The sequence below is a fragment of the Manis javanica genome, chromosome 7 (genome assembly GCF_040802235.1).
Source record: "Manis javanica isolate MJ-LG chromosome 7, MJ_LKY, whole genome shotgun sequence".
Classification (NCBI taxonomy): Eukaryota; Metazoa; Chordata; class Mammalia; order Pholidota; family Manidae; genus Manis; species Manis javanica.
This window is the reverse complement of record NC_133162.1, coordinates 61,419,971-62,573,403: the sequence shown is the minus strand read 5'-3', so window position 1 is coordinate 62,573,403 and position 1,153,433 is coordinate 61,419,971. Positions and strand designations below refer to the sequence as shown.

General features: G+C 36.7%; 3 protein-coding genes, 2 long non-coding RNA genes and 1 pseudogene across 8 annotated transcripts in view; 4 read left to right on the top strand and 2 right to left on the bottom strand.

Moving 5' to 3' along the window:
* Positions 1 to 238,977: 238,977 nt before the first annotated feature.
* MBL2 (mannose binding lectin 2) lies at positions 238,978 to 243,916 on the bottom strand. 2 transcript variants are annotated; one of them, XM_037003101.2, is made up of 5 exons: positions 243,771 to 243,916; positions 242,831 to 243,023; positions 242,387 to 242,503; positions 241,005 to 241,073; positions 238,978 to 240,232 (listed from the first exon to the last, which is right to left on the bottom strand). In XM_037003101.2, the coding sequence occupies exons 2-5, from the start codon at positions 243,012 to 243,014 to the stop codon at positions 239,850 to 239,852; spliced, it is 753 nt and encodes a 250-aa protein (XP_036858996.2). In that variant the 5' UTR covers positions 243,015 to 243,023; positions 243,771 to 243,916; the 3' UTR covers positions 238,978 to 239,849. The 2 variants fall into 2 exon arrangements, with proteins under 2 accessions (XP_036858996.2, XP_036858995.2); XM_037003100.2 differs by having other exon boundaries at positions 243,757 to 243,892.
* A 58,023-nt stretch (positions 243,917 to 301,939) lies between these two features.
* Positions 301,940 to 319,764, top strand: LOC140850578 (endogenous retrovirus group FC1 Env polyprotein-like). Its single transcript, XM_073241682.1, has 2 exons — positions 301,940 to 302,253; positions 317,564 to 319,764. Exon 2 carries the CDS (start codon positions 317,738 to 317,740, stop codon positions 319,421 to 319,423), a length of 1,686 nt encoding a protein of 561 aa, XP_073097783.1. The 5' UTR covers positions 301,940 to 302,253; positions 317,564 to 317,737; the 3' UTR covers positions 319,424 to 319,764.
* A 1,725-nt stretch (positions 319,765 to 321,489) lies between these two features.
* On the top strand, positions 321,490 to 819,228 carry LOC140850577 (uncharacterized). 2 transcript variants are annotated; one of them, XR_012133517.1, is made up of 8 exons: positions 321,490 to 323,479; positions 324,032 to 324,217; positions 372,013 to 372,130; positions 461,185 to 461,309; positions 645,272 to 645,340; positions 688,406 to 688,591; positions 758,213 to 758,285; positions 819,045 to 819,228. It is a non-coding gene; the product is annotated as an uncharacterized lncRNA (long non-coding RNA). The 2 variants fall into 2 exon arrangements; XR_012133518.1 differs by lacking the exons at positions 645,272 to 645,340; positions 688,406 to 688,591; positions 758,213 to 758,285; positions 819,045 to 819,228 and adding an exon at positions 499,409 to 499,551.
* Positions 326,614 to 328,845, top strand: LOC108385371 (trafficking protein particle complex subunit 2-like; annotated as a pseudogene).
* A 109,991-nt stretch (positions 819,229 to 929,219) lies between the features above and the next one.
* On the top strand, positions 929,220 to 956,166 carry LOC118969137 (uncharacterized). 2 transcript variants are annotated; one of them, XR_005057033.2, is made up of 4 exons: positions 929,220 to 929,374; positions 949,785 to 949,846; positions 949,957 to 950,028; positions 955,475 to 956,166. It is a non-coding gene; the product is annotated as an uncharacterized lncRNA (long non-coding RNA). The 2 variants fall into 2 exon arrangements; XR_005057034.2 differs by lacking the exon at positions 949,785 to 949,846.
* Positions 956,167 to 1,147,691: 191,525 nt separating this feature from the next.
* The window catches only part of PCDH15 (protocadherin related 15), a 1,663,341-nt gene continuing 1,657,599 nt past the window's right edge, over positions 1,147,692 to 1,153,433 (bottom strand). The window contains exons 40-41 of the mRNA XM_073241042.1: positions 1,152,975 to 1,153,083; positions 1,147,692 to 1,149,663 (exon numbers count right to left, since the gene is read on the bottom strand). Of these exons, the coding sequence (XP_073097143.1) occupies positions 1,149,112 to 1,149,663; positions 1,152,975 to 1,153,083 (661 nt within the window). The 3' untranslated portion in view covers positions 1,147,692 to 1,149,111. The remainder of the gene's footprint in view (positions 1,149,664 to 1,152,974; positions 1,153,084 to 1,153,433) is intronic.

The following is a 1,153,433-nucleotide window of genomic DNA, read 5'->3' as shown; positions in this document are numbered from 1 at the left end:
ATATTTGTCCATTTCTTCTAAGTTGTCTGGTTTATTGGCATATAATTTTTCACAATATTCTCTAATTAGTCTTTGTATTTCTGTGGTATCTGTTATGATTATTTCTTCTTCACTTCTAATTGTTTACATTTGTGTCTTCTCTCTTTTTTTCTAGATAAGTCCTGCTAGAGGTTTTTCTATTTTGTTTATTTTCTCAGATAACCAGTTCTTGGTTTCACTGATTTTTTTCTATTGTTTTATTCTTCTCTATTTTGTTTATTTCTGCTCTCATCTTCATTATGTCCCTTTTCCTGCTAACTTTTGGATTCATTTGTTCTTTTTCTGGTTTCTTTAATTGTGAGCTTAATCTTTTTATTTGGTACTGTTCTTGTGTCTTGAGGTAAGCCTGTGTTGGTATGTATTTGCTCTTAGTACTACTGCTTTTGCAGTGTCCCACAATTTTGGATTGTTGGACTTTTGTTTTCATTTGTCTCCATGTATTGCTTGATTTCAGTTTTAATTTGTTCATTGATCCATTAACTATTTACAAACATGTTGTATAGCCTACATTGTTTTTTTTTCTTTGTGTAATTTATTTCTAGTTTCATTCCATTGTGGTCTGAGGAGCTGCTTGATAAATTTCAATCTTTTTGAATTTATTGAGGCTCTTTTTATGGCCTAGTATGTGATCTATTCTGGAGAACATTCCATGCACACTTGAGAATAATGTGTATCCTGCTGCTTTTTGGTGAAGTGTTCTGTAATATCTGTTAAGTCCATCTTATCTAATGCATTGTTCAGTGCCTTTGTGTCCTTGCTTATTTTCTGTCTGGTTGATCTATTGATGTGCGTGGTGTGTCTTAAAGTGAAGGTGTTCCAATCTATTTCCCCGATAGTATTTGCTTTACATCTTTAGGTGCTCTTATGTTGGGTATATAGATATTTATAATCATAATATCCTCTTGTTGGACTGACCCCCTTTTTATTTTATCACATTTTTCTCTTTTGTAATACTTGCAGTTGTATGTTTATTCATGTGATTGTTTGATTCATGTCTTTTATTACTAAATCATAAGGTCCATGAGGTCAAAAGCTATCATATTCTGCTTACTAATTATTAGCAGTAGCTGGTACATACATGGCACTTTGTAAAGCATATAAAATAATTTTCAATACAGTGACTTACAAAATATAGTATCAGCATAATAAGATACCAAAATATGTCAAGTGTTCTAGAAATTCAATTGTCAGTGGCTTGAGCTCATACCCAATAAAATTTCTATCATATCTTTTAGGACATGACTCAGACCAGTTGTTCTACTTCCATATGAAGCTTCCATACCCCCATCCCATTTAAAAATATCTGTTTTCCATTCTTTGATTTACTTTTTTCATACTTCATCTTGGAAGTCCATGATATTCCCCAGATATATGTGGGGCTGTTGTCTTCCCCAAGCTATGAAGGGTCCAGATATATAATAATTGTGCCAATCATCTTTTATTTAGATCCTCATTATTTAATTTTTTTTACTCCATATTGTTGAAATTTTAAGTACTTTCTGGACTAAATAACTGTCTTGATAAGGCTTTCTGCACTCCAGTATGATATGTGATATATTTATAAATATATGATCTATATGCATATATTTAATAATAAGGGAATGGATTCTGTGATAGTTATGGGTTGGTAAATGTGTGAGGTTAACCAGGTAGCAGGAAACCTTGGGCTATAATTTCTAGCTGAAATTTAAGTACTCTGGTATAGAAATAGTATGTACAAAGCATTTTTCTTCATTCTTCTTAGTATTTTGTAGGGTTAAACATTTGTACAAATTAATTATAAAGGAAGTCAGTACACACGCCACCTTCATAGCCGAGGTACCAGTTGCTATGGGAGTTTGTATTGTACAAGGATCACAGCCACCTGCATAAGATCTAGTAAAAGCAATGGATTTGATTTTAATATTTAATTTTTTCCATGCTTTTAAAAATATATAGCTTTTTCCTGTTTAGAAGCAATATTAACTCTTTGTTCAAAATTTGAGGCACTAACAAATACACATGTGCAATTCTAGATAAAAGTAACCAATGTTAATATGTTTGTGTATTTCTTTACCAAGAATATACATATATACCAAGAATATATATTTTTCCCCTTGAGAGACTTTGCAAAGGTAAATTAAATATCCTTTGGCAGAGCAAATGCCATGCAATATCTCTCATTTTTTATTAAATATAGGGTGAATACTTTATATTAACAGAAGCCTAAAGTTAAAGAAGTCAGTATAGGAATATAGTTACTAAGAAAAGTAGCTACAGGTTCAGACTCTATGGATACAACTCCTGACTTTGACACTTTCTGTCTGGTGACCTAGGGCAAGTCATTTCATTCTTCTGAGCTTCAGTTTACTCAGATACAGAATGGAAACAATTATACCTAGCTACTAAGGTCATAAAATTGAGATGATGCATCTGAATTGTTTAGCATAGTGCTTAGGATATAGTAAACGTCTAGCAAATGTTACCTATGGTTATCATAACATTGAGACCCTTTGAAACAATATGAGACAAAACCTGTAAATGATAAAATGATAGTAATCATGGGCCTATACAAACTCCCAAAAAAGAGGGTGACTTTTATATGTTTGAACAGTTAAGATGATTGATTTTTTCCCCCATTAGCAATGGTTTTTTTCCTCCTGCTCTAAGTTATCCCTGTTTTTTTGCTTATCAGCACTCTCTGAGCCTGTGAATTTTAGACAACACCACTCCACCCTCCACAAGCATTTAATGAAAATCAAGAACACCTAGCACTTGGCAGCCATCCTATCATTCTTTCAAATACAAACACTTTTAGACAGATCTAGTCAAATGGCAATGCTCTTTTATTTCTTTAATTATCCATGTAATTTATTCAGATATTTTTTCTAATGAGAAAGATGTATATATTCAACATTTATACACATATTTTGAGATATGATTGACATATAACATTGCTTTGGTTTAGGTGTGCAACATAGTAATTTGCTATGTGTGAATATTGCAAAGTGATCACCATAATAAGTTTAGTTAACATCTATCACCACAAATTACTGCAGATATTTTTCTTGTAAATTACTGCAGATATTTTTCTTGTAGTGAGAAATTTTAAGATCTACTCTTTCAGAAACTTTCAGACATGCAATACAGCATTATTAACTATAGTCACCATGCTGCCCATTGTGCCCCCAGAGCTGGTTTATCTTATAACTGGAAGTTTGTGCCTTTTTGTTAGAAAGACACAAAAAGCAGTGCTCTTAAAGAGAAGTCTGCCTTTAGAAATAGCTGAACTTTAATAAAAATGCACTTTTATTTTCTAGGGTCAGCACCATAAATGATAAATCTCCATGAAAGGCGAGAAAAAAAAGGTTATAAGCCCTTCCATATTAAAGGCATGCTCAGTTTAATGAAAGTAGCACACATACACAAACCCACATACTGATAGGTTGAATTGTTGCATAAGGAATCTCTGTAAGAACTTAGAATTCAGAGACCCAAGCTATAAGTCATGATATGTGTCAGAATAATCCTACTTCCTACTCAATATAAAATCCTGCTAAGGAATATTGACAGTGTAATTGTAAGTAGAAGAAGAATGTTTTAGTGCAAAAAGCACTTGGTATTGTTACCCCTAATATCATATTGGATGTTTTCTAGCTTCTCTGAACTTCAATTTTCTTATCTGTAGAAAGGAAATAATGTAAGTAGACTTTGACAAATTTTTGAGGATTTAATGAGTATTACATATGGAACCCCTAGAGTAGTTCCCTTAATATACTACATTTTCATCCATTTCTACTTAATCACATTACCAAAGAAAATCCTAGAAGTAGCATTTATAGCAGTAATTTGCCTGCCTTGCCCCCTTTGGGGCATTTAGCTTGAACTAAGCCAATAAGATGAATGTGTAATTGGAACGCAGACACTCAAAATGTTTAGTCTGGAGCCCTTGAACTGGAAGATCAGAGATTATGTAGGGTGAGGTTAGACCATGTTCAAATTTAGGAAGTTGGACGGTGGAGGTAAAAGAATGAAGCAGTTGTACAGAGAGAGGCTTAGACGAGAAAGGCCATGAGGTTTTGACAGACTGAGAGGGAACAGATTGAAATTCTGGTTCATGTTCTAGCTGTTAGGGAAACTTAACTTCCTGTTCTTACAGGGTATCAGTCATGTTTCCATCCATGTTTTTCTGTATCACCAACTCCCAGCAAAGAGTAATAAGACAGATGCATTCCCTATAGAACTTACAGAGATACCTCTGTTTTATTTGAATAATATCTTTTTTCTACTAATGTGAGCTTGTGTATATTTGACCTCTTGCAATCAAACTGACTAAAACCCTGGGCAAAGTTACAAAGTAGGTGATATCTGTCTTACTCTCATAGAGCCTCATACTGAGGTCCTTATTATCTATTGTCCAAATGTGGACTACTCAGTTTTTCCCTTCAATGGACATCTCTAGGAAGTCTTTCTCTGTCTTTCAAGAAACTGTCATTCTGTCTATCTTTGGTGATCCCACACATTACTTCACCTCCCCCACCCCATTCCATTATATACTTGAGGGTTTGAATCAAGACAGAATTCATGTATAAATATATTACTCCTTTAGGCTTGAGATGGATTAATGATTGTACATTGAGCATTGAACCCCCTATACTGAATTTTATTGTTGTTAACAACCATTTGATCAATAAATATGAGAGATGCCCTCTAAAAAAAACAGAAAAAAATAAAAAATAAAAAATATATTACTCCTTTAGTCCATTCTATAGGCCACTACTAATAGTCCCTCTAGCTCAAAGAGGGAAAGAAAAAGATATAAGTAAAAATGAGGCAATAAGATCTAAAGTTTGTTATTTAGTATTGTAGCTACTGGCTACATGTGGCTGTTAGAACTTAATTTAAATTTAAAGACAGTTAAAAATTTAGTTCTTCAGTTACAGTAGTCATATTTCATGTGCTCAGTATCACATATGGTCAGTGGCTATGCTATAAAACAGTGAAGATATAGAACATTTCTATCATTGCAAAATGTTCAGACAGTGCTGATAGAAAACAGTAACACTCTTCTTTTGAACTTTTGCTCTGATTAATTTGAGGAATATTAAAACATTATGAAATAGAATATCAAGATATCATTATTACAGATAAAGGTGAAATTGGAGAACATGACATTTCTGTGGTCAAGCATGCTTACTTCTCCAGACTTAGCCATGCAGACATGGTAGAACTGGACTAGGGGCAGCTTCCTCTACATGGTAGAGAGAATCTGCCCTGGAAGAATAGCTGAGACCTGCTAAAGGACAGATCCAATGAGGAAGAAAGTCATCTTTTTTTTTTTACCTAAATTCATCAGTTACCTCTGTGGAAGAGAACAAGCAGAATAACAGGACCCGAGTATTGCAGTCATTGATTCCCTTTCCTGTGGCAGAAAACAGGTATAAAGAAATTATTTTCCTTAAAAGGAAGATAAAAGTCATATCCCCAAACTTTCACTATCTATGAATTGTAAGATTTCTTGGGTCTCTAGGACTGGAGTTTCCAAGCTGTGTGTCTATAGTTCTCGGGGTAGTGCATGATAATCCAGAACTCCTTGCTGAGTGTTACCTGCTTCCAAGCGGCTTCATCTGGAGCTTCAAATCATCCATAATTTATTCCCATTGTTAAAAAATATTTCATAGACCATTAACCTATTCTGGGTGCTACAGTGAGAAAGGACACTAATAGCCCCTTATACTCCATGTCTATCTCTATGGGAGCTGTTTCTTTTCTTTCTTGCATTTTCCTTTGTTTTAAACTCCATAGTACCTGTGTCTTTTGTGCATGTAACTTTACTTTAAAATAAAATTGGTTTCTGAGAATTGGTCATCTTTTATTGGGCCATTTTTTTATAGTTGACATATTTTATTTTTTTTGTCTTCATCACTGAACAATCAAGGGGAGAGTTTTTTCTTTTCTTTCATGGTCCCACACAGTGGCTCACAGCAGATATCACCAGATATGTCTTCATCCACGAACATCCTTCCTCTCCTTCTAGACAACAACCTACTTCTTAGAATTTGCGTTCTGACTGACTTTTTAATTATTTTTTAAATACATATATTTTATTTTGGTATCATTAAAATACAATCACATGAGCAGCAATGTGGTTACCAGATTCCCCCCATTATCAAGTCCCCACCACCTACCCCATTACAGTCACTGACCATCAGCATAATAAGATGCTATAGAGTCACTACTCGTCTTCTCTGTGCTATACTGCCTTCTCTGTGCCTCCCACCTACATTATGTGTGCTAATAGTAATGCCTCTTATTTCCTTTTTCCCTCCCTTCCCACCTATCCTCCCCAGTCCTTTCCCTTTGGCAACTATTAGTCCATTCTTGGGTTCTGTGATTCTGCTGCTGTTTTGTTCCTTCAATTTTTGCTTTGTTCTTATGCTCCACAGATGAGTGACAGTATTTGGTACTTGTCTTTCTCCACCTGGCTTATTTCACTGAGCATAATACCCTCTAGCTCCAACCATGTTGTTGCAAATGGTAGGATTTGTTTTCTTCTTACGGATGAATACTATTCCATTGTGTATATGTACCACCTCTTCTTTATCCCTTCATCTCCTGATGGACACTTAGGCTGCTTCCATTTCTTGGCTACTGTAAATAGTGGTGTGATAAACATAGGGGCGCATATGTCTCTTTGAAACAGGGCTGCTGCATTCTTAGGGTAAATTCTAAGAATTTATTCTAGGAATTTACTAGAAGTGTAATTCCTGGGTCAAATGATATTTCTATTTTGAGTTTTTTGAGGAACCTCCATACTGCTTTCCACAGTTTGAACTATTTTACATTTTCACCAGCAGTGTAGGAGAGTCTCCTTTCTCTGCATCCTCACCAGCATTTGTTGTTCCTTGTCTTTTCTGTGTTGGCCATCCTAACTGCTATGAGGTGATATCTCATTGTGGTTTTAATTTGCATTTCCCTGATAATTAGCGATGTGGAGCATCTTTTCATGTGCCTGTTGGCCATCTGAATTTCTTCTTTGGAGAAGTGTCTGTTCATATCCTCTGCCCATTTTTTAATTGGTTTATTTGCTTTTTGGGTGTTGAGGCGTGTGAGTTCTTTATATATTTTGGATGATAACCCCTTGTCAGATACATCATTTACAAATATATTCTCCCATACTGTAGGATGCCTTTTTATTCTACTGATGGTGTCTTATGCTGTACAGAAGCTTTTTAATTTGATATAGTCCCATTTGTTCATTTTTGCTTTTATTTCCCTTGCCTATGGAGATATGTTCATAAAGAAGTTGTTCATGTTTATATTCAAGAGAGTTTTGCCTATGTTTTTTTTCTAAGAGTTTTATGGTTTCATGACTTACATTCAGGTCTTTGATCCATTTGAGTTTACTTTTGTGTATGGAGTTAAATAGTAATCCATTTTCATTCTCTTACATGTAGCTGTACAGTTTTGCCAACATCAGTTGTTGAAGAGGCTGTCATTTCCCCATTGTATATCCATGGCTCCTTTATTATATATTAATTAACCATATATGCTTGGGTTTATATCTGGGCTTTCTAGTCTGTTCCATTGGTCTATGATTCTCTTCTGCCAGTACTAAATTGTCTCAATTACTGGCTTTGTAGTAAAGCTTGAAGTCAGAAAGTGTAATCCCCCTGCTTTATTCTTCCTTCTCAGGATTGCTTTGGCTATTCAGGGTCTTGAATGACTTTTAAATTTAATTCAGAAGTATCCACTACTTTATCATAGTATGTGGTACCTTTAAATTTATCAACTCATCATTCTGACTCTATTCTAAGCTGCAATTTACTTAAGTGAACCTACATTCTCTTATCAGTATGTCCCCACAGTCCGAACATAAAGAGGATGCACATTAACTAAGTAATAAATTGAGTTAAATAGATAGAATGACATTAGACCATTTAAGACACCATGGCAGTGATATTTTTAGTCCAGTTATGACCTTAAAATGCTCTTCTTGTCAAAAATTGCCTCTGAACTGAAATGAATCTTGGCTTTCTCGCCTGGTAGATATATAACCCCAGACCACTTAAGCTCTTATTTTCCTCACACTAAATTAGAAATAAAATTGTCTGTTTGCTTTATATACCTGCTAGGTTTAATTGAATATATTATGTAAAGCATAATGAAGGCACATTGGAAGTGCTGAAAAAATGGATAATACTATTTTATCTCTAAACATTTTATACATGATTTTCATTCTCTTGCATGTAGCTGTCCAGTTTCTCCGTTATCTCTAGTTTCTCAGGTACAAATTCTTCCCCTTGTTGAATCTATGGATTATATATCTTGGTGAGATACTTCTTCATGTATTTAAAAACATTTTTTTGACTTGGCTTAACATGTATGAAGGTTATCTCTTGGGTGTCTCAAAATACCTTGAACTTTGAAAGCTTTCCGAACATATGGATTTTTATGGTTGCTGCTTCCTCAGCTCTATTTTAGCCTTTTTCAGCTCATGTTTTATGCACTTTATTTCTCAACCTTATTCAGGGAAGACTAAGGATTCTGATTTTATTTCTTTGTGGGATTGGTGGCAGAGATGAATCTGTTTCTGATTACAGTTCCATGCAGGCCAGTTGCTTCTTACTTTTTCTCTCTAGACTAGTGAGGTAGAGATTTTCTAGTCCTTGTTCACAGACTGGGAGTAACTTTTCTTCTTTCCTTTTATACCACTTACCAGCTCTGTAGTCTTGGGTAAGTTAATTTGCCTTTTCTGCTCTAGTTTCTTGAAAAATGAAGCATAATAATAGTGTATAACCTCAGAGGTTTGTGTGAGGATTAAACACTTTGATGTATATAAAGTGCTTTGAACAGTATCTGTAGTATAATAAATTTTGTATAATTGTTACTTATTATTATTGTTTCTAATCTGGACATCAAACTTTAGCCCAAATCATATTGAGACCTTTTTAATTCATTATTGTGGCTGTTTTCTACTTATTTCCATAATTTGAAATTTCTCTTTATCATATTTTGCTCTTAAATTTATATTGGTATTTTAAAACTTGAAAACAATTTAACAAGTATTACTTTATGTTTGGAGATTGTGAGTGCATGTTGAAAGCAAATCATGCAGCTGGGCAGAATTCCTATGCCCCACTTAAGTCTCCATCTTGACCGAAAGTCTTAGATGCCTGTTATTTTTTCAGTGTTGTTTTTGTTATTATTACCGGTCCCATCTCTAAAGCCACAAAGGATGTTGTATCAGTATTCTTCAAATTGTATGTCCCTCACATACACCCCCTATACCAAAATGCCTTAATTAGAAAGAGAATTTGTTAGCTCATGTAACAAAAAAGTCCAAAGGGAAATTATAAACTTGTATTGACTGGGACTCAGAAGGTATAACAAGATCCAAATTTCCTCAGTCTTTAAGGTCTGTCTGCTTCTGTGTATTGGTTTTGTGCCAACACACACTTTATTTCCATTTGATATGGGGACAAGATGGTTGAAGTAGCCTCAGCCTACATAAATGCAGTGGCAAAATTCTCATCCTGTTTCATTGACTTTATTCGGTCAGGAGCTCATCACTCAGGAAACCACAATGATCTAGGTAAAAGTTACCAGACCAAAAGAGGAAAAATCAGTGAAATTATAAACTGATTCTTTGAAAAGATCAGTAAAATTTGTAAGATTTAGCCAAACCAGTGAAAACAAACAGAGAAAACACATTATGCCCAATATCATAAATGAAAGATGGGACATGCCTCCAGATCCTACAAACATTAAAAGAATAAAAAGGAAGTTTTATAAATAACTTTATGCCTATAAATTTAATAACTTTGGTGAAATGGACATCAGAGTTGGCAGAACTTATACTATTAACCATTTCCCAAATTGTTGGTGCATTAATTCATAAAGGTAAGAAATGTTCTCCCCTATAGTCATAAGGCAGTTTGTAAGTACAGTATTAGAACATTTGACAAAAGTGTAAAGCTTGCATCTTCCCTTTCTCCTTTTGTGGGTTATCTTTTATCAATTTATATTTCTTGAAAGGAAATTTGTTTCATGTTCACTAATGTCTGCCCTTATCATTTACTTTTTTCCCCCCAAAGACTTATCAATAGGTTGTGCTCTTCATCAGATTACTTTATTAATTCTGTTTCCTCCATGAGGACAGGAGTTTGCCTATTCTAACTCAGTATTTTATCTCTTGTACTTAGCCAGGTGCCTACCACTTGATAATGTTATTGAATGAATTGTTGAATAAAAAGAGGGAGTGGAGGGGCTAGATCACATTTATTGTTAATGTTCTGAGAACTAAAAACTCTCATTTTAAGCAGGAAAGTGATTCTTTTAAGTGCATCTGGTTTGTGTCCAGTTATGTCATTTTTCATACTTGATGCCTCTGACTTGGAATTCTCTCTGCTGGTAAAAGTTCTTTCTTGTCCCTAGCTCAAGTTTCACTTTTTTAAAAAAGTTGTCTCTACTAATAGCAGCTCTTACTAACTTTTTCAGAGATTCCCAACTATATCATTGTTATGGGTTGAATCGTGTCCCCGCAAAAGACTGTATGTTGAAGTCCTAACCCCCAGTACCTGTGAATGTGATCTTATTTGCAAATAGATTCTGGCAGATTTATTTAAGATTATGTCATTACATGGCTTCAATCCCATATGACTGGTGTCCTTGTAAAATGAGGGAAATTTGGGCACAGACATGTGAGAGATTGGAGTGATGCAATCACTCTGAGGAATGCCCAGGCTGTTTCCAGAAGATAGGAAAGAGGCTTGGAGCAGATTTTCTCTAAGAGCCCTCAGAAGGAAACAACCCTGCCAACAGCTTGATTTTGGAATGGTGAAAGTGTAAATTTACATTGGTTTAAGCTGGTTTGTGGTGCTTCATAATGGCATCCTAGGAAACTAAAATAATCGTCATGCAATTGCTTTTATTCTCCATTTGCATATCTTTTCTCCCCAACCAAATTCCATCCATTCAGTGTAATTCTTCTGCAGTATAGATACATGTGCAATATTGACATAAATAATTGCTCTACATTTAATATTGTATACAATGATTGAGGTGTACATTTTGCAAAAGGTAAGAACTCCCTACTTTGGTTAAGTCCTTTTCTCCCAACCTTACAAGATGTAATTTCTTTAAATAAAATAACTGAGGTTTTTTATTTTTTATTTTGAAATATAGCATGGATTTGAGGTATTTAAATTATAAAATGACCTAAGAAGTTAGCAAAACATCAACACCTTTATTCTCCTAAGACATTTAAATAGGTCTTATTTTTAATACATAAGAATTGGTGTGATATAACAGTTGTGGGAATGATGGTGACACTTGAAATCTGTTCAGTTTTAGGTCTTGTGTTCCAAAATTATATCTTAAATGTTTTCTTTAGAATGGAAGATATTGTGTTTCTATTATTTCCTACTTTTTCCTTTTCCTTGTTATTTTAAGAAATATAAAGAATATGAAGATAAATAATTCATATCCAAAATTAATCCTTGTTAGTATTTTATATTTTCAAGTTATTTTAAAGAAGTAAAGGTCTTACAGATAATGCCCCTTTTGTCCTCACCTTAAAGACTAAGATAGTATTTTTAAATATATATGTATCATACTGTAATATATCATTCTGTAACCTGTTTTTTTCACTAAAAATTGTATTTTTGAGGTCTAATCACTTTGTAATAGAGAAATCTAGTTCATTTCTATCACCATAGTATAGTATTACCATATTTACTTATGCCATTCCCCTACTGTTGATATTTAGGTTATTTCCAATATTTTACCACTAAAAACAATGCTGCAATAAATACTTTGCTTCAGTTACAGAGAAACGAAACTTCTGGTCCATACTGAATTTAAATCTTAGTCATACTAGATTCTGACAAATTGTCCTTTACAACATTCTATCAAATTACAGTCCCACCAGTGTAAACATTTTTTTCACATATCCTCCTTTAAACTTGGTATTAATCAGACTTAGTAATTGTAATTTGTCTTATGAGTTTGTGAAATGAAATCTCACAGAGTGTGTGTGTGTGTGTGTGTGTGTGTGTGTGTGTGTGCATGTTTTTATCATATTTTGGGAATTAATCTTCTTTATTTTATATATTTTGTAACTATGGCCTCCTGACCAATAGCTACCTTTTACCCTTTACCTTTAAATATGTCTTTTGTTTCAAATTAAATGAACATAAAGTTACCCACCTTTTTTTAATGGTTTGTATTTTTGCATCTTTTTTCAGAAATTCTTTAGTGAATATCATGAAGTTATTCTCTATGTGTTTTTCTAACTTGCTATTGTTACATTCTTTTCTCTTTATTGAAGAAAGGGTTGCCACATATGCAGAATTTTTTTCTTTACGAAGTCTTATTTTACCCTGTTTCCTCTCAAAATTTTGTCTACACTCTTAATTTTATGAAGACACTTAGCTTTTTTCTGTCAAAAAAGCTGTTTTTTTCCACTTGAAAATAGTAGAAGAAATTTCTTAATGTTCCAAGTCTGTTTTTCCTAGTACATTGTGTAATTTCTTCAAAAAACCTGGGAGATGTGATATTTTGTCTTTTTATGTTATTTTATTGTTTCAGAACTTTAAGTAACTCAATAGAATGCTATAAACAACTGCATGCCTCACCTTCTTCCACCCTCTGCTCTGATGTCTGCTCTAGTAGCACACCCCTACCTCTTCATAACTCAGAATACCTTCCTCTGGCTGGTTCTCCTGAAGTTTCCCAGGAGGCAGTAGGGGATGGATAGTTGTCTGATGGAGACATGTGTCAGAATGGCTCATACAAAGAACCATGTTGGTTCAAGACAGTTAAGAAGCAAAAGACATTGGATTCTGTCCACCCACTTTGATGAGGGACTTCTGAGTTTTCAGGACTCACAATTCTCTTCGCTTAACATGTCATTTTATGCATTAAAACAATTAATTTTTATGCAATAACTATTTATTCCTTCTCTCTAATATTTTATATACCTCTCATTTTGTGTAGGTTACTTTTCTCTTCAAAGGCATTTGAAATACTCTTATACTAGTTCTAAATATGAGTTCCCACCCCTAAGTATACAACTTGTTTTTCTGTATTGCAACCTAATTTCTACATCAAAACATCATTCTGCAGGAGTGCTGGAATGTTCCAGAGGCTTATGTGGTACTGATATTATTATACATCTGACCTTTGAGTCATCTATCTAATCAGAGAGACCTGCCTTTCCCTCTTTAGTCCTTAGTCATTCAGCTGTACAGATCCCTCTGGAGATAACCGCATTCCTGTCCTCAATGCTTCTTTAAGTCTTTTGGTATCTTTCTTTTACATCAGAGCTAGAATTAAGGCATGGACATCATCCTATGGCTTCTACTGCACTTTGTGACCATGGCAACTCTACATGTCTATCCAGAGCTCTGTCTGCCTGGATGCATTGCACAGATGCTCTTTACCCTCAGTGATTGGCTGCCTTCTGCAACCCCACTCTGAGCATCCTCCTCTGGAGTCAGGGCACAGGGCCCCTCTCTCAAAACTCTACAGTGTATCTTTTCTGTTACTTCCTTAGTATCTCCTGTTTTCTCCTCCCCATTCAGGGGATTATTTTCCTAATCTGAGTGGCAGTGAGCATGAAACACTTCTTTCTTTTGCTTTTTCCTGTAATTTTTATTCTAAGTCCTTAAGATTTCTCCAAAGGAATTCAAGCATTTGGAGCAGAAAAGGCAGAGGCTGACAGGCTCCTTCTGCTTTGTGTCCTGTCACATCCCTTTGCTGAAGTGATGAATGCAGAGTTCAACTACTTGCCTGCATGAAGCAATGAACAGGGAAAAGTGCTTGGAAAAAAATTTTTTTAAGGAAAATAGATACCTTTTTAAAAATATTATCCTGCCATGCTTACACTTTATAGTTTTAGTCTTAATAGCTTTGATTTCTGTCTTATTACTGCTATAACTTGGTATATTTATGATTGCCTCTTATGATGCCATTTAGTAGGAGTAATACTAAAAGTTCTCATTTCGTTTCAATCTAAGTTCTTGCTGTCTGCTGGCTGCTAGACCTATTAAAAGCCACAGTTATTAATGCTTATGGTTCATGGTTTGCTTTGAGCCTTTCTAATCACAGTGTCCTTCCTGTCTTGGTTTTCTTTTAAATCAGACTCTAAAATATGTCTCCATTTCTTACCATCAATTATTAGTTGAGCCTTGATTTGTGAAAACCTCTGTCTAAAGCATTATGCTAGTAAAATGATTAGACTCAGGTCCATGTCTCCTATCATTAGCTAGAGTTTTTGCATCTGATCTCCACCGTGATTCAAGTGAAGAATTGTTTTCCATGAACTGTCACAGAGAAAAGACTCCTGTCTAATTTATATAGTGAGGCATGCTCACTAATACTGGCGTCAGAGCTCTGACCGGTTACCAATTGATTTCTATCAGGGTTGTGTGAGATGATAAATTTTAATCAGAGCTTTTTGGTCTCTATTAGTCTGGCTTTCTTTTTATAATGGATTTCTCTCATTCATGCTTTCGCTAGTCTGCATTTTTATGACTGTGATGTGCTTTGATTTACTTTATTCAAAGTACGACGCTCTGGCTTTAATTACTCCATTTAACTTTAAATAGACATTGCTACAAGTCTTACTGATACAAAGAACATCTGGTGTCAATAAATTGCAGCAGGAGGTGCCATGTGGGAAGGAACCCAAGAACTAAACACGTCTCTGGGCACATCCATTAGGACATGAGCATACATGTCATGGTATTCTGCCACTTATCTTCTTAAATTCTATCAGAGGGGCAGAGGGGTGCTGGCTGTAGGAGTTCAAGTCAGTATGGTATCATTTGGGTTTTCATTGTAGCAATATTTGACTCACTGACCTAAAGCTCCAGACATAAAACATTCTGTTCAGATGATAACATCTTTGAGGACTTTTGCTAAACAAGAAAGGCACAGACAGCAAGGGGACACGCTTTTCTATCTCTTGTACAGATTGTTTAACAAAGGATGTTGTAAAGAAGATAGAGAAAAGAAATCTATTCCTCATACCCTTCCCTGGCCAAACACACCAGAATGCAATTCTTAACTGAAATTATTTATGGATCACTTACCAGGAAGCATACATCTGTTTTTCACAGTATCAAAGTATTTTTAAACTCAATTTCTCAGGCATGAGAACCAAGAACCCAACTTAACTAGACGCTCTTTTTCTCAACTGTTTGTTTCTGCCTGGCTTCTTGGGACCTCTTCCTGCTCCAGGGAAGTAGGACCAATACACGTTCTGTCCTCCTGGTTTAATGAACTTGAGAGAGAGTCGCTCCTCCCTGAGGTCCATGTATTAATCTCACTGAAGGACCCTGATTGGCCCTGTTTTGTGAAGTGCTCATCCTTGGATCCATCACAGCTACCAGGAAAAAGGACACGGTGGGCCAAGAACTACATCTGCAGTGAGGACGGTAGTTTCTGTTCCCAGGAGGAGGGAGATGGGAAAGCTTACAGGGAAAAACAACCACCACCACCAACACAATAATTACCACTGTCCATGACACTTAGCAAACCAATTCTGGACAGGGACTTGGAGAATGAGTCTGAAGAAGGCATGCGATTCAGACTGGAGATACTGTCTTTGTTCTGTCTACCCAGAGCTGAAATGTCCTAAGACAAGCTATTATGTCTTGTCATGAGGAAAAAGGAAATAACATCTTTTTGACATTTTGGAAGAATACAACAGCAGCAAGAGAGAATGTTCTTTGTGATGCAACTAGGAGAGAAGGGATAGACTAGGTCAGCACTTCTCCAAGTGTGTCCTCATAGGGTCATAAAGGATGGTGTTATGTGAGTAAAAGGGAGAAGTTTGGTTACACGGTTAGAAAGCTTTCTTTGCTGAAAGTCTTCATAGAACCTATAACATAACAGAATACTTTTGAGAATTTCAGGGGCTGATACTGGCATGCAGAATTTCCAAAACATTATTTTATTCATTTGGGAAGATGAAAGATTAGATGATTTCTTATTATCTAGCTTATCCTGATGTTTTCCTGATTTTATTACTTCAAGAGAGAAATATGAAGCTGGGATTCTAATCCCAGAGCTTTTGTTAATATGTTGGATGTCTATGGGGTCAGAAAGCCCAGTCATAGATTCAAGAAGCTTTCTGTACCCTGCGCTAACTTTTCTTTCCTTTCCTGTGATCACCTCCAGATCCTGTGTGGAGGGCCACTGGAGTCATGGCACCTATGTCACCCCAATATGACATAGCCAGTCTTATGATAAACCAAGAAAACCATGCCATTAAAAACACTGCAGTATCTGCCCATAACAGAACTTCTCTTGTTAAGTCACTAAATTCCAAGATTCAAAGTCCAGTGCATAGAACACCTATATAGCTTCTCAGGAGCAGATTCTTAAGTTTTCCATACTATGTACTATTTGACACAGAAGCTGAAGGAAATAAATGTCCTCTTCTTTCTGCATTTCCTGATTCATCTCCACCTCATGTCAGAACTTTTTAGAATCTCCTGCATTGATTTAGAAAATTTGGTACACACAGCTAAAGGTCTGTAGGTTGAAGAAAAGAATGATCAAAAGAGATAAAAATTTACCTTTCTAAGACAACTTCTCTGTGCAGAACCCAGCCACTTGACCATCCTTTGGTAATGAATATCCCTTTATTTTAGATAAAAAAACAGTGCTTGGGTAGAGGACTCTGTCAGCTATTTTCAACCTTTTTGGTTTACTGGTTCTGTGATTTTGCTTTATTGGCAATTATTTTGCTTCTATTATTGAAAGTAAGTATTTGGTTTGTAATAGTTTTGTTTTCCATTTTTTACTTTCACCTCTCTTTAGATGAGGCAAAATTGATGAAATGGGAGAATTTGGTAGAAGGCACATTTGATGGGGAAGGTTGAGAAACTACAACACACTCCCCTTTTGAAAGCTGATGTCAAATGCCATGGATTTTTTAATAGCCTAGGAGAGGCACAGAGTCCTCATGTTAGAATTTCCCATCTCCTGGCAGACCAGATTCATAAAAACACTAAAATTGATCAACTCAGGGAAAACAATTAAGTTAGAATTTTTAGCTTTTTAGAATGAATATGCTTTCAGTTTGGGGTTGCTTCAACTTCATTAAAATGCTATTGGTAGTAAGTATGTGTCATTGAATGCTAATTAATTTCTAAAATCACTAATAAGTTTTCAGGAACTACGGCACACTGTCAAATTGACCACTTATGCTACAAAAGCTTATGTTTGGACAGTGCAGTTAATTTAGAAGTTGGATCCCATTACATGAAAAGAGTACATGATTTATAGTATAAAGATCTAGATTAAACTTGTTACCATTTTTTATCTGTCTTTCCTTAGGCTATTTATTTCACCTCCCTATATCTCATTTGTAAACAGAAGAGATAATAATAACATTTATTTCACCCATTCACAAAGATGTTATGATAATCAAATGAGAGAATGTCTGTGATAGTTGATATATCTTGAAATTTGTCACAAAATTTTGTGTTGGGAAGTAGGGCTACAAGGATGAATGAGAGACCTCTGAGCATAGGGACCTTGGAGATAAACAATTACATTATATTAGAATAAATATGGGAGGAGAAGTAGAGTCTTAGAGGAGCAGAAGAGACTTCTAGGAGGTGTTGACACCTGTATACTTGAAAGAAAACTAAATAAAATGAACAGGCAGTATTTTTAAGATGAAGAATATGCAAAGATCAGGAAAGGAAAGAAAAACATGGCACACTTGGTGAATGAAAATGAGTTCAGTTTATTTGGACCATTAAATTTGGGGAACTGGGCCAGAGAATGGCAAGATACAGAGCAAAGGAAGTAAACAGAAACCAGATTTTAAGCCATGTGTAGGAATTTAGACTTTGATAGCAATAGAGATTCCAAATAAAAATGATTTTTAAAGTTTTATTTAGGGAATAATGAAGCCATTTATGAAGGTGGGCTGTTACTGGATTTTTGTTAATTATTTCAGTAATATTCAGACAGCAAGTCTATCTAGCTTAATCTGCAACCTTAAGGAAATTTAGTGCCTTAAGAATACTGCTTAACAATCTAGCTAACATCTGCCACTTTAGATGGGTCTGTTGTTTCTTGTTTCATTGTTGAACACACATTTCTAATAGACTTAACCCCTTATTATAGAAACTTGGAGGGAAAATGGCAAAGCATAGAATTATTTGGAAATGAAGAAATGCAGGCATTTCTAAAATTTCAGCTGAACTGTGTTTGGTGATTCCTTTAACATTTCCCATAAAAGTTAATTCTGCTGGTGTTAATGATTTTATAAAGCATCACTGATAATTAGTACAAGTTGCAAACAGCCAATGTTTTGTCAAAACATAGAAATGACTTTCCAAAAAATGATTTGTCCAAGTGATTGCTCTTAAACTTTACAACTTAACTGAGGGAGACATGATTGGAAGTAAATGCTTTACCATGTTTGATTTTAGTAGTGTCCTTCGCTTGTGTGAGCTGACAGCATTGTGAACTTGTTTGCCTTGCTGCTGGAATCCTCATCACTCATTCATTTTCTTCAGATGAAAGGAACTGCTCCTGTTGAGTTGAGGAAAGGGGCCATGTCTGTGAACACTGCTCCTTGGAAATGTATGGAAACCCTTCTCCAGCAGTTTGCCCAGTTGCTCCTCCTTTGCTTTTGCAGTAGTCAGCTGTTTAAGTGACATCCCAGTTATGATGCTGTGATATAAAGGTAGGGCCAGGACATGGTTTGATACAATATACATCCTCCTTTTGACATAGAGACCATCATTTATGAATAACTCATGTTCTCTGACAGCTTCAACCAACTCATTTAAGCCTGTCCAAATTGAAATAGAGATACTTTCTTCCAAAATATTTGGCATTCTAAATAGCTGGCTGTGGGGAAAAGATTGTTAATGAGGTTTCTGAGTAAAGCACACTGTCAATATAAACAGGATGGGGGGAAATAAGAGAATGTTTGTTAGTAAAATGATCCAGGAAGGGATGGGGATCCAGGAAGGAAGGGAGAGAGAGATAGAGACAGAGAGAGAAGAGAGAGGAGAATTCATAATGGTGGAAAGAGAAGGTGTTGGAGTGATGTCTTTGAGAAAGGAGATGGGTTCTAGCATACAAGTGGCAGGACTGGCTTTAGATGAGTATGGGCAGCTATTCTATCCAGGAATAACAAGTGAGAAAGCAGAGTGTAAGTGTACTGATGCTGGGAAATAGGTAGTTACAGATGTGGGAACTTTTGGAAGTTGTCTGTATGAATGCTTCTGTTTTTTCAGGAAACCAAATCATGAGCTGAGATTGAGAATGGGAGAGAAGGTGTTACAGATTTGAGGAGACAGAAGGTTTTAAATTGTTACCTGGCAACCTGGGAGTGTGAACAAAGTAGGGAAGTAAAGTATGGTTACTAGGTATCATTAAAACCTCACCTGGGCTTTGCAGCCATTGGAATTCAAGTGTGCAGCAAGTTTGTCTTTTTCTCTGGCCATATTCAGTTGCATGAGTGCAGGGCAGAGCAGCTACGTAATTGAATTTAACTGCAAGTGGGGTTTTGTCAAAAGAGTACAAATCTTCTAAAGATGGAGGAAGGAGTTGAGATGTATGCAAAGAAGAAATAATAACAATTGACCATGAAATTCAACAGGCAGGTAGTAGTATCAATTGATTTTACTTGTCAGTGTGACGGAAGGATCACGGGACTTAGCATAATAGAGAGAGTGATCTGGGCAGTTAGAAAGTGGTGGTTGGAGAGTAAAACACTTTATATTGCTTGATATTCTGGAGAATGTGTAGTGATTAGCAAAGACAGGGCAAGGATATGACCTTGAGGGATCAATGGGAAAAAGGCTGTGAATGAGTTGATATACCTACTTGGTTTTAGTCAAATCATCTTAGTATGTATAGAAGTCACCAAAAATTACATGGAAGTAATGCCTGGAAGATATGAAGTAAACAAGGAGCAAAGATCTTGGAGAATAAGGAGTGTTTCCCAGAAGTCAATAAAAACATTTCATATCTTAATGAAAAAACAAGTTTAATGTGCTCCTTTCATACATCTGTGGGTGCCTTAAGAAAATCCAATTGTGATTTTTAACTTTTTATTTTTTCAGGGTGATTATATGAGGTGCTGCGACATTGGCAGAACTGAAAATGTATACAACATTTGCTTCTGGATAGTGATTTGCTAAGGATTTCTTTCTGAGAAACTGAAAATAAATGTCTGAGAAGCACAGAAAAAATGTGTTATAAGTGCACTTATCTTTCATTTATTAAAAAAAATTTGGGAGTTACCTAGTCAAATGTACTTTTCAAAATGTCTAGCATATGCTTTTTGTTTTCAAGTGTCCCTGATTGTCACTTATGTTCTTAATATAATAGATTTGAATATACAGATTTAGTATTTTTGCAAAATTTGTTAAAATCACACATTTTCATTTCTTTCACATTTGAGCTTTCTTTAATTCAATACAAAACTGAAATTCAACGTAACATACAAAATTTGAGATTTGCATTGTTTTTTTGTTGAAATAATTCTGTGCTCTTGATTTGTTAGTTACATAATTTCCCCACTGCAGTGTTTTACTAATTAAGATGTACATATTAGCTGGACTCTATATTATGTCTTAAGTAGATCATATTAACTAAAAAGAGAGCTAAAAGAAACACATGTTCCCTTTAACTGGTTATTAGTTAATTATTAAATAATAGCATTTAAAAAATGTCTTCAGAAAATAATGGTTACTTATTAGCTTAATGTGTTAATTATTCATTAAAAGCTTTACGAAGCAGAAAGAAGGCTAGGGTAAAACAAAAATGAAGCCAGTTTTTTCGAAAACCAACTTTACTCTAAAGATGGAAATTAACTTTAGTGATATTCTGAGAGGCTGCAGAGTGAGCCTGCCTCTGGAATCAGGAATCCTTGCTGCTAGTCTTGGCTTTGTGACTTGTTAGATTTACATTGGGCATGTGGCTCAAATACTCCAAGTCTAAATTTCCTCCACTGCAAAAAATAGCAGTAATAAAATAACCAATTTTATAGGGATTTTAATTAAAATTTTAGAAACTATGTAAAGCAATTAGCACAATTTCAGGCACAGAGCCATGATATTTTATCCTACCCTCTGCGAACTGTAAAATTTCTCTCAAGCCGTATGTCTTACTGTCTAGCCTGAGGGGGGTTGCTCCTGGGCAAGTTCACTCTGGATTTGGTGAAAAGGTGTAATGACAACTGAACATTAGAGGTAAGAGGGTGTATACCAAGCTCTATTCTCATGGAGGCAGGTTGAGTGCTAGAATCACATCTGCCTCTGTGGCGGTCTCCATGCAGCAAGCTTGTCTCAGTCTCTTCCTCTGGGGAGAGCAATGGGTAGGGCACTTTATATAGTAACACCAACAAAAATGCTCATTCCCAACAGGAGTGTAAACATTAGCCTAGCAGTGGCCAAGTAGATTAGGGTCTGGTGAAGATCCTAGATATAGAAACTTTCATTTTCCCTACACTTACCTAGAACATTCTTTTCTCTACTCTGTTTACTAAACCATTCAAAAAGGACCTTCTGGAGATATTCAATTAATCTATTAGGAATGGAGTGATTCCTCTAGGGTTTATAGGAAGTATATATTTGTGTCCACTTAATCGTTAGGGTTTTTTTTAAGATAAATGATAAGATAACTAATTTACTGCTATGGACTGAATGTTTGTGTCTCCCTCAAACTCCTATATTGAAACCCTAATCTACAATTGTAGCTCTGGGAAGAAAGGGCTCCCTGTGCAGGGCAAGTTCGCTGTGAATTCAATGAGACTAAAGAAAAGCAAGGGCAAAGAGTTGCAGGTAAAGAGGTTTAGCGCGTTCATTCTCACTGTGGTCACAGGCAGCTCCGTACATGTGCTGGCTTGAATGCACTCCCCAGGTTGGCTACAGGTTCTGCTTCCCAGCATGAGCTTAATCCTTTAGGAAGTAGGTCTCAGTCTCTCCTCACTCCCCACCCTCCAAGCTCCCTGCTCCCACACTTGGGCTTAATTCTCTAGGAGCACCGGGGCTCCACAGCTCTCTCTCTGCTCTCCCAGTGGCTGCCAGCCCCCTGCACCCATGCTCTGGAAGCAACTCTGTGGGTGGATCCCTGGTGACAGATGGATCCTGACCAATTATGTACCAGGAACACAGGCAGAGGAGAGAATGGGTGTTTCCTATCTACCCTTCTGCTGGGCTGGTACTTCCATGACTGACTAGCAGCTTTGTTACCTGTAAACATCCCATAAATGTGCAAACATGCTCTTATTATATACACAACAGGCACTATTAAGTCCAGGTGGGAATCCTGGTCAGAAAATTCCATTTTCCCCTCACCAGTATGATGGTATTTGGAGGTAGGGACTTTGGATAGTAATTAAGTTTAAATGAGGTCATGAGGATGGAACCCCCATGATGGAATTAGTATCCTTATAAAAGAGGAAGACATGAGGTGTTGCTCTCTCTTTTTCTTTCTCTTTCTGCATACAGACACAAAGGAAAACCCATATGAAGAGGGCACTCACTAAAAACACAACTACACTGGTACCCTGAGCTCAGATTTCCAGCTTTCACAGAAATGAATGTTTATTGTTTAAGCTACCCAATCTGTGGGGGTAACAGATCCAACTAAGAGAGTTACTCAGGTAGTATTTTGTATACACAGTAATTTTTTTGGTAGGACAGTATTTTGATGGGTTTGGCTATGCCAGAAATTAATAGGATTCTAAGTCCCCTTATTTAAAGAGATTTGATTTCCTAGACAGGTATTCATATTTAAGACTGAGGCAATGTGTCTTTCAAATTTTGGTCACCAGGGTATTTACACTGAAGAATTATTATCAATTTGATATGAAAGCAGTGGACAATATGTCAGTAGTCATGAAAGAAATGATTTATAAAGCTTTAGTAATAAACATAGCCTAGAACAACTATAACTAGTAGTAACTGCCTTTTGCTAGAATAATATTAAAATTTTTGATCTCTTAGGAGAGCACAGAGTTATTGACAGTACAATTAAGTTTGACTAGTGAATAAGTACTTAATGATTGGTGCCATTAACAACACCTGTATTCAATATAAGTTGGTAGAAAGTTGTCTCCTAACTCAGCACTTGTATGTAGTAGCCCATAGGCCCACCACTCCACCTCCCTGGGTCTGTGTGTTCATCTGCCAAATGAAGGGTTTGGAGCCTCAGATTCCTTCCTGTTTCACTGCTTTGTGATTCTCCTTTGTTAATTGTAAACTTTAAGTTTCTGTGTCATTTGTTTTTCTGTTGCCTGATCTTCAGATGACTGAGGCATAAGAATATTTCATGTGTTTTGTAGTCTGAATTGCTTGACCCTGTGCAGCCTTTGAGTATCTGGATCAAATTTGCAGTCAAATAATATTATTCAGTTTTCCCTTCCCTCAGTCTTCTTCTTTCCCACCTCTTTTCATGATTTTTTAGTCTGCCCTAGTTTTATGAAATTGTTTTAAAAAATGCACTGTGGAAGATTTGGAAGAAATGATGAGGTTGTTAGTTGCTGGGTAACAGCTCTTTAACTGTGATCCAATGTTTAATAAGATTGTTTTATCTGGTTCCAGGGTCTTCCCAGAATTGCACTGTTGCTGATTTTGTGTTCTTTTAGGGAAAAAAAAAAACTTAGAAACTAGTTTTCTATGCTGTTTCCCAAATTTATACTTCTCATTTTCAATTGGAGCTCTTTATCAAAGAATATTTCAGCCTGATCAGTTTCTTGTCTTTTGTTCTCTAGATAGAGAATGATTTTCCTAAGAAGCATTTCAAGTAATATATATCAGTTCTCTCAAATCAGTTCCAAAGACCAAATGTGAAAAGTGATGTACATTCTATAGTCTATTTAAATAAGTTTCAAAGGTCAGAAGCAAACCTTTTAGCATTGCTTCTCCATTCCTGAATTCTTTATTCATAGATTATTTCGTAAGTGGCTAGAATTTATTGTTGAACATTATTTTCAATAGGGATCATAACTGCTACATTTTCTGAATTCTCTGAGTTTTAAGAATACATGCTTGCTGCCTTTATAATTGCACTGTGACCGGATGTAATCCTTGTGTCACAATTTCTTTACATTGGAAATTATGTGTCAATTGCTCAATTTTTTTGTCTCTTTAAATTGCTTTAGAGAAGGCTGAAGCTAGAATGAATTTGTCCCCTCTGGTAGAAAAATCTATTCTTGCTGTCTAGATGCTTGAAAAAAATTTTTCTATAGTCTTAGACTAAATAACAGAAAATACTGTGATGTTAGTTGACTTGTATGAAATATTCTGCTATATGCCATTGTATAACCATATAAAGACTCAAAATTTGTGTTGAGGAAAATTTCTTGAATTATGTTGATGAATACTTTTTGTTCTGTCTATTGAGTTTTCTGTATTTCAGTGATTCAAATGATCTCTGCCTTCTTAATCAAAGTAAGACTGTCCTGCTTCTCACAGGGCTGAGAGTAAACCCTGTGCACTGAATTATTAAAGTGCTCTCTCTGTACTTTCTGTCCTCTGATGGGATCCCATTCTGAGGAGCAATCTTCTCTGGAGGCATCCTCAACTCCATTATAGAGCTCAGAGGGTACCCAAGTTTCCCATTCCCCTCACTTTCCAACAATCATAAATTTGCAACCACCAGGACAATCAGTCGCATTAGGCTTTTGCCCCTATCTATGGTTCCACCTGGGTTCACAAAATCCCAGATCATACCATATCTATCTCATTTTGATTCCTATTTCTGCCCTACTTTCACCTGTTTCCATCTAGTAAAATCCATTTTGCTTCTATGAGTTCATAGTCCATCATCAGCAAAGTCTCTTCAGCCCTCAAACTCTTCTTTGAACATTTGCTTCACATTAATGTTCTCATATTAACCTGACTTTCATTTGATGATCCTTCTTCCCCCGCAGATCTCTGAAGTGGTGGGGATTTTTTGACTCATAACCTTTGAACCACAAATTTGCTTAAATCACTCTTTTGGATATATGTGTTATGGGTGGATCCAGTGTTATTCCTAATTCATGGTGGGTGGAACTCTTTCCTCCCTTGGCATTAACAGGCACCTTTAAAGATTCATGTTTTTGTTGTTGCTTGGCTTGACCCATGTTTCCTATTTATGGGTTTGTGTGCTCTATTCCCTCTGGGCCAATATCAGGCATTACGACACTCTGAAATCATACCTCCATGTGAAGACTTGTATGTAAATGGATGGGAGCCCCACCCCCTAACAATCCTGCCCATATTAGAAATGGAATCCCATATGTTTTCACAGTCTTGGGAAAGCCAGTCAATATCCCAATAAGTTTTTTTCTTTTCCTATTCCATAATTATCAAGGTTCATGTCCTCTTCCACAACCACATCATAGAGCTGTTATTAGCGTAAGTCAGGGCACAGGCTCAAACGCATGTAGAGGCAAGACAGGTAATGTACGTGGTAGATACAGTCCAGGTGAGAAAACATATGACTTATCCAAGTAGACAGGATCACTCAACTCCAGCTGATTACTTGCATTGAATATGAACACTTTGATGCTAGAACTGATTTTTCAACAGAAGCAGAAGTTCCATATTTTATATGAAATCCCCTGATTTTTAAATACTGGCTCAAATTGTTTAAAATCCTGCATGGAATATTCAAACAATGTTTGTGGCAGCCTTTTTCACTTGACTTTCATTTTAGCAGTACCTTGGCTTCACTTCTAAATCTTCTCTTCTTATTCCACACACTTGGAACCAGTGTCATACCCAACTAAGGCTTTGCATACTGTTCTCATGTTCACCTCTTTGCTCAAGCTGCACGCTGAAGCACCTGGCGTTTCTCTGGTCGTTTTACAAACACTAAGCTTGAACCTCAAGGTCTTTCTCCCCAAATTGTTCTTATTCCATTAAGTGAAACCTTCATACATGTTGCTCATAAGGGAAAGGAGACAAACCATAGGGCCTATTCAAGGCAGGAAGGAGAGACAAAGATATCTGCTCAAAAGGAACATCTTCCATTTGTGACCTAGAAATCAAATAAATAAACAAGCAAACAAACAAATACACACAAAAAAACCTGTCCACAGAGAAAGAAAGTAAGACGACTTAACCTGTTTTGGCTTTAACTCTGGATGAAGGAGAGAAAAAAAGTCTCCTCTGAAAATTACCAACTGGCAGCTATCTCTTATGTGAATTTCAAGCCAGGATAAATACCACCCAACATTCCATTTGTTTTTCAAGCAACCCTGGGTTGGTAGTGTTCTCTACTAGAAGCAGATGCAAATTCTCATTAAAGGAACACATCTTCATCCCAGTCAACAAAAATTATGACTATATAAGGACATATAAAAATTGTAACAGACAGATTTGTAAAAGAGACCATTATAATTTCTAGAAATAAAAAATATTACCAAAATTAGACATCAATAAAAAAGAAAAATAGTGAACTTTAAAATTCATCTGAAAAATAATTCCTCTCTGAAACACAGAGACAGTAACAGAAAATATGGAAGATCTCCTAAAAGATACATAGGATTGAGAAAATCTAATTCTAGTTTAATCAGAATTTCAAAAGGAGAACATACAGACAATGGAGATAGGAAAAAACTGAAGATACTCAACAAAATAAGCATACAATACCAGACAAAACAGATTTGAGAGTTAAAAGCATTAACACATGTTGATGATATTTCTTTTTACCTGAAAGATGTAATAATTCTAAGCATAGGTTGAGCAAATTTAAAACATACGATGATTTACATATAAAAAGAAATTAGAAGGTCAGCATTACAGTAGGGGATTTTGATACACCTCCATTAGTAATTAATAGATAAATCAGATTAAATAAATAAATAATTCTGAAAATTTGAACAAAATTAACAAGATTCATGATACTATAACACCATACACAACAATTGTGTAATACATAAGGAACATTATAACACATAGCAAACATTTAAAACTTGAAATTTGAAATGAAACTTTTGCATGTCAAATAGCCAAAAAAGTGTTTTTATGTATTAATAAGAAAAAGACAACCCTACAACAATTGGGCAAAAATGATGAGTGTGCAGGTAATGAGATAAAGAATAGTGGTCATAAACAGATGAAAAGATGCTAACCTAGCTGGTAATTAGGAAAATACAACCAAAAAGAATATTCTGTGTATATTCATTACATAGAAAAATATTAGTTCGTCTGGTAATGACAAGTGTCAGAGAAGACCTGGAGAAGAGGGAACTGTTATATGCCACTAGTGGGAATGTAGATTGGTATATCCACTTTGGGGAACAATTTGACAATAACTAATAAAATTTGAAGTATGCATATCCTCTGAGTCAGAAGTTTTATTTCTCAGGGTCTACTCTTGACAAATTCTTATATATGGAGACATATATAAGGATGATGTCAAGACAATTAATCATTGCAAAAAAGAGAAAAAAATCTAATTGTCACTCAGTAGGGCAATAGACAAATCATAGTTTATTCATGTAATGAAACACTATTCAGCAGTTAAATTGAATGAGCTTGATTTACATGCCTAACATGTATAATCTTAAAAAAGAAAACATTAGTAAAAAAATAAGTTGCAGAAAAAGATGCAGAGTATGGTAAAATTCAGGTGAATATTAAGACATAATAATAATACCTATTGCTTATACTGAATATGCGTATGTAGTAAATGCATAAAATCATGCATGGAAATGATGCACACCTTTATCTGGGAAGAGAAGGGAAAAGGTTCTAGTTAAAGCTCTAGCTGTTTATCTATCATTTTCTTTTAGAAAAGTAAGGTCTGGTAAATATGACAAAATGTTAACATCTGTTTTGGTGCTGAGTACATAAGTACTATATTATTTTCTATCTTTGTAACTATGTTGCATAATATCAAATTTTAAAAATGAAAGGAGACTAAAAAAACGTTTTTAAAAACAGAAACTTCCAATTTTCTGGAAATAAAATGACGGTGAAATAGAACAGGCAATCATTTTAAAAATGAATATTGGAAAAATATTAGATTTGTTGATAACTTTCAAGAGAGCAGAGCAGCTTCACTAAATTGAGTGAGAAGCAGAGTTGCCAGAGTCTCTCTAGAAAGCTGGAAGAAAGTAAAAAGTAGATGGCATAGCACAAAGCGTCAGATGATCAAGAAAACAAGCCTTAAAAGGTAATCGAATATTTGCCAAGATGACTTTACATAGGAGAAAGAGTAGACAAATAACCTGGATAATGCAAAATCAGCCAAGTATTTTAAATCAATCTTGGAAGCATTCAATTTGTGAGAAAGTGACAGCTATATTTGAGAATTCTTTAACATCATCGATATACCTAAAGACAGATGTATATGAAAACAGATTTAGTAACTGATAAATGTGTTGTTTATGAAGCAATTTTAAAGAATATTTACTGTCTTTGCATTTCTTAAAGATCACATCCAAAATATGCATCTAAATTATACACAAATGCATTGAATTATTAATTGGAAATGCAATTCCTATTTAGCCTGAAGAAAAGGACTAAATTAGTATCATGTGTGAAAGACTGTGGGCACACTATTGCTAAACTCAATGCTCATTTCTTAGGAAACATCAAAAAACTGTTCCTGAGCATTAAAGAAAATTATACAAATCTAAAATAAATATATTTGTGATACAATAACTACATTATATTTGAACTTATGTATGTAAATTTTAAAATATAAAAGGTGATTCTAAAGGCAGACTTATTGTTATTCATCAATAATTAAGAAATAAGTATTAAAACAATTCATTTGCTAATTATATATATATAGACGACATAGACTTACGACTTTGGGAGGTATAGGCTAGAGTTTGACATTGCTGTTTTTGTCTGTATATGACGTGTCTGCATGTTGGAGCCACTTGGTGGCAGTTATACCCGTAATTGCCATCGCAACCACAGGAATTAGGCACTGTACTGTAATCATTAGTTCCCAGGAAGGAGAGGCTTTGAGGGAAGGTTAAACTGCATTACACAGAATGCTGAAATACATGACATAAGAATTCCCCTTTAAATTCTCAGGATCCTATTTCTTCAAATTAATACCAATCGAATCAAATAAAAAGCCCTTTCAACAGATACTTCAAATAACAAAAGTATACTTTTGATGGATCATAAGATATTTTAATAAGTTTACTCCAATAATGATAATTCTGGTCCTCTTTCTGGAGAGATTTCTTTATGATTTCCTTTGAAACAAGGATTATTGCCCAGTTGCAACCTCTCTTAACTTTCCACTCTCAGTTCCATTCTGACTTCTCTTGACTTTCACTTCCTGACTTCAGTGTCCACCATTTCAGTCCACTAAGAATATATTATCCTTAGGACTTCCCAAACATTGATGAGCATAAAATGACCAGACTATTTGTTAGTAGTGCAGACTCTGGAGGACCATCCTAATAGATTCTGATTTAGAATGTGCTTTAGAATAGCATTTTCCACAAATCACATTTGGACCCTTTTCATTCCTCTGTCACACCGTATCAACTCTCAGAACTGGTAATTTCCACGGTCTGCCTTCTCTTTTCCCATTACAAAAGATTAAGGCTTTACTGGATGTTTCCCTCACAGATTTGCATGGTTAAACTTATGTGTTTTATAGTCAGGCTGACAGGTTGATGCTGTAACATGATTGCTCTGTTTGGACAAATTATCGAACTGTGTTGAGTTGCAATATCCTTTTCTGTAATGGGGGAATTCATTCATCATTCATTCATTCATCCATTGACTTTTTTTATTGATTTATAATCTTTATAATGTTTGTTGAGTATATATTGTCCTAAGTACTGGAGATAGAATAACAAACAATATATAAAGGTGCCTGCCTCCATAGATCTTGCAATTTCATTAAATATTAGTACTTAATGCATATGGTCATTGAGAGCATTCAATTAAAGCATAACAGTAGGTAATATACTAGTATTTAAGTACCAGATGAGGTTTTGAGCTTTGTAAATAATTACTTAATTTTTTCCTCATAACAATAGTATGAATAGGTACTATTATTCTCATTTTATAAATGATGAAATTTAGACACAGAAAGTTTAAGTATTTTCTTCAAAGTCACTCAGTTAAGCAAGTGGTAATGCTGGGATTTTCACCCAGGTAGCCTGAGTATAGTATCCATGCTCTTACATCTACTATAATACTTCCTTTCTACAAGGCATTTAAACTATCAAAATCATAATAAACCTAGATTTCTGAAGAAGTCACCCTAAAATACTATCTCCAAGCCAAATTCTAACTTGATCTGATAGTAACATATTTAAAGAAAGAACACCTCAACTTATAATAGTCTCAATGAATTTTACAAAACAGAGCACCCTCCTGTGAGCAAAAGTTGGCATGGTCTATTCAGCATTTTCAGAGGAGAATGTTAATAATAACAATAACAAGTATTTATTATTTACAACTTGTACTGGCATTGTGCTAATTGCTTTCCACAAATTAACCCAATTTATCTTAACAATGACTTGCCAGGCATGTAAAACATCCATCTTAGAATATGAAGAAGCTGACATTAGTACAAGTTTAATCACTAGTCCAAGGTCTTGAAGCCAGCAAGCTTCTCCAACCAGATGGTTTGACTGCATGACTGCAAAGGGTCATTTAATCCCAACTGCCACAGTCAAATTGCAGGATACAAAATTTCTAGTCATTATATATGTGTTTTTCTCTTCAGTAGCATAAGATCTGGGTAGAATGCACTTCAAGACAATATAACAAAAATTAGTTAAAATCTCCTTCTCTTAAAGAAGCCTCCACTGGCCACATCAACTAAACCAATTCCTCTATTAATATCTTTCATAGAATTCCAGTTCAATAATTGTTATTGTACTGTTCATCACTTCTCAAGGTTCTAAAACCCATGAGGTTGGGAAAAATACAAAAATACTCGGTATGATTTGATGTGGTCAGGAAATGAATATATTGACTTATCAATGAATTGAATTTCTTTCCATGCTTTTATAAATTTTAGTGCTAGTGGAACTAAAATAAGAAGAGCTTAACTCCACTTCTTTTTTCATATTTTATCTTAGAACTTTTTAAATACCTATTTTTTCTTAGAGTAGTTTTAGGTTAACAAGAAAATTGAGAGGAAAATGCATGAATTTTCTTATACCCCTCTCCCACATTATAATCATCACTCACTTGGTATGTTTGTTACCAACAATGAACCTACGAGAGACATCACAGTCATCCTAACTCAGTATTTTATCTTAGAGTTCACTTTTGGCATTGTGTATTTTATGGGTTTAGACAAATATATAATGACATATGTCTATCATTGTAATATGTAGAGTAACTTAATCACCCTAAAAATCACCTGTGTTTTGCCTATTCATCCCCTCACCCCATTGCCACCTTTGCAATCACTGATCTTTTGGTCTCTATAGTTTGCCTTTTCCAGAATGTCATATAATTGGAATCATACAGTATGTAGATTTTTCAGATTGGGTTCTTGCACTTAATAATATTCACTCTAGGTTCCTCCTTGTCTTTCTCTAGCTTGATAGCTCATTTCTTCTGAGCAATGAATGATATTCCATTATCCAGATGTACTAACCACAACCATTCACCTACTGAAGGATATCTTGGTTGCTTCCAAGTTTTGGCAACTGGTAATAAAGCTTTTGTAACATCCATGTGCAGATTTTTTTGTGCAGTCATAGTTTTCAACTCCTGTGGATAAACATCAAGGAATGTAACTTTTAGATCATATGGTAAGAGTATGTTCAGTTTTATAAGAAACCAAAAAGCTATCTTTTTAAAGTAGCTGTATTCTTCATTCAAACCAGGAATGTATGAGAATTGCTGTTGTTCTGCCTACTTACCAGCATTTAGTATTGTCAGTATTCCAGATTTTGTCCATTATAATAGATATGTAAAGGTATCTCCTTGTTGCTTTAATTTGCATTTCCTTTATGACATATGATGTGGAACATCTTCTCATATACTTATTTACCATCTGTATGTCTTCTCTGCTGAGGTGTCTATTAAGGCCTTTGACCCATTTTTTTATCATATTATTTTCTTATTGTTGAGTTTTAAAAGTTCTTTGTACATTTTGGTAAACAGTATTTATCAAAGTTTCTTTTGAAGGTAGGTTTATCTTCCCCTTCTCTTTACATTGTCATTCACAGACTGAGTTTTTAATTCTAATGAAGTCCAGCTTATCAATTACTTCTTTCATAGCTCATGTATCTTTGGTGTTGTATTTAAACAGGCATCACCATATCCAAGGTCATCTAGGTTTTTTCCTATGTTATTTTTTAGGATTTTCATAGTTTCACATTTTACATTTAGGTATATTACTCATTTTGACTTACATTTGTGAAGTGTAATATCTGCTTCTAGATTCATTCATCATTATAGATGTCTAGTTCTAGCATCATTTGTTGAAAAGACTGTTTTGGGCTCATTGCATTGCCTTTGCTCCTTTAACAAAGCTGATTTGACTGTATTTATGGACATCTGTTTTGGCTTTCTACTCTGTTCCATTTATTTGTCTATTGTTTCACCAATATTACATCTTCTTGATTACTGTAGCTTTATAGTAAGTCTTAAAGTCAAGTAGTGTCAGTACTCCAACTTTGTTTTTTTCTTTTAACATTGTGTTGGCTATATTATATTGAGTCTTTTTCCTCTTAACTTTAGGTCAGTTGATTGATATCCACAAAACAACTTTCTGGGATTTTGATTGGAATTGCATAGAATTTATAAATCAAGTTGGGAAAAACTGTTATCTTGGTAATATTGAGTCTTCCTGCTCTTGAACATGGACTATCTCTACATTTGTTTAGTTCTTAATGTTCATCAGAGTTTTGTAGGTCTCTTCATACAGATCTTGTGCATATTTTGTTAGATTTATACCTAAGTATTTAATATTTTTTGGTTCCAATATAAATGGTGCTGCGTTTTTAATTAAAAATCCCACTTGTTAATTGTTGGCATATAAAAAAGCAGTTGACTTTTGTATATTAATCTTATACCCTTCAATCTTGCTATATAATCACTTGTTAGTTTCAGGAATATTTTTGTTGATGCTTTTGTATTTTCCACATAGACAATAAAGTCACCTGTATAAACACAGTTTTGTGTCTTTTTCCCAAATTGGCATGCCTTTTACTTCATTTTATTTACTTATTGCATTAACAAGGACTTGCAGTACAATGTTGAGAAACAGTAGTGAGAGGAGACCTTCCTGTCTTGTATCTTATCTTAGTGGGAAAGCTTCAGTTTTTCATCATGTGGTGTGATGTCAGCTGTAGGGTTTTTTTTGTTTGTTTGTGTTTTAATGTTTATCAAGTTGAGATAGTTCCCTTCTATTCCTAGTTTCCTATAAGTTTTCATCATGAATGGGTATAGAATTTTGTCAATTGCTTTTTCTATATCTATTGGTATGATCATGGGACTTTTCCTTTTTAGTCTGTTGATGTGATGGATTATAGTAACTGATTTTCAAATATCAAACCAGCCTTGCATATCTAGGATAAATTCCACTCCACTTGGTCATAGTGTTTAATTCTTTTTATATTTTTTTGGATTTGATATGCTAATATTCTGTTGAGGATTTTTCTCTCTGTTCATAAGAAATGATTACCTGTATTTTTTTTCTTGTTATATCTTTGTCTGGTTTTAATATTAGGGTAATGCTGACCTCATAGAATGAGTTAAGTATTTCCTCTGCTTCCATCCTCTAAAAGAGACTGTAGAAAATTGGTTGAATTTCTTCCTTAAATGTTTGGTAGAATTCACCAGTGAATGCATCTGTATCTGGTAATTTCTGTTTTAGAAAGTTATTAACTATTGATTCAATTTCTTTAATAGACATAGACCTATTGAGAACATCGATGTCTTTTTGTATTAGTTTTGGCTGATTGTTTTTCAAGGAACTGGCTCATTTTATGAAGGATATCAAATTTGTAGGCATAGAGTTTTTCATGTAATTCCTTTATTATCATCTTAATTTCTGTGAAATCTAAAGCTGTCCCTTCTTTTATACTTGATATTAGTAATTTATATCCTCTTTATTTTTTATTACATAGCTTGGCTAGGTTCTTAGAGATTTTACTGATCTTTTCAAAGAATCAGCTTTTCATTTTACTGATTTTATCTATTGTTTTCAATTTCATTGATTTCTGTTCTAATTATTTCTTGTCTTCTGCTTTCTTAGATTTAATTTGCTCTTCTTTTTCTATTTTCCTAAAGTGGAAATGTAGATTACTGATTTGAGATCAATTTACTTTTCTAATGTATGCATTCACAGTTACAGATTTTCCTGTAAGCTCTACTTTCACTCTATCCCACAAATTTAGATAAATTGCACTTCATTTTCATTTATTCAAAATATTTTAAAAATTTCTCCAGAGGATTTCTTTTTTGACATGTTATTTAGATGTATTATACATTTTGTCATTACCTATGCTCCTTAGATTATTTGCTCTCACATATATATGAGAGCAAATAATATATATATTTTTATTATTTCCAATATATTCCAATTTTATATATTCCAATTTTATACATTCCAATATATATATATGGTGGCAATATATATGATCATAAATTCCTGAACATTGCTTTCAAACTCTATGTTCATTGACATTCCATTAGTAGTTTGAAATGGACCATGGTGATAATATTTATATCACAGAAATAGGCAATGCTACAAATCAGGGTTTGATTTATTATTTTCCTTATAGTCTCTAGATTTACGTATGTGATGGAGATAATCATAATAATACAGGTCAAATTTTAAAGTATTTCATGATTATAGTTGTTTTATTGTGTAGCACAAAGAATTGAGGAAATATTCTTCTAGTATTTTAAAAGTATTACCTGATTCAGCAAAGATGTTGCTCACATTATTGATAAATTGAAATTCTGACATTGGTCTTCATTTTTTCATCTTTACCTTAGTAAGTAAAGAAAAGTATAGAGAAATATCAACACACATTCACATTAGCACCACAGGTATTTGACAAATGCAATTTTATAGGTTGGCTGTGATCACAGGAGTTTGAAAAAATCAACATAAATGTTCATGTTCTTTATATCAGTAAAATTTATACTAAGCTGATGTACATACATATGTGTACACATACACTGTTTTTTCTAGAGAATTGGTTGTTAAACATTCACCATCACACCACATCTTTCTACCACAGTTTTTACTTGATTCACTGAAGGCTTTTTTAGAAAGAAAAGACCTTCAACAAAGTTTGAGATATCAAGTCACCATGAGAAAGCAAGCATTTAAGCTCAGAAGGCTTTGGATCACTCTCTTGTAAAAGATTAATATATTTTTTCTTCTCTCTCTTTTAAAACTTAAACTATTCTCCTTGACTTGTAGAAGCAGTAAGAACTTGATATCATAGAGTGTTGCATAAAATCAATCTTTTTATTGAGTAACTGAAAGAAATTGCCTTTGGTGGTAAATGCTAGGTTAGCAATAGCTAAATATTTTATGAATAATTTTTGTTTATATTAAAAATTAATAGTAGTATTTTTCAAATTGCAAAGACTCCAAAAGGACTCTCATACTCTTCTTCATTTTGTTTCTTGTCTTCTCCTATTTTTATACTATTTCCTCCAGAGTGATTCTGCCCCCTGCAGGAAATGAATAGATGGTAAGTTCCCACTATATATTCAAGCTATTAAAAATAGTGTAAAAAACATTTTTTTATTTTGAACAGAGAATTTTGTTCTTAGTGACCTCAGGACAGCATGAGTTGCATAAAAAAGTATTGCATTTGTTATTGTAAAACTTTATATTTACCTCATGTCTCATGTTAAGAGATTTGTGTCATTTTTCTCATTAGGTTTATGAATCTTGCCCTTATTTTTTCTCAGCAGACTAATATAATATTCTGTACATTTTAGTGTTTAGATATGCTACAAAATAATAAACTCCCTTTTTACTTCCTTTCCATTTCCAAACCTTTCTATTTTGTAGAGAAGAGTTTTAACTTATTAATAAGTGTATTACATCTGTGTTCATGTAGGAGAATGTAACATGAATAGGAAAATGTAGCATGAATATTTTCCTCTTTTAGTCATTGATTCTATTCTGTTTCAACTTGAACCAATAGATGCAGTCTTAGTGTGCCAGTTTTGTTTTAAATACGTGACAGGAAATGTGATAGGATCCATTTCACTTTGGTACCTGTTCTGATAGCAATAAGCCATTTACAGAGGATTTTGTAGAACCTATATATGCAGTCCTTTAAGCTGGGCACTGGTCTCTGCTCTTCCTATCCAAACCAGAAATGGAAAACAGCTGGCCACCAGCTTCCCTGCATTGCTCACTAGTTTGACAGAGCAGAAACTCAGACACCATTTGTTGTTTTTCATCGTAGAAGCAAGGTGATTAAAACAAGATAAACATGCCAGAGGAAGAAAGAAGGAAAATACCTCAGAATAATTTGGGTGTGAAAAAAAATCCCCTTTGAACTTCCTAAAGACTCAGGGGACTATGTGTTATGGGGATAAGTATATGTGGTTAATATTAGGAAGAAGGTTATGTTATAAGGGAGGAAATACAAGGAAAATGCACATCTCTGAGAAGTTACAAAAGAATATGAAGGGTTTCATCTTTTTTTTAATTTTTTAATTTTGATATCATTAATGTACAATTACTTGAACAATATTATGGTTACTAGACTCCCCCCGTATCAAGTCCCCCCCACATACCCCACTACAGTCACTGTCCATCAGTGTAATAAGATGCTATACAATCATTACTTCTCTATATATACTTCTCTGTATATATTACCTTTCCCATGTCACCCCCTACATTATGTGTGCTAATCGTAATGCCCCATTTTCCCCCTTATCCCTCCCTTTCCACCCACCATCCCCAGTCCTTTTTCCCTTGGTAACTGTTAGTCCATTCTTGGGTTCTATGATTCTGCTGCTGTTTTGCTCCTTCAGTTTTTTCTTTGTTCTTATACTCCACAGATGAGTGAAATCATTTGATACTTGTCTTTTTTCTGCCTGGCTTATTTCACTGAGCATAATATCCTCTAACTCCATCCATGTTGTTGCAAATGGTGGGATTTGTTTTCTTGTTATTGGAGGGTTTCATCTTTATGCAGAATTATAGAAGTCATTTTTCACATTCATTGTGTTCCAAAGAATTTTTTTGCCGTAGTTTGATGCTTTGTTTTATTTTTTAACTAATTCATGCTTAAATAGAAATTATCTTCCTCTTGCCACTGATTTACCTTCTTAATGTAAAGATGTTAGTCTTTATCCAAAGTGAATAGATCACAGGTATTTTTAAGAATGGTATCTCAAGAATCTTTTCTAAAATAAGCTTTGAATTTCAATTGAGTTTCAGATCTAAAGAAATGTTCAAAGATAATGCAGTTCCTAAATACCACTCACTTAGTTTTGCCATTGTTAGTATTTTACGTTCCATGATACATTTGTCAAATAAAAATTGACATTGAATATTATTATTAACTAAACTTCAAATATTATTTGGATCTCCTCAGTTTTTCCACTAACATCCTCTTTTTTGTTCCAAAATCCAATGTAGGCTACCAAATTGCATTTAGTTATTATGTCTCCCCAGTCCCTCTGGTCAGTGAGAGTTTTTCAGTCTTTCCTTGGTTTTTATGACCTTGAGCAGTAATGGGTCGATATCCTGTAGAGTGTCCCTCATTCTGGGATTATTGGATGTTGTCTCATGATTAGGTTATGGAATAATATCACAGGTGAAGTGTCTGTCTCATCACATCATATCAGGAGTAGATAATACACACATGGTCATCACTGGGGATGTTACTATCCACACTTGGCTATGCCAGTGTTTGCCAGATTTCCCCACTGTCTCTCTCTTTCTGTTCTGTATCCTTTGGAAGTGAGTCTAAGTCTAGCCTACCCTCAAATGGGGTGAGAGAGGAGTAAGCTCTACCTCCTGAAGGGGTCAAGAGTCTTCTGCTCATTGTCTATAACTGTGTTCAAGAGTCAATAAAGTAGACACCATCAGATTAAGTTTAATTGACAAATTGGACAGTTCAATTAATGTTATATCTGTTCATATTCACATATTTCAAAAATATAAAGATTTGAATCAACTTTTCCAAAATTGTTGAAATGCAAACTTCTTGGCACTGTCTATAGTCAGTCCCATAGTAGAATGATGAAAAATTCCAGGACAGACTCACACTGTAAGCACATGCCTTTGTCTACAGAAATGACTCATGTATCAAATGATAAAAGTTGGAAGGAATGTTCCTAATACTCATGTTTTCTCAGATTGTTCCATCCAGATTTTAAATTCAGATATGACTTGGTTAATCCTCTAGAATAAAGGCCTAATAAATTTCCATATGAGCTAATTCAAATATGTGGTGCAGGGAGCCTCCTAAAACAAGGGATTCACCTGCACATTCTAATGTCCTCAAACGTCTGTGGCCATAAATCTGTCTCTGCCAAATTTGCTAGATGTAAATAAGAAAAATGTTTTTTAAAAACCATTTTGACTCTTGAGTCTGATTTTTCTTCAAAATAATAATTTAAGATAGCGTGTATAGTTTCAGTTGTACTGCTAATGAATGAGCCTGTGACAAGACCCTACTATTTATTGAACACTGTCAAGGGCTAAGAATTTTTTTCTACCAATAGGATCTTTCTGATGATTTTCCTTCTGTTTCTTCTAAGAATTGTTATGAACTGATGAACACCATGATAAATCAGATACAACTCACCCAACAGAGGTCGCTTTCTCCTTGTCTTGTTATAAAGTTAGACAAATGTGTTTCTTTACAAGATCATAGAATTCATATTTTTGAGTTAGCCTCATTCTTAATTTAATGTACCAATACTTCTTTTCTTCTTGTTTACTCACTTCTAACTTAGATCAATTTCAAGTATTGTATCTATCTTTGAAGATACATACACTGGGCACTGGTCTTTTTTGGAAACAAGTTAAAGCAAAAATATAGACATAAAATCAAAATCTTGGAGGATTCTCAGGAGAAGTCTAGGTATTGATATGGAGCTTGCAGTGTGCTTAGAGAATTGTTATTTAAAACCCAACGTGCTTAGGCACATAAGCATATGGCTTCTTGGTCCTTTTTTGCTGGAAGCCTGATAACAGCAGTGTAGTAGTGAACTGACAGTTCAGACTAAAATTCCAAGCTGGAAGAGGTTTTTTTTTTTTTTAATGAATGTCTTCCATATGACAGTGCCCTGCCAGTCCATTCAGAGCTAGCATAAATAAGCAAAATGTAAATCTAAATGGTTATGTTTAGAGAGAAACCTTTAGCATTATATGATTTATCACTTGGTTATAATGATCATATTGTTTTGCTCCCCATTCTGAAATAATGATAGACTGTTACCATAGGGCCATGACAAGTTCCATTATCTTGAACTGTCTAGCTTTGCACTTTCCCTTGCTCAGAGTCTCTTACTGGGTTAGAGAAGCTGCAGACACTGCAAATAGAATGATTCCACATATTTCTCTAGGGATACAGTCTTCTGAGCTGCAAATGTACCAAGGGCATGAGAAAGAGAAGAAAGTAAAAAAGAAATCATCTCTGCTAATTCAATTGTGGGTTTCCTTGGATCAAAGACTAACTCTATAGCATACCAAGTTCAGGACTTTACTCATAGGATGCTGGAGGCCCTCTCCTCATGATTTATATTAAGGCCTATATATGGTACACATGTGGGCTCTATGGAAGTATTTAAAAGTATTTAAGTATTTAAAGGATTCTTTTTTATCACTGGCAAACTGAGGAATAACATACAAGGAGGTCCCATTCTGGTGATGTTAAGTACTAGAAGATTGGTGGGGGAAGTGAGGAAAATGAGTAGACCAAAGAAGAAAGATTCCTATCTTGACCAAAGAAGAAAGATTCCTATCTTGAACACCAAGTAGAGCTGAATCTCAAAGGAGCAAATAAAAATTTCAAGCAAATGAAGTCATCGCATTTGAACATATAGTCAAATAATTAAAATGTCAGGAGCTTGGTTCCCAGGGCCTTAAGACAAAGGGAGAAGACATTTTTTTACAAAAACACATTGGTCACTTCTTTTCTTAAAATATTCCTCTGCTTTTCCCAGAAAACCACCTTCCTACTCCATTTTGAACTTCTTGATCTGACAAGAGTTATCCTGAAACCTACATCCCTTCAGTGTTCCCCTGCATTAGAGCTATTGTAACTGGGATCTGTCATCATTTCATTCTGGTTTATACTCTTGGTTTTTGTTATTGTTTTTCTTTCTTCATGGCCAAGGAATGTCTTAGACAGGATGCATGAGAAGTAAGCTATATGAATCATGAATGCCTTTATTACACTCCCAGACTTGATTAATAGTTTACAGACATAGAGTTCCAAGATTGAAATTTTTTTTCTCATAGATTTGAATAAATTGCTCCATTGACTTCCACATTCAGTATTATTGATGAGAACCATATTAGTCTGATTAATGTTTCTTTGGAAGTGATTTATTTCAGTCTGGAAAATTTTAGGAGCTTCTCTTAATTTTTGGTGTTCTGATAAATAATGAGACTATACCTAGGTGTGTGTGCCTTTTTTCAATTTATTTTGGCAAGCATAGTTGCAGTCTCTTAGGAAGATCATTAAAGTATAACTTCTTGTGCAGATTCTCAGTATACAGACATTTTTTTGAAATTCCACGTAGAGGCCACTCTATTATGGCTTCATCAGAGAATGTACTTTAATATCAGAGTCAAATGGCTTCCTAACTCTGTAGCCAAAATTAGGAGGACCTTCTCACAGCTATACTGCACTGGGACAGCCTATTCCACCAGCCCCCTAGAGTCCGAGATTACCCCTCCAAGAGGAATTCGTGCTCCATCTGGGGAAGTCTGAGCCAACTCTAGTCCTATTCCTGGTGACTACTAATTGGACCAGGAATAAGATTCTAAGTAAAAAGACTGAGCAACTGCAGTTTTATCATTACTTTATCTTATCAGACCAAAGATACAAATCAGTTCATATCTTCTGGGGCAGAGGAAGAATTGGAAAGAAGACATAAATAACACTAAGGACTTTCTTTACCTAGAAATAAATATAAAAAAAAGATGGAGAAGTGTTCCCTTCTAACAGTCCTGAGGTGGGTGCTAGGAATGGTAACAAGGATATTGTAATATCCTATACTAACTCTAGGAGTCTTCTGGCATTTTTTAATAAGTCTCTCACTTTCCATTTTCTTTGCCCTCTATTTATAAGATGTAGATTAATAGGATTATTAATATTCATTCTGATATTTTCTCATATATTCCTTGTCTACTTTTTGCTCCATATTCTTGGAAATTTCATTGATTTTATATTACACTCTTCTGATTGGATTTTTTCCACCCATTATAGCTAATCATTAAGATATTTTTCTTGTTCCACTGGTTTCTTATTTGAAGCACTATGTTCTTTTTTATTAATACATTATATTTTTTAAAACAGTGAAGACTACTTTTCAGCCTAACTAGTATAGCTCAGAAGCTGTCCCACATGTTTAAAACATATCAAATGTATGATTATTCCACATAAGTTGGTTAAAAAAAATTGGTAGGCATGGGGAATAGTTTTTAAATAATTATTTTTCAATCTCTGGATTCTGAAATCTCTAATTTCAATTAGAGAACATACTTCATTGGAAAAAATAAGTGGAAAATAGTTAATGTACATTATTTTCTCAATTTTGCTATTGAATAAGTAATGACTACAAATTTTAGTATACATAGTGTTCAAGAAATGGAATTTTTTTATTTGTTATAATTTTATTTCCATTTCAATCCTGACTCTTCAGTGGAAGAACCTTAATCATAATCATTTTTAAATAACTTTTTATAATAGAGTTTCCTCACTGAATTGAAGCCATACCCACCCCCTGCCCCACCTCCTCCATCTCCTTCCTCTAATTGTTTCTCTTATGGTTGGTTCATAGTTCTTTATTTTTAGCTTGTGGTTAGAAATGGAAAAGAAAGTGAATATTGCCTTAGTCAAATTTTCTCCTTCTTAGCAACTGATATATACTGAATGAGAATGGATATAGAATAGCACATTTTCTGTGATTTTCTGGTGTTTTTCTATTAAATCAGTTTCTTTGTATTCCTTTGCAAAGCTTATCAAGATAATTTACACTGTTGATAGGTGAACTGTTGGAGTTAAGCATTTCGCTTTTGCCTTTTGTTATCTGCAGAAAATGTACCATCTTTCTGACCATTATAAAAGAATTATGTCTCAAGTTCCCTTTCAGCCAAATAAGTAGAAATCAGATTGATGACTTTAAATAGCAGACCAACAGCTGTAGATACATATTGTCTGACTTCCTAGAATCCTCTTATTCTGAAGACTGCCACACACCCCACTCACATGTGTTGCTCTACCTTAACTCCAAGAGTTGGAAGCTGACCAAGTCTGAGCCAACTCTAGTCCTCTTCCTGGTGACTACTAATTGGACCAGGAATAAGCAACTGGTCCAAGCTGAACTTGTTAGTCTCTCTGGGAAGTTGAAATCAGGACCAAGGTTATATGTGTGTCTGAAAGGAAAGTATTTTGAGTATTGACAATACAAAAAAAAAATTTGAGTATTGACAGTGTTTTTGCCCTACCATGCAGACTGACATGGCAGCAAGAAACAAAAAACAGAAAAAACAGAAACACAGAACAAATATCCTAATAATACTTGAATCCATGATTTGAATTGTTCCTGAGGTTTAGTAATCTGCATTTCAAGTTTCCATGAAACACTAGTATCCTTTGCCCTTTTAGTTTAAGTTTATGTTACTTGTAACTGAACAAGTCATAACCAATACCCCCAGTACCTTTTATGCTAGGCTAATTAAGATGGACTCTACTACCATATTGCAGAGAGAGCAAAAGATACTTCTCACTAACCATGTGAAGTCATTTCTCTATCCATGTGGTTTCATTTAGGAATTGAGGCATAAGAAGAAAACCACGTGTTTACAACTTCATGGAAGTTACAACTAAATGGAAAATTTTTTTCTCAGCCTTTTGAATAATCAGAGAGATATTAAAAGTGATCTAAGCCTATATTCATTGAATTTAATTTTAGACTTTGACTGATAGTTTAAAACATACTGAGAATTTTTTGTTAACTTAGTTATGAAAAGCCTGCTGAAAGGCTGGAGAAAGTAGACTGTTTTTTAAAAATATGTTTTCTAGAATAGGTAGTGTAAGCCACAAAAAAGAAGAAATGGCTTATTCTGTATAATAAACTCTTATTTTCCAGAAACACAAAGTCCAGCTTAGCCAAAAAAAAATAAAAAAGAAACCATAAATCAACACAAACTGTGAGATGACATAACTTAAACAAGTTCATTAAGAGTGGTTCAAATCCCAAATTTACTTTGGTTAATTATTTAATGTTTTAGGAACTCAAGTTTCTTTTCTATAAACTGAAGATAACAACAAACATAACAGTAAGGCCATGAGTTGTAAATGAGTTAATCATGCAGAGTAGTACCTTCTACTTTATGTACACATAATCAAGCTCAGTTAATGTTAGCTATTATTTTCCCAGAAATGCTAGAACACATTGCATTTTTCCTATAGAGCTTACGTTGTCTTTGAAGTTAGAGTACAATTAGTCCTTAAACAAATCCATCTTTCACAATACTCCATTTGTACCTCTTTCTCTTAAGGTATTTAAAAACAAATTTTTTTAATATGAAAAACAAAGGTATTCTCTATGCAACTTTTAGGAAGAGGGAGGCCTCCACAATGTCCAACAGTGGCAGATTGCTAAAATTCCAGCATATTTGGGAATCTGCATATATGTAGTAGACACATTGTCTTTCCCTATCCTCTCTTTTCTTTCCTTCTGGCAGCAGAACCCCCTGTTTTATGTGGAAACATCCCACATGGTTCAGATGGATGTTAAACTGAGTCCTCTTCTACCCAGCCACATGGTGGGCATATGACCCAGTCCTAGCTAATCAGAATGCCTCTGGAACTTTTAAGGAAGGCCGTCTCTCTTGGTAGCAGGCCAGTATTTGGTTACTGACCATCACCCAGCAATGTGAAAAGAACGATTGGTTAGAGGGAGGTGTTCTAATGGAATTCTCTGCAACCTTGAATCCCAGCCATACTTAGGAACAGATATCCCTGGACTTTTAATGGCATGGCCCTCAAAGACTGTCAAATACTTTTTCTCTTATTTTTCTACTTGTTCTATTTTGAGTATTTTTTTTTTATCATTTTCAATTGAAAGAGTTCCAGTGATTACACCTGTTTCTGTATTATCTTTTAGGGGTTAAAGGAGAAAATCTATTCTTTGCTTCTGTGGGAATGGGACCCATTTTGATCCATTCTCTCCCTCAACAGAAAAAAAGCTAAGAGATGTTTATACCTATTCCAGTTATTCAATTTATGCATGATTGAAGAATCATGTTGATCAGAGAAAACTGAAAAAAATTAAGAAGTAGATTTTAATGGAAAAATCTCCAATAAATTGATGTTTATTCTAGATTTACTATAATCAAAGGTGTGGCCATCTTTAAGAGGTATGTTTTAGAGTATGACTTCCAAATTCATGCAGCAAAAGATCATGTGGCCATTAATCATCTGCCTTGAGCAAAGAATAAAGCATAAGGTTAGTTTTCAGATCAAGTAGGAATACATTCTGACATTTCATTGAAAAGTTTATTGAAAGTGAATTGTAGGCCTAAATAATTTCTTGGGGATGAGATACAGAAATATGCAGATATAGAACTTTGAACTGAGCAAGAGAAATTGGAAATAAAGGACAGTATATTTCTCAACTGCACCTACCCATATCCCCATCTGTACATCACCTTTACAATCAATCAGTAATCCTCATCCAGTCATATGTGTTGGGAAGGATGGGGCAGGAGGGTGTTGTTGGGGACTGCAAGATCTTTAGAGTGTCACTTAAGACTCTTTTCTGTGGAAATAGTAAGAAAGTGTCCCTCAGCCAGAAATGTTCATATTCACCCCTGCACTGTGAAGCATTTTGCTCTCCACCTATCCATTCTCTAAAAATCCTTGGTCTTAACACAGTCTTTTTACACTTAAGAAATTGAGGCATGGACTGCTTTAAATGCTTCCCATGAAAATTGAGAGTGAGATGATGGCAAAGATGAAATCAAGCCACCGTATCCCTATCATGCCCCTTCTTATACAGCCACTTGCCTCATTCTTGATTTTCAAGTTTTGTTGTTCTGAAGCTTTCTTAGGTGCTCTGATATCCAGAGGATATGGGAAAATATAACTAACTCAGGAACTGAAGTTTGGCTGTATTTATCACTTCTAGGCAATCCACTGTGGCAAGAGCCACATACATGACATGCAAGGTCTTACTATCCAAAACTGTATTTTAAACTCATGTTAAGTCCCCCTCTTTCCCACTGACTTTTACCAATTCTTCCAGTTTATGATAATTTTTTCATTTCCCTGAACTACCAGAGGGCTTGACTGTCAATAATCCTATGGTAGTCTCTATTTCACAGCATATAAGACTTTCCAATATAAATATAGGGCCCGTAGGGGGAGTATAGGACTGCTTTCTACTTTTCCATTTTTCCACAACATCTCACATTGTCCTGGGTTAAATATGTATCTGTATATGCCAATCAATGGTGATTTCTCCATTTCATACTCATAGTTTCTCCTGAATGTTTTGATAAAGCTTTCCATGATAGCACAAATGTACAATTCACAGTTGCAGACTAGACTATTCTCTGGAGTAGTCACATACCTAATAAAGCTGCTTAGTAATATAAAGAAAACCAATATTTGACAAAATCAGTTTTGTGGCACAATTTAGGTGAGGAGTTACTTGCTAAATTGCTCAGTAACAACCTGGTTCTGAGTTTCATGCAGAGGAAAAAGGACTAGGAGGTTGAGATGGAGAAATGAGGTAAAAAGTTTATATAGGAATTACTTCAAAAGTAAAAGTAAATTGATTTTTTTAAAAGAGGATAATAAGAGCAAAAGGGTAAGATAAAAGGGAAATTACTGATGTGTGCAAAAATACACATGTATTATTTTCCGGTGTATCCATGTACAAACACATAAGAGAAATGCAAGGAAATCTGTTTCTTTTTATGGTTAACTCTTCTGTGTGTAGTGGGATTTTTCTGGCTACATCTGAGCTAAATATTATGGCAAATAGCAGAACACAGTAGTTATTGCACATGATTGTCTGTGAACTGGGTGGGCAGGAATTTTTCATTTCATAAATGATTTCAGCTTTTTGCTCTAATTCCACAGGACCAAGCAACTAAAAAAAGCTCAAGAAAGAAAAACATGTTTTGTATCTTTTTGTATTTCTCCCCATCCCAGTTTTGATAGATTTTTAGTGTTAAGGATTAGTTTTTTTTAAGTTGCTTCAAAATATCTTTATTGCTCTGCTTTTGAAGCAAATTATGTTTTTCTATTTTATTTTCTTCCTTGCCATGGAATTTAGTATGAAAGAAATGAAGTGTACTGCTTCCTTCCTTTATTTCTACTTACTCATAAATAGCACAGTCTATAGCAATGAAATAATGCTATATTATTTTCTTGCTGATTGCTTAATGTTCATAATTAAAAATTCTAGCCGAGGTCCTGAAGTGGTTTTGCCCATGTTCAAGATTTCTGGCTAAGGACATTTTATTACAGCCTTGCAAATAAGTAGCTCCTTGGCCTTAAGTCATTATAAAGGTAATTTAGTAATTTAAATAAACTCCCTTTGCCAATCTGTTTCCTCCCTTCTAAGAAACTGGGAGGTAGTTTCTTTCATATTTCAGGTTTCTCTCCATTTTTCTTAAATGATCCTTCAGCCTTCAACCAAAGGTTACTTTAGGTACATCATCTATGATGTGTCTCTGGGACAAACAGCAATGCATTTGGTGGGACAAAATAAAACAAATAAAACAAATTGCTTAATAGCTAGTATCAGTTTAGTACAATTTTGTAATTTACTTATTGCTGGGCCAATAAATTTAAATCAGTTCTTGAGATTATCTAGTTAACATGATTAATAATAGTCTAGAACTATGGTTCCCTGCCTAGAGCCAGGACCTCCATCTCTCCCCTAATTCCAGCTTCTCTGCCTGCCTGCAAAATAGTTTTAAAAAATTTCCCTTTAGTTCTTTCTCTATGCTAATCCTGTCTTCTCACCTAGCATTGTAATAAGTCCCTCACATTTGTTACTGATCTCATATTTAGAATTGGTTAACAGAAATTAGTATTCAGATGTCCGATGAAGAGAAGGTACCCTTTTTACTTAAACAAAAATTTCTGATTTGCCATGGTAATAACTAAGATGAACAGAATCACAGCTGGGTTCTGTTAACATGCAGACAACTCCTTGTGTAAGTGAGCTTTTGTTTTAGTCAATAGGTTTCTGATTGGATTTTCATAAAATTTTTGAGTATGGTTTGCTCTTAATTTCTTCTGAAACCATGCAAACTATGCTGTACAGTTAACCGCTGTGATTTTTCATACCAAGAAAGTTAAGAAGAATTATATAAAAATGAATTGATTATTAATATATATTGGTTGAGTTTAGTGTGGTGCTTCCTATGTTTCTTGATTTTTCTGAAAAAGTATGAAAATTAAAGCAACATAAAAGAGGTAATCGCTAGTCTGGAACTAGGAGATACAGAAAAATTCAAGTAGATAATAAAATTTCTGAACTACTTCATTTTTCTTAATGTATATAGTTTGTGTAAGTATGGACTTGCATAGTTAAAGGTGACAGTTCTTGATTTAATTATTACAACTCAAAATTTAAAAAGTAAGATGAACTCAGTGCTGTATTCATTTGCACTACAATTAATTCTCAGAAAATTGATTTGATAGATTGTAAAATAGAAATGAATGAATGGCCCAACTTAGGTTAGGTTAATAAGAAATTATTCCTAGGATTTTGGAACATAAAACAATAGAAAGTGTCTGTTGCCTTTCGCTAATGGCAAGGCTGTGACATGGGATACTAGATTTTCCAATTACTTAGCAAAAGCCCAGAGTCAGAAAGGTAGAGACTGGATCATCTCTTGTGCCAGCTAACTCTCTCCTACCCCTGCCAGTTTTTCTTGTGGTTTGGTTATATATACCAATATATCCTCCCATTACCTAATCTAGTTTGATTTGAATTTCTCTCACTTATAAGAAAAGGGTTCTAATAAAACAACTGTGGTACGTATTTTTGTAGAATTTGTAAGAAAAATTTAAAAAGATACAAAATGTATATAGTTTGTATTGTTATTCTTACTATATACTTCTAGCTTTTCCTATTAATTAGGTCTGGGTTCTGCTGGTATATGGTCACATTAAGAAGAAACAACTAAAGGAAACTATGAGTTGTAGAAAAGAATATTTTTCACATATAATAAAACTTGTGGAGAGAATTTTTATATTCATCTTTTCTTTCCTGAATACTTTTTTCTCTTTTATAATTAGATGTTTCCAACCCTTTCACACCAAGACAAGCACAGGGCTCTAGTTACTATGGTTTGAAGACAGTTCTTTTACAAAAAGAACTGAGAGGGACAGAGAAGAAAATTGAAAACATTTAAAAGAAGGAAGGGGGAGGGAGAAAAGGCAGAACGGAAGCGATGAGAGGAGGCAGGTAGTAAATATATATCCTGTAAATGATTTCTTCTTCTGAATTACTACAAGGTATAATTAGTCATATGCTGCTCATTTTGGGTTTCCTTTGCTATGTTCCTCAGCTCTGGCCAATTTGTATGTGTATCTCTTCATGTAAGTGCATCAGGGTACATTGAGTAGGGTTAGGGAGAAGGGTGAAATAGGATAGGAAACTGAGCTACCAACTGGAATAATTTAAAAGCTAGAAAAAAAGGCTCTGCAGCTCTTTTGAGTCAACAGTACTCTAGGAGGTTTTTCAATGCCTGGTAACTTTGGCATTCTCTTTACTGAGGACATCAGACAAGGGACGGAGGGTTTGCTCATGTTCTTAGGTGATTTTAAAGTCCCATGATTTTTAGCTTCTCCAGTGCCTTACTAATTTTAGTGGAATAATGGTGAAAGAAAATTCTATTTTGAAATATTTTACTTTCAGTGATTTTATAATATGGCTGCATGTTCTTTGAAATTAACAGGTGTGGAATTCCTTCTACTAAGAGTAGTTATAATATAGCAGTTATAATTGTTAGTAATAGTAGTTAATAATTACTGAGCACTTATGTGCCAAGCACCTTGCAAAGAGTCTTAGATAAGTTATTTCATTTAAACTCTATGAGATAAAGTGCCTCCTATTCTGCTTATTTCACACATGAGGAAACTGAGAGGTTGGTAGTTGTAGTCTTGGTGGTTACACTTACAATGGTAGTTATAGTTCTGGTAGCTACTATTTATTTAGTACTTTCAATGTGACAAGAACAGTTCAAGTGTTATGTCATTCAATTTTTACAAAAATACCATGAATTCAGTATGATCATCCCATGTATTTCGGTGTGCTGGGGATTATGAACTTTCTTCTTTCCTTCCTCCCTTCCTCCGTCCTTTCCTCCCTTCCTTACTTCAGAAAAATAAGAACACTACATTGAATTCACTCATCAGTTATATAACTCTTTCAAAATTTAGAAATATTCAAATGTAAACATAAATGTGCATCTTTAAGCCAAGGAGTGAGTTACTATTACTGCCATCTTACAGATAGAGAAACTGAGGCTAACTGATGATAAAAACATGCCCAAATTCATGCACCTGCTGTAGTAGCAAAGCTGACATATAAACCCAGGTCTGCCTGGTAAGGAATCTGCATACATCTGGATTGGTCTTATATTTACATTGGCTCTTTCCAGTTCAAAGCATCAGCCAAAAAGATTTAAGAAAGGTCAGAGGCTCTATCTCCATGATTCTATGTGTCTGTAAACATCTAAATCAAATGAATATCCAAAATCAAAATGAACAGGGGATTTCAGACAGTCTCCATGGTCAATCATTCTGGGGTCTTTAAACACAAAATCTCTCAGTGGCAAGATTATTGCCTGGATAATTGACTTAAGTCTCTATTTCCTCTTGTCTTGAAAAGTCAACAATTAACTGGATGTCTTGGCTCTTTGCCTAATTGAGTACTGATATTTATAAGACATGATATTCATATTGTGACAGTTATTTCTTAACAAATATGTAATGCCACAAAGACCGTTTGAGGTGTTGAATAAGTGTTTTGGTGTAGTTTAGCTATGCCTTACCACTTTGTTATATGACCCAATTCCCTGGCTAACATTTTCTCAGGCAGTTATTTCCTGTGCATTTCCTGAGGTTTCTACAACTAGCCATTTTTTAAGAGAATAGTAATTAAAATAATAGAGCTTTTAAGGAATTTAGTGATTAGGATTGTGGCCAGTGGGTGTATTTCCTGCTATCTGTGACAATATAGAAGGTAGAATTCCTTCCTAATTATTGCAAAAACAAACATCCTTACAATTTTTTTTTTCTCTAGCAGATTGATAAGTGAAAGATTCAGGAGAACATAGTGCCCCAGGAACAACTGGATGCCATTGTATTTTAAGACAAACAAAACAAGAAACCAACCAGAAAACCAATCTTGATTTCCTCATACAAACTGAGAGACAGGAGAAACATGTTTAGATAGGAGTGATGCAATCAGAGGTTTACTATATCATAACAAAGAGGCCTGCATATGATCAAACTTTTGAACATTCTCTTACAAAAGATATTTGGAACCACTATTATTTTTCTGTAGATCTTGAATGGAAAAGCATAAATCTTTATTTAGAAGAGAGCTGGTTCATAATAAAGAACAGTTTTGAGCACACAAAAGATGAAACAGCTCTGCATTGCAAACTAACGGAGCTTAAGTTTTGTGCCTGAATGGGCAATGAGATATTATCAAAGTGGACATGAAAACATTTACAATGACTTTATGTCTTTGGAAATGCTTAGAACAGCACCCTCTCCTTTCTCAGGGACTCCAATCTTTCTTCCATATAAAGTGCCACTTTCCTAATAAAAATAATATCCAATACATTCAAGCTTATTAAAATCACTCTGCCCTGATCTATTTCCCCCTTTTTTGCTGATAATTTCTGCCACTCCTGAGACAGGTCCAGGGAACTCTGATGGTCTGTCCTTAATCGTAGAACAGGTACTAGGTAGCATAGCTGAGATAAGGATTGATATGCAAAAGGCTTTCTAAAGCTTAGGTAATCACTAAACATGAATGATCATAAGGCATGTCAGCAACATAGTCTATGGAATGTAAAAGCTTGTCCTTCTCAGTGCATTAAGTGGAGTCCTAGAGAGATGAAATCGTGGAGATATAGTGGGGACTGTTTCTGGCCACCCAGCACCTGTGTGCTCTCCTTTTGGTGACCACATGCTTCAGCTGCCCTCTGGAGAATCACCCTGCTGCCTTCTTATCACAGGGGGCTTGAGTCAAACTTAAGACAAGTTGAAGTCTGGGTGTAGAGCCCACGGTCCCAGCTTATATCAAACTGTTTTATTTGTATCTTTCCTGTGACTGGCACAGTGCCTGGCACATATTAAGAATTTAATATTCTGCTGATTTTAGGTAAAGAGGAAGATACTCTGTTCTAGTAACATTGTATTAAAGAAAAATATATATATAAAGGAAAAGCAATATTAGCTTATTAAGATGAGGTAGAAAGCATGGAATCACAATGTACTTTTATGTGTGAGATGAGTCCTGCTTCTCTTACACAGGTAAGCAACTCTGTGTCTTCTTTCATGTTAGTAAGTGTAATCTTTTCTCTGCTTACTTTGCTTCCATTAGGACAACCCCTCACCCTGAAACTTCTCTCAGTGTCACTCTGCTGAGCAATACTGTTCCTTTATTCCATCAGCATCTGGTATCTTGCCCCACAGTGCCTTTCCCATGGGTCAACTGTGAAGCATGCGTCAGGAAAATGCAGCTCCAGATTATCAGTGGATGACTGAAAATGTGATCAACCATAAGAAATGTTTCAATGTTGTTAGTCTTATAAAGCCACAAAAGTCTTCTACTGAGAACCTTAAATTCAGTTCTGGAATGTAAGTTCACTGGATGTGGGAGTCCTTTCTCTGTACAGTGTCTAGCTAGGAAAAATAATATGCAGATCAAGTAAATTGTTGAGTGTTTCCTAGTAGCATGCTTATTGATTTGGGGACTTAAAAGAAGGTAGCTGCCATTCCTAGCTTAATAATTTAACCCTTCAACACCAGGACAAATAAACCAAAACTCACATCAACAAATAATAAAGTATATTGGTAGTCTTTGATATTTGTTACTGGGACTGATCACAGCAACTTAAAAAATTAATTGAAAATAAAAGGAAAAATATCCTCTAATTTTTGTCTATTACAAACATCTTTTTATATCCTTTATCTGTTAATAAGAAACTAATTATTTACATATTATAGCCATTTAATTCATTGATTTGTAATCATTAAGATCATTCTAAACTGTGAATATCGTATTTTTAAAGGAAATTAAATAAAAAAGAGCTTTATTTTATCTAATGTCACTGAAAGTAATACTTGCTTCAAAGTTAGAGCCACAAAATGGCAGATGTAGGTGATTAATCTTACCATTGCTTGAAATCAAGCTATTATAGGTGTAAATGTTAAGAACCTAAAATTACATTATTACTATGGACTAACTGTTCATATTTATTTAATAATTACTAACAAATTACCTTGTAATTTGGGTTTCCATTTTTACTCTAATGAATTACACTCTGATATACTATCTGTCACTGAGAATTGATCCCATGTTCACTTATCCTAAATTTCCAGTGTTTATGTTTTTTCTTCATTCCTATGTTACATTGATTATTTCCTAGCAATTTCTCGATAGTAGTTTACAAATATAACTACTGTTTTGATAATGATTTTAGTACCAGGGCTCAACTACTCATTTTAGGAATACCCCTTCTTTGCAGGAATGTTCTGCCCAGGATCTGGAAGCCTACTTTGCTGATTAGAGAATATATTACTCCCTACACTCACTAGAGTGCTGTAAGTTAATAGAAATCAGTTCCAGGTATAACAATAAAAATGTCAATACATTTTTCAGTTCATCAAGCTTTCAGAGTTTCTGTTTTCTGAGTCTCTTATGCTATGGCTTCTGCAGTCATCTCATGTTAAGTATTCATTTTCTTTGTGGTCTCATTCGTGTTTACTGACATATTTCACTTCAGATCCTGTCACACAAAACTCTTAGTCTTGGAACCAAAGACCTCACCTTCCTCCTTTTTTGAGCAATTGAAAGTACTAACTGAAGTTCAGTGGAAATCACAAGCTTCCAATAAAGAAGCTCCTCTTCTCCCATACTTGACTAGCAGAACCACAGACCTTCAGAATTTCTCTCCATTTATTTTGGTTCACATGTAACTAGAAATACAGAGTAGGCCTTCCCAGTCCAAGGATGCTAGAGAGAAAACTGGCACTCTATCTAAGAGGCTTACTTATAGTCTTATAAGGAATAAATTTAAAACTCTGGCCAGGTATTCATGTGATTATGGCCAGGTATTCATGTGATTATGACATTAGCAGATAAATGAATCCCAGTTGCTTATGTCTTACTTGCAGCAGACTTAAGGGGTACAATTTGAGAGTCTGCTCAGGTGGAGGAAATAAAAAATCATTATGCTGCTCTGCCTATAAGTTGAATTACTAACACCTAGTAAAATGGGTGGCCTTACAAATAATAATGCAGTTAGGAAAACATTTCTCTAAAAATTTAAATGAAGTATGAGAATAAAATTCTGTCCTTAGGAAATGTGTGTGTGTGTGTGTGTGTGTGTGTGTGCATGCTCACACACATGCATGAGCACACACACCCATATGTGCACTCCAACAGGTGTCCACTTGACAATAATAAGACTAAAGAGGCGATTTTCAAGGGAACAAACTGGACTAGATTCTTCCCACCTGGAGTTTTCTGTGGGATTTGAAGTGCCAAAGGACACCTTGGGTGTCCTACTGGAGGGCTACAATACACTATTATGCCATATGCCAAATTAAATAGAACTCAGTCCTGGAGAGGTGTTCTGTGGGAGGTAATGAGCCCATCAGCTGTGGGCTTGGGTTTGCGTTCCCTAAGGGAGGTGACTCACAAAGGAAAGGGGCTGTTCCAGAAAGTTCAAATCTGAGTTCAAGAAGGCAAGTTCATGGACAGGATATTCTGGAGAATGTCTTGACTCAAGAATATCCAACTTAATGGGCATTTTTATATTGGACTTCGGGACAAGTCCTATGTACTTGGAGATTTTTTCTTTAGTTTTTCTCCTTTGAACACTCTAAATCCCTTCAGTAAGCAAAACCCATTAGGAAAGTTTGATATGCTTCAACAATATTGTGAAATAAGGCTGTGGTGACAACTAGTGAGATTGGAAAGATCTGGGGGATGTCTTTTGGGGGGGCCTCTACATTGTTTTTGAGGTGGATTCCACATAGATGGAGAAAGCTAATAAAGAGCCCTATTATTTATTAATGCTAATTAGCTAGCTCATTATCATAATTAATCCTACCAGTGATGCTCTGTGTTATCGTATCTCCAATTTATTGTTGTTTCCATTTTGAAGACGTGAAAAATGAAGCTCAGGGAAGATGGGTGGATTTCTCCAAGTCCCCAAATTAGAAAGAAACTGAGCAAGAGTAGAAAAAAATCCAGGTCTGTTTGATTCACATCCTTGTTTTTTTTCATATGTGTGATTACGATTCAGATTAGTAAAGGATTTATAAATTATAGTTACAGTTACATCTATTATTTTTATGCATTTATTATATAGTTATAAATCTATAAGTCACCTAATATGAGTTATAACATGATTTTTTTAAAGCCAGTTGTGCAGAAATAGGTAGGTTAATATTGTATAATTTAAAAATAGATCAAAGTTAATTTGATTTTTAAATTATTTACTCCCTCTACTGGTGACTTTATGAAGTTATATAAATCAATAAAACAAATATGTGGCTTCCTAACATATATCAAACTCTCAAAATAGAATTAATATTCAATTTGTTATAAAGTGTATTTTATGAGTTAGTGAAATTCATAGGCCTGCTGAAAATAAGACAAAAGCCAATTGATGATACATTTATCTGATAATTGTCACGGCCATAACCATGCAAATATCTGTCCAGAATTTTAAATTTATGCCTTTGAATTTAACACCTCATGTCTTTGTCCCCATTGTTACAAAAATTCTCTAGAGTAAATATTTACATTTTATAAAAAGCATGTTTTTCATAAAGTGTATTTCCTCTAGAATGTATTTAGCCAAATACTAATTATGTTGGTTAAATTTCAGAATTAACATTTGTCTTTATATGTGTGCGTGTGTGTATGTGTGTGTAAGTTTTTGCTTTCTAATTCTGCATGATGAATTTTTGATTCAAAAGACACTAAAATGGAGGTTCAGGTAAACAATAAAGTCTTCTAAAATGTTTAGAGACAGTAATGAAAACTTGAAGAGATATACCAAGAAGATAAATAGTTAATAGAAAAGAGACATAAATAGTACCTGAAAATATAGCTGAGACTGAAGTTTTAGGATTTATCCAAATTAATAGCTTAATCTCACTCCATATATGAGGGAAATAGAGGAGACATAATGCCAGAAAGAATGTATATATCTCCTCAACTTAATTGACACCTCAGTGGTGGTGGTATAGTACACAAGAATGTTGTTTAGTTTTAGCCTGTGTAAGGTGCATGTGGAGTGTGTGTGATGTTAGTTGGGAGAAAAAGGAAAGAAAAATGAAGGTAAATGTTGCATTTTTACTTGTTTTTTTCCTCTAATGGTTGTGAATGCTAAAAGTTATGATATATATATGGCTCATATAGACTTTTAGTGGGATGAATCAGGATGTAAAAACTGATCACTTTGTGGGCAACTTGCTGCCCCAGAAACTTTACAAAAGGTTTCTCCTGTGGCTTCCTATGCTCATAATACAGGAATAATGTGTTTGGTCTGCACTGAGTATTCCATGAGGGCATGCTGTAAATGTAACCCTATTTAAAGCTAATCTAAGCACATAGATACTAGTTTTACGATTTTTCCCTTTATTGTGGCACATTTCAACTTAGAAATATTATAGTAAGCAGGCAATGAATTTTTACCTTTACAACTTGGCATTCTTTATATAAATTATGGAGAGGTGTTTAACTAATACTAGTAGACTTTGCTTTCATTCGTGACAGACTTGTCTGTAACAGACTAATCCTCCTGTTGAGAACAACTAGTATTCTGAACAAAAATAGTAACAATCCACCAGATAATTGGCAAAGCAATGTGGATTTGAAAGGACAAGGATGCAGAGAGATAAGTAAAGCAATACATTCTTTTCTCCTTTCCCATTTTCCAAGCATTAATAACACAAATTTATAGAAAGAGTTCTAGTTTAGCACCCATGTGCTGAATGACTGAAGGATGGGAATCTGTATGGCAATAGTGACTTTGACCTGAATTTTTCATTTTTTCTTAAAAAATTGCAATTCCAGTCATTTTCAACTGTGATACTTTTTAGCTATTTTAGATTGTAGACACAAGAAGGGATTAGAATTCTTCACAGTGAATCATAGTAAATGTTACAATCAAAGAACAAAGTAGAAAATGCAAATAGTTACTATGCATACTACAGGAAGTAGCTTTACATGATTATTAAAAGCTTAGCTTTGAGTCAGGTAGACATGGATTTGAATCCTGTCTGGCCACGTACTTCTAGACATTTTACTTTTGGCAAGTGAATTTATAATATAGGTTTTATAATGTTTAAATAAAATGATATGTATAAAATGTTCATACCAGTGATTGGCACGCAGTGATGCTCAATTACTATTATCAATTACTTTATAGAAGAATATCAACTTCATTAGCAAATCAAGTGAAATAAAAACTATGATATACAACATGTCATCAGACAAATTAGCAAAGACTTGTTTGTAAATGATGATGCTGGCAAGGATGTGATAAGATAGGTAGCCTTGAATATGAGAGACATGGTTCTTCTAAAAAGCAAAGAAAAAAAATTCTATTTTTGGTCTAATAATTATACTAGCAATAATCTATCCTAAAAGACTAAAACCAAAGGCAAACAATAATTTATATAAAGAATGTTAACCACCTAATTTGTATTAGAGAAAAATTGGAGACACACTAAATGTATAAAAAGAAGAATACTAAATAAAATGTTGGTATCACAGTAGAATGAGACAATATACAGACATTACAATGACATTTGTGAAAATGCTTTAAATATGATAGTAAAAAGTTTATTAAACTGTGGGTGGGTTTGAGTAAGTACCCCCAAATCTATCAGGACAAATGTTCCCTTACCCTAGTTTTCAAGATGTGCACCAGATTTAAGCAGGTCCAATTAGAGTGTACTTTTGGGGTTTTGGTAGACATATTAGAACAAAACTTATCTTTCATAAGAGCTTAGGAAAAGAGACTCTTTCTTTGGATACTGTAGTGAGAGGATATGAAGTCTGAAACTGCTAGTGATGGATTTGGTACCATACATGAAGGGATTTAGCAAATGGAAGGAAGCAAATCTGAGAGAAGTGTAGGTGCAGAGACCAGATGAACCTCTGGTTTGTCCTTGAATCATTTATTCCTCTGGACTTTTCAGTTCAATAGCCAATAGTTTCCTGGATTTGCTCCAGCTGGTTTACTATCCCTTGAAACATAAATTACAAGTGATGTATGTATGCTATACTACTACATGGGGAAAAAGCAAGAATATACAATGCATTCTCAATTATGGAAAAATGCATATTCACAGAAAACACTGGAAAATATGTAAAAAATATCGACATCAGCAACTGTTACTTATTTTTTATCTTTTCTGCATTATTTCAAGTTTTCATAATGGGCGTGTATTACTTTCATTGTCTAAGATAAGTTTCTTTTTGTTATATCTTCTGAGGCAATTTGGGCAAATAAATCATTTTGAATAAACTCTATAGCAGGTGTCCTCAGTACAAGGACATGATATACTATTCTTTTGAAGTTTCATACATGTATTTCTCGAATTCCTAGACACCTTGGGAAATACTCAGTGAATTAATCTGGCATCTTTTCCATGTACACCAATAAAACCACAAGGACTTTCTGTTCAGCTCCTGTAGAATGAGATTGAAAAGTTATCTATGGCATGATAGAGTGCTGTTTAAGTTTCTTATCCTTTTGGAGAACAAGAAGGTGCAGCTATATCTAGTTAAGACTGAAACTTGTTTTCTGTCCCTGGAAAAGATAGGATTGTCCCTTGTCTGAGGTCTCTCAGCTTTAAAAAATTAATTTTAGTTGAAATTTTCACATGGGCTTATTAACAGGCACACATCAACTAATAATAGTGATAATAACACTATTCCCAACTGATTTTTACAGTCACTAACAGTTTCTTCATATATAATAAAATACAATAGGCTGAATTCCTAATTAATGCATAATTATCAAACTCGGACTATTCAACTAAAAATGAGTATGGGTAACAATTCTTCAAAATAAAATTATAATATAGTATGTTGCCAAAAATCTCAAAACCTCATTGTTATAAATACATACAACTGATACGGCTGTTATTGTGGCCTTGGGAGTTACATGCGTTTCAGTATTGGAACATGCTAGGTAACTACTTTCCCACAAAAGCAGTGAGTTTACCAATACAATTATTCATTTTACAACTCCTTATTTTTAGGGTATGTCACTTTTTAATTAGATGTGGAGGTGATACACTACAGTAATAATATTTAAAATATTCTTCTGTAGTAGTATAACATGTTCATAAGATAAGCAAATAATTCATCTCGATCAGAAATAAAATATGTAAAATGATTATTCTGGGATCTAATCTCCTCTTTCCTTAAAGCTATCTGTTGCAGATGAAAAGTTCTATTAGACAGAATACTTTATTTGATTAGAACTTGAATGGTTCACATATTTACATGGTCTGAGGGAGACAGAAATGCCCCATTTAAAGTGCCCTCAGCCACAGCTGGGCTTGTCAGCCCACACACTCCAGCTGGCCAAGCCCTGCAGGTCCTCATTATAAACCCCATTCCTGGTCCCGAATCAAAAGTTACTATTTGGAGTGAGTAGCTTTTCAATATGTGTTTTCAAAGGTGGTATTATGACCCATCAGCAATTACATATACTGATGCCCTTTAAGCCTTTTTCACACAGAGAAACTAAAAGTCTAAAGCAAAAACAAAAAACAAACCCTTTCACAGAGTTGTATTTTCAAACAGTAGCAATGATATCTTTTGTTAAATTCTTATTTGCCTGCCTGTGAGAGGAATTGTTTTTATGTCTGCATATTTTCCCTTTGATCTTAAGAGATTTTATTTGAAGAATTTTACGCTTAAAAATAGTCTTAAAGAAAGATGTTTGGTAGATTAGAAAAGCACATTACTAAAGGGCAATAAAAGCAAAACAACAACAAAAAACTTAAAAGCAGCCCACAGAAGTAGTACAGTCCCTAAGCCCAAAATCAGTGTGTGAAGAGTGATTTAAGTCCCCTTTCTCAATGTGAGATAACAAGATGGAAAATGTGAACAGACTGGCAGTATACTGCTCAGGCACACACTGAAGGGGGTCCTAGACCTTCTGAAGTCTAGGTCAAGCTCCAAACACAGAAACCACAGAGAGTTAATGATAATTGAGATCATATGTTTTTTACCAAAGCTTCCTCAAGAAAAGCAGCTTAAGGGAAAATTCATAAATATGTGTCTTGACCACAGTCTACCAATCCCCTTCCTCATTGGAGACTTCAGCTAATTTGTTGACTTAATTACCCGAGGCACAGGAAGGTTAAACAGAGTGATAATCTGATTTTCTCTGATTGCTGATCACTGCAGAAAGTGGCCGGTAGGATGCAAAAATAAACCTAGAACCTTAGGCTATGTAAAATGCAGAGGTGAGGCAATTACCCAGATAATTCAGGCAAAGTTGACTGTTTATAGTAATAAAGTTATCTGTATAAGTATTCAACCTACACTCTTTCTACCAGAACAGCAACTTTAATCGTATCATCTGGTCTGACTATATGGGTTATTCCTTATATCTAAACTTAGTGTGAACTATTTATGCTTAATAGTCAAATGGAAAAGGAAAAAAAAACAGTTGTAATATCCTTATCCCTCACAAAAACCTGTTTTGCAGATCTGCTAAAAATATCATCCCTAATAATAGTGATAACAAATAACACTTTGTCCAAATAAAGAATGAGTACTTGTCTTTAAATAATTAGAAAAATGAGACCACAGAAGAAAAGAACATATGGGAAAAAATAGATTTGTTTTGCTTGAGTCTAATATGAGGGCCTTTACAAAAAGTGAGGTAAGGAAACTTGAAGCAGTTACAGTAAATGGGAGGCTATCCCTCATGGTGTCCTTTGGAAACCTATATTCTTATATCTCTGATTGTCCAGAGGCAACCACAAAGAAAAAATCTTTAAATAGATGAAAAAATAAATTAACTTTTTTCCTTGCTTATAAACATAATGCTCATTTAAAAAATTTTAGCAAATTCAGAAAATTATAATGAACAAAACCAAACTCACAATCCAGAGACTACCATTGTTAATGATATTGTGTATGTTGTTCTGGACTCTGTCATAAGATATGGTGCTATATGAACCTCTGATCAAACCAGACATGATTTTTAATTATGTAGGTCATTGAAAATATTGGAATTATACTATACAGACTGTTTTGAAGCATGCATTTTTCATTAGATAGGATTTTGAGTGTCTTCCTATGTCAATAAATATGTAGATACAGCATCACTTTTAATTCTCTTACATGAATGCAACATAAACCCAACCTCTATTTATAGGCATTAAGGTTGTTTCCAATTTTCTTATAAAAAACCCTCAATATTAGATATTCATGCATGTTCACATACATAGTTGATTTTTCCTCCCTAGATTAAATTCTAGAAATGAAATTGCTGGTTTGAAGGGAATGCACATTTTTATGGTCTTTTTATGGCCCATTTTATTGATCAACTGAATACCATACATTTTTTAGAACCTGGTTCATTACAATATGTCATCCATAATTAACATCTTTATTTAAAATTCTTTTTGGTTTTCCAATTTGATATGAAAAAAAGCCAAATTTTGGCTATTTTTTACTTGCAGTTTTTGAAAGTGAATATTATCTCACAATTTGTTAACATTTATATTTCTTCTTTTGTGGATCTGCTATTTATATCTTTGCATATTTTTCTTTGGGGTATTTTTAATTTTCTTTTTGATTAATAAGAGCTTATCATAGTAAGATTATCAAACCTCTGTGACTATTTTTCAGGTTTTCAGGTCAAACATTTCTATTGTGATTTTAATTATGTTAAAATTAACACACATAACCAAGACAATTTTGAAGAAGAAAATAGTTGAAAGATTTACATCTCTCAATTTCAAAACTTATTACAAAGCTACAGTAATCAAGATTGTGTGGTACTGGCAAAAGGTTAGACATATAGCTCAATGGAATAGAACTGAGAGAAATAAACCTATATATGGTCAATTAATTTTCAACAAGGGTACCATGACTATTCAGTAGGGAAAAAATAGTCTTTTCAACACATGGTGCTAAGATAACTGGATATCCTCATGTAAAATAATTAAGTAGGATTCTTACCTCAGCCATATTCAAAGGTTAACTGAAAATGGAAAAAGACCAAAGCTATAAAACTCTTAGATGAGACACCAAAAACATGAGCAACTTACAAAAAATATATAAAGTGGATAACATTTGCAGAAAATTAAAAGAGAGCCCACTTTGTTTCACTTGAGAGAAAATATATGCAAATCACATATCTGATAATGGTTAATGTCCAGCATATATATGAAAACTCTTACAACTCAACAATAAAAAGACAACACAATTAAAATATCAGCAAAATACTTGAACAGACATTTTTTTCAAAGATACACAGACAGACAATAAGCACGTGAAAAGATGCTCAGTGTATTAGTAATTAGTCTTTGAAACACAGATCAAAATCATGATACAACTTCATATCCACTAAGATGACTATAATCAAAATGATAGACAATCACAAGTGTTGGTGAGTATGTGGAAAAACTAGAATCCTTATAGACTACTGGTAAGAATGTGAAATGATGCAGTTACTTTGGGAAACAGTCCAGCAGTTCTTCAAAAAGTGAAGAGAGACTTACCAAATGACCTACCAGTTCCACTCCTACACATATACCCGAGAGAATTGAAAACCTATGTTCACACAAAAATTCATATATGAATGCTTACTGCAGCATTATTTTAAATAACCAAAATGTAAAAACAACCCAGATGCCCACCAAGTGATGAGTGAATATACAAAATACGGTCCCATATACTGGGATATTATTCAGGCATGAAAAGGAATGGAGTACTCTACATGCTATAACATGGATGAATGTTGAAAACATGCTAAGTGAAAGAAGCCAATTATAAAAGGCCACATATCATATGATCCCATCTATATGAAATATCCAGATTAGGAAAATCCATAGCATAAAGTAAAAAATAGGTTACCAGGGTTGGTGGACAAGTTATGGCTAGTAGGTTTGGAGTTTCATGTTGGTATGATTAAAATGTTGTGGAAGTAGATAGTGGTAATGGCTCCACAACTTAGTTTATATACTAAAAATCACTGAAATACATAATGTAAAAAGGTGAATATTATTGTATATGAATTATATCTTAAAATACACATTTATTAGGAAAGAATTGGCATCTATTACTTTAGCAGTCATTTTATTCTCCTAATTATCTTGAAGAAATAATTACAGCAGAGTCAAATAAATCAAAGATTTACACTTAGTTTTATCCAATTTAATCTCATTTTTATTTTTTCCAGTGGTTTTTTTTCTTGTTACCCTACACTTTACCCTTTCTTTCAAAATATAACATTTTTTTTCCTTTCTAAACTTGAATGTAATTTGAGAATAAAAGGTTCACATTATCTTTAACTGCCAGTGGTGTAGACCTGCTGGCACCATTAACAAAAGGGGAGGATTCTGACACTCAGGGAAGATGCTCTTATTTCCCTGATTCACAAAAAGCCAAAAGCAAGCCCTATTATTAGAGCTAGTGAGACCAGATTCACCACATGATTAATCACCCATGTAGAAGCAAAACTTCAGCCTGGATTGCTCCTGGTGTGGGTCAGAGAGCTTTTCCAGATATTGTTAAAGGCTTCAGGCTTGTAATTTTCCCCTTCTACAATAAACTTTCTTCTAACATGCAGTAAAATGACGAAGTTCTGGTGATGCTTCCTGTTGGAAAGAAGGTAGTTGCCAAATATCAGGCCAGTGAAATGGCAAAAGGATTTGTTTTATTTTTCAAGAACACACCATTCTTGTAATTCCTCAAATGCATAATGAAGAATAACTACATTTTATCCTTTCGATCTTTGCTCCATTACAATTCCTCTGTCTTCCTCTCTCTTTTTATATGGATAAAGAGAGAGAGAAAGAGAGAGAGACAGAGAGAGAGAGAGAGAGAGAGAGAGAGGAGAGAGAGAGAAGAGAGAGAGAGGAGAGAGGGGAGAGAGAGAGAGAGAGAGAGAGAGAGAGAGAGAGAGAGAGAGAGAGAGAGAGAGAGAGAGAGAGAGAGAGAGAGAAGTAAAGCGGTACTGCAGTACTGCAAGGTCATGGTTTAAAAATATGTTTCCTTTTCCCAAGGTCTTTAAAAATATCTGCAATCAACTAGGGAACCAATTACTGTACATCCCAAATGCATGTTTTCACAACTATTTTTAGGGGCAAGATTCAGTCACTACACATCCTGTCCACTCAAAACAACAGACAGACATAGAGGGCAGCTAATGAGTAGGTAGCCAAATGACAATGTCTCCTTACTTTTGACTTTTCTTCCAAGGCCCAAGTGGCTGCCTAGCTGTCTCCACTCTGGCGTCAAACAGTCCCCTGCAGTATGCAGACAATTTAAATTATTACAAGGCAATGTTACAAGTAGGAACCCTGGCACAAAATAAAGTAATTACATTCAATTAGCAGTCCCCAAAGTGATGGCCCAATACTGAGGGCTTTAGATGTTGCCTTTTGTTGACTTACAGAAGTCAGGTAATGAATGAAACTTCAAAGTGTAAGAGACTAAATTGCTGCTTAATTAGTGGAAACTAGATCAGAAAACTTTGCAAAAGAGAAAAAAAACTCAGTTTTGTTGTTGTTGTAGAAATTCAAATAATAAGCTCCATTTTCCAAATAACAACAACCGAATACCCAAATATAGAAGTGTTCTTCTGAGGAAAACCCCACTGAAATGGTGTTGTTAGATGTGTTTTTTTGTTGTTGGGGGTGGTTATTTAATTTGATGTCGTATATGCACCCCTTGTGATTTATCTTCTCCTTTTCACAACAACAAAAAAAACCATTTTCTTGTCTGAATTTAAAAAAATAAATCTAAATAGAATTGCATTAGATTAAATAAATATTTCCTAAACCTTACTACCACTCCCACTAATACCTTTCTGCAGAATATGCTACGTTTGCTGTTCTGAAGAATAGTTCTGGACTCAGCCAGAAAAATTCTGAAAAAATGAAAAAAAAATATAGGGAAAACTAGCTCAGCTCATTATTAAAACATCTTTTATATTTTTTTCAACACATATAATCTTTCTATATGTAATTTATCATGGGAAAAAATTATGAAACAAAGTGGCATTGCCTCTTTGTAGAGTAAAGATGGTTAGTAAATAAAAGGGTTGCAACAAACAGTTAAAATTGAATTTCATTCATTATACCAAAATACATCTCAGGTGGATCGACATTTAAACAGCAAAAATCCTAAAGTAGAAGAAAATATGAGTTTAAAAAAAATCAGAGAGTGAACCACTCTAAGATTGACACCACTACATCATAAAAGAAAATAAATTTTATCTATTGTAATATTAAAATATAGCTACCTTAAAATTTAAAATTACCTGTAATAAGAATAATAAAACTAGGAAAAGATAAATGACAAACTAATAAAACATTTATACCATAAGTCTTGCCTACAGAGCACTAAGTATTTTAATAAACAAAGAGAACACACTAATAAAAAAAGTCCCAATAGAAAAAAAATGAGCAAAGGATATAAATGGTAAGCAGGAAACAATAAAAAGTTTGTGACTATATGAGATGCCTCTTTTATATTCAGACATACAAAACCAAAGTAGGTACAATTTTCTACCTATCACATTTGCAATATGAAAAGATTCAAAATAATCTGTGGGTGAGAGCATAAGAATGTAGACAAGTCATACACAATTATTCGAACAGTGTTGATCTCCATAGAAGCCAATCTTGCAAAACTGTCAAAATGTAAAATTCACCTATTGACATCTAAGAATTTTCCTACACATACATAGGTCATGTGCAAACATTTATTGCAGTATTGTGTATAACAATAGAAAAACAATGTAGATGTCTAACAATAGAGAACAATTAAACAGTACATGCAGCTGGTTAAAATGAACTATATGCTCTATATGTACTGAATTAGAACTATCTGTGACATATTAAAAAATAGCATGATGCTTTTAGTAGCATAGTAGGCTATCATTTGTATAAAAAGCAATAATACACAGATACATATTCTTGTCTATCTCTAGAAGAGTATCTAGCAAAAGTTGTGGTCTTGGAAAAGAGGAGAGGGTAGGAGAGAAAACCCTACACAATGTACAGTTTTAATATGTATCAAGTTTATGTATATAATTATAGGTACAAGGCAACATTTAATATTTGATACACACAAATTGTCTGAACATAAATACTTCTTTCCCATGTCTTGGATCAGTTTTAACTGCATTGTGTTATATGAGGAATATTAAAAAAAAAATTCATAGATACAGAGAACAGATTGGTGGTTGCCAGAGGCAGAAAGTATGAAGTGGGCCAAATGGGAGAAGGTTGTCAGAAAGTACAAACTTTCATCACAAAATAAAGGTTCTGGGGATGTATATACAGTATGGTGACTATAGTTAATAATATGCATTGCTTATTTGAAAGTTGCCGAGAGAGTCGATCTTAAAAGTTCTCATCACAAGAAAAAAAATTTGTGTGGTACTAGATGTTAATTAGACTACAATTTCACAATAGTGTATAAAAATACTGAATCATGCTGTATACTTGGAATTAATGTTATGTGCCAATTGTATCACACTAAAAATAAAATTATTTTAAAAAGTAATTGCACTGTGATATTATACCTCTAAAACCTATAGATTTTAAATTTGAAGTCTTTGAACTTTATGAATAATGAACAGATTGCTGTCTGGATGAACTGCTTACCCTTTTTAATAGAAACTAAGTATTCCCAGAAAGAAGTTTTTGGTGAATTATTTGTTGTAAACATAAGTTCTATCTCCACTTCTACCTGCCTTCAGTAACCTTTACCTCATGCTGTAAGAGGCAAAGGAGAGAATAGAGAAAGAAAATTAAAGACATTTGTTTTACAAAGTAGACATTGCTATAAAATATAGAAGCAGTCTTTTTTTACGTGAATAACAGTAGAACAATCTAATACTCAGTTCATGACCTTTTACTCATTTATAAATGGTTATATGAGTTGTCAACATCAGAGCTGTAAAAGAAATTACTAGTTTTGTGCCTTGAATGAGGAACTGTTAAACTCTTATCTTTTTTTTATTAAAGCATCATTGAAATACAATCTTATATTGGCTTCAAACATACAACACTGGTTCAACAGTTACCCATATTATAAATCCTCACCATCACTATTATTGTTACTATCCATCAACATAAGAAGATGTTACAGAATCATTGGCTATATTCTCCATGCTGTATTACTATCCCTGTGATGAACTTATATTATGACGGAATTTTTATGCCCCTTTATACCCCTCACCTGGCCCATGCACCCACCCAAAACCCTCCCCTATGGTAATGACAAGTCACATCTCAATGTCTATGAGTCTACTGCTATTTTGTTCATTTTGTTTTGCTTTTTTTTAATATTACACAAATATGTTAAATCATATGGTATTTGTCTCTTTCCACCTGGCTTATTCCACTAAGGATAATACTTATCCTCTAGATCCATCCATGTTGCTGCAAATGGCAGGATTTCTTTTTGTGACTGTATAATATTCCACTGTGTATATGTACCATCTCTTCTTTATCCATTCATCTATTGATGGACACTTATGTTGTTTCCATATCTTGGCTATTGTAAATAATGCAGTGATAAACATAGGGGTTCATATGTCTTTTCAAATTGGGAATTTTGTTTCTTTTGGGTAAATTTCTAGAAGTGAAATTACTGGGTGGAATGGTATTTCTATTGCTAGTTTTTTTGAGCAATATCCATACTGCTTTCCACATTGGCTGCACCAATTTACATTCCCACCAACAGTGCAGGAGGGTTCCCATTTCTCCAGATCCTCACCAACACTTGTTATTTTCTTTTAGAAAGTGGATTTTCTAACTGGTATGAGGTGATATCTCATTGTGGTTACAATTTCATTTCCCTGATAATTAGCTATATGGAGCATTTTTTCATATGCCTGTTGGCCATCAGTATTTCTTCTTTGGAGAAATGTCTGTTCAAGTCCTCCACCCATTTTTTAATCAGATTATTTGTTTTTTGGTGTTGAGGTATAAGTTTTTTATATAGTTTGGATGTTAACCCGTTATTGGATAAATCATTTATGAGTATATTCTCCCATATTGTAGGGTGCCTTTTTGCTTTGTTGATCATGTCCTTTCCTATTCAGAAGCTTTTCAGTTTAATATAGTCCCACTTGTTCATTTTTTATTTTGTTTCTTTTGCCCGAGGAGACGTGTCAAGGAAAAATTTGCTCATGATATGTTCAAGAGATTTTTGCCAATGTTTTCTTCTAGGAGCTTTATGGTTTCATGTCTTACATCCAGGTCATTGACCCATTTCAAGTTTACTTTTTTTGTATGGAGTTAGACAATAATCCAATTTCATTCTCTTGCATGTAGCTGTCCAGTGTTCCCAAAACAAGTTATTGAAGAGGCTGTATCTTCCCCATTGTATATTCATGGCTCCTGTGTCATATTTTAATTGACCATATATGTGTGGATTTATATATAGATCTCTATTCTGTTTCATTGATCTATGGCTCTGTTCTTGTGCCAGTACCATACTGCTTTATTACTGTAGCTTTATAGTATAGCTGGAAGTCAGGCAACATAATCCCCCAGATTTGTTATTCTTTTGAAGGATTTCTTTGTCTATTTGGGGTCTTTTGTGTTTCCATGTGAATTTTAGGATTATTCATTCTAGTTCATTGAAAAATGCTGTTGGTATTTTGATAAGGATTACATTGAATCTATAAATTGCTTTGGGTAGGATGGCCATTTGGATAATATTAATTCCTGCTATGCATGAGCATGGGATAGGTTTCTATTTATTTGTGCCTTCTTTAATTTCTCTAGTGAGTGTCTCATGATTTTCAGAGTACAGATCTTTCACCTCCTTGTTTAGGTCATTCCTAGGTATTTTATTATTTTTGAAACAACTGTAAATGGAGTTGTTTTCCTGATTTTCTGCTAGTTCATTGTTAGTACATAGGTATGCAACAGATTTCTGTGTGTTAATTTTGTATTGTGTAACTTTGCTAAATCCAGTGACTAGTTCTAATAGTTGTTTGGTGGAATCTTTAGGGTTTTCTATGTATAACATCATGTCATCTGCAAATAGTAACTGTGTAACTTCTTCCTTACCAATTCAGATGGCTTTTATCTCTGTCTTGTCTGGTTACCATGGCTAGGACCTCCAGTACTATGTTGAATAACAATGGTGAGAGTAGACTTGTTCTTGATCTTAGAGGAAAAGCTTTCAGCCTTTTCCCATGAGTATGATATTAGCTGTGGGTTTGTCATATATGGCCTTTATTATGTTGAGGGACATACCCTCTATGCCCATTTTTTGAAAGTTTTTATCATGAATGGATTTTGAATTTTGTCATATGTTTTTTTCATTATCTATTGAGATGATCACATTGTTTTTATCATTTTTGTTAATATGGTGTATAATATTGATTGATTTACAAATAATACCGCCCTTCCATCTCTGGAATAAGCCTACTTAGTTGGGATGGATGATCCCTTTTATGTATTTTTCTATTCAGTTTGCTAATATTTTTAGGAATTTTAGACCTATGTTCATCAGGGATATTGGTCTATAATTTTTATTTTTTGTAGTGCCTTTGTCTGGTTTTGGTATTAGTGTGATGCTGGCCTCATAGAATGTGTTGGGAAGTATTCCCTCATCTACTTTTTGGAGTAGTTTAAGAAGGATGGATATTAGCTCTTTTTTAAAAGTGTGGTAGAATTTAGCTGTGATACCATCTGGACGTGGCGTTTTGTTTCTTGGGAGTTTTTTGATTACCAACTCAATTTCGTTTGTGTTCAGATTTTCTGTTTCTTCCTGGGTCAATCTTGGAAGGTTGTATTTTTCTAGAAATTCGTCCATTTCTTCTAAGTTATCCAGCTTATTGGCATATACTTTTTCATAGTATTCTCTAACAATTCTTTGTGTTTCTGTTATATCCATTGTGACTGTTTCTTTTTTGTTTCTGATTGTGTTTATTGGTATACTCTCTTTTTTTTTGGTAAATCTTGCTAGGGGTTTGTCTATTTTATTTATCTTCTCAAAGAACCTGCTCTTAGTTTTGTTGGCTTTTTCTATTCTTTTATTCTCTCTTTTGTTTACTTCTGCTCTGATCTTTATATTGTCCTTCCTTCTGCTAACTTTCACTTTTATTCATTCTCCTTTTTCTAGTTTCTTTAATTGTGAGTTTAGACTGTTTATTTGTGATTGTTTTTCTTTCTTGATGCCTGTATTTCTACATACTTCCTTTTAGAACCACTTCTGTGGATCACACAAATTTTCTTTATTCATTTTCTGTCTGCTTGATCTGTCTATTGATATGAATATTGTGTTAAAGTCTCCTAAAGTGAATGACTTGTAATCTATTTCCCCCTTTAATTCTGTTACAATATATTTTATATATTTAATTGCTTCTATGTTGGATGCATAGACGTTTATAATGGTTATATCCTCTTGTTGGTTTGACCCCTTTATCATTTTGTAATGCCCGTCTTTGTCTCTTGTTGCTTTCTTTGTGTTGAAGTCTATTCTGTCTAATATAAAAGTACTACTACTCCTTTTTTCTCCTTATTACTTGCATAAATACCTTTTCCATCCCTTCACTTTCAGTCTGTGTGTGTCTTTGGGTATGAAATGAGTCTCTTACAGGCAGCATGTAGATGGTCTTGTTTCTTTATCCATTCTGATACCCTCTGTCTTTTGACTGGTGCATTCAGTCCATTTATATTTAAATAGTTGTTGATAGGTATGTACTTATTACTATTTTATTAATTGTTTTCTGGTTGTTTTTATAGTGCCTTTCTATTCTGTTCTTCCTCTTTTATACTTTTCTTTTGTTATTTGATGGTTTTCTTCAATGTTGTAATTGCATTTCTCATTTTTAATTTTTTTTGTATCTGTTATAGGCATAAGGTTCATCTATAATTCCCTAAATATATAACAGTCTATATTGAGCTTATTACTTTATTTCAAACATAATCTTAAAATACTGCTTCTTTTATTCCTCTTCCTCCACCACACTTTATGTATTAGACTGCATAATCTGCATTTCTTGTATCCCTTGACTGATTTTGTGTATTGTTGGTTTTACTATTTTTGTTTTTTTGTTTTGTTTTGTTTTAATTTCTTACTTGCTTAAGTAACTGGTCCTTTACTGTGGGTTTATTTTCACTGGTGAAAACTAGGCTTAAGAATATTTCCATCCACTGAAGTCCCTTTAACATATCCTGAAATGCTCATGCAGTAATTACAAATTTATTCAGCCTTTGTTTACCTGGGAAACATTTAATATCTCTTTCAAATCTGTATGATAACCTTGCTGGGTAGACGATTTTTGGTTGAAGGTTCTTCTGTTTCAATAAATTAAATATTTCATGCTATTCCCTTCTGGCCTGTAAAATTTCTGCTGACAAGTCTGCTAATAGCCTAATGGGGTTTCCCTTGTAAGTAATTTTTTTCTTTCTCTGGCTACTTTCAACACCCTCTCCTTATCCTTAATCTTTGTCATTTTAATTATTATATGTCTTGGTGTTGTATTCCTGGGGTTCCTTTTGTTAGGGGCTCTCTTCACTTCCAAGACCTGAATGTCTATTTCTTTCCTCAGATTGGGGAAGTTTTCAACAGTTACTTCTTGAAAAAGACTTTATGCTCCTTTGTCTCTCTCTCCTCTTTCTTGTAAACTTATTATGCAAATGTTGTTTCATTTGGAGTGTCCACATAGCTCTCTTAGAATCTTCTCATTTCTAGAGAGTCTTTTCTCTTTGTTCCTCAACTTTGTTGTTTTCTGTTTTCTAATTTCCATCTCATTGTTTGTCTCCTCTACTTGCATCAATCTATTATGCATTCTCTCCATGGTATAATTCATTTCAGTTACAGTATTCCTCAGCTCTGACTGGCTCTTTTTCAGCTCTTCTATCTCCTTGATGAAGTCCTCCCTGAGATTATAAATACTTTTCCACAGATCAGTAAGCATGTTTATGACTTTTACTTCACAATCTTTATCAAGAAAACTGGTGATCTCTGCTTCATTTAACCCTCTTCCTGGTGTTATATCCTGTAATTTTGTTTGTAACATATTCCTCTGCTTTCTCATTTTGTGAGGGTTTCTGTGTTTCTTCCTTTGTATTAGGTGGCTCTGCTATGCTTCCTGGTCTAGTGAGTAATGGCTTTATGAAGGTGTCCTGTGGTGTCCCGAAGCTTGACTCTTTACTGCTCAGTGACTGGTTCTCCTTTGTGTTGGAGCCCCAGTTGCTGTTAGTGGGCAATGGATGGGGCTGCCTTTCTGTCTTTCTGCCAGCCGTGGTCTATCTCAGTCTGCAACTAGTAGAAGTTTGTCTCAGCTGGTCCTCTGTGAGCCAAGCAGTAGTGCTTGTGGTGGGATCTTTGTGGGTCGTACCACCATCTGCCTGCCCTGCAAAATTTTGCAGGCTGCTGGGTTAATGGGGTGATAATCAGGGCAGTCATATGGTTCTGGAGCAGGTGAAATGCAGTGAGTGCTACAGAAGCAGGGCATACAGACATGGGGTGGTGGCAAAGTGTGCAAACCAGGCTTAGCTGCCAACAGGAAGGATTACTAAGAGCTGGCTCCTGCAGGCACCCCTCCAATTGGGGTGAGACATGGCCATGAAAGCTGGACTAGGCTCCCTCTGCATGACAGGCAGCAAAGTTTGACACTGCTGAGCTGTGGGCTTGGGTACCAGTGTTGGGCAGGGATGTGCCTTTGGGCTGAGCTACGAGTGAGGGGGATGGAGCATTTGGGGCTCCCACAAGTACCCAACCTGTTGATCTGAGGGAGGGCTGGGGAAGTATCATCCATCTGCCCTTTCTCCTGTGGAGAGAGCTCTCTCTAACCCTTGTCCCTCTGGCACCCCTCCCACTGATGGCAAATATTTCAAACTGATGCCTCCATTTTGAATCTCAGTGGGATAGCATGCCTGTCCTTCAAAGCAACTGGAGTCTCAGCCTGCCAGAGTGCTGCAACTGTCCCTGCTGTCCAGTCCCACTAATTACCAGAACCCAGTGCAATGTGGACTTGTGTTCCCAGAGAAAATCCCCAGGGCTATGTGTGCCGAGTTCCTGAGTAGCTATCTCCTCCTCACCCTGTTCTTCTTCTTCTATCTGTGGGGCTGGGATGGAGGAAGGGCTCGGGTTCTACTCCTTGGAGGCTCTGCCACTTTACCCTTCTCTGTGTGGTCTTCTCTTCTTTGCTAGTTGTAGGTGGTCTGTTCTGAAGTTTTCTGGTCATTTTCAGGTTTAGTTGGATTTGCTATAGTTGCTTTCATGATGTGAGTGTGAGAGGAGGTTTCAGTCTTTTCTTCCTACTCTTTAATCTTTTTCCCCCAACTTATGTCTTCCTATATGTCTCCTAAGATAATAATAAAAAAGTTTTCAAGAGTTTAATCTTCAACATCTTACTGATTTGCAAATAATTTATCTAGTTACTGATCAAAATGCCTATTGTCATTTTCAATAAAATAGGATATATTTCAATTAATTGTGTGAGTAGTTCATGTTAGGTTAAGAAAGGCAAGGAAATGCTAGAGTCCAGATTAGTGGCAGCAAGATTTAATAGAAAACTTCAGGGAAGGGGAGTTGGAGAGACTGCAGCACCAAAAGGAGAAGGTTTTGGGGTTTTATAGTAATCAGTCTTTAGCAAAGAGGAGGTTCTTAAGGGTCTAGGCAGGAGGTGGTATAAGAATTTCTGTCTCTTGGTTAGTGGGACTTGAGCCCCACAGGTGTTCTCAGGATCTGGGCAGGATGTTTTCCACCTCCTCTCTGGGCCTGCAATTTTTCTAAGAATTAAACTCAAAATATCACAGTTAGTTTTCTTGTTTTTGCCTTCTCTACAGTTCATATTTCATATAGCCACTGATAAATTGTGTGATTTCCTCAATGTGCCAAGGGGGAGAAAAAGTATTCCCCAAATGAAGGGACTATATTCCTTTTTATTCCTCATACACATTCTCTTCCTGAAACAATTGGGCAAATCAGGTAGTCATGTGATGAAAAAAAAGTGGCAATTAAAGAAATTCCAAACTTCTTTCCTTCCCCAGCTTTCCCATTAGAAAGAAGTACACTGAGTCCAGATCATTGCTTCTTCTAGTATGTTTTCACTCCTCTCTTTATTCCATTACTGCTCCACTTAAAGTCTTTTCTAATTACATTTTTTTATTTTGGTATCATTAATATACAATTATATGAGCAAAACTGTGGTTACTAGATTCCCCACATTATCAAGTCCCCACCACATACCCCATTACAGCCACTGTCCATCAGAATAGTAAGATGCTATAGAGTCACTACTTGTCTTCTCTGTGCTGTACGGTCTTCCCCATGCCCCCTGCTACATTATGTGTGCTAATTGTAATGCCCCTTTTCCCCCTTATCCCTGCCTCCCCACCAACCCTCCCCAGTCCCTTTCCCTTTGGTAACTGTTAGTCCATTCTTGGGTTCTGTGAATCTGCTGCTGTTTTGTTCCTTCTGTTTTTGCTTTGTTCTCATACTCCACAGATGAGTGAAATCATTTGATACTTGTCTTTCTCTGCCTGGCTTATTTCACTGAGCATAATACCCTCTAGCTCCATCAGTGTTGTTGCAAAATGGTAGGATTTGTTTTCTTTTTATAAATGAATAATATTCCACTGTGTATATGTACCACCTCTTCTTTATCTATTCATCTACTGATGAACACTTAGGTTGCATTCATTTCTTGGCTATTGTAGTACTGCCATAAACATAGGGGTGCAAATGTCTTTTTCAAACTGGGCTCCTGCATTCTTAGGGTAAATTCTTAGGAGTGGAAATTCTGGGTCAAATGGTATTTCTACTTTCAGTTTTTTTAGGGACCTCCATACTGCTTTCCACAATGGTTGAACTAATTTACATTCCCACCAGTAGTGTCCCTTTCTCCACATACTCGCCAACATTTGTTGCTATTTATCTTTTGGATATTGGCCATCTTAACTCATGTGAGGTGATATCTCATTGTGGTTTTAATTTGCATTTCTCTGATGATTAGCGATGTGGAGCATCTTTTCATATGCCTGTAGGCCAACTGGATTTCTTCTTTGGAGAAGTGTCTGTTCAGATCCTCTACCCATTTTTTAATTGGATTATTTGCTTTTTAGTTGTTGAAGTGCATGAGCTCTTTGTATATTTTGGATGTCAACCCCTTATTGGATATGTCATTTATGAATATATTCTCCCATGCTGTAGGGTGCATTTTTCTTCTACTGATGGTATCCTTTGCTGTACAGAAGCTTTTCAGCTTGATATAGCCCCACTTGTTCATTTTTGCCTTTGTTTCCCTTGCCAGTGGAGATATGTTCATGAAGAAGTTGTTCATGTTTATATTCAAGAGAGTTTGCCTATGTTTTCATCTAAGAGTTTTATGGTTTCATGACTTACATTCAGGTCTTTGATCCATTTTGAGTTTACTTATGTGTATGGCGTTAGACAATAATCCAGTTTCATTCTCTTACATGTAGCTGTCTAGTTTTGCCAACACCAGCAGTTGAAGTGGCTGTTATTTGCCCATTGTATATCCATGGCTCCTTTATCATATATTAATTGACCGTATATGCTTTGGTTAATATCTGGACTCTCTATTTTGTTCCATTGGTCTATAGGTCTGTTCTTGTGCCAGTACCAAATTGTCTTGATTACTGTGGCTTTGCAATAGAGCTTGAAATTGGTATGCAAGATCCCCCCTGCTTTATTCTTCCTTCTCAGGATTGTTTTGGCTATTCATGGTCTTCTGTTTCCATGTGAATTTTAGAACTATTCATTCCAGTTCGTTGAAGAATGCTGTTGGTATTTTGATAGGGATTGCATTAAATCTGTAGATTGCTTTATGCAGAATGGGCATTTTGACAATATTAATTCTTCCTACCCAAGAGCATTAGATAAATTTCCATTTATTAGTGTCCTCTTTAATTTCTTCTAAGAATGTCTTATAGTTTTCTGGGTAAATGTCTTTCATGTCCTTGGTTAGGTTTATTCCTAGGTATTTAATTCTTTTTGATGTAATTGTGAATGGAATTGATTTCCTGATTTCTCCTTCTTTTGGTTCATCATTAGTGTATAGGAATGCAACAGATTTCTGTGTATTAATTTTGTATCCAGCAACTTTGCTGAATTCAGATATTAGTTCTAGTTGCTTTGGAGTGGATTCTTTAGGATTTTTATATCAAGTCATCTGGAAGCAGTGACAGTTTGGCTTCTTCCTTACCAGTTTGGATGACCCTAATTACTTTTAAGAGCAGTATCCTCATTATATACCATTATATCACATACGTTTTGATCAAGTAGTCCCAGATTCAGGAATCTATCCTATCACAATTAAAACAACAGTACAAAGAATATGTGTATTAAGACCATCACTTAAACATTAATCGTGGTAAAACCTGAAACTAATCTATATGCCCAAGTACAGGGGAAAAAATAGTGGTATATTAATATGATGAAGTATTATGGAACTATTAAAAAGTTGTCAGATCTGTATCTACAGACACTAAGTGTTGTCCATAATGTATCATTTTAAAAAGTGTATGTTAATTCCATTCTTATAAAAACAAACCAAGTAGAAGTCTATTATGTGAAATATGTATGTTAAGTACATGGTTATATGACCATGGAGAAAAGTGGAAGAATCCATACCAAACTGCTATCACCTGTCACTTAAGGTGTTGGGAAGCACGTCAGTATTGCCTCCAGTGGCAAGTTCTAGTGATATTAATTCAAAACGATTTCAACAGTTGGAAAAGTTGGAGAAGAGATAGGAATAAGAATCTATTTCAGAAGAGTAATACTGAGTGATTTTCAATCATTAAAGCAAAAATCATTTAAATTTAATCTTTAATCATTACTAAGACATTCTCAGTAACAATGACTGGACAAAGAAAAAGAGTTAATTTGATTGCCCCAAATAATCCTTATCCTAAGTATTTTAATGTAATTTTAGTAAAACCTACTTTAGCCTAGTTCTTACATAGAAATGGTAATATTTTCTGTAGGTTTAATGAATTTTGCCTCTAAGTTTGGAAACTCAGAAAATTTTTTCTAGATTCTTTCACGAAGATAAAATAATGGTATAGTTTATTTCTAGAATTTTGTAAGAATGCTAGTTGAATATTGCTTGCTTAAAATTAACAAAAATATTATTTTTAGTGTATTAAATCAATTTTTCAAGTGACAATATCCCTATTTCTAATCTGGTTTTTAGAATAGAGTGTGGCTTATGCGTTAGGAAATTTTGAAGGCAAGATAATCAGGAACTGTTGGATATTTTTTCCTTGTTATTGAGGATGGAAATTGAATATTGCCAAATGCCTCTCACCATCAAGATCATATTTTTTCTACCATATTAGTAGATTTCGTACTATTGACTTATACTTACTCTCCATGTTTGAATCATACTTTATTATTCTGTAACATACTTTAAATACACTGCTAAATATATTGTATTTATATGATTTTTTAAAATTTATTTTTGTTTGTATTTTAAAATGCAATCACTGTATGGCTTGACTAAGCTAAAATCAAGGTGTCAGCAGGACTGCTTTCCTTGGATCTAGGGGAGAATCTATTTCCTTGACTTTTCCAGCTTTTATAGGCTGCCCTCATTCCTTGGCATGGCCCCTTACTCTGTCTTCAAAGCCAGCCAAGAAGGCTAAAATACTTTTCACATTGCATCACCCTGACTCTTCCATCTGCCTGTTCACTTTTAAGACACTTGTGATTATATGGGACCCTCCAGATAACCCAGGATAATATTGCTGTTTTATGGACAGCTGATTAGCAATTTAGTTCGCTCTACAATCTTTACCATGTAAGGTAACATATTAATTGATTCTGGGAATCAGATGTAGACTTTGTTTTTGGCAGGAGGGAGCATTATCCTTTCTACCACAGATGCCTTTTTGGCAACCAAATGGAGCTACACTACAATAGTGTATGCATTTTACTTTCTTCTAAAAGAAAAATATTAACAAGGGATATGGAGGGTTTTGGAGCAGTAAATTTTGCTGCTCTTTAAAAATGCAGAATTATCCAATCAGCTCTTTCCATATAAATTTCAATTCTAAAGCATTTAAAAATAAAATAATCAGCTCAATAATTATCATAGCTTTATAAATGCTTATAATAATTCAGTTGGATACCAATTGTTCACTCAGTTAAACTTTTCAAAATGGTACTTTGAAGAAAAAAAATTATTTTGAAGCCCCTAAATAAAGCCTTTAATTCTTTAGAGTCATAAAATTCAATGCAGTGTTATGTTATTTTTAAAAGTGCCTTTTATAATCAAGCATATATAAATCAGCCATTAAGAGGACAGTAGAAAATGGTTTTACTTATATATTAAAAACTAGCTACCAATATTTTGATTATATACTTTGTCATTTTATATATACGCATATAGATACCTAGATATTTATAACCATAGGCATATATGTTTATATGTGTTAAACTGTAAACCTGTAAAAAAACTGTATATACGCATAAATGTGTATGTAAACACACATAATTTTTTACAGGTTTACAGTTTTAAACCTGCTTGCCTAATATATTAAGCACCATTTATGTCACTAATATTCTTCATACCATTTCATTTAATGGTTTCACAGTATTCTATTTAATCATAATTTATTTAACCAGTTCTCATTATTGGATATTTAAATTTTCAATTTTACTCTAAATGTCACTAACATAAACAAACTTGTATTGAAATCATTGCTTATATCCAGTGATTCTTTGTATAAATCCCTGAAAGAAAAAATGTTGGGATAAGGATATTTTTAAGGCTTCCAATATGAAATGAGAATGAATTCAGTCTCTGTAAACAGTGCCTCAGTTTAACTAAATGTTATTTTAAAAGAATGCACTAGATTTGATATCATAAACGTCTCACACAGAAACTCTGAATGAGGACCTAGCCTTTCAATTTCAAATTGTGAAATTATTAGTATATAAAGACTTCCCCTTGTTATCAGCAAATGTGAAACACTGTTATCAAATTTACATTAAGAAGAAATATAGCCACTTATTTTCCTCTGCTTCCATTGTAACAAAAAGATAAAAATACAGGAAATAGTAATATGAATAAATGGTAATTATTTAATAAGTACATACTATGTATTAGGCATTGTGCTAAGTGAATATGTTTACTAGTTTACTTAGTCCTACAATAAAGCTATGAATTAGGTAATATTATTACTCTCATTTCAGAGATGTAAAATCTATGGCTTAGAAAGGCAATACCTTACTCCAGCCAGTACTAAGTAGTGAAATCCGTCTGACACAAAGAATCTGATATCCTAAAGTAAAATTCTATGTTTCCTTGATCTTCTCTCCTATCTATTATTACTAGTGGTAGTAGTAGTAGTATTATAACTCATTCATTTGAAAGATTATTCAGTGTCTATTATGTGCCAGACTCTCTGCTGATTACTTGGAGACTGTAGTGAATGTAGCAAACAGAGCCTTGTACCTGGAGGAGTTCAGTCTTTTAGAGAAGGCAGTTACTCAGCTGGTAGTTCCACCCGAGTGTACTTGATCTTTATACTGGGGAATTTCAGGGGCTTGTATAACTGTGTGTCTTCTGCATTCCCTGTATTTTATGCTCATATTTATTGACCTGATTAGATTGACAAACAAACATTTGTGTATGTGCTGGCTTTCCTCCCTAGACCATGAACTCCTTGATAGTTGGCATCTTTTTTTTGTGACCCTATAACCTAACACATTTTCAAGCACATAGTGGATGCCTAATAAGTGTTTTTTGAAAGCTTGATTGTTGTAACTAGTCACTAATTAGGTAATTAGATAGGCAACTCTAATTTTTGAGTCCCACTTTTGTTACTCTCAATGATATGTTTTTTTTAAAGCAAACGTATTAATTAAGTGATTTATGCTAGTCAACCTAATTTCTTGGAATTAAAAATGATGCAGCTCATTCATTCATCCAACAAATACTTTGTTCACTTACCGTATTCAAAAATATTAGTTTATGTACTGTAGGAAGAACAGAAATAAATTACCCATTGTGGTTCACATTCAGAATTTTGACTCTAGTGTAGAGATAAGACAATGCTTAAAAAAATATCAAGATGACTGTTCAGACACTGTGTGTGCATGCTGCACGTGCATGTGTATGTGTGTGTGTTGCTACTGTTGCAAGAAGTTCTGCATCTACATCTATCCTTGGAAAGAGCAGCTCAATTGGAAGAAATGGGAGAGTGACCATCTTCCAAGAAGAGTGGCAAGGCTGCCGTTGCAGTCCTTGCTAGTGACCTTCAAGCCTTGCAAATAAATCAGCAGAGTGTGGTAGGAACCCTGTGTGTGGATGGATCTCTCAGGAAATGGGAGACAAAGTTTGCAGTTCTGTGTGGGTGGGTATTTGAGCCCACTTGGATGCAGAGGACATGATATGGACAGACCTCAGACATGGATGGCTGTCCGGGTGCCTGGATGGACTGGGGAATAGAGCTCAGGCCTTGGAAATCTGAGCAAGGGTGAGTCATAACAAAGCTGGTAATGAGGCAATGAAGTCATGCTCAAGTCCACCCTTCTTCAAAAAACCAGGCTGGACTAGGCTGGAATTAAACAACAGCAGTTGGCAAAGGAAGGAAGACCCCAACAACCCAGCAGTGGCCCAATACTAGCAACTGATGTCAGGGGCAAATGGAGAGATGCCAGGGTTCTTCCCAGGCAGGACCTTCAGAGGCTCAGAGCCCTGAAAAGTTTAAGAAACATTCACTCACTTACCCCATGTGTAAATCAAAGTCAATGTAATACCTGCCATAAAACGTAGAACTTGTATGTGTGCTCAAATAACTTCCCTTCTGTGTTTTCAGATAAAAATGTAAAAAATTAAGAAAAACTGAGCTTTCCTCATTTTATTGATGCCCTTATTTTGCCGATGGTCTAAGCCTTTGCTGCTTACTTTGTGTACAGGTTATGTACTTTGTGTAAAGGTTATGTTCTTGCCCTCTGGAGAAGAGAAGACCAAGGACCTATTTTCAGGACTCATTTTCCCACATGGTACAGGATGGAAAAAAGGTGGGATCAAGAACATGATTCCACACTTCCTGCTAATATAGATCTGGCCTATATTTTCAGAAAGCAATCCTAATTTAATTTGAAGGATATGCAGCATGGTCTTATTCATATGCTGAGCGGTGTGAGACAATCCATTTTTGTTAATCTAAGGGAGAAAGTGCCCAAAAGCATAGGAGAGGTTTAAATAAATTATTAGTGGAAATTCAGAAAACAGAGGCAATTACATTTAGAAACTGAAAGGATATTCAGAGGAGTTTGTATTTAGGCTTTTAAGGGTGATGGAAGTACAAGGGTAACAGATATACAGAGAGAGCAGCTTCTAACTCTAGGACTGAGAAAGAGAACCCAGTGATGGAACAAACTTGCAGAGCTGTTTCCACCTCAAGGATGGGATCCAGAATTCTCTGAAGGGAGCATGACTGTGCCCACTGTTAGGTGCACAGTCGGGCTGCAGGCAGGCACCATAAAGAAGGAAACACTGGGAGACACTGAGAAGCTGCAAACTGGGATATCAGCGAGATTCACTGGGAAGATGCCCGTGTTTGTACTGGCAAAACTCTTTGAAAGGGTCTATGCTACTGAGCCCCCTCAGACCAATGGCAGGGGATCTGCCCACCTGCCCACTGGCAAGGATACTGCCTGATGGCAAGGAAGCCATCCATTGGCAACTGAGCTGTTGGAGAAGGAGATCCAGCACCAGAGCAAGGAAGAGAAACACCTTTCTCTTGCAGAGTGCCTTGGCCCCCAGCATTTTCTGTGGACAGGAAATTGTGCCAGTTGGCAAAGGCGAAACGTGTTTCAGGGCAAGGAAGGGTGGATTTGGAGCTAAGTGGCAACAAACTGATAACTGGCATAATGGCTGTGTATGTATATAGTGTGTATATACATGATTAAAGAATTACCTATGCTCCATTTATCTTCAGGCTATGATGTATCCAAATAAAATTTATCTGAGGTGAACTGAAAATCTGTTTTCCAATTATCTTATTAAGGCACGGGCTCCTTTTGTCCACTCAGCACATTTCTAGGGTTTCTCCATAGAGTTTAATTATATTTTGCTGGCTTCAGGTAGCGGAGTGGGAACTAAACTTACTCCAGTTTTAATAATTATACCTCGTTTCCCTAGACTGTCCCTTATAAATTGGCATCTACCATCCTGAATCTTCTGTATACTTAACTCTGAATTCCTCATAGTATTTGGCTAATGGTACTCACAACTTTTTTTTTCAATTGAAATTGAATCCAATTGAAGAGTAAGTGATGAAAGTTTTAGTCTTTGGAGTTAGTCAGACCTGAGGTTAAGGTTCAGGCCTTTCGTTTAAGTGTTGTATGGCCCTGAATATATTATTTAATTTTTCTTAAGCACAGTTTTCTGGTTACTGGAATGAATAGTTGAAACCATCTAGCATGGTTTCTGAGAATGAAAGGAGATTGCTTATATAAAGTTAGGCCTGGCACATAATAAGTACTCAACAGATGGTAGCTGTCATTAACAGAGGGCATTTCAGGTGTCACTGCTGAAAGGTTGACAGGCCTTTTTTGGATGGTCTCTAAGATGCACCTCCTTAAGATAAGATTTCAGAAAATGAAAGAGCAAAAACACAAGAACTTCACAAAGACTGAATTCTTGATGAGTGACTACTAAAACTAGGAAGTTCATTCCACAAAGGTAATAAAAACAGGGAATTTCTAGAAGGGATAATCAGATCCTGTTTGCATGGCATCAGACTGTGTTATAGGTCAAATCTGTTTTACTGTCTCATTTATGTGACAGATGGTGTGACAACTTAGAACTGATAAATTGTTTTCAGTTGTTTAATCGCAATACAATCATCTTACTGTATTTCTACTGCCCTAATTTGAAACAGATTCAACCCTTTGTCCAGATTGTTTCCTGTACGTACTATGCCAATCAGAAGGCTGGGCTGTCTCCTTCAGACTTTTTGTCCATGCCAGACTCTCGGAGACAACAGCATGCTTATGTCACAAGCCACATCTGTCATGGCAGGATTTGTGTTTCTCCTCAGGTTAATAATATCTGATAGAGGCACCAGTCCCCTTTCCTTAAAAGCAAGAATACCAGTTTAGGAAGAGGTGCTTCAAAGATCAAAACCAGGTCTGTGACAGTGACATGTGAGTTCGTGAATTGGAAGTGGCAGTGTCAAATCTCTGCTAAAGCAAGGAAATAGCCCTTGGCCACTGAAAGGGAACGTGGTGTGTTCCTGGCCCCAATTAGAGACAAGTTTTGCAAAGTAGCCATGTTCACTGGCAGTTTTTTAGTAAGTACTGTACAGAATGCTAGAAAAATAAGGAAAGAACAGGCAAGTAGGCTTTCAAGTTCAGAGATAAGAGCACAAAATAGATGGCTTCTCTCAGCTTCACTTTCAAAGAGAGATATTTTTGCTCTGGATAAGGCTCTATGTTTTAATTTCTAATTGAGATACCAAGTAAGCAGAAGTTAAGAATTGAAATTCAAATTTGGTAAGTTACTACTATTACTAATGATAGATATGTTTATTTAGAGACTAAAAATAATTATTTAGAGGCTTTAATAATAATAGAAATAGTGTGAATTTTCATTTATCAGTACTTATTGTGGTCTAGGCAGTCATGTATATTAATTCATTAATATTCATTAAAAACATGCTAGAACTAAACTATGTTTTCTACCTTTATCTTGCATCTACCTACCACTTCAGCATTTTATTAAAAATAAAAATAATAATAATAATAAAGGGAGAAATGTGGGATCAACATATAAATCAAGTACAAAAATCAAACAAATATTCATATTTGACCTGATTGTTTATAGGTCATAATGCATGATCAAAACCGAAAGTTTCTGTGATGACTGCCCTTGTACTGTTCACCATGTAAGAATTTATTCACTATGTAAGAATTCGTTCACCATGTAAGAACTTGTTCGTTATGCTTCAGAAGATTGGAGACTGACGAGAATTAGACTTGAGATGGATTAATGATTGTACATTGAGCATTGACCCCCCTATACTGAATTTTATTGTAGTTAACAACCATTTGATCAATAAATATGAGAGATGCCCTCTCAAAAAAAAAAACATGCTAGAACTTTTCACAAATCAATTATTGATTAATATATTGAACAAACATTTATTTAGCACCTACTCTATTTCTGATACACAATCCCATTTCTTTCTCACACACTAAGATATAGTTATAATTACAGCCTTACAGATTCTTAGAGAGGTTAAATAATTTACCTAAGTGTGTTTTTTTTAATATTGAGACTCAATAATATAGTAATTTACTTATTCTTTTTCCTCAGGAATCAGATAATATATAGTCTAATTGCAAATATTGTTCCCCATTTCCCTAGTGCCTCTCTTATTCAAATATCTCAAAACCTGTCAGTAACAGGCAGAGAAATATAAAGGATTACATTTTTAAAACCCTGTAACTTAGTAAAGAATAAATTCTCTCCTATATAAGCCTTCCATCCAACTCCAAATCACTCAATTAGAGAACTATTCAGTTTGGGTCCCTGACTCTTTTTCTGTGTCCTACCATCCAAGTAGCTTTCATAAAAGGAAAAGTTGAAATTAAAGAATAAGCTGAAAATATTCTTCATAGCAAATTATGTTTCCATGACAAAATGCAGGAGGAATGTAATCTCTAAAGACCTTCAGTAGTCTTTAGGAATAGAAACATTTTCAAATCAAACAGCTAAATATAAAAATAGCCCTAAGAAGCCCAGCTTTGGATCTGTTAGTTTTTCTCCTAAAACACAAGTTTTCTTTACCTGTGGGAGTAGCAAACATTTTCCTATTTGAGAGCTGGGGAATGGAAGGTACAGATAACCTAACAAGAACAACACTTAAGGAATCTTGCACAGTTCTTGTGTTAGAATAGTTTCCTTTATGCCTGGGAAAACTCAAAATGGAAAGTTCATTGTAATTTTAGATCTTTATCATAGCTGTGCTTATGGAAAAACCTATTTGGCAGAGTAAAACTAGAATGATAAACTCTTTCTGAGAAGTCCATGTCTGTTATTTGAACATATTTTTCTGAAAATTTGATGAAATTAGCTACAGTTGATTTTAAAAAGCCATAATATCTATAGTATTGACTATGTAAGTTTAAACTTAAATAACAGTGAAAGTGAATTAAAAGGTACTCATAAATATTACTGTTTAAACTTTAAACTTTATTGTTTCTTCCATAACAATGTCTATAAAGCAAACTAAATTCAATGATCTCTTTCACTAAACTCTGACAAAATTATGTTGGCTTTATATTTACAGCCATTCTTTCATTAAATAAATGAATGTAAAATTACTACTTATGATTATTTTGGTTCAAAGGAAAATAAATACATTTATATATTCTATTGGAAGATTGACAAAGGAAAAATTTTACAAATATTGAAGTGGTATGTATGATGAAGAACAAGAAAGTGTAAAAAAAGAAAAGGTGAAACCAGTATTAAGGTTAATACACCATTTGCATGTCATATGGTCCTATGTGGTTGCTAAAGATGGGCCACAAATTTAGTTCTGAGCTTCCTGGTGATCAAAGCAAGAAAGATATATCATTTATTTACTCATTCAAGAAAGCAAATTAATCTGCTAGTATTTACTAGGTGCCCTTGAGGGTATCATAATCTACAGAAAGGTACAAAATTAGGGTCCTTATATTAAAAGCCCAATAAATTACTCAAGAGAAGCACACCTTTTCCTAGTATTAAGAGCTAAGAGAAAGTTCTCTTGCGGATCTTTATAAAACAACTCTAGTTAATCTTGACTGTAATTTTTACTATTGTGGATGGTAAATAAACAATTACAATGTATCAGTAGACAGTTGTCATGATGTTGTATACAAAGTACAGAGGGAACCTAATAGAAGGACATTTGAGTCAGCCTGAAGAAATCAGACATCTTTGTGGCTAGTTAGCATTTAGGTTATTCTTGAAAATTGATGAATTATCTAGCACTGCCTAGCATTCTAAGCAAAGAGAAAAAGTAAATATGAACCCATATAAACTAAGAGACAAAGGAATATTCAGGGATTTTAAGTAATTCAGGTTTGCATTTGTATAAATTCTGAACAACAGATAAAGATGAGGAAGTCATATCCTAAAGTGCCTTGAATGTCATGCAAAATGTATAAAACAGGATTTGCTACAGGTTGAGAGCTTTTGAAAAGGAACAATCAGATTCCTAAGTTAGAAAGGATAGAGAAAAAAGTGTTGAAAGAGTTGGAGAAAGATTACAGGGTGGAAGGAAGGAAAGGGAACTAATGTAATAGCCAGGGTCAGTGGTGATTAGGTAGAACTTGACCTATGCCAGTTGTAACAGGACAAGAAAGAAAGATAAGAATAGATCTGGGAAATATTTAAGAGCTCAAATATTCATGCAGTAATTGGACTGAGAAGTCTCAAGTCATACTGATGTAAACATGGACCAGTTTTATCTTTCCCAAACTGCTTCTAATTACAGACTCTCTTTTTCTCCTGGGAATCAGACCCTTTTTATAATATCTCAAAATAATTTCATAATATTTTAGTCATTTTGGGTTCTTAAAACAGCTTTTTCTCCTTTTCCTCCTCAGCACAGACTAGACTCGTGGGAAGGGGCTCTTGCTTGTTTCTCTTCATTTCCCTCCCTTCCACTTTCCTTCCTGTCTATCTCTCAAGCCTCTATCAATAGCAGAGTGTGGGGAAGGGGTGACACTGGCTTACTTGAGCAATGCCAGTTGCTACTGGCATACACACTGTCCCCTTTTTTTGGCTAGTGCTTATCAGAGTAAAGCAATCTGAGAGAGACTCTCAAGTTTTGGCTCTTTTTTGTGGTTATATTTGCTTTTATCAGGAGGATGTGACAGGCCTTCCCTTGCAGTTCTCTGATGTGGCTGGTGATTAGCCAGTTTCTCCTGCCCTCAGGGCTCTTTTCCCTCCCACATTCCTAGCAGGAGTTCTATTCACCCCATGGCCTTTTCCTGCTGAGTTCAGCTAATCACCAAATGCTCACATCCCTTGGTGAGGTGGTGGTGGTAGAGCCAAAAATATGACGTGAAACTCAGACTACAGTCTCAACAAGGGGAATTTAGATTCACACATCCTTGCATGGGAACACTGACCGCCTCCTGTGCTCTCTGTCTTGGCTGCCTGCCTCTTCTCTCCAGCCTTTCTTCACACTCCAGCAACATCAGGTGCTCTCCCAGTTTGATGGATCAACAACTTTGAGGCAAGTGTTCTTCACCCATCCCCACCTCAGGGTCATGTGAAAAGGGAAGATTTTGATACCTCTAGTCTTGTAGCAGAGGGACAGAAATGTTAACATTCTCTTTAATAGTGAATGAGGGGGTTACCATTCTCCAAGCTATGCCTGTCCCCTAAAATGACAACGTCCCTTCTTCTCCCAGTTCCTTCCCATGCCTCAGGCTTATAAAAACCATCAAAGTAGTTTCTGTCATACTCAGGGGAAAACTTAGGGTCTTGCCTTAAAAAAAAATAGATGAGGTTCTTACTATAATGCCTTCCTTTATCTATTACTTTCAGGCGCAGGAAAGTATTTCAATCATTATCTCATGCCATTTTGTTGTATAACTTTTGGAAAGATTGAGTATGGATGGTAAAGAGCCATTTAAAATACCTCCAAAATTTTTCCTGGGAAACTGAAGGTATGTCATCATCTACCAACATAAATGACACAAAAAGATGAGGATGAGGACAGATGACAATATCTTCCACTTTAGACATATTTAGTTGGAGGTGCTTTTGGGAAAACCAGGTAGAAACGTTCAGAGATTAATTGGATCCATGTATCTTTATCTGCAAAGAAAGAAACTTGGGCTTTAGGTATAGATTTGAGAGTCATTGGCTCAGAATTAAAGCTATGGATGTTGATTTCAAAAACACAAGATTTTTCTAAGCTAGGACAAAAACTTCATTTCTCCCCCACATTTGAGAAGTTGCATAGAATTGTAGAACTTCATGAGGGAGATACCTCAGATGTCATCTATGTGGTCCTGCTGATTTTTTTCTAAATGTATTACTGTAGTTAAATATGTTTGTACTCTGTGATCAAAGGAGTAACTTTACCCTCTGATCCTAGTATCATTCTTTATGGTTTGGGAACTTGGCAATTAAGACCACAGATTATTTTCTTGGTATCCATCACTTTGATAATTCTTAGACAGCTACATGAGTTCTTTAAAGGAAATAATAAATCTAATAAATATACCTTAGCAACCATTTCAGACTATATTTATGCCCTGAAATCTAAAGCCTTCATTAAGCTTTCTCAAGGGTTCTTGTAGGAGTTAGAACATAGCTTCAAATGATATTTTCCAAATTGTATGAGATTCCTTACTAGGAAAGAGTCATAGACATTTTTTTTTCTTTATTTAATGGGATTAAATTACACCAACTTTTAGAAAGAGAAGGGTGCATTTTTTTTATTGGATTAAAATGTTTTCCTATTATATCTTTAAAACTCCCTAGGAGGTTTAACTGGATTGTTATAAGAAGCCTGCCCAAGTTAAATGGAATCAAAATTTCCCCAACTTGGTTATTATCTCAATTTATAGGAAACTATTTCTCACTTACTTAAAGCAATTCCTTCACTAGTTAAATTAATTCTCTATACCACTTTAAGAAAGGAAGTTTTTTGTTCAAATTGTATAATTTCAGTATTTGATTCATTAGGTTTAGGAACTTTATATAGTATGGGGTTAAAAGAATGTGAATGACTCTACAACAGTTTTATATAACTTATCAGATCACCTAGTTATAATTACTGAAACAATCTACATGTTTAAGGAAGGACTAAATTGAGCTGATGGTCCCCAGTGTAATTGCTAGCTACATAGCTGTTTGACTGCCAAGCCACCACTTTAGTTACAACATGATTGAGTTTGTAGTGCCATACAGACATAGGCTATTTATAAGAATGGCTTGATAACCAATGGAATAGATCACCATAACTACCCAGTAATTTAAAAATTTGAAAGATATGTAGGACAAGGGATATCTGTAGAAAGCACAAATCCCAGAAATTTATGGGAACAATTATACTGAGAATGACTCTAAAATAAATCAAATTTGGGGGAAATTATTCAGGTTGTAGAGCACCATACTGTTAGCTTTTGATTAAAGCATATAGAGAATTCAAATCTTCTAACCTATGTCCCAGGTAGTATCTCCCTGTATGCCAGGTTTCAACAGGAAGTTTCCCTTCTGCTGTGGTCTTTGATATAAAAATATTTATTATGTTCCTGAGACATATCAAAAACACTATCTGATCATTTGATAAGCGTGTATAGATAGCCTTTTACATGCATCCCCAGAGAGAGGGTCTCTACTACATTAAAAATAGCAAGGCATGTTTCCTTAGATATTTATTTTATTTCCTTTTTGAATGGTGAAACTTACATTTGAATTTCCTAGTTGCCAGACCTTCCTTTAATTTTCGTAAAGTATCACTGACCCTGCCCTTCAAAAACAATACAGCTAAGTGTCTTCAGGAATGACTAGTTAAAATAAAGAAATCCAGTCTTACAAAAGTATCTTCAGCTTCCTCTTTCTCTTGACATTTTCTCTTTTCCTACCTAGTGTTCTCTTCTAGGAAGTTCTCATCATCTGATCAACCATGACCCTATGTATTTACAGATCTAATTATAATTCTTATTTATTACTACTGACAAGTCATATTGTGGGTAAATATAGAAATAGTAACAATAAATTGCATAAACCAAAAACATAGTTTTCTAAGAGAATTATTGTGACACATTTCTGTGTATGAGAGTATGATGTAGCCCCCATGAAACAAATGGAGAAAATATTACAAACATCAGAAAGCCTTTAATCTAATTCAAAAAGGAACTGTACTCACTTTTGAAGATTCTCATATTTTGTTATGCACTGAGAAAAGAGATGCTAGTCACACTAATACAGTAGCTACTGTATTTAGCACTTGGAATGTAGCTAGTGCAAATTGAGATATAATGTAAGTATAAAATACACGGTAGGTTTCAAAGATTTAGTATGAAAAAAAGAATGTAAGATACTAAATTTTTTGGAGTTGATTACATGTTGAAATGATAACATCTTAGACATACTGCATTAAATAAAATAATTTTCAAATTTCATTACATTTGTTTCAACTTTTTTTATGTATCTAGTAGGAAATTTTAAATTACATATATGACTTGCATTATATTTGCATAGGGTTGCCCTCTGTTAGAGAATTCATTTTGTTTGCACACAAAAGCCTGAGCTAATTTAAGAGGCTTTGCTATTAAACAACACTGGAAAGAATTAGTGTAGTCTGGATTATAAAATGTTTATGGGACAATTGTAGAAGAATTATGGTTAAGTGCATATTAGTGCTTTTACAAATGGAGGAGGTACTGTGTTGATATGTAAAATAAAGGACTTAGTATTCCTATATTCTTGTTATGTTATCCCCTTTCATCTGATGAAGGTAGCATCTGGGACTGACTATGCTTAACCTCAGGGAATGATGATCCAGGAGAATCCAGAGAACAAGAGTAAATATTCATTTCTGAGTTTTAAAAATCTAGAAGTTGTGGCATAAGCAAAATATTCAGGAGGATATCCTAAGCAATCTGAGTGATTTTTTTTTCATATCTCCATCCTCCTTCCTGGGGAGGATCAGGAGGAAGAGAGAGGGGAAGAAGATGCAAGAGAGCTTAGATAGCATCATATTCCTGAGAAAGGCCTGTACCCTGCATTTCTTGGAGGCCACCCACCTGGAAGTAGAATTCACACTCAGGGGACCTGAGTCTTATGTAAACAAGGTTGCAAGATCCCAGAGTTATGACTGTAACTCAGCATTGTTCTGGGCTATAAGATAAAAAAGATTAGATGGCATACTTTGGGAAAAATGGCCTCATTTATTCCCACTATATGTCCAGAGACCCCAAAAAACCAAGAGAGAGAGCACCTGCATGTTTTATATGCCCTTAAGAAGAAAAGGGGAAAAAATGAAAGTTGGATAAAGGAAGACCTGTGGACAGGGTGAGGGATGTCAAAGTAGTAACTACTGTGGATGGAGAACCAGGCTGACATTATATACATTTCAGTGCAGGATGGAGAAACTGAGGCCAAATTCTCTTTTTCTGACTCTAAGAGCTGATCAAGAGTTCCTGGCATATATAGTCAACTGGGTTGAAAAAGAAAGAAAAGAAGTGTAAACAGAAATTAAGCTGTTTGAGAAATGCAAAGGAGTTTATATTTTTTGCATTCCTGCAACTGAATTTAATCTCATGAGCTTCATATCTTCTATTTGATCAGTAAGGTAGCAAGGATCATGAACATGCATGAATTTCTGAATGATTTGTGAAAGGTTTTATTTATTTTATAAGCATATATCTTACCACTAAAGAAAAAAAAAGATTTTAAAATAGCACTTTGGTTTGTCTCTAGGGGCCAATTTAGTGTCTAAAAGCCAGTCCTAGCAAGAGTTTTGGAAGCTTCTCTTTCTCTGTTTTATTCTAACCACTACTTTTCCATTTGTACAGCATCTGCTTTCCTTGAGCATGTTCAGTGTCTCATGCTGGGTTTTTTTGCTTTTATATCCTCAACTTTTTTTTTTAATTTTATTTTGTTATCATTAATCTACAATTACATGAAGAACATTATGTTTACTAGGCTATATTCTCAACTTCTTAAGAATTTTTTTCAAATAGGAAAGTTGAAACATGAATACACTAAACACTGTATTCATGCCACCAAGATTTAACAAGTAACATTTCTGCTGTATTAACTTGTATCTTTCTCTATATGAATACACACACATTTTCCTGAAATGTTTGAAAAGTAAAACTTCAGACAACATAGTACTTCCACCCTTAAATTCTTCAAAATGAGGACATTCTATATACAAGTATAATATTATTAACACACCTAAGAAAATTAACAGAAATCCCTGGCTATCATCTGTTAGTTCAGACCATATTCGGATTTTACCCACTTATGCCAATGATACTTTTCTCCCTAGACAAGAATTCAATGTAAGGTCATACACAGTGTGCATTGTTACATCATTTTTAGTTTCTCTTGGAGAGTTTTTCCCTCTATACACCCATCTTTTTTTTTTAAATAACATTCTAAGAGTCCAGATCAGTTTTCTCATAAAATGTTCCACCTTCTGAGTTTGTTTAATTGATTTTTCATTATATTCTCCTATCTCTTTTATTTCCTGTAAGTTGAAATTTAGTTCTGCAGGCTCGTTTAGGTTGAGGGTAAGCATGGTTGGCAATAATACATCATCAGTGGCATTGTCTATCTCATATTGCATCACATCCGGACTGATGTAATGTCAAGGTTGCCACCCCTTCATCTCTTGGTTAATGTGGTTACAACCAGATCTCTCCACTCTACAAACACATTTTCTCCTTTGCAATAAGTAAGTCATCTGTGAGGTTATTTTAGACTTGTCATAACTACGTCTGTCTTTCTTTCTCTGCTTTGGTTCTTAACAAATTGCTTCCCTCAATAGTTCTTTCATCTCCCTGAAGCTTCCTTTTTGCTCTGTTAACTAAGAGCACACACAAGGTCATTGTCAGGAGTCAGTGAAATACATGAAGACAACTTTGTAAATTGCAATATGTTTTGGAATTGTAAGCTGTTTATACCTATAAAGAAATAGTTTCAGATGGTGCTCTGAGGAGCCTACTCATTCAGGGAAACATTTGTGTTCTGATACCTGTTCAACAACCAGCCCTCCAAACAGAAAAGCTCTGTTTTTTAATTTTGCCTGTTTCTGCAGTGTTAATACTCCCACCTTGGCTAATTTTAAGCTACCAACTTGATGTCGACCAGGCAACAGAATTCCAGAAAATTTAACAGTCAGTTCTTTTGAACTCAAACAAGCCAGTTCCAGCAGGCCACTAAGAGGATCACTGCCAAGGTAGGGTTGCCAGGGTAAGCAAATAAAAATACAGCCAATATTTGGAACATATTTATACTAAACAATTATTTATTCTGCATCTGAATCCAATTTTAATTAGGTGTCCTGTATTTTACCTGGCAACCCTATGTAGAGGGTGTGTGTATGTGTGTGTGTGTGTGTGTGTGTGTGTGTGTGTGTGCACGTGCGTGCAGGTATAAGGGCCTAAGAAAACAGATTTCCTCATCTGCCCTTCTCCCTCAACAACCGCAACCACAGAGGCGCTGTACTTACTTGGCTCACTCACATTTTTTTCTTTCTTTTCTTCATTTCCTTTGGCTTTGTTAGAGAAAGGCAAGACCAGAATTTTCTCAGTTTGTACTTTGCCTTAATACTAAGTCTTCGAGAAAAAAAGGAGGCTTTGAGAAAGAGAAATAAGAAGCTTATCTAAGTAATAAAAGGAACAGTTTTTTAAAGATCTAAATTATTTAAAGTGGCTTTCTTTCTTGGCCAAGCTCTATTCCAACACTTTTCAAAACATATGTAAGTAAGCACAAATCAGTCATTATTCAAAAGCCTAGAAATTAAAATTTTCTTTAGAGAGTATGTAAGAAAATAGTCAATAAAAGCATTGTAGTTTATAAGCATTCCTTTACAGATAGGCTTTATTTGCAATACTTAGGTGAAGCAATTTCTCTTAAAATTATGCATGTTGAATAATCCAGAATATGTTGTTCTTACATATTCTGTTTCTTTTTCAGGCTGAAATTATTTATATAACATGGGAGAGCTAATGTAATTGTTTTTCCCCTCCCCATTTTCTTCTCTTTTTCACTTTAACTTCCCTTTGTGATTTTATTTTAAATAAATAAATTGAACATGAAAATAAACTATGCATGTGCAAGATAAAGTGTGAGAACTGAGTATGTATCCAATTGCCATACTGAAATAGAATATACTCTGTCCAAATATTTATATTAAAGATATTTATCTTTTTAGTGGGAAGAATAAGAAGTAAAAACTCTTGTTGTCATTGCTGTAGTTTGAGTGTGCACATTCTCTGTAAGAAGTGCATTTGACTGTGTGGTTTACTGAGGTATATGTGTTAGTTGATGAGGGCTGCCACTGTGACGTACCAGACTTGGGTGGGTTAAGCGACAGTAATGTGTTTTCTCCCAGTTCTGGAGGCTAGAAATCCAAAGTCAGGGTCTTGCCAGAGTTTATTCGGAAGCCTCTGTCTTTGGCTGCCAGATGGTCACCTTCTCACTGTGTCCTCACATGACCTTTCTTCTGTGGTCCCTTCTGGTGTTTGTGTTCCCAGTTAATTTGTTTGTCCCCCCCCCCCACCAGTGGCCTCATTTTAACTTAATCACTTTTTTAAAGGCCCTATCTCCAAATATAGTTACATTCTGAGGTATTGGAGTTTAGGACTTCAACCTATGAATTTGGGTGGGAAACAATTCAGTCCATAATAGCATAGTTCCTTGTTGTTATTCTAGAGATATTAGATTTGTAATATATCTTTCTAATTTTTCTGCCCAGGAAAAGAGTCAACAATTCAATAATTTTAGTTAATGTACACAGCCAGATCATGGACTCGTTTGTTGAAACTCTCCAATTGCTTCTGTCTTGCTCACAGTACCAAGTCTTTATGCCCTACAAGGCTCTACTCAGTCGGCTCTCCTGAACCTCCGCATCTCTCTGAATCTCTCTGTACCCAGTCCCTAGACCACTATGACAGGCTTCCTTCCCACCTAAGGGTTTATGCACTTACTGTTTTCTGTGTGCTGTGCACTTTCCTCTATGTCTTCTTTTACTTCTTCTTCACTCAAATGTTACTTTCTCATGAAAACATCCCTGGCCAACTGTCTTAATATATAGTCTCCCAACCTGATTTTCCTTCTTTATATTTTTCTCTGTAGCATTTAACAGTATGTGGAATATTTTATTTATTGATCTTGTTTATCATCTGTACACCAGTACACATATTCAATTTTTGTCTGCTTTATTGGTCACTATATCCCCTAAACTCAGAATACTGCCTAGCAAGTGCAAATGTTCAATAAGCACTTAGATTTAATGAATTAACAAATGCTGAGGTTGTTTGGGTTTATCTTCTTTCAAGTTATCTTGTTCTTACTGTTGGGAAAGGAATGTAAGCAGTGGTCAAGAGCGCAGGCCTCAGAGGCTGAGAGACTCAGGCAGGGACTGACTTAATGACTTTCTGCCAATGGCTGGTCTTGAGTAAGTGTCTTACCCATACAAGCCTCAGGCTACTCAGTGAAATTGAAATTAATTTCCTTCTTTAAAGGGTGGTGAGGTTAAATGGATTAAAGGGTTATGCTGTATCTACTGTGTATGTAACAGATATACAGTATGTAATCCTAAATTAAAATCTGGGCTCAGAGACAGTGTTAAAATTGATTAACCTGGCTGCTCTGTAAAGGATGAGGGTGGGCTGTCTAAATGCTCGATGGTGCCCAGATGCAAGTAATTTGTTTTCATGGTCTTTAGGTCATTCCTTTTTCCTTTAATTGCATAAAGATCATCTTTGAAAAAAATTAAAGAAAATCATTACAATTTGTGTAGTTGCTTTGGGTTTCAAAGCTGAAAAGCAAGTAATAAATCAAGAATGATTCATTACTATCTTTAGTATCTTACAAGTTTTTGATCATATATATTCTGCTTTATAATTTCATTGTCCATCTTTGCCCTACAGTTTCAAAAGTTTCTTAGAGAATTGTATGAATTGGCTCTTTAAATTATTCTGCCTACAGTAGTTCCCCCTTATCCATGGGGGATACATTCCAAGATCCTCAATGGATGCCTGAACCTGCAGATAATACTGAACCCTATATATACTAGCTTTTTCCTATACTTACATACATCCCTATGATAAGGTTTAATTTATAAATTAGACAAAATAAGAAAGTAACAACTACTAAGAAAATAGAACAATTATAACAATGTACTATAATGAAAGTAATGTGAATTTGTTCTTTCAAAGTCTTTTGTACCATACTCAAATTTCTTTTACTGATGATGTGAGATAAAATACCCATGTGATGAGATGATGTGAGTTGAATGATGCAGGCACTGTGACATGGCATTAGACTACTACGGACTTCCTAGCATGAGGTCAGTGACACAGGCATCATGATGCACTGCTAGGTTACTACTGACTTTCTGACACTAACTGGGTAACTGAAACCACAGAAAGCAAAACCACAGATAAGGGAAGATTACTCTATATCCTTGATACTTAAAAGTGAGGAAGATAAAACCCAAACTGAGTCGTGCCCAAGACACGTATAGCTATGGAAGACCAGGAACAGATCTGAGATGCAGAAGAAAATCAACACTGGGTTGCCACACAAATTCTGGAAAGGTGGGTGTTTTTCAGTGAGGAAACCGAGGCTCGGCTGAGGTGATGTAAGATGTCCATGAGGTCACAACTTGAAATTATCTTCTGCATTCAAGTCCAGCTCATTCCATTATACTGTTCTGAGTCTTCCTTCTTTTCACTAATGAAGGATTACAATCCTGGACTTTGGCCTCCCGCTGAGAAGGTGCCTTGTTGCTTAATGGTCTCCCGGTAGAAGTGAGTAGAGACTAAATGGTGCTTTGTGAAGATTCCTCATGATTTAACTTGACTTGCATTTGTGAGACCACATTTGAATTTATAACCTAACAAACTGCCACCATCTATTTTGAAAGAACACAACTCACACATGATCCACCCTCTCCACTTACAATGACTAAGAAATAATCATTCTTTTAAGGGTTTTATATTTCCTGAGACGAGTTTTCTTCCTCTTGCTTTTTCCTGAATGAGGAAGTGCTTATAATCTCACCTCTTAAATTACATTTTAAGGCCTCACAAACCATGGTAAGGGAAGGGACAGAGTCAGCACTAATTTCATAAACTATCTGTAAGGGAATTAATTACAACTTGACATTTTTCTTTTAGAAAGAAGTTGTAAAGAAATCCCATAAATTCTGAAGTAGGAATAAATTCTTTCTCAAAAGGGGTGAGAACTGTAGTAAAATGTTAAAATAGCACAAATTAAAGTTGACTGGAATCTCCTATAAAATCAGACCAAGCCAAAGAGTAGTAAATATCACTCTGAAGAAAAAAATAATGTCTTTCCAGCAATAAAACTGATTAAAATATTACATTTAAATGTGTACTGTGAAAGGCACTCTGAGTCAAGATATACAAAAATATGTAAAGGAACAATATTTGGGGTTGAATTTGATATGTTTTCTCAAATTTAACTCTTATAGGAAAAAGATTGATTTTTTTCTCAATAAGCTGACATAAAATGATTTCTTCGTATTGGTAGTGTCAACTTATAAATAGTGTCATATAAACATATATAAAAATATACAAATAGTGTCATTTTTCAACTTTCCACATGAGGCTCCTCTGTATTATATTTTCTCCCAGTTTCTCAGTGTTATCTTTCCCTCTATATAATCACTGAGTAGTTAGGAAAACAAATTAACTTTGACTTTATCCAAGGAAAACCATCATCTTTATATCTCATCTGCAAAGACTTATACCTTGCTTACAGCAGATTCACTCAAATATATTTGTCAATTGAAAATCCTTATAAAATGTAATCTATACAAGTAACAATACATTCTTAAATCAAATGATTGATTTGAGATCAGTTGTTAGTCATTTAAGGCAGTATCCCCTCTGCATTTTGAGGTTATGATTCAGTTAAATTTCATGAAACTTTAATGATCTAATCTTCACTACAATATGACATCAGGAGCATTCTTTGGAATCATAATCCTGAATAGGAGTCTTACCTCTGCCACTAACTAGCACCTTACTTGATTTATCTGCATCGCAGTTTTCCTGTCTGTAAAATGGGTACAATATATGTACTCATAAGGACATTAAAAAAATTAAATTAGTTAATGCATATGAACCATTTGGAGAATTAATGAAAAAATGCTCATCAATGTTTATTGTGATAATGGTTATGAATATTATTTTTTATATACCAGTAACTTGATTTAGATATGTCAGTAATATCTTTGGACCTCAGCTATCTCATTCTTTTAAAATATGGTGATTGGGCTAAATTGTCATTAATGCCCCTTCCAACTCTAAAAGCTAATAATTCTCTAACTCCAAGGCAAGGTATATATGATCTGGAAGATCTATTAAATAATTTTATTCAAATATTCTGCACAGTGCTCTCCTCCCCACTATTAAAAGTAATACATGATACAAATGATCTAAAATACTGGAAAGTGCACCAGAGAGTTTAGAGAGAGATGTGCTTGATTTAGACTCAATCCCAACAGTGGCTAGCTTTGTCATTTTGTCAGATTAGATATATAAGGTCTGTGGTTCTCTATTGCAAGTACACTGTAGAAACAAGTGCCAGCTGAGCATTTCATACCAAACAAAAACAAAAAGTGTACAATATAATGATTTTAACAGTTTTCACAGGGTTCTAAGAATCCTTAGAATTCTACATATTTGTAGAATATATATATGTATATTCTCTAACACATTGGGGGGCAATGGTCAGCATATAACATGTTACCAGTCAGACTAAAATACAAAATCTAATGCATATTATCAACTCTACCACATTCCCCCCAGGAAACCTCTAATTTCCTTCAGAGTTAATGTAAGAAGAGAAAGAGATATGTCCCAGAAAATCTTTTAGCACTTGGTAGACAAAAATACAGGACCGAAGTTATGTAACCTTGAGCAAGTTCTTTGGCCAAGTTTGTAACATTTGGTAACCTCTAATTTGCATTGTGCTTTCTTTGGATTTTTGAAAGTCTGTTCAATTTTGTCTGGTTTTGGAGCATCATCTTTGGGGGTCAAACAATTCTTTTGGAATTTTGATGAGTTCCACCAATCTATTGTGATGAGTTGGAGCTATACTTTCACATCTACTTCTGTTTTTCAAACAAAATGCCCTGGTGAAAACCATAGGAATGTATGAAGAGTGAGCTAAAGAGCTTCTTTTTCTGTCTCATTTGATAGAAGGTGTGAAACCATTAAGTGATGTGGTTAGCTGTAAGTGTGGGTTGGCAGCCATAAAAATATTTTATACCCTGAAGCAGGCAAAAGTCTGTGACTATGGTATGATGGAACCCTCAGATAAATGTATTTGGGCAATGTCATTATTTTATTTTTGTAGTGTTTATTAATGTTTATTGTAGTCTGTTTTTTGGTTGATTTGTTAATATTTAACTTGTGACTTTGTGTCCTGTGATGGCTTAAATAAACATGTATTTTATTTCCTTAGAGATTGTCAAGACTTGTACACTATTCTTGGCAATGTCAAAGACTGAATAGATACTTACTGCTAATAAGTTTGTTAATAAAGTTCTTTTGTAAACTGTTGGACAAATTGATGAAAGTAAGAAACTAATTTCCTCTGAATATGAAATAAAGCTACATTTGTGTTCAGATATGCGGAAAGAAAACCTGGGTATTTCATTCCATGTTAAGCCTATTACTCCTTTTATTTAGAACAAATCAATACTTAGAAAAGTGAAGGAAACCTATACTCTTTATTGATCAATTAGTCCATTATAACTTTGTATAGAATCACATAGTTACCTCAATCATATTAATTTATCTGGCTAAATATACCTTTATTTTTAATAGCTGAAAGATTTCTAAAATTAACAGCTATTTTAATACTTCTTCCATATCTGTGCATTATTTTGAAATCTAAAAAATATTTTGCATGTATTGTCAATAGTATTCATGACATCTTATTCAAGTATATTTTTTAACAGGATCTTATAATACTTGGTGTTTCTATCCATCTTAATGGACCAGTGTAAAATAAATGTTATTTATGTGAAAGTACTTCTCGCTCAGGAGTGACAAAATAGTATTTTATAAATGTATCCCACATAACAGCTTTCAAAATAAACACAGATCATCTCAATAAATCCTATCCACTTTCATTGTTCTTTTTTCCCATCTAAATGCTTTCATGGAGCTTCCTATTTATTTTTGAGATTGCACTGTACTGCAATAATTATGATAATTCATCATATTTTAGATCCCCATGCTTCCATCTCTCTGAACAAAACTTGTTGTTAGGTACCCATCCTGCTAAAGTAGTTATGGGTGACATGTTATAAATAACACATTCATTTTTACAGAGCTCTAAAACCTTGATTTAAGAAATGGGCATAAGTTTCAGGCTACTTTCAGCTCAATTGAAAAGAGAGTTTTGGTCAGGTAAGCTAATTTATTATTTTTAGAATCATATTCTATTATGTTGCTACTTGCCACTTACTCTGCATTGATCTAACTTGGAGAGAACTGACATATATACAGTGTAGAGGGCAAGATGGTTTTCCAGGACTACTTGGCTACTCTGCCCATCATAATGGAAGTCTGAATAACAGGAGACACACATCATACGGACTTTGGACTTGACCCATGTTTATACAAGGTTTTCCGTTTCAGGGAGGAAAAAAAATGATGAATACGTGGCTGGTACTTTAAAGAAACACCAGCCTGTCTAGCCAGTCATTAGTGAGGTGTGCTGTTGAATCAGTGGGGAGACTTCCAGGTATGCACTGCTCTATCCTTATGTAAGCAGTGAATCAACTTCTGGCCAGGCAGTGCACCCAAACAGCAAGAAGGTATTGGATGTTATCTCCTCCACAGAACCTGATTTATACATGGAATAAAAAAGATGTGTGCAGAGGTAACTAATTTCAATCTTTTTGAGATTTTGAGAGGATAAGGACGTATTTTTTAAAAGAAGAATGGAACTTGAAAAGAGATTGGGATGTCAGCAATAAAGAAAGCCCTGAAAATAGCACAGACTTTGTTATGATAGGTCTGATGCTTGTCTTAGGTTCCACCACTGTGACGATCCAAATGTACCTGCTAATATTCAGCATTCCACATTCTCTTTATTATCCTTTTCTATCTCAGAGCATCTTTTCTCTTTTCCTTTTATTATTCAGGTCAGTGTTCTAAAATAGCTAGATGTTCTCTTTAAATAATTCTCATCTTAGTAGACTGACTGTTGAGATAAGTTAACTGTTGTCCAGATATAGACAATAAAAATACGTAAGAATAATCTTGGATCTTGTGAACATGAGTCTCTGGTGTAAATATATTAAGCTGTCATTAGACAGGAAAGGGATGGATTTTCCCTTTCTAAATACTTTCTAAGTTTATATTAAAGATTAAAAAATTACACTGGCAAAATTATAAAATTCAATACTCCATTTTCCATATTCACTTTGTACAGCCCCTTGTGGCATTAATCATCATATCAACCTTTCATTCTTGTCAAATGTCTTTTTTGTTTCCCATGATTAATCACCATCTAAATTTGTTCTCATTTTCCTTTTCCCTGGTAACTAAACTAAAGCCTAGCCCAAAAGCATAAAAGATTTCTTGACAATCACTGTCTCAAAAAGGCTATCTGTTTCAAAATGTCTATGCTCCTATAATTCAGCCCATGTAGTTCAGTATTTGCCAATAGGTTACTCTGTAGTATTTTGATAACAGTACCTAACTGTGTGCCTTTGACAATGAAGCACTGTCTAGGTGCTAAGCAAATGTTACTTAATTCTCCCAACAATTATAGGAGGGACAGAGACTGGGACTCTCTCCAGCAATCACACATAACCAGGTCTCGACCACCTTATTCCCTTGTGAAACTGTTCTCCTCTATAAATATTATATCTTACAGAGTACCCAGCAGAAAATTATGTGTGTGTGTATTAACACTAAATAGTGATTGACTTAACATAGAAATTAAATAGCAATTATACTTGGATATGAATAGTCTCCTATTTTTTTACAATGCCCTCAAAATCTGAAAGAAAGTAGGGAAGAGTGAAATTGAGAGTATACAGAAATTATTGACACCATCACATTTATCCCAGAGTTCCAGCAGAGCCAAATTGGTTAATATTTAGATTTCCAGGAATTTCTACTTTAACTTATATTGCAGATACAACATTTACATTAATTTATAATTCCTCCTTTCACCTTTGGCAAGAATCCAGAAGGGTGCATCACGGGAGATAAAAACAGAAATGATGTGAAGATAATTACATGCTCAGCCACACCAGAGAAATTGCTCCAAGACTTGATATAGTGAGAAGGATGCCATGAATCATGAGGTGAAAGACAGCTTCAGAGTTAAGTGGCTAACCACAGAAAATTGCATGCAAACCGATTAGCCTGTGAGAGAGACACAGACTCCACAAATGTACAGCATGCATTTTTTTAACCATTTACCTGGGAATGAGAGATAGTAATTGCAAAAAATGAGATCATAAAAGTGCTTATCCTGTGACCATATTGGGAGATGCTGGCAAAGTGCTAACTCTGCCAAGAATAAAATATGAAAATAAAGAAGTGGGTGATTACATACTCCAAATGAAGATCCAATTTACTGACTAGCCTAAATATAATTTTATTGCCTAATTTAAGTCCAGTGGTATTTTCCTTGCTACAACAGCATAAAAACAAAGTAAAACAAAACAGTATTTCTTGCTTTCCTCATCCTTTCCTCTCTTCTTCCCAACCTATTTTCTCCTTCACCAAATTCCAGGTGAGAACATATAGTATACTTCTGGGCTGTGTGTATAAGTTTTTCTGTGAATCTGTTGTATATAGATATTTTTCAGGCAGATGATTGGGCTTTTCTAAAATGCAAGGGGTCTTTTGGCTTTGTGTTTTACAAGCATTATTGAGTTTATTAGAAAACTGATGAATGGTGGAATAGTGATATGTTCATAAGAAAAAGAACTAAACTTACTATCATTATCCCATAGCAACTGCTACCATAAAATCTCCCATCCTGGCTTCATCTTTACAAGCCCAATACCATTTAAAGGATGACTTGATATTTCCTTTTTCTTTAAAAAATATTTAAAATACAATTGAATCACATCTTAAGTTTTTTACTTTTGGTTTGATGAAATTTCATACTTGAAATATGCAGTTCTATGTCACTTACCAATACTATTCCACAGTGTTGGAAAGCTATTAAAACTAGTTATATAGAACCACACTGTTAATTTAAAAATGGGAATTATTTTAGGGAAAAGAAAAACAAGTCTATGAATTAACCAAAATACAAACAATATTATAGTGCACTGTACAGTTTGTTTAAAACTCAGCAAAATTTGCCATTTAGTATTTATCCATGGTAATGAGTTTTCTTCAGCTACTTGCTCTATGTACATATCACTGAATATAGAAGTAGAGATTAAATTTATATTCTAATGGGTTCATAAGTTATATTTTTACTTTTAACTCCATTTTGACATAAAAGTCAATGTAGCCATTTGATTTGCAAATAATTCTGCTTGGAGAAATTGTTTAGATACAGCTTACTATAAAAGAAAGTGCAAAAACACTTTAAAAATTTATAAACATTACAGTGTAGAACGATCAAATTATATTTATGTCACTTGTGAGAGATTTACAATGTGATTGTGTATTCTAGGGATTTTTGTTATTGTTGTTATTTTGGAGCCATACTACAGGAGAGGTTTTAAAGGCAATTAGTTTTTGAGGGAATAAGTAAAAACCAGTAGGTCTTAATAAAAGCATTTCTAATATAAATATAGAAGGTCACCACTTCTATAAGTAGGTTATTTAGATAAAGTTTATTTGGAAGTTAATAGAAAGTTGGTGCACATGCTTACAGAGATAGCAGAATTGCAAAAATTTGTTAAATTTGGCACATTAGAACTAAAATGTAGTAAAAAAGGACATTCTTGAAGTACCAACTCAGTTATTCCACATAGAGTGACTCAATAAATACTTTAAAATCTATGTCAAAAGGATTGGTAAATAAAAGAACAGTATGAAAAATAATACCTACATGGTGATGACAGTTGTCTGATATGGTAAGTCAGAACAAAACCATTATTTATGTATATGCACAAATATACACAAGACAGAATAACAAATATTAATCTAAATATTAATCTCCTGCCTTTCTGTATTTCTCTTTCTCTTACTTGAACCCCAAGGGCATTCTCAGCTGATGGGAAAGAAGAAATTCAAAGAAACTGCTGCCCTAAATCTATAGCAGAAAGATTTAGCTATAGATTTTTTTGCTCACAAATCTAGTTAAAATGGGTCTAGAGAGAAAGAAGTAGAAAGACTAGGGTCCTCATTTGGGAAGGGGGAAGGCTTTCAATAGACCCAGAGAGAAAAGCAGAAGGGCCTTGCACTGCAATTTTGCTAGTGCCAACAACAGATTCCTGCCATCATCCGCTGAGGACACATGTAAACCCTGAGCACAAAGTCTTAGGAATTTCTGAAAGATTTGAGGCAATGCAAAAATGCTTGGAATGGCCTAAAAGGAATTCATGAAAGGGACAAAACTTTATATGTAGAACCATTTGTAGAAGTGGAAGGAGGGAGTCAAGGAGAATTTTTGCATCATCTCTATTTTGAAGGCTGTAAAGGATTCATTTTGTGTTCTGTGTACTTCAAATAATTTTAAATTGATTTGATTTTTAAAAACAGGAAGAGAAGTTAGAATGAAATACTTAAAAAACACTTCCTGACAGATAGTGGTTTTCATAACAAGGAGGTTTAGAAAGTGTTATGGCCTGAATGTTTATATCCCCCCAAATTTCATATGTTGAAATCTTAACCCCTGACATGATGATATAGGAGGGTGGTGCCTTTAAGAAGCAATTAGGGCATGTGAGTGAAGTCCTCATGAATGGGATGAGTACGCTTATGAGACCCAGAGACTATGTCATCCCCATTGCCACTGAGGACACCCTGAGGAGACAGCAGTCCATGAACCAGAATGCCAGCTCTCACCAGACACTGAATCTGCCAGCACCTTTATTTTTGACTGTGAGAAATAAATGTTTTTTATAAGTCACCAGTGTATGGTAGTTTGCTATACCAGTCCAAAACAGACTGAAACAGGAAGCAAATGAAAATTTTTACTGAGAGTCTAATGGCTCTTCTGACTACTACCAAGAGACTTATAAATTGTGTGGGTCACCTCTAAATTCATGTCAAAATATATTAATTTCCTTTCCACAGATATAGTCATATCTCTAATCATTTACAGCAATAACATATTTATCAGATGTGATTTAAGTTGATTTGAAATTAAATAGCCAAAATTGGGAAAGAAAAGGGAAGTAGGAAGGTGAATAAGAAAGATGTGTGTCTGTAACAGCTGCTATTTATTGGTATTTATTGAGCATTTTCTATAGGCCAGCTACTCATTTTAGTACTTAACATACATTATTTAATTCTTCAAACAACTTTATGAGATAGGTGTTATTATTGCTCCATTTTACAAATGAGGCATTTAAGGGACAAAAAAACTAAGCAACTTGCCCCAAGGCCACATCACTGAGGAGGAGTGAAGAGGGGTGTACCTAGAAAGTCTAGCTCTAAAGCTGTACTCCTAGTCACCACATCATATTTCTTTCAGTGTAGGTAATAAAAACTTGCATAGAAGAAATTAACTGATGTCGGATATGGAAAGACAGAATAAAGTGGAATGTGTACAAGAAATGGTACATGAGGAAATCAATTTTGGATCAAATTGTTCACTAAATTACCGCTAGGTGGCAGTGGTGGCTCAAGACCTCTTAATTATTTTATGATAAGCAAGAGAGTTAAACCCTGGGCGTTGGGGTGGTTAAGGAATGGAGAAACTATACGACCTCATTCAATTCTATGAGATGTTAATCAGTCAAATCAGACACTTAGAGGGACCTTTCCAAATTTTGGCTTAAGACAAGTGTGGAATTCATCTATTAACATCCTCAGTAATTTATTCTAAAACCTCAAAATTTGTCACTGATTGGCAAAACTGGACAGCTACATGTAAGAGAGTGAAACTGGATCATTGTCTAACCCCATACACAAAAGTAAGTTTCAAATCATTCAAAGACCTGAATTTAAGTCATGAAACCATAAAACTCTTAGAAAAAAACATAGGCAAAAATCTCTTGGACATAAACATGAGCAACTTCTTCATGAACGTATCACTCCGGGCAAGGTAAACAAAAGCAAAATGAACAAGTGGGACTATATCAAGCTGAAAAGCTTCTGTACAGCAAAGGACACCATCAATAGAACAAAAAGGCATCCTACAGTATGGGAGAATATATTCATAAATGACAGATCTGATAAAGGGTTGACATCCAAAATATATAAAGAGCTTACACACCTCAACAAACAAAAAGCAAATAATCTAATTTAAAAAATGGTCAGAGGAGCTGAACAGTCAGTTCTCCAAAGAAGAAATTCAGATGGCCAACAGACACATGAAAAGATGCTCCACATCGCTAGTCATCAGAGAAATGCAAATTAAAATCACAATGAGATATCACCTTACACCAGTAAGGATTGCACCATCCAAAAGACAAACAACAACAAATGTCGGCGAGGTTGTGGAGAAAGGGGAGCCCTCCTTCACTGCTGGTGGGAATGTAAACTAGTTCAACCATTGTGGAAAGCAGTATGGAGGTTCCTCATAAAACTCAAAATAGAAACACTATTTGACCCAGGAATTTCACTCCAAGGAATTTACCCTAAGAATGCAGGAACACAGTTTGAAAAAGGCATATGCACCCCTATGTTTACTGCAGCACTATTTACAATAGCCAAGAAATGGAACCAACCTAAGTGTCCATCAATAGCTGAATGGATAAAGAAGATGTGGTACATATACACAAGGGAATATTATTCAGCCATGAGAAGAAAACAAATCCTACCATTTGTAACAATATGGATGGAGCTAGAGGGTATTATGCTCAGTGAAATAAGCCAGGCAGAGAAAGACAGGTATCAAATGATTTCACTCATCTGTGGACTATAAGAACAAAGAAAAACTTAAGGAACAAAACAGCAGCAGAATCACAGAACCCAAGAATGGACTAACAGTTACCAAAGGGAAAGGGACTGGGGAAGATGGGTGGGAAGAGAGGGGCAAGGGAGGGGGGGAAGAAAGGGGAAACTATGATTAGCATGTATAATGTGTGTGGGGGCACAGGGAGGGCTGTACAACACATAGACGAGAAGTAGTGATTCTACAGTATCTTACTACACTGATGGACAGTGACTGTAATGGCTTATGTAGGTGGAACTTGGTGATGGGGGAGTCTAGTAAACATAATGTTCCTCATGTAATTGTAGATTAATGATACCAAAAAAAAATTGTCACTGAGATTAATATGATCTTGATAAGGACATAATCCTGTGCTAAGTATTATGTAGCAGTTGATAGAAAGACTCCAAAAGGCTCCATCCTTTTTCTCTAGGGTCACTGTCAAAGCAAATGTAAAATGTAAAATAGTAATTACTACAAATAATTGTGACATTGGGCTATAATGAGGTCATATTTAGCTAGGGAAATAGGATTACTGAGCCCTACCTTTGCCTAACCACTCTGACCCCATGAAGTTCATGAAAAGAAATACAAGAGGCCAATACAAATTGTAAGCAAGTCACCACTCCTTCATTGGGGGTTATCTAGCTGCTAATTACTACAAATTTGGAACTTGCTGAAAGGCTGGACATTCACAAACTATTTGGCTTCAGGAACTAAGTGGAGCCTCTGCCTTCCTCCAGATCCCTATTCTTAAACCACCTGGTTTCCATAATGGAATAAGTGAGAGTATCCTAAAGTCTACATTCTTCTTGGCTTATATAAGCAGATGAAAGTTCAGGATAGCTGGTCTGCATTATAAAGGGCCAGGTCCTGGGTTATTTTTTCCTATGGAGGCAGGAAAAGAGCAGAAAATGAAGTCCAAGAAAGAGAGCTATACCCAACCACAGGTAACACTTAGCACAGAGTGATCATGACATTAGTAAACACGGTCTAATCGCTGTTCTGGAAGCTTTTCCCATAGAAATAACAACTCCATATTTTGGGAGGCAATCAGTAGCAAGTGGGGGAAGGAGTGAGAATTATGCCCCTCTCAACTACCACACATACAAATAAAGATAACAATATGCATTTTATATTTTCTAGGCCTGTGCTACTCCCTGCAGGAGCTGTTAAGCCATCAGCAGCTACTGAACAGATGAAATAGTGACTGAGGAACTGGTGAGAATGAGAAACTGAATTCTTTACTTGATTTGGCTTTAATTAATTAAAACTTAAATTTAAAATCTGAAACAGGGTAAAATATTTTTCTGTTAAACACAGCTTTATTGTTTTGGTAAGACTTTTTCACTTTAACTGCTGTAGTGCATAAGATATTATTGCCTTGCAGTGGGTGTGTTGATAGCATACCCTTTCTAGCACCACAAGTACTGGCATCATCAATCAAACCCATGTCAGTTGATTGATTCAATTGAGATTATTTATGTAATATATTTAAACGAATTTTTTCTTCAGGCAATGTAAATTATAGTGATGCCTATATATGTTGTAATTGGCAATTAAATTGAAATATTAGTTAATATACTTAATTTGATAGAATTAAAGTAAGTATGGACAAGTTTTCAAATTTCACATAAAGGTATACATCTTGTGCAGAGTCAGTTAAAAAGGAAGAAGCTTCTATTTTGCTGGGCACACTAACAAAAAAAAGAAACTCAGATCAGAAGCAAAGATGGCAGCGTGAGAGGAAAGACAGAGGCTTCCTCCTAAAACTGGATGCAATTAGAAAATTTAATTGGCGCAACTAATCCTGAGAGTGCAACAGGAAAGAGGATGCGTCAGACTGCACACACCTGGAGAAAAGAGCAGACTTCAGCAAACAGGGTAACGTACCAGAGCTGTGGCTCCCGGGACCTGAGCCCCTCCCCCACCCCAGCTCATCAACTGGAGGAGGAGAAACAGAGCAGGGAGGGAGTGGAAGGCTTGGGACTGCTGAATACCTAGCTCAGGAGATCTGCTCTGGGAGCACAAACCTACATTCATTGGTGCTTTCATGAGACTCGCATGACTACTGGGTTGGAAAGTTAATACAGGCAGAGTTCCTGGGGAGACTGGGATTCCAGCTACTTGTGGAAAGCAGGGATCCATATCTGGCTGCTCTGGGACAAAACCTTATACCTGTGTGCCCGGCCCACTGGCACAGGAGCCAGGAGAGGGGGAACAGCTCTTTCCTACCCCCAGTACTGCTCCCCTGTGACCCCCTGACATTGCTTCAGGGGCTCAGCAGCTCCAGAATAGAGCTTCTGGACACTAGAGGGCGCCATATACAAACATGAAATGCCAAAGGAACCTTGTCCAGAGTAAAATTGTTAATACAACTCCCAAGAAAGATTTAAATGATATCAACTTCATGACTCTTCCTGAAAGGGAGTTCAAAATAAAAATAATCAGCATCCTAATGGAGGTACAGAAAGACATCTAAGAACTCAGGAATGAATTTAGGTCAGACATCCAATCATTAAAGAACATGATAGAGTGTACTAAAAGCAGGTTGGATACAGTGAAGGAGACAATAAATGAAATAGAAACTAGAGAAGAGGAATACAAAGAAGCTGAGGTACAGAGAGGAAAAAGGATCTCTAAAAATGAAAGAATATTGAGAGAACTGTGTGACCAATCCAAGCGGAATAATACTCACATTATAGGGATACCAGAAAAAGAAGAGAGAGAAAAAGGGATAGAAAGTGTCTTTGAGGAGGTAGTTGCTGAAAACTTCCCTAATCTGGGGAAGGACATAGTCTCTCAGGCCATGGAGATCCACAGATCCCCCTACACAAGGGACCCAAGGAAGACAACACCAAGACACATAGTAATTAAAATGGGAAAGATCAAGGAGAAGGACAGACTGTTAAAAGCAGCCAGAGGCAGAAATTAGATCACATACAAAAGAAAGCCCATCAGACTAACAACAGACTTCTCAGCAGAAACCTTACAGGCCAGAAGGGAGTGGCATGATGTATTTAATGCCATGAAGCAGAAGGGCCTGGAACTAAGATTACTTTATCCGGCAAGATTATCATTTAAATTTGAAGGAGGGATTAAACAATTTCCATATAAGCAAAAGCGGAGAGAGTTTACCTCCCACAAACCATCTCTGCAGTCTGTGTTGGAGGGATTGCTGTAGATGGAAGTGTTCCTAGTGTTGGATAGCTGTCACCAGAGGTAGCAAAATCATGGTATGGAGGGTGGAGCAGCTGATTGCGAGGCAAATGCAATATTAAATTGACTATCCCCAAAGCCAATCAAGGGTTAGAGAAAAAGTATAGAATCTGATACCTAATATATAAGGAATGAAGGAGGAAGAAGAAAGAGGAGAAATAGAAAAGAACCTTTAGATTGTGCTTGTAACAGCATACTAAGTGAGTAAAGTTAGGCTCTTAGATAGTAAGGAAAGTAACCTGCAACCTTTGGTAAACACGAATCTAAAGCCTGAAATGGCAATAAGTACATACCTATCGATAATCAGCCTAAATGTAAATATACTGAATGCACCAATCAAAAGACACAGAGTAGTAGAATGGATAAAAAAGCAATACCCATCTATATGCTGCTTACAAGAGACTCACCTCAAACCCAAAGAAAGGCACAGACTAAAAGTCAAGGGATGGAAAAAGATATTTCATGCAAACAATAGGGAGAGAAAAGCAGGAGTTGCAGTACTAGTATCAGACAAAATAGACTTCAAAACAAAGAAAGTAATAAGAGATAAAGAAGGAGATTACAGAATGATAAAGGGCTCAGTCCAACAAGAGGATATAACCATTATAAATATATATGCACCCAACACAGGAGCACCAGCATATGTGAAACAAATACTAACAGAACTAAAGAGGGAAATAGACTGGAAAGCATTCATTTTAGGAGACTTCAACACACCATTCACTCCAAAGGTCAGATCCACCAGACAGAATATAAGTAAGGACACAGAGGCACTGAACAACACACTAGAACAGATGGACCTAATAGACATCTAAAGAACTCTACACACAAAAGCAACAGGATACACATTCTTCTCAAGTGTACATGGAACATTCTCCAGAATAGACCACATACTAGGCCACAAAAAGAGCCTCAGTAATTTCCAAAAGATTGAAATTCTACCAACCAACTTTTCAGACCACAAAGGTATAAAACTAGAAATAAATTGTACCAAGAAAGCAAAAGGGCTCACAAACACATGAAGGCTTAACAACACGCTTCTAAATAGTCAATGGATCAATGACCAAATTAAAATGGAGATCCAGCAATATATGGAAATAAATGACAACAACAACACAAAGCCCGAACTTCTGTGGGATGCAGCAAAAGCAGTCTTAAAAGGAAAGTATATAGCAATTTTATTGCTTATATACTTAAAAGGAAATGCATATTTATATATGCATTAAATATGCATAAAAATATGCTTAAAAGGAAAGGCATATTTAAAGAAGGAAGAAAAAACCCAAATGAATAGTCTAATGTCACAGTTATCAAAATTGGAAAAAGAAGAATAAATAAGGCCATAAGTCAGCAGAAGGAAGGACATGATAAAGATCAGAGAAGAAATAAACAAAATTGAGAATAATAAAACAATAGAAAAAATCAATGAAACCAAGAGCTGGTTCTTTGAGAAAATAAACAAAATAGATAAGCCTCTAGCCAGACTTAAGAGAAAAAGAGAATCAACACACATAAACGGGATCAGAAATGAGAAAGGACACATCACGACGGACCCAACAGAAATACAAAGAATTATTATAGACTACTATGAAAACCTATATGCTAAGAAGATGGAAAACCTAGAAGAAATGGACAACTTCCTAGAAAAATACAACCTTCCAAGACTGACCAAAGAAGAAACACAAAATCTAAACAAACCAATTACCAGCAAAAAAATTGAAGCAGTAATCAAAAAGCTACCCAAGAAAAAAAACCCTGGGCCCGATGGATTTACTTCAGAATTTTATTAGACATACAGAGAAGATATAATACCTATTATCCGTAAAGTTTTCCAAAAAATAGAAGAGGAGGGAATACTCCCAAACTCATTCTATGAAGCCAACATCACCCTAATACCAAAACCAGGCAAAGACCCCACCAAAAAAGAAAATTACAGACCAATATTCCTGATGAATGTAGATGCAAAAATACTCAACAAAATATTAGCAAACCGAATTCAAAAATACATCAAAAGGATCGTATACCATGACCAAGTGGGATTCATCCCAGGGATGCAAGGATGGTACAACATTCAAAAATCCATCAACATCATCCACCACATAAACAAAAAGAAAGACAAAAACCACATGATCATCTCCATAGATGCTGAAAAAGCATTCGACAAAATTCAACATCCATTCATGATAAAAACTCTCAGCAAAATGGGTACAGAGGGCAAGTACCTCAACATAATAAAGGCCATATACGATAAACCCACATCCAACATCATACTGAACAGCGAGAAGCTGAAAGCTTTTCCTCTGAGATCAAGAGCAAGACAGGGATGCCCACTCTCCCCACTGTTATTTAACATAGTACTGGAGGTCCTAGCCATGGCAATCAGACAAAACAAAGAAATACAAGGAAACCAGATTGGTAAAGAAGAAGTTAAACTGTCACTATTTGCAGATGACATGATACTATACATAAAAAGCCCTAAAGACTCCAATCCAAAACTACTAGAACTGATATCAGAATACAGCAAAGTTGCAGGATACAAAATTAACACACAGAAATCTGTGGCTTTCCTATACACTAACAATGAGCCAATAGAAAGAGAAAATCAGGAAAACAATTCCATTCACAATTGCATCAAAAGAATAAAATACCTAGGAATAAACCTAACCAAAGAGGTGAAAGACCTATACCCTGAAAACTTTAAGACACTCTTAAGAGAAATTAAAGAGGACACTAACAAATGGAAACTCATCCCATGCTCTTGGCTAGGAAGAATTAATATCGTCAAAATGGCCATCCTGCCCAAAGCAATATACAGATTTGATGCAATCCCTATCAAATTACCAACAACATTCTTCAACAAATTGGAACAAACAGTTCAAAAATTCTTATGAAAACACCAAACACCTCAAATAGCCAAAGCAATCCTGAGAAAGAAGAATAAAGTGGTGGGGATCTCACTCCCCAACTTCAAGCTCTACTACAAAGCCATAGTAATCAAGATAATTTGGTACTGGCACAAGAACAGAGCCACAGACCAATGAAACAGATTAGAGACTCCAGACATTAACCCAAACATATATGGCCAATTAATATTTGATAAAGGAACCATGGACATACAATGGGGAAATGACAGTCTCTTCAACAGATGGTGCTGGCAAAACTGGAGAGCTACATGTAAGAGAATGAAACTGGATCAGTGTCTAACCCCTTACACAAAAGTAAATTCAAAATGGATCAAAGACCTGAATGTAACTCATGAAACCATAAAACTCTTAGAAAAAAACATAGGCAAAAATCTCTTGGATGTGAACATTAGTGACCTCTTCATGAATATATCTCCCTGGGCAAGGAAAACAAAAGCAAAAATGAACAAATGGGACTATATCAAGCTGAAAAGCTTCTGTACAGCAAAGGACACCATCAATAGAACAAAAAGGTACCCTACAGTATGGGAGAATATTTTCATAAATGACAGATCCAATAAAGGCTTGATATCCAAAATATATAAAGATCTCACGCTCCTCAACAAACAAAAAGCAAATAATCTAATTAAAAAATGGGCAGAGGAGCTGAACAGACAGTTCTCCAAAGAAGAAATTCAGATGGCCAACAGACACATGAAAAGATTCTCCACATCGCTAGTTATCAGAGAAATGCAAATTAAAACCACAATGAGATATCACCTTACACCAGTAAGGATGGCCACCATCCAAAAGACAAACAACAACAAATGTTGGCGAGGTTGCAGAGAAAGGCAAACCCTCCTACACTGCTGGTGGGAATGTAAACTAGTTCAACCATTGTGGAAAGCAATATGGAGGTTCCTCAAAATGCTCAAAATAGACTTACCATTTGACCCAGGAATTCCACTTCTAGGAATTTACCCTAAGGATGCAGCACTCCAGTTTGGAAAAGACAGATGCACCCCTACGTTTATTGCAGCACTATTTACAATAGCCAAGAAATGGAAGTAACCTAAGTGTCCATCAGTAGATGAATGGATAAAGAAGAGGTGGTACATATACATAAGGGAATATTATTCAGCCATAAGAAGAAAACAAATCCTACCATTTGCAACAACATGGATGGAGCTAGAGGGTATTATGCTCAGTGAAACAAGCCAAGCGGAAAAACAAATACCAAATGATTTCACTCTTCTGTGGAGTATATGAACAAAAGAAAAACTTAAGGAACAAAACAGCAGCAGAATCACAGAATCCAAAAATGGACTAACAGTTACCAAAGGGAAAGAGACTGGAGAGAATGGGAGGGTAGGGAGGGATAAGGGCAGAAGAAAAGAGGTATTATGATTAGCATGTATATTGTGGGGGGTGGGGGAAAGTAGAGGGCTTTGCAACACAGAGAAGACAAGTAGTGATTCTACAACATCTTACTATGCTGATGGACAGTGACTGTAATGGGGTTTGTGGGGGGACTTGGGGTAGGGGAGAGCCTAGTAAACATAATATTCTTCAACAAAATAAAAATAAATAAATTATGTATTTGAAAAAAAAGAAGAAAGAAATTCAAAGAATGTACATCAAAATTTAATGATAAGGGGCAATTACATTTTGTTGAATGGATCAAAATAGGAAAGCTACTTGCTTGTGTAAAAATTTTTTAAAGCCAGTAAAGTGGGCAGTATTATGAGATATTTTTAGCAAGTGTATAGTAAATTTGATTATTAAATGTCCAACAAACAAATTTTTAAAGATTTTTTAACAGGATCTGAGCTTGTAACCTTGACAAGCTTTAAAATGACTTGGATTCTTGCACAAAACAGAAAGTCATTTTTGGATGGATGGTAAAAGAAATCATTATTTCAATTATGGTAGTTTTGTTAGGTAACTATGAGAAAGAGACTAAAAAAATATTTTTCAAAAAGTTAAAGGTCTACAATTAAACCATCAAACAATTAGCAAACTCTTTCTAAAAATACTAAAGATAAGTTGTTTGAAAATTTGAACATCTGAAAACCTTTCTTTAGGTTTAGATCAGTCATTCAATATGAAGCACTTCTCAACACTATAGTTATTATTTGTCTCAAGGGACCTGCAAATTGACAAAAAATACTGTTAACTTATGACCAAGAAAACTAAGTTGGGGTGTAAATACTTTGTATTCTTATTTGTCAGAAGAATTTCAAATAAATAGGAAAAATAACTTTCTATCTTATCAAACTCCAGTTACATTAGGTCAAAAATTCAGATGTATTAGAGCTTTAAAAACCATAGCTGATATTTTTCTAATTGCTCATTTCAATGTAAGACGCACAGTGCAAATATTTGTTCTGTTTTCTGAAAGTCTCAAAAGTGTCACCAATGCAGTTGTTAAAATCATTCAATTTAAATATAATGGCTATGAATATACAGATATTTAAAAATCATGAACCATTGCTAAATTATGGAAATATTGAAAGAACTAAGAGACAGTGGTTTCAGTAATCTTGTACTCTTTGCTAATGCACAACAGGTGAGTTATGGAAGAGTTCTTTGACGATTTATGGTATTGTTAACTCCAAGTCAAGATATTTTGAAACAGAAACAAAGATAAAAAATGACAGTGTGATTTATTTTTTCTCAGTTATTATGACAGCGCATAAAATTAATCTAAATTTGAAGATCATGGAAAGGATGTATTTGCAACCAAGCTAGAAAGGTATAAGAATTCATGTTGAAATTGAAACTTTTCATATTCCAAATCAATAATAGTGATTTTACATATTTTTGTAACATGAATCAATATATAGAAGATTTAACTGTAATTGCCAATATTGTGTAAATAAGCTGTAAAAATTTAAGGAACACTGTTAATACTGATGAACTCTTAGAATTGTTTTTCAATTTATGAAATGTCTCCTTTGAATTTTATGTTAATAATATGGAATTGACACAGGAGTTAGTGAATTTATTAAATTTGAATAGACAAGTTTGAAACTGATATATTTTTGCTTCATAGGCAAAACAGTTATCTTAAGGAATGATGAATCAGTTCTGTCAAGGTAGATGTTAATATAAAATTATTTTTGTGTTACTCGCTTCTTTATTGGAAAACATTAAAGTATGTTTGGGAAAGCAGGTATGTGAAGCTTCTTTTTCAAATTTATGAAATTTACTTTTTCAAGTTTTATGAAATCTAAATACAGATATATTCAAAGTTAAAATTTAGTTCCCATGTAATATGTGCTCTAGCTGGTAAATGTAATATAAAAGCAGATTTCAAAAACAGTACAAAAGCAGGAATGCAAAACGTTTCATTAGTATTTAAAAATATTATTTGCTGAAATGATAATTTTTTATGCAGTAGGTTAAAGTATAACACTAAAATTAAGTTCTACTGCTTCTTTTTCTAGCTTTCATAGTTACTATAAAGTTTCAAGTTGCCTATAGTGTTCTCATTACACTTCTATCAGCAGTGCTATCTAAGCTATGTTCAGAATTACTTGGGGGGGGGTTGGACTGAGCTCTGAAGAATTTTAGAGTCTCATTTTCATCTAACATCCTTACAGTGTCTGATTGCAGAGTAAAATCTCAGAATGAAAGGCAATGTGATACATAGTCTCCTCTTTGTAGAATATTTCCCTGGTTTCTCACACTCTTTAAGCAAAATTTCCCTGAAAAACATCTGGGCCTACATACCCACATTAATTCCATACTACGGAACTCCCTCAAAAGTGTAATTACCCTTCCCTTCCCTCTCCTCCAACATGCTACACTGATTCCTTAAGACTTTCTATAGAAAACCTTAACCCCCACATTCCCCTTCTCTAGAAATTTAATCTTTTTTCCATCCAAGTCTCTAAAAAGCTGCTACTGCCCTCTTTTCCTTCCCCTTCTCCTTCGTATACAATCTGCTGATGCTAATTGACTTCCTTTAGGGTCTCTTAGAAGGTATCAGACATTCTAATCAGCAGAGAGGTTATCATTCTGTCCATCTGGTTCTGAAATCTTTAAGAAGTTACTGTCTACTTAACACAAGACACGTCTCCTCACTTTTGTATAAACTTACAAAGAGGAAAGAAAACCTAAGGGGTTCATGCTTCCCTTGCCTCCAATTAGTGACTGAGAAAAAAAAATCAGAATTATGATGGAACATGAGTCAAAAAGCTAAATCAAATGAACATATTTATCAGGCACGGAAATACTGAATTAGAAAGTGTTTTTGAAGATTAACATGCATAGAGTGACAAAGTTTAATGTTAAAAAGTATGCTTTTCAAAACTGAAATATTGTAACAAATTAAGTTTGAAATTGTTTTAATTGGTGTGCACATGTGGAAACAATAGAAATCCACCAACTAGAAAATATATCTATTCAATTCTGAATGCACCCAAGCACTTTATGAATTATCTTATACCAGAATTTCAGGCAAGAGAATAACACAGCTCCTTAGTAATAGCAAATGCCTCCTATGATTAGTTTCTCCCTTCTTTTTCTTGTCACAGACTTAGCAGAAGTAAGTATTCTTGCAATGGTTAGCTAAAAATATGCTATTTCTGGTCATCACTCCTTTTCAGACTTTTTTAAATTAGAAAATGCATGTCTAAGATTACCAGGATTTTGAAAAACATCTTTTGACTCTTCTCTAGACTAATTACTTAATGCTATAAAATATCTACACTTCTGAATTTTATATCTCAGTTTTCTCTTCTTCAAATAGGGTTAATAATAGTATCTATGTCATGAGGTTGTGGTGAGGATTAAATGAGATAATGTGCCTAGCACGGGGACATGAAAATACTGTTATTATTATCATCATTTTCATTATCATTATCTGATCACTTTCAACATACTTGCATCCCATTTCACTATCAAATAATAATATTTATTAAGACATTTTCCTGCATATAGTATAATTACAGCAGAAGTACATTTAACCTAAGCAATTTGAACTCCACGTTCTCTGAAAAAGAAAGAGAAAGAGAGAGAACAATCTTATTGACCCAGTAGTCCCGAGTTTACAGTGTGAGCATCACTGAGTCATTGAAAAGTCTGATGATATATCATTTTCTTAGTTACTTCAGTAGTAAAAATTGGTTATAGGATTAACTGAAAGATACTGTTTAATTTGCTTTGTTTTACTTTTTCATAAAGTGAAAGGTTCTTTACAGGCAACTTAAGAAATTTTTATAAATGCAGTAGTTTGCTTTAAATGCTAATTTTAGAACATTAATTCTGATATTTCATTGGACTCTGCTAGACTCTTCAAAATCTGCCTCCGCAGTTTCTCTTCATTAGCTGTGTGTGAGTCTCTTAGCTTAGAGTCAGCCATTAAATCTTGTCCTGTCTTACACAAAAGTAAGAGAGAAGCCAGGAAGAGATTTGTGCATGGGTTTAGTGCTATGTAGCTTTGTACAAATTTCAGAAGCATTGGCAACTATTGAAGGATTTTGAATAAGGAGTGTAACTGAAATGACATTTTTTAAGACACTAAACTAATTTAAAAAGCTTTCCCCAAGTTTTGTTGCCTTGTAACCTCTCAATTCAGAAAATCAATTGCTTGTGTTGCTTCAGTGGGTACAAAGGAGAATGAAGTCAATGCTCAATTTGGAATTTCAAGTCCAAGGTTTTTTGTTTTGTTTTGTTTTTTGGTTCACAGCAAGACAGTATCTATCAAGTCAGAACTGTGTTAGAAAAAAAAAAAAAGGATTTCTAAATCCTAAAGCTTCTTTTTTATGTAAGGGATTGAACTTGGAATTCAAGGCATAGAGCTGCTCTATCTGATTGGGTGAAGAAATGTGTAATAGAAGGTGCTTCCTTTCAGATAGAAATGAAAAAAGAAAGCTCTTCTTCCACCGAGATCAGGAAATAAGGGGCTGTGAAAACCAGGTAATTTAGGTGAGGATAAGCATGCTGCCCGGGGACCCTTGGGTGAGTGTTGGAGAGAAAGATAGGCAATATGATAGCAACTCTGATCTGGATTCTGGATTGAGTGAGGGGAAATTAAAGAGCATCCAACTTTCTGTTCTGTTTCCTTGTACTTCATATAAACACGACACCAGAATGCTGCTTGTGACAGAAGAGGGAGGGTCTATATGCTTGGGGAAGCAGGCTTCTGGCCTATCGCCAGTCCATAAAGTGGAAAAGGTCTGGGTGTTCCAGCATGACTGTATGAAGGAAGAAGTAGGTGGCTGAGAATTAAAAGTAAGCATAACTAAGAAATACTTAGGTCTAACTACCCAAAGATCACCTGGTTCAGAGTGAGGAAATCACTGCAGAGTCAATTACATCTCAGAGAATCAAAGCTACCAGAAAAAAACAAGTTCAGAACTTAACTAGCACAAAGAGTTCTTTGAGTGAACTTCTCAGGAGCACTTACCCTGTCTACTCTGAGAGCCCAAAACTTGAGTATCATGATCCAGGGACACTTCAGCAAATGTATGCGCAAGAGAGATCAGTGCCACACCTGTCAGTCATTCCTCAGAGTCACCATGGCTCTTTGTCCTCATATGATTACATGTCCTTAGATATCCTCCCAAGAGCACTAAAGAGGTAAAACTCCAAAATGATTGAGACTAAATTAACACAAGAGACTTTCAACGATGTGACAAAGTTACCACTACTTATCAAGTTTAAGGGTATTTTTGTTTGGGTATTTTTTTAACAGAAAAATAGAGGACCAAGGACAAGAGGAGGTCAACCATATACATAAGAAATTACTATTTTTGCACACCTTAATGGTAGTATGTAAAGTTTAACTTTGCGATAGGAATATCTGAGTGCTGTTCAATCTTCTCTGACAGTATGCAAACCCTATACTTTCTACACAGTGTGGAATGTAATCTTTTCATGATTTCTGCTGGTAGTGAAGATTGGAATACGTTAGAAACTCAGTAGATGAGTCACATACAATCAAAATGTTACTTGGAATGTAGAGTGAGAAATAGGAACTCTTTACCTATGAATTAGATAAAAATGAAAAGAAAAACTATCCTTACAGAAAAACTGTCATTATTGGATAGTAGTCAGTTGGCATCCTTATTTTAACAACCATCCTAATCTAATGGAATGAGGCAAACCCCAAAGCTATTTCAATACCTTGGCAGTTAGACATCCTTCCAAACAATGTGCCTTCTTGAGAAGGTAATTGACAATACCACATACTGTGATCTTTTATAACCCCAAGGGGGTTCTCTTGAAAGTTATTTTTAGGTATTTATGACACATTTCTACTGATTCACAGTATTTTGCTCTTTACCCCTGCACTCATATCTCACCAGATCACAAATGATGTTCAATAAATCATTTCATAGTCTTGCCACTTAAAATCTTTTCGACTATTTTAAAATCTCTACTTGTTTGCTGTTCAAATGTGCCTTTTATTTTAAGAAGCTAGAAAGGCAAACAGTTTTTAATTGCCCTGCAAATATTTACATCCTATACATCTGTGATTATAGCAATTACACTTATCAGTTTTCCACCCTCTGCTAAAATAACCACAACATTGTCATGAGGAAATCATAAAGAAAAGAAATGAAGCAGCACACTCATTCAACTATGAATATAGTGGAAGAAGAAATGCTATCCTTCACTAACTTGAACTGCAAAATTACCCTCAGGACCAACTGGTCTTTTCGTACCACTGATGGGTCACCACTGTCACAAGATTTAAATATTACCTCGGAAATGCCAAAAAGATTGCTCTGTTACAATGCTGTGTCCTGTAAATACTTGAGTTATGCCTGTAATTGCCCTAAAATGCATTGCCTGCTGTGTTTGCTTATGTCCAAGAGCAGTTTAGAAGGTCAGACTAAGAGCTTTAATAACCTTTATTACTGGCTATTACGTGTTTATGAAGTAACAGAAATAAGAAGCAAAAGTTGATATTTGGGTCTCATTTGCCAAAGAAATGCTTCTGGAAATCTGTCATGGGATGATGATGATGCAGTTCATTCTGATTCAGATGTATATTTAGGGTATTAAGTTATTGTTGTTGTTTTCATGAAATATACAGCAAGCACAGAATTTCTTGTTCACAAATTGGCCTTTCTAGTAATTGAGTGTAGAATGAATCTATATAAATTCCATGCTGCAGAAGTTTCTTGGTGTTTCCCCTAGTCTCTTGCTCTTAGGATAGACTAGAGTTAGAATCAGAAAATAGCCACACCAGTACCAGGCTTCTTGAGGAGCACTGTGTGGTTCTGGAGTGTACCTGATGAGCAGCTCCCTAAGGCTCTGGGCCGTTTCTGAGATTCCCGGAGGTAGAGGCACCCTTGTGATCCAATTTGTATGGAACAGCAGTGACATCCAGTGCTGACACAATCTATGTGAAGAGCCCAAAATAGCACCATCACATCATTTCTTGGTAAATGAGTAAATATGATAACAAGGGAAATGTGGCTAAGATGAGCTTCTTCACTAATAGCTGCTAACAGGGGCAAATGGTAGTCAAGGTTAGACAGAACATTCCTGCGGCACGTCCTAGCAGAGCACAGTGTGCAGGCATGTGTTTCATTTCCAACCTCACATCTGAGACCTCCTGGCGGGACATCAAGCCCTCAGCATCCTCTCAGTTTATCTCATGGCACCCTCCCTTTAGTTTTGCCTCTGTGAAATAGTGGAAGGACCCTTGAACTCTCAGAACTCTCAGTTTATCTGTCCATATTCATGGAAAATGGAGATGGCGATGCCATTCCACCTTTTGACCATCAATGCTGCAGGCTCAGCATTAATTGATCTGGAATTATCTTTTCTCCAGATATACGATAAACAGAGACAGCACCAGAGATACAGAAAGGCCCAAACAGCTTGTAACTTCATGGTATTATTTAAGATTTTATTGCAGTCTGTCTTCTCTCCAAAGAAAGGTACTCTTTCTATCAACCAACAAGTATTGAGAAGGCTACAGCTATTCTATCTAGTTCTTCACACCATGTAGGCACTTACTGTACTACCTTGTGTTGGAAAACTACTTTCTGATGCTTATAAAGCTTGTCTATTTATTTGACTTTAAAATATTCCTCAATTAGTCTACAATGTATGAAATACCTATTACAAGAAGGCACAGCGCTAGGCCCTGTTCATACATTCTTTAATGTTCACATTATCCACAAAAAGGAGGTTTTGTCTCCATTGTACAGATGGGGGAAAATGAAGCTTGGAGGAGCTCAATAATTTTCATGAGCTCGTAAAATGGATAAATGAGAATTGCAGGATTTAAACTGGACCTGACACCGCTTTACCCTTTGCGCAAATGGAGTGCAGAGCTCTGTGCCACTGAAAAGACCCTCAAAGGCCACATATCTGGACCTCCCTACAGGCAAGACACTGTGACAGTTAAGTTTATGTGTCAACTTGACTGAACTATGATATCCCCGGAAAATTATTTAAACATTTCTGGGTGTGTCTGTGAGGGTTGTTCTGGGAAGAAATTACCATTTAAATTGGTAGACTGGAGAAATGCAGAGGGAAGTTGAATTCGCCCTGTGCCTTAATGGTTGAGCTGGGGTTTAGGTCTCAATTGCCCTCAGAACTCCTAGTTCTCAGACCTTTGTCTTTGGACTGGAACCATACCACTGGCTCTTCTGGGAATTCAGGTTGCAGATGGCAGACAGTGGGACTTCTCAGCCTCCATAATCATGTGAACCAGTATCTTATAATAAACCTTTCTTTACGTGTCACCTTCTAGTCTATGTTGACACACTGGTTCTGCTTCTCTGGAGAACCCTAATACAGAGCCCTAGTTCCAATCACAGTTTTTATTATTGAATACTTTTACATGTGTGTGACGCATGAACAATAGGTAAACCCAAATAAATTTCAATTTCCTTTACAGCAATGAATGTAGTTTCATCTTTTTCTTTGCCATAGGGCTGAGCACAGTTTTAGATACATGTTACATCCTCCCTTCATATTTGTTTTAAATGGAAATATGAACCCCAAATGGCCAGGGCCTCAAGTTTTAATCTCTTTCATTTCCTTTCAAATGTTTTAAAAAGACTGGTTGAATTATGTTCTCTAAGAAAGCCATGTCATGTGGATAACATCTACTGGATTCTATATGGTTTGGGGTCTGCAGGAGGCAGGGACCAAGTCTTTCAGATTTTTGATCACCCATAATACCTAGTATAATGATTTAAGCATAGTGAATGCCCAATAGAAGTTGAATTTGAAGACCTATTGGGTTTTCTTCTATGTACTTTAGGTAGTGGGAAAGTACTTTTATTTCCCAGAGGAAGAGAGAAAAGTCTTTATTTATAAAGTATCTCTAGTTTACATTTTCTCAGATGAATAAGGTCTTGTGCTCTAAAGAATCAACCAATCCCTGTCTGCTGAGGAAAAAAACTCAGGCAGAAGAGCACCTACTTTTCAATGTACAGGATGGAACTTGGAAAGACTCAAAGCAAGCAGTGGAGAAAGGACCTCGGGTGGGATCTGATACTGAATTTAATATGGATACACAGCTTCAACATAACACAAAATGACTTGATGGATCAGAATCCATCCTTTTCTTTCTCCATGGTCTTTTGTGAGTCAAAACAAAGGAGATGTAATTTGGGGCAAGAAAATTCTCTTAATTTCTGCTAAACTGGATGCGTTATGAGGACAGGGACCATGGCTGTGTTGTTGGGAACTGAATCAGTCTCAGTACCGAGACTGGCATGCAATGCTTAATAAAATTCTTATAGTAGTTAATAAGTGAATGAATACATGAGTGGTTAAATGTTTGGTAGGATCTTTAAGTTAGAAGAGCTGGAAGGGTCCAAGGTAGAGTCCAGAAAAGAAAACATTAACAGGGTGCAGCCAGCATGGCAGAGTGAGTAGGACAGTGGGAATCTCCTCCCAAAAACATATGTATTTTTGAAAATACAACAAATACAATTAATCCTAAAAGAGAGACCAGAAGACACAGGACAACAGCCAGACTACATCCACTCATGCGAGAGCCCAGCGCTTGGTGAAAGGGGTAAGATACAAGCCCCAGCCTGGTGGGACCCGCACCAGAGCACAGACACAGTGCATGCATGGAGGGTGGAAACTAGGGAAATACAGCAGCAAGACCTCTGAGCGGGTTCCGAAGCTGATGCCCCTGTGACAAAGAAAAGCGAGTGCTTTTTGAAAGTCTTAAAGGGAAAGGGACATAACAGCTGGACAGAAACAACAAAGGTCACAGTCCAGTGGCTGGAAATTACAGGGAAAACCGGGTGCACTAACCCCCTGGGCAAAAGCTCTGAGACCCCCTCATGGAGGTAAACAGCCAAACAATCCCCCCCCATCCATTACCCCTCCGGGCGCTGCAAAAGCAGAGAAGCAGCCTAAGGCAAGCCCAGCCCTCAGAAAGGGAGTTTTCTCCATATAGGCCGGGCAAGACACAAAGACCCAGTCTACAAGCAATTACCCAACACAAGCCACTAGGGGTCACAGTTGTCCCAGTAAAGAAAGGCCAGTAGCAAGTTAAAAGTTTGGCCCTCCCAGCTGACAGTCAATAGCACCTGTCAACATGAAAAGGCAAAAAAATATGATCCAGACAAGACTAACCCAGACAGCTTCGGCATCTGCCACATCTTCCCCTGAGAAGGAACCTGGGGAGATAGATTTAACCAGTCTTCCTGAAAAAGAATTCAGAACAAAAGTCATAACCATGCTGATGGACTTGCAGAGAAATATGCAAGAACTAAGAAGGGAGAATAGAGAAATAAAACAAGCTCTGGAAGGACTTCAAAACAGAATGGACGAGATGCAAGAGACCATTAATGGACTAGAAAACAGAGAACAGGAACGCAGAGAAGCTGATGCAGAGAGAGATAAAAGGATCTCCAGGAATGAAAGAATTCTAAGAGAGCTGAGTGACCAATCGAAAAGCAACAATATCCACATTATAGGGGTACCAGAAGAAGAAGAGAGAGAAAAAGGGATAGAAAGTGTCTTTGAAGAAATAATTGCTGAAAACTTCTCCAAACTAGGGGAAGAAATGGCCTCTCAGACCACAGAGGTACACAGAACTCCCATGACAAGGGATCCAAGGAGGGCAACACCAAGACACATAATAATTAAAATGGCAAAGATCAAAGACAAGGACAAAGTATTAAAGGCAGCCAGAGAGAAAAAAAAGGTTACGTACAAAGGAAAACCCATCAGGATATCATCAGACTTCTCAACAGAAACCCTACAGGCCAGAAGAGAATGGCATGATATACTTAATGCAAAGAAACAGAAGGGCCTCGAACCAAGACTACTGTATCCAGCACGAATACCATTGAAATATGAAGGAGGGATTAAATAATTCCCAGACAAGCAAAAGTTGAGGGAATTTGCCTCCTACAAACCACCTCTACAGAGCATCCTACAGGGACTGCTCTAGATGGGAGCACTCCTAAAAAGAGCACAGAACAGAACACCCAACATATGAAGAAGGGAGGAGGAGGAATAAGAAGGGAGAGAAATAAAGAATCATCAGACCTTGTTTATAATAGCTCAACAAGCGAGTTAAGTTAGACAGTAAGATAGTAAAGAAGCTAACCCTGAACCTTTGGTAACCACAAACTTAAAGCCTGCAATGGCAATAAGTTCATACCTCTCAATAATCACCCTAAATGTAAATGTACTGAATGCACCAATCAAAAGCCACAGAGTAATAGAAAGGATAAAAAAGCAAGATTTATCCATATGCTGCTTACAAGAGACTCACCGCAAACCCAAAGACATGCACAGACTTAAAGTCAAGGGATGGAAAAAGATATTTCATGCAAACAACAGAGAGAAGAAAGCAGGTGTTGCAATGCTGGTATCAGACAAAGCAGACTTCAAAATAAAGAAAGTAACAAAAGACAATGAAGGACATTACATAATGATAAAGGGCTCAGTCCAACAAGAGGATATAACCATTATAAATATATATACACCCAATATAGGAGCACCAACATACCTGAAACAAATTCTAACAGAACTAAAGGAGGAAATAGAATGCAATGCATTCATTCTGGGAGACTTCAACACACCACTCACTCCAAAGGACAGATCCACCAGACAGAAAATAAGTAAGGACACAGAGACACTGAACAACACACTAGAACAGATGGACCTAATAGATATCTACAAAACTCTACATTCAAAAGCAACAGGATACACATTCTTCTCAAGTGCACATGGAACATTCTCCAGAATAGACCACATACTAGGCCACAAAAAGAGCCTCAGTAAATTCCAAAAGATTGAAATCCTACCAACCAACTTTTCAGACCACAAAGGCATAAAACTAGAAATAAACTGTACAAAGAAAGCAAAGAGGCTCACAAACACATGGAGGCTTAACAACACGCTCCTAAATAATCAATGGATCAATGACCAAATCAAAATGGAGATCCAGCAATATATGGAAACAAACGACAACAACAACACTAAGCCCCAACTACTTTGGGACACAGCAAAAGCAGTCTTAAGATGAAAGTATATAGCAATCCAGGCATATTTAAAAAAGGAAGAACAATCCCAAATAAATGGTCTAATGTCACAATTATCGAAATTGAAAAAAGAAGAACAAATGAGGCCTAAGGTCAGCAGAAAGAGTGACATAATAAAGATCAGAGAAGAAATAAATAAAATTGAGAAGAATAAAACAATAGCAAAAATCAATGAAACCAAGAGCTGGTCCTTCTAGAAAATAAACAAAATAAGTAAGCCTCGAGCCAGACTTATTAAGAGGAAAAGAGAGTCAACACAAATCAACAGTATCAGAAACAAGAAAGAAAAAATCACGACGGACCCCACAGAAATACAAAGAATTATTAGTGAGTACTATGAAAAACTATATGCTAACAAGCTTGGAAACCTAGGAGAAATGGACAACTTCCTAGAAAAATACAACCTTCCAAGACTGACCCAGAAAGAAACAGAAAATCTAAACAGACCAATTACCAGCAACGAAATTGAAGTGGTAATCAAAAAACTATCAAAGAACAAAACCACCGGGCCAGATGCATTCACCTCAGAATTTTATCAGACATACAGGGAAGACATAATACCTATTCTTCTTAAAGTTTTCCAAAATTAGAAGAGTAGGGGATACTCCCAAACTCATTCTATGAAGCTAACATTACCCTAATACCAAAACCAGGCAAAGACCCCACCAAAAAAGAAAACTACAGACCAATATCCCTGATGAATGTAGATGCAAAAATACTCAACAAAATATTAGCAAACCGAATTCAAAAATACATAAAAAGAATTGTACACCATAACCAAGTGGGATTCATCCCAGGGATGCAAGGATGGTACAACATTCAAAAGTCCATCAACATCATCCACCACATAAACAAAAAGAAAGACAAAAACCACATGATCATCTCCATAGATGCTGAAAAAGCATTTGACAAAGTTCAACATCCATTGATGATAAAAACTCTCAGCAAAATAGGAATAGAGGGCAAGTACCTCAATATAATAAAGGCCATCTATGATAAACCCACAGCCAACATTATACTGAACAGCGAGAAGCTAAAAGCTTTTCCTCTGAGATCAGGAACTAGACAGGGATGCCCACTCTACCCACTGTTATTTAACATAGTACTGGAGGTCCTAGCCACCACAATTAGACAAAACAAAGAAATACAAGGAATCCAGATTGGCAAAGAAGAAGTTAAACTGTCACTATTTTCAGATGACATGATACTATACATAAAAAACCCTAAAGACTCCGCCCCAAAACTACTAGAACTGACATCGGAATACAGCAAAGTTGCAGGATACAAAATCAACACACAGAAATCTGTGGCTTTCCTATACACTAACAATGAACCAACAGAAAGAGAAATCAGGAAAACAACTCCATTCACAATTGCAGCAAAAAAAAAATAAAATACCTAGGAATAAACCTAACAAAAGAAGTGAAAGACTTATACTCTGAAAACTACAAGTCACTCTTAAGAGAAATTAAAGGGGACACTAACAGATGGAAACTCATCCCATGCTCTTGGCTAGGAAGAATTAATATTGTCAAAATGGCCATCCTACCCAAAGCAACATACAGATTTTATGCAATCCCTATGAAACTACCAGCAACATTTTTCAATGAACTGGAGCAAATAATTCAAAAATTCATATGGAAACACCAAATACCCCGAACAGCCAAAGCAATCCTGAGAAAGAAGAATAAAGTAGAGAGGATCTCACTTCCCAACTTCAAACTCTACTATAAAGCCATAGTAATCAAGAGAATTTGGTACTGGCACAAGAACAGAACCACAGACCAATGGAACAGACTAGAGAATCCAGACATTAACCCAGACATATATGGTCAATTAATATTTGATAAAGGAGCCATGGACATACAATGGTGAAATGACAGTCTCTTCAACAGATGGTGCTGGCAAAACTGGACAGCTACATGTAGGAGAATGAAACTGGACCATTGCCTAACCCCATATACAAAAGTAAACTCAAAATGGATCAAAGACCTGAATGTAAGTCATGAAACCATTAAACTCTTGGAAAAAAACATAGGCAAAAACCTCTTAGACATATACATGAGTGACCTCTTCTTGAACATATCTCACCGGGCAAGGAAAACAACAGCAAAAATGAACAAGTGGGACAATATTAAGCTGAAAAGCTTCTGTACAGTGAAAGACACCATCAATAGAACAAAAAGGAACCCTACAGTATGGAAGAATATACTTGAAAATGACAGATCCGATAAAGGCTTGACATCCAGAATATATAAAGAGATCACACGCCTCAACAAACAAAAAACAAATAACCCAATTAAAAAATGGGCAGAGGAACTGAACAGACAGTTCCCTAAAAAAGAAATACAGATGGCCAACAGACACATGAAAAAATGCTCCACATCGCTAATTATCAGAGAAATACAAATTAAAACTACAATGAGATATCACCTCACACCAGTAAGGATGGCTGCCATCCAAAAGACAAACAACAACAAATGTTGGCGAGGCTGTGGAGAAAGGGGAACCCTCCTACACTGCTGGTGGGAATGTAAATTAGTTCAACCATTGTGGAAAGCAGTATGGAGGTTCATCAAAATGCTCAAAACAGACTTACCATTTGACCCAGGAATTCCACTCCTAGGAATTTACCCTAAGAATGCAGCAATCAAGTTTGAGAAAAACAGATGCACCCCTATGTTTATCACAGCACTATTTACAATAGCCAAGAATTGGAAGCAACCTAAATGTCCATCGATAGATGAATGGATAAAGAAGCTGTGGTAGATACACACAATGGAATACTACTCAGCCATAAGAAAAGGGCAAATCCTACCATTTGCAGCAACATGGATGGAGCTGGAGGGTATTATGCTCAGCAAAATAAACAAAGCAGAGAAAGAGAAATACCAAATGATTTCACTCATCTGTGGAGTATAAGAACAAAGGAAAAACTGAAGGAACAAAGCAGCAGCAGAATCATAGAACTCAAGAATGGACTAACAGGTACCAAAGGGAAAGGGACTGGGGAGGATGGCTGGGTAGGGAGGAATAAGGGGGGGGAAGAAGAAAGGGGGTATTAAGATTAGCATGCATGGGGGGTGGGAGAAAGGGGAGGGCTGTACAACACAGAGAAGACAAGTAGTGATTCTACATCACTTTGCTATGCTGATGGACAGTGACTGTAAAGGGGTTTATAGGAGGGGACCTGGTATAGGGGAGAGCCTAGTAAACATAATATTCATCATGTAAGTATAGATTAATGATACCAAAAAAAAAAAAAAAAAAGCAGTTCCTGTGTGGTGACCTCCAATGAGTTCTACACAATGGTATAAAGGGTATATAAAGTGTAAGGCAAAGGGTTTGTTTGTGTTTATACAGAGGATCAAAGCCTAATTTGGCTACCCCGAAAATGAACTAAGATACAATATGAAAAAGAACTTCCAACATCAGCACTCTCTGGAAGACTCATGCCAGAAGATGATCATCAAAAAACCCCAACAAAGACCCACATGCTGCTACAGGTGTAGATGCACTCATCCCACCGGTTCCTGGACTTGCCATGGGAATGAAGAAGGAGATATCTAAGCTGGCCTGTGCATACAGTAAAACAACAAATTTGACTGGATCTATACTGTTGGAACTCAACCAAGAATTAGGAGAAGTGCAAATTGTAGTGCTCCAAAATCTTACAACTACAAACTATTTACTGTTAAAAGAACATATAGGATGTGAATAGTCCCCAGGAATGGGTTGTTTTAATTTGTCTGATTTCTCTCAGACTGTTCAAGTTCAGTTGGACAATATCCACCATATCATAGATAAGTTTTCACAAATGCCTAAGGTGCCTAACTGGTTTTCTTGGTTTCACTGGAGATGGCTGGTAATTATAGGTCTGCTTTGGTTATGTAACTGTATTCCTATTATGTTACTGTGTGTGCGCAATTCAATTAGTAGTTTAAAACCTATACATGCTGAAGTTACTCTACAAGAAGATATGTCAAAGAAATAATCAATCTTCCCATGTTTTCTTCTGCCTGCTACTTCTATAGCTTTTCTTCTTCCTTCCTAATTACAACCCTTAAATAGAATTCGTGCCTCATATCGAATTTACCATGTATCACAATTCTTCCAAGTGGTAAAGATACCTCAAGGCAAATTCTGGGCATAGAAGCCACAGGGCATAAATATGCAAAGAAGTAAAAAACTAACCTTTTCAAACAATAAGGCTTCTCTCTCACTTCCAACTTTACATTTCCCTGTATGGCCCCAGAAGATGACTGGTTAGCCAGAGACGGGTAAGATTCCTCAAAGGAGGAACAACCTAAGACAGGCACAGTCGCAGGGGGGCCATCAGGTGAGAAATTGGGGATCAACAGAGGTGAGGCTTAGAACCTCTCCCCCGCTGTTCTGAAAGAAATCTGCTGCATCCATGGATGTTTTATTGCCCTTGTCTGGCTTGGATTAACACATAGTCTACAGGCACACACCTGATCATCTACATTTCTCTCTTACAACACTAAACTATGTTTTCTACCTGTATCTTGCATCTACCTACCACTTCAGCATTTTATTAAAAATAATAATAATAAAGAGAGAAATGTGGTATCCACATATAAATCAAGTATAAAAATCAAACGAATATTCATATTTGAACTGACTGTTTATAGTTCATAATGCATGATCAAAACCGAAAGTTTCTGTGATGACTGCCCTTGTACTGTTCACCATGTAACTTATTCACTATGTAAGAACTTGTTCTCCATGTAAGAACTTGTTCGTTTTGCTTCAGAAGATTGGAGACTGACGACAATTAGGCTTGGGGTGGATTAATGATTATACATTGAGCATTGAGTCCCCTATACAGAATTTTATTGTTGTTAACAACCATTTGATCAATAAATAGGAGAGATGCCCTCACAAAAAAAAAAAAAGTACACACTTCCAATTTTAAAATAAATAAGTAACCAGGATGTAATGTATAGCATAAGGAATACAGTCAAAATATTGTAACAGCTTGGTATGGTGATAGCTGATACCTAGAATTATCATGTATATAAATGTTCAATCACTGTGTTGTACACCTGAAACTAATGTAATACTGTGTGTCAACTACCCTTCAATAAAAAATAATTATCTAAAAAAAAAAGGAAAGAAAACTTTAGCTAACTATTCCTGAACATTTTATCAATGTTCTGTGTAATAGACTTGTCACCAGCTATACATAACTAGTTACACTTAATTAATAAAAATGAAATAAAATTAGAAATCCAGTTTCTCAGTTTCACCAGCCACATTTCAAATATGCAATAGAGACACATATCTAGTGGCTCCCAAAAGGTATAATGCAAATATAGAACATTTCCATCAGTAATGAAAGTTCTATTAAACAGTATTGCTCTAGGCTGGTTTAAGGAACAAAAGCTTAGGATGTTTTTAAGTTTTTTCATCATGGTATCCATCCCAGCTCACAGGTAAGAAAGTGTCCAAGGCCCCAGGGCTTTAAGAGAGTTCTGGAAGAAAAAATCTGTATATGGTTGGGGAGGATCATCGCTTGTATTTCACAACAGCAAAAACTAAAACATAACACATGTGTATGGAAAAGCTGTAGGGTAGGAAAAGACCTTCTCTGTTTAATCCAGTTATGGCATTAGTTTCCAGGGAATCTGAGTTTGTCTTTTTGGGACTACTAAGGACTGGGAACAAATTTTTACATTAAAGAAATAAAGAAACTTCTCTTATTACAAAAGTTCATTAAAAATAAATTAGAAAATGAAAATAAAAGTGTAAAATAAAAATCAATTATTTTACTCTTAAAGTAACCATGGTTTAGAATATATTTTTGTCTTCTTTCTATGCACTTTTATTTGATAGATGCAGTATATCATGAACTATATAACTTGTCATTGTCCTTACACATTCTTCTACAACATCTTATTAATGAAAGCATTTTATTACATTTGGTGAATATATTATAAATCATATAACCATCTCTCTTGTCTTTGGACATTTAATTCATTTTTAGAGTTATGAAATTTATTTTTATGAATACACATACAATAACCATCCTTATACAAAAAGTTTGTATGCATCCTTAAAATTATTATGAAAACTGAGTATCCTAGACCAAATTATGATCAAAATTATAAGTCTTTTTGATACACATCACCAAATTTGCCCTCTATATTCATATTTACATTTGAGTCTGCCCACTGAATTTTTACTAGAAGAATGCTCTTCTCACAAAGCCATATATACAGGATCATACTTGACTGTTAGTTTTGGAGTTCAACATGTGGAGGTGGTAAAGTTTCTTTTCAGCGGTTCAGATCTTAAATCCCGGTGATTAAATCATGATGTCCCAGGAATTGTCTATGGTAGTGAAGACTAGATAATGCTTCTTTAATCAACAGCTACATGAAGCTATAAAAAGTGTGTTAAAAGTTTAGAGGAAAAATGGTTACATTTTGTCTGTTGTCATTTTTGTTTGCTTTAGTATATAGTCAAGGTCAAATTGTGGTGGCTGGTGAGATGGAAAGTTAATATTGGAATATATTTATAATTTGATGTTGATGTGTTAGGGACAAGTAAGTCCCCAGAATATTTTGCAAACAGAAGCCTCTTGCTATGAACAGCTGAAAAACTCTTCTGCATCATGTCCCCAGAACAGAGGCAACTTTTGCTTTTTCCTCAGAAATTATGTTTAGTCATCATCTTTAAGTGTATGCCAACTTTATTACTATTGAATTCCTAGGGCAAAACAGCATATATGTAGAAATTACAGTTTCTGCTTCTTATTCTTAAAGCCTGTAATAGATAATTCTTGTCTCTATTTTCCTAGATTTACTTCATATTTTACTAGTGGGATGATATACTTTTGTTATCCCCATTAAAGAATTATTTGAGGCTTCTTTACTGGATCCATGGCCAATTTTAACTCCAATTTCTGTACCTTCCTTAAAGACAACAACCTATATGAGGATTCAAAATTCCCTTTCTTCCCCAGACCCCATTCTAATAGTGCTTTTGCTCTGGTCTTCTTTTGTAGTACACATTTTCTTTTCTTTTTTTCTAATTGTTAAAAAATTTTATTTTGAGGTGCCTAGAATAAAATGCACACATCTTATTGTATAGCTTAATGAATTCTTACATGTATATAGACTGATCTAACCATTGTCCAGACCAAAATATCAAACATTCTCACTAATTTCTTTTCCCCTCACCTATTTCACCCATCCCCCTCCCTACTTCCTTATGTAGCTTCCAGTCTGTTCTTTGTTTTTTTGAGTCTATTTTAGTTTTGTTTACTTGTTTGCTTGTTTTGTTATTAGGATTCCATATGTAAGTGAAATCATATGATATTTACCTTTCTCTGTCTGACTTATTTCACTTAGCATAATACCCTCTAGGTCCATTCTTGGTGTTACAAATAGTAAGATTTCATCCTTTTTATGGCTGAGTAATATTCCCTTATATATTTATGTATGTATGACAGCTTTTATATCCATTTATCTATAGATGGACACTTCGGGTGTGTCCATATTTTAGATATTGTAAATAATGCCACAATAAACATAGGAATACATATATCTTTTAAGATTAGTGATTTAGTTTTTTTTTCAGGTAAATTCCCAGAAGTGGAATTGCTGGGTTGTATGGTATTTCCATTTTTGGCTTCTTGAGAAACCTCCATACTGTTTTCCATAGTGACTGCACCAATTTGCAATAACACCGGCTATATACGAGTGTTCCTTTTTCTCTAAATCCTCACCAACACTTATTATTTCTTGCCTTGTTGATATTAGCCATTCTTATTTGTATGAAGTGATATCTCATTTTGGGTTTTGATTTGCATTTCTCTGATGATTAGTGATGTAGACAACCTTTTCATGTGTCTGTTGGCCATCTGTATGTCTTCTTTGGATAATGTCTATCCAGGTCCTCTACCTATTTTTTAATCAGATTATTTATTTTTTTGATATTCAGTTGTATGAGTTTTTTGTATGTATTTTGGATACTAGTCCCTTTTTGGATACATCATTTACAATTATATTCTCCCATGCAGTAGGTGAACTTTGATGTTCAGGAGTTTACTGCCTATGTTTTCTTCCAGGAGTTTTATGGTTTTAGGTCTTTTATTTAGGTTCTTTATCCATTTTGAGTTTATTTTTGTGTATGATATAAGACAATAATACACTTTCACTCTGTTGCATGTAACTGTCCAGTTTTTCCCAGTACCCTTATTAAAGAGATTGTCAATTCCTCTTTGTATATGCTTGTCTTCTTTGTAATATATTAGTTGACCATATAGGTATGGGTTTATTTCTGGGCTCTATTCTGTTCCATTGGTCTATTTGTCTATTCTTGTGCCAGTACCATACTGTTTTGATTATTGTAGCTTTGTAGTTTGGGTTGATATCTGATTTGCTCTTCTCTAGCATATATATTTTAAATATATATTGAAGAGAAGCTTCTTTGACCAATAAAATAAGTAAATGCAGAGACTATGGAGGATTTATCTGGTTTTACATCTTGGCTCTACTACTGACAAGTTGTATGACTGAGTACATTACTTAAGTTCTTTGGTCTTGCCTTTGTTATCTGTAAAATTGGAGTAAAAATCAAGTATCTGCCTTGTAGGATTATTGGGATTATATAAATTAATATTTGTGAAATGCTTAAAATAGTGCCTGGCCCTTAGTGAGTATTGTAAAGTATTTGTTAAATAAATACAGTAAGGAAATCCCTTCTTAGCTTTTCCTTTTACCTCTCAATGTTTTTAGAACACGTTGTGTCTTTTTCTGTACATCTATTCATATTTTGTTGCTTTTGTTTCTTTGTCATAGATTTCAAAAGACCTTTTCAAATTTGTGATTTCATCATCTTACATAGAAAAAGACATTTAGGATTCTTTTGCCAGAACTGTCCTTCAGTGAGATTGAATAATAAAATAAGTCATAACATTAATTGCTAACACTATTTGATCACTTCATTATGAACCAGGAATGATATTATGAAGGTTAGCCAAAATCTCCTTTAACTCTCACAAAAATCCCATAAAGTGTAGCTATTATCATCAAATAAGAGGCTTGAGAGACTTTTCAAAGGTTGTACAAGTAGTGATAGAGCCAGGCTAGGAATTAGATTTTTGTGAAGCATTTTATCGCCATCCTCCCCCTCTTCACTCTGTTCAATGTGCAGATAGGTCAAAAACTTATTTTACGTTTGATTAATCCTCTTACAGTGAGATACTACTGCCTTTGATGATGACAGTGCTATCAACAAAGCAACAACAAAAATAGCCACTCTTTACTGAGAGCCTCCTATTGTTAGGTACTTGTTCTCATTTAGGACTGTTAAACACATAGGCTGTGGTGGCCTACATAAGCAAACTAAAATCTAAGACTGTAAATGTCTCAATGTTAGAAAATCAAAATGTTAAAGACAACCAATCACAAAAAGGCAATTAGGCATTTAGCTCTAGCCAGTCAAGTAATTTCCTTCCTTTGCTTCTGAACATCCTCTATATAAATCTATTTCTTGACTTCTGAGAAGAATTCCTAACCACTTCTGATTTTGCTCAAATAAACTTAAAAATTTTAATATGCCTCAGTTTATTTTTGTAACAGGTATTAAATTAACTCTAGGTACAAGATGGAGACATTCCCATCCAAGGTGCCATGTTAACAAAACTTAGATACCTTTCTTGTTCTTATAAATACTCTGCTTGACCATCAAAGGCAGAGTATTCTATCGGACAAATCCCAAAGTGCCTTTCTCTGGACTCTTGAGAATGGAGACTGCCCACTTCATGAAGGGTTAAGTATAGTTTGTGTCACCTAAATTGTCATTTTATATCATTTTAACACTTTCTGGTAACAAGAAATGGGACCGGAAACTGCTGACAGCCTATAGACAAGAAGATGCACAAATGAGGTGCCAGCTGAAACCTTTGAGTTTACATTCCTCACAGTTACTGAGGGCCATGGGTAAGTCACTCTTGGATTTGAGCTCCACTTCTTTGCTTGCAGCTCTCCATTCCAAATAAATGTTGTTTTAGAAAATTCCTGTGTGCTCATAGCTGTAGCTATGAACTTTTCTGCTTGTTATATATATGGCACAAAAAAAGCATAGCCAAAAAATATGGAGCAGTTCATGAAACATAAGCACTAATTATATTTACTAGGGAAAAAACCCTTTTAAATAGTAAGTATTATCATAGTTGTTTCCTTTGGACTTATTTTTATTTCTGCTCCAATTAATATATGTTTGAACTTTCAGATTGGTTTCCAAAAAATGTTTATTTTATTTTATTTTCTGTTTTATTAACATAGTATAATGGAGGGTATTAACTAAATAAAAATTTGGATGTAAATTTTTTTTTCCATAGATTCCGTGACTGGAACCCCTTTCTGGGGTTTGTTAAAATTCCCAGAAAGATTCTGAGTTCCTGAAAAGCCTCTAGGGTTTCTTAAAATTCCCAAAAAGGTTCTAGGGTTCCAGAAAGGCTCCAGGATAGTTATACTGGGAGTTCACAATGGGTGGCAGCTATTATGGGCCTCAAAAAGAAAGGATTCCAATGTCCACAAGAGGTGGCAGCCATTAGGAGGTTCACAAGGCCTTAACTTGGGTTTTTGGGGAGTAATCTAAGACAAGAAATTCACACTGTGTTGACCATCAAAATAAAAATTTAAATCTAAGAACACACAACTCAGACTACTAAAAGCCATCAGAGAGTTCAGCACTGTAAAGAAATCTTCATGTAAAAAAAATAAGGGATTTATTGCTAATGTGAATTTCAAAAGCCAAAGCCATAAACTGAGTGGGCACAGGGCAAACACTTAAAAGCTGGTAAGCGTGCTGATACCTTAACTCTAAGCCTTTGTGCTAGGATAAGATGGTCATGGAATAGGTTAGACTGACACTAGGTCATACACCAAAGTCCAGAAAATTTCCATGCAGTGAGGTACACTGTAAAGCACCAGAAAATCCCCAACCCAAGGGCACATTCCTCTTATGGACTAATTTGGTTCCGAGATGCCCAAGGCTTACATAAAGAAATGGGACCCGAAAGTTTTAAAGAATTGAGCTCTCCACCTTCTGGCATAACTGCTTACTTTATATCTAAGGACCATGGACTTGAAAGTCATACATATCTACAAAAATGGCAAAACTTACCAAGACAACCTAGAATTACAGTGACCATTACAGAGAATGTCCAGTGAGGCAAGATTATTCATTTAAGATGTGTACTTGAAAGCAAGGGTTCTCAAATCAACAGAATTGGATTTCTAATTTAATTGGCATGCAGAAGCCCCAGAAGTCTTCAAAATTCTAAAATAGCTTCATTGAAAGATTCATTGCAAAAGACTAGTGAAAATTAAAGACACAAATGTGTATAAAACAGAAGACATAAAACTGATGTGACTCCTAATACTCCTTTATCCTCCTTTACCTTAGCACTCAGTCTACTAATCCTTGATTTGAATTGCCTTTCCACTCTGAAAAGACTACAAGACCATAAACCAAAGTTCACCAAGATAGTGACCTTACAATTGAAAGAATTTCAAAGACAGAAACCTAAAATACCTGGGCCTCTGCATTTGCAACCTCCTGAAGGTCAATCATCAAACCACTGGCCCAGAAATCCAATTTGCAATCAACTGGGACACTGGAAAAAAGATTGATCCCAAAGGCTTTGTCAAGTCCTTCCACATCAACCCACATGCCCCCATATCTACCTTCAAAGGAAGGCCCTCCCAGGGTGATAGGACTCTGAGGGATTCTCCAGTAAACTGCTACCAGTTACTTCCTTAAACACCAAGGGGAAACTAAGAGTAAAATTAAGGAAAACCTTGCCAAATTCTGGTACATACCAGGGTTAAACTTTGTCCTTTAAACTTCACTTGCTTAAGAGCTTGAAGATGGGATCCTGAGAAAACTGGCAGAAACTAGCAAGGGGTAAGAATTCTTACCAGAATTAGCTCTCTTAGATCTCTGTAGTTTCTGGTAGAGAGGAAGATAAAATTTCATGTACCTTCCTTTCCAAATCCAGACTCTTGTGAATTTGGTTTTGGGGTACACATTGCTTACTGGCCCTTTCTCTCCCAGGGACAGCTATTTCCTTCTTGTTTGTCCAGTTTTGTGTCCTGAGAACTTGGCTTGGTTTCTGCCTTCCTGGGGCGTACAGGTTGTCCATTCTTGTATTTGCAGGCAGCTCAACCATCAGGTTGGGGCCCCAAAATATGGCTAGACAGAAATGTGGGTTATACTCCATGTGCAGCTAAGGTTCTACCAACTGTTGCCAGCTCTCAGGGAGTTGTCTGTCTGTCTGCCTTTTGGTTATCTTTGGTAGTGGCTTTGGATATTGAAAGGATTGTGTCTTTTCCACCCTCTTTGGAGATACCTCTGTCACTGTTAGGGTTATTCAGTACTACAAGGAATGTTTACTGTTTGTCCTGTCTGAAATGTGACAAGATATTTGAAAGGATTTTTTCATTTTTAAGTAGCTGTATGTTCAGAAGTTAGCCCAATTGGAAGCTGATATTCAAAGCCTGTTATGAACTATTTTTAGGTCTTTTGCCCTAAGTTAAAATGAAACTATGTACATAGAGGGAAAGAAAAACATTAAAAGACAAACAGCTCTAAATCTAGAACATAGGAATCTTTTGGTTTCTATGCTAGTTGAAGATCATCTCCCTGATATAAAGAAGCAATTAAAGATAATGTAGTTGAATGGGTGGGGCAACCCCTTGTTATCATTCATGTTGAAACCCAAGTCTTTGAGGAATTAAAAACAACTGTCCTACAAATTGATCCAGAATTTATTACATAGATCTGTCTGCCTTCAAATCATGCTTCACCTAGGATTCTTCAATTCTGTAAGATTTTGAGAAAATAAAGTTTTCTATTAAGCATATATTGACATATATGTTTATGTGTCTGGATTTCATGGAATCTACATGATAATCTTAAATGAAGTAGTATATCAATAGAATGACAAGTCTTGTAAACAAGGGTTATGTTATGGTGCTTATGAGTGTAAAAAGAAGACAAAAGTCCAACTGCAGGAGGCCTATTTTTGTTCTTACAGTAAGGGCGGTTGGGGGAGTGCAAGACTTATAGATCTACTTCTAATTTATTGTTTCTTGAAACATTAATATTCATTCTTTACTGCCAGGAATGCTTGTGAAGCCCTGTCACTCTAATTCAAAAATGCTTTCGAGCAGGGGCTCCACATGGTCTGCTCTGAAATGGGACCTTGCTATTCTTACTTGCAAACTGTCAGCATGAGACAGGAACTAACTGTCAGTAAGATTTGCTTTTACGAAAATATAAAGTGATTGGGAAACCCCAACTTCTGTAAATCGAAGTTCTTTCATTCCTTATAGCTCTCTTGTTCTTATGCCTTATGAAAAGAGCATAGCAACCACTAGGGCTTTTCATTCACTGTTACGTTGACTTTCAATTTGCAGATGATTTGTTCAACTGCTGCATTTGCAGAATTAGTTTGTGACTGTAGGTTATAAGAGAGCCAAACAGCATTACCAAATTTTTTCTCTTCCCACTCTTAAAAGTTTCCATGATATTCAAAATGAGTACCTTCTGAAAATTTTTGCCCCATTTCAATACACTGGAGAGTCAGAAGATGGAATCAATTTTATATTAAACAAGGACTGAATAAAAATATCTGTCTTACTAATTGTTTGGTATCTCCATTTCATGTGTGGTCTCCTCAGTATTAACAAACACAGAGTCACTTCCCTGGTCCCTCAGGCTGCAGTCTCCCCAAAGTGCTCCTTTGGAAACACTGTGCCCACAGAGGGGAGGACATTGAGCAACAAGTTTTATAACTGAAAAAAACAACTGGGCAGCTCAATCTTGGTAATTATAGGGCACCACTTGAAACTGGGACCCACCAATGCTCATCTGCACTTATCGTTTCAAATGTCTGTTAGTGAAGACACGTGTTGGTTGTGGGAAGCACACATTTCAGGACGTGCAGCACTGGAACTGCCTCTGTGCAGTCTACTTATACGCCTTCTCTATCAGATGGTCTTCTGGAAAGTTTATTGAACTGAAGCATTTCTCATGTACAGAGAGGGAGAAACTGGGGGCACAGAAGGAAGGGCATTTATCATTCTTTCCACATTAGAATCACATACCACCAACCACCTGGCAAATGACCAAATTTTAATGGAATTTCTGTCTGCCACAAGAACTGCTGTCCTCCAGGATAGAGGACCCACAATTACATGTTGCCCATGAAGCCTTCCCAACTCTCTCATCATCCTGCATGTCCTTTTCTGCTACGGTATTGTGTATATTCCTTTTGCAGATCAACTGTCACATTGGTCGAAAATTGCTAGTTTCCCAGTGTATTAACCAGTGTGAATTCTTAGCAGGAATTCTGTATTTTACCTAATGCTGTAATACCTAGCAAATGGAGGTATTCAAGAAGTAGTTGTTTAATAAATGAATGAACAAATGAATTACTATAAGAGCATAAGTAATGCTTCATTTACTTCTTTAATATACCACTTACTTGCATAAATAAGCTCTAAAAATCATAACAAACTAATAAGTAGATGCCTCATTCCTTTAAGAAGTTAAAATAACCAAGTTGAGAAAAACAAAAAGAGTAGTTTCATGCCAAATTTTCCAAGACAAAACTGAGAAATCTTTGGAGGCTTTGGTTTTAATGAAGGCAGTGGAAAGGCATGATTTTCGTAGTCAAGATACAAAGGTGAGTAATATATTCTGAGTTTGCAAAATTATGTACATTTCATTCATTTTGTATATATTTCCTGATTGACCTTTATAAACTATTTGTAGTAGAGTTGGGGGTGGGAAGAAATATAGAATAAGTTATGATTCATCTCCTTTCATTAAGAAGTTGAAGATTTATTGTATGTAGGAATATATAAATATAACCTCTAGAAATACTTTGATAAATGTTATAAGACAGATGGATTCTAAGGGAACCATAAAGTCTTTGCAAAGAGGAAAGCTTAGGATACGGGCTGAGTTGGACTCTGTAAAAAAGATTTCCTAAGCCCTTACTAGCTTAGTGTCCTTCAGCAAGCTGTGAATTTCTCTGTTCCTAAATTTCCTCATCCATAAAAGAGGGGTTTGATAATAATAGTACATATATCAGAGTATTGTAGTGAAAAGTAGGTGAACTGATGAATGTAAAATGCTTAAAATGATGTCTGGAGTAAATAAATGTTTACCTGGAGCAAAAATATGTGGAGGGGTGGGAGATGGGCAGACCAAGAGACAGCATTTGCAAGATTCAGAAATGTGAAACATGGGATTTTTAAGGAGTTGGAGAATTCAAAGAAACTGGAGTACATCGTCCATGACTCCAGCCTGAGGCTGTGGCTGTAACGGAAAGGCAGACAGCCCACGGATGTAGTATTAGCCTCTGAGTGCACTACTATGAAGTTTTCCCATGAAGTTACTGCACACAGAGCATTTGCTACCATTTATTACAATAAATGCTCTAACTTGACTGAGTAATCTTTTTATTTATAAACTACAGCAAATTTAAAAACTGCCTGCTCTCTCTCTTAGTGCACTTATTTAGTTTTATTATTTGTTTTATTTCCTTTACAACCATATTTATAATATTTTAAATAGGGAGCATACAAAGGGCAAATGAAAGCAGGTGGGGGCACATCCATCCCAGGGCTTCTATGTGGCTCTTTTTACCTGGTTGGTTCAGAAGGTCTCCTTTAGCCCCTCAAGACTCTTGAGGTTACTTTGACCAAAAACACATCTCTAAAAAATACCAATAGTCCCTGTGTAGAAACAAGTGAGGCAACATTTCTCCTAAAAAGAACAACTGGCCATTTCTTAACAGGACCTCAGGAAACTTTTTGGAGCAATGTGATTTCACTTCTGTCAAGCGCCCCTACGAGGAAACCTGTTAAGTAAAACCAGAATTGCCAGCACCATCGACCTGCCATAGTTAATGGCAGGAACTGTGACAGATAGTCACCCAGACCCAACCATGCTGGGTAGAAGCCCCTTACACTGTTTAATTTTAAAGCAGCATTTCCCCACCCCAAACAGCAGACTGGTTTTGGGGAAATGAGAAAGAGTGACAATGGGAAGTTTTTCATAAAGCAATCTTTTTTCAATTCAAAGAGTAATGATTCACACTGAAATTATGATGTTTCCTTTTTTGTTGTTGAAATATCATTTCTTTAATGAACTTATGGTGATAGAAAATAGCAATAATTAAAAATGTTCTTGTGACCCTAAATAAGACGCTGCTACCTTTCTATTTCCCTTGTACTTTAAAATGTTATCTATTTAATACATTCTAAAAGTCTGCGAACTTCTGTTCTAGGGAATATGTAAATAGCCCTAAGCCAATTATGACCTATCTTGGAAAAAGGACTAATAATGGACACAATGGACACTAGAGCAACTGGCAAAATTCTTTTTCTATGTATGTGCTTTTAGAAGAACTCTAGTTAAATTTAGCCATTGACAATACCATTCTTAGAGGTCATTAGTGCACATCCAATACATAAAGCAAAGACACAACTTTTTTCTTCTAAGTGATCTATATGTCCCTGCTTTTACACCTTTGCTTCAAGTATTCACTAAGTTAGAAATGCCATCATCCCGTCTTTGCCTGCCCACATGTCCCGAAATGCTTAGCTCAGATATCTTCTTTTTCATGGAAAATCCCCTGATATTTTCCACCTCCTTCCAAAATCTTAGGACGCTGAACATAATCCTTCCTTACATTTACTTCCTTCTTTTGAGGACAAACATGACCCTCATGGGAAGAAGTAAATGGTTGTATTGGTATCTTAGGGCTGCCATAAAAAACTACCAAAAACAGGGTGGACTAAGACAACAGACATTCACCGTCACACAGGTCTTGAAGTTAAAAGTCTGAAATTAAGGTGTCGGCAGGGCTATGCTGTCTCTGAAGGCACCAGGGGGGAACTGCTCAGTGCTCCTCTCTGAGCCTCAGTCATTGCTTGACTTGTAGAGGCATCACTCCGGTACCTGGTCTTCTCACGGCGTTCTCCCGTTTGTCTTCACATGGCCTTCCCTCTGAATGTCTCCCTGTGTCAAAATTTCCCCATTTTATAAAGACCAGTCATACTGGATTAGGGCCCATCATAATGATTTCATTTCAAACTCTCTAATGACCCAACTTTCCAAATAAGGTCACATTCTTATGTGCTAGTGATTAGGACTTCTACATATCTTTCAGGAGAGTCCCAGTTCCTCCCATAACAGCCCTCCAGAATGACTGGTCCTTGAGGATCCTGGGAGAGTGACAGATGAGGTTGGAGAAATTAACTAGTAACATACCATAAAGGCAATTTCTACTAAGCTAGGAGTTTAGACTTGATCTAATTTGAAAGGACTGGAAGATATTTAGGAGAAGAATGATATGAACATATTTAGGTTTTTGGTAATGTATTATCTTCATGTCTTTGTATTACTATCTGGAGATTCAAACTCCTAGAGGAGTTAAAAGTTTAAGTGTTGTCTCCTTGCTTCTCTGGGCAAACAGAATAAAGACCTTGCCCTTTGGCATCTACATGCAACCACCTTTCACCAAGACTGCTCTTAATAGTGTATTCTAAAAAAGAAAGAATGGGCTCCATTTAGAAAGAGAGGCTGGATGCTAAACAAAAAACAAAAATAATGACATTCCTTAACCCAACATGATTAAAATAGAATTTCATGTTAATCTAATAAGATTCAATCAACTTTATAAGATTACAAGTGACAATACAAGATGTGTGTTCCAGTTATTTACTGCTGCTAACACATTACCTGCAAACCTTAGCAGCTATGACATAATAAGAAATACACATATTTCTTCACTGTCTTTAGTTCTTGACACAGACCTCCTAAAATCCTTGTTATTTCCTGAGTAATGGGAGCAATAGAAGTGGTCTTACACAGACCTTCTAAACCACTCGAAATTTCCTGAGTGATGGGAGCATCTTTTGTTCTAAAGAGGCAACTCTTAGTAGGCTTCTGGGTGAGGGCTCATCACCAGAAAGACTGAGCCATGATTAGAAGCTTGGCACTTTCAGTTGCATTCCAAGAAGGGGAGAAGGGCTGGAGACTGCGTTAGTAATGGATCATGCCTATGTGGTGAAGCCTTCATAAAAATCCCTAATCTATGTTGTTTAGAGATCTTCTGGGTTCGTTAACACATACCAATTCTATGGGAACAGAAGCTCCCTGTTCTCTGGACCCTTCTTGAACTCATCCTGTGTACCTCTTTATCTGCTATTTATATGTATCCTTTTTTATAATACCCTTTACAATAAACCAGTAAACCTAAGTATTTTCCTGAGTTCTGTGAGTGTTTATAGCAAATTACTGAGTCTGTGGAGGGAGTTGTGGGAACCCCAGTTTAAAGCTGCTGTGTCAGAAATATAGGGGGACCAATACTTGTGATTGACATCTAAAGTGATGTCTACATTAACTTGATAGCTAGTGTCAGAATTGAATTGAGTTGTAGGACACCCAGTTGATTTCTGGAGAGTCAGAGAATTGGTTGGCATTGTTAAAAAAATGCACACACATATGGTGTGAGAAATGTGAGTAAAGAAACAGTTTTCCTTTGCAGCTTAAGATAACCACCTTCTTGTTTTATCTCACAATTTTGGATCAGGAATTTGGGTGGGGCTCAGTGGGGTGATTTTTTTTTACTCTTTGTGCTATTAAGTAATGTTACTTGGTGGTATTCAGTTGGAAATTAGACTGGTCTGGCTTCACCATATTCTGGCAACTTGAGGGGAATGATAAAAGGTTAGACTCAGCTGGGGCTATCAGCTGAGTATGTACCAGTAATCTCTTGAGCATGGTGGTCTCACAGTAGCCAGATTTCTCACATGGTAACTCAGGGTTCCCAGAGAGAGAGTTTCAAGAAGCCTGAGGAAGTTGCAGGACTTCTCGATATGTAGCCTCAAAGCTCAGGATGTAGCATTCTATTGGTCAAGCAAGTTACTAAGGACATCCTGAATTCAAGGGGAAGAGAATTAGACTCCATCTCTCAATGGGAGGTGTAGTAAAGAATGAACAGCTATATTTAATCTACTAAAGCAAAAGTTAACATTAGGATAACTATACTAAAAGTTCTGTAGTTTTAGAGGTGCTGATAAAGTTTCTACCTGTTTGCCATTTGCCCAAGTAAGTGAACATTTAAAGGCTAACCAGGTATTTAGCTATATTATTATAGTATTGTTCACTGATGATAGCTTTTAGTAAAGCTAGAACTCTGTACTGGAAAAATTAAAGCTTCAGATTTTGGCAATTTTGAATTGACAGTGCTGATTTAGTTAAACTATATTTAATGTTTCTAAAACATCTTATAATTGTATTTCCCAATATAATATGAACTACTGTAGTAGTACAGTATTCTAAAAAAAATGCTATCCATTTAGACAAGTAATTAAAATGTTAGATGTCCACAGACAGATTTCAGTCAGTATTTCAGTGTATATAAAAAAATACCTGGAGGTGTGGCAATGGTTGGGAACAAAGATTAAGACCATTGGAGATATTTAAAAATCCAATGCTTGGCTACTCTGCTATTTTCTTAGTTTTACACAGTTCCATAAAACACAAATAGCAGTTTTATTGCTGCTCTTCTGTTGTTTTACAAGCCTAATATTGGCAGCCAGGGTTATGATGCAGTTAGCATTTCCAGACCGGCACACACACAAAAACATTAGATACGAGAAGAGAGACTCAGCCTCACTGATATCCTGCAGTAGTTTGTTTCGGGAAATGCCATGCTGGTGATTATAAAGGATGAAGTCATGTATTTCTACTAAACACATCCTACCACTATGGTAATTTTAATTGTAGTGAGCTGTGGTATCAATGGATGAGGAAAGAACTTTCTTCCAATAAAAAATAAACTTTAAATGTTTGGCCACCTTGTTTAATAACATAATGTCTGGAAGAACAAAGGAATAGTAGAAATATATTAGTAGTAGAAATATATTGAGGCTTTTTCTGAATATATTCAAAACAATTATATAAGTATTATTATCAATATCATTCTGTTGTATGAAATTATTTTCTCAAGGACTCACTAGTTGGGGTTAAGCAACCTCAACAATTGGGTAAGACAATGATTAGTCTGTGACAAATCATGCTGCCTTTCGCTAATAACAGTGCCATTAACTATTCTCTACCAACATATCTTCTTCTGCTTTGGAAAGCCTATTATTTTCTGCTCTTCTTTCTTACTATAAAAGCCAAAAAATTAGAATTGGAAGATGAAGTTGGGACCTTTCTGAGATTCTTTCCCAGACAGATTGTGGAGACAATATTTGCCCAATGCTTAGTTCAGTAAGAAGATAGACTTGGCTAACCATTGTATGATTTTGAATATTGGTCCATTTCACAATATCAAGTCCATAAACAAAGAGAAGGGATCTTCATTTCCTCGATACTTAGTTTGAATTATTAACCCGCACAAATGGTTCATTTATTCAATACTTGTTTCTGGTTACTCACTGTAGTAAGACATTGAGTGGTGTAGGGTTTTAAAAGGTGAGTGAAAAATATCTGTGACACAAAAAGTTTACAATAAAGTCAAAGAGGAATATATGTGCAAAAAAATATTTTAAGTGGTGATTTTAATTTTATTTTTTTGAATTTTCTCAAGTGAGACTTTCAAAGATTTTTCTTTTAGGTTTTAAGAATAATCATTTGACCTGTTCTTCCAAAGATTTACTGTGTTATAGAATAAATTTATACTCTGGTTTATCATGTTGGTATTATCATACATTCTCAGTATCAGATCACTGAATTTAGCCACAGACTCCAATAGAGTAGTATTCCTTTTTACCTTAAAATTACATTTTAATCTATCAAGGATAAAGGTACCTGTGATGCAAGTTAGAGTTCACCTGTAATAAGAAGATATATTTCATCCAAATTCAATTTGGAACCTTTTATTAGGCTGGGATTAAATACTTAAATGATTACAAATGAGAGGAACCTAGATGATAAGGGGCTTAAATGGTTAGATAGTAATATGTCTGAAAACCCACAGTCCAGAGATCTTAGGTGTGTGAAGAAAGTTAGTGCCACCCTGGGAGGAATCTATTCCCAGCTCTGACTCCTATGCACAAAAGAGAACAAATGTATCCCCTTTGCTATAGCGTGGGAGGGACCACAGATGCTGGTAGAGATTATAGTCACATAAAAGAGCTGGGATGTAGAGACAGCCAGAAGGCAAAGACAGCAGACAGAAACCTTGCCTTCAGTAACAACAAAAGAGCTGCCAGCATTTTGTTCAACACATTGGAGAGAAGCAAAATCTCACATAGTCATTTACTGAAACGGAAGATAAATTGAATTCAGTGACATTTTATTCAGAAAGAGAGAATAATCTTCACATGGTCACAGAGATCCTGATGCAGGGATGCTGCAAGTTAAGAAAAGATTCTCCTGCAATAGTACAGTTTGTGTCAGAGGTTATTGAAAGCTCTGCAAAGAGAAGTGTAGTTCTTATTATAATTAGGAACCATCTCATTTGTATAGTCATAATTTCCGTGATTACTTTAATGTGGAGAAAATAAAAATTGCCTCCAGAGCCTAGCATAAGTAACACACACACACTCGCACACTCAAATATATCAATACAATTCAAGTGAAAATGGACCTTATTTCCCAGGGGACTTACCTTTGGTCCCTGGGTCGAGTACGGCAGGACTTTGGTGAGGCAGTGGAGCATGACAATGGAGTCTTGAAAATGCTAGAAATATGGCATGTGATGTGATGTGATGTGATGTGACTCTTCTCCAGAGAACAACTCAATGTTTAGTAGAGTGAATTCACAAGATTCTTCTCTCCAACAGATGTGTTTTATAGAAATCAGAACAGTGAAAATAAGGAAGAAGATACAGAAGCAGAAATGGAAAATTATAATGGAGAAAAACATAGGAATTTAGAGAAAGTATGGGGGAAGACTTTGAATTTAAGGATAGGAGACCCAGCCAAACATGCAGAGATGTCTCATTCCAGAGTTCTCATCATTCTCAATAAATCCCTGTATGTCTGCATAATAACTGAAAGAACCTTCCCAACAAGGCAGTCAATCAATTGGAATAAAGAATTTAAGTGCCCAGAATAAGTCCACAAGCTAAGGAATAACCTTTACAGTTTCCTTTTAGAAAATCTCACCCTGTTGCATTTTACATTATCATTTTTATTTGCAGGACACCTACAAGCATGCCATACACTAGCAAAACCTTAATTATGTAGAGACAACATTCATTCAAAACCTAGAATATTTTATCTTGCACTTTTTTGGTTGTATTGTCATGCAGAACTGAACTCTACTTTTGCAATCTTTTCTCCTCATTTTTGTACCTAACACATCCTATGGGATGTTTCCACCCGGCCTTCTTTTATTTGCCTGTATAGGGGACCACAGCAAAAGTAGCAACCCAGCATATGGGTAAATTAGAGAATTACTTCAGAAAACGTGCTTCATAGTCTGGTAGTGCCCGACACTAAGGTTAAGGTATTCAAAAACCAGGGATACTTTTTAGGGCACCAGGGAGATTAAACAACACTCAGCTTCAACTGCTTTGAGTCTGCAAGAGCTCATCCTGCCTATTATACAGAGAAGACAGTACGTCTGCAGACACTGATTTGTCTTGGATTAAATGGGACACTCCCTAATTATTTTCTATACAGATGATTCACGAGGGGTTTGAATAAGTGTGATTTAACATAAACATAAACTTATAAGACTTTCATATCAGTTATTCTGGACTAAAAGAGCACAAGTTCCTTTTTTCCTATAAGAGCCCACGTTCCTTCCCTTAAGACAAACAAGATGAGCGCTGAGGACTTGGCTTTGCAAGTTCCTGCATCTCTGAGCATAAGAAATGGTCTTAAAAATAGGAAATATGGGAGATTTTTTTTCCCATTCACTGAAACCAATGTGGTTTGTAGAAACTATATTTATGTATAAGCATTTCCAATTGTGGTGTTTTTGTTAGAAATTCTGTTGAGGGAGTATTTCACATGTAAGAACTATTAAACCAGGCAGTATCAGATATTAACCTCAAAGAAGAAAAACTCTGGTGTTCTATGAAAACCATAATAACTTGTGAATTTACCTCACTCTGAACTGCTGAAAAGTGCCTCCATGAGTGACAAATGGACCAATCTGATGATAAGTACATTGAAGCAGACAGGGCTGAGCCTCTGATCATAAGAGTCTCCATAGCTCGATATGGTGACGAAATGAGGCAGTAGTTTGTAGTGCATTATAAACAACAAAATGTGGATTACCTGTGGTTAGTAACTAATAATAAACTAATTAGATTTTGTCCATTACAGAGATGTTTTGAGTGGAAGAGAACCTAGTTATGAAAGAAAATTGGAATTAGGTTATTTTAAAGATGAAAGTGAGATATTTTGGAAAAATGTAACTGCCTTACAATTTTTACCTACCTTTAGAAAAACTTCTACATGCCCTGAATTCTGTCTCAGAAAAATTGGTTGGAAATTGAGCCTGTACACAGAGTGCTGCACAGGATGTCACCCACACAGTGTACAATGTATTCTAGAATAGATAGAACACCACTGGTGTTCCTTAGCTGGGCAACACACTGGCCCAGTGTGGAGGGCTCATGTCAAGTCCTTGCCACTGGTTAATACAGCCGTGTTAGGTGCTGTAATACCATTGTGCTTTGTGCCTGCTTTCTGTGAAAGCTGATGGTGTGGGATAGACTGGAGCTGTCCAATACAGTAGTCAATAGCCCCATGTGTCTAAAGAGCACTTGAAATGTACCTAACCCAAATTGAGATATACTATAATGTAAAATACATACTAGATTTCGAGGATTTAGTATGAACAAAGAATGTAAAATATCTTATTTTTATTACATGTTCAAATGATAATATTTTGATTATATTGAGTTAAAGTATAGTATTAAGATAGTATTCTTTATCCATTTCATCTGTTTCTACTTTTCAAAAAGCTAAAATTGTGTATGTGCTTCACATTTGTGGCTCACATACTTGTATCACACAAAAGTGCTATAGACAGATAGTTGTGGTAGAATAATGAGAAGCAAAAGAGATGTGAGAATCACATTAATAATTTCATTTATCAGGTTTTACATTTTTAAGGGTTAAATATTTTGAAGGCATTGGAAAGTACAGCTATGAGAAAAGTAAACTGTATTTGAAAGAATGCCAGGAGAGACTAAATTCTACAATATTGATTTATTACATATGACTAAAAGAGTGCTACACTATGTTTTTATTAGATCAGGGGAAAATAGAAGTTTTTATAAGTTAGAAACTAAACTGAGGAAAATAAAAGCACATAATTAGGTTTACAGTCAACTGATGTGATGCAGTAAGTCAAGGTTTGGAGACATTTCAACCTTTAAAAATATTCAATAATGAAAAAATAATACAATATCAATTATTAATTCACATATACTTCTGGTGTCATATTTCAGATAAGCTGTCTTCTCTCTGTCAAAAGCCAAACTCTGCACACCAAGTAAAACAAACAGAAAAATGAGTTTATTACAAAGATTTTTGACCTGCAAGCCAGGAAACTCAAAGCTATGGGAGCAGTGAGTTTAGAGCTGCTCATAGACCAAGGAGTTTGCAGAAGTTATTGCGCTTTTTCAGCTGATTGATTGCCTAGTGATTTTCCATGTTTGGATCAGCGTAGCTGAGCCAGGGGAACAAGAAAGTCCAAAGACTGTGTAACAGACTTGGCATTTGGTTATTGGCTGGCATCCTCTGCTGATTTCTGAGAAGGGCTGTAAATGCCTGCAGCTTATGGTGGGTAAGGTTAAGTTCCATTTTCTTTAATGAGCCTGCATTGGCCAACTACATTTTATCTTTGACATAAGCAACTCCTTTTTAGTTTGGTTCTACATTTCTTAAATGACTTTCATAATTTAAAGCTACCTAGTACATGTGATAGAAAGAATATGCCCTCCCCCCACCAAAGATGTTCAAGTACAAATCCCAAAAATGTATGAATATTTGACCTTTAATGACAAAGGAAACTTTACAGATGTAGTTAAATTAAAGATCTTGAGTTGCTTTATCCAGGTGGGCTCAATGTATTCTTGTAAGAGGAAAGCAAGAGGATCAAGGTCAGAGTGATAAGATGTGACAACAGATGCAAAAGTTGATGCAAAAGGTGATGCACGTGAACAATGGAGGAAGGGACCACAGGTCAAGGAATGCAGGTGACATCAAAAAACTGGGTAAGGCAAGGAAATGGATTATTTTCTAGAGTCTCTACCAAGGATACAGTTCTACTAATACCTTGATTTTGCCAAGTAAGACCCATTTGGATTTCTGACTTCCAGAACTAAGAAAACAGATTGGTGTTGTTTTAAGGCCCCAAGTTTATGATAATTTATTACAGCAGAAACAGGGAGATAATACAATAAATGACTGTTACTACCTGTTTGAAAATTCTAGTTTTTGACATAGTTTGTGTGTCTTCCTCAAATTGGAGATAAGATATGCTCTATTTCACCAGGCTGATGTTATTATCTCATGAGATAAGACACATAAAATATCTTTAAAAGTACAACCACTACACAAATGCATATTATTGTTTTAAACACAGCATTGATTTATCACTGAAATATGAATACACATCTTCATTGTTGGAGTTGATTAGATCTTCTTCTACTGAATAAGGAATACATGAACACATGTCTTGGTTTGGGTTCTGTGGGTAAAATTGAAACATTTTCAGAATTTCTCGCCTGGCTTTGGTTCATCTGCATATCAACAGGCATTCAGAGGTGGAAAGAAGTATGGCTTTAGTGCACTTGCATCTTTCCTCAGGGGTGGAGAAGTTCATCTCCATATCAGTGGGTAATTATCTGGGCTAGGAGGGCTTATCTATACCTGAGAGGTGAGGGGGAAAGCCAGTGTCGTTGCTGCTTGAGCAGGAGAGAGAGATGGGCCAGACTGCAGTTTTGTAAGCAATAAACAGGTTTTAAACTTTATTTCTCCCTCTGACTGATTTCAGTTTTTAGAGATATTTTGCCCTGGAATTTCCTTTCCCCAGACTTACAATTGGCGAAAGTCGGCAGTGAAAGGAAAGGAGCGACACACAGCAGCAATTCACCGGAGAGTTCCGCTTTATTAGGGAAAGGTGCTGGGTTATATAGGATGGGGCATAGGGTGATTGTGGTGTTACTTCTACGGGGCTGGTGGCTGTTGGCTAGGTGCTGGGATTGGGAGGGGGGCGAGAGGTGATTGGGCTTCAGGTGGCACCAGCGGGAACCGAGGACCCCGAAAAGAAGCCGGAAGTTTGCCATCTTACTGGTGGGGACCCTTCATTCCCCCCTTTCTCGTCTATGGGTTTGTGGACGTTGCTTTCTCTCTGACTGCTTCCTGCTGAACAGGGGCGGAGAAGGGAGTGAGGGTTTGAGGATTGGGAGGAAAGGGTTGATAGGACTCCCCACAGTAAGGATGAGTAGATGTGGACTTCTTCAGGTTGGAAATCAATGAAGGTTCCCTGTAACCATATCCAAGAGGATATGGGTGTCAGGAGCCAGGCGTCTGCAGCCATTGTTTCCAGGAACAGTTTCCAGCGGAGAGAGGGGTCCATCTCAGCATGTGGTGAGGAGGTCACGTGAGGGTGAGGGATCTTCTGTGGCCAGAAGCTGGTAGTTTCTGAGTAAAAGCTGGTTGAAAGCTTGATTAGAGATTTTTCCGACTTGGGATTTGATGAACTTTATTATACAGGGTAAGAAGAGACAGACGAGAAGAATGACTATTATGGGGCCTGCAATGGGCCAGAGCCAGGTGAGGAGGGGGTTTGTTAGTATTGAAGAGAATGGGTTGGAATTGGAAGCAGAGTGGAGGCTGGAGGCAAGGTCAGTGAGTTTGGCGATGTCAGTTTCTACAATGCCAGATTCGTTGATGTAATAGCAGCACTCTTCTTGGAGGAAGACGCAGGTGCCGCCCTTCTCGGCTGTAAGCAGATCTAGGGCCCGCCGGTTTTGAAGGGTGACTTTAGCTAGTGAAGTGACCTGTCTTTGGAGAGAGGCTAGGGAATCGGCAGTGGATGTCAGGGCTCCCTCAAGTTTGGCGTCGAGATCTCTAACTGCCCATAGAGAGTGACCCAAGGCTCCTCCCCAAAACCCCACCCCAATGGCTGAGGTGATTAAAGAGATACTGACCATGATGGGAAGGAAAGCAGCCCTTTTGTGCGCGAGTGCAAGGGAGGTTGGAGCTCAAGGAATTCTGCCATGCTGTAAAGTGTAAACTGTGGGATTAGGGTGACGAGAATGCAGGGTGTATCGGACTTGAGAGGTAGTGAGTTGAAAAGGCTGCCATTACACCAAAAGAAGTGTCCCGGTTGTGTAAAAGTCTTAGAGCCGGAGGTAGGGGTGTAGATAGAGAGGCAGTGAAGTGCACTGGAGGGAGTGGAGTTGGGCCTACACAGTGGTGGATGGTGAGATTATCTGGGTATTCTGGTTCCCATAGGGGTATGTCTGCCAGGGGACGGAGGGGTTGTCCTTCTGCATGGAAGGAGTAGTTGGAAATATTGAGGGGCACGGCGGCCAGCAGTGGGCGCTGTAGCGATGCACACAAGAAACAATTGGCGGTGTTGAGGGTGTGGTTGAGAAAGATGGTGGTGTCTTGAATGAGCTGTAACCAAGAGTAGGAGGAATAAGAAGATGAAGAGGTGCCATCAAGAGTTTGGATAATGACTTTCTCGGAATGTCTGATATCTGATGCAACTTGAGAGATCTGGGAGCGAGAGGGAACATACTCTCGAGAGATATGAAGGGTACCATGGGGGGTCGAGGACCCCTTGTAGTAAACTGAGGCTGTTACTCCAGCAGCCCATCGAGAGTCCCAGGGATCTGGGATTGATAAGGAGAATGAGCCGTTGGGATATTTCATGAAACGGTTGGAGGAGTAATACTGTGGGTACTGGAAGTCACCCATGTAGTGAATGGTGCAAGACCAGTAGGGGCATCCCCCGTAGGTGTCTTCCCATCGCCTGCAATAGGCTTGTCTTTGGTCATAGAGGAAGCAGAGGTAGGGAGAATAAAGGTAGCTGTAAATGAATACTTCGGTGGAGGGAGGAAAGTGGAGGTACAAAGGCTCAGAGCAGCCTTTCAGAGGGCAGTCTGATGTGGCAATGAGGGCAGTAACTTTTGTTTGATGCTGTGTGTAAGTCTGCTTGACTTTGAATCGCCATACAAAGGAGGGTGGGGCGGCAGGGAAGACAATAGGAATGAGGGAAAAAAGCGAGAGAGCAGTAAAGGAGGAAAAAGTCATGATTCGGGTATGGATGGCAAAGGGGGTGCACGGGAGATGCGGAGCTTCAAGGGATCAGAGGGATGAGGCGTGGTAAAGTAGACAGTGTCTTGGGCTGTATCCGAAGGACTCTGGATTGTGACTGAAGGGTCTTGGGTGTCAAGAGAAGGTGGATCTTGGGTATTTGGTTTCAACCTGGAGATATGAATCCAAGGGGTGACAGAGTTATCAGGCAGTGAGAGCTTGGCGGCCGAGGGGGTGCAGAGAATAACTGGGTGTGGACCTTCCCATTTCGGGATGAGAGAGGGCTGATCCTCTAGTGGCTTATAAAACACTAGTTGGCCAGGCTGTAAGACAGGAGGATTTTGGGAGGCGGATGGATCAGGAAGGAGCCAATCCTGATATTTCCACAATTCAGTGCGGAGGAGAGAGAGTAGTGGAAGGGCCATATTGGGAGGAATTGGTCCTTTGTGGGAAGGGAGCCTCAGGGGTAGAATCGGGCGGCCGTACATGATCTCAAAGGGTGACAAGAAGGAAGGTTTCTTTGGGAGGGCTCGAATGCGGAGTAGAGCTAAGGGAAGTAAGCGAACCCAGTCAAGGTGTAGTTCTAGAGATAGTTTGGTCAGGATGTCTTTTAGAGTGCTATTGGCTCTTTCTACTTTTCCTGAAGCTTGTGGTCGATAAGGACAATGTAAATGCCAGGGGAGCGAGAGCGACTTGGAGAGGTTCTGGATAATTTGGGCAGTGAACTCAGGGCCATTATCTGATTGGAGGGAAGTGGGTATCCCGAACCTAGGAAAGATCTGGGTGAGGAGGATAGAGGCAACTACGGACGATCGTTTGTTAGTGGTGGGGAAAGCTTCGACCCATCCTGAAAATGTATCTACTAGCACGAGTAGGTATCTGGTACGTCGTACAGGGGGCATGTTAGTGAAGTCTATTTGCCAATCTGCAGCGGGGACATTACCCCTTGCTTGAAGAGCCGGGAAGGGTCGGGCTTTGAGGGGGGTATTAGGGTTAGTGCGTTGGCAGATGGTGCACTTGCAGGTGATTTGGTTAAGTAGGGTTTTGTCTTCAGGAGAGAGAGGAAAAAAAGATTGTAAAAAATGGATCAAGGATTGGGGGCTGGGATGGAACAGGTCATGTAAGAGGCAGAAGAGAGACTCATTGTCTTGAGAGCAGAGGGTGTCTTGTGATAAGGCTAAAACCGCAAGGGCAGACGGATTGTTGTCTGGTGCGTTTTCTGATAGGGCAACTGACCGGGCTACTCTGTCGGCTTTGTTGTTACCTCTTGCAATGGGGGAGTCATCTTTTTGATGTGATTTGCAGTGGACTATGCCTAGTCGGTGTGGGAGTTGTGAAGCCTCTAGAAGTTTAGTAATTAAGGCTGAATTAGTTATGGAATTCCCTTTTGTGGTGAGGAGGCCTCGTTCTTTCCATACTGCCGCGTGGGACAAGAGAATGTGGAATACGTACTTGGAGTCAGTGTACAATGTGAGAGACGTGTCCCGGGCCAGAGTGCAAGCTCTGGTGGCTGTAATGAGTTCAGCCTGCTGATTGGTTGTACCAGGGGGTAGGGCTCGTGCTTCAATGACATCTTTGAGGGAGACTACTGCATATCCTGAGTAGTGGATGCCCTCATGTTTAAAGGAGGACCCATCAGTAAACCAGATGAGGTCGGAGTGTGAGAGGGCTCCTTCGGAGATCGTGGAGTGGCACGGAAGGAAGTTATGAAGGGCTTCCAGGCAATCATGCGAGGGAGTATGAGGAGAGTAGGGCAGAGGAAGAAGAGTGGCCGGATTCAGGGGCGGGCAGGGGAGGAAAGAAATGTTTGGATTTTGGAGGAAAGAGGACAGTAAGGTCAGGAGTCTGGAGGGAGGGAGAGTCTGTAAACTTTTCTAGGTTATGAGATCTTTTAGGTGATGTGGGGGCAGAATGGTAAGGGGTGCTCCAAATGTTAGTTTATGAGCTTCTTTCTGCAAGAGCTGTCCAGCGGCTAATGCCCGTAGGCAGGGGGCCCATCCCTGAACTGTGGGGTCTAATTGCTTGGAGAGATAAGCTACTGGGGCAAAGGATGGGCCATAATATTGGCCTAGGACTCCTAGAGCTTGACTGGACCTCTCATGAATGTATAATGAGAAGAGTTTTGACAAATCATGGAGATGGAGAGCTGGAGCTTCTACAAGGGCTTGGTGGAGCTTAATGAAGGAGTGTCGGGGTGAGGGTGATAATGGTTCTTCAGGGGGGCCCTTGCTGAGGTCGTATAGGGGTCTTGCCAACAGGGAGAAGTTAGGGATCCATGCTCTAAAATACACAGCCAGGCCTAGAAAGGAAAGGATTTCTGTCTTGGTTTTGGGAACGGGCAGGTCAGAGAGGAGTTGTTTTCTGTCTAAGGTAATGGACTTTCTTTGTTGAGACAGAAGGAATCCAAGGTAAGTGACAGAAGGGGAAGAGATTTGAGCTTTGACGGGGGATACTCGGTAACCTCTGGAAGCTAGAAGGTTAAGTAGAGACGCAGTGTCAAGTTGAGACTGTTCCCACGAGGGACTGCAGAGCAGAAGATCATCTACATATTGTATTAAAGTGGACTCGGGGTGATCATGGTGAAACTGTTTGAGGTCTTGAGCTAGGACTTGTCCAAAAATATGGGGACTATCTCGGAAGCCTTGTGGTAAAACTGTCCAAGTAAGTTGTACAGAATGTCTGGTGTATGGGTCCGTCCAGGTGAAGGCAAAAAAATCTTGGGAGGAGGGGTCTAGAGGGACAGAAAAAAAATGCGTCTTTGAGATCTAGGACTGAGAAGTGGGATGCGGAAGCAGGGATCTGCGATAAAAGGGTGTATGGATTTGGAACTAAGGGATGGATAGGGACAACGGCTATGTTAATGAGGCGAAGGTTTTGGACAAGGCAGAAATATCCATTGTTTTTTTTAACAGCTAATATGGGAGTATTAAATGGGGAGTGAGTGGGTCTGAGGTAGTTTTTGTTTAAGAGATATTGAATGATGGGTTGGAGGCCTATGAGGGCTGAAGTGGTTAGGGGGTATTGGGCCTGACAGATATACTGAGAGGGGTCACGTAATTTGATAGAGGCAGGGGGACATAGGGCCATGGAGGGGCTTGTAATGTCCCAAACTTTGGGATTTACAGGGTGTATAAGGGCGGAACTGGAGCTTTCATTGGATAGAGGGGGGGTGTCGGCTATGAGGGCCATCAGAAAGAGAGTACTGGGGGCTGTGGGATTGGATATAGTTATGGAAACGTGGAGGAGAGAAAGGATGTCCCATCCTAGTAAAGGGATGGGACACTGGGGCATAACTAGGAAGGAGTGGGAGAAAGGTATGGGACTGTCTAGGATTGTGCATAAAAGGGGGGGTGTTTTTAATGGGAAAATCTGTTTACCTCCTACCCCGACTATAGGAGTAATGGCTGGCGTGGTAGGGCTCCGGTATTCTCGCAAGACTGAGAAGGTGGCTCCTGTATCTAGGAGGAAGGAGATGGGGCGACCGTCTACTGTTAAAGTAACCCTGGGCTCCTGTTTGGTGATGGAAATGGTTGGGCGAGAAGCCCCTGGGCCCCGTCAATCTTATTCTGCCAGCCCCACTACGGCGGGCTTAGGTTGGGGGTTGTTCGTCCAGCTTCCCCTTCAGGTGGTTGGGCAATCAGACCCCCAGTGGCCCTTTTTGTGACATCTGGGGCATGGGGTGGTAGGAGATCTGGGGGAGGGGCACGCCCTTGACCAATGTCCCTCTTTTCCGCACTTGAAACAAGCTCCTTGTGGGGGGGGGGCTTGTCTGTAGAGGGGCGCCCAGGTTGTGGTTTTATCAGCTGGGCCAACATCTGGAAATTGGCCTGATCAGCTTTTTGTTTACAGCGTTCTTTCTCCTCCTCCCGGTTATGGAAGACTTTAAAGGCCACTGCTGTTAGGATCTCAGTCTGTGGGGTAGCGGGGCCCTGTTCTAACTTTTTGAGTTTAGCTTTAATGTCGGGGTAGCTTTGAGCTAGGAAGTATGTCATAAGGACCTGTCTTTCTTCAGGTGTTTCTGGGTCCAGGCTGGTATACTGTAATAGGGCTTGAGTGAGTCTATCTAAGAACTCAGAAGGGGTTTCGTCTCTCTTTTGAATTATGTCTTGGAGCTTTTGAAAATTGACTACTTTACGAGCTGCCTTTTTTAGACCTGCTATTAAGCAGGAGGCAAAAATATCTTGAGAGTGGAGACCCACGGCGGTGTTATAATCCCAGTGTGGGTCTTGTTCGGGGACAGCAGTGGGACCAGGGGGACAGGTGGGGTCAGTCCTGTGGGTTTTGGTAGCATGCATTTGGGCGAAGTCCCAAGCTCGTCTACGCTCCTCAGGGAGGAGAGTATTGGCCAGGAGCATGAAAATGTCATGATGCGTGAGGCTGTAAGACTGGAGGGTCCATTGAAACTCCCTGATGTAGGTCGTGGGATCAGTGGAAAAGGAACCTAGGCGTTTCTCTAGTTGGGCTAAATCTCCTAAGGAGAAAGGGACGTGAACGCGCACGATGCCTTCGGATCCTGCTACTTCCCGGAGTGGGGCGATAATTTTGGGAGGCCCTCGGGACCGAATCTGAGGGGGCAAAGACGGACGAGGCTCTTGGAACTTAGTTAGAGGGGGGCTGAAAGGCTCAGGCTCGATTTGCGGGAGAGGGGAAGGTGAGGGAGACGGAGGAGGAGGTGGTGAGGTGCAGGAGGAGATGGTGAAGGAGGGGGAAGGGAGAGGATGGGAGGCTTCTGCGGGGGTGGAGGCGGCGGCGGCAGTAGAGGAAGGGGGAGGGGCTGTTGTAGGAGAAGAAGGGGAAGGGAGAGGATGGGAAGCTTCTGCCACGGGGAAAGCGGCAGCGGTGGCGGCGGTAGAGGAAGGGGGAGGGGCTGTTGTAGGAGAAGAAGGGGAAGGGAGAGGACGGGAGGCTTCTGCCTCGGGGAAAGAGGCGGCAGCGGCGGCGGAGGGTGGAGGGGTTGTAGGAGGGGGAGGGGCCGAAGGGGGAAGTCTGTATGGCAGAGGCTCGTCGGCCGGATCAAAGGTAATTGAAGAGGGACTGGGAGTGTGTGGAGGGGAGGGAGACGACTTGCAGGCTAGGAGAACTTGGGGTGGGGAGCAGGTGGTGCAGAGGCTGGGATTTTGAGCTAGGGGGCAAAAAGCTTCGATATAGGGAATCTCCTTCCATTTTTTCAGGCGCTGGCAGTAGTTAAAGAGATTGCGAGTGATGTTAGGATCAAGAGTTCCCCCTGTGGGCCATTGGTTGTTATTGTCTAGGGGGTATGTCGGCCAATCTTGGGAGCAATATTTATGGAGAAGTTTTGGTTTTATATCAGGCGTCAGGGAGAGGGTAGCCAGATGCTTAAGCAGGCATTCAAGAGGTGAACTTTCAGGGAGGGATGAGGAGGCTCCCATGGCTAAAGGACAGAGAAGGAGACAAACAGGGGAAGACGAACGGAGATCCTCGGACTGGAGGCAGACCACAAGGAGACAAAGGGCGTCCCCGATGATCCTTGGTGGTCTGCGTAAACTCGTATACGAGTCGGAATTTCTTGGGAAGTGTGGGTCGTCACCCAGACTTCCCTAAGAAGGCAGAGTGCCAGAGTCACGAGGTACCTAGCGCTAGGCGTTTTCAGCAGACCGAACAGGTTTCGGCGGATGGAACAGAAGGAGGAGGGGGAGGGAAAGGGAGCGTTCTCATCTGCAAAGGAGTCACCTCGTTTATGGCTGTTGGAGGGAGTGGGGGGGCCTGAGAGTCTGCTGCAGCTGTGAAGGCCTGAGGCGGGGAGCGTTCCCTCCTCGTCCCCGAGCGTCAGGGCCTTGCCAGACTATCACGGTCAATGGCACTGTGATAGCTCGGAGAAGAGTGGCCCACCCCGGGGAAATTTTGCTTAAAAAGTTTCAGCTGAGGCGGGGTTTTATGGCTTTTGGAGGAGGGGCCTGAGGGTCTGCCGCAGCCATGAAGGCCTGAGGCGGGGAGCGTTCCCTCCTCGTCCCCGAGCGTCAGGGCCTTGCCGGACAATCACGGTCAATGGCACTGCGATAGCTCAGGGAAGAGTGTCCCACCCAGGGGGGAAAACTTACCTAAAGGCCAGAGAGGAGTGGTGAGTGTGATGAGCCAGTGCCGGAAAAAGAGGACGAGGGCAAGCTGCTGCTGGTGTTGGGGGAAGACAGGCCCAGTTGGAGTGTCCCGTCTCCCGGGTTTCGGCACCAATGAAAGGAAAGGAGCAACACACAGCAGCAATTCACCGGAGAGTTCCGCTTTATTAGGGAAAGGTGCTGGGTTATATAGGAAGGGGCATAGGGTGATTGTGGTGTTACTTCTATGGGGCTGGTGGCTGTTGGCTAGGTGCTGGGATTGGGAGGGGGGCGAGAGGTGATTGGGCTTCAGGTGGCACCGGCGGGAACCGAGGACCCCGAAAAGAAGCCGGAAGTTTGCCATCTTACTGGTGGGGACCCTTCAGGCAGGATTCCTGTACCCAAAATCTGTCATAATGGGTGTAACGTTTGGGAGGGTCACCCCTAGAAATGTTGGGGAGAACTGGCTTTCACGCTGAGGGACATGTGTCTACACTCATGGAGGTGCCACCACTGCTGCTGGCCATGCCAACCGCAGCCCATGGCCCAAGACTAAGGCTACTGCTTTTGCCACTGCTGCTGCTCTTGCTGCTGGTCGGAGCCTGGCCACAACCATGGAAAGGAGCAGAGGTCCGGGTCACCTTGAAGCAACTGGTTGCTGTGTACCTCGCCTTGCTGGCTACAGAGCCCATTGCCGGAACAGCTCTGACCAAGTTAATAACCTCCTATCCCATTGTGGCGTGGGTGCGAGACTGGACCCAAAGGCCACAGAGTGGCGTGGCACAGACACCTCAAAAGACAATGTGGTCCCTTCAGTGTGGCTTATCTTTTACCTTTGAAGAAGTCAGCGGAGCCCGGAAGGAGTGCCCTGTACATTGTGCAGATCAGCAAACCACCAAGAGGGGCCTAGAGCATCTCTCTGCAGCCTATCGTCGGTCACCAGTTACTGAGTGATTGAGGTACCCACTTTATTGGACATGTGTTGCAAGGATGGGTGTAGCAATTAGGAGTAAAATGAACATGGCCCTGGACATTTCAACACATGGATTGGCGATGGCTGGCTCTTCTGGCACCTTGGGAAAAAGGCCTGGAAGCTGGTCTTCTGTGTATTCCTGTAATTACAGTAAATTGGCCCCCGACAATCACGGTTATTTGCTTCTATGGTTTTTGTGACCTGAATGCACCCCCTGGCTGCAGCTGCCACGTGATGGCTGGAATGGATGAGCTTTGGACTTAATCTGCATGGGACTTTGAACCTAGCTTGAGTCCTCTGGCTTGAGAATTATGATTGTGTTGCTGTTGTCAAGAAAATAATGTTTAAAGAGAGGCTTGACTTTGTCTAAAGTTTGGTAAAAGTTTTGTGAGCAATCTAGCATGATTGTTAGGAATGAGTAATGTAAATCTGGGGAAAGGAAATCCTGGTGCAAAATACCTCTAAAAACCAAAATCAGCCAAAGGGAGAAATAAAGTTTAAAACCTGTTTATTGCTTACAAAACTGCAGTCTGGCCCATCTCTCTCTCCTGCTCAAGCAGCAACCACACCGGCCCTCCCCCTCACCTCTCAGGTACAGATAAGCCCTCTGTTGCCCAGGTAATCACCCACTGATATGGAGATGAACTTCTCCACCCCTGAGGAAAGATGCAAATGCACTAAAGCCTACTTATTTACACCTCTGAATGCCTGTTGATATGCAGATGTATCAAAGCCAGGTGAGATATTCTGGAAATGTTTCCATTTTACCCACAAGTAAACAAGTGTACAAACTGTATTTTGTGCTTAGTGAGAGATTGTGCTGCAAAGTACATTTACTTAATCTGCATAGGCTGAATCCTCTGGCTTGAGGATTATCAAGATTTTATTGCTGTTGTTATTGCATGTTACTAGATTGGAAGGAAGAGGGGAATCAAGTAAATTGTAAGGTGAGATTTCTGGAGGGGTAGATTGTGGGTAAAATGGAAAACCTAGAGTGTTCCAAGAAGGTAGTGTGAATCCTGAGGAGCCTGTGGGACATATCTAGGAACAGAAAGAAGGCTGAACTGGCTTGATTATTGGAGGCAGAGGAGAGACAGGTTAGAGATGAGCTCAGAGAAACAGCAGAAGGTAGTTCACCTGGCTTTATAGTTGCGGATGTATGCAGTCCAAGAATTTGTGAAGTCTAGGAGATCTTTTATTTCTTTTCCAGTATGATGGAGAGCTACTCTGTAGTAGGGGAATAATATGATATGATGTAAGTTTTAAAAGATCAGTCAAGCTGCTATGTAGAGAATGGATTAGTGAGGGTGTCAGCTGAGAACTGCATGTTACAATAGCATACAATAACATAATAGCAGCTTAAATAAAAGAGATGTTTTCTTTTTCTTACACAACACAACACATCTAGAGGTAAACAATCTCAACAATCTTTCTCTTCGTTGTCAATATTATCCCCAGATATCAGGCCTTTGTTCAATTAAGCAGAAAGAACAAAGCCCAAAGGACAGAAAGGGCTTCTGCCAGCTGAATCATGCCCTATTTAAGCAGCTTTTTCAGAAGTATCATCTAAATCTTCTTACAACTCCTTAGCCAATACTGTGTATGTAGCGAACACTAGTTGTAAGGAAGACTATTTTTGAATTTTAAGCTAAATACCCTGTTGCCTCCACTGAAATTGTAGTTATTCCTCAAAGTTTTTGTTTTTTTGCTGTAAAATAATAATAATAACAATAGCAATAATGATGAATAGTCACTTCATTATGGGGAGCTTAAAAGTTTGAATGATGCAAGTAGAACATTCTGTACAATGAATAGAAGGCAGTAAGTTCAATAAATGCTATTTATTAGAATGTAAGTCACATGAAGGTAGGAATCAAGTGTGTCTCATGCAAGTGTTCAATAAATATTTGTTGAATGTTCACTAAGTAAATGAGGGAAGTAAACTCTCATGGAGTTCAGAGGGTATGACTGTGGTTGCACCAGTCAGTAGAGTGTATACATTTGTGTTAAAAATAAATACATGGTTAAAAAAATACCAACAGAGTGCTTTACAAACATATAATTAACTGAGCCCAGATTAGGCTCCCATTGCATTCTCTGGATTTTTGGAAGAAAATTCATTGCTGGTAATATTCCTGGAGTATTGCCAAGATTCAAAAATATCAATTTGCTTCAAATGACATTCTGTGAAGACAGGGTAATGAAAAAGAAGAAAAAAATTCAACTGTTAAAATTTAAGAGCTCTTAGTTAGAAAAACAACAACCATGTACAGTTTTAGATTTTTTTGGCTTTAGTGGAATAATTTACAATCAACTGAGGAAAACAATAAAAAACCTGACCATTGTCCTTTTTAACCTGTATTACATCCCAAAGAGGTAGCTCTTTTTTCTTAAGAAATGCATCAAAAGCTCCTTAATTATCAAAATATTCTTTTGAAGTCTTAATTGTTTTTGTTTTTACTTTCTGTTTTGAATAGCTACATAGGAAGGGCTGCGGCCATTTTCTAGCTTTTCTTTGTGTAAATCTAAATTATAATCCCTACTTTTTTCTGGCCTCCCTTTTCTTTTTTAAGTTTCACAATATTACACATTCATCTTACAGAAACAAAAATGATAGTTGCTGACCAATTCTGAAACAATTCACTTTCTCAAGCCCAACTAATACATACAGGCTTCTGAAGCAGAGGGGCAAAGGTGTAACCATTTCTACCTTTGTGGCAGAAGCCATGAAGTACATCAAGGAACACATGAAGGAGCTCTTGAAGGTCATTCACATGAAGTTAGATATTTGTTGACCATGGGGAGCTATTGAAGCATTTTGAGAGGGAGTATAATATGTTCAACTCTTTAGGAAAATAACAATTTTGCGTGGAGTATCTGGGATGACAGATTTGAGGAAGTCATGTGATAATAGAGGCAGAGGTAACAAAGGAGGATATTGAATGGCTTAAGAATGGTACAGTTCTGACTGTAGACACCGAAGTTGTAGATGCTTCAGAATGAATCAGTTTAAATTAGATTTTGATAATACAGTCAACCACACTGAACAAAAATTGAATATGTAGAAGTAAGAAACAAGGGAATAGGAATTTTTAGGAAACGAGTTCTTGTGTTCTGCAGAGGACAATTAAATGGTGTCCTTAACACAAATCATGAAGACAGGAAAATGGGGAGAAAAATGAGTAGGTTTTAGACATATGTGTCCACTGATATTCAATAAGAAGTTAAGTAACAAGTTTTAAAATTTAGAGGAGAGGTTTGAATGTAGAGTAAACTGAAAAGTACAGAAAAATCAACTTTGTGGAAGAGCAGAGTATGAGTAAGAGTATCCAGCTGACAGAGGAAAGGGACACCTTGCAGAAGGCACTGCCTGTGCAGATATGTTGGCGCCCAGAACAGCAAAATGCATATGGGAGCTAGAAGCAGTTTCATACCAAAGTGGTGTGTGTGAGACTACAGAGGCAGGCTGTGTCCAGATTTTAAAAAGGCAAATCTGGTATGCCAGCTCTCCCAAAGAGCTTGGGCTTTATCTTGCAATTAATGGGAAACCATTGAAAGGTTTTTAACGGGAGTGATAGCATACCGTCATGCTGGTGGCAATTATGAAGAATGGAATGTGGGGAGCCTGGCTGGAAAGAGGGGGACTAATTAGGAAGCTCTTATAATCACTTACTGAGATAATGAGAGTGTTTACTAAGATAGCAGCAGTGGAAAAGGATGTGAGGACAAAGAGTGGATATATATTTAGAATTAGTTGAATATGAGGGCAGAAGGAAAAGTGACAGGTCAGGGATGAAGCCCAGTTATTTGGGTTATTGTATGAATAAACTGAAACATTAGCTGTGGAAGATAATAGAGGAAGAAAGAGAAAAAGAGACTGGAATGATATGGCCAAATAATTAGAAAGGTATGTGGAAAGAAAGTAGTGTGGAGAACATCAAGACTGTGAAGAGTTTCAAGAAGTCGTCAGTAGTGCTAAATGCTTTTAGTGGTCAAGTAAATTAAGAACTAAAAATTTTCCCTCTGATTTAACGACCAGAAGAACAGTTTCTGGGTGAAAGCGGTTTCAGTGGGGTGGTGAGGACAGAAACCAGACTGCTGTGGGAGGAGAACAAAGGGAGGAAGTGGTGATAGTCTAGTAGTCTAGACACCTTCTTCAACTAGTTTAGAAAATAATAAAAAAGAGAGAAAGAGACAGAGAAGAAAATGAGACTGCAGAATAAATTCAGTTTTTCAATTTTCTTGTCTGGGTGATAGTTTATACATATATGTATGCAAATCTCTATTTTTCTGTAGATTAACTTAAATCGTTTAAAATAAACTGAGAACAATTTTATATAATAAAAATTGGGAGAAAATAATATTAAACACTACTGTACAGTGAATTTTTAAATAATAAAAAGTGGATTATAACAAGAATATTAAATACCAAAAATTATTAAATGATGTTGCACTACTTTTTAGAATATTTCAAATATTATTTTGTCAAAAAAAATTTTTTAAGAATTAAAGTCCTGTGTAAGAAGAGGAAGTTATCCCCCACTGCTTATATTTTCCATATGTTATTTATTTTTTAGCAATAGGATAATTATTTCCAGACTCCTATTTAACCTCTGAAGGCCTCTGGAATGTTTACTTTACTTAAGCTTTTGTTTTATTGTTGTGGTGCTAAGTATTTCTTTAGAGTGGGATTTTTGGATACTGAATATTAACATTCATAAAACAGCCAAGTTCTCTTATGAAGCAAACCAAATCCCTAACAACTTCATGGCTTAGTAAGACAAAAAGTTTGTTTTCACCTACTTCAAAAAAAAAGGATACCAGCTATGCTAGAATGATGTTCTTCACATTTATATTCTTAACAAACATCCCTCAGACATTTTGCTTATTCATTAATTCATTCATGACACAACTTTCATTTTACACCTATGTGTTCACTTTACATTTATGTGTACTATGTCTTCAGATGCTAGGGGTGCATCAAAACAACATATTTTAAAAATCCCGTACTGTTAAGGTCCAGGACTCCGGGGTTTCCCTGAGAACAAGACACACAGACACGGAGATGAAAATCCAAGCAAAGTCTTTATTCAGCCAGCAAGCTGGGGTCGACAGCACTTCCCCTAACACGCAGGCCGAGTCCGAGCTGCCGACCCCCAAGCAACTTTAGGTATGGTTTATATGGAATTTCTACAGTCATTGCACCGGAGCCTGCACATTACCCCAACCAATGAATTTGAAACACATTCTATACTTTGGCCAATAAAATTGGAACAGGGATACACCAGGTGCCTGACCTTTGCACAAGCATTCCTATGTGACTTATCATGAGTTTCGACGCCAGGGGGGTCGTTTACTTCTAGTTATCTAACTTAGGGTAGGGTCCAGGAATGTTAGCCTCACGTAGTTTCTACGAAAACTGGGTGGCTCAGCCCTGTTCCCTGCATTCCTCTACATTCCCCCCTTTTCTTGATTAAACTGAGGAATCTTCCACAGCGGCATCCAGGGCCTGATATCTCTGTCTAAGGACCAGAAGTTGGACGGCATTAATCCTTTCCCGCACAAACCTAAGCAGCCTATTTACTATGCACGGACCAATCGTAAGCAATAACAGCAGGATGATCAGTGGCCCTGTAACAGCTGAGAGTAGGGTAGTGAACCAAGGTTTGTATTTCAACCAAGAGTCAAACCAGCTTTCGCTACTATCATATTCTTTATGCCTCTTTTCTAGATCTTTCTTTAGTTTGGCCAGGGAATCTCTGACTGCACCTGTTTTGTCTACATAGAAGCAACACTCTTCCTTTAAGGCCACACATAGTCCACCTTCTTTTAAGAACAGGAGGTCCAGGCCCCTTCTGTTTTGTAGGACCACCTCAGCTAAGGAGGTAAGAGATTGTTCCAAGTCTGATATTGTCGAAGTTGTTCTAGGTCCCTGTCGACAGCCCACCTCAGAGCTGTGAGCCCCTGTTCTCAAGTTACAAGGGCTGCGACCCCTGTGCCAGCCCCTGCCATCCCTAGGGCAAAAAGGGCCCCAATGGTCAAGGTGGTAATAACTTCCCTTTTTTCCCAATGGGGGTTTGGCCATTCTTCCCAATAAGAAAGGAGGGTCTCATGAGAATGATACACTAGGCATGGTAGAATGGCCACAAGTACACAAAACTCACTGTTAGCATTAAACACAGAGGTGGATATGGCCGGGGTGAGGCCTGTCTTTAAACAGAGCCACCAACCTGAGGAGGGTATAATCCACTTGTCCTGCTTCCATGTATTGTATGTGTAGGACGAGCATAACTGGCTCCGGACTATCGGGACTGAGCTCACACACGTTCCCGCAACTGAGACATGAGCGATTGTAAGTCCCCTCGGCCCCCTGTCCCAATAAGTGGGATAGGAGTCGTTAATGGTGTAGGAGCCATTTATCCCGATTGCCTCATAGAAGGGGGGTGAACCTGGATAGCATAACTAACAGGGATCAGTGAGGGAGGGAGTGGTGCGGTTCAGAGTCTCTGCGAATGCCTGCACCATTTCCCATAAGGGGTTACCTAACCCGGAGAGACCCGAACCCGGTTTTCTTGCAGGCCTGGAATCAGCTTCACCAATGTAGCTTCCTCGAGAGTCCATACGAAGGCACTTATCAGCAGGATCCCCTTCATCTTCAGCTTAGGTGTATTTTCAGGGGATTCGCAGGATGCTGCTGCACTTTCCACTCTTCCTCATGATCACCTGGGTTTTTGTGAGGCAGGATTTTCCAAACGTGGGTGTGATGCTCCCAAGGAGCGATACCGTCAACCTTGAGAGCAGTGGGGGTGGTAAACAATACAACATAAGGTCCCTTCCACCTGGGCTCAAGAGTCCTTACTTGGTGTCTTTTGACCCATACCATATCCCCTGGAACTATGCCATGTTCCGGGCTCGGAATTTTCCTGCCCTCATAATATGCTCTGATCAGGGGCCAGATTTCCTGCTGCACTTTGGCAAGAGCCTGCAACACATTCAGATAGTCAGGGGCCGGGTTCTCTGCACCGGGAAGCTGCATTCGCCGAATTATGGGTGGAGGAGCCCCGTACATTATTTCAAATGGAGTTAAACCATGTACATAGGGGGAGTTCCGAGCGCAGAAGATGGCTAAGGGAAGGAGGGTCACCCAGTCCCTGCCAGTCTCCAATACCAATTTAGAAAGGGTCTCCTTTAGGGTCCGATTCATTCTTTCTACCTGCCCAGAGCTTTGTGGGTTATAAGCACAGTGTAACTTCCAATCTATTCCCAAAGCTCGGGCTAATCCTTGCAGGATTTTGCTTACAAAAGCTGGGCCATTATCGGAACCTATAGCTTCAGGGACCCCATACCTGGGGATGATTTCCTCAATTAATCTTTTTGCTAATACCTGGCTAGTCTCATGCTTGGTTGGAAAAGCCTCCACTCACCCAGAGAAGGTATCTACCATAACCAGCAAATACTTATATCCATACTTTCCTGATTTTACTTCGGTGTAGTCTATTTCCCAGTTCCTCCCTGGAGCCCTCCCCCTTTCCCGGGTACCTGCCGGGTGCAGCCCTCTTGGGGCTGGTCTTAGCATTGCACAGCTACTGCATTCTTTTGTGATCTGACGAGCTGCCTCATTTTGGTGGGGAAACACCAACTGCGCAGACTGAAAAAGGCTGAGCAGCTTTTTCCAGCCTAGATGGGTGGATTTATGCAGATTAGCAAGCATGTACTGTCCTAATGCTTCTGGCAGGATCAACCTACCTTCTTGGTCTCTACTCCAGTTTCCCTCCCCAGACACTTCTCCTGATACTTGTTTCCTAGTCCACTCAAGATCCTGGGGGAAATACTCAGGTTTGGGTGGCAAGGCGGGCAGTTCAGGTATGGGTATTTCGAGGGCTGCAAGTACAAGGGAGTCCAAGAGGGCTGCCCTCTTAGCTTCCGCATCAGCATGGCTGTTGCCGATGGCCTCAGGTGTCTTCTTTGATTGGTGGCCCGGTACATGTATAACTGCTACCGCTTTGGGTTTTTCGACAGCAGCTAGTAGTCTTTGGACTTATTGCAGATTCCTCAGTCCCTTCCCTTCCGCGGAATGGAATCCTCTTTCTCGGTAGATGGCACTGTGGACATGGACAGTGCCAAAGGCATGTCTGCTATCTGTGTAAATGTTGGCCCACTTGCCTTCTGCTCTTTCCAGGGCCTCAGCGAGAGCAATAAGTTCCGCCTTCTGTGCTGAGGTGCCAGGGGCAGAGCTGTGCTCCAGACAACTTCCCCTTCGTGGGTTACTACTGCTGCCCCTGCTCTCCTGAGCCCCTCCTGCACAAAGCTGCTCCCATCCGTATACCAATTTAGCTCACAGTTTGGTAACAGTGTGTCTTTCAGGTCTGCTCGCACCTGGATAATTTCGGAAAGGATGTCTCTACAGCCGTGGGTGGGGGTCAACAGATCTGGGTCTGGCAGAAGGGTGGAAGGATTTAGGGTTACCGGGTCAGAGAAGGCGATTTGTGGAGAATCTAGTAGGAGCCCTTGGTAGTGGGTGAGTCTTGCGTTTGTCATCCATTTTCCTGGAGGATGCCTGAGGACCCCCTCTACAGTGTGTGGGGCTGTTACTCTCAGTTTCTGGCCAAAAGTCAGCTTGTCTGCCTCCTTTACCAGTAGAGCGATAGATGCTAGGATACGCAGACAAGGTGGCCACCCAGAGGCCACTGGGTCTAGCCTCTTGGACAAATAGGCCACAGGTCTTTTCCACGGGCCCAGCTGCTGAGCCAGGACTCCTTTAGCCACTCCCTTCTTTTCATCTATAAACAGGATAAAGGGTTTTTCTGGGTCTGGCAGAGATAGGGCGGGGGCCTGGAAGAGAGCTTCTTTTAGTCTGTCAAAAGCCTCTTGTTGTTCCTGAGTCCATTGCCAGCCCGGCCCTTCTTTGGTCACTTCATATAGTGGTCAGGCTATTTCTGTGTACCCTGGAATCCAGAGCCTGCAAAACCCAGCTGAGCCAAGAAATTCCCTCACTCCCCGGGGTGAGGAAGGGACGGGGATAGTCAGGATAGTTTGTTTCATGGCCTGCGTTAGCCACCTGGCCCCATTAGATATTTTGTACCCCAAGTAGACCACTGACCTCTGACAGATGTGGCACTTCTTGGCGCTGGCTCGATATCCCAGTTCTCCCAGTTCAGCCAGCAAGTTCCCCATGGCTTCTTCACACTCCTTATGGGTTTCCGTGGCCAGCAACAGGTCATCCACATACTGTAGCAGTGTCACACGGGGGTGGCTCCTGCAAAAGGGCTCCAGGTCCTGGCTTAGGGCTTCATTGAATAAGGTGGGAGAGTTCTTGAAGCCCTGTGGTAGTCTAGTCCAGGTAAGCTGCCCTTTTCTTCCCCGCCCCCCCCCCCAGCTCTTGCCACTCAAAGGCAAACAAAGGCTGACTAACTTCAGAGAGTGGGATACTAAAGAAGGCGTCTTTCATGTCCAGAGTAGTATACCACACATGTGTAGGTGGCAGGTGGCTGAGTAGGGTGTAAGGGTTGGGCACTGTAGGATGGATGTCTTCTACCCTCTCATTGACCTTTTGCAAGTCCTGCACCGGTCTGTAATCTCTACTGCCAGGCTTTCTCACTGGAAGCAGGGGTGTATTCTATGCAGATTGGCAGGTTTTAAGGATTCCTGTCTCCAACAGTCTATGGATATGGGGTGCTATCCCTTTCCTAGCCTCTTCCGGCATTGGATATTGCCGGACCCGGATGGGTAGAGCCGCGGCTTTGAGTTGAACAACGACCGGGGATAGATGTTTAGCGAGACCAATTCCTCCGGTCTCAGCTCATGCAGAAGGGAACTTCTGCAACCAAGAGTCCATTTCTCTCTGGCCCCGCTTTTCTTGATCCACCTGAAACAGACCATGTTCGTCAGCCAGGGACAGAGTTAACACATGCGCCGGTTGTAGGGGCTGCCCTTCTCTGTCCATGATTTTTATCCCTTCGGGTTCAAAATGAATGCGCGCCCCAACCTTGGTTAGTAAGTCTCTACTTAACAATGGTGCGGGGCTCTCAGGTATGACCAGAAATGAGTGAGAGACCTGATGCCTTCCTAGGTCCACTTTTCTGCTAGTGGTCCAGGCACATTTCTTGGACCCTGTCGCTCTCTGGACTATACTTGTGTGTCCTGGGTTCAGGGGACTGTGGGCCTGGTTGAAAACTGAATATTGTGACCCAGTATCTACCATGAACCCAATGGGAGTCCCCTCCACGCACAGGGTTACTCAGGACTCAGGGAGGGGTGCCAAGCCTCATCCCCGTCAATCCTCCTCTCCTGGATGCAGGGTTTTAACAGGGTTCCTTCCTCCTTGTTCCCCCCTTTGGGGGCACTCTCTCTTCCAATGTCCATATCTCTTACACAGGGCGCATTGATCTCGTCCTAGTCGGGATTGACAGGGTCTTGTTCCTCAAGGTGGCCTAGGGCCCTCCTTCACCCCAGTCAGGAATATCCTGGCCATCTCCTCCCTCTGCTTTTTGTTCTCCCTCTTCTGAAATTCTCTGTCTTCCTTCCTATTTTTCTCCTGCATTACCCATTTCTCTTTCCTCAGCCTTTCCTCTCTAACCTCTGGAGTTTCCCTAGCATTGAAGACCTTCTCTGCCTGCTGCAGCAGTTCCCTAATAGAGATCTCCCCTAGGTCCTCCCACTTGTGTAGTTTTCTCCAGATATCGGGGGCTGCCTGGTTGATGAATGAGAGGACTACAGCTGATCTGTGTTCCTCTGCTTCCGGGTTTATGGGGGTATACTGCCTGTAAGCGTCAAACAGCCTTTCCAGATACACGGCTGGGCTTTCCATTTCCCCCTGAACAATAGTTTTTACCTTAGCCAGGTTAGTGGGCTGTCTGGCAGCCGCCCGGAGACTGGTCATCAGAGTCTGGCGGTAGACCCAGAGACGCTCCCTACCTTCTGCAGTCCCGAAGTCCCAATCTGGGCGCGTAAGTGGGAATGCCTCGTCGATGATGGGCTGGAGGGTAGTGGGTCTTCCATTCTCTCCGAGGACATTTCTCCTGGCCTCATTGAGGATACGCTCTCGCTCTTCCGTCATGAAGAGAGTGCGGAGCAATTGCTGGCAGTCATCCCATGTGGGACGATGGGTAAACATAATGGACTCCACTAAACCTATAAGACACTTGGGGTCCTCTGAGAAGGGAGGGTTCTGAGTCCTCCAATTATAGAGGTCACTAGATGAAAAGGGCCAGTATTGATATTGTTGAGCGATGCCTGTACTGATGGCGCGCACAGGCAAAACCGGCACTGCTCCTTCTGAGGTGGAGGAGGGAGCCTCCCCTTCTTGTTCCCTGGCCCCCTGAGGCCTTAACTGCATTCCTCCTGCTCTACCTGGGGCCCAGTGTGGGGCCAGGGCGGGGGAGTGTGGGGAAGCTCTTTCTGGCCTCCTGCATCCCTCTGCTGAAGAGTCTGGGGAAGCTGCTGCCGCCTGGTTCCCGCTGGGTTCCCCAGCCTCATTTTCTATCCTCCCGGCAGCTTCACCCCTCTCCTCCGCATACGGGGGTGGCTGCTCAATCGGCAGAAGGGGGTAGAGAGGAGAACTGTGGGGGAGGACAGGCGGCGCACTCAGGTTTTTGGCCCTGCGATTAGGGGACTTTAAATCTTCCTGGGTAACTAGGACGGAGGCTCTTGGTGGGTCGGTGTGAGGTTTCTCCACCAAAAAGGGCCTCAGCCAGGAAAGGGGATTCTTAGCTAAATTTTCCCAAACAAGGATATAGGGAAGTTGGGCAGGGTGGCCCTCAGGGTTTGGCTGAGAGATAATGGCTTTGACCTTGTCAATAAGGTGCATGGAAAGAGACCCCTGGGTCGGCCAGCCTACTCCAAAGGAAGGCCACTCGGCTGAGCAAAAAGCATCGAGCCTACCTTTCTCGATGTTAAAACCCATATTAAGGGCCTGTTTCCTAACCTTCGGAAAGTGGGAAAGGATCAGACCTTTAGGAGTAGTCTGAGTCTGGCCCATAGTGAAAAATACGAAGAAAACAAGGGTAAAAGGTAGAGATGCCACTCTAACAAGATGACTGGTGTATGTGCTTGTGAATGGGTGCCTGTTGTTGCAGTTTTTCTTCTGCGGAGGACACGAATTTATCTGGGATTCGCAGCTGTGACCCCCTTATCCTGTCAGAGGAGTCTTCTAGCGGCGGGTGCCCTAATGGCTCTTAATTGCCCGACCTGTGCCCGTGGGGAATGATATAGTGGCAGAGAGGAGGAACGGAAAGAACAGGGAACCTTAGAACAGGGAGACTTAAAATAAAAAGCGCAGAAAGAAATATAAACCGAAACCAAAACACAATAAAACAATCAATGATAACACTAAGCACACACACCACATCTGATCGCACTCTTTCGGACCGGTCCTTCTCTCACTCTGGTGCGCACCACACTCACCACTTTCAGGATCTTCAAAAACTCTCGTGATTCTCCCGAAAGGCGTTCACTCAGACTGCCGCAGGGTGACGAGCTCGATCTCTTCCTCCTCGGGCGCCAGGTTCCTGCTGATCGGACTTGCTTTCCTAAGGCCGAGTCACTCAGACCATAGGGCCAGGATTAGTCACCTGGACTTCACCCAGGGTCACTAACCCGGGGGCTGGGACTACCAACCTGGACTTTCTCACTCGGGGTCACTAATCCGAGACCATACACGGGATGGTGACTCCCGCTTTATAATGGATTTATGCAGACAAGAGGGGGCAACCCTCAAATTACACCGCCCCGTCCGGACAATTAGACCTTGCCTCCAGCCGTCCTTTGTTCTCAGGGAAGCCACACGGATCCCGGATGAGCCCCCAAATGTTAGGGTCCAGGACTCCGGGGTTTCCCTGAGAACAAGACACACGGACACGGAGATGAAAATCCAAGCAAAGTCTTTATTCAGCCAGCAAGCTGGGGTCGACAGCACCTCCCCTGACACTCAGGCCGAGTCCGAGCTGCCGACCCCCAAGCAACTTTAGGTATGGTTTATATGGGATTTCTACAGTCATTGCACCGGAGCCTGCACATTACCCCAAACAATGAATTTGAAACACATTCTATACTTTGGCCAATAAAATTGGAACAGGGATACACCAGGTGCCTGACCTTTGCACAAGCATTCCTATGTGACTTATCACGAGTTTCGACCCCAGGGGGGGTCGTTTACTTCTAGTTATCTAACTTAGGGTAGGGTCCAGGAATGTTAGCTTCATGTAGTTTCTGGCTTCTAGTTATCTAACTTAGGGCAGGGTCCAGGAATGTTAGCCTCACGTAGTTTCTACGAAAACTGGGTGGCTCAACCCTGTTCCCTGCATTCCTCTACACCTCTACTTGTATTTAAATGTAGGTAGGTTGGATAATTTTTCTGATTCATTTCAATCATAAGAAGAATCTCATTTTAATAATTAAAATTCACATTTTAATGTCCTGTAGTACGTACGTCTAAAGTTATTGCAAACCCAAAGATTCTATTTGCCATTCCCCCAAGATATGTGCATAGTTTGTTTTTTCTTTCTCAGATTTCTTCTTCTCACTCACTCACTATCTTATCCCATTCAGGTATTATAAAAAGAATACCATGGACTGGGTGGCTTAAACTATACACATTTATTTCTTACAGTTCTGGGGGCTGGGAAGTCCAAGATCAAGGCACTGGCAGATTCCATGTCTGAATGGAGCTGGCTTCATAGATGCTGTCTTCTCACTGTGTCCTCATGTGGCAGAAGGGAAAGGTTGCTCTCTCGAGGCTCTTTTATAAAGGCACTAGTCCTGTTTTTGGGAGCGGGGGAAGACCAATCCTCATGACCTAGTATGTGTTTGGGGGTAGGGTGTCAGGAGACACAAACATTCAGTGTCCATGGTTTCTAATCTCTGAATTTTAGCTAAGGGGAAAAAAGATCAAGGTAAACACGCAGAGTTGTAATATGGTCATATCATTGAGCAATGTTCAGTAGAATCTTACAGGCCTGAAAGTTGTCAAAACTGACTTCTAAGATTATTTTGCAGATTCCTCACACATCATCAAGAAACTTCTAATTGCAATGCTGTTGATTCAAGGAATGCCTTCTCTAGCTAATCATTTTCAAGTTCCCTCCCGTGCTTAAGGCTTTACTAGTCATCCTCTTGATGAATCACTCAACTCCTCCCAATGAGTTTCTTGAAGGAGATATTTTCAAGATGGTCCAGGTTGCCCCATTCTCAGTTGGCCTCAATTTTGTCCACAGAAAGAGCAAACTATAGAAATAGAACTTTAAGAACATTATAAGCATGACTTTTATGCAAATACAAAATGAACATATGTGGAAGATGTATTTAACTCATTAATAGGGAACCTGCAAATGGTAAAGCCAGTTCAGACATTTGGAGAAACTGAGTTCTTACAGATAATGAAGAAAATGTTAGAAAATATTTGCTAGGTTAAATACAAAACAAGCTAATGAAAGAAAAAAAAAGAGGGTACAGATGAAAGAATAAAGAGGGGGTGTGAACTCAACAGTCCAAGCAGGTTTATTGCTAAACCTGAGAGGGACCCCCTTGTTCTGGCCAGAAGAACAAAGGAAAGGGGCCTCTAATAGGTCAAGAGGCTTTTTATGGCCAGAGTTTTCAGCGGGCTTTTTGAGGGGAGGGATCAGAGGAAAGGTGGGCTTGTGGCTTGCTGATGTGTCCTCGGAGAATGCTTGTAGCCTAAGTAAGATGAAGCCTAGTTCTCTCTGAGATGGTGGGCAGGTTTATTAAAAAGGCTGTATGCAGGTCCTGATTCTATCAGTTAATGCCCTAAATGTCAATTAAACTGTATAACCTTTGAGCTTGTCCTTTGTCATAGACAAAAATGATACAGATCTCTACTGGCCAAAAAAACCTCTGGATGAATATGTAATTTCATAGACTGTGGACCCTAATGACCAAGGAATACATTCTCAAAATAACTAAATAATCTTTAGCTGAGCCATTGTACAGTGCTCCATTATAACACTGAAAGGGAAATTTTATGTAATTTTTCTGAAATCTATGTTTATCTTGCTGTAATTGTGGAAGTGCAGTTTCCCTCATTGCAGCCCTGTATTTCTCTTGCCTCAGGAAGTCCAGCCGGTCTCTGTACTTTAACCGCCGAGATCACATACGCTAAGTGATATCTTAGGCACTTCTCAAATGGCTAAAGATGGAAAAAAAACACCCCTTTCTGAAGGAGGATGGAGTGAGTGCCTGAGAAGACTGCTGTAGCGCCCCTTTCAAAGGGCTTCTCTCGCAGCCTCCTTAGCCCTCGGAATAGCCTGCTGGGGGTGGGGGTGGTCATGACTGTGAGCAGGACAGCTTTCATCCTCTCTGACTGTGCCTTGAAAATATCTTGCTCTAGGGTGTGGGAATACTTGCCATCTATTGTATTGTTCTCATCCTTTAGTGCTTCTAGCTAAACTTCTAGAGAATAAGAGGCAAAAAGTCCTTCTGTATTTACATACAACCTTCTACATGTAAAGTGCTCTGTACAAGGAGCAGCTGACCCTCAGGGCAAGTGCCTCCCTAAATTCTGAGTCCTGAAAGCCTCCATAGTCTTACTCTAGTCCCATTCCTTCTCAGTAAAGTAGCTAGTATTTAGTAAGTGCTACATAAATAATCATAATCCAAATTTTATTACTGTTACCGTGGTTACTGCCCAGAGAATAAAAAGTTTACATGTTTTTACTTGGCACATATGACCATTTACAATACTTTCTGAGATTTCCTTTTCAGCTTCACCTTCGGTGATTTCTCTTTTCTACAAGTCCTGTACCCCTATACATCATTGCAACAGAGTAGCTATCAATATAGGCATAATGGTTAACAACATGCAGTTTGCAATCAGACAGAATTGAATCTGAGTCCAACTACACAAATTATCACTTGGGACCTTGTACAAATTACTCAACCCCTGGAAATTTCAGCTTCCTTATATCTAAAATGAAGATAGTAGAAAACTCTCTCATAGGCTTACAAAATTCAAGGAGATAATGTACATGAAATGCTTGGCGTATAGTGCATGCTCCTTAAATGATGGCTGAACTTTTTAATGACTGCGTTCTTAGGTTCTTTTGTGCCTTCCTGCCTTTGTGTATGCTGCTACTTCTTAATCAAATGATTTACTCATCTTCTCCATTCGTGAGAATTTTACCTGTTTTATAAATACACCTCAGAATTGGTCTCATTTGCCTTTTCTCTGCTCCAGTAGAACTTTTTACATACCTCTGTTATGGCAGTTGTTTCATATATTATAAGTTATTCCTAAACTGGAAGCTTTTTTAGAAGGGGAATTGATTTCCTTATTTTTTGTACTGTCAAATGATAATATATGGGCATTAGATAAAGTTTCTAGAAGAAAGACAAATATACATGAAATATAAATAAATAAAAGCTATGTATTTCTAAATCTCTAAATTTTAAATTATGTCATATATACATAGTGATGAAATGTTTTCCCTTCCCATTCCTGTTCACCTTTCTCAATTTCTCATCTATACAAATGAGAGAACTCTAGTTGAGTTAACCCAGTGCTACCCAGACTTATTTGACCATGTTACCTATTGTCTACAAAACACACACATACTGACTTCAAGAGAATACACTTTGTCACAGTGTTCCTATCCATCACACCAATGGATTAAGTCACATGAACCAAAAGTAAGAAGTATAACTATTGGGAATGACTCACAAAGTGGCCATTGTTTCAGGATAATCTGTACCCCTAAATTAGGCAGAGGACCAATTGAAAGACTTATTAGAATTAAATAAAGTTGCTACAAAGAAGGAAATATTAAAAATGCAATAATTTAACCTTTTCTTTTAACTATTTAGGAAGTTTGAGAGAAATATGCCACTTACAATAGCACTAGATATATAAATATTTGAAAATAACCATAAGAAAAATATGTGTGTGGGGCAGTCAAAGTGAAGTGACCGTGCAGAGAGGCACTGTAAAGGAAATGATTAGAGAGAAAATGGATCCTGATGGAAGATAGATATTATAAATATATCAAGAAATTACAAAATTATGGATTTAATGTCATTTCAATTAGGTTTCAAGTGGCTCTCTTAGAGGAAACTGGTAAAAAGTAATTATTAACATCTAGTAAATCATTTCAATGTGCTAGGCACCTAAATTTAAGCATTTTACATATATTAGCACACTTAACCCTAGTGATAACACCTTGAGGTAATACTATTATTATGCCCACTGAGGTAGAGAAGTTATGTAATTTTTTCTAGATAACAAAATTAGTAAGTGTGGTTACCAACATTCAAACCCAAGCAGGCTGATCTTACTTAGAATGAACTTCACTTCACCTACAATGGCAAACTGGAAACAATTTCTACAATAGCCTTAAAGGAGTAATAAGGAGAGACTTGCTTTATCAATCAGTTATAGAAATGCATTACAAAGCATCAGTAAATATTTTTATATCACATACCACACATATAAAATCCAGATGGAATGAAAATTAAATGGAAAAAAACATAACAGTCAAACATACAAAAATAGATTAGATGCCATCCCTTATTAGGGTAGGACTAATTCTAAATGCAGTAAATTAATTAATACAACAAATATTAACAGAGTGTGTATTTGCAAGACATGTTGCTAAGGCATTATGGGTTTAAGGATGAGCAGTAGAGAACCAGTCTCTGCTGAAAAGACATAGACACTATCCCAGGCAGACATTAGTTCAATGTTAACTTTAATGACTACATAATTACTAATTAGTTACTCTGAAGATTGTTGACCAAAAAACCTGACATGAACTGTGTCGCTGAGGAAGTGATAATGTTACTGAAATGTACAGGTATGAAGAGCATGCAGGAGTAACCAGTTTGGAGGGGTAGACAGGAAGTCGTGAAGGGAGAACACTTCAGAAAGTAAACACCATGTGCAAAAGCCATAATGGACTGACCCAGGCCTGATGAAAGCTATGTAAAAAAGCTAGTAGGTGACAGCATATAAGGAAAGTGAGGTAAAACAGGCCGGGGGCAAAATTTCTGAGTATATAAAAACAGATTTCAAGCATGTAAAAATGTAGAATTTCTGCATGCTAAAAATCACTTACACTAAAGTGCAAATAACAAACTGAAGAAAATATTTGCTCGAATAGTCTTATTTATAAAAAGTGTGCATAAATTATCTAAAATATATACCTGACCCTACATAGAAATGGACCAGGGAAATGAAGAGACAACTAGCAAGAGAAAATACACAAATATATTGAACATGGGAGATATTTAATCTCACTTTTATTCAATGGCTGGATATATCAAATTCACAAAAATTTATTGAAGCAAATATTAATCAGTGCAGGTAAAAGTAAGCTGGAATGTATGATCTAGTGGTGAGATGTAATATCATTTTAGGAAGTATTTTGGCAATATATATATCACAGTTCTTAAATAATGTAAACATTATTCGACCCTGTGATTCTAATACATTTATCAACCAATTCATCTATCTACCCATTCTTCAAAATTTAACTAGGCAGCCCCTCTGTGTACAGACCCTAAGAAAATTTCCATTACAGGAAAGAATGGAATACTAGATAGGAACAGAATATGAAAAGGGCATTTCAACAAATACATTACTTTTCACAAGTTGACACCCAGGTGATTTCATGCAATTTACATAGAGCTATTCTAAGTAAAGTAGACCAATGAATATACACATTCTCTTCTCTCTCTCTGTCTTTCAAGGGGTAACTGGGACATTTTTCTAGCTACTTTATCATTCTAGTGACTTAAGCAATATCTACTGATAAAAAGTACTAGGAAAACAAGTTGATGTTCAGTTTGAGGGGCTCTTTTGAAAACAGAATTAAATGTTTCACTTTTTCTTCTCTTTGAAAAAAATATTTTCTATGTGAAGGCAGAGTCTAAACCAGTTACTGAAAAAAGAAGTTTCCCACTGTCTGGAGTCAATTATATGCTTAGATAGGTGGAATGCCATTCATGATAAGTAATTTGTTTCACCATCCTTTTCACTAGAGAATAAAGAATTTTAGTCATCTGGATTTACAGGGTAAAACAAAAGAGAAGGCATCAATCTCTTTATAAAATATTTTAATATAGAACTGTATAGATTTAAAAAGAGGATATATGTTCTCTTTTGAGAGCTCTGAGAGACTATGATTTCTCATTATTTAAACCATCAGCTTTCACTTGACAATTTGGAATTAGGATAAATCTATAAAATGATCTCAAATACAAGAAAAAACATGAATGTGCACTGTTCTTTATAATGTTTCTCATGACTGAGCTTCCTTATCTGTTTAAGCTGCCACAGTAGTCCAGACTCACATCACTTTACACTCAGATTATCATAAAACCTTAACTACTTTTTCTTCTCTCAATCTACCTTCCACAATGCCATCAGATTAATTTTGCTGAAACACATCACTTTTATTATGTTGCTCTTCTTGCTCAAATGCTATAATCTGCAAGTTGAAATTCAGATTGTTTTCAAAGACATTCATAATTTCCTCCTTTTCCACCCAATCTAACTTCCTAACTTGTCTCCCTCTCTTCAGCAGCATAAATCTCTAACCTATATGCTTATTTCGTATCCCACATGAATTCTGATTTTGTGCCTTTAGTACAGGTCCAGTTTTTATGGTGTGTTATTTCCTATTGCTGCTGTGGCAAAATTGCCACAAAATTAATGGTTTAACACAATGCAGATTTATTATCTTACCATTCTGAAATCAGAAGTTGACATGGGTCTCACTGGGCTGAAGTCAAGGTGTTAACAGAACTGCTTTCATTCTAGATGCTAGTAATTCTGCTGTATTTCTCTCCACCCTATCTCAATCTCTCAATATCTTTCTCTTCTCTTTTCTCCCTTTCCCTCTGTCAACTAGAGATATTTTAACATTCCCATCTCCCTCATACCTCCAGCACCTCTTTGGTGACCTTACATCCACTAAAACCCCCACCACTACCTCTATGACCCCCCTATGTCAGTACCCATACACTCTGCCTTCCTCCCTAGTGTGATGGACGAACTGGTCATGTTTTGATATAAGGTTGAACCTTCCACAGGGGCAGAAGATATGAGCCCTTCCCCCTTGTTGCTCAAGCATACTTCTCCAGGATTCCTCACTATTTCTATGCATCATCAATTTTTTTTACCTCTATTGGATCCTCACCTTCAGCTAACATATTTTCCATACTTTCTCCCATCTTAGGGAAGCAAAAACACTCTGCCCTATCTAACAGCTGCCCCAGTTATCACCCATGTCTCTCCTTTCTCTCTTGGTAAAACTCCTTAAATGAGGTGCCCGTGCTTGCTCTCCTCTCTCTAACTGCTCTCTTTCCATTCTACCATGAAAACACTCCAGTCAGACTTTCAGTCTTCATTACTCCCTGAAACAGCTCCTGTCAACACCACTGTTGAACTTCGTGTTGCCTCTGTGAAGAGTTAATTGTCATCACTCATCTCACTTGACCTATTAGTAGCTGGTGAGCAACTTCCTGGTCATTGAGGTTCTTCACTTGGTGTCCAGAATGCCTGTCTCTGCTGGTTTATCCTACTTCACGGCTGCTCCTTCTCAGCCTTGTTTTTGTCCTCTTATTTTATCTCCCTAGCCAAATCTTGTCTTCTGAGTACAGCATCCCTGACCATCCTCTTCGTCTTACTCCCCTCACCACTTCATCATACACACCTTTTGCCATTTTGCTTTTCTGCACAGAAATTACTATCTAAGTGCCATATATTTTAATTATGTTTTCATCTTGTGTCTCCCTCGACTAGAACATAAGGTCCATGGAGGAAGGAACGTTTGTCTGTTTTGCTGTCTGTTGCTGTATCCCTAGCATGCAACACTTGGTAAATATTGCATGTTAAATATATAGGCATTTCCTAAGTTTGCTGCCCAGATCAGCAGCATTGGAGTGACCTGGGAACTCTTTAGAAATGTGTCACAAATGCCATTCTTGGACCCTATCATAATCTTACTGAATCTAAACTTTGAGGACAGAGCCCAATAATCTGTGTTTGGACAAGCCCTTCCTCCTTGTAATTCTTATTTCTACTAATGTTTGAGAATCATTGTATGAATATTGATTGAGAGAAGAAACGAAAAAATATTTCTGTTACTGCTACCCATTTGACCGAACCAGCAATCACATCTTTTGGCTTAAAATGACATGTAAATAAATGACTAAAATCATTTTATAAAATTTGCTTTTCTGATATAAGTCATAATAAATCTAGTAAGAAAAAGTTCCAGTTTATCATTTAGAAAGTGAAAAATGTATACATTATCCTAGGCCATGAATACAAGTCTATTGAAAAGTGGTAGACTTTAGTATGTGCACATATATATATATATATATATATATATATATATATATATATATATATATATATGTATATATCACCTTTAGTCTACATTTCTACACAATGTGTAAAACATATTGGCAACCAGAGTTCTAAATATCTCTGATATTCACTAGGAACATGAACTTTGGAAGTCATTGCAAAAGTCTGTATTTAGCCATTTTAAAAGTGAAGTAAGGAAAGAAAAAAATTAATGTAACATTTGTACCAATGAGTATTATATGACAATATATGTTTTCCTAAAAATTTCCACTTAATAACATGGTATTTTATTTGCTTTAGATTTTATTGAAGTCTCTTCCAATTCTAATACTAAATGCTAATATCAAACTCCAAAGGTACCGTGTTTCTAGGTATGTATTATTAGAATGATACTGTGATATTACTATAATGGGAAGGAAAGTAAAAAATGCAGTTATAAATAGATTGCTTTGCCTGATTTCTTTCCTTTACTGAGTCAGCTAATCCTTCCATTTATTTGACATTATGAAGACAGAACCTCAGAGCTCATGCCTTTAAAGAGAGACAATAGATGTGTGCAGAATTATTACTGGGTATGATTAAAATTTCTGGGGCAGGATCTATGGACTGGTATTCCACGGGAGTTTTTAGCTTGCACCACCTTTTCAGGCAGAACTAAAATGTAACTTAGATAAAAGCATTTATCTTACTGAATAAATACACTAAGTATTACTAAGTACACTAATAATAAATATGCTAAGGCTTAAGTGCTTTTCTTTTCCTTTAAGAATAACTCTTACATGAAAATTATAGTCCATTGATATGAACCATATTTTGCCAATGTGGTTTTGACAACCACATTTTGACTACTCCGTTGCAATAATTTTTAAGGTTGTCTGGCTTCTTAACATTTCAATTGTTCTTGCATACTAATTCTTTGAAAATTTCGAGTTTCTTGGTGGACTGATGTAATATCTGCTAGGCTTCACTATCATATATTGTTTCAGTGGAAAGATAACATGTTAGTTGGGAAGAATGTTCTAGCTGTAAAACAATTTATGTGATGTTTCAACAACTACTTCAGTTATATGATCAATTGTGTAGTTTTTCCAGACTACTAGAGTCTTTGTAGCATAGAAGTTTGTTTATTTGGTTCATTCTCAAAATTGCCTCACCTCTCTACTTAGCCTCTATCATCAGCCTGTCTGGCAGTCTGTTCATTACAGTTGTGCTGGCATCCATTCCAAATGCCATACACGGAACAACTATGTGAAGTTCCACATGTATAACAGAAATGGCTAGCAAAAACACATTGACCTTGGCATAGCACCCTGTGTAGGCGGTTTGCATACATAATCATGGCCATAGCCTGCTTGGCTTGTTCAAGGTCAATAAGAAGTGTGGGTTTGTTTCAGTTTCTAGTCTGGGGTTGACCTTAAAATAGTCAATCCAAACACTTTTTTTTTCAATAAATGCTGAAAAAATTGTCTCAATTTCATACAGTGCATTATTTTTATGGGAAAAAGTAATTCCATCAGCCTAATGCCATTGTCTTTAATGAGTTGCTTTCCAGTTGGGATACACACATTTCTAAGGGCTATTTTCTTCTGGGCCAGGGTGTATGCCAGGTCCAACATGATGGCATATCATTACTGAATGTCAATTTTACACTATCACTTGGTAGAGAATATATTAAGATAAAAGAAATATATAATAGCATAAAAATCCATACACAGTTTCAAGTATATGAACCTTCAAAAAAATAAGTCTTGAGCGTCTGGTTTCAGGCTAAACAGTCTGATACTTCAGGAGCAGAAGTTTCTTCTGGGTACTAATTATGGGTATCTAGTCAAAAAAATTTGAAACTGGCAAATTTCAATGTTAGAGATTTTTCCATCATACTTAGCTAGTTATATATATTTGAATGTTACATTTACTCTATCAGAGGAAGAGGCAGCCCTAACTAAAAATTGCTTCATGTTTGCATTGGAATAAATCTCAACAGTCTCTAATTCATTAAAAATAGGCTTATTCAGTAATTTATAAAACTAGTACCATTATTAGCAGCTATACTTTTTGGCTTTTGAGTTCAGAGTTTTGTATTTAAAAAACAAAAACAAAACAAGCAAACAAATCCTGTCACAACCTCCCTTTATTGAACTTCCACCAAACTTCAAACTATGTTTAAGGCACTTATTTTACTTATACTATATATTTGTTTAGTTTTCCTTTGTGAGACTGTATCATACACATACATAAAAGAATTTTGAACACAGTGCCGAGTAAATTTTGAGAATTAATGCATGTGAAATAGAAGCTTGAGTCCTGATTAAGTCTTACTGAATTAAGTAAAGGCCCCTGATTGCTTCACTCAGGAATAGATTTAGTCTTCAGAGAGTAAAGCAGTCTTGAGATCTTCAGGTGTTGTTTCCACAATTGCCCTGTATCTCATGGCTGCTCACTGCTCAGAGTCATCCACTGCAAGTTCACTTTATTTACTAGGGAATTTCTTGATGTGTTTGAGAGAAACACACATTTCACTGTCATTTCTCAAAATGCATAGGTAATTGTTTTTCCATGAGCCTATAACACCGGGAGATAAAGATTTTGAAACTCTAAACATACTGCTGCTCTGGTTTGTATTTATGAGAGTGAACTTGAGATGTGCTAATTTTTGTTTTCTGAGTAAAACAATTGGAAGATAATATTCCTCTCCCCTTACTACCCCCCACTCCCCAAATAAGCCAAAGCATTAGATAAAATTGGCAGCACTGGAATTGAGGATATCTAAAAACAGCAACCTGTAACCTTGGGAATTTTGAGTGATATAAATACAATGACTGAGAGCAGTTTTAACCACAGAATTTTTGCCTTTTATACTTAGACACTTGCAAGGTTGTTGAGTTGCTCTCCTTGTGACCCATATTAAAGTGCTTATGTTTGGAAACTACATAATTCACATCCCATGACTTTTTTTTTCCCAGATGAATCCGTATTTGTAACCAACTTGTAATGTCTGGTTCAATTCTCAGCCTAACAAGCAAATACACTTTCTGAGGAGTGATAGCAATTCTATACCTGTTTGTTTACAAATTGTCTGACAATGAGTCAGAAGCCTAAAATTTTTTTGTATACAAATATTCTCAGATTGATTTAGCTTTCTGGAAAAATTTCCTGTCTGTCTTTCGATCTTTACAAGCCAAGAAAAGTGCCTTCAGTGCTTTCAGTCTTTCTGTCTGATGTGGAAGTGATATCATGTATTTCACAGAGAAAATAATGTCTTCTCTATTCCATTAAATCGTACTGACTCATCACGTAAACCTGGTTTTGGGTTACATCACCATTCAAAATGTTGCCTGTGCCTGAGGAAACATGGATACTCTAATTACAGTAAATCAAAGTTGTTTCTTTCTGATGGAACATGACCGTAAAAATAAATTGTGATGGGTGAGCTCTATCAGCAAGGATCAGTGATTAGGAGGATTGGCTGACAAGTCTATTAAGACTGCCCCAAAAAAACCACACCTATTTCAGGAGAGACTGAGGGAAAGATATTTTTTGTGGTTTTATTGTTGATCTCTATTTTCTTATACAAAGTTCACCGTAATTGGCAGACTGGTACTGCACAGGATGCTTTAATCTAAATATTTGAGTGTACTTTTTTGGTAATCTAATGAAGTAGGATTTTTAAAATTGAATCAACAGGATCATAAGATCATAGTTACAAGCAATAATCAAAAACATTAAAATAAATTGGAAAAGACTATGCTCCAGTGGAGAGAATGAGAAGTTGATGAACACATATATTCAGAAAAAAATGTACAGCAATTAGCCTAGTTACCTGGTTCGTCTGGCTGTAATTGCCAGATTCATGAGTTGAACAGTTCTCTAACTACGTTTACTTGTGTGAATAGCCCAAATTGGAAAACATCTTTTTAAAAAATACTCTTTTGTACAGATCAATCTAGACAAAGTTTGGTTAGTTATAAGTCTAAAATTTTAAGTTATTAAAAAAGTGACAGTGCTCCAAGGACAATATAAAAATTGTCTTTGGTGATTAAGAAGTGGTTTGCAAGAAATCAATGAACACAAGTTGTCTATCTCATTGGACTAAGTGACCACACTGAGAATTAATTGTTACACATCTGAGAAATACACCTTTACTTCTTTCCCTTTAACCCTTTTATCAAACTATGAGCACTTCCTACTATAGCCTACAACCAGTCTCATCAATGGTTTTTAACCTTGGGTACATGTCCTTAGGTGCATGTAAATTTAACTGAAATAATTAAAATGCTTTTGGTTGGGGGCTCTAAAACAATCGAATCAGTATTGTAGAAATGGGGGAGGGAAGGAGGGCCAAGCATCTGTATTTTTTTCTAGCTTTATAGAGATAAAATTGACATTGATATACACTATTACATATTGAGGTAAATATCACAATGATGTAATATAGCAGTAGAGAATGATAAAAATACCATGTAAATTTAAAGTGTATCATATGATGACTTGATATATGTATATCATGAAATGATTACAGTAAGGATAGTTAATCTCAGTTACCTTTTTTGTGTGTGTGGTAAGAACATTTACGATTACTCTAAGCAAATTTCAAGTATACAACACTGTATTGTTAACTATAGTCACCATACTGCACATCAGATCTCCAGAATTTATTCATGTTACTATTGAAAGTTTGTATCCTTTGATCAACAGCTCCCCATTTCCCCCACCCTCCCCAGCCCCTAGACCCAAGGAAATAAGATCATTGCCTTAAAGTAATATCTGCATCCCCATGTTTATTGCAGCATTACCACAACAGCCAAGACATAGAGACAACCTAAAGGTCCACTGATGGATGAATGAGTAAAGAAAACACGAGGTATGTGTATATATGAAGAAAATGGGATATAGATACACATATATATTCTGTCATACATATATATTCCATCATATATATATATACATTCAATCATAAATATGTATATATACATATACATATACATGTACATATACATATATATATTATTCAGCCATAAAAAAATAAGGAAATTCTGTTATTTGCAACATCAGTGAAACTTGAGGAAGTTTGCTAAGTGAAATAAGTTAGGAAGTCAGACAGAGAAAGATACTGTAAGATCTCACTTATATGTGGAATCTAAAGAGGTTATCAGAATTTTTAAAGTGCTCAGGGACCACTGGCCTCCATGCTATGTTTGTACCTTCTGCTTCCCTTCCTACTTCTTTCTCAGCCCAAGCCACACTTCCTCTCTTACTCAAGATCACCAAAACTAGTCCTGCCTTGGGGCATTTGTGCTTGCTATTCTCTCTACCTGGAATTCCCCTTCCCCAGATCTTCATGTGGCTGTGTTCTTCTTGATATTTGGGGTTCAGATCATGTATTACTACTTGAAAAAATGTCTCCCAAAGTTCTACCCCCAAGTCATACTCTATCACATTATCCTGTATTATTTTCTTCATAGCCTTCTTTTAAAAGTTATTTAGGTGTCTGTATGCTTGCTTTTATCTCCCTCAACCATTACAAAAATTCCTCATTGCAAGAAACTTGTATTCTTGTCCTAGCCCCTGGAATAGTGTCTAACAGCACATTGTCAATGCATAATAAAGTTGCTAATTTTAGCAACTATTTATTGAGAAGTTACTATGTTTCATACATTGTTCTAGGCAATGAGGATAAAGCAATAAACAAACTAGATAAAAGTACGTGAACAAAAAAGAAGATTGCAATAGTACCCACTGGACAGGTTCTAGATGAACTCAACTGTTACAGGGAATTTTTCTTTTTAATATCACTGGGTTTACACAACTGTAAGCAAACAATCCACAGAGGTGTATTCAGATTTTAGGAATGCAGCCTAGCCTACTGGAAGGGATGTAAGGCTTGAAGGCATTTAATTTAAATCCTAATCCTGGCTCTAACAAAACTGGTAGCTATGAGATACCAGACAAGGCAGGTACTGTGCAGTTCTTAGGAGCACAGCTTCAGAGGTAGCTGGTTTCAAAGACAAGCACTTATGATTTACTCATCCTCTCTGATGCTTAGTTTTCCTATGCATAAGATGTGTCTAAGGGTTAGTCACTGCTTCATTGGATTGTACTGAGGAAACAAGGAAGGTAAACTAGCATTTCTGCCATCTTTTCCAGAACTCACATTTTCAAAATACTCCAGGTCTGTCACCTTGCTGATTACATTGGGATGCCTAACAATGAATACTTTCTGTATTTGTAAACAAATATAAAACCAGAAAAATGAATGACTTGTTCCAGCTTTCTTGGCTTTTTTACTTTCAGTCCTAGGAATGATTAAGATGAGCAATGGTGGGACAGTGCTCTGTGATTGGCTATCCTTAGTTTTGTGCTTTGTTTCTGCCTTGTTTTACCTTATCACACTGCTACTTTACTGGATACCATCCAGTTTTGTTTCGTTTCTGCTGTGAGCATTTGCAATTTTCAAGTCTGTTTTTCAGAAGCCTTATTATTTTTTTGAATGGATAATTTCAGCTCAGTGGAATTTGTTAGCCCACCCCTCATTACATTTCTTCTGACTTTGAGTGATGGAGGAAATAGCTTTGAATAGGTAGCCAGCCAGTCTGACTAGTCCATTGGGCACAGACTCCCTGGTCACTGGGACCACTAGTGCCTAATGCCTCTCTAATTACAGACACGTCTACTCATGGCTACTTAACGGCCTCTCCGCAGGGAGTGACTCCACTTCCTGACTGGAATCCTACCTTCATTAGCGTAAACTGTACATCATAACCTTCTAGTTTTACAATAACCCAAGGGGCTCTGCCTGCCAGGACTGTCACAGTGTGACAGTCTTAGTATTTGAACATGGAGAGACAGATAATAAGAATTTATGACTCTGCTTTAAAATGCGAAAGGTTAAACTCTGTATGAAATTGTTTTAAAAGCCGTCTGCACCAGTAATGGAGAAGATGCAGGGATTTTGTCCTACTCATTCCCTTCTTCAGTGTCCGTTCCTTCCTAAGTGAAGCAAGGCCTACACGTAGTAAGACTCTCAGTGCTGGTGAAGTCTGAGTAAGAATGATGACTTGGAGAAACAAATGAATCTGTAAAGAAACTTAATATCAAATCAAGATTTAGTACAACTACAAGTGAAAGAATTATCACTTGGAGTAGAATTTTGGAGCCCTTATTCAAGCCTTACGTGCTTTCATCATCATCATCCTATTTGCTACCCATTATATGAAACCCTTCATATGCTGGACTCTGTACTAAACACTTCACATAATATTATCTTCCCACATATTCCCCTAAACAGTGCAGGTAGACTGTGTCCATTTATATAGGAAAAAACTAAGATTCAGAAAAGTTTAGAAAGTTGCCAAGGTCACGCAACCTAAGGCCAGGCTGAGAATTGAACTCTTTGCTTTACTTCTAAACTGTTTCGACCCCCTCTGCCTCCTTTAGGCTTTGTTGCCCAAAGATAATATAATGTCTAAACACTTAAGAAGGCAATGCTCCTGCCTTTGTGCTTTCATAATGATTCTGTCATAAGATTCTATTACAATAATAATACAACCTTCATAAGAATAACAACAATAACCAGTTTTATTAAACATTTGTGATGGGTCATGCACACAGCACTCTCATTCAGTCTTTAAAACAGCCCTTAAGTATTTTCAGGTGAAGGTATTGAGGCTTAGAGAAGTTGCAAAATAGTAGGGTCGCACCTTTGTGGTGGAGTCCACTTTCATTAGATTACCTCTCATAGTAGCATATAAGCACATACAATATATATTTATATGTATATTTAATTGTCTTCCTTATTGCACAGTGAGATTCTTAAGAGAAGAGATCACACCCCAGCATCGTTCTCCCACTTATTAGGATGGTGTCTGGTACATGATAAGGATTCACTAGATATTGGTTGAGTATTGATCACTTTTACTTACATGGGTTAATCATTAACTTCTTCAGGCAAATAGATCTCACATAATGGAGAAAAATATGAGAATATCTGGAGGCTAGTATGACAAAAATTTTCTCATTAAAAAACTTGTTATTTAACAGCTAAATCTCTTAGTTCTGGTCTATGTTGACCATATTGTGAGAAACATTTAATATTACTGTAGATATAGATAGCAGACCAGAAATAAATCATAATTTTATGAAGACCATTGTCTATTCAAAACAAGGCAACCCTAAAGTCTAGTACTATGAAAAGGCCAACATTTTCTGTATATTTTTCTCATTTTACTTCCAAGTGGTTTGTACATTGCTATCTATTATACTATAAATAAGTACTATTTTGTAACTCTCAAAGCTGAAAGGGAATTTAGAATCTCCTTAGGAAAAACTTTCACTTAACTGATTAATCAAATAAAATGTAGAGACATTATGTTTATACAGATAATTAGATCTAGAATTAGAAATCCATTTTGGAGGCCTACTGCTCTTCACCTTGCCCACAGCAAAATAAAACTATCAGTTTTTCTCATAGAATTCATAATTATTTTATTTTCACATGTCTTCATTTTAGTATTCCTTCAAAAATCCACAAAGTAAAAACATGTCCTCACACTAGCCCAGACCACCATTATCTCTAGACTGGATTACTACACGGGCTCTTGGCAGGTCCCCAGGCTTCTAATCTTGCCAGAGTGAATCTTCTCAGATGTGGTTCAAATTATGTTGGTTCTCAGCCTCAGTCATTTCAAGGCAATGTCCTTGCAAAGGTCTACCAGTCCCAAACATCTCACTGCCTGTGCATTCCTGACCTCATCTTCTCTTCTTCCTCTGGCCCATTTCAGTCCATCCATGCTGCCCCCTTCCTGTGTGACCTGTGTGTCTGGAAGCTTCCTCAGACATAAAAACTTGGCTCTTGCTATTCCTTCTGACTGAAATACTCATTCCCCCATAAACTGCTTGTTAATTTGTATACCTCATTCAAGTTTTTGTTCAGATTTTTACCACCTCAAGGAAGCCTCTCATGACCATTCTTATTTTAATATTGTAATCCACCTCTCTGCCTCTATCCCTACTGCCCTGGATTCTCAATCCCAATTACTCTGCTTAATTTAAAAATGTTTCCATGTCATTATCACTATCTTACCATGTTATTAGTTAATTAATTGGTTAATTGATTAATTGTCACATTATCTTCACTGGAATATAAGCCCCTTAGTAGCAGTAATTTCCCTTTTGTATGTTCCCCACGGATATATCCCAAACATCTAAAACAGTACTTAACACATGGTAGGTGTTCCTTGTATATGACCTAAATGACTTTGGATAAAATATATAATTATGTATTTTTTAACTGCCATAAATACAAGGTAACAAATTCACTAATGATAGAAACAGATAAATTTATTATATAGGAATACATGCACTATTTTAAAAATTATGATATTTCTAGTCATGGATAATATAGTTCTTGACTTCTTTAAATATAACAACAGCAAATATTAATAGATGTGAACCTATTCACTTAGCTCTTAATATTGTTTTAGTTTCCCTTTAAAAAGTATTGAGAGATTTTCTTGTTATTCAGTTACTGATTTATAATTTTCTACTGTGGTTGGATAACACACTCTTTATGATTTCAATTCTTTTAAAATGTTAAGGTTTATGACCTAGGATACAGTCTACCTTGGTATATGTTCCATAGGCACTTGAAGAGTATGCATTTTGCTGTTCTAGGTTGGAGTGTTCTGTAACTGTTGATAAGATCCTATTGGTTTATGGTGTTGTTTGTTGAGTTCTTCTGTGTCCTTCCTGATTTCTGTCTAGTTGATCTATCAGTTGTTTGGAGAAGGATGTTGAAGTCACTGACTATAATTGTGAATCTATTTCTCCTTTCATTTTTATCAGTTTTTGCTTCACATATGTTATAGCTCTGATGGTGCAGAAACATTGAGGATTGCTGTATATTCTCAGTAGATAGACCTTTTTATCATTATGTAATGTTCCTCTCTATTTCTGGTAACTTTCTTTATTCAGAAATCTCTTTTATCTGATATTAATGTAATTACTCCTATGTTTTTTTAAAAAAATAATGTCTGCATGACACATTTTTTTCTATTGTCTCTTTCAATTTGCCTATATCATTACATTTGATGTGAGTTTCCTGTAGACAACATATAGTTGGGTCCTGTTTTTCATCCACTCTGCCAACTTCTGTCTTTTAATTGGTGTATTTAGACCATTTACATTTAATCAAGCATTAATGTTAGGTTTTAAATCTGCCATTTCCCATTTTATTTTCTATTCTATTTTTCATTTCTGTTTTGTTTTCATGCATTTTTGTGGATGAATTAAACAGAACATTTTTTAAAATTCCACTTTGATTTATCTGTAATTTTTTAGGTATTACATTGTATATACATAGCTTACTGTGGTCTGGTGGTATCAACGTTTTACCAATTTAAGTGAAATATAGAAACCTTATCTTCCCTGTTTTACTTACAATTATTTTAAATATTTCCTCTCTATACATTGAGAACACCAAATATCATTATAATTTTGCTTCAACCACCAAGTATGACTTAGAAAACTCAAGAGGAGAAGGATATGTCTTTTTACTATCTCCGTGTTTTATCTTCCTCTCTGATGTCCTAAGATTTCTATTTTCTTATAAGATTCCTTTTGTTTTTACTTTTAATCTCTGCCCTTTTGTTTGAAGGACTTTCGTTAGCAATTCTTTTAGGGTAAGTCTGCTAATGACAAATTCTCTTATCTTTGCTTCATATGAAATTGTCTTGATTTTCCCTTCATTATTAAAGTCTATTTTCACTGACTACAGATTACAAGGTTAACAGTTGTTTTTTTTTGGCACTTAAAAAATATTATGCTATTTGCTTCTGGCCTCCATGGTTTCTGATGAGAAATCTATTTCTCACCTGTAGATAAGGTGTCATTTCTCTTGCCCTGCTTTCAGAACTTCTATGATGTTTTGTGTGTTCAGAAATTTGACAATGATGGCCATGGTATGGGTTTATTTGATTTATCCTATTTGGGATTCACTCAGATTCTTTAATTTGTTAGTTTATATTTTTTGCCAGATTTAAGAAACTGTCAGCCATTATTTCTTTGAATACCTTTTCAGCAACTCTCTTTTACTTCTATTCTTCCCTGACTCTGATGAGATAAATGCAGATATTTTGTTTTAATCTCACAGTTCCCTGAGGCTCTGTTCTTTTTTAGGGGGTCTATTTTGCCCTTGTTGTTCAGATTGAGTACTTTATATTATTTTAATTTTAAATTCCTTGATTCTTCCCTCTATTCTCTGCATTCTCCTTTTGAGATCATCCCTTGAAGGCTTTAAGAAAAATTTTCTTTTATTCTTATATTTTTCCATTTAAAAATTTTTCATTTGGTTCCTTTTATATCTTTTTTTCTAGCTGAGACTTTTTATTTCTTTGCAAAAATGTTCTCTTTTAAATTTGTTTCAAGTATATTTGTATTGCTCATTGAAACATTTTTATTATGGTTGCTTTAAAATCCTTCTTAGAGAAAAGAGGGATTATTTTATCTAACCCATCTGTACCATCTTGATGTTGCATCTGTTGCCTTTCTTCATTCGTTAGAATTTTTGCTGGCTCTTTGTGTGAAAAGTGATTTTCAATGGAAACCTGAACATTTGGAATGTTATGTTATGAGACTTGAACTCGTATTTCAGTGTTCTATTTTAGCAGGGCTCCTCTGACACCACTCTGTTGAGGAAAGGGTAGACACTACCTGTTTTGCCAGCTGCAGTAAAAGTCCAAGCTCCTCATTCAGCCACCATTTATACCTGCAGGTATATCTACTTGTTACTACTTGGTAGAGATGGGACTTCTAGCTTCCCAGTAAGCGTCTGCTAATACCACCCTGGCTAGGAGAGTCAAGGGTGCTTGATCATTATTCCTCGTGTGTCTTCCATTGATAGCATGGAGTGAAGGTAGTCTTGTTTCTGCTAGCAGTGGTGAAAGATCTGACTCCCTATTTGACCTCCTCTGACATCACCCTGGCAGGAAAAGGAAGATACATTTTGTTACTGCAAGGGGAGAACAGAAGCCCTGTTTCCCCGTGTGGCCTCTACTGACACCTGGGATGTATCATGGGGATGAAAAGCCCGGCTCTCTATTGGATATTCTCTAACACCACCCAAGCAGGGAGGCTGGAGCATCTCACTGCAGCCTGGGGAGGGTGAAGTCAGACTCCCACTTGACTATTAGGCAGAGCCCCTGTTCCTGTGGTGTTTGGCTGAACTAGAGTGGTCATTTATCTACAAGTTTTCTGTCTTATTAGGTTGCCCCTCTCCTGGCCCTTTGTCTCAAAGCATCCAGCTCTTCTTAGTTTTGTTTGTTTGTTTGTATCCATTTGTATTTTCAGGGTGTCAGCTTCTCCAACACCCTGTATAGAATTTATTAAACAGAAAGAAAACCTAGAAAGCTCAGTATTGCTTTGTTCTGTAGGTACTGAGATTCATAGCTGATTGGCCTTTTTTCTCCATCTTTCAGAGTCTTCTTAGGTTTGTTTTATATATAATGTCCAGGGTTTTTAGTTGTACTTGGTGGGAAGAATAAAGAGAAGTGCTTCCATTCCATCTTTTCTATTGCAGAAGTTTCTTAAAATTCATTTTTTAGTGGTTCAACCTTGACTTCCAGCTATTAGATTATAATAATGTATGATGCTTCCAGAACTGACCTTTGAGAATTTCTGATCTTTCACATACTATATGAGCAGTATATTTTGAGAGACACAAAATAATTAGAGAGGAAATTACTAACTTTTTAGATTTTACAAATGCTTTCCTAGAATATATGTGTGCATCGTGGAAGAAGGACATTAAGTGAATTTAACTCTGAGGGAAACAAGAAAATACAGAATAAATGGCAATATTTAAATAATGAATAAAGGTCAGTTTGTATATTTAATGAGTATTGTTGATGAAAGTACAAAATGATGTTAGTAATTGCCAATCAAACATTTCCCTTTAGATTAACAACTCTTACAGCATATTTAATCAGAGGTAAATAATAACACAACCTTTGTTTTTTTATTAAACTTCAAAATATTTAAAGGTTATATTTTATGGTGCTGTAATAATGGAGGTTTACATTGCTAAGGTGTTATCAATTTTATTATAACAACAAAGACATTGAAAATAATATTTTAGCATATTAGATCATAGTGTTGTTAATACCATGTTTTTAAAAGCCGCTAAATTCCTTTATTTTGTTGTTTCTCAACTTGATATTGGTAATCTAAGATTACTTTTTCTAGCATGTTGATAAAAACAAATCACATTTGGTATACAATACTGACAATGATGGTCTTTATTTTCTATTTCAAATGTTGGTTTCCCAATGAAATTTATTTTAGATAATTTTTAAATGATGGAAAAATATCTAAGGCATGGATGTTAAACTGTCAATTAATTTTCACCAATTTTCATTTAACACACTATAATAAAAAACAGATTTTAAGTAAGTGTATTTAATCATCAATGGAATTAAGAAATTAAATTCTGATACAAAAGGCAATAACTGAGGAGCCAAGATCAGAGTGTTCAGAGAGTAGAGCTTCTTAGTTCAGGCTCTGGAGTCAGAATGGCCTGCTTCCAAGTCTGATTCTGTTACTTAATAGGGTGGGAACTTGGGAAGTCACTTATACCCTCTAACTTTAGTTTCCCTATTGGAAAATTGGGAGAATAATATGTAATCAGTAAAAATGTCTGTCACTGTCTACAGATATCTCCAGAAGAAGAAATGGAAAGTGAGTTCTAAGACATTTGAATGCCTGAGACCAGGTAATCTTAGGGCCTACATGTGTAACTTTTCTCCTGTTATTTGATCATGCAAACTTTCTTCAGATTTTACAGATTAATTTTCCCATTTTCCTTCAGCAGTCAAGTTGTATGGTTTGTTTTTAGTCATGTAAAGCAGACTGATTTGCGTTAATCAATTATATTAATGAAAATGTTCTTTTACTCAGCCATTATGAAAACTGGTCAATTTATGCAAGGATGGAAGAAATAAGTAAACAGCTGGGAAAAGTAAGAAAAGCAAAGCCATGGTTTTCCTGAAAAGGTGAATCCCCCAAAAATAATATACTAGCAGAAAAAATTAAGGCAATTTGACAACCATTTTTCAAGAACACACTATTGAATATCAATAGATTGTTTGTGGGAAAGAGGTACTTAAGTCCTACTCTTTAAGTGGTTCCTTAGGTAGAGGACTAATTTGACGTTATTTCATCTTCTTTTCTATCCTTCTTGTTCTTTTTTCTTCTGTTTCTCACAGTCCTTTTGCTTCTGCAAAGGTTGTCCTCTCTTCATGATATGATTTGAATACCAACCTGCTCCAGATCATCTGAGAATACTAAAGATAGTGTGCGGCCTATAATTATTTCTGACAATTTACTTGAACATTTGGTTTATATATATATATATCTGTGTAAATCAGATCTCCAGTATAGTTAGGTATTAAGTCAATGTTTCTGAAAAAGTGTTTTGAATATCAGAGGTTTTGAACTCAGGAATTTGGATTGTAAATTTTGATTATAATGCACAATGAAGTTTTAAAATAACTTGCATAAGTTGCCTAAAAATGTTCCATGACCATTATTCCAAAGTTTGACACCAGATTGTAGACATTTATAATACAAAATGTTTTAAATTCAACTCTTTCAAATTTGTTTTTGTCCAAGATTTGTAGCACTGTGTCTGGAACCAGGTGGGAGAGAAATAATGATTAGAGGGAAAGCAGTGTGGTACTGTGTTTTAAACTGCTCTCTGTCCTCAACTATGGCCAGATATCACGCTGTCTTTTATGTCTTTTCATAGACACTTAGGATTAGAAAGCACAATGAACTCATCCATTCATTTCCTAAGCAAAAAGTTATGCATGTGCACATTGAATTTTAGGATAGTCATCACAAACTATTTATAAAAAAGAAAAATTCATAACCTAAATGTCTAGCTATGGGGGGTTGTTAAATATGATAGGACTGCAGGGATGGTATATTCAATATAAATCATGTTTCAAAACAATAATTAATGACATGAAAAATATTCATGGTACACTGATAAGCTAAAACAAAACAGAAATTGATAGACTATAACCTCTCACGTCCTAGTACGGGCAGAGATGGGATGGTCTTTCTTGGAGCTTAATCAGACTCAGCAATTTTTCCCAAAGTATAAGCAACTTATATCTGTTTATCTGATTTCTAAGTAAACTAAAATACCAGCACTCAAGACCTGTTATTGAATGTCTGGTTCTGACTCATATAAAGGGAGGGGCTGAGAGAAATAGTATAAATTAAAAAATTATTTGAAAATTATGTGGAGAGTCTTCTTTCAATACTCTACATATTATTATTGGTTAAAGTCAGATCCTCTATAAGGATATGGAAATGCAATTGGAATATATTTTGCTTTTATTGAGTTACTTCATTTATTTTGGTGCTCTGTTCTTAGTTTTCATTAAATGAAACTAAAACATATTCATATGTTTTATTTTTGAATTTTATATGAACAAACCCTTGATGATAAGCCTTCTCCAGATAGTTTGCATATAGTCCCATTCCCATGTATTTCTTCAGGATGTCTTCTTATCCTTCAAAACCTAACTCAAATACATTCTCTGCTAAGAAAGTCCCCATTCTCTAGAGTCAAAATTAGTCTTGCCTTCTTTTATGCATTTTGATTACTTTTTCTTATAAGCAGTTATCACACTTTATTTTGGTTATCTACTGTTGCACAAATTTCACCCCGAAATTTAGTACTTAAAACAAAAATTTATTAGTATTTTTCATGTCTGCTGACTGTCTGGGATCAGTTAAAGTATTCTTGCTTGGTCTCTCATGTGGCTAGTGTCAGATAGCAGCTGGGGCTGACATCATTAGAAGTCTTGACTAAGTTTGATAGATAACAAGGCTTTTTCACTCTCATGGCTAGTGCCTAAGCTGAGATGGCAGGAATAGATGAGGGCTGGCTGGGCATTTCTGTTTCTCCATGTATTTGCTCTGCAAGCTTGCTTGACTTCCTCACAGCAAGATAGTCTCAGGGTAGCTGGATTTCTTACATGGAGACTGGCTTCCTACAGAACCAGTGTCCCAGGAAACATAGGCTGAAGCTAAAGGTTTCTTTTGACCTAGTCTTGGGAGTCCTAGAACTTATTTCTGCCATATTCTTCTATAGGTGAAGGAAGTTGCTGAGACCAGCCCCAGTTCAAAACAAAGGGAATTGGCATGTGAGGAGCAGCATGCATGTACAGGGAGGGAAGATATTGATGGAGGCCATCTTTGGAAACTACCTGTCATATGTAGAATGAACCAGAATTTCAGTGCTGAAAAAGATTTGAAAGACCCTTTGATTCAACTTTCTCATTTTTATGAAGAGAAAAAGAATAACTAGAAAGATGAAGTAATTATCCCCAAATCAAATATAAGCATTTGCTTCTCTTCCTTTCATGAACTAATCCCTCAACAATGTGGTAGGATTGTTCACGGCCATGGCTTGTTCACAGCCTAGCAAAATGCATAAATTTTACATACAAACACTTTCAAAAATGAATAGGGCATGTTATGGGACACAAGGTTAGCTGCCCTGCATCTCATTTTAAGGAGCAGGAAGAAAGGCCAAGTTTCCTATTTTGGCTGCATCTTGCCCTGAAACATGTACACTTTGGCCAGATTTAGCTGTTGTTCCACGTTATGAAATCAACCCAGGTATAGTTTTCAAAAAATAGGTTCCTATAGCTACACTTCCCAGAATATTTCTTGTTTTGTAGATTTGCTGTGAAATAATGAAAATAATCTAAATATATGAAATAAAATTAAAATTAATATAAAAAGCATTCCTAAAAATGGGAAACAAAATTATATAAACTCTGTAATGAGTTGGTGACTTAACCACATAAATGGGAATTATTTCAGATTACTTTAAAGCATAGTAATTTAACCACACATTTTTACTGGGCTGTATTCAAAGAGCAAAGGAACTTCAAAACAAAACAAAAAACTTAAAACTGTTTTCAGTAATTATATCATTAGTAATAATGTTGTATTATTATTCTATTACTATTTTGCATATGTAGTAGGATAAAACTATAAATAATTACATTAATATCATTAGGAATCAAGATTTTCATAATAGAAAGAAAATAACTACAAAATTAAGCTTACCAAAAATTTTGTATTAATAAATATAGAAGAGGAGAGGGAAAAGGGAGAGAATAATCCCAATTTATATTTTCTATATGAAGTTTAGGTCAAATATAACAAAATAGATGAGGAGAAATTTTTTCTCTTTATGAAATTATCTCAGTTAATAAAAGAATGAATGATAAAATTAGCATATCATTTTACAAACCCTTAAATAAATTAGTAGGCAAAGGCAGTGATGCTCAGTGGTTGACAATAACATAAAAAAATAATGGCAACTGACATTATGTTCCTTCCAGTAGAAGTAGAGAAAACACCTAGGATGTAGTCCTGCCAAAAAATTAAACTTCAGTCAGGTCAATCCTCCTGATTTAATTATAATTAACAAGAAATGCAGGTGATAGAGGAGTATGCTAAGTGACATCACAGAGTTGTGATCTACACATTCCAGACATGTATGAAACTCTACAGGTGTGCTTCTCAAACTTTAACATGCATGTAAGTTGTGCAAAGACCTTATTAAAATGGAAATTCTGACTTAGTAGGTGGGGGTGGACTTGAGATTGTTTATAAAGAGCTCTCAGGAAATATCAGTGCTGCTGGCCTGTGGCCCACACTGTGAGTAGCTAAGCTCAAAAGTTAAACTTATTTTTTGAAAAAGGCAAGGAAAAAAAATAAGAAGTGACTTATAAATTAAAAATGACTCCAGAGACATAATAGTCAAATTCAGTATATACCCTTTTGTCTAGATCCATTGAACCAATCAATATAAAAAAATATGAGAAAATAGTCACTTGATATTTGATAATATTAAGGAATTGTTCATTTTTTAAGGTGTAATAGCACTTTTTGACTATTTTTTTTGTATATTTTTTGAAACATAATTTATGGCAGGATTGATATGATGATTGGAACTGAGTTCAAAACTCATCCAGTACATCAATTTTTTATGTAGACAATTTTTCTTGGCACTTCTGTAGCTTTCATTACATTTTTTGGATGATTGAATGGACAAAAATACTACTATTTATATCTAAATTCAAGGAATGATCTCCTTTACAAACCAACAACTGAAGAAAACTGTAAAGATAACTTCTTAACATGTATTTCTTGATCCTTAGTAAATGATTTGAAACAACTTCCTAGTGGATAGCATAATATCTTAATAGAAGAGCACCCTCTGCTGTCTTAACAAGAAATGTAAATGTGTCCTTGATTTTTTCCAGTTACCAGTACTCACGGCAACTGGAACATTTAATAATAATAATTGAAATCATGGTTTGACACCATCATCAACTTTAAAACTCACTACCATGGAGATTCAGGAGAAAATATCAATATTATTTGCCACAATATCTGATTTTTCCCTATCTGAGACCTTGATATAGGATCTACCATCTTAATAACCCATTTGATTCTTTATTCTAATTAAAAACCCTAAGACTCACAAAGAGAGTTACTTTTTTCACTTAAGGAAAAGTTTCTTTTTTGACAAACACATTTAAAAACATAAAAAAAGCTTTGTGATAGGATTTCCACATTTTAGTCCGAGTTCTTTTTGGTACTTCATATATAATATTAGGCAATTCAAATCAATAAATATTTTTCATCTTTTTAAGCCTCTAAAAATACATAATTTGAAGGGTAGGGACTTGGAGATTTTTCAACGATTTTGTAGAGGTGGAAAACATTCTTCAAAATTATCTTTCTTCGGAGTCCAACATGTAAAGTAGACTAGTTATGGTTGCTCTAGTGTACAGGTTGGCAAATCACAGGCCAACAGACCTAATCCAGCCCACTCCTTATATGGGTAAAAAAAAAAAAATTATTGGCACAGAGCCAATACCATTCGTTTATATATGAAGTGAAATAAAATAAATGAAACATTGGTCTTTAGGACATTAAATATTAGGCACTAATATGAGAGAATGATCTCTGAGAGACTAAAAACAAACTAAATAAGCCTTAACAAACCCCCAACTTACTGACTTAAGAGAGCTTTCAGATTGATATTCAGGGAGAGAAAATAAGGTGAAACCTATTGGATTTTTACTCTTTGAGACAGAGCTGGAAGATCATGGAGCTATGGAGATACAGATATATAGAGGTCATAGAAAATAATACCAAAGCAGAGAGCAGTGCACAGTGAAAGGTTTATAAAGAAGTTTGAGGATTTTGCAGAATTTTTACTGGTGTGTGCTTGTGAGGATTCTGTCCAAGGCCAGGTAAAGAACTGTCTGAAAAGATGAGTGAATAGTGTCTAACACTCACACAAGCCTGAGAATGGTGCCCCTACCAACCAGCCAGTCTCGAGAAACCTCTAATTCATGAAGCATTGGGTAAAATATTCAGTAGAGGTGAATGCTTTTCTCTAGACCAAACATTGCTCCAATCCCACATAAAAGCTAGACCTGAGAAAACAATTTCCAATTGATCTGACTGGATACCAGAATAATACATCATTTAAGCAAACTCCTAAAAATCCATGGTCAAAGAAAAAAATGAAAAGATAAATTAGACAATATTTTTAACTGAATCATAAAGAAATTGAGACATTTATATTTTCGAGATACAACTAAAGTTCTAATGGGGAAATTTGTAGTTTTAAATACCTTTATTTGAATGGAAAAAGGCATGATGTAAATAATCCAATTGTCCACAAGGTAGAAAAATATGATCAAATTAAATTCAAAGTAAATAGAAGGAAGGAAGGAATAAAAATAAGAGCAGAAATTAATGGTATAGAAAGCTGAAAACAATGAGAAGTTAATAAAGCCAAAAGTTGGTTCTTAAAAAGATTAATAAAATTTATAAACATCTTGCTAGACAGATGAGAAAAATAATTGAGAAAATACAATATACTAATATCAGGTATGAAAAGGGGGTAGCATTGTTGATGTTAATAGATATCAAAGGCATAGTAAGGGATGATTATGAATAAGTTTATATGAATAAATTTGCCAAGTGAATTTCCTTGAAAAATAAAAGAACAAAAATGATGTAAGATCAAATGGAAAATCCTGAAAAACCCTTTATCTACTAAAGCAAGTGAATTTCTTATCAGAACATGCCACAAAGAAAACTCCTGACTCATCTGATTTCACTGGTTAATTCTATTAAACATTAAGGAAAAAATAAGACAAATCTTACAAAAACCCTCTCAGAAAAGAAAAATAAAGAGCACCTCCCAGTTCACTGCTGAAACTAAGATAACCCTGACATCAAAATCTGGAAACAGTACTAGAACATACTGATCATAAATATGTTTGTGAAAATTCTTAACAAAATATTACCAGATGTTTCCAACAACCTATAATAAACATAACATCATGAGCAAGTCATATTTAAAGAATAAAAGATTCACCTTAATATAAGCTAAGAGCTAACACATGTAGTGTTTTCTCTGTAATGGGCCCTATTCCAATTGTTTTATATATACTTAGCCCAATGAATCTATTAGGTAGATTCTATTATTTTTGTCTATTCTATAGATGAGGAAACAGAGGCACAGAGAGGTCAGTCACTTTCCCAAGGCCACAGAATGAGTAAGTGTAGAGTCAGGATTCAAACCCAGTCTGTCTGGCTCCAGATTGCATGCTTTGAATTAGGAGCAAACTCTGGTTCAAGACCAGGTCATAGGCAAGAAGGACTAGATCAAGTAGCCAGCTGTGATGTATGCACTTCCCAGCCCACCTGCTGGGTCTGTGAACACATGCACAATGCCACGTGTGTATTTCATTTGTCTTTGGCGAAAAGAAGATCTCTGACATTTTCAGATTCTCATAAAGTCTACAATCAGAGGAGAACAAAAAAGAAAGGATATGAATGGAAACACAGGACAGTACAGAGAAATGAGCATGAGCCTGGAGGTGGGCAAGGGGAGGCCTAGCAACACTCTCCTATCGCCCGAGGCACATGTCGCAAAGGATGCTGTCCGGAAGGACAACAGCAGCCCTGTTATCTTTCTGCAGAGGGCTGGCTGGGTCTCCTAGCTCAGCTTGGTGTGCCCTGCTGACTCCCAGCATTAGAGGTCACTCTGTGGCTGTGATGGAGTGAGGCAAATCTAGGCCCTCAGGAATCGTGGTCAGGAAAGGGCACTGTGAAACCACCCTGGCCCACATGCCCTCTACTAGCTGGCATGAGGAACTGTTACCTCTCTACCAAATTTGTGTTAGCTCCTCTCAGTTCCTCCCCTGTCCCTGGCCCTTGTGGGGAAGAGCTTCTTCCAGGGTGTTTAGGAGTTACGCCAGGATGACCTAAAACTCAGGAGCCTAGACGGAGCCCCTCTGTTCAGGACAAGATTGTAAACAGTGAGGCAGTCTTGGCATCTCATCAAGGAAGGAATTTCTTCCATGTAAGTGCTTTACAGTTCCCCATGTCACAGTTAAGGAAACTGAGGCTCAGACAAATGAGGTCACTTCTGAGGGTCCCCCATCTCAGGAAGGAGCAGTACTGACCTGGGGCAGGTGGAATCACTGCTGAGAGTCACCCATCTCAGGAGGCAGCAAACATTGGCCTGGCCCCCAAGTCTGCCAGGCAGATGCTAATCTATCATTTTCCCAGTTTGAAGCCTTAGATCATGACCTTTGTCTCACACTTAGCTGCCTCTATCCCCTGCCTGGGTTCCCTCAGCATCAGGCAGAACTCTGCACCCTGAGTCTAACACTGAACCTCAAAGTCAGACTGAAGAACCCATATGTTGAACTTAGAGCTCGGAGCCAAGCACCATTTACCCTAGAGGACAGGGACAGAATCCAGTCCTTTCATCAGTGACCAGTAAAGAGCCCAGAGACTCGACCGCAGGGGCAGGGCCTGGGACCTGAGCCCACAGCCCAGCACCTGAAGCCTGAGCAAGAAGCTTGCCTGGCGGAGACAAGGTTAGGGGCTCAGTTAAACTTGTAGCACCACAGCCCTGAATATCACCAGAGACACAGTCTGGAAAAATGAGATCAGGCCCTAAAACCCAGCGGCCAGAGCCAGAGCCCTCAGCCTCAAGCAGGGCCGCCGACTTCTAGTTCAGGATTCAGCCCCAGAGCCTGAAGCTGCCTCTTTTCCAAGAGCTGAGGATACTGCCCAAGCAAAACCCAGGGTTCATCCCAGCAGCCAGAAGCACGTTCCAGGGTCTGGACTGCAGGGCCCGGGCCTGAGCTCGGGGACCAGAGCAGAGGAAGCAGGTTCAGAGCCCCAGTCCCACTCCCAGAGCACAGAACCCCAGTCACTGAGGGTGTGACCACTACCAGAGCCTACAGCTCAGAGCCCAGGACCTTGAGATCCCAGAGCCCCACACCTGGGTGGGAGACAGCGCCCTGGAGAAGCGGCCCTGGGAGCTGGGCTGCCCTGTGGATGATGCTCAGCACCTGACAGGCTACAGGCTCCTGCTCTACTGGCACATCATCGCAAAAACCTGCCTCTTCCTCTCCTCCGATTATTTACACAAGCTGTTCCCTCCACCTAGACTTCCCTTTCTCCTTCCCCATTCCTCGGGGCTCATGCAAAATGTCAGATCTGTCCTCAAAAGGACTTCCTCTGATATCGTTGGGCTCAGGGGTTTCTGCTTGTTCCACAAAATTCCTCAGAACCCAGGGTTCTCTCCCCTCTGGGGCAGAGTGTGGTGCTAGGGGAGGGGCCTCCCCTTTCTGTCCCGCAATGCACTGGGGGAGTTCCACCTGTTGCTCATGGCATAGGATCTCATCAGCCCCACCTTCCCACAGATGAAAATGACTGCAGAAGACAATGACTGAGTCTGGACAAATTATTCCTAAGACAACACTTCCCAGAAGGCACTGCAGGGTCACCCAAATCAGGCTGTTCCTAGAGGGGATACCTGTGAAAAAAGCTGCCAGCGCAAGGTCTCTGAGCGTGCAGGTACTCAGCTGAGGACAGGCCCCAGGATTCTATAAATACCAAGTTTCAAGATGACATAGATCAAAAAGAAAATCTGAAAAATATTATATTTGTTGAAAATATTGAATTTATACTCTTAATCATCCCCATAAAATCAGCCTCAAGCTCAAATGATTTCCTGGTAATTCTATCAACTTAAAGGAAAAAACAATAGCAACATTATACAAATTCTTTCAGAAAATGCAGGAAAAATGAACACTTCACATTAAATGGTCGCACACCTGCATTACCCAATGCCAAACCTGGCAAAGACATTGTGCAAAAATAATATTACAGACAAAAATATTGCATGATTATGATCACAAAAATTCATAACAAAATATAAACATATCAATCCAGCAACATATGATAAATAAAAGGCATTGTGAGTGAGTGGCCTTTATTAGCAGGAATGCAAGTTAACATTCAAATATCAAACTTTGAAATGCACAATATTTACTAAATCAGCAGGACAAAGTGAAGAGTCAGTTCAATAGATTCTGAAAAATAATTCATAAAATTTATTGCCTATTCATTATTTAAACAAACCAAAAAACCCTCAGTAAATTTGGGTAGGAACTTTTCTCCCTATAATAAAGTACATCTATGAAGAACTTTGAGCTATCATTATCTTTAGTGATAAAACACAAAAATTTCCCCCTTTGATTGAAAACAAAGATATCAGCTCTCAGTCAATTCAATGCTAAATAGAAGATAAATGAATGCAGTATGGCAAAGGAAAAAGAAAGTAGGCAAAAATGTTGAAAATAAAAAAGGCAATCTTTCCCTATTCACCAAAAATATTGATACAGAGAAATCCTAAGAAATCTATTTTTTAAAACTACTAGATCTAATCTATGTGTTTAGCAAGGTTTTAGGGTACAATGATGGTATACAAGAATCAATTTATACTTCCATAATTTAGCAACAATAAATTAGAACATAGAATCAATATTTCCCCGTCAGTTCTCAACACAATAGGATCCAGATTCAATTTAATGTCAATCACAATTGAAGAGAAGTTAATTAGCTTATTATACAATTGATATGGAATGCATTAAGGGACAAATAATACTGCATGGTTTCAAGACACTATAAAAGTACAGTAATCAAGAAAGTGCTGAATTGGCATGGAGACACATAAATAAATCAGTGATACAGAACAGAGAATGCAGAAGTGCCATATATATAAAATGGTTGCTTAAATATCCATGTAGATGTAAAAGTGTTTAATGGGAAATGGAAAACCTTGAACAAATATTGCTGAAACCGCTAGATATCTATGTAGATAATTGATATAAACTCTGTCATACATTCTGAAAAAACAAAAATAGTTGAAGATTGATTTTAGACCAAAATGTGAAAACTGTAAATAAAGCTTTTACAAGACAAGGAAAATATCTTCATGAAATTTGAGTAGGTAAAAATGTCTTGTATAGAATAATAAAACCCAAAAGAATGAAGAAGAAAAATGGGTAGACTACTCTTCATCAGGAGTGAAAACTATGCTTATCAAAGACACCAATAAGAAAATGATGATACAAGACACAAATTGTTAGAAAATATTTGTGAAATTCATCTGAAAAAAGATTTGTCTCTAGGATATATTAAAATACTTACGACTCTCCCATAAAAATGCAGAGGAAAATAAAAGTGGCCAAAGACTCAAAAAGAAAATGCACTAAAGAAGAAATACAAACGTCAATGAGCACAAGATCATTAACATATTTCACAATATGAGATACTACTCATCACCCCCTGCCCCAGGAAAAAGGCTTCAATTAAAACAACAGGAATCAGCAAAAACAGTAGGAAACTAAAATTTCCCTACTATGCCAGAGAGAAAGTAAACAAGTACCTTAGGAAAAGGGTAAGGTGACCCTAACATCTTATTGACAGAATGCCTGCTGCCCAATGGGGTCAGACTGTTCTGATCTGGCCTGAGAACCACAGGAGGGCAAGTTTAGGGGTGTGGGGTTATGTCACATGTCTCCTGAAAATTATCAGACATGTGGCTTTTCCACCCTAGTTTTATGGGATCTACCTGCAGAGTCAAGAGGTCACTGTGCATCCCCTGAGTTGGCCAACAACAGCCTCATGCCTGGCTTACTCATTCTCTCATTCGTTCATTCATTCACTTATCCAACCTACAAACATGAGCAGGTACATTTCAGAAGGAAGGTCTGTGCTTGCATTAACCCTCATAACAAGTTTCCTATAGAGGCCTTGAGACCCAGAATCTGTCAGATTAACCTTTTATCATTATATTTATCAATTTTTTTTCTTACCAAATAATACAAGTAAAACTGAAAACATTGCCTCTGAAACCTCTGGAGAGAACACCATCAGAGGTGCTGCCCAGCCTAAGCTCCCTCACCCTGTCAACTCAAGATCCCATTTTCCGATCCAGTCTACCTCCAATCTATTATGAATATTTGGTTTCCTTCCTGGAGAAAGGCCATGTGGGTGGCCATGCCCCGAGTCACTCTCTTGTTCACCTGGGGTGGCTGGTGACAGCTGGCAGTGAGAGTGGTGATCTCCGTGCCAGGGCAGCCACTAGTTCCTCTTCTTCCCACCTACCTGCACAGAGTTCTGAACGAAGGCTCTGAAGATGTGTTTTCCTCTGTGTCTTTGGATTTACATCTCTTCCTAATTTTCAACTTTGTCCTTCTGCATTCATCGTTTAAAGCTCTACTAAGGAAAAGAAAAGAAACCTTGTAACCAGCTCTTAGATGTTTGTATCAATCATTCCAATTTTCAAAGCTCTAAAATACCCAGCAGCAGCCTTTAGTGATTCCATTGCTCTGCTTTCTTTGCATTTCCTTTTCAGTTCAGCTTTTTAGAAACACTTCAGTTGTTCAATTCATTTTCACACTGTCTTTTTATGTTTGATTTCTTCAGTGCTGAATGATGTGAGTTTTCCTTGTTGAATTATATTAGCTCCACCTTACAGATTGTTATACTTAGCAACTTCATTGTGTCTATTTTCTAAATTTTGTGCAGTACCTATTTGGTGGCTTTTTGGATCCAAAGATTATTTAGCAGATCTCTGAATTTTTCAAGCAGCTGTTGGTTTTACTTAAAATGTTATTACTTTCTAATTTTTAAAGAAATGAGAATGCAGAGAATGATCTCCAGTGCCATATTTTATCTTCCAAAGCAATTTGAGGGTCTCTTTGTAGTCTAAAAAGGTGAATTACAATGAATGTGCCATAGTTGCCTGATGTTAAAAATGTGTTCAACCTTTTCAGTTACTGTACTCTGCTAGTCTACATCCACAGGAATTGAACTGTCCTAATGGATTATCTGCTAGTCAGCAGAGCATCAGGTGTGACTTTCCAGGGAAGACAAAGGACGGCTTTGCCCATCCTTCATTCAAATGCTCATTCATTGACTCTTCAAACATGCATGGACCTCCGCATGACATGACTAAGCCCTGCGTTGTGCACTGGAGCTACTTAAGTGAGAGAGAAGAATGGTTGTAAGATGGGGGTGTGCCCTACACATGAGCAATGAAAAGAAGGGCTTTCTGCAGTAAGAGAATAGTGTGCACACTGGATTGGGTGAACCTTCTGGAGCCAAAGAAGGAGATGTGTAAGTAAGGAAATAGAAAGACAAAGCCAAGGTAGAGAATGTGTGAGCTCTTTGTTACTGTGGGCCTACTCACCTAATCTTCAGCAGGCATGGTGTGCCCTGGTTGCCTAGCACAGTTTTGGTTCTGAGTAGAACCTGCAGCAGCAGCTCCATGTTGTTGTGTGGACCACCTGGCCATGAGGCTCTAGGAGCCTCTGTGTCAGACAGGTTCACTATGGAGGAACTTCATCCTGCTGGGGATATGTACTTTTGTCAAAAACAGGAGACACTGACAGAAGCCCCTGACATTGTGAGAGCAAGTCTCATTGTCCCTGGATATCAGTGGGAGATGGTGGATTGCACATGGTTCAATTTTTCATAGTTCTCTTGCTTTTAGGCAGAATTGTGCAGTCACTTAAAAAAGGGTTTTCTATACACGCAGACCAGGAATCTGCCAGTAGCAATTCAGCACTAGCGGTAGTGAAATGTAACACTCTTAACAAGTTTCACTCTGGGTTGTATGAAGACAGAAACTCAGAAGTAGTTGATGACCTGGATATGTACAAACCTGCAGGAAGGGACATCATGTGCACTGTGGTAGGATATGGGCCAAAAAACAAACCTCAGTGTTCAGATCAAGAGCAGCCTATGTGTGAGACAGCAACAAATATCAGCCAGGCTCTGGAACAAAAACAAAAGGCCATTGAAATACAAGTGCAAGGAGCTAACTCATACTTAAAACCTCTACCAGCAACTGAAAAAAGACTCAAGCTCTCATTAGTGATCTTTATGGCCTATATGAAAAGTCACATACTGTCTCTGCAGGAGGATTGCCTTAAGATCAAAGAAATGGCAATTTCCTTGGTGGAGAAGACCATGGATGAGAATTTGGAATTAGGTGAACCAGGGAATGGAGGTGATGTTGATGACCACACAAAGGGACCCAGGAGGAAACTGAAGTATGCCCTAACACCAAGTGTACATTTAAACACTGAAGCTAGGGAGAAAAGGCAATTCTGCAACAATGTTGCCAAAGAAGAAAAGGGGAAACTCCACATGACAGGTTATCACAAAGGTGCCCAGACCAAACAAGCCTCCATTAAAAGGCCACATCTGCATCTTGAGGAGAAAGAAAATGAAATTACTGAATCATATCTCTGAAATGAAATAGAGCGTATGGGATTACTACCTGTCAAGGAAGATCTTGACTTAGAGCACAAGGTGGGAAGTTCTGAAGCCAATGGCCTGATGAATTTTGAAACTGAAGATCTAGAGACCTACCAAAATCAATTCCAAGATCTGGAATTGCACCTGGAGAGAACCATCTCTTCTTATCAATGTCATATTCTGACCCTAGAAAGTAAAACTCTTGATGACTGTCTGAGAGCTCAGGAAGTTGAACAAAACTTCATCATTGCCAGGCAAGAGGCGGCAGACATGAAACAAAGAATAAAGGAAACATCAATTCAATTCCAGCTTCTGGAAGTGGATCCTCAGGTACTTAATGATCTCAGTGGAGCATTTGGCAGGAAGAATTGCTTCCCTAATCTCTGTGCACAGAATGGTGATTCTTCTGAGATGCGAGGTCCCTGGCCCATCTACTCAGACCCTCCCCTTGACTGCCCTCCCTTCAATCCTCCTCCTCTTTCTCCATCACCTTCATTTTGTTCTTCTCACCTCTTTTCCCCAACAAGATGTTAATTGTGAGTGTCAATGGGGAGTTCCTGGCAAGAAGGTGTCTTCTTCCTACACCTCTGCTAAGAAGGCTAGGTGCCTGCCCAAATGAAGCATTTTAGTTGTGCCTTCCTAAATGAAAGCATAGTTGCCCTCTTTTTCATCCACCATGGCCTGTTTTTTTTTTCTCCTGGACACTCCCATCCAGAAAATGGATGTGTGTCACCGCTTAGCTTCATTCAGCTTCTGTGTAACCTTAGTAGATAAAATCCTGAAACACCATAATGATCTTCATTCACCAGATTTCTTATTTTTTTCTCAAAATATCTTTGAATTCTCTATATATTTATTTTTAGGAGAGAAATCTCTTTTTATTCAAGTGGTTTTACTTTCATTTTGCATCTTAATAGTAATAAAAATTTCAGGATAGATTAGAAAATTGAGGTTATATAAACTATCCCATTACGTTATACTATCTTGAAAATATAAGTAGGGGGCTTTTATTTGATGACTAGCCTACTATTCTTTAAACAATAGAATGTTATCTATAAGCGATTTATCCACAAAGACATTTAAAATAGAAAAAGGCTTTTCTCTGTTAATCTTTTCATCTAGCAGCATTACATGAAAACGGTGAAAACTGCCTAATGATGTCAATAAATTTTGCTCAAATGAAAGACTGGCTAATGTGTGGATTGAGGCAGCTTGTGAAGTGGGGAGTACACAGGATGGACCCACCTACGACTATTGCCCTTTGGCTGTGTGAGTCTCTGGAAGTGTCAGGACTAATGTATACACTCAGTGAAGAGGTGGGCAGGTCAGCCTGTAACTCCTCACCTTTGCCCCACATAACTAGGAGACCTGGGCCCCTGGGACCCTCAGACTGCTCATCTAGATGATGGGCCTATCCCAAGGTCACTCTGTCTTCACAATACCACCTTCAGGCTCACATGTTGGCGTCCTTGGTGACATCTTGTGCTAAGCGCTTGGGTGGCATATGAAATAGATCTGGCCAACAGCTAGTTTGACACAAGATCAAACATGTCCCCCGGTTTGGCAATTTGGCAAGTGGGGAATGTCAGTGATGTGGCATGGGCGAAGCCTCGGGCATTTAGGCAGAGTCTTGGTCTGAGACAAGGCAAGTCCCACCACCAGAGCAATATGCTTGGCTTTGTTCAATGGGGTCCTGGTCCAGAGGCATAGCCACTCTGCCAGAACAGAGCATCTCTCAGTCTTCAGGGGAGGCTTGCCTCAAATCCTCAGAGTCAGCATAATCAGGATATGTAATGAGGACCCAGAACCTACAGCCATCTGACTGCCACTGAGCCTCAGGCTATCCATTTCTACACCTGCATCCAACATTTTGAACTGCCTACGAATCACCCTGGGAAGATTCTAATAGGACTCAAGGGTCTCCCTATGCCTGGTACCTACACATACCTAGAAACAGACAGTAGTCTATACTAAGACTTCCCCAAGGATGAAATTCTGAGCCAGGCTGAGGCACAAAGGGATGGGACAAACACCGGGCATTCCCAGAAAATAGGAAACATCAAGGGGGTAAAACACTCTGCTCCTATCAAACCACCCAGTGAGGGAAACAAAGGAAGGGCAGGGATTGAGGGGTACCTAGACGTGGGACCCAGCATTAGACAGGATCTTGTACCAACACCCTCATAGTCTGTACCTCTGCCTGACAGTCAGCAAGGACCCATTCTGGTGGAGAGCGTTTGCTAAAGGGGCATTGTTTTGGTTCCATCCTAATCCGGTGCCTGATGTATTCGTACTTTCTTCTAGTTCCTATCTTTATATCATCTGCTCCTATTTGGTTGTTCCTGCCTTGAAAGCAGAGAGACCCATCTCTGGCACCAAATCATCCCTGGGCAGGTCGCAGGTTTTCTGTGTCTACCTCCTTATGTAGGTGACTAGCAAGAAGTTGGTAAAGGCTTAGTTTTGTGTTCTAGGGCCTGGGATGTGGCCCTGAGAGCTGTGAGGGCTCCCGAGAAGCCATGCTGTGCTCTGTGTCCTGAAGACATGTCGGGTCTGCCACTGAAGGGAACTGCAGCCACATGTCCTGTCAGGAAACCAGCCCATGAGAGGTGTGCCTAACAGGTGTCAAGTTCTATCTCATTGCCCTTCAGCCTCAAAGAGGGGCCAGGAGAAGGCAATGGGTCAGTATCACTGCTGGAGAAATCAAGGTGTGGGGAAGGACACAGGTCTGAGCTCCATTCCTGTCTCAACCACTATACAAATGTGCCTTGCATCCCTGATGGTTCCCTCACTTCAAGCCGACTCCTTTGCAGGAAATCAGTGAAAATTGGAGAATGACCAGCAGAGAGCAGCATATACCAGGTGTTTCAAAGAGTCAGTCATCCATGCCCCTTTCATTGAATCACCCTCTACCTTATAGATATGATGCAACATAGGGTAGCTCTCTGTCTCTGGCTTGCTCTCCATCCTTGTATTTCTGCCACTTTCCTCTGTTTTCCTTAACAAATGTTTCTCAATTCTTCTCTCTTCACTTATATTTTAATATAGTCAATAAATGTAGGCTCTGGGCCCTGTGTGTGCCAGGCCATGCACATCATGGGGGGCGTGGTGAGGCAGGCCCTCCTGCCATCACTCCCAGTCCACTATACCAATCTTGGTGTCCATGTCTGCCGGTCTATCTGTGAGCTCACCTTAGAAGTCCAAGGAAGGGAGAGCCCTTCCTTCTGTAAGAACTGAGGCCCTGTTTCTTATAGAACAAATCTGAGAACTGCCTTGGATCACCAATGGCAGGTACTGAGGAATAAAGGACTCTGGGACCCCTCCTGGTGTAGACCCACTAGGCTCTCCACCCTTCACTGCCTGCAAGTTTTGCCAGTCAAGATTAAGGGTTGGGTGCGGAAGTGAAATGCCGAAGCCCTGCTCACTGCTCCTCACTCTGGGCCAGGAGAGTAGTGCTGGAGGAAAGGGGGGGATCCTTTCCTTTTTGTCCTATGATGCACTGGGGAAGTTCCACCTGCTGGTCATGGGGGAGAAGCTTGATCAATCTAACCTTCCCACAGAAAACAAGATTAAGCCTGGACAGATTATTTCAAAGAAAGGCCTTTACAGAAGGTACTGGAGAATCCCTAAATCAGGCCAAATCTTAAGGAGACACCTGTGTAAAAGGAACTGCTAGTAGTGAGGTCTCTGAGTGTGCAGCTGTTCAGCCAAGGAAATGCCCCCAAATTCATAAATTAAATAACAAAATGATACAGGATCAAGTAGAAAACCTGAAGTTATATTTGTCTGTGCAAATGAAATTTTACTCTAAGTCATCCCAGTAAAGTCCACCACAAGCTCAGATGACTTTCCTGCTGAATTCCATCACTCTGAAGGAAGGCACAACTGTAAGTGGACTCTTTCAGAACACAGAGGAAAGGGAACACTGGATGATAAATTTGGGGATACCAGTATCACTCTGATATCAAAATGTCAAAGGCAGTACGCAAAAGTAAAATTACAGACCAATATACCTCATGATGATGTTCCCAAAGATGCATAACAAAATATAACCATGTTGATTCAGTTACATATGATAAATATAGGACATCATGATCAAGGGACTTTTTTTCACTTTTTATTACATTTAGTTTTAAATGATTTAAAACAAAAACAAAACCTCTCCCCTGTTCAAGGTTCAATTTTACTAAAATTGTTTTTGAATTTTTGATTAACATTATTGATAAGGATTCATCCCTAACTAAGCATAAGCTTCATTATGGAGTTCTGTATGATCAAGGGACATTTAATAGAAGCAATGCAAATTCAAATTTAAATGTCAAATGTTGAAATATGCCATAGTCACTAAATCAGGGAGACAGCCAAGTTATTTCAATAGATACTGAAAAATCAAGTAGTAAAATTTGTGACTCTTTCATTAATTTTTTAATTTTAGCAAATTTGGAATAGAGGGGGATTTCCTCAGTCTGATAAAGTATGCTTATGAAAAACCTTGAGTTAACATTATTAGTGAATAGAAAAACAGTGTACTTGTGATTGAGAACAGAGTAAAGATATCAGCTCTCATCACCTCCCTTCAGGGTTAGGTACAGGATCCAGTCAATGCAAAATGGCAAAGGAACGAAAAGGTAGTCAAGAATGTTGGAAAGTAGCAAAACTTTCCCTATTCACCGAAGACATGAATTTTTGATTTGAAAAAATACTGAGGAATCTATTTTTTAAAACTGCTATTATCTAATCTGTGTGTTTAACAAAGTCAAAGGTTCAATGTACAGCAATTTATGCTTCTAGATTTTAGCAAAATTAATTACAACAGAAAAATCACTATTTCTCAATGTCAATTATCAACAATAGTATCGAGATACTATAGTATCCAGATTCAATTCAATCTCAGTCATAATCCCAGAGAAATTTACCAGTTTACTTCACAATTGATATGGAATACATTAGGGGAAGAACTACACTATATGATTTCAAAACTTACTATAAAAATACAGTAATCAACATAGTGTTGAATTGGCATGGGACACACAAATAAGAGAAGTGGAATAGAAAATACAGATATATACCTGTTTCTATGAATGGGTCTTTGATTGTCCATGTAGATGTAAAAGACCTTTAGTGGAGAGTGGAAAGACTTCTGAGCAAACATTTGCTGAAACCACTGGATATCTGCGAAGAGATATAATCAATCTTGACTTCTGCCATACACTGTCACGTAAAAGTAATTCAAGATTTAAATAAGACTAAATATAAAAGCTAAGTCAATAAAGCTTTTATAAGAAGATAGAATATTTTCATGAAATTGGAGAGGGCTAAAAAGTCTTGTAGAACTTTAAAACCCTAACCAAACAACAATAAAAGAAATGTAAAGACTACTCTTTACCAAAATTTAAAACTCTGCTCAGCAAAAGATACCAGTGAGAAAATACAAGGAGCACATTGTCAGAAAATACTCACAAAATTCATGTGAGAAAGGACTTATCCTCGATTATATAAAAATTCTTACAACTCAAGTAAAAATGAAAAGGCATAAAAAAGTTGGCATTAGTCTTGAAAAGATAATGCCCAAAGAAAGAAATACAAAAGCTCTGTAAGCAAAAGGTAACATAATTAGCATCATTCCTAGTCAGAGAAATATCATGAAACCACAATGAGATATTACTTACACCCCCAGGAAAAAGGCTAAAATTAAAATACTGAAACAACAGGAATCAGCATGAACATGAAGCAAACAGAGTTACCCTACTCTGCTGGGGAGAAAGTAAATACATACCAGCACTTTGGAAAAGGGTAAGGATGACCCCAACATCTTACCGACTTCTGAGAACCAAGGGCTTGAAGTGACATATAGAGAGAAACTTGGGTGCCTGCCTCCCAAGCTAGTAGGGTCAGCATTTCCTGATCTGTCCTGAGAACCATAGGTGGGCAGGGGAACAATGTCAGCTCCTCTTTCTGAGCTTGTTTCCACAGCAATACACTGGGCCCTCAGCTTTACCTGACCAGAGCCCTCCTCCTTGGGGTTGTGGGCTGCCTATATCTCCCAGAACCTACCAGGAGCATGTGGCTTCTCCATTGTGCTTTGAAGCATCTAGAGAGTCCACAGAGTTCATTGTGCAGAGATAAAGTTGTCCAACAACTTTATCTAAGTCATTCACTCATTCATTCATTCATTCATTCATCTCAACAAGAACAGGCACACCACAGTCTTTGCTGCAATCCTCTTATAGATACCAATGGGTATTATCTGCCAATTCTATCTTTCAAAAATTGATTTTTGATAGAGGAAAATACCAATAAAGCTACAAGAGTGGTCCCCAGTCCTCCTCCTGTAGAGAAAACATTCAAGTGGCCATACCAGGTTGTGGTTTTTAGCCCCACAACTTCATGCTCCAGTGGAGGGCTGCAGGCTCTCTGTCCAATGTAGATGGGACTTTTCTATTCCTTGCCTCCATGTTGAACAGGCGGCCAGGGTGGGATAAACTGTACTTTTCACCTGGCAGGACGTGACAGGAGGTTGTGGGAGGGTAATCCAGAGTCCAGAACCAGCTGCACTTCTCTACACCTCCCTACACAAAGTTCTGAAAGTTAGGCACCGGAGATTTGTTTTCCTCTATATTTTTGCTTTTTTTATTCTTTCTTGTTTTCAATTTCTACCTTCTTTATTTAAGAAAGAGAGAGATAGCCACTGTGCTTAGCACTTTGAGTTTTATATAGTCTTCATATTTTCTGAAACCTAAGAGATACTGTGTCATATATACAAGGTCTTAGTTGATTCAGGCTGCTATAACAAAATATCATAGATTGGATGCTTATAAGCAATAGAAGTTTATTCTCACAGTTCTGAAGACTGGGAAGTCCAAGACTGTGGTGCTGGTAGATATGGTGTTGGGTGAGGTCTTCCTAGTTTGTACTTGAATTTCTGTTACTTGCTTCTAATTCTGTTAAAATGTAATCACAGGAATGAGAGCAAAAAAGATGTAGGAAACAGCATGTGCCAAGAACTGGGTGGGCATTTGGGACCCTAGAAGGAAAAGTTTAATCAGAGGGGAAAGAAGGGCTATGAGCAAAATGGAGGGTGAATGAAGGCCTTACTGTTTCAGCCCTGCCCACCCAGCCCAATGGGGCATGGCTGGCCTTGGGCCCTGGTGTAGGATGGGTACAGTGAGCAACTCAGCTCAGTGAACCTCCATGACGTGCTGTCGTCCAACTAGCCCTGGTAGCCACAGGCGTCTCTACAGCGAACTGGACCACTGTGTAGTGATTTCATCCTGTTGGGAGACGCAGGAAATGTCTCTGAGGAAAGAAAAACCCTCAAATATTCAGATGAAAAAGAACTAAGGGATGATATTGCAATTAAGGTCCAGACATTGGAAGAACAGAGTCCTTGAAAACACAAATGGAAAAAGCTAAAACACATTTAAAAGTACTGTGAGCAACTGAAAAAGATTCAATGTCTCCATAGTGATTTCTGTGTCTGTGTGAAGAATCAGATGTCATCTCTTCCAAAACACTGGCTTGAGAACAAAGAATTGTCAGGTTCCCTGAGAGAAAAGGACACATCTCGAGAGGATAGAGATCATGCTGGTGACCAGGTATGAGGATCCTGGGGGAAACTGAAGGTCATTACAGCCATCATGCAGCCACATAAAACTGATCATCTGGGGAAAAATCATTTCCATGTCAGCATTGCTGAAGAAGAAAAGAGCCCATCTGGCAGGTTATTATAAAGATATCCAGATTAGGGAGGCCTCAGTCAAAAGAGGACGTCAATGTCTCATGAAGAGAGGAAATGAAATGACTGAAATTTTTCAGAAGAAAGGGAAATTTCCAGGATATGTTCCTGTCAAGATAGACCATGACTTACACAATATATAAAAAAGGTTTGAAGTAAATGACTCAACCCATGGAAAGGAAGAACTGGACATCTACCGAATGTGATTTTAAGATGTCAAGGAAGAGATGGAAAGAAACATTATTTTCAGAATGAGTTTCTGTCCCTAGCACTAAAAGTTCACAGTGTTTGAGAGCTGAGGAGGCAGAATGAAATCCCATCATTTCCGGACAGAAGATCACAGACCTGAGACAGAGACTAACAGAAAGAGCAGTTCTTCTTCAACTTCATGTGTTTGATGATACCAGTGGGACGTTTGGTAGGGAGCATTGCATCCCTAATCCCTGTGCACTGGATGGCGTGTTCTTTGTCATGGAAGGTCCAGCTAATCAGACCTTCGGCTGACTGCCACCTGCCCTATTCCTCCTACCCCACCTCATCTTAGTCTCAGTCTGATGTTTCCATGGGTCTAAATAGAAGTTGCTGGCAAGAGGAGCCTTCTTCCTATACCTTCCCCAGGAAGCCTGGGTGCATCACCTTAAACTGGCTTCCCAACAAACTGAGGTCATTGTCTTTATTTTCACTGGATACCCCCCTCCAGGAAATGGGATGATTTATCTCCTAGTTTCACTCATCTCCACATCACCCTAATGGTCAAAAGCCTGAAACACTCTGAAACCTTTAAGTCCCTTGGTTTCTTAATATTCCTTAAAATATTTTTATTCTACATATTTTAGGATGGAAAGCTCTTGTAAGCAAGTGATTTCACCTTCTCATTTTGCATTTTGATCAAAGTGTCATTTTCACAATAGATTTAGAAAATAGAAATAATCTGAGTTACTCTCACTACATTGTACTCTTTAGAAAAATAGAAGAGGTAGATTTTTATTTGGTCAGAGAGTCCACTATTGCCTAAAGAATACAATATCATGTGTGAGCATTTTCATTCACAGAGATGTGGAAAACAAGCAAACTTTCCCTCTGTTAATATTTCTATTTAGCAGCATTACAAGAAAAAGATGAAAATTGGTGATCTCAACAAATTCTAGGTGAATTGAAGAATGACTAATCTGTGGAGAGTAAGTGGCAGTTTTTGGAGTGGGGAGTCTAGTAGAGCTACACAAGTTCCTACCTAGTGCCCTCTGGCTGTTCCCCCCGCAGCAGGGGCTGGACTAAACTGAGCTGCTCAGTTGAACGGCAGGAGAGCTCATAGCTGCTCACCTGTGCTCCCCACAGCGCATCTGAGACTCTATATCTGGAATTGTCCATTCACCTTAGTGTCCCTCCATCTTCACAATACCGTGTTCAGGCTGCATCTGCTCAGGCCTCAGTCTGGGCCTTTGCTAGTAAGAATGGAGTAGGGAAGTGTTGTTACTTGGCAGTTCCACGGATCAGGGTCAAACTAGTGTGGAGTGTGGGTGAAGCCATCAAGACTGAACCTGGGGTAATGAGCTGAGGAGGCCTAGGTCTGGGGCCCAGGCCAGGACAGGGGCCCAGACTGAGACTAGGGCCTCATCCACGGATGCTGCCCTGATGGCCAGAGGAGCAGCTGGTTTTGTGAGAGAATCTATGGCAAGCATTCCTATGAGTCAGTCAGAACAGGCTTTGAGCTGGGACTCTAGCATCCGTCTGCAGGACAATTCTTTCAATTTTTGACATTTGGCTGGGCCTCAGTTCAGATACGTATATGGGTGCAGTACTGGGGACTGCTTGTCAGTGACCCAGAAGTTCCAAAATGAGCAAAGTGTCTCACTAGCAGCTGGTGCCAGGCTCCTGCTGGCTAGTTTATTAGTTTATAGTAAAGGTTGTTGGAGAAGGAAACGCTGAGCCAGGTGTCTGTGGACAAATGGGTATGGGACAAGCCACCACGCCTTCTCAGGCAAAAGTAGCATGAGCAGAGCTGAGGCATTCTTTTCCTAGGAAACCAGCCGGTAAGCAAAGTGAAGGTGAAAGGAGCAAAAACTCATTAGGACAGAATCTGGGGGAGCTGAGATGAAACCACATGCAGCACGAGCGCACCCCAGCGCCTGGATCTTTCTGATGGTCCACCGCTAGGGAGAACCCCTTCAGATGTATGACTGCTAGAAGCCCTCCCCTGCAGCCCCTCCACTGCTGCTTCTGGGGCGTGTCTGCCTAGTGGTTCTGTTTCACAAATGTGGTCCACACACTCATTTCTGATGGGGGCGTGAGAAGGGATGGAGAGGCACTGTGGACACAGAAGCAGCACGGACTGGATGTGTCACATCACTTCTGTTCATGTGTGCATTTCTAGACCTAGATCACTTATATTCCAACCCAACTGCAAGGGAGGCCTAGGAATGCTGCTGCTTGTGATTTCAAGAAGAGGAATCAGTGCTGGGGAAAATGACTGTTTCTGCCACAGTGCAGGAGAACGTATAACTTAGGGAATTTTGCTTCAGCAGAAATGCCTTATACCACGTTTGCACCTGCTGAGATTGATAAAGTAGAGAAAGATAGAAAACTGAAAACTGAAAACCAAATTGGGTGAAGGAGGGAGATCACTGAACCATGGGAAGGGTGTGAGACCCAGCACATAAGTAACCTGCTTAGCCTTACAAGGGACAGCTTATGCTTGGTGAGAGAAGGAGGTCAGTTTGTGGGCATTGATGTAAATTGGTCAGGAGGTTTGATTGTTGGAAACCTAGGAAGTTATTTTCTGATCATTTTCAATTTTGCAATGAAATAAAAAGCATGTTCAGATAAGACTGCAGGTAGGGAATAAAAGGGAATATGTTTTAAAAGTATTTTCTGGGGTGTGAGAGAGTGAATGAGGATGAATGTAGCAGGATTATCAGGTGGCACCTAGGACTCACCCGAAGTAAGAGGGCATGGATTTACGTGCCAGCGTGGTTATATGTTTTTCTATGGCCATAGTCAGCTCTCCAGGAGCAGATAAGGAGTAGATAAAGATTAGAATTTAACCATGTTGAGATTTTTTTCCAGGACAAGTAGAAGAGCAGGAGTGGGAATCAATAACAAGTGGAAATTGTATTAAGAGAGATTAGAATGACTGACTACCTTGCTCAGTAAACTCAGTAGGAGGGAAATGCAGCTGCAAAGCAGGAATCAGTGAGAATATGGTAGATCAAGGATTACATGATCCCAGGAAGTCAAAAGTACCTGATTCCAGGAAAGAGTGAGCTGAAAAGATTGCAGGTGGTACTCAGAGAGTAGAATGCTTAAAACTAAAATTATTGAGAGGTGCATTAGTGGTGTTAAGAATTTTGGAGACTGTGTGCTGAAGTTGGAAAGAGAACAATATCCTGGGAACATGAAGTGTCAAGGAACTAAGAATCCCATTCTTGAGAGAATGTCTAGATGGGTATTGTAGATATATTCAGAGTTACAGTAGATGTTTTAATGAAGTGTAAAATCTTCAAGGATGCTTTATAAGCCTTCCTACAGAGGTTTACCATTGACAAGAAAGGACAGAAACACCACCTAGGGCACAATCTCCTGATCTCCAACTTTCCATATTTCCTTTCTGAGGCCTGAGGTCCCAAAGGACTCCCCAGAAGGGTTAAGTGGGACTAACAGAGATTTCCCCCTAGGGAGGAAGCCTAGTACCCAGTGAGTGGGCCAAGCATGCTTCCCAAAGCCCTGGTGGAGAGAATTCCAGGCATCTGCCCCCTGCATTCCACTCCCAGCCATAGCCATGGTACTCCTTTTGTTTCAGGGCGTGTCAGGAATGCAGACAAGAACTACTGGCCTTCTGCAAATGTGGAACTTGAATTTTTTTTCAAATATATATATATATCTTCAATGCTATAAAACCAAGTGAAAATAGTTAAATGTGTTGTTATACAAATTTTATCGACTTGGAAATCATCAACACAATTGCTTGGGCTGCGAGGTGAATATGTCTTTGTGTGGACCTAGGAACACAGTTATTCCCACAGATATCTTTGTGTATTTGAACTTCTCAGAAATGTTCCACTGCCTAGAAAGTCTTTTCTTACATTGATCACTTTAGAAATTTAGCTTGATGGTTTCTGCTGTTCATGTCAGTTCAGTGCTATGAAACTCCCATGCTGAGCTCACTGCAATGCTAGGGGAGGCTGTAGTCATCGTCTCAGTGCCCTCCCATGCCTGTTACTATCATGATCCAAATAGGTGAAACAATAACATCTAAAGGCATGGTTATATCTTGTTATGTGCCATTTTCCATTTATTACAAGTTTGAATACTTATAATAAATGTATAAGACTAGTTTTTGAGATGACACTATGTTAAAGAAAGGGCTAAGAAAGCTCTTTCTTCTGTTTTATGGAATTTGACTTAGAATTAACTCTCTAGCTCTGTTTGCCTAGAAACCTGATAAAGATGGGATGTCAGCTGTGTTACTGAGTAAGACTCATATGGTAAAAATGACCTCTGATTGTGAAATCCCTCTGACCCAGGAGAAGAGAATGAATTAAAAATACGAGGTTGGGAGGCATAGCTTTGGATTTCCTGAAGTGTGATGATTCTTGCAAGTCACATTTTCCTTGTGAAGACCTGGAAACTTTGCCTATGGAGCTGTTGTTTTGAATACAACATATTTTGGTTCTAAATGGCAAGATTTCTGGCTTTTCTTAAGGCTAAGTAATATTCCAGTGTGTGTGTGTGTGTGTGTGTGTGTGTGTGTGTGTGTGTGTGTGATTTTCTTTATCCATTTATTAGTCAACACTTATTTTTTCCATAACTTGGCTATGTGAGTAATGCTGCAGTAAACATGGAGTACAGATAGCTCTTCAAACTACAGATTTGATTTCCTTTGGCTGTATACCCAGATGTGGGATTGCTGGATCATACTGTGGTTCTACCTAAAAAACTTTTTAGGAACCTTCATACTGTTTTCCATAGAGGCTGTGCTAATATACATTCCTACCAATAGTGTACAATGGTTCCTTTTTCCCCCAATCCTCACCAACACTTACTATTTTTTAGCTTTTTGATAATAGCCATCCTAACAGGTGTGGAGTAATATTGGTTTGCATTTCTTGGATGATTAGTGATGTTGAGCATTTTTCAGACCAGTGAACTCTACACTTAAAAATGATTAAAATAGTAAAATGTTGTTTGTATTTTATCACAATATAAAACATATATATATAATCTATATCTACATATATAATCTATTTCTATCTATCTTTATATATATGGATCTCAAGATATAAGACATAAACCACAGAGACATTAAAAATAGATACATTTGTTCCTGTTAGGAGTGCAGGGCTTCTAAATCAGGATTGCATGTCTAAGCCACTATTATACCAACTTGTGTAACTCTAGCTCCATCAACACCTTAACTACCACTGGGAACAGGGAATGGCTCCTGGGCTGCTGGGTGGACTGCTGCCAGGTCTCCTTCCACTGCTGCCCAGATGGCAGACCATGTTTCCTGTCCTTTTGTCCTTCTAAGTGGAGCCAAACACAGGTATGGCCTTTAATAGTCATGTGAGTTGACAAGTAGAGGAGAACTAAGATTCCACAGCATGCACTTTGCACCCAGCTATCATTTGTAAATATTTACACATTGCTCCACATTCTGATATCGGGCAACCAAAGCCAAAGAAGATACTAACAAAGTAAATTAAATGCAATAAGCTGACATAAGATCATAGTTATATTAATAACTTCAGATTTCAAAAACTTTAAGTTTGTTAGAGCATTAAGTCTCCAGTTGTATAAAGTTATATATTTGAACTTCTCAAAATATGAAAAAGTAATTTTCTGATGAAATTGCCCTTTACCTTCTTGTATGTATTGGTGTTTCATGTGGGATTTTGATTGAAACAAAATTATTTTTAATTCTGCTAGGCCTTGTTAAAGTAATATAACATTAGACTGAAGTGGCTGTCATGTTTTGGCAGCCTATGTAAGCAAACTGAAACCTAAGCCAGAGTCAATGTACTGGAATCTGGGAAAACGAAACTTAAGAGCAACTGGTCTCCCCAAAGCCTAAGAGGCGTTCCCAAACCAGAAAAGCACTTGCACTGTAGTCAAATCATTTCTCTGCTTTGCTTCTGCACCTTCTCTGTAAAAGTCTTTCCCCTCCCTAGCTTCTGTCAGTGAAGCACTCTACCCACTCCCCATTATGTGCTGCTCCAATTCAAACTGACATTTTGCTTAAATAAACTCTTACAACTTTTAATGTGCCTCAGTTTATCTTTGAACAGTTCAAGCATCCTCTGCTCTATCATAGTCACAGATCAGATGCTCCAGTCCCTGCTTACATACTGATGATGTCAGAGTGCTTGCCACCCTGAGGGCAGAATACTCTGATGCCCTTATCATCAGTACCTGAGGGCCAACTCTGGGGTGTACTGAAAATTGTGCCATGACTCTGCTGCTCCTGGAGTATTGGAGTATCTAAAATATTCCTTCTGATGTGTTGGTTCAGAAGCAGGAAGGGAAGTTTAATAATATTATGCAAGAAGTTTCAACTGTACTCTCTGTCAAATATGGCAAGAGGGATGGTGGATAGGATGTGCTCACTGCACACACATTTGTATTTATTTTCAGCCCTTAGCCCCAGCAACCTCTTTGTTGATGAGTATAATGTGTATGTTCTGCTGTTTTTCTCATGGTCACTCCCCAGCCAAACCCTCTGATGGAGACCACAGTGTGGACAGTAGTGGAGAGGCCAGCTAATCAGCTGGAGACTGCTCATGGGAAGACCTCAGGCAGCACTTTGTCTTGGAAGAGAAAGTTGAGATTGGGAGATTTAAAACATGGATGAAGGATTGTAAGGGGAAAGTGGGGTCATAAGTAAAGACTGGGATCTCGGCAGCTAATGTGTTACCTTTTCACATTGGAGCATCTCAAAAGCCATTCACTGAGAGAAAGGGTGCCATTTGAAAATGAGTTTCCCTACAATTATTGCAACTCTGATAAAAATAACCACCAGAAATTTTCCCCAAATGTGTTTAAATTCACAGAATGTGGCCCCAAGCAGTGACACTGAGTGCATGTCACCATAGTGAAGATGCGTTTGAAAGGTTTTCTCTTCTCCGTTTTTCATATCCATGTTTCAGCCTCCAGTTGCTGCTTCCATGTGGAGTTTTCTCACATTCAGGGATGTGGCCTGTGACCTGCTCTTGTGCCATTGCAGCCTCTCAAAGCGTGAAAGGGTATAGCATAAGGGGCCTGAGAGGTCATGAGCCTCACTGCAGGAGCCGGAGGAGCCACATCTACTTCAAGGACAGGTGGCCTCCATTAAACTGCTGAAGAAGGGGCCAGGCTACACTGGTGATGGTCTTCTGGCTTGGCCTGAGTGGACTCAGAAAATGAAGTGGGATCATCAGGAGGAATTAAAGTATTCTGTCTGTAATTACTCCAGAGGGACAGGAATTTCATATTTACAGTTTGCCTCGTGAACTCAATTCTCTGAAGAATCTAAGAAGAATCATTAATTTCCAGTTTGGGCTTTTTACTGTTGTTGTGAGGAGAGGAGTATGACTTCTAAGCCCTTTACATGTTGAAGTTAAAACCAGAAGTCTGAATGTATTATTTTTTATACAATAAAAATGCTACTTTTTCTGTAAATATAGTAAAGAAAGAGGCAGTGGGCAGAGAGAAGATAGTTACTAGAGATCCTCTCAAATTTATTTTTGTAAAATTTTTTAAAAGATTGAATTAGAGAATGAACTGAATAATGGAGCTTCTATTTCTGGATAGAAGAGAGTAGGTTACAAGATACCAATGCTTCCACTGTAATAATTAGCAAAAGCCAGAAAAACAATTGAAGGTCATATTTTAATAATATCAGAATACTGTAAAGCACCAAAAACTAGGTAAACTGAATTTTAGATTATGAATGGTGCTTTCAAGTTGAGCTGTTTTTTGGGTTTTTTTTTTTTGCTGTTTGTTTCTTTGGAGGCATTGACAGTTCTGGACAAGGCTAAGGTTATCTTCAATCCAGAAGAGGGAATATACAGGGTTTTCTGGCGGTGGGGGTAGGGGTGGGGGTCGTGGAGAAAATGGCAAGATGCTTGCAGTCACGTAGAGGAAGTGTGATGAATGGAAAACTTGAAAGGAATTTCTTCGCACTGAAAGAATAAGATCCTGAGTGGAAACATTAAACTGCCAGAAGGAATAAGGAGCTCTAGAAAGTGTAAAATCCACAGCACTGTTTATACAGCCACAGCAATAACAATTTATTGTGGAGCTTATGCATATATAGCAACAACAGTATATAAAGCAGGAGGACAAATGGAATGAAATTGTGGTAAGGTTTGTGAATTGCTTGGGAGTATTAATTTAGGTACACTGTAATAGGATAATGATGGATACTGTAATGTATAGGATAACCCCTAAAACAATAATGTAAACATGTCTGAGTAAATAAAATGTTAATGAAAATGATTAATAAAAAATAAAGCAGAAAAGAAGGAATAAGGAGAAAAAGAACATGTGGAAGGAACAGATAAAAATTAAAGAAACTTTTAGAATCAAATTATATTACTAATTAAATTAAAATTGATTGACTAAACTGTTCAATAAAAATCTAGCTCAAACATCACATAACTATTAAATGATAGAGCTGTAATCCAGTTTAGAGTGTCAGGCTGGATTTTCAGAATGAGCCAATCACATGCTAATAAAAGAGATGTACTCTGAATATACAGACAAAAATAGGTAAATGTAAAATGATGGGAAAATACACAGCATGCAGACACTAAACAAAACTGGTGAGGTGGATTAGCATCAGGCAAGGAACACTTTTATGGAAGAAAATGGCAAAAAAGGATGAATATTTCACTTAAAAATGTAAAAACAGAAGTTATAATCCTAAATTATACATACTTATTAAAATAGCTTTGATATAGAAAGCAAAAATTGAAAGAACTAAAGCTAGAAATAGACAAAAACACAACTACAGTTGGATATTTTAATATGTAGTTTTCAGTAACTGACTTAAAAATGTAAAATATTTGTAAGAATATAGAAAATATAAAGTAGATTAATATCCTGACTTAATGATACACATATCAGTTGAAGAAAACACACTATATCATGGGCACAAGACACACATATACCATTCTTAACCACAAGGTGCACCATAAAAGTAAGTCTTAACAAATTTCAAAGGATTAAATGTATGCAAAGCATGTTTCTGGCCATGGTAGAATTAAACTACATAATTTATTGGAAGATAACTTTTTTCAATTGCCAAATACTTGGGATATAAAAAACACACTTATAAATAAACTATACATAAAGCATGAGTCAAAGAAGAAATCTCAGTGAAAACTGTACAATATTATGAATTGAATGATGGTGACAAAAGCTACATATCAAAACCTGTGGAATGCAGCTGAAATAGTCCTTAGATGGAAATTTATAACTTTAAATGAATATATTAGAAAAGAAGATAGAAAACCAATTCTCTAAATGTTAATTAAGGAAGTCAGAAAAAGAATAGCAAAATAAATCCAAAGAAGAGGTATCACAAGGAAAAGATAAAGATATAAACAGATATAAATTGAATTGATCATAGAGGTTAATAGAGAAAAAAAACACCAAAAAATCAGTTTTGAAAAAGATTAATAAAATTTACAGATTCTCTAGCAAGACTTATTAACAAAGAAAGAAAAAATACAAATAATTATGAAATATGCAGTGGAGATAATCCAGACCTTACTTAAAGAAATAGGAAGATGTTGGGAACAACTTCATGTCAATACATTTAATAATACAGATGAAATGGAAAAATTCATTAAAAAGCTCAACTAGCCAAAACTGTACAAAAGACACTGAAATATGAATTGATGTAGATCTGAAGGAAATTAAATCTGAAATCTACAAGCTTTCAAGAAAGCAAACACAATTCCAACACAGCTTCATTGGTGAATTTATCTAACATAAAGGTATTATTTTAAACAAATTATTTCAGAGAATAAGGAACCTGAGAACATGTTATTTTATGAGACTAGCACAACACTGACACCAAAACTTAGCAAGTCACATTCGAGGGAAAAAAAGTGGCCAATATCTCATGATCATAGATGCAAATTTTTTAAACAAATTATTAGCAAATCAACTTCTGTTATACATACAGAGGATATACTTCGACCAACTGGAGTTTATTCCATGAAAGCAAGGTTAATTTAGTTTTCAAAAATCAGAAAAAAATGTTATTTACCACATAAGCATAGAATCTTATTTTAAAATATATGCATAGAGACATGACTGAGTGCATTAAATAAAATGTATTATCCTAGGACCTATCTAAACACTTTAATGTTATTAACTGATTGTCTTAAAAAATTCATTTAATAGGAATCATTTTTTTCTCCTAGCTAGGGATGAATGAGACAAAAAAGTAAAAACACTGGCTCAATGTCTCACAACCATTAAATGATTGAGCTGTGAGTCCAGTTTAGATAGTCCTAGTTAGAGAATGTATACTATGAAAGATTTCATTATATTGTCTTTCAGTTGTCTATGCCTGCTCTGGTGGTCTTTGAAAGTTTAACATAATAGCAGAAGTTTTCTTGGCAGTCCTTCAGTATTGGACCTGGGAATACAGTGACTAAAATTTTACAACGTCTTTTATTTCTTCCAGTGATTTAACTCCTAACTTAGGAAGTCATTTGACTTTCTTTTAACAAGCCCACTAGGCCAAATGCCTCCAAACAATTTCTGTTGCCTTTAAAGTCCTTTGCTGAGGATATTCTATCCAGCCAGAATGTAAATCATTGAACAGATCTCCAGGAATCATTTTCAGGAATGTTTGAATTTTCTCAATGCTGTCAAGTATTAATCCTTTGAATGTAAGATTATTTTTGGACACAGCTATATGTCACTGAGGAATATACAGAGCAGCTGTCAGGTATGGACATTTTCACAGAGGACAGCCAGGTAATGGGGGAATTGGGATTGACCTTATTTTTAGCAAGTTGCTTGAGACTCCATCCATCCACAGGGGATTTATGGAGAACAAGTGAGGTTAGCAGCAGGAAAGAACAGACAGTCATCACAACTAGTCATTTTAAGGATCATCATTCCACCTCTCAGTGAAACATCTGAAGACTGTTCAAGAAAGCAGGAATGAGTTGATATCAAATAAGACTCCACCCATACTCCCAAGCCCCTGAAACATAGGAGCATAGATAGGAGTAGGAGAAAAGAGGGGAATTAAACATAATTTTGAAGATTTAAAACAAATAAAGATCAAGTCTTAATAGCTGAAGTGAAATGAAGTCATTTTAATGAACCAGGCCAGGAGTTTCACTGTGACTATTTTTATTCAATATTGTGTTTAGGTTACTAAGCAGTGCAATAAAACAAGAAAACAATAAAAGACACAACAATTGGGAAGGAAGGAGTAACTGCCACATTTTCAAATTCCATGACTTTGTATATAGAACATTCAGAAGAATCTACAGACTATTAAAATTAAGAAATGGACATATCAAGTGACTGAATTTTATAAAACCATACACAAAATTAATTTTATTTCTATATATAATATGCAGTAGATAATAAAAGTTATTAGAAATATATTATTCTTAAAACCACCAAAACAAGATATTCAATACATGTAAATGTAAGACTTCAAAACATGATAAGTAAAGTTAAAGAAATTATATTTGACTAGAGAGATATACTATGATTTTTTATTAAAGACTTGGTAGTAAGTTGTCAATTCTGCCTAAATTGATGGAGAGGGTCCAGGCAGTCCCAGTGGAAACCTTATCAGGTTTCTGTGGAAATTGAAACACTCATTCTAAAATTTGTATCGAAATGCAAAAAACCAAGAAAAGCCAAGGCAATCTTGAAGAAGAACAAAGCTGGAAGGTATACACTGTCAGATATCCTTTCCTATCCTAAATGTACACAAATTAAGATAGTATAGTACTTGACACAAGCAACAACAAATAAACCAATAAAAGAGTATAGAAAGCCCAGAAACAGACCAACACATAGGCAGTTACTTAATTTACAAAAAGGCAATTCTCTAATTCAATGGGGAAAACTGGTCTTTCAAACTAATAATAATGTATCAAGTGGGTATCTACTAGGGATAGATAGGTTTAGCAATATACTAGAAAAAATATATGAGAATATCCTTCATTTTGGAATAGGAAAAGATTTTTTAAACAGGACATTAAAAGTACTAAATATGAAGGAAAATATTGATAGACTGGTGTTTGTTAAAATTAAGAACTTCTGGAGGTGGAGCCAAGATGGCAGCATGAGTAGAGCAGGTGAAATCTACTCCCAAAACCACATATATCTATGAAAATATAACAAAGACAACTCTTCCTAGAATAAAGACCAGAGGACACAGGACAACATCCAGACCACATCAACACCTGCGAGAACCCAGCGCCTCGCAAAGGGAGTAAGATACAAGCCCCAGCCTGGTGGGTCCCGAGAGCCCCTCCCCACCAGCTCCCCACGGGAGGAGAGAGGTCTGAGCAGAAGGGAGAAGGATCCCAGGACTGCTAAACACCCAGCCCCAGCCATCCGGACCAAAGTGCAGACACAGTGCATGCATGGGGCCCTGGATACAAGGGAAACAGGGCAGCAAGACCGGTGAGCAGGTGCCCGAGGCTGATAACAGAGAATAAAGAAAAACAAGCGGCCATTTTTTTGTGTGTGTGGTCAATGTTTTGTTTTGGTGGGTGCTTTTTAGAAGTCTTAAAGGGACAGGGTGGGACACTTAGTCCAGAGGTAGGGAATCCAGGGATCTCTGGGCACTCTAATCCCCTGGGCTGCAGGGAGCTCAGAGGCCCCTTATGGAGATAAATAGCCTCCCAGCTGCAACCCCTCCAATGCAACTCCACCACTTTGGAGCAGCGGCCCCAGCCAGGTCATGCCCACAGCAACAGCAGAGATAAACTCCATAGCAGCCAGGCAGGAAGCAGAAGCCCTGTCTGTGCGCAGCTACACAGCACAAGCCACTAGAGGTCGCTATTCTCCCAGGAGAGGAAGGCCACAAACCAAGAAGAAGGGAAGTTCTTCCAGCAGTCACTAGTCCCAGCACTGCAAACTATTCCTATCACCATGAAAAGACAAAATTACAGGCAAACCAAGATCACAGAGACACCAGAGAAGGAGACAGACATAACCAGTCTTCCTGACAAAGAATTCAAAGTAAAAATCATAAACATGCTGACAGAGATGCAGAGAAATATGCAAGAGAAATGGGATGAAGTCCGGAGGGAGATCACAGATGCCACAAAGGAGATTACAGAAATGAAACAAACTCTGGAAGGATTTATAAGCAGAATGGATAAGATGCAAGAGGCCATTGATGGAATTGAAACCAGAGAACAGGGACGCATAGAAGCTGACATAGAGAGAGATAAAAGGATCTCCAGGAATGAAACAATATTAAGAGAACTGTGTGACCAATCAAAAAGGAACAATATCCATATTATAGGGGTACCAGAAGAAGAAGAGAGAGGAAAAGGGATAGAAAGTATCTTGGAAGAAATAATTGCTGAAAACTTCCCCAAACTGGGGGAGGAAATAATCAAACAGACCATGGAAGTACACAGAACCCCCAACAGAAAGGATCCAAGGAGGACAACACTGAGACACATAATCATAAAAATGGCAAAGATCAAGGACAAGGAAAGAGTTTTAAAGGCAGCTAGAGAGAAAAAGGTCACCTATAAAGGAAAACCCATCAGGCTAACAGCAGACTTCTCGACAGAAACCCTACAAGCCACAAGAGAATAGCATGATATATTTAATGCAATGAAACAGAAGGGCCTTGAACCAAGGATACTGTGCCCAGCACGACTATCATTTAAATATGATGGCAGGATTAAACAATTCCCAGAAAAACAAAAAGCTGAGGAAATTTGCTTCCCACAAACCACCTCTACAGGGCATCTTACAGGGACTGCTCTAGATGGGAGCACTCCTAGAAAGAGCACAGAACAAAACACCCAACATATGAAGAATGGAGGAGGAGGAATAAGAAGGGAGAGAAGAAAAGAATCTCCAGACAGTGTATATAACAGCTCAATAAGCGAACTACGTTAGGCAGTAAGATACTAAAGAGGCTAACCTTGAACCTTTGGTAACCACGAATTTAAAGCCTTCAATGGCAATAAGTACATATCTTTCTATAGTCACCCTAAATGGAAAAGGACTGAATGCACCAATCAAAAGACACAGAGTAATAGAATGGATAAAAAAGCAAGACCCATCTATATGCTGCTTACAAGAAACTCACCTCAAACCCAAAGACATGTACAGACTAAAAGTCAAGGGATGGAAAAACATATTTCAGGCAAACAACAGTGAGAAGAAAGCAGGGGTTGCAGTACTAATATCAGACAAAGTAGACTTCAAAACAAAGAAAGTAACAAGAGATAAAGAAGGACACTACATAATGATAAAGGGCTCAGTCCAACAAGAGGATATAACCATTATAAATATATATGCCCAACACAGGAGCACCAGCATATGTGAAACAAATACTAACAGAACTAAAGGGGGAAATAGACTGCAATGCATTCAATTTAGGAGACTTCAACACACCACTCACCCCAAAGGATAGATCCACCGGGCAGAAAATAAGTAAGGACACGGAAGCACTGAACAACACAGTAGAGCAGATGAACCTAATAGACATCTATAGAACTCTACATCCAAAAGCAACAGGATACACATTCTTCTCAAGTGCACATGGAACATTCTCCAGAATAGACCACATACTAGCCCCCAAAAAAAGCCTCAGCAAAATCCAAAATATTGAAATTCTACCAACCAATTTTTTAGACCACAAAGGTATAAAGGTAGAAATAAATTCTACAAAGAAAACAAAAAGGCTCACAAACACATGGAGGGTTAACAACATGCTCCTAAATAATCAATGGATCAACAAACAAATTCAAATAGAGATCAAGGAATATATAGAAAAAAATGACAACAACAACACAAAGCCCCAACTTCTGTGGGACGCAGCGAAAGCAGTCTTAAGAGGAAAGTATATAGCAATCCACGCACACTTGAAGAAGGAAGAACAATCCCAAATGAATAGTCTAACATCACAATTATCAAAACTGGAAAAAGAAGAACAAATGAGGCCTAAAGTCAGCAGAAGGAGGGACATAATAAAGATTAGAGAATAAATAAACAAAATTGAGAAGAATAAAACAATAGCAAAAATCAATGAAACTAAGAGCTGGTTCTTTGAGAAAATAAACAAAATAGATAAGCCTCTAGCCAAATTTATTAGGAGAAAAAGAGAATCAACACAAATCAGCAGAATCAGAAATGAGAACAGAAAAATCACGACAGACTCCACAGAAATACAAAGAATTATTAAAGACTACTATGAAAACCTATATGCCAACAAGCTGGAAAACCTAGAAGAAATGGACAACTTCCTAGAAAAATACAACCTTCCAAGACTGACCAAGGAAGAAACACAAAAGTTAAACAAGCCAAATTAGGAGCAAAGAAATTGAAACAGTAATCAAAAAACTACCCAAGAACAAAGCACCCGGGCCGGACAGATTTACCTCGGAATTTTATCAGACACACAGAGAAGACATAATACCCATTCTCCTTAAAGTTTTCCAAAAAATAGAAGAGGAGGGAATACTCCCACACTCATTCTATGAAGCCAACATCACCCTAATACCAAAACCAGACAAAGACCTCACCAAAAAAGAAAATTACAGACCAATATCCCTGATGAATATAAATGCAAAAATACTTAATAAAATATTAGCAAATCGAATTAAAAAGTATATCAAAAGGATCATACACCATGACCAAGTGGGGTTCATCCCAGGGATGCAAGGATGGTACAACATTCGAAAATCCATCAACATCATCCACCATGTCAACAAAAAGAAAGACAAAACCACTTGATCATCTCCATAGATGCTGAAAAAGCATTCGACAAAATTCAACATCCATTCATGATAAAAACTCTCAGCAAAATGGGAGTAGAGGGCAAGTACCTCAACATAATAAAGGCCATATATCATAAACCCACAGCCAACATTATACTGAACAGCAAGAAGCTGAAAGCTTTTCCTCTGAGATCGGGAACTAGACAGGGATGCCCACTCTCTGCACTGCTATTTAACATAGTACTGGAGGTCCTAGCCATGGCAATCAGACAAGACAAAGAAATACAAGGAATCCAGATTGGTAAAGAAGAAGTTAAACTGTCACTATTTGTAGATGACATGATATTGTACATAAAAAACCCTAAAGACTCCACCCCCAAAATACTAGAACTGATATCAGAATACAGCAAAGTTGCAGGATACAAAATTAACACACAGAAATCTGTAGCTTTCCTGTACACTGACAATGAACCAATAGAAAGAGAAATCCGGAAAACAACTCCATTCACAATTGCATCAAAAAGAATAAAATACCTAGGAATAAACCTAACCATAGAAGTGAAAAACCTATACCCTGAAAACTACAAGTCACTCTTAAGAGAAATTAAAGGGGACACTAACAGATGGAAACGCATCCCATGCTCATGGCTAGGAAGAATTAATATCGTCAAAATGGCCATCCTGCCCAAAGCAATATACAGATTTGATGCAATCCCTATGAAAGTACCAGCAACATTCTTCAATGAACTGGAACAAGTAATTCAAAAATTCATATGGAAACACCAAAGACCCTGTATAGCCAAAGCAATCCTGAGAAAGAAGAATAAAGTAGGGGGGATCTCACTCCCCAACTTCAAGCTCTACTATAAAGCCATAGTAATCAAGACAATTTGGTACTGGCACAAGAACAGAGCCATAGACCAATGGAACAGACTAGAGAATCCAGACATTAACCCAGACACATATGGTCAATTAATATTTGATAAAGGAGCCATGGACATACAATGGCAAAATGACAGTCTCTTCAACAGATGGTGCTGGCAAAACTGGACAGCTACATGTAGGAGAATGAAACTGTACCATTGTCTAATCCCATATACAAAAGTAAATTCAAAATGGATCAAAGACCTGAATGTAAGTCATGAAACCATTAAACTCGTGGAAAAAAACATAGGCAAAAAACTCTTAGACATAAACGTGAGTGACCTCTTCTTGAACATATCTCCCTGGGCAAGGAAAACAACAGCAAAAATGAACACGTGAGACTATATTAAGCTGAAAAGCTTCTGTACAGCAAAAGACACTATCAATAGAACAAAAAGGAACCCTACAGTATGGGAGAATATATTTGTAAATGACAGATCCGATAAAGGCTTGACGTCCAAAATATATAAAGAGCTCACATGCCTCAACAAACAAAAATCAAATTATCCAATTAAAAAATGGGCAGAGGAACTGAACAGACGGTGCTCCAAAAAAGAAATACGGATGGCCAACAGACACATGAAAAGATGCTCCACATCACTAATTATCAGAGAAATGCAAATTAAAACTACAATGAGATATCACCTCACACCAGTAAGGATGGCTGCCATCCAAAAGACAAACAACAACAAATGTTGGTGAGGCTGTGGAGAAAGGGGAACCCTCCTACACTGCTGATGGGAATGTAAATTAGTTCAACCATTGTGGAAAGCAGTATGGAGGTTCATCAAAATGCTCAAAACAGACTTACCATTTGACCCAGGAATTCCTCTCCTAGGAATTTACCCTAAGAATGCAGCAATCAAGTTGAGAAAGACAGATGCACCCCTATGTTTATTGCAGCACTATTTACAAGAGCCAAAAATTGGAAACAACCTAAATGTCCATCGGTAGATGAATGGATAAAGAAGATGTGGTACATATACACAATGGAATACTACTCAGCCATAAGAAAAGGGCAAATCCTACCATTTGCATGAATGGACCTGGAGGGTATTATGCTCAGTGAAATAAGCCAAGCGGAGAAAGAGAAATACCAAATGATTTCACTCATCTGTGGAGTATAAGAACAAAGGAAAAACTGAAGGAACAAAACAGCAGTGGAATCACAGAACCCAAGAATGGACTAACAGGTACCAAAGGGAAAGGGACTGGTGAGTATGGGTGAGTAGGGAGGGATGGGGGGCAGAAGAAGAGGGGTATTAAGATTAGCATGCATGGGGGTGGGTGGGAGAAAGGGGAGGGCTGTACAACACAGAGAAGACAAGTAGTGATTCTACAACATTTTACTATGCTGATGGACTGTGACTGTAAAGGGGTTCATAGGAGGGACCTCGTATAGGGGAGAGCCTAGTAAACATAATATTCTTCATGTAAGTGTAAATTAAATATAACAAAAAAAAAGGAATGAAAGAGAAGGGGGATTTTTCCCTGATAGGATTAAACTAACTGTAAATCAATGATTAATGCATGCTTTAAATATCCTTAATTTTGATCACTTAAAGGGTGTCAGATGATTGGCTATGGAGGTACACTTTTCTGATAATATTCCTTTCTCTTAAAAGAAAAAAATGCAGTTCCTGTGTGGTGACCTCCAATGAGTTCTACACAAGGGTATAAAGGGCATATCAAAGTGTGGGCAAAGGGTCTGTTTGTGTTTATACAGATGATTAAAGCCTAATTTGGCTACCCAGAAAATGAACTAAGATACAATATGAAGAAGAACTTCCAACATCAGCACTCTCTGGAAGAGTCATACCAGAAGATGATCATCAAAAAACCTCAACAAAGATCCAGACTATGCTGCAGTTGTAGCTGCATTCATCCCACTGGTTCCTGGACTTGCCATTGGAATGAAGAAGGAGATATCTAAGCTGGCCTGTGCATACAGTAAAACAACAAATTTGACTGGATCTATAGTGTTGGAACTCAACCAAGAATTATGAGAAGTGCAAGTTGTAGCGCTCCAAAATCTTACAATTACAGACTATCTACTGTTAAAAGAAAATATGGGATGTGAGCAGTTCCCAGGAATGGGTTGTTTTAATTTGTCTGATTTCTCTCAGACTGTTCAAGTACAGTTGGACAATATCCATCATATCATAGACAAATTTTCACAAATGCCTAGGGTGCCTAACTGGTTTTCTTGGCTTCACTGGAGATGGCTGGTAATTATAGATCTACTTTGGTTATGTAACTGTATTCCTATTATGTTAATGTGTGTGTGCAATTTAATTAGTAGTTTAAAACCTATACATGCTTAAATTACTCTACAAGAAGATATGTCAAAGAAATAATCAATCTTCCCATGTTTTCTTCCATCTCCTACCTCTATAGCTTTTCTTCTTCCTTCCTAATTACAACCCTTAAATAGAATTCATGCCTCATATCGAATTCACTGAGTATCATAATTCCTCCAAGTGGTAAAGATACCTCAAGACAAATGCTGGGCATAGAAGCCACAGGGCATAAATATGCAAAGAAGTAAAAAGCTAACGTTTTCAAACAATAAGGCTTCTCTCTCACTTACCAACTTTACATTTCCCTGTATCGCCCTGGAAGATGACTGGTTAGCCAGAGACGGGTAAGATTCCTCAAGGGAGGAACAACCTAAGACAGGCACAGTCGCAGGGGGGCCATCAGGTGAGAAATTGGGGATCAACAGAGGTGAGGCTTAGAACCCCCCCCCATTCTGAGAGAAATCTTCTGCATCCATGGATGTTTTATTGCCCTTGTCTAGCTTGGATTAACACATAGTCTACAGGCACACACCTGATCATCTACATTTGCTCTCTTACAACACTAAACTATGTTTTCTACCTTTATCTTGCATCTACCTACCACTTCAGCATTTTATTTAAAAATAATAGTAATAATAAAGGGAGAAATGTGGGATCAACATATAAATCAAGTATAAAAATCAAACGAATATTCATATTTGACCTGATTGTTTACAGTTCCTAATGAGTGATCAAAACCGAAAGTTTTTGTGATGACTGCCCTTGTACTGTTCACCATGTAAGAACTTATTCACTATGTAAGAATTCATTCACCATGTAAGAATTTGTTCACCATGTAAGAACTTGTTCATTATGCTTCAGAAGATTGGAGACTGACGAGAATTAGGCTGGGGGTGGATTAATGATTGTGCATTGAGCATTGACTCCCCTATACAGAATTTTATTGTTGTTAACAACCATTTGATCTATAAATATGAGAGATACCCTCTCAAAAAAAAAAAAGTTACAACTTCTGTTCATCAGAAGTCAACACTGGAAACAGGTCACCAACTAGAAAAATGTATGTGTAGCTATAAGCAAAAGGATTTATATCCAGATTATAAAAATAACTCTTACAAATCAGTAAGAAAGATATTGGCTACTTAATTTAAACAAAATGCAAAAGACTTGAATAGGTGCTTCACAACTGGAGATATCCAAGTAGCCAACAAGCATATAAAAAAATGTTCAGTGTTGTTTTATGTCAGGGAAATACAGATTTAAGCCATGGTGAGATAATCACATAACACCCACAGGAATGGCCAAAATTAGAAGGACTAAAAATATTGATTCTTTACAAGTTTGTAGAACAAGACTTTACACATAGCTGGTGGGAGAGTAAATTCATATGATCACTTTGGAAAACTGTCAGTGTCTACTAAAGCTAAACATGTTTATCCCATAACCCACCAGTTCTACTCCTGGGTAGATAGCCAAGATAAATTAGCATACATGCCTACCAAAATACCAGTACAGAAATGTTCATGAGTTTTTCTTAATGATCAACAAATTGTAGGCAGTCCAAGTGTGTAAAACAATCAAATGGATAAACTGAGGTACATTCATATGAGGAACCCTATGTGTCAATAAAAATGAAAAATCAGCTACTACGTATAACACCATGAATGAATCTCACAGATTTAAATTTTAATGAATAAAAGCAAGACATAAAACAGTGTATATAATATGACTCTATCTATATGAAGTTCATTAACAGACAAAATTAAGATATGGTAATAGAAGTCCAAATAGTATTTACCTTTAGGAAAATCAATTAGAAGGGGTTAGGAAGGGGTTTCTAGAATACTGGAAATGTCCTGTATCTTGATGTAGAAGGTGGTTACATGGGTGTATACACATGTGAGATTTCATCAATTTTGTTTGCTTGAGATTTATGTTCTTTACATAGTTTAGTGCCTCATTAAAAAGAAAATAAAATAGAGTGCAGAGAGAAAAAAACAACACAACAGATCCTCTTAGTACCTGAGACTGGCAGAAAAGCTATGGAATTAGGCTGGGGAATGTCGTTAGAGGAACCATCTGCCCAAAGAGAAAGGAAAACCCTGGTGTTCATAGTTACATGGAAAAATACATTCACCTTATTTTTATACCTTAGCAAGTTGACACTATTCAAACAAAAGTGTAGAGCCTATTTAAATTAGGTAATGAATGTAGTATGTATAACGTAGGGTCGACTCATTGCATACATTAAAAGATAATAATAGTAGTGTTACTCCTGCTCTACTGCTATTATTATTTTGTTGTTACTGTTGCGGTGGTTAGTGACTCTTAGTGATTGTGTCTGAACCAGGAACTCTTGTGGCAGCGTGGTCTGCCTCTTCCCTCGTCTCACTTTCACATCTCACCATTCAGTCCATTCTTCTCATTTTCTCATTCCCCACAGAGCGGCAACTCAATACTGGGTGTGGGAAATTGATACAGATTTATCTTTCAATGCCAACTGTGGGTCTGTGAGAAGGGTGACGGACGGGCTCCGTCAGCCAGCAAACTCGAACTCGCAGACGGCCAAGAAGGAGGAGGAGCAGGAGATGTCATTCCACATGCCATCCTCTAGGAGCATCACACAGTCCTCCCCATTGGCACCATCGTTGGGCTCACCAGCTTTCCAGTTTTTGTAGGTCAGACCCCTTCCTGACAGGTCCACAAAATGACCTTCAGTCTCCTCATCTGTGATGCCCAGGAAGACATGTCTACTACTGGCTATTCTCTGGATGGCCTTGTTTTCCTCAGCATTCATGGGGGTGGCCACAGAGGCCTGCAACTGGGCACACAGAGTCTTTACTCTGTCGAAGCTCATCGTTTCACCATTGGTCAAGAAGAACTTCTTCCCAACTTTCTTGCCCATTGAGAAGGTCAGCCCTAAAGTGAAAAACTGTGGGTGACACTGGCTTGTATTTAAGCCTACCTCAAGGTAGTTTTCTGGGTAAAGGTGTCTAGAAGAGAGTTGCCACATAAAATACAGTGTGCCTAGTTAAATTTGAATCTCAGCTAAACAACTCATTTTTTTTTTTTAGTATAGGAATCTCCCATGAAATTTTGGACATGTGTACTAAAAAAAAAAGTTATTGTTTACCGAAAATTCAAATTTGACTTGGCAGCCTGTCTTATTTCCCAGTTAAAACTGGCAACCCAAATCTGAAGAGACATACTCTATCAGAGGACTTTGTCTTTTTGAATCAGAGTTTTAGAGCACATTCAATTAAAAAACTGAATTCTACCTCAGTATTATCTTAAGAATAATTAAAAATGTCTGAGAATATTTGCCCCAAGCTAGGAGGGCACAGAAGGAATAGCTCAAGCCCATTGCCAGGTCTCAACGCCATCAATAAAAAGGGGCATAGGTCCCATTTTCAGTGACCAGAGAGTAAAAAGTACTGGGTCAAGGACTCCAGAGTCAGATTGACTTCAGTTTAGAAAATACTTCTACCACTTAGCTCTGTGTGTTTGAGCAAGTTACATAACTCCTTTCTGCCTCTATTTCTAGCAAAAAAGGTGCTGTGAGGATTTCATGTGATCAGAATATGTGAAACACCTATCCAGGTCCTAAAATATTATAAGCATTTAATAAATACTTGTTACCTTCCATGTTGCCAAACTTCAAGCTACCTGAAGAGTAAGAAAGGAGGCTCACACTTTTTGATACGGTCCAATTCTTCTTGCAAAGCTCTTCTTTCTGAACTATCCAGGCGGCTCTCACAAACTAGAAAATTAAGATAAAGTGAAAGCATTGTTGAAAAGGGCATCTCAGAACTACAAGGGGTATCTTTTCTAAACCAAAAAAAATTACATTTTGATATTGGAGGAAAATGAAGCAAAAAGAAGGAAAATTCTGTCTGCTTCCATCTAGTCTTCATCTGTTGTATGAAGTCACTTTATGTATACATACTTACTCACTCTCACATGCACACACATATGCTCCCTGCTGACCTGGCATGATAGCACTCCATATGCCAAGCTCTTCACTAATTGTTTTTTTTCCCCCAAAATAAATAGTTCTATCACAGAAATGATAAATCTTTGGGGGAATTATTATAAGCTGGTGAATGTTGACTAAAAAGATACAGAGTTTTGTCTTTGGGGAAGTTTTGTTTCTGTTGTTTTTTTAATTTTGGTTTTGTTTTTCACCATGCTTGTTCTATTTTTAATCCAAGATTTTTGTGAGCTGCTCATTATTCAAGGGGGCAGGGAATGAGGCAAGCCATGTTTAATAGATGGCAAACATGGCCTTAATATGGCACAGACTTTCTCATTAGGAAATGAGTCTCTTTCCCCACTCCTTGAATCAGGACTGGCTTTGTGACTTGTTTTGACCATTAGAATGTGGCAGAAACAATAATGTACATGTTCTAAGCCTTCAGGAGGCCTTAATGCTTCTACTCTTCCTCCTCTTGGGAATCCTGTAATCACCTCTTTGTGAACAAGGCCAGGCAGCCTGTTTGGTGATGAGAGCCCTGTGTCTCATTTGCTTTCATCACTCAGCTGACAGACAAACGATATCCAGTCATGTCCATGGCACCTTAGGCCATCAGCTGATGACAGATCCATGAGTGAGACCAGCAGATTCCCAGAATCTGCTGATTCCCAGAACTGTGGGCTTAAAGCTGTGGCTCTGTTTTTCTGATTGTTTGTGTCTTATGAAGTAAAAGATAATTGACATGCCTTGTCTATACTGCTGTTGTGAAAATAGACTGACATAATAGGCCCAATACTTCAATGGCCTGGTTTCTCCCTTTTGAACCAGAGCCTGACATTAGACTGAAGGAGGCCCAGGGCCTAGCTCCTCCAGAGAGAGCCTAGTGAGGAAATGGCCCTGAAGGGTTTGTAAGTCTGCACGAGGGTGCTGGTAGGAATCCCCTGAGGCTCTAAGAAACCTAGAGAGGGTTCTGGGTCAGGAAGCAGAGTTGGACATCTTCCCATGAGGCACCAGGAGAAGAGGCACCTCCCACCTGGAAGTCAAAGTCCCACTCCCCTAGGTGTCCTTCAGCCCAGACCTTGCTGAGGTAAGCTCCTTACCTGGACAATCTCCAGGATCCCCTTTTTGGCCCACTGCTCCTGGTAACCCAGGGGACCCTTGGATTCCTTGAGGGCCCAGCTTCCCAGGAGGGCCCTGTAAACCTCTGAGCCCTTGGCCTATAGGACAAGGGAAACAGGACTCAGTATCTCTGTTCTTGCTCTGTTTCTATGAGAGTTTGATTCCAGAAGAAAGAAACATTGACCCAGAGCTGACTTTCATCACTGCTTCCCACATCCCCACATCCCATGGGACACCTACAGAGGACCACCCCCAACTCCTGTGTGGAAGCTGGGCTACCAGAGAATCAAAGCTACATCTCTGTTTTGAGTTATAATATGCAGGTGAGAGAAACACAACCTACATAAATAGAATATTACCCTCCTCACATCTCCAGACAGTTTCCTCCAGAAGGTAAAAGTCAGAGCTGGAACAGCCCAAGGTACCTGGCTCTCCCTTTTCTCCCTTGGTGCCATCGCGCCCGTCTTTGCCCGGGAAGCCATTGGCTCCTGGACAACCGCAGGCCGTCCCAGGGCAGGTCTTCTGGAAACCCTCACAGGTTTCTGTTTCTGAGAAGGATGCTGCCAGCATACTCAAGAGAAGGACAGGGAGCAGTGGAAACAGGGACATGGTCCTTACCTTGGTGTGAAGAAAGTCAAGGAAGATTATTTCATTGAGAGCTCTCCCCCAGCCTCTGCCCTTGGGACCCCTGCAGCTTGCACCTCATCCTCTCAGCCGTGCAGCCCATTCTCCCCCAGTGCCAGCGAAGCAGCGTTTGTGAGGCACCAGGCGCTGAGCTGCAGGCTGGTGCTCCACACAGGGGGGTCACTAGTGGTCACCAACCCAGCCCCAAATTAATTTGAGTTTAATTCCTCTTGATGTTTTATTTACCACTGCCATAGAGACTTGCTAGAGGGAACATTTTCTCTGGAGATTTCTCACTACCTTGGCCTTGAAGGTAGTTTTCTCTCTCTAGGTTGCAGCAGGAATTCTCAGTGTTCTGTGAGTCAAAACCACTAGCGGGTAGACCACCTTCCTTGAATCCCCTTCCCATTTCTCTATCTTAGTATTTCATCTGTCTTTCATATCCTATTTGAAATCTGTCCCTCCCCCAAGAAGAAACCTCAGCTTCCCAGTCTGATGGGTCTAATCCTTCATGGCTCTCTTTGCAAATGAAGGTACAATCTTATTTGCACATGGTCAGGTGAGCCCAGGAAAGTCACAGATGCCCCAGCATAAGCCGAGAAAGATAAACCTTCAGCATAGCTTCTGTCTGCCATCTGCCCATGCCCCTTGCAGGCCCAGAGAGCCTCCTCTAGGACTCCAGGGTCAAGTCCCTAGACATATGACCCAAGACCCCAGATCCACTCACCAGAGGGGACTTACTGAGGCTTCTGCAGAGACAGGGAATCTGGCCCTCCAGCCTCGGGTTCTGGCAGCTGCCTCAGGGTAAGGGAGGAGGCCAGACTCTGCAACACATGGTCCTGCCAGCCTTATGAAGAGTCACAGTACAGGCCTGGCCTCCAACCCCAGATTAATAAACAACTTCTCTTAGGAGTGCACTAAACTCTTCTTGGGAGCATTCCCCGGGGCCTCTGACACAGTGCGAAACAGCTGTCTGCTTTTATACTGCACATTCTGTCTTTCAGTTGCCATCATTTTGGCAGTTGTCATTCCTGAGCCCCCATAAGTAGGCTTTTGTTGTTGGTCATGTCAAGATCCTTGTTTCCAACCAAGAAATATAAAGATATCCACAAATGCTTACGCACATCAACCATACACACAAATGTGCACATGTGCACATGTACTCATCCATGAAGGCACAGCAGGCTCCCCGCAGCCCTTAACACACCAAGACCACTCCTGCCTCAGGTTCTACACTCAATACTCTCCCAGCCTGGACATCTCCTCCAGTGTCTACCAGTCAGATCTTTCTCTTTCACTCAAATATCCTTATATTAGAGAAACCTGTCTTGGTCTCTTTTTAAAACACAAGTCCCACCCAGCCACTCTCTATCCTTTTAGCTTGGTTTGTTTGATTTTATATTACTTAACACTACATGTTAATATATTCTAGCCATTTAATTTACTTTTGTATTTTTTGTTGTGCTAAAATATACATAATACAACCATTTTGACCATAATTAAGTTTATAATTTGAGAGCATTAAAAGCATTCACATTGTAGAACAGCCACCACTATCCATCTCTAGAACTTTTTCACCATCCTGAATTGAAACTCTATACCCATTAAATAATAGCTCCCCATGTCCTGCCCTACCCCAGCCCCAGCCCCAGCCCTTGGTAACACTATTCTACCTTTTGTCTCTATGAATCTGACGACTCTACATACCTAATATAAGGGGGACCATACAGGGTTTGGTTTTTGGCGACTGACTTGTTTTACTCAGCATAATGCCTTCAAGATTCATGTTGTGGCATATATCAGAATTTCCTCTTTTTAAGACTAAATAATATTATATTATATGTATATACCAAATTTTGGAAGCTTCATTTTTATAGCCAAATGTCTTCCCACAAGTGAATGGGTAAATAACCTGTGGTACATCCATACAAAGGAAAACTCCCAGAAGACAAAGGAACTGACTATTTTTTTTACTTTATTTTTTGTATTAAGCTATTATTGATATACACTCTTATGAAGGTTTCACATGAAAAAACAATGTGGTTACTGCATTCACCCATGTTATTTTGTCCCCCCCCGTACCTTATTGCAGTCTCTGCCCAACAATATAGTAAAATGCCACAGAGTCACTATTTGCCTTCTCTGTGCTACACTGTCTTCCCCATGATCCCCCCTCACCGTGTGTGCCAATCATAATACCCCTCAGTCTCCTTCTCCCTCCCTCCCCACCCACCCTTCCCCACCCCTCACCCTTGGCAGCTGCTAGTCCAAAAAGGAACTGACTATTGATTTACATAATAACTTGGATGAGTCTCAAAGGCATTATGTTAAATAAAAGAAATATAACCTCAAAAGTTTATAAACTGTATGATTCTTTTTATATATTCTTGAAATGACAAAATTACAATAGGAGAACAGTAGTTGGCAGGGATCAGGGCTGGAGAGAGGGTGATTATAAAGGCATAGCATGGGAAAATTCCATTGGGGGTGATGGAAAGTTCTATACTTTTATTGTGGTAGTTACATAAATATAAATGTAAGATTGTTGTAAGATTTCATAGAACTATACACCAGGACAAATATGCAGATAAATGATTAAATTCAAAGGAAGATCTGTATCTTATTGTCGTATTGTTCCAACATCAGCTTCCTGGTTTTGGTATTTGTACTTTGGTATGATAGATCTGATTATTGGTGAATGAAGGATGAAGGGTACAGGAGACCTTTCTTTATTATTTTTATGATTTATACATGAGACTAAAATCATTTCAAATGAAAATGTTTCCAAAGGAGTCTTAAAGTTGTGGATGTTCCAAAGGCTTGACCCCTGCTTCCTTCAGTACTTGGTCCAAGTATCCAAATGTGACTAGCCACGCAATGGCTTGAAACTGAGAAAGTAGACTGGGTTTCCAGGGATAAAACTCTTTAGTCTGACTGGGTTTACAGTGTGAGGTCTGATTGGTGAGAACTGAGGCATGAGCCAGTGGACAGCAGGATTTGAAATTGTACTAAAGGCTTTGGACCTCCTCCCAAGGTTCATTAGAGCAATTACAATAGAGGGGACATGATCAGAATTGAATTTTTCAAAGCTTTGCTTGACTACGGTGTAGAAAAGGACTGGAGCGGTACAGGACTGGAAGAGAAAGAGACCTGAGAGGACGTACACATCATCACTCAGGCAGCAGATGATTCCTGCCGGGCTTTGGGTAATGGCAGCTGGATTAAGAAATTGGATACATTTGAGAAACATCTTCCAGGTGTAATTGATAGAGCTTGGGAATTTGTTGAATGTCAAATAGTAAGCAAGAAGGAGGAATTTTTATGGGCACCCAAGTTTCTGACTTGAATATCTGGGTACCACTCAACTGAATCGGAAACAAAGCCAAAGAAAATTTAGTGGGGGTTTTAAATGTGGGTAAATGGCTTGGACCATGTGCAGTGGTCAAGAGGGACAATCTAGAAGGGATGGAACAATAACTTAAACACCATTTATTAATTTCTGAACAACATCTCCAATAGAGCTATCATAAAATGTCATGTTAACTTGGGGTGGTGAGGAAGCTCATCACAGGAGATGGCAGAAGTGTTGCAGGGGCCACATACCAGGAGGAATGTGGGTGAGATTCCCTTCTGGTCCCTTCCTATTGGACTGTCCTTGGCTGTGAAGGTCCTGGTTTCCTTTCTTCCTACTGACCCATGCCTCTGAAAACATTCAGGATAGTACAAAGTCACATGATGAAAGCAAATTATGTAGACCTGGAGATCCAGGGTCTGGAAAATTACTTCAGGCACATAGTTCATCTCTCCTACTCTTCAGCAGCCAGACCTTCCCCTTGTGCCTGCCCCACAGTGGCAGGGGCAGATGAGGTAGCTGACTCCAGGACAGGCTGGAAGTGTTGACTTTGGTCACAGTGCTTGTTTTATTAACACTAAGTTCAGAGGTCAGGAAGCTGCCCTCTAGACCCTGACATTACCTGGAACTGTGGTAAGAGGTAGGCATCTAGGTGGGCAGCCAGTCTACAACTGAGCCACTACTCTGGGTGCTGCCCAGCTATGAGCCCTTTCCTGCCCTCCACAGCCTCCAGCAGGCCACTCCCATCATGATATACCCCTCCATGCTCTGCCTCAGATGAAGCCACTGTGCCCATTTGCTCTGGACCCCAGGCCCTTCCTAGCACTGCCTCCATTCTGGGACTTCCATCAGACACACACGTCACCCAAGAGGCTGCGGACACTCTGCCCTCTGACCTGCAGGAGGACTGCCTGCCCCCCTGTGCCCTCTTTCCTCTTGCCTGGGATGGAACCCCAGCTCTGCCACTTCCCAGCTGTGTGACTTGGCCAAGTTCTATCTCCTTCAGTCTTGTTTCACAGTCTGTGAGCCAGGCCTTGGCTGCGCTGTGGTATGCCCTCTTCTGGCCCACGCTCAGAGTGCAGGGCATGCAGCTCACTGCCCCAGTCTGCTTAAGACCGAGCCTTCATTGCCTCTGGGAGGACTGAGCAGTATTCCTCTTATTTTGTGGGGCAGTGTCTGGGGGGTGGGGGGGCAGTGTGTGGAAAGCATAGCCTGAGATGTGCAATGAGAAGGCTTGGTTTGGGCTCATGACTCTGGACTTAAACAGTCCACATATTCTAGCTCAGCCACAAATCTCACACCTATCAAATTTGATTTTGAGCTCCATCCTCTTTCCTGCAGGAATGCTGCAGGTGGGACAGAGGCAGCAAATGGCAAGCATCAGTGCCCTCCAGGTGGAGGCTACAAGGAATACCCCTACAGTCCTTCCAGTTGATGATTTTTCTTTTCTTTTTTGTGTGTGTGTATGGGGGCATACTTATTACAAACAGGGTCACATATAATGGTGAGCCATAGGGCTTCTCAGTCACAGGCTGTCAGGAGGGATTTTTATGGGATGTGGCCTTGTGCTGGGTGATCTGGGAGAACATTGAAGGAATGAGTGTCTATGCCCAATAGGATGCTGTCAAGAAACTCAGGCAACATTTTAGTGGAGTTATCTTAATAAATTTTTTTCCAGGAGGAGAGAGGGACAGAGGCAGATGGCATCTGCAAGGAGCTGCAGACACTCTTGTTGGCCGGGAGAGGGGAGTGTTTTCATTTTTGTGGTTCTCAGAGAAATCTTCATGGCTGTGTCCAGATATGATTTCAGAATGATCTTCATATGGCAGAGTTGTGTTCTGTTCCATGAGCCTGTTTACAGCCAGCAGAGAATGCCACGGTCTGGCTGGGAGAGACGGCTGCCAGCTGTCAGCCTTTCTCCTGGTCAGCGGTGTCCTTTGAGACTAATGTCTGACTTCCTCAAAGTTCCATCCTTTGTTTACACTCTTACTATTGTTTCCTTGCTCATTTTTGCTCATTTTGCTTTGGGAATCTGAAAATATCATGGGCCGCCTTTTCAAAAAGGCAAACACACACACCCACAACATTTAGCAAGGTATACTCGGGAGCTCCCAGACCACTACTGCCAGGCGCACATCACATCTGCCCACATGACAGAATCTGTGCTGATCCATGGAACGGTCCCAAACACAGGAGATCTGCAGTTAAAGGAAGGTTGGACTTCCCTTCAGGTAGGACAGCAAGGACCTTCTCTTTTGCCACAGGAAGTGGAAAAGACCAGTCCCCTGCCCAAGCCCACTCCAGCTGTAAGTGACCCACTGTTAGGGGCTGAACTGTGGGCCCCACTCCCAAATCATAAGTTGAAGCCTTAACGCCTAATGCGACTATGGAGATAGGGCCTTCAAGGAGGTGATTAAAAATAAATGAGGTTATCAGGATGGGGCCCTAATCGGATAGGAAAGGTGTCCTTGTAAGAGAAAGAGACACCAGAGACCTCTCTTCTCTTGCACACGTGCAGATGAAATACCATATGAGAACAGAGGCAGAAGGCAGTGGGCTACCTGCAGCCAGGAAGAGGGGCCTCATCAGAAACTAACCCTGCTGGCACCTTGGTCTGGGATTTTCAGTATCCAGAACTATGAGGAAATAAATGTCTGTTGCTGAAGTATCTTGTAATGGCAGCCAGAACTACTAATACACCCACTTAGGTCAGGGGACCCAATCAATCCACACCACATCCCTGGAGTAGGAGCGTGAGGATCAAGGCAGCCCTGCCCTGGACAGGAAGGTGTAGACCCTGAGGGAGGGTGGCTGGCTGTGGAATGGAAGGGGGAGGGGCTTGAGGAAGACATCCTCTGCCAGAGGGCCGAGGAGACACTAGTTCCAGCCAGGGCTGCCTGAGCTAGATGCCAGCCGTCCCTCTTTCACATTCCCTCCAGTGCCCAGCCCCCCAGGGTAGGAAGGAGGGCAAGGAAGGGAGCATACACACATCTGACTCCAGTCCAACCTGAGCTGAGTGTCGTGAACTAGGCAGAGTCTCACCCTGGGGTCTCAGTCCTCCGGCTGTTCAGTGCGCATACGGAAAGCACTCAAAAACCAGAAATACGTTGGAGGGTTAATTGGAATGCTGTATTATATAGGATCTCTAGCCCTTGAGAAAAGACAGGGAATGAGAGCTTCCTGACAGGCGGTCAACAGCCACATGGGAGACCTCAGTAGTCAGGACTATCCCAGGAACACTGACCCCCAGTGGACTCCCTGTTTAAAGAGCGATGTGATGGGGGAAGGTCCTGTCCTTTCAGGCTGCTCTGTGTGGCTTTCAAGGAGCCAGGATGAGAGAGAAGGGCTCCTGTGCCCTGAAGATCATCATCCTTAAAATTCGGTCCCAAAGAGAAATTACAGGTCAGCCCTGCCATCTAGTGACCAAACTCAGAATTGCAGTGGGCCCCAGGTGGCACTGAGACACCATGCTATTCCATGCCTCCTTCACATATTCTTCAAATTACCTGGAAGTTGCTCTGTGTCAGGCCCTGGAATAGGACCTGAGAGACAAAGGAGAGCATAACTGCCATTGTGAGCTCACAGTCTGATGGGGAAAGCTGACGCAAATTTATGGTAAGACAATTTCTGCTAAGAAGGAAGCAGACAAGGGGCTGAAAGAGAGGATAATGGAAGGAACTATCTCTATCTGAAGATGGTGCAGTCCCAGAAGGCCTCCATGGGGAGGAGAAGGAATCCTTAAGTATAGAAATGCAAGGAAGCATATTCCAGGCCCAGGGAAAAGCACTGCAAATGACAGTCACGGTAATGATCGTGGTGTTTGAAGGTCTGTGTTGGCTCCCTCCTGAGCCAGGTGACTCAGAAGCAACCTCATTTGTCTGAGCCTCAGTCTCCTCACCTGTAACATGAGAATTGGAGTAGCCCCTACAGAGAAGGAATTCCTGTCCTCTCAGGATGCCGGGATGCGGATACCCTCAGCATAGTCTTGAATGCGAGGGCTCATTCCAGTGCAGGGCCTGGCCTGGATTAGGTGCTCAGAGCCACATGCATGTTTGTGCAAAGACTCAATGAAGGAGCATTTAAAGAACGGAAGGAAGGACAAAGTCATCCTTGGTCTTCCCTGAGAGTCACACCTAATTTTCTGCTGTGTGATTAGCAGAGTAATGTAATGAAAAGGCTGAACAAATGTTTTAACACCAGGTGTCTGTGGCACATTTACCATAATTCACCATTTGAGATTACAAAGAGATGCTCAAATGTTTTTGAATGGTAAAATACTTTCATATTGAGGCATTTCCTGTAATTTCAGAAAAAGTAGAAACAAGAAACAGAATTTAAAGTAAAAATTATAGCTGGTTGGAAAATTCAGAGCTCTGCTATCTAACCTTTGAATCTAAACAGCCACCAAAAACAAAACTGCAAAAAATTTAGAAAATTACTAATAATGAAAACATTAACTATGCTAATCATTAGAATAGAGCTAAAGTTGAGAAGGAAAATTCATACCATTTAACCCTTAAAAATCTTTTTTGAAATGTAAGAATGATTCAAGTGTAATAATATGTCTAAAAACATTAAGAAATTTAAAGTAACACAGTAACAAAGTTATTAAATCAAATGGATAAAATATGTGAAAGCATTTTGAATGCTAGATAAAATTTTATGTTATATTAATAATATGTATATTGTTGTTACTTAATTTTAAAATAATAGTAATTATAACTTTGCTTTATTTTATGACTGCAGGAAATAGAAGTTTAGATACTGGTTAAGGCAGAGTTCTATTAGGGTTCATGAGTTAGTGACTGAGATACCAAGACAATTCAAGATCTCACACTTCAGTCCTTTACCCTCAATAACTCAAGATTTCCTTTTTATCCTTGACCAGAATGTTTGAGAAATTCCACAGTGCCTTAGCTATTTACTCCAAGAACTGGTATAAGGATGCAGGCTAATATGTTGGCTAATACCCAGCAAGGGCTATAATAACCAGAATAACCAATCATTTCTAAGTATAATCCATTGAATCAGAAAATACCAACTGTTGATGTATATCCATTCAATGAATCCTTTACTGTATAATGATTTGGGCAGTAATGGATGAACTCATTCGAGCTGCAACTTACTAGTCTGTACTTCTGTCATTCTTCATAAAAATCTTCCTATAGGGGAAGACTTGAGGTCCAGAATCTATCACTTTACTCTTTTACCGTTACATTTATCAATTATTTTTAATACTAAACAATACAAGTAAAGTCAAGTATAGGCACCATGACCTTTGTATGGAAAACCCATGTGCGGGACCACTCTAGCCTGGGTTCCTTGCCGTGCCCAACCTCGGGGCCTGACCTTTCATCCGCTTGATTTCTTAATAACATTACATCATAGGAAGGGTGAGAATTACTGCTTTGTAGCAATGGTCCCAGACTGAACCTCTCAGATTGAGTCCCAGTCTGAACTCAATAATTTGAGTATATTGAACAAGTCTGGTATACAAGCATGGCAAGCCAACTAGGAGTCTATCCATGAGGAGCCACAGCCAAAAATGCTACCATGGAAGAAAATAGTTCGTACTTTTGATTCAAAAACAAATAGTTGGAATTGGAGACCGGTATATATGAGTACAGCATGACAGTTTTCTCACAGATCTCCCTTAAATCCAGGACAAGTTCTAGGGGACAGAACCACATTTAAAGGACCATTTTACATGTATGATCTCATGCAAATCTTCAGACACTGAAAGCATGAGGTACCAGGAGCTCTGGCCGAGGGGGTGCCAGCCTCTTCACCATGGACGTGCACCCCCTCAGCCTTGCTCCCAAGCAGGCTGACTGATGTTGATAGCTAACCTCATTCACACACTGTGCTCTGCTGGATATTCTTTCAATTTAGGTTGTCAACTCATCTCTACAGACACTTCTGTTTGTGTTTCCAGACACTGTGTAATATTTTTAACTAGGAGGCTCAGTTTTTATACACCTCCTTCTGACAGCCAAAGACCTCATCTTTGTCTGCCCCTCATGTCTCTTATTAGATTATTAAACTTCACAAATAGTATGCAGAGGGTACATTTACTGTATAGTATCAATAAATAAATCCCACTGTCATCTGATCTCTGGAGCTTGATTTCAGAGCCCATTTCATTTGAAGTACCTGAATATTTCCCTTTATTTCCAAATTAAGGTCTTTTAAAAATACATTTTAAAAAACATACTTATTGCATGTCTATTTTATGAAAGGTATTAGAGAACCAGTAGTGAACAGACCAGACAATAATTCTCTCTAATGGGATTTATACTCTTTTGAGAAAATCAACTTGTAAAAGTTTTCTAATATGTACAGTAGAAAATCAACCATGATTGTTATTGAAACTGTGAGTCCTCAACAAGACAGTGATCTCCACATGTCGGTACAGAAGATTTACAGACTCTCATAATACATCAAATTGTTTTACCAAGCAGAATATTGCATTGTTTGAAGTGTAAGCAAGGGAAAAAGAATTGTAATTAGAATGGATTATGTTTTATTGAGTCTGAATATGTGACTCTGTCATTTATGCATAGGTAGAAAACCTAGTGTCAGACAGAATGTAGATTGGAAGATGATGTTGTAACAGAGTAGAGTTGGTAGGCATATGTGAGGGTAGCTTCCTAGCTAAGTGTTGAGCTTGCTAAGAGCACCACACAGTATGTTTTAGTCAGCAAGTCGATATGAATTGAGATTACTTATTATTCAAGTAGTCAGTCAAGTGGAGGTCATTTTAAAAAGCTTTTTCTGCACATCTGAATTCCATTCCACTCTTTGAGACATGACCAAGGAATTATACATGAGAACTGAGCATCGCACTGTGCCTGTATCACAAAATCTGAGTAGCAGTCAGAATTAATCCATGGGATCTTGAGACCTCTCTGCATCTTATTTTCCTTAACTTCACAATGTTTGAAAATTATTTAGTAGTCCCACTTTGCTAATCCTCTTTACATCTACGATCTCCTGCAAATTCCCATCTTCTGGCAAGGAGTGTAACAGCAGCTGGCAAATCCTCAGTAGTTTCTTATCTCTACTTCTCTCTGTTTTCACCACATTGATCTTTTTTTTTTTTTTTCTAATCCTGGACTTCCTCATCAGCAAGATGACTGTTGTAAATGTATCCTCTGCATCATATTTGTGAAGTTTAAATGGAAAGACATTTGTGTAATAATTAGCATAATTTAAACACTCAACAAATATAAGCTCTTAGGATTATTTTACAGAAGCAAATTAAGTGGAAAAGGTGCTTGTGAAAATATCTTAAAATCTAAAGTCAAAATAAATGCAACAAGCACAAATTATTATTAAGGATATTGAATTCTGAGAAACACATATAAACACAGTATTTAAAAGGCTTCTAAACTAGCATTCTTCATGTCGAGAACTAACTCCAACTGTCTAGCTTTCACTTGACAGTCCTTTAGTATATATCAGAATACTATCTCAAGTATTTATCTCTTTAGATTTGCAGATGGTATAAGAGCTAGTCAAGGAAACTTGCTGATAAAGTGGTATGTGAGTGTGCTGCAAATAAATCTTACATGATTCATCACATTTTACTGCAAATGAATCTTACCAAAAAAATTTTAAATGCTTCTGTGCTTTTAGCTTCTTGGCCACAATTGCTTTTATTTCAGACACTGACATGGGAAATTCTAGACGATTAATTTTGATGAAACTTTCTAATAATCCTTAATAAGAAACATGGGCCAGAGGTGGGGTGGGAAAGGGATGTACAACACTCAAATGCTAGTCAAGTCCTATGTGCTTGGAGTTAAGAAACTCTAGAAAGTTTTTTTTAATGTCCTGATTGCTGACAACGTGTTACACTGCAGCCTACAGAACATAAATACTTTTCAGAGAATACTATCAATAATCAGAAGTCATCTGTGACTGTGGTCAAACAAAATACAAATAAGACCACTTTGTAATCATGTCTAAATATCCTGTGAACCACCAAAATAACCAAACATCCTCAGCTTCTGACTGTTTTGAATAGCTACAGCTTCTTTACCAATGACAACTCTAGTTTCTACCCCAGTTGTATGGACTTACTTTCTCTCTCTTGACTAATTTGAGTTTTGTTGAGAAATACAATTTTCCTACTGGTGTTCGTACAGGCAAATGTATCCCAATACACAACATGCTTCTCCTAAGGAACACTTACAGAGGAAATTTACCCACCAAATAGTTACTCAGAGATGTTTGTTTAAAACACTGACCTAAAAATTTCAGATCAGATTGGTTATTATCTGAAGTTTTCACTGTAAGAGTAGATTTTAATTATAAAGCTAAAGAGATCTGCAAAGTTATTTTTATGTTAAGTGAATGAATACAATGTCCTCTTGATATTAAAACATATATAATCCCTACTTGATAATTTTTAAAGGCAAGAAAAATACAGATAAATATCAACAGCAAAATTTTCCTGGCTCTCTCCAATGGAAACAGTAACCTAAACTGTCCAGTATTTCTTATGAAGTGTTATAATTCACACATCTTTCATATATAGATATACATAGACATGTGTATGTTTATATACAAATGAACTATCTATTCACATGTACATGCATGGACATATGCTCATCAGTATTATAAAATATATTAATTATGTGACATAGTTTAACTAATAGGATATTATAACCTTAGTAACAAATGCTGAGGAGGATGTGGAGAAAAAATAAATCCCAGTACACTTTTGGTGAGAATGTAAACTGGTATAACCAGGATGGAAACCAGTATGGAAGTTCCTCAAGAAATTGAAATTAGAATTATCACAGGATCCAGCAATCCTTATCTCAAAGAGGTATCTGTACTCCCATGTTCTGGCAGCACTGTTCACAATGGCCAAGGCGTGGATACAATCTAAGTGCTCATCAGTGGATGAATGGATCAAGAAAAAATATATATATAGTGAAATATTATTACATATATATAATATTATAGGTAATGGAATATTATTCAACCTTAAAAAAGAAAGAAATCCTGTCATTTGTGACAATATGGATGAACCCAGAGGGCATTATGCCAAGTGAAATAAGCCAGAGAAAGACAAATACTGCATGATTTTACAGTTACATGTGGAATCTAAAAACAAAACAAACAACCAACAAAACGTTGAATTCATAGAAACAGAGTAGAAAAGTGATTGCCAGCAGCTAGATAGAGGCTGGGACTTGGGGAAAATAGAAAGAGGGTGGTAATAGGATACACACTTTCAGTTAAAAGTTAAAGTCTGATGATTTAATGTATAACATTGGTTATATATGATAATACTGTTATACATAATTGAATTTTGCTGAGTAGAACTTAAATGTTCTCACAAAATATATATATATATATAGTAAATATGTGATATGATGGATGTATTAACTTGATGGTAGAAATCTCTTCACAATGTGTACATATACAAAATCATCACAGTGTACACTTTTAAATATCTTACAATTTTATTTGTTAGTCTGCAATAAAGTTGAGAGGGGAAAAACATCATTTAGGTATGTAAGCATACGCTACATACTTTTAGTGTGCATTTAGATCTGAATACAATGCACATCAATTTTCTTTGCTTTTATTTGCATATATACTTTTATGCTTTTTGAAGCTGCATTAGTTGATGTTTGTATATTATAGTTGAAACAAATAGAGTTATTTCTATGCATACTTAGGATATATTAATTCAAACTAATGTTTAGCTATAGATTTCTCATAACATTTATTTAAATTTATTGCTTTCACCTAATATATAAAAATACAAAATTTTAAAGATAGTGAAATGTATGCAATTATTGCTATTAGGAAGTTGTAGTAAACAACAACACAGTGTTTTGAATTATACAGTAAATTCACCAGAACTATCTTTTAAAAATAAATTAATATAGGTCATCAAAAGCAACATTCACATGTTGTGGAATGTGCCACATGTACATTTTTTTTAAAAAAACGAGTTACAGAGATGTTTTACTGAAATGTGAAGTAAGTTGCTGCAAATTGCTAAATACACACATCCTCCCAAAGTTTGAAAATTTTAGGAAGCTCTTATGACTTTAACACACAAGCAGGTATGTCCTTGTTACTACTGTTGCATAAAAAATCAGTTTGTGTTGGCCTAAAACATTTTAGTATTCTCAAGTATTCTTTAACAGGAATATAGAAAGAGCACGGAGTGGTGGGCCTGTTTCAGCAGTGAGCACTGCGGGTCTGTCCGCTAGAGGCTGGGGAACCTGGGAAGCCAGGCACAGTCTCCCCGTCTGCACTTGGTCTCGGCACCCGAGGGTCCCCAGTACCTGCTCAGTCCGGGGGATCCCCGCCTACCCCACGCGGGCTCACCCCGTCCCTAGAGTAGATGTTCCTGACCTGGGGGGGGGCATTTATTTCCCGTCGCCAGGACGATGGTCTGCGCCCGCCCGCCGGCCGTGTGCGCATCTCCCCCAGGAGTGGGCGGCAAGGGGCGCTGCGGGCACCGGGAAGGCCGGGGGTGTGGGGGCCGGGGCTGCCCTTCCCCAGCAGCTGCCAGCCCGCCGCGTCCGCAGCTCGCCGGAGGCGTAGTCCTCGGAGGGCCAGACCCCCTCTGTGTGGTTCTTAGAGCCCCCTGGGGAAAAACTTGAGGCTAGAAAGCCTGCAAAAGATGATGCCGCTTAAGTCCTGGCGTCTGAAAGTAGTGGGGTGGAGTAGGATCAGCTCTGGGGATCAGCCCCTCACCGCCCACGTCGGAGAGGGCGCTGCGCTGACGTGCTCCCCACAGTTTGGGAGCGGCCTGCCTGCCTGATGCTCAGGTGACCGCGTCAACACTAGCCCCCGCCCGGCGCCCTCGTCCTTCCCCCAGGCTCCTAGCACCCCGCGCCCATCCCACCCCGGACTGACGGGAGGCAGAACTCTTCCCCGTCGCTCACTTCCACGGCGGCTGCCCCCTCGCCCAGCTCCCAGCATGCAGACTAAGGGAGTGGGGTCCAGGGGCCGCGGGCCTCTGAGGGCCGTGCCCCGCAGGCAGCGCCTTCACCGCCCCAGTGGGTGGGGTGGGAGGCCGGGAAGCCGCCCACGAGGCAACTGGTGGCTGCGCCTGGCTTGGAAAGGCGAGTGGAAACAAGCAGGATGGCGGACTGTAGGCAGACAGCAAAGACAAAACCAGACAACAAACAACGACTAACCGTGCTTTATTATGAAGCTTCGGAAGGAACTATGTAAGAAAATTAAATGTGGGTGATGTTGTTGAGTTGACAGCTTTCAGAAAGTTTTCAGTGGGCTTCCTTCAATTCCTTCTCTACAAAGTTTGATGAAAATCCCAAAGTTCAGAGCAAAAGATGGAGGAAAAATGAAATCTGGATCAGGACTTCCAATACTATCTGTGTGAAAGACTTTTATTTAATTTTTCCATTTCCAGACTGACATTTCTGTAAAACACAAAAAAGAATGCATTATTGACAAAATTTTAAAAATAGAATAAATAAAAAGGCAACCCCAATTATACTTTTTATTCGACTGCCTGAAATTGCATTTCAATAAATACAATCAAATCAGCTTAACGGAGAAAGTAAAGAATTACACAAACTGGGCACATTTTTCATTGAAATAAATGTATAAGCAATTACTTTAGAGAATTTCTGGTAAACTCGAATTTTTGTCATTCTGCAATGGTCATTTTAAAAATTAAGTATGAAATGCAATTTCCTTTATTAAGATACCAATAAACAAATGCTGTGTTTATCAGTATTGGAAGTTTTCAATGGGTTAAAAGGTTCCTTCTTGCTCATTGACTTTTCTGATCTGGATTGAATTAAAGACACTGGCAGGGCTCATGCAATTGTTTCTATTATTTGTTTTAGGATCACTCACAGTAAAGAAAACAGCCTCTCAAAGAAATGTTGCCTGGAAAGAAGAGATTTTTGAATTAATTTTAGGAAGCTCTGGATATTTACTTTTTCAACTTGTTTTCAAAAGTAAAACAAGTTTTCTTGTATTTTCAAAATTATACTGAATCCTTCATCAGTACAATATTTTATCATTTTAAATTATATTACATTAAAATGAATTTCAAGGGAAGAATTGATTGTACATTCGATACACTTTGAGATCACAGCTGCAGAGCCAACCTTAAAATACACCACACTGTAACGTGGTCCTACTGAGCACTGCTAGTGCAGGGGCCAAGCCCAGGAGACCCTCAGCACCCAAAACAGTTCTCTACCCTGCTCAATCAGAGGGGCCCATTGCTCACACTTGAATGGCCTGGTAATGTCAGGTTCCTCTGTAAGTGTCCACTTGACCCCAAACTTTGGTATTATTTCATTACCAAAGGTAACAAGCAATACTGGATTATAAAGAGCTCAACACAGAGACTTCCAGGAAATGTCTTTCTGATATTCACTGCAGTTCAAACATCCTCCTAAGTCATTTTCACTATTAGTGGAAATCCACCGAGATACCTTTTATAAGAAAGAACTCAGAATTTAAAATTCAGCCCCCTCATCATTCACCCCCACGTGCCTACTTCCTAAATCAGATTCATATATGCAATACGCTGCGTGTTCAAATATGCTCCTTGCCTTTTTCTCAATTTTCGTATTTATGTTACCTATAAAGCTTAAGAGTTATTGTACAATGAAGTAATGTTTATGATAGTGCTTACACCAAATTTAATTTTGCTGCAGTGCGATCCGACCACCGCTCTCCACCTAGCTCTGGCTCTGACCAACTGGAGGAGAAACCCCGCAGAAATGCCACCGTAGGCAGTGATGGATTCTTGGGAGTGACTCCCCACAGCACCCCAGGGTCAGTTTTGTCTCCCGAGTAAGTCTCTCCCCTGGGCGTCCGGCTCTCACCCCACGCTCAGAGCATGTTGGCCTGAGTTTAGGTCTTTCGGTCAATCCGTCGTAACTTGATAGCAGCCCATTGTCCGAAGACGAAAAAGTCTGCTTTGCAGGCGAAGCTTGGTGTGACGTGCTTTGCATTCCTCTTTGCATCTTAACCAGCCTCTCCGGCGGGAAGCCCGTTTGGGGCTTGCATTTCACGAATGAGCCCACAGGGCGCCGCGTGCTATGTGCTTTATCCCGGAGCATTAGGAAACCAGAGATGGAGAGGTGAACTCCAAACTCACTCCCAGATTTTGGTGGTAGTGGTGGCGGCGTGCGCATTTCTTACTGCTGGTAAAAGTGCCCTCCCATCCCCTGCTCCCTGCACTAGTTCTGCTTTCCTGACCGAGGTAGGGTTCGCGCTTTAAACATCAAAGTTTTCTTTTCTACCGGGAAAAATACTTCCCTCTCGGAGAAAATACGTTTCATTCCACCTCCCAGCCGTACTTGTACCCCCGCTGTCCTGGCCTTCCGTCCTGGCTGCTCCTCTAATGGGTAACCCGGCGCAGAGGGTGGCTGGGTCGGCGGATACGGGCACCATCAGGCCGGGAGGGAACCGGGGCCCCTGGCTCCCCGGTGACTCTTGGCCTGGGCGGACAGCCCTGCCGGCGAGCGCAAGAAGCCAGAGCCTCCGTGCGCCCGCGGCTACCAGCGGGGACAAATCCCTTGACACAGAATAACTCCCCCCCCCACCCACCCCACTCTAAGAATTGTGAAGAGGCTCATTTACACTCACTTAATGTTGAAGAAATGAAAATGGAGCATACTTTGGTTCACTGAGGACCTGAAGAAATAATGTATTCAAGATGCCCAGAGTAGAAATTTTCTCTTCACAATATTTCTTTACAAAAGGAGATAGTGATATATTTGAAAGAGCTCCTGGATTCTATCTGCTAATATTTTAAGTTATTTTTGGTAAGTGACTTCTCAGGAGTCTGTATTTCTGCTAACCCCTCAGGTCTTGTATCAGTGATATGGTTTCCTCATAAAGCAATTTGGGAAATGTTCCCCTTTTTTTTCTCATAGAGAGTAAAGTTAGTATTCTTCCTTAAATGTTATAATTTACCAATGAAGTCTTGTGAGCCAGATTTCTTTATACATTGCTTTTAATGATAAATTAAACAGATATTGAATTATACATATTTTCTATTTCTTCATGTTTCCAAATTGTTGTGATTTTCCAAAAATTGCAAATTTGTCCATTTCACCTGTTATCAAATTTATTGGCGTAAAATTGTTCATAATCTTCCTTTACCTTTGGCTAGCTAAAATATTTATGTTGTTACCCTTTTCACTTTTTGTATTCTCTCTCTCTCTCCTTCTTTGGATCAATCCTGTCTTGCTAGGGTGTTATCAATTATATTAATCTTTTCAAAAAACAGGTTTCATCTTTGTTGATACTCACTATTCATCAGTTTTCTATTTTATTGACCTGGGGTCTTACCTATATTATTTTCTTCTACATAATTTGGGTTTAATTTTCTCTTAAGTTTTTTTAGGTTTCAAAGAGGGAAGGTTGACAATTACTATAAATCTTTTTTTTTCATTTCTTATCTATGCATTTGAAAGTAGAGATTTTTCTGTAACAATTTCTTTAGCTACATCCCCCAAATTACATGTTGGGTTTTCATTATGATATAGTTGAAAATATTTTTCTTGTTAACATTGTGGAATCATCTTTGATTCATGAGTTATTAAAAAATATTTCATGATTTTTCCAAATATTTCATGATTTTTTAATCATTTTATTTTTGTTATGTGCCATAGGCAGTGTTTTGTTCAAATGCAAGGCTATCACTCCAAAGACTGAGGTTTTCCTATTTACCAGTTTGCCTCTCTGCAATTAATTTTAGTTTATTTTTAAGTCAGAGTGTCACCATTGGAAAAATAAATATACTTTCTCCTGGATAATGCTAGGTTTATTGGGGAAGCAAAAGTTAGCAGAGTACATGTGGTTCCCCAGCCTTTGCTTGGGAACATCTGGTTGCCCCTTGGGAAATGCTCCAGGAGAGGGGGGCATCTCTTCCCATATACAGCTTTGCTTATTGGTTGGAAGGGAGCAGAAACTGTCCAGTTGACCGCATGACAAAAGGAGATTTCTGGTCTCAAGAAGTGTTTGAAAAAACCAAGGGAGTGGAGCTCTCAGACGTCATTTACTTAGAGCATTTGCAAATCACACCCAGTACCTGGCAGGTTGCTGCCCTCTAGTTTCCTTAGTCCTGTTGAACCACCTCAAGAGTGGAAGGAGAGTTGCTACCGGGGCCATCTGATTTATAGAAGGTTTGTTTCTCTTCAGTACATGGATAGCTTTCTGAGGTGACTACAGAATTCAAATGAGGGTTTGTTTTCCTTATTCATTTATTTCATCATCTTACCTCCTATTTCATACTCCATCCCTGACAGAATATTTCTGGTTTGCTGGTCTGGGACTCTGACTACACTGGGCTCAATATTTCAGCACATATGTGACCCCATATGCCTCTTCCACAGATCGGGAAGCTCTGATTTACATGTGGCAGGAGTGGTGGACCTCCTGTGGGCATACATTTTTCTAGCCCAGAGCCCACCTAGAAGTAGAATACAGTTTAATGTAGCATCCAAATAGATCCAAATTGTTCCCAGATTAAGGAGAATGAGTAACTGAGGAGTTGTGGACAAAGATTCGTAAGTCACAATTCAGCTAACGTTCACAAACTTTACTATTGGGACTGTGTTTTGCTTTCTTAGCCACATTATTTTTCATTTTCATTGTATCAATTCCCCTCAGTGACTATCAGAATGCCCTCCATGGGCCTGACCAATTCCTTTTCCACTCCCCTTGTGAATACTCCACTCGGGAAAAGTGAAAGCCCTAGAATTGTGCCCACTTTGTTCTCAAAGCCCACACCACATAGAGACTTAGCTAATCCCTCTCTATTGGCAAAGGAAGTTCTTTGCTGTTTTTAGTCTGCGGTCCCATGTTTCTTAGTTCATCGGGGAGTGTCTCCCTCCCTGTGACAGGGTTCCTCTCATTTTTGCACATATCAAGTACTCAATAACTCAATAACAGATGGTACTGTCCTGTGCTCCGGGCCAGCTCAATGAGCCAAGAGATGGTTGACCTGGAAAGGGCACTGGGGCTGACAGTCAGGACCCAGGGACTTACAGTCATGACTTTATCGTTTCTGTGATCCTTCCACACACATGTTTCCTGACCTGTAAATTTGGGGACGTGAAGGTGAATTAGAAAGATAATTTCTAACAGCCACTTAAGATTTTAACAAACATTAACATACTTCACAATTTAAGATAGCACATGCTTCACAATTCACGTTGCATTGTTTTGAAAAGATACCTTATTGAAATTATAACAGAATATCATCTAGTAAGAGATGAGAATGATTATTTGTTTCAACACATCAAATTTCTAGGGTGCTCTCTGAACACAACACTACTAGACAGCACAGTATTGTTTCATAGGATGAGAGAAAAAATTCAGCCTTTCTTTTTCAGCCTTTGTACAGAGAAAAGTATAAATTGAGGACACATTTGCCTTGTTATCCTTAGTCTGGCTTTCTTTCTAAGAAGAGATTTAATAAAGATCAAAATTAATATTGAAAATTCTCTTTGTCAAGACTTTCATAAGAAAACAAGGAGTTAGTCAAATTTCCTATCCTCCTAATGTAACTAAATGTTCCACATTCAATTAAAAGGATATTGAAGGGGAGCAAAATACACAACCCCAAAAAGATGCCACATCCACATACTGATTATTTTGAATTAAAGTTCCTTAAGAAACAGTCAGTGCAAGGCCACACTGACCTTCCCTTGTCTCCCGGAAAGCAGGAAGTAAATCTCCCACATGAAAGGTGCCCTCCCTGTCCAGGAGGGTGGCCGGCATCCTTGTCACCAGAGACAGGGAATTTAGAGCCAAGGAGGGTATACAACAAAACCTGTTACTTCTTCACTAATTTACTGCCCCAAGCTCAAACTTCTTGCCTTGTCAATCCTTCACAAATGTATTGTCTCTTTTTCTAAAAGGTATAAAAGTTGCCCCCTTTGGTCATTTCTCTGAGTGTCATACTTTTATGAGCCCCCATACATATGAAATTAATTTTTCTTCTGTTAATCTGTCTTATATCAACTTAATATTTGACCAGCCAAAGAACCTAGAAGGAAAAAAGGGAAAAATTTTCCTCCCCTATTTAATTTTACAATATTAGAAGTAAATGTATGTAGTCTTAAAATCCTGCAGTCTTATGAAGCCATTTAGTAATAAATAAATTGTGCTAAAATAGGAAACTTCATAAAAGAATGATTTTTTGATGTCAGAAAGTATAATTTTGAAACTTGCAGAAAGAATATGACTTTTAAACATTTGAAATTATAGTACAAAATAGACCCTAAAGGGCCAAACATGATGTTCTTGAAGATAACTAGAGCAGCCACCTTCCATCTGTATGATAGAATCAATATTCGTTTTGGTGACAATGCATTTTCTTTTCCAATTAATATACATTCGTCAATCACATATATGTAAAACTGATTGATTCCTGAATGCTTGATTAAATTTTTCCTTGCTTGGCATGTCATCATGCCAGAAAAACCAGAAATATCAATATCTTTGCTGTGAGGCCGGCGGGTTTCAGCCCCAGGCAAGTTCACTATGGATTCGATGAGACCGAAAATAACAATGGAAAATTCTTGGGGTGAAAGGGTTTATACCCAACTTTAATTCCATGGTAGCATAGAATCCTTTCCCCTCAGAGAGCGTCTGCATGCATCTTCATTTTCTCTACAGGCATATGAAACATAGCAGAAAAAAAGTCCTTTGTGATCCTGAATAAATATTACTTGTATGTGTCTGTGAGTATGTTGCAGAGAAAGTGAGGGTTCCTATGGCCAGGATTCTCACCTGGCTCTGGTCAGCTTGCTCACTGCACACATGTGGGCAATATGTGGTCATTGACTCTATATAAAAAGCCCTATCCAGTGCTCTAGGCTGCACGGCTGCAGGAAAGCAGAGACAAGACTGAAGTGGTAGAGCAGTGCCCAGGACAGAGACTGAGACAGCTCTGAGGGTAGAGAGGTCCAGAGGTAGAAACCAGCTTGCTGCACACAGACTTTCTCTGAGTGAATGGGATTCTGGTGATTGACCTGCCACCATGGGAATAAAGTTGGGTATAAACCCTTTCACCCCAAGAATGTTCCATTTTCATTCCTCAGTCTCATTGAATCCAAAGTGAACTTGCCTGGAGCTGAAACCCATTGGCCAGACAGTTGGCAACTTGGGTAAGATTCATTGTTGACCGAGGCGCAGAACAGGCTGCTCTCAGGGGAGGAGTGTTTCCCTGGGCTGCGCCTGCGGATGAGGAGGCCTTGGCGTGTCCCCCAGTGGAGGTGTGGTCTGACGCGGCTTGCCTCCTAGAGGACTGGGTCCCACCCCAAGACTGGGAAGGGGTGGAGGTGACACCTGAGGCAGTAAAGTTGGCCCTCAGCAAATAGGGAATTGCTTGGAGAAACAGAGTACTTGTGAGACTGTGGGAATGGTGGGGAGTTTTCTCCACAATACTGAAAAAAGCCATAAGGGAGAAGAATGCCCTCCTGCAGGAAGCATGAGAAGAGGCAGCACGAGAATGTGAGCTGCAAGGTGCCATTGAGGAGGTAAAAAATTTGTTGGTGACTGAAATGGTGTCACTACGAGGTGCTGTGGAAATGGTAAAGGATGTCGTGGTAGCCTGAGAGGAAGCAGCACGAGAAGCAGTGGCACAAGCAGCAGCATGAGAGTGCAGGCTGCCAGGTGCTGTGGGGCAGGTGAAGGAAGTAATGGAGTTGTCAGCCCCGGAAATGGAGGAGAGGAGGTTTGATGAACAGGTGGGGGTGGAGGCCTGCTGGTGCCAGAGGAATCAGCCCCTCCTTGGTTGAAACTCTACCTGGTTAAAAGTTGGTGGAAAGTCTGAAAGAAAATAAAGACTTGGCAACTGCAGGTTCCTCCAGGAGAGGTGTAGCCCCCTCCCCAGGCCATGGAGCATTTTATACTCTGCTTCTATCCTCAGGCTCAAGCAATGAAAGCACACAAAGAAATACAGTCTGTTACTCAAATGAAGAATTTAAAAGGCCCCATGAAGATCACAGGACCCAGATGTGTGTTGATTGGATAAGGGCAGGAGCAGACAGAAAGAAATTGGGTGGAAAGTCAAATAGACGCTTACTGGAGCTGTGGCAACAACTGAGACCAGAGCAGCAGTTCCAGCCACCAAGAACAAAGCAGAAGCCAGAGACAAAACAAGATAGGCCTGTGTGTCTGCAAGACTTTCTGCTGGGGAGGCTGGAGAAGGTGGGTATTGTAAGGCCCTCCCATGGTTCTTTTGGTTAACTAATTTGAGTAGAACTGGTTTGAATACAGCCAGGATGATCGCTTGGTGGCAATGGATCTCCTCAGGATTGACGGTTATTGTAATTTGTCATAATTTTTGTTATTTGTATATTGTTGTAGATGTTTTGGAACTTGGTTACAATGTCCCATCTTCCTCGCACAGGGACGTTGTAGAGGATTGAGGGCACATAGATTGAGAGGTGAGAATCTTGGAGTGTGGATAAAGTGAAGGTTCCTGTGACCAGGATTCTCACCTGGCCCTGGTCAGCTAGCTCACTACACAGTGTGGGCAATACTTTACTATTGACTCTATATCAAGAGCTCCACCCAGTGCTCTGGGCAACATGGTGGCACAGCTGCAGGAGAGGACAGATGAGGCTGGAGTGGTTGGTGGCAGTGCTGAGGACAGAGACTGAGACAACCGCAGGGTCGGAGAGACCCAGAGGCAGAGACTGGCTTGCTGCAGGCAGACTTGCTCTAAGTGGATGGGATTCTAGTGACTTACCTGCCACGGTGGGAATAAAAATAGGTATAAATGCTTCCAGCCCAAGAATGTTCCTTTGTTATTTTTCAGTCTCATTGGATCCATAGTGAACTTGCCCGTGACTGAAACCCATTGGCAAGACATGGAGAAAGGAACTAGTTTGAAATAAGTTGTTTGTTCTCTCTAGGAAAAGCCTGCTCCTCAGTGCAAACGACAATTTCAGAGCTGTGTCAGGGAGCATCTGAGGGCCCTGATATGTGCCTACACTCGACTAGTAAGTGCACCCTGTGAAGTCTTTTACATTTTTTCTGTGACCTGATCTATTGAAATTGTTATAAAAACAGATGTTTTCCTGGCAGCCAGTTGAATGTCCTCATCCTCTCTAGATACTCAAACTGGTGAAATGTTTGCTGTGGCAGACTATCGTTCGGATAGGTATAAATGCCAATTTTGGAGCCCTGTTAGAATCAGAATCAAAAGCTCCAGGGTGGAGCCTGGGAAATTATATTTCTGGACCAGGTAGTTCTGATGATTAGCTAGGTTTGAGAAAAGGGGGCATTACAATTAGCACACATAATGTAGGGGGGACGCATGGGGAAGGCAGTATAGAACAGGGAAGACAAGTAGTGACTCTGTAGCATCTTACTATACTGATGGACAGTGATTGTAATGGGGTATATGGTTGGGACTTGATAATGGGGGGAATCTAGTAACCACAATGTTGCTCATGTAATTGTATATTAATGATACCAAAAAAAAAAGTTAAAAAAAAAGTAAAGTGTTTTGGAAACAATGGTAATGACTTAGTAATTATACAACAGTTGTTATTTTAGCTAAGTGTTAGCTATTGTAGTAAGTACTGATGCAACCTCTTCCTCACTCAACCACAGCCTGTGTCGCTTCTCCTCCCCCAACCACCTGACCCAGAAGAACAAACTAACTGGCCTGGATTCAAAGTACCTCTGCCATACAAGATGTATTTGAGATCCATGCCAAAGAAACCATGAAGGTAAAGGGCAAGAAAAAGTAAGAAACCTGGCAAAGGAAAAATACTCAATCCTTTAAGGACACACTGATGGCAACATTTATAAACATTTATAGCTTATCAAACAATTTAATATAAAAGTTTAAAAGACAATATATATCAAGTGTTTTTCTTTGGTTTCAATTTATTATCGACACTCTAATGTTTGCTTATGTGGGTTAGACTATTTGTTCCAGGCTTTCTCTTAGGAAGTAAAAGGGCAAGAACTATCTCCTGTGATTGTCTAGATGTGGTGTTTATGATTGTAAGATAGAAATTTATTTTGGACTTTATGCACAGGTAGAAAAGAAGAGACTGTCTTTGAGGACTAAAATACTGTTTTTTTAGAAAAATAATTCAGAGCCAGAACTGAGGAACTAGTCTACAGGGTTTGGGCAATAAACTTGGGTTATAAAAACATGAATTGTACATGTTTGCATTTCAAATTCTGATAAACTTGAAGTCGTGGGAACAGCCCAAAGTAATAATAGCCATTCTTCATAATTTGCTCTAATCATGTATATCGTCAGGGGCCTGGCAGGAAACAGATGGCTTGCTCAGCAAGTTCAAGTCAAGAGTGTTTATTGAAGAGGGGCTGTATACAGAGGTGGGAGCTGGCTTCAAGGCATGTACAAGGCATGGGGGGGCGGGGCACTCAGCTTCCAGCACCAGGGGATGGGGGAAGCGGAAAGGGCTCAGAGCCGGGGAAGCAGAGTCACCTGGTGGGAACTACAGCCTCTGACCGGCTGCAGGCGGCACTGAGCACTGGAGTGTGGGGGTGGTGGGGGGGCGGGTGATGATCCCACTCTTACTTCTTTTTCCTTCTACCTTCTAATCCTTGCCAGTGCCCACTCTTTGGTAAACCCAACAAAAAGCCGGAAGGCTAGGAACAGCCCACGCAGGGCACAGAGCCAGGTAGGGGAGGAAGAAAGAAACCCCTTATGCTGGTGAGACCCTATTAGTGACTCAGGGTTGAAGGGAAGCTACACCATGGTTTGGACGTGCTGCCCTGTGTAGCTAGTCCACTTCAGATCCTTAGTTAAATTAATTAGAATTTAACCTTTCATTGGCGATATGTCTGCTGGGAAAAAAACAGTACAATCCACGTGGGTAAAACGTATGGTAGAAATGAATTAAATCCACAGAAAACAGTAAGTAAACACTTAGTATGTCATCAAAATTCAAAGAAAAAATTTGCACTAAATTCAAATTACTGTATTAAAATAAAGCACAATCATCTTATTTATAACTTAGGGCCCACAGTCTCAGCTAATTTAGGGGGAACTTAATGGCAAAGATAAACCTATAATATTCCTCTAGAGGACCTGGGGCTACCTCAATAAGAGATTTTTGTGATAACTTTCTAATTAAGTGTGTGTTACTCTGACCTTTATAGGTATCAGACAACATCACAAGATTGTTCTTCTAAATTAAATACAAGGAAACTCTGCTACATAAAAGGGAAAAAACCATAGATTTTGAAACCAGGAACCAAAGGTTTGAAACAAACTCCAGCACACATTAAATGTGCAGTTTTTGGCAAATTGTTTATAATATCTTATAATATCAGCATCTTTGTCTTCCATAATTTAGGAGGCAACTTTATTTCTAGGACTGTGGTTAGAATTGAGAAAAAGTGTAAGTAAGTGGTTACTACAGTGCATCAATCATGCTGTACCTTTGAAACTGCTAGTTGTCCTTTTTTTTTCTGCAAATATGTTCTCTTCACCTTTATTAGATCCTTTCAGGTAATATATTTTAAATTGGAACATGAGCTCACCTAAACACTGTCTAGTTCTGAGTAGATGCTTAATAAGTACAGCGCTATATAGAATAGGTTTGGATCTTTGACCTAAAAGAACCTATGGCATAATGGGGACAGACATATATACACATAAAAATATGCTTTACAAATGAGTAAGAAAAGACTCAGAATTATAGAATGTTAGAGTACAGGGTGGCTATTAATAGCCAACATGATGATAAAACTTCCATAAAACAAGTGGGGCTAAGGTTGAGTCTAAAAGATGGAGAGCATCTCAACACATATGCAGGGAGAGAATGAATATTTGTCTCTACCTGGAGAACATCTTAAGCAAAGGACAGAAGAGCAGGCAAGCACATGTTCTGATGAGTTGATAAAAGAGACTGATTAGAAAGGAAGATTCATAAAATGCAGAGAAGGACTAGGTAGGTGCCTGTTAGGTGTGTGTGGGTTTGGGGATGGCCTGAAATGCTTATTTAAGCAGTTTTGATTCCATTCTAAAACACAGGAAATGTTCACTCTCTCAGATGTTTAAGTCACAAATGAAATAAGTGTCCTTAGAAAAGTTTGTGTTGGGCAGAATTTTGGGCTGAAAGAGGCTCTTCATAAAATCCTGGCATTGGCTGAAAATACTTTGAGCCTTAAGATATGTTTACATTGGGAATGTATTGTTTCTTGTCAATATAGATACAGTAGAGAGAGTCTTACACTTGAGACATATTGGTTAACTTGAAATTCAAGACTATTTTTTTCAGCAACTAGAGCCAAGATACTCATGGTGCAAAAACTGAATGGAGTTGTGGAGAAGAGGGACAAGCTAAAGCTTTAGATGCCCTTCTAGTTCCCCACAAATGCTGAGATTTCCTGGATATTAGAAAACTGTGAGATTTAGAAAAGAGTCTTGGCATCAAACAGAGCTTGATTTCAATTCTATCATTTTCTGGCTGTGCTATCTTGATACAGCTACTTAATTTCTCTGAATGTCAGTTTCCTCATTGGTAAATAGAAGTAATTATGCCTACTTCTCAGCATTGCTATATTAAATGAGGTATATAGATATGCCAAAATCCCTGGCATATAATGCACAATGCATATTTTTAGTTCCCTTTGTTTGCAAAAGGTATAGATTACTACCCTAATGATGGTTTGGGAAAATTCTCTTGATGACAGTCATTAAATATAACTGTGTTTTAAAAATCTCTAGAAAAAAGAGTACAATTATGAGTCAAGAAAAAGCCCTGCTTATCACTTTAAACTTTTTCTTAGAGTTCATAGGGTGAGGAATCCAATCTACTCCCATTAACTATTCGATTGTCTCTACTCTGGCTAGAGGAAAAGGCGTTGGTTCAGCCCACAGTGCATTCATCTTTTTAAAGACAAATTGTATAGTATAATGTGTAGTAGCTGTTTCCACCACATCCTTCATTTTGGAAGTAAGTTCAGGCTTATCATTTTCCTCCTGAGGAACCAAAAGTGAAAGATTAAGTGTCATATTCATTATCATGAGGGGAGATAGGGATGCCAGCCTATTGAGCTGCGAGCTAACAGCATTTTGTAGGTACAGAGCATTTTGATGTGTGTTGTATTTTATGAGATATTAATTTCGGCACCAAAGTACTGAAGTCCTCACTGCTAACCTCTTGTTGAAAGTTAAATACAATTATTATTATAACTGACCTGACTCCTTTATCCTCCAAATCAGAGCAAAAATTATCAAATTTATAAATTTCATGTGGAAATCACATACTGCTGTGGAGACACTGATATTCTGGATGTCTATTTTACGGAGCCAAAAGAATTTAATCAGAATGTGGGCCACATGAATTATAATCATAATATTCATGATTTAATTTATTGGAATCCAAGTTGGCTTTTGAATGACTGATAGTGAATGAATTTGTACAGTTATTTCCATAAATACTACTTTTTCCTATTACTCCCAAGCAGCCCTGCATTGACCTTGGCCAAGGGAAAGTAAAAACCTGATTAGAACTGATGGAAAAGAGCAGCTTTTCTCCCGATGCTTAGAGTTCTTTAGCAGTCTGTGAACACTAGATGGCAGAAGTGCTCCTAAGATTTGCTGAGCTTTCTAGACAATCACCTTTATTCTGACAGCAATGATGAGATTTCTTAATTCAATAGTCTCCACATACATGAAGCCCAATAGGATGTTCTGATTGAAAAAGATATGTACATTGCAATCCACAGAGAATTTGTTTTTACAATATCGATATCTTGGCCAGGGATGCTTCAGATGAGGCCAGCCTGTTGATGTCAGTGATGGAGTGGGGTCATCTAGGGAGGGCTTCTGTTGCTCATGCATCAATGAGGAGTATTCAGAGAAAAATAAAATCTGGATTTAAACCCTAATAGAATATCATGTTTGCTCCTGAAAGTCTCTGCTTGTAAGTTTTGGTTTCCAATAAAAATCTTGACAAAAAAAAAAAACAATTAATTGATTTTTTTCTCTCTTATAATCAAGGAAAGAGAAAGTTAACTACAGAATGGACCTTGGTAATGCTCAAGTAACAGAATCTAATGCCAAGCAGTACTCAGCTGTAACTATGCCTCAATATCTATGTTGCTTTAAAAAAATCTCAAGTCTCTGGACACTATCTCAACCACAGTGAGTCAGAATCCCTGGACCATTATTTGCAAAGCTGTACAGGTGATTCTAAGTACAGACTCTCATCCTTGAGTTAATTTGTAAGTCTGGAATCAGAATCAGGGTGTCAACTGCTGTTGGGGAGGAAGAAAGTTCCTCTACTCCTTGATGTTCTTCTAGCTTGTCTAAGGATCAAATTGATGTGAGACAGATTTACAGGAGAAAAAAACACAAAGTTTAATTATGTATGGTCATGGAATCCATAGACATAGATTCGAAAGACAGAGAAAATGAGGTATATATGTCATCCTAGACCGAGGTGTAGTGGGTAGGGGTCTGACACTTCAAAGGAAACAGGAAGCAATTCACAGGAATATGAAAGAGTAAGTGTTGGGTAAACAGATGTTTGCGGGACCATGCAGAAACAATGGGGGGCCACAGAGGAATTTCAATAGATTTAGCCACCTCCCTCCCTGTCTGCCATACTAGTGTACATTACTAAATGTACAAAACAAAACATACTAGTATTGTTATCAACGGTGATAGCTCTCTTCCTGGAGCAGGTCCTCTATGTAAATTCCTTCTGGGCAGTAGGGATGGGGGAAGATCAAAGATCCTTCCTGAGTCTTTTGGGCCTTGACAGTTCTCAGCTCTGAAATAATCTGCGTGTCACAATGGCACATCTTGGGGCAGCCTGCTTTTGGCCCCTACACTGCAAACCGTGCTGTATTTTAGGAGCACTCAAGGGCCCCGTTCTACAAACCCATTCTCTCCCTCAGCCTAATAGTAAATACAGAGTCTCCTCCCTGCACTTGCCTTGTGTCGTACTCACCATTTCACATGTAACAGTTGTATGGAATGCAAGTCATTAGCAGACTTTAGCTTTATAGATTCCAACAGTTAATAGATTATCAAAAGCAATCAGTAAAGCCCTGACTCAAAGCACTGGGCTTATCAGGGTTGAGAAAGGTTTTGGATATTGAATCCTCTTAAGAAATACTGGCATGAATACAGTGTGGCTCTGAAGCCACTAGTCATCCTGAAGGCAACCTGGGATCAGGGGTGAGGGTGTCATGGAGGAAGGAGAAGGACTCCTGTTTGGAAATTTGGAGGGTCCCTAAGCCAGTCCTGGTCTGTTTCTCGGATGTAATTCTCCTGACGGTAGAAATGGAGAAGCTAAATCCAGTGTTCTCAGTGATGTGTTTAATCCCTGTGTAGTCAGAGACAGAAAAGTCACTTCTCATCTTGAACACTCACTTCTGTTTGCAAACTAGGCTTTGGGTTTCATAGAGTAGCTGCTGGGACTATGTCTCGAAGTCATTGTAGTGGAAGGTCAAAAAGTAAAAAGTTCTATCCATCAGCCAAATGTGCGTGAACACAATCTGCTTGATGATACTTTTCCCTGTGAGTTGATCTGTTTGAGTGTGATGTAGATACAGTTTAAATTGCCACTCGACTTGAGTAAATTGTGTCTAACAAGTCACTTTAGTGAAAAAATCAATTGAACTTACAATTTGATAACAAGAAATATCTAAAACTCCTCTGCTTCACTTAGCTTTTACTTTATAAGCACATGTGTTGGCAAGGTAACCCTAGCTATCCTCAGTTATTGAAAAATACCCAGAGAAGCAACATTTTCTCTGTAGAGGAAAACATTTTATCTATTAACTCCAGATCATCCAACCACTCTGTTTTTTTATTAAATTTTACCAGCAATTTTCTCTCTTGACATCTTTAGTAACACATCTGTTGTTATAACCTCAAGGAAAGTAAACACTGAATTCAAGAAATATAATAAACATCTATGCCGGTCACATTTTCTATTCTCTGTTTAACCAATGTCATAAATATATGCCTCAGAAAAGAGGCTTCACAGCCTTCCAGTATGGATGGTGATCTTGATCCAGTTCAGGCATTGTTCCTTGCTGTCAGAAACAATAAGAATCGTAAGATCAGCAGGAAAACTCCCTCACCACGTAAAGTATTGGTGTTTTTACAGCAGCCTGAATCTTTACATTTTGCAGATTATCACCAGGCAGAGTTTGTGATTGGAGGGACCAAACCTCCTCATTCGTTGACTCCCTTGATTCTAACTTTTGCTGAACTGCAAGGAAACATACATTTCCCAAACTTTATTTTCTTATTGCAGTGTTTATAGAGATGGCAATTATTTCTCAGGGGGAAACTGTCATAAATATTCCATTGGAAGTCAGTCAAACATTTATAGCTTTTAGCTTGGAGATGGAGTTGCTGGCAACATGTGCACTTATTTGCCATTAGTGGTGAAGAATGCTCTCCCTCACAGCCCCAGGAAACATTGTTCTGTGTTTGCGCTTCTTATGCTCATTGAATGAGAACATAACAAAAAGGCTCATTAAATTGTATAGAAGCGGCAATGTGTTGGCTTTTAAGTTTATCAGGAAGAACTGCTTTTATCGGTGGTATAGTTATTGAAAGTTTAAAGTCATCAGAGTAGGTTGCCATAGGTAAAAGTGAAGCAGCTGGTGGACAGAACCTTACCTATTAAATATTTAGTTAATGATTTGCTTGTATATCTGTCCTAAACACTTCATTGAAGATTTACTTTATTCAAGTAAAGTTTATTCAGAATTTGACCTTGTTCCTTGTCATTAAGTTAATCAGTTATAAATAAGAGAACGTGAATATTTCTATATAAGAAATATTCAATGATAAAAGAGTTCTTTGCTTTAGTCCTGCACGTAAAAATGCATTTCTTAGTGAAAAGCACTTATAAAGATTCACTGCCTTAAATAGTACATGGTAGACTTACACAGCTCAGTGTTTTTGCCTGGTAAGTGATAATGCCTTCACCTGGTGTGTTAATTAATCAAATTTGTAATGAATCTGTCGATGTAGTAGATAAAATCTATATGAATGTCCACTCTTGATGCATTATCAGGTAATTGAATCACTACTTTGCCTGATTTGAGCTGTAACAGTCAGGCCATCAGGCACTTTGGAACAACAGGGAATCACTAAAATCATTGGACTTCAAAGTCAGAAGGATGATCCTGTGCAGTGAAGAGCTGTCTCACTCCTGATGAGTGTTAAATCATAGCATTTATCTATGTCCTTAGAACCAATTGGTGTTTAGTTTTTGAAGTAAAACAAGATGGTAAGTCCCATTCCTTTCATATCTTATGAATTTCAGGTGGTAGTTGCAAACTGATGTCTCAAAATTGACCTTGAGGTAGGTTTTGCTTAACCTGCATGTTTCTGGTCTACAAAGTTATAATTTTTGTAATTCTTGGTAACTTTCAGACTTTAAATTCAGATATTTCTACTAAAACTCTTATTTCTTCATTCTGTAAAATAATGCAAGATTTGGCAACACTGGCCCTGTATTTATACAGATGGTTGTTTGGAGTTAAGTATCAGCGGCCACATTTAGATGAAGAAAGTGTTCTCTAGTCTGTCACATTCTATTTCCTTTCCTAATTTTAATTCTAATGAGGTTAGGTGTTTGTTGCTATTTATAATCATATCTGCAGTTGTTTTTGTTATAATAGGGCTAAAAAGAAAATAAAACATTGCTTATAAGACTGTGCATCAATAGTAGGAAAAGAAAAGCCAAAGTGAGTGTAGCCTATATTCTCAGAAACAGTCTTGGAATTGTCTTGTGAAATGTGTTTTTCTGGATTTTTTTCCATCTATTCATCCATGGGGCAGAAATGTCCACACTCAAAAGCAGCTCCTGGCCACTCTATTGCATGACTCAAAGCTTCTTCCTCTTCCTGTGCGCAGCTTTAGGGCACTGGCACCTCATGGGCTGTCGGCAACACAGTTGCTCTTCCTGACTATGGGAAGTACTGACGGCAGGATGACAACAGTCACACCTCACCCAGGATGCATATTAGATGCTTAGATTTTCCTTCTTTTTATTTTATTTTCTTTCATTTAATTTTCTATTGTGGTAAAGACCATCTGTTATTTTTCACCTTGTTGCAGAACAATTAGTACCATGACTTTGTTTCACAAATTACAGAGCTAACAGAAAGTTTGGCAGTTTTTTTTTTCCACCTCTGCATTGTCTCATAATTCTTTGCCTATCATTCCTGGTGTCTCCAGGAACCATTTTATGAGGATATATCACCTGGTATATGGAACCAATCAAACCTTCTAATTCAAATGTTGCTGGAGACTTGAGTTCAAGGAAGGGAGATGGGTACAATTGTAATCGGAGTGAAATACTGTTTCTATTATTTGTGAGAATGAAAATAGTGCAAAAGGATGAGACTAGGGTGCCATTTGAAAAAAATAACCCAGCTAAGGGACTCTGAGTTTCCAAAGGGAATATATATTGCCAGAGTAAAATGATGGACAAGAGATCATTTTTCATCATGCTGTGTCCTTGGCCCCAGAGCGCAGTGTAGAACTTGACTGCATGCAGAGAAACTGTCTGCCTACACCAAGGGCAGCCTTGGGGGCTCTTACAGTGCAGTATTTGCAGTCTCATCAACTTTCTTCCCCTCAAACACACCCAAGTCACATCTTCCTGCTTTACTGGCAGGGCTCAAAGGCAGCGAGAAGCTGCAGCTGCAGTAGCTAGCAGGCCCACGTTTTCCCACCATCTAAGTGGAATACAGAAGGTCTAGAAAGGGGGAAGGCGGTCCAGTAAAACAGAGGCTGCCAGGTTCTTATTTAGCCTGTGTCTTCCTTCATGGAACAAGAGAAACAAAAGACAGAACAGATATTTATGCATATAATCTTTAACTCTTTTGGAAGATGCACCTCCAGGGACAGTAGCCTGATCCATAGACAAACTACTCCCCCTTGAGGAGGAAAAGAAGCAGGCTCTGCAAAACAGCAGCATGTATACATGTAAGCTCATTACCAATTTTACTAATTAAAGTATCTATAGATCTCAATTTATAAATGATGATGAAATATATGGTGGTCTTTATTGTAAATTCCATATCACCAATTGATTTTTCCAGAAACTTTCACTGGCTTTTGCCGAACTCCTGTATCCATAGCCAAACTATGGTTGCAGTTGATGAGTAAGTGTTGTTCTGATAAGAATGTTGAGTTATATTTTCATTTACATTACTGAGTAAGACAAAAATGAAACAAGGACATATGCCAGAATTTCACTCGTTGGTCAGTAAAGGCAGTGACTTTGCTAAATAAAATCAAACAGAATTTTTGAATACTGTAAGACTACATCCTCAATTTTTTTGTGCTATTCACAATGTAACAGCTGGAGACACACATATTTTTAACTTTAATCTGAATTATTAACATCTTTCCTATCACTTTCTTAGTTATACCCAATAAACAAAATGATAAATCAAGCTTTGGGTTATTTAATCCGATGATTTCCATGCTGTAAATATTACCATCAAGACTAATGTCAAGCTACCAAGATAATATCACTGAGCATGCCATTAAGAAGAGGTACACAGTGGCACTCCATTTCATAGTGTTCTACCATATGGCTACAATAGGAAGAATTAATCACAAGAGTATAGATAATAGTAAGATGTAGTGATCCAATTATAAAGTGATCAGTTTTGAATATTTATTACCTTAGTTTTTAATAAAATAAATGTATAAGTTTATATAATTACATTTTTAATAATGGCTATATTAACAACTGGCTCATAAAAGTCCTGAAAATTAAGTGACCAGGTCTTATGTGTCAGTGTGAGCTGTTCCCTGCTCACCACAGGGTGAGAGAAGCCCGTGAGAGCATCACAGAATCTTGACCCCACTGTCCCGGACCATTGATTCAGTTCTTGTCCATGTACCTGTTCTAGGTGAGATGGGCTGGTCAGTTCCTAAAAGCTTTCATGAATACTTCTGATCTTGCTGTGGAAGCTTATTAAAGACTAACCCCAAAGTCATGTTGGACACTAAGAAGTCAATCATTTTCTGGCTTGCTTCTTGAAAGGTTTTCAGTTATGCCTTATGTGAGGCAAAATTGAAGTGTTGTTGTTCAGATTCACCAGTTCCTAGTTATATTGAACTTTGGGAAGTTTTTTGATTTCTTTGAACTATAGTTTCCTTATCTGTATACTTTTAGTTTCTGCAATAGGATTCTAGTGAACAATACATGACATGATATATTGACATGACATGTAATACATGACAGTCTGGGTGCTAGTGCTCAGCACAGAGCCTACTACACTCTTGTAGTTGGTCAATGGCAGATATTCCCCCTCCTCTTGTCCCAGTCCCTCAAACTCAGCTTACCAGACAGTATCACAAAACATGCACTAAAAAATAGCAGAGCCAACATCTAACAACAGTCGTGATTAGTTAATATTTACTAAGAACACATTATGGATGAGGTACTGTTGACATGTCATTTCACTTAATCCTTATAGTAACGTTATCAAGTAGGTACTAGTCACCATGCCAATTTTACAGGTGGGGAAACATAGAGCAGAGGAGTTAAATGACTTGCTGAAATCCACAAGGCTAAAAGAAAGGAAGAAGATCTCTTCTCTGATTTTGTAGTCCAAAGTCATAAAAACTGTTTCATACAGATATGACATAAAACACCCTAAATTGAACAATTTATGAAATGTGAAGATGAATTCCCTTTTTATGTCAAGTTTTTGTTACAAAACTGAAACTGAAGTTATAATAAACACATCCTCCATCCCTTTGTTGACAAAAACATTGAAGTCCTGGAATATGTATAAGAGACACTCCATGTCCCATGTGTCCTTAGTGGGCTGTCTCAAGCATGTGGGGCTTGTCTGGAGTCTGGATTCCTGTTTCAGCAGTGTCAGCAGTGGCTGTCTTCCCCTGGAACTGATGTTGCTCTTCAGCACCATTAAATATCTCTGAAATTCAGAAAATGCAGTGCAAACTCTCTTATACATTTCATTTTTCCAAGATCTCAGAGGACATATGCATATAAGAATTTTAGCAGCAGATATTTGTACTGCAGTAACTCTCAACCTAAGAAACAGGTTCCATATATAGTAATATATCCTCCATAAAAGTAATAATCTCAGAACCCAGCAAATATTTTATTCTAGATCTGCATTTTTGCTGTAGACCATGCCAGCATTTTATCTTGGAGAAAAATGATGTATATGTATAGAGGAGTCAGAAGAGAATGTATATATTTTTTCATCTTTGCCAATAAAATAATTTTTCTGACTCTAGGACCTGTGGATGGAAACTCAATTGGGAGAATGCCTCTGTTAAGCACTTAATTTTAATATTTACAAATTTGATGTAGTGAAACTGCCAGTCTTCAGAACTTCCCTGATATTCTTCCTTCCTTTTGGTGTTCATGTTGTAAATGTGAAACTTCTATCCTTTCCACTTGTTCTTTGCCTTCCTTCATTTCTGGCATTCCAGTGCTGCTGTATTCAAAGAAGTTCTATCTAGGAATGAAGCTTTAATTCTGCATTTTTATCAGGCACCTCTAACAAAAGAGTTTTCTCAGTGCTAACTCCTGCTATAGAATTACATAGACTTTGGGTTATTTTTCCTAGAATAGAAGCCCCCCTCACTACATATCTGTGAAGTAATCCAACTTATTTTCCTGTTTCCACCACTCAGAGCTCTGTCTTTGTTCCTTCTTGGGTGTCAGATGATCTACAGACATGTTCATCAGTCCAAACCCAGAGCATTTGGGCACCGTTTTTCACAATCATGAACAGACCTCATTTATAAGAACAAGCAGACGTTTCAGGAGAGAGAAGCCTTCAAGATGGTTCTTAACTCTTGAACTTGTAGAAGGTTCATCTGAAGAGAGAAAGCACTTGTCTTAGTTTGGGCTGCTATAACAAAAATGCCATAAAGTAGATGGCTCAAACAACAGAAATTTATTCTCATAGCTCTGAAGACTGGGAAGTGCAAGATCAAGGTGCCGGTTGGTTTGGTTCCAGTGAGGCTTCTCTTCATGATTTGCCTCCTTGCTCTAGTGTCATGTGACATAAAAATCATTCTGTCTCTTCTTATAGAGGCACTGATCCCATTTGTGAAGGCTCCACCCTCATGAGCTAAGCATCTCCCAAAGGCCCCATCTCCAAATGCTATTTTATTAGGGATTAGGGCTTTAACATATGAATTTTGAGGGGACGTAAACATTCAGTCCGTAGCAGTGCCCATTTGCACTTGAACTTTAACCCCTACCAAAGCACCTCCTGGGCCTGTCATTCAATGATCTGCCCAATCCATAGCAACATTCTGCATTATTTAAGGTCAAAGAAAAGTGAAGGGAGAAAGGGAGAATGGGTCAATGGGCTTTCCTTGATTTCTACACTAGACAGTTCCTGAAACCATGCATCAATCAGGTACCTGCACTTGTGTGCAATAAATGGTCTCCCCAACATCTTACTTCCTGAGTATCTCTTTTCCCATCTCCATCCCTAGAGAAAAATGCCTTCTCTCTAAAAGTAGGGGGAAGTAGTTCCTACCATATCTTTGGCACATACCTTTGCAATCTTGAGAAGCAATTACAGTGATGAAGGGCATAAACTTTTTGATCAATATCTGGCCCCTGCCACTTAATACCCATGGGAAATGGTCAGGCCTCCATTTCCTTATTGGTAGATTAGGGATAATGATAATAATAGCATCCAACTCCGAATGCATGAGAAAGAAATGTGATGGACGTGAAACTCCTAGCAGAGTATCTGGCCCAGAGTGAGAACTACATGAACTTAATGCATCTCTTCTTTTTCCTCCTCCTCTTCCTCCTATTCATGATCTTCATCTTCATCATCATGTTTAGACTACTCATTTCATCATCTTCATCTTTAGCAGCATCATTAACTCCAAGTGATACAAGTTAATGGAAGTGGAAGAGCTCAAAGGAGTGTATTATAGGGAAAAAAGAAGGATACATGGGAAGTGTAGGATATTTTATTGATGATGGTAATAATAAATAATAGTTACCATTTTGAGGATACATGAAAGGTGACACAAGTGAATACCTTCTTTGTGCTATCAATATTTAATTCTCACAACAAATCATTGTGATCAGTAATATCACCTTAAGTTGGCAAAGAGGGAAACAAGTTCAGAGGAGCTAAGCAAGGAAAGACTGAAATGTTGAGTGATAAATGACACCTAGTCTTAGTGCTTCAATATTTATCCTTTTTCTACATTTATACTTTAACTATAAAGAGAATCAAAGAACAAATGGAGAAGAAGCAAAAAAAGGGCAAAGGACAGGGACAAAACAGAAGGGAGAATAGGGAAAGAAAGCAAACAGTGCTGGAATTTGAATATCTCATATAACACATTTGAATATCCCAATTAGAGACACACAACCTCTCATCCCAAAGATAGCTTCTGAATAGGATTTTCAAGCTTCAGGGGAAGTATTTACAGGCCTTGAGGTAGAAGCAAGATACGATGTGCATGAGTGGGAGGTGTAAGTGTGTGGAGAACTAGGGAGTGTTGGAGACTTCTTCAAATTACACCTGCAGGTGTTATTCAGGGAAAATATTGATGGGAAAAATGGTGCTAGCTGCTGGCTCTGCTATTCTATCTTCTTTGTAGAAGCTATTGAAGAGACAACAGAAAAGAAGAGAGAAGCAATTGGTAGGTAAGAAATCAAAGTTGCTTTTTTGAAGGCAACGTTTATGGCCATCTCAGGTAGTACAGATAGCTGAGCTTTGCCATGAATAAGATCATTTTCTTTGTTTTCCTGAATAAGTTTTAATTTGTGTCTTCCCATTAAAGTAGACTCTGTTTATGAAACCCTAGCCATAAGCAGAAGATTTCCAGGACATTCCAAATTCCTGATCACTTGATGCTTCATCCTACTTATTTTCTCTTTCTGCTCTTGTTGTGTGTAAAATGTATCATCAATGAAATATAACCCTGTTGGGCTCAGGACTGACCTTGCAGAAACCATTAAGTGAGGACACCGTAACTAAAGGCACTCGATAGTGATTACCATGTTTCCCATAGAGTGCTGGCCTTGCTTGCTCTTGCATTGCTGTTACTGGGTGTGTGTGTGTGTGTGTGTGTGTGTGTGTGTGTGTGTGTCTTCAAATTGACTGTGAGCTGCCAGAGCATAGGAATATCTCATTTGTTCATTCATTTATTCTTTTATAATTTTGTGTATGTGAGTTTTTACTGATTAATCAAAACATCAGGAAAATCAGTTGCAGAATTTATATTTCTCAACCATTCATTGTCTTCTATTCTTATTTTTTTAAGCTAATTATATTTCAGGCATTCTTTGTTTATTCTGCAGAAGAGTTACTGTTCCTTCTTTGACAAGGATTTTCCAACATGCTCCACTTTAAATGTAGAGCAAAGAAGCCAAACCTGTTCCATTTCACCTGAGAGCATTCAGGGTTATGTAATCCTCTGTGTAAAAGCCAAGCTGGTGTTTTGGAAACTGTTAGAAGAGTTGGAATCTAAAGTAATGGGAATAAAAATATCTTAAAGAGAATTATAATGGAATTGCAGTGACCATAATGTTCAGATACCATGAAAGTAATGTTATCTTCTCCATGCAGTTTTCCTAATGTTATCCTTTTATTAGGATGGGATATATTTTTACATCAACTCACCCACTACTACAAATTTCTTTAAATTAAAAGCAAATCTCATATTAATGGAGATGATGCAGCAGGGTATTTAACTGCCTTCCTATCACTAAATGTGACCCTTGGTATTTTCTATTGCAGCTAGGAACAATGATATAAACTATATCTCATTGGAATTTCTACCTTAAATTCCACGATTTCTACCTTCTTATCCTCTTGGATGAACTGATTTTGTACTTACGATAAAATTAATTGGTTCATGTATTTTTTTCACTCTAGGGAAAACTTTGTGCTTCCATGAATACTATGCATTTTTAAAGCGCAACCTTCCCAGTTGTCTGACTGATTCTGATTATATGGAGGCTCTGTACCTTTCATTGCTTTTCACCTATTTCATAACTCTTCAAATTTTAGAGAGCATTGTAAATAATTTCTATCTATAGAAAAGCAAAGAATTTGGTCCAGTAGAGGGACAAATCCAGCCCCTATGTGGAAAAGCCAGTTTTGTATCCATTTGTAAATTCATGTCAATGTAAATCTTTTTATAATTCTTTGGATTTTCCTTTGGACTGGTTTAAAAATATGTGTGGCCCTCTCATTTAGTAATGAGTTAAATAAAATCATTGCCATGTGTTTATTTTCTGTCTGTGCAAAAGAAATGATTTTACCATTAAAAAAATCCTCCTTTAACAATCTCACTGTCTCACCCAGGGAGCTGGAGGAGTGATCTCTTCCCTTTCACTGTATTCCATTTCATTCACCAACATTTAAAATCAAATGATGACTCTGTTTACTTTTGTCCTGAGGGTTTTGGCACTACAATATATTTGAAGTGCATAGTACCAGTGGCTTCCTAGCTAGAAATCTAAAAATCAGTGTAGCACAGTTAATAAATAATAGTAGCAAAGAATATGGCCAAATAGAGATGTAGCTCTTGGTAGAGTTTAAAGTGTAGGTGGTAAAGCAAACATTTCAGGTATTAAACAAATGCATAAGTGATGAGAATATCATTAACTAGGCAGTTAATCTCTATGTTCAACTTTATAATTTTATGAGCCTCAGGGTAAAATCAAATATTTTATTTACTGTAAGACTCCTTATGGCTGCTGAATACAAAAGATCAATTATTAATAGGATTCTCCTTTGTGGTGGAGCTCTATCCATTTATTTCAAAGAGGGTTAAATGCAAGTGTAAATCCTTCTAGTGAATGTCATTCATTTAATGCCAGTTAAGACTACCTTTACAGTGGGAAAAGATCAGGGTCTTTTAAAATGGTCAAATATGGGTTATTCAACAGGAAATATAGGTGAGTTTTTAATTATCTTATCCTGTCTCGAGGGATTTAAAGCTGCTTTTTGGGATCTCCTAAAAAAAATTGTTTCTCTCTCTGTGTATTTCTGTGTTATATGTGGCTTGACAATCTTTTCTCATAGGTAACAAGAAAAGGAGAGTCAGGGAGCTCATTTACATCCAGAAAGTCAATAATATTCAGGGCCATGCTTAAAGACATTTTGTTCTGTCGTTGTTCTGGTAGAACTTCTTGGGGAAAGTTTTCTAAGTGTATTATAGAGAAAACATGTCTATTCTTCACTAAACAATTCTATCTCTATGAGAATTATTTGGTTCTATACCAACTTAGAGATAGGAAAACTACTCGAATGACAGAGGCTGCTGAAAATTAGTTGGTAATGTTTTAAAACACAATATTTTCTAGTAGAATAAAGAATAAGCTTGACAGAAAAATCCAGTTTGACAGTCTCTAAAGGTTGAGAAGAAGACCTTGGCATTTGGTGTAGAGATTTCATAATGACTAACTTCCTTTTCCTGAAGGAAACAGTCACAGCCACCACATAGTGAGGAAGGCACTGATTAGCCACGGAGGCACCGAGAGGATGCAGGCAATAACTAGTGAAGGAGGTGCCTACTAGCAATTTATTTCCTCTCTCTTAGCCTCAGTTTTCTCATTCATAAAATAAGGTGGTTGGTTAAGATAAGTCTTAAGATCCTTTTAAACTCAATTCTTTTATATTTTTGAATTTGACAACCTCATCTTTATCTCCAAAATTTTTGAATCTCATTAGTAAATTATAAAGGACTAGACAAAAGAAAATGTAGCTAGAGATTAAAAGAGCATTCAAGGACCACATAAGCTCCTGAAGAGTGGAGAGAAAAATTAGTGAGTAAGTATATGAGAAGGAAGAAATGATCTTTACTGCTTTTTCAACAAAGGTTTATCACAAAACTGTTGGTGAGGAAAAGGAATAAAGGAAAATAAGATACTGTCTATGCCAGAGACGGCTGTTATTATTGTAACTAACAAATCTGTATTTAAAAAAAAGCTTTTGTCAGTCACTTATTGCCGAAACAAAACAAAATTAAACAAAGTGACAACAAAATCGAAACCTGAAATTTCCAAATTGTTTCTCCTTCAAGAAAGTGGCTTCACCTTAAAGAGTTAGCTTACTCAATTCTTGAGGAAAGTATTATTGGAAGTTAACTCTTCCTTACTACTTACAACACCAGCTGATTAGTCAGTAACTATAACAGAGGTATTTCTGTTTGATCTCAATTTGGCTCATGTTTATCTTTAATAAAAACAAGAGGGAACAAAACACCTGCCAGAGGCGGAGCCAGGATGGCGGCGTGAGTAGAGCAGTGGAAATCTCCTCCCAAAAACACATAGAGCTATGAAAATATAACAAAGAAAAATCTTCTAAAATAGAGACCACAGGACACAGGAAAACATCCTGACCACATCCACACCTGCAAGAACCCAGCGCCTTGCGAAGGGGCTAAGATACAAGCCCCGGCCCGGCGGGACCCGAGTGCCCCTACCCCCGGCTCCCGGCGGGTGGAAAGAAACCGGAGCGGTTTTTTTTTTTGGCGAGCGCTTTTTGGAAGCCTCAAAGGGACGGGCCCCCGTTGCTAGGGAGGCAGGGTGGCGGGACCGGTGAGCAGGTGCCTGGGACCAGCGGCTGAGGACAAAGAATATCCCGCATTTCTCCCTGCGGGACCGGCGGGCGGGTGCCTGAGACCGGTGCCTGAGGACGGAGGAAATCGCGCGTTTTTCCCCTTTTCTTTTTCTCTTTTTGGCGAGCGCTTTTTGGAAGCCTTAAAGGGAAAGGAACCCCAGTGCTAGGGAGGCAGGGTGGCGGGACTGGTGAGCGGGTGCCTGGGACCGGCGCCTGAAGACAAAGAATATCCCACGTTTTTTCCTGCGGGACCGTTGGGCAGGTCCGTGAGACCGGCACTTGAGGACAGAGGAAATCGCGCGTTTTTCCCCTTTTTTTTTTTCTCTTTTCTGCGAGTGCTTCTTGGAAGCCTAAAAGGGACAGGGACCCCGGTGCTAGGGAGGCAGGGCGGCGGGACTGGTGAGCGGGTGCCTGGACCAGTGCCTGAGGACAAAGAATATCGAGCGTTCCTTCCCTGCGGGACCAGTGGGTGGGTGCTTTTTGGAAGCCTTGAAAGGACAGGGACCCTGGTGCTAGGGAGACAGGGCAGCAGGACCAGTGAGCGGGTGCCTGGAACCGGCACCTGAGGACAAAAAAAAGAAAAAAAAATCACTTGTTTTTTCCTTTTTTTTTTTTTTCTTTCTGTTCCCTCTCTCATTGTTGCTAATGTTGTTTTGGTTTGGAGAGTGCTTTTTGGAAGTCTTAAAGGGGCAGGACAGGTCACTTAGACCAGAGGCAGGGAATCTGGGGATCTCTGGGCACCCTAACCCCCTGGGCAGCAGGGAGCACAGAGACCCCTTACGGAGATAAATAGCCTCCTGGCCGCTCCCCCTCCAACGGGGCTCCACCATTTTGGAGGAACAGCCTCAGCCAGGCCAAGCCCACAGCAACAGTGGAGATAAACCCCAAAGCAACTGGGCAGGAAGCAGAAGCCCTGTCTGCACACAGCTGCCCAGCACAAGCAACTAGAGGTCGCTATTCTCCCAGGAAAAGGCTACAAACCAACAAGAAGGGAAGCTCTTTCAGCGGTCACTTGTACCAGCTCTGCAAACTATCTCTATCACCATGAAAAGGCAAAACTACAGGCAGACAAAGATCACAGAGACAACACCTGAGAAGGAGACAGACCTAACTAGTCCTCCTGAAAAAGAATTCAAAATAAAAATCATGAACATGCTGACAGAGGTGCAGAGAAAAATGCAAGAGCAATGGGATGAGATGCAGAGAAAAATGCAAGAGCAGTGGGATGAAGTCCGGAAGGAGATCACAGATGTCAGGAAAGAGATCACAGAAGTGAAACAATCCCTGGAAGGATTTATAAGCAGAATGGATAAGATGCAAGAGGCCATTGAAGGAATAGAAGCCAGAGAACAGTAACGTATAGAAGCTGACACAGAGAGAGATAAAAGGATCTCCAGGAATGAAACAACACTAAGAGAAATATGTGACCAATACAAAAGGAATAACATTCGTATTATAGGGATACCAGAAGAGGAAGGAAGAGGAAAAGGGATAGAAAGTGTCTTTGAAGAAATAATTGCTGAAAACTTCCCCAAACTGGGGGAGGAAATAATCGAACAGACCATGGAAGTACACAGAACCCCCAACAGAAAGGATCCAAGGAGGACAACACTAAGACACATAGTAATTAAAATGGCAAGGATCAAGGACAAGGAAAGAGTTTTAAAGGCAGCTAGAGAGAAAAAGGTCACCTATAAAAGAAAACCCATCAGGCTAACATCAGACTTCTCGACAGAAACCCTACAGGCCAGAAGACAATGGCATGATATACTTAATGCAATGAAACAGAAGGGCCTTGAACCAAGGATACTGTGCCCAGCACGACTATCATTTAAATATGATGGCAGGATTAAACAATTCCCAGAAAAACAAAAAGCTGAGGAAATTTGCTTCCCACAAAACACCTCTACAGGGCATCTTACAGGGACTGCTCTAGATGGGAGCACCCCTAAAAAGAGCACAGAACAAAACACACAACATATGAAGAATGGAGGAGGAGGAATAAGAAGGGAGAGAAGAAAGGAATCTCCAGACAGTGTATATAACAGCTCAATAAGCGAGCTAAGTTAGGCAGTAAGATACTAAAGAAGCTAACCTTGATCCTTTGGTAACCACGAATCTAAAGCCTGAAATGGCAATAAGTACATATCTCTCAATAGTCACCCTAAATGTAAATGGACTTAATGCACCAATTAAAAGACATAGAGTAATAGAATGGATAAAAAAGCAAGACCCATCTATATGCTGCTTACAAGAAACTCACCTTAAACCCAAAGATAAGCATAGACTAAAAGTCAAGGGATGGAAAAACATATTTCAGGCAAACAACAGTGAGAAGAAAGCTGGGGTTGCAGTACTAATATCAGACAAAATAGACTTCAAAACAAAGAAAGTAACAAGAGATAAAGAAGGCCACTACATAATGATAAAGGGCTCAGTCCAACAAGAGGATATAACCATTCTAAATATATATGCACCCAATACAGGAGCACCAGCATATGTGAAGCAAATACTAACAGAACTAAAGAGGGAAATAGACTGCAATGCATTCATTGTAGGAGACTTCAACACACCACTCACCCCAAAGGATAGATCCACCGGGCAGAAAATAAGTAAAGACACACAGGCACTGAACAACACACTAGAACAGATGGACCTAATAGACATCTATAGAACTCTACATCCAAAAGCAACAGGATATACATTCTTCTCAAGTGCACATGGAACATTCTCCAGAATAGACCACATACTAGCTCACAAAAAGAGCCTCAGTAAATTCCAAAATATTGAAATTCTACCAACCAATTTTTCAGACCACAAAGGTATGAAAGTAGAAATAAATTCTACAAAGAAAACAAAAAGGCTCACAAACACATGGAGGCTTAACAACATGCTACTAAATAATCAATGGATCAATGAACAAATCAAAATAGAGATCAAGGAATATATAGAAACAAATGACAACAACAACACTAAGCCCCAACTTCTGTGGGATGCAGCGAAAACAGTCTTAAGAGGAAAGTATATAGCAATCCAGGCACACTTGAAGAAGGAAGAACAATCCCAAATGAATAGTCTAACATCACAATTATTACAACTGGAAAAAGAAGAACAAAGGAGGCCTAAAGTCAGCAGAAGGAGGAACATAATAAAGATCAGAGAAGAAATAAACAAAATTGAGAAGAATAAAACAATAGCAAAAATCAACGAAACCAAGAGCTGGTTCTTTGAGAAAATAAACAAAATAGATAAGCCTCTAGCCAAACTTATTAAGAGAAAAAGAGAGTCAACACAAATCAACATAATCAGAAATGAGAATGGAAAAATCACGACAGACTCCACAGAAATACAAAGAATTATTAAAGACTACTATGAAAACCTATATGCCAACAAGCTGGAAAACCTAGAAGAAATGGACAACTTCCTATAAAAATACAACCTCCCAAGGCTGACCAAGGAAGAAACACAAAAGTTAAACAAACCAATTACAAGCAAAGAAATTGAAGCGGTAATCAAAAAACTACCCAAGAACAAAACCCCGGGGCTGGACGGATTTACCTCGGAATTTTATCAGACCCACAGAGAAGACATAATACCCATTCTCCTTAAAGTGTTCCACAAAATAGAAGAAGAGGGAATACTCCCAAACTCATTCTATGAGGCCAACATCACCCTAATACCAAAACCAGGCAAAGACCCCACCAAAAAAGAAAATTACAGACCAATATTCCTGATGAATGTAGATGCAAAAATACTCAATAAAATATTAGCAAACAGAATTCAACAGTATATCAAAAGGATCATACACCATGACCAAGTGGGGTTCATCCCAGGGATGCAAGGATGGTACAACATTCGAAAATCCATCAACATCATCCACCACATCAACAAAAAGAAAGACAAAAACCACATGATCATCTCCATAGATGCTGAAAAAGCATTTGACAAAATTCAACATCCATTCATGATAAAAACTCTCAGCAAAATGGGAATAGACGGCAAGTACCTCAACATAATAAAGGCCATATATGATAAACCCACAACCAGCATTATACTGAACAGCGAGAAGCTGAAAGCATTTCCACTGAGATCGGGAACCAGACAGGGATGCCCACTCTCCCCACTGTTATTTAACATAGTACTGGAGGTCCTAGCCATGGCAATCAGACAAAACAAAGAAATACAAGGAATCCAGATTGGTAAAGAAGAAGTTAAACTGTCACTATTTGCAGATGATATGATACCGTACATAAAAAACCCTAAAGACTTCACTCCAAAACTACTAGAACTGATATCGGAATACAGCAAAGTTGCAGGATACAAAATTAACACACAGAAATCTGTAGCTTTCCTATACACTAACAACAAATCAATAGAAAGAGAAATCAGGAAAACAATTCCATTCACCATTGCATCAAAAAGAATAAAATACCTAGGTATAAACCTAACCAAAGAAGTGAAAGACTTATACTCTGAAAACTACAAGTCACTCTTAAGAGAAATTAAAGGGGACACTAATAAATGGAAACTCATCCCATGCTCATGGCTAGGAAGAATTAATATCGTCAAAATGGCCATCCTGCCCAAAGCAATATACAGATTTGATGCAATCCCTCTCAAATTACCAGCAACATTCTTCAATGAATTGGAACAAATAATTCAAACATTCATATGGAAACACCAAAGACCCCGAATAGCCAAAGCAATCCTGAAAAAGAAGAATAAAGTAGGGGGGATCTCACTCCCCAACTTCAAGCTCTACTACAAAGCCATAGTAATCAAGACAATTTGGTACTGGCACAAGAACAGAGCCACAGACCAGTGGAACAGATTAGAGACCCCAGAAATTAACCCAAACATATATGGTCAATTAATATTTGATAAAGGAGCCATGGACATACAATGGCAAAATGACAGTCTCTTCAACAGATGGTGCTGGCAAAACTGGACAGCTACATGTAGGAGAATGAAACTGGACCATTGTCTAACCCCATATACAAAGGTAAACTCAAAATGGATCAAAAACCTGAATGTAAGTCATGAAACCATTAAACTCTTTGAAAAAAACATAGGCAAAAACCTCTTAGACATAAACGTGAGTGATCTCTTCTTGAACATATCTCCCCGGGCAAGGAAAACAACAGCAAAAATGAGCAAGTGGGACTACATTAAGCTGAAAAGCTTCTGTACAGCGAAAGACACCATCAATAGAACAAAAAGGAACCCTACAGTATGGGAGAATATATTTGAAAATGACAGATCCGATAAAGGCTTGACGTCCAGAATATATAAAGAGCTCACACGCCTCAACAAACAAAAAACAAATAACCCAATTAAAAAATGGGCAGAGGAACTGAACAGACAGTTCTCCAAAAAAGAAATACAGATGGCCAAGAGACACATGAAAAGATGCTCCACATCGCTAATTATCAGAGAAATGCAAATTAAAACTACAATGAGGTATCACCTCACACCAGTAAGGATAGCTGCCATCCAAAAGACAAACAACAACAAATGTTGGCGAGGCTGTGGAGAAAGGGGAACCCTCCTACACTGCTGGTGGGAATGTAAATTAGTTCAACCATTGTGGAAAGCAGTATGGAGGTGCATCAAAATGCTCAAAACAGACCTACCATTTGACCCAGGAATTCCACTCCTAGGAATTTACCCTAAGAACGCAGCAATCAAGTTTGAGAAAGACAGATGCACCCCTATGTTTATCGCAGCACTATTTACAATAGCCAAGAATTGGAAGCAACCTAAATGTCCATCGGTAGATGAATGGATAAAGAAGATGTGGTACATATACACAATGGAATACTACTCAGCCATAAGAAGTGGAAAAATCCAACCATTTGTAGCAACATGGATGGAGCTGGAGAGTATTATGCTCAGTGAAATAAGCCAAGCGGAGAAAGAGAAATACCAAATGATTTCACTCATCTGAGGAGAATAGGAACAAAGGAAAAACTGAAGGAACAAAACAGCAGCGGAATTACAGAACCCAAAAATGGACTAACAGGTACCAAAGGGAAAGGAACTGGGGAGGATGGGTGGGCAGGGAGGGATAAGGGGTGGAAGAAGAAGGGGGATATTAAGATTAGCATGCATGGGGGGAGGGAGAAAGGGGAGGGTGGGCTGCACAACACAGAGAGGACAAGTAGTGACTCTACAACATTTTGCTAAGCTGATGGACAGTAACCGTAATGTGGTTGTTTGGGGGGACCTGATATAGGGGAGAGCATAGTAAACATAGTATTCTTCATGTAAGTGTAGATTAAAAATTAAAAAAAAAAAAAAAAAAAAAGAAAGAAAGAAAGAAAGAAAGAAAAGAAAGAAAGAAAAGGGGGATTACTCCTTGACAGGATAAAACTATTGGTAAATCAAAGATCAACGCATGCTTTAAATATCCTTAATGTTGATCACTTAAAGGGTGTCAGATGATCAGCTATGGGGGTACTCTTTTCTGATAATATTCCTTTCTCTTAATTAAAAAAAAAAAAAAAAAGCAGTTACTGTGTGCTGACCTCCAATGAGTTCTGCACAGTGGTATAGAGGGCATGTCAAAGTGTGGGCAAAGGGTCTGTTTGTTTCTACGCAGAAGATCAAGGCCTAGCTTGGATACCCAGAAAATGAACTAAGATACAATATGAGGAGGAGCTTCCGGCATCAGCACTCTCTGGAGGACTTGTGCCGGGGGATGATCATCAAAAAGCCTCCACAGGGATCCGGATGATGCTGCGGTTGTGGCTGCATCCAGCCCACCGTCTCCTGGACTTGCCATTGGAATGAGGAGGGAGATGTCTAGGCTGGCATGTACATACAGTGAGACAACGAATTTGACCGGATCTGTACTGTTGGAACTCAACCAGGAGTTGGGAGGGGTGCAAGTTGTAGCACTCCAAAATCTCATGACTATAGACTATCTATGGTTAAAAGAACATATGGGATGTGAACAGATGCCAGAAATGGGCTGCTTTAATTTGTCTGATGGTTCAAGTACAGTTGGACAATATCCATCATATCATAGATAAATTTTCACAAATGCCTAGGGTGCCTAAATGGTTTTCTTGGCTTCACTGGAGATGGATGGTAATTATAGATTTGCTTTGTTTATGTCACCGTATTCTTATTACGTTAATATGTGTGTGCAAATTAGTTGGTAGTTTAAAACCTATACATACGTAAGGTACTATACAAGAAGATATGTCAAAGAAATAATCAATCCTCCCATGTTTCCTTCATATGCTACATCTATAGCTTTTCTTCTTCCTTCCTAATTACAACCCTTAAATAGAATTAGTGCCTCATATTGAATTTACCGAGTATCATAATTCCTCCAGGTGGTAAAGATACCTCGAGACAAGTGCTGGGCATTGAAGTCACAAGGCATAAATCTGCAAAGAAGTAAAAAGCTAACCTTTGCAAACAATATGGCTTCTCTCTCACTTACCAACTTTACATTTCCCTGTATGGCCCCGGAAGATGACTGGTTAGCCAGAGACGGGTAAGATTCCTCAAGGGAGGAACAACCTAAGACAGGCACAGTCGCAGTGGGGCCATCAGGTGAGAATTTGGGGATCAACAGAGGTGAGGCTCAGAACCTCACCCCCCCTGCTTTGAGAGAAATCTTCTGCATCCGTGGATGTCTTGCTGCCCTTGTCTAACCTGGATTAATACTTAGTCCATAGGCACACACCTGATCATCTGATCATCTACATTTTCCCTCTTACAGCACTAAACTATGTTTTCTACCTTTATCTTGCATCTACCTACCACTTCAGCATTTTATTAAAAATAAAAATAATAATAATAATAATAGGAGAAATGTGGGATCAACATATAAATCAAGTACAAAAATCAAATGAATATTCATATTTGACCTGATTGTTTATAGGTCATAATGCATGATCAAAACCGAAAGTTTCAGTGATGAATGCCCTTGTACTGTTCACCGTGTAAGAATTTATTCACTGTGTAAGAATTCGTTCACCATGTAAGAACTTGTTCGTTATGCTTCAGAAGATTGGAGACTGACGAGAATTAGGCTTGAAATGGATTAATGATTGTACATTGAGTGTTGACCCCCCTATACTGAATTTTATTGTTGTTAACAACCATTTGATCAATAAATATGAGAGATGCCCTCTCAAAAAAAAAAAAAAAATTCACTATAAGAAAAATACAGTAAAATCCATTTACCTACTAAAAAAAAAAAAACACCTGCCAATCATAATGGTATATCTGTGTGACTATTTAGAAACAGAGATAATCAAGAACAGGAAAATAAAAATCACTCATTATTTTACCATCCAAATATCAATAATGTTATATGTTGTTGCTTAATTAATAAATTATTTCTAAAAAAAGGATTTTATTGCATTTAAAAAGATACACCTTATAATTTCTTTTATTTTATTCCTTACAGCATTAATCTGTTTGTTATTAAATAATTATACCACTATATCTTTTTTATTTTTGGTCACATGATGGTTCGGTGTATGGCCTACTAAATTTACTGAAATAATTTCACTTTTTGGATATTAGTTTTTCTGGGTTTTATTGCATGCATATTTCCTTGAATTCTTTCAGCCAACAAAGCATTATTGAGCATTTATTATATCCCAGACACTGTGGTTAATAACAGAAGATATGGAGAACAGGATAAACAGAGTCCCTGCCCACAGGGAACTACAGTCTAGTGTGAGAAACAAGTATAAATCTCAGACTCACCATGTGTAAAACTTGCCTCATTATCCCATCTCCTCAAATATACTCTGAATTCCCATGAATCGCTTACTTTTATAATCAAGATGAATATTTGCTTTCCCTTGCTCCTCATAAGTAAAAATTCACAATGTGTCAATTGTCAATTCTATCTTCTAAAAAGCTTTTGAAGACCTTCCTTTTCTATATTCCCACTATTATTTCCCTAGTACAAGTGTTCATGGTCTCTTACAGGACTATTGCTATCCTGTGTTACCTCTAAAATCTTAATATATACCCTCTTTTATGACCATGATTTCCTATCATTCTAGTTTTATCACTCTAGTTTTGCAGCTAAATCTCTTTCACTAGTTCTATGAAATGTTCTTTTCTTCGGCAGCTCTATTTTGTCCTATTTTATAAATCTTTGCTGGCTTTCCCGCCTTTCCTATTTAATCTAGACATAATATTTTATATAAGCACATAAGTCTCAACTTCCTCAGAAAACAATTCACAGTGGATTTGAAAGACATTCTATTTTTTACTTAGGAATGACATTGTTGAATAATCAACTCTCACCTTCACTGCTTTGTCAGCTTTTAGCTGGTGAAGTCCCTTTCCCTGAAATATTTTAAGTATCAGATTAATAGTAACTATGCCTCTTGTCTGAGGAAGGACAGACAGGCTGAGGTTCACCGGCTCCACGCTGTGAGCCATGTACTGCAGATGACGCCCCCAGTGTCCTGTTGACCTGTCTCCCATGAGAAGTCAATGTAATTGAAAATGATGACATCAAGTGGAAACATATCCTTTCTCATTTGGGCATGGGCCCAGAGACTCTTATTCACTATTAAAAACATTCCGATGTGGCAAACTGGCAAACTCCAGATGATGTCAGACAGAACTGGATATAAAGGCTGAAGTAACTGATAGGTTTTTGTTCCCTTCCCTCATTATACCTTACATAAATGGCTTGTGGGAAATGAATAGCCTAAACTTTGTGGCAGCACAGTGTTCTACTGAAATTAGGTTACGTTCATGAGTTCCTCAATGAAGGAAACTGATGGCTAAGAAGTCAGTAAGTTGAAGAAAGATTGTCCAATGGCTTTCTGACATAGCAGTGTATGATGTCATCTTCATGATCTAATTTAATGTAGCTTGACAAACAATTATAAGGCAGTGTAATTTGCCCAGGGCTGGCCTTAGTGTAGTATGCAGAATAGTGGCCATGATATGCTTCCACTGTCAGGGCCAAGTGTTAGACAGGAAGAATAATGTTTTTACACAGCTGAGGAATGTATTATCAGGTGGATTCCAAATGGTAAGGGGTGCTCTCATACCAGAGAACGCAGGCAGAGAAGAACTGCAGTTTCAGATGAGCAGATGTTTGTCACACCTACATGAGAAAGTGAAGTGAACAGCTTGCTTTTATAAGGCATAGTAGGGGGAAGAAAAATCATTGTAGGGATTGTAGTGAAAGAGAACTTTACATATTTGTGGTGTAAAGACAAAGGGCCATCTATAAAGACTAAAGGCACTGAACAAGAAAATGTCTTCCATATACCAAACAACATTGAAAGAAATGAAGAAACACCGTAATAGAATTAAGACACAGGAGAAAGCAAATATTCACAGCAGATCCACCATGAGGAGGAGCTAGAGATTAATGTCTGTGAGAGTCATGATCAAAGTGGTCATTATCATCGTGCTGTAGTACCGAGTACTGTGTGTGTGTGAGGTTTATGCTAGTGGGTTTCTAATTGGGAAGGCAAACTGCCTTGATCAAGGTCATTCTGCTAGTATACATTACTCAATAAATCTGCATCTGATTTCAGCTATCTTAATCTGTACAGAACATAGCCTTACCCACCTGACACCAATCTAGTCAATAATATTTCATTGCAATTATATGCATTTATATTTTCATTAATGTACTTTAAAATGTATACAATTCTCATGCCAACATTAGGTGGAGGCCTTTCCAAAAATCTTTTCAAACTGAAAATTCAGATTTAAAAACTACCCATCCAAGTATAGTTATGAATAAGATATCCACACTGAAAAACTCTTTCTCTCACTTCTGGTTAAAGTATTAGTATCTAGAAATAGCACAAACTACCTTTTTTACAGAAATACCTGTTAAGAATAGTGAACTCTTTCTGGGCATGCTGCTCGTATGGTATTTATTATGATCATTCAAACCCTTCTTCACTCACAGGAGAAACCCCACCAATGGAAGCATGTAAACTCAGCCACCGAGCCACTTCCTCCACTGAAGCAGTGTACAAGCCTTCTGAGGTGAGAATACAGAGAACACCTTCAACGCTTTCTTTTCGCTGGCTCTTTCAAGTTGGTATGAATTGTCCTTTGTGCTGTGTTCTCTGAAAAGAACTGGTTTTATTAAAGTCGTGATGACACAGTGAATACCGTACCAGCTGTGACACCAGCTTGCTGACTGCTCTTCTGTACAGAATGCTGCCCCTCTGTTTTCAGCCATCCTTTTCTTCCAAATATTTTCTCTCCCATTGAGTAGGGAGAATGGTTTCTTACTATTTACTTTGTTGGGAAGAAATAAAAGTCCCAAATGAGGGTCAAATGTATCATTTAAATATGGCTTTATCTGATTGCTTACCTCTGGGCCTTCACTGTGGAAACTGGAAATGGCTTCCTGGTAAACTAGATGTAATCTTCCTTTGTGAGTTTTGTACACTGCAGCCCAAGTTCATTAAAAAGATTCTTCTTTTAGGCGAAGGTATTTTTTTTCCTTTGGATATCATTTTCACTGAAAAATTTAGGAGCAAAATAATCCACTTTTTTTCTTTTACTGTGAAAATGATGTCATTGGTTATTTTTCCTGCTTAACATTTTTTGTAACTCAGCTAGAATTCATTCTGTGACATGAAGAAATACATATTCCTGTTTTTCCCTAGAGTATTACACAGAAGATTCTTATTATTTAAGAGAACAAGGAAGATGAAGAGGGATATGAATATCAATGGAATGGAAAATAATGTCAGCAGTGATTTTCAGTGGGTAGAATTCACTTTACTAAAGTTATTCTGCCTTTCTCTACATCTTTCTGGAGACCCAGTCCTCAAATGTCAGCCTCTTCCCTCATTTTTGCTTCATTGTCCTTCTCTGAGGACAGGTTTCACTCCTTATTCATCTCTATGTCCTAGTATGTGGACTTGGGAATTCACAGGCCTTTCAGCCCAAGAGCCTTCTACCTACTGAGTATAGTTAGTCTGAATAGAAATTCTTGAGAAAGAAAATATTGGCTGCTGACTAGCAAATGAATTTCCTAGTATTAGAGTAAACTGTTCATTACTGGTCCACTTAGTCAAGGCCAGAATTAGGAGGTCATAAAGTACTTTGAAGAGCCCGTTCGGCAGACCTGCTGGCAGGGCAGGCATGTTTATATTACACAGTCATTAAGAACTGTGGCTGGCCAAAGAGGTACAAAGAGTCTTTGAGAAGGTGACCTCTTTGAAAGCCCTTAAATATGTATTTCATATAGTTACCTGCATTAAGGAAAGATTGAAAATATCTTCCTAGCCTTACTTGATCTCATCATACCTTTAAGGAATTTTGACTCATTCATAGTCAGAACCTTTCAGGTTCATTAAGAGCAGTTGCTTAGGACACTTCTCACTCTTCTCCTCACTCTGGCCCTATACCATTTTTCCCTTCTGCCTATAATTTATCCCCCACGGACCCCACTTGGCCTAGGAGTTGCACTTAGCACCCTTGGCTATTCCTCTGGCTTTTCCTTCTTCTTGCTGCCTTGGGTAGAGCACCTTGTTTTACTTGAGATTCTAAGACCCAAATTCAGTGCTCAGTGACTCTGGGACAATGTTGGCTCCATTCAAGTTTCCAAGTCTTATTTAGATTATTCACGTGACTATTTTGTTCAGATTATTTCTGTGATTCCAGTTTCTTTCTAAGAAGAGCTAATATGAGCTATTAATGGTAAAGTCAGTAGTTTCCTATAACTTTGTTGACTATTTCTAAAAAGTAGAAGTATTGTAGAAAACAAATGGGTATATTATGTCAGAAATTCTGGAATAGGAAAACCTGGTTGGAAGGGCATTTTAACCAATAATACCAGTTAATTCTTACAAATTTTACATGTTCTGTTTTTTGACCTTTGATCTTGGCAGTTTTTGAGGCTGAAATGTAACTCTAGAAAAATCAGTCATTTCAGAGTTTTCTTGCTGACCTCTTGATAGACTCACCATTGGTCTTTCTTCCATCCCAAGAGAATTTAATAATATATCTGAGACTGTAACAGCAATATCAAAGCACCAAATGCTTTCCCAGTCTAGCTCTAGATCAGAACCTAACACAAGATACTATGTCACGTTGTCTTCCCAGTTCACTGGGATATTAGGATTTTTGAGGTTTGATTGCCTTGGAGCTGGTTTATTTGGACTATTAAGATATGAGAAAGACTTTTTAACAAAAAGAGGTAAACCAGCAATCAGCTATCTTTCTTTCCCCTTAAATATTACCTATCTACTTCACTATGGGTGGTTAATAGTTACAGTATTGGACAACTTCTAGAATTATGATTTTAGAGTTTATAAAATCTTTAAAAGTCAATTTCATTTGGTTGGGTTTGACCCAAGACTGAAGGTTTATAGAAGTACATGCCTGTAAATATTCTCTCAACTTTTCAGAGTAGGAAGTCAGCACAGGGCACTGAATGGCTTCAGACACCACTGAAGTGTTCAGACAGCCTGGATGTTCAGATAGCCACTATTTAGGTAAGAAATTCATTACAAGTACACAGTTAAATATGATTTACATTACTGTTTTCACCTACATAATACATTTCCTATGAGTAAACTCATAAGTTAGAAAAAACTATTTATCTGTGTACATATCCTGCTTTTTATTTTACATGAATATGTGCTGGAGAGTCCTGTAGGTAATTCTCAGGCCCTTGGAAAGCTCTCACTTGAGTAGTCTGGGTTAGGATGATTAGGATCATATGAAGCTTGGAGTAAGCCTTACTTTCACTTGGTGCAATCTGATAGAATATTTTTTATTCATTTTCTTCTTCCTCTGTTTGTGTACACTGGCACTCTAGTGCTATCTGGAAGTGTGTTAAATGACTTAGAGGCTGTGATTCTTCAGCTATCAAGATGTTAGAATGGAAATGACTATCTGGAGGTGTTTGCATATGGAATGTATCCATGTCCATTTAGTCTAAATACGTAGGAAACTTACTAATACTTTACAGCATTTACAGTTTCTGCCTATGTGGCTTTTGAATTGGTGAAGAATTGATTTGTAAAAAATGGAACTACAAATAAAAGGCAAATGTGACAGGGGAGAAATAATATATTTCAAATAAAATATGTGAAAATTCATCTTTAGGCAGCTACAGCGACTAAGGCAGTTTCCCATTCAGTGTACACCAGTTCCTCTGTGTGCTCTGTGACCCAGTCCAGGATGATAAAGGTACATCAGAGGACTTTTAAATATTACTCCTCCATTTTATAAATGCTTTCTGGTTGGAGGGTAAATGTGAACTATTTTGCATAAGGCAGAATTTTTAACTTTTTCTGTTATTATTTATGAAAACTTAATTTGTTCTCAATTACAAAATCTATAATGCTACAAAGAACAAGTCACCAAAGGACTTTTATCATTAGAAATCTGTTCCAAATCAGGTTTTGATTCTCCATTTCAACCCCACAGTGCTTCAGAATTGGGTAGTTTCCCTCTCTGAAGCCAGCACAGAATCCACTTTTGTTCCCCGCCGCCTCTACCTTCCTTCCCCTCTCCCTCCCCTGCTTCCTGCCTTTCCTTCATCCTCTTTCTCTCCCTTCTCTTGTCCTTTCCTTTTTCCCACCTTTTGCTTCCCCCTTATTGGTCTCAAACATGTAATAATCTCTTATATGGCCAACGCTGAGCACATGATAGAGCACAAAACAAGTAAGATGTGATCACTGATTTTGAATTATACACAATCCAGAAAAATAGTTTCAAACTTTTTTGGACTAGGTCCATAGTAAGAAACACATTTTACCTTGCAATCTGGTACACAGACACACATGTGTTGGTCTGCTAGGGCTGCTGTAACAAAGTATCACAAACAGAATGACCTAAAACAGCAGAAATCTATTGTCTTACGGTTCTGTAGGCTAAATCCAGGAATCAAGGGGTTGGCAGGTGGCCATCCTCCCTCTGAAACCTGTAGGTGAATCCTTCCTCGCCTTTGCCTGGTTTCTTGTGCTTCCCGGTTAATCCTTGGCCTTCCCTGACTTGCAACTGCAGCATTTCCGTCTTTGCCAGGTCATCACTTGGCATTTCCCCCCTCGGGTGTCTTCTCTCACTGTGCCTCTTCTCTTTTCCGTAAAGGATGCCAGCATTGGATTGGGGCTCACCCTACTTCAGTATGACCTCATTTTAACTAATTACATCTACAATGAGCCCATTTCAATTAAGGCCACATCATGTATTGGGAATTAGGATTTCAACACTTTTATTTTTTGATTGGGGAGGACACCACTCAACCCATAACAACACACAAACACACATACACAGTGAAACAATAGTTTCATGAATTAGTATTCATATTTTTAATGGTGTGATATTTTCTATCCTATTTTATTAGAGAAAATTTTTGTTTTGACCCACTACATTTTTGCATTTCAATTTAGATTTCACAGTCCACTAATAGGTCCAAGCCCAGTTGGAAAAAGAGTGTTTTAAGAAAGAGAGATAAGCATGGACATGGATACTTACAACATAATATCATAGGTGCTAGTAGAAGAAACCATAATATGAATATTCTAGTATGGGGAAAATTTATGAAAGTAATGAAAATCTGCATAATGAAGTAACCTGGGTTGAGCTGTAAAGGAAAAATCTGAATCACCAGTGGTGGAGATGATCTGGGGAGAGATGAAGAAAGGTGTGTGGGGTTGAGTAACCTTTGGAGGACAGATAAGCAGGAGTTCCTGGAAACAGTGAGGCCAGTTTATAACAGGTCTTCTGTACACTGCTAAGGAATTTGGCTTTTATTCTGTAACAATGGGGAATAGTGGGCAATAATAACATTAGTTAAGAATGTAGGTGAAATTTATTTGGGCTTAAATTCCATTGTGATTTGAATAAGCCACTTTTTCTTTCCTTTGTTTCTCTAATACATAACTGGGAATGAAAATACCACCTGCCTCATTGAGCTGTTGTAGGAGTAAATGAGTTCTTGTTTTGTAGTTATTGAATGCTTTTAAACGAGGAGTAAAACAGGTGAACAAGTGTTTCTGGATAGTTTGAAGATTACTGTAGGCAAATCTCCAAGAGACTAAAGCCATTGAATGAAAAGTAAAAATAGTTAACCATTCCTACAAAGAACAACAGTGCCAAAGTCCACTCCTCACAAACATCTGATTCCACTCCCTTCCTGTCCAGGTTCATTGGAATAATTAGTAGTGCAGGTGTCCTCTAGATATAACTCAACAAGTCTCTTTCCTTCTAGACAGTTCTATTGACAAGAGTAAGTTTTTCATTATTTTCATGGTTTAAATCCCAAAGTGAGGGCATTGTGTTTCTATTTTACAGAGATCTTTTCAAGGAAAGGCTTTGGGGAAATACACTTGGAGTGTCCAAAACAACAATAATAAACACTAATCACCAAAAAAAGAGAAGATACCCCAAAACCAAAAAACACCTTCTGGGGTAAAGAAAGCAAGTTTCAAATTGACAGATGGAAATGATCTGCTATAATTTTTATGTCATTCTATTTTGTATAATATGTTTCATATAATAAAACATTACAGAATGTTTAGCTAAGTCTTTGATCAAAGTCAAATAAAAATAAGACATTTTATCACCATTTGGGATTAATGAAGATTTAGATTCAGAAGTTTATTGTAATTCGACTTTTTCTTTTGTTTAAACCGCCTTCATTTTGTCTCTGGCCACCCTGTGGCTTTGACGTTATAAGAACAGAAAATCCTAAGGTCGCATTAGTAGCTGTAACTGCAGATGCACTGCGTGTGGTGAATATATCTGAACAGAAATCTGTGTCTCAATCCCACCCAGGGGCAGCCGCCTTCAAACTGAGCCAAAATCCGAGCCAGCCAAACGACCCGCAGCGATAAATAAATATCAAAGGGAAAGGCAGAGGAAACCCTCCCCCGGGAACTCTGGTCAGCCTAACAGCGCGATGGGGCCCGTGTAGGCTAGCTGGCGAGCAGCCCAGCGCGATCACTGCCGTGGACACAAGTCCGCCCCGAGGCAAGGCCGCCGGGTCCTAACCCAGAGCATGAAGCGCGCAATCCCGCTGCGCGGCCTGGAAGGTCCCCTTTGTCCTTTACCCTTTGGGGGTCTCCCGTCTGCAGGGCTGGGCCACGCATTGGCTCAGCAGTAGAGATTCCTCAAATGATTGTGTTTTGCTCTTGTTAAAGGTGGCCCCTATGGATCACAGCAGTGAGGGTCACCTGCAGATTCTTTTCCTGGCTCAAGCTCTGAAAGAATTTTCCTTTCAGAACTTGAAAAATAAGGTCAGAGAATGCCCCAGACAAGATGAAGATTTTGTAGACATCGCCCCTGGCAGACAGAAAAGGACTAGTAAGTAACTATAAACAGACCCTGTGAGGGCCTTTCTTAGTCCAGCTAAATGGATGTGGGGTGGAGGGAACCTGGGGTTCAGACTTTCATTTTATATAATTTAACTGCTTAAAAATGCAACTTCTGTATGTAACAACTGTTGATTTGTTAACTTTTGTCCTAGACAAACAAGAATAGAAGGAATATTTGTTAAAATTTCCTCTTTTAAGTGCTTGCAAAGGGCTATGTACTCCTGTTCAGTCCTTTAAACTTTTCAAAGGTTTTGTAAACTCAGGTTTCACTCTTCCAGATATTCATGGATTCTTAATTGCCTATAAGACCATTGCCTATAGGAACTATGTACAATATTCCCTGCAAGCTATTAGTCACATATATTGTCAATACATTTTTCTGATTCATATACAAAACAAACAGGAGAGGGCAAAAAGATTTCAGGCTCTTGTATCTAAAAATAAAGGTTCATTCTGTCACAAAATAATACACATTAATTATTGAAATTTTATAAAATACTGAAAAGCAAAGGAAAGATAGCTAATGGCTACCATACCCTACTGTCCTGAGATAATGTAATTTGTCCAAATGTAATTTGTATATTCTTTGGGGGTAGCAGCCACACATTACTTATTTCTGAATCATCTCCAGAGTTCACCTCAGACCCTCATATAGATGAGGGCATTGGTTTCTGAAAGGAAAGGAGCGACACACAGCAGCAATTCACCGGAGAATTCCGCTTTATTAGGGAAAGGTGCTGGGTTATATAGGAAGGGACATAGGGTGATTGTGGTGTTACTTCTACGGGGCTGGTGGCTGTTGGCTAGGTGCTGGGATTGGGAGGGGGGCGAGAGGTGATTGGGCTTCAGGTGGCACCGGCGGGAACCGAGGACCCCCGAAGAGAAGCCGGAAGTTTGCCATCTTACTGGTGAGGACCCTTCAGTTTCTACCTTGATTGAGCATCTGTGACATCGGTGGGACGAAAAATAAGTGAATAAACAGAATGTGTGTCCCGGGCTCCACCTCAGACCTACTGATCTAGATGTTTTGAATGGTAGCCTAGATGACAGTATTGCAAGGAAATTCCACAGGGGATTCTCCCAGGGTTGCAAAGTAATGGATTCAGTACTCAAAAACAGCTTTTAAGTCAATTTAAATATTTTTGTTGCAATAAAATAAAACAAAATTTAAAAAGGGGTAGACAAATGGTACATCATGATCTTTTCCCCCAGCTGCTGAATTCGCTTACATTCCATAAAGCCTCAAGGCAGCAGGGAATTACCATGCATGTTTGAAAATTAGTGTTTCATATCTTAAGAGCTTAGCCTCAATGTTTTTGAACAAAGCACAGCCAGTAATTGTACTTAATGACTTCATTCCTAGCTTTTTGAGTTTGGCTATCCTATTTACCACTTACTCTACCACCCAAATGCAGGCTTCAAATATGATTACATGCTTGGAGTTCTTGGCTTAATCATGCTCCAAACACTTGGGACCTCTCTTTTGGCTTCTTAGGTTTTAATTTCCCATTTAATTCTCTTTGGTTTTGGTTTTGGCCTCTCTCAGTGTCTTCCGATTGGAAATTCTTCTCTCTTGCCTTAGCCAGGGGGAAAAAAAAATCACTCCAAAGGTACATTATAATCACATCTATTTTGCTATTACTTACGTATCAGTGGGGTGACAAGGGTTTGGCTGATGGTGTTTCTACGAATTTCTCTTGGGATCTCATGCAGTCAGACAGCAGCTGCAGCCAGAAAGTCCAAAATGGTGCTGCTCACATTTGCATGCTGTGGTGTGGATCAGTTGGGATGTTGGGCCAACCTTGCGTCTCTCTCCATGCAGTTCCAGGGCCTCTCTGCCTCTACGCTGCCTCTTCAGGTTATTTCTCCTTGTGGTTTCTCCAGAAGGCTAGCCAGACTTACTACATATCATCTCAATGCTCAGAAGAGCATAAAAGCAAAAGCCTTAAGGTTCAGCTCCAGAATCAGCTAAGCTGACTGGGTGAGTTCCACTACCTTGTCTTTCAGCTGCCCAGTCCTTTCTTTGGCTTCATCTAGACTGCCATTGAACCATGCTAGTGTATTGTTCAGTTATTTTATTCTTAACTATGTAACTTCTGTTTGGTTTTTCTTATTATTTTCCATCTCTTTGTTCATGTTCTCAGTGTGTTCATCCACTCTTCTCCCCAGTTCGGTGAGCATCTCTATGACCATTACTTTGAACTCTTTATAGATAAATTATGTATCTGCATTTCATTAAGGTTTTTTTTCCCCTGAGGTTTTATCTTGTACAATCATTTAGAATATATTCCTCTGTTTCTTCATTTTGCTCGACTCTCTGTGTTGGTTTCTATATCGTAGATGATACAGCCATGTCCCCCAGACTTGAAGGAGTGGCTTTGTGTAGGAGATGAACTTGTCATTCATCTCTGCCTCTTCTCTTTGCTGTCTCTTGATCCTTTGTGCCTGTCCAAGAAGCGTGTCATATTTTTGATAGTTTCCAGTGGTTGAGGATGTGCCAAGACCTGTCAGTGTCCCAGATGGGAGGATCTCAGCACCTGGATTCAGGCTAAGTAGAAGCCAAACCTTCAGGATCAGTTTTTGGAAACATGTAAACATATACCATCCTATGGGACCATGTGAATAAGCCCTGTTGGCCACCAGAGCCAGTTTATCTGGAGGTGTCCTCTAGGTGGCAGTTGCAGAAATTGGGGCTCCAAATGAGTGTATAAACTCTTTTCAGTGTGATATTGCCAAGTTGAAGCTAGACAGAAGGTGAATGCCAAGATGGCATCGACAGCCTACATTTCTTGAGAGCAATTCATTATATCACTAAATGTGCACCAACCTAATGCCTGTCCCTCATACTGAAGTTCCAGGCCAAGTAAAGGGCCCTCCTTCACAGAAAACTAGGGATTATGCCTCAGTCTATTACCTATTCAGTGCCCTGGGCATGGTAGCTTGCCAAAAATGATCTCTCTGATTGCCACAGTCTCATGTGACCGAGAAATGCAAGCCCCCCTGACATCTGGGCCAGATGATTAAGGGGCATCCCCTCTGTGGCAGCTGCAAAAACTGGAGTGCTAAACATAAAAACCAGGACACCAGACACTGGCTCTCTGGAATGTGGCAGAGAGTGAGTGTGACAGAGGGTGAATACAGGGAGAGCACCCATCCTCCGATGTCTTTGGAAAGAATTACAGTCAGTCCTAGATGTGTGTTTGCAGAAAGACTGAGCTCCTGGGTCTGTTGAGTCTAGCTGTGCTCTAGGAGTCAAGTCATTTAAGAGCTCTTTCTCTGGAACCTGTGGCCACTGTTTTAATATACGCAGGCAAGCTTCCTTCACTTTAAATATGGGCATGACTGGCCGCCTCTGAGCTGGGCCCTAGGGTGGGTGAGTCTGAGCACATTTGCCCTTTAAAAGCTGTTTCTCAGATTACTACAGTCTTTTGGGTCTTATGATGGGATCCACGTTGATTTTCAAAGTTAGATGTTCCGGAGGCTCATCTCTCCAGTGTATGTCTTACAGTTGAGAGCTCTCAGGTAGGGTTTGAACCCTTCATCCTCAGTGAGAAGCTCTAGGCTCTGAATTCTCTTGACTGTGGGTTGCCGTGATGGTGGTGGCATTTGTGGCAAAATGTCCCAGCCTCTCTTCCCTGTTTGGATGTGATTTTTTTTTTATTTGCCTCATGTATAGTTAGCATTCAGCCAGCCTTTAGGTTTTATTTAAAAAGAAGATTGTCCCATATGCAGCTATAGGCTCAATGTGTCCATGGGAGGAGGTGAGTTAAGGATCTTCCTACTTCACCACCTTGAACCAGAACTGCAACTATCTACATTTAGCTTTTATTTGCCATTTAAACACTTTCACGTCACTTTATCTTTTGCAGAGTTCCAACTAGGTCTAGCAAGAGTCACACAATTACACTGCTCATATAGCTACTGTTCACTTCATATTTCTCAAATGCTTAGTATAGTAATATATTACCCACTGATTCCTTTCCTTCCACTGGGTGTCATCTGAGTGCACTACCTTTAAATTTTCTAAGAGTTGAACTGTCACTTTGTGCCAGGTCTTTCTGTGCTCTATTTACTTCTGTTGATGGGACCCTCACTTAATTATCCTGAACTTCACTTCGGTTACATTTAATACTTTATTGTTTTTAAACTACAAGGAGATGTATTAATGGGTCTATGACCACAGAGCAGTTCTGTTATGGGGTTGATTTATTTTTATATTTTATATCTATAATGATTATTCTATGAGTGGATTCAGCCCAAGCATTCTCTGCAAATTTTGGACCGTTGAGACAGTTGGAGATGAACTCAGAAATCATAGTAGGTTAAGGCTGGCTATGCCTATTTATTGCAAACTTTTGAGAATTTGATAAGGGATATTTTTATAGTTCAATCAGAAAAACTTAACATTTACAATAAACTACACTTTTTCAATATTTAGGAGCCTGATTTTTCTTAAGTGGCAAGATTTAATGGAGGTAAAGCTAGAAGGGGCTCAGAGAGGCAGCCAATCCCTCCTGTCTCTGTGTTCATCTCTTCACGGCTATTTGCACATTAGCAGCACTATAAATGTCACAAAGCTTTCTGAGCCACATGGATTTTGAGATTCTTTCTGGGGGGAAGTAAATGGTATTTTTCAAGGAAGAAATTAAATTCAAGTTAAACCAGGGCTCTACACATGAAAACACACACTGAGGTATTATGGTGTGAAGGGCAAATGCTACATAGACTGATTTGGTAGGATTATATGATTTATCAGCTGTTTCTGTTGTTTTGTCAGTGAAAGCAGATTCTAACCATGCATATACCCTGGTGACTCTAGAACATCTGATCTTAAAAATTACCTTGGCAGTAGGACTTTGCTAATGCTAACAGCGTATCCCGATCTCCACTGCAGAGATTTCTTGTCAGAGAGCTGAATATAGGAAGAAGTTGAAAACTTCCTAGTGTGCCAAAAGAACGTTAGTCCTTACTGAGATTCTTGAGAGAAAAAGAAAGTGGCTGTTTCTGGGCCACCTTTTTTGTTGTCTAAAGCTTACAAATTAATTCATAAATGGAGATAAAATGGCCTGGACTTAGCTGATAGTTTAGAAAAATACCTCTTCTCCATAAACTTAGGGATTCTGACCTTAAGTAAATAAGAATGATGATTAAGTAACTCAGAAAAGATCTCCTTCTGTTAGTGAACTGTTTCTTTTGTGGATTTTAGGACTGTTGAACATATATTCCAAAATGGTCAGTGAAGTATAAGCACAAGTAGATGTCAGGTCTGTCATGGGAGCTAGTTTGGGGCATGCTGTATCAGGCTGAAAATCTGATAAACCACTAGCAAGTTTGAACACAGCTAATGCAAAGTTAGGCTCTTGCCATATTGGGAAATGCAATTACTGTATTCCATTACTTTTCTAATCTTGGAGTTCTCAACTCTATTTCAAAAGAACTTACTCTGGCAATCCCTGTGGTTCAGTTTAGAGGGCTATTTATAACATTCCTGGTGCTTGAACAGGATATCAACACAATCATGTTCTCATTCCTCAGAGACAACAGTCAATGTCTTGGTATCCGTGAATAATGGGTTTGCTTGCAGCTCTCCAGACTTAAGGGAAGCCATTCTTCTACCAGTACTTGTCAAATCCATTATCATCACATTTTGGTTCTACTATTCCATTAGACTCTGAACTTTCTAACAACAAATAAAAGATATGAAAATGACTCATGTAAGCTGTGAACAACTAGTTCAGAGTAATAAATTTGAGTTCAGAAAAGTAGTTCTCAAATAGTAGATAAAAGCTCTTTTATTTTAAAATTTTCCCCAGTTTTATTGAGATATAATTGCAGCACTGGAGAAGGTATGTAGCATAATTACTTGACTTATATATTGTGAAATGGTTGCCACATAATTTAGTTAGTGTCCATCATCTCATATAGATACAAAAAAGAGAAAAAGAAAAAGAAAGTTTGTTTGTTTTTTTTTGTGGGAAACCTATTTTAATAAGGTATTCTCTAGAAAGTAGGTTTTGATTGAAAAACATCTTGATAAACAAAGGCCAGTTTCAGAGTTGATCAGACTTTTAAACTCTAATCTGATTTCTTTGAGGAGCAATTGGCCCAGCATTGTACACAAGTTTTACAAGGCTCATAAAATAACCTTTCCCCTGAGCCTCTGGCATCCAGGCATCCAAGTGCATGCAACTTAGTAATATTTTCACAGCAGAATCCTGCAGGATTTGAGTGATGTTGCCATTTGCTGGAGTTCTCAGCAGTGCAGCTCTTCCACCCAGTTGCAACCAATTTCACTGATCAGTAGCTCTGGCTTAGCTTCATCCTCATAAATTTAATAATTCACTTGGCAGGTGAGGAGCAGACAGATCACAAAAAAAAAATTGCAGGTTCTTGCAAGAGTCAGGAAAAAGACTCACTGATTTTTTATTTGCTTTTGGATCCTGACATTTAATTTGGCTATGGGGATGAATCAGTATCAGTAGTTCTAAGATGTTCAGGCATCAGAGATATTTTTCAGTTCTTTAATTTTTATTCTTCTTTCTTCTATAAAATGACTTCAATTTGTGGAATCCATTGAAAAGCCATGGATATCAACAAGTTGTTAAAGGTGGTCAGTCACTGGACCATAGTGTCAGACTGGTGAAGCATAGGAACAAATCATCAATTTTATGTCGGCTGTGGATACTGCTGTGGGCACATCCTACTGTGATCATATAGAGAGTTGTTTTGTATTGTGTGTGTGTGGCTGTGTGCACATATACACACAGTCACGCACACACACACACACACACAGAACCAGAGTGTTTGGATCCAAATCTTAAGTTCTGTTACTTAATATACGAATAATCTTGGGTGTATAATTAAGCCTCCTTGGGTCCCATCTTTGATTTGCAGAAAGTGTTAATTCCCTTCTCATTGTTTGTGAATATTGAATAAGTATATACAAATAAAATAGTTTTAATAAGTGTCAGACATAGGAGAAGCTTTCAATGAATGTTAACTCTTTTTATTACAATTATTTTCCTCACTCTCATGCAAAGATCTTTTATGATTATTTCTATATAGCCAAACTTTGCTCCTATATATGTATACATATAAAAAAAATTAAGTCTCCCATCTCTGTCCCCATGTCTCTGTATACCTTCTCAGAGGTAACCTTGTTCCATTTTTTAAGTCTTACAGAGATATCTATATGTAAAAATGTATTCATTTTAATCTTGCACCTAGAATTTTAAAATATATTTTGAATACAAATTGAAGATAAGGGAAAATGAAAGTTGTCTGATTTGATTTATGGAAATGATAATAAGAGTAATCATATTTGAATAATAATAGCCACCTTTGCTATGTAGCAGGAACCCTAAGTTTTTAGTACTAACAATAACCCTCTGAAATGGGTATTACCATCCCTACCTGACGCATGAAGAAATTGTAGCCAAGAGAGGTTAATTTTCTGAAGGTCACTCAGCTACTAGGTGGTAGAGCTGAGCTTTGAAATCTTTGTACTTAAAACTCAAAGTTTTCAGTAGAAGATAGACATGAAGTTATCTTGGATTTATGTTTTGAAAATGCTTCTTGTATCTTCCCTTTGATTTTGCTTCCCTTTAAAATGCCTTGACCTGGGTGAAGACACCCCCAAACTGGACTTCTCATACAGCCTCTATGTCAGTTCAGCCAGCACCTGCTCTGTCATCCAGCCTTTTGAAAATTCCATGTTTATAAGCCTTAGTGGTTGGTAGGTAGTTCCCTGCTCGATAACATATAGTCCTATCTCTCTTTGAATATAAGAATATTTTGAGTTCTTGAAAGACAGGGGCTGTGTCTCCTTCATTTCCTATCCCCAGAACCAAGGACATTTCCTGGTACACACTCAGCATTAAGGAAGCATTGCCTGAATGAAGGACTAGACCCAGGCAGTGTTTGCCCATGAAGGGGACTAGGATATCAATTTCTTGAATGTGGGCCCTGGAGAGCCATTGCAAATTTCCTGATGCTAGAGAATTGTAAGTTGTACAATGGGAAATTCTGGCTCATGAAACACTTTAGCAAATCTGAGGGACCTAAAGGTGTGGAAGTGTTGGTGGGGGGTGTTGTGTATTTTCCTTGGTTCTTGTCCCCACTGTAACAATTGAAGGGCAGAGACACACTAGTGAAGCAGATTATAAGTTTAAAGTCACTTAAAGAGAGAAAAGTACAGGTGACCTTAGTAAAGAGAGGCACCCTGAAAGGTTGGAGAGAGAAAGCTTAAGGTTGAAAGGTTGGGAAAAAGTTAAAGTTATGCACTTAGAAAGTTCCGGTGACCCCAGAGCAAGAAGCACACTGAAAGGTTGGGGGTGTCCCCTTTTAAAGAATTTTCAGGAATGACGAAGGGCTGGGGGCACAGACTTGTTAAGTGATATCTGAATAATTAAAATTAACAATACAAGAAATTTAGTGCTCTGGTTCCCCACCTCAGGATAGCAGCTTCCTGGTGTGGGAGCATATCATTTAAGACTGCCTGCCCAGCCCCACAAGGTGGACTGAGTTATTGTCGTTTGCTAAAAAGTCAAGAATCTTACTTCTTAACTTCTTGGCTTTTTTAAAAATGCAATTTTAGCTTTAAGATGGAATCTTCTTGTCTTTATTACACTGTTTATAGGTGGGCCTTTTAGCAGGCCTGAGTAAATCTTACAATGGCATGATCTAATTGACACAATGAACACATGGGCTGTGCTCAGATACTTTTTGAAGGGTCCCCACCAGTAAGATGGCGAACTTGCGGCTTCTTTTCGGGGTCCTCGGTTCCCGCCGGCGCCACCTGAAGCCCAATCACCTCTTCCCCCCCTCCCAATCCCAGCACCTAGCCAACAGTCACCAGCCCCGTAGAAGTAACACCACAATCACCCTATGCCCCATCCTATATAACCCAGCACCTTTCCCTAATAAAGCGGAACTCTCCGGTGAATTGCTGTTGTGTGTCGCTCCTTTCCTTTCATTGGTGCCGAAACCCGGGAGACGGGACACCCCAACTGGGCCCCGTCTTCCCCCAACACCAGCAGCAGCTTGCCCTCGTCCTCTTTTTCCGGCGCTGGCTCATCACACTCACCACTCCTCTCTGGCCCTTAGGTAAGTACCCCCCCCCCCCACGGGGTGGGCCACTCTTCCCTGAGCTATCGCAGTGCCATTGACCGTGATCGTCCGGCAAGGCCCTGACGCTCGGGGATGAGGAGGGAACGCTCCCCGCCTCAGGCCTTCACGGCTGCGGCGGACCCTCAGGCCCCTCCTCCAAAAGCCATAAACCCCCGCCTCAGCTGAAACTTTTTAAACAAAATTTCCCCGGGGTGGGCCACTCTTCCCTGAGGTATCGCAGTGCCATTGACCATGATCGTCCGGCAAGGCCCTGACGCTCGGGGACGAGGAGGGAACGCCCCCCGCCTCAGGCCTTCACGGCTGCGGCGGACCCTCAGGCCCCTCCCCCGACAGCCATAAATCCCCGCCTCAGGCCTTCACGGCTGCAGCGGACCCTCAGGCCCCTCCTCCAAAAGCCATAAACCCCCACCTCAGGCCTTCACAGCTGCAGCAGACTCTCAGCCCCCTCCCCCTCCAACAGCCATAAATGAGGTGACTCCTTTGCGGATGAGAACGCTCCCTTTCCCGCCCCCTCCTCCTTCTGTTCTGTCCGCCGAAACCTGTTCGGTCTGCTGAAAACGCCTAGCGCTAGATACCTCGTGACTCCGGCACTCTGCCTTCTTAGGGAAGTCTGGGTGACGACCCACACTTCCCAAGAAATTCCGACTCGTATATGAGTTTCCGCAGACCACCAAGGATCATCGGGGATGCCCTTTGTCTCCTTGTGGTCTGCCTCCAGTCCGAGGATCGCCGTTCGTCTTCCCCTGTTTGTCTCCTTCTCTGTCCTTTAGCCATGGGAGCCTCCTCATCCCTCCCTGAAAGTTCACCTCTTGAATGCCTGCTTAAGCATCTAGCTACCCTCTCCCTGACGCCTGATATAAAACCAAAACTTCTCCGTAAATATTGCTCCCAAGATTGGCCGACATACCCACTAGACAATAACAACCAATGGCCCACAGGGGGAACTCTTGATCCTAACATCACTCGCAATCTCTTTAACTACTGCCAGCGCCTGAAAAAATGGAAGGAGATTCCCTATATCGAAGCTTTTCGCCTCCTAGCTCAAAATCCCAGCCTCTGCACCACCTGCTCCCCGCCCCAAGTTCTCCTAGCCAGCAAGCCGTCTCCCTCCCCTCCACACACTCCAAGTCCCTCTTCAATTACCTTTGACCCGGCCAAGGAGCCTCCGCCATACAGACTTCCCCCTTCAGCCCCTCCCCCTCCTACAACCCCTCCACCCTCCACCGCTGCTGCCGCCTCTTTCCTCATGGCAGAAGCCTCCCATCCTCTCCCTTCCCCTTCTTCTCCTACAACAGCCCCTCCCCCTTCCTCTACCGCCGCCACCGCTGCCGCTTTCCCCCCGGCAGAAGCTTCCCATCCTCTCCCTTCCCCTTCTCCTCCTACAACAGCCCCTCCCCCTTCCTCTACCGCCGCCACTGCTGCCTCTTTCCCCGCGGCAAAAGCTTCCCATCCTCTCCCTTCCCCTTCTTCTCCTACAACAGCCCCTCCCCCCTCCCCTATCCTCGCCACCACCTCCACCCCCGCAGAAGCCTCCCATCCTCTCCCTTCCCCCTCCTCCACCATCTCCTCCTGCACCTCACCACCTCCTCCTCCATCCCCCTCACCTTCCCCCCTCCCGCAAATCGAGCCTGAGCGTTTCAGCCCCCCTCTAACTAAGTTCCAAGAGCCTCGTCCGTCTTTGCCCCCTCAGATTCGGTCCCGAGAGCCTCCCAAAATTATCGCAGCTTTGCCCCCATTACCTGTTTCCCCTGCACAGACTGAGCCAGAACCCTTCAGTCCCCCTCAGACTCGGTCCTGAGGGCCTCCCAAAATTATCGCCCCGCTCCGGGAGGTAGCAGGATCCGAAGGCATCTTGTGCGTTCACGTCCCTTTCTCCTTAGGAGATTTAGCCCAACTAGAGAAACGCCTAGGTTCCTTTTCCACTGATCCCACGACCTACATCAGGGAGTTTCAATGGACCCTCCAGTCTTACAGCCTCACGCATCATGACATTTTCATGCTCCTGGCCAATACTCTCCTCCCTGAGGAGCGTAGACGAGCTTGGGACTTCGCCCAAATGCATGCTACCGAAACCCACAGGACTGACCCCACCTGTCCCCCTGGTCCCACTGCTGTCCCCGAACAAGATCCACACTGGGATTATAACACCGCTGTGGGTCTCCACTCTCAAGATGTTTTTGCCTCCTGCTTAATAGCAGGTCTAAAAAAGGCAGCTCGTAAAGTAGTCAGTTTTCAAAAGCTCCAAGACATAATTCAAAAGAGAGATGAAACCCCCTCCGAGTTCTTAGATAGACTCACTCAAGCCCTATTACAGTATACCAGCCTGGACCCAGAAACACCTGAAGGAAGACAGGTCCTTATGACATACTTCCTAGCTCAAAGCTACCCCGACATTAAAGCTAAACTCAAAAAGTTAGAACAGGGCCCCACTACCCCACAGACTGAGATCCTAACAGTGGCCTTTAAAGTCTTCCATAACCGGGAGGAGGAGAAAGAACGCCGTAAACAAAAAGCTGATCAGGCCAATTTCCAGATGTTAGCCCAGCTGATAAAACCACAACCTGGGCGCCCCTCTACAGACAAGCCCCCCCCAGGAGCTTGTTTCAAGTGCGGAAAAGAGGGACATTGGTCAAGGGCGTGCCCCTCCCCCAGATCTCCTACCACCCCATGCCCCAGATGCCACAAAAAGGGCCACTGGGGGTCTGATTGCCCAACCACCCGAAGGGGAGGCTGGACGAACAACCCCCATCCTAAGCCCACCGTAGTGGGGCTGGCAGAAGAAGATTGACGGGGCCCAGGGGCTTCTCGCCCGACCATTTCCATCACCAAACAGGAGCCCAGGGTTACTTTAACAGTAGACGGTCGCCCCATCTCCTTCCTCCTAGATACAGGAGCCACCTTCTCAGTCTTGCGAGAATACCGGGGCCCTACCACGCCAGCCATTACTCCTATAGTCGGGGTAGGAGGTAAACAGATTTTCCCATTAAACCCCCCCCCCTTTTATGCACAATCCTAGACAGTCCCATACCTTTCTCCCACTCCTTCCTAGTTATGCCCCAGTGTCCCATCCCTTTACTAGGACGGGACATCCTTTCCCTCCTCCACGTTTCCATAACTATATCCAATCCCACAGCCCCCAGTACTCCCTTTCTGATGGCCCTCAGAGCCAACAACTCCCCTCTACCCAATGAAAGCTCCAGTTCTGCCTTTATACACCCTGTAAATCCCAAAGTTTGGGACATTACAAGCCCCTCCATGGCCCTATGTCCCCCTGCCTCTATCAAATTACGTGACCCCTCTCAGTATATCTGTCAGGCCCAATACCCCCTAACCACTTCAGCCCTCATAGGCCTCCAACCCATCATTCAAGATCTCTTAAACAAAAACTACCTCAGATGCACTCACTCCCCATTTAATACCCCCATATTAGCTGTGAAAAAAAACAACGGATCTTTCCGCCTTGTCCAAGACCTTCGCCTCATCAACATAGCCGTTGTCCCTATCCATCCCTTAGTTCCAAATCCATACACCCTTTTATCGCAGATCCCTGCTTCTGCATCCCACTTCTCAGTCCTAGATCTCAAGGACGCATTTTTTTCTATTCCTCTAGACCCCTCCTCCCAAGATTTTTTTGCCTTCACCTGGACGGACCCATACACCAGACATTCTGTACAGCTTACTTGGACAGTTTTACCACAAGGCTTCCGAGATAGTCCCCATATGTTTGGACAAGTCCTAGCTCAAGACCTCAAACAGTTTCACCATGATCACCCCGAGTCCACTTTATTACAATATGTAGATGATCTTCTGCTCTGCAGTCCCTCATGGGAACAGTCTCAACTTGACACTGCGTCTCTACTTAACCTTCTAGCTTCCAGAGGTTACCGAGTATCCCCTGTCAAAGCTCAAATCTCTTCCCCTTCTGTCACTTACCTTGGATTCCTTCTGTCTCAACAAAGAAAGTCCATTACCTTAGACAGAAAACGACTCCTCTCTGACCTGCCCGTTTCCAAAACCAAGACAGAAATCCTTTCCTTTCTAGGCTTGGCTGGGTATTTTAGAGCATGGATCCCTAACTTCTCCCTTTTGGCAAGACCCCTATATGACCTCAGCAAGGGCCCCCCTGAAGAACCATTATCATCCTCACCCCGACACTCCTTCATTAAGCTCCGTCAAGCCCTTGTAAAAGCTCCAGCTCTCCATCTCCCTGATTTGTCAAAACCCTTCTCATTATACATTCATGAGAGGTCCAGTCAAGCTCTAGGAGTCCTAGGCCAATATTATGGCCCATCCTTTGCCCCAGTAGCTTATCTCTCCAAGCAATTAGACCCCACAGTTCGGGGATGGGCCCCCTGCCTACGGGCATTAGCCGCTGGACAGCTCTTGCAGAAAGAAGCTCATAAACTAACATTTGGAGCGCCCCTTACCATTCTGTCCCCACATCACCTAAAAGATCTCTTAACCTACAAAAGTTTACAGACTCTCCCCCCCTCCAGACTCCTGACCTTACTGTCCTCTTTCCTCCAAAATCCAAACATTTCTTTCCTCCCCTGCCCGCCCCTAAATCCGGCCACTCTTCTTCCTCTGCCCTACTCTCCTCATACTCCCTCGCATGATTGCCTGGAAGCCCTTCACAACTTCCTTCCGTGCCACTCCACGATCTCCGAAGGAGCCCTCTCACAGTCCGACCTCATCTGGTTTACTGATGGGTCCTCCTTTAAACATGAGGGCATCCACTACTCAGGATATGCAGTAGTCTCCCTCGAAGATGTCATTGAAGCACGAGCCCTACCCCCTGGTACAACCAATCAGCAGGCTGAACTCATTGCAGCCACCAGAGCTTGCACTCTGGCCCGGGACACGTCTCTCACATTGTACACTGACTCCAAGTACGTATTCCACATTCTCTTCTCCCACGCGGCAGTATGGAAAGAACGAGGCCTCCTCACCACAAAAGGGAATTCCATAACTAATTCAGCCTTAATTACTAAACTTTTAGAGGCTTCACAACTCCCACACCGACTAGGCATAGTTCACTGCAAATCACATCAAAAAGATGACTCCCCCATTGCAAGAGGTAACAACAAGGCCGACAGAGTAGCCCGGTCAGTTGCCCTATCAGAAAACGCACCAGACAACAATCCGTCTGCCCTTGCGGTTTTAGCCTTATCACAAGACGCCCTCTGCTCTCAGGACAAAGAGTCTCTCTTCCGCCTCTTACATGACCTGTTCCATCCCAGCCCCCAATCCTTAATCCATTTTTTACAATCTTTTTTTCCTCTCTCTCCTGAAGACAAAACCCTACTTAACCAAATCACCTGCAAGTGCACCATCTGCCAACGCACTAACCCTAATACCCCCCTCAAAGCCCGACCCTTCCCGGCTCATCAAGCAAGGGGTAATGTCCCCGCTGCAGATTGGAAAATAGACTTCACTAACATGCCCCCTGTACGACGTACCAGATACCTACTCGTGCTAGTAGATACATTTTCAGGATGGGTCGAAGCTTTCCCCACCACTAACAAACGAGCATCCATAGTTGCCTCTATCCTCCTCACCCAGATCTTTCCTAGGTTCGGGATGCCCACTTCCCTCCAATCAGATAACGGCCCTGAGTTCACTGCCCAAATTATCCAGAACCTCTCCAAGTCGCTCTCGCTCCCCTGGCATTTACATTGTCCTTATCGACCACAAGCTTCAGGAAAAGTAGAAAGAGCCAATAGGACTCTAAAAGACATCCTGACCAAACTATCTCTAGAACTACACCTTGACTGGGTTCGCTTACTTCCTTTAGCTCTACTCCGCATTCGAGCCCTCCCAAAGAAACCTTCCTTCTTGTCACCCTTTGAGATCATGTACGGCCGCCCGATTCTACCCCTGGGGCTCCCTTCCCACAAAGGACCAATTCCTCCCAATATAGCCCTTCCACTACTCTCTCTCCTCCGCACTGAATTGTGGAAATATCAGGATTGGCTCCTTCCTGATCCATCCGCCTCCCAAAATCCTCCTGTCTTACAGTCCGGCCAACTAGTGTTTTATAAGCCACCAGAGGATCAGCCCTCTCTCACCCCGAAATGGGAAGGTCCACACCCAGTTATTCTCTGCACCCCCTCGGCCGCCAAGCTCTCACTGCCTGATAACTCTGTCACCCCTTGGATTCATATCTCCAGGTTGAAACCAAATACCCAAGACTCACCTTCTCTGGACACCCAAGACCCATCAGTCACAATCCAGAGTCCTTCGGATACAGCCCAAGACGCTGTCTACTCTACCACGCCTCATCCCTCTGATCCCTTGAAGCTCCGCATCTCCCGTGCACCCTCTTTGCCATCCATACCTGAATCATGACTTTTTCCTCCTTTACTGCTCTCTCGCTTTTTTCCCTCATTCCTATTGTCTTCCCTGCCGCCCCACCCTCCTTTGTATGGCGATTCAAAGTCAAGCAGACTTACACACAGCATCAAACAAAAGTTACTGCCCTCATTGCCACATCAGACTGCCCTCTGAAAGGCTGCTCTGAGCCTTTGTACCTCCACTTTCCTCCCTCCACTGAAGTATTCATTTACAGCTACCTTTATTCTCCCTACCTCTGCTTCCTCTATGACCAAAGACAAGCCTATTGCAGGCGATGGCAAGACACCTACGGGGGATGCCCCTACTGGTCTTGTACCATTCACTACATGGGTGACTTCCAGTACCCACAGTATTACTCCTCCAACCGTTTCATGAAATATCCCAACGGCTCATTCTCCTTATCAATCCCAGATCCCTGGGACTCTCGATGGGCTGCTGGAGTAAGAGCCTCAGTTTACTACAAGGGGTCCTCGACCCCCCATGGTACCCTTCATATCTCTCGAGAGTATGTTCCCTCTTGCTCCCAGATCTCTCAAGTTGCATCAGATATCAGACATTCCGAAAAAGTCATTATCCAAACTCTTGACGGCGCCTCTTCATCTTCTTATTCCTCCTACTCTTGGTTACAGCTCATTCAAGACACCACCATCTTTCTCAACCACACCCTCAACACCGCCAATTGTTTCTTGTGCGCATCACTACAGCGCCCACTGCTGGCCGCCGTGCCCCTCAATATTTCCAACTACTCCTTCCATGCAGAAGGACAACCCCTCCGTCCCCTGGCAGACATACCCCTGTGGGAACCAGAATACCCAGATAATCTCACCATCCACCACTGTGTAGGCCCAACTCCACCCCCCTGCAGTGCACTTCACTGCCTCTCTATCTACACCCCTACCTCCGGCTCTAAGACTTTTACACAACCAGGACACTTCTTTTGGTGTAATGGCAGCCTTTTCAACTCACTACCTCTCAACTCCGATACACCCTGCATTCTCGTCACCCTAATCCCACAGCTTACACTTTACAGCATGGCAGAATTCCTTGAGCTCCAACCTCCCTTGCACTCACGCACAAAAAGGGCTGCTTTCCTTCCCATCATGGTCGGTATCTCTTTAATCACCTCAGCCATTGGGGTGGGGTTTTCGGGAGGAGCCTTGGGTCACTCTCTATGGGCAGTTAGAGATCTCGACGCCAAACTTGAGGGAGCCCTGACATCCACTGCTGATTCCCTTGCCTCTCTCCAAAGACAGGTCACTTCGCTAGCTAAAGTCACCCTTCAAAACCGGCGGGCCCTAGATCTGCTTACAGCCGAGAAGGGCGGCACCTGCGTCTTCCTCCAGGAAGAGTGCTGCTATTACATCAACGAATCCGGCATTGTAGAAACTGACATCACCAAACTCACTGACCTTGCCTCCAGCCTCCACTCTGCTTCCAATTCCAACCCATTCTCTTCAATACTAACAAACCCCCTCCTCACCTGGCTCTGGCCCATTGCAGGCCCCATAATAGTCATTCTTCTCGTCTGTCTCTTCTTACCCTGTATAATAAAGTTCATCAAATCCCAAGTCGGAAAAATCTCTAATCAAGCTTTCAACCAGCTTTTACTCAGGAACTACCAGCTTCTGGCCACGGAAGACCCCTCACCCTCACGTGACCTCCTCACCACATGCTGAGATGGACCCCTCTCTCCGCTGGAAATTGTTTCTGGAAACAATGGCCGCAGACGTCTGGCTCCTGACACCCATATCCTCTTGGCACCATTGGAATCAACAGGTCCTCAACCTATGGTTACAGGGAACCTTCATTGATTTCCAACCTGAAGAAGTCCACATCTACTCATCCTTACTGTAGGGAGTCCTATCAACCCTTTCCTCCCAATCCTCAAACCCTCACTCCCTTCTCCGCCCCTGTTCAGCAGGAAGCAGTCAGAGAGAAAGCAACGTCCACAAACCCATAGAGGAGAAAGGGGGGAATGAAGGGTCCCCACCAGTAAGATGGCGAACTTCCGGCTTCTTTTCGGGGTCCTCGGTTCCCGCCGGCGCCACCTGAAGCCCAATCACCTCTCGCCCCCCTCCCAATCCCAGCACCTAGCCAACAGTCACCAGCCCGTAGAAGTAACACCACAATCACCCTATGCCCCATCCTATATAACCCAGCACCTTTCCCTAATAAAGCAGAACTCTCCGGTGAATTGCTGTTGTGTGTCGCTCCTTTCCTTTCACTTTTCCTTTCTGGGGAATATTCAAACACTCAAAGCCAAGTTACTAATGACCTTTTGAGCTTTATCTGATTAACTCATTAACTCTGAGTCTTTTTTGGCTTTCTAGTTTTAACGGGTTTACTGAGTCTTTCCTAGTGGACTTTACTGACCTTATTCTTTTTTCAACCCACTCATATCTATTTTCCTGCCTAACAGAAGTAATTACTTTCAAGGTGTACTGGTAATGTAATGCCTATACATATAGAGAGCATCATTTATGAGCCAAAAAATGTCTTCTAATATATCATGGAACAGTCCTCAGGAGTGTGCTTCTGAGCAGAAGGGACTAAAAACTGTCATGCTTAGTTGGTTTGCAGGGGCTTAGAGTCATTTTGTCTATCACCTCTCACTGGAAATAATCTCACTGGGAAACTGAGAGCAGCTCCTTAGGACTTTTAGCGTAATTTCTTAATTGTTTTTAAGGAAGAAGCTTGGGTATTCAGGCATGGGAGGAAGGATAGATGGCTCAAGTTGGAAGGAGTTTAAATGAGTTTCAGAAAGAAATTACAGATTAAAATGATGGAACAGAACTTGTGCTCAGCTCTCAGCCTGTCTTTTCTCTCTGATTGCTATCGAGCTTCAGCAAAGCCCTTTTGTACTCAGAGAAGCCCCTTCCTACTCACACAGTCCCTTCCTTTATGAGAACTTGCTCTCAGACAGCTACCTATAAAATTCCCCTTATGCTGAAGTGTAGTTGACTAGTAGTCATAAGGGCAAATACAAATTCTAAATAAGAGGTTTAATTCTCCCTGTTGAAAATAAGGGAAGACACTCACTTCCCTTTTCCTAGAGTATTTATATTAGAAACCTTGTAATTTTGTAAATTAATTCTCCATCTCTTTGAAATATATGTAATTTTATTTTAAAAGCTAAATAAGCCTCTTGCAAGGCCTGTCTTTCTCAAAGATGTGAGAACCATTTCTTTCAAATGTAATTAAGGAAGATAGCATCACACTTTACAAACAGTAAAAGAGAACCATTCCTGGGGATTTCTCTGGCATTCAAATCTGACATTACTGCCCTTCTAAATTTAAACATTTTCATTAAGCAGCAAAAGAAACACATATTAAAGAATAACACATATTCCTTGAGCAGCTCAGATACCTTTTACTGAGTCCCTTCTTAGCTTCCTCAGACAATCTTTTCTGAGTTTTGGTGGTACACAAAGAGTATACTGTAGTTCCCCTAGTTATTGGTGATACCATTTGTGGGTAAAATTGTAGCATTTCCAGAATATCTCGCCTGGCTTTAGTGTATCTGCATGTCAATAGGCGTTCAGAGGTGAAAAGAAGTATGGCTTTAGTGCATTTGCATCTTTCCTCAGGGGTGGAGAAGTTCATCTCCATATCAGTGGGTGATTACCTGGGTAACAGAGGGCTTATCTGTACCTGAGAGGTGAGTGGGAGGGCCGGTGTGGTTGCTGCTGGAGCAGAGAAGAAAGACGGACTGGGACTGCAGTTTGTGAGAAATAAACGGGTTTTAAACTTTATTTCTCCCTTTGAATGATTTTGGTTTTTAGGAATATTTTCCCCAAGATTTCCTTTCCCCGGACTGACACCATCCATTAGGTTTGTGTGCCCCTGGAGACAGGGCCATGTCTTATTCATCTCTGCCCCTGAAAGTTCTGGGTACATCAACAGGCTCATAACAGTTGTTCATTAAATACTTAGATGAGCAAATAAATATATGGAGACCCTCAATGTCCAAGAGATAAATACAGTGGGGAATACATAGATGATAAAAAATAGCTAACAGTCCTTGAGTTCTTACAAAATTAACCTTGAATAAGCCTGACCACTAGGAGATAAATATCAAATAACTTTACTGTGTCCCACTTTCTCTTTAAAAATCCTCTCTGTTGCGATTTCTTCACCTAGGCATGTCTTTCCTGGCTGTGATCTGATAAGACAAAGTCCTGAGTTATAATTAACACCTCCCATTTCCATAGAGTATAAACTTTATATACATATATAATATTAGAGTGTAAACTTTGAACTTGTTTTAACATTGGGACTTCATCTCCCAAGCTCTCAGGTCTGACAAAAACGGCAACACAGTCAAGAGATGGGGGTGGCCAGATTCTTTTAAGGGATTTTACCTGCTTGTGGTTTTATTTGTATGGAACTGCATGCCCTTGGACTGAGTTTCCTCTGGTCTTACATAACTTAATAAATGGCAATTCAGTTGATTAAGTTGTTCAGGTAGAAGACTTAATCCTTGACACCTGGCTTCTATGCCCTACCGCCAATTATTCAGCAAATCCTTCAAAATGCTCCCACTTGTGGCTATTTCCCGCTAACTCCACCCTAGGCCGCTTCACGACCATCTTCTGTTTGAACTGTTGAACTAGTTATCTATTCTCTCAGCTGCTTCCACCCTCCACTCCAAAGGATACTTTTCACGTAATACCCAGAGGGATCCTTTTAACATGCCAAATGATTATCATTGCATTCTCTTAAAATCCCGAAGATTTCCCATCCCTCTTAGGCATGGATGCTGAGACCAGCTGATTGGAGAAGAAAGTGTACAAACGTGTCCTGTGACTGTATTTTTGCAGATAAATGTGTCCGCAGAAAGGGATTCGGCGGCTCTTGTTTCGGGACGTAACCCCTAGGTGGCACTACGACACCGCGCAAATTTCCACCGCGGTTGCGCTTTCCTCGCCGCGCAGAGAGCGCGGTTGTTCCACGCTGAGTCCCTTCCTTCATCAGTCAGGCTGGGCGAAAATGGACAGAATTTCCTGTTTTTCCTCTCCTCCTCTTCTCGTTCTATTTTTAAAAGGAACAAATTGTAGTTTTAAAAAAAGAAAATGCAGTGATTTTGAAGGTGCAGGATTCTGTCGGAGGAAACAGTTTGAAATGTCTGTTTGAGAACGCAGAGTAACAAGGACCCGGCGCAGGAGGTTGGGGTCGGGGAGCGGGAAGCCCTCGCTCCCTCCAGGGGATGCCTAACTAGAGGCGTTGCCATCTGAGCGCCGTCCAAAAGTTTCATCCAAATTCGTCACTTCTGGAAAATGCCTTCTTTCTTCCGAGGCCCAGCTTTTGGAAATGAAGAAATTAGCAGGCTGTGCCAAGGCGGTCGGAGGCGAGTAGGTGCGGAGTGGCGGTGACTCTGATGGCGTTAGGGAGCCTGCTCTCTGACCCTGGGCTGAGGGGAGACTGAGCCTGCGCGCAGGAGGGGTGGCTGGGCGGGTCCACTCAGGCCCTGGGGCCACGGGCTACAGGGCGGGGCCGGGACTCTCCTGGGGAGGACGCCCAGCGGGGAGGAGCCGGCCGCCCAGGGCCCCAGCGAGGCCGGGTGCGCCGCGCCCTGCGGCTGCTGACGCCTCGCCCCGAGGGGACCCGGCGGGTCGGCCCGGAAATCGTGTCCCGCTCCGGGACCCCCGCCGCGCAGGCCCGCGCGAGGACCACGAAGACCTTCGGGTGGCACGTGGCACAGGTGCCTGGTCCAGGCTCCCGCGGACCTTCAGGTGGGGTCGCGGTGGCTTTGGCACTTTTAGGACGGCCGACCCCAGAGCTGTTGGTCGTTTCCTGGGAGTCTGGGTGGAGAAGGTCACAACAACCGCCTGCTGGGGCTCTTCAGCCCTTGTTTCTTGCGGCTCCTAGCATTTTTTCTGGGTAGTTCAGGCTACAGGATTGGTAGGACCCAGAGAAAAATTAAATCTGAGCCCCTTGTTTAAAAATATAAGACTTTCAAGATTGTGATAGCAAAGCACTAAATCAGGCTGGTCCTTCCAAGTGCAGAGCCCTGTGTGACTGACTGCTCAGGATGCGTCCACAAAGCCCATGACGCCAGCCCTGCCCCTGGGCACCCTCTTTCCCTGCATACTTGATCGGGTGTGCGTTTAGCTTCGACTCTCCTACTTTCTTAAGCTTTAGGGGGCACCTGTTGTTCTATGTGGGACCTACAAGGGAGGGACTCTCAACCACATGTGAAAAGAGCTGTAACTTTGTAGATGCCATGCTCCTAACTCCTCTTTTCATTCACATTAATTTAATGTCTGCCTTGATGTCTTTCAAAGGAACTTCCTCAAAATCGAGTGTTTTTGAAGCCTAGGAACAGACGCTTTCTGTGTTCTGAAACACGCTTGCAAGGAGGAAAATCCTGTTTTTCCAAGGGCTCGGGAGGACACAGATGAACTCAGACATCAGGACAGAGAGGCTTTGAGCCTGCATGAAAGCGGTTCTGTTTTGATGACAATGTGCAGGTATTTGGCTCTTTTTAACGCAAAGAAAAGATGTCAAGTTTCCAAAATGGTTCTGTTTTTGGGATCTGAAGTCTTCCAAATTATTTTCCTTCTCTCTTTTGAATGAAATGCCCTTAATTTTATGATAAATTAAATCAGTTGATTTACCGTTCTTTCCTTCCAAATGGATACGTATACATTATCATTGGTACAATCAATTTTTAGTAATCATACCACCCTTACACATGAGATTTAAGCCTTATAGCATCCCTATGAGTAGACCTTCACCTTGCCATTTTCCAGAGGAAGACTGATAGCTCAAAAACATAATGTGAATGACCACCACTAGGAATAAATGGGTTGTGAGGCTGGATTCTGAGGTTCATGAGACCCTCAGTTTCCCCTCCATGCCTGCTCACTATGCCATAATGGCTTTGCAACAGATAGTCTCTTGCTAGGGTATACACAATTAGGGGTTAATCCTAGCTAGAATCTCTGTTCTTTGTAGCCAGACATAGTTTCCTGATAGATTAAAGTAGAATTCAGCCGGTATTACCTTCCTCTTGAGAACATTCAGTTAGTTGGCAAAGAATGAGGTACTTTCAGCCTCATTTCCAGAACACTTTCCCACAAAGAAGCCCACCTGGAACAACACCAAAAATACACCCACTGTGCCCTCCCCTATCAGCCAACCTCCATTAAATAAATGCAGTCTTTTCAGTGTAAATATAAACAGATTTGTCCCAGTAATTTATCACTGACCATTTAAGTCTGGCATCATTTCTTGGTATTTTAGAGGTATGATTCCGATAAGTAGGATGTATAAAATATCTAACGTTTGAAAGACTTTAAATTCATCCATTTATTTCATTCACAAATATTTATTGACCTCATATCATGTTCCCTATTTGTTGGGGCTATAAACAACATAAACAACATTGCTGCTCTCATGCAGTTTACATTCCAGTGAGGAATATGGCAGATAAACAGATTATATAAACATAAGACAGTTTTCAGTAAGGGCAATGAAGAAAAGTAAGGGATAGAAAGGATCTAGAAAGACATAGGAGCTAGGTGTCATTTTAGGTAGGGTGTTTCAACTGAGGGAACATTTAGATAGAGTCAAATGAGTTGGGAGAATGAAAAATAAACATTAATAAGATTAATAAGATCTCTTCCTTGCTTTTCTGTCACACACCGGTGACCTTTCTTCTCAGCCATTTACTAAGTTTAATGTTTTGTATGTTTTGAATCTCGGTAATCATAGTTTTATACATCTGCAGATGGGATGGGATGCTAATATCATCGGAGTCTACCTCTCAGAGAAATTGAGAAGATCAAATGAGAAAATGTATGAGAGATGATTTTGAAATCTTAAAAAAGTACAGTTAACTCTCAAGGGATAACCATCTTTTAAAATCTACTTTTTTGATTGACCCCTGACTTGTCTTTTATTTGAATTTTGTAGTGGTGGCCCATCTGGGGCTAAGTGTGCTTGCTGTATTTCTACTTTATCAGTTTACTGTCTAGCTTTTGGTTAATAAGTTTCATCTCACATGTTTGTTTTGATGATTGACAATGACTTCGTAGAGCACTGTTGTGAACTCATCTTCCCCACCATGTAGGCTATCCTCACAGACTCTTAATTACACTTCACTTGTCTGCTCCTCATCTTCTATAGACCCTTTATATTGGGATTGAAGGAATAATGTTTTGATGTGGTTATTCTATTTTCTGTTGCCAAGCAAGGGGACTCTAGTAGTCGTCCTTCAGATATTTCCTGAATCTTTTTAGATCATAGTAATCTGTCCAGAGGTGATGGAAATTGTTATCTCTGTTTTCCTGTTACTAGTTTAGTTGTTGTAAGGCATCCCAAATCAGTCCTCTGTTCTGGGCAGATTTCCCAGGCATCTCAGTGACTCCTTGTTTGGCTTTTGGCTTCCTCCTGGCAAACCGACTGATGAGTGCCAGATACTACCTCTTGGCTTCCTTCCATTTGTCATTCAGGAATGTGGCCCAGGTCCTTCCTTATTTGGTCATCTGACTCCACATTTTGTATGCTCTTGAAAGACAGGGGTCTCAGGCACAGAAGTTTTTCAGAAAGAAGTGTTTATACAGAGATTTTGAGTCTGATTGACTGACTAGAGTAAAAAACATTTATCAGGTAGTTAGAAATTTGGAAATTGATTTGGATTATAACTAAAACTTCACCGGTCTTCTTTATGCCAGATAAATATTTGCCAGCTTAACTCAGAATATCATAAAGTCATGAGAATTTTAACAACAATGCAATCAATGGTCTTTTAATTCATCTCTGAAGTTCAGCTTTCTAGGATGAGTTTAAGACCGGAAGTCTGTCCTTCTGAGTAAATTTAAGGGGAAACTAATTTGTGCCTTGCATTTCTTTATCCACATTTATGGATTTGAAATTTGAAATACGAACAGAGGGAGCAAAGTTGGAGCTGGCAGCAAAGACCAGAGGAGGCAGGTGATTATATGGGGAGGGCTTCCTGTAGTCTGAATCATATATAGCTGGGTGTAGAGACCATGAACTTGATGGTGCACAGCGCAGAACTTTCACCTTGGGTTGTTTGTATTAACAGGTTAATTTTATTGTTCCTTGACATTGTGACATTTTTCTCCCGAGTTATTGATCTTTAGTAGTGATTTGTCTTTATCCTATATTTGACTTTAAAAGTTACCCAAAGTCTGTCACTGTATGTTTTTTCCATTTCTCTGTGCTATTTCAGGGTGATTTATTCACCGATTTATTTATTCTGTCTTTGAAATCATAAATTCTCCCTTTTGAATGGTCTGGCTTACCATTTGACCATTTTTTTACTTTTTAAATTTAATAATAACTTTTCTATTTCTAGAAGTCCTCTTGGTTCTTTTTAAAGTTTGCATATTCTTTTTTCACGTCCTGCCTATCTATTGGGTTGGTCTCTTCCTCTTCCTTTGGATGGGTTCAGCATATTAAATATTGTTGATATTCCATCGGGAAATCTCTCCTAGGTTGCATTGGCCCATCAGGTGTCACTGTGGCTGGTATCCTTTAGTGCTTTGTGTTTATATGTGTGACCCCATTCTCAGTGGAAGTTGTCCTCTTTCTCAGTCCCCTTAGGCAGTGATTTCAATGCTGACTGGACCATTTTCACACTAACTTTTCCTCTTGGGTTTTTATACCAAGTGAACACTAAGAAAGTGGGACTAACACTTACAGGGCAGGATTAGGGTTTCCCATATTTAATATTATCATTTTTTAACTCAGCTCAGAAGGAGAGTCTGCTTCCAAACTAAGCCTTGGAGAAAGTGGACAGAGTTTTCTTAAGTTTCTATTGTAGATGGGATGGTCCTCTATCTTTGTCTTCTGGGTTTTGGCAAGAAACATAGTTTTAGCCTTCCACTAAATATGACTTCAAAACCTGTTTGAAGGATGAATGTTGAAACCTAGTTCCGCACATTTACATTTGGTTCAGGTACCACCAAAGACTTGCAAATTCAGCTCATACTTGATGCTGTGGTTTTTAGTTCCCATTTGTAGCTAAAGAGTCCCCTTTTTTGCTTCTGAGTTTGCCATGGGTTTAAAGGTTTATTTTTAAAATTGTAAGTGATGTTTCTACGTGTTTGGAACCTGGAAATTGGGAGTTTCCTGAACCTGCCTTCTTCACTGGAAGCTTCTGAATTCTTTATGTGATTGTAATGAAGAACTTGATACAAGATGGTTTATTACGAGTCACAAGACCTGAACCTGCAAAAGGGAATGGTGACTCACTGATAATAAGGTTAATGTCCCCTAAATAAAGTAGGATGCATTGACTGGAACAATGCAGACATCTGCTCACAATGAAATGAAAACACTTTCTGAACAGAATAGAATTACATACATAATTTCAGGGCTTAATAGACAAATATTCATGGCTATATTTCCCTGTTCTAACACAAATTCTTTTCATGCCTCTCTACAAGGTGGGATTGAAACCTGCTAAACTACTCATGGTATTCATGAGTAGTTTAGCAGGTTTTAGTTATGGTGCTCCATTAGCTTGTTCTGGATGCCCACTCTTCATCTTTGCTAACTCGGAGATATCAAGTTGGGTAGGGACACCACTTTTACATGGCTTGGAAGGTTAGCTTGAGGATTGCTCCCAGAGCCTGATGGGAGGTGTGGAGTGCGGGCCTGTGCAGCAGCAGCCAGCTGACTGTTGTTAGCATCCCCTCGCAGGAGCTACAGATTGAAGACAGTATCAGGAAGCTTTTACTTTGTAATTGTTGGCTACCATGATAATCCAATTTTTGCGAGCTGGAAAAGCAAAATTCAAAGATGACCATTGTCCTCTGATCCAGTTCATAGCTCACTCTACTCTCGACCTCGTAGGTGAGAATATGTGGCTGTCGAACAACATGCACTTGAAAACTGTGGACAAGTTCAGTGAGGGTTTGTTTCAGTATGTGTTACTCTAGGTTGTATGAAATTTATGATGTGTTCATGACATTAGGCAAGAAGATGGAATAAAGAACTTCTTTACTGATATCTATGATTTACAAAGTTTACAGTGAATCTCTTTTTTGAACCCAGGTCTCCTATTTGATCGAGTGCATTTGACAGAAAAGTTCAGTTTCTTGGGAAGAAACACCTATTAAGCTGAATGCAGAAAAATTCCGAAATAAACAGTGTCACTGTGATAGGGTATACTCAGGAATATGTACAGTGTAAGTAACTTGATTAAATAACCTGGAGACATTGCCCCTGCCCCCAAAAAACTATCTGAACTGGTTGCCTATGATATCTGGGGATCATCTGAAAATTAGAAAAAGCGGTCACTGGAGCAAAACTAGGGGACAAATGGTAGCAGTTTAACTGACTGGTAAGGCACGGTATTATAAAATAAAAAATCTTAAGACCTCAGATCCATAGCCATGGGCAGATGTGAAGAAGGAAGCTGTGATTTATAACTGAGATGCTTTTCCCATGGGCAACCTTCTGTGTTCTCCTTCAGGATAAGTAATAAAGGGATACCGTGCTTACCTAATGATAGGTAATAGTTCTTTGAATGTGTTTGGGTAGGTCAGCTAGTTGAGAAAAAGAAGATTATTTTTTCTATGGATAGTCAAAAAAATATTGAAGAGCATGTTTTGAAATCAAGTTAATTTAAATGCATTTTTTATTAAAAGGCCAGAGGTATATTTAAATAGTATTTGGTTAGTTTTCTTTTGCCAGTTTTTAAGCTGTTTGTAATCATTGTCAATTTCAAAGCTCAGTCTGGCAGCAGAAATAGAAGAAGCTGTGGACACTCAACAGCTGAACACTGAAGCATAACTAAGAGTTCCCAGCTTTTACTACTGAAGGGATCTTTTCTAGCTTCTTGCTATTTACTAGCTCACAGGCTGTGCTAGGGAAGTAAAGCATTTGGGATAAAAAACCATTTTGTCAGGCTAATCAGAGTGATTTCCTTAAGAGTGTCCTAAATACAGCACAGTTAGGTGAGGGGGGATTATTTTTAAATTGAGAGAGAATTTCTCATGTGAGGGAATTCCTCAGGGAAGTTAGGTCCAGGTAGTTGGAGATAAAAAGGAATAAATCACATTTCTCAGTGACTAACACTGGGAAATAGGAGGATGGTGGAAGTAATCTCTTGTTATTATCCCTTCAGTAATGAGAATGCCAAGGAATTAATATTTAAAGAGTAATAATACAAAGTATTATATTTCCTAAGTATTGTCAATAAACAATTCTTTCCTTTCTTGCATCCCTTCCTTTCTGAAAAGATTGTGCTCTGAGCTGTTTATTGGGCATGAAGTCCAGAAATTCCTTATGGAAAAGTGTTAAGTATCAGTATTAAAATGATAAACAGATTTATACATGCATGAAGAAAATATCTTCTGAAAAGTAAAGATCAACACTTGCTAAATGAACTTGAAAATAAAAACATTAAAATGAACATCACATTTGCATCAATGTTCAGTTTTACAAGCTGTGTGTTAAGCAGTTTGTATTTATTTTTTCTAAAAGAAGCTTTTCTGCATTTTAGTATTTTGTGTTCTAGTACTTGGTCTTTTCTTTGTGTCTTAATGCAGTTATGGGAGATACAGGAAATGTCAGAGAAAGTAAGTATAATAAGATGTTTAATTTCTCTTAATTACAGAAATTAATTATAGGTATTTATTGGTCATCTGCTAAATTCTATGCTTTGGGGGACAAGAATGAAATGTAAGCACTTCAGAATGCTTACAACTTAGTTATGATTATACATTAAATGTCAGTGAACATACAGAATCATTGAAAATGTACTGGCTGGGTCTGTCAGGCTACGTGAAGTGAAAAGAAGGGAAAAATCTCCTTGGTGGAGTCGTCTTGGGTAGCTCAAAACATCACTATGAATGGTTTCTGTTCTACTTCCAGAGGGAAGGGAGACATTTCCTTCCTAGGGCTCAGTCTTCTCTGTATCTTTTGCCTAGGGCAAGAGCCTAATTATTCAGACTCTTGAAGAGTTTTGGAAGATTAAGCAAAGGAGGAGGTGTGCAAGATGAGGAGGTTGTAATGGGGAATTCCTGTACACCTATAGGTCTTCATTAACCAAATCTGAATAAGGGGTGGAAAGAACAATTAAATATTGTTTCATTATCTGAAAGTAAATATATAGTCATAATCTGTTAAGCACTGTTACCAATCAGAAGTTCAGTGGGTCTTCAGTGTCAAGACTCGGTTTTCCGCTACAGTGTATTTCACCTTGGTTGCTGCTTTCATACTTGAGAAGATTTTTCTCTAAAATTTCTTCTTGTCCCTTTATGTTTTCTTGATAATACAATTTTTTGACAGTGGGACAATGAGCTTTGGTCCCAACTCATGGTCACAAATTTGAGATCTGAATTTATAATAGTTGTATCTTTTACATGGCTTTTTTTACAGGTGATTTGTTGAGCATTTAACAAATATCTTTTGAACTCCTACCACATACCAGACACTGTTACTAAGCACAAGGGAGACAACGGAGAAGAGAGACAGAGTGGTAAAAAGACAGTCCCAGTTTCTGCTTTAATGGAACATATATTATGGTTAAGGAGTAGAGAGTGGGAAGAGGAAAAATGAAAGAAAAGCCAAAAAATAAGATAATTTAGGTGGTGGTGAGTGTTATGAAGATAAAGAAGTGGGGTGATGGGTCCCGATGGAGGTGAAGGGCATAGGCAGGACGCTTTTGGGTGGAGGGAATTGGGAGGACTGAAGCTGAGAGCTGAGCAGTGCGAACGGGCTGACTTTGAGAGCTGGGGAGAGCATGGCCGACACGGGGCCGCAAGAGTAAAAGCTGTGAACAGAAGTGAACTTGATTAGTCTGAGAATGTGAAGAAGGCCAGGGTGACTGTAATATGGGCTAAACAGAGTGGTGTGAGATAAAATTGAAGGAGCAAAGATGACTAGATCATGTAGGATCTTTTAAATTACAGTGAAAAGTTTTTGATTGTTCAGTGTACCAAGTATTGGAAGCTGTGAGTAGGAAAGCAAAAGGACACTTGTATTTTAAAAACAGGGTTTTTGGCCATTACCTGAAGAATGAATCATGGAAGGCGAGAGGGAAACAGGAATGCAGGTTGAAGAATCTGTGGTTGGCCAGGGAAGTCCTGGCTGTTGTGTTTGGTGGAAGAGACTGGTGTAGGTACAGAGATGCTTAGGGACTTGCCTGAGCTCATAGAATCAGGGAGGAGACACATGTGGCCTTCTTCATGCAGTCCTTTTTTCCTTATATCCCAAAGTGAGACCATGTTGGGACTGGAAGTCTTTGCACCATTGTGCCTTGGCAGGAGGAGCAGATTTGGTGGTGGAAGGGCCCGTTCAGGCCCCAGCTCTGCCACCTACAAGCTGAGAACCTGGGGAAGCCACCTTAGCACCCAGTTTCTGTCAACTTGTAATGTCATTTTCGTAGGATTCTGTGATTCTTAGGAGAAATAAGATACACTCATGAAATACCTGTGTTAGGTGATGGAAATAAAAGAGCTACAATTTTAATAAATGCTTCATAAAAATAGAAAAGTTGAAAGGAAAGTAATGAAGCCGGGAGGTTGTTTGCCTTCCTGAGTTTTAAGAACTGTATACGTTCAGGTTAAATTCATCAGGGATATACTGACACTGCTTTCACTGGCTTGAAGCCAATGCTGGGTCAAATTATCTAGAACCCAGCCTCCTTCCTATTGACCTTGGGAGGCTGGCAATGTATTTTATAGATTACAGGCTTGTTTGCACCTAAAGTGAATGTCCAAACTCATAACTAGTGTATTTAGTTGAGGTCACAAGAGCTACACAATTTAGTGGGGCAGACGTCTGTGTAAAGAGAAAAGCACAGTAGCTGTTTGGCATTATGTGAGCCAAAACCCTCTGGTTTGGACTGAATGTTTTCCTTCGCATCCAGGGTACCTTTGTGCTCTGTTGGCCTGGCTTAATGCTGATGAGCTGGATCAGAAGGAAGATTGTTGTCTGTCACTTGGCTCTGAGCCATTTTGATGCTTAAAGAAATATGATCCTGGAACTCCCGAATGCCAGCTGGGAGTGGACATGGGGTGCAGGCACTACCTTGACAATTTAAATAGATTGTACTGGAAAATTGAAACTGAAGCCCAACCCATTAAAAAAAATGTTTGATACAGGTTTGGTGGCAGAAAGCCTAGGACCAGGAATAATTGACCTGATTGCTTACATGGAAGAAAATGTTAGTTACCTCTCATCTGTTCAACCTGATCTAAATTATTTCTTGCCTTTGAGCCTCTGTCCTAACCTGAAATGTATGAGGAAATACCATACCTTCTCTGGGTTTCTGTGGTAGATAAATAAAGTAATATATCTGCATAACTGAGTATCTGAATCATAGTTGACATCATATCTATGAATTTCTGACCAGACCAGGGACATTGTGCTAACAATGAAGTTTCTGGCAGTGCAGGGTCTTTGGTTTGAATATGCTAAATGTTAGTGATGTTGACCTTTGGTTACATTCCATATGGGTTTTTAAATTTACAAATATTAGGTTATGAGCTGGGGTGTAAATTAGGGGGCAAAAGAGGAATATTTTCTGTGTGGGTAGTTATCTGAGTTGATTCTTAGGAGTTGGAGGAGGCAAGAAACAGCAGAGAGAGCTTCGACTTTCATGCCAGACAGGCCTTGTTTTCAGCCTAGCTGTGCTAATTGCTAGCTTTGTGTCTGTATGGGATGGGAGAAGTTTTAATTTTGGAATTTACAGCTCTTTAAGCCAGTTTTTCTGTCTCTGAAACATTGTTTGATTACCATGGTACAGGAAAGAACAATGGTCTTTGCTGGTTCTTGTATCTTTTGTTATATTCCCAGGACTTTAGAGCCATGGTTTCGAGGAGGAGGAGGGTCATGGTGGCCAGAATACTTACTCTTCACTCCAGATCTCATCAGTCCTCTTACGTGACTACTGGGTGCTGAGTAACTATTCTTAACTAATATCAACTAAGGTGCGCATGGTTGATATTGACTAAATATATGACCTCTCACAAGGAATATTGTACAAGTTAGAAAATTTTAAAACAAAAGTAATTAATATAAGGGGAATTTGTAGCCCTTTATCAAGACAAGCTAGGTAAATATTTTTAGGTAGGAGGCCTAGTTAGCAATTTTCAAATTATATAACACATAATTTGGAAAATGAGACTTTTTAAACTAAGTATAAGGCTGCTTCAGCATAAAGCCATTCAGTGATGCTGAAGCAATTTTAGTCTGCTTTTATAAAAATTCTATCCATTGTCAGCCATTGCAAAATCTTCATATATTAAAAGAATGATCTTTTCTTTTTCTATGGACATTTGTTGAGCACCTACCATGTTTCTAGTATTAGAGGTAGTGGATGCAGGGATTCAGCCCTCCCCCTTGCCCTGCACTGAATTAAAATCTAGAAGGAAAATACAGCCGATTGAACACATAAATTGGATTTGATAGAGGAGAAATACAGTCTCCTAAGAAAAGCATATAACAAAGGATCTACTGGCCTCTGACTCAGGTCAGGATGGGCTTCTCAGAGGCTGTTCAAGCTGAGAGAAGTGTGGGGTTCACTATGTGGGGGCAGAGGGAGTAAGTGTCCTAGGATTTTGCTTTGAACTCTGTACTGCTTGCCAACTGAACTCACACTAATTTATAATTGTGAAAGGATTAATTGTATTTCCTGCTCTTCATGGACCTGCCAGAAAGCCTGAAATATTAGTAAAGATTGTGAAAACTTTTAGGCATGTTACTGTCCTCATCTTTTTGGATAATTCACTGGCATAAAACAGAACTGACCTTTCTGCAGTACTTTTTTGTCTGTTTCCATAACACTACTCTCTGTTTTCCCTCATATCATATTGGCTTCTCTTTCTCATTAATTTTGACTTTAAAATTTTCAAGTCTATTAGGTTTTGATCCGGCCATCCTCCTTTCTCTCTGTATAATCTTTCCCTGAGTCATCTTGAGAATTCCTCACATTACCATGGCTTTTAACTACTATCCATAAGTGTATGACTCCCAAATGTATCTTCCTTTCTGATCTCTCCTTGGACTCCAGATTTGTGCATTAATTCTTGCTGACATCTCTATTTTGATAAAGGTGTATCAAACTTAATAATAGTCAAAGTAGAATTCATGATTCTCCTCCAAGGATTCCTCCACTCTTCTCTATCCCTCACTGCCCGCTCCCTCACATATAATCCATTAAGAAGTTGTGATTAACCTTCTAAAACGTTAACTTCCATCACTACCTACTGCCTTAAAATCCATCATCTCTTCTCTCCTGTTCTGCTGAAAAGGCCTCCAAACTGGTCTTGTTTGTACTTTTGCCCCCTTGCAGTCCATTCACTACAAATCAACTGAAGTTACCTCTTTTTTTAAAAAAAAACTTAATTTTTTAGAGCACTTTTGTGTTTACAGCAAAATGAGAGTATGTCCCTTGCCTCTGTGCACCTGCAGAGCCTCCTCCATTATCAGCATTCCCCAGCAGAGCAGTGCTTTTGTTATAATCAATGACCCTGCATTCACATGTCATTATCACCCAAAGTCCATAGTTCACCTTAGGATTTATTCTTGCCATTGTGCATTCTCTGGGTTTGGATAAATGTGTAACAGCATGAAACCAGTTTCACTGCCCTAAAAATCCTCTGTGCTTTGCCTTTCTCACCCACTGCCACCACCTGTACCCACCCTGCCTCCCATCCTCCGTAACCACTGATCTTTTAATCATCTACACAGTTCTGCCTTTGCCAGAACGTCATGTAGTTGGAATCATACAGTATGTAGCGTTTTCAGATTGGCTTTTTTCACTTAATAATTCACATTTAAGTTTTCACTGTCTTTTTGTGCCCAAAAGTTATCTTTTAAAATTAAAGTCTGGTCATGTTTTCCCTTTCACTTAAATACAACCTTTATTTTTTCACTATTTTAAGTGTAAAAATCAAACTTGTCTATCCTGGACTATGTGGTGTTGGAGTGTCCCCAGCTCATCTCTCACGTCCCTCTTCTGTGCTCATTGTACTCCATGACCACCTTCCTGTTCTCACACATGTCAAACTTGTTCCTGCCTTTGGATTTACATTTACTATCGTCTCTGCCTAGGATGCTTGTGTTCCTGTTTGTTGAACTGGTTTATCATTTTAGGTCTCACCTTAAATGTTATTTCAAAGAGACTTTCTCTCATCACTCCATCTACAAGAGCCTTTAGCATTTCTGTCACAGCCCTCTCACAACCTGAAATTATTGCAAGTGCTATGTTTTTACTTATCCATCCCATTAGAATGTGAAAGTAAGTCTCATAGCAAGATGGTTATTTTGTTGACAGAAAGATAGCAGCAGATCCAGGTAAAGATAGAAGTCCACAGTCCTTTATTCAGACTTTTAGGGTAAATAATATTTCAGAATTTAATTTTTTTGAGAAATTATTCCAATTTAGTGTTTTAGAGAGGTGTTTTGATACATATACAATATATTGTATAGTATCACCATCTGGATTTGGAGCAATATCCCATAATCAAACAATATTTCTTAAGGGACATTTAAGAATATTCATATTAAATGGGATGAATAAAGACTTACATCAGCCAGGTCACATTTGCTGTAAAGTTCAATTTAAAAAAAATCTTTTGTGTTTTAGAACTTTAGAATTGTAGATAATGGATTGTGGAACTATATGAAGTTTCATTAATGGTGGGTATTAAAAGCTCCTTACATTCTCATGAGAGATGACTACCTTCTACCAGGTGCAGATAATCAATATTAAACCATGTAACTTCATTACTGAGAGATTCCTACCTGGCTGAGTGAATTAAGTCTCTTTCCTAACCACAGCACTTCAGAGCAGGAATGCATGAGACTTACCTGAACCCTACTCTTAGATGTTGCAATTTTAAGACAAATAGGTGGAATTAGAGAAGAAAAAATACAATGACATGCAGGAGATTTTTAGACTTGGTTGTATTGCTTCTATAGCTTTTCCTCCTGCTGAATTTCATTTTAACTTAAGACCAGATTTGAACCTCATTCTGAAAGATCAGCATAAGAAAGCTAATTGCACAGTAGTAGAGAATAAAAGACAAAGTAATTTTATTTCTTTGGCAGTGCTTTAGTCATATGATTATTTACTGTAAGCCATTTAGAATTTGTAATAAATAAGATATTCAGTTATTATTTTCCTCCACTGATTTAAAAAATAGGTTTAAATCTTATTTCAGAATTTCAAATTTCAAAGGTAAACTTCTATGTTGTGTTAAATTTTATAAAGCAATAGCAATATTGAAGTGAGAGAGAATCTTTGATTTACCACCAAATGTATAAGATCGCTTAATAGAATAATTATACTATTCACATGGTAAATATTTCTGTGTTAAACCACTTCATTTTTTAATTACAGAGTAGATCCTGAAATGCTTGAGTAGGAATAGAATTACTGAGCTTTAGATGTCCTTTAGCTTCACTGCATTTTAAAAAATGGAACCATTTCATTTCTGTGGCACTGCTCTCTATTAATGACATTCACTTCACTTTTTTTTCTTTTAAGTGAAAATGATTCATTTCAAGATGTTAAAATGTGTCCCAGGGAGCTTCTTTCCTGTTTTTCTCCCTTACATTCTCCTAGGAGTTCTATGGTATAAGGTCTTATGTTTAAGTCTTTGATCTATTTTGCGTTAATTTTTATGAATAGTGTGAGAGGTAGGGGTCCAGTTTCATTTTTTGCATATGTGGATCTAGTTTTCTCAACACCATTTGTTGAAGAGACTATCCTTGTCCTATTGGTTGTTCTTGGCTCTCTTACTGAATATTAGTTGACTCTGTATATGGGGGTATAATTCTGGGACTCCCTGTTTTATGCCAGGACCATACTGTTTTAATTATTATAGTGTAGTTTGAAAGGAAGAGATGGGTTGCCTTCAGCTTTATTCTTCTTTCTTAGGATTTTTTTGGTTACTTGGGTATTTTTTGTGGTTCCTTGCAAACCTTAAGGATTGTTTTTTCTATTTCTGTGAATAATGCCATTAGAATTTTGATAAGGATTGCATTAATCTATAGGTGGCTTTGGGTAGCATGGACATTTTAACTATTAATGTTTCTGATCAATGAATATGAGATATTTCCGTTTGTATGTGTCTTCTTTAATTTTTTTCAACAAAGTCTTATAGTTTTTGTGGTACAGATCTTTTAGTTTCTTGATTAAATTTATTCCTCAGTATTTTATTGTTCTTGATGCTATCATGAATGGCATAGCTTTGTTTCCTTTTCAGCTGTGTCATTATTAATGAGTAGAAATGCAACTGGTTTTTTTGTGATTATTTTATATCCTGCTACTTTACTGAATTTCTTGATTAGTTCCAGGCTTTTCTTGGTTGACTCTTTGGGATTTCTTTATAGGAAGTCACATAATTTGCAAATAATGACAATTATACTTGACAGTGATTTTTTTGGATATGACATTAAAAACAAAAATCAACAAAAGGGACTGCATTATACTTAAAGGACTTTGCATAATAAAAGAAACAATCAACAAAATGAAAATGCAACCTACTGAATAGGATAAAATTTTTGCAAGCCACATATCAAAGGGCTAATATCTAAAATATAGGCAGGAGATCTGAATAGGTATTCTTTCAAAGAAGACATCCAAATGGCCAACAGGTACATGAAAAGATGCTCAACATCACTAATCATAAGGGAAATGCAAATGAAAACCATGAGGAGATATCACTTCATATCTGTTAGAATGGCCATCACAAAGAAGACAAGAGATAAGTGTTGCTGATGATGTGGAGAAAAGTGAGCACTTGTACACTGCTGGGGGGAATGTAAATTGCTTCAGCCACTATGGAAAATAAGATGGAAGTTCCTCAAAAAATTAAAAATAGAATGACCATAGGATTCAGCAATTCTACTTCTGGGCATATACCCAGAAGAATTGAAAACAGGATATCAAAGAGATACATGCATGCCCATATTTATTGCAGCATTATTTGCAATAGGCAAGATAAGGAAACAACATAGATGCCTGTCAGTAGTTGAATGGAAAAAGAAGATGTGAGTGTGTGTGTGTGTATATATATATATATACACACACATATAATGGATACAATTGAACATTATTTAGCCATGAGAAAAAAGGAAATCCTGCCATTCGCAACAACATGGATAGACCTTGAGGACATTATGCTAAGTGAGATAAATCAGTTTGAGAAAGACTTTCTATGATATTGCTTTTATGTAGAATCTAAAATAATGAAACTCATAAAAACAGAGAAAAATGGTGATTACCAGGGGCTGCAGTGTCGGAGAATGAGAGAGATGTGGTTCAAGGGTACAAACTTGCAGATTTATTAGTAGATAAATACCAGAGAGCTAATGCACAGTATGGTGAATATAGATGACAATATTGATTATAATGAAACTTGCTAAGAGACTAGATTTTAATTATTCCTACACAAAAAATTGTGATGATTATGTCCTGTAGAGGTGCCAAGTATTGCTACAATGGCAACTGTATTATAATATATAAATATCAAAGAAATGTACACTTTACATTTATACAATGTTATATATCAAATATAGTTCAATAAAAAAATAAATAAAAACACATGTGATTAAAGAAGAAGAAATCTAGTCCCAGGGAAGCAAAATGGCTAAAGAGGTATGGCTGCTCTACTCATTTGTCATGAGCGGGCTGGCCTCTGAGTGGAATGCAAAGTTCTGCAGATATATTCATATCTGATTCTTACACAATTGAGGGATTGACTATAATTATTAAAGCCAATTAAAATGATTCCAAATGCCCAGTGGACTGTATCATAGTGGTATGTTTTAAAGTAAAAATCAGGTCTTGTTACCAAAACTATGCTGTGACACCAATAGAAATCTCACTGGAATTTTGATTTTTTTTTCAATCACAAAGAAAGAGCAGTCTATTAGGAAGTTATTTTCACATAAAAGCACCCTTACTGACTTAGAATTCTGGATTTTTGCTGCTTGACCTGCCTGCCAGATTTTCTCAAAGGACTAATTTTTTACGATTATGGAGCTAGCAGGCAACGTCATAGGGTAGATTTCTTTTTTTCTCTGTTGTAACATTCTTAATTTATCCCCTCACCCTTCCAGAAAAAAAAATGAGCCTCTGTGAAAAGCAGATTATTCCACATAAAGATTTTCCTATCATGACAGTTTTTCCAAAGATGATAAATCACAATAATTTAGTTTTGTTAATATCAAGAATCGCCTAAATTGGTAACTCGTGGCTATGTGTCACTTTCTGAGTAATTTATCAATTTAAATTTGTGTTTGAAGAGAAGTTATGCTTCAATATTTACTTTATTGGTAAAAACTAATGAACTAGATTGCTATGAGATAACCTAATTTTGCATGATCTACTTATGTGCATTTAATGAACAGAGGTCGTAACCTGTTACTTGGGGTTTGATGTGGATGAGGCATGTATTTTATAATGTATTACTACTGACTGACTATAAAAATCACAACATTAATGTAATATGTTCATTTCATTACCTCCTTGCATCAATGCAAAATTAACTTTAATTATCTTTTATAAGGAAGAAAAATAACTTTGTGCTGATACTACCATAGGATTCCCTAACTTTACTGTAATTGTTTCATAGTCATTTGCAAAGATTCTCCCATTGTACAAGTCACAGAAGGTATGTTTGTTCAGACCAGGAACTTGAGTATAATAACCTATCCAGAACCTAAGTCAGTCTTTTGAAGCACAACCCTTTATTTTAGTGCTTCATATATTTCAAACTTCCTACCTTGAAGAACAAATATTTACTGAAAGCACATTATTAGAACATACAGTTAAGTCTGAATTCTGTGGGAGTCCAGAGGGGAGGTAGGGCCTACCATTGGCACCTCTCTACTTATTATACCACTGGGTTCTCCATATTCCCCCATACTAAGCTTTTAGTAAGTATTAGGATAAATGGTTTACAGTTGCTCCAGACTGCTTAGAATATTACATCTATCTAATTTTTTCTGTGTTATAGATGAGATCCTTGCATAGTGATCATCCAGTCTTCCAGGAGCCCCCTCTAAGTTTAGTATAGGTCAAAATGTTAATAAAGGTTTCCCATCCCCACTTTGCCTCTCTGCTTTCACTCTTATATTGCTAAGGAAAGAAATGCACAAGGTGATGCATTAGAAGTTTTGGGAAAATATCAAAATTTCATTCTTATCAAAATATTTGTTCACTTTGTATATCAAGATATTGTAAAGTGAATGGACAAAATAAATTTTCCTTCGTGGGCAATATCCTTTGTTGGATATTAAGATGGAATGTACTTGGATAGATAAGGAAATAATGCTCTGTGTCCCTTTGTGATGTAGTGGTTGTTAAAAGCAGTGATTTTTAATTTTGGGAAGAATTTATTAAAATGAAGACTACCAAGAGAGAGAGATACAAGATGTGGCGGATGGGGTCCAGGTATTCATATTTGAAAAAATGAGCATGGTGATTCTGATGCAAATGAGTCTCAGAAATCTACTAGAGAAGCACCACACTTACACATTTATTATTTAATAATGACATTATGTATTTGTTATTTGCTTGCTGTAACAACTTTTTATGCTTTCATTAAATCTGGTCCTCTGATCCTTGGTTTTATTATTCATACTTGAAAAAAAAAAGTCTCTTGGTCATCCAGCTTAGCTCCTAATGGTTCTTATGTTTACGCAAATTGTGTGCAGAAAAGAAAATCTACTTAGTTATCATAAAATGAACTAAATCTGCTTAAGGCCAAGATAAAACATTTTACTAATGAAAATTTAGATTACGTTTTAACTACTTTTTGGGGTGAGGGTGGGAGGCCAACCTGTCAGTTATGTATTAAGTTAGAATCTCATATCCACAGTGCACATGCGACATCAAAGTTCTACACTAAAATAACTTCTTATTAACATTTAAGTAATATATTTTTTAATCAATATTGTCGCAGTGAGAGGCAGAAATCAAAGGGGTTTAATAAGCACATCATTATTGAAGGTCAGGCCCCTAACAGAGCCCTTAATTAGCATGTGGGACATCTTAGGATGGAAAAATCTCTTGCTAAGTGATCTGTTTTTTGGCCGGTTCACTCATGTGGATGATTGAGAACATAAAAGAATATGTGGCTGAAACTTAACTCACATTGCCCTTCATATTATACATGTATTTTCTGTGTTCATAATTTCTCTGCTGACTGAATTGTGTCCTAAAGGGATGGATAAAAGAGGAACAAACATTTCCAGGAAGGTAAAGGAAATTTCAAATTTCACTGGGAATTTGAATAACAGCATAATTTACAAGCATTTCATTAGGTTTTGGCTCATGAACTGTAACAAATAAGTTGGGGATTATAAATAATGCCTTTGCATTTTAGGACCATTTTGTGATTTGTTAAAACACATTGTGAAAATATGGCATAATTCCTTCTGTTTTTAGGATCCTTCTTTGTTGTTCAAGGTTGACTTTTATTTGCAGTTTTTTTCTCTCAGTCAAAATCTTTCTGATTCTGACACTTCACAAGTCCTGTTACTTGGGCCTGAAATCCAAACATGTTTTTAAAGCCTTCTCTAATAAAAACGTAGCTTAATGAAGGATTGTTATGTTAGGACTAGGATAGAAGTGGGAAGTGGTCTGTTACTTCACCATTTACTACAACATTTAATCATATTGTCTAATGAATAATTATTATTCACAGATATTTAAAGAGAAGGTCTTTTGTTCATATCTATCTGCTTGATATTCGGCAAGTCATGCAACTTCACTGACATTCTTTCATAAAAAATTGTATAAAATAAATGAATTGGATTGAATGTTTTCTGAATTCTTTCATAAACATTCAAGGGATCTTGGTGTTTCTAATTTTAATTTTTTTTGTGTCTTCTTGATATATCTAGTCTGGGAGTAATTACTTGGGGTTGTAATTTGATTAATTTAATTCAAAATGGCAAACTTTTATGAATAAACTACTCTGTGCAGAGCACAAATAATTAAATATAAGTCAGGTCAGTGTGAGGTAAGCAGCAGGGCTTGTTCTTGCAAAATCAAAAAACAAATGAGAAGCTGGACTGACCTCTGTGGAGACCAGGACTGGGGCCGGGGAATGGGCGCAACTGGAGAGTGCGCAGAGTGGAGGACCTCAGAGCCTGTGGTAAGAGCAGGGAGTAAGCAGGCTAGGACAGCCCGTCCCGGCTCTGGGGGTCTCAGGAAGCTGCTTATACTTAAAGGACACGTAGATAAGCACTTGTTCATCAGTCTGAACTCTGCCAATCCCTAGTCCACAACAAGCTCAAACCAGTATCTAAGATTCCCTGCAGTAACATGTCCAAGCAGTCACACAGATGAAGACACATTTCTTTAGGACTGTCAGTTCATTTTCATAAATAATTTTTATAAAAACATCATTTTTTCAGTTTGGTTCTCGGTGCTTGTGTAGTAAATCTAATGCTGCTGACACAAATCTGAAAAGGGGGACCCTGGCTAAATTGAATGAATTAATCTTAACCCTCAGTTGTGTTGTGTAGAAAAATGAGACATTACAGGGTTTTCTGAGAAGAAAGGCAAACTTGACAGGTGAGGGAAGATGCTCCTCTCTAAGAACTGATTGGGGTGAGGATGGTTGCAGAGGAAGAGACATTTAGTGTGGTTCTTTGGTTAATTTTTACATTCTTAATCCCTGGGATTTCATGATCACTCTGTAGTCATTTGACAATTTATGCAATTGCACCTAGTTTAATAAGGAAAGTAATGTGATTTGTGGGCATACTCCTTTCCATTTCTGTATCATGGCAATTAATAAAGCTTTTAATTTTGCTCACTGCAAACTATCTTAAGAAAATAAGATTTTTTAAAGAAATAAGATCATGACCATTTTTGATTTTCCTCACTTAGTGCAGGTCCATTTTAATTAGACCATTAACTTGAAGCAAATCCTTTTTGAAGATGATACTCTTTTTGACTGGAATTGGGTATGTGCATGCTTTTGTCCTTCACTGACTTGCCGTAGAGGAAGCCAAGGACTTTGTTTCTGCCCTTGGATTCTCCACTCTGGGCACTGGCTTGCTTAAAGGTAGATGTCACCTCTGTTTTGAGGCCAGCTTGCCCTAGGACGTTTTTAGCTGAGAGAACTTGAGAACTAACTTATTGTATATTATTTCTGGTACTTATGATGATTAAGAGCAGTTAATCATCAGGAGAAAATAAAGTGGACTTTATTAGAGAGCAGTAACTGAAATGCACTTGGGAATGTTGTGAGTAGAAGCTTCAAACCAAATTTGTCAGTGGCTTTTAAATGGGATGTGCCAGGAAATTTACTCTTGCCATCAAGATAGGATGATGATGATGTTATGAACTGAGGTACATCTTTCTTTTCCTAAGGAGGATACTGGGAACCATCCTGGCTTGAAATGATGTCTCTTGTATGAGAGAATCTCAATTCAATTTGAAGAGCCAGACAGACATGCTGGCAGCTGAGGTTTCCACCTCAGAAGCTTCTTTCTTCAGAGTAACAAAGGCTGGACTGCATGCTGGGTGGTTGGATTTGATGGCTTTTCAGTTTCCATCCAAAGGATACAATTTAAACTTGCAACAGAATTAGTACAATTAATTATGCTCAGACCTAAAGCCTCCCTCCAAACAGTGCACAGAATTCTGTGAACTGGAATTTTTAGTTATGTTCTCATGTCTCCCCTCAATACAACTTTGAGCTACCCTTGAAAAAAGATAAGAAAATTAATAGTGCAGGCAAGAGATTATAATGCAAAATATATAGTGATTTGCAATAATAAATTTTTCCATAAAATAATTTATCCAGTCCATACTTACTGAAATGTGCTACATAGCAGTAGGCACAGATGGTGTTTACAGTCAAGGCCTGACATACACCCAGGGATCTTTCCTGAATCCCTTCAGCATCCTGAGTGGCAGTTAATGTCTTGGGTTTAAGATTCAGAAAGCCTGTCTTTGAGTCACAGCTTTTCCACATGCTAGCAGTATGACTTTGGGCAAGTCACTTAATCTCTAAACCTTTGTAAAAGGACATGTAATAAAGTCTAGATCACAGGGTTAATATAGGAATTATAATATAATGTATATAAACTGTTCACATAGTTCCTGGTGCATAGGCAATACTTTATAAATTATTATTATTATAATAAGTATTACATTTCCCTTTTTATGGATGGGTAACACACCACCTACAAATAGCTTCTCTGTATAGGAAATCGAAATTTGTATAGCCAAATGCCACTAATTCAGATTAATGGAAAATGTAGCTGTACTTGGAAATAGAGTTGTAGCATATTTAATTAGTTAACTTAAGATGAGGTTATACTAGCATGAGCTCCTAATTCAGTATGACTGATGACTTTATAAAAAGGGGAGATTTGGACATAGAGACATACATACACAGTAATTTGTTATGCAGCAATAGAAAGCTAGTAAAGATGATTATATATTTCCTTTATCACTTTCTTCCATGAAGAATTTGAGATAATTTAACAACATTGGCTATTAGCTAATGGGTGCTTATTTTGTGCTAGGACTGCTGTACTAAATAATTCCCATTGTTTATATGAACACCTTGATAATATGATGAGGTAGGGATTAGCAGTCTCCTTTTTATCTGTGTAAACACTGAGATTGGGAGGGCTTAAGTAGCTGTGTAAGGCTGCACAATTGGCCTGGTATTTATGTAGATACAAATCTAAGATAGTATGACTCCAAAGCGTTGTGCTTTAAAAGTGTTGCTGCTCATATGTCCAAAGTGGTATTTGAAGTCTGTACAGTGTCCTGAGCACCTGTGGGGGTGGGGAGGCAGCACACAGCCTTCCTTTCACAGTGTCCCCTTTCCATTCCATCTGGGTGGCTGGATGCTGGGTGCTTTGGGACTCCTGGTCAGCTCTTAGTACAAGGAGGACTGTGATGCCACCCCAGTTGCAGCCTGAGTCTGGGAAAGTGAATGGGCAACATTTCTGAAGGTTCTCCACTCCTTTTTGCTTCCACGTGTAATGCATTTCCAGAGAAGTGGAGGGAAGTCAGCTTGTCATGAATAATGAAACTCTGGAATAAAACAGGTGACCATTTTACACAATGGGTAAATTTGAGGGCTCTTTCAGATCTATTGCTTCCCTGTTGCAAAGTTCCTGTATAAAACTATGGGAGTGATGGTTGGCTAATTCAGTGGTCCCCAGTTTGTTTGTTTGTTTGGTATCATTAATATATAATATCGCATGAGCAACATTGTGGTTACTAGATTCCCCTCCACCTCCATTATCAAGTTCCCATCACATACCCCATTACGGTCACTGTCCATCAGCGTAGTAAGATGCCATAGAGTCACTACTTGTCTTTTCTGTGCTATACTGCCTTCACCGTGCCCCCCATCCAATGTTATGTGTCCTAATCATAATGCTCCTTATTCCCTTTATCCCTCCTTTCCCACCCACCCTCCCCAGTCCCTTTCCCTTTGGTAACTGTTAGTCCATTCTTGGCTTCTGTGAGTCTGCTGCTGTTTTGTTTCTTCAGTTTTTGTTTTGTTCTTATGCTCCACAGATGAGTGAAATCATGTGGTACTTGTCTTTTCTCCGCCTGGCTTATTTCACTGAACATAATACCCTCTATCTCCATCTCCATCCATATTGTTGCAAATGGTACAATTTGTTTTCTTCTTATGGCTGAATAATATTCCATTGTGTGTATGTACCACCTCTTCTTTATCCATTCATCTACTGATGGACACTTAGGTTGCTTCCATTTCTTGGCTATTGTAAATAGTGCTGCAATAAACATAGGGGTGAACATGTCTTTTTCAAACTGGGCTTCTGCATTCTTAGGGTAAATTCCTAGGAGTGGAATTCCTTCGTCAAATGGTGTTTCTATTTTTAGTTTTTTGACAAACCTCCATACTGCTTTCCACAATGGTTGAACTATTTTACATTCCCATCAGCAGTCTAGGACGGTTCACCTTTCTCTGCATCCTCACCAGCATTTGTTGTTCCTATTCTTTTCTATGTTGGCCATCCTAACTGGTGTGAGGTGTATCTCATTGTGGTTTTAATTTGCATTTCCCTGATAATTAACAATGTGGAGCATCTTTTCATGTGCCTGTTGACCATCTGAATTTCTTCTTTGGAGATGTGTCTATTCATACCCTCTGCCCATTTTTTAATAGGGTTATTTGCTTTTTGGGTGTTGAGATGTGTGAGTTCTTTATGTATTTTGGATGTTAACCCCTTGTCAGATATGTCATTTACAAATATATTCTCCCATATTGTAGGATGCCTTTTTGTTCTGCTGATGGTGTCCTTTGCTTTACAGAAGTTTTTTTAGCATGATGTAGTCCCATTTGTTCATTTTTTATTTTGTTTTCCTTGCCCAAGGAGATGTGTTCAAGAAAAAGTTGCTCATGTTTATATTCAAGAGATTTTTGACTATGTTTTCTTTTAAGAGTTTTATGGTTTCATGACTTACATTCAAGTCTTTGATCCATTTTGAGTTTACTTTTGTGTATGGGGATAGACAATAACCCAGTTTCATTCTCTTGCGTATAGCTGTCCAGTTTTGTGAACACCAGTTGTTGAAAAGGCTGTCATTTCCCCATTGTATATCCATGGCTCCTTTATTGTATATTCATTGACCATGTATGCTTGGGCTTATATCTGGGCTCTCTAGTCTGTTCCATTGGTCTATGGGTCTGTTCTTGTGCCAGTTCCAAATTGTCTTGATTACTGTGGCTTTGTCGTAGAGCTTGAAGTCAGGGAGTGTAATCCCCCCAGCTTTATTCTTCCTTCTCAGGATTGCTTTGGTTATTCTTGGTCTTTTGTGGTTCCATATGAATTTTAGAACTATTTGCTCTAGTTTGTTGAAGAATGCTATTGGTATTTTGATAGGGATTGCATTGAATTTGCAGATTGCTTTAGGCAGGATGGCCATTTTGACAATATTAATTCTTACACTGAGGGTTTTTAAGTAGTTGGTTGTTCGCTAAAAAGCTCATTCTGGGAGTCATGGATAAGGTGAACTGAAGGAATGGTGGTGGTGAGAAGAACAGAGATCAGTGAGGAGGCTGCTGCAGATGAGTGATGTGGGGCCTGACCATGTCTGGACTTGGTCTGTGGTGTCAGCATGGAGAAGCCAGCTTCCTATAATCCAGGAAGCAGAAATGACAGGCTGTTTGGCCTCTATGGAAGACATGGTGTTTTCTTTTAATACTCTAAACAACTGAAGCAAGTGTGATTTCTCAGCTGTCAAGCTATTTACCTTCTCGCCTTCAGATTATTTCTAATCCAACTCATGTTTTCGAAGTGTACAGTCATCAGTGTTATAACCAACACATCTTTACTCTTGAGGAATATTCAGAGCTGTTAAACAGATAGTTTTCTGGGCTGCAATGCTTAATATGGTTTGAACCTTCACTTACTAGTAAATATTCAGGCTAAAAAATTCGCTTGCCAGGTACACTGAGTAATAATTTACATTACATGTGCTTTTTGATAAAATACAAATGCAGTTTTTCTGGTTATCTCCTCTGGGTTCACATGGTTCTCCCAAAGTGCCAAGTACCTAATAATCTCTCTTTTGGTGGGTGTTGGGAAAGCTCTTGGGTATAGGTTGCTTTATTAGACAGAAAGCTCTAGACTTTCACAGGCTGCTGCTTCTGGAATTTTTGAGATGCTCTTCTTCCTAAGAACTTACCTTGTTTACTCTTTCTTTAACTAGCATTAGTAAGTTGTATCAGCTGTAGCACCAGGAAGGGCTGTTCTGTCTCTTGCACAGGAATTCCCACAAAGTAGTTTGTTAATATCAAGTAAATACATGTTAAGTTTCATCCCATTCTGGATTCTAAATACAGGGAATGTAGACTGTACTCTTAGAAAATAGAAATCTATGCCTTATTTATTGTGTGGAAGATAACAAGAGAAAACATCAACTTCCTGTCCTGGGAATTTTCCAGCAGGTTTATTTGTTACTAAGAACATGCACAGAAAAATTGTCTTTGGCGTAAAAAGAACACAGAGTAAAAGAAATACAGTGTTTCATTTTTCCCATCTACTGCCTCAAAGCAAAGATAATTATAATATTTGGCACTCCACTGACAGGTTGAATTAAATGTTTCTGATGAGTTTCAATGTGAGAGTCAGTGGTTTTCCAGACTGACACTTGCGGGAGAACTTGAAAGGAGCCGCATGCTTCTCTTACCAGGCTGAGGCATAGTCATTCTATCACTCCGCTCCTACCTCCTATTTGCTGATTCTGGCAGTAGGTAAAGGGAAGTAAATTGTATAGCATTTCCCAAATGCCAAGATGGTGGGTTTACAAAGTAATTGTATGCTGTCAAACTGTTTGAAGAAAACTGGCTGGACAAATCAAAACAAATTTATTTACCACAGAGTTTTTCATTGTTCAGAGTCTATAAATGCTGATTAACACCCATGAAAATAAGAACCAAAATTTATTGAGTGCCTACTGTGTATCAGGCACTATTCTATTGGCTTTGCCTCAATTAACTTGCTTAATACAATGACTCTGTTAAGTGAATGTTAATATTGTCCTCATCCACATAAGAACACTGAGACCAGAGAGGTTCTGAACTTAACCAACTTCCATGGCTAGCAGAATTTTCTTTGAAGACAGGATCCAGTATATAGTGTTTAATAAGCTCATTTGATGACATTCTTTGTCCATCCCATTTTCCTTTCTGACATCTATTGAATTAATATTCCATAGGTTACAATGTTGGAAATGCAGCAGAGGGAATACATGGAAGAATTTTGGGAAAAATGATATAGAATGGTTCCTGTTTTCTCAAACATAAGAAATATATTGTACTAGCCCAACACCTGGAGATCTTTACCTCCTTTCAGGGTCCTCAATATTACTATAGGCCCATAATTTAGAATTTAAAAATCTAAAGAACATAGGCTTTAATCCAAGATGAATTCTTTCCATTTATGTTAGGTAAGTATTTCCTTAGATGGTACTTAAAAATATTTTCATTGAAGAGACAGAATAAATTTTGGTATATGCTGTGTCAAGCATGAGCCCTGTGTCCAGAATCCTTTTACTTTACTTAGTTTATGGCTTTAGCCACACTAGCTAAGTTTCAAATCTGGCTTTAATCAGATAACAAAGAATCTTAACAGTTTGGCTCAGTTCTCTCTCATACTAAAACTTTATTCTTAAATTATCTAAACAGAATAGGTTTCCTAATCGTATAGGTTAGGAAAAACAAATGGCCAATAAACATGAAGTTCTCCACTTCTCTCATAATCAGGAAAACAAAAAATAAGAATGATGAAATATCTATCAAATTCTAACATTTAACACATTTGATAATGCCAGTTTTGGAAAGATCCTTCATGCATTTCTGGTGGGAAAGTAAATTATCACAGCATTTTTAGAGGATAATTCGGGAGCATCTACCAGACTGAAAAAAGGAAAAAAGTCCATATCCTTGGACCTAGAGATGTCTATTGTATATATTACCAGGAAGTTCTCCTTTGTTCTTTCTATAGTTCATCATTTTTAATGGTGGACTGTATGTTATTTGCAGTTATCATCTGTCCTTGTAATAGGATTGCACACCCTCACTCATTGACTTGTGCTCTGCAGTGCTTCTGCCGGGAGAGTGAACTTCTTACCCCACTACCATTGCCCTTGGCATTTGACTTGCTTCACCCAGAGGAATGTGAGTGCACGGGATAGATGCCACGGCTGAGCAAAGTGTGAAAACCTAGGGCTGCCTCCCCCATTTCTGTTTTCTCTCTTATAGCAGGTAGAAATATAATTTTCCCCTTTAGCCTAATTCCTGGAACAAAAATGAAATAGAGTCAACCTGAAGCCAACTGTCAGCTGACATGTGCACAAGACATAATGTCATTGTAAGCCAATGAGATACTATTATTTTTTTAACCACAGCATAACCTATCATGAGATAATAGAATATTCGTATCTAATTTTTCCTTAAAAACTCAGTGTAAACCCTAGCTCTGGTTTCTTTTCCTTTTCTAAGCTGTACAAATATTTGAATGTTTTAATACATTCTTAAGTATGTATTTTCTTATATTCTCCAATTATATTACATACATTGGTTCTCTCCCAAGATGTACTTTAAATAGTCCCATCCCATATTTTACACACATATATATGTATATACACACACACATATATAATTCACATATAAAATTGATCATTGTGAACTGTCCAATTCAGTGGCATTTAGTAAATTCATCATGTTGTGCAGCCATCACTTCTGTGTAGTTCCAAAGATTTTCATCACCCCCTGTGGTAAATTTGTACCCGTTAAGCAATCACTCCCCATTTCCTACCACTTCCCTGCAGCTCCTGGCAACTACTGATCTGCTTTGTGTCTCCCTGGTTTTACCTATTTTGGATATTTCATATATGAATGTAGCCATGCAATATCTGCTATTTTGTTTGGCTTCTTTCATTCAGAAGAATGTTTTTGAAGTTCATCCATGTTATAGCATGTATCAGTACTTCATTTCTTTTTATCACTGAATAATATTCCATTTATGGATATGCTCCATTTTATTTATCCTTCAATGAGTATTTGTGTTGTTTTTTGTACTGTGAATAGTGGTTATCTAGGGGCCATTTTCTATCAATACTGTGTACAAATATTTGCTTGAATATTTATCTTTAATTCTTTTGGGTGTACACCAAGGAATGAAATTCCTGGGTCATGTGGTAATTCTGTCTTCAACTTTGTGAGAAACCACCTCAGTGTCTTCTACCATGGCTGTACCATTTCACATTTCTACCAGAGTGCATGAGACTTCCAAATTCTGTATATTGGCCGACATTTGTTATTTGTCCCCTGCTTAAAAAAAAAAAATCTAGGTTTTCTAGTAGGTGTAAAATGACATCTTATTGTGGTTTTGATTTGCATTTCCCTAATCAGTAATACGTTTGAACATCTTTTCACGTGCTTCTTGGCCATTTGTACATCTTCTTTGGGAAAATGTCTGTTCAAGCTTTTGTCCATTTTATTTGGGTTATTGTTTCTTTTTGTTGTTGCTATTATCATTGAATTATATGCATCTTATATATTCTAATAGCTAGACCTTTAACAGAGATATGATTTGCAGTTATTTCCTCCAAATCTGTACATTTCCCACTTCTTTGCTAGTATCCTTTGATGCAAACAAGTTTTTAATCTTGATAAATTCCAATTTATTTTTTTCCATATTGTTGCTGTGCTTTTGGTGTCACATATAAGAATCTATTGCCAAATTGGGTATCATGAAAATGTACCTCTATGCTTTATTCTAGGTGTATTATAGTCCAAGCTCTTAAATCTTTGATCTATTTTGAGTTAGTGTTTGCCTATAGTGTAAGGTAAGTCCAACTTTATTAATTTGGATGTGAATATTCAGTTTTCCAGCACCATTTGTTGAAGATGCTATTCTTTCCCAATTAAATGATCATGGCACACTTTCAAAAGTTAATTCACCATAGATATGTGGGTTTATTTCTGAACTCAATTCTGTGTTGTTGTTCTATATGTACATAGCCTTATGCCAGAACCAGAGTGTAATTAGAAGGTGTGCATGCTCCCACTATGGTCTTTCCAAGATTGTTTTGGGAATTTGGTCAAAAGAGTCCCTTACAATTCCATATGAACTTTAGGAGTGGCTTTTCTGTTTCTATCAAAAAGCCCATTAGGATTTTGACAGGCATTGGATTGAGTCTATAGATTGCTTTGAGGAATATTGCCATTTTAACAATATATGTCTTCTGAATCATGATTGCAGGATGTGTTTCAATTTATTTGATTTTTCTTTAATTTCTCCCAGCAGTATTTTATGGTTTTCAGTGTGCAAACGTACATCTCCTTTGTTAAATACAGTCCCAAGCATTTTCTTTGAAATATATTCCCAAATATTTATTTAAATATATTCACGAGTATTCTGTTTTAAGTGGAATTGTGTTCTTAGGACCATTTTTCCTGTTGTGCATTGATGGTGTGTAGAAATACAACTAATTTTTGTATGTTTGTCTTATACCACGTAACATTGTTGAGTTTACATATTAGCTCTAAGGTTCATGGGTTTTATTTTGTTGTTCAGGATTTTTTATATATCATATAATGTTATGTAAATAGAGAGTTTTATTTCTTCCTTTCCTATTTGGATGACTTTTATTAATTTTCTTGTCCTTTTGTTCTGGCTAGCGTTTCTAGCACAATTTGAATAAAACAGGAGAGAGCAAGCATCCTTGTCTTGTTCCTGATTTTAGGAGTAAAAATCCAATATTTAATCATTGACTATTATGTAACTTGTGAGTTTTTCTTAAGTACCTTTTATTAGATTAAGGAAGTCCCTTTAAGCTTGTTGAGTATTTTTGTTGTGAAAGGGTGTTGGTTTTTGTCAAATGCTTTTCTCTGCTAATGTGGCCTGGGGCCCTGAGCTGACAAAGCTCAAGGGACAGATAGATGACTTACTGTGAGATCACTAACTGTAACTGGACCTTTGCCAACCTTGGTCAATCATTCATTCCAGGGGGCATGGAAATAGAATGTGCTGAAGCCTTGAATTCCTTCTTTCTGGAAGAAACTGTATTCATGTGGCCATATCTAAGCCTAATTCCCACTCATCATTTGAGACACTGAAATCTAAAAATAAGACACACATGATATCTAAACAAAGGGGCTCAAAGCCTGAGACTTTCAGATAGTCTGCCTTCTTTTCCCTAGATATATATATGTAGTCTATGCTCTGGGAAGGGGCACCTACATCTTTGTGGCTTATTTAAAAGCATTGGTAATATTCTTCGTCTGGTTGCCATGAGAACACCAAATGTTGCTTGCTGTAAAATGATCTCATGCCTCATGAAGAAGATTTTCCCAAGGATTCTCTACAATGATAAGGAAATCTTTGATCATTAGGGTTGATGAAAATTAAATGAACCAGGTGTCTCCTCATGACTAGAAATATTCAAATAGTGATTAATATGGAAGGGATCTGTTGCCAAGTAGGGAAATGGACTCAGTGACCTCTAAATTACAATCAAAGGCTGAGAGTTTGTAGTTGTTTTGCCAATATGTCTTTAGTCCTCTTTATTTTCTCAGGCACTTTTATTATGAGCAACTGACAATGCAAATTTTTATCTAATGCATATAAATGAGTGTTGATGAACAATTCTAGAGAGCTTTATAAGATACTACTTTTTAATATAGGCTGTAAGTATAAAAGTCTAAATTTTAAAGGCACAACCAAATTTGCTTATAAACTAATCTATGCAAAGGTAGAGTGGACTTGAACAATTTAAGAAAGTGTCAGGCAGTACATAATGAGCAGCCTTAAGTAAGTGATGAGAGTCAATACCAGTTCAAGGATCACCATCTTTTAAAAATTTTATGTCCATTGCACTAGTCCATGGCTCTTAATATTTAGAAGAGTAATTCCTTCTTAATGACCTTCAGTATCAAGCAGTAATTTTGTAGCTTGTCCCCCATTAATCTGGAGGATTTCCCACAGTCTCCTTCCCTTGATGATTTTGTGACTTGTTTTACTTGTGCTTTAAGAGAAATGTGAATTCCCATCTTCAAGAAACTGAATCTTGCTCTCTTGACTAGCAATTCCAAAGAAATGAACTTAGCATTCGTGAATATTTGTTACCATGATTGTTATGAATTCCAGGGGTACTCATTTCTGTTTTAGGATAAAAAATGGAAGATGCATCATTGTTTCATGAAAAAGTTTGTATCATTTTTTTTGGTATAGTAAATACTTTTTGACACAAAATTAAATTTCATTGTCTGGGCATTTAAGTAATATATTCAAGTTTAAAAACTCTTAAGAGAGTTGTTATATGACTAAACTTTCTATTGTTTACTTTTGTAAATGATTTCAAGGGCATCAGTATATTATTTCAGGTTGACATAGCACAATTCTTGAGAAGCAATTAGGTATATCCTGACAGACTACTAGCTAGTGTGGATGAAAGATAAAAAGAATTTTTTGTCAGAAAGGAATAATAATGGTAATATAACAGTTAGATAAAGATTATTCCCTAAGCACAGTTAACTGGCATTATCTTGATGTAAATTTCTTAATCAGTAAAATGGGGACAGCTGTCTCATTCATACTATTGTATGATTAATAAGGAAATACCTAAATACAAAATGTGTAACAGATTGTTTAGGATATGGTAAGTGCTTGATAAATACTAGTCTATTGTTATTATTGTTATCATTATTGTTTACTCTTATTATGAATGAATGTTTTTGGTGTAGTCATAAAAGTAAGGCCAGTTTGGGGAAGAACTATGGTGGTGGAAATTATAGGTGATTGTATACTAGCAAACTTGGCTTCTTGTTCTTGTTTTTCTGTGAACAAACTGTGTGATCAGCAATCACCTCTTTGAGTTAAAGTTAAGATACTTATTTGTAGCTTATTATATTCATTCAGACTGTGTTAGGGGGACATTGTTTATTTTCCTCGGTTCTTGTCCCAACCACAACAAAGAATTGAAGGGCATAGACACAATAGTGAAGCAAGAGTCAACGTTTTATTTAAACTTACTTAAAGAGAGAAAAAGTGTGGGCGACCTCAGAAAAGAGGTGTGCTGTGAAAGGCTTAAGTTTTATTTAAAGAGAGAGAGAGGCATGCCCTGGAAGGTTGAGAAAAGTTTTATGTAAGGTAAAAAGGTGCACTGGGAGAAAGGGGAGTATGGGCTACCTCAGAGAAGAGGCAAACTGTGTGGATAAAATGAGAGTTCCTGTAGCCAGGATTCTCACCTGGCCATGGCTGACTAGCTCACTGCACACCTGTGGGCAATACATGGCTGTTGACTCTATAAAAAGACCTCCACCCAGTGGTCTGGACATGACACAGTGGCAGGGCTGCAAGGCTGCAGGAGAGCAGAGCAGAGACTAGAGTGGTGGCAGCATCGAGGACAGAGGCCCAGAGGATGGCTGTGCAGGACAACTGTGCAGGGAGGCCCAGAGGACAGCTGTGCAGCATGGCTGTGTGGACAGAGGGGCCCAGAAGCAGAGACCAGCTTGATACATGCAGACTTGCTGTGAGTGAATGGGATTTTAGTGACTGACCTGCCACCTGGAAATAAAGTTGGGTATAACCCTTTTACCCCAAGAACATCTTGCTGTTGATTTCTTTGGTCACACTGAGTCTATAGTGAACTTGCCTGGGGCTGAAACCCATTGGCAAGACAATTGGCGAAGTCTGCTGGGTTCACTGTTGACCAAAGAAAAAGACAAGCTGCCCTTATGGGAGGGGTTGCTTCAGTGGGCTTCCCCTGTGAATGGGGAAACAGTGGATCATCCCCCAAAGGGTATGTGGCCTGAGGTGGCTTGCCTCCTAGAAGACTGGGCCCCATCCCAGGACTGGAGGCAAGTGGAGGTGACACCTGAGGCAGTAGGGGTGGCCCTTGGTATAATAAGTAGATCCTTTGAGAAGCAGAGTGCCTGGGAGGCAGCGGGGACTGTGGGTTGGCTGCTTCTCACAGTACTAAAAAAGTCTACAGAGGAGACACAAGAAATGGCAGCACAAGAATGTGAGCTGCCAACTTCTGTGGATTCCCTGAGGTAGGAGATGGCCCTGATGCAGCAGGAAGCAGCATGAGAGCACTGGCAGCAAGGTGCCTTTGGAGGCAAGATGGCAGTGCTGTCAGGTGTTCTGAAGGAGGAAGAGGCCATTAAGGAAAAGACAAACTCCTGAGGGAAGCATAGGCGGAGGTGGCACGACAATGTCAGCTGCAAAGCATTGAGACGAGGGTAAGAGAGCTGCTGAAGACTGAGCTGGCACTGTTGCAAGTCACTGTAGAAAAGGTAAAGGTTGTAGCAGAGAAGGCATTTGGGGGAGGGGAGAGAAAGGTTCGATCAGTCCCAGAAATGGAGGAGCTGGGGAAGGATGAGGTTGTCGAGTACTCTATGCTCTGCCCCTTTACTCAGGCTGAGCTGGTGGCTGTGGGACTTAGGGGTGGATGGAATTGTTCTTATGGGATCAGAGATGGGAAAGCTGTCTTCCCTGACAGTGCAGCCCGCCTTGAGGCAGTGATTACAAAATGCGAGGTGACATGTACAGTAGCTGAAACAATAAGAACCCAGAAAGAAATAAGACCTGTTACTCATAGGAGGAATTTGAGGGGTCCTGTGAGGATTCTGAGGACCCAGATGTAGGTTGATTTGATACAGGCAGGAGTAGATGGAAGGAAATTAGATGGGAAGCCAAATAGGATCTTACTGGAGCTATGGCAACAATTGAAACCAGAGCAGTGGTTCTAGCCACAGAGGCAGAGGTCAGACACAGAGCCACGAGTCTGGCCTGTGTGTCTGCAAGACTTTTTGCTGGAGAGGCTGGAGAACAATGTTTAAGTTTCCTTGCACAGGGACCATTGCAGAGGACTAAGGGCACATAGATTGAGAGGACAGAATCCTGGAGGGGTGGAGTGTGGATAAAATGAGAGTTCCTGTGGCTAGGATTCTCACCTGGCCCTGGTTGACTGGCTCACTGCACACCTGTGGGCGATACATGGCTGCTGACTCTATAAAAAGAGCTCCGTTCAGTGGTCTGGGCACAACACAGTGGCAGGACTGCAAGGCTGCAGTAGAGCAGAGCGGAGGCTAGAGTGGTGGCAGCACCAAGGACAGATGTCCAGAGGATGGCTGTGCAGGATGACTGTGCAGAGAGGCCGGGAGGACAGCTGTGCAGGCTGGCTGTGTGGACAGAGGGGCCCAGAGGCAGAGACCGGCTTGCTGCATGCAGACTCACTCTGAGTGAATGGGATTTTAGTGATTGACCTGCCACCTGGAAATAAAGTTGGGTATAACCCTTTTACCCCAAGAACATCTTGCTGTCGATTTCTTTGGTCACACTGAATCCATAGCAAACTTGCCTGGGGCTGAAACCCACTGGCAAGATAACTGTAAGATTGGGGTTTCCCCTTTTAAGGATTTTTCAGGAGTGTGACAAAGGGCTAGGGGTATTGACTCATCAAGTGGTCCCAAGATGTTTCTCTCTGCTGAGCGACATTATGTCTCTTCTATTATAAGTCCTCCAGGTAATTCTGAACAATTAACACAAGAAATTTACTGATCTGGTTCCTCCCCAGGATAGCAGCTTCCCTCTAGGAACATATCAATCAAGACTGCCTGCCCTGTCCCCAAGGTCTGCTGAGTTACTGTCTGTTTGCTGAAGAATATCTTAAGAATCTTCTTAACTTCCTGGATTTTAAAATGGAATCTTAGTTTTAAGATGGAATCATTCCTGTTTTACTATGCTGTTGACTGGGCTTGTTTGCTGAATTGATCACAATGCTTGTCTCCTGCCCAGGTTGGGAATTACTTGATTAGGGGCTGGAGGAGGAGAAAAACAACATGTAAGTTAAGTTAAATAATAAGCTGGGCCTTTTACCAGGCTAAAGTAAATATTAAAATGGCATAATCTAATTGACACAATGGAGACATGGGCTGTGTTCAGATACTTTTCTTTATTTGGGGAATATTTGGACATTCCAAGTTACTCCTGGCCTTTGGTGCTCAACTGATTAACTCATTAACTCAATGAGTCTTTTCTGACTCTCTTGTTTTATCTGGTTAATTCTGAGTACCTTTTATTGGGCTTTACTTCCTTATTCTCTCTCCACTCTGCTCGTATCTATTTTCCTGCCTAACATAAGGAATCCCCAATTTTTCCCTGTACAAATTTCTTTCATTTTATGGAAGCCTGCAGCATGATTTTGAAAACGTCTTAGTACACATGTTTTATTAACTTTAAATGTTGAAAAGTATAAATAATGATAGTCAAGTGATTCAGAGCCTTAAATAACTGTACCAATTCCATAGCCTCTCACTGAGAACCATGTTGAGGGCCTTGTGGAGACAAGGCCGAGTGTAGTAAAGCCTGTACTCAAGGAGGTCAAACTTAGAAATTGTGTAAAGTGATCCTCCAGCCATTTTTCTGTAATCTTTTCCTTTTATTTAAAAATACAGTGTTGGTTTTAATACTACCAGATTACATTTGAAAGGATGATGACCACACAAGTTGGTGATGTTGTAGTTAGTATTCTGTTGATACCTACTTGAGGTCAGAGCAGTTTGGATAAAAATAAAGGGAAGCTAAGTGAAATAAATGAATATTTCTGACATATAATATCAACTCATTATACAAAGTCTGAAAAGAAAATGGTAAGTTTGTCCGAGTTACTGAAAAAAATGAGCCTTTTAGGGCTAAAATTGACAGGATTTTGGGAGCTGATGCCACAGTAGTGCCTTAACAAAGGATGTCTGGTTTTTAGAATAGAAAGTATTCTATCTTCAGAATCCATGTAATGGATAAGGACAATTATCCTGAATAGAACTGAACACTGAAGAATTGTAGGACCTAAGCAGTTGAACTTTCTGGTGCATTTCTCAAAGTAAACTGGCAGTATATCACTTCAGAGTTTTTATTTTCAGAAATGGTTTTAGCATTCACTTTTCAGTTAAGAATTTTGGATAAATTCACATTTTATATAAAGCATTTTTCACAAAATCTATTCTTGAATCTGTCAGTCAACTAACTTCTGAAGGAGAACAGGACTTAGGGGGTAAACAAGTGACACTTGGAGTAATTCCCTCTTGTGGTTTGTCCAGGGAGTGACTGTGATTCACATTCACAAAGTGAGAGGTATCGGTGAGCAGAAAGGGAGAAGCACTCTTGCTAAAACACCAAATAGAATGACAAAGGAGATCATAGTTAATTTCTCAACTTTTCCAGGTAGAAATTTGCTTTTGATTTTCCTTTAAAATACCTTCAATCATAGAGTCTGAGAGTACACTTTGCTGACCAGATGTATCTGCTAATTATGATCCTCTCCCTTTCACTCAGCCTTTCAGATGTAAGAGAGTATGGGGCAAGGAGGCATGAATGAACCTGGAGAAGGATGATGGGTTGGGCTTTCAGACTGAAGGTGGCTGATGGCATTTTGCTGGGCAACTCTTACATAGAGAGGATCTTATAAAACATTCAAAGGGAAAGTGTCTTGCCAATGGGTTTCAGCCCTGGCCAAGTTCGCTATGGATTCAGTGTGACCAAAGAAAATGATAGCAAAACGTTCTTGGGGTGAAAGGGTTATACCCAACTTTGTTTCCAGGTGGCAGTTCAGTCACTAAAATCCCATTCACTCAGAGTGAGTCTGCATGCAGCAAACCAGTCTCTGCCTCTGGGCCCCTCTGTCCACACAGCCGTCCTGTGGACCTCTCTGCACAGTAGTCCTGCACAGCTGTCGTCTGGGCCTCTGTCCTCTGTGCTGCCACCACTCCAGCCTCTGCTCTGCTCTCCTGCAGCCCTGCCACTGTGTTGTGCTCAGAGAACTGGGCAGAGCTCTTTTTATAGAGTCAACAGCCATGTATTGCCCACAGATGTGCAGTGAGCTAGTCAACCATGGCCAGGTGAGAATCCTGGCCACAGGAGCTCTCATTTTATCTACAGAAAGTTAAATGAGAAAAGTGTGTGCAGCTTCTATCTCTTTAATTTTGAAAATCTACAGCAATGGCATATGTACTCAAAATGTCAGAAAGAATAGCTGAGACATCTTCAGAAGATTATGGGACATCCTGCCCATTTGTATACTTATGACCATGTAAATTTTAAGAATATAAATATGTAGAAATTAATAATGTATATAAATATAAAAAAATTTCATAGGTGTTTATAAAATAATGTTGAATGTTATTTTTTAAGAATAACACTTTATAAGAATAAAATAAATACATAAAATGCTTAATACAAATGAAATTTAGAGATCACAGATCACTAAACATAATACATATGTAAATAAATAAATTACATAATATTTGGATTTTTATGTAAGATTCTATTTTTCAAAGCAGTATGTGGTAAATCCTCTGATATTTTCTCTCTGTAGTTTTATGTTTCACTTTTGTTTTTCTTGATTGAGATAACCTAGTAGTTTCTCTTTTTGGACCTGGATTACTTGTTGGTGGTCAACAGTGAGAGAGACTGACTTGGATGAAAGGTCACAATTCTCTTTCTTCCTGGAGATCATCCTATCTCTCTCCTTAAACTAACCTTAGCAACCCCAGTAAGATAGTTTGGGAGGTCAAAAGAACATGGAAATAGTCTGTTACCCTCTGCCAAAATTCTGTTTTTGACTTTACTTAGAAGTAAAAGCATATACTTCCTCACAATTATAATTCTTTTTTACTTCCTTATGCATTGTAATTTCAAGATAAAATATATTCAAATTAGATAACTTTATTAGAATTTCAGGGCATTGACTTTTTTCTACTCAATAATAAATTCATGGTTTTGGAATTCTATCTTCAGAAAGAAAAAAGAAGAAAACATTAAATGTTAAGTATAAACCAATTCATAACTAATGAATCCCAATATTTCCTTTAAGTTGTATTTGTGCTGTGTATGTTCAGTCTGTTTACATTTAATCACCTTGATAACACCACAGGAAGTTGGTCAAATGCACAGTCAATTTACAAGAACTGTTTCAAGATTTAAATCAACATAGTTGATTCTTGTACCGCTGAGACAGAGTTCTTGATATCCCTAGGGTCATTTTATTGAGCCACAGTCATTACGGCAGCAGTAAAAGAAGTTTGTGCTGCAATTTACAGATTTCTATCACACAATCATTTTTAACTCAGCAAGCAGCCCTACTTTCAGTAAGCAACTTTTCAGATGTAATGACTAAATTATTACAAAAATTGAAGTGGTTGATTTTGCCCACTATGTATCAGGTTTTGTTAAGTACTTTAACAATTTGTGGAAATACAATTCTCACAAAAATGCTCTATGTAGGTGATGAAAATGCTAATAAGCATTTACTCAGCACACATTGTGCCCAACTGGACATTTTATATAATATCCTATTTTTGCTGCTAGGAAAAACTGAGGCTCTAAAAAGTTAATTAGCTCACCCAAAGTTTGATTACACTGTAATGTTCAGTTTCCTAATATTGGGGTTTTTGACCCCCAGAAGTCTCCAAAAGCCAATGCATTCATTGTTTGGGCAAAGAGGTGACAGGGAACAGGTATAACTAGCAGTATAGATGCTCTTCCATTCTCTCACCTTCTGGCTGACAAGACCTAAAGTCTGGAGGAGGTGAATGAGGGTATATACAGAGTGTTGTCACCCTCTGTCCTGGGCAGTCCCCCCTTACTGTATGCCCTGGCAGTAGATCTCATTTTCATTTTGTCTCCACACTACTTGGGTTCTACCTCTTCCTGAGCACTTTGAGCAAAACACTAGATTTCACAAGAGAATCACCTTGAGCTTAATTTAGACCTCTTTGGCCAGCTCCAGATCTAAGAGTGAAGAAATGAAATGTAGACCAGACATTGTGTTTTGTCATCTCTTTGAGATTGCATCTCTACAACACATAGCTCTTTCAAAGTGTTTTCCTTGGACTAAGTTAGGCCAAGCACCCCTCAAATGTATTTGAATTGCTCTTCATGTTACTTAATACTGTTAGGCAGGTATGCAAATAATGTTCAAGTATTCTGGGAGGTTATTGTTTGAGACCTGCTGTTTTATCAAGTGAGATTTGAGAAACAAATAATAGTAGAAGAATGTGTGCATATGATACATCATTTGAGATATAATGAATCTTGGTTTTTAATACATATTTTGTTATGTGTTTCAATGTCTTGCCTGAGGGTTTCAGCCTGTGAAAAGTTCACTATGGATTTGGTGAGACTGAGCAATGACAATGGAACATTCTTGGGGTAAAAAGGTTCATACCGGCTTTATTCTCCTGGTGGTAGGTGGAGTACTAGAATCATGTCTGCATCCAGCAGTCTCCAGGTCTGTAATCCTCCTTCATCTCTGCACGAGGTGGAGCTCTTTGTATAGTGACTCAGTCAATAATGGCCCATTGCTAACAGGTGTGAAAACAGCCTGGCAGGAGGCCAATTACATCATCAAGATGTTTAGGGTCAGGTGAGGTTCCTGGCCATAGAAACTTCTATATTCTTCACATTCAACTATGAAAATGTATATTATTTGAAGTGTGAGATTCTTGTCTACAGGTACTCATGAGGACTTAAAAAATATTTTGCAAAATGAGATCACAGATATTAAAGTATCAGTTTTAGCTTAAGTTGGATGTTGGTTAAATAAGCCAATTAGGAAGGCAGCTACATGTGGAACTCTTCCTACATGAAGTGTTCTTTTTTTTTTTTTTTTGAGAGGGCATCTCTCATATTTATTGATCAAATGGTTGTTAACAACAATAAAATTCAGTATAGGGGGGTCAACGCTCAATGTACAATCATTAATCCATCTCAAGCCTAATTCTCGTCAGTCTCCAATCTTCTGAAGCATAATGAACAAGTTCTTACATGGTGAACGAATTCTTACATAGTGAATAAATTCTTACATGGTGAACAGTACAAGGGCATTCATCACAAACTTTTGGTTTTGATCATGCATTATGACCTATAAACAATCAGGTCAAATATGAATATTCGTTTGATTTTTGTACTTGATTTATATGTTGATCCCACATTTCTCCTATTATTATTATTATTTTTATTTTTAATAAAATGCTGAAGTGGTAGGTAGATGCAAGATAAAGGTAGAAAACATAGTATAGTGCTGTAAGAAGGTAAATGTAGATGATCAGGTGTGTGCCTATGGACCAAGTATTAATCCAGGCTAGACAAGGGCAGCAAGACATCCACGGATGCAGAAGATTTCTCTCAAAGCAGGGGGGGTGAGGTTCTGAGCCTCACCTCTGTTGATCCCCAAATTCTCACCTGATGGCCCCCCTGGAACTGTGCCTGTCTTAGGTTGTTCCTCCCTTGAGGAATCTTACCCGTCTCTGGCTAACCAGTCATCTTCCAGGGCCATACAGGGAAATGTAAAGTTGGTAAGTGAGAGAGAAGCCATATTGTTTGCAAAGGTTAGCTTTTTACTTCTTTGCAGATTTATGCCCTGTGGCTTCTATGCCCAGCACTTGTCTCGAGGTATCTTTCCCACCTGGAGGAATTATGATACTCGGTAAATTCGATATGAGGCACGAATTCTATTTAAGGGTTGTAATTAGGAAGGAAGAAGAAAAGCTATAGATGTAGCATATTAAGGAAACATGGGAGGATTGATTATTTCTTTGACATATCTTCTTGTATAGTACCTTAAGTATGTATAGGTTTTAAACTACTAACTAATTTGCACACACATATTAACATAATAGGAATACGGTGACATAAACAAAGCAAATCTATAATTACCATCCATCTCCAGTGAAGCCAAGAAAACCATTTAGGCACCCTAGGCATTTGTGAAAATTTATCTATGATATGATATTGTCCAACTGTACTTGAACCATCAGACAAATTAAAGCAGCCCATTTCTGGGATCTGTTCACATCCCATATGTTCTTTTAACCATAGATAGTCTATAGTCATGAGATTTTGGAGTGCTACAACTTGCACCCCTCCCAACTCCTGGTTGAGTTCCAACAGTACAGATCCGGTCAAATTCGTTGTCTCACTGTATGCACATGCCAGCCTAGACATCTCCCTCCTCATTCCTATGGCAAGTCCAGGAGACGGTGGGCTGGATGCAGCCACAACCGCAGCATCGTCCGGATCCCTGTGGAGGCTTTTTGATGATCATCCCCCGGCACAAGTCCTCCAGAGAGTGCTGATGCCGGAAGCTCCTCCTCATATCGTATCTTAGTTCATTTTCTGGGTATCTAAGCTAGGCCTTGATCTTCTGCATAGAAACAAACAGACCCTTTGCCCACACTTTGACATGCCCTCTATACCACTGTGCAGAACTCATTGGAGGTCAGCACACGGGAACTGCTTTTTTTTTTTTTTTTTAATGAAGAGAAAGGAATATTATCAGAAAAGAGTACCTCCATAGCTGATCATCTGACACCCTTTAAGTGATCAACATTAAGGATATTTAAAGCATGCATTGATCTTTGATTTACCAATAGTTTTATCCTGTCAAGGAGTAGTCCCCCTTTTCTTACTTTCTTTTTCTTTTTTTTTTTTTAATTTTTAATCTACACTTACATGAAGAATACTATGTTTACTATGCTCTCCCCTATATCAGGTCCCCCCTAACAACCACATTACGGTTACTGTCCATCAGCTTAGCAAAATGTTGTAGAGTCACTACTTGTCCTCTCTGTGTTGTGCAGCCCACCCTCCCCTTTCTCCCTCCCCCCCATGCATGCTAATCCCCCCCCTTATCCCTACCTGCCCACCCATCCTCCCCAGTTCCTTTCCCTTTGGTACCTGTTAGTCCATTTTTGGGTTCTGTAATTCCGCTGCTGTTTTGTTCCTTCAGTTTTTCCTTTGTTCCTATACTCCTCAGATGAGTGAAATCATTTGGTATTTCTCTTTCTCCACTTGGCTTATTTCACTGAGCATAATACTCTCCAGCTCCATCCATGTTGCTGCAAATGGTTGGATTTTTCCACTTCTTATGGCTGAGTAGTATTCCATTGTGTATATGTACCACATCTTCTTTATCCATTCATCTACCGATGGACATTTAGGTTGCTTCCAATTCTTGGCTATTGTAAATAGTGCTGCGATAAACATAGGAGTGCATCTGTCTTTCTCAAACTTGATTGCTGCGTTCTTAGGGTAAATTCCTAGGAGTGGAATTCCTGGGTCAAATGGTAGGTCTGTTTTGAGCATTTTGATGCACCTCCATACTGCTTTCCACAATGGTTGAACTAATTTACATTCCCACCAGCAGTGTAGGAGGGTTCTCCTTTCTCCACAGCCTCGCCAACATTTGTTGTTGTTTGTCTTTTGGATGGCAGCTATCCTTACTGGTGTGAGGTGATACCTCATTGTAGTTTTAATTTGCATTTCTCTGATAATTAGCGATGTGGAGCATCTTTTCATGTGTCTCTTGGCCATCTGTATTTCTTTTTTGGAGAACTGTCTGTTCAGTTCCTCTGCCCATTTTTTAATTGGGTTATTTGTTTTTTGTTTGTTGAGGCGTGTGAGCTCTTTATATATTCTGGACGTCAAGCCTTTATTGGATCTGTCATTTTCAAATATATTCTCCCATACTGTAGGGTTCCTTTTTGTTCTATTGATGGTGTCTTTTGCGGTACAGAAGCTTTTCAGCTTAATGTAGTCCTACTTGCTCATTTTTGCTGTTGTTTTCCTTGCCCGGGGAGATATGTTCAAGAAGAGATCACTCATGTTTATGTCTAAGAGGTTTTTCCCTATGTTTTTTTCCAAGAGTTTAATGGTTTCATGACTTACATTCAGGTCTTTGATCCATTTTGAGTTTACCTTTGTATATGGGGTTAGACAATGGTCCAGTTTCATTCTCCTACATGTAGCTGTCCAGTTTTGCCAGCACCATCTGTTGAAGAGACAGTCATTTTGCCATTGTATGTCCATGGCTCCTTTATCAAATATTAATTGAACATATATGTTTGGGTTAATTTCTGGATTCTCTAGTCTGTTCCATTGGTCTGTGGCTCTGTTCTTGTGCCAGTACCAAATTGTCTTGATTACTATGGCTTTGTAGTAGAGTTTGAAGTTGGGGAGTGAGATCCCCCCTACTTTATTCTTCTTTTTCAGGATTGCTTTGGCTATTCGGGGTCTTTGGTGTTTCCATATGAATTTTTGAATTATTTGTTCCAATTCATTGAAGAATGTTGCTGGTAATTTGAGAGGGATTGCATCAAATCTGTATATTGCTTTGGGCAGGATGGCCATTTTGACGATATTAATTCTTCCTAGCCATGAGCATGGGATGAGTTTCCATTTATTAGTGTCCCCTTTAATTTCTCTTAAGAGTGACTTGTAGTTTTCAGAGTATAAGTCTTTCACTTTGGTTAGGTTTATTCCTAGGTATTTTATTCTTTTTGATGCAATAGTGAATGGAATTGTTTTCCTGATTTCTCTTTCTATTGATTCGTTGTTAGTGTATAGGAAAGCTATAGATTTCTGTGTGTTAATTTTGTATCCTGCAACTTAGCTGTATTCCGATATCAGTTCTAGTATTTTTGGGGTGGAGTCTTTAGGGTTTTTTATGTACAATATCATGTCATCTACAAATAGTGACAGATTAACTTCTTCTTTACCAATCTGGATTCCTTGTATTTCTTTGTCTTGTCTGATTGCCGTGGCTAGGACCTCCAGTACTATGTTAAATAACAGTGGGGAGAGTGGGCATCCCTGTCTGGTTCCCGATCTCATAGGAAATGCTTTCAGCTTCTCGCTGTTCAGTATAATGCTGGCTGTGGGTTTATCATATATGGCCTTTATTATGTTGAGGTACTTGCCCTCTATTCCCATTTTGCTGAGAGTTTTTATCATGAATGCATGTTGAATTTTGTCAAATGCTTTTTCAGCATCTATGGAGATGATCATGGGTTTTTGTCTTTCTTTTTGTTGATATGGTGGATGATGTTGATGGATTTTCGAATGTTGTACCATCCTTGTATCCTTGGGATGAACCCCACTTGGTCATGGTGTATGATCCTTTTGATATACTGTTGAATTCTGTTTGCTAATATTTTATTGAGTATTTTTGCATCTACATTCATCAGGGATATTGGTCTGTAATTTTCTTTTTTGGTGGGGTCTTTGCCTGGTTTTGGTATTAGGGTGATGTTGGCCTCATAGAATGAGTTTGGGAGTATTCCCTCTTCTTCTATTTTGTGGAACACTTTAAGGAGAATGGGTATTATGTCTTCTCTGTGTGTCTGATAAAATTCTGAGGTAAATCCGTCCGGCCCCGGGGTTTTGTTCTTGGGTAGTTTTTTGATTACCGTTTCAATTTCTTTGCTTGTAATTGGTTTGTTTAACTTTTGTGTTTCTTCCTTGGTCAGTCTTGGGAGGTTGTATTTTTCTAGGAAGTTGTCCATTTCTTCTAGGTTTTCCAGCTTGTTGGCATATAGGTTTTCATAGTAGTCTTTAATAATTCTTTGTATTTCTGTGGAGACTGTCGTGATTTTTCCATTCTCATTTCTGATTATGTTGATTTGTGTTGACTCTCTTTTTCTCTTAGTAAGTTGGGCTAGAGGCTTATCTATTTTTTTTATTTTCTCAAAGAACCAGCTCTTGGTTTCGTTGATTTTTGCTATTGTTTTATTCTTCTCAATTTTGTTTATTTCTTCTCTGATCTTTATTATGTTCCTCCTTCTGCTGACTTTAGGCCTCCTTTGTTCTTCTTTTTCCAGTTTTAATAATTGTGACGTTAGACTATTCATTTGGGATTGTTCTTCCTTCTTCAAGTGTGCCTGGATTGCTATATACTTTCCTCTTAAGACTGCTTTCGCTGCATCCCACAGAAGTTGGGGCTTAGTGTTGTTGTTGTCATTTGTTTCTATATATTCCTTGATCTCTATTTTGATTTGTTCATTGATCCATTGATTATTTAGTAGCATGTTGTTAAGCCTCCATGTGTTTGTGAGCCTTTTTGTTTTCTTTGTAGAATTTATTTCTACTTTTATACCTTTGTGGTCTGAAAAATTGGTTGGTAGAATTTCAATATTTTGGAATTTACTGAGGCTCTTTTTGTGAGCTAGTATGTGGTCTATTCTGGAGAATGTTCCATGTGCACTTGAGAAGAATGTATATCCTGTTGCTTTTGGATGTAGAGTTCTATAGATGTCTATTAGGTCCATCTGTTCTAGTGTGTTGTTCAGTGCCTGTGTGTCTTTACTTATTTTCTGCCCTTGTGGATCTATCCTTTGGGGTGAGTGGTGTGTTGAAGTCTCCTACAATGAATGCATTGCAGTCTATTTCCCTCTTTAGTTCTGTCAGTATTTGCTTCACATATGCTGGTGCTCCTGTATTGGGTTCATATATATTTAGAATGGTTATATCCTCTTGTTGGACTGAGCCCTTTATCATTATGTAGTAGCCTTCTTTATCTCTTGTTACTTTCTTTGTTTTGAAGTCTATTTTGTCTGATATTAGTACTGCAACCCCAGCTTTCTTCTCACTGTTGTTTGCCTGAAATATGTTTTTCCATCCCTTGACTTTTAGTCTATGCTTATCTTTGGGTTTAAGGTGAGTTTCTTGTAAGCAGCATATAGATGGGTCTTGCTTTTTTATCCATCCTATTACTGTATGTCTTTTGATTGGTGCATTAAGTGCATTTACATTTAGGGTGACTATTGAGAGATATGTACTTATTGCCATTTCAGGCTTTAGATTCGTGGTTACCAAAGGTTCAAGGTTAGCTTCTTTAGTATCTTACTGCCTAACTTAGCTCACTTATTGAGCTGTTATATACACTGTCTGGAGATTCTTTTCTTCTTTCCCTTCTTATTCCTCCTCCTCCATTCTTCATATGTTGGGTGTTTTGTTCTGTGCTCTTTCTAGGAGTGCTCCCATCTAGAGCAGTCCCTGTAAGATGCCCTGTAGAGGTGGTTTGTGGGAAGCAAATTTCCTCAGCTTTTTGTTTTTCTGGGAATTGTTTAATCCTGCCATCATATTTAAATGATAGTCGTGCTGGGCACAGTATCCTTGGTTCAAGGCCCTTCTGTTTCATTGCATTAAGTATATCATGCCATTCTCTTCTGGCCTGTAGGGTTTCTGTCGAGAAGTCTTATGTTAGCCTGGTGGGTTTTCCTTTATAGGTGACCTTTTTCTCTCTAGCTGCCTTTAAAACTCTTTCCTTGTCCTTGATCCTTGCCATTTTAATTACTATGTGTCTTGGTGTTGTCCTCCTTGGATCCTTTCTGTTGGGAGTTCTGTGTAATTCCATGGTCTGTTCGATTATTTCCTCCCCCAGTTTGGGGAAGTTTTCAGCAATTATTTCTTCAAAGAGACTTTCTATCCCTTTTCCTCTTTCTTCTTCTTCTGGTATCCCTGTAATACGAATATTATTCCTTTTGTATTGGTCACATATTTCTCTTAGTGTTGTTTCATTCCTGGAGATCCTTTTATCTCTCTCTATGTCAGCTTCTACACGTTCCTGTTCTCTGGCTTCTATTCCTTCAATGGCCTCTTGCATCTTATCCATTCTGCTTATAAATCCTTCCAGAGTTTGTTTCACTTCTGTGATCTCCTTCCTGACCTCTGTGATCTCCTTCCGGACTTCATCCCACTGCTCTTGCATTTTTCTCTGCATCTCATCCCATTGCTCTTGCATTTTTCTCTGCATCTCTGTCAGCATGTTGATGATTTTTATTTTGAATTCTTTTTCAGGAGGACTAGTTAGGTCTGTCTCCCTCTCAGGTGTTGTCTCTGTGATCTTTGTCTGCCTGTAGTTTTGCCTTTCATGGTGATAGAGATAGTTTGCAGATCTGGTACAAATGACTGCCGGAAGAGCTTCCCTTCTTGTTGGTTTGTGGCCTTTTCCTGGGAGAATAGCGACCTCTAGTGGCTTGTACTGGGCAGCTGTGCGCAGACAGGGCTTCTGCTTCCTGCCCAGTTGCTTTGGGGTTTATCTTCGCTGTTGCTGTGGGCTTGGCCTGGCTGGGGCTGTTCCTCCAAAATGGTGGAGCCCCGTTTGTGGGGGAGCGGCCGGGGGGCTATTTATCTCCGTAAGGGGCCTCTGTGCTCCCTGGTGCCCAGGGGGTTAGAGTGCCCAGAGATCCCCAGATTCCCTGCCTCTGGTCTAAGTGACTTGTCCTGCCCCTTTAAGACTTCCAAAAAGCACTCTCCAAACCAAAACAACAACAGCAACAATGAGAGAGGGAACAGAAAGAAAAAAAAATGAAAAAACACGCGATTTTTTTTTTTTTTTTTTTTTTGTCCTCATGTGCTGGTCCCAGGCACCCGCTCACTGGTCCTGCTGCCCTGTCTCCCTAGCACCAGGGTCCCTGTCCTTTCAAGGTTTCCAAAAAGCACCCACCCACCGGTCCCGCAGGGAAGGAACACTCGATATTCTTTGTCCTCAGGCCCTGTTCCCAGGCACCCGCTCACCAGTCCCGCTGCCCTTCCTCCCTAGCACCGGGGTCCCTGTCCCTTTAAGGCTTCCAAAAAGCACTCTCCAAAAAGAGAGAAAAAAAGGTGAAAAACGCGCGATTTCCTCCGTCCTCAGGTTCCGGTCTCAGGCACCCGCCCACCGGTCCCATAGGGAAAAACGTGCGATATTCTTTGTCCTCAGTCGCCGGTCCCAGGCACCCGCTCACCAGTCCCGCCGCCCTGCCTCCCTAGCACTGGGGTCCCTGTCCCTTTTAGGCTTCCAAAAAGCACTCGCAAAAAAGAGGAAAAAAAAAGGGGAAAAACGTGCGATTTCCTCTGTCCTCAAGTGCCGGTCTCAGGTACCCGCCCCCCAGGTCCCGCAGGGAAAAACGTGGGATATTCTTTGTCCTCAGGCGCCGGTCCCAGGCACCCGCTCAGCGGTCCCGCCACCCTGCCTCCCTAGCACCGGGGTCCCTGTCCCTTTAAGGCTTCCAAAAAGCGGTCGCCAAAAAGAGAAAGAAAAAAGGGGAAAAACGCGCGATTTCCTCCGTCCTCAGGCGCCGGTCTCAGGCACCCGCCCGCCGGTCCCGCAGGGAGAACACGGGATATTCTTTGTCCTCAGGCGCTGGTCCCAGGCACCTGCTCACCGGTCCCGCCACCCTGCCTCCCTAGCAACGGGGGCCCGTCCCTTTAAGGCTTTCAAAAAGCACTCACCAAAAAAAAAACCGCTCTGGTTTCTTTCCACCCGCCGGGATCCGGGGGGACGGGCACTCGGGTCCCGCCGGGCCGGGGCTTGTATCTTCCCCCCTTCGCAAGGCGCTGGGTTCTTGCAGGTGTGGATGTGGTCTGGATGTTGTCCTGTGTCCTGTCTCTATTTTAGGAAGATTTTTCTTTGTTATATTTTCATAGCTCTGTGTTTTTGGGAGATTTCCACTGCTCTACTTACGCCGCCATCCTGGCTCCTTCCCCCGAAGTGTTCTTTTTAAAGCAGATAATCACTCCAGGAAACTCTTAAATCTGTGATCTTGGGAAAACCACAGGGGGCAATGGGAAACGGGAAAGAACAATAGTGAGCTACTGTAGATAAAGTGAAGGTTCCTGTGACCAGGATCATCACCTTTTCCTGGTTTGCTTTCTGACTACACACATTTGGGCAGTACGTTGTTATTGACTCCGTATAAAGTGCTCTGTGCAACACAGTGATATGGCTGCTGCACAGCTGCAGGGGTGCATGGCTGCAGAAGAGCAGAGACTGGAGTGGTGGCAGTGCCAAGGAAACAGACTGAGATGGCTGTGGGGGCAGAGAGTCCCAGAGGCAGAGGCTGGCTTGCTGCAAACAGAGTTGCTCTGAGTGGTTGGGATTTTAGTGATTGACCTGCCACCAAGGGAATAAAGTTGGGTATAAACGCTTTCACCCCAAGTACATTCCATTGTAATTTCTTTGGTCTCATTGAACCCACAGTGAACTTGTCTGGGGCTGAAGCCCATTGGCATGACAGCTCCGAATCAGCACTTGCTCTGCCAGGATCTAACTCTGTGTGTGACCTTGGACAAGTCATTTTACCTTTCTCATCTGCAAAGTAAGTGTTTGAAAAAGTTTCTAAAGTCCTATTAAGTTGTATATGTGAAGTTTAGGTAGGTTTAAGTATTTACTCTCAGTAAGGATATTTATTTTCTATTTGCCTCCTTTGATGTCCTTTAACAAAATGAAAGATAATTTCAGGTAGTTGAATTCAAATAGTACTGGTCTGAGAATTAAAACTTGACCCCTTCTTGTCACATCAGCATTTGGAATATATGCATGTTTCTACCAGTTTATATAGGTATGAAAAGGTTATAGCTACCCACATTACCCTGGCTTTACTAATATGTAACAGAGGTATTAGAACATAGTCTTCCTAATTCTAGACAAGTGATTTACATTTTCCTAATCTTACAGTAACTCTAAAAAGTAAATGGGCTACATTGTGTTCTACCCCAAATTTACAAGTTGAAACTCTTCTCCTCACTCTCAGAATGATACTGTATTTGGAGATAGGGCTTTTACAGAGGTAACTGAAGAAAAGTGAGTTCATACAGGTGAGCCCTAATCTAGTATGACTTGCTGTCCTTATAAGAAGACGAGATCGGGACATAGCTAACACACAACAATGGATAACTGAAGATATCGTGAGTAGGTGGCCATCTGCAAGTTAAGGAGAGAGGTCTCAGAAGAAACCAAATCTGCTGACTCCTTGGTCTTAGACTATTAGTCTCCAGAACTGTGAGAAAATAGATTTTTGTTGTTAAAGCCACCACTGAATCTGTGGTGTTTTGTTATATCAGCTCTAGCAAAATCATAAAGTATTATTCTCATTTTTTTTTTTTTGGCTGAGAAAACATGAGTCAGAGAGTGTCTTGCCAATGGGTTTCAGCCCTGGGCAAGTTCGCTATGGATTCAGTGTGACCATAGAAAATGATAGCAGAATGTTCTTGGGGTGAAGGGGTTATACCCACCTTTATTTCCAGGGGGCAGGTCAGTCACTAAAATCCTGTTCACTCAGAGCAAGTCTGCATGCAGCAAACCAGCCTCTGCCTCTGGGCCCCTCTGTTTGCACGGCCTTCCTCTGGGCCTCTCTCCCTGCACAGTCCTCCCACACAGCCATCTTCTGAGCCTCTCTGCACAATTGTCCTACACAGCCATCCTCTGGGCCTCTGTCCTTGGGACTGCCACCACTCCAGCCTATGCTCTGCTTTCCTGCAGCCTTGCAACCCTGCCACCGTGATGTGCCCAGAGCACTGGGCGGAGCTCTTTATATAGTCAACAGCCATGTATTGCCCACAGGTGTGCAGTGAGCTTGTCAACCAGGGCCAGGTGAGAATCCTGGCCACAGGAACTCTCATTTTATCCACAGAGAGGTTAGGTAAACTGAGCAAAGATTATGTGGTTGGTAAGTGGCAGAACTGGGATTCTGCCCTGCACTTTCCATGTCACCACACAGTTTCCTTATTAAGCATAAATCATGACCCTCCCCCTTCCATAGATCATTATAAATATCACATGTGGTAGTCCATCTGGGAGCAATTGCTTGCATATAATTTCAAAGAATTTCCAAGCAGGACACTTTTACAAAGAAGCATAGTCTGTGTTCAGGACCCTGAGTTCCTCATTAGACTGCTTGGAAAGTTATTTAAACTTTTTGTGCTTTTTTCTATCTCTATATCTTGATTGGAAATAAAAGTATGTATCTTATAAGTTTGTTTAAGGGATTAAATGAGATATATTCATTTGCAGTGAGCTTTCCATATTTTCAGAACTCAATATATGTTAGTTATTCATCATGCTATTATTATTATATTAATTATTTTGTTTGGATCCTATAACTACTATGAATGATAAACAGCTTGAAAGGCCTCTGAAATTTTCATGACTAATCCTTTTATGTTCCAGAGGAAGTAACTAAGGCCGTGAAAGTATAGCAAACGAATTTGAATGAGCTCAAAGCTCTATTTTGTTTTTATTTTACCTTGATATTTTAAACTAAATTAGCTTGATCATAATAGCATGATTATGACAATTTTTTAATCTAGTTATTGAAATAGTGGGGTGATGGATATGCAGTACAGACAGGTTGGTTGAAGTAAACTGTGATTTTCTTCTTTTTTACCCCTTTAAAATACTGCCCTCAGTATAAAACTTACTTGTTCATCTGTAGTGTTCTTTTATGACTCAAGAGTATTTTTATTATATCCGAAGACTAATTTTCTCCCCTTAAACATTTGAGTCTTAAAAGTCTTGGAGCTTAAAAAAATGTTTAAGTCATTTTACAATTACTGTTTCCTGCCCAAAAAAACAAATTTGCAATTTGTAACAAAATGTATGGTGACAGAAAGGGTTTAGAAACCATGGCTATATAGGAAACCTTTTTAGTAATACGTTGTTAAATGCCCTCAGTATTTAATGAATGCCTTTAGTAAGAAAGGTTGAATTAAGCAAGAACAAAAGGATTTTTCTCTTTAACATTTTCTGAAATGGAAATTTCAATAGACTGGATAAATAATAACAATTTGATCATTTTACATTTTTATTAAACTGATTAAACATTTAACCATGTCATTCTGGGTTTAAAAAATCATTAATAACTCATTTAAGAGTGATTTCTTAGTCATCTTTTCCTGAAGCACTTTTTTACATATTCAGGAAACAGTGGGGAATTAGGTGAAAGAGTTTTAGGGCAGCTGTTGGAGAGGAATAAAGTGAGATAAGAATTTTATTCTGTAGGCAGTAAGCAATCTTAGAAGATTTCTTAGTAGGAAAGTGACTTCTTAGGAATTCTGGAAAATTAATTTGGCAGAGGTACCTCCAATCTGCTAGAACAGAAACTGAAGTTACGAGTTTATTTTAATTGTTCTGGTATGAGACATCTGAACAATGACGCCTGCATTAAGAATGGAGAGGAGATAAAGGAGGTGAGAACAATCTCTTATGTTGATTAAATATGCATGAGAAATATAAGAGAGGCAAAGTAAAAGTTTTCTTGGTTAGGTTAAAGAATTATGTGTAAATGAGAAAAGTGGAAAGATATTTAAGAGACATTTAAAGCACAAGAGGTGGTGTTTTAGTTTAATGATTAAAGGTGTTTGCATCAATAGGTTCAGTTGAATCATATTCCAGGAAAATAGTTGATACACATGAACCTTCATGAAAATGCCAGGACAGTTACCCCTTTCTTTTAGAATAACACCGTGTCCTTAAAGTCAGGTTGTTGGGTAAAGGCAGTAGGGGCTTCAGTAACCTTCATCTGTTACAGTTAATGTAGCCCTTCTGCCCCGTGAGTGGGGACTAGGTGCAGAAGGAGAGCCCTAGGTCTCTCCCCTCTCTTTGCCAAGAGTAGGGAGTTTCTGCACTGTGCAGCTGGGTGTGTGTCAGTGAATGTTGGTGGCCTGCTCTTCCCAGAAAGAACCGTAGCTCTACACTGGGAACTGGAGACAAGTGGGAGCCCTGTGTGCTTGGCTGGACCTGTAGGGGTAGAGTTTCCATTATGCTGAGCTGGAGAGAGAGGGAGGAAGTGGGTTATGGATTAAATGCCACAGACTCTTGGAGTTCTTCCTGAGACTTAGTAGGTTTTCTTGAATAGAAGTATCTTAGTTTGCTGGATGCCCTTTTGACACTATAAAGAGTCTTTAAATAATTCCAAGTGTTCTTTTAATACTTTTCACCAGTTATGATTGTTTCACTGCAGAGAGAGTCCAGAGCTGCTCCCACTGCCATTCCAAAAATTGCCTCTTTAGTTGTCATTTGTTAATTTAAGATGGCAGATGAAATGTGTTTAGAGGAGGAAAAAGGATTGTGAATGGGTCTGAAAACCAGGCCATCCGAGTAATATCTAGGAGAACTGTGAAACATGGAACAGATGCCAGAAAGTACTGTTTTCAGAGATATAAAATGGAAAACATAACTTTAATCTGTGTAGCTCCACTGAGCAGGGCTAAAATTAATGCACAGAATTACTTGGAGGCAGATATTACTAAATTTTTGAAACAAGTTTAGTCGGGTGAAAAATAAATAGTAGCCAAATATGTGGCACTGAGCTTGCTTTTGCTGGAGATGTGTGAACAAAACTGAGAGGCCATCTTTTACGGGAATGCCAGAGAAGGTGTCTACAATAACAGATCATCAGGCAGGATGAACAGTAGAAATGTTTACGTTGCCCAGAAGCCAGTTTAGAGACCACTGTGTTAATCAAGGTGAAAGATGATGCACGTCTGAAGGGGACAGTGGCAGACAGAATGGGCAGAAACGGACTAGCTTCTACCATGGTAGTAAATGCTGCAGGAAAAATACAAGGGTGCATGAGATTAATTACGGCCTGTTGTAGACTAACAGAGCTCACCTGCCTTAAGGTCATGCTCTCATTTCTTTTCATTTATGGTCTAATAGGCCAGAGCTGTTATTTAGGGGAATATTTAGGTACCCATGTATGTTGCATCTTTTCATCTTTGGTTAGATGTAGAATTTTTTCATTGGAGCTGAACTTCATATAATATCAAGACATTTGAAAATATGAGCCTTAGAACCTGACATATCAAGCAACAAAGAGAAAAAGTGTTTACTACAATTTCTTAAATTATTTGACTTTATCCCTATACCCAGTAAAAGTAGATGGTTTTAGAAGCAACAAGATGAGCAGTAACACAAGTAGAAACAAACAAAACAATGAAAAAATATTCATAAGCTGCAGACACAGATCACAAGGTCAAATATTCTTTCATGAATTTTTAAAATCAAGGAATATAAATGAAGAATATCTCTGTACTGAAGATCTGTAAGAAAAGTTGCTGTAAAGCAGCACAAGCTCAGAGAAATAAATGTGGACAAGTTTGAATAAGACAGCCTTTAAGTAGCAAATACATAGAAAATCTAAAGGCATTATAATGTTTTAAGAAAAATTCCTGGCACCCAACCACCAGTTTTGGTAATAATGAAAAGAATTCAAGACCCTCACAATTTAAATTGTGATTCTATACAGCTCTATAAACTTCTTTTTTGTGTGTGTAGTAGAAACACATTATTTCAATTATACTTTACAAGGGAGCATGCTAGGAACATTTTTCTATGTGTGTATTTTTCTAATACTTGTAAAAATATTTGATATCTTGCTTAAAATTATGCATTTTGCTATTAATTTCTCCCTCGGTTTAAGAGTAGGTTCATTTAAATCTTATGATCCTGTAATAGAAAGTGGGACCTCTAAATATTCAAGAATATGAAGCCAATATTCTGTAATAGGTCTTTATGTTTTAATAATGAGATATACAGGATACTTATCTATTATAAAATATATTTCAGGAAAAAATTCTCAAGAAAATTTGTTTTGTTGTTGACTCCTACTTATAATTGAAATAATGCACCAAAATTCAGCCAAGGATCTGATAGAAAAGCATATTATAAAGAAGATCTGCTATAATTATTGGATAATTTTTTTCTATCCTGCTGCAATTGAAAATTTTTCAAGTTTTATGTTAAATTTTCTTTGTCATTATGATAGTACATTATTGATGAGGTCATGGCATATGGGGCTGACACTGTAGAAGAAACTGCCTAAATGAATTTATGTTCTTTCAAATATAAATAAACAATTAGGAACAGATTAGAAAAAATATTAAGAGAAAAAAATGTGTTACAACTATGAACACCACTGTTAATTTGAATTTTCCATGTACTCGTGTCTCTCCTTTTCTTTTGGACAAATATGATTTTCATAAGATGATAGTTTCCTATGTTGAGAATTTTAAAGACCATTAACAAATGATCAGTGCATATGTAACATAAATTTGCTTTGGAAAGAATTTCAGAAAACTTTTTCATCAAAGATAACATGTTGTTATAAGCAGCTTGAGTCACTGGATAGTTAAACCATAACGTTCTTAATTATTTACAATAAAAAATGTGACTGAATACAATGTTGATATTTTATTAGTAATCATTAAGGCCATTTAGAATGTCATGCTATTTGAGTATAAGTTAAGAACAGAATGCTTCTAATTTAATAAAATGTATCATAATTTTAAAATTAATATACAGATAAATCAATTTACAAGTAATCATGTGATTGTAAAAGTTCTAACTCAAGTAATGTTTTCCATTTTGTTTTTGTTGAGTGAGAGTTGTAGTTTCTGTGGATGTCATGAAATAAAAAGTCTGTTCTTGATTTCTTACGCTGTTTAGAAAAAAGGGTGTTTTGAAGAGTAAGTTTATGTAATTTCTTTCAGAGAAAATAAGGAGGAAAAAAATAAATAGCAACTTTGACTCACTGCTTCATGCTAAATGTAGTCCCTATGTACTGATCAGGTTGTAAGCCTGTCCAGTATGAATATGCGACTAATTCACTTAGGCTTTTTTTTAGTGGTGTTGTTAGTAAACATGGGCTAGATAGTGCTGCAATTTTACTTAAAATCTCAGTAGTTTAATTAGATGAGAGGCTATTTCTTACTCATGCTGTATCTCCAGCATGGGCAGTGGGGTGCCCCTTTCTCTTACTACTTGGCTTGCCTGGGAGTCTTAACCCAATACTGCATGCTTATCTAGAAGCAAGAAGAGAGTTTGAATTTATACTTGCTGCTTAAGCAACTGCCTGGAATTGACATTTTTGCTAATATTTTACTGGCCAAAGAAAGGTCACATGGCTATGCTTAAGTTCAGTGATGCTGGGACATGAAATTGTGTCCCACAAGGCAGAGAGCCAGAAAAATATTTAGCAAGTAGAATTGATGATTAAACCATGCTGAATCTTGTACCTTGGTCATTGTTGGATAAGCCTAAATATTTCTCATTATTGTCAGAAGCTTAAGAATGTGTGCCAGCATTTATGGGAATTGATGGATCTACTTCAACATATATTCCTGATATATGTCAAATATGGTGATTCCTTTACCAAGAATTAGGATACTGTCATGTAGTAGAGGTCACTTGGTTCTGGCGACATTATTTAGCTCCAAGTAAAATGGCAGAAATGTAATGAGGTTATAACAAGAAGATCAGATGCACAGACTTCTTCAAAATTCAATTCTTAGATGGTCTGATTAAAAAGAATTCAGGGAGATACCTGAAATAGCTGAGAGAAGTTAAATTTGAGTCAAGCACTTGGAAAAGGAAAATTGGGTCAAGTCAGGAAAGGAGGGTTTTTGGTACTGAGTGATCAGAATAATCAGAGGTGCTCCCTGGCTAGTGGGATAAAAGGTCCAGACAGGAATCTCACAGGATAGGCAACATGGAAGCAGGTTAAGAAAGAACATTGGTATAGGCAAGGGTGCAATTAATGGATTGTTTTCGAAGGAGAGGAAGTAAAACACTTCATAGTTGCAACTTGACATTAGATTGTGTAGTTCTCAGTGGGTCAAAATATACAACTGAAAGGATTTTTTTTGCTAAAATCTGGCATCTAAAGAGGGTATGCAATGTGCAACCAAGAAATATCACTGTGGGGCAGGATATCCCAGGCTTTTAAGAGTTTGATCCAAAAAGGATTAATAGATACTAGCTAAGAAAAGATACTACTTTGTTTCTGGAACTCTATGAATTTAACTCAGTAGTTGGAAATACTTCTTTGGGGCTGACAAGGGACTTTGTTGTCTAAATAAGAGTTGAGCTCTTAAAATACTTGGGGATGTTTCTTGGGAGAAAATATATAGACATTATAAACACATCACTAGATGAAGTTAAGAGCATTTATTTGGACAAAGCTGGGAGGTGAGTGAATACATTTACTTGTAGAAGTCACATAATTTTAATATTGAATTGTAATATTTGAATTTGAATTCTTTAATAATTGAGGATATTTTCTAATAGTTCATATGGTCCCTGACTTATGCTGATTTGACTTACAAGTTTTGACTTTAAGAGGATGGGAGAGCAATACACATTCACATTCAGAAACCATACTTACAATTTTGAATATTGATCTTTTCCTGGGCCTGTGATATGTGGTATGGATACTCTCTCATGATGCTAGGTAGCAGCATTGAACTACAGCTCCCAGTCAGCCATACAAGCAAAAGGGTAAACAACTGACACACAGCCATTCCGTACCTATACAACCATTTTTCACTTTCAATAAATTACATGAGTTTTTAAACACTTTATTATAAAACAGGCATTTTGTTAGATGATTTTGCCAAACTATAGACTAATATCAGTGTACTGAGCATGTGTAAGGTATGCCAGTCTAAGTTATGTATTTGGTAGTTAGGTGTATTAAATGTATTTTCAATTTATATTTTCAAGTTATGATTTTTTGGGTTTATTGAGATTTAACCCCACTCTGAGTCAAAGAGGATATTGTTATTTCAGTAAAGGTGTAGGACATTTTATAGTTCATACTTATGATTAGAACTTTTTCTTTTATTCTTATTGTATATTTAAAAGTGAATTAAGAACTTTTATGTATATGGCATTATATAAAAACACTAAGAATAGGAATATTGTTGATTAACTTTCTATATTTAAACTTGTATGTTTACTAATCTTATTAATCTGGATGTCTAGTAATCTGCTGGTGACCCTAAACTGAGAGAAAAGCAGAGCTCCGTGGAGAATTGAAACTCTCCCTTGTGTCCAACAGTAGAAGTGCTTGTGTTTATAGCAGTTGAAACAGCAAATCTGTGGAACTTTTGCTATTTATAAGTCTTTCATATTTAAGAAGTCTTTTTAATAGCTGAATCTTTAAACCATCATTAATCCAGGAAATAGAAATGATTCTATTTAAAAGACTAGACTATATTTCATTGTGTTCACTGTGTACTGGTTTTTAAGCCCAAAGCATTTTTAATGCGATTTTGGCACTTCATAATTTTTTATTTTAAAACTGAACTTTCTAAATATGACCACTTGATTTAATCTTTAAATTTTAAATTATTTAGAACAGAAATTTTCTCCTAATAATAATAAAGTTTATTTTTTTTTGAGTAATTTGTTTCATATCTCTTCACATCACAGGCTGTTTAAATTCATTAATAATAAACACTTTTTTCTTGTAATAGGAAGAAAGTAATTAAATATATTCATATATTTTCCTAGTAAGCTTTGGTTGATACTTTGTTATGCCAATTTGAAATGTTTTGAAAATAGTGCCTTTGGTTAGTGAAATTTCAGCATACCTATTGTAATCTTTAAAGAAAGATTTCATTTTGGTAACACATTAAGTATTTTGTAAATCATTTTATGTTCATAATAACTATAGATGTACAGCCTATGTTGATTTCTAATTTATGTAAAATTATTTTAAATTTTATGAAAATATTTTAAGGCACATAAAATATGAGTGTGTTATTTCATCATCAAACATGGAACATAAATCACTTTAATTATTACTAAAATTTCTAATAAAATGCAATAGACTTGAATATCTATATTTAGAAACCCCCCAACAAAGCCAGTAGTTTTTTAAATAATTTGTCCTCATGCTATCAATCAGAGACATTCCTTATTTAACTGTAGACACCGTAGAAATAATTCATGACCCAGAGACCACACTGCAGGCCAATTTACTTCCTCATTTTTTTCACGCTCAAATTTATACACATTTTTGAGTATCTCTTTAGTCTTTAAGACTTTACACAACAGTGTCTCAAAATCATAGTCCTTCATGCACAAGAAGCCTAAATATTTTAGGCATCATACACTTACATTTTGTAGAGAATAGCAATGCTATGGTATAGAAGAGATGTAAAGAGAGTAAAACAAAGTCTTTTCCAGTATTTTTCTTTCATTGAATAGGATTTTTAATGTTTATAGTTGTTGAAACAGGCATTGTTAGGCTGCTTGAAATAGGAATTGGATTAGGAGACAGCATATGAAGAAGGTAGGAGTAGGCAATAGGCCTCAGGAGCTGACGGTTACGGTTCTCACTGTACACCTTATCCCCCTTTATCTGACTCTCTTACTATTTGGTTAGCATTTTTTTGAGGAAGCATTTTCTAACCTTTAAGATTGTGTATGAGGTCTGAGTTATTTAAGTCCATAATACCTTGTATTTTTCCCTGACATACAAAGTACATCTCACTTAGATTATTATATTGTGATTTGCTATTTACTAGAGGTATCTCCTATAGGGGAGGAACTATATCGTGCTAAACATTCTTTCCTGGCACTCTGCACAATAGTTGATGCATTCTTGGTGTGTAATAAATGCTTGTTGAGTGAACAAACAATTAAAATTTAGTTTGGGTGAATGGAATGAGTTGTGTACATTAGAATAGGGTAGACATACATTCATCCATATTACTGAGTCCCCCTTATGCCCCATGGCAGTCACTGTCATCAGTGTAGTAAGATGCCACAGAGTCACTACTTGTCTCCTCTGTACTACACTGTCTTCCCAATGATCCCCCCCACACCATGTGAACTAATCATAATACCCCTCAATCCCCTTCTCCCTCCCTCCCCACCCGTCCTTCCCCACCACACCCCTTTCATCACTAGTCCCTTCTTGGCATCTGTGAGTTTGCTGCTACTTTGTTCCCTCAGTTTTGCTTCGTTATTATATGCCACAAATGAGGGAAAACAGTTGGCACTTGTCTTTTTCTGCCTGGCTCATTTCACTGAGCATAATATCCTCCAGTTCTATCCATGTTGTTGCAAATGGTAGGATTTGTTTCTTGTTTCTTTCTTATGGCTGAATAGTATTCCATTCTGTATATATACCGCTTCTTTATCCATTCATCTACTGATGGACACTTAGGTTGTTTCCACATCTTGGCTATTGTAAATGTGCTGCTATAAACATAGGGGGTGCATATGTCTTTTTGAATCTGAGAACTTATATTCTTTAGGTAAATTCCTAGGAGTGGAATTCCTGGGTCAAATGGTATTTCTATTTTTAGTTTTTTGAGGAACCTCCATACTGCTTTCCACAATGGTTGAACTATTTTACATTCCCACCAGCAGTGTACGGTTCCCTTTTCTCCACATTCTTGCTTGAATTTGTTCTTAGTCTTTTCAATGCTGGCCATCATAAGTGGTGTGAGGTGATATTTCATTGTGGTTTTAATTTGCATTTCCCTGATAATTAGTGATGTGGAGCATCTTTTCATGTGCCTGTTGGCCATCTGAATTTCTTCTTTGTAGAACTGTCTGTTCACTTCAAGCACTTTATACATAAGAATTTGCCTTCTAGTAAAATCTGGTTCCTTAGCACAGAGGTCCGTTATCATGTTTACAAGAAGACCACACCAGTTATCTGCCTTTTTCTTTTCCCTTCTGTAACACCCCATAATAATGATGAGATAAATAGATCATAGGCCAACTGTTTTAACTTCCTCCTTCCCATATTCCTACCCCTAAATTTTCTGGCAAATTTATGTTGGGCTACCATAAGTCTCCTCAAAACTTTTGACCAAAGAAATTACTAATTCTAGCCAAATTATAGCTGAAGTAGAATGAACCTGAGTTTAAATTCTCCTTTGATCATTTTAGACCTTTATATTTAATTTTTATATGTTATTTTTGTTTTTTACATAATAAATATGTGTTCATTGGGAAAATTAGGGAACATAGCCATCTAAAACAAAAATATTAGCAGTAAGTCATATTAATATATTCATGTATAATGTTCCAACATTTTCCATATATACAGATATACAAAAATTCCATATTTTTTGTTTTATAATCTGCATTTTAAAATTAACATATTGTGAATTCACTTACAGTCTATTAAATATACTTGTGCAAAATAATTTTAATGGCCATATTACATATGTTTATAGTATATGCTCATATGCCAAAGAAATATATATTTGTAAAGTACTGTGTGATGAATCAAAAGTGTACAACAATTCATCATATAAAAAGGTACTTAGTGAATGTATCTGGCCATTTCTCTTTTGGTTAAAAGAATGTCATATAATATAGTCACCAAGTGGCAAGTTTCTGTGTGAATCAAAATTTATTCTCCCTTGCTTCCTGAACACATAGTAAAGGATATCACTTAAATCAAGATCATTTGAATCATTTGACTAACTTCTCACCAAAAAAAAGAGAGAGAGAGAAGAAATGATGCGTGCTACCTTCATTGCACATGTACTCTAACCTACTCATTTTTCTTCCCTACCAACTGGAAAGCAGATTCAGGAGTAACCCAATTTTGATCATACAGATGAGCACAATGCCCTAGGAGAAAGAAATGACTTAAAAGAAACCAGGGTTCTTGAACAGCTGAGAGGAGCAGAGCTGCTCCATTGACCTATGACATTCACTTAAAGTAACTGCATTACTGGCTCAGTCTTGCCTTACTTTCCCTAACGTACTTCCTTCTTAGTGAAATAAGAATTATCTACAGCAAAATTGTAACTCCTGTGTCACTACATCTCTGAGTGCACATTTGAACCTTCTTCTGAAATCATTAGGTTTATGCTTCAAGAATAAACTCACTTAATTTCCATTTCTAGATTTTGGAAGTCATGTGAACTTATGGACATTCCTCATTTTGTCTATAGGATCAGCTAAGCTCTCATTTTTTTTCTGCTTCTGAGGTTACTGAAACATGACAAAACAAGGCAACACTCATCCTCTACCTAATAAGAGTCCCTACTTCCCAGCTAATTTCAGTCTCATTATTGATGCTGAGAACTTTTCACATAATCATAAAACTTTGTTACCCAAAAAACCCTGTAAATCATAGTTAACTTTCTTCTTTTTACAAATGAAGAAATTAACTAAAGTTAGGACACTTCACCAACATCACAAAGTAACTCTTTGCAAAACTGGAATCAGAACTCAAAAATTCCTAACTAGCATCTTTTCATTGGCTCTAAAATACAAGTACAAAAAGAGGAAGGATTCTATCTCAACAATTCTGACTATGAATTCACTGTGACACGCAGCCTGCTGCACCTTCCTCCTGGTCTGCTGGCACCTGCTCACAAACTGGAAGTCACTGTGCTGGCATTAGGCCAGCCAGAGGGAGGCCCCGCCTATAACACCTAGAGATGTCAAGCACAGAGGCTTACACCTGTGTGCTTGGCCCACTGGCTCTGATACTGGAGACAGGCACTGCAGCCGGGAATCAGGAAACAGCTCTTTCCTCCCTGCAGGCACCAGCACTGCTCCCCTGCAACCCCCAACCTCACTCTAGGGGCTGAGCACCTCCAGAGACTAGAGCTTCTGGGCACTAGAGGGTACCACATAGAATTATGAAATGTAAAAGGAACCTGGCTCATAACAAAATATCACAAACCCCAGAAAAAGGGCGAAATGAAACTGAACTCGCCAATTTTCCTGAAAGAGAGTTTAAAATAAAAATAATAAACATGCTTAATGGAGGTATAGAAAAATACTTAAGAACTCAGGGATGCATTTAAGAAGGAGATTTCAAAGATTAAGAAATTCCATATCTGAAATGGAACATAAAATGGAGGGATTTAAAAGCAGATTAGGTGTAGTAGAAGAGATGGTAAATGGAATAGAAATTAGAGAAGAGGAATACAAAGAAGCTGACGCACAGAGAGAAAAAAGAATCTCTAAGAATGAAAGAATATTGAGAGAACTGTGTGACCAATCCAAATGGAACAATATCCGCGTTTTAGGGGTACCAGAAGAAGAAGAGAGAGAAAAGGGGATAGAAAGTGTTATTTAGGAGGTAATTATGGAAAACATCCCCATTCTGGGTAAGGAGATAGTCTCTCAAGCCATGGAGGTACACAGATCTCCCAACACAAGGGACCCAAGGAAGACAATATCGAGACATATAATAATTAAAATGGCAAAGATCAATGATAAAGACAGTCTTTTTTTTTTGTATTATTAATGTACAATTACATGAGCAACATTATGGTTACTAGGCTCCCCCTATTATCAAGTCCCCACCACATACCCCATTGCAGTCACTGTCCATCAGCATAGTAAGATGCTCTAGAATCACTACTTGTCTTCTCCGTGTTATACTGCTTTCCCCATTATCTCCCACCCCTGCTACATTGTGTGCTAATTGTAATGCCCATTTTTCCCCCTTATCTCTCTCTTCCCACTCATTTTCACCAGTCCCTTTCCCTTTGGTAACTGTTAGTCCATTCTTTGGTTCTGTGAGTCTACTGCTATTTTGTTCCTTCAGGTTTGCTTAGTTCTTATACTCCACAGATGAGTGAAATCATTTGATACTTGTCTTTCTCCTCCTGGCTTATTTCACTGAGCATAATACCCTCAAGCTCCATTCATGTTGTTGCAAATTGTAGGGTTTGTTTTCTTCTTTTGGCTAAATAATATTCCATTGTGTATATGTACCACATCTTTATCCATTCATCTACTGATGGATACTTAGGTTGCTTCCATTTCTTGGCGATTGTAAAAAGTGCTGTGATAAACATAAGGGTACATATGTCTTTTTCAAACTAGGCTCCTGCATTCTTAGGGTAAATTCCTAGGAAAGGAATTCCTGTATCAAATGGTATTTCTATTTTTAGTTTTTTTTTGTGGAACCTCCATACTGCTTTCTATAATAATTGAACTATTTTACATTACCACCAGCAGTGGAGGAGGGTTCCCCTCCTCATGTTTGCTAACACTTGTTTGTCTTTTGGATGTTGGCCATCCTAATTGGTGTGAGGTGATATCTCATTGTGGTTTTAATTTGCATTTCTCTGATGATCAGTGATGTGGAGCATTATTTCATGTGCCTGTTGGGCATCTGTATTTCTTCTTTGGAGAAGTGTCTGTTCAACTCCCCTGCCCATTATTTAACTGACTTATTTGCTGTTTTGTTTGTTGAGGTGTGTGAGCTCTTTATATAATTTGGATCTCAACACCTTATCAGATATATCATTCATGAATATATTCTCCCATACTTTAGGATGTCTTTGTTCTACTAATTGGTGTCCTTTGCTGTGCATATAATCTTTAGTTTGATATAGTCCCCACTCATTCATTATTGCTTTTGGTTCTGTTGTCCAGGGAGATATGTTCATGAAGAAGGTGCTCATGTTTATGTCCAATAAATTTTTGCCTATTATTTTTTTCTAAGAGTTTATGGTTTCATGACTTACATTCAGGTCTTTAATTCATTGTGAGTTTACTTTTGTGTATGGGGTTAGACAATAATCCAGTTTCATTCTCATACATGTAGCTGTCCAGTTTTGCCAACACCAGCTGTTGAAGAGGCTCTCCTTTCCCCATTGTATATCCATGGCTCCTTTATCGTATATTCATTGGCCATATATGCTTGGGTTTATACCTGGGCCTTCTAGTCTTTTCCATTGGACTGTGGGTTGGTTCTTATGCTAGTACCAAATTGTCTTGATTACTGTGGCTTTGTAGTAGAGCTCGAAGTCAGAGAGCATAATTCCCCCCACTTTATTCTTCCTTCTTAGGATTGCTTTGGCTATTCAGGGTCTTTTGTGGTTTCATTTTAATTTTAGAATTATTTGCTCCAGTTCATTGAAGAATGATGTTGGTATTTTGATAGGGATTGGATTGAATCTGTAGTTGCTTTAGGCAGGATGGCCATTTTGACAATATTAATTCTTCCAATCCATGAGCATGGGATATGTTTCCATTTATTGGTGTCTTCTTAAATTTCTCTCATGAGTTTCTTGTAGTTATCAGAGTATAAATCTTTCACTTCCTTGGTTAGGTTTATTCCTAGGTATTTTATTCTTTTTCATGAAACTGTGAATGGAATTGTTTTCCTGATTTCTCTTTCTTCTAGTTCCTCATTAGTGTATAGGAACGCAACAGAATTCTGTGTATTAATTTTGTGTCCTGTATCATTGCTGAATTCAGATATCAGATCTAGTAGTTAAGAGTGGATTCTTTAGGATTTTTTATGCACGATATCATGTCATCTGCAAACAGTGACAGTTTGACTTCTGCCTTACCAATCTGAGTGCCTTTTATTTCTTAGTATTGTCTGATTGCCATGGCTAGGACCTTTAAAACTATGTTGAATAAATGTGGTGAGACTGGGCATCCTTGCCTTGTTCCTGATCTTAAAGGAAAGCTTTCAGCTTCTCGCTGTTAAGTATAATATTCTCTGTGGGTTTGTCATATATGACCTTTATTACGTTGAGGTACTTGCCCTCTACACCCATTTTGTTGAGAGTTTTTAATCATGAATGGATGTTGAATTTTGTCGAATGCTTACTCAGCATCTATGGAGATAACTGTGTGGTTTTTGTCTTCCCCTTTGTTGATGTGGTGGATGATGTTGATGGATTTTCAAATGTTGTACCATCCTTGCATCCCTGAGATGAATTCCACTTGATCATGGCATATGATCCTCTTGATGTATTTTTGAATTCGGTTTGCTAATATTTTGTTGAGTATTTTTGCATCTACGTTCATCAAGGATATTGGTCTGTAATTTTCTTTTTGGTGGGGGTCTTTGCCTAGTTTTGGTATTACGGTGATGCTGACTTCATAGAATGAGTCTGGAAGTATTCCCTCTTCTTCTATTTTTTGGAAAACTTTAGGGAGAATGGGTATTATGTCTTTTCTGTATGACTGATAAAACTCTGTGGTAAATCCGTCTCGTCCGGGAGATTTGTTCTTGGGTACTTTTTTGGTTACTGATTCAATTTCTTTGCTGGTAATTGGTTTGTTTAGTTTTCTTTTTCTTCCTTGGTCAGTCTTGGAAGGTTGTATTTTTCTAGAAAGTTGTCCATTTCTTCTAGGTTTTCCAACTTGTTAGCATATACTTTTTTGTAGTATTCTCTAATAATTCTTTGTATTTCTGCGGTGTTCGTATGTTTTTTCCTTTTCATTTCTGATTCTGTTGATGTGTGTAGATTCTCTTTTTCTTTTTATAAGTCTGGCCAGGGGCTTATCTATTTTGTTTATTTTCTCAAAGAACCAGCTCTTGGTTTCATTGCTTTTTTCTATTGTTTTATTCTTCTCAATTTTATTATTTTTCTCTGATTTTTATTATGTCCCTCCTTCTGCTGACTTTAGGCGTCACTTGTTCTTCTTTCTCCAATTTCAATACTTGGGTCCTTAGATTATTCATTTGAGATTGTTCTTCCTTTTTTAAGTATGCCTAGATTGCTATATACTTTCCTCTTAAAACTGCTTTAACTGCGTCCTGCAGAGGTTGGGGCTTTGTGTTGTTGTCGTCGTTTGTTTCCATATATTGTTTAATCTCTGTTTTAATTTGGTCATTGATCCATTGATTATTTGGGAGCATGTTGTTAAGCTTCCTTGCGTTTGTGAGCCTTTTTGCTTTCTTTGTACAATTTATTTCTAGTTTTATACCTTTGTGGTCTGAGAAGTTGGTTGGTAGAATTTCAATCTCTTTGAATTTACTGAGGCTCTTTTTGCAGCCTTAGTATATGGTGTATTTTGGAAAATGTTCCATGTGCACTTGGGAAGAATATGTATCCTGTTGCTTTTGGGTGTAGAGTTCTGTAGATGTCTATTAGGTCTATCTGTTCTAGTGTGTTGTTCAGTGCTTCTATGTCCTTACTTATTTTCTGTCTGGTGGATCTGTCCTTTGGAGTGAGTGGTGTGTTGAAGTCTCCTAAAATGAATGCATTGCATTCTATTTCCTCTCATTGTGTTAGTGTTTGTTTCACATATGTTGGTGCTCCTGTGTTGGGTGCATATATATTTATAATGGTTATATCCTCTTGTTGGGCTGACCCCTTTATTATTATATAATGTCCTTTATCTCTTGTGACTTTCTTTTTTTTAAAGTCTATTTCATCTGATACTAGTACTGCAACACTTGCTTTTTTCTCCTTGTTTGCATGAAATATCTTTTCCCTTGGCTTTTTGTCTGTGCATATCTTTGGGTTTGAGGTGAGTCTCTTGTAAGCAGCATATAGATAGGTCTTGCTTTTTTATCCATTCTATTACTCTGTGTCTTATGATTAGTGCCTTTAGTCCGTTTACATTTAGGGTGGTTATTGAAAGATATGTACTTACTGCCATTTCAGGCTTTACATTCATGGTTACCATAGGTTCAAGGTTAGCTTCTTTACTATCTTACTGTCTAATTTAACTCACATATTGAGCTATTATAAACACAGTCTGATGATTCTTTATTTCTCTCCCTTCTTATTCCTCCTCCATTATTTGTATGTTAGGTGTTTTTGTTTTGTTTTGTTTTTGTGCTCTTTTGTGTTTCCTTTGACTGCTTTTGTGGATAGTTGATTTTATTTTTTGTCTTTAGTTAGTATTTGATTGTTCTGCTTTCTTTGGTGTGATTTTATTTTCTCTTGTAACATCTATTTAGCTTTAGGAGTGCTTCCATCTAGAGCAGTCCCTCCAAAATACCCTGTGTAGTTGGTTTGTGGGAAGCAAATTCCTTAAACTTCTGCTTGTCTGGGAGTTGTTTAATGCCTCCTCTGTATGTAAGTGATAATTATGCTGCATACAGTATCCTTGGTTCAAGGCCCTTCTGTTTCTTTGCATTAAATATATCATGCCATTCTCTTCTGGCCTGTAAGGTTTCTCTTAAAGTCTGATGATAACCTAATGGGGTTTCCTTTGTAGGTGACCTTTTCTCTCTCTCTGGCTGCCTTTAGTACTCTGTCTTTCTTTTTGATCTTTGCCATTTTAATTATTCTGTGTCTTGGTGTTGTCCTCCTTGGGTCCCTTGTGTTGGGAGTTCTGTGTGCGTCCATGGTCTGAGAGGCTATTTCCTCCTCCAGTTTGGGGAAATTTTCAGCACTTATTACTTCAGAGACACTTTCTATCACTTTTTCTCTCTCTTCTTCTGGTACCACTATAATGTGGATATTGTTCTGTTTTGATTGGTCACAGTTCTCTTAATGTTGTTTCATTCCTGGAGATCCTTTTATCTCTCTCTGCATCAGCTTCTCTACGTTCCTGTTCGCTGATTTCTATTCCATTAATGGCCTCTTGCATCTCATCCATTCTGCTTTTAAGTCCTTCCAGAGATTGTTTTATTTCTCTATTCTCCCTCTTAGCTCTTGCATATTTCTCTGCAAGTCCATCAGCATGGTTATGACCTTTATTTTGAATTCTTTTTCAGGAAGATTGGCTAAATCTATCTCCTCAGTTTCCCTCTCAGGGAGGATGTCTGGGTTATTCTTGTCTGGATCAAATTCTTCTGCCTTTTCATGGCGATAGAGGTAGTCGTGGGAAGTTGGCATGTGTGTCAGCTGGGAGAACCAAGTCCCTTTCCACTTGCTCCTGGCCTTGCTTTCCTGGGAGATCGGCGACCCTTAGTGGCTTATGCTGGGCAATTGTGCACAGACGGGGTCTCTGATTTTTTCCCGGGCTGCTGTGGAAAAGCTCCATGTGGTTGCTGTGGGCGGGGCCACTTTCAGGCTGCTGCTCCGCCATGGCGGGCCACGCTGGAGGGGGAACGAGTGGGAGGCTGTTTATCACCATGAGGGGCCTCAGAGCTGCCCTGTGGCCCAGGTGGTTAATGCACCTGGAATTCCCCCAGATTCCCAGCTGCTTGGCTGAGTGTGCAAGTACACTTGTACAACTGTGAGGCTCCTGTTCCTTTAAGACTTTCAAAAAGCACTCGCTTTTCTTTTGTCCCAGGGGCACCCAGCTGCGGGAACCTGCTTGCAGGTTTTACTGTTCCATTTCCCTAGTATCCAGTACACCATGCAGCGTGTGTCTGCACTCCTGATGCGGATGGCTAGGGATGGGTATTTAGCAGTCCTGGGCTCCCTCTCCCTCCCCGCTCTGACTCCTGTCCTCCCACTGGGATCTGGGGTGAGGGGCACTTGGGTCCCACTGGGCTGCGGCTTGTGTCTTACCCGCTTCGTGAGGCGCTGGGTTCTTGCAGATATAGATGTAGCCTGGCTGTTGTCCTGTATCTTCTGGTTTCTCTTTTAGGATTAGATGTATTTGTTGTATTTTCAAAAATATATGTTTTTGGGAGGAGATCTCTGCTGACTTACTCACGCTGCCATCTTGGCTCCTCCTCTGCCTAAATTGCAGTTTTTAACACTCAGCTATTTAATATGTAGCTGAAAGGTTGATTGATTCCACTTTCTATATAGACATTTCTTTGCTGAAAGCTCAGGGCAATTTATGAAGGAAATTATATTGTAGGAAATTAAAGGTTAAAGCTAATAAAGTGGTCTTTCTTTGGGTGTCAGGTAGAGAGTCCCCAGGAGACACCTCCTCTCATGACCTGATTTCTTGACTTAAGATTGCCCTGGGTTTTAAGCCCCTCAGTCTAAATCAAGTGGTTTCCCACAATGGGAGAGCTTGTTCCCTGGGGTCTGTCACCTCCTGGTGCCAGCCTCCACGCTGGGCAGCCTCATCTCAGGACGTGCCCAACACTCAGTGTTTATTATCTCATAGATTCATAAGTATCTGGGAACTGATAAGTGAAATGTGCTGTGGATGGGCTACTCTGCTACTCCCAAGAGCTAGATAAATGCTTTTCTTTCAATTCAAGTTTCCTTTTCAGTATTCCAGCTACTGGGAACTGTAGCCTGCTCTTCTGTTACTGTTACATAATAAATACTGACCTATTCAATAAGTACCTCTTTCCCAAGGACAAACATTAATATTTTAAGAGACTATATGCTTTTAGTTCATGTTTAGAAATAACATTTCCTACATTAACGATGTCTCTGCCTTGCCCTTGGAGTATATGGCTCCACAGTGTTGCTCTGAGGGGCTTTTAATTTCTTTTCTACTCCTTCCATGGCCCACAGGAATCATAAAAAAAAGTACATTAGCCGTTAATGTCCATTTTTATTGAGACCTAGGGACAGAGTCTCTATTTCATCCCATTCTTTGGAGTCAGAGCCCACCTTTGATTTAAAGGAAAAGCTAGTGATGCTAATGTGTTCTACAGCTGAATCATGAATAAAGAGTTAAAGACCTGAGTGGGCACATTATTGTGCTGCATAGCAAATAGACATTCATAGGAAGAAAGGTTGAAATTAATAATAAAAATAATAATTCACACTTCCAGTTCACAGTGCAGATAATTTTATCCTACCCCATCTTCCAGAAGATACAGTGGCTGTTTGTAATTGGCCTTAGGGTGACCTGAGAAAATTTCTTTTCAGAACTAGAGAAAGTAGAATTCTGGGAACAGTGACCACCTGGTAAGTGTTAAATGAACCATCCAGAATTATATAGCCTGCTGAGGGGGAGATAGACTGCTGAAAGGAAGGTATTTCTTGGTCTGGTGGAGGGAACAATCAACTGGGCAGAGCAAGAAGTTGTTCTGTGGACACTCAGAGAGCCGGGTTTTCTTAGTCTTCCCACAAGTATATTAATCACCTGGTGTTCCAGGAGGATTATGGCATATGAGGACACATTCTTGTTTCTAGGTACTATGTTCACCACTGTCTCCTTTATTTATAAGTACTCAACCATGGATTTACTGAGCTCTAGGCTTTGGAATTGTCTGTAGCAGTGAATAAGATAGGCAAGGATCACTGTAATCATGGAGCTCACATTCTACAGGGGAATGACAGATGAGAAAAATAGTGAAATTATAATAATGGTAGTTTAGGAAGTCATAAGTACTATAAAGGGAAAGCCAGGAAGGGGATAGGGATAGCTTGGTGAGGAGTAGGTATAAAGATTTTAAGAGATGGGTCTCTGAGAAAGCCACATTCCAGATGAGGAATGAGCTCTGCTAACTTCTGGAAGAAGAGAGTTCTAAGCATAGGGAGTACAAATCAGAGACCATGAGGCAGACCATGGCTGGAATATTTCATAAGCAGCAAGGAACAGTTTATAAACTAGCATGACTGGAAAGGAGTGTACATAGAGGAGGGCATACTGGGAGACAAGATTCAGAGGACTAACGGTACATGCGAGTCATGTACAGATTTCTGGTCCATTGTACAGTCTTTGGCTTTTTCTCTCAGAGATAAGGGATTATCCTTGAGGGTTTGACTGGAACAGTGAGATAATATGATTTATGTTTTTAAAGAATCACTCTGACTGCAAAGAGGGAAAGAGTAGAAACAGAGGACAATTTAGAAGGCTAAGCCAGGCAATATTTTATGGTGTTTTGGAATAGGGATATAGAGAGGGAAGTAGACAGATAAAAACATCTTGAGAATATGTTTTTAAGGAATAACAATGAAATTTTCTGATAAGTTGGATGTGGATTATTTGAGAAGAGAGGAGTCAGGATATACCCAGATTCATAGCTCATGCAACTGGGGGAGGAAATGCTGTTTATTAAGTTGGAAAAAAACTGTAAGAAGGGTGTATGTACAAGGAGTGAGTCGGGGAAAATTAATATTTATGGTTTTGAAAAAGTTGAGTTTGACATCCTACTAGATAACCAAGTAGAGAGGTCAAGGAGTACAGTTGGGTATAGGTCTGGCTTTCAGGGCACATGTGTGGGTGCAGAAAGTAACTTGGAAATCAATATCATTTATGAATTATGATAAGTTCTCTGGTGTTGAGGGAAAATGGGAAAGCAGGGCTAATTTTGGCATGTCTCCTTAATCAGCATTTTGCATCTTGATTCACTAATATACTCCAGTGCTTATATGAGCATATGCATTGATGTGTTTCTCATGAGACTGTATAGTCTATTGGCTAACAGCAGAGCTTGAAATAAATTGTCTGGGTTTTAATCCATCTGCTTTGTCATGGACAATTAACTTAATCTCTTTATATCTCAATTTTCTCATATAAGAATTGTAATGAATAATGTTACCTATCTCAAATATTATAGTAAGAATAAAATGAATTATCATATGTTGAGTGCGTAGAACAAGTTTTGATACATAGTGAATTGAATGCATATTAAATATTAATGTAATTTTTACTGTTAGTGCTTTTATTCTGTATTAGTATATTTGGCACAGCATGTAATTTGAGCACATTATTGCCTTCTGTCAGTTTTCAGTGGAGAAAATTACCTTTAGAGCAGTTACATTATTCATATTTATATATAGTATTGTTTCTAAATTAGAATTATTATTAATTATTATGAAGCAATAATATTCCCCAAACAAGTGACTTTTTGGAAAAAAAATTGGAAAGGACTTTCCAGAGTTTCTTGTAATGATTTTAAAGTAAAACTCTTTGACCATTCACCAAGCTTTGTGCTCATAGATCCTGGGCAGCTGTTATTTTTGTTTTTAAATACTATATAAATATATATATAGTAATATATAATAATATATACCTTTTATATTTTTAAATTAAGAAATAATTTGCTTATATTGAAGTGCACATAATTAAAGGTATAATTATGAATTTTGATAAGTTCATTCACTCATATAGTATACTTTCACAATAGAGAATATTTTCATCACCCAAGAAAAAAATCTGACTTATTGGTACTAGGTAATCTATCACCACTACCCACTCTTAAATACTCTTCTAAGTTACTTCATGATATATTTCACCTTTTTAAAAAACTTCATATAAATGAAGTCATACAATATTTACTTTCTTGTGTCTGGCTTCTTTCATTCAGCATATTATTGTTGAGTTGGATACTTTGGGTGGGTTAGTTTCTTTCTATTGTAAAGGTTTTTTTTCATTGTAAGGATACACCAACATTTATTTATACATTTTTTTTGTTGATGGGCATTTTGATTGCTTTCCAATTTTTGGCCAAGCTGCTACATTATTACACAAGTCCCTTTGCTTACATGTGTTTTCATTTTTTTCTGAATAAATATCTAGAAGTGGAATTACAAGATCGTAGAGTCGTTGCATGTTTCCCTTTCTGGGAATTTATTGCACTGATTTCCAAAGTAGATTTATAGGTTACCACTTCCATAAGCATTGTATGAAAATTGCAGTTGCTCTGTAGTCTTGCCAGCATTTGGTATTGTCATTTGTTTTGTTTTGTTTTTGTTTTTGTTTTCCAGAAGTGTACTGACTTTCTCAAGTTGACTGCTACATGCCTCACAGAGGGCTTAGCATAATGCCATGTACATTTTTAAAGATGTCTTTTATTTATTTATATTTAGAGCCATGTTAGGCTCACAGCAAAATTGAGAAGAAGGTACAGAGATTTCCCATATACCCCCTGGCCTCATACTTGTATAGCCATGCCCACTATCAACATCCCCTATCAAAGCAGTACATTTGTCAGTTGATCAACCTACACTGACACATTATCAGTACCCCAAATCCATCGTTTTATTAGGTTAACTCTTGGTAGTGTATATTCTGTGGAGCTGAACAAATATATAATGACATGTTTTTGCTATTATAGTATCATATAGGGTACTTTCAATCTTGTAAAAATCCTGTATGTTCCCCCTACTTATCTCTCCCCCCCTAACACCTAACATCTGACAAATATTGATCTTTTTACTACCTTCATAGTTTTATTTTCAGAATGTCACATAATTGGAATTATACAATATATAGTGTTTTCAAATCAGCTTCTTTTACTTAGTAATATATATTTAAGAGTCCTTCCTGTATTTTATTTATTTATTTATTTATTTACTTATTTAAAAAATTTATTAAGGTATTATTTACATACACTCTTACGGAGGTTTCACATGAAAAAACAATGTGGTTACTACATTTACCCGTATTGTCAAGTCCCCACTCATACCCCAATGCAGTCACTGTCCATCAGTGTAGTAAGATGCCGCAGATTCACTGTTTGCCTTCTCTGTGCTACTCTGTTTTCCCCGTGTCCTCCCACATCATATTGCTCAATCCCCAACTCCCTTCCACCTGACCCACACCCCAACACCCTCCCCTTTGGTAACCACTAGTCCCTTCTTGGAGTCTGTGAGTCTGCTACTAATTTGTTCCTTCAGTTTTGTTTTGTTGTTATATTCCAAAAATGAGGGAAATCATTTGGTACTTGTCTTTCTCCACCTGGCTTATTTCACTGAGCATAATATCCTCCAGCTCCATCCATGTTGCTGCAAATGGTAAGATTTGTTTCTTTCTTATGGCTGAATAGTATTCCATTGTGTATATGTACCACCTCTTCTTTATCCATTCATCTACTGATGGACACTTAAGTTGTTTCCATATCTTGTCTATTGTAAATAGTGCTGCAATAAACATAGGGGTGCATGTCTTTTTGAGTCTGAGAAGTTTTATTCTTTGGGTAAATTCCAAGGAGTAGGATTCCTGGGTCAAATGGTATCTCTACTTTTAGTTTTTTGAGGAACCTCCATATTGCTTTCCATAGTGGTTGACCTAATTTACATTACCACTAGCAGTGTAGGAGGGTTCCCCTTTTTCTGCATCCTCACCAGAATTTGTTATTCTTAGTCTTTTCAATGCTGGCCATTCTTACTGGTGTGAGGTGATATGTCATTGTGGTTTTAGTTTGCATTTCTCTGATGACTAGTGATTTGGAGCATCTTTCATGTGTTTGTTGGCCATCTGAATTTCTTTGGAGAATTGTCTCTTCATATCCTCTGCCCATTTTTTAATCAGGTTATTTGATTTTTTGGGTGTTGAGGCATGTGAGTTCTTTATATATTTTGGATGTTAACCCCTTGTCAGGTATGTCATTTACAAACATATTCTTCCATACATTAGGATGCCTTTTTGTTCTGTTAATGGTGTCCTTTGCCATACAGAAACTCTTTAGTTTGATGTAGTCCCATGTGTTCATTTTTGCTTTTGTTTCCCTTGCTTGAGGAGAAGCATTCAGGAAGAAGTTGCTGATGTTTATGTTCAGGAGATTTTTGCCTATGTTGTCTTCTAAGAGTTTTATGGTTTCATGACTTACATTCAGGTCTTTGATCCATTTTGAGTTTACTTTTGTGTTTGGGGTTAAACAATAATCCAGTTTCATTTTCTTGCATGTAACTGTCCAGTTTTGCCAACACCAGTTCTTGAAGAGGCTGTCATTTCCCCATTTTATGTCCATGGCTCCTTTATCGTTTATTAATTGACCATATATGGTTGGGTTTATATCAGGGATCTCTAGTCCTTTCTATTGGTCTATGGTTCTGTTCTTGTGACAATACCAAATTGTCTTGATTACTGTGGCTTTGTAGTAGAGCTTGAAGTTTGGGAGCATTATCCCCCAGCTTTATTCTTCCTTCTCAGGATTGCTTTGGCTATTAGGGGTCTTTTGTGGTTCCATATGAATTTTAGAATGATTTGCTCTAGTTCATTGAAGAATGGTGTTGGTACTTTGATAAGAATTGCATTGAATCTGTAGATTGCTTTAGGAAAGGTGACCATTTTGACAATATTAATTCTTATCCATGAGCATGGGGAGTGTTTCCATTTACTTGTATCTTCTTTAATTTCTCTCATGAGTGTCTTATACTTTTCAGAATATAGATCTTTCACTTCCTTGGTTAGGTTTATTCCTAGATATTTTATTCTTTTTGATCCAACTGTGAATGGAATTGTTTTCCTGATTACTCTTTCTGCTATTTCATCATTAGTATATAGGAATGCAACAGATTTCTGTGTATTGATTTTGTATCCCTCACCTTTGCTGAATCAGATATTAGATCTAGTAGTTTTGGAGTGGATTTTTTAGGGGTTTTTACATGCAATATTATGTCATCCTCAAACAGAGATAGTGTAACTTCTTCCTTGCCAGTCTGGATGCCTTTTATTTCTTAGTGTTGTCTGATTGCTGTGGCTAGGACCTCCAGTACTATGTTGAATAGAAGTGGGGAGAGTGGGCATCCTTCTCTTGTTCCCCATCTTAAAGGAAAAGCTTTCAGCTTCATGCTGTTAAGTATCATATTGGCTGCGGGTTTGTCATATATGGCCTTTATTATGTTGAGGTACTTGCCCTCTATATCCATTTTGTTGAGAGTTTTTATTATGAATGGATGTTGAATTTTGTAAAATGCTTTTTCAGCATCTATGGAGATGATCATGTTGTTTTTGTCTTTTTTGTTGATGTGGTGGATGATGTTGATGGATTTTCAAATGTTGTACCATCCTTGCATCCCTGGAATAAATCATACTTGTTCGTGATGGATGATCTTTTTGATGTATTTTTGAATTCAGTTTGCTAATATTTTGTTGTGTATTTTGCATCTATGCTCATCAGGGTTATTGGATGTAATTTTCTTTTTTTGTTATGTCTTTGCCTGGTTTTGGTATTAGAGTGATGCTGTCCTCATAGAATGATTTTGGAAGTATTGCTTCTTCTTCTACTCTTTGTGAAACTTCAAGGAGTGTAGGTATTAGGTCTTCATGAAATGTTTGATAAAATTCAGCAGTGAAGCCATCTGGTACAGGTGTTTTGTTCTTAGGTAGTTTTTTGATTACCAGTTCAATTTCATTGCTGGTAATTGGTCTATTCAGATTTTCTGTTTCTTTGTGAGTCAGCCTTGGAAGGTTGTATTTTTCTACGAAGTTGTCCATTTCTTTTAGGTTATCCAGTTTGTTGGCATATAATTTTTCACAGTATTCTCTCATAATTCTTTGTATTTCTGTGGTATCCATAGTGATTTTTCTTTTTGTTTCTGATTCTGTTTATGTGTGTAGACTCTCTTTTTTTCTTGGTAAGTCTGGTTAGGGGTTTATCTATTTTGTTTATTTTCTCAAAGAACCAGCTCTTGCTTTCATTGATTCTTTCTATTGTTTAATTCTTCTCAATTTTATTTATTTATGCTCTACTCTTTATTATGTCCCTCCTTCTACTGACTTTGGGCCTCATTTGTTCTTCCTTTTCTATTTTTGTTTATTGTGAGTTTAGACTGTTCATATGGGATTGTTCTTTTTTCCTGAGGTAAGCCTATATTGCAATATACTTCCCTCTTAGCAGGGCGTTTGCTGCATCCCACAGATTTTGTGGTATTGAATTATTGTTGTCATTTGTCTCCATATATTGCTTGATCTCTGTTTTATTTGGTTATTGATCCATTGGTTATTTAGGAGCATGTTGTGAAGCCTCCATGTCTTTGTGGGATTTTTCATTTTCTTTGTGTAATTTATTTCTAGTTTCATATCTTTGTTGTCTGAGAAACTGGTTGGTACAATTTCAATCTTTTTAAATCTACCGAGGCTCTTTGTGTGGCTTAGTATATGATCTATTCTTGAAAATGTTCCATGTGTACTTGAGAAGAATATGTATTCTGCTGCTTTTGGATGTAGATTTCTGTAGATATCTGTTAGGTCCATCTGTTCTACTGTGTTATTCAGTGCCTCTGTCTCCTTATTCATTTTCTGTCTGTTTGATCTGTCCTTCAGAGTGAGTGGAGTTTTGAAATCTCCTGGAATGAATGCATTGCATTCTAGTTCCCCTTTTAATTCTGTTAATATTTGTTTCACATTTTAGGTGCTCCTGTGTTGGGCACTTAGATATTTATAATGGTTATATCTTCTTGTTGGACTGATCCCTTAATCATTATGTAATGATTTGTCTCTTGGGACTTCCTTTGTTTTGAAGTCTATTTTGTCTGATACAAGTACTGCAACTCCTGCTTTTTTCTCCCTATTAGTTGCATGAAATATATTTTTTAATCCCTACACTTGTAGTCTGTATATGTCCTTGGGTTTAAAGTGAGTTTCTTGTAGGCATCATAAAGATGGGTCTTGTTTTTTTATCCATTCAGTGAGTTTATGTCTTTTGATCGATTTATTCAAACCATTTACATTTAGGGTGATTATCAATAGATATGTACTTATTGCCATTGCCAGCTTTAGATTTGTTGTTACCAAAGTTTCAAGGGTAACTTCCTTAGTATCTAATGGTCTAACTTAACTCACTTAATATGCTATGATAAACAAAATATAAAGGTTCTTTTTTTTTCTCCTTCTTTTTCTTCCTTCCATTCTTTATATATTAGGTATCATATTCTGTACTCTTTGTCTATCCCTTGATTGACTTTGGGAATAGTTGATTTAATTTTGCATTTCCTTAGTAATTAACTGTTCTACTTTCTTAACTGTGGTTTTATTATCTCTGGTGGCAGCTATTAAACCTTAGGAATACTTCCATCTATAGCACTCCCTCCAAAATACACTGTAGAGATGGTTTGTGGGAGGTAAATTCTCTCAGCTTTTGCTTATCTGAAAATTGTTGAATCCCTCCTTCAAACTTTAATGATAATATTGCTGGGTAAATTATTCTTCGTTTGAGGCCCTTCTGCTTCATTGCATTAAATACATCATGCCACTCTCTTCTGGCCTGTAAGGTTTCTGCTGAGAAGTTTGATGATAACCTGATGGGCTTTCCCTTTATGTGATCTTATTTCTCTCTCTGGCTGCTTTTAATAGTCTGTCCTTATCCTTAATCTTTGCCATTTTAATTAGTGTATGTCTTGGTGTTGTCTTCCTTGTGTCCCTTGTGTTGGGAGATCTGTGCACCTCTATGGCCTGAGAAATTATCTCCTTCCCCAGCTTGGGAAAGTTTCAGCAATTACCTCCTCAAATACACTTTCTATCCCTTTCTTTCTCTCTTCTTCTTCTTTTGGTACCCCTATAATCTGAATATTGTGCCGTTTGGACTGGTCACACATTTCTCTCAATATTCTTTCATTTTTAGACATCCTTTTTTCTCTCTGTGCCTCAGCTTCTTTGTATTCCTCTTCTCTAATTTCTATTTCATTTATCGTCTCCTCCACCATATCTAATTTGCTTTTAATACCTTCAGTTGTGGTTTTCAATGATTGGATCTCTGACCAGAATTCATTTCTGAGTTCTTGATTTTTCTGTACCTCCATGGGTATGTTAATGATTTTTATTTTGAACTCCCTTCCAGGAAGATTCATGAGGTCCATTTCATTTGAATCGTTCTCAGGTGTTATATTCATAATTTTGCTTTGAACCAGTTTATTTGGCTTTTCATATTTGTATATGGTGCCCTCTAGTGCCCAGAAGCTCTACTCTCTGGAGCTACACATCCCCTGAAGCAATATTGGGGGTCACAGCGGAGCAGTATTGGTGCCTTGGGGGAGGGAAGAGCTGTTTCCTGTTTCCCCGATGCTGTTCCACTCTCTACTGCCAGAACTAGTGGGCCAAGCACACAGGTATAAGCCTCTATGCTTAGCATTTATAGTTGCTGTAGATATGGCTTCCCTCTGGCTGGTCTAATGCCAGGGCAGGTTTTGCTGATTTGCGAGCCAGGTGGGGCTGGCCGGGAGAAAGATGCAGTAGGCCGCGTATCACGGAGTAGGTCCTTTGAGCTGTGTAGCCAGGCAGGGAGCTAGAGTGCCTGATGATCATGAAAGTTCCCAACCTGCTAGGCAGAGTGCACCCAGACTATTTTGTCTAGTTGTCCTTTCTCCTGACCAGTAAGCTCAGTGCAGTCCTTGCCCCTTTCGCAGCCCTCTCTCTGTTAGGAAGTCTCTCAGACTGCCCATGTTTCTTTTGTCCCAGAGCAGCCATATATGGATCCCTGCTTTCCACAAGTGGCTGGAATCTCAGTCTCTCCAGGCATTCTGCCTGTCTTAGCTTTCCAATCCCCTAATCACAAAAGTATCATGAAAGCACAGTGAAATGTAGGTTTGTGCTCCCAGAGCAGATCTTTGGAGTCAGGTATTCAGCAGTTCCAGGCCTCCATTCCCTCCCTGCTCCATTTCTCTTCCTCCCATTTGTGAGCTGGAGTGGGGGAAGGGCTTGGGTCCCACCAAGCCATGGCTTTGCTACATTACCCTGTTCCATGAGGTTTATTCTTTTCTCCAGGTTTATGTAGTTGGCACAGCCCTCTTTCTTGTTGTTCTTTCAGAATTAGTCCTACTACTTATATTTTCATATTATATGCAGTTTTAGGAGGAAGCCTCTGCCTCACCTCTCATGCTGCCATCTTTAATCCTTTATCAAATCCTCCTTCCTGTCTTTTAATGGCTTCATAGCTCATTTCTATTTAGCATTTAATAATATTTCATTGTCTACATGACCATAGTTCATTCATACATTCACCTACTAAAGGATATCTTGGTTGCTTCTAGGTTTTGTCAATTATGAATAAGCATGCTATAAACATCCATGTGTAGATTTTTCTGTGGATGTAAATTATCAATTACTTTGGATAAATATCAAAGGAGTATGGTCAATTTTATGGTAAATACATGTTTAGTTTCATTAGACATTTGCAAACTGTCTTGCAAAGTGGCTGTACGATTTTATATTCCCATGAGCATTGAATGAGAATTCCTGTTGCTCCATATAACCTTTGGTGTTTTCAGTGTTCTGGCTTTCAGTCATTCTAATAGGTGTGTTGTCATATGTCATTGTTTTAATTTCCATTTTCCCAATGACATGTAATGGTGAGCATTTTTCATGTGATTATTTGTCAGCTGTATATGCTCTTTGGTGAGGTGTGTGTTAGGGTCTTTCGCCTATTTCTTTTTTATCAAATTGTTCATGTTATTGAGTTTAAGTGTTCTTTGTGTATTTTGGATAACAGCTCTTTATCAGATGTGTCCTTTGCAAATATTTTTTCCCCATCTATGCCTTGTACTTTCATTACTTTGACAGTGCCTTTTGCAGAGCAGAAAATTTTAATTTTGATGAAATATAGCTTATCAGTTGTTTCTTTCATATTGAGTGCCTTTGGTGTTGTGTCTAAACAGTCATTGCCAACCATGGTTATCTAGACTTTTTCCTGTTATCTTCTTGGGGTTTTATAGCTTTCTATTTTACATTTATGTCTGCGATTCATTTTGAGTTATTTTTTGTTAGCTTTGTATGGTCTGTGTCTAAATTACCTTTTTTTTTGCATGTGAATGTCCATTTTTTCCAACAGCATTTGTTAAAGAGACTATCTTTGCTCTATTATATTCCTTTTGCTCTTTTGTGAAAGAGCAATTGACTCCTGTGTGTCTGTTTGTAGCCTCTATATCCTGGTCCATTGGTTTATTGTTAACTTCTTTCACCAATACTCTCTTGATTATTGCAGCTTTGTGGTAATCTTGAATTTGAGTAGTATTCCAAAATATATATTCACTATTGTATTGTCTATTTGGGGTCTTTTATTTCTCCATATAAACTTTATAATCAGTCCATCAATATCCAAAGAAAAGGTAACTTGCTGGGATTTTGATTGGGATTGCATTGACCTATAGATCAAGTTCTGAAGAACTGATATCTTGACATACTGAATTTTCCTATCTATGAACATGGGTTATCTTTCCATTTACTTATTAGTTCTTTAATTTCTTTCATTAGAGTGTTGTGGTTTTCCTTATGTAGATATTGTACATATTTTGTTAGATTTACACCTAACTTTTATTTTGGGGGACACTAATGTAAATTGTACTTTAAATTTCAAATTTTCCTCATTCATTGCTTGTGTATAGGGAAGTGATTGACTTTTGTGTATTAACCTTGTATCCTGTAATGTTGCTATAATTTCTTGTTAGTTCCTGGAGTTTTGGGTCAATTATTTCAGATTGTCTATATGGACAATCATGTTATCTACAAAGAAAGTTTTATGTCTTCTTTTCGGTATGTATATCCTTTATGTTCTTGTCTTATTGCATTAGCTATAATTTCCAGTACAATGTTGAAAAGAAATGTTGAAAGGGCATATTCATGCTTTATGCTTTTAAAATTTTTTTTCACTCTTTGTTATGCCCTTTCTATATGGCTAGATCAGCTTATTCCTAGAATATGTATTTTCTGAGGTGTCTAATGCATGTTCCCAGTATTTACAAATTTCTCTCCAATCTTGCTGGAGTTGTGAACTGAGCATTTCCCAGACCTGTGCAAGAGTCAAAATTCCCTTGCTTTTATTTACCTGGTAGTTGTACTTTCTCAGGGTTTTTTTTTTTGTTTGTTTGAGAGGCCTCCTAGATTCTCACCTTGTTTATGTTTAGCTTAGTATTTGGAAAAAGTATCAGGGGGAATCCTATGAGATTTCTGGAGGTCCTGTTATGCTTAGGTCCTTTCTGTTTCATACCATTGTAAGATAGGTCACGTTTAGGAGATCCCTAATAATAAATCTAACAGCCAGTAGTTAGTAGGAAGAAATTGAATTCTTAGGGAGTAATGTAGGGTGTGGGAGAATTTTAAAGTAACAGAATGAAAAGCGTTAGCATCAAACTCTTAAAATTTTAAATTTTGCATGAATAAGTAACTTTCTTGTCTATTATACTTCCTGGACAGAGAAACAAAGGCATACATGTCAGAACTGGGTACAGGCCTAGCTATGTAGAGTATCTGCATAGTCAATGTGTTTTTCAGTGTGTTGCTTCTCCAAATTTTATGCCAATGAAAAATTCAGGAGTATGCTGTGGACAAGAAGAAAAAAGGTCTCCACCCAAATACAAAAACTTCGTATTGTAGAAAATGGTCCTAATTATGACCTACTTTTTGTAGCAAAAGTCAGTGGTGTTCTAACTCAAAACAAGATCCAACTAATTAATATGTACTTGACTTTCATCTTATTTCCTCTTAAAATTTGTTAGGCTATGCCTTGAAAATGCAAATCTTGAACTTTGGAGATTGCATTGTGCACTAGTGAATGTCAGAGGACAGAAACCAAGAAAAAAAGAAAAATAAATTATATTCCAGGTACTAGAATATGCAAATTTATGCAAGCTCTATCTCTGTGGTTCATCCTCTGAAAAATAGGAATAGTAATTCCCTATTCTGTGTAACTATTAAGCATGATAATAGAATGTTGAATATCATGAAAGGTTTCCCTTTCTCATCTAAAACATACATTACTTTCCCCAAATCTATTATTTTGCCCAATAGTTTCTGGATTGAATAAATTTAGATTAGTTTACCCTTTTTACGTTGGCTGACTGGTTTGAGATAAACCACTTCCTCCTTCATGGAAGGCACCTATATAAACTCTTCTGCAGTCTATCAGTTATGTACATGTTTATAAAATCCTTAGAATTCTAACTTCTGAATATTATGCATAGTAAGAATATGGTCAGAAACAAAAGCAACCAAAAAAAAAACATGTAAGGGGAAATCCTTCAGGAAAATATTTTTAGAGCTCATTCTTCTCCATCAAGACTGTTGATTTTAATCTGGTTCATTGGAGCAGCAAATACATTCCATCCCTCCACTGCACATAACCTCTGCTGAGTCATACTTTCTTCCTATCACTAGATCTGTTTTGTCTTCAGTGGTTTCTTGATGACATTAAAGCACCTGAGGTGTATTTCAGGTTCCTTCCAGTGATGAGCATGTTAAGTGTTCATTTTTGCCTGTGACTTTAGTAGAACTATCAAAATATGTCAAGGAGGAAGGAAAGCTAGCTGATAAAATTTAAGTACATCTCTACTACATGAAGATGTTTAATGTTAATACAATCAGTATCTTTCTATTTTGCTTAAGAAACAACATATCTTTGTCCTAATTGATTCCTCCACACATAAAAATGAGAATAAATCTTAGGTAGTTCAAGCAAAATTACTTTCATCTCTTATGAGAAAATTTGAAAGAAAATTTTGCATTATTGTATTATGTGATTTATGGCTCAGATAAATAAAGCTACTTGACATCCTTTAGCTGACCAGAAAATTCCTGACTACATTTCTTAGAGAGGTTGAAACTGCATTTGGTTAGGTATTAAGCCCTGTTTTGGTGACTTGGCCCAACAGAAGCAAGTCTGTATTGCTCCTGTAGTTCTCTGTTCAACAGTGTGGTATTGCAGTAAACTATGTTAGGCACAATACATATTTTAATTGTAAAGTCACAAAGTTATTTTGGTTAAAAAAAGATCTTGGAAGAGGACACTTTTGTTTGATTTACTTGAGTATTTTTGTGTGATGCAAGATTGTGGCTTAGAAAAACATTTCAAATCATTTCCTCATTTTCATGGAATTTGAAGATAAATCCTGAGTGTGGGAGAAATGTGATCTCATGTATGAAAACAAGGTGATAGTAGGTGCTGCGCCCCCCTAAAACAATTACAATTTATGTCGAAGACCAGTTGTGCTTTATATCAAAGCCTGAAATATGAAATTATTAATTAAAATAGAATGCACTTTGTATTTTGGGAAGAAAGTAGATTGACTCTTACGAGCCAGACATTGTGCATGGTGCTGTAGTGTGAAGTTTCATGGACTATTAAGAGGCAATTGGTAGGTTTACATGACCTGAGTTTAAAAATGGGTACCTTTACTCCCAATTTTTATGCCGTTATGAACAAAACCCACGTCAGCACCTCCTAAGCTTCTAAAATAAATAGGAAAATCCAGTCCTAGTATTTATCTTAAGAGGTGAAGAAACTAAGTTTAAAGGAAAGTAAGGCAAAATTATTCCTATGTCAAAATTAATTTAATGTCAAAGGATTTCTTGGGGAGAAAAACGAGGGAACACTGCTGCTGTGACCCTTCCAAGTTAGTAATATGTAAAGAGGTTCATAATTTTGGAATTCCTGTTGTGAAGAGTATTGATTATCCAGGTGTCTTATAATCATAGAAAAAATGAATAACTTCGAATATTTTCCTTCTGAGATGAATGTATTTTTCTGCCCGTTTTGAATTTCGACTGGTTCTTTCTGGTCATTAAGACAGGTCATAGCAAGAATGACTGTCAATAAAAGAACAATTTGTCTTTTAAACTAAACACTCCAATAGCTGCTTTGCTTCCACTAACTATTGATTGCAACCCAAAGGGTTTGTCCTTTCTTTTCAGAAGTTTTAAGACCATTGCTTTGTGTTGTTAACCAGACTAAATTCCATTCTATTTCTTTTGCATAATTCTCAGTAACATTCACAACCGAGAGCTGAACTTTTTCTTCTTGATGTATTCCAAAGTTGTTAGAGAATCATACATATAGAGAAATCTGAATTTTCATAGATTGTAATTGCAATAGGTGTTTTTTTACCCCCAAATTAGTTGTAAATTATTAAGTCAGATTTGAAAAGGGCCTTTTGGGTGATGGTATATATTTTAAGGAAAGGCATGAGACCTTTTGATCTGTAAGAATCAGGCATCAAATTTAGGTAATGAACAACCGCTAGATTTTTTTTTTAGATTTGATTTTTTAAAAATTTTCATCGATATAGTATATTATGTTGGTTTCAAATATACAACAAAGTGGTTCAACAATTACCCATATTATTAAATCCTCACTGAAAGGTCCCCACCAGTAAGATGGCAAACTTCCGGCTTCTCTTCGGGGTCCTCAGTTCCCGCTGGCACCACCTGAAGCCCAATCACCTCTCGCCCCCCTCCCAATCCCAGCACCTAGCCAACAGCCACCAGCCCCGTAGAAGTGACACCTCAATCAATTCATGCCCCTTCCTATATAACCCAGCACCTTTCCCTAATAAAGAGGAACTCTCCGGTGAATTGCTGCTATGTGTCGCTCCTTTCCTTTCATTGGTGCCGAAACCCAGGAGAAGGGACACCCCAACTGGGCCCCGTCTTCCACCCGACATCAGCAGCAGCTTGCCCTCGTCCTCTTTTTCTGGTGCTAGCTCATCACACTCACCACTCCTCTCTGGCCTTTAGGTAAGTTTTCCCCCTGGAGTGGGCCACTCTTCCCCGAGCTATCACAGTGCCATTGACCATGATCGTCCGGCAAGGCCCTGACGCTCGGGGATGAGGAGGGAACTCTCCTCAGGCCTTCACGGCTGCGGCGGACCCTCAGGCCCCTCCTCCGACAGCCATAAATCCCCACCTCAGGCCTTCACGGCTGTGGCAGACCCTCAGGCCCCTCCTCTGACAGCCATAAATCCCCGCCTCAGGCCTTCATGGCTGCGGCAGACTCTCAGGCGGCCCCCTCCAACAGCCATAAACGAGGGGTGACTCCTTTGCGGATGAGAACGCTCCCTTTCCCCGCCCCCTCCTCCTTCTGTTCCGTCCGCCGAAATCTGTCTGCCGAAAACGCCTAGCGCTAGGTACCTCGTGACTCCGGCACTCTGCCTTCTTAGGGAAGTCTGGGTGATGACCCACACTTCCCAAGAAATTCTGACTCATATACGAGTTTCCGCAGACCACCAAGGATCATCGGGGATGCCCTTTGTCTCCTTGCGGTCTGCTTCCAGTCCAAGGATCTCTGTTCGTCTTCCCCTGTTTGTCTCCTTCTCTGTCCTTTAGCCATGGGAGCCTCCTCATCCCTCCCTGAAAGTTTACCTCTTGAATGCCTGCTTAAGCATCTGGCTACCCTCTCCCTGATGCCTGATATAAAACCAAAACTTCTCCGTAAATATTGCTCCCAAGATTGGCCGACATACCCCCTAGACAATAACATCCAATGGCCCGCAGGGGGAACTCTTGATCCTAACATCACTCGCTATCTTTTTAACTACTGCCAGAGCCTGAAAAAATGGAAGGAGATTCCCTATATCGAAGTTTCCGCCTCCTCCTCCCCCCGCCCCCTCCCAAGTTCTCCTAGCCTGCAAGCCGCTGCCCCCACAGAAGCCTCCCATTCACTCCCTTCCCCTTCTTCTCCTACAACAGCCCTTCTCCCTTCCTTCCCCACCATCTCCTCCCCCATCTCACCTCCTCCGCCTTCGTCCCCCACAGATTAAGCCTGAACCTTTCAACCCACCCTTTAACTAGGTCCCAAGGGCCTCCTCCATCTTTGCCCTCATCACCTGTTTCTCCCCTGATAGGGACCACCTTTGTCTTCTCACATGTTTGTAGAGAGAATGGGAAAGCACCTTCCCCCATGTCTGAACGCAGCATGGGAAAGCACAAGCTAAAGAACAACAGGTGCAGTCCTTAGAAGTTATCTGTCCACAAAAACATATCTTGCCAAGACTCCTCACTCTGAAAATAGGGAGACCTTGAAGATGTGTAGAAACACCGCCCCTGCTTCTAGCTATTTCCTTCCCCCACTTGCCATGTGGCAGGAATGGAGAACAAAGAACATTCTGTTTATGCATTCCATAAGCAATTAACTGGAGCCCTGCTGTAGCTCAGTTAGTAGAGCATGGGACTGTTAACCTCAAGAGTCATGAGTTCAAGCCCAACTAGAGCGGCACAGGCAAGCAGCTGGGCTGCTAGTTAGTGACACGTGGGTCCGATTCTATCTTTCTTTATTTTCGTTGCCCCCCTTCCGCACTTCAGGACCTGCTCGACTAGGCACAGCTAGACCGCGTCACTCCCCCACAGACTGAGCCAGAACCCTTCAGTCCCCCTCAGACTCAGTCCCGAGAGCCTCCCAAAATTATCGCCCCCCTCCGGGAGGTAGCCGGATCTGAAGGCATCGTGCGCGTGCACATCCCTTTCTCCTTAAGAGATTTAGCCCAACTAGAGAAACGCCTAAGTTCCTTTTCCACTGATCCCATGACATACATCAGGGAGTTTCAATGGACCCTTCAGTCTTACAGCCTCACACATAATGACATTTTCATGCTCCTGGCCAATACTCTCCCTGAAGAGCGTAGACGAGTTTGGGACTTCGCCCAAACGCACGCTACCGAAACCCACAGGACTGACCCCACCTATCCCCCTGGCCCCACTGCTGTCCCCGAACAAGACCCACACTGAGATTATAACACTGCCATGGGTCTCTGCTCTCAAGGTATTTTTGCCTCCTGCTTAATAGCAGGTCTGAAAAAGGCAGCTCGTAAAGTAGTCAATTTTCAAAAGCTCCAAGACATAATTCAAAAGAGAGACGAAACCCCCTCCGAGTTATTAGACAGACTCACTCAAGCCCTATTACACTATACCAGCCTGGACCCAGAAACACCTGAAAAAAGACATGTCCTTATGACATACTTCCTAGCTCAAAGCTACCCCGACATTAAAGCTAAACTCAAAAAGTTAGAACAGGGCCCCGCTACCCCACAGACTGAGATCCTAACAGTGGCATTTAAAGTCTTCCATAACCGGGAGGAGGAGAAAGAACGCTGTAAACAAAAGGCTGATCAGGCCAATTTCCAGATGTTGGCCCAGCTGATAAAACCACAACCTGAGCGCCCCCCACCAAGAGCTTGTTTCAAGTGCAGAAAAGAGGGACATTGGTCAAGGGCGTGCCCCTCCCCCAGATCTCCTACCACCCCATGCCCCAGATGCCACAAAAAGGGCCACTGGGGGTCTGATTGCCCAACCACCCGAAGGGGAGGCTGGACGAACAACCCACATCCTAAGCCCGCCATGGTGGGGCTGGCAGAAGAAGATTGATGGGGCCCGGGGGCTTCTCGCCTGACCATTTCCATCACCAAACAGGAGCCCAGGGTTACTTTAACAGTAGACGGTCGCCCCATCTCCTTCCTCCTAGACACAGGAGCCACCTTCTCAGTCTTGTGAGAATACCGGGGTCCTACCACACCAGCCATTACTCCTATAGTCGGGGTAAGAGGTAAACAGATTTTCCCATTAAACCCCCCCCTTTTATGCACAATCCTAGAAAATCCCATACCTTTCTCCCACTCCTTCCTGGTTATGCCCCAGTGTCCCATCCCTTTACTAAGACGGGACATCCTTTCTCTCCTCCATGTTTCCATAACTATATCCACTCCCACAGCCCCCAGTACTCCCTTTCTGATGGCCCTCATAGCCGACGAACCCCCTCTACCCAATGAAAGCTCTGGTTCCGCCCTCATACACCCTGTAAATCCCAAAGTTTGAGAAACTACAAGCCCCTCCGTAGCCCTATTTCCCCCTGCCTCTATCAAATTACATGATCCCTCTCAGTTTATCTGTCAGGCCCAATACCCCCTAACCACTTCAGCCCTCATAGGCCTCCAACCCATCATTCAAGATCTCTTAAACAAAAATTACCTCTGACCCACTCACTCCCCATTTAATACCCCCATATTAGCTGTTACAAAAAAAACCAACGGATATTTCCGCCTTGTTCAAGACCTTCGCCTCATCAACATAGCCGTTGTCCCTGTCCGTCCCTTAGTTCCAAATCATTACAGCCTTTTATCACAGATCCCTTCCTCGGCATCCCACTTCTCAGTCCCAGATCTCAAAAACCCATTTTTGTATCCCTCTAGACCCCTCCTCCCAAGATTTTTTCATCTGCACCTGGACAGACCCATACACAAGACATTCTGAACAACTCACTTGGACAGTTTTGCCACAAAGCTTCCGAAATAGTCCTCATATTTTTAGACAAGTCCTAGCTCAGGACCTCAAACAGTTTCATCATGATCACTCCAAGTCCACCTTATTACAATACATGGAAAATCTTCTACTCTGCAGTCCCTCGTGAGAACAGTTTCATCTTGACACTGCCTCCTTTCTTAACCTTCTAGCTTCCAGAAGTTACCGAGTATCCCCCGTCAAAGCTCAAATCTCTTCCCCTCCTGTCACCTCAGATTCCTTCTATCTCAACAAAGAAAGTCCATTACCTTAGACAGAAAATAGCTCCTCTCTGACCTTCCCGTTCCCAAAACCAAGACCGAAATCCTTTCCTTTCTAGGCCTGGGTAGATATTTTAGAGCGTAAATCCGTAACTTCTCCCTGTTGGCAAGACCCCTATACGACCTCAGCAAGAGCCCCCCTAAAACACCATTATCCTCCTCACCCCGACACTCCTTCATTAAGCTCTGTCAAGCCCTTGTGGAAGCCCCAGCTCTCCATCTTCCTGATTTGTCGAAGCCATTCTCATTATACATTCATGAGAGGTCCAGTCAAGCTCTAAGAGTCCTAAGCCAATATTATGGCCCATCCTTTGCCCCAGTAGCTTATCTCTCCAAGCAATTAGGCCCCACAGTTCAGGGATGGGCCCCTTGCCTACGAGCATTAGCCGCTAGACAGCTCTTGCAGAAAGAAGCTCATAAACTGACATTCAGTGTGCCCCTTACCATTCTGTCCCCACATCACCTAAAAGATCTCTTAACCTACAAAAGTTTATAGACTCTCCCTCCCTCCAGAGTCCTGACCTTACTGTCCTCTTTCCTCCAAAATCCCATTCACCTCCTTTGCCATCCATACCCGAATCATGACTTTTTCCTCCTTTACTGCTCTCTTGCTTTTTTCCTCATTTTTATTGTCTTCCCCGCCACCTCAGCCTCCTTTGTATGGCGATTCAAAGTCAGACAGACTTACACACAGCATCAAACAAAAGTTACTGCCCTCATTGCCACACCAGACTGCCCTCTGAAAAGCTGCTCTGAGCCTTTATACCTCCACTTTCCTCCCTCCACCGAAGTGTTCACTAGCAGCTACCTTTATTCTCCCTACCTCTGCTTCCTCTATGACCAAAGACAAGCCTATTGCAGGCGATAGCCAGACACCTACAGGAGATGTCCCTACTGGTCTTGCGCCATTCACTATATGAGTAACTTCCAGTACCCACAGTATTACTCCTCCAACCGTTTCATGAAATATCCTAACGGCTCATTCTCCTTATCAATCCCAGATTCCTGGGACTCTCGATGGGCCGCCGGAGTCACAGCCTCAGTTTACTACGGGGGGTCCTCGACCCCCCCACGGTACCCTTCATATCTCTCAAAAGTATGTTCCCTCTCATTCCCAGATCTCTCAAGTTGCATCAGATAGCAGACATTCCGAAAAAGTCATTATCCAAACTCTTGACTGCGCCTTTTCATCTTTTTATCCCCGCCCCTCTTCCCATTTCTCCTACTCTTCATTACAGCTCATTCAGGACACCACAATCTTTCTCAACCACACCCTTAACACCGCCAATTGTTTCTCGTGTGCATCACTACAGCGCCCAATGCTGGCCGCCGTGCCCCTTAATATTTCTAACTGCTCCTTCCATGCAGAAAGACAACCCCTCTGCCCCCTGGCAGACATACCCCTATGGGAACCAGAATACGCAGATAATCTCACCATTCACCACTGTGTAAGCCCAACTCCACCCCCCTCCAACGCACTTATCTACACCCCTACCTCCGGCTCTAAGACTTTTACGCAACCGGGACACTTCTTTTAGTGTACTGGCCTTTTCAACTCACTACCTCTCAACTCCGATACACCCTGCATTCTCGTCACCCTAATCCCACAGTTTACACTTTACAGCATGGCAGAATTTCTTGAGCTCCAACCTCCCTTGCCCTTGCGCACAAAAAGAGCTGCTTTCCTTCCCATCATGGTCAGTAGCTCTTTGATCACCTCAGCCATTGTGGCAGGGTTTTCGGGAGAAGCCTTAGGTCACTCTCTTTGGGCAGTTAGAGATCTCAACGCCAAACTTGAGGGAGCCCTGACATCCACTGCCAATTCCCTAGCCTCTCTCCAAAGACAGGTCACTTCGCTAGCTAAAGTCACCCTTCAAAACCGGCGGGCCCTAGATCTGCTTACAGCCGAGAAGGGCTGCACCTGCGTCTTCCTCTGGGAAGAGTGCTGCTATTACATCAACGAATCCGGCATTGTAGAAACTGATATCGCCAAACTCACTGACCTTGCCTCCAGCCTCCACTCTACTTCCAATTCCAACCCATTCTCTTCAATACTAATAAACCCCCTCCTCACCTAGCTCTGGCTCATTGCAGGCCCCATAATAATCATTCTTCTCGCCTGTCTCTTTTTACCCTGTATAATAAAGTTCATCAAATCCCAGGTCGGAAAAATCTCTAATCAAGCTTTTAACCAGTTTTTACTCAGGAACTACCAGGTTCTGGCCACAGAAGATCCCTCACCCTCACGTGACCTCCTCACCACACGCTGAGATGGACCCCTCTCTCCACTGGAAACTGTTCCTGGAAACAATGGCCGCAGAGACCTAGCTCCTGACACCCATATCCTATTAGCACCATTGGAATCAACAGGTCCTCGGCCTATGGTTACAGGGAATCTTCACTGATTTCCAACCTGAAGAAGTCCACATGTACTCATCCTTACTGTGGGGAATCCTATCAACCCTTTCCTCCCAATCCTCAAACCCTCACTCCCTTCTACGCCCCTGTTCAGCAAGAAGCAGTCAGAGAAAGCAACGTCCACAAACCCATAGAGGAGAAAGGGGGGAATGAAGGGTCCCCACCAGTAAGATGGCAAACTTCCGGCTTCTCTTCGGGGTCCTTAGTTCCCGCCGGCACCACCTGAAGCCCAATCACCTCTCGCCCCCCTCCCAATCCCCGCACCTAGCCACCAGTTACCAGCCCCGTAGAAGTGACACCTCAATCAATTCATGCCCCTTCCTATATAACCCAGCACCTTTCCCTAATAAAGCGGAACTCTTCGGTGAATTGCTGCTATGTGTCGCTCCTTTCCTTTCACTCACCACCTCTAGTATAGTCACTCTCTGCCAATGTACTAAGATGTTACAGAATCATTAACTGTATTCTATATGCTGTACTACCATCCCCATGACTAACCTATATTTTGATTGCCAGTAATTGTGCCCCTTTATCCCCTCCTCTCCCCTCCTTCCCTCCTCAATGGCTTCCCCTTGATTACCACTAGACCTTTGTTAGTGTCTGTGAGTCTATTGCTATTTGGTTCCTTCCATTTTGCTTTGTTTTTATATTTCACAAATAAGTGAAACCATTTGGTTTGTTTTTCTCCACTTAGCTTATTCACTGAGCATAATATGCACTAGATCCATCCATGTTGTTGCAAATGTCAGGATTCTTTTCTTTTTATGGCTAATTATATTCCATTGTGTATATGTACCACATCTTCTTTATCCAATCATCTTTTGATGGGCACTTAGGGTTACCTCTATATTTTGACTATTGCAAATAGTGCAGCAATAAACATAGGCATGTGTATGTCTTTTTTTTTTTTGAGTGGGCATCTCTCATATTTATTGATCAAATGGTTGTTAACAACAATAAAATTCAGTTTAGGGGGGTCAATGCTCAATGTACAATCATTAATCCATCTCAAGCCTAATTCTCGTCAGTCTCCAATCTTCTGGAGCATAATGAACAAGTTCTTACATGGTGAACGAATTCTTACATAGTGAATAAATTCTTACATGATGAACAGTACCAGGGCATTCATCACAGAAACTTTCGGTTTTGATCACACATTATGAACTATAAACAATCAGGTCAAATATGAATATTCGTTTGATTTTTATACTTGATTTATATGTTGATCTCACATTTCTCTTTTTATTATTATTATTATTATTTTTAATAAAATGCTGAAGTGGTAGGTAGATGCAAGATAAAGGTAGAAAACATAGTTTAGTGCTGTAAGAGGGCAAATGTAGATGATCAGGTGTGTGCCTATGGACCAAGTATTAATCCAGGCTAGACAAGGGCAGCAAGACATCCACGGATGCAGAAGATTTCTCTCAAAGCAGGGGGGGTGAGGTTCTGAGCCTCACCTCTGTTGATCCCCAAATTCTCACCTGATGGCCCCCCTGGAACTGTGCCTGTCTTAGGTTGTTCCTCCCTTGAGGAATCTTACCCGTCTCTGGCTAACCAGTCATCTTCCGGGGCCATACAGGGAGATGTAAAGTTGCTAAGTGAGAGAGAAGCCATATTGTTTGAAAAGGTTAGCTTTTTACTTCTTTGCAGATTTATGCCCTGTGGCTTCTATGCCCAGCACTTGTCTAGAGGTATATTTACCACCTGGAGGAATTATGATACTCGGTAAATTCGATATGAGACACGAATTCTATTTAAGGGTTGTAATTAGGAAGGAAGAAGAAAAGCTATGGAGGTAGCATATGGAAGAAAACATGGGAGGATTGATTATTTCTTTGACATATCTTCTTGTAGAGTAACATAAGCATGTATAGGTTTTAAACTACTAACTAATTTGCACACACATATTAACACAATAGGAATATGGTGATATAAACATAGCAAATCTATAATTACCATCCATCTCCAGTGAAGCCAAGAAAACCATTTAGGCACCCTAGGCATTTGTGAAATTTTGTCTATGATATGATGGATATGTATGTCTTTTTTTGAATCAGGGATGTTGTTTTCTTTGGGTAAATTCCTAGGAGTGGAATTCCTGGGTCAAATGGTATTTCTATTTTTAGTTTTCTGAGGAGCCTCCATAGTGCTTTCCATAATGGTTGCACAAATTTACATTCCGATCAACAGTGTAGGAGGGTTTCCCTTTCTCATCTAAAGGAGCTTTCTCTGAATTCTCACCAGTATTGTTATTTCTTGACTTTTGGATAGTGGTCATCTTAACTGGTGTGAGGTGATACCTCATTGTAGTTTTAATTTGTATTTCCCTGATGATTAGTAGTGTGGAGCATCTTTTCATATGCCTCTTGGCCATCTGAAATTTTTGTTTGGAGACCTGTCTGTTCAGGTCTTCCTCCCATTTTTTAATCAGGTTATTTGTTTTTTGGATGTTGAGGCATTTGAGTTCTTTATATATTTTGGATGGTAAGAACTCTTTTGATGAGTTGTTCATGAACATATTTTCCCACATTGTAGAATGCCTTTGTGTTCTACTGATTGTATCCTTTGGTGCACAGAAGCTTTTTAGTTTGATGCAGTCCCACTTGTTCATTTTTTATTTTCTTTTCTTTGCCTGAGGAGATGTGTTCAGGAAAAAGTTGCTCATGCTTATATTCAGGAGATTTTTGCCTATGTTTTCTTCTAAGAGTCTTATGATTTCATGATTTACATTCAGGTCTTTTTGCATATGGAGTTACACAATAATCCAGTTTCATTCTCTTACTTGTAGTTGTCCACTTTTCCCAACATCATTTGTTGAAGAGGCTGTCTTTTCTCCATTGCATATTCGTGGCCCATTTATCAATGTATTAATTGACTGTGTATCTATGTGTGGGTTTATATCTAGACTCTCTATTCTGTTCCACTGATCTATCTGTTATTGTGCCAATACCAAATTGTTTTGATTACTGTCAACCCCCAGAGTTTAGGGGCTTAAAGTAACAAAGGTTGATTTCTTGCACACATAGCCTGTCCATCATGGGCTACCATAGAGCTCTGCTGACTGTCCCATGACCCAGGATGATGTAATCATCATCATCTTAAACATCTTAAATTGTGTCAGAGTAACAGAGTTTTTAAAGCTTTCTTTTGGTAGTGACATAAGATAATCCTGTCTGTATTTTCATTGGCCAAAATTAGTTTTATGGCCATGCCAAAATTCAAGTGTACAGAGAAAATTCAATTCAGTCATGTGTCTAGAAGCAGAAGAACCAAAGTATTTGTAAATACTGTTGACATCTACCACAGAAATCATGTATACATTTTTATATATATATTTGAAAAAGAAAGTCTTCTTTGAGGAATTTGTGACTTGGGGAATTTTTTCCATATTATTCACATCCTCTGATTTTATGGAAGAATTGTTTAAATTATAGTCTAAATAAAACTATAATACACATAGACTGTAAGTTTTTTTTTTGTTTTTTTGTTTTTGTCAAAGCTGCATCTGTTAAATGTCCCGACAAACTGGATCTGTTCAATCTGGATGCCATTATCCTGTTATAGTTACTCATTTGGTTAATCTGGCTTTGACAATACTAATACTTGAAGGAATTATTTAATTTACAACTTTAATGACCACAAAGAATTTCTTGAAAATCACTGAACACAGAATTCAGAGTGTAATGGGAGCCATGCATAGTTTACTGAACCAGTTAATGTGATATAGGTACCAAACTATAGCAAATGTTCATACCAGTCCTATTTAAAAATTTAAATCTTATAAAAACCTAGTTTGCATTTTTGTAAGTCTTTCCTAATTGCAAATATTTCAGGGCTTTGTTGCATAGCTCTTTTCTGGGTATTATGGTGTTATCCATTTTCTCTAAAATTGATGCTGTTTTCCTATTGAAAAAAATTTAATCTAGTTCTTAGATTTGTTGTTGAACATTAGAAAATCCAAGAGAATTTACTAAAGCATATTTTCCTGAGTAGATTTTGGCATGTGTGCTATCCAGGAAATGATGTTGATGAAGTGAGATCTTTACGTATGCCAGATATTCTTTGAGATGTATAGTAACTAATCATTGAATAACTTCTACTGTAAATGAAAGAACTAAAGCTCAGGCAAGTAGTGAGCACAGAAATAGGAACTTTAGAATGAGACAGAGGTCATTCCAAGTTAGTGATTACTAATACTATGATTTTAGGCAAATTAGAGTGTTATCTTTACAGGTGCTTGAAGTAAATAATATATACACATAACACACAACGTTTCTTGTTATGGAGTAGGATTTTAAACAATATTGGTGTATGTTATAATTGCTCTTATGTGTTATTTTTACTACAAATTTTATTTCTGATCCTAATTGAGCTTTTTGCAAATTCTGCAATTAAGTTTAATGAATAGTAAAGAAAAATGACTGGAAGCTTTTTTTTTTAATATTCCCGATTTATGTAGTATAGTTTAACTTCTAGGTAGATGCTAATTAACATGAACTTTGAAAATCATTTTCTATGTTTTTTTGGCATTATTATTTCAGAATGGTTTATGAATTCTGGAGGAAAATCTTCTATTATTACTCCTTTAAAAATGTTTTCCAAGTGTTTGTAATAATATTTTTTTGATATAAGTATAATTTATGAATTCTCTCATGGAGTTTTCTTCTTTATTTACATGCTTTTAAAAAAAATTTCAAATGGATGCAAAGAATAAAGTATATCTATTTTTTGTCTTTAGAGGTGACCCAGATATTCTTTAAATACATTTCTTTAAACATTTGTTTTACAGCTCAATAAATAGAAGCTTAGGACATTTAAGTGTCTAAAGTGCCTAAACAAGGGAAGGTAAAGAGATTGGAAAGAGATGAGTTTGCAATACCTAAGGTGCTGAAGTCAGGCATTTCCCCCTAATACTAATAGATAAATTACAGCCCTAAAATTTGTTTTATCAAACAGAATCGTAATAAATACAAATAGATGAAATCTTATGAGTCATTATGTTATGAGTGATTATGAGTAAATAGAAATGCCTGTTTAGTATAGAATACAATTAAAATAATATACCCACTTGAAATAAAAACTTAAAAATGTAGCATCAAACAGAACAATGTCATAGTCAAATAATTTAATTTTCATAAATGCAAGAAGAGCTTGAGGAAAAAGAATATTCATGGAGAATGGCAGAAACTTCCTAAGAGATTTTGAAAGGACTCCCTCTTTTCAGAGAGGTGGCTCTCCTTGTCTATCACTTCAAAATATACAGCCCTCTTTTACCTAAGTGCAGATGTAACAGTAGCTCTGACACCAAGCAGCTATAAACTGAACAGAAAAGGTACTAGAGGTGAGCAGAAAGAGCAAGCTAAGGTACAGTGGAGAAAAGGAGGCAAGCAGAAAGAGATAGGAGATAGATTTCATGAAGAAATGAGTAAGAATTAGGAAATAAGAGGACAATTAAAGAGGATGTGTGTCCTTGAGAGAAAGATTGCCAGACAGATCAGTTAAAGATCAAAAGGGAGGAAGAGAGAATGTGAGGCCACAGTAATCCCTGCCCAAACTGAGTACCAGGATACAATGTTCTGAGTATGTGAGAAGGTGCAGTAGGTGAAGGATGCAAACTCTGCCAGTTCTTTGTGTGCCTCGCTTTTTCTGTATTAGGTGCCCATAACTCAAGATGTGTAGATGGCTCTTGTATGTCTTTTAGAATAGAACTGTGTGATTTCTTAAATTGTGCTAGGAATAACTACATATGTTCTCATCATGGAAGAAACCTAAAATATTTTCAGTGATAAGATGGAAGTTTACTACTAAAATGAGTACCAAAATCTGTACCTTCCCCAAGGTCCCAGATTGGTTGCAGAACTGGGAATGAAACCCAGGTTTCCTTACACCATGTCTAGAGCATTCCTTTTATCTGACTCTGTTGTATTGCTTGCATCTGAGACCATATTCTTCTAAAGTGGAAAATAACATGGACTACTGAAGAGAGTACTAAATTTGGGAGATTCTTTGAAATATGAGAAATTTATTTTGTGAAAAAGATTCTTTCAGTTTGTGATTTTATCATCTATAAAAATGAGTACACTAATACCCTTAATACTTGTATTGAGGAATTAAGGAGTAAGGGAATTATATAAAATACTTAACACAATGCCTACTGTATATAATAAGTATTTAAGTGGTAGCTGTTGTTATGTTTCAACTTTCATCGTTAGAATTGTTATTTGATTTCTTATTATAGCAGAACAAAGAGCAAAAGCCCTCATCCCCCTTGGATTTGAAAGTTACAGTTAGAGCAGGTGGTAAATAGATGCCTTTCAGGAATTCCCTGGGGCAAAGAATCCCATAACATTCACTTTCATTCCTGGCTGTTGTCTAGTTACATAGACTATCTCCCAGAGATATTTGAGGAGGTAAATACATCAAAACATAAAGAAGAGTTTCTTCACAGACAAGTTTAGAATTTAATTTGGAGAACTGTTGTAGCTATCCAGAATTCCCTTAGGCAGGCTAACTTAGAAAAGACATTCAAGGGAAAATAAGTGAAATTTAGAAATGTCAGTAGGTACTAATAGAAATATCTCTATACTGTATACCAGAAGGTGGCAAATACTTTCTGTTAGAGAGATGGAAAGGGGAAAAACCGTGAGAGGCAGAAACCTCTAGCTGCCTCCATTAAATCCACTTCATTTCTTCCTCACTAATAGGAATATAAAGAGGACTTTAACTGACCTTCCTTATAGTTAGTGATGGTCATTTGAGGAGAGAATCCATGTGCTCAGGATGGTATAGCTGAAAGAGATAATGAGCCTTGGTCTGTGGTGTGTTAGACTTGTCAGACCTGCCTGATGCTGCCTATATCTGGAAAACATTAAACTTTGATCTTGTTTAATTTTCTCTTAATTTCCTTATCTGTCACTCTCTGTCATATGCAACTCTTAGAGAGAGAAAGGATGAGAACAAGAAAGGTTGGAAAGAAAAATAGCTTAAGAAAGATGTACAAGGCGGGAGAATGAAAGAACTAGTTGAAGATGATGAGGTCTGGGCAAATAGTGAGATAATAGAGAAAGAGGATGATATCTGGACAAAGAGAGGCAAAGGGGGATTGGAGAAAGAAGAGAAAAGTGGGAATGAAGTGAGAAAATAAAAATGAGACTCACTTTGTGCCCTTGGGTTTACCAGATACATGAGTTTGTATAACTTTCTGTTAGGCTTGGTTGACTAAAGTGTCTTGTCACTTAAAACCCAAAATATGTTGTCTACATTACTGTTTTGTATAATTCTTCAGTTTCTTCATATGCCTTTAATCTTATCTATGATAACACAGTTAATATCTTAAAAGAATGTTACCACACAATACATTTTAATTTTCATCTTCTCTTGGATAGAACCTGGTATAGTGATAAGCACATACTTAAAATCAATCCAATATTTTACAGAAATAAATTTCAGCAATTGTATTTTATATTTTATAATATTATGTTTTATTTTAATAGAAGTATTACATAGAGGCAATAGATGTAGTGAGCAAATAATTTTGAAGAAGCATAAAGCTGTCTTCTCATAGTGTGAATATATTTTGATCACCCTGTAGGAAATCTTGTTTATCAGTTGTATTTATATGAAAGTAAAATATGTATAAAAGTAAACAAAAAGAATTTTCATATTTTGTCCTTGACTAATTTCTTAAAAATGATAATTTAAAATATCTGTTGGAACATAGATGTGCTCAGCAGCTTGAATATCTTTAATTACTAGCATAAATAAAATCTCAATGATTTATTAACATTCAAATAGGTATTATGTTTCTTTCTGTAACAGTTAAGATAAGAAAGCTATATATTCCTGAGGTATACTGAGATTTTACTAATTTTTTATGAACAAACTATAAAATGTTACAAAAGAATAAAATAAATTTGTGTGAACAGCTGCTATTTTCAAAGTAGTGCCTCAGTGATAAGAGTGATGTATTATTTGCCACCTGCTTACAATGGTACAACTTGGGTTCTTAGGAACAAACTATTCATGTCTGACTCTATTAGGATTTCTCTGCACCATCTGGAGCTGGGAAAAGCTGCCTTACTTTGCTGGGCCAATGTTGAATCAATAAAGAATAAGAGGGAATAAGAGGAGGGTTGTTCCAAAGTGGACAAGCTGCCAGTAGCAATTAGTGGGATTATCCTTTATCTCAGCACATTTTAAATTAACAAACAAAAAACCTCACTGAATGCAAAAACCATACCTTTTCAGAATAAAGCAAGGATGAATGTTCATTATAGTCACAAGTAATAATCACAGGCAGAAGAAAAGATATTTCTAAAACATTACCTAATGTTTAAACAAATATTTTAATGAAAACGTCACAGATCTTTGTAAAATGTGCTTTTGAGAGTCAATTCAAAGCAGTCAAGGAGAATTACACTGGAATATCAATGTTTGATGAGGAAATGGTAGTTTTTCAGCTATGTTTTTTCTTTACTAGTAAGACTGAGAGGAAAGCTCTGGGTTTGAGTTTGTAATGTAGGTTTGAATTTCAAATTTGCCACTCTGTAGTATTGCTACTTTGGGTCAGTTATTTAACTGTCTCACCTAAAACATTTTACTTGGACAGTTAAGTCTGACATTTCTTATAGGTAGAATGGTGAGAATTGGTTTTCATCTCGCTTGTGCAACTATTAACATATAAGAAACTGGCTTATAAATATGCAAGAATAAAGTAACAATAGAATAAAAATGTTAAAGTTAGTTATATACCTTCCATTGTCCACTAAGTCAATATTATGTTTTTGTTAGATTCACCAGGAATTTTTATCCTAGCACTTCTTCCTTATTGGCCAATAGTAGACTTTGGGAGTCTGTTATTTCAGGGTTTTATTAAGAACTTATATATGCCTAGCATGTTTTGTCTTAGATACTCAGATTTTGTGCTACAGTTGGAAGATTAAGAATAATAGTTATGCAAGAAGGAAAGTTCTTCCAGCCGTCACACGTGCCAGCTCTGCAAACTATCTCTATCACCATGAAAAGGCAAAATTACAGGCAGACAAAGATCACAGAGTTAACACCTGAGAAGGAGACAGACCTAACCAGTCTTCCTGAAAAATAAGTCAAAATAAAAATCATAAACATGCTGATGGAGATGCAGAGAAATATACAAGAGCTAAGGGATGAAGTCTGGAGGGAGATTACAGATGCCAGGAAGGTGATCACAGAAGTGAAACAAACTCTGGAAGTATTTATGAGCAGAATGGATAAGATGCAAGAGGCCATTGGTGGAATAGAAACCAGAGAACAGGAATGCATAGAAGCTGACATAGAGAGAGATAAAAGGATATCCAGGAATGAAACAATATTAAGAGAACTGTGTGACCAATCCAAAAGGAACAATATCCATATTATAGGGGTACCAGAAGAAGAAGAAGAGAGAAAAAGGGATAGAAAGTGTCTTTGAAGAAATAATTGCTGAAAACTTCCCCAAACTGGGGGAGGAAATAATCAAATAGACCATGGAAATGCACAGAACTCCCACCAGAAAGGACCCAAGGAGGACAACACCAAGACACATAATAATTAAAATGTCAAGGATCAAGGACAAGGAAAGAGTTTTAAGGGCAGCTAGAGAGAAAAAGGTCACCTATAAAGGAAAACCCATCAGGCTATCATCAGACTTCTTGACAGAAACCCTACAGGCCAGAAGAGAATGGCATGATATTTTTAATGCAGTGAAACAGAAGGGCCTTGAACCAAGGATACTGTATCCAGCACGATTATCATTTAAATATGAAGGACGGATTAAACAATTCCCAGACAAGCAAAAGTTGAGGGAATTTGCCTCCCACAAACCACCTCTGCAGGGTATTTTAGAGGGACTGTTCTAGATGGGAGCACTCCTAAGACTAAACAGATGTCACCAGAGAAAATAAAATCACAGCAAAGAAAACAGACCAACCAAATACTAACTGAAGGCAAAAAAGAAATAAAATCAACTACCCAATAAAAGCAGTTAAAGTAAACAGGAAAGAGCACAGAATAAAATAACCAACATATAAAGAATGGAGGAGGAGGAATAAGAAGGGAGAGAAGAAAAGAATCTCCAGACAGTGTATACAGCTCAATAAGTGAGCTACATTAGGCAGTAAGATACTAAAGAGGCTAACCTTGAACCTTTGATAACCACAAATCTAAAGCCTGCAATGGCAATAAGTACATATCTTTCAATAGTCACCCTAAATGTAAATGGACCGAATGCACCAATCAAAAGACACAGAGTAATAGAATGGATAAAAAAGCAAGACCCATCTATATGCTGCTTACAAGAAACTCACTTCAAACGCAAAGACATGCATAGACTAAAAGTCAAGGGATGGAAAAACATACGTCAGGCAAACAACAGAGAGAAGAAAGCAGGGTTTGCAGTAGTAATATCAGACAAAATAGACTTCAAAACAAAGAAAATAACAAGAGATAATGAAGGACACTACATAATGATAAAAGGCTCAGTCCAACAAGAGGATGTAACCGTTCTAAATATATATGCACCCAAACAGGAGCACCAGCATATGTGAAACAAATACTAACAGAACTAAAGGAGGAAATGCAATGCAATGCATTCATTTAAGAGACTTCAACATGCCACTCACCCCAAAGGATAGATCAACCAGGCAGAAAATAAGTAAGGACACGGAGGCACTGAACAACACAGTAGAACAGATGGACCTAATAGATATCTACAGAATTCTACACAAAAGCAACAGGATACAGATTCTTCTCAAGTGCACATGGAACATTCTCCAGAATGGACCACATACTAGCTCACAAAAAGAGCCTCAGTAAATTCCAAAAGATTGAAATTCTACCAACCAACTTTTAAGACCACAAAGGTATAAACTAGAAATAAATTCTACAAAGAAAACAAAAAGGCTCACAAACACATGGAGTCTTAACAACATGCTCCTAAATAATCAATGGATCAACGAACAAATTAAAATAGAGATCAAGGAACATATGGAAACAAATGACAACAACAACACAAAGCCCCAACTTCTGTGGGACGCAGCGAAAGCAGTCTTAAGAGGAAAGTATATAGCGATCCAGGCACACTTAAAGTAGGAAGAACAATCCCAAATGAATAGTCTAACATCACAATTATCGAAACTGGAAAAAGAAGAACAAATGAGGCCTAAAGTCAGCAGAAGGAGGGACATAATAAAGATCAGAGAAGAAGTAAACAAAATTGAGAAGAATAAAACAATAGTAAAAATCAATGAAACCAAGAGCTGGTTCTTTGAGAAAATAAACAAAATAGATAAGCCTCTAGCCAAACTTATTAAGAGAAAAAGAGAATCAACACACATCAACAGAATCAGAAATGAGAATGGAAAAATCATGACAGACTCCACAGAAATACAAAGAATTATTAAAGACTACTATGAAAACCTATATGCCAACAAGCTGTAAAACCTAGAAGAAATGGACAACTTCCTAGAAAAATACAACCTTCCAAGACTGACCAAGGAAGAAACACAAAAGTTAAACCAACTACAAGCAAAGAAATTGAAACAGTAGTCAAAAAACTACCCAAGAAAAAACCACCGGGCACGACGGATTTATTTCGGAATTTTATCAGACACACGGCGAAGACATATACCCATTCTCTTTAAGGTTTTCCAAAAAACAGAAAAGGAGGGAATACTCCCAAACTCATTCTATGAAGCCAACATCACCCTAATACCAAAACCAGGCAAAGATGCCACCAAAAAAGAAAATTACAGACCAATATCTCTGATGAATGTAGATGCACAAATACTCAATAAAATATTAGCAAACCAAATTCAAAAGTATATCAAAAGGATCATACACCATGACCAAGTGGGATTCATCCCAGGGATGCAAGGATGGTACAACATTTGAAAATCCATCAACGTCATCCACCACATCGACAAAAAGAAAGACAAAAACCACATGATCATGTCCATAGATGCTGAAAAAGCATTTGACAAAATTCAACATCCATTCATGATAAAAGCTCTCAGCAAAATGGGAATAGAGGGCAAGTACCTCAACATAATAAAGGCCATATATGATAAACCCATAGCCAACATCATACTGAAGAGTGAGAAGCTGAAAGCTTTTCCTCTGAGATCGTTAACTAGACAGGAATGCCCACTCTCCCCACTGTTATCTAACATAGTACTGGAGGTCCTAGACATGGCAGTCAGACAAAACAAAGAAATACAAGTAATTCAGATTTTTAAAGAAGAAGTTAATCTGTCACTGTTTGCAGATGACATGATATTGTACATTAAAAACCCTAAAGACTCCACTCCAAAACTACTAGAACTGATATTGGAATACAGCAAAGTTGCAGGACACAAAATTAACACACAGAAATCTGGCTTTCCTATATGCTAACAATTAGCCAATAGAAAGAGAAATCAGGAAAACAACTCCATTCACAATTGCATCAAAAAGAAAAAAATTCCTAGGAATAAACCTAACCGAAGGAGTGAAAGACCTGTACCCTGAAACCTACAAGACACTGTTAAGAGAAATTAAAGGGGGCACTAACAAATGGAAACTCATCCCATGCTCATGAGTAGGAAGAATTAATATCGTTAAAATGGCCATCCTGCCCAAAGCAATATACAGATTTGATGCAATCCCTATCAAATTACCAGCAACATTCTTCACCGAACTGGAACAAATAGTTCAAAAATTCATATGGAAACACCAAAGACCCCGAATAGCCAAAGCAATCGTGAGAAAGAAGAATAAAGTAGGGGGGATCTCACTTCCCAACTTCTAGCTCTACTACAAAGCCATAGTAATCAGTGCAATTTGGTACTGGCACAAGAACAGAGCCACAGACCAGTGGAACAGATTAGAGCCTTTGGACATTAACCCAAACATATATGTTCAATTAATATTTGATAAAGGAGCCATGGACATACAATTACGAAATGAAAGTCTCTTCAATAGATGGTGCTGGCAAAACTGGACAGCTAAATGTAGGAGAATGAAACTGGACCATTGTCTAATGCCATATACAAAAGTAAATTCAAAATGGATCAAAGACCTGAATGTAAGTCATGAAACCATAAACCTCTTATAAAAAAATATAGGCAAAAACTCTTAAGACATAAACATGAGTGACCTCTTCTTGAACATATCTCCCCGGGCAAGGAAAACAACAGCAAAAATGAACAAGTGACACTATATTAAGCTGAAAAGCTTCTGTACAGGAAAAGACACCATCAATAGAACAAAAAGGTACCCTACTGTATGGGAAAATATATTTGTAAATGACAGATCTGATAAAGGCTTGACATCCAAAATATATAAAGAGCTCACCCACCTCAACAAACAAATATCAAATAATCCAATTAAAAAATGGGCAGAGGAACTGAACAGACAGTTCTCTAAAAAAGAAATACAGATGGCCAAGAGACACATGAAAAGATGCTCCACATCTCTAGTCATCAGGGAAATGCAAATTAAAACCACAATGAGATATCACCTCACACCAATTAAGATGGCCACTATCCAAAAGACAAACAATAGCAAATGTTGGTGAGGGTGTGGATATAGGGGAACCCTCCTACACTGCTGGTGGGAATGTAAATTAGTTCAACCATTGTGGAAAGCAGTATGGAGTTTCCTCAAAATGCTCAAAATAGACTTACCATTTGACCCAGGAATTTATCCTAAGAATGCAGCAGTCCAGTTTGAAAAAGACAGATGCACCCCTATGTTTATCGCAGCACTATTTACAATAGCCAAGAATTGGAAGCAACCTAAGTGTCCATCAGTAGATGAGTGGAGAAAGAAGATGTGGTACATATACACAATGGAACAGTATTCAGCCATAAGAAGAAAACAAATCCTTTCATTTTGCAACAACATGGTTGGAGCTAGATGGTATCATGCTCAGTGAAATAAGCCATGCGGAGAAAGAAATACCAAATTATTTCACTCATCTGTTGAGTATAAGAACAAAGGAAAAACTGAAGGAACAAAACAAAAAACAGCAGCAGAGTCACAGAACCCAAGAATGGACTGAAAGGTACCAAAGGGAAAGGGACTGGGGTGGAAGGGTGGGTAGGGAGTGATAAGGGGGGGAAAGAAGAAAGGGGGTATTGTGATTAGCATGTGTAATGGGGGGTGGGAGAAATGGGAGGGGTGTACAACACAGAGAAGACATGTAGTGATTCTACAACATTTTGTCATGCTGATGGACAGTCACTGTAAGTGGGTTTGTGGGGTGGACCTAGTATAGGGGAGAGCCTAGTAAACATAATGTTCTTCATGTAATTGTAGATTAATGATAACAAAAAAGAAAGAGAAGGAAAAGGGGAATTATTCCCTGATAGGATAAAACTAACTGCAAATCACCGATTAATGCATGCTTTAAATATCCTTAATTTTGATCATTTAAAGGGTGTCAGATGATCAGCTATGGAAGTACATTTTTCTGATAATATTCCTTTCTCTTAAGAAAAAAAAAAGCAATTCCTGTGTGGTGATCTCCAATCAGTTCCTCACAATGTTATAAAGGGCATGTCAAAGTGTGGGCAAAGGGTTTGTTTTTCTTTATATAGAGGATGAAAGCCTAATTTGGCTACCCAGAGAATGAATTAAGATACAATATGAAGAAGAACTTCCAACATCAACATTCTCTGGAAGAGTCATTCCAGAAGATGATCATCAAAAAACTTCAACAAAGATCCTGGTGCTGTTGCAGTTGTAGCTGCATTCATCCCACCAGTTCCTGGAATTGCCATTGGAATGAAGAAGGAGATATCTAAGCTGGCCTGTGCATACAGTAAAACAACGAATTTCACTGGATCTATACTGTTGGAACTCAAGCAAGAATTAGGAGAAGTGCAAGTTGCAGCACTCCAAAATCTTGCAACTATAGACTATCTACTATTAATAGAAAATATGGGATGTGAACAGTTCCCAGGAATCTGTTGTTTTAATTTGTCTGATTTTTCTCAAAATATTCAAATTCAGTTAGATAATATCCATCATATCATTGATAAGTTTTCACAAATGCCTAGGGTACCTAACTGGTTTTCTTGGTTTCACTGGTTATGGCTGGTAATTGTAGGTCTGCTTTGGTTATGTAGCTGTATTCCTATTATGTTAATGTGTGCATGCAATTTAATTAGTAATTCAAAACCTATACACGCTTATGTTACAGTACAAGAAGATATGTCGAAGAAATAATGTTCCCATGTTTTCTTCCACCTCCTACTTCTATAGCTTCTCTTCTTCCTTCATAATTACAACTCCTAAGTAGAATTTGTGCCTCATATCGAAATTACCGAGTATCATAATTCTTCCAAATGGTAAAGATACCTCAAGGCAAATGCTGGGCATAGAAGCCACGGGGCATAAATCTGCAAAAAAGTAAAAAGCTTACCTTTTCAAACAATATTGCTTCTCTCTCACTTACCAACTTTACATTTCCCTGTATGGCCCCGGAAGATGACTGGTTAGCCAGAGACAGTTAAGATTCCTCAAGGGAGGAACAACGTAAGACAGGCACAGTTGCAGGGGGGCCATCAGGTGAGAAATCGGGGATCAATAGACGTGAGACTTTGGACCTCACCACCCCTGTTTTGAGAGAAATCTGCGTCCGTGGATGTTTTGTTGCCCTTGTCTAGCTTGGATTAATACTTAGTCTGTAGGCACACACCTGATCATCTACATTTGCCCTCTTACAGCACTAAACTATGTTTTCTACCTTTATCTTGCGTCTACCTACCACTTCAGCATTTTATTAAAAATTAGTAATAATAATAATAATAATGGAGGAATGTGGGATTCACATATAAATCAAGTATAAAAATCAAATGAATAATCATAATTGATCTGATTGTTTATAGTTCATGATGTGTGATCAAAACCGAAAGTTTCTGTGATGACTGCCCTTGCACTGTTCACCATGTAAGAACTTATTCACTATATAAGAACTTGTTCGTTATGCTTCAGAAGATTGGAGACTATTGAGAATTAGGCTTGGGGTTGATTAATGATTGTGCATTGAGTCGCCTATACAGAATTTTATTGTTGTTAAGCATATGATCAATAAATATGAGAGATGCCCTCTCAAAAAAATAAAATATGAAATAAAAAAAATTAAAAAAATAAATACATTCAAATTAAAAAAATAAGAATAATAGTTATGAATAAACTGTAATATATATGCTTTCCAGGTTTGGAAGGTATGGCTGCTAATTTGTCTTATTTCTGCTTTTCTTTTGCATAATAAAAAACCCTAAAACAAAAACACTATTAGATCCTTCTGTTGAGAGAAAGTACATACATGATCAAGATGGTTCATGCTTCTTGAAATTTAATGTATATGTCATTACCTTAGAGTATTCAGTCTCAAAAGTGAAGTAAAAGCCAGCCAAGATCTCAGATCTAATATTGACATTCTACTCAGATTCAAAATTTTCTACCTTGGGCTCAGGTAGGCATATATAAGCCCATGCATTTCCTGTTATGAAACAATCATATTGCAGTGTTCCTGTTTCATAATACGTATTTCAGAAACCACCAAAATGTGGGAGAATGATTATGCAGTTCTTCCTCATAATGCAATATATCTGGATATAAAGAGCCAATCTTAGAAGCCATATTTTTATATCTAGATATGTGACAAACTAATGTGTCACACATGTGACACAAAAGTCAGCTGTCTACGTATGAGACTGCTTTCTGGTTTGCTATCATATCAATAACATATAGACATAGCTTCATAAACTGTTCAGCCATGTGAATTATGGGGAAAGTGTTGTTTTATTTGGTACAGGGTAATCTACATACAAATTATGACTTAAATGGTAAGCGGAAAACTAGATATTCTCCACAAAAGAATGAAATTGGATACCTATCTTACACCATTCACAAAATAAACTTGAAATGGATTAGATGTAATACTTAAAAGCACAAAACTCCTAGAAGAAAACAAAGAAAGTTCCTTGACATTGGTCTAGGCAACAGTTCTTTGCATATAACACTAAAAGCTCAAAGAATGAAAGCAAAAACAAATAAGTGGACTGCATCAGACTGCAAAGGTTCTGCACAGCAAAAGAAACAAAGAATGAAGTGGTAATCTATGGAATGGGATATAATATTTGCAAGTACAGTTCAGATGGGGGTTAATATCCAAAGTAAATAAGGAATACGTATAACTCAATAGTCAAACAACAAATAATCCATTTAAAAATGGCAGAGAATCTGAATAGTCATTTTTCCGAAGAAGACAAATGACCAGTAAATGGTTTACATACAACATGTGGTATACAAGACATACAGATATACTTGAAAAGATGTTCAGCATCACTGATCATCAAAGAAATGCAGTCAACGCCAGGTATGTGGGAGACACCATTCATTAAAAAGTCTATTTTTATCCCATTCAGTATTCTTAACTCCCTTGTGAAATATTAGTTGACTGTCATAATGATTTCTTAATTTAAATTTTGGACTATTCTGGTACATAGAAATAAAATTGTTTTTTTGTGTATTATTCTTATATCTAACAAATGTTTTAAAATTATTTATTAATTATAGTGTTATTTTGTAGATTCCTAAGGAACTTCTACATATGGGATCATGTCCTTTCCAAACAGAAAAATGCTTACTTCCCCTTCTTTTATTTGGATGGCTTTAGTTTCTATTTCTTGCTTTATTATATGGGCTTGAACCTCCAATAAAATGTTGAATGGAAGTAGTGTTGTTCATTTTATACTTGTTTTCTATTTTAGGGTAAACACATTCAGTCTTTTATTCTAAGTGTGATTTTAACTGTAGGTTTTCTTTAGATGCCCTTTAATATGTTGAAGAAGTTTCTCCTGTTTCTGTTTTATTGAGAGTTTTTACCATGAACAAATCTTTCTCTGCATTTATTGAAATGATTTTGTGATTTTTGTCATTTATTTAATTCATAGGGTGCACTAAGTTAATTGATTTTTGATGTTACATCAAACTTACATTTTTGAGATAATTTAGTCATGATGTATAAATTTCTTTTTACATGTTAATGGATTTGAAAATAATAGTTTGTTCAGGCTATATGTATATATGCTTATGCAGAATATTTTTCTGTAGTTTCTATTTCTTGTGGTTCCTCCTCATTGATTTAGTGTTAGGGTGATGATATTAACCCCATAGAATGAGCTGGTAAATATTCCCTCATTCTCTATTTTTTTCCTCCCTCATGCTATTATTTGTTGGGCATTAGACCTCTTACATAGATATTCTAAATTTCTTATCATTTTTATGCTTTAGCTCTTTTTTATATTGTGGTAAACTATACATTATATAAAACTTACCATTTTATACATTTTAAGTATACAGTTCGGTGTCACTAAGTACATTCAAACTGTTGTGCAACATCTCCACCATTGAGCACCAGCATTTCGTCTTTCTAAATTGAAGATTTTAATTCATTATAGAATGTCTCCATTATTCCATCTCTCTAGCTCCTGGCAAGAACCATTCTACTTTATGTCTCTATGAATTTAACTGCTCTGTGTACCTCATATAAGCGGAATCATGCACTGTTTGTCTTTTGTGACTGGTTTATGTCACTTAGCATAATGTCTTCAAATTTCACCCATGTTGTAGCATGTGTCAGATTTTCCTTTCTAAGACCAAGTATCATCCTGTTGTATGTATATGCTACATTTTGTTTATCCATTCATCTGTTGATGGACACTGGGTTGCTTCCACTTCTGGCTGTTGTTAATAACACTATTATGAATTTGGGTGTACAAATATCTCTTCAGTTTCCTGCTTTCATTTCTTTTGGGTATATCCCCAAAAGTGGAGTTGGTGGATTATATGATTATTCTCTGTTTAAGATCCTGAGGAACTCCCATACCATTTTCCACAGTGCTGTACTGTAGCACATTCCCACCAGCAATGCAGAAGGATTCCAGTTGCACCACATTTAACCCAGCACTTATTTAATTATTTGGCAATAACCATATCATCTTAATAGTTGGTGAAGTCATGAAGTGGTATGTTATTGTGATTTCCTTTTGCATTAGTGATTTTGAGTATATTTTCAGGTGCTTATTGTCCATTTGCATATTTTCTTTGAAGAAATGTTTATTTAACCCCTTTGTCCAGTTTCTAATGGAGTTTTTATTTCATTTAAAAAAATATCTTCAATAATTATGTTTTAGGTCTCTTATTGCCATTTGCATTTCAGTTATCATACATATTGAAAATTTCAAGTGATTTTACTGTTTTATGTTCTCCCAGCTCCCATGCTGCAGTATTTTCTATATCTACTGGGGAATGAGTTTCCACTTATTATCATTACATTTGCTCTTCATATTGCCTACATTAACTATAATTGACTTTAAAATTTTGTTTTGATCTCTATTTCCTATGTTATTGCTATAAAGAATTTCATGATCTGTAGTCTTCTGTTTATATTTAAGAGTAAGTTTCTAAATACATTAATTTTAATCTATATACATATTGGCCAACTGGCAAACTTTATTTTGGGTGATCTTGCTCATCTGTGTTATTGGTCAGATCCCCTCTCCACACCAGAATTTATCTATTTATCTTTTTTTCTTTGGTGGGGGGCAGTTTTCCTAGAGAGAAATGCAATCTGTTTTGGGGGAAGGGGCTGAGGTTGCAGTAGTTAAAAGCTTGACTATATGTCTTCTCAGAGATGAGACATTTTAGTATTTAGAATTCAGATTTTTTAATTCTACTTTGATTACATGTCTTGCTCTGAACTGTGTCTAGCTTTCCTGAGTCTAAAGTTCCTTTTTGGAAAACAGAACTTCTGCTCAGGTATGTAGGAGAGAGGGTCCCTGGTGCTCAGGACAGTGAGAAGGTCTGGAGTTCCAACTCCCTCTCCCCACCCCCTCCTCTTTTTAATATGCAATATAAGTGAGACTTGCAGCTTTCAGCACAATTTGGCACACATTAGGGTTCCTACCATTGGCTGGATGTTGGAAATACCTTGAAAGTTTAAAGAAAAACAAAATCAAAGAGAGAGAGACAGAGACAGAGATGAGAGAGAGAAGTACAGAAAGAATCAAAGGAAAAGAAAGGAAATGGAAAGAAGGAAGGAAGAAATGAAGGAGGAAGAAAGAAGGAAGGAAGGAAAGGAAAATCAAGATGGTTACTAGCCCAGAGAGTCAAATTTAATTGGTTGGTGGAGGGTGTTACGAATTATTGGTCTTTTATAAAACTCCCAGTGTGACTGCAACCAGAGTCGGGAACCATTGCCCTTCTCGCCCTCCCCTGTTGCCCATATTCCCTCTTTTATATCCTCTCCTACGTCGGCCCACTTTTATCGCAGTGCTCTCGCAGCATTGGTGTGTTGGCTGTTTCTTTAACACTCCCAAGTTCAAGCTCTTCCTGGGGTCGTTGTCTTTGTTTCTCTTCTGCTTGCAGTCTCATTACCAGGATTGCTGAACTCTGCTTGCTTTCTTTCTTCAGGAATCTACTGAAATATCAGGATTTTGGATGGTGTTTTCTTGATCATCTGATTTTAAATAGCAAAACTCTATTCTTCCTTTTTCCCTGCTTCAATCTGTTTTTTTCTCTCTCCATAGCTTGTCTATTTGAAAGAGTTTGTAATTTATTCATTTTCTCCTGCTTTTCCTAATAGAACAGATATCCCATGAAGCAGGAATTTGTATTTGCTCTAGTCCCAATTTTTTCTTCATTAGAGAGACCTAGGTAATTTGATGTTTAGTTAAAATGTCTTGACTACAAGAGTAAGTGAATGGGAGAACAAACACATCAAAATAGATAAGAAAAATAGAGACAAAAGAATGATAATATAAAACTTTAAGTTTGCTTTCTTAGATTTTGATAGATGAAACAGACTCACTTAAGGATAGAGGGACACTGAATTATAGTGGTACTATATTATTAATGTTTTTTAACAGTAGAAATGATACTAAACACTCAATGCAAAATAATTAGAAAAAAATAAATGTAGAATTAAAAACCTAAAGATGCTTGGAAATTAAAAGCAAATACAAAACAAAAACAAACACCCTTCCTAAATAATTCTTAGCCAATATGTAATAAATAATGCTAAAATGTCTGATTTTAGACTCTTTAATTAAAGTATAAGCAAAGAAACAAAAACTCTACATGTTAATAATCTAACAATTATCCAGTCTGACCCAGATAATTTAATCTGTAAATTCAACCTGATAAAAATTTCACTTGAATATGTATTGAAATCCATTGAAACTAACTTCTAACTAACCAAGAAGTCTTAAAATAAAATAGAATATATTTAAGTATGCATATGTTGGGAAAGTTTTTAAAATATATATTTCCATATGTGTTCTTATAAAATATGTATAAATCTTCATTCATATATCCAAATGTGTTTTCTTATTACATTTCATATTTACTATTTCAATAAACATTTTCTCTGAGGCTAGTAATAAAACCAAGTTAATGTCTTTGCATAGGCTTTTATCCTCTTTTCATGTTATGAATCGCCTCTTGTTGTTGAGAAGAGTACCCACCTGTGGTTATAAAGAGCCACAACTCTCATTTTCAATCAGTTCAACTCTGTAAGCAGGAATCCCATGACTGGAAACGATGTATAAATCTGTAAACTCCTCCTGCCTCCTAACAGTGAGCCTTGAAAGCTGAGCACTTAAGACAGCAGGAACGTTTACACTGAATGCTGTCTTCTATCACTTTGGGATATTGTGGAAGTGAACAAAGCAAGACTATTGTGCCAAAGATATGAATAGTTTAAAAGTTTTGTTTGCAGAATTTTGAGAAATAGATTTTGAAGAAACATAATTAGTGAGCAAGGAAACTTACTACTGCATCCAAGAACTGTGTGAGCCGTCTATTTAGTGAGTCGTCAAAGGCAGGACTTTGGATCCACTGTGGGGAGAGCAGAAAGATAACAGGTCACTCTATACAATACCACTAGTTTAGGGGCTTTTTCTACTGCCTAGAAAATATCAAATGTGATGGAAGAAACAAATAGGTTAATAAGTACAGGAAAGAGTAAATCAGACTTGTTAATGAAAAAATATGTTCTAATATAATTAATGCCTGTCAGTTTTATATTAATTAAAAAAGAACTGGAAAAAAAAAAACTAGCTGGGGTATAAAACTAAGTGGAAAAGTACTTATTCTTTGTTCACTATAAAATTTTGTGCATATAATTATCAAGAGGCAGGATGAAATCAATGACAAAGATCCCAAAAGAAATTAGTTTCAATTTTTATATAAACTACATGATTTTTATCATACATCAGTAATCCTACTCAAATGTCTCCTAAAATTTTCTTCTAATGTTAAAATACCAGTGATTTACAAAGTATGTTTCTTCTTTTCACTTTAGCAAATGAAAATATTTGGCAATAGTTGTATTTAGAATGTAGGATCCTATTAAATAGTTGAAATAGTCTTTTGAAACACAGTGACTGGCGACTGCTATATATCAGGATAAAAATACTACCCATGGTAATCTGGAGAACTGTTGGGTGAAAAGGAAGGAGCTGGAATCCTGCAGACCCCTCTCTATGAGCGTACACTGGTTTTCCTGTCCCATCCTGTGCGGTCAGGCAGGCTGTCCCAAGAGCAAGTGGCCAGTTAGCAGGTGATTCCTCATGCCTCTCCTTCACAGGGACCACTTGCTGCCCCTCAGGGTTGGTCGGATCACAGTCTGGCTGAGGTACTGTACCAAAAAATGAAACCAAAAATCAAAGACCAAAGCAATGCCTTATGAAGAATAAGATCTGAAAGTACAAATACTAACTAATACTATTTAGGTCTCTAATCTCAAATATCTTACCTTTTCTCTTTATCATTATCTGGTTTAAACTCACTCTGAGAAAAGGCATTGTTAGAAATGGTAATCCACAAAGTGGCCTTAATTCATTTTCCCATATAATTGTGAAGTCATACTTAGTATATTTTATGCAACAAATAGATCCTGACTCTGACAAAGCAAATCACTGAACATACAGAAAAGCACTAAAGTACAAATTCCTTTTAAGCAATTTACAACTTTCATTAAAAAAATAAAAATGTTCATTACATTTTCGCTTTTAAAATTAAGAATGCTTATTGGAGGCAAATACAATTCCCTACAAACCACTACATAAAGAATTTAGCCATTTTGAAGTATTTCCTTTCCATGTTTTTGATGTATGTATTTCTTGAGTCTTTAGTTTTAAAAATTATTATTAAAATACATATTCATTGTAGTAATTCAAACTAGGCTTCACTGTGTAAGAAAATGATTGACTTTTCTCAAAATTTCTCACTTCAGAAGAAAAAGTTAAATGTGTCAGTTGTATTCTTTTATACATATTAGTATGCATATATATAAACTTACAAATATATGTAATATATACATATAACATGAGAATGATTTAATTTCTAAAAATATAAGATTTCAGATATATACAGAAGTTGTTATAAAAAATTACATCCTTTTTAACTTATGCTAATATGACATTTCATTTCCACATTAGTATATAACCTTGATAGCCACTTTTTATGTTTTACTATTGTGTTGAGAGAGGATGCCAGAATTTAAATAATGCTTATTGTTATATATTTAAGTTACTTAAATTTTTTACAGTTATATTATAATGAATAACTTTTAGGCATAACTTTACTCTTCTGTTTTTGAAATTATATCCCTAAGCAAATAGATTTCCAGGAGTTGAATTAGTGAAAGAAAGCTCTTACTCTTTAGTGTAAAATTGCTTTTCAAGTGGCTTATATTCTTTATATATTAATCACACCAATGTGTCAGAATTATTGAAACTTAATCCTTGAAAGATTATAAAAAGAGAAGATTATACAATGAGATTTTTTCTATCATAAAAGTGATATAATCTCATTCATAGTTTAGGGGAGAGGAATGAAATAGTATGCAGAGGAACTCATTAGGAAGTGATTGCAATAATAAGGTAAGAAATAATGTGAAAACCTGAAAACATGTTGTAGCCTAAGCAACTGTTTATTTATTTATTTTCAATTGAAGATTGATCAGGCACCTATTCTGTTCTGAGCACTGTGCTAAGTACTTGGTGTACAAAGAGACAAGGGCCCAGATACTCTCTTCTGTGTATATAAATAAAAAATAGAATCAGGTTCAGATATTGAGGTTATACTGGGGAAAATTCGGTGGAAATATGACTGTCCATTTTTAGTTATGGTGGCTAGGTGGGTGGTAGTATTTTTTACCCCTTTTCTTGCTTTATTTCTGTAGCATTTCTTTCTTTTCTCCTTCATCTCTAGTACCATCTCAACTGGATAACCCTATTCATCTTTCAGGACTAGAATAGAGGTCTTTTCACCCAGGAACTCCTCTATGACTTACTGAGAATTAATTCTAAGACACTGTTTTTGTCACTTTTTTATTCCTTTAAAGAGCAGAGGGGTGGATTCCTTTACTTACACATTTAATTTTCAGCACTGAATTGTGTTGGTAATTGCAACTTCTATTTTTCATATATTTCTGAAGGAAAACAGTTACAAATCTTAAAAAAATTATTACAAATAAGAAGACATGATGAGCTTCTTTACATTCATAGGTGTCAATCATTTCTAGATAAATATTTTCCCTCAACCATTTTCTCTATGCCATGAGCCATTGTAGGATCAGCACCTTGCTAGCCCGCATATTTATTCTTTGTCTCAGTCTCAAATAACAAGTTCCATTATTCTGCCTGCCCAACAGTTCATAGATACTGTAATTGTGTGTTTGAATTTCTTTCATATCATGCAAGGAGATACGGTGTACAAATGTCCTGTATTGATTCATTTGTCATGGAGTTGACTCAGACACAATTACTGCTGCTTCACTCCGTTTAAGAGTTATAGCTCTTCAGAATCTTGTAGAATTGATAGTCTCCTAGGGAATGGACTCTAATGTGTATTTTGAAGTTCAATACTATAAAATTTATTAACCAAATCCTAATTAACACAGTTCCCTCTCAAAATGATCTTTTTCTTGAAAAAAAAAGTATATACTCATAGTTAGAAAATGAAGAATCTGTTTTTACACCACTTTATTGACTTCACAGAAAGTCTGAGAGATATAATAGTATCTTGGCATATTGTAAGTGGGAAGTACTCATAAGTGCTTTTTTTCAAAATCATAATTTCTCTTTAGTAAAACTATTTTACTTGGTCATGGCAGTATTTTGAAATTGTGAGAAGTGAAGAATTTTATTAAAAATGTCATAAAATGATTTGGATTTGACAATAATACATGCAGAGACTATATTCACATCTCTGCCAATATCTCATTTTGACATTGAGATAATATCTCTTTTGAATTACCAAGTTTTAGAAGTTAACATATTAATTCACACCCCATTGGGAAATATAAAAATGAAATGTACAATTTTTAAAAATAAAGACACATTTTCCAGCTTCTGTGTTTTTCATTTTATCAATGTCATCCATTTTCATGAATGTTTCACAGAAATATAATTAACAATATTGTTTTCATCTTTGTTTTAAGGCAAGAGCTTTATCTTGCCTTAAAGAGATTTCTAACCTAGGGAAGTTGAAAACATTTACATTTGCTTTGTAAAATATCCTTAAATTCATTCAGCATGTGTCCTTACCAATATATACTTTCACAATTCCTTCCCAAACTGTTTAGTTAATATTGACCTCTAATTTTTCTTAAGTTTTACCATATGTATAAATACTTCTCAGAAAATAGTACTTGATCATATGCTGTGTTACATTATTGCTAGTCATTATTTTTTTGTTTTAAGATCCATCAAATTTGGGACTGCCAACTTTTTCCTGGATATTGTCTATCACAGGAATCAACAAACTTTCTGTAAAATGGCCAGGCAACAAAAATGCCTTTGGGGTCACAGTTCTGTTGCAACTATTCAGTTCTTACATTGTATGTGAAAGCCATCAAAGGCAATATGTAAGTGAAAGAACATGACTGTTACAGTAAACCTTATTTACAGAAGCAGACAGTGGGCTGGATTTGGACAGCAGGCTGCTGTTCACCTGGGCCTATATAGTAAAGTCCAAGAACAACAAGCCTCGTAGTGGCCAGCATGAGTGCAGCGAGGCAGATGTATTTCTTTCACCCGAAGATTCTCTTGTGTGTTAAAGAGGTAAGATTTCAGTAAGAAAAACCAGTGTGCTTCTGGTTTTCCTAAATATATCTCTATTTGCTGATTTCTAGAGAGTTGGATGCAAGAAATGTTTAATTATTTTCCACTTGACTAAACATAAGGACATCACAAATAACACTAAGCCTTGGTACAGATAGAAAAGCATGGAGTAGTAGACTGTGGCATGTGGATAAGGCCATGGGGGAAGGAGGCTCAGTGTTGCCAGATATTCCTAATTATTCAAATTATGAAAAGGATTTACACTTGGATTTTTCCCAAATTTTAAGTGTTTGCAAATAATTGAAAAAATTATGTGGGCCAAGAAGGTATGATTCCTATAGTGCATATCTTCAGGCTAAGATTGACCCATTCTTTGCAATATTGGTTTGATAGCAGACAGGATACAAAAGGTGTTGTAGGAATAAACACCAGTTTACTAGGCTTTCACCTGATATTGGGTGTCATGCTATTTATTTATTTAATTTATTAATTTTTTAATTGAAGTAGAGTTGATACATGATATTATTTTGGTTTCAAGTACATGTGCAACACAGTAGTTCAGCAGTTACACACATTTTATTAAATCTTCACCCCAACAAGTATAGTTACTCTCTGTCAACAGAGAAAGATGTTCAGAACCATTGACTTTATTCTCTATAGTGCACTTCCATCCCTGCAACCCCAAGTTATATTATAATTGAGATCTGTGGTGGTCATATTATTAAATGTTTGAAAATATAAAGTATATTAAATTAGAAAGACTGGAAATATCAAGCCTCTCATTTTCTTTTGTAGACTCAAAATGGTCACCAGCTGGTCATCAGCCATAAAGATAAGTCTAAAGAAGTTCCTTTGATGAGAACATGTATTAATTAGTGTCATTAGAGCAGGCCTTTGTAGTGATCTTATTTGGTAACTGCTTTCCTTGCTTATTCTTTAATTTATATGTATCAAGGACTTGGTAAGTAAGATCTAGTTAATAAGTAGTCAGGTTAGCAAAGAAAGAATGAGAAATCCTCTCCATACCTCATCAGCTGTGGTTAATAGTGGATGCCACAGCATGGTAGTGGGTACTAAAGGTTTGCCCACAGCTCAATAATTAAATCCAGTATATTATCTAATTCTAACCTCACTTTTTTGAAGAGGGATTGGGCAGAGGCTGCCTTGACTTGTCCTTTACATGAAGAGTAGGATGATGACAGTTTGGTTGGATTTAGGGAAAAGGAAAGAACTTTTCTTCTTGGATAAAAAGAGGTCCTGAAGATGGAACTATGTGAAGAAAGCTTAAGACTAAGCAGATGCAGAAGGCAAAATGTAGAAAGAAGTGAAAAAAAAAAGGCTATATTGTGTATGGAGGTAGGTAGACTGAGTAGTAAGGTAGATATTAAAGTTGGATAAAGAAAGTGTAAGAAGTTCAGGATCAAATAGCAGATGAACTCTGAGTGAGGGCAAAACTCAAGTGAGCCTGGACTTCAATGGAGGTAATACACCGAGATGTATTATCTACTGGTGTAAAGACATAGGCATCAAGTTTAAAGATAGAAACTATTCACTATGAGGATGATATAGTTTGTGGCAGGGATTTGAGAATGGTTGGTTCATCGGTTGCCTCTAAAATGATTCTTAAAATATGATGGAGATAAAAAAGCCATGCATGAGGTCAAGAGACTTGTAGCTAAGTGTAATGAGGAACTGCCTGTGAAGCATTCCACACTGAAAAAATTCCTGGAGCTTTCTAAGTATTTTCATATATTTGTGAGCAAGAAAGCAACACCCCTGTCACTGAGCTGTGACCAGATGCTGTAAGCTGTGGGTGCATTTGGGTGACAGTGTTGTACAGATGAGTAGCTTTGACAGGCAGGGTAGACAAGAGGCAGCACTATTTTACCCTTTGAATTTAATCTAATTAAGAAAGATAAATTCTGTTCTCATCCCCCTTCCCCGCCCCCCCCCCCCTTCCCAATGTTAGGAGTAACTGTAACTCAGCTCCATCAGGGTAGATTTGGTATGGTTTTTGTATGCGTTCCTTACCTGGTATTCCTAGTGGTGACATTACTGGAAGAGCTCTCAGCTGTACTGGGATGTGTGTCAGTTCCAGGCTGAGGTTGGATACAGCCATTCATAGTTTAGAAGTATTTGGATAGTCTAACAATCAGTGTAGGGTGAATGTACAACACAGTGATGTCTTCTAGAGTCTCTTTTTACAATGTATTCTTACCCGCAGGTCCAGTAGATTACCACCTCTCCCCTCCCTCTGCCCTTCCCCTCTCTCTCCTTTCTCAGCACCTATACCTGTGATCCAAACACAGCGGGATCATTTCTCTGGTGACTGACATGCATTCATAAGCACCTTAGTGATGAATGACAAAGATAGAGGAAGAGTTGATTTTTATAAATGTCTACTAAAGATACATGGTAAAAGAATTCAAGATGATTTGTCAAAGCTGTATTTTGAAGCACTCAAATGGTTCAAAATAGGAACCTCTAAAACACTGTAATAAGCCACTTAATATTGCACATAGCTGCCAACCTATAGATTATTTGAGGTCAAATCAAACTATAAAATGTAAATGTTAAATTGTAAATTTATTTACATAAGTTTCAGTTTAGATTGAATACGTAAACTCCTAGTTGAAGGCAGAGGTATGTGATAGGAAACGGGCTGATAGAGAAAAGGGTTTTGCCTGCAAGATTAATATGTAAACAAGGGGAATCATATTGTTGATAATCTTAAAATTAGAAGAATTCATTATCTTCAAAAGGTCTGTGCAAAGATTCTTTTTCCAGGTCTTGAATTATCTTAATTATCATTGTAAAATTGTTTTGGTCAATCTTAAGCATATTACAATAGACTATTTACTCTTTTGTTTCCCTGTTATACATGGCATAATCAGAACACAAATGGCAATGGATAGAATTCCAATTCATTGCATGGTACCGGGATAAGGAGTAGATGGTGTATCATCAGTCACCCAACTCTATTCTTTTATCTCTTGCCAAGTTAGGGAATTTCTCAGGAAGGGATTTTTTTTTTCATAGAATGCCTATGGCTTACAATGCATAAATCTTGAGTACCTCATTGCTCGACTTGCTGTCATAGGGAAAATTGTCCAGGTTGAACTCTGTCTCATAGCATCCTCTTGAAATCAAGATATTCTCTGAAGATGCCTGAAGGAGTAACATTCCACTCTTACCCTATCCAGCAGGGATAAGCCTTTTCTTAATTTGTTCTTCCTGACATTGTTATATAAAAAGCAGTCTCTTTATTCAAAGGTCAGTTTCTCTTAGTACTTTGAGTGGTTCAATTCTTTATTGAGTTTAAAAACCAATTTTATGCAGAGGGTTGCCAGATTTAGTTTTAAAAGTACAGAATGCATAAATTTGAATTATTCCTGTTTGCCTATGCATATGCTTATTGAGATAAAATTAAAATAATGCATGAGCCATGCTTACATTAAAAATTTGTTAATATGAAATAATTATATCTCTAAATTACATCCCTTTTTTATTATATTTTTCTGATTTGTCTCTCCATAATAATTCCTTGTTTTGTGAAGTTTGCTGATAAAATTACATGCAGTTACAGTTTATGTTCCATTTATATCATAACAGAGCCACTATAGTGGTCACATTCAACTTATTTCATTCTTTCACTCACTGAATATTTATTAATGAGAAAACACACTCATCATTAGCATTATGAGCCAGTATACTGAACATGTACTGACATAAAGTTAACAACACTGAGAATTGCTCTATAAATTTGATTTGTTGAAGCACATAATACTATTTCTCATGACATAATAATTATCCACTTCAGATTGGAATTTCTTTTCCTGTTAATAAGTGCTATTTTCCCTTTTAAGTACAGCCTTGACATTTAAAGGTTTATGAAGTTTATTAGTTCTTTCTTTAAGGTATTCAACACATTTCTTTAAGCAATGAAATACTTTATTATCACTGGTTGCACACTTCTTTCAAGTTGCATAAGTATATGCCTAAAGAGGTTTTTTTAACCGTGCAGATCAAAATGTCAAACATTTTTACTCTCACTATTTTTTTCTCCTTCACCTTTTTCACCTCACTCTCCTCCTCTATGGCAGCCAACAGTCTGTTCTCTGTTTATGAGCCTGTTTCTGTTTGCTTGTTCATTTGTTTTGTTTTTTAGATTCCACATGTAAGTGAAAGGATATGGTATTTGCTTTTCTCTAGCTTATTTTACTTGGCATAATAAGATTCACCCATGTTGTCACAAATGGCAAGATTTCATTTTTTGTGTGGCTGAGTAATATTCCATTGTTAGTATGTACCACATCTTCTTTATCAGTTCATCTGTTTATAGACACATTGGTTTTTTCCATATTTTGGCACATGTAAATAATGCTGCAATAAACATAAGGGGTGCATATGTCTTTTCAAACTAGTGATTTTTTTTTCCTTGGGTAAATTTGTAAAGTGGAATTACTTTGCTGAGTGCTGTTTCTATTTTTAGTTTTTTGAGGTACTTCCATACTTCTTTCTATAGTGGCTGCATCAATTTACATTCCCACCAACAGTGTACAAGAGTTCCCTCTTCTCCACATCCTTGCTGACACTTATTATTTTTTGTCATTTGGATAGTGACCATTCTGGCTGTTGTGAGGTGATATCACATTGTGGTTTTGATTTGCATTTCTCTGATGATAAGCGATGTGGAGCATCCTTTCATGTGTCCATTGGCCATCTGTGTGTCTTAGAAAAAATGTCTATTCAGGTCCTCTGTTCATTTTTTTCAATTGTTATTTCTTTGTTTTTTGGTGTTGATTTGTATGAATTCTTTATATGTTTTAGATATTAGTTCCTTATTGGATATATCATTTGCAAATACATTCTCCCATTCAGTAGACTGCTTTTTCATTTGGTTGTTGGTTTCCTTTGTCATGCATCAGATTTTTAGATTGATGTAGTCCCATTTGTTTGTTTTTCTTTTCTTTTCCTTACCTGGAGAGACATACCCAGAAAAAAATTGCTAATGCCGGTGTTCAAGAGTTTATTGTCTATGTTTTCTTCTAGGATTTTTATGATTTTAGGTGTTAGATTTAGGTTTTTAGTTGATTTCAAATTTCTTTCTGTGTGTGGTGTAAGATAGTGATCCAATTTCATTCTTTTGCATATACCTGTCCAGTTTTTCCCAATACCATTTATTGAAGAGACTATCTTTTCCCTATTGAATATTCTTGCTTCTTTTGTTATATATTAATTGACCATATAAGCATGGGTTTATTTCTGGGCTTTCTATTCTGTTCTGTTGGTCTATGTATCTATTCTTGTGCCATTATCATGCTGTTTTGATTACTATAGCTTTGTAGTATAGCTGAAAGTCAGAGATTGTGATAGTCCCAGCTTTGTTCTATTTTCTCAAGATTGCTTTGGCTATTTGGATTATTTTGTAGTTTCATACAAATTTTAGGATTACTTGCTCTAGTTCTGTGAAAAATTCCACTGGTATTTTGGTAATGATTATATTGAATCTGTAGATTGCTTTGGGTAATTTGACCATTTTAACAATATTAATTCTTCCTATCCATGAGCATGAAATGTGTTTCATGCTTCAAATATGGGGCACATTTGAATGTTATGCAAAATATGGACAGGTTAGTCAACATCTTTCTTAGAATAAATCATGTTTTGATCTAGCTTTGTATAAACATGTCTTTCCTTACCTTTACACAGACATTCACCAAAGTACATGTTTTCTTCACGAAAACAATTCAGATTTTCTCCTTAACACCTAACTCAACATGCGACTCACTGCAAATACTGTTTCTGAAGTCTCATCTGAATAAGATTTTACTTACAATAGTCTTATAAAAGAGCCTTTTTCTCCAGAAAAATATTGCACTAGCAAAAAATTATTTCTATGTTGTTATTACTTCTATCTTTGGCTATGCCATTAAAATGATACACTTAGATCTTTGATAATATCTGTAATTGTAAAAAGAGCTATTACTTTTTTTTATTGTAGCTTTCTTCCTGGCAATTGGAAACTTCCTTGAATTTTGGAATTTGAAAATACTTCTGGCAGTGGTACACTCAATCATTTGAACTGAAAAACTGATGATATTATATAGCATATCATTTTACTACTACTTCTTTTGTGATTATTTCATCTTCATCTGAATTTATCAAAATTTCTACTTTATCACTTTATTTGATATTTGTTGAATAAATCATATGTTTTACATGCTGGTTTATATATGACTTTCTGCCATTTTTGATATTGAATAAATAAGACACACACACACACACCACCACCACCACCACCGCCACCGCTGCCGCCGCCGCCGATTGAATTTGATCATCTCGTCATTAGTAGGTGTATCAGTCATTTACAAGTTTGAAGTATTGAAAGACTGGGGGACATGCAAATTAATAACTCAGGCTCACATCTGTTATAAAAAAATGTCAACTATCCCTGTGCCTTCAAGGAATAGAAGTACTTGGAAGGCACAGGCTCACCAATCTCACATAAAATTTTGGGGAGACCAGTGTTCAGGGACTGGTGGATTTTAAGAAGCAGAACTGTTTAGGGCTTCATGGGTTTTGTGTTAATGTGGTTTTGCGAGTAAGGCTGCTATGGTCCTCTGCCTTTCAGAAACATTGGTACTGGGACAAGGCACTTAGTGACTGGCTGTTACCTGGAAGCAAGAGGCCATCATTCTTGACTGACTTTCAGAGAAGACTTACAGATCTAAGTTTTCCCTGAAGCTGGTTAATTGTTCAGACATGAGGTTTTAGCCAAAGAACATTTTTTTTTCTCTATTGAATATGAGGCATAAGTTTGCTTAATTCTCATTCCCCCATTTTGGTCTTCCTTCAGCCAAGTATGCAAGGAAAAAAGCATAAGGAATACCCAGATTTCCATTTCTTTTGGTATGATTCTCATCTAGTGTTGCCATGTAAGTGGTGAAGTGATTATTAAGTGTAACCTGAAAGTAACTCCAACTGTTGATTAAAAAATATATATTAAGAAAAGCTGAATACAGGGTATTTAAGATGATCATCAAACTGTCAACATAGCATGCATGACAAAAACAGTTAATTATAGGAGATGATCTACATATATAGGACATCTTGCAACACTTCTTACAAAAAACATTATTTCTCTAGTTAGATCTCTTTCTCTCTTGTTTCCTCACCAAAGTTCTCTCTGATTCATTGTACACCATTTTAAGCAGAGGGGATTTTTTTCAGACACCTAAACATAAATGTGTCCTGTGATTTGTTTCCCAAGGAAAGCACATTATAATAGTGTTATCGATAGGAGATCGCACAAACATAGATTAACGTGATTTACACTTTTCATCTGATATCACAAAGTTATGATTTTAAGAAATATCTTCTATTTGAGGAGTTAAGCATATACTAGTATGAGCAAAGCTGTGTTAGAAAGTGGTTGACCTCTGAGCAATTAAAAATTTTCTATTCCTGGATAAAATTACCAAAAATAGTATTTACCACTAGAAGGAACCATAAAAGTCTGAGGTGCAGATGGGTGAAATAGTTTGCTTAGGTTCACACAGTAGATATTAGGGCTGGAGCTGGGTTCAGATTCCTAGTGTCCTGTCTCATTCCAGCTCTTCTGCTAGAATAAACTATGCTGATTATATAGTTAAATGATTAATTCCATAGGCTTGGTTGTTAGGCATGATTCAAAAACTTTCTATTACTTAATACAAATTAAGAGTGTAGATGACTGTCACATTGCTATGTTGTATACTTGGAGCCAGTGTAATAATGTATATCAACTATACTTCAATACAAAATAAAAAACCAAAAAGTCAAAATGCTTCTATTTCTTACCAGCTAGATGGATATGGGCAAGTTATTTAACCTCCCTGAGCCTGACTTTTCTATAAATGAAATAGAGAAAATGATAATGCTTGCCTTGTAGGTTTGATGTGAGAATTAACTGAGATCAGTCATGTGATATGCCTTACATAATGCTTGGCATGTAATCTATGTTCAATAAATATTATTTCATTGTATCATGTTGTACTATTATAAAATAAGTCAGTGTATGACAGTTACAGTAATTACCCTTCAGCAGTTGAGTCTGTGCTTGTAATCATCTTTCCATTTAAGGTAGTGGGGTCTGTTACACATACTTACTTGAAAATGGTTTGAGATCTGCAGATCATTCTTTACCCATGTATTAATGACATTGGTTGTTGCTGTAACTGCATATCTCAGCTGCTGTTCACAGTGCCACTTTATTTCTAGAACATGGGTTTTCAGGGGACTCACTTTCATGCAGTCACTGTAATGAATGCTCCTCTTGTTGGTGACTCCACAGTTCCCGAAGGTCTAGGGTCCTCCACTGAGTTCTCTGCACTTGGTTTTCCAAAGAAAGACATCAAAGATGATTATACAGATTTTTAAAGGCCAGGCCTGGAAGTGTCATTTATCATTTCTGGCAATGTTCCCACGTGGTGAAGCTGTGAGCCCACAGTGGTCGAGAAAGGGAGTTTGGAGAGCAGGGCCAAAATAGAGACTACAGAGTGCTTATGCATATGGAAGAAATATGAGGATCTGAGTAACCTTGTTACAGATTATTTATTTGAACCTCATACCATACTAGTTAATTTTCTCTGTATTGTCATCCCATATAACCAGTGAAGGAACTGAGGACATAAGTGAATTGTTCAAGGTTACTTATTTTGATATTTGAATAACCAGAATTCTTTAACAGGTACCTAAATACAAGAATCTTGACTTTACATCCGTGTAGCCTCTTTGTCTAGAATCCTTGATCAGTGTTTCATTAGAAAAGTATTTAAATACGTGAGGTTAATGAACAACCTAGTCACTGACAATTTTTATGTTTTTAGTATTTTCATTAACGGGTATGTCTTTTCATAATGGATAAATCTTAATGGGTTAAACTTTTATTCTTCATCATTAATTTTTGGAGGCAGAAAGATTTTACTGGTCCAGTATTTTGAAGATTATTCTTAACTGCTTTTCAAGATATTATAATGCTTTTGCTTTCACAATAAAATTTCAGTTTGGTTAGCAAAATGTCACATTTTTCTAAACCTCATTTGTTATGTAAAATGTTCAGAATGTTTTAATATTTCTTTTAAATTCTATGCTTATTTAAGTAGTATCTTTCTTAAGGAGTCTTCTGAAAGCAGTAATACTATGCCTTGATCTTTACAAATTAATGAGTTTTAGGCAAATGTTTTGTATATTTTTAAAATTTCCAAGTTATTAATTAATTGAAAATTTGATTATAAATAGTACTCATATTTGATATATAGAAGCAGTAACTTTCTAAATGGTAATACTGGATATTTTTATATGGGTTATCTCAGTGATACTTTTAGTTAATAAACTTGGAAATTGCTGAGGAAAATCCTATAGAAATTATTTAAACCTCTAATTTTTCTTTTGTTAACATTGGATAATCCTAGGAAATTTGCTTTTAGCTAATGCATGTTTACTGAATTTTTATGAAAGGCACCTGGAAAAGGCCAATAACTCAAACTGGTGATGAGGCTAATTACATACTAGAATTAGCATTCATCTTCAAAGATAGTTAAACTTTCTTATTGAAATCTTACAATAAATTTTCAGTTTGTACTAAGTGCCTTTTATCTTTATTCAAGGAGGTTAAGGTAGTTGTCCTTTCATGAGTGTTGTCTTGATTTTCTGACTCACAATGAGGAGATTAGCTTCAGAAATAAATTTATTCAAGTTTCTTTTAAGACTTTTTTTCCAAGAGATTTTTGTGGTTTTATGCTTTTCTGTGGAGTTGGAAAGAGGAAATAGCCACAGAAATTAGTAAATGTAGAGATACTACCTGCATTTTCTACTCCTTTAAAAATCTGGATGTGTAGGTCACTAAGTTAAACTATTTGCTCACAGTTTTGAGCGAATTTTTAAAAATATGAAATTGAATTTTTTATAAAAGAGATGGAGTGTTTAAAGAGGGAAATCTTAGTAATCACAGTAAATTCTACAAAGAAGTAATGTAAGATGAAGATCACAATGTCCTTTGCATAGAATGACTGCTGGCAGCTGACAGTCTGACGGTTGTGTGTTCCAAGATCATCAAGAGTTACTAAGATTGCCAGATAAAGTACAGGACATTCAGTTAAATTTGAATTTCAAATGAACGATGCATAATTTTTAGCATAAATATGTGTCCAGAGTTATTTGTTGTTTATCTGAAATTCAAATGTTACTGGGAAACATGTGTCTTTAGTTGTTATATTTGTCAACCCTAAAATATATTAATCTCTCATTCTCAGTCCCAGCTTTCAAAGTTTGGAGTCAGGGAGTGACTGGCACAGTTTCTATCAGGTGCCCTTTTTGGCCTTTATAGTCAGTTATTTATACAAAGAGTCGTATTTTTTTTAGAACAATAATAACCTGAAGGTGGGTGGGGGTTAAGAGTGGATGAGAAGTTAATCAGATTTAGAGTTAGGTATTCACAAAAGGTGGGAAAATAGTCATGATGGTGTTCTGAGCTCTGTTTTCTAGCTCGTTGCTAGGGCCCAGTTCCATTTGTGTTCTTAAGTTTTCTAAAATCTTAGCATCTTTAGCATCAAAGTGTTCTTAACATCTGTAAATTAATTACTTAAGCTGGTTCAAGACAGATACCTGTAATTTGCAACCAAAAAATCTTAGCTACATTATTTGTAATGGTAATTTTAGGTTCTATAGAAAATAACAATATCTGTCTGAGAACAGTATCCACTATTTTATTTTTTAAAAATGGGAACTTAAGTACTTACCAATGCTCTCAGAAGACCCCTTCTCTATCCAGTCAAAGTTCTGGGATTTGTCAGTGCATCCTATGAGAGGATAAGACTGAGAAACCTGGGGAAAAAACAATGCTATTACAGGAAACACTTTGAGTCCTGCTTATGTTTCTTTTTGGTAGAAGATATGCCATCCTCTTTGGCCAGTTGAAGAACATGTATCACTTTTTTGACTAAAATTGGTACTATTGAAAAGAAATAAATCCAGACAGAATGAATGTATTCTATACAGAATATATAGAGACTCATTCTCTTATATAATATGATGTTCTGCATATTTTCTAGATATAAATCAAGAGGAAGCTAGTCTCTGACTTTGTGATATACAGAAATCACTATATGTAATGAATGTATATTTTTTAAGTTTTGCCATTTATACAGCTCATGCAATTTAAAATCTTGGTCCTAGCCACAGGATAGATTATTTTCCCAGAATATCAGAAAGACTAAGTTCATTTTTCTGGGTTCTGACATGAAGCTGTAATTCACAGAGCTGAGGACAAGAGAGTTGGTCCTTGTAGCCACTTTACATTTAATGCTCAGTTATGTGAAGTTACATGCTTCAAAATTGCATATATAATATGTTACTTTAGATAATATATGGTTCAGATGAAATAAAGAAACTCTTCCCATCCTGTATTAGTCACTACCTTGCTGATAATCATAGGTAAGAAGGAACAATAAGGAACATAGACATATTCTAGGAGCTTTGTCATTGGTGCTGTTAGGTCAGTTTAAAACTGGTTGGCTGTGATTTTTACTAATAAAATTGAATTGAGTAGTTGTCTTTACCTAGTTAGAGTTATTTGTAGTCTGCTATTTTAATAGGAATGGGGCATTTAATATGTTCAGTTTGAAGTTGGTGTTAATAGTGATTATTCATTGTATAGCATATAGACTTCTCAGTGGCAATCTCAGAGCTCCTCGAGTAACTTCTCAAAGTTGTGTTTCATAGAATCCAAAAATTCCAAATTGCATGCGTTCAAATTTCAAACTGAAATTCTGAACCCTACAATAGGTTATCAGCTCATTTATTTTTTTCTAAAGTTAATATATCCAAGGTAGTATACTAAGCATAAGCTAATTTTAAATAATCATCAGCTATTTAGCTGGTTGTATCTTTCTTGTACAGTTTCTCTAAAATAAAAGCACACCTCAGTTCATCCTTTCAATTCCAAATATGCACTTCCTAAAGAAATACAAAAATACTCTACCTAGAATGAAACTGGATTATTGTCTAAACCCATACACAAAAATAAATTCACAATCAAAGACCTGAATGTAAGTCATGAAACCATAAAACTCTTAGAAGAAAATGTAGGCAAAAATCTCTTGAATATAAACATGAGCAACTTTTTCCTGAATGTACCTTCTTAGGCAAGGGAAACAAAATAAAAAAATGAACAAATGGGACTACATCATGCTAAAAAGCTTCTGTACAGCAAAGGACACCATCAACAGAACAAAAAGGCATCCTATAGTATGGGAGAATATTTGTAAATGACATATCCAACAAGAGGTTAACATCCAAAATATATAAAGAACTCGCCCACCTTAACACACAAAAAGCAAATAACTTCTAATAAAAAATGGGCAGAGGATATGAACAGACACTTCTCCAGAGAAGAAATTCAGATGGCTAACAGGCACATGAAAAGATGTTCCACATTGGTAATCAGAGAAATGCAAATTAAAACCACAATGAGATATCACTTCACACCAGTTAGGATGGCCAACATCCAAAAGACAAACAACAACAAATGTTGGTGAAGATGTGGAGAAAGGGGAACCCTCCTACACTGCTGGTGGGAATGTAAACTAGTTCAACCATTGTGGAAAGAAATATGGAGGTTCCTCAAAAAACTCAAAATAGAAATATCATTTGACAAAGGAATTACACTCAAAGGAATTTACCCTAAGAATGCAGGAGCCCAGTTTGAAAAAGACATGCACCCCTATGTTTATCACAGTGCTATTTACAATAGCCAAGAAATGGAAGCAACCTAAGTGTCCATCAATAGATGAATGGATAAAGAACATGTGGTACATATCCACAATGGAATATCATGCAGCCATAAGAAGAAAACAAACCCTACAATTTGCAATAACATGGATGGAACTAGAGGGTACTATGCTCAGTGAAATAAGCCAGGCAGAGAAAGACAAGTACCAAATGATTTCACTCATCTGTGGAGTATAAGAACAAAGCAAAAACTGAAGGAACAAAACAGCAACAGACTCACAGAACCTAAGAATGGGCTAACAGTTACCAAAGGGAAAGGGACTGGGGTGGGTGGGTGCGTGGCAAGGAAGGGATAAATTGAATAAAGGGTATTACTATTAGGACACAATGTGGGGGTGGGGTGGTATGGGGAGGGCAGTATGGCACAGAGAAGACAAATATTGTCTCTATTGTATCTTACTATGTTGATGGGCAGTGACTGTAATGTGGTATGTGGTGGGAACTTGATAATAGGGGGAATCTAGTAACCACAGTGTTGCTCATGTGATTGTCTATTACCAAAATTTTAAAAAATACCTTACATTTAAGGTATCAATGAACATATTTTTTCTCAAAAAGAAGAGTTTTTATTTGTTTATCAGCATCCAGTTACTGGGGTATTGACATCAGTCCTCATTCACCATTCATTCATTTAATTTATACAGCAAATATTTATTGAATGATGCTTTGGGCCAGGTAGTGAGCTAATACATTAACCATAGGATAAATGCCTAGTAGGAAGCATTTCCACAGTATTGAGGATGTGTGGTAGTGTCATTTAAAAGTGTACAATGTATATTAACTTTTAATTAAAAAATACGGAATCTTAACTTCCATTTAAATGGGCAGAGTGATATAATAAGAAATCTAGGTGAATAGCTGGGAAAATTTTCCTGAGAGTCATAGCCAGAGGTTCACACCCAGAGGACTGGCAATGTAGCAAGGAGTTCTTGGTAAAATAGGAAAAAAATCTGGAAACCTTAATTTTGGTCTGCCAAAAAGTAGTGCCAAGCCATATGGCCACTTCCATTACTTTTTTTTAAATTCCAGAGCTTTGTAAAACTAACAATTTTAACCCTTTTCTCTTTATAAGCCATTAATAAAAACTATATATATTTAAAATCCAAAATATATTATTATTGTTGCTTATACAGTCAGTGTTTATTTTAATTAGTTCAGGTAAATCAACATTACCCATGCTTTTACTCTTGTTTCCTCCACACTTCCTTAAAGAGTACTGTTAAGTATTTCTCTTCACATGGGTCTCTGGATATCAGATTTGAATGTAAAATTCTCATAATAGAGTTATTTTCTTTTTGTGTTTGATGATACCACTCCAAATTCTCCAGCTCCAAATATTTCTATGGAGAAGAAGCCACCCATCAGTCTCTTTGCTGCTCTTTAAAAAATAAAATATGTTTTGTTTTGGTTGCATTTACTATTTTCTTTCTGCGTTTAACGTTCAGCAATTTTCTATGATACTTTTGACCTTTATATTCATCTCATTTGTGGTTTATAATACTTCTTGAATCTATAGTTATCATCTTTAGTTAATACTGTTTAAAACTTAATCTTTTAGATTTGTAGCTAATTTCATTCAATAATTTTTGAAAATTGTTAGAAACCATGCTCTATTCCTTTTTCTTTTTGCCTTATACTATAATAGACCATTTTCCATGTCACTAAGCCATTTTGCATTTACTTTACTTTCATCTGTTAAAAAAAGTATTTATTGAATCTCTATTTTATTTCAACTTACCTTCTAGTTTAATAAGCTTTTTAGTTGTGTTTTATTTGCTTATAATCTCATCCATTAAATATTTTATTAGTTACTCTCTTTTTTCATTTCTAGGATTTCCATTCAAGCCTTTTTAATAATTCTTCCATTTTATCTTTTAAATCCTGAGATTCTTAGTTCTACAACCTGAAGGAGCCATATTCTGCCTACAACCATATGAGCGTAGAGTAAACCTTGAACCTCAGACGAAAATACAGCTGTCTGTCACCTGATTGCTGCCTAGAGACTCTGAGTAGAGGATCCACCTGAGTGGTACCCAGACTTCTCTAATCTATGGGCAATGTATATGTAATAATCTGTATGAGATAATAACATGTGTGCTTTTTGAAATTATTCACTTTGTGGTAATTTGGTACACAGCAAGAGATTCACAGCACAGCAACTTGACTCACTATGTCAAAAGTCAATAAAATTAATAAATATTGAAATTGCATAAATCTTGGGAAGACAGCCAAGTACCTACCATTAAAGAGTATTTCCATTGTGCAAAGGTAACTGCTTGCGAAGCCATGTCCCTTCACTGGCTGCAGTAGCTTTGTCAGGGAGCATTTTTCTAATCATCCATCCAGAGGCAGAACTTTTGCTAATACACATTCCGTAGAACCCAGAGGTCAGTGAGGAGGAATAGGGCTAAATATTTTTAGACAAATGGAATGGAGGGTTATTGGACTTCCTAGATAAGGAAATTCACAACTTCCAGGCTATTTCAAAGTCCTAATCGTAAGAGTAATGGGAGAAAGAAAGCAAATAAAGGAAATCTTTGACTGAATAATCAATCTTTTAAAAGGGAAATTTCTCCCACATTTGATTTTTCTCTCCACATACTGAATTTTTCTCCCACGTCTAATTGCATTCCTTTTTCTTGGTTTAGCAAAGTGCTTATAATGAAAACTCTCCACTTATAGGCCATATCTTCTCTTTCCAGAGATTAAAGTAGCTGTATATTTTGAGTCACGTCTATGATTTCTGAAATGTTATTATCTGTACTTCCTCTCTGATGTTTTCATTTAGTTGCAATATGTACACTATGAAACTTTTTCTTGGCAATCCTGATAGATGTGCCTATTGATACTTTTCCCAGATGTTATGACAACTGTATTTCACTCTACTTAACAATGTATTGAATTTTTTGGAAAGAGATGTAATTGAGAATGAAAGTGGTGATTGGTACTGCTCTTGAAAATAAGTGTCACCTGAAAGATTTGAAACAAGGGAAGAAGTCTAGATTTGACATCTACATAAATATAATCCACCGAAATCACTCAAATCTGAAGAAACAATAATTCGAAGCTGCAAAGAATCTGCATTTCTAAGAAGAGTGCTTACTGTGCATTTGATCTCTGTAAAGTCTGTAACTCCTACAGCTTTACTTTGGCAAACTTGCTCATGAAAGGCTACTGCTTATTAGTAAATATAAGTTTGGAGAATCTGTCATTACAACAAATGACCCTTCAATCAGAGCAGCTCTTCATTCTGTAAAATCTTTAGAGGGATGAGTCAAACTCATGCATTGATGTAAAATGATTGAATAAATAGATGCTCATATTAACAGTAGGAGGGTGTGATTCCAGAGAATCTCACACAATTTTTGCTGGCATCCTTTTAAAGAAGGATGGCTCCAACTGGTGTCTGTGGCTGAATGTCATCTTCCATGAGACAAAAAGATTGTGCACCATTTAATTAACAGCAACTTTAAAGTTCTTTAATATTGTCATTAAAATCCAAATAAGGAAATTTTCAACTGTCTGAAAGTCAAGTAATCAGCCTCACAATGAGAAAACAAAGTAGCTTTAATAAAATGAATCATATGTCCCCTTGCTCATCCTTGACAGTTTCAGGCTCTAAGAAGGAAATTTGAAATAGAAAATAGAATATAAAACAAAATACAACAACACTATGATTTGAAATACACTGTCGCTTTTAGAAATCAATGCTTTTTGTATCCACTGGATATAGTTAAGTGTGGAGCTAATTGTGTGTGTGTGTGTGTGTGTGTGTGTGTGTGTGTGTGTGTGTGTGTGTGTGTGTGTGTGTGTGAAGGTGCTTTTTTTTAAAGGGAGTGTTATGGAGGAAACTAAAATATTAAGTACCTCTTATTCAAGTATTTATGTGCCATTTAAATTATAAGAAATTTATCTTAAACACAGTCTATATTATATGAGAATGTCAAGAATAAGTTTTAAGCTTTGTAGAGGTGTAACATTCAAGAACCCTCATTTACTGGATTACTAATATTGATTGACTGTGTGAAGATTATTTTTTCTTGTCCTCTTTAGCTGAAAACATTTTAGTCATCAAAGGAAACATGTTTGTGGTAAAATTGTTTCCAATTTTAGTGGAACAAAATGTTTCCAATCGAAAAAAACATGTTTTTGGTAAAATTGTTTCCAATTTTGGTGAAACAAAATTGTTACCAAAAACAGTGATCCAATAGTTAAAAGCTAAAGATTTGCAGAATCAGAGCCACAGGTAAAAGAGTAACATGAAAGAAAACTGAGACACCAGAGCAAAAACTGTTGAATTTCTGCAGCATAGAAGCCATCATGAACACACACACAGAAATGGATTTTTTTCCCCTTTCATTTAAAAAATTTTAAGAACTTGTGTGGTGACAGTCTTTGAGTAAAAGTAAGGGGAAATATATTTTTTTCACATTCAAATAGCCTTTTTAAATTATATAAATGGCTCTTGATCAGTTTAAAACCTTCTAATGTTCTATACAATTTTAAGGAGAGTATGATTTATTTGAAATCACCCTGAGATAATTTGCATAAAAAAATTAGCTATCACCTTTTTTATATATATGTAACTCTTCCCTTAAAATTAACTTCTAATCTCAATTATTTTTAAACCTGTGATTGATATATTTCCTATTTCCCTGCCTTCAGTTAACAAATTAAAGTATATTCTTCAATACTTTTTCCATTCCCATACACACACACACACACACACACACACACACACACACACGTTATTACTTTTTGTTGTTTTTGTTATAATCACCATTAGTTTACAAAAATAGGATCATAGATAAAACTTTTATTATTTGCTTTGGTCACTCAATGACTTTTGTTATTATTTAACAACAAAAAACTTTAGTTTACTTAATCCTAATGCAGCTGTAACTCCATCTTTTAAAGTATATGTGTCATCAGGCTCATTTGTAGTTGCATGTATTGTATTTTTAATTTTAAAATTTTTACCTTTCATTTGTGCAAGTGGTATTTGGTTCTTTAAAAAAAGCTCTGCTTATTTTTTCTTAATGTCTTTTTCTTCCTTGTGAGTTCTATACTTTTAAAAAGTATGTAGTTCATAATTTTATACATACCTGTTTAGTGGTTTAATGCAAATGGTTGGTTATCTCTCTTTTTTTTTTGAGCATTAGAATCCTTTAATTTGTGGCATCTTCTGACTCTTATTTATGGTGTACTGTTTCCTTACATGTTCTAAGATTTTACCCTATAAGCTCATTTTTAAGCACACATTGACTTTTATTTGCTCATGAATCCTTTTTCCTCTCTGGTTTTGAAGTGTTGCTCCAGAACAATTTTGCATTAGAGTTTGTCAGAAGACATTGCTTTTTTTGGGGACTCATTTTAAAAATAATTTTTTACTTGGCATTTCTTTCCAATAAATGGGTAAATTTGGACTCCAAACTCTGTGACATATGGTTGCAATTCTCCATTGAATAGTTGCTCAGGTGGAAGACAAACATTAGCTTCATTGTATAGTTTCCAGGCCAATGTATCAAGTTATTCCTTCTTTAATTAGAACTATATACTTTCAAGTGACTTTGATATTTTCCCAGGGGTTTAAGTTATAACTTCCAAGTATCCTGTCAGTATTAAAATTTAACCCTCTAACAGTTGCTGAATCCAGAACTCTTTCATGGCTGCAGAAATATCAGCTCCCATAACCTATTGCTCCAGCTTTACTCTACTTATGGTACTTGAAGATTTTTGTTTGCTTCTAGCACTTACAGCTATAACCTTTAAAAATAAGTAAAAGACATTGTTATTTTTTATTCAGCATCTATATTCCTAGGAATTTTTTGAGAGCGGTTTGCAATACCAGCTTTGTTCATCAAATTACTGAGAATGGAGGTCCACTCTTTCTTTCAAATGGCTACATAATATTTCTTGATAAGTATATAGTTTATTGATTTATTTACTCATTCTCTTAGTGATGGGTATTTAATTTATTCTTCTATTTGCTGTTTTTTGTTACTGGAAATAAAGTCATATTAGATAATACCCTTGTGCATATTCTTAATCATTAATGATCAAAATATGGGATAATATCTCAAAAATATGAAGACTGTTTTAAGATGATGCAATTTTTAAATATTAATGAATTTCTTGGTTGAAGGATTTAGCTATTTAATAAATATCAGTAAAAAAACTAAAATCTCTTTTCTTACAGGGTCCAATAAGAAAGCCAGTAAGTTTAATTCCCTAGCTTCTCAACCAGGGATTTTTTTCCTTTAATTTAAATAGAAAATAAATTATATAACAAAAATAAAACCAAAGCACAATAAACCTGCCAACTCTGTGTATGGTTAACCAGGAAAGTTAAGATTAAGTGCTCTATTTTTGAGATAGGAAACAAAAAAGAGATAAAATGCCACCTTTAAATAAAACCTCATACCATGGTTAGTTACTGCCTCTTAGCTCCTAGGCCAGTGAGGCATCAGTGTGGGTGCATGGTAGAATCTTTAGAGGTGTCACGGTCTGTAGTTATGGCTGTAGAGTATCAGTATGTGAATTAGGTCACTCTTAAGAAATCACATAGAATAATTGGGTCTTTAGAATTTGACAAATGTTTCCCTCTAAAAGTTATAGTGTCAAATAATTTCAATGTTATTGTGGGACATTTGAACCATGTTTTTGTCATGGTTGAAAAGTTTTCTTTAAAGCTAGCCCAGTTTATCTGTTAAGAGGAGTTTCTCTGATGTATTCTTATTAATATATATCCTATAATTCTCATATCATATGTCATATGTTTTTATACACACACACAGGCACAGGCACACTTAGGAGTGGAATGTCTGGGTTATATAGTAAATATATGAAATTATCAAACACTTCCAAAATGGTTTTTCCTTCCAGGAGTGAATGTAAATTCTCTTTCCTATTCATCCTTATCAACACTTGGTATAAAATAGTCATTTTAGCCAATTTAATAGGTGTGTATGTAGTATTATCTCATGATTTCAATTACCATTTCCCTAATGACTAATGATGTTGAACATTGTATCATATACTTGTTTGCTATCCATATATCTTTGATGATGTATCCGTTCAAATCTTTGGTCTCTTTTTTGGTTGGTTGTTTTCTCATTGCCTTTCAAGAGTTCTATATATAATCTAAATATAAGTTCTTTGTCAGATATATCATTTGCAAATATTTACTTTTGGTCAGGGGTTTGTATTTTCATTTTTCCTAACGGTGTCCATCAAAAAGGGGATGTTCTTAAAGTCAAATATATCATTTTATTTTACTGTATGTATTTTTCATTTAGTGTCATCTGTAAGAAATGTTTACAGAACACCAGCTAAAAATATTTTTTCCTATGCTTTCCTCTGAAAGTTTTGTAGTTGAGAGACTGAATATACAAATGGGCACTGTCCAGGCCATATATAAAAATGGAATTCTGGCCCACAACTTATGTAGCAAACAGCTCAGGAAGCTAAACCACAAGCCCTAAAGCAATTGACCGCAGGTGGTCTGGATTTTGTTAATAACTGACAGTTTCCCTAGTTTCTGCCCCACCACCCCAAGTATGACCATAAAGAAAGCCAAATTGTGTTCCCCAAACCAGTCACACAGGGGTCCTGTTTCTAGTTAGCTTCCATCTGTTTCCCAATGCTGACAACCTCAAATCATACTTTACCGGAGCCTTCCCTTTGTTGTTAATTGTCTTTGTTAATCTCCACAGTTTTCTGGGAGGTTCCACCAAGATATCTGCACTGCTTTCCTTGTGGACCCCAGCCTTCCAGGGGTGGGAGCTACAGAGGCCCCTGTGCCTCCCTGCCAGCAGCTTACTGAATCTTCGCTGATGTGGTAAGTCAGCAATGGCTCTCAACTTCTCTTTCTTTGAGTTGAGTTCCTTTACTAATCAACTTACTGATTTGCAGTTTGGTACCTGGATTTTGTTATTGGCTCTTGTTTGTTTGGTGTCTTTAGCAGAGTCAGGCATACCTTTTAATCCTGTTTTGCTCTTTTTAGTGTTAGTTTTCTATTTTGCTCTTTGAAAGTATTGGTCATAAGAAGAATCACAAGATAAAACATAGGCATAGGCCCAAAAGTCTGTCCAAGTTGGCCTCTCACACCAGTGAGTTTGTGCTCTTCTGAACCAATGTCTGTTGTTGTGATTCATCAATAAAACCATATAAGGATTCCTTCTATGTTGAATTTTTGTCCTAAGATCTTGGCTTTGATTCAGAGAGCATTCTCTCTGGTTTTCTGCCTATTGGGCAGCACATATTGTCAACTCCATATTCAGAGATGGCCAACTGTAAGATTAGGTACCTGTGGCACAAGGTGCCCAGACAGTATATTCCTACCAATGTTCATCACCTCCATGGGGTCTTCTAAGTCTGAATCCTCTCCTCTTCCAGGAAAAATTCCTGCTTCTTACATGTACAGTACTAATTCTCATAGTTACCTTTCTAAATTGTATAGCTTCACTAAGGATGATTTGGGCTTTCAGTGACCACTCTGGGAGATATCTGACTTGTTCAAATTTGTTCATTTAAGAAGTGCCTTCAAAAATTAAGGGAATAAGATTTCTCTGGATCAGTGGGCAGCAGTTTTGATTGGTAGGCAGAGGCCTCCAAATAAAATTCTCAATAAAAAATTTCCTTCCTTAAAGAGTCTTTGCTCAAAGCTAACGAGCAATTAGCAAACTAGACTCTCCCAATAAATCCTCCCCCTCTTTGTCCTCTAGTTGTCTCTGTACCCAGCTCTGTTTCTTCCTTATCCTTTTGATCTCTCTTGCATTTCAGCTGACTTCTCATTTCCCTTCCCCTTGTGGACCCTACTTTAATCAACATCGCTCCTGAAATCCTAAAATGCCAGTTGCCTCTAAAGATCCATCCCTTCCATAAGACAGATACACAGGCAGCTGTAGTATTTAATCCTTGGACTTGAGCTGAATGAAGAGCTGTATTTAAAGATTTCTCTAAACCCAGAAAATAAGAGCAAATATTCATAGAAGAATTTTGAATTTTTGGGCTGCATATAACCAGAGTTACTAACCTATGTCAACTTGTATCCTTGCTGGTCAGAAACTGAAATGCAAAATATGAATGGAGAAATCTGATTGGACTGACTCAGAAAGGATCTACAGAATTCCTCTTTCCAAAATAAATTTAAGTCCCCTGTAAAATAAAAAAACTGTCTAAAATGTAAAGACTCCTAAAAAGCCAGACCTGAAACATTGCCAACAAAAAGCTGTTGATCATCATTCAATTATGCAAACAGAATTGAAATTATAGGAGATTTTTCAGGATAGACTGGTGCTGATGTAACCAGCCCTTTCATCTCATTATCTTAAAGAATTAAACCTGAAATTGGCTTAATTTCTCATTCTAAAGCAGGATGGGAAATAGCCTCTTTATCTGAGTTACAACACCTGCCAGAAAAATTTTTTTTTTTTTTGAGAGGGCATCTCTCATATTTATTGATCAAATGGTTGTTAACAACAATAAAATTCTGTATAGGGGGGTCAATGCTCAATGTACAATCATTAATCCATCTCAAGCCTAATTCTCGTCAGTCTTCAATCTTCTGAAGCATAACGAACAAGTTCTTACATGGTGAACGAATTCTTACATAGTGAATAAATTCTTACATGGTGAACAGTACAAGGGCATTCATCACAGAAACTTTCGGTTTTGATCACGCATTATGAACTATAAACATTCAGGTCAAATATGAATATTTGTTTGATTTTTATACTTGATTTATATGTTGATCCCACGTTTCTCCCTTTATTATTATTATTATTTTTATTTTTAATAAAATGCTGAAGTGGTAGGTAGATGCAAGATACAGGTAGAAAACATAGTTTAGTGCTGTAAGAGGGCAAATGTAGATTATCAGGTGTGTGCCTATGGACTAAGTATTAATCCAAGCTAGACAAGGGCAGCAAAACATCCACGGATGCAGAAGATTTCTCTCAAAACAGGGGAGGTGATGTTCTGAGCCTCACCTCTGTTGATCCCTAATTTCTCACCTGATGGCCCCCCTGTGACTGTGCCTGTCTTAGATTGTTCCTCCCTTGAGGAATCTTACCCATCTCTGGCTAACCAGTCATCTTCCGGGGCCATACAGGGAAATGTAAAGTTGGTAAGTGAGAGAGAAGCCATATTGTTTGCAAAGGTTAGCTTTTTACTTCTTTGCAGATTTATGCCCTGTGGCTTCTATGCCCAGCACTTGTCTCGAGGTATCTTTACCACCTGGAGGAATTATGATACTCGGTAAATTCCATATGAGGCACGAATTCTATTTAAGGGTTGTAATTAGGAAGGAAGAAGAAAAGCTATAGAGGTAGCATATGGAAGAAAACATTGGCGGATTGATTATTTCTTTGACATATCTTCTTGTAGAGTACCTTAAGCATGTATAGGTTTTAAACTACCAACTAATTTGTGCTCACATTTTAACATAATAGGAATACGGTGACATAAACAAAGCTCCGGTTTCTTTCCACCCGCCGGGAGCAGGCAGAGGGGCGCTCGGGTCCCGCCGGGCCGGGGCTTGTATCTTACCCCCTTCGCAAGGCGCTGGGTTCTTGCAGGTGTGGATGTGGTCTGGATATTGTCCTGTGTCTTCTGGTCTCTATTTTAGGAAGAGTTTTCTTTGTTATATTTTCATAGATCTATGTGTTTTTGGGAGGAGATTTCCACTGCTCTACTCACGCCGCCATCCTGGCTCCGCCTCCTGGAAAATTTTTTTAAATTGAGGTATAATTGACATAACAATATATTCATTGCAGGTCTATAGTGCAATGATTAGATATTTGTGTATAATGCAGAATGATCACCACATAATGTTCTCAAGGTCCATCCTGTTGTCACAAGTGGCAAGATTTCATCTTCTTTTTATGTAAATAATATTCGATAGTGGATATACCATATTTTATTTGATCAACAGGCATTTTAGGTTGTTTCCAGGCACTGGCTCTTGTAAATAATGCTTCAATGAGTGGAGGGGTATGGGTATATCTTTTCAAATTAGTGTTTTTTTATTATCTTACATTACAAATTTTCATATGAACTCCTTGCATCAAGTGGCTGTGCCTTAAATATTTTTGTACCCTTTACCCATTTCCAATGCACACAGTAAATGCACTTAGCATAGAATTTGGGATACTGTACAAAATATTGTACTAGTATATAGGTTAATTTTGCATAAATGGTATTTCATAGGGGGAAGGTAACAGGGTGAGCCTCAAGGTCAGAATATTACTCTGGTAAAAAGTCTTGGAGTAACTTGGTTAGTGCCCTTTTTACTTATTTTTAAGGATGATCATATGACAGAATAATGTCCACAGTGACAAGAAACAAGTGAAAACTGTTTGGCTCTATCATGGACCAAATTTTGTGCTATGTTCTCTCCAAACATTATCTATTTTAATATTTATAGCAATTCTTTGAAAACATTTATTATCACTCCCATTTTTACATTTGAGGAAACCGAGGTTTATAGACTTTATATAATGTACTTAAATCACATAGCTGGTAAGTGAGGAAGCCAGAATTTGAGTCTGTAAATTTGTGGCACTATATTATGAAATAAATGTTTCCAAAATATCCCATGTGGTAAGAGGAGCTAGAGTGGGGCTAATATATGATGGAGTTATAAAATGTATAAGGATTAAAATTATTTAACATTGAAGGCAATGATTGTGCTGATTCATAAACTGATACTAGGAGTTCACAAGATAGAGAAGGTGAAAGCACCCAGACGAGAGAGAAAAGCATAAAGTGTGGTAGCATACTTCTTTCAGTTCAAAGATAGTTTCATTCTACATTAAACTCTCTCTTTCCCTCTCTTCCCTTCCCCCAAGTCCTAATTAGATCAACTGCATGATTGGGTATGGTAAGAAGATATTCTGTAAGAAAAAAGGCAAACATTTTTATATAATAGACTCTCTTGCTAGGGAATTCTCTCTGTATTCAAGTGATTTACCCATTAGCTTAGCTGTATAAAGCCATTTTCTTTTGGTACATGTTGCTGTCTCTCCTGAAGTCTCTATGCTATCCAAAAGGTCTTTTGTTTTTCTGTTATATTGAGATGTTTGGTTCAACATTGACTGGCTCTCCTCTATATAATGAGTAAGACACAAAAGTCAGTGTTCTTGGATAGCATATATATTTTTTAATAGTAGGGTGGCTCAAAGGGCATAAGGAATGACAACAACATATACATAATAAAGATAGTGATTTTATATATAATGTCTATAGAAGAAACATCCAGCCTAGTTCCTGTCCTTTCTGAGGTAGAGCTGGACCATGATTTCCAGTCTCCCTTCTGTAAACTGTAGACAGTTGACATCTTAGTTTTAGCTATCTAGAATGGAGACAAAAAAAGAAAACCCTCAGGGCTGTATTGTGAGTCATGAATTGAGCATGATGAAATCACAGGGTGGAGTGGCCCTGGGTGCCTTATCAGAAGCTGGAGGAGAAATGCCCACCATTCAGGTACACTTCTTTAGGTTTTAAGGAGTAAGAAATAAATTTTTATTTATTTATTATTTTTATCTATTTCTTCAGAGTCTGTCTATTAGGGCAGCCAGGGTTACCTTCAGGAGTACATACTCTCATATCTAATTTCATAATATACTATTTATAAGTGAAGAAACTTGAGGTTAGGTATTAATGAGTTACTCATGAAGGTATAGTTTCTATGTGGAAAATCCGGGATTCACAGGTGGATTATCTGAATATATGTTTTTGATATTTGTTTCTTTGTCAAGTCATCAAATATGTTAGTTTTACTTAGTGTTTAAAAGCTCAGGCCCTAGAGCCAGAGAAGCAGTATTTGAATTATAACCTTTACCAGTGGTATAAACTTAAGTATTTGCCTCCTCCAAAGCTCCACGTCTTTATTTGGAAATGAAAATAGCTCTTAGCATATGTTTGTAAGGATTAAAAGAAGTAATTCAAATTAAATGTTTTCTAGAGCTATTTAACATAATGCCAATAAATGGTAGAAATCATTTTGGTGCTTGATATTGAGTTTTTTAAACATAAGAATTTGGAACTTATCCTCTCTTCTACCTATGACTACTTTCTCCTTTATTCCATTTTTAGTACTAGCATTTTGTATAAGTAATTTGTTTCCAATCTTGACATAAAATTGTTGAGTTTTCTATTAAACACACACACACAATCTCAAAGTAAAAATAGTGTTCAGAAATTCTTAGAGTGAAAATTTCTCTTTATCTTAGTCAACAATACCAGTTTTCAGAACAATACCAGTTCATTTAAGTTGTACACAAAAAGCATTACTCAAATATAAGTCTGTTCCTCCTCTACTCTTCTGTGCTATTGTCATACAAATGACATATTTATACATTATAAATCTGCCAACACTATTTTATTCTTTTTATTTTGGTATCATTAATATACAATCACATAAGCAACATTGTGGTTACTAGATTCCCCCCATTATCAAGTCCCCACCACATACCCCATTACAGTCACTGTCCATCAGCATAGTAAAATAGTATAGTGTCACTACTTGTCTTCTCTTGATATACTGCCTTCCCCGTGTCCCCCCAACTACGTTATGTGTACTAATTGTAAAGCCCCTTTTCCCCTTCTTCCTCCCTTCCCACCCACTCTCCCCAGACCCTTTCCCTTTGGCAACTGTTCGTCCATTCTTGGGTTCTGAGTTTGCTGCTGTTTTGTTCCTTCAGTTTTTGCTTTGTTCTTATACTCCACAGATTAGTGAAATCATTTGAAACTTGTCTTTCTCCACCTGGCTTATTTCACTGAGCATAATATCCTCTGAGCTCCATCCATGTTGTTGCAAATGGTAGGATTTGTTTTCTTCTTATGGCTGAATAATATTCCATTTTGTGTATGTACCACATCTTCTTTACCCATTCATCTGCTGATGGACACTTACATTTCTTGGATATTATAAATAGTGCTGTGATAAACACAGGGGTGCATATGTGTTTTTGAAACTGGAATCCTGCATTCTTAGGGTAAATTCCTAGGAGTGGAATTCCTGGGTCAAATGGTATTTCTATTTTTAGTTTTTTGAGGAATCTCCATATTGCTTTCCACAATGGTTGACCTAATTTACATTCCCACAAGCAGTGTAGGAGGGTTCCCCTTTCTCCGCATCCTCGCTAGCATTTGTTGTTACTGTTCTTTTCTATGTTGGCCATCCTTACTGGTGTGAGGTGATATCTCATGGTGGTTTTAATTTGCATTTCTCTAATAATTAGCAGTGTGGAACATCTTTTCATGTGCCTGTTGGTCATCTGAATTTCCTCTTTGGAGAAGTATCTGTTCATATCCTTTGCCCATTTTTTAATAGGATCATTTGCTTTTTGGGTATTAACACTATTTTATAATTCTTTGTAAAGTTGTTTTAAAACTGATATAAGAATATAGTATTATAAACAGAACCACATTTATTCTGTTTTTATATTTATGTATCTATTTAACTAAAATGGTGTTTTGTTTCTTGTGTAGAATTAACTTTCTGTGTAGTATTCTTTCATTTCATCCTGAAAAATTCCCATTACTATTTCTCTTAGGGAAGCTCTGCCAGTGACAAATTTTGCCTGTTGTCCTTCTAGAAATGTCTTTATGCTTCCTTCATTTCTGAAGGATAGTTTTGCTAGTTATATAATTCTTGATTAACAGTCTTTTTTTGGGAGTACTTTGAATATGTGATCCCATTGTCTCTGGCTTCTATAGTTTCTGATGAGAAGTCGGTTATTAATCTCTTGGTTGCTTTCAAGATTTCTGTTTTTTTGACTTTTGATGGTTTGATCATGTATGTCCTGATGTGGATCTATTTGAGTTTATTCTGCTTGGAGTTATTATTCTTGCATGTACAAGTTAATGTTTTTCATCATATTTGGAAAAGTTACAATCATCATTTCTTCAAACATTGTTTCTGCCTTTTCAGTCCTCTTCTTTTGGGACACCAGTGATGTACATTTAAATATTTTTGGTGATGTCCATGATCACTGATCTGTTCATTAAAAATATATATATTTGTTCAAATATGGTGTTGAACCTCCTAGTGAGTTTTTCTTTTTATATACTATACTTTTCACAATTTTCATCTAATTCTCTTTGGTAATTTCTCTCTTTATTGATATTTTCTGTTTGGTAAGAGTTTCTCATGCTTTCTTTTAATTACTGAGACACTTGTAAATTATTTGAACATATTTATACTTCAAATCCATAATTTTGATTTAAAGTCTTTAACTTATAAAGAATTATAAAATAGTGTTAATACCTGTTGTTGCTTTCTCACAGTTTTTATTGATCGTTTTCCACCTATGAGTATGACTCATATTTTTGTTCCTATGCATCCCATAATATTTTGTTGAAAACTGTAAAATTTATTATATTGTGTCAACTCTAAAGGTCAGAAACTCATCCAGCTTTCTGTTCTTTGTTATTGTTCTTTCTGGTGTCAAGTTTTCTGAACTAATTATATGAAGTCTGTATTCTCTGTTGTGTGCAGCCACAAACAACTCTGATCAGTTTGTTAGGCAGATGTTTTTAATTGAGTTGAATCAGTTTGTTCCCTGCCTTTGGCCAAGGGGTTCTGTGTATGCATGTTGGGACATATTTTCAGCCTTCTAACAAGCATTTTTAACTCTGTGCCTTCCCTTTCTGCTAGTGCAGTTCATTCATATCTATCAGAAGTAAGAGATAACAGCTTTTTGAGGTCTTTCCACAGCATGCACATCTTTATGCACATTGTATGGCAATTTTGATGCCTGGGAATGTGTTGGAATTCTTCAAAGCCTTTTATGGACCTCACATTTCCTTATTTTTTTCTTTTGACTTTCTTAGTCATCTGTTAATCCTAATTGATGTCATTGCCTCAGAAAGTTGCAATGCTAAACAATTGCCACCAATAGTTTATGACAGATGTTCTGGGATAGACTGTAGAGAATGAACACCAAGTGATTCACTCAACTAAAGGTCCTGAGAATGAAGCTTTTCAGGGAACTTCCACACATATAGTGAGATTTCTCTGGGAATGGGGCCTTTTGATGAATCCTTTCTCCCCTATCCTGTGTTTGCTAGCATGTTCATTTTCACAGCTTTGATAGGTATATGTCTGTTTCATTTTCAAAACTAGCAGGGAAGAGGGAAAGAGGAGTAAGTCTAGTTCAGATGCCCTAAAGTTGACTATTCTTAATGAAATTTAGTCCCTTTTCTTAAATAAATACTGTGTTAATTGTTATAAACCTTTAGTTAATTTCAAGAGTTATGAAAATGCATTGGACAACTTTTTCCAATGTCTCATTGCTTTTATAGAGGAACAGATTTTCAGAAATACTTATTCCACCAAAAACACTGGGGGAAATGCTTTTTCACCCAAATATATTTAAAATATATTTTAGATATTTTGGATCACTTGAAGAAGGTTATTTACTGGGATACTGGCTAGTAACCAGCCTGAGAAGCTTTTCACTTGATCAGTCTGTGGTACTGGTTGATGTCTTAAAATGTCTTGGGTGAGCTTCCCTGGATGAACTTCTGCTAGTTATTATATCTGTGGTAGTTGAATTGTCAAATATTTGTACCAGAAGAGGAGAATGGTATTTTATTTATTTACAAGATGTATGAAAAATGCTAATTTGTTTACTTGCAATGTGTTTAATCCATGGCTGCTGATGTGAATAATGAATGAATAAGTACATTTAAAATAAGCAAATACATATTACTCTTTGTATTTTCACAGTCTTATCTTGTTAATTGTGAATTATTAAATAAAAATAAGGACTTTTTAAAAAGTATGCTGGCTTTAGCAATTCATTTAGGTTTAATCACTGTGTTTATTTCATTAATATATGTTCATTTGATAAATGATAAAAATTTAAGTCACTATGTAAAATAACCATATTAGAATCATAGCCTTGTGGAGTTATTAAAGCTGTAGAGCCCCTGGGGCCATGTGGGAAAGGATGGTCATCACTATGTGAACTGTTCATGAAATTCCTCAGTGTTTATAATGTAAGACCACAGTATAGCTCATCAGTTCAAAGAGAGTCGTATTTTAAAAAATTACCTAGATGTACTTGTTTTTTCACCCTCCAATAGAACATTTGTTTATTATACAGCTAAAGAAAATGTTTATCTCTGGGGAATGGCAAAAATGCTATTGCCAATATTTTATTCATAACCATGTCAGTACAAAATTCTCCAAGGCATTTGGAAAATTTTATATACTACCAATAATAATCCATAGCATTTTAGTTACCAAACAGATTCTTTCTGCATACTGGTAGTGATTCGTAATAAAACTTTTTTCAAAATTTGAGATTTGCAATAATAAACCTGAATAGGTTATTATATCACATTGGAGTTTCTTTTCCTCTTCCTGTAAATGAGGTCATTTCTTAAAAGTAATATTTTGCCTTTAATAGCCTCTTACTAGCTGTATGACCTTGGACAACTTGCAGAATCATAGAATCTCAAGTATAAAAGGAAGTTGAAAGGTTATATTGCCCAGTTATTCATGGAATTTATAGATCTTCTCTTTCTTCAGCACTCCCACAGAGTAGTCATTCTGCTTCTGTTTAAGTATTTTCAGTAACAGAGCACTTATTGCAACCCAGTGAACTCAAACTGTTTTCACACAACTCTGAGTCACAAGATTTGTCTTCATTCACTTTGTTCTTTTGAATCACCTTCCTTATACTAAAAATGGAAATAACAATAGTTGTCTATTCCACAGAATTATTGTAAGGATAAAATATATACTACATGTAAAAAATACACTGTACATCGTGAAGTTGAAATATACCTGAAAAATATACTTATTGTACATAGTGCAGTAAATGTATTATTGTTTATAAATATTTGCTTCTATTCTCTGTAGAAATATTATACTTAAGCATCATTATTAGTTTTGGCCAGGTGACTTGCTTTGGTGTATGGAGTAAGAATCTAGGTGACCTGTATCACTTGTGGGGTGAAACTTTGAGAGCCAACACATGGTTCTGTGTACCCCTTTCCCTTCTGTCTCAATGATAAGAAATATTTCAGATAGAGTCTGCTTTGACTGGCTGGATCCAAGAATGAAGACAATATGGAGCAGAGCTCTAGGTGACCCTAAGTGCATCTGTCTTGTGATTCACTGGGAATTTTTTTGGTTTATATAAACGTAACCTCACCTGTCTTCTCTGCTGTAAACCTTTCTGTCTTTCTATAGAGTCTTGATTTTCAGATTATGTTCTTGCAGACTTCCTGCGAGTATAAGGAGACCCTTTTCCTTGCTGATCCCATGTGAACTCGAATATGAAGCAGCTAGGAAAGTGCACTCCTGAGCTGTACACATAAGATTTCAATGACATTACTGATTTAAATAAGAATTTATTGGATGAATTCTCTAAATAATGATCTTTTATGACATTATTTTCATGAGAATTCATTTGTATTTCTGGTCCTTTTGCTTTAACTGAAGAGGGACAAACAAAATAAACCTTCAGGTTTGTGTGAGAAATATTATCAGGTAGGGATCAGAACTTAGCATTTCTGCTATTAAACTATTTAAAAGTGAGGTTAAGTGATTTCCTTATAATAAGTTAGAGACATTTTAATGTGGAAATTCTTGTAAAATGATGAGAATGTTTAAATTTTACTACAGTTCTTCAAATCTAAATGTAAGAGGGTTGAAAACAGCATATCATATCAGAAAGATAGGAAGTATAACAAATGATAAAAAAATACCTTATAAAAATATACCTCATAAAAATTATATGATATTCATTAAGCATTTGCTGTGTGACTAACCTTTACATGCATTATTTATTTCAATTTCAAAACAGGTTCTGAAGTATATATCATTATTAACCTTATTTTACATATAAAATTTAGGCTTAAAGAGACTCTGACATTTACCCAATGTCACACAGTATTAAGTGGTGGAACCAAATTGTGTGCCCAGGGCTATCTCAATTCAAGCTACAGATTTCGGAAGTGAAATGTTATATGTTTTTTTCTTTCTAAAATGTAGAATTATGCTAGTATCGAGAGGAGCACTTTGTGCAGGTAAGAATTCAGGGAGTCTGGTCTACCTTGCCAGAGTTCCACCTTGAGAAGTATTAGTCCAGTTGCTCTATTTTGTGTATTTGTGTGCCTATGTGTTAGTATGCATATGTGTGTATAAAAGTGTGTGTGTGTGTGTGTGTCTGTGTGTGTGTTTGTATATAAGTAACTCCACAATTTTTTTCTCCTATAGACTTTGTTACAAGGAAACTGTTTTAAGTCAATCTTTCTGTCTCTGCACATATCTCTTAAGCTGTATTTAGGTGATTTTTTTTCCCCATTTTAGGATGGCTTTCATAGTTATGCTAATTCAGTGTTATTTGAATGAAAGGGTTAGGGCTTACTAAAATTTTTGTCTATTCATAACTCTATTGCTAACATTTTCAACAGTCTGTTATATAACAGGTGCTCAGAATATTTGTTGAATAAATATATGAATTAATAACCTCTGAGGAACAACTCAGTTTCTGCTGTGAATTCTATATGGAGCCTCTTGCCTATTAAAACATTCTAATAATAATGCCAACAAAGTGTTAGTTGGACCATATTGTCTTGTGTACCTAGCTGAATGGTCCCCCTGTAACACATAAAATGCTGGCTATTCAGATGTTATTAGTTTTCTAAAGATAGGAGATTTAGTTCATGCATTTAAGGCCCCAGTGTAATGAATATAAAAGGCCTTTAATAAAGAGAAAGAAGGAAATTCAATACTGGAGAATGATGTCAACAAAAGTTCTGAAGTCAGAAATCACATGAAGACAAGGTAACAGATGAAATAAATAGCTGAACGTATGTGTGAGGGTGATGCAAGGCAGCCCATCTTCCTCAGAAATCTCAGAGCAGATCTAAGCTTGGTATAAACTGATTCCAAGAACAAAAAGGAGAGATGGATCTTAAAATAATGGGATTAACTGGACTTCTCTGTGCAGAATAGTTGTGCTCTTAAGTCACTTACCTCTTTTCTCTTTCTCTTCTTTTTTCATGCAGCTGGGCTTTTACTTTAAGGTAAAAACTACATAACAAGAACGCAAAGGAAAAATAACCAGTGGGTTTCTCTCTAAAGAAATTTAAATCATTTCTATGGAGGAGCTAGGGATGTTAGGGTGGGTGTTGGTGCCTCAGATTAAAGAGCTCTTCAGGTGATACCTGAGGTTGTAGAGAACAGACTTGTCAGCTGGCTTCCTGATCCTGCTGCCTATGACAAGCACTCCTGTCCACAAGCCTCTCCCATGAATACTTGGAAATTCCCTGCAGCTTTTCCAGACAAGGAAGAGGTGTACCAAATAAGCAAAGCTAATTATATATCAAAGTGAATGAAGCACACATATCTTGGATAATCTTTTCTTTTTGTTCGTTTGGTTTATTTTTGACCTTGAAAATAATATAACATCTTCAGGCCGATGAAGAAAGATGAAAGGTAAAAAAAAAGTAACTTACCTTAGATAACATACAGTGTAGTACAAAGAAGAGAAAAAAAGTTAATTCCTACCCTCAAAGTTATTTAAGGAGATATTTTTATTCATAAAATAGCGTAATATGCTATGGAAAAGAAATAATCATATAACATATAACATTTCTTGATGATTAAAAATAGTCACTAGTATTTAAACATTTATTATATGAATTGAAATTTAACATTTAAAAAATTTTCCTGAATTAATGTAAAACACATAGAGTTGAAAATTATGACACAGTGATAGCAGTTCAAGAGGTCTATCCTAGAACTAAAACACTCTGCCAATAGGAGATCCTAAAAGAAAGAACAAAAATGAAAGAGAAGACTTAAAAACGTAAGAGAACTTTCCTAGATCTGAAGACAGGCATGAAATTTTAGAACTAAGAGGGATTTTTAAAAAATCCATTTCTGCACTCAGTGTGATAAAGGTTTCAAAATCTAAGGGGAAAGAAAATGATTTTGAAAACTTGGGTAAAAATCACCCATCAAGAAAAGATAACTCACAATATAGGATAGCAGAATTTGTGGTAGAAATTCCTTCAAAGTTTAATGGGAAAATACTTTTTGAAATTTTTAATTGACATAGACTTGGCATCCAGTATTATATTAATATTAGTTTCAGATGTAAAACATAGTGATCTGACAATTATATACAATAAAAAGTGTCCAGCATGGTAAGTATAGTTACCATCTGTGACCATGCTAATTAGAATATTATTGACTATATTCCCTATGCTGTACGTATCATTCCCTTGACTCGTTTATTTTATAACTGGCAGTTTATACATCTTAATCTCCTTTAACTGTTTTTCCTATTCCCTCCCTCCCTCCCTATGGTATTTCCATAGTGGCTGCACCCATTTAGATATCCACCAACAGTGCACAAGTGTATCTTTTTCTTAACATCCTTGCCAGCACTTGCTATTTCTTATCTTTTGGATAGTAACCACTACTTATTGGTGTGAGATGATACCTCATTGTGATTTTGATTTGCATTTCCGTGGTGATTAGCAGCTTTTTGTGTGTTTCTTGGCTATCTGTACATCTTATTTGGAGAAATGTCAGTTCAGGTACTCTACTGATCCTTAAATCAGATTATTTGTTGCTTTGGTGTTGAGTTGTATGAGTTCTTTATAAATTTTGGATATTAACTCTTTATAAAATATCACTTACAATTTTCTTCTCCCATTCTATAGATTGCCTTTTCATTTTGTTGATAGTTTACTTTTCGGTGTAAAACCTTTTGAATTTGATGTAGTCACAATTTATTTAATGAAAAATAATCTTAAGCCTAAAATTATATATTTATAAAAAATATAAATGAAGCTGTAACAAAGAATCTTAAAGATTCAGAATATGTAACACACATCAATATTTTCTGACTAAATAACTGAGGATTACTTCCAGAAATGCAAAGTAGAAAAAATGAAAGGAAGACATAGATTGTAGGAAACAGTTGTTCTGGTTCAGCAGTGGCATAAATGGAAATTATCAGGTTATAGAGGAATATAGCTGGAAAGAGAATGGAGTCATTGCATAGTTGATTAAAGATTGGAAAAAAGGCCTTTGGGGCAATAGGTATATTAATGGATGTAATATTTTTAACAAATTGATAACAGCACATTATGTTTCTGTCAATAAGAAAAAAATCAAAGGTCAATGAAGACATGTATGAAGGACAGAAAATGTGTAGTTGTCATCCAAGTAAACAGTAAAATAAAATATGGCATGATCAACTAATCAATTGTGAAAATAAGATCCACTTGACTTTGTACCTAGGAATTTCCACTCAAATACCATGAACTAAATTTCATAAATTTAGATCCTTAGAAAAAATCATGCACTGCTAACAAACCCTTTGAACCTTAAGTGATCAATATTTGTATAGATATGTTACTGTGATCTCTTTACTTTTAAACTTTAAAATCAATTTTTACTCAAAATATGTAGTGTGTGTTTTTGTTTACAAAGAAATGCATATGTTTTCAATCTTAATACTGTAAAAAATAAAGGTAAAATTGATATAAATGGAGGTTAGATGGCCTGCAGATTTTGAAGGAAGGAATAAATATGCTATTTTCATAATGAATATCTAGAAATCATTTATCTAGATAGCAAAGTAGAATTTTAAGTCTATGAATTTTACTTAGTCAATACTTAGCCAATAGAGGAATGAAAATTAATTTAAAAATTTTAAGAAGAAGAGCAGCACACTAGATTCAAGGTGGTAGCATGAGAGGTGAGACAGCACTCCTCCCCAAACCACATATAATATGAAAATATAGTTAATACAACTAATCCTAAAAGTGCAAAAGGAAAGAAGGCTGCGCCAGACTGCATACATCTGGAAAACAAGCAGACTTCATGAAACAGGGTAATGTTCCAAAGCCTTGAACCGGCAGGACCTAAGCCCTTCGGCCAGCCCAGATCGTCAGTGGGAGGAAGAAATGGAGAGGGGAGAGGGTGGAAGCCTAGGACTGCTGAACAACCAGCCCTGGAGATCTGCTTTGGGAACACAAACCTACATTGCATGGTGCTCTGGAGACTACTGGGGTTGGAAGTATAACACAGGCAGAATACTTGAAGAGACTGAGATTCCAGCTGTTTGTGGAGGACAGGGATACACATACAGCTGCTCTGGGACAAAGAAAAGGTGGGTGGTCTGAGAGGCTTCCTAGCAGCAAGAGGGCTGCTAAAGGGGTGGGGTTTGCACAGAGCTTGCTGCACAGTTGAAGGAATAGGTGGACACGGTTGGTTGGGTGTGCTCTGCACACCCAATTTCAGGAGTTTCAGTCACTCATCCCCCTGGCTGGCTACTCAGTTCTGAGGCCCACCACTGTAAAACATGGCCTGCTGTACCTTACTCCTGGCCTGCTGGCACTGACTCACAAACTGACAGTCCCTGCCCTGGCATCAGGCCGGGCAGGAGGAGGCCCTGTGTATGGCAGCTACAGATGCAAAGCATGGAGGCTTACACTTGTGTACTTGGCCCACTGGTTCTGATAGTGGAGACAGGCACTGCAGCCTGGAAGCAGAAAAAAGCTCTGTCCTCCCCTCCAGGTACCAGCTCTGCTTCCCTGCAAACCCTGACATCTCTCCAGGGTCTGGGTAGCTCCAGAGACTAGAGCTTCTGTGCACTAGAGGGGGCCACATACAAATATGAAACATCAAAAGAGCCTGGTTCAGACCAAAATCTCACAAATACCAGAAAAAGGCTGAAATGAAACTGAACTCACCAATGTTACTGAAACAACGTTCAAAATAAAAATTGTAAACATGCTCATGGAGGTACAGAAAAATATTCAAGAAATCAGAGACAAATGTAGGATGGAGATTGAATCATTAAGAAATTGCATATCTGAAATGAAACATACAATGGAGAGATTTAAAAGAGATTAGATGTAGTAGAAGAGATGGTAAATGGAATAGAAATTAGAGAAGAGGAATACAAAGCTGAGGCACAGAGAGAAAAAAGGATCTCTAGGAATGAAAGAATATTGAGAGAACTGTGTGACCAATTCAAATGGAACAATATTCACATTAAAAGGGTATGAGAAGAAGAAGAGAGAGAAAAAGTGATAGAAAGTGTCTTTGAGGACGTAATTTCTGAAAACATCCCCAATCTGGGGAAGGAGATGGTCTCTAATGTCATGGAGGTGTACATATTTCCCAACACAAGGGACCCAAGGAAGACAACACCAAGACATATAATAATTAAAATGGCAAAGATCAAGGGTAAGGACAGAATGTTAAAAGCAGCCAGAGAGAGAAAAAAGATCACATACAAAGGAAAACCCATCAGGCTATCATCAGACTTCTCAACAGAACCCTTACAAGCCAGAAAGGAGTGGCATGATATATTTAATGCAATGAAGCAGAAGGGCATCAAATCAAGAATACTCTATCCAGCAAGATTATCATTTAAATTTAAAGGAGGGATTAAACAATTTTCATATAAGCCAAAGCTGAGAGAATTTACCTCTTGCAAACCACCTCTACAGTGCATTTTGGAGGGACTCCTATAGATGGAAGTATTCCTAACTAAATAGTGGTCACCAGCGGAAATAAAACCACAGCAAATAAATTATAACAATGAATTACTAAGTGGATGCAAAATCAAATCAAGTACCCCCAAAGTCAATCAAGGGATAAACAGAGTAAAGAATATGATACCTAATATACACAGAATGGAGGAGGAAGAAAAAGGAGGAAAAAAAAAAAAGAAACCTTTACATAGTGTTTGTAATATCATACTAAGTGAGTTAAATTAGACTATTAAAGAGTAAGGGAATTACCCTTGAGCCTTTGGTAACCACATATCTAAAGCCTGCAGTGGCAATAAGTACATACCTTTGCATAGTTACCCTAAATGTAAATGATCTGAGTGCACCAATCAAAAGACATAGAGTCACTAAATGGATAAAAAACAAGACCCGTCTATATGCTGCATACAAGAGACACACTTTAAACCCAAAGATATACACAGACTGAGAGTAAAGGAATGGAAAAATATATTTCATGCAACTAATAGGGAGAAAAAAGCAGGTGTTGCAGAACTTGTACCCGACAAAATAGACTTCAAAACAAAGAAAGTAACAAGAGACAAAGAAGGACATTGCATAATGATAACGGGGTCTGTCCAACAGGAGGATATAATAATTATAAATATCTATGCACCCAACACAGGATCAACTACATATGTGAAACAAATACTAACAGAATTTACGGGTGAAATAGAATGAAATGCATTCATTTTAGGAGACTTCAACACTGCTCTCACTACAAAGGACAGATCAACCAGGCAGAAAATAAGTAAGGAGACAGAGGCACTGAACAACTTATTAGAACAGATGGACCTAATGAAATCTACAGAACACTCCATCCAAAAGCAATAGGATACACATTCTTCTCAAGTGCACATGGAACATTTTCAATAATAGATCATATACTAGGCTACAAAAAAGAGCCTCAGTAAATTCAAAATAATAGAAATTGTACCAACCACCTTCTCAGACTACAAAGGTATGAATCTAGAGATAAATTACACAGAGGAAATGAAAAAGCCTGCAAACACAAGGAGGCTTAATAACATGCTCCAAAATAATCAATGTATCATTGACCAAATAAAAACATAGATAAAGAAATATATGGAGACAAATGACAACAGTAATTCAACACAGCAAAATCTGTGGGACTCAGCAAAGGCCTTGCTAAGAGGAAAGTATATAGCAATACACGTCTACCTCAAGACAGAAGAATAATCCCAAATGAATAGTCTAAACTCACAATTAATAAAACTAGAAAAGGAAGAATAAGGCCCCAAATCAGTAGAAGGAGGGACCCAAACATTAGAGCAGAAATAAATAAAACCAAGAAGAATAAAACAATAGAAAAAATCAATTTAAACAGGAGCTGGTTATTCAAGAAAATAAATAAATTAGATAAACCCCAAGTGGACGTATCAAGAAAAAAGAGAGTCTACACACATAAACAGAATCAGAAGTGAGAAAGTAAAAATCATTACAGATACCACAGAAATACAAAGAATTATGAGAGAATACTATGAAAAATTATATGCTAACAAACTGGATAACCTAGAAGAAATGGACAATTTTCTAGAAAAATAAACCTTCCAAGGCTGACCGAGGAAGAAACAGAAAATCTGAATAGACCAATTACCAGCAAGGAGATTGAGTTAGTAATCAAGACACCACATAAGAACAAAACCCCTAGAACAGATGGTTTCACTGCTGAGTTTTATCATTTAGTGAAGACATAATACCCATCCTCCTTAAAGTTTTCCAAAAAGTAGAAGAAGAGGGAATACTCCAAACTCTTTCTATGTGGCCAGCATCACTCTAATACCGAAACCAGGCAAAGACACCACAAAGAAAGAAAATTACATACCAATATCCCTGATGAACAAAAATGCAAAAATGTCTAACAAAATATTAGCAAACTGAGTTCAAAAATACATCAAAGAGATCATCCATCATGTTCAAGTTGGATTTATTCCAGGGATGCAAGGATGGTACAACATTGAAAAATTCTTCAACATCATCCACAACATCAACAAAAAGAAGGACAAAAACCACATGATTATCTCCATAGATGCTGAAAAAGCATTTGACAAAATTCAACATCCATTCATGATGAAAACTCTCAAAAAAATGGATGTAAAGGGCAAGTACCTCGCTATCGTAAAGGCCATATATGACAATGCCACAGCCAACATCATACTTAACAGTGAGAAGCTGAAAGCTTTTCCTTTAAGATTGGGAATAAGACAAGGATGCCCACTCTCCCCACTGTTATTCAACATAGTTCTAGAGGTCCTTGCCATGGAAATCAGACAACACAAAGAAATAAAAGGCATCCAGATTGGCAAGGTTGAAGCTAAACTGTCCCTGTTTGCAGATGACATAATATTGTACATAAAAAACCCTAAGGAATCCACTCCCAAACTACTAGGTCTTATATCTGAATTCAACAAAGTTTCAGGATACAAAATTAATAAACAGAAATCTGTTACATTTCTGTATACTTTCTATGAACTAGCAGAAATAGAAATCAGGAAAATGATTCCATTCACAATTGCATCAAAATAATGAAATATCTAGGAACCTAACCAAGGAAGTGAATGACCTATACTCTGAAAACTACAAGGCACTTACAACAGAAATTAAAGATACCAGTAAATGGAAACACATTCCGTTCTCATGGAATGGATTGTCAAAATGGCCATCCTGCCTAAAGCAACTACAGATTCACTGCAAACCCTATCGAAATATCTACAGCGTTCTTCAATGATCTATAAAAAATAGTTCTGCAATTCGTATGAACCACAAAAGATCCTGAATAGCAATCCTGAGAAGGAAGAATAAAGTGGAGGGGATTATGCTTCCCGACTTCAAGCTCTACTTCAAAGCCACAGTAAACAAGACAATTAAGTACTGGCATAAGAACAGACCCATAGACCAATGGAATTGACTAGAGAGCCCAGATATAAACCCAAATATATATGGTCAATTAATATACAGTAAAGGAGCTATGGATATACAGTGGGGAAATGACAGTCTCTTCAACAACTGGTGTTTGCAAAACTGGACAGCTACATGCAAGAGAGTGAAACTGGGTAATTGTCTAGCCCCATACAGAAAAGTAAACTCAAAATTGATCTGAGAGATGAATGTAAGTCATGAAACCATAAAACTCTAAGGAGAAAATATAGGCAAAAATCTCTTGTATATAAACATGAGCAACTTTTTCCTGAACCCATTTCCTCGAGCAAGGGAAGCAAAATAAAACATGAAAAAATGGGACTACATCATGCTTAAAAGTTTTTGTACAGCAAAGGACACCATCAGCAGAACAAAAAGGCATCCTGCAGTATGGGAGAATATTTTTGTAAATGACTTATCTGTCAAGGTGTTAGTGTTGAAAATATATAAAGAACTCATGTTCCTTAACACCCAAAAAGCAAATAACCCAATTGAAAAATGGGCAGAGGATATCAACAATCTCTTCTCCAAGGAAGAAATTCAGATGCCCAATAGGCACGTGAAAAGATGCTCCATGTCTCTAATTATGAGGAAAATGCAAATTAAAACCACAATGAGATATCACATCATACCAGTTCGGATGGCCAACATCAAAAAGAGTAGGAACAACAAATGCCGACGAGGATGTAGAGAAAGCAGAATACTCCTACACTGTTGGTGCGAATGTAAACTAGGTCAACCATTGTGGAAAGCAGTATGGAGGTTCCTCAAAGAACTAAAATTACATATACCATTTGAGTTGCAACCTCCACTCCTAGGAATTTACCCAAATAACCAGCTTCTCAGATTCAAAATGTATATGCACCCCTATGTTTATCGCCACACTATTTACAATAGCCAAGATGTGGAAGCAACCTAAGTGGCCATCACTACCTGAATGGATGAAGAAGTAGTGGTACATATACACAATGGAATACTATTTAGCCATAAGAAAGCAAAAGCAACAAAGCCCACCATTTGCAACAACATGGATGGAGTTAGAAAGTATTATGCTCAGTGAAATAAGTCAGGCAGAGAAAAACAAATACCAAATTATTTCCCTCATTTGTGGAGTATAACAACAAAGCAAAATTGAAGGAAGAAAATAGCAGTAAACTCTCAGACTCTGAGATGAGACTAGTGGTTACCAAAGAGGAGGGGTGGGTGAGGGCGGGTGGGGAGGGAGGGAGAAGTGGATTGTTGTGTATCATGATTCATTCACATGGTGTGTGTTGGGGTCACAGGGAAGATAGTATAGCTCAGAGAAGACAAATAGGGACTTGTGGCATCTTACTATACTGATGTATACTGACTTCAATGGGGTATGGGGGTTCTCAATAATAAGGGTGAATGGAATAACTACCTTAACTTTTTGTGAAACCTTCATAGGAGTGTATATCAATGATGTCTGAATTAAAAAGAAAAGACTCCTGTACTTCCAAACAATTGTTAAGGAATAAAGGAACAAAAACTTGAAAAAAAATTTTTAATAAGATCATATGATAGAAACCAAAGTATTTAAAAATATTCTGCTTTGAGGGACTACACTTAATGTTTCTCCATCTAAAAACTTTACCTCTTTACTATTTGATTGTTTGAACTGCTAGTTGAATATATTATTTTTTTACAAAAATATCATTTGTGATAAGATAGCATCCTCATGATATGGGCAGTCTTGACTACATAGTTGGGATTTCCCAGTTGTAAATAGAGTGTGAATAATACTAATACTATTATTTTTATTATTAAAAGGCTTACAGAAATATCCTATCCTTTAAAGGAAAATTTTGATTTATTCTCAAAACCTGCTTTTAGCAGAAATTAGGGCCTGCTAATAATTAATTGAATGATTTATTTTTTAGTTGTTTTACTCTGGATATCTTTTGTCATAGCCAGTAGCAACATGAATACATTAACATCCTATCATTGTATCCTAATCAGTTACTGTGGACAATAACAGGTTTACAATGACAGTTAAAATGGTCATAATTCTCAGGTCAGCCATAGTAGATTGTCTAAAAACATAAGTCCACTCATTTCTAGCTTTAATGCATGCCAGTAGTCTACTGCCCTAAAATGTCTCTCATGGTTTGAAGAAAGTAGTATTTTTAGTAAGACAATTATTTGCCTGTAAAGAGATTTTATTTAATGTACTTGAAAAGCTGCCAAGATTTGACATTTTATATTTGTCTAGCAATTGAGAAGATATTATTATTAGTTTTTGTTAGAAGTTGTGGGAAGAAAAACTATAAAAATTCGATCTCATGTGAAATTGTTTGAAATTGCCTTTCAGTTTGCTGAATAGATTATTGATATCAACCTTTTATAAAATTGAATGGTTAATGAACAAAATCACATAGCATTCATTTTTAGGAGAAGTAATTATACATATTTAGTTTGATACCCTTCCCTTACAAAAAATACAATGTTTATAAACCAAATTTTTGAGCTGCTATGATGTTATGACAGGGAATGAATTCTGCCATATCTTCAGCTTCACAATTCTGCCCGCTGATAATGATTGCTGTTTTGCGTTTTAGGTGGGTCTTATTCAATATGGAGGACCACTTCCAGTGTAGGCTAATGGAGAAAAATTTTCTGTATCAATTTGTATCGCCCAGCTGAGAAAGTGATGAAACTCCCCCCATCACTTTGTTAAGATTAGAACTAGAAACATATATGGGCAAACTGAAGTGTACTTTTATCATAATCCTTATGTCTATCTCTATAGTTTTTCAAGTAATCTATTTGTTTAAAGGAGAACATTCCATACAATAAAATAGAAAGTTACAAATTTAACGTTAGTAGATCATGGAAAGAAAAATTAGTCTGGAGGATTCTGGACGAAATTTGTTGAAATTACTTTATATTTCTTTTCTAAGTAAAACCTTTCATCATTGAAACAGTCTTTAAAGAATATCATCAATAGTTATTTATATCACCACTTTCAACAAAGTTTTGTCTGCTTTTTGTGTGGAAAAGAATGTAATGCAAACAAAATGGAGAACTTTGATAAATACAGTTTCATGTGTAAATGTCTAGAAAAGTAAGTTTAAGTTTTATTTTTTAATTTCTTTCACTGCAGATAATTACTTCAATCCTTGACTTAGTTCAAGAAATGTTTTCTAATTTTAGTTACCATTAAATATTTACAGTGAATCTCAAAATCATGTATGGTGTTACTTTGTCCTTACTTTAAACAAGCAGCAAAAAATACTTTATGTCTTCAGAACTTTTTTCAAGTTTAAGAAATAATATTCCAAAGCAAGATGGAAAGTAAGGGGTAAGAACATTAGTGGTATACAGTAAGGAACTAGGCAGAACAGAAAATAAGCATTAATTTGTGAAAAACTCTTTCTGATTTAGTCACTTTAAAAAATTAACTGCACATACCATCTTCCCTTTGATTTTTATACCAAAAATTAATAAACCAGAGGAACCATCCAGATTCTCCATGGCCTGGATTTAAATAATGTTGGGGAAATAGAATTTAATACAAAGTATCCTCCCAACTTAGAAAACTTCTCCATAATGGTAAAAAAAGAAAGAAAGAAATTTTATTATTAAATAAGTATTAAACCAGAATGATGTGAATTACACACAATCTGCTGAAAGTTTGCAGAGACTGAAAAATATCCTTTAATATGTCAAACAGATGCAACTGTCACATGCATGTTCTCAAGAGAAACAGTAATTAGTCCTCTAGTAAGAGGACTTGAGAGCTCCATTTGTCACATGTAGTATAGTTCATCCTAAATTCACCTGGTAATTCCGAGTTCACCATCTGTGTTTAATTTGTTTCATCCAAAGGAAAAATAAACTTCTCATATCTTTATAATAGGAGGTGGCACTGACTAAAGTTAGGGTCCTACCGCCCACAGAAATTGGGAGACAGTGGCATTATCTTTCTTCATGACTACATTTCAAAAATATAGTTCCCAGGTTCTTCATAAAGACATTTCTGGGTCATAAAGCTGGCAAGAGCCATACTTGGCTTTAAAAAAGATTTACCTAAATTTCAAAGGGAAAAAAGCGTAAAATTAAAACTTTTCTTAAGCAAATGCTCTAAGAAAAGCGGAGGGAATGTCTTCTCCATTTTCAACAGGAAATATTAAACCTCTTATTTTAAATTTTCATTTACCTTAAAGCTTTTGAGGGAAGTAAATTAAAGATTTTGTGAGCTAGAATTCTCTTCTGGATCACTAATGTGTTAATTTTTATGAAATAAAGTTATTGACATTGATAAATGAGATTTGTATCTTAAGAATATGCTTACTCACTGAAGTCTAATCATTAGTGTGTCAAAGCTTATTCAAGTAATGAAATATGAGTAAATTTATATGAGGTAAGATTGAAAAATTTTACCCAAGTAGGTCTTTAATTGGTTTTGACTGAATTTGACTGTTTACATAGCAATAGCTAAATTTTTGAATCTATTTTGTTTGGTAGACTATGAGGTAGAGTTTCCAGATTTAGCAAATCAAAATTCAAGATTTTGAATTTCCAATAAATTCAAATTTAATTACCGGTTCTGTATTTTGTCTGGCAAGTCCATTCTGAGGTGTAATGGTTGAAGGAATAAGACATTCAACTTATGAAGTAAGCTAAAAATTTTGATGAAGTTCATTAAGAGAGGGACAGTCATTCATTTCATTGATCAACTAAAAAATTGCCTAGAAAAATTTAAACCTATTAAGAGACTTTGTGATTTCCTGGAAAGAGAATTAACCTGGAAGTCAGAAAGTTAATATTAGCAGCTGGTGACAATTAGCATTTATTTAATGCCAGCCATATCCCAAGCTTAGCTAAGAATTCTACAAGTATAGTCTCTTTAATTCACACATTTTTGAAAGTACAGAGTAATATTAACCTATTTTACAGATGACTAAAATAATTTTAAGATAGGTAGCTAAGTAATGTTGATAAACAGCTGTTGTTTAAATCCCACTTGTCCAAACTAAATGTTTGCTTTCCTAAACAGTATATAGATAGTATATATGTACAGATGTATATGCTATATAGTAGAGTGTATCACAGAGCCTAGTACACTAAATAGTAGTATACTACACATGCTACCAAATGGCATAGCTTCTAGGATCTGTTTCTTTTCTATCTAGACTTGTGGCTTCTCTTGCATGAGCCATTTATCCTCTCTGGTTTTCCATCTTTACATGTATAAAATTAGAGCATTAAATTCTGTGATTTGTAAGGTTGCTTTGTTTCTATAATTCTATGATTTTTGTCAGGAAATCAGATTGTCATTCTAGTGAAGTAAAGGAAATAGAACTATTCTTAAGTTATCTTCTATGCAGATTTTAAAGTCAAGTAGTGCACACAGTTTCTTTCATATCTCTGCATATCTTCTCAGTATGTACTGTAGCATTCTATATAGACTGTCAGTGATGCTTAAGTGGAGGTGAGATCATTGAATTGTGGATTTCTTCTTTAAATAACTTATTCAAAGCCATTAGGAAGAAAAGGCAAATTCTCCAGTCCTCTCTGTGTTTTTAATTACATGAAAATTATCGTAAGATATGGGAAAATGCTGAATATGCTTCATGTTAATATGCTGAAACGGTGGCAGTGAACCATGGAGGTTAGTAAACCATGCAGGTTAGCAGTGGGAAGTAATGACTTCGCTGCTGGAAATCAGAATATATATGAGTCTACCCAGGCTTACCCCATTCTTCTAAAATCTGGAATAAGTGTTCTCTTCCTTCTAAAGCTTTGCTTTTCATTCTCATCTCCACTGGCTCCCGTTATCTTTCAGAGCTGAGAAGATGTATCTCCAAAATAAGCATAGACTTCCAATTCCCTCTCCTTCCCACCTCTTTCTCTTCTCTGTTTTTCTGTCTCTATCTCTTTTAGCCTTCTTCTTACAATTGTGGCACTTTGGCATATGGAGTATTTTAAGTTGAAGGACTTTGAGGAAATGGCAGAAGCAGAAAGGTCATTTGACTTCATCACTCCCTCACCATTCTTCCTTGAAACAGGAAGAACCCTCATGTGAGATTGTTTCCTCTATACCCAGAGGAAAGGAACATACTTATTTCTGAAGGCAAAGAGACATGGAGAAGAATCTTAACAAACAGGACTTGCTAATTTTCCCCATATTACCACAATTCCCTCACATTCTGTAACCTATTACATGCCTCCATGACTATGCACTGTTCATCAAACCCAGCATGAAATACTCAGGTCTATATTTTGAATCATCATTTCATTATGAAGGTATTACATAAAACTTATACTGGATGAACAATTTAAAAATCCATATATATATATATATAATGTTCATATTATGTGTATATATTATTTATATTTTTATACCTATCTATTGACTTTATGTCCATTAAGAAGAAAGCTAAACCATTTCCTACATCAAGAAATAGATTTTCAAGTATGCTGAATAAAATGATATATAGTTTAGGTGCACTTCCCTTTTGCACTTTTTATATTCTTGGCTTAGCGTTCTTAGTAAATATTATTATCAGTATGCTAACAGGAGTATGAAAAGACAGGAACTTTATTAAGATCTCACAACCTTAATGGCAATAAATTGGAACAAGGACACTAATCCATTCTTAGCTTCTAGTGTCTGAGAAATTTAAAGCAAAAGAGTGTGGTTTAGATATAGGAGTCATTGAAGTCTAAAGATAGTTTATTAAAGGATTATACTCAGAGATAATTTTAGATTTAGCTATAGACAACTAATTAATGGATCAAAAGTTTTTGAGAATGTAATATGTACCGAGCATATTTAGGTAATGTTAATACAAGGAAAACAATGTTAAATGAAGAATCATGGACTTTAAGTTGGAAGAAAATGAATAGCCCTTCAGTTTACTCCTCCTCATCTTTTCCATCAAGTGTACTTTCCAAAACATACTGTAGCCTAAATTTTAATATCTTTAAAGGGAGAAAATTGTGTTAGTCAGTTTGGACTGCTATAACAAAAATACCATAGACTCAGTGTCTTGAACAATAGAAATTTATTTCCTTGGGTTCTATGGTTGAAATGTCTAAGACGAAGGTCCTGGAAGATTTGCTGTCTAGTGAATACCCTCTTCCTGGTTTGCAGGTGGTGATTCTACCACGGGTATGGAAAGGTCTTAACCCCCTTTCTGGTCTCTACTTATAAAAGCACTAATTCTATTCATGAGGGCTCCACCGTCATGATGTAATTACCTCCCAAAGGCCCCACCTCCGAATATCATCACATTGGAGTTTAAGATTTCAACATGTGAATCTTAGAACACAGAAACATTCAGTCTGTAACAGAAAGCACTTCACGCTGTCTATTTCATTGTTAGAAATCTCCAATTAATTAAGAGATTGTTCTCATATAGTATCCGTATCTACCATTCTAAAACTCCCAGAAATCAGCCTTTGTTTTGCGTTATGTAATAGTGTAGGGAGTCTAATTTATTTGCAGATGTGAGCTTCTCGATGGCAAAGATCATCTCTTACCTCTAGATATTATATGCCTGGCACATTATGCATATTTAACATCTATTTTTGAGTGAATGGTTTACAATCTGAACCAAATTAGAAAAGCTCTGAAATTATAGTTTTCCTTGTATTTACTATAAATATAAATGGAGGCAAATAATTTCTTCTCTAGGGTCAGACGTACTTCTTTGTTCCCACAAATCCATAGTAGAATAGCTGAGCTTTTTATATCTTATGGATGTGGAGCTTATCTGCTCTGACCCATAAAACCAAATTTCTTTGTAATTTATTGCATTCTCAATGTTGCTTTTTTCCTGATCTCTTCCTTGAACTTCTGAATTTCAGCCTTTTAACTTATTTTGACCTATGTTTCAACTATTCTATGATGTCTGCCCTTAATACCCCTCTCCCAGTTCTAAGCCCTGCCCTGATTTGTTCCCCCTTGATGCCATCCGTACCCCAGAATGATGGATTTTTCTTATGTTGTATTGAATTGGGTTCTAATTTGTTCAGAATTTTTGGGTGATTATTTATTGATTTATAGTGAATGTCTGAAACATAATGAATTTGGCAGTGAGCTGGGGCCGAGACTGGAAAATAATAGTCACAAGAGAAAAACGGTTCACAGATCAGGTGATTGGCCTATAGTTATGTCTCTTCAAGCAGAAATTATTATTACAGGAGTATAGGCTGAAGAACATTTGGCAGGCCAGTAACGACATGATGGTCAGTGCCATCATCAAGTCAAAAGCCAGGAAGAGATTCTGCCCCAGGAACTAGAACTCCACTATCAAGTGGTATCAACTGCTCCTGGATGGAGTGAAAAAACTGAAAACCCTAAAATCAGGATGCAAATCACACTACTTAAAACTATAGGTTTAAAGTAAAATAAACATGGATTAGTGTCTTTGTTCTGATTTATTGCCATTAAGGTTTTGCGATCATAGGACAGACAGTTCCTATTCTTTAGTACTCCTGATAATATACTGATACTACTACTACTTACTTCATAATATTGTTGACTAAATTAAGTAAAATAATACCTGGCACATATGGGACATTCAATAAATAATGATTACCATGGTTACTAATGTTATTACTAATACTATAGTGATAAAGTACTTAGAAATACAGCTTCTATTTTATTTGCTAACTCTCACCATGTTTTGGTGAACAGGACTTTTCTGTTCACCAAACTGCTTCATCAGTGGATATGGTGTTCATATCACATGGTGGCCTATCTCAGATAAACTCTGAGACCAAATGAAATTTCCATGAGGTGTCAGCTGGAAGTTTGCAATAACTGAGTTCATGATGACCCATTTTCTTAGTATCCATTCCAAGTGTGCTACCAGATTACCATCTTGACAATGCATCAGATGTACGGCACTGTAGTTACCACAAAGGACTTTATACCTTGTGCCAGTAAGTGTTAATGCTGGATACCAGTGAATGGAGGCACGAACTATTTCCACAGTTGAAACCTAGTAACACCATTAAAAGTAGATAGCATCTGAGTAAGGAGTCAGTTTATTTTTCTGGATAAAGCGAGTTAATAAATATAAAATGTACTTTGCTATTAATCATGTGACAGAATTCGACTTTGAAACTCCCAGGACTGCATGAAGCATGCCCTGAGATTTCTGGTTTTTAATATCATCTAGGTTCATGTTTGTATATAATGTATTGTTCAATTGTATTATAAAAGCATTTTTTTATATTTTACATCACATTTTTCACTTTATCTAATTATACTGCAAACCAGTTTGTTTTATATTATTTCAAAAGAGAAAACTTAATATATTTCAGTAATGTAGAAGTTAGAAGCAACCTAAAAATAATTGATATAGTAATATCCTAGAGATAGAGCTGCTATCAGAAATTATATAAAAAATTTCCTGAGGGTGGAGCCAAGATGGCAGCGTGAGTAGAGCAGGGGAAATCTCCTCCCAAAACCACATATATTTTTGAAAATACAACAAAGAAAACTCTTCCTAAAAGAGAGACCAGAAGACACAGGACAACAGCCAGACCAAATCCACACCTGCGGGAACCCAGCGCCTCACGAAGGGGGTGAGATACAACTGCCGGCCTGGCAGGACCCAAGCATCTGACACCCCAGCTCCGGGCAGGAGGAGAGGAGTTGGAGCGGGGAGGGAGAGGGAGCCCAGGATTGCTAAATACCCTGCCCGAGCCATCTGCACCAGAGCGCAGACACAGCGCATGCGTGAGGTGCTGAAAACTAGGGAAACAGGACAGTAAGACCTGTGAGCGGGTCCCTGCAGGTGTTGCACATGGGACAAAGAGAAGCGAGTGCTTTTTGGAAGTCTTAAAGGGACAGGGACCCCACAGCTAGATGGAAGTGTCCTGGGACACTTAGCCCAGCAGCAGGGAATCTGGGGAACTCTGGACACTCTAACCCCCTGGGCAGCAGGGAACACGGAGGCCCCGCATGGAGATAAATAGCCTCCCAGCCCTTCTCCCTCCAACGTGGCTCCACAATATCGGTGCAGCAGCCCGAGGCAGACCACACCCACAGCAAAAGTGAAGATAAACTCCATAGAAGCCGGGCAAGAATCAGAAGCTCTTTCTGCACGCAGCTGCCCATCACAAGCCACTAGAGGTCGCGGTTCTCCCAGGAGAGGAAGGCCACAAACCAACAAGAAGGAAAGTTCTTCCAGCCGTCACTCGTGCCAGCTCTGCAAACTATCTCTATCACCATAAAAAGGCAAAATTACAGGCAGACCAAGATAACAGAGACAACACCAGAGAAGGAGACAGACGTAACCAGTCTCCCTGAAAAAGAATTCAAAATAAAAATCATAAACATGCTGACGGAGATGCAGAGAAATATACAAGAGCTAAGGGATAAAGTCCGGAGGGAGATTACAGATGCCAGGAAGGAGATTACAGAAGTGAAACAAACTCTGGAGGGATTTATAAGCAGAATGGATAAGATGCGAGAGGCCACTGATGGAATAGAAACCAGAGAACAGAAACGCATAGAAACTGACACAGAGAGAGATTAAAGGATCTCCAGGAATGAAACAATATTAAGAGAACTGCGTGACCAATCCATAAGGAATAATATCCGTATTATAGGGGTACCAGAAGAAGAAGAGAGAGGAAAAGGGATAGAAAGTATCTTGGAAGAAATAATTGCTGAAAACTTCACCAAACTGGGAGAGGAAATAATCGAATAGACCACGGAAATACACAGAACTCCCAACAGAAAGGACCTAAGGAGGACAACACCAAGACACATAATAATTAAAATGGCAAAGATCAAGGACAAGGAAAGAGTTTTAAAGGCAGCTAGAGAGAAAAAGTTCACCTATAAAGGAAAACCCATCAGGCTATCATCAGACTTCTCAAGAGAAACCTTACAGGCCAGAAGAGAATGGCATGATATATTTAATGCAATGAAACAGAAGGGCCTTGAACCAAGGATACTGTATCCAGCACGATTATCATTTAAATATGAATGAGGGATTAAACAATTCCCAGACAAGCAAAAGTTGAGGGAATTTGCCTCCCACAAACCACCTCTACAGGGTATTAAAAAGGGACTGTTCTAGACGGGAGCACTCCTAAGACTAAACAGATGTCACCAGAGAAGATAAAATCACAGCAAGGAAAGCAAACCAACCAAATACTAACTAAAGGCAAAAAATAAAATTAACTACCCACTAAAAGCATCTAAAGAAACACAAAAGAGCACAGAATAAAACAACCAACATATAAAGAATGGAGGAAGAGGAATAAGAAGGGAGAGAAGAAAAGAATCTCCAGACAGTGTATATAACAGCTCAATAAGCGAGCTAAGTTAGGCAGTATGATACTAAAGAGGTTAACCTTGAAGCTTTGGTAACCTCGAATCTAAAGCCTGCAATGGCAATAAGTACATATCTTTCAATAGTCACCCTAAATGTAAATGGACTGAATGCACCAATCAAAAGACACAGAGGAATAGAATGGATAAAAAAGCAAGACCCATCTATATGCTGCTTACAAGAAACTCACCTCAAACCCAAAGACATGTACAGACTAAAAGTCAAGGGATGGAAAAACATATTTCAGGCAAATAACAGAGAGAAGAAAGCAGGGGTTGCAGTACTAGTATCAGACAAAATAGACTTCAAAACAAAGAAAGTAACAAGATATAAAGAAGGACATTACATAACGATAAAGGGCTCAGTCTAACAAGAGGATATAACGATTCTAAATATATATGCACCCAACACAGGAGTACCAGCATATGTGAAACAAATACTAACAGAACTAAAGGAGGAAATAGAATGCAATGCATTCATTTTAGGAGACTTCAACATGCCACTCACCGCAAAGGAAAGATCCACTAGGCAGAAAATAAGTAAGGACACAGAGGCACTGAACAACACACTAGAACAGAAGGACCTAATAGACATCTATAGAACTCTACATCCAAACGAAACAGGATACACATTCTTCTCAAGTGCACATGGAACATTCTCCAGAATAGACCACATACTAGGCCACAAGAAGAGCCTCAGAAAATTCCAAAAGATTGAAATTCTACCAACCAACTTTTCAGACCACAAAGGTATAAAACTGGAAATAAATTGTACAAAGAAAACAAGAAGGCTCACAAACACATGGAAGCTTAACAACATGCTCCTAAATAGTCAATGGATCAACGAACAAATTAAAATAGAGATCAAGGAATATATGGAAACAAATCACAACAACAACAGAAAGCCCCAAGTTCTGTGGGACGCAGCGACAGCAGTCTTAAGAGGAAAGTATATAGCGATCCAGGCACACTTAAAGAAGGAAGAACAATCCCAAATGAATAGTCTAACATCACAATTATTGAAACTGGAAAAAGAAGAACAAATGAGGACCAAAGTCAGCAGAAGGAGGGACATAATAAAGATCAGAGAAGAAATAAACGAAATTGAGAAGAATAAAACAATAGCAAAAATCAATGAAACCAAGAGCTCATTCTTTGAGAAAATAAACAAAATAGATAAGCCTCTAGCCAAACTTATAAAGAGAAAAAGAGAATCAACACACATCAACAGAAGCAGAAATGAGAATGGAAAAATTACGACAGACTCCACAGAAATACAAATAATTATTAAAGACTACTATATAAACCTATATGCTAACAAGCTGGAAAACCTAGAAGAAATGGACAACTTCCTAGAAAAATACAACCTTCCAAGACTGACCAAGGAAGAAACACAAAAGTTAAACCAATTACGAGCAAAGAAATTGAAATGGTAATCAAAAAAACTACCCAAGAAAAAAACCCCTGGGCCATACAGATTTACCTCAGAATTTTATCAGACATACAGAGAAGACATAATACCTATTCTCCTTAAAGTTTTCCAAAAAATAGAAGAGGAAGGAATACTCCCAAACTCATTCTATGAAGCCAACATCACTGTCATACCAAAACCGGGCAAAGACCCCACCAAAAAGAAAATTACAGACCAATATCCCTGATGAATGTAGATGCAAAAATACTCAATAAAATATTAGCAAACCAAATTCAAAAATATATCAAAAGGATCATACACCATGACCAAGTGGGATTCATCCCAGGGATGCAAGGATGGTACAACATTCGAAAATCCATCAACATCATCCACCACATCAACAAAAAGAAAGACAAAAACCACATGATCATCTCCATAGATGCTGAAAAAGCATTTGACAAAATTCAACATCCATTCATGATAAAAGCTCTCAGCAAAATGAGTGTAGAGGGCAAGTACCTCAACATAATAAAGGCCATATATGATAAACCCACAGCCAACATTATACTGAACAGCGAGAAGCTGAAAGCTTTTCCTCTGAGATCGGGAACAAGACAGGGATGCCCACTCTCCCCACTGTTATTTAACATATTACTGGATGTCCTAGACACAGCAATTAGACAAAACAAAGAAATACAAGGAATCCAGATTCGAAAAGAAGAAGTTAAACTGTCACTATTTGCAGATGATATGATACCGTACATAAAAAACCCTAAAGACTCCACTCCAAAACTGCTAGAACTGATATTGGAATACAGCAAAGTTGCAGGATACAAAATTAACACACAGAAATCTGTGGCTTTCCTATACACTAACAATGACCCAATGGAAAGAGAAATCAGGAAAACAACTCCATTCAAAATTGCATCAAAAAGAATAAAATACCTATGAATAAACCTAATCAAAGGAGTGAAAGACCTGTACCCTGAAAACTACAAGACACTCTCAAGAGAAATTAAAGAGGTCACTAACAAATGGAAACTCATCCCATGCTCTTGGCTAGGAAGAATTAATATCATCAAAATGGCCATCCTGCCCAAAGGAATATATAGATTTAATGCAATCCCTATCAAATTACCAGCAACATTCTTCAACGAACTGGAACAAAGAGTTCAAAAATTCATATGGAAACACTAAAGACCCCGAATAACCAAAGCAATCCTGAGAAGGAAGAATAAAGTGGTGGGGATCTCGCTCCCCAACTTCAAGCTCTACTACCAAGCCATAGTAATCAAGACAATTTGGTACTGGCAGAAGAACAGAGCCACAGACCAATGAAACAGATTAGAGACTCCAGACATTAACTCAAACATATATGGTCAATTAATATTTGATAAATGAGCCATGGACATATAATGGGGAAATGACAGTCTCTTCAACAGATGGTGCTGGCAAAACTGGACAGCTACTTGTAAGAGAATGAAACTGTTCCACTGTCTAACCCCATACACAAAAGTAAATTCGAAATGGACCAAAGACCTGAATATAAGTCATGAAACCATAAAACTCTTAGAAAAAAGCATAGGCAAAAATCTCTTAGACATAAACATGAGTGACCTCTTCTTGAACATATCTCCCCGGGCAAGGAAAACAAAAGCAAAAATGAACAAGTGGGACTACATCAAGCTGAAAAGCTTCTGTACAGCAAAGGACACCATCAGTACAACAAAAAGGTACCCTACAATATGGTAGAATATATTTGTAAATCACAGATCCGATAAAGGCTTGACATCCAAAATATATAAAGAGCTCACCCACCTTAACAAACAAAAAACATGTAATCCAGTTAAAAAATGAGCAAAAGAACTGAACAGAGAGTTCTCCAAGAAACAAACTCAGATGGCCAGCAGACACATGAAAAGATGCTCCACAGTGCTAATTATCAGAGAAATGCAAATTAAAACCACAGTGAGGTATCCCCTCACACCAGTAAGGATGGCTGCCATCCAAAAGACAAACAACAACAAATGTTGACGAGGTTTTGGAGAAAGGGGAACCCTCCTACACTGCTGGTGGGAATGTAAATTAGTTCAACCATTGTGGAAAGCAGTAGGGAGGTTCCTCAAAATGCTCAAAATAGACTTACCATTTGATCCAGGAATTTCACTCCTAGGAATTTACCCTAAGAATGCAGCAGTCCAGTTTGAAAAAGACAGATGCACCCCTATGTTTATCGCAGCACTATTTACAATAGCCAAGAATTGGAAGCAATCTAAGTGTCCATCAGTAGATGAATGGATAAAGAAGAGGTGGTACATATACACAATGGAATTTTACACAGCCTTAAGGAAAAAACAGATCCTACCATTTGCAACAACATGGATGGAGCTCGAGGGTATTATGCCCAGTGAAATAAGCCAAGTGGAGAAAGACAAATACTAAATGATTTCACTCATCTCTGGAATATAAAAACAAAGGAAAAACTGAAGGAACAAAACAGCAGGAGAATCACAGAACCCAAGAATGGACCAACAGGGTGTCAGATGATCAGCTATGGAAATTCATTTTTCTGATAATATTCCTTTGTCTTAATAAAAATGCAGTTCCTGTGTGGTGATCTCCAATGGGTTCTTCACAATGGTATATAGGTCATATCAAAGTGTGGGCAAAGGGTTTGTTTGTGTTTATACAGAGGATCAAAGCCAAATTTGGGTACACAGAAAATGAATTAAAATATGGTATGAAGAACTTCCAACATCAACATATTCTGGAAGAGTCATTTCAGAAGATGAACATCAAAAAACTTCAACAAAGATCCTGGCGCTGCTGCAATTGTAGCTGCATTCATCCCACCGGTTCCTGGACTTGCCATTGGAATGGAGAAGGAGATATCTAAGCTGGCCTGTGCATACAGTAAAACAACAAATTTGACTGGAACTATACTGTCAGAACTCAACCAAGAATTAGGAGAAGTGCAAGTTGCAGTGCTCCAAAATAGTGCGACTATAGACTATCTACTCTTAAAAGAACACATGGGATCTGAACAGTTCCCAGGAATGTGTTGTTTTAATTTGTCTGATTTTTCTCAAACTATTCAAATTCAGTTAGATAATATCCATCATATCATTGATAAGTTTTCACAAATGCCTAGGGTACCTAACTGGTTTTCTTGGTTTCACTGGATGTGGCTGGCTGGTAATTGTAGGTCTGCTTTTGTTATGTAGCTGTATTCCTATTATGTTAATGTAGGTGCACAGTTTAATTAGTAGTTTAAAACCTATACATGCTTATGTTACTCTAGAAGAAGATATGTCAAAGAAAAAAAAAATTTCCCTTTTGTTAACTGTAGTCTTCTTAGTGGATAACATAAAATTCTAGTATAATGTCAGGAAGAAGTGAGGGGTTTTATCAGTTTTGCGGGATGTTGTTAGTCTGCCATTTTGAAATAAGGTAATTGGATGTAATGCTTTTATAATCACAATCATTTTATTTAAAGTAGAATTCAGCAAAATGTTGCATGTAGGTGGAGTTTATAAACAAGGGTAAATCCAACACATATTTAGTGAAAAGTTCACTCAATACAATCTACATGTAATTGCATAGATTATGCAATGTACAAAAAAAATGTATAGATTTTCCAACTTTAGGTAGGTAGTTAATTCAGTTAATCATGGGACTTTTGTCTAAACTCTGTAGTATGTGAAAAACAAGATGTAGACCCTGCCCTCAAAGACCTTTCAGTCAAGTTGACGGATCGGACATAATCAGCTACAAATCACAAAAGTTAAACAATACTGACTGGTAACAGATAAGTAATTAATGTATTCATTATTTAAGAACCTAAGGAAATAGAGTATGATGAAATAAATGTCATAATATTAGAGAAGGCACTCTGTCCTTGACAAATAGGTTCATGAAGGGAAATATTGAAATAAAGTGGTGAAAAAAATGGGTAGAAGTCAGATTACAGTTATCTGTAAATTTACCTACAATAAACCAACATTTAAAATTTTTACTGCATGCATGTAGCCTTTCATGAACTTTCAAGGTTTTCATGTCTAATTCAACATTGAGGATATGTTTTTCTAAATTAGAGCCACAAGCTCATCAGAAAGCATATCTATGAAGTTTTATTAAATAGTATGGAACAATAAATTTGAAGAATTATTTTCCGGAATCAGGTACTCTGACTAACACCATCTTTTGTTAGGCACAGCAAACATTAAATCTGGATTTTTCCATCACAGAGTTGAGGCTATGGGGCTGATAGCAATGTAACACATATTTGTGAAACGGTGTATTGTGACAAGGACATCCAATATTCTTCCTTAAATGGCTTCTGGAAGCTTTCAATCTTGTCTAACAAGGGACAAGTCTTCTCACTGAAGAGATGTAGGAGTGATTAGGTGTCAGCCAGGTAAAGAAGAAGGATAAGAGAGACAGTCATGAGCAAGAGACTACAGACTAGAGCAAGCAAGAGAGTTGTTTACAAGTGGATTTTGGAAAGAACATTTCTCATCAACAGGTTTTGGATTTGATGAAGATAAAGCATATATACTGACATACAGCAAAATTTGATGAATTTGTTGCTGGATTTACTAGTAAAACAGTGTTGATTTGGGAGAATGCTAGAGAATTATGCATAATTTATTGCTGAGTAAATGAATACAGGGTTACAGGTATTGTAATCTTTACTTGACACATTTTTCTTCACTTCAGTAGGTCAGCAAGAATTTATTCAACAGTTGACCTGAGCCATGCACAGTGTCTGGCATATAAAATGCTGATATGAAAAAGAGGCAGTTCTTGTGCTCAAGGAACTCACCATCCTGTAGGGGAGAAGTACACATCATAGGAGATTTAGCTCATGTGTGCTGAGTGCCTTATAGTAGAATCCTGATTGTGAAATGAATTTTGAACACAGTACGCCATTGGAGCAACAACGAGGGATACTTTGTTAGCCTCAGAGGCAAGAGATTACTTCCCAAAAATGCTGGTGCATGAGTTTTCTAATAAATCTGCTTTATTTGGGAGTTTTTAAATTAACTACTTGGATGTGAAACTAAAAATCCATTAAATAGTATGCCCCATGAGATTACAGGAAGAATTTTATCTGACTGGTTAACTGTTCCTAACACCTAAAAGAAATAAATAGATAGATAGATAGATAGATAGATAGATAGATAGATAGATAGATAGAATTTTTATTATTATGTGTGAGCAAAACCAAACTAAGAGAAATTTGATGAATAAAAAATTAAAATTTAAAAGTATATTTACAGGCTGAAATTTTACTGTTCTTAATACAAAGAAATGCAATTAGGATAAACATAGAGGCTTACATCAGTGTCATCTATTCAGATACCCAAGTGAAAGAGTGTAGTGATGATACTTGAAATGGAGACATCTGTTCAGTATGAGTCCACATTGTGATGTGGTTGTCAAAGAAAGCCAAGATAATTAGATTGAAGCAGAGTACTGAGAATAAAGACTGGTTAAATTCTGCTTATCTCAGTACATTTGAAGGTCCTCTGGATAATTGTAACTAGTTCTTAGTGCAACAGTTTTAGTAGGTGCATTAACAAAATTAAATGTATTTGCAAGGAGGCTATCACAGTAATAGTGAGTCCAACCGTTATTTAATGTGAAAGAAGTGGTTATTCCAGTTTTTAGATTAAGAGAGAATTGATTGTCATTGCAGATGGAGACTCTACCATGAAAAATAATTTCTCTGGGTCATGGTTTTCGGTCTTGAGGAGTTTTCGGACAAATTTATTAAATTTCTATAATTTTTAACTTCAGAAGATGAAGTCAAAAAATATGTGGAAATTGTGAATATAGTGAGTATTTCTTTTTTGTAAATATACCTTCTTGACTTCTGTTTGGATTCAAGCCTTTATTTATAATGGAATCTTATTTATTCTTACATTGAGCATAACTCGTAACCTTTTAAGTTTAAATATTTAAAGTAGATTTCACATTTATAAGCAAAGCCTAAGGATACAGAAAAACTTGGTTTCCATATTTTTATGACTGGAGATTCAAAATAAAACTGAAAAATGATCTTAAGAATCAAAATATAGAGTACTTTGGTTTTTAATACATTATGGATGGGAGAGAAAGAGCTCTGAACCTCTTTGATCACATTGCTCTTGAAGCAGTGGAAGCAGCAATGTAATACCCAGTAATGTCTGGGGTTTTAGTATATTTAAGTAAAATTTCCTCTTGATATTCCCTCATGACAAGATAAATGACCACTGCTGCCTATTCACCCATTGCCATTGGTCAAGGTAGAGATAGCAAAACAATATGGTAGTCCTTAAGAATATTTGAAGATAAATATGTTGTATTCAAGTAAAGGATTTTATTCTACTGAAAATAAAATGTTATTAGCTACATTGGTGCCCATAATATGTTTTACATTATATTAAAACATCCAAGAAAGGAAAGAATATTAATTTCCTTGAGTTTATTTATTATAATAAATAAATTGGTTTGAAAACAAGACCAAACTGAAAATCTGAAATATAATAAGAATAACATAATAAAAATTATTTAGAATCTTAAGAACAACAGATGAGATCTCAAAAGCTTCTAGGTACAATGTATGGCTACCGAGTAAGACAAAGTATCCCTAAAAGGAGCTCTTGCATATAAAAAAAATACAAAGCAATTTACTAAGATATAGTGCTCTTTACCTTGAAAATATGCCCTTTATTTTATAGGCATTATGAAAATGTGTATTGAGGTGATGGATGTCTTAATGAAATAGAAAAATAACTGAGTCTAATCTGCCAATCATGGTTAAATTTGCATATTTGCCTACTTTGTGTCTGCATCTGTGCCATTGTGCATGACTAGTGAAAAATACATAAAGTGTTATTATATTTGACTTGAACTCTCTAACTCCAACTATCACTAAACTCAAGGTGGTCTCTTTGTGCTCACCAGAAATCCTACTATATTTCTCTGCTTCATTCAATCTTTCCTTCTGTTAAATGACCTTGGGATACTTTCTTCTCTCTTCACAAATCTTCAGTCTTCTCTCCCTCCTTGCCTACAGCTGATGATTTTTTAGTTTGGAGGACGTGTCCATGATCCCATCTAAAGTCAGTCCCCTCACTTGTGCGTACATTCCTTTCCATCCCCTTCTGACTAGCCAAGAGATTGGCTCCAGCCCTCTCCCTTCTACTTGAGTGTGCTATTACTTTTTCTTCATCTTAACAAAAAAAGGGTTCTCGATCCTACTTCTTCCAATCATTGCCCCCTTTTCTCTGCTTCTCATTATAGCAGAATTTCTCAAAAGAGTTAGTTTTACTCATTGTTCCCAATTCATTTTGCCCTTCCAGTTCTCTCTTAACTTGCTCTCTTAGAATTTCAACACAGTGTAGCCTCCAGTGAAATGGCTTGCTAAACCCAGAAGTTATTTCTCAGTCTCTCCTTGATTTATTAGCAAGATTTGACATTAATTGTCACCTTTTCCTCTCTGAGACACTTCTGTGACTACATTTCTGGTTCACTATGCTTTCAGTTTTCCTTCTGTATGTACTGGCAGCTTCTACTCAATGTTACTTTCCTTGGGTGTTCCTCTTCTCACCATTCTTCTAATATTGTGAAGACCCAGATCTTGGTCTCTGGTCCTCTTCTCTGCTTACATTTAGTCTCTTGGGAAAAATTAACCAGTCTTATGATTTATATATGAACTATACACTAATGACTTTTAAATGCGTATCTCCAACCCAGATTTTATGTATATATAAAATATATATATCTCAATTTGCTCCTTCTCTTCTCTCCATGAACCCTTAATTAATAGTAGTTCTGTTGTTCTAATTGGTCAGAATGAGTTTGGATTCATCCTTGAGTCCTCTTGTATTCTCATACTTCACATTCAATCCACCAGAAAATTATCTTTGCTTTCTCATTATAGACTCATAATCTGTCCGCATTCACTACCTCCATAGCTACCCTGGTCAAACACTTGTCATTTCTCCCTTATGCAGTTTTTGCAACAGTCTTTTAAAGGTATCTTTGCTTCCACTCTAGACTATCCATGGACTGTATACACAATATAATAGCCAGAGTGATCTTAGAAAATGAAACTCAGATTGTGCTGTTTTCCTTTTTAAAACCCACTTGGGCAACTTAAGAGCTAATGAAACTAATGGTTGCTTCTGCAGTAGGCAAAATATTTTTTTAAATGTCCTTTAAAAGTTAGCATGCCAATGTATTATTTGTACACTATAGCCTTGCCATAATGCATAGACACATGCAAAATCAATGGAAGTGAAGAATAGGTAAAATGTACTTGGGTAGTTTATAAGAAAGCTTAGAGGAAAAGCAAAGAGCTATCAGATCAATGCTATTATGCTTTTTTCCTCCACAATTTATTGGATATTGTGTTTCTTGAGAAGCATAGGTATTATTTTCAGATGTTGTCTTAATCTGGGGCATAGTCAGTGTGGTCTCTGTCAGGATATGGTCAAAAGAATGTTGAGTAATGATGCTGGGTTTTGCCGTAAAAGCTCAAATATGCAAATAGTTGCAGATAATAAATGTTACAGTTGTCTTACATTAATTCCAGAAATTGTGAATTTTGCTTTTAAGATTTATAGAAACATAGCTATGAAAGCTGAATTTGATTTGGAAATGCATTATTTATTCTTTTAAGATGAAATAAAGAGTAGTATTTTTCCTTCCTGGATTGCGCATAACTCTCCAGCTTTTATTTTTTTGATTCAGTAGATCCTCATTTTTCAACAGCTGTGCTCTAAAAAATGAGGGTGATCTTTTAGTCTATGTTAACTATAAATGAATTTTAATTACTTTGTAATTTTTTTACTAAAGATATTGAAAGCTTATTTGAAAAGATCATTTCATCTTTCATAGCCTAGTAAAATTTGTTTCCTAGGCAAGTTTCTAGGTTTCCCATTTTATGTTACAGCTGAAATTGCTTGAAAATCATTCTTGTAGCTTTTCATTTGCTAGTGATCATTTCAACACATGTATTTACCTGTAACTTTGTTTTTCACATTGTATTATGTCAACTAATGCCACAAAATACACAGTATGTAAACTCTTTTAATAAAAAAGAATAAGAAATCGGTGTCCTAGAAAAGTAAAAAAAAATATATGTTAGTTGTATGTTAAAGGAGAATGCTTAAATTGGCAGGGATATGGAGTAACTAGAACTATCATACACTCCTGCTGGGAGTGTAAATTGGTAGAGTCACTTTGCAAGAGTGTTTGGCTGTGTGCATATCCTGTGACCCAGAAATTACACTAATAAAAATTATATATATGCTCAAGGAAAGACATTACAAAAATATTCATGGCAGCATTATTAGTGATACTAAAAAATGGAAAACAGCACCCATTACAAATGTCTATTAACAGAAGTTTAGGTAAACTGTAGTGACATATATATATATATATATTTTGAACAATTTTAATAAACCTACATACAATAGTATGGATAAATTAGATTAATATAATTTTGAATGAAATAACTGAGAATAACGTAGACACAGAAGAGCATATATTGTATGATTTTATTTTGATAAAGTTAAAAAAAGACAAAATTAAGAAAGGTATTTAACTCAAAATTCTAGTTACCCTTTGGGAGTTTAGCCTTAAATGGGATCTAGGGTCAGGGATCTTTGAAGTGATCATAGTTTTCTCTTTCTAACTTCTGGTTACCCAGGTACATTTAGTTTATGAATTTTTTTAAAATCAAACTCTTTGTATTTATGATTTGTGTATATTATATATGTATACTGAACTTTAATAGAGTCTTTTGTTGGTCAGTGATAACGAGTTTGGTTTATCAAAAGAAGATAGTTGGATGACTGCCTACAAAGTGGTCTCAATGTGTGCCAATATGTTGACATAATTTATCCATAGTCCAGCATTTGTTTTCTGCTAGGGAATTCCATGGTGACTGGAGTAAAGGATGTCAACTCATATTAACTTAACTCACAAGATCCTGATGAAAAAGCAAGTCAATATATTAATCGACAGTGGAAGTATATTCTTTACCATTAGCTGCACTGCTCAAATACTCTAGTTAGCTCATACCTTTCATTATCATCACATTATAAATGGGAGGTTGCTTAGTAAGTATAAAATGAAAATAAAGTAAGGTGAAGTATTATGAAAATTTTTCATTTAGAACATGGTGACATTCAATTATGTATTTCTTTTTTGTAAACATAGTTTTTGTTTCCAATGACTGTGAATGGGCCCCTCATATTTAGTGTCTCTCAATCTGGAGGATTCCAGATAAACTGTGCTACCTTGTACTTTTTGGGTTCTCTTTTTAAACTTTAGGTTCTGTGTTTTCTTCATGTTTATACAAGTTTTCTTTAGGTAGAATGCAGTATTGATGATCAGATTTCAAAGTATTAAACATACCCTTCAATTGTGCTTACCTAAGATGATACTTGGGACATCTTGATAGTTGAATTGGGGATTCACATTTATTTTTCCTCCACCCCACATATTTTAATGACATCTTTACTTACTCCACACATGTTTACTCATGTTATCTGTGGCAAATTTTGCTCAGAGGGTCATTTCAGCTTTAAGTTCTTTGGGATAACTTTACTATCTTACTTGTACCTTATATTATTCAGGTAATTTACTAACTTTCATTTATTTAAATAATTCTTTTAAATGAGATTTAAAAGTTGGGAGATATACTATATGATCATTACTCTTCTCTTGCATCCAACTGTATGAATGCAAATTAGTTAGAAATATAAGATGTATCCCACTTCGAAAACACAGTTATTTTCAAGGCCTTCCCTACTTTATATCTGGCCCTAGAACACAGTAACATCATTAGAAATCATGTCAAAGAACAAATTAGTATTCTTCTTGGGAGAATCTCAGAGTTTTCAATTAGTTTGGAGAGAAACATGATTATTTGACAAGTCTCTTCCTGCTATTCATCATTTTTCTTGATCTGTTTTTAAAGTCAAGAAACTATGTGGGGTTAGACAAAACAAAGTGAAGATGGACTGTAAAATTCATGTAGTGATACATTCACATTTTTCAAAATATCTTCCAGAGAAACTCATTCCTTTAGCTCCATTTGTAGGCTGGAACATAGACACAGACTCATGTAACTGATAAATTCCAAATAGATTGGCATGACTTGCTTTGTTTAGGCTGAACTATTTATACAAGTCGGTGGTCCAAGTCAGCCAGGTGGTGGTATAATTTCAAGCATGCTGACCTCTCAGCAGATTTTAAAAGGTAAAACTAGAACAGCTAGTTAAGACGACATTGAGGGTAAAATTGGAAAGATTGAAGAACCAGCTACCTATGGTGAGGGGTGAGATAAAAAAGCAAGAGGAACACACACCAATGACTACTTTAAAAAATGACCTCACTAAACCTGTGTTTGTCCTTTCTAAACTTTTACATAAGTTATCTCAAACAATTATTTTGAAACCTGGGTTTTCACTGTGTCCTTCACTAATTGCCATTGTTATTTTTTCTTTCTTATTTTTCTAAGTTATGTCACAATTATGTTCTGTTGAGAACAGAAGCTGAGGTTCACTCTTTTTGGTTCCTTGATGGCTCTTAACAGTGTCAGGCACACAAATTAGTCATTAATAAATAAATAAATAAAGTCTTTTGCAGTAGGAAAATTTGATGGTGGGAGCAAGGGGCAGAGGATTTCATGGTATAGCAAAAAATAATGTTATGATTGAAGAACCTAGGAAAACATGTGAGCAAATAATGTGAGGTTCATAGCTATTTTTCTTGTCTTATCTTTTCAGAGCTATTCAGAAATTTAGGAATTATATTGTCTCCCACCACCATGCTCTATTTCATTGTTGCGGAACTGAGACTTAATTTTGTAAAATAGCTTCCCAGGAGCAACAGTTTATTCTTACAGCTGAATCTAGAACCACTATTCTTTCAATAATCAGATAATGTAGAGTAGTATTAACATCTATCCTCATTCTCATATGGCATATAAATCTTAATAGAAATTTTGTTACTGTCTTCTTGTTCAACTATAATATGTGAAAATCTGCATTTTGCTTATCTCTGTTGTCTGTTTCTTTAGAAGAATGTGCTAGTGTTTATTTTTCTTATCTTTTGCTGAGTTAAACACAAAAGCACAACAAAACCCTATTCCAGTAATTATTTTTTATTTTGAAAGAGACTGTTCAGTGATATATGAAAAAAATCCTGATTCTTTTGCTTTTGTTTCATGTCCTTTCTTCGCTTTATTCCTTTCTACTTTCTTTACAATGAAATATTTGAAACAGAAATATTTAAAAAGCAGATTTTATTAATACATTCAAATATCAAATAAGGAATATGACTTTTGAAAAGAGTGAAAAGTGGGTAACTCTTTGTGATTGTAAGTAGTTTTCCTCCTTTAATTTTTAATTCATATCACTGGTAAAGAAATGTGAACTTTTCATTATTGTTCTGGAAGGAATTTCTTCACTAATGGCACCTTTTCAATTCCAAAAATAACCAGCATATAATGTTTTAGCTATTCTAAGTTATAGCTACATTCTAAACCCAAAGTCCATTTATAAGTTGACAGAAATAATAGTCTTCATTTCTATTACTCTTATAATCTGGTAATAATCTTGCTTTGCAAGAATAACCTATTGTACTAATGTTCAATTTTTTTTCTTTCCAACTGGTAGACTATTAAATAAAAGTGAAAATAGTCATATTTGCTGATTATATACTTGAATATTCAGCTTTATTTGTCCTTTCAAAGTGTGCATAGAAGTTTATCAATGTCATGTGTAATCATTATCTTTGTGTGAATTTATGAGAGACAAAATATAAATGTGCTTTGTAGAAGACAGTAAAAGAGAATAAATTCTGTTGAAGTGCAGTGTACACATTAGTGTAGTAATTGTTTTTTTTGGGACTGCTTCAGTGTCATCTCAGTCTGACCATCAGCTTGACATTGAATTGTTCTGAGAGTTAAAAGCTAAGCCAGTTACATAGTGAGTGGTTAAGAGTGTGTATGTGACATCCTCCTGCTACTGTTTAAGTTGAACTCAACAACTAATTAGTAGTGCTAATAACCAAAGAACCTGTGCAAGTAACCAATAAATACTATTCTCACTTTCCTGATTTATAAAGTGGAAATCATAATATTACTTACATTATTGATGATTGTGGGGATTAAATAAGAGTTTATACTTGTGCAAATTTAATAAAGATGTTACATAAAAACATTTAGTACAATGTTTGGAACATGGTGACCTTAGTTGTCACTATGATCCCAGTGGCCAAACTGATTTATCCACACAGATGGAAACTGTGACATAAATGATAAGCCAGGATTAATATTGGGTCTTAGGTAATATGTAATAGAAAATACTACCCTATGGCAGCATTCAAAATACTGTTGGAGGTGACAGAGAAATATAGCAGATGGGAAAGGAAGCAATGATAAAAAAGAAACATTCCCAATAATTAAAGATAAACATATTAGCCTTTTTTGTTTGTCAGAAGTCTGAAGAATGACACAGTGAAAATATAGAAATATTTTGCTATCATAATATTATGTAAGAATGTAAGATTTGAGATTTGATTAGGAAATGTTCTCAAACTGGAAAATTGGCTAAAGAATGGTTATTAATATGAAAACATTTATGCTTCAAGATACAGACTTGGATTTTAGTCCTAGAATTCTGCTACAAATGTATGTAACACTGAATAGGCCATTTTTGTATGTGAAGATTAAGTTGGGGAGAAGTGATACTTTTCAACATGTATTCTATAAAAGTTGGGTTTCTAGATGAAACAAGTTTGGTAAATGCTGTATTTTCTATCTTTTTTTCCCTGGAATTCCCAAAATATATGAACTCATTAAATAATGCCTCTGTAACCCTGTAGTAAAGACAGATAGTTAATTTTATTTTGCCCAGTTCTTATAGATTATTTGACCATCCGACCCTTTTTAACAGTCTTGTAGAACCATCCTCAAAGGAATGAACTTTGGGAAAACTTGATTAGAGAATAATTATCTTCTTCCATGTTTAGTAATCCATTCATGAAATTTGATGATAAAGAGACTGCATATTAATTTCTCTTAGAAAACCTGGTGAATTAACTGGTCTCTTCTTATTCTAATGGGAATGATAATTGAGAACAGGAGAATATTGAGCTATTAATTATTTTTACATGTCTATAGCAAGAGGGAAATAGAAAGAAAATTAAGTTTAGCTTACTAGAGCAAAATAAAAGATGATGTTTTTATTGTTTTATACTGTGTTACAGGGATATTCTTAGAAGACTGTAAATAGATCAAGTATATCTATATTCTAATAAACAATAGGCAATAAATAGGGAACTATTGAATTCCTAAGTCTGTACTTCTTAATTACTACAATGGCAAATTTATTCATTGTCCTTTAATCCAAGTAAAATATAACTAGAATTTTCCTGTTACAGATTGATAAAACTTTAAAAGTGAAGTGTCTCAGGGAATTGTTGCCACTTATTAAAAACAAAAAACACATTTGTTGGAGTAAATCCAAAGACATTTTCTGCTTTTGTTCACAAAAACCATTCTGTTGGTTATTCTACCTAATAATCAGTCCTCTGCTGGGTCTCACAATGCATGAAGTTACCTGTAGGTGGATGGTCATGAATGGAATGTAGTTCTATACCTATGGGTGAAATAAGTTACCCAAGGAACGGCTATCCTTGCCCTAGCACCGAGATTCAGACCTCATTGGAAAAAGTTTGGCTGTGGTTCCTTGGATGAAGAAGTTGTTAAAGTATTATGCTGGCAGAACTTCCTAGAGATATGCCCTCAGTAATGCTGTAGGAAGCAGTTCACAAGAACGTACTATACCTCTGAAGTCACTTGCAAGCTAACTGAGGGGCTTAGGGGGCAGATAGTGAGGCAGATGGGGGAGGGGGTGAGTTTTATGTGGCACTTCCTGCAAAGCCACCTGAGGAGGAGGGAGCTGCTGGCTGGTGGGCTCTCATACCCAAGCATGCTGCAGGAGCTAATTCTGAAGAAACCATTCAGTGCAGGAGCAAGACTCTGGAATATCATGTGCTTCAGGAATTTGGCACCAATGAGGCCATCTGCTTTAGGCGCCATCTGCTTCTGGTAAAAGGACACCAGAATGAAAAGGAGGAAATCCCCTTTTCTTGCTTTGCCTTTTTAGTGTCTTGTATTGACCAAGCTTAATATCTTGCATAGCCTCAGTTTCCCATTGTGTTGGGGCCAGTTTTCTCTATGAATTCATTCTATTCTTATTAGAATGCTTCTTTAATTATAAAAGGGAAATTGGGATTTTTGTCATGTGTGCAACCTGAACATTTTGGGTTGCACCTATTGCTCCAATAGTCATGTTTAATTAGGAATTATCAGGAAGTACAAGTGAGGCACCACCAATAAGGGTGCCTGGACCCATGAAAATAAAAATGTGCCTTGAGAGAGTTTCAGGTAATGTTGAAATGAAGAGCACCACCACCAACACTGATCTTCCTGAGAGATAATAATTATAAAATAAAAATAAAACATATGTGTATGTAAAATCTAATTATTATGTGTGTGTATATGTGTGCTTTCATTTTTTTAAGACACTGGAAATTGACCCAAAACAGATAGTAAGTGAACACAAGTTTACCTTTGAAAGATTCAACTGAAACAAGCAAAAATTATTATCTTCAGTTTCTGAACAGAGGTTGATCTCTAATCACCATAGCCGGAGCAACAGGACATCACGTCCTTTCGAGCTGGGAGTGGCACAGTGCAGTTCCAGGTGGCAGGGAAGATTGAAACTAAGGGGAAAATCCTAGACATGAGAGAGCCACAGACAGGGTGAGACCCAAAATCTGAGTATAATCTCTGCCTAAATTCCATGACTGACCTCTAAACTTTGCATGTGAGTAGGAATCCAGTAGAGTGCTGTAAAAAGAGACACAAACTAGAATGGAATCTTACCATCAAAGACAGAACTTGCAAGTGTGCTACTTGTGACAGTATATGACTCAATGCATACATACCTCCAGTACAGAAAGCCGAACACCTACTGGCCTGAGGTGGCAAAGGAGACACGTCTAGAGTGGCATAGCAGAGAGAGAAAGCCTCCAAATCTGTGTATAAACTTTCTCCAACTCATTTGTTAACCCACTTATGCTCACACTGATTCTAATACGTATAGGATATATAAAGGACATAGAATAGAAAAGTAAAATTGAAAAATAAGAAAGTTATAGCACTTACAATGCCAATTTTATGACTTATTACAAGGCTACAGTAATAAAGACAGTATGGCAGTGGAATAAATATACGCATATAAATCAGTGAAACAGACCTGAAAGTGTAGAAAAGTGCACGCAGTTAATTTTGACAGGTTTCAAGGTGATCATTGTGGAAACAATCATCTTTTCAACAAATAATGCTAAAACAACTATAATTTGATTTAAAAAAGAACCTTTAACTTTATTTCACACCATATACAAATGCTAACTGAAAATGGATCATAGATCTAACTGTAAAAGTTAATAAAATTAAATGAAAATAATTTTGCCACCTTGGGCCAAGCAAAGATTTCTAAGAGAAGACACAAAAAACTCAAACAATAAAAGAAATGATAAATTCCATAAAAATTGAAAGGTAAGCACTGATTGGGAAAAATATTTATAATACATATATCTGACAAAGGACATACAAATATCTTTTAAAACTTAATGATAAGTTCACAGAACATCTTACTAAAAAGTTGGGCAAAATTATTTGAAGAGCCACCTCGTAGGAGAACATAGGAATGACAAAAAATCACATGAAAATTCATAAGGGAAATTCAAAATAAAAACACAATGAAATGCCATATGCATTGTTTGAATGATTATAAAGAAAAAGCCTGACAGCGTCAAGTATTGACGAGAATACAAAACCACTGAAATGTTCATATACTGCTAATGAGAATGTAAAGTGTTACACTTTGGAAAACAGTTTGGTGGTATCCTATAAAGTTCAGTGTGCATTTACTATATAACCTAGCATTCAAACATCTAGTTATTTATCAAGAGAAATAAAAGCTCATATTCATGAAAAGACTTGTGCAGGAGTATTCTTAGCAGTTTAATTCTCATTAGCCAAAAAAGTGAGAAAAAAAAGATCAAATGTCCAACAACAGATGAATGAGTAAATACAATGTAGTCTATCTATATACCCTAATATATAGAAATAAAAATGAACACATAACTGATACATTCAACTATGTGACTAAATCTCTAAAATATGCCAAGTAAAAAATCCAGACACTAAAAACTACACACTGCATGATCTGTTTATGTAACATTCTGAAAAAGACAAACAAACATAAAGTAGATACTTTAGGGGACAGGTAGGAGATGGTAATTTATTGCAAAGGGGCATAAGAGGACTTTGGATTTTCAGAAATATTCTAGAACTTGATTTTGGCTCTTGATACAAAATCATGAGTGGTTACATGGGTATACATATTTGTCAAAACTTATTAAACTAAACACTTAAGTAGGTATATTTTATTATGTATAATTTATATTTTAGTAAAGTTTATTTAAGAATAGATGATTAAAGAAAAAAGAATCCTGAAGGAGGATAAATCATGTTTTATTTTTGTTAAAATTACTACCATTATTAGCATTGCTGTTCTGGTATCGTTAGCTTTCTTGGTAAGAATAGCTGGTGAGGTTTTATTGTTTAATTGATTGCCTGCTTTTAATGTGTTAGTAAGAGTTGGTGTAAATATAATAACATTGAATACATTAAATTATAAAGGCAATTTCTCTTAAAATTTCCTCTGCAGGGAGAAAATGGATAAAGCTAGATCTCTATGTAGTTCAAGATATTCATATATACATACAGATTTTAACACAGATGCAGAAATAGATTTATGAAATATGAGTTGTCTTACTCAGGGAGGATGGTTAAAAAATGAAGAGTTGAATTGAAAGTTAGTAAGATGCAAGCCACAGTGCTCCAAAGGTTACCCAACTAGTTCTTTATTTTAGTACTCAGTTAATTGTCACACCACACCTGGCAGGAACTATGAACTCAATTTTAGGGCAAGTGAAAGAGAAAGATAAATGAAGTTCCCAGCTGCCCAAGGCCTTTCTATTCTCTGTCACAGCTTGGATTGCTTGATTCCAGGAAACGTCTTGACTTAGTGCCAGTTGCAAACGTATTAAGAGTAAAAAGCATAGTAATTTGAAGGAGTAGCTAATGATTGCCTATTTTTGAGGAATAAGTTCTCCTATTGAAAAAAAAAAGCTTCAATTCATTAACTTCTGGAAACTTCAGTTCCATTTTAAAAGTATCATTCTGATCAGAAGATGTCTTTAAAAAATAGCTGGTAACAGAATAGATAGAGATGTCTGAAGAAGTTTAACATAGATCAGTCAGTTGCTTCAAAGAAAAAAACTTACGGCATGCTTCCAATTATGTTCAGCTCTTGCAGAATTTCGAGAAAAGAAGACTAAAATTATAGTTGACACTGGAGAGGATGGATGTTATGAAGCTGCTGTGTGCCTATTTCTTGCCTTCTCAGACCCAGAAACCAATTAAGAGCCAAGATTACTGGAACCCATCAGTTGGCAGTAATTTAACAGAACCATGTTTAAAGATGATCTGATAATTATCTTTTTCTTGCAAAAATCATTTGTGGTATTGATTGATCTCCCACTGTAGTTCAGGCAGTGCCATTCATATCTTTATTGTCTCTTTTTGGAACACATGTATGGTGGAAAATCTGGGCTTAAATAGCTCATCTATGGATTATCTTTTCTAGAGCTGATTTAGTGACTTCCTGGTGCTTCTAAAACATGAGTTTTCTTCATTCTTTTTATCAGTACTGATTTTATTAGTTTCTTATTGCTGCTTAATGGTGATTAAAACACTACAAATTTAATTATCTATCTGGGGCCCAGAAGTTTGAAAAGGGTCTCACTGGGCTAAAATCAGCGCACCCTTTCTGAAGGCCCTAGAGGAGTATCTTTTTCCTGTCTTTTTCTGGCTTCTAGAGGTCAAGCATTCCTTGACTTGTGGTATCTTTCTCCATTTTCAAAGCCAGTTGCATAGCACCCTCAAATCTCTCTTTGTATCAGACTCTTCTGCCTCCCTCTTCCACCCTTAAAGGAACCTTGTAATTGCATTCTTGACTACCAGGTGATCCAGGATAATCTCTTTATATTAAAGTCAGCTGATAAGCAACCTATCTTGCATGTAATATAAGATATTCACAAGTTGCATGGATTAGAACATGGATATCTCTGGGAGGCCATTATTCTGTGCTGTTCAGAATGACTGTACCAATGAAGCCTAGAATGTCACATATGAATTTGCATATTTTCCCAGTCCAAGTATAGCTGGTTAGGAGTTAGAGAGATTGAGTCAATGCCTTTTTACTTATACTCCCAAATATATTAGATTTTGACTGTCATTAAATATCATATGCTAACTGGAAAATACTGAAGAGAAGAATCAACTGCAGAATACATAAATCATGTGCTAGGAAATGTCTTAGTAGTGGTAACTTAAATTTCAGAATAGCGTTGAAGTGGAAGATACCTGAACTTTTAAGAACTACTATGTATTTTCTCTAAGTGTAGAAAGATTCTTATTAGTGCAATGATGCATCTCAAGACATAAATCTTAAGCAAATAGGCATATGGACTAAAAACTGACAGTACATGAAATGAATAAATAGCAAAATTTATGCTATGGAAAAAATAGTGTCCTAAGATGAGAACTATTAAGGGACTCTATCTCTTGAGTGGATTGACTGAAACCCTATCATTAAGGCAGTGTGAGAGAGAAAAATTTTAAAAGAATGTAGTATAAGGAATAACCTCAGGCTCTCTTATGAAGATGGAGTAGGTCAATCATACATCATAAAATTTCCCTTCCCACTATTAAACTTATGAAGAATCTTCATGAATATTCATTTCTAAAAAGTATCTGTGGGATCATAATTTCTGTAATGACTTGGGAAGCAAATATTTATAGATTTGACTTATGGGGCAAGAAAATTATCATAAAACAGAGATTACTTGAAGATCTAATGTTTTTTCTTGTTTTCAAGCTACTTGTAGTTCCATTATCCTGTGAAATGAGGATGGAAAGGTCATTATCACCTTGATTATGCAAACAAAGAAACTAAAACTCAGAAAACTGAAGTGGCCTGCCTGACTTAAAATTCCACATTTTCACCCTTTAGTTGTATTCTCTTATCGCTGTATTATTCATTTCTATTTTGGAGGAATTCTAATGAGATCTACAATGTTGATGTTTGGGACAGTTGGATTAGAAATTAGATTTGTAATGATTTGGTATTGACATTACTAAGCAGGGACATTTTTAAATAAATGAGTCCTTAAATAGATTCAGATTTGTAACTTTTTGTTTTCAACGGGGAAAAATGTTATACAAACAAAACATATGAAACAAATGTTCTTTATTTTATAAATTTTGCAAAGATTTACACCTCTGTTCAAAGCTTCACTAAAAAACCTTCATCATGAAATTGATTGTATTGGTTTTCTGTTGCTGCCATAACAAATTATGACAATTTTAGCAGCTTAAAACAACATAGATCTGTAGCCTCATGGCTCTGAAGACCAGAAGTGTAGCTCAGCTCAGTTTAAGGTCTATTTGGAGTCTCACAGGCTGAAATGAAGATACAGGTAGGGTATCCTTACTGGAAGCTCAGGAGATATCTTCTTGTCCAAGCTATTCAGATTGCTGGCCGAATTCAGTGCCATGCAATTGTAAAATGTAATGCCTATTTTCTTGCTGGCTGTCAGCTCAGGGCTGCTCTTAGTTCCACAAAGCTTCACTCTGGTCCTCACATGTGACCCTTACATCTGCAAGCTAGCAGGTGGAATCCTTCTCACACTTGGAATCTTTCTGATTTCCCCTTCTGCCATGCCTTTCTGAAAACAGAGAAAGGTCTTTGCTTTTAAGGACTCATGTGATGAGATTGAGCCCTCTTATGTAATTCAGGATACTTTCCCTATTTGTAGGTTTATAAATTTAATTATATCTGCAAAGCTCTTTTATACATATAACTTAACCTGTTCATAGGTCCCAGAGATTAGGACATGGACAATTTTGAGGGGCCATTATTCTGCATACCACGTTGACATATGTAAAGAATAGAATCCGAACAAAATTTTATGAAGTAGCAGTTTTACTACTAACTACTCCATTCCTTCTCCAGCTACTCCCTGGAGATAACCTCTGTTAATAAGTGCTGAGTAGTTTTCTAGAAACAATGTCTCTATGTATGCATATATGTGTTATATATACACACATATATGCACCCTTAAGCATCTAGACATATGTCTATCTGCCCATATTAAAATCACTGGTTTTATACTATACACACTCTAAAGTTAGCCTTGCTTTTTGCTTAACAATGTATAGGATGTTCTTTGGGGAATGACATTTTCACCTGACTTCCAGGATAGTATTCTGTTTTAGTCCTCCTTCTACTTTAATACATGCTATCTTCAATGTTCTCTTACTCACGTCCCCTCTCATTTCTACAGCATTTAAGCTTTGGAGCTATTACTAGGTTCACATTGTTAGATTACTTGTCTTCTCTGATTTGCTCACTCCCCTGAATGCTGATAACATATACCATTGACTATTTGAATGGTTCACCTGGATACTTCTTTGAAATCTCAAAGTTAACACTTCAGAAACAGAAATCTTGATATACATTCCAAACCTGCTCTTCTCATAGTCTCCAACATCTCACTAATTAGAAATTTCAATTCCAGTTTCTCAGACTAAATCTTTGGAATCATCCTTAAATCATGTTTCTGACACCTCACATTCAATTCAAGAGAGTCTTTCTTTCTCTGTCTCTCTCATCCTTTCTTTTTTTTTTAAATAAGGGATTGGGATTTGAAACTAGAAGGACCCTCAGTTGGGTAAGTCACTTTGCTCATCAAAGCCTCAGTTTTTCCACCTGTATTTTAATTCTCTTTTCAAAATATATAAAAAAATATGACTCTTGTCATCACTTCCACTTCTACTGCCAGGACCAAAGTGAACATTACATCATTCACATGGATTATTGTAAGAGTTTCCTAACCTTCCTCCCTGATTCTTATTGGATGACATGTTGATTATTTCATAACAGACCCAATTGATCCCAACTTTAATTTCAAATTCATTTGCAATGAATATTCAGTCTTTCTCAACACTCACAGTAGCCCTTCCTGTGCAGAAATGAGAAGAAAAAGAAAAGCAGAGGGAGGAATCAAACCTAACGGGCAAATTTTATGGGCCTCTGGGCCTCCTTGTATCTAAGATCAGATCCATGTTCCAGGAGCAGAGATTCCTGGGAAAAACATAATCTTTTCTTTTAAGAATAAGAATTCATTGGGAAGAGTCAATTCAGATTTCAACATACTATCTAATGAGAAAAATCACTATGTGATAATAGAAAATATAAAGCACATATTCCATCCCTTGTCCTCTTCATGTATAATCATCAAAGTTGTCTGAATGAATACCTTCAAATGATAATCCTTGTAAGTGGGTTCCATTCTGACAGTCTTAATTTATTTGTATGTTACCTTTATGAGGTCTTAGGTTAAATAGTACTTCATACTTCATAGAACCTTTTCATGTCATTTATTACCTCTTAACAGATTTATTCTTTCAGCAGTTATTAATTGATTGCCTTATGTAATTCAAGAAACACTGCTAGTTTCTAAGGAATATATGAGACACACATAATCTGTGAAGATTTTTACGTACCTCCTTTATAAACATTATTTCTACTCATACCTCATATACCTTCTGAAAGTCCTTTTTGCTCATAATGTTCTGATTTTTCTTAACTTCCTGCATTTTTCTTGTATTGTTTCATTTGCTTTATCTTCATCAATATATGTATATCTGAATATTATCTATTCTCCAAATTCAGTTTCTCCTCTTTCATGAAGAAGGTGATTCATCTCCCTTTTAATAGTCAAGAGCTGTAAAGAATCTGAGATTTTATCATACTCTCAGGCTAACAGGTTAGCCTGCCAAAGTTTCAGATGCTGACAGAAGACATGAGACTCCTGGGTTTGAGACAAAAGGCAGTTTGTTACTTACAACAATAGCAGTAGTATGTGTTTCAGCATTTTTGCAGCTTTCTCCAGTCCCAGTTCCTACAGGAAGATGTGGCAAGGTCAGGTAATGTCTACACATGCAGTGGATTATTTTGCAGAAAGAAACTCCAAGTTTTGGGAACCAGAATCTTTTATAATAGGATCATTTATATCAGGACCAGTGGGAGACATTATTATACTGGATGGTAAAAATGACACCATTTTTTGCTCTGCAGGTAGATGTCTTCCATATCTGTTTTCTATATAATATAACTGTCTTTGAAAAGATAGTCAAACAAAGGAAGTATAGGAATGCAAGTATCCCATGGAGATATCTCCCTCTAAATTCACATATTGTTACAAATTTAAATCTTTTTTTGGCATTTGACATTTTCAAACTGTTTAAAATATTTTAATCTTTGTAACCCATTCTCCATCATTCTCAAGGTGCCTAGCATAGTATTTTCAGTTTACTGATCACATTTCATATTTGAGAACTTAGGAAGAGAACAAAGGATGTGAAAAAATGGAAGACCTTACACATGAAAAGCTATTTGTGCTTTTTTTTTCATTTATATTAGCACAGCAAAGTATTAAGAAAACGAGCCTTCTGTGTCTATCTAGTGGCACAGCAATGGAAGGGGAATTGTATGACAATTCCATGTATGACAGTGTTCATGCATGTACTTCAGAAGGTAGTGAATGTTTGAGTCAAATAATTGATTTTGGCTTTTAAATGTATTAAAACATCTTTAAAAAGAAACAAACTCAAATGAGCATTACCAAATTTTAGAAACATTATAGATATTCAGTATGTTAATTTGTATTGCTTTCTCATTTTTTTCATCAGAGGTCAGTGGTACAACAGATTTTTAAAAATAACATGAGTCTAATGTGAGCTGTTTAAAAATTCTTGTCATTTGCCAGTACTTGAGGGTGAATCAGAATATTCTACAATCAGAATAAAATGGAAATTAATGTGAAACTGAGATTGGTACAGATATATAATTAACATCTACAGGTCTTTTTTTCAGGTTATTAAAAACTGCCCTTATAAACAAAATTGTAAACACACAGGCACTTAGAGGTAAGCTTGAAATCCTTCCTTCCTAATCAGTGTGTTTCTATACGTGTGTATGTTCTCTCAAAAACTGCTCTATTGCCTGAAAAAAATATTAAAACCCCGAAGAACAATGGTTGGGTTCTCATATTAATAAAACATAATATAGGATATAAAAAAGCCTTTATTCCTGTAATGATGTAGGTACAATTAACTAAGCCTTTGTTTTTAACAAATAATTATTGAACACCTACTGTGTGGCAGACATTATCCTGAGTACCCCGTAAACAAAACAGACAAGCATCCCTTCCCATGTGGGGCTTATCTTCTAGCAGTTTGCATTCTTAATTACATCAAAACTCTGCCACACTCTGCCTTTCTTAATAGAAGAATAAAAGATTCATTTAAGGTTTTCATAAGACTTGGTATTACTTGCAATTGATTATGTGTCTCAAGTTCGCAAGTTTCTAGTTAGAATTCCTGTCTTTTAAAGTTAAAGTGGAATGCAGATGATGGTTCAAAGAAATAGTGTAGTTTGTGTAAAATCATAAAAAATAGATGCACTAAATTTCAGAATACTGAGCTTTGTTTTCCCACTGATTCCAGGATTAACAGGGCGATGCATTACACTGAAGCCTGGTTTGTTAGTATGTAGAAGTGGGTAGGGATACTGAGCATGCACTGTACAGGAAATAGGGTCAGAGATTCCGGCTGGGTGAAGGAACTGCCCTAGAAACCATCTGACAGCAGGTTCCAGGTGGGAGTAGTTTGTGGACTCTCCTTTGCTGCTTTGTTTCTTTCATTTTTTCCTGCTACATCAAAGAATGATCTGGATCTCTGTTACCTTTTTATACTATACTAATTATGCTACATCTTCAGTTTCATGATTTTGCCAATTATGTTAGAATATGGTGGAGAGACTTTTGTCCTCACAGTTTTTATATTCTCTTTTGAAGAGGGCATAAGAATGTATTTTAGTGTTGGTGCTTGGAGCAGAGACTCTGGAACTATATGGGTTTGAATAGCATCTCTGTCATTGTCTTGCTATGGGACATTTATACTTCAGTTTCCTCATTTGTAATATAGGGATGATAATATCTATCTCGTTGAGTTTTGTGAGCATGGCACAGGCACATATTTCATATTATTTACATATTCTCTTTGAACAAGTTACTTAACCTCTCTGCCCCTTACAGCCAACTCATACTAGCCCATGAGAATTGATTGTTAACATTTCAGGAATTTTTAAGCCAATTATTAAGTGAAGGCATTATTAAAAATTAAATTACATAAATAATTTTGCAACAATCTAGTGATTTATTATAGGCAAAGTGATTAGAAAGGTTTGACACCTTTTTTCAGAGTAGAAATTAGCAGTTTATTATTCCATTGGTGTTTTAGGACACTAGTGATGTATTATACCCCCAAAGGATTTGACATCTGAAATGGTTTCTTAATTCAGCTGTATAAGCTAACCTATAGGATTTATACTGGCCAGAGGGGGAGGCCTTTATTAATTTGCCATATTAACACTCATCATTTGTCGTTTTCATAAACCAGTCACATTCATCATTGTCTTTATAAAAGTGTTGTCTTCACTAAAATACAGGCATTGTTCATGCCTTGTTATTGAGCAGGGACTACATTGAATCTAGTCATCTCCAGCATCCTGGATCACATGAAAACTCAGGTTGAAAAAAAAGGTATTTGACAAAATATGCACTGCTTTTTTTAATGTTTGTTTGACCAAATATTAGGGAGTATGTATTACCTTGTTGAGAGATATATGCCAATAAACATGAAATTTACAGAAGCTTGTGAAAACAGTATTTCAGATAGTCATTATAAATAACCTTAGATAGGAAGACTTAAATAACGCTAATTAGAATAACTGAAGTGGGTTTTACTACAATTCTGGTTCTCACAGAGGACTTAGTCAATCTTAAAGGACTGAATTCCCAGTGAAGTTACTAGGTATTCTGTATGTGCTAAGGGCATGTGAAAGAGACCATAACCACAAACACGGGCCCTTCATAAGAGAATTCAAAACCAACAATCTAAATTAAATTTTAACTATCATGTCTCAGAAGTGCCAGTGAGGTTTTGTGGATACCCATGTGAAGTTAAATGCAAATTCTGACATTACTTCATTTCAATCAAGCATTTGATTATAAAAATATTCATGTAACATTTTAATGCACCATTATTTTGTTAGAGAATTACAATTATAATTTTTTTATAATGGAGTCTTTTGTAGTCTCTATAAAAAACAAAACAACATTTCCAAATTGTAAAACCTTTAAGCACATAATGAGATTTGTAATATTTTTAGAGTTAGCATAATTAATGTTATTGAAATATATCACTGTCTCTTATGAGACTGTTTTAATAATTTCCCTCACATTAGGGTTTCCTAAAGAGTGACAAATAGATTTAAGGTAAACACATTTAATGAATAATTGTAATGGATATTTGAAAGTGATATCTCCTATATGGAATTTTTTAAATGAAGTATACTGGTGGCCATTGATCCAAGGAATTGAAAATAATTTAATGATACATTTTGCATCATTAAGCTTTTGAAGACAAGGGATTGAAGAACATAAATATACTGACTAAATGCCAGAGATGAACTTGATTTTTTGAGATGTGTTTATGATTCACAGCTGGTCTTACTCTGACCACTGCCCAGTAATTCCCTCTGATTTATAGCATTGTGTGCCTGATTTTCCCTTTTCATTTAAACATTCCCAAAAGAAGGGTCTTGGTGATGCCCTTATCTGCACAATAACTTGACAGAAATTACCTGTGAATTGGACCTCTAACTGGGTCTCAAATTGTTACTTCAGATTTCTTTTTTTGCATTGGAAATAATCTTAAATAAAATCAGTGAACCATGATTAGATGCAGACTGGTAAGATCTAGTGCCATATTTCACTTTAAAATGCTATTTTTATATTAGTAGACTACACTTTTTTTAGAAAAAAATAAGCTTTACAGAAAAATTGATTAAAAAATGCTGAGTCCCCACGTACCTCTCCTACTCCCTACACTCCCCAATTTCCCCTAGTATTTGTATCTTTTATTACTCTAGAACATTTGTGTAATTGATAAACCAATATGGATACCCTATTATTAAGTCCATAGTTTACATTAGGGTTCATTCTTTGTGTTGTATATTTTGTAGGGTTGTGTACAACATATAATATCATGAATCCACTTTAACTGTATCATACAGAACAAGTTTACTGCCCTAAACCTCCTCTATGTTCCTCCTGTTCATCTCTTCCTCCCCTCTAATACGTCTATGACAACCACTAATTTTTCTACTGTCTCTGTTGTTTGCCTTTTCCAGAATGTCATATATTTAGAATCATACAGTATACAGTCTTCTCAGGTTGGCTTTTGTCACTTAGCAATATGCTTTTAAGTTTCCCCCCTATATTTTTGTGGCTAGAAAGCTCATTTCTTTTTAGTGCTGAACGATATTCCATTGTCTGGATGTACCAGAGTTTATCCATTCACCTGAAAGACAATCCTGGTTGTTACTGAGATTTGTCAGTTATGAATAAAACTTCTATAAATACTCACATCCAAGTTTTTGTGTGGTCATAGTTTTCAGTTCATTTTGGTAAATACCAGTGAGCATAATTACCAGGTTACATGGTAAGAATGTGTTTTGGTTTGTAAGAAACAACTAAACTCTCTTCCAAGGTCGCTGTACCATTTTGTATTTGCACCAGCAATGAGTAAGAGTTTATTGCTTCATATCCTCACCGGCATTTTGTGTTGACAGTGTTTTGAATTCTAACCATTCTAATAGGTATGGAGTGGTATTTCATTATTTTAATTCAAATTACCCAATGATATATAATGTTGAGCATCTTTTTGAATGCTTATTTGTTATCTGTATGTCTTCTTTTTTTGGGGTATCTGTTTAGGTCTTTTACTCACTTTCAAATGGGATTGTTTTCTTATTGTGAATTTTAAGAGTCTTTGTATATTTTAGATAGCAGTCCTTTATCTTATTTGTATCTTGCAAAGATGTTTCTCCAAATCTGTGATTTGTCTTTTCATTCCCTTAATTGTTTTTCATAGAGTAGAAAATTTAAATTTTAATTAAGTCTGATTTCTCAAGTTTTTCTTTAATAAATTGTGCTTTTGATGTATATAAAGTCATCACAAAGGTCACCTAGATTTTCTCCTGTATTTTCTTCTAGAAGTTTTATAGCTTTGCACTCTACATTTATGTCTGTGATCCATTTTGAGTTAGTTTCTGTGAAAGTTGTAATATATCTGCTTTTAAATTTATTTTTATATGTGAATGTCTAGTTGTTCCAGCACATTGTTGAAATGACTACCCTTTCTGCATTGAATTGTCTTTGCTCTTCTTTCAGAAATCAGCTCATTGTATTTGTGTGGTTCTATTTCTGGGCTCTCTGTTCCGTTCCATTGATCTGTTTGCCTTTCCTTTTTTGTCAATATCACACTGCCTGGGTTACTGTAACTTTACAATAAGTCATGAAATTGGATCATATTAGCCCTCTGATTTTGTTTTCTTTCAATATTGTCTGGCTATTCTAGGTCCCATATTTTATTTTTAACAAGTATTTCATAAGTACTAAATACATAAGTATTTACTTATACTTACTATTATGTATTTATGTAGTTACTAAATACATAAGTAACTACAAGTACTAAATACAGTGGTGAAACATAATGTCCCTGCTTTCATATGGTCTCTAGATCAGTCTAACTTGTATGTTCTGGAAAGACTCTCGGAACTTTAAGATGCCCATTCTGTGCCTTGTGGTTGCCTATGCTATTGACCTTCTGTATTGACCTTCCATATCCTGCTATATGAATTACTTTTAGTTATATTTATTAGTTTTCATTATCTTGCTTGCTAGTATTTATTAAGCATTGCTATATGCAAAAGACTGTTATGTGTTTTAAAGTGATTTTTCATTTAATGCTCATAGTAATAGAAACTATTGTTATCATTATTTTACATGTACAAAAAAAAATCAATTTTCCCAGGTCAGACAGTTCCATCAGATGGAAATGTCATTGGAACCTAAACTAATCTGATTTCTTTAGAAGCCAACTCTAAACCATTATGATATACTTTATTCTTTGTGTGTTCTTTCTTTACTATAGCATCTAGTGCTATAGTAGATTCAGTAGACATTTATTTAACAAGCTACATTGTACAGTTCTTTGTGCTCACTTTATCCTTCTAAGCCTTGTGTTTTCGGCTGGAAATCTAATAGTCATTTCTGTCCTTTACCATTACTAAGTTTCTAGTCAGGTTTTCTTCTTTATTTGGGTTTTTGGCTTTCTTCTCACATTAGGTAGGGGACACTGTGATACCCTGTGTGATCCTAGTCTTTCCTCAGCTGCTTCAAAAGAGACTACAGGTCTTCAGGAGGTCTTGTAACCTTTTCCTCACCACAGCTACAAAAAGAGTGGAACTCCCACTTCATTTTCACCACAAACATATAATAGGAGATCAATAACTGCTAGAAGAAGAGACTTAAGGTCAGCTGTGTGCAGAAAAGAGGCCATAGGTAAAACATGACCAGAAGTCCAGTTCTGGGCCAAGATTTTTATAGGGGGCACTTAACAACCTCTGAGATCACATATATATTGGTGGCAAAAGACTTTGTGTCTTTGTAAACTATCTTTTTTTCTGGCATCATAAATAAAATGCAATTGACTCAATATTTAATTTACATAGTACTTTGGCAAGTAACATAGATGATACAAAAGTGACAACTGCTTTCAAAATACTTGTATAGAAGAGAGCCATAACCAATTATAACAACAACAAAAACAATAACAATAAGTAAAGAACTGTAATAGAGACAATAAAAGTGCCTAAGGAGTACCTGGAGGCTAAGTTGTCTAAGGAACGGGCAGCTTCATTGACATTATTGTCCCAGAAAAGGTTATTTAATATTGAGGCTATTGGTAGAGAAGTGGGCTTGAGAGATTGTGCATTCCTACAGTCCTTACAGATGCAGTTCTGGCGAGGTTTTCTCCTGGAGGTGTGCATTAGGAACATCAGATTCTATAGCTCTGTGTGTTAGGGACAGGAGACTCCTTGTCTCCATTAGCTCAGTGATCTTTGTTACAGCGAAGTACTTGTTAAAACGGCCTGGGCACTGATGTAAGAAGTAGGAAATACACTGCCTCTGGGGGAAGGTGGTTTGATGTGTTTGGGGCATTTGGTTAGGTTGCTCTTTAAAGAAACAACACATTAAGGGCAGTGATTTCTTGGTCCCCTTCAGAGTTTAGCAATGTAAAAAGTCAAAATATTTCTCCCTGGCAGAATGTAAGCTTCAACAGGGAAGGGACTTTTTAAATTTTGGTTACTAGTGCATCCTGAGAACCCAAAACAGTACCTCACACATATATACAGCTCAGGTCATTAGTTTTGAATGTCCTCTATAAACCATGTTGGGGACAGAGTGAATGGCAGTAAGGAGTCAAGTAAACATACTTTAAAATTTAAAAAGTTAAATAAATTCAGCTCTGAGGAAGCAAAAACTGAGTAGTTGTCTATATCACCTTCTTTATTCCCATATGTAGTGGCTGGTATATTGCTCTGATTCCCATTCATAATATCCTTCTTTATTTTGTCTTTTGCATAATATTTCAGCCTGTCTGTAATACTTGACAGTTACCTATGAAATAAAATAAACTCTCAACCTGATATTCAAAACACTCTACAGCCAGACAACCACTGTCCTTTTCCAAGGTTCTCTTATTTTTCCTTAAGAAAGCCCATGTATTTTAGGAAGAATTAATGTCCATCTGCTATCCCAAGTGCATCACTGACTCAGCTCTGCCTCTACTGCAGGATCATGTGGCTATTTCTGCCCATGACCTGTGAGGTATCTAATTCAGGTAGCATGGCTGCAGTATGAGGGAAGGTAGTATGACCTGCATCAGACTCGATATGAGTGATAAAGCTTTATTGTGTCCTCATTGAAACTTCTGTACTTTAACCTAAACAACATCCATTACCAAACTATACTGTTAATCTGGGGCACTCATTTTTCCATGTCTCTGCCTATCAGACCTTTTTCTCTCCTTTAAGGGCCAAATCCAATCTCAACAGTTTTAAGAAGGCTTTCCTAATCATGTCATATCAAAGGAGAGAGTTGGTCTACCTCCATATCCTGAGGTATTTACAATTATTTGACATTTTCTATTTATGGCTTAGATTTTGGCCTAGTTGTCTTTTTACCTCTTTGAGTTGTTACATAGTTTTTCTACCAGCTGTATTAGAGGTTTTTGCATCCTATGCTATTGTGGGACTTTCATGGTATATAAAATATGATGGTTGTTACCTAAAGGTAGTGATTAATCCCTGCAAGTTGGAAAAACAATAGTTTTTGTTGGAAGTACCTACTATGTCAAAGCCAAATGAAAATCAGAAGTTTTTCCAATACAGTTTTTTGCATAGTACTTGCTTCCCTCCTAAGCTATTTTTATTACAATTTTAGTTCATACATTCAAGTGAATTGAAAATGATATAAGGGATTATGCTAAGATTTAACTAAGGTTAAAAATAACATTAGTCATTGCCTTCCTGTGTGTGATTCAGTGGGCAATTTAAATGATAATCTAGTGATAGTCTCTAGGAAAAACTGAATATCTGCAATGAAGCTCAGAATTAGAAAAGGAAATAACACATCTCAACCATAAATATTCAGATATGTTATATTACACTACACTCACCATTGTGGGTGTAAAACCTCTGCCAGGCACTCTGTCTAGGAATGCAGTAGCAGTGACATCATTTCCAGTGTTCTCTACCCATCCTCATCGCAGATGTGATTCTGCAGTCAACCCACTTACATTTCCAAGGGCATTGTAGGGGATAAGATTATTTAGAATCCTTATAAAGGAGCAAGCTTACTTTATAAGCTACTAGATAAAAACCTTGAAAATTAAAACAGTAAAGTGAGCTGTTCTCCCTAGATTCAAATTTGAGGATACTAAGCCCTTTTGAATTTATGTGTTTCTATTTATGTGATCAATGATGCTTTCATGCAAATTAAGCTGATGTGATTCTTTCCTAAGATTTTCTTTTCTAAATAGATCAGAAGGTTTAAAGCTGATGGGTCAGTGAGCCTTATCTGGCTGGGCACAGATGCAGCCAATTGAAAGGGAGCAGGAATGTTTCTCTCTTGATCCATGGGCCCAACCTTCTCATTAAATCTTTGAGGATTAGGCCATATTTTAATTCCAAGCATTAAACCTCCTGTTTTTGTGTAATGAGCCTGACAGAACACTGATGCAATTCTGCCATAGCCCTTGCCAACAGCTATTTGGTGCTAACCAGTAAGGGGACTCTCCTTGAGTATATTTTAAACTAGGAATACTTTTCCAAATAAATGGTAGAACTATGTTAACTGGAGATTTGCTCCATTAAAAACCCTTGCTCTGAAAAGTCAGATGGAAGTCAAACTTTATTTTGAATGTACAAGTAAACTACCTATGAAAAGAGACTTTGGGCTAATGCTTTTATAGCATTAGTATTTTGTAAATAGGCTTTTCAGAGAGCAAATATTGCCTCAAATGAATTTCCAAGAGCCCATGTCAGTTGCAGTTCTTTCATATATGTATATGATAATGCATATATATTTTCTCAATGTTCATATGATGGCATAAAATAAACTCTTACTTTTTTTTGTTTTCCCCAGCCCCACACACCTTACCAAAAGGATACTTTAAAAAATTTCTTTCCATTTCCACAAGTCATTCTTATAATTTCTTTGAAAAAAAGACTCAATAACAATGTTAGTTTTTAGGATGTGTTTTGCTCCTGTGAAGTCAATTACAAAGAGATCTCAGTTTGCCAGGGTATACTTTCTGAATGGAAGGAGCCAATATCAATGATTGTTTATTCAAGCTCTCCATGTCTTTAAGATGGGGGTAAAAGTTGTCTTTGCAGTTTGCACTAATGATCATGTCCTTTTCAGTTAAGAAATCTTCCGAATTTTCATTTGGAGTCAATTGTGTTACCACAATAATACAAAAACATTTGAGAATAACAGTCCTGTAAATTACTTCTAAGGGAAGAAATTAGGGTACCCAATAAAAAAAAAGATTAATATATTGACTGTAGAAATTTTTGACAAAATTATATAATTTACAGTTTTCACAGTAAATACAAATTACTAATAAGTAAACATCCATTTGAGTTTATCCACTTGACTATAATGTTCACTATTAACAGAAAGTCAATATTCTGAATTAAAGCATGAACATTCTAAAGGATGGTTGTTTGAGTTTGAATGTTAGTTTGACCACTTGCTAGATGTGTAATGTAGATCTAGATTAACTAAATATCTGATCCATTTGGGATTCCTAGAGCCCTTTTGGTAAATTGTGGCTCCTTCCTAAGTAGTGCAGGGTCAAAGGGCAGACTGCCCCTAAACGTGCCACTTTGGCATGAAGGTTATTTCTAGTTGAAAACAATAAAAGGCCCAAAAGACTCAGGAAGAAATGTTAACCTTCCCCCTAATTGCCTAAAATAAATTTAGGTAGAGGACTTGCTATAGGAAGAGCTGAATAACTGTATTATAATATGAATTAGATATGGTAAAAAGGAGGAATTTAGCAAAGTTTGTTTTTTAAAATCCCGCTTTAAGTCCCATTGTTGCTGTGTGGCCCAGCAAACATTTGCTTACCAAACATTTACTCTTCTTCATCTTCCTGTGAATTGCTTTCCTTCCCTTTGAAGTCCCAGACCCTATCCCCTTTTCCATAGTTCAGGATGACATATACCTCATTAGTCTGTCTGGAATCTCATGTCTGTGTGGATTCCCCATATGTGTATCATTAAATTTTATTTTCTCCTATTAATCTGTCTCATGTCAATTTTAATTCTTAGACCATCTGGAAGAACCTTGAAGAGTTGAGGAAAAGGTTTCCTCCCCAACAATAATTTCACCTGATTTCCAAATCTACCTCATCAAGACAGGTATACTGGGGCCTGGCAGGAAAGACAAGTATATTAACTCAAGGGTGATGAGTCAGAAATAGATTCTACATAAGGCGAAGATGAGAGACAAAGTTACATTGATATTAGGAATCAAACGGTACTGCAAAAGGAAATGCTATGTCTGCTATGTCTGTAAGCAGAGCCTGAATAAAATGATGGAATAGGAGTCAGTATCTTAACAGATGATCCACTTTACACATGTACAGTTTTAGGCAGTCATGTAAAGAGAGGCTGTGGTGAGGTGTTACTCAATTCAGAAATAGTCAACAGCATTTAACTAGAATTCTAGTTTCCAAAAAATACCAGGTAACTGAAACATTTTATCATGAGGAAGAAGAGTTGCACATAAAGTAGAAACTAAAGCACTTCTAAGCAAGATGCTTGGGCCAGTTTACCCATGAAGAAGCACAGCAGAGGTATATTAGGTATTTGTCTAGCATGAGTAACTACTATTGTTATTGCTACTCAGAGAGAGAAAAGGCACAGCAAAAATCCTTAGTTTCCTCATAGGTGTCTAGAGTCCTTTGTCTTCAACAGTTCCTTATCTGCAGATATTTTAATAGAAGACAGCCCTTTTTTATTTATTGATCAAATGGTTGTTAACAACAATAAAATTCAGTATAGGGGGGTCAACGCTCAATGTACAATCATTAATCCATCTCAAGCCTAATTCTCGTCAGTCTCCAATCTTCTGCAGCATAACGAACAAGTTCTTACATGGTGAACGAATTCTTACATAGTGAATAAATTCTTACATGGTGAACAGTACAAGGGCAGTCATCACAGAAACTTTCGGTTTTGATCATGCAATATGACCTATAAACAATCAGGTCAAATATGAATATTCGTTTGATTTTTGTACTTGATTTATATGTTGATCCCACATTTCTCCTATTGTTATTATTATTTTTATTTTTAATAAAATGCTGAAGTGGTAGGTAGATGCAAGATAAAGGTAGAAAACATAGTTTAGTGCTGTAAGAAGGCAAATGTAGATGATCAGATAATCAGGTGTGTGCCTATGGACTAAGTATTAATCCAGGCTAGACAAGGGCAGCAAGACATCCACAGATGCAGAAGATTTCTCTCAAAGCAGGGGGGGTGAGGTTCTGAGCCTCACCTCTGTTGATCCCCAAATTCTCACCTGATGGCCCCCCTGCGACTGTGCCTGAGAAGACAGCCCTTTTTATCTTACCACAGCTGCCCTTTATTATCTTATCTCCCTATTTACATTATGAGCTACTTGAGTGAAGACATGTGGTTTCTTTTCTTACAATGTGACAGAACCTAGTACATGGTCCTTCATACTATATTAAAGCCAGAAAGCAGAGAGAAGGAAGAGATTAACTGAAAAAGGAAGAAATAATACTTTATAAATAGTGGCTTATGTTTACTGAATATGTGGTCTATTAAGCATTTCCTAACCTAAAAAGAAATCATCTAAATTAGTCTTACCGTAACTTCACAGTACAGGCATTGCTAACTCTACTTTCTAGATACTGAAATTGAGGCTTGAATCACATAAATAAATTATGGAAGCTTGCACAGCTAGAAATTGGCAAGACCCTGGATATGAAACTACATTTCTCTCTCTCCCCAAATCCACAGTGATCCAATATGCCATATTCCCTCTGAGCAAAGGAAATATGAACAAATAGAAGGAAGGGAGAGTTAAGAAAGAAAGTAGAGAAGGAAGGAAGGAAAAAAGTGAAGGAGGAAAGAAATTAAAGAAGGAAACGAATACAGGGCGGAAGGGAGGGAAGAAGGAAAGAAAGGAATTTCAAAAAACAGAAAGAAGACATTAGTGTGAAGCCTAGTACTTAGAAATAAATTTTAATCTAAAGCAAGTAACTATTAGAGTTCTTACATGTACATTTTTGTATGTGGAAATAAAAAACCTTAACATAAATTTACAATGGATAGGGTAGTTCGTAAGACACTGCCTTAGGAGTTTTTCTGTATCTATGAGCTCTGTTAAAAGTTTCTCTCCAGTGTCAGAGATATAACTAAAACTATTACTTTCCAGCATGGTTAACTGTTTCAAATTAATCCGTAACTCTGTAACTCATTAATTGCAATATATATATGCCCACTGATTTAAAAATTTAGGCAGCTTATTTTCTCAACTTATTAGATATTTTCCTAACTAGAAAAATTCAGGTAAGAATAAAAGCAAAATTAAAATATGCATAAGTAAAACAGATCTCTAGAATGTGTTCATCTTGTATTGCTGAAATTTTATACCCACTGAACAGCAACTCCCCATTTTCTCCCCTCCCTGCTTTGGTTAACTGCCATTCTATTGTCTGCTTCTATGGGCTTGACTACCTTAGATAGCTCATCTAAGTGGAATCATGTATTATTTGTCCTTCAGTGGCTGGTTTATTTACTTAGCATAATGGCCTCAAGATTTAGCCATGTTGTTGCATACAAAATTTCCTTCTTTTTAATGCTCAGTGATATCCCATTCTATGCACATATCATACATTTTTCTTTATTCACTCACCCATTGATGGGCATTTAGATTGCTTCCATATCTTGGCTATTATAAATAATGCTTCTATGAACATTAGAGTACAAATATTTCTTCAATATCCTGATTTCCATTCTTTTAGATAAATACCCAGATATGGGATTGCTGGGTCATATGGTATTTCTATTTTTAATTTTTTGAGAACCCTCCATGCTGTTTTCCATGGTGTCTGTACCATTTTATATTCACACAAACAGTGCACAAGAGTTCTAGTTTCTCTACATCTTTACCAACAGGGCTTATAATTAACAATACTGTACTGTACATGTAAAAAATTTATCAGGTAGATCATATGTTATGTGTTTTTCTTTTTACCACAATAAAAAAGAAAAAAGAATAATCCACTATATTCGGCAGTTTATCTAACATGTCTTAAAAATTATAGCAACTAAATGCCAATGACCTACAGAAATTAGATTTTTCTCTTTCCATCTGGATCAGTAAAGAAGTATTCCTGCTGGCAAGGGCATGATTTATATAAGATGCCTTTAAAATGTTCATTGTATCTAATCAAGTAAATATACTTCTGGGACTTTTGCCTATAAAAATTAACAAATATATTTTAAAGATGTCCATCACAGTCTTATTAATAAAAATGAAAAACTAGAAACCACCTAAATGTTCCCAAAGGGAATTTCCTCATAAATTTCTTCAGTAAATGATAGTAATGTCTATTAATGGAATACTGCTCAGCTACTAAAAATCTGTTATAATCCAGCAAGCCCACACCTAAGACCCTACTTTCATTTCAATAAGAAATAAAAGCTTATGCTTACACAAAAACTTTTACATAAATGTTGATACCAGTTTTTTTAATATTTGCCAAATGCTTTAAACAGCTCATACGTCCTTAAGCAGTTCAGGGAGTACAGACTGTGGCATATCCATACAACAGAATACTGTTTAGCAATTAAAAGGGATATATTATTGATACACACAGCAATATGGAAGAATCTCAAGTGCTGTATGCTGAGTGAAGGAAACCAGTTTCAAAAAGCTGCATACTGCATTATTCTACTTATATGTCATTATGGAAAATGAAAAACTATGTTAATAGAGAACAAGTCCAGTAGCTTCCAGATGCTGAGGGTGTTGGAGCTGCTAATTACAGAGGGATTACATGAGGAAAATTTTAGACGAGAGAAGTGTTGTCTTCTGATTGCAATGGTTGTTACATTAATCTAGGTAGGTACTAAACTTAGAGTTTTTTTTTAACCAAAATTTTAGAATATGTAAATTTAAAAAATCAGTTTTGGAAGAATATGGGGGAATGTGGGAAAAGTTTTCTCATTACATTTTTCTCCACAATATATTTAAAATGAAAAGGCAGAACACAAACCTCCTATGTCTATAATATCATCTGAATTTCACAAAATAAATATGCATACATATAAAAAAAGTAAGTAGTTCTTTTAAAGTTTAATACTCTTAAAAATATAGGCATTCAAAAATATTATCCACTCCATTAGTGATTGTGCATTGAGTCCCCTATACAGAATTTTATTGTTGTTAACAACCATACGATCAAAAATATGAGAGATTCCCTCTCAAAAAAAAAAAATTATCCACTCCATAATGTGATTACTTCTTCCAGAAAGAAAAATTACTTGTAAGTCATGAGAAAGAAATAATAAGCAAAATACAAAGGTAGAGGGAGAGAAAAAGGTAAGAATGAAGGTAAATAATTACAAATTAGGAAAATGGTCTTCTGGAGACATTTTTACCGGTATAGAAATACATCTTTCAGGACCTCCTAACAAATGCACTTATGCTGGTCCCAGTGTTTTCAGCTCACCGTTAGCACTTATTTCGGAAGAGAGAAGGAAATAAAGAGGGAATGAATGAGGATAGAAAGTTTACAATTTGTTTACATTTATTCCTTTTATAGATTTTGTTGTCTTGCCTAGTATGTACCAGAGAATAATGTAAAATTTCCTTTATCTCATTAAGCTGTCATAGTTCTATGATATAATTTACTTTTGTATGAAGAAAACAGATTCAGAAAAATGTGGGACTTTTTCAAGAGAGTGATGGAGCAGAATCAAATGCCTCCTTTTGATATGTTTACTTTTCTGATAACTAAGTTTAAACGGTTTTTGAACACATAGAGGTTCAGTGGGTATTTGCCAGGTTAAATTGAAATGAAGTGCTTACTTACATTTCATTTGGTGTGGAGGGGACCTGTTGCTATCCATATAAATGTCAGAATTGAATCTCTTCAGTTCTGCTTATTGTCTTTTTGCATTGTGTTCCTGTCAGCCTTAGGGCCTGTATAATGATAAGGGAGCTGTAGAGCTCAGAAACAAGTGACAGTGATATTAGCATCAGAGGTTTCCTGGCTCCCTTGGAGAGGTAGGTAAAGGGCATGAGCAGTGGAGGAAGCATTAAGGATGAGAAAATTCATATGTAACATGAAAGCAATAGAAAAATGCTCTGATGTTAGCCAGGACAAGAACCCATAGCATGGAGATGGTGTATTTTTAAAAAAGGAGGGACGTGAATCATGAGAGGCTATAGTTTGTTATTTAATGCTTCTTTTGGTAATAGAATACCTAAAGCACAGACTATATACAGAGAAGTGGCCTCCTAAGGAGGTGCATCTCATAACTCATCTTTATTGAGAATTAGGAGAAAGAGACAACAAAAAGTAAATTCTCAGAAGTAAAAGTAATTAAGAAAATTTTATAAATGAACAAACAAAACAAAACAAATGACTCATAAGTAAAAAGAACTGGTGGTTGCCAGAAGGGTGGAGATCAGTGAAATAGGTGAAGGGGATTAAGAAGTACAGACTTCCAGTTATGAAATAAATAAGTCACGGGGTTGTGAAATATAGCATAGGGAATATTGTCAACACTATTGTAACAACTAAGTATGGTGACAGATGGTAACTAGCTTACTATGAGCATTTTGTAATATACAGGCACACTTCATTTTATTGTGCTTCTCTGCACTTTGCAGATACTGCACTTTTTTAAAAATGGAAAGTTTTTGGAAACCTTGGCACCTTTAATTTCAACAGCAATTTGCTCACTTGTGTCTCTATTTCATATTTTGGTAGTTCTTGCAATATTTCAAATTTTTATTATTATTGCTGTTGTCATTATTATATTTGTTATAGTAATCTGTGATAAGTGATCTTTGATATTGCTATTGTAATTGTTTTGGGGTGCCACAAACCAAACCCAAGAAGGTGAGCACCAATGCTAAATAATGTATATGTTCTGACTGCTCCACTGATGGATGGTTCCCCTATCTCCTGGTCTTCAAGCCTCCCGATTCCCTAAGACACAAATAAATTGAAATTAGGCCAATTACATACCCCTACAGTGGCCTATAAGTTGAAATAAAAGGATAAGTTGCTTATGTTTCATTTTAAATCAAAAGCTAAATATCATTAAGCTTAGTGAATAAGGTATGTTAACAGCTGAGATAGGCCAGAAGGTAGGCCTTTTGCACCCAATAGTTAGTCCTGTTGTGAATTTGAAGAAACACTTCTTGGAAGAAATTAAAAGTGCTATTCCAATGAACACAAGAATGATAAGAAAGCAAAAGAGCCTTATTGCTAATAGGGAGAAAGTTTGAATCATCTGTGTAGAAGATCAAACCAACCATGACATTCCCTTAAGCCAAAGACTAATCCAGAGCAAGGCCCTGTCTCTCTTCAGTTCTGTGAAGACTGAGAGAGGTGAGGAAGTTGGTGAAGAAAAGTTTGAAGTTGGCAGAAGTTTACGAGGTTTCAGGCAAGAAGCTGTCTCCGTAATGTAAGAGTGAAGGGTGAAGCAGCAGGGGCAGATGTAGAAGCTGCAGCAAGTTACCCAGAAGATCTAGCCAAGATGATTAATCAGGGAAGCTAAACTAAATAACAAATGTTCAATGCAGTTGAAACAACTTTTTATTAGAAGATGCCATTTAAGACTTTCATAGGTACAGAGGAAAAGCTAGCCAATACCTGGCTTCAAAGCTTCAGAGGACAGGCTGACTCTGTTGTTAGGGGCTAATGCAGCTGGTGACTTTTTTTTTTTCAATTTTGTTATCATTAATCTACAATTACATGAAGAACATTATGTTTACTAGGCTCTCCCCTACCCCAAGTCCCCCCCACAAATCCAATTACAGTCACTGTCCATCAGCATAGTAAGATGTAGAATCACTACTTGTCTTCTGTGTTGCAAAGCCCTTCCCTTTCCCCCATACCCCACATTATACATGCTAATCATAATACCCCCTTTCTTCTTCCCCGTCCTTATCTCTCCCTACCCTCCCATTCTCCCCAGTCTCTTTCCTTTGGTAACTGTTCCATTCTTGGGTTCTGTGATTCTGCTGCTGTTTTGTTCCTTCAGTTTTTCCTTGGTTCTTATAATCCACAGATGAGTGAAATCATTTGGTATTTGTCTTTCTCCACTTGGCTTATTTCACTGAGCATAATACCCTCTAGCTCCATCCATGTTGTTGCAAATGGTAGGATCTGTTTTTTTCTTAAAGCTGAGTAATATTCCATTGTGTATATGTACCACATCTTTATCCATTCGTCTACTGATGGACACTTAGATTGCTTCCATTTCTTGGCTATCGTACATAGTGCTGTGATAAACATAGGGGTGCATCTGTCTTTTTCAAACTGGAGTGCTACATTCTTAGGGTAAATTCCTAGAAGTGGAACTCTTGGGTCAAATGCTAAGTCTATTTTGAGCATACTGAGGGACCTCCATACTGCTTTCACAATGGTTGAACTAATTTACATTTGCACCAGCAGTGTAGGCGGGTTCCCCTTTCTCCACAACTTTGCCAACATTTATTGTTGTTTGTCTTTTGAATGGTAGCCATCCATACTGGTGTGAGGTGATATGTCATTGTGGTTTTAATTTGCATTTCTCTGATAACTAGTGATGTGGAGCATCTTTTCATGTGTCTGTTGGCCATCTGAATTTCTTCCTTGGAGAACTGTCTGTTCAGCTCCTCTGCCCATTTTTTAATTGGATTATTTGCTTTTTGTTTTTTGACATGTGTGAGCTCTATATATATTTTGGATGTCAACCCTTTAGGATCTGTCATTTACGAATATATTCTCCCATACTGTGGAGTACCTTTTTGTTCTATTGATGGTGTTCTTTGCTATACAGAAGCTTTTCAGCTTGATATAGTCGCACTTGTTCATTTTGCTTTTGTTTTCCTTGCCCGGGGAGATATGTTCAAAAAGAGGTCATTCATGTTTATGTCTAAGAGATTTTTGCCTATGTTTTTTTCTAGGAGTTTTACAGTTTCATGACTTACATTCAGGTCTTTGGTCCATTTTGAATTTACTTTTGTGTATTGGGTTAGACAGTGGTCCAGTTTCATTCTCTTACATGTAGTTGTCCAGTTTTGCCAGCACCATCTGTTGAAGAGACTGTCATTTCCCCACTGTATGTCCATGGCTCCTTTATCAAATATTAATTGACCATATATGTTCGGGTTAATGTCTGGAGTCTCTTATCTGTTCCAGTGGTCTGTGGCTCTGTTCTTGTGCCAGTACCAAATTGTCTTGATTACTATGGCTTTGTAGTAGAGCTTGAAGTTGGGGAGTGAAATACCCCCCACTTAATTTTTCCTTCTCAGGATTGCTTTGGCTATTCGGTGTCTTTGGTGTTTCCATATGAATTTTTGAACTATTTGTTCCAGTTCATTGAAGAATGTTGTTGGTAATTTGATAGGGATTGCATCAAATCTGTATATTGCTTTGGGCAGGATGGCCATTTTGATGATATTAATTCTTCCTAGCCAAGAGCATGGGATGATTTTCCATTTGTTAGTGTCCTCTTTAATTTCTCTTAAGAGTGTCTTATAGTTTTCAGGGTATAGGTCTTTCACTTCTTTGGTTAGGTTTATTCCTAGGTATTTTATTCTTTTTTGATGCAATTGTGAATGGAATTGATTTCCTGATTTTTCTTTCTATTGGTTCATTGTTAGTGTATAGGAAAGCCACAGATTTCTGTGTGTTAATTTTGTATCCTGCAACTTTGCTGTATTCCGATATCAGTTCTAGTAGTTTTGGAGTGGAGTCTTTAGGGTTTTTTATGTACAGTATCATGTCATCTGGAAAAAGTGACAGTTTAACTTCTTCTTTACCAATCTGGATTCCTTGTATTTCTTTGTTTTGTATAATTGTCGTGGCTAGTACCTCCAGTACTATGTTGAATAACAGTGGGGAGAGTGGGCATCCCTGTCTTGTTCCCGATTGCAGAGGAAAAGCTTTCTGCCTCTCGCTTTTCAGTATGATGTTGGCTGTGGGTTTATCATATATGACCTTTATTATGTAGAGGTACTTGCCCTCTATACCCATTTTGCTGAGAGTTTTTATCATGAATGGATGTTGAATTTTGTTGAATGCTTTTCAGCATCTATGGAGATGATCATGTTGTTTTTGTCTTTCTTTTTGTTGATGTGGTGGATGATGTTGATGGATTTTTGAATGTTGTACCATCCTTGCATCCCTGGGATGAATCCCACTTAGTCATGGTGTATGATCCTTTAGATATATTTTTGAATTCGATTTGTTAATATTTTTTTGAGTGTTTTTGCATCTACATTCATCAGGGATATTGGTCTGTAATTTTCCTTTTTGGTGGGGTCTCTGCCTGGTTTTGGTATTAGGGTGATGTTGGCTTCATAGAATGAGTTTGGGAGTATTCCCTCCTCTTCTATTTTTTTGGAAAACTTTAAGGAGAATGGGTATTGTATCTTCTCTGTACGTCTGATAAAATTCCGAGGTAAATCCATTTAGCCTGGGTTTTTTTTCTTGGGTAGTTTTTTGATTACTGCTTCAATTTCTTTGCTGGTAAGTGGTTTATTTAGATGTTGTGTTTCTTCCTTGGTCAGTCTTGGAATGTTGTATTTTTCTAGGAAGTTGTCCATTTCTTCTAGGTTTTCCAGCTTCTTAGCATATAGGTTTTCATAGAATTCTCTAATAATTCTTTGTATTTCCATTGGGTCTGTCATGATGTTTCCTTTCTCATTTCTGATTCTGTTGATGTGTGTTGATTCTCTTTTTCTCTTAATAAGTCTGGCTAGAGACTTATCTATTTTGTTTATTTTCTCAAAGAACCAGCTCTTGGTTTCATTGATTTTTTTCTATTGTTTTATTCTTCTCAATTTTTATTTCTTCTCTTATCTTTATTATGTCCCTCCTTCTGCTGACTTTAGGCCTCATTTCGTCATCTTTTTCCAATTTTGATAATTGTGATGTTAGACTATTCATTTGGGTTTGTTCTTCCTTCTTTGGATTGCCTGGATTGCTATATACTTTCCTCTTAGGACTGCTTTCGCTGTGTCCCACAGAAGTTGGGGCTTTGTGTTGTTGTTGTCATTTATTTCCATATATTGCTGGATCTCCATTTTAATTTGGTCATTGATCCATTAATTATTTAGGAGCATGTTGTTAAGCCTCCATGTGTTTGTGAGCCTTTTTGCTTTCTGTGTACAATTTATTTCTAGTTTTATACCTTTGTGGTCTGAGAAGTTGGTTGGTAGAATTTCAATCTCTTTGAATTTACTGAGGCTTTTTTTGTGGCCTAGTATGTGGTCTGTTCTGGAGAATGTTCCATGTGCACTTGAGAAAAATGTGTATCCTGTTGCTTTTGGATGTAGAGTTCTATAGATGTCTGTTAGGTCCATCTGCTCTAGTGTGTTGTTCAGTGCCTCTGTGTCCTTACTGATTTTCTGTCTGTTGGATCTGTCCTTTGAAGTGAATGGTGTGTTGAAGTCTCCTAAAATGAATGCATTGCATTATATTTCCTCCTTTAGTTCTGTTAGTATTTGTTTCACATGTGCTGGTGCTCCTGTGTTGGGTGCATATATATTTATAATGGTTATATCCCCTTGTTGGACTTACCCTTTATCATTATGTAATGTCCTTCTTTATCTCGTTACTTTCTTTGTTTTGAAGTCTATTTTGTCTGATACTAGTACTGCAACACCTGCTTTTTTCTCCCTATTGTTTGCATGAAATATCTTTTTCCATCCCTTGACTTTTAGTCTGTGCATGTCTTTGGGTTTGAGGTGAGTCTCTTGTAAGCAGCATATAGATGGGTGTTGTTTATTTATCCATTCAGAGACTCTATGTCTTTTGATTGGTGCATTCAGTCTATTTACATTTAGGCTGATTATCGATAGGTATGTACTTACTGCCATTTCAGGTTTTAGATTCGTGGTTACCAAAGGTTGCAGGTTACTTTCCTTACTATCTAAGATTCTAACCTAACTCACTTAGTATGCTGTTACAAACACAATCTAAAGATTCTTTTCTATTTCTCCTCTTTCTTCTTCCTCTTTCATTCCTTATATATTAGGTATCAGATTCTATACTTTTTCTCTAACCCTTGATTGGCTTTGGGGATAGTCAATTTAATTTTGCATTTGTCTCGCAATCAGCTGCTCCCCCCTCCATACCATGAATTTGCTACCTCTGGTGACAACTATCCAACACTAGGAACACTTCCATCTACAGCAATCCCTCCAACACAGACTGCAGAGATGGTTTGTGGGAGGTAAACTCTCTCAGCTTTTGCTTATATGGAAATTGTTTAATCCCTCCTTCAAATTTATATGATAATCTTGCCGGATAAAGTAATCTTAGTTCCAGGCCCTTCTGCTTCATGGCATTAAATACATCATGCCACTCCCTTCTGGCCTGTAAGGTTTCTGCTGAGAAGTCTGTTGTTAGTCTGATGGGCTTTCCTTTCTATGTGATCTTATTTCTGTCTCTGGCTGCTCTTAGCAGTCTTTCCTTATCCTTGATCTTTCCCATTTTAATTACTATGTGTCTTGGTGTTGTCTTCCTTGGGTCCCTTGTGTTGGGGGATCTGTGGGTCTCCATGGCCTGAGAGACTATGTCCTTTCCCAGATTGGGGAAGTTTACAGCAACTACCTCCTTAAAGACACTTTCTATCCCTTTCTCTCTCTCTTCTTCTTCTGGTATCCCTATAATGTGAATATTATTCCACTTGGATTGGTCACACAGTTCTCTCAATATTCTTTCATTTTTAGAGATCCTTTTTTCTCTTTGTGCCTCAGCTTCTTTGTATTCTCTTCTCTAGTTCCTATTTAATTTATTGTCTCCTCCACCATATCCAACATGCTTTTATTACCCTTCATTGTGCTCTTCAATGATTGGATCTCTGACCTGAATTCTTTCCTGAGTTCTTGGATGTTTTTCCATACCTCCATTAGAATGTTGATGATTTTTATTCTGAACTCCCTTTCAGGAAGAGTCACAAGGTCCGTATCATTTAAATCTTTCTCGGGACTTGTATTAATAATTCTACTCTGGACAAGGTTCCTTTGGTGTTTCATGTTTGTATATGGCGCCCTCTACTGTCCATAAGCTCTATTCTGGACCTGCTCAGCCCCTGAAGCAATGTTGGAGGTTGCAGTGGAGCGGTACTGGTGCCTGGGGGGGAGGAAAGAGCTGTTCCCTGCCTCCTGGCTGCTCTGCCTGTCTCCACTGCCTGAGCCAGTGGGCTGGTCACACAGGTATAAATTTTTGTCCCAGAGCAGCCGGATATGGATCCCTGCTTTCCACAAGTGGCTGGAATCCCAGTCTCCCCAGGAACTCTGCCTGTATTATCTTTCCAACCCAGTATTCATGTGAGTCTCATGAAAGCACCCTGAAGGGTAGGTTTGTGCTCCCAGAGCATATCTCTGGAGCTAGGTATTTAGCAGTCCCAAGTCTTCCGCTCCCTCCCTGCTCCGTTTCTCTTTCTCCCGCGGTGAGCTGGGGTGGGGGAGGGGCTCGGGTCCTGTCTAGCCACAGCTCTGGTACATTACCCTGTTCGGTGAGGTCTGCTCTTTTCTCCAGGTGTGTGCAGTCTGACACCATCCTCTTTCCTGTTGCTGTCTCAGGATTAGTTGCACCAATTAAATTTTCTAATTGTATCCAGTTTTAGGAGGAATCCTCTGTCTTGCCTCTCACACAGCCATTTTTAATCCAGTCACAGCTAGTGACTTTTAAGTTGAAGCCAGTGTTCATTTGCCATCCCCAAAAATCCTAGGGATCTTAAGAATGATGGTAAATCTACAATTTCTGTGCTCTGTAAGTGGAACAATAAAGCCTGGGGGACAACACATCTGTTCACACAATGGTTTAATGAATATTTTAGATTTACTGGTGAGAAACTGCTCAGAAAACAAAATTCTTCCTTTAAAAAATATTACTGCCAGTTGACAATGCTCTTGAGCACCCAAGAGCTATAATGGAGACGTGCAATGAGAGGAATACTGTTCTCACACCTGCTAACACAACATCCATTCTGTAGCCCATAGATCAAAGTAATTTTGACTTTCAAGGCTTATTATTTAAGAAATACATTTCAGAAAGTTGGAACTGCCATAAATAATGATTCCTGTGCTGGATCTGGTAAAAGTAAATTGAGAACCTCTGAAAAAGATTCACCATTCTAGATGCCATTAAGAACATTTGTGATTCATGGGAAGAGGTCAAATTCCAACACTAACCGATGTTTGTAAGAGGTTGATTCCAACCTTCATGGATGACATTGAGTGATTCAAGAATTCACTGGATGAAGAAACTACCAATAACAAGAGTGCTAGATTTGGTGGTGGAGCCTGAAGTTGTGACTAGATTACAGCAATCTCCTGATAAAACTTGATTTAACGAGGAGTTGTTCTTATGAATGTGCTTTCCTGAGATTGCATGTACTCCTCGTGAAGATGCTGTGAAGATTATTGAGATGATCACATTACAGAGAAATTATTTGTGAAAGGAAGAGCTGCTAGATGCAGCAAACTTGATTGTTGTCTTTTTTTTTAAGAAATTGCTGCAGCTACCCCAGTCTTCAGCAACCACCACCTTGGCCAGTCAGTGGCCATCCACATGAAGGCAGGACCCTCCACCAGCAAAAATGTTATGATTTGCTGAAAGCTCAGATGATTGTTGGCATTTTTTAGCACTAAAGGATTTTTAAATTAAATTATGTACATTGTTATTTTAACATATACTATTGCACATATACTATTAACATATACTATTAAAGAGTATATTTAACATATACTATTATGTACTATAGTTAACATAAAAATAACTTTCATATGTGCAGGGAAACCAAAAAATTTCATTTTATTAACTTTAGTATGATAGTCACTTTATTGTGGTGGTCTAAACTGAACTTACAATATCTCACAGTGTGCCTATATATAAATGTCAAATCACCATGTTGTATACCTGCAGCTAATAAAGTATTGTATATCAAGTATACTTCAATTAAATATAGATTACTTAAAAAATAAAATTAAAATAATTAAAAAAATTAAATTCCTAATTAATACTTATCATTGACATGAATGTAATTCATACAGCATATTTTCTGAAGATATTAAATTACTAATTATTTTTTGACTACAAACTGACTTTAATAATTTTTTTTGCGATGTTCTTCTAATTATATGTGTATCTATATAAACTGTATCAGGAGAGCTACAGCCAGAAACATTAAATATGACATGTATACTTTGTGCCAGCTGCATCTAAAGACAGCCGTTTGAAAGAGAGTTTTTGGTCCATTTACAATGGATAGACTTTGCCTATGACAGGAAATAAAGCATAGATTAATTTCAGGAAGGAAATTACTTAACTTCTCTGTGCCTTTCTGCATCTATAGAATGATTATTATAAAAGTACCAATTACCTACAGTAGTTGTGAGGATTAAGTGAGTTAATATATGTAAAGGACATATATTCTTGGCACATAGTACATGGAATATGGATGATCACTACCATTAGTATTAGTATCAGTACCGAGCACTTGTTATGGTGGAAGCAGCAAAATTGTGTCACTGAAATAACTTGGTCTACATGAGGGATTAAGAATAAAGGCTAAGAGGCAAATTTAAATTCAGTTTACCTGTCACACACAGACATACACAACCACACACTAAAGTAAATCTCATAAGAACTAAAAGAACAATAAAGATACATACAAAATTAGGAAATACAAAGTAATTTTAAATGATCATATTTTGCCTAAGTAGAGAATTATTTGAGGTTAATCTTAAGGTTTCTGTAAGACAATGACTATATATTTTCACAACTGATAAATGTAGTTGGAGGTTTATTTTCTATTAACTTTGGCAAAATGTCTGACTTTTGAAAGAAAGTGTTTGTTTCTATTTTACTATTTTGTTTTCACTATTCAATACTAATAACACCTTGAAAATGGAAGGCTTCCCAAAAAGATGATTTTTTTTTCAGGCATGCCCTCAGAATCACTCAAAAGGACAGTTTTCTTTTCCACCATTAAAGATGTGAAGAAAAAGTTGTTACAAAAAAAGGGGTGTGGGCAGTTGCTGGGGAAGGAGGAAAGGGGCTGAATGGACTGACCTTGGCTGGAGTGCACATAGTGAATAGAAATGGTTTCCTTGACCACTTTAGGAGATTGAAAGTGAATCTAGACTAGTAGATGATAAAAGCAGCTTCAAAAATAAACTGCCACTGGTAAAACAAATTAACAATATATCCATTGAAGCAGCAATGGCAAGGCTTATGTGTAAACCAGATGAAATTTTGACCTGAATAAAAGGTTCAGAAGGTAATTAAAGTAAAATTAAAACACATCACTAAAAAGTAACCTTTACCATTTCTGGAAAGTTGAAGGCAGGGGAAGTTAACTAAACAGCTTAATTTGAGATCTAATTTCAGTTTTAACATGAGTTTTGTTAACAGAGGACATCTATAAGAGCAACAGTTCCCACTGACAGAAGAGAAGCATTGAAGGGGCAAAGGAGAAAGAGGTGCAGGAAACAGCTGCCTCCCCAGGAATGTGAAGAAATAGAGTTAGAGAGGACAGTTTTTTGTTGGGAAGATCAGATATTGCTGAACTTACTGAGGGTTAACAATTCAGCAAAACTATATTTCTTCTGAAGTATTGGACTCGTAACTCCTACTGTCTTTCTCAGGCTAATCTTCTTCCAAACTGTGGAAAATTTAATGATTAGAAGGAAACAAGTTAACTGTTAAGTGAGTCCTCACAATTTTTTGAATTTGAAATATCAGTCCTAATCAGAACTATTTGTTTTTTAAAGCAGTGGTAATTTTGCTTTTTTTAAACCCCTTTTCTCAAATCAGCACAATATCCTAATCCCAAATTTGCCTCCTTTTTTCCAGTTTAAGTTAGTTTTTTCTAAACACTGAGCTTCTTTATCCAAGTTTCCATATGTACAGAGTAAATAGCTTCTGCTTACTACCATTTGAAGGGGGCAGAGTCTGTACTTATTCCAAACAGCTTATCCACATGACTGTTGCACCTGTGTCTCTCCTGTATACGTAAAAATTCTGAGCAATGCAGTAACTAATAAATTCAATAATACCAACATTGATACCCCTCAAAAATGTGACTTTAAAAATACATGATATAATGGAGAAGAAAAACAATTGAGATTTCCATTAAGTTTCTTCTATTAGACAACAAGCATTTTCTATATATTGAGCTAATTGTCATCTTGAAAGGCAATAGGGAAGCTAAGTCTAAGAAACTGGAAATGTTTTACTCAGAGAAGCTAGGGGGTTAATAGATTAAGTCCTATTTTAAAAATATTTACAAGAGGCAAGTAGGTAGCAGGTCTACTGTTGAGTATTACAGAGTCAAGTGTGAATAATATGGAGGGTTTTTTTAATCTCAAGGATATCATGTCTACTGGAGCAGAATGAAATTTTACAGAATAATAAGCATCACCATGTGAAAGTACTATAAATCAATTCAGATCAATGCTGTGGAACTGTGTGGAAATGGTCATTTAGAAATATCAGGAGATATTTACAGAGAGTAAAATTTCAGATGTGTGGAATTGGGTTCAATGGTAACTTACCAGAGATAGAAAGGAAGAGGTGCATTTAAAATAGTCATGGTAGGATGAAAAGGCAGCACATTTCTGGGAAGAGTGAGTCACTCCTTGTGGTGGAGAGTAGTTTGTGGACAGGAACAGTGGTTACAAATTAGATTGACTGAGTAGATTGGAACTAGGTTATGTAGAGTCAGCATTGCTCACAAGATTTGCGGTAATTATATTTTAAAGTAGAGAAAGGACAGAAGCAGAATTTTTACTGAAGAAAACATGTTAAGGGAATGCAAAAGTTACCCTTCAAGGGATAAGAAAGTAAGAGGAAACACAGAGAAGAAAACCAAACTCCCAATTCACAAAATTGCCAAATCTACCTCAGAATACGTCCTTAAATGAATTTTAGTGCAGTAACTCTTTGTTCCGGATCTTAACTGTTTACTCCTTACAATCATAATATCTTACTGGAGTAGTATATAACAAGTCCATACTGAAATATGCCTTGTCTAATTTTATCCCTACTTTGGTTCTTACGTGTTTGTAGCTGATAATGTGTTTACATAATTGTTATTACTAATTCTTGTTTTTAAATTGTATATTAAACAATAAAATTATTAGTTATGATTAAGAGTAACATTTACTCTTATATGTGCTGTATACTTAATGTTCATATACTAAAAAGTACATCTAATTGTAACATTTTCTGTAACTAAAGGTATATACAACACAAAAAACCTCTTTTCCTAGAGACTTGAATTTCTGGCAAGTCCTGCACCTGAAGTCGAACACACTATTTAAGAAGTGAAACAAACAGTAAAAAGGTAAAAACAGGTCAGTAAGACCAGCCATGCTACTTCAAAGTGTAATTTTGGTGCAAAGTGCACATGAATATCTTTCCTTTTGCATTTGTACAGAATGAAAACTGATCAGTACATTAGTGAGAACATCCAAATCCTAGTGGAAACAATACTAAGATGGAAAATGATCAGTGATTTATGAATGTAACCCAGATGAGCAAAAGGAAGACAGAAATAAATTTAAAAAGCTCAAACATTTACCTTTTTAAATAACATCTCACTATAAAATTGACATCATTGTTTGAGAAATGGGCACAGAGAAACTGACACATTTTTACCTGGACGAACTAAGAGCTTAACTAGTTGATGCAATATCGTGTTTAGAAATTCTCATAGATGGGTCTTAATTCAGTCATTTTATAGTCACTTGCTGTATTTCTGTTGTTTTTCTATTGTTACAGTAACAAATCACAAATTTAGTGGCTTCGACTATACCAACTTCTGCTCTGCAAAAGACGTTCTCAAGAGAATAATAAGACAAGCACAGACTGGGAGAAAATATTTACAACAGATAATATCTGATAAAGGACAGTTATCCAAAAATATACAAAGACCGGTTAAAATTCAACTTTAAGAAAATTCACAAACCAATTAAAAAATGGGCAAAAGGAGAGGGAGCCAAGATGGCGGCGTGAGTAGAGCAGTGGAAATCTCCTCCCAAAAACACATAGAGCTATGAAAATATAACAAAGAAAAATCTTCCTAAAATAGAGACCACAGGACACAGGACAACATCCAGACTACATCCACACCTGCAAGAACCCAGCGCCTTGTGAAGGGGGTAAGATACAAGCCCCAGCCCGGCGGGACCCGAGCGCCCCTCCCCCCGGCTCCCGGCGGGTGGAGAGAAACCGGAGCGGTTTTTTTTTTTTTTTTTTTTTTGGCGAGCGCTTTTTGGAAGCCTTAGAGGGACGGGCCCCCGTTGCTGGGGAGGCAGGGTGGCGGGACCGGTGAGGAGGTGCCTGGGAACGGCGCCGGAGGACAAAGAATATCCTGCGTTTCTCCCTGCGAGACCTGGGGGCGGGTGCCTGAGACCGGTGCCTGAGGACGGAGGAGGTCTCGCGTTTTTCCCCTTTTTTTTTTTTCTCTTTTTGGCGAGCGCTTTTTGGAAGCCTTGAAGGGACGGGGACCCCAGTGCTAGGGAGGCACGGTGGCGGGACTGGTGAGCGGGTGGCTGGGACCGGCGCCTGAGGACAAAGAATATCCCCCGTTTTTCCCTGCGGGACCGGTGGGCGGGTGCCTGAGACCGGCACTTGGGAACAGAGGAAATCGCGCTTTTTTCCCCTTTTTTTTTTCTCTTTTCTGTGAGTGCTTTTTGGAAGCCTAAAAGGGACAGGGACCCCGGTGCTAGGGAGGCAGGGCGGCGGGACTGGTGAGCGGGTGCCTGGGACCGGCACCTGAGGACAAAGAATATCCCGCATTTTTCCCTGTGGGACCGGTGGGTGGGTGCCTGAGACCAGCACCTGAGGACGGAAGAAATCGCGCGTTTTTCCCCTTTTTTTTCTCTCTTTTTGCCGAGTGCTTTTTGGAAGCCTTGAAGGGACAGGGACCCCGGTGCTAGGGAGGCAGGGCGGCGGGACTGGTGAGCGGGTGCGTGGGACCAGTGCCTGAGGACAAAGAATATTGAGCGTTCCTTCCCTGCGGGACCGGTGGGTGGGTGCTTTTTGGAAGCCTTGAAAGGACAGGGACCCTGGTGCTAGGGAGACAGGGCAGCAGGACCAGTGAGCGGGTGCCTGGGACCGGCACCTGAGGACAAAAAAAAAAAAAAAAAAAATCGCTTGTTTTTCCCCTTTTTTTCCTTTTTTTTTTCTCTTTCTTTCTGTTCCCTCTCTCATTGTTGCTGCTGTTGTTTTGGTTTGGAGAGTGCTTTTTGGAAATCTTAAAGGGGCAGGACAGGTCACTTAGACCAGAAGCAGGGAATCTGGGGATCTCTGGGCACTCTAACCCCCTGGGCAGCAGGGAGCACAGAGGCCCCTTATGGAGATAAATATCCCCCGGCCGCTCCCCCTCCAACGGGGCTCCACCATTTTGGAGGAACAGCCCCAGCCAGGCCAAGCCCACAGCAACAGCGGAGATAAACCCCAAAGCAACTGGGCAGGAAGCAGAAGCCCTGTCTGCGCACAGCTGCCCAGCACAAGCCACTAGAGGTCGCTATTCTCCCAGGAAAAGGCCACAAGCCAACAAGAAGGGAAGCTCTTCCAGCGGTCACTGGTACCAGCTCTGCAAACTATCTCTATCACCATGAAAAGGCAAAACTACAGGCAGACAAAGATCACAGAGACAACACTTGAGAGGGAGACAGATCTAACTAGTCCTCCTGAAAAAGAATTCAAAATAAAAATCATGAACATGCTGACAGAGATGCAGGGAAAAATGCAAGAGCAATGGGATGAGATGCAGAGAAAAATGCAAGAGCAGTGGGATGAAGTCCGGAAGGAGATCACAGATGTCAGGAAAGAGATCACAGAAGTGAAACAATCCCTGGAAGGATTTATAAGCAGAATGGATAAGATGCAAGAGGCCATTGAAGGAATAGAAGCCAGAGAACAGGAACGTATAGAAGCTGACATAGAGAGAGATAAAAGGATCTCCAGGAATGAAACAACACTAAGAGAAATATGTGACCAATACAAAAGGAAAAACATTCGTATTATAGGGATACCAGAAGAGGAAGAAAGAGGAAAAGGGATAGAAAGTGTCTTTGAAGAAATAATTGCTGAAAACTTCCCCAAACTGGGGGAGGAAATAATCGAACAGACCATGGAATTATACAGAACCCCCAACAGAAAGGATCCAAGGAGGACAACACCAAGACACATAATAATTAAAATGGCAAGGATCAAGGACAAGGAAAGAGTTTTAAAGGCAGCTAGAGAGAAAAAGGTCACCTATAAAGGAAAACCAATCAGGCTAACATCAGACTTCTCAACAGAAACCCTACAGGCCAGAAGAGAATGGCATGATATACTTAACGCAATGAAACAGAAGGGCCTTGAACCAAGGATACTGTATCCAGCACGACTATCATTTAAATATGATGGTGGGATCAAACAATTCCCAGACAAGCAAAAGCTGAGGGAATTTGCTTCCCACAAACCACCTCTACAGGGCATCCTACAGGGACTGCTCTAGATGGGAGCACCCCTAAAAAGAGCACAGAACAAAACACACAACATATGAAGAATGGAGGAGGAGGAATAAGAAGGGAGAGAAGAAAAGACTCTCCAGACAGTGTATATAACAGCTCAATAAGCGAGCTAAGTTAGGCAGTAAGATACTAAAGAAGCTAACCTTGAACCTTTGGTAACCACGAATCTAAAGCCTGCAATGGCAATAAGTACATATCTTTCAATAGTCACCCTAAATGTAAATGGACTTAATGCACCAATCAAAAGACATAGAGTAATAGAATGGATAAAAAAGCAAGACCCATCTATATGCTGCTTACAAGAAACTCACCTTAAACCCAAAGATAAGCATAGACTAAAAGTCAAGGGATGGAAAAACATATTTCAGGCAAACAACAGTGAGAAGAAAGCAGGGGTTGCAGTACTAATATCAGACAAAATAGACTTCAAAACAAAGAAAGTAACAAGAGATAAAGAAGGCCACTACATAATGATAAAGGGCTTAGTCCAACAAGAGGATATAACCATTCTAAATATATATGCACCCAATACAGGAGCACCAGCATATGTGAAGCAAATACTAACAGAACTAAAGAGGGAAATAGACTGCAATGCATTCATTGTAGGAGACTTCAACACACCACTCACCCCAAAGGATAGATCCACCGGGCAGAAAATAAGTAAAGACACACAGGCACTGAACAACACACTAGAACAGATGGACCTAATAGACATCTATAGAACTTTACATCCAAAAGCAACAGGATATACATTCTTCTCAAGTGCACATGGAACATTCTCCAGAATAGACCACATACTAGCTCACAAAAAGAGCCTCAGTAAATTCCACAATATTGAAATTCTACCAACCAATTTTTCAGACCACAAAGGTATGAAAGTAGAAATAAATTCTACAAAGAAAACAAAAAGGCTCACAAACACATGGAGGCTTAACAACATGCTACTAAATAATCAATGGATCAATGAACAAATCAAAATAGAGATCAAGGAATATATAGAAACAAATGACAACAACAACACTAAGCCCCAACTTCTGTGGAATGCAGCGAAAGCAGTCTTAAGAGGAAAGTATATAGCAATCCAGGCACACTTGAAGAAGGAAGAACAATCCCAAATGAATAGTCTAACATCACAATTATTAAAACTGGAAAAAGAAGAACAAATGAGGCCTAAAGTCAGCAGAAGGAGGGACATAATAAAGATCAGAGAAGAAATAAACAAAATTGAGAAGAATAAAACAATAGCAAAAATCAACGAAACCAAGAGCTGGTTCTTTGAGAAAATAAACAAAATAGATAAGCCTCTAGCCCAACTTATTAAGAGAAAAAGAGAGTCAACACAAATCAACATAATCAGAAATGAGAATGGAAAAATCACGACAGACTCCACAGAAATACAAAGAATTATTAAAGACTACTATGAAAACCTATATGCCAACAAGCTGGAAAACCTAGAAGAAATGGACAACTTCCTAGAAAAATACAACCTCCCAAGACTGACCAAGGAAGAAACACAAAAGTTAAACAAACCAATTACAAGCAAAGAAATTGAAACAGTAATCAAAAAACTACCCAAGAACAAAACCCCGGGGCCGGACGGATTTACCTCGGAATTTTATCAGACACACAGAGAAGACATAATACCCATTCTCCTTAAAGTGTTCCACAAAATAGAAGAAGAGGGAATACTCCCAAACTCATTCTATGAAGCCAACATCACCCTAATACCAAAACCAGGAAAAGACCCCACCAAAAAAGAAAATTACAGACCAATATCCCTGATGAATGTAGATGCAAAAATACTCAATAAAATATTAGCAAACAGAATTCAACAGTATATCAAAAGGATCATACACCATGACCAAGTGGGGTTCATCCCAGGGATGCAAGGATGGTACAACATTCGAAAATCCATCAACATCATCCACCACATCAACAAAAAGAAAGACAAAAACCACATGATCATCTCCATAGATGCTGAAAAAGCATTTGACAAAATTCAACATCCATTCATGATAAAAACTCTCAGCAAAATGGGAATAGAGGGCAAGTACCTCAACATAATAAAGGCCATATATGATAAACCCACAGCCAGCATTATACTGAACAGCGAGAAGCTGAAAGCATTTCCACTGAGATCGGGAACCAGACAGGGATGCCCACTCTCCCCACTGTTATTTAACATAGTACTGGAGGTCCTAGCCACGGCAATCAGACAAAACAAAGAAATACAAGGAATCCAGATTGGTAAAGAAGAAGTTAAACTGTCACTATTTGCAGATGATATGATACTGTACATAAAAAACCCTAAAGACTCCACTCCAAAACTACTAGAACTGATATCGGAATACAGCAAAGTTGCAGGATACAAAATCAACACACAGAAATCTGTAGCTTTCCTATACACTAACAATGAATCAATAGAAAGAAAAATCAGGAAAACAATTCCATTCACCATTGCATCAAAAAGAATAAAATACCTAGGAATAAACCTAACCAAGGAAGTGAAAGACTTATACTCTGAAAACTACAAGTCACTCTTAAGAGAAATTAAAGGGGACACTAATAAATGGAAACTCATCCCATGCTCATGGCTAGGAAGAATTAATATCGTCAAAATGGCCATCCTGCCGAAAGCAATATACAAATTTGATGCAATCCCTCTCAAATTACCAGCAACATTCTTCAATGAATTGGAACAAATAATTCAAAAATTCATATGGAAACACCAAAGACCCCGAATAGCCAAAGCAATCCTGAAAAAGAAGAATAAAGTAGGGGGGATCTCACTCCCCAACTTCAAGCTCTACTACAAAGCCATAGTAATCAAGACAATTTGGTACTGGCACAAGAACAGAGCCACAGACCAGTGGAACAGATTAGAGACCCCAGAAATTAACCCAAACATATATGGTCAATTAATATTTGATAAAGGAGCCATGGACATACAATGGCAAAATGACAGTCTCTTCAACAGATGGTGCTGGCAAAACTGGACAGCTACATGTAGGAGAATGAAACTGGACCATTGTCTAACCCCATATACAAAGGTAAACTCAAAATGGATCAAAGACCTGAATGTAAGTCACGAAACCATTAAACTCTTGGAAAAAAACATAGGCAAAAACCTCTTAGACATAAACATGAGTGATCTCTTCTTGAACATATCTCCCCGGGCAAGGAAAACAACAGCAAAAATGAGCAAGTGGGACTACATTAAGCTGAAAAGCTTCTGTACAGCGAAAGACACCATCAATAGAACAAAAAGGAACCCTACAGTATGGGAGAATATATTTGAAAATGACAGATCTGATAAAGGCTTGACGTCCAGAATATATAAAGAGCTCACACGCCTCAACAAACAAAAAACAAATAACCCAATTAAAAAATGGGCAGAGGAACTGAACAGACAGTTCTCCAAAAAAGAAATACAGATGGCCAAGAGACACATGAAAAGATGCTCCACATCGCTAATTATCAGAGAAATGCAAATTAAAACTACAATGAGGTATCACCTCACACCAGTAAGGATAGCTGCCATCCAAAAGACAAACAACAACAAATGTTGGCGAGGCTGTGGAGAAAGGGGAACCCTCCTACACTGCTGGTAGGAATGTAAATTAGTTCAACCATTGTGGAAAGCAGTATGGAGGTGCATCAAAATGCTCAAAACAGACCTACCATTTGACCCAGGAATTCCACTCCTAGGAATTTACCCTAAGAACGCAGCAATCAAGTTTGAGAAAGACAGATGCACTCCTATGTTTATCGCAGCACTATTTACAATAACCAAGAATTGGAAGCAACCTAAATGTCCATCTGTAGATGAATGGATAAAGAAGAGGTGGTACATATACACAATGGAATACTACTCAGCCATAAGAAGTGGAAAAATCCAACCATTTGCAGCAACATGGATGGAGCTGGAGAGTATTATGCTCAGTGAAATAAGCCAAGCGGAGAAAGAGAAATACCAAATGATTTCACTCATCTGAGGAGTATAGGAACAAAGGAAAAACTGAAGGAACAAAACAGCAGCAGAATTACAGAACCCAAAAATGGACTAACAGGTACCAAAGGGAAAGGAACTGGGGAGGATGGGTGGGCAGGGAGGGATAAGGGGGGGGAAGAAGAAGGGGGGTATTAAGATTAGCATGCATGGGGGGGAGGGAGAAAGGGGAGGGTGGGCTGCACAACACAGAGAGGACAAGTAGTGACTCTACCACATTTTGCTAAGCTGATGGACAGTAACCGTAATGTGGTTGTTAGGGGGGACCTGATATAGGGGAGAGCATAGTAAACATAGTATTCTTCAGGTAAGTGTAGATTAAAAATTTAAAAAAAAAAAAGAAAGAAAGAAAGAAAAGGGGGATTACTCCTTAACAGGATAAAACTATTGGTAAATCAAAGATCAACGCATGCTTTAAATATCCTTAATGTTGATCACTTAAAGGGTGTCAGATGATCAGCTATGGAGGTACTCTTTTCTGATAATATTCCTTTCTCTTAATTAAAAAAAAAAAAAAAAAAGCAGTTACTGTGTGCTGACCTCCAATGAGTTCTGCACAGTGGTATAGAGGGCATGTCAAAGTGTGGGCAAAGGGTCTGTTTGTTTCTACGCAGAAGATCAAGGCCTAGCTTGGATACCCAGAAAATGAACTAAGATACGATATGAGGAGGAGCTTCCGGCATCAGCACTCTCTGGAGGACTCGTGCCAGGGGATGATCATCAAAAAGCCTCCACAGGGATCCGGACGATGCTGCGGTTGTGGCTGCATCCAGCCCACCGTCTCCTGGACTTGCCATAAGAAGGAGGAGGGAGATGTCTAGGCTGGCATGTGCATACAGTGAGACAACGAATTTGACTGGATCTGTACTGTTGGAACTCAACCAGGAGTTGGGAGGGGTGCAAGTTGTAGCACCCCAAAATCTCATGACTATAGACTATCTATGGTTAATAGAACATATGGGATGTGAACAGATCCCAGAAATGGGCTGCTTTAATTTGTCTGATGGTTCAAGTACAGTTCGAAAATATCCATCATATCATAGATAAATTTTCACAAATGCCTAGGGTGCCTAAATGGTTTTCTTGGCTTCACTGGAGATGGCTGGTAATTATAGATTTGCTTTGTTTATGTCACCGTATTCCTATTATGTTAATATGTGTGTGCAAATTAGTTAGTAGTTTAAAACCTATACATACTTAAGGTACTATACAAGAAGATATGTCAAAGAAATAATCAATCCTCCCAAGTTTCCTTCATATGCTACATCTATAGCTTTTCTTCTTCCTTCCTAATTACAAACCTTAAATAGAATTCATGCCTCATATTGAATTTACCGAGTATCATAATTCCTCCAGGTGGTAAAGATACCTCGAGACAAGTGCTGGGCATAGAAGCCACAGGGCATAAATCTGCAAAGAAGTTAAAAGCTAACCTTTGCAAACAATATGGCTTCTCTCTCACTTACCAACTTTACATTTCCCTGTATGGCCCCGGAAGATGACTGGTTAGCCAGAGACGGGTAAGATTCCTCAAGGGAGGAACAACCTAAGACAGGCACAGTCGCAGGGGGGCCATCAGGTGAGAATTTGGGGATCAACAGAGGTGAGGCTCAGAACCTCACCCCCCCTGCTTTGAGAGAAATCTTCTGCATCCGTGGATGTCTTGCTGCCCTTGTCTAGCCTGGATTAATACTTAGTCCATAGGCACACACCTGATCATCTGATCATCTATATTTGCCTTCTTACAGCACTAAACTATGTTTTCTACCTTTATCTTGCATCTACCTACCACTTCAGCATTTTATTAAAAATAAAAATAATAATAATAATAGGAGAAATGTGGGATCAACATATAAATCAAGTACAAAAATCAAATGAATATTCATATTTGACCTGATGGTTTATAGGTCATATTGCATGATCAAAACCGAAAGTTTCTGTGATGACTGCCCTTGTACTGTTCACCATGTAAGAATTTATTCACTCTGTAAGAATTCGTTCACCATGTAAGAACTTGTTCGTTATGCTTCAGAAGATTGGAGACTGACGAGAATTAGGCTTGAGATGGATTAATGATTGTACATTGAGCATTGACCCCCCCTATACTGAATTTTATTGTTGTTAACAACCATTTGATCAATAAATATGAGAGATGCCCTCTCAAAAAAAAAAAAAAAATGGGCAAAAGATATGAACAGACACCTCATCAAAGAACATATACAGATGTCAAATAACTATTTGAAAAGATGCTCAACTTCGTATGTCATTAGGGAATTACAGATTGAATCCATGAGACACCATTACACACCTATCAGAATAATCAAAATCCAAAACATTGACAACACCAGGTATTAGTGGAGATATAGAGTGACAGGGCCTCTTATTCACTGATGATGGAATACAAAATGTTAACAGCCTGTTTGGAGGGCAGTTTGGCAGTTTCTTACCAAACTAAACAAACTCTTAACCATATGATCCAGCAATCCTTGGTATTTGCCGATGTGAGTTGAAAGCTTACGTCCACAATAAAACCTGGGTGCTTCTAGAAGCTTTATTCATAACTGGCAAAACTTGGTAACCACCAAGGCTGTCCTTCTGTAGGTAAATGGTTAACCTGTATTACATTCAGATGGTGGAATGTTGGTTGATGATATAAAGAAATGAAGGCTCGAGCCACACAAAAAAAAGAAAAGAAACTTAATGCTTGTTACTAAGTGTTATCCAAGAAGCAAATTGAGACCTAGGACACTAGTTAAAACTAAAGATTTTTCTTGAAAAAGTGAAAAATCTCCATAGTATGAAATGAACACTGAGATTGCTTATCAATTGAAGGCCTCAGGGGGTTACCCCTTTCCTGAATATTAGCATCTCTGTGACTCTGAATTATCTCCTGGCACCGACAGTTAGTGTATCTGCTCTTTATGTTGGACAATATGAGCTGAGAGCACAGTGGCAGACAGCCCCCACCCTAACTTACATTGTTCCAAAAAGAGTCCTATTAGTTAAGGGGTTGAAAAATGATAGGGATAGAAGGAAAATGTAGCTGTTCAACTTCACACTGTCTTATCTTTGGCAGGGAGTAGCAGGGTAGGGGCCTGCCTGCATTGCCTGCCTCAGTAGAGTGATATATTGCTGTTTATTTTTGCATTTCTGCACTAAATCCTGCCATTTTATATGTAAATAATTTGAATCTACCATCTGAATTTATGGGTGACATTTACTTCATTAAATACCACACTGGTGTATTTCTGGCTCAGTTGGTAACTACAATGTATTACTGTCTCTGTATATGTTTTTCAGTTGATTTAGTGATGAAATAGAAGGGTTTCTTTCTACTTTCTGAGATCCTATGAATACAGAAAAGTTCTGCTGAAGATCAGAGTGAGAATGTCAAAAGTTTATATAGTTTGCATTTAAAAGCTTAGAGTCAAATATATTTTAATTGTATGCGTCGATCTTTTTAGCCTAATTCATACCCTTTGTGGATGTGATGAAAACGGACCCATGTGTGCACGAGCATGTGGCCTCTATCCTCTTCCCAGACTCAAATATAAAAGAAAAAATCTTTGCCTAATTTATGATTGGTTAAACTATAACCTCTCTCCTCTTTTCCTCCTTCTTTTCTATTCTCATCTTTCCCCCTCTTGTTATTCTACTTCACTAAATTCATCATTAGCTCAAGTGAAAATGTTAAGTACAAACATCAGGATTTGAGGAACTCTGACATGAAGCACAGATCACTTATTTTGTAGATACTCTCAGTTTTTCATGTTTCAGTCCTGATGAGTATGTAAGGAGAAGGTCTGACTTGTGAGCCACTTTGAGTCCTAAGAGTAGAACTTCCTAAATAAAAAGTACACTGTAAAAATGTAGTTCCATTTTGGATGTAGAAGGTCATAAAAGACTATCATTCTCACCCTAATAACCCAACCAACCTACATAGTCATATTGTATTCTTAAACCAAGAGAGAGCTAAGGACAAAAACACATTTACATAAACTAAATCTAACAAGTGCATTGACTTTTTCAGAAGAGAGAAGAAATCTACTGCTGTGCTCAACCCTGACTGAAACAAAGGGAGATTTGTGAATCAAGTACACATTTAATCAGAAAAGTTTGTAATGTAGAGTTCATGAGACTCTTGGCTCCTTAAAAGAGAGCATTTCTAGAATGGGCCATGAAATATTGAGAGCACAGAATTTTACTTTAATTGTAGCATGTCATCAGTATTTGCTTCTGTCATAAAAAATATTTTGTAATGAATTTTTTTGGAAGAGGTGAAATCACCATTTAATGCAAGGGATATACTTTTCTACATAAAATACAAAATAACATATTTTCTCTCTGCATTCCTTTCCATTAATTACAGAAGAATCCTGGATAATTGACACATTAGGAAGACATAAATACTGAGTTATATGAAATGTACATGAATGCTACATAGAAGCTAATTCTGTGTGAGAACAGAAGAAATAAAACTGAAAATAATTTTGCTCTGAATAGGAGTGACCATTGGTTATTAAGTGTAATTTAAAATTTCTGCAAATAATTTTCCATGCTTGAAAATTCCATTTGCCTAATCAGTATTCAAATAAAAACAAGTGCCTTAAGTGAAAGGCAGGGGAATCCAAACAAATTTCATATGCCAATATAACCAGTCTGTTTTAACACAAGAGCAAAGACTTAATGGCTGTCTCCTGATTGCCATGATAATAATTTTTTATAGGATGTTTTGGAAGGGCAAGGACAAGACACATGCATTACTGAGAAATCCATAAGAGAAAAATTAAAAGAGGATTTTTTTCATCCCCTCCCTCCCTCCCTCCCTCCCTCCCTCCCTCCCTCCCTCCCTCCCTCCCTTCCTTCCTTCCTTCCTTCCTTCCTTCCTTCCTTCCTTCCTTCCTTCCTTCCTTCCTTCCTTCTATCCTTCCTTCTTTTTTTTCCCTTCCTTCTTCCCTTCCTTGTTTTAGTAAATGTAAATGTGATGCATGTACTTGGGAATAAATTTGATGATACAAGAATTATAGAGGGAACTAAACATCATCCATAGTCCCAACAGCTAGAGGCAACAACCATTAACATAGGTTTCCCTTTATTCTTACTCTCAAGGAGTAAATTTTCTCAACCTTGGGTTATTGTGTTTAATTTCCTGAAGGCAAAGAACAAGATGGCGGAGAGAAGAAATAGAAACTGGGTCCATAGAACTGTTGAGCAAACAGATTGACCAGCTTTCAGATGTTGCACAACTTCATCAGTTAGTGGATTCCTCTGTTCTTGTTATTTAATCCTTTGTAAGTTCGGTTTCTGTTGCTTGCACCATATTCTCTTAATGTAGAGATGCTCTTCTTTATCCAATGCATCCACTCAATTTTAATTGTCAGAGCACCATCAGGCAAGGTTTCTCAAACAGTAGCTTGCATGAGAATCACCCAGAAAGCTGAAACAGATTGCTGATCCCATTCCCATAGCTTCTAATTTACTAGGTCTTCAGTGAGAATTTTCATTCCTAGTAAGTCTCTGGGCAGCATTGATATTGCTGGTCCAGGAACCACATGCTGAGAGTCACAGCAGCCCAGCAGCTGTGCCAGCAAGTCCAGGATAGAAGTGGTACTGTTGTAGTTGCTGAGACTTTGACGAAACAGCTTTTATAATAATGGACCATATTCATGAATTAAACTATATTTGATTTTTCTTCAGGAAGAGGAGAGGAATATTCCTCTTTAGTTGTGAATTAAAAACAAAACAAAACAACAAAAAAAGTATGAATCAACAATGTGCTATTTACTTGATATAAAAACAAGGATAAATCCAGAAAATTCCTGGGTTGAAAAATTCAGGCTGAAAAATTCAGGTGATAGAGCACATTCGAGGTGTAATGGATAAAGGCTGGTAGACATCTGCTTAGTGTTTTGGAGGGCACATGTGTGAGCACTCAGTAGGTCCTGCGTTACTTCAGAGACCCGGAGGATAAGAGAAAGAAAGAAAAATCCTGCATTTGGAGTGAGTATATTTGTACATATATTCTCTCTCTGCTTATTTTCCGTCCATCCCTCAAACATCATTATACCTGCTCACCTTACTTGTAGGAAACAAGTGCAATTTAATTCTTCCATGAGTTTCTATCTCTTGGCTATTTCAACAGCAGTCTTATTCAGAGCCCTGTAACTATATTTCTCTGTTAAAAAACAAAACATGGCTTATGTAGAAAATTTTGCAGTTTTTCTATTGAACTAGAAAAAAGCCAGAAGATTGTCAAGAGTGTCTGTGTATGTGTGCCTTTATGTATATTCTACTATACAGGAAGGAAGCTAAAATATAAGACAAGAAACAGTTTGAATTCACCTCTCCGTATATGGGAATAACTCCATTTATTGTTGTTCCCTGTACTTCTTTAGGAATACTCGATTCTGCTCCTTTTCTCTTTGTCAATGACTTCAAAACACTCTTCATAAAAAGGAGTTGGAGTAATACTAAATATATACAAGTCACATCACAATAAAGCAAATGGTAAGGCTCTGGCTTGTTCTGTCTGTGGAAATGAAATTGTTATTGGTTTTGACAGATTAACTGACCCCCATGGAAATGCAGACTGCTTTTAAAATCCATCTGAGTTGTCCGCACATTAATCACCGAGGCTACATGAAGGCCTGCCTTACCAGTATTCAGTGCTCTGCCTTAAAATGAAAGCAGGAGAGAAACTTGCTTGGATGGAGAGGTGATAGAAGAAATTGTATCTGAGACCAGACTGGCATCATTTACTCATACCCAACTCCTATTGACTTCAGACAACTTCAGCTCTCATCAGGAAGAATTTTGCCATGTAGAATTTTGAATTTCACTAACAGTATTACAAGTAAATCTAGGCTTATAATAATGAGCTTAATATCTTGGATGCAGAATAAATAATTAGATTTGAGCAAATCATTTAAACGTTATTGGCTTAGTGAATTTTAAGTAGATATAACAAATCTCTATGTTGAAGCAAAGACCCAAAAGCAAACAGTATTATTGCAGTGTTGTGTCAAATGGTTCCAAATTACAGGTTGAAGGAGTTTGACATGCTTGTCAAAATAAGCGATGCTAATGATGAATAATTTTGTTATAAGAATAGCACCAGGTCCTTAAATTTGACCCTCTCACTGTATGTGCTTTACTTCTCTGTCTCCTCTTTGTCAGTCCACCAATGAATAATAAATGAATAATAATTGTAACAGCAGTAATATTTAACAATGTTACTTAATATAGTTAACATTTACTGTGTTTTCAGTATGGACCAGTGTAAGTTTTATATATATTATCACATTTATTCTTACTGCAACCCAGTGAGGTAGGTGATATTATTATTATTATTATCCTTATTTTACCAATGGGAAAACAGAAGTCTGCAGAAGTTAAACACATTTTACAAATCACATACCCAGAAATAGTTGCAGAAAACCAAACCCACATTTGCTTCAAATAAAAGTACATGATCATGCTACCTTATTGCACAGACACCATAGCATCCCTATGTCCTTTTCTATTCCCAGCGGATTAAAGCGAAGTCTTCTTGCCTGTCGTGCAGACCAAATATACCAAAACAGCATCAGCAGTAAAGACATAGTAATTAGCTACCAAGCATATATATGTATTATGTGATTTGTATTAGCAACCATGCATAAATACGTTATGTGATTTTAAAAGACTTAGATGAGTGTAAATAACTGCTGTTCAGGAATTTTAATTCTTAAAACAGAAACATGCTTGTCTTCAGGATTTATGGAAACACTTCTTAATACCTTCTGTTAGCCTCATGTTAATATACATATAGTGAGAAACAAAACCACAACTATTACTATGTTAAACAGTGCTGGAAAATGGCATACTCCCCCTCTTCATGATAAAGAATGCAGAGAATAAGCAAAATTAGCATAGTTTCATGCTTCAGGAATATCTGTTCTTGAAAGGTAAACCTATGGTACAACAAAAATCATTCCATTTATCTAGACTAACAGTTTGTTCATCAAGATACTTAGCTCACCTTAGTTCTCCTCCTAGATGCTAAAGCTTGAGCTACAAAATTATTGGGTTTGGATTCTGTTTTAGTAATTTATCAGTTGTCTAATCTCAGTAACTCATTTAAACCTCTCCAAATATCAACTTCCCCTGTAAAACTGGGCTATTGATATTGCTTTCTTCAGTGGGTTGTTATGAATTTAAAATAAATATGGGAGACTTAGAATAGTGACCCAATACTCAATAATGTTATTTTTTCCCACTTCTATTTATGGTCTTCATCAGAAAAAAATGTAAATAATCTAGCTTTTAGTTTCACCCCTTGTTCTGTTGATTTTATTCCCCATTTAACCTCCCTTTTTTTTTCCTTGTGTTTCTACTCATTCAGGTGCTTTTACACTGCACCTGTAGACAAATTATCTCCTTTCACTGTGGCTCTTACTTAATCCCCTCCCTCAATAGGCCTTAATCATTTTTGGCTCTTTTTTAGGGCTTTCTTCTCACTGATGTGATAATGTTGATGTGACTGAATTGATGGTTGTGGAGAATACTGCTGTTTTTCTGGATAATATTCTTCAGTCCTCTGACTCAAAGAATTGACCTTAGCTGACTTAATGGCTGTCTCCTGATTGCCATGATAATAATTAGCTGGTATCTTCAGTCCTTTAACTCAAAGAATTGACCTAATAAGTCAGTTGTAACTTGGAGCATTGGTCCATTTGCTAAAATCTAACCCACAACATCCAGTTCATTCATTTGTCAATTTCCTGAATGGTCATCCGAATTTGTGTGCTTTTGAGTCCATATTATTAAGATTATAGCTCTTCCTAAGAATAGTTCTATGTATTTTTCCATGACTTCCCAGTGCTTCTTCAAGCTTGTGGGATCCAGGACAAAGAGAAAACACTCAGGTGCTCAAGAAAATGTCAGAAAAATCATTATGGAATTGGCTTTTGGCAAGTTTGCGCTCAGTGAAATGGTTTGTATCCTTTACCCTCAGACACTGAGACTGAAATAGAGCCCACCAACTTTTACTTAAAAAGTATGTGGGGAGTTGTAGTTCCTGGCAATTTGTAGAATAAAAGCATGTGAGAGGAGGACAAAAGAACGGGCACTTGTGCTCTGCACATCTCACGTACTTTGAAGTGGAGAGATCCTGCCTTAAGAAAAAGTATTTTCCAGTTATATATAAAGTAGTACTGGCTTCTTATGGAGATGGCATTACAGACATCTGAAGATGGACTTGTCTGATGCTGGTAAATAAGGGATTCCAGGCCAGCGACTGTGCAAATCGTAGAAAGAAATGGTATCTTTTGTGGTTTTTGATTTCCATTTCTCTAATGACCAATATGTTGAGCATAATTTCATGTACTTAAAATCCATTTATGTATTTTCTTTGGAGAAATGTCTATTCATATTATTTGTCTATTTTTAAATGAGGTTATTTATCTTTTTATTATAAGTTGTAGGAGTTCTTTAGATCATCTGTACAAGTAAGTCCCTTATCAGATATATATGGTTTACAAATACTTTCTTCCATTCTATAGGTTGTCTTTCAATATTTTTATGTTATCCTTTTGAGACAGGGACCATGGGTGTACTCAGAGTAGGGTGAAGGCCTCTGGAAAAAGACCCCTACCAAAACTCCATATTAAACAATTAAGCAAAGTCAGAGTCACATTAATTCTCTAAAGTAAAATATCAAACTAAGAATATAAGCATTCTTCAATAAAGATTAGTTAAAACTAAAAAGCCAGGAATAACCTGGCCTGGAATGTTTGAACATCCCCCAGATAAGAAAATACCTCAGCATAGCCTGTGTATTGTTTGTGTCAATTAAATGAGGCTATTGTAAAATTTACTTAAGCCTGCTAAGAGGCCCAGTTTATCTTTAACTTTACCCAGATGTTGCTTTTCCTCCTCCAGCCTCTAATCAAGAAATATATAACCTGGGCATTTAATATAACAGGCAGGTCCAGCCGTAAACAACATAATGAAGGGTAGGAAAGATTCCATCTTAAAGATAAGTTAAGAAGTAAGATTCTTAATTTACTATTTAACAGACAATAACTCAGCTCACCCTGAAAGCAAGACAAACAGCCATGATTGATATACTCCAGAACCAAGAAACTACTATTCTGAGAAAGAATCAAAGCAGTAAATTTCTTACGTTAACTCTGCCAAATAATCCGGAAAACTCATAAGAAACTTAGTGTCTCTTCAAAGATAAACATTTAGAGACGATTTGGTGGCTCTGCATCCCTAGCTCTTGGTCTCTCAACCGCCTATAAATCCCCAAGAGAACGCACCACTTTGGGCTCTCTTGTCCCCTCCTGACTCACGCAGGAGCTCTGTCTGTCCTCTCACTGTATCTCAATGAAAGTCTCCCTGGCTCTCCTACCTTGACTGTTTGCTAAGTTCATTCTTCGACTCCGCAAACAAGAACCCCAGCATCACTTTGAAACACAAACATTTTAAATTTTGATAAAGACCAATTTGTCCATTTTTTCTTTTGTTGTTTGTGCTTTCTGTGTCATGGTTAAGAAACTATTACCCTTTCCAAGTTTGTAATGATTTACTCCTATTATTTCTATTTCTTATATTCTAAAATTTTTATGTTTCAGCTTTTACATTAAAGTATTTGGTTAATTTTGAGTTAATTTTTTTGTGGAGGGTATGAGGGAGGAGCCCAGCTTCATTCTTTTGCAAGTGGATATTCAGCTGTCAAGGCACCATTGTTTGAAAAGACTTCTTTTCCTAAATTATCTTGTTGAGAGGCAACACTTTAACTCTTGTTGAAAATCAATTGGCCATTAATGTGAAGGCTTATTTCTGAACTTTTAACTACAGACTGTTTGGAAAAGACAGACTTACTTAGAGGCTGAGGTAAACCAGCTGAGAATCAAAATGAAGTTGAGTTATGGGACCCATTGGACAGAAATGATAGTGTGATAAGCATTTTCTCTTTATGCAAGAAGCTAGAGATAGGCATTGAAGCAGAGAGGGAATTCAGGTAGTACAAATCCTTGAAAAGTGTTGAGAGGTGCCTGTTTATGTTGAAATCACAACGAAGCCTTTTGGAAGTAACTAAAACATTTGTTTCAGATAATGCCCTGGTACTGATGCCGGGGTTCTTGTTCACGAAGCCGAAGAATGAGCTCCACAAACACTCAAAGGTAGGAGAGCAAGGTACAGGCTTCTATTTAGAGATAAAGTGAAAGGACAGAGCTCCTGGGGACAAGAGAGTCTGTAATGGTGGTGTCTAGGGGGTTTTATAGGCAGATGAGGATTTTTCGAGAACATGAAAAAAAAGCTTAGGGTGTGGACTTATTAAGTGGTCCCAGGATGTTTACAATTAACTTGATACAGATAACCTCCTGCTCTGTTCATTTCTCTCTGAGATACCAGCATCTTGGTCTGGGGGCATTTGAAACAAGGCCACCTGCTCAGCCCGCAAGGTGGGCTGGGGCATTGTTTGCTAAAGAGTTAAGTGCAATCTTGTCTTTAAGGTGGAATCCTTCTTGCCTTTTACTGTGCTATGCTGGGCTTGCAGGCTAAATTAGTTTGCCCAGTTTGCAAAATCCCTTCATCAGATCTGAAGGAGGAAAGACAGCACATAGGCCTGGGCCTTTTAGCATGTTAAAGTGAATCTTATACATGATTATAAATGATTACCATAAAATAAACATGTGCTCTTTATCTGAGGTACAGCAACTGATCTCATTGAAGAATGACTCTAGAGCTGAATGTTTAACACAGAGTTTTGGTAGGAGGTTTCCTTGCATGTAGTTACATGGCTCTGACTGCAAATATCCTGCCTTGCTTTTTTCCAGAGGCCCTCACCCTACTCTGACTACACCCACGGTCCCTCTCAGTACCATCCTGTACATTGAACATTCTTTATATAGGGAAGTTACCATCAAAAAGAAACTCAGTGCACTGGGGAGGCTAGAATTCAGAAAAGAGATAAACAAGTATTTTTCATGCACCTAGATCAGTTATATGAAAATAGTATCTGTGGCTACTAATTGGATAATACATAGAAATAATAAAGCAATTTGCATGTGAGAAATGTGGACAAAATATTCCTGTCATCTCAGAATAGTGGTGGAAGATAGTGGAATTTTGAATGTACCTGGGAAAGCCAAGTTTTCCAAGATTTTATGTTCTTCTTTGAGCTTTGATTCTCTTCTCTATAATTTTTAGGTCATTTTCAAAAGATTGATCTCTGCAACTCTGCCTCTGCCTCATTCAAATGCTTTTCTTTATACTCTGTTAGAAATCTGTGAACTTATTTTCATTTCTAAGTATTCGTATGTCAGCTGTCTAGCCCTAATTATTTGATTCTGATTATTCATTTTAATGAATAATCATTTTCTCATTTTATCATTTTTCATTTTATTAACTGAGTTTTTGACCCTTCTATTTTTGTTCCTACTTTTGTTCTCTTTTGGTTGTATATTTCTTTGAAACTTTTCTGAGAAAAAGATAATAGCACTTGATAGAGCAAAAATTGTAGTTTTCTTCCTTCTGTTTGAGAAATAGCACTGTCAAAAAAGCTTTGTTCATAAAACTACTTTTTCAGATTTTGCATTATAAAAATTATGCATTAGAAAGCAACTAGTAGTAAGTTAAATATTATTCTAGTTATTGATGTTTTTACATTTTAGAAATGAAAAGATGAATCTCACAAGTGCTGAATTGTATGTAAGGCCAACAAATGTTAAGGAAATGGTGAAAAGTGCATTTACTTGAGATAAACATGATTTAAATGAATGATTGGAGTTTGTTCAATTCTGCATTCTATTGGTCAAGAAATTCGCAAGGCCAGTCGTAATCAAAAAGTGGTAAAATTGACTCTCCCATTTAAGGGAAGAAGCAATATGTCCTCATTTAATATTTTAGAGTTGAAGAATGTCTTTAGAACTGTGTTACTTCTCTCCCTTTGAAAAAATAGTACTCTTCTAGGTTAATCCTATAGCCTCATAAATGATATTACTCTCTAATATTTATCTGAGTGAAGAGCCAATCCATTTCTTTTATTTATCTTCTATTTCCTTCCACATCAAGGATAACATTTTCATTTGCGTGTCTCTTACTGCATGCAAATTGCTTCCTTAATAGAGGGGACCCCAGTCACTGATGTGACTCTATGTTCCAGTGGTCACCTTGAAGGGTCCTGCATGGATCATTTAAACCAAGTGGTCATTGGAATAAAGAAATGGGAATTGGTAGGTTGTAGTTATCATCATTATTATTATTATTTGGCCATAGATAGTTTTCGGACAGCACAACTAAAGGACTGAAAACTTATTTGAAGAGACATGCTCCATTCTATAAAGAATCTATGTATTTACTTTTTTTTAGAAGAGCAAGGTACAGGCTTTTATTTAGAAATAAAGTGAGAGGAAAGAGCTCCTGGCTCCTGCCAGGAGGGGACAAGAGAGCCCCAAAGAATCTATTTTTTTAAAGGTCAATGAGGACTGCTTTTAGTAAAATTTCAGTATAGCCAAGGATCCTTTGGCCACTCTATTCTTGAGAACTTAGTTAGCACAATTCATAGCTTGACTCTCCTGATGAAAGAAGGAGCTGTTACACTGGAAAGATTTTTATTTTTAATCTTGAGTTCCAGTAGTGATTAGACTAATGGTGATGATTGTACCTTTGCAATAATTAAGTTTCTCTTTTATTTTTTCTCTAGTACGAGGGACATTTAGATTTATTTATAAATGAGATGGCATTTCATTTGTTTAGGTCAATATGAGTTAGGTTGGTAGTATTTTATTAGCAATAATCATAGTGTGGGGATTATTAGCCTACAGATGAGCAACATATTCCAGATAGAGTGTTGAGAATTTTATATACCTCACCTTGTTTAATTCAAACAGCTGTGTAAGGGAGTGTATTATCTCGATATTATTGTGAAGATAACTGGCGTGTACTAAACAACTTGTAGGCCAGTTTGAGACATTTCTTTTATTCATTCTACCATACACTTCAACATTCATTCAACAAGTACTTATTGAGGTCATTTCGTATGCCAGGCACTGTTCCTGGCACAGGGGACTCACAAGGCACCAACAGAGTTTAGTACCAGATCTCAAAGCTGGAGTGATAGTAGTTTTTAAACTGGGAAACCATGATAACAGCTATGATTATTAACTGTGGTTATTGTCTGTGGGAGGATTTTGACTTTGGGTAGAGAATAAAGCAAATATTCTTCCTCGGGGATAATTTCTTGAATATTTGGATACTCCCACTGGAAAGAAATCTCCTATCTCTGAGCAGAGATTAATGCATTCAGCCAGAATTTTTTGAGATAAATGTTTTATATTCACTGGTTAAAATAAGTGGCTCTTAAGAGAGGGAAAGCAATATTCATTTTCAGTTAAAAATATAACAGTTCCTTCTTTTTCAGATAAGTCTATATCAGAATGCAAAATGACAAAGAAAAGTTTACTTGGCTCATGAAGGAACAGAGGTTAATGTCTTTGAGTAAATGAAACAGATTAAAAGAACCTTTGGTATAATCATAGGATAATGAATGATTATCTTTTGGGGATTCATTTGGAAGCAGTTGAAATGACAAAGCTTTTACTAGAAACAGGAATATTGAAGATATCTCTTTTATTGAGCTATAATTGACATATAACAATAGGTGTACAATATAATGATTCAATATTTACATGCACTGCAAATTGATCACCACAGTAAGTCTAGTTACCATCCATCACCATACAAAGTAGTAATTATTTGTTGTGTGTGTGATAAGAACTTCTAAGATTTACTGTCTTGGCAACTTTCAAATATGCACTACACTGTTATTGATTATAGGCATCATGCTGCACATTACATCTTCATGATTGATTTTATACAGAAAGTTTGCACCTCTTGACAACCTTCACTCATTTACCCCACCCCCACAACCCGACTCCCACTCCCTTGCAACCACTGTTCTGTTCTCTGTGTCTGTAAGTTTTGTTTTGTTTCTGAATCATGAGGAAGTGAAGCTTAATAAACTTTTAATTCACTTGTTCATGGAGCAGTAACCTTTGAGCATTCTCCTTTAGTCAACCTTGTAGTTCTAAAACTCACACTAAAGTTTTCATATGAGTAAATTAGTATTTATATATGTTAAACATGTTCACTCCTTTTACGTATGACACAAGTATAATGTTTATATTTCTTTAATGAAATATACTCATGATAAATCCCAGTAATTCATCCTTCATATGAAGTATTCTTTCTTTTTGGTCTTTTAGCTTGGTGTTTTAATAACCTGTCTCAGATAAGCGCTCTAGAACTGAAGTCCCAGCTTACTAGTATGAGTGGAGTGGCAACAAGGTTATGAAAAAGGGAGCAAGATAGTTAGGCCAAAATTACCCATTAAAAGTAAGGAGTAGAAACCCTGCCTGTGTTTTCTGAAGATTAAATGATATGAAGATTAAGAGACCTCAAAACACTTCATCATATTAAGAAAATGAAACTCTGGGGTGTTACTTTATAAGTTACAGCTTCCTGAAATCTTCTGTAAGTACAAGTCTTTCTTGGTCCTGAAAATGGACATTCATTGGCATCCTGTAAATCTTAAACATTCAAGAAGTAATGGAAATATCCCTTAAAAAACATATTGTGGCTAAAATTTTGCTTTATAAGGTGCATATACCTACAAAATATCACCCTTACAATATTTTGCGCTTGTGCTTCAGTGCTATCAGAGCCAAGTCATATGGCTATAGAACTGCTGGGAGAATAAGATTCATGTAGCACTGCCATGTTTTTTTCTGAATTTCAAGATTGCAGTGATCACACAGAAAGGCAAGATAGGTTAGTTGGCAAGGTAGGTCTATGGCCACTCTTTCTTTATCCTTTAAATAATCTGGCCATTTCTCGAAGCTCCACACACACATTCTAGATGCCAAGCAAGTGCAATTCTGTGTCCTCCACTAACTGCTCATTGTTAAATAAATCCCTCTGTGCTGTACTTTGACCCGGGCAAGCAGTTGCCTTTTAAGTTTCCTCATATACTCTGTTGTTTCTCAGCTTTCTCTGATGCTTCTAAAATACCTTCTTATATTCTTCTTTACTAAAAAGATAATGACTGAGAATCATACCACATGTTACCAGTTAAGGATGTCTAGAAATTTTAAATGGTTTTATCTAGAAATTCAGAAAAATGAAACTCTCGTGGTTGAAATTTCAGGCACAGTGTCACAATCAGGTGAGAGAAACCCTCCTTCAACAACCTTTCATAATTCTATAGAGGTGGCATTTATTGTGTTTGCTTTTAATGTTGCCCTTTTTAAAATTCATGGTCTAGCTGTGCTGATAAATGTTTTAACCACATGGTACAGTCCTATCAAAAAAGTAGAAGGTGGGCTAGGAGATGCTAATAAACTTTAAATCATTTCTTAAAGGTGCTACAGTCTCTTCTGCCTTAAAATAAATAGTTTCAATAGAGAAGTATTCATTTTTACTACACCTTCAGGTGTAGTCTATCTAAGTGTGTGTGTGTGTGTGTGTGTGTGTGTGTGCATGTGTGTATGCACAAGTGTACAGACTCAAATGTGGAGTGGAAATAAAATGGCCTAGCTGCTTTTATAAAAGAACACATATTATAGTTTATTGTTCTTATATGCACTTACAGTTCATATTATGTTGAAATCATAAGAAAGATGTAATTGATATATATCCCCTAGTGATGCTTGGATGAAAAGTTCAGACTGCTGTTGATGAGAATGAAGTCAGGGACTTTTATCCAAAGCTCATCAGGAGGTCAGGCACTGTGACCTGCATCTACAGAAATGGGCGATGTCATGACTGTGTGTCCCCATGGTGAACTACTTTGAACAATGAGGAAGACAATTAAGAATGTATATTGGAAATCAATAAAACAGATATTGTGATCATTTAATAACGAACTGCAGAAGGAGTTTTAATATACATGCTAACGCTGCATTTATGAATGGGGAATCAGAAGGGAGCTATTGTAGGAAAGTGTCATAGAGCTTTCAAAGAAAGAGAAACTTACAGTTCTATGGCATCATATCCTACATAACTGAGAAAATCTGCTTCACAACAGTTAATGGCATTTTGCTGCAAAAGCTTTTGATATGTGTAATAACAATTTAGATTTATTAAGCACTTAGGTGTTTCCATGTATGTCATGTAAAATTTCAGCAGAAGCCTCATTTCATAAATGAGGAAACTAAGAAACATAGTAGTGACTCTCCCAAAGTCATGTGGCTGGTAATTGGAAACACCACCACCGCAGAATTTGTAACATGCTTGTTCATTCGCAACATGACTCCTGTCTTACCTCCTGAGTATGTGGCCTCCTTGGAGAATTAGTTTGTGATAGCCCACTGAAACTTTAAAAAAGAAAAAGAAAAGCACCTCAGATGAAAAAATTTAACCAGTTATATTCTAAAATAAAAGTCTAAGAAAGCAATGGTTAGAATCTAGTGCATGTCTGGTTTAATTAGTTAACAGAAGAATCTAAGAAAAGCTGGGCTTTCTTAAATACATATTTGAGAGCAGATGCTTATTTATAACCAGGTTAATTATCATCAAGATGGGAACTTAACTGTTAGGCTATTATGCATAACTTGGTGTGAATTTTGTAAAACAGTCTACCGAAGGACAAATTGCTTTGTTTTTGGGACAGGCAATTTGGGGCTGAAGGATACTTCTCAAGGTACAGCACGTTTGCATATTAATCAGCTCTATAGCGGGTGAGGAAATGATGTAAACTCTCAGACTATTGTTCTGTTAGTTTAATTTGAAGGCAAATTTTACTAATCTCAGTCTCTGCCTTCTGGCATCTTTTTTGATTTGTATGTTTGCAAATGTGTATATTTCTAGGTCCACAGCCTCACTTGCACACAGCTGTGCATTTTTATTTTCTTTTGGTCAGCTCTCTTCTGGATAAATATTTCAACCTTGTGTCTGGGTGGAAATGAGGGAAAGATGAAACTTTAACAACAGCAGCATTGTACGGTGAGCTGAAATTTAGATGATACCTTCTGATTAGATAATGAGGTCAGAGACCCACCAGTAGAGTCTTGACTTAGGGGTGACATGACTGTGTCACTCCAGAGGCAGAGTGTGGGGAAATCATTTGCTTTGTCTCTGTGTTTGATCTACATCCATCATTTGGGGAGTGAGGAGATTGATGTGAATGAGGTGACTTGTAAAGTCCCATTTCACTACACAGTTCTATTATTTTTTTATATGGTCTGCCCTCTAAAGTCATTTTCCTTTTTGAAAAGTGAGAATTGAGACTGTCCACATCTATAAACAGCTTACCGATGAGACTAACAACTAAGTGTGCCTCCATCAGAGTGACTTCACCCTTTGTTTCAGGAAATTCTTGCCCAGGAAGATAAGACTGCAAACTAGAAAATGTCTTGTTTGCTGCAGTAACTCACTAAAAATCAATTTATAAAAAAAATAGACTGCTCAAACAGTCTTCTTCCTAGGAAAATAGTTGTTCATCTGGACAACCAGCCTCTTTCTCAAAGGACAATACAATTCTTTAATAGGCAACTGCTTGCTTATCAAGCAGCTTTTGCTTAAGACTCATTTCAAGATCCTTGCCTTACTTTGTCAACCAACCCTTAGCTATTATATCATGAATTTATGCAAAATTCCATGAGACACACACTGGGACGGCCATGTAAACTACCCGAGGCTTACCCCAAACCTGTAAATATCTGTCCAGGTGGTGCCACCATTTATTGCAGTAGGTAGTAAACCCAACTTTACTTGATTATCAAATTATCGTGGTAGTCATATAGGGAGTCAGTGATGTTTCTCTTTTGCAGATAAAGTATCTGAAGTTTTGATCAGGAGAGCACAGATGATTTGTATAGTGCCTGTAGAAACCTATGATCTCCCAAATCTTATTCAACTGAGTTTTTGGTATTTGGTAATGTTATGAGCAAAATTCCCTTGTGTTTTTTTTTTCTCTTGATAGTGAAGATTTTTATTTATTCCCATAGTGTTGTTTTTTTTGTATCATTAATATACAATTACATGAGCAACACTGTGGTTACTAGATTCCCTCCATTATCAAGTCCTCAACTCATACCCCATTACAGTCACTGTCCATCAGCATAGTAAGATGCTGTAGAGTCACTACTTGTCTTGTCTGTGCTATACTGCCTTCCCTGTGCTCCCCCATGCCACCTAGGTTATGTGTGCTAATTGTAATGCCCCTTATTCCCCTTCTCCCTCCCTCCCCACCCATCCTCCTCAGTCCCTTTCCCTTTGGTAACTGTTAGTCCATTCTTGGGTTCTGTGAGTCTGCTGCTGTTTGTTCCCTCAGTTTTTGCTTTGTTCTTATGCTTCACGATGAGTGAAATCATTTCGTACTTGTTCCTTTGTGGTTTTTAATAGTTTTCAATAAGAAAACCATGGGTGCATGCAGTATTTGAGATCACTGGTTTTATATTAAGATAAAAATGTTAACGTACTTGGCTGAAGTGCTAAAACTCAAGTCAGTTCTATTGGTTATCGTCACATCTGACCACCACCCATACGGAACCATTGTAAGTCCTTTACAAATGTGATCCTGTTTGATCCTTATAGATGACTATGAGGTATATCATATAATTTTTCTGACTTCAATGATGACAAAACTGACCATCCGATTCAGTACCACAGTAATACATGGCAGACCCGAAACTAATAACCTGGCCATCTGGGCCCAGAGTCTGTGCTCTTAACCACTATGATATGCTGCTGAGTCTAGTCATAGACCATCACTGAAAAGTTCCAGTTGCTAAGATTCTGTTTTTTCCCTTTTCTTAGTATTTATAGGAAGGTCACCTCTACTCTAGAAGGGTTTTATATTCAATCAAATCTATAATGTCAAAGATAATACTAAATTCAACAATGGTATCTACATAGATGCCAGAAATTCCACTGTTACTTTCTCCTTGGTGTTAAGGCTTTTTAAATGTTTGCCACATGAATGGGTTTATCATATACATTTACTCTATGTAATGCAGTAAATGAGAAGTAGGGAGGTAACTGAGAAAGAAAGAAAAATGGAAGAAAAGTGAAAGTTTCCTTCCTCTTCCGTCACATTCCTGAGAGCTCCCTTCTTCTTTAGCAAATGCCTCCCTTTGAAATTTTCCCAGTGCCTGGTCCTCTACTCATTCTTCCAAGCCACTAGGATATGAGCTTTAAAATCATGTTGCTGGAACCAAAGATTATGTTAAAGAACTGATCCCACATTTCTTCCTCTGGCTTATAATGTAGAAATAATGAGCTGCCCCACCCATCTGGCTGCAGTCAGTCTACTTGGGTGAATTTGTGGGTCAATTTAGGACATATTCAATTAATGCCTTCTAGAGAGGTCTCTCTTCATGCGTTACTGATTCTCCAGGGTTATGGTAAATGTTTCACTTGGCTGTGAGGCTTACTGAGACTGCCTTAGAAAGAAACAGGAGAAATTGCTGAAGATGGTTGTGTTTCTGACAAGTTAATTATTTGTCCCTCACCTGATCATATTTTGAGGTTCGTGAAACAATTTTGTCACATAGTTTATCATTGTCACTTAGATTTTTGTTGTTGCCTATTTGTTTGCTTATTTTTTGTTTTGTTTTGCTATTCTAGCTGTTCTATCTTTGTGTTTGTGTATGTGTTGGAGGGGATTGGAAGAATTAAAAAAAACAACTATTAGTCTCCAGCTTTCTGTTCTTGTCTGCCTTTAGTCAAGCCCACAACCAGTATAAAAATCGATCTTCCAATGTGTAAATTGGGCTTTGCCTTTCCAGTGACCTTGTCATTGCTCTGCATGACGTGGAACTTTTATCAAGAGATGCAACCCCATCTTTTGCAACTCTGCATCTCCCTGACTTTACTCCAGTCACTCTCGTCTTTTGGTTTGTTGAATATATTAAATTCTGTCTTCTTTCAGGGCTGCTACAGATGTTTTTCTCTGTATTTTCAAATTTCTTTCTAAACTCAGCACATGGTGAAATTCTCTTGATCATTCTCCTGGGTGCTTGCATCCCTTTGCGAGATGGCTCTTCACCATGCACCAAAAACCTGTGGGCAACAAAATATAAGTGCTTCACAATGAGGTGAGATTTATATTTCTCACATCTTGTCCCCACACGTTTTTCACATAGTCCTTAATATGTATCTTTAAAGCCAACTAAGTATATAAGAAGAGTTTGTGGGTTTATATGATGCTGAAAGTCATGGGGATGATGAAGAAAATTATAGTTCTTCCTCCATAATAAAAAAAAGTACTATGTATTAGGTATTCTTAAAGTTAAAAGTTATGAATTAATAATATGCATCCTTTACTTTTATGTTTATCTGTATCTTCTTTCAGACATAATACCTTATTTACAGTGACTCCTCCTGTTTTGCATAATGTATATTTGAATCTCTCTTAAAAATTTTATTTTAACTTTACTCTTTCTGTTCCAGATTACAGAATATAAACATTTGTTCAAATTATACTGGAAGCTTATGTGCTTGTGAGTAGGAGGGCCTCCTTCCCTACTTGTTCAAAAACAATTTCTAGAAAGGTGGGTGAGTGGAAGAGGTTGGATTTTGAGTTCTACTCATGTATACAAGACAATTATTCAGGCTCAGGGAATTGAAACAAAAGTAACTTGCTATCAATTATTAATACTGTTTCCTGCCAATTATTTTCTTATTTGGATCAGTTTTAAATCTCTAAAAGCAGCCACTTCTCTGAATTTGCAGCTCTAAATTTTATGGAAACTGTGTTTTGAAAATTGTTATATAGTTTTGCTTTATTTACATCAAGAAAATAAAAACTATCCATTTAGTAATGAATCACTGAGTGTGGAGGTCTGGAAAAATATTAGGATAGAAGACAGAGTTGTGTATCTACAAAGCAGGACTCAGTAAGTTCTAAATTTTATTTTATTTTATTCTTATTTCCATGATTAAATGATTCCATGATTTTAAGACTTGATTTTTTTCTCGTTAGTAAATGGTATATAAGCAGATCCAAGTAAGATATTTTCATTTTTATGTTCTTTTTCCAGTGCCTTTTATTATAAAGTAATTCAATCAGGAAAAACAACAGGATTTTGTTTTCAGCTGAACTATATCCTTTTTAATTAATTTTGGTCCTGCAGACCTAAACCAAACCTTCTCTGGCTTCCTGCCAGTGGCTTCGCTTTCTTTTCTGTGTGATTCATCCCATTCCTGAATTGATTTCTTTATTTTCTTTTGGATGCATTCTGCTCTGATCTTTATTTCTCAGAAATATTTAAGTTAGTGACAACTGAAAAGAAAGGTGGTAATTCAGACCTATCACCTGTATCTCAGAGTTTTACCACCCTCTGTTTCCCCAGCGTATCTTATAGTTGAATTATTACGTATGTCCAGGCTGGTACTGACAGCTTTCCTGAGCCCTTGGATTTGCTCAGTCCTTTCATTTCAGCTGAACACTAAATAATGACCCTGTCTTCACTGCTTAATATGTCATCTTGCTGGTGATAATTTGAGTGTGAGTGTGGTCAATTTGCTGAGGCTAAATTCAAAACTCCCAAAAAAGGATAAACCTCAGGGCTCTTATTCTACCTCATGGTCCTTTGCAGCTCAGTATTCTGTCTCTAATAGGAAAGTGGAATGAAATCCCTATTTTTTTCTGATTTTAAACTCAAAAGCACAAAAATAAACCCTGAATATACTCATTGAAAGTATCTGTAAGCCATCAAAAATTTGTTAATTTCATTCATGTAAGCAATTGATAATTCATTGTGGGGTTTAGTATGACTTGGTGGTTGAGTGGATGGACTCTGCCTAGGTGCTTGTGCCCTTATCCCTGAATAGAGAAGTAACCTTGGTTGGTTCGTGGCCTCGGTTTTTTAATCTATAAAATTTGAAAATGTTACTTCCAACCAGATAGACTTAAATGTGCTAATCCATGTAATATATTCAGAATGGTACCTAGCAAACTCACAATATTAAATGTTAGGTACTATGTTATTTTCAAAACCACATGCAAAATATATGAATAATTCTTTATACATGAAATTCATCTTTCAGTACTTGACTTTATATACAGACAATAAAAACTAATTATACATAATTTCCATGTGACTGGCCAGTTGGTCTGGTCCTGTGCTAACCTTGGGGGTTGATTCACCACTTCTCCGTATTCCTTTTCTCCTATTCCACATCAAATATTAATGGCAATAGTAAGTAGTGTGGATTTGACTCCAGTTTTCTGAGGAGATGAAAAAGAATGTTTTCTGATATATTTATGTAGGGCGGTTTAAACTTCTCAGTCACTTGTCTAGTCTCCCAGGTTTGTCCCCTTAGCTATACACAATCTCTGTAAGGCACTAGCAATCTGGTATTCCTCATTATCACAGTCAGTCTAATAAACTTAATTTTGTTTGATGAGAGGATTTTATTTTAGGGTGGTTGCTGGGGAGCCATCTGTCACAGGTAGTCCAGAAGTAATGTCTGTTAAGTAAGAGAGAAAGAATTAATCATGTCACCTGATATCCCAATAGCCTGTGCCCTTATTACATATTCTGTGAAATTACATTTACTTTCCAAACTGACATCTGAATTAAGTAAATAAAAATATCTACTCCATGAAGTTTATTAGATGGTACTAACTTAATTCTTTTAAAAAACAGCTGAAATATTTACGATGTTGTGTATAATGTGGTACACTCATTCCTTAATATATACTCATTCTATTACATAAATTACATTAATATAATCAGTGTAATTAATATAACATTGAATTATATGAATATATTTCATTACTTTCAAAATTTACCCACTACCATAACTATATTTGACTTTTATATACAGAGTGGAAATTTATGGTTTATTGTGCCTATAAGACTATTTTTAAAAGTACATGTTCATATAATAAATAAGATACTACTTCTTTAGAGTGTTTCACATATTGAATGTGAATTATAGGCCTAAACTAATTAAAGTATGCAGCTATTTAACTTTCAAATTATTTGAGAATGTAATATGAGGGGCTTCCCAATTTCTTTTTTTCAAATCATGTATAAAAGACCAATGTTTATAGTGATGATCTGATCTGATTAAGAGACACATTATTTATACTCTGAAGAGCAATGTTTTACAATGCATTTTGAAAATATGTATGTGACATTGGGAATAGAATGTCTCAAGTTTGCACACTTAACTCACTTATATTACTAGATATAAAAGCAAAAATGATAGATTATCTTTTAGATTTGAAAACTAAGAGATCATAGATTAAAATTAATTTCATTTATTTGAATAAGATCATGCTGGTACTGATGTTGGTGTAAATCATCTGGACTTGAAGACAATGCTGAACTTAAACATGCAGAATTTTGGAGTAGAAGAAACAAGGGACGTTAACTTTGGCTTTTCCTCGAACCTCATTTCATCTAAAATAGGGAGATGTCTAATAGGGGCAGTACTAGAATGAAAGCTTCCATGAGGCAGCCAGGTGTGGACAGAGCCAGGAAGAAAAGACTTAGTTTTCAAAATGTGATACTTGGACCAGCAGTATTGTGATTACTTGGGACTTGTTAGAAATGAACCGTCTCACTGTCAGAATACGCAGGTGATTCAAGTGCACACTTATCTCTGGATAACAGCAACCACAGGAAGAAATGATCAGGAACAAGGGAAAAAGCTTGAAGAAGTGAATAAGCTGCTTAACCACAAGCCTGTGAAGGAGCCAGCTTAGCCCAAAGTGAAAGTCTGCCCTATGTGAATTTCTGATTTAAGAGACTGAGGCAAGAGCCTGCAAAATATTTCGAATGGCATCGTATTACAAGTCAACCATGAACTATAATTAGAGAAACTAGCAGAAGTGGATGTATTTTATGATTGTGAAACTAAACAAATAATAGTTCATATTTGCTTAAAGAGAGACATGCTATCAAAATAGAAAGGCCAAATTTCTGATGCCTACTTAATTTCCTCATACATTCTTGAATAAAGCTGTTTTTTTGTAAAACCAATCACATATTTAGTAAAGGAATTAAACTGGCATGATGATGAAATGCTCAGTTGATAAAATTTGACAAGCTTAAAACTAATTGCAAATAGTAGTATCAGCCTATTTTATTTTTCACATTTAATTTAACAGAAATGTCAAAAAACTGCTTTTGACTTCCATGTGTTGATGGTGAGGCCTGTGGGCCATGGGTAAGAGTAAAATAATACTTTGTGTTGACTGAGTACCTTTCACATCAACAATTTAAATGATCCTTGATGGCAGTGTCCTTATCCTGTTGACAGAGTGGCTTGTATCACCAGAGAGAGCAGGTGGGTTGTAGGACCTGGCCAGAGAGTGGCAATTTTGGGATTATTGAGGGTGAACTCTTTGTAACCCCATAGCTTGTCCTCAAGATTTAGTTAGGTTCATTTTTTTGCTCCTGAAATTGCTTCTCCCTATTAGCATACTGATGAAAGCATTACAACTGCTTCTGGGTCCCCTAGCTTCAGCATATGAGTAATGATATTATAAGTACAGGGGTGTTTTTCTCCCTCTCTACGTTTATTAATGTGGCATAATCACCTTCATATTGCCTTATTTCTTGGAACTTGTCTTTAATCACTGAAGTCAAGTTGCTGACTATAAAAACTATATATAAACTTAGGAATGTGAACATTAATAATAGTACTAAGAGTAAAATAGTTGTATTTTAAAATTCATTGATTAATTCATTTACACATTATAACAACTCTATCATATAAACATTAGCTTAGATTTAAGATGAGAAAACTCAAGCTCAGTGAAGTAATTTACCAATAACTACTAAATAGCACAGTCAAGATTTAAAATGGTATTTATTAAATGCTAAAAATGATGTTCCCATTTCATCAGGAAATTCGTTTCCATGAAACAATGAAACAATTTACAGAATTAATACCTTATGACTTCATTTATTATAGAGGATGCATCTTGTTCAATTCATCCTTTATGTTGTTTTTGCATAATCATTTGTACTCTATACCTGCTTCCTTACATTATCTCATTTTTCCCACTTATGCTTTAATTCTAACAACTTCTTCAGAGGGCAGGGTCTTTGCTAGGAAAGACTTAATTCACACAAATGAGCAGTGAGGAGTAATTAACTTCTTCCTAAGCTCTTGAGATTTATATAGGGCTTCATTTATTTAATGCATTCCAATAAAAGTTCCTACAGAATTAAGGATGCTAATGGCTTGAGCCTTCGTGACAGACATTGCAATGCTTCCCACTACTCTTGAGTTTGGGACAGGTTTCCTTTTGTTCTTCAACATTATTCCTCCTGAGCCTGTATAATATTGTACTTGAGTTAATCCACTGGTTTGCAAACTCTAAACCTACCTTGCTCCTACCTCTGTTACTGGTGGAACTCATTGTATTTCCCTGATTCTCATCTTCTCAAAGGAAAGAGTACAGTTGGTAGACCAGATAGCAAAAAAAAGCAGTGAGGACTTTATTGGGTGAGAGCAAAAAGTACAGTCTTAAGACAGGAGAGCAGGCTGTCTGGAAACCAGAAGCAGCCCCAACATTAGGGTTAGGTTGGCTTTTATTTTTTTCTTAAGATGGCAGGAAGTCCTGCCCTGAGTCTATGTCCTTTGATTGACAGGTTGATTGACAGCTCTAGGTTACATAACCATTTTCTCAGTGTGCAGGCCCCTTACCCATAAATACCTAAGTCAGGATGGGTAGGGGGGTGGGAAGGTGTCAAAACAATAATGCTAATTAGATTTAAATATTATTTTAATGAGATGGGGTTACTTTTGGACAAGGTCTTCAGACCCTGCATATGCCCTATAATCAGGGAAGTCCTTGTGATCCTGGGCCTCTTGACAATCTAGGTGACTTTGACTATCTGGGCCTCCTGGTAAGCTAGGCGTCCTTAACTGTGGAACTGGGGATGAAGGAGGGCTTCAGGGTTGGTCAGGGCAGTCTTCCTTGGTGATGGTATCACAGGCTGAGTTTGTTCTCCTTGGTTCTTATCCCCACTTCAACAAAGAGTTGAGAGGCAGAGATACATTAATGAAGCAGAGCTAAAGTTTTATTTGAATATACACCAAGGGAGGAGCAGGCCGTAGTCAAGGTAGACAAAGGCCCTGAACTTTTAGGGGAGGGTATATTTATCCCCACCTAGCTGGGAGGCACTTCTTAAATTGACAGGGCGATGTCATTTGATTGACAGCTCTAGTTATATGCCCATTTCTCTTGGTGCACATCTCTTCCCAAACTGTGCACAGGAAAACCCATGGAGGGGAAGAACCACAATTTTATTTTAATGAGATTATGATGACTTTGGGTAGTTCTTAGTTTTGTTTCATTGCACCTTCATTGGGACCTGGTTGGGACTGGTTTGCCTGGTCCCAATAGGCAAGAAGTTATCTCCCTGCAAAGCCTTTGCTGTCCTCACATGGGACCCCCACCTGGGCAGCTTGGATAGTTTTTTTCCTTGAGCCTTATCTTCCCCTTTCCCAGGCGCTCATGTCTGTCTTTCTACCTAACATTCCTAACAATGGGCTGGCCTCTTTCTTCTGCTTATGGCTAATTAACTGCCTTCTCTAACATCTCCTGCTTCTTTTGCTTTTATATCTCTCTTCGTTCCCAAACTGTTCTGCTCTCTGTGATTGTTATGAATAAAGTAAGATAACAGCAGCTCAACATTGAGCGATTCTCTCCTACAGGTAATTGTAACATAAAGTTATGGGTAGGAAACAAAATCTCTCATTGCTTTTATTTATTATTTTTAATATATGATTAAGTTAGAATTGCAAATAATACCAAAAGATTGGTTGAGATTTTGTGTAATCAAGATGAGTCAGTGGCTTAAAAGGTTGGAAAATCTTCATCTACCATGTAATAAATTTTAGAGAAACTAGGAAGAGTTTCTCAATGGAGAGTCTTGGGAGACATTTAGCACCATATATTATGCTCAGTAGCTTTAGACATTAAAAAAAAAATCCTTTAGGTCCTATTAACTGGATTATATATACAGTCCTATGACTGCATACTAAGGATTATTGTGTTTTCTTTATTATTTGTCCACCAAAAATAACAACTTGCAAAAAAAGACATATAAACAAGTCATCTTATTTTTTTCCCCAGTGGAATAAAATATTATCCTGTGATTTATTCTCTCAAGGAAATACTCTCAGGTAAGAAAAAAATGCAGCTTTTCAAAAATGTAACATAGTCCTTCTGCACTCCAAATGGAGCTCAAATCTATAATTTTTTTTCAATTGAACTTAGGTTTTAGAGATAAAAAAAAGGATCACTCAACTTACTTCCAGTTGGTTGAAATGGTAAATATATTTTTCAATGTTTTTATTTTGTTTGAGTTGAGTATCAGATCTCATATACTTTATCATTCCATTCTCTCTTCCATTCATTATGTTCAAACTCCCAAAAGAAAAAGGCATATCTTGACTATATGTGACAACTGAGAATACAGCTAACAACAGACTCATTGAGAGATTAGCAGCCTAAACTCTTAACAGCTGGAGAAATCATTATCTTAGCATATATAAAGGAGGCTTTATCATTTGAAAGACAAAGGACCAAAAACCCAGTGGGAAAAATACTTAAGATAATTCACAAAAAGTCGTTAAAATGTCCCTCAACCTTACTTAAAAAATCCTGACTTGTTAATAATAGGGATGCACAAAATAAAATGGTACAGACACACAATTTCTCTCCTAATTGGATTGACAAGAATGTATTGCAACACATTCTGTAGGCATTTTCAAAATTTTGTAATGGAAAACAAACTGGTTCTATTTTTCTGGGGAGGAATATGGCAATACCTAAAAATGACTACATATGCACTTAATTTTTGACCCAGTGATCTTACTTCTAAGACATTACCCTGAGGATACACTTCCAACAACACAAAAATTCTTGTGCACATAGGTAGTTTATTGAAGTATTGTTTGCAATTTCAGAATAAAGGAAACTTGATACTTGTACACTGAAGAATTGGTGATAAACTGTGTTATACTTACCCAGTGGATTTCTGTGCAGCTTAAAAAAAAAAAGAATGCCAAATATTTGTATGAACTCATACTGAATGAGTCCCAGTATATATTAGGTTTCTTTTTAGAAAGCAAAGTGCAAAAGTGTCTGTAGTGTAGTAGAAAGAAATGGATATAAGAACATAAATGAATATTTACTCCTTTTTAGAAGATAAATATATAATCCAGAAGAAAATGATAATCCAGGAACAAATGAAATGGATTACCTGTAAGGAGTAAGTAGGTATGTGGTACAAAAACAGGTCTATGGAAACGATGTGGTAGGGATAATTAGAAAGTGCCCCTGAGAAACCCTCTTTCTCTAGCTTTGACTCTTAGAACCATGGTAATATCTCTCATAGTAAAAAATAAAAATAAACCAGCAATTTATGTCAACTAGGGTGTATGGAAAACCCAAAATAGTATGCAACATGTAACAAATGACCCTAACTATACTACAGGTAATAACATAACCACAGTGAAGGAGGTGGAGAAAAATGAGCTGGCCTAAGTAAACTTCCTAAAACAGTATTTTAACAGTGTATTTTAAGATAACTATAAATACTATATGTAGACATTATACCATAGGTAATTAATTTGCATTTCCATGGTGTGTTAAGTTAGAAATCTGAAACTATGTAAATAATAAAATTGGACAAATAGGGTGTATGGTGGTTAGTGAGGGTCAAATTTTCCACTATAGGAGGAAGGAATTATAAATAAGGAAAGGAAGAACACTGAAATCATCTCTGTCTTATTGGACTGGAATAAGAGATATCAATATGAACACATGAATACATGTAGAAATGTGTGTAAGTAAGTGTATGAGTTACCTATTGCTTTGTCATAAATCATCACAAACTTTAAACAAAATTTATTATGTCTGTTTTCTGTAGGTCAGGAGTCTAGGCAGTTTAGCTGGGTCTTTATTTCTGGGTCTCACCTGGCTGCAGTTAAAGTTAGATGGCAAGAAGCATTCTCATCTGGAGTCTCAACCTGAAAAAAATCTGCTTCTTAACTCACTGAAGTTGGCAGAATTTATTTCCTTGCAGTTGTGGGACCAAGAGCTTCAGTGTTTAGCTGGCTGTTGCCGCTAGTCACCCTCAGCTACGAGAGGCTGCTTACATTTTCCTGTCCTGTGGACCCTCCGTAGGGCAATTTGCAACATGGCAGCTTTCCCCTTCAGTGCCAGGAGAGGGAGACATCAAGTCAGCAAGCAAAGGGAGTCTCTTGTACTGTGGCATCATCATGGGAGTGACGTCCCATTAGCTGTCATGTTGCATTATTTAGAAGCAATTCACAGTTCCCATCCACACTGAGGGGGAGAGAATGTACACAAAGGCTTGAAGGCCAGGAAGTAAGGGTTCATTGTGGGCCACCTAGCATCTGTCCACTGTATGTAAGTGTAAACAGATAAACATATATCTTATGGGTGTATCCAGTACAGAAGCAAAATTAGAATAAAAATCACCTATTTTATACCAGTATTATCAAAAATATTTACTGTTCTCTAAAATTCAAAAATTCTAATATAGTAGTTGTCTTCTCTGAGATATAATTTCCTTTGGAAGGCTCCCCCTCACCCCTTTATGGCAGATAATAATTTATAAAACACTGAGCTGGCTTAGTTTGATATAGCATATTAAATGTAATCACTTTGGATTAGTATATAGATAGCATTTCATAAAAACCTAATCACATTTAATTGAAATGCTTCAATGTATATGACTAATATAATTCTATAGCTCTAATTTTATAGCTAAAACAAAATACATTTTTTTCAAGAACTTTTCATTAAGTTGAATTGCATTTCAATAAAAATTCAGTTTTAAAATCTTAGGAAACATGATTCTTTTAGACATGTAGAAATTTGTGAAAATAGTGACATAAAGTGATAGAGCATAAAGTAGGAATAGTCCTTTGGGTATTAATCAGAAATTGAGGAAGTGGAGGTCAAAAATTCAGAAAAGAAAATAGTTATGATGGAATCTGAAAGAGGTTAAATGCAAGAGAAGAAAAAAAATAGAAGCAAGACAACATAATTATCATCAGTAATAACAAAATAGCTGAGCCACAGGAGTATGGCAGGCTAACCTGTAAAGGTTTTTTAAGGGCTCTAGGAACATACTGATTTGTTATACACCTGTAATTCATTTCTGAATTCTCATATTTCTATAAGTTAAAATTCTTATTCATATTAAATTTATCTTATGTTTGGACTATGAACTGAATATACCATATGGAGCAATTGCTTACTAAGTGAAATTTCTTCTTAAGGGAAAGTTGGTATGTGGCTAAATGAACTTGCAGTAAAAATTTAAAACACAGTATCAAAAAATGGCTATTTTAGTAGCAAAAAAATGGATCTAACAAAGCAAATAAATGGAAGGTAAAAATAAAATATGTGGTAATTGATAATATGTAAAAGGTTAGGATTAGCATGGTTGCTATTCTGAAATTTTTGAAGAGTCCTACACTTACTGTAAATTAGACTGTATCAGTACCTTTTCCTGTAATACTTGTATTATAACTTGTTGATGTATGATCTATCTCCTAACTAAAGTGCAGTTTTGATCTTTAAAACAAATCCATATTTATTGGCATTCCAATAAAGAAACAGAACTGTTATGAGTACTATGGAAAAATTAATTTATTGTGGGAATAAGGCTTACACATTATGAGAAAGTAAAGCAGAGGCTGTTAAGAGCCTGAAAGTAGAATTTGAGGATTAGAGAACAGGCAGTTACCAGAGGATTGGCTTAAAGATGGCAGCATGAGTGGTGAGAGAGAAACCTTCCCCCAAAACCACATATAATATGAAAATACAGTGAACACAACTAATCCTGAAAGACTAACAGGAAAGAAGGTGCAGCAGACTGTCTACACCTGGGTAATGAGCAGACACCACCAGAAAAGGGTGAAGTACCAAAGCCCTGATCTGGCAGGAACTCAAGCCCTTCCCCCACCTCAACTCACTATTAGGAAGAAGAGAAACACAGCAGGGAGGGGATGGAGACCTAGAACTGCTGAACACCCACCCCTGGAGATCTTCACTGGGAGCATGAACCTACATTACATGGTGCTCTGGAGATTAGTGGGGTTAGAAAGCTAAAACAGGTAGAATACTTGGAGAGACTGAGATTCTAGCCATTTTTTGAGAACAGGTACCCACAAATGGCCACTCTGGAACAAAAGAAAAGTACGCACTCTGAGAGACTTCCTAATAGCAAGAGGGCTGCTAACGGGGCAAGGACTGCAAGGAGCTTGCTGCTCAGAAGAAAGGACAGTTGGAAAAAATTGTCCCGGCACACTCAGCCCAGCAGGTTGGGAATGTTCAGAAGCTTTAGGCAATGTATCCCACTGGCTGGCAATGCAACTACAAGGCCCCCCACCATGATATGCAGCCTGCAGCTCCTTCCTCCTGGCTGTCACTGGCTTGCAAAATTTCTGTTCCTGCTATTACACCAGGCCAGCCATAGGGTGGACCCGCCTATGGCTGGTCCAAGTGTGTAGCATAGAGACTCCTCCCTGCATGCTCAGCCCACTGGCCATGGCAATGGAGGCAGGCACTGCAGCTGAGAAGCAGGAAAGAGCTCTTTCCTCCCCGCAGGCACCAGTGCTGCAAGCCTGTGACCCCTGCCATCATTCCAGGGGCTAAGCAGCTCTAGAGATACAGCTTTTGGGCACTAGAGGGTGCCACCTACAAATATGAAACATCAAAGAAACCTTGTTTAAAACAAAATCCCACAAACACCAGAAAAAGGCCGAAATGAAACTGAACAATCTTCCTGAAAGAGATTTCAAAATAAAAATCATAAAAATGCTCATAGAGCTAAAGAAAAATATTCAAGACGTCAGGAACAAATTCAAGAATGAGATAGAAACTTTGAAAAATACAGTATTTGAAATGAAACATACAATGGAGGGGTTTAAAAACAGATTGGATGAAGTAGAGGACAGGGAAAATGAAATAGAAATTAAAGAACAGGAATACAAAGAAGTTGAGACTTAGAGAGGAAAAAGGATCTCTAGGAATGAAAGAATATTGAGAGAACTGTGTGACCATTCCAAGCGGAACAATATTCGCATTATAGGGATACCAGAATAAAAAGAGATAGAAAAAGGGATAGAAAGTGTCATTGAGGAGGTAATTGCTGAAAACTTCCCCAGTCTGGGTAAAGAGATGGTCTCTAAGGCCATGGAGGTGCACAGATCTCCCAACACAAGGGACAAAAGGAAGACAATGCCAAGACGTATAATAATTAAAATGGCAAAGATCAAGGATAAGGACAGAGTACTAAAAGCAGCCAGAGAGAGAAAAAAGATCACATACAAAGGAAAACCCATCAAGCTATCATCAGACTTCTCAGCAGAAACCTTATAGGCCAGAAGGGAGTGGCATGATATATTTAATGCAATGTAGCAGAAGGGCTTAGAACCAAGAATACTCTACCAGCAAGATTATCATTTAAATTTGAAGGAGGGATTAAAGAAATTCCAAATTGGCAAAAGTTGAAGGAATTTACCTCCCACAGACTTTTTCTACAATGTATATTAAAGGGACTGCTCTAGACAGAAATGCTCCTAAGGATAAATAGACATCACCATAGAAAATAAAGGAAGTGTAACAATTAATTACTAAGCAAAGGTGAAATTAAATCAGTTACCCCTAAAGTCAGTCAAGGGATACACAAAGAGTACAAAATATGACACCTAACATATGAAGAGTGGAGGAGTGATAAAAAGAAGGGAGAAAAAAAAAGAATCTTTTGATTCTGTTTATATTAACATTATAAGTGAGTTAAATTAGGCTTTTAGATAGTAAGGAAGTTACCCTTGAACCTTTGGTAACTACAAAGCTAAAGCGAACAGTGGCAATAACTATATATCTATGATAATCCCCTAAATGACAATAGTCCGAATGCACCAATCAAAAGACATAGGGTAACTGAATGGATAAAAAAGAAGACCAATCTATATGCTGCCTACAAGAGACTCACTTCAAACCTAAAGACATACACAGACAAAGTGAAGGGATGGAAAAATATATTTCATATAACTATTAGGGAGAAAAAAGCAGGAGTTGCAGTATATGTATCAGACAAAATAGACTTCAAAACAAAGAAAATAACAAGAGACAAAGAAGGACATTACATAATGATAAACGGGTCAGTTCAACAAGAGACTACAACTATTATAAATGTCTGTGCACCCAATAGAGAATCACATACATATGTGCAACAAATACTAACAGAATTAAAGGGGGAAATAGAATGCAGTGTATTCATTTTAGGAGACCTCAACACACCACTCACTCCAAAGGACAGATCAACCAGACAGAAAATAAGTAAGGAGACAGAGGCACTGAACAACACATTAGAACAGATGGACCTAATAGACATCTATAGAACTCTACATCCAAAAGCAACAGGATACACATTTTTCTCAAGTGCTCATGGAACGTTTTCCAGAATAGATCAAATATGAGGCCACAAAAGGAGCCTAAGTAAAATAAAAAAGATGAAATTCTACCAACCAGCTTCTCAGAGCACAAAGGTATGAAACTAGAAATTATGCAAAGAAAACAAAAGGCCCACAAAGACAAGGAGGCTTAACAACATGCTCCTAAAAAAATCAATGGATCAATAACGAAATAAAAACAGATCAAGCAACATATGCAGACAAATGACAGCAATAACTGAACACTGCAAAATCTGTGGGACATAGTGAAGGCCATGCTGAGAGGAAAGTATATTGTAATATAGGCCTACCTCAGAAAAGAAGAACAATCCCAAATTAACAGTCTAAACTCACAATTAATGAAACTAGAAAAGGAAGAAGACATGAGGCCCAAAGTCAGTAGAAGGTGGAATATAATAAACAGTAGAGCCAAGATAAATAAAGTAAATAAGAATAGAACAATAGAGTCAATGAAACCAGGGGCTGCTTCTTTGAGAAAATTAGCAAAATAGGTAAACCCCTAGTCAGACTTCTCAAGAAAAAAAGAGGGTCTACACACATAAACAGAATCAGAAATGAGAAAGGAAAAAATCTCTACGGACACCACCACAGAAATACAAAGAATTGTTAGAGAATACTATGAAAAATTCTATGCTAACAAACTGGATAACCTAGAAGAAATGGACAACTTTCTAGAAAAATACAACCTTCCAAGGCTGACCCAGGAAGAAATAGAAAATCTGAATAGACCAATTACCTGTGAGGAAATTGAATTGTTAATCAAAAAACTACCTAAAAGCAAAATGCATGAACTAGATGACTTCACTGCTTAATTTTATCAAACATTTAAGGAAGATCGAATACCCATTCTCCTTAAAGTTTTGCAAAAAGTAGAAGAGTATGGAGTACTTCCAAACTTACTCTATGAGGCCAGTATCACTTAATACCAAAACCACACAAAGATACCACAACAAAACAAAATTACAGATTTTTGCCCCTGATGAATATCGATGCAAAAATACTCAACAAAATATCAACAAATCACATTCAAAAATACATCAAAAAGGTCATCTACCATGATGAAGTAGGATTTATCCCAGGGATTCAAGGATGATACAATATTTGAAAATCCATCAACATCATATACAAGATCAACAAAAAGAAGGACAAAAAAAATATGATCATCTCTATAGATGCTGAAAAAGCATTTGATAAAATTCAACATCCATTCATAAGAACTCTCAACAAAATGGGTATAGAGGGCAAGTGCCTTAACATAATAAAAGCCATATATGACAGATCCACAGCCAACATCATACTTAACTGTGAGAGGCTGAAAGCTTTTCCTTTAAGGTTGGAAACAAGACAAGGATGCCCACTCTCCCCACTTTTATTCAACATAGTACTGGAGGTCCTAGCCATGGCAATCAGACAACAAAAAGAAATACAAGGAATCCAGTTTGATAAGGAAAAAGTTGAACTGTCACTGTTTGCAGATGTCATGATATTGTACATAGAAAACCCTAAAGAATCCACTCCAAACTACTAGAACTAATAATTGAATTCAGCAAAGTTTCAGTATACAAAATAAATACACATAAATTTACTGCATTCCTATATACTAACAATGAACTAGCAGGAGAAATCAGGAAAAAAATTTGATTCTCAATTGCATCAAAAAGAATAAAATACCCAGCAGTAAACCTAACTAAGGAAGTGAAAGACCTATACCCTGAAAATTGCAAGACACTCATGAGAGAAATTAAAAAGGACACTAATAAGTGGAAATTCATCCCGTGCCTTTGGGTAGGAAGAATTAATATTGTCAAAATGGCCATCCTGCCTAAAGCAATCTACTGATTCAGTGCAATCACTATCAGAATACCAACGGCATTCTTCAACAAACTAGACCAAATAGTTATAAAATTCATATGGATCCAAGAAAGACCCTGAATATGCAAAACAATGCTGAGAAGGAAGAATAAAGCTGGGGTATTACGTTCCCCAACTTCAAGCTCTACTACAAAAGCACAGTAATCAAGACAATTTGGTACTGGCACAAGAACAAACTCATAGACCAATGGAACAGACTAGAGAGCTCAGATATAAACCTAAGCATATTTGGCCAATTAATACATGATAAAGGAGTGAAACGATGGATATACAATGGGGAAATGACAGCCTCTTCAATAATTGGTGTTGGCAAAACTGGACAGCTTGATGTAAGAGAATGATACTGGATTATTGTCTCACCCCATACACCAAAGGAAACTCAAAATGGATCAAAGACCAGAATGTAGGTCATGAAACCATAAAACTCTTGGAAGAAAACATAGGCAAAATTCTCTTGAATATAAACATGGGCAACTTTTTCCTGAATGCTTCTCCTCGGGCAAGGGAAACAAAACCAAATTGAACAAATGGGACTACATCATGCTAAAAACTTCTGTACAGCAAAAACACCATCAACAGAACAAAAAGGCATCCTACAGTGCAGGAGAATATATTTGTAAACGACATATCTGACAAGATGTTAACTTCACAAATATATAAAGTCATGCATCTCAACAAACGAAAACCAAATAACATGATTAAAAAATGGGTGGAGAATATGAACAGACAGTTCTTCACAGAAGAAATACAGATGTCCAACAGGCACATGAAAAGATGCTCCACGTCACTAATCATCAGAGAAATGCAAATTAAAACCACAATGAGATATCACCTCACACCAGTTAAGATGGCCACCATCCAAAAGCAAGCAACAGCAAATGCTGGTGAGGATTCCGAGAAAGGGGAACCCTCCTACACTGCTGGTTGGAATGTAAATTAGTTCAGTCATTGTGGAAAGCAATATGGATGTTCCTCAGAAAACTAAAAAAAGAAATACCATTTGACCCAGGAATTCCACTTCTATAAATTTACTGAAAGAAAACAAGATCTCGGATTCAAAAAGACATATGCACCCCTAGGTTTATCACAGCACTTTTTGCAATAGTCAAGATATAGAAGCAGCCTAAGTGTCCATCAGTAGACAAATGACTAAAGAAGATGTGTTACATATACACAATGGAATATTATTCAGCCATAAGAAGAAAACAAATTCTATCCTTTGTAACATCATGGATGGAGCTAGAGGGTATTATGCTCAGTGAAATAAGCCAGGCGGAGAAAGACAAGTACCAAATGATTTCCCTCATTTGTGGAGTACAACAATGAAGGAAACCTGAAGTAAGAAAAGAGCAGCAGACTCACAGACTCCAAGAAGGGTCCAGCATTTACCAAAAGGAAGGGGTGGGGGAGGGTGGGGGGGGTAGGAGGGAGAAGGGGATTGAGGAGTATTATGATTGTTACACATGGTGTAGTGGGGATCACCGGGAAGACAGTGTAGCACAGAGAAGACAAGTAGTGACTGTGTGGCATCTTACTACACTGATGGACAGTGACTGCAATGGGGTTTGGGTGCAACTTGATAATATGGGTGAGTTGTAGTAACCACAATGTTTTTCATGTGAAATGTTTATAGAGTGTATATCAGTGATACCTTAAAAAAAAAAAGGCAATTACCAGAGCCCCCAAAGCCAGTTTCATCTAACTCAGAATGCAGACATAAGGAAGAACTGATGGAGGAGTGCCTGGGGTCACTATATTGTCATCAGTTTTGACAGTTAGGAAGGAGAGTTTAATGGAGAACATCAAAAAGTGATGAAAAATGAATTAACTAGTATCTGCATGTGACAGTTACTATCTCTGATCATGTGGACATTCAACAGTAAAATCTCCTAATCACTTCCTCCTAACTCTCCAAAATTTGATTTTTGGTCAAATAACCCAGAACATAAAGGAATGATGATTCTTAGGGATATAGTTCTAGTTTAATCAGGTTGACACATTAGACAACACTGAATGATTGATGGGTAAGATAAATGCTATCCTCTCGAAAATTTTCTTTTGTATGTTCCTGTAGTCACACAGAATCCTTGGATTGCTTTTTACCGTCATGGACTTTAATATCCATCGTGTCATTGCAAATGACAGTTTTTCCATTTATGAGACTTTCCACTTTGCAGTTGAAACTAATTTTTTTAAATGAAAGAAAATATTTGATACATCAACCTTTTGTTTAAACATTTCATGAATAATAATCTATACTTGTATAGATCCCATTGTAAAATCACAGTCAGAAAAAAACTAGCAGTAATTTACCTTCATTATTTGCAATGTTGCTAGTGAATGTGACAAAGTAGGGGAAAACAGTGTATTTTGTAGTTTCAGCATCTTTTAGTCCAAAGATGGTATACGCTATTATGCTGTTTTCATAAAGTTAGAGCAATCAATTGAATATGAAAAAAGTAAGGTATAAGTGAATGTTTTATATCATTGCTGCATAAGAAAAATAGATTCATGTTTTTGTGGATATTACTTTTATTTTGCAAATTGCCTAAAGTTTTAAAAATCACATCACTAAAATCCAGTTCCATATTTGCTTTCTTGTGGTTAGTAACACATTATTTCAGAATCTAAACTGTGTAACTTGAAAACAATAATACTGACCAAGACATTTGACAAATGAACCTCACAGAAAGTTTCTGTTTACACTGAAAAAAAAAAATTCAAAGCCCATGTAAATTATGCACTGTCAGCCCTTTTCTATATTCTGTAGCACTTTATACTGCAGGGTTATGAATATGTGTGGTTCCATTTATGTGAAATAAAAGTGAAACTAACAGCTGTTGCCTTATAATTTCATTTTTAAGAGAGTAATAATATGTGGTACTAGATTTGAGATTGTTCCTGTAACTCAGTGTTTTCCCCTCTAATATGCTTATTCCTTCTAGTATGAAGAAATTTAGGTAACTGCCTTTCTTAATGCTTTCTGTGAAACCATTCAGATTAACAGATTAAAAGAGATAGATTAAAAGAGTCTCAACAGCTGATATACATAAACTTTTTAGAAGTGATTTCATTTTTTTTTTTGAAGCAGTATGGGAAATGCATGGTTATAGCTGTGTAGCCTCTCTGAAGCACTTTGCTATAACCTTTTTAGGATTTATGTCCCCATATTTCTTTGCAAATGCTGTGGGCCTTACTGTGGATTTTATGGAAAACTTCTAGGCAAAGGTGATGACTTCAACTGATACTTTCACCTTAACTTTTCAGATATCTCACTGAGATATGAGAGAAAAGGGCTTTTTCATATGACCGATATTGACAAGGGCATGGAGAATGGAAGATAAAAGTAGTATTTTGCAACAACAATGCAAATATAGGAGATGGCTGACTCAGTCCAAGAAATTTGAATCCTAGGCTGGCAGCGGGTAAAGCTGAATGCATCAATTACCCAATTTCCTGAAGGCCCAGGAATTGGTGACATCTAGGATCTTTGTAAAGTGTTGGATAAAAGAGGGTTGTTTTGAAGGCTAAATAAAGATTACATGGAACCACAGGTTTCCTCTGCACTCTGAGAACTGGGTTAATGGTGTCTCTCTGGCAGAAAACTGGAGTTTTATTTCCTGGAGACCATAAAACATAAGATACCTAGGCTGGAAATAGAAATCAAGTTGAAGTTAGAGGGAGCACAATGAAAACAGGAGAGCAAAGTAAAATTTATGTAGTGAATATTGAGCTTCTCTACTTCCCCACACTCATTCCATCTATTAGTACTTGGTTTACCCAAGGCTGTCCTGCAGGTTTTAGTCTTTCATGTAGGGAAATGAAAAAATAACTTTGTTGACGGTTGAAGTCAGGGGGGTACCTCATTATTCTAGGAGGAAAGAGTAAATGGTGCTGGATCCCAAGGTTCTTCTCCTGTGGTGCAAAATGCTCTGGTGAACATCTGGCCCTTGTTGTCACCCTTCAGGGAATGGGGCTGAAGGTGCTGCCCCTGCTAGGCTCCTACTCTGGCTGCAGTTTCAGCTGTGAATAATGAATGGTCTGTGACCCTGAGAGGGGCATGATGTCTTCTGTCAGTAAACATATATAAAACTGGGAAGGTAAGTTGTTAGCTTGCAAACAGGGCATTCTCAGAATTTTCAGTTTTTGTCTAAATATTCAGCATAAACTGGAGACAAAGAACATAAAATGAGTATGTGGGATTGATGTGGAACTTGACCTTTAAGCAAGTGGGAATTGGGCATTCACAAGGGAGAGAAATACAGGAAGCAAGGACCCCAATTTTATGGACACATACACTAAATTCATATTAAAGTTTCAACTGGGGAAGTGCACTGAATTGTAGTACCTTGATTAGCAACTGAATAACTGTAGATGCATTGGAAGACACTTCTTTCAAAATCTAAAATAGCACATGAGGAGCACACATTTATCTCCAAACACAATAGTAAGCACTTCAGACTAATAGCTCTTATAATAAAAATGAATGATCAATATTTCTTTAGATAAGGGATGAAAAGAAATAATTAAAACAAGAACTTATTATAAGACATTTATATCTGCAATATTATTCTTCAATTTATATCATTCATTCACCAAACTTTGTAGAAAAAAGATGTTTAGTATGAATCTGATTAGATATTACTGTAATCCCTTTCTCATTAACAAACCTATAATTCATTGTCTTTGATTATTGTTCTTAGTTTCTGCAAAGAGACCAAGAACTTAAGATACTTGGGAATTAATCTGAACTCATTCTACTTCAAATTTTATGAATTTTCCTAATCTTTTATATTTGCTTTGGCTATGCTTAGTTTAAATGGCATTTTATACCATTATTTTCCATTTTTGCTTTTTCCATAGTATTTAACTTGGTTTTTGGAGGAACATTTCTTTATAGATTCATATTTCTGAAGTTTGTATTATAAATTAATTATAATAACAAGTGCAGCTGTTATAGAAGTTTTCAAAGATTTCTGAAAGTAGAAGTGCATGGATGGTTTAGCAAGAAGCCTCTTGTCTACACATTTTTCATGCCTTGAGCTTCCTTTAGAAAGTTTCACCAACAAAATGGAATTTATTGATTACTCTAATTAGTGAAGTAGGACTTAGTCAAAATAGCTTCCACTTTGACTTTCATTTAATATTTATATTTCTATAAGTTAATTCACATTATTGTCTCATCATTTTGCATTGTGCCTGACATACCCTGAGACTCAATAAATATTTATTGAATGACTGATGGCATTCCTATTTCACAGTGAGAAAACTGCAGCTTAGAAAGGCTCAACAGCATCACCATTAATACATTGTCACTAAGACGTAGCACCAAGACTCAAAACAAAATTTGGCCCCAAGTCCATATTCTTCTGAACTATGCTGGGTTCCTTCTTGAGAACTTCAGGTTCTTCAAAATTCTCTGTGAGAATTAAAGATGGTGGCATGAGAGGTCAGACAGAGACCGCCTCCTAAAATGACTTTTAATATGGAAATATAATTTATACAACTAATCCTGTAAGAGCAACAGGAAAGAAGGCTGTGCCAGAGTGCATACACCTGGAGAACAGAGCAGACATCATGGAACAGGGTAACGTACCAGATTCGTGACACAGCAGGACCTAAGCCCTTTCCCCAACTCAGCTCACTGGTGGGAGGAAGAGAAATGGTGCTGGGAGAGAGTGGAGGCCTGGGACTGGTGAACACCTCTAGCCCTGGAGATCTGCTCTGGGAGCACGAACCTATATTGCATGGTGCTCTGGTGATTAGTGGGGTTGGAAAGCTAAGACAGGCAGAATACCTCAAGAGATTGAGATTCCAGCTGCTTGTAGAAAACAGGCTGCTCTGGGTGGGCAGTATGAGCAACTTCCTAACAGTGAGAAGGCTGCTAATGGTAAGATTGCACAAAGCTTACTGCTCAGGAGAAAGGACAGGTAGACAAAATTGTCCGGATGCACTCTGCCCAGCAGGTTGGGAACATTCAGGATCTTCAGGCGCTCCATCCTCCTGGCCGGCTACACAACACCAAGGCTCCCCACCATGATATACAGCCTACTACACCTTCCTCCCAGCCAGCCCGCACCTGGCTCGCAAACCGGCAACCCCTGCTCTGGCATCAGGCTAGCCAAAGGGAAGCCCTGCCTACAGCAGCTACAAACACAAAGCATAGAGGCTTACACCTGGGAGCTTGGCCTACTGGTTCAGGCAATGGAAACAGACATAGCAGCCGGAAAGCAGGAAACAGCTCTTTCCTCACCCCAGGCACCAGCACCACTACCCTGTGACCCCCAACATCGCTCCAGGGACTGAGCACCAGAGCACTTAGCTTCTGGGCACCAGAGGGTGCCATATATAAATATGAAGCGTCAAAGGAACATGGTTCAAAGCAAAATCATACATACACCAGAAAAAGAGTCAAATGAAACCAATATCATCAATCTTCCTGAAAGAAATTTCAAAATAAAAATCATAAACATGCTCTTGGTATTACAGAAAAATATTCAGGAACTCAGAAACAAATTCAGGGTGGAGATCCAATTGTTAAGGAACATAATGGAGGGTTTTAAAAGCAGATTAGATACAGTGGAGGACACGATAAATGAAATAGAAATTAGAGAAGAAGAATACAAAGAAGTTGAGGCTTAGAGAAAAAAAAGGCTAGTAATGAAAGAATATTGAAAGAACTGAGTGACCATTACAAACAGAACAATATTTGCATTACAGGGATACCAGAAGAAAAAGAGAGAAAAAGGGATAGAAAGTCTCTTTGAGGAGGTGCTTGCTGAAAACTTCCCCAATCTGGGGAAGGAGATAGTCTCTCAGGCTATGGAGGTGTACAGATCTCCCAACAGAAGGGACACAAGGAAGACAACACCAAGACATATAATAATTAAAGTGGCAAAGATCAAGGATAAGGACAGGCTATTAAAAGCAGCCAGGGAGAGAAAAATGATCACATACAAAGGAAAACCCATCAGGCTATCATCAGACTTTTCAGCAGAAACCTTATAGGCCAGAAGGGAGTGGTATGATATATTTAATGCAATAGTAGCAGAAGGGCCTCAAACCAAGAATACTCTATCTGGCCAGATTATCATTTAAATTTGATGGAGGGATTAAACAGTTTCCAGATAACCAAAAGCAGAGAGAGTTTAGCTCCCATAAACCATCTCTACAGTGCATTTTGGAGGGACTGCTATAGATGGAAGTGTTCCTAAGGCTAAATGGCTGTCACCATAGTTAATAACACCACAGTAAAGAAAGTAGAATGGTTAATTACTATGCAAATACAAAATTCTCTGTCACCATTAGCTAGTTTTGGAATTTCTGATAAAATATAGATTTTTTCGTATAGTAGTTTTCTGATGAAATATATAATTTAAGGTACGAAAGATTTTAAGGTACAGGACAGTTTTTGAATTGTTCTGTTGAAGATGTAGAGTTAGACACTCAAAATATCATGTAAGTTAAGGTTATAAAGCAAGGTTAAAGTTAAATATTTAAACACAGTATTAAATTTGTATAATAATTGAAATGTCACTTGAAAAGCAGATTACCAAAATTCTAATTAAAAAAAAAAATCTAACTACAAAATGTGAGTCCAATACAAAGGTATGGCATAGGACAACCTTCATGATGCCATACATTTGTTCAAGTTTGTTTTCCTCAGCTTTACCAACAAATACCACAAATTCTCCAACTATGCACCCTGCCTTTATATAATTAACTATTTGCTGAGGAAATAGTGGTAAAATTTAACTATGGCACTAACATTTATGTTTTCCTTGCACAAATCATTGATATTTGTGCATACTGTTATCTTTTTCTAAATTAGATTTGATGAAATGTTGCAGAGGAAGCTGATGGTCATGTCCTATTTTGAGTTTGTTTGTGGACAACATAGCAGCATTATGAAGGCACTATAATGTTCACAGTCTAAATTGTTGAAGAGGAATGTACTCACCAAACATTATTATATTTGCATATTTTTTAATATTTACAGACTAGTAGAATTGCTCAAGATATTTATTTTATACTTGTAAAATAAATGTGGGCTAGATTTCTAATGTGTCTCATCATTTTCTTGGAAGAACTGCATTTATTTTTAGTTAGAGTAACACACCCCACATTAGACCATGAGTGACAGAATACTGGAACTCAAACCTGAATCTGACCCCAAAATCCATATGCTTCAAGATTTTGTTCTGGATGCCCATTTGAAAATTTTAGGTCCCCCAAATTGTCTACCACTATTCATTGGTTTGAGAATTTCTCAATAAATAAACATTTTATGATATTTCAAACATAAATATTTTTAATAGTCCATTGAAAAATAACTTTCTTTATACACTTGATATTGTTTATCCAGGGTATTCTCAGGGAATCTGGGTGTGGAGTGATACTGCATGAGAAAATATGTTGAGTCAATGAAACAGAGAAACTTATCAAATTGTGCACATCAAATGTGTTCAAGGCTTTTTGTATCGCAATCACGCCTCAATCATGCTGTTAATAATAGCCCATCAGCCTTAAAAGGAGAGATTGAGAGCACCACACCAAGAAAGTATTTGTTGTACTTGTTTAGATGTTACTTTCAGTGGCTTTGGTATATTACTAATTTTATTCACAAAAATATGATTTAAAAACATGCTAAATGTAGTTTTGAAGAATGTGAAGTTTTGCCTTTTACAGCAAAGAAGTCACTCATATTATTAGGAAATATCAATAGGCTAAGACTTTTTATTTACCCTAAAAGGGATATTGAATAATTATATATTCCAGGTGTCCAGTGAGATAATAAGACATTAAAATAAATAGACATTTCAGCATTTCAATGCTATATTTTTAATAAAAATAGTAAGCAGATAAGAAAAATCATATCCCATATTGAGAGTGTGTATTTGTAAACGAGATGGACTAGAGGATCTGTGAAATTGTAATCAACCTTCTCGTTCAACTATTACACCTATGTTAGGAATCTTCCCTTTTATTAGGTAAACTGGCTGACTGTCCTTATGAACATACTTATTCAAATGCAACTCTAACATTGCATATTAGGACATTATTATGTACATTTACTGAGGGGGGCAATATTGAAAAGAAAATTATGGGGAAAACCACATTGCCTCTCATCATGATTTTATGGCATTCATAGTACCTCTATTCATTGTAGGATTGCATAATACCAACTCTGTATGACCCTGTGATACACTAATTAAGTACAGTTGACCTCAAGGGTTTATATTCTAGTTGGGGAAATGCATGTAAGTATATATATATTTTTAAGTATATTAATGTCCTAAAAAAATGCAGGCATTATAATTATTATAATAGGAAGATATATAAATGAGTGGTTCCATTCAGGAAAAAATGGACAATGAGGTAAAAATATTTCCCAGGGAGGGTGACATTTGTTCTGAATCTTTAAAAGTGGTTGTGTTTATCTTTAGACAAGGTAGAAGAGGGCTTTTCAAGATTTAAGGAGCAGAGAAAGAAGATACTATGTTTGAAAAACATGAAATTATATGTTAACAAAAGAATTTGTTTTAATTCTTCCAATGAATTGAGACATATGCATGAACATTCATAAACACTGACTATACATCAAGATTTATGAGTATGAAATTTTAAAAGAAAAAATGAAAACCAGGAAGCTGACCAGTTGATTTCCTGGAGGACCTCAAAAGATATTAATGAGGTCAGATTATAACCAATGAGGAGCCTATATCTTTGCTTCATAAAGAGAATATTATAGTGTGAAGGAAAATGTTTTAATAAAAACTGTACTGGGACAATATCCTCTTTATTCTTCAAGCAGCATTTTCATACTTACTTTCTCCTTCATGTAACTTTTTCCTTTTGAGTACCTTTCTTTAATACTCTGGGAGAAAATACTGCCTATTTTAAAACTAAAACCAAAAAAAAAAAACAAAAACAAAAAAGCAATGCTTTTTTACTGTTGAAATGAGATGGTACCTTCACAATTCTGAAAACTCTGAAAGCAGCAATTCATCATCAAGAGCGTTTTTTGCACCAAGGTCATTGGTTGTAGAACATGTTTTATAATTGGTCTCAGCACACTATGAGAAATGTGAGCACCTGGTAAACAGTAAAGTTCCAAAAGACTGCACCTAAAACCATCTCTGCTCTTGAGGCATGGATTTCTCCAATATGTGGCCATGCATGGTGGCATGCGTGCGCTTTCCTTTGAAGTAAACAGATCACATATTGTGACCAAGGCAAAGTATAGGTGTATTAATATAGTTGTTATAAAATAATGTGCTTATTAAAATATAGTTGAAAAATAATACAGTGATGTTGATGTTGTACCTCAGAATTTCACTTTGATATCTCAGGAAAACCACATCATATAGATGATTGCAAAAAACTAAATTTCATCTACACTGAGAAAATAAATATTACCCCCAGGTAACTGACGGAGCCAGATGTTAAAAGCATTTGGGTTGACAACAAAGTAGTTGTTCCAAAGTCTCTGCTCCAGTTTGCAACCTGCTCAGTTTAGAGAACCATATATCGGTGATCAAGTTTTACACAGTTAAGTCACAAAAGTAATTAGTGACAGAACTGCAACTAGCCTCCAAATTCTTATCCAGTCTGTCCTTAAATTGTAAAACAGAAGCTAATTAAAATGGGAGGATTCTTTACAGGTATTTTCTTCAGTAGAACACATAATGTTTATGTGGATTATTGAATGTCCAGATTTACTCTGGATGGTAAAGTTGAGCAGACTGCTTGCTCCCTAATGATCAATATCCCTGAGGGAAACATTCACAAAACACCTTTCCTACAAAGATACCAGAAGCTGTGCCAATACCCTCCCTCTAGTGCACTTCCGTTGCTTTCAAAATAGGCTATAACTGATACATTGAAGAAAATAAAGAATCCATGCTCAGCATTCAGTCTTTCTTTGCCACCTTTCATCCTGTTTTCTTTATTTTTGTCTTTCTTCTGATCCTTCCCTTTGATTAAAATCAGGTCTCAGTAAAACAACAAGTAACAAGGAACTGTTTGGTATGTAAGTGTGTTCATAGCCAGCATGTCATTTGATCTTCATAACATTAGAAAAAGTATCATCTCCATGTTCTGAATGAAGAAACTGAAGTTCTAAGTGCTGAACTGAATTGCTCAATAGCGTGCCCTGACAAACAGGATTTGAATTTATTTGAGCCTATTTGCCTTAAAATCCAAGGATCTTTCCTATCTTTCTTAGTTTAGGGACTATACATCTTGATTTTCCTGGGACAGTTTTGGTTCATGCTTACTGTTCTAATTTTTAATTGTTCCTTTTCCCTTTTAAAATTACTGATTTAGATGATAAAGTTATCCTACTTTTGTGGCCTCGGTAAACTAATTCATAATAGCATCCTCCCAGAGGTATCACATTTAATGCTGAGTTTTGTGTTGAGGGATTTCTGGAATCCAGAGGTGGTGACTGACACCATGAGCTTCTCCTGAAACCCAGCCTAATCCCAGATCTGCTTGATACTAGCCTTGATTTGAGTCATTGGGACCATCAGGATTATTAGCAGGATTTGTGCTATTGACTGTTAATAGACCTAAAATCAAAATTCTTCAAACTAAATGAGGAATTTAATACTCCTTACACAACTGACAGATTCAAAGGCAGGAATCTAGGGTAGGATCAAATAAAGTCAGAAACTCAAAAACAGTGGCTCTCCTCCCTCTCTCTCTATTTCTTCCTTATCCCCCATCTTTCTCTCTCCCCTCTTCTCCCTCTTTCTCTCTCTCTTGCTTTTGCTTTCCTCTGCATGTGAACTCCTTCAATGTACTGAAAAGGTCACTAGCTGCTGTAATTTATATATAACAGTGGATATGTTGTAGCCATTGGTACTAACTGATAGGATTGAGAGTGGGGGAGATTGTTTTCCCAAAGGAAAATGAGCAAGAGGGAATGGATGCTCACAAGACAACACAACAGCTTTTTATTTTCATGCTTCTTTGTTGAATTAAAAGTGTGTCATATGAGATGATATTATTATCTATGAGGTAAATAATTTTCTTACAAGTTATATGATTAAATCTTTATCATAATTAGTTCCACTATGGAAAGGAAATTGAGTATTCTCACATTCATGGGTAGTGTTTCCTCACATTCATGGGTAGACAACTGCAGATACACTTGCTCTAAAGAGATCACATATGCATGCTTCTTCAAGGTTAGTTGTACATAAGATTCTTCCTTGGTCATTGTCCAGCCTTCATCCTGTCATTCCCAGCACTCAGACTACATTTAATAAACATTGTGCCTTCCATCCTAATCTTGATTCACATCTAGGCCTGGCCAAACTTGCCTACTTGAGATAAAAGCATCTTAAAATAAATGCATGAGTATAAGCTCTGTAAGAACTGGGGCTTTATTATAGCTGTTTTTCATTCTTCTCATATCATTGTATGTCCTTCCAGCTCCTCCATCACATATCATCCAAGTAATGAATAGTAAATATTCAATTAAAAAGTGCCTGAGAATTTAAGTTTATTTTGGTGCATAGAGATTAAAAAGATGCAGCAATATCCTAGGGCCAGTGTTATAATGAACAGAAACTCTACACAGTAACAGGAATTGTATTACTTTTTATGTGCTATGGAAATTCACAAAGGAACTTACTTAGCTTGGTTGACACATAACATACAAACCATACATTCATCCTTTGATTCACTAATTCATTCATTCATGTAACAAATATTTACTGTGCCACCATTGTGGTGCTAAACTTCAGATTCTTCCATTAATTACAGAGTTTTGTTATCCCAGAGTAAAGTTAGCTTTTTTTGCCTTTGCTGATGCACATGCACCAAGAGAATATGGTAAACATTGTTAATGAGATGTGAACATCACAATCACATTGTAAACATTATTAAAAATTAAATTCCTGAGTCTAACCTCCAGAAGTTTGTCCTGTAGAAGGTCTGGGTAGGACCCGATCTATATGTGCTTTAAACATGCTTCTCAGATGATTTTTTCGATATACACCCTGATGAAATCTGAGTATTTTATTAGAAGACACTCAGCTATAGTGATGCACAAAATGTGTGTTTTTTTTGGTTATGATGCAACCACATATCAGGATGTACCAATGAATACTCAGTTCAGTTGCACTCTCTGGAGTTTGGAGTGCTGGTGGGGTCCCATCTGAGATGCCATTGGAGATGGCTGGAAATTTGTGGAATGCTGAAATAACTCAGGATGTGCAATGAAGAAGAGTACTAACTTATCTACATTTTGTTTTGTTAGGATTAGGGTAAACTCATGGGCTTTGTTTTGTTACTATATATTATTTGCACATAATGTATATTTCCTAAATGTTAGATTATGTTAGGTATACAGTAATTGTGAAAAGTTAATTACAGTAAGTTGTCACTGGAATTCAAGTATCTCCTACTTTATTTCCTGGCTCTTTTGTTTGAAAGTGACTGAAACTGAGACTAATTTAGGAAAAAAAATAATTAAAAAAATTGTATGACTAGGGGAATTCAGGGATGAGGAAACAGCTCTTCACAAAATATGGAATAGGGACTTCAGAAATTCTCTCTTCTTATCTAGATTTAATCTCACCCACTTTTATTGCAGAGAACCTTTAATCGTATGGAGGTTTATGAGGTGGGGAAATGACTGCAGTCACAGACTTGCCGCATCAAAAGTATATGGAATAGGAGATGGAGGAAAAATAATTCTCTAAAAGAAATGTGTATATATGTCAACTCTGAAGGTGCCCTTAATGCAAGAGGAAAAGTAGATGTGGGGAGCATGAAACAACAATGACCCTTACATCTCTGACTGTTACCTATCCAGAGAATAGGACGTTAAAGAAATTTTCTCACCACATGTTAGGCTTCATCAGCAAATAATTTTTTCTCTGTTGTAATGTCTTAGAAGGCCTCAAGTTCACAGAAAAATACTAATTTAATTGTATTGAAAACTGAATAGAAACACTAGACAAAACACAGTTTAACAGTTATTTAGCCATATTCAGTTCAATTTATATTGATAGAGATTTAAATTTTGCATCACCATAATTCCCAAATATTTTTGCAATTACTTTTTGTGATCCTGAACATAGGAGTGTAATGTTTTTATCATGTACATGTTGGCCAGTAATATTACAATAATCTTCTAATGAAACCAAAAGCTTGTAGTGATTTGAAGTTCTTTCTATTTTTAAATTCTACTCCTCCTCCTCCTCTATCATACATCTGCTCTCTTTAATATGTACTAAGGGATATTAAATTTAAAAATTTGTTTTTTTTTAAATGTCTTGGTTAATCCAAGTGTCAGTTTAGCCCAAGGTAAAGCAATGGTTTCTTTTATATTTATCCCCTAAGAACATAGTATAAAAAAGAAATCATGGCATGTATTTTTTATTGGCACATTTTCTACATTTTGCATTTTTAAATAAAACATATTTTCTAACTTATACAATAGGAAACATGTTAGCCATTATTTCTCTTCCTCTTCCTTTTCATTTCCTTTTTAATTTTATCTTTCTTTTATTCTGCTAAAAAGTTATTATTAAATTATGCTTTTCCTTAAAATTGATGGCATTTTAGAACAGAAGAAGCGGTGTAATGTAGTAATTTAGAGCACAAATTCCAGCTACAAACTGCTTCTTTGTGAATCCTGGTTCTACTTCTTACTCACTGTATGACCTTAGGCAAGTTATTAAAATTCTCTGTGCTTCCAATACCTCATTTGTAAAAATGGGTAAAATAAATTACATATATCACAGAGTTGTTAAAAATATTAAATATGTAAAGTACATAGGATCATGAAAGATATTATATATAATATTTAAGCATTATTATTATAAAACAAAATATTACTATCTGATATATATATTATATAATGATAACCATTATTAATATTATTAGGCACTATCAATACTATAAGTTACATTATTTTCTCATACTCCACATACAACCACATTCAGACATTTTCAATTAATGAAAGGGGACAGATCTCAAGCTTTGCATAAAGGTAGTAATTCATTATTTAAAAAACAAAAAGTAAAAGTAATAAGAGTATTCTAGAAACATTTCTGGCTCCTTTTGGTGGCTGAAGGTAAAGAAAAACAGCATGGACTAAATGGAGTTATTGTGCCATTTGTATTTGTGAGACTTAACAAGATAATAATTACAATTTAAATTTGTAAGTCTAAAAATGATACTGCTGTTTATGAATAATACAAATATACTATAACAAAATGGGAGATTTCCTCATGCATGTTAGAGAGTCAGTTGGAGTGATTGTACATCTGGGAAAATTCTGGAATCTCAGAAACAATAGAGCATGATTACTTCACTGAAATATTTATTTTAATATTTTTTAAATATTTATTTAATATTTTTTTTGATGCTGCCTCCTCTTCCCATCTTCACTTGACACCAGTGGTAAAAGTAAAATGAAAATGAAGTCAGAGTCAATAAAAACTTCATGGCAAACTCAGAAAACTAGGAATAGATATGAACTTCTTTAACTTGATAAAGAACATCTTAAAAAAACACAAGAAAGCAAACATAAGAAACTAATAGCTTTTCCACTAAGATCAGGTACAAGGAAGGGATGTTCCCTCTCATCATTCTTCAGCATCATACTGGAATTCCTATCTAATGTAATAACACAGGAAAGGAAATAAAAAATACATAGAGTAGGAAAGAAATGAAACTTCCTTTGTAGAGAACATGAGTGTCTGTGTAGAAAATCTGAAAGAATCTTGGAAAAAACCTCCTGCTAACTAATTAGCTATTATAGCAAGGTTGCACAATAGAAGGTTAGTATATAAAAGTCAGTCATTTTCTATATACATGGAATAACCAAGTGGAATTTGAAATTAAAAACAATGTTGTGTATATTAGCACCAAACAAAATGAAATACTTAAGTATAAATGTAACAAAATATGTACAAGATCTATATGATCACTGCAAAATTCTGGTGAAAAAATCAAGTCAAAGAAGAACTAAATAAACAGAGAGATATTCCATGTTTATGGATAGGATAACTAAATGTTATCAAGATCTCAGTTCTTCCCAACTTGATCTATAGATTCAGTGCAACCCAAACAGAATCCCAGCAAGTTATCTTGTGGATACACAAACTGGTTCCAAAGTTTATATGGGAAAAGTAAAAAGTCTTAGCATAGCAAGACAAATTTGAAAAAGAACAAAGTTGTTGGATTGACACTACCCCATTTTAAGATTTACTATAAAGCTACTGAAAGCAAGCCATTGTGGTATTGGCAAAGTAATACACAAACAGATCAATGGAATAAATAGAATGAAGAGCCCAGGAACAGAACCACACTAATATAGTCAACTAATCTTTGATGAAGGATCAAAAGTGATATAGTGAAGAAAAGATAATCTTTTCAACAAATGTTGCTGGAATCACTAGAAATTCACATGTTAAACAATGAATGTAGAAACAGACTTTATACTATTTATAGACATTAACTTAAAAGGGGTCATAGACCTAAATTTAAAATGCAAAACCATTAAGTTCCTCGAAGATAACAAAGGAAAAAAATCTAGATAACCTTTGTTATGACAGTGACTTTTTTTAGATTAAATGCCAAAGACACAATCAATGAAATAAATAATTGATAAGCTGAATTTCATTCATATTAAAAACATCTGCTCAGTGAAAAATACTATCAAGAGAATGAAAAGACAAGCCACAGACTGGGAGGAAATATTTGCAAAAGGCATATCTGATAAAAGGACTGGCATCCAAAACATAACAACATTCCTTAAAACTCAATAATAAGAAAATAACCCAACTAAAAACTGGGCAAAAGATGTGAGCATACGTCTTACCAAAGAAGACATACAGATCAAAAACGATTATATGAAAGAAAACCCAGAAGTAAACATTCAACAACAAAAGCCATTAAGGAACTGCAAATCAAAACAGAGATACCTATTAGAGTGGTGAAAATCCAAAACAGACCACAGCAAGTGCTAATGAATATGTGGAGAAGTAGGAACTCTCATTCATTGGTGGTGGGAGTACAGAATGGTAAAGCCACTTAGGAAGACCTTTTGGTAGTTTCTAAATCAGACATACTCTTACCACAGGATGAGGCAGTCACCCTCCTTGCTTTTGTGGCCATAAAAACCCTACACAGGGTGTTTATAACAGCGCTATCCAGAATTGCCAAAACTTGGTAGTGACCATGATATCCTTTAGTAGATGAATGAATAAATTAACTGTGGTAAGGAGGAGGAGCCAACATGGTGGCATGAGTAGGACAGTGGAAATTTCCTCCCAAAAACATACATATTTTTGAAAATACAACAAATACAACTAATCGTAAAAGAGAGACCAGAAGACACAGGACAACAGCCAGACTACATCCACATGTGTGAGAGCCCAGCGCCTGGTGAAAGGGGTAAGATACAACCCTTGGCCCATCAGGACCCGAGCATGCCTCCCCCCAGCTCCCGGCGGGAGGGAGAGGGAGCCCAGGACTGCTAAACAACCAGCACCAGCCACCCGCACCAGAGCACAGACACAGTGCATGCGTGGAGGGCTGGAAACTAGGGAAACAGGGCAGTAAGACCTCTGAGCGGGTTGCGAAGCTGATGCCCCTGTGACAAAGAAAAGCGAGTGCTTTTTGAAAGTTTTAAAGGGACAGGTATGTAACAGCGGGACGGAAACAACACAGGTCACAGTCCAGTGACTGGAAATTACAGGGAAAACCATGCACACTAACACCCTGGGCAACAGCTCTGAGACCCCTCACGGAGGTAAACAGCCAAACAGCCCCCCCAGCCATTACCCCTCCGGGCACTGCAAAAGCAGAGAAGCAGCATAAGGCAGGCCCCGCCCTCAGAAAGGGAGCGAGCTTCCTCTATACCGGCAGGGCAAGACACAAAGACCCAGTCTACAAGCAATTAACCAACACAAGCCACTAGGGGTCGCAGTTGTCCCAGTAAAGAAAGGCCAGTAGCAAGTGAAAAGTTTTGCCCTCGCAGCTGACAGTCAATAGCACCTGTCAACATGAAAAGGCAAAAAAAATATGATCCAGACAAGACTAACCCAGACAGCTTTGGCATCTGCTACATCTTCCCCTGAGAAGGAACATGGGGAGATAGATTTAACCAGTCTTCCTGAAAAAGAATTCAAAGCAAAAGTCATAACCATGCTGATGGACTTGCAGAGAAATATGCAAGAACTAAGGAAGGAGAATACAGAAATAAAACAAGCTCTGGAAGGACTTCAAAACAGAATGGACAAGATGCAAGAGACCATTAATGGACTAGAAAACAGAGAACAGGAATGCAGAGAAGCTGATGCAGAGAGAGATAAAAGGATCTCCAGGAATGAGAGAATTCTAAGAGAGCTGAGTGACCAATCGAAAAGGAACAATATCCGCATTATAAGAGTGCCAGAAGAAGAAGAGAGAGAAAAAGGGATAGAAAGTGTCTTTGAAGAAATAATTGCTGAAAACTTCCCCAAACTAGGGGAAGAAATGGCCTCTCAGACCACAGAGGTACACAGAACTCCCATGACAAGGGATCCAAGGAGGGCAACACCAAGACACATAATAATTAAAATGGCGAAGATCAAAGACAAGGACAAAGTATTAAAGGCAGCCAGAGAGAAAAAAAAGGTTACGTACAAAGGAAAACCCATCAGGCTATCATCAGACTTCTCAAAAGAAACCCTACAGGCCAGAAGAGAATGGCATGATATACTTAATGCAAAGAAACCGAAGGGCCTCGAACCAAGACTACTGTATCCAGCACGAATATCATTTAAATATGAAGGAGGGATTAAACAATTCCCAGACAAGCAAAAGTTGAGGGAATTTGCCTCCCACAAATGACCTCTACAGGGCATCCTACAGGGACTGCTCTAGATGGGAGCACCCCTAAAAAGAGCATAGAACAAAACACCCAAAATATGAAGAAGGGAGGAAGAGGAATAAGAAGGGAGAGAAATAAAGAATCATCAGACCGTGTTTATAATAGCTCAACAAGCGAGTTTAGTTAGACAGTAAGATAGTAAGGAAGCTAACCCTGAACCTTTGGTAACCACAAACTTAAAGGCTGCAATGGCAATAAGTACATACTTTTCAATAATCACCCTAAATGTAAAATGGACTGAATGCACCAATCAAAAGACACAGAGTAATAGAATGGATAAAAAAGCAAGATCCATCCATATGCTGCTTATAAGAAACTCACCTCAAACCCAAAGACATGCACAGACTTAAAGTCAAGGGATGGAAAAAGATATTTCATGCAAACAACAGAGAGAAGAAAGCAGGTGTTGCAATTGTGGTATCAGACAAAACAGACTTCAAAATAAAGAAAGTAACAAAAGACAAAGAAGGACATTACATAATGATAAAGGGCCAAGTCCAACAAGAGAATATAACCATTATAAATATATATGCACCCAATACAGGAGCACCAACATACCTGAAACAAAGACTAACAGAGCTAAAGGAGGAAATAGAATGCAATGCATTCATTCTAGGAGACTTCAACACACCACTCACTCCAAAGGACAGATCCACCAGACAGAAAATAAGTAAGGACACAGAGACACTGAACAACACATTAGAACAGATGGACCTCACAGACATCTACAGAACTCTACATCCAAAAGCAACAGGATACACATTCTTCTTAAGTGCACATGGAACATTCTCCAGAATAGACCACATACTAGGCCACAAAAAGAGCCTCAGTAAATTCCAAAAGATTGAAATGCTACCAACCAGCTTTTCAGACTGCAAAGGCATAAAACTAGAAATAAACTGTACAAAGAAAGCAAAAAGGCTCACAAACACATGGAGGCTTAACAACACGCTCCTAAATAATCAATGGATCAATGACCAAATCAAAATGGAGATCCAGCAATATATGGAAACAAACAACAACAACAACAGTAAGCCCCAACTACTGTGGGACACAGCAAAAGCAGTCTTAAGAGGAAAGTATATAGCAATCCAGGCATATTTAAAAAAGGAAGAACAATCCCAAATGAATGGTCTAATGTCACAATTATCGAAACTGGAAAAAGAAGAACAAAGGAGGCCTAAGGTCAGCAGAAGGAGGGACATAATAAAGATCAGAGAAGAAATAAATAAAGTTGAGAAGAATAAAACAATAGCAAAAATCAATGAAACCAAGAGCTGGTTCTTTGAGAAAATAAACAAAATAGATAAGCCTGTAGCCAGACTTATTAAGAGGAAAAGAGAGTCAACACAAATCAACAGAATCAGAAAAGAGAAAGGAAAAATCATGACGGACCCCACAGAAATACAAAGAATTATTGGAGAATACTATGAAAACCTATATGCTAATAAGCTAGGAAACCTAGGAGAAATGGACAACTTCCTAGAAAAGTACAACTTTCTAAGACTGACCCAGAAAGAAACACAAAATCTAAACAGACCAATTACGAGCAACGAAATTGAAGCGGTAATCAAAAAACTACCAAGGAACAAAACCACCGGGCCAGATGGATTCACCTCGGAATTTTATCAGACATACAGGGAAGACATAATACCCATTCTTCTTAAAGTTTTCCAAAAAATAGAAGAGGAGGGGTTACTCCCAAACTCATTCTATGAAGCTAACATCACCCTAATACCAAAACCAGGCAAAGACCCCACCAGGAAAGAAAACTACAGACCAATATCCCTGATGAACATAGATGCAAAAATACTCAACAAAATATTAGCAAACCGAATTCAAAAATGCATCAAAACGATCGTACACCATGACCAAGTGGGATTCATCCCAGGGATGCAAGGATGGTACAACATTAGAAAATCCATCAACATCATCCACCACATCAACAAAAAGAAAGACAAAAACCACATGATCATCTTCATAGATGCTGAAAAAGCATTTGAGAAAGTTCAACATGCATTCATGATAAAAACTCTCTGCAAAATGGGAATAGAGGGCAAGTACCTCAACATAATAAAGGCCATTCATGATAAACCCACAGCCAACATTATATTGAACAGCGAGAAGCTGAAAGCTTTTCCTCTGAGATCAGGAACTAGACAGGGATGCTCACTCTCCCCACTGTTATTTAACATAGTACTGGAGGTCCTAGCCTCGGCAATCAAACAAAACAAAAAAATACAAGGAATCCAGATTGGTAAAAAAGAAGTTAAACTGTCACTATTTGCAGATGACATGATACTGTACATAAAAAACCCTAAAGACTCCACCCCAAAACTACTAGAACTGATATCTGAATACAGCAAAGTTGCAGAATACAAAATTAACACACAGAAATCTGTGGCTTTCCTATACACTAACAACGAATCAATAGAAAGAGAAATCAGGAAAACAACCCCATTCACAATTGCATCAAAAAAAAAATACCTAGAAATAAACCTAACCAAAGAAGTGAAAGATTTATACTCTGAAAACTACAAGTCACTCTTAAGAGAAATTAAAGGGGACAAAAACAGATGGAAAGTAATCCCATGCTTGTGGCTAGGAAGAATTAATATCGTCAAAATGGCCATCCTGCCCAAAGCAATATACAGATTTGATGCAATCCCTATGAAACTACCAGCAACATTCTTCAATGAACTGGAACAAATAATTCAAAAGTTCATATGGAAACACCAAAGACCCCGAATAGCCAAAGCAATCCTGAGAAAGAAGAATAAGTAGGGGGGAATCTCACTCCTCAACTTCAACCTCTACTATAAAGCCATAGTAATCAAGACAATTTGGAACTGGCACAAGAACAGAGCAACAGTCCAATGGAACAGACTAGAGAATCCAGACATTAACCCAGACATATATGGTCAATTAATATTTGATAAAGGAGCCATGGACATACAATGGGGAAATGACAGTCTCTTCAACAGATGGTGCTGGCAAAACTGGACAGCTACATGTAGGAGAATGAAACTGGACCATTGTCTAACCCCATACACAAAAGTAAATTAAAAATGGATCAAAGACCTGAATGTAAGTCATGAAACCATTAAACTCTTGGAATAAAACATAGGCAAAAACCTCTTAGACATAAACATGAGTGACCTCTTCTTGAACATATCTCCCAAGGCAAGGAAAACAACAGCAAAAATGAACAAGTGGGACTATATTAAGCTGAAAAGCTTCTCTACAGCAAAAGACACCATCAATCAAACAAAAAGGAACCCTACAGTATGGGAGAAATATATTTGAAAATGACAGATCCGATAAAGGCTTGACATCCACAATATATAAAGAGCTCACACGCCTCAACAAACAAAAAACAAATAACCTAATTAAAAAGTGGGCTCAGGAACTGAACAGACAGTTCTCCAAAAAAGAAATTCAGATGGCCAACAGATACATGAAAAGATGCTCCACATCGCTAGTTATCAGAGAAATGCAAATTAAAACCACAATGAGATATCAGATATCACCTCACACCAGTAAGGATGGCCACCATCGAAAAGACAAACAACAGCAAATGTTGGCAAGATTGCGGTGAACGGTGATCCCTCCTACACTGCTGGTGGGAATGTAAATTAGTTCAACCATTGTGGAAAGCAGTATGGAGGTATATCAATATGCTCAAAACAGACTTACCATTTGACCCAGGAATTCCACTCCTAGGAATTTACCCTAAGAACACAGCAATCAAGTTTGAGAAAGACAGATGCACCCCTATGTTTATCGCAGCACTATTTACAATAGCCAAGAATTGGAAGCAACCTAAATGTCCATCGATAGATGAATGGATAAAGAAGATGTGGTTCGTATACACAATGGAATACTACTCAGCCATAAGAAGAGGGCAAATCCTTCCATTTGCAGCAACATGGATGGAGCTGGAGGGTATTATGCTCAGTGAAATAAGCTAAGCAGAGAAAGAGAAATACCAAATGATTTCACTCATCTGTGGAATATAAGAACAAAGGAAAAACTGAAGGAACAAAACAGCAGCGGAATCACAGAACCCATGAATGGTCTAACAGGTACCAAAAGGAAAGGGACTTGGGAGGATGGGTGGGTAGGGAGGGATAAGGCAGGGGGAAGGAGAAGGGGGGTATTAAGATTAGCTGGCATAAGGGGGCTGGGAGAGAGGGGAGGGCTGTACAACACAGAGAAGACAAGTAGTGATTCTACAGCATTTTGCTATACTGATGGACAGTGACTGTAAAGGGGTTTATAGGGGGAATCTCATATAGGGGAGAGCCTCGTAAACATAATATTCATCATGTAAGTGTAGATTAATGATAACAAAAAAAAAAAACAGTTCCTGTGTGGTGACCTCCAATGAGTTCTACACAATGGTATAGAAGTGTAGGCAAAGGGTTTGTTTGTGTTTATAGAGAGAATTAAAGCCTAATTTGGCTACCCAGAAAATGAACTAAGATACTATATGAAAAAGAACTTCCAACATTAGCACTCTCTGGAAGACTCATATCAGAAGATGATCATCAAAAAACCCCAACAAATATACACGCGCTGCTACAGCTGTAGATGCACTCATCCCACCGGTTCCTGGACTTGCCATGGGAATGAAGAAGGAGATATCTAAGCTGGCCTGTGCATACAGTAAAACAACAAATTTGAGTGGATCTATACTGTTGGAACCCAATGAAGAATTAGGAGAAGTGCAAATTGTAGCACTCCAAAATCTTACAACTACAGACTATCTACGGTTAAACGAACATATGGGATGTGAACAGTCCCCAGGAATGGATTGTTTTAGTTTGTCTGATTTCTCTCAGACTGTTCAAGTTCAGTTGGACAATATCCACCATATCATAGATAAGTTTTCACAAATGCCTAAGGTGCCTAACTGGTTTTCTTGGTTTCACTGGAGATGGCTGGTAATTATAGGTCTGCTTTGGTTATGTAACTATACTCCTATTATGTTACTGTGTGTGCGCAATTCAATTAGTAGTTTAAAACCTATACATGCTGAAGTTACTCTACAAGAAAATTGTCAAAGAATTAATCTTCCCATGTTTTCTTCTGCTTGGTACTTCTATAGCTTTTCTTCTTCCTTCCTAATTACAACCCTTAAATAGAATTTGTGCCTCATATCAAATTTACTGAGTATCATAATTCTTCCAAGTGGTAAAGATACATCAAGACAAATGCTGGGCATAGAATCCACAGGGCATAAATGTGCAAAGAAGTAAAAAGCTAACCTTTTCAACAATAAGTCTTCTGTCTCACTTACCGACCTTACATTTCCCTGTATTGCCCCCAAAGATGACTGGTTAGCCAGAGATGGGTAAGATTCCTCAAGGGAGGAACAACCTAAGACAGGCACAGTCGCAGGGGGGCCATCAGGTGAGAAAATGGGGATCAACAGAGGTGAGGCTTAGAACCTCACCCCGCCTGTTTTGAGAGAAATCTTCTGCATCCATGGATGTTTTATTGCCCTTGCCTTGCTTGGATTAACACTTAGTCTACACGCACACACCTGATCATCTACATTTGCTCTCTTACAGCACTAAACTATGTTTTCTACCTTTATCTTGCATCTACCTACCACTTTAGCATTTTATTAAAAATAATAGTAATGAAGAGAGAAATGTGGTATCCACATATAAATCAAATGTAAAAATCAAACAAATATTCATATTTGAACTGATTGTTTATAGTTCATAATGCATGATCAAAACTGAAAGTTTCTGTGATGACTGGCCTTGTACTCTTCACCATGTAACTTATTCACTGTGTAAGAATTTGTTCTCCATGTAAGAACTTGTTCGTTATGCTTCAGAAGATTGGAGACTGATGAAAATTAGGCTTGGGGTTGATTAATGATTGTGCATTGAGCATTGAGTGCCCTATACAGAATTTTATTGTTAACATCCATTTGATCAATAAATATGAGAGATGCTCTCTCAAAAAATACAGAAAGCCCAGGAAAATAACAATAACAAAAAAGTACAGACTTCCAATTGTAAAATAAATAAGTAACCGGGATGTAATGTATAGCATAAGGAATATAGTCAAAATATTGTAACAACTTTGCATGGTGATAGTTGGTAGCTAGAATTATCATGTATATAAATGCTGAATCACTGTGTTGTACACCTGAAACTAATTTAACACTGTGTATCAACTACCCTTCAAAAAGAGAAAAAATTAAGTGTGGTAAATCTAATTAATGGCGTATTAGTCAGCATAGAAAGAAATGATCTGACAAGCCATGACAAGACACAGAGGAAATTTGCATTTGTATTACTAAGTAAAGGAAACTAATATGAAATGGCTTCATACCATATGATTACAACTATCATTCTAGAAAAGGAAAAGCTATGGAGACTCAGTGGTTGCCAGGGATTAGGGAGCAACGATGGTGAATAGGCAGAGTGTAGAGAATGGATAGCAATTTAGCCTGTGTCTTAATTATATTTTGCTGTATATCAAACTACCTTAAACTTAGTGGCTTAAAACAATTATTTTATTAAACACCATAATAATTCTGGAAATAAGAGTGAGATCAGGGAAGCTCAGAGAATGACTAGTGTGTATATGCAGTAAAGGGAGAGTGAAATGTAAATGTTTGCATGTGAACCAATAAACCTTTATGGTCCACTTGACTTTCCATCAAGTTTGTAGTATCCAGTCTTGCCCTGACTTTTCACAAAGTCAGTTAAAGTAGATTTTTATGTCAAAATCAGTCCAATACTGTATACATACATATTGGTAAAGATAGTGATTAAGACAAATGACCTGAGAACTGGATTGAGTTTGATTCCAATCCATGCTTTACCACTTGTTAGTGGTGCGAATTTCTATGCATAGTAATTCTATGCCTTGGTTGATACATTATTAAAGGGAAGAAATAATTAATGAACTATCTCATAGTGTCATTATAGGAATTAAATTAGATAATGAATATAACCCTGTGCTTAGAATAGTGCTTTGGACTTAATAAATTCACTATAAAAATTAGGTCTAATTTTTATTAATAAGAATGAGCAGACTCTACAGTCATAAATTTTTTTCTTTGTAGGCCTTCTAAAAATAGAGCAACTATTGTTGTTAAAATATGGCCTGTATTTCCAATAAACAGTAACTATTAATTTGTAGGGTTTTCCTGGAGCTCTGCAGATACCTTGAATGCACCATTAAAAAAAGAAGTATTTTAAAAATTTCAACCACATATAGAATTATGTCAGTGACTGCATTATTATGTAGAATCCTATTTTTTTCCTGTGTCACTCTTTCTTCTCAAAAAGTGGGAAAAAAGATTTTATGAATGATGCTTTTTGGTGGTTGATTGATATTAATTATAGAATACTCCATTCAGGTTATACTTCTAAGGTTATTTTGTAAAATGTGAAAAACTTCCTCCTCAAGAATGTATCGGTATTATAATAGGTCCAAATTCTAGTGTAGGTAATTAAAAATAAACTTTATTTTTTAGAACAACTTTGGATTTACAGAAAAATTGAGGAGGTAGTACAGTTCTCATGTTCCATTCTCTTTATTAAGTGCTGTCTCACATTAGTATAGTATGAATGAACCAATGTTGATACACTATTATTTACTAAATATACTCTATTTAGACTTCCTTCATTTTTACCTAGTGATCTTTTCCTGATCCACCATGCCATTCAGGGCACCACATTATATTTGTCATCATGACTCCTTAGTAACATTGTGACTGGGAATTTCTCAGACTTCCCTTGTTTTTGATGACCTTTAAAGAATATTAATCATTTGTTTTATAGATTGTCTTTCTTTTGGGATTTCTGGGGAGTCTTTCTCTTGACTGTACTGGAGTTATGAGTTTTTGAGTAGATCACATAGATAAAACGTCATTCTCATTATATCATAATAATGGTATATAATATCAAAATGACTCAAATTGATGCAGAAGTCATCTCATGGATGAAATAATCTTAGGTGTCTCCATTACAAAGTTATGCTTCTCCCCCTGCCCATCCGTTTTCATTCTGTATTCTTTGGAAGAAAGTAATTATGTGCAGTCCACATGTAAGGAATGCAGTTATATCCACCTCCTTAAGGGCTGAGGAACTAAATTATTTTAAATTGTTCTGCCCTGGAGATTTGTCTAGTCAACTACATTTATTTATTTATTCAATTATGTACGTGTATCAGTATGAGTCATATATATTTATTTTACACTTTGACTTAGAATCCAATACCACTTTATTTTGTTGATCAAATTGTTTCAGCTCTAGCCATTGGCAACTTCTGAAACTGGCTCCTGTGTCCCTTTGATATGCCCAAATATTCATGTGTTCCACATATTATTTTGTTACCACCCTTTTATTAAGAAGTCTCTGATGCTAATTTATACTTAATAATAACAGGCACTATATGATCTTCAGTGCCACACAAAAATATGAAGAATTAAAACTAAGTCCAAATGCTTTGCTTAAGAAGACTGTTCTGTGACATTCCAACATATTACCAAGTTATGATTTAAAAATTTTTCTCTATAAAAATTTATAAATGTTAAATAACTGATAAAGTTAATTTTAGCATATTGTTCATTGTATGTACATATGTATTTACAAATGTACATCTCTACATATCATGTGTTGATATCTGATAGAGCCAGTCTCCTCCTCATTTTCCATTTTAAGGTATATCTTGACTATTCTTGAACTTTTGTTTTACTGATTTTTAGAATAAGTCTATGTAACTTTACATTTTAGAGTAAGTCTATGTAACTCTTCAAAACATCTCTTAATGCCTTATTTATTATAACTGAATTGAATTTATAGGTCAGTTTGGGCAGAAATGATTTCTGTATTATCTTCCTCATTTTAAATGAGGTATATCTTTCTGTCACATGATAAGCAGACTTTGAAAGAGAGATTTATGGACAGAAGTTAATTAGGAACTGCTCTCAAGACCAAACCTTGGTGAACACATGGAAGCAGTAGTAGGTAGAGGGAGAAGATAAACCGCAAGAAAGTTGCTGCAAAAGCCTCAGGTGATCCTTCAGGGAGTTTCTGAGTTAGGATGGCTGTGCGGAGTTTTCCTGAGTTTTGACAAGTGGGCTGGGTTTGGACACTGGATGCCTATTGTCTCAGGGAATAGGGACAGTAACCTTGAGCGAGTGTCCCTTACTAATCAAGCGATAAGTCCTGGAGAGGGACTCAGCTGGGGAATATTGGCTGCCTAATCTCTCAGGAGCTAAGAAAGTGGATGCTCAGCACTGAAAAAGGGAGTTTGGAAACATGCTTGTGTCTATCACAGTCCATATCCTGAGCTGCTAAGATACATTTGTTGCATATAAATTCTGAGAATAGATCTTCCAGGACTCTGTTTGTCCTATTATCTTGGGGAAAACTTGCAAGAGAGTGGTTAGTACAGTGAAAACTCTGGAAGACCACTGAAGCTGATCTCACCTTATACTCATTGTTTCCTTTTTTCACCACCATTCTAAATTCCCTTCACCCTTGGTTGGCACTTAGACTTGCTTAAGTGGCTTATCTAATAAGATGATCCAGACCCTCAGGCCTGAAAAGTCTAAGCCACAGGTTCCTTTATTCTTCTCAGATCATGGCTACTGCACTTAATAATGTATCTTCAAATTTGGGTAAGGTTGTCTGTAGAGATGCCCAAATGCATTACCACTTGGCAATCATATTTTACTCTGCTCCACTTTTTAACTACTACCTCCTTCTAATTATCATTTCTTGCTGTGCCCTTGGTACAAGGAGTTTAAAGTGAGCAAGCTATAGCAATATTTGATATTTAAGGGGACTCTTGCAACATTTCTTGGAAGTGTTTCCCCTATAGTATAGAGGCTTATAGGAAAGAGGACCTGAAAACTTCTAAAGCCCAGATAATGATAAATAGGAAGAACAAATTCTTCAAGCATGTTGCTGAGAGTGATGGAAAGTGAAGTGCCTCCTGATTTTACTATCTGGTTCCAGACTTACACATTTTAACTCCATATGGGTTACAACTTCATATGTAAGGCAGCAAGATCATTGATTTAGAGAAACATCTTTACAAGTATACTTTCCAAGCTGAAACCTCAGCCACACACGTAGTAGGCAATCCATTGCTCTATTGGTGTATCGACTTCTGGTTGATGAGGCATTGGGTTGGTGGCTTTTGGGACCAGTCACATAACTTTTTTGCTGTAAGTGTATCTCTTGGTCCATTGACATGTTTTGGGGGATCCTGTTTCATTGAAGAAACATTCTTAAAGCCCATAGATAGCATATTAAGAGGAGTAGTCTTTAGAAAGGAGAAGTGATCTGATTCCTATATGTATCTATCATTTTCAAAATAAATTACTGTGCTTTCCAGGTAGAAAGATGTCCAGAGAAGTCAATATGCTACCAGCTATCTAGTTGGTCTCTAGAAAATAGCCATATCAGGGACACATGATTTGATCTCTGTTGATGGTATTTTGAGCATCTTACTGCCAGAGAAACTTGATCAGCCTCAGCAGGTATGACTCCATGCTATTAAGATCATGAATAGCCTCTTCTCCTGTGCAACCATGCAAACCATAGGCTCATGTACCAATTGTGCTAATACTAAGGTGCTGATGACAATTGGCCAAGTCATTTTTTCTCCTTGGTTGTTCATTCCTTATTTTGTAGTGGATGTGCTCTGGTTAATACTAACACAGAACATGCAAAATATCATATTTCATGTGCCCACTATCACAGATTCATCCTCAGGCTTTCTTCTAGACCTCTATGTCCTTGATCTTCTACTTGTTCTGCTTCCAGGCTTCTGCATAACCAGCCAAGTCTTTTTTGCACCAGTCATGTGCCTACTCTAACTTTAGGCCAGTTCTCTTTGCATACCAAGTGGGTGAGTATGTGCACTGGCTGAAGAAAGACCCAGTAGGAGGATTTTCTTATTATGCCATCTTGTGGACCACCTCAACTGAAGCTATAATGTAACCCCAGTCTATGTACTAATCCAGCCTATCTGTGAATGAAGCTTGGCAGTTTTCCTCCACCATCAGTTGGTGATAAGAAACTTCCCATATAGCCACACTGTGAGCTGAGGGAGAGGAGCTGGTGTAATGGTGATAGGTAACATGAGATTCTGGGCTACCTGCTTATACTTGTGCATGGATTTGCCACATCAGTCTTACAATAGATTGATGCTGACACTGCCCAGCCTCCTGACATAGTGGGTTAACATAACCATCCTGTGATGGCATTTTTCAGCCACACTGCCCTTGGATCTCTCCATTTCTGCCAGGACCCAATAGCACCCCAAGGGCTGCCTTTTGAAGTGTTTAACTCTCTGATACAATATCATGGGCTAACTACAGGACCATAGGAACCTATGTGTGGTCCACCAGTTGGACTTACCATAAATTCCAGAGTTTTGTTTATTTATTTGTTTTACTACAAGTACCAACAGTTTGCCAACTCATATGGCCCAGGTGGACTGCTTACACCACAGCCTGGACCTGCAGCCACTCTTCTGTTCTGGTCTCTATTCAAATCCAGCAGCCTTTTTATTTCAAGAATTACATTGCATATGGGTCAGATTAATATTCCCATTAGTACACTGACTAAGAATTTAAAGATACCTACAAGAAATTGTACTCCCTACTTAATAGTGAGAGTTGTGAGATGCAGTATTTTATCCTTTTCTTTGGAGAAGATATACCTGCATTCCCTGAACAACTGTGCTTCTAAATATGCCAGACATATGATGGGTCCATGAATCTTTATATAAATTTTATTTCTTACCCTCTAAAGTGCACATACCTAACCCAGGTGTCCAGTGTATTTGCCATGTTTTGCTCACCTGGTTTGATTGACACAATGCTGTACTTTAGTGAAACAGTTATGACATTCTTTTACATGGCCAAGTAGTCTAGATCCCTTTAGCCTCTGTTATCACAGAGGTTGGAAAAATAACAATGGCTAGGAAATAACTATACCTGTATAATTTTATTCATCCCTAGTGAATGCACACTGTTTCTGGTTTTAATTGTGCTAGGTATAGAAAGTGATGCATTTGCTATATCAGTAACCACATATCATGTACCTGATACAATATTCCTGTATTTTAGCAAAAGTTACTGAATAAGCCTACACTGCTATTGGGGTTACTACTTGGATGAATTTGAGAAAGGCCACTGCTATCCTCTAGGATCTGTCTGGCTTTTGTAGGCACAAGTCTAGTGAATTAAATGACATGATAAGGCTCACCATCCCTGCATCCTTTTGGTTTTTAAGTATATTGCTAAAGTCTGCAGTTCTTCCCAGGACAGGATTTTTTTTCTTTCTTAGAGCAGAGGCTTCCACATGACTTTCCCCACTACCATATCCCTTACCCCACGGGTCAGTGAACCAAACGGCATGACATTGTGACTGTTTATTGGACTACTTCCCTAGGCTACCTGATTATATAATCTTCATTGCTTTTTGTTGTAGGGATTGAAAATATTCTTGGTGGCTGGACGTCAATCTTGCCATATTATAGTAACCATTTCTAGGGCTCTGTGTGTGCCAGGTCTCCCTGACTCATTACAATAATTGTATCTGATGTATAATGGTTAAATGTTGTCACCTGGCCTCTATTGTTTCTTGAATGTATCGTCATTTTAGAAAACCAGGGAGCTGAATGTCTTAATGCCCTCTCCTGGTCTTAGTCCTGACCTAAAGGGGATAAGTGCCATCAAACTTGGCAGTGATGAAGGTGCCTTGCTCACAAGCTCATTCCTTATTGCTTTGGTAAACAAGTGTTAGGTGAGTCCTCCTGTGAGAGGGCCTCTTGAGTGCCTAGTCTCCAATTCTGCCAGGAGTAAAATTCATTATTTTTTTTAAAGATTCTTACATCTGTACTGCTTCTGTAGGTGAAAAGATATTTCATGTTAAGTTACATTGTTCTCACTTATAGTGAGGTTGTTCGTTTTTATCATGTATTTATTGTCCCTTTTCACTTCAGCTGTCAGCTGCCAATGAGGATCATCTTTCCTTTTAAGAGTTGTTTATTCTTCACTAACCAATTTCTAAGATACTTTTTGTATGTTCATAACATGATTTTCTCCTCATTTATATAGAATTCTTTTTCTAAACTAAAATCTATTGCTTTTGTTTATGGAATTATTTGCAGAAGAAAACATAGGTAATCAGATATGTATTCAGAGACTTTTCTGAGAAATGAGGTATACTTTTCTTTTGCTGTGGTAGAACTAAGACCCCCCAGGCTTCCCACTATACTGGCAATCGTCCAGCCTCCTCTACCCTTGCACACATATTTTGATTGTTTCAGTGGGTAGAGGTAAGTCAGGTTATTGACCTCTTTCCCAAAGACACTCTTTAGAGTTTCCCAGCCTACCTTTTACTACCCTTATTCCAGAGAGTCTAAGTTAGCCATGGAATAAAATAACTTATCTCTTCACACATTTTTTGAAATCTAATACTTATGCCCTGGGTCTGTCAAAGCTTAGACTTTTGAAATACAGGAATGAAGTGCTGACTTTATTGATTTTTATGTTTGGTTCTTTTATCCTATTTTTCCAGAAGCAAAGACAGAATATCCATGCTATTTCCTGAATAGAAGAAACTAACATGGTGTAACACTAAGTGTGTGTGTGGGGAAGACATGCTAAATCCATCAAAATCTGAGGACAATTAATATTAAATAATTAACAAATATGATATAATTCAATATAATATCAGCAGATATCAACTGATTAAAAAATAAGAACCATCCCTAATAAAATCACTAAGCAAAATAAATCTAGAAAAATTACTAAACTGTAGCGACAACATAAAGTCCAAGAGCAAACTTTGTAGCAAATGATGACTTACAAACTATTAAAAGGAAAAACAAGGCAAGTATCTTACTTACCCATTGATATTTAACACTGTTTAGAAGGTTCTAGATAATATAATGAAAATAAAATATAAATATTTGAGAGAAGAGACAAATGTATCTCCACATTTACATGTCTACAAACATCTGAAGAGACCATTTTAATTCATGAGTGATAATTTAGCAAGAAATAGTGAAATATTAAAAATTTAATATATATGCTCTATATAAGATAAACCTTATATTTAAGAGAATAATACTTTCCAAAAGCCTCTTCAAGTTCATTTAGATTACTTGAATTTATTTTCCTATAAATTCACTTTGCAAGTCTCATTATAAAATCATTGATTAACAAAAATAATTGGATGAAAAGCAAGAAAAATAACTAAATGATTCCCCTTTTCATCTAACCATATGTAAATACATGTGTTTTTCTTTCATGAAGCTCTCTACTTCCAACAACTGCAGATCTATTATCCTTCCATTTTCATACTGCTTATTTTTTTTATCTTCATTCTGCCACTTTATAAATGCAGTCATTAAATGTCTTTCTTTGGCCTCATTTTCTTCTCTCCCTATACCTCCTCAGGGATCCTGTTCTGCCTTGTTCAGTCTCACTAAGTTCGGCATTCCCTGTTCAGGTGATAATGCTCCCATCTCCATTGAGATCTCTCCCAAGAACTCTGTACCCACACATACAGATATTTCTAAATAAAGTAAGTTTAAAAGGAAAATTTCCAAAATGTAGCAATGTCTTATAGAAAAATCACAAGAAGCTTTGTTGGAAATGGTGGTTTATAAACCTTTCATCTTAAAAATAAATTGAAATTAAGGGCAAGTATCTTGCTATAATTTTTGCTATTTAACATCATTTGAAAGTTTCTAGATAATAAAAAAATAAAGGTAAAAAATAGAAGTATAACAGGCTGGAGAACATCCTCCTGGATTTCCTTGTGCCACAAGAACCTCAAACTCAATGTGTACAGTGCTGGACACACATCCCCAGCTCTCTGAACAAAACTTGCCTCTGGTCATTGTTAGGATGGCCCTTTCCCGATAAGATCATTCCAGTCACTGAGGTTCAAACCCGGAAATCACCTTTGAATTCCTATTTCTTTTCATATCTTTTTTATTCTATCTCTATAGTATTACTTAAATCACTGCTTTTTCTACCATTCTACTGACATTTTCCTATTTCAAATTCCTTTTATTTCTCACATGGACTAGTAAAAAAGCTAATTAATTTTTCAAATAAGAATCAAATGTCCAAGCCATTCAGAGCACTGTTGCTATATTTATCTTTCTACAGTCACCTAAGTAGTATCAGCCATAATAAAAATAAAAATAAAACCTCACACATATCTCCATCACCTGCTGAAAACTTATCCTGCCAATTTAGACTAGGACAGAGGTAGATCCATCCTTTATGTCCTGTTACTCTTTTTTTCAGATTTTAAGTTCTAAGTGAAACTGCTTTTTGTAATTCTCCCAGTAAGTTCTCTTCAATTTTCAACTCTGAGATTTGGGTTATAAGTACCTTCTAACTTTAATGCCTTTGTTCTTCATCATCAAATGTTAAAATTTACCCATTTTTTGAGAGAGAGCTTAAATGCCGTCCCTTAATGAAATACTTTAGTCAGAAGTAACACCTTCTTCACCTCCTTTCCCTGAACTGCACTAAATTTTATTTTTGTGATGTCTATGGCGTTCATGAACTCTCACAGTGCTTTTCACCAATCTTTTTCTATCCTATTTGAACTCAAGGCTTAGAGTTGAAACTAGGACCTGAGCTTTTATTTTACTCCTTAGTATTAAATAATGTGTATTTCATAGAATAGGGGATCAACGCTTATTTTTAAAATGAATATTTAATATGAAATTGAGCAGCTATAATCAGCTTCTTCAACTGGCTGAATTTCTAAAACAAACAGACTTGGTAGAAATAGCCTTAAATGCTTATGGTTTAAAGGAAACACTATTTTTTGGCTTACGTTTGCGAATTGCTACTTTTAGTTCATAATCCATTCAGCACTAAAATGTACCTCTGGAAGCTTTTGAAGAGAGAAATTTTTCTTCTGAGCCTTAGGCATGCTTCTTAAGGCTGAGATAGCACTTAATGCTTTTAGAGCAAAGAGAATAGAACTCCTGGGGAAGTGTTCAGGGAATTGTCCAACAGGCTTCACTCTTGCCCTTGTCTCAGTCACACCAGTGAATGAAGGTCCTTGTCCTTGGAACTGGGAGGTGGGAAGAGGCCTGAGGCAGAAAGCACCACCTTTATTTCCACCAGAAGACCTGGCCTCTTCTGTAAGAGAAGCCCATGTAAAGAGATAAACTAAAGGTCAATCTTTGATACATGGAGAAGGGTATTTGGCTCTAATATATATGAAGAAAGAACCCCTTTTAACTTGCTTTTACTAAAAATAAGTTCCTTTTTTTAGTACAAAATGGCCAGACTCAAAATCAATCTCATTTAACATTCATAATAAGCATGCTATAAAGTAGGAGTTATTTTCATAATTTTATAAATGAAAGCTTGGGCAGCTTGGAATCATCAGTTAGTAAGGGTTATGGTGTTTTTTATTATTATTAACATTATTGGTACTATTATCCAAATGCTCATATGCTCATAGCTATGGCAAATATGTCAGTCAAAGATCTTCAGGGAAACAGAACCAATATCTCATACTTATATATACTCATATTTATATATAAGCCTACTCAACCTGACACATATAATTCACCATCACAGCAACTATATAATTTATAAAAACTTTTGAGAATAAATGAAGGCTTTATTAATAATTATGTCAAGACTTTAGGCATAAACTGGGGATTTCTTGATCAAATTAAAACTAGTAGTCATCCTATTCATACCTAAAATTGATATTCAAAATTAGTTTCCTGATCACCATATATACATTCTGATTATCTACCCTTCTATTTATACCTCAAACTTAGTATATTCTCTAATGTTCTAATAAAGCAAACCATGTTTTATAGTTTTCTTGTTTGTACCAGAGCTGAGTTAGACATTATTTTGTATTTTCATTATTTTGTACTTTTCAGGGAGTCAAATGATGGAGCAATTTGTTTTTAATAACTGTCAAAATTCAACTGTCACAAGAGATGATTGCAGGAACCTCTGATACCATGCTTTTTCTAGGAATCTTTCCTATATCATTGGAAGGATCTTTGAAGTTTTTTTGTATGTGCTAGGATTTTCAGTGTTCTCTGAAAAAAGTTATACATTGAAACCCAAGGAAGGAGGTAGAGAATGGAGGATATAAAGCAGAGATGGAGGGGACGAGCAAGCAGGACAGTCAGTGATGGTCATAACCAAAGGCTTTTTGAAAATGGTGATCTTGTAAATTAACAGCACTTTTTTTTTCTACAAAAATCTCTACAGAGCAAAGGCTACACTGAGCAGAAGAGCAGTGCAGTTACTAATGTGGCTGTGGAGTCAGAACTCCCTGGGGCAAATTCCCACGGGTGATAGGACCGCCATGTGTCTCAGCTTTGGGTGGATTCCCTTCTCCTTAAGGGAAGAAGTTTTGAGGTGGCTGTGTATTTTCAAACTTCCTACTGATTTGCCTACCCACTAAGGAATTTCATTCTCCTCTAAGATAAGTTTGTATGTGCACTACTTTCGCTATATTATGAATTAGATAGCCCTCCTTTAAAAATTTTTAATAAATTACTCATCAATTGGAATAACATTAAACAATTCCTCTCTGCCCATCATTTCAGCCTCATAATACCCAGAATCCCCTAGGAGACTATGTTCCAACTCCTTTAGCCAGGCACCCTCATATAGTGCTATTATTTCTGCCCAAGTGTTCCAGCTGGCCTTATTGCACTCTCATGTACACACACACACACACACACACACACACACACACACACACAAACACAAAAGAAGAAGCTAATTTTTACTCAAGTTTTAGGAGGCTTTCTTTACCTATGAATATAAATTTGGTTTCCCTCTTGTTCTTTCTCATGGTGAGCAACTTGTTTCTTTTACAGTACTTATTTTTTGTTACGACTCATGTGTATAGTTATTAGTTTAATATCTGTCTCTCTTTATAATATAAGTTCTATAAGCATAGAGACTATACATATTTTGTTTACTTCTTTATATCCTATGACTGGCATATGCATATGATTGGATATGTGCTTAACCAGTATTGGAGGAAATATAGTTGTGTTCATAGACTATGGTATTATACATGATACATAGGCACATAGTTATAGTTACTATAATATCTCCATTAGAAAGTACATCTCTCTCATTTTTGCTGTGAGATTGTAGCATTTACTGGAATATTTTAATACCCTTATTTGTGGCCAAACTTTGTCATTGCAGTTAACTGTTTCCTTTCTTGACTGTTTTCTCCAGTTTCCTTGTATTAGAGCTATGGCCACATGAGTAACTTTTTACACTGCAATATTTATGCAAGTATAGTTTGTATTGCTTTATCATCTCATCTTAATCAGATTCCCTCCACAAGCCTGGATAAAATTGGAAACCTTAAGAACACAAGTGTGCTAAACTCATCATACCCGTTAGGCCATGGCTTTTTCTATTTACATCCCAGTTTGCTCCAATTCCACATAACTGCCTTGACTAGAACATGCTGTTATAATTGCATGTAAAAATGTATATTGCTGGAAAAAGGTGGAATCTGTTATATGTTCTCTCTATCCTGCTTAAATTCATTTTTCATTACCAATGCTCTACTTCTCTGTGTTTTGAGACTGTAGAATTTTAAAATTATTGAACAGCATCTAGTAGTATAAATAATAATGTGGCAAGAGACATGGGATCTTGTTTCTTTCTCTCTGCTTATTATTTTTGATATATTAAGTATTTCACCTTGTCTTTATGGACTCCAGTTATCTCATTGCAGGATATTATAATGTTATAACGCTTGTCTTAAAGTAGAGATTGAAAGCAGAATATATCTTGTGGGCCCTCCCACCTCTGGTATCTATAATCCTAGCTTAACACAAGTTTTTGTAGCAAAATAGAGGTACTCTTCTGAAAACAGGGAACACAACACTAGCATATATTTAGAACCGACAGATTGAAGTACTCACTGTAACAGTGAAGCAGAGATTCCCTTTGGTGGGTGAAGAATGATAAAGAGCCCTTGTACATGTTTCCACTCCCTGTCCTCCCAGCCCTACAAGTTCATTTCATAATTCTCTACTTAATACTGGTCATGATGGGGATGAATATATTTAAAATCTTAACAGATATGTCTGTTAGACTTTCAGATTTCTGATTTGCTTTTTCCCCTAATTGTGCATTCTAGTACATTGAAAGCAGCAAGTGAATTTTCAACTACTTTACCCTATACTTTTAGCAGTGCCTCAAATGATTGTGAAATACAGATTTCAAAGCTAGAGGAAAGTCTCCAGAGAGCTTTTCCTTCCAGGTGATTGTGTTTGATTTAAACTTGCAGCAGGTCTGAAAGATGTCAGTGTCTGATGACTGGCGGCCTCTTGAAGTGTTATGAGTTACAGTTTTTATTCCAGCCTCTGGAAAGCAGCTGCTAGGTGCAGATTTGAGCAACATTTGTTAATATTTCAGGAAAAATAAAAATGTAAATGGATGCAGAAGAGGATCATAAAATCAGACATTTAAACTTTAGGTTTCACAGTCCATTTTTGGAGAACCTATAGAACTTTGGGGTCAATAGACCTGAATTCAAGTACTGGTTGTGTCAATAATTACCTATATGACTTTGAGCCTTCATTTCTATCTTCTATAAAATGGATGAATTACAAAATATGACAGCTAAGCTCCTTTATTTTTTAATCTAAAATTAACATATACCAACTATTGAAAAACTGGAAAATACAAGTACAAAAAATCTAAAATCAGTCATAATAACTCAGCTTAGAGAAAAGCAGTGTATTAACATTATTGTATGTTTGCTTCTACATTTTTCATGCAAGTATGACACCTGTTTACATATTTTACATTTTGCATATATACACACATATATTTTATGTATGTAAATACATTACTTATACATTTTTCACATATTATGAAATGAATTCATATAGCAGTCCATCCTAGTTATTTATTTATTTAGTACATAAAGATCATTTTCCTGTATTATGAAAAATATAATTTTATTAATTGTATGAAAAGTATAATTTATTTAACAGCTAGTGATGATTATTTAGCTTACAGTTTTTCTTGATTACAAAAAAGATTGTGATGAATATCCTTCCATGTTAATGTTAGTCCACAACATTTATTATTCAATAACAGTGATTACTAGATCAAAGGACTCCACTTAATTAGAGTCACCATTTGGAAAAATAAACTTCTGAGATAAGATTGTCATTTTCACAGAGATTCAGAAGATATGGAAGAATTGAACAAGATCACTAGAAATGTTGCCAAGAAAGCTCTTTATTTAGCTTATTTGAGAGTCAACCAGTGTTCTTGTACAGGATTCAACCTTAGCAAGATCTCACTTTATTAAAAAGAAAAGAAAATTAAAATAGGAGAAAAGATCTGAATCTCCTGAAAAGAAAGTATATATATTACATTGGGCTTCCAGGTTTGTTACACTTAACTGGCTCTTTGTGGTACCTGTAGGCATTTTTGATGATTTGTTATAAGCAATTTCTGGGATATACAAAGTTAGGCAAACATTTCCTGAGAAGTAATTTTGATTATGTGCTTTAGAGACAAAACCTTTGTAACACCTTCTGGGTCTGCAGCATACATCTGGGTAGAGTTTTAAAGCATTATGTCTACCACACAGTCTGTATTTATCATTTCTGGGAGTTTAAGTTTGCATTCTCCAAATTTGTCACTAGATGGGAGAAGAGGACTTTAGTTAGATTCTAGTTTAGGCATTTAATTTGGCACATTTCTAATATAGGATCCATTTGGTTAGATTCCATTAGAAGAAGTCATTTGGTGAGATTCTAGTATAGCTTTTAGCACCTATAGGTGAATTTTGTTACAGTAATCAGACTGCTGTTTAGAGCATCCATCAATGCAGGAAACTGCAGAAATTTGCAAAACCGTCTTTCTCCTGTGGTTGCAGGATTATGCAAGGAGCAGTTGCTGGAAATTGTTTGTCACTGAACATCTGGTAGACCCACCCGAACCTGGGGGCCAGCATCCACTGCGTTGTCATTCTTTTGCTCATGAGCTTTTGGGATAGCTTTCTGACATTTCTCTGAGCACGTTGGCCCTTAAGCAAGGCCATAGTCAATTTGGTGACCCATAGCTCCTTCTCCAAGATGTAGACTGAAATCTATAGTCTGATCTGCCCACCTTTTACAAGGTTCTAATTTTCAATTTTTGTACTCCCAGCCATTGGCCACTTGATTTTACTAAAAGCTATCTATGAGCTGCCCAGTTTTACATAATCGTTTTCTGCCTCGACATCCCTGCACTTCAATCAAACTTAAAAAAATATTATTCACTCAATATAATTTTTTTCTCAGTAAAAATTGTCCACTAAGATTGTAATCTAGTTCTTCTCAATGAAAGGGTTCATAGGACTTACCCAGTCTGCCATGATCAGATCACTAATAGTTTGCAAATATGCATTGCATTTCCTTATATACTAGGTAGTATTTGTTACTTGTGATTATGTTTTTTAACCATTTTAAGTATTTAACATTTAACAGTAAGTATTATTATGCAATAAATCTTATTTATTTTCCTGATTTTGTCATTCAACTGTATATTAAAGCTTTATCTCTGTAGCTGTGTGTATAGCTTCTACATTGTTTTTATTGCTGGATTTTACAGAAGCATTTCATTGCATGCATCATCTTCCTTATTTATTTATCCATTTCCTAGTTATGGAAACCAAGTTGCATCAAACTGTATGCTATTATAAACAATGGCATGATGAATATCTCTTTATCTGTACTTGTCTTTATATATACTTCTGAAAGATTTTTCTAGGATTTATATCCTAGAGACAAAGCACCAATTCATTTTGTATATGCACTTTAAGTTTGCAATAAAATTTTCTAAAATGGCTTTACCCATACCTTTCCACTTCTGCCTACAAAACTTTGTTTCTTGGCTGTGCACTTTCTAGCCAATACTTGGATGTTGTTCTGCTTTCTGGTTTTTGCCTTTTTTGTGGTTGTTGAGTGGATTCTAATTAGATGACAACTTGATAAGATTCAGTCTGGCAGATATGAATCCTTTATTTAGTTCTTCAGATGTCTTTTTTAGGTTGTCATTTGTCTGTTAACTCTGTCTATTGTGACCTTAGGTTGAAGTGAAATCTATTCATGATGTAGTGATATTCATAAATTTTTTGCTTTATGATTTGTGCTTCATGTCTGTTCTTTAAGAAGGCATTTCTCTTTGGTCAAAAATATATTCTTCTATCTTTGTTTTTAGTAGTTGCTTTCTCCTATTTTATTGGTTTAGATAATTTTCTGGCTTTAAATCATCTATAAATGTCTTGGTTTTCATTAATCGATTAGGAGTACAGTTTATATACAGCATATTTTCCCATATATGGCAGCACAGTTTTTCTCTGAACACCTTCTGCTAAACAGTAAGTTACTTCAAGGTGTTTTGTGGGTGTTAGCTGTATTGTGTATCAAATTTCCGTGTATCATCTGTCTGTCCTAACCTTTTACTTTTCTGTTCTTCAACCAATATTATGTCTATTAAAAAATTCAATTGTTTTGAAGTGAGTTTGAATGTTTATATAATACATCCTTCCTCTGAAGTGGGCACTGTCATGTTCACTTCAGAGGAAGGATGTTTCACTGCTGTAACAAAGTGCCATAGACTAGGGGATGATAAACAACAGAAATTTATTGCTCACAGTTCTGGAATTTGGAAATCCAAAATCAGGGTGCCAGCATGACCAGGTGAGGGCCATCATCCTGGTTCATAGCAGGCTCCTCTCTGTGTCTTCACGTGGCATACAGAAAGGGCAAGGAATCTCTCTGAAATCTCTTTTATATGGCACTATTCTTATGCGGATTCCACCCTCATGACTTAAACACCTCCCAAAAGCCCCACCTACTAATATACCATCACCTTTATTAGGATTTCAACATATGAATTTTGGAGGAACACAAACATCCAGACCATAGCATCCATGAATGTTAATAAAAATAAGTTTAAAGTTTTTCTATTAATATTAGGAAGTTTGCTGTATCAATTTATTTTATCAACAGTTTTACTACTATTTTGGTTTCCTGAAAGTTGTGTCAAAAAACTGAAATAATATTGTATGTTTTTCCTGAAAATATTAGACAATCATATATATATGTTATCTTTTACCTCATTAGTGTGCTTCTATTAGTAGGTTCTCTGATGTTGAATCATTCTTGTATTTCTGGTATGAAACATTTGACCCTGATGTACTATGCCATTAAATTTTATAAGTATTCTTTGTTTAGGACATTTACATCTGTTAACATGATATTGGCTTATCATTTTAATTGGTCAGCTTCTCATCCTTTTTGTTTTACACTGGAATATCTTCTATAATATAGAAATTTAATTTCTTGAATATTTGGAAAAGGTATCCTTGAAAACTGTTAATGTGTTTTAAGGTAGAGAAGTGTTTGTGATTATTTCAGTTTCTTTAAAGATTATTGATCTCTTTTTAAAAGTTCCTGATGCTTCTTAAACAATCATGGCATTTTACTCTGTTTCAGAAATGTATCTAATTACCCAAATATTACTAAATTTATTAGTAGGTAGCCAGGAATATTTATTCTTTTATCAATCTGTTAGCTCTGGATTTGTTCCTTTATTCCTGTATTTATTTATTTGCATTTTGTATTTTATTTTGAGAACTTTGATGATGCTTGTCCATATTATTATTAATTAATCTTTTCAAAGACGTAGATCTTTATTTTATTATTTCTTTTTATTGAGTGTTACCTGTTCTTTTTTTGTTCATCCTTTCTTTAATGCAAATTTTACTATTCGTTATTTTTTTTCTTCCTTGTTTTTCTGGAAAAAAACATACCTCTCCATTCATATTCTTAAAAATTCATTTCTGATACATGCATACAAAAGAGTAAAATTACACATTCTGCTCTCTTATATTTTGACCTATAAATATTTCCCTTAATATTCAATTCTAATCATTTTATAATCTTGTAACATTTTGATTTTTAACCTAAGAGTAGCTGCCTAACACAATTTGTAGTTTCCAGATATACTGCAGTTTAAAAAATTGGTGTTCACTTGTGGCTTTTATTTTTAATAAATTGTTGTTGGAGAATATATCGTGTCTAATGTTAATTCAAATTTAATGAGCTTCAGTTTTGGACTACTAAAGTCAATTGTTCTAAATATTCAAAGTTTGCTTGAAAATAATTTCTGTTCTCTGAATAGTGAGTGGTAAAGTTTATATATGTTTCTTTGTTCAAGCATATTGTTTGTGCTATGTCATTATCCCCCCATTTTGAATGGGAGTTGAGCAAATATAAGACCCCAGAAAGAAAGGAGGGTTGCTGAATGGAGACAAGGACACTACTGGGCAAGAAGGAAGAACCTTTTATTATCCAACTTTTCCCTGGACTGAGTTACCTATAACTTACCTCCAAATGCTAAAAGTAAACTTGTAAAGAAACAAAAATCTCATTTTTCATGTTGCCACTGGTTTTGGATGTAGCCTAGTTACATAGTTAGCAGAATCAGAAATTACATAACAGATAATATCATTTTAAATTCAAATCACTGAAACAGAATATCAGAGGGAAGAGACTTTTACAGAACATTCTTCATTTGGGGGGAAAATAATTGGATACTTTTCCTCTTTGCATTAGTGTATTTTTATATAAAATGCTCACACATGACATTTATGGAAAATGTTGTAATTTCCTTCTTTCATTATACTTTTCAAATCCTTTGAATAACTTGAAAATATTCAGGGTTTTAAATAAAGAGGATTCTGTCACAACACAGTAATTATATATCATCAGTGTTTCGGTTTAGTACTTTGAAGTATTTTTCATACCACTTTCTATAAGTTCCGCCCACTCATGACTCATTCAATGGGGTCAAGAATGTTAAGCATGACGACCATTGGAAGCAATCCAGAGTGGGAATTCAGTAACAGTATTTTTCTCCAGAAATATAATTGAATGCATAAAGGTTATGTTAGTTCAGAGGGAGGTTTGTGTTCAGTGAGGATGAAAAATGATTAAAATATATACACTGAAGATAATTAGCATGGTGTGAAAACATGACACCTAATTTACCATAGATAAAAGTAAGCACCCCACACATGATTAATGTCTATAGATGATAGTATTCTACCATAGCAAATTAAACTATTTAAAAATAGAATAATAAGATAGGAAGAGCTTTGGCAAAATCCAAGAGATTATTTTTATTACACTCCAGGGTAGAAGCTCCAGATAATACAATTATTGTTTCACATGTTAAAACTGCAGAGATTTAAGAAAATGGAAAATCAAAGTGAAATGAGTCAGCAAACATTTTAAAGTCTTCTAGAGCTAGTTGTCTTGATATATTTTTTTTATCTGAAATGATCATCATGATTTGGGTTAATGTTTATGATCAATATGAGATCATTTATTAATTACAAAATATTTACTGCACATTTGCGATGAGCCACATTTTTTGAATATACACAGATTCATGGAATACATTTTAGGCCCCTAAGGAGCTCACAGTCTAGTGTGGTATGTGGTGATTTTATAGTGAATTAGTTCTGTTCTTTCATATTCTAGTTCTCATCTCTTTGAGACATAATCGAATTGTACCAATCCAGTGAATGTGAGCTGCAGCAATTCCTGTCACTCCTAGTGACAGGCTTCAAAATTCCCTGTGAATTTCACCATGTTCCCTCTTTGTTATAACTGATGATATTCCATATCTTGAGACCCCATCGACCTGAGTCTCTATGTGAGGATATCATCAAGCCTATCCCCCTTCTGATGAAAAGAAAATCAAATTCCTTTAGATGATTCTGAGCATCCAAGTCAAGCCTCCAAGCTAAGTATACTAAGGACCATGGATACAAAGTGAATTGGATTCAGGTATTACCTTCAAGTTTATGATTGGCCAGTAAGGGTAGATAAATAACTGAAACAGTATAGTTATATGGTCTCTGTTAGCAGTAAGTATGTAGTATTGCTTGCAAACATGATAAAGTGTTTGGCTTCCTATGGTTCAGAGGAAATGATTAGAAAGGTGATGTTTCAGCTGAAACTTCGAATGTGGGCCATATTAGTATACTGGATTTTAGTAGGAGGGATGGATAGAAAAAATGCCTCTAAATTGGCAGTGTAGAAAAAAAGTCATATCTATTAACAAAGACAAGTCTTGTGACACATCATAGAAACTTCAGGAATATGACAAAGTGGTACAATTGCAGAGCAAAAGCAAAGTGAAACAGGAGGGATATTTTAACTTATTCTCAGGAAATTTAACTTTCCTATAAGCCATGCAGATTTTCTAAAAGATTTTAAGCAAGAGATTACTTCAGAAGCAGGAATAGATTACTTCAAGATTACTAAAAATTAGAGTGTAACATGAGAAACAAGAGGTTTAGGAAACTGCCCCTGAGACCCTATTACCAAATAAGGAAGTAAGAAAAGGGAAGCAGAGAAGAGAGAAAGTAATAGTGAGGAGAGAGCATGTAAGGATGATACTAAAAAGGCAGAACCTTCATGAAAATGGTGGTTCATTTGTACTGAGGCCTTAATATTTTTTCTTTTTTTTTATTAAGGTATTATTGATATACACTTTTATGAAGGTTTCACATCAATAAACAATGTGGTCATTACACCTGTTATCGTGTCCCCCCCCATACCCCATTACATTCACTGCTCATCAATGTAGTAAGATGGCACAGAGTCACTATTTGCCTTCTCTGGGCTACACTGTCTTTCCCATGATCCCCCCCCCACACCATGTGTGCCAATCATAATACCCCTGATCCCCTTCTCCCTCCCTGCCTACCCACCCTTCCCTACCCCTCCCCTTTGGCAACCACTAGTGCCTTCTTGGAGTGTGTGAGTCTGTTGCTGTTTTGTTCCTTCAGTTTTGCTTTGTTGTTATACTCCACAAATGAGGGAAATAATTTGGTACTTGTGGTTCTCCACCTGGCTAATTTCACTCCAGCTCCATCCATGTTGTTGCAAATTGTAAGATTTGTTTCTTTCTTATGGCTGAATAGTATTCCATTGTGTATATGTACCACATCTTCTTTATCCATTCATCTACTGATGGACACTTAGGTTGCTTCCATATTTTAGCTGTTGTAAATAGTGCTGCAATAAACATAGGGGTGCATATGTCTTTTTGCATCTGAGAAATTATATTCTTTGTGTAAATTCCTAGGAGTGGAATTCCCGGGTTAAATGATATTTCTATTTTTAGTTTTTGAGGAACCTCCGTATTGCTTTCCACAATAGTTAAACTAGCTTACATTCCCCCATTCAATGTAGGAAGGTTCCCCTTTATCCACATCCTCACCAGCATTTGTTGTTCTTAGTCTTTTTGATACTGGCCCATCCTAAGTGGTATAAGGTGATATCTCATTGTGGTTTTTATTTGCATTTCCCTGATAATTAGTGATGTGGAGCATCTTTTCATAAGCCTATTGGCCATCTGAATTTCTTCTTTGGAGAAGTGTCTGTTCATATCCTGTGCCCATTTTCTAATAGGGTTATTTGCTTTTTGGGTTTTGAGGCATGTGAGTTCTATATATGTTTTGGATGTTAACCCCTTGTCAGTTATGTCATTTACAACTATATTCTCCTATACTGTAGGATGCCTTTTTGTTCTGTTGATGGTGTCCTTTGCTGTACAGAGCTTTTTAGTTTGATGTAGTCCCATGTGTTCATTTTTGCTTTTGCTTCCCTTTCTTGAAGAGATGCATTCCAGAAGAAGTTGCTCATGTTTATATTCAGGAAATTTTTGCCTATGTTATCTTCTAAGAGTTTTATGGTTTCATGAATTATATTCAGGTCTTTGATCCATTTTGAGTTTACTTTTGTATATGGGGATAGACAATAATCAAGTTTCATTCTCCATGTCCAGTTTTGCCAATACCGCTTGTTGAAGATGATGTCATTTCCCCATTGTATGTCCATGTCTGCTTTATCATGTATCAATTGACCATATATGGTTGGGTTATATCTGGGCTCTCTAGTCTGTTCACTGGTCTATGGCTCTGTTCTTGTGCCAGTACCAAATTGTCTTGATTACTGTGACTTTGTAGTAGAGCTTGAAGTCAGGGAGTGTAATCCCTCCAGCTTTATTCTTCCTTCTCAGGATTGCTTTGTCTATTTGGGGTCTTTTGTGGTTCCATATGAATTTTAGAATTATTTGCTTTAGTTCATTGAAGAATGCTGTTGGTATTTTGTTAGAGATTGGATTGAATCTATAGATTGCTTTAGGCAGAAGGGCCATTTTGACAATTCTTATTAATTCTTCCTATCCATTAGCACAGGATGTGTTTCCATTTAGTGGTATCTTCTTAAATCTCTATCATGAGTGTCATGTCGTTTTCAATTCATAGGTCCTTCACTTCCTTTGTTAGGTTTATTCCTAGGTATTTTCTTCTTTTTAATGGAATTGTGAATGGAATTGTTTTCCTGATTTCTCTTTCTGCTGGTTCATCATTAGTGTTTAGGAATGCAACAGATTTCTGTGTATTAAATTTGTATCCTGAAACTTGGCTGAATTCAGATATTAGATCTAGTAGTTTTAGAGTAGATTCTTTAGAGTTTTTATGTACAATATCATGTCATCTGCAAACTGACAGTTTAACTTCTTCCTTGCCAATCTGGGTATCATTTATTTCTTTGTTTTGTCTGATTGCCATGGCAAGGACCTCCAGAACTATGTTGAATAAAAGTGGAGGGAGTGGGCATCCTTTTTTTGATCTTAAAGAAAGGCTTTCAGCTTCTCGCTGTTAAGTATGATGTTGGCTGTGGGTTTGTCATGTATGGCCTTTATTATGTTGAGGTACTTGCCCTCTATACCCATTTTGTTGAGAGTTTTTATCATGAATGGATGTTGAATCTTGTCAAATGCTTTTTTGGCATCTATGGAGATGAACATGTGGTTTTTGTTCTTTTTGTTGATGTGGTGGATAATGTTGATGGATTTTCTAATATTGTACTATCCTTGCATCCCTGGAATAATCCTGCTTGGTCATGGTCGATGATTTTTTTATGCATTTTTGAATTCAGTTTGCTAATATCTTGTGTATTTTTGTATCTATGTTCATCAGGGATATTGGTCTGTAATTTTATTTTTTTGTGGTGTCTGCCTGGTTTTGGTATTAGAGTGATGCTGGCCTTGTAGAATGAGTTTGGGAGTATTCTCTCCTCTTCTACTTTTTGGAAAACTTTAAGGAGGGTGGGTATTAGTTCTTCACTAAATGTTTGATGAAATTCAGTGGTGAATCCATCTGGTGCAGGGGTTTTTTGATTACCAATTCAATTTCATTGCTGGTAATTGGTGTGGTAATATTTTCTGTTTCTTTCTGGGTCAGCCTTGGAAGGTTGTATTTTTCTAGAAAGCTGTCCATTTCTTCTAGGTTATCCAGTTTGTTAGCATATAATTTTTCATAGTATTCTCTAAAAATTGTATGTATTTTTGTAGTGTCTATAGTGATTTTTCCTTTCTTATTTCTGATTCTGTTTATGTGAGTAGACTCTCTTTTTCTTGATAAGTGTGGCTAGGGGTTTATCTACTTTATTTTCTCAAAGAACCAGCTCCTGCTTTCATTGATTCTTTCTATTGTTTTATTCTTCTCAATTTTATTTATTTATGCTCTAATATTTTTTATGTCCCTCCTACTGACTTTGGGCCTCATTTGTTCTTCCTTTTCTAGTTTTGTTAATTGTGAGTTTAGACTATTCATATGGGATTGTTCTTCTTTGAGGTAGGCCTGTATTGCAATATACTTCCCTCTTAGCACTTCCTTCATTGCATCCTACAGATTTTGTGGTATTGAATTATTGTTGTCAGTTGTCTCCATATATTGCTTGATCTCTGTTTTTATTTGGTCATTGATCCCTTGGTTATTTAGGAGCATATTATTAAGCCTCCATGTGTTTGTGTGCTTTTTCATTTTCTTTGCATAATTTATTTCTAGTTTCATACTTTTGTGATCTGAGAAGATGGCTGGTACAATTTCAATCTTTTTGAATTTACTGAGCCACTTTTCATGGCCTAGTATATGATCTATTCTTGAAAATGTTCATGTGCACTTGAGAAGAATTTATATCCTGCTGCTTTTGGGTGGAGAGTTCTGTAGATGTCTGTTAAGTCCATTTGTTCTAATGTGTTAGTCAGTGCCTCTGTGTCCTTACTTATTTTCTGTCCAGTTGATCTGTCCTTTCGAGTGAGTGGAGTATTGAATTCTCCTAGAATGAATGCATTGCATTCTATTTACCCCTTTAATTCTGTTAGTATTTGTTTCACATATGTAAGTGCTCCTGTGTTGAATGCATAGTTATAATGGTTATATCCTCATGTTGGTTTGACCCCTTTATCATTATGTAATGTCCTTCTTTGTCTCTTGTGACTTTCTTTGTTTTGAAGTCTATTTTGTCTGATATAAGTACTGCAACTCCTGCATTTTTCTCCCTATTAGGTGCATGAAATATCTTTTTCATCCCTTCACTTTTAGTCTGTGTATGTCTTTGGTTTTAACATGAGTCTCTTGTAGGCAACATATAGATAGATCTTTTTTTTTATCCATTCAGTGACTCTGTGTCTTTTAATTGGTGCATTCAGACCTTTACATTTAGGATGATTATCGATAGATAATGTACTTATTGCCATTTCAGGCGTTAGATTTGTGGTTACCAAAGGTTCAAGGTTGACTTCCTTTCTATTTAATAGTCAAACTTAACTCACTTAGTATGCTATTACAAACACAATCTAAAGGTTCTTTTTTTTTACCCCTCCTTTTCTTCATCCTCCATTCTTTGTATATTAGGTGTCATATTCTGTACTCTTTGTATATCCCTTTTTATTACCTCTGATAAAAGCTGTTTAACCTTAGGAACTCTTCCATGTATAGTAGTCCTTCCAAAATACACTGTAGAGATGGTTTGTGGGAGGTAAATTCTCTAGCTTTTGCTTCTCTGGAAATTGTTTAATCCCTCCTTAAAATTTAAATGATAATCTTGCCAGATAAAGTATTCTTGGTTCGAGGCCCTTCTACTTCATTGCATTAAATATATCATGCCACTCCCTTCTGGCCCGTAAGTTTTCTGCTGAGAAGTCTGATGAAATCCTGATGGGTTTTCCTTTGTATGTGATCTTTTTTCTCTCTCTGGTTGCTTTTAGTACTCTGTCCTTATCCTTGATCTTTGCCATTTTAGTTATTATATGTCTTGGTGTTGTCTTATTGGGTCACTGGTGTTGGTATATCTGTGCACCTCTATGGCTTGAGAGAATATCTCCTTCCCCAGATTGGTGAAGTTTCCAACAATTACTTCCTCAAACACACTTTCTATTTCTTTTTATCTCTCTTTTTCTTCTGGTACCCCTATAATATGAATATTGTTCCATTTGGATTGGTCACATAATTCTCTCAGTATGCTTTCATTCTTAGAGATCCTTTTTTCTCTCTGTGCCTCAGCTTCTTTGTATTCCTTTTCCCTAATTTCTATTTCATTTATCATCTCCTCTACCATATCTAATCTACTTTTAGTACCCTCCATTGTGTTTCTTAATGATTGGATCTCAATCCTAAATTCGTTTCTGAGTTCTTGAATATTTTTCTGTACCTCCATGAGCATGTTAATGATTTTTATTTTGTAATCTCTTTCAGGAAGATTTATGAGGTCTATTTCATTGGAATCTTCCTCAGGTGTATTTATAATTTTGCTTTGAACCATGTTCCTTTGATGTTTCATAATTTGTCTTGCTGTCCTCTAGTGCCCAGAGGCTCTGCTCAACCCCTGGAGAAATGTCAGGGGTTGCAGGGGAGCAGTGTTGGTGTCTCTGCAGAGGAAAGGGTTTTTTCCTGCTTCCTGGCTGCTGTGCCTGTCTCCACTGTCAGAACCAGTGGGCCAAACACACAGGTGTAAGCCTCTGTGATTTGTGTTTGTAGCTACTATAGGTGGGGCTTCCCTCTGGCTGGCTTGATGCCAGGGCTGGGGCTGCCGGTTTTTGAGCCAGGTGCAGGGTAGCTGGCAGCAAGTTGCAGCAGGCTGTGTATCATTGTGGGGGGGGCGGGTGCTTGGAGCTGCATAGTCAGCAAGGGGAATGGAGCGCTTGAGATCATTTAAGTTCCCAAACTGCTGGGCAGAGTGCACCCAGACAATTTTGTCTACCTGTCCTTTCTCCTGGACAGTAAGCTCTGTGCAATCCTTGCCCATTTAGCAGCCCTGCTGCTTTTAGGAAGTCTCTCAGACTGCCCCCCCACATCTGCTGGATATGAATCCCTGTTTTTCACAAGCAGTTGGAATCTCATTCTCTCTAGGTATTCTACCTGTTTTAGCTTTCCAACGCCACTAATCACCAGAACACCATGCAATGTAGGTTAGTGCTTCCAGAGCAGATCTCCAGAGCTAGGTGTTCAGCAGTCCCAGGACTCCACTCCCTCCCTGCTCTGTTTCTCTTCCTCCTGCCTGTGACCTGAGTCCCGCTGGATCAATCCTTTGATACTTTACACTATTCCATGAGCTTTGCTCTTTTCTCCAGGTGTATGCAGTCTGGCGCAGCCTACTTTCCTGTTGCTCTTTCAGGATTAGTTGTATTAATTATATGTTTGTTTTATATGTGGTTTTAGGAGGTGGTTTCTATCTCACCTCTTAGTCTTAGGCTGCCATCTTTAATCCTTATTCTTTTCTAGGCACTTTACTCACTTCTTTACAAGAATTGTTGTTCATCTAATCCTATAACAGACTTAACCTTGCACGTTAGTTAACCTCTAGGAGGCACAGAGAAGTAAAGCAACTGCCAAGAACATATATTTGGGTGTGTTATTCTTTGATTGGGGGCAGGAATTTTGACTTCAGGACACATTCTCTTAACCTCTATTCTACAGATACTGCCTCCCTAAGCACGACAGGACTTCACAGTTGATTGGATAATACTATTACATAATAATTATCATAAAATATTCAGACAGTGTGATAGTTAAGAAAAGATAGATAAAAACAGGGCTTCAATTATAGTGTGGTGATTGAAATAGGCCTTGACAAATGGCTAACATTTCAGTGAGGGAAATTGGTGAAAGTTTGTTCTAGATGTAATTAAATATAAAAAGTGAGGAGCTTGTAGAGAGGTTTTGTAGTGGGTTGAGAAAGTATCAAATTATCAAATAATTTTACGCAGGTGCAAATAATAGATAATCAGTAAATATGTGTTCATTTAAGTTATGAAAAGTAAGGGTGGTGTGATATATTTAGGTCAAATCATAATTGTGTCCCCCTTGAAAGTTTGACAACTAAGGAGAAAAATCATACATACTATGTTGTAGTCAGATTAGTCTGAAGTAGAGTGGAGAATGGTGACTCTGGTCACTTAGAAGTTTATTCCTGTATGTCAGACATGCTGTAATTGGGGCCTAAAAAAACTAGTGGTAATAAGTAAGAAACCTGAAGAATTAGGGACAACAGGACATATTGGGTGTAGGAAATTTTAAAAATCCAGTAGTGAGATAATATTGTCTTATTCCCATTTATGAGAGGCACTGAGGAAGACATAATATCACTTTTGCAGTGTTCCTACTCAAAATGCACAATTTTAATTTAGTCATGAAAAATATTAGGGAAACACAATTTTAGTAATATTCTGCAAAGTAACTGGGCTGTGCTAAAAAATGCCTACATTGTAAAAGAAAGAGAAAGACTGCGAATTTACCAGATTAAAGAAGAATGAAGTGCCATGACTACTAAATACAATATGTGACCCTAGATAGGAATTGATCCAGTGGTTTGGTTGGAATTTGGTCCTCCAGGACACTAATGTGATAATTGGTAGCATATAAATATGCTCTTAAAATTAGACAATATTATTGTCTCAGTGTCATTTGTGAATTTTGATAAAAGTGAGTTTGTAGGAGAATATCCTTTTATGTGTGAAAGAGACATTGATATATTTTAGAATTAAATTTTAAGATTTGAAAGCATACTGAATATAATCTCTGCCCAATTAATAAATTAAATTTAGAAATAAACAAAAAATATAAATATAAAAGTCTCACCCAACTAAGAATTAAATAACACATCTAGATAACCGTTGGTTTGATAATAGTTTGTACTAAATGAAAAATAACATATAATAGATATATAACATACAAATGTTGGAGATGCTGACAAAATAGTATTTAAAGGAAATTTAAAATCTTTAAGTGCTATTAAAAAAGAAAATATGTTTGAAATTAATTATCTTAACTTCCATACTAAGGTTTAAAAAAAAAGAAGCAAATTAAAGCCAAATTAGTAGAAGGAAAGAAACAAAAGAAGTTCAACAGGAAACGGATAAAGTACAGATAGAAAAATAGAGATAATTAACAAAACCAAACATTTTTTACTTCTATATTAATGAAGTCCTAGTAACACTGCTCAAAACATTAAATACACTACAAAAATTATCAGTATTCAGAATAAAATGGTACATCGCTACACATCATAGATGTATGAAAAGGATAATAAGAGAATTCAGAAATTTTATGCTGGTTCATTCAAACTTAAACACAATGCACAAATGCTTTGAAAAATATAACTTATGAAAATAGGAAGAAACAGAAAATTGAAATAGCCCCTTATGTATTAGTGTTTTGAATCTGTTGTCAAAGTGTCTCAATAAAGAAAACTCCAACACCAGTTGGTTTCATTGATAAATTTTATTAAATATTTAAAATAAGAAACATTGTCAATTGTATGAGCCAGAAAATAGAAGAGGTGGCATACTTCCCAACTAGCTTTATGAGTCCCGCAGGAATATGATAACAAAACCTGACAGAATCACTTAATGAAAAGAATGTTCTAGAGCAATATACTTTCTGAACATGAAAGAGAAAATATGCTTTAAAAAAGTTATATCTGTAAAAAGGGAAATACACAATGCAACCTCTATCAACTCCCAGCTGACTTTTATATATAAAGTAACAAGCTGATTCTAAAATTCATGCAGAGAGACAGGGACTCAGAATAGGCAAAGTAAACTTGAAGAAAGTTCAAAGTTGGAGGGGAGGACTCACATTTTTCCAATTTCAAAACTTACTCAGGAAGTACTGTTATCAAAACAGTACTATACTTGCATAAGGAAGGTTATATAAATCAATGCAATACAGTTGACAGTCCAGAAATAAACTTGTACATCTATATGTAATTTTGCATCAGGAGGCATCATTAGAATTATTTGGCTTTGGCCGAAAGAGAAAAGCTGTGTTAGATGTAGAAGTCAGTGATTCTTTGTGATTCTTGGTATAGAGCTAAGCTGTCCTCTAAGATTTTAGAACCTGAGATATTTTAGTTAAGCCATGCCGTGTCTGTTATTTCTACTGGGTATTCTACCATGAATTAGAGCAAGGATAATAAATAGACCCAGAATTAGCCACTTGGATGTGACTGCCAAGTTCAAACTCAATACCGGAGTGTCAGGATCCTGTGTCAGTGATATCTGCTGAATTTTGAGAGTCACCAGGGGCAACTTGAAAGTATTTTCCATGACTGTAGAAATTTAGAAAAGATGTTACTTTATGAAAAGGAATTTCAATAAGCTGTATACCTATATAGTTTTACAGCCATTCTGTAATGTTCAGCAGGACTTAAAAATTGAGAAAAAAACTGGTTAACCTTTGATAAATACAGTATTTGAAGTGTAAGTTTAGGAATAACAACAAAAGTCCTACAGTTTAGTGAAAAAATAAATCAAGAAAACATGGAGTCAAGTGCTAGGGTCAGACTCTAAATGGTGCCTATAGCTGTTAGTAGGCAGGAAGCCAAAGCCAATTATTGTCTGAGTGAAGGACATGTCAATCTGTCAGCCACAGCATGGTGTGGTTGAACAAACTGCCTGGCAACTTCCAAATCCAGGAAAAGAAAGGAAGAAAGCCCTGAGTGACAAGTACAAGAGAAATTTCCATCAACTTCCAAGGGGCAGAAATGTTATGTTTCTTTTGTCTACTGTTGATTTACCCTTAATCTCTGATGTTAGCTCAGTCCTCTCTTTATCCCATATGTAAACCCATCAACCCTGGTGCTGGTCTTGCTATAATATGGCATGGTTACCACTTCTATTGATGTGTGAAGGATATCACATCATGTATATGCACATTCTGAATTAAGTTGGCATTGACATTGCAGCTTCTCAGATAGAAATCCTTACTGTAATTCATAGAAAAACAGCATGAGAAACAGTAGTTTTTGTGGCATTTTTTTTCTTTAAAAAAACAAACCAAACTTCCAGTGCTGATTAATTTCCGCATTTCAGAAATGCTGCCATGGTGAAGTCAGCAATAAGCCATACCTGAGTAATTCCAGATGACAAATATAAAATGGTCTTAGAGAAACAAACAAACAACTCTTTCATTATTGAAACAATCCTAAAGGCATGTTTGGTTTAGAACTGAAACCAATCTTTCATGAAGCAGAAAAAATAGTTACTATCTTGACTCAGTCATTTGCTTTGAAGTAGTTTACTTTAGTTGAATAGTTTATATAACTCTACTCAACACCATAAACAAGCCTGTGTTTGAATCCCAGTTATGATATGGGATTATCCCTTAACTGCTCTAAGTCTCAGTGTATCTCATAAGAATATTGTGAGGCTCAGAGCAGTTTATACACATAAAATAACATGATCACTATAGCTTGGTATTTATATAGGCCCCAGAATCAGTTAGGCCTGGCTTTGAACATCAGCTTCATCTCTTACGAGCTGTGCAACCTTGAATGATCACTTAATCTTTTTAAAAGTTTTATCTGTAAGGTGAGGAAAACAATGTATCTACCCATAGAGAAGTTGTAAAGGTTAAAAATGTTGTGGAAATCTCAGAGTATAATATCCTCTCAATCCTACATCACTACACAACCCTGGTAATGCCCTGTCTGATCCCAAGTTGTCACTCGCTCTTAATTTTTCTTGCAAACTGACTTTCTGTAACAGGCTTATTCTTATTGCTAGTTGTCTTTTCAGAAATTTTCAGCGACTTTTTCTGCCTAATATGTCAAGTCTAAGCTCTCAGAGGCAGTCATGTACTTGTTTAGTGATATTGGAATCAGACTACTATTGAATTAGCTATTGAAACCATATGACATTTGAACAAATTTCTTAATCTCCCCATGTCTCAGTTTTTGTTTCTATTTTTTATAAAGAAAGATAATTTAGTTCTTTTTGTAGGATTGTTGTTCAGAGGAAACAAGATAATCATAAACCATTTATCACAGATCTGTTATACAGTAAATGCTAAGTAAAATTTAGTTTTTTGTGTTTTTTTTTCTAATTGTGGGGGAACTCCAATTAGTGTAAAGTTCTATCTTATTGCTCTCAAATCCTGTAAACTGCAACGTTTGTTGGTTATTTAATCAATTTTTATAGCAGCAGTTGAACACATTTCTATCACCTTTGACAGGACATCTCTTCTGGTAAAAATTGTTTGCAAAGATCTTGTTTGCAAAGATCTTGAATATACTCAAAAGAAAGTGATAGTATAAATATTTCTGTCTTAGATAAGATGATTCTTTATTTCTCCAGATTTCACTAGTAAACCTGAGGAAATATATTAATGAAATAAGCAGATGGAAGAACTCTGACTAAACAGGAATGGTTCAGTATGTGTTACCTCTGCACTGCAACACCTTTGCTAGACAGTTTCATTTGAAATCTTTTGGCCTCCTGAGTTTGAGAGAGCTAGAGTTTTTTTTTTTTTTTTTTACAGTAAAATGCAAAGAAGTTTCACCGACTGTATCTCTTCCTGAATTTAGTCCACTGAAGGCCAGAGCTGGAGGTAATATATCTTTCATAGTAACTTTTCCATTTTCTAACAAAACAAAACACATTTTTAAGGGAAATTGCAATTCTAGCCTGCTGAATATGAAAAAAAATATCTGAGAACAAGGATAAAGTAAGAGGCCTGTGATTTTTCTGGGGATTAGTTTTGTCATTGCTGACTTGCTTTCTTTCACAGCTCCTCTGAAGAATAGCAGACGTGTTCCAGTGGTAGGCAGCCTCCCAGAGATCGCTGAGTTGTGTTTACATTGTCAAGCTTCAGTTTCCATGAGAAACAAATGATCTGGTGTTTATAGGAAGCAATGAACTATAGCTTGTGTATCTGATGTGGGATCCTTTGGTGGGAATTAGTTTCTGGATAAACCTGTCTCCCATTCAGGCTCTTGCTTATGCACACCACGCCAGAAATAAGAAAACAGGCCAATTCCCTGCAAACACTGTCCCTACCCAACCTTTCCAACTGGAGATGGAAATTTTGTGGTTATCACTTTATTTAGGTTTTAAGGCCCAGGGTAATCCAGGTGCCTTAACTCTTAAAACGATCATGGTGAATTATAAATAGGTATACAGTGTTTAGATAGTGCCTATCACTGTATTGAGAAGTGTTCATTAACTTATTTAATGTGTTTTGTATGAGAGTAGTACTGTTATCATCCCCATTAGATGACACACACAGGGTGGGTGACTTCCCAAAGTCATATAGATATTTAAACTCAGAAGTCTAGCTCTGAGTGGTGCTATTAATGAATAAGCTATATTGTGTCTTGAAGTGCAAATTTCAGAAGGTATGTTGGCATTTTCACTGAAGTGTTAATTTTATCTTTACATATTCATTTAATTTTTGACATTTCAAAACGATTTGTGAGTTCTTGTTTGTCTTTTTCTATGTGAGTGTTTATTTCAATTTTGTTTGGATCACATGTCCCAGACTTGCTGGGTTGTACTGAAGTGAAGCCCAGTTCAGGAGTCCAGACTGTCCCTGGGAGTGTTTCTCTAGGGCTCTTATTGCCTGAAGATCAAAGGAGGTCAAATCACAAACATTTCTTAGAAATCACTTATATGTAATGATAAAGACAAATATACAAACAGAGTTTCTACAGAAATATTACCATATGAAATCTTTATATCTAACCCCAGGAAACATGAGATCCTATAAAATCAATTATTTCATTGGGATCCTCTCTTGCAGTTCTGTATATCAGGAGAGCATGAGAGGAAGTATTTTCAAGATGAAAATTCGTTAATTTTCTTGAAGATAGAATGAATTTATTAAGAAATTAGAGTCACTCACAAAATATTCCTTTATTGATTCATTTACTTCGTCATTCAACCAACATTTTCTTTACATGTCCTTTAGCCAGATACACTATAGTTTAGATTTTAGCTCATCATTTACTAGCTCTGTTACTTTGAATGATTTACTTAAAGTCTTTAAGCCTTCATAAAGTAAGAATAATTGTGAAACTTTGTTAGAGTGTTATTAGGGACATCCAGTGGACAAATAGACATAAAGCACATAGTATGCTCTAAGGCACCAGAACTGGTCACCTCACTCCTTTATCTCTTCCAGACTCTCCATTATTCTGATCCATGGTAAATAATTTTAAGATGTATCTTCTATCTGTTTATTTATTCTCTATCCAAAAGTGTTTTATTTTTTATATTTTTCTGATTTAAGTTTAGAATTTTCATTCTGGCATTGTAAATCTTTCACAAATCTTAAGACATGTCCAGTACACATACACACACCACACACACACACTCCTGTCTCCCATAAAATATCTCTGTAGGTTGCATGTCCTTCCTAAGCACCCCCATGTTGCCTACTTCTACAACCAAGGGCAAACCTCTACCTTTAGCTGAGCACCCCTTCCCCACCTTACTGTAAGGAGATTATTCCAGTTACTCAAGGTCCGCTGCACATACCTTTGCCCCATTAAACGTTTCTTGATTTCTACAATGACATGTTCCTTCATCTTTGCATTGCTACAACAATTTGAATACACTTCTTTTTGTCAATTACCTTAAGTTTCCCTGCATTCCAATGTTTTATATATATGTCTTTGATCTGTGTAACTGGAAGATGAGTTTTGTGGGGACACATGACTTACTCAGCTTTGAATCCCTTTCATCGCCTTTTATAGTATATGGTAAACAGTAGACATGTAGTAAATGTTTGATCAAATTGAATTTCACACTTAGTTGGTTCATTCTCATGGGGAATGTAATACAGATCACACAGCAGCATGAAATTTTCGTGACTAAATTTTTCTAGTTGCTTATTAAGGCCCATTTATTTTTACTAACAGTTGGACAGGTGGTGGAATCATGAGATAATTTTCAAGTTGTGGATTCAGCTGTACTTTTAAATGGTCATTAGTGCACTTTATTGCAAGTAACTGTGTTGAAATGCTTTTTGGTATCTGTATAGTCAAAGAAATGTTCATTGAAAGAAACGGAGAGAAGATAATGACTTTTATTTTATTCTCCATAGGACATATTTTATCCTATGCTATTTGTAGTCCAGTCTGGTACTTAGAAACATCAGTCCCATATTTTTAACTGTTGTTGAGGAGAAGAGTCAAATTCAAGTAACTTGTAAAATGGAATTAACTGTCATGTTTTATTGAAAAGCAAATAAACAAGAAGCAAACAAAACCAAAAACAACATTTTAGGGTCTTCACAACTTTAATGAGCACTTCGTATGGAAAACCTGCAAAGGCATGGTGATCAGACAATACTTTTTTTTCAATTTCTACTTTCTGAGTAAAAGCATTTATCATTGTGTGAGTAAATAATAGTAATCAAAAATTATTTTATTTCTGAAGAAAAAATAGCATGAGGTAAATTTCTTATTCCATATCTTACAGGCTTACAGAGTTAGGCCCAGTTTCAGACATTTTTCTAATTAATTGGCACACTTTTATTTAAGGAACTTCAGGTTGGTTATGTCAAAATGTAACAAGTCTAAATTTTTGAAATCTGTGACATTGCATCCTAAAATCAGATTATTTTCATATCCAGTAAAGATATGTCTTTTCATAAAATGTTTGTAAGTATATCTGCACTGCACACTCTAGCATTAAATAAAATGTAGAGAGGCACTTACTCTAGATTTTTCTATGAACCAGAGAATTTGCATTTTTTGAAAATGTGGTTGATCCTCATTATATTCAGATGTCGTATTTGCAAGTCTGCCTACTTGTTAAATTTATTTGCAGCCCCCAAAACAATACAGTACTCATAGCACTTTTGCAGTTATTTGCAGACGCACACAGTGGCAAAAAATCTGAGTAGCCTAAAAGCACATTTCCAGCTGAGTAAGAACAAGGCAACACTCTGCCTTTTCGTCTCAGTCTCCTGCTATAAATATATTCTTTGCAGACTATCTAGTGCTATATTGTTCACATTTTTGTGCTTTTTGTTGCTGATTTTGCTATTTGAAATGTCCCTCTAGGGAAATGCTGAAAAAATGGTGTCCAGTGTTTCTAAGGGCAAGAAGTTTATGATGTGCCTTAATGAAGAAAATTTGTGTGTTAGATCTAAGTATTCTTCAGAGATGAGTTGTAGTGCTGTTGGCCATGAGTTCAATGTTAATGAATCGGCAATATATATTAAATGAGGTTCTTTAAACAGACCCAAATATACATACATATATACATATATATAACAAGGTTATATATTGATAGGTAGATAAAATTGTGGCAAAAGGCTTGCAGGAAACTAACTCTATATTTCCCCTAGGAGCAAGTGGTTCAATATTCACTAATTCAGTGTTTGCAGTGAGTATATAGAACATAACTACCACATATAATGAGAATTAACTGTATTTTATGAATTTGTCTCCTGCCTGATTATTAGAGTCAGAATAAATCTGATGCTGTGCTTATCTTATCTTTGACCTTTATATATGTGATATGGTCCGTCTTTCTCTTTCTCCTAGTAATAATATATTCATGCCATTTTGCATATAGTAGCTCGTTTTATGTCATTAACTTAATAATTACATAAATAAAAAGTATTATGCTTTTATACGTTAAAATACTGAGACTCATATTTGATTATCAAAGTTAAAAAAAGAATTTCAATAGCTCATTATACCCCACATGGATCAGGATGTAAAAAAACTAGCACTATTTAGGACTGAGAGATTATAAAAAGCTAATACACACATGTACACATGCAGCAATGGTAACATACACAAACATACACATAGAAAGTATTATGCAACATAAACTGAATCATTCTCTCACCTTGTGAGTCATGTATTTTATAACAACTTCAAAAATGTCTGATGACAGATGAAAAGCCTCCTGCTGTGCATAAAGGATCATTACGATGTACCAAATCAATAAAAATTATTGAGAATCTAAAGAATTAGAAATATTGTGTTAATCCTTGTGACATATAAACACATTTGGACATACAGATTACACTAAAGCAGTTAATACTCTTCACACAGTGAAATAACTCAAGCAAATGTAATGATTCCAGTCAATATGTCCATGTTTGGTCATAGGGAAACATTGATGTAGATTATTGGATTTTTCCTTATTCATTCCTACAATTTAAACTTGCTAAATTTTATTTATCTCTAGATAAATTTAAATTATGGGATCTCATAATGCACATTGACCACTACAACTTCCTAGCAAAAATGCCATAGCTTCTTAGTTTCTTTATGCTGGAGACACCTCAATCCGCTACACAGTCTCGTTTGGTGGAATCCTTCCAAACACTCCAAGCCTCACTGTCACCTGTGGCACTCATTATGCCCCGTTGAGACTATATGCACCTTCACTTGCACCCAACTCTCTAAGTGCTGTATTTCCTAAGGTGTCAGTATCCCCTCTTAAAAGCAAGTCCATTATTCAAGCTACTTTCCAGGTGGTGAGACCCTCCCACCCCTATACACACACACAAATACACATACCTACATATTCACTTGGAGGGTATGGATGTACACAGACTCACTATGAAGCAGACAATGCTCTTGTTACAATGTTTCTTCCAAAAAAACTTTATTTTCCATATAAATACTGAAGTAAGAGTAAATGGTAAGGATTGCAAAAGTGCTTTAGGCTCCCTCTTTTCAAGTTCTTTCTTTAGAATTTGTGTTTTTCGGGAATATGGGAAGGAGTGATTTGTCAGCTCTTGTAGTTGGATTTGTATTCCAGAAAATATGCATATACAAAAATGGAAAAAGTTCCATTTTTATCAAGAATCTCAGTGTATATAGATATGGTAACATTAACATTCTGGTATGTAAATAGTTTTCCCATAAAGGTAGGCTTGTGATGTCTTCTCTGTTCCTTGTAGATTTTGTAAGATGAAATATATACTTTTTGATCTGTGCTGAATTCAGCCACTGCCAATTGCACAGAATGTAATAAAAATAAGCTCTGAAACAAAAGGTGATTTAATATATTTGAGTCACCTGACCAGCAGTTGTGCTGGTCAAGTATTTTCCCAAGATAATTAAGAAGATAAATGCTTTCTTTTTTAAGAAGAGAACTGCAAACACACCTGAGTATAGCAGGAGACCCCACTTTTTCCCAAAGTATATATGAGGCTAAATCTTGTTGCTGGATATTCAGGTCTGCCATAGTCCTGAAGGAAATAAGGGGGCTAGTCATCGGAGACCTAGATAAGAGAGGATTATGTTGGTAATATTTGTGCAGAGTTCAAATATTCCAGCATTAGCCTGAGAAGACAGTTTGGCCAGCAGTTAACATGTCATTGTGGATGGATATGGACTTGTGGCTCAATAATTAGAAATATTCTTCAGACAAGCCAGAAAACCATATTCCATATTCTGTCAGCAGATGAGGAAAGAGGTCAGGGCTAATGTGGTTATATTTACCAAAGGGAAAAACAGAGGAAAGATTCATTATTAAGGTAATTCCATGAGGTCATTTATAAGACAACCTAGTTTCCTTTTATTGTGAGAATAAATAGGCTTCTCTTTGCTTTCCCTAGATATTATCCTGGAAAGGGAGTAGTATAGGATAATTTTCTTTAAAGAAGTAATCACTACTCCTCTAAAATCCTAGTTTGTTCCTTTAAGAAAGTGTAAATATAGAGGAAAAAATGTAAGATACTGTCTTTTCTCCAGCTGTATTTTCAGAAGAAATTTTTCATTTCTCTATGATGTTTCCTCCTAGGGTCCTAGTTCTGTTTAACAAAGATGGAAAATTCAGGCTATATTATTTTTTATGTGATCAGATTTCTTTTTATGAAATTAAGTTTGTTGTTGTTTGTTTTTCAATGAGTGTGTTCCTGAAGAACACATACCCTTATTTAGATAGGAATAAAAGAAATTGTGAGGATGGGTGTGTTTCTTTATATAAATTGGCAAAGTATTTCCATTTGATTCTCAGGGGAAAAGAGAGACTAACAAAAATGCAGTTACATTTTATAACCCAGGTGAGTAAACACATCACTGATCTCTTCCCTCTTCAAAGGTACACAGAGAGTTTGAAAAACACAAAGGTTCCTGGAAGCCTGAGGGTGTTAGAAACTGTTACCAACATTCTTATCCTTACTTGAAGACTCCGTTTTCATATGAATCAGTGGGTTCTAAAACATTTGTAATAATGAATTGTATACAGGAATTACTTATCCCACCTTCACCACACATTTCTGTGTCAGTAAAGCACACGGTCGAGCACAATTAGTGCTTCAGAAGAACTGTAAATATAGTCAGCCCTCTCATCTTTTGTCTAATGTCCACATTGCCCAAGTGCAGAATAGTGGCACAGCTCAAACGAAAAAGCATTTGTAGGATCTAGTTCTTATTTTTTTCTGGCAGGTTGATGACTTCTCATCAACTACTTCTATGAATGCCCCACAAATTTAGAGAACTTGAATCTAAGCATTTATTTGCACATTTCATATAATATATTCCTAATATTTAATTTTGAACTCAGATTTGAGAATTATTTGTGTCCTTTGGTTTTGACCTTCATCTGTATAGTTGAACTCATTACATTCTGGTTATGAGTTGAAAACACTGAAATGACATATTTGGAGAACTGGGAATGATTTTGTTTCAGTCTGATATACCATCTCCTACAGCAGGCTTAGAAGCATAAACAACTAAGGTGAGACATAAGCAGGGGGATATGTAGTCTGTTTGTGTTGTTATAACAAAATACTGTACACTGGGTGGCTCATAAACCACAGACACTTATTTCTCACAGTTCTGGAGGCTGAGAAGTCTAAGGTTGAGGCACCACAGATTCAAGTCTAGTGAGGCCCTGCTTCCTGGTCATGGATGGCCATCTTCTTGCTATGTCCTCATGTAACTGGACAGTAGTGTTCTCTGGAGTCTCTTTAATAAGGGCACTAATGCCATTAATGGGGGTTCTTTGCTCATGACCTAATCACCTCCCAAAGGCCCCACCTCCAAATACCATGACTTTGGCAGTTAGATTTCATCACATGAATTTTGGGGGGACATAAACATTCAGTCTATAGGAACACACAAATATATGTATAACCAAATAAGGAGGATATATACTCATGACAATTACAGGTCTCATTTCTGTAAAGGGTCAGGTGGTCATAGCTGATATTTATAACTATGTTCATTCATTCTATGTTTCCTTTGTCTTCAGTAACCCCTTCAGCTGGTCTGGTTCTTTACCTGGTGGAATGACCCAAATTTTCATTCTGAAGGGTCTGGGCCATTACTAGTCCTACCAGGATTGGGTTGTTACAGTTTTCTATTGCTCTTTAATACAGGGCATAGTAATAATAAAAGATGCTCTAAGTGATCTCCTGCATTCCAGACATACACTAACTTACCTCCTTATGGAATAGTAAACCAGTATCTCCTTGGTAGTCAGGATCAGTCAGCCCAGTCAACACTGTAACTCCTGGCTCTGCCTATTGATTCAAGCATGAGGAGCCCAAGATGGCCAGATGTCAGTATTCCCATTCAATGAAATCACTGTTGTGTCTTCTGATGGAAGCATTCCTCCCTCTGGAACTAAGACCTCTAGGCCACAAGAACATAAAGTCTCAGTAACTGGGCACAAAATTTTTTTTATTTGGTCACTAGGAATAAAAGTGAATGGTGCCTCTCCCATTTTCATCCCTTGATTCCTGCGCCTCCAAATCCTGGCTATGGAAGAAATAGCATATTGGATATATTGGATCCACATATATTGGATTCTGATTCACAGCATATACAGCCTTCTGAGAACCTTGTCACAACACTGCAAGGTATTGTCACATAGGTATGCTGTAAATGAGTCTTCAAATGACCATCCCATCCTTCTATCAAGCCAGCTACTTTAAGATGGTGGGGGTTGGTAAGACCAGTGAATTCCATGAGCATGAGCTGATCACTTTGGGGGCTATAGCAGAAGTCCAAAATCCACCTCTGTTGCTGGCTAATTGGGAACTCAGCAGTGGCCATAGACAGATTGGCTTTGATGAGTATAAGTCCTTGTTGCTGAACCCATGTGTAACTTCCATTCCTAACACCATGGCCACTGTGTTCATGAGTCTGCTAGGCAATGGTAGGGACTGCTGAGGAAAAAGGATGTCTAGTCCCTACAAAACAGGTCATCCTACCCATGTGATTATTAAAATCCTCTGTTGAGGTCACCCTTTTTTGAGCATTCACATGGAACACAAGCATCTTCACGTTTTGTCCATTCAGAGACACCTCTTCCCCAAATTTCCTTGTCATCAGTTGTCTAATTCTGTCCCTTCCAAGTCCCTGATCATCCAGCCAAACCATTGACCAGTCTATGAATTGGTATGTAATATCCCATATAATATTCCATGTGGCCATTTTTTATTCCAAGTAAGGTAAATAGTTAGATTCACTGCTTGAATTCTGCCCACTGGAAGGATTTTCCTTAAACATGGTCCTTCAGGGTTGTGCCAGAAATAGGATGTAGAGCTGCAACTGTCCATTTGAGGTGATGCCTATATATCATACAGAAACAACTATAAACAAGGCCCAGGTCTTCTTTTTCTCCATTAATTGATCATAAGGCCCTCCCCATGTGGCCATAGGTACAAGCTGGGAGAGAGAAGACCTGGACAGGAGTGGAGGCCCTGGGCTTCTGGGGCACTTATTCATGCAAACTACTTGTGACATCTGGCTTGATTAAGTATGTATCACTTCCATCTGAAGATAAAGTGCTCCCCAGCTTTATGGCTTGGTGGCTAAGGTAACATCCAGTTCCTGATGGTCATCTCAAATCACATTGTAACTTGGTGGTCACTGGTTTAGTCTCTACTAAGTTTAGGACTAGTAGCCAGCCAAGAGCTGTCTCTCAAAAGTACAATCATTATCTTTGGAGTATGGCAGGGCTTTACTCCAAAATCCTATGGGCTTTCACTGATATTCACCTGTAAGGGTCTGTCAAAGGCATCAAACTGCATTCCTGCCTGCCGCTGACAGTTAAAGCAACATTGGATTTGCTGGATCATATGGTCCAGGGGCAGAGAAACTTATGTACCAGCCTAGCAACTTTTTAGGTTGCTTGGGAAATGTGCCAGAGGAATACGGCCAAATGGGAGAACATATTACCTCTAAAATTCAAAGAGGGTCACTGGGCATAGTGCCTCTTTTGTTGTTGTAGGAGGGACCATGTGCAACAATTTATCCTTTACTTCCAAAGAGCTGCATCACCAGGCCTCTTACCTCTGGATTCCTGGAAACTCCTGGAAATTTCATTGACATAGAAGGCCCCTGAACTTAAAAAAAAAAAGAAAAGAAAAAAAACTAATTTTACAGCAGTTTTGGATTCACAGAAAATTCAAGAAGGCACAGAAATTTACCATATACACTTGCCCCAAACTTGCATATCCTGTCCCACTATTAACTTCCCCCAGAGTGGTACCTCTGTTACAACTGCTGAACCTACACTGACACATCATAATCCCTCAAAGTCTATAGTTTACCTTAGGGTTCACTCTTGGTGTTGCATATTCTATGGGTTTAGATGAATGTATAATGACATAGTTGTCATGAAAATATGTAGAATATTTCACTGCTCAAAAGTCCTCTGTGTTTTGTCTGTTCATCCCTCTCCCTACACATAACCTCTGGCAATCACTAATTTTTTACTGTCTGCACAGTTTTGCCTTTTATAGAATGTCATCTAGTTGGAATTACAGAGTATGTTGTTGTGGGTAAAACTGCAGTATTTTCAGAATCTCTTGGCTGGCCTTAGTGCATCTCCATATCAACAGGTGTTTTCCAAGGGGTGGAGAGAAGTAATCCCTCTCCATATCAGTAGGTTATTACAAGTGTTGGGGAGCAAGGTCTATCTGTACCAGAGAGGTTGAGTGGAGTCCCTTTTTGAAGCTGGGTCACAAGAGACATGGGCGAGCAGAAGTAGATGATTGCTTGAAAGCAATAAATGGGTTTCTCCCACTGAATTTCTCCCTTTAACTGTTTTCGGTTTCAAAGGTATTTTGCCCTGGGATGGGAAAATTGTTTTCCCCCAGAGTTGTGGTTGTTTTTTCAGATTGGCTTCAGTCATGTAGTAATGTGTATTTGTTTCCTCTATGTCCTTTTGCAGCTTGATAGCTCATTTCTTTCACTGAATAGTATTCCACTGTCTGGATGCGACTCTGAAATTTCATCACATTTTTTTTCCCCACTCTCTGACATGAACATGCCCTGCCAGTAACTCTAGAGTGGTTACTACTTCTTTCTCCCTAGCTTCAATCAGGGTAATGTCACCAATGTGATGGACCAGTATGGTATTTTGTAGGTGAAAACAGTGATCAAGATCCCTACAACCTAAATCATAACATAGGTCTATAGAGCTGGTATACCCCTGAGGTAGGATAGTGATTGTGTTGCTGACTTTTACCACTGAAAGCAACTGCTTTGAGTTGGCCTTATTGACAAAGAAAGGGAGAAAAAAGCATTTGACAGATCAGTAGCTGCATACCGGGTACCAGGGGATGCATACCAGGTGATGCATTAATTTGCTTAAGTAATGAAACCACATCTGATAAAGCAGCTTCAAATAGAGTCACCACCTGGTTCAGCTTATGATAGTCCACTGTCATTCTTCAAGATCCATCCATCTTGTGCACGGGCCAGATAGGTGAGGTGAATGAGGTGTGAAGACAGTCACCATTGACGCATCTTTCAAGTCCTTGATTGTAGCACTAATCTCTGTAATCCCTCTGGGAATATGGCATTTGGTATTGCTTTTTATTATTATTATTATCATTACTGTAAGTATTTTCATAAACAGATGCAGTTCTAGTGGCTTGCATTTGGCCTTTCCCACCATAATAGTTTTTACTCCATAGATTTGGGAACCAGTATGGGTATTCTGCCAGCTGGTGAGTATATTTATTAGAGTTATGCATTCTGGATCTGGGAAAACAGCCACAGGATGAGTTTTGGAACCAATGGGTCCATTGAGACAGAGCTGAGATAAAACTCCCCTGATCACTTGACATCCAAAAGTCCCTACTCTGACTGTGGGCTGCACTGACATTTTGCATCTCATAGAATTATGTGAACTCATGGTGAGTGTCTAGTAGTTCCTGAAATATCTGATTATTTACATTTCTCCAGTGTAAAGTTACCCAGATAAAAGACCATAGGTCCCTTGGGCAAGACTGAGAGAAAATTAACAATACAAATTTTTGATAGTATACTGGAGTCCTTCCTCTGGAGAACCTGGCCTCCCCTTTATTCAAGAGGTTCTGGGTCTGCAAACTGGTTCAAGTCTGGGAAACGATTGAGGGTATTAGTCTGTTTCTATGATTAAAGTTAAATTTCTGTTCATTTGACCAAGAACTTTCCTTTTTACACAAATGAAAGAAGAATTTAGTGGGCTTCCAATATCACTTCTAGGAATGCCGTGATCAACTAGCAAGCAGTGCCATATGTCTGGATAAATCTGACTCTTCTTATTGTTGCTTTGACTTTCCTGTCCATTAACGTAACCACACCCACCTTTGTCTTTGGCAGTCAGGGGTTGTCACATGGTCCATCCATTTAGGTTTACTGATTCAGTTACTCAGTTTCTACAGTAAGATCTAGCCTACAGGGTAGAGAAATCACAGAGCTTTTTCAGGATGCTGGCACTCCCCTCACAAATTTACTCTCACAGTGTGGGTGAAAAGTATGTCTTCTGGACCCTCCCAGTTTGGGTAAGTAGGTCTTAAATGACAAATCTACTCTAACATTCCAATCTCCTGTATTTGAATCCATTTCTCTGAGATGTGAGGCTACTTACACTCTAGGTGGAGAGCCCACTTCTGCTGTAGGTAGAGAAGCCCCCTGTGTTGACAAAGAAGACAACAGAATTTAAGGGCTCAGTGTTCACAGTTTCATTAGCTTCTTCTCAGAGGTCCCCATCCCAAATTATAAAATCCCATTCATTCTTTCATTAAACCAAGTCAGTTTGAGCATTTCTAGTTCACTCATGGTAGTCCGTGTTTTTGCCCACATTGCACCCAACCAAGCAAAGCATTATAGCCCTTTCTAACTCCTCAAGCTGCAATATTAATTCAGAATGTCTGCTTAGAGAGGCCCTATCAATATACGTAGCTGATCTAACTTGATTTTCCTTCCATCATTGTCCTGCATTGCTGCACACAGGTTCCCCAGATATTTCTGTCACAGAAATTAGAAAACTCAACTAGTTGTTTTGAAATCTAACATATTTCTTCATGGATTGCACTTTGCACTTCATCTTTGGGCGTCTTCTAGAAGCAAAAAGAGGTTGGGCAGGTCTTGAAACTTCCATTACTGTTTCTTCAGGCAATGCAGGGTTAATACCCTCAGATGAGGGAGAAAAGACTGCTGCTTCTGAGATGTGAGGCTACTTATACTCTAGGTGGAGAGCCCACTTCTGCTGTGGGTAGAGAAGCCCCCTGTGTTGGCAAAGAAGACTTAACAGAATTTAAGGGCTCAGTGTTCACAGTTTCATCAGCTTCTTCCCACAGGTCAACATCCCAACTTATAAAATCCCGTTCATTCTTTCATAATGAATGCCCTCATGTTAACAGTAGATACCTGATGAGCTGGGAATTCAGCTTGCACTGTAACTCAGCAAGTTGTGAGATGAGATTCTGCATTTGATTTTCAGCAATCTCAGCCCTGTAGCTAAAGGAGATAAGGGCACACATGGAGGCTTTCAGATCATTGTTGTGGCTCTTGAGCTGGAGATTCAAATTCCTGAACTCAGGACACAGTCACGCAGTTCCTTGCTTCTTATAAGTGGTTGATTAGACATTATCCAATGGAGATGTTTTTGTATCTCCTTAAGCAGTTCATAGCATGGACTTACCAGTGCTCTCTACGCTAATAGAATAGAGTCATTAGTATCTTTAAACTAATCAGATGGAGCCGATTCTTGAAACCTGGAACTGATTCAGAAAATTCATCGTCTACTTTTCCTCTAGAACTGTTCTTGGTACCAAAATCTGTAAGTCAGTGTTCTCCAGAAAAACAACCAATAGATTATTTATTTTTTATTACAATATATGAATATATATTTATATGTATTTTTGTATATATACACAAAAAGGGATTTATTATAAAGAATTGATTTATGCAATTATGGAGCCTGAGAAATCTCATGAAATTCTGACTGCAAATTGGAGACACAGGAAAACCAGTAGTGTAGTTCACTCAGTCTAAAGCCTGAGCACCAGAAGGTCTGAAGGTGTAGTTCTCTATCCAAGGGTAGGAGAAGACTGATGTCTCCGCCTAAGCAATCCGCAGAGAAAGGATGAATTCTCCCTTCCTCTATCCACACACACTGAGGTGGATGACCTACTTTACATATTCTACTGATTCAAATGCTGATTTCTCCAAACATACCCTTACAAACACACCTAGACATAATATTCAACTAAATGTTTGGGAATCCTGTAATCAAGTCAGGTTGGCAAATATCATGCATGAGGATATTATTAAATAAATCTTTAATAACTAAATTTATTTATGAGCAAATCGAGGCTCAGAAAGTTTGAGTAACAAGCCTAAGCTTTCTTTCACAGTGTGGACATGCAGAATCAGGATTTTATACTTTGGGGTAGAAAATGCCTTTTCCACTATGTTACATTGCCTCAAATATGTATTTGCTGAAATAAATGTGATGGAGTGCTTTGGGAGGAAAAGCTTAAGGTTACTTAAATTTGGGTTGTCAGAGAAGGTTTCATAGGTAGAAAGACATTTTATCAGACCTTAAGAAATATAGGTGAGAATTGCCAGGGAAACAAAACAGCAGAAACAAAGTTTGTAAGTAACAAAAATAATTATGGAAAAAAAGTTGAATAGGTAAATTTGGATCAGATAAGAATGTACTTAATGTAGAATTTGGACTTCACTCTGTAGACATGGTATGCAATTTGACATTTTATATAATATGTTTTATACCTATATGTCTATATATAATTTAAGTTCAATTAAAGAGTGATCTGTAAGGCCAAATAATATGGATAAGGGGAATATAAGATGTTAAGAGATCAGGTAATAGATATTATAAATGGTTTATATACAAAGAGCTTAAATTTTAAACTGTTTAATTCTATATTCTTCATGTTTTTGTGTTCATACTAATTTCAACTTTAATTTGTGCCAGGTGCTTAGTTATAAAGCAAGTTTGCAGTGGCTCAGTGTGGCTGATTTTCTTACATTTTAAGCATGTTTTGGTGTCAATTAAAACTTAGGTTTATTTCAGATTTAATCAGTGAATATTTTTAGCAAAATAAAACACTGTAATAAGTAAATATTTTTCAGTCTTTGCCCAAATTGTTCTATAGAAAAAGGTAGTGTGAACCTGTTCATCAAAAGATAATGATCATATAGCTTTCAATTCCTCTTAAGGCTTCACTTCCTCAAACAGTTCAACTGGATCAATCAATGGCTGCTTTGCTACTGAGTGTTACTAGAAATAATTAAAAGCATGTTCCAACATGGTCCAAGAGTCTGTATGCCCCTTTCCTTACACAAATTCATAGAGCCCTAAAATATTATAAATTATACTGCTCTGGTACAGGCCATTTATAGATCATTATTGACATTAAGCCACTTCTGTGCTGATTGCCTCATTTGTCTGCCAAAATCCACCTCCTTTCCTTAACAATAAATTTTCCTTTTCTCTCCTTTAAATGCTTTTACCGGATCACAGAAAACAAAACAAAAAAATTCCTAGCATCTCTTCCATTTATGCCAGGGCCAAGCAACTGGGTCTGGCCAACAGCAACTGTACAATATTTATAGTTTTATATAAATAATATAAAATTTATCTCTACAGAGATCAAAAATATTTCTTCCCGTTATCTTATTTCTTAGTATTCAAACCTCACACTTTTTAAAAATTTAATTGTTAGTCAATTTAGCATATGCTCAACATTACTTCATTATTTCAAGTAATCCCAAGAGGAACATAATTATAGGAACTGAAAACATCACCCAGTCAAAAGTAGAGACCACAAATCACTTTAACAAATACAGATTCTAAAATTTATCTTGGAGCTATGTTGTCAGAAATTATGTTATGCAAAAAAACATCACTATGAAAAAGACTCTTAAGATATGGAGTCAGATAATGACTTTTTTCTTAAAAGAAATAACTGCAGAGTCTACAACATACCAAGCAACCCAAACTTAATAAGTTTCTTTACCCTAAGAAAAAAGGAAATAAAAGGGGCAAACACACCTGAAACTGAAATTATTTTGTTACCAAAACAGTCTTTCTCCTGATTCATTCATGCAATTAGTTTCTTTACCCTGAAGGGTAAAAAAAGGTTGTTAAAAATGCCAAGAAAAATCAAATTGACTACAAGCAAAACAATGCTAATGAAAATGCTTTAACTTTGCTGAGATTTTTGGAAGTTAAGGAAAACTGAACTTCTCACATGTGCTCTCCAAATCAATACAAGGCAAGCTCATGCAAAGGTAAGAGCTCCGTGATATGAGCTGCTCTTTCTTCATCCTTTTCTCATTTCCCCATCCTGTCGTATCCCCATCCTAATCTCCTCCCTTCATTGCTCCAGTCTTTTCTAAGGAGCACAGCACATCTTAAAGTAAGACATTCACCTGAGACATTCCAGACGTTGCTTATATCAGTACACCAGCCACATTTGGCTACTTTTAAATCAGTCACACATGGGGAGGTGTCTTCTCCCTCTGAACTCAAGTAATGTCAGTATTGATAAACACCCCTCTCATTGGAGTATTTCCTTCATGTTTGGCACAATACTGAGCACTTACATCTCAACCATTAGATAGACAAACAGAGAGCAAGTTACTTAACATCGCAACACTGGTTTTGATAGGACTTAGTACACACAAATCCAGAATTTAGTGTTTTTTATGTTTCTAAATATAGAGTTACCATATGACTCAGCAATTCCAGTCCTAGGTATACACTCAAGACATGAAACATATGGCCACACAAAAACATGTACATGAATATTTATGTCAGCGTTATTCATTTTAACCAAAAGATAGAAACAAAGACCCATCAACTGATAGAAGGATAAGGTGATATATCCATACAGTAGAATATTATTAAACCATAAAAAAGAAGTAATGATATATGCTACAACATGGATGAACTTTGAAAGCATAAGGCTGAGTAAAAGAAGCTAGTTACAAAAGACCACCTGTTATATATTATGGTTCCATTTTTATAAAATGTCCAGTATAGGCACATCTAAAGAGACAGAAAATCAATTAATGGTGGCTTAGGGCTGCAGGATAGAAGAAATAGGTGTGAAGTAGGGGGTTTCTTCTTGAAGTAATGGAACTATTTTAAAAGTAACTATGAGAATACTAAAAAACATTCAATTGTGTACTTTCCAAGGGAAACTGCATGGTTCATGAATTATATCTTAGTAATAGTCTTAAAAAAGTAACATGAAGGAAAATTGCTATTTAGTGCTATAATACTTCAACCAATGATTATGGAGAATAAGAATTTGCAGATGGCATTGGCCAATTAAGAAGGCACAGTTCTACCCTTACATTAACTATTTTTAATCCTGAATTAGCCAAAAATTGACTAAATGTTTTAATTTATCTAGAACTTTCTCAAACTGGGAGTTGGTTGGTTATAGAAATGAATGATTTTTTAGAAATGTAAGACATTGATATTCAAGGGAAGAGTTCAGGGTACTCTCTGAGTTTACCTTAGGAACCTTAACCTCAAAGACTTCATTCATTTCCAAAGTAGCCTAATATGGGTGCTTTCCCTCCCTAACCCCATTCAGTAAGTTGGTTCATATATTTTTAACACTGAGTATTTTTTCACATCTGTATTCTATCTAGGGAAGTCACAATTACCAAAATATTTTTTTTTATTTCCATGAATTACATTTTATGCTTTGTGTTCTACAATTCTATGGGTTTTGATAAATGTGTAATATCACATATCTACCGTTGTCATATTATACAGCCTAGTTCACTACCCTAAAAACATCTTGTATGTATTTCCTATTCTACCCTCTCGCCATCCTATAAGCCTCTGGCAACTATTATCATTTTTGCTGTCTGTCTAGATTTACTTTTCTCAGAATTTCATATATTCAGAATCATACAGTATGCAGCCTGTGGCTATGGGAGATAAGGGTTTCTTTCAGGTCATACAAATACTCAGGCCACCTATATCCACCTATATAGAATTTGTGATAGGATGGGAGACCCTGAGTTCATTCTTTTCTTCTTCTTGCTTTGTTTGGTGCAGTTGGGATCAACTAGCCAATCTCCTTATACTCCTCAGTTTGACAAAATGCTCAAGAGTATAAAACATATGGTCTCTCAGGCCTTTGTCTTTAACAGATATTTGATGAGAAGTATCTAATGGCAAGAATTGGCATATCTCTCATATCACAGGACAGCATGGACTGGTAGTGCTCTCTTTACCACTGGAAATACAGCCATTAGTGCCCTTTAAATCTAGTCAAAGTAGAGAATGAAGCCCAGAAAATCCAGAACCAATTCATACAACCCAACCTTAAGATTCTATTTATCTAGAAACACCTTTCCCAATCCAAATCCAATTAGTTAAGAGTCCCACTGGTAGAAAACCATATACATACCCCCACCCCCACCCCCACCAAACAAACATACATTCACTAATATTAAGGGATTTACTGCAAGAATTTGGTATATGTGATATTGGGGACTAGATAAATAAATATGAAATCCATAGGGCAGGCCCTCAAGAACAGATGGCAAACTGCAGTTCTCAGGCATATGCATACGCTGTGGCCAGTGTTCAATTTCTTCCTCCTCCAGGAAGCCTCAGTTATTCTCTTAAGGGCTTTTCAACCGACTGAATCAGGCCCACTCACATTGTCTAGGATAATTGTCATTACTTAAAATAAGCTTATTATAGACTCTAGTTACATTTACAATATACCTTCATATGTATACCCAAAGCGGCATCTATGTTAGTGTTTGGTTGAGTAACTGGTGACTGTTAACTAGTCTAGTTGACCCTTAAAACTGGCCATCGCCCTTGAATTAATGTCTACCATTAATAACTGTTTTCTGTTCATCACACTTAATTATGTCCTTTCACTTTTTTGCTTTACTTTTTTTTTTTTTTTTGCTTTGTAAGTATTTTATTTATGTTTTTTTTTTTTGAGAGGGCATCTCTCATATTTATTGATCAAATGGTTGTTAACAACAATAAAATTCAGTATAGGGGGGTCAATGCTCAATGTACAATCATTAATCCATCTCAAGTCTAATTCTCATCACTCTCCAATCTTCTGAAGCATAACGAACAAGTTCTTACATGGTGAACGAATTCTTACATAGTGAATAAATTTTTACATGGTGAACAGTACAAGGGCATTCATCACAGAAACATTCTGTTTTGATCACGCATTATGACCTATAAACAATCAGATCAAATATGAATATTCATTTGATTTTTGTACTTGATTTATATGTTGATCCCACATTTCTCCCTTTATTATTATTATTATATTTATTTTTAATAAAATGCTGAAGTGGTAGGTAGATGCAAGATAAAGGTAGAAACATAGCTTAGTGCTGTAAGAGGGCAAATGTAGATGATCAGATGATCAGGTGTGTGCCTATGGACTAAGTATTAATCCAGGCTAGACAAGGGCAGCAAAACATCCATGGATGCAGAAGATTTCTCTCAAAGCAGGGGGGGTGAGGTTCTGAGCCTCACCTCTGTTGATCCCCAAATTCTCACCTGATGGCCCCCCTGCGACTGTGCCTGTCTTAGGTTGTTCCTCCCTTGAGGAATCTTACCCGTCTCTGGCTAACCAGTCATCTTCCGGGGCCATACAGGGAAATGTAAAGTTGGTAAGTGAGAGAGAAGCCATATTGTTTGAAAAGGTTAGCTTTTTACTTCTTTGCAGATTTATGCCCTGTGGCTTCTATGCCCAGCACTTGTCTCGAGGTATCTTTACCACCCGGAGGAATTATGATACTCAGTAAATTCGATATGAGGCATGAATTCTATTTAAGGGTTGTAATTAGGAAGAAAGAAGAAAAGCTATAGATGTAGCATATGGAAGGAAACATGGGAGGATTGATTATTTCTTTGACATATCTTCTTGTATAGTACCTTAAGTATGTATAGTTTTTAAACTACTAACTAATTTTCACACACATATTAACATAATAGGAATACGGTGACATAAACAAAGCAAATCTATAATTACCAGCCATCTCCAGTGAAGCAAAGAAAACCATTTAGGCACCCTAGGCATTTGTGAAAATTTGTCTATGATATGATGGATATTGTCCAACTGTACTTGAACAGTCTGAGAGAAGTCAGACAAATTAAAGCAGCCCATTTCTGGGATCTGTTCACATCCCATATGTTCTTTTAACCGTAGATAGTCTATAGTCATAAGATTTTGGAGTGCTATAACTTGCACCCCTCCCAACTCCTGGTTGAGTTCCAACAGTACAGATCCGGTCAAATTTGTTGTCTCACTGTATGCCCATACCAGCCTAGACATCTCCCTCCTCATTCCTATGGCAAGTCCAGGAGACGGTGGGCTGGATGCAGCCACAACCGCAGCATCGTCCGGATCCCTGTGGAGGCTTTTTGATGATCATCCCCCGGCACAAGTCCTCCAGAGAGTGCTGATGCCGGAAGCTCCTCCTCATATCATATCTTAGTTCATTTTCTGGGTATCCAAGCTAGGCCTTGATCTTCTGCATAGAAACAAACAGACCCTTTGCCCACACTTTGACATGCCCTCTATACCACTGTGCAGAACTCATTGGAGGTCAGCACACAGTAACTGCTTTTTTTTTATTAAGAGAAAGGAATATTATCAGAAAAGAGTATCTCCATAGCTAATCATCTGACACCCTTTAAGTGATCAACATTAAGGATATTTAAAGCATGCGTTGATCTTTGATTTACCAATAGTTTTATCCTATCAAGGAGTAATCCCCCTTTTCTTTCTTTCTTTCTTTTTTTTTTTTATTTTTTAATCTACACTTACATGAAGAATACTATGTTTACTATACTCTCCCCTATATCAGGTCCCCCCTAACAACCACATTACGGTTACTGTCCATCAGCTTAGAAAATGTTGTAGAGTCACTACTTGTCCTCTCTGTGTTGTGCAGCCCACCCTCCCCTTTCTCCCTCCCTCCATGCATGCTAATCTTAATACCCCCCTTCTTCTTCCCCCCTCCTTATCCCTCCCTGCCCACCCATCCTCCCCAGTTACTTTCCCTTTGGTACCTGTTAGTCCATTTTTGGGTTCTGTAATTCCGCTGTTGTTTTGTTCCTTCAGTTTTTCCTTTGTTCCTATACTCCTCAGATGAGTGAAATCATTTGGTATTTCTCTTTCTCCGCTTGTCTTATTTCACTGAGCATAATACTCTTCAGCTCCATCCATGTTGCTGCAAATGGTTGGATTTTTCCACTTCTTATGGCTGAGTAGTATTCCATTGTGTATATGTACCACATCTTCTTTATCCATTCATCTACCGATGGACATTTAGGTTGCTTCCAATTCTTGGCTATTGTAAATAGTGCTGCGATAAACATAGGGGTGCATCTGTCTTTCTCAAACTTGATTGCTGCGTTCTTAGGGTAAATTCCTAGGAGTGGAATTCCTTGGTCAAATGGTAGGTCTCTTTGAGCATTTTGATGCACCTCCATACTGCTTTCCACAATGGTTGAACTAATTTACATTCCCACCAGCAGTGTAGGAGGGTTCCCCTTTCTCCACAGCCTCGCCAACATTTGTTGTTGTTTGTCTTTTGCATGGCAGCTATCCTTACTGGTGTGAGGTGATACCTCATTGTAGTTTTAATTTGCATTTCTCTGATAATTAGCGATGTAGAGCATCTTTTCATGTGTCTCTTGGCCATCTGTATTTATTTTTTAGAGAACTGTCTGTTCAGATCCTCTGCCCATTTTTTAATTGGGTTATTTGTTTTTTGTTTGTTGAGGCGTGTGAGCTCTTTATATATTCTGGACGTCAAGCCTTTATCGGATCTGTCATTTTCAAATATATTCTCCCATACTGTAGGGTTCCTTTTTGTTCTATTGATGGTGTCTTTCGCTGTACAGAAGCTTTTCAGCTTAATGTAGTCCCAGTTGCTCATTTTTGCTGTTGTTTTCCTTGCCCGGGGAGATATGTTCAAGAAGAGGTCACTCATGTTTATGTGTAAGAGGTTTTTGCCTATGTTTTTTTCCAAGAGTTTAATGGTTTTATGACTTACATTCAGGTCTTTGATCCATTTTGAGTTTACCTTTGTATATGGGGTTAGACAATGGTCCAGTTTCATTCTCCTACATGTAGCTGTCCAGTTTTGCCAGCACCATCTGTTGAAGAGACTGTCATTTTGCCATTGTATGTCCATGGCTCCTTTATCAAATATTAATTGACCGTATATGTTTGGGTTAATTTCTGGAGTCTCTAATCTGTTCCATTGGTCTGTGGCTCTGTTCTTGTGCCAGTACCAAATTGTCTTGATTACTATGGCTTTGTAGTAGAGCTTGAAGTTGGAGAGTGAGATCCCCCTACTTTATTCTTCTTTTTCAGGATTGCTTTGGCTATTTGGGGTCTTTGGTGTTTCCATATGAATTTTTGAATTATTGGTTCCAGTTCGTTGAAGAATGTTGCTGGTAATTTGAGAGGGATTGCATCAAATCTGTATATTGCTTTGGGCAGGATGGCCATTTTGATGATATTAATTCTTCCTAAGCATGAGCATGGGATGAGTTTCCATTTATTAGTGTCCCCTTTAATTTCTCTTAAAAGTGATTTGTAGTTTTCGGAGTATAATTCTTTTACTTCTTTGGTTAGGTTTATTCCTAGGTATTTTATTCTTTTTGATGCAATGGTGAATGGAATTGTTTTCCTGATTTCTCTTTCTATTGATTCATTGGTAGTGTATAGGAAAGCTACAGATTTCTGTGTGTCAATTTTGTATCCTGCAACTTTGCTGTATTCCGATATCAGTTCTAGTAGTTTTGGAGTGGAGTCTTTAGGGTTTTTTATGTACAGTATCATATCATCTGCAAATAGTGACAGTTTAACTTCTTCTTTACCAATCTGGATTCCTTGTATTTCTTTGTTTTGTCTGATTGCCGTGGCTAGGACCTCCAGTACTATGTTAAATAACAGTGGGGAGAGTGGGCAACCCTGTCTGGTTCCCGATCTCAGAGGAAATGCTTTCAGCTTCTCACTGTTCAGTATAATGCTGGCTGTGGGTTTATCATATATGGCCTTTATCATGTTGAGGTACTTGCCCTCTATTCCCATTTTGCTGAGCGTTTTTATCATGAATGGATGTTGAATTTTGTCAAATGCTTTTTCAGCATCTATGGAGATGATCATGTGGTTTTTGTCTTTCCTTTTGTTGATGTGGTGGATGATGTTGATGGATTTTCTAATGTTGTACCATCCTTGCATCCCTGGGATGAACCGCACTTGGTCATGGTGTATGATCCTTTTGATATACTGTTGAATTCTGTTTGCTAATATTTTATTGAGTATTTTTGCATCTACATTCATCAGGGGTATTGGTCTGTAATTTTCTTTTTTGGTGGGGACTTTGCCTGGTTTTGGTATTAGGGTGATGTTGGCTTCATAGAATGTGTTTGGGAGTATTCCCGCTTCTTCCATTTTGTGGAACACTTTAAGGAGAATGGGTATTATGTCTTCTCTGTGTGTCTGATAAAATTCCGAGGTAAATCCGTCCGGCCCCGGGGTTTTGTTCTTGGGTAGTTTTTTGATTACTGTTTTAATTTCTTTGCTCGTAATTGGTTTGTTTAACTTTTGTGTTTCTTTCTTGGTCAGTCTTGGGAGGTTGTATTTTTCTAGGAAGTTGTCCATTTCTTCTAGGTTTTCCAGCTTATTGGCATATAGGTTTTCATAGTAGTCTTTAATAATTCTTTGTATTTCTGTGGAGTCTGTCGTGATTTTTCCATTCTCATTTCTGATTATGTTGATTTGTGTTGATTCTCTTTTTCTCTTAATAAGTTTGGCTAGAGGCTTATCTATTTTGTTTATTTTCTCGAAGAACCAGCTCTTGTTTTCGTTGATTTTTGCTATTGTTTTATTCTTTTCAATTGTGTTTATTTCTTCTCTGATTTTTATTATGTCCCTCCTTCTGCTGACTTTAGGCCTCATTTGTTCTTCTTTTTCCAGTTTTAATAATTGTGATGTTAGACTATTCATTTGGGATTGTTCTTCCTTCTTCAAGTGTGCCTGGATTGTTATATACTTTCCTCTTAAGACTACTTTCGCTGCATCCCACAGAAGTTGGGGCTTAGTGTTGTTGTTGTCATTTGTTTCTATATATTCCTTGATCTCTATTTTGATTTGTTCATTGATCCATTGATTATTTAGTAGCATGTTGTTAAGCCTCCATGTGTTTGTGAGCCTTTTTGTTTTCTTTGTAGAATTTATTTCTACTTTCATACCTTTGTGGTCTGAACAATTGGTTGGTAGAATTTCAATATTTTGGAGTTTACTGAGGCTCTTTTTGTGAGCTAGTATGTGGTTTATTCTGGAGAATGTTCCATGTGCACTTGAGAAGAATGTATATCCTGTTGCTTTTGGATGTAGAGTTCTATAGATGTCTATTAGGTCCATCTGTTCTAGTGTGTTGTTCAGTGCCTGTGTGTCTTTACTTATTTTCTGCCCAGTGGATCTATCCTTTGGGGTGAGTGGTGTGTTGAAGTCTCCTACAATGAATGCACTGCAGTCTATTTCCCTCCTTAGTTCTGTTAGTACTTGCTTCACATATGCTGGTGCTCCTGTATTGGGTGCATATATATTTAGAATGGTTATATCCTCTTGTTGGACTGAGCCCTTTATCATTATGTAGTATCCTTCTTTATCTCTTGTTACTTTCTTTGTTTTGAAGTCTATTTTGTCTGATATTAGTACTGCAACCCCATTTTAATTTCTTTGTGTCTTGGTGTTGTCCTCCTTGGATCCTTTCTGTTGGGAGTTCGGTGTAATTCCATGGTTTGTTCGATTATTTCCTCCCCCAGTTTGGGGAAGTTTTCAGCAATTATTTCTTCAAAGAGACTTTCTATCCCTTTTCCTCTTTCTTCTTCTTCTGGTATCCCTATAATATGAATATTATTCCTTTTGGCTTGGTCACATAGTTCTCTTAGTGTTGTTTCATTCCTGGAGATCCTTTTATCTCTCTCTATGTCAGCTCCTATACGTTCCTGTTCTCTGTCTTCTATTCCTTTAATGGCCTCTTGCATCTTATCCATTCTGCTTATAAATCCTTCCAGGGATTGTTTCACTTCTGTGATCTCCTTCCAGACATCTGTAATCTCCCTCCGGACTTCATCCCACTGCTCTTGCATTTTTCTCTGCATCTCTGTCAGCATGTTCATGATTTTTATTTTGAATTCTTTTTCAGGAGGACTGGTTAGGTCTGTCTCCTTCTCAGGTGTTGTCTCTGTGATCTCTGTCTGCCTGTAGTTTTGCCTTTTCATGGTGATAGAGATAGTTTGCAGAGCTGGTACAAGTGACCGCTGGAAGAGCTTGCCTTCTTGTTGGTTTGTGGCCTTCCTCTCCTGGGAGAATAGTGACCTTTAGTGGCTTGTGCTGGGCAGCTGTGTGCAGACAGGGCTTCTGCTTCCTGTCCGGTTGCTATGGGGTTTATCTCTGCTGTTGCTGTGGGTGTGGCCTGGCTGGGGCTGCTCCTCCAAAATGGTGGAGCCCCATTGGAGCGGGAGCGGCCAGGAGGCTATTTATCTCCGTAAGGGGCTTCTGTGCTCCCTGCTGCCCAGGGGGTTAGAGTGCCCAGAGATCCCCAGATTCCCTGCGTCTGGTCTAAGTGACCTGTCCTGCCCCTTTAAGACTTCCAAAAAGCACTCTCCAAACCAAAACAACAACAGCAACAATGAAGGAGGGAACAGAAAAAAAAAAAAAAAAAGGAAAAGAACACTCGATTTTTTTTTTGTCCTCAGGCGCCGGTCCCAGGCACCCGCTCACTGGTCCTGCTGCTGTGCCTCCCTAGCACCAGGGTACCTGTCCCTTCAAGGCTTCCAAAAAGCAACCGCCCACTCGTTCCGCATGGAAAAACGCGCGATATTCTTTGTCCTCAGGTGCCGGTCCCAGGCACCCGCTCACCAGTCCCGCCGCCCTGCCTCCCTAGCACCGGGGTCCCTGTCCCTTTAAGGCTTCCAAAAAGCACTCGCCAAAAAGAGAAAAAAAAAGGGGAAAATCGCACGATTTCCTCTGTCCTCAGGTGCCGGTCTCAGGCACCCGCCTGCCGGTCCCACAGGGAAAAACGCGCGATATTCTTTTTTCTTGGGCGCCGGTCTCAGGCACCCGCCCACCGGTCCCGCAGGGAAAAACGCACGGTATTCTGTGTCCTCAGGCGCCGGTCCCAGGCACCTGCTCACCAATCCCGCCACCCTGCCTTCCTAGCACCGGCGTCCCTGTCCCTTTAAGGCTTCCAAAAAGCACTCACCAAAAAGAGAAAAAAAAAGGGGAAAAACGCGTGATTTCTTCCGTCCTCAGGTGCCGGTGTCAGGCACCAGCCCACCAGTTCCACAGGGAAAAACGCGCGATATTCTTTGTTCTTGGTCGCCGGTCTCAGGCACCCGCCCACCGGTCCCACAGGGAAAAACGCGCGATATTCTTTGTCCTCAGGCACTGGTCCCAGGCACCCGCTCACCAGTCCCGCCGCCCTGCCTCCCTAGCACCGGGGTCCCTGTCCCTTTAAGGCTTCCAAAAAGCACTCGCCAAAAAAAAAAGAACCGCTGCAGTTTCTTTCCACCTGCCGGGAGCCGGGGGGAGGGGCGCTCGGGTCCTGCCGGGCCAGGGCTTGTATCTTACCCCCTTCGCAAGGTGCTGGGTTCTTGCAGGTGTGGATGTGGTCTGGATGTTGTCCTGTGTCCTGTGGTCTCTATTTTAGGAAGATTTTTCTTTGTTATATTTTCATAGCTCTATGTGTTTTTGGGAGGAGATTTCCACTGCTCTACTCACACTGCCATCTTGGCTGCGCCCCTGCTTTAGTTTTTTTATAAGTTGGCTTATGTAAATAAAATAGACCCTAATCTCCTCTTTGCCAGTTTTCCTCAGCGGTTCCTCAACTCGCTTATTTCTGAAAAATATATATTTTTTCACATTTCAAGTCCAATAGAGTTTATCTTAACCATGCATCTAACCTTCTTTAGGATCTAGTCTAAATTCTGTGTCATATTTCGGAAATATTAAAGAGCTGATTCTTGAATAAGTCATAGGTTCTTTTTCAACCTTGAGTTCAAAAGTGTGAACAAAGATGGTCTTAAAGAGTAAACAGAGAATCTCAGCAAAGGTATGGAAAGTATAAAACAGAACGTACTGGAAATTATATGTTTTAAAAGTAGAATAACTGAAATGGTTTTTTTTTAACTCAGTGCTAATTATGAAAAAGTTGATGATGGAGATTGGAGATTGTAGAAGAGTGAGCATGAATACAGTTCAAAAGAAAGAAATCTACTTGAAAAGCAGTGAGTGAATAATGAAGGAAAAGTTAACAAAGCCTTACGGACTTCTATGACAATATCAAGCAGTTTAACCTAACACTGTTTAGGACACTAGAATAAAATGATGGTAAGACTGGTATAAAAATGATGAAATCATTGCCCAGGTTTTCCAACATTTGATGAAAAATACTCAAATGCAATTCCAAAATGTTCAGCCAACCAAAATCAGGATAAGTAATCACACACACACACACACACACACACACACACACACACACACACACACACACAGAAACACACACATTCACATGTGGGTACATTAAAGAGAAATGTCTAAAAACCAGACCAAAGTTTAGAGACTTAGCTCCTAATGATAATGAAGTTGTTATACGCATATCTGAATATATACACTGAATTTCATGTGACAGAGAGATGAACATCAATCTTTTAAAAATAACTAATGAGAAAGATCTCCTAGAAACTTGCTAAATATCCTAGGAAGAGAAACTAAAGAAAACCCTACAAACATTGGACAGATGCAGATATTTAAGAAATAAAACCATTAAGATTTGCATCCAGCTGCATATAGAGGTAAAAGAGAGGATTAAGTGAAACATTTTATAGAACTGAAAAACCTATGTTGTTATTAATAACAATTTCAATGTAGAATGAGAAGCAGTTTGGGGGAAAAGAATAAAACTTTCCTCTGATATAATTAATTTGAAGTTCTTAACAATATTTAGTTGGTGTGGTAGAGACAACATGGACATAGCTTAAAATAATAAAATAATTGGCAAAGGCAAACACTGACAGGTTAGCGTTTGAAAACTTTACAAGTCTTTACATAAAATTTAACCTGATGTGACTTCTAGTTCACATTTAATAGAGTTGAGTTTTCAGCCAGCTCATCATATGTGGTATGAGGACATCAGTCTGACTGAGGTCTGGGTTTAGTCCAGTTTGCCCAGGGGGAGATAATATGTCCAGGCACATCAAATGGAGATCAATGGGTGCATTATGTCTGGTCTGAAATTTGGGAAATCGCAGCTTAATGTTTAAATACATAGAGTGGTGCTAAGCCAGTAAGTATAAACACATTTACAATAATGGTATCCAGAGTTGTCAGGTTTCTCACTTTAAGAGGAGCTTACAAATGTAGAAAGGAACAGAACAAAATGCTCTAATGTTGGATCAAAGTTAAAGGTATCTTAATAGATAGATGATAGATACATAGATACAGACGTGTGTGTGTGTGTGTGTGTGTGTGTGTGTGTGTGTGTGTGTGTACTTATATATATATATATATTTACTAAATCTATCCACTGAAAATACCCAGAAACAATGACACCCCAATAAGAAAAAGCACAACCGGCACTCAAGTCTTGCTTTCTACATGCTGTTCAACCCTAAAAGAAATCAGAGCTTCTTCAAAAAATGGCCAGTTCCATGGGAGAAGAAAGTACAGTATAAGCCTGGAAAATTTTATTGTGCCAGAAAGTTAAGGAAGTACCTAAAAGAATAATGGGCTTGTAAGAGATTATGTGGTAACTTATTTCATTGCTTATGATAGAGAACTAATAGATATACTTTAAGGAATTAGAGGATCAAGACAGATGGGTTACTACTAATGGTTAACTTATGATTATAACTTGAATATTTTATAACAATAAACTAACTAGTAGGACATAAAGTCAATTAATATTGTATATGAAAGGAAACACACACATACAAGCAAAGCATAGAAAATACACCACATGGTGAAAAGCTTTTAAAATCATAGTGAAAAGTGCAATTGGACAGTGTGGATCCTAATTTCAGTGTAACTTATAAATTCTGAATTCAGGCACTTTTTAAAGACATAAAGTTATATATAAGAAGACACTTCATAGAGATATTGGCTACTATTCACAATGAAAATATAACATATAAATATATCTATGGCATAATGCAGTTAGTATGGTTGATCAATGAAGTTGAACAATAAATGCAAGTACACAATTTCATCTTTCATAAAATATGCTCAAAATTTGGATATTAGGCTAAAAGAAAAGATCAGTACATTACAATAGCAAAAGTCAATAAAAAACAAAATTAATTTTAAAAGTAGAGAAAAATAAAGACCATTAAGTATTAGAGTACATTTCCTGAAAAGAAAATAAAAAACCTTGAGAAACAAATAGGGAATTTAGATTAAAATATCAGAATATGCAGAAAATAATGATGATGCTTTATTTGTATATACAAATGCATGTGTGTGTTTATGTATACATGAATGTGGGATGTGATATGTATAGGTACATATAGATATATATTAAGTTTTGAACTATGTATTTTAATTAAAAAGTAAACTAAAGGATAGTCTAAATAAATTACTATTAAACAAAAATGTAAGTGACTTGAACGGTTCATTGTTTTAGCCTGTGAAAATAATATATAAAAAATATGTTTTTTTAAATGTTACAATTTCTAATTTTGTAATTGTATCTGTTTCGAAAGATGGTTAACTCTGAAAACACATGCCACAAATTACTTCTGCACTTTTTGCTTCCTCATTCCCCGTCTCAAGTTCCAAAGTTTATTTGAATGATTTTTTCAGTAGGTATGAAAACTAAATATCTTATTAATAGAATGCTAAAGTCTTTCCACGAGATGTAATTGTTTTTGTTCATTTAAGTGGAAACAGCCTTTGAAATAATGCAGTTAATGCAATATTATGAGTTAAATGCAATTATTGACATAAATAAACACTTTTTCTGTTGTCTGTGCTCAGGTCTTCCTGAGATGACTGCACGGGTAACTTGATTAATTTAGTGCATCTGTCTTTTATTTCTCTGGTTACTTGTGGTTACCATGGTATTATACATGCTTCCTTCTTTTCTGCCTAATAATTCTCTATTGAGAGGTGTTTAAATGGAGGGAAGGGAATGCTTCTTTATGCCAAATAATGAACCCAGGCCCCTTGGCAACATATTCATATGAAGCAAATGTGTTTTATTACAGGCTTTATTTACAGAACTGGTAATTTTCCTTTCTACTTGCATTGTTTGATATCTAATGACTTATTCATTAACTTGTGCAATTATTTTTTTTCATTATGTGGAAAATACACTTAGAAAACATTATTTGAAGTTGGAAGGGATTTTAACATCAATTCATGTAACTGCATATATCCAAAGGAGAAATTTCCTGCACAGCATCCTGATAAAGCAGTATTCCATTTCTGATTATTTACTTCAGTGATGGAAAAATTGAATAGGTCGAAGCAGTAATAGTCTTATTGAAAAATGAAAGTATTCAAAATTAACCCAATATCTATCTAAAATATTATTATTTTCATAATATTCACCCACTGGCTTTGTTCTGCCTTCTGGAGAAACAAGAATAAATTTGAGGAACTCACTCCGGTGTATTCAAAGAGGTCAATTATACATTTAAAGAGGCCCATAGCACACTTCCTAGAGCTCTTTTATTTGGGCTGTTGTAGGTTTCTTTATGACCAAAATTCTCTTTATGACCATTGTATTACCTCGTAGTGAACTCCATCTTTTGTCTCAGCAAAGGGCATGAAAACAATCAAGACTGGAAGGCTACCATATTTGATAACAGCACAAGCCATTTCACAAAAAAGCATCATGACAATGAGCTTCTGCAGTTCCATCCATTGGGACATATATAATGAAACTTGGCTTATTGACCCTAACCTTAGAGGATAAAACACCTTTGAATTCTCAGTATTACAGGCTCTGTGGTCCGTTTGATTGACAAACCATATCCTTTCTCTATTGATCTGTGTCTCTGTGTTGTTGCACAGACAACTCAAATTTCCCCCAGGCCTTTTCCTGAGCAGAAGATGGTGAGAAATACTGTCTATTTAATTTTGTGTGCATTTGCTAATTATTATATCATCAGTCTGAGGAGAAATTCTCATGTCTGGGTTTATCTTGGCATAGATTTAGTTTTAGTTGGAATGTCTGCTTCATAGGATTGGCTTGTTAGCTGTGATGTCAGTTCCATTCTGTCCTCCAAATTTGGACAATTTTTCTCAATTCATCATGTAATGAAACGTATGTTCTCTAGTGCATGCCCTATATATTTCACATTAATTAACTATATATTATATATCTATATAAACTATACATACATGTATACACAAAAAATACCCCCAGAAAACCTATACTTCTTTCCTGTAAAAATATATTTTATCAAGTACATTCTATATTCTTATAACTTAAATAATAACTTCCTCTATTGTATAATGAATTACCTTCTAACTTATGTTACCAATCCAGAATCCTCACTGATAGACAAACTCAAATAAGGAGCAGTTACCAATGTATAAACTTAAATTAATTTGCCTGATTTGTAAAGAGAGGCGGTAAAGTCTGAGACAGGTATTGAATACGTCATAGTTATTATTTGATGTTTTTAATCAACCCAGTCATTTCTTCTTTGTTTTAATCATCAAACCAAATACAATACACTGTTATTTTACTTGTTCTGGTTTTTTTCCTATTCTATCTTCTTCTTTTCTTTTTTGTGATTGGGTATTTATTTCAGCTAAATGAGCTAATGATTTTGAATTATAATTCTTTTTAACAAATAATCAATCATTCTCAGTTTTGAATTATCCAGATATTTGATAAGCACAACTTTGATGTCTCCATCCAAGTTAACTAAAGGTGTGTTAAAATCCCAGGGCTCTTGCCGAATGACATAGCTTCTCTCTCAGCTCAAGTCTCTCCCAACGTCACCAAGATAACATTAGGTGTCCATTATATATGCTTCCAGAGCAGCCTATAATAACCCCTTAGTAACATTGTTTTCATTGTAATTGATTGCTTATCTGTTTCCTATAAAAAGATGGCAGATGACTTGAGGGCAAGGGCCTGTCTTGTTCCCCATTACAACCCCAGTGTCCAGCGGGTGCACCAAAGATCCTCAATACACAGTTGTTGAATGGATGACTTGATTGATTAATTAACATTGACCACTCCTATTGCTCTTATGTCAGGTGATCTTGACCTCCTGATCAACACTCTTTTTTTTTTAGTTAGAGTTATGCAGAGTTGAGATACCAGTGAGGCTGATGCTGTTTCCTGACAAAATATTGGAAAGGATGACCAAACTGGCAGTTTCTGAAAATTTAGCCAGCTGAATTTGCTGGACTGTTAATTTGGTTTGCATTAATGTTCTTTCTGGCATACAGAAAACTAAATGATGGCACATTTAATTATTACTATTTTTAGCATAGTTCATGAAAAAGGCCAGTTATGACCATCTGTATATGTAAAATGAGATATAGACTTAACACTGCCCACAGATGAAGAGTTTGATTCTTTTATAAAAGATAACATACAGATTTATGCTGAGCCTTGGCCTCCAGGAACAACAGAGTATTGAATGGCTTCAGTAGGAGCTAGGGATGAAATTATGTCAAAAACAACAGGCTTAGTTAACATGACTGGCTGCTCCTGAAGCCTATTGAGGAAAACTCTCTCAGAGTTTTATGGGATATTATCAATTTGTTTTCATGTCATCATTTTTTTTTTCTGGCCTTCGCTCCAGGGATGACACTGAACCCCACACAAATAAAAAAGATTCTCATGTATGATATGTAAAACTTTTTATATGGCAAACACATTCTATTTTTAAAAAGCTAAAATCAATGGTAAGGTATTTCCTGATAGTTGTGAATTTCAGTTCAGGTATTTAATAAAACAAACCTGCAAATACTTCCATTTTAATTTTCAGTGTCATTGTGACATCTGGTAAGAAATTAATGGTTTCTCCTAAAAATGTGTCTCCAACACCGACATGAACACAAAACCCTTTTGGACTGTGGCAGGCAGAATTCCAAGATGGCCTACAAGATCTCTCACCTCTTTTTTCCAGTGAACACACTTCTGTAATCTCCAGGGCTGTGAATTTAATGGATTCTGTACCCATGATTAGGTCACGTTATATAGCTCAGTTAGTTTAAGGATATAGGCTACTGAGGGAGAAATGACCAAATCATATGAGTCTTTTAAAATAAAACTTTTCTGGCTGGAAGCTGAAATCAGAGACATTCAAAGCATGAGAAGGGTTGGATGTGCTTTGCTAACTAGTTTGAAGATGGAAAGGTCCGTATGGTAAGAACTTGACAATGACCTCTAAAAGCTGGACAGACACCCAACTGACAGCCAGCAAAAAAATGGGGATGGCAGTCCTACAAATGGTAAAGAACTAGATTCTTCCAACAGCTTGAATGAGTTGAGTAGCAGATTTTTTTTTTTCAGAGCTTCTAGGAAAGAATTCAGGCTTAATTTCAGCTTAGTGAGATTCGGAGCAGAGCACCTATATGGCATAGCAGACCTCTGACCTACAGAAACTGTGAGATAATAAATTTGTGTTGTTTTAAGTCACTAAATTTGTAGTATTTTGTTAGTAATAGAAAACCACTATAGATTGTGTATTAGTTACAGTGGGTAGTTACAGTGGAAATAGTGGATGCCTAAAGAATAAAGGTTTTCATTAAAGTTAGTCACTGCGTCATGAATACTATCATTTCCGACAGGAATATAGAAGTACAAACATGGTCTTAGTCAATGTTTTACACCAAAAGAATAAAGCTTTTCAATATGTTAGTCATTGTCATGGTGGAGGTTGCTTTGTCATTTTCACAAACTATTCTGATGAGTTCTAAGATTCTGAATTACATTTATTACTTAATGTCCTGCTATTAAAATTCTTAGAAACAATTAGAAGATGAGAAGATCGTAAACACAGACACTTCTTAAACAATGTTCCTAGTGCATTCTCTTGCTACATGAAGAATTTGCATAATTTCACACTAACAGTATATCCTTAATGAAAGTGTGAGACAGGTTTGACCAGTTTCGAAGCAGTGAGGTAAAATAGTTCATGTTTGGCACCACAGGTTTAAGTAAAGCTCGTATTTGGTTCTGAAGGTCTTCTATTCTCAGTTGTATTTCATATAAATCAGCACAAAACTAGGCAGTCTCTACATGTGCCTTTTCTTTTTTTCCTAAGATATTAAAAGCGTTTATGGCTCCCTCCCCTATCTGAGTCTGGCTCTCCAGACAGTGCTGGACTTGAGCCTCTACTCCATTTCTTACTTCTGCCTCTTTTTCTAATATTACCCTGGTGCAGCAGCAATCGATGGTGGAATGAGTTTCATTTATTTCTCTTATGTCAATCAGAATTCTGCTTGAGTTCATGTAACATCTATTATAAAAAGGTCGACATTATAGACAATACTTATGTCTGTTCCTTTTAGCTGCATGACAAGAAAAGTGAGTTACAGTGTTTTCTTAGAGACTGCTGCTTCAGAGAGCATCATTTTGTACACTCTAGTCCTAATTAAAAGGATTTAGTTTATAGCATTGGTTTTGCCATTAGCCAGATGGTTTTGACAATCTCAGGGCCTTTCCAGACTATATTTTTTTAGTTTGTCTCTTCTTGTCCTTTGGTGAAAATGAAAGTGGTATCTGCTAGCTATAATCATTCCACATTTTTAATAATTTGGGATCCCCAGGCAGCAATCTCAGATAGAGATTAGCATGACTATGGAAAAATCATTTAGCAACTATGGTAAACATGTAAAAATCAGATTTTTGTTTGGTGTGAATCTTTATTGGGCAGATCTTTGACAGCAGATGTTACAACTAATTTAAATGTTCTACCTTAATTAGAAAGCAGTAAGGGTTCATTATCATTTCATGTTCATTCCTTCCAGTGCATTTAAATAGATTTTCTTGCTCTTCAAGCTTAGTAGGTCCATGTAGGAGGGAGTAAAATAATAAAATTAATATTTAAACAAAAAGTTCAAAGAGACAGAACCAATGTTATAATAGATTTGTAAAAGGACAAGAAAGGTTTATAAGTTAAGAGTGCATCATCCCATACCAATATATATGGAGGGATACAAGAGACAGCACAAAATCAATACTTTGCAATTTACTTATCTATCCTCATTATGACAAATCTGAAACTATTTAATGTAAATACTTACATAAACACATAACTTAAAGCCATTGTTGCAGAAATAGAATATGTGTGTTGGAGAGAGGTAGGAAAATACAGAAGATGTTTGAAGATGCCTTGAGAAAAAAAAGAACAAAAAACAAAAAAGAACATATGAAAGTATGTAGCTAATAACAAAGTGTGCTTACTCCCTAATTTTCTGTTCCTAGTATTTTTGTTTACTAAAGGTGAGCCTTATCCTCGTCTTGAATTCACTGAGATTTCCCCATCACTTAAACAGCTTCTCTGTCTGACGGGAACACATAACTTTACATTGCAAGAAAGACCAAAGAACAATTTTATCCACTTCAAAATGTTGTTTATAAATCATATGAAGCATTGTATAGACAAAAAATATAAAGGAAAAAAGTGTTGTGTGAAAGAAAAAGAAATATATTAAAATGAGGCCAATCTCTTTGATTACCTTGGGTTATTTTAACTAGTGAACCATTCCTCTTTGCTTGTTGGGGAGAGAATATTGTGTAAGTTTGGATTACTCTTCACCTTATCTTAGACCCTTTGGTCCAAAGTTCAGAAGTTAGCATTTCAGGGGATCAAAGAGCTTTTATGCTTCAATTTGGTTTCCAAAATAAGTCACATTTCTCATAGCCTATCTGACTTTTCCCGAAATAACCATCATAACTAGTAGTCTGTGTGAGTAGAATCATTACCATAAGGGCAAGAGCACTGCACTGGATCCCAAAGAGTCAGAGGTTACTAAAGTATATTTGTAGATACTTATTTTTTCCCTTTCTTTTGTAAACTAGGCATCTGCAAGGAGAGGGCTAACTTCAACCTCATTAACCTTCTTAATTAAATTAACGCCTTCGGGGTATATTAAGAAAGATTCATTTTATTCATGTAACAGCAATTATTGCTAGTGAATTCTGTTTGTCAGACAGCATCGAGGGGACAAAACAGAAATAATTCCTCCTGTCACTGAGCTTACATTCTCTTGGAGGTAGGCAATGAATCCGTGGTAAGGGAAAAAGAAATCAAGGCCTTCAGCTAGTAACGGGGGTGCTCTAATTCAGAATGACTGTCAGCAAAAGGTGTAGGAATGGGGGATGCCCTAAGAATGACCATCAGCAAAATGTGTAATGCTTCTAGAATGCATAATGCTGAAAAATGTCTGTTCAGACCCCAAATGGCCCTCTGAGGAGGGAAGATTTAAGGTGAGACATAAAAATGAAAAAGAGACAGCTACGTAAGATCTTCTGAGAGCATTTAAGTCAGAGCAGAGCAAATACAAAGAATTGAGGTGAGGAGATTGGCTTATATGGGGATTAAAAAGGGAGATTGGAATGTACTTTTTCTTACAGAGATATAGCTTGGACATAGGTTAAAACTGGGGGAAAAATGACCTTTCACTGCAGATGACAAATTCATCTAATATAATAACATTTACAGTTTTATTTAACAGCAATTTGACTTCATAAGAATTCTGGTATATAAATACTTGCCTGAATATATCTTATTTCCCTTTTGTCATTAATTCTATGTGTTAATTTGCAGTACTGTTGTAATAGTGTTGTGATGGTACAAATATATCATAAAAAGCTGCATTCTTATTTTCCCAGATTTATTGAGGTATAATTGACATATAACATAGTGTAAGTTTAAGGTATACAGTGTAATAATATGATATATTGATATAAATAGATAAATATTGTAAAGTGATTAAACATTAGTTTGTTAACACATCCATCACCTCACATAGTTACTTTTTTATGGTAAGAACTTTTAACATCTACTTTCTTAGCAATTTAGAAATATACAAACAGTATTGTTAACTATAGCCACATCACTTTACATTACATCCACAGAAGTTAATCAGATTATATCTGGAAGTTTGTACCCTTTGACACATCTCATTCCCCCACCCACTAAATTCTGGTAACCACTACTCTTACTCTCTCTTTCTCTGTGTTTATCTTTTTTAGATTTTTAAATTATATCATACAGTGTTTGTCATTTTTTATTTGATTTATTTCACCTGGCATAATGCCTTCAATCTCCATTTTGTTACAAATGGCAGGATTTCTTTCTTTCTCATGGCTAAATAATAGTCCATTGTGTATATGTATCATATCTTTATCAATTCATCCATTGACATTCACTTGGATTATTTCCATTTCTTGGCTATTGTGAATAATGCTATAATAAACTTGTGAATGCAGATATCTTTCCACATCCTTGTTAGCATTTGCTATCTCATGTCTTTTTTGATAAGAGCCATCCTAACAGATGTGAAGTGATATCTCATTGTGATGTGATCTACATTTCCATGATGATAGGTGATATAAGCACCTTTCCATATACTTGTTAGCCATTTGTTTGTCTACTTGGGAAAACTGTCTTTTTCAGTTCATCTGTCCATTTTTTAATCAGATTGTTTTTTTTGTTATTGAGCTGTATGGGTTGTTCTTTTATATTTTGGATGTTAATCTCCTATCAGGTATATGGTTTGCAAGTATTTTCTTCCATTCTATGAGTTGTATTGCATTTTGCAGATTGTTTTCTATTTTTATACTTTTTGTTTTTGGTATCATATCCAAAAAAATCCTTGCCAAGATCAGATTCAAGGGGTTTTTCACCTGTTTTCTTCTAGGAATTTTATAGTTTTCAGTCTTATATTTAAGTCTCTATTTTGAATTGATTTTTTAAAGTTGTGTAAGATGGCAGTCCAATTTAATTTTTATGCCAGTGGTTTTCTAGTTTTCCCAACACCATTAATTGAAGAGATTCTCCTTTCCCTATGGAGTATTTTTAGCTTCCGTGTCAAACAATAATGGAACATGTATGCAGGGTTCATTCAGGACTTTCAACTCTGTTTCACTGGTTTATGTGTCTATTTTAAAGCCAGTACTGTACTGTTTTTATCACTATAGCTTTGTAGTATAGTTTAAAATCAACATGTATGCTGCATCAACATTGTTACTCTTTCTCAGAATTGTTTTGTTTATTCACAATCTTTTGTGGTTCCATACAGATTTTAGGATTTTTTTCTACTTCTGTAGAAAATTTTGAAATTTTGATAGGACTGCATTGAATCTATAGATTTGTTTTCTGTAAGCCCTTCCCCTCTTTTCCTTGTCTATCTGATCCCCAATGGTCAAGTGCCCCCATTTCCTACAGATTCCCACATAAGTAGTCCACCCAGGAAGTAACCCACAATGCTGGGGGAGCTGGATATTCACCTTGGGCTCTTGTGTTCCCACTGGAGAAGTGATAGGCCCAAGGCAGGGCCTCTTGGTGTGGTGCTGGCCCAGCCTTGGGAATGTGCAGTGCTTTCAGAGGGTTGGCACTCCTCTTCCCCTTGTAATGTGGTCCTTCTTGGTCTCTGTGGTCCAAGGTGGGGTTTCAGCCTCACCCCCAGGTTCTGGGATTTTTGCAATGGTGTCTTATCTATGGATAATAGTTGGTTAGTCTTTTTGTGAAGGGAGCTAAAGTCAGAGACAACTTATGTCACCATCTTGACAAAAGGCTGAATTATTAAATGACTCTGCCACTTACCATGGATAGAATCTTTTGATTATATATAGTCTCTGGTTTTAATTTGTCATGAGATAAATTATAAATCACCAAATAGGAGCAATAAGACATTATAGTGATAACTTCCTAATGGTCATTTTATATCTTGTTAAATTGGATCATGTGTGTGAGTGTGTATGTATGGGGATGAACTTCCCCTAACAAACTGCTTGAATTTTATCATTCTGAGTTTTAATATGTATATCTTTCTGGTTCTTAGATTTCTGGCATGGGCCATGCTGCCCATGCTGTTTGACAAGGTCCAGGCATTAGGAGGAATCCTGAAAACAGGAAACCTCATAGCTGGCCCCTGCTAATACCCGCTCTTATTTTTGCAGTTATGATGTTGGTGATTGGGCTCATATATGGGAAATCTTATGTATTTAAGATTTATTAATCTTTAGTAAATAACATAACCCAAAATATTGATCAAAGCAGCAATTCTGGAAACGAAAGCAGTGTTATGGGACCAACTGTTCCAGGCATATTGCCACAAATAGGTGAGGCAGAACAACCCAGGCCTCTCTTAAAATTAGATGCAATTTGTCCTCCCCTTTGTAACAATTCAAACATGATGGTTAATAACCAAGATTTCTTTAGAATATTGGCAGAGAAGGAGTTACAGGGACCTGGGCCATAGAAAAACCCATTCTCCCAAGAAACTTATACGAAACAGCCCTCTTTATGTTGCTTATAATATGAGAAGAGTATCCCCCTTGAAGAAAAAATTTATGAGCAAAATAGGGAGACTTTCATTTATAAATATCCCATATATGGAAGTTTATAATAAATTCATGACAAAATATTATTATATTAATGGTAAGGTAGTAAGAGCAGATTTAGTTTTATTATATGAAAGATAAAGAGGACTGCAAGGCCCTAGTGCCTGTAGACACAGGAGGAAAGGTGTAAACATCTGAAATTGTGAAATTAATATTATGAAAGAATAAGGTGTTTTTATTGTATTCGTAGGAATGTTGAGGAATGGGTCATAGGAGTACCATCCCTAGACTTTAGATGTAAGCCTCAACCCACATGTGTAGGATAAGATTTAATTAATAATATAGTTATAGTTAATAACCAAAAATTTATAGCTTGCATTTTATATAACCTGCTTAAACTTTATATAGCCTTAGACACATATCTTAAGCTCTATGCTTAAAAGCAGATACTATAAACCACACGCTGCCACACACCATTTTCCTGTCTAGCACCTAGCACGTAACCTACATCTCTGGCCAAAAAGGTTAAGGGAAAGTTAAACATTAAATGTTATAAGAAAGCTGTTCAAAAAAAAAAAATGATAACATCTGTAATGAGCCAGAATTATACAAAAACTGAAAGGAAAAAACACTGTACCATCCACGATCAAAGAAAATGTATAACATTATGTAAACCTTAAAAAGATATAAAAATAAAGACCCTGCCGCTTGATGTCAGGAGACGTTACAAGCTTGATCCGGTGTTTAGTCTCCTCACTCATCTCCTCACTCGCTGTCGCTGGCCTTTCCTTCGTGACCCACACCTCGGCTGGAGCTGGACTCCGGCAGATTTCACTTCCACCCTGTCTCCAACTGGAATTAAAATGTTCTACACAAACAAAGCCACAACCCCAAATAGTTTTGTGTGCCATTTTTTTTGATAGAAACAGAAATTCAAAGACAAGGGGAAAATCTTTTTGCATAAGATTTGTAGAGTCTAATGGAAAACACACACATGCACACGCACGCGCGCACACACACACACACACACACACACACACACACACACCCCTTTCCAAGCATCACTTTCCTTATTGCTTAGTTAGCAATTACTTTATCTGCTTTGGAGCTGAAAAGGTAGAAATTTTATACACGCGCACACACACACTAACATTAGCATTTGGCAGAGAATATCTCCCATTAAGGTTGTGGGTAATTAAGGTTAAGCAGATGGTCATCCTCAGTGATTATAATATTGCTTACGTTTTTTAAATAGAACTATAAAATTTTATAATAAAGCATAGGCACAGAAATCTGAAACTAAAAGTAGACTGTTAGGTAGGCCTTTATAAATGAGCCCAGTAAAATTAATAAGTAAACATAGAAAACATAACTTTCAGTTATCTATAGACCTTTCCTGAGCATAAATAACTTTTAAGATTGCCCATGTATTTCCAGGTAGATCTGACAGCAGATGGAGTCAAGCATTCTGAGTCCCAAATTATTCAGAAACAGCACAATGAGGTCAGTGCAGGGCAATGATCACCCAGTGCAGCCTGTAACCTGGAAGACCTTGAGCCGGGTACTAGAATTCAGGAACAAGTAAGGAATTTTGGGATTTTGATATGTAAAACTAAGCCTAAGTCTTAAATAGCTGTCACTTTCTGAAACAGGTGTGGAGATAAACATCCTAACAGTAAGAAAAATTTGAAGGTATAAAATAATCATACTATTCAATTATAATGTCTTGGATATAAACAACTAATGATGGCAAAGTAGAGAACAGTCAAAAACTAATAGTCAAGGAAAGAAAATTTGACCAGGGAAAGCTTTAGATTAGCTTTTAGTTCTAGCCCCCGTAAGGGCTGTAACTGGAGCTAGAGTTCAGTGTGGACTTCTGGGGAGAACGTCATTCTGCCAGATGTGAATCACAGAGACTTCAGGAATGCTAATTCTAAGTAGAGAAAAAATAAAATGGAAAATGTTGACATTGTAGCTAGATTCTGACAGGCTTAATGAACCCCCACCTACTGCGAATATATGTGTACCTCTATGGTAGGTGGATTAATTTCCCCTTACCCACAAATGTCCACACCACAATCTCTGGAACCTCAGACCATACTGCTTTACTTGGGAGAAGGGTGTTTGCAGATGTGATTAAATAAGGAGTGTCTGATGTGGGAATTATCTTAAACTTGTAATCATAAGTGACATCATAAAAGGAAGGGAAAGGGTGTATTCTCTCCTCCAGAATGCCACTTTGTCAATATGTTGATTTTATCCTACTGAGAACCATTTTGGATTTACCAGAATTTGTAAGATAGTAAATTTGTATTTTTTTATGCAAATAAGTTTGTGGCAATTTTTTTACAGCAATGAGAGTAAACTAATAAAACCACAGTATTTTTTTTCTCAGTAGTGGGTCAACAAATACTTTCACTTTTTTAAGTCTACCCAGGGGGAAAAAAAAAATTAAATGGGACTTTGAAAAGCACTTGTTAGTTTCTTGTGAAGATGAATGTTCATCCTTAAGTATTCTCTCCAAGTTATTTTCTTGGTTTTATAGTAACAAATGTCTTCCAGTTGTGAAGGCCAAAGAAAAATCTATACCTTTAATATGGTAGTGATGCAGACTATTAATGCATTCAGTGTGTCAAAGTCTGTAGTGTTTTAAATGTTATGCTAATTGCTCTGCTTATGTTCTACCTGTTCTAAAATTTTCCTCACTCACCCTTGTTTAACAACCTCAGGGCAAGGGCCTTTGTCAAGTGCAAAATATGAAAATTCTTTCTGCCACCCTTAATTTTTGTCTTCAGGTTTAGGTAGATTATCATCTTACATCTAGTTTGAGCAGGAAAACAATGGCATTCATTGCTACTACCGCTCATTTATTGTTTTTGGTATAATCCTTATCACCCATATGTGATGGTAAACTTGCTGAAAATGGTGTTCCTGTCGTTTAAACTCTAAAATGTTCTGACATATATGGTAGCTTGTACCTAGCGAGTGCCCTTAAATATTTTATAAATGCCTGATTTGCAAGCTATCTCTTGGCCAATAGTCTTGTTTTGTATGCTGATGAAAACAGTATTTTTAATGAGCATATAGAGCTATTATTAGTCTACAAAGATCCTTAAAACATACAAGAACAAAAGAAAATAAATGAAGTTCTCTTTTGTTTATATTTATTTGGAGATATTGAAAGTAAAAGCACAGTCATTGATCTCTGCTTAAAGATGAATTTTCTTCTAAAAGAGAATGAAAATGATACAGGTCCTAAGATCACAGATCAAATACGAGATAAGAGAAAATATTTTCATGTTATATGTTTTTAAGAAAAGAACAATAATACTTGATTAAATACTGATACAGAAAGAGTAAAATATATATTGGTGAAAACTAGGCAGAGTTCCTCTCATGCTTTCCACATATGTATAAAATCTTTAAGAAAAACAGAAGCAGATAGCCAAGTAGAATTAGTTACTATAATAATCTAAAATGTTCTTTAATTTCTAATTCCCATGGCTATACACCAGGCATCAGAAAACTCAAAACTCTCTTAGGTTGCTCGTATCCTACTTCTCTAATAGTATAAGCTAGTTTTTAGAATTTAACGCCAACTGTTGAGAAGTAACCATAATGCATCAAGGGTGCAGATAAAAATATAATATTGAATAAGGGAGCAAGAAACACATTGCCTAGATGCTTTTAAATAAGACATTGGGAATAACTTAAATAAACTTAGGATTTAATAGATCACCTAAAGATTTCTTGCAATGACATTTTTTATTTAGTTACTTTTATTTAGTCTTACATTCTTATCAGAGCATTTCTGTTACATTTTTGTTTTATTTTGTTTTTTGTTTCTTAAATTATATTAGTGGGTTACACCCGTTGGGCAGAGCCAGGATGGCGGCGTGAGTAGAGCAGTGGAAATCTCCTCCCAAAAACACATAGAGCTATGAAAATATAACAAAGAAAAATCTTCCTAAAATAGAGACCACAGTACACAGGACAACATCCAGACGACATCCACACCTGCAAGAACCCAGCGCCTTGCGAAGGGGGTAAGATACAAGCCCCGGCCCAGCGGGACCCAAGAGCCCCTCCCCCCGGCTCCTGGTGGGTGGAAAGAAACCGGAGTGGTTTTTTTTTGGCGAGTGCTTTTTGGAAGCCTTAAAGGGACGGGCCCCCGTTGCTAGGGAGGCAGGGTGGTGGGACCGGTGAGCAGGTGCCGGGGACTGGTGCCTGAGGACAAAGAATATACCGCGTTTCTCCCTGCGGGACCGGCGGCTGGGTGCCTGAGACCGGCGCCTGAGGACGGAGGAAATCGCGCATTTTTCCCCTTTTTTTTTTCTCTTTTTGGCGAGCGCTTTTTGGAAGCCTTAAAGGGACAGGGACCCCAGTGCTAGGGAGGCGGGGTGGCGGGACTGGTGAGCGGGTGCCTGGGACCGGCGCCTGAGGACAAAGAATATCCCACGTTTTTCCCTGCGGGACCGGCGGACGGGTGCCTGAGACCGGCACTTGAGGACAGAGGAAATTGCACGTTTTTCCCCTTTTTTTTTTCCCTTTTTTGCGAGTGCTTTTTGGAAGCCTAAAAGGGACAGGGACCCCGGTGCTAGGGAGGCAGGACGGTGGGACTGGTGAGCGGGTGCCTGGGACCGGCACCTGAGGACGGAGGAAATCACGCGTTTTTCCCCTTTTTTTCTCTCTTTTTGGCGAGTGCTTTTTGGAAGCCTTAAAGGGACAGGGACCCCGGTGCTAGGGAGGCAGGGCGGTGGGACTGGTGAGCGGGTACCTGGGACCAGTGCCTGAGTAGAAAGAATATCGAGCGTTCCTTCCCTATGGGACCGGTGGGTGGGTGCTTTTTGGAAGCCTTGAAAGGACAGGGACCCTGGTGCTAGGGAGACAGGGCAGCAGGACCAGTGAGTGGGTGCCTGGGACCGGCACCTGAGGATAAAAAAAAAAAAAAATCGCATGTTTTTTCCTTTTTTTTTCTTTCTGTTCCCTCTCTCATTCTTGCTGTTGTTGTTTTGGTTTGGAGAGTGCTTTTTGGAAGTCTTAAAGGGGCAGGACAGGTCACTTAGACCAGAGGCAGGGAATCTGGGGATCTCTGGGCACTCTAACCCCCTGGGCAGCAGGGAGCACAGAGGCCCCTTACGGAGATAAATAGCCCCCCGGCCGCTCCCCCTCCAGCAGGGCTCCACCATTTTGGAGGAACAGCCCCAGCCAGGCCAAGCCCACAGCAACAGCAGAGATAAACCCCAAAGCAACTGGGCAGGAAGCAGAAGCCCTGTCTGCGCACAGCTGCCCAGCACAAGCCACTAGAGGTCGCTATTCTCCCAGGAAAAGGCCACAAGCCAACAAGAAGGGAAGCTCTTCCAGCGGTCACTGGTACCAGCTCTGCAAACTATCTCTATCACCATGAAAAGGCAAAACTACAGGCAGACAAAGATCACAGAGACAACACCTGAGAGGGAGAAAGACCTAACTAGTCCTCCTGAAAAAGAATTCAAAATGAAAATCATGAACATGCTGACAGAGATGCAGGGAAAAATGCAAGAGCAATGGGATGAAGTCTGGAGGGAGATCACAGATGTCAGGAAGGAGATCACAGAAGTGAAACAATCCCTGGAAGGATTTATAAGCAGAATGGATGAGATGCAAGAGGCCATTGAAGGAATAGAAGCCAGAGAACAGGAACGTATAGAAGCTGACATAGAGAGAGATAAAATGATCTCCAGGAATGAAACAACACTAAGAGAAATATGTGACCAAGCCAAAAGGAATAATATTCGTATTATAGGGATACCAGAAGAAGAAGAAAGAGGAAAAGGGATAGAAAGTCTCTTTGAAGAAATAATTGCTGAAAACTTCCCCAAACTGGGGGAGGAAATAATCGAACAGACCATGGAATTACACCGAACTCCCAACAGAAAGGATCCAAGGAGGACAACACCAAGACACAAAGAAATTAAAATGGCAAGGATCAAGGAAAAGGAAAGAGTTTTAAAGGCAGCTAGAGAGAAAAAGGTCACCTATAAAGGATAACCCATCAGGCTAACATCAGACTTCTCGACAGAAACCCTACAGGCCAGAAGAGAATGGCATGATATACTTAATGCGATGAAACAGAAGGGCCTTGAACCAAGGATACTGTATCCAGCACGATTATCATTTAAATATGATGGCGGGATTAAACAATTCCCAGACAAGCAAAAGCTGAGGGAATTTGCTTCCCACAAACCACCTCTACAGGGCATCCTACAGGGACTGCTCTAGATGAGAGCACCCCTAAAAAGAGCACAGAACAAAACACACAACATATGAAGAATGGAGGAGGAGGAATAAGAAGGGAGAGAAGAAAAGAATCTCCAGACAGTGTATATAACAGCTCAATAAGCGAGCTAAGTTAGGCAGTAAGATACTAAAGAAGCTAACCTTGAACCTTTGGTAACCACGAATCTAAAGCCTGAAATGGCAATAAGTACATATCTCTCACTAGTCACCCTAAATGTAAATGGACTTAATGCACCAATCAAAAGACATAGAGTAATAGAATGGATAAAAAAGCAAGACCCATCTATATGCTGCTTACAAGAAACTCACCTTAAACCCAAAGATAAGCATAGACTAAAAGTCAAGGGATGGAAAAATATATTTCAGGCAAACAACAGTGAGAAGAAAGCAGGGGTTGCAGTACTAATATCAGACAAAATAGACTTCAAAACAAAGAAAGTAACAAGAGATAAAGAAGGATACTACATAATGATAAAGGGCTCAGTCCAACAAGAGGATATAACCATTCTAAATATATATGCACCCAATACAGGAGCACCAGCATATGTGAAGCAAGTACTAACAGAACTAAGGAGGGAAATAGACTGCAGTGCATTCATTGTAGGAGACTTCAACACACCACTCACCCCAAAGGATAGATCCACTGGGCAGAAAATAAGTAAAGACACACAGGCACTGAACAACACACTAGAACAGATGGACCTAATAGACATCTATAGAACTCTACATCCAAAAGCAACAGGATATACATTCTTCTCATGTGCACATGGAACATTCTCCAGAATAGACCACATACTAGCTCACAAAAAGAGCCTCAGTAAACTCCAAAATATTGAAATTCTACCAACCAATTGTTCAGACCACAAAGGTATGAAAGTAGAAATAAATTCTACAAAGAAAACAAAAAGGCTCACAAACACATGGAGGCTTAACAACATGCTACTAAATAATCAATGGATCAATGAACAAATCAAAATAGAGATCAAGGAATATATAGAAACAAATGACAACAACAACACTAAGCCCCAACTTCTGTGGGATGCAGCGAAAGTAGTCTTAAGAGGAAAGTATATACCAATCCAGGCACACTTGAAGAAGGAAGAACAATCCCAAATGAATAGTCTAACATCACAATTATTAAAACTGGAAAAAGAAGAACAAATGAGGCCTAAAGTCAGCAGAAGGAGGGACATAATAAAGATCAGAGAAGAAATAAACAAAATTGAGAAGAATAAAACAATAGCAAAAATCAACGAAACCAAGAGCTGGTTCTTTGAGAAAACAAACAAAATAGATAAGCCTCTAGCCCAACTTATTAAGAGAAAAAGAGAGTCAACACATATCAACATAATCAGAAATGAGAATGGAAAAATCATGACAGACTCCACAGAAACACAAAGAATTATTAAAGACTACTATGAAAACCTATATGCCACCAAGCTGGAAAACCTAGAAGAAATGGACAACTTCCTAGAAAAATACAACCTCCCAAGACTGACCAAGGAAGAAACACAAAAGTTAAACAAACCAATTACAAGCAAAGAAATTGAAACAGTAATCAAAAAACTACCCAAGAACAAAACCCCGGGGCCAGACAGATTTACCTCGGAATTTTATCAGACACACAGAGAAGACATAATACCCATTCTCCTTAAAGTGTTCCACAAAATAGAAGAAGAGGGAATACTCCCAAACTCATTCTATGAGGCCAACATCACCCTAATACCAAAACCAGGCAAAGACCCCACCAAAAAAGAAAATTACAGACCAATATCCCTGATGAATGTAGATGCAAAAATACTCAATAAAATATTAGCAAACAGAATTCAACAGTATATCAAAAGGATCATACACCATGACCAAGTGGGGTTCATCCCAGGGATGCAAGGATGGTACAACATTCGTAAATCCATCAACATCATCCACCACATCAACAAAAAGAAAGAAAAAAACCACATGATCATCTCCATAGATGCTGAAAAAGCATTTGACAAAATTCAACATCCATTCATGATAAAAACTCTCAGCAAAATGGGAATAGAGGGCAAGTACCTCAACATGATAAAGGCCATATATGATAAACCCACAGCCAGCATTATACTGAACAGCGAGAAGCTGAAAGCATTTCCTCTGAGATCGGGAACCAGACAGGGTTGCCCACTCTCCCCACTGTTATTTAACATAGTACTGGAGGTCCTAGCCACGGCAATCAGACAAAACAAAGAAATACAAGGAATCCAGATTGGTAAAGAAGAAGTTAAACTGTCACTGTTTGCAGATGATATGATACTGTACATAAAAAACCCTAAAGACTCCACTCCAAACTACTAGAACTGATATTGGAATACAGCAAAGTTGCAGGATAAAAAATTAACACACAGAAATCTGTAGCTTTCCTATACACTAACAACAAATCAATAGAAAGAGAAATCAGGAAAACAATTCCATTCACCATTGCATCAAAAAGAATAAAATACCTAGGAATAAACCTAACCAAAGAAGTGAAAGACTTATACTCTGAAAACTACAAGTCACTCTTAAGAGAAATTAAAGGGGACACTAATAAATGGAAACTCATCCCATGCTCATGGCTAGGAAGAATTAATATCGTCGAAATGGCCATCCTGCCCAAAGCAATATACAGATTTGATGCAATCCCTCTCAAATTACCAGCAACATTCTTCAGTGAATTGGAACAAATAATTCAAAAATTCATATGGAAACACCACAGACCCCGAATAGCCAAAGCAATCCTGAAAAAGAAGAATAAAGTAGGGGGGATCTCACTCCCCAACTTCAAGCTCTACTACAAAGCCATAGTAATCATGACAATTTGGTACTGGCACAAGAACAGAGCCACAGACCAGTGGAACAGATTAGAGACCCCAGAAATTAACCCAAACATATATGGTCAATTAATATTTGATAAAGGAGCCATGGACATACAATGGCAAAATGACAGTCTCTTCAACAGATGGTGCTGGCAAAACTGGACAGCTACATGTAGGAGAATGAAACTGGACCATTGTCTAACCCCATATACAAAGGTAAACTCAAAATGGATCAAAGACCTGAATGTAAGTCATGAAACCATTAAACTCTTGGAAAAAAACATAGGCAAAAACCTCTTAGACATAAACATGAGTGATCTCTTCTTGAACATATCTCCCTGGGCAAGGAAAACAACAGCAAAAATGAGCAAGTGGGACTACATTAAGCTGAAAAGCTTCTGTATAGCAAAAGACACCATCAATAGAACAAAAAGGAACCCTACAGTATGGGAGAATATATTTGAAAATGACAGATCCGATAAAGGCTTGACGTCCAGAATATATAAAGAGCTCACACGCCTCAACAAACAAAAAACAAATAACCCAATTAAAAAATGGGCAGAGGAACTGAACAGACAGTTCTCCAAAAAAGAAATACAGATGGCCAAGAGACACATGAAAAGATGCTCCACATCGCTAATTATCAGAGAAATGCAAATTAAAACTACAATGAGGTATCACCTCACACCAGTAAGGATAGCTGCTATCCAAAAGACAAACAACAACAAATGTTGGCGAGGCTGTGGAGAAAGGGGAACCCTCCTACACTGCTGGTGGGAATGTAAATTAGTTCAACCATTGTGGAAAGCAGTATGGAGGTGCATCAAAATGCTCAAAACAGACCTACCATTTGACCCAGGAATTCCACTCCTAGGAATTTACCCTAAGAACGCAGCAATCAAGTTTGAGAAAGACAGATGCACTCCTATGTTTATCGCAGCACTATTTACAATAGCCAAGAATTGGAAGCAACCTAAATGTCCATCGGTAGATGAATGGATAAAGAAGATGTGGTACATATACACAATGGAATACTACTCAGCCATTAGAAGTGGAAAAATCCTACCATTTGCAGCAACATGGATGGAGCTGGAGAGTATTATGCTCAGTGAAATAAGCCAAGTGGAGAAAGAGAAATACCAAATGATTTCACTCATCTGAGGAGTATAGGAACAAAGGAAAAACTGAAGGAACAAAACAGCAGTGGAATTACTGAACCCAAAAATGGACTAACAGGTACCAAAGGGAAAGGAACTGGGGAGGATGGGTGGGCAGGGAGGGATATGGGGGGGTAAGAAGAAGGGGGGTATTAAGATTAGCATGCATGGGTGTAGGGAGCAAGGGGAGGGTGGGCTGCACAACACAGAGAGGACAAGTAGTGACTCTACAACATTTTGCTAAGCTGTTGGACAGTAACCGTAATGTGGTTGTTAGGGGGGACCTGATATAGGGGAGAGCATAGTAAACATAGTATTCTTCATGTAAGTGTAGATTAAAAATTAGAAAAAAAAAAAAGAAAGAGAGAAAGAAAAGGGGGATTACTCCTTAACAGGATAAAACTATTGGTAAATCAAAGATCAACGCATGCTTTAAATATCCTTAATGTTGATCACTTACAGGGTGTCAGATGATCAGCTATGGAGGTACTCTTTTCTGATAATATTCCTTTCTCTTAATTAAAAAAAAAAAAAAAGCAGTTACTGTGTGCTGACCTCCAATGAGTTCTGCACAGTGGTATAGAGGGCATGTCAAACCGTGGGCAAAGGGTCTGTTTGTTTCTATGCAGAAGATCAAGGCCTAGCTTGGATACCCAGAAAATGAACTAAGATACGATATGAGGAGGAGCTTCCGGCATCAGCACTCTCTGGAGGACTTGTTCCGGGGGATGATCATCAAAAAGCCTCCACAGGGATCCGGACGATGCTGCGGTTGTGGCTGCATCCAGCCCACCGTCTCCTGGACTTGCCATAGGAATGAGGAGGGAGATGTCTAGGCTGGCATGTGCATACAGTGAGACAACGAATTTGACCGGATCTGTACTGTTGGAACTCAACCAGGAGTTGGGAGGGGTGCAAGTTGTAGCACTCCAAAATCTCATGACTATAGACTATCTATGGTTAAAAGAACATATGGGATGTGAACAGATCCCAGAAATGGGCTGCTTTAATTTGTCTGATGGTTCAAGTACAGTTGGACAATATGCATCATATCATAGATAAATTTTCACAAATGCCTACGGTGCCTAAATGGTTTTCTTGGCTTCACTGGAGATGGATGGTAATTATAGATTTGCTTTGTTTATGTCACCATATTCCTATTATGTTAATATGTGTGTGCAAATTAGTTAGTAGTTTAAAACCTATACATACTTAAGGTACTATACAAGAAGATATGTCAAAGAAATAATCAATCCTGCCATGTTTCCTTCCATGTGCTACATCTGTAGCTTTTCTTCTTTCTTCCTAATTACAACCCTTAAATAGAATTTGTGCCTCATATCGAATTTACCGAGTATCATAATTCCTCCAGGTGGGAAAGATACCTCGAGACAAGTGCTGGGCATAGAAGCCACAGGGCATAAATCTGCAAAGAAGTAAAAAGCTAACCTTTGCAAACAATATGGCTTCTCTCTCACTTACCAACTTTACATTTCCCTGTATGGCCCCGGAAGATGACTGGTTAGCCAGAGATGGGTAAGATTCCTCAAGGGAGGAACAACCTAAGACAGGCACAGTCGCAGGGGGGCCGTCAGGTGAGAATTTGGGGATCAACAGAGGTGAGGCTCAGAACCTCACCCCCCCTGCTTTGAGAGAAATCTTCTGCATCCGTGGATGTCTTGCTGCCCTTGTCTAGCCTGGATTAATACTTAGTCCATAGGCACACACCTGATCATCTGATCATCTACATTTGCCTTCTTACAGCACTAAACTGTGTTTTCTACCTTTATCTTGCATCTACCTACCACTTCAGCATTTTATTAAAAATAAAAATAATAATAATAATAGGAGAAATGTGGGATCAACATATAAATCAAGTACAAAAATCAAACGAATATTCATATTTGACCTGATTGTTTATAGGTCATAATGCATGATCAAAACTGAAAGTTTCTGTGATGAATGCCCTTGTACTGTTCACCATGTAAGAATTTATTCACTATGTAAGAATTCGTTCACCATGTAAGAACTTGTTCGTTATGCTTCTGAAGATTGGAGACTGACGAGAATTAGGCTTGAGATGGATTAATGATTGTACATTGAGCGTTGACCCCCCTATACTGAATTTTATTGTTGTTAACAACCATTTGATCAATAAATATGAGAGATGCCCTCTCAAAAAAAAAAATATTAGTGGATCTCTAGCATAAATAAGATTACCTGTCTGCGAGCTATATAAAAGGGCTATTAGCAACTGCTTTCAGTTTATGTTTTGCTCTTGTTGTCTAGGTTAAAATTTATAATAGATGTCTTTGTTTTTTACCTGGAGGGTAAAAAAATACTCTAGGGTAAAAATACTGTAACTGACTATTTCTTTTAAATGGTGTTGATTTATGAGGTGGACATGTTACTAAGTTTCCAAAGAGGGTGATTTCTGCCTAATAAAAAGTCTGATTACTTTCCTTTCCATTTAGATGACATTGAAATTACTCTCATTCATTTCTAAAATAGCCTTTTATTCCTTTCTACTATTCAAGGTAGCTGATAGCTGAGCACTATTTTCTTTTTTTTACAACATGCACATAATCTCAGAAAAGGTGTTGGGAGAAATGAGCCACAGATTTTAACATCACTTTCTACATTTATTTTTAAGCAACAAAGTTTCCATTTAATTTTTAATGTAATTTGGTGATCATTTTGACTGTGTTAGTACATGGCACTTAAAACATTATTTTAAAAATTAAATATGTATAAAATATGTATTGCCTACACTTTGCCTAAGATTGACGCTGTGAATGTCACTTAGAAAATTTAGGAATCTTAAACAGCCTTCAGATCTATTTTGTATTTTTTCTCCAATGCAAAATCTCAATGACGTATTTTTCAACAACTTTTCTAATAAATTCAAAATAGTCCCCTTGTTTTTGTATTTCTGCTCCCTGTCTGTGATTTATAGGGAGAAGATACTGTATATTTAATTAACTTCAGAAGGACCAGGGATTTTTAGTGTTATTTTTCTCTCTGTCCTCCAGCACAATCTAATTACCATGGGACAGAAAACTTCCAGGAGCATTTACTAAGAAAATACTCCAAGGTCGCTAAAGAAATAATACCAGGACACATTCCCTTTAGGTTGCATTTAACTGTACAATTAAGAATTTAAATTAAAAAATAACAAACTGCTCATTACTTTTTATGTTGAAATAACTTTAGAGCAGAGCTGTAAAATTGGTGCAGTAGGGTTATTTGTTTTTAATAACTGCTATATTTTATTCATCATGTTCTATATTTTTCCAGGAGGATCACCCTTGTGCATCACTTTAATCAGCTATGTAGCTTGCAGTTTCTAGTTAAACTTTTTTCCTTTTGAGAGCTTACCAATTTGAAGGTCTATCAAGTAGTTTGCTTTTTAAACCCCCTTTTAAAAATCCCTCTTTTCTTACTTATACATAAAGGAAGAGAACATGACGTACAGTAAATAGAATTGAGTGTAATGGATGTATTGCAAATGTTACCTGGTGATGCAGTTGACATTTTGGACTCATATGAGATCATCGTCCCTCCAAAAACTGACTTGTAAACTGTACATCTTCAAGTCATTTCACTTAAAACGCTGAGTGCATAGTTCTGGGAGTTTGTATGTCAGGCACTTAATCCTCTGCTTCATAATGCAAAAACAGTCCTTAACCATTCTGCAGGTCAAGCAAGAATCAGGGATTTAACATTTCTCATAGGGAATAGCTGGCATTTCTTATTCTATTGAAAGGATATTATAGCATTGTATGAAATTTTCGTCCATAATATTGGTCTATTAAATATCTAAAATAGTTTCCAAACCTAGGCCATTTTCTAGTTGCTTTTCTCTGCACTGAAACTGTGATTGATCAGAGGCTATCTGTTTTTGGCCTTTTCTTCCTGTTATTTCCTCAGTGAGTTGAAACTCTTCCCGATGACTGTGCTTGTCTGTAGGGAATCATTCTAAATCACAGATAGCCTTCCTTTTCTTTAAAAATGCTAAAGATAGAGAAGTGTACTCTTGATATAAGGGTGTTCGTTCAGTTGCTTGGCATATAAGCACATTACAATATGAATATTCTTTAGATGTATAAATGTTTTGCAAGTGGCTCATATACTCTTAATGTAAGGAAAATTAATGATATACATAGTTGTCTTGTTTTCATGAGTTTGAATAGTACCAACCATCCTTTATAAAAACAAAATTAGGTTATATCAGAGCTAGCCTTTCTACCTTTGGCAATGAAAAAACCTTAACTATTCTTGCCAACTAGGAGTTCCTCAAAAATACATAAACACTGAATTGATGAATGACTTACAACCTTGTAAAATACTCAGTGTTAAAGGAAGAGAAAAAATTTCCCCAGTGTAGGAGCTGAATTGAAAGAGAAATTTCAATTTTTTGACAAATATACCACTTGTGAATTTATCAGAAATAAATAAATTATAGTCATGTAAAAGAAAAGATAGAAACTCTAGTCCTTCTCACTTGATTTTATTTGGTGCATTTGATCCTAGTTTCAATTCAACATGAAAGGTATTCAGTAAAACTGGAAGATTACTTCTTGTTTTGGGGACACAACTAAAAGTATTGAGATGATGATAGACATGCAGATATTCTCTATTATTTTTATTGAGGTATAGTTGACATACATAATTATATTAGTATCAGATATATAACATAATGATTCAATATTTGTATATATTATAAAATGATGACCACAAAGTCTAGTTAATATCCATGACCCTACATAGTTACAGAATTTTTTTTCTTGTGATGAGAACTTTCAAGATCTACTCTCTTAGCAGCTTTCAAATGTGCAATACAGTATTATCAATGATAGCCAACATGCTGCACATTACATCTTCATGACTTAATTTATTTTACAACTGAAGTTCATATCTTTTAACTTCTTTCACCATTTTGCCTACTCCTCACCTGCTGCCTCTGGCAACCACCAAACAGTCCTCTGTATCTATGAGCTTTTTTTCTTTTTTTTTTTTTTTTAATAATTCCACCTATAAGTGAGATCATATGGTATTTATCTGCCTCTTTCTGGCTTATTTAACTTAGCATAATGCCCTCTAGGCCCATCCATGTTGTTGCAAATGGCAATATTTCATTTGTTTTTATGACTGAATACCCCATTATATATGTGTGTATACATGCGTGTGTGCGTGTATATATATTTATATATACACACTCATATATAGCATATATACAATATATATTGCATTTTTCTTTATGCATCAATAGACACTTAGTTTTTTACATCTTGTCTATTATAAATAATGCAATTAATATGGGATGCATATGTTTTTTCAAATTAACGTTTTTTTTTTCCTTCAAATACTGACAAGTGTAATTGCTGGATCGTATAGTAGTTCTATTTTTAATTTTATGAGAACTCTCCATATTGTCTTCCATAGTGGCTGTACCAATTTACATTCCCACCAACAGTGCACGAGGGTTCCCTTTTCTCCACATCCTCACCAATACTTGTTATTTCTTGTATTTTGGATGGTGCCCATTCTGGCTTCTGACTGGTGTAAGGTGATACCTCACTGTGGTTTTGATTTGCATTTCCCTAATGATTAGTGATGTTGAGCGTCTTTTCATTTACCTGTGGGCAGTCTGTATGTCTTCTTTGGAAGAATGTATGTTCAGATCTCTGTTTATTTTCTAATTGGATTGTTTGGAGGTTTTTTGCTATTGAGTTATATGAGTAATCTACATATTTGGGTTATTAACCCCTTATCAGATATGATTTGCAAATATTTTCTCCATTCAATAAATTTCCTTTCATTTTGTTGATGGCTTCCTTTGCTGGGCAGAAGCTTTTTATTTTGATGTGGTTCCATTTGTTTATTTATTAGCCTTTGTTTTTGTTGCTAAATCCAAAAAATCATTACCAAGACTGACATTAAGTTGCTCACTGCCTAAGTTTCCTTCTAGGAGTTTTATGGTTATAGGTCTTACATTCATATCTTTAATCCATTTTGAGTTAATTTTTATGCATGATGTAAGAGTCCAGCATCATTCTTTTGCATGTAGCTGTCCATTTCCCGTCATATATTTTTTATTCTTGTGTTGCAAATTAATTGACCATATAATGTATGGATTTATTTCTGGACTTTCTGTTCCATTGATCTATGTGTCTGTTTGTATGGCAATAAAATACAGTTTTGACTACTATAGCTTTGAAATATAGTTTAAAAGTAGGGAGAGTGACACCTCCAGATTTGTTCTTCTTTTAATTATTCTTCAATATAAGTTTTGTTTGGTTCTTCAGTATAAGTATTGAGGTGATTATAGACATGTAGGTTTTTTCCCTTTGTTCTTGAATCCACTTTAACTAAATAATACATATTTATCTAACATATATATCTAAACATTTATATATATAAGTATATATATAAATGTTTAATAATACTAATAAGGTATATGATTTTTAAAAATCTGTCTACCTCTTAAGTCCAGACAACTATAAAGAATGAAGTATCATATATATGTGATATAAATATATATATAAATTTTATAACTGGAGTATGTATAAGAATCATTTCAGGATATGTGTTAAAATACAGACTTGTGGCCTCTACCTAAAAGACTTTTAATTTTGTAGATATGAGTTATGGCTAATACTGTATATTTTTTATTAAATTAGTCAAATTATTATTTGTCTAAATTTTTATCATGTCAACAAATGAAAGTCAAAATTAATTTAATCAATATCAAATTTTGTTTTTCTCTGAAAAGGAGGATCTAGACATGTTTTGTTATTTATCTTTTTAGACAACTGTCTAGATAATTAATTTCTACTTACCTTTTTCTTTTTTTAAAGATTGTATCTTTTAAAACAGTTTTAGGATTACAGAAAAACTAAGAGAAAGGTACAGAGATTTTCCATACAACCCCTTATACATAGCCTCCCCCACTGACATCCCCCACCAGTGTGGTACGTTTGTTATAGTTAATGAACCTGTATTGACACATCACAATCCTCAGACAGACATGTCACCAGAGAAGTTATACACATGGCAAAGAAACATATGAAAAGATGTTCCATGTCTTATGATAGCAAGCAAATTCAAATTTAAACAACAGTGAAATACCACTACATACTTAGTACAGTGGCCAAAATCTGGAACACTGACAACACCAAATGTTGGTGAGGATGTGGAACAACATGAACTCTCATTCATTGTGATGGGAATATAAAATTTTACAGCTACTTTGGAAGACAGTTTGGTGATATTTTTACAGAACTAAATGTACTCTTGGCATGCAATCCAGCAAACATGCTCCTTGGTATTTGCCCAAAAGAGTTGAAAACTTATCTCCACACAAAACCTGCACATGAGTGATTATATAGCAGCTTTTTTCATAAGCAGTAAAACTTGGAAGCAACAAATATGTCCTAAAGTAGTGAATGTATAAAAATTTATGTTACCTCCAGATAATAGAATATTATTCAGTGCTTAATGAAATGAGCTATCAAGCCATAAAAAAAGACATGGAGGAAATTTAAATGTGTATTATTACACAAAAGAAACTAATATGAATAAACTATATATAATTCCAATTATAAGACTTTCTGGAAAAGGCAAAGCTATGGATAAATAGAAAGATTAGTGGTTGATAGGCGTTGAGATAGACGGGAAAGATGACTACACAGAGCACAGAATTTTGGGGGCAATGAAAATACTCTGTATGATATTATAATAATGGATACATGTCATTATACATTTGTCCAAACACCAAGAGAGAACTCTAGGGTAAACTAAGGACTTCAGTTGATTATGAAATGTTACAATATTTATGAAAATCCACTAAGTATTTCCAGAGACTAGATGCCAGTTTTTAGTGTGTAGCCAGTGTTCAGCCTACCATATAGAAACAATGATATTCTGTTGTGACTACTTATCACTTAAGCAGAAAAAAAATGTTCTTGCATTCCTTTTACTGTTTGCACAATGTTGAAAGTACCTAATTTCTGCAGTTGCCAAATAGACCCAGATTTCGAAAATTTTATTTAGGGAGAAATATTAACCTTTGAGCAGTGAAAGCAGTCTTTTCTCTCTTCCCACTTTTTCCTCCAAATAATAAATATATAAGGAAAAGGCCTTTGGTCCTTAAGCAAGCATGATGATTAATGATATTCTTTGCCAGATACATGTTAACCTTCATTGACTGATAAACAATGAATGGAACTTAGCCACCATGTTGTAAGGAAGCTGAAAACATGTGAGGAGACCATATACAGACATTCTAACTGAGAGCCCCAGCTAAGATTTAAGCTAGAAATACAATATAGCAAAACTTTGGTTGTTACTAATGATGTGTGTGAGCATGCATGCGTGAGTGTGTGTGTGTGTGTACATGTATGGGGGAGATTTACCATGGTGTTTATCTGTCAGTTTGGTTAAGTAATAGTACCCAGCTACTTGGCCAAATACCTCTAGTATCTGGGTAGGGGATTCCCTCCTTACCTCAAGCTAACAAATAAGATAGGCAGAAACCCATACAATGTTACATAAAAATATCTATTTGTAATATAGAGATATATAATATCTTATAAATGTGTATATATAGGCCCTATTGGTGAGTGAAGGCAAATAATCTGCAACCTGTTCCCATACAATGAAAAGGAAGACTGCACTGTTGGTATATATAGTTCCCCTTACCGTAAGTGTATTTTTAGACTTAACCTTTTTTAAATAGAGTAGATGTTCTCCTGTCTGTCTCTTACTAGTGTTCTCAATACATTAGTTTTTGTCTGCCATGTGTTAAAATTATCTATTTACATTGCATTTACTATCAAATCTATATTTTGGAATATGGTTGATTCCTATTATCAATTTGCAGAACTGTTGTAAATGTTTGTATTTCCATATATTCAGGAGGTAGAAGACAGAATAATGGTTAAGAACATGGCTTTTTGAATCAAATAGAGTTAATATCCCAGCTCTGCAAGTTGTCTTTGGGCAATTCAGTCTCCCTAAGTTTCAGTTTCATCATGTCAAAAAGTTGTTATAAAAGCAAATACGAAGTTTAGGAAACTATCATAATGCTGGGTGCATAGTAAACATTTAAGAAATAGTAGCTGTTACCATTATTAATGTATATTTTAGTGGTAATACAGATAAGTGTATTCCTAGAATGTATTTCCTCATAATAGTGATTTCCCAGAAGTCCCTAATGAGTGTTACTTTCTTAAACTAAAATGTAGATATGACTTAGTTTCCACTGAAGAATAATGATAGAGTTTTAATGTATTCCCAGGTTATGATTAAGCTGAAAAAAAGTGTAATATTCTATAATAATTTAAGTTTTCTTGATATGGCAGTCCCACATTAATCAAAGGGGAAATCTGAGTTTATGCAGAGTAATTTCAGTACTCAGAGAAGGTACCCTAGGCGAGGCTGAGTTGCCAATAAGGACAGAGTGATTAAAAAGTTGTAGCTTACACTGTTGCTATTAGTGCTGTTACAAGAAAAATGGCATTTGCTCCAGAAGTTGACAAACCAAAACTGCCAAAGCAAAGAAACCAAGATTACCCACATGCTTTAGGATAAAGTGGGGAGATGACTTTCTTCTCAAAGTTTAATAATTAATCACAGAAGAAATTTGACTTTTCTAGACCCATTTTCTCTGCCATCCTCCTAATACAGCATGGGCTATTATGTGGTGACCTTTGCTGAAGCAATTCCTAGGGTGGTTAGGAAAACTTATTTGCATAGTATGAGAATTTTGGTTGGGTTATTCAAATGTTATACATATCTTTAATAATAAATCATGTCTGACCTTTTTTCTATGTCATAATTTTCTTAACAGTTGTCAACTCATTTCACCTTATTTGTGATATAATTTAAATTTTTATATACTAATTATTTAATTGCTAAAATATATAGTATTATCTTTTTTAATTATCTGGCTCTCAGGAGAAATTAGTATAACCTTACTTATCACAGATATTAAAAGTCTATCTGCTAATTATTACTAGAAACACATTACCAAAAGTCAGATGTGCACTGTGATAATTGCTTTTCCCTGAAGAGATTTATCTTTATAGAAAATATTCTTGACATTGATAATATATATGCAGCTGTTGAGGTGTCAAATTAAAGTTCTTGTTGATATTTAAATAATTCTTTGCCACTTATTCAATTCAGGACTCTGGCACTGATCATGTAGCACGAGAGAAGACCGTGTATATTGATTTCTGCAAAGATACTCAGTTTTATAAAATTGATAAACTCAACTTAATTCTGACAGTTATGAGAGCCACAGGAGGGTTTGACTAACTTGTGTAAGGACTTATTTTTACCTTACTTCAATGCTTTCATAGCCTAAAGCAGTGATTACACAGGTGGAACTACCCTGGATGATAAAAGCCTTGTAATTGGTGCTTAAAAAAATATATATATATGTATCTCCAGCTCTGACATTCCATGGAATTCTAAACCCATAAATTCACATGAATTTAAAAATTACTCTTTGTAACGATAAAGTCATTATTTCATTTCCTTCACCTCACACAGTGTCCTCACAGTCTGATTAGTTACCAAGATCAGAAGCTAAGGAGTCAGACGCGTGCTTTCCTCATGGGGAAAAGGGATAAAAACATTTCTTATTTTAGGATGTTGCGGTGAGGGAGAAAAATTATATGATGTACATAAGAGGCTTACTGTAGTATGAGACATATATGTGGAAACTCTAATAAAAATTACTAATGATAAAGATATTTGGTAGCTATTATTGTTATTGTTACCTGTTTACTTACCAATTTCCCCATTTTAGAGTATTGATTCTCTGAGGGTAGGACCGTTGACCAATTGGTTCTTTAATTTCCAGCATCTCAAATACTGTCCAACATATACTCAGTAAATATTTCTTCATGTATAGATAACTAATCATGGTCATCACACATCTTTTAAACATTTCCTGCAAAAACTATCATTGTATCCAAATATACAGGTCCATGTGACATCTGCATCAGTCAACTAAAGGACATGCTTAAAATGGCCAGCTCAGTTGGAATCTCTTAAATAAGGGTCCATAGAGTTGTATTTAAATATGTACTACAAATGAACCCAATCCGCATTTACATATGAAAAATAATGCTCAGAGTTTTTCCTGATGCCCAGATTGTGTCTACTCTTACGTGTTGACACAAAAATTTCTCCAAAATATTGCTTCATAATTTTATACTCCCTCTACATATATTAAATACCTACCCAGTTAGCTATTACACAAAATTATCTGAGCAATCACGATCAAGGGACTTAGGAAATCTGGTTCCAAGTTAACTTTATAGTGCAAACCATGACTTCCGTAAACCAGCGCACAGCGGTTCTCCACATCCTGCCTTTCCTGTACCTGCCCGTGTGCCTTGGCTCACATGCCTCTTTTGTGGCCTGAATGCTCTCCCCACGCCTCGCTTTTCTTCCTTTTTCTTTCTCTCTCAAGCTCAGTGATTCTTACCTTCAGCAGACTATTAGAATTATCTCAGGATCTTTACAAAATGTGAATGGACTGCCTCCTGATCATATATATGGAATCAGAACCACATAGAGCTAAGACTCCAGATGAAGTTTATATCCCACTTGATCTCAGTTGACCCTCAGCTGGAAAGAATCTAACTTTCTTCTCTGAAGTCTTGGAAGCACCTATTATCTGTTCTCCTACTCAGAATACTGTATACCATTCCTTAGCTTTTATCTTGGAATTCCCTCCTGGAAGACAAGCTATTCCTACTCCTAATGTTATTACTTGGAAAATATAAATTCTTAATAAATATGTATTTTTTGGAACAAATAGAGGAGTTGTCATATATTTAGGAGTGGGAAGAGATGCTAATACAGAGTTTTCTGGGAAAATATAATATATATTTTTTAAATATCCAGATCTAAAAGTAACTGTTTCTTCAGTTTTCTCCATAAAGGAAAGAGTTACTTAGCATTTTATTCAGGAAAGGAAATTATCAAGAAATGCATATTTTAAAAAAATAAGTGGAATAAGCATTGTCATTCTGGAATTTGTGGTTTCCTCTGTCCCCTAAACTGCTTCCCTTCTACAAGAGTAATTAATTGATATTTCAGAACCAGCTTCAGCAGAGAGTAAGAATTTATATTTAGAACTGAAATTCTCGGGGACTGCCTTCATAATATCAAAATATTAAAATGAAAAGTAAAAAAAAAAATCAGACAGCTCTTCAGATTTTTAAACAAATCCATGTCTTTGATGATACCAAATATCCAGGGTTTAGTCTCATGTAGAAAAAGTACATAGGTCTTTGTATTTTTTCTCTGTTAATAAAAACATGATGCTTTATGCAGACAGCCTTGAATCTTCTCATTTTATCAGCCACAGGAACCTACTTATGGTCACCTCTGTTATAGATTCTCTATATCATATGCTATACTTGATTTTTGCAAATTTTATGATACTCCATATTCTAAGAGGATTATGTTAATTTGTTTTTAAATTTTTTATTACATTGGTCTAAAGTCAATTGCTAATCATATCCATAAAATGAGAATAGGTTGGACAGGAATCACTAGATATGCCTCAGATGGAATAAGTTGACTAATCTCATCATTTTAAAAAATTAGTTTAAATGTAAATGCTTGTGGATTTTCACCAGGAGCTTGATTTACTGGATAGTCAGTATCAGGAACTTTGTCCATGGGGCCTCAGATGTGACCCTCAGTAACACTAGTACAGGAACCATCAACTGAGTCTGGTATAGTCTGCAGGATGGGGAAAAGAAAAGAGTGCCTGTCTAATGAAGTGTGTGCCAAGTAGGAATGTAAAGATCTTTTTGGTTGAAATAGAACTTCATTCTCTGCAATGAAAGACATTTTATTAATGTAATTCTGCTTTTGTATCCTTAATGTTTAGTATTAAATCATCTCCAATGAACAAAAAAATTCCCAACACAAATGAACCTTCTTAATGCCAGGCCATTTTGTCAGTAAACATTTATGAGTTATATATTATTGTTTTAAGCCTATTTTTGTTTCTAGTACATTATGTACATTACAGATATAGGTACAAATTTAATTGTATGTGAGAGCTATTAGAGAACTGGAAATGATCGCAGCTGGGACAAATAAGGAAACTAGAGCTGCGTGCTTTCTGCCCATCTTTTGATACATTTTCCTCTTGGACAAAAAAGTCCTTTCTCATGTCCCAATTTTCCATTTCTGTTAAGAAAGATTGTTCAAGGTAAAAATAGTGGAAAGGTTTGAAAATAAAGAAAAAAATAGTAATGCTCAGAGCAACTGGCCTTAAAGTGTTTGTATCATATATATTTTAATTACCATTTTGTATATTCAGGGTGCCATTTATCACCCATATTGGACCACTTTTGAAAGGGAGTGAGGGAAAGACATATGCAGTGTGGATGCTGGATAACATTTCTAAATCAGGGCTGTTTGGAGCAAACCAGGACATATGATTACCTTATATGCAGTCAACTGTCTTCTCTTTCTATATTTATTAGGCTGTTCTATTGCTTATAGAATATCAACAATAATTCTGAGTGGCATCCCATTCTTAATTCTGCTTGTATCTCAGCAACTTACTTCTCATCATCTTTGTTTTTCCTCCCAGGAGGGAACATCATAACCTTATAAGAGCTACTCAAAGATGACACCAGTCCCCGCTTTCATTTCTCTTTCTCTCACTCTCTTTTTCTTCTTGTCAGAAGAAGGTTCTTAGATTTTACTTACTGGAAACACACTGAAAATAGAAATCTAAGAAGATCCTAGGCACACAGTTTTTTAAAGGAAGATCTGTGAATGGAGCATTCCTGTATTTATTTTGTAGGATAAAAAAAATTAATGTTTATTTTTCCAAATGTCTAACACACTGTCACCTTCCTCCCAGGAACAAATCTTAGGAATGACTATTATTTCCCCTACAGTTAATAATCTGGAGATCTTTGTCTCTGTTTGGAAGCAAGATAAAGGAGAGCTCATCTGAAAATGCATATTGATCTCTCGTCAAATTATGCCCAGACTGAGATAATAATTTCTCTCTTTTAAATATATATATTAGTCAAAAGGGATATCTTATCATGTTAATAGTGAAATCCTAGCATGTTCAAATGCTTTTACCATATATTGGTTATTATAATAAATATGTTCAATAATATAAATATATTCAATTATTTAATCCCATCGTTGTGTCCCAGTTTTATGGAGGAAATAAATAGGTCTTCATTAACTCTCTAACTCTCTATTGTGAGAAAAGAGAACTTATACTTTTATATACAGTTGCTGAGTCCAGATTTCACTCACTAATGTTGTTAAAATAAAATTTTCACATATTTCTCTACCTACCTTCTATCACCTTTTAATACATGCTTTCCAATTTAGGCTCTAAAATAATTTTAAAAACCAGGAACTTTATATAATTTAATGAATCCAATTGGTAGCTGTAAACACACAAATAGGATATATAACTGAAACATGAAATTGCAGTTTAGAATTTAATTCTGAATATAGTCATATAATTTTGAAATTGATGATTTACTTAGGATTCTAGTCATATATGTGATTACAGCAGAAAAACCCAAAGGAACCTTCTGGTAAGTGAGTAATTTCTGAACAGGTGGGTTTAATTTGAAAAGATGGAGAAACCATGAGCAGTGAGCTGGGGACCAGACCCAAAGCCCCATGAAAGCAAAAAGGAAATGAAATCCCAGCTTTTACCCTGATTGGAAATGAGAAGGATATCCCTACAAGTCATGGGGCACAGCACCCCTTGTACCTTCATACTATAGAGGAAAGGAAATATGGAGTCCATTTAACTTTAGTGGGATGAAGAAGTAGAAGGAATCTCCATTGGTCCAAAGAAGGGCAAGCCCACCATGGCACAGATCTATCTATCTAAAGTGGGGGGAAGGGCTGGGCAGGACTGGGCAGAGCTGCCCCATAGCATTACCAGAAGGTATCTTTTTCATGCTTGAGAAAAATGCACAATTGTCACTTATTTTATTCACTTACTCATTGTCTCAGCTTGTCAGGTACTCAGACCTCTCCTTCAGATGGAGGAGGCTAAAAGGGGATTGTTAGATACAGGTGCGTGCAGAGCTGGCAGAGGCATGTCCGTTGTCCCCTTGGGCAAGGTGGTTTCTGTGCAGTGCACCAGTGGCTGCCACAACACTAGAAGCTCCCCAGAGAATGGACTGTGTCAGTTCTAGTGCACAACACGGGGAATTTTAAAATGTTCAGTCTTTTTGTATGACCTGAAAGCATCATAGTTTGGACACCAAAATGGAACACCAAAATGGAACACCAAAGTGGGGGGAAGGAACATCAGTAGTCTTGAAACAACCTAGAAGATAGAGAACCTAGAGAACCTTCTTTGAGTAATTGTGAATTTAGAAGGGCCTGTTTTTTTAAAAATAGACAATAATACTTTCATCTAAAATGTTTATGCCAAAATATAAAATGATAGAATTGACCTGAATTATCATTTGAGAAAGAACTTTAAGGAAGAATAAAGATTTGAGACATATTAGAAAAAAGGAAAATTTTATTAAATCTGTTGACAATGTTGAAATATGAGCATAACTACAAGGCGAATGTGCAACATAGGTAACAGTATGGAACTGAGGAATGAAATAACTGGACTACAAATCACTCTCAGAGTCTAGTTAATAGGTGAAACAACTCACACACTGAGATGAAAATGAAGCAGGCAAATGCATGCTGATTGGAAGTAGTATTGCAACATCAGTTAGTGTAGGAAAAATGGTGTTAATTAGGGCAGAATTTTGGGACAATCTATCCTAAAAGAAAACTAAAAAGTAAATTTTGGTGAGGAATACATGCAAAGAGTGGTGTTTAAATAAAAGCAGACTTTCACTTAAATGTTTAAATGCTGGACCAAACCAGGCCAGGTGAAGTGGTGGTTATGAACAGTGTGGTAGTAGAAATTCTAAGTGAAAGGTCTGAAGGAAAAGCCAGCCATTGAGGGGCAGGTTGTTAACAGATCGGTCCACGGTAACTAGGGTTGGGTTTTGTGCAAGCAAAAGTGTCAGGGTATCTTTGGGACAAAGTTATCTAGGTCACAAAGGAGTAGGAAAGTGTAGCATTAAGGTGTCAGGTAGAAGGAAAGAGCTTGGACCAAGTGGGGATGAGAAGCGAGCAGGATAGAAAGCACAGTGTAGTCTGCTCGGGAACCATGTGGTAAAGTCACAAGCCTGAGGGTGCTGAGGCAGGTCTCAGCCTCCGGGAGGAGCCAACTGGGAGCTTCTAGGAGGCTAGTGACCAAAGTGGACCATTTGATGGTCAGCTTTTGAGTCTATCTTTGGTCCAAGATAAAAATTAAAAGAAGTGGCCTCTGTGGGTGAGGAAACGCGGTCTGATTCTAAGGCAAAATACATCTGAACAAGTAAGAAAGAGATCCAAAGAGAGTTCATCAGCTGAAGTAGTGGAAACTGTTTGGCAAATAAATACCAGTTTTTTATCACAGAGACAGACATTCAAATCATGCTGTTTAAATGGTGGCAGAACCAGCATTCTCTGTGGCATTAAGAAAATGACTAAGAGAAATGATAAAGTTATGAATCACTTTTAAAAAAGAAGGCCACACGCTCCCCCTCCAACGGGGCTCCACCATTTTGGAGGAACAGCCCCAGCCAGGCCAAGCCCACAGCAACAGCGGAGATAAACCCCAAAGCAACTGGGCAGGAAGCAGAAGCCCTGTCTGCGCACAGCTGCCCAGCACAAGCAACTAGAGGTCGCTATTCTCCCAGGAAAAGGCTACAAACCAACAAGAAGGAAAGCTCTTCCAGCTTGTACAAGCTCTGCAAACTATCTCTATCACCATGAAAAGGCAAAACTACAGGCAGACAAAGATCACAGAGACAACACCTGAGAGGGAGACAGACCTAACTAGTCCTCCTGAAAAAGAATTCAAAATAAAAATCATGAACATGCTGACAGAGATGCAGAGAAAAATGCAAGAGCAATGGGATGAGATGCAGAGAAAAATGCAAGAGCAGTGGGATGAGATGCAGAGAAAAATGCAAGAGCAGTGGGATGAAGTCCGGAAGGAGATCACAGATGTCAGGAAAGAGAGCACAGAAGTGAAACAATCCATGGAAGAATTTATAAGCAGAATGGATAAGATGCAAGAGGCCATTGAAGGAATAGAAGCCAGAGAACAGGAACGTATAGAAGCTGACATAGAGAGAGATAAAAGGATCTCCAGGAATGAAACAACACTAAGAGAAATATGTGACCAATACAAAAGGAATAACATTCGTATTATAGGGATACCAGAAGAGGAAGAAAGAGGAAAAGGGATAAAAAGTGTCTTTGAAGAAATAATTGCTGAAAACTTCCCCAAATTGGGGGAGGAAATAATCGAACAGACCATGGAAGTACACAGAACCCCCAACAGAAAGGATCCAAGGAGGACAACACCAAGACACATAGTAATTAAAATGGCAAGGATCAAGGACAAGGAAAGAGTTTTAAAGGCAGCTAGAGAGAAAAAGGTCACCTATAAAGGAAAACCAATCAGGCTAACATCAGACTTCTCAACAGAAACCCTACAGGCCAGAAGAGAATGGCATGATATACTTAATGCAATGAAACAGAAGGGCCTTGAACCAAGGATACTGTATCCAGCACGACTATCATTTAAATATGATGGTGGGATTAAACAATTCCCAGACAAGCAAAAGCTGAGGGAATTTGCTTCCCACAAACCACCTCTACAGGGCATCCTACAGGGATTGCTCTACATGGGAGCACCCCTAAAAAGAGCACAGAAAAAAACACACAACATATGAAGAATGGAGGAGGAGGAATAAGAAGGGAGAGAAGAAAAGAATCTCCAGACAGTGTATATAACAGCTCAATAAGCGAGCTAAGTTAGGCAGTAAGATACTAAAGAAGCTAACCTTGAACCTTTGGTAACCACGAATCTAAAGCCTGAAATGGCAATAAGTACATATCTCTCAATAGTCACCCTAAATGTAAATGGACTTAATGCACCAATAAAAAGACATAGAGTAATAGAATGGATAAAAAAGCAAGACCCATCTATATGCTGCTTACAAGAAACTCACCTTAAACCCAAAGATAAGCATAGACTAAAAGTCAAGGGATGGAAAAACATATTTCACGCAAACAACAGTGAGAAGAAAGCAGGGGTTGCAGTACTAATATCAGACAAAATAGACTTCAAAACAAAGAAAGTAACAAGAGATAAAGAAGGCCACTACATAATGATAAAGGGCTCAGTCCAACAAGAGGATATAACCATTCTAAATATATATGCACCCAATACAGGAGCACCAGCATATGTGAAGCAAATACTAACAGAACTAAAGAGGGAAATAGACTGCAATGCATTCATTGTAGGAGACTTCAACACACCACTCACCCCAAAGGATAGATCCACCGGGCAGAAAATAAGCAAAGACACACAGGCACTGAACAACACACTAGAACAGATGGACCTAATAGACATCTATAGAACTCTACATCCAAAAGCAACAGGATATACATTCTTCTCAAGTGCACATGGAACATTCTCCAGAATAGACCACATACTAGCTGACAAAAAGAGCCTCAGTAAATTCCAAAATATTGAAATTCTACCAACCAATTGTTCAGACCACAAAGGTATGAAAGTAGAAATAAATTCTACAAAGAAAACAAAAAGGCTCACAAACACATGGAGGCTTAACAGCATGCTACTAAATAATCAATGGATCAATGAACAAATCAAAATAGAGATCAAGGAATATATAGAAACAAATGACAACAACAACACTAAACCCCAACTTCTGTGGGATGCAGCGAAAGCAGTCTTAAGAGGAAAGTATATAGCAATCCAGGCACACTTGAAGAAGGAAGAACAATCCCAAATGAATAGTCTAACATCACAATTATTAAAACTGGAAAAAGAAGAACAAATGAGGCCTAAAGTCAGCAGAAGGAGGGACATAATAAAGATCAGAGAAGAAATAAACACAATTGAGAAGAATAAAACAATAGCAAAAATCAACGAAACCAAGAGCTGGTTCTTTGAGAAAATAAACAAAATAGATAAGCCGCTAGCCCAACTTATTAAGAGAAAAAGAGAGTCAACACAAATCAACATAATCAGAAATGAGAATGGAAAAATCACGACAGACTCCACAGAAATACAAAGAATTATTAAAGACTACTATGAAAACCTATATGCCAACAAGCTTGAAAACCTAGAAGAAATGGACAACTTCCTAGAAAAATACAACCTCCCAAGATTGACCAAGGGAGAAACACAAAAGTTAAACAAACCAATTACGAGCAAAGAAATTGAAACAGTAATCAAAAAACTACCCATGAACAAAACCCCAGGGCCGGACGGATTTACCTCGGAATTTTATCAGACACACAGAGAAGACATAAAACCCATTCTCCTTAAAGTGTTCCACAAAATAGAAGAAGAGGGAATACTTCCAAACTCATTCTATGAGGCCAACATCACCCTAATACCAAAACCAGGCAAAGACCCCACCAAAAAAGAAAATTACAGACCAATATCCCTGATGAATGTAGATGCAAAAATACTCAATAAAATATTAGCAAACAGAATTCAACAGTATATCAAAAGGATCATGCACCATGACCAAGTGGGGTTCATCCCAGGGATGCAAGGATGGTAAAACATTCGAAAATCCATCAACATCATCCACCACATCAACAAAAAGAAAGACAAAAACCACATGATCATCTCCATAGATGCTGAAAAAGCATTTGACAAAATTCAACATCCATTCATGCTAAAAACTCTCAGCAAAATGGGAATAGAGGGCAAGTACCTCAACATAATAAAGGCCATATATGATAAACCCACAGCCAGCATTATACTGAACAGCGAGAAGCTGAAAGCATTTCCACTGAGATCGGGAACCAGACAGGGATGCCCACTCTCCCCACTGTTATTTAACATAGTACTGGAGGTCCTAGCCACGGCAATCAGACAAAACAAAGAAATACAAGGAATCCAGATTGGTAAAGAAGAAGTTAAACTGTCACTATTTGCAGATGATATTATACTGTACATAAAAAACCCTAAAGACTCCACTCCAAAACTACTAGAACTGATATCGGAATACAGCAAAGTTGCAGGATACAAAATTAACACACAGAAATCTGTACCTTTCCTATACACTAACAACGAATCAATAGAAAGAGAAATCAGGAAAACAATTCCATTCACCATTGCATCAAAAAGAATAAAATACCTAGGAATAAACCTAACCAAAGAAGTGAAAGACTTATACTCTGAAAACTACAAGTCACTCTTAAGAGAAATTAAAGGGGACACTAATAAATGGAAACTCATCCCATGCTCATGGCTAGGAAGAATTAATATCGTCAAAATGGCCATCCTGCCCAAAGCAATATACAGATTTCATGCAATCTCTCTCAAATTACCAGCAACATTCTTCAATGAATTGGAACAAATAATTCAAAAATTCATATGGAAACACCAAAGACCCCGAATAGCCAAAGCAATCCTGAAAAAGAAGAATAAAGTAGGGGGGATCTCACTCCCCAACTTCAAGCTCTACTACAAAGCCATAGTAATCATGACAATTTGGTACTGGCACAAGAACAGAGCCACAGACCAGCGGAACAGATTAGAGACCCCAGAAATTAACCCAAACATATATGGTCAATTAATATTTGATAAAGGAACCATGGACATACAATGGCAAAATGACAGTCTCTTCAACAGATGGTGCTGGCAAAACTGGACAGCTACATGTAGGAGAATGAAACTGGACCATTGTCTAACCCCATATACAAAGGTAAACTCAAAATGGATCAAAGACCTGAATGTAAGTCATGAAACCATTAAACTCTTGGAAAAAAACATAGGCAAAAACCTCTTAGACATAAACATGAGTGATCTCTTCTTGAACATATCTCCCCGGCAAGGAAAACAACAGCAAAAATGAGCAAGTGAGACTACATTAAGCTGAAAAGCTTCTGTACCGCAAAAGACACCATCAATAGAACAAAAAGGAACCCTACAGTATGGGAGAATATATTTGAAAATGACAGATCCATAAAGGCTTGACGTCCAGAATATATAAAGAATTCACACACCTCAACAAACAAAAAACAAATAACCCAATTAAAAAATGGGCAGAGGAACTGAACAGACAGTTCTCCAAAAAAGAAATACAGATGGCCAAGAGACACATGAAAAGATGCTCCACATCGCTAATTATCAGAGAAATGCAAATTAAAACTACAATGAGGTATCACCTCACACCAGTAAGGATAGCTGCCATCCAAAAGACAAACAACAACAAATGTTGGCGAGGCTGTGGAGAAAGGGGAACCCTCCTACACTGCTGGTGGGAATGTAAATTAGTTCAACCATTGTGGAAAGCAGTATGGAGGTGCATCAAAATGCTCAAAACAGACCTACCATTTGACCCAGGAATTCCACTCCTAGGAATTTACCCTAAGAACGCAGCAATCAAGTTTGAGAAAGACAGATGCACTCCTATGTTTATCGCAGCACTATTTACAATAGCCAAGAATTGGAAGCAACCTAAATGTCCATCGGTAGATGAATGGATAAAGAAGATGTGGTACATATACACAATGGAATACTACTCAGCCATAAGAAGTGGAAAAATCCTACCATTTGCAGCAACATGGATGGAGCTGGAGAGTATTATGCTCAGTGAAATAAGCCAAGCGGAGAAAGAGAAATACCAAATGATTTCACTCATCTGAGGAGTATAGGAACAAAGGAAAAACTGAAGGAACAAAACAGCAGCAGAATTACAGAACCCAAAAATGGACTAACAGGTACCAAAGGGAAAGGAACTGGGGAGGATGGGTGGGCAGGGAGGGATAAGGAGGGGGAAGAAGAAGGGGGGTATTAAGATTAGCATGCATGGGGGGGAGGGAGCAAGGGGAGGGTGGGCTGCACAACACAGAGAGGACAAGTAGTGATTCTACATTTTGCTAAGCTGATGGACAGTAACCGTAATGTGGTTGTTAGGGGGGACCTGATATAGGGGAGAGTATAGTAAACATAGTAAAGAAAGAGAGAAAGAAAAGGGGGATTACTCCTTGACAGGATAAAACTATTGGTAAATCAAAGATCAACGCATGCTTTAAATATCCGTAATATTGATCACTTAATGGGTGTCAGATGATCAGCTAGGGAGGTACTCTTTTCTGATAATATTCCTTTCTCTTAATTAAAAAACAAAAAAAAAAGCAGTTACTGTGTGCTGACCTCCAATGAGTTCTGCACAGTGGTATAGAGGGCATGTCAAAGTGTGGGCAAAGGGTCTGTTTGTTTCTACGCAGAAAATCAAGGCCTAGCTTGGATACCCAGAAAATGAACTAAGATATGATATGAGGTGGAGCTTCCGGCATCAGCACTCTCTGGAGGACTTGTGCCGGGGGATGATCATCAAAAAGCCTCCACAGGGATCCGGACGATGCTGCGGTTGTGGCTGCATCCAGCCCACCGTCTCCTGGACTTGCCATAAGAATGAGGAGGGAGATGTCTAGGCTGGCATGTGCATACAGTGAGACAACGAATTTGACCGGATCTGTACTGTTGGAACTCAACCAGGAGTTGGGAGGGGTGCAAGTTGTAGCTCTCCAAAATCTCATGACTATAGATTATCTATGGTTAAAAGAACATATGGGATGTGAACAGATCCCAGAAATGGGCTGCTTTAATTTGTCTGATGGTTCAAGTACAGTTGGACAATATCCATCATATCATAGATAAATTTTCACAAATGCCTACGGTGCCTAAATGGTTTTCTTGGCTTCACTGGAGATGGATGGTAATTATAGATTTGCTTTGTTTATGTCACCGTATTCCTATTATGTTAATATGTGTGTGCAAATTAGTTAGTAGTTTAAAACCTATACATACTTAAGGTACTATACAAGAAGATATGTCAAAGAAATAATCAATCCTGCCAAGTTTCCTTCATATGCTACATCTATAGCTTTTCTTCTTCCTTCCTAATTACAACCCTTAAATAGAATTCGTGCCTCATATCGAATTTACCGAGTATCATAATTCCTCCAGGTGGGAAAGATACCTCGAGACAAGTGCTGGGCATAGAAGCCACAGGGCATAAATCTGCAAAGAAGTAAAAAGCTAACCTTTGCAAACAATATGGCTTCTCTCTCACTTACCAACTTTACATTTCCCTGTATGGCCCCGGAAGATGACTGGTTAGCCAGAGACGGGTAAGATTCCTCAAGGGAGGAACAACCTAAGACAGGCACAGTCGCAGGGGGGCCATCAGGTGAGAATTTGGGGATCAACAGAGGTGAGGCTCAGAACCTCACCCCCCCTGCTTTGAGAGAAATCTTCTGCATTCGTGGATGTCTTGCTGCCCTTGTCTAGCCTGGATTAATACTTAGTCCATAGGCACACACCTGATCATCTGATCATCTACATTTGCCTTCTTAAGCACTAAAGTAAATTAGTGTTGCCAGGGCCTGGGCAAAGGGGAATGGAAAGTGACTGCTAATGGATATGTGGTTATTTTTTGGTGGGGAAGGGGAATGATAGAAATGTTCTGTAATTAGATTGTAGTGATGGCTGTACAACTCTGGATATACTACAGAAACACTGAATTGTACATTTTAAAGGAGTGAGTTTTATGGTATATGAGTTTTATCTCAATAAAACTGTTATTTAAAAATAAAAACATTTCAAAATGATTTCAAATATGCCATTAATCCAAAATGAAAGAAATTTTAAGGTATTAAGATGTGGTCTAAACACCCATAAAAAGCCTATCAGTTAAATTCATTCAGTAAAATAATAGAAAATGGCTTTTCTTTTCCCTGCGATTATAATTAATTTGGAAATCTTTGAGGAGGAGGCTATGCAAGAAAGCAGCACAGATGGGCAGCCCGTAGTGAAGCCCTAAAGGATATGGAAAAGCATGTGAAAATGATAGTGACATCTTACATACGTAGGCAAAGACATACAAGGACAAAAAGAAGAAAAAAGGTTCATGGACCTACTTAACAAATGGATAATGAGAAAAGTAGCATAGGACTGGCTGGCAACATTGTTGAAGCACTAATATGTATTTCAAGATCAGGATAATTAAACATTTACCCCAATCAGCTAAACTTAAAAAAAACATATAAATCATTAAACTCTGCAATATCCTGCCTTTTATATATTTACCTACAAATTCTCAAATAACCCTGGGAACAACTGTATTTGATAGGAGAGTTGAGTAGTAACTACAATTAGCTTATATTAGATTGTTGACATTTTGCTATAATAACTTGCAATCAAATGCATAATTTGTCTACAGGATCTGAAAAATCTATGAATTTTTTTCAAATTCTATAGAGTGTACCAATATTATGGCTACCTTTGCAAACCTACTTGACGATTTTGTTTCTCAATTGGCCACTTCAGCTATACTAACTCCTCTGCTGTCTTTCTCCATAGCAGAGTGATAATATAATCACAATCACCATTCACTAAATACTACTAGCATGAACAGTGTTTGATGCTTATGTACATAGTCATTTTCAATTTTGTTATAACATTGCAGGTGAAGTATAAATGCCTTCTTTTTATGGTTGGAAAATACTGAGGCTCAGAGAGAATGCTTACCTGTCTCACAGTGTCATGGGAGGGAAGTAGATGTCAGGGCTGAGGCAAAATCTATTTCTTTAAGGTTTCTTCCATTACAGAACTGCCTCAGGCTACACTGTAGTGATACTGGCCTTTAATCACTTCTTCCTTTATTCCCCTGCCTCTTAATTTCTTTGCAGTGTTTCAATTAAAGGCAAGTTGGATTCAACTGCTTCTCTCCTTGAATTGAAATCTTTGCAAAAAGTCAGTGCTGACTTTTTTGATTAAAGTATTTTGTAAGACAGATACATGTAATTAAAATGAGTCTGCATAGTTCTATTTAAGATAAAATTTCAGTGGCATCAGTGAGAAAATAAATTTCATCTGATAGAAGTAATCTGTTGTCACTAAAATGCCATTTGTTTTAGTAGAGGATATTTTCCTGCTTCATTTTCCTATTTTATTGATACCCTGATTCTCTTTAAACATAAACCCATATGTGTATTGATAGCATCGTTGTAGGCCTGGAGAAAATTGTTGTCTCTCTCTCTCTCTGGGATCATTGTGTAAAGGGGGAACACAGGACCAGGAAGAAGTAATATTCTAATTGAAGTGGTTCTAATGGTAGGATTTTAGACACTATGCTGGCAGTAGAAAGGAATTAGAACCAATATTTCAAATTATACTATATGGTTGACAGTTTCTCAGACATAATAGCAGTATCAGTCAGTTAGAATGATGTGTCCATCTAACTTACTGGTGGCCTCTTTGTGATTGTGCTAAAGCTGCAGTTTAGTCCAACAGGGACATGGTATTCTTTTCTAATGCCTTTCCCAGTGTACAGAGTGCCTTTGCTTTAGCTCTGCTTTAGCTCTGCTTGCAATAACTCCATGCCAGTACCTCACAGATGCCACCATGTTTGTCTAACTAATTATCTTCACATTTGTCAGATGTAAAAAAAGCTGCTTTTCTCCAGCTTCTTTTATAAGGCTCTATTATATAAACAGACACTCCTGCTCAGCCCTCTACCTGACTTACCTTGTGTCCTCTCAACTCATAAATTCTACACCTTCCAGCTAGAAACAACATGCAGTTGTGCAGGGGAAAAATTAGCTGATATGTAAATGTGAAATTTTTAGAAAGTGCCGATTTATACATTGATGAGAACAGAGATCAAAAGAAGTTATGAGGGAAATGGGGGACAGTTCAGAGGTACTGAACTGGAGGATACATTTTAAGGCAGAGATGATTTTGTTAGTGTTTCTTTAACACTGTGTTACATTACTTACTTTAAAATCAGGAATTAGAGATGCATCTGTCATAATAAAGACCCATTTAAGTGAGGGAACTGTATTTCCACTCTGCTTGGAACAGCTCTGGGTTGACCTGTTGTTTTGGCATAGTTATTAATAGTGTCCTTTTTCCCCACCAAATTACTGTGGTGTGGACAAATTAATATCTCTAATTGTAAAGAATGCAACAATATCTGGGTATATTAAAAAACACTGTTACATACATCTTCTTTAAAACACTTTTACTACTTTCCTAATAACTCTTAGCTAAGGTTCTTAGGTGCACCAAGGAGAAGTGGATTCTTGGGAGGCTAGCTGTTGGACAAGATGATATCTGATATGGTGGACAAGATGATATCTGATATCTACTGTATTACTAAGCAGACCTGGAGATGCTGTAATGGAGGCTTGAAGAAGTATCAGAATGGTTACTAACTGCTTGCTGAACTCTTACTAAAGAGAAGTTTAGTAAACAATTCTGGGAACAAACATTGCATTTCTAAAATAGGACTGAACCAAAGCAAAATAGCATGGAAAATAATTTCCCTTCTCCTTGCTCTTCCTTCTTTTATGTTCTTCCTCCTTTTCCTTCTTGTCTTTTCTCTCACTGTCTCATTCTCTCTCCTCCTGATTTCCTTCTACTTTCTGCTGGAAACTCATGTCCCTATAGTCTACAAACCTGGAACTTGAGACTTGTCCCATGTTTAAGGATTTAATGGTTCTGCCACTCCAGAAGTTTAATATGACTTTATGAGCTCTCCTGAGAACAGAGCTACAAGTAATAACTCTATTTATGTGAAGAAAAAAAAACTTTCCAAGCTGTGAAGAAGTGAATTCTGAAAGAGTCTATGTAAAGCACACACTCTGCAGGTGGCCCATTGCCTGTGCTAGTGTAACACCATTTGTGTGTAACGTCAGGAAGAAAGGAGAGAATGCCAGCACCACTGAAGTAGTCTGGGCAACTGATCCATGATATTAGTGTATTACTAATGACATCTAATACCCTGATCAGTTAATTCTTATTTCCTGAAGAAAGAGAGTTCCTAAAAAAGAAAAAAATCCTTTTGCAGTCTGCCCTTGAATTTAAGTATTGTTATATTCATTGGGCTCATAGAACTGGCAAATTTGACAGCTTTTTAAGTGCTGAACCTTATGTTTGTAAGGAAGGCAGATAAAGGTACGAAAATCATTTTGCTTGTTTTATATCTCAGACTAGATTGGAACTCCATAGTGGCATAAACTACATAGGTTTTGCTTGTATCTTTAAACAGTGCTTAACATTGTACATGACACATAGTAGGTGCTGAATATTTTTTGATTGACTACATGAATCATTTTCAAAGAATAATACAGTAAACTGTGATATATTAATAAAATAATTTTAGACATGCCAACTGAGAAAAATCAGACTGAGTGGATAAACAGTGGTATTTCTTCTCTCTCAAATATTATAAAGTGATAGAGTTTACTCTGGAAAATTTTGTTAGGACTTTTTTATTATATATGATTTCATTCATTGCATCCTTTATATTTCTCTATAGTTTCTTAAGTTTTATAAGTATTTATTGATTTCTAAATCCCAACAAAATATAATGAAAATAATAAAATAATAGGTCCAGCATTTTATTATTTGAATAGTATCTGTCTTAATGCATGAATGTAGTATTTGGATTCAGCCCTATGTTAATAGTTCTAAAAGTTGAAGTCAAATTATCAGGATATTTTTTTTCAGATCCATAATATGTGCTTAATGATATACTAGGTTGAATTAGTTACAATTACAGTTGTTATGAATACCTCATAGCTTTTTCATAAATGATTTATAGGCTGGTACTTAATCATAAGGCACAACTCACTGCAAGAGATGCTAACAAATATTTTAGCTTAGAGGCAATGTACCCAGCTAAAAATTAGGGCCTTTGTTTGCTAAGAAAAATCACTTACAGGATATTTAGAGCAGTTTCTTTCATACAGAATTTGGTGGGGAGGAAATCAAAGAAATAAAATCTACAATTCCTACTCTTAAAAAGAACCTCAAGTCCATTAAGCAGTAAGACTGTTATGCAGGATTCTACCAGAAAGCAAGTAGTTGTTTTATGTGATAGGAAGCAGATTTTGATACCACATTGTGATAGGAAATTTAAGAGATGTAGGAATTTATGAAAGGAAAAGGGCAATCTGGATAGAAACAGAGAAAACATTGCCACAAAATAAACCTTCACTGAGAGAAGGGATGATCATTCCAATCCTTTCTTTTTTTCAGTTGAGAATATTCAAAGTCACACAGTACAGTAGGCAGTTACTTTAACATTTAATTGCTTATAATGACAGTTTACACTTGAGGCTTTTAGATAGACATATGTATATGTGTATCTCTGCATGTGTGCATATGTTCTATGTGTGATCAATTTTACAACTTACATTAAGAAACCTCATTTTTTAAATTTACACTTTATCTTTTTTAAAAGGGATAAAGAGGAATTCTGAGTATCTTTCAGACTTTGTGAGCCATCAGTTAATTAAAAATATCCCAAATGTACAAAATCCTCCCTTCCCTAAATTTGATAATATTTCCAAAGCTTATAGATATTGCATAGAGATAAGGCCAACCTCCTACCACACAGAAAGAAAATAATGAAAATATAACTTCTAAAGACAACACTCACTAAATTTTGTGATGCATCTCTGAGGGAGGTAACTACTGGCTTAAATTACACATTACATGCAAGGTAAGGGCTCAAAAGTAAAGAAAAAGTAACGGAAGCAGAGTTGAGATGCAAAATTCTCTTTGTTTTTCAGTCTCTACTCATTCAGGAAGGGACAATAGGTGTTTCACTAGATGGAAAGCAAATGCAGGAATTATAAAAATGGGATACTGCATATGGTGTTTTTGTTTTTGAAAATGTCTGCAATTGTCTCTGAATTCCTTTGGCACAAGCACAGCCTGCTTCTAATCTTTGTTACAGAGTAACCATGTGTCTATCAATGGATACATCTTATTGAAATGCAGACCCCTCTGTCTGAGGTTTTGTTTGTTGGGGTGCTATTCACACATGACTGATTCCTTCTCGCATAATAAATACTATAGTCATAAATTGGGTACCCTCTTTGGCATGCACATTGTTTTGTCCCCTCACCTTTGGCACACACCGTCTCTGTCTCCTTGCCCCATATAAGCAGTTTCCAATCTGCATCACAAGAGATGCATCACAAAGATTAATGTTGTCTTTAAAGTTATATTTTCATTATTTTCTTTCTGTGTGGTAGGAGGTTGGCTTTATCTCTATGCAATATCTATAAGCTTTGGAAATATCAAATTTAGGGAAAGGAGGATTTTGTACATTTGGGACATTTTTAATTAACTGATGGCTCCACGAGAGCTATGCTCAGTCTCGTCTAGCCTTCTGCTCCTGGGCTCCCTGCACGTAAATCCTAGTAAACCCTCATGTCTCATGTGGTGTCTCCGGGTCTTTCCTTGAGTCTTTGGAGCTGTTTTCCACCGCAGCTCGCCCACCTGGGCATGGGATTGGACTTGTGATCACACACTTGCCCTAGGTAACCATCAGTGCCTCTTTATGTTGATGATAGTGTCTTTATTGGTGATTGGTGATTATTGTTAATTTAAGTATCAATAATTTTCTCTGAACTTCGAAATTATTTAATGGAAGTTTTTTCCTTTAAGTACTGAGAACAAACTTATTTTGCAGGAAGATGAAAATTAGGGGTCTGAAAAAATCTGTTTAGAATTGCATTGCTGGAGGGTAAACTTTTTAGCTGGGGATTTGTCCTCCACTGTTAGGGTTCCATGTGTGTTTCATCCAAGTTTCAGAGTATGTATCTCTTTGTGTTCTCAATAGATGGTGCCTATCTTGTAAGGGAGAAATGCTACCATAATGGAAGCAAAGAGAGTAATTGAAGGCCCAGTCACTAGAGCCTAAAGTGCTTTATGCGTTCATTTGAGTCTCTTTCAGAAACCTGAACCTGATGAAATAGCGTCTCATCCCCAACCACGTGGCTGGACGAGAGCACGGCCAGCCCTCACTCTGCTGTCTCTTTTAAGAATGTCATTGCTCCTGGAGGAGGCGGTTCCCCTGCCAGAGCAAGTTCACCATGAATTCAGAGAGACGAATAGCAACAATGGAGTGTTAGGGGTTAAAATGGGCTCATACTATGTTTTAGTCTCTTGGTGGTCACTGGCTGTGTACAGGCAGCAAAAACAGCCTCGCTCTCAGTCTGCTGGCTCCAGCGCCGTTCCCTGCTGCTCCTCAACGCTGGCTGTCTTCTCCCTTTGTAGCATCAGGGCTTGGAGGCTTCTCCATCCTGCTTCCTCTCTCAGCCCCCTAAGCTCACTGCCTCTCTACTCCTGCCACTCTCCGGCTCTCCCACCATGCCCCTAGCCCCGGGAGGAGCTCTGTGGGCGGGTCTTTATTGTGATTGGCATACACCTGACCAATTACCTCCAGGCCCTGTGTGTGTTTTCTCTCCACCCATCTCCTGAGCCGATACTTATGTGACTGACAGCTCACTCTGGGTGGCTCTTCCTAAGGCAGTATCAACGATAAATTGTCTGCCAAAGGGGTATGCAAGGAGACTAAATATGTATCCAGTGGGCAATATTAGAATCAGGTGAAGTGAGAATCTTGGCCATAAAATTTCCATTTTCTCTATAAATGTCAAGGCCTGAATCTCTTTAACTTAAAAAAAGGCACCCACACAATCATTAGTCATCACTTGAAGAACTGTTCCACATTTCATAGAAGGAGATTGCCCTTTTGCTTCTGCTACTGAAATTTCTGAGCCTTGTCCTTGTTTTATCTTCAGGCTGCTTTTACAATTTTGCTTTTGCCTTTATTTGGTTCAAGTGATCTACAAACTACACACAAGTCTGCTTTAAGGCAGGAATGACATCACACATAAAATAATAGAGATAATCGTGAACAGTGAAAATTATGGCACCCTACTGAGTGTTCTGGTTTTTTTTTTCCTTTTATACCTCAATCTTTAGTATCTTATTTTAATTGCACAGCAATATTGAAATCTACCCATTCCTGTGACAACCATCTTCAGACCCCAACACCCCCACTCAACTATGCTGTTACCATATTCTCATTTATATTTGCATTTACTCTGAAAAGCATTATTGTTTCATATACTTTGTGAAACAAGTTATAAACCACATCTACCCTTATCAAATGTGGAATTCTTGAGATTAAGACCAATTTTAAAATTCATCTTTTTTTAATAAGCCATCTAAACTGATACTGAACAAAATATATTTTAATATTTGAGTATCTATGTGTGTGTGTGTATATATATATATATATCTTCAAATTATCCTAGTGTATTTTCATATACCTAACCATAAATATAAAGACAGATGCTATAATAAAATCATATATAAAATGTGTTTTTATCATTATAGCATAAATTTCTTACACTCTCAGAAACATAGTTCCATTGATGAAATAATTTTACTAGCTTTCAATATATAATGACAGGTTAAATGTCAATGTTCTAAAGACAGAAATAACCATATATAATCTTCACACTATTTTTGTTGATTTTTAATGAGTTTTCTCATTTTGCACACCTAAATAATGTTCCATTAGAGAAACGTAATTCAGTTCAAAAAGTTTTAAAAGTATAATTCTTATAGATTTTTAAAATTTATAATTTAAAATTTTCTTTTAAAATGTGTATAGCTGTAGAAGTAATTTCATGCATATATCACACAACCAAAAATTTCCTTTCCTTCTTCCCAAGTGAGAGCATGTTCCTAAGAACAAGAGAAGATAAAACAGAGAAAAACTGATAATGCAAATTATATCCCCAGTATTAATATAAAATCTGTTTGTTTCCTGGGTTGTTCAAACATGTCATGTCCCTCTATGGTTCAGTTTTCTGGACAAGACAATGGGATAAAGCATTAAAATGATCTATAAAAGGAAAACAAATCATATGCCATAGAGGAAAAAAAAAGAATAAAATAATGTAGAAAAAGCAGAAATAATATAACTTACTACCAAATAACTATGAAAGTGCATCTGAGGTATCTGGGTAGAAAATTATGAATAATTCAAAGCTATATCCTTATATTCTGTTTCAAAATGATATAGACAGAATCATTATAAAGTCTTTCTTTAACCATAGTTCCATAGCAGCAATTGCAATAATCATTATCTTAGACTGTATGAAATTATGGAAGTGCATGTACTGACTCGTACCTTCCCATTTCACAGGTTGTACACATATTTATGCCCAGAATAAAATATTGCATAGGATTTCATACAATCTAAAGAACATAACTGAAAAAAAATCTGATTTGTTGTTTGTTGTGAAAGTGGTAATAATAATGGAAGCTAATACTAAGTACATGTGCCACCTACCATTTGAAAACATTTCACTTTTTTGTAGTAAAATTTTTCATCAAATGTTTATTAACTGATACTATTATAATTAATTTCATATGTATGAGTAACGGATACATAGATTGCTCAAAGTCAACAGCTGTAAGAGGTGGGACCCAGCAGCATCTCTACATTTGGTTGTGTACATTGTACCCTGTACTAGGTCTCTGTGCTATGTGATCAAGGAGCTAAATCCAGCCCTTATTCCTTTCACAAAGCTGTTCTCCCTTGGGGAATCATTCACTCAGGAATACCTTTGCCTAACTTGTACAGAGACATTAAATATACCAGCCGGGGCTCTAGTACCCTGGCTTTTACATTGATCTATACGATTCCAGAATTTCAATTATTAATCATGCATTCGGCATTTGAAATAAACATGATTGAGTTGCTTTTCCAAGTATTTGTGAATATTCAAAAAGATTCTAAAGTGATTTATGTAGTAAAATAGCTTGAATTAATCCATCTCATACAAAACAGAATAGTATAGTAAACAAGTGATGATCATATGGAACATTCTTCTAGACAGCAATCTCCGGTTACTTAGGTTAAAAAAAAAAAATCAGAGCTCCAGGTGAAGCAAAGCCTCAAAATGAGGTATATGTGGAATTTTTCTGTAGCAAAGAAACAGCAAACATAGAGAAGACTAAAAGCAGTGGATAACAAAGGAGATTACAAAATTTTAGAAGAAAGCAGGTGAGCCTGCTCTCCCTGATACAACAAACTGGAGGAACTGAAACCTAAATGCTCAGACTTGGGCAAGCCAACAAAAGCTAGCTGACTAGTGAAGAATTACAGAAGAGACATCCAATCCCTCAAGATGATTGGATCCTTAACCGTCCTACTGGAAACAATGCCACTCAAGAACTGCACCTTCTGCAATACAGCAGAACCTCTGCAGAGGCTCAGGGGCCTCTGAATTGAACAATGCTTGTGGGTGAGGGATGACACTGGGAATGTGAGAACTCATTGAAAGGCAACAAGAGTGAGATACTCAAAGCTCTTCCCTGCTTGGATTCTCCAGTTCTGACTGCCAGATTTATGACCTCTGTCTCCTGCTTCCTACTAGCATAGGAGATTAGAGGAAGACTTCTCTCTGGGAGACTGACCAAGGGAAGTGACATTTGGAAGCTCTGAACAAAATGGCCAAGTTCCTTTTTAATCAATCTATGTTTTCTACCAGCTGTCAAGTCCCATTCCAGATTTAAAGAATCCAGTCACATTCTCGATTATGTGATGTGATGAAGGTGTTAGCTAAAGCGACAGTGGTAATTGTATTGCAATATATAAGTGTATCAAATCAACACATTGTACACCTTAAACTTACACAATGTTATATGATAATTATATCTCAATAACAAAGAAAGAACCTAGAGAGTTCAATCGTCATTAGAAAAGAGTCACAAACTTTCAGGGACATTTATTAGGAATAAAGACACCCTTTCTCATGATAATACTGCAGTTGAGTTCAGATGCTCCCTATTCAGTTTTCATCATTACTACTGGGAATTGGGCAATGTGCAAGTCAGAATCTATCCATGTAGAACTAGCAAGCCATGGCAGGCACTCTGCTGTGATCTGTGACTTAGATATTTAACAAGGTCAAACTTCCTATGAGATATATAATATTGTGATATGAAAATTTCAGTGAAGCAGAGCAGTATCTAACATCAAACTAAAGTTCTAATATAGAATCACGTAGTTCATAATAGATTTCATAGCCAAACATTCAGCTTTTAGCATGGACATTTGTTAGATTTTGTTTTGATGAAATATGTTAAAACTTTAAATTACAATTTTCATTGATGAAATAAAGTTGGAGAGCTGAAAGTTAAAGGCCATAAATTATACTTAGCTTAAAAGTAATTTTCAGATATTCATGATAATGTGGAAGCATGTTTACTCTATATTGTATGCTTCCAAGCATATGTAGTACTCTTAACACAATAAATGGGTTTCATAATATTGTGTAACTACTTAAGTTCTAGCTATATTTAACTATCACCCTAAAAAATGTGTGGCAGAAAGGACTAAAATGTAGTAAATACCCACTGTATGTCTGATATAGTTCGAGGCTTTTGAAATACAGTTTATTTCATTCTTCACAGTAAATTGGTACATCTTCATTATTCTCATTTGATAAATGAGGGAATACATTTTCATTAAGTTATCCAAGGTCAAAATTCCAAAGGCCACATTCTTTGCCCTGGGGCATAGAAGTGACACAAGAAATCTGTTTTTCATTGTTTTCTGGGTCAAATCAGTCTCTAAATACTTTGCCTCACTTACAGAAGGCCAGTCTTTTATCACCAGAAATGCAGATCCTGTTCTACCCTCTTTCAAAAACATGCTCAACATTTTCTCTTTAGAAAACATAACAGATTAGAATAAAAAACAAACAAAAATAATCTATGTACTTGGTATTTACTATTTATTGTGTTTATAAATTGAATGTTATGTAGTATAGTGCATTGTAATGTTTTCTGAATTAATTCACAGAATTAGGAGAGGGACTATGAATTAGTGTAATTTTCCCATTTATTCTTTTTTGTTTACATGCCTTATTGTATATACAAATTCAGAAAATAATGGTGAAGCCATAAAATAGTAAAACATTTGGCCTGGTTTGAAGTATGCACAGTTGTGAACTATTGGACTGGTGTACATTGAAGATTATTAAAATACCCACCTGGATCCAAATACTCTCTTTATGACAGATGTTACTGTCTGAGTCCCCTAGGGTTAGATAACTATAAATACAAGGCAGACATCTCACTGGGGAAAAGGCTGTAGTGTATGGATTCCGTGAAGACAAAGAGGAAGAAACAGCAACAAAGGGAATTCAATTCAAATTTGCAGTTTTATTTAAAGCGAAGAACAGTTGGCAGATGGTGATTACAAGAATAGAGGACATTTTACTTTCAATAAAGACTGCTGACAACCTTCCTTTTAGGTCTAACTGTATACTCTGAGGGTAAAATAGAAAAAACTGGTTCAGGTCAAGTCGAGATTTGGTACTTGCTGTGCAACTTTGGCTAAGTTACTTAATCTTCCTGAGCCTCTGTTTATTTATTTGATTTTCCTATATAAATTGGGAAGAATTTAGGCTACGTCACAGATTTTTCCAGTAGCAACTAAATGACAGAATATGCATAAAGCATATAGGATAGCCCTGGAAGTTCATGAATATTATTTTTTCCCTTCAATAAAACTTTTGAACAGATGTCTGGTTCAGGCAGAAATGGGGTAGTCTGTCTCATTTGAAAATGTGCATCTCTGTTTTGAATTCATTATTAACATTTTCAAGACAATGAGATGTTTTTCTCCTGAAAGTTCTCAAAGAGGGGAAAGATTTCCTTGCAGTTTCATGAAGGGGAAAAGATCACCTAAATGTGTGCTGGCTCGCTTTTTAACTCTATCAGTTTGAGCGTAGCCCACTGTGATATCCTTTCTCCTGATTTTGTTTGTCTTAAGTGAAATAATCCATTGGGTTTTTCCCTTTTTAACAAAGTGAGGGTGTTGTTTCAAACTCTCTGATGTGGTAAGAAAATTATTTCTTGTAGTATCTCACCCATTCCTGTGTGCCCTTCCAAGCAGCTTGCCTGGGGAGACGAGAGCGTACTAGTCCAGGAATCAGTCTCATGAGAATCAGATGACTATCCATCAGTAGCCAGGTAATTCCTGGAGGCTCATCTTGGTTTTCTTAACATCTGATTCAGTTAAAGCTGTGGAGTAATCTCTGAAAATGTACACAGCAGGCAGATTCTAAGCATCACTTTAGGAGATGGTAGTGTGAAAATCTGTGACTTCTAATTTTAAGCAGAAATCTATTACTAATTCATACAGCTGCCTTAGTAATTAAATTGTTAGAGCTGATGACATTTGACTCTGACATCTGGTGGAGGTAGAATAAACATGATAGTTCTATTTTTCCTTTTAATTTCATGAGAAGGTAGATTGAGACATATTTTAAAGGAACCCAATTATTAGAGTAATTTTTTACATAATCACATTTATCTTAATAACATTTTCTTGTATAACCATTAATTGATAAATGATAATATGAAATCATAAAAAAATACATTTTGAAGATGATTTGCTCAGTCCATTTTGTTTCTTTTTAAATGTACAACCTATTTAGACTAGCCTGGAAGGCTGTCATTTAATAACTCAAAAAGGCATGACCCAGTGTAAGTTTTTAGCCAAGGGTTTCAAGTAATTGTTGACATCCAGTCCAATACCATGATTTAGAGAGCACTTCTTTATAAACACTAAATAGCGTAAAAGAAGAGCATTACCCTGAGATATCATATTGGGGACTTAAAAAGAATGTTAGGTTGAGTTATAGTAAAAATCTGGTGCCCTTCTCCAAAAATCAAAATAAACCACCTTACCACTAAAGTAAACACATAGAATTTGCTACTGAATATATTAAGGAGTATCTGTAAATTGTATAAAAACCCAAAGATAAGACATAACTGTTGTACTTTTGGGATTCTTAGCTGAAACACATCAAAGAAGAGCAATGCCAGAGAGCCCAGACAGAATAATGTCACTGAGTCCTAGGTTAGGTATGTAAAGAAGTGGGATATGATAGACAATATTATATCATTTTCCTAATTTATTTTATATATATATATATATATTTATTTATTTATTTATACACACACACACACACACACACAGAAAACAATGAGAGATCAGGTTAACTTGTACAAAACTTACAGCCCACAGGTTGGATTTCCAGAGTGGAAATTGGGAACTTGGATCATTTTATGATCTTATTCGCAAAAAATGCCATATATTTACTTAAAAGTAACATTCCTAACATGAGAAAGCAAATTGTTAATTTAAAAAACCTTTAGAATGAAGAAACATATTGTCTAACACTTCTTTAACTATAGCAATCCATCATTCTACCCCTTTTAATTTTTTATTTGTGTATTACTAATATGTTGGGTACAAAATTTAGCCATCTTGCTTGCTATCTTTACCACTTCTGGAAATCATGTAATGTATTGAAGTGAAACACAACTTTGTCATATCCTGAGGACTGTGTTCTTTTCCTAACTTACTTGTAAACAGTTATGTAAGACTTAAGAACGTTTAGGGTATAAGTTCTGTTTTTCACACATCAATTTTTGTTTTGAGTCTGGAAGAGAGGCATGTGATCTGGAAGGTGTAAAATGAAGTTACATTCTTCTCCATTCTGTTGATAAAGAGCCCCAGAGGACTTTTACTAAGTTTCATAAAATCAAAATGTTTAGCGAGAACAATCTTTGTCACTTGATAAGTCTTTTATTTTCAGACTATATAGCTGTAACAAAACTTTTTTTTTCTTAAATAGAGAAAAGCTATGGGCATACTTTGAAAGCTGTGAAGGTAGCCATGGCTCAGTAATTACTGCATTTTAAAGCTACTGACACTTTTCCGAAATGGATATTAAGTAGAAAATAAGGTCTGTAAGTAACAGATGCTGTAATTTAATTTTGTTTTCTTCTTCACTAAAAACTAACAAAATGCTTTGATGTATGCCCCCAAGGATTCTTGCTGTAATATAAATATAAATATTTTTAAATGAGCATTAAACTTTTAGTTATGATTTGTTAAGGACTAATAAATTAAAAAATAATAATGGCTACATGTTTTAAAATCACTGTCATATTTAAAATTCTCATCATCCTGTGATGGCATGACCTGAATCAATACACCTGGAGATATTATATGCTTTGAGCTATTCTTACCAATTGGGCTTTTACTACTTGCTTGTGCACACAAAAAAATTGTCCTGATTGGCTTCCCACTCTTACATATGTATGCTGTTTTATATAGCCAGAGAGCACTTCATGCAGTGAACCCAAATTGCAGACCTTAACAAGCGGAAAAGACCTTTTTGTCATTAAGAAATGTTGTCATTGTGTTTGAAGTTAAAAAAAAAAAGTTAGAGGTGGTGAAGATTTTAATCAACAGTCAAATGGTATTTTTAATATATGTTTACCATCGTTCTAGTGGGTATCATCCCTAGCTCTGGCTAAGAATGAGACTAATGCGAGTTCCACTTTGTTATGGCAGTTGTCTGCAAGGCACGGTTTGGTGGATGGTTCAGTGAAATCATCTAACAGTGAAAGTTACAAAGCCCATTGTTCTGAATGTCAGACCCACATACATATCTTTAAATTGCTTTCACTGAGGTTATACTTTAGTTGTAGATTTCAATTTTCAAAGAGCTCATAAAATAATAATCAGTTATGCATGGAGCTGAAAATTTAGTCTGCTCGACTTTTAGATAAAATTTTGGGTTTTAGAAACCTACTTTCATCTACTTCCAGATTCCAGCAGAAATTACTTGGGAAATTGAAAATTGGGAGAAAAGCTGCATCAACATTTATTACGGGAATCTGGGGAGAATATTCCACTTTCAGAAATTTTAGGAAACATTTACCTTATATAATAGATTGTATTAGATTCCAAGTTCCCAAATACAAATAACCTCTCCAAAGAATGATGGGGCTTCGTTGAAAGTTAAAGATTGCAGGAGGTGGGTGGTAGGTGGATAAAATGGGTCAAGGAGATAAAGAGGCACAAAATTCCAATTATAATATAAATTAGTCATGGAGATGAAAGTACAGCATAGAGAAAATAGTCAGTAACATTGTAATGTCTTTGTATTTTGACAGATGGTAACTAGAGTTATTGTGAGCATTTAATAATGTAGATAATTGTGAAATCACTATGTTGTACACCTGAAGCCAGTCTTATATATCAACTATATTTCAATTTAAAAAAAGAGGTGAGAATGGGGGAAGCAGCCAGGAGTAAGGAGCAAAATGCTGACAACTGTCTTGTAAACTCTTGAGGGGAGGTTGCCAGCCACGACATGCCTCATCCTTAATAAACTGAATTATTTGATAGTTTGGGCTAGAGGACTCAATAAAGGGGAAAATGTAATTTTATTAAACAGTGGATAAACTAGCACTGTGCTACCATTATGGCAATGGCGACAAGGTTTGGGTATTGTATGTGGTGTTTTCAGTGAGCTGTTTCCTAGGCTCTTCTTGGTATGGTGGTCGAATAGCTGGAAAAGGAGCTAATAAGAGATGGTCATTTCGACCCCATTCAAGAATACTGTCACAGTGAATCAGAAACCATAGTGACTTCACATTGAGATAAGCGTAAGATAAGGAGTAAAGTAAGATTATGAGGGGATTTTTGAAACAAATTGGATATTTGTACGATGTTATCAATATATTAAAAGCAGTAAGCATCAAGGTAATACTACTAAAGTAAAACATGAGGTAATAAATAGATTATAGAGTTGAGAAAACCTTTGTTCATTCAGAAAAAAACTTCAAAGAAATGATCAGAAATTTTAAAATTATAGATGTAGATATTGAGACATAGCATGTATACAATTGGGTTTTGTAAAGAAATATATATAAAGGAATAGTATCATTACTCAAAAATAATTTAACAAGGCAGACTTTTTGAAGCTGCCAAAATTCTCAGTTGAAAAATAAAACATAAACACTGTGTGCCCAAATGAATGCAGAGAGAAGAACATTAAGATGATACCCTTGGTGAGCTTCAGTCAAAAAGGAAGTTTCCCATTAACACTGGGGCAAAAGAAATAACATAATCTATTCCAGTGTTGTTTCCAAAACATTAAAATATCTGAAGGCAATAGATTTAAATTTACAAATTTTAATTAAAAATTATTTGCTATGAAAAATAAAAATAGAATAATAAATAAACCTAATGAAAAATAGAAAAATTGAAAAATCATTTCTAATAGCAGTGGAAATGGATTATTATTTCCTATTAAATAAAAGAGAGACTGGATGACTTAAAAAAGAAACCTAATATATATTTTATTTAGAAAGGGAACACCTATAATAACTCCAATAGATAAAAATAAAATAGGTTTCAGCAATGAATATTTTACATGAAGAGGCAAAAGAAAATACTGATATTGTAATTAAAATGAATTATAAACAAGAAGAATGATTGACAAAATAGGATAATTTTACATTAAGAGTATAATTCACTTAAGACATAATCTATATATAGCCATATCCTCACTATAATACAAAAACAGATTGAGATGTGGTAAGTTAGTATTAATGGGATATATTAATACATACCTCTATTTAACAGAGTAAGTGGTATAAAAATCTCTGTCATTGAATCATATATTTACTCAGTTCACTAATGTTTATAGGGGCTATCTTACAGTAATATGTTTTATTAGTGGTGATGTCAAATTTAATGATTGAATGAGATGATTTCTGTTGCATTTATCCATTATTAAATTGCTCTTTTCCTTTTCTGGAAATATCTAATTGGGAGATACTTTGAGACCATAAAAATATCCTATTTCTCATCATGGTTTGCACCCACAGTTTTGGCATTCATTGATGGCTTCTCTCTAACAGTTTTTACTCTGGTGTTTCACTAATTTCCTTAATTTCTTCTACCTTTATTAATGGCAATTCTTCTGTAAAAGGAATTCTTCTTCCCCCATTTATTTGTATAGATGATTATTTATGATAAGGAGACCTCCACTTTCTTGTTCATTTATTTTATTCAATTATTTACTTATATCACTCTACACTCATGGATATTCATTTTATTCTGTTTTATAGTCTAATACTACCACCATTTATTTTGCTACTGATATTGTTCCTATGTTGACCACTTGAAGCTCTTTTACATTGTCTTCTGTGTCCTTTTGACGTGTCCATCACTTTTTGAGCACTTCTTTAGTTAATGGCAATACAGAATGTTCCTTTTCTTCTCTGACCTGCTCAAGAATGAACCCTTTCTCCACATATCCTTTTTCTTTTTCTGCAGAATAACATTTAGAAAACAAAATCTAAGCTCTAAATATTCTCCTTGTTTTAAGAGGGTCATTGTTTCTAGGCTCTCTCAGCAGAAACAATTGGACTGCACGTGCATGCACACACCCCTCTCTATTATTTTTGTGCCTGCTTATCTGTGTATATATCAAAAACCATGAGTTGGTCCCAATACTTCCAGTTCCAGTCTAATGCCACAGAGTTTGTTCCAACCTTCGTCTCTCCTTATTTGTGTCCTCTTTCTCCAACAGTGCAGAACTGGGTTCTCATGATGGACGGTGTATTTACTAATTTGTTCCATGCTAACATACACACACTTTGCTAACCCACATCCGATGAGAAATTTACTACCTAGGGCACAGTATTTATGTATAGTCCTTTTTGTCTTTAACCTTACAGAAAAGAGTCAAATTCTGTTTTACAACATTTCTAGTGTCAATTCTTTTCTTTCACAGTTCCTTCACAGGGATTATCCTAGGGGATGACTATGTCCTGGATCCTGGTGACCTTTCTTGTCTTCATAGCAGAATGTCTGTGATTCCTCTGGAACAAAGAGAGATCAGCAGGACTGTGAAGAGCTTTCATGAGGCAGTTTCTCATCTACCTCCCTTCCATAGTTTTATCTGAGTATATATCTAGTTTACTCTCTGTTTAGGGACAGCTTCAAAACTGCTGGTCTATAATTTTGAGTTGGCTGCTCAATGGCAGAGCACCCCAGAATTCACGCTGCCTGTCTTTGAGTCTCTCATTCAATTTCATACTGTGGGATTAGGGGAGGAACATGGGTTGCTGATATGCTGATCTTGCTTTTCCCATTTTTTTAACTATAACTAGATAGTATTTTTATGTGTGAATATACCCTAATTTATTCCATTATTTTAGGTATGAGCATTAAGTTTTTCACAATATTTTACTATTATAAATAATAATACAATAAGGAACCTGGTACTTCCATATTTTTCTATTTTAGATGTGTTTTTAGGGGAGAGTAAATCGCACTAAAAGTGGATTGCTGGGTGAAAAATTAAGTTCATATGATGATTTGTTAGGTATTGGCAAGTCCCTTTCCAGAAAGGTTGTAACTGTGGGCATTCCCTCCAGCAAAATGAAATTCCCCACAGCCTGATAGAATGTGGAATCACTCTCTTTAACTTTTGTCAACCTGATGAAAAACTGTATCTTAGCCTTGTCTTCACTGAATGAGTAAATTATGAGCAAGCTTAATATTATGTAAGTTTGAAGGTCATGTCTATGTACTTTTTTGGAATTTTTCATGTCTTTTTCACACTTATCTGTTGGGTTTTTCTCAGTCTCTCCAGTTTTAAGACACCTTTACATATCAAGGATATTAGCCTTTCGTCTGTGGTGTATGTTGCAAATACTTTCTCCCAGTGTGTAACTTGTTTTTTGACTTTGTTTATGGAGATTTTGCCATGTGAGGTTTTGTTTTATGTAGTCACATTTATCAATATTTTCTTTAACTGACTTTGGATTACCAATCAGTCAGAAAACATTCCTTTATGTTATTGAGAAATTCATTGATATTTTTTTCTGATACCTATATGATTCATTCTATGTTTAACATTTAGGTCTCTAATCCATTTGGTATTAAACTTGATGTATTATATAAGATATGCATCTAATTTTATCTTTTTCCAAATGGATACCTGTTTGTTCCAACAACATTTATCCATTTATTAAAATGTACATCTTTGCCCCCATAAGTTGAGATACCAGTTTTATCATATGTCAGATTTTTTCAGTCTATTTCTGGGATTTCTATTCAATTCCACTAGTCTATTTTCTATTTGTACTTCAATGCCACACTGTTTTAATTTTAAGAGGTTTTATAGTACATCTTAATTTCTGGTAGGGCTAGTCATCTCCTCTAGTTGTTGTTTGGTTTTTTTTAGTGTTTTCCTGACTATATTTGCATGTTTTTCTTCCCATATGAAGTTTAGGATAAATGTTTTAACTCTAAAAAAAAGCTTATTTGTATTTTTATATAAAAATAAGCATGAAACTTATCAATTAAATTAAAGGAAGTGACATCTTTATACTGTATCATCCTATTGAAGAATAAGGGAGATTATCCCATTTGTTTGTGTCTACTTCTACACCTCTCAGGAGTGTTTTAATTATTCCTTATATAAGCTTTGAACAGTTCTTAAGTTGATACTTAAGTAGTTAATATTCTGTATTGCAATTTTAATTTGAGTTTTCTGTAACATTGTTTTATTTAATTAGCTACTGTTATGTGTATGAAGGCTATTACTTTTGCATGTTAATTTTAAATTAGAATACTATTTGGACCTAAAGTAAGGAAAAAAAAGGAATATGACTTAGAAATTGTGGCTTACGAAGAAGGAGGATATTATGCTCTCCAGAAAAGCTCCCATTTGGATACCTGCCTTCTTCTCTGGACAATTGTTGGGGTTACCAACCAGAGGGCACTGCATTTCAAACTCTAGTGTGAATCTGAATTCCCTTGGAAACATTGACATTTCTAATCCATGAAGCAAGAGTTAAAAAAATTGTGTATCAGAGGTTAACTCCTGCCCAATTCTTTATTCCTTCAGCCAGGACTAGGATGCCAACAAATTTCTCTTAATTTAAAATGATTCTATCACCATCTGAACTGGACAAAGAGTACATATTAAGGAAAAGGTTTGAATATATTTGCACTTGGGTACATTTAAAGAACACCATTTTATTCAACATTAGATAAAATATATATCTTCAAGCAAACTTTTCAGAAAGTTCCTGACTCTAAAGGAATACCTTTCAGTGTAAGTTATGTTGTTTAAAGAAATATTCTTGGGGCTTAAAGGGTGATTTCTGCTATCAGCATGTCTTTTTGACAACCAAGTCACTTAGGAAGTGTATAAGCATGTGTATACACACACACACACACACACACACACAAATTTCAGCTGCCTCCCAATATTGACTCTGCACTTTCTGCAAGCACAAATTCAGTTATTATCATCCATGTCAGTTGTTATATTTGCTGCTGCAGTTTTCCATTTTAATCTTCAAATATTGTTGAAAGTGAAAGAGAAATAAGAATACATGGCACAATTAATTCTAATCTGATCACGATTGCTCATGTGTACAGTGGTGCTAAATCATCATTTTTTTCTGTTTTACTCAGCAGGGAGGTAGGAAATAACACTTAAATTGAGGCTTCTCTCTCATTCAGTTGAATACCAGGGAAGAAAGTGATCGAAACAGAAAGATGTGAACAGAAAGATAGAATAATTCTATTGAATGTCAAGCTGTAATTTTCAGAAAACTGCAGAATAATTTAACTATATTTAACTTAATTAGGGAAATAGCATAAAAGGTTACTCTTACAGAAACTCTGAAAAACCAGAAAAATTTGCTCTGTTATTTCTTCATCCCTCTGTTGCATTCCTTCATCTTAAGAATTTGAGTGTTCTTGACCATTTCTGTCCTCCGCCAACATGCCTCTTACTGATGACCATTTCCTTAAGTAGGTCTAACTTGGTCTAACTCCTCATGACCCTGGCATTTACTTTTGTCTTTTTTTTATTAACATTTATTGGTATTTACAGTGTGTTAAGCATGTAATGAAAGTTGTACACAGCATAGGCCCCCAGTTTGTGGTAGATTTGTTATTCAGAATACTAGGGAAATATGTATGAGTGGTGTTACTTGATATTATTTGACTGATTTAAGATCTCAAAACAGTTAAGTTACAGTGCCTGAGATTTGAATCAAGCTCCTTCTAAATTCTGGACTTATATACTTAATAGTGATTTTTTTGTCTTCTTTATATAGTGATGCTAAAGCTCAGTTTTATCTCCCTCCCCCTCATCTTCCTTCTCCTTTTCTTCTTGTGCACCTTTGTTATTTTCTGCCAATAAAAGCTCGTTTCCATGCTTGCCAACCCAGCATTCTAAAAGATCCCCCTAGCACTAAAGGGTTGCCCACAGTTTCCAGATTTATGTTTTTTTTTCTTCATGAGACCAGAAAGATTGAGGCTGGAATTGGTTAATCACATTCCAAGCTCCTGGAAGAAGAGAGTAATCAGCCAAAGATGGTAAACTCTTCCTTCCTGCAGGTGATGTTTTTCTGTGTGTCCCCCTTTTCTCCCCTGGTGACTTGAGCCTGTTGGTGTGACATGTGTTTCTTTGCCTAGATTCTCATTCAAGCCATTTTCAACATTTACATAAATTGCTAACATTTTCATAAATATACTGCACAGAAAGCCTGCATACAAATGTTACTACCTTTGCCAAAACCTGAGGCCAAGCCCTCCTGGTTTACCACCATCCTTTCCGGTCTCATCTCGGTACACTTCTGGAATTACTCTTTCCCCTTGTGAGTTTCAAAACCAGCAGTGAGTAGAAAGTAGTCATGATATATTTCACAAATCCTGCCTACAAATTCAGCCATTTTCCAGATGATGGTCTGGGACCAAGTTACTAATATAAGACCTTGGAAGACTTAAAGTCTTATATTAGAAGCTCAGGGTATCTGATTCTGGTCATAGGCCTCAGTCCCCTCGTGTGAAAATGAAGGAATTCAAAAGTTTAAGGTTCTTTTTAGCTCTACTTACCATGTAAAATGCATGTCACATGTGTTCTTGTTCATTACCTGTCTTTTTTCTTGATGGTTGGTCTGTTCCTACTATTCCAAAAACTTACAGGAATATCATAATTTGGGATGAGTAAATTTTCAACAGTTTTACTGAAAATCTGAATAAAGTATACATACTCCAAAACATATGCAAATTAAGAGTATATATTGTAAGGTTGAATATAAGAGTTCATGATCAAATTCAGTTAATAAAATGTATTCATAAAACCCAAACAATTTATATTTGATATAAACTGGCATATACGCATGGCAGCCTCCCATCTATTTTTTTATCCACTAAAATACTCCAGAGTCCACTCTCGGTTTTATTTCCATCCCTTTATGCCTGCAACATGAACACATAATCACTGGACTGAATATTTTTCTCATTTCTCAAAGTCAGTCTTCACAGAGAGTATTTATTCCACATTGGAACAAGGCAGAAAATCTTACCTGAATGCCATGGTAATTCTGTTGCTGCTTTGAGAACCCTGCAAATTGTGAAGCTGTCATTGGCTGCCTGTTTCTAATTTTCTCAATAAACCCATGCTTAGGACTTTGGCTTATTCCTCCAAAGGAGAAATAACCTCAGATTCCCTTCACTGAAGGTAGCCATCTTTTAGGTTTCTACACCCTCTCGTAACTCTATTCTCTTTGTTACTATGGCCAAGACCTGAAGTTAGAGATAAAGATAATTATATCATGAGGCTTTTTTTTTTTTTCATGAGGTTAGGACAATTTACAAGGAGATCAGTGATATCACTGAGTTCATTTTAAAATAGTATATTTGTGCTATGCATATGTAGACACACAGGAAGTACTAATGGAAGAGTAGACAACATGCAAGTTCAAATGGGCAATTTTAGCAGAAAGAGGAGAACTGTAAGAAATAAGGAAATGGAAATGCTAGAAGCAAAAATATTCAGTAGCAGAGGTGAAGGATGCCTTCCACTGTCTCAGTCTTAGTCTCAACATAACTGAAGAAATAATTGGTAACATTGAAGGTAGCTCAATAGAATTTACCAAATGGAAATATAAAGAAAAAAAAGGATTAAAAAATCAAATTTGAGAAGACTGTATTTAGATAGTTTTATACACGATTTTCCTCTAGTTATGATATGCATAATGACCCTCTCTTCTGCTTCTACTTATATTTCACATTGTTAAATTTGTTCAATGCTTTTTCAGAAATGGTGAATTGGGAGAATCTAAATGTAGGTCCTAAAAAAATTATCTTTCCCTTACAGGGCTAACAGTTCATATTTACGTAGGTGTGTATATTTCACAAAGATATTATATTTTTCTTATTCTTTATAAACTTATTCTCTGAAAAGGAATGGATAAATATTGATTAAAGTTTAGAGAAGTTAGTATTTAAAACATTCTTTTTATTAACGTATCATCAATATACACCCTCATGAAGGTTTCACATGAGCAATAATGTGGTTACTATATACACCCATATTATCAAGTCCCTACCATTCCCCAATGCAGTCACTGTCCATCAGCCTAGTTAGATGCCACTACTTGTAGAGTAGTACAAGTAGAGTCACTACTTGTCTTCTCTGTGCTACACTGTCTTCCCTGTGACCACCCCACACCATGCAAGCCAATCAAAATGCCCTTCAATCACCTTCTCCCTCCCTCCCTTCCCGCCCACCCCCACACCTCCTCTTTGGTAACCACCAGTCCCTTTTTGAAGCCTGTGAGTCTGCTGCTGTTTTGTTCCTTCAGTTTTGCTTTGTTGTTATGCTCCACAAATCAGGGAAATCATTTGGAACTACTTGTCTTTCTCTGCCTGGCTTGTTTCACTGAGCATAATACCCTCTAGCTCCATCCATGTTGTTGCAAATGGTAGGATTTATTTTCTTCTTATGGCTGAATAATATTTCATTGTGTATATGTACCACATCTTCTTCATCCATTCATCTACTGATGGACACTTAGGTTGCTTCCAGATCTTGGCTATTGTAAATAGTGGTGCGATAAATATATGTAAGGGTGCATATGTCTTTTTGAATCTGGGATACTGTTTTCTTTGGGTAAATTCCTAGGAAGTGGAATTGCTCAGTCAAATGGTATTTCTATCTTTAGTTTTAAGAGAAACCATCATATTGCTTTCCACAGTGGTTGAACTAATTTACACTCCCACCAGCAGAGTAGGAGGGTTCCCCTTTCTCGGCATCCTCACCAGTGTTTGTTGATCCTTGTTTTTGGATGTTGGCCATCCTAACTGGTGTGAGGTGATATCTCATTGTGGTTTAAATTTGCATTTCCCTGATAACTAGCAATATAGAGCATCTTTTCATGTGCCTGTTGGCCATCTGAATTTCTTTGGAGAAGTGTCTGTTCATTATCATCTGCCCATTTTTTAATCAGATTATTTGCTTTTTGGGTGTTGAGGCACATGAGTTCTTTATATATTTTTGATGTTAACCCCTTGTCAGATATGTCACTTACAAATATATTCTCCCATACTGTAGGATGCCTTTTTTTCTGCTGATAGAGTCCTTTGCTGTACAGAAGCTTTTTAGCATGATGTAGTCCCATTTGTTCATTTTTTATTTGGTTTCCCTTGCCCGGGGAGATGCATTCAGGAAAAAGTTGCTCATGTTTATATTCAAGAGATTTTTGCCTGTTGTCTTCTAAGAGGTTTATGGTTTCATGACTTACATTCAGGTCTTTGATCCATTTCAAGTTTACTTTGGTGTATGGGGTTAAACAATCCAGTTTCATTCTCTTACATGTAGTTGTCCAGTTTTGCCAAACCAGCTGCTGAAGAGGCTGTCATTTTCCCATTGTATGTCCATGGCTCCTTTATCATATACTAATTGACCGTATCTGCCTGGGTTTGTATCCAGGCACTCTATTTCTGTTGCCTTGGTCTGTGGATCTGTTCTTGTGACAGTTCCAAATTGTGTTGATTACTGTGGCTTTGTAGTAGAGCTTGAAGTCAGGGAGCATAATCCCCCCTTTATTATTCCTTCTCAGGATTGCTTTGGGTATGTGGGGTCTTTTGAGGTTCCATATGAATTTTAGAACTATTTTCTCTAGTTTTTTGAAGAATGCTGTTGGTATTTGCATTGGTATTGAAGAATGCATTGAATCTGTAGATTACTTTAGGCAAGATGGACATTTTGGCAATATTAATTCTTCCTATCCATGAGCAAGGGACATGTTTCCATTTATTGGTAACTTCTTTAATTTCTTTCATGAGTGTCTTGTAGTTTTCAGAATATAGGTCTTTCACTTCCTTGGTTATGTTTATTCCTAGGTATTTTATTATTTTTGATGCAATTGTGAATGAAATAGTTTTCCTGATTTCTCTTTCTTCTAGTTCATACTTAGTGTATAGGAATGCCACAGATTTCTGTGTACTAATTTTGTATTATGCAACTTTGCTGAATTCAGATATTAGATCTAGTAGTTTTGGAGTGGGTTCTTTAGGGTTTTTTTATGTACAATACCATGTCATCTGCAAACAGGGACAGTTTAACTTCTTCCTTGCCAATCCGGATGCCTTTTATTTTTTTGTGTTGTCTGATTGCCATAGCTAGGACCTCCAGAACAATGTTAAATAAAAGTGGTGAGAGTGGGCATCCCTGTCTTATTCCCAATGTTAAAGGAAAAGCTTTCAGCTTCTTGCTGTTCAGTGTGATGTTGGCTGTGGGTTTATCATATATGGCCTTAAATATGTTGAGGTACTTGCCCTTTATATCCATTTTGTTGAGAGTTTTTATCATGTATGGATGATGTGTGGAAAAAGATGGTGGCATGAGAGGAGAGACAGAGGCTTCCTCCTAAAACTGGATACAATTAGAAAATACAGTTGGTGTAACTAATCCTGAGAGAGCAACAAGAAAGAGGACGGCATCAGACTGCATACACCTAGAGTAAAGAGCAGACTTTACCGAATGGGGTAACGTACCAGAGCTGTGGCTGGGCGGGACCTGAACCCTTCCCCCACCCCAGCTTGCCAGCAGGAGGACGAGAAACTGAGCAGGGAGGGAGTGGAAGGCTTGGGACTACTGAATACCTAGCTCCGGAGATCTGCGCTGGGAGCACTAACCTACATTTCATGTTGCTTTCATCATATCTTCTGATTACTGGGTTGGAAAGCTGGGACAGGCAGAGTTCCTGGGGAGACTGGGATTCCGGTGGCTTGTGGAAAGCAGGGATCTATATCCGGCTGCTCTGGGACAAAAGCTTATATCTGTGTGCTCTACCCACTGGCTCAGGCAGTGGAGACAGGCACAGCAGCTAGGAGGTGGGAAACAGCTCGCACCAATACTGCTCCCCTGCGACTCCCGACATTGCTTCAGAGGCTCAGCAGCTGCAGAATAGAGCTTCTGGACACTAGAGGGCGCCATATACAAATATGAAACACCAAAGAAACCTGGTTCAGAGTAAAATTATTACTACAATTCCCAAGAAAGATTTAAATGATATGGACGTCGTGACTCTTCCTGAAAGGGAGTTCGAAATAAAAATCATTAACATGCTAATGGAGGTATGGAAAGACATACAAGAACTCAGGAATGAGTTCAGGTCAGAGATCCAATCATTGAAGAGCACGATGAAGGGTATCATGAATGGATGTTGAATTTTGTCAAATGCTTTTTCAACATCTATGGTGATGATCGCATGGTTTTTGTCCTTCTTTTTGTTGATGTGGTGGATGATGATGATGGATTTTCGAATGTTTTACTATCCTTGCAACCCTGGGATGAATCCCACTTGATCATGATGGAGGATCTTTTTGATGTATTTTTGAATTCAGTTTGCTAATATATTGTTGAGTATTTTTGCATCTATGTTCATCAGGGATATTGGTCTGTAATTTTCTTTTTTTGTGGTGTCTTTGCCTGATTTTGGTATTAGAGTGATGTTGGCCTCGTAGAATGAGTTTGGGAGTATTCCCTCCTCTTCTGCTTTTTGGACAACTTTAAGGAGGATGGATATTAGGTCTTCACTAAATGTTTGATAAAATTCTTAAGTGAAACCATCTGATCCAGGTGTTTTGTTCTTAGGTAGTTTTTTGATTACCAGTTCAATTTTGTTGCTGGTAATTGGCCTATTCAGATTTTCTTTGTCTTTGTGGGCCAGCCATGGAAGGTTCTGTTTTTCTAGAAAGTTGTTCATTTCTTCTAGGTATCCAGTTTGTTAGTACATAATTTTTCATAGCATTCTCTCATAATTCTTTGTATGTTTGGTGTCCATAGTGATTTTTTCTTTCTTATTTCTGATTCTGTTTATCTGTGTAGACTCTCTTTTTTTCTTGATAAGTCTGGTTAGGGGTTTATTTATTTTGTTTAATTTTCTCAAAGAACTGGCTCCTGCTTCCATTGATTCTCTCCATTTTTTTATTCTTCTCAATTTTATTTATTTTTGCACTAATCTTTATTATTTCCATCCTTCTACTGACTTAGGTCCTCATTTGTTCTTCCTTTTCTAGTTTTGTTAATTGTGAGTTTAGATGTTCATTGGGGATTGTTCTTTCCTGAGGTAGGCCTGCATTGCAAAATACTTTCCTCTTAGCATGGTCTTCACTGTGTCCCACAGATTTTGCAGTTTTGTATTATTGTTCTCATTTGCCTCCATATATTGCTTGATCTCTGTTTTTACTTGGTCATTTACCAATTGATTATTTACTGGCATGTTATTAAGACTCCATGTGTTCATGGGATTTTTTCCTTTTCTTTGTGTAATTTATTTCTAGTTTCATACCTTTGTGATCTGAGAAGCTGGTTGGTACAATTTCAATCTTTATGAATTTACTGAGGCTCTTTTTGTGGCCTAATATATGATCTATTCTTGAAAATGTTCCATGTGCACTTGAAAGAATGTGTATCCTGTTGCTTTTGGATGGAGTGTTCTGTAGATGTCCTTTAGGTGCATTTGTTCTAATACGTTGTTCAGTGCCTCTGTCTCTTTACTTATTTTCTGTCTGGTTGATTTGTCCTTTGGAGTGAGTGGTGTTTTGAAGTCTCCTAAAATGAGTACATTTTATTCTATTTACCCATTTAATTCTGTTAGTATTAGATTCGCAAATGTAGGTGGTCCTGTGTTGTGTTCATAGATATTTATAATGGTTATAGCCTCTTCTTGGACTGACCCCTTTATCATTATGTAATATCCTTCTTTGTCTCTTGTGACTTTCTTTGTTTTGAAGTCTATTTTGTCTGATACAAGTACTGCAACTCCTGCTTTTTTCTCCCTATTGGTTGCATGAAATATCCTTTCCATCCCTTTACTTTCAGTCTGTGTATGTCTTTGGGTTTGAAGTGAGTCTCTTGTAGGCAGCCTAAAGATGGGTCTTTTTTTTTTATCCTTTGGTGACTCTATGTTTTTTGATTGGTGCATTCAGACCATTTACATTTAGAGTGATTATTGATAGGTATGTACTTATTGCCATTGCAGGCTTTAGATTCGTGGTTACCAAAGGTTGAAGGGTAAGTCCCTTACTATCTGTCTAACTTAACTCACTTAGTATGCTACTAGAAATACAACCTAAAAGTTCTTTTTTTTTCCCTCCTTTTTCTTCCTCTTCTATTCTTTATATGTTAAGTATCATATCATGTACTCTTTGTCTATCCCATGATTGAATTTGGGGAAGTTGATTTTATTTTGCACCTGCTTAGTAATTAATTTTTCTACTTTGTTGTGGTTTTATTTCCCCTGGTGACAGCTGTTTAGCCTTAGGAATACTTCCATCTATAGTAGTCCCTCCAAAATACTTCCATCTATAGTAGTCCCACCACTTTAGAGGTGCTTTGTGGGAGGTAAATTCTCTCAGCTTTTGCTTATCTGAAAATTTAGTCCCTCCTTCAAGTTTAAATAATAACCTTCCTAGGTAGAGTAATCTTCGTTCAAGGCCCTTCTTTCATTGCATTAAATATATCACGCCACTCCTATCTGGCCAGTAAGGTTTCTGTTGTGAAATCTGATGATAACCTGATGGGTTTTCCTTTGTATGTGATCTTTTTTTTCTCTCTCTAGCTGCTTTTAAAAGTCTGTCTTTTTCCTTGATCTTTGCCATTTTAATTATCATATGTTTTTAAGTTCTCTTCCTTGGGTCTCTTGTGTTGGGAGAACTGTGCACCTCCATGGCCTGAGAAACTATCTCCTTCCCCAGATTGGGGAAGTTTTCAGCAATTATCTCCTTTCTGTCCTGTTTTCTCTCTCTTCTTCTTCTGGTACCCCTATAATGCAAATTGTTCCGTTTGGATTGGTTACACAGTTCTCTCAATATTTCATTCTTAAAGATCCTTTTTTCTCTCTGTGCCTCAGCTTCTTTGTGTTCCTCTTCTCTAATTTCTATTCCCCTTACCATCTCTTCTACTACATCTAATCTTCTTTTAAATCCTTCCATTGTATGTTTCATTTCAGATATGGAATTTCTTAATGATTGAATCTGCATCTTAAATTTGTTCCTGAGTTTTTGAAGTTTTTCTGTACCTCCATGAACATGTTTATGATTTTTATTTTGAACTCTTTTTCTGGAATATTGGTGAGTTCAGTTTATCTGGCCCTTTTTCTAGGGTTTGTGAGATTTTGGTCTCAACCATGTTCCTTTGACATTTCCTATTTCTTTGTGGTGCCCCCTATTGCCCAGAATCTCTAGTCTCTGGAGCTGCTAACTCCTGGAGTGAGGTTGGTGGTCGCAGGGGAGTGGTGCTGGTTCCTGGTGTAGGAAAGAGCTGTTTCCTGTTTCTCGGCTGCAATGCCCATCTCCAGTGTCAGAGCCAGTGGGCCAACCACACAGGATTAAGCCTCTGTGCTTTGTGTCTCTAGCTGTTTTAGACAGGAACTCCCTCTGGTGGCTGATGCCAGTGCAGTGACTGCCAGTTTGCAAGCCTGTGCCTGGCAGGCCAGGAGGAAGGCACAGTAGGCTGCGTGTCACAGTGGGGGGCATCAGAGTTGAGTAGTCTGTCAGGGGGATTGAGTGCCGAAGCTCCTCAAAGTTCCCAACCTACTGAGCAGTGCGCTCCCAGACAACCTTGTCCACCTATCCCTTCTCCTGTGCAGCAAGCTCTGTGCAAACCCCACCCCTTCACTTGCCCTCTCCCTGCTAGGAAGCCTCTCTGACTGCTTGCTTTCCTTTGTCCCTGAGTGGCCGGATGTGGATCGCTGTCCTCCACAAATGGCTGAATCCCAGTCTCTCAAGCACTCTGCCTTTTCCAGCTCCCCAACCCCACCAACCTCCAGACCACCACACAATGCAGGTCTGTGCTCCAAAGCAGATCTCCAGGGTCAGGTGCTCAGCAATCTTAGGCTTACACCTGCTCCCAGCTCTGTTTCTTCTCCTCCCACTGGTGAGCTTGGGTGGGGGTAGGGCTTGTGTCCCGCCAGATCTAGGCTTTGGTACATTACCCCATCTTGTGAGGTCTGCTCTGTTCTCCAGGTATATTCAGCCTGGCACAGCCTTCCCTCCTGTCTCTGTTTTAGGATTAGTTGTATTAACTATACTTTCTTGCTATATGTGGTTTTGGAAGGAGTTTTCTGTCTTACCTCTCACACCATCATCTTGTATCTATCTCTGTAATCATCTGATTCTTTTTATGGGTTATATTTGCACTGTCCATTATGCTCAATACTAGCTACATGTAGCTAGTGAGCACTGGAAATGTGGCTAGTGCAACAGAGAAACAGTATTTAATTATATTTAATTATTTCAAATTAAAAAAATATATACACAATTCAATCATTGTAAAACTTTTAAGTCTATTTAGGATAATTTTGGCATGCAAGTTTCACTTTCTCAATTATTTGACAATAGACTTCAGGTGCATTTATCAACTGAAATCGTCAGAGAAGTTGCATTACTGGTGAAGATATTTATGAATTTTTGACATAATGCACATTTAGAAATCACTACAAAATGCTCTCATTCTCTGAGGTAAGCACATCTCCCTGAGAGTCATTGCTTATTATTGGAATTTCTAATAATGATAGCAACTAAAAAGCTGGAATCCATTTAGGCAATTAGACATTATATTTAGGCAACATTCTAAAATAGAGCTTACATCGTAATGCCACTCCAAGTGCTCTTAAAAACAAGAACTGTACAGTGATGCTAATTATAAAAGGCTTCTTATTATATCCTCTTAAATAATGTATAAAGAGTTTCAGTGTCATTGGCATTCCTGAGTGCTGACAGTTGCCAGTCAATCAATATGTATCCCAACAGGAAACCATGACTACCATCATCTGTGCCCACAGTTTTGGCTTTCTACATATTAGCCACTGGAGGCTCATGAATTGACTTTTTGAAGACTGATGTTGGGATGAATTTTCAGCAATGCAAAAATCACTGTGTTCATGTAACATTCTACTTCTCTAGGTTTAAGAGTCTAAAAATGGAAAATAAGATATGGAAACTTAATGTATAATATTAAATATTTATATTAATAATTAATGATATTCTTATATATATCAATTTAAAAAAGTGGATGGACCATGGTTTCTAAACAATACCTTATAACTTCCATATTAGTATTTAATAAAACTAATGAATATTAAGACAGTGTAGGAATTTAAAATGGAGAGAAGCTATGTTTCTGTATACTTCTGTCGCCTCTGTTAGTAACAACACATTTCCTTAAGTCTTGGGTTCAGACATCTAAAACAGTCTTTTATTCAAAAGTTGATCATTGATAATAGAAGACATCTATTCTTCCACACCCCACTCCTAACTTCATCCCTACTCAGAAATTTCTAGGGACTTCAATCATGAGATACCTGGAAACTATAGTAATAATTTTTTATGGTTATTTTTTATTTAACATAAGTAATATCTCTTTAATTCATTAACTTGTATTTACATTCTCCTTTTTTTATTGAAGTATTGATAAACAACCTTATATTGTTCTCAAGTATAAAACATAGTAGTTCAACAGCTACCCATATTATTAAATCTTCCTCTCAGCTACTGCAGTTACTATCTATTAACATAGGAAGATGTCACAGAATCAATGGCTATATTCTCCATGCTGTACTGCCACCCCTGCAGCCAACTTATATTATGACTGAGAATTTGTGTGTCCTTTCATTTCTCTGGTTCCAATCCCTCCTCCATGGTAACCACAAGTCACTTCTCAGTGTTTATAAGTCCACTACTCATTTGTTCATTTTGCTTTATTTTTTTTATATTCCACAGATAAGTGAAATCATACAGTATTTGTCTTTCTCTGTCAGGCTTATTTCACTTAGCATAATACCCTCTAGGTACATCCATGTTGTTGCAAATGAGAGGATCTCTTTATGGGTGAATAATATTCCATTTTATATATATGCTACATCTTCATTATCCATTCATCTACTGATGGACACTTTGTTGCTTCCATATCTTAGCTATTGTAAATAATGTGGCAATAAACATAGGGGTGCCTGTATCTTTTCAAATTAGGGATTTTGTTTTCTTTGGGTAAATTCCTAGAAGTGAACTTACTGGGTCAAATGGTATTTCTATTTTTTTTTTTTAAGAACCTCCATACTGCTTTCCAAAGTGGCTACACCAATTTAAATTCCCACCAACAATATAAGAAAGTTCCCTTTTCTTCACCTCCTCACGAGCACTTCTTATTTCTTGTCTTTTGGACAGTGGCCATTCTAACGTGTAAAGTGATACCTCATTGTTGTTTTGATTTACATTTCCCTGATGTTTAGCAATATGGAGCATCTTTTCATGTTGCCCATTGGCCATCTGTATTTATTCTTTGGAAAAGTGCCTGTTCAGTTCCTCTGCCTATTTTTAAATTAGGTTATTTGGTGGGGTTTTTTTGGTGTTGAGGCATATGTGTTCTTTATATATTTTGGATGTTAACCCCTCATCAGTTAAATCATTTACAAATATATTCTCCCATACTGTAGGTTGTCTTTTTATTATCCTGATGATGTCCTTTGCTGTACAGAAGCTTTTTAGTTTGATGTAGTCCTCATTCATTTTTTATTCTGTTTCCCTTGCCTAAGGAAATGTGTCCAGAAAAAAAATATTTGTGCTTGTGTTTGAGATTTTTGACTATGTGTTATTCTAAGAATTTCATGGTTTCATATCCTACATTTAAATCTTTGATACATTTTGAGTTTGCTTTTGTGTATGGAGTTAGACAGTAATCCAATTTCATTCTCTTGTGTGTAGCTGTCATTTTTCCAATACCAGTTATTGAAGGGGCTGTCTTTTTCCCTTTGTATATTTATGGCTCCTTTACTATATATTAATTGTCCATATATGTTTTGGTTTATATCTGGGCTCTTTATTCTGTTCCATTGATTTATGAGTCTGTTCTTATGCCTGTAACATACTATTTTGTTTACTGTAGCTTTGTAGTATAGCTTTAAGTCAGGGAGTGTAATACCCCCAGCTTTATTCCTGTTTCTCAGGATTGCTTTGGTTATTCAGGGTTTTTGGTGGGTTTATATGAATTTTAGAATTATTTGCTCTAGTTCAATGAAAAGTGCTATTCATCTTTTGGTTGGGATCACATTGAATCTATAAATTGCTTTGGGCAGGATGGCTATTTTGAAAATATTTATTCTTCCTCTCCATGAGCAGGGGATAGATTACATTTCCAATTTATGTCTTCTTTAATTTTTCTTATGAGTATCTTACAGTTTTTAGTGTATAGGTCTTTCACCTCCTTGGTTAGGTTTATTCCTAGGTATTTTATTGCTTTTTTCTGAAGCAATTCTAAATGAAATTGTTTTCCTGATTTCTGTTTCTGCTAGTCTTTTTTTAGTATATAGAAATACAACAGATCTCTGTATATTGATTGTGCATCCTGCAACTTTGCTGAATCCAGTTATTAGTTCCAATAGTTTTTTGGTGGAGTCTTTAGGGTTTTATATATATACATATATATATAGTATCATGTCATCTGCAAATAGTGATAGTGTTATTTCCTCATTACCAATTTGGATGCCTTTAATCTCTTTTGCTTCCAGTACTATGTTAAATAAAATTGGTGAGAGTGAACATCCTTGTCTTGTTCCTGATATTAGAGTAAAAGCTTTCAGGTTTTTGCTAGTTGAGAATGATATTAGGTGTGGGTTTATTGTATATGGCCTTTGTTATATTGGAGTATGTTCCCTCTATACCCATTTTGTTGAGAGTTTTTATCATTAATAGATATCAAATTTTGTCAAGTGCTTTTTCAGCACCTATTGAGATGTTCATATGGTTTTTATACTTTCATTTCCATACATTATTTACATCTGCTGGAAATAATTAAGATGAGAGAAAATGAATGTTGGGAATAAAAAGGGAGCTGAAGTGGATTGTGTAGTAAAATTAGTCATTTATAATAAATGAGGTTGCCCTTCTGGTATCATATTAGACAAGTGTGATTTGAGTTAGGAACAGAGCTGATAATGAAAGGAGAACATTAGAATATTCAGGTATAAGGAAGCCTCAGAAACTAGAGGTTAAATTCAAGTTTTATGTTAAAAACAAATGAGGATTTAGGATAGCAGGAATATATATCCAGAGCTCATATAAAATATTGAAGTTAAAAAAAAAATATTGAAGTTAAATCTAACAAAATTTTTACAAATATTATATGCTTCAAACTACAGAATGCTAATGAACATAATCAAGGGTGAGTTTAATAAGTGAAGAGACATCCTTTGTTCATGAATTGGAAAACTCTACATACTAAAGATATCTATTCTCTCCAGATTGATATAACATATTTAATCCCTGTCACATTCCCAACAGAATGTGCACTACTCCAGCACCACTTATTAAAAGGACTTTACTCCATTGATTGCTTTTGTACCTTTGTAAAAAATCAGTTCAGCAGATTTGTGTGAGCCTATGATGGGTTCTCTGTTTGATTCTCTTTATCTATATATCTATTCCTCACTAATAGCACACAGTATTGATTACTATAGATATAAATTTTACAAAAAAATGAATCTTACCTTAGTTGTACATGTTATATAAAAACTGACTCAAAATGGTTGACTACCACCTTTAATGTAAAATGTAAAGCTATGCAACTTTCAGGATAAAAAGCTAAAGAAAGTTTTTGGGATCTGTGACTTGGCATAGAGTTTTATACTTGAAACTCAAAGCATGATACATAAAAGGAAAAAGTGATTATTGAACTTACTCAAAATAAAAAGTTTTATTTTTTATAAGATACTGTTAAGATTAAAAGACAAGCTACAAAATAAATGAAAATATTTGGAAACAACATAGCCAATAAGGATTAGTATCTATAATGTATAAAGAATTCTCAAATCTCAACACTAACAAAACAAATAATCCAATTAGAAAATGTGTAAAAAAATATGAAGAGCCATTTCACAATAGGGGATATACAGAATGTAAATAAACACATTAAAAGATGTTAAGCATCATTAGCCTTTAGAGAATTACAAATTAAAACCACAATCAGATATTTCCCCACTTACCAGAATATCTAAAATAAAGCATAGTGACAACACCAAGTGCTTGCAAGGATGTGGAGAAACTGGATCATTCATATATTGCTGGTAGGAATAAACTATGCTAGACACAAAAAGTTTGACAGCTTCTTATATAACTAGACATGCAACTATCATATGACCCAGTAACTGTACTTTGGGGCATTTATTACAGAGAAATTAAGACTTAGGTTCACATAAAAATCTGTACATGAATGTTTTTAGCAGTATATTTGTAATAGCAAAAAAAATTGAATTAATCCAGATGTCTTTCAGTGTGTCAATGGTTAAAAACAGGCACATCCATACCATGGAAAAGCAATAAAGGGAAATAGAAATAACGGGAAAGTTACCACACACAACAACTTGGACAAATATCCAGAGGATTACTCTCAATGAAATAAAATCTTAAAAAGTTCATATGCTGTGGTTCCATTTATATGACATTCTTCAAATGATAAAATCATAAGAAATGCAGAACAGATTAGTGGTTGTCAGGAGTTAGGAAAAAACATTGGCTATAAAGGGAGATATTATGCATTCTGTGATGATGGAAACAGTCTGTATCTTGACTACATAAATTTAAATATTCTAGTTGTGATACACTATAATTTTTAGAGACATCATCCTTGGGGAACACTAGGTAAAGGGCACATAGAATTTCTCTATGTAATTTCTTAAAATTGCCTGGGAATCTACAATTAACTCAAGTGAAAATCCTAATTAAACATTAAAAACATATATCCAGAACTGGGAAATATATAATGCATAATTTCTCACATTTATTAAAATATTGAATGCCTTTTTTGGTAGAACATCTGAAGAACTAGTTTTCAGAATAATCCCACACATTCTGTAAATTACTATTTTAACTAATAAATTAATGCAAATGTGGAAGCTCGGTTCCCTGCCATAAAAGGTGTCCAGCTTACTCACAGATCCCAGCCAAAAATGAGCCCAGCACCGACATAGATGATGGTGAGATAACGAGAAAGCACATTCACTAATCAGTAAAAATGATGCTTATCGTTATTGCATTAGAACCCTCTTCCTTGACCAAGTTTCCATACCACTCACCCATCCTTTCACTGGCAGTCTGGGATAACAAGAGCTTTCTCTAGCAATGGCAGAGTTTATCTGATGGGAAACAGGATTTTCTTTTGATAGCTTCCTCCTGAAAGGAAAATGAAGGTGTTGCCTAAGCATACCTAACTGCTTATGCTAAAACCCACCACCACCATTCCCTCAAACCACCTGGTGAATATGATGGTTGAATTGCATTGACAATAAAATGTCATGTTATATTAACATTAAAATTGTTTAGGCCATGTTTCATAACAAAGAGCATCAGAAAAGTCACTTGAGGTCTTTATACCTCTTAACTCCTTGTACAATTTAAAGGTATTTATATATGTTAATTAGACCCTTACAAAATGAAGGTTAGCATAAAACATGAATAATAAAGTCGCTAAATTTTAGAGTTGAAAATGAAATAAGTTACCCAAGGTCACAGATAGCATGTGGACAGAACTGCGATGGAAATCAGATCCCTAATCATAATCCTGTTCTCCCACTATAAAGTTTATATCATAGTTGCCTGAGTACAGTTAATAGTGTCAAAGATAAAAGGGCATTACTTCACTATTTTCATGTTCTGATACTGTATTTTAATCTCAGAATAAAATGATTTTTCCAAAACTGAGAAATTTGCAATCTATTTTAGGCAATGTTCAAGTAAAATCTGCAAACTTGGAAATGTAAAATCTTAATATTTCAAAGAACTTCTGAAAGCAATATGAAAAAGTGTAAACTAAAAGGTAATAGGCAATGACAAACAGGCCATGTACCAAAGTAGTACAAATTATCTATTAAGTAAAAAGATAAAAAGACTGTCTTCACTAAAGTAATATAAATTAAAAATAATTGGATATCATCTCCCCTCACATTTTGGCAAGTAATTTAAATAGTTGTTCTGCAATTGTATGAGGAAAGTGACATTCACTCATACGCTATTGAAGGACAATTTTCCGTAGGACATTTGGCAATGCCTAACAACCTTTAAATCATATATGCTTTGAGAAATAAAAATTCAACTTAAAACTGTATTTCAGGAAAAGAGGAAAGTTTGGAAAGGCATAAATAAAAATACATTTTGTCAGTATTGTAAAAAAAATACTAAATATTTTATAGAATTAAGTTGTAATAAAATAATGGCTAAAAATGTTTAAATGTTTGTTTTATTTATTTTTGTTCATAGTATATGAAGCAAATATTACTATCATGTCTATTTAACAGAGCAAAAACCAATGTTTAGAATAAGCAATTTGCCTGAAGTTACATGGCTAAAGGCTTGACTCAGAGCTTAAATTACTACCTCATAGTATGTGAATAGAAATCAAAGCAAACACACAGCAATATTGAATGAAAATTTGTCACCAAATATTATCTGTGACATAATCCTATTATAAACATTATGTGTTTTCTGGTTACCTACCATTCTATTCAACTTATCTACTACCTATACAACCATCCTTCTATTCTGGAAACACCTCAAAATATTAAGCATTCCCACTCTCCCTCAAGTGCTGAGATGTGTGATATTTGTCATTTCCTTCTTTATGTATTTATTTTTTTATGGCCTGGATTCTTAAGAAGGTTCAATTCATTCCAATTCAATCCAACAAGCCAATTTCCACATGTAGAAGGTAAAAGAATGATAGAATATTTTATGGAAAATAAATTGTTCAGAGAATGGAAAATAAATTTACTATAAATACTGAGTGCAGGTAAACCTCAAATAGGAAAAATAAGTAAGTATATAAAAATAATATAAGTAAAACAACACAAAAAGTTCAATATAAAGAATACAACAAAATTTAAATGGCTAATACTTTTTAACATTAGCATGTATCAGATAACTTAGATATTATTTAATATTTGCAAGCTACTACAGATGTTTCTTGAGAGAAATTTGTTTGCTTTATTACTTTTAGGATAATTTATATACTGATTTCACATAAGTCATACAAGTGTCTTAAAAAGTAGATATTTTATAAAATGAGAAATTTGACTTGGAGACTTCAGTTAACTTGCCCAGGAACTTAAAATAAGTGTGAAACAAAATTAGGTTTCAAATTTAGTTTGTCTTTATTTATTTTATTCTTCCTGTTTCTTTCTTGATTCAAAAGTCCCTTAATGCCCTTCTCTGGCACAGTGCCTGCTATCCTTGAATGGAATATCAGAGTCTCATAAGTATGAAACCAGGGAGAAGTCTTAACCAACTTCTCAGGCTATTGTGAGAATAGAAAAGAGGCAACAGTTTAAGATGTGTTTCATGCACATGAAATAGAAGAGCTTAAATGGTTGCTACAGAAAATAAGCAAGCAGAGAATTTTCTCATGCCTTTCAAAAAGTACAGAAAAGAGACAAAGTATTGGGCAACTAATATGAATGAGAAGTCAACTTCAGAATGTAAAAGGTTACAGGGGTTTTATGAGGATTAAATAATCCATGAAAAGCATTGGGTTAAAAGTACTCAGTGAACATCAGTTATCATTATCATCATCATTGTTACTATATCCTACAGAGTCAAAAATTAAAATGAGTCTTAAAATCAATGCAATAAGAAAGCATTCTATCTTACTGTACTATTCAGGATTCTTTTGAGAAACAGAACCCATAGGATATAGGAGATATATATATATCAAAAGAGAGGGAGGAAAAGACTGATTTATTTTAAGGAGTTGACTGACATGAATATGGGGACTGGCAAGTCCCAAATCCTCAGGTCAGTCCAGCAGGCCAGAGATGCAGGAAATAGTTGATATTGCAGTCTTGAGTATGAAGGCAAACTGTAAATACTATTCTTCCTTCCTCAGAGGACCTCAGTTTTTCTCTTAAGGCTTTCAACTGATTGGATGAGACCCACCACATTATGGAAAATAATCTGCTTTACTCAAAGTCTATGGATTTAATGTCGCATCTAAACACTGTCTTCACAGGAACATCTAGACTGGTATTTGGGCAAAAACTGGCTACAATAGCCTAGCCAGTTTGATACATAAAATCAACCATCACACTTAACTTCATATTTTTCTTTAAGTGGTGTTAGCAGAGAGGTGATACAATATAATATCTTCATGTAATATCTTTTTTTTTTAATTTCAGGTCTGTCCCATTTTTTAAAAAAAAACTAGATTACATGAATGTGATACAGAAATGGAGCAATTCTCTGGCATCAGTGAGTATGTTTTTGAAATTTATTTCCTTCCAAGAGAGTATGACAAAAAAACCAAACAGGTGTTACTTTATTTTGTGGATTTTATGATGAAAAGAAGCAAATAAATCAGCATCGTGGTATCTAAGGAATGAGAGTGTAAGTAGAGATGACTCAGAGAGGTACAGCTAAGAGAGTTGTGGCTTGCCTCCTACACTTAGAACCTGTCACAGAGCTTCAGAAATACTAGACGACAGTGATTCTTGGAAGTGCCATGCAACTGCTTGGGGAAAAGAATAAAGTACCAGTGATTTTGGAGAACATGAATGACTTTTGCAGAACAAGGTGACCAAGATTTTGCTGAGATACATTAACTTAAAATTGAAGAGAAATTTTTGTCTCATATCATGATCTTTCTGGGAATACCGAGAATGAGAAAATGCCAACTACAGTATTTCATGGTAAGTTTCATTTTAGATCAACTGAGAGTAAGATTTTAGCAAAAGTAATTAAACTGAGAGGTAATTACAGGAAGCACCAGTGGAGGAGAGAACCATTTTAAAAGACTACAAAGATTGGACTGAAGAACAATTCCTTCTAGGAGCAACTGGAGCTTGTTCCTGCCAGTGAGCCTCTGGTAGAGGATGTAGAATAGGTCTCAGACCTCCACCAATTCCTGTTTGTCAGTGGTTAAGGATTGCTTCTGAAGGCACCAACCCTGCTCTCTCCATGTAGGCATCTCATACCACATGTAAGCAGCATATGCTCTTCAAAACAGAGAAGTCCTTCGGGTCATGATTTCTAGAATTGCTCACTTACAGATACTAATGTGCATAAAAGCAAATTAGAAGCACTCCAGCATATCCTTTGCATGTCAGATATACACCATGCTCTTCCTTTGCAGTAGTCCACTAACTCTGCATGAGAGACAATTACCCATATCCACATATCTTCATTGTTTTCTTCCTTGTCAAGGAGTCTACAATAATAAGGTGGCAGTGGTAGCCCCAGGTTTAGTGCAACACTATGTTCACTGATAGAAGCACCCCCACCTCTACCGTATCACCCTGCTAGCAACTAGAGTTTCTCTGTATACAGAGGCTAAAGTTGTAGGGCTAGAAAAAAGTACATCTCTCCAAAACAAATCACTGGAAGCAATAAGGAGAGGAGTCTGTCCTATTCTTCTCTATTCCCAGATCTATTTTTTTCTAGTGATCAGGGATAATACCATATAATTGCTCAAAGTATATATCATATCTTGAAGGGCAACATAACAGCCTTACAGGAGTTCTTCCCAAAGCTAGTACTTAAGTTACACTTTAAAGCTGTGATTCCTGTTAGGCAATTCACTTCTGAGGGTTGCAGTATTTAGAAGGACCAGTAAATCCTCTGGACATGTGTGTATCACTTTACCTTCTTGACTGTGAAGTGAGTGAGTCCCTTGGTCTGAGCAATTTTATGAAGAATCCCACATTGGCAAATCATTCTATGAGTTCTGTCAAAGACCTTGTGATCAAAGAAGAGGCACCCATAAATGAAAATATATCAACTCCAGTTTGTTGCTTTATCTCACTGATTGATAACTTTATGACTTGCATATTGTTCCAGCTAAATATCAAGAGACCTACTTTTCTCTTGGGAATCCATAAGCCTTTGGAATGGACAGGTACCTCTTATCCCGTTGATTCAGCTTAGAGTTGGCTAACTGGCAGGCATATGAGTGAGACTACCTAAAACCAATCAGTCCCACCTAACCACTCATCCTATTCCAGATGCATAAGAAATCCACTTAAGCTTAGCTAAACTTAGTTCATATCATTCAGTTGATTGACTGTGGAGCCATAAAAAATGGTTGTTGTTTCAAGTCACTAAATTTTGGAATAGCTTGTTATGCTATTTCTGTATGCATAAAGCAACAGATGCCTCTATCCCACATCCTTGAAATTATATAGTGGTTGTTTTCCACCTACAGTGCTGTGTTGCTCTTTATTTGCTGGGATGTGACACATTATTAATATTTCCACTTTGTTTACCTTCCAACGTTGCTCTTTCTCTACACACCACAGAGCCATTATTAGGGTTATGCAGCTGCTAAGGAAACCCATCCAAATTATGCACTTCTGGGCCATGAAATGGCCATAAAGCAGGGCTGCAGACCTATTGCAACTAACATGATTTGAAATAGAACCAGAACACTTTAGTCATTTGGCCTCCATATGCCCCTGGTTGAGGGCTGCTCCCAGAAGCATGAATTTCCCAGAACCTCCATCCTGCAATTGGTCCCTTGGCCAGAGAATAGAGCCGTGCAGAAAGTACCAGGGAAAAGCTGAAGTAAAAAGTTGACGATGTGCATGGGAAGAACAAGTTCTGAGGGCTTAATGGGAGACCACTGCCACTATCTTCTATAACAATATTCCTCAAGAATTTGTGAAAATTGACTTGGAAAGGATATGAAACTTTCTTTGAAATATAACTGAAAAGGTGAGATCGTTACTGTATACTAATTATCTATTAAAATGCCTAACCTCCATTTAACCCAGTGATGGTAAGCCAAATTACCCACCCTCAGAAAGATAGTCTTTATTATTAGGCTGAGAGCCAGTGACCATCCAAGCAGAGATTTTATTACTCTGAAGGCCAGGCTATCTCAGGCTGTCTTACCCCATGTCTAACCATTTCCATCATGTTAAATCATGGAAGAATATAAAGACTAAGTCTATTTTGGGAGAATCCTAAGTGTCATGAATAACTAGGAAATAAATAATATAATTTTCCTCAGTTTCAGATGCTAAATTAATTTCAGACAATTTGCTTCAATTCTCTTTTGAGCATTGGTGGTGGCTGACGATTCAAGAAAAATTGAATATAGAGGTAAAAGATACAGATGTCCAAGTCTGATTTCTATCCATTTATCACTTAAATTACAATATTGTCTCAAAGTATGATCCCTAAGGAAATGTCTAATATAGAGAGTATAATATGTTTTTGTCCATTTTTTTGAGAGACAGAGGTAAACAAATTCCTCTTATTCAAACAACATTGCTGTAAATTATGAGCAGAGAATCTCTATAGAGTGTAAATTGATACATGATGATTGATACTTAGATAGCTAGATGAAAACACATAAATCGATAGATAATAGAGAGAAGGAAAAGTGTACACACACACACATGTATGGAAGACAGCCATGTGGCTAGTGGGAGAGTGCTTAACTAAGTGATAAGGAAAAGAGCAGTAAGCAAAACTGATTGTGCAGAAACAGCTTCTGTGATCCTCCACACTCAGTTCCTTAAATCTTTAGTTTTCTTCTTCAAAGTTGGTGAAACTTTCTATGGGCTCTGCTTTGCTAAGAGGTAAATAAAGAAGTAGAGAAAAGGCAATTATGCTCAAGAAAAGGAGATTTAGTAAACAAGGACCAGTCTTTCTAATGTGGGCCATTGCCCTGTATCCTTTAATTTCTAGTTATTTAAATTCAAGATTTCAAGATGCAAATAACAGATGAATGTATTATTTTAGTGCCTACAATATACCAGACAGTATTCTGGCTGTTAGGGCTACAGAAGTAAACCAAACAATGTTCCTGCCCTTAATGAGTTAATATTTCTAGTGAGAGAAACATAAGCAAATGAAGAAAATAATATATATAGAATATATTGTCAGGTAGTGATTTAAAGGGAAAAAAGCAATGTAAGGATTAAAATTATATTAATTAAGTAGTCATGGAAGGTAACAATGGTAATGCAATAGTTGAGCAAAAACTTGAAAAGAGTGAAGCAGGAAGGCAAGATAATGTATTGGAGAGCCATGTTCTGGGAAGGTGAACTGGTGAGGACAAAGGCCACAGAGATGGAAGTGTGATTAGGTCTTTTTGCAGAACAGTTAGAAGGATGGGTTACTTAGAGCAGAGAAAAGGGGAGAAAAGTATGAAATATATCTAAAAGGAAGTCAGGACCAAGATCATCTGAGGCTTCGTATTGAAAGCATTAGTCCATGGTGAGAAGTTTGGGTTTTCATTCTGAGTGTGATCGAAGCCATGTGCATGTTTTGAGCAAAAGAGTGAAATGATGTGACTCAATATTTTTATAAAGATCACTCTAGTTTCTATGTAGATAATAAAATGGATGAGGAAAAGAATAGGAAAGGGAGAGTAGTTAGGAGCCTATCGCAATACCAAGGTAAAAGATGATGGGTTTAGATTTGGGTTGAAATCTAGGGTGGGGCAATCATAGGTTGTGAAAATGGTCAGATTGTATATATATCTTTAAGATAGATCTGAATATTTATGTGTGTGCATATATATATATATACACACACACATACATGTATATTTGAAATGAATAGTAATTACCATATATATATATACACATAATTATATAGATTATAGATTACAGATGTTTTATTTTATTAATTTATTTATAATATTTCACTCCCAGATTTCTATTGTGTGCACAGCCATGCCATGTTGATGTTTTCTGGGAAACTGATGGCCTACCACGGCCCTAACTGGTTGGACAGATTTACATAGCCATTGTCTTGATACACCTTGAATACTCTTTTATGATACAAGGTAGTGTATCTGAAATAATAAATATAACAAGTGAAAGAGCTGTCAGGAAGAAATAGAAATAAAACATTCCCTAAATTGAAAATTTGACATAGCAGAGTTGGGTAAGAGGCTGCATCAAGGAGAATATAGCACAGAGGTGGTCTCTACTGCCTCTCTTATCCTATGCTGATCAATCCCTTGTCTGTCTAGGGGGATCAATCAGCTCCTGAAAGTAGAACTTTATGGGTCTGTGATATGAATAGACATCGATGAGATCTTGATACTTAATGCTTGCTAAAGGGGACTAGCGAGAAATTCGAATTGGCAGCCATTCAGATGGGACACTACTGGGGAGAGAAAATGTAAAACCCCCCTAGCCACACTTATCAGTATGGTGACAACTGCTTTCCATGCATCAAGAGGTGTCTATACCTGATGAAAGAGACTTCCAATTCACATTATCCTAGAGTCCCAGAAGTTATGTGCTAGATGTTAACTTGGGGATCATTATATCCATTCAGGAAAAATAAAAAAAGAGTGAAATAAGATGGTAATTACTATTCATTTCAGAGTTGAATGGGGGGCAGAGCCTACAGAATTTGTGGGATTTCCTTTGAAAAGTCAATTTTAATGCATAAAAATTTCACCAGGTAGCAGTTGGGGATAGTGAATCATTGGGAATGGTTTCTGTCTATATGTGAAAACAATTTTCCTGGAAAGCTTGTTATTCCTAGCTTTGGCCAGAGCAAGCTTCACCCCCTCCATTTTTAGTAAGATTATGAAAATGGAGACCAGACGTTTGTCCATTAAGCTGCCTAAGATATGCTTTATTATGAATTTAGGAATAAAAAACATCAGAAATGGGTCCAAACTTCCTGAGAGAATTAATATCCACCATTAACTAATTATTCTAGATATATATTTTTGTGGAAAATGGGAAGAAGAGGTGGATCATTGGGCAGCACATTGTAGCTAGCTAAATTTCTTGCTGATCAATCAATAAATAATTCTATCTGGGTAATCTGAACGATCACTTTTCCATGGAGGCCAGGGTGCTTATTACCATTGGAAACTGCAAAGAAGATACTTTTTCAAATGTGTGTGTGTGTAAAATTCCCTTTGTCCATTCAAGTTCAGTGGGTTTGTTAGAGCCACTATGTGCCTTCAAGATATAGCACATCACAGGTATATCAAAATCGGCCTTTTAAGATAATATTAATTTTTTCCTTACCTCGCATTTATTATAAAAGATTTTATTTGTTTAGTACTTAAAAATCCTTTAATATTATGACTTTTGCTTTGAGTAAGGTTTCCAGATTTAGGAAATAAAAGTACAGGATGATAAAATTCAGAAATTCATATCTGAATTTTAAGTGAAGTGTCTGAATTTCAGATAAAAAATGAATATTTTTCTATAAGTATGTCCCAAATATTGCATGAGGCATATGTACACTAAAATAATTATTGTTTATCCGAAAATTAAATATAACTAGACATCTGCATTGAAATCTGGCAACTGTACTTCTAAGACAAAATAATTTTAAAGAAGTCATCCTTACAAATGAGATAAATAACAGGCATATATTACTAAAATGTGGTGTAGTGGAATAAAGAAGACCTTAATGGTCATGGTTGTCCTTGGTCATGGGGGAAAATAAGGTTCACTTCTTCTTATCTTATTTTTTATTGTCTTATGCATCTTCTTTATTCGTTTCCATTTGAAGTAACCTTTTTCTCCCAAGCACCAAAATCAAAGAACTCTACCTCTAAAAGTGAAAAATAAAACTCTAGACATAAAGGATTTCATAACAGCCCTATTTAAGTTAAATCATTCAACATTTTCACCATTCACTGCACCATTTTAATGTATTAAATCCATTCTCCATGTTAAGATAATGAGCTCCACAAGGATTAAGTAACCTGTCCAAGATCTCATAGTGACTGGTACTGTGGAACTCAAACAGATTGTTCTTTGACATTAATATCCAAGTTGATTCTCTTACACTGTGGTTTAATAAGGAAGGGATAAATGGAAATGCTTAGATGAACCTTTTGGAAGGTGTTTTTGAAAAGCAGAATGTTCAATAGTTTTTCAAAAACTTTAGTTGGGCTGCTAAGAGGAAAAAAATCCTGACCATTTCCTTTAATTCTATTTTTATGGAAGGTAAAGCATTTTTGTTGTATTAATATTAAATTCAGTTATCTCCTTTGGCATTAGGTGAACCAAAGTATTCACTCTCAGATTTTCCTTCTTGAATTTTCCCCTGGAGAAAAAAAATTACTTGGATTTTCTTGCAACATTTTATCATATCCAAGACATAGTCCTTACTATAAATGAATCTTAATTCAAAAAGACTAATACCATTGTAACAAATTATAAATGTAATGATATTTTCCCCAAAGGCATAGTAATCAATTGCATATCAGGGTGATTGTTAAGAAGTAAGGGAGGTTGTTATCAGTCTTACATCTTACTCTTCACTAATCATCTGTTCGTTCTTAGGACATAACCCTCAAATTTCATGAAGTCTGTCTTAAAAACTACAGAGGGAAAAGAACAGTTTTGGTAAAGCAGCATTTCAAGCCCATCCAAATTTATACCTCAGAAGCATGAACGGTTTGAGAGAGATTTCATTTGTGGGAATAAGTGTACATGCATGAACATCAGCTGGGGAGCATAAAACAATTAGCTGTAGGTTCCAAGAACTCAAAACTAAATCTGTCAACTACACAAATATATTTTAATCTGGATCTTTTAGCCATTGCCCTACTGAATAGAATCTGGCTGCCACCATAGGCAAAACCCAAGTGGGGAGGAGTGTGAGGTACTATCTCTGCCACTGTGTTACACTATGGACATGACCGATATGGTGGCCTCACTTACAGTTGTTTCTTCTCATTTTTCCTGTATCTAGGGATATGCTTATTTGCCAAAAACATACACAGACAAATGCTTTCTTTCTCTCATCAGCATTATAAACAACTTCAAATGTGCAGTTCTTTTAGAATTTTAGTAAATTCAGACACAGAAACAGATGTCTTTTCTAAAAAATTCATTCATTTTACCATAGACTTTAAAACAAACTTATTGATTCTAACTGAATATTGAAAAATTGAGATGATTTAATAAATTCCAAGAATTACGGTTATGTGATAGGGCTCATATTACAAGTCTCCTTTTCTCTATTCTAATGTTTGCAATATACTTTTAATATTTTCAAAATATTTTTTTAAAAGAATGTCTTGAAACATTGGGCAAAAGCAGATCTTCTGAGCCCGTTTTATCATGTATCATGTATCAAAGGAGGTAATCATACCTATATCACATTTTTTGAGGCCATTCATGTAAGTAACAAAATTGCCACATCATCATTTATTCCTACCTTTGTCTTATGTTACTCTTCCTTTATAACATCATAATTTCTATCAAATTTTATAGCTTTAGGTTAAATCCTGTTGTCCTTTTTAATTTCTTCAGAATATTTAGATCCCCACTGATCATGGACTAAAAGGTCTAAGTTTTGTACATTATCATTCACTGACCACATGACTTGTTTTATCCACAATATAAGTTTCCTGAAAGCAAAAACATCAATAATCTGGTACCTATGTCAAATATTATTTCTACATTGTTAAAGCACGATTAAATATTACCAAATACAACAACTTTTATATAGAGAGATTGTCAAGATGTAACCTCCATCTTCTTTCCAGTATTCAACCATCTGATGGCCTGACTTCCGGCATCAAGGGCAGAGTGAGGGTAAAAAGGTCTGTTGCTCTGAGAATGAATGAGGTGAGGGTCATATTAACTAGGGATTTCTAGAGTTTTTGTCGTTGGGGAAATTTTTGTGATTTCTACAGTTCTCAAAGCCTCCTCAGAAAGTCAGTTGTCTATGTAGTAATTCCAAATCCGTAAGACAAGCCAGCAACTGAGAAAGAAAGTGGAGCTGACTTGCTGGTCCTCAGGGAGCAGGGAGTGCCTGGGAGTGACCAGCCATGGCAGCATCGATTCGCAGCACTAGCATGATGAGAAACTGCAAGATGACATTAGAGTGTTATCCGTGACACAGAGAAGGCCGAAAGCATTCCATGGACTCCTGTTTCTTATCATTTGTTGAAGACTTTCCTGGTATCTCCCTATTGTCTGTGTAAGGCAAGTATTTAAAAAGGCTTTTCAGACTATTACAAAGTAACTTTGCCTTCTCTTAAATTCAGACTCTACCATGTGATTTTCCCTGAAAACTTTTTACTTCAGTTATGCATCCTTGTTGTGGTAGGTAGAATAACACCCTCCCCCCAAAACAATACCCATGTCTTAATCCTCAGAACCTGTTAATATTTTTTGTATGGGAAAAAGGACTTTGCTGATATGATGAAGTCAATCATCTTGAGATGGGGAGATTAACCTGGATAATCCAGATCTGCCCAATATAGTTACAAAGTCCTCATAAGTGAAAAAAGGGAGGTGAGGGAGTGAGCCAGAGAAGATAGTATGACAGAGCAGAAGTTGAAGGGATGAAGGTCTCTAAGTCAGGGAGTAGAGGCAGCTTCTAGAAACTGACAACAAGGGAATGGATTTCCCTCTAGTTTCTCCAGAAGGAAAGCAACCCATTTTAGACTTCTGATTCCTAGAACAGAATGATAGTAAATTTGTGTTATGTTAAACCACTAAGTGTTTGGTGATTTGCTACAGCAAAAATAAGAAATGACTACAGATTTTGGTACCTGGAATGGGGGGCTGCTGTAACAAATATCTGAAAATACAGACATAATATTGGAATCAGCAAAAGGCAGAGACTGGTAGAATTTTGAAGAGCATGATAGGAAACCTTAACATGATTTATGTATAAATCTACATAGCAGTATATATAAATGTATGTATATCTCTATACATACACATATAATAATATATATGATAATTATTACATTGTATTTAGCTAAGAGTTTCTAGACTTTGATTTCTGTTTTCCCTAAAAATTTTAATGAAATTGTAGTGTGAACATATATATGTTAGTAACAGAGTGCTGAATGTGTGCCAGACAGATTTCTAAGAACTTCATACATGTAAATATAATATGCATACGTTATATATAAGCTTTGTATATAATTCTATATAATTTAGATGATATATATGCTTTATATATAATTTATATATTTTAATGAATATAATTTATATTGTATATGTAGTTATATATAAAATGTATTTTATATGAAGTTTATATCATTACATATAATTTATTTTATATAAAGGATATATAAAATTTATTACTTTCCCACCCTGTGATATAAATGACTATTATGCCTCTATTTTATGTGAGAAAACTGGGGGCATGGAGGAATTGATTAACACCTTCTAAGTCACCCAGCCAGTACTGATGCCAGAAAGTGAATTCCTGTCTATTTGGTTGCATGGCCCATGCTGTTAACCACTGTGGTACACTGCTATTAATCATTCTACTTAATCAATATATAATAATATTTAGCTTTTGTTGAAGATTTTATAAAGAATTTTGTATTTTATTGCTACTAACGAATATCTGACCTATGAAAATTTGAAAACCCTACTTTTAGATTATTTGTTTCAAGAATACACAAGCATATCACATCACCTTGTGCTGAGCTTTATTTCAAACTCATCAAACACCTGACTGATATATTTAGAGGAACCTCCTTAACTACTTCCCACACACACAGACATTTAAAAATTTCATTAAAAAAATCCGAAAATTAGTATTTGAAGGAACAACAGTTCACATATTTAATGCTTATCTCGTGGTAAACTCAATCATCTAGATCCTGACTCTGAAAATAAGGCATTGCTGTAAAGTGATTATGAGCAATCAAACTAATTTTCACAGTTTAACTTTTCTACTATTCATTTTTTAGCATTGATTGTTGAGTCAATATTATACAATTATTTTCATCTAGAAAAAGCATAAAATGTAACCATCCAGCAAGCCCAATATGAAAGGAAGTGGCAGGATTTGTGAGTAAGCTCAGTGGCTGCCACATCCATAGCATAGAAACAGAATGTTTCTCTTGAATTAATATTCTATTGAAGATGGTAATTATGTATGAGAGAAAGCAAATAATAGGATTAGTAAAGTAATATGTATTCCTTGAGAATATAAAGGATCTACTATTTTCCATGGAAAATAGTTTAATAGAACAGTTAATATTTTATTTTATTATTATTTTTCTTGTTTTTATTTTGGTATCAGTAATATACAATCACATGAGCAACATTGTGGTTACTAGATTACCTCAATTATCAAGTCCCCATCACATACCCTATTACAGTCTCTGTCCATCAGCATAGTAAGAAGCTATAGCGTCACTACCTGTCTTCTCTGTGCTATTCTGCCTTCCCTGTGACCCCCACTACATTATGTGTCCTAATCATAATGCCCCTTATTCCCTTTATCCCTCCCTTCCCACCCCTCCTCCCCAGTCCCTTTCCCTTTGATAACTGTTAGTCCATTCTTGGGTTCTGTGAGGCAGCTGCTGTTTTGTTCCCTCAGTTTTTGCTTTATTCTTATATTCCACAGATGAGTGAAATCATTTGGTACATTTCTTTCTCCACCTGGTTTATTTCACTGAGCATAATACCCTCTGGCTCCATCCATGTTGTTGCTAATGGTAGGATTTGTTTTCTTCTTATGACTGAATAATATTCCAATGTGTATATATACCACATCTTCTTTTCCATTCATCTGCTGATGAACATGTAGGTTGCTTCCATGTCTTAGCTATTGTAAACAGTGCTGCGATAAACATAGGGGTGCATATGTCTTTTTTAGACTGGGTTCCTGCATTCTTAGGGTAAATTCCTAGGAGTGAAATTGCTGGATCAAGTGGCATTTCTGTTTTTAGTATTTTGAAAAACCTCCATACTGCTTTCCATAATGGTTGAACTAATTTACATTCCCACCAGCAATGTAGGAGGGTTTCCCATTCTCCACATCCTTGCCAGCATTTGTTGTTCCTATTCTTTTCTATGTTGGCCAACCTAACTGGTGTGAAGTGATATCTCATTGTGGTTTTAATTTGCATTTCCCTGACATTTAGTGATGTGGAGCATTTTTTCATGTGTCTGTTGGCCATCTGAATTTCTTCTTTGGAGAGGTCTGTTCATATCCTCTGCCCATTATTTAATAGGTCTATTTGCTTTTTCTGTGTTGAGGCTTGTGAGTTATTTATATATTTTGGATGTTAACCCCTTGTCAGATACGTCATTTACAAATATATTCTCTCATACTGTAGGATGCCTTTTTGTTCTGCTGATGGTGTCCTTTGCTGTACAGAAGCTTATCAGCATGATGTTGTCCCATGTGTTCTTTTTTGCTTTTGTTTCCCTTGCCTGTGGTGATGTGTCCAGGAAAAAGTTGCTCATGTTTATATTCAGGAGCTTTTTCCCTATGTTGTCTTCTAAGAGTTTTATGGTTTCATGACTTACATTCAGGTATTTGATCCATTTTGAGTTTACTTTTATTTATGGGGTTAGACAATAATCCAGTTTCATGTTCTTGCATGTAGCTGTCCAGTTTTGCCAAACCAGCTGTTGAAGAGGCTGTCTTTTCCCCATTGTGTATCTATGACTCCCTTATTGTATATTAATTGACTATATATGCTTGGGTTTATATCTGGGTTCCCTAGTCTGTTCCATTGGTCTATGGGTCTGTTCTTGTGCAAGTACCAAATTGTCTTGATTGCTGTGACTTTCCAGTAGAGTTTGAAGTTGGGGAGTGAGATCTCCCCTGCTTTATTCTTCATTCTCAGGATTGCTTTTGACTCTTTGGGGTCTTTTGGGGTTCTATTTGAATTTTATAACTATTTTCTCTAGCTTGTAGAAGAATGCTGTTGGTATTTTGATAGGTATTGCATTGAATTGTAGATTGCTTTAGGCCTGATGGCCATTTTGACCATATTAATTCATCCTATCCATGAGCATGGATGTGTTTCCATTTATTGGTGTCTTTTTAAATTTCTCTCATGAGTGTCCTGTAGTTTTCAGAGTATAGGTCTTTCACATCCTTGGTTAGGTTTATTCCTGGGTATTTTATTCTTTTGGATGCAATTGTGAATGGAATTGCTTTCTTGATTTTCTGCTAGTTCATCATTAGTATATAGGAATGCAACAAATTTCTGTGTATTAATTTTGTATCATACAACTTTGCTGAATTCAGATATTAGATCTAGTAGTTTTGGAGTGGATTCTTTAAGGTTTTTTTATATAGTATCATGTCATTTGCAAATAGGGAAAGTATAACTTCTTCCTTGCCAATCTGGGTGCCTTTTATTTATTTGTGTTGTCTGATTGCTGTGGCTAGGACCTCTAGAACTATGTTGAATAGAAGTGGGGATAGTCGGCATCCTTGTCTTGTTACCAATCTTAAAGGAAAAGCTTTCAGCTTCTTGCTGTTAAGTATAGTGTTAGCTGTGGGTTTGTCATATATGGCCTTTATTATATGGAGGTACTTGCCCATTTTGTTGAGAGTTTTTATCATGAATGGATGTTCAATTTTGTCAAATGCTTTTTTGTCATCTATGGGGATGATCATGTGGTTTTTGTCTCTTTTTCTTGATGTGGTGGATGATGTTGATGGATTTTTGAATATTGTACTATCATTGCATACCTGGAATAAATCCCACTTGGTCATGGTGTATGATCTTTTTGATGTATTTTTGAATTTGGTTTGCTAATATTTTGTTGAGTTCTTTTGCATGTATGTTCATCAGAGATAATGGTCTTTAATGTTCTTTTTTTGTGGTGTCTTTGCCTGGTTTGGATATTAGAGTGATTTTGGCCTCGTAGAATGAGTTTGGGAATATTGCTTCCTCTTCTACTTTTTGAAAAACTTTAAGGAGAATTGTTATTAGATCTTCACTAAATGTTTGATAAAGTTGAGCAGTGAAACCATCTGGTCTCCAGGTGTCTTGTTCTTAGGTAGTTTTTTGATTACCAATTCAATTTCCTTGCTGGTAATTGGTCTTTTCAGATTGTCTATTTTGTCCCGGATGAGCCTTGAAAGGTTGTATTTTTCTAGAAAGTTGTCCATTTCTTCTAGATTAGCAAGTTTGTTAGCATACAATTTTTCATAGTATTCTTTCATAATTCTTTGTATTTCTTAGGTGTCTGTAGTGACTTTTCCTTTCTTATTTCTGATTTGAGTAGACTCTTTTTTTTACCTGTTAAATCTTGTTAGGGGTTTATCTATTTTGTGTATTTTCTCAAAGAACCAGCTCCTGCTTTCATTGATTCTTTCTATTGTTTTATTATTCTTGATTTTATTTATTTCTGCTCTAATCTTTATTATGTCTTTCCTTCTATTGACTTTGGGCCTAATTTGTTCTTCTTTTTCTTTTTCTAGTTTCATTAATTGTGAGTTTAGATTGTTCATATGGGATTGTTCTTCTTTCCTAAATTAGGCCTGTATTGCAATATACTTCCCTCTTAGTATGGCCTTTGCTACATCCCATAGATTTTGCAGTGTGGAATTATTGTTGTCATTTGTCTGCATTTATTGCTTGATCTCTGTTTTTATTTGGTCATTGATCCACTGGTTATTTAGGAGCACATTATTAAGCCTCCATGTGTTTGTGAGCTTTTTTGTTTTCTTTGTTTAATTTATTTATAGTTTCATAGCTTTGTGATCTGAGAAGCTGGTTGTTACAATTTCAATTTCTTTGAATTTACTGAGGCTCTTTTTGTGGCCTAGTATATGATCTATTCTTGAAAATGTTCCATGTGCCCTTGAGAAGATTGTGAATCCTGTTGGTTTTGGATGGAGTGTTCGGTAGATGTCTGTTAAGTCCATCTGTTCTAATAGTTTGTTCAGTGCCTCTGTGTCCTTACTTATTTTCTGTCTGGTTGATATGTCCTTTGGATTGAGTGGTGTGTTGAAGTCTCCTAAAATGAATGCAATGCATTCTATTTCCCCCTTTAATTCTGTTAGTATTTGTTTCACATATGTAGGAGATCCTGTGTTGGGTGCGTAGATATTTATAATGGTTATAGCCTCTTGTTGGACTGACCCCTTTATCATTATGCAATGTCCCTCTTTGTCTTTTGTTACTTTCTTTGTTTTGAAGTCTATTTTGTCTTATACAAGTACTTCAACTCCTGCTTTTTTCTCCCTATTGGTTGCATGAAATATCTTTTTCCATCCCTTTACTTTCAGTCTGTGTATGTCTTTGGGTTTGAAGTGAATCTCTTGTAGGCAACATATAGACGGATTTTGGTTTTTTATCCATTCAGTTACTCTGCGCCTTTGATAGGTGCATTCAGACCATTTTCATTTAGGGTGATTATCGAAAGATACACACTTAATGCCATTGCAGGCTTTTGATTCATGTTTACCAATGGTTCAAGGGTTACTTCCTTGCTATATAACAGTCTAACTTAACTCACTTAGTATGCTATTACAAACAGAACCTACATTCTTTATTCTTTTTCTTCCTTTTACTTCCTCTTCCATTCTTTATATACTAGGTATCATATTTTGTACTCTTTGTCTATCCCTTGATTTACTTTGGGGGTATTTGATTTAAATTTGCATCTGCTTAGTAATTAATTGTTCTACTTTGCTGTGGATTTATTTCCCCTGATGACAGCTATTTAGCCTGAGGAATACTGCCATCTATAGCAGTCCCTCCAATATGCACTGTAGAGATGGTTTGTGTGAGGTAAATTCTCTCAGCTTTTGCTTATCTGAAAATTGTTTAATCCCTTCTTTCAATGTAAATGATAACCTTGCCAGGAAGAGTATTCTTGTTTCTAGGCCCTTCTGTTTCATTGCATTAAATATATCATGCCATTCCCTTCTGGCCTGTGAGGTTTCTTTTGAGAAGTCTGATGACAGCCTGATCAGTTTTCCTTTGTATTTGATCTTTTTTCTTTCTCTAGCTGCTTTTAAAAGTCTGTCCTTATCTTTGATCTTTGCCATATTAATTATTATATGTCTTGGTGTTGTCTTCCTTGGGTCCCTTGTGTTGGGAGTCTGTCCATCTCCGTGGCCTGAGTGAATATCTCCTTCCCCAGATTGGGGAATTTTTCCATAATTATCTCCTCAATGACACTTTCTATCCCTTTTTCTGTCTCTTCTTCTTCTGGTACCCCTATTATGTGAATATTGTTTTGTTTGGATTGGTCACACAGTTCTCTGAATATTCTTTCATTCTTAGAGATCCCTTTTTCTCTCTGTACCTCAGCTTCTTTGTATTCCTCTTCTCAAATTTCTATTCCATTTACTTCTCTTCTACTACATCTAATCTGCTTTTAAATTCATTTCAGATATGAAATTTCTTAATGATTGAATCTCCTTCCTAAATTTGTTCCTGAGTTCTTGAATATTTTTCTGTACCTCCATGAGCATGTTTATGATTTTTATTTTGAACTCACTTTCAGGAAGATTGGAGAGTTCCGTTTCATTTGGGCATTTTTCTGGTGTTTTTGAAATTTTGGTCTGAACCGGTTCCTTTGATGTTTCATATTTGTGTGTGGTGCTCTCTAGTGCCTTGAAGCTCTAGTCTCTGGAGTTGCTCAGTCCCTGGAGTGATGTCGGCACTTGCAGCGGAGTGGTGCTGGTGCCTGGGGGAAAGAAAGAGCTGTTTCCTGTTTCCCAGCTGCAGTGCCTGTCTCCACTGTCAGAACCAGTGGGCCAGAACACAAGTGTAAGCTTCTGTGCTTCTGTAGTTGCCGTAGGTGGGGCTTCCCTCTGGCTGACATGACGCCAGGGCAGAGACTGCTGGTTTGCAAGCTGGCACCGGCAGCCCAGGAGGAGTGCTCAGCACACTGTATATCACAGTGAGAGGCCTCTGAGCTGTGTAGCCAGCCAGGGGGATGGAGTCCCTGAAGGTCCTGAACATTCTGAACCTGCTGGAAAAAGCATGGCCAGACAACCTTGTCCACCTATCCCTTCTCCCATGCAGAAGCTCTGTGCAAACCCCACCCCTTCAGCAGCCCTCTCACTGCTAGGAAGCCTCTCAGACTTACCTTCTTTCCTCTGTCCCAGAGCAGCCTGATGTGGGTCCCTGTCCTCCACAAATGGCTGGAATCTCAGTCTCCCCACTAATTCCACCTATCTTAGCTTTCCAACCCAACTAATCTCCAGAGCACCATGCAATGTAGGTTTCTGCTCCCATAGCAGATCTCCAGGGCTGGGTGTTCAGCAGTCCTAGACTTCCATCCCCTCCCTGCCCCATTTCACTTCCTCCCTCTGGTGAACTGGGGTGGGGGAAGGGCTTGGGTCCTGCCAGATCAAGGCTTTGGTACGTTACCCCATTTCATGAGGTCTGCTCTGTTCTCCAGGTGTATCCAGTTTGGAGCAGCCTTCTTTCCTGTCACTCTTTCAGGATTAGTTGTATTAACTGTATTTTCATAATATGTGTGGTTTTTATAGGAGTTCTCTGTCTCAGCTCTCACACCGCCATCTTGAATCCCAACAGTTAATATGTTTTAAAGTTTTAAAAGTTAATTTCACAGTAGTGGAATAAGTTCTTATCTAGAGAATGATAAGAGTAAATGGGGTATATATTTAGATAGTCATTTGGTAAATGGAGTATATCTTTGGAAAGTCATTTATACACAGTATAATTTTAAGTACATTACTACTGTTTAAAAACTGACCCATAAGAGTTATGGATTATAACCCTCAAACCAAAATTTAGAGACAGAGGAAAACTTAACAGACTTGAAATAAATGTGTATACAATGGAAGCAATTTTACAGTGAAATTATATTTTTCTTTTCTGGAAGGATTATGGGGGTGTCTGTGAGTGCTGAGGAAATCTGGTGTCCGGATGCATGTTTCTTATTGTTAAGTGTAAAACTCCCCTTGATCACAGCTAACTGCAAATTATTTTAGGAAGCTGATAGTGGCAGTGAGTTAGCTTAGTAGAGAAATCCTCATGAACCCAGACACTTTCTCTGTTCACATTTTTGTGGAATAAAAATTTCCTTTATCCTTCAATGTTCTTCTTGCTAGTTTAAGAAAAAAATTGACATGAGATAGATTAACAGGAGAGAATCAAATTCAATTTCATACATACAGGAACCCCACATATATGAGAGATTCAAAGACAGAAAGGTAAAATGAGTTATATATGCAATCTTGAGCTAAGGAATGGGATAGAAGTCTGGGGCCCAAAGGGGAAGAAGGCAATTCACAGAGTAATAAGATGAGCAGATGTTTTTAATTAGATATTTGACCTAACATACAAATAGGCCATTCAATTAAAATGTATCTCTAATACAAATCCTTGTTCTGAACATCCCTAATTTAGATTCTTCTAGGTAGGTAAGGTAGGAACAAAAGCTTCTCTTGAGTCTGCAGGTTCTCAATATTTTAAACTCAAAATAGTTCACGTGACATAGTGGCACATTTTGGGGAGGCATATAAGGGGTTTATTCTGAATTCTTTCAATTTCATGCTGTTAGGTGGGGTCTGCCTATGACAGAAAAAATCACTTCAGAGAGAGTCCTTTCTACTGAATTTAAGCTAAATACCTTGTAAGAAGGCAGAATTTCCCAGAAGTCAGGTGATGTGTTAAAATTCTTCTCTAAGAAACCCACTGGTCACCCCAAATATTCCAGCCCATTCTGATCATTTTCTTCTGTGACAATGACATTTTCTGATATCTTACACTGTGTACTTTGTGTTTTTTCTTGAGCTGTTTCTCATTCAAGTCTCAATGCTGGGGACTTGGCCTAGTGAGCCAAAAAGTACTACCTCTCTGTGTGCATGTGTGTGTCTTTTACATGCATGCCAGGGGAGGCTACCTTGGGTTTGTGAGGCTTCCAAGCCTTTCCTGAAAATGTATTTGTAACTTCAGGCCTGAGAGATATGTATATCAAAGTGATATAGGAGGAGGTATGCAGGCAGGAGAGTTAGAAGATCTGAATTCTAAGCCAGACTTAATGTATAGGGAATCATTCTTCATCTCCCACTTTATGCATACCATTTCCTACCAACCAAGAACTTTGGTTTTATGTCTGTAAAAGAAAGATTTTCAACCAGATGCAGTGAAGGTCCATTCTGTAACAAACAATCTGTATGTGACTTATATCAACAAAGAGGAACCTTGAGGATAAGGGCATCATATATTTATTTGCTTCCTTCATATTCCCTCCAGTCCATGATTACCTGTGGCACTCTCCTTTGTTAGTGTGCTATGTATGGTTGATCTGCTAGTGGTGTGGTGGGTAAATAGACACTAACAAAGCTATATCTTATACTGTATTCTATCTCCAATGAAATGAGCTCAAGTCTGTCAATATTCCATGATATTGCTTGAAGCAAGAGCAAAAATTGTTACTAAAAAAAGTTGTTCATAGATACAAATATGTCTTCTTTAGTTTAATGGTCTCATTGATCTTAGTTACTCATTAGTAAGAATTGTGAGCTCCTATAAAGTTGAGTCTCTCTTTTCTACATCTCCAAGAGCTTAGCTTGCCCCATTGCCTTGGAAAGTATTTTACACATAAATGTTACTCAAAAAGTTTGCTGACTTGACTTTTTTCATTGCATAGTTGATCATATAGAAAAATTACAAAGTAATGTCTAATATTTGGTATATTCTAACATCCTCTGGTAGAGAGATATTTGGAAGTGTTAGATATAGGCTTAATCTAAAAGTATAAAGCTAGCAAAATTTACCTTATCATTTGCTGACTGAGTTTCTTTCCTCTTACATCATCCTGTGTACAGTACAGTTAAGAGGGGAGAAGGTTTGAAATCACAGCAATCTCTACATTTACTATAAAACAAAACTATCAATTTCCATGAGTAGCACTGAAGAACCACTTTCTCATCATGTAAGCCTATTAACAGTTAGAACAAATAATTTCACATAAGTGGAACAAGTGCAGTTGCCTATAAGGACAACAGAATGTCCTCATTTTATTTATTACCTTCAAAATACAGGAGCCAGAAGAAATATTTTGTCTGGTCTGACTAGAGTAAAATTGAGAAGGATTCTGATAGTCCCTCTTTTAGGAGAATGTACTTCTATTAGTGCCATCTGCGATCAGATTATTGGTTTGCAGGAAGGAGCATAGCATCATCGCTTGGCAGGACTTAGATTGAACCTGCAGGCTACCAGAGTCCTAAAGGCCTTTCAAAACACAATGCTTTTAATTTTCTTTTTGTAGTATTTGTGTATCATATATGCACATATACATATATATGTATATAAATATATGTGTTTGTGTGTCTATATGTGGTATGTATATCTATATGCACAATGTGTCTTCATATGCATTTCCTCAGAGGAAGTATTTTTTTGTCTCCCAATCTTATAAAAATTCTGAGGCAAATATTAAGATAACCAAACAATCCCCCAAAAGAGCAATTGCATATAAAATAATATTTTATATAATGCTCAAATTCAAATCAGGGATTTATAGCACTGAGAGCTTTTTCACAGAGTCCCATAGTATCCAGAGGCCTAAACCATCTGCAATCCTTTGATTCCATAACAATGGGAGTTCATTTTGGTACCAGAAGACAATGTGAGTCATTAATAATTAAAGCATGTAGAGACAAGGCAAACAGGTTCCTATGCTCCAGTCTCTACCGCAGATAGGAAGTACTCCTTCAGACTCACACAAAAGTATCTATAATCACAATCCTCAGGGACTGTGAACCTGTATACCTTGCCATTTGTGTGACACTTCATTGTTTACCCATATATCCAGTATACCATTTCATTTGATCAGAATTATAAATAAGCCTATGAATTTTACAATGAAAAATCTATTATCCCATCTTATACAAAAAGAAATTCAGGTTCAGAAAGATTCCATAAATCACCCAGGAATAGACAATGATTAAATGGCAGGACCACATGTTGACTTCCTAAATCTCTTGTAAAGTAGAATAATGTACTTACTTACACATGAAGAGGGAAGAAATTTCACAAAATGTATTAAATACCATTGGTGGAGCAGGACATGGAGAATATTGAGTCCTGACTAAGTAAAGGTTAAAGTGTTACTGGATCAGAAATTAAGAATAGCAATTCTGTGCACTACTCCTGTTATCATGGCATCAGCATACTCCAGCTTGATATATGTAAGGTGGTGTTAACCACTTTAATATAAACAAATGTTGTCTAATATATTGACTGTATTTTGACTTCCCTACTAGTTTTTTCCAGAGACAAAGGTAACTTTGAAAAATCACATCTGGAAATGTTGGGAATGCTGAGCTGATTGACCTTTTGGGGCTTTGAGTAGTCATAATTAAGTTCATAATTGTGTTAAATGTATTGTTAAAGTGTTTGGCCTGGTTTTATACTTGTTATATGGAAAGAGTTTGATTTAATTAAAAAATTTTTAAATCTGTTTCCTGGCCAGAGCCCAGTTCCAGACACAAGTTTGGCTGCTGGTTGCCTGAAAAGCCAAAACTCCAGAGACCAAGTGTTGGTGAAAAGGACAGGTTGCTTTACAAGAAGCTGGCAACCTGGGAAATGGTGGACTAGTGTCCCAAGACCATCTCCAAAGTGCCTTCTAGGATGAAGCATTTTATAGGGGAACTTCAAAGAGACAAGAGGGGCCTGGTACAGAATCGACAGTTAATCCGTGGCTCGAGGGCAGATTGCAGGCACTTAGGAGGCTGCATGCTCTGAAACCACCTTGAGAAGGATGCGTGTCAGTGGTCTCCAGCGAGGCACTTCAGGAGAAATTCCTGAAACTCAGAAAGGTCTGGTGAGAGGGCAAAATGAAGGGAATGTCTTAGTTTCTTTCCAAATAGAGTGTGATAGTCTTTGTTAGAGTCTCTAACAAAACCACTTTGAGTCTACAACGTTGATTCACTTTAGAACCAGAACACAACATGAATGAGAAAACTGTGTATAGTAAGGCTGACAAATTCATCTCTACCTACTTTGTCTTCCCCAAGAAGACTCCTGTTTTATCCTTGACAGAATGAGGGAATTTGAAAGTTGGTAATAGATATTCAGAAGAAGTACAAAATCAAGGCATTCCTAACATGGGAAAATGGAACAAGCAGCAAGACAAACTAAGACAAACTTATCCTAGTTCACATTTTCCTGATGGCTTAGAGGTATATGTGTGTGTTTTAACTTTGAATTTAGGTTTTGATTTCCTTTGTGTTTTTTCCTACTACACTGAGTCAACAAAACATAAGAGATGTTCATTTTTTATCTAGGTGAAATGTGCTTTATCTTTTCACTAGAAGGGGAAAGGAAAAAATTGATATCCTGGTTTGTATTGATGCACAGCTGGGATTTCTCCTCATGGTCTATCCTGAGGTTACAGTTGGCATTTTAAATGGATGCACTCTGCGCTGAGCAGTATAAGGCAATCTGTTATATTACCCAGAAAATCACTCATAACACTTTATTAATTCAGAGATGCTAGAGAAAGGGTAGGACCTGAATAGTTAATAGCAACTATTGATAAATAAAAGTTATTTTGAAGAAATGTATTTTCCTCGTTCTTAGTTTTCCCTTACTGGACATTGGAGTTTTAGGCACTCATTCTGCAAATTAACTGAGTATCTTTGGCTTAAGCTACCCACAAAAATTTAATACACTATTGGTAATCACTATTATTAAATGGGTTTAGCATTTCCTAAATTGTGGGCAGAAGTATGTATACTCCAGGGGGAATATCCTGGGGCAAAATATCTTTGAAACTGAAATCAGTCAAAAGGAGAAATAAAGTGGAAGAAACCTATTTACTGCTTACAAGCAGTCCACTTCTGCTCACCCGTGTCTCTTGTGACCTGGCTGCAGAGGATGTGGCCCCATCCAACCTCTCTGGTCCAGATATGCTCTCATTCCCCCTTGTAATTACCTACTTATATGGAGATGAACTATCTCTCCACCCCTTGGGAACACCTATTGATATGGAGATGCACTAAGGCCAGGTGAGAGATTCTGGAAATATTACAATTTTACCCACAGTAGGAAACTGATAGTTATTTGTGATGGTGGTAAGAATTAAAGCAATGACTGTTACAGATCCCCAAATCCAGATTTGCATGCCTGATGTTCAGTTAGCCAGTCTTTGAGTTACCAGGTTTGAAGCAGAGAAAGTTCTATTATCAGAAGAGCAGCCCAATGGGAAGGCAGGGAATCTTTCCCAAATCTGCCTTGCTCAGTTGGGCTGAGGGACAGGTTGTGTACTGCTGACAAAGGAACGATGCAGTTAGGGCAGAAACTGGAGGGGCCTTGACACTTCTCAGAATTATGTAGCATTGCCATCTTTCCGGCTGTAGGGAAAAACGGAAGTACCAGTGTTATAGGTTGAATTCTTCTCAGTCCCTGTCCCCAGCACATCAAAGTATGGAAAGGCAGAGACACAATAGCAAAGCAGAGGGAAAATTTTATTTGAATACACTCTAAGGGAGTAGTGGGTCAGAGTCAAAGTAGAGAAAGACCTTAATCTGTTAGGCAGGAGGATTATATATTGTATTCTGGTTAGGATGCACTTCTTTGACTGACAATATGCGGTTATTTGATTTACAGGTTCTTCTATATAGTCATCCCTCTCAATGAGCCAGTCTTTTCCCCATGCTTAGATGTGATTTGGGCAGTTCTTAGTTCTGTCCATTGGGATCTGGTTGGGGAGGAAGTTATCTCCCAGAAAAGCCTTTGTTGTCTCCACATGGGACCTGCTATCTGGGCTTCTTCTTTGAGTCTTATCTTCTCCTTCTCTGGCTGCTCATGTCTATCTTTCTACCTAACATTCCTAACACCATGACCAGGATCCTTACTTGATAGCCATTGTATACATGCATGATGTAATACTTAGCCTACTGCACAGATGCATACTTTTATACCATTGGCGATAAGCCATTATTGCCTGTGTTGCTACTATAGTTCTGGGAGTAAGGGGATTCCCTGCCAGGGGCAAGTTCTCTATGAGTCCAGTGAAACCAAAGGAATGCAAGGGAAAGAGCAGGTTGGGAGAAAGGATTTTATTGCTCACAGCTCAGTCTCTCACTCCTTCCCTCCTGTCTGGTGCAGAGGAGAGAATGGCTATTTTCTCTCCACCTCTTGCTCCTGTTGCAGCCCTGCTGTGGGCCACTGATATGGAAATGAGCCCTTATCTGCACCCTGCTATGGAAGCCAGATGGAAATTCTGGGTGGGAATTCCATTTACCCCACAGTGTGTAAAGAGCTCCACCCAGAGAGCCAAACTAAAGCAGAGAGCCTGGAAAGCAAAGTAGAGACTAGAGCCAAGCGCAGCCTAGAGAAGAGAACAGAGACTAGGGAACAAGAGAGCAGAGGCTGGGTGTGGAGACAAAGCCTAGACTGGAGGCAGCATCTGGGACAGAGACTGAGCTGGGGAAGCTGAGACAGACAGGCTTACTACTTTAGACTGCCAGGTGCAGATGTGATTCCAACACTCGACCTATCTCCATGAAAATAATGCTTGGTATGAGCTGTCATTTACCCCTTACTTTCCATTGTCATTTTCTAGACTCCATAGTGGACTTGCCTGGGTTGAAACCCTCAGGCCAGACACTGGCTCCAACCTAGGGGTCCTGACTGGTTCACCTTGACTCCATATCTGGTATCAGCTGTGCAAACTAGATGTTATCAACAAACATCCCCCTTAGTCTTATAATTAGCCTCAGGGAAGAGGACAAAACAAGGTTAATAATTCCTGCAAGGTCATGCAATGCATAAGGTGACTATGGAAGGAGAGGCTAGTGAAAGGATAAACAAATAAAGAAATATATGTTTGGGTTTACAAGCAGACTGATAATGTAGGGGAGGAAAAATAATTTTCCCTCTACCTTTCTAGGTTTTTGGCTGAGACACCACTCTAATAAAAAGACAGATTAATAGGAGAAAAATAAGTAAAAGTTTAATAACATGTATATCTCCTGTATGTATGGGACATACCCAGGGAAACTGAGTAACTTCCAGAAATGGCTCAAGCCACCCTTAAATATTATCTCCAGCTAAACACAAAAGAAGAGGGTAGGATGGGGAGCAGTTATAGGAGTTCAACCGACAAAGCACTGTACACAAGGGTAGAGCTGTTATGCAAATGTAGGTCAGCTGAATTCTCCATTTATAAGAGTTTTTATAGATTTAGAGTCATCCTTCTCTTTCCAGTAGTGAGGGAGTTATCCTTACAAATGCTATTTCTCTTATGAATGTAAATGTCCCTTACAAAAGGATAACTTCTATTCAGTTTTCAGAACTTCTCCTTTATCTGCATTTTCTTAACAATACCAGCTCAAAAAAAATCTTTATGCCAAAGGAACATTGTTGCCAAAGAGCAAATACTGTTCCTCTGAAATAACATTAGACCCAAAAATACAGTTTCATATTCATATAAATTTGAGTTTAATATAAATTGGGGATGATGTTGGACATAGAAATTGATATTTTAAAAATGTATTATAAATTAATGTTCTGATCATATTTCTCTAATGGTGGAAAGGAGAGTGGAAGTTTTCTATATAGCAAATTTCTTAATTTTGATCAAGGAAGTACCTACTGTTTTAGGAGGCTCTGTTTCCATTTGAGATATCTCTGACACCAAATTCAATGGTGTATTTCTTCCCTACATATATGTGTTACAGTAAACATTATACACAGCAGTAATAGTAGTATAACTTCATTTGGGTTCCTGGACCCAAGGACCCAATTACAGTGTGTGTAAATTTGTGTGAGGGCGTCTTCCCACATACTTACACCAAGCAATTCTTGAACACCAGCAAGGTGTTGGAGAACTCAACTCTATTCTAATGCTATCTGCCTGAAGACAGCACCAGACTCCCAGGTTAAGGGCTCCATTCTACAAGACTGCCCTCCACCCACCACTCCAGACACTGGTTGGAAGCCCCAGGCAGTTATCTGTGCTTCTGATCTACTGGCTACAGATTGAAGGTTCCTATAACCTTTGCCTTAGGTTCTGTTAATATTCTAGAGTGGCTCATAGAACTTAGGAAAACACTACATTTACCAGTTTAATAAAGGATACAAGTTAACAGCAGATGAAGGGATACATAGAACAAGGTCCCAAATAAAGGAGTTTCTACTCTTATGGAGCTTGGGGCCTGGCTTGGTGGCACATGGAGGTGATCTGGTTCCCCAAGCATAGAAGCTCTCTTTGACCAAGAAGCAGGAAACTGAGCAGAGCAGGCAGGGCAGTGCACAGAGCAGAGCAGAGAGAGAGAGAGAGCAGAGCTCTTCCCACTCTTCCCATGGGTTTTTGTGAGGACTTCATTGCATAGTCATGACTGACTATATTATTGGCCATTGGCTGATTCACCCTCCAGCCCCCACCCTTGAGTGGGATCTAAAGGTCTCTCATTGACATGACAAAAGACCCATTTCACCTTAAAGACTTTGCAGTATTTTCAGGAACTGTGGATGAAGACCAAATATACCTGGGAAATACAAATATTTGGTCATATGAATGACTAAAAATATGTATTTCTTATAACTCATATATCACAGCATGGAACACAGTTTGTAATCTGATCTGTGGGGATGTGGTATACTGTAGTGATGAGAAGATGGACTTTAGAATTAGGAATAAGGTTTGGATCTTATGTATATCACTCACCAAGCACAAAATAGATTAGTTATGACCATAGTGCTGTTACCATGTTTGTAAAATGTATGCTTGTGAAGGTTATTTGAGCAACTATACAATGCTTCTGGCATTTAGTATAATGGTACAGATATTCAAATGGTAATTTATGTGATCATTTTTAAATGAAAACTTCTAAAGTAACATTTTCTCTGTTGATATTATCACTTGCAAATGAAATTTATGACATAGATAAAATTAATTGAAAACTTGAATAAATAATATTAAACTGTTGTATAAAGATTATATTCCTAAGAAGAGTCTTAGTTTTGTTACTGGAGACAAGTCCCTGGTGTAGTTGCAAGAAAGAATTCAACAATGATGCAGAAAACCTGTTGAGCATTAAGAGTATTTGGAGATTTAGAGCTGAAAGAAAGGAGTATAGGTACTATGGTTGTGGTGCAGGCAGACCCAGAGGGAGTTTTGCTGAGGGTGTAATAGGAGCCTTTTTATATGAAAGGAAATGGATATTCACTAAGTGAGGTTAGGTTTCAGAGGGAACAGGTGAAGTCTTCCTAGAACTTGGGCTTGCACCACCCTCATGTCAGGCAGGGGAATTTTTGCCTACATTTGATTCTCCTCAGAACTGTCACAGCATGAAGACTTGTGATTTTAATATGCTAATGATTGGGGAGGAGTGTAATATGGTAATAGATTTGGGGGTGAAGTTTGGGTAATTTTTTCCTCCATGTTGGAACTAGCCAATTTGGGCCAGTCCATCATCTATATGCTCACTCCACAATCCACAAGAACAACTTACACAGAATTTGTAGAATGTAAGTAAGCATCTTGCCAAATGCCAACACTGGCTGAAGTCCCCTTCCCAAACCCTGCTTATTTCTAGTTATCTACCTACTATAACTTTTGATGTCATCATCACATCACTAATAGAGCATGAACATGGTCATGAGTAAGAAAGTGACAAATATCCTTAATTGTAGGTAAAATTTTTATTTTAAATAGTCTTGTATATTTATGAATTAGGTATTTTGTTTATGATCAGTCCTTTATTGGTAAAGTCATTTTTTCCAAGAAAGGGATACCTTGTTTAGAGTTCATAATTAGGAAGTGAGTTTTCAGGGTTAAAAAGAGTTTGAATTTCATAGTATGTGATGTATAGCTGGAAGCAAATTCTTCCTCAGGTTACCACTCTAATCAATGCTACAAAATTTACTCAGCCGCAAGTCTAGAAGACTAAGTGGAAATGTAAGGCTTAAAGGTTCTTATCTTATCTCTACCCTCAGGCTGAACAAAATTTTCTTTAAGCATTTTCTTCCATCCTTAAACATTTCTAAGCATTTTCTTTGGCTTGTCCTAATGCTCTTCCATGTAATGAGAGAATGGGAAGCTGTAATTCCAGGGAAAGTTGGAGTCCTCTAATGCCCACTCTGCATTTCACCTTTCTTTAGTTGAACCTTCTATTTAGCTGAATCTTCTAGCAGACGATGTAGATAAGAGAAACAGTTCTTTTTGTAATGGCAAAGTTGTTTTGTGTTAATCATTAGGTTTGTTACTTCAGGTTACAAAATATTGTAATGTCTTTTTAAGATAAAGAATATATAGTCCCCAGTCAGTTGCAGTAGTAAAAATATGCAGTTAGCACACCATTAAAAAAGATGTATCTTCATTCATTAACATCTAAATATATAAACAAAGTCCCAGAAAAATAATCAGTTTCTTGCTAAAACGTTAACATCCAGAGTTAATAACCTTTAATATCTATAAATTTAATAGTTGTATAAAGAAATAGATGCACACATTATTTTCTTAATCATTGTTTTTACAGTATGGTGATTTATAAGAAAAATTTATATTTGATCATTCAAATAACCAGATATATTTCTCATTTATTTGGTCTTCCTCCATCACTCCTGGCTTTCAGCTCCAAAAAGTTGAAATTTCCAAAGTGTTGAGAATGAGAAAGCTGTCTTCTGTGACGTTAATTTTATGACTTTTGGAAAACACCTAAGGATGGCGGCTGGTCCCCAGTGGAGCCAACCGTGGGATTAGACTTTCAGTCCCACCCACTGACCTCTAGAGAGAGAAGAAACGCTGGAGATAAAGTTTTATCAACAGTAGTCAATGATTTAACAAATCATGCTTATGTGATGAAGCTGCCCTAAAAACCCAAAAGGGTGGATCTTGAGATTACCTCTGTGAACAGGTGGAGGTGCTGGGAAAGTGGCACACATGGAGAGGGCATGGAACCTCCATGTCCCTTCTCCATACCTTGTTCTATGCATCTCTTCCATCTGCCTCTTCATGAATTTTATGCCTTTGCAATAAACTGATTTAGTAGGTAAAATGTTTCTCTGAGTTCTGTGAGCTGCTCTAGCAAATTAATCAATCTCAAGGAGGGGTCATGCAAACCTCTGATTTATGGCCAGTTGGTCAGATGTACAAGTAACAACCCGGACTTGCGATGGCATATAATTTCAAAGAGGGGTCATAGACCTCCTGTCAACCTAAACACAAGAAACCAATTCAAGAGGCAATGAGTTTATTTGGAATCAAAGAATTGCAACTCAGAGTACACAGGTTTAGATAGAAACCCAAATAGTGTGCCAATTACAGGAGGTGGACTCAGAATTTTTAGGGTAAAAAGTAAGATTTTTTAATAAAAGTTCACTGGTGCTAAGAAGCAGACCTAGATTTGTACTTCACTGATTGGTGAGGCGAAGGGGTCACTAGGCAAAAGTTCACTTTCATCATTCTTTTCAAACAGAATTTTCTCATCCTTGCTGACTTGGAATGTTTGCAGCTTGGCCCAGTTCAAAGGTTTAGAAAGGACATACAATGCAGTTATTCTGAGATGGCAGCTCTGGCTCTATTTTTAAAATGGCTCAACCAATATAATTTTCACACTCCAATCTTTAGCTGGTCAGTCAGAAGCACTGTACTTTCTAATGGCATCTGAAGCAATGAGGAGGCAGTCTTTTAGGACTGAATGCTGAACCTTAATCAGATAGATAATATCAGGTAGATACTATCAAATAGATAGTGCCAGAATAGAGTTTAATTGTAGGACACCCTGTTGATGTCCAGAGAATTGCTTGGTGCTAGTGGGTGAAACCTGGCCCCACAATGTTGGAATTGAGTGAAGAACCAAGAGTTTAAAAGTATCTAAAAAATAAGGCAAAAAGTGAATATGCAATTTGTTATAGTTTGGTTACATATTTATTAAAAATAACCCAAGCTGGAATGTGATAATAATTCTTCTTTTGAATAATGATGCTGTATTATCATTTCCTTTATATTATTTTATAAAAGCAGTGGTGGAATATACAAGTAGAATGAAATAAAAAATATAGACTGTTTTGGAACTGAACTCTTTTAATTGATAATTATGAATTATTATGGCATGATTACAAAATAGTACGTGAGAAATTTTTTTTTAATGAAATAGAGCATTTGAGTAGTTGATGACATCCTAAATATTCATCTCAAGGTTTACTTCAGGAAAGTACTCCAGGGCTTCCTATCCTTACTGTCACATTATGCATTCAGGGAATCGTGTCACAAATCCTATTCCAAGTAGCTCCACCACCACCATCACCATTCCTCTTGGAGATGAAGACATAAAGAGAGAAGGAAACCACATTTTGGGTGCTCATGAAGTGGCTGCTCCTTGGAGATGATGATGATGACAATAATATGAGAAACAAGAAGCTCTGTGCTGGGGGCTCTCCATGTTTTGACCAGCAATTGTCAAATGTTAGCATATATCAGAACCAACTTGAGGGCTTGTTAAAATCTAGGTTGCTGAACTGCATGCCATAGACTTCCTGATTTCAGTAGGTCTGAGGTGCAGACTGCGAATGTACATTTCTAACAAGTGCCCAGGTGATGCTCCTGGGGCCAAATGAAGGGCTACATTTTAAAAACTATTGTTGTAGACAGTTAGTCCACCCACATACACACTCACACACAATTTTATGAGGCAAGAACTATTACTCTTATGTTACAGGTGAGGAATCTGAACCTCAGAGTTATTAAGTAATAGGCTAACATCACTCTGTAATTCATGTAGAGACACCTGTTCATGGAAACTCTGAAATCATACCATTGAATCCAAAGTAAGACCAATGATGTCAAAATAGCTTAAAGTCAGTAAAAATCTTGTTCTAAGAAATTTGGACAATTTGCTGTATCTTGTTCCTTCATGTAGTGGAATGGAAAGCTGTGACTATCATCTATTTAATTTGACTAATCTAGATAACTCGTTGCCCTTTTACTTCTCACTGTTGTTTGCCTGAAATATGTTTTTCCATCCCTTGACTTTTAGTCTATGCTTATCTTTGGGTTTAAGGTGAGTTTCTTGTAAGCAGCATATAGATGGGTCTTGCTTTTTTATCCATTCTATTACTCTATGTCTTTTGATTGGTGCATTAAGTCCATTTACATTTAGGGTGACTATTGAAAGATATGTACTTATTGCCATTGCAGGCTTTAGATTCGTGGTTACCAAAGGTTCAAGGTTAGCTTCTTTAGTATCTTACTGCCTAACTTAGCTCGCTTATTGAGCTGTTATATACACTGTCTGGAGAGTCTTTTCTTCTCTCCCTTCTTATTCCTCCTCCTCCATTCTTCATATGTTGTGTGTTTTGTTCTGTGCTCTTTTTAGGGGTGCTCCCATCTAGAGCAGTCCCTGTAGGATGCCCTGTAGAGGTGGTTTGTGGGAAGCAAATTCCCTCAGCTTTTGCTTGTCTGGGAATTGTTTGATCCCACCATCATATTTAAATGATAGTCGTGCTGGATACAGTATCCTTGGTTCAAGGCCCTTCTGTTTCATTGCATTAAGTATATCATGCCATTCTCTTCTGGCCTGTAGGGTTTCTGTTGAGAAGTCTGATGTTAGCCTGATTGGTTTTCCTTTATAGGTGACCTTTTTCTCTCTAGCTGCCTTTAAAACTCTTTCCTTGTCCTTGATCCTTGCCATTTTAATTATTATGTGTCTTGGTGTTGTCCTCCTTGGATCCTTTCTGTTGGGGGTTCTGTATAATTCCATGGTCTGTTCGATTATTTCCTCCCCCAGTTTGGGGAAGTTTTCAGCAATTATTTCTTCAAAGACACTTTCTATCCCTTTTCCTCTTTCTTCCTCTTCTGGTATCCCTATAATACGAATGTTTTTCCTTTTGTATTGGTCACATATTTCTCTTAGTGTTGTTTCATTCCTGGAGATCCTTTTATCTCTCTCTATGTCAGCTTCTATATGTTCCTGTTCTCTGGCTTCTATTCCTTCAATGGCCTCTTGCATCTTATCCATTCTGCTTATAAATCCTTCCAGGGATTGTTTCACTTCTGTGATCTCTTTCCTGACATCTGTGATCTCCTTCCGGACTTCATCCCACTGCTCTTGCATTTTTCTCTGCATCTCATCCCATTGCTCTTGCATTTTTTTCTGCATCTCTGTCAGCATGTTCATGATTTTTATTTTGAATTCTTTTTCAGGAGGACTAGTTAGGTCTGTCTCCTTCTCAGGTGTTGTCTCTGTGATCTTTGTCTGACTGTAGTTTTGCCTTTTCATGGTGATAGAGATAGTTTGCAGAGCTGGTACAAGTGACCACTGGAAGAGCTTCCCTTCTTGTTGGTTTGTAACCTTTTCCTGGGAGAATAGCGACCTCTAGTGGCTTGTGCTGGGCAGCTGTGCGCAGACAGGGCTTCTGCTTCCTGCCCAGTTGCTTTGGGGTTTATCTCCGCTGTTGCTGTGGGCTTGGCCTGGCTGGGGCTGTTTCTCCAAAATGGTGGAGCCCCGTTGGAGGGGGAGCAGCCAGGAGACTATTTATCTCCGTAAGGGGCCTCTGTGCTCCCTGCTGCCCAGGGGGTTAGAGTGCCCAGAGATCCCCAGATTCCCTGCTTCTGGTCTAAGTGACCTGTCCTGCCCCTTTAAGATTTCCAAAAAGCACTCTCCAAACCAAAACAACAACAGCAACAATGAGAGAGGGAACAGAAAGAAAGAGAAAAAAAAAAGGAAAAAAAAGGAAAAAACAAGCGATTTTTTTTTTTTTTTTTTTGTCCTCAGGTGCCGGTCCCAGGCACCCGCTCACTGGTCCTGCTGCCCTGTCTCCCTAGCACCAGGGTCCCTGTCCTTTCAAGGCTTCCAAAAAGCACCCACCCACCGGTCCCGCAGGGAAGGAACGCTCAATATTCTTTGTCCTCAGGCACTGGTCCCACGCACCCGCTCACCAGTCCCGCCGCCCTGCCTCCCTAGCACCGGGGTCCCTGTCCCTTCAAGGCTTCCAAAAAGCACTCGGCAAAAAGAGAGAAAAAAAAGGGGAAAAACGCGCGATTTCTTCCGCCCTCAGGTGGTGGTCTCAGGCACCCACCCACCGGTCCCACAGGGAAAAATGCGGGATATTCTTTGTCCTCAGGTGCCGGTCCCAGGCACCCGCTCACCAGTCCCGCCACCCTGCCTCCCTAGCACCGGGGTCCCTGTCCCTTTTAGGCTTCCAAAAAGCACTCGCAGAAAAGAGAAAAAAAAAAAGGGGAAAAATGCGCGATTTCCTCTGTCCTCAAGTGCCGGTCTCAGGCACCCGCCCACCGGTCCCGCAGGGAAAAACGGGGGATATTCTTTGTCCTCAGGCACCGGTCCCAGCCACCCGCTCACCAGTCCCGCCACCGTGCCTCCCTAGCACTGGGGTCCCCGTCCCTTCAAGGCTTCCAAAAAGCGCTCGCCAAAAAGAGAAAAAAAAAAAAGGGGAAAAACGCGCGACCTCCTCCATCCTCAGGCACCGGTCTCAGGCACCCGCCCCCAGGTCTCGCAGGGAGAAACGCGGGATATTCTTTGTCCTCCGGCGCCGTTCCCAGGCACCTGCTCACCGGTCCCGCCACCCTGCCTCCTCAGCAACAGGGGCCCGTCCCTCTAAGGCTTCCAAAAAGCGCTCGCCAAAAAAAAAAAAAAAAAAAAAAAACCGCTCCGGTTTCTTTCCACCCGCCGGGAGCCGGGGGGAGGGGCGCTCGGGTCCCGCCGGGCCGGGGCTTGTATCTTACCCCCTTCACAAGGCGCTGGGTTCTTGCAGGTGTGGATGTGGTCTGGATGTTGTCCTGTGTCCTGTGGTCTCTATTTTAGGAAGATTTTTCTTTGTTATATTTTCATAGCTCTATGTGTTTTTGGGAGGAGATTTCCACTGCTATACTCACGCCGCCATCTTGTCTCCGCCCTCCTCGTTGCCCTTTTAAATTGAAAATTTTCTCATTCTTAATAGTTTATGGGTGGTAATTAGCCAAGTAATTCCATTTTATAATTTCACTTTGAGCAATACTGTTGCAGAGAAGGATGGATGTAGCTCCAGAAGGAAGGGCTTTTCCTGCCTGCAGCAAGTTCCTAATGAATCCACTGAAACTGAAGGAGGACAAGGGGAAGGGCAAGTTGGGAGAAAGGGTTTTTATTGCTCACAGCTCGCGTGGGTTCATTAGCCCTCCCCGGCTCCATCCGTCCCTTGGTCCTGCCTGCACACTCCATCCCCCTGCCTGCCCCTTTCAGCAGGAACTCAATGGGCAGGTCCCTGGTGACTGGCAGGTACCAGACCAATTAGGTACCAGGAATGGAGGGAAGGAGAAATAGCCATTTTTCTCTCCACCTGTTACCCCAGATTGAGAGGAGGCTCTGCTGTGGTAAACATCCATTGATATGTAAATGTACCCTTACCTGCATACCACTATGGAAATCAGGCAGAAATTCTGGGTGGAAACTCCCATTTACCCTACAACTGAATTAAGCATTAATTCTATAAGAAAAGTACCACTGGCAGTACTTTGCATAGTTTGCTGGGATTAGCTAACAAGTTGAAAATGTACTAAGCATTTCAGTCAGGGATCATTTGTTCAGCACACCCATGGCAGTGTTATTATTGGGGGATACTAAAAGTATTGAGACAAAACTATCTCTGAGTTAAGAGAAAGATATACTTTAACCACATTTAAATATCTTACAATTTATTTCTCACATATAAAATGAATTCCTACTATCAATCACTATAGATTCTGATTTAAAAAATAATAATTTCAGTGTGATTACATTTAAGTTTGTGAAATTATAATCACCTAAGTAATTATGGTTGGGTTGAATTTTGTAATTCAATTTGTTGATAAAGAGGTTTTTTTCCTACATAACCCGATATATAAAAAATCACCTTTTTAAAAGTTAAAAATGTCTTGGCTTCATACACTAAAATATGTGTATGAAGAATATACCTATATAGACTTAAATATTCAAGGCATAGTAGAAACAGATACTACATCTCTGTAAAAAGTTTAAATCTTGATTTTTTAATAGATATATGAAAACCTGTTCAGTTTTTATAGATTGAAAACTTCATGTTACATACCTAGCACATCTTAATCACATAATTGCACCATGTTTAGCACTGAGTTTCTCAGCTAGAAATTCTGTTGATCAATCACAAAGATGTAGCTATATATTACTGCCATACAGCCATCCTTGAAATTTGTGAATTCCCCAAGAATCACTGATCCCAAGCTCTGTGCCCTCCGAGAGTTCTGTCATCATGAATATACAGTCTCTGCTCCTTTAGAAGAGAGAAGACACCATATTTGTCACATATTGTTATTAGTGAAGGCTGAAATTTTTGCTGGGAGGTGAATAAACTATTGAATGGCAGGTTGCTAATGCCCTTCAGAAAACAGTACAGAGAATGAGGTGTTATAACACTCCTACATTGCATTTAATACTATAGTTATATCTAAAGAAAAATTTCTTCACAAATATGTAGCTTAGAAAAAAATGGTGGAGTAAGCAACTCCACAGTCCCATTTCTCCACAGAAACACTGAAAAACAAGTAGAAACTGTCAGGTGCAATTTGTCAGAACTCTGGAAAAGGCAAAGGTTTACAACAACCAAGCAAACAGTAGATTAAGAAAAAGGCAACTAAAAATTGGTGGAAATCTTTGCGGACTTTTTTGCTTGCCTGTGTCTCACTCTCTCCCTGGCACAGCAAGGGTCTTGGAGATAGCTGTTGGTGTTCCAAATGTAGGATTCTTGCCCCTAGTTCTTGAGGGAGCAGAGCAAACCGTATCCATAATCATTTGTATTTGTTCTATTTTAACCTGTTCAGAGTACTGTCTGAGGATTGACACAGAAGATTGTTTCTGTTTTGCCTATCTTGGGATTCACTCAGGGAGGAAAAGCAGTGGACATTGCTAAAACACATAACAAATGAAAAACCTTCAGCTGTTCGGGGCAAAACACCATGGTTGAGACATACAATAGACAACCTAAGGCCTGGAAGGAAAAAGCAGAGTTTCTTTGGGGAAATTAGGGTACTCAAATATATGTACTGAGGAATTTAAAAAGCCATACACATGCCCAAGGAATAACATGATCAGAAAATAACAGAGAAGACCCTAAACTTCCACAAAAATAAAATGAAAATTTACTCTCATGTTTTATCTAAAGGTTTTGTATTTTTATGTTTTTAAGTCTATGATTAATTTTAACTTTGTGCATGCTTTGTGGTAGGGGGTACCATATTAAATTTAGAATTTTCTTAACCTTTCCAACTGAGATGCTTGCCATTCCATCATATCTTAGTATCAATGCCTGCAAAATCAAATCAACATATCTGCACTGCCCTCTAATTATATTTCTCTCCAATGCCCATCTTTTCTGTTAAGTATATCATCACCCTTATCCTGCCTGATTACATGATGTAGTGTTAACTCTCTTTTTTTATTATTCCAATCCATTTTATTACCAAATTTTATGGGATCTAGATGCAAAATATTGTGGGAACTCATCTTTCTCCGACTTCACATTATTCTTTTGACTCAGAATGGCAACAGTTCTTCCATGAACCATGCAATAATTCTATTACCAAATAAGATTAGCAACTATTAAAATTCTGGACTTAAAACCTTTCAATGTGTATCAAATAAGAGCATGTTTCCCTGGCAGTCAGTGCTCTCCTTTTACAAATTTTAACTTACTTTTCCATCTTTCTTTCTCCTGTGCTTATTAAGTTAAATGTCTCTGCATTTTTCAGATAGTTTTAATTGATCTGCCACTACAACATGGATTTTTCATTTATATGGATTACTTCTTGTTATCATTCACTCTTTTTATTATCCTACTCTTTCCTATGATCTTCAGCACAGATGACACTTCATCTCTGCAAACTTTCCAGATCAGTTTGGCTAGAAGGTCTTAATATTTTTGTTTGTTTCCATCCCCTACCCTTTATTACTTGACATTTCTTGTGGTACCCCAGTTTTTCCTTACCATTTAGAGTAATTGCTTAAAAACGTTTTATGCTACCTATACCACAAAATCCTCAGAGTAAAATCTATATATATATACAAGTTATCATTTCCATTGCCTATTTCCAAAATAGTATTTAAAAATATCAATACACAAATTGCACGCTACACATTAAGCAAAAACTGATTCAGTGCTCAGAAAATGGATTGTTCCTCACAGGTGAAAATACCAAAGAAATGCCTCCATCATTTTGATGATTAGAAAAACAGCTAAGCAGAAAGGACTATGCTCTCAATTATTCCTGTTCAGATAGTGAAAATACCCTTCAATCATTTGTATACTCTTCTTACATTTATCAAAGTTAATCTGCATGTGGGGTGGAAACATTTTTAAACTAATACTTATTTTTCAACTATGAAAACTGCAGTCTTAGTTGGATATCAAAGAGGAGACATGTATACTTCTCTGTTAAAAGCTAGTTACAGATGGTTTTATTAGTCTAACACCAGAGCCAACTTCCCTTAGGCCAAAATCCTAAGTATCTGACTTACTCTGCAAGACTGCACATGATCTGTCCCTGCCTATTCCTTCAATCTCATTTTTTTCCCTATGTATTTTGCTCAGTCTCATCTAGTGTCAGTCACATTGGCCTCTATACTAATTCTCAGAGATGCCAAGAAAGTACCCACCTCAACATATTGGATGAGCCTGGTCGTTTGCCCTGTTACTCATTGTAACTGGCATGTTCTCCCTCCAGATATCTTCAATTCTTTCATGTCTCTATGTAAAATATGTGTTTATGTTCCAGATACTCTTATGGCTTATATTTTCAATTATTTCAAGTCTCTGCTTACTTATACATATTTATGTTATATGAATAGGACCCTCCATTCATCTTTTCTGTTATATTTTCTTCATAATTTTTATATTTAACTGGCATTATCTTGCATATTTACTTATTTTTTAATTTTAATTTTTTATTGAGGTATAATTGACATATAGCATTATGTCATTTTCACGTGTACAACATAATGAGTCAATATTTGTATTACTGAGAAATGATCACTACAAAACATCTAGTCAACATCCATCACCAGACATAGTTAAATCTCTTTTTTTCATGGGGTGAGGGTCCTCAACACCCTCTCAACAACTTTGAAATATGTGATACAGTACCATTAGTCATAGTCATCATGCTGTATATTGTATCTGTAGGTAAAATTGCAATATATCCAGAATCTCTCACCAGGCTTTAGTGCATCTCCGTATCTGTAGGTGTTTTCAAGGGGTGAAGAGAAGTAGTCCATCTCCATATCAGTAGGTGATTACAAGGGCCAGCAAAGGCTCAGAGAGGTTGGGTGGAGTTTTGGGCTCTGTCGCTGCAGCGAGGTTGAAAGAGTTGTGGGACAACTGCTTGTAAGCAATAAATGGGTCTCTTAAACTTTATTTTTCCCTTTGATTTCAGTTTCAAAGGTATTTTGCCTCGGGATTTCTCCCCAGTTACAACATCCCCATGACTGACTGACTTTATAACTGGAGGTCTGTGCCTTTAGATCCCCGTCATCCATTTTGCCCACCCCTACATCCCCCACCTCTTTCAGCCACCAATCTGTTCTTTTCATCTGTGAGCTTGGTTCTTTTCCATTCATCCTCTTCTCTGTTGTATTTTCTTCATAGTTCTTACATTTAACTGGCATTATATTGCATATTATTAAATTAGTAGCCCCTCTATCTGCTCCATGAGGGAAAACATACCTAGAAAGCAGCTGTCACATGTTTGTTTCAATATGTTTGTTTAATAAATGAATGGGTACCTGAAGACCTTGTAAATGGTCCTGTCACTGTATGCTGGAGTGATTTTAGTTTATGCTAACCCAGCAGAGCATCAGTCTAAGAAGTCAATGGTTACCGAAAACCATGAAAAGATACCTTACAATTACATGATATTAATATGGAAAATAATCTTCAAGGCACAGGCTCTCTGAAAGGAACTAAACCCTAAGACCATTCAAAAGCAAGTCTCCAAAAACCTGACTAGTTAAATTGAACTTGACCATGGCTCTTGTTAAGACAACAACAAAAAAAATTAGGGTAAAATATTTCATCTCACCAGAGTCTTTAGAAGAAAAGAAGAAATTTAAGGCAAATGCCAGAGGTATAAGAAATCAGAGAACAGCAGTAACAGTGAAGAGAGGATGCAAAGAGAAAAGGTTAGGTGTGCCTCATCAAATCACCACACCCAGCTATTAGATTCTTCGTATATCCTGACATAATATATCTACTTGTTCTTGAAATTTTAGTGTTAATTTCCTAAAATACCTTGAGTCTAAATTTAATATGTTTAGTTAAGTCAATAGCACTCAAAGGAAGAAGCAGATTTGAGGCTTAGCAGAGTCATGCAAACCCTAACCTTCCTCTAGGTCATCCCTAAATCATGAGGACAGATCCTCCCTCTCCAGAATCCAAGGTTTAGGTCTAGTGACATAGTGGGTTTTGGTGTTTGAATGGGCAGTTTGGACTGAGTTGGGGGAGAGTGAGCTGACAATTTCAAGCAGGGAGTTGAACAAGTGTTAGGCAACAGATTGGGGACAAAGCCAATGAATAAATGAGCATTGGGAGAGTGAGCAAGGAAAAATTAGGAATGTAACTGGCAGTAAAAGACACCACCACTAAAAGACTTCATCAGCCAATACTTTGGATACACCATGATGCAGATTTCATGGCTAGAAGCCCAGGTATAATGACTATTTCAGACCTCTTATAATAAGCTCTAATCAACCACTTGGGATAGAGAATAAACACTAAATTGCATGTTAGTGTTGATACCCGAGCACACAAGGTGAGATTAAATGCAGTTGGTACAAATCCATAGTAATACAGGATATGTGGTGGATTGGTAGCTGTTTTTTCCACATTTCTCTTATGTACAGACCCATTCCCAAATAGTCTTTTGGTAGTATATGCCAACTTTCTGCTCATATTTTATATGAGAATGTATAGCAGGGCAAGATTACAAATTAATAACACAAATTTTTGTAAAAGCTCAGGGATTATTTTTTTAAATGTGTATTTGAATAATATTTGGGAAGAGTTCATTAGAAATTGAAGTTTTCAGAGAAAAAGTACCCATACTTCATTGTTTCAGTACAAAAACAGGGGTAAATGAAATGTTCTAAATAATGAAAAACTTTTTAGCAAATTTCAAGGCTTCTGTAAAATTTTGAATAATGAACTAAGTTGGGTATTTTTCTCTGTGGCCTTCAAGTTTATCCTCTTTTATTATGTGAAGTTGACAACATTTATGTCCTTATAACTTTTCACTGGGTAACTGGGGAGAGTTAAAATATAGATATATCGATTTAAGATATAAATTATAAATATAAGTAATAATCAAATTTTAAAAATATATTGGGTGAGTCTGGCTAGTAACTTATCAATATACAACGTAAAACAACTAGGATAAGGAACATCAGCCTAAAACAACATTGTCATCTCATCAGTCAGTTTTATGTGACTGTAACTATTTTTTAAAGAAATCTTGGGAAGGAGATTTTTTTTTTAATGGAGATTATAATAGGAACAAAAGAAAGGCAAATCTTCATAATCAGTACATTACCTACCTGATTGTACTGTATCCCTAACTAAAGGAATGCTAGAAGCAGTCAAGGAAGTTCATTTCTCTATATCATGATTATATGGAAATAAATCAAATGTGATCAGTTGGCACTTAACCCAAAATGGTAAATTATGGTTCTGTCTTTGGACTTTGAGGGGAAGAAACAAAGGATGCCATAATTTTAAAAAATGCTGCAAAAATGAATTCCAAAAGTCATGCTAGCATAATGCCATTTAAAAAATTGCTCCCTGTTTTTCACATGTCTGTTTGATGGTTTGAAAACCAAGGGATGATATATGACAGGGAATGTACAATAATGTAAGCAAAGTTCTTAAAATATAACAAAATGCTGAAAATTATAAATAAGAAGAGAAAAATAACACAAAATGTCAACCAAATTCTAAAAAAATTGTTTAAGAACTATCACACAGTAGATAGCTATGGATACATAGCATAGGTGGTAGCTTAATTAATTTCAAGGTAAATTTAATACTTGCATTTAATCGAGAAAACAGAACACAACCTTCTGTAGCCTAAATTATATAAAGCAGCTTCTAACTGTGTTTATCTAGCTAAAGCTAGAGCAGAGAAAACAGTTTTGAAACCCTGTTTTTTGGGGAAAATGATCATGGGCAGGTACAGATCATTTTCAGGATTTGGTCAGGGAATAATCTGAATTAGCAACACCATGGCCGGGTGATGAAGAGCAATGGGCAGAATCCATAGTGACACTATCCCAAAGGTTAGGAGTTGAGGGATTCTGGGTTCCAAAAAAGAAACAAATGTAGAGAATGTATATTGGGTTACTAATAATATATTTGATAATGTAAGCCGTTAAAATTGAGCTGATAGCACTGGGGGAGTATGTAAAGAAGAAACAGCAAAAGCAAATAGTGGAAGATTCAAAATTTTAAGAAGAAAGCAAGAAAGGAAAATTCCACAAAGTATGTAGAAAACAGAGTTAAGAGGAAAGCAATAGAATATTTTTATGGAAGTAAACAATATACAGAATACTCAGAATGTTGAGATGTATATAATAAAATGAAATATACCAACTAAGATAAAAGCCAAAGAGATCATTAGATAAAAATTATCAATTCATAGTTGTGGTCCAATGGCAATTAATATGCCCTATAGGCAATTAATATTTCCATTCCTAATAGTGTATTTTGCTCTCCCTTCATCATTTTTCCCTTGAATGTACAATTACAGAAAAACTTAGGTGTATGTGGGGGGTACTTGATGATGGGGGGGAGTCTAGTAACCATAATGTTGCTCATGTAATTGTAGATTAATGATACCAAAAAAAAAATCCTTTGATCCTAAAAAAAAAACAAAAAAACTTATACACATCCAATAAATCAAGTAAATCTGAGAAATATACACCTTGACTTTGGACTTCCCAGCCTGCAGAACTATGAGAAATAAATGTCTGTTGTTTAAACTACATACTCTATGGTATTTTTGTTATAGCTGACTGAATAGGTTGTAATAAGATCTGATCTCACAAAATTTTAGAGATGGGAGAGTCTTTTAATATAATTTATGGAAATGAATCTCCTTACTTTTAAATATGATATTTCTCCAGGAAGGTTAGGTGATTGGCTGCAAAACTGGAGCTAGAAACAGCTTCCTGACTGCCATTCCAGGGTTCTCCCTAAATAACTGTGCATCCAAATAAACTCTTTGGAACCTGCCATAAATTTCTATGAGTATTGTAAAGCAATTTCCATCCCCCCTGTTTTTTTTATGGATTTTTATATAGCTTAACCAGTAATGAATTGATTTCAGTATTTAACTAAGGATTTATATTTTACACTTTTTAGGCTTAAGAATGTCCAGAAAGAACTATGGCCAGTATATCTCCATCCATTAGTCACCAAACTGTATTCTAGTTTTATTCATACAATTTCTTCAAATTATTCCAAACAATTTTCTGAAAAATTTTATAATTTGTCATGGCTAGAAACAAATTAGTAAATAACTTTATGTTTTAATAAAATTGTGAGTACCTACTATATGACAAGCACCATACCAGGTGCTTGGGACATATAATGAACAAATCAAACATGGCACCTGCCTTCACTGAGCTTATAGAGTAGTAATCAATTCAGACACTCAGCACAATAACACCCCCCCACACACACACACACACTCTCTCTCTCACACACACACACACACTGTGGAAAATGCTATAAAGGACAATTGGAGGAGTATGATATGGGCAACAAGGAAAACTAGAACCTAAGTATTTTATGAAGGTAACAATTTAGATCCTGAAAGCATTTACACCACCTTAAGTTAAAATATATATGAATGTTCATTTCATTTGTCTGCCACATGATCATATCTAAAACATATCTAAGAAGACTGTCCATTCTTTAAAACAGCTCTTCAAGATCAATGAGGACAGTATTAACAGTGTCAGAGAGTTAAGTGCAACTGATTTCAAAATATGACTGACACATAAAATTGTCTTTGAAGTCAACCCTATTTACAAGGATGGTTTCTAATATCATTAATCTTTCTTCTTTTCTTCTAAGACTAAACTATTTCATAATATATCTAATTTAATTTGCCTGCTGCATGAACTGTCTTAGCAATGCACCAATGTTTACTGTCAAATTAGTCAAAACCTGTCAAACCATGTTAGTAACTAATTAAAGAAAATCTCAATTACCCACAAATAGGTGTCATATGCATTTGATTTCCTTTAAATCAAATTTTTGTTAGTATAAATGCAATCTCTCTCATTCCAGTTTTATTTTTCTTTCCTGATGCCCAAACCAGACTTTCATTTTTTAATATTTCCAAGGACAAAGATAACTCCAAATATGTATTCAAATGGAATGTTTTGGGAATTTGTTTCAGACACTTATTCTGTTTAATTCATGTATTCATTCATGTGTGTGTGTGTGTGTGTGTGTGTGTGTGTGTGTGTGTGTGTGTGTGTGTTTGTAGAGACATACAGAGAGATAAGGATACATTGGAAAAGAGAAGAAATAAAAAACCTTTTCCCATGACTTATACACTAGAGGCTGAAAGATTAAAAATGAAATAAATATATGTAATACAGTGTCAAAAATTGTTCATTACTTTGAAAATAGCTAAATAGGATAAGGACTTAAGAGTGACTGGATGGAAAGGAGGTACTTTCAATAAGGTGAGAAGCAGAAAATCAAAAGCTCTGTAAAAATGTGATGGACAGGGTACGCAAGGCAGAGGGCATAGTAAATTCTATAACTGCAATCACAAATGGACTAAAACCAATTAGAAATCAATGCATTATCCCAAGTTTAGTGTTGCTTGGACAAAAGTAGTGTTGATCAGGCTTGAGATGCATTTTGAGGTTAACCCCAGTGGGATTTGCTGATGGGTTAGATGTGTATTGTGGGAGAAAGAGGAATCCAGAAAGAGCCTTCTAGATTTGAGGCCAGAGTAATTTAAGGAATGGCAGTACATTTACTGAAATGGGGAAGGCTGAAAGCATCAAGGTTTGCAAGGAGGAAAGAACATCAAGTTTTCTGTTGTGGACATGTGAATTTTGACATGATTATTAGCTATCAAAGTAAAATGATGTGTTTACAATTGGTGGTATTTAAGTAAAAAATTCAGTGGTAAGAATTTAACAAGAGATTATTTCACAGCTGTACAATGGCTTCAGGTTTCACTGGTGTTTTCTTGTTTTGCTTTTTCATTTTGCTTGCTAGGTAGAAGAAAAGGAGAAATACATATATATATTTACATATTATATTACACACAAATATATATATGTGTGTGTTAAACACATTTTTTTCCTCTCCAGTGACTTCTATGCTATCTAGCTTTTTCCTAAAAAAATAAACATACTCAGGAATTCATTTTTACTCAATTATATTAAACAAAAAAAGGGAAAATCAGGAATCACGTAAATTTAGAAAGGACATACAAAGAAGACAAAACTTTAACTTTTGAAGAGCAATTCTCATGTTTAGCCCTAATAGATATATAATAATACTTCCTCAAACATATACAAAACATATACAAAAGTGAAGCCACTTTAGCTGAAAAGATTGGGATATAAAAGGTAATAGGAGAATAGGTAATACAGTAAACAAAGGTTAATACTATATCTACCCAGACCACAAGAATAACCTAGAGAACCAATATTAAAATGTCTAAATCATCATTTTTTATTTTTTGTCCAGTTTTTCATGGGATAAGACATGTTGGGAAATGTAGTTTATCCATTAACCTGTGTGTATTAAATCATTTGAGATTGTTGTTGATCATCATCTTAAAAATTCAATGCTGGATTTGATTTAGTGTAAATAAAATAGTGCATCCATTATGGAAAACAGTATGGAAGTTCCTCAAAAAATTAAAAATACAAATACCACATGATCTAGTCATTCCACTTCTGGGAATTTACCTAAAAAAACAAAAATTGCTAATTTGAAAATATATATTCACCCCTATGTTTATTGCAGCATTATTTATAATAGCAAAGATATGAAAACAACCTAAGTGTCCACTGATAGATAAATCATTAAAGAAGATGTAATATATAAGTACAGTGGAATATTACTTAATCATAAAAAAGAAGGAAATCCTGCCATTTATGACATTTATGGACCTAGAGGGTAGTATGCTAAGTGAAATAAGGCAGACAAAGATAAATACCATACGATTGCCCATATGTGGAAACTAAAGAACAAAACAAACAAAACAACACAGAAACAGACTCATAGATATAGAAAACCATCTGATAGTTGCCAGAGGGGAGAGAATTGGGGAGATGGGAGAAATAAGGGAGGGTTAAAGGTTCAAACTTCCAGTTGTAAAATAAATAAAGACACAGGAATACAATATATAGCACAGGGGATATGGTTGTTAATATGTAACAACTTTATATGATCAATGGTAACCAGGTTTATTGTGGTAACCACTTAGTAATCCATGTAGATGTTGAATCTCTATTTTGTACACCTGAAACTAACATAGTATTATATATCAACTACATGTCAGGAGAACTATTCTTGTGACATGGCACCATTATTTCAAACACATACAGTCCTTGCTTAGCAGAAAAATCAATCACTTTTCCTTAATCCACTATTTTGTTTAATTTTTTTAAAACCAACAACGGATGCTTGAATCTAGCAGAGAATGTCCCAGCACCAGGATTCTTAGATTTCATGGAGAAAAAATTATAGGTAGAGCCCAATTTGCAGTATTAACTCTTTCCCATTTCTCTGAACCTTGATATATATATATATACCTGTGCTTATGTTTTAAAAATAAATGCCTCCTTATGTGCATGGCATTGGGGCATGTCTGTACCATTTAAAATAAATAAATCAGCTTTCCCCACTTCTTATCTTCCTTATAAAAGACATAACAAATATCTCTCTGATAAAATAATTCTGTAATAGTCATGCAAATCTTCCTTTCCCATACTTCTTACAATGCAGTTGCAAGTTAACAAATGGATGTCAGTCTAGTAACAAATAAAATGATCTGCCTTGCTTGCACATGGTTTTTGTTCTTCTCTTGTTTTATATTTAATTGCAACTCTAGTCTTTCATTTTCCTTGAAAGGTAGTGAATTAGATTCCATAAATCTTAATCAAGTTAAAATTGCCCTAAAATGTAATTAAAGCATTTCTGAAAATTACTGCCTCTAAAAGACATCTTTGTAAATGGAAATGGTAGTAAGTAGTCTATTCTCTGGACTCAAACACTCCCCAAAAGACAAACTATAATATTTTGTGAAAGTCATCTTTTAATTACAGGGCCATCATTAATCACCTAGCAAACAATAGCTACTGACAACTTAATAAAAATGCATAATAGAAATTATTAAATCACTTGTATGATCCCTTTCATGTGAACTGTGCTAGTTTCACAAGACAGCTGAATTCCCATGAAAAAAATTAATATTTGAAATTTTTGTAACTCTGTTAATTTTTGCCCTCTTATCAGTGATCCATTTACATGTACATTACCAGGACTAGTGCCTCTTTTCCAGATTTTAAGACATCTGGGTATTTTATAGCATCCTCTACTAAAAAGTGTTTCTCTACAACTACTGCATGTGCATTTCTTTTTACTTCTTGTATTCTTGCCAGCCCACTCACAAGCACACAAAATTATAATAAAAGATTTCCTACAGAACTGTGCATTCAATTCTCAACTCTGAAATGTTTGTGTTCTGTATCTGCAAGTAAAATTTGAGTTGACTGATTACAATTTATTTATTTATTTATTTTTATTTTTTATTTTTTTTTAAGAAAAAGGAATATTATCAGAAAAGTGTACCTCCATAGCCGATCATCTGACACCCTTTAAGTGATCAAACTTAAGGATATTTAAAGCATGCATTAATTGGTGATTTACAGTTAGTTTTATCCTATCAGGGAGTAATCCCCCTTTTCTTTCTTTTTTTTTTGTTATCTTTAATCTAAACTTACATGAAGAATATTATGTTTACTTGGCTCTCCCCTATACCAGGTCCCCCCTATAAACGCCTTTACAGTCACTGTCCATCAGCATAGCAAAATGTTGTAGAATCACTACTTGTCTTCTCTGTGTTGTACAGCCCTTCCCTTTCTCCCACGCCCCCCCATTATGCATGCTAATCTTAATACCCCCCTTTTACTTCCCCCACCTTATCCCTCCCTACCCATCCATCCTCCCCAGTCCCTTTCCCTTTGGTACCTGTTAGTCCATTCTTGGGTTCTGTGATTCTGCTGCTGTTTTGTTCCTTCAGTTTTTCCTTTGTTCTTATACTCCACAGATGAGTGAAACCATTTGGTATTTCTCTTCCTCTGCTTGGCTTATTTCACTGAGCATAATACCCTCCAGCTCCATCCATGTTGCTGCAAATGGTAGGATTTGCCCTCTTCTTATGGCTGAGTAGTATTCCATTGTGTATATGTACCACATCTTTATCCATTCATCTACCGATGAACATTTAGGTTGCTTCCAATTCTTGCTATTGTAAATAGTGCTGGGATAAACATAGGGGTGCATCTGTCTTTCTCAAACTTGATTGTTGCATTCGTAGGGTAAATTCCTAGGAGTGGAATTCCTGGGACAAATGGTAAGTTTCTTTTGAGCATTTTGATGAACCTCCATACTGCTTTCCACAATGGTTGAACTAGTTTACATTCCAACCAGCAGTGTAGGAGGGTTCCCCTTTCTCCACAGCCTTACCAACATTTGTTGTTCTTTGTCTTTTGGATGGCAGCTGTCCTTACTGGTGTGAGGTGATACCTCATTGTAGTTTTAATTTGCATTTCTCTGATAATTAGCGATGTGGAGCATCTTTTCATGTGTCTGTTGGCCATCTGTATTTCTTTTTTAGAGAACTGTCTGTTCAGTTCCTCTGCCCATTTTTTAATTGGATTATTTGTTTTTTTGGACATCAAGCCTTTATCGGATCTGTCATTTACAAATATATTCTGCCATACTGTAGGGTTCCTTTTTGTTCTATTGATGGTGTCTTTTGCTGTACAGAAGCTTTTCAGCTTAATATAGTCCCACTTGTTCATTTTTGCTGTTGTTTTCCTTGCCCAGGGAGATATGTTCAAGAAGAGGTCACTCATGTTTATGTCTAAGAGGTTTTTGCCTATGTTTTTTCCCAAGAGTTTAACGGTTTCATGACTTACATTCAGGTCTTTGATCCATTTTGAGTTTACTTTTGTATATGGGGTTAGACAATGATCCAGTTTCATTCTCCTACATGTGGCTGTCCAGTTTTGCCAGCACCATCTGTTGAAGAGACTGTCATTTCACCATTGTATGTCCATGGCTCCTTTATCAAATATTAATTGACCATATATGTCTGGGTTAATGTCTGGATTCTCTAGTCTGTTCCATTGGTCTGTGGCTCTGTTCTTGTGCCAGTACCAAATTGTCTTGATTACTATGGCTTTATAATAGAGCTTGAAGTTGGGGAGTGAGATCCCCCCTACTTTATTCTTCTTTCTCAGGATGCTTTGGCTATTCGGGGTCCTTGGTGGTTCCATATGAATTTTTGAATTATTTGTTCCAGTTCATTGAAGAATGTTGCTGGTAATTTGAGAGAGATTGCATGAAATCTGTATATTGCTTTGGGCAGGATGGCCATTTTGACGATATTAATTCTTCCTAGCTACGAGCATGGGATGCGTTTCCATCTGTTAGTGTTCCCTTTAATTTCTCTTAAGAGTGACTTGTAGTTTTCAGAGTATAAGTCTTTCACTTCTTTGGTTAGGTTTATTCCTAGCTATTTTATTTTTTTTGATGCAATTGTGAATGGAGTTGTTTTCCTGATTTCTCTTTCTGTTGGTTCATTGGTAGTGTATAGGAAAGCCACAGATTTCTGTGTGTTAATTTTGTATCCTGCAACTTTGCTGTATTCCGATATCAGTTCTAGTAGTTTTGGGGTGGAGTCTTTAGGGTTTTTTATGTACAGTATCATCTCTTCTGCAAATAGTGACAGTTTAACTTCTTCTTTACCAATCTGGATTCCTTGTATTTCTTTGTTTTGTCTGATTGCTGTGGCTAGGACCTCCAGTACTATGTTAAATAACAGTGGGGAGAGTGGGCATCCCTGTCTAGTTCACGATCTCAGAGGAAAAGCTTTCAGCTTCTCGCTGTTCAATATAATGTTGGCTGTCGGTTTTTCATAGATGGCCTTTATTATGTTGAGGTACTTGCCCTCTATTCCCATTTTGCTGACAGTTTTTATCATGAGTGGATGTTGAACTTTGTCAAATGCTTTTTCAGCATCTATGGAGATGATCATGTGGTTTTTGTCTTTCTTTTTGTTGATGTGGTGGATGATGTTGATGGACTTTCGAATGTTGTGCCATCCTTCCATCCCTGGGATGAATCCCACTTGATCATGGTGTATGATCCTTTTGATGTATTTTTCAATTAGGTTTGCTAATATTTTGTTGAGTATTTTTGCATCTAAGTTCATCAGGGATATTGGTCTGTATTTTTCTTTTTTGGTGGGGTCTTTGCCTGGTTTTGGTATTAGGGTGATATTAGCTTCATAGAATGAGTTTGGGAGTATTCCCTCCTCTTCTATTTTTTGGAAAACTTTAAGGAGAATGGGTATTATGTCTTCTCTGTGTGTCTGATAAAATTCTGAGGTAAATCCGTCCTGCCCGAGGGTTTTGTTCTTGGGTAGTTTTTTGATTACCGCTTCAATTTCTTTACTCATAATTGGTTTGTTTAACTTTTGTTTTTCTTCCTTGGTCAGTCTTGCCAGGTTGTATTTTTCTAGGAAGTTGTCCATTTCTTCTAGGTTTTCCAACTTGTTGGCATATAGGTTTTCATAGTAGTCTTTAATAATTCTTTGTATTTCTGTGGAGTCTGTTGTGATTTTTCCATTCTCATTTCTGATCCTGTTGATTTGTGTTGATTCTCTTTTTCTCTTAATAAGTTTGGCTAGAGGCTTATCTATTTTGTTGATTTTCTCAAAGGACCACCTCTTGGTTTCATTGATTTTTGCTATTGTTTTATTCTTCTCAATTGTGTTTATTTCTTCTCTGATCTTATGTCCCTCCTTCTGCTGACTTTAGGCCTCATTTGTTCTTCTTTTTCCAGTTTTGATAATTGTGATGTTAGACTATTCATTTGGGATTGTTTTTCCTTCTTCAAGGGTGCCTGGATTGCTATATACTTTCCTCTTAAGACTGCTTTCGCTGCGTCCCACAGAAGTTGGGGCTTAGTGCTGTTGTTGTCATTTGTTTCTATATATTCCTTGATCTCTATTTTAATTATTTAGGAGCATGTTGTTAAGCCTCCATATGTTTGTGAGCCTTTTTGTTTTCTTTGTAGAATTTATTTCTAGTTTTATACCTTTGTGGTCTGAAAAATTGGTCTGTTGAATTTCAATATTTTGGATTTTGCTGAGGCTCTTTTTGTGGGCTAGTATGTGGTCTATTCTGGAGAATGTTCCATGTGCACTTGAGAAGAATGTATATCCTGTTGCCTTTGGATGTAGAGTTCTATAGATGTCTATTAGGTCCATCTGCTCTACTGTGTTGTTCAGTGCTTTCGTGTCTTTATTTATTTTCTACCCGGTGGATCTATCCTTTGGGGTGAGTGGTATGTTGAAGTCTCCTGCAATGAATGCATTGCAGTCTATTTCCCCCTTTAGTTCTGTTAGTATTTGTTTCACAGATGCTGGTGCTCCTGTGTTGGGTGCATATATATTTAGAATAGTTATATCCTCTTGTTGGACTGAGCCCTTTATCATTATGTAGTGTCCTTCTTTATCTCTTGTTACTTTCTTGGTTTTGAAGTCTATTTTGTCTGATATTAGTACTGCAACCCCTGATGTCTTCTCGCTGTTGTTTGCCTGAAATATGTTTTTCCATCCCTTGACTTTTAGTCTGCACATGTCTTTGGGTTTAAGGTGAGTTTCGTATAAGCAGCATATAGATGGGTCTTGCTTTTTTATCTATTCTATTACTCTGTGTCTTTTGATTGGTGCATTAAGTCCATTTACATTTAGGGTGACTATTGAGAGATATGTACTTATTGCCATTGCAGGCTTTAAATTCGTGGTTCCCAAAGGTTCAAGGTGAGCCTCTTTAGTATCTTACTGCCTAACTTAGCTCGCTTATTGAGCTGTTATATACACTGTCTGGAGATTCTTTTCTTCTCTCCCTTCTTATTCCTCTTCCTCCATTCTTCATATGTTGGGTGTTTTGTTCTGTGCTCTTTTTAGGTGTGGTCCCATCTAGAGCAGTCCCTGTAAGATGCCCTGTAGAGGTGGTTTGTGGGAAGCAAATTCCCTCAGCTTTTGCTTGTCTGGGTATTGTTTAATCCCGCCATCATATTTAAATTATAGTCGTGCTGGATACAATATTCTTGGTTCAAGGCCCTTCTGTTTCATTGCATTAAATATACCATGCCACTCTCTTCTGGCCTGTAAGGTTTCTGTCGAGAAGTCTGATGTTAGCCTGATGGGTTTTCCTTTATAGGTGACCTTTTTCTCTCTAGCTGTCTTTAAAACTCTTTCCTTGTCCTTGATCTTTGCCATTTTAATGATTATGTGTCTTGGTGTTGTCCTCCTTGTATCCTTTCTGTTGGGGGTTCTGTGTATTTCCGTGGTCTGTTTGATTATTTCCTTCCTCAGTTTGGGGAAGTTTTCAGCAATTATTTCTTCAAAGAGACTTTCTATCCCTTTTCCTCTCTCTTCTTCTTCTGGTACCCCTATAATACGGATATTGTTCCTTTTGGGTTGGTCACACAGTTCTCTTAATATTGTTTCATTCCTGTATATCCTTTTATTCCTCTCTATGTCAGCTTCTATGTGTTCCTGTTCTCTGGTTTCTATTCCATCAATGGCTTCTTACATCTTATCCATTCTGCTTATAAATCCTTCCAGAGTTTGTTTCATTTCTGTAATCTCCTTCCTGGCATCTATGATCTCCCTCCAGACTTCATCCCATTTCTCTTGCATATTTCTCTGCATCTCTGTCAGCATGTTTATGATTTTTATTTTGAATTCTGTTTCAGGAAGACTGGTTAGGTCTGTCTCCTTCTCTGGTGTCTCTGTGATCTTTGTTTGCCTGTAATTTTGTATTTTCATGGTGATAGGAATAGTTTGCAGAGCTGGGATGAGTGACGGTTGGAAGTACTTCACTTCTTGTTGGTTTGTGGCCTTCCTCTCCTGGGAGAACAGTGACCTCTAGTGGCTTGTGCTGGGTAGCTGTGTGTGCACATAGGGCTTCTGCTTCCTGCCCGGCTGCTATGGAGTTTATCTTCACTTTTGCTGTGGGTGTGGCCTGGCTTAGGCAGCTGCTCCAAAATGGTGGAGTCCCTTTGGAGGGGGAGCAGCCGGGAGGCTATTTATCTCTGTGAGGGGCCTCTGTGCTCCCTGCTGCCCAGAGAGTTAGAGTGCCCAGAGATCCCCATATTCCCTACCTCTGGACTAGGTGTCCCACCCTGCCTCTTTAAGACTTCCAAAAAGCACCAGCCAAAACAAAACAACCACAGAAAAAAAAAATTGGCCGCTCGTTGTTCTGTATTCTCTGGCACCAGCCTCAGGCACCCACTCACCGGTCTTGCTACCCTGTTTCCCTAGTACTGGGGTCTCTGTCCCTTTAACACTTCCAGAAAGCACTCACCAAAACCAAAACAACAACAACAAAAAAGAAGGAATAAACAGAAAAAAAAATAATGGCCGCTCGACTTTTCTTTTGTCCTCCAGCACCAGCCTCCGGTACCCACTCACTGTTCTAGCTGCCCTGTTTGCCTAGTTTCCAGCACCTCACACATGCACTGTGTCCGCTCTCTGGTGCAGATGGCTGGGGCTGTGTGTTCAGCAGTCCTGGCCTCCCTCTCCAACCCCGCTCTGACTCCTCTCCTCCCACCAGGAGCTGAGGGGAGGGGTGCTCGCGTCCTGCTGGGCCGAGGCTTGTATCTTACCCCCTTCATGAGGTGCTGGGCTCTTGCAGGTGTGGATGTGGTCAGGATGTTTTCCTGTGTCCTCTGGTCTTTATTCTTGGAAGAGTTGTCTTCGTTATATTTTCATAGATGTATGTGGTTTTGGGAGGAGATTTCCACTGCTCTACTCATGCCGCCATCTTGGCTCTCTCCACTTTATTTATTTTTATGCTTTGTTTAATGTGTTTTGGTGGGGATAGGGAGTGTCAGGTCACACAATACAAACTTAGCTTCCTGAGGCGCTTGAGACCAAGATCAGTCACGTGAGCAGTCACCATGCTTACATGATGGAAACTAGAGAGGAAGGTCCAGGTAAACTTCCGTGGTTAACAATATCCAATGTATGTTGTCACATATCAAGACTAGTACAATATCACTGGCCTTACTCTACAGGGAGAAAACAACTGGGCTAGACTTTGTCCCTCCTGGTCTCTGCTCTATGAAAACAGAGAGATGAAAGGAAATGATTAGTTGTTTTTCATATACTAGATTTGGGGGGGAAGAATTTAGGGAATATGTAATGCAGAAACTGAAACTGTGTGACAATGTTTTCTTCAGCACCCAGAGAAAAGAAATAAATGATTTGAATTCAAAAAATTTATAGTTTATTTGGAAAGTATGAATTAGACTCATGTTGGGATGTACTCCCAGGAATGGCTGGTCTCAGGGCATCTAGACAAAATACACAAATAACTACATATGCCACATTTCAGAAAGATGAAGTCATAGTTATTTCATCAGCCAGTAAACAATGTGTAAAAGGAAACAAATATTTTATCCAATAACGAGAATGTGAGAAGTAGGAAATTTTCTCAGATATTTATAAAAGAAGAGATTACAAAGATAAAATTAATACTGCAAAGTAACGGAAAACTGCTCTCGGACAAAACTAGGTAATATAAGCCTTTAGAACAAAGATGCTCCCAAAGAGTCTCCCTTATTCTGTTTACTACTCTATGGGATGCCTTTGCCAATGACTATATTCCTACATCATTTAGGTGTTGTATCTTTATGTAGATAGTCTCACAGTGTGTAAAACAGCCTGAATGCTTTTGAAAGTTATAAAGAAATTTAGACATAATCTCTCTCATCTTGCTGCCTAAGTTGTCTAATTTTTAACAAGTTATCATTTCGTGGGCATGTGTTTTTCTCCCCCCAAGTAAAATGGAGAGCCATGTGTTTCTTGAATGTGGTAGTTACATTCCATGCTAAAGGCTTATTCACTGATTTTAAATGGGGATTAACTAGACCATACTCAGAGCCTCTGAGCTCCTAGTCTTTCTTTTATTTTTCCTGGTGAATATAAAATAAACCTGAAATGAAATGAGCTCATTATGCCTCTCCCTCTGAAATAAAAGGAACAGCCATACCACTGAAGCAGTAGCTGATTTTACACCTTAAAGCATGTCTTTCCATGTTTTTCTGTATTTCCTCTGGAGTCCTACTATTTGAATTTGCCCAAATCCCCAATCTAAGCTTCCTGTCAAACTTCTTAGAAGCTCTGATTACACCTGTAAAAAATTTCCCCCAGAAGCAAAGATTATGTGCTTGTCCTGATGTCCTAACTAGTTTCTGTTATGAGATTCACTTTTAGTTTTTGCTAATCACTAGCTTCACTACTAAAAGCTCCTAGAGAGGCTCTTCTTGTGGCTAAAATAACTCTAATTGCATTCTTGAAAAATGATTCTTTCCTGATTGTTATGTGTATAACTAGGAAAAGAAATATGTATTTCAAAATTAGTTAATATTTCTCTAAATTTTCACTGAGCCATATTCTCACTCTAAGCACTTCCCACAGTTAAAAGCAGGAACTTTTGTAGAGTATATTACTTATGTTTTCAGCTTTATTGAAGTATAATTAACAAATAAAATAGATATTTAGAATGTACAGTGTAATGAGTTGATATACATATACATTGTGAAAGGATTCCCCCCATCGAGTTAATTAGTTCCTGTTTGAAAATTGCATTATGGGCTTTCTAGGGACCAAAGTATGTGGATTATTATAAGATGATAAGGATTTTAAATAATGTTTGATCATTTGATGCTGAGATTCAAGAAATTGTCATCATTTAAAGACTCAAAGTACTAGCGGTTTAGCTCTATCAAATGACATTAAAAGCCATACTGTAATTTTGTCAAGAAATAAAAATCAGTGCTCCTGGAGCTGATTTAGTATCAGAAAATTATTGCTTCATAAATTCTTAGTAAATATGTACTGGTAGGAGTCATGATGAATTTATAAATTATGTGAGATATTATCTCTGCTGTTAAGGAAAATAAACCATTATTTAGGTTAGATCTAAAAACAATACCTAAAAACAAGTAGTAAATAATAATGACAATGAGGATGGTCTATGTTGCATAGCACTTACTATGCTATTCACCAGGAACTTTTTTTTAGCACATCAAGTACATTATTTAACTGATTATCACAAGCAGTCTAGGAGCTATTATAATCCACAGTTTAGAGATGAATCACCTGAGGTAGAAAGAGGTTAGCTTTCTCAAGGTGGCATAGCTGGCTGATATCAGGCTGAGATTTAAGCCCCAGCAGTCTGGCTCAGAACTCTGTTCATTTTCTGAAAATTACAATAAGTAAAATCATTGAAAGGAGAGGTAGAAGAAAGAGCATAATTTTACTGTGAAGACAACCAAAGTGAATCTTAGCTCCACCATTTTAAACTTCATGCCTTAAACTCATTGTACCTTAGTTTCATTATTCATAAAATGTTAACAGCTCATTTTCTGGACACTGACTGGCACTGTTCCTTGCAATTTATATGCATTGCACCATCTCATAATTTTAATAAGATCGTGAGACAAAAACTATTTTTTCTTTTCCATTTTACAGATGAGGAAACTGAAGCCCTAAAAGTTTAAATTATTTGACTGAGGTTATATAACGTGTTGTTTCCTACCCCACCCCAAGAAAGTGTGTCTCCCTATTATACTCTCTTATCACTATTCTCTATTAAGCCCTAGTACAATGTAGATGCTCAAATCAATGATAACTTTTATCTTAATTGTTATTTTAAGTTATACAGAACTTCATATTGCTTTCATATGGAAAGGTGGCATATCAAGGTAGGCAGAGCAACTTGTGTAGAAGAAATGAGACAAGAGTTAGCCCTATATCAACCCACAATCCAATTAACTTTGTGAAACAGCCTTTGATTAACCTCAAAGACTCACAGTTCGACCCTCATCCTATCGACCCTCATCCTAGCTACACACCATGGTCACCATAACCATGTGCTAATGCCCTCTGCACTCTATTTGCCACGTCTCAAGAATAAAAGGGACTTTTTTGAGTTTTACTTACAAAGGTTTGTAAGAAAATCATGATGTTACTGGAATATATTGTTATACTTATTCTGGTCTCTCTTATGCTCCACAATGGTAGGATGATAAGGGGTATTCAGCCAATTGTTGGAGGTGGGAAGACTTGAGATAGCTAGAGAAAGAGAGAATTTTCCTCAAAGTATTTCTCTTGTATGACTACTGCTTTCAAGAGAAAAATAGCTTTGAAATCCTATGATTTAAATTATTAAGTATTACGGTGTGTTTGTGTGTACGTGTGTGTTGACTTAGATGTGTGTCTGATTTGTTATGGAAAAATAATTAGCCTTACTTGCTGGGACACAAGCTTCTTGAGCCCTGTGCTACAGTTTTAAGAAGTCTGACTAACTGTGGACTTCACTCTATGAGAAAGCCCAGGCCAGGTGGAAAGATCACATGTATGGGCCCTTGATTACAGAAGACAGCCACCATTAACCACCAAATGTGAGTAGGAAGCCTCCAGATCATACTACTTCCCAGCTAATGAACCAACTTGAGCAGCTGAGTCTTTTCAGCCAACATCCAAACATGATGGTGCAAAGAAGCCATTGTCATTGGGCCCCCTCTGAATCCCTGACCCCCAGCATCTGTCAGCCACTAAGATGTGGGTTCATTCATTATAGCTACAATAGGTAGTCAAGTAAAGCCATAGATGATAGTAACCATTAGTAATAAGCTAGATATAAACTATTGAATTCAGCATGAAATTCAGCACCTGCTTAGAAAATTCAATTAATCTCTTGAACTACTGTGTTTATACTATCAATCATAACTAAATATTTGCAATAGTATCATAATATTTGATTAAGCATTTATCTCTTTCCTTATCTGGCCATAATACTAGTGACATTATGTATTTCTTTAAGCAGACATCACATTTTCCTACCTGAAATATTAAACAGATTTCTATTTGTTTTTTTCAAAATTCAGAGTTCAAAAGTTATATGGATTACCTCTGGAGAATTATTGATCCTTTGAAAAGTCAAACAAGTTGATAAGTTGGTACATTTCTCCCAAAATCGATACAGAAAAATCCCAGTGCTATGTATATGTACAAAATTAAGATCAGCCTGCATCCATTCAGTGTATAGTGATAACAGAAGATAAGGACATGACTGATTCTTGGAGCTACTTACAGGTGTGAAATAAGGAAGATTATTTTCTTTTCCATTTCTTCCTTCAGATGGTAGAGCTTTAATATAAAGACCTCTGGATTTGAAGTTGCTAGGCCTTAGTAAAACCCTGATATTACTAATATCCTCAGAGAAGTTACATACACTCTTTAAGCTTTAGCTCATTTACACATAAGGATAAACAAAACTATGTCATCAGTTATCATGTAGGTTAAATAGTGTTCGATATTATATCACATCTGGCTCTTTACAATTTATTTCTTACTATAAAAAGTAAATCTAACTGTAGATTCAAACTCTGGGGACTTATCATCTAGGCTGTTGAATTCTGATAGCCAGATTGTTCATGGAGCCAGGGTACCCAGCTGGGAGTGGATGTGGGGTTTGAAATCCAGCTCACACACTGACTAGGTCACATCTCTCATTGGGGTGCTTCTGGCAATAGCACTTCACACCCTTCACTAATTTCTAGAAGGTAGTATAAAGACCAATAGTGGCCCTGTGTTTCACAAGCTAATATCCCAGTCATGGATTCAGAGTATTCCTCTATGAAAATCTCCAGTTTAAAATAATTTCATATCCAAAATAATTTTAAAACACTTGACCATATGTTCATTAAAAATAAAGTCAGAGGCGGAGCCAAGATGGCGGCATGAGTAGAGCAGCACAAATCTCCTCCCAAAACCACATTTATCTATGAAAATATAACAAAGACAACTCTTCATAAAATAGAGACCAGAGGACACAGACAACATTCAGACCACATCCATACCTGCGAGAACCCAGCGCTTCGCGAAGGGGAAGAGGAAGGCCACAAACCAACAAGAAGGAAACCTCTTCCAGCTGTCACTTGTACCAGCTCTGCAAACTGTCTCTGTCACCATGAAAAGGCAAAACTACAGGCAGACAAAGATCACAGAGACAACACCTGAGAAGGAGAGAGACCTAACCAGTCTTCCTGAAAAAGAATTCAAAATAAAAATCATGAACATGCTGACGAAGATGCAGAGAAAAATGCAAGAGCAATGGGATGAGATGCAGAGAAAAATGCAAGAGCAATGGGATGAAGTCCGGAGGGAGATCACAGATGTCAGGAAGGAGATCACAGAAGTGAAACAAACCCTGGAAGCAGAATGGATAAGATGCAAGAGGCCATTGAAGGAATAGAAACCAGAGAACAGGAACGTATAGAAGCTGACATAGAGAGAGATAAAAGGATCTCCAGGAACGAAACAATACTAAGAGAACTATGTGACCAATCCAAAAGGAATAATATCCATATTATAGGGGTACCAGAAGAAGAAGAGAGAGGAAAAGGGATAGAAAGTCTCTTTGAAGAAATAATTGCTGAAAACTTCCCCAAACTGAGGAAGGAAATAATCAAACAGACCACGGAAATACACAGAACCCCCAACAGAAAGGATACAAGGAGGACAACACCAAGACACATAATCATTAAAATGGCAAAGATCAAGGACAAGGAAAGAGTTTTAAAGGCAGCTAGAGAGAAAAAGGTCACCTATAAAGGAAAACCCATCAGGCAACCAGCAGACTTCTCGACAGAAACCCTACAGGCCATAAGAGAATGGCATGATATATTTAATGCAATGAAACAGAAGGGCCTTGAACCAAGGATACTGTATCCAGCACGACTATCATTTAAATATGATTGTGGGATTAAACAATACCCAGACAAGCTAAAGCTGAGGGAATTTGCTTCCCACAAACCACCTCTACAGGACATCTCACAGGGACTGCTCTAAATGGGAGCACTCCTAAAAAGAGCACAGAACAAAACACCCAACATATGAAGAATGGAGGAGGAGGAATAAGAAGGGAGAGAAGAAAAGAATCTCCAGACAGTGTATATAACAGCTTAATAAGTGAGCTAAGTTAGGCAGTAAAATACTAAAGAGGCTAACCTTGAGCCTTTGGTAACCACGAATCTAAAGCCTGCAATGTCAATAAGTGCATATCTCTCAATAGTCACCCTAAATGTAAATGGACTTAATGCACCAATCAAAAGACACAGAGTAATAGAATGGATAAAAAAGCAAGACCCATCTATTTGATGTTAACAAGAAACTCACCTCAAACCCAAAGACATGTGCAGACTAAAAGTCAAGGGATGGAAAAACATATTTCAGGCAAACAACAGCGAGAAGACATCAGGGGTTGCAGTACTAATATCAGACAAAATAGACTTCAAAACCAAGAAAGTAACAAGAGATAAAGAAGGACACTACATAATGATAAAGGGCTCAGCCCAACAAGAGGATATAACCATTCTAAATATATATGCACCCAACACAGAAGCACCAGCATGTGTGAGGCTTAGAACCTCACCCCACCCGTTTTGAGAGAAATCTTCTGCATCCGTGGATGTTTTATTGCCCTTGTCTAGCTCGGATTAACACGTAGTCTACAGGCACACACCTGATCACCTACAATTGCTCTCTTACAACACTAAACTGTTTTCTACCTTTATCTTGCATCTACCTACCACTTCAGCATTTTATTAAAAAAAAAAATAATAATAATGAAGGGAGAAATGTGGGATCCACATATAAATCAAGTATAAAAATCAAACGAATATTCATATTTGACCTGATTGTTTATAGTTCATAATGCCTGATCAAAACTGAAAGTTTCTGTGATGACTGCCCTTGCACTGTTCACCATGTAAGAACTTATTCACTATGTAAGAATTCATTCATCATGTAAGAACTTGTTTGTTATGCTTCAGAAGATTGGAGACTGACGAGAATTAGACTTGAGATGGATTAATGATTGTGCATTGAGCATTGACTCACCTATACAGAATTTTATTTTTGTTAACAACCATTTGATCAATAAATATGAGAGATGCCCTCTCAAAAAAAAAAAAAAAGTGAAACATATACCTGCCATACCACCAGCCATTCTACTCCTAGGTATTTACCCAAAAGAAATGAAAATACATGTCCATACAACCTATTGTGCACAATTGTCATGGAAGTTTATTTTAAATAGCCCCAAATTTAGAAAGAATCAGTATGTCCATTAACAGATGAATAAACAAATAGTGGCATAACCATATAATCAAAGATTACTTAGCAATAAAAATGAATGAATTACTCATACACACACCAATATGGATCAATCTCACAGTGATTATACTAAATGAAAGAAGCCAAACACAAAAGAGGTACTGTATGACTACATCTATATAAGATGCTGTGGAATGCAAACCAGTCTATAGTGGCAAAAACAGATCAGTATGTGGCTGGCCAGGTGGGAGGGATGCATGTTCAAAGGACACAAGGTAATTTGGAGGAATTATGGAAATGTTCTATATCTTGATAGTGGTGGTAGTTTCATGAATACTTGTATTTGTCAAAACCCATTGATTATACATTTTAAATGGATATAGTTAATAATATATAAATGATATATTAATGAAAGTAATAAAAATTATTTTTTTCCCATGAAAAAAAAATGAAGTCAAAATTGAACTACTTCTCCAACACTGTCTTAAGTAACTAATTAGAACAGAGTACTACTACTTTATATGTACAATAATTTTTAAATATGAGTTGATCCTAGAAATCACTTTCAGAACAGGAAATAGTACTTCAAGAATTACTCTGAATAGTATTGAATTAATGAATTCATCTTTGCTATTCAGTTCTGTAATTGATATTGCACTCAGATATTTATAAATTATCCTTTTTTCCCCTCCTAGAGCCTATTCAGATACCCCATATGTGGCCTCTTTAGCAATCAAGTAATATCTATGTTTGATAGTGGACTTTGATGTTCATAATAGTTTTTTTCCCCTCTGTTTTTGAACGTGTTTTGACCTTATGCTCTGACTCCACATGCAACTTACTTCATACTTCTTCTTCCATTTTTCTTTGTTCTGAGTGTATCTGAAATGATTTTACTTTTTATCCAAACTCTGAAACTGCCTCATGCTAAGCTAAGACGTTCATTGGTTCATCAAAGGATTGTAACTAAATATGATTGTAGAGGCTCCTTGTCCTTGGAAGCAATAGGATATACATTTTAAAACAGGTAAGTGGATAAAAATAGGATTAAATGAAATTATTGCGCAGAATTATAGGTTGGCTCATGGAAACTTGACACCACTTGAAAATATATTACTTAAAACCATAATTAGCAGCAATATTTGTCTATCCACTTTACTTTCTTAGTTTAAATCACATCTGGGGGGTATCACAGCTTCATTTATGCCTTTGTTGATATAAGAGAATTAATACATATGCAATCTAGATTTGGGTTGCAGGTCCCTTATAAATTATGAGAGATAAATTAAAAATTTACTGAGACTCTGAAGCCAGATTTAGTATGTCTTACATGTTATATAGCAGTAGTTTCTATTTGCGTGGTGGCATATCATGAAAAAAAAATACAAAAAGTATTGTCAAATATATTTACAATAATGAATCCATCTGCTTGTGAAATAAATGCCCCATTTGGCTGAGCAATATGTCATTTCAGATGTTGCATTATCTCATATAAAGGGTACAGTGAACAAGACCAAGTGTCTGCTTTCTCTTGAGGGAGCCAAACATTCCCAGTCAAATCACACTTTTACAAAGGAGAATTTCAAGACTGTCTCCTGTACTAGAAAATATTTATATTTTCTCTGATTTCCTGTAAGATTTGTTTTCATACATAATATAATTTAGACAGAAGGAGACATGTACAATAATAAAATGAAATTCTGGTCATCAATAACACAAGAAATAACATTGCATAGGTCAAGATTCCTTTATCCCGCATTATTCTCTAGCCCTCTGCATTGTTCTAAATTTGGTGTTTATCAGCCCCATGAATTTTTAATATTTTCTTTACTTACACATTGATTTTTAAACATTGATACTATTGGGCTTCCAGCTGTCAATCTTTCTGCTTTTTATTCTTTATAAATAATATATTTTCAGTCTGATTATTTATAAGATATTGTCTCTTATTTATTTGCTAATTGTCCAATGACTTTATCCCCTGTGGATTCTGTAGTTTGATGTATCCACACATGTATTTTTTCATTTATTCATTTTGGATAAACGTGCCTCCAAAATATATCACATTTTTTATTTTGGGGGAAAAAATCTCCCATCAACTTTCAACCCTCTCCCTTTCATTTTGTAAACTATTTTTTTTCTTTGATTTTCATTTTCTTTCCCTTTTTTTCCCTCTTTTTGGTTGAGGGTATTTAATTTGTATTTTTATGATAAAGTTAAATATGATTTTGAGGTAACTGCACTCTATAAAACAGGAGAACTGAATAAGGACTTCTTCTTCCATTTTTCTTTGTTCTGAGTGTATCTGAAATGATTTTACTTTTTATCCAAACTCTGAAACTGCCTCATGCTAAGCTAAGACGTTCATTGGTTCATCAAAGGATTGTAACTAAATATGATTGTAGAGGCTCCTTGTCCTTGGAAGCAATAGGATATACATTTTAAAACAGGTAAGTGGATAACACAAGCCAGGGTCCTTATTCAGTTCTCCTGTTTTATAGAGTGCAGTTACCTCAAAATCATATTTAACTTTATCATAAAAATACAAATTAAATACCCTCAACCAAAAAGAGGGAAAAAAAGGGAAAGAAAATGAAAATCAAAGAAAAAAAATAGTTTATCAATTACATGCACCCCTATTCTCAATGAATATTTCCATGGAGTATGAGGTGTTGTCCTAACTCCAATTTTTTTCAGTTCATCTCTGTTCATATTTCCCTCTCATTCTATAAATATTTCACCACATTGAGTTACAATCAATTTCTAACTCTAGCATAGCTACTGAACATCTTTTAACAACTTCGTTTGCTGCTCAATTGAAGAAAGGTTAATTGGATCAGTGCTGGAAGGAAAAAAAAGACTAGCTCTGGTTAAATTATTATGTTGATCTGCAGATTAGTTAATTCCAAGGAATCTTTAAAATAAAACTGGTATATGGAATTCTGTCCATCCCAGCCTTTACAAAATAAATTTGTACTTGCCCCCCCAAATAAATAAAATAGGCTGTATTATAGTTTCCTTGCCTGGATTCACCAGATTAATTGCTAAATCGTTCAGGCTCTCTGCTGCAATGGGATTGATACTTTTTTCCCTCTTACCTTTATATATAGTAAGTGATCCCTAAAGGAATCATACACAATTCAATAAGGTGTAACTCTCCCTGTCTAAGTTTACTGTCAAGGATTTAGGCCACACCTTTCAAAAAGAGCTCGTATTTATGAGGTACATTACAAGTTTTGGAAAACTTAAGCCAGTGTTGTGCAGTTCATTTGGCAGTTATTCACTGAATCAATAGGTATTTAATCAGAAGCTATTATCTCTTGGGCCTCTTTGTGTGTATGTGTATTTTGGACATTATATAGTCTAATAAATGAATAAATGTTTATTGAATGAATCACATATTTCGTACTTCATCCCTACATTGAAAACCAGGTGTGGCTCATAGTCATCAGCAGATAGGTTGTTTGAAAGTGAATGAACAGAGTAATAAAAAGTATTTGTTCCTTGAAGAGTCAGGAGAGAGAAAGAATATTTGTAGTTAATATCCTGGGGCCTGCTCTGAGTAGGTGACTACTTCCTAGATCGTCCACAGTTATCTATCTCCAGAACTATCTGCCAACTTTATGAATTAAAGGTGCTCATAATCACTAAGGTAGAAAGTAAACACTAAATTGTGATAACGTATTTTTGGATCACTATTTTCATCAGTAGCATAGAATGACCAAAATTTAATTGTTCCTAGAACATTGCCTTATTAAATATCTTGAACATCAGGTAATTCCAGCACTGTAGTTAATAAAAGTTATAAAACCAAAACAAAATGAAGAGTGAATATTTGTGACCAAGAATAGGTGACATTTTATAGTACTTTAGTATAATATAATTCCTGTACATGACTATTTTTTAAATATATAATCTCCAAGAGAACAGTTAGAATAGAAAAGTAATTATTAAAAACTCAAGAATTATTTGGCTGAGTCATATAACTCTCATTCAATTGCTAACAAATTATAAATTACTGGGGAAAAATGGTTTTCCAAAAAAAAGACATGTTCAGGTTGAATTTTAATAAGGGAGTCACTCTCTTCAAAAGTATTTCTGTGGTATGCTTAGGGCAGCCAGCCGTTTTCTCTCGGAAAGTTAAGTTTAAACTAAAAGTCTGCTGTAGGGCAGGCAACTTTCCCTGTGAGATAGTCCAAGTCAGGGAGGCCACTGGATTTACTCATCTTGGCATGTTGAGAGGCCCTGAGCTGCTGCCTGGCTGACCCTTTTCACCCCTTTAAAGAGTTCACAGCCAATGGAAGGAAGTGTTTTGGCCTCTATATAAAACATTAGTTTCAACATTCATGAAAATGTCTCCCAAGCTGCTTTCATTTTGTCATATTGTACCTTCCACAGTCCCTTAAAGGCATTCTTATATTGCAGCCTGTCTCTCCTATCCAAAGTGTTTTCTAGTCTTGCTTCTGTTTGGACTCTTCACCTTGACACACAAATTGGTGACTTTTCTTAATTCTAACTTTCCCCTGTGATAAGTTTTCTTAAAGGACTAATAAAAAAGAAACTCCTCCTCTAAAAAGCAACATTTAAGGACTTTACCCTATCCTTCCAGCAGCTGCTAATATAATCATGGCTTACCTTGATTGGATGAGCTGTGGAAACTAAAAATAATTTGGTCTAGGCATCATCTTTTATTAGACATGCTGACAGATTGTCCCCCATCCCTCCTTATGAATACAACATGAAAAGAAAATTGAATAAAAGATATACTTAAAAATGTGAAAAAGTAAAATCTAATAGAGTGAAACATTTGTTGAAGCTCATGCAAACACTGAAGTCTATATTAAATTCAATGGCTGGGGTCCAGGTACAACATTATTGTTGCACTGGCGAGAATAACTTTACCTTCTGGCTCTCCTCTGAAATATACAAACCATCTTTTTTTTTTTTTCCTATGGGGGAATTAAAGATTCAATGAATTTTACCTATACTGAGCTCTTTCTTCACATTGAAGGAAGAACTGACTTGCTGATACTCAATAAGGGCTCTAGGCAACGGCTGAACACCCCAGTTGATTATATTTGGTTGAGGGTGACTTTAGACTTTGATTCATTTATCATTAAATTTAACTATATTTTGTAGGGTTTGAAAGGCACAAGCTAAAATAAGTCAAAACAAAAATTCCCTTGTAACATCTGTAACATCCAATCTCATACAGGCCATATGCTGGCCACTCCTGTTCCTATTGCCTAAGGATGTGCTGCAAACTGGATTTACATTCCTGGGAGAAGGACAGGGCCACTTTTCTGATTACAAATATTGGTATAGTGCAGTGTACTGAGTTACCAGAGCCTATTATTTTAATATATACAAATGTATTTATTTCATATCAGATTAGTTGAAAAAATACTCAATTTTTTCAATGCTTTTGAAATTCAGGTTAGAACTTTTGGGAGGGCCAGTTTCTATTACCCCATTAGTTCCTCTAGCCCTGAAATTGCCCCTGGGTCAATTCTTGGTCTTCTCCAATTCCATTTTTCTTCTTGTTCTTTAAATCCATAACAATCAAATCCTACAACTTGCATGAATATGTGTTTTATGTATCTAACTATTCATTAATTTTCTATAAAAATAGATGGAATGTTGAATAAATAGTAATTTTTTTTGAAGGCCATTTACTGCTATCATAATAAAGGACTCACCAGACACAATATAACTAGTTCTTTAAGTTTTCCAATTTGGTTTAGATTTCTGATTCCTAAAATATTCTGTTCATTAGCCCAATTAAAAGTTAAAAAAGTAAAGATAAATGACATTTTAAAATTTAATATTAGCAAATAATTCAATTTTTCCTCCTACTAATAATTAGTTTCAGACTATCATTGTTCTCATTTGTAGTTCTTCTAACATTTTCTACCCAATAGCTGGGGACAGAGAGCAGTGGTAATACTATTTACCAGCCCCTGGGCATAGACTTGAGGCTAATCTGTCACTTAACAGTATTTAGCATCACAGACAAAACTGAGCACAACTGTAAAGTAATTGAAGCCTTCTTCCCATCCTAGCCAACCCTTCTTTCAGCATCCATTTCCCTGCTTCTGGTTCATTATTCTTCCCTTTCAGGCATGTGTGGCCACATTATAACTCAAGTCTCTGCCATTCTAGGATATCTAGCCAATGGCTGGGACATACATCTTTCTGCACTCTTTCTAATTAATAACTAATTGCCTTAAGACAAATATTCAGAAATAAGTTATTCAAGAGAACTTCCTTGTTATGGTGGTTTTTTCTTTCATTTTAATAAGGGATTCATGAAATCATCATGCCTACAATCCAAGAAATGATCATGTACACATGCTCTTTTAGTATCACATGCAGAATGATTCTCATAAATCATATAATTTTGGCAGTAGCTGATTCTACTTATGCTTCTTAGTGGCTCTTTAGAGTTGTTTGATATCAAATAAAGTTCTATGATTTACTAATTAGTATTCCAATTCATAGGAAATAAAATCCATAACATACATTTTTTTCTAACAAACAGTTGATTTATTCCTACCAAATATTGTACTTTTCTAGCTATTTTAATAGGATGAAAGTATGTTTAGTGAAAACTGAGCAGATATAAGCCAACTACCTAGGTTAACAGACTAGATTTATTTTACTCCCAGTAAAAGGACATTCTTAATCAATGGAGTTTCAGTAAAAGAACAAAATGGAATGATGAGGTAAAGAAGAGAGGCCATTCTCAAGTATCTGAAAACTCAAAAGAAGACAATCAGGAGAGGAGGGCTTGATTCACTTCCAAAACCACTCAGATCATTCCGAACATTTAGAAACACAAATGGCAGAGATGTGCACATAGCTACTGCTGAACTCTGTGTTGTCCAAATCTGATAGAATACTTAAGGATGTAATTTTGAACAACTACAAATAGAATGATATTTCTGTATTGAGCTCATCAGCATTTACATGAGAAGATTGTGAGACTTGTAATTTGAGAACATGATCAGATACTTAGCAAGGGGATAATAACTCACAACAGGCCTGGGGCAGGACAGAAACCAGGCAGGGGTCACTTTTCAGCTACTGTTGGCAAAGCTTTACCTGGTGTCTAGTGGTGGAGGACTTGTAGGTATTAACCAGATCATATAATATTTCTAACTCCATATTATTTATTAAAAATAACACTAATTGTTAGCATCTGTAAAATCCTTAATATGCAACAGTCATTGTGTTAATGAATTTGCATTTATCAATGACTCTCAAATTACTCACTGGCTACTTACATCGAAATTATTGTGGTTCTTAATAAAAATTTATTTTATAGGTATCCCAGATATTCTGCATGAGAATTTTTAAGCTGGATACCAGTTTCTGCATTTTAACACATGTACCAGCTGATTCTCATTCAGATTGAAGTTTGAGAAACTTTGGTACGTTATTTCATTAAGTTATTACAATAAAATGAAATAGGTAGTATCATTTCTATTTACTAAGTGAGGAAACCTATGAGAAAATAATGTAACTATAAATTCAAGTGATAAATACTTGATAAATAAAGGTTTACTTAGTTATTTGAATACAGAAATAAAAAACATAAATTATAAGGCTAATACTGACGTTCTTAAGTTCTTTTTCTTGGTGTTTACTTGTTTATTTATTTGGCTTTCTGAGTTTATTTTGCTCTATACTGTGGATTAAGTTCCAATACTTTAATTGAATTAGTAATGTATGATATGATATTATAGAGAGAATATTGATTGAACATAGCTAAGAGACACTGCATGTTTCCCCTTGTCTAGGGCACAGGTTTCTTCTTATCTTACTCAGGGTCCTCACATGTACCAGCCTGGAGACTAATCAGGCTGAGAAGAAAAGCCTGTCATGGGAATGGAAAGACTTGGATTTAGGTGATGCAGCCGAAGCTCAAATATAGAAGACAAAACAGTGTTGAAGGCAATAGATACTTCTTTGACTTGATTTGATAGAATAGGAATATGGCAACTGGAGTGGCAGTTGCATTTCTTGGCTGAAAAACAAAAAGACCCTGCCATTTCTGATCTGTATTAATCAACCCTGGGCGAGTGGCTGCATTAGCGATATAGCTTTCCAAGCAATTTAAATGATGCAAGGACAAGTGAGACAGCAGCTGTTGTAGGATCTGAAAAATCAAAAGTTAGCATAAGTGCATAAGTACAGCCATCTTAAAGGGTTAAACACCACCCTCTAGCCTAGGAGAAGGAAAATTATTAGAATCTTGAAAAACAAGTTAGTCAGCCAGTGTTAAATGTAGTGACCTTCAGTTAGCTAACCTCAAATCAGTTAATCATGAACACCAGGTGGTAGGCAGCTGCGGCCTTCAGACTGCTAACCTTGGTTGGATAGTCATGCATACCAAGCTTATCTTGCTGAAACACTGTGTAAGAAAATACTGTCTTTTTGAAAATGCTATGCTATAAAAACCTCTGGCTTTGACTGTTCGGGGTCCTCGTTGAGACCCACTGCGTCGGGCTAACTTGGACCCCAGCTAGCTGGTTCCTGAATAAATTCCTCTTGCTTGTTGCATCAAGAGACGTCTTTCGTGAGTGATTTGGGGCGGCGTCCTCCTCTGGGAGAATCCAACATTTTGGGGGCTCGTCCGGGATCGTGCGCTCACCCCACTTTACTCCCGAAGCCGTTCTTGGAGGAAGAGGTAAGGTTAGTGGTGCCTTAAGTTGTCTGTGTTCTGTTTTCTGTTTTTCAGTGAGACTGGTCGGAATTCTGAAAGGGTACCCTCTGTCTGGCAGTCGTCCCGATCCCGTAAAGGGGTCGGAATTCTGAAAGGGTACCCTCTGTCTGGCAGTCATCCCGATCCCGTAAAGGGGTTGAGACTGCGGTCAGTAGACGTACTTGGAGCACCGCAGGCTGCAACCCTGGGGGACGCCTTGGGGAGAGTGGAGGGCCAGGGACGCCTGGTGGCCTCTCATCTGTTTTTCCGGCAAAGTGAACCTGATGAGATAGGGTTGATTTTTGGGCGCCGGGAATATCAACCCTCTGATTCCTTTCGGTTTCTGTTTGAAAATCTGAGAAAAACAAAAAGCGGCCGCTGTGTGTCTAATGTGTGTGTGTCTTTGTTCTCTGTGTCTTTTATGTGCCTGATTATTGTTTTACTGACAATGGGACAGACAGTGACGACCCCCCTTAGCCTGACATTAGATTATTGGACGGAAGTCAGAGCGAGAGCGCATAACTTGTCAGTAGAAGTAAAAAAGGGACCATGGCAGACTTTCTGTACCTCCGAATGGCCCACCTTCAATGTTGGGTGGCCCTCGGAGGGGACTTTTGATCTCCGCATTTTATTAGCAGTAAAAGCCATTGTCTTCCAGGATTCGCCTCAAGGACACCCGGATCAGCAACCCTATATTGTGGTCTGGCAAGAGTTGGTGGAAAATCCACCACCCTGGGTGAAGCCCTGGGTGCAGAAGAAAACGGGCCCTCAAGTTTTAGCTGCCCAGACCCAACCCCAGAGCAAGGGAAAAGAAACTATTAAAGTTTACCCTGACACTCAAGATTTGCTTATGGTTGATGATCCCCCTCCTTTTTCTCCTGCCCCTAGAGCATCCCCGGCCCCGGCACTGCTGGCACTGGCACCCCCGGCCCTGGCACTGCCAGCACCGGCACCCCCGGCCCCCTCAGTCCCTGATGCCGAGGCAGTAGGGCCGGCTCCGGGACCTGCCCAGGGAACTCGGTGCCGCCGAGGGGCCACCCTGGACCCACCGGTTATTTTTCCTCTCCAGTCTTATGGAGTTCCCATCCTTGGGGAAGAGGGGGAGCCGCCCTTCCAACCTTTGCAATATTGGCCATTCTCCTCTGCTGATTTATACAATTGGAAAGCTAACCACCCTCCTTTTTCAGAGGAACCGCAGAGACTAATGGGACTGATAGAGTCCCTGATGTTCTCTCACCAACCCACTTGGGATGATTGTCAGCAGCTCTTACAGGTACTCTTCACCACGGAAGAAAGAGAAAGGATCCTTCTGGAGGCGCGGAGAAACGTGCCTGGAACTGACAGATGACCATCGCAACTCCCTCATGACATAGAGAGGGGGTTCCCGCTGACCAGACCCAATTGGGACTTTAATTCTCCAGAAGGTAGGGAGTGACTAAACATCTATCGCCAGGCTCTGGTGGCAGGTCTTCGTGGAGCCGCAAGGCGCCCCACCAATTTGGCCAAGGTAAGAGAGGTTAGTCAGGGAGCCGCTGAGGCACCCACAGTGTTCTTAGAACGCTTGATAGAAGCTTTCAGGCAGTATACTCCTTTTGACCCCACTTCTGAGGAGCACAGTGCTTCAGTGGCTCTTGCCTTTATCGGGCAATCAGCACCTGATATTAGGAAAAAGCTTCAGAGACTAGAAGGCTTACAGGATTTGTCACTGAGGGATTTAGTGAAAGAAGCTGAGAAAGTTTATCATAAGAGAGAGACTGAGGAAGAGAAGGAACTAAGGAAGGAAAAGGAAAGAGAAAGTAAAGAGGAAAAGAGGGACAGGAAGCATGAGAGAAATTTAACAAAGATCTTGGCCGCAGTAGTAGAAAATAAGGGATGCCCGCCCTCTAGTGGTAGAACTAGTAAGGCAGGGTCCCTGGGCAACCAGCCTCCTTTGGATAAAGATCAATGTGCATACTGCAAAGGAAAGGGGCATTGGGTGAAAGAATGCCCTAGGAAGCCACTGCGAGGACCTCCTAAGAAAGCGTTGTCTCTGCTGGAGGATGAGGATTAGGGAAGACGGGGCTCGGAGCCCCTCCCCGAGCCTAGGGTAACCCTGAAGGTGGAGGGGCAACCTGTTGAGTTTCTGGTGGATACCGGTGCTCAACATTCTGTACTGACCCAAGCTAGAGGCCCTCTTTCTGGCAAAAAGTCTTGGGTGTTTGGGGCCACGGGCCAGAAACAATATGCATGGACTACCCAAAGAACAGTGGACTTAGGAGTGGGACAAGTAAACCACTCATTCCTTGTCATACCAGAATGCCCCACACCCCTGTTAGGAAGAGACATCCTGACCAAAGTTGGGGCCCAAATATCCTTTCAGGCTGAAGATGCACGAGTGACAGATCGAGAGAAAAAACCTTTGGGCCTAAGTATTCTGTCCATAAGATTGGAGGATGAGTACCGCCTTTTTAAGGAACCGGAACCCTCCCTAGTTAGTCGGAGGTGGCTCAACCAGTTTCCAGGGGCCTGGGCGGAGACAGCGGGTATGGGGCTTGCCGTAAACCAGCCCCTGGTGGTCATAGAATTGAAAGCCTCAGCTTTACCAGTGACTGTGAGACAATATCCAATGAGTAAAGAAGCCAGAGATGGAATTAGGCCCCATATCCAGAGGCTCATAGAGCAGGGGATATTAGTAAAATGTAAATCCCCATGGAATACTCCCTTGCTGCCTGTAAAGAAAGCGGGAACAGGAGATTATCGACCAGTGCAAGATTTAAGAGAAGTTAATAAGAGGATACAGGACATTCATCCCACTGTGCCGAACCCTTATAACCTGTTAAGCTCTCTGGCCCCAGAAAACACCTGGTATACAGTCTTAGATTTAAAAGATGCCTTCTTTTGTTTGCGCCTGCACCAGAGTAGCCAACCGCTGTTTGCTTTTGAATGGAAAGACCCCTCCACAGGAACTACTGGACAATTGACCTGGACTCACTTGCCACAAGGATTCAAGAATTCACCTACCCTCTTCGACGAGGCTTTGCATCAGGACTTGGCTTTTTACCGAGCCTCCAACCCACAGGTAATTTTGTTACAATATGTTGATGACTTACTGATAGCAGCCCCTACTCAGGAAGCTTGCCAAGAGGCCACTGGAGCCCTTTTGACTGAACTTGCTAAATTGGGATATAGGGCATCTGCCAAAAAAGCACAGATCTGCCAACAACAAGTGACTTATTTGGGATATTCCCTGAGAGAGGGGAAAAGGTGGCTTACTGAAGCCTGAAAGCAGACTGTGACGCAGATCCCGGTTCCTACTACTTCGCGCCAAGTTCGCAAGTTTTTGGGGACGGCAGGGTTTTGTAGACTATGGATACCCGGATATGCCACCTTAGCTGCCCCTCTGTATCCCCTAACCAAAGGGGCGGCCCCGTTTGTTTGGGGACCTGAACAACAGCAGGCCTTTGATGATATCAAAAAGGCCCTCCTGTCGGCACCCGCTCTGGCCTTGCCAGATGTGACTAAGCCGTTCGTCCTTTTTGTGGATGAACGAAGCGGAGTGGCTCGAGGAGTGTTGACCCAACAATGGGGACCTTGGAAGAGACCTGTCACCTACTTGTCAAAAGAATTGGACCCAGTGAGTAGCGGATGGCCTACCTGTTTGAGAGTAGTGGCGGCCGTGGCCCTCTTGGTTAAAGATTCTGACAAACTGACACTGGGACAAAAACTGACTGTGGTTGCTCCACATGCGTTAGACAGTGTAATCCGGCAACCACCCGAGAGATGAATGTCGAATGCCAGAATGACTCACTACCAAACCTTACTCCTGAATCGTGATCATGTGGAGTTTGCCCCCCCTGCCATCCTAAACCCGGCCACTCTGCTCCCCGATTCGGGGAAGGAAGTGCTTCATACCTGCCAGGAAATCCTGGCCGAGGAGACAGGGACCCACCGGGACTTACAAGATCAGCCCTTAGGAGGACCGGGACTCCTGACTTGGTATACAGACGGGAGCAGTTACATCATGGATGGTAAGAGAATGGCTGGAGCTGCAGTAGTGGGTGATGACCGGATCGTGTGGGCCAGCGGACTCCCAATGGGCACTTCTGCACAGCGAGCAGAACTCATCGCCCTGACTCAGGCTCTAAGGATGGCAGAAGGTAAGAGACTTAACGTCTACACTGACAGCCGATACGCTTTTGCCACCGCTCACATACACGGGGCTATTTATAGACAGAGAGGGCTGTTAACTTCTGCCGGGAGAGATGTTAAAAACAAACAAGAAATTTTAGATTTGTTAGACGCCATCCATAGGCCTAAGGAAGTAGCGATAATACATTGCCCTGGACATCAGAAAGATGATTCTCCAATAGCTTGAGGAAACCGGAGGGTGGACCAAACCACAAAGCAAGCGGCTCAGGGAATGAACATTCTACCTCTCCAGGTGTATCCGGAAGCCACCCACATTAAAAGCTTCCAGTATACACCTGAAGATCTTTCTTGTATAAACAAATTAGGGTTCAGAAATTCCTCGCCCCACGAGATATATAAGTCTGAAAAAGGGAAAGTTGTTCTGCCCCAGAGAGAGGCAGAAAAATACTTAAGGCAATTACATCAATTGACACATCTGGGAGCGAAAAACCTAAAGACCTTGGTTCGGGACTCCCCTTATCATGTTATTGGATTAGGAAAATTGGCTGACGAGGTTGTAAGAAATTGTGTTCCCTGCCAATTAGTGAACGTGAGTAAAAATCAAGCAATATCCGGGAAGAGACTTCGAGGAGATCGCCCAGGAGCCTATTGGGAAATTGACTTCACTGAAATTAAGCCTGCTAAGTATGGATATAAATACCTTCTAGTTTTCCTAGACACATTTTCAGGATGGACAGAGGCGTTCCCCACCAAAACTGAGACAGCTCAGACAGTGTCTAAAAGGATACTTGAAAAAATATTTCCAAGGTTTGGAATCCCCAAGGTAATCAGTTCCGATAATGGACCTGCCTTTGTTGCCCAGGTAAGTCAGGGATTGGCAAAGATCCTGGGGACAGATTGGAAATTGCATTGTGCATACAGGCCCCAGAGCTCAGGACAGGTAGAAAGGATGAACAGAACTCTAAAAGAGACGTTGACTAAATTGTCCATAGAGACTGGCTTATGTGATTGGTTAGTCCTCCTTCCCTTCGCCCTGTTTAGGGTCAGAAACACTCCCGGCCGCTTTGGACTAACGCCTTTTGAAATAATGTTTGGGGTCCCTGCCCCGCTCCAATCAGCTCATCTTTATACATTCCCCGAATGTACAACTAATAAGTTTCTGCTTGAAAGGTTATGAGCCTTGGAAGCCGTGCAGAAAGAGGTGTGGGCCTCCATTAAGGAAGCCTATTGGCCAGGGGACCTCTCAGTACCTCACCAGTTCCAGGTGGGAGACCCTGTCTACGTGAGAAGACACCGGATGGGAAACCTCGAGCCGCGGTGGAAGGGACCTTTTATCGTCCTCCTGACTACTCCCACAGCCGTGAAAGTAGATGGTGTCTCTTCCTGGATACACACTTCACATCTGAAGAAGGCATCCCCACCGGACCTGGACTGGCGAGTAGCTCGGACTGATAACCCCCTTAAACTCTGTCTATATAGAAAGAACCATGTTGCTAGCGATTCTGATGTTTCTGCCACTTCCAACCCTCAGAACCCCAACCCCTATCAGCCCTATAGGCAGACATGGATCCTGACAGATGGATAGACTGGTAAAACCCTTAATGAAACTGCACACACTGCCCCTCTAAACATGTGGTGGCCAGATTTGTACTTTGACCTCAGGGAGCTTTTTGGGCTTATGCAAGGGAGGGAACACAATTACCATACCCTACAAAAACGGGCACTCGTTAACACTGCTCAAGGACGAGCACAAGGGTTCTGGGCCTGCCCTGGCAATCTAAGAAATAACTGGAAAACCTGTGGGGGCTTAGAAAGTGTTTACTGCAAAAGCTGGAGTTGTGTAACCTCTAATGATGGGCCTCGGAAGTGGGCAGTCAGGAATCGAGATTTAGTTAAATTCACTTTCAGAGACCCTGACAACAGGGTACCCCAAGTGTGCGTGCAATTTAACCAAGAACAGGCCAAAAATGAAAAGTCCTGGGTGACTGGAATAACTTGGGGTTTTCAGCTTGATATGGGCCGTTTCGCCTGGGTCGGCCCTTACCCAAGTGGACTCTTAACTATCAGACTTAAAATCGAGACCCTTCCGGCCGTCCCAGTAGGACTGAATATTGTTTTACAAGATCAACCACGCCTTCCAACTCCAGCCCCGAAGCAAACCCTAATTCAACCAGTAGACCCTGTCATTACTCCTGCTGTCCCCGTCCTCACTCTTGATTCAGTAACCCCCTTTTCTAGCACTGGGCAACGCCTCCTTAACCTCGTTAAAGGGACTTTCCGAGTTCTGAACACCACCAATCCTAAAACTACTGAATCTTGTTGGTTGTGCTTCTCTTCTGGGCCGCCTTATTATGAAGGATTAGGATTGTTGGGCAGTTTTAACAGGACAACCCGTCGTGAGATCTGTAGCTGGGGGAGCCATAGGAAACTAACCCTGACCGAAGTAACTGGAAGAGGAAGATGTTTAGGTACAGTTCCCCCCTCCCATAAAGCTTTGTGTAATGAAACCATAGCTGTAACCTCCTCAGGTGAACATGAGTATCTAGTCCCTCCTCCCGAGGGATGGTGGGCTTGTAACACTGGAGTGACCCCCCATGTGTCTCTACTTCTGCCTTCAACTCTTCCCGTGATTTCTGTATCATGGTCCAGCTGGTGCCCAGGTTGATGTATCATGATGATCTCTCATTCGTAGCTGAATCTGAACCTAGGCGTAGATATAGAAGAGAGCCGGTCTCGCTGACCTTAGCTGTATTGTTAGGGATAGGTGTCGCAGCCGGAGTGGGAACGGGGGCAGCCGCTATTGTCCAAGGGAACCAACATTATGACGGGCTAAGGACAGCTATTGATGAGGACCTAAGGACCATAGAGCAATCCATTACAAAACTTGAGAATCCAACACTGTAAACCCAGGAGGACTAACATCTATAATAATAGGGACTTGAAGGGCACGTTGGCTGCAAGACTTCCCTCTCTGAGGTAGTCTTGCCGAATAGACGAGGGCTGGATCTGTTGTTCCTAAAAGAAGGAGGACTGTGTGCAGCTTTAAAAGAAGAATGCTGCTTTTATGCAGACCATTCCGGAATAGTAAGAGATTCAATGTCAAAGCTTAGGGAAAGGCTAGACCAGAGAAAGAAAGAACGAGAAGCCAGCCAAGGGCTATTTGAATCTTGGTTCACTAGGTCCCCGTGGTTTACAACCCTGATATCCACTCTGGCTGGGCCCCTACTCATCCTTGTGTTGCTCCTCACTTTAGGACCCTGTATACTAAATCGGCTGATAACTTTTGTTAGAGAGAGTGAGTGCTGTTCATGTGCTGATGTTGAGGCAACAATATAATTCACTCACCCCACAAGGAGACACAAACATTCCATGATTGGAATGCCCCTGAAGAGAAGTGGGGAAATGTAGGATCTGAAAAATCAAGTTAGCATAAGTGCATAAGTACAGCCATCTTAAAGGGTTAAACACCACCCTCTAGCCTAAGAGAAGGAAAATTATTAGAATCTTGAAAAACAAGTTAGTCAGCCAGTGTTAAATGTAGTGACCTTCAGTTAGCTAACCTCAAATCAGTTAATCATGAACACCAGGTGGTGGGTAGCTGCGGCCTTCAGACTGCTAACCTTGGTTGGATAGTCATGCATACCAAGCTTATCTTGCTGAAACACTGTGTAAGAAAATACTGTCTTTTTGAAAATGCTATGCTATAAAAACCTCTGGCTTTGACTGTTCGGGGTCCTCGTTGAGACCCGCTGCATCGGGCTAACTTGGACCCCAGCTAGCTGGTTCCTGAATAAATTCCTCTTGCTTGTTGCATCAAGAGACGTCTTTCGTGAGTGATTTGGGGTGGCGTCCTCCTCTGGGAGAATCCAACACTGTAAACCCAGGAGGACTAACATCTATAATAATAGGGACTTGAAGGGCACGTTGGCTGCAAGACTTCATCAAATAAAGTCTGCCTGATGGCTTGCACCCATTTTGCCTGCTTTGTTTCCAGTTGTCAAATGGTGCTAATCCCTTATTATGTGGAGGGTGAACCACTTCTGCTAACATGTAACATGTTGTGCTGACATGAGAATTAAATAGGGAGGAAATTCATTTGTTTTTAATTCAAATTCATAAATTTGAATTACATAGACCCGGCAAAGAATGAAAGCAGTCTTCTACTGTTGGTGAGCTTCTGACATAAAGGGGTTATTCATCTGGATATAGCTGATAGTAGAAGTTTCTCTTCAGTTACTGAACATAGCCAAGTGAAGCAAATTAAGGCAGTTCAAGCTTTGAAAACTTGAACTGATTATTTTTCCCTTTTAAATAATTGCATATATTAGAGTGGAAATATTAAATGTTGAACAGACAATGCTTAATCTATGTTATCAAAACTGTTCCTTAATTCAGTAAGTTGGTTTTAATATTTAAAGAATTACCCACTGTACTTTGGTAATGAATAGCTGTGATAGAAAATACATAAGTAGAGAAAATTAAAACATAAATATAAACAAAAAATGGATATGTGTCACCAAGGATGAGAAGTGGCAATAGGCTATTTGTACTTTGAGTCCAAAGAGCAGATACATGGTACTATTTAAAGAAAATGGCCCATTTGAAGCAGTAAATGCAAAGCCAGGTTCACTTTTTGAAAAAAAAGTTCTGATTCACAACTAAAAAGGCTAACATTTATACAAAACTTCTTACCTGAGGAAACAAAGATAAGGAGCCCAAATTTGAGCCAAAATACTGCATTTGATTTTGGCCCAGTATTACATTATGACAAGTTTATTAATCCATCAAACATAAAGGGCCTTGGAAGCAGAGTGGAAGATACTGCAAAATAAGTACTGTGTAGGGAAGGCTTACTAGAAATCAAGAGGGAAAAAAATCTAAAATGCATGAAGAACAGAATAATATACTCTTATAAAATAATAATCTGGAAATTGATTCACTCTAGACAGTGTAGACTCTTAGGTTTTTTTCAATTATTTGAATTTTGTTTTAGATCCTTCAGTACAATTTCACAATGTTTGTGGTAGTAAGTTATGTACCTTTTTTTATTAAATGCATTATGAAGTACTTTAAAGTTACTAAAACTGATTGTGCATTGTTATTTTCATTTCCAATCTGGTGTGTTTGCTAGGGAATTTCTAAAAACTATTATATTTTGCTTTTTTAGCTCTTATCTAGCCTCTATAGCTTTAATGACTATTTTTTTCTTTTTTTAATGGAGTCTAGAGGGTTTTCTTCTTTTGTTAATAGAGTCTAGTGAGCTTTCAAGGTTTAAAAATAATCATAAGATTAGCAATTAGACAATTTTATATCTTTTTTCCTCACTTTTTACTATCTGTAATTTAATGCATTTTCTAAAGTACTTAATACAATTCTGAGTAATAATAGTCACCTGTGGTGCTCCTCCCTTTTCCATATTTTAATTGAATGAGTCTTAGTGGTTGTCATTTAGGAAAACCTTTTTCTAAAATAAATGGCAAATGTTCTTTGTCATATTTTTGTCTTTGTTTACTATCCTTATTTTTTTATTCTAAAGTTCTACTAACATGGAAATATTACCCCATTTTATACCATGGATTATAGAAAAAGGAAAATCATTTGAGAAAATTCAAATTTTTTAAATGATGAATGTAAAATCCAGCAAACTTATAAATGGTGGTAAATTGCTTAACTTGATAGTATCCATTGGAAACTTACAGAAATTATAATAGTAAGCAAGAAAACTATGAGGCATTTTCTTTTAAATTCAGGAACTAACAAACACTCTTGGCAACTAGTATTTAGTGTTTTCATAGTGACCCTAGAATGAGAATATGAAAACTTAATAATTCAGTATTGGAAAGGAAGATGTAAAAGTATTGTTAGTCAAAGATGCTACATTATTTGCAAAGAAAAACCATTAAGGATTTACAAACAACCAAAAATCTTATGAAAGTCTGTAGAATGGTAGAAACAAGGAAAACATTTATTAATAATATTCCTATACATCAGCCAAACCAACTGGAAAATACAAAAGAATAAAATCCCATTAGAAAGTATCAATCATAAATATTTCACTATTCCTAGAAATGTACAAAAATAGTTTATTTATAAAATATTTTCTGAATAATAAAGTATACCTTAAAGAACAAGAATACACCATGTTTATAGATAAGAGGACTTAATTCCCTAATGCTGTTGATTTAACTAAATTTTTCCTATAAACACAATGTGGTTTCAGTACATCAAAAAATGTTTTACTTTTTTCCATCTTAATTTTTCCCAACTTCTTAAGGTTGAGTAAATGTCCAAAAAGAGTCAAAATCATTCTAAAAATGTACAAGGAGGATTAATGCACTACCAGATACTGAAACTATTATAAACTTATAATATCAAAACTTATTATAAATAAGCCAGTGTTCTGTTGGGGAATTTACAGGTGCATAAAATAGAAAACTCAGTTTCAGATTCAATCATATGGGCGGTTTTCCATATCATACAAGAGATACAAAAAAAATCAGTAGGAGATATTATGGGATGGGATGTAGACTTGTTTGGTGTCACTGATCTTCAACATCTAATTCTCTCTCTCTTCTAATCACATCAAAGTCTATTATTTCTCTGCACTTTTGACATTAGTGAGGGCCATGACAATGGGTTATGGCCATAGAAATATGAAGTGAACTGGTCTGAAGTAGTGAAAACTCCACAGAAAATCCTCCAGTTCCTCTCTTCTATTGATGAAGCAATCATGGAGGGCCTCTGAGTCATTACATGAGATACATCTAACTTGGAGAATTACAGGAAACTACTGAAACCTTTATGTGGATGGGAAATAAAATTTTCATTATGAAAGTACAAAGATTAAGGAATTATTTGATTCAAAACAGAGCCTATTCTTCTGTTACTCAAATAGCTTGTCATATCTATGGTAAAATAAAATGAGGTTGATTAATAAATGCATACATTTATAAATTTGAGGAGCAGAAAATAGGGTTTATAGAGAGTTGGGGCTGATACAGGGAACAACAGGGCTCGGCAAAACACTGTGATGATTGCACAGTTGAAGGAGATTTTAAGAAAGGTGATGCCTGATATTTTGAAATGATTTATATTAAAATACATCTCCTTTTTGTTTCCCAATACATTGGTAAAATCTCCCAAGTTTTGGCATGAAATCATAGAAAAGGCTACACCTCATCTGAGTGCCCAAATAGTAAATATAAAAACAGTATTGTTGAAGCAGGAGTTTATCATTTGAAGCAGTTAAGAGGATCAAAATCCATGAGGAATTCACAGAAATGCAGAGACCTATAGATTTCCTTTGGCCATGAGGATGAGAGTTATGGGAGAAGTTTGAATACTTGTTTCTAAATCTTGAGGGACACTCAATTTGTAGCTGGCATTTATTGAAATACGACAACTGAGAGAGAAGAAACCAATTGTGTTTTTAAGTGGTCAGTTCTGTAGCAACATGGTGACCTGGCCAAAGACGTTCAGTTCTGTTGCCCTCTCCTGGCTGAGGAGAAAACAAGCTCAACAGCAAATGGAGCCGAAGCGTGATTGATCTGCATTTGCTGGGTGAGCGGACTTAGAGTTTAATTCTTGGCAGTCATCTTAAACTCACCTTCTGTGCAAAGAGAATATTCTAGTGTGGAAGTCAGGAGTTACTGGTGTAATACTACTTATCCATTTATTTTACAGATAATGTCATCTTGATTGTTATTGATAACCTGAATACCTGTGTTTACCATTCCTCCTTAGATGTCTTTCTGAGTTATTTATTCAAATTTTCATTGATGTTTCCCAATCTGACTTTTCTACGAACTAATATTTATATTTCTGTCAGATAAGAAGCTAGACTGATTTTTTTAAGGAAATAAGTTACATATATATTCAGTAAGTTTTTGACAGTTTCAACTGAAAATGGTCCTCAATCCAATGAATTGTCTTAATTTAAAAAAAAAATCAAGAAAAAAACTGCCTGACAATGTTATTTTGAATTCAGTTTGTTTGGCAAAAGCATATTAATCTCTGAAATATAATTTATCATCGTTAAGGGAAACCACTTAGATTATCAGGTTCTTTTCTTAATTTGTAAAAATAGAAAGGCACACTATTTAATTATGTCTATTTATTTTTCTCCTTAATTGATTTTTCAGAGGAGACTCCCATTGGCATAAAAAGCTTTAGTCTCCATGCATTAAACCATTGCTGTGAAATATACACTTCCTCTAACTGCTTTCACTAGAGGAAAATTTACATTGATCATTGCCTATCAAATTTCTTTGATTTGTAGGGTGCTCTTTGCATGAATGAATAAAGCATTTATGACACATCGTGTATGTTTAAGACCATTTTCTCACTTCTGTTCTCTCATGATCTGGTTTTTAAATGTAACACATCTCACAGAGGCTTGTTATGGATTTTCCAGTGTCATTCTAATTATCCACAATTTTGTAGAAAACCGATCTGGAAACACTTGAAATATTAAATAATTGTTTAATGTTTGTCTGTGACAACAAAAGTTACTTTTGCAGATTGACTTGTTACCCTGAGTTTTGATTTTAACACCACAGAAGACAGAACTGTAGTAAAGTTAAAATATGTTTTTCTTTGAGATATAAATTAGCTGAACTGTTTTTGTAATTTCAGTAATATATTTAGAAGTCTGTTTCTATCCCAATTAAAAACAAATGACCAGGTAACATTCCTATCTCCTAATGAAAAAAATATCTGTTTACTTTCACTTAAGAATCAAGCATGAAAATCAGTCTGTTAAGTCACATAAAATGCTAAGGCCTATCATTGCTCACTGAGTACTCTAAATGGTATTGCATCAAATGCTTTGAAGTATGTTGATGTAAGTTTATATCTGCTGTTCTCTATGGTCTATGCTTTTAATTTATTATGTTTTCACATTTAAAAAATTCCCAGCTTATGAGCTTTTTCCTTATAGCCTCACAACATTCAACCACTAATGATTTCATGGCAACTATGATCTATGGTTCTGTAACTTGATTACCTATCCATTTTACTTTTATCTCTTTATTTAGAAGATTATTAAAATTAATTTAATAGACTTGTGTTTAAAAATAAAACTGTTTGGATACATAGATTTATTTGATTAATCTACAGATCCCTTTTTATTGTTTAAAGGAGCAACATGTCTTAGGCTGGTATTCTAGAAAATAATTTTGATAGTCATTCAGAACATGTACATAAAAGTTCTGTAAAATCAAACGTCTGTCTTCCTACATTGTGACACTTCTCAGATGAGTCAACTGTAGCATAATGATAGGAAGCATGGACTCAGGAGTCAGATTGCTGACATTTGAATGCTGGACCTGTCAAATCTTATGCCCATGTTCTAAGTTGAGTCACCTAATTTCTTCCTTTGTAATTTTTATTAGAAAACACTGTATCTTTTTTATTTTATTCCATTTTATTATTTTATTATTTGTGTTAAGGTATCATTGATATACAATCTTATGAAGGTTTCTCAAGAAAAACAATGTGGTTACTACATTTACCCATATTATCAAGTCCCCCCACATACCCATTGTAGTCACTGTCCATCAGCGTAGTGAGATGTTATAGAGTCGGTAATTGTCTTCTCTGTGCTACACTGTCTTTCCCATGCCCCCCCACATTATGTGTTCTAATCATAATACTCTTTAATCCCCTTCGTCCTCTCTCCCACCCCATTTCCATTTGGTAAACGCTAGTCCCTTCCTGGAGTCTATGAGGCTGCTGTGGTTTTGTTTCTTTAGTTTTGCCTCATTCTTATACTCCACAAATGAGGGAAATCATTTGGCACTTGTCTATCTCCTCTTGGCTTATTTCACTGAGCATAATACCCTCTAACTCTATCCATGTTTTTGCAAATGGTAGGATTTGTTTTCTTCTTATGGCTAAATAGTGTTCCATTGTGTATCTGTACCACCTCTTCTTTATCCATTCATCTACTGATGGACACTTAGGTTGCTTCCATATTTTGGCTGCAATAAACATAGGGGTGCATATGTCTTTTTGAATCTGGAATCTTGTTTCCTTTGGGTAAATTATTAGGGGTGGAACACCTGGGTCAAATATTTCTACTTTTAGTTTTTTGAGGAACCTCCATATTGATTTCCACAACAGTTGAAGTAATTTACATTCCCACCAACAGTGTAGGAGGGATCCCCTATCTCCACATCCTCACCAGCATTTTTTGTTCCTTCTTTTGGATGTTGGCCATCCTAACTGGTGTGAGGTGATATCTCATGTGGTTTTAATTTTTGTTTCCCTGATGATTAGTGATGTGGAGCATCTTTTCATGTACCTGTTGGCCATCTGAATTTCTTCTTTAGAGAAATGTCTGTTCAGATCCTCTGCCCATTTTTTAATCGGGTGTCTACTTTTTGGGTGTTGAGGTGTGTGAGCTCTTTATATATTTTGGATGTTAACCCCTTATTGGATGTCATTTACGAATATATCCTCTCATACTGTAGGATGCCATTTTGTTCTGCAAAAGTTGTCCGTTGCTCTACAGAAGCTTTTTAATTTGATGTAGTCCCATTTTTTCATTTTTGCTTTTGTGTCCCTGCCCTGAGGAGATGTGGTCAGGAAAAAAGTTGCTCATGTTTATATTCAAGAGAATTTTGCCTCCTTTTCTTCTAAGAGTTTTATGATTTCATGATTTACATTCAGATCTTTTATCCATTTTGAGTTTAATTTTGTGTATGAGGTTAAACAGTAATCCAGTTTCATTTTCTTACATACAGCTATCCAATTTTGCCCACACCACTAGTTGAAGAGGCTCTCTTTTCCCCATTGTATGTCCATAGTTCCTTTATTATATATCAATGAACATATATGGTTGGGTTAATATCTGAGCTCTCTATTATATTCCATTGGTCTATGGGTCTGTTCTTGTATCAGTACCAAATTGTCTTGATTACTGTGGCTTTGTAGTAGAGCTTGAAATTGGGGAGCATATTCCCCCCACCTTTATTCTTCCTTCTCAGGATTGCTTTGGCTATTCAGGATCTTTTGTGGTTCAGTATGAATTTTAGAACTATTTGCTCTAGTTCATTGAAGAATGCTGTTGGTATTTTGATAGGGATTGCATTTAATCTGTAGATTGCTTTAAGCAGGACAGCCATTTTGACAATATTAAATCTTCCTATCCATAAGCATGGTGTATATTTCCATCTATTGGTATCTTTAATTTCTCTCATGAGTGTGTTGTAATTTTCAGGATATAGGTCTTTCACCTCCTTGGTTATTTTTATTCCTAGGTATTATATTCTTTTTGATGCAGTTATGAATGGAATTGTTTTCCTGATTTCTTGTTCTGCTAGTTTATCATTAGTGTATAGGAATGAAACAGATTTCTATGTGCTGTTTATGTACCCTGCAACTTTGCTGAATTCAGTTATTAGTTATAATAGTTTTAGTGTGGGTTCTTTAGGGTTTTTTATGTACAATATCATGTCATCTGCAAACAGTAACAGTTTAACTTCTTCCTTGGGAATCTGGATGCCTTTTATTTAGTTGTTTTGTCTGATTGCTGTGCCTAGGACCTTCAGAACTCTGTCGAATAAAAGTGGGGAGAGTGGACATCCTTGTCTTGTTCCTGATCTTAGGTGAAAAGCTTTCAGCTTTTCACTGTTAAGTATGGTGTTGGCTGTGTGTTTGTCATATATGGGCTTTATTATGTTGAGGCATTTGCCCTCTATACCCATTTTGTTGAGAGTTTTTATCATGAATGAGTTGATTTTGTCAAATGCTTTTTCAGCATCTTTGGAGATGATCATGTGTTTTTTTTCATCTTTTTGTTGCTGTAGTGTATGATGTTGATGGATTTTTAAATGATGTACCATCTTGCATCCCTGGAATAAATCCCACTTGATCATGGTGGATGATCTTTTTGATCTATTTTTTATTTCAATTTGCTAGTATTTTGTTTGAGTATTTTTACATCTAAGTTCATCAGGGATATTGGTCTGTAATTTTCTTTTTTTGTGGTGTCTTTTCCTGGTTTAGATATTAGAGTGATGCTGGCTTCATAGAATTAGTTTGGAAGTATTCCCTCCCCTTCTGCTTTTTGGAAAACTTGAAAGAGTATTGGTATTAGGTCTTTAAATGTTTGATAAAATCCAACAGTGAAGCCGTGTGGTCCAGGAATTTTGTTCTTGGATACTTTTTTAATTACCAATTCAATTTCATTGCTGGTAATTGATCTGTTCAGATTTTCTGTTTCTTCCCAAGTCAGTCTCGGAAGGTTGTATTTTTCTAGAAAGTTGTCCATTTCTTCAAGGTTGTCCAATTTGTTAACATATAATTTTTCATAGTATTCTCTCATAATTCTTTGTATTTCTGTGGTGTCTGTAGTGATATTCCCTTTCTCATTTCTGATTCTCTTTTTTCTTGATAAGTCCACCTAGAGGGTTATCTGTTTTGATTATTTTCTCAAAGAACCATGTCTTATTTTCTTTTATTCTTTCTGTTGTTTTGTTCTTCTCAACTTTATTGATTTCTTTTTTGTTCTTTATTATGTCCCTCCTCCTCCTGACTTTGGGATTCATTTGTTCTTCTTTTTCTAGTTTCATTAATTGTGGATTTAGACTGTTCATTTGGGATTGCTCATCTTTCTTGAGATAGGCCTGAATTTCTCTATACTTTTCTCTTAAACCTCCTTTCTGCATCTCAGAGAAGTTGGGGTTGAACTTTTCTTTTCATTTATCTCCATATATTGCTTGATATCTGCTTTATTTTGGTCACTGATCCATTGCTTATTTAAGAGCATGTTGTTAAGCCTCCATGTTTTTGTGGTCCTTTTTGTTTGCTTTACACAATTTATTTCTTGTTTCATAGCTTTGTGACCTGAGAGGTTGGTTGGTACAGTTTCAATTTTTTTGAATTTACTGAGGTTCTTTTTGTGGCCTAGTATATGATCTCTTCTTGAAAATGTTCCATATGCACTTGAGAAGAATGTGTATCCTGTGGCTTTTGGATGGAGTATTCTGTAGATGTCTATTAAGTCCATCTCTTCTAATGTGTTGTCCAGTGCCTTTGTGTCCTTACTTATTTTCTGTCTGGTTGATCTGTCCTTTGGAGTGAGTGCTGTGTTGAAATCTCCTAAAATGAATGCACTGCATTCTATTTCCCCCTTTAACTCTGTTTGTATTTGTTGCATATTTTTGGGTGCTCCTATGTTGGGTGCATAGATATTTAGAATTGTTATATCCTCTTGTTGGACTGACCCCTTCATCATTATATAATGTCCTTCTTTGTCTCTAGTTACTTTCTTTGTTTTGAAGTCTATTTTATCTGATGGAAGGACTGCAACTCCTACTTTTTTCTCCCTATTGTTTGCATGTAATATCTTTTTCCATCCCTTCACTTTCAGTCTGTGTTTGCCTTTGGGCTTGAAGTGAGTCTCGTGTAGGCAACATGTAGGTGGGTATTGCTTGTTTTATCCATTCTGTATGTAACTCTGTGTATTTTGATTGGTATATTCAGTCTAATTACATTTAGGGTGGTTATCAAAAGATATGTACTTATTGCTATTGCAGGCTTTACATTCATGGTTTCCAAAGGTTCAAGGGCAACTTCCTTACTATCTAACAGTCTAACTTAACTCAGTATACTATTACAAACACAATCTAAAGGTTCTTTTCTTTACCTCCTTTTTCTTCCTCCTCCATTATTTATGTATTAGATATCATATTCTGTATTCTTTTTCTATCCCTTGACTGACTTTGATTTTGCATCTGCTTAGTAATTAATTGTTCTACTTACTTTACTGTGATTTTATTTCCTTTGATGACAGGTATTTAGCCTTAAGAACACTTCCATCTGTAGCAGTCCCTCCAAAGTGCATTGTAGAGATAGTTTGTGGGAGGTAAATTCTTTAAGCTTTTGCTTGTCTGGAAAATTTTTAATCCCTCCTTCAAATTTAAATGATAACGTTGCCATGTAGAGTAGTCTTGGTTTAAGGCCCTTTTTCACTGTATTAAATAGATTGTGCCACTCCCTTCTGGCTTGTAAGGTTTCTGTTGAGAAGTCTCATGATAGCCTGATAGGTTTTCCTTTTGTAGGTGATCTATTTTCTCTCTCTAGCTGCTTTTAAAAGTCTGTCTTTATCCTTGGTCTTTGCCATTTTAATTTTTATATGTCTTGATGTTGTCTTCCTTGGGTCCCTTGTGTTGGGAGATCTGTGGATCTCCATGGCCTGAGAGGCTATCTCCTTTCCCAGATTGGGGAAGTTTTCAACAATTACCTCCCCAATGACACTTTCTATTCCTTTTTCTCTCACTTCTTTTTCTGATACCCCTATAATGCAAATATTTTTCTATTTGGATTGGTCATGCAGTTCTCTCAATATTCTTTCATTCTCAGAGATCCTTTTTTCTCTCTGTGCCTCAACTTCTTTGTATTCCTCTTCTCTAATTTCTATTCCATTTACCATCTCATCTACCTCTACTAATCTGGTTTTAAATCCCTCCATTTGTGACCTGAGAGGTTGGTTGGTACAGTTTCAATTTTTTTGAATTTACTGAGGTTCTTTTTGTGGCCTAGTATATGATCTCTTCTTGAAAATGTTCCATATGCACTTGAGAAGAATGTGTATCCACTTCAAACACTTTAGATACTGTGTTTTTCAAAGTTTCTATCTCTTCCTTGAAGTTGTCCCTGACATCTTGAATATTTTTCTCTAGCTTTGTGAGCATTTTTATTATTATTTTTGAAATCTTTATCGAGAAGATTGGTGATTTTAGTTTCACTGAGCCCTATTTATGGTGTTTTAGGAATTTTGATCTTAACAAGGGTTTCTGCCTCTTCATATTTCTAATAAGTAATATGGAATAATAAATTTGTGTAGGTGGCACCTTCTAGTGCCTATGAGCTCTACTCCCTGGAGCTGCCCAGCCACTGGAGTGATGGCAGATTGCAGGCAGGTGGCACAGGTACCTGCCAGGAGGAAAAAGCTCTTTCCTCCATCCTGGCCCCCCTGCCTGCCTCCACTGCCAGGGCCAGTGGGCTGAAAACTCCAGAAAGAGCCTCTGAGTCATGCCCTTTTATTTGCTGTAGGTGGGTCTTCCCTCTTACTGGAGCAATGGTGGGGGCAGCAGGTTTGTGAGCCAGTGCTGCTGGAAGAAAGGAGTGTCAGGCTGTGTATCGCACTGGGGACCTCAGCACTGTGTCACCAGCCAGGGAGATGGAGCACCTGAAGCTCCTGAAAGTTCCCAACCTCCTAGGCTGAGTGTGTCGGGATGATTTTGTCCACCTGTCCTTCCTCCTAAGCAGTAAACTCTGTGTCATCCTTGCCCTTTTAGCAGCCCTCTTGCTATTGGGGAGTCTTCAAAGCACCTGCCTTTCTTTTGTCCTGGAGTGGCCATTTGTGAGTACCTGTTCTCCACAAGTGGCTGGAATCTCAATCTCTCTGAGTATTACACCTGTCTTTTCTTTCCAACCCCACTAATCTCCAGAGCACCATATAATGTGGGTTTGTACTCCTTGAGTAGATCTCCAAGGGAGGGTATTTACTAGTCTGCCCTTTCACTCCCTCCCTGCTCCATTTCTCTTCCTCCTGCTGGTGACCTGGGTCGGGCAAGGGCTTGGATCCTACTTGATCTCAGCTTTGCTACATTGCCCTTTTCTGTGAGGTCTTCTCTTTTCCTCAGATATAAGCCATCTGTTTCAGTCTTCTTTCTAGTCACTCTTTCAGGATTAGTTGCATTTGCTGCATTCTTGTATTACATTTGGTTTTAGGAGGAGATTTCTGCCTCACTTCTCATGCTGCCATCTTTTTTCTCTTCAAACTATGTATCATCTTTACTGAATTAAGAAATAATGTCTCCCAAAAGATTTTTGAATAGTGTTAATCAGTGATACTGTAATTTAGCAGTAAGACACTTCAAAGTGACCATTCCAGAGACAAAAATTAAATCTTTTCTTAATTGGTTTCACCATTTACAAGTATTGTACTGATGTACAATGGAAAAAAATATGTGAGGCTTCAAATATGTACCTTAAATGCATGGACTATAAATCCAAAATGTTCACCTCTTAAATAAAATTAGTTCATTATGGAACTATAACACAATATTTAAAACTGTAAGTGTTCACAGAAATGCCTCAATTTAAAAATTCTTCTAAGTTGAGGTGGACATAAATTAGTCAACAAATAAAGCTTGAGGACTAATAGGTGGAAGTGTCTTTAGAAACCAGGATGAAACAAGCAGACACAAGACAACACAAATCTTCACATGGTGTTCAACTAATTGGAGAGATAAGGCACATAAGAACAAGTAGCAGTAAAAAATAACAAATATTCACCAAACTAATGGTTAAAAAATAAACAAATCTAGCCACAGTATCCATACATTTTAAACATGGAATTTTCTTCATTTATATATTACTTTACTTTATATTGTATATGTGCATTTGTATACTTTATACTATACATGTATATATGTATGTATGTGTGTACATAGTTTTCTCATAACTCACTGATTCTCAGATGATTTATTGAAATTCAGAAGATTCATTGTGTTGTCTTCAAAAGGAAATATAAAGTTAGTTTAACCTGGATTCACGCCCTGGCTCTACTGTTTAATAGCTATGTCTTACATTGAATGGAGTTTAAGGTCACTTAACCTGTTACCTCATCTGCAAGAGGTGATAATGATAAAAAAGCTTAGAGCTGATTAGATAACTCAGATAGTACAATGCTTGGGCCGTGGTAGGAATTCAATAAATTATCATCCTTGCTATGCTAGACACTGCTAGACCATGATTTCAGGATGAATAAGCCATTGTGAAGTATACAGTTTCCATAGGTGAGATATATGAGATATATGTAATGCCATTAGGGAAAACATGCTGGCTCTCCTTATATTGCTCTGTAGAATTATGAACTTTTGTTGAATAAGGGCATTCTGCTGGAGTATCTCCAGCTATTACCCTGGAGCATCACACAGAATCACACATGAATGAAGGAGCTGTTCCACAGATCAATGCCACTAAGTTCTTTCAATGAGTTAGTAATTCCTTGAAGCCCTGTCAGAGTGTCTCAAGTGAATTTGTGTGTGTATGTGTGTGTGTGTTTGTGCGCACCCCATGTAATGCCTTATTACTTTTAAAGATGCTATAGTAAACAGAAAGGCAGATTGAAACTCGTTTGTTTTTAGAGGTAGTGAATTTATTAAACTGGAGTCTGTCCTGGGAAATTTCACACTTACGGTTTGTGTTTCTAACTGTAGGATATTGGAGGAGAACCAAATTTCCGTGAGTGTGGTGAGCTTCTATGAACACTAAACTGGGGCTGGAAGGAAAGAGAAAGAATTTAGAGAGCTTAAATTACCAGTAAGAAGGAATCAAAATATTTTATGGGGTGGGTAGAAATCTGGCTTTACTTCAAGTACTTACTGAATGGTTAATGAGTATCTGATGGCGTGTAAGTACTGGGGATATAGGAGTTGGAAAAAAATACTACACCTTAAGGGAATTCATTTTAGTGAAAATGAGAGATAAATTGGTAATTATAATATCAAGTATATCAACTAACAGTACTTTCATGGATGACAACAGAGGGAGTATATTTCACATGGTGCTGTGGGGTCATATTCCAAGAGATTTTAACCTCACTGTCAGTGGTCATGGCAACTTTTTTGGGAAACACATGTGAAGGGATGCATATATGCACAAGGACAGGCTGGCCAGTAAATGAACCACATTTTTAGTGGAGCCAAGGATCTCTTTGGGCACACTGTAATGTGTGATGAGATGCTTTTAACTTCAATTTTCTGACACATTTGACTTTTTAAGGAAACAGTCTTTTAAATTTTGATGGTTTTTTTTTTGCTTTTATAGCTTGCAATAGTTTTTTTTAATGATATTCTCAATTATGAAAGGTACTGTTATAGTACCCCTTATTAAGTAATAGAAGATAACTATATTGGTATCCACCCCTAGATCCTGGCACAGAGCTCGTAAGATGTTTGTAATTTCCTAAGTTATAGGAGTGCCTGGCACAGAGTTTCTAAATCCCTTTGTATTTCCTGGATGATAGGCATGTCTTGTGCTCTAAAGAGGAGACTCTTGATGGGTTCCTCTGTGGGGGCCAGTCACCAGAAAGACCAAGCCATGACTAGAGGCTTGGAACTTTCAGCCCCACCCTGACAGTCTTCAGAGAGGTGAGAGGGATTGGAGATTGAAAAATTGATCATGCCTACATGATAAAACCTCCATAAAAATCCCCAAAGTATAGGGTTTGGAGAGTCCAGGTTGGTGAATACATCCACATGCTTGGAGGGTGGCGTACCCCAACTCCAGGAGCTTGGGACCCTTCCAGACCTCACCCTATGGATCCCTTCATTTGGCTGTTCATTTGTAGCCTTTATCCTACCTTTTATAATATACTGGTAAACAAAAATATTTCCCTGCATTTCGTGATCCATTATAACAAATCATTGAACCCAAAGAGAGAGTAATGGGAAACACACAATTTTTGCCTGGTTGGTCAGAAGAACAGGTGACAACCTGGACTTGAACTGGCATCTGAAGTGGGGGCAGTCTGATGGGTCTGAGCCCTTAACATGTGGCGTCTGATGCTAACTCCAGGTAGTGTCAGAAGTGAATTGAATTGTAACACACGCAGCTGGTGTCACAGAATTGCTTGATGTGTGGAAAACCCACACATCTGTTGCCAGAAGTGAAGTGAGGTGTGGCCGTAGTGTGAGAATGGAAGAGAAAGAAGGAGTTTTTCCCATACACTTGCCAGTCTTTTCCCATCACCCATCAGGGATGGTCCTCTCGCATGCTCGGTACCAGTAAAGTTCCTCAACTAGGTGAACTAACTGAGCATACAAAGCCATTGTATAATTACTGTCTAGATTTTATCTGGGCCTGTTATTAGAGTTCTATTTTTAAGCATCATTTCATTATCTTATAGCTTTTCTTAATGCCTACAACAGGGAACCTTTGATTTACCACTTCCCTGTGCATATGTGAATGTTCTGAAACACAGGTCAGATGCGAAGCATTATTTAAAAGTGTTCCTTGTACATTAATGTACAGGAGTAAAGAGTGAGATAGCAGCAGATATATTACTCAGTGAAAAGAAATTGCTTTTATATGAGTAAGTGCAATAAATTCTTAAGATTCTCTACTCCTAAAATGATTAAATAAATGAGTTTCTCAAATCGTGAATAGAACATCTTAACTCAGACCATTGCACTGAACTTAAAAAATAAATAAGTTTACTGTAAAAATCCAAAGAGTTAGTGAAGTAAATGCAAATGTTCAACCAGATGGCCCAAAGCGTAACTATTATTTTTGTTTTACTTAAATGTTCTTCATACTTTAAAAAGCTACTATATTCCAATACATGTTATAGTAATATCAGAGGTGTTTTATGGAGCATGGAGTATTCCATGTCACTATTTAAATTTCTACTTGGTTTAACATTAATTCTTTAGCTACATACTACAGTCTCCTGGATGATGTAGTGGACTCTCTAGCATCCCAACAATCATGGAATCCTGCCATTTATGTTCTAAGTAATTCTCTAGGTCGTCCATTTATTTCCTTTTCCACTCCTCCACCCTTTTTTTATATTTCTCATCTGGATTATGGGAATAATTTCCAGACTGATGGCTATCAGAATACTGAGCAGAGTTGTGATTCAGTTCACCAGATTCATCTTTCATTTGCTGAAGCAAATGAAGAATACCTGTGAAATGTTTTGAAGGAAAGTAAATTTACTCCACTATTTCTGTGGTTTCAGTAGAACTAATATTGCTACAGAATATGAAAAGATGGAAATAAAATGATAAAAGCCTATTTAAAAAATTTCAAGCCTCATTCTAAGGGCTGTATATGCATCATCTCATTTAATCCATACCACAACTCTCTCAGGTAAGCAATTACTAACCCTGGTTCACACAGGACAAAACTAGAGCTCTAGGGCACACAGTGAAGTGGTGGAGCATTTTCCCTTTTTCTTCTCCAAAGGGACCTTCTGACACAATGCTTGTGAACATGGAACTTAGAGTCATGCAAACTTGTGTTTAAGTCCTGCTCCACTGTTTAGCACAGAAATTGCCACTGATTCAAATATTCAGTAAATGTCCAAGAAACAAACAAGCAAACACACAAAACAAAAAAGTGTGTATCGTTATTGCTATCATAGGAAAGAGCATATTTTTATCAACTCTAGAAACATTCCTTGGTAAGGGAGGTTGGCCAGTACAAAGGTGAAGTATGAACACAGGGACACGTGGTAGGTGTATGAATAAATGAGTGTCTTAATAAACGTTGATCTTTTTGACATGTGTCCCTTCAGTGTAACACAACTAAATGCAATGAGTACTTCTAAGAAGTGATTTCAGGGAGACATCAAGTCATTGCACATAACATATAACCTTTACTATATAATCCCCACAATCAGAAATCAGCTAGTGATTTTACCTACTTAAGTACAAAGTTGAGTCTAAATTACTGTTTCTTCCCCTTTACTTCCCTGTCTTCCTCTCACTAGTCACCTTTGTACAGGACCTTATTTTACTTTCGCTTATGCACATTTCCATCAAATAATATTTTAACAGGTTCATTATCTTTTACTTAAAAGTTTTTCTTAAAATTTCTTTCTTTTTCTTACAAATTGGAGGTTGAATTCGTCTTACATATTTAAATTAGATGAATGTAAATGCTCAGAATTGCAATGTTGCTTGAAACCTTAAAAGGATTGAAAGCAAGTGAGTGCCTAAAGTGTCTGTGTTTATGCCCAAAGGAACTTGGCCACTGAGATGTTTCCAGTTTCCATTTGGTTGGTGTGAGACAAACCTGAGCTGTTGTCTAGAGAATATGAGTTAACTTATTTGCAAGTCAGGAAAAAATACAAACTGGGAGATATGAACATTTCTTACGATTTTCTACATTTTCACGTTATAAACACTCAATCTTTTTCAAAGTCAAGTCTAGAGCTTGGGAATTGCTCTTCCCATTGAAAAAGTGTAATGTATTTTCTCCAAAGCAAAGATTTCATTTTCCTTTTTGTATCATAATCATATTTTAATGTTTTAGTGGTAATTTTTGGTATATTATGAATGTATTTTGAAAAGTTCAGATGGCATGAAATCAATTAATTTTGAATTTCTTAGTTGTCTTTGCACTCTTGATAGAGTGTGTACATATTTTTAAATGAATTTTTATATAAAAGTAGAAAATATTTAATAGTAACAGCTTATGTTGAGTGGAGTAGAAATAACTAGGAAATGCCAATTGAAAGCAGTTTTTGTTAGTGAAACAATGAGAACTTAAATAATTTGTAAGTATAAAATGATAATCTCATATTGCATATTCACATACAAGAGTTACTTCCCCTATCTTCAATTTACTGAATATTATTACTAAGCTAATAATATTTGTTTTCTAATACTTTACAGAGTCTGCTTGGGACCTGTTTTTTAATACTAGAATTATTAGAATAGAAACTATACTAAAAATATAGTAAAAAACTTGAATATCTAGAAAAAAATATAGGATCATGAAATAAAACTCTCTCTTACTGACAAGGATTTACAAAAAATGACTCCACTCCAAGGTAAAACATTGACATTCATAGTTGTAGTCTAAAATGTTATATAGAAAATGATATTAATAATAATAATTTGAGACCAAAGTAGTCTGGGGAAGCACCATTAATTTTAACTATATAGACAACTGATTAGATAGCTTGCATTGATGAATACCCAAGAGCCTTTCTTCTGAGATTTTATTTTATTGAATTTCTCTGGTTTATAATATACCAACTTTCAAAGTAATTCTTTTAAATTAATGAATTTCCTAGGGATGTCCCCCTACTTGAGAGGGAATTTATTCATATTCCTTGGTAAATTTGATATAAATTGCACTCCATTAATTTAATAAACTCTCCAGTTTTTGCAAAGGTGCCTTTTGGGAATGGAATATAAGATCCTGGTGTAGAGAGAAAGAGTACAAATGGAAAATATTATCATCTTAAGTAGAGTCAGGAAGAGCAGTACTATGCTGGGGAAGGCTCCGAATATCAAAGAGATATAGTCTAATCATGAGAGATTATAAAGAGATGGCCTAATGATATCTAATAATGTCACAGAATTGGAGAATGGGAGAAGACATAAAGTAGGTAAATAAATCTCAACAACATTTTCATCTGGGAATGGCAGAAGGCAATCTTTTGACCATTAGATAGATAGCTCTGTTTGTGTGTGTGTGTGTGTGTGTGTGTGTGTGTGTGTGTGTGTGATAAACAGGTCCTATGGTATTTCTTACACTAAACTATTTATTCATATGTTCTCTATACCCTTTGAGTCATGCTTGCTTTCAGCTGCACAGCACATGGAGAGGTTGTCATCTGGGGAAGTTTCAGAAGGAGCCAGTGGTCTTTACACTTTGTATATGCAGTGATTCTCTAACACAAGTCACCTTGGCTCTGTTCCTTTAAGAGATAAACCCAGGACCAAGGGAATATGCTATGCTGCTATACATGAATGTATAAAAGATACTCCACTAGACATTTATGGTAGTCATGGAATCAAGCAACACAATGTGGCATTTTTCATGTGTGAGCCTTGTTGCCTGAGGTCTTTTTTGCCCAAGTAGATGTAATGTTCTTGCTATCAGTTGGTTCACTGCAATATTATTTATATTAGCTTTTTAGGCTTCTATAACAAAGTGCCACAGTCCAGGTGGCTTAAACAACAGAAATTTGTTTCCACAGCTTTGAGGTAAGAAGTCCAAGCTCAAGGGTTGGCACACTCGGTTTCATTCCCAACCTTCTCTCCTTGACTTATGGCTGTTGTCTCATAGTGTCTTGATAATCTTTCCTCTGTGCAGGCTCACTGTCTGTCCTAGTCTCTGCTTGTAAGGACACCAGTCAGATTGGATTAGGGTCCAACCAGGACTCATTTTACTTTAAAGCCTTTTTAATTAAAGCCTTATCTCCAACTACAGTCACATTCAGACTCTGAGGGTCAGGACTGCAACATATAAATTTGTGGTGGGGAGAAAAATTCAACCTGTAACATTATTTTCCAGTTTTTCCTCATTTGAATCAATTACTTCCTCTCATGTGATTGAAATCTCTGAGGTGGTATCATACTGACTGTCAGGAATACTGCTTCTAATTGGGAGACAATGATCTACAAGGCAATGGCTCCATTATTAAAAATTCCTCACATGCTGGTCTCCTTTTCTATTATACCTCACTCCCTCTTTGTGGATTGAGGCAGAAACTATTTATTCAGTAAGATTTTAGGCAATTTGAGTAGCTTCTTAGCATTATTCATCTCATGGATGTCCAGCAATCTGTAGACAAAATACCCTGGATTGCTCATTCTGTGAAAAGCCAGTCACCATGTGATGAAGAGACTCAAATATCTGTAGGAATGTCAAGGAAAGATTCTGAGTAAATCAGAGATGGAGTAACGTGGGGTGGTGCCATGCAGTACGGCATGGGGAACAAGGAGATGGGGTGGCAGGAAAAGGAAAGGGGGGTCAACTGAAGAACAAATGATGGGGAAATAGATATTTGATAATGGAGGAGGGGAAGCAGGGAAAAGAGTAAGGAACACATTCCCCAAAACAGGAAAACTGAATCAAGGCATCCTGTTTGGATTTGTGTTTAAATAACCTAAAATGAATCCTTATAAAATTTTATGTTATCTTGGAGTTTTAAAGAATCATTACTTCCCCAGGGGGCTCCTTATAATCTAGATCTCAGCCACTGTTTCATAAAGGATGTAAGAAAATAATTATTTTAATTTTAATTGCCTTTTTATTTTGTCTATTTTTAAGACAGAAGGAGAATGATTGAGAGAGTGACAGAGAGAGAGAAAGGAACTCTGAGAAAATATTGATTTGTCCCCTGCCTAAGTCTGGGAGAGTATTACAGGGCACTGCTCTCTAAGGACCCTCAGGATGAAAATCTTCACCTCAGCGTAATCATTAGCCTACCATAGTTAAAGAAAGGACTGGCTGCATCATTAAACACCCAGTGTTTGTTGGCTGAATGTATAATACATGTACATAAAACATGCACATAATAAATTTTAAATAAATGATAGCTTGCATTCTTATCAACAGATTTTCCTATCAAAGCTATCTGGAACTAAATTCATGGACAGAATACATTTTACAATGGGTGGCTTAAATGAGGTTGAAAAGCGTATCTTAATAACCTTTTAAAATAAGTACAAAGAGGGAAAAATACTATAAAATGTATCCCTAAGATGGGTAAATGTTGATTGTTTCAATTAATTAACCTGTGGAATAAAGTAGTAGGTAACATAACTGTGACATCCAAAAAACAATCATCTTTCCTTACTCATATATTTCCCACAATAAAAGCTAAGAATGTGCCTTATATATGTAAAGCTATTCACCAAATATTTTCTGAATGAAGAATTACAGGTGCATGTGTGTGTGCTTCTGTTTGTGTGTGTATGTGTGCATGTAATTTCCAAAGATGAATTAAGTGGCACTGTTGGAACAAAGGCAATAAAATCCTTCTAAGTACCCCTAGTTGCAGCCATTTCCTTAAAGAAAATAAGCTCCCTGATCATGGCAAAATATCTCATGGTCACTTCCTTTTTTTTCCCTTTTCTGTCCCTAGCCACACCCCATTGATGCCTGTAATCATAATACACGGGCTGATGGGAATTTGAGGAGACAGCATAATTTCTGTAATCTTATAATTTCAATGATCCACACAGATAACAGCAGTGATTCCAAGGTACTCACATCATCTGGGAAGTAGCCATTTGCCTCATAGTTGAGTCTCTTTATTTTAGGTACTCCTACATAATTGATACCTAGAGGTTTGCAGATCTCAGACAGTGCTCCTATTAACTTCCTCCCAGTCTTCTGACACACTCACCAGTAGCAGTGGACTTCACACTGGTGAGCTCTTGAAGTGTCCATTAGGCTCAGAGGGGTTCCATTCAGAACCTTCTGTCTCCTGTTGAAAATTCAGAGTGGATTGAATGCAAGAGAAGAGAGAGAGCCCTGAGAATGAGTACATATTATCATATGTTTGAGGGAATTATTTTCTTATTATTATTTATTTTTCATTCATTCATCCTGAAATAGATTCAGGGCTAGACTGGGTACATACAGTACTAGTAATAATTAAGATAACATAATTACTTGATTTCCACTATTTTTTGACTGACTTGTGTTAGGAGAGTCCTGCTAAAAAGCCATAGTAGCCATAGTGGCAGCCTCTCTTCTAGCTTCAGTTCAACAGATTGGATAAATGCTTCCCTAGAAGAATTAGATTTGGTTGACTCGGATTCTTCAGGGTAGTCATCTGCCTGTGTTATTTATAAGTAGGGACAATTACTGCTTGGAGAGACACTGCCCACTCATAAAAGGTCTTCTTTGGATGGTAGCTTGAGAGATACTTTATGAAAAGCAATTTGGTTTTTATATAACATATTAATTCAGATAAAATCAGAATTCAGCTTCTCAGTCTTCAAGCTGCACGTGCAAAAATTTGCAAATCTAAGTTCCTTTAGTCCATATTCATTGAATTGCACGATGTTATACAATTAAGAAACTTCCTTCCAGCCCAGAGCATTCTAATGTGGCGGTTGCAGGCAAGGATGTCATTTTCTCCTTTGAGATAATTTCTTTGTACCTCAATTTTTTTTCTATAAAATGGAAATGCTTTAACATATAACTTGTCAATTCATATGTAGATTGAATGAATAAGAAATATCTGAGTTTTTTTCTTCTTCATAAGGAAAAGATATTGAAAAGACTAGATTCTGTTGTTGATTTTTAGTACTACAGTGCTTGTGCATTTTTTAAAGTTATTGTAATTTAGATCTTTCTTGATTTATTCCTTCATCTGGCTGAATAATCTAATCTAAGTTCTTCTATTTAAATAATAAAAATCCTACTTAGCTTTTACTTTTCTGCTTTTATGAGAGCCTCAGAGGTACATACCACATATATTATAAAAAGAGTAAAACTTGTGTATCATTCACACAGGATGGGAGGGAAATTTTTATTTTGTTGGCCAGACTATCTCACTGAGTCCAATTTCACAAGCCATTAACACTCTGAAAGGGGAAATTAATTTCAGTGTCTGTCATATTCTAGAAAGGGGGACAAAATATTGGGGAGTGTTATTTAGTTGACCTCCTAAGAAGGACAGATGAATGGAAAATGAATTCATATTTTAATAAGTGGGGGGGATTTGTCACTTAATTATTCTTTAAGAATTTTAAAAGTTTTCTCATTGTTCTTGGTGCAGTACTGGAACAAATCCCAGAAAGCAGAAAGGCTGCACAGTGAGCTGTCTAATGAACTCAGAGATAAATAAGAGTATGCACAAAATTTGGAATGGGATTCATGTAAGTAGAAGGAAATTCAAAGAGGTGTTCAAAGAGTTTCTATTCAAAGAGTTGCAAAATTAGCATCAAGAATTTTAATGAACAGAAATAATTACCCTTGTGTTCATTGTCAGTGACCACAAATTAAGTGATTAGGTAAATAAAAATAGCAACTGGACAGGAATAGAGTAGCTGCTGCTTCTGGCAGTTGTTATTCAATAGATAAATGGAATATCTATTAGCCATTCAAAAACCAATGTGACTTCCCTGCCTCTTTATCAAATCAATAAAGCTTATGCAAATGAATCTGCATTAAAAGAACTTTAATGTTAAGTACTTGGGCAATCATAATCCTGCTTTATTTAGCAGGTTGGAGCAAGCTGAAATGACTTCAGAAGGGGCTGATGTACATGATAAGACTCTCAAAATCATGCCACATAGGAATCAGGAAGAAAATGAGTATGTTAAAAGAATTGAAATTGTGTACATTTAGTGAAATTCAATCCAACTGAATTATACAGGATACATAATTGAGAACTGATCTTTTTTATTAATGATAAAAGTAAATTTTCCCCAGCCCTGTTTATATCTGAATTCAAGAACGCATTTTGAAGACTTATATTGATATATCAGACATACTGGTTAGACACTGGCTGGTGATAGATGGGATGGTGGTGCTGGTGAAATGCTGTGACCCATCATCACAATGCGACGACACTAGGGGTCAGCCAGAATGCAAGCACATCCTAAAAGGCCAAACCATCTGCCTTTGTCTTGTCAGACTTTAGCTGCAAGTCTGCTTCTGACTGCCTCTCTCTCTCTCTCGGGTGGGCTACAAACACCTATTTCTAAACGCTTTCAAGGAAAACAGTAGCAGAATTGATGAAAACTTGACCTAAAGGCTACACTGATCACAAATATGACACACTGATGTTCATGCTGCTAGATGCAGAGACACTGGCATATTTTTAGATGATAGGCCTATAGATTAGGGTCATCAACACAGAAATGTGCTGCATTTCTGTCTGCTCTAAGAGTGAGGGGACAGAAAACAGTGCATAGGACAGAAACAAAGACTACACCCTTCCATGCTAAAAGCCTGAATTCACATACTGCAAATGTCTCTATCAAATATATTCACATTTCTGCAGGAGTCCAGCTCCAGTGGGGTGGGGGTGAGGGTGGTGAAGCCCAAAAGGATGAGACGGAGTCGGCGCATGGAGCGACAGGACACAGAGTCAGATGGAGGTGGTCTCTCGACAAAGTGCCGATGACAGCTTTATTTATACTATTTTGCACAAGCATATGATTATTTTTTATTATTTTGATGATTAACTAGAATACACAGTTGCCTAACAAGTATAGGCAAGCTTTTTTCTTTCCTTTACTTTCTAATCTATTCATGGTTGGTCAAGCGTTAGACAGGTGGTTGCTCTTCTGTTCCTTGACCAAAACTTTTCCCATCAACATGTACTCTATTGTGTTTTACGTTTCTATGCAACGCAGTTTCTAAGAAGTGCATGTGACTGTAGGAGCGTGCAGTATGTAGCAGCGACTATGGAGTCTATCAGCTCAGGGTGAAATACAGATCACCTAGTGCCACAGTTAGCTAGGATTCTTTCCCACAAAAATATTCTTAGAGGCTTTAATAAATTTATAATCAATCTAAAATCATAAACTCATATCTTAACCTTATACCCCTTTATAGGGCACAGTAGGCAACAAACTAAATTTCCCCTTCTTATCTACATTTCTCTTTCTTCTGTGTGGATACTAAAATCTCCCTGACATATGCTACACAGCTCTCCATGACTCTACTACTGCAGGGACTAAACAAGTTCTTACATGGTGAACAATGCAAGAGCATTCATATCATAGAAACTGTTTCTGTTTTAACTACAAACCTTAAACTATAAACAATCACGTCAAATATGATGTATGATTATTCATTTGATTTTTATACTTTATATGTGAATCTAATAAAATGTTAATGTAGTAGGTAAATGGAAGATATAGATAGAAAGCATGATTTAGAACTGTAAGAAGGCAGGTGTAGATGATCAGGTTTGTGCCTACAGACCAGGTCTTAATCCAAGCTGAACAAGGGCAACAAAACATCCACAGGTGTAGAAGATTTCTCTCAAAACTGGGGGGGGTGAGGTTCTAAGCCTCACCTCTGTTGACCCCCTTTTCCTCACCTGATGGCCCCCCTGCGACTGTGCCTGTCTTAGGTTGTTCCTCCCTTAAGGAATCTTACCCGTCTCTGGCTAACCAGCCATCTTACAGGGCCATACAGGGAGATGTAAAGCTGGTGAGAGGGAAGTAATATTCTTTGAAAAGGTTAGTTTTTCACTTCTTTGCAGATTTATGCTTCATGGCTTCTATGCCCAGTACTTGTTTTTGAGGTATCTTTAGTTCCTGGAATATGGTACTTGGTAATTTCACATATGAGGCACAAATTCTACTAAAGGTGAGGCACAAATTCTAGTAAAGGGCTGTGATTAGGAAAGAAGGAAAACAAACTATAGAAGTAGTAGAGGGAAGAAAACATGAGATGATTAATTAAGTGTCAACAGGGTTATTCTATTCAATATTTTCTCATGACTCTATTTCTATGAAACTTTCCATCACTAGTTTCACTAGCATTGTAAACAAAGGGGGGCATTTTCAGTGGAAATGGGGTGGTCAGTGTTTGACTAACAGCAGGTTTCAGTACTTTATGCCAAGATCGCCATTTGGCCCCTGTGTGTTCTATTCTTCAGGAGCACTGTGTCCTGAAAAGCTTTTGGGAAGTTTATGTTCTCATCCTTTCCACACTGCTCAGCAAAGGTTAGCTTAGCTCTTTGCAATAATGCAAGCAAAAAACAAAACCAATAGTATAATGGAGAAAAACAACAAGGTGGGTAATAGAGGGAGCCAGCTGCGAAGGCCCCTGCTTTGCGGGGGTCTTCCTCCAGGTTGAGCTTCACTACACAGCTTGAGTAGCATGGCTCCCGGCATATTTCCACATCTGTCAGTCAATTAACCTTCAGTATACAGGAAACCTGGAAGGGGAGTTCCCATAACAACAACAAAAATACACAAAAATTTATGAGATACTTTGCTGTTATTATTAAAATATATTAGCAAAATATGTGTTTTTATTAAAAACAAGCCTGCTTTTAATGAAGATGGGCACCTTAATATGAGAGGTCTGCCCCATCTGACAGGTAATTTGGCTTGTTCCATTAGGGGAGATGTTCTCATATTAACAGCCTTTGGAGCATGATTTAAACCATGGAGGCTGTGTTCATTTGAGGCAAGGCATGCTCCCAAATGCAGTGGGTAATCAGTAGGCCTGCCTTCCTGTGTGATGCAAAAGGAGGGCACTATTCAATGTCACCCTCTCCACACAATTAATTTACATAAAACAGTTTAATGGGTTTAAAGGTATGGAACTTCCTGCAAACAAACAGTAAGCATCATCTTTAATTTAGATCCTTGTAACGTGTTCTCTTTCCTCTTATTTATATTTTCTTCATCCTATCGAGTAAATTTTTTTAGTTCAATGTCATGTCTCTGCTTTCTTCCAGTGCTTCCTGCCTGTGGACTGTAATCCTTAGCAAACTGAGCCTTCATTAATTACAAATCATAATTTACAGCAGGTTATTACAATGGTAACATTAAGGGTGATAATTCCTTTGGATTTTTTTTCATTTTCGTATGACCAGAATTTCCAATATGATGTAAACTACAGGATTTTGATTGAATTCTTGTTCTAAAATACTGTAATCAGTGAAATACTGTTCATAGTTTCTGGGAAATTGTTTATTCACCATTATTAGATACAAATGAAAGCTATTTACATTTTTTGGTTTTCTTTTTTTGTCAAATTTTATTGTGTTATTACTAACAATCAAAAAACAAATATTTATATTAACATTAATAAGTTATATGATAGTTACCACAGCATATAATTCCTCTAGGTAAATTACTTTTTGCAACTATTTTTAAAAATCTATGCCTGGGAGGGAAATTTGCTCCAGCAAAATATGTTTCAGATCAGAAAATGTTTTCTTGCTATTCACCTCTCCCAAGTCACCAGTGTTTTATTATTTTTTTAAAAACTGTTTATTTCTATTTAATTTTCCATGTCAAGAAAGCTCAGGAAAATTTCTGATAAAACATGGGCTTATACAAGAGAAATGTACACATGAACAAATAGTCACATACAGAGAGACTGATAGATACAGATCTAACATATACATTTGTCCCTCTCTAGCATCCATAAATGTCTGAGCAAATCTGATGTGTAGTCGGACTGGGTTGTCTACAGCTTTCAGTTAACTGAGTAATTTTCTTGGGTAGGGGGTGCCTGTGTGTACTGTGTTTGTGCAGAGAGTCACTAGAGGCTGATAAGAGAAGCATGGTTATCTGTGACCCCAGAAATTCATTTCTGAACCTTATGAAGAATACAGTTACCTGTGCAACCTGAAGAACTTGTTTCTATGTGCTTTTTCTGAGAGATATTATATACTTTAATGTGTCTCTGCTGCACAGTCTAGGAACTAAAATACAGCAAGAGTTTAATAAGTTTTGTTAATTAGTAAATTATTAAATTAGAGGTAAATAAATGAACTAAGTGTATCCTTAGTGAATGCCTTCATACGTTGAATATTTTAGATGGTGCTTTGTATGATTGGAATGTTGTCCGAGGAACTGAGCTTCTGCTGAATGCAATAACAGCAATCTACAGTCTTCAAGTGTTGCCCAGAAAGAAAATGATGAACCACTCCAGAATAACCATTGGCATACTGTCTAATGATCTGGTCTAGTGGTGCTTGCCTGGAGTCAACAAGATCGAACTCAGGTGTTCTACACCCTGCTCTTTTAGGGGTTCTCCATGAGCATTAGCACCTGTGTATTGGAGATACTAAGTCTTCCACCCTCTCTGGAAATTAAAAAGCATGTGAAGTGTAACATAACCTAAGGTGCAACCTCATTTGTCTTGAAATGTAATCCTGAGAGTATATAACCTTGAGGGCAATCCAGAAAACATATTTAAGGCCCAGAGCAGAGGGAAACAGTGTAGCACTCAGGCTTTGAGATAAATGTGAGGGTCTTCTGAAGCACCAAAAAAAATCTACTCAATATTTCTCAAAGAATATAATAGTAAATGGCAGTTTACTTTATCAGCATGTAAATCAGGCTGTGGGCTAGGAATCAGGGTCATCTGTCCAATTAGCTTATCTTTCCTGTCTCTGAAAGACCAGTCTGTGCTTTTTGCTAAATGATTAAGACAGTAGTCTTGCTATGGAGTAGATTTTGTGTTGTGTCATGATGTTGAATATGTTCAAATAATTGACTCAATGATTTCTTCCAGCACCTACTTGTCCCACCTCAAAGAATAGCCCTTTACAGAAAAATGAATAATTAATATAAACAGAGAGAAACTGACTTTATTGTTACAGTCAAATGAATGTGAGAATATAATTCAAACCCTATTTCGACCTCCTAGGAATAAGGAAAACATAAGCAGCAAATTTTTAACAAGATCTTTTATGTGGTTTGTGTAATAACAGTTTTTCTTCCAGTCAGTTCCAAAAATGATGAGAATTACTTCCTTTCTATATTCTTTGCCTACAATCAACTTTAATTTTTACTGGAAGAGTAGAAGTACTTAGATTAGAAACAAGTTATGAGATTTTAAATACAGCATATTTCAAATATGAAAAATAGCAGTCAATGTCTAATAGTCAAAAAACTACAAAAGATAAAATATATTAATATCAAACAACCACCATTGCAGGGAATCAAGGGCAGGTAGCCGCATTACGGTGTATCAAGTGACATAACAAAGGTAGGTTTAAAAGAAGCCATTTGCTGTGGAGTTTTTAGATGGAGGAGAGGGGTCAGCCAGGGAGTTTGTTACATTTGAAAGATTCAGAAGGAGTCCCTCCTCAGACAAATTATAAGGAAGATTTTTCAGGCAGAATATTTGATAGATTAAAAAAAAATGTCAGGTAACACTCTGTGTTGACTAGATTGAAAAGGCTTAAGTAGCCCAGTTCCCCTAAATTCACCAGTATAGTGACACATGCTGACATTTCCTCAGCAATGCTTTTTTGCAGGGCTGCATTATGACAGTTTGAAATATTTTAATAGAACAGAAATGCATCTGCCCAGAGTGCTTATTGAGCCATCACTAGGCTATGGAATGTTTTCTAAGGTAATGTTTGAATGCTGCAAAGAAAACCAGTTTCAGGATGCAGTCCAGGGTTTTCTATAAAACCTGTTTTTGTTTTATTTGGTAAACAAGAAGCATGAGCTGATATTTAATTACTTGGACATTTTTTCATAGGTAAATATATCATCCACAGGAGAATATAGAAACTTAATAGAGGAACAATGTTTTTCTGTAATTTTAAGCCATTACTACTTCAAAGTCCTTCTAGTGTGAATATGACCTTAGTTCCCCTAGGCTTTCGTAGCCTGTGAATTTAAAACATGAGTCACACTAATAGGAATAATCTAAGTTTCCCTGTTTTCTTCCCCTGTTTCTTCTCTTAGGACTTCAGTTTGGCCAGTGAGGATGCAAATTAAAATCAGGTCATACCAAACACATCTACTAGAATGCCACCCTCCTCACTTCCAGCCAGGCCTATTAGAAAGTTCCTCACATGTTGCAGATAGACATGTATGGTTATATGATACCATATTTGTTTGCAGACATATATGTTCTTGCCTCTACAAAATGTATGACCAACATACATCACTGCCAATCATCCTGGAATTTAAAGTAAAATACACATACAATGAAAATGATACACTCTTTTTTGGTGCATTATTCTGAGTGTTGACAAACATTTACAGCTTATATTTTCCACCTACCTATATCATTATGTTTGGAGTGAGTTTATGTGATTTTTTACACATTCCGTTGTTTTTCTTTCTTATCTGATGTTCCAAGCTTTGCTCTATCACCATTTCCTTTCTGTTCTGAGAACTTCCTTTAGCCTTTCTTTAGTGGTATGTCTGCTAGTGGAAAATTCTCTTAGCTGTCTATTTTCCAAGAATGTTTTTATTTCCCTATTTATTCCTGAAGAATATTTACATTAAAGAATTTGCAGGAGACATTTCATATTTTTTCTGCACTTGAAAAATGTTGCCTCTTCTGGATCCATAGTTTCACATTAGAAATCTATTAATATCAAAATTATACTTCTCTACAAGTAATGCATTATTTTTCTTAAGTGTTTTCATTATTTTTATTGTGCCATTAGTTTTCAGAAGCTTAATTATGATATTTATTATTTTATTATTAATGTATCATTGATAAACAATCTTATGAAGGTTTCACATGAACAACATTGTGCTCATTACATTCCCCCCTATTATCAAGTCCCCTCCACATACCCCATTACAGTCACTGTCCATCAGCATAGTAAGATGATATAGAGTCACTACTTGTCTTCTTGAGGCTATACTGCCTTCCCCATGTCCCCCTACATTATGTGTGCTAATCATAATGTCCCTTAATCCTCTTATTCCTACCTTCCCACCCACCTTCCCAGTCCCTTTCCTTTTGGTAACTGGTAGTTCCTTCTTGGGGTCTGTGAGTCTGCTACTGTTTTGTTCCTTCAGTTTTTCCTTTGTTCTTATACTCCACAGATGAGTGAAATCATTTGATACTTGTCTTTCTCCACCTGGCTTATTTCACTGAGCATAATATCCTCTAGCTCCATCCATGCTGTTGCAGATGGTAGGATTTGTTTTCTTCTTATGGCTGAATACTATTCCATTATGTATATGTACCACATCTTCTTTATCCATTCATCTACTGATGGACACTTAGGTTGCTTCCATGTCCTGGGCTGTTGTAAATAGTGCTGCAGTAAACATAAGGGTGCATATGTCTTTTTAAATCTGGGATCTTGTTTCCTTCAGGTAAATTTCTAGGAGTGGAATTCCTGGGTCAAATGATATTTCCATTTTTAGTTTTTTGAGGAAACTCCATATTGCTTTCCACAATGGTTGAACTAATTCACATTCCCACCAACAGTATAGGAGGGTTCCCCTTTCTCTGCATCCTTACCAGAATTTGTTGATCCTTGTATTTTGGATTTGGGCCATCCTAACTGGTGTGAGGTGATATCTCATTGTGGTTTTAATTTGCATTTCCCTGATGATTAGCAATGTGGAGCATCTTTTCATGTGCCTGTTGGCTATATGATATTTCTTATTGTGAATTTCTTTGGATTTTTCCTGTTTTCGATTTGTTCAGCTTATTGAATGTTTATGTTTATGTTTATGTTTCTTTTGTCAAGTTTGAGAAATGTTCTATCTATACTTCTTTGAACACTTTTGAACTTACTCTTGAACCTTTCTTTTTGGGATTCTGATGGTACTTTTGTAAGACAGTTAGATCTTTTGCTATTGTCCCACAGGTCCCTGATCCTCTCTTCATTTCTGTTTTTCTTGTTCAGTTTCTGTTTTTCTGTTTTCAGATTGGATGATTTCTTATTGCTCTACATTTCAGTTCACCAGTTCATTCCTCTGTCTATTCATTCTGTTATCAAGTTCGTCCAGTGAGATTTTTATTTCAGTTATTTTTTTAATTAGTTCTCTAATTTCCATTTGGCCCTCTTTTATACTTCCTGTTTCTCTAAGGAGATTTTCAATTTGCTTGTTACTTTTAAGATATTTATCATTGATCAGTGCAGCATTGTTCTTATGGCTGTGTTTTAAAACCCTTGTAAGATAATTCTTGCACCTGATTCATCCCAGTGTTGTTTGCTGGTAATTATTTTTTCATACTCAATTTATTTTTTTCATAATTATTGGCACGAAAAAATATTTTTTTATTGCATCCTGGATATTTCTTCTATTATGTTAGTGTACTCTGGATCCTATTAAGCCCTTTGTTTCAGGTGATGATCACTTCTCTCTGTTGAGTTAGTACATGGGTCCTGAACTAATTTTGTGCACTCTTGTTCCAATGGAAATTTAGTACTTGAAGATATTGAATAATCTTAGAGTAAGTATTTGGTAACAAATTTTGTCTTCACAAATTTCTCATATTTTATTGACTTTCCTTTTTTACTGTATTGCATGACTATAACAAGTCTGTAATATCAGAAAAGTGTCTACCTGAAACCATTCATTGATATATACTAAACAGTAAAATAACAAACAAAGAAATATAACCTCAAGAATGGAGCTCAAGAAAGACAGGGCCCAGCTGAGTGACTGGAGGTGAGGGTCATAAAAAAAAGTCAATAAAAGTGTGCATTATATAATTACAAATTATGGTAAATTTTATGAAAGAAATTGATGCATTTCTGCCTTAGTTATTAACTAAAGGGACCTTGTCAGAAAAAGCTTCTCAGAGAAAGGTGATACCTGAAGGATAAAGGCACATCAATGTGAAGAATCCACAAAGAGCATTCCTGGTAGAGGAAATGATTGCAAGACTGTTTTTAAGCAGGATTCAGCTTGATAGGTTAGAAAAACTGATAAAGGCAAAGTAGCTGGCACAAAAAGGTGAGCAGAGGGTTGTCCAAGTTTAGATAGAATAGAGATAAAAGTAGAATGAGATCACACAGTACTCTGTTCAGCCCAATTTATTATTATTATTATTGTTAGTAATAGTAGTGGTACAGCTGCATGCCTTGGGTGAGCAATTGAGTTAAAGAGAAGAGAATGGATTTGTGGTATGTTTTGGAGGCAGATTCCAGGCATGTATAAGAAAAAGATTAGAATAACAAATGAAATAGTTTTCTCTCTAGATTTCCAGTGATTTTGAAATTCATCAAATGTTAGTACTAAAAGATAAAACTAAATATAACATGAAATTTTACTAAATGGTAGCAATGACTTCATGTGTGAGAAGTCAAGGATGGATCTACATATGCCAGAAAAATCAGGTAAAAATATGTAATGCAGAACCATGGTTTTATGTTGTTGGACAACACATTGAATTCTAATGCTCTGAAGATTCAACTAGTTTCAGTTTTATTCATTGTAGATTCAACTATTTAAAAAAATAAATTCAAGCTTCATCCTTGAACCTCTTTTGCTGTGTCTCACTTCCTTCCAGTCTGCTGCTTTGTATTTTCAATAACGAAACAGGAACATTTTCTATTATAGATTGTCTGGTAGACACTGTATGGTATAACACTGTATTATTCAGAAAGAGCAATGCTTCATACTGGCCTATTGAACTTAAAATTCCTTGAACGGCACAGAGAAAAATGAGAAAACTGATGGTATATTCACCTAAGACAAGTTGGCTTCCCTTCAAACTCAGTTTGGATTCCTTATTACTCATTTCCTCTAGTTTTCCTCTTCATTTCAATAGTAGACAGCAGGAAAAAAGATAATAGCAGGTTCAGAATGTAATTTAGATTTTTAAAAAAGGCATTAACCAGCCCTACATCAGGTTAATGAAACGTTATTTCTTTTCTCTTGAACATAGATATCAAAGCAAAGAAAGCTAGCTGCCTTTTATTAGCTCACTCTTTAGATGACACAGTACCTTCCCAGGGGTCTGTTTGGAATCCGAAGTGACCCAATTGGGGATACGCTAAGAAATTGCATTCATGTGAGAAAATTAGTATCTTGCCTACCTAAACCCCATTCTGAAAGGAATAATCTTACTTTTTCTTATTATTCTAATCTGCATAAATAGTCTGGGGGACCAGAACTATTTCATCAGAAAGCAGGATTACTTTGAAATAAACACTATATTAAAGTTAGAAAAAAGTATTTGAAAACATACATTGTCATAATTAGACACTTGGTCAAGCTCCATTTCTAGCAGTGGTGTTTAATATCGTACTGAATTATATCCACTAAAGTTGCCTGATTACCATTGTTTCTTGCAGAATCTTAAAAAAATCAAATAAATATACAAACAGACAAAAAGAAAAGGAAAGTAATGCTAATCCACAGAAAGAAATTATTTTAAAATGATGCTCTATACAGAGAGCAAACAAATTGTTATACCAATGTAATGTCAAAGCAATTTTGTTACTGCAGAAACACCATCCAAACTAAATACTTCCTGACCCTGATACTGTCAGAGATTTCAACAGGAGTTAAGTCATTTGTCTTTCAGAAACCTATGTTCATTAAATCTAAATTAAATATAAAATTTAAAAATTATCTATTAAAATGGATTTATAGGCTATGGATAACCTTAAATTTTATAACATTTTTAGTGTAGAATTGAAGAGCAAATTTCAATTTTAGAATTACTTTGTAAATGTAAAGATAGTTTAAAGCATAAAATATATGCTAAGTATGTTACTTTGCTTATCTGAGAGGATAATAATTTAATCATATATGTATGCCCTTTCTACTCTATGTATCAACATAAAAATTATGTGATTTATTGTATATGTTAATTTTATAAAATATAGCATTGTTCAATTCTTAAATTGTTATTAAATATTCTAGTTAGAGTTTTGTTGGCAATTTAACCTCTTTAAATGTGTGTGTGTGTGTGTGTGTGTGTGTGTGTGTGTGTGTGTGTGTATAATACTTTTTTCTCACAAGAGGCTTAACTCTTTGCAAAACAAATTTTAATCTAAAAAGTTAGAATTGCATTGTTAATTTTTTATGAGGGAAAGAAGTAATATAGTCTATAGTACAGTTTGATTTATATTGCTTTCAAGTACTATAAAGAAATACAAAGAAAAATGAAAGGGAAAAAGTAAGTCATGTCTATTTGGAATTGAGGAATTTTTTTTTCACTATGTAGATGTATAAATGTTTTCTTTTAGAACTCACATATTTGAAACAATGAGCCCTGCCAATGCTTCACTTCACCCCAAAGGAACAAATCAGTTGATCCTGAGAAATGAGATTCGCTATGACACTCACTTATAAAAGTATGTAGATCACCTGTCTAAGACCTCCACACCAAGTGAACTGTGGGGTGGACAAAGGAAGAGAGTTTACCTGCTGAAAGTACAGTTGACCGTTGAACAGCAAGCACAGTTTTGAACTGCATGGATCCACTTGTGTTTTTTTACCAAAAAATACAGTAAAATACTGTAAATGTATTTTCTCTTCCTTATGATTTTCTTAACTTTTTATTCTAGTTTATTTAATTTTAAGTATATAGTATAGAATGAATATACAAAATATGTTTTAATTGACTGTTTATGTTATTAGTATGGTTTCTGGTCAACAGCAAGCTATTAGTTGCTAAGTTTTTGAAAAGTCAAGTTATATGCAGGTTTTCAACTGCACAGGGATCATGACCCCAAACCTCCACATTCAGCAGTTCAAGGGTCAACTGTACATATGTATTTTTTGACAATATTTGTGGCTGATTTGGTACCACCCATCTGCCATTGGCAAAACATTAAATATTGCATAAGTTTTAAATATCTTCTACAGAACTAAGTGCTCATACAGATTTTAGGAGTTACCCTGCCACTTCCTTAATAATATGATTAAAAAAGGAGTCAAATGTACCTATAGAATCAAAAAGAAAAGAATCCCCAGGGTTATAGCAACTATTCTGTCAGACAAATTGTTATTCTTTCACACATTTATTCTGTGTAGAAAATTGAAGGGAATATTTCTGGGGCTACTTGAGTCGATCCTCCCATTTGCTTAGTAATAGATCTTCTGGAAAAGTATATACTACCAGCTGGATGAACTTCATGGAAAGTTTGAGGAAATGAGAAAAAATATCTGGAGTAAACTTAAGTCCATTCAATTGTGCTTTTTCCACTCCTGGAAAGTTATTTTATCAAGACGTTCTCAAATGAGAATAATTTCTGAGGCAGAGCATTCCCATTAATCAAAATGCATAACCAGGAGGATTAAAGATGGCATGAGAGTTGAAGACAAACCTCCTCCCAAAACCACATGAAATATGAAAATATAGCAAAGCCATCTAATCCTGAAACAGCAACTGGAAAGAAGGTTACAGCAGACTGCCTACACCTGAGGAAAACAACAGACCTCAAGGAAAAGGGTAAAGTACCAAAGCTGTGATCTGGAGGGACCCAAGCCCTTCCCACACCACAGTTCACTGGAGGAAGGAAGAGAAATGGAGTGGGGAGGGGGTCAAGGCCTAGAACTACTGAACACCCAGCTGTGGAGATCTGCTCTGGGAGCACGAACCTATATTTCATGGTGCTCTAAAGATTAGTGGGGTTGGAAAACTAAAACAGGCAGGATACTTGGAGAGACTGAGATTACATCTGCTTGTGGAAAACATGAACCCACAACTGACTGCTCTGGGACAAAAGAAAGGTGGGCAGTCTGAGAGACTTCCTAACAGCAAGAAGGCTGCTAAAGAGGCAAAGATTGCACATAACTTGCTGCTAAGGAGAAAGGACAGGTGGACAAAATTGTCCAGGCACACTCTTCCCAGCAGGTTGCAACTTTCAGGACCTTCAGGCACTCCATCCCACTGGCTGGCTATGCATATATGAGGCCACCTACCATGATACGCAAGCTGCTGTGCGTTGCTCCCGGCCAATACCAGCTTGCAAATTGGCTGCCACTGCCATTGCATCAGGCCAGCCATAGGGAAGCTCCACCTATGGCAGCTACAAGTGCAAAGCATAGAGGTTTCTTCCTGTGCACTCAGCCCACTAGCCCTGGCAGTGGAGACAGGCACTGCAGCTGGGAATCAGAAAAGAGCTCTTTCCTCCCAATAGGTACCAGCACTGCTCATCTGCAACTCCCACTTTCGCTCCAGGGGCTGAGCAGCTCCAGAGAGTAGAGCTTCTGGGCACTAGAGGGTGCAACATACAAATATGAAATGTCAAAGGAACTTGGTTCAAATCAAAATTCCACAAAAAAAAAGAAAGAGGGCTAAGTGAAAGTGACCTCATCAATCTTCCTGAAAGAGATTTTAAATAAAAATCATAAACATTCTCATGGAGCTACATAAAAATTTTCAAGAACTGCAGGAATTCTGGAATTAGATACAAACATTGAAGAATTCAGTATCTGAAGTGAAGCATACAATGGAAGGGTTTAAAAGCAGATAAGATGAAGTAGAGGAGATGGTAAATAAAATAGAAATTAGAGAGCAGGAATACAAAGAGGCTGAGGCACAGAGAGAAAAAAGGATATCTAGGAATGAAAGAATATTGAAAGAACTATGTGACCAATCCAAACAGAACAATATTTGCATTATAGGAGTACCTATAGAAGAAGAAGAGAGAGAAAAAGGAACAGAAAGTGTCTTTGAGGAGGTAATTGCAGAGAAATTCCAAATCTGGGTAAAGAAATATTATCTCAGGCTGAGGAAGTGCACAGATCTCCCAGCACAATGGACCCAAGGAAGACAACACCAAGACATATAATAATTAAAATGGCAAAGATCAAGGATAAGGACTGAGTATTAAAAGCAGCCAGAGAGAGAAAAAAGATCACCTACACAGTAAAATCCATCAGGCTATCATCAGACTTCTAAAAAACCTTACAGGCCTGCAGAGAGTGGCATGATATACTTAATGCAATGAAGCAGAAGGGCCTCCAACCAAGAATACTCTACCTGGCAAGATTATCATTTAAATTTGAATGAGGGCTTAAACAATTTCCAGATAAGCAAAGCTGAGAGAATTTACCTACCATAAACCACCTCTACAGTTTATTTTGAAGACACTGATATAGATGGAAGCATTCCTAAGGCTAAATAGCTGTCACCAGAGAAAATAAAATCACAGTAAAGTAGAACAATGAATTACTATGCAGATGCAAAATCAAATAAACTACCCCCAAAGTCAGTCAAGGGATAGACAAAGTGTATAGAATGACACCTAATATATAAAGAATGGAAGAGGAAGAAAAAGGAGGAAAAAAAAGAACCTTTAAATCATGTTTCTAATAGCATACTAAGTGAATTAAATTAGACTGTTAGATGTAAGGAAGTTACCCTTAAGCCTTTGATAACCACAAATCAGAAGCATGCAATGGCAATAAGTACATACCTATTGATGATCAACCTAAATGTAAATTGTCTGAATGCACTAATCAAAAGACCCAGAGTCACTGAATGGATGAAAAAACAAGATCCATCTATTTGCTACCTGCAAGAGACTCACTTCAAACCCAAAGACATACACAGACTGAAAGTAAAAGAATGGAAAAAGATATTTCATGCAGCTAATAGGGAGAGAAAAGCAGGAATTGCAGTACTTGTATCAGACAAAATAGACTTCAAAACAAAGAAAGTAACAAGAGACAAAGAAGGACATTACATAATGATAAAGGGGTCAGTACAGAAAGAGGATATAACCATAATAAATATCTACATACCCAACATATGAGCATCTACCTATGTGAAACAGTTAGTATCAGAGTTAAAGGGAGAAATAGAATGCAATGAATTTTCAGAGACTTCAACATACTACTCACTCCAAAGGACAGATCAACCAGACAGAAAATAAGTAAGGAGAGAGAGGCACTGAACAATGTATTAGGACAGATGGACCTAACAGACATCAAAAGAACATTCCATCCAAAAGCAGCATGATACACATTCTTCTCAATTGTACATGAAACATTTTCAAGAATAGATCTTACATGAGGCCACAAAAAGAGCCTCAGTAAATTCAGGAAAATTAAAATAGTACCAACCAGTTTCTCAGACTACAAAGGTACAAAAATAGAAATAAATTAAAAAGAAAATGAAAAAAGCCCACAAACACATGGAAGCTTAACAACATGCTCCTAAATAATCAATGGATCAATGACCAACTAAAAACAGAGATCAAGAAATATTTGGAGACAAATGACAACAATGACTCAACAGTACAGAATCTGTGGGATGCAGTCAAGGCCGTGCTAAGAGGAAAGTATATTGTAATACCTCAGGAAAGAACAATCCCATATAAATAGTCTAAACTCACAATTAATGAAACTAGGAAAGGAAGAACAAATGAGACCAAAAGTCATTAAAGGCAGGTACATAATAAAGATCAGAGCAGAAATAAAATTGAGAAGAATAAAATAACAGAAAGAATCAATGAAAGCAGGAGCTGGTTCTTGAGAAAATAGATAAATGTCCAGCCAGATATACCAAGAAAAAAGGAGAGTCTACACACATAAATAGAATCAGAAATGAGAAAGGAAAAAACTACTACAGACACCACAGAAATATAAAGAAATATGAGAGAATACTATGAAAATTTATGTGGTAACAAACTGGATAACCTAGAAGAAATAGACAACTTTCTAGAAAAATACAACCTTCCAAGGTTGACCCAGAAAGAAACAGAAAATCGGAACAAATTACCAGCAATGAAATTGAACTGGTAATCAAAAAACTACCTAAGAACAAAACAACTGAACCAGATCGCTTCACTGCTGAATATTACCAACATTTAGTGAAGAACTAATACCAAATAGTAGAAGACAAGGGAATGTTTCCAAACTCATTCTATGAGGCCAGCATCACACTAATATGAAAACAAGACAAAGAAACCACATAAAAAGAAAATTACTGACCGATATCCCTGATGAACATAGATACAAAAATACTCAACAAAATATTAGCAAATCTAACTCAAAAATACATCAAAAAGGTCATCTACCATTATCAAGTAGGATTTATTCCAGGGATGCAAGGATGTTACAACATTTGAAAATCCAGCAGCATCATCCACCACATCATCAAATAGAAGGACCTAATCCACATGATCATCTTCATAGATGCTGAAAAAGAATTTGAAAAAATTCAACATCCATTCATGATAAAAACCTCCAATAAAATCAGTATAGAGGGCAAGAACCTCAACATAATAAAGGCCTTATGTGACAAACCCACAGCCAACATCATACTTAACAGTGAGAAGCTGAAAGCTTTTCCTATAAGATTAGGAATAAGACAAGGATGCCCACTCTCCCCACTTTTATTCAACTTAGTACTGGAGGTCCTAGCCACAGCAATTAGACAACACAAAGAAATGAAGGACATCCAGATTGGTAAGGGACAAGATAAATTGTCTCTGTTTGCAGGTGACATGATGTTGTACATAAAAAACCATAAAGAATCTACTTCAAAACTGCTAGAACTAATATCTGAATTCAGCAAAGTTTCAGGAAACAAAATTAATAGACATAAATCTGTGGTATTCCTATACACTACCAATGAACTAACAAAAGAGAATTGAGGAAAACAATTCCATTTACAATTGCATCTAAAGGAATACAATACCTAGGAATAAACCTAGCCAAGGAGGTGAAAGACCTATACCCTGAAAACTACAAAATACACATAAGAGAAATTAAAGAAGACATCAATAAATGGAAATACATCCCATGCTCATGGATAGGAAGAATTAATATTGTCAAATGGCCATCATGCCTAAAGCAATCTACATATTCAGTGCACTCCCTATCAAAATACCAATAGAATTCTTTCACAAACTAGAACAAATAATCCAAAAATTCATAAGGAAGCACAAAAAATCCCAAATAGCCAAAGCAATCCTAAGAATGAAGAATAAAGCTGGGGGGTTTATACTCCCAAGTTCAAATTCTACTGCAATGTCACAGTAATCAAGACAATTTGGTACTGGCACAAGAACAGAGCCATCGATCAATCGAATAGAATAGAGACCCTAGATATTAACCCACCCATATATGGCCACTTAATATACAGTAAAGGAGCCATGGATATACAATGGGAAACAATAGCCTCTTCACCTCCTGGTGTTGGCAAATTTGAACAGCTACATGTAAGAGAATGAAACTGTATTACTCTCTAACCCCAAACACAAAAGTAAACCCAAAATGGATAAGGCCTGACTGTAAGTCATGAAACCATAAAACTCTTAGAAGAAAACATAGGCAAAAATCTCTTGCATACAAACATGAGCAATTTTTTCCTGAACACATCTCGGGCAAGGGAAACAAAAGCAAAAATGAACAAATGGGACTACATCAAACTAAAAAGCTTCTGTACAGCAAAGAACACATCAGTAGAACAAAAAGGCATTCCACAGCATGGGAGAATATATTTGTATACAACATATCTGACAAGGAGCTAACATCCGAAACATATAAAGAGCTCACATGCCTCCACAATCAAAAAGCAAATAACCATATTAAATTATGGGCTAGGATATGAAGAGACAATTCTCCAAAGAAGAAATTCAGATGGCCAACAGGCACATGAAAAGATGTTCCACATCGCTAATCATCAGGGAAATGCAAAAATCACAATGAGATACCACCTCACACCAGTTAGGATGGCCAGCATTGAAAAGACTAGGAACAACAAATGCTAGTGAGCATATGGAGAAAGGGGAGCCCTCCTACACTGCTGGTGGCTATGTAAATTAGTTTAACCATTGTGGAAAGTAGTATGGAGGTTCCTCAAAAAACTGGAAATAGAAATACATTTGACCCAGGAATTAGTCTTGTAGGAATTTTCCCAAAGAAAGTAAGATCTTAGATGCAAGAAGACATATGCACCCCTATGTTTATTGCAGCACTTTTTACAATAGCCAAGATATGGAAGCAACCTAAGTGTCCATCAGTAGATGAATGGATAAAGAAGAGGTGATACATATACACAATGGAATATTATTCAGCCATAAGAAGAAAACAAATCCTACCATTTGCAACAGCATGGATGGAGCTAGAGGGTATTATGCTCAGTGAAATTAGCCAGGCAGAGAAAAACCAAATGATTTCCCTCATTTGTGGAGTATAACAACGAACTAAAACTAAAGGAACAAAACAGCAGCAGACTCACAGGTTCCTAGAAGGGACTAGCGGCTATCAAAGTGGATGGGTGGGGGATGGTAGGTGAGGACGGAGGGAGAAGGGGATTGAAGGGTATTATGCTTAGTACACATGGTCTTGAGGGGTCACGGGGAAGGCAGTAGCGCACAGAGAAGACAAGTAGTAACTCTGTGGCATTTTACTACACTGATAGACAGTGACTTTAATGGGTTATGGGCAGGGGACTTGATAATATGGGTAAATGTAGTAACCACAATGTTTTTCATGTAAAACCTTCATACGAGTGTATGCCAATGATACCTTAATAAAAAAATACATAACCAGTTACATATTATATGACCCTGCACATTATACATATATTCACTTAAGAAATATCCACTTAAATTCAGTGTCTATAGATGTCTATTTTTATACCATGATTCATTTATCAACTTTACTGACTTTACTCCTTTTATTTTTTCATATTTCTGAAGTGAGATTATGTTTATTTCAATATTAAAATTAAGTCATCAGTAGAATAATCCTTTAATTATAGCTTGAAGGGGACAAAGATTCTTTACAAAAAATTGAGAGTAAAACTGAAAAAAATGTCAGAATAACCACTTGAGAGCCCTGGAAATTGACTAAAGGCAGAGAACAAATAGAGAAGATTTTATTTCTGAAAACTGTAAGATCATCATGTAAAAAAAGAGGGAGTCTGAGAATTTCTTACTTGAGACTGCTTACATATACTCCCGTAACATAACAATCTGTCCAAGTCATATATTTATACCTTCTTCACAAAATTAAACTTCTTTGTCAGAACATTCCTAGCTTTGAATCCACTCTCAGGCTAGTAATACTAGAAATTTTGTGGACATAAAGTTCTAAGGAAAGAAAAAAGAATCTTTCAACTAAGAATACTTTATCAAGGTGAAACTAACCTTCAGAAACGTACAATATTTGGAGAAAAAACAAAATATAGAACTAGCAGACCTGCTTTACAAGAAATACTAAAGGTCATTAGGTTGAAAGGACATATCTCTAGACAGTTACTCCAAAGGTGGAATTGAAGAACACTAGTAATGATAAATATGTGGGCAAATATAAAATACTTATAAAAATAGTTGACTGAAGCAATAAACACTATATTGTTGGGCTGATACTATATCTAGACATAGCATATGGAACTATTCTAGCACTGAGTCGTTATACTTTATTGAAGTATTAGCCTATGTGAGTTGTTTGTGGGTAGGACCGACTCAGCCTCTTAGCCTTGTCAGTATGTTTTATATGCAATCCTGAAATTTTATATGCAATTTTATAGAGATTTCTATCCAAAGAAACAAGACAGTGTTGAGGAATGCAACAGTTTTAGTCTTCTGAGTAAGTGAAGGTCTTGGTAAGGGTAGGAAAAAGCTTTTTGTAATGATAATGAAGAAATTTGTTTAAGTATGCAATATGGTAACAGTGAGGACTTTTGTATTTACTATCATAATAAACTCTAGAAACATTGCATTATTACTGCCTTGAAGACATGAATAATAAAATTTTGAGTACTTGAATCCCATTAAGAACTTTTTTTCAAAATTCTGATATTCATAAGTGTCTTCAAGGATTAAAGAGTGAGAATCATTCTATAGCATCCTGTCACAAAGTGCTATATTTCACTTTTGTCCTTGATTTGAGAAGTTTTCACTCAGTTTATAAATAGAACAATTATAAGCTGAAGATTCAAGATATGTTATTACAAATAAAATACATCTTCCACAAAGCAAGCATTGTCACAAAATGACACGTTAAAAGGGATATATTATTAGCTCTCCAGAGATCATTAAGCATAACATTTTCTTAACCATAAATATCAGAAAATGGACATTTTATGACCATAAGTAAATGTGCCATCATGCACCATAGATAACATTCACGTGTGCAGTGCAAGCCAATGGCATTCTTAAATTTTCACCCACATCATAAATGAACCTCATAATTGTTCAAATATTGGTTTTGCACATACCCTGTTTTCATCTACTCAGAGAAATTCACAAATGGAAATGAAGAATAATGCTGTTACAGACAGAACTGACAGTTGTCTGTAACTAATATTTTTAAAATAATCCATTTATATACTTTTATATTTATTACATCTATTATTAACTAATTATTTGAGGCTCAAATCAAATTGACCATGAGAACTGCTGGAGTTGACAATACTTATTTGATAATTTAAATGAAGATAAGCAAGAGTTGTCATGGTGTAAATGTAAGGGCAATGATAATCTCACACCTTTGTGGCCAAATGTAAAGTCACAAAAGAAAAGGCATAAAAAGCCTCATTTAATGGAGAGCGAATAAATGGCAGTTAAAGACTATTCGTATGGATTGAAAAACTTTTAGCATATATTAGGGAAAAATACAGCATTCTTCTAAAAGCATATGGGGAAAGAGGATTAGATAGCATTCAAGTTTTATATATAAAAGTGAACATTGTTCTTGTTAAATATGAAAGCAAAACAAATAATAACAATATAGGTAAAATGAAAAAAGCCTTCAGCAATAGAGTCACGGTGATCAGAGGATCAAAGTGAGTTGGAAACCAATTATCAAGGTCAAGAAAGAGAAAAACCTATTAACCCATCAGAATTTCCATTTAGCACTCTTGTATGACAACATAAACCTTACTATATCCAGGTCCTTTCCTAGCAAGTCCTTTTCTTTTTTTAAGAGTATTTCTTAAAGCAGTTTTATGTTCATAGCAAAATTAAGGAAGATACAAAGATTTCTTTTTACCTCCTGCCCAGATACATTCATAGCCTCCTCCATTATCAGCATCCCCCAGCAGAGCAGTGCATTTGTTACAGTTGATGAGTCTACACTGATACATAATCAACCAAAGTCCACAGTTTATAATGGGGTTCATTCTCCATGTTGTACATCCTATGGGTTTGGACAAATGATTAATGACATGTATCCCCACCCTTATAGTATCATAGAGAGTAGTTTCACTGTCCTAAAATTTTTCTGTGTTCCACCTTTTAGAAAGGTAAGATATTTAGCCACCACCATCACTCAATAGCAAAAAGAAAATTTGGAGTATGTCATTTTATACTCCTGCCTTTCGTTTCATTCTGAGTTTATGATTAGAAGTAGCAGGAAACAGAACTGAGTCCTAACAGGGTATTTTTCAATTAAAGATAGGGGAGAGTTCTTTTAAAATTAAAACAAAAATATTCTCATTCTGCTTCTTTTCTCAGAGACATTTTTGACTTGTTTTTGAGGGATAATTAAAATAATCAATCCCCTTATTTTTATTATTCCCAAACTGCAAGGAAAATACAATTAGAAAATATAGATTACAATCTTTCTTAATCTATTTTAAGTAATTAAAATTAGTATGAAATATTTTTAATCATTTAAAATAGATTAAGAAAGATTTTAATCTATACTTCACTTAAGAAAGCATGCAATTTTAACTCTATTAATTATTGCTTTAGAGCAACTTTGATAGGCTATGGAAAACTACTTTAGAAGGAATTATTATTTCTTATTAAAAATGACAATATTCCCAGTTTTGCAACCTTCTTTTTATATCTGCTTCCTCTGGAATGGGAGATAGCTTTTAACAAAAACTATAGCACAAGTCAAATAATGCTGGCATTTTCTATTGGCAATAAATTGAAAATTACTACTTGGGTTTGTATGTATGAATGTGTGTGTGTGTGTGTGTGTGTACACATGTGCATTTTTAACTGATTTTGAAGAAATATAATCCAAGAAAATATGAAGCAGTAATTCTATGGTGTGAGTCCCCTTGTAAAATTATAAATAATAAATTGCCTCATAATTAATTTTAATAAATATTAACCTACCTTTAAAGAAGGTAGTAAGCTCAGTAGATCAAAGTCTTGCCAAGGATCTCTCTCTTTTATCAAAGCTCTGAGGGTGAATGACTGGGCCTCTGGACTCCAGTTACTAGAGTAAAATCAGTCTGGCCTGCACAAGTTGGGGAGGTATGGGTGTTATTTATCTCTTCATATTGCTAGTGAGATTCTTTGATGGGACAGATGTGTAGTTCCTGAAAACACTGGCCTTCTCTTGCCTAAACAGTATGCTCATCCCCTTCACACTCTGCAACTTGAAGCATGTGACAAAATCACTAATGCAAGTGCGCCAATAAAATCAGCTATTTTTTATGTAAATTTGGAAGCATGTTTAGCTACTCTCATGGAACAAAAGTTGGTGTCATATGGCAGCATGAGAACTAGAAGAAAATCTAGATTCTTCAGAAAACAGAATTTTAGGGAAAATACAATGAAGTGTTTGTTGATATACCTTTATGAAATATTTTTAGCTTGTAAATGCCAGTTCATTAAGCAAAATGTCAGGGATGTCTTGACATCATCATATAAAGGATGTGTCTATATGTTTACTTTTGGGTCTATATGTAAATGTAACACATTTATATTTCTATGTATTTACACACATATATATATAAGAAATCCACTTTTTACTATAACACTTTAAATTTTGGTAGTGATAAACATTCTTCTTCATTTTATCAAGTAAAAATCCTAAAACTCAGGGAGTCAGTTTGTGAATAGTCTGCAGAGGAAGTAAAATTTTCCTCTACCCTCTTAGGATTTTTTGACTTGGTCCAAGTATTAAACTGACATAAAACAGATTAACAGGAGAAAAATCACACATATCTTTTAAGTTTTATGTAACACTGGGGCCTCAGAAGGAAATAAAAACCCAAAGGAATAGCAGAACCTACATGCTTTTATAGTAGTTTGAACAAAGAAGCAATTGGGGAAAAGTAAGTATACGATGTAAAGGAAGATGAGAATTATTTTAACAAGGTCTGTTTGTATAGAATTCTCTTGGTCTCAACTTCTTAACCTTGATGATAAGAATGTTGCTTTGCTTCTTGTACAGGGAGGAAATCTTTGACAGGAGAATTTTTCCCATGCCTTTAAGAAGAAGAAAGGTAGGCATGTTTTTCAAGTGCCTTTAAATCCAAAATAATCCTTATGCCAAAATCTCATATTTTGTAGTGAATATTCTGTCACCCTTCAATTACATACACATCCTATACAACTTGATCAACTTTTCTTGGGACTAGTTTGCCCTTTATTGATCTGATTGCATTCTAAACAGTACAGCTGATACAGTTTAGACTCTGAGGATCCCTCTTCATTCTACTATAAGTGCCATCTGTTTCTTCATACATGATACTACTTTTCAATATTAAAAGATGTAGAAAAGTTGTGTATTTTTCTTTTCAGTTAAAAGACATTGTCCAATGTTCTCATACTTTTCTTATGGTATCTTTGTGTTGATAAAAGATGGACCATTCAATTTAATGCAAATACAACTGTGAAAGCCCATAACATGGTTGCCAACCCAGTTTAATGCTCTACATTGCCAATGACCACTTTTTAAATTTACTTAAAAAAAAGAAACCTATATTTGATCTCATACTGATATATTTGTTTAATTGAAAGGACAGAGCCTGAAGGATATGGGAACTTGAGATCAAACAAAAAAGGGTATTCCAACTTACTGTTGACAAATGTCTCTAAACCCATTTACGAGGAACAGTGTCAGCTCTCTTCACGTGACAAAGCTAGTACTGCTCTTTTTCACAAATGAAAAGCAGGAATTATAAAATTGTAAACCAAAAACCAAACAAACCTGTTTTTTTCCCCAGAGCCCTCACACCCTAGTCCTTTCAGAGGCTTTTTTTAAAACTTTATGTCTCTGTAAACCATCAGATATATGCTTTTTATATATGTTAAAACATATGATAATTACCCTTAGCTCGTGATTCTGGCAATGACACATGTGTGTGCTTGCATGCGTTTGTGGCCATATTGAAGGAGTCATAAACTAAACATCTACAAAGTCAAAGCACAGAATACTTAGACAACTGGCTAGAATATATACATATTTGTGCACTTTCTGAGTAATGGAAATTGTAGTAAAGTAGAATTTAAAATACATCAATGCCTTTGCCACTCGAATCGGGGAACCCCAGATACTTCCATAGTTGATTGTGGGTACTATGTTACCATATATTACTCTTGATCAAGAGACCCTAAAAATTAGTGTTTTCATACGAACCTAATTTTTTTTTACAAGGTACTATCTGGGCACATAAAATGTTTCTGACTGTAAAATCCTGCCAGAAGTCAGACAGTTTAATTGATGAGGAAATACTCAGAAAGTTCTCAAATCCCTTCCCCTTTTGGCAGGTGTACCGAGAAGCCAAGGAAGCCAAGGAAACAGGGTTTCTGTTGAGGCCTCAGAAATGTAGAGGAATCAAAGGTGCTTGGGTGCTTGAGATTAAAACACTGTAATAATGTATTCCCCCCAACCAGGACTCAGTGGTATGGAACAGGTTGTTGAAAATAGTCATGGAAGCCCATTAGTTTATAATATGGTATCTGGGTAACCTTTATAGAAATAGATTAAAACATAACTAGCAACCTGAATAAACCTAGAGTGACTTAATAGCTCCCACTGCAGTGGTTCCTGGATGAGGACTCCCCCCTAGCTTTGTAGAAAATACATAAAAGGTATGGCCCTAATGTACTTGGGACTCAGGCCTTTGGAGATCACTTCTTAGCCCGTTGGTATAATATAAATCTCACCCTCCAAGACCTCCAAGTGCCACTTGGTTCCTCCATCAGAGATTCTGTCCAGGTTTTCTAGTTTTCCATAACATAATAACTGTAAAAATAAAATAAAGTTGTATTCATATCAAATTAGCTTTATAAATTTAGTGTTATATACCAGGGTATAAAACACTGTATTTTTATTGCTTAATTAGAGCTAGCTAAATTATCCAATTATTCTAGGCCTAAAGAAATTAGTAATGGGAAAACTGAGTAATTTCAACAACTTTCCAGATCATTCAATAAGAATGACTAATTGTTATGGTATTCTTAAGGCCAGGTCACAGTCTGTAAACATGAAACAGTATACTATAGACTATAAAAGAAAGGAAATAGCATTCCTGCCTTGGGCTGATAGGTTTAATGGTATGCTACAATGACTAATGAAGATAGAAAGCTTTAAGTCTGTTTATTTGTTACCTTAAATATAATAAAGTCATAATAATTGAATTATATTTCAATTGGTGGTTTATTGATATAAGGAAATACTTATTTAAATCATTATAAAATTATTTCAGGATCCTCACTTGGTGTTATGTGTCCTTATTTTGTAGTAGTGAAAGATTACTCTTAATGAAACCTGATAAGATTGTAAACTTTATTAGCCAATACAACAAAGATGTTGCAATTCTAATTAGTTCTGATTAGTTAGCACAATAGAGTTTTTGAAAATGGCAGTTACAGTTTTCCAATTCTTAGACAAACCATGATACTTTTATAAATGTTATAATTACATATATAAAATCCCTTTATTAGTAGACCAAGTTACTATACTACCTACTATGTAAACATTTTGTTTAAATGAATAATTTTCCAACATTTTCCTAAAATTCTAAATAGATTTTTATATGTGTTTTTTTCTCCATGAATATAGCAATTGTAAAATTGTCATTCTTATAAATATACTTCAAAATTTTAAAAGAGTGAAACTTCCCAAAAGTTCAAATTAAATCTTTCATCATTTAGTTTTAATTATAATTATTTAATTTTTATTTTTCTCAGTCATATTTATTTTAGAAAATTGCAGTTGTCCTGAAAGTATTTATTTATTTTATTTTTATTAATCAGTAGCAAAATTCAATATTATTTAGTTGTTGAAAGAGTGGAGTAGAAGTTTGATGAAAGATAAAATAATAGTTATGGATGTGCAGTGATTAAACTATGGAATAAAAAATTAATATAGGTAGAGAATATATGGGAAAATAGTGTAGTTAGTACATCATTATTGAGAATGTAGGTGAAAAAAATAAAATCAATTTTTTCTAATTAGCACCAAACCTGTTTTGTTTTGTTTGTAATTTATTTATTCACGCATTTTAAAAGTCTCTTCCCAAAATGTGTGTTCAAACAATGTAGTGGCTTTCCATATATTCTGACTATACCTGACATTGCAAATTAACAAAATAGTTTGGCTGAAATGCCCAGTCAGTTGAGCTACAAGAATCCAAACATTACATGCTTAAATGCTTCAGTGAATTTGCTAAGGTCATAAGCAGAAAAGGTAAAATGAAATTTTTAATACTTTAATTGACAAATGCAATTTTAGAACATTGAGACAATGCAACTGGGCTTTGAATGGTTTTATATCAACTACATTAAAATAATGATCATGCTCTAATTTCACAGTGTAAAAATGGACATTTGTTAAATCAGCCATTCGGCAGTGAGCTTGAATATCAATGAAGATACATTCCAGCCCCAAACAGAACTACTTGGTAAATGCAAAGAGAGATGCAAGGCTACCGCCTAGAGATGCTCTTGCCAGGAACTTCACATGACTTCCTTTCTGCTCATCCCAATTTTTTCTCCTCCTCCTGTTTTAAAACTTCCCCAGTCTCTACCTTCTTCCTTGGGACTGTACCTTTGGATATTTACAACAGTAAATTCTTTAGCAGAGGATTCAAGATGGCAGTGTGAGAGGTGAGATGGAGAATTCTTCCCCAAACCACAAATAGTATGAAAATATAGTTAATTGCTACAACTAACCCTAAAAGAGCAACAAGAAAGAAGGCTGAACAAGACTGCATGCAGAACTCATGAACAGAGCAGACCTCACGAACACAGGGTAACGTACAAAAGCCTTATTCAGGTGGGACCCAAGCCCTTTCCCCACCCCAGCTCACTGGCAAGACAAAGAGAAATGTAGTGGGATAGGGGGTGGAAACCTAGAACTGCTGAACACTGAGCCCTGGAGGTCTGCTTTGGGTAACCTACACTGTGTGGTGCACTGGACATTGGGAAGCTTAGACAGGTGGAGTGCTTGAGAGACAGATTGCAGCCATTTGTGGAGGAGGAGATCCACACCCAGTCACTCTGGGACAAAGGAAAGGCAGGCGGTTTGACAGACTTCCTAGCAACCAGAGGGCTGCTGAAGGTGTAGGGTTTGCACAGAGCTTGCCACGAGGGGGAGGAGAGAGCAGGACAAGGTTGTCTGGGTGCACTCTGCCCAGCTGGTTAGGAACTTTGAGGAGCTTCAGGTGCCCCATCTCCCTGGCTGCCTACTCAGCTACGAGGCCCCCCACTGTGACATGCAGCCTGCTGTGCCTTCCTCCTGGCCTGCCGGCACCGGTTTGCAAACAGCAATCACTATGCTAGCATCAGGCCAGCCAGAAGGAGGCTCAGCCTACAACAGCTATAGACCCAAAGCACAGAGGCTTACACCTGTGTGCTTGGCCCTCTGTCTCTGACACTTGAGACAGGCACCACAGATGGAAATCAGGAAACAGATCTTTCCTCCCCCCAGGCACCAGTTCCGTTTCCCTACAACCCCCAGCCTCACTCTAGGGGCTGAGCAGCTCCAGAGACTGGAGCTTCTGGGCACTAGTAGGCAGCACACAGAATTATGAAATGTCAAAAGAACATGGTTCACACCAAAATCTCACCAACCACAGAAAAAGGGTGTAATGAAACTGAACTCACCAATAAGCCTGAAAGAGAGTTCAAAATAAAAATCATAAACATGTTTATGGAGGTACAAAAAAATATTCAAGAACTCAGGAATGAATTTAAGTCAGAGATTCAATCTTTAAGAAATAGCATATCTGAAATGAAACATACATTGGAGGGACTTAAAAGTGGATTAGATGTAGTAGAAGAGACAGTAAATGAAATAGAAATTAGAGAAGAGGAATACAAACAAGCTGAGGCACAAAGAGAAAAAAGAATTTCTAAGAATGAAAGAATATTGAGAGAACTCTGTGACCAATCCAAATGGAACAATATTCGTATTAGAGGGGTATCAGAAGAAGAAGAGAAAAAGGGATAGAAAGTGTCATTGAGGAGGTAATTAAGGAAAACTTCCCCAATCTGGGGAAGGAGATAGTCTCTTAGGCCATGGAGGTGCACAGATATCCCAATACAAGGGACCCAAGGAAGACAACATCAAGACATATAACAATTAAAATGGCAAAGATCAAGGATAAAGACAGACTTCTAAAAGCAGCTAGAGAGAGGAAAAAGATCACACACAAAGGAAAACCCATCAGGCTATCATCAAACTTCTCAAAAGAAACCTTATAGGCCACAAGGGAGTGGCAAGATATATTTAATGCAATGAAGCAGAAGGGCCTTGAACCAAGAATAGTCTACCCGGCAAGGTTACCATTTAAATTTGAAGGAGGGATTAAACAATTTTCAGATAAGAAAAAGTTGAGAGAATTTACCTCCCACAAACCACCTCTACAGTGCATTTTGGAAGGACTCCTATAGATGGAAGTGTTCCTAAGGCTAAATAGAAGCCACCCAAGGGATAGACAAAGAGCGCAGAATATGATTCATAACATACAAAGAATGGAAGAGGAAGGAAAAGGAGGGAAAAAAAAAACATTTAGGTTGTGCTTCTAATAGTACACAAAGTAAGTTAAATTAGACTGTTAGATTATAAGAGAATTACCCTTGAACCTTTAGTAACCATGAATCTAAAGCCTGCAATGGCAATAAGTACATACATGTTGATAACCACCCTAAATGAAAATGGTCTGAATGCATCAATCAAAAGACATAGAGTCACTGAATGGATTAAAAAACAAGACCCATCTATATGCTGCCTACAAGAGACTTATTTCAAACCCAAAGACATACACAGACGGAAAGTAAAGGGATGGAAAAAGGTATTTCATGCAACTAATGGGAAGAAAAAGCAGAAGTTGCAGTACTTGTATCAGACAAAAAAAAATTTAAAACAAATAAAGTCACAAGAGACAAAGAAAGACATACATAATGATAAAGGGGTCAGTCAAACGAGAGTCTATAACCATTATAAATATCTGTGCACCCAACACAGGATCACCTACGTATGTGAAACAAATGCTAACAGAATTAAAGGGGGAAAATAGAATGCAGTACATTCATTTTAGGAGACTTCAACACACCACTAACTCCAAAGGACAGATCAACCAGACAGAAAATAAGTAAAGAGACAGAGGAACTTAACAATGTATTAGAACAGATGGACCTAACAGACATCTACAGAACACTCCATCCTAAAGCAACAGGATACACATTCTTCTCAAGTGCACATGGAACATTTTCAAGAATAGATCATATACTAGGCCACAAAAATAGCCTCAGTAAATTAAAAAAGATTGAAATTGTACCAAACAGCTTCTCAGATCACAAAGGTATGAAACTAGAAATAAATTACACAAAGAAAATGAAAAAGCCCACAAACACATGGAAGCTTAATAACATGCTCCTAAATAATCAATGGATCAATGACCAAATAAAAACAGAGATCAAGCAATACATGGAGACAAATGACAACAATAATTCAACAACAGAAAATCTGTGGAATGCAGCGAAGGCCGTGCTAAGAGGGAAATATATTGCAGTACAGGCATACCTCAGGAAAGAAGAACAATCCCAAATTAACAGTCTAAACTCACAATTAATGAAACTAGAAAAGGAAGAACAAATGAGGCCCAAGGTCAGTAGAAGGAAGGACATAATAAAGATTAAAGCAGAAAAAAATAAAATTGAGAAGAATAAAACAATAGAAAGAATCAATGAAAGGAGGAGCTGGTTCTTCAAGAAAATTAACAAAATAGATAAACCCCCAGCCAGAATAATCAAATAAAAAGTGAGTCTACACACATAAACAGAATCAGAAATGAGAAAGGAAAAATCAATACAGACACCACAGAAATATGAAGAATTATGAGAGAATACTATGAAAAATTATATGCTAGCAAACAGATAACCTAGAAAAAAAGGAAAACGTTCTAGAAAAGTACAACCTTCCAAGGCTGACCAAGGAAGAAACAGAAAATCTGAATAGACCAAGTACCAGCAAAGAAATTGAACTGGCAATCACAAAACTACCTAAAAACAAAACAACTTTACCAGATGGTTTCACTGCTGAATTTTATCAAACATTTAGTGAAGAGCTAATATTCATTCTCCTTTAAATTTTCCAAAAAGCAGAAGAGGAGGGAATACTCCCCAACTCATTCTACAAGGCCAACATCATTCTAATACCAAAACCAGGCAAAGACACCACAAAAAAAGAAAATTACACACCAATATCCGTGATCAACATAGATGGAAAAATACTCAACAAAATATTAGCAAACCAACTTCAAAAATATATCAAGAGGATCATACACCACGATCAAGTGGGATTCATCCCAGGGATGCAAGGATGGTACAACATTTGAAAATCCATCAATATCATCCACCACATCAACAAAAAGAAGGACAAAAAGCACATGATCATCTCCATAGATGCTGAAAAAGCATTTGACAAAATTCAACATCCATTCATGATAAAAACTCTCAACAAAATGGGTATAGAGGGCAAGTACCTCAACATAATAAAGGCCATATATGACAAACCCACAGCCAACATTATACTTAACAGTGAGAAGCTGAAAGCTTTTCCTTTGAGATCGGAAACAAGACAAGGATGCCCACTCTCTCCTCTTTTATTCAACAGAGTTCTGGAGGTCCTAGCCACAGCAATCAGACAACACAAAGAAATAAAAGGCATCCAGATTGGCAAGGAAGAAGTTAAACTGTTAGTGTTTGTAGATGACATGATATTGTACATAGAAAACCCTAACGAACTCACACCAAAACTATTATAACTAATAACTGAATTCAGCAAAGTTGCAGGGTACATAAACAGCACACAGAGATATGTTGCGTTCCTATACACTAACAATATACTAGCAGAACAAGAAATCAGGAAAACAATGCCATTCATAATTACATCAAAAAGAATAAAATACCTAGGAATAAACCTAACCAAAGAAGTGAAAGACCTATACCCTGAAAACTATGGGACACTCTTAAAAGAAATTAAAGAGGCCACTAATAATTGGAAATTCATCCCATGCCCTCGGGTAGAAAGAATTAATATTGTCAAAGTGGCATTCCTGCCTAAAGCAATCTATAGATTCAAGGCAATTCCTATCAAAATACCTACAGCATTCTTCAATGAACTAGAGCAAATAGTTCTAAAATTCATATGGAACCACCAAAGATCCCGAATAGCCAAAGCAATCCTGAGAAGGAACAATAAAGCAGGGGTAATTATGCTCCCTGACTTCAAGCTGCTACTACAAAGCCACAGTAATCAAGACAATTTGGTACTGGCACAAGAACAGACCCATAGACCAGTGAAACAGACTAGAGATTCCAGATATAAACTGAAGCATATATGGTCAATTAATATATGATAAAGGAGCTATGGATATACAATGGGGAAATGACAGTCTCTTCAACAGCTGGTGTTGGCTAAACTGGACAGCCACATGTAAGAGAATGAAACTGGATTATTGTCTAACCTCATACACAAAAGTAAACTCAAAATGGATCAAAGACCTGAATGTAAGTCATGAAACCATAAAACTCTTAGAAAAAGACATAAGAAAAAATCTGGACATAAATATGAGCACCTTCTTCATGAACATATCTCCCCTGACAATGAAACCAAAAGCAAAAATGAACAAGTGGGACTATATCAAACTAAAAAGCCTCTGTAAAACAAAGGATACCATCAGTAGAGCAAAAAGACATCCTACAGTATGGGAGAATATATTCATAAGTGACAGATCCGATAAAGGGTTGACATCCAAAATATATAAAGATCTCACTTCAACAAACATAAAGCAAATAATCCAGTAAAATATGGGCACTGGATCTGAACAGACACTTCTCTTAAGGAGAAATTCAGATGGCCAACAGACGCATGAGAAGGTGCTCCACATTGCTAATCATCAGGGAAATGCAAATTAAAACCACAATGAGATATCACCTCACACCAGTAAGGATGACCACCATGCAAAAGACAAACAACAACAAATGTTGGCGAGGTTGTGGAGAAAGGGGAACCCTCCTACACTGCTGGTGGGAATGAAACTAGTTCAACCATTGTGGAAAGCAGTATGGAGGTTCCTCAAAAAACTCAAAATAGAAATACCATTTGACCCAGGAATTCCACTCTTAGGAACTTACCCTAAGAATGCAGCAGCCCAGTTGCAAAAGACATATGCACTCCTATGTTTATCGCTGCACTATTTACAATAGCCAAGATGTAGAAGCAACCTAAGTGTCCATCAGTACATGAATGGATAAAGAAGAGGTGGTACATATACACAATGGAATATTATTCAGCCATAAGAAGAAAACAAATCCTACCATTTGCAACAGCATGGATGAAGCTAGAGGGTATTACACTCAGTGAAATAAGCCAGGTGGAGAAAGACAAGTATAAATGATTTCACTCATCTGTGGAGTATAAGAACCAAGGAAAACTGAAGGAACAAAACAGCAGCAGACTCACAGAACCCAAGAATAGACTAATAGTTAACAAAGGGAAAGGGACTGGGGAGGATGGGTGGGAAGGGAGGGATAAGGGGGAAAACGGGGCATTACGATAAGCACACATAATGTAAGGGGGTGAGTACATGGGGAGGTCAGTATATACAGAGAAGACAAGTAATGATTCTATAGTTTCTCACTACACTGATGGGCAGTGACTCTAATGGGGTATTTGAGGGGAATTTGATAATAGGGGTAGTCTAGTGACCATAATGTTGTTCAAGTAATTGTACATTAACGATATCAAAAAAAAATTCTTTAGCAGTTCCTCTGAATGTTTGTCTGCAGTAGGCAGCTGCTCATTCTACAACTATCTGCAAAAGAATCTATTCAAATGGTAGCACATACTCTTAGCTCTGTTCAGTATGTTTTGATGTCTTCACCACATTTGAAGAAGACAGTGACAGATATTGTAAGAAACATAATGAATTTTATCACACATCACTCTCTGGGAAGCCCAACAGAGATTTCTTAACCAGGTGCTTGCTACCAAAGGTAACTGTTTGAGCCTAGATGTATGGCTGCTTCAGTGGTGGGAAGGGATTAATATTTTGAATTAAAATTGAAATCTACTCACTGGACATCTGATCTAGGCATAGTCTGAATTTAAACATATGAATATTACTTCTGAGCACCCTCTGTCTTAATCTGCTTGAGCTTCCATAATAGAATAACTTAAACTGTGTAGGTTAAAAAACAAATTTATTTTCAACAATCCTGAACTCTGGGAAGTCCCAGATCAAGAGGCATTCTCTCTCTGTGTCTCCGCATGACAGAAAGAGAGAACCACAAATTGTCTCTTTAAGGGCATAGATCTCATACTGAGAGCCCATCCTCATGGCTAATCACCTCCCAAAGGCCCCTCATCCAAATACCATCACCTTGGGGATTAGGGCTTCAACAACACCTTTTGGAGGAATACAATTCAGTCTAGAGCACCATCTTTAAACACTCAAATTACGTCAAGGAAAACTGTAAGTTATGCATAAATATCAGTGAATTGAATTTGTTTTTTTTCTTTGTTATTTAAAGTTTACTTCTTTCTCTGGCTTTTTCTGGCTTTTGAATTCATAATTCCAGGCATGAACTTTAATATGAAAAATTAATAGTTTCCTATCGTCAGTGAGTTTTTTAAAATATTTTTTTCATTAAAATGAAGTTGATATGCAGTATTATGTTGGCTTCAGATGTACCACATAATGACTCAATAATTAGATTCATGATTAGATGATTGCCACAATAAATGTAGTTAGTAACCCCAATGCCATACCAGGATATTACAATAATATTGGTTATTTCTGTATAATTGTACTTTGATGCCTATGAGTAACTTATTTTACAGTTTGCAGTTTGTACCTCTTTATTCCCTTAATGTAGTTCACCCATCCCCCAGCTTCATCCCTATGATAACCAATAGTCTGTTGTCCATATGTATGAATCTATTTTTTGTTTCTTTATTTTGTTTTTCAGATGCCACATATAAATGAAATCATATTGTATTTGTCTTTCTCTGCCTGGCTTATTGCACTTAGCATGGACCCTCTAGGTCCATCCATGTTGTTGCAAATAGCAAAATTTCCTTCTTTTTGTGGCTGAATAATATTCCATTCTGTATATGTACCACATCTTTATCCATTCATCTACTGATAAACACTTGGTTTGCTGCCATATCTTTGCTTTTGTAAATAAGTCTGCAATGAACATAGGGTGTATTTATCTTCTGAAATTAATGGTTTTGTTTATTTTGGGTAAATTCTCAGAAGCGAAATTGCTGGCTCATCTGGTATTTTTAATTTAGTTTTTTGAGGAAAGTCCATATTGTTTTCCACAGTGGCTGCACCAATGCATATTCTCACTAACAGAGTAGGAGGGTTCCTTTTTATCTACATCCTCACCAACACTTGCTATTTCTTGTCTTGTGGATAGTAGCCATTCTGACTGGTGTAAAGTTATACCCCATTGTGATTTTGATTTGCATTTCCCTGATAATTAGTGATGTTGAGCATCTTTTCATGTGTCTGTTGGCCATCTCTTTGTCTTTTTTGGAAAAATGTCTATTCAGTTCCTCTGTCCATTTTTAATTGGATTATTTGGCTTTTTGGTATTGAGTTGTGTGAGTTGTTTATGTATTTTGGGTATTAACCCTTTATTGCAAATATATTCTCCCATAGTGTAGGTTGCCTTTTTGTTTTATTGAACTTTGTTGTACAGAAACTTGTTAGCTCTCTGTAGACCCACTTCCTTATTTTTGCTTTTGTTTTCCTTGCCTGGGTAGATGTACCCAGAAAGAAATTTTTCATGCTGATATTCATAAGATTCTTGCCTGTTTTCTTCGGAGAATCCTATAGGTTCATGCTTACATTTAGGTCTTTAATCCATTTGGAGTTTACTTTTGCATATATTATAAGACAGACCTTAGTTTCATACTCTTACATGTAGTTGTCCAGTTTTCCCAATATAATTTATTGAAGAGAGTGTCATTTCCCCATTAGATATTCATGGCTACCTTAGCATAAGTTAATTGACCATATATGCACGGGTTTATATCTGGGCTCTCTATTCTTTTCCATTGATCGATGAGTCTGTTCTTGTGCCAGTACCATACTGTTTTGATTACTGTAATTTTGTAGTATAGGTTGAAATCAGGGTGTCCTTTGTTCTTTGTTTTCAAAATTGCTTTGGATAGTCAGGATCTTTTGAGGTTCCAGATACAGTTTAGAATTATTTGCTCTAGTTCATTGAGAAATGTCATTGGTATTTTAGTAAGGATTGCATTGAATCTGTAAATTGCTTTGAGCAGTATGGCCATTTTGACAATGTTAATTCTTCCTATCCATAGGAATGGGATATATTTCCATTTATTCATGTCTTCAATTTCTTTCATCAGTGTCCCATAGTTTTCTGACTACAGGTCTTTCACCTCCTTGGTTAGGTTTATTCTAGGCATTTTATTATTTTTGATGCCATTATAAATGGAATTGTTCTCTTGATTTCTCTCTCTGCTATTTCATTGTTAATATTTAGGAATGCAAGAGATTTCCATATATTGATTTTGTATCTTGCAACTTTGCTGAAACCAGTTATTACATCTAATTTTTTTTGGTGGTGTCTTTAGAGTTTTCTATATATAATAACATGCTGTCTGCAAATAGTGACAGTTTTATTTCTTCCTTACTAATTTGGTCACCTTTTATCTCCTTTTCCTGTCTGATTGCCATGGCTAGGAATTCCAATAGTATGTTAAATAGAAGTGGTGATAGTCGGCATCCATGTCTTATTCCTGATTAGAGGAGAAACTGTCAGTGTTTTATCATTGAGTATGATATTGGCTGTAGGTTTGTCATATATGAACTTTTATTATGTTGAGGTATGTTCCCTCTGTGCCTACTTTGTTGAGCATTTTTATCATGAATATGAATGAATGTAGAATTTTTTCAAATGCTTTTTTAGCATCTATAGAGATGATCATATAGTTGTTATCTTTCCTGTTACTATGGTGTATTACATTGATTGTATGCAAATATTGTACCATCCTTGCATCCCTGGAATCAATCCCACTTGGTCATGATGAATTATCCTCTTCATGTATTTTTGAATTTGTTGAATACTTTGTTGAGGACTTTTGCATCTGTGTTCAGCATGAATATTGTTCTTTAGTTTTCTTTTTTGTAGTGTCTTTGCCTGCTTTTGGTATTGGAGTAATGCTGGCCTCATAGAATGAGTATGGAAGTGTTCTTTCCTCTTAAATTTTTTTTAGAATTCTTTAAGAAGGATAGGTATTAGCTTGTACTTAAATGCTTGCTAGAATTTACCTGTAATGCTATCTGGTCCTGGAATTTTTTTAGTTGAGAATTTTTTGATTACCAATTCAATTTTGTTACCAGTAATGTGTCTATTCAGATTTTCTGTTGGAAGATTATATGTTTCTAGGAATTTATCCATCTTTTTCTAGGTTGTCATTCATTTATTAGCATATAATTTTTCATTGCATTATAATTCCTTGAATTCCTGTGGTGTCAATTGTACCATCATTTCCATTTCTGATTTTGTTTATTTGTGCCTTCTCTCTTTTTTTCTTGATAAGGCTAAGGGTTTGTCTTCGTTTTTTTTCATAAAAGAACCAGCTCTTGGTTTCATTGTTTTTTCTCCTTAGTCTCCATTTTATTTATTTCTGCTCTGATCTTCTTTAATGTCCTTCCTTCTACTAATTTTTTGTCTTTTTTTTGTTCCTCTTTTTCTAGTTTCTGTAGCTGTAAGGTTAGATTGTTTATTTAACATTGTTCTTGAGGTAGGATTACATTGCTATAAACTTCCTTCTTTGAACCACTTTTGTTGTATCTCATGTATTATGTTTCTGTTTTTGTTTGTTTCCATATGTTGTTTAATTTCTTCTTTGAATTGTTCCTTGATCCATTGATTATTTAGAATCATGTTGTTTAGTGTCCGTGTGTTTGTGTTTTTCCCAGTTTTTTTATTGTAATTGAATTCTACTTTCATACCATTGTGGTCTGAGATTTCATTCTGAAATTTGTTGAGACTTGTTTTGCATCCTTATATGTGATCTATTTTGGAGACAGTTCCATATTACTTGAGAAAAAATATGTATTATGTTTCTTTTGGGTAGAATGTTCTGTATGTATCTGTTAAGTCCATCTGGTCTAATGTGTTATTCAACATACATGTTTCCTTTTTCATTTTCTACTTAGATGATCTCTACAATGATGAAGTGGCTTTTAAAGTCTCCTACTATTATTGTGTTGTGGTCAGTTTCTCCCTTTAGGTCTCTTAGTATTTGGTGCATATATTTAGGTGCTCCTGTATTGGGTGCATAGATGTTAACAGTTGTTATAGCCTCTTATTTGACTGATCCCTTTATCACTATGTAATGTCCTTCTGTGGGTCTCTTGTTACTTTCTTTGTTTTGAAGTCTATTTTCTCCAAAATAAGTATTGTAACTCTAGCTTGTTTTTTGTCATTCCTAATTGCATGGTGTATCTTTTTCCATCCCTTCAGTTTCAGTCTTAGTGTGTCTTTTAGTCTGAAATGAATCTCTTGTAAGCAGCATATAGATGGGGCTTATATTTTTATCCACTCAGTTACCCAATGTCTTTTGAATGGAGCATTCCAGCCATTTAAATTTCAACTAATTATTGACTGTATGTGCTTATTGCCATTTTGTTAAATGTTTCCTGGTTGTTTTGGTTGTTCTTACCTGATTCTTTCTTCCTCTCTTCCTTTCTTGTCTTGGGTTTTATGACTTTCTTTAGTGTTATGGTTGAATTCCCTTCTCTTTCTTTTTTGTGTATCTATTATGTTTTGGTTTGTGGTTAGCATAAGTGTTCTGATATGACGGCCTATGAATACAATAATCTATAATAAGCTGATGGTCACATATGTGAATGCATTCTACCAGCACTACATTTCTTTCTCCCCCTCCTTCACTTTTTACATATATATTAACTTATTTCACATCTTTTTACTAAGCAATTCCCTTAATTGATCTTTATATGTAACTGCTTTTCCTACTTTTGTCTTTTTGACCTTCACTAGCTTTAAAGTAATTGATCAACTACTCTAGCTTTATGTTTGCTTTGTAGTGGAAATTACTTCCTTTCTTAAATTTATTGCTTCTATTTAGGCTCTTTTCCTTTTAAAAAAAGTCCCTTTAGCATGTCTTGAAAAGCTGGTTCAGTAGTGATGAACTCTTTTAGCTCATGTTTATCTGTGAAGCTTCTCTCTCCTTCAATTCTGAGTGATAATCTTTCTGGGTAGTTTATTCTTGGTTGGAGGTTTTTTTTTCCTTTCAGCACTTTAACTAGATCATGCCATTCCCTTCTGGCTGTAGAGTTTCTGCAGGAAAATTAGCTGATAGCCTTCTGAGGTTCCCCTTTACATGTAATTTGTTGCTTTTCTCTTGCTGCTTTTGAGATCTTTGACATTTCTATTACACTGTGTCTTGGCGTGGACCTCCTTGGGTTCATATTGTTTGGAGCACCCTGTGCTTTCTGGAACTGGTAGACTGTTCCCCTCCCCAGGTTAGGGGAGTTTTCAACTATTGTTTCTTCAAATATATTTTTTACTCCCTTTCTCTGTTTTCCTTCAGAGACTCCTATAATGTGAATATCAGCATATTTGATGTTGTCCCAGATTGCTCTTACCCTATCCTCATGTCTTTTAATTCTTTCTTCCTTCCACTGTTCAACTTGGATGCTTTCCAGTATTCTATCTTCCAATCACTGATCATTCTTTATCCTCTAGCCTGCTGTTCATTCCCTCCAGTGAATTTGTTATTTTGTCTGTTGAATTCTTCATCTCTGGTTCCTTTTTTGACTTTCTATCTCTTCTTAAGTCCTTCTTGAGTTCTGCTATTATTTTCTCACTTCTAGTTAAGTATATAACCATTGCTTTAAACTCTTTATCAGTTAGAAATACAGTTTTCTTTCTTTTCTTGTTCTGTCATTTGAATCATATTCCTCTGACTCCTCATTTTGTATAGCTTTATGTGTTTGGTTCTTTGATTTGTTGAAAGGGCTCATTCTCCCAGTCTTGAAGGATTGGCCTTGTGTAGCAGAGTGGTCTGTTTAGCCTTGTGCTTTTGGCAAGCTGGAGGCCAAGTAAGTGTGAGATGGGCTTTTCCTAGTGCTGGGGTTCCCAAGGCATAGTCTCAGTGGCATGGCCTTGTGGGAATATTGGAAGGGCTCCTGAGTAGACACCACTGTCTTCTGCACTGGTAGGGAGAGGATGGTGGGCCAGCAGCAGGTCAGGGCACACTCCAAGTAACTCCTGGATTAGCACCAGCTGAGTCACCTGTGCCTCCTTATTCATATGCCAATGCACTCTATGCTGCTTGGGACCACTCGGGGTAATTCCCACATTAGGTGCCCACTGGGTGGCATGAAGTCAGGCTCTGTACACTTCCCTGCTAAACCCTGTAGGTTCTGGGCTGCTCCTAGGAATTATTTCATCAGCGTCTGCATACCTGCTGGTATCTGGGATTGGACATTGTGCACCTCACATTTCCTTGGGGCCCCTGTGCACCTGAGCTACTCCAGGGAATTCCTGCATCATTGACTGGGATCAGGCATCATACATGTGTGCATTCCCCCATTGCCCTTGCACACTTTGGGCTGCTACAGGGAATTTCTGTGTTGCCTCTCTCTGGTCTGCTGGTGGCCATACATTCCTGCACATGCATTCCCCTGTGGCAATCTGGGGAGTTGCCTCTTGAGTACCAGCCCACAGATTTGTGCACCCTTCCTGTGAGCTGGGGAATTTTCCAGTCCTGCTAATGGGGGCTGGGCCAGTCGGTAACAACATGCAGCAAGGTGAGATTGCTGGATATCCTGCAGGCACTTCTGGGTATAGGTGAGGGGTAAGGCAGCTGCCTAAACCAAGTCTGAGATTGGTATGTGCACCCAAATCCTGTTCTTGGCTTCACCAAGATTTGAGGAAGGATTGCAAACAATAGCACTGGCTGCCTCCTCCAATCCCTGATTGCCTCCAATGGTTTCCTTGCCAAGCAATGGACATTTATTTCTGCAACTTAGGTTCTTTCACTTAGGGTCTAGTTTAACTTCAACTCACTAGGCATTTTTCCTCCACCTGAGGACAGGGAATCCACACCTGGCTCTCTCAGAGATATCTCTTCCCTTCTCCACTGGTTGTGGTGGTGGAGGAGCTTCCACAGTTACCGTGTCTCTCCTTCCTGTCATTTTTTTTAAATGTGATCTTTCTGTCTTTGCATTGAAGGTGTTCTATTTGGTCTCCTTTCTTCTTCAGGGTGAAATGCTCCATGTCTAAGTGTAGATTTGGTGTATAGGTGGAGAAGGTCTACTCAGATTCTCTTTAATCTGCTATCTTCCCAGAATCCTGTCAGTGAGTTTTAAAATGCATCTTTTTTTAAATTATATGCAACATATATATTTCAGCTATTTTTTTTGTTTCAATACATTTAGTTCTTGTATCTGAGTTATACGTGTGTGTGTATGTGTGTGTGTCTGTGCATTTATCTATGTCTGTGTGCATGTGTTTGTGGAGAGGAGGTTTCCTAATATGTAGAAACAGCTTAAGCTAAGCTTGTAAATTTCAGGTAAGTCCATTTTCACTATCCATTTCTGTAGGATTTGCCTGAAAATACCAACTTAATAAGAGATTAATTAGAAGATCCACTAACCCATCTGTACACAGGGTCTAACTCTTCTCTTGATAGGAAATATATAAGATGGTTCTTCCATTTGAAATAGTCTGTGCTTATGTCTACATTAATATTTCAAAAATGTAATGCATTATTAACCTGCTTGAGTGTAGTATTTCTAAGTATTGTATCAGTAATGCTGCATTCTTTTTAAAGTAAGTGAGGTTTCCCAACATTAAGACATTTTAATAAATAGTGCAGAATTTCAAATGAGAAAATAGGCATTCTTTCCCAAATAACTAATTATGACAATGGCTAGGAAAAATATTTATATGGTCTTAAATGTACATCTCTGTAATAAAGCTTTCGTTTATTTTGTTACCGAACTTATTTTGATGTTATTTTTCCCATACAAATTATTTTCCAGAAAATTTCTCTGAAAAGAATTTAACTTTCAGATCTGTTTTCCAATGTTATCTTTAACCTAATTAAATTAAATAAAAAATAATCTCAACAATATAGTTATAATTATTATGAGGGTGATCTCACTGAAGCCTTGGTATAAAGGATATTCTAAATCCAAGGTAATAGTATATTATCTTACAAGTGATTTTTTTTTGCATATTCTCCATACCTTATCATTAAAATTTTAACAGTTTCAACACCCCCAACTCTCAGATCAAGCATTTGAATAGGACAACATCTAATTCTAAATATCTAACCATTGTGTTGGATTTTCTTATCATCAACTTGATTAAGCTGGAATTGTTTCCTAGAATCTTTATCACGTATGTTCCTAGCTGAGTAAAAGAGGAACTTATGCAAGTTCTGAGAGTTGGAAGGAGAGATCTTTATTCACAGAAGGTCTCTGTGATCAAGTGATCTACAGGTGCAGAAGTGATTCTCCCTGTTCCAGTGCTTTTCCTGACTTTGAGCTTTGCTGACCAACAACAGCCCAGACACCATGGACATAAACCACTTGGTTCAATAAAAGCAAGTTGGATAAAAATTAAAGCACTTGCCAAAGCTTGTCAAAACCAACTTTCACTTTGGAAAACTCAACAGTTGCCCTGTGATTGTCAATATTTTATTTATACAATAGGAGTAGCACAGGTACTTTATATTTTATTTGGAGATTAAATGTGAACCGCTTGAGAAGGAAGTTTATACACTACATACACAAAATTCATGTAATTGGAAATACTTCAGTATAAATATTCTCTTACCCAAAATAAAGCCAGTTGTTTCAACTAACTTGGGACCTTTTTGATTCAAGTTTCCCAATTTGTACTATTTGTATTGGGGTCTATTCATTTATTGAAGCTCATTCTCTGAGTTGAGACCTATCATTTGACTGACAGCAGAAGACTCATTCCCAACATGTGTGCTGCTGTGCTGATCTCTATAAGGATAAAAGTAAAAGCAACACAATAAACAAAAGGCAAGAATTTCTTGAGGCAGGGGGAAGTGACAAAGCCCACAAATTTATAGTAATACTAATTATAATATGAAAATATAATTACTTTAGGCTATTGCTGTTCCCCCCCAAAAAGATATATTGATGTCCTAACTGCTCGTAGCTATGTATGTGACCTTATTTGGAATTGGGGTCACTGTAGATGTAATCAGTTAAAATGAGATCATACTGGATTTGAGGGATGCTAATCCAGTGACTAGTGTCTTCATAAAAGAAAGAAGAGGGATAGTTAACACACACAGACACACATACATAGGGTGGATGACTAGGTTAAGATGGAGGCTGAGATTATAATTATGTTTCCACAAACCAAGGACCTTGTTGCCAAAGATTGCCAGCAGCCTCCAGACTCTCCGGAGTCTTCAGAGGGAGCATGATCCTGCTGACACCTTGGTTTCAGACTTTTAGCTTGTTGAGCTGTTTGAGAATAAATTTTTGTTGTTTAAAGCCACTAGATTACTGGTAATTTTTTACAACAGCCTTAGGAAACTAATACAGCAAGCTTTTGCAAAACATGCTCATTAAAGCACTAAATCAGCAGCATTAAAATAGATTATTTTGTGGGGTGAAGGGCCCCCACCAGTAAGATGGCAAACTTCCGGCTTCTCTTCGGGGTCCTCGGTTCCCGCCGGTGCCACCTGAAGCCCAATCACCTCTCGCTCCCCTCCCAATCCCAGCACCTAGCCAACAGCCACCAGCCCCGTAGAAGTGACACCTCAATCAATTCATGCCCCTTCCTATATAACCCAGCACCTTTCCCTAATAAAGCGGAACTCTCCGGTAAATTGCTGCTGTGTGTCGCTCCTTTCCTTTCATGGGGGAAGAAAAGAGTTCATAGTCAAATTTGCAAATTTGCAATAATCTGAATTTTATTTGTAAAATTGAGGGATGTGTTTAATTATGGTGATATGGTGCATATATGCATCGTTAAATGTATGTAGCATTTTCAAAGCCATTTGGAAAAGGAAGATTTTAATGCAATATTTCTTATGATTGGGTATTTTTTGAATGACAAACCAGATAATACCGCTTATAAGCCAATCTATATTCTGCAAACAGAATATTTATATCCAAAACATTTCAACATAATCGTCTTACTCTAGAATTAAAAATTTATGCTAGAATATTAAAAATATATTACTGACATAAAATAAATATTTGAATAAGATAATATCAATGTCATAATCATAAATACAATGGAGAAATTCAACAGAAGTCTCTAGTGCATGAATTATAAAGAAGAGTTTGCTGATTAGTGGTACCTGTTCTATTTAAGGGGTAAGATGTAACTTTGTATAAGCCTTATGGAAATGCGCTTCCCACTTTCATCCACTTTTTTCCCTCATGTTTCAGCTACTTTCAACGTCAGGATTACAGGAGTAAAGGGGTATGTTCAGGCTTAAGAGCAAATCTGGGCCTGACTCTGAAGTAACTGAGCTGGGGCTCTTCTGACTGGGGAAAGGATCATGACGGTGATACATAGGAGAGGTGTCCTTATGACACATGGTGGTGGGGGTTGGGAGGCAAGGATTCAAGTGTAACCAAAATGTCTACCCAGGAAAACAAGTTTCACAAGCACGGTAGAGCACAATCAACACATCAGTGCAGGGAACTAAGTTTTGCTGTGTTTTTAAGAAACAAATCAACAATTCTGGTAGATTACTGAATAAACCTTTGATATTGGTTTCATTCATGATAATGTAACCCAAATCCCTAACCTGATTTCCTGCAAGCATCTTGGGGAGGGTGGCTCTCTGGTGTCCTTCTGATTCGTGCATAGAATTGCTCAGGATTTTTCTAGCTACCACGTATTTCTTCCTTGGCCAGGTCCCTTGAATGGGAAAACAGTCTCAGACAAAGATACAGATGTATCTGAGATGTCATGTTGTAAGTGTGCAATAGCATTATGTCTTAAAAAATGTAAATACCTTAATTTAAAAATACTTTATTGCTAAAAAATGCTAATCATCATCTGAGCTTTTAGCAAGTTATTATCACTGATCATAGATCACCATAATAACAATAATAATAGTAATAATAATAATAATAATAATAATAATAATAATAATAATAATAATAAAAGTTTGAAATATATGAGGATTACTAAAATACAACACACAGAAACAATGACCAAATGCTGTTGGAAAGTTGGCCCCCATAGATTGCTTCATGCAGGGTTGCCACAAACCTTCAACTTATAAAAAAAGGAAATATCTGCAAAGTTCAGTGAAATGAAGCACAATGAAACAAATCATGTATTTTCATGGTAATGTACATGCTGAAATTATGCACTCAAAGCCAGTGATAAAGTGTGCAGACTTATGAACTGCCAACGGAGACCTGAAACTTGGACTACAAAAATGCTTGTGCCTCTACAGGTGGGGTCTTTTTGGCATGCTAGGTCCCAAACAATCAGAAATACTAGCAGTCTTGATATAAATAAGTCTCATTTTATTAATTTGCTAATACCTATACAGCTTAAAAATATTGGTGAAAGAAAGGCAGAATAAACCAAAAGAAAGCAGAAGAAGGCATTAATAGAGATAAAGACAGACATTAATGGTCTATAAAGGAAAAATAGAAGTTAGTTCTCAGAAAAAAAAAACACAACCATTGAATAGTGCAACCATTAGTTTGCCTTATCAAATACATGAAGATATGAAAAGGGGTGATAATAATTAGAGAAAAATATTTAAATCATAAGAAACCAATTTGTACAACTTTATGCAAATATATTGAAAGACTAGATCAAAAGAATGCTTCTTTCTCAAAAAATAAAGCATTCCAAAATTGACTCTTGTAAAGAAAATAAGTCTAAACAGGTTAACTGTAATAAAAGAAATAGAGAAGATTATTAATGCTAAATAATTCTTCACCAAGAAAGGAACAAGCTCATATTGTTTATTTAAAGGTCAGATAATTCCAGTATTACTTAACTATTCCAAATGTGAGTTGAAAATTTCCATTTTAAATATTGATATTGGTCCTCAAAATGAATAAAGATTATATCAAAGTATAAAACTATTGCCAAATTTTCCTCATGAACATAGATATAAAATAAAAAATATAATATTTGCAATCAAAAATCAAACCAATAGCATATTAAAGAATAACAAACCATGAAAAAATGCAGTTTGTTTCATAAATGCAAAGATGGTATAATATTAGGAGATTCATTCACATAATTGATTTATCAAAAGAGCTAAGGAGAAAAAATCATGTAATTATTTCCTTAGATACCAAAGGTATTTGACAGAATTCAATACCCATTCATATTAAACATGCTCAATGAAAGAGAAATTGCTAAATGCATTTTCAACATTTTTTCCTCAGCCAAAAATATTAAAATTATAAACAAAATAAGAAAAGATCACTCTCTTCACTCTGTCTTCCTGATGGATGTATTAGCTAAATTAGATTAAACAAGATAAAGTGATTAGAATTATAAGAAATGAAAAGAAAGAAGTACAACTATATCTTTTTGCATAGCACATGATTTTATATTTAAAAAACTGAAAATAATCTATGGGAACACTACTGTACACAATAAAATTATTTAATAGAAGATTATGAAATAAACATGTAAAAACCAGGCCTTCAGTGTGTAGAAACAAAAACTATTCTGGAGGAAGAAAACAGTAGAAATAATGTAAAAGAAGGTATTCCTCACCAAACACACCACTTAGCAAAGATAAACAACAGCACACAGTAAAAACAAAAACAAACAAAAATTAACAAGAAAAAATTACTTTGAAGCACAGGGAAGTAGGTCAAAACAATGGAAGCCTATATTATGATCTTGGGAGAGAAGATGTAGATCATACAGATGTCATTATTTTCCTGAAATAATTTGTTAATTGAATGCAATCCCAACACAATACAGCTCTGTTTTTTCTAGAATTAGATAAGAGAACTGACGCTTTGGCACAAAAACACAAGCAAGACTACTAAGGGAAATAGTGAAAAGAAGGTTAGCCCTGTCAGTGCTAAATGATATAGACAAATATTTTAATATTGAAACAATTTTTTCTTGCTTGAATAGATAAACCAATTAGAATTTTTTTAATTGGGTAAAACATTTGGAAATCTAGTTAATTATAATAACGTATTTCAAATCATTGGGAAAAAATGAATTTTTAAATAAGTGTATAGAGATAACTGAACAGCCATGCACAGAGCAACAAAATTCTTTTTGCTGTAATTTGTGCTGTTCCTTAGTCGTGGAGCATTTTGTCCTCCTACCTCCTGTTTGATCTCCTTTGTTTCTCCATCGCTCAGTAACCAGCTCTACTGCAAGGTCCCAGTTGGATCAAATCTCCTGCCTAAGTATATTACTGTTCTCAGTGTGGGTTATTACTATGTTAAAAAGTATGCACACGTATACTTTTGTCTTTTTAGGAAACTTTATTTCCATACCCTAAAATGAAGTGATTTATTAACCAGGAACTTAGGGCTTGAATGAACTGTCACAGTTTCTGGATACTGTTATCATGCGCCAGGCTCTTTAATTTTACATTACATTTTATTAAAACAGACAGGATTGTCTTTGGGCTGTCTACTTTAAAAATAATGAATGGTTGAGGAAACAGGAATATTGGGACTTATAAAATTATTAATGTAATTATCCAGTTTTTAATGTTTAAAAACTTTCTCCTGCTTAGGGCCCCAGGAAGCACAAACCCCTTTATTTTTTTTAACAGCTCTTACCCATCTTTTGGGTTATTTTAGCTTCAAAGGAGCTTCCACTCTCAAGGCTAGCATTTAACAATGTTAGCTCTCTTCTATTCTGCATCTTAGACTCAATTTGCTCAGCAGGCAGTTATCTGGATGGTTTTCAGACCAGCAGGAGGCATCATTATGTTGCATTGAGTGAGACCTCAGCTATGTACAAGAAAGTAATCTAACGTATTTTTACTAAAATAAAGTACAGAGTGGATTTAAAAATTCCTCTCCTCAATTCAATATAACAAGCTTTAAGGTGATATAAAAAGTACTTGCAATGCATAAACCCAGTGGGTCTTATTCAGTGTAGTTAAATTTCATGAACAGACTATTACCACATAAAAATAATGCTATACCAACATTAAGCATTATTCTTTATTTTAGCTTTGTCTGTGTCTTTGTTCAAGAAACTGTGTCAAAAATATGCAAATACCTAAATACTTTAAGCAATTTTATAAAAACTTCAAAATGCTGCAGAAACTAAAATATACTGATCCTCGAATACAGTGCATTTTCTTAAATGATAGTAACACACAAGCATTAAAAAATACTCACATTGAATGTTACACCACCATCACTGAAACTAGGGAGAATTTTAAATCATAAAATGAACTATCAATTATAGAGGAAATTACTTTTAAATAGTATTATATGATTTTGATAAGTTTGTCTTTAAAAAAATGTAATGTCACATAGAACAGCTTTGTAGAAATCAACTGATAGTGTGTTTCATAACAAAACATCCAACCGAGTAAATTTGAAAATCTAATTGACTTTCTTCAACAATTCATGAATTGGGCAGCATTCCATATAGCAAATGGAAAGGAGCTCCGAAGAGCTATACAAAATGGAAGGATTTTAAAAGCAGAGAGAGCATGGGACAAAGAAGTCATGAATGGGCAAGATCGCCTTCCTGTGGGGGACAAAATTGCCTCTCACGTAGATTACCTCACTGGGGCTGACCAAGAAATTCCAGATTTACTGGTTCGGAATATATTCCCGGGGAAGGTGTAACTGCAGTTAGGATAGGTATAAAGCCTTAGTCTGGCCACGTGGGCCTAACACAGGTGGCTCCATTTTGGGTCCATTGTTTCTTTTTAACACCGTCCATATGGTAATTTTGACCTGTATGTAAACTGTGTCATTTTAGGAAATTATAAGCCACACTGAAAAATGTATGTACTATTTTCTTGTTTCACTGGATTACAAGTAAAATTTTAACGACTTCAATATAGAAAGTCATCCTTTTTTATTAGCGCCATATATCAATTTTAAACTTTCTCTGTGACTAAATACTCTTCCTATTACAAAGAGCCATTTCACCGCAACTCTACTGCCACCCTTGAAATCTCACTGTTAGCTGTTATCTTTTGTGACCCCAAATGAAAACTTGTGGTATTTTTCATTTTTTTGTATATTTTGTTTATTCTGATCTCCCATATGTGTTTCAGCCCCTTTCCTTTGATATTTGATACAACAATTAAGCAGAAATTAAGAAGTATAGAGAAGACTGGAGGAATTCTGTCAAACAGCCTAACTGACATGACAATGAAATATAAAATAAATATAAAAATGTAAAATAAAAGAACAAACAAAAGAAGCAAAAAAGAATCATTCCTTTCAAGTACACATGACGTAGCTATCAAAATGATTCTAATTATGTCCTAAATTTAAAACTGGGCAAAAGTCTTGGCTGGAAGTTAAGATTCTTTACTTCCCTTTACCAAAGAATACATCAAATGGCCTATAAGCACAAGAAAAGGTACTTGCCATAATTAGTTACTGAGAGAGGCACAAATTAAAGATATAAGGGGATACTTCTTCCCATCTATTAGAATCACTATAATTAAAAAGCCTGAAAACCTCAAATAAGGATTAGAATAGGAATCAATTAGCTCTTATAGCTTCCTGCTTAGAGTGTAATGTGTAACTGAACTTTGGAAAATGGCTGGACGTTCGTTATAAAGTTAAACCTGCACTTCCCTGGTGACCCAGAAATTCTAATTATTTACCTCTCAGAAATGATTAGATGGTCCCACATAAAAGGACTTGTTAAAGAATATTTATAGCAGCTTTATTCATAATAGTAAAACACTTGAAACAAAATATCAAGAGAATTGATAAATACGTTTTAGTATGTTCATACATTGAATATTCCTCAACAACAGTACTAGAGTAATAATACATGCACTCTGAATAAATCTCAAAAACATTACACTGAACAATTGAGAATAGACACAAAGGAATATACAGTGAATAATTCTGTATATGTGAAATTGATGTTTAAGAAATAAGAATATTGTTTGCTCAGATGGAGCACATGGATTGGCTAGGAAGGAACAAGAAAGAATTTTCTAGGTGGATAAAAATATTTTATCTTAAAAAGGATATGGGGTAGGTGGAAGTATACATTTATATCCAATTGTAAAATTGTGCATTGAAGATCTCATACTCCATCTCAATTTTTTAAAAATGATAAAGTAAAAAGGCTCCACTTAAATGTTGCATTATCCATCCAATGAAGATGTGGATTGGTGGAAAAGAGAGACACTTCTGTAAAAAATTATAAACTCAATAGTATTGTTCTATCATATTGTTTTACTTTTGCTTTTCATCTATTTGTTATGAAAATTGGTTCATGTAGGAAGATTGTAAAATATAACACTAGTTTTGCTTTTTCTCAACTTTCAGTATAAATGTTTCTATTCTAAAATTGTTACAGAGCAAGAAACAATTTAAATATAAGAAGATGAAAAGAATTTGTTTCAGCAGTCAATACAGCAAATACTTGGCTGTCATTGCTAGAAATTAAGTCAAACATTTATTTCATGTTAAGATTCATATCTTTCCGACATTTGATTTAAAATTTTTAGGACCTATGTGTTTGCTTAGAGTTAAATTTCCTTCAGGAACTTTCTCATAATCAAATTAATTTCAAAATATTAATTCATCCCCAGCCAATATTATAACTATTGCTTATGTGTTTCCAACCTGTAAAATGGTTTGAATCCCTATAAGTAAAATCCAACTGTATCTTTTTTTTTCTTTTCCACTTATATAAATATGTGATTAAAGCAGGTGGTACAATCTACTTATCAGCATTTGGCAGACCAGGTAAAAAAAAATGAGAACTTTTGAGGGCTTTTGAACAGTATGAGGCAATTGTCATTCTGGCAGTTAGGGAATTATCCATGTAATTCCCATTAATTTTAATGGGAGTAGTGTGGATGACCCATAAGCCATTAATGTATCCTTTTGGAAATATTCACAATGGATCAGTGCAACATTGCACAGCACAGGTGTTTAATTGGTGATGGATGTAATATCAGAGCTGAATGCATTAAGATGAAAGAATAAAAAATCAATCTGGAAAATGAAATGGTTGTTTTAAATTTGGCACAGATTTGAAACTTGTTACTAACAGAACAAGAGGTGACTCTCAAGTGAACCTAATCTGCATATATTTGGTGGGTTTGGGTCTGGATATGTCTCCTTTTTATTTAGCAGTGATTCTGGGAAACACTTAGAAAAAGTCTATTGGCAGTATTTTGCCATATGTCTGATTCAATTTCCATGATAATTAATTTACACTTCAATAAATCTTATATAGAGTCAAAAAAGCCCTCACAAATCTCAATTTCAGATATTCAAGCTCAAAACTTTCACCGCTCTAATGTCAACAATAAAGTATTCCCAAAACACGTTCAGGAGTAGTGAATGAACAGTTGGTTTTTATGGTGTGCAGTGAGGTAGCAGGGCCACTATCTTGTTACATGGGAGCTAAGAAACTAGAGCTGCCTGACGTATCTGGTTTATCTTTCACTAATCACCTTTTTCCAATGATCTTTCACTTTCTTCTAGACCAGAGGAATTATGCAGATGTCAGTAGGACATATGAAAATACCTTTTAATTACTCCAGTTAAAAACTTTTAATCAATTGTGATTTTACAACATCGTAATAAGATGTATCCTAGTGAATTTTCTGCTTCTGAATTTCTCGCTCACACTGTTTTATGATGAGTGGGGAAGAAACTTTATTCTCAGAATTTAAATGTTAGTGCATTGTTTATTTTCCTCATTTGTTTGGATGGATATATTCACATGTGATTTATCACAACCATCAATGAGCTTAACCATTTGAAAATTTATTTGGATATATACAGTGTGCATTGGGAATGTGCGTTTCCAGTTTGTGGAGCCAAACTAATCTGGTCATTCATTCAAATACCAGTGTTTCCACTTTGAAATGTTTTGTGATTGTGCATTGTGTGGTTAAATAATCTCTGTAGTTGTGTAGATGTGATCTTAAAATCACATTTATGTCTTATTAAGAGTCATGCAATATAAGAAAAAAATCTATTCTATCTGAGCTTTCATTAAATGATCAAAGAGGATAATAATAGGTGTATTTTAAATATGTGAGATAGAAGATAGGCAGAACTTGGCATTTGAGTACTCCATAACTCCTGAATCGTCTTCTGTTTGTCACACCTTCTGGAGCATAACAATAACGTGGGAAGACTGTTCAGTATATGGATTGTAGTGTCCCATCCCCAGAGATTACGACTGAGTAGGTCTTAGGTGGGACCTGGAAAACTACAAGCTTTATAAGGGCCAGTGTTTCTCTGATGCATGTGGTCACCGCAACACAGTTTGAAAAATGTTACCCTGGAACTGAGATGCTGCTTTTGTTCAGAGGCAAAATTTTAGCATAGATTATAAGAAAGCTGAGAAAAGTCTAATAACTTGGAAGGCAGAAAGAAAAATAGACCTATTTAAGATCTATTTTATAATACAGTTCTGACTTCTTAATACAGTATTTTGTATCCTTCTTACATTTACCAATTTTGCAATTAATGAAAGTACAATCAGCTTTATGTCAGTATGAGAATCTATTGTTTTTTCTTATTTTGATATGGTGTTATGTATTTAAAGACATAGTCATTTTTTAAATAAAAGCTAATTTGTGTTTTGTGAATTTTTTTACATACAGTGAAATAGTTCTGTTTCTTAATATGTATGTAAATGAAAATATAATATACCCTTGTTCCCAAGTAAAAATTTTACATCAAGATTGTGTTTACTGCTAAACATTACTAATAAATTGTGTACAAGTAAAATACAAATAGATGAAATACAAATAAAAATGAATTATATGCAAATAAGGCTGTTCTCACACACACAATACAAAATATAATAAAGTAGAATTTAAAATTATCCAAAAATATTTCATGGAAAAGTTTCCCTAAATTATAGTATTTATAAAAGTATAAGATTTTCATTTTTCCTAATTATCTCACTATTATATGTCTATTAATGAGTAAATTTAGCAGGAAAATAAAAGACAAAATGTTGTGGTATCTTTAGTTTCTTTATAATTAGCATATCCAAGATAAGAATTTTACCATGGAGCATATGGTCTCTCATTAAATAGGCTAATATTTAAACTAACAAGTGTTCATATTAAATACTATTTCTTTTTTTTCTTAGACTTAACAACCAGAATGTAGAAATTTTGAAGTTATCTTCATTTTTTGGATATTTTAGCACCCCTAGTAATTCAAGTCACTTGTGAACTCTTAACACTAAAATTCTGCTTTGCTTTCAAGAAGAATTTTATAAATAACAAACAAGTACCCAGGTTGGAATGGTATTAAGAGTAGTTATGCTAAATGAAAAAAAGAGGTTTATTTTATCTTGCTCCTTTAACAAGATAAATTAGGAAGTTGTGTTTGTCAAGAAAAAAACAAACTCAGAGATTTTTTTTAAAAGTAAAACAAAAATATTTTTGTCTGTATTTGTGTAACAAAATGTTAAGGACCTTTTTACACTTATTTTGTTATATAGCTACATTTTTATGTTTTGATATAATCTGATTGACATCCATTCCTGCAAGGCACATGGATTTATTCCTTGCCATTTCCATTTTGGTACAGACCTCCTATACATGACTTTCCTTGGTGTGGGACTTCTAAAATGGCTATGCAAGGAGCTTGGCAAGTCTTTTCACCAGAGAAGCAGCAATAAAAATATTTTAAAATATTCAAATTCATTTAAAAATATCTGATATTCATTTAAAGTCTCTGAAAATTTAGGAAAAGGCATATACTACATTTAAACAGTTTATTTGAAAATATATATCGAATAATGATAAGGACAGTGGGAGTCTGTGATTTTCAAACCACATGCTGCATCTCCTCCCTGCATCTATGTTGCAGTTCTGTATGGATCCCTCATAAAGGGCATCTCCTAGGAGTTAGCTCCCATACCCTGCATGGCTCCAGCTCCATTTTGCAGAGGTTTTGCCCAGGGTGGACATGTCTGTTGTGTTGCCTGAGGGAGTGGACTTCAAGGAGGGAGAGCGTGGAAAACTCCATGTGCAGAGTGTGCAGTAGAGATCACAGTGTTAAGAAATCTGGGAGGACTGAATTCTCTATGACCTTAGTAGAAGCACAAAAATGGCACTCCGTCAGAAACTTGGTGAGTGAGACAGCCAAAAAGGAAACTTTTATAATCTCATCCATCTCCAGTAGCTCAGAGACAGCATGCATGTGCAACAGTCCATTTGTTTAGGAACAAACAAAAAAGTTCTAGCAAGCTGCTAATCCCTGGCTGAATGTGCAGGGGATTTATAAACCCACTCAAATATAAGAATATTCTACAGCAACACACAGATACACTGACAAAGCATGAGGATCTAACTTGAGGTGCTGCCTTGTCTGAAACTAACTTTTCATACATCCTAGTGTAATTCTTTAAAATTTCTATTCAGTGGAACTGTTTTTCTATTCATGCTCCAGTACTACATTGCTATAATTTTATATCTTTACACTTTTAATGTTAAGTTGTATGAGTCTCACTTGTAGATTTTATTAGTGATTTATGGCTATTTTACATGGCTGCTTTTTGCCTAACTTTAATATTAATCTAACTCAGCTTTATTCATTTAAATTATGTTTAATTTAATTAATTTATTTACATATTCATCTTCCTGAAATAACTCTTATACACCACTGGGAAAGTAATGAAATGTGTACACTAATTTGGCAATTTTTTATTTTACCAACAATCAAGGGAGAGAGTTTAGACCAGGATTTGGCAAACTTCTGTAAAAGACCAGATAGAAAATTTTTTAGATTGAAGACTGTACAGTCTGTCATATTATTCATCTCGGCCCTTGTAGCATAACAGTTTTTAAATATGATACGTGAAATAGTAGGCATGGCTGTTTTCCAATACTTTCTAATTTATAAAACAGTCAGAGGACCAAATTTGGCTCACAGGTCATGTTTGTTGATTGAGGTTTGGACAAAACCTGTCTTAGTAAATGCAATGATCAGTTCTTATTACTCGTCCCATGGACTCACTACTATTGTCATTTTGTAACTTAATCTGTCTGCCTTCAGTTTCATGTCCTTACAGTTACCCTACATGTTCAGCAGATTCTGACCATGCTATAAATCTGCTCAGTACCTCTGTGCATCTCGGCAGGGGTAAAGGGAAACTTAAGGGTGGAGGAGAGTTAATTTTGTTTTTCGAATGGAAGAGAAAAATAAAGGTAGAGGAAAAGATTAGACATATAAAAGAAAAAAAATGTCTAATGGCCAGGTCAAACTCCTGGGTAGTAGGAAAATATATTAATCGGGAACCTCTATCTTACATAAGAAGAAATCCAAATTAAATTAATTCAAGCCAAATCTGAAAAATATACAGATATAGAAAGAAACATTTTGATTCATAATTTCCAGGTATGAAAGGAATTAAGATTTTTTTCAATTAGTAAAATGGAAAAATGATGCTAATAATCAGGGATGTCAGTCAAGAAGTGGGACTAAAGTATAAATAGAATAAGCATCTGGTGTAGAACTAAGATGCTTCCATACTGGCTGATATCCCACCCATATGCACTGGATCAGCTATAGTGGCTGTTAAAATATTTAAGTGTTTTTATACTCTTGGTAAAAGAAAACAGGTTACTGCTTTCCCCAGTCTGCCAAGGTCCCTTTGTTGCTAAAACCTCCCTATGTCTCTGTAGGAACCTCCTGACTCCACAAGATCCATTAATTCAAGCCTTCTGTGAAACCAGGAGCCACTAGGTCCCCAGTTCCAGCTCTAAATTCTGTGCCATTTTGATAGATTCATATTATGTACTGAAATTTTAAATGTATTGAATACCATCCTTGATTTCTCCAAGGCAAACTTAAAATGTGGCTGTGACTCAGGGACATTAACCAGCTCATCTGGGGCATCATGACTCAAAGTGTAAAGTTGAATTCAGGAAAACAATATGGTTTAGACAGTGACCAGACATGTTGGGATCGTAGAGATTAGAGGAACCAGATGAGAAGTGATATAATGTATTAGTGGGAGGGTATAGGCAACTTCTAATCACCAATTCTTTTCTGGCTCCTGTGGGGTTATTGAACAATGTGGCAGTAACCTGCTCAAAGCTATTAAATGCTTCTTAACTGTACAATATTAAATAATCAATATGAATTCCCTTTCTTGATGAACTTCAGGGCCCCCACAGGAAAATACTTTTCTTAAAATTAAAAAAAGACACTTCTGGGGGAACCAAAAACCAAAAATCATGCTCATGTAGATAACAAACACTCCCTTCCTTCCTATTAGCCCAAAGCCAAGAACTTGTAAAATGGAGCACAGTTTTGATTGCAAGGCCTGCCTGCCACCACCATCCCCACCATCCCAGTCTTGTCCAAGCACTTCCATGCTTATACCTTGATACACAACACCTCCCATTTTATTCACAGCATTCGGTGTTTGGCTATACTGAATTAAACATTAATTGGATATTTTTGGAATAGAATAATCCAGTCTATTATAGGTGAACAAGTGTGCAGAGTTCAGGGCAGAATTTACAATATCTGAATTCATATCTCATATTTTTCTGACTACACAAAATTACTCATCTTGTCCTCATTTGTTTTGTGCTGTTTTTAGTTTCACCGTCAAATAAATATGTGTGAATGAATCCACAACCTTTAAGCTTTGGGCAGAGAGGTTTCAAATTTATTTTAAAGTTGAAAACCTTTCCCTATATTATTTCTCCCCCTGGTAGTTATGAATTCTCATGGAGACTGTTTTTCCTATGCTCATATATACTGCTTTCATAAATCTCCTGTATCATAATGACACTTCATTTTGATCATTGTGTCTGCCCTTTACAGTAAGCCTCTTTCCTTCAAAAGTTAACTAAGTTTTCATATATATATACACAATGCCAGAAAAATGAGTTATTTATGAGTTATTTATGATTGCCAGAGATTATAGCTATCACAGGCAGTTAATGCAATCTTAAAATTATTAGGGAAAAATTGATTTTATTCTTCAAATAGGCCCATGCCCTGGCTTTGGAAATGCATTCTTAGATCTTCAAGCCCCTGTGCAGGTGCAATATGTCACCAAGGATATGACTCTCTGGTGTTCTATTTCAATACATCACTGGTATAGCTATTCTTAAATAATATATTGCCAAGTGTCATACATCAAGAGAACTGTGGAGCATAGAAGTCACTTTATTTATTTATTTTTCCTCTTTTTTTTGTTATCAGTAATCTATAATTCTATGAGCAATGTTATGTATACTAGATTCCCCCCATCATCAAGTCCCCACCACATACCCCATTACAGTCACTGTCCATCAGCATAGTAAGATGCTATAGAATCACTACTTGTCTTCTCTGTGTTGTACAGCTCTCCCTGAGCCACCCCCTACATTATGTCTGATAATCATAATGCCCTTTTTCCCCCCTTATCCTCCCTTCCCACTCATCCTCCTCAGTCCCTTTCCCTTTGATAACTGTTAGTCCATTCATGGGTTCTGTGAGTCTGCTGCTGTTTTGCTCCTTCAGTTTTTCCTTTGTTCTTATACTCCACAGATGAGTGAAGTCATTTGATACTTGTCTTTCTATGCCTGTCTTATTTTACTGAGCATAATACCCACTAGCTCCATCCATGTTTGTTGCAAATGGTAGGGTTTGTTTTTTTTTATAGTTGAATAATATTCCATTGTGTATTTGTACCACATCTTCTTTATCCATTCATCTACTGATGGACACTTAGGTTGCTTCCATTTCTTGGCTATTGTAAATTGTGCTGCGATACACATAGGGGTGCATATGTCTTTTTCAAAGTGGGCTGCTGCATTCTTAGGGTAAATTCATAAGAGTGGAATTCCTGGGTCAAAGGATATTTCTATTTTGAGATTTTGAGGAACCTCCATACTGCTTTCCATAATGGTTGAACTGATTTACATTCCCACCAGCAGTGTAGGAGGGTTCCCCTTTCTCCACATCCTCTCCCAACATTTGCTGTTTTTTGTCTTTTGAATGGTGGTCATCCTTACTTGTGTGAGGTAATATCTCATTGTGGTTTTAATTTGCATTTCTCTGTTGTTTAGCGATGTGGGGCATCTTTTCATGTGCCTGTTGGCCATCTGAATTTCTTCTTTGAAGAAGTGTCTGTTCAGCTCCTCTGCCGATTTTTTAATTGGATTATTTGCTTTTTGTTTGTTGAGGTGTGTGAGCTCTTTATATATTTTGGATGTCAACCCTTTATCGGATCTGTCATTTATGAATATATTCTCCCATACTTTAGGATGTCTTTTTGTTCTACTGATGGTGTCCTTTGCTGTACAGAAGCTTGATATAGTCCCACTTGTTCATTTTTGCTTTTGTTTCCCTTGCCCGGGAAGAAATGTTCATGAAGAAGTCACTAATGTTTATGTCCAAGAGATTTTTGCCTATGTTTTTTTCTTAGAGTTTTATGGTTTGATGACTTAACATTCAAGTCTTGTGATCCATTTCAAATTACTTTAGTGTATGGGGTCAGACAATGACCCAGTGTCATTATCTTACATGTAGCTGTCCAGTTTTGCCAACACCAGCTGTTGAAGTGGCTGTCATTTCCCCATTGTATGTCCATGGCTCCTTTATCATCTATTAATTGACCAAATATGTTTGGGTTAATATCTGGGCTCTCTATTCTATTTCCCTGATCTGCAGGTCTGTTCTTGTGCTGATACCAAATTGTCTTGATTACTGTGGCTTAGTAGTAGAGCTTGAAGTCAGAGAGCATAATTTCCCCTGCATTATTTTTCCTTCTCAGGATTGTTTTGGCTGTTTGAAGTCTTTTGTGGTTCCATATGAATTTTAGAACTATTTGTTCCGGTTCTTTGAAGAATGTTGTTGGCATTTTGATAGGGATTGCATTGAATCTGCAGATTGCTTGAGGCAGGATGGCCATTTTGACAATATTAATTCTTCCTAGCCAAGAGCATGGGATGAGTTTCCATTTGTTAGTGTCCCCTTTAATTTCTCTTAAGAGTGGCTTGTAGTTTTCAGGGTATAGATTTTTCACTTCCTTGGTTAGGTTTATTCCTAGGTATTTTATTCTTTTTGATGCAATTGTGAATGGGATTGTTTTCCTGATTTCTCTTTCTACTAGACCATCATTAGTATATAAGAAAGCAACAGATTTCTGTGTGTTAATTTTGTATCCTGCCACATTGCTGAATTCAGATATTAGATCTAGTAGTTTTGGAGTGGATACTTTAGGGTTTTTTATGTACAATATCATGTCATCTGCAAATAGTCACAGTTTGACTTCTTCTTTACCAGTCTGGATGCCTTGTATTTCTTTGTTTTGTCTGATTGCTGTGGGTAGGACCTCCAGTACTATGTTGAAAAAAAGTGGGGAGAGTGGGTTTCCCTGTCTTTTTCCAGATCTTAGATGAAAAGCTTTCAGCTTCTCACTGTTAAGTGTGATGTCGGCTGTGGGTTTATCATATATGGCCTTTATTATGTTGAGGTACTTGCCCTCTATTCCCATTTTGTTGAGAATTTTTATCATGAATGGATGTTGAATTTTGTCGAATGCTTTTTCAGCATCGATGGAGATGATCATGTGGTTTTTGTCCTTCTTTTTGTTGATGTGGAGGTTGATGTTGATGGATTTTCGAATATTGTACCATCCTTGCATCCCTGAGATGAATCCCACTTGATCATGGTGTATTATCCTCTTGATATATTTTTGAATTTGGTTTGCTAATATTTTGTTGAGTATTTTTGCATGTATGTTCATCACAGATATTGGTCTGTAGTTTTCTTTTTTTTTTGGTGTGGTTTTTGCTGGATTTTGGTATTAGAGTGATCCTGACTTCATAGAATGAGTTTGCAAGTTTCCCTGCTCTTCTATTTTTTGGAATACTTTAAGGAGAATAGGTATTATGTCTTCTCTAAATATCTGATAAAATTCAGCAGTGAGTCCATCGGCCCGAGGATTTTGTTCTATGGTAGTTTTTTGATTACCAATTCAATTTCATTGCTGGTAATTGGTTTGTTTAGATTTTGTGTTTCTTCCTTGGTCAGTCTTGGAAGGTTATATTTTTCTTGGAAGTTGTCCATTTCTTCTAGGTTATCCAGCTTGTTAGCATATAGATTTTCATAGTATTCTCTAATAATTCTTTGTATTTCTGTGGGGTCCACAGTGATTTTTCCTTTCTCATTTCTGATTCTGTTTATGTGTGTAGATTCTCTTTTTCTCTTAAAAAGTCTGGCTAGGTGCTTATCTATTTTGTTTATTTTCTAAAAAATCAGCTCTTGGTTTCATTGATTTCTTCTATTGTTTTATTCTTCTCAATTTTATTCATTTCTTCTCTGATCTTTATTATGTCCCTCCTTCTACTGACTCTGGGCCTCATTTGTTCTTCTTTTTCCAGTTTCAATAATTGTGACTTTAGACTATTCATTTGGGATTGTTCTTTCTTCCTTAAATAGGCCTGGATTGCTATATACTTTCCTCTTATAACTGCCTTTGCTGAGTCCCACAGAAGTTGGGGCTTTGTGCTGCTGTTGTCATTTGTCTCCATATATTGCTTGATCTCTGTTTTTATTGTGTCATTGATCCATTGATTATTTAGGAGCATGTTGTTAAGCCTCCAAGTGTTTGTGAGCCTTTTTGTTTTCTTTGTACAATTTATTTCTAGTTTTATACCTTTGTGGTCTGAGAATTTGGTTGGTAGAATTTCAATCTTTTGAATTCACTGAGGCTCTTTTTGTGGCCTCATATGTGGTCTATTCTGGAAAATATTCCATGTGTACTTCAGAAGAATGTATATCCTGCTGCTTTTGTGTGCAGAGTTCTGTAGATGTCTGTTAGGTTCATCTGTTCTAGTGTGTTGTTCAGTGCCTCTATGTCCTTACTAATTTTCTGTCTGGTGGATCTGTCCTTTGGAGAGAGTGGTGTGTTGAAGTCTCCTAAATTGAATGCATTGCATTCTATTTCCACTTTTAATTCTGTTAGTATTTGTTTCACTCATGTTGCTGCTCCTGTACTGGGTGCATATATATTTATAATGGTTATATCCACTTGTTGTACTACCCCCTTTATCATTTTGTGATGTCCCTCTTTATCTGTTGTCACTTTCTTTGTTTTGAAGTCTATTTTGTCTGATATGAATACTGCAACACCTGCTTTTTTCTCCCTATTGTTTGCATGAAATATCTTTTCCATCCTTTTCCTTTTAGTCTGTGTGCATCTTTGGGTTTGAGGTGAGTCTCTTGTAAGCAGCATATAGGTGATTCTTGCTTTTTTATCCATCCTATTACACTGTGTCTTTGATTTGTGCATTCAGACCACTTACATTTAGGGTGATTATTGATAGATAAGTACTTTTTGCCATTGTAGGCTTTGGATTCATGGTTGAGGAAGTTCAAGGGTAGCTTTTTACTATCTAACCATCTAACTTAACTCATTTATTAAGCTATTATAAACAAAGTGTGATGATTCTTCATTTCTCTCCCTTCTTATTCTTTTTCCTCCATTCTTTATATGTTAGGTGTCTTATTCTCTATTCTTGTGTTTCCTTTGACTGCTTTTCTGGATAGTTGATTTTATTTTTTGCCTTTAGTAATATTTGCTTGGTCTGCTTTCTTTGCTATGATTTTATTTTCTCTGGTGACATCTGTTTAGCTTTAGGAGTGCTTCCATCTAGAGCATTCCCTTTAAAATATCCTGTAGAGGTGGTTTGTGGGAGGCAAATTCCCTCAACTTTTGCTTGTCTAGGAATTGTTTAATCCCTCCTTCAAATTTAAATGATAATGGTGCTGGATACAGTATTCTTGATTCAAGGCCCTTCTGTTTCATTGCATTAAATATATCATGCCATTCTCTTCTGGCCTGTAGGGTTTCTATTGAGAAGCCTTTTTATCCAGCTGTTAATAGCCTGATGATAGCCTAATGGGTTTTCCTTTGTAGGTAATCTTTTTTCTCTCTCTGGCTGCCTTTAATACTCTGTCTTGTCTTTGATCTTTGCTATTTTAATTATTATATGTCTTGGTGTTGTCCTCCTTGGGTCCCTTGTGTTGTGAGATCTGTGGGCTTACAGGTCTGAGAGTATTTCCTTCCCCAGCTTGGGGAAGTTTTCAGCAATTATTTCTTCAAAGACTCTTTCTATCCCTTTTTCTCTCTCTTCTTCTTTTTTTTCCCCTATAATGTGAATATTGTTCCTTTTGGATTGATCACACAGTTCTCTTAATATTCTTTCATTCCTGGAGATACTTTTATCTCTCTCTGCCTCAGCTTCTCTGAATTCCTGTTCTCTGATTTCTATTCCTTTAACACTCCCTTGCACCTCATCCAGTTTGCTCTTAAGACCTTCTATTGATTGTTTCATTTTCGTTATTTCCCTCCAGACTTCATCCCTTAGCTCTTGCATATTTCTCTGCAGGTCCATCAGCATGGTTATGACTTTTATTTTGAATTCTTTTTCAGGAAGACAGGTTATATTTATCTCACCAGACCCTCTTTCTGGGGTTGTTGAGTGATTCTTTTGCCTTTCATGGTGATAGAAGTTGTCACAGTCAGGTGACACATGTGTCAGCTGGGAGAACAAAGTCCCTTCCTGCTTCCTTGTCGCCTTGCCCTTCTCCACTGCCTGTGCCATCTACCCGCACCCTAGGAGCAGTCTCTGGGATAATAGTCTGAGCTTCCTTGAGCAGGGAGGCCGTCTGGATTCCCTAGGGCCCTGCAGGGATTGCAGACATGCCAGCTGTGTTCTCCTGCGAGAACGGCAGTCCTTCGTGCCTTCCGGACCTTACTCCAGCTTCCTCTGTCTGTGCTGGGTTGCTGCACACCAGTGGCAGGCTCTGGGTCTGTCCTGGTTAGCTATGTGCTGGGAGAAGACTCTGTGTGGTTGCTATAGGCTGGGCTGTTCTCCAGCTGCTCCTCAGCTGTGGCGGGTCAGCTGGTTTGCTTGCACTGCGGCCAGGGGGAATGAATGGCAGGCTGCTTATTACCGTGAGGGGCTTCGGAGCTTCATTACCCCCCAGGGGATTAGGGCACCTGAAGTTCTTAAATTTCCCAGCTTGCTAGGCTGTGTGCTGGGATGATTTTCAGCTGTTAAGCCCTTTTCCCTTTAAGACTTTTAAAAAGCATCTGCTTTTATTTTGTCCCAGGGGAGCCAGCTGTGGAGACCCACTAAAGTCTCCGTCTCAGATTTTACTTTTCCTGTTTCTCTAATAACCAGTACCCCATTCAATGTCTGTGCTCCCAGTGCAGATTTCTAGGGCTGGTTATTTAGTAATCCTGTGCTTCCACTACCTCCCAACTCTGATTCTTCCCCTCCCATCAGTGAGCTGGGGTGGGGGGAGTGCTTGGGTCCCACCAGGTCAAGGCTTTGTATATCACCCTTTTCATGAGATGTGGAGTTCTCGCAGATGTAGATGTAGCCTGGCTGTTGTACTTTATCTTCTGGTCTCTCTTTTAGAAATAGTTATATTTATTGTATTTTCAAAAATATATATGGGTTTGGAAGGCGATTTCCGTCACCCTACTCACACCGCCATCTTGAGCCCCCACTTTATTTATTTATTGGTGCTATGTATCATTGGAGAGTCACCAGCTGATGCCTAGGGTCATGAACCCAGGTAGGGGATGCTGTATGTTTACTATGATAAGCAATATCTTTAATGCCACATTCAATATAACTGAGGTTACCTTGAGTATCCTAAAAGAATAATTGTGAAAATTTTGATGGGGAAGCAAACATTGCTTGTGTTGGCAAGTGCCAAGTAGAAATTTTAATGTGAATTTCTTTTGAATAATTTGTAGCTGTTATTTGTAACCCTATTCACACATTGGAATTATTATTATTAGACTCTTTGGAGTATATTTCATTATGAATTATGACTTACCTATTTCTTAATGATTTCAGTTGGTACATTTATTTCTTTGAAGAAATTTCATATGCTGTATAAATGACACGTATTTGCTCATTGCTACTACTCTAGCTTCTACCTAAAAATATCACATATGTTTTCTCCTAAGTTTAAAAATGCAAAGCCTCTGCAGTAAAATTGTCCTTGGAAAAAACTCATTTAATTGATTTATATCATTTGCAGAATAGCTTTTCTCTATTTAGATATTTATTTATGGTATTTCTACATTACTCTTTCCAAAGTACCAGTTTTCATCTAATGTAGTCCTATAAAAACCTGCCTTAGAGAGTAAAGAAGAAACTACAATGTTTCAATGTTCCACTGAGAAGATATTTTATGGTATTTTTGTTGCCTCCTCCTGAGACCAATATAATTATTACTATTTCATCTAAAGAGTGCTTAGAGAAGATATTACTCAAAAAAATGATTGAACAAAAAAATCATTCAAGTAAATAATACTTATCTTTGGAAAGCAAGAGACATTCATTATTCTGAGAATAGAACTCTCCATGATACTATGACTCCTCTGACATTAAATAATTATGTATAAAAATCATGATATAATACTAATATAATAGAGGAAATTGTTTTTTAATTGCTTTATATTAATAGTATTAAAGCAATAATTTCTTCTATTGAGATTCAGTATGGTTTTGAATAGTGTTGCTATATTGACTGTTGCAAGGTATCTAATGAAAGGTCACCTTCTTTTCCTTCCTCTCTTGCCCAGGAGTAATGTTGTTGAGGTTCCAAGAAGTTTTTCCAAGGTTTTTAAAGATTGTATATACCAATGACAAATACCCATTCTAATATTGATATTACATTACAGAACCATATTATTTATTGCATTGCCTAAATGTGTGTGACAAGCTTATGCAAACTAAGAACCAGAAAGCATTGCACACTGTGAAACAAAGCTTTTCAACAGCAGACATTGAAGTGTAAGCAAACAGTTCAAAACAATAGAATGAGATAAAGTAAGAGGGGCAATAGTTATCCTCCTACCTTACTAGCCAGACAAACAGCAAAAATATATAAAACAATGATTTTTCAAACATTGGAAAACAGGTAGTAAAGGAATGTGATTCCTGAAAAAAGGGGAATAAGGAAAGCCTATAAAAAGCACCAACTTAATGTCTGGAAGCAGTTTCCAGCATGAAGTACAGGACAGTGGAATCCAAACAGAACCTAATATTCTTAATGAGACTATTGATTTCAGAGGTCCAAAAGGGCAGACAATTAGAATTTGTAGAGTAGAATACTTAAGAGAAGGGAGCAGCATAGAAAGTGAGCTCCAGAGATATGAATAAGGATATCCTTCAGTATTTGTCAGTAACTAACCACTCTAGGCCAGGCAAAAACACAAAAAGAAAAAGGCAGAGCAATTTCTGGAGCTCACAGAAGGCTGGGAGTACTTCCTTAAGTCAGAGGAGAAAGAAGTACAACATCGGAAAGCAGTCAGCTAAAGTCCGCAGGAGCATATTGTCTAAGTAGGCTGCTCTATAGCCATCCTAACAAAGCTCAGTAAAATCAACCTCACGAGTATCTATTTCCAAGTCACCTGATTCTGTGCCAGAACAAAATCTAGTACTCTTTAAAGCAACACATCAAAACTAAACACACAACAATATATGACTCACAATGTCTGGTGTCCAGGCACATATTATCACTCATGTGAAGCAAAAGCAGGAAAATAGGACCAGTAATTGGGGGATAATTTATAGAAACAGATACAGAAATCATAGAAATGATGGAACTAGCAACAAAGGCATTCAAAAGCTAGTTGATTCATTATAAATATACTTTATATGTTTATAGAGGGAAACTTGAGTAATATGAGAAGGGAGATAGATTATTTTTTTAAACAAATGGAAATGCTGAATATGAAAAGCACAGTATCTGAAAAAAAATTCACTGGATAGGGATTAAAAGAAGAATACTCTGGAAGTAATGAACCATGAAATTGGAAACAGCGATAGTCCCATCCAAAATAAAGAACAGAGAAATAAGTGTTTCAAACGTTAACAAACCATCAGGAACATGCGGGTAAAAATCTAATATGTTTAGTGCCCCCTCACAAAAATGACAAATATTTTTGAAGAAGTAATGGATGAAATTTCTCCAAATTTGATGAAATGATAAGCCTACAATTAATGGATGCTCAGTGAGTCAGGAGCAGCAGGTGTGTAAAATTCTAGTATGGAATACTATAATCAAATGGCTGAAAACAAATGGTAAATAGAAAACAGTGGCAGAAAGCAAAAAGATATGTTAGACACCAAATGGTATCCATGCTGGGAATGCAGAATTAGTTTTATATTGCAATCAGTCAGTGCATTTCATAATATTTACTAACAAATAAAAAGGACTATCTATATAACTATCTCAACATTTGTAGAACTTTTTTTATTTTATTAAACAACACCCATTATAATAAAAACTCTCTGAAAAGTGGGCATAATAAGAACTGTTGGAAGATTAGGCAAAATTAGGTACTCCTTTAAACTGGTAATGAGCACATTTTAAAAAAACCCTATTGCTAATATTATAATTAATGTTGGAGACTAAATTCTTAACCCAAATATCAGAATCAAGGCAACAATATATAATCTATCCACTTTAAGCTTTGTATCATAGGTCCTACCCCATGCTATATGGAAGGGGGGAAAAAGGCATAAATGTAGAGATGGAAAAATAAAACTATTTTCAATAAAACACATTAGTCAATGGAGAAAAGCCTAAGGAGTCCACAAAACATTACTGAAACTACCAAGTAAGTTTTGTAAAATCACAGAATACAAAATTGATAAGTAAAAATTTTTTATATTTTTATTTGCTAGCAACAGAAATTGGTAATTAAAATTCTAAAAAGTGCCCTTTAAGAAATTAATCATATTATATTTCAGGATAAATTTAACAAAATATGTGCACTCATGGTAAACTAAAAAGAACAAAACCTTTTTGAGTGAAATTAAAGAAGATGTGTATGCAAAGACATGCTACTTAGTTTTTCATAGATACATACCTAGATGTGAAGATTATTATTATGGTGTCAGTTCTATCGGAGCTGTGTAAGTGCAAGGCATTCCAAGTCAAAATCCTAAAAGTTTTTTATTGTAGGAACTTACAATGGAATCTAATAAATATGTCTATAGCTCCCAAGGAACTAACTTTCCAAAAAATTTTTGAAAATCTGTAGCCAATGTAGTCTGATTTCAGGAATTCTCAAAGAGGCACAGTAATGCAGACAGTTTGGGGGCATCTGTTTAAATATATAAGTTAGTGGAACAGAAAAGAGAGTTTAGAAACAGACCCAGGTATATGTTGTCACTTGATTTTTTTTTTTTTTACAAATGTCCAGTGTAATTCAGTGAGAAAGAAATAAAAAATGGTTATGGAACATTTGAGAGACTTTGAAGTCTTTTTTCACTCCAGGCAAAACCTTACGAGAAGTGGATCATAGATCTAAATTTAAGGAGCTAAAAAGATAACGCTAAAAAAGAATGTTTTTTCTAATTGCAGTAGGAAAAGTTTTCCTAGGGCATGGAATCAAGAAATCAACAGAAAAAAATCAATATATGGAATTTCATTAAAATTAAACAATTTGTTCTCAAATAGATACACTGTAACAAGTTACACACTAGTCACAGATGTAGATTTTCTTTGTCAAGTACACATCTGCTAAAGGATTGTTTCCAGAATATATGGAAAACACAACTCAATATTAAAAAACACAAACCCATTAATAAAAGTGAGAAAATATTGCAGTTCTCATTTTACCAAAGAACATTTACAAATGGCAGGAAAATGAAAATTTGCATGTAACTTGGCATTAAAGAAATGAAATGGAAACCACAGGGAGATTTTTCTATACATCCACCAGAATGTCTAAAATAAAAAATTCTTAGAAGAGTTGAGATTATGAAACAGGAGGAACTCTCATATACTGTTAGTACCTATAGCCACTTTGACAACAATGTGCATTCTTGTATAAGTTATTATATGATCCAGAGAAACAAAAATATGTTCACAGAAAAATGTTTGCATATATCAAAAGCATATATTGTATAACAGCTTTACTCCCTAGAACAAAAACTGGAAAGAAAATAAACCACCAATACATGCAAAAAAAATGGATGAAATTACTGAAATTATATTATATGCATGTTATACCATAGTAAGTCTAAAACAAAGCTTTTTTTAATCAAATAGCATTTCTTATAGAATTATTCAGTTCTGATTTGGTACAGTTCTTAAATCCATGAATTTTGAGACATACCAATGTGCTATTTTTTTTTTACAAATTGGTATTACATATTTAATAGATCTTTTACCCCTAAAACAAAATTTAGGTTATATATTCATTGAATATAGTTTCCATTGACCCTAAAGTTTAATGGCATATTACTGGAAGTACAGTTTCAGTGTTGTTAAATGGCACATCCTTAAAGGTGGCAATTGTTTTTTAATAGGGTTTTCATAAATTTGAGACCTAACTTTTATCTTTACCTAGCAAACAAAGATTTAACATTATTAATTTACTTTGTCTGGTTAGATATGTTAAAAATGATAAAACATAGTAGTATTTAAGTCAGAGAAGAGAAAAAAGCTGAAATTTAAGACATGGTGCAAGATATTTTCTAATTTATATCCAATATTGGTTATTTATTTCCAATTAAAATAGTCATCCATCATGCTAAAATATTGTTGTTAATTAGAATTTTCCATGCTTTGGTAGTTTTGTTTGTGATGAATTTGTAAATTGATTTTGGTCTTATAGCTGAATAAGCACTATGTAAAAGGTGTTGAAACTTAATTTGTACATATGGTATTAACACTAAAATAAATATAATTTAAGTCACATTAAGGGAACAATATAATTACATATTAAAATAACCCATTCATTATTCAAGTTTGAGGAAACTGATTAAAAGCATTAAAAAGTATGTGTATATATATACATATATATATACACAATTTATACATATAAATATGACATTTTCTATATATATTACATGCAAATGTTTATATGTTTGAATTGTCTGTATGTGTATATATAATTATACAATGCCTTTCAGTTGACAAAATAGTACCTTACATTATTTTGTCCTCAAAATTCATTTTGCAAGGAGTCACTGTTTTTTGGCATTGTACCCACATTTCTGTGATATTGAGCAAGACCTAATTCATTAGTAAAATGCTGACTTAATTCATTAGTAAAATAAAAATAATGTGTATTTCCTAATGCTTACTAGTTGGTTACAGTGGCAATTTATAGTGACAATCGTGTGCTAAGGATCACAGAAGCTATAATACACATGCTTGCAACTTCTATATATCTACGACTCTTTAAACTTCATAAGGTCATTGATTGAGCCTGCTTTTTAATATTTTTTATAAAATTAACAAAAAAAACCTATTATGGATAAAAATAGAATAATGAACACAAAATCTTTCTAGAGATAATACATGCAGATAGAAACTTGCCCACAAAGTTGATCATAATTTTAGGCTAATACTCTATTTTAAACAAGCTGACATAGTTTAAGAAAGCAATGAAACTCTAAAAACAACATGAATAAGAATTAAAAACTCAAATATGAGATAGAGACATGCATGATTGGAAAAGAGGACTGTCAGAAAAGAGAGAAAAAGAAAAAAAAATACTCAGACTTGGAAACTAAATCATAAAAGTGCACACAAAAAATTAAACACTATAAAGGAAAATAAAATTAAAAATCAAGAAAAAGATAAAATGAATTTGAGAAAAATAAATATATTTTAATATAGACAATATTATTCTAATTTTAAGAAATCTACTGTGTAGACTATAAATGAATAAGAAGAGATTAACACACCTGGTTTGAAAACTTTCAAGAAATGGCATACTTCAGTTTGAGAAAATTACAAATTTATTTTTCTTAGTTACTTTGGACTTAAGAAAGCATAGCTGTTAAACAAATTTTAGCAATTGCTTTATTCAAATGTAGAACATTTGTTCAAAATGTGAGCAATTAATATTATTTCCAAAATTAATATTTATGAATAAAAAGTGGTATCTCCTCTCAATTATTATCAACATTAATCCTATAACACTTAGTCACAATTTTATGTGTGTGTATATATATATATGTGTGTATATATATATATATATAAGCAAAATTTGGATTTATAATGGGTTTGGTTTTTAAAAATGTGATTCTTTACTTCTTCTCACCATGTTATTTTTCTCTTTCCTTAATTTTATGCCTTTCCGTGTAATATGTCTTACTTCCTAACCTCTTACTCTCACTCCTTTTCTATTTCCAATCTTTGTCTCTCTTACCATCTCTCCTTTTCTCTGCTTCCTTCTCTAGCTCTAGTTCTGTCTCTCATTGCTTCTGTTAATGTCTCTTTGAATCACTCATACTTATTTTCCAGAAAACATTTTTTCATTTGGTAAATAAGCTCCAGAGACATCCTACACATGTTTTTTTTACCTGTTACCGTGCCTAAAGTTGAAGGCTATTGCTATTACAAACTAGCAATGAGACCTTACTAAGTTAAACAAATATTGTTTAGAAAAATGGCAAACACTTACTTTGCAAGAAAACTGGCAAACATATTACATCCTGTGTGTTTTCAGAATATAATGAAATGCATGGAGAAAAAGTTCCTAACACTGTTCCATGGTAGGGATTCAATACATCTAACTTTGAATGTTGAGGTTACATTTTTCCTAGTTCTGACTCAAGCAAGAAACTTCTCTCTTTCCTAAACAACTCCACTAGCTAAATAGTAACAATGGATAATTTTCCCAGTATGAAGGTATTGAAGCTACCCCTAAACCCAAGTAGAGCTTCCAGTAAAATGGGGCAATGACAAATGGGAATGAGTAAGTCTAAAAGAATTGTGTGCCACTTCAGTAATGAGAAGCAGTTTTTAGTCCAAAAGGCAATGAGAACCAGAACATGTAGTGTTTAGGGTGACTGGGGAGTAATACTAATTAGTGACACTACTACTACTATTAATAATAATAATAACTGGCAAATAATAATAATACTGAGTAAACATGCTATAATGAGCATGTCCTACAATGGTGAACCACTAAACATTTTTTCATTTTAGCCGACCTGTCCTTTCCTTGTCTTTCCCTCTCTATCTCAGTGACTGCTTTCCCAGTCTTTCTTCCTTTGGCTAATACCTAATACCTTAAATAGCTTTCTCTCTTTACTGGTTCATTAAAAAGTATTATCTTTTCCCTAACTTTTCTGTTCCTAATGAAGCATGCAGTCCTTTTGAAGCTTTCTAAGGGTATTTTCTTCCTGAGCAAAAATGTACAATTACAGTTACAACTGTACAGTTAGCCTAAGATATGTATTTTTTAGATGACTCAGAAGTCCAAGGCCACCCAAAGATGGTAATGAGTAAAAGGTATATTTAAGAAATGATAATAAATGTCTAAATTAAGATTCAATTTCAATTGAAACTGCTTTCAGTTTCTCTGTTTTAGCTTTCCTACATATTTCATTTCATTTGTCTAGAGGGAGAGTTGTGTAGTGACAAGTGGAATGGGCCTGTGGAAGGGGGCTGGCTGTGTGATATGGATATCATGAGGATGTGTTGGAGAAGGGGTTCAGGAATATACTCTATCTTTGTTGCCTTAATGTTACCGTCCTGTCACTATAGCTGTCATGGTACAGTAGCCTCATCTCTAGCTAAGTGGCAAGCAGTTCAGGTCCAGAGATTATTGAGAAAAAAAGGTTTTGGAAGGTACAGATTAAATTAACTCTAGTTTGATTAGTCTCTTCAACAGAGCCCAAGTCAAGGATTTGGGTTCATTTAGTTCCTTTGGTACTTTATCCAAAGAAGCAGTAAAGAAGGAGTTAAAGGAGAGTTAAAGAGGAAAGGAAGGTGCATTATGGAGGACACCATGAAAGGCAACCCGTAGAAGTTATGCAAACTGTCTCCCTGAATGATCCATCAAGTTTTTGGGTAGTTAAGAATTACCCCTGGTTAGCTGCCCCCATTTCCAACCTGTGCTTTTTCATATTTTAAGCATCTCCATGGCATCAAAAAAAGCCATCCATCAGAAAAATTACATCTTTTTTTTATTTCATCAGTACAGAACCATCATGGAGCGAGCCATTGCCAGGAGGAATCAAAGCATCCATCACAACTGTAGCTGACGAAGGAAAGGAGCCAAGAGGCGGTGACTCCAGCTATGCTGAGCTGCCCTGAATTAGGAATTGTCTGTAATTTGAATGCCAAAGGATGACGAGGTAACAGAAATTTAGCCCAATTTATGTTTATTTATTTAATGCATATTTATTAACTGCTTAGTATGTGCAAGTCATTGTTGTTTGGCAGTATTAAAAGATGGGCAAGCCTTCCTTTCTCTATGTTCGTAGTGTAATGGATGTAAGGGAGAGGGACCAAGCCTACAAATCACATGGGACAAATGTGAGAGTATGGACCAGATAGTGTATAAATGTAACAAAGGTGGAATTGGTAGGCACTAAAGTGATTAACATAGTGATTTATTGGAGGAATGATTTCTAAGCTAAGCATGAAGATTCAGTTGGAATTACATAGGCAGTAAAAGAATAGGATACTCTCTAGCTAAAGAAACATAAAACTTTCTAATTCTTGCATGATCAATATAGGAATACTTTTATATTTTATAGGCAGCTCTGAAGTGGATGGGGAGCTATTTACAATAGGGTCTAATATACATTAAATCTTCAATAAATATTAACTTTATTAATATCACTTCATTACCATCATCATCAATATCTTGTGTACCTTAAATAATCCCAAATAATGCCAGTGTTTCAGAATCCCTTTGCTAGTGGGTGTCCCCGAAATATGTAAAGTTAGAGCTAATAGTTATAGCGATTGTCAGGTCCTGAGACCTGTGTGAAATTAATGCAATGAGAAGCATCTGGTGGCTTAGGTTTTTATAAGAAGAAGTTTTAATACTAGGAAATGCACTGTAAGAGAATGGATAAGAATCTAAGGTTTATCATCAGAGAGATTTTTTTTATCTGAGTCTCCAGTTACTAATTTCATGAATTTTAACAATAAATACTTTGATTTTTGAAACTGCAAAGTGGGTACATTAATTATATCTACCTTATGAATAGTTATGAAAGTTAAAAGATATCATTCATGCACAGCATTTAACATAGTGCCTGAACCATCTTTTGTTGTCAATAAATGTAGATTATTATTTCCTCCTTGATTTTAAAGACTGAAATGCAGCAACTATTTAACCAAACTAATATAAATATTTTCAAAAATGTTATTTTCCAATAGTATTCAATAGGACTACCCACTATTCTTATAGTTATAAGATAGATTAGATAGTTATAAAAGCTGCCTTCCTGCAAATTGCTTTCAATAATTTGGATTCTTTTCCTGTTGTTTTCTTATAAGTTATGAGCACTTTATACATCAATAAAATTTAATAGATATGGGCTTCTCATGTTGAAGCAGTTTCACAAAGTGATAGAACAATCAGTTGGATTTGACCAAGTATAACTGTGGTCCTAATATTAGAGCTAAGTAGAGATAATATTAGCCCTATGGTAAAGTTAATATGAGCCACCTCCTCTAATCACAGAACTTCCCCAGGTTAGGGACAGCTTACATTGTATTCCAAGGTGCTGGCAGTCCTGATGGAAATCAGGCAGTGGGACCAAGTAATAATGAGACATAATTTGACACTCCCATTTACTGGGGAGCTAATTTTGTTGTCAGTGTGCATATGCTTGTGAGAAGAGTGTACAAATGTTCTCTTTAGGCCACATAGATTATGAGAGGGTAGAGCAATCATTTAACTTTAATGCTATGCTGACTTAGAAGAATGGTTCTGCCAATTTATTTCATTATAGGTCAAGGTTTGTTACTTTGAGTAATTCATTTTGAAATAAAATTCTGCCTCATATCTAAACTCTTAGTTTTGCTCTCAGCAACTTTTGTCTGAGTAATGTCACCACAGTAATCAGATACATCTGAATTCACATAATGTCGTTCTCCTGTTCAAACTGCTTTAAAACTTCCTGAAATAAAATTCACATGATTTAGGCTGGTGTTCACAGTCCTTCATAATCTGTCCATACCCAACCCGCCATTCTTCTCTCCTCATCCCTCATCTTATATCTTACATATGGTACAGTCCCATGATTATTTCTCAACTACACCATTTAACTTCACACCTTTGAACTTTTCTACATGCAGTTTCTTATACTAAACACTTTGCACCTTAATTTTCTGTACCTAACAATAGCCTGCTAGTCTTCGGAACCCACCTACAAAGGTCAACTTCTCCCTATAAATTACCTTGACTGCCAGAGGCAAAAAACTATTCCCTCAACACAGTGCTGACATCTTTTATTACAGTACAAAACAGGTCCCATATAAGGAAATTTGGTACATTTCAGCCTAAACATTTCATTTGATTATAAACCATTAATGTTAGAGACTGTATCTGATTCATTTTTTTAGAATAATTCTGAAGCCTAACATGCTACTTTGCACATATTAGGCACTCCAGAAGCAACAAATGTTTGCTAAAATACCTCATCATTTTATTTATTTATTTATTTATTTATTTATTTTTTGAATTTTGGTAACATTAATCTACAATTACATGAAGAACATTATGTTTACTAGGCTCCCCCCTTCACCAAGTGCCCCCCACATACCCCTTCACAGTCATTGTCCATCTGCATAGTAAGATGCTGTAAAATCACTACTTGTCTTCTCTGTGTTGCACAGCCCTCCCCATGCCCCCCACGCACTATACATGCTAATCGTAATGCCCTCTTTCTTTTTCCCTGTCCTTATCTCTTCCTTCCCACCCATCCTCCCCAGTACCTTTCCCTTTGGTAACTATTAGTCCACTCTTGGGTTCTGTGATTCTGCTGCTGTTTTGTTCCTTCAGTTTTCCTTTGTTCTTATACTCCACATATGAGTGAAACATTTGGTACTTGTCTTTCTCCACCTGGTTTATTTCACTGAGCATAATACCTTCTAGCTCCATCCATGTTGCTGTGAATGGTAGGATCTGTTTTTTTCTTATGGCTAAGTAACATTCCATTGTGTATATGTACCACATCTTCTTTATCTATTCATCTACTGATGGACATTTAGGTTGCTTTCATATCTTGGCTATTGTAAATAGTGCAGCGATAAACATAGGGGTGCATCTGTCTTTTTCAAACTGGGCTGTTCCATTCTTACAGTAAATTCCTAAAAGTGGAATTCCTGTGTCAAAAGGTATTTCTATCTTGAGCTTTTTGAGGAACCTCCATACTGCTTTCCATAGTGGTTGAACTAATTTACATCCCACCAGCAGTGTATGAGGGTTCCCCTTTCTCCACAACCTTGCCAACATTTGTTGTTGTTTGTCTTTTGGATGGCAGCCATTATTACTAGTGTGAGGTGATATATCATTGTGGTTTTAATTTGCATTTCTATGATGATTAGCGATGTGGAGCATCTTTTCATGTGCCTGTTGGCCATCTGGATTTCTTCTTTAGAGAACTGTCTATTCAGCTCCTCTGCCCATTTTTTAAAATAGATATTTGCATTTTGTTTGTTGAGATGTGCGTGCTCTTTATATATTTTAGATGTCAATCCTTTATTGGATCTGTCATTTATGAATATGTTCTCCCATACTGTTGGACACCTTTTTGTTCTATTGATGGTGTCCTTTGCTGTACAGAAGCTTTTTAGCTTGATATTGTCCCACTTGTTCAATTTTGCCTTTTTTTCCCTTGCCCAGGGAGATATGTTCATGAAGAAGTCACTCATGTTTATGTCCATGAGATTTATGCCTATTTTTTTTTCTAACAGTTTTATGGTTTCATGACTTACATTCAGGTCTTTGATCCATTTCGAATTTACTTTCATGTTTGGGGTTAGGCAGTGTTCATTCTCTTACATGTAGCTGTCAAGTTCTGCCAGCACCATCTGTTGAAGAGACTGTCATTTCCCTATTGTATGTCCATGGCTCCTTTATCGTATATTAATTGGCCATATATGTTTGCGTTAATGTCTGGAGTCTCTATTCTGTTCCACTGGTCTGTGGCTCTGTTCTTGTGCCAGTACCAAATTGTCTTGATTACTGTGGCTTTGTAGTAGAGCTTGAAGTTGGGGAGTGAGATCCCCCCCACTTTATTCTTCCTTCTCATGATTGCTATGGCTATTCGGGGTCTTTGGCGGTTCCATATGAATTTTTGAACTATTTGTTTCAGTTTATTGAAGAATGTTGTTGGTAATTTGATAGGGAGTACATCAAATCTGTATATTGCTTTGGACAGGATGGCCATTTTGATGATATTAATTCTTCCTAGCCAAGAGCATGGATGAGTTTCCATTTGTTAGTGACCTCTTTAATTTCTCTTAAGAGTGTCTTGTGGTTTTCAGGGTATAGGTCTTTCACTTCCTTGGTTAGGTTTATTCCTAGGTATTTTATTCATTCTGATGCTATTGTGAATGGAACTGTTTTCCTGATTTCTCTTTCAGTTGGTTCATTGTTAGTGTAGAGGAAAGCTACAGATATCTGTGTGTTAATTTTCTATCCTGCAACTTGGCTGAATTCCGATATTAGTTCTAGTAGTTTTGGAGTGGAGTCTTTAGGGTTTTTTATGTACCATATCATGCCATCTGCAAATAGTAACAGTTTTACTTCACCTTTACCAATCTGGATTCCTTGTATTTCTTTCTTTTGTCTGATTACCGTGGCTAGGACCTCCAGTACTATGTTGAATAACAGTGGGGAGAGTGGGCATCCCTGTCTTGTTCCCGATCTCAGAGGAAAAGCTTTCAACCTCTCGCTGTTCAGTATGATGTTAGCTGTGGGTTTATCATATATGGCCTTTATTATGTTGAGGTACTTGCCCTCTATGACCATTTTGTTGAGAGTTTTTATCGTGAATGGATGTTGAATTTTGTCAAATGCTTTTTCAGCATCTATGGAGATGATCATGTGGTTTTTGTCCTTCTTTCTGTTGATGTGGTGGATGATGTTGATGGATTTTCTAATGTTGTACCATCCTTGCATCTGTGATGTGAATCCCACTTGGTCATGGTTTATGATCCTCTTGATGTATTTTTGAATTCAGTTTGCTAATATTTTGTTGAGTATTTCTGCATCTACATTCATCAGGGATATTGGTCTGTAATTTTCTTTTTTGGTGGGGTCTTTGCCTAGTTTTACTTATTAGGGTGATGTTGGCTTCATAGAATGAGTTTGGGAGTATTCCCTCCTCTTCTATTTTTGTGGAACACTTTAAGGAGAATGGGTATTATGTCTTCTTTGTATGTCTGATAAAATTCCGAGGTAAATCCATCTTTCCCAAGGGTTTTGTTCTTGGGTAGTTTTTTGATTATTCTTTCAATTTCATTGCTGGTAATTGGTCTGTTTAGATTTTGTGTTTCTTCCTTGGTCAGTCTTGGAAGGTTGTATTTTTCTAGGAAGTTGTCCATTTCTCCTAGGTTTTCCAGCTTGTCAGCATATAGGTTTTCATAGTATTCTCTAATAATTCTTTGTATTTCTTTGGGGTCCATCGTCATTTTTCCTTTCTCATTTCTGATTCTGTTGATGTGTGTTGACTCTCTTTTTCTCTTAATAAATCTGGCTAGAGGCTTATCTATTTTGTTTATTTTCTTGAAGAACCAGCTCTTGGTAACATTGATTTTTTCTATTTTATTCTTCTCAATTTTATTTATTTCTTCTCTGATCTCTATTATGTCCCTCCATCTGCTGACCTTTGGCCTCATTTGTTCTTCTTTTTCCAATTTCGATAATTGTGACATTAGACTATTCATTTGGGATTATTCTTCCTTCTTTAAATATGCCTGGATTGCTATATACTTTCCTCTTAAGACTGCTTTTGCTGCGTCCCAGAGAAGTTGGGGCTTTGTGTTGTTGTTATTTGTTTCCATATATTGCTGGATCTCCATTTTAATTTAGTCATTGATCTATTGATTATTTAGGAGCATATTGTTAAGCCTCCATGTGTTTGTGAGCCTTTTTGCTTTCTTTGTACAATTTATGTCTAGTTTTATACCTTTGTGGTCTGAGAAGTTGGTTGGTAGGATTTCAATCTTTTGGAATTTACTGAGGCTCCTCTTGTGACCTAGTATGTGGTCTATTCTGGAGAATATTCCATGTGCACTTGAGAAGAATGTGTATCCTGTTGCTTTCGGGTGTAGAGTTCTATAGATGTCTGTTGGGTCCATCTGTTCTAGTGTGTTGTTCAGTGCCTCTGTGTCCTTACTTATTTTCTGTCTGGTGGATCTGTCCTTTGGAGTGAGTGGTGTGTTAAAGTCTCCCAAAATGAATGCATTGCATTCTATTTCCTCCTTTAATTCTGTTAGTATTTGTTTCACATATACTGGTGCTCCTGTATTGGGTGCATATGTGTTTATAATGGTTATATCCTGTTGTTGCACTGAGCCCTTTATCATTATGTAATGTCCTTCTTTATCTCTTGTTACTTTCTTTATTTTGAAGTCTATTTCATCTGATACTAGTGTTGCAACACCTGCTTTTTTCTCTCTGTTATTTGCATGAAATATCTTTTTCCATCCCTTGAATTTTAATCTGTGCATGTCTTTGGGTTTGAGGTGAGTCTCTTGTAAGCAGCATATAGATGGGTCCTGCTTTTTTATCCATTCTATTACTCTGTGTCTTTTGATTGGTGCATTCATTCCATTTACATTTAGGGTGATTATTGAAGATATGTACTTATAGCCACTGCAGGCTTTAGATTCGTGGTTACCAAAGGTTCAAGGTTGGCTTGTTTACTACCTTACTGTCTAACTTAACTCACTTAGTGAGCTATTATAAACACAGTATGATGATTATTTCTCTCCCTTCTCATTCCTCCTCCTCCCTTCTTCATATGTTGGGTGTTTTGTTCAGTGCTCTTTTTAGGAGTGCTCCCGTCTAGAACAGTCCCTCTAAGATACCCTGTAGAGGTGATTTGTGGGAGGCAAATTCCCTCAACTTTTGCTTGTCTGGGAATTGTTTAATCCCTCCTTCATATTTAAATGATAATCGTGCCGGATACAGTATCCTTGGTTCAAGGCCCTTCTGTTTCATTGCATTAAATATATCATGCTATTCTCTTCTGGCCTGTAAAGTTTCTGTTGAGAAGTCTGATGATAGCCTGATGGGTTTTCCTTTGTAGGTAACCTTTTTTTCTCTCTCTGGCTGCCTTGAATACTCTGTCCTTGTCCTTGATCTTTGCCATTTTAATTATTATGTGTCTTGGTGTTGTCCTCTTTGGGGAAATTCTCAGCAATTATTTCTTCAAAGACACTTTCTATCCCTTTTTCTCTCTTCTTCTTCTGGTACCCCTGTAATGTGGATATTGTTCCTTTTGGATTGGTCATACAGCTCTCTTAATATTGTTTCATTCCTGGAGATCCTTTTATCTGTCTCTGCATCAGCTTCTATGTGTTCCTGTTCTCTGGTTTCTATTCCATCAATGGCTTCTTGCATCTTATCCATTCTGCTTATAAATCCTTCCAGAGTTTGTTTCACTTCTGTAATCTCCCTCCAGATGTCTGTGATCTCCCTCTGGACTTAATCTCTTAGCTCTGGCATATTTCTCTGCAACTCTGTCAGCATGTTTATGATTTTTATTTTGAATTCTTTTTCAGGGAGACTGGTTAGGTCTCTCTCTGCAGCTCCTCTCTCAGGTGTTGTCTGAACTCTATTGGACTGACTTAAATTTTTTTGCCTTTTCATGGTGATAGCAGTGGCTATAGGCAGGTTGAGGGTGTGTCAGCTGGGAGAAGAAATTCCTTTCCTGCTTGTTGGATGCCTTGCCCTTCTCCACTGCCTGTGTCGGTTACCCGCACTCTTGGAGCTGCCACCAGGTTAGTCCCCTAAGCTGCTGTGGGCAGGGTCTTCATCCAAGCAGCACAGAGCCCTGCGGGGAGTGGCAGACATGCCAGGTGCACTCCTCCGTGATAGCAGTGCCCCTGCCAGGCAGCTGTGTGGCAGCAACGGCCTTTGGGTCTGGCCCGGGCGGCTTTGCATTGGGCTGGGATTCCAGTTGGCTGCTGGGAGCACACCTGCTCCCTCTGGCTCCGCTCAGGTGTGCGTGGGGCTCTCCCACGCGGACCTCTACCTGGCTCCTCTGGCTCCACTGCCACCAGTGTGCGCAGGCCGTACCCGGGCTGTTTGGTCGTCGCTGCTGTGGGCTTGCACAAGCCTCTCCTGGTCCCCTCTGGTGCCATTGGCTCATACGATCTGCTCCCAGTCCGTTCCGGTGCCACCGTCCTCAGTACATGCTGCCACTCTCCTGCTACTGGGCTGGTGTGTTGGGGTCCACGCTGGTTGGAGGAACGACTGGCAGGCTGCTTAATGCTGTGAGGGGCTTCAGAGCTGTGCTGCTTCCCTGGGGTTTAGGGTGCCTAAGATTCCCAGGATTCCCAGCTGCTGGCTAAGTGTACCAGGATGACTTCGTTCAACTATGGGGTCCCTGTCCCTTTAAGACTTGCAGGAAGCACTCACTTTTCTTTTGTCTCAGGGCCGCCAATTGCGGGAATCTGCCCACAGGTTTTGCTTTTCCATTTCTCTAATATCCAGCCCCTGTTCACCTTGTGTCTGCTCTCTGGGTGCAGATTTCTAGAGCTGGTTGTTTAGCAGTCCTGGGCTTTCACTCTCTCCCCATTCCAACTCCTTTCTTCCCGCCGGGTTCTGTGGTGGGGGAGTGTTTGGGTCCTGCCTGGCCGCAGCTTGTATCTTACCCCCTTTGTGTGATGTTGATTTCTCACAGATGTAGATGTATCCTGGCTGTTGTACTGCATCCACTGGTATCTCTTTTAGGAATAGTTGTATTTATTGTATTTTCATAAATATATATGTTTTGGGGAGGAGATTTCCTCTGAACTACTCATGCTGCCATCTTCCCGTGATCACCTCATCATTTTAAATAAAATGCTAATTCAGATTATATCCAGCTGAACCATACAATATGTACACATATTGAAAGGAATCATGTGAGATATCATTGTACATGGGTTAATTCTTTCTGGCTTTAACAGATTAACAGCTCCTCCTCTGTCCAAGCAGAATACTAAATACGTCCAAAGAAACTCTGCCCACAGGACATGGAGAAGATTGCACACACAGACCTTCAAGGATTTTTAACTAACAGAGAATTCTTGATTGTTAATATCCTGAAATATCTAAAAGTAGACATTTAAGATTTTATTTTTAAAAATTGTTTTCAAAAAATGTTTTTAGGCAATGTGTCTAATTGACCTCTTGGTACTTATGTGAAATGTGAAAAATACATTTTATTCCCTGATAATTTCACATCTCTCTTACTCACCTTAGTGAATTGAGCTTTGTCTCACACACAAAAAAGAGGCATCTTATGAATAAGACATCAGTAAAATCTATACCATGGCACTTGGAACAAAAAGAATACTCTTTAATTTTCTAGGAAAGTTATTATGAGATTTTGGCATGTGAATTTTACCTAAAAGGTAGATTTTAAAACAAAAATGAAGGAAGAAATTGACAAGAACCTATTCACCTTAAAGAGCCTCCATCTCAGATTTTAAGATCCTAGGTGCCTAGATTATTTGTTTAAAGTTTCATAATATTTGTCACTAATAGTGAATTATGAAGTTTGCAAATAATGTATCTTTTCATTAATAAGAACCATCACTAAAATGATTAATTTATAATTTCAAGGGCAAAATTAGTATGTTTGCACATAAATTGCAAAAATTCTCCACTTCCTCATAAAAATCATGTAGAAATACAGATCTTTTAAAATTTAATACCTTTAGGAGATTACTTTTGTCTGCATAAATTAGTAGAAAATTACTGAATACTTTGCAAATAGAGGTAATTATTTCTTTCATGTAGAGTTGTAATAATTAAAGTATCTTCCTTTTCTTACATAGTTTATATAGAGTTGGAAAGATGGAAAATCATACATTAGGAAATAACATTATAAATGTAAAAATGTAAGTAACATACTAAGGAAAATGTTACACTTGCTATATTATAAATAGCTATACAATTATATTTGTATATGTATGTATACAATAAATAAAATATACTTTGAGTCAAAATAAGTAACATAACCAAGATATCTGGACCAGCCTGATCAGTGCCCACCCATGGTTAATAATGAACAAACAATAACAACAACAAAAACAAGAGAGACAGGAGAGGAAAGAAATACAGAATTTTTATAACTCGATATATTTTTCTTCAAATAAATCACAACTGCTTTTAGAACATTTAAAAGATCTCTTCTCTTTAAAATGAGAGCTTTATTATGACTGGGATGGTAAATATTTTAATTTCCTTTGCATGGCTAAGTACAAATATAGGAATACATATAAACCATTGTTGAATGAATAAATTAATTAATAAATGATTCCCTTTACTGGCCTTCTTATGAATTTAAGTTCAACTGTTGTTCTTGCTTTGATTACATTACCCTTGGCCTGGCCAATACACAAATGTTGAGTTTGGATTCTGTTCAACCCAATTTATTCTCTAATTTTGTGTAATAAGTAGAATCAAGTATGTACATGGAAAGTTTCCAGTTAGACTGGAGAATCGACAGATTTTTTTTTATTATTACTTTCCTGTAAATAGTCCATTCACCTCCAAAGGTGGGGGATGATTACCTCAGCAGTAGTTTGATTTTCCTCTATTACTTAGGTTGTAGTCTAAACTAAAATCTATATTTAATCATCCATTGTTGCTAATACTTAGATGTAATCTCACTAGTGATTTATATTCCCTCCCCATCACTATAGCCATTCTTGTATGGTTGAATTAGGTGATCATCAAAACTTTTATGTAAGAAATATAATCCAGACCACATGCTACAGCAGGTAGAATCATGCACATGCGGCTGTAGAGCATCGACCATTTCAAATTTCAAGTTCAAACTCATTTAATATCTTCCAAAAATGATGCTTTGAAATACTGATTTTTCATACATATGAATTACTATGAATACATAGAATTTCATAGTGTGAACTACTACAATATTAATTATTATGCTCTAAGCAAGATAGAACAATCAAAGAAAAATTAGAAAATGCTTTACTTTTAAGTAACTTGGTAAACAGACTAATTTAGGTGGCACAATAAACAAACTATCTATGAAAATAGAACATACTGTGTGTTGATAAAAATGTACAAAAATTTTTAAGGAAAATGAGGAAGACAAACAGACCTTAACTACACTAATCTCATCATTCCATAATTTGTTTTAAGCACACAGTATGTATTAACTAATTAAATAATTAAAGCTATTATTGAAAATATGAGGTTAAACTAGTAAGAGAAAAAATTATATATTTCTGTCCTCCCTAGATTGTATTTTAATGGAAGACAGATCATAATAAAATAGCATGCAAATAGAGCTAATTTACAATTTTGTTACATGCTAAGTACCATGATTTGCTATCACAGCAAATCATGGAAGTCTGACACAGGAATGTCTAGGAAGTTTCCATAAAAGGTGACGGTTTTTGACTGACAGTTTTTCGACTTCCTCCTTTCTATTCCTCAACTATAAAAATTATTTTGATGTTAGATTCCCTTGAAACTAGACTTTCCAGCTGCTAGTTACAGTTAATAAACTGAGAAGTAAGTAGAAGTCAAACAGATACTGCCCATTCTTTCTTTTTATTATTTGCAACACAGATTTGATTCCTGGGGCTACAACAGCTATTTTGCCTACATGAGTTAAACACACACACACACACACACACACACACACACACACACACACACACACCACACTTGGGATGACACAATGAAAAGAAAAGTCTTGAATTTAAGTATATCATTTATCTCCTGTATCAGTCCCAGATTGCTTACTTCCATATTTCTTCCTTATGAGACTTTTTCGATGTCCTACTACACAAAGCACTATTAGTTGACTTACCATCATTTGCAGTTTAAAACGCTGAGTCACTGAGAAGAGGCATTTGAGCTGATAGGCAAAGGTAAGTAGAAGTCAACAAAGCTAATGAGGTGAGAGAAAGAGTATTCCTAGGAAAGAATATTACCACTTAAAAAATTGGCCTTTTTCTAATATTCCCTGGCTTTCCTATAGCTCTTCCCATCTTATAGCACAATAATCAGTATATGTGAATATATATTTTCTTGTTAAATGCATTATTTTTGGAAGATAGTAATAAATTTAAAGCTGAAATTAGAAAAAGTTAGAATACTGAGAAAAAATTTTAATTGTATCAGACATTAGTAATTGATAAAAGTTATGGTAAATGCACCATAAAAAAAAACATGTGCATGGTTCTACATGCACTACAGTATATTATCTGCACAACTATGCAATATGTGTTCAAGGCCTTAGGAAGGAAGGACCATGGAAAATTTGAAGAACTATTCCACAAGAATGAGTACAGACGGTGAAAGAGCAATAATATGAATTGACTGGTGAGATGAGTAAGTTAGAAATGAGCAGTTTCCTGAAAGCTACATTAAATGTTTAATAAATCAAGATCTGGTATCCCAGGAGTGACATTGACAGACTGTATTTAAAAAATGTCACTCAGAATTTTTTATTCCATGTGTAAGGAGCTTGGAAGGCACCACTCCTTACTAATAACAAGCAAAACAATAGACAGACTCAGACTCAAAAATCAACAACTCTTCTTGTATCCCTAATATAGAGGAGGACACAGACAGATAAATACAGGAAATAATGGCTTACCTGGGTAGAGACACTGCAGGAAACAGAGTCAGGATAGGAAAACCTGAATAGCTATTGATGAATTGCTGGAGGCTCATTGTGAACAACTCTGACAGTTAAAAACTCCAAGGGGTTTTTATCTCCTGTATCAGTCCCAGATTGATTTGCATACAACTGCATATGGGGACTTCCAAAATATTGTTATACTTACCTTCAAGAGCTTGACCGGTTTCCCATAGTAAATATCTGACAAAAAACCTCTAATGCTTCTGGTAAAGGAGGGGAAAGAAACCATTTGAAATACTGCAGAGCACTCTGTCCTTTTACAAAGACCTGCCCTCAGGAAGAACTAGTTAATGAGAGCCTGACTTAGGGAGGGAGGGAAACACCTAACTGCAGTCCTCTGTAGTCATCCTGTCCCACCAAAGGGGAAAGAAACTTAGAAACATTCATGAAGGTGACAGCCAGTGGCATAGGCTCCCTAAAGGAATGAGACCTAATCATAGAATGCAGATAATTTCCCCACACCCCTACTCACCACCGCATTACAAAAAGCTTGTTTGCAACAGTTTTTTTTACACCATAAATCTGGTCCAGGTATCAAAAATTACAAGGTATATCAAAAGGAAGGAAAAAATACATTTTGAAGAGATAGAGCAAGGATTACAATGAGACATGGCAGGGATGTTGGAATTATCAGACTGGAAATTTTAAAGTATGATTAATATACTAAGGGTTCTAGTGGATAAAGTAGGCAGTGTGCAATAACAAGTAGCCAGTGAAAGCAGAGAGATGGAAATCCTAGGAAATAAGAAAAGACATGCTAGAGATAAAAGTCACTGTGATGGAAATGAAGAAGGCCTTTGAAAGAATTGTTAATAGACTGGACACAGCTGAGGGAAGAATCTATAAGTTTGAGGATACATCAATAAAAAACTCAAAAATATAAAACTACAGACAACGATAATAAAAAAAACTCAATAAAGTAGAATATGCAAAGACTTTCAGGCTACTACAAAAGGTGTAACATATACAAAATGGGAATACCAGAAGAAAGAGGGAAAGGAACAGAAAAAAAGAAGAGAAACAATAGTGACTGAGAATTTCCCAAGTTATTATCAGACAGCAAATCACAGATACAGCAGCTCTGAGAACACCAAGCAAGATAAATGCAAATCAAATGAAAACACTGTACCTGGGCATATCATTTTCAAACTACTGAAAGTCAAAGACAAAGAAAATACCCAAAAAGAAGCCATAGGGGGAAACACCCTAATTATAGAGGAAACAAATATCAACATTGTATCTGACTTCTCCTCAGAAACCATGCAAGTAAGAAGAAGAGAATGGTAAAATTTTAAACTGTTGAGAGAAAAAGAAAGTCATCAGCCTAGAATTTTGTACCCTGAGAATTTATCCTTCAAAAGTGAAGAAGTAAAGACTTTCTTAGGGAAACAAAGATAGAGGGAATTTGTTGCCAGTTGCCTGTGGCCCTGCCTTACAAAAAATGTTAATAGAAGTTCCTTAGGAAGAAGGAAAATAATATAGGTAGGAGATTCAGATATACTCAAAGAAAGGAAAGGCATTGAAAAAGGAATAACTTAAAGTAAATATAATCACTTTCATTTTTCTTATTCTTAATATGTCTAACAGATAATACACTTTGTTAAAAACAGTAGTAGCAACAATGCATTCCATTCTGTGTGTGTGAAAAGATTCCTATCTTTTCAAGCTTACATGGAACATTCATCAAAACAGACCACATTCTGGGCCAAAAACACACTTCAACAAATTTAAAAGAATGGAAGTCATATAATGTCTGCTGTGAGATCACAGTGGAATTAAACTAGTAATCCCTAACAAAGATAACTGGAAAAATCTCGAATACATGGAGATTAAATAACACAATTCTAAATAACATATGAGTCAAAGAAGAAACCTCAAGAGAAATTAAACAATATTTAGAACTAAATAAAAATTAAACTACAGTTTATCAAAACTTGTAGGATGCAACAAAAGCATTGATAAGAAGGAAATTTATAGTATTGAATATACATATTAGATAGAAGAAAGATTTAAAATTATTAATATGTTTTCACCCTAGGAAAATAGAAAAAGAAGACCAAAGTAAATCCAAATTAAGCAGAAGAAAGAGATAGTAAGAAGTAGAAAACAATAATATTGAAAATAGGAAATCAGTAGAGAAAATTAATGAAAACAGAATCCAGATCTTTGAAAACACCAATAAACTCAGTAAGACTATAGGCAGGACAATTAATAATACAAGAGATAGGACACAGTTAGTAATATCAGAAATGAAGGAGGAGACATCCTATGGACAGGACACTTCTATCCTTGGTCTTAATTCTTATTAGAAAAAGTTATCTGGAGTGGAAATTCCATAATTATCATAATAATAGAATGTGATTGTAACAAGACTGGAAGGACCTTGAATGCTGGGCTGAATTTGAGAAAGGTGAAGAAGTAACACATACAAATAAAGCACACAAATTTGTAAAAACTACGATTTGAAGCAGGGTGACCATAAAAGATATTACAGCTAAGCTTAAGTCTTCAGCAATACATTAAGCTTGTGTTTCAGTAATAAAAAATGGGAAAAAGAATGAGGTAGTTAATGAACACCTACATAGTTTCAGGATTATCAAGATTGTTGATTTCCTATAAATCACATCATTTATGTTGGGAAACATCCTTCAGAGTAAATATTATTTCTCCTAATTCATGAAAAAACCAAAAGGGGAATCATGTATTTGTAATGTCACAGGCTAATTAATCTTAAGTCTCTAATCAATACCCATGTCTACTTGACACAAAGTCCACATTCTTGCAAATACCATACCCTGCTTTTCAGTGAGGTGAGGACAGAGGCAGACTTACTTTTAGTTTTTGTTGTTTTATAACAATATATGAGTAAATTTTTTTGAGGATATCACTAAAAACATGCCTCCTAGACACAGTGTAATAAGGATGCTATAAAAAACCAGTTCATTTGATTGGAATATTACCTACTGGATGTGGAAAGGATGTTGATGGATGAACCTGATATATAGTCATGAATATAACTGTAAATCATGAATCCAGGAATATAACTTTGGAGTAGTTTTAGTATGTTGTTTATAAAAATTTTACTTACACCCACACATCCAAGTAAAGTGTTTTGAATGTACCAGTAAGTAGTAATATCAAATCCTCTTTTGAGGTGAAAAATAAAGATTATAGGTTTTTTATGAATGCTTACATAAATTATTTTATTGACATGTTTTAAACAAAGTGAAAAGAATCCTCTGTCAAGTTTCTATTTTATAAAACCAACTAAAATAAAACAAAACAAACCCACAATAAAAATTTACATTTAATTTTTCTTCCATATTGTAAAGAACATAAAATCATTCTGAAAAAAATCCTGCCTCTTACTTGTTTTCTTGTATTTTTTATTTTAATTCCCTCTTAGTTATAAAGTTATAGCTTTTTCTTTTTTAAGAATAAAGCAACAGCCTATAATTTCTTAGTGAGTTTCATAAGTGAAAATAGACAATTTGGCGATGTTTGTCTGTTGATTATTGTTTGTTTAACATTCAGTAGTTAGGAACCTCCTGGAGTGTTGCAAGTAATAGAAAAAATTCTCCACTATTCCAGCTGTTCATGTTATAGAACCCTTTATTCCCACTAATACCCAAGAACAGAGTCCTTAAACATTCTTTTAAACATTGGGCCTAACTGAATTTTTATTATTTTGTTTATGCTTCTTAGCACATGCAGCAGTGAAAAATATTTATGATTAAAAAAGAAAATAAAGAATACATGTAAAGAATAAAATATGTCTTATTATTGCATAGTTTTAGACCATTAGAAGAGAAGGTTGAGAAGAAGAAAAAAACAGAATGAGGTAGAGTGTATAGGACATCTTTGGTTTTAGACAGACTTTAAGGAAAATTCTAGTGCTTTCATTTTTGGTTGCATGTGTCCTTGGAATTTGTGAAAAAGGGAAAAACATAGTCCACATTCCGTGAATACCCAGGATGTTAGAGAACATCTTTGATGACCTTACAAAGTGCTTATTTTGAAAAATGCCTTCATATATGTAGAGTATTATGGTAAACAGTATGTAGTAGACTTAATTAAAGTTACTTTATGAAGCCCCTCTCAAGACATTCTCCTCATTAGACCAAGACTAAAGCACACAGCAATAAGCTTAGGCTAAATATGAACAGGGGAAATTGATGCATAGTGTAGAAATCCAAACACTAGCAATTCTAATCAATTAAAACTACTATATGAGTTAATATACATTAATGAAGAAGAAACAAGGAAATATTGGGTTTAAATTCTGTTAGCTGATAACCCATAACTTACAATATATCCTCTCTCCCTTTAATTTGGCCTATTTTTCCTTCCTTTAGACTAACCCCAGCAAAAAAAACTAAGATAAATAAAATTATAAGTGAAAGAGGAGATATTACAACTGAAACTATATAAATACAAAAGATAATAAGAGACAAAGGATCATATGTGCCAACAAATTGGATAATTTAGAAGAAATGGAAAAATTCCTGGAAACATCCAATCTACCCACACTAAATCATGATGAAATAGAAAATCTGAACAGACCAAATACTAGCAGAAATTGATTGACTAATCAAAAACCTTGCAACAAAGAAAAATCCATGCTCAGATAGGTTCACTGGTGAATTCTACAAACCTTTAAAAAAGAATTAATAATAATCCTTTATTGTTGAAATCCTTCAAAAAAGGAGAGAACATGTCCAACTTCACTTTATAAGGCCAGTGTTACCCTGACAACAAAGCCAAGGAAGGACATTAAAAGAAGAACAAATTACAGGTCAATATCCCTGATAAATGTACAAATAAAAATTCTCAACCAAATATTAGCATACTGAACTCTACAATGTATTAAAAGGATCATGCAACATGATCAAGAGAGATTTATCCCAGGGATGCAAATAAGGTACTACATCTACAAATCAATATGATGCACCACATTAAAATAATATCCTCAAAAATACAGCCTATGGAATGGAAAAAATATTTGCAAACCATATATCTGATAAGAGGTTAATGTCTAAAATATATAATGAACCCTTGTAACTCAATAGCAGGAAAAAAAAAACAGTCCAATTAAAAAATGGTCAAAGGACCTGAAAGGACATTTTTCCAAAGAAGATATACAGATGGTCATCAGCTACATAAAAAGTTGCTTAATATCACTATTAATCAAGTAAATGTAAATCAAAACCACAATGAGAAACCCCACTACACCTGTTAGTATGGCTGTTATCAAAAAGTCAAGATAAATGCTGGGGAGGATATAGAGAACAGGAAACCTTTGCACACTCATGATAGAAATGTAAACTAGTACATCCATTATGAAAAGTGGTAGAGGTTCCTTAAGAAATTAATGAAAGAACTAGTATGTGATCTAGCAATTCATTTCTGGGCATATTTTCAAAGGAAATGAAACTTTTATCTCAAAAGAGATATCTGTATTCCCATGTTCTGTTCATTGCAGTATTATTCATAATAGCCAAGGTGTGGAGATAATCTAAGTGCCCATCAACAAATGAATAATTCAAGAAAATGTGATACATGTATTTGCAACACCATGGATGAGCCCAGAGGGCATCATGCTAAGTGAAATAAGCCAGTGAGAAAAAAGCCAATACTACTTGAAGTCATTGGCAATAGACATGTTAGAAGTGTTAATGAATAAAGACATGAGATGTTAAATAAGATAAAAAATGTTATTTTAAGATGATGTTAAAGAATTTGACCTAAGAGATAGTAAAGAATACAGATTTCCTGTAAGAAATGTTAAAGGTTTCTATGCAGAAGGAATATGTTACTTTATGGAAATTTGCATCTATACAAAAAAATGAAGGGGACATAAAAGGTAAAAAATGGAAGTGAATGTAGAAAATATTTTTCTTTTATTTATAGTTATTTTTAGAAAATTGACTGTTTAATGTTTAGCACTACAGCCCGTTTACAAAATCAGACTCCTGGCCCTAGAAGTTAAAAATGATATTTTACATTTTGAAACAATCATAAAAACAAAAGCAAAAAATGAAGGCTATTCACCTAATGTAATATGTGACCCACAGTTCCTAAAATATTTACTCTCTAGCCCATTTGAGAAGAAATACCCTGACATTTCCTCTACAGCAAAAATGATAGCAATGTGTTGTGGGGTTATAACAAGTAAAGCCTGCAAGTGAAATATATGACAATGGATAAGTGAGAAGAAATGGATATACACTGTGACTTCCCTTATTATAGACAAAGTAGTATGATAATATTTATACATAGATTCAGATAAGTTATATTTAAAACCTTGTGATAAGACTGAAAAAAAAGGAAAGAGGAAAAAAGCGAGAGGAAGGGAGTGAGGAAGGTGTTTAGTTAATAAGGCAATAGTGGAGATGAATTGGAATCCTAACACTTGATTTAAATGAAGGCAGGAATGGATGCTAGAAACAAAGAATGGATGGAAAAAAATAGAAGACAGCTAGACAATGGTAGATTTAAATGTAACCATATCAATACTTTTAACATAAGTGATTTGAACACCTGATTATCAGTAAGAGATTTTTAAACAAGATGAATAGTACATGCTGTCTACTAAATACTAACTTTAAGTACACAGATAAAGAGAATTTAAAATTGAAAGATTAGAAAAAAGCATCCCATGCTAAAAATAACACTTTTTTTTAATACAGCTGTATTGGCTCTATTACTGTAGCACAAAGTAAACATTAGAATTAGGAATATCATCAGGAATAGAGGCAAAACATGTTAATAAAGAGGTCAATTCACCAAGAAAACATAACAGTTTTAAACAGAGGCACAAAATAATATATCTTAAAAATACATAGAGCAACACTAATAGACCTGAAAGGAAAAAATAGAAATAAGGAAAGAATGCAAACTCCCTCAATATCGTTTACTTTAACTGTATGTTGAAATGATAATATTTTAGATGTATGGTATTAAAGAAAATGTATTATTAAAAACAACTATATCTGCTTCTATTCACTTACCTTAAAATGGCTGCCAGAAAATTTAAAATTCTATCTGTGGCTCACATTATATTTCTATTTGACAGCGCTGCTTTAGAGTAATTAAATAGGTGCATTTGAGTATGTTTCACTAGAGCATATGAACAATAATCTAATTCCAAGTGAGTTTCTTCACTTGGTACTCACTGCCTTATACTGTAACTCCATTTATACTTTCAAAGAGGTCATAATTCAAAAATGTGGAAAACTTCTATGCCTACGTTACATCAATAATCTGTTAAATTACTCTGTGATAACCTTGGTTCTTCTATTTCTCTATAAACAAAACTCAAATGACATTGAATGAACCAACTAAAACTCTTCCAGATGGGATTTGAAATGACTTGAATTACATATTTTATAGATTGTTTTATATTTTAAAAAGGCGGGAGAGTGCAGTAAGTTTGTATGTTTATTTTTAACTTACATTTTGTGAGTTTTAAAAAAAGAAACTTATATTTTGTGAGTTTTAAAAAAGAAAAAGAAAATAATATATAGTTTATTTGTAGATAAGGCCTGAAAGGCACAAAGAAAATACAAATGAAAATATCAAATGAAGCTAAAAGTAAAATGTAGCCCTCAAGGCACATGTCAGGAAATCCTGTAACTTGCCAACTATAGGTCAAAATTGGGCTTTGTATTTCCTACCTGCCCTAGAAAAGAGAAAAACATTGTTTTCCAAGACCCAGTATAAAAACAAAAATAAATAGATAGATAGATAGATAGATAGATAGATAGATAGATAGATAGATAGATAGATAATAGATAGATAGATAGATAGATAGATAAATAATAAAAATACAACTTGCTCAGGAGAACCAAAACTTTTACTCAGAACCAAAATAAGATGTTACCTTCTTTTTTTATAGGGTGTTATTAGGAAACACGACAAGGGCATTCTCACCATAAATACAAAAACCCAAGTCAAAAGGTTTGTAAAGTATTTGCCGTTATGCTCTTCAGTGCATGTCTTTTATATGACAAAGCCCAGTTTCATAAATCCAGTGAACAGGAAAACTAAATGATTCTTTCTGATCACAGGTATCATGATCTGGCATAATGCAAGGATACAAGGCAAACTACTTGCAAAGAATGATGGATTTCATATCACAGGTAATCTAAAATTTATCTATGACCTAAGCTTGTGATTGGTATTAAACAGCACAGAATTTGTAATTAAGAATTGCTAACAGATAGCTAGGAGTGATGCCATTCTATTTGCCAATTTATTAAAATGAATGTGGAATTAAAATTTTCTACTGGAAGTTGGAGACATCTTCTGGAATAAAATTTAAGCCATCTCCGCTAAAGGAAGAAAGAAGAACAAATCGTGAATAATAATGCTTATGTTCATTTGCAAAACATTTACTTTCTGCCAAACATTTTTCACTATTACATAGAAATTATTTTAATTAAAAATGCTATTGTTCAAAATGAAAGGAAAATAGAATGCAATATTATTTTCTACTGATACAACCATTTTAAAGTTGTCAAAAAGTTGAAAACACACAGCTACCTGTCCAGAGTGAGTACTGGCTCATAATTGCTTTGTGGGAAGATGAAAGAGGTAAACAAATAACTTGAGAAGAAAAGAATGTTTCTGAAGACAGTCTATCTAGTATCTTGATAGAATATATAGTTAAGTATGTATATTTTATATATATGGTATATACATAGATGTGTAAGTCATATATATATGTATTTGTGTGTATGTGTATGTGTGTTTGTATACATCTAATTATAGTTATAGTATTTGGAGAATCATTTAAATTTTTCAAGCACCAGGACAGATTATAGTTGAGAGCAGTTGCAGGGCTTTGAATAAATAAAGCATAATAGATCATTTTTTGCAAATAAGTTTTGTTGTGTTTGTTCATGTTAAATAATTTTAACAAGTGTGTTATCATGGATCTCTACCTTAAATCAACACATAGCCCTTGACTGTTTGTGTATTAATGTACTTTGCTTTGAGTGATTCATTTTGTGAAAATGGAACATGTAGAACAAAGATACTGCTATGTGATAACACATTTTAATATCTAGTTAACATTTTTATCCAGTCACTACACTCAGAGAATATAAATGACTGAATTATCAAAATACACAAGTACACTGTAAGTGACAAACCATTCTGACTATGGACTGTAGTGTTTTCATGGGAGTTTTATATGCATCCCTTGTCATTGTCGAGATCTCGAGATTCTGATCAACAGAGAGAGCTTATCTGTGTGATCAAGGTCAAACCAAAGCAGTGTTATTTGATGCAAAAATAGGAAATATCTTCACAAAAGTAAATAAAGTTGGGTAGAGAAACATAATGTTCCTATGAAAATATTCATAATATTTAGATGCTAATTTTCCTCCTCCAAATAATGTTTAATAAAAAAAGTTTTAAAAAATGTTTAATCAGACTTCATGAGTTTAGGTTATTTGAGTACCAAAACATTTCTGTAATGGGTTTTTCTTTAACAATGAGACAACTAACTGACAGGAAAAAGTTTTGATTTGACACTGTGCTCCAAAAACACATGAGGCTGACAGAATAAAAATGGGAATGTTCATATTTTTACCATTATTAATAAATAATTTTAATAATACGTAGGTATATTTTATCAAATTAATAATCATCTATGCTTGTCTCAGAAGTACTGGGGGAAGATCTTTTCTATATGGCCTACCAGTGTTTCTTGAACACTTAGGAGAGCGCCTGTCACCAAACCCCTAATAATTATACATTATACTTATCTGCTGAATAAATGAATTATCTTTTTTATAACCAATCACTCACCACTTTTTTAAAGAAGAAATATAGAAGTATACCATATAGATAGATGACAGATAGATATATAGATAGGCACACTTATAAAGATATAAATATATGTGTACATACATGTGCATGTGTACATACATTACAAATCATATGTGCATTTTTACAAAATAAACAGATTGCTGTAAACAACACCCAAATCAAGAAATAGAATATTAGTGCCTAGAAGCTCTTGTCCACTTTCAAGTCACTTCTAAAAGTAATTTCTATTCAGACTTTCTAACTATATATTATCGTTGCAAGTTCTTGAGAATGATACAAGTAGGCATATAGTTACTATGATGGTGTCTTTGGCTTATTTCAATCAACATTATGTTTGTGAGATTCATCTATTTGTATATAAAAATATTTTTGTGCTCATTATTACATACAGATTAAAACTATAAAAATTTCAAAATTTAGCTAAAATATCCTCTTCTATTTTATGGTTTATGTTGCACACTTTTGATGTCTTTTGATCAAAAAGAACTTTAGTTGAATAAAATCTAGTTTATCATTATTTTTCCTTTATGGTATTACCATTTGTGTCTTAGGATATCTTTAACCATCCCTAAGATTTTGACTGTATTTTTCTTTTTTTCCCTAAAGTATTTTTATTTTTATTTTTCTATTTCCACTTAGATTTATAATATATTAAGAATTAGGCTATAGTGTAAGACAGAAATTAAAAAACATTTCCCCCCATATGGATATCCAACTGGACCTAACACCATTTATTAAAAAGACCATCATTTCTTCCACTTAACACTGTTCAATCTGTGTCTGTACATACGTGAATCTGTTTCTGGACTCTGTTCTTTAACACTGATCTATTTTCTGTACTTGCACCAACAGCATATAATTAATTTAGGTTTAAAATATATCTCAGTATCTATCTGATATTATAAATATCAAGAATCATTCTTGTTTAAGTTTGTTGAACTCAGTGTTTCTACTTTGAAAGTGTAGATAATACAAATTTATCTGTATTTTTTGTCCATAAATAAAAGCTAATGTAGTGTTTTAATTGGAATTCAAGTGTATATAGATAAATTTTGGAAGAATTTCCATCTTCCTAGCATGAAGTATTAGAAATTCCTCCATTTATTTAGGTCTATTTTGCTTTAAAATCTATTGTTTTCAGTTTCTGCATCTGTCCCATCTAAGTCCTAGAATCTTTACAACTATTATTAGGAAAAATTCACTGGCAAGATAAATTCAGTTCTCTATCCCTCTTTTGTACTGAATTTTTACTCATTAAACCTTCTAATTTTTGTTGTTTTTCCATCCTGTAAGACTGGAAATAGTTCTGTTAGGTTTCCCTGTCTCCTAATGCAGTTCTCTGGGGTCTTTGCCTAGGTATAAAAAGAGCAAAGTCAGCAGAAAGAAATTAAGCAGAAGAAAATTAATAAGATTAGAGTAGAAATCAATGAAATTAAGAACAGGAAATCAATAGAAGGAAATGAGTGAAACAAAGATCTTGATATTTGAAAACATCAATGAAATCTATGTTCTTGCCAGGATAACTAACAAAATAAAAGAAAGGACACAAATCACTAATAAAAATGAAGGAGGAGATATCCTATGGACATGACAATGATAATTGGAGAATGCTATGAACAACTCCATACCTACAGATTTGATAACCAATTTTTTGAAAGACATAATCTGCTAAAACATACAAGAATAGACAATATGAATATACCTGTATCTATTAAAGAAATTGAATCAGTAATTAATAACTTTCCAAAACAGAAATAACCAGACCCATATGGATTCACTGATGAATTCTACCAAACATTTAAGGAAGAAATGATACCAATTCTCTGTAATATCTTTCAGAGAATAGAAGCAGATGGGAAACTTCCTAACTTGCTAACCCATTCCATGAGGCCAGTATTATCTAATACCAAAACCAGACAAAGACATTACAAGAAAAGCAAATTATAGACCAATATCTCACATAAACATAGATGCAAAAATGCACAAAAATATTAGCAAATTATTTCCAACGATGTATAAAAATGTATGCACCATGACTAATTAGGATTTATCCCATGTATACTAGCTTGGTTCCATATTTGAAAATGAATTAGTGTAATCCATCACATCAAAAGCTAAAGAAGAAAAATTATATGATGATATCAATTGATGCATAGAAAGCATTTGACAAAATCCAACAGCCATTCATCATAAAAAAAATCTCAGTAAACTACAGCTTACATCATATTTAATGATGAGAAACTAGAAGCTTCCTCACTAGTGTAAGAAACAAGACAAGGATATCTCCTCTCACCACACCCATTTAATATTGTTCTAGCTAATGAAATGAGACAGAAAAAAAATGAAATAAAGATACAATTTGAAAAGGAAGAAATAAAATTGCCTCTTTCTTGGTAGATGACATAATTGTTTATGTAGAAAATTTGAAAAAATCAACTAAAAAACTCCTGGAAATAATAAATTATTAGAGCAAGATTGCAGGATACAAAGTTAATATAGAAAAGTTAATCACTTTCCTTTATACCAGCAATTAACAAGTAGAACTTGAAATTAACAAACTCAATACCTTCTATGTTACCACCCCATAAGTAAAATATTACACTAGGATTTGGAGCAGTAGGAACTCTCATTCATTGCTGGTGAGAATGCAGAATGATATAGCCACTTTGGAAGGCAATTTGTTAGTTTCTTACAAAACTAAACATATTCTTATCATATAATCTAGCAATTGTGCTCCTTGGTATTTATCTAAAGAAGTTGAAAACTTTTTTCCACATAAAAACCACATAGAAACCTGTACATGTATGTTTATAGTAGCTTTATTTGTAATTGCCAAACATTAGAAGCAACCAAGATGTCCTAGAGTAGGTGAATAAGTAAATGTAGAGCATCCGTACAACGATATATTGTTCAGGTCTAAAAAGTAATGAGCCATCAAGCCATGAAAAGACATGGAGGAAAGTTAACTGCTTATTAGTAAGTGAAGTAAGGCAACATAAAAAGGCTACATACAGTATGATTATAATCACATAACATTCTAGAAATGTGAAACTATGGAGACAGTACAAGAATCAGGGGTTGGAGAATGGGCAAAAGGGATGAACAGGTGGAGCAGTGAGGATTTCAGAGCAGTGAAAATACTCTGTATATTATAATTACAGATACCTTTATTAAACATGTGTCCATAATCATAGAATGTGCAATACCAGGAGTGAACACTAACATCAGCTATGGCCTTTGGGTGATTGTGATGTGTCAATGTAGGTTCATCAATTATAACAAATATGTCACTCTGGTGGTTTGATAAAGTATATATGCGTGTGTGAGTCAGGAAGTACATGGGAAATCTCTGTGCTTTCCATTCATTTCTTACATAAACCTAAAATTATCTTAAAAATAGTCTTTGTAACAAGTGGGGACTTACTGGCATCTTACTACACTAATGAAAAGTGACTGCAATGGGGTATGGGGTGAACTCGATAATATGGGTGAATGTCATAAGCACATTATTTTTCTTGTGAAACCTTCATAAGAGCGTATATCAATGATACCTTATAAAAAATAGTCTTTGTAATAAAGTAAATCAACCATTAAAGAACAAAACAGAACACTGGTCATAGACAAGAAATGATTACTAATCCTAGATAATTGTGATTTTTTTACTAACTGACTCTGCATTTGAATTAAGTATGAGTTCCTTTTTAAAACTTTTTCTAAAATGTTGCTGCTTTTTGTCTGCCTTAAATACAGGCCTCAAAGTGGCTAGCTGCTACGGCAAGACTAATTACTTTTAATGGCTTGGAAAACCTGTTACTGACCTTTGTTGAAGTGTGACAGAGAAAACAGCAGCATAAATTCACTCTCAGCTTTTTTTTTTTTTCACTCTGGTATTGTCGTTTCTCATATACAGCTTGAGTTTTGAGCCAGAGACAGGTTGAAAGATATGCAATCATCAGTTCAGGGGCTCTGAAGCAATGGAGACTTATCAACCAGTTCAAGAAAAGGAAAGGAAAGGAGGCCTTCTTCTCTGAACAGAACATAATTCATCATCACACACTATCACAAGCAATTTGTTCATAGGAAATCAATTCAGTCCTCTGACCAATACCTCCTAAACCTTATCTCTACTTTATCTCTCCCAGGAAATAAATTACCTGGTACTATGATAACTCAATGATAAACTCAAATGATGAAAATAAAGGACATTTCACATGGGAGAAGACACTAGTTAATTTAATTCAGTGTTCTGTTTTTATAATACTGAAAAAGAGGCCAGTTTTGAGGAGTGTGATAATTTTTCTTTGATACCTATATAGAAATATTAATTCTTAAGGTAATTGAATTGTTTTAAATGTTCGGTTTATAGCATGGACAAGACAGTGGACTACAGTCTCCCTGATCCCCAGAAAAATATTGTCCCTCAAAATTTTTTATGAATAAAACTGAACTATAAATAAATGTTCATTATATTCTAGATTTAGTTTTCATTTTTTGATGATTCTGCTTCTAGAAAGCCCAGTCATGGCTGATAAGAATTATAATTTTCAAAGAAAAGGTAAGCCAGATGTGGTATTAATCTCTTTTATTGGAGGAAAAAGGAGGCCACTTTTACTAGCCTAATATGTTCTTATGTTTTAATTTATCAAATTAAATAATATAATAATATAACTTCAATTATACAGAAATAAGTATCATTGTATGCAGTTCAAAAATGTAAATACACAGTAGAAAAAAGACTTGAACAGATACTTTACAAAAGATATCCAAATACCCAGTAAACATATTGAAAGGTGCCCACTTTCATTAGAGATCAGGAACATAACAATTACAACTATTAAGTTGATATCACTACAAACCCAGAAGAACAGTTCACATAAAAAAGACAGAAAATGCCAGAATGATAGTAGGTGGAACAACTGGAATTCTCATAAATTTCTGGTGAGAAATATTAACTAATGCAACCATAACTGAAGACTGTGTGCCAGATCTACCAGAAGTGAACAACTAGTGCATTCCCTATACATGGAATTCTATTCTGAGGTTTATATCCAATAGAAATACATACTTAACTTCACCAAAAGAAATGTATAGGGTTTCTAAAGAAATAAAAAAGAAATAGCCATACTATTTGTAATTACATGAAGCTAGAACTGACCAAATGTCTACAGACATTAAAATGGTTTAAACAATTCCATGTTTACACAATGGAGTACTATGCAGCATTAAGAATGAACAAATGACAACTATGACTAGCAATATGGATAAAACATACAAGCATAATGTTGAATAAACAGCCATGCACAAATGGGTAACGATTCCATTTCCATCGTTCAAATGACTAGAGTCATTCAAAATGATTACAGTACGATTCCATTTATATAACATTCAAAATCAGCATGTATAGTATTTGAATAGTCAAAATAGTGGTGCCCCTCAGTGGAGGGAAAGTGAGTGAAGGGTTCTGTGCTGCTGCTGGTAATCTGGGTGCTGGTTACATGAATATACAAACAAGATGTGTTATTGCAGTTGTTCCCTTTCTTCGTGTATATTACAAGGCAGTAAGTTGTTTAAATATGTAGGCATCAGGCAAAAATAAAGCCATTTACTTCTGTATGGAAACAGTTGTGTTCTCAACACAACATTTTATTTTGCACAAAATGCCTGGAAGAAACCAATCATGTCATCTGGTTAAAATCACTATGTGAATATTAGAATTTAAAAGAATTTGGAAACACTAGCATTTTGCATATTATCTTCTGTGTTCATTCCAAGAAAATCCCCTATGATATGGTAGTACAGATTAACAACAGGTTGCAAAGAACTCACTCTTTTCACTTACAACTTTGCTGTGAACAACATCCTCCCAAGTAGTCATTTTACATTGTTTCATTAAGATAGAGAGTTGTATACTGATGTGTTGTGAGCTGGTGAATGATGTACATTGGTGAGTCCTGGGCTCCACAGCTGTGCTCACCACTATATTATACACGTGTTTGTTGACACAGTTGAACTGCCTGTGGCAAATGATTTGTCTCATTTAATTTATTTTCAATACCGAAAGGCTTACTGCCCCAAGGGCTATGTATGATGCAAATACATATTTTGCTTGGCTTTTGAAGGGTATTGAAGTAAGTGGAGGAAGCATTTTTACATCTGGATTATTCACATTTTTAAAAAGTCATATTTTTTCTCTCTCTTGAAATACTTTGACATCACTAGGCCTGTATTCCCATGAAGCAAAGATGTTTAATTTAGGTGAAGACTGCCCTCCTGAGAAAGTGCAACATGAATTTCCATTCAAATCACTCTTCAACATACCTTATTAAATCCACACCACTGATGCTAAATATCAGTCATCACTGTAACTTTTCTCAAAGAAGTATTTTCTAGAATAGAAAAATATTTATGACAAAATCCCTTTCACAATTGGGAAGATAAAAGTTAGCCTTAGAGGCTGCATGTTTCAGGAAGGACTAGTAGAGCACACACTCTTTTTGTGTTGTTTCGAGTGAAGACTATTTTAAAAATGTAATATGCAAAAAAAAATTCCATTTATCTTAAATTCAGGTTGTTTCATTCACTGTAATCTTCTCAACCCCTAGGGAGAGTCAGATGTAAAATTTTTGTTCTTAAAAGAAATCTTATATACCTTGCAAGGGGTGCCCTTACTCTACCTCTAGTGAGTTTATTAAAAAAAAGAAACATGGGTGTGTGTGTGGGGGGGGATGACATATATGTCAATGTCTCCTTTGTAAAAGATGAAAAATAAAGTGAGTCCCAGAGCATCCCTAAGATACATTAAGAAAACAGAAACATAACCACAAATAACTATAGAGAAATGGTTTCTGCCTACATTTGTCTTTACTAAAAAAATCAAATGAAAATACTGGTATTGATAGGATAAATTTACAAAATCCTCTGCAGGTGAACAAGAAGAAAAATAATAAGTAGACATGGAGTATTCCAAGTGTTTGTCTTGGAAACAGCTGTACAGTTTTGTCTGCATGTAGGGTGAGGCAAACATATTTCCTGAAATATTTACTTTGACCTAGAATTCCTTCCCAAATCAACTGAGTGTGAAAATGGGATCTGATTATCAGAAACTTGTCAAAGGTCCATGCCACAGGGTTCCATAGTGGCCTTAATTAAAAGCAATCTGTGACCCACCCTAAATATGAAAGTTCTTGGGCCTTGGGGCCAAACCATGTAGGGACCCGCTGTTTAGGCACATGCCATTATACAAAGAAGTTACTTTTGGTGCAGTGGTACCCTGTAGCCTGGGTGTAAACTATTTTTCCAGTTGTGTTTAAGCAGATGTATGAATCCAAAAGAAAAAAAAGTATTTTGTTATTGATGAATAATTTCTTTAAATAGTGCAAATGCTTTATATCATAATTTTCTGTGACAGTTGATTAAATCCTATTTTGCATGATTTGTGCTGGTACAAAGTTAACCTTGCCTTGGATTACAAAGCAAACATCCAGTAAATACTCTGCTCTAATGTAGGAATTTATATTAACTGGTAATTGCTTTATTGGTATTATCTTCAGTGCTTTTACATTAGCTGTATAAATAATGGGGTACACGATGGCAGTGGAATGCAAAGAGGAGTTTTGTTTTTTGAGCATGGCTTCATCTAGATTCCAGTGGAAGAGGTAAACAATGACTTCTTACTGAGGGCAGAGTTTAAATGCTAAATTAAAGCTTTACTTGGGCAGTAAAAGAAAAGCCACAATGGTGGCAGTGCTAAGAAGCTTAACTTGCTTGCTTTGATTCAAGTGATGGGAAAATTACTCTGAGACCTGTGGGAGAAGTGAACTTGGCTTTAAATGTAATCAAAACAAAGCAAAACCAGCATTCATAGGTCATTCTCTGCTGATTAAAATGGACAGAATCCTTCTAAATTAGCAGAAATCCCATTTGATTCCAAGATCTTATTGGGATTTACCTCCTAAAGCATTTATTAATCTAGGGTTAGGAATTGAGGTTTAGCTTGTCAAAACAAAAATTGCAATGGACAAATTTAAACAGGCATAGAAGACTTTATTCAAGGCTATTGCAATAGGGAGAGAGACCAGGCTGAGTTTGAACACAATGCCAAGGAAGCAAAAAGCAGTAGGGTTTTTTTTTGCTTTGCTTTTTTTTTGATTGAGGTGTCATTCTTATGAAGGTTTCACAAGGAAAACAATGTGGTTATTACATTCACCCTTATTATCGAAATCCCTGCCATACCCTATTGCAGTCACTGTCCATCAGTGTAGTAAGATGCCACAGAGTCACTACTTGTCTTCTCTGTGCTACACTGTCTTCCCCTAGACCCCACACACACCATGTGCACCAATCATGATACCCGACAATCCCCTTTTCCCTCCCTCCCCACCGGCCCTCCCTCATCTCTCCCTTTTGTTCTCTCCTTGGAGCACTAGGGTTTTTAAAATCTGGGGTGAAGGGGAGATTGTAGGCCTTCTGTGTTAGCCGGTTGGCTTTATTCAAAGTAAAAGTAAGCTTTTTCTAAATGAAAGGAGGTAGTTTTACGAATTGGAGCTAGAAACCTACTGGAGTTTAGTCTCTTTCCCTCCCACAGAAACTGGGAGGTAAGAGATTCTATCGTCCTTGAAAACTACATTTCAAAAGGAAGGCTCCTAAATCCCAGAGAAAGACAGTCCTGGATGTATAGTGGCAACAGGCTTTTAGAAAGGTTTGTGTTATCAAAGGCAGAGAAGGATTTACAATTAGCATTTTTCTAAAGTAAATGTCTCAGAAAAAGGAATGTAAGGGTCCTAGAGTCAGGAAGAAGTCTGCCTGATGTTTAGTCAAGCTAAAGGGAACATTAAGACCGTCTCGGTCAGAAGCACCAGTTTCAATTTTTATTGTTAACTTCATAAAGCCTTATTATTGTTTATCTCATTATTTATATGAGCATATCAAACAGTAAGACATCTGTTGCATTTTTTTAAATGCTCATAACAGTGCCGAAGGGGCCACAGTTCATGTTCTCAATGTATCACAATCTGGATGGTAAAACAAGATTTTCACAGGGATTTGAAACTTGAGCACTGGATTAGAGTCTTGGGCTCTGAGTATTTCTAGTCAAGAGGCTCTTATCAATCTAGTAAACTAGTATAGTTTCTCATGTGCCAAAGGGATTGTTGTAAAAATTAAAGTAAATTGAATAGTTGATATTCTCCACACCTTGTATCTTGAGAACTTTGATGGACAGAATCTATGGCACCACCCCTCCTGCCATAATCCCACCTCCTGTTATTCATGATTTTGTGTAATTCTCCTTGAGACTGTCTTTGCTGGCTTGATGAAATAAGTGACAGATGTCAAGGACCTCATGGCCTCTAGATGCTGAGGGCAGCCTGCAGTGACAGAACTGGATTATTAATTTGGGCTCATCTTTGCACTAATTGTAAGATCGGGAAATGACTAGCTCACTGAACCTCAGTTTCCACCCCTATAAAATGTACGAGTGATCCCCAAACTCTCATTCAGTTCAAAAGACTAAGGGCACTATAAACAGAAGGCCATAGTTCCAAAAGTTTAGAAGCATATCACTTTTCTGTATATAGTTTAATTAATTAAAGTGATTTAAAATCCTTTTTTTACATTTATCCATATATCTCTAATGTTATTTACTTTTTCACTATTTGGTGCTAGCTATTCTCTATAAAACTATAATGGTAGATACATGTCATTATTCTTTGTCAAAACCTATAGAATGTATAACACTAAGAGTAGACCTTAATGTAAATTATAGACTTTGGGTGATAATGATATGGCAATGTAAGTTCATTAGTTATAACAAATGTACTACTCTAGTACAGGATGTTGATAGTTGCGGAGGGAGGGGAGGCTATGCTTGTGTGGGAGCAAGGGTTATATGGGAGATCTCTGTACTTTGAACTTAATTTTATTGTGAATCTGAAACTTCTCTAAAAATTAAAATCTATTTAAAAAATGAATAGAACCTGTTTGGCCAAAGTGGAAACATTTACTTGGAGTTCTTTCCAAGTTTTTCCGAAAGAAGATATTCAGGAGTTGGTTAATTAAGGAAAACCTCATCTTCAAGGAAACACAAAGATCATTCAAGTAAGCATTGAAATTATGATTTAGATGAAATGAAAATTAAGAGGTTTCAAATGTGTGAAGTATAAAGATAGGATTGGTAATACTGATCAATAGAATTAACCATTTTATCTTAAGACCCAAAATCCTGCCTTCTCATTTTCTAAAGTAATCACAAAGGTTTGAGAACTTCAAATCTAACCTATCTCATGTATTCATTTATTCATCTGTTTTAATTCCTATTTAAGTTTTAATTGCTACTTATTAAAAATTTAGGAATTGTCAAGTTTTATGCTTGGAGTTGGAGATAAAATGATGAGAAAGAGATGAACCCAATCATTAGACAGTTAAATAATTTATTTTATAGTGTGGAGGAAAATATAGGCAGGTATCTCACCTTTCCTCTTCTTTCATTTTCTATGACACCCTTGATTGGACTATATTCATTCATGTCTATCTACCCATAGGTAGATAGATTAGATAGGTGATAGATAGATAGATAGATAGATAGATAGATAGATAGATAGATAGATAGATAGATAGATAGAGATAGATAGAGATCATGTAGTCAAGCCCATAGTTTTACTTTATACATGTAATTATCCACAACAGTTCCAATAATATGTGTCCTAGTTAAAGGCAGGGACAGTAGTCAATACATGTCCTTATGGGCTTTTTTTCTTTCCTTTAAGCCACTTTATTGCAGGTATGATTGACATACAGAAAGCTGCACATATGTATACAACTTGATGAGTTTGGAGGTAAGTATACACCCATGGAACCACCATCACATCAAAGCCATAAACTTATCCATCACCTCCAAAAATTTCCTCCCACCTCCTTTAATTAAAAAAAAATTTAAACTAGATCTTTTTATTTTGTGGTAAGAGTACTGTATTATATACTTAAAAATGTACTAAGAGGTAGATCTTAAGTGTTCTTGCCACAAAAGAAAAACCAAGCAAGCATGGGGCTTTCTTTTAATCAGAGGCTCTTTCAAGGAGCTGCCAGCACAACATGTCATGTAGCCTGGTCTAGATAACATATATATAATGTGTTTGTTGGCTTTTCAAAGAAATTTCTAACCTATTATTCCATTGCCTTATCACAGCAATCCTGCCAATTTAATAATACAGTAATTATCATTTTTCTTTTACCTGTAAAAAATCTGAGAACAGAATTAAAGGGATAGTCCAAGATATCTAAGGTATGTGTAGATATGAATATAAGCAGAGCCCTGTGCATTTTCAATTCAGTATTCATTATATTCACCTCACCACTTCTGAGGTATAATCAAACCACCAATTTTTCATCTTTGTTCTTGTCTGAGAATATATACTTTTTGATGGGGTCATCTTTGAAATTAAATTAATGATCTAATAATGTTTAAGGACTCTTTAACTTTCAGGTAGTTATTTTTAATCACCAGTGATGCATTCAAAATCAAGTTAAAATATTTGACAAGGTTGAAGGATGATGGGATGGAGTGTGAGACATTTGCTTTTATGGTATTCTACTTTATGCCTTCTAGTATATTCTTATTTTTTTTATTTCTTCTTTGCAATATAAAATTGAATATATTTCTACATAAAGTTTACTATCTCTTATTTGTATAATATCTTCATATAGAATTAGTTTTTAATCCCAACCACCAACTGTATGAGATAGTTTAGATCACCTCACACAGCATGCAGTGCTTCATAATGAAATACTCTTCTACCTAATGTTTCTACAGCTTTCATCTTTGTAATTTACATTAAGTCAGTCTCAGTTTTCATAAATAAAAAACACTTCTCTTAGTACATCCATGGCATCATCTTCTTTCTTAGTCCACATATTCCTTTTGCATTCTGTTTTCCACCTTAATGATTCATGTTTACTTACTTTTCATACAGAAACAGGGAACTAATAGTATGTGCAAATGGCTGAGATTGGATATTTAGAGATGGAATTCATTTAAAACTTTATTCAAGACTCAACATAGGTAGACTTCTGAAATAGAGCAACTTCACTTCTACTGGTTAAGTTAAGGAAAAAGGGACTTTGCATGTAATTTCTCATGGAAATTCCTTTAGATTACTTTGAAGATTGCTGCTTTGAGATTGGTTTAGATTCCAGCTTTATTATCCCCTTTCTGTTGGTGCACTTAGCAGTGAAAAGGTCTCCATCAATTAACTTGATAAGAATAAAATTTACATTAACCAGTAGCTGTTACAATCACACTAAGTAGATCACCCAGCACATTTATTTAATAATCAAGAGCCCATGCATATCCTTTTCTGTAGAACTGGAAATTAAGCTTGTGCAATAATGTTTTGATACTCATAAACAGTTTTAAACTGGGACTTTAAAGATGTTTTACAAATACTAATCCTTGTAACACTTCAACAGATAAGGATTATGAGTGGTACTTTCTGAAAGCAACTAAAAGATCATCCATCAGTGCCTCAAATTGCCAGAACTTGAAAACAGATAGATTTTCTCTGCTCACCATTCTCTAGTACCCATTCTAATCAGTGGGATGCAGTATTCTCAGTGAAAACCAGCCACTAGTCTATAATTCTAATTCAGAAACAAACCTTGAGAAATCCAACATTTCCCAGAAGAAAAGCAGATAATATGTGAAAGATAAACAAAGAAATATCCTCTCAACAATACAGGAGTGCACTGTGGTAGATTATTTTGAGAAGTGTTTATTTTATAGAATGTTTAACAAACCATTTAGTGTTTTCAGAAATCATGGTTGTAATGTACACCAATTATTTTATTTTGTCATGTAATTATCATAACAGGGCAGTGAGTTATGTCCATTGCCATTTCACAGGGAAGAAATTCAATTCAAAAACATAAAATGTTTTTCCAGGTGTCTCAGTAAGTAGTGGTGAGGTCTGCTGACCCCAAGATTTGGACTCTTTCACTTAACCATTCTGCCTTTCTATGGAAATATACATTGTATATTAATTCCTTAAAAAATTCCCAAGCACTTAGATTTTTTATTTCTTTACATTCTCAAATTTGATAGCTTAAACTGAACAGGCAAAAGGAATCACAACTCATACTCCATGCTCAAAACCATTCCAGAACACAAAATTCAAAACTTATGGTAGAATAGTAATACATCACATATCTAGAAATTCTCCAACAATGTTATATAATTGAGCAACGTGATAACTATTGACAGCCAAAAACATCTCCAAGTAAACAAAATGTGTCATTACACATGCACTAAAAATCCACTAATTGCACATATTGAAGGTATCTCTATTCTATCAAAGACTCCTGCACTTTTACTTAACATGTGATTCTATCATTCTTCATAGTCTGGTATGATCCATTTTAAGGCGGATTAAACTCAGAATTTTAGAAAAAGTCAAGAAAATTACCCTAAGGTAGTGAAAATAGTGCAAAGTTAGAGTTCATTTCAAAGATGGAAGGAAATGAATGAATTACATTTAGGGACACTCATTTAATTTTATTTGAGTCTTTTGACAAAAAGACAAAGAAATACACTTAATTAGGTATTTATGGGCACCACTATAATTTAATTATGAATATTTAGTAATTTTTCCACTGTTGAAATCTACCTCAAAAGATATTAGCCAACTGCAATTAAGATAATTTACCATTTTTTTAATTATGAAAGACTTTGCACCTACTAGTGGTAGAAAAGGAAAGAACTGCGAGTTTGCAATTAATGTACAAAGTTTCAAGTACTGTTAGGCCAGGGATAGCCAGGGACTTCAAAAAATAAGTAACAGTCAAGAGACAGACCAGAAGTGTTTCTAAATGGCAAATGATGTTGGAACTTCAGTGTAAGGAGCAATGAGGACTGTGGTAATCCGGAAAGCATATGACCTGTGTAAAGGGGGCAGCTACTTGGCTCAAACTGATTGTGGGCACTTAGGGGTATATTGTCTCATCTTCTGTTTTTTCCCATTGAAACTAGAAATCTAGAAAACATGAAACTTCCTGATTTTTAAAGCATTGTATAAGCCAAAAGTATACAAAATTTTTTTAAAAGTTGCCCCAATTGGCTATAATATAATTATGAGCTATAATCATGCTATCTAATTTCCTATAATTTTACTTTCTTAAGAATTTATTTCAAAGCAATTCAGATAGTTGAGAGTAATGATTTACTGAGTTTAGCTCAGAAATAGCTGTCCCATAAGATAAGGTGGGTATTTGTCACCCTGAATTTATGTGGAAAAAGTGCCTGGATTTTTCAAGATTCTTTTGAAAACAGCTATATTGAATTAAGTTTGTATGATTTTAGATGCTAAATAAAACACTGAGCCTTGTTGTACACCGTATTTCTAAAATTTGTCTAACTTTTATAAGCACATTATTTATGTTTTCATTTTTCAGACTTAAGGCATTTGCTATGTTTTGGGATAAGGAGCAGGTAGTTTTAGAATACAATGTCCTTTCCTTTTCTGTCAAAGTTTTGGAAGTTCAAAGCAGGTGTTAGAGGTGGTGGTGGGGAATATTGATGTAATCAGTCAACCTATAGATTATTATAAATAATGAAATTATTATTTGCAAATCTCTATCAGTTTGGTAAATAAGCATTCATAGGACAAAGAAGTTTGTCTAGGTCATCAAAGGTGAGATATAATAAAAACTGAGTTATATCATATTACATCGTATGTATTGTATTACAATAAAAATAATAGTAACATGTTGATGTACTCACATAGCAATTGAAGTAGCAACTATATTTACTAAAAAGTTAAACAGGAGGGAAATCCAGTGCACGAAAAGATATGTGAATATTTTAAGGGCTATGCTAAGTTGCTTTGGTAAATAAGATAAAGAGGAAGACAAAAGGAAGATTCTTCTAGTTTGAAGGAAATAAGAAGTAGAGAAAGAAGACCACAAGTATTGATATGGATACATCACAAAAGTGAAACAGCCAGGAAAACAAATTGAAACCTGGTCAATTATGGAAAAGATGTCTTGACCAATACTAGATTTTATAAGTCATAATACATTCTCTTCCAGATGTTAAATTTAAAATGAGAAAAGCTAGCATCAGAAGTGGGGAAACAGACTAATTAATGTGGTTTTACTTTGGAAAAAAGGCTGAGAAGTTGGGAAAGTTTTGACAATAGATAAAAATATAGATAATTAGTCAAGAACTTCTATTGTCAATAAAAGGTGAATTTATATGGTGAAAACTTTCTTGAAAATTATAAATGCTGTTACTCCTCCCAGTGATATTGTGTTGTTCAGTATAAGTAAAATAAATGATTTCAAGGGCCCAATTTACCACATTTACCCATACCTATTAGCAAAAGTATAGGGAAGGGATTCTCAAGAGTGAGAGTTGGGGAGGTTATGCAAGGATATGGTGTGTTTGGGAAATAGACTATGGTGTCACCTATCATATTTCATATGGATAAATAATTTTAATTTTGTATAAATTCTGCACTATTGTTATTTGTTGTAATTACATAAATGAATGCCTACTTAAAATAATTATTATCAATCTTAGGAGAAGTAAAAGGTTACACTGCAATGGTTATTAAGTCTCAGTTCTTACAAAATGAATAAATGTGGGGAGACCATGGCTAATCTTAGTATTAGTAATCAATAGGTAAGGAATAAAATAGCTGCTGTTTCAATATTTAACTCATTATCATTAAAATTTACAGATGAGGTGGTCATTTAAATACATATTAATTGCAGTTAAATTGTAATCAGATTTAAGAAACTCTTGATATATGTTGATAGTAGACTAAATTGGTTATTCCTATAAAATCAATAAAATAACTACAAAACTTTCACCATGGAACAGAATGACAAATCAGGATGAATTGTTGGGGATTTGGAGTGAGTAATTAGAATTCAGATCTCTATAACACTTTATTTAACTAATTAGCACTTTCTTAAAACTGAAATTAAGGTCTGGATTTCCTTCATTGACGGACTGCAGGGGTTTTGTTGTTTGCATTTTATTTTCTTTGTTCTGTTGAATATGTTAACTTAGAATCCAGGAAAATGGTAGAGACTTTTGAATGTTCTTTGACAAGCCAGTACAGACTTTTAGCCATAATTGCAATCTGAGCTTTCTCACAAAAGGCTCATTGCATTTTCATACAATATTCCATTCACTATTGATAAAATATTCTGCCCAAAGGTAGGGCTTTTGTTGTCAGAAAACAGACAACTGTCAGTTATTGTTAGGAAGCTACCTCCCACCTTATGTACATAATGGCTGTACTTTTAAACAAACAAAAAATAAGTTGCCTTAGAAAAAATATTCCTGACTTAAGGAAAAAGTAGACACTGTTGTTTACCCAACTGTTGAAATACTCTTAACAAAGTTGAAAAAAATGATGAAATTACAGATAAAAATGGATAATTTGCTAAAAACTTTAATAAGATACCTGATATATCTCTGAACATCATTTATACTTTCTTACATATTTAATATTTACATTTGAGGCAGGAAAATATGAAGACTTCTAATTTTCCTCTAAATATTATGCTTTCAAAATTTTTAATTTCCACAAAATAAAGACTACCTGAATATATTGTTTCAATATGAATCATAACCTCATGAATGCATGCTAACATTTAATCATAATTAACATTTATTTATAAGCTCTCTAATATTTATTCATAGAAAAAGTAAAATGTGCAACAGTTCTTTAATAATCAAATTACATGACTATAGAAAAGTGACTATTGATATGTTCTGTTTTTTCAAGGCTTAATAATATTTCACAATATCTAAGTGTGTTTACATTCTTTCACAAATATATGATGTTTATGAAAATTCTCCAGAAAAATAATAATGTCTGTATATATTTTCTAAAGTTAATAATATACAAAAATTTGCATGTAAGTTAAATTTATCAGTTCAGTAACTTTCTATCTTTCCAGTTTAAGAATATTATAGAATTTATTTAACCAAAATCGTTACCTTTGGATGTTAACTATCTCCTCTCCAATTATATCTATTTAATTAGAATAAGCATATTTTTTAAAATCAACATGCCCACTCAGGTTTATTTCCCTTTAGATACTCAAAAGTAGACTTAGATAAAATTTCCTGTACATTTCTGAAGGTTTTCATTGAAACATTTCTTTCGGCTTTCTATAAAGTCTTCCCAGCTTACTATCCAGCTGTAGTGTATCACAGCACATTCTTCCTCACTCTTTTTCCTCCACAGAAGGAAAAAGTAGTTTTTAATAATGAGTAGAGATTAGAAATCTATTATATCTGCTAATTTCATGGGTGAAAATTATTACTGCATTTTAATTTTCACCATTTTGACTGCACTTTGTGTTTGGATTAGAACATATGTTTTGAAAGCCAGAGGTTTTATCATGCTGTGTCCTTGCTGTTGAGTGATACCTGGTATGTAGAAAATGCTCTCTAAATAATATTTGAATGAGTGAGAAGCAGATGTGGAAGGCACAGTAAATTCAGTCATCTCATAGAAGGTGTCAGATGTGCAACTATGACTTAGATACTTGGTGGTTGAGATATATATAGGCCAGGTATAGTTCTTTCTCCCATGTTTCACTGAGGCAGCTAGCTGTGTAAAGTGATGGTGATTGAACATGATCTACAGAGCATGCAGCAAAGCTGGAAACTAGGAGCCAGGAATATGTTCTGTGTGGCTCATCACATGTGAATGTGTCTCAGTCATGACGAGTTGTCTTCTGTAGCGAATCAGTACTCTACCTTATGCTACTGCCATATAATGACCTAGAAATGTTATCGGTCTAATACTAAATGTGTGGTTCAAGAGGAACAGGGAGGAAATGTAAGATTGGCATAAAATGAGAAAATTAGTAGATCAGGCTACAAAATATGGCCTGTTTTCCCACAAATATCTTGAGCTTACTAGGATTTTGAGAAAGCAACTTAAGTGACAAGCTTTGCTAATAATGTCTTAAACAATGAATCTAAATTTTAAAAAATGATCTTTCCTCATCAACTATGAAATAGCATTGTGTATATAAAAGTACCTTTAGACCCAATGCTCTGGTGGTTAGCAGTACTGGCCAAATTATTTTTTATTAGGAAGAACATTACAGGCAGAGGATACAAAGGCTTGGGACAAATGAAAATATGATTCCTCCCAGTTTTCAGTTAGTATGATTTTACAATTAGTACAATTCTCTTAATCCACATATATCTGCTTTAACAAGCTGAACTGATGCTTTTCCAAAGTCATTTGAGTTTATTTCACTAGTGTTCACATACATAGTAGAGCATGACAAATACCTCAAACTCAGTGGCATATAGCAGTGGCATTTCTTATGTTGTTTACACGTCTGTGGGTTAGCTGAGGTGACTCTATTCAATGCATTTCTCATTTCTTCTGACAGAAGCAGCTACACAGGGCATGTTTTCCTCATTGTGATGACAGAAGGGCAAAAGAGCAAGTATATTTCAAGCCTATGCTGAAATAACATCCTCTAATATCCCATTGACTAAATCAAGTCATGTAAGCCAAACCCAACGTCAATGAGACATGGATTCATTCTCTGCCCACAGTAGGAGGGAGATATAAGCAAATATTTACTGATGAATACTCAAAGAAATCATAATCTATGAGCCAGTTATATAGTCTATTTGAAATTAAATAGTTTAATTATGTGTCATGCAAACTAAAAACATAGAATACTGGAGAGGTGCTTTATGAAAACTTACTCTAATTCTTTGGGCTGACTCAATAAAGGCAAATAGCCAAAAAATATATATTCTGTTGAATTTGTTGTAAAATATGTTGGGGCAGGGAAGATGAAGAGAAAGAAAGTTCTAGATGATTCTGCCCTCAGATTGCTTTGCACTGTTTAACTTCTCCGTCCACTTTAAAAAACTAACATATAATTGATGAGTGACTCTAGTTAATGTAAAATCACGTAGCACTCCAACTGGGAATTTACAGCCCTAGAATGGCCTTGGTTGTACATCAGATGGTGTGAGTGTGTGTGTGTGTGTGTGTGTGTGTGTGTTTATATTTAAAATAAAATATGTGAGGTATTTATATATTGAGAGTTATGATTTTCTAGATTAACTTACTTTTAATTAACTTGAGAAATTACTGGCTTTGATCATATCAGAGATAAAGACCTCCTGGTACTAAAAGTGGAGATTTAATTATTTAAAGTGAAAAATAGATTTGAGCATAAGTTTACACCTTTAGCTAAGTACCAAATCTTAAGGAATTTACTTCACCTTTCTTCTCCTGAGGACAAAGTGATTAAATTAGAATGGCAGTTTTAAGTGAATAGAATTCCCCATGAGATTTGTAGCACTTCGATCTCTTTGTTACTCTGGGATCTCTTTGTTACTCTGGGAACACTAGCAAAACAGCCTCTTCTCAATGTCTTCATTCACATCACCTTCTAATCAGTGTGTTCAAACAAAGGCACTACTCACAGAAACTGACCCAATCATGTCCCCTGGCTCAAGAAACCCTCATTTACAACTGAAGTTTAAGACAAGATACTCAGCTGCTTGAGCCACTTTTGCCTACATCTGTCATGAGTTCACTGATAATCTAGGGTCTCAGCCCAAAAGAAGTGTGTGGGGTTTATGTTTGAAGTTGACCTTGAGCTTTAAAAATTGTTCTATATTTTCTCTTTTTTCTTTTTAATGATTTTTTTCTCATAGAACCTAACCTACAATTCCCCTATTCTGATTTTCTCTATACTAATAAATGGTAGGTTTGGCTAGGGTTATTTTCTGCAAGTTTTCAACAGCTTCCTGCTCTTTTTTAAAAAGAAGTGGCCTTCTCAATTCTCTCTGTATATCTAAACTACTTTAGTAGAACTGATTCTTTTAAACAAAAAGTTACAAGTCTCTCTTCACAAGTTTTCACTCCATTATTTAATAGTGAACTGAAGATATGATTACTGTATTTTCCCAAGTAACTAGTGTTTTCCAAGCAAACCAAGTATTATGGATCAATTCATTTCAGATTCTTCAGTTTTTCTTCTTTGCTGGTAGATGAGATAAGGTAATTCCACTGTTGAAGAATAACTACTAACTTACAGTCATCAGCTTTGCCTTGAATGCAATCACACTCTTTATATACAGGTTTCATCTAGAAATCTTGCATTTTTTTGACATTGCTAGTAAAATTCTTTGTAAAAGTAAACTTATAATTGGCTAAAAATAGATTTGCCATTAAAAGAAAGCTTTTCACAGATCCAGATATCATGATGGAGTTAAATTTATATGTGTACCAGTTTTACTGTCTTTTATTGTCCTAGAATCTGGGATAGGGAAAGGATATTTATAAGAAAACATTTATTTACTGTCTACATACACACCTATTCTCTTTATTCTAAAATGAGTCTTTCCTAATAATCCTAAAATAATTACCTCAGTACAAAAGGGGGGGGGGATTAAAAAAGTCTTTGAAATGATGCTTTTTACTCTTTTCCTGTACTACCTAGAATTGGTGAGGCATTTAAAATGTGTTAGGAAAGAATTGTATTGGTATAGCAAATGCATATGGTGTACCTGTTGGAGTGGGCAGTTAGTTAAACATGAACAGGAGAAATGGGTCAGCCCATCACCAAGGAAGACTATCCTGGCCAACCCAGACTGCCCATCAGACTGCCCTAGTCACGTAAGAATAATTTTTTCCCATTCTTCCCTAGCCTACCAGGAGGCCCAGACAGTTAAAGACACTGTACTGTCAAGACACCCAGTGTAGGAAAAACGGAAATTTCATGGCCAGAATTCTCCCTGATTCTAATATCACCCATGAGGTAATAGTTACCCTGCTTCACAGGTGGCTGCTTGTATACTCCCTGGCAGTAAGCACTTTACAGCTGACATTGCTTTTAAGAATCTTTCCACCAGGAGTGAACTATCAGTCACACAAGTATTGGCCTGAGGGAGGGATGGAGAGAAAACAAACAAGCACCCGGATGTCATCTCCAGTCACCATGAAGACCTGCCCACAGAGTTCCACCCAGCTGCTGGGAGCAAAGAGAAGCCCCGGGGCCCCATGCTAGAGAGACAGAAGGGAGCCTAGAGAGAAAGGCAGACGAAGCAGCAGAGCCCAAAATTAAGCAGCAGGAGGGAGTGGAGACAAGTCACAAGAGAAGCAGCACCTGAAGAGCAGAGGCTGGAGCTGAGCCAGAGACTGAGATGGGCCCACAGGATTCTAGTGCTTGACCTTCTGCTGTGAGATTAAAATTTGGTATGAGCTCCTTTTTACCCCAACATTCCATTGTCATTATTCAGTCTCACCAAATTCGTAAGGAACTTGCCTGGAACTGGGAACCCCTCTTTCCTGAGCTACACCCAGGACCACAGGGGCTTTCCTAATGACAGGGCATGCACAAGGTCCAGAAAACCTTGTCATAAAGTAATGCCACCTCATTAAAATAACATCTAAACTTAATTAGCATTGTGGTTTTGGCCCTGTGTGCTTTGCTTAGGTACTTAGGGGTAAGGTGACTGCACACTGAGAAAAGGTTATTTAACCTAGAGTTGTCAATGAACCCACCAATCAAAGGAGGAGACAGGGCAGGACTTCCTGCCATCTTAAGAAAAAAATTAAAGCCTACCCTAAACCCAATAGCAGGGTTTCTTCTGGTTCCAGACCACCCACTTTCCTGTCTCCACAATGTACTTTTCACTTTAACCCAATAAATTACTTGTTTTTTCTTGCTATCTGGTCTCTCTACTGAATTCCTTCCTTTGAGAAGACAAGAATTGGTGTAAATGGGGGGAAAATCCCAGCAGAAAATACCTTTGAGACCCAAATCAGTCAAAGGGAGAAATAAAGTGGGAGAACCCCATTTATTTCTTACAATTAGTATTCCACGTCCGCTTTCCTGTGTCTCTCGCAACCCAGAGCAGGAGAAGGGGCCCCCCCAACCTCTCCAGTCCAGATATGTCCTCACTGGCCCTGCAGTCACCTACTGATGTGGAGATGGACTACTTCTCTCCACCCCTTGGAAACACCTATTGATATGGAGATGCACTAAGCCAGGCTAGAGATTCTGGAATCATTGCAATTTACCCATAATTGGGGAAATACAATGCATTCCACTTGTAAAAAATCCACTTTTATTTAGGTATGAGATTTTTTCAGAAGTCAGCATATGCAACTGAAATTATTGTAGCAGTTCATGGCAATTCCCATCTGAAATTGAATGCCTTAGAAATTGTTTGGGGAGTGGACAACTGAAATGGAGTGGTCCTTAGGTTTGAAATTTCTAAATTTAGTTGGTCATTTGTTCTTCCTACACATGGCCCATTAGGTGGGGTAACTGCTTACAAAAATAGCCAGGCAGGTAAGTAAAATATTCAGTCATACTACAAATCAATACATTAGTTTTTATTATGTAAACCAATGTCTATGGGCATTATACTCAAAATTAGAAGTTTCCTACTCTTTGTTTAAATAAAAATACCTACAATATATGAACTTAATAAATAAGGTAGGTGTATTTGTTTAAAGAATTTTAAGATAGGCTTTATTTCAATCTTCCACTAAGAATGTTGGAAAACAAACTTTCATCCAATATACTCAACTGAGCACTCTACTAAATAATGGAGGGGAAGTGAGGAACAGCAGAATGACCAATAAGCTGGACACCTGCCTGGGTTCTAACCCACATTCTGATACAATCTGCCTGTATGAACGTTAGCAAATGCTTTCTTCTTTGATTTTTCACTGGTGTGGGTAAAACTTCAATATTTCCAGAATCTCTCTCCTGGCCTTAGTGCATCTCCATATCAATAGGTGTTTCCAAGGGGTGGAGAGAAGTAGTCCATCTCCGAATTAATAGGTGATTACAAGGGGGGTGGAGAATGAGCATGCACCTGGACAGGAGAGGTTGGGTTGGGCCTTTTGCAGCCAGGTCATGAGAGACAAGGCGAGCAGGAGTAGATGACTGCTTATAAGCAATAAACGGGTTTCTCCCACTTTATTTCTCCCTTTGACTGATTTCGGCTTCAAAGGTTTATTCGCCCTGGGCTGGGAACCAATTTTTCTTCCAAAGTTACAACTGGGAGATTCAGTTTTCAGAGTTGAACTCCCACTCTTTCAGATCTAAAATTCTAGGACTCTGTTTGTTGGTAAATATTACTTAAAACACATGTAACTACATCTTAAAAATACCTAAATACTATAATGAAATAGCTGCCCAAGATTTTTTTGTAAACAGCTTCAAGAAAATAGGGCCCCATTTAATGTTTTAAAAAATTAACCAACTGTGTATTACTAAGAAATAAGAATAATTTTTATAATTAAAATATGGAAGTCTTCTAATTATTCAACCTATTAATCTCAAAGCTCAACTGCTTGGTTATGTAAAATGGTATTTGCAGATGAATGTTAAATTGCAGCTGCCATGTGACAGCAGGGGGAGCTTTATTACTTCTGTGTTTTATGTTCACTATGGATTTAGGGAAGGCATTCATTTTAATTTGGCTCTGCAAGTTAATATTTAAGTGTGAGAAGCCTCCAAATATGATAGCACCACCAAAATGGGCATGCTTGTTCAAAGTGTCATTATAACCTTAAAATCTATAGTGAAACTTGTCAACTATCTCCACAAAATTCCTCTTTGGAAAAGTATTATTCCATGATTATTCAAAATCTCCATGAACTATAGGAATATAAGGTATATATGAGTGTGTGTGTGTGTGTGTGTGTGTGTGTGTGTGTGCGTGAACTTCCAATTTAAAGATGAAATTGAATTGCCAACACGTTCATAATCTTTTTAAGTGGTCACAAAAGCAAACTTACTTTCTCTAGTAAGACTATTTCCTGTTCTTACCAGAATACTTTTCAATATGGCTTTGCATAACTCTACATATAGCATTTGCTCAACATCATTAAAGGGGTAATATTGTTTTTCTAGGATAGTATTATGTAAATGTGAGGGCAGAGAGATTAAAGGTTATCTCCATGAACTAAAACCTTGTATATCCAAATAACGTACATGATCAGGAATCAAAATGAACATAAAGATGGCAACATAGTAAATTCTTGTGCTTTTTTAAAACAAAAACTTACATATGAAAAATGAGACATGTCTGTTGAAACAGAAGAACTTTATCCTTTCCCTTATACTAATACCATAAGATAATAAATAATCTTTTCTAGTGTAGCAGGCCCTCTTTGGCCAGCAACTTGGCCTATCCCCTGTCTAAACACTTGCTTCTCAAATGTTAGTAGGCACATCATTCACTTGGGGGATCATACTAAAATGCAGATCCTGATTCAGTGGGTTGGAAATGAGACTTGCATAGTTGAATCTATAAAAACTCTTAAGGAATTACTGGCGCTGCTGTCCCATGTACCATGCTTTGATGTAGCAAGGAGGTACATTGTATCTAAGCATGGACCATGTAAATTTTCTATGCCCCAAATCTCCACTGTCCTCCATACTTTTCTGTCAACTGAATAGGACCATGAAGCCATGTGCATTGGGTGGTGAAGTCTTCAAGCCTGGATCTCTGTGTGACTGCCTAAAGCAGTTTTCTCTACTCTTTGGGAATAACCAATTGGAGTTACATGATTGAGAATAAATTTTTATTATATTAAGTCACAAAAATTTAGAATATATCTATTACATCAGTTAGCCTGATTTTAAAATAAATATATGTTGAAATTATTTCATTAATGTCCCTAAACAAATAATGGTTTATGCTTTTACTGCTTTTATAAGAAAAGATACATGATCAATTCTAAAGTAGAATTTCTACTCAAAATGGAACACAAATTTTAAATGACAAATAGCACCAAATTCAAATTTAAAAACATTACATCAAATTATATACCTAAAAGGAAAGGAAATATCTATGTTCCAAATCCCCACCTCCATTAAATAATCTTAATAATTTGTGTGTGTGTTTAATTTTTTTAATTATGAAAAGAAACATATAACATGAAACTTATCATACTAACCATTTTGAAGCATACAGTTCAGTAGTGTTAAGTATATTCACATTTTTGGACAACATTATATCTGCAACTTTTTTATTTTGTAAAACTGAACTCTATGATTTGATTTTCAAATGAGCTGGAAATTGAACAATACAGTGCAGAAAAAATACTAAGAGGCTATGTTCTCCCTCCTGTTTCTCCTAGCATAAAATTAAGTAAATAGTAACTCAATAAATACCAGATTCATTAAAATTTGAGCCAGTATATTGTATCATGAACTATATTTAGAAAGTCCCAGTAACCCTTTTACTAAACAACACACATTTTATTAAAAATCAACTCTTCTATTTTATCTCATGTTGAATGTAGACTATCCTTTAAGTGAGGAGTAGCAGGAAAGTGTTGGTGGCTCTATTTTTGTGAACTTTAAATGCAGTCACCTCAGAATAGTCTGAATGCCTAATAACTTTTTGAGTGTGATTTTCTGAATCCCCCATGTTGAGTTTAAACCTACTTATACTTGTTCTGTGCCTAAGGGGAAGAGAAGACATCTGGCCATCAGCCTCCACATAATTAGCCTTCACATTAGAAGATTAGGAGATTGTGCCTTTGCCTTCTACTTACGTTGAGCCATTAAATTCCAGTTCTATATCTTCTTACCACAAGATTTTAAAAATGAATAAAACAAATTCTTCCTAGGGTGGCTTGATATATATAATAGTGGAAGCAGTTAAGAATTAAGAAAGAGGAGACCACACGGGAATTTTTAATAGCTAAACATAAATTCAAAAGCAATAAATAAATGTCAACATCACCAAAAGACTCAGGTTTATATATAATGGAAATACCAAACAAAAAGAAATGTAAACTAAATTGGATTTGCAATATTTAAATATTTCTGTAGGTGATAGGAGATGTGAATACTGTCATTTCCAAATCCCTCAACTGTATAACCACAAGAAAGATTTATTTCAAAACTCTCTTTTTTAAGGATGAAGAGATCCAAAGTTAAAAATTATCAATAAAATAATTTATGAAGAAAGATAATCTGTAATTTGTGAAAATTAGAAGCAAAACAGTCTTCATTGTACTAAAAATTAAAGGAGCTTTAGGTAGCCTAATTAAGAAAATTTGATATATTAAAAGCCCCTAAAAATTAAAATAGGACAGAAATTGTGTTTCAGTGAACTGCTGCTCCAAATCTATACCACTCCACTGGTATTTCATGATTTTTCTTCTTCACCCTGAGCATTTTGAAGAGACAGAGATTATTAAAGGTCATCAGAAAGATTATATCACCAGCCTAGATTAAGATATTTTCATGACCTAGAAAAATGGAGGAGTTCCAGACTGAAACTGAGCAGGCCCATAGCAGGAACTGGAACAAGCATGCTCTGGCCTTCCCAGGAGTCCTGGGATAACTTTTCTACCAGCTCCCAGACTGAGACTCACATCATCAATAGCTGATCTTCTGGCTAAACTCAGCCATTTATAAATTAGGCTGAGCATCGTTGACTGCCACTTAATAGTTGTGCCTTTTTCCAAGTGACTTAAATTATTAGAGTTTCAGTCTCCTCATCCAGTAAGAGGGAATAAATTTTTTTTCTTAAAAGATTGAAATGAATTTTAAAGTAAAACAGAACATTCAGCTAAATGTCTAGTCACTGATATAAGCAAAATAATGACTAGCTATTCTTAATAGTTGAGTTGAGTGAGGAACATAAGACCAAAAAATGATTTCTAGTATTTTTTATGCCAAATATCAAGTGTAGTCTACATTTGGCAGAATTTACATTTGATATTTCTTTCTAGAGAGGCTTGTATTCACTCGGAGGGAAACCAAGCCTATGGACTTTTTTAAGCGCAAAGAAAAATGATCTCAAACTTCTTTTTTAAAAAATGTTTTAACATATTTAAATATTTAAATATAGAAATATTTAAATAACATATGAGGTGGCCTTTATTATCCCCATTGTATAGAAAAGAGATGGCATGAAGTAATTGTCTCACATTTACAATATTTGTTAAGGGTGGACTTGGGATTCAACCCAAAGTCTCACTTAAGGTGCATGTGTTTTACCATATGCCACTTTGTCTTTCCAAGAGTAAATTCTTCTCATTCTCAGAGGTTGTGATTGATTGCTGGTCACTTGCTTACTGTAAAATCTTATAGGTAGGCTAAAAACAATGCAGTGCTCAAGTATTCAAAAGGGGCAGCATGACTTGATCATTCTGATTATTGAAAAAGTATGGTACAAGTATTGATTTGCCATAATTTAGTATTAGCTGACAGCATAACCCACTTTATAACAGTGAAATATTGCCTCAGAAGGCATTAATATGGCTGAAATTTATATCAAAATTATGCTCATATAATGCTTTGTGCCAGTTTTATGTCATTTAAGATACTGTGTTTTAGTGTAATGTAAAAACAAAACAAAACAGCAACAACCAAGACATCTCCAAAATATCGGGGCCAAGAAAAGGATAGGTCCTAAAGCCTTGTCTTTTGAGGAAAGCAGGGGAGTAATTAAATATGTGAATAAGTGGCATATAGAAAAATGAATAGATCTCCACTGAGTTATTCCTCATAATAGAACTTAACTAGTAGATGAAAGTTACACAGAAACTGATTTCAATCCAACAACAGATGTTTCTGAGCAAGGGGAATTCACCATGGTATCTTCAAAGGAATAACCTTCAAGCTCCTGGCATGTTCACATAGAGAGAAGATCATAATCTTAATTCAGAAATACTATACCAATGTAGGAAAGTTAATTTCATGTAGGCCCCCAACTGAGGCTCAAATCATTATGAACTGATATTCTAACTAGACAATTTATGTCTAATTTCCTCTTAACTCTAAAATTGAATAACACTGAGATACTAAAATAACTATAAGAATAAAGAACTCAGACCCACCCTCTCTCTCTCACTGTGTGCCAGGCACATATTAACTGTAATGCTGAACTAGTAACTGAACTGTTCTATACCATTACTTCTTTATTTGTAAATGAGAATAAGAGTAATGCCCTGAACTTCATATTGGTATTTAGTAAGCATTCCATCAATATCATTGGTCTGTCTGTTGTCATTATTCCCAAAAGTATGGATTATAATTCACAATAAACAAGGATATTTGGAAAATATAATATCTTTATTTTTGTAGATAATGATAGATATTTTGTAATACAACTTATACTCCTACTGAGGCTCACTCAGCTCCATCCCCATAAAACCAACTGCAAATACCTCATTCTCCAATGTCATTGGTGGTTCTACCCGAGGGTAAGCAGAGGCATCATGAAGCCATTCTTTCTGAAAGTCTCCTTTCTCTCAGGTTCTTCCATCTTTACTGGTGGTCTCCTACCACCCTGGCATCAGTCGGGGTGCAGGACTCTCTTCTCCTGGGTCCACTGGTCTCTTATTAGTGTCTCTTCATCTCTCCATACTCAATTCTGAGAATTTTCTCTAGTCTTGGAGAGAAATCATATCTGGTTATGATTCTCACAACATTTTGTTTACACAGTGAATTTCTCAATTTTCACAAGAGCTTAGGGATTTGAAAACAAATATAAGGAGAATCCAGATGTTCTCTGTGATCTTCTCCATCAGAGTCTTCCCTTGAGGCAGTGTTTCAATGTTAGAAAAGGGGAAGGTGGGAACACAAGAAGAAAAAACAAATTGTCGGTATTTCAAAAAGATGCTATACAAATAGTTGATATAACAACTATTCCTAAATATTCTTAATGGTTGTTATCTTTAACCGCCATTTGAAACTGACATATATCACACTAATTTATAGAAGAGACCACCAAAATTCAGGGCTTAAATGATTTCTCCAAACTAGAGTATAGATGCAACTGTATCAGTTTGGTCTAATGACTTGTTCTCTCTTCTATATAGTTTTTAGTGATATAATTAGATATTGCCAATGTCACATGTTAGATAACAGTTCTGTAGTTTTAAAACCCAGACACCTGAGACATGACTCTTCGTCCAAAAGTATCATCACATAAATTGACTCTAGCCAGGAGCATATTCTATCCTTCAGGAAGTAAACATTTTTCTTTTAGTTTCAGACTTCATTGGAAATTTAATGTGACATCACAGTTTCATAAACAAATGATACAAATGGCCACCATGAATATTCACAATTTCTTTATGGAAGTGGCTCAAGTTTACCAAATGACTTGAAACAAGACAAGTGTGGCTGCATTTGTCTGATTATTTTTGTGAACTGGTCATGATTATGCTGATCAGTCCATAGAATAATGCATTTTTATGAGTCATAGACAGAATAATTTTAATACAAAAGACTAGGATTGATGAATAGTGGCTTAAAAGAGTCAGAATTTATTAACTCACCATTCAGTCAGGAATTTAGGGATGTTTAGGTGGGTGGTTCTACCACAGAGTCTCTCATGAGATTGCAGTCAAGATGCTGGCCAGGACTAGAGTCATTTACTGGCTTGACTCAGACTGGATGATCTGCTCCCAAGATGGCTCATCATGTGGCCTCACAGGAGACCTGTGCCTTATGACATTGTAGCTGGCTTCTCCCACAGCAAGTGACCAAAAGAGAATAAGACAGAAGCCCTGATGTCTTTTATGAGTCAGCTTTGGACAGCACATGCCATCAATTACATCATTTCCTTGTAGTTAGAAAAGTCATTTCTATTTAATGTGGGAAAGACTACGGGATGCTGAAAATACCAGGACGCAGTGATCATTGGGTACCATCTGGGAAGTTAGCTGCCACAGGTGATTATAAGGTAAAACGTTGTTCTTATTGTCAATTACAATCAGAATAGATTTAGAATCTATTTGGGTCCTAGATTTATAGCCTAATTTTCTTATCTGAAAAGATGTGCGTAAAACATATGCCTTTCATTCAGCCATAAAAAATAATATCTTGCCACATGTGACAACATGGATGAACCCAGAGGATGTTATGCTAGTGAAATAAGTCACAGATTGAATAGGTAAGCCCTGTCTCTACTGATAAACATCCTTACAGATTTTTAACTAGTAAAAATGTTATGCATTTGCAGTTTGTTTTACATGGGGTGGGTAAAATAGCACAAGACAAATTAGTTCTTTACTTTCTGGTACATTTATTGATCCCTTATATTGATTTATGTGAAATGCCTATGTGGTAATTAAAATAATTTCTAGTTCAGCAAGAAATTTTTCTCTTTCTTGGCTGATTTTCATCTATAAGTAAAATTTAAGTCCTACTATTAGGCATAAACCTTGTAATTACCTTCAAATGTTGTTTTTTAGACATGGCAATTAAAATGTAGCCATTTATTTTCCAGAGAATTCCAATGATTAATACAACCTAAACATATTCCTGTCAAGACTGCTTTAGCCACATTACCAATTCAGACCCTTACTGCAATTTATGTAACTGTTTGCAAGTTATTATGTTCTATTTTTTATGCTAACTTCCCTTTTATTTGCATCAGTAATTATTGTAACTAATCTTGACAACAAGATGTAGATAAATTTCTCTGTTGCACAAGACAGTTTGTCATTCTTGGCATACATGAAATCTATATACCTGCCCAAAATTCATTCATCTGTATAAAAAATTTGAACTACCATAAAAAATAACATAAGCAAGTTAAAGTGGTAGTAGTGAGGTATGGGCCAAACCACCTTTCTTTTCATATCAAACTCCTTATTGATTTTTTTATTATTTCTTTAATAAAGCCTCCTAAAACCATGAGCAGAGCACTATTGAATTTGCAAAGTTTAAAGTGAAGAGCAAAGGATTTGTTTCTAAAAATTGCATTAAAAACTAGCGTGAATTGACTTCTTTCTGGGTATAGACACAAAGACATTTTCTACAAAGAAGAAAGAAGAACTGAAGTAATTCCCTCTCAAGCTAGACAGAAAAAAAAGTAACTTTTAACTGAGATATTCTTGCAAATGTATTTAAATTGTTCAGATTATCTGAAAAATATCCCAATTAACTGTTGTTTATACCCAGCCTACTATAAGTCACCCTGAGGTTTCAAGCATTCTGTGTTTGTTCCTCTGTCCCTCTACAGAAGGGGCACAACATTAGTTTGGAATTCAATTTACTGAACACATACTATACAGAAAACATGTGCTTAATTTTGGGAGAGAAGAATGAATGTGGAACAAATGAAAAGGTCCTACAGTAAAAGTGTTTATCAAGCTAAGTGACAGAACTAGAATTAGAAGTGATTTTCAGATTGCTGATTCCACGCAGTTAAATAATTACAATTATGTAAAGTTTCAGAAGACCATAATCCTACCCTTAGAATTAGCCGGGTAGGTCAAAAAAATCATTTTTTTTTAACACATAGAGATCTGAGGACAAAAAGTCACCATTATACTATTGTTTTCATCCCTTACTATTTGTCAAGTTTGTGTTAAGAACTTGATACCTGTTCCCTTAGTGTTACTAATCATTTGATCTCCATTCACTTTTTAAATTTCCCCACTATTGAAGGGGCTGAATGTCTGTGAAACAAATTGCTCCAATGGGAAACTACTTGTGAGAGAATTGAAAGACAGAAGAGAAATAGAAGCTATCTTCCTCCTCCTACAGCCAGGCGATACACGTTAAAGTTTGGCAGATACACAGATTTGCAATGGCCTTGGTGATTTTGGTGAAAATTACCCCTCTTGGGGCTGCAGGCATCTCTGATCCTTGTATCCCATTACCTGGAAGGCCTAGGAGGCAAACCTGAGTTGGGGACGACCTTCCCTGAATTCTGCTTCTCCATCCCTTACAACAGTTTGTAAGCACTTAGTTCCCTGTACAAAACTCCTTCCTTCACGAATCCTGGAAAACAGGTTTTCCAGATCCCACCCAGACAATAATTCTTATAAATTGCTTTGTCTGCAGTGAGTTTAGGCCTGTTTAGGCCACATTCAGATTTTATCAAATATATGTATCTTTTTTCTAGAAAAACCATAGCACCTGGGTTATCGCTAACCCAAAGAAACTGTGGTAGATGTTCATAGTAAATGTTTAAGTGACCCTTTACATAGATAAAATACCCTGAAAACTACTAGCTTGAAATAGATAATGGTTTTCAAATTTACACCTTTACATTTAGGAACAATATAACCAGATTTGCTTTATTTAAAGAGTTTATAAAAAATTTAGAAAGTTTGAAAGAAAATATTTCTAAAAATAATAAGGTAAATTTACATTTAAGTTAAAAGAAATTCTTCTCCATAGTAAGCATACAAAATCTTACTAGCTCTTAGATATTATGTATATAGGTCCTTTTCATCTGTTCTACCAACAAAATGCTCCAGTGATATCAGAGTAAATTATATCTGAGTAAAAATGATAGAGGAGAATCATAGAGTATCATATGCATATGTCCTCAAGCAGAATTTGGTATTGCATCTGGTAGAGATGTAAGTTAAACCTTAATACCTACAGTGTTCTTTGCACGGTTTTGCTTTTGTTTATTTTAACAAATGAATATTTACAATAGAACAATATTGTCTATACCCTTAAGGAGTCCAAAGATTATTTTCAAAGTTGCCATTTTCTTATTCTGTGGCCTGACTCAGAAAAGCTCAAAGAAGCACTTTCCCTTAGATGTTACAATGGTTAGGGTACAAACTACCTGATAATTTTGTCATATAGCTATAGTAACACAGATAGGCTCTGTCTCAGCATATATCCAGGGATGTATGGCTCCATCAAATTAAGAAATGGCAGTAATATAAGAACATGTTTTGTAAATGGAGCAGTTTAGCAAAGCATTTAATGATAATTTTGCTGGAGATTACAGTAAAGGGAACAAGTTCACAGAGCAGTCTTGCAATGCTCTTTCTTGTAAACATTTACAATGAGGTGATTAAAGAATCATTTATTTGCTCTTTATGTCTACCATTTCACCATTTGAGGCTTTGTACACTAACTTGTAGCAGCAAGTGAATATAGTTCAGAAGACAACTATCTTTTATTTATTCTAATCTACTCTTAAGGCAAGAGCAGAAAGTAATATATCTATAGTAAATACATAGTCGAGATTATTTGTTAGCCAGAAAATCAGATAACAGCCACTAATCTGAGGTATACATAGCAAATCAAAATCTGCATGCTCAATGCAAAACAGCTTCTTGATATGGCAAAAGCTATGTTAGAAACTATGTAGCTTCACTTAGTGTTCAAAGAAACAACTTCAGTTTCTCAGTTAATGTATGGATTGCAATCATTTTTTTAAGGCAATAGAAAATTTAAATACATGACACTAAAACATATTTAAAAGTGTATTTATTATAATTTTGATGTTCTCTATCTGAAGGAGCTACAGGATATAAATTTTAATAGGTAATTCTCTGTAGGTTTACAAAGCTTAAAGTGGTCTTCATGTGTGAGGAATACTTTCTCTTTTACGGAAACAACAAAATTCAGAGTTAAATTTCTAAGGTATATATCTATGTATACATACTCCAAGATTGAAGGACAAACCGCTTATTTGAGGTGAAGGCCTGAGTGAGGCCTCAAAAAGATAATGCCCGTTCAGAACTGGAGGTGGAGGAAGGGGTGGAGATCTCTAAGATAACCATAGCTGAGGAGGTGGTCCAAATTAATCAGGTAGGGATGGCTGCCTCCTATGGAAGTTTAATAATGGACATGTATGCAAAGGTCTGCGGTATACACCATTTTCCCGAGTCAAAGAGATGATATGGCTGCCCCAGGTTCCGAGTCCAGGGGAGATCTTCTGGACTGGTTTTTCAGAGGCCTACTTTTTAAACCACAGCTCCAGGTTTGTCATTAAGAAGGAAGACAAAGTTGCTGGGAGGCACGTCATTCATAGTGGAAAAAAACTGCAGTCCCTTGGCTTAGGTCTCTTTCTCTGAAAATACTTCATAAAAATCTAGGAGCTTGCCTTTGAGGCAGAACCATGTTTTGGCTTATTTGTCTTAATATGTATCTCTAGGTTGGTAGCTGGTATCTCTCTTCAGAAAGAGGTCTTTCTGAAGCACAAGAAGTAATGTGGTAGCCGTGGACTGTATTTTTGAAATACAAGAGTTTCTTGAGACTTTAATGAGCTTTTTCCCCCCTCTGGTTCTTTAATCCTGCACTACCATATTTTAATTTCTACTGCTTTCTGCTCTTTTTTCCCCAAAGTCTCTTCAGGCATCTGTTTCTGTGAAACAGCTCCGGCTTTCTGAAGGCAGTGGTGGTCACCCACCTTCTGGAACTGCAGTGTTGAAGAGACTGCACACTTGTGCTTTTCTCAGCTTGGGTCAGCTTCATGTATGGCTCTCTCCCCTCTGGAAGCTTAATAATATCCTTCATAAAGTATAATATTTCCCTTGAATTCCACCTTTCAAATATTTCTTTAATCTTTTCTTTGTTCTCAAATTTACTTGGAGATTTTCCACTAGAATTTTTTCCAAGTCCCCTTAATATCTGCTTAACCCACAATACTTCCTCAGAGGGAATCCTTGTGACCTTGTTTCTCCAAAAGCCATCATTACTCTTTGATCATCTATTTAGAATCTGAAATGACACCATGAAGTCCTTTAATTTTGAGATATTTTGAAACATTTCCCAATTTACTTTTGACACAGATGGTGAATTATCCTTATTGTCAGGAGAGTTTCCAACAACTATGAAAAAGTAATAATTACTGGATCTCAAAAAATTCTGGAAAACCAGGACTAGATTTTGTTGCTTAGGATTATATTTTACACTTATCACATATTCATTGAATATTTTAATTAAAAATATTTACATTTAACCATGTTATGAGGCTTTTATTTCTTTTGGCCAATACTATCTCAAATAGTCAGCATGTCTAAATTCTCTTTGGATATTTTCATTCCAAGGTGATTTCTCACTTCTCTGGTAGCCTTGTTTCTTTTCTGCACAGTAGTCCTCATTTCATGGGCATTGGCCTTCAATAGGGTCTTTTGGGCTATTTTTCTTCCTGACCAATGACTGTCACAGAGCAAGTTTTTTCTTAGGAACCACAGCTGACCAGCAGACCACTTTCTTCCAGTGAAGTCTACTTTCTAACTGAACTTAAGGGCTTTGCCCGGGACACAAAAGTGCTGTGTTTCTCATTTCCATGGTGCATTCCAACTCTGGCTCATAGTGGTGCAGTTGTCCTGATAGCCCTATAGAAAAATTGGATCAAGCTGTGAATCTGGTTAATTAGCCAAGCTAAAATATGGGACAGGAAGATTGCTGAGACATTAGAAATTCTAGGATAGTATCACAGTAAACAGTGTAGCAAAGGCTAGCCTAAGCTTGAGAGTTGACTTTCTTTCTTAAACTCATCTATGGGTACCCAAAGAGATATAATCGAAACACAACAGATATGTCAGTATGGAATACTAAAAGTTGTTTCAATAACTGAGACTGGAAGGGGAAATATTAATTTTTAAAAAATAACAGAACAAGCAAAAAACAAAGATTATGGTGTACCTAAAGCCAAACATACCAATAATCTGTTAAAATAAAAATTAGCTTAACATGCTACTTAAAAACCAGACACTCTATGATTGGATAATAAAATAATACCCAATTATACAAGAAAACTCACTTTATATATAGAATGTAATACAAGAAACTCACTATATGTATAATGTAATAAGTAGGTGGCAAGAAGAAAAATGGGGAGAAATATACCATTAAACTCTAATCAAAAAGCAGAAGTGACTCTATTAATATCAGGCCGATTAGACTTCAGAACAAAGAAAATTTTCAGGTATAAAAAGATATATTATATAGTGATAAAATAATCAGTTTGCCTAGAAGACATAACAATTCAAAGAATAACATATAAACAGCTTTAAAATGCATTTTTTAAAATGACAGAAAGAAAGGGCAATAGAATAATCCTCAGTTTTAGTTGGAGATTTAACACTCGTCTTTCAGTAATAGAACTGACAGAAAATCAGCAAGGAAATGGAAGAACAAAACCATTATCAACCAACTGGATCTAATTGAATTTTTAGAAAACTACACATGAACAGCCGAATATTCTTTCCAAGTGTACTTGGGATATTCACCAAGGTAGATCGTATCCTAGGTCATGAAACAAACCTTGAAAAATATTAAAGGATTGAAATCATACAAAGTATGTTCTTGGACCATTATGGAAATAAACTAAAAATAAATAACAGAACATCTCCAAATACTTAAAAATTAAGCTATGTACTTCAGTATAATATGTTTGTTGAAAATAAATAAATTCTCAAAGGAAATTAGAAAGTGTTTTGAACTCCACAACAGTGAAAATATGGCATGTTAAATTTGGTAGAAAACAGCTAAAGCTGGGATTAGCAGTAAAGTCATTGCATTTAAATGCTTATATTAGAAAATATCTGAGCTTCTACCTTAAGAAATTAGAAAAAGAAGAGCAAAATAAGCCCAAAGAATGCTGAAGGAAAGAAAGGAACAAAAATGAAAAAAAATGGAAAACAGAAAAACACACAAGAGAATCAATGAAACAAAAGATGGCCCTTTGAAAAGATCAATAAAATTGATAAACCTCTAGTAAGACTTACAAAGATAAAAGGTCAGAAGATACAAATTACCAATCAGGAATAAAACCAAACTATCACTCACTTTCCTCCAGCTATCAAAAAAAAAAAAAGTAATACTGCAGAAAACTATACATGTAAATGCAACAATTTTAATGAAACAGATAAAAAGTCTTTAAAAAATCACAAACATAACTCACCTATATGAAATAGATATTCTGAATTGTCTTATAATTATTAAAGAGATTTAAGTTAAGAGTAGGGAAGCAAGTTAGTATCAGTACTCAAAGGAGATATAGAAAATCAAAAGCAACCACTGCCCTTTGTTCATACTTCTTAACTGATCCTTTTATTGCTACACAAAATTAGTAGAAAAATAATTGCTACAAATTGTGAATATATTTCTGTATCTGTATAAGAGGTATAAATAATTTTACTACTTAAAAATTTTACTACTGTTCTTGAAGAGCTGGTTTAATCATACATATATTTAGGACCAAAGCAAATTAACATAAGATTATGAGCTAAAAATACAGGTTGCTCAGTTAAATATGAATTTCTGGTAAACAATGAATAATTTTTTTAAGGATAAGTATGTCCCATGAGACATTTGGGTTACACACCAAAGAAAAATACAGACACAAAATCAAATACCTTAGAAATCAAAGATAATCTGCTAAAGAACAAAGCTTTTCATGAAGTATTTCACCCAGCAATTTCAGTAATTTTAAATTTTATAAATAACATATTTTGCATTATTAGATGAATATAGGAGAAATATAGAAGAGAAGATGAAATACAGAAGGAAAAAAGTATTTCTAAAATAATTATTAGCTGATCTTAACATTGATGAGGTTACTGGAAACATAAATCAGATGATAAAGAATATGAGAAAGCACTAGTAAGAAAAATCACAAAGCAACCAAAAACATCTACAATATCTGAAAACAAGTGACAAAATCTGACCTTTTTGACAGTGTCTTGACATGGCAGGAGGTAGAGCCAAGGACATGCAATTGTCCCTCTTTATCTGTGGTTCTACTTTTTGTGGTTTTGCTTACCTGTGGTCAACAGTGGTCCAGGAGCAAATGATCCCTCTTCTGACATATCTTGAAGGTCAATTGTAGCCAAAGGATACATCACAATACCGACAGCATTCACCTCATTTCATCTCATCATGCAGGCATTTTATTATCTCACATCATTGCAAGAAGACAAGTGAGTACAGTACTGTAAGATATTTTGAGAGAGACACCACCATATTCACCTAGTTTTTATTGTAATATGTTGTTATAATTGTTCTATTTCATCACTAGTTACTGTTGTTGATCTCTTTTTGTACCTTATTTATAAATTAAACTTTATCTTTGGTTGGTATGTATAGGAAAAAACATACATAGCTTGTTCCTATCTGCTGCTTCAGGCACCTGCTGAGGTTCTTGGGACATATCCCCTATGGATAAGGAGGGGAGCACTGCTGTATTTTAACTGACTTACAATAAATTAACTCTTAATAGTTTCTGGCTCTTTGTGGTCCCTCTTGACTTCCTAATATCCATATTACTAAAATGAAAGATTTGGGCACTTTTAACTTGTTCCTAGGAAAAAACAATCACTTAATAGCTCATGAACTCTATTTCCAGTATGATGGTGTAACTCTAAATAAGTGATTCATGTGTCATTGGCTCACTCTATTCCTTTGCAAAATAACTGGGATCCCATTTTTTCTGTACTCCTTAAATTGAAGCTTAAATGTCTGTGGGGGTAAGAGAAAACTTTTTCAGGGTGTCCAAAATGCAATAGAACAAAAATGGACCACCTTGTTAAAATAAAGAATGAATAAATGGCAGTCAGTTGCATACATCCCTGGTATGCCAATTTATAGGGATGTTGAAGTATTACAGGAAATATGGAATAAGGTAGTTATTCAGGAAAAGAATGTTAACAGAATACCAAAGGGCATGTTTGTATTAGAGGTAGTAGCTAAATTGTCTTCTAGTGTGGTTAATGCCCATTTGTTATCAGACAGAGATTTGTTTTGCCAGATGGGGAAATTAAAGTTTGGATTCAGAGTTAATGCTCTGGACACAAGAAAGTAACCCTTGCTCTATGTGCTATGACCACAGTCCCTCCTTCTCCACTTTTGCCTCAAGCAGAACTCAGCTTCTCTAGATATGTGCTGAATGTGATTATTGCATGTTGATTTTAAGGAGTACAGAATTATTAATGAGCTCAGTGTAACAAATATTCAGGTTACTATATCTTTCATCTGTCTGGTAGTGTCATATAGATGTATACAATAAAATGCAAAATAGGTATAACTTTATAAGATAAACTATGTGCATTCGATTTCTCCCATAGATGTTTTAGGCTCTGCCTTCTGGAGCTCAGGATACTAATTTATTCTTCTTTGCCCTTAGAGGCACTCAGTAAAGGACTTGGCAAAACTACATTCTCTTCCATCTGGATGACTATATTTCTTACTCACTTTGCTAATTTACAGAATCATAGTATGCTAAGCTTGTGGGAGAAAACTTGAAATTAGAAATAGTAAGTGTAGAATGAGAAATAATATGTTTAAAGAGTTTAATGTCCCTGTACCATGGCAGTACTCATATAATTCATTGCCCATATTTAGCTATAAAGTCAACATATACATGTATCTTAACAAGTATAACTCATGAATATGCAAATATATGAAGAATTTAAGGATATGTTAGTAAATCTTCAATTTGAAGTATTTGCTATCATATAAGCTTTCTCTCCCAAGAACATATTTCTCTCAGAGGAAGCATCTGAGAATGATAAAAATAAAGTCTTGTCTGTGGATTTAGAAAAGTTTGAATATAGATATACTTCTCTTATCAATGGTTTACCTTCTGAATTTCAGTGTAAGCAAGCTGTCAAATGTAGGGGTTTGTCTGGTACCAGATAACTAGGTTTTACTGGTAAATCACAATTATCATTAGCACCCTTTTCTAAGCATGCTGACACAATTTACAATTTGCACTAGAATATTCTTACAGACACAGTACAAGGATTCTTTGTTACAACTTTGGTGGTCAATTAACTGAGAAATGAATTACTTTGGAGTCCTCACCAGTGATTATTCTAATAGGGTCAAGGTATAGAGGTAAGGTGATGATAGTTCTATAGTTAAAGTTTAGTGTGTCCTCAATTGCAAAATTGTCCTCACCTTTCTAAATGGCCAGCCTGTGCTCACTATATGGCACAGATAGGCTTTGTTAATGCTCTGAAATTATAAGCAAAATGCCATGTGAAAGCCCATTTTTATGGAATCTTGGAATTGATTCTCAAATAATTTTTTTTTAAATGTTAGAGTTCTCAAGAATCCTTTAAAAAAAACAATTGCTTCAAGATTTGGTTCTTCTAATTCAAGGAAGCCCTGAGAGTGAAGAAAAGTTAGAAATATAAACCAAACTACTGGAGAGCCGCCTGGGCTAGCAATAGCTCACCACAATGATTAAACATTTCAGTGACAGCCCCTCCTGTTCGATCACATCAGCATAATGCTAAAAACCTAATTGTTTCCAGTCATCCTATCATGTTTGTTAAATGTGTCAGTTGATAAAATATTGATTTTCGTTAAGAGATTCTCATCATTTTATAAGACTGACATTAGTCTTCATATTTATTCATTTGCTCATGCTTTATTGAACAAAGAGTGGTGCTAGGCTCTATGTATATGTTGATCAAGATAGAATCACCTCTCTTGCTCAGCCTATTGCTAAAGAAATGATGATTCAACAGTAATGACAATCAACTCCAATAAATGCCACAAGGGAAACATCACGTAGGTATTTTTTCCTAATATTTTGCTGGATCAGTTAACTATATCTAGGAATGAGGAAGGCTACATGAGAGAAATGATATTTCAGTTGATGCCAGAAGGGTGTTGGACCAAGGGGCAGGGCCAGAAGAGGAAAAGAATATTCCAGGTGGGGGAAAGAGGAGTGTGTTCATAATATCTATTATTTGACAAATTTATGTTTATCCCATTTTTTTTTGTACTCAGTAAAAATAAGAGAGGTTTATTTTTCTAATAATAATGAATCAAAAAATATCATGCCTGTGTAATGTCCTTCAGCAATTCCCCGACAAGATCTAGGAGAACGGGATCAGAAGGGAGGCACTTAATAACTAGAAGAGAGCAATATATTAATCTGTATATCTATCTATCAATGTATCTATCTATGTATCTATGTATCTATGTATCTATGTATCTATCTATCTATCTATCTATGTATCTATGTATCTATCTATCTATGTATCTATGTATCTATCTATCTATCTATCTACCTACTTATCTGTCATCTATCTTCCATGTACCTTTCTGTCATTTATCTTGTCTACCTATCATCTAATCTGGTTAGAGACAGAGAGGGGAGTTAAGCCTTAAAGTATTTACTAATTTATAAATCAGTGAACTTGATTCTAACAAGGAAAGATATATAAAACTAATAAACATTAATCATGGAAAGTAAAATAAAAAACAACAAAGTGAAAGAAATAGGTCTCAGGCATAAATCTGCATTAGGGTGAATCATAGGAAAGAGAACCTATGACATTTTGAACAGGAAATTTTGAAAGATGACAGGTCTGGAGGAGAAGAAAAGATCTGTTTTCTAAGACCATTGACTTTGGGTAATTATCATTGAATAAAGTGTTTTTGCTCTTATTTGTCTCTTACTTTTAAACAGAGACCCAATTATAACATTAAAAGATGTACCAAAATAACACCTGAAATATGAAGATTTTATGCATTTGGTTTATAAGACACAGCAATCATGGAACATTGAGATATATTTTTCATTTTGATGTATACTGAATAGGAAGGGGGATTAATAAATTTCACTTAAAGTCTTCACAAACTTTATTCATATGTTCTCTGATTCTTTTTCTTCCTTCTGATTAGGGAATAACAAAGGCTAAATGTTAAATATTTCTTTTCATCTTTGAGGCTTTTAAACCAAACGTATTACTCTGGTTTAGTTCATGCAGGCAGTTTTGGTAAAGAAAACCAAGAGTTACTTTGCCCCTACTTTCAATTTATGGATTCATTAGAAGAAATTGTTGAAATTGAAATGAACTGGATGAATCATTTTATTATTGTCAGTGTTTTCTTTAATTTAAAGAGTACAGTGATGTGTTTATTAGCCTTTGTAGATATATTTACCTGGAATGCAAATGTGTAATCTAAAAATTTTTTATTCTAGAACAATAAATAAAATGTAGATAAACAGCAAGTAGCTTTGGTGAGTGGTGCATCTTGAGAACAATGAATCAAAGAATCCAGAGAGTGAGAAGGCTCTTTGGCTCTCCTCTGGTTCAGCTTCTTAATGCAGAACAGTCACATGCTCCAAACACCTAGCAGGTGACTGTATATTGCACATATAATATGGAGCCGCCACACCAAGTGAATGTGCCCATGACTCTTGGGAATATGGAGTTTTACATCTTCATCAGGAATCCTGTCACTGAAGTCAATTTTGTTTGTAGTCCAATCTTCAGACAGCATCTCTACATGATATAAAATACAAAGGAATAGCAGAACTATCTTTAGACTCTTTAAATCCTTAGTGCCTGGCACGTGGTAACCACACAACACATTTTTAATGGTGACAGGACCTACCTATTTATTTAAATAATAGCTGATGATATTATAAGTGTATGGAAACAGTGAGGGAATTATCCCTGTTACTTTATGTGGCTCATAGATTAAATTAACTAATTTTATCTAGCTGACAAATTCTTAGGTGAATAAAGGGAAATAGCCATACCTCCTCCTGGCATTAATTTCTTCATGAATTATTTTAGAGATCTGTTTTGTTTTCATTTCAATGACTGTGTAGAGGATGAGAATCCAACCTGAGAAAACCAAGAATGCTGAGAAATGTGGGCCTGGTCTGGCTGCCTTCAGCCATTTATCAGTTACAAATGGCATCTTCTGTGTCTGTTACTCTCTTGTCAGCTGGTGAGCTCCCTTGTAAAGGAAGGGAAGAATCGAAGATTCAGTGAAATTACAGAACATGGAAAAGGTCAAAGTTATACAGTTTAGTGTTATCTTTCAGGGGACATATGAGGCCATAAAATTCTAACACCTAATTCCTGTGACAAAGCTTGTAAAAAGAAGAGAAAATAGTGCATCGTAAATCCAGCCCTCTGCCACTGACTTCCGTAGAAGAGAACCTGAAACAATTTAATCTGTTTTAGTTACAAGGTTAAGAATGTAATCTTGTGACAAACAGTTCTATAATCAGGACTAAGCTTCAGTGTCCTTCAGATAAAAGAGCTTTGTGATAGAAAATTATAGTGGAGCTTTCTCAAGCAACGTTTATTCCACTCTATTTCTTTTAAAGATTTGATTGGGGCTATAATGTAGGGGTGGGCACAGGGAAGGCAGTATAGCACAAAGACAAGTAGTGACTCTATAGCATCTTACTATGTTGATGCACAGTGACTATATTGGGGTATGTAATGGGGACTTGATAATGGAGGAATCTAGTAACCACAATGTTGCTCATGTAATTGTATATTAATGACACCAAAATAAATAAATAAATAAAATAAACAAACAAACAAATAAATAAATAAAATGAAAAAATATTTGATTGGGGTTTTGAAATAATGTCTAAGAAGTAATATACTTAAATTGAGACAACTTAAAATTTCTAATTATATGAAAAGCTACTGCAGATAATTACCAATTTATATATATCTACCACTTTATGATAGAACTATCAATTTGAAAATGATTTTTCATTATTCAAGCTCATTCGAGATCCATTGAGAGAGAATGGATCAACTTATGCAGAAGTAAGTTTGACTTACCTTTTTGGTTAAATCAGGGTTTCCTGAATCATTCAGGTCTTGTAGATTTGTTGCTTTGTTTTTATATTTTTGCTTCTGGCCTGAAAAGATTTCCAGTAAAAATTCCAGAAAAGTCATTCATATTTCAAAATTTTGAAATCCCTTTATGTTATTTCCTTTTAATTGTTAGACTACTTACATCTCAAAAAGGGACTGTCATTGTAATTTCATCCATTTTTGTGACTTTATTTGCCTTTTAATAAACTCCAAATCTGTATCTTCAACTCATATGTTTGTTTACTTCCACGCTTAAACAAATAAACAAACAGAACTTCTAGGACAATTTCCTCTTTATCTTCTACCTACATAATCCCATCTTCCTGTACCCCATGTCAGTGAAGAGCACTGCATTGTGCCAGGAGGGAAACTTGGAGCTATTCTTGCTATATTTCTCATCCTAACTGTCCATACCCCGTTGATCACTGTGCTCTGTAACACATTCCTCCTAAACATTTTTTAATCACTGTACTACTTTCCATCAACATCACCTCTGCTATACTTTCACCTGCTATTATCTCCTACAGAAACTACTGCAACTAACTCTTAATAGATCTTCTTCTTATACAGTCCAGGTTCCTTGGTGAAACGGAGAATTTCTTGCTCAAATGTCAACCATCTCAGCTCTTCAACATTTGCTCTCTCTCTTTCACCCTGAAGTCTGTGTTTTAACATATTTTGTTTTTGTTTTTCCCTGAAATAAGCTTCTGTCTTGCCTGTAGGAATAGCTAGGCATAAAGCTGGTCCTTATGCTTAGAATCTTTTCTGCTTGCTCCTTTGTAATTCTTTGCTAATTTATACCTACTCATTGTTTTTTCTCCATGCCTTTTGCCCCTACTACAATGCTTGTCTGAGTTCTGTAGTTTAGCCCCTTAGAGGTCAGAGATCATGTCCATCTACTTAATTATAACATACTCAATGACTAACACACAGTATAAAATACATTCTTTAGCACTTAGTAGGTGCTCAATAAATTTTAGAATGAATAAATGAGCAGATGAATGAAAAATAATTACACTAAAAATGACATTTGATGTTACTATAGGATGAAATGGTTGTGTCTTTAGCTTTCAGACACAGTCTCTTTTGAGTTAAATGTCTAAGGATATGAGTCTTCACTTCCTTAATCCTGTATTTTGTTTCTTCTTTTTTATTTATGTTTTTTTTTCTTTTTTCTTTTGAGAAGAAATTGGAAATTGGTTTGTCATTTCTTCTGTATAGCTACTGTTAAATATTTCTCCAGAAAAAAACAAGGCCAACTTTAAATCATGGTAACCTCACTTTTTTCCTCACTAACTCTATGTAAACTTATGTACTATTTTTAAATCAGTGGACTATTTCTGCAGCAGTGTGTGGCTTACAGAAAACCAGAAATGCTGGGAGCCAACCTACACCACCTGCCTGATGGCACAGCCCAGGAGGCTAATAAATGGCTACTGTACAGCGGGCCTCCAAAGGGGAGGCTACTGATATCTCTTCTATTGCTTAATTTGACTATTCTCCTAGTCCAAACAGCCCCCATGAATCAGCAAATGCCCCTGGGGGCCATTCCTAGGGAAGAGCCTCAGAATGAGCCAATGAAGGAAGCCCCCGGGGAGAAGACTGTTAGGAACCATAGAGCAATCACAAAAACCCAGCTTGTGTCAAGATAGTCCCTCAACTAAAGAGAAAATGAAACCCTACACATTCTCCCTAGGCCGGTGGGTTATTATCCCTGGGTTGGGAAATAAAAGAAGGTTCAGGTGAATTCAGGGTATAACTCTCAGGCCAACTTGGCCCCCAGGGGAAATAAGAGATGACCATCGTAAGGTATGGGTCAAGAGAGCAGATGGGAGCCTTGTTTAGAGAGGCCAAATATCTTGGTGGAGTCTCCTTAGGAACCATTACTATAGGGATTACGGTAAGCATTGTTACAGCCAAGATTAACAGAATGACTGCTGCTCATTCTACTGTAAATGGTTTCAGGTAACTATAGAAAAAATATGCCCCCACAGCGAGTCTAGGTGAGAGACCAATTTTTTTTTTTTGAGAGGGCGTCTCTCATATTTATTGATCAAATGGTTGTTAACAACAATAAAATTCTGTATAGGGGAGTCAATGCTCAATGCACAATCATTAATCCATCTCAAGCCTAATTCTCATCAGTCTCCAATCTTCTGAAGCATAACAAACAAGTTCTTACATGGTGAACAAATTCTTACATAGTGAATAAATTCTTACATGGTGAACAGTACAAGGGCAGTCATCACAGAAACTTTCGGTTTTGGCACGCATTATGAACTATAAACAATCAGGTCAAATATGAATATTTGTTTGATTTTTATACTTGATTTATATGTGGATCCCACATTTCTCCCTTTATTATTATTATTATTTTTATTTTTAATCAAATGCTGAAGTGGTAGGTAGATGCAAGATAAAGTTAGAAAACATAGTTTAGCGTTGTAAGAGAGCAATTGTAGATGATCAGGTGTGTGCCTGTAGACTATGTGCTAATCCGAGCTAGACAAGGGCAATAAAACATCCACGGATGCAGAAGCTTTCTCTCAAAACAGGGGTGTGTGTGTGTGTGTGAGGTTCTAAGCTTCACCACTGTTCTCTGATTTGGTGAGAGACCAATTTTAAGATGACCTCTCCTAGATAAAGCAAGTTTTAAGACACATTTAGAAGACATTGTTTTGCCTTGTAGAAATTTAACCTGAGATTAGAATCTAAAAGTAAAAGAGCAGCAGAAAAATCTTGAGGAAAAGACCATGATGACCTTTCATAGTTGGAAAAGCAGGGGAACATTCTGAGAAGTAGACTGTGCCATAAAATACCTAATGACACATGCTTTATGATGATTTTATGATGACTTTATGTAACCAATCCCTATATTTTGCTTGAAGTTTCTGTCAAAAATGACCAGCTTAGCCTCTCTGCTAGTATCTGTGTCCTCAGTCACTCACCGACGCCGTTCATCCTTTGGGGACCCCTGGACCTGCTGCAGCAGGACTCTGGCAAAGAAAATATTCAGAGTGTTTCCCCGTTTACTTCCTCTGCCTCCTCACAGTTTTCTCTTCTAAGAGCATATTGCGTTAGTGTGGTACATTTGTTATAATTGATAAACTGATATTGATATTGTTAGTTAAATTCAGTGTATTACATTAGGGTTCTTTCTTTGTGCTGTACAGTTCTACAGGTTTTGACAAGTGTGTAATGTCATGTATCCACCATTATGTAATCATACCGAATGGTTTCACTATCCTAAAAATCCTCTCTCCTCCATTTTTACATTCCTCCCTCCCTTTCCCTAAGCCCCTAGCTACCTTTTACTGTTTCTATAGTTTTACCTTTTACCAAATCTCATGTAATTGGAATAATTCAGTACATAACCTTTTCAGATTATTTTCCTTAGCCATATGCAGTTAAGGTTCCTTACGGTTTCTCAAGGTTTGATAGCTTATTACTTTTAGTAGTTGAATAATATTCCATTGTACGGATGTAGGTCAGCTTGTTTATTCATTCAGATATTGAAGGTTATCTTGGTTACTTCCAGAGTTTGACAGTTATGAATAATGCTGCTGTAAACTGTGTGCAGGTTTTTGTGTGGATTTAAGTTTTCAACACAATTGAGTAAATACCAAAGTGCATGATTGCTGGGTTTTATGGTAAGAGTATATTTAGCTTTGCAGGAAACTACCAAGTTATCTTAAAAAGTGTCTCTGCTATTTTGCATTCCCACCAGCCATGAATGAGAGTCCTTGTTGTTTGACATCCTCAGTGTTTAGTGTTGCCAGTGTTTTGAATTTTAGCCACTCCAGTATGTGTATAGCAGTATCCATTTTTTAAAAAATTTTCAATTCTTTAATGACATATGGTGTTAAGCATCTTTTCATATGCTTATTTGCCATTTTTATATCTTCTTTGGTGAAGTGCCTGTTCAGATCTTCTGCCCATTTTCTAATCAAATTGTTTTCTCTTTCTTCTTTTAAGTGTTTTTTTTTTTTTGCATATTTTGAACACAAGTCCTTCATCAAATGCATGTTTTACAAAGGTTTTCTACCAATGTTTGGCTTGTATTATCATCCACTTAACAGTATCTTTCACAGAACAGAATTTTTTAATTATAATGAACTCTAACATTAATTTTTTCTTTCATGAATCATACCTTTAGTGTTGTATCTAAACTGTCATCACCAAATCCAAGGTCTCCTAGATTTTCTCCTTTCCTATCTTCTAGGAGATTTATAGTTTTGTATTTTACATTTAGTCTTATGATTCATTTTGCTTTATTTTTTGGAGAAGTTGTAAGATCTCTGTCTAGATTGATTTTTTTTCTCATGTGGCTGTGTAGTTGTTTCAACAACTTTTGTTCAGAAACTATCCTTTCTCCATGAATTGCCTTTGTTTCCTTTGATAAAGATCAGTTGATTATATTGTTGTGAGTCTATTTCTCTACTCTATCCATAGATATACTTGTTTATTCTGTCACCAGTACCACACTATGCTACTTACTATAGCTTTACAGTAAGTCTTGAAGTCAGGTAGTATCAGTCTTCCAACTTTGTTCTTGTAATACTGTGTTGGCTATTCGGGGTTTTCCAGCTTTGCATGTAAACTTTAGAATCAGTTTGTGAATATCCATGAAACAATATTCTTGGGTTTTTGAATTGAATTTATAGAGTTGAGATGAACTGACATTTTTACGAGGATTTGGTATGATATCTTGAATTCAATCCCTTGATAGATTTATGCCCTGTGTTCCCTTTGAGGAACAGAGTCATGTATGAAGGAATCAGAGTATCTATTCAGGAAGCATTTTTTAAAATGCTTTAATGGACTTTAATGTTTAGAACAGTTTTAGATTTACAGGAAAATTAAAAGATAGTACAGGGAATTTTACATAGTGAAATATGCTAAAAAATTTTAATATAATGGTAAAAGGAATATGCCATTTGCTAAATACATATAATTACATGAGATAATTGCTCTCTACTTGATTCAACAGTTTTAAAGTACTTGTTGACCTTTCAAATTACATTTATGATATCAATTATACTTAACTGGAAACTTCATATCCTTCCCCTATATAAATTTATTTAATTAGCTCCTTTACCCATTTTAAGTGTTTTTATAAAATTAAAGACACATCTAACTAGATTGTATACAAAAGACTTTCAATACTGGTTTGTGGAGCATAAGCTAACAGAGACTAAAAGTTCAAATGGAAACATTCTCTTTTAAGCAGGAATCTTTACAGTCAAATGTTCTTTAAAAAGAAGTCTACCTAGCATCCTAGATATAAAAGTAAATTCCTCTTTCAATAAATTCATATCTAGCTTTCTTCTCAAAATATTTCTTCCACTGGAGGTGAATCAAATTAAAATTATTTTGAATAAGATTTCTTCCAAAGTATTATATTACACTGAAGTGAGTAGCAAACAGGGGAAAAAAAAGATATATTTAATAGTGGTCATTCTTTATGATTAAACTTTCTGTGTATAAAAAATACTTCCAAGTTTCCTACGTCTTATGGACAAAGTTTGCTGTGTATTTAAATGATATGCAAAAGTACATACTTTATTCTTTGCAAATATGACTTGCTTTAAAACAAATCTTTTCCGTGCTATGTCCTAGTGTAGGATCTCATACTGCCATGTTATAGATCAGTATGACAAGAAAATAATCTTGAATAACTAACTGATTTTTGCTTACCTTGTATGTGACTTTGAGACTCTTGGTTCTTGATAGCACATCTCTTCACCAACACCAACCCAGCTGTCAGCCTTGTGAACCTAAGTATTTTACCTCAAGGGAGGGATGTGAAAAGGCACCCCCCTCCAAAAACAAACAAACAAACAAACAAACAAAAATATACATACATATATATACTTTCAAGGTGTTTAAGTTTCCAAAGCAAAGGGAATGTAAAGATTCAGAACAAAGATAATAGATTTGGAAGTGGGCGCATGTGGACAGATGAACCGTTTCCAGTTCTTCTGAGGTTAGAAAAGGGACAAAGATGTCTTGAGGGGCAGGCCGGTCAGGAAGGGACCATGCAAATTGGACACAATGAGTCAGGGGTCCCTTTTTCTTGGGCTGATTTCCTGAGGGCAAACAAAATCATTCAAAGAAAGATCCAGATAGGGTAAAGAAATTTAAGAGGAAAATGTAGTTGTGGCTGTTTCCTAGCCCTGCTGGAACCTGGGGAGAGCGCAGAGAACTGGAGAACAGCCTTAGAAAGGACCCGTCTGCAGCTTGATGTCCAATTGACTTATTTATACTGAGGATAAATCACGTGCTCAATATATGAATGACTGACAAGGAAGTAGGATGAGTAGGATGAGAACACAGATTTAAAAGGGGCTATAGATGGGAACTCGGTGGGTATCTGTATGAACTTTTTGACCTAGACTAGATAATATACATGAAGTTACCAGTATAGACAGATGTTTCTGAAGACCCTTCATTTCAGTTCCCTTTATTCCCTTATGGCATGGTATACTGTCAGCTCAATTTGGATCTTATTTACAAACATAATGAATGATGAGAATGCAAAATTGAGAGAATTTTTTATTTATTTTACTCTGGCAAAATAAGAGTTATAAAAATATAAAATAGTTATCAGAAATAAATTGAATGCAATGATTATATATAAAAACACTTATCTTCCAAACACACCTAATCACTAGATTGAATTCTAATCAACTGGTGCACATGATACTGTTTTTGACATGTGGTGTTTCCCTCAGATACACCATGGCTTGATTACCTTATTTCCTGTATGACTTCCCCTTTCTTTAACTTTATGCTGCCTGACTACTCTATTGTGGAACAAATCAATTGGGCATCCTCCTAACATTTTTGTTTGGATCTACAGAAATCAATCAACCATATGAAAAACTCAATGAAACCAAGAGCCAAAGTGAGCTCAGTACCTGTTCTTTCATTTATGGTATTAGTGAGTGCTTTCAGAAACACATACAAACATGCAAACACATATGGTTAAGCTCTTAAATATGGAATTCGTTTAACAGACAGGGGTTCTGGAGATGATTGTAAATATAAATGTAACTGTACTCCTTTTATACATGCCTTCCTCAACCAGGTTGGTAGACCCTTGCATGATCTGGCCTGTGCTTCCTCTTAGACCTAAACAGTGTGTGACTCGGTCTTCTCTGGGCTCCAGTGCATTTTCTCTCTCATCTCAAACATGCAAGTTAGTTTCTGCCTTATAGACTTTGTACAAATGTTCTTCCTGTCTCTAATGTTACTCCCAGTCATCTTCAAGTAGATGTAACTTGCCTGTCACTCAAATCTGAGCTGCTATGACAATTCCTTAGAGATACTTTATTATTTGTGATAGCAGTCCTTGTAGCAATTCTCTGCATGATCCTTATAATCCTACTTCCATCTGACACATAATCTCTTTACTCTGATCAATTAATTTTCATAGCACTTACAAGCTTTTAAATTTTATATGTTATGTAATTATTACTAGAATGCAAGCTCCACAAGATGGAGAATTTTATCTGCTTTGTTCAATATTCTGTCCAAAAGAGAGACTTGATAAATATGTTTTGAATTGTAATGAACTACCCATTCTATTTTGTTATTATTAATCTATTTATTAGTTTATTATACTCATCTCACCATTAGAATTTAAAATCTATAAGGAGATCTATATCTCCCTCCATAAATTTTAGGACTGTGGGACTTTGCCTGTCTTTTTTACCACATAAACCCAGTGTTTGTTTCACATTTAATAGAAATTTTCAATAAGTATCTGTGGAATGAAGCATTTCATTTTGATTGTAGTGAACAATTTTTTTCATTTCAAGTTCAGAATTTACATATTTCTTGCTTTAAGAAAAGGGCAATCCATAAATACAATTATCTGAGAAATTAAAGTTCTTTTTATTAGCTGCTTCTCAAACTTGCCTATAGACTATAATAAGAGATTTAAAAAATGGTAACACTTAGGGCTGGCAAAGATGTATGAAAATGGCTACTGCCAAATATGATAGAGAATGTAGCTTGGCACAATCTTTAAGGGCATTTTAAATTGTGCATATGAACTTACAATGACAATACACATAATATGGTGGATATTTCAGTACCAAAATAATTTTGCATCTTTCAGTAATAGAGACAGTTTTAGTCAATGCCTGAAGATTGTTCTCAAAATGAATATTCCTAGCAGCCATCTCAAGATATTCACTGGTCTAAAATCACAACAAGGGAGGAGATAGAAGAAAACAGAGAAAAAAATGTATAATTAGTGGGTTTATAGTCTCAAATAGTCCAGTAGAATATATTTATTAACAAATCACAGCCTATGTAATAGTAGTACAAGTGTACTGAATTATCAAAATCAAAAGCTAAACTACATGGATTTTAAGAAAATGTTTTAAAACTATTCTTACATAAGTGCTTAGAGAAAGGATGGCAATTAAATTGTGTATTTCAGTTACCTGTATAATCCAATTATGTGGAAAAACAGATTACTGATGATCCTACTTAATTATTGTATTACTGTAATAATCATGCTGGACTTCTATGCTCTTTCTTGAAACAGGGGATAAAAATGATCAACCTTTTTACCCCAGGAGTATTACCAAAATTACCAAAATTCTTCTAGCATTTTAATAATTGACTTGTCATCTAGTATGTTTTTCATTGAAATAATAATGCTAAAAAAGTAAACATACCTCATATTGATTCACTCCATTTCTGTTTTGTAGTACTTTAAGAAGTACTTCTTTACAATGTACCATTGAAAACTATCCCTGCTGCTTTAAGCAACAGCCAGCCAGAAAATAAACAATGAAGCCAACTTCCTGTTGAGGAAAGATGCTGTTTGCCCTAGGAGGAGCCGTGGAAGGCCTGTCCTAATATGACAGCCATCAGGACAAAACTATACAGAATCCAAAATGATGTTCTCTCTCACCTCAAGGTAATTCTTCATGTATGTCTTTACATCACAAACTCTTAAAGTCCTCTACAACTGAGGAAAATGTACAAGTGAGGTAACTGACTCTCATTTATATCTCTTGAGCACTCACTGTGTATGCCCCATTCTAGTAAAGATACCATAACACTATTAGGAATTGGAGCATAAATTTGTGTTATTAAAGAAAGAAAATTTCTCTATGCTTTACCTTCTGGGAAAATATGAGCACCACATTACATTTTTCTAAATCTACTCACCATAAATTTCATTGATAAAACATTTAGCATCCAGTCTATCAATCAACCTGTTGTCTGTCTGTATGCATTACATATGTACATTTATATGTGTATGTACATGTATCTATATGTATTTCTATAGACAGGTAGATGGATAGACATATCCATTAAGCTCTAACTATATCTAGATGAAGTTACTTAACACATGGTCTATAGGTTCCACTTATAAAACAGCCCTGCCCACCGAGCATCTCTGAGGCTTTCTAAAGAGGGTTTTGTGGGTAACAGTAGGAGTAGGAGTGGGGAATGGGGCCATATACTGTATGTGTCTCACGTAACCCAAAGCCACTTTCTATGGCTCTGCCAAGCCCTCCTACCCCCTGTTGGGGTTATTGATATATATTGTCTTCCTTTTCTCATGCTAGAAGTCAGCCCATGCAGGGAGGCCCTGTCTCAGAGGCTCTCGTTGAGAAATGGATTGTGTTACCTCACAGCTCTCTCCTTCTCTGGGTAGGTATGCAAATTAGGATCTAAGACAAGTGCATCCATAAAACAAATTCACATTACTCTCAGGACAAAGGAAGTCCTTTGGATATCTAGACATTTCAGCTGAGTTTATTTTGTACAAATTACTGTTTTGCTATAGAAATTTTTTTTTCTCTCAGGCATCTTTTTATTCCTTCCTATAAATCAGCTTATTTCAGGGTTCCTCCAAAGACCTGATGCCTTAGCTCTGATTTGATAACTTAAATCTGTTCTCCAAAGTTAAGCATTCCACAAATAGCAAAGTTGTAATCAACTTTTAAATATGTATTTGATTATATTGTTTATAATATAAAGATGTTTTTTCTTTGAGAAGACTGTTGATTGTATCTTCCATAGTTAAATGCTCTTTTGGTGTGAATTTCCAGAAGATGATTTTCTTTTAAGTTATGTGCAGTTATCTGTGGGAATACATGTCATTTTTCAGTTATAATCTATTAGTGATATTAATACTAGGAATTCTTTTAATTTTTACTTTCTAACTTAAATACTCTAAATGTTTTCAGTTTCAGTTTATTATTGTGGTAGAATTATATCATGTTGACACCATCTAGTAAATAGTAGAAAATGGCATTCAAACCTGGTCTCTGTGATTTTATAACTGGAACTGTTTCCTTGACTGCACAGCATCCTCTGTGACAGCACTGGCTTCAGGAGGGTTTGTACCCTTACATCGCAGTTTCATCTGAGACAGGAACTTTTTTCTAGGATAGCTAACATTTACCTAGAGCTAACTGGGTGCCAGAGAGTGAGTTAAAAGCAATCACCCTGCATTAGAATTCAGGATAAATATAACTATTCCCTTCCAAGTATATGAATGTTCACCAAGCTTACACAACTTCTGAGTGATTGAGCAAGAATTGGAATTAAGGCAGTTTGATTCTAGACTTTTCACTCTTGCCTACTCTGCTATTCTGCAGTGCATATTGTAAGTTCTACAGCAAGTGATACTTAACACATATATCTCCAAACAAACTGGATTTTATTTTTTAAGTAGGCTTTATTGCAGAGTGAAGCCAGTAAAAATGTAGTGGTTTAAAAAGTGTAAACATTGTTTTTAGCAAATATTAAGGATTAGAACTCAAGTGGCTTCATATTTATATCATTTTGTTCCAAATTGCAAAAACTTTCTCCAGCTTTAACTCATAAAGAACTTTTTATCTCAAATCTGTCAAGGGATCTTGACATCACTACCAAGTTGGTCCTATTAAGGGTCTGTTAAGGCTTCTTTAGGTATGGGGGACCTGGAATGGGTCTAACTGGAAGTTTCAATGCCCTGGACATTTAATAAGCACCAAAGGAGCTTACATTCACTGACTTTAACATTATTTCTAGATGTTCATAAAATGAGAATGTTTTTCATTTTGACAAAGACAGCCACATAGGATCAAGAATATGGTATGTTACACATACCACATGACTTGATAGTATTTTTAATTATTCCATGATATTTCAATGAAATGATTGCCAAGCACTTGAGTAGCAAACTAAATGGGAAGGTCAAAGATCCATCTAAATCAAGATTTCCCACCTCTGGGCCTATGGATATTTTTGTTATGGAGGCCTATCCCATACATTGTAGAATGGTTAGCAGAATTCTTGGCTTCTCTTCACTGGATGCCAGTTGCTTCCTCTCTCCTTTGTGGCAATCAAAAACATCTCCAGACATTACCAAATATCCCTGTGGATGCAAAATCACCTCTGGTCAAGAACTATTGATCTAAATATTTACATCTATGCAATCATTCAGCAAATTATCTAAGCTAAAATTATCTCACCTAAAAAAAAAAGAAGGTAACAAGTTCATGAGAACTTCTTCCTTAAAATATTAGCCCTGAAGGTACAGTTAATATTTAATTTAAAACAATTGATTTTATGTAAGATATACTGTTTATTAAAAATGTACAAAATACACAAAATGTTATAATGAAATTGATAAAAAATTGATTTTTATTTGAATGCATTGGTAGAATTTTTCTATCAAATACAAATGAAAGATTTGTGTTTATTACTTCTCTATTTAATATATATTTCCTTTAAGTAATTCCGATTTCAGTGTTGCTTCAGTTTCTAAACTAAGATTATATATAATGTTTAGAGCATATAGTTCTAGTAGAGACATATCGATTTTAAGGAAGATATAAGTCAAAGGACTCATTAATTTATTTAAATCTCAGAGAAAGATAAATTACCTTAGGGAAGTCTTTATACCTAGTTGAATGTATTTAAATGTAAACTATATAATGTCCCACACATAAGTTGAACTTTCATCCAAAATGAGTGACTTGATAAATATTCACTAGATATTTGGCTGTGGATATTTCAGTATCCTTTTCTCTACTAATATTCTCCCCTTTATGATTGACATAAATGATACATTAACAGCCCTAAGGCTTTAGTCAATTAGACTTTCTAGTAAAAGACACTTCATTTATCTTTATGATCACCTGTCCTTTTATAATCCAGTTGCCCTTAACCAGATCTTGTCCTGACCCCCTCCTTAAATGACAAACTCTATTTTCCAATGTCATCTCATGTCCTGCCCTCATTATTTATGACCCCAGATGGGTACTTTCACTCTTTATAAGGCTGGTGTGAAATCTTTAAAATAATGGGTGTACTAAATTACAGCTCGGTATTTTAATGAGTAGAGCAGAATGTTCGTGGGCTTTAAAAAATCATGTCAGAAATGGAGGATCCTCTGTCACTGCTGCACATTAACACGTAAGCTGTTGACACTTTTAAAAAAAAATTTATACTGAGGTGCATACAGTAAAAAGCACAAATCTTAGTGTACAGCTTGATGAATTTTGACATGTATATACGCACAGCTGTTGATAACTTTAGTCAAGTGAATGCCTGCACAAGATTTGACAAGAGGTCCTTAATAAGTGCTAAGTAAGTAGGAAATCTGCTCTTGTTTACTTCTGAGTTTGTTTTCTAAAACCAGGGGATAATGATTAGCTTTCAAAAGCTAAAAAACCATAAATCTACATACAGAAAAGTCAACACATTCTTGTCATTTATCAGTCAACAGTATTTTTTCAACTTCCTTTTCCTCTTTCCCTTTATAAAATAAAAAATCATTAGTTTCTTAATGCAGTGATCATTAGCTTTTTCGTATATACTATAGGGCATGCTCTACTGTGTCTAACATAATACTGTGAAAAGATTAGTCATCAGTGTTTATTATATAACTGAATGTAACAGATAGAAACATTCAAGAAATCATACCCTTATGCATATATTGGTTTTGAAACTGTGCTAGCTTATCAACCACAGGTCATAGCTTACAAATAAGAGAAAGAAGAGAGGCTTTCAGATCCGACTGTTTTCTATCAAATTAATGTTCAGCCTTTAAAGGATTGCTGCACACATTGCTGTGTCTTGAAACCCATAAGATTCTTTCTGCTCTTGGAAAAAAAGTACATAATATATTCTGTTATAAATTGTTATTCATAACTGTTTAACTGTTTTGACACTCTGAAGTAAAATAGCATAGTACTTTATCTTGACCTTGATGGAATGGTTTCTCTAGTTCATGGATCAAACTTACATGTGATGTTTTGCAAACTTAGTACAGATTTAAGTGAGTATTTTGGTAGTTTTATAATTTTTTTACTATAAATATTGTTAATACAGACGATTTCCCAATTCATCCAGGAAATCATATTAATACCTTTAATTATTTAATAAGTCACATTACATAATCAGCTGATCCCTTGACAGAGAAAAAAATGTTAAGGGCAGTCAGTATTAACTCCAGAAGCACTTATCAGGCTAAATATGCAAAGTGCCTCTGCATGCATATTATTATAGTTGAAAAGGAAATTAAGATAATTTAAGAGGAAAAATGATACACATTTAATGTAAGCTTATCTTCAACACAGGAAACAGCAAAAACAATTCCTTGCAAATCTACGGCTGCATTAAATGATAAATTAGACGTGCACGCATAGAATAAAAGTGAAGTAACACCCTGAGAATACATTTCATAAGGCTTTGTCAACAAGGAGCATAAAATTGAGTCAAATTAGCTCAGACTGAAATGAAAGAGACAAAAACAATGCCACCATTCTTTATGTTTGCAGTTGATGAAGCCTGAAGAATTGTGTGGCATGTGCAGTATCATACAGCATGCAACAGACGCTGAAAACGATTCTGGCTCTTATGCCTCTCGGTCCACTGATGTTACTATATGTGGAAATTGTGTTTAGAAATTGTGGCCAGTAATGCTGACCTCCTTGCCTCAGCTTTAGGGTACAAAATGATTAAAAGCTCAAACTTTATTATACATATTTTCGCTGCTTACTAATAAAAGGCTTTGTTTTAAAATATTTCATTTTTTCCACTTATAAAAAGAATAAGACACTAATTTAACCTGGAATCACAATGACATTTGGCCATTAGGCTGTTATAGAATTGAAGGGAGTGAGGGGTGAGGAAAATCATTCCTTAATCTAAAAAGGGACTATCTCTTCATTCATGATAAACTCAATTAAAAATGCTTTTCCTTACCTTAATGTAGACATATGCTATGTATACATACAAATGCTATGCTTACCATCATTAGTTGTCTTGCCAAAGACTATATACTTAGGTTTGCAAAGAAGTTTGCCCAAGATATCATTGTAGTGCAGTATGCTAAGAATACGGGAACTGGAGTCAGGCAGACCTGGATATAATCTCGGCACCACCTCTGTTTAATGTTACACTTCAAGAAAGTTTCTTAATTTTTCTCAGCCTCACTTTGTCTTCATCATTAAAGTAAGGATCATTCATTCTACTTCCTGGTGTGTTGTAAGAATCAAATGAGACTCTTTATGTAAAGCCCTCAGGGCATTACAATAAATGATGATGATTATTAATATATTTCCACTGTGATTATTATTAGATAAGGTGGGACAATATGATCTCCTTTTAACATTTGATAAAACTTTTTGATTCTATCCTCTTATCCCACCAATTAACACAGAGATGTACCAAATTTTAGGGAGAGCATTTAGATAGCTGAACCCTACTTGATATTTGAAATTACGTCCATTACATTCTCTGTTGTTCAGGATAAATTTTTAGACATGTAATGATTAGGTCAAATAGGTGGGTCCCATATAACTGAATGTGTTTACCTTTCAATTACTATAACATCTTTGACAAGATCAGCCTATTAATCATTGACATTTAGGCAGGGAGATGAAAAATGACATTTAATAGTTGTTCTACTCTGAATTAATTATTAGTGAATTTTTTAGGGGGAACTACTTTAATTTTAGCAGATTGTATATAAGGATCCTGTATAATATTATGCTTACAATCCTACCACATTGTTAATTTGAGGGCATTTAATACTCGTTCTGGCTATGCAACCTTTAAAATCATTAATATCATACTTCTCAACATGAATGAAGGCAAAATTCCCTATTTGTACAAAATATTTGAGAGATTTGGTGAATTTATGAGGCTATATTAAATAAACATAAAAGCCAACAAATAATTATTAAAGTAAGTCACATCTCCCCTACAAAAGCAAATAATACAATTTAGTGCATTGAGAATGGATGCAATAAACATGAAGTGCTATTAGTATACTAAACACAGAGCACCTCCAGTGTAATCAAATACAACTTGTTTAGTACTGGAATGAACTTTAAAATTTTCTCAAATACTGGCTAAAAATTTCCCACTTTTCTGCTCCCAAGACTCATTCACAACCCAAATTTTATGAAAAGTGTGATAAAAGTCACTAATTCTTTCCCCATTTTTTTCTTCCTTATATTGTGAATGAAAATTTCTGCCCTCATTTTTTTCTAGGATTGTATATAATGAATACAAATGTCTTCAGTAGTACTATTTAAATAAAAATTGCTGTTTAAATTATTGGTACTATTATAGTCTAAACAAAAGAACTTTGGGTAGCTCTGTACCAAGCAGAGTAGTTTTATTTAAATGCTTCTATCTCATAACATTTTATATATGATCAGGTTTTCTCTTTAATAACCAAAACTGGGATTCTGTCAAAGTTAATGTGATGTGAAAGAACTAGTAAACACTTAAAATAACAAGATATTCAAGAAGAAAAAAAAACTTTCATGTAAGTCTTTCCATGTTAGAAAATTTAAAACAATGCATGGGCTGGCATGAAATTTTATCATTTCATGCCTTTCAGGTATAGTGTGACTATTTATTTTAAAAATCCAGAATTAATGAAGTTTTTCTTTGTTTTGCCATGATAAATATTTATTACAATCATCTTTAAACCATTAACCTAAAAATATTTTTCAAATTTACATAAGAAAACTCACTTTATAATGAAAACCATGAGCATTGCTGTGGTTTATTTTTTTGTTTTGGTTTAGTTTTGGTATCAGCTAAAAACACAGTACACTCTTATAGAAAGTTTTGGTTAATAATTTGAAGCATATAATGTGTGACAAATACATTAAATACATGACAGTTCCCAAGGGAAGAAAGAACATTGGCTATGAAAACAAAGACAACAGTGCACTTGATAAAAACAATTCAATACATCCGGCAGTGACAGTTGACATTATAACGTACACATAATTTTTGTCTATTGTTAGGCAGAACTGCAGGAAAAAAATCAAATATACCCATGCTGCTTGATGTGCTGACCACAATTTCCATACAATAGAACCACAGACTAGAGCATGAGAGTCAGGAAAAGTGAGATAAATAAAATAAGGAATATGACTCTCAGACGTGAGACAGCCCCCACCTAACACCAAAGTCGACAGTGACATCGTTCTGGTGCTATCAAGAGATCAGGAATAGTCAGCTCCCTGCATTACAGTTTAAATAAAATGACTTCAGATTATCTTCCAAAGTTAAAATTGTTGTGTTCTTCCAAATTTAAAATTGGAAGGTAGCAAGTATTTCAGAAACAAAAAACTAGACTAAATTACAATGCACAATCATTATATTTTGTTAGAAGTCTATAGGATTAAGAATATTTGAAGTTCAAACATTTTAAAATATTATTCTGAAACATCACCACCACATTTTGCCCTTGTATACTTACCCACCTTTTCTTGTGGGATATTTTTTATGTTGTAAAGTGTGTGTGTGTGTGTGTGTGTGTGTGTGTGTGTGTGTGTGTGTGTGATATATGCTATATGTATGTTATAGAAGTTGCCACTCACTAGATACCTATTTTGTGTCAGGCTCTTATATTCACAGGCCATGCTATCTAACAAATGTACAGGATAGGAACCGTTAAAAGATAAACTGAAGCATATTAACATTTTAAAAGTTTATATGAGCAAAAATCAATTTGGATCAGGCCATGTCATACCAGAAGTGGTTGGGAGGGCTCAACTGACAGGAGCTGAGGAGGGACTTAAAGGAAATAGGCAGAAGCAAGGTAAGGAAATTATTGACAGGCTACAGCTTCAAGCTGAGTTGGCTGCTTGTGATTGATTATCCATACATTTCAATTTCATAACCTTGAAGCAGTCACAGGATTAGGTTTCGGTTTGCTTGTGCAGGTGACCACAGCATTAGAACACCTCAATCTGATGGCATCTTGGTTTAATTTAATGGTACCCTTATCCACATTTAACTAAGGCTCAGATATAGTCAATACTTGTAAGATGGTCCACTAGTAAATGGCAGGATCATTACTTGTCAAACTGGAAATATCTTTCCATGTAATACAGAGATGTTCAGTGATTTTCCACAGGTCACCAAGCAAGTGATTGACAGGCAGGATTAGAATTTTAGGCTTTGGCTGTGGGTGCAACATACAGAGCCAAGAATCAGTGAACTGAAAAGGTTTGCATAGCAATAAACCATTTCCCACGGTAGGATGGGGACAGTTCAGAAGATGGGCACTTTGATTCAAAAAGTGTCCCCACATGTAGCTTGAAACATCAGTATCAAAATAAATTTTAAAAAATTTGTATGCATGTGTATGTACCCACATACGTGTGCAGTGTTTTAACGAGATCACTTTTTTTCTTTGTAACCCAGTTTATCAGTCTGTTGGACAATATCTCTAAGAAGAATAAATTTGATCTCTGTGTATGGGAAAGTTCACCAGATTAGGGGGAAAAAATCAGTGCTTCAACCTCTAAGGCCTGTCACTATTTCATCTACCACTTACTGGAGAAATAAAGGGTACCGTTAAACTTCACCATCCATCCATCACTCCCCTTAGATTGGATTGATTAAAGTTTGGGCAGTGTGAATTGTTACACTTCCTTCTGTCTGTGGATTTATGTTTGAAGAATTGAAAAAAGTAAGAAAGATTATTATAGAATATGGCCTGGTTGACATGATTTCTAAGCACGGAGACTATTTTAGAGAGAATCATAATAATTTAGATGTCTCTTTTGTGTGGTCTTGGAAGTACCGGAAAAATTCTATTAGCATTCACCAAAGACTTTGATAAATGTACAGATTCCTTATACAAAATAGCATGAGGTGATTTATGAGGCTGAAAACAGGCCAGAGGTTTATCTGGAAACAGAAAAAAAGTTAAAGAAAACTGGAACAAGGACTGTAATTGCCTATAAGAGAGTTCATAAAGTCAGTTCCCATATGAAATTTTGATAACATCAAGTCTTCAAAAAGCAATTGGATTATTTGAATGATGGCTTAGTGCCATTTAGTGTAGCCCTGGTGAAAAAGTTATCACAAGGTATCAGAAAGGATCTATTAAGGTACTCACGTCAGAACTGACGTGCTACTAATGTAAAATAGATATAGGCAGTGTCAAAAACAAGTAAACCAAGAAAACAAAACATTATTAAAATACACACATACAATTTGCAGAGGCTGAATGCAGTCCTGAGGCTGAGTACTTTGGGATTCTCTCTCAGATGGAGGAGTAAGACTGCATTCGGACCTTTGATATACTATGGGAGAAATATAAAGGTACAGCAAAAAACCCCATACAATTAGACAAACATATCACTCTGGACAGACTGACCACTGTGAAAACAATCTCTAGATATACTTTAAAATCATCTGTCTTCATTTTCCCATGTCACTGCTTAAGGGCCTATAATTCCCTTTCCTACCCTTTCTCATATCCATCTAATTATCCAGTAAGTTTTGACCATAATCTCCATTTCCTTCTCCCCATCTAGGTAAGTAAACATTTCAGCAGGGCTGAGAAACTCCCTGGGTATCACTGGGTGTGGTTTTTGCAAAACCAACAATAGGAACTTCGTGGTAGTATATGGTCCTAATGTTTTGCCCCGAAGGACATGGATGTTTCAAAAGCAAAGGAAAACTGGAAGGAAAAAGGGAAACTGACTAATGTAGGGTGGTAAAAACCAAGTATAATTTATACCAGGAAGTACAGTGCCAGCTTTTCTTTAGGATAAAGTTAGATATGCTATCTTTCTAAAATGAATATTTTATAGAACTTTACATACTTGAAATAAAAAATACTCCAGGGAAATGAATAATAGATAAACCTATATACAAATAAAATATTTTAATGGGAATGACATAACTAAAATTATAAAAAGAAAATATTAAGATAAAATATTTGTAGGAATTATAAACATTATTATCCTGTTTTATTTAAAATTAAGTGATTAAAATACTAACAAATTGAAAATTCATACTACAAACAATGACTGTTTCCATAAGAAGGAATAGGAATTGTATCAAATACAGCAAAATATATTTAAAAGCCAAAGTTTAAATTAAGAAAACATAAGATTAAAAAACAAGCACCCATTGAGCAAATGAAAGTGTAAAATAATAACACTACTGTTTGATTCCAGATTTTACCAAAGTTCTGATGGTCATATGGAACTCTTGGTATTATAAATAGTAATAATTCTTTTGGGGATTCATTTGGAAAGATGCTACAAGAATTGGGAAAAGTATTCTTTTTTACTATTAGGTTCTGGATATGAACATTTGTCTTAAGAGGAAAATCCTAAACAAGAGAAAAACTTAATTTATAAAACTGTTTATTGCACTATTACTTACAATGAGAATAATCCTGTATGTCTAATGATAAGAGAACAGCATATGGATATGGTAGAATTTTATTCAGCCTTTCAACTGCTAAATGTGATGGTGATACAACTAGACAGCCTTCTCCATTATATCCACAGTTAGAGGCATGTCAGCTACTCCCTCCAATGCCTACTGAAATCTTTGAAAAATTTTCAAGGCATGAATTGTAACAAACAATACAGCATAAGTTTTTCAAAATATTTTGCCATTTCATTCACACTTCTGCTCCCTAAATTCTCTCTGATTTGCAAAGGCCTGCCCTACTTCACTCTGATTTTCCTTGCACCACTGTTCTTTTCTTCTGCTCTTAATTCACGTGCTTCCTTTTGTAAATCCAGCCTCCTGTAAATTGTCACAATCAGAAGTGCAGAAGCCTATTTTTGCACAGAAAGGAGCAGGATTTTTCAGTATTTATCTTTTAATATTTTAATTCCCATCATATTGTGAATAATCTTGGTCTAAACCTAACAATGAGACTGACAACCTTAGAAGTAGGCTGTGGTCCTATTTTAACTAGAAATAAGTTAATAAAAAGTATGATTTCACTTCTAACATTAAAGCTAAAAGAATAATATATGAAGAGAAGTACAGATGACATGTCATCTTTCATAGAGTGCCAGGATGTATTGTTTTTCAAAACATGAAGAATGATAAATTGAACAATTTTCTGTTTTTTGTACCAAAATAAAAAATCTAAAAGTCTAAGAATAAGGAGTTAATTTTTCTACAAATTATCTTGGAAAAAATGGCAGTTTTTAAAAAACATAAAATCAACTTTGCTGTTAATAACAGAGATAGAAATAAATTTAATATATATAAAAAGCAAAGGAAAACTGGAAGGAAAAAGGGAAACTGACTAATGTAGGGTGGTAAAAACCTAACATGAAAAGGACTATTACCAGTGATGCATATTTTATACCAGTAAGATAACAAATATCAGGATAATCATTAAAGCAAATATGGACCAATATCAAACAATGGTCTAATATGCTATCTGTGTGAAAATTCTCATATATTAGTAAGAAACATACTAATACCCTGTGCATATAAAAAGATAATCGTAGAAATGCAAATTACTTAAATACATAAAAATTGCTCATTGTCATAAAATAAAAAAATTTTAAAACATGTTGCTAATTGCCTACTATTGTTTATGAATATAATAAATAAATAAACATAATTTAATATTGAATAATGAATAGAAAATTGATATTTTATGGTTTTAAGATAGTAAAAATGGAGTTATTGAGAGGCTCAAGATGGCGGCATGAGTAGAATGGTGGAAATCTCCTCCCAGAACCATATATATTTTTGAAAATACAACTACGCCTAAAAGAGAGACCAGAAGATACAGTACAACAGCTACGCTACATTCACATTTGCAAGAACTCAGCATCTCATGAAATACAAAGCCGTGACCTGGAGGGACCCAAGCACACCCCCCACCCCGGCAGGAGGAAAAGAATCAGAGTGGGGAGGGAGTGGAAGCACAGCACTGCTAAATAACCAGCCCTAGTAACCTGCACTGGGAGCACAGACACACATTGCCTGGTGTACTGGATATTAGAGAAACGGAAAAGTGAAATGCAAGACCCAGACTGTGGGTGGGTCCCCATAGCTGGCTCCCATGGGATAAAAGAAAAGTGGGTGCTTTTTGAAAGTCTTAAAGGAACAAGGGCTTAACAGATGGATGGAATTGTCCTGGCACACTCAGCCCAGCAGGCTGGGAATCCTAAGGAACTTCAGGTGCCCCAACCCCCTGGGGGGTAACCCAGCCCTGAAGCCCCTCATGGTGATAAGCAGCCTACCGTTCATCCCCCCTACCCTCCCGCCACCAGCACTTCAAGCAAACTGACTGACCCGCCAAAGTGGCAGAGCAGATGGAAAGCAGCCCCACCCACAGCAACTACAGAGTCTCCTCCCAGCACGCAGCTACCCGGGACTGACCCAGAGGCTGCCACCAGTGCGTAGCTGCCTGGGACAGAAAGAGGAAGCCTGAGCAAGGCATGAAGGGTCACCATTCTCATAGGAGAACACACCCAGTGTACCTGCCACTCCTTGCAGGGCTCTGGGCTAACCCGAGAGCTGCCCCACTCATGGCACCTCAGGCAATTAACCTAGCGCCTGCTCCAAGTGTGCAGGTAACTGACACAGGCAGCAGGGAACAGCAAGGTGACCAGCAAGCAGGAAAGGACTTCATTCTTCCAGCTGACACACTCGCCACCTGCCCACGAACACCTCTATCGCCATGAAAAGGCAGAAGAATATGATCCCCAGACAACACCAGAGAGAGGGCCTGGGGAGATAGATATAACCAATCTTACTGAAAAAGAATTCAAAATAAAGGTCATAACCATGCTGATGCACCTGTAGAGAAATATATAAGAGATAAAGGATGAAGTCTGGAGGGAGATTACAGAAATGAAACAATCTCTGGAAGGACTTAAGAGCTGACTTGATGAGGTGCAAGAGTCTGTTAATGGAACAGAAATCAGAGAATGGGAATACAGAGAAGCAGAGACAGAGAGAGATAAAAGGATCTCCAGGAATGAAAGAATATTAAGAGAACTGTGTGACCAATCCAAATGGAACAATATTCACATTATAGGAGTACCAGAAGGAGAAGAAAGAGAAAAAGAGATAGAAAGTGTCTTTGAAGAAATAATTGCTGAAAACTTCCCCAAGCTGGGGAGAAAATAGTCTCTCAGACCATGGAAGCCCACAGATTTCCAAACACAAGGGACCCAAGGAGGACAACACCAAGACATATAATAATTAAAATGGCAAAGATCAAAGACAAGGACACAGTATTAAAAGCAGCCAGAGAGAGAGAAAAAAGATTACCTACAAAGGAAAACCCTTCAGGCTATCATTAGGCTTCTCAACAGAAACCTTACAGGCTAGAAGAGAATGGCATGATATATTTAATGCAATGAAACAGAAGGACATTGAACCAAGAATACTGTGTCCAGTACCATTATCATTTAAATGTGAAGGAGGGATTAAACAATTCCCAGATAAGCAAAAGTTGAGGGTATTTGCCTCCCACAAACCAACTCTACAGGATATTTTAGAGGGACTGCTCTAGATGGAAGCACTCCTAAGGCTAAATAGATGTCACGAGAAAAAATAAAATCACAGCAAAGAAAGCAGAACAACCAAATACTAACTAAAGGCAAAAAATAAAATAAACTATTCACAAAAGCAGTCAAAGGAAACACAAACAAGTACAGATTAAACAGCTAACATAAAGAATGGAGGAAGAAGAATAAGAAAGGAGAGAAATAAAGTATCATCACACTGTGTTTACAATAGCTTAATAAACAAGTTAAGTTAGACAGTTAGATAGTAAAGAAGCTACCCTTGAACCTTTAATAGCCACAAATCCAAAGCCTGCAATGACAATAAGTACATATCTCTCAATAATCACCCCAAATGTAAATGGGCTGAATGTACCAATGAAAATACACAGAGTAATAGAATGGATAAAAAAGCAAGATCCATCCATATGCTGCTTACAAGAGACTCATCTCAAACCCAAAGACATGCACAGACTTAAAGTCAAGGGATGGAAAAAGATATTTCATGCAAACAACAGAGAGAAGAAAGCAGGTGTTGCAATTGTGGTATCAGACAAAACAGACTTCAAAATAAAGAAAGTAACAAAAGATAAAGAAGGACATTACATAATGATAAAGGGCTCAGTCCAACAAGAGAATATAACCATTATAAATATATATGCACCCAATACAGGAGCACCAACATACCTGAAACAAATACTAACAGAACTAAAGGAGGAAATAGAATGCAATGCATTCATTCTGGGAGACTTCAACACACCACTCACTCCAAAGGACAGATCCACCAGACAGAAAATAAGTAAGGACACAGAGGCACTGAACAACACACTAGAACAGATGGACCTAACAGACATCTACATAACTCTACACCCATAAGCAGCAGGATACACATTCTTCTCAAGTGCACATGAAACATTTTCCAGAATAGACCACATGCTAGGCCAGAAAAAGAGCCTCAGTGAATTCAAAAAGATTGAAATTCTACCATCCAACTTCTCAGACCACAAAGGTATAAAACTAGAAATAAATTGTACACAGAAAACAAAAAGGCTCACCAACATGTGGAGGATTAACAACATGGTCCTAAATAATCAATGGATCAATGACCAAATTAAAACAGAGACTAAACAATATATGGAAAAAATGACAACAACAGCACAAAAAGCCCCAACTTCCGTGGGATGCAGTGAAAGCCATTCTAAGAGAAAAGTATATAGCAATCCAGGCCTATTTAAAAAGGAAAGAACAATCCCAAATGAATAGTCTAAAGTCACAGTTATTGAAACTGGAAAAAGAAGAACAAATGAGGGCCAAAGTCAGTAGAAGGAGGAACATAATAAAGATCAGAGAAGAAATAAATAAAACTGAGCATAAAACAGAAAAAAGTCAATGAAACCAGGAGCTGGTTCTTTGAGAAAATACACAAAATAGATAAACCCCTAGCCAGACTAATTTAAAGAAAAAGAGAATCTACACACACAAACAGAATCAGAAATGAGAAAGGAAAAATCACCAAGGACATCACAGAAATACAAAGAATTATTAGAGAATACTATGAAAATCTATATGCTAACAAACTGGAAAACCTAGAAGAAATGGACAACTTCTTAGAAGAACACAACCTTCCAAGACTGACCAAGGAAGAAACAGAAAATCTGAATAGACCAATTACCAGCAACAAAATTGAAGCGGTAATCAAAAAACTACCCAAGAACAAAATCCGCAGGCCAGATGGAGTCACTGCTGAATTTTATCAGATATATAGAGAAGACATAATACCCATTCTCCTTAAAGTTTTCCAAAAAATAGAAGAGAAGGGAAAACTTCCAAACTCATTCTATGAAGCCAGCATCACTCTAATACCAAAGCGAGGCAAAGACACCACAAAAAAGAAAACTACAGACCAACATCCCTGATGAATGTAGATGCAAAAATTCTCAACAAAATATTAGCAAACTGAATTCAAAAATATATCAAAAGGATCATACACCACTATCAAGTGGGGTTCATCCTAGGGATGCAAGGATGGTACAACATTTAAAAATCCATCAACATCATCCACCACATCAACAACAAGGAGGACAAAAACCACATCTCCATAGATGCTGAAAAGCATTTGACAAAATTCAACATCCATTCATGATAAAAACTCTCAACAAAATGGGTATGGAGGGCAAGTACCTCAATATAATAAAGGCCATATATGACAAACCCACAGCCAACATCAGACTTAACAGCAAGAAGCTGAAAGCTTTTCACTTAAGATTCAGAACAGACAAGAATGCCCACTCTGCCCAATTCTATTCAACATAGTACTGGAGGTCCTAGCCAAGGCAATCTTACAAAACAAAGAAATACAAGGAATCCAGATTGGTAAAGAAGAAGTCAAACTGCCACTATTTGCAGGTGACATGATATTGTACCTAAAAAACCCTAAAGACTGCACTCCAAAACTACTTGATCTAATATCTGAATTCAGCAAAGTTGCAGGATACAAAATTAACACACAGAAATCTGTTGCTTTCCTATACACGAATGACGAAATAGCAGAAAGAGAAATCAGGAAAACAATTCCGTTCACAATTGCATCAGAAAGAATAAAATACCTAGGAATAAACCTAACCAAGCAAGTGATAGACCTATACCCTGAAAACTACAAGACACTCTTAAGAGAAATTAAAGAGGGCACCAACAAATGGAAACTCATCCCATGCTCTTGGCTAAGAAGAAATAATATTGTTAAAATGGCCATCCCACCAAAGCAATGTACAGATTCAATGCAATCCCTATCAAAATATCAACAGCATTCTTCAACAAACTGTAACAAATAGCTCTAAAATTCATATGGAACCACAAAAGATCCCGAATAGCCAAAGCAATCCTGAGAATGAAGAATAAAGAAGGGGGGATCTTGCTTCCCAACTTCAAGCTGTACTACAAAGCCACAGTAATCAAGAATATTTGGAACTGGCACAAGAACAGATGCACAGACCAGTGGAACAGAATGGAGAGTCCAGATATTAAGCCAAACATATATGGTCAATTAATATACAATAAAGGAGCCATGGACATACAATGGGGAAATGACAGCCTCTTCTACTGCTGGTGTTGGCAAAAATGGACAGCTGCATGTAAGAGAATGAAACTGGATCATTGTCTAACCCCATACACAAAAGTAAATTCAGAATGAATCAAAGACCTGAATGTAAGTCATGAAACCATAAAACTCTTAGAAAAAAATATAGGCAAAAATCTCCTGGACATCAACATGAGCAACTTCATCATGAACATATCTCCCCAGGCAAGGAAACAAAAGCAAAAATGAACAAGCAGGATTATATCAAGCTGAAAAGCTTCTGTACAGCAAAGGACACCATCAACAGAACAAAAAGGTACCCTACAGTATGGGAGAATATATTCATAAATGACAGATCTGATAAAGGGTTGACATCCAAAATAAATAAAGAAACAAATAATCCTCAAGAAACAAAATAATCCAGTTAAAAATGGGCACAGAATTTGTGCAAAAGACACTTCTCCAAAGAAGAAATTCAGATGGCCAACAGACACATGAAAAGATGCTCCACATTGCTAACCATCAGAGAAATGCAAATTAAAACCACAATGAGATATCACCTCACATCAGTAAGGATGGCCACCATCCAAAAGACAAACAACAACTAATGTTGGCAAGTTGTGGAGAAAGGGGGACCCTCCTGCACTGCTGGTGGGAATGTAAATTAGTTCAACCATTGTGGAAAGCAGTATGGAGGTTCCTCAAAAAACTCAAAATAGAAATACCATTTGACCCAGGAATTCCACTCCTAGGAATTTACCCTAAGAATGTAGCAGCCCAGTTTGAAAAAGACATATGCACCCCTATGTTTATCACAGCACTATTTACAATAGCCGAGAAATTTTAGCAACCTAAGTGTCCATCAGTAGATAAATGGATAGAGAAGATGTGGTACATATACACAATGGAATATTATTCAGCCATAAGAAGAAAACAAATCCTACAATTTGCAACAACATGGATGGAGCTAGAGGGCATTACGCTCAGTGAAAGAAGCCAGGTGGAAAAAGGCAAGTATCAAATGATTTCATTCATATGTGGAGTATAAGAACAAAAAAATCTGAAGGAACAAAACAGCAGCAGACTCACAGAACACAAGAATGGACTAACAGTTACCAAAGGGAAAGGGACTGGGGAGGATGGGTGGGAAGGGAGGGATAAAGGGGGAAAAAAGGGGCAATAATATTAGCAGACATAATGTAGGAGGGGCACAGGGAGTGCTGTACAACACAGAGAAGACAAGTAGTGATTCTATAGCATCTTACTGTGCTGATGGACAGTGACTGTAATGGGGTATGTGGCTGGGACTTGATGATGGGGGAGTCTAGTAAACATCATGTAGCTCATGTAATTGTAGATTAATGGTACCAAAATTAAAAAAATAAATTAAAAAAATAAAATAAAAATAAAAATGGAGTTATTATACAGCCAGTTTTGATGACCTATAGTTTAAATGCTACTCATAAACAGAAATATCTTCATGAAAGTAGTATTTGAATGTAACTTATCACTTACCAGAAATATGGATCAAGAACAAGAATATACTCAAGTACCTCTGGGGAATTTTCCTAAAACAAGTTTCTCAGAATGTGACTTCTTGCTTAAATTCTGAGATTTGCCTATTTTCTTCTCATGTAAACACAATGCATAATATTTTAATTCAACAGTACCCATATTAAACCACCAACTACATGATATATAATAATCTTTGACAATCTTTATAAATCCTCTCAGCCTGCTGAGAGTGTAGTTTTTGAGTTATCAGGTTATTTACATCAGCTGTTAATCTCTTCCTCACCCCACACATCTTAATTAAACACACTGTTCTTATGCACACCCACCTTTTAAGCTGATCTCCTCCTGCTGTTCTCTCACGTGCCTCCACAAAATATCAATGAGAAAAGTGTTCACAGAGCAAACTGCACTCTACCTGTCAAAGAAAGAAACTGAGAAATTTATAGGGAACAGCATAGCCCAGGAAAGAGTCAGGGACTAAAGAGTATTAACTTACCTGTGCTTTGATCAGGTCATCCTGCTCTGTGTACACAGAAAAAGTCCCATGTCACTGGATGTTTTCCTGAATGGTCTAACCGATTTCCCGTTCAAAATCAACTGCTAAATCATGCAAGTCTAGGTCTTGTCAGGACCAGAAGATGGTGTAGATTTGAGGCCCACATTCAGATGATTTCAATACAGCTCAGGAAGGTAATGGGAATTACATTAAACTTAATCATGACTGATTCATAAAGCTATACTAATATAGTTTTATGTGAATACCATTACTTTTTCCACCCAGGAAAGAAGTAGGTAGGTATGATTCTGAAAGGCCAACAATACAAATATTTAACCTATTTAAATTAAAACATGAGAATAACAAGTGTTTACACCTTTATGAGACTAACTCTTCAATGTTACTGTTTTATTAACTCATTTGTTGTTTTATGGTTACCATTAACAAGTAAAACTTGGAAAAAGATGTGTAGTTGAGCAGCAATTTAAATCATTGCATTGGGAAATTGCCAAACAAAATGTCTGGATATAAAGAAAATAATGTTACGAAATGACATAAACACTAGAGCAAAGTGGGCTACGTTTGATGATTTTGTAGTTACAAAATAAACAACTTAATTAAAAACAGATCTTTTAGAGAAGAACAAATGGCCCCAGTGAGTTATGTCTGTCACGAAGTGCTTACCTTTCTCTTTCTCTTTTAAACATAAGTTACCATGGGGCCTGGGTCATTTTTCTGTGATTAACACAGAGTTCAAGTATCAGTGTCTCAGAAAATTCAGCAGCAACACCATCAGGCCCAGAGAACTTTTCTCTGTAGGAGCTTTACTATGTTCTGCATTTTTTCTTTTAGTGGCATACCAACAAAGGTTTGATTGGCACCCTGACAGTGGATGCCTTGCCTCCCCTCAAAACTTTTGCTTCCTCTCCAAAGTTATAATAGCTCACATCTTTCCAGCCCCCATCCACTCCTCTCCTGCTCATCCTAGGGCAGTTTTTCTTCTTGGTACAAATTCTCATTCATTTGGGGTTGGAAGTTCAGCAGTGAGAAAGACAGTGTGAATCTCTGCCCTCATGGAGCTTATCTCTCAACAGAAAGTGGTATCTCTGACTTTGCATTCCATTGAGTGTTCTTAATTGTACATGAACACTCATAATTTTGCTTCATTTAAAAATTTGTGCGCACACACACACACACACACACACACACAGATGCACAGCATCTGCCATAAGCCTTACAGAAACTTTGTATACAGTTGGGATTTTGTTAAGGCCAATTTATGGTTATTTCTGCTCCCACCTTTTATAACTGAAAACTGAAACTCCTTCCATATTTTCACTTTGTAATATGAAGGCATTTTTGTATCCTGAAATATTGTTTCCCCTTGACTTTTACTTTGGGTATATATATTTTGAAATACTTTGGTATATTCTTTGATATATATGTGAATTTGTGTGTCTGTGTGTGTGTGTGTTTTAACATATTCATAATCATAAACTAACATCTCTCTACATTGTATGGAAGAAAAAAAAAACTTCCTTCCTTAAATGAAATTCTCCAAACTCAATCTGACTGAACACGAACAGCACCTCTCTTAAATGCCATAAAATTTACCCCTTTCCAAATTTTAATTGCTTCACAGTATTAGATTTATTATAATGCTTATCCTATGTATGCCTGATTTATCTTTTCCCTTACATTTTGGTGAGATTTTGTTATTTCTTTAATGCTTCATTTAAGCTCTGTTTTTCAATTGCTTTAGTTTGTTCCTCTAAACATTAATAATGTATTTCTATAAAGTTTTACATTACTGCATTTACATAATTACTACTTGGCTACTTTAGGGGATATAAATCCTGTTTCTCTCAGTTTGTTTTCTAAAGTTTATCCCTTTTTAATCTCTTATATCTCTTGCCTTATTTACAAAATTTGTCAAATTCATGTAAGACAAAACAACCCTCTGTGTTGTTGGTTGTCAAGTCAACATCATCGCCTCTCCCTTCGGTGTTCTTTTCACCAAGAGAAGCCAAAAATCTTATTTTTTCAAAATCCTTTGATTGTACAGCTGTGCTCTTGAGTTCGTCAATGACAAATTCGTGCAGTATTAAAGATACATTGGATGATTTCTCTTTAAATAACAAGTTGTTTCTTCAATCCTTTTGCATAAACTGGGAAGCTATCTCCAAGACAACCCAGAGTAATTATCCATTTAATTTGGAATTTTCTGGAACATTGGTTTCAAAAACCAAGGCTTTTCCAATTAAGTTTGGTAGCATTTTTGTCCGGAAGATTTTCCTAAGGGATTGGTTTTCTGCCGTGGATTTGGGTTTGAACCAGCCATTTGAAATATATAATAAATCCAGACCAACTATTCCCAACATACTGCAGTCCTCTTAGCTACTCTCTCCATTCAGTGCTGTGATTTTCAGCATGCTGATTCTCATCGTGACTTCTCACACAGAAAGTGGTAGTCTGAAAAGAACCTCAAAATGTTAATATAATAGAAGATACAAATACACACACATACAAACTATATATATTTATGTACAGAGAGAGAGTGAGATATAACTTGCCTGATGAATAAGTTTAAAACCTAAGTTCTGTATTGGTGGGATATGATTTATAATAGAATATTGGCATGTGATGTGAACAGATAGTTCACAAAGCTAAAGAAAACATAAAACAAAAATATGACAAATAAAACCCAGTAACACTGAAACTCCCTGAAATAATATATACATTGATTGCTGGTAAAGTTAACATTAGTAAGCCTTCAAATGATAGTTTGTGCAATATGCCTCACAAATCTTTACAGTAGTCACATTCTTTGAAGTGGTAATTCTACTCTAAGGAAATAAGATTAAGAAATTAACCAGAGAGGCACTCAGAGGTATATTTTATAAGCTTGAACACTACAGCATTACTTATAATGAGAAACACTTTAAAACAATGTTTACATAGTTAAATGACGATAATGTGTTTATCCAGAGGAATAGTATGCAAAAATGAAGAATAACATTTTGCATTATATATCTCTACCTCTATAATCTACCTACCTACCAATCTATTTTTAATGACATAGATTATTATGTTATACAAAAGGAAAGTTACATAATGCAGATGGAGTAGTAACTCAATTGTACAAATTTGGAAAAAGGTAAAATTATTTGTGTTGACTTGTTTTCCCTGTTTCCATTTAAATGCAAATGCTGGAAGGGAGATGGAGGCTGTAAATTTGATTTCTTTTTGATAGCTACTCGTTACTAAGAATAATTTAAAAATAACCAACACATATTCAGTTACTGCCCTACCCCCATTTTTCCTTAGGTAACTACTTTGCTTTTTTCTACTTTCCTTCCTATTTGTGATGTGAGGGAAAGAATGAAAAACATGACAAGAAATTAGGGAACCTGCTCTCCACTAATGTTCAGTGTGTCTTTCAACAAGCCTCACAAGCACTCCGATTACCTTTATTAGTAAAATGGAATCAGGACCATCTGACCCAATCCCAACCTCTATTCAAGAGACTTTGAGGATTGCATGAAATAATGGATATAAAGAGAATGGCCATAAAACACCAACTTATTGTTTCTATTACTTCTTTTTCTTCTTTTTGTATTTTCATTATTCACTTCATTTTCTTTATTACGCCAAAATGATACCAAGAAAGATTAAAGAAAAGAAACTAATTCTTCCATTTCTCCTCCTCTGGAAGGATGAGATAAAACCAAACTTTTTAGAACCTACAACTCCCAGCGAGGTAAACAAAACAAGATAAAACCTCAACTTCTACTCTAATTCCTCATCTAAACCCCAGTAAAAAGGGAATACTGGAAGATGATTTGTTGAAACTTTGATGCCCATCAGCACCCTAACTGCAAGAGACGGATGCAGATATCTGCCTATCAGTGTGTATTTCTAACTTTGAAGAAGTAGTTTATCATGTGTCAAAAGCTGTTCAGTCAAATAACTATTTTGTGTCATGTACATAATATGTAGCCAGCATATAATAATTTTTGTCATGTTTGGGCTTTTCAGTGCTCCTTTCCAAATATATTTTTATTTTGCTTTTCCTAACAAATATACTAGTCCACATTTTCCTAAAACTTAATTGTTTGTCTATCTTTTGAGACATTTCACAGACCCAAACTTTTGCAAACAATTCAGATTGAATTTGCTTATTTGTTTTTATTAACCTAAAAATCAGAAAAGTGTTTGATTTTGTTACTTAAAACAAATAAAACAGAATAGTTTACTTGTCCAATAGAATTTCCCTTTATAAAAAGAATTTCTAAAACTTTATAGTTTTTTCCAACCATTTTTTTCTATACCATTTTTCAACAAAAACCAGAGAAATTATATTTGGCTGTTAAATTGATGTCTAATTGATATTTCTCTTACTTTCTTTGCCTGGTTATCTGTTTTAATAATAACTTCTCTCAAGGGTCAGATTTTCTCTTTCCTTTTTTTCTTCTTAAAAAAAATCTTTGCAGCTAAAATAAATACACTGATCAGGGAGTCTCAAACTAATTAACAATCCTACTTAAGGAAATCCAGCTTAGTTTTTGCAGCTGAAACAAGAGAAATGATATTATGATTAAAAGAAATATAAGTGGATAGATTATATAACCATGCATAACTATATAAATTTTTTTCACAACTTTGTGTGAGAATAGAGCATAAGAGTATATTCAATTAGACTAAAAGGTAATAAATTCAGTGGGTTATATATGCATTAACTGAATCAAATATTATTCTAAGTATTATCTAAACTTGTTTTAATGCTCAGATTTGGGCTATTCATCAAAATGTATTCAAATCCATTATGCACCAGCAAACACTGAAGTCTTGGCACTTCATTATTGACAAAATGAAGCACAGTTTCAGGATATGTTGCAGCATGTCTAAAGAAAAGGCACATATAAGGCTTAAATTTCAGATTTAATTATCAAGGTTGGCTACCTACAGCCTGGGTTCACTAACTAATTGTCACATTCTCAATTTAATCCTCTTATGAGGACCCAATTAAATGTTATTTCTTCTTTCTAGAATTCTAAAGCCACAAGATTTGTAATGATAAATACATCTATATTTTATCTGTGGCATTTAACTGTAAAAAGTTTTCTCTTTATATTTAAATATATATTATAGATCTAGCTGATGTTTTCATATAAATTTCATGAAAACTTTTTTGACAACCCACAATGTGAAATACAAAAGGAGGTGCAGTGATGAATTCAAGGTCCCCATTCTCCATCTAGTAAATTCTTGGAGGCAAAAGTAAAGCTTAATCCTCTAGTTAAATGGAGGCTTAAATACATTCTTACTTTCCTGCTTAAAAGCTTTCAAGCAAAAGTGGTAAAACCTTGGAGAATCCTGATCTTTGCACGCAGGCACAAATACAAAGGCCTTAATTACAAGCAAATGTTCCTTTTCTTTTTATTCACTTTCTTTGACTTTCTTACTGTTTTAAGCCAGTGAGGTAAGACTTAAACCCTTTACCAAGATCACACTAAAGCTGGAGCCCAGGTCTGAGCTTCCTTGAGAGTTGTACTCCAAAAAGGGTGGAGTGTCTTTATCAAATGTCTTAATCAGTAAAATTGCTTATATTTATGAAGTGTTTTTACAGTAAATTGAATTGAGGATATCTTACTTTGGTATACAAACAATTCATTATTTTCATTTAAAAATATATGGCACTCTCTTCTTTTTATGGCTGAATAGTATTCCATTGTGTATATGTACCACATCTTCATCCATTCAAAACAAAAAATGTATCACTCCAGGACCTGGGAGGATTGTTAGACATGAAAGGCTGTACCAGTGTAACATCTTCCATGTGTTTAAGATCCATTTTCATGGATTTAAAAACAGGTATCAGTTTTGCACATCTTTTAGGGTTTCATATATTAAATACATTAGATACACTTATGGAACAACATTATGTCAGTGGTGGAGTAAAAGGTTTCTTCACTCCATGAAAAGTAAGAGGATTCTGTGTAATGGCAGACATCCATGTTTCAGTCTAGGTTAGTAATAGCAGTTGAGTAGTAGTACTTCTGTAATCTAACGGGTATATCATCTCTTTCATTAAGTAATAAAGCAGCAGCTGTTAAAGGCCCTTAACAGATTTTGATTTTATGCTTTTGCTTCAATTACAATTGATTCTAAACTGTAAAGAATAATTTTATGCTTGATCATAAAAAAAATGTGTAACTTCAATGTAGGAAAGCCATTTGAAGAAAACACTCAGTCACTTGTTCGTGCAAAATCTACCCTCATGGTTTATCTATGCTGGATAATTCTCTCTCTTTTTTTTTTTTAAGGTGGATAATTCTCTTTTAAACTATGCTTTAAATTCACCTCTTGAGAGGGCAAGAGTAGCCCCTTCCTTAGAATGTGGTAAGTCTATGAAAGTATATACACTTCTTATTGCTCTGGTTGGCCCATACATTTATACTGCATATCTACATGATGGACTCAATATTTATTTGATGGCTGTGAGCCTATGTATGGCCTTTGAATATCTGATTTTGACATATCAAAGGCCATTTTTTTTTTGAGAGAAAAATTCTATGGTCTAGCCAGCTATGACATTTCGACTCAACAGTCAGTCACACTTTATACCTTCCTATATAAACATGGCAGGTTTTCCCAGGATTATTTGTGTCAAAAAAATTAATAAAATCAATGGCATATTGTTACCACACTCTTTCTCTTATTCCTGGAACTGCCATATATTTGTAGCATGAGGTCACACAAGTAACAGATAAAGGTATTAAAATATAGACGATCTCTTTGTTCAAGCTATTTATTAAATTTAATTAAGCACTTTTCCTTTCACAATAATTGCCATGTTGTAACATGAATATATTAAGACTGCTTCTGTGATTTCACTATTCCACCAGAGAAGATAAAGATCAGAAGCCCTGAGATACAGGATCCTCAGAGGGCAAATTAAGATATTAAAATAAGATAGAGGCTTGTAATCCATAGACTTTTTTAGACTGAATTTTAAGAACAATCCAATTAGTTGATTTTTCTGACATGTAGCCTGAAAAACACAAGCACTGTTTTTACAAAATCCATGAACTGCTGACCGAGAGCCCAACCTTTAAACAAGGAATTCAAATTGATTCTGTCCTTTAACAAAAGTCTTCATCAGCATGACAAACACACAGATATTGGGTTGAAAGGATGACCCTATAGTAAATTCTCAAGAATCTTCAAATGTATTTCCATACTGGGTGCTTCCATGTGAAAAGTCTGAATTCAGTTAATGACTATTTAGTTCAAAGGCAGCTCTCGGTGGGCTCCCACTGACTGTGAGGGCACACGCTGTGCCTCACTGCTCAACGCAGCACCTCTGCGAGCTAATGGCAGCTGTGGAAGGTTACTTAAGGAAATACCCATCTGTGTATACCTTGAAACATTTTTTTTTTTCTGCTGTAGATTTTAAGGTTTAATTCTTTATAACAAAAAGTTCAAATAAAGTTTACAGACTCGAAGTGAACACTTGCATGTGAGGCCATGAGCGTGCTTATTTGAACCTCTGGTTGGAATGTTTTGTAGGAAACAAAAATTTGCCATGAGCACAGTACCTAGTTTGTGTTCCCTCCATAATGAAAACAAAAGTTTTAAAATCCTTTTAAAAGTGTAGTCTGGGAAGACAGGAGATTGTAAAATGGTTAATGGCCCTTTAAAAAAAGTTGAGTAAACAACATATGTAATTATTTTGTGGGGAAAGGCTAATTAAAATCAAAATCATTCTATTAGTATACACACCTGCTACTGCACAACCAGTCCCTTTATTACCAAAGAACTTAATTCAGGAATAGAGCTGAATCCCCAGTTCATCTCCTTTAGGAATGTCTACTTTAAAATCCTACCTTAGTCTCGCCCATGTTGATTCCTGATTTCTCTCAGAGTAATGACTGTACCAAAGGGAAAGCAGAGCTTTAGCATGATAGCTGTCTGTGCAGACTTTATTGTCCTAGATGGAGGAGAAATAAAAGCCAGTGTCATCTCAAAATATTTAAAGCTCAGTTATCCCTGATCTCAGGTCACAGAATTTTTTTAAAGATCTAAAGCACAGACTTAGTATTTTAGTGAACACCAGAGAAGAAATCAAAAGTATCTTTCCTTTCCTCTGGAGCAATAGTCTTCTTTTTTGTATAAAGACATTTAAAAATTACATCTTTCTGAAATTATTACCATTTTAATGAGATTATTTTCCCACACTTGTCCAATATTGTGCCCTGCTTACCAATATTCAAAAAAATTCTGTCACTTAACATCAACAAGAACAAAAATAACAAAAGAGTTAAACATATAAAACATTTATGCTATACCAATCACTGCAAAATAATTTGTATGCATATGCTTTTTTTATTGAGGGACATACAGTAAAATGCACTAATTTAGTGTACAGGTCAATGAATTTTGACATGTATATGCACTTAAATAAAATACCCAGACTGAGGTATTAAACATTCTTACCATTTTTTTTCCTTTCACCTATTTAACCCATCTTCCCCAATCCCTTGTAGACCTACCAGTCTGTTCTTTGTGTTTGAATCTGTTTGTTTTGTTTATTCATTTGCTTTGATTTTTAGATATCAGAGCATATATGTTTTATTTTTTGTTTTCTTGTCAATATAATCTTATTTATTTTCATTTATTCAGATAAATGTTAAAAAAAATCACAAGAACACTTTTCAGCTTAGAGCCCATCCTTGGCATCAGTGCTAATAATTTACTCCTTTTCATAATATATAAGTGAAACATATACTGGAATTTTTATTATATAGAAAAATACCAATAAAATAGAAATTACCTATAATCTCACTACCTATATAACCCTTATTCACTTAACTAATAATGCCATATTATGTGGCTAGAAAAAAGCAAACAATATATAAAGGTCCAAAATGAAAATGAGAGCCTTTATTTCCAGTTCTTTGACTTTAGGTAATCAAATTTGTGGTGATTTCTCCCAGATTTAAATATATATAATTTTAAATACTTTTATTTAATCATATCATTTTTCAAATCAGCAAATAAAAATCTATGTCATTTATGTAATGACTGCAAAGCGTTATGTGATTGTCATGGAGCATTATTTAGTTAATTGCTTACAGATGGGTACTTTGTATCCAGGTTTTATTATCACAGATTTGCTGCAATGGTCCCATATGTGAATGACTACGCAATAGGTACCGTTGTAATTCTCATTTACTAGTGGAGGAAAGGAAGACACAGAACCTTCAAGTAGCTTGCCTAGGATCACCCCCTTCCCTAGTGGAATGAAAATACAAATTAAGGCAGTCTAACTGCTGATTCCAGGCTCTTATTACTGTGCGTATTTCTAGTAGGCAAAGGTGACTCTACTGGTAACTTCAGTGTCCAATATTTGAAGATAAACTCTGAGTCGTGTAACTTCCAGAGCTTTTTCTAAATAAAAGTATATATAATAAATATTTGTTTATGTCTCAATGAATATCATATAGCTCTTGCTTAGGATATAAAAGAATGGATTCCTGTAATTTTATGGTGAAAGGTGAGACTCCAGAATCAAGATACCATTTTTTAGTAGAGACTTACTGAGTTTTTGAAAATCCAAATGTGGGGTCTAGACCTGAGGATAGAGTTTAATGACTCTTTAAAATAAGATAGGAGAAATTGAACTTGAGGGAGAAGAGATCTACAGGAAGAGCTAGGCTTGTAATATGGCAGAGGTCAGGGAAATATGAGTAGTGAGATATTCCTAATAGTTCTTAGTGTGATAGCAGGAAAACTTTGTAGATGAGGGATGTCTTACAGTCAGTCATTCTTTACATTCTTTATGTCTTCTCATTTGGTACCACTCTGCGTGTGTGTGTGTGTGTGTGTGTGTGTGTGTGTGTGTGTGTGTAAGATATCCTGGAAAGGAGGCTACATTCCACATGTGTTTTGGCAAAGGTTCGAGGAATAAAAACAGTAATGGTAAGAGTAAGTGGTACAATGAAAGAAGATTTCAGCCACACTGGAAACTTGGTGGTAGAAGGGATCATAAAAGTAACCACTACCCACCTCCTCATCCCCACCTGCTAGAACTTGAAGAAATCTTATGGACAATATTAGATTCCTATAGAACCTGAGAAAGGAGACTCTTGAACATTTATTTAATTAATGGAGCAAATTCACTTATTCTGACATTGGAATTACACAAATGATTTAAGAGGCAGTCAATGGTAGAGAGAGCTTCAAGAGACTGAGGATTATTCCCAAGTAGGAGAAACATTTGGAGAAAACACAAAACAGAGCCAAGAGGTCAGCTAAGTGTGTCCCACTTCACTTTATTAATATTTTGACATAGTTTCAGAACTATGCAAAATTTGCACAAATAGTACGTAAAATTTCCAGACAACCTTGATCCAGATTCACCAAATGTTAATTCTTACCTATAGCTTTTACTACAGATGCTTATTGATCCTTCTTTTTCTATCACTCTCATATCTATCTTCCATTGATATATGTTGATTATATACTTATTTATATGTTTATATACTGTAGTGTATTTGTTCCTGAATTGTTGAAGAGCATTTGGTATACTACTTTATCCCCCAAAAATGTTTGTGTGCATTTCCTAAAAATAAGGAATTATTTTACATATCATAATACAGTTACCAAATCATGAACTTAACATTGATTCAAGACCATTATCTAATCCTGGGGGTGGCACTTATTCTGTTAAAGGTCAGATAGTAGTTATGTTATGCCTTGTAGACCATATGTTGTTTGCTGCAACTACACAACTCTGATGTTGTAGTTCAAAAGCAGCCAGAGAAAATATGTAAATGAAAAGGCAGGGCTGTGTTCAATATAAATTCATTTTTAAAAATAGGTGGCTGAATGAGTCATGTTTTCTGATCTCTGATCTAATAACAGACCTTATCCAGATGTTCCTAATTGTCTACAGAAGATCACTTACAAGGAAAAAAAACTTTATATTCTCTGAGCCCTAAACTTGGAATCAGTCATTTTTCTAAAGGAACTTTTGTTCCTTTTAGGGGAGACATATTTAGAAGTCAAGATATGTCAGCAGGTATCGCCATTGCTGCTAGTTTTCCATTGCTTCTAGTCCCTTTCAGTGGGCAGAGCTGAGACATATAAATGTATAACATATGCATTCACCCACATACACACACATATATAGGTACATATCCCCACATATCTAGCATCCATATTATATATTTTATGTAATATATATATTACATATTTACACTGACACCTTTGATTTCAATCCAACACAGGACAATTTATTCTATTCTTCTTTCTCCTTCTTATATTTGTAATTCTCTGATAGGAGGGCAACACCTGCCTCTTATCCTGCATGATGTATTTACTTATTTGCTCTACCTTGGAATATACAAAAGTAGTTTTAGGAATGGTAATATACATTTTTGAGAAAAAAATAACTACCAATGAAATATTAATATATGATTAAAATTCTTTTGGACTTGAGCCTTAGGGCATTAGTCCAAAAACCTCGTTGAAATGACCTGAGTTAGCTCTTCCTTCACATTACCACTTTGGTATGGCTAGATTCAACATTTTTTTCCATTGATGCTTAATTTTGAATTTCCTCCCGTATTTGTTGATTTTATTCATCTGCTTTTAGAGTGCACAAAACATTACCAAGATTCCAAAAGTCAGTACTCTACCAAAACATATATTCAGAGACTATTCAACTCCTTTCTCCATTCTCTTATTCTTTTCACCACCATCTCACCCATGTTCTGTAACTAACCAATCTCTTTATTAATTGGTTTATTCTTCCTTCATTTCTTCTGCTCAAATAACAGAAACTTGTATATTTATTTTTTTATTTCTCCTTTTCACAATAAAGGTGGATCAACACAGATAATTTATCACATTTTGCTTTCTCTATTTAATAATGTATCATGGAAATTATTCCACATGAATTCATAGAGATGTACATCCTGTTTTACAGCTGCCTAGTACTCTGATTTTGGATGTATTAGTTTATTGCCTGGGATGAGCACTTAAATGGCTTCTAATGTTTTGCAGTTACAATCAAGGCTCAAATGAACAGCCTTCTGCATATGCACTGACACCTCAGAGAGACATAGCTCTAAGATAAATTTCTGGAAGTGGAATTACAGGATCAAAAGACAAATGTATTGCACCTTCTTTTTCTTTTATCTTCCTAGATAGAGATCTTTCTTTGCCATTCCACCAAATGTGATGCAAATCCTCACTTGCTTAATCTGTGTGGTATCAGGCATACGTAAGCCCACAGTACATTTTTGGATAAATGAAATCATAAAGTACATAAATGAATAAAATCTGGCCAGTAAGGGAAATCTGTGGAGGAATAAAACTACCTTGCCTAAAATCCTGGAAAGGAGAACTGCTTTTGAGAACATCTCTGAAGGAGAAACAGGGTTCGGACATCATAGAAACACACCAAGGGAGACAATTGGCTCAGCTACCAACTGCAAGAGGGTGTAAACAACCTCTGAGCAGAAATGGGAAAGAAGGGATGGGGAATTTGCCATTTTCAATCCTACTGATGCCCATATGAGCAACATCAGCAACAGAGATTGCCAGATTCAAAAAGGCCCTATGAAAAATCAGGTAGTGAGCTTAAATCCTTTGAAGGAATTTAACCCCAGCTTCAGAAAACACAACAGCAGCTTATGTAAATTTCTACCAATTTAACTGGCAAAAAATATGCTAAAGTTGTTGAGTTCATTTGAATAGATATTGTGCCTTTTTTCAAAAGAAATTAAAGTAGTAGGAAACCAGTCTTAAAAGTGGGAATGTCTGTTAGCCTCACCAAGAGAAATAGACGGATGATAGTGCTTATATGGGCTTTCCTATGGCAGATGTGTCAGTTCAACACAAGCTTCTGCCCAGGTTTAAAAAGTCTATTACAAGCTTCTCCCTTTCATCATTTTTTCATTGCTGAGTTAAGATTCTGAAAAATGTGAATAATGCATAAGCTCAAATGCTCTCCCCATTATGGTGAGTTGCACTATGGTGGGGCTGCAGCTTATTTTGCCAACTACCTATTGCTAAGAATCATCTCTCAGACCTTGCACCATTTCTCTTAAGACAAAGGTATGTGCTGTAAAATCCTAGATGGTTTTTTTGTGAACCCTTAAATTTATTAAAATACTCTTCCATTAATTCTGATTTTCCTTGACAGTCTTTTTCATAATAACATATCACAAGCACTATTGCTTGTCCTTTTGCATTTGTTAACATTTATTAGGTACTCATCATACACTATCTTCTTTCCTTGCAGTATTCAATTCATCCTCTTAAAACCCCTGACACAGTTGTTATTACTGGCATGGTGCAAATTCGGAAATTGAGGCTCAGAGATGTTCAGCAGCTACCCCATCATGACAGAGCAAACAGGTGACAGCAGTGGTTTTAATCTGACCGTCGTGCCCATGCCCACATTTGATATCTACATGGGTTTGCCTCTCACCATCCCTTGTCATGTGATGATGATGTTGAACTCAACAATGGTTGTTGTACTCAAGCCGTGACAGCATAATACCAGGTGAGAACAACATGTGTCACTCTGCCCATCTCCCCTACAGAGATTAAATAATAGTTGCATTTAAGAGGTGTAAGTGGCATTCTCTCTACATGTTTTTCATTATTAAAAGGCCAGATTTAGAAAATTCCTAAATTTAAATTTTTTTCTGTATATCTCATATTAAAAATATTCCCTATTTTATAAAAGCTTACAATTATCAAATTCATAGTACACACCATGGATTGAGCTGTACATCAAAAGTGATTTATGTAATTTGCCCTGATTATTCTCAAAATTCCATCTATATCTATATCTGTATCTATATCTATATCTATATCTATCTATCTATCTATCTATCTATCTATCTATCTATCTATCTATCTATATATATATATATATACACATATATATATATACATTTCCCTGCGTACTTGACAATAACATGTGGATGCTGAGTAGACACTTCTAACTGTGCATATTTCTCTTTTCTGACTACCTGGTTTTATCTACTCCTCTCCATCTCAGAACTGGGTACCAGTATTAACTAACTGTTCAGGCCAGTACCCTGAAGGTCAGATTGAGTGTCCTTTTCCCTGTCTCCTACATCCAGTTCACTGTTAAGTCCTGTCAATTCAAACCTCCAAAATATATCTTAAATCCAATTCCTTCTCTCCATCTTGATTACTACCACCCTAATCCAGGTCCACTTCTCTCTTACCTTCTGCTTTTCATCACTTCCTTTTCTCTGATCTTGTCTCCTTCATCTTAAGGTACCGTGAATGGTCTTTTGAAAACATCCATCAGATCACATCCATTTCTTGCTCGAATGTCTTCATATTACTTAGATTGAATCCCACAGCTGTTACCAAAGCCTGTCTAATTCTCCAATCTTGTTTCTCATAATGCCTTGCCCTTGCTCATTTTCTTTCACCCATAATGTCTATCTTTCAGATCCTTGAATATTCCAGGATTTTTCACACAGAAGACATTTTCTTGTTCACCCAATGTCACTTTCTCAGAGAGCCTTCCATGATGATCCTATATAAAATGATCTCTTTCATTTATACTCTGTGAAATCATAATGCATATAATACATGTAGTACATAACACTATATATATGTGTGTGTGTATATGTATGCATGTATCTAGTTTATTATAGCTTAATAATTGGCTATCACCATAAACTAAAATGCAAGCTATAAGAGAGAAGATTCATTGCCTATAAACATGCCTATGCCTCTACAAGTTAGATATTAGTAAATAGCTATTCCATAAATGAGTAAATGGAAACTCACATCTGTTCTATGAAATGTAAGGTACTAGAGCTTTATTTAGGGACTTAGAAAATGAAGGCTCAGAACATTACAGAAAATTTCTGAGGGTCATAAGTCTAGTGAATGACAGTATTGTGATTCAGACATGGGTCTGGCTGATTCCAGAACTGAATCTCTAATCATTTTAATTGTATTTTCTGCTTAAAATTATTCTGCACCTATAATAAAGGACACTGAACTGGTATTTTTTAGACATCCTTAAGTTGGTCTTGCACTTGACCTTAAATTAGTTTGGAAGATAAGGACATTATGCAACATGGCTCGCTAAACCTAGGGATTCAAGCCTGTTACTTCGAGTGTCAATTCGAACCTAGAGTGGGCCTGTGGTGTCACCACCTCTCTTCCAGCTGAGTAGAAAGTTCTGGAGAAGCCAATTTATTTCCCATGTCACTAGTAATCTCGGCAGCCTGGGCTTGCAGGTAGCTTTGACAGATCTACTTGTCACAATAATAAGTCACTTTCTTACAGTAGCACAGATTAGGACAAAGTGTTTTTACACTAAATCTCTAGGGAAACGATTTTTAGAGGATATACAATATATCATTTCAGGTTATAATAAATCTTATTACATCATAAAATAACATAGAACTTGTAAGCAGTGAAACTACATTTCTCCTACTCCTACCAAAGATAGAATGATTTATCGACCAGCACTCCATATAGAGCTTCTATTATATTAAAATGCTTGTAACTTCCAGGATCTTCAAGACTTTTATAACAACTTGAAGAAAATAATTTTTCTGTTGCCATACATTCATTTGATTAATTTTTCCCACATTTTAAAATATCTATTGGATAGTTTTCATAGAAGTTTTGAGAAGTTCCTATCAATATGAATATGTATAGATAAGTATGTAATAAAAAATGATTAAGAAGTTTTATTAAATTTTTCTACTTTCACTAATTTTCAATAGTTCAAAAAGGAGGCACTTATATAGGCATATGAGGAGTCCTGGATTTATTCTCCATCTGCTAGAACATAGTTTTCTAATCATGGATAAGCAATGATGAATGAAAGAATCCAAAATCTGCACTGTAAAGTGGCGGATGAGATGACTCCCTTTCAGATTATATTAAGCTGAAGAGCTTCTGTACAGCAAAAGACACCATCAATAGAACAAAAAGGAACCCTACAGTATGGGAGAAAATATTTGTAAATGACAGATCCAATAAAGGCTTGACGTCCAAAATATATAAAGAGCTCACACGTCTCAACAAACAAAAAACAAATAATCCTACTAAAAAATGGGCAGAGGAACTGAACAGACAGTTCTCCAAAAAAGAAATACAGATGGCCAACAGACACATGAAAAGATGCTCCACATCGCTAATTATCAGAGAAATGCAAATTAAAACTACAATGAGATATCACCTCACACCAGTAAGGATGGCTGCCATCCAAAAGACAAACAACAACACATGTTGGCGAGGCTGTGGAGAAAGGGGAACCCTCCTACACTGCTGGTGGGAATGTAAATTAGTTCAACCATTGTGGAAAGCAGTATGGAGGTACATCAAAATGCTCAAAAAAGACTTACCATTTGACCCAGGAATTCCACTCCTAGGAATTTACCCTAAGACTACAGCAATCAAGTTTGAGAAAGACAGATGCACCCCTATGTTTATTGCAGTACTATTTACAATAGATAAGAATTGGAAGCCACTCCTAGGAATTCCACTCCTAGGAATTTACCCTAAGACTACAGCAATCAAGTTTGAGAAAGACAGATGCACCCCTATGTTTATTGCAGTACTATTTACAATAGATAAGAATTGGAAGCAACCTAAATGTCCATCAGTAGATGAATGGGTAAAGAAGATGTGGTACATATACACAATGGAATATTACTCAGCCATAAGAAGAGGGCAAATCCTACCATTTGCAGCAACATGGATGGATCTGGAGGATATTATGCTCAGTGAAATAAGCCAGGTGGAGAAAGACATGTACCAAATGATTTCACTCACCTGTGGAGTATAAGAACAAAGGAAAAACTGAAGGAACAAAACAGCAGTGGAATTACAGAACCCAAAAATGGACTAACAGGTACTAAAGGGAAAGGGTCTGGGGAGGATGGGTGGGTAGGGAGGGATAAGGGGGGGGAAGAAGAAAGGGGGTATTAAGATTAGCATGCATGGGGGAGAGGGAGAAAGGGGAGGGCTGTACAACACAGAGAAGACAAGTAGTGATTCTATAACATTTTGCTATACTGATGGACAGTGACTATAGAGTGGTTTATAGGGGGGACCTGGTATAGGGGAGAGCCTAGTAAACATAATATTCTTCATGTAAGTGTAGATTAAAGATAACAAAAAAAAAACAAAAAAAGAAAGAAAGAGAGGGGGATTACTCCCTGATAGGATGAAACTAATTGTAAATCAAAGATTAATGCATGCTTTAAATATCCTTTATTTTGATCACTTAAAGGGTGTCAGATGATCAGCTATGGAGGTACACGTTTCTGATAATATTCCTTTCTCTTAAAAAAATAAAACAGTTCCTGTGTGGTGACCTCCAATGAGTTCTACACAATGGTATAAAGGGCATATCAAAGTGTGGGCAAAGGGTCTGTTTGTGTTTATACAGAGGATCAAAGCCTAATTTGGCTACCCAGAAAATGAACTAAGATACGATATGAAGAAGAACTTTCAACATCAGCACTCTCTGGAAGAGTCATACCAGAAGATGATCATCAAAAAACCTCAACAAAGATACAGGCGATGCTGCAGTTGTAGCTGCATCCATCCCACCAGTTCCTGGACTTGCCATTGGAATGAAGAAGGAGATATCTAAGCTGGCCTGTGCTTTCAGTAAAACAACAAATTTGACTGGATATATACTGTTGGAACTCAACGAAGAATTAGGAGAAGTGCAAGTTGTAGTGCTCCAAAATCTTACAACTACTGACTATCTACTGTTAAAAGAACATATGGGATGTGAACAGTTCCCAGGAATGGGTTATTTTAATTTGTCTGATTTCTATCAGACTGTTCAAGTACAGTTGGACAATATCCATCATATCATAGACAAATTTTCACAAACACCTAGGGTGCCTAACTGGTTTTCTTGGCTTCTCTGGAGATGGCTGGTTATTATAGATCTGCTTTGGTTATGTAACTGTATTCCTATTATGTTAATGTGTGTGCACAATTTAATTAGTAGTTTAAAACCTATACATGCTGAAGTTACTCTACAAGAAGATATGTCAAAGAAATAATCAATTCTCCCATGTTTTCTTCCATATGCTACCTCTATAGCTTTTCTTCTTCCTTCCTAATTACAACCCTTTAGTAGAATTCATGCCTCATATTGAATTTACCGAGTATCATAATTCCTCCAAGCAGTAAAGATACCTCAAGACAAATGCTGGGCATAGAAACCACAGGGCATAAATCTGCAAAGAAGTAAAAAGCTAACCTTTTCAAACAATATGGCTTCTCTCTCACTTACCAACTTTACATCTCCCTGTATGGCCCCGGAGATGACTGGTTAGCCAGAGACGCGTAAGATTCCTCAAGGGAGGAACAACCTAAGACAGGCACAGTCGCAGGGGGGCCATCAGGTGAGAAATTGGGGATCAACAGTGGTGAGGCTTAGAACCTCACCCCCCCTGTTTTGAGAGAAATCTTCTGCATCTGTGGATGTTTTAATGCCCTTGTCTAGCTTGGATTAACACATAGTCTACAGGCACACACCTGATCATCTACAATTGCTCTCTTACAACACTAAATTATGTTTTCTACCTTTATCTTGCATCTACCTACCACTTCAGCATTTTATTAAAAATAAAAATAATAATAATAATAAAGGGAGAAATGTGGGATCCACATATAAATCAAGTATAAAAATCAAAAGAATATTCATATTTGACCTGATTGTTTATAGTTCATAATGTGTGATCAAAACCGAAAGTTTCTGTGATGACTGCCCTTGCACTGTTCACCATGTAAGAACTTATTCACTGTGTAAGAATTTGTTCACCATGTAAGAACTTGTTCGTTATGCTTCAGAAGATTGGAGACTGATGAGAATTAGGCTTGGGGTGGATTAATGATTGTGCATTGAGCATTGACTCCCCTATACAGAATTTTATTGTTGTTAACAACCATTTGATCAATAAATATGTGAGATGCCCTCTTAAAAAAAATGACTCCCTTTCAATGAAATATGCATTTTATGTTCTTTTTCTAGTTATGATAGTGATTCTCCTGAATTGAAAAAGTGTTCTGACTGCAGTGGGCCCTTTTGTGTACCTACTTACTTAAACTTAACAGCAAAACTTGGATTGTAATGGCCCATTTTCTTGTCTGTTTTACCCACTAGATGCTTAGTTCCTTCCAGCAGAGATGTGTCTTAAGCACTATTTAATTCAATTGACTTCACTTTTAATATCTGGTGCCAGCTGTGCAATCATTTCTTAATGAAAGGATGAACATTTCTCACTTCTTCCAATTCTGATAAATATATATTTGGCAAATGATCAGCAATCGTTAATGGATTGAAGTTTTTAAGTGACCAAGTGGAAAGGGCTGTTGTTTAAAATTAAGTGAGCAGACATGACCTCATTGATCCTGAGTGTAAATTACAGGGACCATTTTACTAGACATATGCTAGTTAGTCATTGGTGATTGCCTCCCATTGCCCTCCCTCAGAACAGCAAGAATAGATTTTATCCCATTGCACAACCAAAGGGAGCCAATGAGGCAACAAGATTCAGTTTTCTAAATACAATCATAATCCTATTTTACCCAATAAAAGAACACCTCAGATCTACTAAACTAGATTTTTTTGCCTTTAAAAGTAGTGCTCTCTGGAATACATTTTTTAAATGAGTAACCTTGCAAGATAACTTCATAAATTAGCCAGCATTTTTAAAAAATCGAATATCAAAATAATCATAACGTTTGACTTTTAAAGTCTGCTCCTTCAAAGATCAAATCCCGAAGAGCTGGATGTTCTGAATGACAGTGAATAGGAAACCGTGATGTCCCTCCATTTCACAGGGAAGCTAATTTATAGAAAACTGAAAGGTAAAATTTTGTAACACAGAAGTATTTCATAATCATATCTGTAACAGAAAGAACCTCTTATTCCTTAAGGAAATAAAAGTCATGACATTGAAATGATTAAGTTACTCACTAGCAAAAAGGCACTGCCAATTTCTCTTTTCCTTGTACACATCTAAAGAAAGAAAATGGCAAAATATGCATTGAAAATATTTTTAAAATACTACATAGCTCTAAAAAGTATACATATTTTTGAGAGGTGTGTGTGAAAGGATGATGTTGAAACTGGATGTGTTTATGAGTGGGAAATGGAAATTAGGCCTTTGCTGGTGATTCTGAGAAGCAAGTATGTGTAACTGAAAAATGTGAGTGGTTAGAAGTCATTGCTGAGCTCACATACAGATGAACTTCATCACACACTTGCAGGCATCCTGATTCGGAGACAGGATGCTAACAAAAATCTGTAAGGACACAGGAAACTCCACAGTTTTTCCTCTCTATTGTATTCATTCAAATCAAATGAAGGCACCAAACTAATAAATAAACTAGAAGCCATCAAATGAGTACTACTGTAGCAGAATTAGCTCTCCATGCTTTTTTCTTTCTTCTTTCCTTTTTTCTTTAAACCAGGTTCTGCCATATAGATATCATCTATAATCTATAAGGACTTAATCTATTTCCTAAGCGTAGGTTTCTGACTTAGGCAGAGTAGAGCTGTGAATTTAATCGACCTCCAGAAGAGTTGGGAAATGATATTCATGGAGAAAGTGTTCTCTCTGGCCGTGTCCACAAAGGATGCCTTGAACAATGTACAACTCAGCCTTAATGATGACACCTTAAAGCTTTCCTAGCTCGAAAAATAATTTTCCCTTTAATTACTTTTCCAGAAATGTAGCCTTTGCTACTGACTACAACATCATGTGTTGTCTATTTGAATGAGTTTTGTTTGAGCCGATTAAGACCCCCCCAAATGTACCAAACACACACACATGAGTACATACACAAAGGCTTTTCTTGTTCAAGTCTTTAATTTTTCATATGTTTAGTCACAGCTTTAATATGTGTTGAAGTTAATGACCTTTGAAAACACTTATTATGGGTAATATCTGTTGCTGTAATTAGTTTTATTTTTTATTGCTTTAGTTTATCCACCCATAATTCTTCTATATTTCTGTAAATAGACTAGGCAATTAGTCCAGAATTAGGTGGCTTACATTGCTATAAATATGTTTTTATTCTGCATTTGCACCAATTGTTTCATTTCTTATTTTTTTATCATTGCAGGATGGGTTCCTCTCATTAACCTATAAACCACGAGAGCAAGGTAGCCCTGTGTCTCTCTGTACTCCATTATGGAGGCCAAAGGAAGTCCTCTCTAGGTCCTTTCTGAACATAGCTGAGGCAATGGAAGAATATTTCTGATGGGTTTTATGTGAATTACAAATGACTACACTAGGTAAGTCCTAACGTCAGAATACCACACAATCATGAAATAGCTAAATAATTCTGAAATGGCACCAGAGGGTGGAGTCAACGTGTAACTAGGTCCTAACTTACTTTAAAGGCGCTGGACTCAGTGGTTGGTGTTACCAACTTTCTAGGCTCTGAATCCACCTACCTACAATTCCCCCACTCCCCTCCACATGCATAGGAACTAGGTGAATATTGATACACTTAGTCTTAGTCCTATGGGCCTACCACTGCTTCTACTCAATAGATCACATTAAAGGCAAGGGAGTGAAAAGAATGGTTGTCTAGATATTGTAGACAGTTTTAGTTCACAGGCTTTTGAATTAGACTGCCTGCCTCTGATTAACCTGTGACCTTAACCTTCCCAGGCCTCTGTTTTCCAATTTACAAAATAGGGATACTGAAGTTATCTAATTAATAGTGTGTCGGTGATGATTAAAGTGGATACTAAATCTAAGAAGTTTAGTGCAGTGTCAGATAGGAAGTAAGAACTCTGTAGTTATTGTGTATTGCTTTACATTTTCTCCTTTTAAATAAAAATTAAATAACGTATGTTCCAATTTGGTTTTGGTTGCTTATACCCATTCATATATTTTTGTTAATAACTCATTACTGAAATGATAATCACAACTGATATTGGAAAATCTCTGGTTTAGACAGTTTTATACCTTTCACAGGCTGTACTTCTATTTAGCAGTCCACTTTATTTATTAAAAAGATATATCTTTAATTTTTTAAAGTATATAGGCTATTTGGAAACAAACTGCAGAAAAAATGTGATTTCTCTAAGTCTATGTATGTTTGTTAGGTGTCTGATTATTTGTCTGTTTAGTACTCTACTATTGTTAATATGATTGAATCAAAACAGTTTATAGTTCCCAGTAGACAAGGAGTCAAGAGTCAAGGGTCTTGTTTTCATATCTGTCACTAAGTAGCTATGGAATCTTGTGGGAACTGTTTATTCAATTAATTCTTCATAGTAATGTGAGATCATTTAACGTATAAGTACGTGAGCATAAATGAACTGATGGGGGGTGGGGGGTGCCTGGCAGGCTCTATAATCAAGTCAGAATAAAGAATTTTAAAAATTCTAGGTCAAAAGCCATCCACTGTTATCTAAACCAAAGACAAAAAACTGGAATGTCTGTAAGTCATTTGGGTTTTGTTAAGGTAAAGAAAGTATGACAATAACTCAAGCAGGGTGATAAATGGCAATTAATAGTCAATGTTGGGAACTGGAGATGAAACCATATTTCCATCTGTGGTTAAATGAAGACAACAAAATCTGTCTAAAATCTAAAGTCACTTACTCCTTACTTCTTATTTTTTGTTGTTGCCACAAATAACAATTTTACCAGACATTCTGACCTTGAAATACCAAGAGATATGCAACAAATAAAGATTTTTCATGTGAAGTGTTCTAAATACTATGTGTTAGCAATAAATTTGTTTCCTTTTTTTTTTTTTTTTTTTAGTTACCAAAGGGAAAGGGACTGGGGACATTTGTTTCTTTTTAAGTAGTATTCTCCAGTCAGGCAAGCAGATCATGAGGCTGCATTTAGCCCCAAAGCACCAAATTGCCACCTGCTCGAATACAGCTTCCCATTTGACACTTGAATTCCTCCACAGGATCCCTAAGAAGTGATGATTAAGTTTATGGCCTTTACAAATTTTAAACCCGTAATGAGAAATCTAATGAGTATTCTTGTATCTACTGAAGTAAATTATCACAGTTCTGTCCCCACAATAATACCTACGTCTTTTCTTATTTCAATTTTTTCACATAAGTTTGAAGTTTCTTCATCTTCCTGTTGGAACTGATGAATTGATAGACTTTATGCATACTTAGAAGGGTTCCAGCAGAGCTAAATACTCTTGAATAGTTTGGGTGTGACCCGTAAGCACAGTGTTGGGGAGTTATCTTTTTACCATACCACTGTAGCACCTAAAAATCTCCTTTTACTTCTAAAAATAACTTTGTTATTCAAATTGAGTATTATAACTATTAGGCTAATATTACTGTCCTTTTAGTTTCTGAATTTTCTTCATGACTTAAACCACGTGATCCAACAATGAGATATCCTCAGGTCCCCACATTTAGTAAAATTTGTCAGGACTTGGGCTCAAATAACACAATATTTCTGAAAAGTTGAAAAGTTGTTTTGTCATTGTTTATATATTTTTTAACGATTTATGCATTACCTTAGTGGTTTGGTCATAGTTTTGGAAAGTAATTTATAAGAGCATTTAAAAATAAAAGACAGTTTTATAAAATTGTTTAGAAATTTTTCTTTAAAAATCAAAATTACTTATTGCAAAGTAGGTGTAGAAGGACTATACTGACAAAGTTTTCTTTCAGCTCATTAGGAGTTTGATGTAGCTCACATTTATCTTAAGAAGTAGCATAGATTTTATGAGACCCCCAAGTGTGGAATTAGGGGTATTACTGAAGAGCATGTCTAATCAAGTTCTCTTTCTGCTCTAAATCAATGCCAGTTTATGTATGAGAAAATAGCTGTGTGATCAGCTTGAGAGCCAATTACATCACTGTGTAGACTCAGCACTAGTCCCTTCCCAGTAAATTTTTATTTTGTTTTTATTTTATTTTAATTAGACATTAGGAATTAAGAAAAATTTTCTTTTTCCCCTAAATGCTCTATATATTCTTCCTTTGAGGGACACAATCTATGCATCTTTAAGAACAGTTCTAGGCTCCATTTTCTGACTTGCTAAGTCACTGTGTAAGAAGCTATCACCCTGCCAAGGACATAAGGCTCCGTATTAATTGCAAGGTGATGAGGTAATGGTACCCTGAGTGAGTCATATAATGTGGCATTTTGAACCCATGTATCATCCACAATTTTCCCTGAATCTCTGTATTAAGGGCCTAATGAGGTCATCCAGGGGCATGCAGTTTTAGCCATGACTTTGAGAACTATTTATCACTATCTATTCACACAGAAGAGATTTTCCTTATGTGTTTCTGGGGGAAATACATAGTATGTGACTATTCATGTGATTAAATTTTAATAGGTTTACATGAATCCTATTATCATGGGAAGGAGGCACTGAGTCAGAGACACAGATTTGAAGCCTCCCCTGCCCACCTAGATGCCTGAGATTGTAAAAGAATAAGGAGTGATAAACTTACCCTGCAATTCCCCAAAAGAACACATTTGTGGTGGGGGGTGCTCTTTTTCAGGTGAAAGAACCCCAAAGGTGAGTGGATCAGTACCTTAACCCCCCAGCTATTTACCTTTTCTTTACTAAATTTCCATTTGAACTGGTTGTGGAACCCAGTTCTTCAGGACCTTATTTTCCTAATCAATCAGCAACCAGATCGCTCAACTCTTGTCTTTCTACCTCTTCCTTCCTTTCCCTTCATCCTTTTCCTTACTCTTAGTTTTGGGCTGTCAAACATTTCAGAAGAAAGTTGCATAATTTGTTGACTGGCTTTATTTAAATATGTGGGAGAAATGGGGAAATGCTGGTCAAATTGAGGCACAAACTTTCAGTTTTAAGGTGGATAAGTTCTGGGGAGATAATATACAGCATGGTGATTATAAGTTAATAATACTGAACTGTATACTTGAAATTTGTCAACATCTTTCATTCCTTATCTACATAAGGTATTTTAATGTATTTATATGTGAATTTTTCTTATTTGCCAGAATGGTTGGCTCCAATATTTACCATTTTTCTCACATCCCCAAAGCATTAGCTCTTTCTGTAAAGCTTGCCTCATTTCTCTTACTGTTTTCATTCATTCTGAGCCATTCTATTCTCTTGAATAGAATAAAAGATGCTTTAAACTGTGGCAAAACTCTCTCTCTCTTGCCCACAACTCTAGCTATTTTAATGAAGGGTTAATCAGTTCAGCAATAGATTGAACTGGCTGAATGGGCTTTACAGCCTCTCACTGTGCTTCTGCAGGTCTGTGGTGCACCGTGGATCTTTCTTGATGCTTCACTCTCTAGTTACCTCCTTATCCCGATCTTGAATTCAGGGTTCCAGTACTTCTGCTTCTGTCTTATTGTCTATTATCAGTATCTAACTTTCTGCCCAGATCTTAGATACATGCTTCATACTGGAGAACTGTCTATTATGGACACTGTTGTTCAGTAAAATGGAGAGGTAACAGTATAAGTTCTAGAGTTAGAGGGTCTTGACTTGTAAGCCCATGTGAACTTAGACAGTTATTTAATGTCCCTAAGTCTTAGTTTCCTTTTTTGAAAAATTGAAAATATACTAAGGCCTTTCATCAGTTTTCTATTACTGTGTATCAACTTTTCACAACATGAGCAGTTTAACATCACAGAAACTCACCAGCTCACAGTTTCTGTTTTCAGAGGTAGAAGCAAAGGTTAACTGCATGTTCTGTGTAATGTAGTCACTCTACATGTAGGCGCTCTCTAGGCTAAAATCAAGGAGTCACCCGGTCCACAAAAGCTCCTTCCAAGATCACTGATTGTGAGCAGAACTTAATTCTTTGCCATGGTTAAGACTGAGAAGTTCCACACTTCCGTCTTGTTCACTGTCAGTCAGGCACGTGTTTCAGCTCCCACATGTCACCCACCAGTCCCACACAATGTGGCACTTTGTTCCTTCACAGCCAGCAGAAGCATCTATCATGCTTAAAACTTCTCTGATCTCTTTTAATGTCTCACCTAATTGCTCCCGACACACTCTGGATAATCTCTCTTTTGATTAACTCAACATCAACTAATTGAGGTATTAAATATGCCTGCATACTGCCTTCTGTTCTATAAAGCAATATAATCCTGGAAGCAATGTTACATCATATTTATAAATCCTGCTCACACTTATGGGAGAGAATTATGCACAGCATGAACACCAGGGGATGGGAATCTTGAGGCCATCTTAAAACTCTGTCTACTATAGACATCTAATTCATAAGACTAGTATGAGTTAAATTATAATGCATGTAAGTAGTTGTTGTGTCTGACTCATAGCAGGTAGCTAATGAATTTCAACTCTTGCTATCATTGTGGTTTTATCACCAGCTAATCAACCTCATTCCTGATTCCTTCCTCTATAACCTGAAACCCAACCCTTATCTTAGGTTGTTTGCTACATCCAAGCTCCCACTAATCAAAAGAATGGTAAGTTGATTACTGAACTTTTATTTTAATTCTATGGTGTAAGTCTTGGTGCTATCTGGCCAGTTTTCTTAAAAACAATAAACCTATATATACTCTCAAAATTTGAGAGCCGAATTTCTTTTATACATTCTAATGAAACATTGGACTTCTAGTCAAATACAACTTTATTGCATTAATTACCACTTGAGCAACTGAGGTGGAAATCTGGAAAAGAGATTAAAAACGGCCTAAAGGTGAGGAATTTTCAGTAAGAAGATGGATGAAGCAGAAAAGAGGCAGATAAAACTTTGATTTGCTAGTGATTACTCTGAATGTTCCTTGTTTTTTTGCAATATAATGGCTCCCTTGAACTGTTTTTGCCCAAAAGTGAAGGCAAATCCAGAAGATTTGTGTTCCTCACTTCTGCTTGTAGAAATAAGCTAAAAGTTTCTGGGTTTTGAGCTGAAAACCCTCTTTTCTGTCATTCGGGGCAGCTGTAGGGCACAACTGAATGTTTGCTAAGCCACCTTTTGCGTCCTCTGATGTGTTTTATTGATAAGTTGTTACTTTCAAGACAACTACTGTTATTTTCATGTTCTAAACAGTAAGAGTTGAATCTAGAGACAGGCCTACAGTGGCCTCATCAGTCACATTCTGTCCTTGACAGTCTTCAAAGGGAAATTCCCAAAAAGAAAACATATCTGTCACACAATATTTCATCTCACGCACCCAGTCACTTTACACTTCATGGTTGGTAATAAGTGACCTGCTGAGCTTCAGCTAATGAATTTTCATTCCAAACAGCACAGCCACATCTTTTCCATTGTATTAAGCTCTGAGCAGGTGGTGTTTTCTAATCATTTACATTCAGTTCATCTGCTGTCAGGAGCAAGAATGATCAGAGATGTTCACTGCAGCTGCTTTGGTAAAATGATGGTGAATAGAACAAGACTGTGTGAGCTTTGATCAGGGAAACATGTAGTTTGGAATCCATGGTAACAGAGTGTGTGAGGTGGGGCTGGGCCCTGGCCTCTGTCACTAAGAACTAATGCTAGACATCATCTAGCATTCCTCTGACTTGGTTCTTGTCACTGCTGAGAAATTATGAATTAGAGCACAAAAACAATAGCAGAAGTGGCAAGACATTGTCTCTGGTTAATAGCATCAGTGCTCTTTGGAAACTGAGCTTCCCAAACCGGGCTAACGTTTGTCTATGCTGTCAAAACATCACATTTTGACCATCTTTATTAACTATATCCTAAGTTTTATTACCCCAATATTAATTGTCTCTAACTATTTTATCTCCCTCATAGACTAGATCTTTGAAAGCCATATTACTTCCACATTGTTTCTCAATAATCTTGTCCAATACTTGGTAGGTAGTCAATAAACATGTGTTTTTGAATAGAATATACTCAAACACAACTACAAACACTGCCTTTTCACATTTTACTGAGGTATTTTAAAGCTACCAAACACTTAGACTACAATATGCTCAATCATAATCACTAACTTTTAATGTCTGACTTTATATCAAGCAGGTCAATAAACTATAAGATGCTCTAAAGGTATTGCAGCTGTAATTTTACACAGATTAAATTAATAAATCAGTACTGACCACCTTTTGTTGAAAGAGTTTTTACAAGTAACAGTGTCACTGTTCTCTCAGGCTGAACTGATAGATAAATAGAAACAATTTCCTCTTTAGTAGTATAGCCACTTAACCTTTCAGGGCTCTTATAAATGCTTTTGGGACAAGATTCACAATTTTAGGGCTCAATTTGAGACTGGGTATCCAACTGTGTTAACAACTGGAATGAGACATTAGAAGAATTAAGTTTCAACTAGAAAGCCAGTCAGGATGTACCAAGGGAGTAATTCATATAACGGCAGTTTCCTATAATAAAATTAATATCATCCAGCAATTTGCGGAATGTATAATCATAATAAAAACAGTTAATTGAGTCAATGTTTTATTCATGGTAATTTAAGACTTAATGTCCATTTATTTGTAGTATGTGAATTAATGGATAAGAGAAAGTAGGCTTGAAAGGGAGGAGACAAAGTCCGTCTTGTAGTTAAGTAATAAGGCTCTGGAGCACAAAACACAGTATGGTTAAGACAGATGTATTCTCTGTGGTTTTTTACCTGCAAAATTAAACATATAAACATCTTGTGAACTCCTTGAAGTTCAATAATTTGTTTGCATGGTTACTATCATGTAGGGATGGTAATGGAAAACACTTTACTTTTTAAAAGCAAGTGTGATATCTAAAAAGAAAGCAAAAACTATGGATATAATTCTCTACACGTAATGCTAAGTTGCTTTATAATGGACTTCAGCTACCTGTGTATTGAGCATTCTCTGTGTTTTTAACATCTTGAAAAGCCTCTTCAGTGAGTGGAAGATTATGAAAGAAAGAATTTCTCTCAATGACATGAAAATTTATTATCAGAATGTAAGTAGATGGGAAAATGATTGATACATGTATACCATTCACTGTAAATAAATACAGCTCAAAGTTTGAGAGTTTCTGAAGTTAAAGAACCTCTATGGAATCAGGAAATCCTTTCTTGAGGACCAAATTATTTGTAAGCATCTCATAAGGGCAGAAGCACACAATGGGGAAAGAAGAAGTTCATAAAGAATAAAGGCATTTTGAAAGGCAGAGCTAGCATGATGAACAGAAGGCTGTGACACACCGGCTGGCGGGAGCCTAAGAGTCACTTGAGAATCAGGTGAACTGAGATAAGTGAGCTACAGCTGCAACCACTGGGGGTGGGCCACAGAGCCATGTATTACCCACCGGAAACTGCTTTCAGTTCTTGGGCAGGTGAGTGAAGCACAAAAGGACCTTTTTCAAAATGATAATAACAGCTAATTATTTGCTGAATGCCTACTTAGGAAAGTTATTCTTAGTTTCCTTCTTACAGCAAACCTATGAAGCCAGTGCTGTTATTGATTCCATAGGTGAAAAAATGTATAAACAGAGCATTTTCTAACTTCTCCAAAGACAGTGATAATAAATGACACAGTGGAATTCAAATCCAAACAGCCTGATTCAACACCCCATACCAATCACAGTGTCATAGTGCTTCTCAGATAGTTATTCTACAGGTTGACATAATATTGAGAGGAATGGGTCAAATCTCATTACAGTGAAATCAACCTAAAGCTCAAGGCAATCCATTTTTTACCTCCTGAAGGAAACAGCCTTTCAGGGAAGAAAAAAAAAAATCAAAATCATCTTATTTATGCTGAATGTGGCACCATCTCCTCCACTAAATTGCTACTGCTTTTTGTTTTGTTGGAGAAATGTTTATTTATACTCCAGAGCTGCTAAATTGAAAATAAAGTGTGGTTAAAGTCAACACAAGAAAAAAATGCAGGGTGCCAGTACCAGTGAGAAATTTTTCTCAATACAGTTGCATCAATTCTTCCTTCAGACATAGACATATGGAACCAGAAACAAGAAGTGGCAATGAAACATCACAGAGAGAGAGTGAAGAATGCCTAGCCACAGCCACAAAAGGGAAACAAGAAGGAGAAAGGAGAAAACTTTCTAGAAGAATCTTTCATGCCCTAAAGTGTAAACTAAAAAATAATTAGGGGTCCATTACTAATAATTTTAGGAAGAAAATGCGAGTATTTAAATTCCCTTATCTAACATGCAAAACATTTTATTTCAAAGGGATAAGGTTATAAGCAGGAAGTTAAATGAAGAAATGTTTCCTTCAACTGTACTCCAGTGTCTCAGAAAATTCATGAAGAGGATTGGGGGAAGAGGTATTCCTGAATCAGACCACATCCTTTACACATTTGTAAGCTGGGTATACACATATATACTGACCAGAGAACATTATAAGCCATCCACATTCTTGCTTTAACCTTCTCTGGATTACAGGGGAAAGGAAATAAGAAAAGTAAAATCTAATTCAAATGTAATGACTTACATTAACATAAAAAAGCCTAATATTTTGATAATTTCCCCCATATACACTTAGAAATAGTAAAGGAGATTCACAAAGCATGATTGAAAAATGCAAGATTTTCTTTTTTTCTATACAGTGGGAAGATGTTTTCAGTAACAGACCCCAAAATTTAAAAACCTGGCTTCCAGGAAAAAAAGGTGGTGGCATGAGAAGTGAGGTAGAAATCTCCTCCCAAAAGCACACATATAACATGAAAAAAACAGCAAATAAAACTAATAAATCCATCCCGCCTGGCTGGCAACATGGCCTGAGGCCCCCCACAGTGATAGGCAGCCTGCTGTTCCTCCCTCCATGCTGTCACCTGAAAGAGTGACCAGAAAGAAGATGGCAACAGATGGCTTACATATAGGGAAAGAAAAGACCTCAAGGGAAAGGATGAAGTAGCAAAGCTGAGAGATGGTGGGACCCAAACCCTCCCCCAACCTCAGCTCACCTGCAGGAGGAAGTGAAATGGAGTTGGGAGGGAACAGAAGCCCAGAACTGCTGAACACCCAGCCCTGGAGATCTACTCCAGGAGCACAAACCCACATTACATAGTGCTCTGGAGATTAGAGGGGTTGGAAAGAAGCGACAGGCAGAATACTAGGAGAGACTGATATTCCAGCCACATGTGGAGAACAGGTACCCACAATCAGCTGCTCCAGGACAAAAGAAAGGCAGGCACTTTGAAAGATTTCCAAAAGTAAGAGGGATGCTAAAGAGGCAAGGATTACACAGAGCTTGCTGCTCATGAGAAAGGACGGATGGACAAAATTGTCCTGGCACAGTCAGCCCAGCAGGTTGGGAGCTTTCAGGAGACTCAGGTGCTCCATCCCTCTGGCTGGCCACTCAACTCTGAGGCCCCCCACCTAGGAGTTGATGATGGACAGCCTGCTGCTCCTTCCCCCAAAACAGCACTTGCTCACAAACCTGCTGCCTGTCATCATACCAGGCCAGCCAGAGGGCAGCCCTACCTACAGCAGCTACCGGGGCATAGCGCAGAAGCTCTTCCCAGCATGCTTGGCCCATTGACCCTGACAATAGAGTCAGGCACTGTGGCCAGGAAGCAGGAAAGACTTCCGTCCTCCCAGCAGACAATGGTGCTGCTTTCCTGCATCCCCTTCCATCACTCCAAGATGATGAGCATCTTGAGAGAATAGAGCTCCTGGGCACTAGAGGGTGCACCCACACAAAGTTATCATTCCATAGTATTCAAGTAGGAATGAAACTCAAAAGAACTGTGTTCAACCCAAAATCCATCAAACACCAGAAAGTGGGTTCAGTGGAACTGAAATCACCAATCTTCTTGCTAAAGATATCAAAATAAAAATCATAAAAATGCCCACTGAGCTATAGAAAATATTTAGGATCTCAGGGACAAATTCAAGAAAGAGATAGACACTTTGAAAAACACCTTAGCTGAACTGAAACATACAATGGAGGGATTTAAAAGCAGACTAGAAGAGGTAGAGGAGACGGTAAATGGAATAGAAATTAGAGAACAGGAATACAAAGAAGCTGAGGCAGAGAGAGATAAAAGGATCTCTAGGAATAAAAGAATAATAAGACAGCTCTGTGATCAATCCAAACAGAGCAATATTTGCATTATAGGGGTACCAGAAGAAGAATAGAAAAGGGATAAAAAGTGTCTTTGAAGAAATAATTGCTGTAAACTTCCCCAATCTGAGAAAGAAAATAGTCTCTAAAGCCATGGAAGTGCACAGATCTCCCAGCACAAGAGACCCAAGGAAGACAATATCAAGACATATAATAATTAAACTGGCAAATATCAAGGACAAGGACAGAGTATTAAAAGCAGCCAGAGAGAGAAAAAAAGATCACCTACAAATAAAACCCATCAGGCTATCATTAGACTTCTCAGCAGAAATCTTACAGGACAAATTGGAGTGGCATGATATATCTAATGCAATGAAGCAGAAGGGCCTCAAACAAAGAATACTCTAACCAGCAAGATTATCATTTAAATTAGAAGGAGGGCTTAAACAATTTCCAGATAAGCAAAAGTTGAGGGAATTTACCTCACACAAACCATCTCTAAAGTATATTTTAAAGGGACTGCTCTAGATGGAAATTCTTGTAAGGCTAAATAACTGTCAGCAGAGAAAAAAAAAAAACCATAGTAAAGGAAGTAAACCAACTAAATACTAACCAAATGCAAAATTAAATCACCTACCCAAAATGTCAGTCAAGGGATACACAGAGAATACAGAATATGACACCTAATATATAAAGAGTGAAGTACTAAGAAAAAGAAGAGAGAGAGAAAAAAGAACATTTAGATTGTATTTGTAATAACATAATCAAGTTAGATAGATTGTTAGATAGTAAGAAGCTGCCCTTGAGACTTTGGTAACCACACATCTAGAGCCTGCAATGGCAATAAGTACATATCTATCAATAATCACCCTAAATGTTAATGGTCTGAATGCACCATTCAAGAAAAATAGTTACTGAATGGATAAAAAAAAAGACCCATATATATGTAGCCTATAAGAGACTCACTTCAAGCCCAAAGACACACACAGACTAACACTGAAGGGATGGAAAAAGATATTTCATGCAACAAAAAGGGAGAAAAGAGCAGGAGTTGCAGTACTTGTATCAGATAAAATAGACTTCAAAACAAAGTAATGAGACAAAGAAGGATATTATATAATGATAAAAGGGTCAGTCCAACAAGAGGATATAACCATTATAAATATTGATACACACAACAAAGGAGTACCTAAATATGTGCAACAAATACTAACAGAATTAAACAGGGAGATAGAATGCAATGCATTCATTTTAGGAGACTTCAACACACCACTCACTCCAAAGGACAGATCAACAAGACAGAAAATAAGTAAGGACACAAAGGCATGGAACAAGACACTAGAACAGATGGACGTAACAGACACCTTCAGAACATTCCACCCAAAAGCAGCAGGATATACATTCTTCTCAAGTGCACATGGAACATTTTCCAGAATAAAACACATACTAGGCCACAAGAAGAGCCTCAGCAAATTCAAAAAGATGGAAATTGTACCAACCAACTTCTCAGATTGCAAAGGTATGAAAATAAAAATAAATTATGAAAAGAAAACAAAAAAGCCCACAAACAAATGGAGGCTTAATAACATGCTCCTAAATAATCATGGATCAATAACCAAATTAAAACAGAGATCAGACAATATATGGAGGCAAATTAAAACAACAGCTCAACTCTGCAAAATCTGTGGGATGCAGCAAAGACAATTCTAAAAGCACCAGCAATACAGGCCTATCTCAAGAAAGAAGAACAATCCCATATCAACAGTCTAGAATCACAATTAATGAAACTAGAAAAAGAAGAGCAAATGAGGCCCAAAGTGAGTAGAAGGAGGGACAGGATAAAGATCAGAAAATAAATAAATAAAATTGAGAAAAATAAAACAAGAGAAAGAATTACTGAAACCAGGAGCTGTTTCTTTGAGAAAATAACCAAAATAGATAAACCCAGACTTATCAAGAAAAAAAGAGTCTACTCACATAAACAGAATCAGAAATGAGAAAGGAAAAATCACTACAGACACCACAAAAATACAAAGAATTGTTAAAGAATACAATGAAAAATTATATGCTAACTAATTGGGCAATCTAGAAGAAATGGACAACTTTCTAGAAGAAAACAACCTTCCAAGACTGACCCAGGAAGAAACAGAAAATCTGAACAGACCAATTACCAGCAATGAAATTGAATTGGTAATAAAAAAACTACCTAAGAACAAAATCTCTGGACCAGGTGACTTCACTGCTGAATTTTATCAAACATTTAGAGAAGACCTAACACCCATCCTCCTTCATGTTTTCAATAAAGTAGAAGAGGAGGAAATACTTCCAAACTCATTCTATGAGAACAGCATTACTCTAATACCAAAACCAGGCAAGACACCACAAAAAAAGAAAATTACAAACCAATATCCCTGATGAACATAAATGCAAAAATAATCAACAAAATATTAGCAAACCAAATTCAAAAATATATCAAAAATATCATCTATCATCATCGTAAACCACATCAACAAAAAAAGGACAAAAATCACCTGATAATCTCCATAGATGCTGAAAAAGCATTTGACAAAATTCAACATCCATTCATGATAAAAACTCTCAAAAAAATGGGCATAGAGGGCAAGTATCTCAACATAATAAAGGCCATACCTGACAGACACACAGGCAACATCATACTTAATAGCAAAAAGATGGAAGCTTTTCCTTTAAGATTGGAAATAAAACAAGAATGCCCACTCTCCCCACTTTTATTCAACACTGTACTGGAGGTCCTATGCACAGCAATCAGACAGCACAAAGAAATAAAAGACATCCATATTTGTAAGGAAGAAGTTAAACTGTCAATGCTTGCAGATGACATGATATGGTACATAAAAACCCTAAAGAATTCACTCTGAAAATACTAGAACTAATAACTGAATTCAGCAAAGTGGCAGGATACAAAATTAATACTCAGAGAGGCGGAGCCAAGATGGCGGCGTGAGTAGAGCAGTGGAAATCTCCTCCCAAAAACACATAGAGCTATGAAAATATAACAAAGAAAAATCTTCCTAAAATAGAGACCACAGGACACAGGACAACATCCAGACCACATCCACACCTGCAAGAACCCAGCGCCTTGTGAAGGGGGTAAGATACAAGCCCCAGCCCGGCAGGACCCGAGCGCCCCTCCCCCCGGCTCCCGGCGGGTGGAGAGAAACCGGAGCGGTTTTTTTTTTTTTTTTTTTTTTTAGCGAGCGCTTTTTGGAAGCCTTAGAGGGACGGGCCCCCGTTGCTGGGGAGGCAGGGTGGCGGGACCGGTGAGGAGGTGCCTGGGAACGGCGCCGGAGGACAAAGAATATCCCGCGTTTCTCCCTGCGAGACCTGGGGGCGGGTGCCTGAGACCGGTGCCTGAGGACGGAGGAGGTCGCGCGTTTTTCCCCTTTTTTTTTTTTTCTCTTTTTGGCGAGCGCTTTTTGGAAGCCTTGAAGGGACGGGGACCCCAGTGCTAGGGAGGCACGGTGGCGGGACTGGTGAGCGGGTGGCTGGGACCGGCGCCTGAGGACAAAGAATATCCCCCGTTTTTCCCTGCGGGACCGGTGGGCGGGTGCCTGAGACCGGCACTTGAGGACAGAGGAAATCGCGCGTTTTTCCCCTTTTTTTTTTCTCTTTTCTGCGAGTGCTTTTTGGAAGCCTAAAAGGGACAGGGACCCCGGTGCTAGGGAGGCAGGGCGGCGGGACTGGTGAGCGGGTGCCTGGGACCGGCACCTGAGGACAAAGAATATCCCGCATTTTTCCCTGTGGGACCGGTGGGTGGGTGCCTGAGACCAGCACCTGAGGACGGAAGAAATCGCGCGTTTTTCCCCTTTTTTTTCTCTCTTTTTGCTGAGTGCTTTTTGGAAGCCTTGAAGGGACAGGGACCCCGGTGCTAGGGAGGCAGGGCGGCGGGACTGGTGAGCGGGTGCGTGGGACCAGTGCCTGAGGACAAAGAATATTGAGCGTTCCTTCCCTGCGGGACCGGTGGGTGGGTGCTTTTTGGAAGCCTTGAAAGGACAGGGACCCTGGTGCTAGGGAGACAGGGCAGCAGGACCAGTGAGCGGGTGCCTGGGACCGGCACCTGAGGACAAAAAAAAAAAAAAAAAAAAAAATCGCTTGTTTTTTCCTTTTTTTTCCTTTTTTTTTTCTCTTTGTTTCTGTTCCCTCTCTCATTGTTGCTGCTGTTGTTTTGGTTTGGAGAGTGCTTTTTGGAAATCTTAAAGGGGCAGGACAGGTCACTTAGACCAGAAGCAGGGAATCTGGGGATCTCTGGGCACTCTAACCCCCTGGGCAGCAGGGAGCACAGAGGCCCCTTACGGAGATAAATAGTCTCCTGGCTGCTCCCCCTCCAACGGGGCTCCACCATTTTGGAGGAACAGCCCCAGCCAGGCCAAGCCCACAGCAACAGCGGAGATAAACCCCAAAGCAACTGGGCAGGAAGCAGAAGCCCTGTCTGCGCACAGCTGCCCAGCACAAGCCACTAGAGGTCGCTATTCTCCCAGGAAAAGGCTACAAACCAACAAGAAGGGAAGCTCTTCCAGCGGTCACTTGTACCAGCTCTGCAAACTATCTCTATCACCATGAAAAGGCAAAACTACAGGCAGACAAAGATCACAGAGACAACACCTGAGAAGGAGACAGACCTAACTAGTCTTCCTGAAAAAGAATTCAAAATAAAAATCATGAACATGCTGACAGAGATGCAGAAAAAAATGCAAGAGCAATGGGATGAGATGCAGAGAAAAATGCAAGAGCAGTGGGATGAAGTCCGGAAGGAGATCACAGATGTCAGGAAAGAGATCACAGAAGTGAAACAATCCCTGGAAGGATTTATAAGCAGAATGGATAAGATGCAAGAGGCCATTGAAGGAATAGAAGCCAGAGAACAGGAACGTATAGAAGCTGACATAGAGAGAGATAAAAGGATCTCCAGGAATGAAACAACACTAAGAGAAATATGTGACCAATACAAAAGGAAAAACATTCGTATTATAGGGATACCAGAAGAGGAAGAAAGAGGAAAAGGGATAGAAAGTGTCTTTGAAGAAATAATTGCTGAAAACTTCCCCAAACTGGGGGAGGAAATAATCGAACAGACCATGGAATTATACAGAACCCCCAACAGAAAGGATCCAAGGAGGACAACACCAAGACACATAATAATTAAAATGGCAAGGATCAAGGACAAGGAAAGAGTTTTAAAGGCAGCTAGAGAGAAAAAGGTCACCTATAAAGGAAAACCAATCAGGCTAACATCAGACTTCTCAACAGAAACCCTACAGGCCAGAAGAGAATGGCATGATATACTTAATGCAATGAAACAGAAGGGCCTTGAACCAAGGATACTGTATCCAGCACGACTATCATTTAAATATGATGGTGGGATCAAACAATTCCCAGACAAGCAAAAGCTGAGGGAATTTGCTTCCCACAAACCACCTCTACAGGGCATCCTACAGGGACTGCTCTAGATGGGAGCACCCCTAAAAAGAGCACAGAACAAAACACACAACATATGAAGAATGGAGGAGGAGGAATAAGAAGGGAGAGAAGAAAAGACTCTCCAGACAGTGTATATAACAGCTCAATAAGTGAGCTAAGTTAGGCAGTAAGATACTAAAGAAGCTAACCTTGAACCTTTGGTAACCACGAATCTAAAGCCTGCAATGGCAATAAGTACATATCTTTCAATAGTCACCCTAAATGTAAATGGACTTAATGCACCAATCAAAAGACATAGAGTAATAGAATGGATAAAAAAGCAAGACCCATCTATATGCTGCTTACAAGAAACTCACCTTAAACCCAAAGATAAGCATAGACTAAAAGTCAAGGGATGGAAAAACATATTTCAGGCAAACAACAGTGAGAAGAAAGCAGGGGTTGCAGTACTAATATCAGACAAAATAGACTTCAAAACAAAGAAAGTAACAAGAGATAAAGAAGGCCACTACATAATGATAAAGGGCTTAGTCCAACAAGAGGATATAACCATTCTAAATATATATGCACCCAATACAGGAGCACCAGCATATGTGAAGCAAATACTAACAGAACTAAAGAGGGAAATAGACTGCAATGCATTCATTGTAGGAGACTTCAACACACCACTCACCCCAAAGGATAGATCCACCGGGCAGAAAATAAGTAAAGACACACAGGCACTGAACAACACACTAGAACAGATGGACCTAATAGACATCTATAGAAGATTACATCCAAAAGCAACAGGATATACATTCTTCTCAAGTGCACATGGAACATTCTCCAGAATAGACCACATACTAGCTCACAAAAAGAGCCTCAGTAAATTCCACAATATTGAAAGTCTACCAACCAATTTTTCAGACCACAAAGGTATGAAAGTAGAAATAAATTCTACAAAGAAAACAAAAAGGCTCACAAACACATGGAGGCTTAACAACATGCTACTAAATAATCAATGGATCAATGAACAAATCAAAATAGAGATCAAGGAATATATAGAAACAAATGACAACAACAACACTAAGCCCCAACTTCTGTGGGATGCAGCGAAAGCAGTCTTAAGAGGAAAGTATATAGCAATCCAGGCACACTTGAAGAAGGAAGAACAATCCCAAATGAATAGTCTAACATCACAACTATTAAAACTGGAAAAAGAAGAACAAATGAGGCCTAAAGTCAGCAGAAGGAGGGACATAATAAAGATCAGAGAAGAAATAAACAAAATTGAGAAGAATAAAACAATAGCAAAAATCAACGAAACCAAGAGCTGGTTCTTTGAGAAAATAAACAAAATAGATAAGCCTCTAGCCCAACTTATTAAGAGAAAAAGAGAGTCAACACAAATCAACATAATCAGAAATGAGAATGGAAAAATCACGACAGACTCCACAGAAATACAAAGAATTATTAAAGACTACTATGAAAACCTATATGCCAACAAGCTGGAAAACCTAGAAGAAATGGACAACTTCCTAGAAAAATACAACCTCCCAAGACTGACCAAGGAAGAAACACAAAAGTTAAACAAACCAATTACAAGCAAAGAAATTGAAACAGTAATCAAAAAACTACCCAAGAACAAAACCCCGGGGCCGGACGGATTTACCTCGGAATTTTATCAGACACACAGAGAAGACATAATACCCATTCTCCTTAAAGTGTTCCACAAAATAGAAGAAGAGGGAATACTCCCAAACTCATTCTATGAAGCCAACATCACCCTAATACCAAAACCAGGAAAAGACCCCACCAAAAAAGAAAATTACAGACCAATATCCCTGATGAATGTAGATGCAAAAATACTCAATAAAATATTAGCAAACAGAATTCAACAGTATATCAAAAGGATCATACACCATGACCAAGTGGGGTTCATCCCAGGGATGCAAGGATGGTACAACATTCGAAAATCCATCAACATCATCCACCACATCAACAAAAAGAAAGCCAAAAACCACATGATCATCTCCATAGATGCTGAAAAAGCATTTGACAAAATTCAACATCCATTCATGATAAAAACTCTCAGCAAAATGGGAATAGAGGGCAAGTACCTCAACATAATAAAGGCCATATATGATAAACCCACAGCCAGCATTATACTGAACAGCGAGAAGCTGAAAGCATTTCCACTGAGATCGGGAACCAGACAGGGATGCCCACTCTCCCCACTGTTATTTAACATAGTACTGGAGGTCCTAGCCACGGCAATCAGACAAAACAAAGAAATACAAGGAATCCAGATTGGTAAAGAAGAAGTTAAACTGTCACTATTTGCAGATGATATGATACTGTACATAAAAAACCCTAAAGACTCCACTCCAAAACTACTAGAACTGATATCGGAATACAGCAAAGTTGCAGGATACAAAATCAACACACAGAAATCTGTAGCTTTCCTATACACTAACAACGAATCAATAGAAAGAGAAATCAGGAAAACAATTCCATTCACCATTGCATCAAAAAGAATAAAATACCTAGGAATAAACCTAACCAAGGAAGTGAAAGACTTATGCTCTGAAAACTACAAGTCACTCTTAAGAGAAATTAAAGGGGACACTAATAAATAGAAACTCATCCCATGCTCATGGCTAGGAAGAATTAATATCGTCAAAATGGCCATCCTGCCGAAAGCAATATACAAATTTGATGCAATCCCTCTCAAATTACCAGCAACATTCTTCAATGAATTCGAACAAATAATTCAAAAATTCATATGGAAACACCAAAGACCCCGAATAGCCAAAGCAATCCTAAAAAAGAAGAATAAAGTAGGGGGGATCTCACTCCCCAACTTCAAGCTCTACTACAAAGCCATAGTAATCAAGACAATTTGGTACTGGCACAAGAACAGAGCCACAGACCAGTGGAACAGATTAGAGACCCCAGAAATTAACCCAAACATATATGGTCAATTAATATTTGATAAAGGAGCCATGGACATACAATGGCAAAATGACAGTCTCTTCAACAGATGGTGCTGGCAAAACTGGACAGCTACATGTAGGAGAATGAAACTGGACCATTGTCTAACCCCATATACAAAGGTAAACTCAAAATGGATCAAAGACCTGAATGTAAGTCACGAAACCATTAAACTCTTGGAAAAAAACATAGGCAAAAACCTCTTAGATATAAACATGAGTGATCTCTTCTTGAACATATCTCCCCGGGCAAGGAAAGCAACAGCAAAAATGAGCAAGTGGGACTACATTAAGCTGAAAAGCTTCTGTACAGCGAAAGACACCATCAATAGAACAAAAAGGAACCCTACAGTATGGGAGAATATATTTGAAAATGACAGATCTGATAAAGGCTTGACGTCCAGAATATATAAAGAGCTCACACGCCTCAACAAACAAAAAACAAATAACCCAATTAAAAAATGGGCAGAGGAACTGAACAGACAGTTCTCCAAAAAAGAAATACAGATGGCCAAGAGACACATGAAAAGATGCTCCACATCGCTAATTATCAGAGAAATGCAAATTAAAACTACAATGAGGTATCACCTCACACCAGTAAGGATAGCTGCCATCCAAAAGACAAACAACAACAAATGTTGGCGAGGCTGTGGAGAAAGGGGAACCCTCCTACACTGCTGGTGGGAATGTAAATTAGTTCAACCATTGTGGAAAGCAGTATGGAGGTGCATCAAAATGCTTAAAACAGACCTACCATTTGACTCAGGAATTCCACTCCTAGGAATTTACCCTAAGAACGCAGCAATCAAGTTTGAGAAAGACAGATGCACTCCTATGTTTATCGCAGCACTATTTACAATAGCCAAGAATTGGAAGCAACCTAAATGTCCATCTGTAGATGAATGGATAAAGAAGATGTGGTACATATACACAATGGAATACTACTCAGCCATAAGAAGTGGAAAAATCCAACCATTTGCAGCAACATGGATGGAGCTGGAGAGTATTATGCTCAGTGAAATAAGCCAAGCGGAGAAAGAGAAATGCCAAATGATTTCACTCATCTGAGGAGTATAGGAACAAAGGAAAAACTGAAGGAACAAAACAGCAGCAGAATTACAGAACCCAAAAATGGACTAACAGGTACCAAAGGGAAAGGAACTGGGGAGGATGGGTGGGCAGGGAGGGATAAGGGGGGGGAAGAAGAAGGGGGGTATTAAGATTAGCATGCATGGGGGTGAGGGAGAAAGGGGAGGGTGGGCTGCACAACACAGAGAGGACAAGTAGTGACTCTACCACATTTTGCTAAGCTGATGGACAGTAACCGTAATGTGGTTGTTAGGGGGGACCTGATATAGGGGAGAGCATAGTAAACATAGTATTCTTCAGGTAAGTGTAGATTAAAAATTTAAAAAAAAAAAAGAAAGAAAGAAAGAAAAGGGGGATTACTCCTTAACAGGATAAAACTATTGGTAAATCAAAGATCAACGCATGCTTTAAATATCCTTAATGTTGATCACTTAAAGGGTGTCAGATGATCAGCTATGGAGGTACTCTTTTCTGATAATATTCCTTTCTCTTAATTAAAAAAAAAAAAAAAAAGCAGTTACTGTGTGCTGACCTCCAATGAGTTCTGCACAGTGGTATAGAGGGCATATCAAAGTGTGGGCAAAGGGTCTGTTTGTTTCTACGCAGAAGATCAAGGCCTAGCTTGGATACCCAGAAAATGAACTAAGATACGATATGAGGAGGAGCTTCCGGCATCAGCACTCTCTGGAGGACTCGTGCCGGGGGATGATCATCAAAAAGCCTCCACAGGGATCCGGACGATGCTGCGGTTGTGGCTGCATCCAGCCCACCGTCTCCTGGACTTGCCATAAGAAGGAGGAGGGAAATGTCTAGGCTGGCATGTGCATACAGTGAGACAACGAATTTGACCGGATCTGTACTGTTGGAACTCAACCAGGAGTTGGGAGGGGTGCAAGTTGTAGCACCCCAAAATCTCATGACTATAGACTATCTATGGTTAAAAGAACATATGGGATGTGAACAGATCCCAGAAATGGGCTGCTTTAATTTGTCTGATGGTTCAAGTACAGTTGGACAATATCCATCATATCATAGATAAATTTTCACAAATGCCTAGGGTGCCTAAATGGTTTTCTTGGCTTCACTGGAGATGGCTGGTAATTATAGATTTGCTTTGTTTATGTCACCGTATTCCTATTATGTTAATATGTGTGTGCAAATTAGTTAGTAGTTTAAAACCTATACATACTTAAGGTACTATACAAGAAGATATGTCAAAGAAATAATCAATCCTCCCAAGTTTCCTTCATATGCTACATCTATAGCTTTTCTTCTTCCTTCCTAATTACAAACCTTAAATAGAATTCGTGCCTCATATCGAATTTACCGAGTATCATAATTCCTCCAGGTGGTAAAGATACCTCAAGACAAGTGCTGGGCATAGAAGCCACAGGGCATAAATCTGCAAAGAAGTAAAAAGCTAACCTTTGCAAACAATATGGCTTCTCTCTCACTTACCAACTTTACATTTCCCTGTATGGCCCCGGAAGATGACTGGTTAGCCAGAGACGGGTAAGATTCCTCAAGGGAGGAACAACCTAAGACAGGCACAGTCGCAGGGGGGCCATCAGGTGAGAATTTGGGGATCAACAGAGGTGAGGCTCAGAACCTCACCCCCCCTGCTTTGAGAGAAATCTTCTGCATCCGTGGATGTCTTGCTGCCCTTGTCTAGCCTGGATTAATACTTAGTCCATAGGCACACACCTGATCATCTGATCATCTATATTTGCCTTCTTACAGCACTAAACTATGTTTTCTACCTTTATCTTGCATCTACCTACCACTTCAGCATTTTATTAAAAATAAAAATAATAATAATAATAGGAGAAATGTGGGATCAACATATAAATCAAGTACAAAAATCAAATGAATATTCATATTTGACCTGATGGTTTATAGGTCATATTGCATGATCAAAACCGAAAGTTTCTGTGATGACTGCCCTTGTACTGTTCACCATGTAAGAATTTATTCACTCTGTAAGAATTCGTTCACCATGTAAGAACTTGTTCGTTATGCTTCTGAAGATTGGAGACTGACGAGAATTAGGCTTGAGATGGATTAATGATTGTACATTGAGCATTGACCCCCCTATACTGAATTTTATTGTTGTTAACAACCATTTGATCAATAAATATGAGAGATGCCCTCTCAAAAAAAAAAAAAAAAAAAAATTAATACTCAGGAATCTGTTGCATTCATATGTACTAATGATGAACTAGCAGAATGAGAAATCAGGAAAACAATTCCATTCACAATTGCATCTAAAGAATAAAATACCTAGGAATAAACCTAACCAAGGAGGTGAAAGACCTATATTATTGTTATGGAAAATCCTGAAAACCTGGACTGGATCACTGATGGAAGAACCAAGCTGCCCTCTGAGGTCTTGGAGGGTTGAGTTTTATTTTACACTGGCAGGCTCAGAGGGGAGTAATCTCCCAAGGTCTGAACCCCAAACAAAAGCAAGGGGAGCAATATATGTTTTCCTACTTCTTTGGCATCTTTGCAAGCACAGCAAGTAGGCATCAAGCAGGGTGAAAAGGGAATTGAGGGATTGAGTGCCTGGATGAACAAGGATGAAGGGACCGGGAGATATATTTTTCTTTTGCTGACCTTGCAAAAGAAGGCCAAGGTTTATTTTTTTTCTTTTCTGCTGACCTTGTTAACTGTGTTAAATATTTTCCTTATCACTATGAAAACTACAAGACACTCATGAGGAAAATTAAAGAAGACACCAATAAATGGAAACACATACTGTGCTCATGGAAAGGAAAAATTAATATTGTCAAAATGGCCACCCTGCCTAAAGCAATGTACAGATTCAATGAAATCCCTATAAAAAAGGGGCAGCATTCTTCAAGTAACTAGAACAAATAGTTCTAAAATTCATGTGTAACCACAGAAGACCCCAAATAGCCAAAATTAATCCTTAGAAGGAAGAATAAAGCAGCGGGGCTTATGCTCCCAACTTCAAGCTCTACTACCAAGCCACAGTAATCAAGACAATCTGGTACTGGCACAAGAACACACACATCAATCAATCGAATAGAATAGAGAATCCAGATATTAACCCACACATATATGTTCAATTAATATATGATAAAGGAGCCATGGATTACAATGGGGAAATTAAAGACTCTTCAATATGCCTCAACACCCAAAAAGCAAATAACCCAGTTAAAAAATGGGTGGAGGATCTGAACACACCTTCTCCAAAGAAGAAATTGAGATGGGCGATAGGCACATGAGCAGATGCTTCATATCGCTAGTTATCAGGGAAATGCAAATTAAAACCATAATGAGACATCACCTCATACCAGTTAGGGTGGCCAACATACAAAAGACAGGAAACAACAAATGCTAGTGAGGATGCAGTGAAAGGGGAACCCTCCTACACTGCTGGTGGGAATGTAAATGGTGGAAAGTTCAACCATTGTGGAAAGCAATATGGAGGTTCCTCAAAAAACTAAAAATACAAATACCATTTGACCCAAGAATTCCACTCCTAGGAATTTATCTGAAGCAAACAAGGTTACAGATTCAAAAAGACATATTTATCTGAAGCAAACAAGGTTACAGATTCAAAAAGACATATGCACCCCTATGTTTATTGCAGCATTATTTATAATAGCCAAAATATGCAAGCAACCTAACTGTCCATCAGTAGATGAATGGATAGAGAAGATGTGGTGCATATACACAATGGAATATTATTCAGCCATAAGAAGAAAATAAATCCTACCATTTGCAACAACATGGATGGAGCTAGAGGATATTATGCTCAGTGAAATAAGCCAGATGGAGAAAGACAAGTACCAAATGATTTCACTCATTTGTGGAGTATAAGAACCAAGGAAAAACTGAAGGAACAAAACAGCAGCAGACTCACAGACTCCAAGAAGGGACTAGCGGTTACCAAAGGGAAATGTGTGGAGAGGAAGGGGAAGAGGATTAAGGGGTATGATGATTAGCACACATAATATAGGGGGAGCATGGTGAAAGCAGTATAGCTCAGTGAAAACACATAGTGCCTCTATAGTATCTCACTATGCCAATGGACATACAGTGACTGCAATGGGGTATGTGGGGCGGACTTAATAATATGGGTGAATGTAGTAACCACAATGTTGCTCATATGAAACCTTCATAAGATTGTATGTCAATGATACCTTAAAAAAAAAGTAAGAGAAGGCAAGTAGTGACTCTGTAGCGTGTTACTATGTTGATGGACAGTGACTGTAATGGGGTATGTGGTGGGAACTTAATGGGGGAGTCTAGTAACCACAGTGTTGCTCATGTGATTGTATATTAATGATATCATAATAAAAAAAAGAATAGTTAACGAATTTGTATGTTCTATTTGATAATTATGATAATAGTTATTACTGGGTTTCTGCAGTTGTTTGCTTGCACTTGTGTTCCAGCATATGAAAAAAAAAAAGTAACCCTTTACAAATTTAAAAAGTAAAAAACTGGTTCCATTTGTACTAAAATTTAAAACTATTTTGTCTTAAACATATACATACACAATAAACTTAAAGGTAAAGTATAAACTGAGATAGATACTTTGCAACATACAAGGTGACAAACCCACAAACCTAGTAACATTATTTTTGGCAAAGGGGTCACAGAAATGCATTTGGAATTTTATTTTAAATAATTGTTCTGGGTCTATTAGATACACAATGGGAAAAAAGTACCTTTATGCCAACCTAATACCACATCCCCTAAAAAGTGTTGAAGTATGATTATAGATTTAAAAGTAAAACCAAAAAAAATCCCAACAAATTTTATTTAAATCTTGTTCCATTTAAATGAAAATATAGAATATCTTCATTAACATGAGTTAGGTAATGATAATATGAACAGAACTACAAAACAAAGCCAAATATAAAGGAAAAAATGACAAATTGGATTACTTTAAAAATAAGTTATGTGTCACTGAGAAAAAATCCCATTAAAAGAAGCAAAGTATAAACCTCAGAGAGTTTGTGATTTACACATATCTGACAAAGAATTCATATCTAGAATATATAAAGAACTTATACGAAAAAAGAAGCCAAAAACCCTATAGAAAAATAACAAAAAGACTGGAACAGACACTTTATAAAATATAATAGACAAATGACTAATGAACATTAAAAAGGCATTCACAACCTTTCATCTTGAGAGAAATATAAATTAAGATCACAATGTCAGACCAGTTTACAACTACCAGAATGCCTAAATAAGTGTACTGTATTAAGGCCGTGGAGCAACTAGAACTCCCTTCAATTTTGGTAGGAATGAAAATTGGTACAACCACTTTGAAAAACTATTTAGTAACATTGAAAAATAGTGAACATATGTATATCCTACATACAACAGCTAACTTTAGCTGTATACCTTTACATACATAAATCAAAAATGATGTAAAGAATATTCATAGCACCATTTGCAATAGCTAGCAACAATGCATGTATTCAAAAACAGTAGGAGGAATAAATTAGTTGTGGTGTAGTCATACGACATAATATTATACAATGAGACTTAATGAACAATATAATTTCTTTTACCCAACCATCTCAATAAATCTCAGAAAAATAATTCACAAACAAAACTATTTTCTAAAATAAGTTTTTCCTTAAAAAAGTGAAAACAAAAAGCTTAAATGTTCAACTGAGAAGTAAATAAATTAGTACTTATCCACAGTATTCCCTTGCTAGCTTACAGTGGGGGTCCTCCCACTGGCCAAATCTAGCCTGCTGTCAGTTTCGGTAAATCACATTTTATTGGAACACAGGCATACTCATGTGCTTACATAGTGTCCATGGCTGCTGGTAATCTATAAGGGCAGACTAACAACACAGACCAAATGGCCCCCAAAGCCTAAAATATTTAGTATGTGGACCTTTACAGAAAAAGTTTACCTACCTCTGTCTTCAAGAAACAGTTAATACAAAAATTGTTAAGAGTTAATTGGCTAGAGTTAGAAAAATACACCCAAAGTAGGTCTTGGTTTATATAACCAGATAAAGAACGTTAGTAAAATTCCAGATGCTGACACCACCAAATACTGGTGAGGATATGGAACAACAGAAACTCATTCATTGCTAATGGGATTGTGGAAGTGCACAGCCACTTTGGAAGACAGTTTGCTGATACCTTACAAAATTAAACATATTCTTTCTATGCACTTCAGCACACTCCCTGGCATTTGCCCAAAGGAGTTACAAAACTTATGTCCACAAAAAACCTGCATACAGATGTCTACAGAAGCTTTATTCATAATTGCCAAAACTTGGAAGGACCCCAGATGTCCTTCAGTGGGTGAATGGATAAATAAACTGTGGTACATCCAGACGATGAAATTCTACTCAGCATAAAAAGAAATGAGCTGTCAACCAGTGAAAAGATATAGAGGAAATTTAAAAACATAGCAATATAAGAAACCAATTTGAAAAGACTACTGTGGAATTCCAACTATTTGACATTCTGGAAAGGCAAACGATGGAGACAGTAAGATTAGTGGTTGCCAGGAATTAAGGTGGAGGGGAGGGATGCATAAGCAGAGCACAGAGGAGCTTTAGAGAAGTGAGACTACTCTGCGTGATACAGTAATGATGGAGACATGTCATTTATTGTAATGTGCAATGTTACATCCAAACCCACACAACACCAAAAATGAACAATGATATAATCTATGAATTTGATGTGATAATGGTGTGTCAGTGTATGTTTATCAATTGTAACAAACGTACCACTCAGATGATGCTGATAAAAAGGGAGGCGATACTTGCAGGGTGTAGGGAGGATATGGGAAATCTCTGTACCTTCCCTTCCATTTTGTTGCAGACCTTAAACTGCTCCAAAAAAATTAAGTTTAGTAGAAAAAAATTCCAATTTCTGGCTTTGTTAAGAGTAGAAAACAAAAAGAATGATTGAGAATGTGTGAACTGTTGCCATAGAGGTAAACTGTAAACTCAAGATGCAGCTTTTAAAAATAGTAAACAGTAGAGTTCCAGATACACTATTTTTAGAGGTAGCATACATAAAATTTGAAATGAATCAAGTATTACAATTAAGGACTCTTATATGTGGAAAGTTAGATATTAGGCAAATGGTAAAGTGTTAAAAATCATGTGGTAAATTTAATATTTATTCAAGATGCAAGCCAATTTTAGATTCATAGATTCTAAGTACAGGAAGTCAATTTAATATTCATCCCAGGCAAGCACCAATCCTCTGCTTTTATGCAATCATTACATCTGTAACAAATAGTTGTTGGGTCTGGCTTGAGTGCCTCAGAAATCTTGAAATTCATTCCTCCTGAAGGCAATTCTATCTTTAAACATCTCTAATTTCTGGGAAGTTTTTATTATTACCGAGAGAAAAATGTGATTTTGTTCTCTTCAGTATAGGCAAATTCCTACACATTATTAATTTCCATAACACCTTGAACATTATGCTTCATGATCATCATAACAAGGAAATCCAGAAGGGCTATTTGGCCTTGAGCTTACTTTCACAACTAACCTTAAATTTAAACTTTAAACATTATTTCCAAATGGTGTCACTATAAATTTCCCTGTGTATATGAATTGTTAATTCCTTTAGGCAACACATACAATGTGGATTTTATTACTAAGATTTTCCATTGCTAAATCTTTAAATATACTGGGACTCTCAAAAGTAAAAGTAGTTCCTGCCTATTTAAGTTTTGGAGACTTACTACTTTTATAAATTATGAGTGGCCATGCACCAGCGTGCTTTGATAAATCTGATAAATCTTCTATGCTTTACAGACATATAACTTGAACACTTGAAAATATACTTATTGTATGTGTAAAAATAATATTTATTTAATCATTCAACACATTTTTATTGATTTCTTCTTGCAATTCCAGTAGATGAGAACATCACTGTGAACAAGACAGACAAATCCCTGTCCTTTCTAAACTTACATTCTGTTACTGAGAAGCATAATATAAACACAGAAAAATAAGTAAAATAACCCAATAATATAATTTCAAATAATGACAAAATATATATAGAAAATAAAAATGTATAACAGTGTACCTATTCAAGGAAGATCTTTCTGAAGAGGGGACTTTTAAATGAAGGCATCAGCCTTGCAGGGTCTCAAGTTGGAAATCTACCCACTGAGCACATCAGCAAAGGCAAAAAGCCCTTAGAGCCACAAAGAAGATGGTATGTCTGTTGAATATTAATCAAGGAAGAAAATACTAGGATGTTTAGAGAGGTCAATAGATGCAATTCTAAGTGCACTGGGAAGACACTGGGAAACAAGTAGAGACATGTGATTGAATTAAATTCTTCAGATACCCTCTCAAATCCCCAGTGTATTTGCTTTAGGGAAAAAAATGGGCTTCATGTCCCCTTGACATGAATATTTTTGTGCAAAAGAGAATAAATAAATTATAAAAGGCCTGTCAGTAAAAGCACAAAGACTAGTTAGGTAGTTACTATAGAAGTTCCAGGCAAAGCTGATAATTGATAGCTTCACTTGGACTAGGATAGAAGCTGTGGATACTGAGAAGTGGGCCAATTGAGAATATATTTTAGGAACAGTAAGATTAATGTAGGGAGAGAAGGCTGAAGGAAAGGACAGGCTGAAGGATGACCCCTCCTTTAGGAGGTCAGAGTTTCTGGGAGAATGATGATTCCATTAACTAGAATGAAAAAGCGTAGGGAAGAAAAAGAATGAGTATGAGGGGGAGGAGGTGGGCAGGGACTGGCAGGTCAGTTTGTTACATGTTGCATTTCGGATAAATATAATTCATTTGCGAGGAGGTATGTTAATGCTTATTATGGATAATTCAGGCATTGTGAAGTCAATTCAGTGGGATGTGATTGGGACTTTTTAATTAAATAGAAAATGCAAGATTTTATCACACTTAATAAAGACGTATTTTGTTTTGTGAACTTTTTGTTTCAGTTATGACCTCAGATGCGTTTGTGATGGATCACAATGTACAATATGTTTCTTTTCTGGGTCACAGTCAAGTAAGTCTGTAAACACTGGTCCAGGAAGAGTTTAAAATAATGAAGGAAAATGCCAGGTCCCAGGGCCCCTTGTCATCAGGAGGCACATGAGAGAAGGAGAAACCAGCAGCCAATGAAACACAATGAAAACCAAGAGTCTGGAGTTCAGTTTGTAGTTGCAGTATATATACGGGTTAAAGCTAAATAAACCAAACCATCTACTAAGAGCAAAACCACCAAACACTGGTAAGCTGTTTCCCAAATCAGAGTTTCCTCAAAAGAAGATTGAGAGAATAGACTATCCTATTAAAATATTAACTTATGCTTCATGCTTGTCTACTATAGTATCACAACAGGTCTTTAAGCCTGCTTTAAATGTTATGATGTGACTTTTAATTCAAGCCTAAGGGGTATTTCAAAGATAACTTTTATATGAAACATTGTGTCAAAGACACATGCATTTATTGCATATAAAAAGCCAAATATAGGTTAATTAGTAATCATATTTTTATTCCTTGAGCAAATGAAATGTTCCAACAACACAGGAGCACTTGGTACTAGAGCGTACCAAGATGGTATCAGAAGGTCAAGGATACATGATCAGTCCCCCTAGGGAACATGTAGCCTAGCAGTATCATCACTACCAGCTGATTGTTTAAAGGGTCTTTGATTTTGGTATTATTGTGTTGGTGAAGGATTCTCTTTAGTTATCAAATCCTAGCTATTGTAGAAATTGACCCACTCAGTTTTCAGCTATGCTTCTGAATCAGAGGCAACTACATGCAACTTACACAATGACGGGGTTTTCCAGTTCGGCGGAAGTGATTCTCTGAATTTACCCAAACTTCTGGAGGTCCTCACTCTTCTTAATATTTAAAGGGTAGAAACATATATTAAAGGGTAATAAATATAGTCAGTTGTGAGCTTGGATCCATATTAGAGTCCAACAAATGCCTAATCAATTTAGTCAGAAGATTGTCTCCAAATTTTCAAGGCCTTTCTTAATAAGCTAATGGTTAATTTATGAGAACTTTCTCTGGTGCTCATTTGCTGAGTTAGTGTTAAGTAGGTTAAGTCAGATTCTTAATCAAATCTTTGAGTTGAAAACGTATTTTGGCTAGTTTGCTGTTCATCTGAATCATTCACTCAGTCAATGTCCAAATTATCAAGTACCCACTCTTGTCAGAACAGGTTAATTTTAACTTCTTCTTTGAAACTTAAAAACTGGAACATTTATCCAAAGACTTTAGTTCAGTCAGTTTTTCCCTAAATGATGCAACATTCCAACAGGAGTCTGAACAAAAAGACAGTATCAAGGAACTTATGAAAGGAGTATCAGATGTCATGGATCTCAGCCCAACGTTTAAAACAGTGAAATATGAAGTAATTCCTCTGCCTAAATCTGTAGGTGTTACATTTTGTTTGTATGTATTGATTAGTCCAGTGCCTAGCACAGAAAAAAAAATCAGTGAAATACTGCTGAATGAATAAATAAATAAATGAATAATAAAAAAATTAATTGTAAGGTATCCATAAACAAGTACTACCTTATAGGAATATAAATTTAAAATGAAAACATTTCATGATGTCTTTGATTACAAACTTCTGTATATCTCAGTTTCTTCAGCTGTAAAGTGAGGATAAAATAATTCATGTTCCACAAGGCTCTTGCAATGATAAGCACACTGAATGGTGTTTTCTTATCTTTTATTTCATGTAATTATATACCCATTCTTTTGTTCATTTTAAGCTATTAAGCATGGTAGGAAGCAGAATGCTATTTTTTTTAAGTGCTTCTCACATAACCTTTAGAATGTTGTACCTTTATAATCTGTATAAATGAGTAAACTATGATTTGTCTATAGTCTTACAGCTAGTAAGAATAGTGGGAACTCAAACTCAGGACATATAATTCTGCCTGATCTGGGATTCTCTCCATTATACCACATCACCATACCATAGTGTTTAGTTAATCATTTACTTCTTTTATGGCTACAGAATGTATATCGAATAGTGATTTGGAAAGAAAGTATGACAGATTTGGAATGAATTCATTCATTAAACAAATATTATATCTACTATGTTAATGCACGTTTCTTTCCAGGAGCTGAAGTAAAGCAGCAAACAAAAAAAAACATATCCCTGATCTCATGGATATTACTTTTGACACTGCCTGCAGCCATTTATTCCTATATGCTAGACTTATGGATATATATGCAGGCTAAGGGGACAGGTTCTAATTTCAGTAGGACTGTCAGGAAAAACCTGTCTGAGGATCTGATAATTCAGCACAAAACTGAAGAATGTAAAGAAGCCAAATATACAAATATCCAGGCAAAGGGAACAACTAGGGCCAAGGAGCTGAGAGGGAAACAATGCTTGATGCACTTGAGAAGCAGTAACAGGTCAACATTCTGAGCAAGTAAGAGAAAGAAGTGAAACCAGTGCCAAGCCGTTGATAGTCTCATACACCCCTCAGAGGAGCCTGGATTGTATCACATATGAAGGGAAATCATCCTGGGAGGGTTGAAAGAGGAATGGCATGCTTGATCTAATTTAGATTTTGCAAATATTTTTTTTTCTGGTTGAAATAAAGATAAACTTTCTTCCCCTTCTGGTTTCCAAATACCAAAAAATAAAAGTGCAAAGTAACATTTTCACCATAAGCACTATTTATTGATCCCTTACTATGTGTTTGGCTCTATCCTGAGCATTTTATACTGATTAATTTAATCCTTACAAAAACATTGTAAAGTAATGAGTATGTTTGCCTTCTGAGGATAAAGAATAGGCAATTTCCTCCAAGTTCACATGGGTGATAAATGGTAATGGGAGGATTTGAAACTTGAATTCCCTAATTCCAAAGTCAAACCTTGACAATTATATACCCAAATCATTCTTGCTGATAATATGTACAAATTCACAGTTATCAATTAACCAAAGTACTACAGTATAGTTAAATATATTTATGATAACCAGTAAAATAATTTAGATATTCTATAAGTAAGACATATAAATTATCTCCATTCTTGTAAGACTTAATGTTGAATCTTTAAGATGCAGTGGCTTCATAGTTAAAATTTTTTTATCTTAACAATTTGTCCTCGCCCAGTCTATCTTGGTCTACAAAATTTTCTTCAGAGATAGTATCAAGTCACCAACAAACAGAAATTACGATCTCACTTGATTGCCCACAGGTAGAATAAGCACTGACTATGTGTTTGTGGGTGGTGAGGGGACCGAATCAAGAGGACTGACCTAATGTTACCTTCACACACTTACACCAGAACCAACTGAGCACGTTAACAGGTAGGCTCTGCCTATAGCTTCCTTGGGAAAACAAATCACAATACAGAATATTTCAGAATATAACATGTGTAAAAGACAATAGAAGCACACATACAAATAGCTGAAGGTAAGTCAGGTCTGCCTGAATGTATTATGAAATATGGATAATGATTGCTGATAATAACCAGAGAACTTGGAAATAATTTTGAGCTCTTGAATTATGAGTGCCAATTATATAAAGCTAATATGTTTTAAATATGGGCTCTTTTCTAATCCTAATACCAACAAAAAGTTAACCTGTATTATATGATTTTTCTAAGTACATTGACTATAGGTAACTTCTCTGTATGAATGTTCAACCTCATGAATTAAATATATTCTAGAATAAGAGATTTGTATAATTCTTCAATGAATTTCATGAGCACTTGAGCCCTGGGGACCTTAGATAACAACTAGAAATGTTAATTGAAACTTAAATGAACTGTCTTTTGCCAAGAGCACTGCTTCTCTTAAATTCTCACACTGGCTGATTGCCACTGAAGCAACTAATACCCACCTCCTCCCATTTTTTAGACCAAAAGTGAATATGTCACTACAGTATCTATATTACATCTTCATTCTCTAGACCTTAGCAGTGGCAATCAATAAGGACAGTGATGTCTAGAAAATCAATGTTACAAGTATAAAGACATTGTGTTACTTTTTCAAGTCTTGACAGGGCCAAATGTCAGCTATTGGTAAAATGGTAATACAGCAGCTCTGCAAACTAGGTCTCGAGTTCAACTCTCACATAACTCCCACATTCATATATATACTTGTGTGTTGTATTTTGTCCAAGGCAATCAAATCCATTAATTATAGGTTGATAGTCATCTGCCTGGGCAATGTAAAATAAGTTCATTCTAAATGAGTAACTCCTTTACCATATCAGTCATCAATTTTGTCATTGGTGAAATTATATTTTAAACAATCCATATGTGTCTATACTAGCCCATTCAAATTTGAAGATGCGACTACTTTAATGCACATTGAAGGGGAAATTTGTTAATGCACTTGATAGCAAATTGAAATTATTTTTGGAGCATCGTGACCCATTTTCTCTCCTTTATTGAATTCCTGGGACTGCTGTGACAAACTGGGTGGCTTAAAACAACAGGATTTATTCCAGTTTTTGAGGTCAGCAGTCTGAAATCAGTGTCAGCAGGGTAGTTCCTTCTGAAGGCTGTGGGAAGCACCTGTTTCTTGCTTCTCTCCTGCCTTCTGCCTACAATCTCTGTGGTTCTGTGGCTTGTAGCTGCATAGCTCCAGTCTCTATCTTCACATAGCCTTCTCCCCTGTATTTCTCCTTTTCTATGTCTTCTTTTTTAATAAGGACACTTGTCATTGGATTTAGGACTCAAACAATTAATCCATCATGATCTCATCTTAAAATTCTAACTAAGTTATCTGCAAAACCCCTTTTTTCAAATAAAGCCACATCCCCAGAATACTGGGAGTTAGGATTTGGGCATATCTTTTTGAGAGCTACTGTTAAATGCCCTACAGTTAAGAAGGTAGTACCAATATAAATGATATGCTACCTTTAGGTAATTTCCTTTAAATATTCTGCTCAAAAAGATTTGAGGAAAAAAAGCTCTTACATTGTGGGTGAGGGGGATAACCAACCATTTTCAACAAAGGGCCAGAAGTACTTATGACTTTTTCATTGGAATAGAAACACTTTTCTTGTCATACCAAATTTGTGTTGACATGTCTTCAGGAAATAGTTGTGTAATATGCCATTTTGTTTTATTGTTTTGTGTTTATGTGTCTTTAAATTTACTAAAATAATTTTTTAATTGTGCAAAAATATATCTCAAGAGGCCTTTGATCAACCAGATTTTTTCTTTTTAAGGAAAGAAGGGAATGAACAGGAAATAACAATATGGCCATAGCCATGGCAAAGGGGTAGTGACTTCAATATTGACAGCAGTAAAACAAAACATATGAAGTATAGAAGAAACAAGTTTGGAAAGATAGTTTGATTTGAGATGCAAGAAAAATATAAAATGAAAAATGCATATATAAAAGGAAATGAAAATAATGGTTTCCAGCAGTCAGAAAATTCAACAGAGATAGAAAAAAAGGAAATAAATAAAAAACAACCTTGTATTAAAGGTTATTTGTATTTTTTATCACTTTGTGTCACTTTAAATCCTCAGGGCTACACCTTATTCCACCCACTGCTCTGGCAACTAGTTCACATAGGTTAAAACCACTTCAGAGCAGTACAAGCTGTTTCCGGCCCAGAGGTTTCTGTGATGTTCCAGATGGCATGTACTTCTGTGAATGCACTCAGCAGTCACTCATGAACAAGCTGGAACTGCTAGACAGTGCCCCATGGGGCACTTGACCAATGGGGAACAGGAAACAATCAGTAAGCCTATGTCCCTTTCTTCCCTTGAGCAGACATTTCTGAGATTTTTTTTATAAGCCATTTAGGAAGGTCCTCAAAGGTCAAGCAATAGATCTACTATAGCTGTGGCCAACTTAAAAACACAGGCTTATATTGGCTCTTTCACTGCCCTGGTCTCACTCTTGCTTCTTGGCATCGGCGTCAAATTCCCAAATAAATTTCTCAAGAATAAAATTTTCTCTTATGTTTTGCTTTCAGGAAAACCCAGGCTAGGACATTGTCATTTTGTCTGATTTATGACATTAATTGCTTTTATTTTAAAATTATATGTTTATGTCATGAAATAAAACTAAATTTTAAAAATAGTTTTTTTAGAAATTCATGGAGAGGCACTTAAATTATGAAGTTTTATTCTAGCTTAATTTTCATCCTGAGTATAATAATACTAATAGTAATAATAATAATTCATAAAATAATACTAAATATCTATCATACCTTGTGTTGTTCAGACAGAAGTTGTCAAGAAACACTCAAATTAATAAAAGTTATATAAATTTAATTGTTTATAATCTTCCCTATTCAATTTGATGTTATTTGATTATTTACATTTGTTTTTAAGAGTTATTTACTCTTAGACAAAAGAAAAAAGAAATGTGTTATATACAATGACAACTGTTACACTGTATATTATGGGACATATATTATAGGATAATCTATTTTTATTATTCAAAAACTATTTTTTAGCAGGTATATTGTTCTGGGTCTTGAGAATGCATTGATGAGCATGACACTAAAGTTCCCTCTCAAGAAATTTAGTATTATTGAACAGTCAGGCAAACAAGACTGGGAGCATGGGAAGAGAAACCAAACAGGATTTGGTGATTTCAAGGATTATTTCATGAAAACCTCAGTCTCTAAACTGAGAAGTGAAAGTTCTGGTAGAATTAATATTTTTTAAAAAATCATTGACATAATAAGCTAAATAGCTGTATTTTTAAAAACTGAAATATAGTTGCTATGAAATATAATCATATCAGGGGAATCATAATGATTCAACAATTATATACATTATTAAATGATCACCATGATAAATGTAGTTGCCATTAGTTTTTTGAGAAACCTTCATAGGCTTTCCATAGTGACTGTACCAATTTACATTCCCAGCAACACTGCAGAAGGGTTCTCTTTTCTCCACATCCTTGCCAATACTTGTTATTTCTAGTCTTTCTGATAGTAACCATTCTGAGAGATGTGAGGTGGTATCTGACTCTGGTTTTTATTTTCATTTCTCTAATGATTAGTGATGTTGAGCATCTTTTCATGTGTCTGTGGGCCATCTATATGTCTTCTTTGGAAAAATATCCATTCAGATCCTCTGCCATTTTTAATTAGATTGGGGTTTTTTTTGCTGTTGAGTTTTATGAGTACTATGTCTTTGGGATATTAACCCCTTATCAGATATATGATTTGCAAATATTTTCTCCATTCAGTATCTTACCTTTCCATGTTTACTGTGCTGTTCAAAAGCTTTCAAGTTTGATGTAGTCCCTCTTTTATTTTTGCTTTTGTTTCCCTTGCCTGGGAGACATATCCAGAAAAAAATTACTAATGCTGATGTTTAAGAGTTTACTGCCTGTGTTTTCTTCAGGAGTTTTACGGCTTCAGGTCTTATATTCGATCTCTAATCCATTTTGAGTTCATATTAACTTTTCAATATACTCAGAGATAAAGCAATTAAGCAGAGTATTTAATTGTATTGAATTAAAATTCTCAGGGGTTTTAAGAAAGATCACTGTCAGATTTCATGTGTAAATCAGAGCCCAAGGAAAGACTTGGCACATTGAATTCTTAGTGAGTTGATGTTTCTTGATTCTTTCTTTCTTTTCCTTGGCTTAATTACTTACTTTGTAACTTCTAAGATTTTGTTTCAGGAAAAATTATGCTTAGAAAAGACTGTCACCTCAGAACATCATCTGAAGTTTAAAAATATATATATTTATTTCCCTATATCAAATTACCTATAAAGTCTTTTCTCCAGTTTTCCATTTCCTGATTTATATTAACCTTATGACTTTTAAGATGTAGCCAGTTTACTGTAGAAAATGTAATCCACATCATATTTGAGTGTAACCTTTCTCTAATGAGTTAGATATATATTTGCTATTTAAAATAATTGCTTTAACAGTTTTTTTCTAAGCAATTTGAAAACTGGTCCTTTGAGGGTTTCCATAAATATTTATCTTGTAACATCATCATTCAAAGGAACTAATGTGTTTTATTCAGTGACCCTATACATGTCCATTGGATGAAGGTAGGTGACTGATTGCTTCTAGTCTTTCTCTTATCCAAAAGGGAAAAGGAGAAACCAGTTTGCTAATAGCCTGCTGCCTACTAAGCCTTGTTTTATTGGTCTTCAATGACATTGGGCCTCAGTGGCAGAAAACTTGACTTTCCCTTTGACATTCCAATGTTCAGATTCTCTTTTGGTTCCTGTCAACAACTAGCATTTTCTGTCTGTCTCTCTTCCTCTTTGTGTCTCTCTCTTTCTTTTGCTCCTTTCCTCCCTTCATGACTTCCTCCTAGCTTCCCCCCCTAAAAGTGAGAAATCAAGGCAGTCTTTGCTGCAAATTATTCTCCTGTTAAGATCAGAAGAAATAAAAATTCCAAGTTTGACCTCTGGCTAAGTCATTTTTCAATAGTCAGTTTTTTTCCAAGACAAAATCTGCATTGAAATGTATTGAGCAGCTTTGTATTCTATTCAGTTTCAGATTTTTAAATATATACTTTGACAGAGCTCTGGAGGGGAGGGTGTGTAAAAGTTAGGCCTTTACCGTCTTAGGCTAAGTATGATAAAACAAGCAGATACTTCGATTTGGGAAGATTACCTACATAATTTATCAAAAAAAATTATTTGAATGTTCCTGATACTATACATAGTGGGGCTAATAAAGTGGTCAAAATATAATCCAGAAATTGAGGTCTGTAATCCTCTTTGAAAAGGCAAGGCATATACCTATGGAACAACAAACATGCAGGTTAATGCTGAGCTGGTGTTAAGGGAGTTTCTCATCAAAGTGGGAGTTTTGCTGAGCCTGGAAAAAATGATCTGAAAAAGTAAGAAGACATTCACATGGGGGAAACTGGGTTGACTTTCATTTAAAATGCAAATCTAGCCTCCTTCAAAAGAAAAATTTATTTTGAAATATTATGTATATAAAATATGATCACAAAAAGAAATACATGGAATATTATTAATTTTTTTTTTCATTGACTGATATTTAATTGACCCTTTGGGGAAAATGCCTTTAGCTAATGTTAAGAAATCTACTCCTCTATGCTTTCATGCATCAGAAGTCTCCAATTAATCATGCGGTAGTTAAAAATTAGTTTATTCTAGAGTGATATAGTACAGAGTGGCCTTTGAGAATCTTCAAAAATGAGTACAAAGTACTATACTTCTCAGGAATAAATTAGCTTTGCCAAATGTTTTCATACACAAGCAAATGTTCTTCCCTCATTAATCCTCTAAGTAAAATTTTTCTAGGATTCTGGAGGTTATCCCCTTCACAGAGGGGTTCCCAACTTTGGCTGCACATTGGAATCAGGTGGAGACATATTTAATTGAATACTAAATTGAATGTCCAGCCTGTACCCTAAAGCAATGAAGTCAGAATCTTTGCATATAAGATCAAGGTTCCAGTACTTTTTAAGGTTCCCTGATGAGCCCAATGTGCACCCCAATTTAAAAACTAGTCCTTAGAGAATATGAGGTTTTCCCTCAATTAGCAATTCTCAACGTTTTGAAAAGATAGTTTTGCATCTTATTCTTGAAATAGCACTCAAACAACTTACACATATGTAGGATAATCTTTAAAAATAAATGTAAACCAGTTTCTCTCTTAGAGACAAGTTTAAAAGAGGGCTTCCTCCTGTCAATCTGAGACAAAGATTTTCTGTACCCTTGAGTAGTAAAGCTATCTGGCTTAACTTTCCACAAGTCTTGAGGACACTGCTTCCTCAAAATCACCTACCATCCAAAGCAGAAATCTGTTTTCCTACCACAAAAATGAAGACCAGCGAAGGTCTACACTAACATGGTGAGCAAAACGGCCTTGGGTGTGTGGTATGTCTTGACCTAGATGACCTTAGCCTTCCTCTCATCATGCCTAGGCACTTTTGTTTCTGACTATGAGCCCTGACATTCCTTTTCTTGGCACATTTACTTTAGAAAACTTGCAACTGTAAATTCTTTCTCTGTCCCTTTGCAATATATGTAAATCGCCCAGCCTCCCACTAGCTTTACAGCTCAAGAAATATATTTTCCAAGGGCCTGGAGACTGAGCTAACACCCCTGTCTTCTGTCTCTGTGAGAGGGCAGTAGTCTAACATTAATAGATGACTATTAACAAGCACAAATTGCTTAATCAAAGAGAAAAACATTTGCGAAATCCAGAATAACCGAGTGCACTCAGTACATCCCAATGATCAACCTTCTTGCCTCCAACACCTTCAGTACTTTTCTACAGATCACTCAGTGCATGAGACCCTCCCACTTTTTGTTTCACTGAAGCTGAGGTCAGTCTCTCCTGTTGTAACATCCTTGAACGAGTCTCTCTTGCCTATTTAATTACCTTACCTGGTGCAATTTTTGATGTGACTTTCTGTTTTTCACACCTATTCTCTTCCTTCTAGCAGCAAGATTACCAGGGCAAAGGTTTTCAATTCTAAACCTCCTTTAGCAAAATAGAAAAAAAAATAAATCATAGTACTAATTACCTCATAGGATTGTTCTGAGAATAAATCATATAAGTTAACATTCCAGTGACATGGTTTCAGTCATGTACTCATCACAAGCCAAGGCACATGAGGGCCAAAAGATGGTTCTCAAAGCCTAATCTGGGTGCTGTTGCCAGAAGATAAATGAAGCTTGGGCAGACAAAAACATGCAGTGCTAGCTGTCTTTGATGTGGTTACTATTATTGCTACCAGTAGATAGCAGTTATTTCCCTAATCTGTGTCAGAATGCCTTCTCTCGATCACAAGCCTTCAGTACATTAAGCTACTCACTAACCATACGCTCAAGATGTGTCATCGAGTCAACTACAAATGACTTTCAGGCTATTTGAGATTCTGCTACCCTGAAGTAACTAGTTAAAGAAATTGAAAATGACTAAATGTGTAGTTGTTTTTTTTGGTTATAATGACATTTGGAAATGTTTAAAAGGAAGTCCTGGTGCACAAGTCAGGAGCTCTTTGTTCAAGCATTATCATGTCACTTGCTGTATGTGCTCCTGGAGAAGTCATTTAAATACTCTGAGTCTGAAAGTCTCCACCTCTAAGCAAGAGGGTTGTAATGAAGTGTATGTGACCACTGCCTTAGAGCTTTGATTCTGCCTCTTCAGGGCACCTTCACATCATTTAACATGGTTAGATGTAGAACTGTGTTCCAAAGAAAATATTTTTAATATTTCTAGTTTAAATAATTCATAAAAATCAGTGCAGGGAAATATCTTTTTTTTCTCCTTTTTAACTCTTGCCTCTCTTGTTTTAAAAAAATCATATTATCTATTTCTATAAATTTGAGAATTGGCTTTCTATAACTTGGAAAACTTGGCTGGCTGTAAGTTTCTTGTTATTCTTCTACTATGCTGTGTCTCCTTGATCAGCATTTCCTGTTGCTTTCATCAAATCACTGAATTTATGGGGGGCCCGTTTTAAATTGACAGTTTGTGCATCTAATCTAATGATGAAATAAGAAATTTCAAGTTAACAATAAACAGAAAATGAAATGCTATTTAGTCAAACAACATATACAACACAAATATTCAGAGTTTACATCACAAATTTGGATCAACGTATGGTAGCACCTTCAATTTATCAATCTTCCACTTGTATTTTTAATTCAGTAATTGTTTGTTTAGTGCATATTGTATGCCTGACTCTGAAAAAGTACAGTTCTTATAATTCTCATGGTGATTACAGACTAATGGAAGGCAAAGCATAAAGATAAATAAAGCACAAGTAATTACTAATTGCAATTACAAGAAATAGTATAGGGACCTATCTTGGAGTTTGAGGAAACTAAAAGAAGGCTTTAAACCAATTAAGCACATAGATTTCTCTGAGGAAATTGTATTTAAATTTCAGAGCTAGGTGATTATACTTACATACACATACATAATATGCACACCCTGATATGTTTCATTGACTCTAGGTTCAGTATGTAATGCGTTTCACCAGGTTCTTTCAAGTTTGAGAGGCTCTTTAGTGATATAAAAAATATTCCTGTATTCAAGGAATTTATTATCTAATCAAAAAAGAAAGAAAGCTTCTTTGAGACATATATCATTTCAAGATAGTCTATTACTAAGTGTCAAAGTAGTGCAGACAAGAAGTGTGGTTCATTTCAGAAAAAATACAGCCTAATGTGTCCTGATGCTATTGATCTGTGGTAGATGGAAGAGGAAGTAGCTTTGTAGAGAATCAACTAGATATTTATTTTTGGTCAGAAGGTAGGAAAACTCTAAATAGGAGTAAAAACTGGAATAAAAATTTATATTGGAATGAGCTAAAGATAGGGAATATTCACAGAGGTTATTGATTAGAATAATTTCATTGTGAAATGTTATAGGAAGTTGATACTCATAGTAGGAATCAATTTCTGCATGTAGATTTCAGGAAAAAATTAACAAATCCTAATCTGTTGTAAAATCATCACTATATAGTCTGTCTGACACTAGAATGGAAAAAAAAGGAGCATCAATAGGGAGAGAGCTTGTGTGGCAAATAGATGAGTTTTAGTCTTTCTAAGCAACCTGTTGTTTGGCATCTTTTTGGAGACTACATTAAAAAAATTGATGTGTAAAAGGGGAAAATATGCACAAAAAAGAACAAATCCTTGTTGTAATAGCATAATGAATACTTGTTGAAATACCAGATTTGCCCTTTACCAAACATAGCCTTTAGAAATACAAAGCTTTGAATAAATCGTGCATTCCCAGATTTCTGTTAAATAGTTGAAAGCCTCAAATGAGGGTGAATGTGTGTGTGTGAAAAGAGGGCAGAAGTGTAAGAAGTGACTGCTGGTGAAAGAAGCCATATAAAACCAGGATCACCAGAGTTGAGAAGCCTTTCAATGTGAAACTACAATTTACTTTCTACTCAGCTGAGGTAATCATCTTAGAGTTGTAAGGGATGGTATGCCTGCCAGTTAAGTGTGAGAGGAATTAAACTATTCATATAATAAAAACTTCTTTATTCCTCCTTTTCCAACATAATAAATCTAATAAGGCAAGCAGAAGTACATGTCCACAATGACATCAATTCCCTTTTTGTATGACTTGCTTCAGTTATACTGAAATATTGGAAGAAAATCATAAGAAAATTACCACAACTCCTGTTATCACATTAACTTTTTTTTCTTATCTGTGTTCAAGTAGGTTATGTCTTCCTGTAACAATCATGAACTGTCTGTCCATGCCTAGATTATAAAACCTGCATATAGGAAGCCATCCATTCTCACTGATTCAGTATGTTGCTCTTCCAAAAGTTTGTCCTGTCGTAAATCACAAATATTTTCCCTTTTAACTTATCATTTCTACCATCATAGAAATATGTGATAATATCTAGTATCTTAGTTAATTTTTAAAAATTTACATTGACCCCCCCCAAAGCTCACTGCCAGCAAATGCCTCATTTTTCCATAAAATTTTAGAGTTAAACACTTCAAAAAAAAAATCTCTGTATGCACTGTCTCCACATTCTTTCCTTATATTTTTTTTCTTGAGTTCACTCTACTCAGGCTTCTATCTCTATCACTCAATTGAAATTATTATTACGGTTTCCTGTTACCTCTAGATTCCCCAAACCAGTTCAGGATTAATCTTACTGATCTATCAGCATAATATGATACAATTGATTTATCACTCAATTTTGGTACATTTTTTTACTTAGACTTCCCAGTAAGCATTCTCTTATGAATCTCCTACATCACTGGCCAGTCCCTCCAGTTTTCTCTTCTGGTTTCTCTTCCTTTTTAAAACTCAAGAATCTTTGCATCTCTCTCTAGACAACAGTCCAAGATGATTTCAACTATTTTCCATGACTAAAAGTTCCATCTATACACTGAAAACTTCCAAAATTATAGTTTCTGCACAGACTTGTCCCCTGAATACAATATTACATTTCCATTTATAAAATGCACATCTTTACAAGAATTCTAAGATTTTTCATCATTTTTTCCTGTAACATGCTTTGCCTTACTTGTTAAATTTTTCAGTAAGGATTTTGTAGTTCAGTTACTCTTGTGAGTATGATGTATATTAATTAATTTCTTGGTACTTCATATTCTAATATAAAATATTTTTTATATCTCTTGCATACAGTCATCTTAGGATATGTTCTGATTAATTCCAGTATGGTTTTAAATAAAATCCAATTAAGTTAACACTTGTATCATGTGTTAAAGGAATAGTTTTAAATCTCTTCACTCTACTATTCAAATCACTTTTTTTCATTTTATTTTCAAGAATATTTACAGGGATACCAAAATATTAGAATGCTATAAGATAAAATTCACATTCTGGAATCAAATTTAAAAAAGTTCAAGGCATGCATAAAAGAATACAAACCATAGTACATAGGTCAATCATTTAAAACTAACATAGAATAAAGCCCAATGGCTAAGGCCCACTAACACTGAGATTTAATCTTAAGATTATAAAACACATCCCCTCCCAAACAACTTATTTTGAATTCTTTGTCAGGCTATTTGAGGATCTCCATTTCTTCGGTATTAGTTACTGAAAAATTGTGTTCCTTTGGTGGTGTCATTTTCCTTGATTTTTTTTTGTATCTTGAAGCCCTGTGTTTTCTTCATGGAAGAGTCACTCACCTCCTCCGGTCGTTATTGACAGGCTGTGGCTAAGAAACACTTTCAACAGTCAACCACACTAGGGATTCTGAGGTTCTCTCAGACTTTTTCTTTTCTATGGACGTGCCCTTTCCACATCTCTTGTTTTCTCTTGTGTGTGTGTGTCATCCCTAGAGTACCCAGCAATGCTCAAGATCATGTCTTCTCTCAATCCTGCAGATTCAAGTCAATTGTCTGTGTGTGTGCCTATAAACTGTTCTCAGATGTCATACCATGTGCAGTGGCATGTGCAAGGAGCCAGCCCAGAAAGGAAAGAGTGTGTGGGACCCAGAACATCAGGGGCACCTGTGAGATATTTGGGACCTCTGGCCTCAAGTGGCTGATGGGTAAGTAAGGTATGCAGTGGCTCACCAGCAGGCCTCCAGATGGAGTCTGCAAAGCAGTTAGTAGGATCCATGACCATTTCTTGATTTCTGAGCCCTGGCTCCAAGAGTCCCCAGTTCTTTTCCCTGTTCCAAGATTCTCCTAAACATTAAGCCATGCCTATCAGCTCAGTATTCTGGGTGAGACAAGAGATAAATTTTCTTCTTGGGTAGCATCCTGCACAGCTAGGGAAATTGGGTACTGATTCTATGTTCTTACCTTTCGCTAGTGGAGAAATCATGGACAAAATCGTGTTCTCTTGTGGAACAGAGCTCTGCTGCCTTGGGGAGGAGCATCTGGGATAAAGTGAAAGTTTTTCTTAGCTATCCAATACATACATTGTTGAAATTTTTTTCTCCAGTGGTGTGCTGGAGCTTCTTCGCTATGTCCCCAGATTTCCATAAAGGTTTTCTTGTCTGTGGGTGGTCGTCAAAATTGATGCTACTGTGGAGATGATGGTAGAAAATTCTTATTCTACAATCTTCCTCCTAACTTCCACTTCTTAAGTGTGAACTATGCCTATGACTTCTTTTCAAAGATTACAGAATGGAAAGAGGGATAAAAAGATCATTTTACAGTGGAGAAACCTGGAAAACACTTCTTCAGCTAGATTAACAATAGCATCATCAGTAATATGTACACCTGATATGATATGATGAAAATGGCACTGTACCTTTGTGGTCATCTCTTAATAATCTATAAGTTCAGTATAATTACAAGTAAATATCAGATAAATTCTTGTCCTACCTCTATAAGGTAAGATACAGGTAAGGTAAGACTTCTCATCCTAGTATATAACTGAGGATTACTCCTGAAAACTGTCAAGATCATCAAAACCAAGGAAAGTCTGATAAGCTATCACAACCCAGAGGGCCCTAGAGAGAAATGACAAATTAATGAAGAGTGATATTTTGGATTGGATTCTGGAAGAGAGAAAGTACATTAGGTAAATAAAAGGAAATCCAAATAAACTCTGGAGTTAACAATGTGTCAATATTAGTCCATTAAGTTTAACAAAAATGTCTTATACAATATACATATGTGTATATGTATTATGTATGTATTTTTTTATTAAGTGGAACTGAGTACAAAGATTTAAGGAACTCTCTATATTATCTTCTCAATTTTTTCTGTACATCAAAACTATTCTAAAAAAAGTCTATTACCAAAAAACCATTAAGCACAATTCACATTAATACAGTAAAGAAAAAATTATGTGATTACCTCATTAGACACAAAAAGACATTTGAAAAATTGAACATCATTCTTGATAAAAACTGTCATCAAACTAAGAATACAAAGGAACTTCTTCAACCTATAACTAGAATACACACACACAAAAAAAAAACAAAACACCTAGTTAACATCATACCGAAAAGTGTACTCACAGGCTGTATGCTTCCTGCAGCAACAATACAAAGATTCCTTCACTCACCACTTTTATTCACCATTATACTACATGTTCTAGAAGTGCAATGTGAAAGAAAAAGAAATACAAGGAATCTGTATTGGAAGTAAAAAGTGACACTGGTTTTGTTTTTACAAAAAAAAATTTATGGAATCTGTAAAGAAAATCCACCAACAAACTATAACAAAACAAAAAAACCCTTGAACTAATAGATGGGCTTAGCAAAGTTTCAGGATACAAAATCAATGTACAAAAATTAATTGTATTTTTGTATTTGAGGAACAATCAGCAATTTTAAAGTACTATTCTCAAAAGCACCACACTTTCACAAGGAAGCTATAATGATGACAAGTAAGCACACAAAGAGATGCTTGACACTATTAGTCATAATGGAAATGCAAATTAAAATGACAATCAGATACCATTACACACATATTAGAAAGGCTAAATTTGAATACATGAAGTATTGGTGAAGATGTGGAGCAACTGAACAATCATCAACTTTTGGTGGTGATGTAAATGTCACAATTTGGAAAGTTTGCTATTTGTCTCAAAAGATTAAACATACACCTACAATATACTCCAGGCATTCCCTTCCTGTTTATAAAAATACCTGAAGCTGTGTGTCCATGTAAAGACTTCACACCAATGTTCATAACAGCTGCATCTGTAATGGCCAAAAAAAACCTGAATGTCCTTCATCAAGTAAATATATAAACAAACTGTGTTACATCCATGTAATGGCATACTACTCAGCAATTTTAAAAAATGAAATACAGATACACAGTATAACATGTATGATTCTCAAGATAATTATGCTGAATAAAAAAAAAAGAATATGTAAATTCTAGAAAGCACAAAGCAATCTATGGTCCCTTGGAAACAGGGTGAGGCATAGAGGTATGAAAGGCAGGGATCTTGAAGAGGCACAATTTGGGGGTAATAGGAATGTTGACAATTGTACAAATTTTGCATGTAAGTAAAAATTTATCAAATTGCCCAATTCAATATTTAAAAATTGTTTAAAATCAAATCACTTTTATGAAGTAGAGATGAAATAAATAAAATCACTCTCTGTAAAGATAAAAATAAATTGGAACCAAATCTTGTGCAGGCAATTTTTTGAATAAGCATGAAATTTCACTCTCAAGATTGATTCCCAGCCTTGAAAAGGCTGTATCCCTAAAATTCTTACAGTTATCTCTCTGTCGCATAAGGGGCTCTTCAAATGGAAGAATATTCATCACATTTAAACCTTTTCTACAATTTAGTTCTAAGTGAAAATTAACCTGGCAAACATAATTAACATTTATGGGTTATAAATTAGCTCTGTAGAGAAAGTGTGCTCCTTTTGAAGTCTTCCTTAAAACATACAGTTGCTTTAGATAGAAAAAAAAAAAGTTCTAGGAGCAGATTCATTTGCTTAACAAGATATCTGGAACTGGTTATCATCTTTTTGTTTGAAATTGATTTTCCATCTGTGTTCAAGCAACTTAGAATTCAAAAAAGTCATCATGGGCTGATAGGATGGGGAGAGGGGAGTGCAGCCAACAGTGATAACATCTAAATCACACTTGTATGAGGCAAAGAATAACTGAAGAATCATCCCATAAAGAATATTTAAACAGAAACATATCTGAAAATAAACTATATGTTTAGTACAATAATACTGATATATGTCATTTTTTAAATGTGAAAAAATGTCTTTTTGTTTAACCAAATATTAGAGCCACAACATAATTGCTTCCATGAATTGGCTTGTTCAAGTTCAAAGTATTTAGGGGCATTTTCGTTTTTTCCTGTAAAAGAACTTACCACCACTTCACTTTATTAAGACATTTATGTGGCAGGGAAATTCAAAAGGCCGAACTGTGAGGACCAGGAGCTGCTTCTCATGACTTTGCATCAGTAACATGATTCCTAGATAAAGGTAATTAATCTTGAGAATATAAGCACCAAATAGATTATGAAAATTTCAATATCAAAAACCTTGTATTTCATCCAGCATTGAGAGTAGTAAAAATAAAATCTGATAAAGGAAAAGTTAACTGGAATAAGAAATTGCCCACTTTTGAAAATGAGAATTTTATTAGTACATTTGTCATGAGTTTTACTATTGTTTTAGTGCTTGGCATTAAACTATTAGAAAAAAGTTAATGAGAATAAGTTAAACTGCATTAAATCTTTTGTTAAATGTGTTATGCATTCTATAAAATATTATAAGGACATATCTGAACACTATGCTACAACCCAATTTCCAGTGGTTAACCTATGCCATCAATATTTACTTCAGTAGTTATTAAAGAACTAACAAAGATGAAGAGTATTTGAAATGACTAAATGCTTGTTTAAAAATGCTCTATCTTAACAAAAAATTAACTTTAAATGAACAAAAGTAATAACTAAAATATGTGCATTCTCTGAAATAAAAACCCTAATTTGAGAATGAATTCAGTTACCTGCCTTAAAACCTTTATTCTTCTTTGTTTTTGAGTAATGCAGGATCTATGTAAATGCAAAATGTCTGTCTTATCTACTCATATTTTGTACTTAGTTGATGAAAACTCATATACAATATTTTTTTAAAATTCTCTATTTTATACATTCATTCTGTGTCAAAGAACATTTTAACTTAAACACCAAAAGTGAAAAAAGTGTTATTTTCCCTTTAATTACAAGTCTTCTCTACTGATAATCAAGGGCTCACAATGCTGAAGTATACAGTAGGATATACAGTTGAATATAGTAGGCATTTCAGCTGAAAGCTACAAATGGAAAGGTGAAGCTGTGACTCACTCATTTGTAAAAGCAGCTTAAACTAGAAGATAACAAAGGATTTTATGCTAAATGCTAAACTCAAAATTGGTACCTTTATGACTTTTCCACTGGTGTTGAAATTTAAATTCTGACAAGGAGGATAATTTATCTTTAATCAAGGTCATCTATAAAACAATGACTTTCAGCAAATACAGTTAATTTCAGAAATACTAAGAATTCCTCTACCTCATGCCAAGATAATTTCAGATGATTTGTGGCTAGAGTTTTGCAAAAGAGAATTTTGATGTATAAAAATGTTGATTTAATCTCATAGTCTAAGTTGGACTTTGTGCTCAGCTACCTCTAAATGGCACACACTTTTTATGGACATTTTCAACCATGTTGACAACTCTGTTTTTTATCAAGACCAAGAATATCTGATGAAAACAGCTTACTTCTGTTAGAAAAGTTGAAGTCCCCAATCTTGACTCTTTCATAAATGCTCATATTGACCACAGGGGACACAGAAAGCATGGATCAGTCAGTGCACAATGTTAGTATATCTACTGCAAAAACAATGAAGCAAAGTATTTGTAGATGCTCTTTCAAAGTATTTGGAGATCTTGAAAACACACAGTTAATGCTTACTGGTTATCGCTGTGCTCCAAGTCATAAAAATCCCTAGTCAAGGTCCTGCCTACTGACAGTTGACATAAAGACAAAGTGTTGCATTTATTTTGATTTAGAAGTTGTCATAAAACTTTAACATTTTAACAATTTATAAATAATCTAGCTTTTTAAACTTTTGCAAGAGGCACATACTGAGCAAGAACAGTTTTCTGAGGAAAATAAAACTTAACTTTTTCTATTTTTTTGAAGAAAAAGGAAAGAATGGGAAAATAACATGTATACATTGAGTTTAAAACATAACATAAATCTACATCTGTTTCCACGAGAACACTTTTCATGGCTACCTTGGACTGATATTTGTGTCCTCCTGAAATTCGTATGTTGAAGTTGTAATCCCATTGTGATTCAATTGGAGGCAGGACCTTTGGGAAGTAATTAGGTCAAAGCGGTGGAGCCTTCATGAATGAGATTAGTGCCCTTAGACATGAGGGAGATGATAGCGCTCTCCATCTTGTTAGGATGCCACAAGAAGGTGTCCATCAGCAAGCCAGGACAGGGGCTTCACCAGGAATCAAACTGGCCTGTACCTTGGTCTTGGACTTTATAGCCTTTAGAAATATGAGAAATAGACTTGTTTTTAAGCCACCCAGTATGGTATTTTTGTTATAGAGACCCAAACTAAGACTGACTCAAATTATTTTCTGAAATTTAAATATTAATGATTCTATTGAGGACTACCTGTCTCAGTAAATATTGACAATGATACCTGATATTTTTAAGTCAATGGCAGAAAAATGCATCCAAGGAAATTTGCCATATATAAGCAAGAAGAAACAAGTTTTAGTTTTACTTTCTTCTCTATCTTGATGAGTTATCAGGCAAATTTATTATTTAACAACCTGGATCATGAGCATTTTACATCCTTAGCTCCTCTTAACAGCAGAGAAGTGTTTTATAATACAGAGCCTAAAAAACAAGTCTTTTAGAGGCCGTCTGATTTGTTTTATAGTCTCTCATTAATTAAAGCTGATTCTGGGCTTTAAGATGTATCTAGTTCTTTAAAAACAGATTTATTGAGGTTTAATTGATAATACAAAATAAAGGAGATATAAATTGTATACAATTTTATGAGCTTGAATGTGTGCATACATCACCAGAATCAATGTAATAAATACATCCATGATCCCCAACAGTTTCCTCTTGCCCCTCCATGTATGTGTGTGTGTGTGTGTGTGTGTCTGTCTATGTGCATGTGTTAAAAAACTTTAACATGAGCTGCGCTTGACATTTCTGATTGTATATTTTCCTTGATCAAAGGGGAAGTAATATAATTTTGAGTATACATTTCTTAAAGAGAAGTAAGATACAAGGTTTTCTTCTGTAACTTTTTAACTTTCTGCCTTACCCCTGGAAAAATCCTTCCACATTGTTTAATTGAGAGCAATAATATTACATTCTTCAATAAAATTTGGTGAGAATTAAGTAAAATAATGCTATAAATAAAGTTCCTAGCTGCTGACATATGTTCAAAAAAATTTTTTTCTATGTACCCTCAAGGAGAGACATAAGAAACAAATAGATCTAGAAACACATGGTTGAGTAGTGGTACACAAGGTACTATCAAGTGATCTCTTAATCTAGCTATGTTATTTATTTATTTATTTTTTTAATGGTGCAATGCAATTTTTTTTTATTTTGTTATCATTAATCTACAATTACATGAAGAACATTATGTTTACTAGGCTTCCCCCTTCACCAAGTCCCACCAACAAACCCCATTATAGTCACTGTCTATCAGTATAGTAAGATGCTGTAAAATCACTACTTGGCTTCACTGTGTTGCATAGCCCTCCCCATGTCTCCCCTACATGCTAACTATACATACTAATGGTAATGCCCCCTTTGTTTTTCCCCACCCTTGTCCCTCCCTTCCCACCCACCCTCCCAAGTCCCTTTCCCTTTGGTAACTGTTAGTCCATTCTTGGGTTCTGTGATTCTGCTGCTGTTTTGTTCCTTCAGTTTTTCTTTATTCTTATATTCCACATATGAGTGAAATCATTTGGTACTTGTCTTTCTCTGCCTGGCTTATTTCACTGAGCATAATACCATCTAGCTCCATCCATGTTGTTGCAAATGGTAGAATTTGTTTTCTTCTTATGACTGAATAATATTCCATTGTGTATATCTACCACATCTTCTTTATACATTCATCTAATGATGGACATTTAGGGTGCTTCCATTTCTTGCCTATTGTAAATAGCGCTGCAATAAACATAGGGGTTCATCTAACTTTTTCGAACTGGGATGCTACATTCTAAGGGTAAATTCCTAGAAGTGGAATTCCTGGGTCAAATGGTATGTCTACTTTGAGCTTTTTGAGGAACCTCGCTACTGCTTTCTACAATGGTTGAACTAATTTACATTCCCACCAGCAGTGTAGGAGGGTTCCCCTTTCTCCACAACCTTGCCAACATGTGTTGTTGTTTATCTTTTGGACGGTAGCCATCTTTACTGGTGTGAGGTGATACCTCATTGTGGTTTTAATTTGCATTTCTCTGATGACTAGCGATGTGGAGCATCTTTTCATGTGTCTGTTGGCCATCAAAATTTCTTCTTTGGAGAACTGTCTGTTCAGCAACTCTGCCCATTTTTTAATTGGATTATTTGCTTTTTATTTGTTGAGGTGCGTGAGCTCTTTATACATTTTGGATGTCAACCCTTTATCGGATCTGTCATTTATGAATATATTCTCCCATACTGTAGGGTACCTTTTTGTTCTATTGATGGTGTCATTTGCTGAACAGAAACTTCTCAGCTTGATATGGTCCCACTTGTTCATTTTTGCTTTTGTTTCCCTTGCCTGGGGAGATATGCTCATGAAGAAGTTGCTCATGTTTATGTACAAGAGATTTTTGCCTATGTTTTTTTCTAGGAGTTTTATGGTTTCATGACTTACATTCAGATCTTTGATCCATTTTGAATTTACTTTTGTGTATGGGGTTAGACAATGATCCAGCTTCATTCTCTTACATGTAGCTGTCCAGTTTTGCCAGCACCATCTGTTGAAGAGACTGTCATTTCCCCATTGTATGTCCATGGCTCCTTTATCGTATTGGACCATATATGTTTAGGTTAATGTCTGGAGTCTCTAATCTGTTCCACTGGTCTGTGGCTCTGTTCTTGTGCCAGTACCAAATTGTCTTGATTACTATGGCTTTGTACTAGAGCTTGAAGTTGGGGAGTGAGATCTCCTCCACTTTATTCTTCCTTCTCAGGATTGCTTTGGCTGTTCGGGGTCTTTGGTGTTTCCATATGAATTTTTGAACTATTTGTTCCAGTTCGTTGAAGAATGTTGGTAATTTGATAGGGATTGCATCAAATATGTATATTGCTTTGGGCAGGATGGCCATTTTGATGATATAATTCTTCCTAGCCAAGAGCATGGGATGAGTTTCCATTAGTTAGTGTCCTCTTAAATTTCTCTTAAGAGTGTCTTATAGTTTTCAGGGTATAGGTCTTTCACTTCCTTGGTTAGGTTTATTCCTAGGTATTTTACTATTTATGATGCAATTGTGAATGGAATTGTTTTCCTGATTTCTCTTTCTATTGGTTCATTGTTAGTGTATAGGAGAGTGACAGATTCCTGTGTGTTAATTTTGTATCCTGCAACTTTGCTATATTCCAATATCAGTTCTAGTAGTTTTGGAGTGGAGTCTTTAGAGTTTTTTATGTACAGTATCATGTCATCTGCAAACAGTGACAGTTTACTTTCTTCACCAATTTGGATTGGTTGTATTTCTTTGTTTTGTCTAATTGCCATGGCTAGGACCTCTAGTACTATGTTGAATAACAGTGGGGAGAGTAGACATCCCTGTCTTGTTCCCGATCACAGAGGAAAAGCTTTCAGCTTCTCGCTGTTCAGTTGGCTGTGGGTTTAATATATATGGCCTTTATTATGTTGAGGTACTTGCACTCTATACACATTTTGCAGAGAGTTTTTATCATGAATGGATGTTGAATTTTGTAGAATGCTTTTTCAGCATCTATGGAGATGATCATGTGATTTTTGTCCTTCTTTTTGTTTTTGTGGTGGATGATGTTGATGGATTTTCAAATGTTGTACCATCCTTGCATCCCTGGGATGAATCCCACTTGGTCATGGTGTATGATCCTTTTGATGTATTTTTGAATTCGGTTTGATACTATTTTGTTGAATATTTTTGCATCTGCATTAATCAGGGATATGGTCTGTATTTTCTTTTTTGGTGGGGTCTTTGCCTGGTTTTGGTATTAGAGTAATATTGGCTTCATAGAAGGAGTTTGGAAGTATTCCCTCCTCTCCTATTTTTTGAAAAACTTTAAGGAGAATAGGTATGATGTCTTCTCTGTATGTCTGATAAAATTCCGAGGTAAATCCATCTGACCCGGGGGTTTTGTTCCTGGGTAGTTTTTTGATTACTGCTTCAATATATTTGCTGTTAATTGGCTTGTTTAGATTTTGTGTTCCTTTCTTGGTCAGTCTTAGAAGGCTGCATTTTTTAAGAAGTTGTCCATTTCTTCTAGATTTCCAACTTGTTAGCATTTAGGTTTTCAGAGTGTTCTCTAATAATTCTTTGTATTTATATGGGTCCATCGTGAATTTTCCTTTCTCCTTTCTGATTTTGTTGATGTGTGTTGATTCTCTTTTTCTCTTAATAAGTCTTGCTGGAGGCATATCTATTTTGTTTATTTTCTCAAAGAACCAGCTCTTGGTTTCATTGACTTTTTCTATTGTTTTATTCTTCTCAATTTTATTTATTTCTTCTCTGATCTTTATTATGTCCCTCCTTCTGCTGACTTTAGACCTCATTTGTTCTTCATTTTCCAATTTTGATACTTGTGATGTTAGACTACTCATTTGGGATTGTTCTTCCTTCTTTAAATATGCCTAGATTGCTATATACTTCCCTCTCAAGACTGCTTTCACTGTGTCCCACAGAATTTGGGGCTTTGTGTTGTTGTTGTCATTTGTTTCCATATGTTGCTGTATCTCCATTTTAATTTGGTCGTTGACCTATTGACTATTTAGGAGCATGTTATGAAGCCTCCATGTGTTTGTGAACCTTTTTGCTTTCTTTGTACAGTTTATTTCTAGTTTTATACGTTTGTGGTCTAAAAAGTTGGTTGGTAGGATTTCAATCTTTTGGAATTTACTGAGGCTCTTTTTGGGCCTAGTATGTGGTCTATTCTGGAGAATGTTCCATGTGCACTTGAGAAGAATGTGTATCCTGTTGCTTTTGGATGTAGAGATCTATAGGTCCATCTGTTCCACTGTGTTGTTCAGTGCCTCTGTGTCCTTACTTATTTTCTGTCTGGTGGACCTGTCCTTTGGAGTGTGTGGTGTGTTGAAGTCTACGAAAATGAATGCCTTGCATTCTATTTCCTCCTTTAGTTCTGTTAGTATTTGTTTCACATATATTGGTGCTCCTCTGTTGGGTGCATATATATTTAGAATGGTTATATCCTCTTGTTGGACTGAGCCCTTTATCATTATGTAATGTCCTTCTTTATCTCTTGTTACTTTCTTTGCTTTGAAGTCTATTTTGTCTGATACTAGTACTGCAACACCTGCTTTTCTCTCCCTGTTGTTTGCATGGAATATCTTTTTCCATCCCTTGACTTTTAGTCTGTGCATGTCTTTGGGTTTGAGGTGAGTCTCTTGTAAGCAGAATATAAATGGGTCTTGCTTTTTTATCCATTCTATTACTCTGTGTCCTTTGATTGGTGCATTCAGTCCATTTGCATTTAGGGTGATTATTGAACGATATGTACTTATTGCCATTGCAGGCTTTAGATTCGTAGTTACCAAAGGTTCAAGGTTAACTTCTTTAGTATCTTACTGTCTAACTTAACTCGCTTATTGAGATATTATAAACATTGTCTGGTGATTCTTTATTTCTCTCACCTCCTATTCCTCCTCCCCCATTTTTTTATATATTGGTTGTTTTATTCTGTGCTCTTTTGTGTTTCCTTTAACTGCTTTTGTGGGTAGTTGATTTTATTTTTTGCCTTTAGTTAGTATTTGGTTGCTCTGCTTTCTTTGCTGTGATTTTATTTTCTCTGGTGACATCTATTTAGCCTTAGGAGTGCTCCCATCTAGAGCAGTCCCTCTAACATACGCTGTAGAGGTGGTTTGTGGGAGGCACATTCCCCCAACTTTTGCTTGTCTGGGAATTGTTTAATCCCTCCTTCATATTTAAATGATAATTATGCTGGATATAGTATTCTTGGTTCAAAGCCCTTCTGTTTCATTGCATTAAATATATCATGCCATTCTCTTCTGGCCTGTAAGGTTTCTGTTGAGAAGTCTGATGATTGCCTGATGGCTTTTCCTTTGTAGGTGACCTTTTTCCTCTCTCTAGCTGCCTTTAAATCTCTGTCTTTGTCCTTGATCTTTGTCATTTTAATTATTATGTGTCTTGGTGTTGTCCTCCTTGGGTCCCTTCTGTTGGGAGTTCTGTGTACTTCCAATGTCTGAACGATTATTTCCTCCCCCCGTTTGGGGAAGTTTTCAGCAATTACTTCTTCAAACACACTTCCTATCCCTTTTTCTCTCTCTTCTTCTTCTTGGACACCTATAATGCGAATATTGTTCTGTTTGGATTGGTCACACAGTTCTCTTAATATTGGTTCATTCCTGGAGATCCTTTTATCTCTCTCTGTGTCAGCTTCTATCCGTTCCTGTTCTCTCGTTTCTATTCCATCAATGGCCTCTTGCATCTTATCCATTCTGCTTATAAATCCTTCCAGAGATTGTTTCATTTCTTTAATCTCCTTCCAGCCATCATCCCCTAGCTCTTGCATTTTTCTCTGCAGCTCCATCCGCATTTTTATGACCTTTATTTTGAATTCTTTTTCAGGGAGATTAGTTACGTCTATCCCTCTAGATTCCTTCTCAGGGGAATTTGTCTGGGTTAATCTGGTTTGTATCAAATTTTTCTGCCTTTTCATGGAGATAGAGGTAGTTGCGGAAAGCAGGTGTGTGTGTCGGCTGGGAGAATATCCCTTCTTGCTTGTTTGTGGCTTCCTCTCCTGGGAGAACAGCGACCTCTAGCAGCTTGTGCTGGGCAGCTGAGTGCAGACGGGGCCTCTGATTCTTGCCCGGCTGCTGTGGAAGAATCTCCGCCCTGCTGCCTTAGGCTTCTGCTCCACTATGGTGGAGCGGCGTGGGGCGGGGGGCATGGGCAGGAGGCTGTTTATGTCTGTGAGGGGCCTCTGAGCTGTGCTGCCACCGAGGGGTTTAGGGCGCCGTGACTTCCCTGGGATTCCCAGCTGCTGGGCTAAGTGTCCCAGGATGCTTCCATCCAGCTGTGGTGTCCCTGTCTCTTTAAGTCTTTCAAAAAGCACTCGCTTTTCTTTGTCACAGGTGCACCAGCTGCAGGGACCCACTCACAGGTTTTACTGTCTTGTTTCCCTACTATCCAGCACCCCATGCTCTGTGTGTATGCACTCTGGGTGCGGGTGGCTAGGGCTGGGTATTTAGCAGTCCTGGGCTCCCTCTCCCTCCCCACTCTGACTCCTCTCATCCCACTGGGAGCTGGGATGAGGGGCGCTTGAGTCCTGCCGGGCCACAGCTTATATCTTACCCTCTTCATGAGGCGCTGGGTTCTCGCAAGTGTGGATGTAGTCTGGCTGTTGTCCTGTGTCTTCTGCTCTCTCTTTAAGGTTAGTTGTATTTTTTGAATTTTAAAAAATATATATGGTTTTGGGAGGAGATTTCCATTGCTCTACTCATGCTGCCATTTTGGCTCCACCCCCTGCAATACTAGTGATGTTATTAAGCCACAAATTAAATAATTAAGTTGGTAAGAAGGGGAATAGATAAATGAGGCAAAAGTAAAGACACCATTAAGCAATATTTGTCATATTTCAAGAAGTAGTAAATGATGAAAAGTAGTCCATGCATATTTTTCTATTTGAAGGACAGGACTCTCCTTTGTACTAATGTCATAAGAAAAGATGAAAGAGCTTCTATTTTCCAGTGATAAGAAAAATATAAACAGTTCTTACATTTAAACACTTAGTTTAAGTGTAAAAATTATGCATAGTCATGTCTGTGGCTCTTGAACTTGAAGAATGATCTATGTGAGTTAGTACCACTAAACACTAAGCTCTGAGTACTCAGGAAAATACAAAACTACTTTTAAAAAATCATTATAAACAGTGCCAATAGTAGCAGAAGAAATAAATTTAGAAATTGTGTAGCAAAAAATCATTGTGCCTGCAGTAGAAAACTTGGAGAGCTATTCTCATTTTCCACTGTAATAATGATTCAAATGTGTAATATTCTATTTCATTTGGCTGACTTTGAAAAGCACTGCCTTCTAGAAAAACAGATGTTTCTTCAGGAAATTCATGAAACCACCTATTAAAGGTATCTATGTCTTTGGGATGTGCTCACTGATTACTAAGAACCAAATTAGCTTTTTCGAATGTATGTACTACACTAAAATTCTATCTTTCAATATTACAGAAAAAGCACTGAATTGAATGATATTCCACCCTACTCCCACCATAGTGAAGATGTTGTATGGCATTTATTTATGCAGTTGTAGTAGGGTTTGTTTTTCCTTCTGTATTTTTATTATGATATGATTTAAATATAGTAAAATTCACCTCTTTATTTTATAGTTCAGTGAGTTTTGACAAATGCATATCAAGAAACAGATTGGTATCATTACCCTGGAAACCTCCCTCCTGGCCCCTTTTTTTGTCAGCCTCGTTCCAAACTCAGCCCACATGATCCACTTACCTGTTTCCTGTTGCTACAGTTTTGCCTTTGCAAAAATGTTCTATCAGTGTAATAACACAATATACAAACTTTAACTCTGTCTCCATCACAGCACAACACATTTGAGATTTACTCATATTGTCATAACAATAATAGCTCATTCCTTTTTGTTGCTCCTCTGTCACTATATGGATATACTATAGTTTATTCATTCCTTACTTGCTTACTTGCCATCCATATGTCTCCTTGGTATGTTGAAACATTTTGTCTGTTACTGGGATGGTATGTTTCTTATTAAATTTTGTGTGTTCTTTTATCATATACATTATCTGCAGACATTTTCTCCCAACCTGTGGCTTATTCTACAGTCTCTTAAGAGCAGAAAATTGTAATTATGATAAAGTCCAATGCATCACTTTTTCCCTTAAGTGCCTGGAATCAGTAAGTCCCCATTTTTTGTTGTGGGACTGCGTGGGTGTTAGGCACATCTGTAAAGCTCAGGTAGCTAATTTATAATTCTGTTTCAGTCTTCACTTCCTACTTGCATAGAGCCTCAAGGTCATCCACAAGTGAGAGTGTAGAATGTTGTCACTTCTTTCCTGGGAATATAAGCAGCCTAAATGATGCGCACAGTCCTATGCATATGTGTGGCCTTCTATATACCCTGAAATATACTCGAACTTTTCAAAGCCCTCAATGGACATCTTAATCCCAAAACTTTCTTTTTACTGTTTTATTTGGTAGATTTTTTGTTAGACCCATATGTTTATCACTGCCACAGGCAGCTACAATATTAAGCAATTGCTGCTTATTGTTTTTGACAAGTGCCCTGAGAGAAAAGGCTGTTTGTACTAACTGATCTCTATATTCGATCAAATAAAGACAAAACATATGAAAATTTCTAGGGGCCTGCCAGACAGGCCAAATAGTGGCAATTCTCTGAAAACAATGCTTTTGGGGAATTCCAAACTTGTTTTCCTATCTCCAATGGCTGCTAGGCTGCTGTTTCTCACTATGGTTGAAGGGCCATTGTTTTTCAAGTTTACCGCAGAGCTGGGATGGAGGGATGGAAAGAGGGTCAGTTATAATGTTCTTACCAAGATTCAATATTTTTCTTGAATAAACCTCTCTCTGTTACACATCTTTGGTCATTTCCAGAGGTTTAAAAAACCTGATTTTGACTCTTTTTTCCACTTTTCTCATTGCTTTTTATGAAGAAGTTCTTCATAAATTAAGAACATTCCAAGTTCTTAATTCAGCATTCCTGCTGATGTCTCACATATGACTTCTTGTTTCAACTTTCTGAAAGATGCTTATGTACTTGAGGTTTTTCTAACTTTACAGATGTGAAACCCGTCCTTGGTCTAGTCTCTAAGACCACATCTTGGCCTTAACATAAGTTATGTAATGCTTGTAACAAGTGGATTTATACACTGAAAAGGCCCATGTGTATAACATGAACCCTCTGGTGATCTTCAGATGCAAGCCACACAGTGTCCTGTCACCTTTGCCTGATGGGATCTCTCTATGTAGGTTGTATATGGTTCAAGAAACTTGGATTAGGAGAGTCTTGCCTGATAGTTTCCACCCTGGGCAAGTTCACTATGTATTCAGTGAGACCAAAAAATGACAATGGAATGTTGGGGGTAAAAAGGGGCTCATACCAAACTTCATTCTCACTATAGCAGGTCAAGCACTAGAATTCCATCTGCCTCCATCTCAGCCTCTGCCCCGGATGCTGCCTCCACTCCAGGTTATGTCTCAGAGGCTCCCAGCCTCTGCTCTCCTCTCTCCTGCTCTCATGCTCTCTTCTCTAGGCTCTACGCTTAGCCCTTAGGAACCTTTTTTTTATAACTACCAGCAGTAATGCCTTATTGCCAACCAGTACGTGAGCATGCATCTGCACAGTAGGCTAAGTATTACTTTATTGAATGTACACAGTGGGTATCAGACAAGAATATGTCCACACACTAGCACCCACTACCCCTTTTTGAATGTGACTACAGAAATTTACAAAAGTCTGCACACAAGTAAAGAAAAATATACAAACATTTATTCAATGACAATATTTAAATAAACATTAGGAAGGAAAAATGCTGTGTGATTTGAATCTTTAGTGAAGGGTGATTTTCTCTTTATTGCTGCACATCTATTTATTGCTGCATAACAAAATAGTCAACAATTTATAAGCACAAAACAGAATTGTATTAATATCTTTTCTCATTCTGTGGGTTAACTGAATTTAAAATGGCAGACCTTGCATGAGCGTCAAGTGTAGTTGCCGTCAGATTTTTACTGGAGCTCAAGTCATCTGAAGGATTGACTGGGCTGGTATCTCTGATGTTTCAATCACATGGCTGTCAGTTGATGCTGGCCATAAACTGTGGCCTTCTGTAATCCATTTGTATGGCCCAATCTTCCCATAGTATGGGAGTTTAGTTTCAAAAGGAAGCATCTAAAAGAGACCCAGGCAGAAGGTTTAAAGCTTCATATGACCTAGCCTTGTAAGCTTCAGAACATCACCTTCTTCAAACTCTTGACCATGAACGTCCACTTTAGATACCATAGTAAAAAATTCACAGTTTACTCTGATTGAAATGCTTTATACTTTCTTTCTGATAAATGAATACTTATTCTTAGGGAGCAAAGACTTCTAATCATTTATCAAGTATATTTTCTTTTGAAGAACAAAATGATATGTATGTTTTATTTATCAGTAAGTATTTATTTTAAGCCTCTATGAAGATTTTTGTATTTATCAAATGAGGGCTTTTTGTAGCATCTGTTATTTAATTAGGTGACCTATTTTTCTTTATTACATTTTGTAAATAATTTTAAATTAACTTCCAGGTATAGTTTTAAAACCACCACCACAACTCCTACATGAAAAAGTAGTATGATAAATCTCAATTTCAACTACCTGTGCAACATTTAACATGGAATAATCCTCTGAGATTTTGAAAAGTTGAATACTTGAGGCAAATATTTAGATTACCAGGAGAGAAGCTGTAAGTTCTTTAATCATGAGCTGCAGGACATGAAGACTGAGAATAGAAAAGAAGAGAGGAAAGCCCAGCTCTCTTCTGCATTAAAAAAATATAAGCAAGTTTCTGACCTCAAGAGGATAACTTAAAATAATCTTTGAAATCTAATATTGATCAAAGAGAAGATACTTAGTTTTATATCAGAAAACATATTTTTTGACAAATTCTAACCAGGATGGAATGTTAAAGATTCTCAGGCACACTAGCATCCTGGTTGCTCAATTTACAATGTTGCAACCAGATTTAAGAGCAAAAAGGAACTCCATTTTAAACTGAATCTCTATCTTGAGGCTTGAAAGTTAAAAGATAATTCCTACAATATCTTCAAAAACAAAGAATTTCCACTAACCATCCATGTAACTAACAATCACTTGACCATATCTTAAGCCAGAACAAACGCTTCCAGGAATTAGTCCCTGTTTTCATTAAAATCACTACCTTGAGGGGAGAAGAATTTATAAAATTCTTTTGTGTTAATCTTCTCCTATAGAAACATCAAAAAGGAGGCCCTGACCATATTTGGGAAAGCCTGTGGCTCAACATCTGCTGACCATGAAGGGGCGCCCCCAGAAAACAAAGCATGGAGGTAACCTCATGAAATAATTCAGCAGTCATTCCTCTCAAACCCCTCACCCTCTGAAACTGCCTTTATAAGCGCTATGCACAATCTCTTCGAGAAGCACAACATTTCTTTTTCTTGTTGGCAACCTTATACAAAAGCTATCTCTAATAAACTTCCACCTGCTTGCTTTCTTTGGCATCCAGTCTTCATTTTTACAACACTGAAACTCAAGAACCTGGTCTTCAGCAATCGGGTAACAATATTACATAAATCTTATTGTTACATCTCTGAAAAGGTGCTTTGAATGTGTCTCATTAGTTATTTACTTTATCTGTCCCCAAGTATTTTTTCTAGATCATCAATTTCTAGGTATGTCCTTCTTTACTGGAAAATGATAAGGATTCTTTTCTAATACAACTCATTGAGTGTGTATAATGTGATAGCTACAACTTCATTTAGTACAACCTTCATTTGGTGCAATCTCTAAAGTAAAGCAATATTTTGTGTTTTTTGTTTATTTTTTTACAGATCAATGGTAAATACTGAAAAATTTTTATAATCTGACAGGGCTTGTAAAGAGTGAAAATTCATTTTTGAAGAAAATTTATTTAAGATGTTTAGATACTTACATTTTAGGTATGTTTCCTTATGGTGGGATTTCACAAGTATCAAAAAGTGTTATTCCAAAGTGGCTTCTATTGCTTTTAACGCTTTCTCTCCTGACAGCCCCAGTTAGAATGCCAAAGAGATTAAGTTGTAACTGTATTATGTATTTTCACTTCCTTGATTTTTTTTCCCATCAGCCTATCAGTAATGTGAGTGCCAGTCACAACTTATTTTTTAAGTTATACAGTAAAATGGAGTATCTACTTTGCCACCAGAACCAATTTAGTTTAAAAGTGGAGAGCTTAAAATCTATCTAGCAAAGTATTCTTTCCACATTAACTATAACTGTGTGGACTAAAGGTACACACAATTTGTGGGACCACAAATATAATCAAAATGTTCTTTTTTGAGTTAGCCATAGTAATTTAAAAATTAACTTTAATTGTGTACTTACATTGTGTCAAGTATTGTACCACTAATAAATTACATATAATTTCATATACTTATTACAACCATCCATGGGTAGATCTTACCAACACATAGATAGAATTAAAAAAATATTTTAAAAAGCTGTATCTACACTCTGAAGGTTACTACGTGACTTGCCAAAAATCATACAGATAGCAGATCAAGAATCAGAGCCAGAACTTGTATTTCATAGCCAAGTCTTTTGGAGAGTCAAAACTAGATAAAAGTTTCTGTTAGTGTATATTGTTCATGAGATATCAGACATGGTAAGTATTTACGACAGCAACATTTATATTATTTTCATTTCGGATTCAGTTCACTTGAGTGACTTTTCTTCCCGAACTAGAGATATTCCAGATGCAAAAGTAATATAACTAAGCTAATTTCCATAAGTTAAGATGAAATAACTATTTTAATAGTCAAGGTGATACATACAACAATCTGTTTTAGAGCCATTGATGTAATCACTAATATCAGTTTGGGGGCATCTTCAGTTATCTTTTAACAAATATAATCTGAAATGCAAATACAATATATCATGTTACAAGGTCATTTCATGCAGTTATTCTTATTTATTTATTAGAAAACAAACATCTTGCAGTATAATTATATGTGACAGTTGTTCATTAAAAACATTTTTGTAAAATATCATAATTCAGACACAAAGTTGTGCAATGTGTATAATTTACATGAAAAGTTTCATTGAAACAACTTGTAAGCAAGGGTATATCTGAAAGCATAGGATTCCTTGAGCCCCCATAGTTATTCCTTTCGTGGCACACTTGGGCTGTTAGAGCTGGACATCAGTAACAGTACCCCAGCAGATCAGCCCCCACACTAAATACACTCATCAGCTGAGTGTAAGGATACCAGGTTTTCTACATAACACGGGGTAATACTGCAGGACTTTCACTGCTCAGTCAGGAGGGCTTCGTAACAACTTGGGTCGTGTCAGTGGAGGAATCCTTTCTCACTCCTCTGTCTTCTGTAATCTGCTGTAGTCCAGCAAAACCAGGTAATGCCAAATGCTCCAGAAAAGAGAAAAGATGAGCCCCTATGGCTGTCAGTTTGTTTATCCTAATGTAAAAGTAATTCTTTACAAAGTATGTGTTCTTTAAATAGTAAATTATTTAAATTATTTTACAAAAATATTTCCCCTTATTTTTGACATAAACACTAGCAATTTCATTGCCTACTAGTAAAACATTTCAGAAAAGAGAACAGATTGCAAAGTCGCTTACGTGTCATCTCCAATGTCTAGTATACAATAAAAATAGCTAAACAGTTAACAGTTAAGTAAACAAAAAACCATATTCAATAGGAAAGAAAAACAGAAAACCTTTGTAGAATTAGCTTAAATTAATTTCTATCTGCTAGGTGGGATGCTTCCCCAATTCATGAATTGTTGAATACAGCCAATGAGATCTTTAAGTTTTACTCACTTGAATTTTGTTTTCAACAACATTTATAGGGAAGAAAGGTAACAACAATAAGAATGATATCTGATATTCACCAGAACCAATGGAGGCCTACTGCTGAACACACTTCCTCAGTTTCTAGTTTTGCCAGGCAGCCTCATCTGGGGAGGTCTCTCCCTGCACTCGAGGTGAAATTTCAACTGGATGTGAGGAGGGATGGCTCTTGACTCTGAGCAGGAAAAAATTCTTGATCAGGTTGAAGAGGTGCCAGTAAGAAAGGAATTCACTGAAGCAAGAGTAGTAGTGAATCCATGCAGGCTGTAGAGAGCAAGGAAGAGCAGAGGGAGAAAAGGAAATTTCACTGAACTCCAGCTCAGCACACGGTAAATCCCTTGCCAACTCCTAAACCAGGGTCACCTGACATCCGATATCTGCTTGATCTGCACAGCTGTGAATTATCTCCCTAGCACCCCAGGATCTAGGGGAGCCGCAGAGCACTGGATGGAGTGAATTTATGTTCTGAGAACTTCCACTTCCCTACTGGTATGAAACAAAACAGGGAGAGAGAAAAAGATTGCGTTAAATCTAGAAAGCTGAATGAAACAGCAAAGTGACAGAGACACTACAGAAGGTGGAGGCCAGCAAGTTCTTGTCTTTGTCATGAACAAAAGTTCAGAGGCGAAGGGCAATAGGTTTTTGCAACAAGAAAGTATATTTGATAAGACTATACACTCAGGTGAGAATGCGGGTGACCTCAGAGAGGAGGTACACTTCAAAGTTTAGGATTTGGGATTTTATAGGGCTTTTTGTGTAGGGGTTGGTGTAAGACATGATGTATACAGGTGGTTAATAATTCCTTTGAAGTTTTCTCTAAAGAATAGGGTTACTTAGGTGACTGTGTATCTTGGCATTCTTTACCCTCATAGGTTCATTTACGCTCAGAGGTCTGTCACTGTGCTTGTTACAAAGTTACTTAACTGATTAAGGGACTGAAAGAAAAGGAAGAACAGTATATAGATTAAGTTAAAGAATCAACTGGGCCTTTTTCACAAGTAAATAGATTTTACAACAGCATGACCCTTGTCCCACTCCCCTGCTCTATCATCTTCATTCATTGGGATAAATTACTCATGAAATTCTTTTTTAATTCTAATATTTTGGGCATAGAAATTCTAGATCTCACTTAAAGTTTATTAAGCAGTAGTAATCTAGGAGTTCATGATGGAGTTACTAAATCTCTTTCCCTCTATTGTTAGCATCATTTTCTCTTTCTTACTGTCCTGAACAGTTCATCAAAATAATCATAAATTAGATTGAACATAAAGCCTAGGAACATTATCTAAAGTTGCAAATAAGAAAATACAGATGTTATCTGGGAGGATGCATAAGACTCTCATGGTAGTTCAGATTTTTTTCTAGGGATGCATTATGATTAATTAGTTTATAAGATCATCTAATCGTTGACAGGAAAGTTACAGAGCATTTGGGTCTCATTCACAAAAGGAAAAATTCAATAGATAAGGTTTATATTGTTCTCAAAAGTACTGGAGACAGAGCATCTTGCACTGATAGAGACAGGCAAGGGGGCTGAATGCCAAGACACCCGAGGGAATTACAGTGGTGGCAGTGGAGAACGTGCCAAGGACTGCTGTGGTCTTTCTAGAATAGTCACCTTATGGCTGCCAAAACTATACTTTAGACCTCAGAATTCAACTTATGAGCACATAACTTTAAAACAAAACAAACTCTAAAAGATTTAGCAACCTTTATAGACAAGGAAGGAAAGTGAAAAATAAATTAAGGCATTTCAAAACACCAATACACACAGGTACACAAATATATCCTCTATTAAGGCAATTTTCTTGATGCTTTTGCTCCACGTCTTCCTCTCCTACTGTCTAACATTAGTGCAGGAAATAAGGGCTGGCACAGAAAAAGGCTGGAAGGAAATGAGAAGAGATAGGGTGTCTGATGAGACAAAGGGTTTGTAAATAGTACTTCCTAAAGCATTTGTCCCATTGCAGCAATTCTGTGGATTCTAAATCAGTTTCTGGTTACACATAAACACTCCACTAAGCTGTCTGCATGGTATTTAATTAGTCAAAAGTATAAAATATTTTCCAAAAAGGCATGGCCACAGAAGGCAGGCACAAAGCACTTTATCACAGCATAACTCTCCTCGACAGCCAGAAACCATAAAGGGGGTCACACTTCTGCCGTTCTCACTGTCAGAGCAGGGGAACCTCTCACCAGCTATGGAAATAGCTCTTGATTTTTCACTGTTTGTTTTACTCAAAGCTCGCATTATCATTCAGGGAGATCTTACTGTAAGAATAGAAATAGGTTAGCATAAGCATAGCCATCTTAAAAGCCTAGAAGCCATTTTCTGAGTATGTGACTTAGAAAGAAAAACTGGAACTGGGTAAGGCCTTGAAAAACAAGCTAATCATGAACACCAGATGGTGGGCAGCTGTGGCCTTTAGTCAGCTAACCTTGGTCAGCTAATCCTACATACCAAGCTTATCGTGCAGAACCTCCCTGACAATTGAGGAGTGGTCTTATCTTGCTCCTGCCTAACCCCAGGATGTATGTCTTGCAAGAATAATGTGCAGCTGTGGAAAATTACTATGAGTTAAGTGTTTTGAAAATGCTATATAAACCCTTGGCTTTGAGTGCTCAGGGTCCTTGTTGAGACCACTAGGGCTGACATTGGACCCCAGCTAGCTGGCTGAATAAAGACTTTGCTTGAATTTACATCTCTATGCCTGTGTAGTTTGTTCTCTGGAGAAGCCTCGGAAGCCCGGACCCTAACACTTACACAAACAGTAGTGCTTTTTTCATTTAATGGAATAATTTCCACATTAACAGGATCCCCAGATTTTTTAACATCATGCTCAGTATCAGCAAGGCCAGTCTCTCCTAAAAACAAGAAAAACAGTGAACTTGAACAATATTCTGACTCCAACTTTATAGTCAATACTCTGCAGACCACCCCACAACTCTGATTTAATAGTCCTTTATCTGGGAAGTCCTGACACTGAGTTGGTCTCCCATACTGTGGTCATTTCCTCTATAGGTGCCTTCGGCATCTCTTAAAAATCATTCACAGAGTAAATGCAAAATTTCTTCTATCCAGATTTTGCAGCTCTTTCAGGCAACATGTATCATGCCCTTGCTCAAAGCACATTTGTATTGTTTTTGTTCTAGTAAACCCTTTGGCTGCAATAGAAATCTACTCAAATTATGTAAAGGGTGAATTTGTTTGGAAATGGATGATAAGGACAGGCAATGAAACTGGTCCTGAGCCCTGAGTAGCCATTGTGATCCAAGGCAGCAATGAATACTTACCTAGGGCTGGATAAATAAAAAGACTCACAGACTCCACAGAACATACACATAGAAGACTTTAATAGAGGTGAAGACTATAGTAGAAGAGGACAAAGGACAGGCATGCCTCAGGGGCCAAGGGCCTTCTATGAAAGATTTCCTAGGGTTTTCGCCACACAAGACACGTTTTGTCTCTGGGCGATGAGACAGCCTATTATGCACAGGGATTAATCTTGGTTTCAGCAGTGAACAGGCAAACGTTTTCCAGCAGGACCTTTTATATCTCACTGGTCACATACCCAAATCAGGTTTTTTTTTATTATTTTAATGACATGTAAGCCATCACTCTACACATTGCTAAATAATGTAGACAGCTAGTTCTGAGTGTCTTTAGCATTTTAAATAGTACAGTAAAAATCATTACTTAGCCCTTCTTGTTTTGGCCAAAGGTGAATACCAGTCTCTCAGGCTTACCCAGAGACAGACATACAGTTGTTACAGTCCAACTCTAAAATAACTTCATCTTACACACAAATGCTTTCTTCTATCTCATTCTAAAACAACCTTGTTTTCTCGTTTCTTCTTTAAATCTTCTGTCTTAGCACCCTCTGCTTTGACCTAGCCAAATAATTTTACCAGAGTGGACTTTACTGGTGCAGTGCCCACTATCAACATAGGCTTCATCTTAGAATACCCACATGAAGGATGTTTATTATTTGCTGAGCAGAAATGTATTGCTTCCAGTTGAGTTAGGTATCCATTGGCAGTCCATTCAGCTTTTGACAAAAGGGTTTGGGTCCCACAAGACGTATTTCAAAGAAAGTTCTGAAAATATGCAGGCTTCTTTCCAATTTGCCATTACCATTCTTAGTAATCCAAAATAATTGTTTACAAACTGCTTCACAGGAGTCAGGGATGGAACTCAGTGGCAGAATGAAATGTTAAGTGATGCAAACCAATTGAGCCCTGGGGTACCCAATTCCCAGCCTCAGTCACAGTACAGCACTTTATCTATTTTAAATGTGAAAAAAAGACTTCTGAAAAAATATAATGTTTACATTTCACTGCTTAAAGTTGAAATATAGTTTTAATCCCTTCCAGGTAATATATAAATCCTTTTCATAGATTAAAGCAAATTTTTGTCCTATTAATTAGAACTCTCTAACTTTGAAGATATAAAGTCCTTAATTACTCAAGAAAACTGAAGTCAGTATACCTGCCTCTGCAGTTTAACCAGATAGACAAACCATTTCTTAATATAGATTGTCAATAAAATATATTTGCATTTATTTGTTATTAAAAGACACATAAGTTCATCTAAATGGAATTGACAAAGAAAAAAATGGTTATTTATTCAGAACAACTCTCTCCCATTAAAAACAGGGGGAGGAAATTGTTACTCTTTTTTTTTTTCATTAAGAATACCATTTATTCCAAAGGATTTATATGCTTAGTAGACATGGCTGATGATTTGCTAGGAGAACAAGACAGTACTTGCTGTACACTATACCTCAAACAACAAATCCCCCTTAGACACCACCCAAGCCCTTCTTTGGTATCAAGATGAACTGGGAAGGGCTGCTATTTCCCTGGACACTTTGTTCCTTCTCAGTCTTCTCAGCATCTGTCTCTTTCCCTTTGGAAATGTTATTCTTGAAGTCATCCCCAATACTACATTTTTAGAAAAGGAGAAAAATGTCATTGCATGGCTCTAAAAAGAGGCCTTATTCCTATTTCACGTAACAAAAAAGAAAACACGTATTATATGCAAAAAGTCAAATAAATTTAAAAGACTAAGTAGCCCATGGAATTCCAATAAGAGATAATTTGATTATCCAATATTACCAACTCATTGGGGTAAGGCCAGGAGATTAAAAAAAAAATTTAGATGAAAATGTCATCTCAGTAAACTGAGAAAGTATTTATACTACTCTTACCTTCCCTTTGCCTGGAGTTACAGAAGATTAAATAAACTATAGTTGCACTGATAAAAATTTAAAAGCAGTCACATTAATCCAAAGTGTTAGAAGTCATGATAGTAGTTACCTTTGGGGGAGAAGAGGTAGTAAATAAAAAGTTGAACAGGGAAGAATTCTGAGATAACTTTAATACTCTGTTTTTTCTAAATTGTGTAGTGTGTTTGCTTTGGAACTTGAAAGAAGGAAACTAGTGTTCTTTGAATATACAGTTCATATTTTTTTCCTATGTCATACTTAGGGTATATTTTGATTTTTCACACAAGGGAAAGGAAATGCTTGAATACCCAACCACATATGTTAAAATTAAAAAAGAAATCTAAAATATCATTGCCTTCTAAATCACATTAGGCCTAACTTGTGCTAATGTACACTATGGAAGTGAAAAGTCTCTTTTCCTTCCAGCTTCCTTATAACATGCTTAAACGACAGGGTAAATCTCTCACCATAAGCTTCAATTAGTACACACAAGACTGATTCCCTCACTCTAAGTCCCACAGTAGAACAACTGGATTTTAGATTTGTAATGAGATAAACAGTTTTGTGAAAGACAGAAACTGGGATTATGATGGCTCAGCATCACGAATTAAGCATTACAATGAGCATATGCTCTCAGCATCCAATGAAGAGAGTCTGATAAGGAATAATCAGTTTCAGCTCCTATGTATTATTTTATCCTCTTTCATCTTCTATAATTCATAAAGCTACTTGATGGCATTTTAGAGTTTAGTCTTAAAATTATGACTGTTGTATAATTTAATTGCAAATAACTGGGCCATCTCATTTGAATTCTCATTACTTTCACATTTTCTAAACCCATGGAGTCCTTTGAGATTATCTCGGTTTGCCAGAAAATTATCAGACATAGTTTGGATCCATTATAAAAGTTTGAGAATCATTACCATTGAGATTCTCTTTTTTGTTCAATAAAAATCACTGCTGCTGAAAACCTTTAGCTGTCCATTTTTTGTTTCCTTAAATTTTTTCTAACATTGATCTTAGCACTGTAACCTGGATCTAAAGAACTCTCTGAACACTAGATTAAATATTTATCTGATAAAAAAAATAAAGACAGAGACACCCCTTGTACTCCAATAGCACATAAATGGTTAAAGACCTGTTTAAACTGAGGTTTGTTGTTTGATAACTTTTACCTTTCTGGGTCCTAGCAGTACTCATGCTCTAATTACCTTCATCTTCTTAGTTATTAGTAGGCAAAAGAATTAGATCAGTATGATTCCATGCCAGCATGTTTCAGTAATTAGGAGCAAGAATATTATATTTTTAGCTTGAAATGGAGTTCCAAGTGCTTCTTTTCAGGGACCCAGTTATTTTGGTATCAGCAGATAAGCAATCCAGCTCACTTTCTCCAGGCTGCACAGTGATTAACCTGCAGGTTCACGTTCACCTACGTCTTCATCTTCACAGGTGGCTGGTCAGAAGACCTCCAGTATCACAGAAGCTCTGTTGATACTTATGTCCATGTGCGCACTGCAATGAAGAAAACTTCGCAAGATAGTGAAGTTAAATTTTTGCCTAGAATGTAACAGGCACTGCTAGATACCATGAAGGGCCTCTTAAGGTTTTTATAACTGAAATGTATTTATTTCAATTGGTGTTGTTTATAAATTTCAAATACGTAACATTGGAATGGGCAGCCTAAAATCTCTGTTACATTTTAGAACACAGATTCTTTTCTTCCCCACAATCTATGCTGCAATTTATTGAAGAGCTTCTCATTCCCTGCCCTAAGTTAAAATTTACATGTTGTATATTAAATAAGGAGCAGAGCTTCCTCACTGAGCGTTACATTCTTGATCTGACTTGCAAGCATCCAGAAACATATAAAGCCTTAATTTGAAAATCATGGGGAACAAAAATTCTACAAAAATGTGAGAATATTGAAATTCCAATTGATATTTTGTAAGTTAATACAATTTTGAATAAAAAACACCAGATAAAATAGAAGGGTAAACAAAATTGCAGGTTAATTTATATGTAAATATAAATACAAAACTCTTAATGCCATTGTTAGCTAACTCCAAATGTATACACAGCATACATACATATATAAAAGTATGTGTAAAGACTAAAGCTTATTTATCCCATTATTTAAGAGTAGTTTAACATCAGAAAATGTATTATTGTATTTCACTGGTATTTGACTAAACAAGTAAAACAATAAGTGAAATAAATTAAGAACAGCAATGTATAAAGTGTCATACTTATTTTGGATTTAGTATAATAATGAAAGATACTGCCTGTAGTTTCATATTTACATTTTAATAAAACTTGTAGAAAAAGAAGAATTTAAGAGCATTTCCTAACATATAAGGAGTAGCCAATAAAAGAATACAATAAACATCATTTTTGGTGGGGTAAATTCTAGAAATATTTTCTTTAAGAGAAAGAACAAGACAAAAATACTATGATCTGTGGTGTTTTTCACCATTTTACATAAGAGATGACCAAAACAAGAAAAAGAAGAAGAAAAAAGAGTATTACCATTTGGAAAGAAGGATATAATGGTGCAGTTATTTCCAGATGATACTATAATCTATACAGAATACCTAAAAAACCAAAAACCTATTAGAACTATTAAGCAATTTCAACAACGTTGGAAAAATGCAAAATCTATGTCAGGGAAATTCTTCTACAGACATCAAAAAGCATTCAGAAAATGTAATAGAAAAGATTTACAATCCGCAAGAGCAACAAAAACTTTGGAATACTGAGGAATCAACTTAACCAAATACATGATTATAATATATATGTATTATAAAATTATACAACTATTCATAATAATATATAACTAATATAATGTATGTAATACAAAAATTGTAATATATATAATTATGGAGGAAGTTTTAAAATGCTATAAATGTGTGAAAAATAATCTCAGTAAATGAGGAGATATGTCAAATTAATAAAGTGGAGAATTGAAGAATATAAGGATATTATTCTCAGTGGAATTTTGATTAATTTTCAGCAAGTTGTGGAGTTGTGGGAGACTAATTAAAAAATTTATAGAAAAAAGTACATTTTTACAGAGAGCAAGGGCATTGTGAGGAAGAAGAGCAAATTTAAATCCACTCTAACAAGAAATACCTACTAAAAAGTCTCACTAATTAAAATGTGATCAAACACTAGGAAATTAAACGAAACAGCTATTATCCTATTCTCCTGGCATCTATACTTCATTTACCAATAACAGTTATGCACCATGATGTGAAGAAATATTCCTTTTTCAAATATGGATCTTCAGTTGTCTCAATAATCCAGTGAACTATTTAATACTTTCATCAACTTTTCTGCATATCTCAGCCTGAGTCAGCTTACATTGTTAAAACTAAGAGTGCTGATTGACAAAATACCCATCGGTAACAATGAAGCCTACAATTTGTCATGAGAAAGACAAACAGTTCATTAATAAAATAAAATTTTGTAAATAGCTATTGTTATAAATTTGGTGCAGCAAGCCCATTTCTGCCTGTCACCTCCCAATATACAAATGTTAGCCTGAATTATGCATTCCACACCTTTCTCCAAACTCAAAAAAGGTACATAGAAAACATAGTTTTTCTTTCTTATTATTTACAAAATGCTATCATACAGTTAATGTCCCTGTGATTTTCTATTTTACTTTGGAATCAAATGACAGATATCCTCAAAGTAAATAGTTATATATATTCACATCCTTTTTTGCCAACTCTATAGTAATTCATCTTGTCTGTACCAAGATGAATTCAATTTTTCTTCCCCACTCTTGGATACTGAAGCTATATCCTTTTTTTCTTTTTCTGCCCTTTTCATTTTTTCTTTTTTTTTTTAAGAAAGAGGTAGTAAAATTAGTGCTGCAATAAACTTCCTGGTACAGAAAATAGAGGCTTTTCTGAAGCATATCTCTTCAGAAATGGACTTGCTGCTTTATACCCATTAGTGAAACAAAACAAAAATACATGAAAAAAAATGTGTATCTCCTTCCACCATTTCACTAATTGGTATGACTACATATACATTGTTTTCCTTAAAAAGAGAAATGTAAGGTATGTATCTTTTCCTTTAAAAAAAAGAAATACATATTTTTTTTAAAAATCTGGCTCAATTTCTAATTTTTTAACATGCAGACAAGATGTATATTAGTAAGAATAATTATTATTGCCCAATCCATTATGGCCACCTCAGATAAAAGCAATTATGCTTTGCTATTGAAATCTCCCTAGTCAGCAAATAGGATTTGATAGCTTCAGCATCTGCAAGGGAATTTGCACTCTGACTGCTAAATGTAAGAGAATTTGCACTGACTTTGCTAAATCTTCTATTAGCGTCCACTTTCACATTTCAAAAAGCTTGGTGCCATATGTAACTTTCAAACAAAGATTTATCCAGAACATACTCAGCCTCATATATTCAGATGAGATTTCAGGAGCCTCTGACCTGTCAGTATGACGCTTTGCCTCCAAAGCCCCACTTACCGTGCATGGTTCCCCAGGTACACCTCACATACCTCAGTTTTTGATTGTCATACAGTGTCTTGTTTTTGGTTTTCTTTTTCTCTTATGGCTTCACTGTCTTGTAAAATCTCTAGAAGCAACACTGGTCAAGACAGTCTCACTGTAACCAAGGCTGTCGACGGTTTCAAGCGATTTGAATAAAGTCCATGCCAGTGGTTCTGCTTCCTGATACCCCAAAGCCCTCAGTTCTCCACGTAGAGGCCAGAGCTACGGTGGAATGGCCTGTCCTTAAGCTTGTGTCCTGCTTTGTCATCTGGTCCTTGAATTAGTGTTGTTGTACTCTGCTTCTGTGAAATCTTTCAAGAAATCAGCTCTATCCATTTCTGTCCAAATCAGCTCTATCCGTTTCTGTCCTAATCTCTTTCTCTGGGATCAGCACCAATTCAAGAAGCGGGGGTAAGGGAATTTAGGCTGAGCCATACCAACTGGTTTTTCAGGTGTATATGGAAACAATGAAAATCTGCCCTTCTCTTTTAGACCCAGTTATAACTTTTTATTAATCATGAATACATTTAGATGTGTTTGTTTGGGCTCCCCCTGGAATACTCTAATACATTACCTCAAGTTTTTATTGGAATAATAACTTCATTTTTTGGTTAGTTAATTGGGTGGTTGGTTTTACTCCCGATGCTCCCAAAAGATCTCAGATTTTTTGCAACAGAGATATGGAAGTTGCGAAGTCGTGATGGCTGCAATTTTACACTGTATTCAACCACCTACACTTTATAATAACTCTAACAACTAAATCAGGTGGGTATAGCATTTATTGGTTGTATGCTTTAGGAAACCCTCTCAGGCTTATTTTTATATGAGATTATTAGGTAAAAGTAATATTTCCCAGCTAAAAGTAATTAGAAATACAGGGTTCAGTTTTAAGCCAGCTTTCAATTTCCTAAACAATTTCGTCTGGGAACACAGTGCAGTAGGTGAAAAATAGTAAATAAAGAAAAGTGAAAGTGTGCCACTTGACAAATTATACATGAATAATTTATCTACCTATCTGACTTGCTAACTACAGGCTTGAATAGTTTTGAGAAAATATTCAGACTGAACACAGAATTCTCTCCAAGTCTAATTTACAAAAAGCCATGAGCAAAAAGAAAAGGGGGAGGGAAAGGACAGAAAAGAAAAGGGAAGGAGAGGGTGCTGAGAAGGGAGAAACAGTATCAATACCAATAGTATCAATGATTTTGATACTGGTTCTCTCCTTTCTTTGTGTTTAATTCTTCAGTTACTTCCCATCTTAACTTTTGTTTCATTTATCATTTCGATTTTTATCTGATGCCTACTTTTCTACCTGGCTCGTCTATCTATCCTTATGTCTACGCAAACAAAATACATGAAAAGTTAGATTTTTTCAAGTAGTTTGTTGCATGTGACTAATTATGCCCCTTCAAATATTATAACTTCTTGCTTTTATACTCTGAATCATTATTATCAATATTTCACATCTTCAACCTAATCATTGGCTTCATGATTTCTTTCTTTCATTATTATGAAACTATATGTGTATGTGATATTGTATGAAATATATATAATATACCATAAGAATATAAATAATATATACAATAAATATATACAATATATAATTGTATATATAAATATTAATATATATATTAAGTGTACACATATATCTTACATAGAGAGAAAAATATTTTTTTACCTAACTTTCACAAAAATTAGCCCAGTTTCATATCATTTGGGTCAAGCTTAAATGCTAGTGTTCCCCATAAACTCCTCCCCAACCTTTGTGTTTCCTTTAAACTAAAACGCACTCATAAAAGCTGTACTTCCCTTTATAGCATTTGTCATAATAATAATGACATAGTTACATGTAATGTATTGTGTGGCTTTTTGTTTTGAAACATGGAAACCCAGCTCAAATATCTTAAGAACAGAGAGATTTCATTGACACATATACTTGCCAAGTCCAAAGTGATGCTGCTTCAAATGATTATTGATTCAGGAGTTTAATGTCTCTCTCTCTCTTACAAAAGGGTAAATTACCTATTCATTTCTCTCTTCATCTCTGTGCTCTAATTTCCTAAATTTATTCTTTCCCACTAAAGACAGACTTGCTTCCCAAAATGTGAATATCTACTCATTCTCAAAATCTCAATAGCAGAATTTCATGGACTGTAGCTCAAGCAACTGCAAGCCAGTATCTCAAAATCAAATGTCTTTCTCCTTATAAGTCTTGGTTGAAGGTCTAAGTTCCCCAGGTAAACTGGCCAAACTTAAGCCATGATCATGTGAATATGAGAGAAGTAGTTTTCCAAAGAAAATAGAAAAAAAAAAAGATTTGCTCTTAAGAAAAGATTGAAGTATTGTAACGACAAAAAAGGATCAAAACTTAAACCCATTAGAGTGGATTTAAGCCTAAAGAGGTAGCATTCCAGGCTGTACATGTTTTTGTATTCATCTGTATTCATGGACGAATATCTACCACTTACCTTGGTGCTAGACGTACAATAGGTGTTCAATAAATATTTATCGAATGATTATAGTTGAATACATGAGGTAACTCAACCATATCTTACCTCAGTTAAAATGCTTTCCCTACTTTGTTTTGAAATTGTTTTAATTTGGACTTCAGTGACAATTACCTTTTATGTCTCACCACCAGAAAAGCATACTGTATTTTATGCCATTAGTGAAAAACATCAAATCAGGATGCACTCTTAACTTTCCATCGTTATTCTTGCCAAATCATGAATGTTATAAAATATGAGAAGAAATGTATCATTTAGTTTATTTTTTAATGTAATATTTATTTATTTTTGTCTTATACATTCACCTTAACAGATTACATCACTAGAGCCTGTCTTTTCCCCAGCCCACTCCTATGTTCCCCATTTTCTACCTTACTCATTTTTTTTTGATCCAGGTGAAAAACCCACCCCTTTCATGAGACTTGCACACTTTTACTTACACGCTCTGAGGTAAATAACCATGTCTCCTCCCCACTAAAAGGCACCATCTTTTGGGTTACATCTGTTTGAATTCAAATCAACAACCATGAATCTTTAGCTCTTACTATACATCTGGCTTTAAGTTGTGTAACTATATAAAGATGTGGAATCTTCACCACAAGAATGTCACAGGTTCTAAGTGAATGTGGTAATTATTCTCATGCTCTTCATCTTGATTCCTGTTAAATTGTATTTTAGAGCAGCATTTAAAAAAATCCCCCTGTATTCTCAGGGCTTCATGTTATAGTCTGTGTCTCTTTTATTTTTCTGATTAACTATACATCCCCTGTTGCTGCATGAAAGAAAACAAGTAGATTTCCAATCACATAGCCTCCTGTTGGAGGTCAGAAAGATTAGGTCATAGAAGCTCTTAGTAAATTTATGGGTAAATCATTCTTTTGCAGAGCACATTTATTCTCAGACTCTCTCTACTTCACTCCAAGTCTAGGTCATTATAATACCCTGCCTTCCATTTTTCCTCCTCTGATATATTTGGCAGGTCAGTATTAATTCTGCCCTTGTCATTCCTGTCTTACATGCAAACAATTTTGCTCAAGAGTCCCCTCCTTTCTGGGATGATGTCCTTCTCCCTTCTTGAAGTCTGGCTCTTTACCTTTCCTTACACGTCAGCCCTATAGCTGTCCCTCCTCTGAACCTGTGGCACAAACATCTTCAATACTGGGTTGCACATAACATAATTCCATGTATTTCTTTGTTCATATACATATATACCGTTAGGTAGATTAAACATATTAAAAGCTTATATTGTGATTGTGCAAATATGATTGTTTTCGTTCTAGGTTCCAAAGTTATTGGTGCTGTACTTTCCTATGTACAAGTGTACAATAATGTATTCAATAAAAATTTGATGCTATCATTTAAAATGATATGAACAGGCCAGAAACTATAGCAAATTAAAATATAAATGAAAGCAAATTTTTATTATTGGAGCTTCAAATTGTATATAAGTATTCTTTATATGCTGATTTTAAAGGATCTTTGATGTTAGAAAAAAAATCCTACAAATGATGGTTATGTTTCCTTTTTTAATATATACACTCAAGAGATGTGATTACTTCATAAGAGAGAAGATTACAAACACTACATGTACTTAATTATCTGTATTTAATGCACAGGGAAAGTGAGGTAACTGCCCCATACATGCAAGGAGCTAAGTCATTAAAATGAAACAAAGCTACCAAAGTTGCAGAAGGTCTTTCGTGGAGGCAGACGAGTCCAGTGGTGTGGAATGTTGGCTATAACAGATATTTTTTTGAGTCATCGCTCTACCACTGTAAGATAAGAGGAAAGTCATTTGTACTATTTCTCTGTTCTCACCCATAAGATAATGGTGATAATTTACTTCACAGACTGTAATTAAAATTAATGAAATAGTACATGTGAAGTGTTTATTAAGTACCAAAGCTAGTAAATAATAAAAAAATGATAGTTATTATTTTCGGGTAATATGAAATTCCATATATTCTCCTACAGTAGTTGACTCTAGAGGGGAGATTCTGCTCTGCTGTCTGTTTCATCTACATGATCCCTTCATTAGGAAAATTATATTTGTTGAGATTCAAAAGGGATTTAAAGCTGGAGGGCTTTCTGTATTTCTCTGGTAGAACTGATAATTGAAAGAGATACTGTTCATCACAGAAAAAGCCTCCAAAAAGTCCATTTTAATTACTTTTTTAATTCCTGTTCTATTAATTCATTCATTCCAGATAGATAATGTCTTCCCCCAAAATACACTATTTTTCCACATTCTAATGTGTCCTTAAGAAACGTGTTTCTCACCTATGCTGTACCCTCACTGCCCAGTGTCTCACACACAATATTCAATAATTTATTTGACAATGTATGAATGAGTGAATAATAAGAAGTTCTATGACTACAAAGAGATGGAGACATTTCTGATAGTTAGTGATAAAATTTTTGATGGAAGAAATAGAGTTTATGTTAGTACTTAGAGCATCATCAAGAAATTGCCAGGTAGTGACAGAAAGGACTAGAAGACTGCTTAAACTCTGCAAAGACAGGGAAGTAGGAGAAGAGAAGTAAAGCATGTTACATGTCATATATATATATAGACACATAAGACGTACATATACACACATTCATATATAATCAGACTCATTTATGTCAAATAAACTATATTTTAGTAACATGATTTTAATTCAATTTGGAATTTTTCATTATAATTCTATTTCCCTTCAACTTTCCCATGCCAATAGGTTCAAGTTTTCTGTTGGGTCCAAGTTTTCTAAAGCTGTAAATGTGCACCCACGCTTACCAGCTGCCAGCTTGTTTCAACAAAAACGTGGCATCATTGTACTTGCTGACTACAACGAATGATGTATTTAATAATAATTGTGATGCTTTTCCCCATACATTTCAAATGTGAACTATAATCTCATCTTTTTCTTAATTTAACAGTGAGGCATAGTAACAAATTAAAGATGATCATTAACCTGCATGAACCCTGCTATTTATTGTGAAAAGGATTTGTCCCTTGAATACATGTGGAATTATTCTTTCTAAGATGGTAAAATAAAGATGTTTCGTCTACAGAATAGAATGTCAACTGATGAAGCTTGTAAATGGAATTGTAGTTATCAAGTATTTACTTTTCTTGTAAAAATTTGAATTAAACTAGTGATGTTAATGTGATTCAAACATATTTATTCTTGGCATGACCTTAAATCTCTGCATGATTAGCTTATTTAATCAACAGACTCTGTAGTCTCATTATAATGTGTTTAATGCATTCTTTGTGGTTACTATAATTTTGTACAAATGTAATGGAAGAAAGGAAAATAGACATATTTCAAAAACCAAACAGCATCAATGTATCTTCTCAGTTCTCATAAATTCCTCCCATTTTCATAAAAAGACAGTAATGTATTACTGCAAATGTTTGTTGGTTCTTCTGTTTATGGGCAGATTCTATGTTTTATTTGCTTCATAATCAATAAGATCTGTCACAGATTCCATGGCTAAGTAGGAAGAATGAATGGAAGAAGTAGCAGAGTGTGGTGTAAACATTAACAACTCCTACCATTTTTGCCCCATATTCTTTTCCCAGAATATAATGAAAAGATGACTTATGTTAATCTTTAACATAATTTCATTTATAAGACTCAGAATAAAAAAAAGCTAATGTGGGAATCAGAGCATTATTGGCCAGATAAATTGAAGAAGGATCCAATGGACTTCCCCAGTATATTATTTCAATCTTCATAGATCAGAGACAAAGAAAAGTTAAAAAGTTATTAGGCTAAATTAAAAAGCAACTAAGGTTTTCAAATCTTTTACATAGCTATTTGCTTATTTGAAGCAGTGTTTTGACAACTCATTGACTAAATACAATTTTATTTATGATTATAAATATGTCTTGCTAACTAATAATAACATAGTTATTTTAAAGTTTCCCTTTATTGAGTGTTTAATATGATATAAACATCATTTCTCTCATAATATAGATATCAACGTAGATACAAGAGAATGATTAGTACTCAGAAATATTTCACTCCCCTGGAAAGTAGAAATTAGTGTTATTTATCAAGAGTTAAAGTTGCAATCAAATTACAATATTTGAATAATATATCTTGGCAAATACACAACAAAAAAGAGCATTTAACCTATTCAAATAATCTAGATGCGAAGTGCAAGACCGTGGCTAAGGAACTGAGTCTTTTACTAAGCCTGAGTCATGGTTGCAGCACATGGGAATAGAGAGGATTCACACTCGATATGGAAGCAGAGGCTGGATGATTTGGTGGGGAAGCATACACTAATCTTATGAGTACTAATATACCAAGTTTGCACTTTAGCCTAAAACCAGTGAGAAGCTGTCAAAAGATTTTAACCAGGGAACTGATAGAATCAGCTGTGCATGGATTAACGAATTTCATCCAATTTGTGGCACCGGTTAACATTAACTACTCAAGAAAATTTTCTCATAAATACTCTTTTATTTAACTCATAGGTATAGATTATACCCCAGAAGGAGACGAATGTACAGGTAAACTGGCAGGACATGAGAAGAGAGATTGAGCCTTGTTTTTCCCCATCAAAAGTAATGATTGGTTTTATTGTTGATAGCACTATTTTGACAAACTGATTTAAACATAAAGGATGTTAATGTGTGTTGCTGCAATATGAGTACTTTGAAATAATAATAAAAAATAAACCATTCAACTAAACCAAGGTGAAAGTCAGGAGAGCGGTTACCTTTGAGAGATTGGTTGGTGACTTAAGCAGTTATCAGAGAGCTTCTGAGTTATTGGTAATGGTGTTTGTTTACCTTGGTGCTTACTACCATATATAAAATATGACATAAAGTTTAACCATATAAATAATTGGAATCTCAGAGATAGAAGGGAAATAAAAAGGTGTGAACACATGTATGAAGAGGTGTGTCTGAAAATTTTCCAACATTCAGGAAATATATCCAGCCACAGATTTAAAGCACTACATTTTAAAAACACCAAAGCAGGATAAATATAGAGGAAACCAAATCTGGGCACATTGTGATCAATCTCAGAGAAAAATCTTAAATAGAAACAGAAAATACATTATTTTCAAAGGTGCATCAATACTAGCAGCTGGCTTAAAAACAGTAAGGATAGAAAGACAGAGATATAAGGTCATATTTGCAAATTATTAAAAAGAATAATTGCTAACTAAGCAGAAAAACATTAACATATCAACTTTGAGACTGCTATGCTTAGAAAGGCCTCCTTCTACTACCATTTGCTCTTGGGTAGCATCTTAGAATATGTGTTTTTTAAGGATGTTCTCAGTAATAAGTTAACTGAAAAGGATGGTTTAATATGCTTAGACTTTTTATGAAAACATTATAGCTTATGTTGAACACATGCTTTCCTTCTGGGAGCCTGGAATTTTTGTATGTGCTAGGCAGTAGATGCCAATGTAACCAGCCCTCATAAAATCCTTGGGTACTGAGCCACTTACAGGCTTCCCTGCACAGAAATATCACACTCATGTTGCTCCATTTTTTTTTTCTACAGGAAGAGTGTGCCCTTTGTGAATCGCCAGATGGGAAAAAACATAAGGAATCCTGCCTTTGGATTCCTCTACACTGTTTCTGTCTTTTTCCCTTCCGACACAGGCACATATCCTTACTAGGTCTCACGGTGATAAACCTTATCACAGCTGTGTGCTGAGTTTCACAACTCCTTCCAGTAAATCCACAAATATGAAGGTAGTCTTGGGGGACACAACAACCAGGAATACTTGAAATTATTTGTCCAAAAAAATGGCCAAATAAGGAAGTTTCAAGTCAAATAAATACTTTTAAGTACAAAGAGAACAATTTGAAATACTAAAAAGTGTTCTTCTGACAGAAATAAAATGATTTCATATAAATGCTGCTGCAGAAAATCATAAAAGCAATCGAAAGGGTGAATGTGTCAATAGGTTTAAATGAATAAATTCACTCTGTAGAATAATAATATTGGGTATATACACATTGGCTGTGTAGAACAACAGAGTGGACTTTGTATAAAAGCACAGAAACATGTATTAGGGTGATACAGAAACATGCACACACTATCTTTAATATCATTTTTATACTGTTTTTATATCAATATCTATAATATCAATTTGGGAGTATGGAAAAGGAGTTAAGACTGTCAGTGAGTTTCCTGGAAAATGCTAAAGGTATTAAGGAGAACTTCTGAAGTCTCTAGTATAACCAGTAAATAACAGCATTGGAATACATTAACCAAAAGAAGGGGAAAGTTGAGTAATAAAAAAAAAAAATTAGTCTTCGCAAAAGGAGGGGAAAAAAATAACACAGAAAAAAGTAAGTAGTAAAAAGGAATATTTGACCATCAACTCATCAGTACTTATATTAAATCTAAATTGATTCTCAAAATAACAGAGATGATCAGAATGGATTTTTAAAGTTACTATCTTGACTACAAAAGAAGGACCTAAAGTACCATGATATAGAGGTGAACAGAATAAATTATGCAGACACCATATCATGAGAACTCTAACCTAAAGAAAACTGATACATCTACACTAATGTTAAAGTATAATTTAAGGCCAAAAGCATTTCTTGACACAGAAACACTTAATATTGATAAAAACATCAACCCACCAGTAAAATAGAACATTTTTTTTTCATTTGAGTGCATACATAATAAAGTCTTCATACATAAAGCAAGAAATTGACAGGGTTTATAGAAATTTTAAAAGCCATGATGGGAAATAACATATTTCTCTTAGAAACTGATACAACAAGCAAGTAAACAATCAGTAAGCATAGAGAAGTTTTGAACTGAAATTAACAAACATGCTCTAATTGACATGCATAGAATACCTCATCCAACCACCTCAGAGAATGTGTTATTTTCTGGGATGCATAGTGCATTACAAAAACTGACTATATCCTGAGCCATAAATAATGCCTCAACAAATTATAAGTGATGGAAATAAACGGAGTACATTCTCTAACCGAAATAGAATTATGAAAAATCAACATCAAATTATTTTTTTAATTTTTTAAATTCTATTTGTTTTTAAATAAGCAATTCCACTTCTAGATAACTTGGGGATTAAAGAAAAATATGAATAACAATTGGATTAGATTTTAAACTGAATGATAATGAAAACAATGACAAAATATTAATTGTATATCATTATGGATTGTACAGCCATCTGTATTTTGAGGGAAATGTATAGTTTAAAATGTATATTTTAAAAAAGATAAAAATCTATGACCTGAGCATCCATCTAAAAATTTATAAACAAGATCATATTAAAATAAAATGATTGGAATGAAGAAACAGTAAAGAAAAATAATAAATAATGTAATGAATACAAAGGAAAAAGTTGACGTCATAAATGGATTCTTTGGGAAGAAAAACAAAATTGATTAAACCCCTGGTAAGACCTATTGAGAAAAAAGAAAAAAAAAATGTCCAAAGTAACCACTATAAGGAATAGTGAACAATGTTACAGATTCTGCACACATCAAAAGGATAATAAAAGAAAATGATAAAAATTTTTGCCAATATGTTTGTAATTTAGATGAAAAAATGTGTTAGCACTAGTAATCAGAACTTTACTTAATATCTGGGAGTGGGGTGATGTCACACAAATGCCTGGAATATAGGTCATTGTTTCTGGTACCAGGTGATGATGCTCAGAAGGAGGAATGGCCTTAAGGAAACTATCAGAGGAAGCCCCATGGGCCTCAGTAAGGAGGGCTACCGAAACCTGAAGAAGAGTGAGGGAAATGTTATTGGAGGCTCAAGGGAAGGACTCTCTTGAGTCGTAGTCGGGGAAAGTTGACCACAATAGTTACATGAAGTTTCATGGATAACAGAAAATGGACCTCCAGAACTGATGGATCTGGCAAAGGAGATTTCCAGGGAGAATATGTGAACTAAGAAGGTGATTTTGCCTAAGTTTCCTTTTAGTTTTTGTGTTTAAGGATTCATTTCTTCTTGAATTAGATCCTGATATAAATTAATTATGTGAATAACCTGTAAAATAAGAATGTAATGTTTATGCTTATATGAGGTTTTACTGTGAAGAACTTTAAGACGGACCCAGGTATTCTTGTAAAACAGAAATCAGCTTTTCAGGAATAAATAGTGTTCTGACCATTTGAGAATCCCTGAAAGTTGGATTTAATGTTCACTTTATTTACCACCACATGTAAGGCCCTAGCCAGATTAATCAGAACTGTTTTTGCCATTCCATCAACTTCTTTCTTGTCTGCCAGCTCTTCGTTTTCCTGGTGCATTTTCCTTTCTTTTCTTCAAGTAAGCCCCACTTTGGTGTCAAAGCTGCTGTATTTCACACTTAGCACTTTGTGTTCTATTATCCTATGCAAATTCCTCCCATACTATTGGGCAGTAGAAGGAAATCAATCTGGTTAAAAAAATGAGTACTGAGTAACCCTTTTAAATGTCAGAGAAAATGTGAGTACAATAGAAGTGTGTGTGAAAGGTGAAAGAAAATGGAGTCACTTATGGCAAGGGGTTTGAAATTGGACCCAGATGGCGATAAAAAAAGGTGGGGTTTATGCACATCTTTATCAGGTGAAGCCATGAACTTCTGAACTGGGCCAAAACCTAAATATTCCAAGGACTCTTCAAAGACACCACAACTTGACTACAGGTGTAAAAGGAACTTTTTCTTAGTGATAGCCTTAGCAACCAATTATGTTTAGCCAAAATTAGTTTTCTGCCACTGGTACCACTCAAAATTCTTTGTAAACAACATGTTCAAACATTCCCTTTTTGTCTTTAAAAGCCCCTGAGTTCTGTTCCCTAGGGGGACACAATCTGGCTTGCTACCCAAATCTGTGCTCCCCAAATGCAGTTCTAAGACCCCAAATAAATACTTTTGTTGTGTTTCAGTTCTGCCTCTTTTCTTGGTTTATGAGTTACAAGGAAAGATATATGGAAAAAGCTTGGTTTCACATCTCAACTTCACATCATTTGCTGAGTGTTTAGTACTTTGTGACATTTGACTGACATTTAATATTGGAAAAGGACAGACTTTCACTTCTAATGTATATCTAATAACTTTGCTCCAGAGAAATTTTCATTAAAAATGTAGAGTGTATATTAGTGCAGTGTGTTTCTTGTCCAGAAGTTTTATAAAAGCACTTTGTCCTATGTGAAGTATTTTTTAAATAAATAGGTAGAATAAAAGTTATCCACTAAATCACATCCTGAAATAAAGTACTTTGTATTATTTTATTTCACTCACAAAATCATATGGCCGATTTATAAACGCTGATCTCAAGTGACTGGAAGTGTTACGTGAAGAAGTTGTTATCAAAATGCTTCCCTAAATTTTGCATGGAATTTCTCATTGATTGTTATTCCTTAAACAAAATATTTTCATATCTATATTTTCAATGTATTTGCAAGGTGAATATGACATAATTTATCTCCTGGAAGAGCTCTCAGTCTGGTGGCAAAAAACAGTATACAAATAAATAATGATAAGATAATATATAGTCTGATAGACTTATGAGGGAGTACAATTCTTTGTTTCTCTGAGTATGAGACGCTTTCAAGAATTAGTAAGAGATAGGGATAAAGAACACCTTTCTGTAAGGTAGAATCATCAAACCTCCCATACATTTTAATGTCCTTTTGAGATGAACAGTCTAATATAAAAATACAGGTATGGGGGAAATGGAGGAATATTTATCAACATTGGAAACTAGGGAAAATAGTAGTCTCCCACAAATTTTGTCCAACTTCTCCATGAACACAGAGACAAAATGTTTCAAAGTGGCCTCCAGGGAAGTGAGGGATATCTACAAAGAGACAAATGTAAATGTCAAAAAGTGTTCAACTTCAACACCCCCAGCTACAGGGATGATATTGTTGTGTTTCTGACCTTCTCTCTGTACCACTGGTACAGACGTTCTTGAAGAAAGAAAGGATGGACTTAAAATGATTGTATGCTTTTGTAAAATTCTCATCATGTGATGGAAAGTGTTGTGTATAATAGACCAATAAATAGTTATTGCAAGTCTTCAGTTTGCTGATGGTATTAGCCTCACTGTCCAGCTTGAAATCAAAACTATTTAGTGTAACTTGCCATTCAGTCCTCAAGAGACATATAAGCTCTAAACTTGTCAGAGGGTCTCCTAGTTACTATTTTTCCTTCCCTGGGTTTATTCCTTCCAGTTTACATGTAAATGTGTGACCTAACACTGTGAATCCCAGTTATCAAAAAACCGTGTGCAAAACTGCTTCATCGAAGATTTCCATAATCCTGCTTGACAGTATGTGAAAAGATAAACATACATAACAAGTCTAATTGTGTGTAAGCATCCAAATTTAAAAAGGATAGAAGACAAAAGCAGAAAATCACTTATTTCCATTTCATGGGGTCAACCTGGGTGTAACCAGTTTCATTAAAGTAGGCAGTCCTTTTCCTACCTACTCTGGGTAAAGTTAGGGAAATCCCTGGACCAGAATGTTCATTTGGTAAAGAGGTACTCAATGTTGACATACAATTAGCTAAAAGGGATTGATGTTACCATAGTATTATCTGGAAGAGTAGGGGGTTCATGAGATTTAAATTCCTAGAACATCAAGTAGAAAAAAGTGAGAGTGAAATAAATGTTAAAGTTCATATAAGGAGGACAACAAACTGGTCCAAACCATTACTCATCTAAAAGTGCAATATATTGACTAATATAATTAATATAAGCAATTTAAGATAGGTTAGTCATTACTGATGAAAGAAAGTTAATAGATTCACAGAATTTTTTTGAAGTGGGTACAACAAAATTTGCTTTTCATGTAGACTATATTTATGTATATTAATAAATCTAAAATTTATTTTGCACAGTATATCTAATTATAAAAATCTGTCACCAGTGACCAAGGTACAGGACTAGTTCTACGTGATTATGCATAGATCTCTCACTGAAAGCCTGCCTCCAGAGTTGGAGTTGCACTGATAATACAGAGGGCCTGATGTGCAGCTTCTCTAAAGAACTAAAGTCATATACCTGTAAGTTCTCATTCAAATATCTCCCTTCCGCATGTCGGCTCAGGGCCATATTCTCAGTTAGCAAAGTACTTTAACTCAGATTCTGAATTCAGACCACCAGCTTTCAAATTCTTGCTTCACCACTTAGTAGATATGTAACACTGAGTAAAAAACATAACTTTTGTGTGCCTCTTTGACTCACATTTGTAAAATAGAAATTAATAAAGATAACATTTTCATAGAGTCGTTGTAGACATTGTGTAATTTTAGTTCACAGTAACTGGAGTTAATTATATGTCCAGTAAGTGATTGCTATTGTTACTAGTGGTGATTTAGCCTCCTGAACAATTGATAAAACAATAGCCACAGCTAATCTTGAAATAGTAGATACTGGGGGTCAGAAAGGAAGAGAGAAGCAGGACCTGGAAGACTCATTGAAGAATTACAAGAAGAACCAATAAAAGGAGGTAGTTTTGTAGCTTGACCCCCAAACTAGGACATTCTGTGAATATAATTATGGATGCAAAGTACTCCTGAGAGGGAATGTAAATGGGAGGAGCCGTCAGAAGAGAGGACTCATGGAATAGAAAAAGTTCTATATTTGATGGTAGATAAAATGATTCGTTAAAGAAATGAGATAACGTATTTTTAAACAGCTACTATACTTAGAAATTTCCTTGGAATCTTTGCCCCTGTATCCTATTTAAAGGTGGTATGTTCAGGAAGCCACCTAAATCCATGTGATTATATTACCCTGTTACTATATTATCATGCTGGCACCTTAAGTGAGGAATTTATAAGTGCTTCTTTCAGAGGCCCACCTTTTCTCCAGCGAATACTTCGGTGAATATTTTCAAAGGAATATGAAGGTTTTAAAGTTACAGTATTTACTATGACAAGTGAGCTTATCATCAGCTATGAATTTATTCTTGCCATGACAATAAACTGTGTGGCTCAGAAGTTGGTGCGATTCTCTGAGTGAGAGATGGATAATGCAAAAGTCATTTGCTTATTTTTAATAAAATATATGTTCAATTGGAGCCAAGGAAGTCTGGCACTTCATCAAGCACCTAGCATATTTGGGACACTTTACCTATAAATCTATCCATCTACACCAACTAAGTGATGGATCTCAGTTGATAAGTAAGCACGTTATTCAAGTTGAATGGATTTTAGAATGTGATTGTTGAAGGTGAAAAGTACCTTGATAAAGAAAAAAAAGTGAAGGAGGACATAAATAGAATTTCAGTTTCTGAAAATGAGACAATAGGTGGATAGAAAAAAAAATGGATAGAATATGTTTCTGAAATTTTTACAGAAATGTGATGTAGTCACACCACATCAGTATTAAAAAATGTATATTTTTGAAGTATAAATTATACAAATAAAAATTTTTAATGGGGAGAAAATTACTGTGGTTATTAGGAACATTTAGGCAGGAATTTTGATCAGGGGAAATGAGTCCAGGGGATGACTAATTATGTGAGCTCAAATAATTGATTTGGAAACAGAGCAGGAATGCAAAGACAAACAAGCATGGCAACGCTTAGGCAGGTGATCATTTTGGAAGACCCCTCAAAGCTAATCAGAAGCCTCTGAATACCCAAGTCCAGTTAGAAAATTCTCATACCATCTTTCTTTTTACCTCACTTAAGTGATTAGTTTTCAGAAACTCTCCAAGGTGTATAAAGTGCATTTATTTAATTGAATCATAAGCACCACCATTTTCAGTACAAGTTCCTCCATTTGGTCCTTTGTAATTCCATTCTGAGTTCCAGATCACATGGGCACGTGTGCATGACTGCTTTATAACTGGTAGTGTCTCTAGAGTCACCAGCCAATCCCCTGTCCTGCAGTTCCCAGCTGCTGCAGTCCGCTGAAGCCAGCTTTCTATTGAAAAGCAAGTCCATAAGCATTTTCTTCCTCTCACACCAGATCTATATGCTGAACCCTAACCATGGACTGTGTATAATAGTTTGTTTCAATACTCTGTGTATTCACGTATGGACTATTTCTACTATCTCTATACAGAATTCATTCTTTACTCTTTTAGGTTAGAGGAAAGTATGCTTCTTGTGTATTAGGCACCATACTTAGTCTTTAATACATAACCATAGTAATACTTGCAACCTGTAAAATAAAGATTATCAGCTCCATTTCATAGTGTTAGATAATTGGACCAAATTTACCTGGCTAATAGTGACAGACCCTTGAGTCAGACCCATGACAAGATCCATGTACTTTCTACTAACTTATGAGGATAATTACTGCATACAGGGAAGAAGGGGGAACAGATAAATAATGAATTAATGGTAATTTCTATTTTTTTATTTAGATGAACATTGAATGGTAACTCATTCTGGTATGCCCTAAGTATGACATTGGTAAAATGACAACAATAAAATATCATATGCTAATTGTTAAATGTATATGAGAAAATTATTTCAAATTTGCAATACAAGGCAATTTGAGTACCATCTACCTCACTGATAATTAATTTGAGTAACCAACTAGAGCATCTATCTTTAAAGCAAAGATCCCTTCTACTTTCATCAATATAATGCACTAGTGTTACTCATCAAGAAGGATTAAAAACTGTGTTTTATAAACTTGTCACTGGGGTAAATAAATAACGATATTAGACTCTTTTAAAGGGATAACTAGTGCCTTTTTTTAAACTATAGATCAGGCAATAGTAACAATATTTACATTTTGGGGACTCTCTGAAAAATGAAAAGCTTTTTCACTGATCCCCTAAAAGGGACAGCATTTCTCATTAAATGGTCAAAACTTATAAAGTTCCTGAAGATTTGCAATGGAAAAAAAGTGTGTGTGTGTGGTGTGTGTGTGGTCTCTATTGTAATCAAGATGAAGCTATGATGTAAAGGAAAATAATCATGTGCATTAATCTCCTAATTTGAATGCCCTCATTCTTGAAATGTATGAGTGAAAACTTTGAGATCAGAAAAGCTCATAGACATGTGCAAGGTGGGAGGTTTGCTTTCAAGTGCCAACCTCAACATTTCCTAAGTCTCCCACTGGCACCTAAGACTAGCAATGGAAACCTTGAACCTGACCTAGAACCCAGATGGGCCAGGACCCCATTTCTCCCTTTCTGGGAGAACTCTGATCTTCTTCCTCTCAGTCAATGGGGCTGACCAGATGCCCAAACAGCCCTGGTCTGCACACCATGGCAAATTTTTCCCATGGACCAGCACTTTATTCTTTTGGAAGGATCTCATGAGATTGGATACACAGAGCAGTGAATAACAGGCTGCTATAAGTGATTCAGATTGTTTAATAAATAGGGTTTCCATGATAAATACATTCCTGGAGCACCCTACACACACTCTCGGGATAGCTCTGTTTGACATGACATAGACCTAATCCCTTAATTGTTTTTTCTTTTTAGTAAACTAAGACTTCAGGAAATGAAACATATCACCAAATATCAGGTAGCAAAAGCAGAGTCTCTTGACAGCAGTGGATATTCTTCCCACTAGGTCATATTGAATAATTTTTGTGTCTCTCACTCTTACAAATAACTAAAAGCACATCTCTACCAAAAGAGATAAATAAGTAAATAAATATCAGATGCATAATGAATCTAATTTTTAAGATTAGAATAAAATTTAGGACAAAATTTGTTTCACTTAAGAATGGGGAAAGATATGTGGAAATAAATAAATTCCACAATTTTATTTTTTTATATGACCAGAATCCATAAGCAATATATATATTGCACACTGGAATAAATTTTTATAATATGCATGATAAAGATTTAGCATTCTTAACTTACAAGATTTATTTTTAAGATAGAAGAAAGAAATCTAACATAAAAATGGACAAAGCATACAAACAGGAATGCCCATAGATGAAATAATGTAAATTGCCAATAAGAGCATGAAATTGCCAATCTCATTAATGTACAGGGAAATGTAACCTAAAACCATGAGATATTTTCATCTCCTACGAGACTGACAAAGCTTTAAAAGTTAGATAATATCAAAATTGAAAGATATGGAAAATTAGAATTTTCAGACACTTCTGAGGGGAGAGGAGTTATGGACTCACTAAATAAATCAGTAACATCGATGCAAGAATAAATATAGAATCATTTCTATCTTGTTACAAGAAAGAGACAATAAAGCCTTCAACCAAAACAAAAATTTGTTTACTGTTACAAATACATGAACTGATATAAATAAAAAACATTAAAAATATCAGCACTGAAGCATAGCATGGTCCATTATGCATGGCAATTTCTTTCTCAATCTCATTGTTCCTTTTGCTAATATGGTAACATCATTTTCATTTTATTTAAATGGCTTTGAGATTTCTGTGCAAAATATGAATTTGTTTCAATTGTTTGTTTTTTATGTTACTTTTTATGAATTACTTATCCCTGTTGGTGTATTTACCACCTCCCAAATTAGTCATGGTAGATAGTTCACTAAAGGCCAGGTTCTTCCTCTCTTCCAGATCATTAAGTGAAATATTAAATAAGTTCATTTCCAAAACATTGTTCCCTGAGGGACCCATTAACACCTTCACTCTGTGAAAGTTAAATTATAATGAATAAAATATAAACAAGCCCCCTTTAATTTTTCACTCTGTGAAGTGAAATGAAACATTTCACCTTATGAAAAGCACATGGTAGAGATGTGCTTTTGGTTATCTGTAGAAGTGAGAGACACAAAAATTATTCAATCTGGCCTAGTGGGAAGAATATTCCCTGTTGTCAAAAGATTCTGCTTTTGCTACCTGAAGTTTGGTGATATGTTTCATTTCTTATTATGAAATGACGTATTAACACCTTCACTCTGTGAAAGTTAAATAATAAGGGATAAAAATACAAACAAGCCCCCTTTAATTTTTCATTCACACCAATGACCTCAAGAATTCTGTTTAACCACATTTAACATAAAGAAATATATACATAAATATAAACATGCTATCAGACTTTCATCCTCAAAATTATATGTATATAATTCCCTTTAATTAGGCTAGGCCATTATCTATCTGACCTGTGCAAAGGAATTGCTCTTCACTCAGGGCCATTTCTCAGGGTGGTGCCCTAACAACTCTGATGGATGCTCATGAATCTTGGTGCATTTCCTTTATCAACAATCTATCCTTATGCTTGATATTTTCTTAATTGGATTTGAAAATCACAGAAGTATGCCACTCCACTGGCCATCCTAATTAATCTGATGGGGGCCAGGAATAAATATGTGTCATGTACATGTAATTAAGGCAATTATCAATGGGGTTCCCAGTTCTGCAGTTCTGCTCACAGTGATGTCCCCCAGGCACTGGAAGCAGCTGACTATGAATAAGTCCCACAGGGAACCAGTAGTTCTCATTTTTGATAGGCAAGATGTTGTCTGAGGCTAGGCCACTATCTATTATGACCTGTACAAAGGAATTGAGATTGACCTACTGATCTTTGGTATCACTGACAATAATTAAAGGGAATATAGATGGGTCAAAATGAACCTTGATCCTAGTGGAGATAGTCTGTGGCTATCCTGCCCACAAACACACAACCTAAAGGGCAATTGACTTTGGGGTTTATTGTTTTGGGGCACATGAGAAAGGCTGACACAGCCAGCAGCAGGTGTAGCTGCAGTTTGGTTTAGGCAGTGGTGTCCAACCAGATCCCTTATAACTCCTTGGGTCTAATCCTAGGTACTAAGGATGTTACTCTTTCTCCACCACTACAAAATTAGTGTGTCCCATTTTAGTACCTATAATTTCACCTTTTCTGTAATCACCTCCTATTTGCACCTAGGCTTTTCAACCCTAAGTGTCAAGTACAAGAGGAACAAGAAATGTTTAATTCAAATGGCTGAATCAGAATAGTATTTGAATCCTTCTGACTTGTTTTGGTCATCTGACCACCCAGAGGGTGTAAACTAAGTTAGCTTGGGGTTCCTTTTAGAGGCAAGAAAAACACACAAAACCCAAGAATTGTCAAGGTAAAAATCCCCAAATTTAAAATAGGTTTATGTAGTTCCCCATCTCTTTTGTTCTGTTTATTATGTAGAAAGCAGACAAGAAGAAATGACCCTTTTTTGGGTAGACAGCCACATTTAGTGACCAAACTGTCTCATCAAGGTATGTGGACCAAGAGGAGGTGAGGAACGTAGAATTAAAAATATTTTTGGGTTGATTTTTGAGGTTGCCATACCGATATATTCAACAATTCCAGATGTCTGTTGGGGGTGGTAGAGAACACAGAATGTTCATAGAAGATCTTGACTCTTGCATAATTTTTGTGAGTAAAGTACATTGACAGACTGTGAATGGTCCAGAAAACCAGAATGAGTTTCAAGAACCTACAATGTTAAGACTGGAATAGACTGATGGGCTAGAAGAGTAAGCTGGACATATATTTCTTTATTCCCTATACCTTCACTAGGCTCTTCCTCCATAGTCACCTTACATGCTGCACAGTCAGTACCAGGCATGGAGTCAACACAGACCATGCCAAGACCTCTCCTGGGGTGCTGGGAAGATGGGATTGGTGCATAATTCTAAGAACTTTCAAGGCCCTTCCAGTTTCTGCCCTAAACCCCACATTCCTTTGCCGGTAGTGTATAATCTGTCCCTCAGCTCAATCTCACAAGGCAGACTGGGACCTTTCCCGGCCTCTTCATTGAGCAGTCATTCAGATAATAAGCTTTCTCTGCTTCAAACCTAGTAACTCAGAGATTGCTTTATTGCATGTCAGCATGCATGGGAATCTAGATTTGGGGATCTGGTAGCAGCAGTCGCACTGTAATCTGAAAATGTCAGCAGTGGAGATGTCTCAGTGATAACCCTGAGAGGTGGTTAAAAAATCTGATATAATCAATCTGTGAAGAATGGGCAAAGTCAATGCCCCAGGCACTGGCATCCTTTAAGGGTTTTTTAAGGGGAGTATTGGTGCAAGCTATGAACATGACCCTGAATTCTGCTCCCTGAACAAACATGGAACAACTTTTGACAGGACTCAAGTTTGACATGTACTGATGGTTTCTGTGAAAATTAATTAGGGAAAACCTCACTGATATGATGTTGGAGGCCTGCAGGAGAAGCTCTCACACCCACTACTTCTCATTATCCTCTTATACCTTTGGAAGAAATGGACACCATATTGTTTCAGCTACTTTACCATCCAGCAGGAAGAAGAAGGCTTCCACCTCCACCTCTCACTACAGCCCAGCCAATGAGAGACTGTCGCAACTCAGCCAATGAGAAGCCGCAACACGTGGGACTCCCGGTTTGCTCCAATGGACTTTTTGCTTAAAACCGGCCTCCCAGCTGGGCCCTTTGTTTCTAAAAGAGTTTTCCTCTCTTTTGTTCTCTGGACACACCTATGGTTCTGCTGCAGCTTGCATATCCCAGATTGTAATTCTTTGCTATTCCTGAATAAACCCATATTTGTGGGTAAAATAACTGTTTTATTTTTAAGGTTAACCCTTCTATATTAGGATTATAGCTTATCAGAAAATGGAACCATAATATGAGTATTTGCATGAGTGAGTCCGACAATTCCATCAGCAGGTGTGATTTGTTTCCATAATTTGCAGTCCCAAACATAGTTGTTGTCTTTCATCTGCCAGCCTATAATCTCTTTTTCCACGAGGCAGTAAAGATATAACAAGGTTTTTTAAGGGAAGTATTGGTGCAAGCTATGAGCATGACCCTGAATTCTGCTCCCTGAACAAAGTGGCCAGTTCATTTCCAGTTCTGCATAGCTGATACTGAGTTTGAACAATTGCAGAGGCCCAGAGGATACAACTGGGTTTCAGTTTAGCAAAACTTCAGTGAACTAGAGCCACACATTTAGGGGAATGTTTGTGTTGAAGGCCTCATTGAACTAAGGGCTTTGTTTCAGGTGGTTGAGGGGGTAGATTTCCCCCAAGGAGGTTGTTTCCATCACTTTGTATAAGACCAAGATGACAGATGGCCATATCAGTGGAAAACACCATTTTCATTTGACTAGCAAGACTGTAGGATCCTTTCCTTACTAGTTATTAAGTCTAAGTGCAGACAGTCACTGGGCATTCATATCAGGCATTCAATTGCCAAAAAAAATGGATCTATGACCTGCATGTGGCACTGCTGTACTGGGAAGTAGCCTCTCGAACTACTGAAGCAGCCACCAACTCTTCAGTTAAAGCTATTGTTTTCTTTTCTTCTCTGCAATTCTCTATAATTATTGTTAGAACACATGGGAGAGGACAGGGATCACCACTCTATGTGCAGCAGTCACTAAATACAAGAATCTCCTCTGACTGTGAATATTATAACACAAGCATGTAAGACACATGAATATCAATCATATGTTTCTACACAATAATATATTGAATTAACCTAAGATCCCTGAGATATAATGATTGTTGGTAAAATTGCAATATTTTCAGAATCTCTTGCCTTGCCTTAATACATCTCCATATCAATAGGTGTTTCCAATGGGTGGAGAGAAGAAACCATTTCATTATCAATAGGTAATTACAAGGGCCATCAGGGCTTATCTGCCCCGAAGAGGTTGGGTGGGGTCTCTTCTACTGCTGGGTCGAGAGAGACATGGGGAGCAGAAGTGGACTGCTTGTAAGAAATAAACGGGTTTCTTCCACTTTATTTCTCCCTTTGACTGATTTTGGTTTCAAAGGTACTTTGCCCAGGGATTTTTCCCCTGGAGTTACAATGATTTATAAAATATATATTTGCTCATTCATATGACCAAAATATATTTCTCAGATATATTCAGTCTTCATCCACAGATCCCGAAAAAGCTTCAGAGCCATAAAGGTAAAATCGGTGTCTTGTTATGTTATTGGAGAGACTTTGACCCTATCCAAGGGCAGGGCTGGTTGCCAGGGGAACCAACTCTGATCTTTCAGTCCCCATCCTTCAGACCCCAAAACCTGGGGGGTGGGGGAGAGGGCAGAGGCTGGAGTTGGAATCTGCTGATGGCCAATAATTTCATCAATCAGGACTATGCAATGAAGCCCTCACAAAAACCCAAGAGAAGAGCTTTTGCCCTCTATTTTTGTATCCTGTTTACCTGTGTGAGAGAGAGCTTCCACGCTTGGGAAACCAGAACACTTTCACATGCTACTGAGCCAGGCCCCAGTCTCCATGAGGATAAAAGTTTATTTGGGACCTTGCCCTATTTATCTCTTCATCTGGTTGTTAACTTGTATCCTTTACAGTATCATTTATTAAATAGACAAACCTATTAAATAGACAGACATTCCTCTGTCCACCATTCCAGCTGTCAATGTTACTCTGATGAGCATGTCCATGTTGGCATAGATAACCCCTTGAAAAGGTTCCTCAAGTCTCAAACAAGAACCCAGACCACAAACTCTTGACTTCTAACGTTTCACTATTCAGTGACTGGGGACAGTGTGGGTGAGGAGATCCGTAATTGCAAGATGTGTATTTCATCACTTTCTCACAAGCCACCCAAGGATGGAGTAAATAGGATTTCTATTTCCACTTCCTTACTAAATCAGACTTATCTAGTCTGATTATCTAGATCCCTAACTATCCTTTTGTTCTTCTTGAAGTGATATTTCCCCCAACACACACACTTCCTTTTGTTTCTCTTATGTAGTATATACTTGTGGGTAAATTGTAATATTTCCAGAATATCTTGCCTGGCTTTAGTGCATCTGCTTATCAATAGGCATTCCTCAGGGTTGGAGAATGGTAGTTCATCTCCATATCTGTGGGTAATTACCTGGGCCATGGAGGGCTTATCTGAACCTAAGAGGTTAGGTGGAGGTTTTGCTTGCTTCTGCCAGAGTAGAAGAGCAAAATGACCCTGGACCATAGTTTGTAAGCAATAAACGGGTTTTAAATTTTATTTCTCCCTTTGATTTCAGTTTTAGAGGTATTTTGCCCCAAGATTTCTTTTCCCAGGAGTTATAGTACTATATGCCAGTGTTGTATTAAAAGTTTTACAAAAATTAGCTCATTTAATCCTCTTAACCCAGAAGATAAATACTATCATTCCCTCTACAGATAAAGAACTTGGCTTCCTACAGGCACTGTGGGTATTCAGACCAATGAGAATCTAGCTCAAATCTAAGCTGTAATTCTTCTCCATTAGATGGTTAGGTAGGTTGGTTGAGAAACATGAATTATAGATGAATGGAAAGTATATTAATTTAATATTTTCAAACTTTTTTTTAATGCTTTGTTTTGAGGTATGAAAATGAATGAAAGAATTTGGGAAGACTATATAAATACTAAAGGTGGTGAAAGATTAGATAGATAAGAAAGCCATATTATAAGAGCAGGTAATGCTAACTTAAACAGCAAAAGGAGGAATGGGGAAATATAACATTGTTAGTGGTTTTGGGCTTAACAATAGCATATTCATTGGTAAACTGAGGTTTGAATTCAAGCCTTCTGTGTTTTAATTTCCTGCTTTTTCTATTATTTGTAATCTTTTTCTTAATTCTGGCTTTCATTCCATATACAATGGGGTGGGGGGACAGGAAAGAAGAACAGAATATGAAGGATGCCGGTCAAGCCAAAAGACCATTTTGGGCAAAAGCCAGAAATGTTAGAGAATAAAGTTATATATTCAAAAAACTACCAATAATTCACTTTCATGTTTCAAAGAAACATATTAATCAAGCAATTAAAGCAATAGCAAATTCTCCATATGTTTACGTACCTTATAAAAGCCAGTTTCATTTGTCTAACAAAAAAATGTTCCCTAAGTTCAGCCTTGAGTTTCAAGGGATGAAAAAACCTATATTCTGCAGAAATAAAGAAATAGGTCTGCATTTACATATGCCATCCTCAGCAAACAGCACAGCTATTGAGCTGTGAAAATTGTCCACCTTTATACCCCAGCCTTTGATCAATGGCTTAATTAAATTGGAATTAATATAAATCTGTTTTTGAGAAAGAATGCTAGCAACTGTAGAAAATACTCTGGCAATCTGCCCTTCTGTGGTCTTTGCAGGAAACATTGATAACAGGGTGACAAGAGTCAGTGACTTAAACACTTGAAGCTCTCCTAAAGGAAGGTTGATATCTGTGAGCTCTGCAAGAAACATTGAGAAACAAAGAAGTAAGATTTGAGTGACTACCAGAAAGCCAGTATATCATATTGTGTCCTTATAAAGGCCTGAGGAAGCATTTCTCTCAGGTCTTGACAGCAAGCAAAGCTGACTTCTCTTCAATAATTGCCTTTTACCTTTATGCATACTATGAATCTTGTAACTAACTCTACTTTTCTTTTTGATCTGACAGCTGGGGGACATTAAGGCTAAATTTGTGGCCTTACTAAAGTATAGAGCCATGGGACACATAAGTCTGGGTGCTAATCTAAGCGTTATATTTACTCTTCCCTTTTCTTTATTTCCCTTTATCTCATTCTTTCAACCTTATTTTACCTCTTGTGGTCTAGGCATTTTATGTAAATCACCAGGGACCTTTCTGTCCTGAAATGGAGTATCAGTAATAACCACAGGCAGGAGATGGGCACAGAGGCTGATTCAGTAAGGCACAGTTGCACATGTAAGGCTTTACTATTTCAAGGTGTTATCATTTTTTCAGTTTCTACTCAAAATGGCCCTAGGACTCTTGTCCAAACTCATTTTGTAGTTATGGAAACTGAACCAGAGAGCTTAGGATGTGATCAGTGTGATACAATAACAAAGGAATGACTAGAACTAAAACTGATTCTTCAAGCTTCCACATAGATACAAACACTAGGAAATTACTAGCTAATATGTTAGTAACCTAGCACCCAAATTATTTCAGCTCTAAGGTCAAGACTGATGGTTCTTTGGATAAATTTGTCTGTCAATAGCAAGAACCAGATATAAATCTAATAATGCTATTTAGATACTTCTTTCTAGCCAATATGTATTACTTACCAAGAAAGTTATGTCTATGGTATGTCAGTTATATGGTATCTCAATGAAGTATACATGCCTTACTTTTCAAAGGCATACATTTGTTGCACCAGGAATATAAATCCTGAGTCTCATCCCTTCTCACTCCAAAAAAGAAAAAGGAACCTTAGTATAATGTGAATGCATAACTGAAAACAAACAAACAAACCTGTCTTAATATTATGTGAATGCATAGCTGTACGTCTGGAAAAGACATGTAGTGTCTGATAGTCATGATGAATTCAATAGTATAAATACAGTCACATGACATGAGGTCTATGCAAACAATTATTTTGAAATATTTGAAAAAATATGTTGTTTTATTTATATGAATTTAAATATGTCTATGTAACTAAAGTAACAATTTAAACACAAGTGGACTTGGTTTATACCATTTGTCTCTGTATATATGCATGCAGATATATATACATACAATATTCAAGCTGGCTATAATTTCCCTCTTATTTCCTCTTCGTTTTACTCTGATATTTTTATAGGATTAGATTTCAGTACCCTTTATCAGAGATGACAAAGGTAAGTAAGTATGCTGGAAATAGATAGTAAAGGAAGTATGTACATAGAGTCAGAGATACTGACATTTCCAAGCCATCTTTGGTTAGAACACTCACATGTGAACTGTGATGCTGAGATTAAGGAGAAAGCTTAAGCTCTCCAAACTAAATTTAGGCTAGATTTTGATAAAAACCTAGTTTCTTTCACAACAAATTCAAAAGAGCCATTGTTAATTCAGTGATCATCCTACATGAAAGGTGTACTTACGGTCCATATTTGGATTAAAATGGGACATATTTTAGATAAGACCTCTCAAAATTCTCTCATTAGCTTGCCTGTGAAACCACTGAACCCTCCTTCTATAGCCCAGGCACTGCATGATGCTCCTTAACCGTGCTTTTTATTATTATTTTTATTATTATAAAGAAGCCTCAGTCAGAGAGGACCATTATTCTCTAAGTTTCTTTTACTTCTTTTGACAGCATGCACCTTTTTCAGTACCATGAAGGGAAAACATATTGTCTAATAACAGAATATCTACTATGTGGAATAGGTCAATAAAATTTACACTGGCATTTAGCTAATAAAATTTTAGAATCTGGCCATATTTCTGAAGAATACAAACAAAGCTTTCTATTCTTTTATTCTCTACATAAAGCATTACAAAGATGACAAAATATATTCAGATTAAATACCTAATTTTATCTAATTGAGATGGACATTAATATCACCACTTTTTAATAGGGTAAGTTATAAAATGGCATGCCCAAAGTTAGACAAGGACAGAGCTAGAATTAACTTAATAACTTATTCTATTTAATACAGTATTTTTCTTAACAGCTGTTGTTTGAAGTATATGGGTATTGGAAATACAGGGACAAATAAAATCTGTTCTATGATATGAACAGAAGTCAATGGTGAAAAATTCTCCCTATTCAAGATGGTTGATTTAGAAAATCTGTTCTTCCCAATCCTGATTTTTTGAGAAAAAAATTATTGAAATTATTATATCATCAGCTTCATTATAAAGTGAAGGCATATTTTATGTGGCCAGGAAAATATATTTCATATAGTCAGGTGGATGGATAGATGATAGAGACAAAAGTATAGGAATTACAAATCTTTATCATATCAGGCTCAATCACGTTAAAAGACATAATGTAACTTCATTGACTATGCTTTTTGATACATTCATGCTGTTATTCAGCATCTCAATGAACATAACTGACATATATGAACACCCTAGTGTTTATGTGATTATATATTTTTTTAATAAGTGGATAGGAGCTGTGTTAGGAAACAGTGTCCATACTTCTTAGATACTGGTAACATGTGTACATGACTGAAATGTATAAAAAAGGTTGAAAGTTTTAAAATGCACTCCTTTTCTCCACATTGTTCAAAGATAAAGAAGTTGTAAGCAGACTTTTCTTTGTATTATCAGACTGAAACACTAAATATGTAAATGGAAATAGTTTTTATTCCCACCTGACAGAATAATGAGAAATCATTTTTTCAGATGGAAATTTATTTTTGAAACATTGTGTAGTGAGTAACAATGCATTGTAATTTAAATTTTCTAATTCATATTCTTCATACAGTAACATAATATTTGTTAAGGGAAACAGGTGTTTGTATAAAGAAATTGGGAAACTGGTGAATGTGTTGATAATTTTCCAAACTATAGACAAAATTCAAGTCTTTCATATATGTGCTTAACTTACCATATTTTAAAGTAGATTGCAAAAAAAAAATACCAATTTAAAAGTAAAAACTGTTATTACAAAGACCAAAGTCATCAAATTCAAAAGCAAGAGGGCAAAAAGTAGAACAAAGGAATTCATGTTATTTGAGAAGGGGAGAAACTATCATTAAAAAGTAGAGGTTCTCAATATAATCTTGAACCTGTCCCTCAGCCTATCACTGTGTTATCTGCAGGCACCAATGGGCATCTGCCCTGAGAATAGATTATTAGCACTTTCTGCCTATTTTATTAATTAATTGAAGTGGTATTTAAATCCCACTTTTGGTATAAAGTACAGAAAGTGAGACAGAACAATAACAAAGCTCATGAAATAAAGTAAATGTCTTCCCTCAAGAATCAATATTCAATTTTTTTCTGTCTCTATGATGTATAAATACAACTAACAATATTTTAATAGTAGCCACCATATCCCATTTGGAAAAACTGCTAAGGATAAATAACATGTTTTAACATCCCTGTTAACAATGTGGTCTAATAACATGAACAATGTATCATATATAAAATTCAAGGCAAATTTTTTTTCCTGGATTTAAAAAGATGCTTTTGGCCAACCTACAGTTATAATTTTATGACGACTCTCAGGGTCTATAATTAATAAAAAGGAGAAGTCTAGACAAAGAGATTAGCATCTCCGATTTGATGGTCATTGAGTCACAAATGTTCTGTGCCACCTTGACTTTAGTTTTTCGTTCTTCCCCTTGCTCTTCTGCCCATGAGACCCTCTCCTGAAATTAATAGGTTTAGCAATTTTGTCATCATATTAGTCCATTCTAATCTTAACTGGCCAAAATCTGCTGTTTATTCTGCTTTGTTGAAAGCTGGTGCTGATAAAGTAAAATGACAAAATATTGCTATGCCTCCCTGGGAGAAATAACCATCAATAAAAACATTTACATAAAACCATCATTTATAGGAAGTATTCTTATGTTTAGACATATTTGGATATCTCTCCTGGGTTCTACAATTTTATTCCTGAGTCAGAACTTTATAGAATAGTGAAACTCCTATCAAAGTAACTATTCAATCTGTCCAGACCTATGTAGCTAGCTGGTAATGTTTCTGCTGTCATGTATACTTGACCTCAAGATATACTGACCAAATATTTAATTTGGTTTCTCTGTATAAATACTACATACCTTTTTACTGTCTCCATTAACTTAGGGATAGATTAACTTCATGATTACTTTTACTGAAATGATCAACTGGAAATTGTTGAAATATGTCTGCTAAGTAGCTTGTAGTGATTTTGCAAATACCTTGTAAATATTGAACTTTAAAATACAGTGACATCTTATATATCAGGGCACTAATCTTCTGCCAACTTCAGATCTCTAGGATAGTGCTCAGACTCACCAGTGACACCAAAATGCTTCTGAGAATCACAAAACTTTTGCTTGAACCCACATACCTGAACCTTATCTCAGGTTTAATGGTTTTTCAATAACAGCCAGCAAAACAAAGGCAAACTGTCTCACCAGGAAATTAGAAGTAAACTGGAAGATATTTTAGAGAGGCACAGTGACAAAATTAGTTAACTATCACAGCCTGAAAAGAGAAAAAGTACATAAAGCTCTATGCAGAGAGATTATGGGATACTAGTTGAGATGAACCCGGGACATCAGGACAATATTAAATTACACCTAGTAATCTGAATGATCAAGTAGGAAAATACTGTATTTTTAATCTAACTTCTATCCAAAATATTTCATACTAAAAACATTGCTTTGGTGCTTTAAGGAGTAAGCCCTGATGTTCAACCATATAGATACTTACTTCTCAAAATTTACAAACACATTGGGATCCTACTAGAACATGGATTCTTATTTAGTTGATCTGGGGGGTGTAGGCAAAATTCTATATTTCTAATACACTCCCAGCTGATGCTTACAGCTTTTCTAGCAAGGGTATAGCATTAATTTCCAATAATATCAGATAAATAAGATGTTACTGTATTTGAATTCAAATACTTTTGACATCTCAAGTTAAAACATACTACTCAGTTGGCAAGTTTATGTTACATACAATTCATTCACTTTGGAAATAGAAAATAGCATTAAAATAAACAAACTTTTAAAATATGAAACATATTAAGAGGGAAATAATAGTGCATTATTCAATTTTCAACCATAAAATAAGCATGCATGATTTTATTGAAATTTGAATTTAGTCAATACTGTGAAAGTATTGTGAGCTCTATCACACTAAGCCACAGTCAATAGAATTCTGAATTCTCTTGAATTATATTGTTTCATCATTTTTACATATGGAGAGTAGGCAATACACAAGGCAGGTTTTGGAGATTTTTTTTTTGAAGGATACTTCATTTTCTGTTAATGGTGAAAAATTGTGCTTTGTTCAATGGTGAAAAATCAAGACTATTCTTTGATTAAAAAAATGCCCAGACAACCATTTTCTGGTTCTGCATTTCATGCACATGAATATTGTGCATTAGAAATATTCTATAAATAAACTGGAGCTGGGAGAACTGATATACTATAATACATTGTAAGTTATGGACTTACGGCCTTTATGAGCATTTCACATACTATATAAATTCTTAACCCTCACAAGTTCCTTTATACTGAGTTTATGAAATACTATTTTCCAATGACATTAACGTGAGACTTCTGCGATCTTACTACATCTGTATTGACGCTGTGCTTCTAGATGCATCATTGCCTGTTTGACCCTTTCCCACCTCAGTAAGCTTTCTCCGGGGTGAGATTTCTGTGATGCTCCAAAAAATTCTTTAACTTGAATGGCTAAACTTAATTATGTTCGTTATGCATAGTGTTCGTAGAGAGTGTGTGTGTGTTTGTGTGTGGGGTTGTGGGGAGGGAAGTGGGGGGCATGTGCCAGGGAAAATTGTGGGTGATATCTATAAATGAGATATGACTTCAAGTGTTCCTTAAAAGGTCAACATACACATAGGTAAAAATCTGAAAAACTTTATATTGGACAATAAGGAAAATAGGTTCATGATTCTACATGATATACAGAACATCCCCACAATAACTCTCACTTTGTAATTCTATCTTTCATTAAAAATCAGGATGTTGTAGACAGCAGCTGTATAAACCCATTACCTGTAAAATCTTTTACTATAATTTTTTTCCATTTTTTTATGAAAAGTAAACTACATGTCCCAAAAAGAGCTCTGTGAAGCTAGGGATGAAGAATAATCTATGTTAATCAACAAAATATAAATGATTACTTAGTAAATTATCTCTTGTTTATTAAAATGAAAATAAAATTCAAGACCCAACAGAGCAGCTAAATGTTTACATGATATGTTATTTAGTGAATTGAGAGTCTGTCCAAAAAGATTTTCTGGGAAGAACAATTAAATTGATACAAATGGGAGTGCAAATCTGCCTCTTTAAACTTTAAAGCATATTGTTCAAACTTTAAGCTTGTGTGCATGATATAAATTCCATACATTGTTTTCTCAGGGACAATAAAAAGCACAGTTTATCAAAAACTGAAGTAAAAATAAAAATAACTTTTAAAAAATTGGTCACAGTTTCGTCATTGGTATATGGAGGTTGTTCCAGGGGCCCATCCAAAGCTCTTCTTCATCTGATTGCGTGTGGTCACTGTGAAATTCCAGTGCCTCCTTGATGTTCTTACTGTCAACTGTAGACTCCTGTTCAACTGTGCTTTTCAGCCTGTTCCCCAATGGCTTTGCGGCTGTTCTCTCAGTCCCCACAGGGCAAGGGGCAAATGTAACCAGAGTTGGTCCTGTGTTCATTTTCTCAGCAGAAAATGGCCCCTTGGATAATGTGTTTAGGGGGACATTCTCCTCATGAGTTACTGACAATTTGTCTAGTTTCTTAAAGTGCCTTCCTAATCGCATGGGAGAAGCAATTTTTAAGTTATCAGTGAGGCAGGCCCGGCGGGTTCTCACCACAGAACCATTCTGTGCAATATATATATTGCCATTGATGTTACTGTGAATATTAGTATTGTGAAGACGGTTTCTCTGACATTCAGGTGCACTGTCTTCTCCAGCTGAGCTAGTTTCATAATCTCGATCAACAACTAACTTGATCATTCTTTTTCTTGCCCACTGTCAAAAAAAAAAAACCAGTATGTGAGTCATTATCAAAGGCATTAAAAGGTGAAAGATTACAATGCCTGTAAAATTCAAAATCTTAGGTAGTAGCTCTCAAAGGTAAATAACTCAAAGGAAGTAGAGGGAAGCAACTCTTATTAACATCAGTTTCTTTTCCACCAGTTGGTTTTAGAGTTTCCTAATTTCTGAAGAGAGTGTTGCTAAGTTAGGAAACAGACATTTCTGGAAGCACTTTATTCTTTTAGATCAAATCACTGCTTCATGTGAAAAATAAAATGTGTATAATTTATAGTTGACTAAGATCTGAATCATTGTTTGAGAGCTGCTATACTTTTCAGAAAAATTAACTTGAAAGAAAGGCACAGCATTTGTGTGTTCTGTTCATGCTGATACTTCTATACCCAGTATTTTAAAGATATTTTTAAACCTGCATTCTAATTAATCTTTCATTATTAGCCACACTTTATGTATAATTTAATGCATTTATTCATTTGAAGTATCCTGTGTTTTCTGGGTCATCTCATTTAAATATGTAACTCAAAAAAATATCTTCTCAGGTTGCATTTTCTTTTTTTAGTATTACACAAAAAATGAAAACTAATTATTGTAAATTTTCCTTTAGTAAGCAACTGGAACACAATGGCCTTTTCACAAATTTATTTTTCTTTTACCAATCCAGATTGAAAATGGCAAGAAGCAAAGGTTAAAACAGTATTCTCAAAATACTATTGCATTTTTGGGATACGTAAACTACTAACCCACTGCTGTAAGTAAGCCATGCTTTTTGATTTCAGGATAGTATTTTAAAATCATTATGTTTACTTACCCAAGGCCAAAATTATAACTGTTACAATTTATTTTTTCTATATCCTCTTTAACTCATATCCGTAATGGAAAAGAATGGTAATAAATTTATTTTTCAAAATATTTATTTCATTTAATTCCTAATATTTGAAAGCTCCAGATACAAACCTAGGTAAATACGCCCATGACATTTCTGATATACTTTTGCAAGTTGAAATATACATATATTCAGAAGTAGACTTTTATAGATCTCATTTGCTGCAGCTTGTCCTAAGCATTTGCTTTCAAAAGACAATATAAATAGCACCCTATATATTCCATAATCCATTTCAATAGGAAGGGCCTCATTGGTAAGACAGAGAAGGTCACACTGCATGAACAGAAATCCTACTGGAAAATATTAAATATTGATTAACTCATCGCGTGTCTTCTGAATTACTAATATAGGAAAGATGAGTCAGTTTTGTTCTAATAACACTAATACACAAATCTATCTGGAAGCCTAGATATCACTTTTCTGGCATGCTTCTAATCTTAAATCAGATAAAAATCATGATCGGTTTCCTCCGCGTCAAGTGGCGCTTCAGAGAACACACGGAAGCACTGCACACAGGGGCACTCAGCACTGCAAACTCCCACCTACTGCCATCTCTTTCAGAGGGCCGTGTTGTAACCCTCACTGGCTCCCGGAGACTTCCGTCGGGGTGCACGCTTGCTTGATTCGTACTCTGGCACCTGAAAGCCCCACGGACCTCCGGACTGACTTTCACTACTGCTGCTGACCGATCCTGACTCCTCCTCACTTTCCAAACTGCTTTCGACCGAAGCTGATTCTGCACTGCCCTCCTCAGTGGCATCTTGAGACTCACGGTCTGTCGGTTCCCGCTCAGCGGTCAGCTCGCTGTCCTCTCCCGCTGGGTGCTCGTCTTCTTCCACCTTTGGCACTTCTGGCTCTTGGGGTGCTGCTTCTTTTCTGCCTTTGACTTCCTTGACCTCTTCAGCAATGGGTCGTCTTCTTGCAATAAAGATGTTTTTCCTTGCCTTTTCTCCTTCCGACTCTGTAGATTCTGACTCATCTGATGCAGGCGTAGAACTTTCCTCCTCCTCAGACCGTGTCTCTGACCCAGACCCCTCCTCCGTTGTCTCAGACTCACTGAACTCCGACTCCTCCTCACTGTACTCAGTGTAGTCACTTGAGGATTCTTCCTCTGACTCTACGGTGCTTTCTGTAGCTTCATCTTGGTCCAGAGTTAACTTCAAATAATCCTTATCTTCTTCCTCAAGGCCTCTCTGCCACTCCTCACCCTCCAGGCCTGTGACCTCTCTTCTGTCCGCCAGTCCTCTAACTTTCTTAAAGATCATCGGGAATATCCTGGCTCTCTTCCATGTTGTGTATGTAGGCTCAGGTGCTGGTGGTTTTTCCAGAGTAACAACTACTTCCTCCTCACTAGGCTCTCTAATTTCAACTTTCGGTTTTTTAATTTCCTTGGCCTTTTCCTGAAAATCATGAAAATGCAATTGAAGCATCAGCTGGAGGATGGTTATGACATGACTCTGTCCCACATAAACTAAGCAGGAATGAGTCTGCAGAGTGAGTTTCATGCGTGTTATAGAACTACTTCCAGGGAACAATCACACAATTCTCTACTGTTTATCCCCACTGCATAGACATAATAAGTGATAAAGGAAAAGTAAATTATTTTAGTTTTGGATTGTACTTTATAATACCAAAATCTAATGTTTTCTCATTCTTTTTGTTATTCAAAATTTATTTTGCATCTTGGAAAAAGAGAAAGATATAATTATTGCCTTTTCCTTTTCCCATTCCTAGACTTTGATTAATTGTTTTATGTATTTCTTTTAACAAAATTTTAAAGAATCAGGAAATTATGATAGTTTATCTGAATAGTTTATGGAAAATTTAACTATTTTCTTAATTTTGAACAGAGTAAAACAACAGTGAAATTTATTTGAGTGGTTTTTTTTTTGATAAATGGTCAAAGTAAATATTAAATGCAAAGTATAAGAATCTGATATAAATGACTCATGTTAATTTTTAAACACAAATGACAAAATTCCATTAATAATATTGGTGGTAATATGCTACTATTTTCTGATACCTGAAAGATGGAGAATGCACTTTTTCATGACTTTCAGGTATGCTAGATAATGTGGGAATCAAAGTTACTACTGTTTTGCAAAATAGATTTTATTGTATGTGGTTATAATATTTTATTTATGGGGTAACATTTAGGATTTTAGAAAATGTAAATTTTATTGTGGCTTTATTCTAGGTGTTTGACATTTCATAGAAGAAAATAAACATAAAAATGAATTTCTGTAGACAAGGCAATGACATGGCCAGCATTATTAAATTTCCATGGAAAACAAATGAATAGGATTTCTGATTTTTGAAACACTACGTAGCCTGCTATTCAAATAAGGTTAAAAAATACTCGTGTTGTAATATTAACCTTACATAAGAAAATTATAGTACTTACCTCTTCCTCTTCATATTCCTCATCAGCTTCACCAACTACCTCACCATATTCCTCTTGTCCAACAGGTGGTAACAAACGACGGCGACTTCCATATTGAGGCATTTCATACCTGTAACAGAAACTTACAACTAAAAACATGTTTTCATGTGGTCTGTGTAACCATAACTGGTCTCTGTTTTCCTCTTTTTCTGCATCATTCAATAAACAGATATTTATATAGCATCTATTAGGTGCCTTTGTAAACTAGTTATAAAACCACAGGTCAAGAACTATAACCTGATGACCAATGATTTTGGCCATAATGGTGCCCTGGAATAAAAATAAAAAGTACTGAGTCATTTCAGATTTAAACTTTTGGAGAAAGGGGAGTAAAAAGAAAGACATTTTGTTCCTTATATAATAAGCTTATTCAGAACATAAAGTCTCTAAAATAAAGATCTGCCTCAAACATGATCTGTA

What these genes read in the sequence shown, in the direction of transcription:
- MBL2 (XM_037003101.2), bottom strand. Translation starts at nt 243,014, where the DNA reads ATGTCCCTGTTTCCACTGCTCCCTGTCCTTCTCTTGAGTATGCTGGCA. An exon ending in GGATCCTGGAGATTGTCCAG is followed by an intron (nt 241,074 to 242,386) that starts GTAAGGAGCTTA and finishes TTAATTTTCTAG; the next exon opens with TTTGTGAGAGCCGCCTGGAT. An exon ending in ATTGGACCGTATCAAAAAGT is followed by an intron (nt 240,233 to 241,004) that starts GTGAGCCTCCTT and finishes TTTTCACTTTAG; the next exon opens with GGCTGACCTTCTCAATGGGC.
- LOC140850578 (XM_073241682.1), top strand. Translation starts at nt 317,738, where the DNA reads ATGACTTTTTCCTCCTTTACTGCTCTCTCGCTTTTTTCCCTCATTCCT.